At 39.8% G+C, this 1,153,433-nt stretch overlaps 6 protein-coding genes, 1 long non-coding RNA gene, 2 other non-coding genes and 1 pseudogene across 24 annotated transcripts; 5 read left to right on the top strand and 5 right to left on the bottom strand.

The window, feature by feature from the left end:
- Positions 1–62,658: 62,658 nt before the first annotated feature.
- Positions 62,659–69,943, bottom strand: LSM5 (LSM5 homolog, U6 small nuclear RNA and mRNA degradation associated). 3 transcript variants are annotated; one of them, XM_061414174.1, is made up of 5 exons: positions 69,841–69,943; positions 68,652–68,747; positions 68,348–68,375; positions 67,679–67,751; positions 62,659–67,080 (listed from the first exon to the last, which is right to left on the bottom strand). In XM_061414174.1, exons 1-5 carry the CDS (start codon positions 69,884–69,886, stop codon positions 67,048–67,050), a joined length of 276 nt encoding a protein of 91 aa, XP_061270158.1. In that variant the 5' UTR covers positions 69,887–69,943; the 3' UTR covers positions 62,659–67,047. The 3 variants fall into 3 exon arrangements, with proteins under 3 accessions (XP_061270158.1, XP_061270159.1, XP_061270160.1); XM_061414175.1 differs by lacking the exon at positions 69,841–69,943 and adding an exon at positions 69,563–69,834 and having other exon boundaries at positions 66,307–67,080; XM_061414176.1 differs by lacking the exon at positions 67,679–67,751 and having other exon boundaries at positions 66,307–67,080.
- A 4,653-nt stretch (positions 69,944–74,596) lies between these two features.
- Positions 74,597–138,327, top strand: AVL9 (AVL9 cell migration associated). Of its 5 annotated transcripts, none has more exons than XM_061414185.1 (16): positions 74,597–74,950; positions 94,495–94,615; positions 96,286–96,371; positions 99,529–99,600; positions 102,112–102,201; positions 102,878–102,944; positions 104,036–104,076; positions 105,292–105,330; positions 109,604–109,673; positions 109,960–110,486; positions 117,578–117,712; positions 119,761–119,980; positions 122,575–122,692; positions 125,210–125,263; positions 125,780–125,868; positions 133,440–137,076. In XM_061414185.1, exons 1-16 carry the CDS (start codon positions 74,861–74,863, stop codon positions 133,538–133,540), a joined length of 1,920 nt encoding a protein of 639 aa, XP_061270169.1. In that variant the 5' UTR covers positions 74,597–74,860; the 3' UTR covers positions 133,541–137,076. The 5 variants fall into 5 exon arrangements, with proteins under 5 accessions (XP_061270169.1, XP_061270171.1, XP_061270170.1 ...); XM_061414187.1 differs by lacking the exon at positions 133,440–137,076 and adding an exon at positions 128,272–130,311 and having other exon boundaries at positions 74,598–74,950; positions 109,960–110,324; XM_061414186.1 differs by lacking the exon at positions 133,440–137,076 and adding an exon at positions 137,083–138,327 and having other exon boundaries at positions 74,600–74,950.
- Positions 117,756–118,305, bottom strand: LOC133246163 (large ribosomal subunit protein uL15-like; annotated as a pseudogene).
- Positions 138,328–138,374: 47 nt separating the features above from the next.
- On the top strand, positions 138,375–154,009 carry LOC133246164 (uncharacterized). Its single transcript, XR_009735933.1, has 2 exons — positions 138,375–141,537; positions 142,781–154,009. It is a non-coding gene; the product is annotated as an uncharacterized LOC133246164 (long non-coding RNA).
- A 3,909-nt stretch (positions 154,010–157,918) lies between these two features.
- On the bottom strand, positions 157,919–178,257 carry KBTBD2 (kelch repeat and BTB domain containing 2). Of its 5 annotated transcripts, none has more exons than XM_061414194.1 (5): positions 178,216–178,234; positions 171,859–171,936; positions 168,405–168,915; positions 163,291–163,456; positions 157,919–160,614 (listed from the first exon to the last, which is right to left on the bottom strand). In XM_061414194.1, exons 3-5 carry the CDS (start codon positions 168,572–168,574, stop codon positions 159,079–159,081), a joined length of 1,872 nt encoding a protein of 623 aa, XP_061270178.1. In that variant the 5' UTR covers positions 168,575–168,915; positions 171,859–171,936; positions 178,216–178,234; the 3' UTR covers positions 157,919–159,078. The 5 variants fall into 5 exon arrangements, with proteins under 5 accessions (XP_061270178.1, XP_061270173.1, XP_061270177.1 ...); XM_061414189.1 differs by lacking the exon at positions 178,216–178,234 and adding an exon at positions 177,663–177,798; XM_061414193.1 differs by lacking the exon at positions 178,216–178,234 and adding an exon at positions 177,131–177,416.
- A 47,965-nt stretch (positions 178,258–226,222) lies between these two features.
- FKBP9 (FKBP prolyl isomerase 9) lies at positions 226,223–269,745 on the top strand. The gene is made up of 10 exons (XM_061414169.1): positions 226,223–226,615; positions 240,357–240,502; positions 241,051–241,240; positions 241,530–241,675; positions 246,506–246,695; positions 250,807–250,952; positions 258,836–259,022; positions 262,814–262,959; positions 264,482–264,645; positions 268,048–269,745. The coding sequence occupies exons 1-10, from the start codon at positions 226,383–226,385 to the stop codon at positions 268,222–268,224; spliced, it is 1,725 nt and encodes a 574-aa protein (XP_061270153.1). The 5' UTR covers positions 226,223–226,382; the 3' UTR covers positions 268,225–269,745.
- Positions 269,746–273,446: 3,701 nt separating this feature from the next.
- NT5C3A (5'-nucleotidase, cytosolic IIIA) lies at positions 273,447–312,610 on the bottom strand. 4 transcript variants are annotated; one of them, XM_061414172.1, is made up of 10 exons: positions 312,370–312,459; positions 288,588–288,642; positions 282,656–282,754; positions 281,594–281,663; positions 280,565–280,611; positions 279,523–279,608; positions 276,859–276,948; positions 275,582–275,744; positions 274,724–274,924; positions 273,447–274,163 (listed from the first exon to the last, which is right to left on the bottom strand). In XM_061414172.1, the coding sequence occupies exons 2-10, from the start codon at positions 288,621–288,623 to the stop codon at positions 274,062–274,064; spliced, it is 894 nt and encodes a 297-aa protein (XP_061270156.1). In that variant the 5' UTR covers positions 288,624–288,642; positions 312,370–312,459; the 3' UTR covers positions 273,447–274,061. The 4 variants fall into 4 exon arrangements, with proteins under 4 accessions (XP_061270156.1, XP_061270155.1, XP_061270157.1 ...); XM_061414171.1 differs by lacking the exon at positions 312,370–312,459 and adding an exon at positions 292,589–293,419; XM_061414173.1 differs by lacking the exon at positions 312,370–312,459 and adding an exon at positions 289,719–292,574.
- A 37,827-nt stretch (positions 312,611–350,437) lies between these two features.
- On the top strand, positions 350,438–827,320 carry BBS9 (Bardet-Biedl syndrome 9). Of its 3 annotated transcripts, none has more exons than XM_061414167.1 (23): positions 350,438–351,193; positions 372,272–372,394; positions 382,523–382,673; positions 385,630–385,694; positions 394,252–394,365; positions 469,529–469,703; positions 476,504–476,588; positions 484,404–484,524; positions 485,194–485,323; positions 538,131–538,312; positions 544,007–544,083; positions 547,546–547,599; positions 555,786–555,888; positions 557,593–557,697; positions 559,884–559,898; positions 565,099–565,239; positions 574,815–574,910; positions 588,642–588,814; positions 595,601–595,753; positions 723,051–723,233; positions 756,903–757,125; positions 826,579–826,689; positions 826,892–827,320. In XM_061414167.1, the coding sequence occupies exons 2-23, from the start codon at positions 372,283–372,285 to the stop codon at positions 826,921–826,923; spliced, it is 2,601 nt and encodes an 866-aa protein (XP_061270151.1). In that variant the 5' UTR covers positions 350,438–351,193; positions 372,272–372,282; the 3' UTR covers positions 826,924–827,320. The 3 variants fall into 3 exon arrangements, with proteins under 3 accessions (XP_061270151.1, XP_061270150.1, XP_061270149.1); XM_061414165.1 differs by having other exon boundaries at positions 350,439–351,193; positions 484,341–484,524; XM_061414166.1 differs by lacking the exon at positions 547,546–547,599 and having other exon boundaries at positions 484,341–484,524.
- Positions 449,062–449,146, top strand: LOC133246971 (small nucleolar RNA SNORD86). The gene has a single exon (XR_009736217.1). It is a non-coding gene; the product is annotated as a small nucleolar RNA SNORD86 (small nucleolar RNA).
- Positions 768,146–768,252, bottom strand: LOC133246991 (U6 spliceosomal RNA). The gene has a single exon (XR_009736231.1). It is a non-coding gene; the product is annotated as a U6 spliceosomal RNA (small nuclear RNA).
- Positions 827,321–1,153,433: the final 326,113 nt, after the last annotated feature.

Raw genomic sequence — 1,153,433 nt, 5'->3', positions numbered from 1 at the left:
TCTGGTCCCATCACTTCATGGGTAAAAGGTGGAAGCAGTGACAGATTTCCTCTTCTTGGGCTCTAAAATCACTGTGGATGATGACTACAGCTGTGAAATTAGAAGATAATTGCTTCTTGGCAGGAAAGCTATGACACATCTGGTCAGTGTGTTAAAAAGTAAAGACATCACTTTGTTGACAACGGTCTGTATAGTCAAGGCTATGGTCTTTCCAGTAGTCATGTACAGATGTGACAGCTGGACCATAAAAAAGGCAGAATGCCAAAGAATTGATGCTTTCAAATTGTGGTGCTGGAGAAGACTCTTGAGAGTTCCCTGGACAACAAGGAGATCAATCCAGTCAATCCTAAAGGAGATGAATCCTGAATATTGACTGGAAGGACTGATGCTGAAACTGAAGTTCCAATACTTTGGCTGCTGCTGCTGCTACTGCTGCTAAGTCGCTTCAGTCGTGTCCGACTCTGTGCGACCCCATAGATGGCAGCCCACCAGGCTCCCCCATCCCTGGGATTCTCCAGGCAAGAACACTGGAGTGGGTTGCCATTTCCTTCTCCAATGCAGGAAAGTGAAAAGTGAAAGGGAAGTTGCTCAGTCGTGTCTGACTCTGCGACCCCATGGACTGCAGCCCACCAGGCTCGTCCGTCCATGGGATTTTCCAGGCAAGAGTACTGGAGTGGGATGCCATTGCCTTCTCCAAATACTTTGGCTACCTGATACAAATAGCTGACTCATCGGAAAAGACCCTGATGCTGGGAAAGATTGAAGGCAGAAGGAGAAGAGGGTGACAGAAGATGTGATGTTTGGATGGCATCACCAATTCAATGGACATGAACTTGGGCAAAATCTGGGAGATGATGAAGAACAGGGAAGCCTGACGTGCTGCACTCCATGGAGTCGCAAAGAGTTAAACATGACTTGGTAATCGAACAACAATACTTCTGAATGGAATGGTAAAGAGCCACCCTAAGTTCTCAGCCACCCCCCCAACCCCGCCGCCGCCTGCCATACTGGCTGACCCACGCCTTTCCCCAGAACACACACACACCCTCTCCAAGAGGGAGACATAGCTCAACTAAGAGTTTGACTGTTGATGCTGCTGTTGATAATCAGATTCTCCCCAGTTCTCCTCCAAGTGGGAAGTGGTAAGCCTGGAAAATTTAAAACAATCTTGTCTTTTAAAAAAGGACCACATATGGTGAGCTAGAGCTTGGTTAAAGAGGGAGTTGTTAGAGAACATGCCAGCTGTAGGTGATCTCATTCTCAAACCCTTGCCTTTCCTTTTTCAGGCCACTGACCTCTTCAATCAAGGGCAGGAGTGCTCCCAGCCAGCCAGACTTCCACCAGTGGGTGCTCAGCAGAGTGCACATTGAAGGGCCTTGGAAAAATCTGACTCACCCCTCAGCATCCTTCGAGGATGTCACAAATTGATTGACCTTGGATCCTGGGAGTTTTACCACTGACAGTGTTGAATATTACCTGAAAGAGTGATGATGGAGAAATCCCCCATCCTTTCATGTCCTGGAAAACAGCTTACAACCAAAAAATCACCCTTTCCCAGATGACTTAGCTAACACTCAAGAATGTCCCTTTGCTTACTTATGACAAGGGTAAACAGTGACCCTACAAATTCCCATTCTTTGCTTCATAAATGATTAGCTGAACTGTTTCATCTCCACTGATCAATCAAACCAAATGCTTGTTAAACAAACTGTGGTTAAGCTCCTCTCCTTCTTCCAGGGCTCTGCACTGTGGCCCAGTCTCAGCCTGAACCAGCATACAGCCCCTCCTGAGAACTGAATTGGACATTCAAATTTGAATTTCATACAATTTTCACTTGTCACAAAATATTATTCTTGTATAAGAATATCAAAAAATATTCTTGATTTTTCCCCAACCATTAAAAAAAAGTAAAAATCATTCTTAGCTCTAGGAACAAAAACAGTAGCAGAGTAGATCTGATCAGTGAACTATCACTTGCCAACCCCTGCTCTGGAAATCCTGATGAAAAACTTTATTGTAGGGAGGAAGAAAGTCTCCCTGGTAAAATTTTAGGATCTGTGTGATTGGGAAAGCAAAGTAAATTTACCATTGCTGAGATTTGTTTGGGGATAAGATATTAAATTTATTTTGAAATTTCAAATACCATTTTTAAAGGGCTTGAGATTTTTTTTTTCCTTCAAAAGAAGCATGGGTTCCCATAGGTTACAAAACACTCCTCACCACATTCACCAATGTGGCCACTATCAAAAAAAAAAAAAATATATATATATATATATATAGTATCTTATACTATATTCTTGCATTGGCATGGATATGAAAAAAAATTAGAACTCCGTGCACTGTTGATAACAATATAAAATGGCCCAGCTGCTATGGAAAATACTGTAGTAGTTTCTCAAAAAGTTAAACATAGAATTATCATATGATCCAGCAATACCAATTCTGGATATGTACTCAAAAGAATTGAAAACAGAATCTCAGGAAGATTTCCCTATGCCCAGCAGCATTATTCACAATAGCCAAAAGTCCAACCCAAATGTCCATCAATAGATGAATGGATAAAGAAAATGTGCTAAACACATTCAGTGAGATATTATTCGGTCTTGAAAAAGAAGGAAATTCTGTCACATGCTATCATATGGATGAACCTTTAGGACATTTGCTGAATGAAACAAGTCAGTCACAAAAGACAAATACTGTATAATTTCACTTTTATGAAGTACCTAGAGTTGTCAAGCTATCAGAAACAGAAAGTAGAATGGTAATTACCAGGAGCTGGGGGGAAAAAGAGATGGGGAGTTCTTTAATGGGTGTGCTGCTGCTGCTGCTAAGTCGTTTCAGTCGTGTCCGACTCTGTGCCACCCCATAGACAGCAGCCCACCAGGCTTCCCCATCTGTGGGATTCTCCAGGCAAGAACCCTGGAGTGGGTTGCCATTTCCTTCTCCAATGCATGAAAGTGAAAAGTGAAAGTGAATTCGCTCAGTCGTATCCAACTCTTAGCGACCCAATGGACTGCTGCCCACCAGGCTCCTCTATCCATAGGATTTTCCAGGCAAGAGTACTGGAGTGGGGTGCCATTGCCTTTTCCATTAATGTTTTGCAAGAAGAAAAAGTTATGGAGATTTGTTGTACAACAATGCAAATTTATGTAATACCACTGACTTGTACACTTGTAAATTATTATGATGGTAAATTTTATGCTATTTGTATTCAACCACAATTTTTTAATCCAATTATTTAAAAGATTCCCTAAAGCAACACAGAATGAACCTGTGCTGCCTCTAGGTGATAAAATTATATCTGAAGATACCTATTGTGCTCCCACCAATCTTCTCTTTTCCAAGCCAACTGTTGGCTTTATCAGTTCATCCCCATATGACAGGCTGCTCTGGCCCTTTGTTCTCCTTCATTGTGCTTCTTTTAATACTCTCCAGTCGTTGTTTAAAGTTGAATTCCCTTAAAGTTGGATTCCAAGACAGAAGACCATGATCCAGGGGTGGTCTAATCAGGAAAGAATGAGTATCTTGAAAGTGTTCCTCCCTATAATCCAGCAGACCCTGGCTTCCATCCATTTGCTTAGAGAATGTCATCTACAAAAACCCCAGGGCTGTTTTGTGGACGCTACTTTCCCCATATGTTTCTATGTTACTTAATTTCATGTTTTGCCTCAGCTGTGTTAAATTAAACTGAACCACTTCAAAGAAGCAAAGAATGGAGGGAAAAAAATTAGATTTCTTGGTCTAAGTAAAAAAAAAAAAAAAGACCAAATTTGAAAGTCACATAAATCTCCCTTCCCAGTTTTTTCAACTGTTCTTCTCATGATAAATTTCAACAACTAAGCTTTCTTAGATGAAGACCAAGACAAAAATATCACACACGTGACAAATCAGTCTGGTTGAGTGTGCCTGCATTTGACTGGTAGTGGCTGCCTGCGGCACTGTGCTCAGCAGAACCTGAAGCCATGTGAAGGCAAAGCAGGGAAGACGCAGGGATCTGTCCAAGACAGAAGCAGGAAGAGAGAGGCAAGCATGCCACTGATTTCCCAGCAAGGCCCCGTGGGTTTTATTGTGGGTGAATTTCTGCCAAAGGTCCTGTGATTGAAATCTAAAGGCTATTAGCGAGAGTGCTTCAGTTGCTCTTAACTGTCATTACCCTATAGCAGGAAATAAAACTAGGAAAGGAAACCTAATATCTGTAATTCCCTCAGACTTTAAAAGACATCTGCTCGTATTGGGCTGATTATTCTGTTTTGTCCCTTCCCACCCAGTTTTGAGCAAGTGTCTGAAACAAAAACAACAAACATAATTCACGATGTTGTTTTTAATTATAGAGAATATAAAACATATGTATGTAAAAATATTCTTTCAATTGTATATGAAATTTGTATGTGGGTTGTGTGTATGTGTGTATCAACCTATGCTCACTAAGGTAGAAAGACATATACATTATCAGTTCAGTTGCTTAGTCATGTCCCACTCTGCAACCCCAGAGACTACAGTACACCAGGTTTCCCTGTCCATCACCAACTCCTGGAGCTTGCTCAAACTCATGTCCATAGAGTCGGTGATGCTATCCAACCATCTCATCCTCTGTCGTTCCCTTCTCCTCCCACCTTCAATCTTTCCCAGCATCAGGGTCTTTTCAAATGAGACACTTCTTTGCATCAAGTGGCCAAAGTATTGGAGTTTCAGCTTCAACATCAGTCCTTCCAGTGAATATTCAGGACTGATTTCCTTTAGGATGAACTGGTTGGATCTCCTTGCAGTCCAAGGGACTCTCAAAAGAGTCTTCTCCAAGTTCAAAAGCATCAATTCTTCAGTGTTCAGCTTTCTTTATAGTCCACCTCTCACATCTACACATGAACACTGGAAAAACCATAGCCTTGACTAGATAGACCTTTGTTGGCAATGTCTCTGCTTTTTAATATGCTGTCTAGCTTGGTCATAGCTTTACTTCCAAGGAGCAAGCGTCTTTTAATTTCATGACTAGTCACCATCTGCAGTGATTTTGGAGCCCAAAAAAATAAAGTCTCTCACTGTTTCCATTGTTCCCCCATCTATTTGCCATGAAGTGATGGGACCAGATGCCATGATCTTAGTTTTCTGAATGTTGAGTTTTAGGCCAACTTTTTCACTCTACTCTTTTTTTTTCATTTTATTTTATTTTTAAACTTTACAATATTGTATTGGTTTTGCCAAATATCAAAATGAATCCGCCACAGGTATACATGTGTTCCCCATCCTGAACTCTCCTCCCTCCTCCCTCCCCATACCATCCCTCTGGGTTGTCCCAGTGCACCAGCCCCAAGCATGCAGTATCGTGCATCGAACCTGGACTGGCGACTCGTTTCATATATGATATTATACGTATTTCAATGCCATTCTCCCAAATCATTCCACCCTCTCCCTCTCCCACAGAGTCCAAAAGACTGTTCTATACAACAGTGTCTCTTTTGCTGTCTCGTATACAGGGTTATTGTTACCATCTTTCTAAATTCCATATATATGTGTTAGTATACTGTATTGGTGTTTTTCTTTCTGGCTTACTTCACTCTGTATAATAGGCTCCAGTTTCATCCACCTCATTAGAACTGATTCAAATGTATTCTTTCACTTTCATCAAGAGGCTCTTTAGTTCCTCTTCACTTTCTGCCATAAGGGTGGTGTCACCTGTGTATCTGAGATGATTGATATTTCTCCCAGCAATCTTGATTCCAGCTTGTGCTTCATCCAGCCTGGCATTTCACATGATGTACTCTGCATGTAAGTTAAATAAGCAGGGTGGCAATATACAGCCTTGATGTACCCCTTTCCTGATTTGGAACCAGTCTGTTGTTCCATGTCCAGTTCTAACTGTTGCTTCCTGACCTGCACACAGATTTCTCAGGAGGAAGGTCAGGTGGTCTGCTATTCCCATCTCTTGAAGAATTTTCCACACTTTGTTGTGATCCACACAGTCAAAGGCTTTGGTGTAATTAATAAAACAGAAGTAGATGTTTTTCTGGAGAAGGCAATGGCAACCCACTCCAGTACTCTTGCCTGGAAAATCCCATGGACGGAGGAGCCTGGTAGGCTGCAGCCCATGGGGTCACTAAGAGTCAGACACGACTGAGTGGCTTCACTTTCACTTTTCACTTTCATGTATTGGAGAAGGAAATGGCAACCCATTCCAGTGTTCTTGCCTGAAAAATCCCAGAGATGGGGGAGCCTGGTGGGCTGCTGTCTGTGGGGTTGCACAGAGTCGGACACAACTGAAGTTACTTAGCAGCAGATGTTTTTCTGGAACTCTCTTGCTTTTTCGATGATCCATTGGATGTTGGCAACTTGATCTCTGATTCCTCTGCCTTTTCTAAATCCAGCTTGAGTATCTGGAAGTTCACGGTTCATGTACTGTTGAAGCCTGGCTTGGAGAATTTTGAGCGTTACTTTGCTAGCATGTGAGATGAGTGCAATTGGACAGTAGTTTGAACATTCTTTGGCATTCCCTTTCTTTGGGATTGGAATGAAAACTGACCTTTCCCAGTCCTGTGGCCACTGCTGAGTTTTCCAAATTTAGTAGCATATTGAGTGTAGCACTTTCACAGCATCATCTTTTAGGATTTGAAATAGCTTTGCTGGAATTCCATTACCTACACTAGCTTTGTTCATAGTGATGCTTCGTAAGGCCCACTTGACTTCACATTCTAGGATGTCTGGCTCTAGGTGAGTGATCACACCATCATATACATTATACCATATACCATATACAAGGACATATAAAATCACAGCAGAAATACATAGGAAAAGGAACAACTAATCACAATATCTTCTGTATTGCCAGCTGTTATATTTAAACACACTCAGTGTATTTTTATGTTAAGAGGCAAACAATGGTCCCTGAGCCAAATCTGGTCTGTTGCCTGTTTTTATACAGTCTTGAGCTAAGAATATTTTTTACAAAGATCCTTAGTTAGGAAACGGTTTTTACAATTGTCCTCCTGTCAAGACAATATTCTCAAAGCTTACCGATCAAAATGATAAATCCATGAGATTTCTTTACTTTCTCTTTTTGAAAATTTAAGTTCTGCCATTTTTTTTAAGTGAAATCTTTGAGTCACTGTTGCTTCTACTCTCGCAAACCAGAAAATTGGAAGAAAAAAAAAAAAAAACCTCTATAAAAATTAGACTAAGCTAAGATGTACCAGCTTCCCAAAACCAGTCTGTTGACCTTTTTTTTTTAGAAGCACATTCTTGAATATTGAATGGCATCAGCCAATTAGCAATTGTTCTGCCCCTCTGTCCCAACCCTACTTTCCTACCTGGAGCCCTGCTTCTCCCTCCTCATTGTTCTTAGGGCTGCTCCCCTCCTCTGTCCTTCTGGAGCTCACAAATTCCACTGGGCTCACTGAGGTTTATCAATGGCAGTCACCACTTTTACATCATTCTATAGGCCAGAGCAACTCGCACAGCCAAACCCAAGTCAAGAAGGCAGGGAATGGTCTTTTAATACAGTATTCATATAAAGCAACAAATAATGACGTTATGGGGGAAGAGAAGGCAGGGAAGTAGGCCCAACCCAAAGGGAGGACTAAAGAACTGGGACCAAAGACAATCTACTCACAGCATCTGTTTCTGCCTCTGAACACTGGTGTAAAAGCATAAGCAAGCTCATGTCTCCTGTCCTGCAGCTCCAGCCTCGAGGCTCCTCAAACTCATTAATAAAACAGAGCATAGTAGCAAACTGAGTTTGGGAATAGACAGATTTGGGTTTGTTACCTAGTTCTCATCATGTATACCACTGAAACCTTGGGCAAGTTACTTAACCTTTCTCTGACCCTCATTGGTTTCATCTGTAGAAGAGAGATAATAATTGTCTTCTTTATATGTAAAACATGACATGTTTTACCAATTAGGGTATGACAGGAAGGAGGAAGCACCCCCAAACTGGACAATATAAGTGATAAACAAAAGGTCTCCTATGGCTGATTCATGTTGAGGTTTGACAGAAAACAACAAAACTCTGTAAAGAAATTATCTTTCAATAAAATAAATAAATATTTTTTTTTAAAGGGTCTCATCTACAAAGGTGTGGGTAGAGTATAGAAAAACCAAGAAGAGGGAATGGTTAGGCAGACCAGTGGTTAGAACTCTGCACTTCCACCGCAGGAGGCACAGGTTCAATCCCCGGGAGGGGCACTAAGATCCTGCATGCAATGCAGTGAGGCCAAAAAAAGAAAAACCAAAAAGGGAGAGCATAGTATCCCAGGATCAGCAAAGGCAGGAGACAGACCACTCAGAGGCCTGAGAGTCAGGGGAGGGAACAGCTACTCAACCCCAGAGCTGCAGTCAATCTGGACTGAGTCTGAGGAGAATACCCCCACCTCCTCCTCTTCCTTCACCCTCCCTCCTACCAACGTCTCCCACTGATCAAACCTAATGGGAAGCCAGAAGACAAAAGCCTGTTGATGCAGTGAAGACAGGACAGCCTCCTAAACTAGGTTTGGCCACTTTAATAAAAATACAGGAGCCCAGATATGTTTAAATTTCAAATAAACAAGAAATACCTTTCTACTACAAGTATGTCCCAAATATTGCATAAGACATACTTATACTCAAAAACTGTTTACTAAACTTCAGATTCAAATTTAACTAGGCCTCCTGTATTTCATTTACATCCCAGGGTACAGCACAGGATAAAGAAGAGTGATGATGCCAAGTCCAGCTGCTTTGACCGATGAATGGGTCACTGCAGCCTTATCACTCACCTTGCCTGGTCCAAGGATTGGCAACTTCATCATGTCCAGTTCTGGTGACTATGAGATCCTTTACTGAGATGGCTGGAGGCTGTAAGCTGACAAGGGATCACTATGAGAGCTGAGACCAGGAGAGGGCCACCTACACCTACATGCTGGGCTCCCATGGCTTTGGCGCGTGGCCAGATGGCTCAGATAGAACCAACAACTCCCTGAGCAGCTTCCACAACCAGCGTGGAGGCTGTGGACAACTACTTCTGCAAAGTGCACCACTTCCAGTACACTTGTGCATGCACCAAGGCACCGAGCCTCGTGGGTCATAGTCATGGCAGCCACGTGACAAGCGTGCAGTTCACGCACGATGACTTGCACCTGCTCACGCTGGGCACACCTGGGCGGCAAGGGCACCAGCAGCTTCCAGTAGGGGATGCTGAGCGCTAGAGGCCCGGCGTCTGCCACACCCTCTCAAACCCCCTCGATGTCCCCAGTTTCCTCTCTGGAAATCAAACCACTGCAGGGTGGCCCCGCCCTCCCCAAGTCCCTGGAGAGTGCGAACACACACACACACACACACACACACACACACACACACACACGCGCGCGCGCGTGCGCGCGCACACTGTGTGTGTTCGCTGTACATACATAGTACAGACCAATGGTTGGGCCAGGCAGCCCCAGCCTGGACCCTGACTCTAGGTGTCTGCTGAGTGAGGATAAACCAAAATCTCAAAAGAAAAAAGTGGAGGTGGTTGGGTGGGCGGGGTGTGGGCGGAGGCGCTAGGCTAGTGCAAAATAAACAGTGCTCCTGTGCCTTTTGTTGCTAATCCTATTCTACCGGTTCCCTTTTCTCCTTGTTGGTTCTGAGTTTCTCAGGGCAGCCTTTGTTTTTGTCAGTAGTAACTAGTGAAAAACACCAGGCATGGCCATGAAAAAGAAATGCCCTCCCACCTGCTTATGAGAGAAACCTCCCCAGGACAGGCCTCTCTTCCAGCTGCAGAAAGGCAAGCAGGATTCTCACAAAGTGGCCCTTGCTGGTGGCTTTTCTAACAAGAAAAGCTTGTTAGAGGCTTGTTAAAACTTTTACGTCTTAAAATCTGTAATTCTACTTTCACTTCTTGAAATACGATCTTTCTTAATAATGTATTGCCTGTGTAATGATACTGAAGTTGATATCTTTATTTTCTAGAAGGTACAAATATTTAAAAATTTTCCTTAAGCCAGGAAAAGGTTGATGGTACTTTCCTTGTCTCCCACATGCACAAGTTAAAATCAAACTGATGCCTCTGGCTGGATGTTTCTACTTAAAAAGTTTTCACATCTGTATTAAGATTAATGTTAATTATAGTCTCATTGTGAAAATTAAATGGGCTAATCCCTGAGAAGTAGTTAACAATTACACATGATGAACTCACTCCAGACTAGCTATCAAAATTCTGAACTAAAATTTGTGTACCGGTCCATTAGAACAGAAACTCATAAAGTGGAACAAACAAAAGTAGGAGGGACATTACACGCGGCCAGTATGGGGCAGGCCTAGGACCCAGCCCCGGAGGAGAGAAAAGCAAGACTGAGGAGCCTGGTCCCCAGTGCCTGTCTGGGAGTCTCCATCAAGAGAATGAAAACCCAGCAGGAAGGCAAAAATGGTGACCAAGAAGCTATAAGAAGCTGATATACACAAGGGCAAGCCAGCAGACCACACCTGACAATAGGAAGTTGGGGGTCGTCTCTTCTAAAATAATTTATTCGATCATAAGTTATATTATAAACTAAAACTAATTTTTAACATTCTTCAGTGTTTTTGCATCTGTTAGCTTGTATTATTATTTTACCTTCTTTGGAATATTTTAAGGAATTTCAAACAAAGTCATCTAATTAATGATTCTTCAGTCAGTGTGCTTAATAACAATAATAATCATAGAGAGTCCCCCTTAAGCACTTCCTATGAGCTGGGGGATTTGGTAAATGCAGCACTTAGCTGATTGTTCAGGGCAGGGCTTCTGATAATGTCCTAGATTCAAAGCCCAGCTCCACAATTAACAGCTGTGTGATGTTGGGAGATGATCTCACATCTCCATTTTTTCAGGTTCTTCTTCAGTGAAATGGGTGAAGATAGTAAGAAATTTGACATTGAACTCTCTCTATAAAATTCTGGCTATAGTAAATATCAACACCTGTTAGCATGTCACTTTATCATCATGTCATCATTATAACACAGCAAGGGTCAAGCTTGGATTAATCCCATTTTATGGACAAGGAAATGGTTCAGGGGGATTAATCTACCTGTCCAAGTTTATGAAGGTTCAAATCTAGGTCTTTCTGACTCAGACCCACGCATGTTCTTAACCACTGTGCTATGTCAGACTCCCACCATTTATCAAATCTGCAGCATTTTGAAAATGACAGAGGTGGTTTAGATCTGTGTGCGTTTGCTTTGTCTATTTTTTAACATTTGAAGAACTTTTTTGCCAGTTTGGCTAACAGGCTGTTTATTCAGAATAGAAGTAGGGTCTAGCAGACGATGAAGCCATGGCTGGACAACCAAAGAACAAGTCACCAGCTCTGTTGTATGAGGAGAGGGCTGCGTCCCAACCCCCAGGGAGGTACCCAGGGGCAGCCTAACCAAAACAGGAGGTCAAAGCAGGAGAAACAGCAATGCCCACCTGAGACCAGGGCATTTCCACTTCCTCTGGTCCCCGCAGTAACAATTAAATACAGGTGTAATTACCCAGCAACACGGAAACTGTGAGACAGAAATGTTAAATGACTTACCCTTTAGTTAAATGCTGTAGCAGGACTTGTACTAGAGCTTAAGATGGGGGGCATGGAGGAAAAGAAAGAAGGTGCAGATAGCACAACAGAGCACACTGCAGAGGGGACTGAGATGGCTGCAGGTGGAGCACTGCGTCTACACTAGTGAGCTGTGGGGAGCTCCAGGAGACTTGTCTAGGCTGAAGGGACCCCAGCCAAGCAGGACACACCCAGGTCCAACTGAGCTGGAGCTGCCTCTGGGCTCTTCCTCCAAGCAACAGGCTGCTGCTCCAGTCAGCAAATGCCATTCTCCACAGAAGGCAGGAGCGTGGATGGAGGTAAACGAAGGAGAGAGAGCTCTGTGGGGACCAGACCCCAGCGCACTGCCTAGCAACCAGAGCAAAGCCTACATGACCCCAGATCACGACCTCAATTCTGCAGCTGCCTCGGGCTGCAACTTGGAAACCCCAACTCTGCACTCTAGGTGAGGACAGTGAAGCATCTGATTTCATCTAGCCCGAAAACAAAGTGAGGGGAAAAAACTTGGGTTCTGTGTCAGCTGCGAGTATCAGGAAAACCTGACCAACAGCGGCTTGCTTAACCACAACCTTGTGGAACCGGGAGACTGGATGCTTGTCAGCGGGGGAGCTTTGCTTTCCAGACCCGTGCCCAGCTCTCAGGCACGTGGGCATCCGTCCTCCTGCCCTGTGTTTCCACGTGGCCCGAGTGAGTGAGCTTAGTGGGATAGCCCTACACTGTCAGAATCCAGCTAACCCTTCTGGGCCCTGCCTTATCTCCTTGGCCTGCCGCCTCAAGGCTTTATTGACTGCCGGGGAACGGCCAGCATTGTGCTGCTGCCACTAAGTCGCTTCAGTCGTGTCTGTGCAACCCCATAGGTGGCAGCCAACAGGCTCCCCCGTCCCTGGGATCCTCCAGGCAAGAACACTGGAGTGGGTTGCCATTTCTTTCTCCAATGCATGAAAGTGAAAAATGAAAGTGAAGTCATTCAGTCGTGTCTGACTCTTCGAGACCCCATGGACTGCAGCCTACCGGGCTCCTCCGTCCATGGGATTTTCCAGGCAAGAGTACTGGAGTGGCGTGCCAGTGCCTTCTCCGAGCATTGTACTAGGTCCTGGCAACTGTGGACCAAGCAAGTTTTCTCTACTCTTGAGGGAAAAAAAAAAAAAACAACAAATCCTGTTTCACCTGGGGCTTCCTTGTGATTGCAACTCTGTGTTCCTGCTTCATTCTGTAACAAAGTTTCAACCAAGAACAGGCTGTGTCAGTGGCTGCAACTGCCTCATCTCCCATCACATTTTAAGAATTTTTTTTAGTTTACAAAGAGTGTAGAAAAGTAAAACAAAAGAAACCCACAAATGTATTTATTTATCTCACCTAAGAAAATTTCTGGAGATAGGTAGTTCCAAGGTTGTTCTGCTTTTGGCCTTCTTCTCAGCATCACAAGATGGCTGCCAAAGCTCCAAGCATTGCATCCTCACATAATAACGGTCCAAGCAGGAAGAAAGAGGGCTAGTGGGAAAGGCCTTTCTCTTAGTACAGACCTCTCTTTTATTAGAGAAAAAACTTGTCCCTAGAAATCACATAGCAAATGTGCCCTGCTATATCCCATTGGCCAGAACCAGGTCATATGCCCAGTTCCTTAAACCACTAAGGAAGTGAAATGAGATCCCATGATTAGCTTAAGTCAATCCTGATTCCTTACCTGGGGCTGGGAAATCGTGTCCCAGACAACACGGGGCTTTTCTGTATGGCACAGGGAGCTCAGCTTGGTGCTCTGTGATGAGCTAGTGGGGTGGGAGGGAGGTACAACAAGGAGGTGCTATATACACATAGCTGATTCAATTTGTTGTACAGCAGAAACTAACGCAGCATCGTAAAGCAACTATACCTCAGTTAGCAAAAAGAAAAGGAAAACACAGGCTTCTTTTAACAAGATTAGGCAAGCAGCAGTGGCTCTACCTCCTACTCCCAACCTACCTGGTACCCTTCCCAAGAACTCGGTCCTTGATTAATCAAACCCAAGTTCTTCTTAATGAATAGGGAGGCACTTTGTTTGAGAACCTGTGTCTGCTAATTATACCACAGAAGTTCTTCCCACGAACATTACTCATAGCACCCAGGCTCTGCTATCCTCACATCCAAAGACTTGGCAATTTTGATACATCCTAAAACAGACCAGTTCCTCAACAAATGGACTGGTCATAGATATTTCACTGAAGAGTCCTCAGAAGCAGACACAGAGGAGTGGAGAACTTCAGTGCACAGCCCTTCACCCCAACAATTCTCCCTGGAAACACCCCTCCAGACCTACTTCTGGTATCTCACCACATCCCGTCTTCGCCCTTCCTTCACACATCCTCTGTAGAAATTGCCCTGAGCAGTCTCTTACCTCCAGCCTACTTTATCCACTCAAAGGCCCAATAGCCATTCTTGGATTTGTAACCAAATAGTATTCCTCAAGCAAAGCATTTAAAATTGTTCAGTATTAAAGATGTTGATATTGGAGAAGGAAATGGCAACCCACTCCATTGTTCTTTCCTGGAGAATCCCAGGAACGGGGGAGCCTGGTGGGCTACGGTCTATGGGGTCGCACAGAGTTGGACACGACTGGAGCAACTTAGCATAGATGTTGATAAGTAGGATGAAAGGAGAGCAAGGGATAATGGGTGGAGAGTAAGCTGAGTAATTTCTGATAGGTAATATGGTAAGGAGAGTGTTGATTCTCATATCTTCAGGCAAGTGTTTGTTTTTTAGGTCACCTAAGAGTAGCTATCTTCTGTGATTAAATTCCTGTCTTTGTAAGATTATATATATATAATACACCCCAAATAGCAAGTCAAAGTCAGTTCTAGTTGTCATACCTTATTTTCATTAACCCTAATTTCATGTTCAAACTTTTTCTATACAAGCGTGTGTGTGTTAAATATAAAGATTAGTCAAATGGACCCAGTTCCCCAAATCTCTCAAGACCTTGCTATGATGAAACTAACTTTACAGGCGTCTGTCTCACACAGCCAGCCAATTACTGGAATCCCTGAAGAATCTCAATGGCACCTGAGGATTTGCATGTTTCCTTTCCATCTGGTGAGATTCAGGCAGAACAGGCAGGGCATAAAGTAAATGAGGTGCTCAAAGATCCATTGACTCGAGTCAGCCATGAGCTGAGGCTGACAGCTCATGGAGGGGTGCACTTGCTACCTTACTGAAGACAGAAACCAAAGTTGAACAGAATCACTCGGGCCATTGACTGAGAAGTTTTCTTCTTCTTTGTTTTGGCTGCACCACCTGGCATGTGGGATCTTCCCCACAGGGATCCAGCCCCTGCCCCCTAATTTGGGAGCTTAGAGTCTTAAACACTGGACTGTTCTTTTTTTTTTTTATATTAAAAAAAAAAACTTTTATTTTTAAGATGACTTCCCCTTTGTCCAAATGGCAATTCAGAAAAAAGGGCCAGAAGTCAATCTTGCTGAAATTAGAATCACTGATCTTTCTTTGAGACTTCCCTGGTGGCTCAGACGGTAAAGCATCTTCCTACAATGTGGGAGACCCGGGTTCGATCCCTGGGTTGGGAAGATCCCCTGAAGAAGGAAATGGCAACCCACTCCAGTCTTCTTGCCTGGAAAATCCCATGGACGGAGGAGCGTACAGTCCACGGGGCCGCAAAGAGTTGGACACGACTAAACGACTTCACTTTCACTTTCACTTTGTTTGGAGAGTGATTTGGTGAGTATGCGTCTCAGCATGCTCCTTCACCTGAGATGTAGGATAAGGTCTATAAGATGGAGAAAGTTCCAATTTCATATTGAAAAAGTACAATAGGAACTGCAAAGAATTGATTTCATTCACTTCATTATCAATTGTCTAATTCTGTATCTTCAAATGTTTTAAGGCAATAACTTTTTAATGCAGTGGTTTAGAACTTGAGAGTGTTTGTGGAAGTTCCATTTACTGGTAATTTTCCTTCTGCTATTATTTTTTACTGTCAACTTCTAGAATTTATGCTGCCCTTAAAAATTTCAAGGCAGTGCCTTTTGAAAGTGTAGTGTGGGTTGAAAGTATTTCATGAACAGTTCCATTTAAAACATTGTAAGAAAGTCATTTTTTTGTGTGTGTTTTCTATTGGAGTACAGTTGCTTTACAATGCTGTGTCAGCTTCTGCTGTACAGAAAGGGAATCAGCTATAGGTAAACATATATCTCCATTTTGTTTTGCTTTGTTTTGGATTTTCTTCCCATTTAGGTCACCACAGAGCACCAAGTAGTTCCCCGTGCCATATAGTAGGTCCTCACTAGTTATCTATTTTATACATAGTCGTGTATATATGTTAATTCCAACCTCTCGGTTCATCCCATCCCCCACCCCCTGAGAATTTCTCAAACAGTGAATCTGGATGCCCTCTAGGCAAGCTGCTCTCATCCAACAATTGTGTAACTGTGAGTGGTGATGGGGCTTTCCTTGCAATGCAATGGACATTTCCACTGTTGACAATTCTGAGTAGAGGAGCCCTCAAAGGAGATGGAAGAAGAATATTCAGAGAAGGAGTAGGATCAGGAGAGACCTGGACAGGCAACCAGAAGAAGGCAGATGTTGGTCAACAATGCAACCACCGGGGAGAGGTCCAATAAGAACATGATTCAGTACACCCATATGTTCTGGAAACTGCCCTTGGCAGAGTGTGTCCGTGGAAAGATGGAAGCAGAAGTCATATTATCTGGCTATAAAATGAAGCTGGGATACAGAATTTTAAAGATCGGTTGTGGTTTTATCTTTTGAAGGAATAGGGTTCTATTATGAAATTAGAAAGGGGAGAAGCATTAGAAGACAAAGTGTAGTGTAGGCTAAGTCATCTCCCAGAGAAAATCAGCTATACTGTCATGTAGAAAGAGCCCTGGATTTGGAGGGCTCTAAAAACTTAGATTCAAATCTTGGTTACAAGATTGGGGGCTTGTTTTCCAATCTCTTTAGACCTTAGTAAAATGGGGATAGTAATACCTCAAAATAACATTCAATGACATAATCTTTATTAAAAAAAAAAAAAAGTAGAAAGCCTACCATATACTATCTGCCCGATATGTGTGATTGTAAGCCTCAGAGAGAGAGCAGCTACTACCCTAGGTAATCAGGTCAATGATCTTGACAAATTCCCATCGCATTCCTCTAGGTTTTTATTTCATTTTGTTTTTATTAATGTATGCTGGCTGAGTGGGGTTTCAGAAGCAAAAAGTAAGAGCACATTGTCCAAATGCTTCAAACTCTTTGTTAGTAAGAATCTGTTTCAGGATCTGTTTCTAAATAAGGACCTGGGAGATGATGCTGCCTTGCTTTGTTTTGATTTACCTTACTGAACAGCAAGGCCCAAAAAGGAGATCCCAGAGCAGACCCTAGAAACCAGGACCCCTGAAATCGGTCCACTGCCCTTTCCACCTCATAAAATAGACCCTGTGTGAACAGCTTCTTTGTATCGCCAAGGAAACAAAGCAACAAAGAACCAAAGCAGTTTGGAGTAGAACTGATCCAAATCCCACGCCTCCTGAACTAACCTGCCTCCTATCACCCTCCCCCAAAACCCCCACTCCCACCTAGCACCCAAAGGAAGAATTAACTACTTGAAATAGACCATTTTAGGTTTCTTTTCTGTCCTAAAGAGGGGGAAACGACTGCACTTTCTCTCCTCTAGATAGCATCCTAATTTGTCTCCACTTAGCCACAGAGCTCAGGACAAGAACCTTTGAAATTAATGATGCTTTTCTGAGAGTAATTGCTTCTGCTCTAATCACATGCTAGTTCTTGCTGCCCACGGGGCTCAGCATTAAGATTGCCTAAAGGAATCAGCAAATTGCCCGAAATGCACTGCTCTCAAGCTTCCAGATTGCTTAATACATGATGATGAGTCACCCTAAGCCAGGTAGTCACCTCACTCACATCCCTTATAATGTGGGCTTGCAGGTCAATACGCTCCCTGGGGCACGGACATATGTATACCTATGGCTGATTCATGTTGATGTTTGGCAGAAACCAACAAAATTCTGTAAAGCCATTATCCTTCACTCAAAAAATAAATAAATTTTTAAAAAATATGCTCCCTGGGAGGCAAATCAAAATATGGGGCTGAGAAAACTAGGGGCTTGGATTTTTTAAAAAAACTGTCCTGTATTTCTTTTACTGATAGTAACATTCACAAAACTTACAATTAGCCATTTTAAAGTATACAGTTCAGTGGCATTTTATTTACAAAATTGTGCAAACATCAATTCTCTCTAGTTTCAAAACATTTCATCACCCCATAAAAAAAACACCCTGTACCCATAAAGCAGTCCCTCCCCATTCTCCCCTACCTCCATCTCTGGTAGCCTCTAATCTGCTTTCTGTCTCTATAGGTTTTCCCAAATCTATGGATTTGTCTATTCTGGATATATCATATAAAAGAAATCATGCCTTACATGCCTGGCATCGTTTCATGTTTTGAAAACACGTGTTTTCAAGGTTCATCCACACTATAGCAGGTATCAGTACTTCATTCCTTTTCATGGCTGAATAATATTCCATTGTACAGATAATTTTCTGTTCATCTATTGATGGACATGTGGGTTGTTTCCACCTTTTGGTTATCGTGGCTAATGTTGCTCTGAGCATTTTTGTTTAATCTCTGTGGATCCCAACAGTTTTTGATATGCCTCTTAGCTCCTTCAGCTCATTGAGATCACTTGACTAGAACAACTTTACCAGAAACCCCCACCAAGAAGAAATAAGATATTCTTAAGAAGAAAGGGATGTTCTTTTGGTCATTTTATTTTCGCTTGCTACATGATGTTATAGAACAGTCTTTTGGACTCTGTGGGAGAGGGAGAGGGTGGGATGATTTGGGAGAATGGCATTGAAACATGTATAATATCATATATGAAATGAGTCACCAGTCCAGGTTCGATGTACGATACTGGATGCTTGGGGCTGGTGCACTGGGACGACCCGGGGAGATGGTATGGGGAGGGAGGAGGGTGGAGGGTTCAGGATGGGGAACACATGTATACCTGTGGCAGATTCATTTTGATGTATGGCAAAACCAATACAATATTGTAAAGTTAAAAAATAAAATTAAAAAAAAAAAGAAAATGCTTAGCATGGTATTAGAAGAACATCATATTCCAAACAGATTCAATAGTACCACTATTCCTAGATATTGTTGGCATATAATATTATATGAATACCTGTAAATTGGCTGACATAATGTAACTTTGGGTTCAATGATTTTTGCATATTTTCCTAACTGCCTTGTTTAACTAGATAAAGGTAAAGTCTCTGTGCATTCAACGGAGTCAGATGTGACCAGAAAATGTGATTAGTCTCACAGATTCTGGATCAATAAGGAGCAAGAGATGGGGAAACACTGAGACCCGCTGCTCACAGACAATCTTTATCAACAGGGTTGGATTATAACCCTCAAATCTCCCTAAAAATTTGGCCCCTGAATATGGCCAAATCCAGCCTAATTATTCACAAATGTGTATAAAATACCTTAAAATACAAAAGTAACGTTAAGTAATGAAGGAGCAATCAATTTAAGCCAGGAAAAGACAACACAGATTGTTAAGTCATATATTCTGTCTGAGGATCATTTTTTTCCCAAGTTCATAATTTATAGTACAAACTGAGTATCACATGATGAGTTAACATTAGCTTCTCTCAGCACTGGAACTTAGATGAGGTACAATTTAAACCTGTTTATGCTGCTTTCATAGCTGGAGGTTTTTTAAACCTTAACTTGAAGGAAGATAAGACCATCAAAGCAAGGAAATATTTTTTTTAATACCCTTGAAATGGAATTGGGCATCAGTTTTTGGACCTGCCGTGATTTCAACCTTGCAAAAGGTGGAAATTCCACAGGCTGTATCCTTCAACATAGGCAGCTCTCCCTCTCAAGGATCATTTTAAAGCTAGTTCAGTGTATTCTTAAACTCTAAATATCTCAAAACAAAATGTTTACCTCTAAATGAACTTGTTTTAGCCACACCAACATGTCTGTATCTGAATGTCAAGATGTCTTCATAAACAGGTCGAAAACTACATTTCCATTTGTGCAAGGAAAGAAATCCAAATGTAGAACTCACAGATTTCTCAAATAGTTACTACTATTACACAGCTTTAACAAATGGTCCTTTTATCATGCTAAGTTAATTCTTTCTAGATATAAGTTGTGCTGTAAAGCTTATCAGACTAAAATAAAGTTGTCATTTGAAAACTGTTTTAAAGGTACTGTAGAGTATACCAGTTCTGCACATGCACACACACACAAACTTAAAGAAATTTGCTAGCTTCAATTTTAACCTCTTATTATATGAGTCTAAAACTCTTGCCCAATGGCTGGAGCAGTGAAGAATCCGCCTGCAATGCAGGAGACACAGGAGACGCAGGTTCGATCCCTGGGTTGGGAAGATCCCCTGGAGAAGGAAATGGCAACCCACTCTGGTATTCTTGCCTGGAAAATCCCGTGGGCTACAGTCCATGGGGTTGCAAAAGAGTCAGATATGACTTAACGATTCAACCAAAACTCTAAATGTGATTGAAATCTGTTTGATCCATAGTTTTGATTTTCAACTCACAGAATTCAGATCAGGATGTATTTTCTCCCTTTTGAAAGACTGGGCAGAATGAAGGTTCCTAGGGTTTCTCCACTTAAGCAAATCCCCTCCTCTCTTTCTGACCTGAATTATTCAAGTTGAATGTACACTCAGTCTGTATAAAATGTTCAGTCCTCTCTTCAGCTGTGTAGGCAGTGTGGGGTCTCACTTAGGAAAATGTGGTAAACTGCCAGTTTGTGAATAACAAAATCCTCAGTGAGCTTTGGATAATTCTTCAATAATATCCTAATGAAACAATTAAGGTTTATTTACCAGTACTTTTTTCTTGACATTCTCCAATTGTTGAAATTATTTTTCAGATAAAATCTGATAGTTAAAAAATCATTTTCCCAAGAGACTTGCTACTTCAGAATACAAAAAGCAATGCATATTTAATATGAATGAATTAATCAGACAGAAAGAAACAAAGAAAAGGGAGAGTGCTTATGCATTTGGAGATATTCATAACAAAGTCATCTATTTTCTATATGAAAAGGCAAACTAATGTGTCAGACTGGATACATTCTAATGGATTTTGATAGTCTTTATTTTGGGGAAATCCATAAAATAAAATTAAAGAGGGAAAAATGAAGGGTAGAAACTAAAAAATATAATGTAAAGGAATAATATGGAAGAGTATATTAAAATGCATCTCAAAGAACTAGGCAACTCTGTACATCTTCCAACTTCAATCTGCAGCTCACTAAGACAGTCAGACTTTGCTCATCAGTTTGATGGTAAGTTTACAGCAAGTAGCTCTATTGCTGTACATAACTTTGGAATTTTAAGATTTAGAACTTCAAGTAAGTGTGAGTAGTTATCACATGTTTTAAGAAGTGGTGGTTTAAAAGTTATGATGTTTTCCCAGTAGAACTGAAGGCAATTCAGAAAACTGCATTTACTTATAATTACGTCACCACTGATTTTTCTAACTCATATGAGAAGAGAAATGGGTCTTTGGCCATTTTTAGCTAAATAAAGTTCAGTTCAAATTAAGCAAAACAGTTAAACTGGTTTATTTGACCCTGAAAGTCAACATTCAAGGTATCTCATGATTCCCTAATGTTCATTCAAAATAAAGCCCTAATTATTCAAATATTCATAATATTATTATTACATGTAAACTAGTACATGTACATGCCTCTTGAGAAACCTGTATGCAGGTCAGGAAGCAACAGTTAGAACTGGACATGAAACAACAGATTACAAAATGTTGAGGTCATTCTGACTTTGTTTCCTGGGAGGGGATTCCTTTTCCAAATAGGAAAAGGAGGACGTCAAAGCTGTATATTGTCACCCTGCTTATTTAACTTATATACAGAGTACATCATGAGAAACGCTGGGCTGGAGGAAGCACACACTGGAATCAAGATTGCTAGGAGAAATATCAATAGCCTCAGATATGCAGATGACACCACCCTTATGGCAGAAAGTGAAGAAGAACTAAAGAGCCTCTTGATGAAAGTGAAAGAGGAGAGTGAAAAAGTTGGCTTAAAGCTCAACATTCAGAAAACTAAGATCATGGCATCTGGTCCCATCACTTCATGGCAAATAGATGGGGAAACAGTAGCAACAGTGAGAGATTTTATTTTGGGGGGCTCCAAAATCACTGCAGATGGTGATTGCAGCCATGAAATTAAAAGATGCTTGCTCCTTGGAAGAAAAGCTATGACCAAGCTAGACAGCATATTCAAAAGCAAAGACATTATTTTGCCAACAAAGGTCCATCTAGTCAAGGCTATGGTTTTTCCAGTAGTCATGTGTAGATGTGAGAGTTGGACTATAAAGAAAGCTGAGCGCCAAAGAATTGATGCTTTTGAACTGTGATGTTGGAGAAGACTCTTGAGAGTCCTTTGGACTGCAAGGAGATCCAACCAGTCCATCCTAAAGGAAATCAGTCCTGAATATTCATTGGAAGGACTGATGTTGAAGCTGAAACTCCAATTCTTTGGCCACCTGATACGAAGAGCTGACTCATTGGAAAAGACCCTGATGCTGGGAAAGATTGAAGGCAAGAGGAGAAGGGGATGACAGAAGAAGAGCTGGTTGGATGGCATCACCAACTCAATGGACATGAGTTTCAGTAAACTCCAGGAGTTGGTGACGGACAGGGAGGCCTGGCGAGCTGCAGTCCATGGGGTAGCAAAGAGTCAGATATGACTGAGCGACTGGATTGAACTGAATTGAAACTAATACATAATGTGTTTTAATAGGAAGTTATCTTTAACAATCTCAGAAATATGTGTAAAGTCTGAATTATCATGAGAGGATTATGTTACATAAGGAAATTATATAATTATGTACAATTATATTATATGACTGTGGTCTCAAAGTACCATAAGAACAAAGGTAAAGGTTACTTGTCACAACAAGGCAAAATAATACAGACATTTCTCATTCAAGACAATTAAATTAAAAACAAAACAAATATTCCTCTATCCCTATCCTAAAACCATAAAGAAGTGTTCCAAGGTTTAATTTTTTTTTTTTTTTTTTTTTTTTGGCCTTGCCACATGGTTTGTGGGATCTTAGTTTCCCAGCCAGGGATTGAACCTGAGTCACAGCAGTAAAAGCACCAAGTCCTAATCACTGGACTACCAGGGAATTCCCTGTTCCAAGGTTTAAAACAGAGATCTGATGCTTTAATATTCATCCTTTTTTTAAAAACTGAGTTCCAAATCCAAAGAAAATTTTAATTCAAAGTATAACATGGTAACAACAAAAAAAGAACTACAACATAAAAAGAAAATGATATCCAGTATATCGGTATAGACCATAAAACCACTACTATGGGAACTTTTTGAGATGCCTTGAGCCCCTGTAATTTCCCCATATGTGTTACTTTGGCTGCTGATTAGCAGGAAAACTTTTACAACAAAAAAGACCTGTAGGGAGGTTATTTTGTGCCCAGTCAAGACCCTCATCAGAAAACACCTCTTCTTGGGAGTTCCCTGGTGGTGCAATGGCTAAGACTCCAGGCTTCCAGAGGCCGTAGGTTTGATCCTGATCAGGGAACTAGATCCCACATGCCACAGCTAAGAGTTCACGTTTTAGCTAAAGGTCCTGCATGCTGCAACTAAGACCTTGTGCGGCCAAATAATTAATTTTTCTTAAGTATTAAAAAAAAAGTGGCTTAGATTGTTTAAAAAAGAAGGAAAGTGTCTTTTCTTTCCACAGAGAGTACAGCAGTAAAGCAAAGAAAGATTATGGAGGTTGAGCACAGGCACCAGGCAAAGCATCAGATGGAGAGCATGCTTCTCAGAGAAGCAAGAGGAGCCCCTCCCAGGAAACAAAGTCAGAATGACCTCAGCATTTTGTAAAACATATGGGAGAAAACAGCCCTCAGTAGAAGTCAACAGATGAAAATCGTTAAGAAAGGCGAACTTCTTGCAAACGACTGCAAAAGTAGAGTCAGAGGCCTTGATCTAAAGATAACATCTACTGGGATTAACCCCAACAGAATGAGAAAAACATGGGACAGATGGAAGACCGGTGACAGATTCAGGATACAGAAAAGTTGACTTGAGCAAGATTATTCCTGTGGTTTGTTGGACAAGAGTTCTAAATTGATTAGCATCCTGCCAGCAGCAAAACAACAATAAACTAGTCAGGCCTCCCTTCTCTTGCTCTCGAATCCTCCACACTGTCCCTCGGCTTTCAGATTTGACATATATATATATATATATATGTATGTATACGTATGTATATACATATATATATATACACACACACACACACACATACGTATTTGTATATGTGTGTGTGTGTTTTGACTGGGAGTGGTTTCAAGGAATAGTTGATGTCCTTGCTCCCGGGTTACCCCAGCCTTCTTACTGCCATGCACAGCCCCTCCCTCCCATAAACAAACACATCACCTGTCTGCAGCCTCTGTAGCCTCGGAGGACTAGGAAGAGGGGGCAGGTATTGATGACAGGAGGGTGCTCAAGTCTGGCACCTCTGCCCCTCATGAGGACCCAGGGAGATCTGGCTATCTCTTGACCTCAAGCTTCTAGCAGGAACCTGAATCTTTCCTTATTCTGGAAAGGATAAGACTCAACACCTCCTGAGCACCTACCACAGGCCAAGTCCTGTACATTATTGTCTCATGGTGATGCTCCAAACAGCTCTATGTTTTTCACAGTATCTCCCAATGTCATGTATTGAATACATGTACATATACACATATATATGAAAACAGATGTGAGAGTTGGACTGTGAAGAAGGCTGAGTGCCGAAGAATTGATGCTTTTGAACTGTGGTGTTGAGAAGACTCTTGAGAGTCCCTTGGACTGCAAGGAGATCCAACTCAGTCCATTCTGAAGGAGATCAGCCCTGGGATTTCTTTGGAAAGAATGATGCTAAAGCTGAAACTCCAGTACTTTGACCACCTCATGCAAAGAGTTGACTCATTGGGAAAGACTCTGATGCTGGGAGGGATTGGGGTCAAGAGGAGAAGGGGACGACAGAGGATGAGATGGCTGGATAGCATCACTGACTCGATGGACGTGAGTCTGAGTGAACTCTGGGAGTTGGTGATGGACAGGGAGGCCTGGCGTGCTGCGATTCATGGGGTCACAAAGAGTCGGACATGACTGAACGACTGATCTGATCTGATGAAAACAGACCTGGAAAGTAACTTGCTCCATCTCAAATGACTAGGAGTTGACACAGCTAAGACTCAAACCAAGCATTTGTTGCTATTGTTGTTGTTTAGTCGCTAAATGGTGTCCAACTCTCTGTGTGACCCCATGGTCTGTAGCCCACCAGGTTCCTCTGTCCATGGGATTTCCCCAGCCAGAATATGGGAGTGGGTTGCCATTTCCTTCTCTAGGGGATCTTGCCAACCCAGGGACCAAACCCTCATCTCCTGCCTTGGCAGACAAGTTCTGCCACCAAGGAAGCCCCTTCAAACCAAGCATGGTTAATTCCAAAACCTCACACCCTTTCCTCCTAACACATGACAAGAGGCCAGTGCCTCTTCACCTCAGCATATTTCCCTTAGATCAAGACTCAAGTTGACATTCTTGGGAACTTCAGAAAGCCCCAGTCTTCCCAGAGACAAGGGTGAAATAAACCAGACCATTTGCCAGGATATCTTCTACTAATACAAACATAGTACCCAAACCGTGCCTACAGGTAAACCACTCCTTCACACACATCCACTTAACACAAAGCCTTCTGTTTGCTGGGCCAGCTATTTTTCTGCTTTGGGTTTATACGAGGAGGGATTGATGTAGAACAAGCCAGAGCAGAAGCCTACTCCTGTTACTTCCCTCCAGGGGAACACTTTCCAGGGCTTGGAATTAAAGGTATTCAGTACCCATTAAGAGGAGTGACTTTGCCTACAGGAGGAACAAGCTTTAAAGAGTCCAGGTGATGTATGTGGCAGTGTTTTCCAGCCTGGGGAGTGTGTTGCACTAAATAAGTGGATAATTTTAGTAAGCACACCTGCAGATGATTTCCCCAAAGAGTCTCTGGAGAAGACTCCTTCCCTCTCAGGGCAACATGATCTAGACTTCTTCTTTCATCTCCTGGAAAACTGGATCCCATATGAAACCCTTCGCCCCACTCAAGAAGCCCTTAGCAACAATCGCCTTGTTCTTCTGTTTCACCCCTGGGCAACAATCCCACTGATTCTTAGGCATTTAATGATAATTCTTAGGCATTTAATAGTAATGTGTCTCCATTGCTCCCAGCCCTGAGAAATGCATCAAGGAAACTGGCAAGGTCTAGATGCCTTCAAAGAACCTCCAGGGATGGAGTTGCATTTTTCTGACTATTAAATGAGACAACAAACGGTGCTAGCATTGTTTCTGAAACACGGAGGCGCATGGTCAATGTTGATTTTTGTTTTCCCGTCACAGTCTTCAAATATCTTTATGAGAATTGAGCTGTTGATTTCTCAGAGCTTCCTTGAATCCAATTTGGAATGAGACAGAATAAAAACACATAAATAAGTACAGGAATCTTCTGAGCAGAAAGAGGCAGGCAGGGACTTCCCTGGTGGTCCAGTGGTTAAGATTCCATGCTTCTACCACAGGGAGTGAGGATTAGATCCTTGGTCAGGAAACTAAGATCTCACATGCCACACTGTCAAAATGTTTAAAAAAAAAAAAGAAAGAAAGAAAGGGGCAGGCAGTATCAGTCTCATCTTTACTTGAGGAAATCACAACCAGTGAGGCCACGGAGCAGCACAATGGGGAAGGGCACAGTTGAGGAGCCCAGGTTGCAATTCTAACCCTGTCATATCAAAGCCCAGACTTTGGGCATGAACTCTCTGCCTCAGTTTGCTCATGTGTAAAAGTGGGTGTGACGGCTAGTTTCGAGTGTCAACTTGACCAGACTATAGTGCCTGGCTATTTTGTTAATATCTATTTGTATTCATTTATTTGGCTGCACCAGATCTCAGTTGCAGCATGCAGGATCTTTAGTTGCAGCATGCAAACTCTTAACTTGCATATGTGGGAATCCAGCTCCATGGCCAGGGTTCGAACCCAGGCCCCCTACATTGGAAGTAAGGCAGAGGCTCAGCCACTGGACCACCAGGGAAATCACTCAGCTCTTTAATCAAACTCTAATCTAGGTGTTGCTGTGACGATATTGTGTAGATATGTTTAACAGCTGCAATCCATTGACTTTAAATGAGGGCGATTACTCTCAATATTGTGAGTGGTGGTGTTCAGTTGCTCAGTTGTGTCCAACTCTTTGTGACCCATGGACTGCAGCACACCAGGCTTCCCAGTCCTTCACCATATGCAGGAGCATGGTCAAACTCATGTCCATTGAGTCAGTGATGCCATCTAACCATCACATCTTCTGTCTTCCACTTCTCCTCCTGCCCTCCATCTTTCCCAGCATTAGGATCTTTTCTAATGAGTTGGCTCTTCGATCAGGTGGCCAAAGTATTGGAGCTTCAGCTTCAGCATCAGTCCTTCCAAGGAATATTCAGGGTTGATTTCCTTTAGGATTGACTGGTTTGATCTCCTTGCAGTCCAAGGGACTCTCAAGAGTCTTCTCCAACACCACAGTTCAAAAGCATCAATTCTTTGGTGCTCAGTCTTCTTTCGGAGAAGGCAATGGCACCCCACTCCAGTACTCTTGCCTGGAAAATCCCATGGATGGAGGAGCCTGGTGGGCTGCAGTCCATGCAGTCACGAAGAGTCGGACACTTTTAGGGGAAGCACACTGATTGAAACTGCCCACCCTGGCGAAGCACCATAGTAACCATTTGCATGAGTTGTTTTATGACAGGAGATCCTGATAAGGAATACAGAACTAATAAGCCACCACCAACCGGAAGAGTTTGGGAAAGGTCAAAAGGAGACACCACGTGTCCGTCCACTTCCCAGAATCTCTCTCACTAGCATCCATCTTGGCTGAGCCATGCGTGCACCACCAGGAAAGACTCTGAATTAGAATAATTGGCCAAAGACCACCCAGAATCTAATCCCATCACCATAAAACCCGAGACTGCGAGCCACGTGGCAGAGCAGTTCTCCTGGGTTCCCTTACCCTATTGCTCTCCACCTGGGTGCCCTTTCCCAATAAAATCTCTTGCTTTGTCAGCACCTGTGTCTCCTCAGACAATTCATTTCCGAGTGTTAGACAAGAGCCCAGTTTTGGACCCTGGAAGGGGTTCGCCTTCCTGCAACAAATGGCGATTCTGGCGGGGACTCTTCTTTGCTGAGACTGACATCCTGACCACTCGAGGTACTCAGGGGCCAGCTTGCCTGCCAATGGACCAGATCCAGCGGCCGCAACTGGGACCCTTTTGTCCCTGGTCTCCTCCTGACGTGGACAACTGGCCAGAGTGCCCCAACCGGGTAAGGAACAAGAGACTTTATTGACCTCTCTCCCCTTCCCTCTCTCTTTCCTCTCCTTAACCCTTCCTATCCTTCCCCGTTTTTCTAGTCCCCCGGTCCTGGACGCAGGAATCTGGTCGAAAGGCCCTCAGCCTGAGCTGAGGGTTAGAGACTGATCACCTCCTCTTGGCAGAGAACTCGATTTCTGGTTCTGGTCTGGTCTGATTTTTGGTAGGGCCGAGTTCCAGTCCTCCCTTCTCTGGAAGCCCAGGGAAAAGTCCCATAACGCCTGGGTATCTGTAGGTGGCAGGAGATGTCTGTAAGGCCACCCCTTTTGCCCTCCTCTCCTGCCTCCTCCCCCTTCTTCTTTCAACTGGGCTTCCTTTCCACCCTTGAAATCTTTGAAGACCTGAAATATGTTAGTACTTGGATCTGAAGTTCTGTGTTTCTATAGGAGGTTTTCTGAGAGACTGTATTCTTGTATTTAAGGGAGTGTCTGATGAGGACTGCCAGGTTTATATGTGTGTGTTTTAACTCTGTGTTCTGTGTTGTGATTTTTGATGGCCATTTTGTTTTGTCTGGCCACCATTTGGTTTAGACCTGCCGCCATTTTGTTAGAACTTGATTTTCTTTCCCTGTGTCTTGAGACCAGGGCTCTCAGGAACACTTATCTAGACCATCTCTAACTCCTGAGACTGAGGGAAAAGGGGAAAAAGACTTTAAAATTTTTATTTATTTCAACTGTTTTTTTTATAAACTAGTAAATTTTATATTGTAATATCTAATTCATGACTAAACTTAGAAAATGAAGCTAGATCTTGCACTGTGTCTGTCTAAATATGTCTTGGTATGTCTTTGTCTCTGGGTAATATTTTTGAGGTTAATTTGTAAATGAGCTCTATTTAACTGGCTTAAAAAAGGTAAGTGTTTACAAATCAAATAATTCTAAATTAAACAATAAATTCCAGGTTCATGTGAATTGGGAAATATTCAGTATTAAATACCTAATTTTAATGTTTCTTTGTTGACCTATCTAATATAGAAATATAGACATGTCTTAGAGTAATTAACATTAAGTAGAATATTTTCATTGTACCTAGGTTTAATATAAGTTAAATATTATATCTGTTACAAGCTTGTCCACAAGGAAATTACCTTGAGTGAAGAAACTTCTAAAAAAATGTAAATGAGCTTTATATAAACTCTATTAAGAATAATTATTCTTTAGAAATATCTGTCTAAAATAGTCTCTCCAGATTGGCCTAACTTAAATTTCTAAGGGTTGTGCTAAGTGTTGGAAGTCTATTGAATAATTAGGTCATTTCCAAATAAAATAAGATTTTGAAACATTTACTACTAAACACTAATTTCCTTTTACAGAGAAACTAAAGAGATTTGGGACTATAAATGAATTATGTTTGGTGCCTTCCTAAAATGTTCTAAGAAAGCAAGGGTTTTAGAAATTATCACTGGTATTTATGCTCACCAATCTATAAAATGCTAATATAAAAGTTAGTTCTTGGTTGCTAAATGAAAGTAGGAAGTGTGTTTTCAGTATAAAAAAAGAAAGAAAGAAAAAGGTGTGAAAAATACTGAAGAGTTATGCATGATCAGGATTTTCTAAAGTTGGATTACAATTAGTTAGATAAATGGATTTTGTTAGAAATGACACAGCCATAAGAAAACTGGTTAGAACCTTGGAAACAGGTTAGGACATTTTGTGTCTTTGCCTAGAGTTGAGAAGATAACATTGCCCAGTGTTCACCTCCCTTTCTTGGAAAGAGTATCATAACTTTCTTTGGGGAACGAGCTCTCTTCTACTCTGACATGATGTGATTAGATGATCTCTATTCCCAACCCCAGGATTGGAACTTGTGACTCAGGCATTGTTTAATCAATGGAAACTGCTTCTCCCTAACTATAGCTGTGGGTTTACAAACGTGTATTTGCTGCAAATTGGTTTAATAAAAATGAGTTTGGGGATTTCGGTGGGCCCCACCAGGAAGAACTGAGTTTTCCTCTCAACTTGTATCAGCGAATATGTGTGTCTGGAGCCTGAAGCTAACAGAGAAAAGGCAAAACCAAGACTCAAAGATCCCAATGACATCCTTTCAGTCGCTAAATCAGATCACACTTGAAGCCAGATCTACTCCCAGGCTTTTCAGTTACCTGAACCAATAAAAGATGCTTGCTTCTTGGAAGGAAAGTTATGACCAACCTAGACAGCGTATTAAAAAGCAGAGACATTACTTTGCCAACAAAGGTCTGTTTAGTCAAGGCTATGGTTTTCTCAGTGGTCATGTATGGATGTGAGAGTTGGTCTATAAAGAAAGCTGAGCACAGAAGAACTGATGCTTTTGAACTGTGGTGTTGGAGAAGACTCTTGAGAGTCCCTTGGACTGCGAGGAGATCCAACCAGTCCATCCTAAAGGAGATCAGTCCTGGGTGTTCATTGGAAGGACTGATGTTGAAGCTGAAACTCCAATACTTTGGCCACCTCATGCGAAGAGCTGACTCATTTGAAAAGACCCTGATGCTGGGAAAGATTGAGGGCAGGAGGAGAAGGAGATGACAGAGGATGAGATGGTTGAATGGCATCACTGACTCAATGGATGTGGGTTTGGGTAGACTCTGGGAGTTGGTGATGGACAGGGTGGCCTGGCATGCTGCGGTTCATGGGGTCACAAAGAGTCGGACAAGACTGAGCGACTGGACTGAATTGAACCAATAAACCAATACATTTCTCTTAAAAAAAAAAAAAAGAAAAGAAAACTGGTTAGAGTCAACTAGGTCCAAGATGGCATAGCTGACTTTCACTAGACCTTGAGCCTTGGTATTTAGGCCTATTGTGCCATATCAACAAGCTAAATGATACACCCATCAACATTGACTAAATCTGACCAAATGTTCTAAACTCTTTTAATCGATCTTTTTGATAAAACTTCCTAAATAGAATTCTTTTGAAGTTCTTTTGACCTCTAGCTAACTTTGGGGTGCTTCAGAGGGCCCCTGAAACATCCCAAAGAGAAATATTAAACTGTGTTTATTTGGGTGGTTAAATTATATGAAAAAGATTATCAAATGAGTAATAAATCCACTTATGTTATAATGTATGGTAAAATTACTAATACAGATATCCTGGAAATTATATGGAGTTCTTAACATTCGGATATGTCCTGGTATTCTAATAGAAAACCTGATGACTTCACAAAAGTTAACAGAAGGACTGAATGAACCAGCGAATGTGGTTATAACTTTTATGGTTTCTATCTGAAAAATTACGGGTTTTCAGGGAGTAGGGAAAACCTTCCTCTCAAACGAATTATGACAATACTTTGGTAAAATTAAACGTTATAAACAAAACAATTATATTTTCTCTCTATCTGACTCCTCCAAAAATTGGAAATTCTTAGGTTTCCAGTATCAAATGAGTTAGGAAAGTTATCTCAAGGGTACAAAAATCTTGAGAAATTTTTGAGACCTTAAAAGGGAAGAATTCACCTAGATTTGTTAGGCAAAATCTGTGATAAGCCTTTGGTGTGTGTTTCCCAGCCCTGTTTTATTTTAAAAGTTCAGTCTGAGACTCTATAAATGTTTCAGCAAAATAAAATTCTATAATCAATTATGGTTATATAAATCATCAGACCAAAATTAGTGAGAACAGACCTATTTTGCAAACAAACTAGCCTTAATTTGGTTATATTTGATAAAAATGAGGGTAACTCTAGGGAGAAAAAGATATTTCAAAAAATATTCAATCCCAGTTTGTTAATGGAGGTCTGCATCTAGTAAGACTCATCTCTTAGATAGTTATTTGCTGTTATGTGATATTAATGTAAAATTTAATTAAATTCTTAAAGAACACCCTAAGTTTGTTTCTGAAGTTTATCTCAGTAATCTATCTTTGGATGAAGATCAGATGCCTCATGACCTGCAACCAGGACTGGAAAAAGACATAATTTAAGGGACTGTCTCCAACCTGGATGGAAGGACTTTTTTACCAGGTACTGTTAACTAGCTCATGCACAATGAAACTGAAGGGAAATTAACTCTTAGATTAATTCCCACTTCCAAAGGCCCCTACAGTGGATTGGTCTATAGAGAAGACAGCTGACCTGATCTCATCTTAAAATGATGCTCAAGCAGGAGAAACTACACTACACCAGGATGAGAAGACGATGACATCAGAGGTAGACAGCTTGCCCAAGATGCTGGACCTAATTCGTATGATCATTTATGTTTTCTTGACTTCTTAGACCTTTGCATATAAATCAAATGCTTTTCTATCATAGGCCTGATTCTATGCTAGTTTTAGAAATCAATTCAATTGTTGGGTTTGTGGCCAATTACCTGTGTCTAGTTCTGGGTTACCTTGTTAAATTTCTCTACTACAAGACTCTAACTGGTTGGCCCTGAGAAATTTACTTAAAAAAAAAATTATAGTCATATTCAGGTTACTGTGATATTACTAGATGGGATCCCCTCACCAGGCCAATTAATAATGCCTGCTCTGACTCTGGCCATAAATTTGAGCTTTTTTCTATTACTCAAGCTTAATCAGAGCAACAAGAAAAGTTTCAGCAAAGGAGGAAAAATCTCCCACAATTATGGGATGGATTTATATAGATAACACCAGGCTATGGTAATTTAGGTTTAAAGTTTCCTCTGTGTTGGAAACAATTAAATCATACTAAGGACAATCAGTCTAGTAACACTAGAAAACGGGGCTATGTGCCTTACAGATGGTGCCAATATGTAATTTCCCTGGAAGATAACGATTCTACAGAGCAGACTAAGTCAGATGACCTGAGATATACTGGGCTACATCTAATGGAAGCTCTTAAGTCTTATTTGTGACTTTACTAATACTGCTGGCTATGTTATTTGTATTTCACCTGTTCTACAAAATTACTGTTTCTTACATCATCAAATGTGTATCTGAGGCCTCTAATAGAATAATATATAGTCCCATATGAGATCAATGATGGTAACAGTGTAACTCTAGATATGGGAAGAAGCAAAAAGAGGGAATATTTTCCTGGACCAAGAGGCTAGCAAGACAGGTGGTCCAGAGAATTTTGGATACTGTTTTATGGTCTAGTCCAGTAACAGCACATTGAGTGGCCTGTCAACAAAATCTTTGCCAAACCTGAGAATGGACATTTTCAGCACCATGGGATAAAATGGTCATGAAATGCCCCCCTCAAAATCATGGTCAAGTTTATGAGCAAAAAGGGGCTCTGCCAACTGAAGACTGACACTTACCATCTACATCTACAAAGATTAAATCATGGCCGCTGCAACTGCTGACTTTCAATGCCCCTGAAAGGAGTTCAGGGTGAAAATCAGGAATGAGGCACTCTGTGCTCTGGGAAAAACTGGCAGAACAGGCCTTCAGATAGTTAGATCTTTTCAGGAGAAGATTTTATGAGTCCCAATTCTTGCATCTTCTCATACCTAGAGAAAACTGACGTCATTAATGGTGAAATCCGCTTTGGCTATTAGAGTAGCTATGGTTCCAATATCCTAGGAAATAACTAGGTGATGTTATGGGTATACTTTCAGATTAGACCTTGTATTGCTAAACACTTGAGTTTTCTGAATCGTGTCAGGCTTGGATGCCACCATTCTCAAAACAGTGTCTGCTGGAAGCTAGTAACTGCGACCTTACTTTTTATAAAACTAGGCAACTGGCTACCTGTCTCCCCGAAGTGCCAGGTCCAGACTGGGTTTCAGGCCTATTCTTATAAAAAGAAATGAGATTTATTTTGTCTACTAAATTCCAGTTATCACTCCTCCAACTACTTCTAATTGGGTCTGTTACACTAAAATGGCAGACCAAGGGATTGAGATTTTGTAGTCAACAGATCAGATCAGATCAGTCGCTCAGTCGTGTCTGACTCTTTGCGACCCCATAAATCGCAGCACGCCAGGCCTCCCTGTCCAACACCAACTCCCGGAGTTCACTCAGACTCACATCCATCGAGTCAGTGATGCCATCCAGACATCTCATTCTCTGTCGTCCCCTTCTCCTCTTGCACCCAATCCCTCCCAGCATCAGAGTCTTTTCCAATTAGTCAACTCTTCATATGAGGTGGCCAAAGTACTGGAGTTTCAGCTTTAGCATCATTCCTTCCAAAGAAATCCCAGGGCTGATCTCCTTCAGAATGGACTGGTTGGATCTCCTTGCAGTCCAAGGGACTCTCAAGAGTCTTCTCCAACACCACAGTTCAAAAGCATCAATTCTTCGGCACTCAGCCTTCTTCACAGTCCAACTCTCACATCCATACATGACCACTGGAAAAACCATAGCCTTGACTAGACGAACCTTTGTTGGCAAAGTAATGTCTCTGCTTTTCAATATGCAATCTATGTTGGTCATAACTTTCCTTCCAAGGAGTAAGCATCTTTTAATTTCATGGCTGCAGTCACCCTCTGCAATGGTTTTGGAGCCCAGAAAAATAAAGTCTGACACCGTTTCCACTGTTTCCCCATCTATTTCTCATGAAGTGATGGGACCGGATGCCATGATCTTTGTTTTCTGAATGTTGAGCTTTAAGCCAACTTTTTCACTCTCCACTTTCACCTTCATCAAGAGGCTTTTTAGTTCCTCTTCACTTAGACTCAGATCTAGAACTTGGAACTCAGAAATACTTCCAATTCAGTGTCTATACTCCAAGCTGAGGCAGTCCTGTGCTCCATTTTGACAGGAAGTTATCACAGTCATAGTTGCCTAGTTCCCTAAATTAAAACTGAGTAGAACTCTGTGGGGCTATGGAGTAGAGATCTGTTCTGTGTTCTTCATTTCTTGTCTGTAGGATATAGGCTTCATTCAGCCTCCTTGACCTTCCCTGAGTTCCAAATGGTGGATTCAAACCGATGCTAATCAGGGAAGGGGCGGGATACAGAAACAGGAGAAACAAAGGCTGGTACAGCCTCCAGACAGAGCCCTGGTTCCTACTCAAAGAAATATGCATAACAATGTGGAGGATTGAACTCCAGACTGAACACAAGATTCCTGGAGCACAGCTCTGTTGCCTCACCACCAATCAATCAAAAAGGGTCACAAACCCTGCAACCCTCACCCCAAATGTTGTCTTCTATTTCTGGGGACCAGAGATGACCATCCTGTTAGGTCTCCTGTTTGGCCCTTGTCTATTTCGTCTCTGAGAGGGGCCAACAGTTTCAAACTAAATTGCTGTTACTACAAGGGTGGAAGCTGGTTTCAGATGTGGAACACCCCAACTTAGATCAGGTAGAGAGAGACTTCTGCTCTGCTAGGCAGGCCTACGCCCATGCACAGCAGGAAGAAGTTACAGAAGGAAGAGACCTCCGCCCCAATTCCCAAGAAGTATCTTGAGTATGAAGTCTCTCGGGGGGAGTTGTTAGGGGAAGCACACTGATTGAAACTGCCCACCCTGGCCAGGCACCATAGTAACCATTTGCATGAGTTGTTTTATGACAGGAGATCCTGATAAGGAATATGGAACTAGAAGAGTTTGGGAAAGGTGGAAAGGAGACACCGCGTGTCTGTCCACTTCCCAGAATCCCTCTCGTTAGCATCCATCTTGGCTGAGCGATGTGTGCACCACCAGGAAAGACTCTGAGTCAGAATGATTGTCCAAAGACCACCCAGAATCTAATCCCATCACCATAAAACCTGAGACTGTGAGCCACATGGCAGAGCCGTTCTCCTGGGTTCCCTTACCCTATTGCTCTCCACCTGGGTGCCCTTTCCCAATAAAATCTCTTGTTTTGTCAGCACATGTGCCTCCTCAGACAATTCATTTCTGAGTGTTAGACAAGAGCCCAGTTTTGGGCCCTGGAAGGGGTCCGCCTTCCTGCAATAACATGACTGAGGGACTTCACTTTCACTTTTCACTTTCATGCTTTGAAGAAGGAAATGGCAACCCACTCCAGTGTTCTTGCCTGGAGAATCCCACAGATGGGGAAGCCTGGTGGGCTCCCGTCTATGGGGTCACACAGAGTCAGACACAACTGAAGCGACTTAGCAGCAGCAGTCTTCTTTATGGTCCGTCTCATCCAATTAGGTGAACAACTTTATAAACCAAAACTGAGGTTTCTCAGAGGAAGAAAGCCTATTGATCTGCCCTACAGACTTCAGATTGGCCAGTGCTCACAGCTGTGTAAGCCAGTTACTTGAGATCAATAGATGATGGATAGATAATAGATCTTAAAGATAGAGACAGAGAGGCAGAGACCTCATCTGGCTTAGTTTCTCTGGATAACCCTGACTGATTCAGGGGACAATAATACATCCCCTTTCATTGTGCCATTGCAAGGATTAGCATGCTTAGAACAATGCCTGACACAAAGAAAAACACACCAAATTCACCTACTTGAGATCACTTGACTGTGGCTGTGAGCTAGGGGCAGGAGGTGTTTATACCACACCCTCTGTATGCTCTGCCAGTGCCCCAAAGAACCACTCGAATGAGAAGGTGAGTATATATTTTCCGAATTCCTAGCCACCCACTCTCTCAGTCAGTTCACAGAATGGCTGGGTCCCCCTGCTGGAGTGATGGAGAGCCAACTAGAATCTGCATCCCTTTCTTCCCTAAGGGCTTCAGGATTACTAATGGTGACTTAAAAAATAGTCACAACCTAAAAGTTGAAAGGGTTATGTTTTATTCAGTTGGAATTTTTAGGACTTCAAGCCCTGGAGACATCATCCCAAGTAACCCTGAGAGAACTGCTCCAAAGAGGAGAGGGTCATCTCCAAGCACCAGCCACTAGGCCAGCAGGAGGCCAGGCTCCACTGGGTGAGGTCCTCACCTCCCGACAGGTCATCATTTGCTTCCTCAGATAAAGCATGGGTGGAACAGAAGAAACAGGGTGTCTGTGGGGGGCTCATTTATGGTTCCCATCATCATGGAAAATTCCTGAAGCTTCTTCAATCTCCACCTGCAGTGATGTGCACACCCAATCTGGATGTGGGAGGAAACCTGGACCAAATTGTACCCCCTGAGCATTTCACTTCTTCCCCAGCCTCCTCTCACCCTCTGGAAGGCACAGCCAGCCTCTCCCCTGACTCAATGCTCTCCACTAATTAAATGTCACACTTCCAGCTATAATCACTAAGAGATGCTCTCCAGGTACTTGAGCAGAGGGACAAATAAGGTTCCTCCTATTTCTTACTACCCCTGGGAGATGGTGATAGTGAGGCTGGCTAAAACCAATGACAAATAACAGGGTTGCTATGAAGAAGTGTTAATGGGGCCCATGGCCCAAGAAGTTGCAATTAGGAGATAATTGTAAAGGGGTAAATAGATTCCTTCCTAGGGATCAGGGGAAGCGAGTGAGCCCATGACCCATGTATCTATGATTTATCCCACCCCATGGTCATGATCTTCTACTCGAGTATATTTCTCTATTTTATAGAAAATATAATGATCAATTATTTTGTAGGCATTCTGAAAGATGCCACAGTTTTTTCCTGGAAAGTGGTAGGGTATAGACTCAAAAATCAACCAGGATCCTGTTTTAGCTCTTCCCTGAATTATTTGACTCAAATCTCCTGAATTGTTTTGCAGATATGAAAACCCCCCACCAAATGGAATATGTTAACTACTTGATGACCATGAGCATATGAGCCCAGGCCTCCTGTAGCCTAAGGACTAATAAAGTTAACTCCTGTGACACTGCCCTATTCCCTCATCTTCAGCCAATCAGAGAATTTTGTATGATCTGATCACTACCCTGCAACACTCACCCCATCACCAAACTTTTAAAAATGCTTTGCTGAAAGTTCAGGACTTTTTAGGATATGAGCCACCCATCTTCTTGCACAGCCTTGCAATAAAAGTTTCTCTGCTCAAAACAAAAAAAGTCAACCAGTATGTTATCAGCTGGTGTCCAATGACAATGAATAAGGATCCAGAATCGATCCTCATATCAATACAGAAAGTTGGCCAAGTTAAAGCATTTCACATCTGTGAACCCCCTGCATCTTCAGAATATCTGTGTAGGATGGGAAAGGCAAGAGGTCATGCCCCAGTCTTAAAGACGAAGAAACCAAGAGCCAAAGTGGATAAATGGCTTGCCTGAGCTCACTCAGTCAAGTAAATGACAGAGCTCCTACCCCTGACTGCGATTCCTCTCCATGTGGTTTCTACTCTGACAGTTGTCAGGTTCACTGTCATTGAAACAAAAGAAAAAGAAGAGGCAGTGAGGAGAACAGGAAGCACAATAGCTTTAAAAGTGTAACCACAGTATCCAAAATCACTAGATTCCCAAGTCATGGGAGGGTGGAATGGGGTGGGCGAGGGGACGGAGGTTCAAGAGGGAAGGGATATGTGTATACCCGTGGCTGATTCATGTTGATGTACGGCAGAAACCAACACAATATGGTAAAGCAATTATCCTCCAAAAAAATTTTTTTTAAAGAAGTCATGGGAAAATTCGCAGATGTGGGAACATGCCTCCAACTTCCAATGGCTACCAACACACAACAGATTCCAAACACACCACAGTTGGTGGTGATGGGGTGGCATTTGCTAGAGGGGGAAAAGGAGCATGCTTGGGCTTTGCAGATGTTGTTATGGTACACATGCGGGTTGGAAAAGAATTTCCAGACATGAGGCAGAATAAAATTTATTAGAGTGTGAGATGCTGTTAGAACAGCAGACCAGCTCAAGGGAGAGTGGAACCCTTTCGCAGGCTAGTAGACAGTGTGTATAGCCTCAAGAGAGAAAAATCCTACTCAAATGGTGGTGATCTTGGCAAGGCAGCAGTGAGCAGTGGCATGAAATTAGATCTTAATTCCCTGCCCAGGAACTGAACCTGGGTAGCCTGGATGAAAACCAGGAATCCTAACCACCAAACCAGCAAGGGCTAGATGCTAGAAGCTAATTTTCCCTGGATCCTTGTCCCCAGTGAAAAATGCATTTATCACGGAGGCAGAAAACTGTAAATGCAGGTACAGAGTTTATCAGTACAGACATGCCACAACAACAAGTGGGAGAGCGCAGACAAACGGTTTGTTTAGCTGAGATAGAAGCAAGGCAGAGATGCACACCCAGAGAAAGGGTGTGGGCGTCCCCCTAGTGAGGAGGAGCACAGTGAAGAGGCAGTTAAGTCATTTATATAGGTCAGTTCTTCTGGGTCTTTGTCTTCCTTCCAAGCCATTTATCTGGTTTCTTCTTCCACACCTGACTTACCCTGGGACCCTCCCTTGGGGCACACACATACACCGCTCGGCCAAGATGGATCTTGAAGTGATGGCTTCTGGGAGGAGCTAGACTTATTGTGGCCTGGAGTTATCCCCCAACTTTTGACTCCAAGAAGTCTTTCTGAGACCTCTGAAATCCCTCCCTTCAAACTGGCTTTGTATGTAGCACTTCTCTTACAAATCCATCAGATAAGCCTGAATGGGTCTAACCTACAACCTCCAAGAGACCCCTCATCCTCCTTGTAAACTAGAGAACACAAACAGATCCTTCAGAGAACAGAATGCCTTAACACTACCCAGGACTCCATTCGGAGCCAGGTTCGATTTTCAGCAGCACCTGTATTCCAGATTCCCATCCCCACCACAAGCAGAATCCATCCTTCCCTCTCCATGTGCTGCAAAAGCTAACCTATTCACCACACTGGATCATGGCTAGGGAGATCTGGCTCCCAGGCAGGCAGTGAGCTTCCAGAGGGCAGGCACAAAGTAGGTGTTGAATAAATGACTGTATTGTTCATGATAAACAGGAACATTTTGAAATTTCCTTGTCTCTTTATTTTACTTCCTCTGCTAACCTTAAAGGTAATTGCTCTGTAAGTTCAGCCATTTTCCCAGTAGTAAAGCCCATTTTCTCAAACTTGTCTTAAAAGATAGCTTCTTACTCTATTGACATCACTTAATTCAACAAATCACATGAACACTTGTGCCTAGGCACTGAGCTTTGTGGTAGAAGAATATGAAGATGAAAAGGGCTCAATTCTTGGGGGCAATATTGTGGACTAAGTGACAGCTTGAATTGTTGAAATGGAATTTGTGTGTCAGAAAACATAAAAATAAGTTGATCCACAGTCTCTTTAAATAGTAGTAATAACTACTGCCATTTATTGAGCACTTACTATCTGATTGAAAACTATACTGGATGCATTGTATATATTATTTTAGTTTTTACAACTCTGAGAGGTGGCTATTTTTTCCCCAGTGAAGAAATGAGAGGATTGAAATCAGAGACATTAAGTAGACACCTAAACTCACACAACTAATAACTGATTGATTGGAACCAGAGCTCAGGGTGAGTCTGATTCTAGAGCCTACGTTTTTATCCATGTTACATACTTAGAGACAGTTTTTTTTTACACCACCTCATGGAGAAAAGATGAAGGAAAAGATTCCTCCTTTTCAAAAATAAGTGTAAAATACTATTGATTCAACCCTTTACCTGCCCTTGTGGTGTGATCCCAAAGTAAGTATAGCAGAATGGAAGACCAGACTTGATTTGAAATGCAGAATCTGGAAGAAATGAAGTTGCCTTGGCTTCAGCAACTAGTAGCCTGGTCCACAGTGTCCTCTGGTGGCCAGCTCATGTCATTATTTTTCTTCTAAGGTTCAGGAATGAAATGTTCAACAACCTAAGATTCAGACAGGTTCAACCTTGGATAAAGCAGAAGCAGAATTTTCCAGCCATTCTTTGTTCCAGTCTCCTGCCAAATGACCTCACACTCCTATGACTGGAGTAGGCACACCATGGATTTGAGCATCAGGCTGACCGGAGATCAAGTGCCAGCTTCATCACTTAGAGTTAGCAGTGAATGGTACTCATGGGTGCTGGGACCATGCTGGGGCTCCCCAAGCTTCTTCCTGTTACCAGCCAAAGCCTAAATTCATCACTGCTCCAAGGGTCAGTAGACCATCCAGCCAAACTCTTAAGATAGTCAATCACCTAATCACCATTAATCCTTGCTTTCTACATCTCACTGACTATTTAGGTATGGATTTTTTTTTTTCAGAATATGTGTAACTTTTATCTTCACAAAAGGAAAAACTCAATCTTGACAACACAACATCTCTGTAGAAATATTCTGAGAATATTTCTCTGTAGAAATTATTCTGAGTCCCATGCCCTGGACGCTGTCAATGTGATGGGTTTATGCCCATGATCTCTAACAATTAGAGATTGTTAGTCTCTAAGTGGTATCCGACTCTTCTTGTGACCCCATGGACTGTAGCCTGCCAGGTTCCTCTGTTTATGGAATTTCTCAGGAAAGAATATTGGAGTGGGTTGCAATTTCTTCCTCCAGAGGATCTTCTTGACCCAGGGATCAAACCCAGATCTCCCATATTACAAGTATATTCTTTACCATCTGAGCCACCAGGGAGGCCCCATATGCCCATGATTAGGTTATGTTAAATGGCACAGTTGACCTTAAGACTGGGAGGTTATCTCTGTGGCATGACTTAATCAGACAAGCTTTTTAAACTCAGAAAGTTTAAAGTCTGGTTGGTTGCAAATTTGAAACACAAGGATTTGTCATGTTTTCCTGGCTTGAAGATGGAGAAGTCACCTGGAAAGGAAAAGTAGGAAGCCTCCCAGAACTCAAAGCCCCCAGCTGACAGCCAGCAAGGGGTAGGGACCTCATAAATGAATTTTGCCAACAAGCAGGGAGCTTGGAAGACCACCCCAGACTCCATCCAGATGAGGATGGCAGCCATGAAGACACCTTGATCTCAATCCAGTGAGACGCTAAGCAGAAAACCAAATAAATGGGGAAACAATGGAAAGAGTAAAAGACTTTATATTTTGGGGCTCCCAAATCACTACGGATGGTGACAGCAGCCATGAAATTAAAAGACACTTTCTCCTTGGAAGAAAAGCTGTGACCAACCTGCTGCTGCTGCTGCTAAGTCACTTCAGTCGTGTCCGACTCTGTGCGACCCCATGGACTGCAGCCTACCAGGCTTCTCCGTCCATGGGATTCTCCAGGCAAGAACACTGGAATGGGTTGCCATTTCCTTCTCCAATGCATGAAAGTGGAAAGTGAAAGTGAAGTCACTCAGTCGTGTCTGACTCTTAGCGACCCCATGGACTGCAGCCTACCAGGCTCCTCTGTCCATGGGATTTTCCGGGCAACAGTACTGGAGTAGGGTGCCATTGCCTTCTCCCTAGACCGCATATTAAAAAGCAGAGATGTTACTTTGCCAACAAATTTCTGTCTAGTCAAAGCTATGGTTTTTCCAGTAGTGTGGATGTGAGAGTTGGATTATAAGGAAAGCTGAGCACTGAAGAATTGATGCTTTTGAACTGTGGTGTTGGAGAAGACTCTTGTGAGGTCTTGGACTGCAAGGAGATCAAACCAGTCAATCCCAAAGAAAATCAGTCCTGAATATTCATTGGAAGGACTGATGTTGAAGCTGAAGCTGCAATATTGTGGCCACTTGATGCGAAGAACTGACTCATTAGAAAAGACCCTGATGCTGGGAAAGATTGAATGCAGGAGGAGAAGGGGACAATAGAGGATGAGCTGATTGGATGGCATCACTGACTCAATGGACATGAGTTTGAGCAAGCTCCAGGAGTTGGTGATGGACAGGGAAGCCTGGTGTGCTGCAGTCCATGGGGTTGCAAAAGAGTTGGACACAACTGAGTGACTGAACTGAAGCAGAAAACCAGCCACTCTGTGCCCAGACTTCCAACCTGCGGAAACAATTATGTAATATATAACATAGATGAATTAATAAATATATCATGTATATCAGCAATCCCCAACTGTTTTGGCATCAGGGATTGGTTTTGTGGAAGACAATTTTTTCACAACAGAGGTGGTGAGGGTTGGGAGGATGGGATGGTTTCAGGATGATTCAAACACATTACATTTATCATGCACTTTATTTCTGTTATTATTACATTGTGATATATAACAAAATAATTATACAACTCACCACAGTGCAAATCAGCGGGAGCCCTGAGCTTGTTTTCCTTCAACTAGGCAGTCCCATCTTGGTGTGATGGGAGACAGTGACACCCGAAGTGCATTGCTTCTGTCCCGACTACTCCATAATGTCTTTCTGGTTGCTGTTATGCTCCAACTTGGAGGCATGTATTTCCTCATCCACAACTGCTACACCACCAGTCTTCACCACTGGTTTGTATTTGGGTCCCTTTCGTTCATTCGTTTCTACTTTTGTATCAAATAATTAATTCATTGATAATAATAAATACATCATTTGCAGAAACTCAAGAACAATATTCTTGAACACCCCTAATGTAACTGAAAGTGGGGTCTGGCTGCTCCTCACTCAAAAGTCAATAAAGAGGCCAGCTTGATAGAAAAGTTTGCTTTATTTTGTATGCCAGCAACCAAGGGTGGAGTTGGGAGGGCAGACGCCTGTCCAAAGGCCGACTACCCTCTCAACCCAGTGACAATCAGGAGGAAAGAGCTTTTACAGACAGAGAGAGGGAGCTACATGCAGAAACAGCAGAGGCAGCTCTGACAGTCATCTTGAAATTGGTCACAGGTGGTCTGACTAGCATGATCTTGATTAAGTTCAGTTACTCTTCAGTTCCAGGGTTGGTTTGTTTTCATTTCTTGAGGCCAGTTCTTGGAATTGTGGCAGCTTTGACAGCTTGTGTCATGGCTACAGTCTGTTCATCATGCAGTTAACTTCTCCCCCATGAGGGGTTTCGGTATCTCTAAGACAGCTTAAAGGATACAGCTCACAATATTATCTATAGCCCTTGAGAAAAACTGCACAGCATATAGGATCTTAATTCCCTGACCAGGGACCAAACCTGTGCCCCCTGCAATAGAAACATGGTGCCTTAACCACTGAACCACCAGCAAAGTCCCTAGATCTCACTGTTTTTAATTAATTTCTCTAAAAAAATATTTTTGAGCTCTTTACTTAAGACTTGGAATTCTAAGGGGCCCCAGTGCATTTCCAAGGCAGAGACAGAGGGGGGATCTGGTTTTGCTAAATTTGGCTTAAATTGAAAAAAAAAAAAAAGTTGCTATATGGTCTCAACAATCCCTTTGCAGATGATAGACTGAACTATTCAGCTCCCTAGAACAAGGTATTTTTTAGTAGAATTTTACATTAATATAGAATATTTTTTAAAATCCTAATAGTTTAAAACAAATCAAACAACCATTCTACACAGATAAAACCTTCACAAAGGTCAACTGAGGTAATCCAGAGATAAAACTAAATTATGTAGATTTTCAATGAAGTCACTAGTCATGTAACACAAATTATTTACACACTTGCAAGCACTTTAAGAAATGTGCTCCAAGGAGCATTAACCTTTGTTTTTGTATGTGTATGCCATTTTGAAGACTTGCATATTTTATTTTTCAGGAAACTTAACATTTTAAATAGTCTGTTCTCTACCAAATGGTCACGCTTTGGTATTATTCATATAGGATTGCTTATCCTAAAGAGTTGACATTTCCCAGGAGGAACTTTGACTGTGCTTTAGAAGTTTCATATAAATTAAAATCTTCATCAAATGTCAATATGGAGGGATGTAACACAGGATGAAACATAGACAGTCAAGTTATCTCTGTATATTTAGAAACTGCTCCTTCAAGACAGTCACACCAGGTGGGGGGGTTCAGGATGGGGAACACGTGTACACCCGTGGCTGATTCATGGCGATGTACAGCAAAACCACTATAATATTGTAAAGTAATTAGCCTCCAATTAAAATGAATAAATTTAAAATAAATAAGTAAATACATTAAAAGGAAAAAAAAAGATATTCACACCAGAAAGCTTAGTCTGTGTTTAATATTCAGGAGTATGAATTTGGCTCATCAGAAGCCTTGGCAAGACCTTACTATTTCAAAGTTATTAAGAACTACCTCTAGGGCAAGTCCATATTGACTGAGTTATGATAAATTTATTATAATGAAGGAAAACAAGTGTAGCCAGCTATCTTTAAAAATGCCCCAATCACTGTTTCTCAATATACAAAGACTAGAACTACTCATATATACATTTATCATACAACAAATCCCATCTCTGTCCCCTGAAATTCCTGTAATTTTATTCATTAGAAGATTAAAAAAAAAAAAAAAGACTTAAAGAGCACTTTACAGCAGCATTCAGCTTTCCTATGAAATTCTCAGGGTCTTAAATATTATGTACACTTCTGGGTTTTTTTTTTTTCCTTTTCTTTTAGTAAGCTAGACACTAGCTTCAGTTTGTGGATCTGGAGGAAAAATTACCCACTCAAAACTGTTCTAGAAATTGTCTTTTGCAGAATAGCAGGTAGCTGAGTTAAAAATAGGAGGGTAATTTCCCTGTTTTCCAAAATTTAAGTCTTTTTTTTTTTTTGGTTCCCCTTGTACATCAGCCTCAGTCACCACTTCTGAGTGAAGATGGACAGAGGCTCTGGCCTCTGCTCCTCTGGCTTCCCAACAGCTGCTTTATCATTGCTGCAGCCAGGCCTGAATACATGTGTATCGATGAGGACCTCCCCCAAATGGCCTTTAGAGGCAATGCCTCAGCATATTTTCTGTCTTTTCCAGCACATGTGTGCTAAATCACTTCAGTCATGTCTGACTCCGTGCGAACCTATGACTGTAGCCTACCAGGCTCCTCTGTCTATGGGATTCTTCAAGCAAGAATACTGGAGCGGGTTGCCATGCCCTCCTCCAGGGGATCTTGCCGACCCAGGGATCAAACCTGCACCTCTTATGTCTCTTGGATTGGCAGGAAATAGGAAATCCTGAACCTCCTGTGTCTCCCTGAAAACCAGGAAATCAACCTCCCCTGTGAAAGGTGCCCTCCCCACACCTAGAGGTAGAAGGACACCCCTTTATCCCCAGAGTTGGGAATTCAGAGCCAAGATGCCTCTGGAAACACCTTATTCCTTCTTTAAATTTACCACCTTAGGCCTAATTTCTCTTTAGATTCTTCACTAATTAAGCACCTAAAATCTAAGTTTTGTTCTGTGTACACCTCACAGATTTATTGTTTCTGTCTCTAAAAAGTGTAACAGCTGCCTGATTTGGACACCTCTTGGGTCCTATTCTTACAGGACCTCCTTACGCATGAATTAAATTTTGTTTCTACTTCTCCCATTAATCTGGCTGTGTCAATATTATTAGTTCAGCCACAGCCCTCCAGAGGTGGAGAAGGCGGACCTTCCCCTCCACAACAGTGCCTAAGTCAAGTTTGGGGAGTATGGGAAGGGCACAGCACTCCCATGCCCTCACATCCTCTTCCCATCCCATCAGTATACAGACAAGTAACCCATTTTTTTCCCACACCATTTCTCTCACCTATTATGAAAACAGTCAAAAATCTGGAGGGAGAGCTTGAAAGCTCTCCTAATCTCCTTGTTCAAGGTTTTATTTAACTGAATCTCCAGCAAACCCTCTAATCTTGTTTAATCTTTCTGGTGATTGGCCTCCACCCTGTAGTTAGCCCCTTGAGCCCCTTATTAGCACCCACTCCAGTATTCTTGCCTGGAGAATCCCAGGGATGGGGGAGCCTGGTGGGCTGCTGTCTATGGGGTTGCACAGAGTTGGACACAACTGAAGCGACTTAGCAGCAGCAGCAGGGACTCCTCCAAAAGGGCTTGTTAGGAAAACAGAAGATTCTTTTCCATCACTCAGGAAAGCCCAAGTGTTTTAGGTTATCTGTGCCAGGAACAAGAGACAAAATCAAACCTATGTGTTTATCATGCGGCAGTATTTAATAAGCTCTTTTGGAATCCATGGGTTTATGATGTTTCTACCGTAATTAACACACACACACACACACACACACACAAACCAAGGGGTTCTGACATCCTCCACATCCACAACCTAGTAGGTAGATTATCTTTCTTCTAAGTGAGGAATCAAAGCAGAGGTGACATGCCTGAGGACACAGAGGCAGGAAGTGGCACAAGTGAACCTAAACCCAGTTCTCTGATTCTTTTTCGGCTGGACTTGTCCTCTCCTGTTTTGCCTTTCTTCACTTTGAAATGGGAGAGAGAACGGACACTTTCTGGGTTCTCGTGATGCATCTGCCGTCTCAACAGTGACTATTTGACACAGTCTTTCCAAAGACAAAATCGGAAGGATTTAGATAGTTTCCTAAGGACACAGGTGCTAACTAGTGCTTGCAGAATATGAATCATGGTGAGTTCCAAATATTATGGGGGTTGAGGTTAACTGTATAAATGTCATCCAAATAAATGTTCCAGCAAAGAGAATGTAGCCCAACCTAAACCTCAGAATTTCTCAATCTGATCTACCAATGTCAGGGAAAATCATGTTTCCAATCATCTGGACCTATAGTTTCACATAAGGTCATAAAACATAACAAAGTTAATACAGAATGCTTCTTCTCGAAAGTGTCCTCACTTAATTTGTTATGCCTTAAGAGATAATTCATAGTGTGGCTGTTCATTTTAAAGATATGTTTCCTCTAAAAAGGAAAGAAAATGTCTTTATTAAAAGTCTGTGAGTGGTGGTCTATTGTTGGTTGAGAAGAAATGACACTCTTTGTCTGAGGTTAACAATAATGGAAGTAGATAATATAAGTGATCTGTGACCATGCATTCAGAGGTGAAAGCTTGTGACCAAGCTTTCAGAGGTGAAACAAAAAAGACTTCCTTATTTTTATTTTTTAAGACTTTCTTTTTAAAAAGTGTGTACTATAATGATTGCCATAATTATGCCCTAACTTTTAAGGTCATCTTGCTTACCAAAAAATATTTAGGAAACAAGCTACTGTATAGTTCTCAGTTCTCTAGAGAAAGCATAAGTTTTGATATTTCTGATACAGTAAGTCACTGGAATTCATAGAAAAATATTTTGAGATATAATTTCATGTGTTGAAAAACACAGGTTTAGTGGACTGTAGCACTTAAGTATATTTTGAATTATGAAGGTATTTTATATTTTGAAATAATACAAGAACAATCATATTCTTTTTTTATTAGAAATAAAAGCCAATCATACCAGAATGCAGAAATTATGCTGACTTGATTTGGTTGTTAGAAAAGTTGTTTCCTTTTTCACATTGTGGCACTTTAAACAACACACTATCCTATCTATTAATTACCTTTATTAGTCTGCTTTTGTTTAGTTGCTAAGTTGTTTCTGACTCTTTGCCACCCCATGGACTGTAGCCCACCAGGCTCCTCTGTCTAACGGATTCTCCAAGCAAGAATAATAGTGGGTTTACATTTCCTTCTCCAGGGGATCTTCCAGGGATGGAACCTGATTATCCTGTGTTGGCGGGTGGATTCTTTACCACTGAGCCACCAGGGAAGCCCCTATTAGTTTGCTAGGGCTGCCGTATGAATAAAACAGATGGGGTCGGTTAAACAACAGTAATTTATTTCTCATAGTTCTGGTGTCCACAGGATCAAGGAGTCAAGAAGTTTGGTTTCTTCTTATGACCACCTTTCTTTTTGTACTTGCATATATCTGGGTCCTTAATTTCATTTTCTTAGAAGGTTACACTGGATTAGGCCAACCATGTGATCCCATTTTACCTTAATTTCCTCAGTAAAAGCCCTAACTCCAAATTCAGACACAGTCTGAAGTTCTGGAGGTTTGAATTTAACAGGATTTTCTCTTTTAATCCTTTTTTTTCAGCCTGCTGCATGGCATGCAGGATCTTAGCTCCCCAACCACAGACTGAACCCATGGCCTCTGAAGTGGAAACATGGAATCTTAACCATTGGACCACCAGGGAAGTCTCTAACAAAGGATTTTAAAAGGACACAATTCAACCATAACACTCTCTTTGCAGCTTTGTATTTTTTAATTGATCTTTAAAATAGTTTAGTTCTATACCATTGCTACTTAAATGTTTTGTTTAATAATTTACAGGCATATGCTTTTTCTTTTTTGCAAAGTGCTCAAAATGGTTAGAATGAGTCCAAATAGTTCTTTGACCTCTAAAAAAGCAAACATTATAACAACTCTATGTTTCAGTGCATACATATAGTCCACTTTCCTTCATCCATTTCTCTTGCCCATAATAAAAACAGTAGAATATAGAGGGGAAAATGAAAGAGGAAAATTATATAGGAAAAGATGAAGTGTAAGAAATATTAAACTGCATGGGACCACTCACACATTATTTCTAAGGAGACTGGACCCTGACCTCCCACCAAGGGGAACTGGAAAGGCCTTCTATTCAGAGGGTGTTCTTGGGGGTTTCTGAAGGATTGTATGCCCTGCCCTCAGACCTAATAAGTCTTACATATAGTTTTCCAACTATCCGCCAACATAAAGTTGTTATACTCAAACATACTGCCAGAGAGAACAATTTCAAACCTACAAACCTGTTTGGCTGGGTGAAAAACCACACGCTGTCTAAATAGCATACTGTCCACTCACGCGTGTGTAACAGAACTGCCCAACAGGTACACCACTTGTGGAGGTGTGCTGCGATGTTGCCTCCCCCACAAGGATGTATATAAAAATCAGCATTCATGCCTCTCCTAACAACAACAAAAGTCTTCTGCAGAGATATAAATATCTGGTAGAGAGACTGGAGCAGTGTGCTGGTTGCATATTGGAAGTCCTGAAAAAGGGTGAAAACGCAGACAGTGAAGGTGCAATAAGAGAGAGAAGGAGAAAACCTTAAGGCCATAACCTGGAGAACAGGACCATGAAAGAGAGAAATTTGGGAAAAGAGTCAGTAAAAGCCTTTAAGAAGAGACAGCAGAGACAACCAGTTAGGCTGGTACCTGGGAGGTGAAGTTTAGTGATATGAGCTGAAAAGTTTCCACGCCATTTAGCAGCAAGTGGCTCATTAGTGTCCCTGGTGAGGGTGGATGCGTGGGCATAATAGTAACAAAATCTGGATTTGCAGTGAGTGAAGGAATAGGAGGTGGAGAAGGCTGAGTGCTTATAATCCTCTACAGAGGAACTTAGCTGTGAAGGGAAGAAGGGAGTACGATGACTGGGGACAATATTGAGCAAAGGGAAGTGAGAGAATACTGCTTCTTTCATGACCTGAACCCTTACAACAGACAGTTACATGCTCAGTTAAAATCTATCTCCACATTTTGGTTTGTTTGTTTTTACAAAAAAGGTACACTTTCTTTTCATTAATTTGTTCTCACAACAGTGCTGTTGAAGTCAGGGTATGATCCCTACTCCATAGATGAAGAAGCTACTTGCCTTCAGTTCAGTTCAGTCGCTCAGTCGTATCCGACTCTTTGCAACCCCATGAATCACAGCACACCAGGCCTCCCTGTCCATCACCAATTCCTGGAGTTCACTCAGAATCACGTCCATCGAGTCAGTGATGCCATCCAGCCATCTCATCCTCTGTCGTCCCTTCTCCTCCTGCCCCCAATCCCTCCCAGCATCAGAGTCTTTTCCAATGAGTCAACTCTTCGCATGAGGTGGCCAAAGCACTGGAGTTTCAGCTTTAGCATCAGTCCTTCCAAAGAAATCCCAGGGCTGATCTCCTTCAGAATGGACTGGTTGGATCTCCTTGCAGTCCAAGGGACTCTCAAGAGTCTTCTCCAACACCACAGTTCAAAAGCATCAATTCTTCAGTGCTCAGCCTTCTTCACAGTCCAACTCTCACATCCATACATGACCACTGGAAAAACCATAGCCTTGACTAGACAGACCTTTGTTGGCAAAGTAATGTCTCTGCTTTTGAATATGCTATCTAGGTTGATCATAACTTTCCTTCCAAGGAGTAATCGTCTTTTAATTTCATGGCTGCAATCACCATCTGTAGTGATTTTGGAGCCCAGAAAAATAAAGTCTGACACTGTTTCCACTGTTTCCCCATCTATTTCCCATGAAGTGGTGGGACCAGATGCCATGATCTTCGTTTTCTGAATACTGAGCTTTAAGCCAACTTTTTCACTCTCCACTTTCACTTTCATCAAGAGGCTTTTGAGTTCCTCTTCACTTTCTGCCATAAGGGTGGTGTCATCTGCATATCTGAGGTTATTGATATTTCTCCCTGCAATCTTGATTCCAGCTTGTGCTTCTTCCAGCCCAGCGTTTCTCATGATGTAATCTGCATATAAGTTAAATAAGCAGGGTGACAATATACAGCCTTGATGTACTCCTTTTCCTATTTGGAACCAGTCTGTTGTTCCATGTCCAGTTCTAACTGTTGCTTCCTGACCTGCATACAGGTTTCTCAAGAGGCAGGTCAAGTGGTCTGGTATTCCCATCTCTTTCAGAATTTTCCACAGTTTATTGTGATCCACACAGTCAAAGGTTTTGGCATAGTCAATAAAGCAGAAATAGATGTTTTTCTGGAACTCTCTTGCTTTTTCCATGATCCAGCAGATGTTGGCAATTTGATCTCTGGTTCCTCTGCCTTTTCTAAAACCAGCTTGAACATCTGGACGTTCCCGGTTCACATATTGCTGAAGCCTGGCTTGGAGAATTTTGAGCATTACTTTACTAGAGTGTGAGATGAGTGCAATTGTGCGGTAGTTTGAGCAACAAGTGGTAAAAAGCAGAGCAGCGCTTTGCCTCAGGGCTTCTGGCCCAAGGCTATGATCTTCCACAGAACTGTAGCTGCCTGAGGAGTATACGCAGTAATCTTCATGCCAGTGATTTGTGAGAGGCTCCCCATGGACTCCCACCTCTCCGGTTTGACATTGGTGTGTTTGCTTTGGAGTCTGACACCAGTGCTTTCACAGCCATCCTGTCCTTTCAACTAGTAAAGCACAGGGAGGCACTCACATTCAGCCCAAGCTTGTAATAACTCGTACTTACTTCTGGTGGGCCATCACTCTTTCTTAATCACAGCATCCCACTTTATTCCAAGTAGCAATATGTCCAACTCAAAGACAAGCACTCCCAGACATCTTTTCAGCTGAGGGTAACCAAAGAGATATAATCTGAAGTTGGTTGTATATTCTAGTTGTTCCTTGAAAACCACATTAACGCCTGCACAGCAGCTGTGCACGCTTTGGGCTTCCCCTGCTCCCCATCCCTGTACCACTTCTCTCGTTTTCCACATGCCTTCTGTTTGGAACAGGTATTTGGATAACTGGGCAAGTTGATGAAGGAAGCCAGTGCTAAGGATGTTAGGGTAATGAGTGAACTAGATCAGGTCAGTTGTGAAACCAAGAAGCCACCAGACCAGCCCTCTGGCAGGTCACCTCTAGAGTTTTTGTTTTTGTTTTTCACAAAGAATACTGTTTCACCAACTGCAATTTCTGGCCAAACACAATTTCTATGCAGTAACACAGTCATTCCAAACTTTCAGTGCTCCCTAGAAGTACTATTTCTGCCCTCTTCACTACTCTTTGTCTTTCTTTTCTCTCATGTACAAAGAATACTGTAGGTGGCTGCTTCCCCTTCTCACTGCCCACCCATCACCCCAGAGTCGACTGCCCACACCTCCCTGTCCCATCACTTACAGCGATCGCTGCGGTCCTCTTAGCCGGAGCCCCTTCCCCCGAGATGTTGGTCTCAGCAGCATGAAGCACTCTTGCTCACCCCACCTGTGGGAATCTTCCCCCCCTCAGGTCTGTCCTAGGTCCAGGTTGGCCTCCTTCCTTTCCACTTCTTCTCGGTAGGCTCCTCCTCCTTAAGTGTCAGCGGCTTTGGGCCCAAGGAAGGAAGGAGACCAGGAGCTCAAACCAGCAGCCACGATCCAACTAACTCAACACACTCAGAGAGGGCAAAGTCCGGGAGACCGTGGGGGGCAAAAGGGCTCTGTCCTCTAGAAGAGCCAAGGCCCACACGCACAGGGATGTGCAGAAGGGAGGACTGGGATTCACCAGGAAGCAGGATGCAGGGGACCGCTTTCCTCCACCAAGTCTCAGCACCGGCTTCTTCCAGCGTCTTGGGTGGAAGCTGCCCCACGTGAGGCCTTGCGCAGGACGCAGGCGTGGAACAGCCGAGGGCGGGGCCTAGCCGGGCGGGGCAGGGGCGAGACCTGCGTCAGACTTAGCACGTGCGGCCCACATGGTATATAAAGGTGGGAGCCCTCAGAACCCGCAGTATAGGCTGCCTTGAAGGCAAGTTCACAGCAGTTCCTGTCGTGTGTGCCACCACAGAGGCTCATAGAGGCAGACGCTGAGCTAAAGAAGGGAGGCTTATAGAGGCAGTACCTCCAGACCTTTCTTCTACGTGCCGGTCATGGCCCAGAAGCCTCACCTGGGTCCCTGGTACCAGAATCCTGCCTATAATCCACTCTCCATTCCTGGGGCAGGTGAGGAATCTGAATCCCCAAGGAGGTTCAGTGGGATTAGGGACCCTCCCTGTAAATCAAAGCCTGAAGGTTTTCTAACACCTTTGTCCATTACTTCCCTTCACCCTGTGTTCACACGAAAGAGACTGGCAGCCCATGGAGCAGTGTTTGTGGTTCAGGTTAAGAGAAAATATGCGAATTCTAGCTTTGTGCCAGTTATTCTGCTCAATAGTAGAAATGGGTTCTCTCATTTGACATCAACCCATGAGCTCGGTATTGTTGCTGCCCTTGCTCCCCAAATGAGGGAACCTAGGCTCTCAGTCTGGAGAAGGCAATGGCACCCCACTCTAGTACTCTTGCCTGGAAAATCCCATGGATGGAGGAGTCTGGTAGGCTGCAGTCCATGGGGTCGCGAAGAGTCGGACACGACTGAGCGACTTCACTTTCCCTTTCACGCATTGGAGAAGGAAATGGCAACCCATTCCAGTGTTCTTGCCTGGAGAATCCCAGGGACGGGGGAGCCTGGTGAGCTGCCGTCTATGGGGTCACACAGAGTCGGACACGACTGAAGTGACTTAGCAGCAGCAGCAGCAGCAGGCTCTCAGTCAGAGATTGGCTCAGGCTCACAGAGTAATCCAGCCAAAGTCTCCTTGGGTTGTGAGACCAGTCTGGTTGGACGAGGTACCTTACAGGTCCTAGTCTCTATACTTCTTTTGATGAGGCCTAAACATTCTAAGGGGACTCAGAGGTAAAGAATCTGCCAATGCAGGATACTTGGATTCCATCCCTGGGTGGGGAAGATCCCCTGGAGAAGGAAATGGCAACCCACTCCAGTATTCTTGCCTGGGAAATCCCATGGACAGAGGAGCATGGCTGGCTACAGGTCCTGGGGTCGCAAGAGGCAGACATGACTTAGCAACTAAACAACAACAAACATTCTAAAAGCTATTATGTGAGGTCAGAAAAGTATTTTGGAGGAAGAAGGACAAACAAGACTTGAAAATGTCTGGAAGTTAGACATCTAGGATTTCATTCAGTGCATGGGGGAAAGGGGCTATGGGCAGGCAGGAGGATCCATGGGGTGATTCTCCCAAGTATCCTGCTGTAGATAAAGCCTGTTGGGTATATAGTGTAACTTTTCCAAGTAGAAAACCAGGTGTGATGAGGAGAGCTTTTGAATTCGTCAGTCACCATTCCCAGATGAATAGTAGTCAGTCTGAGAAAGAGAACCTTGAGCCAGTTTATGGCCGGTGACCTACAGTTCCTCACTGTGTCTCTACCCAGCAGATGTTGGACTAGCACCTCCACCATGAGCCACTTCCTTCAAGAAACCTTACTGTACATAAACCATTGGGTTTGTTTCTCTGGAGATTCTTTTTTTTTTTTTTTTTCCTCTGGAGATTCTCTAATGACTACAGATGTTGAAATGCTGTTTTAAAATGCTGCAGAGACAAGAATTGTGTGAGGAAAAGTCTCTTGAGTACAGAATACAGAGTGGAGGGAAGTCTGTGAGAGGAAGAATGTATCTTAAACATTCTGAGAATTCACAGACTGAGTTGCTGTATACCTCTGGTTTTCCCATACCCTTAAGATTTACATTATTTTATTTGTCCTTTAGAGTTGTGGTTTGGGAGAATTAAAAGTGTAAGTGCTGGAAATAGAAATAAGATTTATAATGAGTTTTTCTTAATTGTAACATGGCTCAGATTTTAGTGAGGAAAGACTGATAGGATTTATTGTCCTATGAGGGCTTCCCAGGTGGCCCTAGTGGTAAAGAAGCCACCTGCCAGGGCAGGAGGCGTAAGAGACAGTGGGTTACATCCCTGGGTGGGGAAGATTCCCTGGAGAAGGGCGTGGCAACCCACTATAGTATTTTTGCCTGGAGAATCCCATGGGTAGAGGAGCCTGTCCAGCTGCAGTCCACAGGGCTGCAAAGTCGGACACGATGAAGTGACTTAGGATGGATGGATGGTCCTATGAAACCTGGAATTCAGGGATGAAGCCACTTGTGGTTGGCAGATAGAGATGAGATCCCCTACAGGGTTTCCGTTCCTGTATGTTTTGGCTTTCTGATCACATGGCTGTCTAGTATTGGGGATCAGTTTTCCCTGTAACTTCACTGTGAATGATCTGAGAAAAGCTTGCATTGTATTAGTTTTTTTTTTTTTTAACTCTTTTGGGATTAAGTGACTTCCATGCATTTTACATACCCAGAATGTCTTAACACCTTTTGAATATTAAGACATGGAGTACACAGTCCTACAGAATTGAAAGAGATGGCTGATTTATCGGATATGTTGTTGTTTTGTTTTCACCACATCAGGGAACATGGAATCTTAGTTTCCCAACCAGGGATTGAACCAGTGCTCTCAGCAGTGAAAGAGCGGAGTCCTAACCACTGGACTGCCAGGGAATTCCCTGAATTATGTTCTTCTGTATGGGTTGATTTTAGTAAATATTTAACTTCTTTGCCTCAGTTTTGTCTTATGTATAATAAGCTGAATTAGGATTTCTGACATGGGCCATCTCCCCATTTCTCTACACTCCCACCTGTCAACAACCATTCTATTTCTGCAATTCCACTTTTTCTGTATCTTTACAAAAGTGATCATACAACATTTACTTTTTTCTGTCCAACTGATTTTTCTTAGAAAAATGTCTCAAGCTTTCTAGGTCCTTGTGTTGGCGGGATTTCCTTTTAAAGATGATTAGGTTTTGATAGCAGGGAAAGGAGGGAGAGGGAAGTTACCTTATGGGGAATGACCCATCTATGCCTAGGTCCTTATTGGACCACGGACATCTTAATGAGGTGATACAGTGAGAAACTAGATGATGAGGTGCTTTATGCCATCCTAGGGAATGTGGTCACTGTCCCTCATTATCTGATAGCCCATGATGTGCCATTCAACTACTGTACCTGGAGTGAGGATCACAGATTGTTCAGAGGTTGTTCTGGAAGCAAAATGGATTGTAGACCTGTGAGAGGCATGGGAGATGGGTTAAGAAAGTCGTTAGGAGTTACTCATGTAACAACTAGGGGAGGACTTTATGTCCTTTGCTTTGGTAGCTTTGGTAGAAGACTAGGCGGGAGGCCGGTGGTGGGTGTGAGCAGCTGTGGCTGTGCAGTGTGTACTGGCTGAATGTTGTGACTGGTGGCAGGAGACAGGATGGCTAACTATCCCCTTCTCTTTCTAGGTTTCACAAGTGGAAGTCTGTATTTTCCAGTGGTGCTCAATGAGCATCCTACCTTCCTCATCCCTCAGTCCCTGTTACCCACTACTCTTGACCAAAGATCCATGGTCCCAATGTTTTATAACATGGCACAGTTCCAACAATATGGTGGCTGCTGGAAAGAAATGAAAACAAAAGACACGCAAACAGAAGCTGAACCTCAGCAGGCTCAAAATTTGGATAAAAAGCAAGATGTGAACTCAGAAGGCAACAGCCATGACATGCGAGTGGTGACCAGTATCCCTGAGAATGTGGCTGAAGAGGAAGAGGTAGAGAGCAGTGGCCACCCTGAGGGAGGTATTCTCTCACCTACCTGGTTGGCTCAGGTCAACAAAGTAGATGAGGGCACCAGGGTGACGTGGGTCAGTGCCATGATGCACAGCCCGAGTCATCATCAGAAAGCAGTGCAGGACCGTGCTGGGATTATCGGGACCTCATTGAACCTGATGATGATGATGATTTTGATTCTGAGAGTTATGACGAGTTCACTCCCCACCTCTCAATGTCCCCTGTCCCCCTGCCAAATGAAGTAGGTGAGGGCATACAGCTTAGGGAATATCTATCCCCAGCAAACATCCTCCAGAGGTGACACTCACATCCTCCGTGAAGAGTGTCATACCACCCCTCATGCCACCCTGTACAGAGAGGATAAGCGTATCCAGGGGGAAATGAGAGGAGGAGCAGAGCAGGTGGAGAATGGGTACCAGGATGAGGATGAATACGTAGGTGAGCTACCCAGTGACTGTGAGCGGCGCAGTTCCTCCCCTACCTGGTTGACCCTGGTCAACAGAGTAGATGAGGCCATCCAGGGGGACATGGTTCAGTGCTAAGCAGAACGAGCCATCATCAGAAAGCAGTGAAGGACCATGGTGGGAGTATGGGGATCTCACTGAATTTGATGATGATGATGATTCTGGTAGTTACGAGGAGTGTTTTTATTCCCATATACTGTTCCCTGCCTCCCTGCAAAATGAAGGAAGTGAGGACATACAATTGGAGAGACCCCCAGCAAATGCCATCCAGAAGTGATGATCATATCCTCCATAAGGGGTGTCAGTATTCCTCCCCTCCTCCTACTCTGCATAGACTGGATGTGGGCATCCAATGGGAAATGAGAGGCAGCAGAGCCAGTGGAGAGTGGGTACCAGGATGAAGATGAGTATGAATATGAAAGTGCAGTAGAGAATAACTGAGGGGCACGGTTCCTCCCCTGCCTGGTTGACCCAGTCCAACAAAGTGGGTGAAGGCATCCAGTGTGACATGAGATATGCAGCAAAGCAGACCAAGTGTAGGAACCAGGATAAACAGGATTATGAAGGTGAGGAAGAGAACAGTTAACTATGAGGGACAGGGTTCCTCCCCTACCCTGGCCCAGGTCAACAAAGTGGATGAGGGCATCCAGTGCGACATGAGCTGCTACAAAGCCCAGGTAGAGAAATCTCCCCAGCAGATGCCTTCCAGGGGTGAAGAGACGGCATCAGACAGCAAAACCAGGGGATCATGGAAAAAACAGTTACAAACAGGAAACTGAGCGTGGATAAAGATGAAGTGATCTTAAATGATGAGATTGAGGAGGCATATCATGAGAACTTGAAAAGGTGTGCAAAAGTTAAAAAGACTGTGAAAGGCAGGAAGCTGAAAGACATGAACAGCTTCTCAAATGCTAAGACAGCCTATCTGTTGAAGAAAACTACTGTCTTGACCGTTGTGCTTCTTGAGGATTCAGAAGACTCTGAGCTGGAAGAGGAGGGTGACATGGATGAGGTAGGATGCCTCCTTGAAGAAGTTGAGTCCACAGGGCCCTCTGACATCTTCCACAGGAAGGTCTTATCACAAGGCTGGAAGGATAATCAGGATGCCACCTAAGAGCCCTGTCCCTTCCCGACTTGTGGTCTGGCCCACCAGAAATAAGTGCAAGTTTTTACAAGTCTGTGGTCAATGTGAGTGTGTCCCTGTTATTACGACAGGATGACTGTGAAAGCACTGGTGTCAGGCTCCAAAGCAAACCCACCATGGCCAAGTCGGAGGGACTGCAGTCCAGGAGAGCCTCTCACAAATCACTGGAGTGTAAGTGACTAATGGATTCATATACTATTTGGTTGTCTGTGGTGGTTCCCTACCAGGTGAATCAATAGCATTCCACTTTGAAAGTGTGTTGTCACTTAAAGTATAGTGTGCTGTGTGCTAAGTCACTTCAGTCGTGTCTAACTCTTTGCCACCATATGTACTATAGCCCACCAGGCTCCTCTGTCCATAGGATTCTCCAAGGCAAGCATACTGGAGTGGGTTGCTGAAATTCCATTCTGCAGGGGATCTTCCGAACCCAGGGATCGAAGCTGCGTCTCTTACATCTCCTGCATTAACAGGCAGATTCTTTAACACTCGTGCCACCTGGAAAGCCCTATTAACTATACTGCCCATATTCAAAGGATCTGCAAAAAGAGGTCTTAAGTTAGAATTCCTGCCTTCAGGGAAAATGCAGTGTAATCTGAAACATTAGTAGATGATAAAGATCTGGGTGGTGGTGGTAAGGAGAGTTTGGCATAGTTGAGAACATCGATCTAGCAGGACTGCTGAGAAAGGGTGGTCCATATGGAGGCAGAGAATTGGAACAGACAGGATCTGTGGTTTGGAGGTGAAAGGAGAAAGTCTGGAGTGGGGATGAAGACAGCAGCCTGAGCTCAAATGGACAGCCAGAGCAGAACTGTTTTAGATCATCCTCCCAGAGGGGAGAATTGTGAGGAATTGGGCAAGAGGCTAAGAATAGGGTAAAGGAGTGTTTTTTTTTTTTCACTTAGATTTTTATCCTATAGGCAATAAGCGACTAATTCGATTGAGTAGAGAAATGAAGCGAATGTGCTGTAGGAATTTCAACCAGCATATAAAGTATTTTATAGGAGAAATTAGAATGGAGAGTGCTTATATGGCTGAAAAGCAGTTTTATTCAACAGAACCAAGTGGTGAGGGTTCTGATTCACACAGGAGTAAAAAATATGTGCGAGGACTAACAAAACTGAACCTTTAAAAAAAGACAGGAGTTTGAAGTTGGCAAGAGTTGATTTGCTTTGCTGTGTGGATTGTAGGTAGGAGTGTAAAATGGTGAGACTGAGGGACTGGACTGGCAGACCACCCACACCCGGTTGAAGTGTGAGTTTGGAGCACCCTAGGACTGGCAGGGGCACAGCTGACAGGAGTGGGGAGGGAGCACCCTAAGGGGAACTTTGGGAGATGATTACATCTGGGGTGCAAAGAATGACCAAAGCAGGTAAGTGAAGAATGGGATACATAATGGTCCCAGGGAAGTTTTAAGTTCCTGACTTAGTCCTAAAACCTTTAGACTGAAGAAATGTGTAAGCCTACCCCTTCTACCTAAAGGTTGGGATATTGTCACAACTTAACTCCTGATCATTAACATGACTTTCTGATTCATGCTTAGTGATTTGGAAGAGATTTTTAAAAACAGGATGAGTTTATCAGCAAATTTTTTGCTTTTGGTATGTTTAGTCCTTTTTTAGTCCAGATAAGCTTCAAAACAACCATCTTAAAAGAGGCTGAAGGTGGTCCCTTTGAGGTGATGGGGAATGAGGGAAAGAGGCTGGGAACCACTGTATTAATTGTGTGCATGAAGGATCTTTGTACAATGTCTTTAAGGCAGCAGCACCCCTTCTTAACAAACACCATCTTATGCTGCTGCAGTGGACAGTGTGCACACAGCTCCACCTGGTCCAGACCCACCCTGCGTGGCCCTTAACACCACTGATTATGAGGACCAGATGAGGTGAAACCCAAGGGACCACCCCCCAATGCATCCTTTGTCCCCCATGGCATTTCTACATGGGATATCCTTTCTGTTACAGGATTACTGAAGCATAGACTCTGTAAGCAGCTACAGTCCAGAAGACCAATGCCCTTGCAGGCAGAAGCCCTGGAGTCAAGGCACTGCTCTGCCTCTTACCCCAGACACTGACAAACAATTGCAAGGTGGCGTCCTCATCTATTACCTAGAGATCATGGCCTGACTTTAACAGCATGGTGTGAGAATGTATTAAAAGTGAACTCATTTGTAAATGGTGGTCTGTAACTTGTGTGTATTGAGGGTGTTACTTGAAACCCTTCCACACTCACACTGCATGACTTTGACTTCTTTCCCCAGTGGCATCCAGATCTTTGGTTGGTCTGTGGACCAGAAGTTCCCTGGCATGTTCATTGCCTGGGACTTCTGGTATACAGTTTTCTGGCTTAGTCTCATCTTCCTGAGATGAGTGTGTAAACTCTACAGCAAAAAAAAACAAACCAACAAACACTGGAATTCACCTGTTTGAGAACACAGCATTGTCTGGCTTTCTCATGGGCTGGAGATCCTAATGTCATCATAAGTGACCTTCTGAAGAGCTAGACAGACAACAGAAAAAAGTAGAAATCACTATCCTAGAAGAGCTAGCTGAACATGAAAACAAAGTAGCTGTTCTTAGAGCAGTTACTAGTGTACACAGAGATGATCTGTGAGCTCCAAGTTCTGATTCTAGGTCACAAAATCAGATCCTAAGATCACAAAATTTTCTGCTAGAGACAAAGCATAAAATCAAACAAGTTTCCTGATATAATAAATACAACATTCTAAGTTAAAATAGACACTATCATGTTTATGATCTCATACATGCCATTTCAATCTGCAGAAAACTACAACAAACCAAAATTAAAAGGGTCTTTTTAGTTTTTAGGTGGCTCAGGGCTTCCCTTGTGGCTCAACTGGTAGAGTTGGACACAACTACTGAGTGATTTTCACATTCACATGGTGGCTCAGACCCTGGAGGAGGGCACGACAACCCACTCCAGTGTTCCTGGAGAATCCCATGGACTGGCAGGCTACAGGATGGGATCACAAAGAGTTGGATGTGACAGGAGCAACTTTTTTTTTGTAACTAAAGGTTAATAAAATATGCCCAGTAGTCAGATTCTATATAAATATACTGATACTATATTTCTATACCACATCATGCTGGGATGTAGAACTTAAATTCACCAAAATAACAACTAACTTGATTTTTTATTTTTGGGAGAAAGCAAAAGGTTGCAGGGAAAATTGGAGGGAAGAAGTTTTAACCTAATCATGGTTCCAATCTGTCATTACAATTGTGTGTGATTTACCTACCCTAACTTCCATGACACTGAGAGGCTCATGGGGGTAGGGTGTGAATAATCTATTCTAACGAGGAAGGGGGTGTGCAGGGGGGAGGAAGCAAAGCCAGAGGGAAGAGCCTTTTGTAGAGGAAGGAGGTGGGGGTGATCTGTCCCAGAGGCCCCCCACCAGCACGACCCACAGCTCTGGATTCAGTATCCTCCCTAAGGGCCAGTCCTGCCCTCTGAGGGGGCTGTGGGGCTGCCGTCGGCTGCTCAGCTCCCTGATCACCCACTCTGCCCTTTACTGACCTCTCGGGACTTGGGATGTGGGACTCCTGCTAGACAGGCAGCACTCAGTACAGAACTACTGCTAGGACATCCCTGGTGGTCAAGTGGTTAAGAACCCACGTGCCAATGCAGGGGACGTGGGTTGGATCCCTGGCCTGGGAGGACCCCACATGTTGCACGGTGAATATGCCCATGCACTGCAACAGAGAACCTGAGCATTGCAACTCACACCCAGCACATCCAAATAAATATTTTTTTAAAAACTGCTAGAGAAACAGAAGACTGATTGTGAGCAAACTTTTCCCTCTACCAACAGAGCTCTCAGACCCCAGGGTTTTAAGGATACAATACAGATCATGCCTGTACTCCCAATTTCTACTTTTCATTGCTCTGCTGGGACATCCAGAAATGGCTTCTGGATGCCAAACTACAAAAGCAGCACCAACAACTGCTCATTTTCATTTTTTTAAAAAATTTTCTAAATTTAAAAAATTGAGATGTAATTGACATGTAACATTGTATTACTTTTAGATGTGACAATGTTTAGTTTCAAGTACTGACACATTCCAGGCTATGCAACATGTAGCCTGAGACATAAGGATGCAACCCCCTTCTTAAAGTAGTTGGAAAAGGAGGCAGGACCACTGAGTATCTCAGGACTTCAATGTCTCTACAGAGAAATTTTACTGAGAGGGCATGGGCACTGTAACTAATTTAAAATTCTGTCTTGACTTCAACAGCTTGTAAATGAGCAAGTCCTCAAATTGCTGTACACAGTCATTTCAGAGATGATTAATTTTCTGATCTCTTTTTCTCATTCCAGCTTAATTTTCTGAATTTTGTTCAGTGAAAATGTCTTTCCTGGCATTAGGAAGCCATAGTAAACATTAAAATGTTAAATCATTTAGCAGTCAAATATGTTGATTATCCCAAAATGAATACAGGAAGATCTCCAAAATAGTTTAAAAAAAAACGAAAAGCAGTGTACAGGACAGTGTGTTCCATATGCTTGTATTTGTGTGTACAGGAAAAAAGAGATTGTGTGTGTTTACACATTTATATAAACAGACAGGCATATACGGGAACTGCATATCTCTGGAAGAATACCTGAGGGAGGGAGTTTTATTTTCACTTAACATTTATTTATATGCAAATACATTACCTCAAACAATGTTCAGTGTTTTTTAATTACAGGAAAAAAAGAACCAAAACGAAGTTAATGTCACTTTCCTGACATCTGTGTCCCAGGCTAATATAACTCTAAGCCAAAGGTAACCTAGTACTTAGCATATTGCTCCCCCCACACACTTTTTTTTCTATTAGGAGCTCATTTCTACTATAGAGTTATACATACAGGCTGTATTTTTGTTTTGAAATTTCAATGTTACTTCTCTGTTTCAGGAGTTATTAAATTTCTACTCTACCTCTAACCAATTTGCTATTTCCTCTTACCAAAGAACAGGTACATTAAATTTCCAGGTGATATGGAATGTTCAATGTTCAACTTAACATTACTCCCTGCAGAAGTAACCAGTCAACAATTACCACGCCAGGCACAGTGCTAAGTACCAGAAGGGAGAACTGAGAGGATAAGGGTACTCTTAATGAAATCTAGAAAAGCTACAGTTAAAACTGCTCTTAGAAACCCCCATGTAACTCTTGACAAAGGTAACTTCATCTTGGGATCCACAAAATGGAGGCCTCCTCAGTGACCCAGCTCATGTCACAAACCAAAACCTGTCAGCCTGCACTAACCAGAAATGCCTCGCTGTTCAGGAAACCAAGAATAAATACCCATGGCACGATCCTCCAACTTAGCCTTAGTTTATCTTACTCTAGATAAGAGAACCTGCTAGCCTTAAATCCCTGACCTCCTCAGTCAGTTCAGTCACTCAGTCCTGTCCGACTCTTTGAGACCCCACGGACCGCAGCACGCCAGGCCTCCCTGTCCATCACCAACTCCCAGAATTTACCCAAACTCATGTCCATCGAGTCGGTGATGCCACCCAGCCATCTCATCCTGTGGTCCCCTTCTCCTCCTGCCCTCAATCCTTCATAACATCAGGGTCTTTTCCAAATGAGTCAGCTCTCCGCATCAGGACTGTGCATGACAGAGAACTTAGCTGCCTTGAGCAGTTTTTTAAAAAACAGGATCTTTTTCTAAAATATTATTATTTGTCTGGCTGTGCTGGGTCTGCACTGCTCAGGTGGGTTTTCTCTAGTTATCAGCAAGCAGGGGTTACTCTCTCATTGCAGTGACTCCTCTGGTCATGCAGCATGGGCCGTAGGGCACGCAGGCTTCAGTAGCTGTGGCGCATGGGCTTAGTTGCTCCGCTGCATGTGGGATCTTCCTGGACCAAGCACTAATTTCATGTATATCCCCGGCATTGGCAGGAGGATTCTTAACCACTAGACCACCAGGGAAGTCCCTGTCTTTCAGTTTAAATGCAGCAAATACTATTCTCTCCACTAATGTGTAAAAGATCTATATACCCAGTCTTATCTCTATAATTCTCTTCTTCAGTGGCATCTGCCTTAAAAAGCTACACCTAAGGCAGTGAGTCAGGCTTTGGTGAGGAACATAACTACCTGGAGAATTTACGAACTTGGTAAAATGCAAAGGCCAAAGGCCCTGTCCTATTTCAGTAAGCCTGGGCCTGTGTCTTATAGTAGCTCTCCAAGTCATTCTGACTTGTCATACCAGTTTTGAAACCGAAGTCTGAGGCAAACTGACCTAAGTCACCAATGCCAGCATAGCTTCAGCCTTTTCTGCTAAGGCCCCACCTTCACTACAGAGCCCAGCATATACTGCCCGGCCACCACAGAAATGAAAACACCTGTATAAAAACAGCCATTCACCAGCTGAGTGCCAAAGTGAAAATCCTTTCACATCATTTCAGCTTAAAATCACCTCTTTTACTCTGCCAGAATCTTCAGTCACATTTTCTCCCCAATTTTTACCCCTCTAGATCCAATCAATATTCCTTGCCCATGCACTAAATTCTGAGGGATTTTAGAGAGCCAAATAAATAGAGTTCTTATTATATATAACAGTGGTTCTTACCCACTGCGACTGTTTTGCCCTCAGGGGATATTTGGAGCCATTTCCCTGGGAGGAGCAGAGAAGGATACTACTGGCATCTAATGGAGCCTACAATGCACAGGACTGCGCATGCTGCTAAGAATTATCCAGACAAAAATGTCAGTAGCACTGAGGTTAAGAAACCCTTATTTACAATAGTATCCATTCTAAAAGAATTGCAATGTAAGACAAAAGTATAAGCAGATGGGAGTCAGACCATCGGTATTACAGCTAAAGACTAGATTAAGAGACATACTTCATCTGCAGGCAAGTGGACTTCCCGTCACTGAAATCCAGAAGTAAAACCAATCTGCTTGCCACAGACTAGATAACTGGAGGCCTCCCTTTGTGAGGTCACATTTCTCTAGAACTCGTAGCATGTTGGAATTAAGAACATGTGCTCCCTTCGGGCTACTAACTCCCAGGAGCAAATGAGCATGACCAACCACCTAGCTCCTGCCGGATATCAAGTAAAAGGGTAGAAAGAGGATGGCATTACTTCATTTATGTTCCCTCCAAAGGGAAAAATAATAGGATGGAAAGTATTGCCTCCTCTCCTTCCAACAAGGGTCACAAGTAGTGGGATGGAATAACAGACTCCTAAGAACCTACTGTTAAATCTATGCAAAGTTTGCAAGCCAGCTATTAAACCCACGGCAGCTTGAAACTAGCCAAGCAGGAGTGTTTACACCATGAAAGTGACAAAAACACACAAATCAGTGCTTTGTTTTTTGGAAAGTAAAGTTAGGTCCTTTTACCATTTGGAAACACTGAAACTGAAGATGGATTCAAGATTGAAATGAAACAAAATATAATAAAGCACTAAAAAAAATGTATATATATATAATCATATGGTTCTAATCATAGATAAAAACCATTAAGGACAAGGCCAACACAAAAATTATTCAAAAAAAGTACCAACAGGCAAACTACAAACTGGGGAAGTTACTGTAAAATGCATTAGGAGTAACCTATTAAGAACTCTTACAGATTAGTAAGAACAGTATCCCAATGGCAAAAACCTCATATAACTCACAAAATACAAATGAGTTCAACATTAATTTAAAAAAATTAAACATACCAGATTTTGCCTATCACAATGGCAAAGAGGGGAAAAATGGAACACAGCCAGTGTTGATAACTTATGTGATGGGTACTATGAAAAACGGCTTCCCAGGTGGCTCAGTGATAAAGAATCTGCCTGCCAGTGCAGGAGATCCAAGTTCGATCCCTGGGTCGGGAAGATCCCCTGGTGCAGGGAAGCACAACCCACTGAAGTATTCTTGCCTGGAAAATCCCACGGATGGAGGAACCTGGTGGGCTATAGCACATGGGGTCACAGAGAGTCGGACACAACTGAGCACGCACACTAAGAAAAACTACAATGTGAGGCTGGCATAAACTTTTGTTGGCAATTGACAATATCTACCACTGACCTTACCATGTAAGGTAAATATATACCAAATTGACCATACAAATTTCTGAATTTATTCTAAGAAAACTAAAACTGTATAAAGATTTAGTTAGGACTACTGTGACCAGTAATAAAGAATAGGCTAAATAAGTTATGGTAAAACCATTTAATACTTTGCCCACATTAATGTTGCCAAAATATCTGACATAGAAACTTTCTCACCATTTAAATTCAAAAAAGTCTTAAATGGAGGCAACAAAACAGTACATTTAGGAAGTTTTAAAAAAATGTACAGAGTGTACTGAAGTCTAAGAGGATATACCACAAAGTGTGATTAATATTTTCCTTTTCACTTTATATGTCTACAATGTACATATATTATCTGGGTATGCTGCTTGTTTAATAGGAGTTAATGAATTTGAGTTCAGTAAAAAAAAAAAAAAATTCTCATTTCAAAGCATCAGAGTCTGAAATGAGTTTTGTAAACAATCATTTCTAGTTTTTTAAATGTACCTGTTCAAAATCAAGGCTCATCGTTTTGTTTGAGAATTGAATGTCATGTAGATGACAACACAAATAAACATAAAGTGACAGGAAAGTGAGTGAAACTAACTACAAGCTTTGTTTCATTGGCTAGTGCAGTGTAATAAATAAAATGACAGTTAACAAAAACACGTTTATTTTTGTCTTCAAAGAACAAACTGTTCTTTTCCCAATATAACCATGATTAACTTACAAAAATGGGCATTTACAATGCATCTTCAAAGCATTTCCCTTTAACAGGAAACTTTGCTTCACAGAATACAAATATTAAAAGGTTAAAAAAAAATTCTACTCTGTTGTCATTATAAAACAAAACAGAACCTAGCATACGTCAAGGAAATCCATTCATACTTCAGGTCCTTCTCCTCCAGGAACCAGCTGCAAAGGAGGAAAAAGTTTAATACTTAGTTTAGTACTACATGATCTAAAAACCCCTACTGAGAGCTCACTGACTGGTCTTTGATCAGTCTTTGCCTCTCCCTCATATCCCCATTTTCCCCATGTCACCTCTGTTCACAATTCCAACAGTATCAAATTAATACTTAGTGATTTAATGTTTCAACAGTAATTCTTGGTAAAATAAATGATTAAAAAGCACAAGCAGGGACTTCACTGGTGGTGCAGTGACTAAGACTCCATGCTCCCAATGCAGCGGGCCCAGGTTTGATCCTTGGTCAGGGAACTGGATCCCACACGGTGCAACTAAGTAAAGATCTTTCGTGATGCAACTAAGACCCAATGCAGCCAAATAAAAAAATAAATATTTTAAAAATACATAAGATAAAAGGCATAAACAAACTAATCTTAGGCCTAATGTCATCTTCAGCAGTTTGGCCACAGAACCTGATCAACCGAGCATTCCCTTCCCATCATAAGCACCGCTGGGCCAAGAACATTGAGTCAAGCAAGTTAGTTCTGTAATCCCTGCCCCACAAAGATGGCTTAACGTCTAAATAAAAGACCGTCACTGTCTTACCATTGTTATATTATTTCCATTTAGCAAAATTTGATCTAATTTAGTAATTCTTCTTCCTTCTGGTGTGATTTCACTAAACAAAAAGATTTTCAAAAAGTCAGGATAAAGAGTGATAGTCAAAGCCAACATTCTGATCTGCCAAAAGGTTAGTTACTATATGTAAATGAACTGTACAAACACTTTCCAGAGACAAGGTTATCTCCCTCATGATGTCAATTCTCCAAAGGCAACAGAGTGGACTGACTGGCCTAAGACCCACATCCACTAGTGCAGATCTTCATCTAAAAAACTGAAACTTGCCAAGGAGATCAAATATGAAACAAAATGTCTATATATATACATAAGTTGTAATTAATTTAAAACATTAAATGTTTTCATTATCAGTTCCTTTACTTGATCTGAGCCCTAATATCCCTGGCTGCTTTTAGTATCTTTTACCTTAAACCTTTGTCTCCACTAACTTCCTAGCAATTAGTGACAATTACATTACGGTAATAATCCTCCAATCCAATTTTACTAACATCAGTAGGTAAACTTTCTCTCTTTAGAATAATTCAAACAGGCAGTGTGCTCTCCTACATCCTTTTACTGACTCAACAGCACTAAAACTGCCTTAAATCAAACACAGAGATTCCCCCTATGCATTCTTTAATTTTTAACACTACTCACAATTCAGTGACATCTTCCAATACCATATCTGAAATTTGGTGTTAAGAAAATAAATATACCAAATTAAATTTACTCTGGCTTATTTCTTTGTTCAGTTTTAATTGTAACATTGAATACAATGGCTCAAATGCAAGCTGCGTGCAACTGGAAGGAACTTCATCTTTCAGTACCACATCCCTTAAAACACTATCACAATTTCCAAGAAAATAAACTTTTATTATAATAATCGGTAAGTACTGATAGTCTATAGTTCTTTTTAAAAAATCTGAAGAAAACCCCATACAACCACCTTTTAAAAGGATACTGACAAAGTCATCAAATCCCAGAAGTGTGCCAACAATCTCCTTATCACTCTTCATCACAATGTGAATTCTTGATCCTATACACTTGTCCACAAGCTCTACGGATATATTTTTTAAAAGAAAAAAAAAGAGGGGGGGGGAGGGGCGAGAGAGAGAAAAGATTAGTTTGCCCATTCATAACACTAACAAATATTTGAGTGCCTACTGACACTTACTACGTGCATATGGTGAAAAGATAAGCCAGGCAAAGTATTCACTCCAAAACTTTGGACCTTATGTTACGGATCTCTGTTCAGTCATTCCATTAACAGGAAAATTTTCCCTGTTCTTCATTGAACCCTCCTTTGTAGCAATTTATCATGGTTGTGCTTTAATATTATTTTAGTTATCTGATTAACATATGAACGCCCCTCTTGACTCTAAGCTAAAAGAGAGCTGAGAGGTGGTTTTTACTCATCAGTGTATCCCCAATGGACAGTGCCTGAAACGTACTGGTTATTCAGAAGAATTTGTTCCAGGAAGCAAAAACACTTTACAATCACTGCCACATCCACTAACCCGATAACCCTTCAAATATAAAATATTAAGAAAAAAAAAAAGGCAGACTGTCTTCACCAGAGATTCCTCCTTGACATTAAGTCTGCGTCCGCCCTGTATCCTGTTTCCTACACTGGTTTGCATGCTATCTGAAGGTAATGGCCGTGATTTAAATTTGTTGAACAGTGCCCAACCACGGTGCCTAGTGCACAGATGCGCGGTAATTGTTTGCTGAATAAATGAGTAACAAGAGCTAGTTTTCAGAGGCCTCTTTAAATGCTCATTCCAGACCCAAGTGCCTCACTCAAAAACCAGCCAGACAGGATATAATCCGGGTAGTTTAAAAGCCCGGTTGCGGAATGGGCCTGCTACTCACTATTAAAAAGGCGAGCGCACAACAAAGACGGCCGACGACGCATTCACCAAGAGTGAACCTGTCCGGTGAAGGTTTGGGGAGTCAAAAATCCCTGCCTTAAGAAGACCCCCCACGCCGAAGAGACGTGCGCGGCCTGAGGCCGCAGAGACTTGGAGCCTAAAGGAGAGCGGCGGAGAAAGCTACACTTTTCTAACACTCGGTCAGGGACTGCGGTGCTCTTCGGCCCCAACCCTAACTTTCAACTCCTCGCCTCCGCTCCCCAACAGGACAAAGATTACCTAGAGGAAGCAGCTGCGACGGGTTAGTGGTAGCGTTAGCCGCCATGGCTACGCCGGAAGTGGCCTGCCTCTAGCGACGTCGGAACGGCGAGTTTGAAAGAGCGCGCTTCCGCTTTTTTCCTGCCCGGGCAGGCTCGACCAATCTGAGGCCGAGAGTGCGATTGAGGAGATCCAGCCACTTTATCCTGCGGTGAGATTCTAGAAAGTGTTTCTGTTCACTGAGCGTTCTAGGTTCTCCACAGGTAACTCTCCTCTCCAAACTTCCAAGAGACTTTAGAGATCTCCGGTATTGTAAATAAGTTATTTCTCTAATCCGAAAGACTTTGCGAAACGAAAGCCTTTGTGCTGTCTTATTTTCCCCTATCAAGCTGTGTCTCATATTAACCCAGGATCTTTCTTCGACCAGTATCAATAAATTTGATTTTCCCGCCACCGATTGTGTTGCAATTTTCGTTAAAAAAATCTACCGCTTCTTTTAAAAGTTTGATGATTTGAAAACCCACAACTAGCATTTTTTAAAAACTCTTCTGGGCGAGGGGGAAATTTTAAGTATGTTTTCTATTTTCTACTATCGTTTTCTTTTTCTATTTTTCTATTTTACTTTTTATATTTTTTCCATTTCTACTGTTTTCTATCTTCTACTATCAGGAGTTGGTGATGGACAGGGAAGCCTGGTGTGCTGCAGTCCATGGGGTCGCAAAGAGTCCGACAAGACTGAGCGACAGAACTGAACTGTCCTTTTTAATCTTGTAATATCTAGGAGTCTGCTATACACTTTTTGTATACACTATTTCTTCCACAGTCCAACAGGCAACCGCCAGATGTCACTCTATGTTAATAACAGCACATTTAGGAAACCTTGGTGCTTTTACGCATCTGTTTTGAAAAGAAAAAGCGAACAAATTTTTTGCACTCGTCTATTTTATGGGAAATAGATGGGGAAACAGTGGAAACAGTGTCAGACTTTATTTTTCTGGGCTCCAAAATGACCACAGATGGTGACTGCAGCCCTGAAATTAAAAGACGCTTACTCCTTGGAAGGAAAGTTATGACCAACCTAGATAGCATATTCAAAAGCAGAGACATTACTTTGCCAACAAAGGTCTGTCTAGTCAAGGCTATGGTTTTTCCTGTGGTCATGTATGGATGTGAGAGTTGGACTGTGAAGAAGGCTGAGTGCCGAAGAATTGATGCTTTTGAACTGTGGTGTTGGAGAAGACTCTTGAGAGTCCCTTGGACTGCAAGGAGATCCAACCAGTCCATTCTGAAGGAGATCAGCCCTGGGATTTCTTTGGAAGGAATGATGCTAAAGCTGAAACTCCAGTACTTTAGCCACCTCATGTGAAGAGTTGACTCATTGGAAAAGACTCTGACGCTGGGAGGGATTGGGGGCAGGAGGAGAAGGGGACGACAGAGGATGAGATGGCTGGATGGCATCGCTGACTCGATGGATGTTGAGTCTCAGTGAACTCCGGGAGTTGGTGATGGACAGGGAGGCCTGGCGTGCTGCGATTCATGGGGTCGCAAAGAGTCTGACACGACTGAGCAACTGATCTGATCTGATCTGATTTTATGTTTATATCTGAGGAGCTTAAAGCTAAAGAGTTTAAGCAGGAGAGGCCAGGAAGAACATCATTCATTCACACAATGGCTGTAAAGCGCCAATCATTCATTCATCGAACAAATACTTTAGTTGGAACATTGGCATTTTGCTCAGTATAAAATAGTGTAAAGAACAGAGCTACAACATCTTCTGCCTTTATAAGAGCTAAAGGATAAATGGGGGAGAAAGACAGCTAGCAAGCATTATGTACAAGGCACATGAAATTTAATATGAAAAGCAAAAAGTCCTCTTTTAACTTCAGGGATCTTAAAGTAGTCAATTGTCACATCATTCTTTGGCAAGACAAAGTAATGCCCCCAATTTTTTTTTTCCTTTATCTATTCTTGTTTCATTTTCACTATACCATAATGTGAATAGGAACCAAATTCAAGGCATTGTTGCTACCTGATAGAGTTTAAAATTCAAGAAAATAAGCTTTAAGTCAATATCTTGCTTTCCATTACAGAAACCAAATTAACATTAGCAATATTCAGCACTATTGATGAAGAATAAGGGAGGTCTTATTCTCTGAAAAAGGAGATACAATTTGTTTACACAGTAGTTAATGGGGATTGCAGGAAGAGGTGTTTTTATTCTATTGAGTTCTTTCCTGAGGCAAGACACTAAAAGAAACAACAGGCCAATTCCAAATGAATTTGAAAACATATCATAGCTCTGTCTTCAGGGTTTTTCTCCTGGTTCTTACTTACAGAGTAGATATAAATTAGAACTTATAATTTATCATAACACATAATTACAAGAAGCTCTTCAATGTACTGTATGTTCAGAAAGACATTTCTAATTTTTTCCCTGGAGATAAATTTCATCATAAAATACAAGCAAATGTTTCCTTTCAAAATAATATTAAGGAAGTATTTCATTATCTCAAATTGCTATTTCCAATCTTGTTCTTTCCAACACTTTTTAAAATAAAGGAGAAATTCCTATTTTCCCTCAATGTGTCCTTATAGACAATGTCACTAATGAATGTATTTTATATTAATAGAACTCATTAAAAACTAATGTAAAAGTTGTTAAATTGTTAAATGGACCAGTCTGTATAATTAGAGATGGAAAAATTTTTAGAAATTCCCTTGCTTACTTTGTCTCCCAATTTTCCCTGTGACATATCTTGTTTACACCATTATTTTAAATGACATATTTTTTAAACATTTAGGCAAATAATGGTCAGGAATAAATGATTTCATCTTAGTTGGAGACCCTAGCATGCAAAATGTAACAGATTTGGGGGAGTATGGCTGTGCTGGGCCTTATCTGTGGCATTTGAGATCTTTAGATGTGCCATACAAACTCTTAGCTGTGGCATGTGGGATCTAGTTCCCTGACCGGGGATCAAACCCGGGCCCTCTGCATTGAGCCCCTGGACCACCAGGAAAGTTCTGATACAGATTTTATACTGCTATCACTGGGGTCTCCTGCACAATGAAGTAAACAGTTGGCATTCATTATAGATATAGAGTTCTAAGATGCCCTGACCTTTCATCTTTTTTAAAAAAATGTTCAATTTCACTTCAATTTTAGCTAGGCTAATTGTGGAAAATGTCAAAGCAGATGGAAGAAAAGAGTAACATATTCTGTATACAGGGAATGTTATAGTTTCACACACAGTTCTGAGTCAGTGCCAAAAATTTTGTAATACAGAAAGAAATAGTAGCAACAACTTGAAGTTTTTCTACAGTATTATTAGCATTAAAACAATTCTACTGAATCACAGAAACTATGTTCTATTAATAAGAAGAAAATGGAAGTTAAAGTCACTCAGTCCTGTCCAACTCTTTGGAGACCTCACCAACGTTAATAGTCTTCAAGGCTCCTCTATCCATGGAATTCTCCAGACAAGAATATTGGAGGGGGTAGCCATTCCCTTCTACAGTGTATGGTCCCTATCCAGGGACTGAACCCAGGTCTTCTGCATTGCAGGCAGATTCTTTACCATCTGAGCTGCCATTATACAGTTTTTCCCAGCCATACTTAGATTAGAATGCAGGTCCTTAAATTTTAAGGCCAGAGTGGAAAACATCAACTATTAAGATTGTCTAAACTAAGAGATGGGCAACTTGTAATGATAAACTTCACAACTAGTTATTGCAATGATTGTGAATGCTATTTGAAGCAGGCACTTACCCTCAAACTGCCCTGGACAAGATTTGTTAAATCTGCTAGTATTTCCACTATTCACTTTAAATTGACATAAAATGAGATTCGGTTTCTTTTTTAATTCAACTAGTACAATCAGTAAGGAAATAAAAACCTCTGATGATAACTGACTCCATGTATTTTGTGCTGATCAGAGTACTAAACCCAGAAAGATAGAATGAAAAAAAAAAAAATTTTTTTTTAATAGCAGGACTAAATTGGCCTTTCCTGGTGGCTCAGACAGTTAAGAATCTGCCTACAATGCAGGAGACCTGGGTTCAATCCCTGGGTCGAGAAGATCACCGGGAGAAGGGAACGGCTACCCACTCCAGTATTGCCTGGATAATTTCATGGACAGAGGAGCCTGGCCGGCTACAGTCTATGGTGTCGCAAAGAGTCTGACACGACTGAGCAACCAACGCTTTCACAACAAAGTAAAAAATAAAATATCAGGACTAGAATAATCATTTTTACAGGTCTCCCCGTAAATTTACTTTATTTTCAAGGATATTCTGCATGAGGCCTTAAAACGCTTCCAAACTCCTATACATAATATTTAAATAAGGAAAAAACACAGAACGAAGCAAAAGAGAAACTCCGGGTAAGCAAGTAACTTAAAGGCTGAATACACAGATGTAGAGCTGCACCGATATGTCTCCATGTTATCAAAATTTAAGGATAAAGGCTCCAGGCCAGAGAGGCGAAGGGAAGGAGGTGGAAGAATTGGATACACAGAAAATGAAGGGGGAAAAAGGTAGGAAAAAACTGACGGAAGAGATGGGTAGGGCCGGAGATGTTAAGGAGGAAAAAGCAAGGACAGAGGAGGAAGGGGGAGAAGGTAGCACAGAGCGGGGGGTGAACTGGGGACAGGTGTGCCCAGAGGCCCCACCAGGCCCCGCCCTCAGCCCCGCCCACCTAGCGCCCCCGCCCCGCTCCCCAGGCCCCGCCCCGCCATCAGGCCCAGCCCTCTCAGGTCCCTCCCGGTCCTTCCCAGTCCCGCCTCGCCCGCGGCGGCCCCGGCATCAGGTGACAGCCCGGAAACAGCGGAAGCGGATGAGGGAAGCGCGGCCGCGGCCCGGGGGGGCGGTGCAGAGCTGCAGGATCCTCGGCCTCTTCCCGGCCCCCTTCGCGGCTCTCATGCGGCTCCCTCGCTGACACCTGAAATCCACCTCTCGCCGTCCTCCTGGGGATCGCGGGGTCGCCGAGCTTGCCGCCCTCGGCGGCTGAAGTCATCGTTGTGCGGGCCCGCGGCGGTCGTCCATGGAGATCAGGCGGGGCGGCGATGGCCCCCCACGGGGGCCCGTCCTGCACATCGTAGTGGTCGGCTTTCATCACAAGAAGGGCTGCCAGGTGAGGAAGGGGCCTGTGCCCGCCCCTGGCCGTTCTGGCGTTCGCGCGCCGCCGACACCCACGCCGTTCCGCTCGGCTCAGACCACCTTCCAGTGCCCTCGGCCCTCCGCCCCTGAACTTGACTCCTCTCTCCTGATCCTCGCACTCACCTTACCTGAAGCCCCCCCCCCCCCGCACGCTCCCTGTTTTCCCCTCCCCCTGAAAATTGTATTTTGAGCAGCGGAGGAGCTATGTGTCGGTATGTTGGGGTTGGTAGATATTTAGGTTCTTCTGTGGAGTCAGAGGAAGGAATCGATGGTCGGCCCACTCTCTTCCTCATCCATCTCGGTCTCCGTTGACTTTCTGGTTGTCTGCTTTTAGTGGGATTCCCTTAGGAAAAAAAAATCAGCACTTGGGCTGCGTTTTCAAGGTAATGAGCTCTGGGCTTCCGCACGAGTACCTTAGGATGGTCGAAGCACATGCGGCACCGTGGGAAAATCAACTTCCTTTGTTTATCTGTGAAAGCCCTGGAACCCCTGTTGGGCTGATGTACTGACTCCGCCCCCCTTCCCATTCGGCCTTCGAGTTCCTTTTTAGTCTCGTCCAGATCTTCCCTTTTGATGAGAGATAGACTCTCCAGTTCAGTTGCAGTGAGGGGAAGTGTTATTTACTGAGCAAAGAAACGTGCAAATATTAAGTCATTTTTAAGCTTCTTCACTGAAATGGTGAACGGGAACAATAGGACATCTGCAATCTATGTATCGAAGGCAGGGGAACAAAGGTAGAGGATTATTTAATGAGCGCAGAACTGGAAGGCAATGATGTCATAATGTGCTAGTGAACAGTAAATTGAAATGCTTAAAGTAATAAAAATGCTGATTGCTACCGCTAGGTAATGTAGCATTTCAAAGAAAATGTAATATTTTAAAAGACTGATTGGCAAAATTTCAGTTCATGAGAGGATAATGACAGAAAAATGATGGAATGAAAGTAGTTGTGTATGTATGTGTTTTAAAGACAGCTTCACTTAAAAATATATTCCTCATCCTTCAAGTAAAAATGACATAGTTACCAAGGAGGAAGTGACATTGTTCAGGGTAGTATTAGAAAATTCCAAGCAACAGCAGTGGAATATATATGGTTTTTAAATGTGGCCTTATATTTGGAGGTAAGAAAATAAATATTTGAGATAATTGTACTATGGCATGTAAGTAGTGCCTTTATGCTCAGTCGTGTCTGACTCTTTTCAACCCCATGGATTGTAGCCCCACCAGGCTTCTCTGTCCATGGGATTCTCTAGGCAAGAATAACTGGAGTGGGTTGCCATTTCCTACCCAAGGGATCTTCCCGAGCCAGGGGTAGAATCCACGTTTCCTGCATGGCAGGTGAGTTCTTTACCACTGGGCTACCTAGGAAGCCTGTAAACAGTGTTCATCATCCTTAGACTTTTAATATTTTAAAACTTCATCTAGTTGTATGACAACTAACATCAAAGAGATGAAGTTTTATAGTATTAAAAATCTAAGGCTGATGAACACCGCTTACCTCAGATATGGGTGAAGAAACTGAAACTTGGAGGAAGTAACTGATCTTGCCAAGGTTATGCTGGAGTCAGGCTTAGAATTGCCTTGGCACCACGTGTGTTCATTCAGCTGAGCCACATGGCATGTAGGAGTCTCTATGAAAAAGTAAGGAGTGGGTCCCGTTCACAACCAAACGAAATTTTTAATGACAAAAAAGAAGAAAATATTCGTAGGAAATAGAATAAAATCTTTTAATCATTTTTGTCATCTAAAGTCAAGATTATTATGTGTTCTCTCTGTTTTATTGGTAGAAGTAATATAATTTATGTTTCCAGTAAGGAAGAATGATTTATTGTATGAAAAATATATACTAATTAGGGATTGCTGCTGCTGCTAAGTCACTTCAGTCGTGTCCGACTCTGTGGGACCCCATAGAGGGCAGCCCACCAGGCTCCCCTGTCCCTGGGATTCTCCAGGCAAGAACACTGGAGTGGGTTGCCATTTCCTTCTCCAATGCATGAAAGTGAAAAGTGAAAGTGAAGTCGCTCAGTCGTGTCTGACTCTTTGCGACCCCATGGACTGCAGCCTACCAGGCTCCTCTGTCCATGGGATTCTCCAGGCAAGAGTACTGGAGTGGGTTGCCATTGCCTTCTCCAATTAGGGATTAAAGAGCACTAAACAACAGATTTTAAAATGAAGCAGAACTCTGAGGTGAAGCAGCAACCTGGATGCCATGATCTTTCTCAGGATTTATATGGCTTTTGCTTTCAGCCCTGAGACTGATTGTTTTGTGTGTTTTGGGTTTTTTTGGCCATGCTGCTTGGCTTGCAGGATCTTAGTTCTCCAACCGGGGATGGAACCTAGGCCCCAGCAGTGAAAGCACCAAGTCCTAACCACTAGGCCACCAGGGGATTCCCTAAAATGAGAATTTATAGCCAAGGAGCAAAGTGGGGGCCAATGGCTGGAAACTTACTACATCAAGGGTCAGAGGGGTTTCTAGCTAAAGCCACCTAATGGGATACTTGATAAAATTAGGCAAGGCAGAGGTGAACCCGGAAGCCCAAAGTCAGAGCCTCATTGAGAAGAGAGTTCAGAGGAGCCTGACTAGTTTGGTTAAGACGAGCGTCATTGTCAGCACTGACATTGAAGCCCAGATGTCCCTAGTCTTTATAACTGCAACTCTTTTAGTAGCACTTTTAGGTTGTAGGCTTTTAGTAGAAAGGAAAAATACATGCCTTGTATATTACAAAAATATTTTGTAATCTGCATGATGCCTCATGGAGACCAAAGCAATGATTTTTTTAATACATACACTTACTGAGTGTTTTCTCACCTGGGGTGCTGATAGAATTAAAGAGAATGCAGAAGGTTCTACCACAATGCAGTGAAAGATGCATTGTTATTGTCTTATTGCTGACTGAAAACAGTTTTTTTAAAAGTATACTTAAATAGAATGGCAGAAATCGAAGAGCTAAGAACCTGGTTCTGCAAATCAAACACGAATTTGTTATAATTTGTTAAAGTCAAAATGCAGTGAGCAGAAAGGTGATTTTTAGATTGAACTAGTGCATATTCTATAGTTTTTACTTATAATTTTAATAGAACTATTACTATTTCTCACAAAAATTTTAACTCACTAATAATCGATTTTTTTTCTATTGCTCCTCAAATTGAAATTGGGTGGAGAAATGACACTATGATTTCTAGACTCTAAAGAGAGTTAAAATTGTGTGAGTTAATAATCTGAAAAACTTCTAAAATCCTCTGTGGTGGTAGTCAGGTGGTGCCTAGGGACTGCTAAATAGCCACTCCACTCAGACAGCAGAGCAAATGAATGAAAAGGCTCTCACACTGAGTTGGTTGATAAAACTGACAGGTCAATGCAGTCAAAAATAATTAAACTTTTGCTGGAGACATAATTTGTATAAATTAATGGAAGTTCATCCAGCTGGAATAGGATGTTCAGTTGATGTGTAATAGTATAGAAAAAGATGGGAAAATAGTTTGTTCAACTACATTTCTAATTTTTGGTTGCCCTACTTTCCTCCCTTTTTTGCCTTAGTTTTTATAAAATATCAAGAAAGTGTACTAAAAATCCAATATAAGTCATACTGGATTTTCCAGGTGTCTCAGTGGTAAAGAATCTGCCTGCCAATGCAGGAGACATAAGAGATGAGGGTTCAATCCCTGGGTTGGTAGGAAATGACAGCCCACTCCAGTATTCTTGCCTGGGAAATTCCATAAACAAAGGAGCCTGATGGGCTACAGCCATGGGGTCACAAAGAGTCAGACATGACTGAACACATAGGCAAAACATACGTCGTATTAGTTCTTAAATGATGTTCTTCACTTTTGCAAATGATTCTAGAAGACCTACAACTCTGCTTTCTTAAAAAAATTTTTATTGGAGTATAGTTGATTTATAATATGTTAGTTTCTGATGTACAGCAAGTGAATCAGTTACACATAAATCCCACTATTTTTTTAGATTCTTTCCCATATAGATCATTAGAGAGTGTTGAGCAGAGTTCCCTGTGCTATAAATAGGTCCTTATTATCTATTTTTATATAGTAGTATATATATGTCAGTCCCAGTCTCCCAGTTTAACCTTCCTCCCTTTCCCCCTACTAACCATAAGTTTGTTTTCTACATCCGTAACTCTATTTCTATTTTGTAAATAAATTCATTTGTACCATTTTTTTAGATTCCACACACAAGCGATATCATATGATATCTATCTTTCTCAGTCTGAGTTACTTCACTCAGTATGACAATCTCTAGGTCCAGCCATGTTGCTGCAAATGGCATTATTTAGTTCTTTTTTATGGTTGAATAATATTCCGTTATATATGCACCACATCTTTATCTTTTCCTTTGTCAACGGACATTCAGGTTGCTTCCATCTCCTGGCTACTGAAAATAGTGCTACAGTGAACATTGGGGTGCATGTATCCAACTCTGCTTTCTTAATCTGTCAAAAATCCAAATATGTTTGATGTTCTGTTACTCCTTGGAAGAAAAGTTATGACCAACCTAGATAGCATATTCAAAAGCAGAGACATTACTTTGCCAACAAAGGTCCATCTAGTCAAGGCTATGGTTTTTCCAGTGGTCATGTATGGATGTGAGAGTTGGACTGTGAAGAAAGCTGAGCGCTGAAGAATTGATGCTTTTGAACTGTGGTGTTGGAGAAGACTCTTGACAGTCCCTTGGACTGCAAGGAGATCCAACCAGTCCATTCTGAAGGAGATCAGCCCTGGGATTTCTTTGGAAGGAATGATGCTAAAGCTGAAACTCCAGTACTTTAGCCACCTCATGTGAAGAGTTGACTCATTGGAAAAGACTCTGATGCTGGGAGGGATTGGGGGCAGGAGGAGAAGGGGACGACAGAGGATGAGATGGCTGGATGGCATCACTGACTCGATGGACGTGAGTCTGAGTGAACCCCAGGAGTTGGTGATGGACAGGGAGGCCTGGTGTGCTGCGATTCATGGGGTCACAAAGAGTCGGACACGACTGAGCAACTGAACTGAACTGAAAGTTAAATGCATCAGGTGTTTCAGACTTTTTAATTACATAAGGTTTCCCTCAGGATGAATTAATCAGGTACCTTCTTGTGTAAAGGATTAAAAGTACATGGCTCATTGAACTGTGGCTGGCTTCGGATTGTTTTAGGCGGTTTGAGGGTGCTTTGTTAGACTGCTTTTCCAAGTACTGAAAATGCTGCAGGTCATGTTGAGCACCAGTTCATTCAATGCACTGAGATCATTCATAGAAAAAATTTCCGTACTTGGTTGTAATTTATAATATTTAGATTCAAGTGAGCCGAAGTTAAACTTTCATTTAAAAAAGTAACTCCGTGTAACACTGTGCTGGGTTGAACATGGTGACTTTATCTAGAGGAATGTACTAAATCTTTGTAGACTCTTCTGCTATATTCTGCTGTAAAGGTGCTCTATAATGCTGTGATAAAGAAGTCAGGTCCGTTCACATGGGCCAGAGGAAAAGCCATTTGTGTTGAAGGTCCTCAAACTAGGCATGTAGATGTTCATTCCTTCATCTTGTTTCTGACATTTTTCCACCTTTGAGACCTTCAGATGTATTTTAAATGAAAAATGCCTCTTAAATTAGAATGAACATCTATTAACGTTATCATTTGATTATTTTCTCACTTTTATTTGGTTAATTCATGGGGATGGATTCTTCTATAGGCACACATTCGTTTCTAGTGGTCTTTCTCACTTATTGATATACTTAACATTTAGGACATTTTAGGTGAGCTACGGTACTACCATGACATTTCAAATGGTTTTGATATTTATTTATTTATTCATTTATTTATTCAATAATTCAATAAATATTCAAATATTTATTCATTCTGACTCTTCCCCTGAAATTGTTTAAAATTTAGCACTTAGTAAAGAACTCTTCTTCCTTAAAAAGCCACCTGCAGTTAGACTCATTAACATGAGGTAATTTATAGACTTCTCTGTAGTAGTTTGCTTAGATTGTGTGTCCCAGAGTTTTGCTTGTTCTTTATTTGCTTTGTGGAAGTAAATATATAAACTGAATTTGTCAGATTCACCATAATTTTGGCAAAATAACGTAATCAATGTATAGCAAATAAATCTTCTGGTTATTTCTTTGAGTGGAACTTTTTTAAGCACTCAAATTAGTAGGGAATAGTTATTTTCCAAAAATGATGTCATAGAAAGTTGGAATTAGGGACTTCCCTGGCAGTCCAGTGTTCAGACTCTGTGCACCTAGTGCGGAGGGCACAGGTTCAATCCCTGGACCTGGAACTAGGATCCCGCATGGCACAGCCAAAAAAAAAAAAAAATCCAAACCAAAAACAGTTGGAATCATTGCTTTAATTTTGGCCACTATTCTGGTAGAGTTCATGGTTTTATATACATAGCTAGCAGTTTTAGTTCTTGAAGAAACTGGTTTTACCAGCCTGTACTTCTCTAAAAGGTAGAATCGTGAAAGAACTAGAACTCACGTTTGCACTAGTTACAGCAGTGAATAAAGCAACTAGATACAGTGAAGAGAACAGTGTATTTTCCTGTTGGACTGAGTGGCAGGATGTAGCATTGTAAATTCAGGGGTGGGTTGAGGAGATCTGGAGGGACATTTGGTTTACGTTAGGGTTATAATGTCAAGTTCTGACCCACTTCAGGTTTTGGGGACAGAAGGCTGGCTGACAAATACACAGTTTAGGCACCTGCTGTTGATGGGATCCTGTGGTGACAATGATGAAATATTGGGGAGATCTTATTTATAATTCTTGTTGTAATTAAATAGGTCTTTGGGACAGTAAAAACAAATTTTGTGAGAATTAGAGGTTAGGGAAGAATAAAATCTAAAGTTTGGGGGGGGTTTTTTGTTCTTGTTTTAGCTATGCAGAAAAACTCCTGAAATGAGATTGCGTTTTCTGGCCTCCATAGCATTTTTATATGTGGGTGGAGGTTTCCACCTGATTTTAGCCATGCTTTTTCTGTGCTGAAATGATGAAACTTTCTCACTTTGCAGGGCTGCAACATTAACACGTAGTAGCAGTGGAATAGGTTTTTTTTTTAGGCCTTGGCATCACAGCTAAGCAGGATAGCGGGGCAGGGGGTCAACCTTCAAGAAATCAGGAAGATTCTTTTGTCTTAAGATTCTCCGCAGATGGCTAGACAGTGCCTAAGAGCGTAAGAATATATAAATTTCTTTCTTTACCTTAAGTCTTTGATCCCCAGTAACCCATAAGTTACCTAAGTAATATCATGGGTAGTCTTCTCCTTGTTATCGGTATGATTGCAGATCCTTTGCTGAGCACAGATTTTGCTAGATATGGGGAAATTGCAGGGATGGGCACTATAAGAGGAAGATGAAGACCTATCTACTGAATAATTTTTAAAAAGACTGGTCCTATTATATTCTTTGGTTAAGACACCATCAGATTAAAAACTCAAGTTTTCTCCTAGGATATTTTTAGAGGCTGTTATTTAAGTTGATTTTTTGGACAGGTTTTAAAATAGTATTTCAGCTGTTTTAAGAAATGACATTTCTTTTCAGAAGTAATATGTGTTCACTGTGGTAGAAAAGTGAGAACACAGAGACAAAAGAAGACTGGCACTTAAAATCCTTTATCCTAGAGAAGTCTGCCTCGATAAATATTCCTCCATTTCTCCATTTTTAATTAATATACATAGCTTTTTCCAGAAATGTATTAAACTATAAACAAGTTTTTTGACCTGCCTTTTTAATGTAACTTTATACCATTAATATCTTCCATTTTGAGAAGTATTGAATTTTAGCATCTTAAAATAGCTAAGTATTTTATTGAAATCTTTATTTAACTGGTCTCCTTTTTAGACACTTAGGTGGCATTCCAGTGTTTTGCTGTTTTAAATAGTGCAGCAAAGAACATCATTGTGACATTGCACCATTTTTCTTTTCTTTTTTTTTTTAATGGAAAGCTTGTTAAAATAAACTTTGAAGCAGAATATCCTGGACACAATTTAAATTACTCTGGATGATTCTGTCTTCATCACAAATGTCACCCATTGTACTATGGCATTCTGGGTTTATTTTAACATAGGGTGATTCGCACATGCCTCTGACTCAGCGGGGCTTTTGATAACCAGTCAGAGAGAGGGAGATGATGGAGCAGTTAGCAGTTACTTTTCAGTGTCGACCAGAAACAACGCTGTAGTTTTCAGCTTACCCTCCCTTCTTTCTCATGTGTTGCTTCTTTTCTTGTGTGGACTGGAAGGGCATATCTACTAAATGTGTATGAAATACAATGACAGTCATGAATTTTGAAAGAAGACCTAAAGAATTCTCTTTATCTAGGGGTTCATGATAGCTAGTTAAGCTGATAGATGCTTTTCTCACTTGTTCCTGGTCGGCAGTGTTCTAGGTAATTAAATCGTCAGAAGTCCAAGTTCAGGGTAAACTGTTTGGGTGTTCAGTTAGATTTGAAAACAGCCCTCTGCACTTGTATTTTCTTAATCCAACTTGTTGTCACAAGGTTTGCTACCTATGTATTAAGGGAATCACTGCAGAGTTGTTAATGAAACCTGTTCCTGCTCCCATAGCCTTCACAGGTGATATTAGTAATTTGTTAGGTTGTATTTGGTGGGTATGGTGCACACCCAGAAATTGAAATCTTTTTTGTCGTGTAGAAGTTCAGTATTGAAATGTTCAAAATAAATTTATGTGTAACAGATTGCTAAGACAGAGTTTATTAAAATAGATTTAATCATTTATTAAGAAGTTTTCTAATTTTTTTCCTGTAAGAAAATAATTTTTTGTCATCTTAGTATATATTCGCAATAGCCTAGAGATTAATGTTCCATTTATATCATCTTATCCAGAAGATCAGTCTTCGACATTGCACCAGATATTTTTTTAATAATTTCTCTTCCTGTCTTCCCATTGTTATTGTTTAGTCGCTAAATCGTGTCCGACTCTTTGCGACCCCGTAGACTGTAGCCTGCCAGGCTCCTCTGTCCAGGAGATTTCCCAGGCAAGAGTATGGGAGTGGCTTGCCATTTCCTTCTCTAGGGGCTTTGTATATGGAATTCTTTATATCCCTTTGTAATTTCAGCTCTGCCAACTTTGTTAGAGAATAGTGAGGAAGAGTGCCAGTTCTTTTCTAGCACTGAATCTTCCAGAAATTTGCAAAGGAAAGTATAACTTAGAGAAGACCTACTTTCTATGTCCAGCATTTCATTTAAAGTGAAAAATTCTGACAGAGCCTTGGTGCCTATAATGTTTTGACTGTCACAAAAACAAATCCCTAAGATGCTTACAAAGGAAGCAGAGAAGTGGAGCAGCTGGTTCAGAATCTCATGAAGTCCTCTCCTTCCCTCAGTAAGCCTTGTATCCTTATCAGTGGAGTCCACGGATGTGTTTAGTTGATGTGCTGTTTGGCACTGTGGCTTCTATGGGTCTCTGACAGTGGAGTGGATGTTGCATTGTTAGATAGCAAACAAGGGTATTTTTGAAGTACTCAAAGTTCACATTAGGACACTATGTTATTGTTTTGGTTTTGTAGTTTTTCACTGGTGTTTTTCCAACCTTTTACTTCTGAAGACAAAGTAAATGGACTCTGACTGAAGTGAAATTACTCACTTGTGTCCGACTCTTTGCAATCCCATGGACTGTAGTCTGCCAGGCTTCTCTGTCCATGGGATTTTCTAGGCAAGAGTACTGGAGTGGGTTGCCATTTCCTTCTCCAGGGGATCTTCCTGACCCAGGGATCGAACCCAGGTCTCTTGCATTGCAGGCAGACTCTTTACCCTCTGAGCCACCAGGGAAGGGGACCCCAATTTGACTTGAAAACTATGGGAAAGGATGGTAACTTTTATTATTCCTGGAGAGTAAACATATGTCACTATTTTTTACATAGTTCATTTAGCATTTTGAAAAATTGTCTTTTTATTCCTTGTGGTTAGAAAATTATTATTCAGCTTTTGGGCTTCCCTGGTGGCTCAGTAGTAAAAGAATCTGCCTGCCAATGCAGGAGATGTGGGTTTGATCTCTGGGTGGGGAAGATCCCCTGGAGAAGGAAATGGCAACCTACTCCAGTATTCTTGCCTGGGAAATCCCATGGACAAAAGAACCTGGCTACAGTCCATGGGGTTGCAAAAGAGTTGGATATAACTTAGTAACTTGTTCAATCAATCAGTGGTGTCCGACTCTGCAGCTCCATGGGCTGCAGCACGCCAGGCTTCCCTATCCTTCACCATCTCCCAAAGTTTGCTCAAACTCATGTCCATTGAGTCAGTGATGCCATCCAATCATCTCGTCCTCTGTCATCCCCTTCTCCTCTTGCCTTCAGTCTTTCCCAGCATCAGGGTCTTTTCTAATGAGTCAGCTCCTCACATCAGGTGACCAAAGTAAGGAGCTTCAGCATTAGTCCTGCCAACGAATATTCAGGGTTGATTTTCTTTGGGATTGACTGGTTTGATCTCCTTGGAGTCCAAGGGACTCTCAAGAATCTTCTCCAGAATCACAGTTCAAAGACATGAGTTCTTCAGCGCTCAGCCTTTCTTATTGTCCATCTCTCTCATCCGTGCATAACTACTTGAAAACCACAGCTTTGACTATACGGACCTTTGTCAGCAAAGTAATTTCTCTGCTTTTTAATATGCTGTCTAGGTTTTTCATAGCTTTTCTTCCAAGGAGCAAGCGTCTTTTAATTTCATGGCTGCAGTCACTGTCTGCAGTGATTTTGGAGCCCCCCAAAATAAAGTGTGTCACTGTTTCCATTGTTTCCTTGTGTATTTGCCATGAAGTGATGGGACTGGATGCATGATCTTAGTTTTTTGAATGTTGAGTTTTAAGCCAGCTTTTTCACTCTCCTCTTTCACCTTCATCAAGAGGCTCTTTAATTCTTCTTTGCTTTCTGCTGTTAGCGTGGTGTCATCTACATATCTGCTACTGCTGCTGCTAAGGCATGTCAGTCGTGTCCAACTCTGTGCAACCCCATAGACGGCAGCCCACCAGGCCCCCCTATCCCTGGGATTCTCCAGGCAAGAACACTGGAGTGGGTTGCCATTTCTTTCTCCAATGCATGAAAGTGAAAAGTGAAAGTGAAGTCGCTCAGTCGTGTCCGACTCTTAGCGACCCCATGGACTGCAGCCCACCAGGCTCCTCCGTCCATGGGATTTTCCAGGCAAGAGTATTGGAGTGGGGTGCCAGTGCCTTCTCTACTACACATCTGAAGTTATTGTTATTCTTGGCAATCTTGATTCCAGCTTGTGCTTCATCCGGCCTGACATTTCACATTATGTACTCTGCATATAAGTTAAATAAGCAGGGTAATAATATAGCCTTGATGTACTCCTTTCCCAATTTTGAACCAGTGCGTTATTCCATGTCCAGTTCTGACTTTAGCGACTAAACAACAATTCAGTTTTCACTTGTTAACAATCATCCTTTGTCTTCTTTTTCCCTCCTCTTATCTTCTTTTAAGTTATTTAAGTGTGAAAATTTTATTGCTAATTGAGATCAAAATAGATTTTGCCATATGAGTGTTTGTTGACATAAAAAGATATTTGAAATATGTGTGATTTAATATTTAGTGTTATCCTTTCAGTTCAGTTCAGTTCAGTCGCTCAGTCATGTCCGACTCTTTGCAACCCCATGAATCGAAGCATGCCAGGCCTCCCTGTCCATCACCAACTCCCGGAGTTTACCCAAACTCATATCCATCGAGTCAGTGATGCCATCCAGCCATCTCATCCTCTGTCGTCCGCTTCTCCTGCCCCCAATCCCTCCCAGCATCAGAGTCTTTTCCAATGAGTCAACTCTTCACATGAGATGGCCAAAGTATTGGAGTTTCAGCTTTAGCATCAGTCCTTCCAATGTTATCCTTTAGGGGATATATATTAATATCATATTATATATTAATATTTACTAATTTAATATTTTTAGGGGAGCAATTGATACATTTGTTACACACTGTCTGTGCTAATACCTTACCAGATACCATGTTTGATCCCCATATTTAACTTAGATTTTGGGCTGTGAACTTTCACTATATAATAGTTCTCTTACTGGATGATAATCATTCTAAATATTTCTTAGTCTCTGGAGATATACTTTGTTTTTTGTCAGTGATTTTTCACATATACTCAGGGCTGCCATATACAGTGTGCAGACCCTGTACAGCATGGCTGCAGGGGAGAGCCCTTCCAGTAGACTGCCATTGTTGGTGGGTCCCCCTAGACTATACAGTGAGACTGCCTATATACCTGCCTTTACTTTCTGCTTAGTTTTATTGGCTTTATTGTTTAAATTGTGTTTTGATTCAACAGAGTATTATGTAAGAGTCTCAGGTAACCTCCAAGAGAATTCCTCTTAAGCCTTTGTGCCGTGAATTGTATGTCTGTGGATTATTTTGGATATATTGAATGGGAGCATACAGAGTATTCAGTCAGCACTCAAAACATGTAGAATTTACACCTTAAGATTTAGAAATCCCATTAAGTGCAAATAACAGATTCACTGTTGTTTTGTTTTTCCCCACACATCAACTGGGTATCTAACAATTTAGTCCTATTCTACACTAGCTACCCAGAGTTAGCCTCATACTCCACAGGTTTAAGGGCTCAGCCCCACAAGATGCCCTTACTTTAGACACCAGTCCCAGGTCCCCAGGCTACCTGCATTTCTGTCCAACTTGGCTACAAATTCAGGGGTTCCTGTGTTCCCCATTTAGATTCTGAGATTTCCTAGAGCAACTCACAAAACTCAGGAAAACACTGCTTACTTTTACTGATTTATTTAAAGATACCTCTCTGGAATAGCCCAATGGGAGAGATGCATAGGATAAAGTATGTGAGCTGAAGCATGGAACTTGCAAGTCCTCTCTGGGAACAGCATCCTCCCAGCACCTCAATGTCTTCATCAGCTGAGAAGCTTCCTGAACCTGATTGTTTGGGGATTTTATGGAGGTTTCATTACATAGGCATGATGGATTAAATCAGTAGACATTGGTGATTGAACTCAATCTCCACTCCCTCTCCCCTCCCTGAGATTGAGAGGTGGAGCTGACAGTTCCTAGCTTTGAATCAAGGCTTTCTCATTCTGGTGACCAGGCCCGGTTCCAGAGTCATTTAACCCCACCTAGAGTCCACCTCCTTAGCTTGTTGTTGTTCAGTTGCTCAGCCGTATCTGACTCTTTGCAACCCCGTGAACTGCAGTACGCCAGGCCACCCTGTCCCTCATCAGCTCCTGGAACTTGTTCAAACTAACGTGCATTGGGTCGGTGATGCCAGTCCAATCATCTTGTTCTCTTTGCTCCCCTTCTCCTCCAGCCTTCAGACACTGGCGTGGTTGCAAGCATCTTCTTTTGAATAACAAAAGATGTTCCTATCACTTGGAAAATTCCAAAGGGTTGTAGGAGCTTAGGGTTAGGACCAGGGACATAGGTCAAATATATATATATTTTTATTACATTACACTTAACTGTCCTGTATAGCTAATAATAATGTTTAAAAAAAAGCTATAAAAATATTCAACAGTAGAGAGTTGACTAAATAATGAAACAAAACTATATTGAAATTATTGTTTATGTGTAGACACAAAGGAGTTTGTGTGGAAGTGTTATAAACTTGATTAGCAAGTTTAGCCATCTCCAAATGCAAGGATTTGTTGGTGGCAGGTAAACCAGTAGAATTCTAGAAAGTTGCCAACACAATATAGGCAATGTTCAATTTGTAAAAAGTTGTATCACCAAAGTTGGCTGTTTGAAATTCTGAATACATATTCCCAAAGAAGTGTTGTTAAAAATATTCTGGGTGCAAATCAGTCTAAAGCTGCTTTAATTTACTCATGGAATTCTTAGAGCATACATAGTATCTACACTTAAAACAGTTTGATGAGTTGACTATATTTTATATTCCAACTAGAGTCACTCAAAGCAGATTTTCCTTCAGTAGAATCAGGAGAATATATTGAACATAACATAGCCTCAGGTATTAATTAGACTCTGGCCATTGGTAACTTGTTAACTAAATCATCAGAAAAATAGATCTTTTCACCTCCCTTTGCTTCCAAAATGATAGGATGTAAATAAGATTTCCTTCAGAAATTTGGAACTCCTTGTGGTTATCTTTTGCTTTTTTTAAATGCTAAAAGCAGTCATTTAAAAATAAACACCAGTTTACCTAAAAGTAAACGATAATATTTTCAACTTACCGTCAAGTGGTTTAGAAAATGTATCCGTATACACGTGCAACACAAATAAAGCACATGTGGACAAAAATTAGCAGTTTGTGAATACAGATGAAAGTTATAAGATTGTTCGAATTTTCTATAACTTGGAAATTTTAAAAAACGATGAAAAGAAAAAAGCAGGAATATTCCTTTATCTCCAACTCTATTTACCTCTCCAGAGATAAAACATCTTTATATTAAAGATGTTTTTCAAGGATGTTTTTTAATTCATTTACAAAGATGTGCTATGTAACTATTTGCATAAATGGGATTACAGTAGAAGTAGGATTATACTATATTTACTGATACCCTGCTTCCTCATTAAATTTAATAGTTGCATTAATTTTCTATTGCTGTTACCACAAGCCACACACTTAAAACAGTGCAAATTTATTAAGAGTTCTGGAGGTCAGAAATCTGAAATGGGTTTCAGTAAGGCTAAAATCAAGGTGTTGGCAGCTCTGCGTTGCTTCAGGATAATCTGAGGGAGAATTAGTTTTCTTGCATCTTCCAGCTTCTAGAGATCACCTGCACTCCTTCGCTCAAGGGACTTCTGAAGGCTCAAGTGCCTTCTTCCATCTTCAAAGCATCTTGAAGCAAATCATCATCACTGTCTCTGACTCTGTCTCTTCTGCCTCTCATAAGGAGCCTTGTGATTACATTGGGACCGCCTGGATAATCCCCATCTGGAGATAATCCTGTCTGCAACATCCCTTTTGCATAGTAAAGTAAGGACAGATTCTGAGAATTAGGAGATGGACATGTCTGGAGGGCTTTTATTTTACCTACTTTACAGTATATCACACCTGTCTTGCTTTATCTATATATATAAATCTACCATTCTTTTTAACAGCTGCAGAGAACTGATGTAAAATCTACTTGACCAATCCTCTGATGAATATTTAGTTTTCCAATTTTTACGCTACAGTAAGTCATATTACTGTGAACATTTTTGTACTGCCCCATGTGAATATCTGTGTGTATTCATGGAATAAATTCCTAAAATAGAAGTTGCTGCTGCTGCTGCTGCTAAGTCACTTCAGTCGTGTCCGACTCTGCAACCCCATAGACGGAAGCCCACCAGGCTCCCCCGTCCCTGGGATTCTCTAGGCAAGAACACTGGAGTGGGTTGCCATTTCCTTCTCCAGTGCATGAAAGTGAAAAGTGAAAGTGAAGTCGCTCAGTCGCGTCCGACTCTTTGAGAGCCCATGGACTGCAGCCCACCAGGCTCCTCCGTCCATGGGATTTTCCAGGCAAGAGTACTGGAGTGGGGTGCCATTGCCTTCTCCAAAATAGAACTTAAGTCAGAGTAAATGTATTATTGATTTGATAATTCTGCCAAATAGCCACCAAAACTGCTGTACCAATTTATAGTTACACAGCCAAACCCCATTCTCTTGTCAACACAAAGTGTGAATAAATTTTTTCATGTTTTTCAATAATGAGTAAAAATTTTGAAATTACTTTCATATGTTTAAATAAGAGATTGAGCACTGTTGTACTACTTTCTTTTGGAATTTTCACGATTAAACTTGTCGAATGAAAAAAAAAAAAAGGCGCAACATAAGAGTTGTGAGTTAAATTTTATTTGGGGGCAAAATGAGGAGTATAGCCCTGGATTCAGCCTCTAGGAAACGTCTGAGGAACTGCTCTGAAGAGGTAGCTGGGGAGGTCAGTATATATATCAATACTGTGTGATTTTGGAGAAGAGGGGATACATGGAGTTAAGCACACATTTGGCAAAGGGTTACTGCTAGTCACAAGGAGCAGATATCCTTGTCAATGATTTTAGTGCTTTTCTAGATATAATTTAGAATTATATCTAAATTTTAAGATTTTAGATGTAAGAATTTAGGCTCATAAATATTCTGAAAATAATCTGACAGCCTGCTCTGCCAGTTCTTCTGAGAGCACAGAGTTCCGCATTCCTAATCTCTGCCCTAAATTCCGTGCAGAGTATGTTGAAAGTCCGTGACTGCAGGGGTTAGTGACCTAATCCTTGTATAGACAGGTTTCAAGTGATAGTTTTTAGTTGGCAAAAACTTTTTGGATCATAAAGAGCAACATACTTCTTGATATACTTGTGATCATTTGAATCCATGATGCTTATATTTATTTAAAAGCATGTTTATTCCATACTAAATGTTTTTTAAGTAAATACTATACATTAAAATTAGTGGTTTTCAAATGAAATTATTTTGTAATATTACCAAGTCTTCTTATGTTAAGTGTTATATATTGGACTTTAGTGTTTACATAAAATACAATAATTTATTTCCTTGGTGTTTTGTGTGGGGGGGGTTTGTTGTTTTTCCTGTTAAACCAAGGATTCTGAGTTGGTAATTTTTTTTCTTTTTTAACTTTGTAACTACCTGATTCATAGCTTCAGCTTTGAGCTTACATCCTTCTCTTTATGGCACATTTTGCCTCCCCTTACACTTTCAAGACAGAGAAGGCAATGGTACCCCACTCCAGTACTCTTGCCTGGAAAATCCCATGGACGGAGGAGCCTGGAAGGCTGCAGTTCATGAGGTTGCTGAGGGTCGGACACGACTGGGCAACTTCACTTTCACTTTTTACTTTCATGCATTGGAGAAGGAAATGGCAACCCACTCCAGTGTTCTTGCCTGGAGAATCCCAGGGACGGGGGAGCCTGGTGGGCTGCCGTCTATGGGGTTGCATAGAGTCAGACACAACTGAAGCAACTTAGCTGCAGCAGCACACTTTGAAGAATTGCCAGTATAAAACTTGAGATTATTTATGCCTCCAGTTAACTGATATTAAATACCTGATCTTGGAGAGAAAGTTTGACTCCATAAACCAAACCTTTGAAAAATGCTTTCAAACTGAAATGTTGATTGCTTTTGGAGGTGGGGGGCAGGGAAATTTAAACATTTCAGTATGGCACTAGATTACCTGTCAAAAATAATCATTTCTAAAGCCCTTTTATAATCAGTCTCATATGACTAGTGGCACCTTGATTACCTTAAATGTAGGGAAATCAGCCATCATGTCCTTCCACATTAAAGGTGAGATCTAAAAGTGATTCTCATCCCTATGTTGTTCCAACTTTAGTGTATTTATTACTGATGCAATGCAAATCCCTTTTAAGTATACTTTAAAAGAAAATTAAATGTAAGTCAGTGTGATACAATCCAGGTCTTCAGTATTGAATTTTGTCAGCTCTCATTGAGACAACCAAAAGACAAAGAAGGAGAGGGAAAAATGCTGGTAAACCTGGGGAATGCCAGAAACTGCGGGCTTATGCTAAAAACTTTGTTATTTCTATAAGACACAGTATTAGAGAGACTTCATTGATCATTTCTCAATCTGGGGGCAAAAAATAACCTAAAGTGGTAGTTAATGCCCACTCACCCCCGCTAACAGCCCATTGAAACCATAAGCTCCAGTATTGGGACCAAGGGAGTCAACTGATGGGAAGCAAAGCTAGATCTTGACTCAACTTCTCAGGCTCCTTTGTTGGCTCTCTCCTACTCAGTTCAGGAGGATATTGGTTTTTCTCAGGGCTCCCTGTCTTCAGTTACTATCTATTTGGTTCATTTCAGTTCAGCTCAGTCGCTCAGTCATGTCCGACTCTTTGCGACCCCATGAATCGCAGCCCACCAGGCCTCCCTGTCCATCACCAACTCCCGGAGTTCACTCAAACTCATGTCCATCGAGTCAGTGATGCCATCCGGCCATCTTATCCTCTGTCGTTCCCTTCTCCTCCTGCCCCCAATCCCTCCCGGCCTCCGAGTCTTTTCCAATGAGTCAACTCTTCGCATGAGGTGGCCAAAGTACTGGAGTTTCAGCTTTAGCATCAGTCCTTCCAATGAACACCCAGGACTGATTTCCTTTAGAATGGACTGGTTGGATCTCCTTGCAGTCCAAGGGACTCTCAAGAGTCTTCTCCAACACCACTTCATTCAGATGCTTATATCTTTCCTTTTCTCCTTTGCTTTTTGCTTCTCTCCTTTTCACAGCTATTTGTAAGGCCTCCCCAGGCAGCCATTTTGCTTTTTTGCATTTCTTTTCCATGGGGATGGTCTTGATCCCTGTCTCCTGTACAATGTCATGAACCTCCATCCATAGTTCATTAGGCACTCTATCAGATCTAGTCCCTTAAATCTATTTCTCACTTCCACTGTATAATCATAAGGGATTTGATTTAGGTCATACCTGAATGGTCTACTGGTTTTCCGTACTTTCTTCAATTTAAATCTGAATTTGGCAATAAGGAGTTCATGATCTGAGCCACAGTCAGCTCCCAGTCTTGTTTTTGCTGACCGTATAGAGCTTCTCCATCTTTGGCTGCAAAGAATATAATCAGTCCGATTTCAGTGTTGACCATCTGGTGATGTCCACGTGTAGAGTCTTCTCTTGTGTTGTTGGAAGAAGGTGTTTGCTATGACCAGTGCGTTCTCTTGGCAAAACTCTGTTAGCCTTTGCCCTGCTTCATTCCGTATTCCAAGGCCAAATTTGCCTGTTACTCCAGGTGTTTCTTGACTTCCTACTTTTGCATTCCAGTCCCCTATAATGAAAAGGACATCTTTTTTGGGTGTTAGTTCTAAAAGGTCTTGTAGGTCTTCATAGAACCGTTCAACTTCAGCTTCTTCAGCGTTCCTGGTTGGGGCATAGACTTGGATTACTGTGATATTGAATGGTTTGCCTTGGAAACGAACAGAGATCATTCTGTCGTTTTTGAGATTGCCTCCAAGTACTGCATTTCAGACTCTTTTGTTGACCGTGATGGCTACCCCATTTCTTCTAAGGGATTCCTGCCCACAGTAGTAGATATAATGGTCATCTGAGTTAAATTCACCCATTTCAGTCCATTTTAGTTCGCTGATTCCTAGAATATCGACGTTCACTCTTGCCATCTCCTGTTTGACCACTTCCAATTTGCCTTGATTCTTGAACCTAATATTCCAGGTTCCTATGCAATATTGCTCTTTACAGCATCGGACCTTGCTTCCATCACCAGTCATATCCACAACTGGGTATTGATCTATTTGGCAACAACTCCCAAACATCTCCAATTCAGTCACCACCACCACCTACACCCTACCCTTAAACACATCAAAATTAAACTCCTTTAAATCAACAAAGGGGAAAGGCTTACTTTTTTTTTTCTTCTTCTCCTTTTCCTCCTTTTTTCTTTTTCTTCTTCTACACCCATAGGTTTATTGATATTGTCAAATGGCGTCAACAAGCATGGCTTATCCTTACTTCTGTCATTGAGAGTTTGAAAGCATTTTTGCCTGTTGAGGTATAACTTTCCCTTTGATCTTCGCCCTGTTGGCTAACATTCCTTACCATTTTAGGTCGAGTTCTCTTACCCACCCCTGATCCCAGGAGATGGACATGATAGTCACACCTTACCTGAAGAGTGGAAGTATTTGCCCTTCCTTGCCCTACCAGACGGCGCACACAACTACCAAGAAGGTATGTAGACAGACAGTGGAGCAATCAGTAGATGCCTTTTTTGTTTTTTTCACATTTGCTCAGACATCTTAGAGTCTGAGTACTTTGGTAAGGAAAGACATTTGGCCTAGTGATTGTTCATAAAATATTTAAATGCTTGTTTGAAGATGACCAGTTAGTTATTTATACTAGAGGATCTGCAGGGGAGTGCCAGGCTTATATTGGCAATGGTTGGTGAACATTGGCCACTCTTTTGCCAAGAGCTCTGGCCAAGGTAAGTGATTAGCCATATTAGGACATCTGCTATTGGTAGCACTTTCAGTATTTAAACCTCAGACTCCTCTCAGAGGCAAACTCAGGAAGGTTACCTGCACCGGCTGCAGGCTGACTGAAGCTCTAGCTACAGGTTGACTAGCTTCATCTCCCAGTGCCCACCTGAAAACACCTGGGGTTGTTTCTCCTCCTGAAGCATTGCCGTCACAGTCTGCTTAAAAGTTTTCATGCATGAGGAGCGTGTTAACACCCTCAAAGAAAGCAGCGCTGTGAAGTTAGTACGGAATCGCCTATCACCCTATACATGAGTGCTTTGAATGGCTTAATGAAGAAATATGCTTTATCATGGTTTTATAGGCTCTTCCAAGACACCAGATTAAACTTGGTTTGGTTGCTTGTTTTTCTAAAATTTATTACTTTTTGTATGAAATGAGGCAAATCCTACTATGCAGTTTAACATAAAATTTAAATGCTGTATTTTTAACCTCACAAACCTTTTTAACTTTTTATTTTGTATCCGGGAATAGCCAATTCACAAATCTTTTTGTAAAAATATTTTTAGTATGAGAGCTTTTAAACATACAGAAAAGTTGGAAGAATAGTAAATATTTGACGGATTTTCTTTATATATGTCTACGGTTTTGCCTATATTATACTTCCCTGGTGGCTCAGATGGTAAAGAATTGGCCTGCAATGCTGGAGACCCAGGTTCGATCCCTGAGTCAGGAAGATACCCTGGAGAAGGGAATGGCTGCCCACTCCAGTATTCTTGCCTGGAGAATCCCATGGACAGAGCAGCCTGGCAGGCTATAGTCCATGGGGTTTCAAAGAGTCAGACACGACTGAGCAACTAACACTTTCACGGTTTTGCCTATACTATTTGAAAGTCAGTTGTAAACATCATGACGCTTTATCTGTAAATACTTCAGCTGACATTTTCTAAAAATAAGATCATTCCTGGGATGACTTTGGATTTGACCTTTACCACAGCTAAGAGATTTAACAGTAATTCCATAATACCACCTTCTATCCAGCCTACATTGAGATTTCCTCAATTGTCCTAAGAATTTCCTGGATCTGTTCAAAATTTCTGTGTTGCCTTTGGTTTGTATGATTCTTTACTTTCTTTTAATCTGGGATAATCCTGTATAATAAAGTATTTTCTGAGAAGGGCAGCTGTAGTCTCAATTCATCCTGTTACAATTCAGCCTCTAGAGCTTTTTGTGTGATGAGTATACACTGAAAGGCAGTGAGAGGAATTCTAAGAAACTAGTGGTTTGATGCTAGAAATAAATCTGACATGGGTTCCTGTTACTTCATCATTTTTGTTTCAATGACTGCATTATACTAATGTCAGAGTTGATTATTAAATATAAGTAGTCTACTTTGGTATTTACATTTTTCTGTATATCTCTTAGATACTGTGTTTTTTCACTTGCCACCCAGAAATGGAAATGGAGCCACTATATATGGTATCTCTTGCTATCGACAAATTGAAGCCAAGGTAAGACAGTTAAAATGAAAAGCAAAAAAACACTTGAAAACTCCTTGTACTGGCCACTTAAGATGTAGAATCTGGGGAAATACATAAGCCTTTATCTTTTATGTGGTACCTGTAATATAGTTTTAAATTTTTATAAACTGTTTAGCTGTTTTCTCTACTGTACCAGTTAATTCACATGAATGTTTTTCTAAGTTGAGATTAGTGACTATATTTGTATCATAATGTTTGGTACATTGTTTTTAGATAGTGATACCTAAACTATCCATTTATCTTCAGAATACTGTATTTCAATTTCATGGTATCCTTGAGTTTTCTATTTCTAATGTTTGGTATGAAACCTTAAAAAAAGGAACGGTAATGAGTGTCTTTCTTTTTTTTAGAAGCTTTCTAGAAATAGTGGAAAGTACTGACAGTAGGTGCAAACTACTCACAAGTTATCTTAATTATCTATAAGATTTTGATCATTCTTAAACTTACCTGCCCTCTTAATGCCTAACTTAGTATAATAGCTCTGATTAATAAATTCAAATAAACCGAGATGGGTAGCTTCACCTTTCCTGCTGTATTTCTGAGCACCACCATTCTTTTTGCAGTGGGGATACCTTTTCTGAGTAGATCGCTTTCCTTTTATGAAATCATTAATACTCTGAAGTAGTGGTACTGGTATGTGTCAGTCATGTACGACTGTGACCGCACAGACTGTAACCCGCCAGGCTCTTCTGTCCATGGAATTCTCCAGGCAAGAATACTGGAGTAGGCCAATATGATAAAGTAATTAGCCTCCAATTAAAATAAATAAATTAATTTTTTAAAAAAAGAATACTGGAGTAGGTTGCCGTTTCCTTCTCCAAGGCATCTTCCTAACCCAGGGGTCAAACCCAGGTCTCCTGCATTGGCAGGCAGATTCTTTACCACTCGTGCCACTTGGGAAGCCTGAAGTAGTTCTCAGCTGCACATTGGAATCACCTGGAGAGTTTTAGATAAGTAGGGATGACTGGGTCCCCACTCCAGAGATTCTGAGTTAATGTTCTGGCATCAGGATTATTAAAAGCTCCCCAGGTGATTCTCATATGCAGGCCAGATGATGAACCACTGCTCTAAAACACTGGTTTTTAACCAGAACTACCTGGAAGCTTTTTAATTTAAGCATAATTGCTGGGCCTTTCCTTCTACAAACTGAATTAGAATCTCTAATAATTGATCCTAGGCGATCACAAAGTTAAAAGCTTCCTCAGGTGGGTAATTAACTTAGTCATAAAAATTTTTCTTTCAATTTTTATAATGAGCGTTTCAAACACAGATAAATTAAAAGAATGGTACAATAAATACCTGTATACCAACCATCTACATTCAGCCATTGTTAATATTCTACCACATTTGCTTTGTCTGTGTGTGTTTCCCTGAACCATTAGAAAGTAATAAGTAAATTCCAGCGTAAACAAGCTAGTTAACTACATGAAATAACCCTCCACGCACAGGGCCTAGAACCAAGGACATACATTGTAAATGTTTGTGGTTCAGGTGAATTCTGTGCTGTGCTGAATCGCTCAGTCGTGTCTGACTCTTTGCAACCCCATGGACGTAGCCCGCCAGGCTCCTCTGTCCATAGGGATCATCCAGGCAAGAATACTGGAGTGGGTTGCCATGCCCTCCTCCAGGGGATCTTCCCAACCCAGGGATCGAACTCTGGTCTCCCACATTGCTGTCTGAGCTACCAGGAAAGCCCAAAACTCCTGGAGTGGGTAGCCTATCCCTTCTCCAGGGGAATTTCCTGACCCGGGAATTGAACCAGGGTCTCCTGCATTGTAGACAGAATCTTTACCAGCTGAGCTACCTGGGAAGCCCTTCAAATGAATAACTGAATTTAGAGATAAAGAAATCTGAGAATTTGTATTTGATTTCTTCACATACTGTTACCCTTGCACATTGATATTACTAGATGGAATGAATCAAGCTGCTGCCTTTTCTTGGAAATCTGTTCCTTTTACCACCTTTTACCCCTGTAAATTGTATGTGTGTGTGTTAGTTGCTCAGTTGTATCTGACTCTTTGAAACCCCATGGACTGTAGCCTGCCAGGCTCCTCTATCCATGGAATTCTCCCAGCAAGAATACTGGGATGGGTAGCCATTCCTTTCTCCAATAAGTTGTATAATCACTAGTAAAATTATTTCTCCAGTACTGTTGTTATTAACAGCAGTTCTCATGCTCTGCCTAGACATCCTTTAAGTGGCACTCCATACTTCCTGTCTCCCTTACCTCCTGAGTCTGACCCACTTTAGTCTATTAGGGTTGCCCATTTCTCCAAGCTGTTCTCTCCTTTTCTGATAACTAGACAGATAAACCAGACATCAGAGGCCATAGAGCCTAGGAGAAAGCCTTTCATTCCCTTTGAACAAAGGTGAGACCTGATGGATGAATCCAATAAAGGTAAAGAGGTAGAAGCAGATTGAAGAAAGGCTCTACTCTCAATGTAATTTAACAACAGATCATCAGTTCTCAGGCAGTTGAAGACTCAGAGCCAAGGAGATGTCAGGCAGTACATGAGAAGGGGAAGAGTCGCTCTTACTGCCCTCACAGCCTTTCCTGGGGTTGATCAAGTCTTGTTTCCTAGCAGAGAACTGCAGAAATCTTATGTGGTCATCCTCAAAATCACCAGGACCTGAGTTTTGGCTCAGAACTGGACTACAGTACGATACAGGTGTGCCAGGACAGACTCCCAACAGTGGAGAATAACCACCATAACAAAACTGCTGACGATTCTTCCATCTCTGGAGAAACAAGCTCTTAAACTATCCCCTTCTCACCAGAAACAAAAGTCTCTGAAAGGAGTATCCATTTTAAAACTGGAACCAAGGATGACTGGTTTGCATTATGATTGTGGCAATTTACACATAAAGTATTCTCCACCAGACTATAAATTCCTTGAGAGCAGAGACGGTCTCTCACTCTTACATTCCCATTGCCTGCCAGAGTCTTAACACAGAGTACTCTGGTTGACATTTATTCATTCAATAAATGTCTTCTGAGATTCTCAGTAAGTACTTTTAAATTTATTAAGTGCAAGTATTTTTTTTCTGATTGCTATCTTATATTGAAACAATGATTTTTAAATATTTCCATGAAAAATTTCTAATAGTGACTATTTGTTTATAATAGGCATTGAAAGTACGGCAAGCAGATATCACCAGAGAGACTGTTCAAAAAAGTGTCTGTGTTCTAAGCAAGCTGGTAAGTGACTAAATAACCTGTTAATATCAAACACTCATGGCAGCTTTTTATTTGAGAATAAAGCATTATTGGAATGAGGAGAGGGACTTCCCTGGCCGTTCAGTGGTAAAGACGCTGTGCTTCCACTGCAGGGGGTTTGGTCCCTGGTCTGCAAACTAGATCCCATAGGCCACAACTATGACCCGGCACAGCTAAATAGAGAAATATTTTTAAAAATAATTTAATAATATGGACCTTACTAATAGGATCTGAAGGATCAGCGTATTTCTTCCCAGATAGTAATTTTAAACATAGGGCAAGAATAGTCTCCTAGAAAAGAAATGATTATAAAAGATTTTAATATCAGAAAATTGGTAGATTGCTAATCCGATTCCTGTACACAGTTTCTCGAAGGGTAGCCCGAAAAAATATATATCAGTGAATTTTTTTTATATACTGGACCAGATGACCAATGTATAGGAGTGCTGAATGTTGGACGAATACACCATTTTGAAAGGCTTCCTGAACAATCATTCTTCAAAGAACAATAATAATGGTGCCATTTATCAAGTGCCTGTATGTCAGATATTCTATAGCAGGCACTTTTTAGATAGCCTTGTCATTTTAAACCTCATAAGAAGAGAGATCTAAGTATTTACTGTTCTTGTTTCACAAATAAAGTTACATCTCAGACAAAAAATGTCTCTCAGAGACATGTAACTGCTAACGATAAAATTGCAGTGAAAATCCAGTTTTATTGGACAGATAAAACAGGCAGGGAGATGGAGAGAGCTGGCTCACACAGAAATATCTGATGGTTCATACTGCCTTTTAGCCTATGTTTAAAAATATGTTTGGTGCTGCTACTGCTGCTGCTGGTAAGTCACTTCAGTCGTGTCCGACTCTGTGTGACCCCATAGACGGCAGCCCACCAGGCTCCCCTGTCCCTGGGATTCTCCAGGCAAGAACACTGGAGTGGGTTTAGATAGTAATAATGCTATATTAACCAGGATTTTTGTTGTTGCCTGCCAGAGTCTAGCACAGAGTGCTCTGGTTGATGTTTATTCATTCAATAAATATCTTCTGAGATTCTTAATCAGTACTTTAATTTATTAAGTGCAAGATATATTTTTTTTTCTGATTGCTATCTTACATTGAAACATAATGATTTTTATTGACTTTTGTTGTTGTTTTAGCCGCTAAGTTGTACAGCCTCAGGGACTGTAGCCTGCCAAGCTCCTCTGTCCATGGGATTTTCCAGGCAAGAATACTGGAGTGGGTTGCCATGTCCTCCGACAAGGATTAAACCCACATCTCCTGCATTGGCAGGCGGGTTCTTTACCACTGAGCCACCAGGAAAGCTCATTAACTGGGATACTGGGGGATAAAACTATTAACTTGTTTTAACTAGTTAGAGAATATATGCAGCATTAGTTTCTGCATCCTGAAAAGGACATAGAAACCAGAAAACATCTAGAAAAGAACATTTTATTGTTGTTCAGTCGCTAGATCGTGTCCGATTCTTTGCGACCCCATGGACTGCAGCACATCAGGCCTCCCTGTCCTTCACTATCTCCTGGAGTTTGCCCAAATTCATTGAGTCAGAGATGCCATCCAACCATCTCATCCCCTGCCGCCCTCTTCTCCTTTTGCCTTCAATCTTTCCCAGCATAAGAAAAGAACATAAAAGGATGGAAATGGTAGGAAGAGGGTTTTAAATAGGTAAGAATTAAGGAGTAACTTTGTTTTCAGATACACAAAAGAATATTATATAGAATATAATAAAGGACACAGACTAGTAGTTTTTTTTAGATTTTAAGCCCCTACTGAAGGCCAAAAAAGGCAAAATGAACTTAATCATGAGTGTTCAACTAGATATAAGAACTGAGTGCTGCAAGGATGATTAAATGTAACCACAGCCTAGCAGAACAGTGTGCAGAATTACGATGTTTTAAATTGTATGATACTAATGGCTAACATATAAGTGCTTTCTATAGCCACATAGTCTAGTAAGTGCTTTTCAATGTGAAAGTGTTAGTCAGTCACTCGTGTCCAGCTCTGTGTGACCCCTTGGACTGTAGCCTACCAGGCTCCTCTCTCCATGGGATTATCCTTCCATATACCTGTGTTTACATTAGGCAGCAGATGTGGAAAGGTTAAGTGCCCAGAGTTATGTGACTGAGTGACCAGAGCAACACGCCGGAGGTCTGTGCCCACAGTCTCAACCCAGTGCTCTGAGTGGTGGTTACTTTGTACCTGCACCCCAGGAACTAGAACACATGACTTAACAACATTCAACTGTGAATGCTACTCCTACTGCTGCTAAGTTGCATCAGTTGTGTCCGACTCTGTGCAACCCCATAGATGGCAGCCCAACAGGCTCCTCTGTCCCTGGGATTCTCCAGGCAATAATAAGATACTAACTTTGTCAGTAACTTTTTCCTTTCTGGTCTTTTCAAGTTAAAAAATTGTGGGGTGTTTGTTTTGTTTTTACTATTATCAAACTAATGGTAATCTCTCTTTTTCTTTAAGCCTCTCTATGGCTTACTCCAAGCAAAACTTCAACTCATTACACATGCATATTTTGAAGAGAAGGATTTTTCACAAATTTCCATTCTAAAGGTAACTTTTTATCCTCCATGGATGTGTCTGAAGACAGATTCATGAATCAAGTAGATCTTTAATATTGTGAGAGATGATTTATTAACTTAAGAAAGACATTCTTCTTTGAAAATAACATTGAAGGGCCAAAGATCTGCCCAAAATGTACAATTTCTACTTAGTAAATTTAACAAAACTATCTTTTATTAGGAAATGATGACTACAGTTGATTATAACAAATATTTCTGTTAGTGGATAATAGCCCTTTTGCTATGGCATTGCTTCTCTACAATTGTTATCTCATTAATACCCTGCACCGTATGTTTATATATCAGGCTTCTGGATCCTAACTCCCATATCAAAAAGCACAGAAAAACTACATGACTATTTTACTGAAGAATAATGTTTTTCTCAAGGCTGCCATTATTGTATACAGCATGGATCTCCCCTGGATTCTAGTGAGAGAGAGACAGTTATTTAGCAAGGACACAGAGGGAATTTATCCTAGGATCCATACCACCATGGGAATGGATCAAGCTCTAAAATATAGAGGTACAGAAAGAAGGAGTGCTGGAAACTGGCAGAGTTTCAAAGAGACAAAACTGCTTCAAAGAACCAGTTTTCTCCTGGTCATTCTATTTCTGATTCAGTGTCTAAACTGATGGTAAAGTGTTCTAAACTGAATCTTATTTTATAGGAGCTCTATGAACATATGAATAGTTCCCTGGGAGGAACTTCGTTAGAAGGATCCCAGGTATATCTTGGTAAGTCACTTTTTCTACAAGTCAGAAGAAATGCCCTCTTTTCTTTTTGTTTGGCATGTTGGTTGCATGTAAAACTTCATGATCAGAGTTACATTTCTATATGGTATCTAAATTCTCCAACCAAAATTTAGAAGCATTATTGTATAAAGCATATTTCAGCTTTTCAGAATAATAATGGAAGTTTTTTCTTTTCCTTACGTTAATGCTGATCAGGTCAGTTCCTTGTCATAACACAGAGGGAGAGCGAGGGAGAGAGAGATCTGCTTATTAGTGTCTTTCTGTTCCAAGATTTTTCAAGTGGGAGTTTTATGCTATTTTCACAACCAAGAACATCCATTGGTGTGTCAGGCACTCAGTAAAAGTCATTTTCATAATTATTTTTTAAAAAGAATCATGATCACATCTTGATCACATAGTGATTTGTGCTCACTCACTTCGAATTTTAGCATAAAGTAGCCAAACTGTGCTAGGTTCACTTTTGCAGTCTTATGTGTAATGTGAACTGGTTATAAAACTCGTTTTCGGAGGATATATTTTTCTCTGAATAAATTTATCTTGTCTTACGACAGGCGATAAGAGAAGCCTGTGATTCAGAAATAATACCTATGGGGTATAGTGCCCAAAAACCTTGTTTAAATGATTGACTGCTACTGTGAAGTAAAGCCTCATGATTTCTAAACTTGTGTAATTTGTAAGATGGCTTTAGAATGGGGAGAAGGTGTGAGAGTTGCACAGCCACAACATGAGCCTCTAGACACAAATAACTGTTTACATTTAGATTAGAATTAATAGAAGTTAAATAAAATTTAAAAATCAGTTTGTCAGTTGCTGTATTTCAAGTACTCAGTGGCCACTTACGTCTACTCTATTGAACAATGTAGATTTAGAATATTTCCATTATTTCAGGACGTTCTGTCCGACAGTGTTGAAGTTCTGTTTGTATGTGTACATAATCAGATATTACATAAATATTTAAATTTTGCATAGCCCTACTTTTACCTAACTTTTTGGAGGAGATTAAAACTTCCTTTGACAAAAACAGTAGGTTATAGTCACAGATTAGCTTTTCTTTTCTTTTTTTAACATTATAGGTTTATCTCCTCGGGATCTTGTGCTTCATTTTCGACACAAGGTATGATACCTTATTTAAATTTATGATGTACTCAAATTATGTTCATTTAACTAGGCAGATTTCATGAGCTGCATGGTCTAATGCAGATTATGGCATAACCATGTTTTAATTTTTCTGAGACAGCTGTCATAATGATAGAAAGTTAAAAGTGTTGGTAGTGCTTATATAATAGAAATTTCTAAAAGTACACGGTGTCTGTTTATTTCAGTGCAGGATAGGATACTTTTTTATACAGTTGTTGATATTTTGGATATTATGAAATTAGAGTGGAAAGAAACATGTTTTATTTTATTCTATTCTTCTTCACTATGGTTTATTACAGGATGTTGAGAATAGTTCCCTATGCTATATAGTAGGATCTTGTTTATCCATTCTGTACGTAATAGTTTGCATCCACCAATCTCAAACTCCCAATCACTCCTCACAACCCCCGCCACACACACTTGGCAACCACAAATCTGTTCTGTAAGCCTGTGAGTCGATTTCATGGATAAGTTTATTTGCATTGTATTTTAGATTCCACATGTAAGTGATATCCTATGGCATTTGTCTTCTCCCTCTGACTGACTTCATTTAGTATGATAATCTCCAGGTCCATCCGTATTGCTCCAAATGGCATTGTTTCTTATGCCTGAGTAGTAGTCCATTGTGTGTATATGTGTGTGTGTGTGTGTGTGTGTGTGTATACAACATGTGAAAGAAATATGTTTTAACTAATCTTGTAGACTATTTTGTATGCTGCCCTGAGAGTGAAACATTTTCCAGCAAAATATCTATACTTAACATCTTTTGACTGGGGCATACACGCATTGATTGTTCCCTTAACACATATAGTGAGTGTCTGCTCTGTGAGTGCCCTGGACAAACAGAAGTAAATGAAAAGTACCTTCCCTTTAACGGGCTTGCAGATATTTCAAGCAAAAAATGGCACAACTTCCTCCCAAAAGTCCAATTTGATAGTGATTTATGGGGTTGCACAGAGTTGGACACGACTGAAGCGACTTAGCAGCAGCAGCAGCAGCATCACATTTTTTAGAGAACTCAGATACTCAATTTCTCAGTATAAGTTCATGATTTTCAATTATTTTTAAAGCACTAGAATTATTTAATATTATTGACTCTATGTTACATGGTTATGTTTGAGGAAGGACAAAGGCAAATGAATAATAGGCTTGGATTTCTTATTTTAATACAATATTATTTTTCTTTCTTCAGGTTCTAATCCTATTTAAACTAATTCTTCTTGAAAAAAAGGTGAGATTTGAATGGATGGAATATTTAACATTTATTGACATTTCTTAAAATAAAACTAAAGTATAAATTAAGACTTTTTTGGCTATCAAATTGTGGTGAGCTTAAAGTACGTATTCTTTTTTACTACTATAGAAGTGTGAATTCGTGCAGTGTTTTCTGGGGGCAGTTTGATAGTATTCAGTTATCAAGGTGGTTTTGACTATATAGGTAATAGAGAACTCTATGTATGTATGCATATGTGGCCGTGCTGCATTGGCATGCGGAATCTTAGTTACCTGACCAGGAATGGAACCTGCACCCTCTGCAGTAGGAGTCCAGAGTCTTCCCCTGGACCACTAGGGAAGTCCCCAAAACTCAGTCTAAATTGACTTAAAAAATGTATTGGCTTGCTTCAGACTTGAGAGTATGTTGACTGAATGGTTTGATAATATAATTAATTACCTAGATTTTTTTCATCTCCTTGCTCTACAGTCCACAGTGCTAGCTTTATCTTGAGCCTGATTTCCCTTGTAGTATAGGATTACTGCCAACAGTAGTTGAGCTATATGCTGCCTCAGCTATATGCTAGTGGCAGAGATAATATCTTTTCCCTAATTTAATGAGAATTCTTCCCTTCAATTCATTTGGGCCATATGCCTACTCAGAACTAATAATTGTTGCTAAAGAAATGCCTGTATTGATTGGCTTAAGTCTGGGTTCCAGATGCACTCTCTGGTACAAAGGGATGGGATTACCATGATTTTAGATAAAAAATTATAAGGGATTTTAGACCAAGGTCTGCACACTTAAGCCCAAGGGCCAAATCTGGCCCACCAGCTATTGTTGTAAATGAAGTTTTCTTGGAACACAGTTTCAGCCATTCTTCAACTTATTGTTTATGGCTGCCTTTCCACTACAGTGGGAGAGTTAAGTAGTTGGAACAGAGACCAAATGGCCCACAAATGAAAAATGCTTACTCTCTCACCTTCTATAGAAAGTTTGCTGACCTCTGGTTTAGACTAGTCAGGAGCCATCCCTGGATCTGTGGTCACTATTACTGTGCTCAGTAGAGATGGAATGGATGTTGGAAGGTCAGTCATTCACAATGTCCAGTATAATTCATTATCATAAAAATGTTTATCCATTTGGCCCAGTAATTGTCCTCTTAAGAGATTTATTTTCCAGAATTTATCTGAGTTGACACAGAGCTCCAAGAGATTCTTTCACAGAATCATTTTTAATAATAAATTATCAATGGATAACTTAAGTTTTGATTTATCTTGTATATAATTCCAAACAACAAAAAAGATTCTGAGTGGTTTTATTATTGGAAAGATGTTTCATAGCATGTTAAGTGAAAAATGGTGATCCAACTACATATCAAGCCCAGGATTCTGATTTTATAAATAAATGTATTTATTCATTTAAATGAGATTGGAAGGAAAGACAGCAACAGTTTGGTGACCATGCATATTTTTTAACAAGGAAATACTTCTCTTTATTCTGGTTTTCTGAATGAATATGTATTCTTTCTTCAAACAGGAAAGTAAATTTAAAAAAAAGAATGAAGCATGTACTAGTGCAATATTTCAACCTTTAAAAAAAGCTCTTAGTTGTAAAATACATGTAACATATAATTAACCATCTTAACCATTTTCAAGTGTGCAGTTTCATAGCATTAAGTGTGTTCACGTTGTTGTGGTATTACCATCTGTCCTCAGAACTCTCTTCATTGTGCAAAACCGAAACTCTACCCATTAAACAATAACTCCACTTTCACCCCTTCTCCCACCACTGGCAACCACCCTTGTACTTTCTGTCTCTATAAACTGGACTATTCTAGGTTTCTCACGAGTGAAATCATACGTGTTTGGCTTATTTCATTTAGCACAGTGTCCTCAAGGTTCATCCATGTACAACAGATGTCAGAATTTCCTTCCTTTTTAAGGATGAATAATATTCCATTGCATGTACATAGAGCATTTTTTTATCCCTTCATTCATTGATGGACACTTGGGTTGCTTCCGCCTTTTGGCTCTCATGAATAATACTGCTGTGAACATGGGTCTGTGTAAATGTCTTCAAGGCCTTGGTTTCAGTGTTTTGGAGTGTATACCTAGAAGTGGCATCTCTGAATCACATGGTAGTTCTGTTTTTAATGTTTTGAGGAACTGATGTGTTTTCCATAGTGGCCGCACCATTTTACATTCCTACCAACAGTGCACAAGGGTTCCAATTTTTCCACATTCTATCCAGCATTTGTTATTTGCTTGTTTTTTGATCGTAGCCATCCTAATAGGTGTGAGGTAGTATCTCCTGGTTTTGATTCGCATTTTCCTAATAATTAGTTATGTGAGCACCTTTTCATGTTTTTGTTGGCCACTTGTATATCTTCCTTGGAGAAATGTCTTCCCTAATCCTATACCCATTTTTAATCAGATTTGGTTTTTTGTTGTTTAGTTGTAAGTTTCAAATTTTTATTGCAACTTATAATTGTAAAAAAATGTTTTTCAATGCAGCACACATGGTTACATATATCTGAAAAAAAATTTTTGCAAAATAATACTTAGTCTAGCCACATTTATGATCAAGTAGACTTTATTTAACATGGCAAATCATAGGTATACCCTTTTTATATTCACTTGGTAAAGACATCCTTTAATGCAAGTCTTGGTTTCTCTGTATTTGCACACTACTCCTTAAATCATCAATGTGTAAGGAGAGCACAGGTGATTGTGGGCACCATGCTTTATTAGATATGACTTCGTGCTACTAAATGATTTAATTGTTAAAACAAAGAAAAAAACTCACCTCAGCAACTATATGCTTGTTTTTTCATCTCATTTAATTATCACTAGTGTTAGTTGTAGTTGTGTATCTAACTGAACCCTATCCCTCAATTTTTATTCTGAAAACCCTACAAGAAAGTTGATGGAATAATTTTATAATGGACACTTTACATCCTTCATCTGTTGTAGCATTTTGCCACTTCTGCATTACATTGTTTTATATACATTCATTCTTCCCCCTGAATCATAATAATTTTCAACTAATTTGTAGAACCACGGTACTTCATCCCTAAACATTTTCAGATATATTTCTTAAGAATAAAGGTATATTCCTGGGGCTTCCCTGGTGGCTCAGTGGTAAAGAATCGACCTGCCAATGTAGAAAACATGGGTTCAATCCCTGATCCAGGAATATCCCACATGCTGTGGGACAGCTAAGCCTGTGAGCCCTAGAGCCCATGCTCCACAAGAGATGCCGCCACAATGAGAAGCTGTCACACCACACGTGGAGAGTAGCTCCTGCTGCTGCTCAGTCACTTCAGTTGTGTCCGACTCTGTACGACCCCATGGACTGCAGCCCACCAGGCTCCTCCATCCATGGGATTTTCCAGGCAAGAGTACTGGAGTGGGGTGCTATCACCTTCTCTGAGCTCCAGCTCTCTCTGCAACTAAAGAAAAAGCCCACACAACAATGAAGACCCAGCACAGCCAAAAGTAAATAAATAAAACCTTTTAAAAAAGAATAGGGTATATTCCTACATAACAAAAGTATTTTCCTATTCAAGAAATTTAACACTGAGATAATAAATGATATCTAATGTACAGTGCCTTTTCAGATTTCCCTAGGTATCATAATAATGTGCTATAAACTGTTTGCTTTTCTTAATCTGGGGACCATGGATCATGTATTGCATTGTTAGCTCTCTTTAATCTCAAACAGTTCTACCACCTCGCTTCTTGTTTTGTTTCTCTGTTTTTATAAAATAGAATTTTTTTAATAATCCAGATTAGTTGCATTTTTATATTAGATTTGTATGATTATTTTCCTTTTTCTCATTTCAGATTAAACTTTTTTGGCAAGAATATTGTATAGGTAGTGATGTGTCCTCCTGGGGCATCATAACTGGAGGCCCATAACTGCTTGTTCTCTTATTGGTGATATGAAGTTTGATCATTTGACTAAGGTGGTGATCGCCAGGTTTCTTCATATTAGTACTTGTTATTTTCCTTTGCAATTAATAGGTGAACTGTGGGATGATAAATTTGAAGCTAATATGAATAAATATCCTGTTGCCCAAGAGCCTTGCACAAAAGTTTCAGCATCCGTTGGTAATTTTTACTTGAACCATGGTTTTCTGATTCTGTCATAAATTCTGTATTTATTAGCTGTTATACTTCCATAAAGAAGAGTTTTCTTCTCTCCCTTCTTTGCTTTTTTCTTTTTTAAAAAGTGTCATTGTGGACTTGTGGATTTTCTAATTTAATTTTGATTGACTCCATTTCAGGTTCTCTTTTATATTTCTCCAGTGAATAAATTGGTGGGTGCCCTGATGACTGTGTTATCCCTTTTTCCAGGTAAGAGGGTAGCAGTTTCCATTCTCTTACTTATTCTGGACCTTTGAATGATAAAAATTTTCAAGGACAAAGTGGTTAGGGTCACCGTCTATTTTAATAGGATATTTTTACTTTGACAATAGATTTTTCTTTTGTCTGAGATTTTCTTTTTTTCAATTAAAATTTGAGTAAGCATAGCTCTTTAAAAATGTTTATAGGAGTTCCACTATTTAAAGCAGAACACACAGCTCTTATCTTCTGATATCTTTTTCTAAGCCAAACTATTCTCCAATATTGTATGTTTTAGGCATGATTGAACATGGACTCAGTGACAGTTCTCAGTATAGACCCCGAAAAAGTATGTCTGAAGATGCTGGGCTTCAGGAAAGTAATCCCCCTGCAGATGAATTTGTTTCTGTGCCTGCTTCTGACATTTCAAATACCAACTTGGGAACTGTCAAGAAAATCCTGGGAAACCATGGAGGAGATGCAGCCATCAAAACTGAAGAACCTTTGTTCCAGGTAGAAGATGATAGCAGTGAACAAGAAGCCAGTGATAGCAATCAATATCTGAAACCTCCTTCTCGCCCATCTCCAGAGTCTTCAGAAAGTGACTGGGAGACCTTGGATCCTACTGTCTTAGAGGACTCCTCCTTGAAAGAACGAGAACAGGTGGGGTCAGAACAGACAAACTCATTTCCAAAGGACTCTTTGGATAGTCCTCCGATTACTGTTCAACCTCAAGCTAATACCGGCCAGGTGGTCCTAATACCAGGGCTGATTTCTGGCTTGGAGGAGGACCAGTATGGCATGCCCCTGGCCATCTTCACAAAGGTAAGAGTTAACGTCCTTCATTAATGCCCATAAGGATAGCACAAAATCCTTTCAGAATTTAACTTTCAGTGTTGAACACATTTAAGTGTGCAAATTCTCATTGAAAAGTGTAAAATAACATAGCAGATGTGTAGTATTATGACACCTGTGACCATGATGTAAGACTGCAGGGGATTTTGATTAGAGTTTGGAAACTGAGGTCAGCAATCACTGTGTTTGGTGTGTTTTTCATTAGTCAGGTTTACCTTCAGGGGAAAAAAAACAAGACAGCCTTGATTACATTTAATGAATCTATATTAAAATACCATAATTCCAAAAGCTTCAATTTTATAAGAAAGAATAAAAAGCTTAGATGGCTAACTTAAATATTAGTACCCTTCATAGATATAATACACTGTTTTGGTTAACTTGCCTTAAAAATTAATCTTTAATCTTTTTATGGAAAAACATACAAAACGTATTTCTAATTTTTTTAAATAATTTAAACACACCATAGTAAAACAAATTGCATCTTTGATTTAGTATCTTATTTCTAGGATATCATTTCTTTATGTCAGTAATACTATATTAGGATTCTGGAAGCTACATTTGAGGTTTGTTTTTTTTTTTTTTAATCCTAACAGGAGAAGCTACTTTATTCTCATTCATGAATTATTTTTTGTAATGAAGAAGATGAAAAGTCCCATTTCATTTTTCAGTCAAAGAAGTATTTATTACCTTCCTACGTGCCAGGCCCTATACTAGGTTCTAAATTCTTGTATCCATGGCTTTTCAGTTTAACCATGAAAGACAGATACATCTGTCCAGTAACTAGAACAAAATTTATGTTTTTCTCTAAATACCTTCCTTTATGCTGGAAGTAAAACTTTATATGGAAAAGAAAATGGATAGCATTGACTTGACATCAGTTCTTCTCCACTATGTGGTAAATTCTTTCTGGGTTTATCTAGTTTTACAAATAAGTACTTGCCCCAAGTCAGTATTGCTGAATAGTTAGCAGAAAATGCTGTCTTTGTTCATTTTGTGGTCTGTTAGGGGATGTTGAAATTATCTTAATCGGTTTCTTGATTGAACTAATGCATATTTGCTTAAAACTGGAGTTTAGGAGCCTGGGGAGAAAACTCTGGGCCCTCAGACTACTAAGTATACTCAACAGCCACAAATTGTGGGTTTTCTGAACTCACATGTGGGTGTCATGACTGCCTATACTTTTTGGAGCCCTTACTTTTGCAACTTAACCCACCCACTCTAATTTTTATCATTGTGGAGATACCAGGAGGGAGATTAACTGGGGTGGGGGATTTTGGTTTTGTCTGCGAGGTCGCTGAACTAAACAAAGCAATGTTAATGTGTTGTATGTGCTGTTAATAAACTGTTTGACAGAATATTCTCTTTGTACACCAGTACTGAATATATGATGGGCTTACCACCATCATTATGGTAAATTAAACATTTTCCTTTTAGGTTTTCTGTTTTATTATGTAATGACTCAAATCTAACTTGTTTAATCACAGTTTCAAATACAATTGCTGATTCTTTGATGTCAGCAGCTTTGGAATATGAAATATACTTAAAAATGAGTTGCCTTTCGGCTTTTCTTCTTTCCTTCTCTTGAAGATCTTAAAAATACTTGTAGAGAAGACCTGGATTAGCAAAACATCCTGAAAAGTCATTTCAAATATAGCCAGAGAGAAACTTGGATGCCCACACAGTATTGCTGAAGTAAGATAGCAAGCTTTGAAGAGAATAATGAGTTGACTGGTCCCCTGACTGTGTTCACATATGAAAGTTATGCTTGGAGAGATTCCAAAGCTCCGAATTTCCAGTCTTCTCTCTGGGGCTTGAAACTGATGGTGCATTTCTTCTCAGTCTTAGAGATGAGGCTTATTACATAAACACTATAGGTACCAGACCCGAAAATATGCTTGAACTTTTCCTGAGAGCTGAATTAGGGATGTGAGGAAGAAACTAGGTTGCTGAGGGAGAGGAGATGGGACTGGTGGCAACTTTAGGACAGGATTCCGCGGGATGAGGGGAGGGCAATGAGGGAACCAAAGGAGAAAGATGAAAATTTAGGAAATGTACCCAGGTATTCATAGATATCTATGGTGATTTTAGGTATTCACTAAAAAAAAATTTTTTCAAAGTGAAAGTTTTAACTTTTAAAAAAAGGTGAACACCTACTTCTTAGTTTTTTAAATTACATGTATCTGGTACTTTTAAAAATTTAGTAATAATTGCCTCCACCAGAAGATCACTTAATTTAGAATTCTGTTGTTTCAGTCTGTAACTGTTTTAGTAAAGCAATAAACTTATGAAAGAATTAATAGTAAATGTAGTTGGAAAACAAAATTTTTTCTGCTTCATGTTTAAACTTCTTTAAATATTGCTTCTGAGTTTATATTTGGTTTGCTTGCTTACAGTTGTGTCATATTCAAATTTAGGGAACCTATAAATAACTTGACGACTAGCTAAAAAGTAATAGATGCATGTTTTTGAGTTTTATTTATTTAAGTGGCACCACAATTTTTCCCCCTCCTCTCTCAACATGATTTTTAGTTTCATCATAATTTTGCATGAAGTTGTGTTTTATTATTCCTCTGTAGTTTTCTGGTTTTGGCTATTCTGCAATATATAAATTCTGTGGATGGATATCTACATTGTTTCTAGTTTCTGGTTACTACAAATAACGCTTCTGTTAAATTCTTATTCAGTAATCTTGGCTGTATACGTGCAAGCATTTCTTTAGGAGTCAGTGCTTAGAAGTGGGAATACTGGATTATAAGGAATGGGTAGATTAGCTTTACTAGAATAATTCCAAACTGTTTTCTAAAGTGGTTGTGACAGTTTCTATTCCCACAGCAGTGGATAAGAGTTCCCTTTGCTTCACATTCTCACCAACGGTTGTTATTGTCAAACCTCCTAATATTTAGCCAGTCTGATGGTATCTCGTGGCTCTTGTCTTTTTTTCAGTAGTCACTGTTGAGGCTGACCATCTTTTCATATTCTTGGTAACCTTTTGAATTTCCTTTTGTGTAGTAATTGTTTAAACCTTCTGGATTGTCTCCCTCATTGTCATGATTTGTGAGACTTCAGGCTTTGTAGTTTTGACTTCCACATTTTGGGTTTTGTCTACCTGGAATTCATTTTTGTGTATATTGAGGAAGGGCGTCTGTCTCTGTGCTTTGTTGCTGCTTCATCCATGTATCTGTCTATCCTTGGGTCAGTCACGCACTGTATTAATTACCATTATGTCGTGTCAGGCAGAGAAAAGGCTTCCCCTCTTGCTATTGTTCTTCAGGAGTTTCTTAGCCCTTTGCATTTCCACATCAATTTCAGGATCAACTTAAGTTCTTATACTTAAGATTTAGATAGGGGTTACCTTTAAGTGCTAGATAAAGTTTGGAGAGAACTGACACCCCTACAGTATGGAGGCTTGCGGTTCACAAACATGCTTATCATCTCAGACCTGAGAGATAAGAAAGTGGCAGTTGGTCCTGATGACATTGTAGCCCTTCCCAGGTCACAACGGAGAAGGCAGTATGCTTTTGAAGTGCTGTAACAGATCAGCTCACAACAGGTCTGCCAGATTTTCCAAGCTGAGGTGTGTTTTTTGATGCTATCTTTTTCTTCATTTTAGTCGTGGTCAAAAAACAAATATAAGATTTATCCACTCTATCATTTTTAAGTGCATAATTATGTGGTATTAAGTGTATTCTCATGGTTGTACTACAGATCTCTAGAACTTTCTCATCATGCAAAACTGAAAGTCTGTATTCTTTAAACCACAACTCCCCATTCTCCCCTCACCCAACCCTTGGCACCCATCACTGTTTCTATGAACTTAACTATTTTTAAATACTTACATAAGTAGAATCATAGAGCATTTATCTTTTTGTGACTGGCCTATTTCACTTAACACACTATCCTCAAGGTTCATCCATGTTGTAGCAAATGACAGAATTCCTGTCCTTCCTCAGGCTGAATCATATTCCATTGTATGTATATACCACATTTTCCTTATCCATTTATCCATCGATGGGCATTTGGGTTGCTTCTGCATTTTGGCTATTGTAAGTAGTGCTGCTGTGAACATAGGTGTGCAAATATCTCTTCAGTTTCTTTTTTTTTTTTTTTTGGCCATTATGTACCTCAGCCCGAATGTAGAAGTTAAAGCACCCTAGAAAAGTGGAAAGTGGTGGTGTGTTTGGGTGTAGAGGCTGCTGTATTTTAATGTACTCAGACTCTTGCTGCCACTGTACATTTTCCAGGCCATAGTACTGGAGTGGATTGCCGTTTCCTTCTCCAGGGGATCTTCCCGACTCAGGGATCGAACCCGGGTCTCCTGCATTGTAGGCAGACGCTTTACCGTCTAAGCCACCAGGGAAGCCATGCCTCTGTACGTTGGAGACCTTTAAATTTAGGCTTGATTGACCATTGGTAAAAGTGATGATGCTAAAATTTTAAGGTTATTTTGAACTACTATTTAAAATAACTTTATAAATCTGCAGTGCTTTTACATGGTTCAATATTAAGAAGGTTCCAGAGCATCTATAATAATAAAAAATCTCTCTCATTCCATTCCCTGCTACTCAGAGAATAGCAGGAAATTTATTCCCCTCTCTGTTGGTAACCAACCTTACCTAATCTATGTCCTTTTTTTTTTTTTTTTTTAAACAAAATATTCCCTGGAGATGAACTTCATCACTTAATGCAGGGTACTCCATCATATAGAAAAACATTTATTCATTGCCCTGCTGCTGCTGCTGCTAAGTCACTTCAGTCGTGTCCGACTCTGTGCAACCCCATAGACGGCAGCCCACCCGGCTCCCCCGTCCTTGGGATTCTCCAGGCAAGAACACTGGAGTGGGTTGCCATTTCCTTCTCCAGTGCATGAAAGTGAAAAGTGAAAGTGAAGTCGCTCAGTCGTGTCCGACTGTTAGCGACCCCATTGACTGCAGCCTACCAGGCTCCTCCGTCCATGGGATTTTCCAGGCAAGAGTACTGGAGTGGGTTGTCATTGCCTTCTCTGATTCATTGCCCTAGTCATGAATAGTTAGGTTTCCTGTCTTTTGCAATGATAAGTAATGCTGCAATAAGTAACTTTTTACAAATCTCACATATGAACAGGTGTATCTGTAGGATAAATTGTAAGAAGTAAAATCCTGGGTCAAAGAATATGGATATGTGTAATATTTTAAGGACTGTATTTCTTCATTTAAAAAAAAGAACTTTGAACTATTGACTTTTATAAAAAACTACATTCTTAGTTTTCATGCGACTTAGCCAAGAATTCCACTGTTGACAACAGACTTTTCTTCTTTAACAGAATCAGTTGTGAAATGCAATACTATGAGCAACTGAATCAATTTTTGTAAATATTGGTAGTTCTGAAAGTGCCCTTATCAAGGATTCTCAGTCCTGGCTGGGGAGGTAGGAGTATTCGGGGGAGTCCATATAAAGTTTTAAAGAGCATTCAGCATTGTAGTATTTATGTTCAGAAACAGGTAACAAAAAAAAAGAAACAGGTAACAAGTTTTTAATACGTAGCACACAAGGTAAAGTATGACCCATGAGTCTGCCAGCCGTTTGAGTGCTTTGGCATGAGCATGGGTCCTTTCCACCTTTAGTCACAAGAGGGCGTGGGTTGAGAAGCACTATAATATACTGAATATGTGTAAGGCATAGACATGGGTTTATTTTTGCTGCTTCTGCTATTTCGCATTTTATAGAGGGGAGGAAAACATTGTCAAGAAGGAGAATGAAACCAGTTTACCAGACATGTATTCCAACTTCTGGAAGTCTTCTCTCATGTCTTCTCCTAATAGCTGGCGGTATGGTACATCCTAGACATAGCGAAGGACATGAAGTAGCAGAAATAGTGTCTCCTTCCCTCAGAGAAATTCTTATGGTAGAAACAAGACATTATCTGGATAACTGTGGTTCAGTGTTTTGTTTTATTTTTTTAAAGATGATTAGGATAACAAATAAAGCTGTCATCGAACTTGATAGAAAACAAACTCAGGAGTTCAGCGAGTCCTCCCTCCTGGCTTTATACACAAATTATGCCACTTGTTGAGACCTATCTTGATTTAGAATTTTTCAGCAGAAATTCCATTTACTCCTTCAGTGCATCATTCCAGTGTTAGCATTCCTTTTTTCTCAGGATATAGGCTATTTTTTGTACACTTAACTCCCTGCTGTGGTTTGGCAGTTAAAATATAAATTTCAGGGCAATGGCATTTTCAAATGCAATTCAACTGGAAATTTTAAATACACAACTACTGCCATGGTCATTTTTGCTTTGAACATTTAGTAGCAAATATCTTGAAATACTGTATCATTTTAAATTATAGGACAGTAAAATAATTGCCATGCAATGCTTTGCTATTCTCACAAGAGTACTTTGGTGGTTATGTGCAAATGCCTGTGTTTTAAAATTTTACTGGAAGAAGGAACAGCTTTCTAATAAACGGCAGACTTTTAATGGGCTTAATATTAGTACTTCATTCCTAAATGAAAAAAAAAAAAAACCTAGCTTGATAGTTATAGTAGCTTTTAAGTTGAACTGAAAGCCAAGAGGTCACACAAGACAAACCTTCATGTTAGACCACCTTGCCAAGATTTGACCATTACTGGAGCAGGTTAGCAATTAACTGGCCTTAATACAGTCAGGACCTGTGGTTGTTATTATTGGTATATTATTGTGTTGATTCAAAGATCAGCTGTGTTAGGAATAGCATGAGGTTGTAGGAAGACTGGAACTTTCCTTTCCTACTATTAGCTGTCTAGGCTTGACGAGGGGCTTCTCTGGTGGTTCAGTTGGTAAAGAATCCACCTGTGATGCAGGAGACCCAGATTCCATCCCTGAGTGGGGGAAATCCCCTGGAAAAGCAAATGGCAACCCATTCTAGTATTCTAGCCTGGAAAATCCCATAGACAGAGGAGCCTTGTGGGCTACCATGGCCCAGTCCGTGGGGTCGCAAAGAGTTGGACACAACTTGGTGACGGAACCACCAAAACACCAGCTGTTATGAGAGACATGGCTGTTCCATTACTTTTCTAACATTTTCTACTCTTGTAATTCATAGGGATATCTGTGTTTGCCTTATATGGCATTGCAGCAGCATCATCTTCTCTCTGATGTCACCATTCGAGGATTTGTTGCTGGAGCTACTAACATCCTTTTTCGACAACAGAAACACCTCAGTGATGCCATTGTGGAAGTAAGTTGACATCTGAGTGCAGATACTTGACTGCTGGTCCCTGTTTTTCTTTTTTCTTTTTTTATTTTTGAAAAGCACTTAACATTTAATGAATTTCCCAGCATGTGGCTTCAAGCCACCAGGACACAAGCCCCACCTACACCCTTAATCTTCTCCTCAGCTCTTCTGCTGAAGAATTTGGCCTTCACGATGACAGGATGCTTTGGGAGCTTTCCTTTGCCCAGAACTTTGTAGTAACCTGATTGCACCACATCAATGATAGGAGCAGCTCCTGTCTTGTTCTTGGCAGCATTTACTTGTGTCTGCTCACTAACCAAGGTCCACAATTTATCAAGGTTGACAGTCGGGCAGAAACTCTGGTTCCTCTTTAAGTGGTAATGCCTCATACCAACTTTCCCAAAGTATCCTGGGTGGTATTTGTTGAAGTTGATCCTGTGATGATGCATGCCACCAGCATTACCTCAGCCTCCCGGGTGTTTCCGGTGTTTGCCGATGCGGCCGTGGCCGTGGCTCACGTGGCCCCTAAGTTTCCGGGTCTTCCTTAGTCTGGATGGCATGTCGGTGGCCTAGACGAAAGAGCCTGTTTTTCTTTTTTAAATGGAATTTGGGGCATAGTAACAACACTAATAGTGGTCATAATTGCTTCCTTTGCCAGGCATCCTAAGCACCTTAGGTATATGAACTTATCTAATTTTCATAACAACCTGTGAGATAGGCATTGTTACTGTTCGTATCACACCTGTGAAGCTAAGGAACAGAGGGGATCAGACAGCTGCTAAGTGGATGAGCCAGGATTCCTACCAAGGCAATCTAGTCTTACTTTGCTGCTGCTAAGTCACTTTTGTCGTGTCCGACTCTGTGCGACCCCATAGACGGCAGCCCACCAGGCTCCCCTATCCCTGGGATTCTCCAGGCAAGAACACTGGAGTGGGTTGCCATTTCCTTCTCCAATGCATGAAAGGGAAAAGGGAAAGTGAAGTTGCTCAGTCATGTCGGACTCTTCGCAACCCCATGGACTGCAGCCTACCAGGCTCCTCCGTCCATGGGATTCTCCAGGCAAGAGTACTGGAGTGGGGTGCCATTGCCTTCTCCGAGTCTTACTATAGTCTCACAATAAAAGTGTGTTTATCATTTAAATAGTTTAAATACCTCTACCTTGTTTAATATGCCCCAATATCAAGTGGAAGGAGCTAGAGATAAACATTTTATATCTTATTAATATAGAAGAAGTATAAATAATTTGTTAACTTTTACAATTAAAATAATTTTTATAAATGGGTGGAGGGGATTTCAGCCACCCTAAGGTTTCTGTAGTTCCTAACAGAAAGTACCAGAATGTGCTTCCTGGGGAAATGTTTATAATACAATAAATTAAAAATCTGGGATTCAAAGCTATATGGATCCCAATATTGAGGGAGAAAAATACATATATTATACCTTCCAAGACAGGAGGATATAGATGAAAGGACCACAGAGTTATCTTTTTTTTTTTTTTTCTAATTTTATTTTATTTTTAAACTTTACATAATTGTATACACAGAGTTTTCTTAAACATTATTGTTATATTCTAGTTGGTTGGCAAGCTGATGATTGTTTATTATTATACTTTAAAACTAACCTGTAAGTTACATATAGTTCTTTCTGTGTCAAGTATTATATAATAAATATACCCCAAAGTATCTGTGCGTGGTCAAAGCAAAAATTTTTAGTAATTGTATTTAATTAATTGTATTCATTTCTATTTGTATGATAAAGGTGATTTTTACTGTACATTTCTATATTTTCCAAAATATTTGTCAACATGAATCACTTTTATAATTCAAAATTAAGTATTTATGCATGTAAGAACAAGAAAATGAGCATTTTTTTTAAATAGTGAAAAATAAGAAACAGCTTCAGAATAAAAAACCTCTCTTTCTTAGGCTCATCTTTTGAGAATGCTATTATTCATATTTTTTATTTCCAACTCCGACTTCCCAGTAGTTAAAGTGTGGCATGGATGTCTGCATGAATGCCCAGACTCTGACTTGTACCTGGGTACCCTCTAGGTAGAAGAAGCTCTGATCCAGATCCATGATCCAGAACTTAGGAAGCTGCTCAATCCAACCACTGCAGACCTAAGGTTCGCAGATTACCTAGTGAGGCATGTGACTGAGAACCGGGACGACGTCTTCCTGGACGGCACGGGCTGGGAGGGAGGTGACGAGTGGATCCGAGCACAGTTTGCAGTCTATATTCATGCGCTGTTGGCCGCCACACTGCAGCTAGGTAAGGAGCTCACAGTCACTTTCTTATTTTGTAACTCTGGATGCTTTGAATTGCATAAGAAATAAAGTAATCAGAAAAATTACCTGTCACTCCACACATATAGAATTAACTACTCTTCACAGTTTGAAACTCTGGATGCTTTGAATTGCATAAGAAATAAAGTAATCAGAAAAATTACCTGTCACTCCACACATATAGAATTAACTACTCTTCACAGTTTGAGTAATTCATATCCTTCTAGACCTTTTTCTATGCATATGTTTTGGATTTTAGTTTTGTAGTGTTCATGGTAGTCCTCTTGCAAACATGGATCCCATTTTTCATGTTTTTTATAGCTTAGTTTTTCTTTATAATATAAACATGTATCAAGAGAGTAAATGCAGATCTTCATCACTTTTTACATGACTTAGTATTCCACCATATGGAAGGATATATCAGTAGTTGAGTGCTGTTTATAAACACTGCTTACATGTTTTTAAGATATATGAGGGATGGAAAAAAATTTAAAAAGTAGAAATCATTGCAGATCACATTCTGAATGATTAAACCTTCAAATTTATCCATTCTAACAGTACCCCTATTAAATGTTTAAAATGGATCAGGCAAACATAGAATCACTCCTGTGTTAAAATTCTCATTCCCCATAGAAACGAATATATTCAAGGAGAAAATGAAGCTCTGCAGTGAGCTTTCACACCTGGGATACCTGCCACCCTGCATATTAGCAAATCAGTAGATTTGGTAGTCGGAGAAGGCACTGGCACCCCACTCCAGTACTCTTGCCTGGAAAATCCCATGGACGGAGGAGTCTAGTAGGCTGCAGTCCGTGGGGTCGCCAAGAGTCGTATCACTTTCCCTTTTCCCTTTCATGCATTGGAGAAGGAAATGGCAACCCACTCCAGTGTTCTTGCCTGGAGAATCCCAGGGACGGGGGAGCCTGGTGGGCTGCCGTCTATGAGGTCTCACAGAGTCGGACACGACTGAAGTGACTTAGCAGCAGCAGCAGATTTGGTAGTGATGGTGGTAAGGCTGTTAAAAGTATATGGAGCTTCTGTTTTTCCTGCTTCTCAATGATATCTCCAACTGTTTCCAGGTTGCTTTTTTAAAAATTGTGAAATCCATATACAATTTACCGTCTTAACCATTTATAAGTGTATGATTCCACAGTGTTTAAATACCTTCGCGTTGTGGTGTCCGTAGATATTTAAATCAACCCCACTGCTGCCACCTCCTAGATTAGTTCTTCCAATAGTATTTGTAGAGTTTTAAATCCAGGCTTCAGGCATGTTCTTCATTCATTAAGAAATCTATGGAGTGACTCCTTATTTGTTAATGGGATTTTTTTTTTTAAGTGTCTGCCTCTTCTACAATTGTAGCAACTGAGATCCCCAAATTAAATCCTCTAACCCAGAATCACTCAGTTTGTCTATTAAGAAAACCCAAGTCTCCACCAGTCATGTATGTTCCTGAGTAATTAATTTACTTCTTAAAAATATTTTCCTGAGTACACAGTAGCTATGTATTTTCAGAGGGAACATTTAACATGTGTGGAGACCCACCCTTATTTTTTTTAGAGCACTTAACATCTACTAACTCATTTCATCGTCTCAGCAATCTTAGAGGTAGATACCATGTCATCCTCATTTTACAGATTTGAGAAAGTGAGGTACAGAGAGGTTAAATAACTTGCTCTTCCCCCTGGTAGGAGACTGAGCTGGACTTCAACCCAAGTAGTCTGGTTCACACCCAAGCTTTTAAAGGAAATTTAGCCCAGTGAGCTGATTGATGAATATGTTCTTAAAAGCACTTCCTTATGGTACATATAGAACCATGAATGTTCTTTTCTTCCTCTCCCAGCGACGAAAGTCATATGTTTCACCTTCAAAGCAAGCAACTTGGAATTAATATATGAAGCAATAGCCATTTGAATTAGTTCTCCAAACCTTTTCTGTTCTTCCAAGTAGAAGAAGCACTGTGGATTGAAGCTTCCTCTTGATAGTGATGAAGCCAAAAAGTTTTATGCATTAAATATATGAAAATCCCCTTATTAAGTATTTTGACCGTGAAATGCATGGAGGCTCAAGAATGAGTTTCACCAAATAGTAAGATAAAGAAAAAAGAATGGCTAAAAAGAACCAATTATTCTAATTTCCTTTCTTAGAAAATGGTATTTGTGAAAAGATTTTTTAAAATACCCTAATTGCCTACTCCATATATATATGTATGTCAGTATGTTTAACCCACTCTAGTCTGTAGTTTTTAATAAATAGTACTATGCCTCCTTACCTTGGTGAGGAGAACATGGAAATATTTTGGAGTTTTTAGGAACCTTAGAAAATATTTGGCTCAACCACCTTATTTTCTAGTAAGAAAAATGAAATCCCAGGTGATCAAGTGACTTAGCAAAAGCCACATAGCTTCTTACTAGGGTTCTGGAACTTGACCCAAGATTCCTGACATTTGGTAGGCTTTGTCCCCAAGAAAGCAGCAGGGGACAGGGAGGCTAAAGCCATTTCTTTACTGTTATTGGTTATTAATCTTTATAACCCTGACTGGCTACAGTCCAGCCCAACTTTCAAATATTTACTTGACAGATAATGAAAAGATCTTATCGGACTATGGGACGACCTTTGTTACAGCATGGAAGAACACTCACAACTACAGGGTCTGGAACAGCAACAAGCATCCAGCACTTGCAGAAATAAATCCGAAGTAAGCACATCCTCTACAGGGTGATAGAGGTGGTTGACTTATTAAGGGTTTCTGAATAAAGAAAATCATGTCTGAACTCTGATGATACTGTGAATATCTTCAAGAATCCCTTAAATAGATTTTTTAATAAAAAAGGCTCCTAAGTACAGGGAAGCAGCTGAAAACTGCTTCCCTATTCACACTTCTTACTCACAAAGCACAAGGCATTTTGGAAGCACTAACATTTCTCCCAGCTTCCAGTATAATTAGGAGACGAAAGTCCTAGCCTGTGGGGATGCTCGTATGTCATATCGATCTTTCCTCCCTTTCTCTGGATTTTTGCCTCAGCAGAATGGTCAAGTGAGATAGAAGCCTTGAGGGAAATAGCACTGGTTAAAACTGAGAGGTTATTGTAAAATATGAAGTGTGAACAACTAAAGTCAATATTTGAATTCCTAGATAATCAGTAAAATCTGGTGCCATTTCCATATCAGATTCTAAGATCCAACAAAATTTAATACCTGTCATAATATTGACTGTTGACTGGGCAAAGACTTTATTCCATGTAAAAGGCATTTAAATGTGCTAGAGAATTGGGCCATTAAGAAAAAAAATACCATGTGAATGGGAGAGTGGAGTCTAAGGAGATCAGTTGATATAATGTGTACATATTGGGAACTTCTAAATTAAAGGATTTTAATTTCTTTATGATATAAGTATACATTGAACTTTTGTTTTCATTTGTGTTTTTTTGGTGTATGTGTTTTTAAATTAATTTTTATTGGTGTATCATTGTATTTTAAACTTTACTTCTTCATGAAAATATGACAAAAATCAACTTAGTACTGATTACCATATTATTTAGGAACTTGGGTAAACTTGACTTGGGAATGTGCTTTAGTGGGGCTACACACACAAAACCCAGGGATTTATGTCATTGTAACTTGCAGAAGCATCTGCAAGGAAGCAGGGCTTGGGAGAACATGTCTGCTAAACTTATCCATCAAGAACCATGACTAGGTTCAGGACCAGTTTTGGTGAATTTTGTCCTCATACTGGGCTATGGCAGAAACCTAGATTGCCATTTGGATGTGGTAAAAACATAGAGAATTAAAAGGCAAAAACACTAATGGAATTAAATGAAAGGTCTAAGTTCAAAGTCTTCTCCCTCAGTAACCACAAGGTCTGTGTTCTAAAGAGTAATGAAGAGAAACGGATGTGAGCTTGTTTGCCCAGTGGCGCTGGTTGTAGTGGTGCTGGGGGAGTGGCCATTCACAGCTCTGTCTCCTCCCCTGGGGCTCTGTTAGCCTGGACAGATCTTTACTCAGCTGCTACATCTGCCGTAGTGCCTTTAACTTGAAGCAGCGCTACAGATTTTAATGCAGGTCCTTATGAGGATTAGCTGGCATGTGTTTTAAAGGATTGTGAAAACAGTGCTTTTAAAACTATGTAAATAACTGAGGTTATTTAGGTTGAGGAGAAAGAAAGCTGAAGCAAAAGACCAGAAAATTCAATTTGGAAATTATGCAGATATGATAGTCAGCAGATTTTCAGTATTTTCACCAAATTAAAAACAGAAATGATGATAGTCTTCAGCTGTCATCAGGGGATATAATTTAGAAATATTCAAAACTAAATGTAAGGTTTGAGATCTTTGAAACCCTTTCTTCCACTCCTAAAGATTAGAAAATTAAGTCCTCTCAATGCTTTCAACTGGTGATTCAGAAATCCAGATAAAAGAGAGGTTGTTATGTATGCCTAATGTGACCAGTAAATAAATTTGTTATCATTTGAAAAGCCATACTAGCATTTTTAAAATTTTAATTGGAAGCTAATTACTTTACAATATTGTGGTGGTTTTTGCCATACATTCACGTGAATTAGCCACATAATAGCGTTTTAATGTTTTAATAAGTGGCTGCAAATTTCACCAGGGTGACTTTTTTTTTTTTTTTTTGGTCACTTTCTTTGTTAGACATTGACAGAAGGACCCCTGCCCTGTGTATGAGATAAGAATCTGAATGTTTACTGATTCCTTGTTTTATAGTGTAATGTTGATCAGGTTGCTTGATTTTTATACATACTGTTTCCCTAAGATCTGCACTTTGAGTTGCTTTTCTGATAACACAGATTAAATCTTCCTTTGACCAATAGCACCCATTTATAAGATGGCCAGAATCAAGCCATGTCCAAAGTCAACAACTCTAACCCTGACTGTCCCAGGAGCTTTTTTAAAATGTTGGTGCTTGGGCCCCACCTCAGACCAAAGAGGAACATTAGGGCGGCACTAACACAAACCAACCCCACCCAAGGAAAAAAAAAACACCTATTTTACAAGCAAAGTACATAAGCTGAGAGAGACTCCGTGACTGTGAGTGGAGAGCTGTGATCGGAGCCCTATTTCCGGTGTCTCGTTTGGAGCACCGCCGCCCGCCTGAGTCACCCCAGTGCAGTTTCCTGACACTTCCTTGTGATAACTCTGTGTTACAGCTTCACTGGTGAGACACTCATAGTCTAAACTCAAACTTTGTTTTACAGCCATCCTTTCCAAGGACAGTACTCAGTGTCAGACATGAAGTTAAGATTCTCACAGTGAGTATTTAGGGAAAATACTAGGAACGTTCTTCTGTCTGAATTCATGCCATGTGTTTCATCGCTAATTGGGAATTGTTTTTCTCCACTTCATAGACTTGTGCTTCAAATAGTAACCAAATATGTGCATAACGTTCTCTAGCTCAGCAGTGTGTATGTTTCAAAATGAAAACACTGCTGTTCCATGGAGAATGGTGTGAACTAATAGCAGGATTTGCCATTTTTATTCTGGTGAAGTAACTTCAGCAAATTATGACCATACAAATTATGTATAACCATACATCCTTATGTCCTTACACCACTTTCTGGCTCATCTGTATATTCTTTTAAAATTTTCTGAAAATTCCTGTATCTAAAATATTAGTAAATTAATTGATGTATAACAAATAATGAATTATTTATCTTCTTTTCTCAATAATTCTGATTTGGGGGATGATTATAGAGTGGTTAATGTATATGTGAGTGATTTTTTTTTTTTTTAACTGTACTTACTTAACATTTCTCTCCTTTACTCAGTTCTGTTCAAAACAGTGAGCGTGGCAAAAAACTTGGAAACGTCATGGTTACAACAAGTCGGAATGTTGTACAAACAGGAAAAGCTGTTGGTAAGGATGTCTTAGGCAGGAACAGATTGGAATCATAAAACATCTCTTCTCTATCCTCAGTATGTCATTGATAAAAACATAAAGTTGCAGAGATGTGTGTATCACATAATAATGCAAGATGGTTGAATATACAGTGGTTTTTCTTTTTAATTTTGGTCTTATTCATTAAAACAATGCTTGTGACACTAGATAATGCCAAACCAAGTTCAGCAAATGTTGTCATATCTGTTCCCTGTTATCAGGAATCAAACTTCTCTGGATTTCTCTTTCTGTCTCTGAGCTGCCCACAGTTCTTTATAAATAGTAGAGTACTATTTATATAATAATAAAGTAGGCATTAGAAGCAGCTGTCTTTTAAGGTAGTATCACATAGTAAAGAAGATCAGTGAAAACCAACAATTGTTTTTATGAAAAGATCACATTAATGATACTTCTACAGACTAGTAAAGAGAAAAAGAAGATACAAATGACCAGTATTGGGCATGAAAGAGGGGATACCACTATAGATCTTACAGAAATTAAAAGGATAATTAGGTAATACTATGAACAATCTTGTGCCAGTTATTCAACTGCTTAGATGAAATCTACAAAATCCTTGAAAGACTCTAATTGCCAAAACCAGTGCAGTAAAGAAATAGAAAATCTGAATAGCCCTAAATATTTTAAATAATTGAGTTAAAGTTTAAAGGCTTGTTACAAGTTTTTAAATGTAATCTAAGCCCAGGTGGCTTTACTTACGAATTTTATCAAACACTTAAGGAATAATGCTAATTTTATACAAACTCTTTCAGAAAGTAATGGTTGAGGTAATACCTCCCAACTTGTTTTATGAGGGTGTATTACCCTGATACCAAAATCAGACGAATGGTTGTTGGGTATATCCTTCTGTACCTAGCTTTTTTCACTTTGGCTGTTTTGAAGATTATTCCATCTCTTTTTCTTGGAGAAGGAAATGGCAGCCCACTCCAGTGTTCTTGCCTGGAGAATCCCATGGACGGAGAAGCCTGGTAGGCTGCAGTCCATGGGGTCGCATAGAGTCAGACACGACTCAAGCGACTTAGCAGCAGCAGCAGTAGCAGCCATCTCTTTTTCTAAAGAAATTTCTTGTTCCTTCTTTCCTACATTTTTAACTGTTTACTTTTATACTATTTCAGACTTAAAGAAATCATGTAACAGTGTACAGGGAACTCCCAGTTATCTCAAGTGCCCGGTTATTTACACTTGGCTACATTTGTTTTATAATATCAGTATTAAAAATTGGGCCCATCTCATTCCTTAGCTCCTGAGAGCTAAGGGTTAGCTAAAGGTTAGCTGACTAACCCTTACTGAACACAACTCTAAAGCCCCAGAACTAGGTGATCTCTGTGCCAGGGCCCTCCTAGCTCTAATGTCCTGTACATCTGGAGATGGGTAAGAGAACTATTCTACAGACTTAAAGACAAACACGGGGTACACAGTCCTGTCACCCCTGTACAAGGGAATAGAATCAAATATATAAGCATTTATTTCCATACAATATTATACCTTTGACTTATTTTGAATTCTTTGTTTTTGATAGAAAAATTCTACTTCATCAAAGGCATATGATGTCAGTTAATTTTTAGTGATGCTGCTGATATTTAAATTCTATGGCCTGTTCCCTTCTTGCACACTCCCCTCTCCAAGAACAGTGAGTGTGTATGATTCAACTTAAATAATTTCATTATAACATCAGCTTTTGAGATAATGCTGTTAAAAGCAAAACAGACCTCAGGCAGGTAGAGCTCTGTATGTTTTAATTTGGTGCACCATGGTTATTTATTTTATTTATTTGAGCGCTTCGGGCCTGTCTTGCAGCGCTGCAGGCTTTTCTGTGGTTGTGGCGCATAGGCTTAGTTGCTCCGAGGCATGTGGAATGCCAGTTCCCCGATGGGGGATCAAACCCGTTTTCTCCTGCTTTGTAAGGCAGATTTCCAACCACTGGACTACCAGGGAAGTCCTGTGATGCAACATGATTTTAGATGACAATAACAAATTTCCCCAAGCAGCCTAACAACTCTTTCTTGTAGGTGGTTTTCAGTTATAAACTTGGATTTGGGTTACAGAGAGCACATAGAAGTTTGGTTTTGTTTTGTTGTGTTTTTTTTGTTTGTTTTTAGCTCTCCAAGACGTTTAAGAACCACTAGCCTGGGAAAAGTTTCCCAAAGACTTTCAAAATACTTAGGAGAGCAGTATCTTATACCCAGTCAGGTTCCTCTTAGACATTCCCATGGTAAGGGATTATTTTGAAACCAGAAGTGTCAATTTTATTGCACTACCTATTAACATATCAGTGTGTTGCAGTTAAGTAGCATTGGTTTTTCAGTGTCTCCTAACAGAAGTGAAGACCATTTTCCTTCTGTTTTTCCCCTCCTTTCCACTCAGGCCAGTCGGTTGGAGGAGCTTTTTCCAGTGCGAAGACAGCTATGTCTTCATGGCTTTCTACTTTCACCAGTTCCACTCCACAGAGTCTCACTGAGCTGCCTGACGGGAAACCCTGAGCCGAGCAAGCCACCCAGAAGCTGCTGTCGCTTTCTTAAGTTTTAAGCGTCCCCTGTCTGTCTGCTGCTCCCAGACTGTTCCTCTTCATCGGCTGCAGGTCCACAGCAGGGGACCAATAGGTCGAACTGTTTACATGGACGGTTGCCCTCTATCTAAATGAATGTCATGGGACACTGAAAAGATGAAAACCACAACCGCAGCCGGGACGGCTTCCCAGGTTGGGGTTTAAATTGACTACGTTTATTTCAGTCTGAGCCTGATTAAAACACACAGCGAACCTTCTAATGAATTTTGAGTTCTGACATTATACATTTGTTTACTTTAGAAAAGTTTCTCCTTGATGTAAGTTTTGTTCTGTTGTTGCTGTTTGAATATCCAGATGGATATTTATATGTGCTAAGATTAATTTATATTACTATTTTAATTTCTCTAAAGTGAGCCCTAAAATGTTCTGATAGCGTGAAGGGGCCATACAATCCAACCCTTTGCTGTTATTTTGCTGAGTTATATAAGGATTTTTTTGTTTGTGGGTTCTTTACCTACAAAACAAATTTGTCATTCACTTCCTCCTGGAACATAGAAGTCAGAGGTGGTAGTTCTGAGGATGGAGTGTTTTGTGATTTTAATGTATCCTTTTCCCACCCTACACACTTGCTTTGAGGTGTCAAGGAGTGTCACTGTGCTTTTCTCCTCTTCCTAATTGTTCAAGTAGATGTGCAAAGAATGAGCATGGTGATGGTTACAGCAGAGTTGAAACAGTTTAACTGTGTATTTAGGGCAAGACTTTTAAGGACCTAGGTGGGTTCTGTTGACTGTAGTAACGTTGCAATCTTTACATGCGTTTTTTAACCTGAAGTTTGTGCCTTCTATTTCTTCTTTTGGACGGTTTTCCATTGGGTGTTTACAGATTTAACAGGTTTTTTCTCAGTCTTACTCTTCATGAAGCTTTTCGAGGCACTTGGCCTTCCTCCTTCCCTGATAGAAAATCCTTATGTAATCAATGTCTACCCCCTTCCAAAAGCATTTACAAAAGAAAAGATGATCTGTAAATATTAAATAGAATTCTCATCTTGGCTCACATTTAGAAAAGCGAGAGAAGAAAAACTTCAGCCATGACATTAGTCATGTTTTGTGAAGGACATCTGGGTTCATGTTAGACACAGGTGTGCTCACAACTGAAGATTTTTACACAACTAGACCTCATGTAGCTGCCAGGCTCAGCTCTCTTTTGCTTTTCAAGGGGACTCTGATTGGGTGTTCTCAGGGAGTACTTAGAGGCGACAGACTGCTTTTTCAGTAACAAAAGATACTTGGGAAATACATTGTGAATATAATCTACATTTGATGTGACAAGTATTGAGAAAATCAGGGGCCTAATTAGGGAGGGGGACTCTTGATTATATTTGATTTATCCTTTAAGAAATGTTTGTGTAAGAAGCACTACTGGGGTGTGTGAAATGAAGCATAGGGACATAATCCAAATATCCCTGAATTTTCCAATTTGTGTTTTAACACAAGTCCTACAAACCTAAAGCATACTTCCCTTTGAGTATAATAATTTAAGAATTCATTGATGATAAAGGGCTTATTGTGGGAAACATTAATTTTACTTCTAGGAAAGCTTTCTCAGGAAAATACTGTTTGAAGAGAAGAAGGTAGTACCGAACAAAAGTTTTAAAAGGTACTTTAAAGTTGCACTGAGACGAACATCTCGTTGTTTCATGAGGGCGCGTCATTGGCTAGAGTATGATAGTGCATCAGATAGCGTTCATAGTGCTGTGAGGGTCAGCCAGCATGCTGCTGGTTCATCCTTTAGTTTGTTTGATTTGGTATGATTGGGGTGAATTCTCATCTCTCGTCATTCAAAGCAGCCCAGTCCACTTTGGAATCCCATTGAAATAAAAATAGTTACATAAAATTTAACTTTGCTTTGCTATCACTCCCCATTTTAATGCACACCTTAATGGAACTTTCTCTTCACGTTTCCAGTTAAGAGTTCCACCCTTACAGTGGTCATTAAACTGGCTTTCAACATAAAATGAATATTTCAGAAGATAGAACTTCTGTCATAGAGACGGTCAAAAGACCATAACTATATTTATTCTTTGAGGTTCTAGGAGGTATGGGGGTCTTCAGGGAGTGCAGGCTGTCACATTGTTGGCGGGGCCCCAGGGCAGCCAGCACAGGGAGAGGCAGGAGGCCTGGCCCCTGGTCCTGGGGGCCTGCGCTTCAGGTTTGGATTCTGGGCTCCGCCCAGCGGCAGCATGGAAACAGTAGCTTCCTCCAGTCACTGGCTCTGTGAGCCGTAGCAGCCAGCACGGATGTGGCCGTCTGTGGACATCTCACTGGTAAAGATGAGTGCTTTGCTTGGCCACACAGTGCTTTCATCTGAGAACTGAGTGTTTTAAGTAGGCCTGAGGGAGCTAGGGTCAGCCAGGCTTTTTCAGAGTGCGCCAGGCACACAGACTGCATCCACAGCTTGGTGGACACTTCTCTGCTATCCAGGTGACTTAAAGATAGTGCTTGGAAAAAGTCCCTGGCTGGCTTTAATTCCTACTAGGGACTGTAATGACGATGACATAGGTAAGGGAAAGAGGGCTAAAGCTGCCCCAAGTGTCCCAGGCTAATGAATAGAAGAAGTTGCCTGTCGAAGTGTGGCTTGTGGTTATTTTGTATTTGCATTGGCTCTTGTAACCAGGAGGAATAGTCTATCCCCAAATCCGTTAGTGATTTGCCAGCCCTCCGACCCTAAAACAATTCTCTTCCACTTTTTCCTTTAAGAAACACAGCAGTAGTATCCTTGGGCAGCAGACCAGAGCATATAACCTGATCTCCTCAATCTTATCTTGCTTTCTGAGTCCTATATTAAACATTGAATTTTTTTTAAGGATAATTTACTTAGAAAGGCAAGGAGGAAACAAACTTTGAAGGGAGAGATGAGACATTTATTGTTGCAAAGCTGAGAGACAGGTTCTTAAAGTCTGCATGAAAGTATTTTGGGAGCAGTATTTAATATGCTAAAGGATGCACAAGTTCTTTAATGAAGAAGTTAGGTTTTTCATCTGCTAGTTACAAGCTGTAAAATGAAACTTTGTCTCCCTGGCAGGCAAATTTTGGTTTGGTTTAGTGGAAGTTCAAGCCAGTGGCCATTTTCCCTGAGGTGTGGTGATGAGTTTAGGAACACCCAGCTCTTGGAGGGGCCAGTGGACTAATCCTGAACCCTTGAACTATTACCTGCTTCAGCGGTTTTGGAAAGTAGCCTGTTAGGATGGTAGCCGATGAATGTGGCCTGTTATTCTATTGGGGAGTTGGCTGGGACTTTGGAGATGGTATTGACACTGGCGTGCTCTGACTGTGTGGCCAGAGTATTCAGAGCGGCACGGCATTCAGTCTGCCCACCCAGTTCTGTGGTACCCTCTAAACAAGATAGAGAACGCAGCCCTGGTTTCTAGAAGATTGTCTCATTCCACGTAGAGCAATGTGTTGCTAGGAGTTTTTTCATTCCAAGTCTTTGGGCTTCGTAACATTGGAATTGTTTTTTCATAATTCCCAACATTCCATAAATATTTGTCAAGGACAAAGAAAAGGAATGTGTTTCTTTATTCTTCTCACATAAATAACTTTGTACACATGACTTCCTGCTTTCATATGAAGGAGAAGAAACTAGCTCCCTTATGTGGCAGCTCCAAAATTAAAAGATTGTTGCACGTATAAGGGGTTGAATATATTTTATAAAACTAATGCATTTGTATTTCTGTGCTGTTCTAAAGATTACCTTTTTACTTATATTAATTAAAGATATAGAAAGTATATATTTAAATCATGTAAATGTGACTCATTAGGGAGTTTCCTCAATCTTAATATTCATCAGCTTCTCACACTCATATAGTATGCTGCTCAAATTTTTTTGTGTGCAATATGAACATTTGAACATTTCAGTCAGGTACTGAGCCAGAAAAGGTAATTGAAGTTTTTAGAAAACTTAACGTTGCTTAGAAAATATTTTGTTTTCTTGAAATAGTAATAATTTATAGCTGGAAAGATAAGATCAAGACTTATTTCAGGCCACTTGGTCACTGGTTCCTAAATTTAGGAAGCACTTGATTAACAAGTTGTTGAAAACATTTAGTGGGTACAGGAATAGTTTAAATACTTGAGATTAAAGGCTTTCCTCTGATCCCTTTCTAAGAAGTTTTAGCTTAGAAAACTTAGAAAGTTTTCTAAGGGAGTATAGCTGTGGTACATGTTCCGATCAGAAAGGTAGTTTCTCTTTGCTCTGTTAGTTTTATAGTTTGTACTAGTTATTTGTTTCTGTTGTCATTTTTTTTTATGTTAAAATTATAAATCACGTCTAATCATACTGAATTATAAAACTTCTATTGTATCCTTCTTTTAAGGAAAAATGAGAATAAATTATCCTGTTTGTCCTGCATACAGTGTATTTGGTCTGTCTTCTTAGAAGTACCCTTCATGTTTCTGTGTGGTTTCTGGCCTGTTTCACCAATGCACAGAAGGGCCAGCTTCGTTTATTAGGAAACTAGCAGAACTAGAGGACTCGTTGCTCATTTCTCTGTCGTTTTGAAATTACTTATGGTGGTACTTGAGTCTGTGAGGTGGTTACCCTTGCAGCAAGAATGTTCAGAACCTGGGGCTACACAGCATACCGCCAAACAGAGCTTGGTCATGCAAGAACATCTTGTCACATGCGCACTGACAGAAATCCCCAGGGGACAGGGGCATTGTCGCAAGCAACTCATTTTTCCATCTGGACTGGTGAGCTTCAAAATAGCCTTGACATTGCCACTGAGGACTCCTAACACATTTTCATATGTATTTCCATGTACCATGGTTTCTTTCCTTACAGCTGTTTTGCAAAACAGCTTCAAAGAAGGAGACAAGTTTCTTTGCCCTCCCGGGAATGGGCACTTCCTTGAGTGCAGGATTAAGTTTAAGGTACCAGTGTTCTTACAACGTGGACCATTGCTGCCTGGATCTGACAAGGTGACTGAGGCAGTAGAGCTCGACACTACTGGCATCTCCCCTTTCCCTAGGACCTGCCTTCCCAGGGACCTACACTTCAGGCTCTGCCATGGTGAGAGGATGGTCCCCCTTCGTCTCCTGGATCAGCGTTGCCTGGCGTTCATTCTCATAGGATGGGAGATATAATCAACAAATCTGGCAACATCTAGAAGGAGCATGATTATAGAGCCAGTTTCTTCCAAGGACTCACCCATTGTGAAGGGCTTCCCTCCTCCTGCAGTAATCACAGGCTCAGGGAACTGCTCAGTAACAGAACTGATCTGTCCCAAGTTTACAATCGACAAACCGCCAACTGGCCTTCGACTATCATGTCACATGACTGATCCACTCCAGTCAAGATGGCTAAGGTCTAGTCATCAGCATAGGTAACATGCGTTGTATGACTATGGAGTCAGGCTGGGAGCCTCTGGGGTAGGAGAACTGAATGGTCATACTTGTTGCTCTTGATCCCATGTATATACCTATTTTTGGAACCACTGACATCCCCACAGAATACAAAAACTAAGATTCATATATTTCTAAATGTAGGTTTTATCCTTCACTGGACGTAGCTTCACTCCTGGGGCCCAGAGCTGTGGACTGTGGGGAAAATGATGAAAGTCACTTGATAAGATACTAATCATTGTTGAAGCCAGGTGATGAGTACACAGGAGTTTGTTAGACTATTCTGGTGGTGTATATGTTTGAGAATTTTCATAATGAAAAGTTTAAAACTTGCTAGTCAAACAACTCTACTGCTGCTGAAAAGGCTCCGCTGCTGCCACCCCTTCCCTGGCAATACTCTCAAGTAGTTGCAGAGAATGTTGAAGCCTTCAGTCAGGCTCTCAGCATCAAGTCAGTGTCTGCTAGTCCTCTTCTGACCTTATGTGGTTCTGGTCACTCATCCTTGTAAAGCAGAATCTCTCTCGTTAACTTTAGAATGGAAGGGCTGGGAAGGACAGAAAATAAGTTTTTGAAAGTTTGTTCAGTCACTGAGTTCTCACTGTTCCTCAGTAACTCATCTCTGTTACATATCATTCTAACTTCACTTCCATTGTGCATGTGTGCTCAGTCACTTCAGTCGTGTCTAACTGCGACCCCGTGGACTGTATAGCCCGGCAGGCTCCTCTGTCCATGGGATTCTCCAGGCAAGAACACTGGAGTGGGTTACCATGCCCTCCTCCAAGGGGTCTTCCCAATCCAGGCATTGAATTTATGTCCTATGTCTTCTGAATTGTGGCAGGTTTTTTACCGCTGAGCCACTGGAGAAGCCCTCACTTCCATCATTCCTGGTCCATTATGCCTGCACCTTACTGGTTTCCCTACTTCCAGTCCACCCTACCCCTCACACCCAGATTCATCTCCCTAAGACTTTAGGGTATTTTTAATTGTCCCTTGCTACATGATAATCCTTCAAGTCTACTTAACTGTCTACAGAATTAAATCCAGATTCCTAAATCTGGCACTCAGTGTCTGCCACACAGTAATGTCCTGAGCTTCTCCAGTGACCCCCTGGCCTCCACAAGCCCCCGGCTAACTGACACCTTTGCTGTGATGACACTTTCCTTCCCTCTAGCCGTTGGATGAGCATTGAGAAAAGCCCTGTAGACACTAACTGAACGTCAGCTAGACACTAACTGAACGTCAGCTTCAACCCCTCTTGTGTTCCTCAAAGTCTCCCCTGGGGCTAACCTAAGTTCTTTCTAAAATACTTGGACTCAGCTTTTATTGTTGATGTTCAGTTGCTAAGTCACGTCCAGCTCTTTGCAACCTCATGGACTGCAGCACGCCAGGCTCCTTTGTCCTCCACTATCTCCTAGAGTTTGCCCAAATTTGTGCCCATCGAGTCCGTGATGCCTTTATTGAGCACCACACAAATAGATGCTTCCCAGTTTTGGAGATTTTCAGCTAGCAAAACTTTAAGAAAGGGATGGCAAATTAAGTGTGAGATATACATCTGGAAAGAAACGTGTACATTAAGATTAACCAGTCATACAACCCATGCCCAGGGAAGAAATAGGGTATTGCCAGCACCTAAAACGCCCCATCCTTTGTGTCTTTCCCAGAGCATAATTCTTCCTCCAGAGATATTTGGTTCTCTGAGTTTGGAGATAATTATCTCTTTATAGTTCTACCTCCTTCTTCCTATGTATATATATATACACAAAGCATTGTTTTGGTCTTTGAACATGTATAAATGGAATCACCTCATTGGTATTGTCTTTTTCTGCCTAATTTTGGTTTTAGGAGATCATTCTCTTTCACTGCTTCCTAAGCTGTCTCACTGTACAGCTGCACAGTTATCCCCTCTACTGTGGGTAGGCGTTGGCCATTTCCAGTTTGAGGTTTTCGTGAGGATCAGTGCTTCTCTGACCCTTCTAGAATACACCTCCAGTGCACCTAATGCACGTTTTCTGTAGGGGATAAATGTGGGAATGAAACTGGAGGCATGGAAATATGTATCCCTCTAAACTTTTTTGTTAATGTCAACTTGTTTTCAAAGAGATGGTGCTATTTACCCTCCCACCAGCAGGGCATGAGAACACATCGTCCCCAGTGCTTGGGTATCATCAGGAATTTAAATTTCTCCTGATTTGGTGAGTGTAAAATGGTATCTCACTGTGGGTTTTAATTTGCATTTCCTTGTTGTAAAATTGAGTACTTTTTTATTTATTGATTGATTGTTCAGATTTCCACTTTGGGGAAATGCCTATTTGTTTTTTACCCGTTTTTCTATTAGTCTATCTGTTTCTTATTTGCTTGAGTGTGTATGTGTGTATATGTCTGTCTATAGATATATATTGTTAGGGATTGCTGGATACTATTCTTCACTATATTGCAGATTTCTTGTTCTGTGGCTTACCTTCATTCTTTATGGTCTCTTTTGCTGAATCAAGTTCTTAATGTAGTCAAACTTTTATCTTTCCTCTTAAGATTAGAGGAAATCCTATCTTTTTGTGTTTCACTTAAGAAATTTTTTTTCCACCTCAAGGTCATAAGGATATTCTCTGTAATCTTCTAGTGTATCAGTTTTCCTTTTCATACTTAAAGAATTTCTCTACCTGAAATTTCTTTCCCAATCCCCACCCTCTCTTCCTTACCCAGTATGACTAGAAAGTCTTGGCACTTCTTATTTTGCTGAGTAAGACTCTTTATTTATTTTTGGTTTTTTAAAAAATCTTTATTGAAATATATTGATTTACAGTGTGTTTGTTAGTTTCAGGTATACAGCAAAGTGATTCAGTTATATTTTTTATACTCTTTGCCATTATAGGTTATTATAAGATATGAAGTAGAGCTCCTTGCGCTATACAGTAGATCCTTATTGGTTATCTATTTTATATACAGTAGTGTGTATATTTTAATCCCAAACTCCTAATTTATCCTTCCCCCCTCCCCTTCCCCTTTGGTTACCATAGCTTTGTTTTCTATGTCTCTGTGAATACTTCTGTTTTATAAATAAATTATTTGGATCATTTTTTTTAAGTTCCATATATAAGCAATGTCATATAATATTGGTCTTTCTCTTATCACTGTCACTTCTTACCAAGACATTTTGATACCAAAACATGAGAAGAGCATAGGTCAGAGTAAAGGAGAACCCTTTGAATCAAATAATTAACTCTTTGTGTTATACTTGTTTAATTTGTCCATATTTTTCTCATTTTGTTACAGGTCCTTTGCAGAACTTCGCCTAAGTATAAGTTTATGAAGATGGAGGAAGGAATCCTTTTTTTTTTTTTTTTAATTTTGAAAGGCAGATGTTCTCCAATTCTAACAACCACATAAATGTCTAGTGTGTCCATAACTGTCCAGAGAAGCCACTAGCAATAAGGACTTCTAACACTGTAGCAGAGATGCATACTAGCCTCCAGAGATCCAAGATGTACACATATTTGACTACTTGCCCTAGGAAATCACTCTCAAAACTAACGCAAGTCCCTCATACTGCATTTTAAATACCACCTTCTTCCCAGCAAGTATTTGAGTGCCTACTGTGTACACACACAGTACATGCCCCACACATAGCAGGGGGAGATGGACAGTTAACATGGATGGTTACCATGGATGGTAAAGGCCGGGTCAAGGGTCAAAGCCCAGCCCAGCTTGACCACAGCATGGCGGCCAGCTGCTTTTTTACAGATTGAGTAGATGTTGGCTCAGCTGGTAAAGAACTTGGCTACTAGTGCAGGAGACACAAAAGACGCTGGTCCAATCCCTAGGTTGGGAAGATCCCCTGGAGGAGGAGATGGCAACTCCTCCATTATTCTTGCCTAGGAAATCCCATGGACAGAGGAGCCTGGTGGGCTGCAGTCCATGGGGTTGCAAAGAGTCAGATACGACTGAGCACACACGCACTTGTAGATGTTTCTTCCCCTGAAGACTGTGATGGTTTTAGGAGTGAGGTGGGTTTAGAGGAAGAAGCTGTAAGATACAGAGAGCTCCAGGGCCTTAGGAGAACAGCATAGGCAAAGACTGGGAGACAGCAGATGTACTTTGGTGTGGCTAGAACATAAATGGCAAGGAGAGCTGAGCAAGAGATGAGGCTAAGGCCAGACCAGGAAAAAGAGATCCCTGTCAGCCTGGCAAAGGGGGCTCTAAAAGGCCAGTGGAAAACCTTAAAGGGCTTCCTAAGAGCAAGTGGCAGGATGCTGCATTTGAAAAAGTTCATTCTGGCTTGGGCACCCAGCATTTAGACTAGGGGCTTGTGAATGAAAAGCAACTCCAAAGTGATTGTGGGCAGTGCCAGGAGAGCACAGAGGACTCTTCAGCATCAGTTGTTACCTTTTTTGGCCATGGATCTTAGTTCCCTTACCAGAGTTGGAACTCGCACCCTCTGTAGTGGAAGTGCTCAGTCTTAACCACTGAACCACCAGAGAAGTCCCCATTGAAGTTACTCCTTTTTGGCAAAAGAGAGACCCAAGACAACTTGACAGCTGGAAACATAGCTACCCTCTGCACACCACTGCTGTGTGGATATATTTAAACCTGGGTGCAACTCTCTTTTTAGTTTACCAGCAGGAAGGATATACTTCGTGTATTCAAAAAGTCCATCTGTGGTTAACATCTGGACTTTGATTTATATTCAGTCTAATCCATGGAATTTTGATTCTGGTCAACGTTACCAGATGAACCATGTTCTCTGAGGAATGATTAGCCCAAAGTAGGACAGAAGAGAATCTGAGAAGTAGCCTTTCCACCTGCCCTTGGCTCTGCCCTAGGAAACAGTCACCCAGCAGCACTTCCTGGAAACCACCGAGACAGAAGTTACAGGGCACCGGCCTCGGCTGCAGAGATCCTGAATTGGTTCTTTGTACAAGATCGTCTCTTAGACACCAAAGCCTCAGTGCCCTCAAAAGATCATTCACTCCCTCTAAATGCCTTAGAAATGGAAATTCTCAGGTAAGGTTTTAACAGATGAAGATAAATGAGTATTTTTTGTGTGTGTCACCCACTTTATGGTTATTTAAAAGCCCAAGGCCAGCAGGACTGAAATTTTTAAATCTTATATTTTACAACAATCATATTTTAAAGTGCGTTTTAGATAGATTGTGCATTCTGAGACTCGAGGTTTAAAACATTTTTATTTTGTGTGCCATTTAATTCCACTCCTTTGAGCATCTGGACTTAAAGAATCCTTAGGATTTTTCCTCTTGGGTCTCCTTGGAAAAGAAGGATGCTAGTTGCTACTTCTCTAGTTGGAAAACATGTTTTCTGTTTCCTTTTAAGTTATCAGGTTAAATTCAGTGACTATTCTCCCAGAATTCTGTTCTTATAGGCTATTCTGTAAGAGCAGATTGTATTTCCAAAGTTTCTGATACAATTCTCAGGGAATGTGGAATTGGTTTCCTAATGGACAATGTTGTTTATGGGAGCTGGGCCTCAGCTCGTAAAAGCCTATATGTCAGAGAGCCAGAGTATGTACCAAATAAGTACAAGGTGCTAGAGAACTGAAATGCTCCACACAATAGACAGAAAAATGTGATAACCTACAGCTTGACAGCTGAAAACATAGCTACCCTCTGCACAGCTCCAGTGGGAATAAGTCAAGATTCAGTCACAAAACCACTTAACTATGGGTGAAGTGCTGTTCAAGGGTCCAGGAGATAAGAAGAGATCTGCTCAAAATTTTGATATTAAAAAGAGTGATGAATATCTTGAGAGGTCCAATAAAGTGCCATGACTGGAACAATCAGAGAAGGCTTCCTGTGACATTCACAGGAGTGAGAATGAGGTGACATTCACACTGCTCCTTGAGTGAAGATGTTAAGATTTTGAGTAGAGACAGTAAAGATCAGGGCAGATTTTTAGTCTAACCAGGGGTCCTATGATCTGTGATGCAGGAGAAGAAGGGATCAGTGGCTATAGGCCTATGAAGAGATACGGAGTGATGACAGAGGAGAAAGAAGTGAACAGTCTCTGGAGGTGCTAAAGCCAGAAGGAACCTGAGAAGTATAGAAACCATCCAAGATTAGCCTTGGTGAGAAGACAAAGACTAAGGGAAAGAGAATGAGGAGGAGGGAAATCCCTGCCAATACAGGAAGAAAAAGAAGTACCTGTAAGGAAGGGTTCATCTATATGTTGTGAACCTCTGTTGGATGAGGTGGTCACCTTCCCAGAGTCAGGAGTATGAAATACTCCATCAAGTAAGCTGTAAAGTTTGGAAAGTACAGTTAGCTTTATATCAACGTCACAAAACAAGGCATTTTGAAAAGAAACATCAAGTTGTTTTCTATGGGGACCAAAAGATGCTTTTCCCACTTTCAAGCTGTGACAGATTTCAAGTCCAAACATAATGTTGATTAAAATCGACTATTTTCACTTGATCTATGTGGTTATATGAGTGTGCTCAGTCGCTCAATCATTTCCAACTCATTGCCACCCCATGGACTGTAGCCCAACAGGCTGCTCTGTCCATGGAATTCTCCAGGCAAGAATACTGGAGTGGGTAGCCATTCCCTTCTCCAGGTATGGAACCTGGGTCTCCTGCATTGTAGGTGGATTCTTTACTGTCTGAGCCACCAGGGTATACAGGATAACAATAAAATGAGCATTCCATCACTTGATTTAAGATGGTATCTCTCATCACTCTAAGCTGGGGAAAAGATGGGAAGAGGGGAAAGGCCCAGGGAAGCACACAGGCTGCTTTCCTCAGGGCCTCCTGCCTTGTGTTCCAATCGCTACCTGAGTTTCCCTTATTGGGAGGGGATTTCTGTTCTGAGAACCCCAAAAGCTGAAGACAGTACAGTCCTGGATTGTTATGTGACCGTGGGCACAAAAAAACCAGAAAACTCCAGGCCTGTGTTCTGAATAAAATGAAGGAGGAGGATTAGTGGTTTTCAATCTTCTCTTAGGTGGGAAACTGCTCAGACAAAGTCCTCCGGGTGCTGACTGAAGAAGACGCCTCCCCCGGCACTTGACTGTTTATTCGTTCCTCATTTAGGTCTCCATGACTCAGTGCTTCCTGTACTGTATCGAGTTCCCACACTCCAGCAGAGTTTTTTTTAAGCGTGTCAGAATGTTAAGCTAACACTTATTTCATTGCTTTAAGAGAGATGGGCTTTTAAGGAGGACGGTCAAAAACGCAAGTGTGAACCTTTTTATGACCCTGTCCCTTCATCAGGAAAGCATCTAACTCAATGTCAACTTAATCCCTGCTAAGCCTGATTGGCATTCCATTCCTAACAGTTAATATCAAGGAGATAATCCAAAAGGGAAAAAAAAAAAGCCATGTGCATGAGTTCTTTGTCATTGTATTTTTCATTATAATGAAAAAGGCAAAACTAGAAACAGCCAACAGAAGGAAGGACGAGTTACGGTGTTCAGTGTCGTACTAATAAGTTCGCTGCTCACTGTCACATCAGACGGCTATGAGAACAATCACTGTGGAAACGGGATAACGGGGAGAAGAGCAAAGTGCAGAATAGTGATGCATGTAAAGGAGGTGGGAGTCCAGTTTGCTTCCCCTGCATTTCTCCTCCCTCTTCCCTGTGTCTTTTCTCAGTTTCTCCCACGTTGCTATTGAAACATGGAAAAATGAGTTGATTTATGAGGTCAATAACCCTGTGGTGATTTTCTGCTTCTGAACTGTGTCTTGAAGGAGGCCACAGAACCCAAGCACCAAGAGAGGTAAATAACTCATTGTTTAGTAGCTAAGTCACATCAGACCCTTTTGCGACTGCATGGACTATAGCCCACCTGGCTCCTATGTCCGTGGGATTTCTCAGGCAAGAGTACAGGAGTGGGTTGCCGTTTCCTTCTCCAGAGGAACTTCCCAACCCAGGAATAAAACCTGCGTCCCCTACATTGGCATGTGGATTCTTTACCACTGAGCCACGAGGGAAGCCCCAAAGAACTCATTGAATGGTAGTTAGAGCCTCGGGCTTCCAGTGCCTTTCTGCCCTGCTGGGACCTGAATATATTTCCATCACCATCCTTACTGTTCCAGTTTTGTGATGAACCATGAGGACAGGAGCATGGCACATAGTAGGCACTTGTGACATGAACAAAACCCTCCTTTCCTTCCTCTGTGGTTGTGACTTACCAAGAAGCACCATGTAACTGATGCAGTGATACAGCCAGAGAAACTAAGAAAGCAGTGCTTTCAACTATTTTCTGTTACAAAGTACTTGGTGAAACTGTAAGAGGATATTTAGCACCACAAAAAGTAGGCCAAGGGTAAGAAAAACTCTCCATACCCAAGAGACTTCAGCTGACCAAATTAAGTCTGATCCAGAATAAACAGTTCTCATCTGGAAGTCTAGCAGTTCCAGAAAGTACTGTCCAGGGAAAAAGGCCCACGATGCTGATCTGCATAATTATGTAACCCTAGCAAAGTGGGGATAAATACCATTGTAAAGGGGTGCACAGGAAAAACCAAACGTGAGCAAGTAACAGTTCTCGGACCTTAAGAAGAAGACTTTATTCCTGAAGAAAAACCAGGCCCCTTCCCGTGAACTTGACCAATGTCAGTTTTGCCCATGCTCACCCAGCATCCAAAGCCTAAACCAAGATTTCTATTATCAGATCCCTCCAGTGTGACTTGCCTAGTGGTCCAGTGGCTAAGACTCTGCACTCCCAGTGCAGGGGGCCTGGGTTAGATCCCTGGTCAGGGAGCTAGATCCCACATGGTGCAACTAAAGATCCTGCTTGCTGGGAAAGATTGAAGGAAGGAGGAGAAGGGGATGACAGAAGACAGATGGTTGGATGGCATCACTGACTCAATGGACATGAGTTTCAGCAAACTCTGGGAGATGGTGAAGGACAGGGAAGCCTGGCGTGCTGTAGTCCATGGGGTCGCAGAGAGTCGGACGCAACTGAGCGACTGAACAACAACAACCTAATTAATCATAAGGACGTTATCTTTCTGCAGCACCCGAAATGAACCTATTCCAGTACTATCTCATGCCGATAATGATCGTGGTTATGCAGGTCTATTTCCTTACCAACAAACTTCGGGAGACGATACTCCATCTTTTAACCATCAAGTGGAAATTAATCTTTATATTTTACTTATTCATCCAGTAGTCATTACTGACACATATTGAACAACTGGATGTGCTAGACAACGTGCTAACAACTTTAACATGTGTAAAACAACGTTAATAATAATCCTATTTTTAAACTTTTATCTATTTTTGGCTGTACTGGGTCTTCACTGCTGCTCGGGCTTTTCTCTAGTTGCAGAGCATGGACTCTAGGGCACGTGGGCTCAGTAATTGTGGTTCCCGGGCTCTAGACCACAGGCTTAATAGTTGTGGCACATGGGCTTAATTGCCCCTCAGCATGTGGATCTTCCTGGGCCAGGGATTGAACCCATGTCTCCTGCATTGACGGGGATTCTTTACCACGGAGCCACAAGGGAAGCCCAATAGGATTATTAGCTCCAGGAATTTCCACTGGAGAAGGAAATGGCAACCAACCCACTCCAGTATTCTTGCCTGAGAAATCCCATGGACAGAGGAGCCTGGCGGGATACAGTCCATGGAGTCGCATATGACTTAATGACTCAACAGTAGCAAATAATCTTACTAGTAGAAATTATTTTCCCCAATTTTTGGAGGAAAAACTTGAACCAAGGAAACTCAAATTTATATCATATATCATCCACTACACTCAAAAAGACCATTGAACTGTAAGAGACATGGGGGGTCTTCAAGTTCAATCTCCTCACTGTTGTTTACCTTCCTTTATTATGGGAATACTCAAATACATTGAAAAGTATAATAAACCTCTTTTAATAAACCACTCGGCTTCAGTAGTCATCAATTTATAGTCGGTCTTATTTAATCTTTACCCTCGCTTATTTTCCTCCATCTCATAGAATATTTTGGCCCTAATATCTTTTTAGTCCTTATCTGGAAATAATTTCAAACCTACATACAAGTTGCTAAAATGAAAATATTTTTAAAACCCATTACCCTTTACCTCTATTATTAACATTTATTCATTTGCTCCATCAGTACTTTTTTTCTCTCTCTCACCACCCCCAACCCTACCCTTACACTTTTTGGTTGCTGTTCAGTTGCTAAGTCGACTCTTTGTGACCGGATGTACTGCAGCACACCAGGCTTCCCTGTCCTTCACTATCTCCCAGACATTTGTGGGGAAACCATTTGAGGGTAAGTTACATATGTCACAATGCTTTATCCCTGAATGTGTATTTCCTAAGAATAAGGGTATTCTTTAATAGACCATGGTATAATCAACTTCAGTAAAATGAACACTGACTCATTACTTTATCTACTCTATTCTTATTCCAATTTTGTCAGTTGTGTTCCTTAGAGCGTGTCTTTCCCCTTCAGTATAGCATCCAGTTTTGGATGAGGTATTACATTTAGTTGTTAGTCTCTTTTGATCAGAAACATTTCCAGAGCTTTTGTCTTTCATGACATTGACATTTTGGGAAAATGAATCCCTTTCCCTTTCTTTCTTTTTTTTTTCTTTTTGAGCCATGCTGTACACTGTTCAGGATCTTAGATCCCCAGCCAGGAATTGAACCTGTGTTTCCTGCAGTGGAAGCGTAGTCTTAACCACTGGACCTCCAGGGAAGTCCCTCTTTTCCTTTTTTTAACAAGACATTTCTCGTTTGATGTTTGTCTGCTGTTTCCTTACAATTAGACTCAAGAAATGCATTCTTGGCCAGAACATTACCTAGATGAGGCTGTGTGACCTCAGAGCATCACATGGGAGCTATATGATATCCATCTCTCCTTACTGGTGGTGGTAATCTTCACCAGTCAAGGCTGTTGCCTAGCTTCATCACTGTACAATTACTGTTTTTTTCCCCTCTCTTATAAATAATAAACAGCCTGTGGGGAGGCACTGTAAGATCACAGAAATGTTCTGCTTATCAATATTTCCCCTACATTCAGTATTTGTGTTTAGTTACCTGTTGCTGCATAATAGGTTATGCCAAAACTTAGTAGATTAAAACGATAAATATTTATGATCTCACACAGTTTTTGTGGGTCAGCATGTTGGCCCTGCCTTGGCTGGATGGTTCCTGGCTCAGGGTCCCCTTATGAGGTTACATTCCAGCTGTTGGCCAGGAGCTGCTGGCACCTGAAGGCTTGACTGTGGCTGGAGAATCCACTTCCAGAATGGGTCGTTCACATGCCTGGGAAGTCAGTGGGGAACTGAGGAGGCTTCAGGTTCCCTGCCAGATGGACCTCTCCAAAGGGTCACTTAGGTATCCTCTTTGCATGGCACTCGGTTCCTCTAGAGCAAGTGATCCCTAAGAGGGAAAGGAGAGGACAAAGCCTTGTGACCTAGACTTAGAAGCCACACACTCACTTCCACTTACAGTCAGCTCGTTAGAAGTGAGGAGCCAAGTCCGGCTTACATTCCAGAGAAGGGAAATTTAGCTCCAACTTTAAGTTCCAACCCTCTCTCTATATATATTTTGGTGGGTTCATCGATTGGTTTGTGGGATCTTACTTTCCTGACCAGGGATTGAACCCATGCCTTCCACAGTGAAAGCACTAAGTCCTAACCACTCGACCTCCAGGGAATTCCCTAAAATTTCAACTTTTGAACAGAGAATATCAAAGAATTGGTGGACATCGGTTAGGGCCATTACAGCATCCTTTGATGATTCTTGCCTGGCTTAATCCTTACTCAAAATAATGATTTCCCATCTATCCTGTATTATTTAAAAAGCAAATTATAGCATCATATTTCATCTATCAATTTTTGGGAATGTATCTCTTTAAAATGAGTATTTTTAATATTATAAACTTATAATGTTATATATTATAATATCAAATAGCAGATCCCCTGGAGGAGGAAATGGCAACCCACTCCAGTATTTGTGCCTGGATAATCCCATGGACAGAGGAGCCTGGCAGGCTACAGTCCATGGGGTCACAAAGAGTGGATACAACTGAGCGACTGAGCAGTCAGGCAGTCAGTATTTAAATTTCCATGTGTCCCGTGAATGCTGTACTTTTTATTGAGATACAATTCACAAGCCTCAGAGTTCACTCTTTTAAAGTGTTCAATCCAGTGGTTTATAGTATTTTGAGTTGTACAATCATCACCACTACTTTATCACCTCAAGAAGAAACCCTGTATCATTAGCAGTTACTTCCCATTTCCAAATCAGTCCCTGACAACCACTAATATGCTTTCTATGGATATGCTTTTTCTGGATATGTCATATAAAGGGAATAATTACAGTATGTGACATTTTATGCCTGATTTCTTTTGAAACCATGGATGTAATCCATGTCACCTGCCTTTACTTACGAAGGTTTTAAGACTTTCAGGTCCTCCCAAGCAGCACGTAGCCTAAACAACGTGTTTGCCCAAGTTGTTTTTCAGGAACTTGGAGTCAGCTGCATCTGCTTCAAGTTGAGCCAAAGTCAGCTGTGTCTGCTCTGAACTGAGCTGTTTAGGTCGGGATGGGACCACCAGGCCTTCACCTGGGCATGCAGGAGCATCTGCTTGTGCTGTATTGAACGTGCAGAGGCCTGTAGCTTTGCTGTGCCTGTAGAGAACAATTATCACACCTTTTCCCAATCATCTTTCCTTTCTCCCCAGGCCTCCGACCACCCTGCTTCTTTGTTCTTTATCCCATACCTGAGACTCTTGCCTTAAGGGAAGCAGATTGGAGACTTGTTTTCCTGTCTCCTTTTGCTACAAACCTCTGCATCTCACTGTTTTGACTTCCTGCGCATCTGGCAAAACAAACCTGGTGGTAATACCTTCACTTAGTATAAAGTTTTTAAGGTTGATTTATGTGGTAGCATGACTAAGTACTTCAGTTCTTGCTGCGGCTGGATAGTATTCCATTGTATGGAGATACTACACTTTGTTTATCCATTTTTGGCTATTTGCAAATAACATTACCCATGTACAAGTGTTTGTATGGAGCCCTATTTAATTTGTTTCTTTGAATTGGTACCAAAATAAAGTCCACATAATGTCATTAGCTGATAAATCTTTTAAGTCTTTAGAGGTTCCTCTACAATTTTGTATTTTTTTTCCAACTTGTTGAAGAAACTGAGTCATCTGTCCTGTACAGTTTTGCAAAATCAGGATTTTGCTGATTGGATCCTTTAGATATAAATAATTTAACATGTTACTCTAATATCTATAGTTTCATAGATTGGTAGCTGAGTGTAGAGGCTTGATCAGACTCAGACTTGATGGGGGAGGGAAGCTAGGAAGATTACATTATATGTCTGTTCTACAAACATCATATCTGGTTTTCTCTTTTTCTATATTAGCAGCCATTGATGATTATTGCCTAGATCCACTATGGAACGAGAAGTAGCAATACTTTAATTCTGTCATTTCTTTATTAGCTAGAATATGGTATAAAGAAAAAATTTGCCCTTAACTGTTTTGTTACTGTATCATTCAATTTATATATAAAAGGAAGGATAAAATGCTTGAATGTTTCCCTTTATTTCCTAGTTTTCAAAATGAATTGATTCATTATCATACTCTAATAATGACCAACTGTTTGTGAGCTTTAAAAATTAACTCATGAAATCCCCTGGAGGCCCATTGGTTAGGACGTGGAGCTTTTACTGCCCTGCAGGGTTTCATCTCTGGTGGGAGAACTAAGATCCCAGAAGTTTCTTGGGGTGGCAAATAAAAATAGCCATATTAATAAACTTCTCATCTTGAAGTCTTCATCCCTTCATTCTCTTAACCACTGAAGCATAAATTACCTCAGAGAAATTTAAATACTAGTATTTGAACTTTATACATAATATTCTTTGCAGTTGCTTTTTATTTTTAAAGGGTGAATTGGTTTTTAATAAGTCAGTATCTGTTTATACTTTTCTCTTGGTTTAGGACATGATGTTTGATCATGAGAGCGTCCAATGGTATATGGAATAAGAGAAAAAATCTGCTAAATGCATTAGAAAGCATTTGAATAGAAATGCTGGTTCCTATTTAAAACACTCTCTTTTCTGCATATACCTAAATGGGAGCAAAAGATTCCTTAATATTTAATTTTTATATTGTTAGAGACAATGGGTTTAATAAATTCCTTTTTATCTGTTGTGTATTTTTAGTTGTTTGGTAACTGAGTTCTAAGTTCTTTCACATAAACCCCATTTCAAGCCTTGTTTGTTTTCAAGTACTCAAATGTATGTCTCATTTTGAACGTGAGACATATATAATATGTCTGAAGCATCTTTGTAAAAATATATAGAAGTCTTTAAAATGCTGAACTGTAGTACCTGCTTATTTTCTTTAGTCATTAGCAGAGAAAAAAGTTTTATCAAGAAGTTACTGATGTGAATGTGCAATTTACAGTGATTTCATATATGCTCCCCAGCTTCAAAATCACTTAGAACTACAGCTGTGGTTTCTGGAAGGTCAGTCGTTGCTTCCTCAAGTTACACCTATACAGCTTGGATTTGAGTTTTTAAAGAATATTTAACTTTTAAAGAAGTTATCTTAGGGAAAGGGAAGTTTGAGTTGTATTCATGGTTTTGGCTGGGTTAACAATGGCTTCAATTAAATTGTTTGAATTATAAAGTAAGTATAATTATGGTAAAGAAGCTCAACCTCATTTTTAAATGTTGAATCACATTTTTTTATTTTATTTGTTTCTATACTATAGAAACTTCAAAATTTAGGACCACTGAAATATGCCAAGTTCTGTTTTGGGATTGTGTGTTTAGTTTTTGTTGTGTTGATTAGTTTGCTTTTTAAAAAATTTTTTATTGAAGGGTAATTGCTTTACAGAAATTTTGTTTTCTGTCAAATCAATTTTTTTTTTCCCTAAAGAAACTGAAAATGCTACATCTACTAGTGGAAGAAAATGCTTTGGTTTGGTTTGCTCTGAAGATTTTACTGTTGTTCAAGCATATTGTGGTTCAAAGATTACAAAGAATAATGTTAGTTAAATGCCAATGAACTCTTTTTATATGAAATATAGAGATTCTGGGGGGTGATGGTGGCAGCGGTGCCTCTTACTTCCTTACGTAAAATACTTGAACATTCTCATCAATATTGCCATCATCTGTTTGATATTCCCAGTAGGGAATTCCCTGGGTGTCCAGTGGTTGGGACTCAGTGCTTCACTGCTGGGGCCTGGATTCAATCCTGGTCATGGTACTGAGATCCTACAAGTCACATGGCCAAAAAAACAAACAAAATCTCCCAGTATATTTTCTCAAAGTCTATTTACTTAAAATGGTATGGAATGACATAATACGGAATAACATCTGAATTACAGACACACAGAAATAATTCAATATTTAAAAATAACTTTCATATTTTGGCAGGAACACATAAATAGAATTTTTGACATTCATTATATTAGGTGATTAATGCTATTTCTTTTAATATAAAGTCCTCTTATTTGGAGTTTAATATTTCATATGTTTGAATGTGTACAATATTCCCAAATAAAAATAAAATTTTCAGGCTAATGTTTTTGTTTCTGAAGACAATAAAGAGATTATTTAGTAGATCATTTCCAAGAAAAAAAACACTGATATATTTTATAGTGGTATCCCCTAGGAAGTTCCATGGATTAAGGGTAAAAATAAGTTCTTTTGTATATCATTAAACAGCTGGCACTGTCCCACAGAGGAATATTTTCAAAATGGGAAATATATGATACAATATGTGATTAGTATTGGGAAAATATTTTCAAATACATCTACTGTTTGTATTTTAATGTTTTTCCACTAAAAATAATGTTACTGGTACAATGAGAAATAACAGGGAAAATTAACCACAGTAAAAGTGAAAGGTGTTATAATTCAGAAGCTCTAATTTTCAACAAATCATTAGCCTAAATATCTTCTTGATTGGTTGGAGTTTTTATTCTTACTGTTGCTCATACTGCCCTCTCTCTGCTCAGTGGCTTTTTGGTTTGCTTTTAATTTTTTGTGGCCTTGTCTGTCCCTACACAGCCAGACCTGGGAACTGATTCTGGGGAGCCTTGATGCTGAATCACCATGGAACGCACACATGCAGTTAGCTCTTGCCCACTTGCCCTTGGGCCTCAGGCCCCTCTGCCCCACTAGGCCACATTCCTGGGGCCAGGAGTTTGTCCCCACTCTGCAACTGATGAGGGGGTTCAAATGGTGTTTACAGTTCCTGCTGTCCTTGTGGGTCTAGTTAATTATGAATCCCAGGTGTCTCCCATCCCATGGAGCTGTAGTCAGGCCTGGTCAATGGTTCTTGTTGACCAGTGGGTTCCAAAGTCATTTGATGTGACGCTCTAATAGTCTGTGATAGCTTTTTTTAAATCTGTTTTTGGATGTGCTGGGTCTCTTGCTGAACACATGCTTTCTCTAGTTGTGCTCAGGCTTCTCACTGCAGTTGCTTTTCTTGTTGCGGAGCATGGGCTCTAGAACTCATGGCTTTCTGTAGTTGTGGCGCTTGGGTTAGTTACCCTGCAACATGTGGAATCTCACAGCAGGGATTCAACCCATGTCCCCTGCTATGCCAGGCAGATTGTTATCCACTGCACCACCAGGGAAGTCCCTGATAGCTTTCTTTGTATCTGGCAAAATAAGATCTTCTAAGCTCCTTTGTACATTTGTGTGTTTTTTTGCAATTGAGGTGCTTCTTCTTCTAACTTAATTTTTATCTTATATTGGAGTATATTCACAATGTGGTGTTAGTTTCAGGTATACAGCAAAGTGATTCAGTTATACATATACATATTTCTATTCTTTTCCAGATTCTATTTCCATATAGGTTATTATAGAACATTGAGTAGAATTCCCTGTGCTATACAGCAAGTCCTTTTGATTCATCTGTTTATATATAGTAATGTCCATATGTTAATCCCAATCTCCTAATTTATCCCTCCCCGTTTCCTGTCCCCTTTGGTAACTGTAAATTTGTTTTTGAAGTCTGTAGGTCTATTCCTATTTTGTAAATAAATTCATTTGTATAAATTTTTTTTTTAGATTTCACATATAAGTGATATCATACAATATTTGTCTTTCTCTGTCTTAGTTTGATCATCTCTAGGTCCGCTCACATTGCTGCTAATGGCATTATTTCATTCTTTTTTTTATTTTTTTTTCATTCTTTTTATGGCTGAGTAATATTCTATTGTGATATGTAATCTTTATTCATTCCTGTGTTGATGGACATTTAGGTTGCTTCCAGGTCTTGGCTATTGTAAATAGTACTGCAATGAACACTGAAGTGACTATCTTTTTGAATTATGGTTTTCTCTACACATATGCCCAAGAGTGGGATTGCTAGATCATATGGTAGTTCTGTGTTTTTTGTGGCTGTGCCATGTGGCACATAAGGTTTTAGCTTCCTGACAAGTGATTGAACCCACCCCCTCTGCATTGGAGGCATGGAGTCTTAACTACTGGACAACGACGCAAGTCCCCTGTTTTTTAGGAACCACCATATTGTTCCCCACAGTGGTTGTACCAATTTACATTCACACCAAGTGTAGGAGGGTTCCCTTTTCTGCACTCTCTCCAGAATTTATTGTTTGTAGACTTTGAAGAAAGCCATTCTGATCCATGGGAGGTGATAGCTTGCTGTAGTTTTGATGTGTATTTCTCTAATAATTAGTGATGCTGAGCATTTTTTCATGTGCTCTTCAGCCATCTGTATGTCTTCTTTAGAGAAATGTCTATTTAGCTCTTCTACCCATTTTTTGTTTGTGTGTGTGTGTTTTATATTGAGCTGCATGAGCTGTTTCTATATTTGGAGATTAATCCCTTGTCAATCATATTGGTTGCAAAATATTTTTTCCCATTCTGAGGGTTGTCTTTTCGTTTATAGTTTCCTTTGCTATGCAAAAACTTAAGTTCAAATAGGTCCCATTTGTTTATTTTTGTTTTTATTTTCATTAGAAAGGGTGGCGGCTCAGCTGGTAAAGAATCCGCCTGCAACGTGGGAGACCTGGGTTTGATCCCTGGGTTGGGAAAATCCCCTGGAGAAGGGAAAGGCTACTCACTCCAGTATTCTGGCCTGGAGAATTCCATAGACTGTATAGTCCATGGGGTCGCAAAAAATCAGACGCAACTGAGCACCTTTCATTTTCAGTTTTTCAGAAGGTGGATCCAAAAAGATACTGCTACAATTTATGTTGAAGCATGTTCTGCCTATGTTCCCTAAGAGTTTTAAATATTTTTCAGTCTTACATGTAGGTCTTTAATCCATTTTGAGTTTATTTTTGTGTATGGGGTTATAGAATGCTCTAATTTCATTCTTTTACATGGAGCTGTCCAGTTTTCCCAGCACTTGTTGAAGAGACTGTTGTTTCCCCTGCTCTTTTTCATAGATTGATCATAGCTGCGTGAGTTTATTTCTGGGCTTTCTATTCTGTCACATTAAACTATTTTTGTGCCAATACCATACTGTTTTGATTATTGTAGCTATACTATATTGTAGCATAGTCTGAAGTCAGGGAGCTTGATTCCTCCAGCTCAGTTTTTCTTTCCTAAGATTGCTTTGCGTGTTAAGGATCTTTTGTGATTCCATACAAATTAAAATTTTTTTTGTTCTAGCTCTGTGAAAAATACCATTGGTAATTTGACTGGGATTGCATCGAATCTAGATAACCTTGGGTAGTACACTATTTGATTTTTCCAATCCAAGAACATGGTATCTTTCCATCTGTGTCATCTTCTTTTAACAGCGTCTTTATGGTTTTCAAAGGAAAAGTCCTTTGCCTCCTTAGGTAGCTTTAGTCCTAAGAATTTTATTCTTTTTTGATGTGATGGTAAATGGGATTGTTTCCTTAATTTCTCTTTCTGATCTTTCATTGTTAAGTGTCTAGAAATACAACAGATTTCTGTGTATTAATTTTGTACTTGCAACTTTACCAAATTCATTGAAGGGCCCTAACTAGTTTTCTGGTGGCATCTTAGGATTTTCTGTGTACAGTATCATATCATCTGCAAATAGTAAGTTTTACTTCTTCTTTTCCAATTTGGATTCCTTTTTTTTCTTCTCTGATTGCCATGATTGGACTTCCAAAATTATTTTGAATAAAAGTGGTGAGAGTGACAACCTTATCTTGTTCCTGATCTTAAGAGAAAAACCTTTTAGTTTTTCATGTGGGTTTGTGATATATGGCCTTTACCATGTTGAGGTAGTTTCCCTCTATGACCACTTTCTGGAGAGTTTTTGTCATAAATCTGTATTGAATTTAGTCAAAAGCTTTTTCTGCATCTATTGATTGCTTATTGCAATGAGCAACGGCCTATTCAATAGAAAGAAAATATGTTAAGATAAAATGTAGTGTAAATTTATATAGGGTTTTACTCATCCTCTTCTGTTTTTCCTTTCTCCTCTGCAGAGAATTCCAGCTCTAAGAAGATTCTAGTAATAACAGATTAGATTATTACTCATTTGCTTTAGTCACAGTACACACACAATAGTATTAGAAAACTAACACCAACATTACCACTAATAATATGACTAAAACAAGTTAAAAAGATTTTTTTCTTTTTTCTTAAGTGGAAAAAAAATCTTATTCCACTAGAGATGTACAAATTACTGTTTTAAGTTGATTAAAAGTTCCTTTTTGGGGTTCTCCCACCCCAGTATACTAATTTAGATTCTTTAGCTTCATCTTAAAATCTTTGTTTTATAATTATGTAAAATATTTATATATTTTGATCCCTCATCCTGTTCCTTTCCTTTCCTTCTAGTTAACCATTTAAAATGTTTATATTTATCTTTTTTAAACACAAATTTTGTAAATAATGTAATTTTACTGTATACACCCACTTTTTTAGCTTAGTAATATGTTCTGGAGATCTATGGTGGATCTGACATTATTTAACCATTCCTGATTTAACCATTTGCTGATGGATTTGGGGTTGTTTCTGGTCTTTTTCCTGTTATGAATGCTATTGTAAAGGATAAGTCTTGTGCATATATTTTAAAAAATGCTTTTTTCTTTGAATGAGATCCCTAGATTTAGGATTGTGATCAAGATTACTAGTACTGTCAAATCTCCCACAACTACCATAATTTGTATGAGTATCAGGAATATGTGAGCATACCTGGTTCTTGACCAACAGTTATGTCCCACTTTGGATTTTTACCTAATACATGAGAAATGGTATCCCAGTGTTGGTTTTATTGTCTGTGTGTTTCTCGTAGTATGAATAAAATCAGCATATATTAAGTTTATTGTTCATCTCAAAGCTCAATTTCTTACAGGGTACTTGGTCTTTTTATTTTTAAAAACTCTTTAAAGATATTAGAGATACTAGCACTTATAAACCTTTTTCATATTTTGCCATGTCTTACTTTGAATTTTGATGGTTGATAATACATAAAACAAAGCTGAATTATATATATTATTCCTGTATCCTGTAAACTTGCTAAATTGTTCTAGTAGCTTTTTAAAAAATTTATCACAAATGGTCCTTAGATTTTCTCGAATAACTTTTCTATTGAAATGATTATATGATTTTTCTCCTTTATCCTGTTCACATGTTGTATGATTTTCAGATGTTTAACCAACCATTCATTCTTAAGATAAATCCCACTTGGTCAAATCAAAATTGTTGGAAAGTTTGTGGTTTGTTGTTTTTGCAAAGTTTGTGTTTTTAATGTTGGTTCATTTGATGTTAATTTATTGACAAATCCTTTTTCCATAGTGTCAGAGATAGTCCATTACTAATTACTACAATTCTGAAATGGTGGTCTGAATTATCTACTCCCACAGACTCCCCATGTGACCTACGCATGCCTTTATATAGATTTTACTGTGTGCCTACTATGTACCAGGCATTATTATGCACTGAGGATACAGAAATAAATAGGGTAGACAGCCCTTACCCTCTCAACTGTGGTGAAGACAGTAAGACAGTTTAATAAGTGTTAGGCAATAGAGAGGAAAATTTAAGATTTATACAAAGGGAACCATGTTATAATTTTTTTTAAAGCTGCTTGGAGGGGACATGTCCCTGGAGGTCCAGGGGTTAAGACTATGCAATGCAAGGGGCATGGGTTTTATCCCTGGTCCAAGAACTAAGATTCCACATGTCCCATGGCACGGCTGAAGGAAAAAAAAAAAAGTCCCTTGGAGGAAGTTACCTGAATGGTAAATTGAATTCAACCACTGTTACTGTATCATTTACTATCCAAACAGGGACAATTTTCAAAGTGAAAACAAGCATAAACTAGGATGTATAATCACCTTAAATCTAACCAGTCAAATGAGAAGTGTTTGAGGCAGAAAAAACTATGTGAAAGAGGACAAAGCCCATTAAGGTAACTAAAAATCTTAATTTAGTGAGCTGAGATCAGCCCTGGGATTTCTTTGGAAGGAATGATGCTAAAGCTGAAACTCCAGTACTTTGGCCACCTCATGCAAAGAGTTGACTCATTGGAAAAGACTCTGATGCTGGGAGGGATTGGGGGCCGGAGGAGAAGGGGACGACAGAGGATGGATGGCATCACCGACTCCATGGATGTGAGTCTGAGTGAACTCTGGGAGTTGGTGATGGACAGGGAGGCCTGGCGTGCTGCGATTCATGGGGTCACAAAGAGTCGGACACGACTGAGCAACTGAACTCAACTGAAACTGTGAGGAAAGAAATTAGCAGAAAAGTAAGCAAAGACCAAAATATAAAGGTCTTGTAAATTGGAAAGGAACTTGAGCTTTATTCTAAGGACAATGAGCGTTCTAAGCAAAATTAAATGAAAACTATTGCACTGTGCATTTGGAGGGGAGTGGAGAGTGGGTATGGGTTTTGGGGGTCACGAAGCGTTCTACAGTTGTGTGACACAAAGACACTGAGTTGCATGCTATGTGCCTTACAGCTCGATAAAGTTTTCCTCCAGGTGAGAGATGAAAACAGCTCTGGATTAACATGTTGGAAGTAAGGATGAATTCAAGAGATATTTAAGAGAACCCATAAGGCCTTGTGACTGACAGGATATGGATGTGAGGGAGAGGGAAAAGTCAGTTAACTTCCAAGATTTTGGCTTAAGCAACAGGATGGATTATGGTGCCATTTACTGACATCACCAGAACCAGAAATGAGGGTGTGGGTGGAGAAATAAAAATGTTGAATTTGAGATAACTTTGAAAACACTAAAGTTATGGACTGTTTGTGTCCTCCCAAAATTTGTTAAGTTGAAACTCTAATCCCAACTGGGTGTTGGGAGGTAAGGCCACTGAGAATTACGTAAGGAGGGTGGAACCCTCATGAATCTGACTAGTGCCTTTATAAGAAGTGGCCCAAGAGATTACTGAATCTTTCTGCCACAGGAGGATACAAAGTTGGCAGTCTGCAAGTCAGAAGAGGAATTTGTCAGAATCTAACCATGCTGGCACCCTGACCTTCAACTTCCAGCCTCTAGAACTGTAAGGAATTTCTGCTTATAAGCAACCTAATCTATGGTACTTTGTTATAGCAGCTCCAGTTAAAACAGTATCCAAGTGTGGCTCAGGTGAAGATCTGGGCTGAAAAGAATCAGTGGAAGTCACTGAGGTGAAGAGTTTTGTTTAGGGCATATATAAGATATGGTCAGAGGTGAAATCAGCAGGAGTCTGAGAAAAGGCTCTGAGGCAGGGAGAAAACCAGAGGAGCATAACGTGACAAGTGCAGTTTAGAGTCTCATAAAGTGTTCAACAGTGTAAAATACTATCATGTTTCAAAGTAAAATGAGCAAAGTATCCTCTGGACTTAAAAAAAACTCAAGTTTCAGTGGAGTAACAGTGGCAAAAACTAGTCTCATATGAGTTTTGTGGTAAATTGTGAGCTGTGATTCCTCAAGAGACAAATCAGGCAAGGAGTCAGGTTTATAAGTGGGAAAGAGGGAAAAGGTTGAGGAGGATTTTTATTTTAAAAAAGGCTTGGTCATGTTTAAAGAAATACAAGGACCCAATTAGAGAAACTGAAGTACTGGAGGAATGAGAAGCCTACATAAGAATCAGCTGGGGAGGCTTGCAATGTTTAAGGTTTGGTTAGAGTTTAGGAATCTGTATTTAAGTTCCTGATGGGATTCTGATGCTCAAGACAATTTGGGAGCTGCTGCTGCTGCTGCTAAGTCACTTCAGTTGTGTCCGACTCTGAGCTAGTAGAATCATAGAGCAAACTCTGTAAGATCCCTCATGCTTTTATGCTTTCTAAACAGGAGAGGAAGAACCTATAGAGGATGCAGGTACAGACAAATTTGGTGATGGATAGTTCAGAAGTAATCTGCTAACAGACTTGGGGAAGGTGAAGATTTAAGGAGACTACAGGTTTCAGATTGTTTTGAAGAATGAAGGATAGGTTGCTAATGTTGAGGACTTAGTTGAGGATGATAATCACAAATTTATAGTGTCAACAGTCTATACCATTATGCTATTTTCTGTGGCAGTTATCAGCTAACCCAATTGTATTTAGGTAAGGCAGACAGAGCTGAACTCATCTAAGATTCAGAGCTTGCCACAAGTTATAAAAGTGATAGTAAGGCAAAGAAGTTTGGAGAATTGCCAAGAAATCTTTTTTTTTTCCTTCACTTTAGAAGGATAATTTTGCAGGACACAGAATTCTATGTTGCTTTTACTCTAAACACTTTATAAATATTTTATTCCATTTTCTTGCCTGAAGAGAAGCTGGATGTAATAACTATGTATAGGTATTTTTTTTCACCTGGCTTCTCTCAGGATTTTTTCTTTTTCTTTGATTTTCTATAATTTTGAAACAGACCTAATTTGGACTTCACTCAATAAGGGGTGGGCGGCAAAACATAATCAACGATATACTCTAGGTAGACCAGAATCAAATCTAGGTAATCTAGAATCAAACCTTTAAGGCCTAAACCAATGGGGTTCCAAAAGATTACTGCTTTGAAGACTGTCAGACTGTGGTTTCCTTTGTCCCAAGTTTTTTCAAAAGTACCCAGAGATGATTCTAATAGGCAACTGCAGTTGAAAGGCAGTCATTGATCTGTAATTTATGTTGCTACAGTAAGGCTCAAATTGGACAAATATACATACAATCTCAAACAAAATTCTGAAGAAATCACCTGTTAACTAAGCTGACCCCATAAAACTACAATCACACCATTCCCATCACAAAAGAAAAACAGATTTTGAATATATACAATTTATTTAATAAATTAATGTCATTCAAAATACAGTGCCAGAACATTATGCAGTTGAACATGCTAGTAATGTTTGTCATGAAGCACCTGTGCTCATGTTAGATTGGCGGCGGCCCGCTACTGCTAGTGGTTCCTGGGATTAATGCCAGAGCAGCACTAGTTATCTGCTCTTCTGCACCGCTAGTGCAGAGAATTCCTGAACAGTTCACCTTTCTAATCCTACCCCCCACACACAACAGGTTAAAAAAAACACACCCTGACAGCTAACAAATATCTATACACAATCACTCTACAGTAATGCTTATTAAATTAAGATGTAATGACCTGGTTAACCCACTCTAAATCTTTAAGATGGAGAAATACAACAGCAGCAGGTAGTTATATGCATGAGCCAATGTTAATGTAATACAGAAAGTGGAGGCATTTACTGATTAAAGCTCCACACAGACCCGCACAATGAGGGACTAGCAATTCTTATTGCAAGCCCAGCAACTGAAGTCCACACCTGGTAAATGACCAGCTGGTTGGAAGACCTGTATTCTAGATAGACAAGTATAAGTTAGTGAAGAGAGTACATGCACCTAATAGTATATAGTTAGACTGATCCTGCAGTCATACTTTCCCTGTGCAATACCATAAAATGGAAGATCTTCCTCAACTATAGGATTCAGACAACATTTCTATGCCAACATGGACACTAGTGTTAAGTGCAGCTCAGTTAACTACACTGAAAAAAACATTCCAGGACTTCAAAACAGAAGCACGGGAATGAAATACATTTACCAAAATAACCTCAGCACAATTTGCGATATACCACACTAGGAACAGGAAACTACTTTAATAAGTGAACTTTTGGAACTGTACATACACAGGGCTAACAATGTTAGATAATCCAGATTGTTATGCTCTCATGATACACATAAAAGTTTCTCAATTATTGGATAATCTATTTCATATTATGGAAGCATATCTTTAAGACTCACTGATATATATTATACTGATGCAAATATTAAGTAGGGCATAAAAATAAAATTTATCAAAGATAGATTTTTTTATGTACTCATATTCAGTCCTTTCATAGTCTCTCATTAAGCAAAGAAAATGACAAAAGCAAACAGATGAAGCGTGCACTCCCTGAACTCCTGACTATACAGGCGGTAGTGCAACCATCTCTCCATCCATTTCAAACTCCTCTGTTCCATCCGGTGAAAAAAGGTAAGTTGGTGGTTTCCATGGAGATTCTTCAAGGCAGGATGGATACAGTTTCCCCACAGTGCATCGAAAATCTCTCCCTAGGTCCCAGAGTACACGTTCAGATATATGTTGCCGCAGAGACCACCGGTCAAGTTCCAGATCGTATTGGTAAGTGACGTATTTAGCTCTCTCATTTAAGTGGGTTTCTCGCATAAACACACACAGAGAATTTGAGATTACAACAGCTCTCACACAGGGATCTGAGTACCTCTTAGCAGGGATGTTGGCTGCCATTTTCCACTCATTTTTATTCACATCATAGACTTCCACAGTTACTGAAGACCCATCTACAGTGCCAGAGGGGAGTCTTATGCCAGAATTAGTAGCAATGTGCAACCCTCCGATATAGAAAATTTTATCACCAAAAGCTGCAGCTGAAGCAAAAGACCTGCTCGTCTGTCTCATGGCCATTTCTACCCATGAATCAGACCTTGGAAAATAACAATACATGAGGTTCAGGGTCATCACATAAATGCAGTCATGAACTACAACTGCTGCACTCCACTGCCAAGCACAAGGCAAAGGGCTTACCATTGTCCATTCATCCTTCTCAGTGTCGTATCTTTCTACAGTCCTCCGATTAAGTTCTCCACCCACACTATCTCCTCCGATTGCATAGATATAGCCTTCACAGCAAACCAAAGATGGCTTTACGCGGACAAAAAGCATTGGGGTCTTTGGAAACCAGGTATTTTGCTGTGCATCAAACCAATAAAAGCAATTCACAGTTCTAAAGGCAGTCTGAAGTTTGCTTGTTTTACTGTGATTTGTTTTTGTGTTTTTCAGAGGAACTTGACCACCTGCTATATAGATGTCATTATCAGGTGTTACAACGGTCCCAACCTTATGTAAATCAGCTGGTGGGCTGCATAGCTTGTAAACTTTTTCTGCTTGGGGGCTGTAACAGACTGAAGAGTAAAGACTACAAGGATTTTCTGAAGATGCTTCAATGAAAATCATCATCTCCTCTTTAGTCATTCCAAGTCTTGGTTTGAAAAACTTGGGCATGGACTTATACAGACCTTGAACAACTACTGACTTATCATTGGGTGGCAGACCTTGAAACCAAGCTCTCTGTGTTACTTCTGAAAGTGCATCAATTCTGATTTGGCTAAGAACTGAAGACAAATACTGCGATCGTGATTCTGTGTTGTACTCCAGCCATAGCATAGCAGCTTCACGAACTGTCTCCTCCTTTTCTACGTTTAAATTGTCACTACTGAGAATGTCTATCAGTAGATCATGTGACAGCTGCATGAAAGCTTCCTGATGATACACAGCCGTGAACTTGTGCTCCACCATCCTTTTAGCACTTTGTTTTAATTCCTCACAGCTGAACAGATCAGCAAAACTCAACAATCGCACACAATTCTCTGCATTTATTTTTTTAATTAAATATTCTCGACAACGTTGTAACACATCTTCTACCTAAAAATGGGGGAAAAACAAGGCTGATAAAGGCAAGCCAGACATTTGCTATGTAACACACAAGTATATTAATCAAATCCTTATACTGTAGTTTTATTTTTAGGTACACTTGTGGGCTAAGAGATAGTGTCTTCCCGTAATAAAAAACTAGAAGACTGTGCAGGGGCTTTCCTGGTGGCTCAGATGGTCAAGAATTCGTCTGCAATGTGGGAGACCTGGGTTCGATCTCTTGGGTGGAGAAGGGAATGGCTACCCACTCCAGTATTCTGGCCTGGAGAATTCCACGGACAGTGGAGCCTGGCAGGCTACAGTCCATGGGGTCACAAAGAGTCAGATACGACTGAGCAACTTTCACAATGTATTGTTTTGCATTTTTCTTCCTGTCTAGTGGCCTACTTAACTGCCCTATTTAGGAGTCAGTAGTATAACATCAGATAGGCTCTTGGGGACTTCCCAGTGTTTAAGACCCTGAGCTTCCACTGCAGGGGGTGTGGGTTCGATCCCTGGTCAGGGAACTAAAATCCCATATCCCACATGCTGCACAAAAACAAGACCCCCCAATAAATGACTCTTAAAAACCTAAACAGCCTAAAGGTAAGGAAATTCATGCATAAGTTAAATACTTTTAGGCTTTAAAAAATATGTAACTGAGAAAACCAAGTAAGAACAATATAAATCAGTACAGGAAATGATTATTGTTGAGAAGTGAGAATCTGGTTTTGTCAACGTGTATAAGAGAGTCATAAAAAAGCAGATATACACAGTGCCTAACTATAGTTATTTGCCTTTCTTACCTGGAGCACTAGGATAACCAATCAAAAGAAAATAGTGCAGTTATAAATAATCTAAATTTAACAACCCATCTTAGCCACTCAAAGTTTCCTAGATTTTTCTCAAGACAAAACAGATCTCAGTTGAGTTACAAGTGCTACCTCCTATATTTATTCCAGATCACAGTGATTAACTAGAAACAGTTTGTGATAAGAAGTCAGGTTGTTTGGCTTCAAAACTTGGATAGGCCAGTCAACACTTGTATAATATCAGACAAGTAGCTTTCTTCTCTAAGCCTCAGCTTTCTCCTGCATAAAATGAGGAAATCCTTTAAGTGATTATTTTAGGATTAAATGAGAACTGATATATAGCATCAGTACAGTATCTGGCATATAAAAACATTTCATGCAGTTAATAGTGAAAGCCATGTTGGCAGTCATAAAATGCCCCATCCCAGACTTGCCAGGGCAACCTTAGTCCTGGAGGAGGCAGAGTCTGGGTTTGCATTTGGGTAAGTATATGCCTAAGGGTTTCATTAACATGATTAAAAAAAAAAAAAGGAAAGCTGTCATTATTTACAGTAACAGTGTTCTGAAATCCAAGTTTCTTAAAATTCCTCAATTATTTAGCAATTGTAAAAATACCTGCTTTTAGTTCCTGGCTTTTAAAAAAAGTAATGAAATTATTTAAATGATTAAATAAATAATATAATAATAATAAATAAATTAAATCATTACAGTAGGCATTTCTCCCTTTTAGGTTTGGATTCAGGATATCAATGTCTTCCATTGTAAAGCACCAGGAAGCTACCATGGGCTTCAATTTCCCCAGAATTACAGGTACACAAGGACACTGCACAACTGGGGGGCGGGGAGAAGAGTACAAACTAAAAAGGAGGAAAGCTACTTAAACTGGTGCTCAACCAATGTCACTGATGTTTATTCAGCACGCATTTATCCAGTACCCTCTAGGTATCATGAACTATGCTACCGAAATTTAACCTTCAGTTTGATGATTCTCCCTTTGGAGAAACTTATTTCTGAAAATACAAAGAATTATTCCAAATAGGAAAAGAAATGAGAAAAATGTATTTATTTATTTAGCCACACCATACAGCATGTGGGATCTTAGTTTCCCGGCCAGGGATCAAACCTATGTCCCCTGCAGTGGAAGTGTGAATTCTTAACCAATGGACCACCAGAAGTCCTGGAAAATATTTTTATATGCCTCTTAAAATTTAAAAGAAACGTTGAAGGGTGGAAGTCCCTGCTGGTCCAGTGGTTAAGACTCTGCTTCCACTGCAAGGAGCACGGGTTCCAACCCTGGTTCAGGAACTAAGATTCCACAAGCCACATGGCATGGCCAAAAATAAATAAAAATGTTGAAGGGGAAACAAAGAGTGAGAGAGTGAAATAGTTTATCATACGTAAATATATCGTCACTTTTTCTTTTAGTTTAATTCTTGATAGCTCAGTGTGTTCTCATGCTATTACAAATATGTTTGATAACTTCTGTTAAGAATCTTGACATTTTCCATGAAAAGTAATACCATCAAAAATTAGCATATCTAAGCTTTTAGCCAAAACACCAAAGCATTTAAATTTAGTAACACTGTTAAAAGCTTTTTTACTTAAGATCTAAATTCTGTGGTATACTAGGCAGAATATGAAACTAATAGGAAATTTTCACTTATCTTTTCAGTAAGGTTCCCACCATAAAACTAAGTTTACTAGATGATCAAATTCTATTGTTTTTCTTTTACACATTTTAAAAAGAGAAGAAAAACTTTACATTCTAAAATCTGCAATAAAATTACATAGCTATAATACATCACTGATGAAACAATGTTTCTTAAGAAAAATAAACCACAGTTAACACATACAACTGAGAGAAAAAACTGCTTACCTGCAGGAAGCACGCTGTCTCATAAAGCTGTTCTACAGTGCTGTCACTTATTGCCAAGTTACCCGTGTATGTATAGGTTATTATTATCTGTAAGGTGGCTGAGTCCACATTCCTCAGATGTATGTGTGTCTGTTTGCTTTCACTTAGTCCACTCATGAACATGGCCCTACAGGAAGGGTGGGAGGGGGAGACAAAAGTAGAGCTAAAAGAAACACCAAAACTAGACCACACAGAATTTTATTTAGGGTATTTGCTGATGGACAACTTACAGGGAAAAACTTTTGAGGGAGGCAACAGAAAAGTATAATCCAGTGCCAAAGCTATACCAAACTATTCTACTATGCCATTCTGAATGATAATATCAAAATTAATTCATTCCTTATATTCACACAATGCAATTTAGCAATAAAAGAAACTCTTTAATACGTACACAGACAAACCTTAAAATCATTATGGTCAGTGAAAGGCAGATACAAAAGACCACATACTATATGATTCCATTTATATGAAATATCCCCCAAAAGCAAATATACAGAGGCAGAAGGGAGATTAGTAGTTACCTCGGGCCATGGGTAAGAAAGGTGAGTGACTGAGACTATAAGTGGGCATAAAGTGATGGAAATATTTCAAACTAGATTGTAGAGATGGTTGCAGAGCTCTTTAAATGTACTTAAATACTTAATTGTATGTAAATTAGCTTTCAACAAAGCTGTTAAAATTTCAATTTATTCAAATGATTTCCTAAAAATATGCAGGACAGTTTCCTAAAAATATTTTACATGCAGGAAAATATGCTGTAAAGGCAATTATGTTATGAATACAAACTAAATGTCCACATATAGGGGAGAGATAAAAAAAAATGCAAAGAGTATTATTACTGTATGTATAGAAAAGCCTATAGTGATCTCAAGTGTAGTATCACAACAACTAGCCTGGGCACCTCAAGGACAAGATTAGAAACGCTTTAAAGTGGATGAAGTAGTGAGTCAGGGGAGAATATAAGTACTTTTTTGGGGGGGGAGACTGCTGAACCTAAGAGGTTCAGGCATTTAGATCACAGAAGGCTTTTAAAATGAGACCCAAGAGGGAATTCCCTGGCGGTTCAGTGGTTAGGACCCAGTGCTTTCACTGCCTGGGCCTGGGTTCAATCCTGCATCGGGGGTAAGATCTGCAAGCCCAACAGCAGAGCCAAAACTTTTTACTGAACTTCCTTGTACATAATGAAGAATGCTGAAGGGTTCTGAGCATGGATTCACTAGCACAATAAAACATATTCTAGAATGAATACTCCGTACTGACAGACCTCAAGTGCCAAAGGCTGGAGGCCAGAAAACTGCTTTTTTTAGGCTACTGCAATAATCTATGTTAGAAATAAGAACCACCTGACTGAGGATGGCAGAAATGGATACAAAAGCTTTTACAAAAAAACCCAACAAGATCAAGTGATTTTCTGAACACTAGCAATAAGAATAGGAAGTAGATTGTTGTTTTTTAGTTGCTAAGTTGTGTCTGACTCTTTGCAACCCTGTGGACTGCGCATGCCAGGCTCCTCTGTCCTCAACTATCAGAATTTGCTCCAATTCATGTTCATTGAGTGGGTGACGCTAACCATCTTGTTCTTTGCTGCTGCTTTCTTAGATAGGAAAAGAATCAAAGCTAGCTCTTTATTTTCAAGTAAATGCCTGAAAAAAAATACTGTTAACCATTGAGAGGAAAATTGTAAGATGGAGGAAAAAAGGTGAGTTAAATTTTAGATATGTTTAATTGAAGGTGTGGGCAGCTGAGTCAAATAGAAATAATACAATAACCAATCAAGTATTTAATATTACTGAAACTATGAAGAAAGGCATTAATGCAATAGACTGTGAATTATCTACAAAATGTCATGTGTTAAAGCCAAGTAAGTTACATGAGAGAGACTAAAAAACTAAGAGAAAAACCCACCCAGATTCCCAATGACCAACCTGAGGTAGAGTTCTATTAGAAGAAAAAGTAAGAATGACAAAAGGTTGAGAAACATTCATCAGAGAAATAAGAACAAGCCAGTCAGTATAATGCTACTCTGGGCAAGAGAAGCAGGGTGACAAAAACTGGAGCGTCAAGGGTAACAAACATAGCAAACGCAATTAGGAAAGCACTGGTGATTTCTGGTGTAGCTCACAAAGAGCAGTAAGAACAGCAACTAACTTGAAGCAGTTAGGGAATGGAAAAGTGGCAAAAACATCAATCAGGGTGTTTGAAAACTGCCTCCCAAAGAATACAGAATGGCCATAAACCTAATCAAAGTAAAGGAGAACAGGAATTATTCTCGAAAAGTATCCGAGATTTAACAAGAAAACCCTAATAAAAACACCTAAGACAGCTGGTGTCACTTATTTCACAAGTCTCTTCTCTCACATGGGAGATGACCAAAAGCAACCTGAAAAATTACAAGAGATCTGAGTAAAAATGGAAGATTTAGGGGTCATGTGCTTTTTCTCTGTTCCAATAGAAGGTAGTTAACTTTGGAAGAGGAAGTAGGGCAAGAGAACAGCTGACTATACAGATGACACTGAGACAGGTTATTCCAGGCTATAGTTTAAGACACCAGAATAGTGGACTTCTGTGAAGGATTTATGCTTCCCAAAGTCGAAAGACACTAGGGGAAGCTTAGCCAACTTGATCATAAAAATCTGAAACAGGCTTTTCAAGGAAAGAATAAATGCTGAATTGCATATTATAGCAGGCTGAATTACCATGGTGAGAGAGGTGCTGAGTAATTCTCAAGTAATCCCTTTCACTTGGGTTCTACTATCTATGTTACTAAGAAGTAGAAACTATTACTTCAGAGGTTCTTAGGATTTTAGAGGTTTTTTTTGATTCTTGGTGGAATGGTACTGGTAAACTGCAAAAGAATGTACCTAGTTCAAAGGACAAAATTTCTCACAGTAAATTTCTAATGGTTAAATTGATGCCAACATATGTAAGGATACTGAAATCTACAAAGTTGAAAACAGAATCCAGTTGAAGAAACCTGGGAAAAGATCAAGTTATTATTGTGGGAATATATAATAATTATCTATCCAGTCCAGAGAAAAGATATATATAGGAGGAAAAATTAATACACGTGTTTGGTCTTGTGGATTATGAAACTGGCCCAGACACAGTATTGTAAAGACGGATGGATTTAATCCCAAACATGGGCAGAACTATTCTTTCTACTGTTACTTCAAATCCCTATTATCTGATTTGCTTTAGGGAGAATATATTCTTTTAGAACACCAAAGCTAAAGAAGGGAACTAACTAGTGAAAGTAATAGCAGCCTTAAAGAGATTGTGTTGCTTTTAAAATTTTGATACTAATGATATATTTAAACTTTTTATTTCGTCTTCCAGGAAGCCAATTCCAACCCAATTAGTTAAAAGATAAAAGAATAACCTCATGGCTAGAGAATTTAGAGAACAGCGTGTTATCTATACAATAAAAAATAAAGTTAACAAGGGAGGAAAAAAGGTAAGACACCTAACCCGTAATCGCATGTGTTACCTTCCTGATAAAGATGACAAGCAAATAGAATTTCTGCATAGGTTTAAAAGTTAAATAAGACAACTACTAGGGTAATAACCACAAAAGATTCTATGATTACAAATACCAATCTGGAAATCCACAAGTCATAAAGCTTTCCAATAAAGAATAATCAATTCATAATTAACAGCCATTAAAAAGGGAGAACTAATGGACCTAGGTTTGACTGAATCTGTAACTCTGAATTCCTGACACTATCTACTAAGCCAATGGAAATGAAAAAACAAAAACAATCCTGACAATCACAATCATCTGGGAAGCTCTTAAAATATACAAATCCTCAAACTCTAACTTGGACCCACTGAGTTAGATCCAGAAGAATCGTTAACTTCTGGGTTTGAAATCCAAGAATCTCTATCTGTAGAAACACCAGAGGATTCTAAGGATCCTTTCTGGGTCCATTAGGTTTTCTAGAATCACTGTTTGCAAATATGCTAAGTTTTCTAAGATAAAAATAGTTTTAATGTCTGAAACTATGAAATATCCACAGTTAAACCTGAAAAAACGGCAGGAAGAGCAAAGCAACTGACAAGGCAATCTGGGTCTAAGCTTCTTTAATCATCATGAGATGTGTTATACTGGGGAACGTGAAGTTTCTACACCTTCCTCTATGTTAACTTTGAAAAGTTAAGATTATACTGTCCTGTCCATAGCTGCCACTAAAAAGCAGCATAAAGTAAGTTTCATTGATGATAGCCACTTAAGCCAGCTAAGATTTGCTGTACGAATATACCAGTCCACATTTAATTCATCTTTACTCACTCTGTCCTCTTCAAATATTACGTAAAAATTCAACCTAAGGGCAGTGACCAAACAGGAATTTCTATGCCTTAATTCTATTTCTCCCATGAAATACATAACAAAGGAAAACCTACCTTAAAAAGATTAAAAATTGTAAAAGGTCATAAATGTAAAGTTTTATTTATAATTAGCAAACAATTAAATCAACTTCTAAATTCTGAGGCACAGAGAACAACATTATCAGTTATTAACTATTTCAATCTGGGAAGGAGTCTGGTAAGGCTAAAAAGATATCACAAATGATAAAAGTAACCAACAATGAGCAAAAAATTCATTTTTTCAAAGGAAATCAAAGTTCTTAACACATCTAAACACTACCAATTATCGTCTAGAAGTTATTATCAAGTATACGGTAACTCTTAAATTCATAAACAAAGATCATTTTCTAAATTTAACATTTTAAAATCTTATGAGTAAGTGAAAATTACACCATTCATTTTCCTTTCTCTTTCAATGAAAAAAACAGTACTGTATTCTGAACCTTTTTGCTTCCGCATCATTAAACTTAACCTTAATTTCAAATTTCTTGTATTTAATCTTTGTAAAACCTTCCCTTGCCTGTCCCTTATTTACATACACAAGGAGGTGACTGGCAAACACTTTATCACCCAAATAGAAAATTTAGGCAAAACATTAAGACATCTTTTTTAATTCTAAATAGTGTTTAAAATAATTTCTATCAAAAGATTAAAACAAGCTAACATTCTGCACTTGAAATTACAAACTAACCAAGATTAAAAGTACTTACCTAAAATAAGAGCTGCATGTTGCAAGAACCATCTTATGACAAGGGAATTCAGTGCCCTCAACAATTAACACTATGTCAGTAAACAACTGCTGTTCATAAAACAATTTCAACTGCTCCAACAAGGACACAGCATATTCAGTATTGATCTGCTTCTCCTCTTGAGTGGACATGACTGTATTCCATTAATATCTCCAGGAACAGATTAGAATAAAGTCAGTCTTACTGATGGAAGGTCAAGTGAATGCTTCAGAAATAAAGAAAGGAGAAACTCTGCTTGCTGTTATCTGCAGCATTCAGAACCAAGACTGACACACTCACTAATGAAGAGTATCTTGCTATAGGCTTAGAATTACTATTAGGTCATCCTGTGTTAATTAGGTTCTTCAGAGTTTTTCAACACAGTCTGCACACATCTTGCTCAAATTTGCAACTGCTGTTCATCTCAAAAGAGAGTAACACACGAGGTAGATTTTGTGGCAACATCCTATGTTTGGTGGATCCTCTGGAGTAACTAAAAAAAAAAAAAATACATCAGTCAGAGTATCTAGGCCAGTACATTTTTAGAATACAATATTTAAACAGACTTACATATGAATTACATTTTTTTGTAATTCAACTTTAGACATTACCATAAAAATAAAACATGAGGAAAATACTTTAAAAGTTTATTTGTAGTTTTATCTTTTTGACTTCTATAAAAAATTTAAACATTTCAGAAAGAACACATCAATATGCATACACTTACAAAGTTCTTTAAAAACAAAAACATACAGTATGACAAAATACAGAAATGTATTACTACATGAAGACTTCATATTATACAAATATGAATGTTCTCAAAATGTGTAAATTTAAAATTTTCAGAAGATTCAAGTCCAATTTTTAGACAATCTGGAAGAATTCCCCAAAACTGCCAAGATATCTGAGTGAAAGGGAGGCAAGTTCTTCCTCATGACTTATCAAATATTAAAATATATTAACAGTTCTATAATAAAGGCAAGTAAATAAAAATAAGTAAATATAATACACTCAAGTTATAAGAAAAGGTATTAGATATGATAAAGAAGTCTTCAAATTAGAAGACTGGGTTATTCCAACAAATAACACTGGACACCCCCAGGAGGAAAAAACAAAATCTAATACCATTCATCAAAGAAATTCCAGCTGCATTAAAGTTTAATTTTAAAATATTATTTGGAAATAAGTATTTGTAACGTATGGCAGGAGAAGGCAATGGCACCCCACTCCAGTACTCTTGCCTGGAAAATCCCATGGGCGGAGGAGCCTGGTAGGCTGCAGTGCATGGGGTCGTGAAGAGTCGGACACGACTGAGTGACTTCACTTTCACTTTTCACTTCCATGCCTTGCAGAAGTAAATGGCAACCCACTCCAGTGTTCTCGCCTGGAGAATCCCAGGGACAGGGGAGCCTGGTGGGCTGCCGTCTATGGGATCTCACAGAGTCGGATACGACTGAAGCGACTTAGGAGCAGCAGCAGCAACATATGGGAAATGAATTACAAATAAGGGAAAAGAATGTATAATATAGAGTACTAATAACAGTTAAAAAAAAACTATCACCTGTTTCCTAATTAGATGATTCTTAGTTCCATAATCAGAAAGTCAAGTGCTGTTGACATGAAAACTATTTGACCATCATTTGGAACTACTACTACTTTTTCCCACAAAAATATCATCCATCTCTCAAAGAGGTCACACTGTACTTCGGGCCAAGCTATACTATTACATAAACTGCTAACCTGATGTAGACTGTCAAATTTCCAGCCAAGTAAAGTATAAAGGAGTAACTAAAACAGGTGCAAAGCCAGAGACTTTGGGTCATTTAAGGTAATGACTTTGCTCTTCCAGATCTGAAAGTTATCCTATAAATCTAAGTTTATTGCATAACCTCTAAGGCTAATAATACCTAAAATCACTGGCTATTTTCATATATTAATAATGCAGCAAGGCCCAGTGTTAGTGAGGGTGTTAGAAATGAGCATTTTTACACAGGAGTGTAAGTTGATACATACCTCCAAGCCCTTAATCAAAACTCTTAAAAGCCAGCTATGTTCTGGAATTTAGGATTTCTCAAATCTTATAAAACTAATGTGGTACATATATCATGTACTACAAGCAGTCTAGGACAGAACTCCGTAACTGAACATCCTATTTTCACTGAGGGAAATATGAATAGTATGAAAAATAATACTATATAGAATCTCATTACTTCAGATCAAGTTTTACAAAACCAAATTTTTTAAAACTTGACTTTAAGAGCTTTTTGAATTTCAGAATTGCAAAGGAAGTATTACAGAAGACGTAATATTTGGCACTGTAAATGCTTACTATCTCAATCTTTCAATTCCGCCTCTAAAAATTTATCTGACAGAAATGTATATATTGATAGGCTAAAATTCCTAACCCCAGCTGCAGGACCCCAAATTGTCCCCATCCATGTTTAAACCAGGTGACAGGAGCTGCTGGCCAAAGCCAGGATGGATTTAGACGACACTCTACACTCCAGAATTCCTTGCAGGGTAGCTGTACAGGTTCATTCTGGTTATTTCTCTAAGACTTCATACTCTCTGAACCTGATTTTTTTGCAGTTCCTTTTCTGAGCCCCATTTATGTATGTCTCCATTTTATTAGATTTGATTTCTTTTTATCATATTCATGATACTGTATTAAAACAATACTAGTCTGCTTTTAGAAAATTACACAGTGAGCCAACTTTATACAATCTTATTGTCACTGCTTTATATGCCCCCTATTTCCACCCCTCCCTTTGAAATCTAGGGTACATTGTCTTCCTAACAATTTTTATTTAAGATATCTCAACATTAAAATAGGCAGCAGAAGTCATTCAGACATCATATAAATTTAATAATTCACCCAGATCAGTATCTAGTACAATTCAAAATAAAGTTAAGTGTTGCTTTTCTGGGAACGTAAGAGTTCAAAATGTATTAACTAAAAATGTAAAAAATGGCAAAGTTTAAGATGGCCAACCAATAACCTTCAAAAGGCCCCTAAAATCAATATACTACATGCTCTGAAACATTTCACAAAGTCTGAACTATACTACTTAATAACCAAAGATTGGACACATTTACAAATTTGCCCTTAATTCCCAGGTATCAATGAAACTGTTTAATTTTTGATCATAAATTAATGGCTACTTAAATTTAACTCCACAAATGTTTTTTGAGTATTTACTAAGTGCTGGTCATTGTACTGTAAGTACTCAGACTGAGAGTTGCCAACCACGAGAGCTCCAGGACACCAAGTGCATTTACTCTTACTACAGCCAAAACATGTCTATCATTTAAAAAGAGTGTCTTTATTCTAGACAAATTCAAATCTACAGGCAGGCAAAAGAATAAAATCTAGCCGTCATGATCTTTCATTTCTAAACTTTTGATAGAGAAGTAATACAAGAAATTTTTTCTTTACCATAAGAACAACTGTAGCACAAGTGCAATGAGCAAAGGAGGCAGCTGGGATTTGTCCCACTGTTAACAGTGGTTCACACTGCAGAGGAAAGAAACATTTATTGAAGACTTATTTAAACCTTCTACATTTTGTTAATATATGCAATGATAATTTAATTAAAAAACTCAAACTTTCAAAGGTATACTACTCTCTTTTCTCATCATAAAAACAAAATATTTTAGGATTTGTAAGCACAGTCTTTGTCCCAAATGCTAAAGCTGTTGCAGTCTGAAAACAGCGAAAGTCAACATATAAAGGAACGGACATGATTGTTTCAACAAAATGTTCTCTACAAAAAAGGACTACAGGCTAAATGTACCAATCTCTGTTTTAGGCTGCTTCTTGATCAAATATTAAGAATTTTTTTAAAAGGTGGTAACAAAAATACACACTTCAAGATTATTTTTCCCAGAAGAATGTTTCCCCTTCAAGTCATAAAAACAAGAAAAAAGCACAAACCTTAAACACTTGAAAGTTGAGTTAAATATAATTCTTAATCTGTCTATAGTCCACCTTTCAACTGAAATATTTTAACGTCTCTTACCTAGTCACACAACCACTTTCCCTATTTACTACGGGCTCAATCAACTTTTCAAACACTTTTAAAAAATCCAGTGAGTATCCTTTATTTAGGTTAGAAAAAAAGGACTTTTCTAAAGATAATCTGCTGAAAGAAACCCACAATGAGAAAAAGAACTATTTTAGATTCAAAAACACTTGAATTTCTTTCTTTTTTAAAAAAATCAACTACATCATTTCTGGAGAAGGAAATGGCAACCCACTCCAGTATTCCTGCCTGGAGAATCCCATGGACAGAGGAGTCTGGCAGGTTATAGTACCAAAGGTAGCAAAGAGTTGGACATGAGTGAAGGGACTTAGTAGGCACAACTTATTTATATATATTTGAAAAACACAAGATGTGTACAAAACAATTGTGTGTAAAGACATTCAATGAACACGTGGATTCAGCAGATGAACTGATGGCCAAAGACTAGGAAACCACTATTAGTTGCCACATTTCCAGGTATCAGGTACCTTAAGATGAATAGAAAGGTCCTGTAATTTAAAGGTAGTTGTCAGGACATATTTCACAGTGAGAAAAGCCAACTAGAAAAAGCATTAAATGGGAGTCATACAAACACAGTGTAACGACATTCAGAATCTAACAAAGTAAAATGTACTCTGGCATTAAAAGTATGCATATTCTTATTTCTTTTTCTAAGTTCTTGGCTATATTCAGTATTTTTGATTGATCTATTTGATACCAGTGGATAATAGCAATGAATAAGGTTAGAATGCTATATACAGGATGATATCCCTTCTTCTTTTTACCAACTTTCTGCAAGTAAAGTAGAGAACAAAGACCAACTTATGTTTTAATCTAAAAGCTTCCTATAAGAGTAGAATTACAACAGAGAAAAAAAAGCAAAAACTTGGATTCTAACATTTTCTCTAGGCTACCCAAGTCTCCAAGGTTCTACTGAGTGAATTTTGCCACACAAGAGTTTCAGAGCATTGTTATTAAATGGTCATTAGGATTAAATCAGTCAACAATCCACAGCAATACACACAATTCTACTTAAAAATCTGAAATACCTCTTACAGAAAGTTGTTTCAATACTTGTTTTCCTCCCTTTAATCAATGTGACTATAAATTTTGTAGGGGAAGCAAATATATCTAACTTCACTTTGAAATCTAGTTTTCATTCCCACAAGTGTGTCATTTATAGTACCTTTCCACAGAATAGCTACAGAAACATAAACAGATACAAAAGAAGTTCTCCAATGTTATACAGACAAGATCTGGAAGATAAAGGACTGAAAAACTACTGAATGTGAAAATGAGACTGATCAGCAATTAACCGAGCTGTAAAAGATAGGGTCGTTGTTCAGTAGCTAGGTTGTGTCCTCCTCTTTTGAGACCCTATAGATTGTAGCCTGCCAGGCTCTTGTCCATGGGATTTTCCAGGCAAGAATACTGGACTGCGCTGCCACTTCCTTTTCCAGGTGAAAAAAGGGAGGAGGTTGCAAACAACGACTGCACAAAAACTACAAAGTAATGATGAAACAGTGATAAAGAGGAAGAGCGGTGGACTACAGGTCACCACCTGTATGCAGACTTTCAAGTTGTGTATTTTTAACTTAGCTCTAACTTCCAGTGCTACAAATGTCAATATAGCAGATCTAAACTTGTCAGAAAAAATCCAAGGCTATTCTAATGTCAAGTATTGCCAAAAAATTAGAGCATGGACTGTGGAGCCAAATTACTTGGGTTGAAATCCCAACTCTGCAACTTACTAGTTGTGTGACCTTTCGTAAGTTATTTCTTTTTTGTGCTGTAGTATGCTCATCTGTAAAATGCGGGATAAAAATAGAATTCTTCTCAACTGGATTAAGGATTAAATGAGCTCTATGGAGAGTCTGGAGCAGTGCCTGACACACAGAAATACTACTCTGTGCAAAAAAGAATAATTTGTAATTATTTTACTTAACACTCACTTACTGGTCAAGCTTTTTGTAGTACCTTCGCACCTTCTGAACCTTCATACCTACACAGGTCTGAGTCCCAATTACCAGGTTTCAACACTCAAACACAGTTCTCTTTTTGCCTTGGTGAGTAGCATTTTAGATAAGAGAAATTTATTCAAAGATTTTAGGGAGTATTTTTGATGGTACAAATCATGAAACAAACTAGTACAACAAAGACTAATCTTGAGAAGGCTGATGCCTGTGCAAAAAAACTAAGTGATAGCCAGGAAGGCACCAGTCATAGAACAAGCCTTTCTTCATTTCAGTGAAAAGATAGGTTTCTCCTTCAGGGAGGACTATTGGTGCTAGAAGTAGTTTGCTTTCAAGTTATCAACACAACTCTGACAGTTGGGAATGTTTGGAAAACCACTTCATCTTCAGATTGATTGTCAACCATTACACATACAGAATTTTCTGGAATTGTGACAAACATCAATTAAAAAACAAACACCCTGACTTTTAAAGAATGTATGAGTTTGAGAAATTTCAGTACAGCTTCCTCTACTCTGATCAAGTTCAGAACCTAGGTCTACTCCTTCTTGACCCCTTTTCCAACGAGTGTGAAAAGACTACCAGACTCCATCAAGTTGATTATGCTCAATATCCTAAGTAAATTCAGGTCACAAGAATAGGCTTCTGTTCTACATTATGATCAGTAAGTTATTTCACTTTTAAAAAATTAAACAAGAACATAAAGGAAACACCATTTGTGATAGAATAATTATGACTTGTAGTATGCCCTTTTATTTTGGTTATCACTTTTCTTTTTTCCTCTCAGCTCTGCACAGACTTAAGAAAGCTGAAGAAATATAGACTTAAGTAAAACTGACATTAACTTTTTCAATAGATTTCAATTTTCACCAAATCAGTGATTTTTTTCAATCATAATAACAAAACTATTTCCCAGATATTAAATATATTCATGAGGTCATTAAGGGCACACTCACTTACAATTATGGCTACTTAAGTTTCTCAGTTTCTTAAAAAAAATAGAAGGGTAAACTGAGGAATACCTAGAATCCCCTGCCAACCATGGAACCTATTTACATGTTACCACTTGTCAGAAGTACGGGAGGGAGTGGAGCTGAAGAAAAAAAAAAGGGGGGGGAAGAATTGAAAAAGTATCTCTCATTAAATGATTACATTTTCTCGAGTCTCCTACTATAATCCCTCCTTCCCACACAGAAGAATCTAAGTGCTGAAAAATCCTGGCAAGCGAACAGGGAGTAAGCTTCACATATTTAAAAAGTTACTTGAAAACAACCTATCATTTCTAATACCCTGAGTAATTTGAACATAACCTGCTCTATTCAAACTCTACAAAACTGAAAATGATTAAGACTAAGATATAATGAAGGACTTTGGTATTTTCACTCATATTTTTTATGACATCAGGACCAATCCTTTTTCCTGCTCTTAGGAATATGAGCAAGAAGAAAAACAACTCTTTTATAAGTAAATGAGTAAAATCTTTGGGAAAACCAAATAATCTTTTGCCTTTTAAAGACTGCATTCAAATTTCTATAAATTTACCATTCACTTTAAACACATTGAGTGTTCAATGTTTGGATGTTATGAAATAGCTAATTATTTCCATTAACTAGGACAAAGAAAATCTGTGGAGGAGTGTGGACTGAAGTACTGACACCTCTATTCCCAACCACCTCCTTAAGTGCCATGTGGATAACCAAAGCTAGCCGAGTCTACGGTCCTGCTTAGGAGAGCAAACAGGAGAAGAGTTACAGCACTTAAAACTCTTCCTACAAAGAGCTGTCTGTAGAGAAAAAAGAACCATGTAGAAAAGCATGAACTATAAACCAAGCTCAACAGGAATGCCACAGCCCTGGTACTGTTTACTGAGGACAACAACCTCTTGAGAATTTCAGGGCCCAATCTAAAGGGGCTTCAATAAGCACTAGACCAACAAAAGATCAAAGTCAAGAAGTAAACTTAATATTAGCAAAATTCCACATCATCAAGGCTGGAAAACAATTGACTGGTTAGACTTTTCAGTTTACTTTCGGTCCGAAAAAGTCCTTCTTAGGAAAAAAAAAAAAAAAGGAAAAAAATCCTAACCTAAGGTTAACTAAAGCCACTCACAATTGCGAGATTTGAAGTTCACATGACTCAAACTAAAGCAAAACTTCACACAACACAGCGGGAAGCAAAACCAACCAACCCACCCACCTTACTTTAAAAGAGAACCACTGTTAATTCCACTTTGTTGATTAGTGGTCTCAATAGAAAAGATAAAAAATAACTGTAGTCAGAGTACACTGCTGATAGGGGTGTTTCTAAATGCCTGAATGCTAAGTGAGCCAGACGTACAGATTCATGTTATCAACAACACGTGACGTCCTGTACCCTACGTTTTTATAACGCTGATACTTTAGCTAGATATTTCACACAAACATAAGCTTTCACAGGTAATTTTACATTTTCGATTCTTTTTCCATTTTCATCTTAACGGGGTCATCCGTGGCATCGGACAACTCTAGAGATTTGTGAGTTACCTATTACTCTCCCTTTGAGATGGTAGAAAGTGAGCTTTGATTAATAAACCAGGGGGGATAAAAGAGCCGTTAACTCAAAATAACCGCTCCACATCGGGATATTCTACTCCATGGCTTCTTAATTCACAGGGAGAGAAAGATGGTCGAGTTCAAATAACTTAAAGAGATTTCAGTCTAAAGTAAATACGTACACAATTCTCCGTTTCAAAGGGCAGCTTCTGCTTTCTTTTTAAAATCATCAGTAGACCCACAATGGGACCTCTGTTAATCTAGACATCTCTTGGTTACTTAAGAAGTACCGGACAAGGAAAAAACGCAGGGCTTGCCCTCCTTCTGCCTACCGTCTCGCGAACACGTCGCGAGTAGTCAAGGGAAACAGCTTGATTTTGGCAACGCGGGCTCCAGCCGGGGCCAGGGCGCCGCCCGGGAGACCCGCGGCCGGAAACGCCCCCGCGAGCGACTCGCTCAGCCGCCCCTGCCCCAAGCACCGGCCGGACGCCGGGCCGCAGCGGGGCCGCCGCCGGGTGTGGACAGAGGAGCCGGCCGCCCGCGCCCATCCCCCGCCCGCGGCGGAAACGTCTCCGGTTTGAAAGATGCCGCCGCAGCCGCCCCCTGCCCGCCGAGCCACAAAGGGCCGAACCCCCTCCAGCCGCAGCCCTTCTTCCCTAGCTCTCCACAGGTCGCCCCCGGGTCCCCCGCCCGGGGCTGGCGACGCCTGCTCACCCGAGTCCCTCAGTCCTGAGGGTTGCGATCCAGTGCGGCCGGCGGCGCCGAAGACGCTGGGCCCCAGGAGCGCGGCGGCGGGGGCGTGGCCCTCCCGCGGCGGCTAGGGCCGGGGTCTCGCCTCCGCCTCCCTAAGAGGAAGGCTGGCGCCGCCGCCTCCCCTTCCTTCCGGTTTCCCCTCGCGCCCTCCCTCGGCCGCTCAGTCCTGAGCGGAAAACTGCGTCCTCTTTGGGCGCCGCCGCACGCTCCTCTGGGCCCGACCACCGCCAGACTCCTCCCCCGGGAGCCGCACCGCCCGCCCTCGCCGCCTCGTCAGCCCCGGGGCCGCGAGACGCCTGGCTTGCCGCTCCCACCCCGCCCCTGCGGCGCGCTCTCGCCCTCTTGGCGGGCCCCTTTCGAAACCCGGGGACGCGCGGGCAGCGGACCGTAGCCCAGCCTTCTCCAGGTTTCTTTTCCCGCCGCGCGCGCCTAGGCGCGCGCCTAACAGCACAAACGTCAGTTTCGCAGTTTCCCGGGTTCTTGGGACCACCCCCCCAACCCCGCCCGCCCTTACCCTCTCTTTCCCCGCCCTTTTCCTTTGCTAGATCCCACCGGAAAGCCAAAACAATTGGGTCCGCGCAGGCGCGTGGAGGAAGCGGAAAGAGCAGGAAGGGCGGGGAAGGCGCGAGGTGACGGGGAAACGCTTTTGAAGGGGTTTCCCTGGGAAGGTCAGCGGAGAGTCCGTGGAGGGCGCGTGCGCGGCGGAGGGGTCGCCCTCCAAGGAGCGCGGGTGTGGGGCGCCAGGGGGTGCGGAGAAGGGAGGCTTCAGGCCTAGCCTGGTGAAAAGACAGCACGGAGAAACTCAGTCCTGGGAAATGCGGACAGCCAAGCACCAAGTTCTATGCCGTAGACTGATTTTTTTCCACCTCTCGAAATACAGAAATTTGCAGGCTGAGTCCGGGAGTGGGAACAAGGTGGACTACACAACACCAGACCAGGAAAGAAAGAGAGGTGCTGGGAGGCTGAGTGGGCTTTGTCTCCTCGGCCCCTTCTCTCCAAAACACGATCTCCACTTACCAGAGCACGTTCGGTTTTCCAGTACTCATCAAGAGAGACTTCATGTCCTGGTCTCAAGGCCAAGGGAAAACTCAAAGCAGCACCTGAAAGAGCTTGCAGTTCTGCGGAGTGAACCGTTGGCGTGTGGAGGGAAGGCTCTTCAGCTAGTTTGTGCTGCAATGCCTCGGCTTCCAGCTCCCCCCAGTAACTCCAAAGGAGAGCCTTCAGCTTCAGTAAGCGAGGCTTTTATAACAGCCGTAGGCTGTGGCCCACTCCGGTGTGGTTAACTTGGTACGGCTTGCTAGCAAGCAGAAAGTCACAGATCTATTCTCTAGTTTGATAGAAGTTATTCACAGATCACAAAACTGTCAGAAATGCCCACATAGACTTCACCTACCTGCATAACTTCCATTCTTGGCACAAGCCCAATCTGGAGAATGTACGTGACCAATTATAAACTAAATGCACACATGTTACTGAAGAGCTTCTTTAGGCCAGATTAAATCAACTGAATACACACCAAGATATGTATGTCTGGGATTACGGCAGAATCTAGAAACTAATTCAAAGCATCTTTTATTAACTGTTCAGTATGCTCTCACTCTGCTTAGTCTGACTAAATGTCTGTTTTTGATACTTAAGATTCAAATCATTTAACAGGTAGTTGTGTTCCTACTCTGTGCCAGGCTGGATCCTGGAGACGCAAAGCCTAAACAAGAAGGCAGAAACAAAAAAAGGGTTTGTGTTTCCTCCTCTAGAAGACAGAATCATTTAAAATTTTTTTAAGGCGAATATCTATTTATTTTTATTTATTTATTTTGGCCTCACCGCGCTGGCATGTGGGATCCTAGTTCCTGACAAGGGATGGAATCCCCCTACCCCAACCCCGCATTGGTAGCAAGGAGTCTTCACCACTGGACCAGAAGGGAAGTCCCCAGGAAGAGAATATCTTGATAAGATTTTAGAAAAATAATTCTGAAGCATGGTGCATATTGGATTGAATCTGAGGTTACTAGTTAGGAGGCTGTAAAAATAATCCAGACAGGAGGTGGAGAGAGTCTGAACTAATGTGAGGATAGTGAAACAGAGTTGGACTTAAAACTAGCTAGATACAATATATAAGATTCAGGTACTAAGAGGATGAGGGGAAATAAGAAGTGAAGGATGACTGAGTTTTCCGGTTAGGGTGACTAGATAGTAATATCAGTATAGGAAAAGTAGCTAATTGTCAGGGTAAGAGAGTTCTAAAAGGTATCATTTTAATAGCTGTACAGTTAGGAATGCATATGGCTGCGAATAAAAAAATTCTGCAGTGGCTTAAAGAAGGGTCTGTTTAGTCACATAAACCTGAAGGTAGTTGGTTATCCTTGATACAACAGCTCTAGAAAAGTAGAGCCAAATGTCTATGATTCTTTTAACATTTCTCTCACAATTGCAAGATGGCTGCAACAGTTGTAGCCTTTACATAGTTAGTTGTCAGAGGCAGGAATATAGGGAAAGGAATGGCTTCAGCCATCTTTTTCTTTTTTTCCCAAGAAAGTAAAAGCTTTCCCAGGATAATACTCCATACCCCAACTCAGCAGACTTTCACATACATCTCACTTTCTAGAACTGTAATTCAGCCAACTATAGCTGTGAAGACTTAGATTTTCCAAGGTCTAGCAAAAGCCTATTTGGGTCAGACAAGTAGCAATCTGCTACTTAGTTAATACTTACAGCATTACTTTATAACATTTAAAAGACTGTGGGATGGCAGGCTGGATTGAAGTTTCTAGAGTTTCCAAACCAATCTTTTTGGTGTTTTATCTTAACTGGAAAAAGAACACGTTGAACATTTATTCTCAAATACTTGTACTTGTTTGCTGTTCCTTCCCTCCTCAAAGTTGTAGTCTCCTTAAAAATCCTTAAAGAAGACTGCAGCCATTAGGAAGAGGAGGCTGCTGATGTCAGAGGAGGCTGACTCCTTGCAGCTACTGTGGTGCAACAACTGTAAAGTGTTTGTCACTACAAACCTCAACACCACCTTGCCTTCTTTACAATTTCCCGTCTTAGCTCAGAAGCAGAACAATCACAGCTAGTTTGCCCATTTTAGGGAGATCATAAATCAGTATTTTCTAGCTTTTATATTAATTTTTTTTTTTTGCAATGTAAAGTAGCTCCCATGTGATCTGTATCTAAAACTAGGCACATGACATTGTTTCAAGCATTCCTTTTGAGTTAATAAGGCATTTTATTTTAATTAAGTGCCAAATGCCATGAAACAGAATTCTTAAGACTACATTTTAAACATCGTCATGATTCTAGAAAAGAAGGCAGAAATGATTATAAAAATAAATAAAATAAAAATGTAACCGGGAATATAAAGATGTAACTACACATTTTCTAAAGTTGAATTTTTGCTTAACCATTTCTGATGTTATAAATCCTAATCATTTAAGATATTAAGATAATCTAAAATATTCTTAATGTTAATTTTAACCTATTTAAAAACCTTGGATTTGGGGGAGGAAATTACCAGGCCATCTGTGACGGGGACAGTGCACAATCCACAGTTGGTTGAATCTGTGCAGATACAGCACTGCAGATAGGGAGGGCCCACTATAAAGTTATATGGACTTAAAGAAGGGTCAGTGCCCTTAAACTCCATGTTGTTCAAGGGTCAACCGTATACCCTTTTTATCTTGCTTCCCTATAACACGTACATCATGGATACTGGCTGAAGAAGTTGTGTAAACAGGCCTTCAGCAATATAGTGGTATGGTATGGGGCAAGGCAAGTATTTTGTATTCCTACAATTATGTCTGTCTTTTAGTGAGCTTATATTGCTCATTGTGAACTTCACACATTTCGGGTCAGAAAGATCCCCTGGAGTAGGAAATGGCAACACACTCCAGTATTCTTGCCTGGAGAATCCCATGGACAGAGGAGCCTGGCAGGCTACAGACCATGGGGTTGCAAAGAGTTGGACACGACTGAGCGACTAACACTTATACGCACCATGAGAAAACTGCAGAGCTCCAGAAGGTGAAACTCATGGAAATGTGGGGGCTCCATCAATGACTTGGTCTCCCTGGAGTTTTTATTTCTTAGACTTGGCAACACTGAGCTTCCAGAAATTTGTCAATTAAAGTTCAGGTTTCCCCACTCAGGGCTAGTTCCCATAGAGGTTGCTTCTTTTGGGCTTCACCAGTAAATTGTGATTCTCTGTCTGTCCTAGAATCAGCCATTTCTTCAAGTTCTGATTCCTCCAAGTGGAGAATGACATTTAGAAACCAAGATTTTAGGGCTAGGTGTCCTTGTTTCCAAAGATATTATTGCTTTAGGCCCTTTCAGCAAACAGAACCAGAAAACAGATGTAAGCTTATGCATACGCATGTATGCATGTTTGTACATACATGTAGACCAAAAATTAAGGAGCCTGCCAGACTACAAACATGAGATTGCAAAAGTCAAATATGACTTAGTGACTAAACAACAACAACAGAAAATTTAAACAAAAAATGTGAATTAAAAGGATATTTATAAATAAAGAACATCTAATAATTAGTGGATAAAACTTTTTGTTAAATTTACGCAACCATTTACAAAATTTGAATACTTACAAGGCTATATAAAACAAATCCAAACTAATGCCAAATTATTGGCGACTTTGAACAAAATGCACTATAATTAGAAATCAATAATAAAATATTAGCCAAAATAATCTGATGTTTGTAAATTGAAAAACTTTGTTCTTAATAATTCAAAGGATCATGAAAAGAAGCATATTGCAATTAGAAAAAGGAGCAAAGAATGGAAATTAGAAACTATTTGGAAATAAATTACTATGAGAATTCTTCATAACAACTTGTAAAATGCAATCGAAGAGGTATTTAGAAGGAAATGTATAACTTTAAACATGTATATATGAAATAAAAATAATTAGCTAGATGTCCAACTCATAAGCTAGAGAAGTAAACAAGAGGAAATCCAAAGACCTTTAAAAATACAAATAAAAGAACAGTAATTACTACATCGGAAATAAAGGAGAGGACCAGCAACAAAACAGTTTGTACTTTGATAAGACTAATGAAATGGACATAGTTTTGAGCACATTGATCATGAAAAAATACAAAGGACAAAGAACATTAAGACTCAAAATGAGAACATATTTATAGATATCACAACCACTTTTAAAAAATAAAAAATCATGAAAACTTTTATAGCTACAAATTGGGAAACTCAGACAAAAAGGACAAATTCCTAGAAAAATTCCAAGTCGTTAAAACAAAATCAAGAAATTAAAAAAACAGACTTATAAACATTAGATAAAATGCATCAGTAGCCAACTCTACTTACAAAACAAAATACACAGTGTACTCTTACAGCGAAGTTCTAATAGACTTTCAAGGAATAAATAGATAATCCTTGTCTTATGCAAATTGCTCTAGAGAACAGAAAAAGATGGCAAGTTATCTAGTTTATGTTACAGTATGAGGCTAAGATATCTTGAAACCAAGAAAAGACAATATAAGAATTAAAAATTATAAAACAATTCCACTTATAGTCTTAGTTTCCAAAATTCCAAATAAAATACCAGCAAATGGGATCCTACAATGCATATTAAAATATATCAAGACCAAGGTGGGGAAATTCCCTGACAGTCCAGTGGTGAGGACTCCCTGCTTCCATTGCTGGGGGCCTGGGTTCGATCCCTGGACAGGGAACTAAGATTTCACAAGCTGTGCAGCACAGCTAAAAAGAAAAGAAAAATTAAAAAAAGACCAAGTTGGGTACACCCTAGGGATACAAGGGTTGTTTAACAAGAGAAAAATTCTTTAAAGAATCTGCTTTATTAGCAAGATGAAGAGGGAAAAATATGATTATTTCAAAGATGCAGGAAACCACTTGTTAAAGTTCAACATTCATTCAATATTTTAAAACTTAGCCAACTGGAATAAGAGATCCTACTAATTTGCTAAAGGATGTCTCAAAAATAACCTACAATAATACTTTATAGTGTATCATTAGAAATTAAATACAGGAATTCCCTGGTGGCACAGATAATAAGAATCTACCTGCCAATGCAGGGGATAGGGGTTCGATCTCTGGCCTGGGAAGATTCCACCTGCCTCGGAGCACAACTCCTGAGCTTGTGTGCCACAACTTCCAAAGCCTGTGTGCAATGGCACCCCACTCTAGTACTCTTGCCTGGAAAATCCCATGGGCAGAGGTGCCTGGTAGGCTGCCGTCCATGGGGTCTCAAAGAGTCAGACACGACTGAGCGACTTCACTTTCACTTTAAGTCTGTTGGAGCCAGCTGGTTGAAGCCAAAAAGGACATTATCTCAGATGTTTGGCTCCAACAGACTTAAAACTGATGACACCTGGAGGGTCAATTAAGAATTGAGGCTCCTGAACCATCAGGAAGGCTCTAAGTACAGAATAAAATGCCTCAACAACTGCTTTTGCTCTGTCCTAGAAAGAAGTTAAGGGATCACTAGACCATCACTTCGGAGAAGGCAATGGCACCCCACTCCAGTACTCTTGCCTGGAAAATCCCATGGGCAGAGGTGCCTGGTAGGCTGGTAGGCTGCCGTCCATGGGGTCTCGAAGAGTCAGACACGACTGAGCGACTTCACTTTCACTTTCTTTGCTCCAAACTCCAATGTTTCAGTTTGTTTGGCCTCACTGTGCATCAGGCACACAAACTTGGGTTCAAAGGGGGTGACTCACAAAACTCCAGATTCCCAGATCTTTTCCTTTTTCAGAGCCAATGACCTTCATGTCCACCGGACTCCAGCAAACCAATGCTCACCCTGCAGACCTTGTTATAATTTACAGCTACTCCAACTCTGAAATCCTAAACCTCAGATATCCATTCTCACACCACAAACGCCCTCCTCTAGCTCTTTCATTCTCATGTATAAGACTTCCATTACTTTTTCTGAACTTGATCAGCTCCTCTCTGACATTACTTTCTCTCCCTGACTACATGCTAAGTCACTAAGGGAGGTAAGGCACCTAGGGAGCACGGTTTATGGAGGCGCTCACACTCAGGGTCACACAAGTGCAGGGTATGCATATGTGTTATGTATTACTTTAACATCTCACCATTACACTGAACTTTCTTGAGCCCTTGATTTCTCTTCCCATAAGCCCTGCAAAACCACAGTCCTTGATCCACCCAACCATTCTGTCTCTCCCAAGTGACTGAAAATGACGAGGCAAGTGACATACCACTGCAGATGAGGGCCAATACAAATTTCTGAATCCCATCCCCAGGTCAGCCCCTAGTTCTACCAGCAGCTCTTTTCCGTCTATAAATTACTGCTCCTTCCATTCCATGGGGCAATATGGCAGGCATTGTTAGTACTATTCCTACCCTTCTTGACTGAAAATATAGTAATAACAAGGTAATAGAATTAAATTCCTGCTTTCAGGATTTCATTTCTCTCCAACCTCAGAGACTTTCTCCTGTCCAAGGCCAAGCACTGCAACCAGACTGGACTACTCTCCCATTCTCAGAACGTTGTCTTAACATCCCTCTCTCTCCACTGTCAGTAACGTCTCCCTGTCTCTTCTTGCCCGAGATAAATACACCTCAATTCCTCTCTTTCATAAAAGAAAAATCTGAAAGCCCCACAAATCCTCCTTACAACCCCATGACTCCCCTCCATTACTGTCCTATAGCTTATCTTCCATTCACACACACAGAGTACTCTACTCACCAGCTTCCCCTTCTCACTGCCCACCCATCACCCCAGAGACGATGCCCACTAGCATCCTCATCACTAGCATCCCCCGAGATGCTGCTCTCAGCAGCATGAAGCACGCTTGCTTACCCCACCTGTAGAAATCTTCCTCCTCTCAGGTCTGTCCTTCATCTAGGTTGGCCTCCTTCGTCTCTTCTCCTCGGTAGGCTCCTCTTCCTTAAGTGTCAGCGGCTTTGTGCCCAAGTAAGGAAGGAGGCCAGGAGCTCAGAGAAGCGGCTGTGACTCGTCCTAACTCAACACACTCTGAGGAGGGGACAGTAGGGGCGGCGGGGCAGAAGGGCTCGGTCCTCTAGAAGAGCCAAGGTCAGGGCCCCCACGCTCACATGGATATGCAGAAGGGAGAACTGGGGTTCACCCCAGAGTAGGTGGAGAGGACCATTTACCCCAACAAGTCTCAGCACCGGTTTCTTCCAGCGCCTTCTGTCTGGGCAGTCTGGCCCCGGAGCTCCGACAGGGCGCAAGCGCAGGGGGCGGGGCCTGCGGAAGAAGCTGCACGTGCAGGTCCGGACGCCCGAATAAAGGCTGGGGCCTTGAACATGGGCAGTCAGGTCTGAGTAGCCCGGGTTGTGTGCTCCACGACTTCCAATTGCCTAGAGGCTTGCAGTCGCAGACTAGAGCAGGTTGGTGTCACTAATGGGAACATGGCGTCGTACAGGGCACAGGGGCGCAGGGTTTGGAGGTCTTAGGGACAGACTGGCCTACAAGGAGGAGGGCGTTAGGAGACGCAGAGACGAGGCCAGGACTCCGGGATTGGGGAGGGATTCAGACTGTGGCGGAAGCTGAGGGGCTGCTGGAGAGGCTGCGAACAAGGACAGTGCAGCTGGGCCTAAGCCCCCTCTTCCACTGCAGCCGCTGGGCACAGCCCCTGGCTTTGGCACCCGACGCTGAGTGTCCCCACGCCTCCAAGGCCTCATCCTCCCAAGATGGGGCTGCTTGGGGAGCCAGACTCGCTCAGCACGATGTGGGCCCAGGCCTCTGGGCACTGCTTCCCTGGTCGTAACGCCTGCAGGGCAACGCATCCAGGCCAGCGGGAAGACAAGGTAAGGGACCTGCCACCCAGGCTCCCAGTCCTGACAGGGGACGAAGATGATTCCCTTACTTCACAACATTTTACAGGGTGGAGTGCAGCTGTCCTTTTCTGACTACGAACACGCTATTTTTTTCAGCGAAAATAAACTGGCCAGAAAACAACGAAAAATTTGAGAGCAATAACTCCAGATCTTTCTTCTATGTGCCGCCCAAGGCCCAGCAGCCTCGCCTGGGTCCCTGGTACCAGAATCCTGCCTGTAATCCCCTCTCCATTTCTGGGGCAGGTGAGGAGTCTGAATCCCCAAGGAGGTTCAGTGGGATTACCGGCCATCCCTGTAAACGGAAGCCTGAAGGTTTTCTAACACCTTTACTTCCCTTTCCTCACCCTGGATTCACACTAAGAGATTGTGGCAGCCCACGGGTCAGTGTTTGTCGTTCAGGTTAATAGGAAACATTCTAATTCTAGCTATATGCCAGCTACTCTGCTAAATACTAAAAGTAGGTTCTCTGATTTGACCTCAACAACCCATGAGCTTGGTATTGTTACTGCGCTTGTTTCCCAAACTAGGGAGCCAAGGCTCCCAGTCAGTGACTGGCCCAGGCTCACAGCATAATCCAATCGAAGTCTTCACATGTTGTGAGACTAGTCTGGCTGAGAGAGGTACCCTAGAGGTTTCTAGTCCCCTGTAATATTTTTAACAAGGCCTAAAGGTTCTAAAAGCTGTTATGGTGATGTCAGAAAAGTAGTTTGGAAGAAGCAGACAAATAAGACTTGAAAATGTCTGGAAGTTAGACATCTAGGATTTCATTCAGTGCATGGGGGGAAGGGCTGTGGGCAGGCAGGAGGATCCATGAGGTGATTCTCCCAAGTATCCTGCTGTGGATAAAGCCTGTTGTATGTATAGTGTAACTTTTCCAAGTAGAAAACCAAGTGTGATGAGCAGAGCTTTTGAATTCGTCAGTCACCATTCCCAGATGAATAGTAGTCAGTCTGAGAAAGAGAACCTTGAGCCAGTTTATGGCCGGTGACCTACAGTTCCTCACTGTGTCTCTACCCAGCAGATGTTGGACTAGCACCTCCACCATGAGCCACTTCCTTCAAGAAACCTTATTATATATAAACCATTGGGTCTGTTTCTCTGAAGATTCCCTAATTAGTACAGATGTTGAAATGTTGTTTTGAAATGGTACAGAGACAAGAATTTTAAGGGGGAAAAGTGCTGAGTACAGAGGGTAGGGGGTTCTAACAGAAAACAACTCATAGTGTATCTTAAATATTCCTTGAATTAACAGGTTGAGATGCCTCTGTGATTTTTTCCACACCATTCCCCCTCAAGTTTAAATTATTTATCCCTTAGAGTTGTGGTTTAGGAGAATTAAAGTGGTGAGTGCTGGGAGTAGGAATACAATTTCTAATTTTTTTTATTCCAACATAATTCAGACTTTAGTGAAAAAAAAAGAAATGTATAAAATTACACGACTAAGGCCATCTAGTCAACTTCTGGTTAGCTAGATGGGGACTCCAAAGACATAATCCATTTTTTAGTCTATTTCCCTCTTATTCTAGGTTTTGATTTTCTCTGTGTTGGCCTCACTGTTAGCCCCTATTTCAGAGTGGCAAAGATGCTCACATTTCCAGGCCTATAATGATTCTGTGGCTAGTCATCCAGGAGAAGAGCATACTCTTCTAATAGTTTCAACAAGAATTCCAGATTTGACCCTCCACGGACTAGCTTTGAAGTTATCTGTCTCTATGGTTATATGAACTACCTTTTGTAACTTCTAACCTCTTAAGAGGGCTTCCCAGGTGGCTCAGTGGTAAAGAATCCTCCTGCCAAGTAGGAGACATGGGTTCAATCCCTGGGTCAGGAAGATACCCTGGAGGAGCAAATGGCAACCCACTCTAGTATTCTTGCCTGGGAAATCCCATGGACAGAGGAGCCTGGCAGACCCTAGTCCATAGGGTCACAAAAGAGTTGGACACAACTTAGCAGTTAAACAACAACAACAAACCTCTTAAGACAATGTTGAAATCCAAGCTGAGACTTCCTTTTCCTTCAGTAAAGGAAAATACCCATATGCATATACTTATGCAAAATATTAGGTCAGGTACGAGAGGCACACTGATGCATTCCTTGACAGTGAAACTGAGTTCATGAGATAGCTGCACAACACTGATTTGAATGTAACTACCACTTCTTTTATATAGTTAGAAGTTTCATCTTGGCTTCACTTGTCGGTTGTACAAATCTGTCTGGCAATGTCAGATGCCTTTCCCCAAAATGTATTTGTATGAGAGAAATGTGTCTGGTGTTATTGACACCACTGCAGTGGTTATCCCTAAAGAGTGGAAATGGGGGAGTGGGAAACGTGTGTGTGTGTAGGGGGGTGGGGAATGAATAGTGCTGAATACATAGGCTTAGGAAGGATTTTAAATCCAAAGAACTTTTGTTCCCTTTTACTCTGTAAGGTCTGGTATTATTCTTCTTGTAACCTATTCTTCTTGTATTCTTCTTGTACAGGCTTCTTGTAACAAGCCTGAGTATGCGCTTGGTCTCTTTTAAAAGGCTACAAAGTTGGGAGTGCTGTTCTTAATATGCTGCCCAACTGATGGCCTGGGAATCACCAGGTGGAATAGATGCCTGCCCTAGAGCTGTTCTAGTGTGAAGAGGGGTTCTGGAGGCCCCACTGATATAGTCATTCCTCCCTCGTTGGTTGACTTCTGCGAATGTCCAGGGAGGAACTAGGGGCTGTTAACCAACTGGCATAGAGTAAACTCAGTATTTTAACAATTGGTAAAAAAAAAAAAAACACACACACAATTGGTATGGGTGTACAGGTATGCACTGGCTGAATGTTGTGACTGGCTTCAGGAGACAAAATGACTATCCCCTTCTCTTTCTAGGTTTCAGAAATGGAAGTCTGTATTTTCCGTGTTCTATGGTGCTCAGTGAGTATCCTGCCTTCCTTGTTCCTCAGTCCTCATTGCCCACTATCCTTAATTGAAGACCCGTAGTCCCTATATCTTATAATGTGGCACAATTCCAACAATATGGTGGCTATGGGGAAGAAATGAAAATGAAACACACACACACTGAACCTCAACAGGCTGAAAACATGAATAAAAACAAGATGTGCACTCAGAAGGCAAAACCCATGACATAGGAAGGGTGACTAGTATCCCTAATTTTGACATTGAAACTGACAACATTCATCAAGAAACATATGGGGCTTTGATTTTCGTTGTCCAGAAGAGGGAGCTAAATGGCAAGAGCCCTTCTAATTACACTGTATAGAAACGCACCTCAAGGAAGCTATGCATCCAAGAAAGAGCTAAGGAGGCTAGAACAGGGCAAAGGATCCTCTATGATAAAATTCTGGAAATCACTGAAACAAACTGTGGGTTTGTATGATGTGGCTTATGGTAAAACTATGCCAGAGAACGTACTGCAGCACAATGGAATTTCACAGAGTTCCTGTAAAAGTAGAGGTGTGCTTTACAACCTCATGAGGGTGGAGACCACATTGCATATAAAGATGAACACAGAGTTGATCAGTCAGAGCAGTATTTTGATGTTGTAAGACATGATGAGATGTTAAAGTAAAAATTTATCATAGAGATGAACTTCGATGAGGAAAATAAGAGATATGCAACTCTTTCCCAAACCCACCACCTCTAAATGACAGAGATGAGATCCAGAATACCCAGAATTCAAAACTGTACTAGTCTGCTCCAGCATGGAAGCAGTTAAAGACCTGAGCCTACATTCAGAATCATCTCAGAAGCCCTTTACTGCAGGGGAAAGTATGCCAAAGAACAGTAGCGGGAGTCATGGCTCCCTTGAGACTGTGGGTAGAGAGGAAGAGAGCAACAGCTACCCTGAGATGCCTGTCCCGTCCCCTCCCTGCTTGGCTCAGGTCAGCAAAGAAGATGAGGGCATCCAGTGCAATATGAGCTGGTAGATTGAGATATAGTCTGGGAATTCCCCTGAGTCTTCACCAGGAAGTAGTAGGAAGGGAGCAGAGCAGATGTCAGTGGGGAGCAGGAACCAGGATGAAGTCTATGAGGTGGAGAACAATGGCTGTGAGGGGGAAGTTCCCTCCCCTACCTGGTTGGCCCAGGTCAACAAAGTGGATGAGGGCATCCAGTACGACATGAGTTGCTTTGAAGCCCAGGTAGAGAAATCCCCCAGTAAATGCCCCCCAAGGGGTGAAGAGACAGTATCAGACAGCAAAACCAGGGGATCTTGGAAACAACCAATCACCAATAGGAAATTAAGTGCAGATAAAGAGGAAATGATCATGAACGATGAGACTGGGGAGGTGTATAATGAGAACTTGAAAAGGTGTGCGAAGATTAAAAAGACCTTGAAAGGCAGGAAGCTGAAAGAGCTGAGCAGTTTCTCAAATGTTAAGACAGCCTATTTGCTGAAGAAAAGAGTTGCTTTGACCATTGTGCTTCCTGAGGATTCAGAAGACTCTGAGTTGGAAGAGGAGGGTGACATGGATGAGGTAGGATGCCTCCTTGAAGAAGTGAGTCCACGGGGTCCTCTGACATCTTCCAAAGGAAGGTCTTATCATGAAGCTGGAAGGATAATCAGGATGCCACCTGAGAACTCCCTCTCCAACTTATGGTATGGCCCACCAGAAATTAGTGCAAGTTATTACAAGTTCGTGGTGAATATGAGTGTGTCCCTGCAGTTTACTAGTGGAAACGACAGGATGGCTGTGAAAGCAGTGGTGTCAGGCTCTGAAGCAAACCCACCATGGCCAACAAGGAGGGACTGCAGTCCAGGAGAGCCTCTCACAAATCCCTGGAATGTAAGTGACTAATGTGTTCATGTACTAATTGGTTGTCTGTGCTGGTTCCCTACCAGGTGACTCAATAGCATTTCTTCATTTTGAAAGTGTGTTGTCACTTAAACTGTACTGTCCACATTCAAAGGATTTGCAAAGAGACTCTGTTGAAATTTCTGCATTCCGGGAAATTGCAGTGTAATGGGAAGTGAAGTGCTCCAGGAAAAGATGATAGAGAGCTGGGTGGTGGTGGGCTGAGGTAGTCAGGAGGACATCAGTCTAGTTGGATGACTGAGAATGGGAAGTCCACATGCAGGCAGAGACTTCCCACACAAATTTAGGATCTGTTGGGAAATTAATGGACTTCCCTGGTGGCGCAGACGGTAAAGCATCTGCCTACAATGTGGGAGACCTGGGTTCAGTCCCTGGGTCAGGAAGATCTTCTAGAGAAGGAAATGGCAACCCACTCCAGTATTCTTGCCTGGAAAATCCCATGGATGGAGGAGCCTGGTAGGCTACAGTCCATGAGGTCTCAAAGAGTCCGACACAACTGAGCAACTTCACTTTTGGAAATAAAAAGACAAAGTTTGGAGAGGGAATAGAGACAGCAGCATGATCTCAGATGGACAGCCAGGGCAGGATTCTGTTTGAGATCATCCTGCTGGAGGGAAGAATTATGAGGAATTGGGAAGGAGGCTGAGAATTGGGTAAATTAAGAGTGTTTCTCTTCCCTTACAGACTTTTATCCTGTAGGCAATAAGTGGCTAATCCAGACTGAGTAGAAAAATGAAATGAAGGGGCTGTAGGAATTTCAACCAGCATATAAAGTATTTTGTAGGAGAAATTAGAATGGAGCGTGACTATATGGCTGAAAACCAGTTTTATTCAACAAAAAGTGTTGCAATTCAACAGAACAAAGTGATGAGGATCCTGACTAGCATAACATAGACACATGACAGGCCTAATACAATTATATCTTTAAAAGGTGGAGTTTGCACGTGAGTACATAGAAAAAAATGGTAACTTCCATGGAAAAGAGTTAACTTGGGAAGAGAAGTTGCTTTGCTTCGCTGTGTGGGTTGTGGTTGGGAGAAGTGTAAAAAGGTGAGATAGAGGGACTGGACTAGCAGCCCATCCACACCTGGACCATCCTAGGACTGGTGGGGTACAGGTGACAGGAGTGGGGAGGGAGGGAGGACCCCAAGGAGAGCTTTGGGAGATGATTATATCTGGGGGTGCAAAGAATGAAGCAAAGCAGGTAAATGAAGAATGGGACACATAAGGGCCCCAGGGAAGTTTGGTTCTAGTCTTAGTCCCCAAACCTTTGGACTTGACATGTTTAAGCCTACTATGTCCATTCAGAAGTTGGGATATTGTCACCTCTTAACTTGGCTGTAATAATAAATTCAGTTCATGCTCAGTAATTTGGAAGGGATTTTTAAAAACAGGGTCACTTTACATGAGCACTTTTTTTGGCTTTGGTGTGTTTAGTCCCTGCTTATAAAAGATGGCAACAGAGACTGTTCTCAGCCGCTGTGTTTAGAGACCACTTATGCACAAGAAATGGAAGCATGGTGTAAGCTCCATAACGAATGAGACCATTCCAGATGTGTGAGCCCTAGACTGCAATGTCTAAATTGTAAAATGAATAAACTAAAACACCAGCCACTTACCTTTAGTCGTCTTCTACATTCCTCATGTGGTTTCCCATCAGAGTGCAAGTGAATCTCTCTATTTGGGGAAATCACATCAGTTATAAATTTACCCTCCCCCTTCACAAAATTGTAGTTTTCAGCACTTTCTCCTTTGGCCAAGTCTGAAAGAAAGTCTGGAAAATTTCCTGGTGGTCCGGTGGCTAGGACTCATTGCTTTCACAACCAAGTTGCTGGGGTTCAATCCTTATCCTGATCGGGAAACTAAGATCTCACAAGCTACGTGGTGCAGCCGGAAAAAAAAAACACAACAAACACCTGATTGACTTGTTCCGTGAGGAAGATAATGGGAACTCAGTTTACTCCTGGTTACACGGTCAACATTTTAATTTCCAGGCTGAAGGCTCTCTTCTATAAATTGTCTGTTATTTTTGGCCAGTGATATTTTTTGCTGCCGCAAACTATAGAATCGTATGGAATAGTGTCTTGAAGATTGGTCATTTTCTTGAAAGATGTGTTTTTTCCCCCCTTTTGTTTTTTAAGCATCTTGGATTATTTAATGTATAAATCCCTTCTCTCAGGTAACTGTGGGAGATAAAAAACCAAGGTCCCTTACAAATTAACAGAGATCAGAGGCAGATGTTATAAAGTGCAGGAAATACCCAGCAGCTCTAGCGGTTGGTATCTAGCCTGTGTTCAGTTTGTCTTACGATTTGCTCTTTGGACTTTGGGGTTTCCTACTTGGTGCCTGTTCTGCCCTCCAAACTAACACTGCTTATGAGCAACAACAAACAGCAGGGTTCCACCCAGGTAACAGACATACCTTGTAAGGAAGGCCTTACCTTTCAAGATTAGAGGCAAAGCCTTTCAATACTGTGGAATGTTATTTTTATACCGGTTTTCATACTTAACTTCTAATGCTGTTGATGGTATTGTGGGTTACATGTTGATGGTATAGTGAGTTACATGAATGTATATTGTGGGTTACAGGGAATTTTGTAGGTGATCCTGGCAGATCTTACGTTCAGTACTGGAAGCTTAGCAACTCCCTTAAGGGTGGTAGCATGCCAGGGTTTCCTTCACACAGGTAACCCTTCCTCACAGTCAAGCCCTAGTCCTGGAGCGGTGGCTTGATAGCCCCTTAAAGGCCATTTCTTCCCTGCAGTGGTCACAAAGGGAAGAATGATAACTAAGCTCAGGCAAACTGTCAAGATCTTTAGCTTTATCCTAAAAATGAAAACTATAGATATTGGTAAAGATTTTCTGTATAACATCTTGAGTCTGTGATACAACTAGTTTAAGGAAATGTATTCCATTGTTCTTTCATAGGAAACAAATTGCTGAGTTCCAGCTTCAAGGAAGAGCTAAATCATACGTGTTCTTTCTTGATTGAACTATTAAAGCATTATATCAGAAAAGCAAGTTAAGAAAATGTGACATTGTAAAGCCTTTGGAATTATAAGTTGTAAAAGAGCAAATGAATTGCAGGTGTATGATTTTTAAGCATTTTCTTCTCCTCTCAAAATGGCGACATCACCAGTTGTCACGAATAGTGTTGTGATCTCCACAAACCTCTAGATAAGGAAAAAAGGATGATGGAGTGGAGGGCATAAAGGATTAAGCATTCCCTACAAAGAACTATCGTGAAGATAGCATACTGACAATTTATTTATAAATGGAGGCCAGGCACATAGGAGGTCCATGGATGGATATTTCCAGGGGTGGCCTGTGGAATTATGTGCTTTACTTTCAACCAGTGTAAGTGCTTAGGGATAAAGGAAGCTTTAGGCAAACAAAAGAGCTTTATACTCAGAATCTAGGACTTATGTGGTCAATTGGTAGAACCGATCTCCCAACAAATGGTGCAGGTTAGGTTTTGGACTACATGCTGAAAAGATTTTTAAGTGATCGGAGGCTCTCCCAAGGTTATTTAAAAGAACAGAGCAGATGTGAGGGGATGGGGGTGCCTCCAAGAATGGGTTCCTTCAGTGTTACTTCCAAGTTACCCTATGATGAAAATGTCCTAGAGAAAAATGTCCTTTAATTCCCTATGTGTGCGTGCTAAGTTGCTTCAGTTGTGTCTGACTCTTCAGTTATGTGTGACTCTTTGCAGCTCCATGGACTGTAGACCGCTAGGCTCCTGTGTCCATGGATTCTCTAGGTAAGAATACTGGAGTGGGTTGCCATGCTTTTCTCTGGGGAATCTTCCCAACTCAGGGATAGAACCCATGTCTCCTGTGGCTCCTGCACTGCAGGTGGATTCTTTATCCTTGAGCCACTGGGGAGGCCACTTTATTCCCTATATTAATCAATTATCCCTTAAGATGGATTAATCCCTCTAAGTGATTAAGCACTACATTTTTTTCATGTGAGAAGCAAAGGATGATAGTGTGTCCAGGGCTGGTCTTATAAGGCCTATAATTTTGTCTAACTCCTTAAAGATTTTGTTTAGATACACCCCACCCAAGGCTAGATTATGTGATACTCCTGTGTGTTCTGGCATCACCTATATCTTCACTTTCATAGCCCATTTAATGACATGACAGATGAGACCTGTAACATTCTTAACCTCATCAAAGGAGACCATATATTCCTTAGGGTTGTGAATTAATGTAGCCAATGCAGTATCCCTGAGAGTATAGAGCCTGGAACGTCATACATATGCAGGTATTTGTGAATGAATGGCTTAGTGTTAATTTTATGAGATTAAGTCAGACCTTGTGGGTTGGACCCTAGAAAGTGGGGAAGACAGTGATACCAGTATATGGAAAGGGAAGCACAAAGACAGAGGACAGTACTAATGAACATTTTCCTGCTTTGTAATTCTTTCCAAAGTCTTGCCTTTATCGTAGAGGAGAGATGAAAAGTCAAGGATGAATTTGGAAAATGAGAGTCTAAGATGAAGGATAACTCCTGACCACACCCACCTTTCACCCACCCAAGTGGCCATCGTACCTCTGTGGCACGTTGAGTTCCTTAGGACCAGACTCTGGGGTGGAGATTTGGGTGCAGGAAATTTAATGGGATGTGTTATAGGGAATAACATCTCTGAGGGGACAAAGAAGGCATGATTAAGTGGAGAGAAGAGTTTGGATATGTTGTAGGTACAACAAAGGCCTTGGCCAATCCCATTGAGAGCTCATGAGCTGTAATGATCCAGAATTGTCCCAGTTAGGGCAAGAGGCTGCATCTTACACTGCTGCAGAGAGCAGTCATTGTGATGCAGGATGCCCCTGGAAATGAGGTACGGCCTTGGATAGGATAGCTGTCTTCAAGAAAGAACAGTCCCTGGAAAGGGCAAGTCATTTGCAACTGTTAAATAAAGTCAGCTGTTGACTAGCAGTTGGGACAAGGTGAGACTATAACAGGAAACAAGATGGTCTCTGCCTTCAAGAATCTTCCAGACATGTGAGCAAGCATTAATTACGACAAATATGGTGGCTCAAAACAGTATCCATCAACTTCTGGTCTCTGGTCTGGTGTATAAAGAGGTTAGAAGTCTTCACTCTTTCCTAACAAGTAAAACTAATGATCAGATTTTCTTAAATCTGTTAGAGAATCATGGTCTCAGGGCAAACCACTGACCCAAAAATCAGAGAGATGGACTAATAAAGAGTCAAAACTGACTGAAGCAGAAGCCTTTGTGGGAGCCAGGGTAGGATACTTTGCTATATGCCAAAAAAAAAAAAAACACCACCTCTGGTTTTAGAATTCTTGTGAGTTGGTTCTGATCACCCAAACAGTTGCCCTTTGAAAAAACCAAACTGTCCAGAAATGTAAGCTAATCATGGGAGTAAAATCCCTTCAAGTAATGGTTCTACAGGTTTGGGCAGGAAATCTGGGGGCCATTTTACAATTGTGTCAACCACAGCCATGATGACAGGCTAAGATACCTTAGTAAAGAGAGGTCTGGTGGCTTCTTTTGACTTCCTTAATAGGATTAGTGAGTGGGGTGGGGATGGTGGTGGGTTTGAGGGAGAGATTTTAGGATGAAGAAATTTGATTGGTCAGCTTTGTGGGCTCGGCAGTCTGGAAATTCTAATTCCCAGAGGAGGAGGAATTTGGTTTGAGATTCTTTTGGGTAATCTGGGCAGAAAAACCAGAGGTCAAGGGAGATAACAGGCTTAATTGACAGCCACAGAATGTAGGCCAGAAATAGAAGACAGAGCAACCTGGAGTGAGGGACAAGGCACAGGAATTAACTTGCAGGGGCTGCAGTGAGTGGAGAGATTCCAGTTAAAGCAGAAAGTGGAGAAAGGCTTTAAAAAGAGGTTAAACATTTAGATCAGTAGTTCTTCAGACCTGGTCCCCAAACCAACAGCATCAGCATCGTTTGGGAACTTGTTAGAAATGCAGATTCCCCAGTCCATTCTAGAATTAGTAAATTGGAAATTCTAAAAGTAGGAGTGAGGCACGAGAATCTGTTTCAACAAGCATTCCAGGTGATTTTGATGCCCCATAAGCTTGAGAATCATTGATATTCTTCTATATTGTAATAGAATATGTTTATCATGAATGGGACTCCAGCAGGAGAAAGGAAATTTCTGGAAGCAAAATTTTCTGCTGCATGGTGAGCTGGAAATGCCAAAGATAAGTTTAAGACATTGCTTGACTTAACTGGCCTTAGGGTTTTCAGAAAGAAGTTCAGAGCCATTCCAGCCAGTTGTGTTATTGAGACACACTTTTCAAGGCCAAGACTAGGAGCAGTTGGAAGAAAAGTTATGACCAGCCTAGACAGCATATTAAAAAGCAGAGACATTACTATGCCAACAAAGGTCTGTCTAACTCAAAGCTATGGTTTTTCCAGTAGTCATGTAGGATATGAGAATTGGACTATAAAGAAAGCTGAGTGCCGAAGAATTGATGCTTTTGAACTGTGGTGTTGGAGAAGACTCTTCAGAGTCCCATGGACTGCAAGGAGATCCAACCAGTCCATCCTAAAGGAGATCAGTCCTGGGTGTTCATTGGAAGGACTGATGCTGAAGCTGAAACTCCAATACTTTGGCCACTTGATGTGAAGAACTGTCTCATTGGAAAAGATCCTGATGATGGGAAAGATTGAAGGCGGGAGGAGAAGGGGAGGAGAAGAGAATGAGATAGTTGGTGGCATCACCAACTCAATGGACATGAGTTTGAGTGCACTCCGGTAGTTGGTGATGGACAGGGAGGCCTGGCGTGCTACAGTCCATGGGGTCGCAAAGAGTCGGACATGACTGAGCAACTGAACTGAACTGAGGAGCAGTTTACTGAGGGGAGTAGGGAAGGAGTCAGCCTGGCCTGTGTTGGTTATTCTTGAAGGAGGGGGAAATCCAACCCCTAGGGGAAAAAGCAGGAAGTGGGAACAGTGAGTTCCTGGGACCCTGAGTGATGAAAGCAGCAAGAGACTCTGGTGGAGAGGGAAGGACACTTGCTTGTGAGCAAGATCTGGCTCCACTTCAGCTCAGTAAGAACAGATGCCCTCTCCTGGCTGCAGGCAGCGTCTGGCCCTCCTGCCTCAGCTGCAGCAGTCAAAGCCACAAGTTCTAATGTCAGCTGTCCTTAGCCAACAGGAGGAGGATATATTTGGTGATGTGGGTAGCTGACCCAGTACACTGATTCCTATGTCCTTATAATTTTTATGAATCAATTATTCTGGGAATAATAATAATCATGGTACAATGGCAATAAGTGCTAAAGACATGGTTGTTCATTGTTATTATAGGCTATCCCAGCAAGACGGTAGGAGGAGCGAATTCACGTTTAAAATCAAACCCCATTCCCACCAGAGATGCTCAGAGGGGTCAAACGAACTTTGTGCACACCAGGACCCAGGAACCCCACAGAGACTGAGACAGAACTGTGTTTGAGCATCTCCTGTGGAGGTATGGGTCGGCAGTGGTCTACTGCAGGGACAGAGGCTCTGCGTGTAGGTATGGCATAAGCCCTCTTGGAGGAGGTCGCCATTAAACCCACCATAGAGCTGCCAGAACTTACACAGGACTGGAAAATAGACTCTTGGAGGGCACAACAGAACCTTGTGCACCAGGACCCAGGAGAAGGGAACAGTGACCCCACAGGAGTCTGTCCTGGACTTGCCTCTGGGTGTCTGGGAGTCTCTGGTGAAGGCGTGGGTCGGTGATGGCCTGCTGCAGGGTTGGGGGCACGGACTGTAGCAGTACATGCATGGGGTCTTTTGATGGAGATCACCATTATCTTCATTACCTCCACCATAGTTTGGCCCCAGGTAAATAGGAGGGAGGGAACACAGCTCCACCCATCAATAGAAAATTGGATTAAAGATTTACTGAGCAAGACCCTTCCCTGGTGGCTCAGACAGTAAAGTGTCTTGCTTACAATGCAGGAGACCTGGGTTCGATCCCTAGGTTGGGAAGATCCTCTAGAGAAGGAAATGGAAACCCACTCCAGTACTCTTGCCTGGAAAATCCCATGGACAGAGGAGCGTGGTGGGCTACAGTCCACGGGGTTGCAAAGAGTCAGACACGACTCTAATTTTTTTAGAGAGAGACCTGGAGAGATGTGGGAGACCTGGTTTCGATCCCTGGGTTGGGAATATCCCCTGAAGAAGGAAAAGGCTACCCACTCCAGTATTCTGCCCTGGAGAATTTCATGGACCATAGAGTCCATGGGGTTGCAAAGAATCGGACACAACTGAGCGACTTCACTTCACTTCACTTCACCCTGATGCTGGGAAAGATTGAAGGCGAGAGGAAAAGGAGATGACAGAGGATGAGATGGTTGGATGACATCACCGACTCAATGGACATGAGTTTGAGTAAACTCCGGGAGTTGGTGATGGACAGGGAGGCCTTGTGTGCTATAGTTCACGGTGTCGCAGAGTCGGATACAACTAAGTAACTAAACTGAACTCATCCCTTCCCCTAAAAACTCAACCAAACATGAAAGAGGTTTATGGGCTTCCCTTGTGGCTCAGCTGGTAAAGAATCTACCTGCAATGTGGGAGACCTGGTTTCGATCCCTGGGTTGGGAATATCCCCTGAAGAAGGAAAAGGCTACCCACTCCAGTATTCTGCCCTGGAGAATTTCATGGACCACAGAGTCCACGGGGTTGCAAAGAATCGGACACAACTGAGCGACTTTCACTTTGGTTCTTTCTTTCATGAACTCGAGACTTCTGTGTATAGCAAAGACCAACATGTTTTACACTGTTGAGTTAAAAAATAAAAAAACAAGCAGGCAAATGGGTATGGTATGCTAGCATTTGTATTAAAAAAGGGAAAAAAACATTTGTGATACATAAGATATTTCTGGATGACTTGATGAAAAATTAGTTTAAAAAAATCAAGAAAAATTAGTAAAATTGGTAGCCATTGGGAAAGGGAACTGAATAGCTGGGGAAGAAAAGAGGAAACTTTTTCATGATTAAAACCACATATACCTTTTATATATATATTTTTCTGATTACACCTCTCAGCTTGCAGGATCTCAGTCTGCCAGTCAGTGATTTGAACCCGGGCCGTGGTGGTGAAAGCACAGAGTCCTAACCACTGGACTGCTAGGGCATTCCCCTTATATACCTTCTAAATTTGGACAACATAAGTATATTATGATGATTTAAAAATGCTGCTGCTGCTAAGTCGCTTCAGTTGTGTCTGACTCTGTGCATCCCCATAGTCGGCAGCCCACCAGGCTCCTCCGTCCCTGGGATTCTCCAGCCAAGAACACTGGAGTGGGTTGCCATTTCCTTCTCCAAAAAATAAATGAATATTTTAAAAATAAATAGTGAGCTTTTATTATCCTCAGCAGCAGAGGGAAATCAGGCCTGAGCTCTACACAAGTAGCTCCACCCTGGAGGTGGAACCTACAGCAGCAGAGACTCCCTTCATCTGGCCGCCCTGCCCGAGGCATTTCTAAGGAGTTGGGACCCACAGGGATCAGCAGGGAGGAGCACAAGGGGAAAAGCTCTCCAGCCTGAAGTCAGGCGTGTCCAGAGCTAGCACCTGGCGATGCACAACTCGAATCCTCCCTGGAAGGCAGGTGAGACCCTCGCCTGGGACCCCACACCCCCGCCCTCCGGGCGTCTCTCCGGTTCCTCTCCAATCCCGCCTTCCTCCATGATCCTCTCATCTTTGGCCACAGTGTCTGGTTTGTGAGAAGAGAATGTTGAACAAGCCAGGCTCTCGTCATTCTGAGTCCGAACTCTCATTTGACTTGGAAGACTTATGCTTTTGTTTTTTCTTCTTTCTTCTTTTTCCTATTCTTTTCTTTCTTCTTTTTCTTGTGTTTATATTCTGAGGAACTGGAGCTTCTCCCATCGTCATCTGACATTGAATCCTCCAGTAATCGTTTTGATTGTTGTATCCTAAACACATAAGATTGACCAAATAACCATATTCAATTCAACCTAAAAAAAATTTTTTTAGATAAAAAGATAAGAGCAGTAGTGAGGATGAAAACTGTCACAAATAGTCACCTCCTTAAAGATAGTACTGATGTTTATTTTTGCATATTTCCCCATTCTTATTTATATCCATGCCTATTTTACATGACTGTAACCAGTGTACAAGCCATTTTGTATTCTCAAGTGAATACTAGGTAATCTCCTTCCTCAACAATTACAATTCAATATCACCAATTTGAAAAAAAAGAAAACCCTCTTGTTTTTTCACCCTATCTTTATTCATGTCTAATTTTTAACAATAGCTCAGACCCTTAAAGACATTGGAGAAGATAAAACATAAGAAAGAGACTCAATCACATAATAGAACTAGATATCACAATGTCAGCTGCCAACATCAACTATCTGTGACGTGAGTGGGCTTGGCCAACCTTTAAGTTAACCCAAGTGGAACAGGCTGCCTGCTCATTCCCCACATGCTGGTCTTTTCAGGGATTACTCCTGTTCTCCAAACATTTCACAACTAAAATACCATCTTTATTAAACCATTTCTCTAATACTGGAATGGCTGTTTCTAACTTTGTATGATTTCAGACTTCAAGAAGATATTATTATCACTAGAACAGTCTCACCTTATATCCTTTTTGTGTGTTTTATTCTCTCGTATGATGTCATACATGGGATCTTCATGTGCCTTAAGGGTGAAAAAGGGTTGGATGAAAAAAGGGTTAAAGTTGGGTTAGGCTTGCTAGGTTGTTAGTTAATTAAACATTAAACCCCTAGGTTACTAAAAGGCAGTTATTCTGTTTCAATTTGGTTGTTCGAATGTTCTAATCCTTCCTAAGGGACACCAGCACTGCCAACTCACTGAAGCTGTGAAAAGAATTTCCCAAATAGGAAGAAACAGGAGGGTTAACCTGGTGGTCCAGTGGTTAGGACTCGCACTTTGCACTGTGGAGGCCCTAGGGTCAACCCCTGATCAAGGAACAGGATCCCGCAAGGCACACAACGCAGCCAAGAGAAAAAAATACAGGATATAATTTAAGAACCCTTTATAAAGAAATAAACCATAGCAGAATCATGAAATATTATTCATGGAAGAAATATTGAAGCAATTCTCTTTGTTCTATGTGGATACATGACCATGAAATATTAATAGTATTAAGAAAAACAAATGAATTATAAAATCACATATAGGGGGACTTCCCTGGTGGTTCAGTGGCTAAGACTCCGCTCTCCCATTGCAGGGGGCATGGGTTCAATCCCTGGTCAGGGAACTAGATCCCACATGCCGCAACTGGTGCAGCTAAATAATAAATACAAAAAAATAAAAATAAAATCATATATTAGAATGAAACATTTATAGATATACAAAAATATATAAGTCTCCCAAAGTCTGGAAATATACTGGAGGTATGCTGCTGCTGCTGCAGTCATTTCAGTCATGTCTGACTCTGTGCGACCCCATAGACAGCAGCCCACCAGGCTCCCCCATCCCTGGGATTCTCCAGGCAAGAACATGAGTGGGTTGCCATTTCCTTCTCCAATGCATGGAAGTGAAAAGTGAAAGTGAAGTCGCTCAGTCATGTCCGACTCTTAGCGACCCCATGGACTGCAGCCCATCAGGCTCCTCTGTCCATGGGATTTTCCAGGCAAGAGTACTGGAGTGGGGTGCCATTGCCTTCTCCCATACTGGAGGTATAGATAATTTAAAATGATTTGAATTACTTAAAAATAAGAACACATGTATGGGAAATGTTATGGTATGTGAATTATCTTGTTTTAAAAAAGAATAATAGAAATTTTAGATACTGTCAGAAAATTAAGTTTTAAAAACGTTGATTACTTCACTACCCAGAGATAACAGTAACATTAACATGTGGTGTCTTTTTCTTGCTTTTTTCTCTTGTTCTGGGGGGTTTCTTTTTTGCCATCCTATGCAGTCTGTGGGATCTTAGTATCCCAACCAGGGATTTAACTTGTGCCCATATCAGTGAAAGCACCAAGTCCTAACCATGACCACCAGGGAACTCCCTGGTCTCTCTTTTTCAATGATTATTCATAATTTATGAAAAATCATAATCATACCATATAAAACTCTATTACTTTTCATTTACATTTTCATGAACATTTCCCGATGATATAACACATTCTTCTAAGCCACAATTCTAATGGCTAAATAATCTGTTACAGTAATTTATGTCGATATTTAATTTATCTTGATATGTTAGACTATTAAGTTGTTTTACATTTTTCTTTCAGTCAGTTCAGTTGCTCAGTCGTGTGTGACTCTTTGCGACCCCATAATCGTAGCACGCCAGGCCTCCCTGTCCATCACCAACTCCCGGAGTTCACTCAGACTCACGTCCATCGAGTCAATGATGCCATCCAGCCATCTAGTCCTCTGTTGTCCCCTTCTCCTCCTGACCCAACCCCTCCCAGAATCAGGGTCTTTTCCAGTGAGTCAACTCTTCGCATGAGGTGGCCAAAGAATGGGAGTTTCAGCTTCAGCATCAGTCCTTCCAAAGAACACCCAGGACTGAACTCCTTTAGGATGGACTGGTTGGATCTCCTTGCAGTCCATGGGACTCTCAAGAGTCTTCTCCAACACCACGGTTCAAAAGTATCAATTCTTCGGGGCTCAGCTTTCTTCACAGTCCAACTCTCGCATCCATACACGACTACTGGAAAAACCATAGCCTTGACTAGACAGACCTTTGTTGATATGTTAGACTATTAAGTTGTTTTCCATTTTTCTTTAGTTTTCATTTTTCTAAACATATAAATAATAATGAAAACTATCCTATACATAAATAAATAGTTGTGTATATACTAATGTTCTCTTATACTCTTAAGGTAAATTCTTATAAGTAGGATTTCTGAGTCAAAATGAGTATCCTTAAAGTTTCTGGGATTTATCGCCAAACTATGTTCTATGGTATCTGTAAAAATTGTCACTCCACTAGAAGTGGAATGATTGATGTCAAAATAAGTTATATCAGATTATTAAAATGAAAACACAGCATCTTAAATATCATAAAAACCAGAGAATGTCTGCTAACTCCAGTCTGTTTTACATTGACAACCTCAGTACAGCCAGACATCTGCATATTTTACTTGATAGAAGCAGTTACTGAATTTACACCCCTGGGAAGTGACTATTAAAATAATGTGAGGAAATGATAGATTTATTTTACTGTCAAGAGTATATACAATTTATATATACATTTCTAGCTTATAGTTTAAAGATATAATCTTTAGGTAAAGCCTGGAAAACTAAAACCATATTTTAGCTATGAAACATGTTTTTTTAAATACACTAAGTTTAAAAAAGTGATAGAATAAATAACAATGTCTGCTTCAGAAAAAGAATGACTATTCCCAAGGTATAAACAAACAACACTTTAATGAGAAGTTAATTTTTTGTTAAAGAATGAATCTATCTCACAAATATACAGGCATAATACCTCATTCTTTATTGCACTTGGCAGATACTGCGTTTGTGGCAACTCTGTGTCGAGTGAGTCTGTCAGCATTGTGTTTCCAACGGTATTTGCTTACTGCATGTCACAGTGTCACATTTTGGTAATTCTCATAATATTGCAAACTTTTTCATCATCGTTACGTTTGTTAGGGTGATCTGTAATCAGTGATCTTTGAAGTTAGGACTATAGGCTTCTGAAGGCACAGATGATGGTTAGCAGTTTTTAGCAAGAAAGTATTTGAAATTGTTACGTACTTTTTTTTTAGACAGAATGCTGTTGCATACTTAACCAACTACAGTATAGTGTAAACATGACTTTTATATGTATTGAGAAATAAAAAAATTTGTGTCATTCACTATATTGTGATATTCACTTCTAGATATTGCTAGAACTAAACCTGCCTTATCTCCGAGGTATGCCTGTGACTTAACACAAATGTGGTTAACACCAGACACTTTGGCTGAATGGCTCCGGGAATGTATTTTGTGTGAATTTCTAGTTTACTGATTACAGCCTAACTCACTGATATTCACTGTCTCTGATATATGTAAATTGATATGGTGTAAATTGATTACTACTCTGAACTGTTCTAACTTTTAGATTGCCTTTGATAAAAAAAAAAGGGGGGGCATTCTTTGTCCCCTATTCAGTGACTATATCGTTTACAGCACCAACCTGAAAGCAAAAAAACAAAAAAAGGAAATATTTCTGTAAGATAACACAGTTTCCTTTAAAGAAGACAAAGAATTGGTAGATCATATCAAAGTTTTTCTTCATTAAACTCCAGTTCTAAAAACAAATGCAATCAATGAATGAACCATGTAAGATCCTAAAAAATAAAGGAAAACTTGTGATTGGGTTATGTCCCAATAAACCCATTGTACGCTGAAAATATCGTAGGTCGAAAATGCACTTTAATGCACCTAACCTACTGAATATCATAGCTTCAGTTCAGATCAGTCACTCAGTCATGTCCAACTCTTTGCGACCCCATGAATCGCAGCACGCCAGGCCTCCCTGTCCATCACCACCTGCCGGAGTTCACTCAAACTCACGTCCATCAAGTCGGTGATGCCATCCAGCCATCTCATCCTCTGTCGTCCCCTTCTCCTCCTGCCCCCAATCCCTCCCAGCATCAGAGTCCTTTCCAATGAGTCAACTCTTTGAGTGAGGTGGCCAAAGTATTGGAGTTTCAGCTTTAGCATCATTCCTTCCAAAGAAATCCCAGAGCTGATCTCCTTCAGAATGGACTGGTTGGATCTCCTTGCAGTCCAAGGGACTCTCAAGAGTCTTCTCCAACACCACAGTTCAAAAGCATCAATTCTTCGGCACTCAGCTTTCTTCACAGTCCAACTCTCACATCCATACATGACCACTGGAAAAAACATAGCCTTGACTAGCCAGACCTTTGTTGGCAAAGTAATGTCTCTGCTTTTGAATATGCTATCTAGTTTGGTCATAACTTTTCTTCCAAGGAGTAAGCATCTTTTAATTTCATGGCTGCAGTCACCATCTGCAGTGATTTTGGAGCCCAAAAAGATAAAGTCTGACACTGTTTCCACTGTTTCCCCATCTATTTCCCATGAAGTGATGGGACCAGATGCCATGATCTTCATTTCCTGAATGTTGAGCTTTAAGCCAACCTTTTCACTCTCCTCTTTCACTTTCATCAAGAGGCTTTTGAGTTCTTCTTCACTTTCTGCCATAAGGGTGGGGTCATCTGCATATCTGAGGTTATTGATATTTCTCCCGGCAATCTTGATTCCAGCTTGTGCTTCTTCCAGCCCAGCGTTTCTCATGATGTACTCTGCATAAAGTTAAATAATCAGGATAGCTTAGCCTAGCTTAAATGCACTCATAACACCTATTGATACATTAGCCTACAATTGGGCAAAATCATCTAACACAAGGGCTTCCCCAGTGGCTCAGCAGTAAAGAATCTGCCTGCAACGCAGGAGCTACAAGAGACACAAGTTCAGTCCCTGGGTCAGGAAGATCCCCTGGAGAAAGGCATGACAACCCACTCCAGTATTCTTGCCTGGAGAATCCCACAGACAGAGGAGCCTGGTGGGCTACAGTCCATGGGGTCAAAAAGAGTTGGACACGACCAAAGCGACTTAGCAATGGCAATCTAACACAAAGCCTATTTTATTGAATAAAAAGCCTATTTTATAATAAAGTGTTGAATTTCTCATGTAACTTATAAATGGATGTATGAATTCATTTACATATAATCAGTTCAGTTCAGTCGCTCAGTCCACTCTTTGCAACCCCATGAATTGCAGCACGCCAGGCCTCCTTGTCCATCACCATCTCCCGGAGATGCACAAAAAAGCCAAATTGATAAAAACAGTAGATTAATGGCTATCTGGAGCTGAAGTGGGGATTAACTGGAAAGAGTCCTGAGGGATCTTAATGGGAGGATAAAATTTTCTAAAACTTATTTATGGCAATAAATAAATATACTCAGTAGTTAACTAAAAAAAATCACTATTTAAAATGGGTGAACTTCATTATATCTATATTAAACTGCAATAAAGCATTTTCAAAAGGCCACAGACCCAAACATACAGAGAAAAACTGTAAGTCAAATGCAAAAAAATTTTGTATACCATAATGCAAAATGCAATAAACACTAAAATGAACAGACACCAGAAAATTCAATTCTAAGGCACCAGAGGGGAGAACTGAGAATCAACTCAATTTTTCTTTGTAGAACCTCCAAAGAGCTCAGGAATTGAGCTCTGAGCACCAGATACTGTTGCATGTAAGGGTAAAGGAGGAGCTGAAATAATGAGGACTGATTAAAAGTCCAAGGGCAACTCTTCCTAGCCCTGGTAGAAGTTATTGCCTGAAAAAGGTAAATCATAGGATCTCTGGCAAAAGGACAACAGATACACGTGAAGACAAGGTGTGACAGTAAATACAGAAGGTTACGGGAACACATTAAAAAAAGCAGACGGCAAGATTTCCCAGCCTTTTTGCTCCAGTTAGATTCCACAACACTAGCAGCTTGGCCTTCACCCTCCATGGAGGAGCCGCCTTCTCTGGGAAAATACAACCCAGCCCTAGAAGAAAAACCTACAGGTACTGACCTCATAAGTTCTCAGTTGGACAGACTAGAAAGATCACCCTCCAGTGAAACTCAACAAGCCCTACTCACACACTTAGAGCTTCCAATCAACTTTTTATCTCCCAGTGATGAGCAAGAATCGCTGTAATTGCCAGTCTTCAAGATGGACGCCAAAATCCCTAAAAAACATGCCCTCAGGTATTCCCTGCAATGCTGAATAAAGCTAATTGTTGTAACCTAGGTACTGGGAAAGGATGGTGTGTGGATGGAGGCAAAAAAACATGAACTGCTATTTTAATTGTGTGCATGAAGAATCTCTGTACAAACAAATGTCTTTAAAGGCAGCAGTACCCCTTCTTCAAATGCCATCTTATGCTGGTGCAGTGGATAGTGTGCACACAGCTCCACCTGGTCCAGACCCACCCTGTGTGGCCCATAGCTCCTCTCGGGTCACCTGGAGAAAACCTTGATACCATTGATGAGGAGGATTGGCTGAAGTAGGACCCAAGGGACCACCCCCCAATGCATCTCTTGTTCCCCATGGCATTGCTACATGGAATATCCTTTCTGTTACAGGAACATTACTGAAGCATAGACTCTGCAAGCAGCTACAGTCCTGTGGAAGATCACCGCCCTTGCAGCCAGAAGCCCTGGAGTCAAGACACTGCTCTGCCGCTTACCCCAGACACTGACTAACACACCAAGGGGGCTTCCTCATCTATCGCCTAGAGATCATGCCCTGACTTCAACAGCATGGTGTGAGAATGAATTAAAAGGAGTGAACTCGTTTGTAAACAGTGGTCTATAACTTGCGTGAATTGAGGGTGTTACTTGAAACCTTTCCATGCTCACACTGCATGACTTTGACTTCTTTCCCGAGTGGCATCCAAAGTCCTTTGGTTGGTGCGTGGGCCAGAAATTCCCTGGCATGTTCATTGCCTGGGACATCTGGTATACAGTCTTCTGGCTTAGTCTCATCTTCCTGAAAAAGGAAAGAGTGTGTAAGCTCTATGGCAAAAAAAGCACCAGAGCCCTCTCCCACCTGCTTGAGAACACAGCACTGCCTGGCTTGCTCATGGGCTGGAGATCCCTATGTCATCATGTTATCCTCTGAAGAGCTGGAAAGACAAATTATAACTGAGAAAGAAAATACAAGTAACTATTCCAGAAGAGCTAGCCTACCACAAAAACAAAGTAGCTGTTCTTAGAGAAAAGTCACTAGTGTTTACACAGGGATGATCTGTGAGCTCCAAGTTCTAATTCTAGAGCATGAGAATTAGATTCTAAGATCACAAAAAATTTTCTGCTAACTTAGAAGCTTTGTGGAATGAGGCAGAAGATAGAATTAAATAAGGTTTCCTGAAACAATAAAAACAATGTATCAGAGTAAAATAGATTATTAGACCTTGAAGGCCACCATCATGTTTTATAATCTCATACATACTGTATTTGTGAGATGCATTTTCACCACCAAATAACTGCACTGTATAATTAAGGTGCTGTTTTTTACATTATGATTTTTTCAAGTTTCCAGGAATATTAAATTTATAATGGAATAATGTTTTCTAAAAAATTTCTCTTTAAGTTAAAAGCTACCAAACAGGAAAGGTTACTTTGGTCTTAAGTCCTCTAAGTCTCACTCCCAGAGAAACATGCTGACACTGTGGCCAGGGTGCTGGAGGAGGGACTCTGCACCAGGCGGGGCTGGACTGGACGGATTCACATGTCCTCAGACTCCACTGTTCTCTGAACTGATGACATTCAAGAAAGCAGCAATGGAGCGTCAGAGAAGGAACATGGGGCAGCAGAGCTTTGAGAAGATGCAGTCGCAAGGGAGACAGACAGAAGGGGAGCGAGCGCTGAGGACACCCAGGGGGCCTGCAGTGGTGTCTTAGGGACAGACATGAGGCAGATTAAACTTCTGCAAAGGCACGGACTATGACAAAGCCCAAAGTGCACGAACTGACTGCCATCTGCAGAGAAGAGACAGGACTACCATAAAGGAGCTTCAAACCTTAAGCAGCTGTTTTTCATAGCAACTGAGTCTGAGCACTGTGTCAAATCTGTCTCAGAGAAAAACCAAAAATACAACCTTTACACTGACTTTGATAAACCCAGGAGGAGGTTCTTCATAACTAGAAGGAAAAAAAAAAAAAACACTGGTCATCAACCATGTTCATAGGAACATAACACATTTCAATCAGCAAAAAGCAACTATAGGCCAAAATAAAAAGGTGTTGTTTTTTCAGTAAAAACAAAACATTATAACTAAAACAGTTAATAAAATATGCCCAGCAGTCAGAAGTCCCAAATAAATAAACTGATGCTATACCACATCCTACTGGGTTGTAGAACTTAAATTCACTGAAGTAATAACCTGGTGTCTTGGCATGATTTTATTTTTGGAAGAATCAAGAGATTGCAGGGAAAATGTGATGTAAAAAGAGCCTTGAGTTAATTATGGTTCCAATCTGTCGTTACACTTGTGGGTGATTTACCCATCATAATTTTCAACTTCCCTGACACTGAGAGGGTCATGGGGATGGGGACTGTGCAGGGGGGAGGGAGTGAAGCCAGAGGGAAGGACCTGTTGTAGCACAAGGAGGTGGGGTTGACCTGTCCCAGAGGCTCCTCCTCCCACTCCCCACCCACCAGCTTCGGATTCAAGACCCTCCCTGAAAGGCCTGGCTGGCCTTCCAGTGGGCTGAGTGGGCTATGGGGATACTGTCTGCTGCTCAGCACCCTGACTGCCCTCTGACCTCTTGGGACTCAAAGATGCAGGCCTCCTACTCAGTGCCTGGATAATAGGTGACACTCAGTGAAGAACTACTGCTAGAGAAGCAGACGACTGTGTGCAAATGTATTTTCCCTTCCATCAACACCGCTCTCAGACCCCAGGGTCCTGAGAACGAAAATCATGCCTGTGCTCCCAGCTCATTTCCACTTGTCATTGCTCTGCTGAAACTTCCAGAAAAGGCTTCTGGATGCCAAATCTAGAAAAGTAGCACCACATGCTCATGTTCATTTTTAAGTACCTACTCGCTATTAAACACACTGTGTGGGTGTTTGGGTTTAATTGTGAATGCCCAAGGGACCAAAAACAAAAATGAGAATGAAAACAGAGAAACAGGACAACGGAACATGCCAGGTCTGTTCAGCGCTTCTGTAAGACATATCCAGCTGAGGACATCTGGACACTGTAGCTGGTTTAAAATTGTGTCTTGACTCCAGAAACTTGGAAACACACATGGGAGCTTCACCATTGCTGCACCCAGATGGTGAGAGCCAGGATGACTAATTTTCCACATTTTCTATAATGAAGATGTGTTTCTTTATGACCAGGGGGAAAATGTTTAAAATGTGAACTAGATATCCATATGGGACAATCTCCATAAGTTTAAATTTTTAAAAAAGGGGAGTGAAGAGCAAACCATTATATTTGGTGTGTTTTTTTTTTTTTTTTTTTTTGGGCCACACTAGGCAGCTTGTGGGATCTTAGTTCTCCAACCAGTGATCAAACCCAGGGTCCTGGCAATAAGATCCCTGAGTCGTAACTACTGGACTGCCAGGGAATTCCGTTGGTATTTGTGTATATGGGTAAAAGAAGTCATCATATGGCCATAACACACCCACCTTTGTTATTATACATATAGACTGTCTCTGGAAGGATATCTAAAAAACTGGCTTGTCTCTAAGGAGGGGAACTAAGGATCATATAAATGGGAGAGACTTTATTATTCATTCTATTTGCATTTGCATGCACATGTATTAACTTGCAAAATGTTTTCTAATTACAACAGAAAAGCAAATCTGTGGATTTGTAATGAAGTGGAATTTGTAATGAAGTGGAATCTTCATTACAGCTATGTTGGTGTAAGCCCAGGTTAATATACTTCTGAAAGAAAACTGAAGGTAACAGGGACTAAGAAAAATGGAGCCTCAAATAGAGGAAGCTCTGCCCCTGAAGACTACACAGTAAACAAGCAGGCATGAAGAGACTTAGCTTTTTATGTGTGGGACACTGCTTTTCCAAAGTAAATGCTTAAAATATTTTCTAACAGAAAGTGGGGAAATGATATCAGTTCATTGGCATCCATTCATTAGGAACATTAATGCTATGCCTTATGCATAGAGACCAAAAGGAGACTGCTGGTACCATCATAAATCAACTGATCCAAGAATACATCCTTTGAGCCACAAGAGTTATACAAACAACAACATATGGCCAACAAACTGAAATCCAAATTACTGAAAAAATATGTAACTACTGATGCCAAAATGAAAAGGAGTGTGAAGGGACTAGACATTTTGAAATCTATTATTAGCAATGGCTTCCCTAAAAAGTCCATTTTACAACTGTTTTCATAAGTTTAAAGGAAGGTGGTTGATGGTTTTTCCTCGGGCTAAACAATTCATTAATTTAACATATTAAAAAAAGATAGTTCTAAAAAAAAAAAAAAAGATAGTTCTCAATGTCTGAAGTAATATATAACTAGTACACAGAGAATAATTTAGAAATGGTAGTATGTTTATGTTAAGTTTAGCTTCTATGCCATAACAATCAAGGAGTCTACATTTATCTTTGTAGTTAAATTCTTTTTTATTTTCTGCATGGCCCATGGGATCTTAGTTCCCTAACCAGGAATCAAACCCATGCCCCCTGCATTGGAGTCTAAAACCACTGGACTGCCAGGGGAGTCCCTGTAGTTAATTCTTAATATTTAAAAAAGTTCATCAAGGCCCATTATTCTGTCCCATCTAAGAAGCTTACCATTAAATCATTCAGATGATAATAATTTATTCTGTGTAATAAGACTAAGAAGGAATTTCTTCCCAACTAGGTCTGAGGAAAAAAATCTTTATTCAGCCAAGTATTTCAAATTACTCCTTGTGATTCTGAGTACTTGCGTGGGCTTTCTTTCAAAAAGATCCTTCATGTAAGCATATTCCACCCCAAACAATTGTTCCTGCAACAGCTTGTCTTATCTGGGACTGGAAAACAGAGGCAAAATTGGCACATAGACTCAGAATGTCCATTCTGCTATGCCTACTAGCCCAGGAGCTTTTATGTGACAGAGTGGGAACATGGACTTGAGCCTAGGTGGGAGAGTCAGATGTCTTTGAGGGCCTGGCAGGTATGGGCAAAGAGAGAAGCAAGGTAAAGTGTAAGAAAATGGCCAGTGGAGATTGACGTGGGTACATCAGGGACAAAGGATTTCAATTCAATTTCTGAAAAAACAAACAAACTGTGGGGCTTGCCATTTAATATGGCAGACTGAACAACATGCTTTATTTTTTGTTTTTTGTTATAACAACAATAAACAAATTTAAAAGGTAGAAAGCTACAAAGGAATCTTGAGCAGAGACAACATCAGAGGAAGATTTCAACAAATCTGGGCAAGTGGAAGGAAGAAAGAACTGATTTCTGTCTGTGTAGGAAGTTAGTCTTCAGGAGATGGGGTTAGGGAATGTGGACATGGAGTGGCTGAAGCCACCAGTTTTTTCCTCCTTCCTTATATCCAGGAAACTGCCCACCCAACCTGTGAAGGTGACTGCAGATTAGTGCCCTCCGAGCATAGCTGAGGATGGGGGTGATAGTGAGCACGGGCTGAAAATCGATGCTGAATGGAAGTTTGTATGAACTCAAGACACTCAGCCTTCTCGTTTCCAACCCACCCAGAATGCTTGCATCCAAGCATAGATCCCCAGACTGAAGGGTCTTCTCTAGAGAAGCTGAAGAGCCCTAAAAAAAAATCTCTACCCACAGCCTGATCTTCCTGTAGTGAGGCTGTGCAGTCAATGAACAAGCACCTTCTCTCTCTGTCTCATACATGGATGCTTGTCAAAGGGTGTTACAGGGCCTCACTCTTAAATATGAGTAGACACCCAGATATCCAGGCATTAGAGGGGGAAAACTCTAAATGGAAGACAGATCAAAAGAAAAGGCAAATACAAAGGCAATGGAGGGAGCGGGAAAAAAAAGAAAAATTAATGAGTATCCTCGAAGAAGAAACAAGAAAGGATGCTATGGAAAAATAATGCTCAGAATAAGAAAAAGTTCTTGAATTGAGAAATACAAGAACAGAATTTTTAAAATATGTGCAGTAGAAGAAACAGAAGATAAATCTACAAAATAGATTGAAAAGTCGAAGGGATAAACAACTGGAGAGAAAAGATAATTATAGGATCAACAGAAATCCAACAGAAAGAAAAAGAAAAGGAGAAAAAAATCAAAACACAGTACATTTATTTAATGTACCCATGAAATGTCAAAAAATGAAAAGAAACTGTTGAAAAAAGACACACATCATCATAAGCTTCAGAATGGCAAAAATAAATGGAAGTAAGGTTGCCAAAGCTTTAAGAGTAGAGTTAAGGCTGAGCAGGTAACCTATAAAAGAAAGGACTCATAGTACCATTAGACTCCTTAGCAATTCTGGAAATGACATGCCACCTTCAAAACTGAGTGAAAATAATTTTTGACCTAGAATTCTATACCTCACCAAATTATGAAGTTTAAAGACAGAATAAAGACATTTTCAGATATGCAAGGCATTGAAAAATTTACCTCCGATACACTCTTTCACGGGAAGTTACAGAATGTGCTTCAGCAAAATATGGGAGTAAAGACAGAAGGAGGAACAGATGTAATCCAGGAATGGGATATAAGACAGGATATTAGTGAAAGAAATTCCAGGATAATGGTTGCACTCCAGGTCTAGAAACTAACGAAGGATTACTGGAGGATAAAAGATGGAAGATCCAAGTGAAAAATAAAATGATTGATTATCTAGATAGGAATACATGGGGTAAGTATTTTCAGTTTTTGAAGCCTCAGGGGGAAAAAACAGCACTTGATAATAGTATATGAAGTCGCTCAGTCGTGTCCGACTCTTTGTGACCCCATGGATTGTAGTCTACCAGGCTCCTTGTCTGTCCATGGGATTTTCCAGACAAGAGTACTTGGAGTGAGTGGCCATTTCCTTCTCCAGGGGGATCTTCCCAACCCAGAAATCGAACCCTGGTCTTCCGCATTGTAGGCAGACGCTTTTACCATCTGAGCCACAAGGGAAGTCCCTGGTGTGAAAAGAGAAGCAAAAAGCAAAGGAGAAAAGGAAAGATATACCCATTTGAATGCAGAGTTCCAAAGAATAGCAAGAAGAGATAAGAAAGTCTTCCTCAGTGATCAATGCAAAGAAATAGAGGAAAACAGTACAATGGGAAAGACTAGAGATCTCGTCAAGAAAATTAGAGATACCAAGGGAACATTTCATGCAAAGATGGGCTCAATAAAGGACAGAAATGGTATGGACCTAACAGAAGCAGAAGATATTAAGAAGAGGTGGCAAGAATACACAGAAGAATTGTACAAAAAAGATCTTCACAACCAAGATAATCACGATGGTGTGATCACTCACCTAGAGCCAGACATCCTGGAATGTGAAGTCAAGTGGGCCTTAAAGCATCACTACGAACAAAGCTAGTGAAGGTGATGGAATTCCAGTTGAGCTATTCCAAATCCTGAAAGATGATGCTGTGAAAGTGCTGCACTCAATATGCCAGCAAATTTAGAAAACTCAGCAGTGGCCACAGAACTGGAAAAGGTCAGTTTTCATTCCAATCCCAAAGAAAGGCAATGCCAAAGAATGCTCATGCTGCTGCTAAGTCACTTCAGTCGTGTCCGACCCTGTGTGACCCCATAGACGGCAGCCCACCAGGCTCCCCCGTCCCTGGGATTCTCCAGGCAAGAACACTGGAGTGGGTTGCCATTTCCTTATCCAATGTATGAAAGTGAAAAGTGACAGTGAAGTCGATCAGTCGTGTTGGACTCTTCGCAACCCCATGGACTGCAGCCTACCAGGCTCCTCCATCCATGGGATTTTCCAGGCAAGAGTACTGGAGTGGGGTGCCATTGCCACACAATTGCACTCATCTCACACGCTAGTAAAGGAATGCTCAAAATTCTCCAGGCCAGGCTTCAACAATATGTGAACTGTTAACTTCCAGATATTCAAGCTGGTTTTTAAAAAGGCAGAGGAATCAGAGATCAAATTGCCAACATCCGCTGGATCACTGAAAAAGCAAGAGAATTCCAGAAAAACATCTATTTCTGCTTTACTGACTATGCCAAAGCCTTTGACTGTGTGGATCACAATAAACTCTGGAAAATTCTGAAAGAGATGGGAATACCAGACCACCTGACCTGCCTCTTGAGAAATCTGTATGCAGGTCAGGAAGCAATAGTTAGAACTGGACATGGAACAACAGACTGGTTCCAGATAGGAAAAGGAGTATGTCAAGGCTGTATGTTGTCACTGTGCTTATTTAACTTATGTACAGAGTACATCATGAGAAATGCTGGGCACAAGCTGGAGTCAAGATTGCTGGGAGAAATATGGCACCACCCTTATGGCAGAAAGTGAAGAAGAACTAAAGAGCCTCTTGATAAAAGTGAAAGAGGAGAGTGAAAAAGTTGGCTTAAAGCTCAACATTCAGAAAACTAAGATCATGGCATCCGGTCCCATCACTTCATGGCAAATAGATGGAGAAACAGTGGAAATAGTGGCAGACTTTATTTGAGGGGGCTCCAAAATCACTGCAGATGGTGACTGCAGCCATGAAATTAAGAGACGCTTACTCCTTATGACCAATCTAGACAGCATATAAAAAGCAGAGACATTACTTCGCCAACAAAGGTCTGTCTAGTCAAAGCTATGGTTTTTCCAATAGTCATGTATGGATGTGAGAGTTGGACAATATAAAGAAAGCTGAGTGCTGAAAAATTGATGCTTTTGAACTGTGGTGTTGGAGAAGACTCTTGAGAGTCACTTGGACTGCAAGGAGATCCAACCAGTCCATCCTAAAGGAAATCAGTCCTGAATATTCATTGGAATATTCATTGGAAGGACTTCATTGGAAGGACTGATGTTGAAGCTGAAACTCCAATACTTTGGCCACCTGCTGCAAAGAACTGACTCATTTGAAAAGACCCTGATGCTGGGAAAGATTGAAGGCAGGAGGAGAAGGGATGACAATGGTTGGATGGCATCACCGACTCAATGGATATGAGTTTGAGTAAACTCCGGGAGTTGGTGATGGACAGGGAGGCCTAGCGTGTTGCAGTCCATGGGGTTGCAAAGAGTTGGAAACAACTGAGCGACTGAACTGAACTGAACTGAATAGTATATGAAGCAAATGAAAAATTGAGGCTATTACTATTCAAAAGACAACAGTTATACTAGAAAACAAAAAAATCATACCGTTTGACTCAAAAGCAAGCAACACTGCATAATTATAACAATGTTAGTACTCACATTGATTAGGGAAGTTATTATATCATAACGGAGCTCAATTGGAAGGATGGAAACAAAAAGGGCAAATAGGAGAACTAAATCTTTATAAGAAGTTAATAGATAATGTCTAAAAGTGTTGAATCAACAAAAGCAGTATAAGCATACAATTTAGAAATGTGCAGTTAAATCCAAGAAGTGAAACCTAAAAGAGTTGCATATGGAAGTCTTGGCCCTGTTAGGAGAGAACTGGGGGTAGAGGGTTGTGCGGGGAACTATGGGGGCGAATGAGGAGCCTGGCAACTCACCACTATTTTTTTGTATGATTTTTAGTAAATACTATTAATATTTGAGTTTTTAAGCTATATACAAGTATTACTCTGATATAAATTAAACTTTATGACAATCAAACACAACTCTGAACTAGAAAAAGCAAACATGTTCATAGCCTAGCCAGTTTTAAACGTGTGAAACTGGAAAAATCCCATTGGTCTGAGAATTGAGGACACCTCAATTCTGCTGTAGCTTTGTTGGCTAAACAGGTCAATGACTTAATCACTGAGCCTCCATTTTCTCACCTATAAAATGTTATCATCTTTCTCCTGTCTGTGAAAAAGTTCTGTGAGCTTCAAAATAAACATATAGACTATTAACCACCATCTGGCATCCTATAGTTAAAGATACTGAGCGCCGAGTGGGCTCAGTCCTGCCTGAGTCCAGGGTGTCTAGAAGGAGCCAGGACTGTGGCTGCTAGCAGTGCAGCTCCTGTATCTGCAACCATTGTTCACTGAGGCGAAATTCAGCTCAAGAGCCACACTGAAAAGTACAGGTCAGGCTTCAAGGAACCATGCATTTTGTGCCAAAGTTCCCAGAGGTGAAGGAGAAGGATTAACTCTTTGGGGACCTTTCCTGACATGTCTGTCTCAGCAATCATGAGAAAGCAGGCAATGAGAAGTGCCTGAAACAATTCAAATAACTAACTGAAAATCAAACTTAGGAAAGTTCGACTTCTAAAGCTGATTACAGGATGACAGAAACACAGAAAAGAACCGAAAGGATCGTTAATCCAACTTTCCACCTGATGTTTATTTAAATCTCCTTTACAACCCACCCTTCTCTCAGTGGTCATCTGGACTCTCTTCCAATCCACGGGAGCTGGGGGAGCACACTGCCTCTTGTCAGGCTGACACGGGTCCTAATTCTTCTTGAGCTGGAACTGGCCTCCTAGAAGCTTTCATCCTTATCCCTGGTAAAAAATCCTAAGGACCAGAGAGAACAAGTCTAGGCTCTCTTCTACCTGACAGCTCCTCCCGAGTAGTTAGGAGCCAGGCCCTCACCCCACATTACTTCTCTTCGTCACCGCACGAACGTAACGGGACTGGGCTTTCTCTTCCTTTATTAACAGCAGAAGATGAAAAGGATGGGGATTTTAACCCGTTCACAGTGCGCCCCCTGACCTGAGAGCGGGAAGGACCAGGGTGCTCAGCCGCACTTCGGGATTCAGTCCTGACCAAGCACCGCCGCTTTCTACCGGGGAAGAGCCCGCCGCCGCAGCTCGCGTCCCCGGACGAGGCTCGGGGGAGGAGCCTCCCTCCCTCCAGCCAGCCGCTGGGAGTCTAGGGTCCCGCCGCCCGGGATCAAAACCGGCTTCGCGGAGTCGCGAAGACCGTACTTCCTCCTTGCCGCTGCCGGCGGGCCTCGCAGCGCCCCCTCCTCCCGCCGCCCCACGCCCGATTTCATCGCCGAGGCCACCGGTCCCCCGCCTCCTCCGGCAGCCCAGCTGGACAGACTGCCTCCGGGCGGAGCAGCCTTAAGTCCACACTCGGAGCGCCAAAACCCTGCGGTGGGGTCAGCGGGTGCCGCAGGCCGGAGCGCGCCCCCTGCCGACGGCCGGGAGCCTCGGAGCCAGGGTGCTGCGGGGGGGAGCTTGAACTCCCACTTGGTTCTCTGGAAGTATTTCTCCTGAAGCCTTCAGGGATGTAAGCTGTCAGTTACATTGAAGCCACCATGCTAAGAAGCCCAAACTAACAAGCGGGAAAGATTGAAGGCAGAAGGAGAAGGGGACGACAGAGGATCAGATGGTTGGATGGCATCACCGACGCGATGGACATGAGTTTTAGTAGGCTCCAGGAGTTGGTGATGGCCAGGGAAGCCTGGCCTGCTGTAGTCCATGGGGTCGCAAAACGTCGGATACGACTGAGTGACTGAACTGAACTGAACAAGTGGGGAGAGATCACGTAAAGAGGCCCTAAGACTCAATAAAAAATGAGATGTCAGGTCAGACCCCACTGCCTAACCACACCCTACCCCTAGTGAGAGGACTCCTTGGTGCATGCCAGAGATAAATTTTTAGTGGCTCACAGCAACTAAGCTAGAACAGAACTGTTCTCCCCATCTTGGGGAGGCTTTGTGCCTGGCCAGTTATGTGCCTAAAGTAAAAGAAAAGAAAATGGAAGAAGGAAAAAAGAAAAAGAAAAGACAACAAACAGTATTTAAACACAACAGGTGACCTTATAGTATGCAAGCAAATAATCTGAAAACTTTGCAATTGTTTTGGATTTTTCCCACTTGCAATTGATAAAAGTCAATTTAAAGTCAGTTTACCTAACACAGTGATTTGATCTCTCAGCAAGAAGACCCGGGGATTGATAATTACATTTTAGCAAATATCAGTAAAAATTCTTTTGAAGACAACAGTGGGCCAAAATCCAAATCAAATTGTTCTTTTTTTTTCTGCAGTACCTCCCCACATGTGGGATCTTAATTCCCTGACCAGGGATGGAAACTGTGCCCCCTGCACTGGAAACTCTGAGCCTTGACCATTGGACTGCCAGCTGCAGCTGCTGCTGCTAAGTCACTTCAGTCGTGTCCGACTCTGTGCGACCTCATGGACGGCAGCCCACCAGGCTCCACCGTCCCTGGGATTCTCCAGGCAAGAATACTGGAATGGGTTGCCATTTCCTCCTCCCATGCATGAAAAGTGAAAGTGAAATCTCTCAGTCGTGTCTGACTCTTCACGACCCCATGGACTGCAGCCTACCAGGCTCCTCCATCCATGGGATTTTCCAGGCAAGAGTACTGGAGTGGGGTGCCATTGCCTTCTTGGACTGCCAGGGAAGTCCCCAAATGAAACTGTTCTAAGAAAATAAAATTTAGGAATTTATTGACTTACATATGTGAAATGTCATAGGATAAAACTTAAGGAATGGCTAGATTTGGGTGCTAAAATGTTATAGTTGGCAAGTTCTCTCTCCGCTTTACTTTCCTTTGTATTGCTTCATTCTTTGCAGTTTCTCCCAGGTGGGGAAAAAGATGGCCACTGGAAGCCAAAGATGGCCAACAAATTAGCAGTCCTAGATGGAAGAAACTTTCCCTTTCTCAGTTTCAGTAAGAATTCCATGTATTATACTCATTGCCTTAGCAATTCTTTGTTACCCAGGGCCATATCTCACATTTAGCCCCATTTTCTGATTGTGATAAACTCAGTATAATCACGTCTACTAAGCAATGAGACAAACGGGAATTCTTACCCTGGTGGTTATGATTCTGAATCATTGTTACCTATCATCCTTTGTTTATGCTTATAACATCTAGAGGGGCGTGTAGGTACAGTTCGTTTCCAGAAATAGAGAGTAAAGTGATTATTACCCAACCGTGAATATACATGGAGTCACCCTTCAGTTTGTACCAGGGCACCTAGCCCAGTGAGTGAGAGATGCTTTCTTTGTTGTCCCTCCCTATTCTAGCTTCAGCTTCAGTCTTTTCTACCCCTCTGCTTCATCCTAAGATAGCAGATTCACCCTCAAATCTAACAAGAGGGTCTTGGTGTTGGTTTAATTGTAGAGGGGTGTCTGTATCTAGTCCTGACTGTGTTACTGGATAGATTTGAAGCCTTTTTTCCCCCCCTAAATGTTTGTTTATTTCTGACTGTGCTGGGTCTTTGATGGTGCTTGGACTTTTCTCTAGTTGTGGCGAGTGAGGGATCCTCGCTTGTGGTGCACGAGCTTCTCACTGTGGTGGCTCCTCTTGCAGAGTACGGGCTCTAGTTGCAGCACGTGGGTTCAGTAGTTATGGTGCATGGGCTTTAGATGCCCCACTGCATATGGAATCTTCCCGGACCAGGGATCGAACCTGCGTCCCCCTACACTGACAGGCATATTTTTAACCACTGAACCCCCAGGCAACTCCTATTTCTAATCATTTCAACTGGCATTCTATTTAGTCACCAATAGGATTGGAGGAAAAATTGCAGACAATGTGTTTTCTTTGGTGCTTGGAAGGGTAAAGGGAGACAGCTAACATAATTAGCAATCTGTGGCAAAAAAACTAGTTGACAAACCAATTGCCATTCCCCCTTCATTTCCTTGCTCACACCACTCTGGTTTGTACAAGAAGCTTAGGTGGCCATCTACTTCAGTGGAGGCCCTTTCCCTCCTCTCTGGAAATGAATCTTAATTAGTCTTAAACCAATCATAGTAATGCAGTTTCTCTTCCACTGACAGATTAGCAATGGGCATGGGATGCAATTTCAGTCAATGAGGCATGATGGGAGGGCTGTAGGAGGGAGGGTTTCTGGAAATGCTGTCCTTGCTCTTAATAAATGATACTTGGAAAGATAAAAGGTCCCCTTTCTGCCTCAGGATGGTGTTCTCTGTAGGTGGTAGTTGGATCTAGGGCAGGCATCTTGTAATCACAAGGGGCAGCAGCAAACCCCTGAGGAGGAAAGGAAAAGAAGGTGCGGGGAGCAAGCTCCGCCCGTGGCAAAGGTCATGAGGAAGGAGGCTTGGCATACGCAAAGGCACGATCAAGCCTCAGGAGTCTCCCTGGAAATTCTAGAGCATCTACCTCCAAAACCAGAGTCTGCCTACTTTATGCTTTGTGCTTTCACCTACACCTCTGACTTTACGGGGGCCTGTCCCCCACTACCTCTCTCTGAAAAAAGAGAGTTAGCTTATAGCTCCAGTTAATAATTCCTGGGTGTGACAGTGTTTAACCTACAAACTCCTTTGGAAATCCTCGAGCCTGCCTGAATAGGTTTTTCCGGCCACATGTGATTGTTCAGAGCCTCCCAACTGTGAGAGGCAGGAGATGTTCTAAACTGTCTAAACACAGATTCTTTTGAATAGTTAAAAGATTGATTAGAAATTGTATTGGTGAAGCATTTTTCACTTATTGAGCCAATGTTTGCTGCTAAGTCTCCATACCCATTACCTACTGTGTCCTTGGCAGTGTATTGATTGATATAATGGGTGTATAGAAATGTAAGTAGTAGCCTCAATGTTTGTAACCTTGGACCCTTGAGTTAATTCTTTTCTTGATTGAGCCCACCTCACCTTTGCCATATAGGAATGCAGCTTTGTCCAATGCTTTTTTGGAGGCTGGTGCCTGACTTTGGAATAATCACCTTTAGAGAAAGATAAGTTTCTTAAAATGTTAACAGGCCTCCTGGCCAGAAGATGATGTAATTCACCTGAACTTTTGCATATGATTAGTTTGAAAGCCTGGCTTCGATTAGGACCAGGAACTGCTGTCCTTGCTTGACTCTACCCCTTCCCCCATTATCCTCTACGCACAACTTAAGGTATAAAAACTACTTTGGAAAATAAAGTGCTGGCCTTGTTCACTGAAACTTGGTCTCCCCATGTCGCTCGCTCTCCCAAATTCTGGCTGAGTCTCCATCTGGAGCGCGGAACCCGCCATGCTTGCTAATTATGCCTGGGCTTCTAAGATCCGACCGGGGAGGCCTCAGTGTCTCCTCTCCTTTGGGAGAACGGAAAGACGCCTGCGGCCTACGTAAGTGGTGCAAACTTCTTGTCTTGAAGTTTTATTGGTCTCCGGCGTAAACCAAGCTACTCGGCCTCTTTTCTCCACTGAATTTTCCTACTGAGCTATCCTCATCCTATCACTCTTTATATCTTTGATAAAATATTTAAATAAATAGGTCGCCGACGCCGTCCCCGCTTCGAATACCCTGGATCAGCCGGGGCTGGTCCCCGGCAAGAAGGCATCAGAACACCTGAGGTTGTTCTAGAGACACTTCATTAACCACTCCTGCAGTTGCTTCCCATCCAGACCTCCTCTTCTAAGAGATAGTACACATGGGTTAAGTAATTTTTGAGTTGAGTTTTCTATTACTCATAGATAAATGTTATTCCTTACATTTCCATATTACTTTGCAGATTCCCACCCCTCCTAAGCTGCTTCACTTGATCCACAGAAACTCTATGGAGATAGGCAAGACATCTTACAAATAAGGAGTGTGATGCTCAGAGAATAGGGGGATGGCTGGCCCTACAAGCAGGTCAGTCTGATTTCTAGTCCAGGATTTTCCATCAAATCACATGGCAACTCCAGGTGTGTTGTCCAATACTGAAGGTGGGAGAATTTTTTGGAAAATCCTGGGAAGGGAGAGAAGACACTGCTACTTCACATTTGCCTCAGGTCAGTTCAGATGAATACTGGCCTTCTCTTTTATCCCCAGCTCAGTGTGTACCAAGCTAAAGTTAATAGCTTACATAGCTTAGCCTCCAGGGTTTACTGCTTTTGGAAGATCTGATTCATGCATGAATCCTTCTTTATTTCAGGCTCAATGAAAAGTGGAATTCTTTCTTTAGTGCCCCGCTTTACTTGCCAGATTATGTTTGTAATTTTCCCACTAACTTCTTGTATGGAGCTGGATCGAAAGAACCTTTGAAGCGCCAACACTCTGGCCCCCTGATGTGAAGAGCTGATTCATTGGAAAAGACCCTGATGCTGGGAAAGATTGAGGACAGGAGGAGAAAGGGACGACAGAGGATAAGATGGTTGGATAACATCACTGACTCTATGGACATGAGTTTGAGCAAGCTCTGGGAGTTGGTGATGGACAGGGAAGCCTGGCGTGCTGCGGTCAGTCCATGGGGTTGCAAAAACTCAGATATGACTGAGTGACTGAACTGAACTGAGAAAGAACCTAGTTTTCTGATACTCATTCAGACGGATCCTGTTTCAAATCCCCCTTCAGTTCTTCCTCCAGAATGCTCCACACCTCCATCCCGGCCTCAGACCTTTTGTATATTTCTCCTATTGTGTCCTTGCCTCTGATTGTGTCACACATCCTCTTGTTCCTTGGCTCTGTTCTCTCACTGATTCTCATCTTCTATTTTTCCCTTCTTGCTATATTTCTTGCTTCTCCCCCCACCCTTTTAAAAAGTTCCAGTACCTTTCCCTTCTTTCTGGTTCCTGTCTCTCACCAACCTACCTCTTCCCCCTATCTTTACCTTTCTGAGCTTTTAGTCTACTGTTGACTCTTCTTGACTGGATTCAGTTTTTAAACTTGGCCAGTTCTCACAATGTCACCCCCAGAAGTTTAATGGAAATCTTTTTTCTTTTTTTAAATTTCAGCTTGACTTTATCAGTTCTTAGGTTGATGTTATCAGTAATGCCAAGAGGTAAATTTTCTCTTTGGTAGATTGCTACAGAAATCCAATTCAAAGAATGTTGGTTAGGATTTAAAGAGACATTGTAGAGCACACATACTGTTTGATCGATAATTAACATTTAAAAAGGAAAAGCAAGGGAATTCCCTGGTGGTTCAGTGGTTGGGGACACTGCTTTCACTGCTGTGGGCCCAAGGTCAATCCCTGGCTGTGCAACATGGCCAATAAATAAATAAATAAAATAAAAGGAATGACTAGAAATCAAGCCACTGGGAAGCACTACAAGGCAAAGTGGAAGTGGCAATCACTGCCTGACTGTGTCTGTCTTCTTTTCCATGCTGGAGTGTCTCCTCTCTTACAGGATCACAGAATTTTAGGATTGGAAATCTTAGAAATCAACCCCTTCATTTTGCAGATGAAGAAACTGAGGCCCAGCTAGGTGCCATGTGTTGCCCACAGTCACAAGGGAGTGCAAGATTCCTGACTGGAACCAGGCTGACTTTTTGGTTTGTTTCTGTGTAAAACCTGGCAGAGTGATTAAAAACCATAAAGAACTAATGAAAAGTACATAGAAATAAGCAAGTCATCACCACAAATTCAACTTACCGGTGGTTGAATTGTATTAGCAGGTTTTCTATTTCAATAAAATAAGCTCTATTAGGAATAATGGACGTTTCTTTAGTGCTACATGTAGCTTCTCATTAGATCCTGGATCTAATAAAATCTATAATACTCTAATAATTATAATTTTAAAAAATTATCACATTTTATCTTCATCTTACAGAGGACACTGACTTAATTTGCAGGTCACCTAGATAGTCCACATTTTTTTTTTCCCCTTTAATAAGGTGGATTCAATCTACTCACCATTTGTTAGCATTTTTGCATTTCTAGTTAGAGATTAGGTTGGTAACCAGCTTTTCTCCCCCTTGCTATCTTTGCCAGGTTTTGGTATTGGGATTGTTTGCTTCCCAAACAAGTTGACAAACCTTTGGTGATTTGCTTTCATTAGTCCAAGTTTCAATAAATAAGAACAAACAATTCAAAACTAAGAACGCATTTAACTACTCTAGTAAATTTTCCCACAGAATCTGGGTCTGTAATGTGAAGTCTTAACTAGCTTAGTCACAGGGGTGGGACCATGTGGGATGTTTGCTAATAATTATCACTCACAACATCTTAAAACGTTTGTCTGAGCAACTGTCATGGAGTCTCCCCTTTCTCTAAGTATTAAAAGAAAATCCTGGGGAAAGAAATCTCGAAGATGGCTTCAGTCTGTTTCAACGTAGAATCCAGCCTTGAAACTAAGTTTCTTTAAAAAGAAGTTTTCCTCCCTTCCCAAATCAGCAAAGGGTAACTGGATCCGCGGCCACGTAGGAGCCTCTAGGGGCCCTAAATCCGGAGTCTCTAGGGGTAGGCAGAGATCCGCGGGTTTGCCTGGGCCAGAAAAGTCTCTTCTAACTGTAGATCGCAGCCCAATCCCAAAGAGTTCTTGATTTCTCCCTCGGGGACTGGTCCCTTTGAACTTCCAGAAGGCCCGCCTCTTCCCCGGGCTGGCCAGCTCACTGGACCGGACCCGCTCGGGCGGCGCAGGGCGCAGCAGGGCTGGCCTGGCGCGCGGCCGCGGCTCCTCCCCTCCCTCGGATGTGGCCGGGGGGCGGGGGCCGGGGGCCGGGGGGCGGGAGAGAGGGGTGGCTGTTGCCGCCCGGGGAGAGCCGGGAGTCTTTTCCACGTTTGCAAAGGCCGCCGCACATCCAGGCCCGAACCGCGCCGCCCGAGCTCCGTGCGCCCTCGCGGCTCCCCGCCGCGCCCCCTCCTCTCCTCGCCCCCGATGGCTATCAGGGCCCGGAGTTGGCGGCCCCCGCCGCCGCCGCTGCTCCTGCTGCTTCTCTGGGTGACCGGGCAGGCGGCCCCTGTGGCGGGCCTGGGACTGGGTTCGGACTCGGAGCTGCAGATCGAGCGGCGCTTCGTGCCCGAGGAGTGTCCGCGCACCGTGCGCAGCGGCGACTTCGTGCGCTACCACTACGTGGGGACGTTCCCCGACGGCCAAAAGTTCGACTCCAGGTACCGCGCCCCGCGCGCCAGCCGGACCTCTGAGGCTGCAGCGCCCGTTTTCCCGCTTCCCGGTCTCCGGACAGGCCTTTCCCTCCCGACGGACCTCCCCCAGCTCCGCCCCTCGAACCCCCGCTCCTCCCTTTCCCTATTCTCACCCCAAAGCTTCCCCGACCCTTCATCCCTTCAGCCTGGGGGTTGCGGGGGCCCTGGAGCCTGCCGGCCCTTTTGCTCGCCTGGTGGGCTGGAATCCTGGGAACTTGCGCAGCGGGGTTGGCGCAGACCACCCACTCCTCCGCCCTGCGCAGTAACACGCGCGAAATCTTCGTAAAGAGCTAGCCCCCTAGCCGACCCCCGAGAGTAAATGTTAGTGTCCGCCTGTCTGTCTCCCTTGACTGTTCCTTCCGGCAAGGCCCTTGAGTGTCAAGTCATTCATGCCTCTCGATGATGATGATGATGGAGGTGGCGACAGCCGCTAACATTTATGGATTGTTACAGTTGTTACAGGGTAGTTCTCAGTGGTTTCCATATAACGAATTTATTTAATTCTTAACTACAGTTTTCTGTGTAGGTATTATCATTACCCTTATTTTGCCAGTGAGATAACTTGAGTCCATGGAGGCTGAGAAACTTGTTTAAGCGAGATCGTTTTGAAACCCGAATAATCCAAGTCCAGGATTTGTGCCCATTAACTACCGCCCTCCCCTTATGGCCTTAAGAAAAACTCACTAGGCAGGAGGTCGTCCAGAGCAAGTCACTCAGCTTTGCCCCATGGCCGGTGTCCACAGTTCCTGCCCTTGAATCTGCAGCGAGATCACAGCACCTCTCCCAGCTTCCCCAGTTTAGCATTAGGGTTAACAGGCCCCTTCTCCAGCTCCAAGCTGCTCTCCTTCCCCAGACTTTGTTACGGTCCTAGGTCTGTGTCCACACTTCTCTTCGTGAATCACCAGGCTAAGTAAAGAGAACAATTTGTTAGTATCTGCTTTGTGCTTGAGGCGGGGCTAAGCTCATTCGTGAGGTTATCTTTTAAAAGGTACTCTTAGTCTTGCCTTTTAAAAAATTCCAGTGAGTGTATATACAAAAGCTGGTTAGTATTTGATGTAGCACATAGCAAGCACTGAGAAATATTCATTCTCATATTGTTTCAGTTGCTTCTTTTTAATACAGGTTTATTGAGATATAATTTACGTTCCATACAATTCACCCATTTAAAGTGTATGATTCAATTTTTTTTTTTAGTATATTCACAGAGTTGTGAAAATCGTCACAACTCTCTAATTCTAGAATATTTTCCACACTCCAAAAAAAGAAAGCCATCAGCAATCACTCTCTTCCCCTCCAGGTCTAGGTAACCACTAATCTTCTTTCTGTCTTTTTATGGAATCTTGTCATTTGCAGCCTTTGGGTTTGGTTTCTTTCACATAAGGTTGGTTCATTTATGCTGTAGCATGTATCAGCTCTTTATTGCTATTTATGGCTGTATAATATTCCATATCATATTTTATCTATTAATTAGCTGATGGGCTTTTGAGTTATTTACACTTTTTGGTTATTATGAATAATAATGTTATGAACATTCACATACTAGGTTTTGTGTGGATGTATGTTTTCATCTTTTATGGATATATGCCTAGAAGTGGAACTGCTAGGTCCTATGGTAACTATGTTTAACTTTTTTAGGAACTGCCAAACTTGTTTTCAAACGTGGCTGCACCATTTTACAATCCCACAGCAGTATATGAGAGTTCCTGGTTCGCCATGTTCTCACCAACACTTGTATGCCTTTTTGATTATAGCCATCCTAGTGGATATGAAATAGTAGGTCATTATGGTTTTGATTCATGAATCTCAAATGGTCAATGATGCTGCACATCTTTTCATGAGTTTATTGGCCATTTGTATATCTTCTTTTGCTTCACTAGTTAGAAAATAGTTAAGGCTTTCCTTCTTATGCTGATGTTAATTAATAATTCCCACTGGAACAAATCATCTAATACTTTCTACCTGCTAGAATGGCAGCTACTGTGAGGCAATGTAAAAGCGAAAAGAGAAAGAGTTGCTCAGTCATGTCCGACTCTTCGCAACCCCATGGATTGTAGCCTGCCAAACTCCACTGTCCATGGAGTTCCCCAGGCAAGAATGCTAGAATGGGTTGCCATTCCCTTCTCCAGGGGATCTTCCTGACCCACGGACAGTGGAAATACAGATGAGCTGTCATCCATTCTGCAAATGTGTATGCAGTGTCTGCCTCTGAGGATGGTGTTCCCTCCCTGCACTCTGGCTATTGTCCAGACAATTGTACACTGTGTTAAGTACAGAAAGAATAATAGCACACACTTCTGTCTCTCACATAGAATTCACAGATAGTTCTTACCTTGTGCCTTTACATATATGAACTACACTGAATTCTTTTAACCTCACAATACAACACCATCTCATTACACATGAAGAAATCGGGGCTCAGAAAGTTCAAGTAATTTACCCAAGATGATAATTACTAAGTGGTGTAGTAGGGCCTCGAATCTAGGCAGTTTAGTGCCAGAGTCTCATGTTTATAGTCTGTAGTCCACTCGTGTATGATGGAAGAATGGCAAGGAGCTTTGGAACCACCCAGAAAGTTTAACTATATGTTGTGTGTATTGGTGTGTTTGTGTCTGGTTGTGGGACTGGTCAGGATGGAGTTCTAGGATGTGTGTTAAGTCACTTCAGTTGTGTCCGACTCCTTGCGACCCCATGGATTATAGCCCACCAGGCTCCTTTGTCTTTGGGATTTCCCAGGAAAGAATATTGGAGTGGGATGCCATTCCTTTCTCCAGGGGATCTTTCAGAGCCAGGGATCAACCTGTGTCTCCTGCATCTCCTGTATTAGCAGGTGGGTTCCTTACCTCTAGTGCCACCTGGGAAGTTGGTGTGTGTGTCTGTATGTGTGCCTGGTTGGGGGCTGGTCAAGATGAAGTTCTGGGACAGCAGGAATAAAATCTGAGGAGGATTAAAATTTACCAGGAGGAACTGAGGGATGAGGGCTGGGGGTGGGGGTGGGGAAGAAAAGGCGTGAGTGGTGGAGGGAAGAGCATATGCAGAGGCCTGGAAGAGGGGGCATGTGAAAGCTGCTTAGTATGGCCCGAGCTTGGAGTGGGCGTAGAGGGGCGACAGGAAGGGAAAAAGAGAAGGTGAAAGGAGGTCAGAGAGACAGGGTCAACTTTTGAGAGCTCTCCTCTGCCTGGCTGTGGAGTTTGGTCTTTGTCTAGGGACAATGGGAAGCCATTGAAGAGTTAATCACGGGCGTGAGAGACCAGAACTGCATTTTATTATACAAAAGTCCCCGTGGTTGCAGTGCAGACAATGGAATGGTGGAAGCAGGGTACACAGTAGGTGACTGATTATTGTGTTTCCTTCTAGAGCCTCCATTCCTTTGGGAATTTATGAAGTATATTAGAGCATTCCTTTGCTATTCCTTCACAAAGAGCTTCAGTTGAGTTCAGTTGCTCAGTCGTGTCTGACTCTCTGCAGCCCCATGGACTGCAGCACGCCAGGCTTCCCTGTCCGTCACCGAGGGCAGATGTGGTACCTTCCCTGTCCATCACCCTGTGCCTCCCGGTGCGTCACCAGGGAAGATGGACAGGCTTCCCTGTCCATCACAAAGAGCTTAGGGAAGGAGAAGTCTAGGAGCTTTGGGCTTTGGCTGTTAATTTGGAGGTTTGGCCCAGAAGAAAATGATGGCTGTCAGTCTGACCAGAGTCATAAAACACAAAGGGCCTTTCTTTCCACAGAGCATTCTTCCTGCATCTGTGCCTGGCACTTGGGGGCAGTTGGTGTCTTTTCAGCTTATGGGCATTTGCAGTTGCCAGGAGGCCCAGCCCATCAGCCCTTGGTCGCTGGCTTGGGCATGGTTTCATTTTATTTTGGAGCCTCCTCGGGCTTGTTAGCTTGCTCTATGGCTACTGCTCTAGATTGAAGGAGAAGACGGCAGTTTCCCGGCAGCAGGTTTCTGGAGAGGGCTCCTGCTCTCACCCTTCAGTCCTTGGGAGCTCCTTGTCCACCACTCTTGAGTCAGCTTTTGAAGAGTTCCATAGCATTCCAAGTAGTAAGGGACTGAAGTTTAACATGTTCCTGTTATCTTTAGCAGGCAAAACCAGCATCCTGGTCACAGCCTTCAGGCCTGTCTACAGGCCCCTAAAGTCTATACATTCAGTAAAGGTTACTGTAGGAACTTCCCTGGTGGTCCAGTGGTTAAGACTCCATGCTCCCAATGCAGGGGGCCTGGGTTCGATCCCTGTGTGGGGAGCTAGATACCGCAGTCTGCAGCTAAGAGTTCACATGCCACAACTAAAGATTGGGCATGCTGCAATGCAGATTCAAGATCCCGAGTGCTGCAACTAAGACCTGGTGCAGACAAATAAATAAATATTTTTTAAAAAGTAATAATACGTATTACCGTGTGCCCACTACATGCCCTGTTGGGTATTATAGAGTTGTAGATGCTTGGACCCAGTGGTGTTCAAACTGTACATGCATCAGAATCACCTGGAGAGCTTATTATACACAGTTTCTGATTAGGTAGGTCTGGGATGGGGCCTGAGAATCTGTATGTCTAACAAGTCCCTAGATGATGCTGATGGTGTGGTCTAGGACCACATTTTGAGAACCATTGCTCTAAAAGAATCATAAACTCATAATGGAGGTCAGCTTCATTTTATATATTCATTATTCAACAAATATTTATTGAATACCTACTATTCTAGTTGCTAAGATGTAGGAGAGAGAAAACAGACAAAAGTCCCTGCTTCTGATGGTGGATACATGTTATTTTACATTTATCCAAACGCATAGAATATATATCACCAAGAGTGAACCCTGAAGTAAAAGCTATGGACTTCCAGTGATAATGACATGTCAGTGCAGGTCATCGATTATAACATATGTACCACTCTGGTGATACACTCTGCTGATAATGGAGGAGGCTATGTATGTGTATGTGGCACTGGGTGCAGGCAGGGGGTATATGGGAAATCTCTGTATCTTCCACTCAATTTTTCTGTGAACTCAAAACTGCTCTAAAGCAAAACAAAAATGAAAAACTGCCCTAAAAGAACAAAATCTATTAAAAATCCCTACCCTCAAGTCAAGGAGTGGGGAGGGCCCAGAAACCCATTCTAGCTGGCATAAGGAGAAAAGGAGGGAATTTATTGGAAGGATCATCCATTCCTCCTGAGGATCCAGAACTGTGAGCAGAGGTGACTTTCTGTATCTCTCTGATGGACTGCAGAGAGGCTGATTCCAAGCCCCCTCCTCCCTGAGAGAGCTCCAGCAGGCTTTCTGTGCCACATACATGGCCTCTTGGGTCCAGTTATGCTGACTAACTGGAATCTGTCTCAATTCCACATTCCCAGAATTTCTCCCATTTCATTGGTCCCTTTGGGAACCAGTTCTCACCCTCAACTCCCTCACCCTGGCTGTGTGTATAAAGTCAGGTGTTAAGTGAAAGAGTGTTATCTTATTCTTTAGGCAGGATGGGATCTCAGAGAGGAGCCAGAGGGCTGGGCAGTACCTTGGATGGTGTCAGGGTGGATCTAAGGGGCTAAGTGGTGGCAGGGAGACTGGTCAGGTCAGGGCACCCTCTCTTAGGTGGGAAGCATTTAAAGTGTGGATCTGGGGCTTCTCTGGTTGACCTAGTGGTAAAGAATCTGCCTGCGAATGCAGGAGACACGGGTTTGATCCTGAATCTGGGAAGATCTCACATGCCTCGGAACAACTAAGCCCGAGCACCACAACTACTGAGTTTGTGTTCTAGAGCCTGGGAGGCACAACTACTGAGCCCATGTCCCGCAGTTCCTGAAACCCGCAGCCTGTAGAGCCCGTGCTCTGGAACAGAGAAACCACTGCAATGAGAAATCCTCAAACTGCAATGAAGAGTCGCCCCCGCTCTCTGCGACTAGAGAAAAACCTAGGCAGCAATGAAGAGCCAGCACGGTCAAAAATAAATAAACAAATAAAATCATAAAAAAAAATAAAGTGTGGATCTATATGGGAAACCTTCCTATGGAAAAGCCACATAAAGAAAGAGAAGCTGCCCAGTGCAGTTTTAATAACTTGAGGTAAAGCTCTTCTTTTTCATTCTTCTTAACTAGAGTCTTATGCAGTCATTGGTAGCCTGACTTAATGTCCTCTGTGGCATTAGGACTTCCCTGGTGGTCCAGTGGCTAAGACTCTGCTCGACCTGGGTTTGATCCCTGGTCAGAGAACTAGCTCCCACATGCTGCAACTAAATATTCTGTGTACAACTAAGATCGAAGATCCCAAGTGCCACAACTAAGACCTGGTGCAGCCAGATAAATAAATAAATGTGTTTTTTTTAAGACTTAATGGCATTGCTTTTAATTTCATTTGGGCATCATTGCAAGCAGTGATACATTCGTATTGATTACTGAAGTTGGCTATATTTTACTGAAGGGCTTCCCAGGTGGCTCAATGGTAAAGAATCTGCCTGCCAATACAAGAGACATGGGTTCCATCGCTGAGCTGGGAAATTCCCCTGGAGAAGCAAATGGCAACCCACTCCAGTATTCTTGCCGGGGAAATCCTGTGGACTAGACAGAGGAGCCTGGTGGGCCCCAGTCCATGGGGTCATAAGAGTTGGACATGACTTAATGACTAAACCACCAACTACTACCACATTTTACTGGGCTGAGAACTTGTGTGAAATAAGAATTATTTCTAGAGATCTGACATTTTAACTTGTGCAGTTGCTTAAAAACAAAAATCTACAATAGCAGTATAATGATTTTACTTTCCTTTGCGAAGTTTTTCTTTTAATGATATTTTAATACACCAAAGACTGTCAAAGCCAACTGCTCACAGGTCAAGGTCTGACCCTCCATGGAGGTGTGAATAGGTGCACTATTTCTGTTCCTACTCGCTCCTCTTTTCTCTCTCATCTTCTTTCTCTTCCTCTCATTTTTCCATCTGGGTAGATCATTAATAGCTTGCCTTTCTCCTCTGCCAGGGCTCATTAGCTGCTGGTAGAGATGGTTGTTTGAGGGAGATACTCTTGTTGGAGCGTCTAGGAAGCCCAGAGTCACCTTTAGGAGTAAGAAGTGTGGGGAGCAGGGGTGGGAGGCAGAAACATCAGATTTGGCCTCCTCACTTCTGAGGTGGGCCCAAGCTCAGTGGTGGAATTCAGCCTGGGAGGGTGTTGAATCTCGCCTGCGTCATCCCAGGATTAGGCATCCAGCTAGGAGATGAGTTTCTGCTTTTGAGCATTTCATGGGTCTTATTCACCAAGGGCTTGGGCAAGGACCACAGTCCTTGTATCCCAGGTGACCACCCATCTGAGAGATTCTGAAATACCAGCAGGTGGTTCCTGTGCCCATTGGACTGGCTCTTTATTAACTTGTTTCCCTCCTGTTTTGAATTCTCAAAATATGGCAGTCTCTTTAATGTTCAAGACAAATTTATTCAGTCTAATGTGAAGCAATGTGAATATAGTTAATAACACTGTATTGTATACTTGACGTAAGTATACCTTTTACTAAAAAGGTAAAACTAAATGTCCTTACCACAAAAAGAGAAAGAAGGGACTTCCCTGGTGGTACAGTGGATAATACTTTGAGTTCCTGATGCAGGGGGCCTGTGTTCAATCCCTGGTTGGGGAACTAGATCCTGCATGCCAAAACTAAGACCTGGCACAGTCAAAGAAATAAATAAAATTTTAAAAAAGAAAATGGTAACTATGTGAGATGATGGATATATTAATTAGTTTAATTGTGGCAATGATTTCAGTGTACACCACTTAAATATGTACACTTTTTGTCAATTATACCTCAGTAAAGATGTGAGAGGAGTAATGTATCCAGTTGTCATTTGTCTAAACTAAATCTAAAATTGGCATTTAGAGCAAGCTGTCTTTTCCTTTTATCATTAATCAGGGCTTCAGCTCTGCTAACCGTAGGGCCATATTCTCTTCCCTTTTGTAATGGCCATTTTAACTTTGCTTCTGCATCTGAGATCAGAATAATCTCAACCACAGGTAGTGTATGTGTATGTCAATTTTTGGCAAAAAGTTTTAAAATTAATTTTAAAATAAATGCACATATACTGAGTTTTAAAAGCAGTTACATAATTTCCGTAAAACTAAAAATTATGATTGCTAAGCGACAGGAGTTGGGAAGGGGCTTGCAGTGAGGTGTAGCTGTTCTGAATTCTGACTTTCAAACTTCAAGTTTCCTTCTGCCCTCTTGCTCGTCTTTCACTCTGCAACCTCTGGGCAGCACACGGCGTCTACCTTTGGCCATATCCCCTTTTGTATACACCTAGATTCTGTTTCTTCCCTTCTACATCAGTTTCTGCTCTTTCGTTCCCTTTCCATATTCCAAAATGTTGCCACCTTTTGACAACAAGGGTCCCTGCACTGGTTTTCTAAGTTCTTTTTAAAAAAGAGAAGCTGAGGAGGGTGTTCAGTTTGCTGTGTGTTCTTTTTAAAGTTCATCCTCACTACAGATTGAAACCTACATTCAGAAATTGAGCTCCAGTGTGGGAGCTTTAAGAACGCAGCCACAGGGGTAGTTAGTTACCTGTCCTGAGGAATAAGCACAGGACGATATGTGCTTGTGTGCAGCAGCTGAGTGAGTTGAAGATGATGGGTGTTAGGTGATGGCTTCTGTCTTAGTGGTCCTTGGGCTAATCATCTTGAAGAGCATCACTGGAGGGTGCTGCAGCCACCCCAATCCCCACTGGGGGCAGAGGAAGATAGAAGTGTCAGCAATCAAAGGGTCTACAGGAGTGAATGATCAGGGGAGAAAAAATAAGCTGGTGGAGAGGAAAGGGGGGTATTGGATGTGCTGGATAATTTCCATTTTAAAATAACTTTTTTGGGGGCCACATCCTGTAGCATGTGGGGTCTTAGTTCCCCTATCAGGGATCGAGTACATGTCTCCTGCATTGGAAGGTGGAGTCTTAACCATCAGGGAAGTCCCATTCTGGATAATTTCCATTTGCCTTTCTAGGTCCCCGTTCCCCCAGTTCCACTTCTTTTTGCTCTGGGAGGTTGACCTGTATGGACCACGTGTGCATAATATGGGTTATATCAGTGACCCCCTTGTAGTCTGGCTTCTAGTTGGGTTCAGCCAACGGGACATCAGCAGATCAGAGGGAGTAGGGAGGCTGAGGTGGAGGTATTTATTCCTCTGACTTCCTGCCTGTACAGTCATCACATAGGCTGTGTTCCTAAACCAAAGGTCCTAGCTTAGCTTCTGTCAGGTGCTCTGAGCTCCCTGTCTGTCCCTGGATCCTTCAGGCCTGGGTGTGACAACTGCACTCCCTACTTGTCCCCAGAGCTACTGCACTGGCCCTTAATGTTTCTCTGCATCCTGCACACAGCGCCCTGGAGCTGTCTACTTTGGGCATATCATCTGTTTTCTGCAGGACCTTGACTGGAGCATCTGCAAAACAGCCAGATACTGGGACAGGCTGAATAAGTGCTAATTCCAGTGGTTGCAGAAACAATTTTCATGACCAGCTCCTGGCAGGACCCTGCACATGAATTTGTGCTAGTCGGAGTAATCAGCACAGACTTGCTCAGAACGATTTATTTTTCCAGATGGTCAGAGTTTTCAGCAGTAGACAAAACTGGCCTTGCATTGTTTGTTACTTTCTAACGTATGTAAGTTATATATTTTCTTTTGGAAAGGTGTTTTTTGTTTTGGGCACGTTGCTAGGCTGTTATTGTTTAGTCGCTAAGTCGTGTCTGACTTTTTTGGACCCCATGGACTGTAGCCTGGCAGGCTCCTCTGTCCATGGGATTCTCCAAGTAAGAATACTGGAGTGGGTTGCCATTTCCTTCTCCAGGGATCTTCTTGACTGTTATCAAATGAGTAAATTAATGCCATAAGGCCACACTAGTTTTTATACACCATCTAGGGAGGCTCTGTGCCTGGAAGGTGAAACTTGGACAGTCCTGGGTTCTAACTTTTTTTTCTCATTTGGCTAATTTTGTGAGCTTGAGAAATTTTTTTAACTTCAGGGGACCTGAGTATCAGTACTTCCTGATACTTAAAGTGTTGTATGAGGATTAAATGAGGTAGTGTATAGAAAAGCTTGGGCTTCTCAGGTGGCACTAGTGATAAAGAATTGCCCTGCCAATGCAGAAGACATAAGAGATGCCAGTTCAATCCCTGGGTTGGGAAGATCCCCTGGAGAAGGGAATGACAACCCACTCCAGTGTTCTTGCCTGGAGAATCCCATGGACAGAGGAGCCTAGTGGGTTACAGTCCACGGGGTCACAAACAGTTGGACACAGCTGAAGCGACTTAGCACATATAGAAAAGCTTAGTTGCCCTTGGGCCAGACACACAATAAATACTCTCTAAATAGTAGTTATTATTAAAAACTCTCATTACTTTTGGGTTCTGTGAATGAAAAATATAAAGTTTCCAGCTTGTGCATTGTTGCTGTTTGCACATGTTCTGTGCCTGGGAAGCTTTTGAAGCCTAAATTCTGGTCCATTGTTAACCTAAACCCTCCAGTTTGATGACGGTTCAGGGTGTGGCAAGATCCCAGCCAAGTGAAATTGGAGAGCTGGCATTCCGAGGGTGGTTGTTTATTTCTCCTGGAAATAGAGGGTGGAGATGTAGAGCCACTTGGTCACAAAGCTGATCATGCGCTTTTGTCCTCTGGCTTGTTAGCCAGAACTTGGACGTTTGCTTTCTGTTCACCAACCTTGGGGAAAAGAAGGTGGTAAAATGGACTATAAAACTAGGAGGAGAAAGGGAAGGAGGGGACAGATCTGACAAAGCTGCTCTGATGGGTGGTGAGGTGGACCATGCTGCTCTCCCAAGCTGATCATTGGGGAAAATAAGAAAAATGTAGAAGTAATTTACAAAGAAGAGCAGCACGTCCTAATGAGGTGAATTCCAACAGCTCTTAAGATTTATTCTACAAGCACAGTTGTCCCTCGGTATCCGCAGGTGTCAGGTTCCAGGACCCCTTTGGATACCAAAAGCCTCAGGTGCTTAAGTCCCTTATATAAAATGGTGTAGTATTTGCATGTAACCAAGGCACATCCTCCTGTGTACTTTAAATCATTTCTAGATTACTTCTAATACCTGCTGCTGCTGCTGCTAAGTCGCTCACTCGTGTCTGACTCTTAGTGACCCCATGGACTGCAGCCTACCAGGCTGCTCTGTCCATGGGATTTTCCAGGCAAGAGTACTGGAGTGGGGTGCCATTGCCTTCTCCATCTTCTAATACCTAATACAATGTAAATGCTATGTAAATGGTTGCCAGTGTTCAACAAATTTAAGTGTTTGCTTTTTGGAACTTTCAGAAATGAAAAAAATTTTTTTTCAATTTCCAGTTGGTTGAATCCATGAAGTGAAAATTGAGGATACAGAGGGCTGACTGTATTCCATGATCATTTTGAAATTAAGAGAATTAAAGAGAAGACACATTAAGCCACTTGAAATCTCGTACTCATAGATTAATATAGATAATATTTTCATGTTTCACCTTGTGGATTTTTCATATGCATCTATATATGTAAATTCAAAATTGGATTATTTTATATGTGGCTCTGTAACCTGCTCTTTTCACGTGTATGTCTTTCTGTGCCAATGAATAAAATCTTTAAAAATTTTTCATTGATGTATAATTAACATGTAGCATTATGTTAGTTTTAGGTAAACAACGATTTTATATTCGTATGTATTGCAAGAAACCACACTAAGTGTAGTTAACATCCATCACCATGCATAGTTACAAAAATTTTTTTCTTATGATAACTTTTAGGATTTTACTTTCTTAGCAGCTTTGAATAATGCAATACAGTATTATTAGCTATAGTCACCATTAACTATATTCACTATACAGTATTTTATTAACTGTAGTCATGTATTGTAATGCTATACATTACATAATTATAGCAGAAATCTTTTATTTTTAAATGACCATAGAGAATTTATTATATGTCTTTGTCTTTTATCCAACCAGTGCCATACTCTTGGACTTCTAAGTTATTTCCAGCATTTCGTTATTATAAACCAAGCTCTGTAGTTATTTTCTTAAACACAGTGTCTAAAACCCTGTGGGTGTTTCTGCCAGTTTATAAGGTTCAGTTCAGTTCAGTTCAGTCGCTCAGTCATGTCCGACTCTTTTCGACCCTATGAATTGCAGCACGCCAGACCTCCCTATAGGCAAAATTCATGCCTTGGAATTTTTTATATTCCCCAAAGCCCCTAGTAAAGTCTCCTAATTGGCACTCCCTTGTTGCTGCTAAGTTTGGCATTGAAGAGGATGAGAACTTGGATTGTAGCCATGATTCCATTATTTATTTTCCTACTTCAGGTCATCACCGGTTGGCCTTTAAAACACATTTATTAGTGATTTAAAGATTACTTCAGACTTTCAATTACCTGGAATAATTATGTATAGTAATACTGGCATAATCCTGAGGTTTTCAGAGCCCTTTTCACATTCTTATATGGATCTTCTGATGGCTGTTATTGTCACTCACATTTTGCAGTGGAAGAAACTGAGATTGAGAGCGTTCAAGTGCCCTTCATGCTACACTACACTGCATCTTTGTTTAATTTAGTGACTTAAAAGAAAATAAAGGAAAATTAGTAACAGAAACAAAATCAGGGACCTAGAAAATAGACTGGTAGTTGCTAAGGGGAAGGGGGTGGGACAGGATAGGAGTGGGAGTTTGGAATTAGCAGATGTAAACTGGTGTATATATAGGATGGATAAACAACAAGGTCCTACTGTGTAGTACAGGGAACTAGATTCAGTATCCTGTGATAAACCATAATGGAAAAGAAATATGAAAAAGAATATATATCCACATAACAGATATATGGGCTTGCCAGGTAGCTCAGTGGTAAAGAATCTCCCTGCCAGTGTAGGAGACACAGAAGACGTGGATTCTATCCCTCCGTTGGGAAGATCCTCTGGAGTAGGAAATGGCAACCTGCTCCAGTATTCTTGCCTGGAAAATTCCATAGGCAAAATTCCAGGAGCCTGACAGGGTGCAGTCCATGGGGTCGCAAAGAGTCGGACATGACTGAGCGACTGAGCATGCACACATGTGTGGATAACTAAGTCACTTTGCTAATCACTTTGTTAATTAAATTAACACAGCATTGTAATTCAACTCTGCTTCAATAAAAAATAAATTTGAAAAAGTTAGTATTAATTTGCACATTAGTATCTGTGATGTTGCTCTTAGGTACCAATCGCATAGAAATGCAGTAAGTGATTCTTTTTTTAATGGAAGAATTGGTAAGCTATTGTGCCACAAACTTGACACATATATTATTTAAGCCATAACATTTTGAGAACGATCTTTATTTGCTTTACACAGCAGTAAAAATGATATACATTGTGTGTGTGCAAGTTCAATCACTAAGTCATGTCCAACTCTTTTGTGACCCCCCTGGATTGTAGTTCATCAGGCTCCTCCATCCATGTAATTTTTCAGGCAAGAATACTGGAGTGGGTTGCCGTTTCCTACTCTCTTTTTTTCTAGACAGAGTTATGCCGATGCTTAACTGACTAGATTTGCTGGCAATATTCAAGGTAATTTTAAAATCCCAACCCTGCAAGTACTGTCCAGTGAAGACATTGCCTGCATCAGTAATAGATCTGTAGGTTTGTTGCTTGGCAGGGACCTCACTGTGTCCATGGGTACTTTTTTACAGGTTGGCTTCACTAAGGTTGGCTTATTTATACTCTTCTCTCTCCTTTCCGTTTGGGTCTCCAGCTACGACAGAGACTCCACTTTCAACGTGTTCGTGGGAAAAGGACAGCTGATAGCAGGGATGGATCAAGCTCTGGTTGGGATGTGTGTAAATGAGAGACGGTTTGTGAAGATCCCTCCAAAGCTGGCTTATGGAAGTGACGGTGTTTGTAAGTGTTTGTTCTGTACTTGTGAAAACATTTGCTGAAACAACCAGAACATTTGCTGGCACAACCAGAACATTTGCTGGCTCTTCAGTCAGGCAGAATAGAGAGTCTTTGGAAGCTTCAGGTAGCGGAAAATGAGAAGCAGTAAACACTCACACACGGCTGAAATTTCATCTGCAGTTTATTTATTCTAGATATGAAAGAAGTGTTATTAACACAGGTATACTGAATGTTATTCTTGTTGAGAGGAAATTTTTGTTTTTTCTTTAAGTTTCACTGGGAGGGAGTTCTCTGCTGGCTAGTGGTTGGAATAATGGACTTTGACTACTGTGGTCCGGGTTAAATCCCTGGTTGAGGGACTGAGATCCTACAAGCTGCAGGGTGTGGCCAAAAAAAATTGTTTTTTTTTTTTTCATTTGGAGGGAACATCACTCATTTTGGAATTGTATGTGACCTCTTGAGCCCTTCTGACTTCCATTCACCTTGGCAGCATCCTTGGTGTTTCTTTGAAAGGCGGCAGCTTCTCAGTGTGAGCTCTCTTTATTTTCTAGCTGGTGTGATCCCCCCAGATTCAGTGCTTCATTTTGATGTACTTCTGATGGATATTTGGAATTCGGAAGATCAGGTTCAGATTCACACTTACTTCAAGCCTCCCAGTTGCCCTCGGACCATCCAGGTATCTGATTTTGTAAGATACCACTACAACGGGACATTCCTGGACGGGACACTGTTTGATTCGAGGTAAGCCCTGCCATTTGTACTAGTACCATTGAAATGCCCCTTAGTTCCTTCTGTCGCATCCACTTTTTATGGCCTTGGAAAAACCAGGAAAGGGACTCGTTCCCAGCTGCTCTGTGATTGGGAACAAAGGTGTATACCTGCCTTTTCTCCAGGGATGGGTATGAATCCATTGGTCAGCTGAGTTTGAGCTGACCAAAAATCAGCTCAAATTTTAACAAAAATCTTTTGAAGGATGAGTTAGAGGTGCCCTCGTGGTATGGAACTTCTCCCTTTTCTCATTGGTTTTCAGTCACAATCGCATGAAAACATATGACACCTATGTGGGAATTGGCTGGCTGATCCCTGGAATGGATAAAGGGCTGTTGGGGATGTGTGTGGGAGAAAAACGCATCATCACCATTCCTCCTTTTCTGGCCTATGGAGAAGATGGAGACGGTAAGTCCTTCCCATTCTTCAAGCTACTCTCATCTGTCTATTTCTTTTGCAGTGGTTGGTTTAACTTACTGTGTGAAACCCACCAGAACTTGTGGTCTAGACTTGCAGTGTCCAATAGGGTAGTCACCAGCTATATTTAGCTATTTACATTTAAATTAAGTTAAATAAAAATTTAAATTCTGTACCTTGGTCACACTGCCACAGTTCAGGTACTTAAAAGCTACTTGTTGCTGAGAGCTACTGTACTGGACAGGCACTCCAATCACTGCAGGAAGTTCTGGTGGACAGTGCTAGTCTAGGTCATCTGCTGACTGATGGTTAAGATGAAGAAATCTCCATCTATTCACGGTCATTTTTGTTCTTAAGTAAGTCGTCTATCATTGCCTCAGAAGCTGTAACCTTAGGCACCAACCTCTCCAACCTATGTTTTCCCTTCTGTGAAATGAGATTTGAATTAGATAGTCTAAAGGTTGTAGCCATCAAGGTAGAAATTCAGCTTATGTTGCCAAAATTGTCGGGTTTTTTTCACTGATTTGTACCTCCTTAATGGGTTTTACCTGTGGCATTAGTTCCATGTGAATAAATGCAAAGTACTGATATAATTTTAGAGGATACATTAATTTGAATTCGTGTCCAGTTTGTAGTTTCACTATGGAGGCAAGTGGTAAACTATTTACTAGCTGATAGAATTTCTTACTCATGTTTGAATTTCAGGCACATTTAATCACACTGACAAGCTGACACAACAATGAGACCTTCAGGCATTTAAACAAACTGATATATGTAGTTAAGAATAGAAATGAGGCATTCCTGGAGGCATTCCAATGGTTAGGGCTTCAAGCCTCCACTGTAGGAGGCATAGGTTCCATCCCTCATCAGGGAACTAAGATTCCACAAGCCTCCGAGCAGTGTGGCCAAGAAAAAAAAAAAAAGAAACGAAAATGTGATGCTATTTAAGAAGTTTACTGATAGTGGTACCCAACTTCTAATAACCCCCTAATATAATGTTTTCCAAGCTATGTTTCCTGGCCCTAGGTCTGTATACAGAGCAGGAGAGGGGAGCCTTCTCTCCTGTTGACTTCCACTTTTGGTACTTAGGATCTGCAGGAAGTTTCTTTAAAAACCTTCTAAAAGAAGAACAAAGCAGCTTGAAAACAGCTACTGTAAATATATCTTAATTCTCCCCTCCTCAAGATATGTTATTATCTTATTGATACTCAAATTTTGTCATCCTTGGCTAGTAGAAGTTCATTCCCTTTGACTTTCAAATCCTTTTGTCTTCATCCACATGCATACAATGAACCAGATAAAAAGAGATGCCTAGCCTGATGTGAGGACTGTTATTCATTTATTTTAAACAAATAATTGCTAATTTAAATATTTAGAATAGTTTATTTAAAATAGTTATTTTTAAATGCTTTATACTTTGACATTCTGCTCAGCTATCCAGGCATAAATTTAAGTAGGTGAATTGTATGGGAATTAAATCTCAATAAAGTTGTAAAGGTCAGTTTTCATTCCAATCCCAAAGAAAGGCAATGCCAAAGAATGCTCAAACTACCGCACAATTGTACTTATCTCTCATGCTAGCAAAGTAATGCTCAAAACTCTCCAAGTCAGGCTTCAACAGTACATGAACCATTAACTTCCCATGTTCAAGCTGGATTTAGAAAACGCAGAGGCAACAGAGATCAAATTGCCAACATTCACTGGATCATCAAAAAAGCAAGAGAGTTCCAGAAAAACATTTATTTCTGCTTTATTGACTATGCCAAAGCCTTTGACTGTGTGGATCACAACAAACTGGAAAATTCTGAAGGAGATGGGAATACCAGACCACCTGACCTTCCCCTTGAGAAATCTGTATGCAGGTCAGGAAGCAAGAGTTAGAATTGGACATGAAACAACAGACTGGTTCCAAATTGGGAAAGGAGTATGTCAAGACTGTATATTGTCACCCTGCTTACTTAACTTATATGGAGAGTACATCATGAGAAATGTTGGAATGGATGAAGCACAAGTTGGAATCAGGATTGCCAGGAGAAATATCAATAACCTCAGATAAGCAGATGACACCACCCTTATGGCAGAAAGTGAAGAATAATTAAAGAGCCTCTTGATGAAAGTGAAAGAGGAGAGTGAAAAAGTTGGCTTAAAATTCAACATTCAGAAAACGAAGATCATGGCATCTGGTCCCATCACTTCATGGCAAATAGATGGGGAAACAATGGAAACAGTGACCAACTTTATTTTTTGGGCTCTAAAATCACTGCAGATGGTGACTCCAGCCATGAAATTAAAAGACACTTGCTCCTTGGAAGAAAAGTTATGATCAACCTAGCTGCTGCTGCTGTTGCCGCTAAATCACTTCAGTTGTGTCCGACTCTGTGCGACCCCATAGATGGCAGCCCACCAGGCCCCGCCGTCCCTAGGATTCTCCAGGCTAGAACACTGGAGTGGGTTGCCATTTCCTCCTCCAATGCATAAAGTGAAAAGTGAATGTGAAGTCACTCAGTCGTGTCCGACTCTTCTCGACCCCATGGACTGCAGCCTACCAGGTTCCTCCGTCCATGGGATTTTCCAGGCAAGAGTACTGGAGTGGGTTGCCATTGCCTTCTCCTGCTGCTGCTGCTAAGTCGCTTCAATTGTTTCTGACCTAGACAGCATATTAAAAAGCAGAGACCTTACTTTACCAACAAAGGTCCATCTAGTCAAAGTTATGGTTTTTCCAGTAGTCATGTATGGATGTGAGAGTTGGACTATAAAGAAAGCTGAGCACCAACGAATTGATGCTTTTGAACTGTGGTGTTGGAGAAGACTCTTGAGAGTCCCTTGGACAGCAACCAGGGAGTGGAGATCCAACCAGTCCATCCTAAAGGAAATCAGTCCTGAATATTCATTGGAAGGAGTGATACTGAAGCTGAAACTCCAGTACTTTGGCCACCTGATTTGAAGAACTGACTTGTTGGAAAAGACCCTGATGCTGGAAAAGACTGAAGGCTGGAGGAGAAGGGGATGACAGAAGATAAGATGGTTGGATGGCATCATCAACTCAATGGACATGAGTTTGAGTAAACTCCGGGAGCTGATGATGGACAGGGAGACCTGGCCTGCTGCAGTCTATGGGGTTGCAAAGAGTTGGACATGACTGAGCCACTGAACTGAACTGAAAGTTGTTATAAAAAAGCAAACATTCAGGTAGTACCTAATAATGCTAGAAAAATTTAAACACTAGGGCTTCCCTGGTGGCTCAGACAGTAAAGAATCTGCCTGCAATGTGGGTTTGATCCCTGGGTAGGAAAATCCCCTGGAGAAGGAAATGGTAACCCACTCCAGTATTCTTGCCTGGAAAATTCCATGGACAGAGGAGCCTGGTGGGCTACAGTCCATGGGGTCACAAAGAGTCGAACACGACTGAAGACAAACATTTTCATTTCACTTTCAGGGTTAAGTGGAACTTTAAGGTGTTCTATTTTCTATTAAATTAAAAGATAGAGAAAAGTACAAAAGATTAACATTCTACACACACCCTCCCATACCCACACCTGCAATTGAGGCATTGATCACATCTGGCATTCCAGAGGCCAGCTTGGCAGCCCACTTTCAGCAGACTTCACCATTCCTCTGAAGGAAAGGAGACGGGGGAATGGTTCTGCAACAGAGACAGCTGAAGGAGCACAGGCTCGGGATGCCCAGTGGTTCGCTTGCCCAGGCCTTCTCCTTTTACGGCGTAACAAATGGCAAGTAAGAGTGTTGACAGAGGTGTTTGTCAGGTCACTAACTTCCTTTTATCCCAGAGTCCTGGGTTTAGAGTCAGGTATTGGTGGATGTTGACCTCTGCAAGAAGAGTTAGTGCCCAGTAATCTCTTCATGTGCATTATCCCATTGCACATATTCAATAAATCCTCACTGCCAGGAATATCCAAGAGAAGCAGTACCACCCTGAAATGAGATAGACATGATTTGAGGACTATTTCTATTTTGGATTGTGGGTGGCATTTTTTCCCCCCTCTTAGCTAACTTTAGTTTTGTTTATATGTTGTTTTGGATGCATTTAAAGGAGTGAATTTTTGCCTCTTTAAAAAATTAGCTGCGAGTTCCCAGACAGAGAACAGACTTGTGGTTGCCAAGGGGGAGGGCGGTGGGAAAGGAATGGATGGGGAGTTTGGAATTAGCAGATGGAAGCTATTGTGTATGGAATGAAGGGGCAACATGCTTCTACTGTATAGAACAGGGAACTACAATCAGTGTCCTGCAGTAAACCATAATGGAAAAGAATATGAAAAAATATATATATGACTGAATCACTTTTCTATACAGCAAAAATTAACACATTATAAAGCAACTATACTTCAATAAAATAAATTTTTTGAAAATTGACTACGAGTTCCAAAGAACAAGTCTAGGTAGTGTTCTCCAGAACCATGTCCGAGCTTTGGAATGTCTGCGATTTGCATCTGTACACAAATAGAAGCCCACAGAGGTATGTATTTGGGTTTGCATGTGGGTGCATAACCTCCCACACAAGGCCTTGATTTGCAAGCACAAGCATAGAAAATGTGGTCACAGTGGTCTCCATGTCATTAATACTGGTTTGCTCCTGTTTCTGAGGAAGCCAGGCTTCAAATTATACCTGTCAGCCCACGATTGGACACCATAGTGAGACAGAAGGTTCCATGGGGAACCACCCAAGACGTGAAAGAACATTTATTTCCTTGGCTTGAAAACTTCAAGGAATGTGTAACACCAATGCTGTGGGTGTTGAATTGTAGTTACAGTACTTCTAAATCTTGTGTCCTGATTTCATCATCTTACTTCATTCCACTCTAGGGAAAGACATTCCTGGTCAGGCATCTCTGGTGTTTGATGTTGCGTTATTGGACCTCCATAACCCTAAGGATGGCATTTCCATTGAGAATAAAGTAGTGCCTGAAAACTGTGAGCGACGAAGTCAAAGCGGGGACTTTCTCAGGTATCATTACAACGGCACGCTCCTGGACGGCACATTCTTTGATTCCAGGTGAGCAAACAGGGTCCTTCACTGACCAGAACATCTATTAACTGCAGTTTACAGCTGGCGGGACCATGATCTGTATGCTTGTCAGTGCTGATCTGGAGTTAGTATTTTCATCTTCCATATAGGTTTGTATTGTTTGATACTGAATTCCTTCAGAGGCTGTTAGAACAGTCTCCCTGGGCTCTGTAGGAAAGCAGGAGGGCTCATGCTAACTCCCACCACCCCTGTAGACCGTGCTCAATGATCCAAGTACAAACCCAGCTCTTGAGTCTGAGACGGGAAGTGACTGGAAGTGAAGTCCAGGCCGTAGGATGGAAAGAGAACAGACCTAGTATCAGGAGACCTGGATTCCAGGCCCTGTATGTGGTGCACTGAGGCATTTAACCTCTCTGAGCATCAGTTTTTTGCCTGTTGTTAGCTCCTTTCTCAGAGAGATGGTTAGATTAAAGAGAGAAGGTGGGTGGAAGCGCTTTGCAAACTTTGATGACTTATCTGCTGCAGGAACTGTTTGACTGCATTATGCTCCTCCCATCCTGATACTAATTAGGAGGCTAATTACTGAGCCTGTCATTACTCAGTTTTGTATTGTTTATCACGCTTAGCTTGCAGTCTTGATCAGGCAACAGGCATTTGGTTTGTGTTGTTTGGGAGACATTCCTTTAGCTTCCTATAGAGCAAACAAGTAGTGACAGCAGTCTTCTTGTCTCTCTGAGGTAAGAGGCTTCCTGTTTAATTAGTCATCTGGAAACATTACAGAAGAATTTTTATATGGTATACTTTTATTTGCATAAGTCATTTCCTGCTCCTAGGATCCCTTCTTTTAAATTTTTCATTTGATTTTTTGGAAAAAGGCAATAGTTACATTGTTCAAAATTAAAACAAAATATGCATTAAGATATGTTGTATTAATCACCCCTGCCAACCTTACATCCCCCTCTCCACAAGCCACTTAGAGTTAACCACTTTTATTAATAAGTTTCTTTTCTTATTCTTCAAGCGTGTGGATTTTTTTCTAATGCAGATATAATCAAATACAATTGTTATATTATTAATATCTTCTCCCTTTATAGAATATAGCATATAGAATACTATATGCACACATATATAACATTATGTATTATATATCCATACGGAACATAATGCTATGTACTATATGCACTATTCTGCCCCTTGCTTTTTTTCACTTTGGGACTTTTTCCATATTAATGCATTGAGAGAACTCATTTTTTTGTCTGTGTAGTGAATTGGGTGACCATACCATATTTATTTAACCATTCCCCACTGATGACATGGAGTTGTTTTTATTCTTTTTCTATCAAAAAAACTCAGTGTGTCTGTATGTGTGTGTTAGTGCACATGTGTGTGATTGAGTCACATATGAGCTTGGTTCTGTCTTTTATTCCCTGGAATTATATTTCTAGTTGAAAGGCCATTTTCCAAGTAGATACCAGATTTCTTCCCTTATTAATGGAACCACAGTTTTCTTAGGTTTCAAACAGATTTCCATTTTAGTATACTGGGATCTAACTCATCTTAAGAGCTAAGTAATATTCCATTATAAAGATTTGCTTTAATTTAGTAATCAGTCCTCATTATTTTCTACCTTTTGATGTTCTAAGTAGAGCTGCAGTACTTACTTTTGTAGTAAAATCTTAAATAATATAATTATTTCCTTAGGATAAATGTCTAGAAGAATCTCTAGATCTAAAGTTAGGTGTATTTTTACAGCTTTTGATATAACTACTAAGCTATCCTTAAGGAAGGTTTTACATCACTAAGAGTACCCCATTCCCTGCAAACTCAGCAACATTAGGTATCATTTATAAATTATTTTTGCTAATTTATAGGAGAAAAATAGAATTTTATAATTTTAATCGGAGTTTATTTGATTGCTATTAAGGTTGAAATTCTTTAAAATGTTTATTGACTATTTGGATGTTTTCTTTTGTGATTTACCTGGTTGTGTCTTTTGCCTGTTTTTATATTGAGGATATTGGCATTTGTCCTTTTCTTATTAATTTGGATTTTGATACATTAAAGATATTAACTCTTTTATGGTTGCATATTGTTGAAGGCATATTGCTTATTTATTTGCATTTTAATTTTGGTTATTGTGATTTTTGTTCTGTTTTAAATATAACCTTTTATGTTGTTAAATGCATTCCACATCTACTTTATGGCTTCCTTTATTCTTATGTAAATTCTTACACATATATATTCTGTTTTGGATAACTTGCTAAAAGTTCTCCCCTCGCCTAGGGTATATAAATATCTACCTGTATTTTCCTCATGCCTTTCTCATTGTTTTTTTTATCCTTTAAAATATTCTCTATTAGAATTTTTATTTGAGAAACTATTATGTTCTTATTGTATAAGTGAAACAATGCAAAGATATTTAGTAAAATGTAATAATTTCACATCAACCCCTTCCATTTTCACCACTTGAGGCAAATATTAAAAACCTTCCACAGACTCTCTCCATGCTTGTAAACTCTTTCATGTTTAAATCTGTAATCCATCTGGAATTTATTGTGGTGTTCAGTATGACCATAAGGATCTAAATGTTTTTTTCCCAGATGGTTAGCTAGTTTTTCCAGCACTATTGAATAACTTGTCTTTTCCTCACTCATCCAAAATCTGACATTTATTATGTACTAAATTCTTACATACACTTTGAGTCTTGGTCTAGAATTTTTATCCCTTTCCAGTGATCTAGCTATTATTCCTGGGCCACTATCACACCTTTAGCTATGGTAACTTTTTAATTTGTATGATAGAGAATATTCTTTTTCTCTTTATTTTTTTTTTCTTTTTCTCTTTAAACATTTTTTTTTCCTATTAAGTGATACATTGACATGATTTAAAATTCTAGAAGTATAAAAGGATAAACAAGGAAGAATTTTCCCCCTCTCCTTGACCATCAACCTCCTAGTTCCCCTCTTCACAGGGAACTAGTGTGATGATTTAATAGGTCTTCCATTCATATACAATGAAATGCAGATAATTATGTAAATAATCTGCTTCCTGGCTGAGGAGAGTCACTTGATACTGTCATTTCTTCATGCTCTGTGGCTCTGTGGTCCCTGAGGGGTGCTGAGAAGGAAGAGCGCCTCACAGCTCTGCCTTTTCATCTCCCTGCCCCCACTGCTGGCCATTCTCTCTGAGGCCATCATCCTTGGGCTGTGTTTGAAGAGACACTGATAGTGAACTGGCTCTTTCAGGACAAGCTTTTTGCCACATCTGCGCCATGTAAGGGTGGGTAATGGGCGCAGATCATTGCAGTTCAGTTTGGTAGCAGATCTGACGTTTGAAGTTTTATTATTTTATTCTGGAATCACCAGGCTTTGGGAAATTTATCCCAATTCTCTCCAAACTCATAGTGTAATCAGAACCAGAGAGGTTGGATCTCTCCACTGAGCGGAATGCTTGGGTCTCCTGCCAGAGACATTGAGAAAGGCAGGTACTCACCCAGCGGTGGCTTGATGAGCAGCAATTACAGCAGGGAGGGTTCATCCAGGCCCTGGTGGAGACTGGAGAGTTAAACTGCTCTCAGTACATATACTACTTTTCTGGCAGTCCAAATATTCATGTCTCACGTAAACAGGTGTTCTCCTCTTTAGAGAAATTCTTAATTTCTTTTTAAATTTTTTCCCTTTTTTGGCTTTCCTTTGAAACTTTATATTAGAGTAATAGAAGACTTTAAAACTTCTAAATAAAACTGTTTACAGGAGCTCACAGATAAATTCTTAGTTTCTGTTAAGGACCCCTTGATGCTTTTTTCATTGACTAAACATGGTCCCCAAGAGTACAGTCCTGTTTCCATTAGCTACATTCCTGCATGGTTGCTTCTTGTAACCTGCATCCAGTTCATAGCCTGACTAAAGCCAAGTGCTGGAGGGCTTCTTTATGTGAGCATTTCTGCTGGAAGCAGCTCCCACGCCGTGTGTGGACCCTTGTTCGCCATTTCAGGGAAGCATGTTTCCTGGCTCGTCCTCCGGCTCTAGGGTGCACCGCATCTCTGGTCTGGAGGCCTCCGAGCTCTGGCTGCTTCATGGAACCTGTTCCACAGCAACTGCGGCGTCCCTTGTGACCAAGCTCTTTTCCTCTTTCCCAGCTACTCCCGGAACCGCACTTTTGACACGTACATTGGGCAGGGCTACGTGATTCCTGGGATTGATGAAGGTTTACTTGGCGTCTGCATCGGAGAGAAGCGGAGGATCGTGGTCCCCCCTCACCTGGGGTATGGTGAGGAAGGAAGAGGTGAGCTCTGGGTGCTTCTAGGATAAACTGAGAGCACTAATTGCTGCTTCCACAATGCTTGGAATAGGGCCTCTTGAGAGCCAAAGCATAGAAGCGAAAGTCTAGCCTCAGACTTGAATGCTCAAATATAACTCTAGTTTCTAGAGGCGCTCTGCCGTTTCTCCCTGTTACCCCCTGCCCGTCTTCCTTTTGAAAAATTTAAAACTACATCAGAGTTGAAAGAACTGTGCAATGAACTCCACTTAGATTCACCAGTTGTTAACATCTTGCTATGTATTTATTTTTTCCGTATGTGTAAAACTATTTTCTCTTTGTTGAGCTATTTGAAAGTAAATGCCAACTCCCGCTTCTTTTGTTGAAGTATATTTGACATATAACATTGTGTGCATTTAAAGTGTACATGCTATTTTGATATGTTTATATATTGTAATGTGATTGCCATTGTAGTGATAATTAGCACCTCTATCATGGTGTGTGTTCAGTCGCTCAGTTGTGTCCGACTCTTTGCGACCCCATGGACTGTATAGCCTGCCAGGTTCCTCTGGCCATGGGATTTCCCAGGCAAGAATACTGGAATGGGTTCCCATTTCCTACTCCAGGGGATGTTCCTGACCTAGGGATCGAACCTGACACAGGGATCAAACCTGAGTCTCCTGTATTAGCAGGGAGATTCTTTACCACTGAGCCATCTGGGAAGCCCTTCTGTCATGGTACATAATTACCATTTTTTTGAGGGGGTTGGGATAATTGATAATGAGCAAGTTTGATGATTATAATATTGTTGTCTGTATTTGCTATACTGTGCATTGTATTTTGGTTTTTGTTTTTAACAACTTTATTGAAATATGCCATAAAATTCACCTATTTTAGGTATACAACTCAATGACTTTTAGTAAATGTATTGAGATGTACAGTTATCATATTAATCCAGTTTTAGAATATTTGTCACCCAAAGAGCAAACTTTTTTAAAAAATCACATCATATATGTTGACTTTAGAAAAAGAAAACAGAGCTCATCAACAACAAAAATTTCCCATAATCTCACCAGCCAGGAATAAGCATTATTAATATGGTAGATGGAATACTGGCCACAAAGATGTCCATGTTCTAATCTGCAGAACATGTGAATATGCTATTTTACATGGCAAAAGAGACTTTGCAGATATAATTAAGGTGAGGGTCTTGAGATGAGGAGGTTATCCTGGATCATCCAGATGGCCTTAATGTACTTCCTAGGATCTTTATATGGAGAAGGCAATGGCACCCCACTCCAGTACTCTTGCCTGGAAAATCCCATGTACGGAGGAGCCTGGTAGGCTGCAGTCCATGGAGTCGCTAAAAGTCGGACACGACTGAGCAACTTCACTTTCACTTTTCACTTTCCTGCATTGGAGAAGGAAATGGCAACCCACTCCAGTGTTCTTGCCTGGAGAATCCCAGAGACGGGGGAGCCTGGTGGGCTGCCGTCTATGGGGTCGCACAGAGTTAGATATGACTGAAGTGACTTAGCAGCAGCAGCAGCAGCAGCAGGATCTTTATAAGAGACCAGAGAGAGGAGAAAATGCTAGGCTGCTGACTGAGAAACTGGAGGAAGGGGCCACAAGCCGAGGAAGAAGGGTGACCTTGAGAAGCTTGAAAGATGAGAAAACAGATTCTCCTCTGAAACCTCCAAAAGAAACGCATCCCTGCCAATAACTTTAGTTTAGACTTTGACCCCTGAGTTATAAGAATACATTTCTGTTGTTTTAAGCCACCAAGTTTGTGGTAATTTGTTACAGCAGCATTAGGAAACTAATACAACTATAAAGTGGTTGTATACTTCTGTATCTTGAGTATATGTGAATCTGTATTGGTAAAAGGAAATACATATCCATTTACACTAATAAATACTGACAAAAATTGTGATCATCTACACATATTACTTTGTAATTTCTCTTTACCTAATTTGTTGTGAACAGTGTTTTATGCCAACAGGTTGCATAGAATTTTAATGGTTGCATAAACCATATTTGTGCAAATATGCATATCTATTCCAAACCATATTTCCTTTCTTTTTTTCTAATATACCAGGAACTTTGCTAACTTAGGAATAGTTGATGCAGTATTGTTTTGCTTTTGTGTTCTTTTTGCTGGCTGGCCTGGCTGGCTGTACACATTCATTTCGTTAACCCTCTTCTGACTTCTACTACTGCATCTATCATATGGATTTCAGAATTTTCCCAGTAGGATTTGTTTGAAAGGTCTAAGAAGCCCCAGGTTGGTTGTATTTTTTTCTCTGACTTAAATTTCTGTTATAAAGCCATAAGAAGTCACAGCTTACGATCTTAAGATCATTCAGCAGGCCTCACTTCCTGTCCTGTTTGTCTAGTGTCTTGATGGTCTTTTTTTTTTTGTATTATGTAAATATCTGTGCTGTACTAAGTCACTTCAGTCCTGTTCAAATCTGTGCAACCCTGTGGACTGCAGCCATCCAGGCTTCTCTGTTTGTGGGACTCTTCAGGCAAGAATACTTGAGTGGGTTGCCATGCCCTCCTCTGGGATCTTTCCAACCTAGGGATTGAACCCACAGCTCCTACACCTCCTGCACTGCAGGTAGATTCTTTACTGCTGAGCCACCAGGGAAGCCCCATGCAAATATCTACTTCTAGACAAATACATACAGGAATAAACAAATACTTTCAGAGTACCCTGTTTTGTATGCCCTTAGAACTAATTCTTCCTTTCCCTAAGAAGAATATTGCTGATGGAAAACATTTGGTTAAATTATTTTTCTACTTTTGGCTTTCTCTCAAGTATGAGATAGTTTGCAAAGAATTATATAAAGTTCTGGGAAGCATTTGAAGTCTCATAAATTTTCTGGGCACAAGGCTGCTTCACCCTGAATCATGTGTTGCCATGGAGGGAGGGGCACCCTGGCAAGTAACACCCAGGTGCTCTTGCACAGGATCTGTCTCTGACCTGTTGGTTAACAAGTACCTCTAGCCTTCTGCAGGATTTGCACAGGACCTAACTTTAATCATGGAGGGACTGACCTTAGAAGGGTGTCAGGACCCAGAGGAAATCTGTAGCTTCCTTACCGAATACCACAGGATCGGGAATATTTGTGGAAGGAAGAAATGCTGGGCTCTTCTTGGGTTCTCCAATTGATCAGCATTTCATTTTGTTGCAGTTATGTTCTCTTACAGGGTTGATGGAGGGGAGGGGACGGTCCTTCTGTAAAGGCTCTGGGCCTTTTTACTGTCTGCTTTGTTCCATGGGGTTCAGCCCTAACTTTAGAGCACCTGGATATGTTCCCGACCGTGAAGTGGAGAATAAATTCTACTGCAGGGTTGTGGAAGCATCACTTCCTCAATGGTTTTCTGCCCCCCAACTTCCACATTACCTTTTTTTTAAATTGGAGGATAGTTGTTTTATAATGTTAGTTTCTGCTGTACAACAGAATGAATCAGCTATTAGTATACATATATCTCCCCCCTCTCTTGAGCACATTTTCTTTTAAGCACTCTTTTTCAAAAGTTGAAAGAGAAGCTAATGTTTGACCCATACTCTCAAAGACTTCTCATATATAAGCTCGTTCAAACTTCAAAACAGTTCTCAGTTAAGAACATGAGCCCCAAAGAGGTTGAGTCATTTGCCGGAGGCCACAATAGCTAATTAGTATGGAGCTGAATTGGACCCAGGGTTCTTACTGCCTGTGTCACAAGTGGAGGGGAAGAATGCCTTTCCATTAGGCTGTGACTTGTTGATACCCATATATGGAGAACTGAGGACTCCAACCGGAAGTCCCAGAGCTCTCAGAGGAAACCCATGCTTCCAAGGAGTCACCAAGCTTCCTTCTGGTCCAAAGTGCCAGTCGGCTTTATTTTTTCGTCATCTGTGTCTCTTCTTGAGGAAGCTTATCTAGTGGAGAAAATTGACGACTACTTTTCTGCATTGGTTATGGGTTTATTCAAAGAGGAGGCTGGTGCCATGATGAAAAGCTAGATTTCAAGTTTGCTGGTAATGGGGAGGAAAATCATTTCCTCTATGCTTCTAGGTTCTTCTGGCTGGTCTAGGAATTAAATTGATATGAGACAGAATAACAGGAGAAAATCAAAGTTTAAGGACGTATATATGGGAGGAATCTAAGGAAACTGAGTAACTCACCAAAATGTTTGAAGCCCTCGCCTTAACATCACCTTTAGCTAAAGACAGAAGAGGATGTTGGGTGTAGTGTTTTCAGACTTCAAAAGGGAGGAAGGTGATTGACTTGGAGAAGGTAAAGCAAGTGTTAGGTATACAGATATTTGTTAGGCCACACAGACATTGGGACCTGAGAGAAATTTTAACTAACAGACTGCTAGTTTCCTCCCTGTCTACACACCTAATTCATACTGTAGTAATCTATGGTATAGCTCCCCACCTCCCCTACCCCCGAACAGGTCCTCTATCTACATTCTTTAGGCAGTTAAGTAGGAGATAAAAGAGGGTTTTTGTTTGAGTCTTTTGGGTCTTGCTCTCAACTTGAAATAATGCACATGTCAAAGAGATGTTTTGGGGTGGTAAATTTTGCTCCCCTACACTGGGGAGAATGGGCCACCATTTATAGGGGGAACTGTCATCAGGTTGGCTCATCATCAGTTACTAGGAAAACCAGCATCTGGCACCGGCCACACCTGTAGGCAGTTACTGATTAAGCACTGTGATTAAGATAATTGGACAGTGATGTGAGTGAAGCAGGAATTGGTCAAGCAGGGGCAGTACAGAGAGCAAGAGAACAGCCATCTTGAATGTAGTTCAGTCATACAGTTGGCACAGGGAGGTTAAATTTGCATTGGCCCAGTGCCATCAGGTCCTTGTCCCTTTCTGGGCTTCATCCACATACTTTCTTCAGAGAAGTTAATGGAACTGCTCAAGATGCAGCTTTCTTTCTCACCAATCTCCTATACCAACCATGGCCTGCAGCCTGGTCCTCTTCATGGAGATGTTCAGTCGCTCAGTCGTGTCCAACTCTTTGCGACCCCATGAACTGCAGCATGCCAGGCTTCCCTGTCCTTCAGTATCTCTTGGAGTTTGCTCAAATTCATGTCTCTTGAGTCAGTGATGCTATCTAACCATTTCATCCTCTGCTGCCCTCTTCTCCTTTTGCCTTCAATCTTTCCCAGCATCAGGTTCTGTTCCCTGGTTGACTCTTTGCATCAGGTCGTCAAAGTACTGGAGCTTCAGCATCAGCCCTTCCAATGAATATTCAGGGTTGATTTCCTTTAGGATGGACTGGTTTGATCTCCTTGATGTCCAAGGGACTCTCGAGTCTTCTCCAGCACCATGATTCAAGGGCTTCCTAAATAGCATCCACTGCTCACTTACAGACCATTTAGCACAGTGTTCCTTAAACTTGGCTGCCCCTTAGAGGGGCAAAACAAAGCAACACAAAAGCCCTGGGAAACAAAACAGAACATACTATGCCTGGCGGCACTCTAGTTCAGCTGTTCTCAAATGTTGGTGCTGTCACAGAAGAGAATCACCTGAGAGCTAAAAGATTACAGAACCAAAGGGGCTGCCTGGGAAAAGCCCTGGCCCTTTGTATTTTCACCCAGTTCTGCAGGACATCCTGATAGCACCCAAGACCGAGACAGACCACTGCACTAGATAAGCTAAATCTGAATCTTAGAGGGCACCCAGGTGATTTTTTTTTCAGGTCATCATGATTTTTTCTTTTATTCTGTGAATGTGGTGAATTAATTTTTATTGTGGTAAAATGTACATATTTACCATTTAAACACTTTTTAAAGTTTACAGTTCTGTGCCATTGAATTTATTCACAATGTGGTATAACCATCAACATACCCAGAACTTTTCCATCATCCCAAACTCTCCATTACCCTCTCTCCCTCCAGCCCACGTGAACCGTCATTCTACTTTCTGTCTCCACGAGTTTGCCTATTCCAAGTGTCTCACATAATTGAAAACATACAATATTTGTCTTTCTGTGTCAGAGCATAATGTTTTCAAGGTTCATTCCCAGTCGATTGTAAGGGATAACCAAGATTGAGAAACCACTGAGATGGCTCCACAGCCACTCACCCCTGTTAGCATGTCCTGTTTCCTGCAGAGAGCGGCCCTTGACTCTGGTTTCTGAGCACCTTCCTATGGCAGTTTGCAGTACCTGGTTCCTATGGAAAAGATCCTGTATCTTGTTACTGCTCACGTTAGCAACTCCCCATCACTAGTGAATATCAGGCACCTGTGTTCTGCTGTGGACGCACAAGCTTCTCTAATTACACCTTGGTAACTTCGGGCAGGTGTCTAAACCTGTGCCTCGGTTTCCTCATCTGTAGGTTGGGAATATGATTATAATGAGATTAAATAAACTAATACATCTAAAGCACTTACAAGAGTGCCTGGTACTTAATAAGCACCTATCCATTAAGTATGTGTTAGAGAGAAAGCAGACAAAAAACAGAAAAGTACATGGTGGGAGTTGGGAGATCGGGGTGAGGAGGGGCTGTTGATGTTCACGTATCTCTACTGAATTCTGTTGATAGCTGTGTTATTTTCTTGAACTAGTTATATATGAGTTGGTTTCCTTGTCTGCAAAATGCTAATGAAAATATTATACATTCTTGATTCTAAGTATTATTGTTTACAAATCTTTTACATTTAAATTCTGAAATGATTTGGCAAATGTGGTTAACAACTGATGCCTCCCTAGAAGCGGTCATTAAATTCATGCAGGAATTGCTGTTCCTGAATTTATGATAATATTTACCCAACAAGGTTGCTGCAGAGATTTAATAAGAGAATGTATGTGAAAAATGCTTTGTAATGTGTAAAATGGGCTTCCCAGGTGGCTCTAGTGGTAAAGGACCTGCCTGCCATTGCAGGAGATGTAAGAGATGTGGGTTCAATCCCAGGGTCGGAAGATCCCCTGGAGAAGAGCATGGCTACCCACTCCAGTATTCATGCCTGGAGTATCCCATGGACAGAGCAGCCTGGCAGGCTATGGTTCACTGGGTCACAAAGAGTCAGACACAACTGAAGTGACTTAGCGCGCACACACACACGCACACACACAGTGTAAAACATTATCTCATATACGATGTGAGATAATGTTCTCAAAAGTGGAAGTGCAATAACTTTGTATAGAACAGGACGTGTCATAAAGCACTTTGTGAACTGTTAGGTGTATATCTTAAGGAGTGTATATGGGCCAGTTTTAGCTAGGTATTTTCCCCCATGATGCTGATGCTGGGAAAGACCCTGATGCTGGGAAAGATTGAAGGCAGGAGGAGAAGGGGATGACAGAGGATGAGATTGTTGGATAGCATCACTGACTCAATGGACATGAGTGTGAGCAAGTTCCGGGAGTTGGTGATGGACAGGGAAGCCTGGCGTGCTGCAGTCTGTGGGGTCGCAAAGAGTTGGACACAGCTCAGCGACTGAACTGAACTTCCCCCCATGAAGTTACTGTTGTTTTGCTTCTCTTGAGCAGTGGTAGGGCACTAAAGTGATTTTATTTTTCTAACTGATTTTCTTATCTCACCTCTTCTAGCAGGAGCGGGGCAAGTGTTAACTGGCTGAGCTTTAGTTTTCTCATCTCTGATGAACTTAGCTGTAAGTCTTTCAGGCTTAACCATTCCATGGGGCAGTAGTGTACTGTCTTGACTTTTAGTCCAAACTGTGCTCCTGACTGTGGACCCTGGACAAATCTGTGCCTCAGTTTCCCCATCTATAAAACTGAGTTAGTTTACATTTTAACAGCCCTTCTAGCTTTGTTCTTCCAGCATCCCTAGGATTACATGGCTGAGTCCCTGCATTTCTCATTGAGGTCTGTGAGGAGTATCTGGTGACACGGGGGTCAGGTGTGCTGCTAGTATTCTAATTGCCTGTGTCTGTCCTCTAGGGAACATCCCTGGCTCGGCCGTGCTGGTGTTTGACATCCACGTGATTGACTTTCACAACCCGTCAGACTCCATCAGCATCACCTCCCACTACAAACCCCCTGACTGCTCAGTGCTGAGTAAGAAAGGGGATTACCTCAAGTATCACTACAATGCCTCACTTCTGGACGGGACCCTGCTGGATTCCACGTAAGGGCAGCAGGGATCGGTGGGGTGTGAGCCTGGCGGATTACAGTCGGTATTCCCGTGGCCCCCCTTTTCTTGTCCCGATACTCATCGAGGGCTTTTATTTCCATGCCTTTGCACTGTGTATCTTAAGTGTACGTCACTACTCTGGTACCTTGTTCTAAGAGTTCCCTCTGAACGGTCTCATCTTGTCCCCTTGAAACTGTCTGAAAAGATCTCGTAACTACTGTCTTTAAAAATTAACCCACAGATAAAATCCAAGCTCCAGAGTCTCTCTGGAGGCACGTGAGGCTCTCTTGTCGCTCCGTTCTGCCTCAGCAGTCTCATCTTCTGCTGAGGTCCGTCTTCGGCCGCCCAGGGGTGCCGTGTGCCGTGGTGCAGGATATGCACCGCGTTCATCCTTCCTTCTGGCCAACTTCTGCCCTGGCCTAAGTGCCTTCCCTTTTCGCAAGGTCTTTGCCTAGTTCCTAGGAAGAATCAACTGTTCTCACTTCTGTAGTCTCATAATGTTTTATGTATTACCTGCCTTTTAGTTGGGGGCTTCCCAGGTGGCTCAGTGGTAAAGAATTCGCCTGCCAATGCATGAGACACAGGAGACGTGGCTTTGATCCCTGGGTCAGGAAGATCCCCTGGAGGAGGAAATGGCAACGCACTCCAGTATTCTCACCTGGGAAATCCCATGGACAGAGGAGCCTGGCGGGCTACAGTCCATGGCGTCACTAGCGTCGGACACGACTGAGAGATTGAGCTGCGCACACACCTTGTAGCTGTTTTTGTTTCTATCACTGTTGCTGGTCTGAACACCTTAGATACTCAGCATGTTTATTCATCTTTTTACTCCTTACACTTAGCCCAGAACAGAACGCAAAGGAAGTATTTTATAAATGTTAATTGAGATGAATCTAAAACCATATTACTAGGAATCAACAGTGTATACTAGTATCATGCAGGTAAAAGGAGCTTTGCTCCTTATGTATCTGAATCTTTAGATTGTCTTTGGAAGTGAAAGTCGCTCAGTCACGTCCAACTCTGCGACCCCATGGACTGTAGCCTGCCAGACTCCTCTGTCCATGGAATTCTCCAGGCTAGAATACTGGAGGAGGTAGCTGTTCCCTTCTCCAGGGGATCTTCCCAACCCAGGGATTGAACCCAGGTCTCCTGCATTACAGGCGGATTCTTTACCATCTGAGCCAAGGTAATATGTTATTCTCTTTGGGAAGGAAACATTTTCAGCCTTTCTTTGTGTCTCCATATAAGTACATCCATTTTTGTACTGAGCCTGGCTTAGAATCCTAAGTTTAGTCTTAAGGAGAAAGAACAGCTTCATATAAATATGTGCTACTGCATTTATTCTAGATGGAGAGGGTCTTATCTCCTTCTTACCCATCCCTTTGTCTTCTAGCCTCAGGTGACAGAGTGTGGCTAGGTGTGGATAGCTTGAGGGACATACTGCTCAGAGCATTCTCTCTGGTGCTTTGAGACCTAAAGCATTTAATGTATTTCATCAGATCTAAAATGTGTTGGTTGTTAGAAGCATCATTTTATGTATCTCAAGAAACTAAGAACGCTGTCAAAAAATAACAACATGATGTCTGTTGTAAGATGTATCCCAAATCAAGAAGAAATTAAAATGTGAAAAAATGTGCATTACAGAATCAATGAAATATGCTCTAGCTCCTGGGGCCCAGATTTACAGGAGAATCTAGCTTACAACAAACTTCACTGCACTAATGATTAGAAACTTGTGGAGGACAGTGGGGAAGAAGCATGGCTTGCATTTGTTCTGGGTTCAGTGAGCTTGTGCATGGGAAAACAAGGTTAGGACAGCCTGTAAGGCTGATGGCCAGCTGTCATTGCTGGGGCTGACATTCCTATTCTTGTTGGTCCTCCTACAGCTTTGGAAAGGGGAAGTGGGGGTGGGAAATGAACAAAGGAATTTCTTTGGTGGATCAGGATATGCGTCTCTTGTGGGGTGGGGGAATCCGATTTCCTGCTTCTGAGGCCTGTTTGGCGGATGCACAATATTCTTACAGAGCATGCAGGAGCCACGTGACACTCCTTCCTCTTCCCAGAGACTCCATCCTGAACCACGAGAGTCATTTGTGTCACGTGTACATTGACACGAAAGAGCAGTGTCTGGGCGGCCCTGCAGGTTCTCTCCTGGGTGGAAGTTTCAGAGTACCAGAGTCGTGGGAAGTGCGGCAGGAGAAGGCTTACCTGTGTGTGGGAGTAGCTTCTTCTGGAGGATGGGGTCTGGCCCCACCCCAAGCCCACGTGGGCTCTATTAACAGCTTGGCAGGTGCGGCTGTTGTTGCTCATTGATCGCGACTGGGAGAGTCTGTGATGGAAGGGAGAGAGGGGAACGTGGGTGGAGAGCCAGAGAGGGCTGCCTGTAGGCAGGAAGCAGGAAGCTTGCGGCGAATGGGAAGCCGGGAATACACAGAAGGAATGAGGAGAATGTCTGAGACAGAAACTGGCAAATCAAAAATAAAAGGATGACTTGAGGGAAAAGAATGAGCTGGGTTTTCAGAGATGACATGTAAAAACAAGTTTCTTGTTTAGAGGGTTCTCTTCATGTGTGTTGAAACTGGCCTCAGAAAAGAATAAACACTTGTTGTTTGATAACTCAATGAGTTCTTGGATATTCTGTAAGATTTTGAAACCCAACTGTCCCATGGGAAGTTGCCCAGGGTCCCTGGAGAGAGGCAGTGTGAGGGCGCCTCTGTGCTGCTGACAAAGGAGGGTTGTGTTGGGGTAGGGCAGAGGACGAGCCCTCCCTCAGGCCTGGGGCCAAGGCGTCCAGTGTTCTGGAACTGGCTTTGTTTCCCTTTCACCCCAGGTGGGACAGATGCCAATGCTGTTTTGGCCCTTCGCCTGCAGGAGGCTAGGAAGCGTGAGAAGGGGAGGTGACCAAAGGGGCGGTACCTTCCTTGTCACCACCTGGTGATGGATATCAAGGGGGCACCAAGATAGCCAGGAGATGTTTCTTTGGATTTGAAGAATATTCCCATTGTTTGCTTTTAGGAAGTGATAGGAATGCATCAATTTGAAAATAGATTTACTTTCAGTACTGATTGAGGTGACTTTTATTTGGATTCTCTTGGGATTTTGGGCATCAAGGCTCATTAAAAGCATGGCCCAAGTTAACTGTTATTATTCTGGAGTCATAGAGTGTTACAGGCACAAGCATGTCGCACTCTCAAGGCTGTCCATTTATTGAGCTCCTGATGCTTGCTCTCCTCCGTGCCAAGCATATTATTTGCTATTTAGAATATCCTGTGCAATAGCTGTTATTATCTCTATTTTATAGATGAGGAAACTGTAAAACTATATTTCTGTCAAATTAAGCGGCAGAACCAGGATTCAGACTCAGGTCTTGCTGAATGCAAATCTGGGTCTTAACTACATTACATATTTTTAAAATTTTCATGAAAATTTCTGACTAAAATTTCAGAACACTGACTAAAACTGAGTGACTTAGCAGGTATTTACGCATATCCCACTTGTTTTGCCAAATGTTCTGTAAGGTCTTTTATAACAAGAGGATTCATTGCAATATGCCCAAAACTCTCAACCAGTTCCTCAGTCGTCCCTTGATTTTCACCTTGAAACTTGGTGATTACAGGCTGGTTGTTTTGCAGACTGTCCCTCAGTGTGGGTTTGTGTCCTTATGATTCCACAGGAGTTCTGTATCTTTGGCAGAAAGATCACAGAAGTGACATGTTCTCAGGAAGACATGCTCAAGTACCAGTGGGTTGATGGCCTAACCAGAGATTCTTCTGTTTCATTTTCAGGTGGAATTTAGGCAAAACGTATAACATCGTTTTAGGATTTGGACAGGTCGTGTTGGGAATGGATATGGGTCTCAGAGAGATGTGCGTTGGAGAGAAGCGGACTGTGATCATTCCGCCCCACCTGGGCTACGGCGAGGCTGGCGTGGGTGAGTCTGTAGTAGAAAAGGCATCTGGGACATGGTCATTGTTTGTATTTTGTGCTTTTTGATGTTCTAACACAATATGCTTCTTCCATTTAAAACCCCAACCCAGAAAAGCTGTGGTTTTTATTCAAGTCTTTAGCATTTTTATTTCAAAACCCCATGAATTTGGTGTGAGTGCCATGTTAATGGGATTAAGCAGGGGTTTCTGTGGGAGAAAAAAAAACAAAAAACCCTTGACTCTTTAGACTCACGTGTGGGAAATGTCACTGAAAGGGCTTCCCAGATGAGCTCGGCGCTTCCTTGGGAAACTGTTTCCTGGGACAGTGGAATGCTATCTAAGAAGCTATCTAAGAAGATTTCCTTGTGGAAAAGATTGGTGTCAAGTTCTGGAAATACTGGTGGTATTTGCCCTCACAGCTATTATGGTTTGATTCATGATTTTGGCCAAAATGAACCCTCCTCATGGGGTTTGGCGGGAACCCCTTCTTTTTCAGTTCTTGTACTTTTGCTGTTTGGAAATGGAGTAGATGGGAAGTGCTAATTTACAGAAGTGATAGGCACTTTGGATTGATTTTTTCAAATTTTTTAAATAATTGGAGAAGATATACTCTATGCTATTTTCCCCAATCTGAGAAAAAACACTTAAAAAAAAATGTATCCTGTAAGATTATACTCCCATGACATATAATTAATTACAATATATAATTTAAAATAATACACATTACATTTATTATAGTCACATACTTCTAAGTTATTTTGGGCCCATACTGTATATACTGTTCTAGAATTTGTGTTTACAAATCACATCATGGCTCATGATTTTAAGGCATAATGTATTATTCTTAAAGTTCTGTGGTTAAAGTTATTCAAAAGTTGTACCATTGTAGTCTCTGCTGGTTGCTTTTAAACTTCTTTTCACCAAGACACAGTAAGAATTACATTTTATCTCCCAATTAGTGTTATGCATAAGCATACAATTTATACCTCGTATATGTATACATATGGGCTTCCCTGGTGGCTCAGTGGTAAAGAACCTGCCAGCCAATGCAGCAGCTGAGGGTTTCATCCCTGCTCCGGGAAGATCCTCTGGAGAAAGGAAAGGCAAACCACTCCAGTATTCTTACCTAGAGAACCCCACGGATACAAGAGTCTGGTGGGCTACAGTCCATGGGGTCACAAAGAGTTGGACATGACTTAATGACTGAGCAACAACAATAATACGTATAGATTTAGTTTTATATGATTAAAACTAAGTTCCATAAAATAGTATCTATCCTTTTTATGTATAATGTACTCTGATTTTATTCTCTCACTAATTTAAAAAAACGTTGGTCTCATTCTTTAAATTGATTTGAGACTCACTACCTACAGTTTGGAAAAACCACTTGCTGAGGCTGAACTTTTTGCTGTCCCAAGAGATTCCTCCATCCATGAGGCAGCCAGAGCCTGGGTGTTGGGGCGGGGGGCAGAGGGGCATGCTCGCTGCCTTGTTGTTAATGCCACCTCCACCCCTGTCCTGTGGCAGATGGAGAAGTGCCCGGCAGTGCCGTGCTGGTGTTTGACATCGAGCTGCTAGAGCTCGTGGCTGGCCTGCCAGAGGGGTACATGTTCGTATGGAACGGTGAGGTGTCAGCCAACCTCTTTGAAGAGATCGACAAGGATGGTGATGGAGAAGTCCTCCTGGAAGAGGTAACTGACCTTGTTGAATACAAGTGGGGCCCAAGGAGCTCAGGGAAGCTCCCTGGGCTGGGGCACCTATCCTGAATGTGAACCCACTCAGAGTGAGGATACCGCTGCTTGCTCCTTGTGATCTGTAAACTGCATGCTCGTGTGTCAGGCGCTTGCACACACACACACTAAGTCCTCTAAGTCGAAGCTCACAGTTCCTCTTTGAAGAAACTGAGGCCCTGAGAAGTTCAGGGGTTGATTCCACGGCTCACGGATCTGGACTCAGTTCTTCGTTCCTGGGTGCTCACTGCGGCCTGCATGGTTCTAAGTGTTTTTCACATATATTATCTTGCTTAGCCCTCATGACAGCCGGGTAATCACCCCTATTTTTCAGAAGAAAACAGCTGTGCACAAAGAAGGTAAGTGGCTTGCCCAAGTTTGTACAGCCATCCAGTGGTTTGTAGATGTCTTGATCGTCTAGATCCTGTGTTGTTTCTCCTGAATGAGACACCCTTTGTGGAGCTGGGCAAGAGAGTCTTTGTCTTGTCGCAGCTCTGGGGAGTTTCAGGTCTCTGCCTGTTCCCATCTCCTTGTTCAAGGATGTGGCTCCAGCCTTCTCCCCTTCTCTCTTCTATCATCCACATTTTCCCAACTTCTGGACTATTCCCATTAGCTTAAGAGCATGCTGCTGTTTTTCTTTATTAATGCATCTTCCCATTTCTTTTATTTTTTTTGCTTTCTTTACAGCAGAAGCCTCAAGAGTTGTCTGTCCTTCCTGCCTCCAGTTCCTTTCCTCCTAATCTCTTTTACACCCAGTCCTGTTGGGTTTTTATCCTCCACGCCACTGAACTTGGTTTCTTGCTCAGGCACTGAACCCAATGGTCAGTTCGCAAGCTTGCTTTAGCACAGCTGTTTGCTTTTTGAGACACCTTCTTTTCCTGGCTTCCACCTCACAGTTTCCCCAGGTTCCTTCTGCCTCACTGGTAGCTGCTTCTCCCAGGGCTTTTCAGAGTGGAGGGCCCCAGGCTAAGTCCTGAACTTTGCTCTCCTCCCCCTTGACATCATCCCTTGGTGACCCCCTCCCATCCTAAGGCTTTATCGTCTTCATTCTGATGGCTTCTAGATTGGCAGCTCCGGGCCTGTCTTCTGTCCTCTTCACACTAAGGTATCAGCTGCCCACTTGACATCGTCATTCACTGAACCCCCAATATCCCCACAAAAACTTGCTTCACCCAAAGCCTTTCCCATCTCATTCGATGACAGCACTTCCCTTCCAGTTGCTCAGGTGAGAGCACCCAGTCATCTCTCCTCTTCCTCTCACAGGCTAGATTAAATCCATCAGGAAATTATTCTAGCTCTTTCTTGAAAATATACCCAGAACTTGACCACTTCTCACCACCTCCGCTCCATCGCACCTCAATCCAGTGTCCATCACCTCCCATGGACCTCTGCAGAGGTCTTCCTGCTCACACCCTTGCCCCTCACAGCAGCCAGAGTGGTCCTTCTAAAACGTGAGTTGGAACAGGGCCTGCTTCATCTCAGAACTCTGCAGAAGCCTCCCGTCAGGCAGCATCCCGCAGGCCCCAAACCCTTGTAGTTGTCCAGCCTGGAGACTGCAGAAAGAGCCTGGAGATGGTGACAGAGACATCAACAACTTATTGAACAGGGATCTTCCATGTCTGCAGCAAAGGTCCTGGAGTGTCACCCCCACAGTATATGGTAGATAGGACATAGCAGGAACCTTTACTACCCAGGGGAGAAGGCTGCTGCTGCTGCTAAGTCGCTGCAGTCGTGTCCGACTCTGTGCGACCCCAGAGACAGCAGCCCACCAGGCTCCCCGTCCCTGGGATTCTCCAGGCAAGAACGCTGGGGTGGGTTGCCATTTCCTTCTCCAATGCATGAAAGTGAAAAGTGAAAGGGAAGTCACTCAGTCATGTCTGATGCTCAGCGACCCCATGGACTGCAGCCTACCAGGCTCCTCTGTCCATGGGATTTTCCAGGCAAGAGTACTGGAGTGGGGTGTCATTGCCTTCTCCGGGAGGTGAAGGAGGCTACCATTAATAGGGGAATTAATGTCAGGTTGGCTCATCAGTTACCAAGGAAACCAGCAGCTAGGACACAACCCTCACAGGCCCTCAGGTTAAGACCATCATGAGGGCAGATATTTCCCTTTAATAAACTAGCAGGTGGAGCTGTTTTGGCATAAAGAGGAGAGCAATCACTAGCTGGGGCAGGGTTTCTTGTGAGTAGGGTGTAGGTGAAGCAAGGGCTGGCCGAGCAGTAAGAGAACAGCTGTATTTGTTGGCCTAATCATACATGCCTTTATATTCAAAGTCTTTGCAGTGGCCCCCAAGGGCCCCACAAAGCCCTCTACCACCTGCTCGCTGTGCCCTCCTTCCATCGACTCTCCCTTTGCTGTGCTGTAAACACACTGGGCATGTGTCCACCCGGGGCCTTTGCACCGGCTGTTCTCTGCTCAGCAGACATTTCCCCTAGGTAACTGCTAGGCTTGTTCCCTCACTTCCTTTAAGCCTCGATACACACTTCTCTTTAGCACTGTGCATTTACCCTGACCACCGAATTGATACTTAAACCAATTCCCCTGGCTGTACTCTTGATCTTCCTGACTTGGCTGACTCTTTCCTTTCTCTGGAGCATTTTATTTTCTAACTTAATATGTAGTTTACTTACCTTTTAAATGTTCCTTTTTTAGTGTTTGCAAAATATTCTAAATGTTCCTTTTTAATAGTGTATCTTTTCCACTAGTGTATGCTAGAATTACAAGAGCAGGATGTTTTGTTTATTGATGAATCTTTAGGCTCTAGAATGCTGCTCAGCATACAGTAGACAGTAAGGTTTTATTGTATGAATGAATGAATTTTCAGAGGCAAGGATGATTAGGGGATCAGTCGTAGGTGGAAAACTAAGTGTTGATTTAGGGAAACAGGATAGTTCCAGTGACTGCTAGGTACTGGCTGCCTGGAACCTAAGCACTCCTATAGTCATTTTGTCCAAGGTTTTTAACCTGCATCCAGAGGTTAAAGCCATCCCTGGTGGCTCAGAGGTGAAGAATCTGCTTGCAGTGCAGGTGATGCAGAAGATACGGGTTCTACCTCTGGGTCAGGAAGATCCCCTGGAGGAGGGCATGGCAACCCACTCCAGTATTCTTGCCTAGAGAATCCCATGGACAGAGGAGCCTGGTGGGCTACAGTCCATGGGGTCACAGAATTGGACACAACTGAAGAGACTGAGCACGCGTGCTGGAGGAAAAAAATCTAGATCATATAGCTCAGAAGATTTTGTCTGTTGTGCTGGCTCAGACTCAAATTCCAACCCCACTGTCCCAGGACCGCCTTGTTCAGGCTCCAGCTTGGTGTCTTCGGCTACCCTGTCTCATGGTCTGTACTGCCTCTTTCTCTCCAGTTCTCAGAGTACATTCATGCCCAGGTGGCATCTGGAAAAGGGAAACTCGCTCCTGGATTCGATGCTGAGATGATCGTGAAGAATATGTTCACCAACCAGGACCGAAATGGAGATGGGAAGGTCACGGCTGAGGAATTTAAACTCAAAGACCAGGAGACAAAACACGATGAACTCTAAACCTGCCATGAGCCACTCGCGTGATACCAAGCCCCTGTTGTGGCAGAATGTGCACTGAGGGTGCGCGGGTCTCTCAGAAGGGGATGGTCAGCAAGTAGTCGACGGATCACATAGCTCCTGGGACATACATCAGGGTGGGTTGATATTCATGGTGAGAATTTTAGGCTGATGCCAGTGACACTACATAAAATCAGTGCGGGGGCCTTCGCATGGGTGGTGTAGAATAGTCAAAGTGCTGCATTGTCAGCTATTGTTTTGTGAGCCTTCTGGGTGGGTGGTTTTGTTATTAAAGGAAAACAGCATCATACAGAAGTTGCAATCATCTTGGAGGGAACAGAGGAAAATGTGTCTGGGATATCTACATAAAGAGGATTAAAAATGTTAACTTGCTGGTGTTTTCAAAGTGTTCTCCAGGTGGCTAGAAAAGAGAGGGCAGGTCCCAGCAGCATTCCCAGACAGCCCCAGGAAACTTCTTAGCAGCCTATACAAGACCTGGTAATGCCCAGTCTCCACCACGCCTACACACACACACACACACCTGGTAAATCCCAGTCTCCAACACGCCTAAACACACACACACACACACACTTGGTAATTCCCAGTCTCCACCATGCCTAAACACACACACACACACCTGGTAATTCCCAGTCTCCACGATGCCTACACACACACACAGCTGGTAATGCCCTGTCTCCACCATGCCTACCTACACACACACACACACACACACACACACCTGGTAATGCCCAGTCTCCACCATGCCTACACACACACACACACACACCTGGTAATGCCCTGTCTCCACCATGCCTACACACACACACACACACACACACACACACCCCTGGTAATGCCCGGTCTCCACCATGCCTACACACACACACACACACACACACACTTTTCTGGTTAATCACATCCCACCTTGTTGTCCTTCTATTGGCCAGGTAACTTGGAGGTTACAAAGAAAATCAGTGGACCAGACATAAGGCATGTTGTACCATGAGCAGAGAAATTGATTCTGCATTTGTCACGTAAGATTGTCTGCTTTACTCTTTCTTATTCTCATCACTCTATCCCATAGCACCCTCTCTTCCCGCCCTGAATCCTTCGATCAGATAGATACAAGTAGGGCTGATGGCTCAGCCACACTCGAGTTATCTCACTGTAGCCAAGACAGAAATGTCATCCCAACAGGTGAGCATAAACGAAGTGATGTATTTCTGTCACCCCTCTGTCCCGGAGAAGGAAGTGCCCTAAGGCCTGGGGCCTCTCTGTGTAGGACACTGTGCCTGCTGACCTGTCATGTTATGCAGTAACCACCTTGCTGCCTATGTCCCCTCATGGTGGTGGCACTCACCCTGAAGTAACCAATGATTTTCCTTTTGAAGCGACTTTGTTTGACTAATTTAAACTATTTTGTACTGATGTAGCCCTGAGATAGTTCCTGAAAATGCTGTGCACTCATTCAGTGGAACAAATGTTGGAAAATGAATTTTTCATATATAAAATATTGAATTATCAGGTTTTGTGTTTTATTTGAAGGTCCATTTCTCCCATAAGAATACGCCATGCCCCCAGAATCCCCTTGGTTAAAAACCCAGCAGGAGTGAGTTGAAAGAAGTGGAAGATCGCTGTACAGTAGAAAGGGGGTGTATCTGTCAGGGTCTTGGCTGGAAACATACACTCAAGTGGGACGTCTGAAGAGAAGTGAATGAAAAGACTCTTTACACGAGTGTGGTGGGGTTGGGGCGGGGCGGTGCAGTCAGGATGCCAAGGTACCCATGACTGCTGTTGGGTGTCAAGAGTGGGAAGCCGATCTAATGCTGGGACTGAAGGGTCAGGGGGAGCCTGGGCAGGGCTGCCTGGTAGGAGTGGGTGGAGGGACACAGCCACCCCCAGAACTGTGGCTGGCAGTGGGCAGAGTGGTGAGAGAGGAAACACTCATCTTCTCCGTCCTGCTCCCATCAGCTGAAGCCAATCTGAAGCCAGAGGGCAAGGAGCTCAGGGGCTGGTGTTCTGATTTACTCTTAAAAAAAAAATATTTGGCTGCATCAGGTCTTAGTGGCAGCCCACAGCCTCTCTAGTTATGGCACACAATTCAGTTGCTCTGTGGCATGTGGGATCTTAGTTCCCCGACTAGGGATCAAACCTGTGTCCCCTGCATTGCATGGTAGACTTGCAACTACTGGACCACCAGGGAAGTCCCTGGTTTACTCTTTGCAGAGGCAGCTTCAGGGATTCTGTGTGCTTTTGGGAGGGGAAAGAGGTGCCCATGGCCTTCCCGGCCACCGCCGCCATTGTCACTAATGTTCCTTAACCCTCCTCTGTGGAGCACACAGTCATGCAGCTTTTTCATTTAACAGAATTCCTTGAGTGCACTAGATAGGTTAATGATCTGTTGAATTGCCCTTTGGAATGCATTTGATTTGTAACATCTTTATACTCACATGTTCATGGAGATGAATATCTTGTGCTTATTCTCTACCCTAGATCTCTAGCTGGTCCTGTTTGAATTTCTTCACTGGCTATTTTCTACAGTAGCAGGTTGGCTGAATAAAAAATAAGTTTCTCTGGGGAATTTAAGGACTGTGAGCCTTAGAGCTTCAAGAATGGAAGGAAACTTTAGCTGGTATTTGTTTTTGTGTTTAAACTGCCTGCCTGACTGCTGACCTGAAACACTGGTCTTTTCTGGCCTTTAGATTCAGACTGAAATACTGGCTCTTCTTGGGTCTTTGTCTTATTGGCTTTTACTTTTTAGCTTTATTGAGGTGTAATTTAAAAAACTGTTTAAGACATTTCAATGGTTTGTGATGATTTGACATAAATATACATTGTGAAAGGATTCCCATCAACTTAAATTAACATATACATCACATTTTTTTAGAGAACATTTAACTTCTACTGTCAGCAAATTTCAACTATATGATAGTGCTGTCAACTATAGTCACCATGATATACACTGGATTCACAGACCTTATTTATCTTACAGATGAAAGTTTGTATCCTTTTATTTCCCCCACCCCCTAGGCCCTGGTAATCACCTTTTCTCCCCTCTGACTTCAACTTTTTTATTTTTTTGTATCTACATATATAAATGATACCACACAGTATTTAGCTTTCTAAATCTAGCTTATTGAGTGCCGCCTGGCACTTCCATTCTTTCCGTTGCTAACGGAACATACGTCATTTTGTCAGGGAAGTTGGCCTGACTGCAAAATTATATGTAAGCACTTTAATATCAGGTTTCTAGGAACAGAGTGGCTTTCTTTGAAGCCTTCTTCTCTTCTCTTGGATCTCTGAAGTCTTTTTTATAAAATAAGAATGCTACTCCCAATTATTTACTCCTGTTTTTGGATATTATCAAAATAGTGTTTGATACTGTGTGGTCATCCTTCATGTTGGAATTTCAGTAGTTTAGGGGAGTTTCTGGAGAAGGCAGTGGCACCCCACTCCAGTACTCTTGCCTGGAAAATCCCATGGACGGAGGAGCCTGGTAGGCTGCAGTCCATGGGGTCGCTGAGGGTCGGACACGACTGAGCGACTTCACTTTCACTTTTCATTTTCATGCATTGGAGAAGGAAATGGCAACCCACTCCAGTGTTCTTGCCTGGAGAATTCCCAGGGACGGAGGAGCCTAGTGGGCTGCCGTCTCTGGGGTCGCACAGAGTCGGACAGGACTGAAGCGACTTAGCAGCAGCAGGGGAGTTCCTTGCAGCTTACAGTGGCCCTATTTAAATATCATTTAAATGCAGATAAGATTTACAGTACTCAAATTTTCTTCTCTGAGCTCTAGTCCACTTACGGTATCATCTGTACATTTCATAGGCATCCCAAACTCAGTGTGTCCAAAATAGAGTGTATATTCCCACTCCCTTCCCAGCACCGTCCATCCAAGCCAGTGCTCCTCTCTCACCCAACACATTTAATCCCACAGCAAGTCTTGACATTTCTAAATTGGTAGTGGCTAGAAGAAGCTGTAGAGACTGTTCTTGTGGCTTTTATTTTAAAGGGAGGTGACTGACTGAGCAGTGACAAGAAAGCAGGTCAGAACTTTAGTATTCCTTACACTTACACCACAGTGTGCTTGTTTGTGGACGCATATTATAAACTCCTTTGGAAAATAGCCAATATGGCAAGCTCTAATAGCAAACACAGGAGTAAGGAGCTATCATTTGATAAGGGAGTCCCAATTTTTTCTATGTGAAAAAGTCCTCCAGGTAATTGACACCCCACCCTGCCTCCATGCCATGGGCTTCCCAGATGGCACTAGTGGTAAAGAACCTGCCTGCCAATGCAGGAGACAAAGAGACTGGGATTCAATCCCTGGGCGGGGAAGATCCCCTGGAGGAGGGCATGGTAACCCACTGCAGTATTCTTGTGTGGAGAATCTCATGGACAAAGGAACCTGGTGGGCTACGGTCCATGGAGTCATAGAGTAGGACACGACTGAAGCGATTTAGCACGCACACACATGCCATGCTATCTGCTTTAAAGCAAGAAGCTTGGTGTTGAGTTCCATTCTGGAAATACCTAAGTGGGGACCGTCTACTTTCTGCCACTGTGTGCTTTGTTTCATTGTTTATTATAAAAAAGAGAAGCAGTGATGGAGAATACAGATGGGATGCAGGAAAAAGGTTTGCATCACAAGACCTTGCCTCTCTACCACGTATGACTGGACTAGACATTACTGCCCATACTGGATATCAGAACCAGCTGGACATGCTTTGTCTGTATCATGGCTCAGATGCTAAGAACACCAACTAGTTGCTCACAGACTGCAGTTCAAGGGCTAGGGTCAGGATCAAATTTATCACAATGGCAAGACTTAGCCTTGTGTAAACCAATTACAGGGCAGCCAAAATTTGGAATGGAAAGTCAGGCTGCAGAGAAGCATACTGGTTCCTAATGCTGAAGTACGCTATTTTAGTCACCATGAGACCCAGCGACATTTTTTCTGCCTATGGCTGTTTGTGAAACACTGAGATGTACAATAAAGTACCTCTTTTACTAATATTTTCACAGGGGGAAAACAATTTTCCCAGGCCCCACTATTTTCTGAAGGGCAAATTAAATTTTCTCTGTAAAAATCTTTTTTATTCTTATAGTGTATAAATCTGAAATAAGTAGGCACTATGACAAAGATATCAGGATTCATATATCACACATATATGCAAGAAAATCATGGCAGGCTTTGCTAATGAATAATAATAGTCTTGACAGAATTACAAAGGTTTTTCATTTCATGTTTATCGTCAGTGCTTTGATACAGAACATTCTGTAATAATTAGTGACATGTCGATACCAATGGATATTTTTCAAACATCAAGTACCAATATTTTTTGGTAAATACTGATTTTTACCAAACAAAAGAACTAGACATAAGTTTTAGGAGATGATTAATACCATCAGCGTAATTCACCCAAATTATAAAAATGACAACACTTAAAATCATGCACATTATTTCATCATTTCATAAAACTTTTAAAACTTCTACAAACTTTCCCAATATAAAAAGATTCCTTGAAAATGTCATAATAACATTAAGCTACAAAAGTCATTCTGGAAATTTAGGGAGTTATTTTTCCAATTTTAGCTCTAAGAATTTTTTAAAATCTGTTAAAAAATATATAGTGAGGAGTGTGTTGAGAGAGGTGGAGAAATAGGAACTTCCAGTTGATGGATTCAACAAATCTGAAAATACTTCAGTAATACAGAGGAAAAACTTCAGGAGCAAGAATATATTATAAATAAAAAAAGTCTTTTAGCCAGATGAACAGATGAGCAGCTCTTTCATCAATTGCACCCATGGGCGAGAGGTCTTCTTGAAGAATGGTTGTTTATAGAATCTTCTGTAAGATAGAGTTGGCTACATCCAGTGATTCATCTTTTACTAGAACAATATCATAAGAGTCCATGTACTTTTCTAAAAGCTCATCCACCTAATCAACAATCAAAAAAAAAGTCACAAAAATTAACATGCAGGGAGGAGAAGTAAATAATTTCAGTATAAATCTCACTATTTACATCACATCTTTTGGGTAAAATGTAGTAACTTAATTTGTTTTCGTAAAAGCTTTGATATGAATACTTTAAAAAAATTTTTTAATTCATTGACACAGAGAGTTTCTAAACTTTGGTTTTTCTTCCAAAATAATTTCTCTCTAGCCCAATGGTTCTCAACTGGGAAGAGAGTGCCCAAGGAATATTTGGCAATATCTAGAGACATTTTTGATTCTTCTGATTAGGGAATGATACCAGTTTCCAGTGGGGAAAGGCCAGAGATGCCTCACTGAGAAGGTATACTCTCTCTCCCCACCAAAACCTACAGCATGCGTATGTGCATGTCAAGTCCTTTAATCATCATCAAAGTGAAGGGATAAAGAGCAACTGAAATGTCTTTAAAATAACTACTTTCTCAGGTACCTGTGGTAACAACTTTCTACAAGTTTCATCCTAAATTGTTTTTTCTTAAAATTAAATGACAGATCTGTATACTTACTCTATCATTTAGATACCCAATTTTCAGGATGTGTTCCACATTGGCTACTCCATCTGCCATTTTTAAGTCCCCTTGGGAGTCTCCCAGGAGAATTATGTTGCTATTGTTTTTTAGTTGATTGAAATATTCTGTATTCTTCAAGGAACCATCATGTTTGTTAAACACATGAATTAGTTCTCCTTTAAATCCTTTGAGCAGCCCCTGTGAAAAATATAAATCCTTTAAATAGGTTCTGCAAATTCTACTTTTTGTATTTTCACATTCATGATAGGTAAGAAGGGCTCTGAGAAGTTAGTGACTTTCTAGAGACCACTTCACATGTTAAACACAATGTGCTGAAAACCCAGTTTTTACTTTTCATTTGTTTCCGACCTAAACAGTTTCATTTTAAGTTTATCATAATATATTGTCTTTCTTAGAACTCATTCAATAACATCAGTTCTAATTTACTTTTTCTCTATCTATAGATGTTAAATGTTCAGAATTGCTGCATTAAATTTAAAGAAGTTTTACTACTTATTAGATTGCAGCTTCAGGAACAAAGTTTAAGAAGGGTATATTAGGGGTACTCTTTCTGCCCCCTTCTGATGCCTATGTCAGAAGCTTTCTCTATCTCCTTTATACTTTAATAAAACTTTATTACACAAAAGCTCTGAGCAAAAAAAAAAAAAAAAAGAAGGGTATATTACTTTAAAACACGGACACAGACATACCCGTGGAGAGATAAGTCCCATAGAAGGCCCACCAAGTTGGCCTAATTTAACAAATATATAATACACTAAAGAGTAAATTAAAATGTATTACATGATTAAAATATTTTCTGATATTAAAATTATAAGAATGATTTTATATTCTTACATTGTCATCAAAATCCATGAAGTTGGACACCACTTTGACATTTGGGTAATATACACCAGCTTGACGGATAACTTCCTCCAGCACATCACCGATACCAGCCGAAAATATGAACACAGGAATACCGTATTGTTGCAGCTTATCAAAGAAATTCTCATATCCTTCCCTGTAAGATGGAGGTGGGAACTGAGTGTTAAAAAGCAAGATATATCTCCTTTTCACCTAGATGTTAAAAAAGTGAAATAGTTCTACTTGGTTCTATGGCTCATTTATATTCTCATTTCAAAATACTACCCAAGAGAGCTGTTATTGATGTTTATGATGATACTAATACAAGTTTTTCAATCTGGTTAACTTTTTATCCTACTTTCAGTAAATTCTAAGTACAAATTAGATGATTTTAGACTTACTTGGAATATGGACATAAATCTATAGTTCACTATGTATACCATTTAACAGCAAATAGATGAACCACACCTTGAAAAACCCACAAATGGTGAGCTAGAAGAGCTCCTGCTTGCCATCTTGTTCATCTATTCTCTATCATAGGAAAAGCAGAGCGGCAGGAACTCAGCTGTATTCTCTTTACATCTGGCATCTCTCTTACCTAAGATCTGGCAGCTGCAGGTAATGTCTTGATCTTAAAATCAAAACTTATTTCACTCTTAATGGACTATAGATTAAGCTGCCTACAAAGGAATACTTACTAGCTGTCCTCACACTCTTTATGACAATTTAATGCTTTCCTCCTTAGAAGCAGATCACCTTAAAATGTAGTATCATTAAAAAAAAAAAAAAGCATCATCATATTTGCCTATCAAGTTGAAAAATTTAAGAGGTGGTCAAGGGTACTGAAATTAACTTAAAAATGTTTATATAATTCATGATTACAAATGTTTTTATTATCTGCTAAAACATATTCACCCTTCCTGGAAATAGTAGTTTTCAAGGGAGTCTGAGAATTCAGAAAACAGATCATGTAACAGCAACAATTATAAGTTTAAAATCCTTTTCAAGTTGATTTATAAACTTTACTTTCATAATCATGTCTTTCAAAAGTATTTTGATAAAATATTTCAAAAGGATCATGGTTTCATAAATTTTTAGCCTTGAAATGATCTGTTATTCTAAATTCTTTATCTCACAAGTGGCATATTTTGGATATGTTTTTATACATAACATTGTTATAGATTGCCTTAATTAAAAAACACATGTGAATAAATATATGACAGTAGTTCAAGTCTGTAGACAATTAACAACAAAACATCTAAGAAACTTACTTGAGCATAATGTCAGATTCTTCCACAATTTCTTTAAGTTTGGCTTTTGGTAAAGCCTGTTCAACAAGCAAACTATGTGATTTAGTATACCTGGAAAGTATAAAGAGAATGTCAAATTATCAAAGAAAAGGAGAATATCAATTAAGGCAAAGTAAGACTATTATTGGATCATGGAAAAAGCAAGAGAGTTCCAGAAAAACATCTATTTCTGCTTTATTGACTATGCCAAAGCCTTGGACTGTGTGGATCACAATAAACTGTGGAAAATTCTGAAAGAGATGGGAATACCAGACCACCTGACCTGCCTCTTGAGAAACCTATGCAGGTCAGGAAGCAACAGTTAGAACTGGACATGGAACAACAGACTGGTTCCTAATAGGAAAAGGAGTACGTCAAGGCTGTATATTGTCACCCTGCTTATTTAACTTATATGCAGAGTACATCATGAGAAACACTGGGCTAGAAGAAGCACAAGCTGGAATCAAGATTGCCAGGAGAAATATCAGTAACCACAGATATGCAGATGATACCACCCTTATAGCAGAAAGTGAAGAACTAAAAAGCCTCTTGATGAAAGTGAAAGAGGAGAGTGAAAAAGTTGGCTTAAAGCTCAACATTCAGAAAACTAAGATCATGGCATCCGGTCCCATCACTTCATGGCAAATAGATGGGGAAACAGTGACTGACTTTATTTTTGGGGGCTCCAAAATCACTGCGGATGGTGATTGCAGCCAGGAAATTAAAGGACACTTACTCCTTGGAAGGAAAGTTATGACCAACCTAGACAGCATATTAAAAAGCAGAGATATTACTTTGTCAACAAAGGTCCATCTAGTCAAGGCTATGGTTTTCCCAGTGGTCATGTATGGATGTGAGAGTTGGACTATAAGGAAAGCTGAGCACCGAAGAATTGATGCTTTTGAACTTTGGTGTTGGAGAAGACTCCTGAGAGTCCCTTGGACTGCAAGGAGATCCAACCAGTCCATCCTAAAGGAGATCAGTCCTGGGTGTTCATTGGAAGGACTGATGTTGAAGCTGAAACTCCATTACTTTGGCCACCTGATGCGAAGAGCTGATTCATCTGAAAATACCCTGATGCTGGGAAGGGTTGAGGGCAGGAGAAAAAGGGGACGACAGAGGATAAGATGGCTGAATGGCATCACCAACTCAACGGACATGAGTTTGGGTAAACTCCGGGAGTTGGTGATGGACAGGGAGGCCTGGCATGCTACGGTTCATGGGGTTGCAAAGAGTGGGACACGACTGAGCGACTGAACTGAACTGAACACTATTATCTTTATTAAAAATGTTCTTCTGCATGAGAAAATAAGTACTTCATTCATTGTAATTTTGAATTTAAATTTTAGAGATTTAAGTTCATCACTAATGAATGTATACCCCATGTGTCTCAAAATGTGATACGATGTTCTTATCATATTTCCCAGTTCTCAAACTCTGGTTTAGTTTTAATGTTAATTAGATAATGAAAGGATACTAGTTGTAAATCTTTCTTTAGTCTACAGAGAAGAACTGAATTGAAGCTAGGAAGGCATAATCACTTCTCTGACAGCAGTAAGAATGAATAGCAAAGCCATTTTTTCCCACCTGTTTGTAATCTAAATTTTCATGAGTAGCCTAAATTGCCTAGTGAGAAAGAGAAAATTCTTGCTATGGAAAGTTTTATATATGGGTGCTCTGTAATTACATAAAACCACCTATAATTACAGCATCTCAGTATAATAAGCCTTCAGAAGCTCTATAGCTGATATCTAAAAATCCATCTATAATATTCCTAGGTGACCTTCTTCCCTGCATCAGCTCCCATCTTTTTAGTGAGCTCATTCTCCCAAGGAAGCTTATACCATTGCTAGAAAAGTCTAATTGCGGAACAGTCCTTTCTTTTATCATGTTGAAATAAGTTGGTATAAGCCTTCCAAGTCTAGATTCAATTCCTTTTATGGACAGGTAAGTAAAGTAAATCTAATCTCTTTTCAGTGCTTCATACCATAGACACTGATTAAGTGTGCAAGGTATTCAGGTTAGGTAACGGGATTATGAAGACCAGTAACATCATTCCTGTTCTCTTAAGACTCCAAAACCATAAGTTGTTGCCTCTGAAATCAAAGCATCATCTCTATTCCTTGAAATCTTCCTCAAATTCCTGTGATTATCTTAGTGGACTCCTATGACACAGACTAAGTTTGTCAACATTTCTTTAAATAGCATTCTCCCCGGACTCAACACAATGCTTTCGCTGTAATTTGCTTGGAATGCTGCAATTTCAATTAATGTGACCAACATCAGAAGCACATTTCTCAGTAACTATGTCATCTGCTGGCTTCAACTGAGTTCAGAGTTAACTTAAATCCTAATTCTTTTTCTTTGCACATTCAGCCACATATACTTAAAAAAAATTGTTTTTAATTTAAGGCTTGAGGGTATAACTTTAAATTTATTCTCACTGATCTTCATCTTAAAACAAATTCTAGATTGCTGCAGTGATTAGAGAATCAGAGTTCATGCTGTCATATTTAATCACTGCTCTAACTCACTGGCTAATTTATGAATCTATTTATGTACAGTACAGGGGAAAAATAAACCATTAGTTGTAACTGTAATGTTATTTTATATTTTTAACCCTCCCATCACCCAATGCACACTTACCATTCTACTATATAAGGGTACTTCTCTTCTATAGTAAGAAGAGGATCAACTTCAATAGCATAATATTTTTCCTTTAGTTGCAGTAACTAGAAATAAGTAAATAATTTAATCATTAAGATTACAGAGTTGTCATTAAGCTGCTTAGTCTAATAGAAAACAAAGCAATGTAAACAAATGTTTTCCGCACGCTGCTTTATATGGTGAAGATCATGCCTAGCCAATGCATATGTCCGCTGAAGTGATCTCTGTTGATCTTAGTTTACATGTAACTAAATGGCACCCTACTCCAGTACTCTTGCCTGGAAAATCCCATGGACAGAGGAGCGTGGTACGCTGCAGTCCATGGGGTCGCAGAGAGTCAGACACGACTGAGCAACTTCACTTTCGCTTTCAAACATATCTACAAGAAGTTACCTTACTTTCAGGTCAGTAATTCAGTGACCTGAAATAATCAAATTATCACTACAAAAAAATCTTTTGTTCTCTTATGAAGGTATTAAATTTGATTCATATTTGGAGTCTTGTTAAAATAGACATAGGCAGAAACCTACTCAAGGAAAACAGAGAACTGAGGCAGTTTCCTATCAATTTAAGGGAACAAAATACATAAAACCACAGTACTTTTTTCTTTTTTTGCTTGCAAGGCTTGTGGATCTTAGTTCCCTGACCAGGGACTAAACCTCTGCTCCTTCCATTGGAAACACAGAATCCTAACCATTGGATCACCAGGGAGTTTCCATCACAATATTTTTGTTTTAATTCTGCAGTAATGTAAGGACATCAGACTATTTTGGTAATCAGTTTAAAAGTTTCTCATGAAAGTTTTATTATTAAAAAGTTATTATTACTTTTTTTTGTTAAAATAAGTTGGGAGCATATAATCCATACAATAAGCCTAAGATCTATTGAGTGTTTACTCTGTGCCAGATATGGCTATAAGAACTTTTGCATCTATTCTTGTTTGTGTGAATGAACCTGAAAAAATTCTCAGCAAAAAGGTAATGATGTCTTTGAGTAACCCTGGATTACAGTTAGTCTTTACCTTTTCTCGACATTCATCTGTGATTAGCTTACAGTTGTCAATGACATCTAAAGAAAGAAAGCAAACTAGGCATTAAAAAAATACTCTGAACTATATGCAATATCCAGGGATAAACCATAATGGAAAATAATACTAAAAAGAATATATATATGTGTATAACTGAGTACTTTGCTGTGGAGGAGAAATTAACATAACACTGTAAATCAACTGTACTTCAATTAAAAGATAAAAAAAGAAAAGAAATACTCTGACTGATGCTACCAGTAATATAAATAACTTACTATTGTTAAATGCCCAGTCAAGAAGCATGATCATTACAACTTCTGGTCTTAGTGTTATAATCCACATGGCATTCCCAGAAAATCTAATGATTTTAAAATCTAAAGCTTAGATCTAAAGCTTTTTCCTGACATTTGGGATTACTTAGAAATTTCCCAGAGAAAAATTATTGGGCCAAAGGGTGTAATTTTTAGTGGTTTTTAAAATAAATTTATCAATGATTTCTCAAATTACACATGTTCCAACAGTAAGTAAAAGAAGGCTAATATCTCTGGTTGTCAGGTTGAGGAGTATTATTTTAAAAATTCACTTCCAAGTTTGGAAAACAAAAAAGGTATATTATCCCAGCAACACATTTTAAGTTGCTATTTATTTAGTAACTCACTCTTTTACTTATCAATGACACAAAAATGTAATAACATTCCTAGAAAACACAAAGTATTTGATAAATCTGTTTCTTTAGGCTATTTCAAAGTTTAAATTCATTTAAATATTTCCTGAATAAATAGACCACATTTAGAGAGAAAATTTCAGAAGTCTTCATTCCTCTTGCAACCAAAACTGTACAGGAAAATAGCCATTTATGTAACATGGGGAAAACAAATCCTCAAAATATAATAAAAAAAGAAGACCCCTCGCACTTTCAATGTCCATAAAGAAGAAAAAATCACAAGAAATCTCAGATAACACAGGTTAAAAAAGGAACTTAATGATTACTTTTGTGAATCTATTTATGAATGCCACACTTACTATGACATGATGGGCATCTTTTTCCTTTGTAGGAAAATCGACTCAGTGTCATATCAAAGTCTGTTATTATCTATAAGAAAAGGGGAAAAGGCATTATGAAATCACAGCCACCAAGGCCAGACACTTACTGCACATTTTCTAGAAGAATGAGACTCCTCTAGAGTGTCTGGCCCTGCCCTCCACTGGAGGCTATTCTGTCTACACTGAGTTTCCTAAAGGAGTTCATATGTCAAGTCTTGAGAATTTCCTTAACTACAGGGTGAACCTTAAGTACCCCAGCACAGTCCCAAATAAAATCTGACTAATCAGTATAGGAATTTGAAACTGCAGGCAATACGGTTACTATTTCCGATAGCAATAAAACATTGCACAATTTCAACCTCCTTGGTCAGTGTACAGAAGTGCAGTGGAAATAAACTATGCCATGCTTCTAGTTATTGACACTGTGCGTTATTGATTTGTCTGTTTAAATAAACTAAACCAATGAATGAAGGAATGAGACACAGCAATAGTTTACCAGCTCTTGAAACTTAGGAGACTGGGCTAAATAGTTTTTTCAGAAATGTTTAAAAAAGGGAATACGTTTTTAGTGAATATCCAGATTATTTAACTTACATGTAAAACATTCCTTTAAAAAAAGAATTAGAAAAATTAGCTATCTTCTAATAGTTACACATTACTTTGACTACTGTGATTTATTATATTAAAAGAACACCTTGAAACTGTCCACATTTTAAAGATTATTAATCATAGTTAATCAATTTACTTAAGATGGTTTAATACTTAATGCATAGTACTAGTTAGCTGAGCACTTAATATTAAAGAAAAGCTAAAATTATTTCAAGGTTATTAACTTTTGTTGTTTCCAGTGGGGTATTCTGCGTATTTTAGACCAATTCCAGATACATCTCTTAGATTTTACATTCCAAAAGGACAGGGAAAGCTTGTCTATCTAAGCTTTCTTTATTCTTTTATGTCTTGTAGCAAGACATAAAATCAATGAGTCTGCTTGAAAATGAAAGATAGAGGTTTAATGCTAAAGACTTCTTGATAATGATTCACCTGAAGTTTAGCAGCTCCTCCTTTGATAAGACCACAGATGATTTCTTCTACTCTTGTAGGGTTCTTGATGTGAACTGAATTTTTCTGGATTTCTGGCATCTAAGAATCAAATAAATGAATTAACTATTTTTAATTTATTTTCCCCCAGGTTTCTTTGATACCAAGCAAAGTAATATAAAAAAGCTTATATTATTTAAAGATGTAAAACTGTTGAGGCATTATTTTAAAAAAAGCAAACCACCATAACAAATTGCCATTTATCTAGCCAAAACATTTTAAAGCACATCAGTTATTTCTATCTAGAAGATTAAGACAAAACTACATTTGAAATACATTATCAGAAAATGCAATTTTTCTAATTATAAAAGTCATGCATGTTCACAACAGAAAAAAACAGAAGTATAAAAAAGAAAAATTGCTTGTAATTCTACTGCCCAAAGCTAAACAAGTAAGCATTTTAATGTTTTCCATTAATTTCATTTCTATGATTGCAACATGCATGTATATGCACATAGTTTATCTCATTCACATTATATACTTTTGCATCTGGCTTTCTGAAATTAATATCAATGTATTTAATTTGAAAGGCTGCTTCAGGATCTTTACTCCTTTATTGTACTCTACCCCCCCAAACTTCATTGTTATTGACATAAATTTTATAATGGATTTATTCCAAATTAAGATTACTACTAAATATTAGACCACCTGGGCTGAGGCTGCTACTTAGGCTGGTTTATGCAGGCTTTAGTTTTGCTCAACAGTTTAACATTATGTAAACAGCTTATTTTTTCTACCATGTCACAGAGAGAATGAAACTGATCAGAGTAAAATTAGCACAAAGAAGACTTGGGGGAGGAAACTACGAGTCATTTAATAGTCAGCTCCAAGTACAAAAAGACAATAACTGAACCTCAAATTAAGATTCTACAGTGGCTTGTATCCAGTACTCTTTATTTTATATTCTATTATTATATGTGTGCTATCTCCAATATTAACATATTTCATGTGTGTTATTGACACAGTTATGAAAAATTCCCCAGGCCTTGTATCTCGGCTATAAGAGAATCTGACCAGGTAAATCTGTTAGGTTCCAAGCTGTCCCTTGGACAAAATCAGAAAATCAGAAAAAAGTTAACATGTCTTCCTGAGATTGGAGGATGAATACAGAAGTGGACAGGAAACAGAAGTAGGAACATTAAATTTTTCTTCATGAATGAAAGACCTGAATTTATAATATACTTAATTTCAAAAAGCCATACTTAAATAGGGTGGGAGGGTAACCTGCAATACAATTAACCTTCATACAGTGATCCTTTTAACTTAAATGGACTTTAAAGTGTTTCAAAAGAATAGAGGTTATTTAAATCATCTAAATAAATGCAAGGAGATCAAACCAGTCAATCCTAAAGGAAATCTGTCCTGAATATTCATTGGAAGGACTGATGCTGAAGCTGAAACTCCAAAATTTTGGCCACCTGATGTGAAAAACTGACTCCTTGGAAAAGACCCTGATCCTGGGAAAGATTGAAGGCAGGAGGAGAAGGGGATGACAGAGGATGAAATGGTTAGATGGCATCACCGACTAGATGGACATGAGTCTGAGCAAGCCCCGGGAGTTGGTGATGGACAGGGAAGCCTGGTGTGCTGCAGTCCAGGGGGTTGCAAAGAGTTGGACATGACTGAGCGACTGAACTGAACTGAAATCAATCACTATTTACTTTATTGTGATTTTTTTAAACATGAGAAAAATCAATAGGCACTTGCTCCTATATTCCTCTTTTTTCATTCATTAACACCCATTCATTTTATAAATACTTGCCATGTGTCTACATTGTATCAGACATAAGAAACTAGAGATATGATACTCATACTCTTTTCCTGTTGAATTTTAGGAATTAGTGCTATCACTTCTGATGCTCCCTTACAAATACCTTAGCGAGTAAATTGATCCCCTAATCAAATTCTGCTCTTACATCTGCCTTAACTGGAAGATGCATAATAAACAGCATATGCTTTATTTAATAACTAACCCATTACTGAAAGCAACAGAGGGCATATGTTACTTACTCTATTTTCACCAAAAAAATGAGAAATTTTGTTTCAGTGTGTCCATACTAAGGAAGATGTCCTGCCTCAAGCAATCACATCCTACAATACATTTGATTTTAAAAAGCCATATTTAAACAGGACTTCTAATTAGGCTGGTTTCTGCTAGGCTATCAACTATTAGATTGGTTTATTTTACAGTGAAAATAAAGAGAACTAGTGGCTAGAGGAGTTCATATTCCTGCTTCTGCACAACATAAAACCATTCATTTTCAGATAAATGAGTAGTGAATACCCAAACAGTACCACAGTGAAGTAAGAGTGGTGAAGACAGATGAAAGGGCAGCTACTGTTTCCAGAGAACACAAGAGGGCAGAGGACACAGGTATAAGAAATATAAAAATTATATTTGCCTTGGATTATACAGTAAAACACCATATCTCCCCTTTTCACAGTACACATATAATATTACTGAAATATATGATGAATACTTCTCAAAAACTTGAGATGTTAGACATTTAGACATTTTCCTCAAATATTTTAGAATACAGCCTAAGAAATAGAATTTACTGTATGAAATGTATCAATGAATATCAGAATATCAGAACACTATGAAGCAGACTACAGGAGTATGCACTTCATCACATGTCACATACTTCTGCTACCCCTCAAATCCCTCCCTCATAGTCCTCTTGGACACAATACACCCACCTGTTTCGTGGTACATAAAATAATGATACTTGAAATTTGAAGGGCAAGTTATTTTAAATTGTTTGAAAACTTCCCAGTTTGATTATAATACAATGCTATGAAAAATAAATAAGGGACTAAAAATTTCCATCATTTATGAGCAAAAGAAAACAAATTCATTTTATAAGGTCATAATGTAAAATGCTGGGGAAGGAGCAAAGCTTTCCTGACAAGAATCAGGGTATTCTGGCTGATGAGAGCCTAAGCTGAATCAATGCTAAAGATAACTAAGGAAAACCTAAAATACACTTATTCTGGCTAATCTTAAATATACTGTACTTGTACAGATGAAATGAACTCCTAATTATTAGTCTACTTCCATATTCAGAAGGTATGATTTCTAAAGAAATTGATATCAAAGTTATACAGTTTTGTTCATAGTATTTGTGAACAAATAATGTGATTATTTGATACTATCTCGTGGCTACACTGAGATAATATACGGCCCGGTAGTCACAAAACTGTCCTAATGGTGTCAACCTGTGTATTTCTAAACATAGCTCACATAAAAATGAGTTTGAATTACTTAATCTCTGTCTGAAGCTCTCAATGAAAATATTTTTCCTTTGTTTTCCAATGGTCAAATATGGTACAAACAGAAGTCTTTATTACAGTACAAAGGAGTGGGCAATACAATTTTTGTGTGATGACATAAAAAGTATAGATTTTTAAAGCCACCTATGCAGACTGGTACATTTATTCACTCATGCACCTAGATGATTCTTGCTTTATTTTGAAGATTAAGCACTGCAAAATTTGACTGATAGCCGTCTCTCCTGCCTACCACATATCTGGCCTGTTTCCACATTAAAGTAGTGTAGGCCAAATTCTTTCCTTCATTTACCATATAGTCATTAAGTGTAAGGCACTCTGTTAAGCAACCCTGTAAGAGATACAGAAATTTGAGTAAGATATACATCTTATACTCAAATTCATCTTCTCTAACATGGATTGTAATACAAATAATCCAAATAATAAAAACATTGTCAAGATGTCCATATACAATACAAGAGAAAAAGAAGAAACTAAGGTTACTTCTGCTGGGGTCAAAGGAGGGAGACCCATGGAGCTGGGCTTCTGGAGAGAAGCAGGATTTGGGTGTGCTGAGACTGGGGAGGTGTACAGGGTCTCATGTGGGAAAAGGATAAATAGCTCTGTTTTTCTAGAACTTGAGGGTACAGCTGGCAACTTAAAAAGATGTTATCAATTTTTTAGAAGAGCACACCAAAGGTAAAAATTATATAAATCCAGACTATAATGAAAATTATTTAAACATCTATCATCTCAAAAGGCTTGTTTTCCTTCCACAGTGCTTTTGTAAGTTACCTACATTGCTCTGCTGTGCTTAGCCTCTCAGTTGTGTTCCAACTCTGCGACCCCATGGACTGTAGCCCGCCAAGCTCCTCTGTCCATGGGGACTCTCCAGGCAAGAATACTGGAGTGGGTTGCCATGCCCTCCTCCAGGGGATCTTCCTGACCCAGGAATCGAACTGGGGTCTCCTGCATTGCAGGTGGATTCTTTACCAGCTGAGCTACCAAGGAAGCCCCAACTACACTGCAACTTGCTTCTAAAGGAGACACATGGTAGAAGGTCCTAGGATCCTGGTAACAACAAATTATATGGTAGGATTTTTTATATCACTTGTATTCATTTTCATAAAAAAAAAAATCAACTCAAGCAAGAAAATGAGTTTAGACTGACTTAATTCAGAGATACTTATGCTCAGTATCAATAAATCAAATGCCAATCATGCAATAGATGCAAAGATCATGTTCAAGTATTAGACTGAACTATATAAAACTGCCAACATTGGACTGTTATTTCATGTATTAAAGAATCAGCAATTTCATATGCTTCATCCTAAGAGCTCTAAGTACACTGCTGACAAGCTTAATCAGCACTCTGAATAAATTTTAACCTCCCATCACACAGTGGATGAGGAAAGTTAAATGAAACAAGAGATTTACTAATGTTGACACAAAGCTGCTTGCATGCTAAGTTCTGGTTTATAGGTTCAGACCAGAAAAAGAAAATTAGAAAGAAAAAGCATGAAAAAATAGAGAAAAGGAAGAACAAAAAGAACAGAAAGAGAAGATAAGAAAGAGATCATGGGGCAGCTGTCCTCTTTAAAAGAGAGAAAGAAATAGTGATTTTTAAAATTTTGTGACTGAATAAGGATAGACATAATTTCCCCCACATTTACAAATAAATCCTACTTTCATAAAACACTAACATAATATAGGAGATTAACATTCACTGAGTGCTTACCATGTGCTTTTAAAGTACTTTATATATACTTTTTCATTAAATATGTATAAGGACATGTCAATTATAAGATAAATAAGGTCTGAGGATATAATGTATAACATGGTGATTATTATTATATAATTGAAATTTACCCCAAACTATAACTCAAATATTCTTCAAAAAAAAAAAGGTAGGTTTGTGAAGTCATGGATATGGTAATTAAAGGGGGTAAACTTTCACAATGTATACGCATATCAAATATTCACATTGGACACTTTAAATATCTTATAATTTTATTCATTAATTACATCTTAATAAAGCTGGGAAAAGATATGAACAAGGACAACAGGAGGCTGGTGGTTTCATGTGTATTTCTTAAAGGTGAGATGGTTGCCTGCATTCAAGGGTGTCACAGCTAATAAGGACTGAGTTAAGATTTGAAGCCAGTTCTGAAGCCAAAGCCTGTATTTTCCCTACCTCATCCTAATGTCTATAATGCAATGAAAGCTACTGCTGTTCAAAAAGTTTTAAAAAATTAGTTAAATGCTTAGTTAAATTAGTTAAAATTTTAACTCAGAGGCCTAAGATGAAAGATCTCATGTTGTATAACTGTGCTGTTACTGAGCAAGGAAAATTTAGCACAAAAAGAAATGGGGTAATCATTTTATCTGCTGAAAAACATTTTAGTGCACATTATATTTCAAGCAAAAAAAAATTCCAAGGAAATTCAATTCAACAAATATTTGAAATTCTGTTGTGTGTCTAACATTGTGAAGAAAGATCTGTGTAAAGTTACAGTCCCATAATTAATTATCTGGTTAAAGACAGAGGTAAAAGTGGTGCAGATTCACCATTAATAAATGGAACTGGAAATATTCAAATACCCACCATTTTCACATGTACAGCAGAATCTTGATTAAGCATTTCTTGATTATCCAATCTTCTGGATTTTCCCAGGTGATGTCACAGTAAAAGAGAGAGAAAAAAGGTACACGTGACACACATACATTTCAGGCTCTTCCTGTACGTTAATACACTTTTGGTTTGACAGCAATACTAAGTTATTGAAGGCAGCTTTTTTCTTTCCTAAGAAGCTCAGCAAAGATTTTACTCTATCTGACAAACTTTGGGGCTAAAAATTTTGTATGGAGAACTTGCAGCTCTCCTATAAGAACTTATATGGTTTAATAAGATTTGAATAAAGAGTTAAAGTGAAGTATATATTTGGAAAAAAATGTTGTATTGCATGAGTACTTTATCAACATCTTCTCTACATGTAAGGACGAAGTTTGTGGGAAAATTATGCATTATTAATCCTGAATCAGTGAAGAAATATACAAACAGAATGTAAGGAGAAACATAATCCACGGAAGTCAAATTTATTCAACTTTCTCATATTAAAATATTTAATTTTGTAAAATGCTGTGACTAAGATTTGACTTGTGTTTGAATCTAGCATAGTGTCTGGCACAAAACAGGTAAGTGATAGTGTTTAACTGAATGATCATTTAAGGGTTTTGGATAAGACATCTTATTATACTAAGTTTCATTTTTGCAGTATAAATCTTAAGGAAGATTATTTATTTTTGCTCTTCAATGACTCTACTTTCACTTTATTCCAGATAAGCAAAATTTTATAATGAAAGCACTACTTAAAAAGGGTAAGTTAGCTGAGAGGAAAAACTGACTTTTTCTTAGACTCTGGTAACAGAAGTTGAACATTAGATGAATGTTCTTTATAATTAAAACGTGTAGCAGATATAAAAAAAATTCTCAAATTCTAAAACCCACCTCCTATTTCATTTAAAGTACATAAAACTGGGAAATATCTTTCCTGAAAAAGTATTTCCCACACCTCTCAGAAGGGCTGCTAGTAAGTTGATGATCTTATAATTGATGGCATCTTAAATGATCTTATAATTGATGATATTTTAAATATCTTAAATATTGATAAACAATATTTAAATAGTAGGATACCTCCATTTTTTCACATGTGAAAAATATTGTCATTGAAATTACCTGGCAAGTCTGTTTCTTCATTTATGGAATCCAAAATATAAACTATGAAATGCTTATGGCTTTTCTTCAATGTTTAATATCTGAAAAGGGTTTCTAGATTTCTCAGAAGGCACTATTTAAATAAAACCATTTTATTAGCTTGAAAAAGAGGAAGGAGAATGTGAAAAAGTCAAAGTGAAGCTTATATTAAAAAAATCACGTATTCTGACACATTTGAAAAACCTAAAAGAAAACAATTCAAGCAGTGAAGAATACATTTTACTATCTGGGCATCTAAAATCTTTTGTTATGTGTAGCCCAGCAGACCCAGTTCCTCTCCACTCTCCATCCTCAACTATGGCTCTTTTTGGAGCTTTCATTCACGTTCAGTAGAAAAGGAAAGGGGGAAAAAAAAAAGCCAGTGCTAGTAGGTAAAAGAGTTAATCATCTTTCTCATGATCTCTTCATTAATTTTATTTAAACAAAATACAAATGTAAACAAAGAGTGATCAGAAATTTGATCTGATAATAAATAAAGGCCAACTTTAGGACTAAGCAAACCTCAATAGCTTACTAGATACTACAAAAATTTCAAGTGACAATATTTCATTCTTCCTAGTCCTCAATGGCAATCTGACCAGAATTTATCCTTATTCACAGATAATCTCACACAAGTGATACTACAGTCCTAATAGAAAAATCACTATCATTACAGAAGTGTACAGACTAAGGTATAAATGTCAGCATTCTGGCAGTATTCTAAGGACGACACTGAAAATGAGGGCAGAGTATTTTTAAACCAATAGGCTTGTAAACCTATACTTGGTATATAAAGTTCTGGCTTACTTTGCCAGCAGTCATCTGTTGCAGATGCTTCAAGAGAAGAGTTGCTGAAAAAAAACAAATCGAGCGCAGAAGACTTGTTCAAAAATAGAAAATATTACCCTTGAACTATGAACTCCAAAGAAAGTTTTGAAGTTTCAAAGTATTTGGAATCTTTAAATGTGGACTGGAAAATGTGGAAACTGGAAAAATAATTACTTTGTGTTCTTTTGCTATGAGTTTAAAGTCTCTACTGTAACAGTGTTCGTTACAAGGAATATGTAGGACAAGGCTAAAGACTGAAGCAAGAGGTAAGAACTTCACTTGAATAGCATAAACTTGAGAACTGACAAGTTTTAGGTATTGTGGTATTTCATTCTGAGATGATTATCTTTACCCCTTGAAGTTATTTATAAATCAATGAGTGAAAATGTCTATATCAAGTTAAAAATCTGACTTGCCTTTATACAGTTTTAAAGTATCTGAATGTAAATTGAATACTTTTAAAGCCCCTCTTGACTGTCTTATAGGAAAGTGAAAAAATATTAAAATTTATTGATATTATTAGCTTAAAAAGCTGTGATTTCTGCTTTAAGTTTGCTACTTTCAGAAACATTTAAACTATACAATAAAGTAATGAAATTTTGAATGATAAACTGTATACTACTTATATAAGAAAAGGTATGTATTACTACAATATGACAGGGTATCAGTAATAGTCCTAAAAATCTTACTGCATATCTCTGGCAACATACATCAGTTGTCCTAAGCGTGGGTTTTTAATAATGACACTTAGGGTGATCAGCACATGGAAAATCGAACTATAAATTCATTATTTATAAAACCTTATAAAATCAGTTTCTTGGGGGGCATTTAAAGAATTCTCCCTAATTAGATTTTCAAGGCAGCAGTAAAAAAATAGCAACAACAAAAAGTACCAACTGGAAAGTGAAACTGTCTCTTGATACAAACATAAAACAAAAATGAAACTGAATAGCAAAAGGTGGGAGAGTAAAAGAAGGTAGAAGAAAACAGATTTCAAAGCTTAGCTATTTAAAAATTGGAAATTTATACCAATTTTCTTAAATAGCAAAACGTGGCTTCTCAGAATATTATAGATACTTATGAAAATACCCAATTTCAGAGCTTAGAGTTTATTCATCTATCCTCCACACCTCCTCTGCCCTACTACCTAACCGTGTTTTTCAAGATAAGAAAACCAAGGCACAGGGAAAATAGATAATTTATACTGATTACCCTCAGAAAACTCTTGAGTTACTCTGTCCTTGAGTTTGTCCTACAACAAAGGCATAGGCAGTAAACAATATCCGGGGATGTAGGGCTTGGACACAGACTGCCAATAAAAACCAAGTAAACCACCTTTAAGAAGTGGTCTGCTGCATGAGCTAACTATAAAAGATAAGGCAATTCAATTATTTAAATCTCAGTTAACCACAACATTCTAGGCTCTTATAGTAATACATATGTTTGAATCGATGGTAATGTATATGTTTGAATCTTAATTTTCATCATACAGTATGTTTTAATCCTTACAGACAGTAATCCAGCTTTTATCAATTTATAAAACATAACTAATATAAAGCCATTCCATGATATCCTGGATAAAGCTTATAGGCACAAAATAAAAATTCATTATCTTTATTATTAGCAATAATAAAAAATTCCTAATCCTAGGTACACAAATCACGTGGCTATCAGCAAAACTGAGTCACACAACAACTAAATGAACAACAAAATTAGATTTTTTCTTCCCCCTGAAGAGATTTCTGAGGGTACATGGCTTTTTCTTAATATCAATGCGTGAAACAAGATGTTCTTAAAATTAGATCCTACAAATTAGAATTTCTGAGACCCAAGACACTGCAAAGTTCTCCATATTCACATCTTTGCAAACTATAAAGAAGTTTTGTGTTACACAGGATCGTTCTATTTTAATTTAATTTGGATTTTTAAATGCCTAAAATTTCAACAAGATACAGAATCAAGTTAAGAATCAGATGAAGTTCAACAAGAGAAACTCACTGTTTATATGAACTGTAGACACTTACCCTGTAAAGTAACCGGACAAGCTACAGCAGCAAAAGAAAATTCTTCCTGTCTGAGGAGTACTAATATAGCACAAGGTGCAGCCGAGGGCGGTCCCAGAAGCCTTGGCTAATATGCTCTATGCAAAATCAGTCTTGTGACGCATTACTACACAGTGCTTTATTATGCTCTGGGTGACAGGCTTGCTAGCTCTGCACTAGTCACCAGTCTACAGAACAGGATCAAATAAAATAATGCGGCAGTTAAGAAAGAGAAGGTAAATTTGTACTATTAGAGCACCGCCAACTTGCTCTGCAAAGAAAAGAGGAACCTCAATAGTTTTAAGACTTGAAAACACCCTCTTCCTCATCGTGTGATTCAATTGTCAGCGCACTTGTAGTATGTGTACTTCTCTGTACGAATATTATATTTTAATACAAAGTGAAAAAGATCAGGTCCTGTTTGCCAGGGCTGGGGGAGGGGAGAGCAGGGAGCTATTGCTCAACAGGTACAGAGTTTCCATTTGGAAGACGGAAAGTGTTCTGGAGATGGACGGCAGCAGTGGTGGTGGTTTCATAACAATGTCAATACACTTAATGCTGCTGAACTGTACACTTAAAAACAGTTAAAAGGGTAAACTCTGTCATGTGTATTTTACAGTTTTAAAACGATTAGCTCGTGTAAGACATGTGAAAAAGAATATTTGCATTAAAGTGTGCTAAGTTGTTAACAATCTTCATTGCAGGGTAGTGGGATTTAAAGTGATTTTTATGTTTTTCTCCATATTTTCCTACACTGTAAATTTCAACAAGACCATGCACAGATCTACTAAAAAATCTGAACAGAATGAAAATTAATTTTTATGGTTAAGAAATTGAAAAAGCTCCTTTCCTGCTGGAAATGAAAGCAAACCGTTGTGAAGATAAATATTTTTAACCTTTAAAGAGAAATCAGTCTTGTTTTTAACCTGAGTCGTAGGATTAAATATGCTAATACCATGTGGCAGGGCCTGATAGATAAGTTATGTTACTGGCTCTGGGAAGCTTTATCATTAGGAACAGGGCTATGCTACACTCATGTAAATAAGTTTGTATACTAGCCTTTTCTCGTCTATACTCAAAGGAACCTGAACCAACATAACATTTCAGTAATCAAACTTTGTGAAGCAGCACTCTGTACTACAAATGATACAAAAAGTTTTAAAAGTTGTTTTTTAAAAAAGGCCACTAACAAATTACCCAAACTTGATATCTACCAAATGTTAAAAATTTGGCATTACTATCTTATTTTAATAAGATGAGAAGATTGACAACATAATATTCCTCTTAGAGGATAATCTTTTATATTCTAGTAATGGAGGCTCAGGACTTCCCTGGTGGCTCAGTGGTAGAGAACCCACCTGTCAATGCAGGAGACACAGGTTTGATCCCTGGGTTGGGAAGATCCCCTGGAGAAGGAAATGGCAACCCACGCCAGTATTCTTGTCTGGGAAATCCCATGGACAGGGGAGCCTGGTGGGCTACAGTCCAAGTGGTTGCAGGAGTCAGACACTTAAGCGGCTCAACAACAACAATGGAGGCCTAAGGGCAGCTAGGTGATCCATTCTGAAAACACCTCTGTTCTATGTATGAATGTGTTGACTAAACTGTCCTCTAATATATTAAAATGCTTAGCACTGACAAGAATTTTAAAGATACCTTTTTAAAAGATCACTCCAAACGCATCATCTCCAAAGTGAAAGTGAAGTCACTCAGTCGTGTCCGACTCTTTGCGACCCCATGGACTGTAGCCCACCAGGCTCCTCCATCCATGGGATTTTCTAGGCAAGTATACTGGAATGGGTTGCCATTTCCTTCTTCATCTCCAAGGAAAACAACAAAAAATGATGGAGTTGGAGTTCCACAACCTTTTAGGAGGGGAATTTAGAAATACTATTAAAAGCTTTAGAAATACACATTCCCTTTGTACAGACCAACTTTATGTCCTAAGGACTTTACCCTAAGGAAATAGGGCAGTGTATGAAGATTTAGTTGTAAGGATGTATATGGCAGAGTTGCTTTATAATACTGGGAAACTGTAAACACCTTAAATGCCCAGTATCTAAATGTTTATTGATACAAGGGAGGTGAATAAATTGTGGCATACACGTAAAAATTATACAGTTCTCAAAGATGATTACTATAAATAGTTACAACCTACTGTATGTTTACTGAGTGCCAGACACTTTTAAGCACTTGACATACCTCATCTCATCTCATCTTATAACCTGAGAAGGTATGGGCTACTATTATCCTCATAGCTGGCAAATGGCAGAAATGGATTCAAACTCAGGTTTCTGTGACTTCAGAATCCATGCCTGTAAATCAATACACAGTACTGCTCTGTGAGATCAATATTTACAGATAAACTGTGATATACATGATCTATTATTGAGTGAAAGGAGTTGTGAGAGTATCGATAGCCAGAGTCCAATTTTGGGGGGGAAATCTTTAAATAAGCACAGGAAAATCTAAAGTAGAACACAAAAGATAGTATCAGTAATGGAAGTAAAGGGCCATTTTTATTTTCTGAGCTTTATAAAATACATGAGTTCCTTGGGGGAAAAATGGCTTATTAAAATGTTATAGTAGTTGACCCAATCATGTCCATAATCAGAAAAGAAAGTTTAAAAAAAAAATCAGAACCAGTCAACATCACATGGATGGATTATTTTGAAGAATATTTCTAAAGCAGAGAATTCAGCCAGTTGACCCTAAAACAAAACAAAATACAGCATGAGAACCAAGATGGCTAGTTTCTTATCAAGAGGGGTATTCTGGTCTCTAAGGGATAGATGGCTTTGGCTCTTTTGGTGTTCTGTCCTGTTACTCTAAGGAGAGTAGAGAAGAGACAAAACATGAGTATTGTTTCCTGACTGTATGTAGAAGACAATGTCTGCCTTTGAATTCCATCCAGTAGGTGAGTATATGCCATGGGGATGGGATTGTATGTCTGGTGAGGTGTCCCTCTATGTCTAAAAAAACAATTTATATACCTTAATTTAAAAATAATTTACTGCTAAAAAGTGCTAATCACCTGAGCCTCCAGCAAGTCAGAATTTTTTTGCAACAGTAACATCAAAGTTCACTGATTACAGACTACCATAACAGATACAGTAACAGTGAAAAAGTTTGAAACACTGCAAGAATTACCAAAATGTGAGACACAAAGTGAGTAAATGCTGTTGGGAAAATGGTGCCAACAGACTTGCTTGATGTAGAATTGCCACAAACCTTGAATTTGTAAAACGAGGTATGCCTGCGTAATTTAATCATTAAAACCCTAACAGAAAGATAATACTTTCCTTTTCATTATAGACTAGGAATCTAAGATCTGGGAGAAGTCACTTATTACTTACATAGATGACCTGGGAGACTTTTTTTTCTTACTACATCAGCACTGTTTCTAGGAAATAATATCAGCATAACACTTACATGAGAGGACTAAAGATGTGTATCAATAAGAACAATGTTTTGAAACTTGCCAGAAAAAAGGAAGAAGAATAGACGCAAAATACTGAATGAAAGAAAATGAATTTTGTTTCAAATAGCTCTAGGATCTTTTTTTTTTTTTTTGAGAGGAGATTTAACAGATCCAGGAAAAAGTCATAAAGTCATAAAGGCAGACTCTTTTAACAGCACACAGTGGACTTTCATCTCTGGACACAATGACTGGGCCTTGTTGCCTGGGAGTTTCTTTATTCACTGTCGTAGAAACAGTAATCACTCATACCACTCCTAATGAAACTCTAAACCTGAAACTGATATACCAAAGAGCAAAGAATCATGCAGGAGTCAAATATTTGGCAGATTTTTCTCCCCTTATAACACTGCAACTGGCTGTCTTTATCACTATAGAAAGGGGTATTCATTTGTACTTCTGAATAACTGGTTACAATGTTTAGATGTTGTCAATTTTCAATTAACTTGAAAAGCTAAAAATGATCACTGCATACTTTGCCATCAAAAGTTTTGAAATAAGAAAAAAACAAAGTCCAGAGAAAATCTATCCATTTAAATCTTAATAACTTATTAATTGATTTTATTTTTATTCTTTGGTCAGGGACTAAAGAGAATAAAGGTATTGCATTAATTAACAGTTGTATATGAAAAAAAACACTTCATAATCCCACATAAAACCTGTGGTATACAGTTATTTCTCAATAATCCAGCCTATGACTTAACTAAAGTTTATCATAATCCAATTATCATTCCTCTATGTAATGTATTTTTAAACTTCACCCTGAACTTGACTGACACCCTAGGAAGTTATTCCAAACCAAGCAATAAAGTCATATAAGGAAGACAATTCATAGATGAGATGTAATCCTCTCTATAAGGACTCTTGCAAAACTTGTTCCTGATAATTGTTGCATGATGTAAACAGCAAGACCATTTTTTTAAACATGCAAAACACCTGTCTAGGTATCTGACTTCTATCAAAACTTCTCTGAAAAAAACGAGTCAACTAACTTCAACAGGGTAACTGAAATAAATGATATAAATGTTTATATGAATATGGCTTAAAATATTTAATGAGCAAAAACAGAGCTGAAAATAACTGCTACATGCTGGGAAAATGAACAGTAAATAAAGATTTTCCTATAAGTTTTATTCTTGTTTAAAGTAATTTCAAAAACATATCCTATTTGGTGACTGTTAGCACAGCTTATTGCTGCATTTATGAATTCACACACATATACACCAACTGCAGAAAACCCATGGGTCTGGTCTCAATGCATTTCTTAAAAACTCTATGCAACAATCTAGGATTGAGGAACTTAATTTTCAGAAACTCAAATGAAGTTTTTGAACATAGTCTATATCTTTTTATTTTTTCACTTAAAAAGTAATAAATTCTGTAAACTCCTTTAGAGGAAATGACATTATGTTGTAATAAGTAGGTCAAGTTCAAGAAAACTGTGTGTAAGACAATACCATAATGAAGGAAGTCATTCTTCCTTCCTCTCCTCTCAAACGTGCTATTAATAGTAGTAAACATTCAAGATGCTCAGCACTGAAATTGATGTTCCCGTTTTATTATGTCTAAATTTCTGCGCCTGAAATGTAACAGCAAGAAAAACTTTTGTTTTAATTTTGGACTCTTTCCACATCACACAGTTGGTATTCTATATGTTGAAAGGAAACAGTATTGCTTGGGATTACTAGTTTGGTGTGGGTTCTATTAAAAATGGTAAGAAACAGTTATGCTACTAATGGCTTTTATTATTGGTGTATTATATCCAGCACACCTAAAAGGAGAGTACAAAGAATGAACTTACTATCCCTTCTTTCAGCTATGCTAAACAAACTCAAAAAATAATAAGGTAAGAAAACAATGAAGAAAATTACTGAAAGAGATTCAAGTTTATAAACTAATAACTTATAACAAAGAATTATTTAAAATTAAGTGGATGATATCAGTGGTTGATAACTTTAGTTTTTAAAAGTTTATAAGCAGAAGAAAATGGCAACCCACTCCAGTATTCTTGCCTGGAAAATCCCATGGACGGTGGAACCTGGTAGGCTACAGTCCATGGGGTTGCAAAGAGTTGGACATGACTGAGCAACTTCTCTTCAAGTAGAAGAAAACATAAACTAGAACTCCCTGAAAACTTCTTTGAATAGTAATAACCCAGGAAACCAAGTAACTTAGAAAAGTTTTGATAACGTATGTGTGCTCAGTCACTCAGTCATGCCTGACTTTTGCATGCCATGGACTGTAGTGCCACAGGCTCCTCTGTCCATGGAATTTTCCAGGCAAGAATACTGGAGTGCGTTGCTTTTTCCTTCTCCAGGGGATCTTCCCAGCCCAGGGATCAAACCTGCATCTCCTGCGTTGGCAGGCAGATTCTTAACCCCTGCACCACCTGGGAAGCCTCTTGATAGCATATATTACATTCAGTATGAAATGTGTGACACAGAAACCAAGCTTGTGGTTGTCAAAAGGGAAAGGGGTGGGAGAAGGGATAAATCAGAAGTTTGAGATTAGCAGAAAAGCTAATTTTATACTACATATAAAATAAACAAGGTCCTACTGTATAGTACAGGGAACTACATTCAGTATCTTGTAATTAACTATAATAGAAAAGAATCTGAAAAAGAATATCTATAAAAATACATCTGAATCACCTTGCTGTACACCAGAAACTAACACAGCTATACTTTAACTAACCAAATCAAACCAAAACAAAACCAACAGTGGAACAGTTGCTTATTAGAACTTATAAAAATAAGTTTGGTAGAAAGTGGCCTTTAAAAAGCTTTGTGGTCAGTTTTGTATTTGTGAGCTCTTTCAAACTTTAACAGATAGCTCCATGCCAGATAAACTATAACACATGAAATGACAATCCAATTTCTTTTCTGAACTAACTAGTATAAAACTCTAAGACAAAAGTCTCTCAGAAAGAGACAAAAAGAGAAAACATACCTAATTTCACTTTGAATAAACATATAAAAGTTTAAATAATAAACCAGTAACAAACTAAATTTAATATAATAACCATTTAATGTGACTGAATCAAATATATTCCAAAAATCAATTAATAGTTATCAAAGAGAAATGACAGGGTCACAAATGACTATATTTTCTTCTTCATATTCTTGGTATTTTCTAAATTTTCTGTAATGAATAATATACTTAGAAGAAAATAAAGATTATTTTTTAAAACTTATATGTTCCAAAATAAAAGAAAGTTAAAGTGTATATAATGTTACTATATACCTCTTAGAAGCAATGGGCAGTATATGTTAAGTCATATTTATGAAGTGAAATGAAAATTATCTACTGGGACAAAATCATAATATTTTACTATTTTTTCTTCAGTAGCCTTCCTCATTCCATGAGTGGGAGGATAAATTAGTGAGTAAGCTATACAAACTAAACAACGTGCTATATTTTCCTACCCTGGCTATAAAATGAAGTCGTAATGTATAAATGAGGACTTATGTGCAAATTAAGGTCAGCAAAACATTCTATAAAGAATTAGCACAAAGGTATGAAAAGCAGGGTTATATTTAGCAACTCAAAAATGGAAGTAAAATTAAAAGAAAAAAACTTGAAAAATGTATTTCTAACATACTCTCGTGGCCAAAAGCATTTTACAAAAATTCTTGCAAATTAAGACAAAGAACTGATGATTCAGCAAAGAAGAAAATAAATGGTCAAGTATTTTAAAAGTTTAATTGCAAAAGTAATAGAAACATTGTTTTTAAAAAGCTATCATTTGGCAAAGATGAGGAAAAAAAAGATACCTACTTCCAGGAAAACATGGAGCTAGGTACTTGGATATACTGTTGGTGAAAATATAACTTGGTACAACCTTTCCAGAGGGTAACCTGGCAGCATACTCAAAAGGCTTTGCTCCAGCAATTCCATTTAAACAGTCACGGACAGGCATAGATGCTACAAGAATGTTCACTGATCCATTATTTATCATAACAGAAAACGAAAAACAAGCTAAACGCTCAACAATGAAGAACTTGCTAAATAATTGATGATATTCATATATAATACTGAAGTAACATAATATTAAAATAAGGGTGTTTGTTATTAAGAAATAAATTAACAAGTGAATCATCTTTTTAAAAACAATGTTATCAACTATGACCCCATGGGAAAAATGATACTTAACAGTTATATGCATGGAAAGAGAAAGGAGTACATTTACTAAAATATGGGTTTTTTTTGGTTGGTGAAAATTGCAGATTACTTTTTTTCCCCCCTCATCTAGATATACTAATTTTATATCAGCATAAAGTATCTCAGAAATAAAAAGAGGAAGAATCAATGGGAGATTAAGTATAAAATAGGCAAATAATTTAAAAATGGAGAAATTCCTTATAAAAAGCTTAATTGTAATTCAGGCATTCATGAGTCAATCATCAAAACTCCCCTAAAGCTGAATCAAATGACTGGAAATCCACACATGGTATAGACCCCATGAGTTAATTAAATCTATAATGATCAAGACCTGTGCTTGCTGTAAGTATACTAGAGGGGACTCAAAAGTGAGTCAAACGCATGTAGCTTTATCCTTTATAGTAACTCATACTTCTTGTACAATTATAGTGAAATTAACCGAAAATGACGTGATGGTATGTGCCAATCCTCCACGTGTGCTTCCCAGGCCAGCTGAACCATCTACAAAGATGACAGCAGGAATGCAGATTAAAAAACGTTGCTCAAAATTTGGCATAATGCTGTACATCTCTCATTCTTTTTAATATTTTTAACTCTGAGAAAGATGTATGATATAATAAAACCATTCAGTTTTTAATCTCCAAATCTGAGGTCTCAAATAAAATACTGTTATCAAATAAAATTAGAGATAATTTTTAAATGCACTACTTAGTATGAACATACTACATTACATGAAAACATCATGTCTAAAATCAAGATGGGAAAAGAATAGCTTTATTTATAGAAGGAAGAAGATAGAAGAATTAACATTTACTGAATAACTAGCATGTGGCAAAAATAGTTTGGCACTATCTGGACATACAAGATCATAAGACAGTGCCAAACTAAGCCAAATGCAACTCAGTCTCTAATTAATTCCTAGTTCTAATGCTGGTGTAGTCCCTTTTTATCTTAGAGAACTTTGGTGGGTTTCTTCTTTGTAACATTTCACTATGCTATAAAGCTAGGCTAGGTTCTCAAGTTTTTCCTATCTCCCTATATTAAAATTGATCACGTGTCTCATTCCCTCTGAACGCTAAAAGTGTGACTGAAGAAATTGAGATGAACTGACAAACTGTTCATGGGGGAAGACTGTATAATAACACAACTATTATTATTTTTGTTGATGGTGTTACTTTGAACCCAGACTCCAAGTAGGACATCTGAGGTAAGGTAAATGAGAAGGCTGTACCATGACAAGTCTTCAAAGGAAATACAACAGAGGCAGGAAGTATCTTGCAGGAACCCACATCATGTTAAACCTGTGATCATCTACTTCCACCTAATTACAAGCAGGAACTTGCCAAACACATTGAGCAACTCTCCTCAACTGCTAAACAACTCTAACCTATTAGCACCTTGAAAACGAAGAACACATATTGGAAAAAAGGAGACAAATGGTATTTACATCTGTAATAGCAAAATACTGTCTTACTTGGCTTAAATTTCAAAGCTTAATAGTTTTTAGGAGAGGAAAAATAATTTTCTCTCTACCCTTCTAGGTTCCTGCGAGATCCCCCGTACCAGAAAGAAAGATTAACAGAAAAAATTAATTTCGTAGCTACAAGAGCCTCCACAAAGATATGAGCCCCAAAGACAGCCAGGCAATTGATCAAGGCTTATATATTATACAATGCTGAGCTGAGAAAAAGGCAGGGGTCTGGGGCTTCAAAGAGGAGGAAGGCAATTCCCAGGAAGAGGGGAAGATCAAACGTTAGGTAAGCAGACATTTGTCCCTCTATGTAGGGAAATGTCCCAGATGAAAACTGTGATCTTTAGCTCTCTCATGGTGGAGGACCCCTTTCTCAATTTTTACGCAGGTAAGGAGTAGGTAAAAAGCTTTTCTTGAGTCGGCTGCGTCTTGACTGCCTTCAACACCAAATATTTCACACACCAAAACGGCACGTTGTGGGGGTGGTACCTTCTGTTTCACTTCAGGTTAAAGCAACAAAGAGTAAACATAAAAGTGCATTAACAAGAAAGGTAATTTAGAAATGAAGCACTGTGCCATGAGAGGGGAAGTCTGCCACCTGCTGGCAGAAAAGCAGAATTGCATGAGTCCCTGATCGCTGTTATTTTTAAGGGGGGACCATCTAGACAGCATATTAAAAAGCAGAGACATTACTTTGCCAACAAAGGTCTGTCTAGTCAAGGCTATGGTTTTTCCAGTAGTCATGTATGGATGTGAGAGTTGGACTATAAAGAAAGCCGAGCGCCAAAGAATTAATGCTTTTGAACTGTGGTATTGGAGAAGACCCTTGAGAGTCCCTTGGACTGCAAGGAGATCCAACCAGTTCATCCTGAAGGAGATCAGTCCTGAGTGTTCACTGGAAGGACTGATGTTGAAGCTGAAACACCAATACTTTGGCCACCTGATGTGAAGAACTGACTTATTTGAAAAGACCCTGATGCTGGGAAAGATTGAAGGCGGGAGGAGAAGGGGACAACAGAGGATGAGATGGTGGGACAACATCACCGACGCAATGGACATGAGTTTGGGTAAACTCCAGGAGCTGGTGATGGACAGGGAGACCTGGTGTACTGCAGTCCACGTGAGCAACTGCACTATTTTTCAGGTAAGGTTCATGACATTAGATTTCAAATAAGTTATTATGTGAAGACATAAATTACAACCTATAAAAGGAGAATAAAGATTGAAGTAGGATTTCAGATTCTCCGTATGCTTAATTCAATAATTATTTTAAAAACAAGTAAAAGAGGAATACATGGAAATGATTTAAATAAATTATAGGGAACATTTAAACTGCTATGAAAATTTAGGATAATCCAAAGCACTTTGCAAAATTATTAAATCTGTGGGGAAGGGAAAACAATTTTCCCTCTACCCTTCTAGGTTACTGGCTGAGACTCCACTGTAATGAAAGACAGATTAGCAGGAGAAAAACAAGTTTAGTAACATATACAGTATACTTCCTGTATACATCAGAGATACCCAAGAAAACTGAGTTAACTTCCAAAATGACCCAAGCCATCAGTGGCTCAGATGGTAAAGACTCCACCTGCAATGCAGGAGATCTGGGTTTGATCCCTGGCTTGGGAAGATCCCCTGGAGGAGGGCATGGCACCCACTCCAGTATTCTTGCCTGGTGAATCCCCATGGACAGAGGAGCCTGGGGGCTTACAGTCCATGGGGTCACAAACAGTCGGACACGACTGAGTAGCTAAGCACAGCACATCACCTACATACCATCTTTAGCTAAAGACAAAAGATGCGGGGGAAGGAAAAGCCAGGTTTTCAGGCAAAGCTCAATAAACAAGGTATGGTTATGTGGAGTTGAGATTTTTAAGAGTTTTTATGTGTTTATGTGCTCAGTTGTGTCCATCTCTTTTCAACTTCACGGACTGCAGCCTGCCAGGCTCCTTTGTCCACGGAATTTTCAGGCAAGAATACAGGAGTGGGTTGCCATTTCCTCCTCCCGGGATCTTCCAGGGAACGAACCCGCATCTCTTGCCTCTCCTACATCAACAGGTGGATTTTTTTTTAAATTACTGAGCCACCTGGGAAGCCCAAGAGTTTCAACAGACTCAGTCATTGCCCTCTTCCTGGTACAGAAAGGGAGACAACCCTATAAATGGAAATTTTCCTTAGAAGTGTAAATTGCTCTTATCAAAGGGTAACTTCTGCTTATTTCTCAGAGTTTCTCTCGCGTCAGCTGTTTTTTTTCCTTTAAAAAAAAAAAAACAAAAAAAAACAAACAGAGAAACAGCCTAAAATAACCCAGATACCACAGAGGTGTATTTTGGGGTTACAAACTCTGCTCCCTTTCAGATCCTATATATTTCACTTCTGCAACGTGTCAACTTTCAGCCCTCCTCTTTCTGCTGCTCCCATGGCCGTCTAGAGAGCACAGTCATTCTCTTTACTCCAGGCTTATTTTAATTCCTGCTCCTCCTGGGTGGCAGATTTGCCACCCCAAGGTGTACCTTTTTTGCATAAGGATTATTTTGAGCTGATTATTTCAGAGAAACAGCAGACACAGAGAAGCTTAGAAAACAGAGTAGACATTACCCTTGTAGGTCAGTTGGTAAAGAATCTGCCCGCAATGCAGGAGGCCTGGGTTCAATTCCTGAGTCGGGAAGATTCCCTGGAGAAGGAAATGGCAACCCAACCCAGCATTCTTGCCTAGAGATACCAAGGAACAGAGGAGCCTGGCAGGCTACAGTCCAAGGGGTTGCAAGAGTCGGACACAACTTAGCAACTAAACCACCAAGGGAAATTTGTATTTTTTAATAAAAGAAATCTCCGTCTGCATCGCCCTTTGTATGAGGAAGAGAAGATGATTAAAGCACAAGAAATCTATCAATGGAGAATGCACTTCAATCTGAGTATCAACCTGGGTCAGGTTTATCAACTTCGCTTCCTCCACACCTCTTGTACACTCTTCTTTTTGCCTTTAGCTTCAGATGGTATAATTCTAAGCCATCCAGGAGTTACTCACTTTCCCTTGGTATTGTACATGTTAGTGAGCTTGTTAGTTTCTCTCTTGTTAGTTTGTCTTGCTATGGGGTCCCCAGTGGAGAATTTAGAAAGGTGGAGGGAAAATTATTTCTCTCTTCTCCTACACTCTTCTCCTTCTGATCTAGCAATGCTAATTTAGTATATCTCAGCTACACTGAGATATGAATAGATTAATATGAATAGATTATTCATATTAAAACACATTCCAGATGTTATTTATTAAAAAATTAAAAAAAAAAAAAACAAGCTCAAGGGATCTTTAGCAAATTATTTACAAATACCTGATAATGGAGATGTTTCTACAATGTGGTCCAACACACACCTTTTAAAATGTTATTGCTATTCATTAACCAGTTTTAAAAAAATAAATAAAATAAATGCTCATGTTACTTCAAACATTATGAAACATTAAAGGATGATAAAGTTGAAGGTTTCCTCCATAGTCTCACCCTCCCAAGTTCGACTGTCACCAGCAACAACCATCAACAGCTTCTGGTATAGTTTCTCAAGAAGTTCCAATAACAAGCACATACATGTATATCTTTTCTGGAACTACAACTGTCCTACACCTTGCTTTTTTCCCCTAATTACTATCTTTTGAGCTTTTTAAAACGTTAACTCATACAGATTTACTTTTTTCTTTTTCAAAGCTGCACAATATTTTATTATATATGTGTACCATAATTTAACCATGCACTATTACTTACTTAACCAATGTATACCACCTCCTGAGTAAATGAAAGTGCTTGCTCATTTTCCTATGTTCTCATCACTCTGCTTTCTCTTCTTCATACAGTAAATTCTGGCAGCCTCAATTTTCACTCTTTGTGAGCAATTAACCTGGAAGTTTTGTGACTTGTAAAATTTGTAATTATGCTGGTGGCAGGAATTTGAACTGTTTACTTCAATGGTTCTCAAATTTTTGTAAGCCTCAGAATCATGTGAAGAGGGGGGGACTTGTTAAATGAAGACAGTAAAAGGATTTAAGGATATGATACCTTTTAGCCAGAAAACAAAATTATTGGATAAATTAAAAATATTAGTATATAAGACCTTATGGAAAACCTGATCAAAGTTTTTGGTCAACCTAATATCTGGTCCAAGGATGGCTTCATCTGTCATGTAAATGAGTTCACAACAAAAAGAATAAGCAAAAACACCCAGTTTGTAAAGCTAAAACTTTTTTCAGGGACTATTCCAGCTAACATGAAAATAGCTCACTAGATAAGATATCAAACTTGTCACTGCAGTTGAAAATGTGGTTAACTTGCTACATGAGGATAACACTCAGGAAACATGACAAATGTGCTTTGAGAAGACAAAAATCATATGCCTGGCACAAACATTTCCATACTTGCAAATCTGGAGATTCAAGATGACCTTGGATATTTTCTCTGACAAAGTTAAGAGTTTAATGTATTTTCCTTATTTGAAGATATATTTTACTCAAACTGGACACATCATGATTTCTACCCCTCAAATATCACCATGTCTATCAAACATTACCCAATGTCGCCTCCTATTCCTTTGAACGCCACAAAGCTTTCTGTTGATCTCTCTCTCATAACATTTATATTCTTTCATTCTAGAAATACTGTTAGGACTTTAGCTTTTAAGCTAGTAGTGACACCTATTTCGGAGAAGGCAATGGCAACCCACTCCACTACTCTTGCCTGGAAAATCCCATGGACGGAGGAGCCTGGTAGGCTGCAGTCCATGGGGTCACTGAGGGTCAGACACGACTGAGCGACTTCACTTTCACTTTTCACTTTCATGCATTGGAAAAGGAAATGGCAACCCACTCCAGTGTTCTTGCCTGGAGAATCCCAGGGACGGGGAGCCTGGTGGGCTGTCATCTATGGAGTCGGACATGACTTAAGCGACTTAGCAGTGACACCTATTTAGCTGGTTAGCTTCTAAATCTCAGCATGTTATGAAGGCAGTGGCCATATCTCAGGAACTATTAATACTAAGATCTAGCCACTTTAGGTGTGGATGAATAAATCTTTACTCTTTGGGTAGACAGAAGATCAAAGCTATTCAGAATTTATATCCTCTATTGCTATTATTACCAAGTACTTGGAATGCTCTATTTTTCTATCAGCTGACTGACCACCTGTAATATTATATGTACTTTCATTTGATCAAATATTGAATACTTACTGAATGGTCAGTGATATGAAAAAAGAACAGGTACTACAGGGTAGCCTGGTAGACTGCTGATTACCTTCATACATGCCCTCTCCTTTCTTACTAACAGAATCTCCATTTTGTCAGAGGGTGGTTAAGTTGCTCAAACAGACAAAATTCCTCAGCTTTACTTACAGTTATGGTGACCATATGACACTATTCCCTCCAAGCACATGTAAGGAAAAAGTTTTGCTTATGGAGTAAGTATTCTCCTCCTTGCTCCCTCACTTCTGCTGTCTGGAAGATGGAAATGTTGGCCAGGACTACTACAGCTTGTGATCGTGAGAAAAGCCAAGGACATTTCAAAGGCCTCTTCATACCTTATACCCCTTAGTTAACACCAGTAACTGCTATCTTTTGGATTTCTTGTTACACTAGAAAAATAAAATCTGTATTGTTTAATAAAGCCATTGATTTGGGGTCTCTGTTTCTCTTAGTCAAGTGCAACTAATAAAAAAGGATGACAAAAAAACCAGGCACCAATCCAGACATACCAGAACATACATTATAGTAAACAATATAAGAGAGTGCATAAATTGCTAAATTATGAGAAATCATCAGGAAATGCCACAGGAATTCAGGGAACACGCTTCACAGAACAAATCAAGAATTTAAAACATGTGCTAAGAAGTCATAAATTTCTGTACTGATAAAAATTAAAGTTGAGTTATCAAAATATTTTAAAAGCCTATGTGATAGTGTTAACCCCCTGAAGCAGTTGTTTAAATCTTGGTTTTTCCCTGCCCTTTTTCTAAATATATCTAAATTATATATATATTCTATATATATACATTCTAAATATATATACATATTCTAAATATATATATATATTCTAAATATATCTAAATTTAGATTCAATAGTGGGCTTTCCACTTACAGACTAGCACTCAGAAAACATCTGATATTATCTTAAGATAGAAGAAAGGAAGATTTTGTTAGAAGTTTATCTCTAGGAAGGAAACACACTAAGGTTTCAAAAACAGCACCAGCTATTTAAGGAATAATTGCTGATGTTCACGAGGAAGCCATAAATACTTGAGACGTGTTTAAATTAGAAATGACAGTTTAAACTGGTTGGGGAGCTTCAAGTGGCAGTTCCATCTCCCTTATTCCTGCTGTCCAAATAATTTCCACCTTCTCTGTTGCTCTTTAGGGAATAGTGTTAAGACTATACATTTATTCTGGTTTTGTGTTCCCATTTTATTTCATTTGTTAGATACGCCTACTTCGGGAGAATCTCCCCACTCCAGATTTATATAGATATAAGTAACATACATCATTATAAATTTAAGGTATACAGCATAATGGTTTGACATATGTACATTGTGAAATGAATACCGTAATCAGTTTACTCAGCATACATCTTATACAGTAAGAAAGCAAAAGAAAAAAAAGTTTCTCTTTGTGATAAAAACTTTTAGGATTTAATCTCTAACCTTCCTATATATCCTACAGCAGTGTTAGCCACAGTCATAGTGTTAGCTAGGGTTGTACATTACAACTCTAGTGCTTATTTATCTTATAACTGTAAGTTTGTACCTTTGACTGCCCCCTTCCAATTACTTTGGGAGAATTCAATAAAGGATATGAGAAAACCTGAATGACATTAAACCATCTCATTTCCTTTTTTGGAATTAGTTTCCTATTGGAGAAAAATAAGTGTTAATCTGTTGGTAAAAAGTATAACTAGAATATACTCTGCTAATGAAGAAAAAAGGAAAAGAGTTGATATATAAAAATTGGAAAGAGGTGCCATTTAGTAGGAGAAATTAAGTCAACTGGACAGAAACAAAGAATGAAGTAAGTAGACGCAGTTGGTGTAAGGCTGAAAATAAGACATAATGTAAATTAAAATATGCTGGAATAAACACCTCTAAACCAGTGTACCACCAGTGAGTGGTACAGTCAGCCGTCCATACCTGTATGTTCCACATCAGTGATACCATCAACCAAGGACTGAAAATACATGGGAAAAAAAGTCCAGACAGTTTCAAAAAGCAAAACTTGAATTTGCTTCTCCCTGGCAACAATTTACACACCACTTACATTGTATTTACAACTGTTTACATAATATTTACACTGTATTAGATATTAGAAGTATACCTTTTTTATACTATGTTTGAGGCAAGTTAATAAAATTCTTTCAGAGCGCACTTAACTCTGAGCAATGAAACTGAATCTGGCTAAGGGATTATACAGATACATATATAAGTTTTTTTTTTGACTTGGGCTAAGGCAGTGGCACCCCACTCCAGTACTCTTGCCTGGAAAATCCCATGGATGGAGGAGCCTGGTAGGCTACAGTCCATGGGGTCGTGAAGAGTCGGACATGACTGAGCAACTTCCCTTTCACTTTTCACTTTCATGCATTGGAGAAGGAAATGGCAACCCACTCCAGTGTTCTTGCCTGGAGAATCCCAGGGACGGGGGAGCCTGGTGGGCTGCCGTCTATGGGGTCGCATAGAGTCAAACACGACTGAAGCGACTTAGCAGTAGCAGCAGCAGAGACTATTCAAAATATATGGGAGATAGTGCATAGGTTATAATTAAAACTATTTACCATTTTATAAAAGGGCCTTGAGCATCCTTGGAGTTTGGTATTCAAGGGAGTGGGAACCAGCCGCCCAAGGATAGTGAGTGACTACTGCACATTCTTAAAGAGAGAGGACTGTTCCTTATTTCTTTAAAAGGTTACCTGTCCACCTGTGTTCTCTATCCCCAGCCTTCCTATCTTCTCTAGTACTCAGCTTGATTGATTATTCCCTTTCCTCCTCTCATTTCATTAAGCATTCTCACTGTCCTGCCTGCCAAAATGGTCACGTTGCCAACCGCTCAAAACCTAAGCAAAAAACAACATACGCTGAAGGCATGAGTATTTTTGCATTTAATAGTCACTTTCTGGTCTTCTTCACTTTGTTGTTCTTTTAGTGGCTGTCTAACGCACATAGCTTTGAGTTCAACATGTGACCTGTGCAGACTGACACTGCTGACTCTGACCCTTCTTTTTGGTAATGCGTTCTCTTTTCCCACATCTGAGATCTCTGTTTTCTTCACTGAACACCCGTTATTTGTCAGTATTCTCAAGGTTTCTCTTTTCATCCTGCTGCAAAGTTTTGGATGAGAAATCATAACCATTTTCACTATTACTGCCAAGAAGTTAGACATTTCAGAAAGTACTGGTGCTAATCCCAATCTAGCTTCTCAATTCCAGCACTACACTTTCAGTTGCTGTTGCTAATAATAGCAACAGGTAAAGTATATACTGTATATTACTATGGGCCACTATATGGCAATAATTGCTTTTCAAAGCTCTTTACTTAATGTAACAAATTTATGGACATTTCTACTTGGCTAAACAGGACAAAGTGAATTTGCTCCACTTTGTCCCTGTCTGCTCTCTCTCTCCCCCTTTTGATCTTGGCTAATAATGTAGCCGTTATTACCATTTAGTTTGCAATCCCCACAATGTGATTAATCTCTTTAATGATCCTAAATAATGATAAGCTCCCAAATGATAGCAATTATGCCCACTGTGTTATTTCATGTAACTTCATAACTACCCCATGAAGTAGGCAGTATTATGATCTTCCAATTAATAGGTTAGCAGGGTCAGAGAAGTTAAAAAGCCGGCTCAAGATCACATAGCTTGATAAATGAGAAAGCCTAGATTCCGCGCTAGGTTTGTATGAGTCCAGAGTTTGTACTGCCAAGTCCTGTTGATTTTATCTCTGAAATGTTCATCCTCTGAGCTCTCATTTTCTAGTCTAGGCTCTAATCATCTTTCACAAGGAATACTGCCAACATCCTCCTAAATTATTTCCTTTTTTCCAGGCACTCCCCTTTCACCTTCTCCTAAGTGATCTTTATGAAATAAATTTTTGAACATGCAATTATCCTGTCCAACTACCTTTCATGGCTCCCCACTGCCTAAAAAATAAAGGGCAAACTGTTTGGAATGGCTTTACAACATTCCTTTACAATTTTGTCTCCTTGTCCACATTCCCTATCTCTTCCTTCCAAACACACATCTGTATATTATGCTGCAGCCACAATACTACTTGTCCTTATGCCTGAATTAATATTACACATTATGTATATTTAAAGATTATGGCTTCATTGTGGATTTTGTGAAAGCACTGACTTTTTTTTACCTCTACTTGGTTTAGAAGAGAAGTGATAGACCACTGCACAATCCAAGTACATACAAGAAGGTATGGCAATGTGGGGTTTTTTCCCCCACACATATATTATACATTTTTGGTTTGGAACAAAAGGAAGCCACCAATGTTTTCTATGCAGGATAGCAACATAAACAAAATGAAAATTTTGAGATTAACAATATTTGCTCTTATGAGTACAGAAATGGAGAAAAGACTGCAATAATAATCTAAGACTAATTTAATCCTAGCAATAAGCAAAACTATTGGCATAAGAAACATGTGGGGAATTAACATTTTTTAAACTTTTATTTATGAAAGAATATTTTTGTATTCAGCCCAGGGCCAAGAGCAAAGATTGGGACAAATAGTTTCTGTGCTCAATTAGAACATAAAGTTGAAGCTACGTAGTCTCAGACATGAACCTAAAATTACATTATTTAGTACAGTGGTAAACTGTCCTCTGATCTGTCAATACTAGATCCTAGAAGTTCATGTGTGTAGTATATTATTGGGAGTATACACAGGACTATTCACTCCAGTAAGTACCAAAGAATGCAACTCACTGAGAAAAATTGTCTTGATGAGTGGGCTCTAACTAAAACACAAAACATCCCCAACTTTGGAGCAAATATTGCCTATAATGCACCTCAAATGGAATTCTTCAAATACTATCTTACAATAAAATTGGAAATAAATTTCTAAAACGTTATGTAAGAGGTTTGGTGGGGGGAAAAAATGAACACAAAGATACTTCCCAGCAGTTTGAGACAGGAAGGAGTAACATTTCAAATACAAAATAAACTATTCTGAGCTCCAACTGGGTTAACTGTCATTTCTTTAACCACGGACAAGTTACATCTTGTCATAACCGAGCTCATCCTGGCCATGATGCAAAAACCACCGTCAGAATTGGATTGTTGCAACGGTTTGACCCGGGATGCCAGGAGGAGGGCGAAACATCCCCAGGAAGTTCCATTTCTTGAAAAAGCGGGTGTTGCTGCGGGAGGTAGTTTTTTCCCGAATTACCTATTTGCTGCCTTTTTGTTTCAAATAGACATAACTAAGCCCACGGGAAGCCGAGCGCTGCCGTCAAGGGTCCAGACCAGGTCATCGGGCCCGCGGGGTTGTCCCAGGCGGGACGAACGGGTCCCCAGTGGGCCCCCAGCATTCCAGCAGAGGTCGGCGCGGGAAGGCGAGGCCGGACGGACCACCCCGACCCCTCACGCGCCCCGGCACGACAAGCCCCCACACTCACCATTTCGATGATCTTGGTCTTCCGGCCTGTCTTTCTCTTCAAGGTGAATATGTACTGGGCCAGCACCACCCCCGCCACCAGGGCGCACACGCTGGCGCTCGCTACCGCGCCCACCCTCGCCACCGCCGCTCGATCCATGGACCTGGCCTCTTTTGCCTCGCGGTTGGAGAAGAGGTCGCTGGGTGGCCACCGGCCTCAGAAACGCCGGCCGGTGGACGAGCCTGGACGCCCCGCCCCTCCTGCACGAGCCCCGCCCCCAGGGAGGCCCAACCCACGAGGGCCCAGGGGCGGGAAGCTGGAGGGAGCAGGAGGAACTCGCCTGCACCGGAAGCCAAGGTGGGGAAGAGGGTCTTCTCAGAACCCGGGTCCGAGGAACTGCTCAAGGACAGAAAAGGGGAACTGATCGAAATCTCTCCCTCTGCTAATGAGGACCAGGCAGTGGTTCATTCCAGCCCCGCCACAAGAAATCTGATGCCAACCACACTCAAAAATAATTCTCGGCCTTCCACCCTCCTCTCATACTCAGGACTACAACCCCCAGAAGGCATCTGGGGCGTTGCTATCTGACTTGCGCAGTAGCTTGGCTGTAAAGTGCTACAAGCTGCAGGGTGCAGCAAAGGTAACAAGGGAGTAAGTAAAAAGCAATCTGCAGAATATGAGAAAATACTTGCAAACTGTTTAATTGACAAGGGGTTAATATCCAGTTTATGTTAAAAATGTCAACAACAACAAAACCCATTAAAAAATAGGCAAAAGACTTGAATAGACAATTTTTGGTAAAGAAGCTTATGAAGCTTATCAATATCATTAATCATCAGGAAAATGAAAATCAAAACCACAATGAGATATCACTTCACCCAAGTTAGGACAATCACTGTCAAAAAGACCAGAAAATTAAAAATGTTGGTGAGGATGTGAAGAATTGGAACCCTTGTGCACTGTTGGTGGAAATGTAAATTTGTGCAGCCACTGTGGGAAAAGTGTGGAAGTTCCTCAAGAAATTAAAAATAGAATTACCATATGATCCAGCAATCCTATGTCAGGGTATATATCCAAAAGAATCGGAAGTAGACTCTCACAGAAATTTTAGCCCTCCCGTGTTCATTGCAGCACTATTCACAATAGCCAAGATGTGGAAGCAACCGAAATGCCCATCAAAAGATGAACTGATAAGAAAATGTGGGATACATCAAATGTAATACTATTCAGGTCAGTAGGTGCCCAATATGCTACTGGAGATCAGTGGCGAAATAACTCCAGAAAGAATGAAGGGATGGAGCCAAAGCAAAAACAATACCCAGTTGTGGATGTGACTGGTGATAGAAGCAAGGTCCAATGCTCTAAAGAGCAATATTGCATAGGAACCTGGAATGTTAGGTCCATGAATCAAGGCAAATTGGAAGTGGTCAAACAGGAGATGGCAAGAATGAACGTTGACATTCTAGGAATCAGCGGACTAAAATGGTCTGGAATGGGTGAATTTAACTCAGATGACCATTGTATCTACTACTGTGGGCAGGAATCCCTTAGAAGAAATGGAGTAGCCATCACAGTCGACAAAAGAGTCCGAAATGCAGTACTTGGATGCGATCTCAAAAACGACAGAATGATCTCTGTTCATTTCCAAGGCAAACCATTCAATATCACAGTAATCCAAGTCTGTGCCCCAACCAGTAACGCTTCAGTAACGCTGAAGAAGCTGAAGTTAAACAGTTCTATGAAGACCTACAAGACCTTTTAGAACTAACACCCCAAAAACATGTCCTTTTCATTATAGGGGAATGGAATGCAAAAGTAGGAAGTCAAGAAACACCTGGATTAACAGGCAAATTTGGCCTTGGAATACAGAATGAAGCAGGGCAAAGGCTAATAGAGTTTTGCCAAGAGAACGCATTGGTCATAGCAAACAGCCTCTTCCGACAACACAAGAGAAGACTCTATACATGGACATCACCAGATGGTCAACACCGAAATCAGACTGATTCTATTCTTTGCAGCCAAAGATGGAGAAGCTCTATTCAGTCAGCAAAAATAAGACAGGTAGCTGACTGTGGCTCAGATCATGAGATCCTTATTGCCAAATTCAGACTTAGACTGAAGAAAGTAGGGAAAGCCACTAGACCATTCAGGTATGACCTAAATCAAATCCCTTATGATTATACAGTGGAAGTGAGAAATATATTTAAGGAAACAGATCTGATAGATAGACTGCCTGATGAACTATGGACTGAGATTCGTGACATTGTACAGGAGACAGGGATCAAGACCATCCCCATGGAAAAGAAATGCAAAAGAGTAAAATGGCTGTCTGGGGAGGCCTTACAAATAGCTGTGAAAATGAGAGAAGCAAAAAGCAAAGGACAAAAGGAAAGATACAAGCATCTGAATGCAGAGTTCCAAAGAATAGCAAGAAGAGACAAGAAAGACTTCCTCAGGAATCAATGCAAAGAAATAGAGGAAAACAACAGAATGGGGAAGACTAGAGATCTCTTCAAGAAAATTAGAGATACCAAGGGAACATTTTATGCAAAGACGGGGTCGATAAAAGGCAGAAATGGTATGGACCTAACAGAAGCAGAAGATATTAAGAAGAGGTGGCAAGAATACACAGAAGAACTGTACAAAAAAGATCTTCACTACCAAGATAATCACAATGGTGTGATCACTCACTTAGAGCCAGACATCCTGGAATGTGAAGTCAAGTGGGCCTTAGAAAGCATCACTATGAACAAAGCTAGTGGAGGTGATGGAATTCCAGTTGAGCTATTTCATATCCTGAAAGATGATGCTGTGAAAGTGGTGCACTCAACATGCCAGAAAATTTGGAAAACTCAGCAGTGGCCACAAGGACTGGAAAAGGTCAGTTTTCATTCCAGTCCCAAAGAAAGGCAATGCCAAAGAATGCTCAAACTACCACACAATTGCACTCATCTTACATGCTAGTAAAGTAATGCTCAAAATTCTCCAAGCCAGGCTTCAGCAATACATGAGCTGTGAACTTCCAGATGTACAAGCTGGTTTTAGAAAAGGCAGAGGAACCAGAGATCAAATTGCCAACATCCGCTGGATCATGGAAAAACCAAGAGAGTTCCAGAAAAACATCCATTTCTGCTTTATTGACTATGCCAAAGCCTTTGACTGTGTGGATCACAATAAACTGTGGAAAATTCTGAAAGAGATGGGAATACCAGACCACCTGATCTGCCTCTTGAGAAACCTGTATGCAGGTCAGGAAGCAACAGTTAGAACTGGACATGGAACAACAGACTGGTTCCAAATAGAAAAGGAGTACGTCAAGGCTGTCTGCAGCCTTGAAATTAAAATACGCTTACTCCTTGGAAGGAAAGTTATGACCAACCTAGACAGCATATTCAAAAGCAGAGACATTACTTTGCCAACAAAGGTCCGTCTGGTCAAGGCTATGGTTTTTCCTGTGGTCGTGTATGGATGTGAGAGTTGGACTGTGAAGAAGTCTGAGCACTGAAGCACTGATGCTTTTGAACTGTGGTATTGGAGAAGACTCTTGAGAGTCCCTTGGACTGCAAGGAGATCCAACAAGTCCATTCTGAAGGAGATCAGCCCTGGGATTTCTTTGGAAGGAATGATGCTAAAGCTGAAACTCCAGTACTTTGGCCACCTCATGTGAAGAGTTGACTCATTGGAAAAGACTCTGATGCTGGGAGAAATTGGGGGCAGGAGGAGAAGGGGACAACAGAGGATGAGATGGCTGGATGGCATCACTGACTCAATGGACATGGGTCTGAGTGAACTCTGGGAGTTGGTGACGGACAGGGAGGCCTGGCATGCTGCGATTCATGGGGTTGCAAAGAGTTGGACACAACTGAGCGACTGAACTGAACTGAACTGAACTGAAGGCTGTATATTGTCACCCTGCTTATTTAACTTATATGCAGAGTACATCATGAGAAATGCTGGGTTGGAAGAAGCACATGCTGGAATCAAGATTGCCAGGAGAAATATTAATAACCTCAGATATGCAGATGACACCACCCTTATGGCAGAAAGTGAAGAGGAACTAAAAAGCCTCTTGATGAAAGTGAAAGAGGAGAGTGAAGAAGTTGGCTTAAAGCTCAACATTCAGAAAACTAAGATCATGGCATCTGGTCCCATTGCTTCATGGGAAATCGATGGGGAAATATTGGAAACAGTGTCAGACTTTATTTTTGGGGGCTCCAAAATCACCGCAGATGGTTACTGCAGCCATGAAAGTAAAAGACACTTACTCCTCCGAAGAAAAGTTATGACCAACCTAGATAGCATATTCAAAAGCAGAGACATTACTTTGCCAACAAAGGTCCATCTAGTCAAGGCTACGGTTTTTCCAGTGGTCATGTATGGATGTGAGAGTTGGACTGTGAAGAAAGCTGAGTGCCAAAGAATTGATGCTTTTGAACTTTGGTGTTGGAGAAGACTCCTGAGAGTCCCTTGGACTGCAAGGAGATTCAACCAGTCCATCCTAAAGGAGATCAGCCCTGGGTGTTCTTTGGAAAGAATGATGCTAAAGCTGAAACTCCAGTACTTTGGCCACCTCACGTGAAGAGTTGACTCATTGGAAAAGACTCTGATGCTGGGAGGGATTGGGGGCAGGAGGAGAAGGGGACGACAGAGGATGAGATGGCTGGATGGCATCATTGACTCGACGTACGTGAGTTTGAGTGAACTCCAGGAGTTGGTGACGGACAGGGAGGCCTGGCATGCTGCTATTTATGGGGTCGCAAAGAATCGGACACGACTGAGTGACTGAACTGAACTGAACTGAATACTATTCAACCTTTAAACAGAGGCGAATTCTGCAGTATTTGAGAACACGAATGAATCTTGAAGACCTCATATACGTGAAATAAGCCAGTCATAAAAAAGACAAGTGCTGAATTATTCTACTTATATGAATAGTCAGACTCTAAGAAACAGAAAGTATAATAGTGGTTGTGGGGTTTGAGGAAGAGGAAATGATGGGGTTGTTCAACTGAGTATTGAGTTGTTTCAGTTTTGCAAGATGAGAAATTCCAGAGATCTGTTGCAGAACTGTGTGTCTCCAGTTAACACTACTGTACTATGCCTTTAAAAATTACGTTGGTAAATTTTATGTTATATGTTTTATACCACGCACATAAAAAAGTTGCTACGGCAACAGAGCAGAGAGGGCTTGAAGTTAGGCTGGAGCAAGTAGGTGTTTTTTCCTTTTCTGCTGCATTCCAATCAATCATCGCCTCTTCCATCATTTTCCTTTCTGGTAGCATGACTTGTTTTCACCTGCCTGGTCTCTTTCAAGGACTCTTTCTGCAGTTTCCCTGCTTGTCTCTGGGGATGACAGGAAGGGGATGCAGGGGAGCTACTTGGGGGAATCACACCAACTCTGTGGAGCTGGTGGTGCTACTCGGTGAGGCTGTCTTTTTGCCCAGGGCTTGGAAAAAGTTGGAACAGGAGAACAAGAGGGAGCAGTAAGGGTTGCTTTTCTCTGCACCCTCCACTCTTGCTCCAGCCCTGGGACCCTGGCAGTTGTTCTGCTTGAAGGGGAATTTGTGGAAAGAGAGTTCTTAGAAAGGTGGGATAGAGCTTATCCGAGCAGCCATCTGGTGAGAAAACAAATCTGGAATTAACCAGTGGGTTCGTGAATGCCTTTTGTAGAACTGGGAAACACATGTTGGCTACTATCAGTTCATATGTTTGATTTCTCTGTTGTTGTTTTTAACTCTTTAAGTATGCAAATCTGTTTTTCTATAAATTATTGTCCATAATGATGTATGATGTTACTTGGGATGGTAAGAATACATGAAGGAATTTAATGTAAACTTATGAATTTTTGCTATGCACAACGTTTCACTCTGCTCTGATAGGATAACTGGCATAGTCTTGGCTTGAAGTAGTTAAGTAGTATTCTTGTGAGGAAGAACTATTTGGTGGATGTAGGTTTAAAATCTTCCCCCACTAACACTGTTAAAAATTAAAACAATGCAAAGAAAAACTAAAAACACACTGCTGAGACTTGCTCTCTCATTTCTTTGCATATTAAGTCGTGGGATAGCGACAGTAAGCAGGAACCTAAAGAGCAGGACGAAAGTATGCAGAAGAAAGGTTCTGTCATTAGCTGTGACTTAGGGGAGTCATGTGATATCTCTGGGCTTTGCTTTCTTATCCTGCAAAAGGAAAAAACCAAATGATTTTGGACACCATTTAGCTATTAAAGTCTTTGATTAGAGAGTAATGGTCTTTTTCATGCCCTGGAAGATAACTTGGCAGAGGTCTAGGAAAAAGAAGAGGAAGTCCTGCTATAAAGAAACATCCACTGAGGAAATCAAGTGTTAGTTCAACCAGTGCTTCTCAAACGTTCGGGTGAATACGAACCACCTGGGGATGTTGTCTGGGGAGAGGCCAAGATTCCACATTTCTTTTTGAAAGGTATTTATTTATTTTTATCTATTTATTTGGTTGCACCAGGTCTTCGTTGTGGCACTCGGGATCTTTGATCTTTGTTGCAGTTTATGGGATCTAGTTCCCCAAGCCCCTTAACCACTGGACCATCAGGGAAGTCCCAAGAGTTCATATTTCTAACAAACTTGGGTGTTGCTGATGCTCCTGGTCTGGACACTATACTTTGAATAGAAAGGAACTAAATGGTGAATGAGGGGCTTTAAGGGACTTTATTGTGCTTAGTCACTCAGACGTGCCTGACTCTTTGTGACCATGGACTATAGCTCATCAGGCTCCTCTGTCCATGGGATTTTTCAGGCAAGAAATACTGGAGCTGCCATTTCCTTTTCTAGGGGATCTTCCCAACCCAGGGATTGAACCCACATCTCCTGTGTTTCCTGCACTGCAGGCAGATTCTTTACCCAATGAGCCATCTGGGAAGTTCTTTAAGGAGTTAACAACTGGAGGGAGGGATGGATAAATAGAATTGATAGAACAGGAGAAACAAGAAGGAATTAAAGTTTGCCAATGTTATTTTGTCAACAGAAGTAGATCTTCAATTTTATATTTGAAGTCCATGGAAATTATTGTTTGGTATAGAACATTTATAGATAATTTTAGAAAATTAGTTTTGCTTACTGGTGATATTTTTCTCTTCATTTTAGCAATCTGACAGAATTTTTTCACTAACAAAGGTATTTAAGGCCTTTGTCACATTACATCTATTTTTAACCTGATTCAATTACTTCTTGTTTGAAGTTATTTAAATTCAAACAGATGCCATATCTCCTATCTAAGCATTTTGATTTTGTATGTATCATTCAATAGCAGTGATTAAAGAAGAAAAATTCTCTTTCACCATTGCTTGGGTGTCTAATATGTTCTCTAGGCAGGGCCCATGAGGTTTTCTCTTCTGTCTACTTGAGGGGACAATAAGACCTCTTCAGATGTTGGGCAAATCTTCCCTTTCTTTTTCTCTCCTTGAGACTCTTTATGAACTCTTTTTGGTTATGTACACTGTGTGCAAAGCATCACTTACTTGTTGTTAGCCTACTGATTTCTGTCCTTGGCTGTGTCTCCAAATGGAGCTTGTGCCAGTAAGTCTTCATTCTTTATGATGGGTCAGTAGCATTTGATATAGCAGGTTATTCACTCTTTCTAGATACACTTATAGGTCACAATGATATTATATACACACTAGTGGTTCAGTCGCTAAATCGTGTCTGACTCTTGTGACCCTATGGACTGTAGCCCACCAGGCTCTTCAATCCATGGAATTTTCCAGGCAAGAAAACTGGAGTGGGTTACCATTTCCTTCTCCAGGGGATCTTCACAACCCAGGGATAGAACTCGGGTCTCCTGCATTGCAGGTAGATTCTTTACCTACTGAACCACCAAGGAAGCCCTTAAACACACATAAACACACACACACACACTCTGACCATCCCACTTGTGAGATCTTAGTTCCTTGACCAGAGATCGAACCTATCCTTTCGGCAGTGAAAGCGCAGAGTTCTAAGCACCGGACTGCCAGAGAATTCCCTTCTGTGATCACTTTATGGTCACAATATCACCCAAACCTAACCACTGGAAACCACTGATCTAGTCAACATAATGTCCTTGAGATTCATCTAAGTTGTTTTGTGCATCAATACCTCATTTTTTCTCCTGCTGAATTGTTTCCCATGATATGGATATAACAGTTTGTTTAACCATTTTACAATTACACACTGAAGAACATTTGTTTTTTTCCTTGAATGTTGCTTTTTGAAAAACCATGAAAAGGAAACAGCATCAACGACTAACATTTCTTGGAAACTTAATAAACAGTGCCAGGCTCAAGAGTTTTATTGAACTCAATCTCCAGCTCCCACCCCGTCTCCCCAACCCCCCAGGATCAGGTGTGGGACTGAAAATTCCCACCCTTCAAGCACAAATTTGGTTTTTCTGGTGATTAGCTTCCTTCCTTGAATTATCCAGGGAACTCACCTTAGTCACCTTATTAGCACAAATTCTGCAGAGGTAGAAAGAGGCTTGTTATGAATAACAGATGACATCATTTGAGCATGTCCTAACAACAGCACAATTCTGCTGAGATATAAATATCCAGTTGAGAGATTGGACATAGAAATTTGGGTGTGAGCAGTATGCAGGTTATACTGGAAGTCCTGAGAATGTGTGAAAAATGCAGAGAGAAAGAGTGAAATAAGATGAAGAAAATCTAACCTCGAGAATATGAACATTGAAGAGAGAAATTTGGGAGACAGTAAAAGAGTTTAAGAAAGGCCAGTAGAGATGCAACCAGTTAGGCTGGTACCTGGGAGATGAGATTTAGTGATATGAACTGAGAAGTTTCCATGCCATTGAGCAGCAAGTGGTTCATTAGTGTCCTTGGTGAGGGTGGATGAGTGGGCATAATGGTAACAAAATCTGGATTTGCAGTGAGTGAAGGAATAGCAGGTGGAGAAGGCTGAGTGTTTATGATCCTCTATAGGGAAATAGCTGCGAAGGGAGGAAAGGAGAATGATGATTGGGGACAATACAGAGCAATGGGAAGTGGGAGAATAATGTTTCTTTCATGACCCTGAACCCTTATAAGAGAAACTGTTACCTGCCCAATTAATATCTATTCTCCACTCTTAGTCACAGGAACCCAGTTTCTTCCAAGTGGCAATATGTCCAGCTCAAAGACAAGAGTTCACACACATCCTTTCAGTTAGGGGCAACCAAGGAGATAGAACCTGAAGCTGCACGTGTTTTCTATTATAACTTTTTATAACTCTGCAATTTCTGGAAAAACCCAATTTCTACGCAGTACCACAGTCATTCCAAACTGTCGATGCGCCTTAGAAGTACTATTCCTGCCGCCTTCACTACTATCCTATGCCTTTCCTTTCTCTCATGTACAAAGAATACTGTAGGTGCCAGCTTCCCCTTCTCACTGCACCCCCATCACCCCAGAGACGACTGCCCACACCTCCCTGTCCCATCACTTACAGCGATCGCTGCGGTCCTCTTAGCCGGAGCCCCTTCCCCCGAGATGCTGGTCTCAGCAGCATGAAGCACTCTTGCTCATCCTACCTGTGGAAATCTTTCCCCTCTCAGCTCTGTCCTCCGTGCATGTTGGCCTCCTTCGTCTCTGCTTCTTTTTGGTAGGCTCCTCTTCCTTAAGTGTCAGCGGCTTTGCGCCCAAGGAAGGAAGGAGACCAGGAGCTCAGAGAGGCGGCTGTGACCCGTCCTAACTCAACACACTCAGAAAGGGGACAGTCGGGGAGACCGAGCGGGAGAGGAGGGCTCTATCCTCTAAAAAAACCAAGGCTAGGATGCCCACACACACAAGAATGTGAAGAAGGGAGGACTGGGGTTCATGCGGGAGTGGGTGGAGATGGCCACTTTCCTCCATCAAGTCTCAGCACCAGCTTCTTCCAGAGCCTTCTGTCTGGGCAGTCTGGCCCGGGAGCTCCAACAGGGCGCAAGCGCAGGGGGCGTGGCCTGCTGAAGAGCTGCACGTGCTGCCCAGTCAAGCATAAAAAGGAGCCAGTGCAGCCGGCACTGTAGGGGCTCTTGACGGCCGGGTCGGTCCTGTGTGGGTTGTGTGCGCGGCTACAGAAATTCCCAGCCGCAGATGTCGAGCTAGAGCAGGTCAGTGTCCCTAATGGGAACGTGGGTTGTGCAGGGCGTGAGGGCACAGGGTTTGGGGGTCGTGGGCAGACAGACTGGCCTACGGGAAGCGGGGTGTTAGGAGACGGAGCCCAGGGCCTGGAGTCCGGGGCTGGGCAGGTATTCAGTCTGGGGCATAGGCTAGGGAGCATGGTGGAGGGGCTGCAGACTAAGGGTGGTGCATCTAGGCCTAAGCCCCCTTTTCCAGTGCAGCTGCTGGGTGCCCTGGTGCCTCCAAGGCCTCATCTCCCCAAGGTGCTGCTGCCTGCGGAGCCGGACTCACTCAGTATGAGGTGGGCCTGGGCCTCTGGGTGCTGCTCCGCTGGTCCTAATGCATGCAGGGCAGTACCCCATGTCTGCATCCCAGGCAAGTGGGAAGACAAGGTAAGGGACCTGCCACCCAGGATCCCAGTCATGATGGGGGACAAGGATGGTTTTCTACCTTTACAGCACTTTACAGGGTGAGGCACAGCTGTCCTTTCTTAACTACAAACACCTGTTTTTCAGTGGAAAATGAACTCTTCAGGAAACAACGAAAATTTTGAGGGCAGTAACTCCAGATCTTTCTTCTATGTGCACCCTATGGCCCAGCAGCCTTACCTGGGTCCCTGGTACCAGAATCCTGTCTGTAATCCACTCTCCATTCCTGGGGCAGGTGAGGAATCTGAATACCGAAGGAGGTTCAGTGGGATTAGGGACCCTCCCTGTAAATCAAAGCCTGAAGGTTTTCTTAATTCCTTTGTCCATGATTTCCTTCTCCTCACCCTGTGCTCACACTAGACAGATTGGGCAGTGTTTGTGGTTCAGGTTAATAGAAAATATTCAAATTCTAGCTATATATCAGTTGTGTGCTGTGTGCTGTGTTTAGTCATTCAGTCGTGTCCAATTCTTTGTGACTCCATGGACTGTAGCCCACCAGGCTCCTCTGTCCATGGGAATTCTCCAAGCAAGAATATTGAAATGGGTTGCCATGCCCTCCTCCAGGGCATCTTCCCAACCCAGGGTTCGAACTTAGGTCTCCCGCATTGCAGGCGGATTCTTTACCATCTGAGCCACCAGGAAAGCCCAAATACTAGAAATGGATTCTTGATTCATTTGACCAAGTTGTTGCTGTCCTTGTTTCCCAAATGAGGGAACTGAGGCTCCCAGTCAGTGACTGGCCCAGACTCACAACGTAATCCAACCAAAGTCTCATGTTGTGAGACCAGTCTTGTTGGACGAGGTACCTTAGAGCTTCTAGTCCTTGTAATTTTTCTACAGAGTCTAAAGATTCTAAATGCTATAATGGGGACATCAGAAAAGTATGTTGGAGGAAGGTGACAAGCAAGATTTGAAAACATTTGGAAGGTAGACATCTTGGACCTAATAGATAGAGGTCCATTCAGATTGTCAGTTTCTACTTGAGTTTTGGGAAATTGTCTCAAGGAATTTGTCCTTTTTTATCTATGTAATACATATTGTGGAAATAGGATTCATATTAATCATTTATATTTTTATGCCCGTGGGATCTGTAGTAATGTACCCTCTTTCATTTCTGATATTAGGAATTTATCTTTTTGTTTTCTACATTCATTCAGTTATGGTCTAAGCAGACATTTTATAATTAGTATACCTTTTAATTTGTAAGTGTGTTTTATGGCACAACGTGGTCTATCTTTGTGAATGTTCTATATGAGTGTGAGAAAAATATTCTGTTGGTTGAGGGGGTCTGTAGAGGTTAGTTATGTACATTTGGTTGGTGCTGTGGAGTTCATTCGTTCTTATTGATTTTTTAATATTGACTGCATCTATCCATGTCTGCTGTAGACATGTTAAAGTTTCCGACAATGGATTCATCTATTTTTCCTTGCAGTTCTATGACTTTTGCTTCATGTAGCTTCACCCGCTGTTAAGGGCATACACATTAGGGATTGTTATGTCTCAGTGAAGAAGTGACTTTTTCTTGTGATGCCCCACTTTATGTCCCTGATTACTTTCCTTTCTCTGAAATCTGTCTGAAATAGAGCTTCTCCCAGTTTCTTTTGATTATTAGCATTAGCTAATGAGCATGGTATGTCTTTCTCCTTCTGTTTGCATTTAATCCCTGTTTTTGTATTTAAACTGAGTTTTGTTTTTTTTTTTGTAGACAGTAGTTTTTACTTTTTATTACGCCTTGTAATTTTTTTTTTGTCAACCATTTTGTACTGAATAAAAGGAACTGATCTGAATAGGCACTTAGTAATGGAGTGTTACCTTGTAGAGGTAGAGAAGGGATCACAGTTCTGTTTGTGAAAGGAGTATGATTAGTTCTTAGTCTTAGTGTGATTTTGCCTTTGGACAACAAAGTATACATGCTTCCCCCTCCCCCTCCCATTGGGTTGGGAAGGGTGGCTAGAGTGGACTGGAGAAAAGTATTTCCATTCCTGCCCATCAGTTAAGCTCTGTTTAGTGTCTTCTGAGAATGAACCTTGTTAAGAACAGTGCTTCTAGTATGTGTGATTCCTTTTCCTCTTTCCCTGCGGGAAGCTCAGGAGATTTTTCTCTTAAATTTACTGTGAGAAACTGGTTGAGCTACTGCATGGAAAACTTAAAAAAGTGTGTGGGATGGTTCCCTTATGGATGAGTTTTCTCTGAGGATTTGAACTCAGCCGTCTCCATCCTAATCTTGCAGTCTGTAAATAGCAGTTTAGGTTTTCCTACCCCACTGTGAGTTCTCATCGAGTTTTGACCTCCTGGGTCTGTGCTCCTGTAAGTTGTGATTGTATTCACATGGCTTTCCAGTGTTGGTGGTAGCACTTTTCCCAGTAACCAAACATTGCTGTGAATGACCTGAGGATTCTCAATTCTTGTTCACCTTTTTCACTTGGGTAGGATTGAGTGGCTCCCAAGCCTATAGAATATCCATAATCATGTAGTCTATCGTCTTTTAAATATTAATTGGACATGCAGTGCTGTAGAATTAAAATAGCTGATTTATGTTCTTATAAATAGGCTGATTTTGAGTAAATGTTTCCCTTCTCCATTTTGTCTTGTGTATAATAAGCTGAATTAGAGGTTTCTTTTTGCCACTGGCCAGCATCTCTCCATCTCCCCATCATTCAGCAACCACATGGCAACCACTGTATCTAATACCATTTTTTTTTGAAGATTTTACATAAAAGTGATGGAATAGTATTTGCCTTTCTCTGTCCAACTGATTTCTCTTGGCAAAATGCCTCAAGTTCCAGCAGTTGCTGAAAACATTTTAAAATGATTAGGGGAAGAAAGGTGTTTCAGAAAAGGAAGAGAGAAGTTTTCAAAGCTGTCTTGGTGAAGGAATGCACCTATGGCTAGAGCCTCTGTATCTTGAAGGACTCAATGAGATGATATAGTGAGAAACTAGATAATGAAGTGTTTTATGCCATCCTAGGGAAAGTGGTCACTATCCCTCATACCTGATAAGCCATGATGAGCCATTCAAATAGTGTAACTGGAGTGAGGATCACAGATTATTCTGGAAGCAAAACAGATTACAGACTTGTGAGAAGTGTGGGAAATGGGTTAAGAAAGTTGTTAGGAGTTACTCCTGTAAAAACTGGGGGAGGACTTTATGTCCTTTGCTTTGGTAGCAGAAGACTAGGCGGGAGGCCCCTGGTGGGTGTGAGCAGCTGGGGCTGTGCAGTGTGTACTGGCTGAATGTTGTGACTAGTGGCAGGAGACAGGATGGCTAACTATCCCCTTCTCTTTCTAGGTTTCACAAATGGAAGTCTGTATTTTCCAGTGGTGCTCAGTGAGTATCCTGCCTTCCTTGTCCCTCAATCCCCATTGCCCACTACTGTTAACCGAAGATCCATAGTCCCTATGTTTTATAACACGGCACAGTTCCGACAGTATGGTGGCTATTGGGAAAAAATGAAAACAAAGGACACGCAAACAGAAGCTGAACCTCAACAGGCTGAAAACTTGAATGAAAAACAAGACATGCACTCAGAAGGCGACAGCCCTGAGGTAGGAAAGGTGACTAGTATTCCTGCGAGTACATCAAACGAAATGATGCCATCGTACGATGTGGTTTATGGTAAAGATATGCCACAGAAGGAGGTGCCGCAAAATGGGATTTCACAAAGTTTCTGTGAGAGTGAAGGAATGCTTTATAACTCTTATGAGGGTAGAGACTGCATGAACTTGGATGAAAAAAAGAAGAGATATTCAGCTCTTTCCCAAAACCCACCACCTCCGAATGGCAGAGATGATATCCAGAATACCCGGAACTCAAAATTGTACCAGTCTGCTGGAGATATGAACAAGCTTCATCAGGAACGGGCACTCTGCACCAGCATGGAAGCAGTTAAAGACCTGAGCCTATGTTCAGAATCATCTCAGAAGCCCTTTACTGCAGGGGAAAGTATGCCAGAGAACAGTAGCAGGAGCCATGGCTCCCCTGAGACTGTGGGTGAAGAGGTAGAGAGCAACAGCTACCCTGTGATGGCTATCCCGTCCCCTCCCTCCCTGGCTCAGGTCAGCAAAGAAGATGAGGGCATCCAGTGCGACTTGACTTGGTGGACTGAGGTACAGCCTGGGAATTCCCCTGAGTCTTCACCAGGAAGTGGTAGGAAGGGAGCAGAGCAGATGTCAGTGGGGAGCCAAAACCAGGATGAAGTTGATGAAGTGGAGAACAATGGCTGTGAGGGGGAAGTTCCCTCCCCTACCTGGTTGGCCCAGGTCAACAAAGTAGATGAGGGCATCCAGTGCGACATGGGTTACTCTGAAGCTCAGGTAGAGAAATCCCCCCAGCAAATGCCCCCCAGGGGTGAAGAGACAGTATCAGACAGCAAAACCAGGGGATCTTGGAAACAACCAATCACCAATAGGAAATTAAGTGCAGATAAAGAGGAAATGATCATGAACGATGAGACTGGGGAGGTGTATAATGAGAACTTGAAAACATGTGCAAAGATTAAAAAGACCGTGAAAGGCAGGAAGCTGAAAGAGCTGAGCAGTTTCTCAAATGTTAAGACAGCCTATCTGTTGAAGAGAAGTGCCGTCTTGACAATTGTGCTTCCTGAGGATTCAGAAGACTCTGAGTTGGAAGAGGAGGGTGACATGGATGAGGTAGGATGCCTCCTTGAAGAAGTGAGTCCACAGAGTCCTGTGACATCTTCCAAAGGAAGGTCTTATCATGAAGCTGGAAGGATAATCAGGATGCCACCCGAGAGCTCTCTCCCTCCCCAACTTATGGTATGGCCCACCAGAAATAAGTGCAAGTTATTACAAGCTTATGGTGAATGTGAGTGTGTCCCTGCGGTTTATTGGAAACGACAGGATGGCTGTGAAAGCACTGGTGTTAGGCTTCGCAGCAGACCCACCATGGCCAATAAGGAGGGACTGCAGTCCAGGAGAGCCTCTCACAGACCACTGGAATGTAAGTGACTAGTGGACTCATACACTGTTTGGTTGTTTGTGCTGGTTCCCTACTGGGTCCAGGATACAAAGGCAGCCATAAATCAGTATTTCTCTGTTTTGAAAATATGTTTTTGCTTCAGGTATAGGTGCCCATATTCATGTTGAAAGAGAATCCCAAGTTAGAGTTCCTGCACTCTAGGAAATTTCAGTGTAATGTGAAACAAAGTGCTCTGGTAGAAGATGATAGAGAGCTGGGTGGTGGTGGGCTGAGACAGTCAGGACACGGTCTAGATGGATGGCTGAGAACAGGCAGTCCACGTGGACGCAGAGGATTTCACACCAATTGAGGTTCTGTGGTTTGGAGACAAAAGAGGACAAAGTTTGGAGTGGAAATGGAGACAGCAGGGTGGCAGTCAAACAGGCAGTCAGGGCAGGATTCTGCTTGAGACCTTCGTGCCAGAATGGAGAATTGTGAGGAATTGGGAAAGAGGCTAGGAATGTGGTAAAGTACGAGTGTTTCTCTTCACTTACAAATTTTTATCCTGTAGGCAATAAGTGGCTAATTCGGATTGAGTAGAGAAATGAGACAAATCTTTGTCTTCAACCAGTAGTATTTTATAGTAGGAATTAGAGTGGAGAGCACCTATATGGATGAAAGCCTTGTATAAAATCAGTTTTTTTAAAAAAAAAAAAAAATCAGTTTTACTCAATAAAAAGTATTGTAATTCAAAAAATCAAAGTGGTGAGGGTCCTAACTCACACGGGAGTAATTAGAGACGGGTGAGAGGACTAACAGTTGAATTTTAAAAGGTTGGAGTTTGAACATGAGTACGTAGGGGGGAAAATGGTAATCCATGGAAAAGTTATCTTGGGAAGAGAAGTTGTTTTGCTTTGCTGTGTGTGTTGTGGGTGGAAGGAGTGTAAAAAGGTGAGATTGAGGAACTGGACCAGCAGCCCATCCACACCTGGTTGAAGCTTGAGTATGAACCATCCTAGGACTGGCAGGGGCACAGCTGACAGGAGTAGGGACAGGGGGAGCACCCTAAGGACCACTTTGGGAGATGATTACATCTGGCGTGCAAAGAATGACGCAAAGCAGGTGAGTGAAGAATGGGATGCATAAGGGCCCCAGGGAAGTTTAAATAAATCCCAGGCTTAATCCCAAACCTTTAGATTGAAGAAATATTTAAGCCTACCACTTCCACATAAAAATCAGGGTATATTGTTAGGTTTTAAATTCTTGGCTATTGTCTTGACTTGATTCATGCTCAATAATTTGGAGGAAATTTTTTGAAAACAGGGTTCCTTTACAACATGTGCAGGGTTTTCTGGCTTTGATGTTAGTCCTTGCTTATAAAGTGGCAGGAAATGACCTGGGCCAGTGTGCTTAGGGACCCCTCATGTGCATCTGACAGCATCTTGTGAACTCCAGAATGTGAGCTCCTGTTCATGATGTGTAACACTGAAATTATAGTTACATTAAAACACCAACTATGGTACCATTGGTCTTCCCAGTCTTATTTGCCTTTGTATTCCCACGTCATGTCATTGCCCATCAGAGTGTGTATGAATCTTTTTCTGTCTTGGGAAATAGCATTCGTTATAAATTTACTCCTCACTGTGACTCAATACTGGAAAAGGCAATGGCACCCCACTCCAGTACTCTTGCCTGGAAAATCCCATGGACGGAGGAGCCTGGTAGCCTGCAGTCCATGGGGTCGCTAAGAGTCGGACATGACTGAGCGACTTCCCTTTCACTTTTCACTTCATGCATTGGAGAAGGAAATGGCAACCCACTCCAGTGTTCTTGCCTGGAGAATCCCAGGGACAGGGGAGCCTGGTGGGCTGCCGTCTATGGGGTCGCACAGAGTCGGACACAACTGAAGTGACTTAGCAGCAGCAGCAGCAGTGACTCAATACTATAGTTTAGTAGTTTTCAGCACTTTCTCCTTTGGCCATATCTGAAAGAAGGTCTCACTGAGTCCTCCTGTGAAAAAGTTAATGGGAACCTCAGTTTACCCCAGGTTACACAGTCAAGATTTTTATTTTCCTAATGAAGGCTCTCTTCTGGACTGTCTGTTTTTGCCAAGTGATCGTTTCTACCACCACGAACAACAGAACGGCATAGAATTTTATCTTGAAAAATAGGTCACTTTCTTGAACGATGTGTTTTTGAATTGTTTTTTTCTTTTGGTTTTGAAGCCTCTTGGATTATTTAAAGTATGAATCACTTCTTCCCTCAGGTAACTGTGAGAGAGCTAAAACCAAGGTCCCTTACAAAGTACCAGAGATTTGAGGCAGATGCCATAGAATTTAGGAAGTACCCAGCAGCTCTAGAGGTTGGTATTTATCCTGTGTCTAGTTTGTCTTACAATTTGTTTTTTTGGACTTTGAGTTTTCCTACTTGATGCTTGGGTCTATCCTCCAAAGCTAATACTTTGGAGCATAGGCCCAAGCATCAACATAGCAGTGTTCTAACTGGGTAATAGACATACCTTGTAAGACCCTAGCTTACAAGAAGTTTGGAGCCAAAGTTTTTCAATTGTGTGGAATGTTATGATTATTTAATTTGTACTTTATTTTTATACAGTTTTAAAGATTACTTTCCATTTACAGTTATTACAAAATATTGGCATCCTCATGTTGTACAATACATCCTTGAGCCCTGTGGAATGTTGTTTTTATCCTAGTCTTCACGTTTAATTCCTGCTGCTGTTACCAACAGCATATTGTGGATTATATGGAATTCTGTAAGTTTCCTGGTGGCTTCACCATTAGTGTTCTAATTTAGAGCTAGGTAAAAGGAAGCTTAGCATCTCCCTTCAGGGGCCAGCAGCTTGACAGGCTTCTCTTCACAATGAGTCTTGGCACAGGGTAAGCCTTCCTCACCTAAACCCCTAGTCTTGGTCCAGTGGATTGATGACCTTTTAAAGGTCATTTCTGCCCTGCAGAGGTAATAAAGGGAAGAATGGTAACTAAGCTTAGGCAAAATGTTAACACCCTTGGCTTTCCCCTAAAAATGGAAACTAAAGATATTGGTAATGATTCTGTATATCACATCAGTTACCTGACTTAAAGAACTGTATTATTCCATTGTTACTTCTTAGGAAACAAATTGCTGAGTTCCAGCTACAAGAAAAAGTGAAATATTGCATTATCATGATGGATTAGAACATGAGATCTCTTTCTTGAACTACTAAAGTTATACCAGCAAACAAGAAAATATGACATTGTAAAGTTGTGAATTAAAAGTTGTAAAATAGCAAATACGTTGGATTTCAAAAGTGTGATTCTTAAGCATTTTCTTCTCTCAGAATGGCCACATCACTCATGACAACACTAGTAGAACTGGGTCACCCATGAATAGCTTTGTCTTTTCCTCACCAGGGACCTTGGGATAAAGAGAAAAGGATGGTGGAGTTGAGGACAGAATAAAAAAGACTTAAGCATTCCATAAAGAGGCTCTGGGAGAAGGCAATGGCACCCCACTCCAGTACTCTTGCCTGGAAAATCCCATGGACAGAGGAGCCTGGTGGGCTGCGGTCCATGAGGTCGCTAAGGGTCGGACACGACTGAGCAACTTCACTTTCACTTTTCACTTTCATGCATTGGAGAAGGAAATGGCAACCCACTCCAGTGTTCTTGCCTGGAGAATCCCAGGGACGGGGGAGCCTGGTGGGCTGCCGTCTATAGGGTCACAGAGTCGGACACGACTGACGCGACTTAGCAGCAGCAGGAGCAAAGAGGCTCTATCCTGGGAATAGAGAGGATGCTGACTCATTGTCTATATAATGCAGGCCAGGCATATAGGGTCCGATAGGACACTGATATATGTGTGGAGGGTAGGTGGTCATGCATTCTTTACTTGCATCTAGTGTCTCCTGAAATGAAGCTTCAGGCATGTAAGACTGCTTTATACTCAGACCCTAGGGGCTAGATAGTCAAGAAGTGAATGCAATCTCCCAATAAATGGTGTAGGTTAAATACGACTAGGTACTCAAAAGGTTTGTGTGCCTGGGTTGTTTTTGAAGGAAGGTGGCATGGCAGAATTCATGGTGTTCCAGGTATGGCAGGCAGTGGGAGTGCCACCAGGAATGTTTGTGGTCACGGTAGGGATACATGGATGGACTGGCCAATGTTCCCTGTGAGCTAAGCTGTTTGAACATATCTTTGCTGTGTTTATAACTTCAATAACCTCAGATATGCAGATGACACCACCCTTGTGGCAGAAAGTGACAAACTAAAGAGCCTCTTGATGAAAGTGAAAGAGAGTGAAAATGTTGGCTTAAAGCTCAACATTCAGAAAATTAAGATCATGGCATCCGGTCCCATCATTTCATGGCAAATAGATGGGGAAACAGTGGCTGACTTTATTTTTGGGGCTCCAAAATCAATGCAGATGGTGATTGCAGCCATGAAATTAAGACGCTTACTCCTTGGAAGGAAAGTTATGACCAACCTAGACAGCATATTCAAAAGCAGAGACATTACTTTGTCAACAAAGGTCCGTCTAGTCAAGACTATGGTTTTTCCAGTGGTCATGTATGGATGTGAGAGTTGGACTGTAAAGAAAACTGAGCACCGAAGAATTGATGCTTTTGAACTGTGGTGTTGGAGAAGACTCTTGAGAGTCCCTTGGACTGCAAGGAGATCCAACCAGTCCATCCTAGAGATCAGTCCTGGGTGTTCATTGGAAGGGCTGATGCTGAAGCTGAAACTCCAATACTTTGGCCACTTGATGTGAAGAGCTGACTCATTTGAAAAGACCCTGATGCTGGGAGGGATTGGGGGCAGGAGGAAAACGGGACGACGGGATGAGATGGCTGGATGGCATCACTGACTCAGTGGACATGAGTTTGGGTAAACTCCGGAAGTTGGTGATGGACAGGGAGGTCTGGAGTGCTGCGGTTCAAGGGGTTGCAAAGAGTTGACACGACTGAGTGACTGAACTGAACGGAACTCCCTTATACTAACCCAGAACTGCTAGCTGGTGTAATGAGCATGTAAAAAGTGATAGCAGTGAGGGCAATGAGACAAATAAAGGGTCGTGTTTGCAAAGCTGGTTTTTTATTAGAAGGTCTGTGATGGCCTGATTAACTTCTGCTTCACACCTGCTTAAGTAACATCAAGAAAAGTTCTGGCCTGTATCCCCAACCCATGGTTGCATAAGGTGATTCTCGTGTCATCAGTGCACTTTCACAACAAGACAAATACAGTAGCTATCACTCTCCTGGCCATACTCTACCTTTCTGAATGGTATTGACTATTGCTGTACTCAATATTCTTATTAGGTAGTATTCTTGCCTGGAGAATCCCCATGGACAGAGGGGCCTAGCTGGCTACAACCCATGGAGTTGCAAAGAGTCAGACACAGCTGAGTGGCTGAGCACAGCACAGTTGTATGGAGACTGGCATGATCCGTATTTAATGGATAACTTAGTTTTAACTTAAGATAACCCATTTTGCCCTGTGGTCCCTTGTCTCCACTAGCATTCCAAGCCCATCAGAACACAACTGAACTACAGAGGTAGTTGGAGATAGGAATCCAGGAGGTAGGAATGCACTGGTGGGAGTAATGAAGGATTGGGTAGGAAGGGTACAGTAAGCTCAGTTTGCAGATCCTGACTCCAGCAGTGTCTTACAGTTTAACTCATTTCTGACACTGTATGCCTGGAAATGCACGATTTCACATGGCAAGAGCTCAGCTGTGTAGGACTATGCCACACACCTCCTCCACTTCAGGTTCTACTCAAAAGTCAGGTTTTTGCCTGTGCTTCTGCCTTCTACTCGCTGCTTTGGATTCAATTAATTTGCTACATTTCTGATTTATTATAAAAGGCTGTAATTCAGGAGCGGCCTGATGGAAGAGATGCACAGGGCAAAATAGATGGGATGGGAAGCGGCACAGAGCCTCCATACCTTCTGCTTGCGTGGCATTCTCCCAGCACCTCTGTGTTCACCAACCCAGATGTTCTCTGAGTCCCTCCTTGGGCTTCTATGGAGGCTCCATCACATAGGCATGATTGATTAAATCACTGGCCATTGGTGACTGACTCAACCTCCAGTCCCTCTAATCTTTCCCCACGGGAGGGTGTGGGACTGCAAGTTCCAGTTCTGTTCAGTTTGGTTTTCCTGGCAACCAGCCTCTCCCCACATCCTTAGGTGCCTTCCAAAAGTCATCTCATGAACATAAACCCAGATGTTGTGGAAAGGAGTTAGTTATGAATAAACAAGACACTCATTTCACTGTTCTGGCTCTGTCATGAGTGGAGGACAAGAGACCAAACACAACAAAAGATGTTCCCATTGCTCTTATCACACATGATATTCCAAGGGTTTTCGGAGTTGTGTCCAGAAACTGGACAATGACCAAATATATCTGAGAAATATATTCTGGTCATGTGAGTGATCAAATATATATTATAAGTCACGATATTGAAGAATGACAAACAGGAAACAACTGAATTGCAATAGAGGAATGGTTACATGATTGTAGTACCTTCAAGGAATTGTGTGGCCACTTAGAGCTTGTGGTATGTGCCGTATGAAGACACTGTACGTATGCTGCTGCAGTGCAGGATATATTTGCGATTAAAATCAACATTATACTGTTAAAACATAACATGGAGATGAATATGTATAGTATTTATACTTAAAAATAAAGCCCTATGCTTGCTTGTGATGTAGACAGTATTCCTGGAAGATGTCACAAGAAACTGGTAAAACTGGTAGCCACTGGGAAAGGGAACTGGGAAGCTGGGGGAGGAAGGAAATAGAAGTTTCATAATTAAACCTTAGGTACCTTTTAAATTTGGAGCATGTGCATGCATTAAGAAAAAAGTAAATGCATTTGAAAAATAAATAGTGAGCTTTTATTATCCTCAGCAGCAGAGGGAAATCAGGCCTGAGCTCTACACAAGTAGCTCCACCCTGGAGGTGGAACCTACGGCAGAACCTGGAGGAGCTCCTCAGAGACTCCCTTCATCTGGCCGCCCTGCCCGAGGCATTTCTAAGGAGTTGGGACCCACAGGGATCAGCAGGGAGGAGCACAAGGGGAAAAGCTCTCCAGCCTGAAGTCAGGCGTGTCCAGAGCTAGCACCTGGCAACTCGCATCCTCCCTGGAAGGCAGGTGAGAACCCGCACCTGGGACCCCACACCCCCGCCCTCCGGGCGTCTCTCCAGTTCGTCTCCGACCCCGCCTTCCTCCACGGTCCTCTCATCTTTGGCCACAGTGTCTGGTTTGTGAGAAGAGAATGTTGAACAAGCCAGGCTCTCGTCATTCTGAGTCCGAACTCTCATTTGACTTGGAAGACTTATGCTTTCGTTTTTTCTTCTTTTTCTTTTCCTTCTTCTTCTTCTTATGCTTTTCTTTCTTCTTCTTTTTCTTGTGTTTCTCTTTATCTTCTGAAGAACTGGAGCTGCTCCCATCGTCATCTGACGTTGAATCCTCCAGTAACTGTTTTAACTGTTGTATCCTAAACACATAAGATTGATCAAAGAACCATATTCAACTTAACTTGAAAAAATTTTTTTAGATAAAAATATAAGAACAGTAATGAGGGTGAAAAAATCACAAATTAATCACCTCATTAAAGACAGTATTTATTTTTATATCTTTCCCCCATTCTTGTCTACATCCATGCCTGTTTTACATGACTGTAACCAGTGTACAAGCCATTTTGTATTCTTTCCGTTGTCCTAAGTATTCTGGCATGTTTCCATAGTCCTTCCTTTCATAATTTCTAACAGATGCATACTTTCCTAAATCATTCTCCCACTGCTCAAGTCCATGCTAGGTAATCTACCTCCTCAACAATTATAATTCAGCACAAGAAATTATATTCAACATTCTGTAATAACCTGTAAGGGAAGAGAATCTGAAGAATATATGTGTGTGTATATATTTATATGTTGATATATTTCTGAATTGCTGTGCTGTACTAACATGATATTGCAAATCAACTATACTTCACTAAAAAAAAATTCAAACGATTATGATTCAATACCACCAATTTGAAAACAAAACAATATTAACAACAACAACAACAACAAAGTTCCTCTTGTTTTTTCACCCTGTCTAGGAATTTAAAAAAAAGCTCAGATCTTTAAAGACACTAGAGAAGATAAATGGTAGTTGCCAATACCAACTTTCAGTGACACGAGCAAGTCAAGGCTGGGTCAAACACAATGCTTTAAGTTAACCCAAGGAGAACAGGCTGGCCTGATCATTCCCTACACATTGGCTTTTTTCAGTGACTACCCCAGTCTTCCAAATATTTCACAGTTTACTAAACCACTTCTCTAATACTGGGATTTTTAAATTTATAAAGTTTCTAGCTTTAATTTCGAAGTTTAAGAGGATATTGTTATCATCAGGACAATCTCACCTTATATCCTTTTCATGTCTTTTATTCTCACGAATGATGTCATACATGGGATCTTCATGTGCCTTGAAGGTTAGAGAAGGTTAAGGTTAGGTTTGGTATCATAGACTGTTAAAATTAAAACCCTCTTTCTTGGAAACAGTTTTTTCCTCCTGTTTGGTGGTAATTTTATATTCACCACGTTCTGATCCTTCTTAAGGGTTGCCATCATTTAAAACTCCTAGAGGCTATAAAAATTTCCCAGTTATACAAATACAGGATATAATTTACATAGCCTTCATAAGGAGATAAACCATGGCAAAATCATTATTAAGTACTACTCAAGGTTAGAAATGTTGAGGTTAATTCTATTTGTTCTATATGGAAAGATGATCAAGTGATACTATTAAGCAAACAAGTGAGTTGGAAATGATACATGATTCATTTATAGGTTCACAAAAACATACTGTATATGACCAAAGAGAAATCTAGAAGTATACTCATCAAACTACTTACTACAAATTCCCTCTGAGGAGAGAGGCAAGATTGGACTTGAAAAATCAATTGTGAAAAACCTTTCTGTAATGTTTCCATTCTGTTAAAATAAGATGCATTTATTCTTATATTTGTATAATTTAAAACTACTTAAATTACTTAAAATATGAATACACATAAAATTTCATGGCATGTGAACTATCTTTAAAAATATTATAAAATTTTTTACATATCAAAGAAATGCTATGCTATGCTAAGTCACTTCAGTCGTGTCCGACTCTGTGCGACCCCATAGACGGCAGCCCACCAGGCTCCCCCATCCCTGGGATTCTCCAGGCAAGAACACTGGAGTGGGTTGCCATTTCCTTCTCCAATGCATGAAAGTGAAAAGTGAAAGTGAAGTTGCTCAGTCGTGTCCGACTCTTAGCAACCCCATGGATTGCAGCCTAACAGCCTCCTCCATCCATGGGATTTTCCAAACAAGAGTACTGGAGTGGGGTGCCATTGCCTTCTCCGTATCAAAGAAAACATAAAGTTAAAAATATCTGATATCTTACCACCTAGGGATATCCACTGTTAATATTTTAGTGTGCTTCTTCTAGTCATTATTCATATTTCCAAAAAATAGAATCATGTTATGTATATCAATACAACTCTATTCTTTTTCCCTTATGTTTTCATGAATATTGTCCTATGACATTACATATTCTTTTAAAACGTAATTCTTTTTTTAAAAAATAATGTTCATTTATTTGGCTGTGTTGGATCTTAGTTGGGCACTTGGAGTCGTCGTTGCAGCGTGTGGGCTTCTCTCTGCTTATGCACAGGCCCCAGAGTGCGTGGTCTCTGTAGCTGTGGTATGGGCTTGAGTGCTGTGCAGTGGGTGGGATCTTGGTTTCCCAACCAGGGATTGAACCCATATCCCCTGCGTTGTAAGGCGGATTCTTAATCACTGTAGTTAACACCAGATACTGTGGTTTAATCACTGGATTACCAGGGAAGTTCTTCAAACATAATTCTTAAAAGCTGTATGATTTATATGTTGCAGTGAATTATGTTGCATATTAGACACCACAGTTGTTTCCTATTTTTCTTCGATTTCTATTTTTTAATCATATAAATAATTCTGAAAGTTATTCTTATTTGTGTATACTGATGTTGTTTTATCCTTAGATCAATTGAGATTTTGAAATTTTAAAAATATGAATATATTTAAGTTTTTGAGATTTATCATCAAATTATCTGTTAAAGGTACTGTAAAAGCTGACATTCTGGGTAGGAGTGATTTATTCACAATATTTTCTGTAAATTAGTAAAATGAAAACCCAATATTTTAAATATCTTAAAATCCTTGTAGAATATTTATATACCCCAGTTTGACATGCTGATAATCCCAAGTATATCCAGCAACAGCATAGTTAAATTGACCGAAATAGTTACTGAATGGTGAATTAACACCTGGGAGGTGACTTTGTTAAGAAAAGTGACAAGGGACTTCCGTGGTGGCCCAGTGGTTAAGACTCTTGAGTTTTCAATTCGGGGGAGATGGGTTTGATCCCTTGTTGGGAAACTCAGATTCTACACGTCACATGGCTCAGCCAAAAAAAAAAAAAAGTGAAATGACAGACTGACTTTATTGTCATCCAAAGAGAGTATATCATTTATACATACTTCCAGTTTATGATACAAAAATATGTAGTCTTTAGACAAAGGCTGAGAAATTAGAATCCTATTTTATTTATGAAATATGATTATTTACATAAGTACAAAAAGACTCACTGAATTGATAAAAATTCCTCTTTGGAAAAGGCAGTGTTCCCAAGGCATAGCAAATATCATTTTTTTTTTTTTTATTGTTTTTATTTTATTTTAGAGGGGCAAAAAGAGGGTCATCAGTTCAAGCCCCTGCACCCAACTCGGAACCTGGGGAGCTGTCTGGTCATTGCCCCGTTTTGTTTTATTAATTAAAAAACAATTTTTGTTCACCTTTATTGAAGGATGTTGGCTTACAATATTCTATTAGTTTCAGGTACATGACAATGATTCAAAATTTTTATAGATTATACTCCTTTTCAACTTATTATAAAATACTGATTTTATTCTCTATGTTGTTGCTATTGTTGTTCAGTCGCTCAGTCGTGTCTGACTCTTTGTGACACCATGGACTGTAGCCGGACAGGGTCCTCTGTCCATGGCGTTTCCCAGGCAAGAATACTGGAGTGGGTTGCCATTTCCTCCTCCAGGGGCAAATATCATTTTAACAAGCATTTTTTAATTGTTAATAACTAATCTGTCACACAAATTTAATTTAATAGAGATGCGGTTAACACCAGATACTTTGGCTTAAAGGCTTTGGGAACATATTTTGTGTGAAACTCCAGTTCACTGGTGACTGCCTCATTCACTGACATTCATCATATCCAGTAAATATAAATTGACACTCTGGGGTTTTACTTACTACTCTGAACTGTTCTAACTTTTGGTTGCCTTTGATAAAGAAAGGGCATTCTTTGTCGCCCGTTCGGTGACCATACCGTTTACAGCGCCAACCTAAAATAAAGACAAAGGGATATATTTCTTTAAGATAATATATCTTTACTTAATTAAGATAAAGCATCAGATCATATTAAAGATAAAAAGCAAATATAATTAATGAAAAGAGAGAAACTAACTACTTCCTCAAGTATCCTTTAATTGCAGAGTTTTAGAAGTGAACCAAGTACTTACTAAATAATTCCATGCAAAGAACAAAGTGTGATTTTTTTTTCAACTGGGCTATAGGTTGAACTGTGTCATCCCCTTTGCTTTCCCACTGTACTGAAAGTCCTAACCACTAGTACCTCAGAATGACCTTACTGGGAGACAGGATTTTTATAGAGGCCTGGAATATATCCTTTCCACACCAGCCCTCAGAAGAACACCTTGACCTTGGATCATGAACCTCCAGAACTGTGAGAAAAGAAACTTCTTGTTTAAGTCATGCAGTCTGTGGGACTTTGTTACAGCAGAACTAGCAAACTAAACAGGCATTCAGCAACTCCAACTAAGGAGGTCAGGAAGCAGGAACAGGAATTATAGGTAGGATTAGCCAATTTTGCTCCATGCTGGTAGCTAATGAAAATATGTAGCGACAGGGAAATATTTCCTTCTTCACATTTCAATCTGAGAGTTGGTAGTAGGAAATCACTGGGAAACGAATGAAGTTTAGGGATTCTCTGACCTGCCCCTTCTGCATCTCCCCACTATTTTGAGTTAGTTCCACCTGGGGAAGAAGAAATGCATTCAATACAAATGCAGTCCCCTTCAAACAAATGTCTGTCTTTATGACAAAAGGAGAAATTTTATATGCCATAAATTGATGTGCGGTATCAAGAAGGACCCATATGATCTGTGATCAAAACCTCTACTAAAGGAGAGGTGATACTTGTTACTCAAAGTGTGGTCAGTGGACCAGCAAGACTGGCATCACCTGGGAGCTTGTCAGAAATAGAGAGTATCAGGCCCACCCCAAGTTTGAGAAGCTCTGCTTTAGATAACACTAGGATCATGGAAATCACTGCCAATAGGGTTATGTGTACATGTATTTTTCCATCTGGGATGGATAAAAGTTTTGTGAAGTCTTAAGCTAACATAAATTAAGGAGAAGAAGGGCTTTTTTGGGGTCACGGAGAATCTTGACTTGGTAAATTTTACAGAAAGACAGGACCACTATTGGGACTCCAAAGGCCTTTCGAAGGTGCAAGGAAGGGGTCCTAAAGCTTAAGCTTATTAACTTCATGTAAAACTGGTTCTGGTCCAGACTAAACACTTTTAATTTGCATGTCAATGAAAAGAACAATAAAATGGAAAGTGAAGCACAACTAACTACCCCATTAAGGAGAGGAGTGATTTTTAAACTTAATTTTTAAAAAAGGAAATATAATCAGTTTAATACATGATTCAACTCTAAAAATAATAAACACAATGGATTTATTTAGTTAAATTTATGATATAACTATTACTGGGGAAATGAGATAGGTAGGGCATGTGTATGAGATGGGATGGAGGAAGAAAAAAGGAGCTGAGTTCTGGTCTCCTACAGTTAGAAATGAGCAGATAATAAGGAAATCGGAAAAATCAAGGGTCAGGAATGTAATCCTGTTATCAAGATACATGGGGATAAACTTAAAAATAACCTTTTTAAAAGAGGTTGAGGTGAGAGGAATGCAGGAAAGGGAGAAGAACTGCTATTTTAATTGTGTGCATGAAGGATCTTTGTACAAACAAATACCTTCAAAGGCAGCAGTACCCCTTCTTCAAATGCCATCTTATGCTGGTGCAGTGGATAGTGTGCACACAGCTCCACCTGGTCCAGACCCACCCTGTGTGGCCCACAGCTCCTCTCAGGTCACCTGGGGAAACCTTAACACCACTAATGAGGACACGCTGAAGTGAGACCCCAGGAGACCCCAGGGGACCCAAGGTCACCCAAGGTGACCCCCAATGCATCCTTCGTCCCCATGGCATTGCTACATGGAATATCCTTTCTGTTACAGGAACATTACTGAAGCATAGACTCTGCAAACAGCTACAGTCCTGTGGAAGACCACCGCCCTTGCAGCCAGAAGCCCTGGACCCAAGGCGCTGCTCTGCCGCTTACCCCAGACACTGACTAACACACCAAGGGGGCTTCCTCATCTGTTGCCTAGAGATCATGCCCTGACTTCAACAGCATGGTGTGAGAATGAATTAAAAGGAGTGAACTCGTTTGTAAACAGTGGTCTATAACTTGCGTGAATTGAGGGTGTTACTTGAAACCTTTCCATGCTCACACTGCATGACTTTGACTTCTTTCCCGAGTGGCATCCAAAGTCCTTTGGTTGGTGCATGAGCCAGAAACTCCCTGGCATGTTCATTGCCTGGGACATCTGGTATACAGTCTTCTGGCTTAGTCTCATCTTCCTGAAAAAGGAAAGAGTGTGTAAGCTCTATGGCAAAAAAAGCACCAGAGCCCTCTCCCACCTGCTTGAGAACACAGCACTGCCTGGCTTGCTCATGGGCTGGAGATCCCTATGTCATCATGTTATCCTCTGAAGAGCTGGAAAGACAAATTGTAACTGAGAAAGAAAATATAAGTAACTATTCTGGAAGAGCTAGCCTACCACAAAAACAAAGTAGCTGTTCTTAGAGAAAAGTCACTAGTGTTTACACAGGGATGATCTGTGAGCTCCAAGTTCTAATTCTAGAGCATAAAAATTAGATTCTAAGATCACAAAAAATTTTCTGCTAACTTAGAAGCTTTGTGGAATGAGGCAGAAGATAGAATTAAACAAGGTTTCTTGAAACAATAAAAACAATGTGTCAGAGTAAAATAGATTATTAGACCTTGAAGGCCACTGTCACATTCTATAATCTCATACATACTGTATTTGTGAGATGCATTTTCACCACCAAATAACTGCACTGTATAATTAAGGTGCTGGTTTTTTACATTATGATTTTTTCACGTTTCCAGGAATATTACATTTATAATGGAAGAATGTTTCCTAAAAAAATTTTTTTTAAAGTTAAAAGCTACCAAACAGGAAAGGTTACTTTGGTCTTAAGTCCTCTAAATCTCACTCCCAGAGAAACATGCTGACACTGTGGCCAGGGTGCTGGAGGAGGGACTCTGCACCAGGCGGGGCTGGACTGGACGGATTCACATGTCCTCAGACTCCACTGTTCTCTGAACTGATGACATTCAAGAAAGCAGCAATGGAGCATCACAGAAGGAACATGGGGCAGCAGAGCTTTGAGAAGATGCAGTCGCAAGGGAGACAGACAGAAGGGGAGCGAGCGCTGAGGACATCCAGGGGGCCTGCAGTGGTGTCTTAGGGACATGTTCTTAATGTCTCTAAGAACAGACATAAAAAATCTGTTTTAGGCAGATTAAACTTCTGCAAAGGCACGGACTATGACAAAGCCCAAAGTGCACGAACTGACTGCCATCTGCAGAGAAGAGACAGGACTACCATAAAGGAGCTTCAAACCTTAAGCAGCTGTTTTTCATAACAAGTGACTGAGTCTGAGTTCTGGTCAAATCTGTCTCAGAGAAAAACCCAAAATACAAACTTTACACTGACCTTGATAAACCCAGGAGGAGGTTTTTCATAACTAGAAGGAAAAAAAAAAAAAAAACAACTGGTCATCAACCATTGTTCATAGGAACATAACACATTTCAATCACCAAAAAGCAACTACAGGCCAAAATAAAAAAGGTTATTTTTAGTAAAAACTAAAACTACAGTATAACTTTTAAAAACAGTTAATAAAATAGGCCCAGCAGTCAGAGATGTTATGTTAATATGAATAAACTGATGCTGTATCACATCCTGCTGGGATGCAGCACTTAAATTGACCAAATAATAACTAACTTGGTGTCTAAGGACAATGATTTTATATTTAGAGGAAGGGAAATCAAGAGACTGCAAGGAAAATGTGAGGGAAGAAGAGACTTGAGCTAATTATGGTTCCAATCTGTCATTGCACTTGTGGGTGATTTACCTACCATAACTTCCAACTTCCGTAACACTGTGAGGCTCATGGGGGTGGCAGTGTGAGTGCTCTAAGAAGGATGGGGACTGCACAACGGGGAGGGAGCTAAGCCAGAGGGAAGGGTCTGCCAGAGTGGAAGCAGGTGGGGGTGATCCATCCCAGAGGCTCCCCCTTGCCCCAGCTCTGGATTCAAGATCCTCTCCACTGGCCTGTGGTGTTCGCAGAGCACACTGCCACTTGCTCCTCAGCTCTCTGACTGCCCTTTATGCCCCTACTGACCCCTCTGGACTCAAGGATGTAGGGCAATCGGTGGCCCTCAACTACTGCTAGAGAAGCAGATGACTGTGTGCAAAAGTACTTTCCCTTCCACCAATATAGCTCTCAGACCCTCAGGTTCTGAGGACGCAAATCATGCCTATGCTCCCAACTCATTTCCACTTTTCATTATTTTGCTGGAACTTGGGGAAAAGGCTTCTGGTGCCAAATCTACAAAAGCAGCACCCACCGCTCCTGTCCTTTAAAAAAAAAACAACAAACTAATTTTAAAACTTGAAATGGAATTAACATATAACACTGTATTACTTTCAGGTGTAATTATGTTCAGTTTCAAGCACTGACACATTTTAGACTATGCAATGCAGAGCGTGGGTGTCTGGCTTTTAAAGGTGACTGCCTAATGGATATAACCCCCTTCTTAAAAAAGAATGTAGTTGGAAAAAGAGGTAGGATAACTGAACAGCTCAGGTCTTTTCAATGCCTCTCTAGTGGAATTTTACTGAGAGAGGGCATCGAGGTGCTATGACTGGTTTAAAATGCTATCTTGACTCCAACAACTTGGAAATTGGGGAGCCCCAAAGTTGCTGCACACAGAAGGTGAATTTAGAGATGATTAATTTTCTGAATTTTATACACTGAAAATGTCATCAGGAAAACAATAAATTCTAAAATGGCTAATCACCTAATAGTCAAATAGATACGGATTATCCTAAAACTAGACCAAAATAGTTTAAGTTAAAGCAAGAAAGCAGTAGTGTAGAGGACAGAGTGTTTGGTATGGTTCTATTTGTGTGTATGGGAAAAGGGATATTATACATATACATAAGATATCACCTGAGGGAGGGAGCTTTTTTTTTCACTTACATTTATTTACATGCAAATACACTGCCTCAAACAATGTTTTTTTTTAATTACAAAAGAAAAATGAAATTAACATTATCTTCCTCACACCTATGTTGCTATAAGTCCAGGCTAATAAATTTCTGAGAGAGAAACCAAAGGACTTAGGGGCAAAAAAAGGCCACTAATAGGCTGTTAGCTCATTTCTATTATAGAGTTACATAGGAAGCATTTTTGTTTTAAACATTTCAATGTCACTTGTTTGTTTCAGGAATCATATCCTCACTCCTACTCTAACCAACTTGCTATTTCCTCCTACCAAAGAAAAGAACAGGAGGATGAAACTAAACTTTTAGGTGATACTGAAAGTTCAGTTTAGAAACTTACTCCCTGCAGAAGTAACCACTCAACAATCACCACACCCACAATGCTCAGTACCAGACGGAAGAACTGAGCCTCTCAGGGTACTCCTAAAGAAATCTAGAAAGCCATAAAGGTTGAAACTGCTCTTAAAAAACTTCCATGTAACTCTGGACAGAGGTCCTCCATAGCTTGGGACCCCCAAAATGGAGTGGCCAGTTCAAATCTAAACCTAAGTCAGCCTGCCCTAATGGGAAATGCTTCGCGTCAAGGAAACCTAGTATATACCAATCACAATCCTTCAGCCCAGGGTACCTAGCTTAGTTTAGCTTACCCTAGATAAGAGGACGTGCAAGCTTTGTAAAGAAATCCCTGACTCCCTAGCCAATCATGCCCTATTTTCAAGTCGCCTCTTGAAACACCCTGTAAAACTTGCTCCTGTCCAAAATAACTGGGAAGAGTGTTCCACTGCGGATGAAACACTGCACTTCCTCAATCTATGGATTGTTTTTCCCTTGAACAAAGGACATCAAACAGCAAAGTGTGGCAGTTTTGTCTTTTGAGCAGCAGCAGGACTGTCCTGATAAAAGAGATGTTTTAGTTTTTGAAGTAGAAAACCCTAAAGACATAGCATTAATGTTACTAATGAATGGCTGCTGACGGACTGTATCACCTGCCCAATTTATACACATTTCTATTATTCCTCCATTATGGGCTTCCCTGGTGGCTCAGATGGTAAAGAATCCGCCTGTAATGCAGGAGACCTGGGTTTGAACCCTGGGTTGAGAAAATCCCCTGGAGAAGGGAAAAGGTACCCACTCCAGTGTTCTGGCCTGGAGAAGTCCATGAACAGTCCATGGGGTCGCAAACAGTTGGACACGACAGAGCGAATTTCACTCTCTCTCCATTATTCTTATTAAAAGAGGCCATACCTGCGACATGCCACAGCTTTCCACTGGAAAATATTTCAGCAATTTGCTTTGGAGATACCATATCTAAAAAGCTTTGAACCATACCTAAAAGGCTAATTCTGTTTATACCCAGTTGTTCAAATGAAGTGACATTCAGCTTAAGAGCCACAGGAGGCCAGGCTCCAAGAAAGCATGCATTTTGTGTCAAAGCTCCCAGAGGTTAGTAATGAAGGATTAACCCTTTGGGGGCCTTTTCTTACATCATTGTCTCAGCAATCATGAGAAGGTAGGCAGTGAGAAGTGCCTGTAACAAATAGGTCAAATAACTTATTGAACATCAAACTTAGAATCTAAGTTTGACCTCTAAAGCTGATTATAGAAGGAAAAAACAGAAGGGAATCGAAAGGGTCATTAATCCAACTTTCCACCTTATATTTAAATCTCCTTTACAACCCACCCTTCTCTCAGTGGTCATCTGGACTCTCCTCCAACCCTTGGGAGCTTGGGAAGCACACTGCCTTCCAAGTCAGGCCACGCTGACTCAGGTCCTAATTCTTTTTGAGCTGGAACTGGCCTCCTAGTAGCTTTCATCCTTATCCCTGGTGAAAAATCCTAAGGACCAGAGAGAACAACTCTAGGCTCTCTTCTACCTGACAGCTCCTCCCGAGTAGTTAGGAGCCAGGCCCTCACCCCACTTTACTTCTCTTCGTCACCGCACGAACATTACGGGACTGGGCTTTCTCTTTCCTTATTAATAGCAAAAGATGAAAAGGACGGGGATTTTAACCAGTTCACAGTGCGCCCCCTGACCTGAGAGCGGGAAGGACCAGGGCGCTCAGTCGCACTTCCAGGTTTAGTCCCCGAATACTGACCGAGCACCGCTGCCGCCGCACGAGGACTAAAACCGCCGCTTCCTGCGGAGGAAGCGCCCGCCGCCACCGCTCGCGTCCCGGACGAGGCTCGGGGGAGGAGCCTTCCTCCCTCCCGCCAGCCGCTGGGAGTCTAGGGTCCCGCCGCCCGGGATCAGAACCGGCTCTCGGCTCGCCGGGGTCTGAGGGGCTCACCGGCCCACCCCCAGGTGTCCAAGGATCCCGTCTAAAGCGCCGACCCCGAGCGGACCCTGCCGCGCGACCCGGGCCCCGATCCATTCCTAGCATTAGTCGGAGACGGAGACGGGCGTGACGGACTCACAAGGACTCTAGGTGCTTGAGCTGCTGCAGCTGCTGCGCGTCCTGCCGCCGCCGCTTCAGCTCCCGGCGCCGCTGCAGCTCCTGCTCCGGGGGCTCCCGGGGCCGCCGCGCGCCCCCGGCGCCCGCATCGTCGCGCCTGGCCCGGGACGACATCGCAGCCCCGCGCGGCGCGGCTGAGGCTGCCCGGCCGCGCGGCGAAGACGGTACTTCCTCTGCGCCGCGCTCTCCTGGCCCAGCAGCGCCCCCTCCCGCTGCGGCTCCGCGTCCCGCCGGGCCCGGCCGGGTGCCCTCTCCGCGGCCGGCTGCACCCTGCACCGCGGAATGGCCGGCGCGGTCTTGATTCGTTGATCGGAGCCCTGTCTTCAGGTTGGCTGGTGCCGGAGGCCAGAGCTCGCCCCCTGGCGGCGGCGTGTGGAGTTGGGCCAGTTCTGGAGTGGCTGGGCCCCTCATGGAGTCGGGCAACTTCTTCGCCATCTCCAACCCGGGAGGCCAGGAAACCTGTGCAAGTCCATTTTGTATCTCCCCGTGGCTAGGCACACAGGAGCTGCTCGTTACCCATTAGTAGGATGCATTCAGTTTTTGAAGAAAGCGAGGCTTCCATGGAAATTTTTCAGTTTTCCAAAACTTGTGAGCCATGCGATGTATCAGTTCAGTTCAGTTGCTCAGTCGTGTCCGGCTCTGTGTGACTCCATGGACTGCAGCACACGCCAGGCTTCTCTGTCCTTCACCAACTCCCAGAGTTTGCTCAAATTTACGTCCATCCAGTCAGTGATGCCATCCACTCATCTCATTCTCTGTCGTCCCCTTCTCCTCTTGCCCTCAATATTTCCCAGCATCAGGGTCTTTTCCAACGAGTCAGTTCTTCGCATCAGATAGCCAAAGTATTGGAGTTTCAGCTTCAGCATCAGCCCTTCCAATGAATATTCAGGACTGATTTCCATTAGGATAGACCGGTTGGATCTCTTTGCAGTCTAAGGGACTCTCAAGAGTCTTCTCCAACACCACAGTTCAAAAGTATCAATTATTCCGCACTCAGCCTTCTTCATGGTCCAACTCTCACATCCATACATGACTATGGGAAAAACCATAGCTTTGACTAGATGGACCTTTGTTGGCAAAGTAATGTCTCTGCTTTTCAATATGCTGTCTAGATTGGTCATAGCTTTTCTTCCAAGGGGCAAGAGTCTTTTAATTTCATGGCTGCAATCACCATCTGCAATGATTCTGGAGCCCAAAAAAATAGTCAGCCACTGTTTCCGCTGCTTATCCATCTATTTACCATGAAGCGATGGGAACGGATGCCATGATCTTAGTTTTCTGAATATTGAGTTTTAAGCCAACTTTTTCACTCTCCTTTCATCAAGAGGCTCTTTAGTTCTTCTTTGCTTTCTGCCATAAGGGTGGTGTCATCTGCACATCTGAGGTTATTGATATTTCTCCTGGCAATCTTGATTCCAGCTTATGCAGTCTGGCATTTCTCATGATGTACTCTGCATATAAGTTAAATAATCAGGGTGACACTATACAACCTTGATGTACTCCTTTCCCAATTTGGAACCAGTCTGTTGTTCCATGTCCAGTTCTAACTGTTGCTTCTTGAGTGCCATACGGATTTTTCAGGATGCAGGTAAGGTGGTCTGGTAGTCCCATCTCTCTATGAATTTTCCACAGTTTGTTGTGATCCACACAGTCAAAGGCTTTGGTGTAGTCAATTAAGCAGAAGTAGATGTTTTTCTGGAACTCTCTTGCTTTTTCGATGATCCATGCGTCATATAGTCAGTGTAATATATTGAATTCAGGTAAGATTTGGGTTCTGGAAATGAAAAGCCAGTATATACTGTGCACTCTTTATGTCATTGAACCAAGCTCTTAATAGTATAATAGTTCATTTAGTTAAAAAACTATAACAAGTGCTGTTACCACCCATGTGTATTATCTTTATTTAGTGATAAAGAGGCCCAGAGAGCTCAGTGATTTGCACAAGGAAACAACTAGTAGGTCATGGAAAGTGAAAGTGAAGTCGCTCAGTCGTGTCCCATTCTTTTTGACCTAATGGACTGTAACCTACCAGGCTCCTCTGTCCATGGGATTTTCCAGGCAAGAGTACTGGAGTGGGTTGCCATTTCCTTCTCCAGAACCAGGATGCAAAAGTGTTAGGTGCTTAGCTAGGTTGTACTTTGAAACTGTATGTGATATATAATTTTTTCAGCCTTGAAATAATGGAAGAAACTGCAGAGGAAGTAAAAATAACAGCATAAGGGAAATACTTGCGGAAATATTCAAACCGTTAATGCCATAAAATATGAAGAACTTCTTCAAATTTATCCAGGAAAATACAAACACACAGAAGCTATGCATAGACATCTGAAATGATACTGACATATGCCCTGGAACTTGGAAATGATCTTTTCCTCTAACAATGAAGCCAACAGGAATTGTTGAATGAACGTAGATTTAGCCATTCATGTGTAACTGATCATGACCTTATGGGGCCTTCCCAGGATAGATCTCTCCCCATATCCTCTGCCAAAGCTCCTGTTTGAAGTACTCAGAAAATTGTATCTCATGGATATTTCCTGAGTTTTTCAGATGCTAAAAACTGCCACAAAATGGAAGAAATTAACTACTTGATTATCATGAGCCCAAGTCCCCATTGCATAGGAGCTAATCACATACCTTGGGACACCTCCCCCCAACTTTGCCTTTAAAATTGCCTTTTGCTGAAACATTTCGAGGAGTTCAGGGTTTTTTATTTTATCTTTTTTTGAGCACCTTTGACCCATTCTCCTTGAATGGCATTGTAATAAAACTTTCTCTGCTCTGAGCTCTGACATTTGGGTCTGGCCTATCTGCCTGCACTGCAGGAGACCCGGGTTCAATCCTTGGGTCCGAAAGATCCTCTGGAGAAGGAAATGGCAATCCATTCCAATATTCTTGCCTGGGAAATCCCATGGACAGAGGATCCTGGCAGGCTACAGCTCATGGGGTCACAAAGAGCTGGATACGGCTGAAAGACTAACAGTTTCAGTTTCACTGTGCTAAAGGCACACACACTTGCATTCCGCAACAATGGAAGTTATCTGGGCCAATGAGTGACGTATATGATGATGCCTTTTAAGACATTCAAATACACTCAAGAAAAATGACATAGGCTTTGGGAGCTGTGATTTACAAACAAAGGAAATGTAATCGCGTTGCAGGAAGAAGTTGGTCTACAGAATCAAGAAGAGGAGAACCAAGGAAAGAAATCAGGTAGTGTTTTTCCAGGGTTGTTGTTATTGAGCAGAAAATTCTGGGGAGTTCCAGAATACGCACAGTACGTATTCCTTCCTTTTTGAGGTGAACATGTACTGGGCCAGCAGCACCCCAGTCATTAGGGCGCACACACTTGCGCTCACCCTCGCCACGGTTGCTTCTTCCATGGACCTGACCTTCTGCGCCTCTCGGTTCAAGAGAAGAGGTCCCTGGGTGGGATGCTCTGGCCCTGAAACCTACTGGGACCCCTCCCTCCGCCCCGCCCTTCGCCCCCTTCCAGCCCCGCCCCGCCCCGCCCCCGCCCCCGCCCCGCCCCCGCCCCGCCCCCGCCCCCGCCGCGCCCCAAGCCCCGCCCCGCCCTAGCCACGCCTCCGTGGAAAGCCCCACCCACGGGCGGCGGGGACGGAGCCTGGATTGGGGGCGTGGCTTCGTCCGCGCCAGAGGCGGGAGGCGGGTTTCCTTAGAACCCGCGTCCAAGTCTGAGGACAGAAAACGGGAATCAAATTAATTCTGTCTCACCGCTAATGAGGAGTAGGCAATGGTTCGCTCCAGCTCCGCCCAGTAGAAATCTGATTCCAACAATCAGGAAAAGTTCTCCGTCTTCCGCGCTCCGGAGACACTGAGGACTACAATCCCCAGAAGGCATTGGGACTCGGATATCTGACTTGCGCAGTAGCCTTCGTTGTAAAGTGCTATGACAACAGGGCGAAGATGGCTTGGAGTTAGGCTTGAATCGGGAGGTGTCCCTTCCACCGCTGCTGTCCTTTTTCTGCTACATCCCACTCACTGCCTCCTTCATCATTTCCTCCTCTTTGTGAGCAGCATTACTTCCCTCTGTTCTCTCCTGCCTGATCTCTGCCACGGACTGATACCGTTTTTCCTGCTCGTCTCTGAGGGTGACAGAGAGAGGATGCGGGAGAGCTACTTGATGGGATCACTCCAACTCCGTGGAGCTGGTGGTGCTACCTGGTGAGACGCTCTCTTTGCCTGGGTCGTGGAATAAGTTGGATCAGGAGAACGAGAAGGAGTAGTAAGGATTGCTTTTCTCTGCGACGTCCGATCTTGCTCGTCGTTCCAGCCCTGGGACCCTGGCAGACATTCTTAAAGGGAAATCTGTAGAGACTGCGAAGGACGGTGGGGCAGGACCCACCTGATTCAGCATCAGGTAAGGAAGTATGTCTAGAATTAAACATCGGATTCATGAATGCCCTTTCCGTGTTTTATTTTGCTTTATATATATTTTTTGATCAGATTGATTCTCTGATGCCATGTAATGGTTTGGGGAGATAGAGGATAACAGGTTTCTTATGGAATATGCATTCAAAAGAAAACAACCAGAACAGTGTGTGTGTGTGTGATCCTGTGAATGTCGAAAAAGGGTGATACGAATTTTTAAAGATTCCATTCAGGAGTGTCACATGGTGCACAAGCATTCTCCTGTGACACTTCAACAGGTCTTCTGAACAAATGGTCAAAGCAGTTCCCAGCCTGTGACTGAAGTAGGATGCATGTACTAATAGCCCTTAATTCCTTCTTGCAATAGGATTATTCCTTCTCCTTCTCTCTTTACACTGCAGACCACAGCAGTTTAGATGAACTGAAGTGATCTCTCTCTCTTCCCCAGTTCAGTGCCGTGAAATTGACTCCAATTTTGAGGATCTTTCCTGCCTGCCCGCCCTCCCGCATCCATCTCACTTTTACTTTAAAAATGAAACCATATCACAGACATCCACAATTTGAGGATGCTGGAGGGAAAAGGATGAGTCTTAGCTAAAGTCTGAGTATTCAGAGAGGGAGAGATTTTTCTAACCTCTTTACGTATTTGCTGCAAATACGTAAAGAGATTACTTGTTGAATATTTTTTGGTGAATAGATTGAACTGTTATTTAGAATAATATATAAAAGAAACTTTGTAAATTCTGCAAATGATTTACAAGTTATAATTTTAAGGAATTTTTTATTTTTTATAATTATGAGTAATTGTTGTTCTTAAATTACAACCACACATTTATGTTTTTGGTGAGACTTCTGGATGGAAACCTTCTTTGAAGGGACAAAAAAAATCCAGTATCAATAGGGTATAGTAATTTTTAAAGCTTTGCAACTTTTGAAGTTTGTAGCAGATCTTATCCCTCAGGATAAGGAATTTCTGAAAAATTATTGAAACACAAAGCATTCTTGCTGATTAATGAAAAGTTACTATCATTCTTTTCAACTTCAGTTTAAATCTTCGTTCCAGAGGGACCATCATTCACATTCACATTTGTAATTTTTTTTGTCTTGCTCGGAACATACCATAACCACCACCAGCACTACTGCTATTACTACTTCGAGGTTACTACTGACACTTATCTGACGTTTGTTGAATGCTTCCTATGGATTGGACATTGGTGTAAGTAGTTACATGTGTTAAGCTATTTTATTCTCCCATCTTGCCAGAACAACTGGGAATCTAGAGGAAGAGGGACTTGTCTAAAGCCATACAGTTGAGGTCTGTCAAACTCCTTCTCCTGTGATCTTTCATCTTTTGTGGCTTTTATTAAAATTCTTGCATTGAGTCTATAATATTGTCTTCAAAAGCAACATTCTTCTAACTCTGTGCATTTGTTATCTTGCCTGGACTGGAAGACCTGACCAATGTTTTCCAAAATTCGAGGCAGCACTAGCATGACATGGAGAAAATAAAGCTGCTGAAATGGAAAGCAGTAGTGTCGGTGTCTTAGCCTCCTAATTTCAGCATCTGCCATCTCACCCACGTGTTCCTTCCAGAAGATTCTTGGGGTTATTATTGCCACAGCTGTTCATCTAGCCATCCTTCCATATTTTAGGACTAAGCAAATGAGGTATTAAAACACCCATGTCTTAAATGAAAACTAAATCTGAGTAAACTAGGTGTGGGAGATAACATATATATAAGTATTAAAAACAAAAAAAAAAGTATTAAAAACAAAAAAAAAGTGAGAAGTGTGGAAGAGAATTTCTGGAGGTTAAGGGATAAAGAGATGAGTTCTTATTTAATATTCTAATAAGGTCTAAGAAATCAGTCTTTTGTGGCTATTTATAATATGCATCTGTTAAAACCTTCTAATTATTGTTTTCTAATCATCCTTTAAAATTTTAATTAAATATGGGAGATACTTTCCTGAAGTCTGAACTCACAGTGATTAGAATTAATGCTAACAGAGTTATAGCTTTTTAATTGTTGTGAGGTGGCTGCACTTATCTGTAAGTAGATGGTCTGGCTTTGGGTGTTACTTCCAACTTCTTGCTATTGATAGTTGTGATCGCTTGGGCAGGTTTCTTAGCCTCTCTTTTTGTAGTAGCTTTGTTATGAAGATTAGAATACTTGCAAAGCACTTAGAATGGTACCTGGGGCCTTGGTAAAGGCTTAGTAAGTGTTAGCTATTATTTTCTTTTCTAGTGAAGGGAGATGATAGCCATGAAAAACCTGATATTTGGTTTTTATTTTACATTTATTTAAAAACAGAAAAGGGCTTCCCTGATAACTCAATGGATAAAGAATCCGCCTACAATGCAGGATACAAAGGAGATGCAGGTTCTATCTCTGGGTCAGGAATATTCCCTGGAGGAGGAAAATGGCAGCCCATTCAAAAATTCTAGCCTGAAAAATCTCATGGACAGAGGAGCCTGGTGGGCTACAGTCTAAAGGGTGGCAAAGAGTCGAACACAACTAAGTGACTAAGCACAACAGGCAAAAACCAGAAAATCATTAAGGAGCTGGAAATCAACACTGAATGAATAGGGGGTAAAATGCAAATTCTTATTTCTTACTTTTATTGAAGACATAAAATTAAAATCAACTTATGCATATTAAACTTTTGTTATTTGGAATATTTTAAATTTGTTTTTGCAACAAAAAAGCCAGATTTCATGGCTGAAAATGCCTTATTACCATTGTTCCTTTCTTCCTTTCCTGCCGGTAATAGACCTCTGCCATCCAACTGCTTACCTTAATTTGTTAAAGTCAAGACCTGTATGTTTTTGAACTTGGAAAATGAATTAGCATTTTATATGAGTTTTAATTTATGGTTAATTTTTTTCTCTGTCAGTGGGGTAGGATGTCCTTCTAGGAGAAAGGGTAGAATTTATTTTGCTAATCTTCTGAATTTAATTTGCCAACCTATTGTTCTTCTGATAGAGTGGTAAATGTGGCCAAAATACAGGAGTATCCTAATTTAAAAAAGGTGAAACTTTGGGACTTCCTTTTGATCCAGTGACCAGGACTCCATGCTCCCAATGCAGGGGGCCTGGGTGCGATACCTGGTTAGGGAACTGGATCTCACATGCTGCAAGTAAAGATCCCACATGCTGCAATGAAGTTCGAAGATCCTACGTGCCACAAGACCCAGTGCGGCCAAATAAAAAATAAAACACTGAGCGACTGAACTGAATTGAACTGATTTTAGAAAATGAAAAATAAAAATAAAGGCACTCAATTATTAAAAAGAGTAAAATATTATTTTATTATTTTTTATTATGGGAGATTTTAAACATAAACAAAAACACAAATAATAGTAAAGCAATCCCCCATGTGTTCATCACTATATACTCTTTAAAAGATAGCATCTTTATTGAAATATAATTCACATGCCATACAATTAAACCATTTAATGTATACAATTCAATTTTGTAAATCTATTCACAGATATGTGCAACCATCAGTTGCATGACAGTAAATCTTAGAATATTTTTATCACCTCAGAAAGAAACCTTGTACCCTGTGCTTATAACTTTCCTGTCTTCTCCTCTCCTTCAAACCTAAGAAACCACCAATTTACTTTGTCTCTATGGATTTGTGTATTCTGTACATTTTATATAAATGGAATCACATAATATGTGGTCTTTTGTGATTGGCTTCTTTCTCTTGAAGTAATGTTTTCAAGTTTCATCCATGTTGCAGCATATATTAGTTACTCCATTCCTTTCATCACGAATATTCTACTGAATGGCTAATGCTACTTTGCATTTATATATTCATTAATTGGTAGGCAATTGGGTCATTTCCACCTTTTGGGTATTATGAGTAAGGCTCCTATAAGCATGAGTTTATTTCTGAACTCTCAGTTCTTTTTCATTTATCTATGTCTACTCATATGCTATAGACAGAATATGGTCCACTGGAGAAGGGAATGGCAAACCACTTCAGTATTCTTGCCTTGAGACCCCATGAACAGTATGAAAAGGCAAAATGATAGAATACTGAAACAGGAACTCCCCCGGTTGGTAGGTGCCCAAATTGCTGCTGGAGATCAGTGGAGGAATAACTCCAGAAAGAATGAAGGGACGGAGCCAAAGCAAAAACAATACCCAGTTGTGGATGTGACTGGTGATAGAAGCAAGGTCCGATGCTGTAAAGAGCAATATTGCATAGGAACCTGGAATGTCAGGTCCATGAATCAAGGCAAATTGGAAGTGGTCAAACAAAAGATGGCAAGAGTGAATGTCGACATTCTAGGAATCAGCAAACTGAAATGGACTGGAATGGGTGAATTTAACTCAGATGACCATTATATCTACTACTGTGGGCAGGAATCCCTTAGAAGAAATGGAGTAGCCATCATGGTCAACAAAAGAGTCCGAAATACAGTACTTGGATGTGATCTTAAAAATGACAGAATGATCTCTGTTCGTTTCCAAGGCAAACCATTCAATATCACAGTAATCCAAGTCTGTGCCCCAACCAGTAACGCTTCAGTAACGCTGAAGAAGCTAAAGTTGAATGGTTCTATGAAGACCTACAAGACCTTTTAGAACTAACACCCCGAAAAGATGTCCTTTTCATTATAGGGGAATGGAATGCAAAAGTAGGAAGTCAAGAAACACCTGGATTAACAGGCAAATTTGGCCTTGGAATACGGAAGGAAGCAGGGCAAAGGCTAATAGAGTTTTGCCAAGAGAACACACTGGTCATAGCAAACACCCTCTTCCGACAACACAAGAGAAGACTCTACACATGGATGTCACCAGATGGTCAACACCAAAATCAGATTGATTATATTCTTTGTAGCCAAAGATGGAGAAGCTCTATACAGTCAGCAAAAACAAGACTGGGAGCTGACTGTGGCTCAGATCATGAACTCGTTATTGCCAAATTCAGGCTTAAATTGAAGAAAGTAGGGAAAACCACTAGACCATTCAGGTATGACCTAAATCAAATCTCTTATGATTATACAGTGGAAATGAGAAATAGATTTAAGGGACTCGATCTGATAGAGTGCCTGATGAATTATGGACGGAGGTTTGTGACGTTGTACAGGAGACAGGGATCAAGACCATCCCCATGGAAAAGAAATGCAAAAAAGTAAAATGGCTGTCTGGGGGCGTCTTACAAATAGCTGTGAAAAGAAGAGAAGCGAAAAGCAAAGGAGAAAAGGAAAGATACAAGCATCTGAATGCAGAGTTCCAAAGAATCGCAGGGAGAGATAAGAAAGCCTTCCTCAGGAATCAATGCAAAGAAATAGAGGAAAACAACAGAATGGGAAAGACTAGAGATCTCTTCAGGAAAATTAGAGATACCAAGGGAACATTCCATGCAAAGATGGGCTCGCTAAAGGACAGAAATCGTATGGACCTAACAGAAGCAGAAGATATTAAGAAGAGGTGGCAAGAATACACAGAAGAACTGTACAAAAAAGATCTTCACTACCAAGGTAATCATGATGGTGTGATCACTCACCTAGAGCCAGACATCCTGGAATGTGAAGTCAAGTGGGCCTTAGAAAGCATCACTACGAACAAAGCTAGTGGAGGTGATGGAATTCCAGTTGAGCTATTTCAAATCCTAAAAGATGATGCTGTGAAAGTGCTGCACTCAATATGCCCTCAAATTTGGAAAACTCAGCAGTGGCCACAGGACTGGAAAAGGTCAGTTTTCATTCCAATCCCAAAGAAAGACAATGCCAAAGAATGCTCAAACTACCACACAATTGCACTCATCTCACATGCTAGTAAAGTAATGCTCAAAATTCTCCAAGCCAGGCTTCAGCAATACGTGAGCCATGAACTTCCAGATATTCAAGCTGGTTTTAGAAAAGGCAGAGGAACCAGAGATCAAATTGCCAACATCCGCTGGATCATAGAAAAAGCAAGAGAGTTCCAGAAAAACATCTACTTCAGCTTTATTGACTATGCCAAAGCCTTTGACTGTGTGGATCACAATAAACTGTGGAAAATTCTGAAAGAGATGGGAATACCAGACCACCTGATCTGCTTCTTGAGAAACCTATAGGCAGGTCAGGAAGCAACAGTTAGAACTGGACATGGAACAACAGACTGGTTCCAAATAGAAAAGGAGTAAGTCAAGGCTGTATGTTGTCACCCTGCTTATTTAACTTATATGCTGAGTACATCATGAGAAACGCTGGGCTGGAAGAAGCACAAGCTGGAATCAAGATTGCCGGGAGAAATATCAATAACCTCAGATATGCAGATGACCCCACCCTTATGGCAGAAAGTGAAGAGGAACTAAAAAGCCTCTTGATGAAAGTGAAAGAGGAGAGTGAAAAAGTTGGCTTCAAGCTCAACATTCAGAAAACGAAGATCATGGCATCTGGTCCCATCACTTCATGGGAAATAGATGGGGAAACAGTGGAAACAGTGTCAGACTTTATTTTTTGGACTCCAAAATCACTGCAGATGGTGATTGCAGCCATGAAATTAAATGACGCTTACTCGTTGGAAGGAAAGTTATGACCAAGCTAGATAGCGTATTGAAAAGCAGAGACATTACTTTGCCAACAAACGTCTGTCTAGTCAAGGCTATGGTTTTTCCAGTGGTCATGTATGGATGTGAGAGTTGGACTGTGAAGAAAGCTGAGTGCCAAAGAATTGATGCTTTTGAACTGTGGTGTTGGAGAAGACTCTTGAGAGTCCCTTGGACTGCAAGGAGATCCAACCAGTCCATCCTAAAGGAGATTGGTCCTGGGTGTTCATTGGAAGGACTGATGATAAAGCTGAAACTCCAGTACTTTGGCCACCTCATGCAAAGAGTTGACTCACTGGAAAAGACTCTGATGCTGGGAGGGATTGGGGGCAGGAGGAGAAGGGGATGACAGAGGATGAGATGGCTGGATGACATCACCGACTCGATGGACATGAGTTTGAATGAACTCCAGGAGTTGGTGATGGACAGGGAGGCCTGGCATGCTGCAATTCATGGGGTCGCAGAGAGTCAGACACGACTGAGCGACTGAACTGAACTGAACTGAACTCATATGCCAGTACCATACTGTCCTAATTCCTGTTGCTTGGTAGTAATTTTTGAAATGGGGGAAATATGAGTTCTCCAATTTTGTTCTTATTTTAAAAGATTATTTTGACCATCTGAGTCCCTGGTAATTCTATAAGAATTTCATCAGAAGCCTGTCAATTTGTACAAAGAAGACGTGGAGATCTGGTAGGGATTGCATTGAATGTGGAGATCAATTAGGGAAGTATTGCCATCTTAATAATGTTAAGGCTTCAGAACCATGAACATGGTGTGTTTTCCTGTTTAGATCTTTTTTTGTTTTGACTATATTTTGTAGTTTTCAGAGTATATATTTTATGTGTCTTTTGTTACTTTTATTCCCAAGTGTTTTATTCTTTATATTGTAAATGCAGTTGTTTCTTATTTTTGGATTGTTCATTGCCAGTACATAGAAATACAGTTGATTTCTGTATGTTGATCTTGTATCCTTCAACCTTACTGACTTGTTTATCAGCTCTAATAGTTTCTGTTTGTTTGTTTTTACTGAATTCTTGAGGATTTTCTATATACAAGGTCATGTCATCTGTAAGTAAAGATAATTTTACTTTTTTCTTTCCAATCTGTAAGCCTTTAATTTTTTCTACTTAATTGGCTAATTTACAGCCTCCAGTGAAATGAAGTGGTTAAGAAGGACATCCTAGACTTGTGTCTGATATTAGGGAGAAAGCATCCAGTCATTCACCATTAAGTATGGTATAAGCTATGAGTTTTGCATGTAAGTGTTCTCTTTCTGTTTGAGGAAGTTCCTTTCTATCCTAGTATGTTGAAAACATAGGTGCTAATAATCAATAAACGATCTATAATAAGAATCAATTCAGTTCAGTTCAGTTTAGTCGCTCAGTCGTGTCTGACTCTTTGCGACCCCATGAATCGCAGCACGCCAGGCCTCCCTGTCCATCACCAACTCCCGGAGTTCACTCAGACTCACGTCCATCGAGTCAGTGATGCCATCCAGCCGTCTCATCTTCTCATCCCCTCATCCCCTTCTCCTCCTGCCCCCAATCCCTCCCAGCATCAGAGTCTTTTCCAATGAGTCAACTCTTCACATGAGGTGGCCAAAGTACTGGAGTTTCAGCTTTAGCATCATTTCTTAATAATAATAAAAATAGAAGAGCTTTATTTGAGCCAGACTGAGGGCTACAGCCTGGGAAACACAGATTCAAGAAGTTACAACTTTATAACCAAAAAGTTATGTAAGTTGTTTGTGAAGAATTAGGATTGGAGCTTGGAAGGATGCTTGTTAAGGATTTATTGGGGTTTGAAATGGTTGCATAGTATGAGGAAAGACTTTGAGATTATAAGGTTGCAGCTGGTAGCTGTTAGCAGATATTGTTTTGAAAAGTTCTGCATGTGCTGTTGAGTTTGATACAGTTCAGATAATCTAAGTTCTCAGTGATGCAGTAACATGAATAAAATACATCCACCATGGCCATCTGGCTCCATTTTGGATGTTTGAATCACAGTTACTCCATTTTGATTTTTAAATACACTCTTTTCTTTAATGGTTAAAGCAGATGTACCATGCATATTTGACAGGTTATAAGACAGGCTATTCGACAGGGTGCTCTAGTTCATGTGAAGTTTAAATTTAATTATATTTTAAGCCAGAATGACTTCCCCATATCTCATATGTGAAAATTTCTTCCATCAAGAGTTTTTACAATTGAAGAGTTTTGGATTTTGTCAAATGCTTTTTCTGACTCTGTTTATAAGATCAGGTGTTTTTTACTTTATTGGTTTGGTATATTTTCTTAAATAATTTTGGGTGTTAAACTAACATTGTTTTCCTGGGGGTAAATTACACTTGGCCATGGTGTTTAATTCTAATCATATGTTGCTTGATTCACATTGCTGGTGTTGTGTTGAAGATTTTTACATACATATTTGTAAGAGACACTGGTCCATAGTTTTCTTTTCTTGTATTTGTCTAGTTATCAGTGTAACACTAGCTTCATAGAATGAGTTGGGAAGTGACCTCTCCTCTTTTATTTTTTGAAGAGATTAGTGAACAATTGGTGTTAATTTTTTTAAAACAATTTGGTGAAATTTACCATCTGAGCTTAGTCTTTCCTCCCTTTCTTTCTTTGAGCCTTGTCTTTTTTTGTAGGTAGTTTTTTGATTACTACTTCAGTCTTTCTACTTTTTATAAGTCTGTTTAGATTTTCAATTTCTTCTGTAGTCAGCAACAGATAGGTGGCAGCAAGACAAATAATGCTAATGTCCTGGCCCTCCTGGGAAAATGGTTTTCTGATTGGGAGCTGTGGGGAGAGGGTTCTTGGCTGTACCAGTCTGCAGTGCAGTACTGTCTTGCTGAACTAGGAGTATGGAGTAGGGAGTGTTAGTTTAAATATTACAGGCTCTTACTGTTCTTACAGAGTTTTAGATTTTTAGCGTTTCTTTATTTGCTGTATGGTCCTAGGACAACTTCCAGAGACGTTAAATGATTGTTTTAAAAAATTATTTTCAGAGTTTCACTGGGAAGTGGGCCCATGGAACTTCTTACATGTCATGTTGAAAGTGGAATTCTCTGAAACTTTAAGTTGTATAACATATGGTTATGGGAAAAATACCTATATTATCCCAAGATTTCATCAGAGTTCCATTAGATATCAATGTGCTCTGGAGTCTGTAAGACTTATATTTAAAAGCAAGTAGGTGGTGCTAGTGGTAAAGAACCTCCCTGCCAATGGAGGAGATGCAAAGAGACATGGGTTTGATCCCTGAGTCAGAAAGATTGCCTGGAGGAGGTCATGGCAACCCACTCCAGTATTCTTGCCTAGAGAATCCCCATGGACAGAGGAGCCTGGCGGGTTACAGTCCATAAGGTTCCAGAGTCAGACACAACTGAAATGACTGAGTGAGCGAGCAATAAAAATGATTATGTATAAGGTTATTAGAACACAGCTGATATGTGCAAAGAGAATTTTTTTGTAGGTGTGTTTTATTTTTCAAGCCAAGAGATTAAGCTTTTTTGTTGTTGTTGTTGCAGATAAGCAGGATATCTAGCAACCTTAGGTTGTTCAGACTTGCTGTCCGATCTATGAAGCCAAAGTGGAAAGGAACTCCCCTTTGAAATCTTTTATCCTGCAGCCTAAGTAAAACACCAGTTTTTGAGAAAAGGAAATTAACGATGTACAAATTTAGCACAAATGAGGGTTTGTGTATTCTTAATTTTTTGGGAGTGGGTAGTGCACTGTTCTCTGCTTCTGCCTTTGAAATTGAAAAGAGAGGCACTGGGAGACACGCTACTGGCCATCAGTTTAAATTGTTAGTTTTCCTATTGTTCATTAATTTTTAAAGATGTTAGACCTTATTCAGCAGTTGATTGTCCACAATGGTAAATGATAACACCTGGGTCATGGGCAAACCAGTGTGCGAATTGTGATGTAATGTAATTCATGCAGTTCTGCTATATATTAGGGCTTCCCAGGTGGCACAGTGTTAAAGAATACGACTGGAAAGCAGGAGACGTAGGTTTGATCCATGGGTGGGGGAGATCCCCTGGAGAAGGAAATGACAACCCACTCCAGTATTCTTGCCTGGAAAATCCCATGGACAGAGGAGCCTGGTGGGCTACAGTCCATGGGGTCACAGAGAGTCAGACACGACAGACTGCATGCTCGCTTTGTATTAACTTATGTTTTGCCCTGTTATGAAGGTAAGTTGGTCTGAAATGAAGTAGCTGTGGTCTTGTGAAGAAGAGCTATTTGTTGGACCTAGGTTTAAAAATAGCATCCCCCCCCCCTTTTTTAAATTACAACAAAGCAAAACAACAACAACAAAAAACCTTTCTACTGACCCATGCTTTTTCAGTATTTCAGATATTAAATTGAAGGCAGTGACAGCCTAACAAGTCTAGAGACCTGGAGAGGGTATGCAGAAATGCTTCTGCCATTAGGTCTGTAATTTAGACAGGGATCAAGACCATCCCCATGGAAAAGAAATGCAAAAAAGCAAAACGGCTGTCTGAGGAGGCCTTACAAGTAGCTGTGAAAAGAAGAGAAGCGAAAAGCAAAGGAGAAAAGGAAAGATATACCCATTTGAATTCAGAGTTCCAAAGAATAGCAAGGGGAGATAAGAAAGACTTCCTCAGTGATCAGTGCAAAGAAATAGAGGAAAACAACAGAATGGGGAAGACTAGAGATCTCTTCAGGAAAAGTAGAGATACCAAGGGAACATTTCATGCAAAGATGGGCTCAATAAAGGACAGAAAAGGTATGGGCCTAACAGAAGCAGAAGATATTAAGAAGAGGTGGCAAGAATACACAGAAGAACTGTACAAAAAAGATCTTCATGACGCAGATAATCACGATGGTGTGATCACTCACCTAGAGCCAGACATCCTGGAATGTGAAGTCAAGTGGGCCTTAGAAAGCATCACTACAAACAAAGCTAGTGGAGGTGATGGAATTCCAGTTGAGCTATTTCAAATCCTAGAAGATGATGCTGTGAAAGTGCTGCACTCAATATGCCAGCAAATTTGGAAAACTCAGCAGTGGCCAAAGGACTGGAAAAGGTCAGTTTTCATTGCAATCCCAAAGAAAGGCAATGCCAAAGAATGCTCACACTACCACACAAATTGCACTCATCTCACATGCTAGTAAAGTAATGCTCAAAATTCTCCAAGCCAGGTTTCAGCAATACATGAACCGTGAACTTCCAGATATTCAAGCTGGTTTTAGAAAAGGCAGAGGAACCAGAGATCAAACTGCCAACATCCACTGGATCATGGAAAAAGCAAGAGAGTTCCAGAAAAACATATATTTCTGCTTTATTGACTATGCCAAAGCCTTTGACTATGTGGATCACAACAAACCGTGGAAAATTCTGAAAGAGGGGAATACCAGACTACCTGACCTGCCTCTTGAGAAACCTGTATGCAGGTCAGGAAGCAACAGTTAGAACTGGACATGGAACAACAGACTGGTTCCAAATAGAAAAGGAGTATGTCAAGGTTGTATATTGTCACCCTGATTATTTAACTTATATGCAGAGTGCTGCTACTGCTGCTAAGTTGCTTCAGTCGTGTCCGACTCTATGGGATCCCATAGATGGCAGCCCACCAGGCTCCCCTGTCCCTGGGATTCTCCAGGCAAGAATACTGCAGTGGGCCGCCATTTCCTTCTCCAATGCACGAAAGTGAAAAGTGAAAGTGAAGTCACTCAGTTGTGTCCGACTTTTAGCGACCCCATGGACTGCAGCCTACCGGGCTCCTCCGTCCATGGGATTTTCCAGGCAAGAGTACTGGAGCGGGGTGCCATTGCCTTCTCCATATATGCAGAGTGCATCATGTGAAAGACTGGGCTGGATGAAGCACAAGCTGGAATCAAGATTGCCAGGAGAAATATCAATAATCTTAGATATGCAGATGATACCACTTTTATGGCAGAAAGTGAAGAAGAACTAAAGAGCCTCTTGATGAAAGTGAAAAAGGAGAGTGAAGAAGTTAGCTTAAAGCTCAACATTCAGAAAACGAAGATCATGTCATCCAGTCTTATCACTTCATGGCAAATAGATGGGGAAACAATGGAAACAGTGTCAGACTTTATTTTTGAGGACTCCAAAATCACTGCAGATGGTGACTGCAGCCATAAAATTAAAAGACGCTTAATCCTTGGAAGGAAAGTTATGACCAACCTAGACAGAATATTCAAAAGCAGAGACATTACTTTGCCAACAAAGGTCCGTCTAGTCAAGGCTATGGTTTTTCCAGTGGTCATGTATGGATGTGAGAGTTGAACTATAAAGAAAGCTGAGCACTGAAGAATTGATGCTTTTGAACTGTGGTGTTGGAGAAGACTTGAGAGTCCCTTGGACTGCAAGGAGATCCAACCAGTCCATCCTAAAGGAGATCAGTCCTGGGTGTTCATTGGAAGGACTGATGTTGAAGCTGAAACTCCAATATTTTGGCCACCTGATACGAAGAGCTGACTCACTGGAAAAGACTGTGATGCTGGGAAAGAGTGAACGCTGAAGGAGAAGGGGACAACAGAGGATTAGATAGTCTCATGGCATCACTGACTCAGTGGACATGAGTTGGGTAAACTCTGGGAGTTGGTGATGGACAGGGAGACCTGGTGTGCTCTGGTCCATGGGGTCGCAAAGAGTCGGACATGACTGAGCGACTGAACTGAACTGAACTTAGGGGAGTCATATACCTATAGAATGAGAAGACTAGCTGATTGATAAGTACCTTCTAGCTGTGGAGGCTCTTGATTTTAAAAGTGAGTCTTTTTTCCTCAACTTTGGAAAGATGACTAGTGGCAGGGGACACAGGAAAAATGAAGAGAAGTAGAGCATTGCTGTAAGAAAACATCCACATAGGGTATCAGGTATCAGTTCAACTAGTGGTTTTCAAACTTTAAGGTGCATGTGAATCACTTGGGGATGTTGTTTGGGGTGGAGTTGGGATTCTCAGTTTTCACAAGCTCTTGGGTGTTGCTGACCTGCTAGTCCAGGGACTACACTTGGGGTAGCAAAGCTAAATAATCTAGAAAAGGAGGACTTTCAGAAGCTAATGAAGTGGTAGATGTCTAAGGAGAAATTGATAGAGCAGGAGAAACAGGAAGGAACTAAATGTTGCCAGTTGTATTTTGTTAATAAGTATAGATATTCAATTTTATGATAGAAGTCCATGAGAAATTACTGCTTGATTTAGAACAGTTCCGTTTACACACAGTGTTGGAGAGTTAGTTTTTCATATTGGAGATTCCTCCCCCCACTCACCTTTATTCTAGCAAGCTGAAAAAATTTGTTCACTAACAAAGGTTTTTAAGGCCATGTTCACATAATAGGTATTTTCATCTGATGAAGTCATGTGTGTTTATATTAAAACTACAGGTACATATAGTTTTCACCCTTCCTGATTATGCTTTTTGTCCTTTTAAGTAATATATCATAGCCATGATGATGACTATATGCTGAGTGTTGTGAGACCTCCTAGTGAATCATTGAATGGTGTTGAATTGGGGTCATATTCTGCCCTGGGCTGCAAGAGAATGATGTGTCTTTATTGTGGCAGTCCAATGGTATGATGTGTTACAATTTTCCAATGTATCTCAAGTATGTAATGGAAATATATGGCATTTATTAAATATGTTACATCCCTCTCAAATTAAAAAACTCAATAAAAGTATAATAGAAGTGTTTATTATGGTTTTGAATATTTGCTACGAGATTTGAAGTTTAGTCATCTGGAAATCTGTATGGTTTTACGTAGTGCCATTATTAATAACAGGTGATACAGATGGTTTTTCAGAAACTCTCCCACATGTTAAAACTTAAGTTTACTTACCTGCTAGGTATTTTTCCTTAATTTTCATCAACACCTTGCCTTTACCTGACTGCTTTCTTTTTTAACATAAAGAGAGGGCCTTACATGGAATTTTCTTTCTCCCCTACCCCGTTGTTTCTTTAAAGTTGTCACTTTGAAAGGATTTTACGATCACATAGAAGCTGCAAAAATAGTGGTTTCCCAGTGATAAAGTACAATTATCAAAGCCATTAAATTGACATTAGTACAATAAATATTGAGCCATGCCATGTAGAGCCACCCACGACCATCACAGTAATCCTGTTCATTAAGATCTTTTTTGTACAGTTCTTCTGTGTATTCTTTCCATCTCTTCTTGATCTCTCCAGTGTCTACTAGGTCCCCATTGTTTCTGTCCTTTTATTGTGCCCATCTTTGGGCAAAATGTTCCCTTGATAGCTCCAATTTTCCTGAAGAACTCTCTAGTCTTTCCCCTGATTATTGAAGAGATCAAGAAGAGATGGAAAGAATACATAGAAGAACTGTACCAAAAAGATGTTAATGAACTGGATTACTATGATGGTGTGGTCACTCACCCAGAGTCAGACATTCTGGAGAGCAAAGTCAAGTGGACCTTAGGAAGCATTGCTGTTAATAAAGCTAGTGGATGCGATGGAATTCTAGTAGAACTATTCAAAACCCTAAAGGATGATGTCATCAAGGTGTTGCATTCAATATGTCAGCAAATCTGGAAGACCCAGCAGTGGCCACAGGACTGGAAAAGGTCAATCCTCATCCCAATTCCCAAGAAGAGTAGTTCTAAAGAATGTGCTAATAATTGGACAGTTGCACTCATTTCCCATGCTAGTAAGGTCATGCTTAAAATCTTGCATGCTATGCTTCAGCATTATGTGAACCAAAAACTTCCAGATGTCCAACCTGGGTTTAGAAAAGGAAGCGGAACCAGAGATCAAATTGCCAACATTCAGTGGATCATAGAGAAAGCTAGGAAAGTCCAGTAAAACACCTACCTCTGTTTAATTGACTATGCCAAAGCCTTCAACTGTGTGGATCATAATAAACTGAAGAAAGCTCTTAAAGAGATGAGAATACCAGAGCATCTTACCTGTTTCCTGATAAACCTGTATGCGGGTCAAGAGTCAACAATTAGAACCCTGCATGGAACAACTAATTGGTTCAAGATTGAAAAAGGAGTACGACAGGGCCATCTGCTGTCACCCTGTTTGTTTAACCTATATGCTGAGCACATCATGAGAAATACCCGGCTGGATGAGTTACAAGCTAGAATCAAGATAGGTGGGAGAAACAGCAACAACCTCAGATAGGTGAATGATATCACTCTAATGGCAGAAAGTGAAGAGGAAGTAAAGAGCCTCTCGATGAGGGTGAAGGAGGAGAGTGAAAGAGCCAGCTTAAAACTAAATTAAAAAAAAAACTAAGATAATGGCATCTGGCTCCATTACTTCATGGCAAATAGAAGGGGAAAAGGTGGAAGTAGTGACAGATTTCCTCTTCTTGGGCTCTCAAATCACTGTGGATGGTGACTGCAACCATGAAATCAGAAGACGTTTGCTTTTTGGGAGGAAAGCTATGAAAAACCTAGACAGTGTGTTGAAAAGCAGAAACATTACTCTGCCAGCAAACGTCCGTATAGTCAAGGCTATGATTTTCCCAGTGGTCACGTATGGTTGTGAGAGCTGGACCGTAAAGAAGGCAGGGTGCTGAAGAATTGACACCTTTGTCCAAGGAACTCCTGAGTTCCTTGGACAGCAGGGAGATCAAACCAGTCAATCTTAAGGGAGATCAACCCTGAATGCTTATTTGAAGGACTGATATTGAAGCTGAAACTCCAGTATTTTGGTCATCTGATGCAAATGGCTGACTCACTGGAAAGTCCTTGATGCTGGGAAAGATTGAGGACAGAAGGAGAAGAGGGCATCAGAAGATGAGATGGCTGGCTGGCATCACCAATGCAATGGGCAAACTTTGGGAGATGGGGAGGGACAGGGACGCCTGGTGTGCTGCAGTCCATGGGGTCGCAAAGAGTCAGACATGACTGGGCGACTGAACAACAGCAACTATACTCTATTTAGTACTATAGCTAAATTACAGATCTTATTTCAATCTCACCGTGTTTTATATTACATACACTTTTTTTTTTTTTGTAGGAATACTGCTCTAAGAAATAAAATTTATGCCATGGAACCACCACCAAAGTCTGGTTCTAGAACTTTTTCATCACCTCAAAGAAATTCCTTTGCATTAATCCTTTAAAGTCATACCCTCTCTTAACCTTGATAACCACTGATCTGTTCTCCGTCAGCTTAATTTTGTAATTTTGAAAATGTTGCAGAAATGAAATTATTTAAAATGCAACCTTTTTGTAAATCAACTATAATCCAATAAAAAGTTAAAAAGGTAGATAAGCAACAGGGATAAGTTGTACAGCACAGGGAATTATAGTCATTATATTGTAAAAACATTTTTTTTTTGGTTGTGCTCATAGCATGTGGAATCTTAGTTCCATAATAGGGATCAAACTCATGCCTTCTGCACTGGGAAGCATAGAGTCTTAACCATTGGACCACCAGGGAAATCCCTTTGTAATAACTCTTAGTGGAATATAATCTATAAAAATACTGGATCACTGTGCTATACACCTGAAACTTATTTAATATTGGAACTCACATATACTTCAATAAAAAAATAATGAAGTAAAGGAAAAAGCAACCTCTTAGGACTTCTGGGCTTCCCTCAGATGGTTAAGAATCCTCCTGCAATCCTGGGGACCTGGGTTCAATCCCTGGGTCCGGAAGATCCCCTGGAGAAGGGAATGGCAACCCACCCCAATATACTTGCCTGGAGAATTCCATGGAAAGAGGAGCCTTGAGGGGTACAATCTGTGACGTCTCAAAGAAGAGGTCACAAAGAGTAGGACGAGACTGAGCACAGACACACACAAAAGATACGGAAGGAACCTAAATGTCCATCAATAGATGAATGAATACAGAAGATGTAGGGTACACACATACACACACACACACACACACACACACACACACACACTCACTCTATGTCTCTCTCACAGTGGAATACTACTCAGTCATAAAAAGAATGAAATAATGCCATCTGAAGCAACATGTATGAACCTAGAGATTATCATACTAAATGAAATGTCAGAGAAAGGCAAATATGATAGCACTTATATATGGAGTCTAAAATATGACACAATAAACTTACTTATGAAACAGAAACAGACTTCACAGACATAGAAAACAAACTTATGGTTACTAAAGGGAAAGGGGAGGTGGGGGTAAAGATAAACTAGGAAGCTGAGATTAGCAGATACATACTACTATATATAAGATAGATAAACAACAAGGTCCTACTGTATAGCACAGGGAACTATATTCAATATTCTGTACTAAACCATAATGGAAGCTATATATATGTAAGTATGTATATATATATGCACACACACAACTGAATCACTTTGCTATACACCAGAAACTGACACAACATTGTAAATCAACTATACTTCAACAAAATAGAGTACTGCTCCACCAAACAGATTCCATTGTATGTATATACTAAATTTTGATTATCCACTTATTTGCCAATGGACACAGGTGGTTTGTTTCTACCTTTGGCTCTTGTGAATAATGCTGCTATAAACATATGTATGTGTACGTGCTTAGATGCTTCAGTCATATCCAACTCTTGTGACCCTATGGACTGTAGCCCACCAGGCTCCTCTGTCCATGGGATTCTCCAGACAAGAATACTGGAGTGGGTTGCCATGCCCTCCTCCAGGGGATCTTCCCTATCCAGGGATTGAACCTGCATCTCTTAGGTCTCCTGCATTGCAGGTGGATTCTTTACCACTGAGCCATGAACATGGTTGTACAAATATCTCTTCGAGAAACTGCTTTCAGTTCATTTGGCTAATACAGCCAAATGAATTCCCATAAGTGGAACTGCTGGATCAAATGGTAATTTAAATTTTTAATTTTTTGAGAAAACACCGGACTGTTTCCACAGTGGCAGCATCATTTTATATTATTACCAGCAGTGCACAAGGGTTTGATTACATCATTGCTAACACTTATTATTTTTGTTAATAGCCATCCTAATGGATGTGAGGTAGTATCTCATTGTGGTTTTAACTTGCATATCTCTAATGATTAGTGATGTTGAGCATTGTTTCATGTACTTGTTGTCCATTTGTCTATCTTATTTAGATAAATGTCTCCTTAACTCCTTTGCCCATTTAAATTTTGTTGTTGTTGTTGAACTTTACCAGTTCTTTATGTATTGTGTATTGTGGCTCTTTTCAGATACATGATTTGCAGATACTTGCTCCTATTTTGTAGGCTGACTCTACTGTGCTTTTATTCAGTCTTCACATACCGTTCTTACCTTTATTTTGTATTAACAAATGAGGAAGCCAAAGTATAGAGAGATTCAGTAACTTTTAGTAACCTGCATCTGGTTGCCTGGTTAGTATATGGTAGAGCAGGGATTCAAACTCACATCAACTGCCTCCGGAAGCTGTACTTTTTACCACCATATTATGGTCAGCTAATTTCTTAGCCAACTCTATGAATACAAGTAATCTTGATTTCTGTGTTTAACCTGTGTGGAAGGCTTACTGAAAGAAGCAGATTGATCTACCTTTTAAAAAAAGTATGGCGATCCTCATTATTTGCATATTCTGTATTTGTGAGTTTTTCTGCTCACCAAAATTTTTTGTAATCCCAAAGCAATATTCATAGTGCTTTTGGTGTCATTCATGGCTGTGGGCAGAGTGGGAAAAAATCTGAGTCACTTGATATGGATATTCCCAGCTGATGTCCAACACAGCAACTCTCTGCCTTCTTGTGTTGTCTCTGCTCTCCATTTTTTTTTGTAGTCTACTTAGTGCCTACGTAGTCTACTTATTCCAACTCTGTGGTTTGAGTTTTGTGTATGTGTGTGTGTGATATTGCTATTTAAAATTGTCCCCCAGAGTAGTGCTAACGTACTCTCTAATGTTTCTAAGTGCAAGAAGGCTGTGATGGACTCTATGGAGAAAATACATATAGTAGATAAGTTGTCTTCAAATATGAGTTGTAGCGTGGTTGGTCATTGAGATCAATGTTAATGAACCAGCAGTATATAAAAAAACTATCTTTAAACAGAAACACACAAGAAACAAAATTATGTATTGATTGGTTGCTGAAAATGCTGTGAATAGAAGCTTGTATGACTCTAACCCTCTATTTCCTCTGGAAGCAATGGTTCAGTGTTTGCAAATTCAATGGTTGCTGCCACCTTATAGAACAGAGCTTCTTTGAATGAAAAGAGTTGACTGCTTATCCTAACTATCATTTAAATCAGTGTATCTTGAAGGAAGCTAAATAAATTCTCATAGAATCCCAGGGTGGGTATGTGATGTGTGTGCTTAGTTGCTTAGTCATGTCTGACTCTTTGTGACCCCGTAGACTGTAGCCTGCCAGGCTCCTCTGTCCATGGGGATTCTCCAGGCAAGAATACTGGAGTGGGTTGCCATGCCCTCCTCTAGGAGATCTTCCCAACCCAGGAATTGAACCCAGGTCTCCCACACTGCAAGTGGATTTTTTACTGTCTGAGCCACCAGGGAAGCCCTAAAAAGTGTTAGTCACTCAGTCATGTCTGACTCTTTGTGACCCCATGGACTATATAGCCTGTCAGGCTTCTCTGACCATGGAATTCTCTAGGCAAGAATACTGCAGTGGGTTGCCATTCCCTTTTCCAGGGGATCTTCCATACCCAGGGATTGAACCTGAATCTCCTGCATTGCGGGCAGGTTGTTTACCATCTGATCCACCTGGGAAACCCCCTATGTGGTTTGTACTGTAATTTAAAAGGTCCAGTGTGCTTTCACATCCACCACATCCATAGCCCAGTGGTATGGCTGGTGTATCCTCATTTTAGATGAGGAATCAAAGTGCAAAGGGGGTTACGTGAGTTGCCTGAGGACACACAGGTAATTAGTGCTATAAGTAGACCTACAGCCCACATTTCCTAGTTGTTTTTTTGGTGTGAATTTCCTCTTCCATCTTCCTTTCTACAGTTAGGGGAAAGAGAGTGAAAGCTTCCTGGCGTGCTGTGATTCATGGGGTCGCAAAGAGTTGAACACGACTGAGCGACCGATCTGATCTGATCTGAATGTACCCCTTCCGGTATTAGTCATTGATGCATTTGATCTCATTTGCTCTTCTTAGCAGCTCATTGTGACAGGAGATGCTACAGTCTTTCTGATGACCAAACTGAAGGGAAATTAGGTGTTTTAATTAGCACATAATTAGGAATTATGTGCTGACTAGTGCTGAATTATGTGCTGACTAGTACTGGTAGAATTTGGATCTTGATCCTTCAAAGAATATGTTACTTTGTGCAGTTGTCTGCTAAATGTCCCAGAGGAGAGAATTGATGAAACATAAATGTATAATTTCTCAGCTTCACTTTCCAGTGGCATGGCAAAATATTTGACTGTTTCCACTCATTTGGAGTTGTGGTTTCGCATATGTCCACAAAATATCAAAAAATTAGAGTTAAATACAATATTTTTTCTCAAAGTGGTCTAAGTTTAGTTTGTTCTGTATGCTGTAGGGGTTAATCAATTCATAAATCCTGTTGTGACTTGCACTTTTGATTATAAACAAATGCTTTCTTTTTAGAGTGAACGAAAATGTCTTTATTTAAAGCCCGTGATTGGTGGTCTACTGTTCTGGGAGATAAAGAAGAATTTGATCAAGGCTGTTTGTGTTTGGCTGATGTTGACAATACTGGAAATGGACAAGGTAAAAACTTATGACCAAGCATGTTGGAACAAAGCATGTTATAGGGATGAAATAAAAATGACTTTAAAAAAAAATGTATACTTTACAGAACTTAGGTGAACTGTCATGATTATGTCCCAGTTTTTTTTTTTTTTGAAACAAAGTGACCCAGTTTTTAAGATCATTTGCCTTATAAGTAATATTTAGGTAACAGGCTGATAAATGTAGTTATTACTTGTGTTTTGTTGTTTGTATTTTTTTGGTCTGTGTTGATTCTGTCATATTTGCTGGAACTCAGAAAAATATTATAGACTATCATTTACTTTATTTTTATTTGTTGCAAAATCAGGTGTTGTAGGGTAGAACTGGCAAAACATTTTTAGTTTTGAAAATTTTTCTTTTGTAGAAATTATTTGCAAGAAAAATGATTTAAAATTGAATCTAAAAGCTGTTAACCAGAATGGACAAATTATGTTAATCTCTCTCTTTGTAGAAAATAATTCTTAAATCATTGCTTTCATTTTTATATTTTGATACTAGAAACAATATTATATTTTATTCTTATATTATTTGCTCCTCTTTGCATGTTCATCGGAGAAGGCAATGGCACCCCACTCTAGTACTCTTGCCTGGAAAATCCCATGGACAGAGGAGCCTGGTAGGCTGCAGTCCATGGGGTCACTAAGAGTCAGACATGACTGAGCGACTTCACTTTCACTTTTCACTTTCCTGAATTGGAGAAGGAAACGGCAACCCACTCCAGTGTTCTTGCCTGGAGAATCCCAGGGATGGGGGAGCCTGGTGGGCTACCGTCTATGGGGTCGAATAGAGTCGGACACGACTGAATTGACTTGGCAGCAGCAGTAGTAGCAGCAGCAGCATGTTCATATATCAAGTGGTCTTTAAAACATTTAAGGTCTGTATTATTGCTATTTGAAATTTATATTTGGTTTAAATGATTTATAGCCATGAGCTTTTTTTTTTTTTTTGTAATTAAGATAGTTACTGACTATATAGTCACTGACCTCTTAAAAAGAAAACTTATAATACTTTTCTTCTGTTTATTTTATATAAATATTGCCCCTTTACATTTCTCTTTATTTTCTTTCTCTTGCCTACAATGAAAATAGTAGAATTTGGGTTGTACGGTGAAAGGGGAAAACGATATAAGCAATGAAGAGTGGAAGTCACTAAGCTGTTCTGAGTGCCTACTTCATTGTATCTAAGGAAGATCTGGGCCCTGCCTTCCTACTGATAGGAGCTGTGAATGTCTTCTATTTGGAGGATGTCCTGAGTGGTTCTTTAATGATTATCAACCCTGCCTTTTGCTCAAGTGTTTGTTTAAATGTGTAATTCCCCTATAATTTGGCAGCCTAGAAGAGTCATACCACAAAAATACCTACCAGAGAGAAACAGTTTCATACCCACCTCTGCCTAAACTATTTAAAGCTCAACTTGGTTGTAAACTGTACTTACTGGTTATCTGAATAACATGGTGCTCACTTCTTATTTTTATTAGAGCTTCCCGGTGGGGTGCCACTAGTGGGTTACCAGTATGCTGAAATGCTGCGTCCCCCTAATTTGCATCCAGCTATGAGCAGCTTCCTCTGTTTTCCCGAGCATGCTATAGAGAAATCATTCTCTCTCTGTGTGTTCCATACAGGAAAAAAACAAACAAACAAAAAAAACACTGATCATTATTTCTCAAAGCCTGGACCACCTACATCATAATATTCTGAAGGGATTATTGTGTATGAAGATTTTCTGTCCCACGCGTACAGGATCCTCGAAGATCATATTCTCTGGAGGGTAGATGGATTGGATAGTGGCTTAGGTATCTACATTTTGACAAGCTCCAAAGTTGAATGGTGGCACACTAAAGTTTAACAATTATTACTGTTGACCTTACGTGGAAGTTTAGTGAGAGCAGTTTTGAGCATGTTCTGTTTGAAATAGAAGCGTCTGGTTGGCAGAACTGAAGTAGAGATTTGGGAGTGAGCAGAATGTATGTATTTGAAGTGAATGAGCAGAATGATTGTATTTGAAGCCCTGGGAAGGGTAAAAATGCAGAGATAAGATGGAACAAGAGGGACGGAACCTTAGGACCATGACTTGGAGAAAATGAACAATCAGGGAGGAGCTTTGGGAAAGGTAGTCAATAATAGATTCTGCCTGGGCAGTTAGAGAGGCAGGAGAGCCAGCTGGGCTGGCACCTGGAAGGCGAGATTTAGTGACATAAAGACTGATACGTTTCCACATTGTTTTGCAGCTAGTGGTTCATTAGTGTCCTTGGTAAGGGTGGATGAATGGGCATCAGTTCAGTTCAGTTCAGTCGCTCAGTCGTGTCCGACTCTTCGCGACCCCATGAATCACAGCACGCCAAGCTTCCCTGTCCATCACCAACTCCCAGAGTTCACTCAGACTCACGTCCATTGAGTCAGTGATGCCATCCAGCCATCTCATCCTCTGTGGTCCCCTTCTCCTCCTGCCCCCAATCCCTCCCAGCATCAGAGTCTTTTCCAATGAGTCAACTCTTCGCACGAGGTGGCCAAAGTACTGGAGTTTCAGCTTTAGCATCATTCCTTCCAAAGAAATCCCAGGGCTGATCTCCTTCAGAATGGACTGGTTGGATCTCCTTGCAGTCCAAGGGACTCTCAAGAGTCTTCTCCAACACCACAGTTCAAAAGCATCAGTTCTTCAGCACTCAGCCTTCTTCACAGTCCAACTCTCACATCCATACATAACCACAGGAAAAACCATAGCCTTGACTAGACGAACCTTTGTTGGCAAAGTAATGTCTCTGCTTTTGAATATGCTATCTAGGTTGGTCATAACTTTCCTTCCAAGGAGTAAGCGTCTTTTAATTTCATGGCTGCAGTCACCATCTGCAGTGATTTTGGAGCCCCCAAAAATAAAGTCTGACACTGTTTCCACTGTTTCCCCATCTATTTCCAATGAGGTGATGGGACCAGATGCCATGATCTTTGTTTTCTAAATGGGCATAGTGGTAACAAAACCTAGATTTTCAGAGAGTTAAGGAGTGAGAGGTGGGAAAGGCTGAGTGTTTATGGCCCTTTAAAGAAACAGCTGTGAAAGGAAGAGGGAGAATGATCATTGGTGACCATGTAGGGTAAAAGAGAAATGGGAAAAACTGAACGTGTAGCATAGAGGAATGAGATTCGTTCTCCTAGAGAAGGGATCTAGAGTAGACAGTAGGAGATGGGATGAGGTGTGCAGATGGAAGGGCTATCTTTAAGCTTGTGTGAAACTTTTTTCCTCTGTGACAGAAGGCAAGAAGGTAAGAATGGACATAGATGAAGAGAAGTTTGCAGGTTAGGTTGGGAATTGAGACAGTAGTGCCAGTCGATCCCTACTTTCTTAGAGGTGATCAGAGAGTGAATGAATAGTATTAGCTAGCACCTTGAAATTGCTTTGGATGAAGTTGACTTGATTCACAGAAGAAGGATTCTTCAGTCCTGAGAGGAGATTGAGAGAAAATTAAGGATCCCTTCATCCTGAGAGAATCTGAATGGTTCAGCTTAGATTACATGCTAACCTATGGCCTGGAGGGTGTGTTTATTACAAGAATCAGAGTTAAACACAAACATAAGGCAGACTAAAAAATAGTTCTTACATTTATCACTTTTAGCTTCTCAGCATTTATACCTAACGTGGGGCAACTGTCCCTTGTACAACTGCACACACACATATTCTTACCCATCTGCAATGAAAGATAACCGTGCACCTACTGCTTCAGAGGCACTTTCAGAGAGCCCTGGCTCTTCAAGACTAGGCTCTCTGGGTGTTATCCCTTTCATTTGTCATTCCAGTATTTATGTTCTGATATTCTACTGCCTCTAGAATAATTGGTACATACAATTTGTGTTCACAGTTTAATATATACATAATACTAATAGTCGAGGAAAAGAAGAGAAAGAAAAACTTAAAAATTAAGATGAAGGAGCAGGAAAAATTGTATGGCAACTTGAAGAAGTCATGTTGGGAGCTACATCCTTCTGTTTTGCAACTGGTCACCTGTTGCAGGTTAGGTTGGGAATTGAGACAGTAGTGCCAGTTGATCCCTACTTTCTTGGAGGTGATCAGAGAGTGAAAGAATAGTATTAGCGTCTTGAAATTGTTTTGTGGCCTAGGTCTTCATTCCTGAAGGATCTAGAACACTGGTGCTTGCCTGAAGAGGATTATAGTAGCTTCATTTATGACTGATCCAGACAGTACAGGGAAGGGCCCATGGGGTCCCTGGCTTTCACTCATATTTCTTTCAGCCCCATTCAGCCCTTTTGAGTAGAGGCAATGGCAACCCACTCCAGTACTCTTGCCTGGAAAATCCCATGGATGGAGGAGTCTGGTAGGCTGAAGCCCTGGGGTTGCTGCGAGTCAGACACGATTGAGTGGCTTCGCTTTCACTTTTCATTTTCATGCATTGGAGAAGGAAATGGCAACCCATTCCAGTGTTCTTGCCTGGAGAGTCCCAGGGACAGGGGAGCCTGGTGGGCTGCCGTCTATGGGGTTTCACAGAATCGGACACAACCGAAGCGACTTAGCAGCAGCAGCCCTTATGAGAGGATGTGGCAGTCCTGGGTCCTGCGGATTGGATTGTGGTCATACTTGTAAATGTATACTCTTGCTCCTATTAAGTGAAAGCAAGCTGTTCCTGTTGGTCTCCGTGTATTGTAAAGGAGAAAAGGCATTACTAAGATTGGGATGTATTAGTTGGCTCCAAGAAAAAACAGTTTGTGAATAACAGAAGAATCTAGAGTTGCCCTTTAAGTTGTACTGATCAACCTTAATTCTATGCTTCAGTGCTTCAGTGCTAAGTCACTTCAGTTGTATCTGACTCTTTGAGACCCTATGGACTGTAGCCTGCCAGCTCCCCTGTCCATGGGATTCTCCAGGCAAGAATACTGGAGTGGGTTGCCATGCCCTCCTCCGGGGGATCTTCCCAACCCAGGGATCAAACCTGCGTCTTTTATGTCTCCTGCATTGTCATATGGGTTCTTTACCACTAGTGCCATCTGGGAAGTCCCTTAACTCTTTCAAACCCATTAATTAGATTTTTTTATCAGCAAATTTAGTTATTAAACCAAAATTCTTTGATAGGAATTATCACATATATACAGTTAAGTTTTTTGGAATCAAATTTTAGGAGACCATCTCAAATCAGGCTTAGAAATGGTATTGATTTTGATTTTCTCCCTGTTGGAGAGATGGAGTTCCACTGGCTTCTATATAGCCCTTTTACTATAATATCCCTTACTGTACACCTTAGGGAACCAAATGGTTATTCCATAGTTTTCTACAGAAATATATTTCCTTTAGGCTCTCAGTTACTGAGTGAGAAATCATAGATTGGCTTTGCTTCCCCACTGGGGTAAAATAAGTTAGAAAGTTAATTTATCATAATTATGAATCTACATGATTGGCAGCAACAATATCTTCCTGGGCTTCCAGAATTAGTAGTAATTTAGAGCCAATATTCAGTGTTCTCATAAAGGTTGGGTATTTACCTTTGTTAAGTACATTTGAATGAATGACTACTGGTTCGACAGGGAAGAATCTGAGGAAACTTTATATTAGGCATGTGTGGTGTTGTAATTGTGTTAGTCACACAGTTGTATCTGACTCTTTGTGACCTCTTGGACTGTAGCCTGCCAGGCTCCTCTGTCCATGGAGAATCCAGGCAAGAATACTGGAGTGGGTTGCCATTCCCTTCTCCAGGGGATATTTCTGACTCAGGGATTGAACCTGGATCTCCTGCATTGCATACAGACTCTGCTACGGCAGTCTATACATAGCCCTGTCTTTGTTCAGGTGACTCCAAGGCTGTAAATTGACTTAAGTATGGTATTATCAACTCAATGGACATGAGTTTGAGTGAACTCCGGGAGATAGTGAAGGACAGGGAAGTCTGGCATATTGTAGTCCATGGGGTTGCAAAGAGTCAGACCGACTGAGTGAATGAACAGCAACAATGGGGTTTGGTGCAATGCCATGACTGTCTGATATTGTGGCTTGAATTAGTCCTTTTTTTCATAGACCTGGAATATTTTTGGTTATAGACTTCAAAAAAGGCCTTAATTTGATAAACACACTTAATGCATTGTTACAATTAAATAGTACTCAGTAATAAAAAGAGAGAAATCATTGGGGAAATAAAGGCCTTAGTGAGTTGCCTGTTTGTTCCATTCCTGGGGATCTTGTGTTAATTATAGCTTGAAATCTGTGATAGTTAGACTGTTACCTGAGATCTGGTTACTATGATAATCCCACTATTTTAATAATTATACACACACGTTGTAATTCTAGGGGTTAAAGTTGTCACCATCTGGGCTTGGCCATCCTGACTTCCTCTTACCCCTGAGGGTGGGGCAGTTGAAGGTGAACCCCACTCTTTCTGATCACTGTCTTTACTTTTATGTAAGAAACCTGGAGAGACTGTGAACTCATTTGTTACTGTAATTTAAAACCTCTAGTGTTAATCCCCGAACTAGATTCTTAGGGGTTAAGCCCCCTGTGAAATAAGGTAAGAAATTGTTTCCTCAGACTCCCAAAGACCCTTAGTTTTACCCTGAGATGAGAATTTTGGTCAAAACCTATCATTCTCTTACTTTAAATTATCCAGTGCCCTTAGAAAACGCCATCTTACATATGGTTTGGCATTGCTCCTTCCTGTTCATTTGGCAGCATCTGTTCAGTTCACTAGAGTGTTACCTGCAGTGGGCACAGTGTTCCAGATGCTTGGAGGTGTTAACTTGATTAGCTGTTCTGTCACTGTGTACGATGCTGTTTAACTCCATATAAATTATGAACAGGAGTTTTAATGCTTTGTGCCCCAACTCACCTCAAGAATGAATTTCTAAATATCCCTGAAGGAATTGGTGTCTGTAGTTTATTCCTTGGTGCTAATTTTGTATATCAGTTAATATTTTTTTTTTCTACAAGTGACAGTAAACAATTATGATAAATGCAAACAAAAGAGAGATTGGAAGGAGAGTGACATAGCTCTCTTGAATGTAGAGAGTTCATTTGGCCAAGCCTTAGTCAGAATCAGGAACCAGTATGTCTCAAGAGAGTTTGTAAACCTCTGAGGCTGCCATCAGATCATGTAGAACCAGATTCTTTTTTTTTTAATTGAACTATAGTTGATTTACAGTATTGTGTTAATTTGTGCTGTGTGACACTCTGATTCAGTTATATATATATGTGTATATATATTTCTTTATATTCTTTTCCATTGTGGTTATCACAGGATATTGAATATAGTTCTCTATGCTGTAGAGTAGGACCTTGTTGTTTATCCATTTTGTATATAATTATTTGCATCTGCTAGTCCTAAACTCCCAATTCATCCCTTCCCCATCCCTCTTCCCCCTTGGCAACCACAAATCTGTTCTCTATGTATATGGGTCTGTTTGTTTTATAAATAAGTTCATTTCTGTTGTATTTTAGATTCCATATAAATGATAATAGTGATATTTGTCTTTCTTCTTCGACTTACTTCACTTAGGATGGTGATATCTAGGTCCATTCATATTGCTGCAAATGGCATTATTTCATTCTTTTTTATGGCTGAGTAGTATTCCACTGGGCTTCCTAGGTGGCTGGCGCTAGGTGTAAAGAACCTGCCAATGTCTCCTGCACTGGCAGGAGACATAAGAGACATGGATTCGATCCCTCGGTCGGGAAGATCCCCTGGAGAAGGGCATGACAACCCACTTCAGTATTCTTGCCTGGAGAATCACATGGACAGAAGAGCCTGGTGCCCCACAGTCCATTGGGTCGCAAAGAGTCAGACATGACTGAAGCAACTTGGCACAGCACAGCACAGTATTCCACTATGTATATTTACCCCATCTTCTTTATCCATTCATCTGTCGATGGATATTTAGGTTGCTTCCATATCTTAGCTATTGTGAATAGTAGCACCAGGTTCTTAATGACATATGTATCTATATTCACGATTGAAATTACTAGGATAGTACCTCTCTCAGAGGATTATTATGAGGGTAATGAGCTAGTATTAATATATGTAAGCTACTTAGACCATTGCCTGGCACATAATAAGCTCTCAATAATAAAGTGTGTAGAATTCCTTCTTTTCAGTATATAGAAAAAAAGTCAATGTACCCTACTAATCTGGGGATTTAAAACAACCCAAAATATTAGTTTCCTAGGATTGCCATAACAAAGTACCACAAATTGACTGGCATAAAACAACAGAAATTTATTCTGTCACAGTCTGGAGTCTAGAAGTCCAAAATCAAGGTGTCTGCAGGACCATGCTATCTCTGAAGCCTCTAGGATCCTTCTTTGCCTCTTTCAGTTTCCGATAATTCTTTGGCTTGTGAATTATCACTCCAATCCGTGCCTCTGTGGTCACATGATCATCTTCTTGCTTGTCCTTGTATCTTCATGTGACATTCTCCTCCCCATCCTTTCCTTGTTTTCTCTTCTTATAAGGATACTAATTGAGTCTTGCTGCTGCTACTGCTAAGTCGCTTCAGTCGTGTCTGACTCTGTGCAACCCCATAGACGGCAGCCCATCAGGCTGTGCTGTCCCTGGGATTCTCCAGGCAAGAACACTGGAGTGGGTTGCCATTTCCTTCTCCAATTGAGTCCTACCACATACTTACTCAAGTGTGACCTCATTGTAACTTGGGTTCATCTGTAAAGATCTTATTTCCAAATAAAATCAGTTACTAGGGGTTAGGACTTCAACATATCTTTTTGAGGGACATAGTTCAACCCATAATACCTATCTTATCATTCTCCCCTTTTGTACCCGAGACGAGATATTATAAATCAGAGCACTCTGTCTAGTGAGGCCTTGGAATAATTTTTAATGCAGTGTTTTGACAGCCAAAATCAGGTGTAGAGTTGACACTCTATGATGAAATCAGTTTACAACCTGATACTAGTCTTTTATTAAAAGGGCTTACTTTGTGCTGAATTATGGCTACTGAAAACAAATCAAGGCTTAAGAAAAGTGTAGTACATTAGTATATTTGAATATTGGTGATGTAAAGCTATTTAGTTCACTTTAATTATATATTCTGTTGGCAGATTGGTCTTTGTATATGAAACAAAGCTGGATTCTTTTAATTTTTAGACTCTTTTTTTATTGTCTTATTTCTTTTAAAAAAATTTATTTATTTTAATTGGAGGTTAATTACTTTATAATATTGTAGTGGTTTTTGCCATACATTGACATGAATCAGCCATGGATGTACATGTGTCCCCCATCCTGAACCCCCCTCCCACATCTCTCCCCATCCCATCCCTTAGGGTCATCCCAGTGCACCAGCCCTGAGCACCCTGCCTCATGCATCGAACCTGGACTGGCGATCTGTTTCATATATGATAATATACATGTTTCAATGCTATTCTCTCAGATCATCCCACACTCGCCTTCTCCCACAGAGTCCAATGGACTGTTCTATACATCTGTGTCTCTTTTGCTGTCTCGTATATAGGGTTATCGTTACCATCTTTCTAAATTCCATATATATGTGCGTTAGTATACTCTATTGATGTTTTTCTTTCTGACTTACTTCATTCTGTATAATAGGCTCCAGTTTCATCCACCTCATTAGAACTGATTCAAATGTATTCTTCTTAATGGCTGAGTAATATTCCGTGTGTATATGTACCATAGCTTTCTTATCCATTCGTCTGCTGATGGACATGTAGGTTGCTTCCATGTCCTGGCTATTATAAACAGTGCTGCAATGAAAATTGGGGTACACGTGTCTCTTTGAATTCTGGTTTCCTCAGTGTGTATGCCCAGCAGTAGGATTGCTGGATCATGAGGCAGTTCTATTTCCAGTTTTTTAAGGAATCTCCACACTGTTCTCCATAGTGGCTGTACTCGTTTGCATTCCCACCAACAGTGTAAGAGTGTTCCCTTTTCTCCACACCCTCTCCAGCATTTATTGTTTGTTGATTTTTGGATAGCAGCCATTCTGACTGGTGTGAGACGGTACCTCATTATGGTTTTGATTTGCATTTCTCTGATAATGAGTGATGTTGAGCATAATTTTTAGATTCTTCTTTTAGACATTAGAAATTCTATTTTCAAAAATTTTTGTGACTAATGTTTTTTCCTATGTCTTTAAAAACACCTTTTTACAGATAAAATTATTGTGGGCAGCTTTATGGGCTACCTAAGAATCTTTAATCCTCATCCTGTAAAAACAGGAGATGGAGCTCAAGCTGAGGATTTGCTTCTAGAAGTGCATCTACGAGATCCAATATTGCAAGTGGAAGTAGGAAAGTTTGTTTCGTAAGTACAGTCCACTAATTCGAGTGTTTTGTCTTACTACTTGGAGTATGTCAGTCCCTTATGTATCATTTTTGTGCATTCTTAAAAAAAAAGACTATGAATTAAATATATTTCCTGTATATTGTCATGTACTGAACATTGTTTAATATGGAAACCTGTACATTTAGGACAGGAAAATTTAGGAGTCTTTTTTTTAAGTGTAACAGACCTAAGATGCCTGATGTGTCAGAAGCTTAAAGGAAAGGAGATAAGCCTTTGGAAAATAATCAAATAAAGAAACAGAAAGTATGTACTTACTTAAAGCACCAATTTTCTAGGTTATATAAATTTGTTTAAAAAAATTAGACATCATAGTAGCTATGTGATTTGGTGTATAACTTTGAGTCTTTAAAATGTATTACTTATTTGGTGTAGAGAGATCCTTAGTTTTTTAAAAGAAGTCAGCTTAACCCACAAAGGAAGTCTTTGATTCAAAGTACTTTATTTTTAAACCTATTTTAGAAGACTATTAATTATTTTGCATTTTGTGTAATATGTCTGTTTTTTATTTACTGATGATATTGGTGATTTTATCTTATTTTCATACATGAATTTTCTTAAAATTAAATCTGTATTTCTTAATCATTTATAAAAGTATCTACTATGAAATTTTATGTAGACAGAGGTGGTCTTGTTTTCCCTTCTCTTTTTGAGCTGTCTTTGCCTTCTTAAGTCAGGGAGTGCCCTGAGCTCTGGACTTTGGCTCACTCCCAATTGGTCATCATCATTTATTGGCCCCAGGTTGTACTTGTTCAGGGTCCTGATTCCTACTAGAAAAACCTGAACAACTGCTCCTGAGCATTATTAACTTTTTTAGTAATATGTTTCATTCTAATGGGAAGCTGCTTCATGGATGCTCTAGGCTGGGAGATGAGATGGGACCTTTATGCACTGTGACAGACTGAGTCAGGAGTTTATTACTGACATGGCTGGTAAATATCTACTCCATCTAAAAGCAGATAATGATTAGGTGCCCCTTGTGAACCTAGCACATACAAGCATGATGGATTTATAAAGTAAGGAGACAAAGAAGTTCTTGTCTCTAAAAAGCATTTTTACCTTTGCATGTTTTAAAAAAGTGGAATGCTGTCAGAAATCATTCTATATAGTAATATGGTTTACATCTATGTGATCATTTTTTAGAAGGGAGGAGGGTAACATTGATGAGTGGATACTGTCCTACTATTTACTGACTTGTACTGTCTCATTAATCTGATCTATAAGATGTGACCTGCATTTAGAGATAAGGTAGCTAGTTAGAGCTCAGAGCTTTCAGTCACACAGCCAGGATTCCGACCCAAGTCTGTCTGACTCTGTTCTTTACTGTTTTTCCATGACAACATGTTCTTTTCCTGTGCATGAGGAAAAGTTGAGTGTTCAGGGTACATATAAAGATTTTTGAAGACAATCTTGATTATATGATAGCTGTGTATATTTACAGGTATTATCTAATATAATTCTTATTTTATGAATGAGAAACTCACACTCTAAAAGATTAAATGATCACGGAAATACCGAAGTGCAGAGTCAAGACCCCAGTCCAAGTCTTCAGACTTCAATTATAGTCCTTTAAGTTTAGAACAGAGTCTGTTTCAGAGGTCAGACATCAGAGGCCTGCTTGCAGATTAATTTTATGTTTAAAAGAATTGCCAATGTTTAAGAATGAGGAATTTTCACATAAAATCCCTGCCTTTGGCTTTTCCTGAAAAAAATGTGGAGATCTGGCCACAAGCCCAGAACTGAGTAGCTGCTTGCTGTCGCCTTTAGACTGGCCCTAGTCTCCAGTTGATCACAGCCATTTACTCCCTTTATTCACTTACATCCTCTGACTTGACTCTTGAAGACTTGGAATTTAGGATTTCTAGACCGACTGTGCCATGTCTCTGGAAACCACTTGATAGGGGCTGGGAAGTGTAGTGCTGACACTTGAGACCTGTAGGGGAAGAGCAATTGGCCAGGTGACGATGGTCAGGCTCTCTCGCCCACTCCTCACTCAGGACAGCTGAGATCATTTGTGGCGCTAAGCATGCGCATCGTGGTGTGGTCTGTATAAGCACCACCTGAAACGCTCTTAGAGCTGTCAAGTTGAGTCCAGTCCCATGGAGTTGAGTTTTGTAGTTATCATGATTTTGCTGTGTCAGAGATTAAAGCATGTCTGCCTTGCCCCAGTAAATAAAGAATATCTGTAGTTTCTACAGCTCCTTGCATCTTCTTCCAGCTTCTCCGCTGGCGTCTTGCCTATCCTGAGTTCAGTGAACAATGAGATAACAGGAAGATAAGACCAAACCAAAACATTTTCAATACCTTTAGTAAAATTTCAGATATGGATGTGATATATGCCATTTCCCAGTGATGATTAGCTTTCTCTGGTGCTTTATACTTTACTTTCACATGATTTTTATTTCATTTAATTGAAAGCTCTTATTTTCCAAAAGGGGAAACAGGCTTAGAGAGTGTAAGTTTCTTGCCCAAGGTCATAGGTTAATTAGCCTGCAAGCCAGGACCAAAGCTTGGGTCTCTCTCTTTCTCTCTCTTTTTTTTTTTGCAACCAGGGATCCAACCTGGGCCATCCACAGTGCAAGTGTGGCGTCTTAACCACTGGACTGCCAGGGAAGTCCCATGGCTTTATTGTGGGAGAGCACTCATTAAGGGGCCTCTGATATGGCTCTTTCTGGGAGACTCCTTTGGCTTCAACCTGAAGGCAACTCTTTGAGGCAGAGTTCTTGGGCCTCTGGGATTGTCAAACTGGCTGTTTTGTTGTTAAATTTATTTTTCGGTTTTGAGTGTTATCCAGTGAATTATTTAGTTCACTCATGATACGTTATGATTATAATCTCTTTTTAAAATCATTTTGTCATTTTTTGGGGTTACATCTGAAGCTAGTATTTAAACTTTTAAAACTTGCACCATTTTTCAGAGGTACTGAGATGCTTCATTTGGCTGTGTTGCATTCGAGAAAACTGTGTGTCTACTCTGTCTCAGGTAAGAAACATTTTCTTTTTTAAATGTAGACTTTTTACTAAAATATGGACTTCTTAATATTATGTAAGAATAGTTATATCGACTTGGTTAAAAGTTTTCTTATCTTGGTTAGCGTTTTCCTATTGTTCACTTACTCTTTCCGTTGCAAAGACTATTACGTTTTCTTGGTCTGCTATTTCCATGCATACTTAAATTTCTATCACTGTAGAGGGTTCCTTGAAATCTCCTTTATCTGAGGAATTGTGTCCAGGATTGCCTATGATTAAGAGAGGCCAATTCTGGGTACTTAGGGCACTTGAGTCTTAAGAAATGTTCAATAGCAACAACAGAATTCATTAAATGCTGAGTCATGGTGGCTTAAAGTGCGTTTCTTTGGTGAACCTCAAGTATTTTTTCTTTATAGTTCCAATTTCTTGATTTTTGGTTGTCTTCATTTAACCAGACCTCGCAGGTTTCATTCCCTGACATGGTCCTGTGGGTACAAGTATGAAAGTTAATTGTAGTCTGGTTTCAGCATTTTGGCCCTTATTAAAAATGTAACTTATGAATTTTGTTTCAGTTATTAGATAAGTTTTAGTTCAAGTTTAGAGAGTTACTTTTATGATGTCAACATTGAAGGATTTTTTCAATGGATATAGTAAAGCTAACTATCTGTGGACCTATTGCTTATTCAAAAGATACACTCCTTTGGAATTTGCTGTAAATATTAGCTTCTAGGTCTCGATTTCTCACACTCAGTCTCTTGATTTAGGCTTTCTTTGTATTTTGCTTTTAATTGGAGTAATGATTCTTATTTACTATCACCAAGCTGGATATTCTTTTTTGGTTTGAAGATCTGTTAGATTTTGAAGGCAGGCTTGGTGTGTGCTGTGTGGTAGGCATACTTGTTGAATGAATGAATGAACTTATATTTCTAAGTAGTGCTGAGGCAATTGGTAGTAGCTATTACTCTCTCTGTGTTACTTTCTTCTTATTTTCCTTCTCTGTTGCCACTATCATTTTCTTTTCCATTCTTTTTTGTATCAGAGACCCAGTAAAGTAATCTTACTGTCATTGTTAAACACTCTCATTGTTTGGTGGTAAAATATGTTGCTCCTCTTATGCTGTTAAAGTGCTGCACTCAATATACCAGCAAATTTGGAAAACTCAGCAGTGGCCACAGGACTAGAAAAGGTCTGTTTTCATTCCAATCCCAAAGAAAGGCAATGCCAAGGAATGCTCAAACTACTGCACAATTGCACTCATCTCACATGCTAGCAAAGTAATGCTCAACATTCTCCAAGCCAGGCTTCAACAGTACATGAACTGTGAACTTCCAGATGTTCAACCAGAGATCAAATTGCCAACATCCGTTGGATCATGGAAAAAGCAAGAGAGTTCCAGAAAAACATCTACTTCAGCTTTATTGACTACACCAAAGCCTTTGACTGTGTGGATCACAACAAACTGGAAAATTCTTAGAGAGATGGGAATACCAGACCACCTGACCTGCCTCCTGAGAAATCTGTATGCAGGTCAAGAAGCAACAATTAGAAATGGACATGGAACAACAGACTGGTTCTAAATTGGGAAAGGAATACATCAAGGCTGTATATTGTCACCCTTATTTAACTTATATGCAGAGTACATCATGAGAAATGCTGGGCTGGATGAAGCGCAAGCTGGAATCAAGATTGCCGGGAGAAATATCAATAACCTCGCTGATGACACCACCACCCTTATGGCAGAAAGCGAAGAAGAACTAAAGAGCCTCTTGATCAAAGTGAAAGAGGAGAGTGAAAAAGCTGGCTTAAAACTCAACATTCAGAAAACTAAGATCATGGCATCTGGTCCCATCACTTCATGGGAAATAGATTGGGAAGCAGTGGAAACAGTGAGAGACTTTATTTTTTTGGGCTTGAAAATCACTGCAGATAGTGACTGCAGCCATGAAATTAAAAGACGCTTGCTCCTTGGAAGAAGAACTATGACCACCCTAGACAGCATATTAAAAAGCAGAGACATTACTTTGCCCACAAAGGTCCGTCTAGTCAAGGCTATGGTTTTTCCAGTAGTCATGTATGGATGTGAGAGTTGGACTATAAAGAAAGCTGAGCACTGAAAAATTGATGCTTTTGAACTGTGGTGTTGGAGAAGACTCTTGAGAGTCCCTTGGACTGCAAGGAGATCCAACTAGTCCATCCTAAAGGAGATCAGTCCTGAATATTCATTGGAAGGACTGATGGTGAAGCTGAAACTCCAGTACTTTGGCCACCTGATGTGAAGAACTGACTCATTTAAAAAGACCCTGATGCTGGGAAAGATTGAAGGCAGGAAGAGAAGGGGATGACAGAGGATGAGACGTTGGATGGCATCACCAACTCTATGGACATGAGTTTGAGTAGGCTCCGGTAGTTGGTGATGGACAGGGAAGCCTGGCGTGCTGCAGTCCATGGGGTCACAAAGAGTTGGACACGACTGAGGGACTGAACTGAACTAATATTGCTCCTTCTAGTGGTAGGACAAATATTTAGTGTTCCAGAATAAATGGAGAAGGTAAGATATAGGCTGGGCTTTCCATGTGGCAGAGTGGTAAAGAATCTGCAGCCAATGCAGGAGATGCAGGAGACTAGGGTTTGATTGGGAAGATCCTCTGGAGGAGGAAATGCCAGCTGACTTCGGTATTCTTTCCTGGAGAATCCCATGGACAGAGGAGCCTGGCAGGCCACAGTCCAGGGGATGGCAAAGTGTTGGATACAGCTGAGCACACATGATAGAGGCTACTTTATTGTAGGAATCTAGCTGTTCCTGTCCCATCATAAGCCTATTAACTTTGAGTGACATTTTATTAACAGGTATGGAGGAGGATAACTTGCCCACAGTCACTCTTGAATACTGCTTGGGGTACTGGTCCTTTCTAGAGGCTCTGTGGGGGTTCTAAGAGGGCAGTAGAAGGACAGATCCTAAAAATTAGAAACAAGGTTAGATTCTTGACCTTGCCTTGGCCTATTTGAATAATGGCTCAGAAAGCCAGAAGTCTCTAGACTTTACTGGGGTGTATGACATAGACTAAGGATGAAATGTGTGTTTATCAAAAAAGCCTAGTGAAAGAAACTGGCATGTTTGATCACAGCTTTTTAATAGGACATTGGTATCCATAAGGGCTTCCCTGATAGCTCAGTTGATAAAGAATCCACCTGTAATGCAGGAGATCCCAGTTCGATTCCTAGGTCGGGAAGATCCTCTAGAGAAGGGATAGGCAATCCACTACAGTATTCTTGGGCTTCCTTTGGGCTCAGCTGGTAAAGAATCCATCTGCAGTGTGGGAGACCTCAGTTCCATCCCTGGCTTGGGAAGATCCCCTGGAGAAGGAAAAGGCTACCCGCTCTAGTATTCTTGCTTTGAGAATTCCATGGACTGTATACAGTCCCTGGGGTTGAAAAGAGTCGGACATGACTGAACGAGTTTCACCTATTCATAAACATATTCCTTCAAATTTGTGTTGAAAATGAAAGTTACTTGTCATGGGAATGGCAATTTTATTGCTCTTTTTATTCTTTGTACTCATTTACAAGCCTTGTATTCTCTGGGGATGAGGAGTTGTCCAAACTACATTCCCTTACACTCCACCTCATTTCCTTTCTCAGTCTCTCATTTCTTCAGCCTCCTGTGATACTCGTAGGCTGACAATTTGTATATTTTTTCTGGCTTGGCTTAAATTGAGAAGCAGGGAAGTTAATGTTTTTGTTCTCTTGAATATGTTTCTTGAGGTATCAGACCTAACTTTTACCTAGCTTTTACTATAACAGGGAAGCATAAACACTTTCTAGTTTAAGTGAAATCATCGGTGTCAGCAGATGAACGTGTCAGCTGAACTTGACGTCCTTAACCCCAACTGCCCTCTCCCCAAATGTTTTTTGTTTTCCTTTGTGTGCTTGTTGTTGTTCAGTTGCCAAGTTGGTGAAGAATCTGCCTGCAATGCAGGAGACCCGGGTTCGATCCCTGGGTCTGGAAGATCCCCTCGAGAAGGGAATGGCAACCCACTCCAGTATTCCTGCCTGGAGAATTCCATGGACAGAGGAGCCTGGGGGGCTACAGTCCATAGGATCACAAAGATTCAGACACTTTCACTTTTTCACTTTTTGTGTGCTATGTGCTCCTAGAAGATATGTGAGGCAAATTAGAGGAGAAATCCTGGATACAGCAAACGACTCTTAATAATCAGAGGCTACTGTGCTGACTTTCTTTCTTTCTTTGGTCATTAAATGCTGGTTTAATATAGAGAAACAGCAGGGTCTTGCTGACCTGACCTTAGCCCATCTTATCATACTCTGGTAAAGGAAAAACATCACATGGCATCTGATTCTTTCCTGATGGTCCTCAGTTTCTGAGTAAATGGTTACAGATGTGTGAGCTTAAGCTATACTGATTATGTTCTTTTAAATATTCTCTTCTAAAAATTGTGTATTTCCTAAGCATTTGACATATTTCTAGAATTTTAACATTTGCCATGAGAGGGCAAAAATGTCTCTTTACTTTTGATAGGGTTACATAATCTAATTTGATTATTTAATACAATGAACCTTTTACTCTGTAATGGCTTTTATTAATATTTCATTTAACATTGTTAGATTTCTCAGCAGTTATGTATGTAACATTGGGCCAAAACCTGTTTTCAAGGTGACCTTTGATTGTCCAGAGAGTTTTTATTTTTTAATTAGCTCTTGTTTAAATAAGGCCAGCGGCAAAAATGTTCTAATATCCATTTACTTTCTAATCGATGAAACTTTATATGAACTTTAGTTATATGTAGACTATTATTATGGGCTTCCCTGGTGGCTCAGATGGTAAAGCATCTGCCTGCAATGTGGGAGACCCGGGCTGATATACATTTATTGTATTCAATCTGTATATCCAAGGATAAAACTTATGTAAGTAATTTTAATCTTATGTCACTGATGCTTCTCTAGAAAAAATGATCAGAATTTTTAGATTTTCAGGTACTACCTTTATTCCAAGTTAGTATTGAAGGAAGATAAATTGTTCTGTTCTCCCTAGTTGCACTATCATATTTTCAAGTGCAGTTACCTGAAATTTAAAAACTTAGCAATGCATTTGGAGCTTTTCCAGTACATAAATCCTAGTGTGATTTCATGCAAGTTTGTTTAAATATTGACTGCTGCCCCTTGTGTTCACTGATGTTTCGGCTAGCAGGTATGCATGATACATTCCTTTCTTGGAGGGGTCCCTCTCATTTTAGGTGCAGAATGAAATTTGGAATTTCTGTAAGGACGAACCAGAAGTTTCTTGGAATGTTTTTCTGGTTTCTTAGAGGCTAGAACTGTCCTTAGGTCAATGCTATGAGTTATGTTTTTAGAGTTTTTGGTTTTTGCCCTTGTGGCTGGTATGGTAGTGATTACCACCAGTTTCTGTGGACTTTACTGACTTTATTGCCATTTAGGTTCCAGAAAGCTTTCATCTATCAGGTTTAGCTGGCAAATTTGTCTTTTTTTTTTTTTTTTAATTCTACTGATGTGTGTTCTGTTCTTAGCATTTTCAGGGGCATAGATCTGTGTAGAAAATGTTTTCCTCCAAGAAATCCTTGCCTGTTAGTTTTTTCTCTTTCAACCCTTTACCTTCCAAATGAGGAAGAACAGTCCAGGGAGAGAAAGGTGGGGGGTTGAAATTATGTGTGTGTGTGTGTGTATACATGTGTGTATACACATGAAAGTGAAAAAGTAAAATTCAGCATTAGTCACTCAGTCTTGTCTGACACTTTGTGACCCCATGGACTGTGGCCCACCAGGCTCCTCTGTCCATGGAATTCTCCGGGCAAGAATACTGGAGTGGGTTGCCATTTCCTTCTCCAGGAAATCTTCCTGGCCCGGGTATTGAACCCAGGTCTCCTACATTGCAGGTGGATTCTTTACCATCTCAGCCATTAGGGAAGCCCTATGTATGTGTGTGTGTGTGTATGTATGTATGTATAGTTGATTTATAATATTATGTTAATGTCTACTGTACAGCAAAGTGATTCATTTATATATATACACACACATTTTTTTTTTGTCCATTATGGTTTATCAGAGGATATTGAATAGAGTTCCCTGTGCTATACAGTAGGATCTTGTTGTTTATTCATTCTATATTTAATAGTTTGCATTTGCTAACCCTAAACTCCCAGTCTGTTCCTCCTCAGGAAATTTTTTTTTGAAGTTGTCATTGGCTTACCAGGTTCCCTGAAAGTTGTTAAATGGGGGACAACTAGGTGCCAGGATATAGAGTGCTGGCTCAGAAGACCTGATTTGAGTACTGTGTCCTTTATCAGCTATGTGATTTTGGTGGAAATTTATTAATTTTTTTTTAAACTTAAGGTGCCTCAGTTCTAAAATGGAAGTAGAAATACTTCTGTTCTTGCAACCTCAGTGAACATTGGTACATCCTTCTGGACAAAAACAAAACAAAACAAAAAAACCCCCACAAATGCTCACATATAAATCTGTATACACATACATATAGACTGACATATATATTTAGATTGTTTTAATTATCTAATGTTATTCAGTTTGGAACTATTTCATTTTCTTTGTGATATTTAAAATTTTTTCTTTAACTTTTGCATTTTTGACTGAATGACAAAGATGCTTCTTAATGGAAGATGTTGCATTTAGAATAATTTTTCTTTTCAATACAGTTTCTAATCATAATGTTCTTGCCTGATCACTAGGATATAGCTCTAACTGTACATACTCTAGGAAGCCTGACAACTAGAGAGTAAAATGCAGATAAAGTACCTTTTCCCATTTGGAATGAACCAGGAAGTAATTATAGCATATATGATCTATTAAATGCAATGAAAGTTTTTTTTTTTTAATTTTGAAGGATATTTTTCTTGTTTGTTGCTGTTCAGTCAGTAAGTTGCATCCAACTCTTTGCGGCCCCGTGGACTGCAGAATACCAGACTCCTCTGTCCTCCACTGTCTCTAGGAGTTTGCTCAAATTCATGTCCATTGAATCTGTGATGCTGTCTAACCATCTCATCCTCTGCCACCCCTTTCTCCTTTTGCTTTCAAACTTCCCTAGCATTGGTGTCTTTTCCAGTGAGTTGGCTCTTTGCATCAGGTGGCCAAAGTATTGGAGCTTCAGCTTCAATGTCAGTCTTTCCAATCAGTATTCAGGATTGATTTCCTAGAGAATCCCATGGATGGAGGAGCCTGGTGGGCTGCAGTCTGTGGGGTTGCAGGGAGTCGAACACGACTGAGAGACTTCACTTTCACTTTTCACTTTCATGCATTGGAGAAGGAAATGGCAGCCCACTCCAGTGCTCTTGCCTGGAGAATCCCAGGGACGGGGGAGCCTGGTGGGCTGCCGTCTCTGGGGTCGCACAGAGTCGAATATGACTAAAGCGACTTAGCAGCAGCAGCAGCAGCAGCAGGATAGACTGGTTTGATCTCCTTGCAGTCCAAGGGACTCTCAAGAGTCTTCTCCAGCACCACAGTTTGCAGAATCTATTCTTCCACGCTCAGTCTTCTTTATGGTCCAACTCTCACATCCATTCGTGACTACTGGAAAAACCATAGCTTTGACTATAGGGACCTTTGTTGGCACAGTGATATCTGTCTAGGTTTGTCATAGTTTTTCTTCCAAGGAGCAAGCATCTTTTAATTTCATAGTTGCAGTCTCTGTCCACAGTGATTTTGGAGCCCAAGAAAATGAAATGTCACTGCTTCCACTTTTTCTATGTGCCATGAAGTGATGGGACTGGATACCTTGATTTTAGTTTTTTGAGTGTTGTTTTAAGCCAACATTTTCACTCTCCTCTTTCACCCTCATCTAGATGCTTTCAGTTCTTCTTCACTTTCTGCCTTTAGAGTGGTATCATCTGCATATCTGAGGTTGATATTTCTCCCAGCAGTCTTGATTCCAGCTTGTGATTCATCCAGCATGGCATTTCGCATGATGTACTCTGTATATATGTCAAATAAGCAGAATGACAATATACAGCCTTGTCGTACTCCTTTCCCAATTTTGAACTAGTCAGTTGTAGACTTCAAAGAAAACATTATCCTAGTTACTTGCTGAGGGATGTTTTAGATCTCTCTAGTAAATTAGAACATAATGTGTTAGGGGCTTGAATATTTTGAGAGTTGGCACAGAAAATTGAATTGCTTGATAGTGTGGGGAATTTTTTTCTTAGATACTTTGAGTCATGTCTTTTCTGTTTCATTGTTATAAGTGAAGGGAACTTAACCTAATTTATTTCAGAACTGAAACTGGAAGATTTTGTTGTTATTTAAATAGTTATACTATACTTAGACATAATGGAAATAGATAATAAAATGTCACCCAGGGTAGTATTTCATCTAATGGTATAATCTAGCTGAGACTTAAATGGTTCTAACTGTGCTGGCATTCTTTGTTATCAGTATGCTAAGTGTTCATGATACATAATGCTTTAGTGCTTTGTCATTTTAAATTTCACTGAAATTGAATTACTTGGAATTGGTACAGGTGATGAGATATTAATATTTTTTAATATAAACAAATACAAAGCAGTTGTTTTATTTTTTCTTTTTAGGAACCTTGGGTAATGTGGAACATGGGAACCAGTATCAGATCAAATTGATGTATGAACATAATCTTCAGAGAACAGCCTGCAATATGACTTATGGATCATTTGGTGGTGTGAAAGGTAATTTGTATTTAATCATGAGCGTGCTGTTGTAAGGACCAGAATATTTGGCCATATAAAAATGGAGGATTATGTGGTTTGAATCTCAGAGTTAAACATATTTTATTGAAACCTTTGTATTAAAATACTTGGGCAAAGTAATAAAAAAAGAAAACTCTAAGCGTTGGATATATATGATTTTCATATGGCCTGCACTTTTATGTGGTCTACAGAAATATTTCTGAAACTGCCTTTTCTTTAAATTTTGTCTTTTATACATGAGTTGACTGAAGTTGAACTTTTCTGTGGTGAACTGTGTGCCTGCCTCTCTCAGTGGAAGAAGGGGTTGATTTCTTCATTGATGGATGTCCCTGCTCTATTTGGTAGAGGCAGGATGAAGCTGTAGACCCCTGTCCCCACCTCACCCACCCCCAGGGCCACTGTGCAGGTTGTGTAAATTGTTTTTAAACCAGGGCATAAGGGGCTAGTGGAGACTGGAATGCAGACCTGATCCTGCTCATCTGGCCATGTGTGCTGGCCTGGAATAAATATCCCTAGAGAAAGGGAGCCTTTCCTAAATTTCATAGAGACATTACCTTTATGAAGTCTGGGCTCAGTGATGCTGTGTTCCTTCCACCCTGGGAGTATCTTTTTCTAATTAACACAAGGGCTACCACCCTAGTTCCACCCTGGCTTCTTGAGTTACCAGGGCTTGATGCTTGCTTCTCTACACTGTGATTGTTGGCATGGGAGGATTGTTTACAATTAAATTTCTCTCACTTCACCATGACAGGGTGAGAGAGGAGCTGCTGGTGCTGAAGTAAGTATAGGAAGCCAGCTGGTGACACTTGCCTGTGTGATTTTGTGTTTGTGTGTGGAGGGGGCTCCTGCTGAACATGTAACTAGGGATTTTATAATATAGCTCTCTTTAGGCTCAAATTTTTATGAGTTTATTGTTTAACTATTGTGTTAATGGGCTTCCTTGGTGGCTCAGATGGTAAAAAATTTGCCTGCAATTCAGTGGACCTGGCTTCGATCTCTGGGTTGGGAAGATCCCCTGAAGAAGGAAATGGTTACCCACTCCAGTATTCTGGCCTGGAGAATTCCATGGACAGAGTAGCCTGGTGGGCTACAGTCCATAGGGTTGCAAAGTCAGACATACTGAGAGACTTTCACTTTCATTGTGTTAATAAAAAATAGGTTACCTATGTTAGATTTTTCTTTAGTGACATGACAAAATATCTTTATTTTGGAAGTATCCTTCATTCATGTGAACTCACTTTGTTTTATATACAAAGGTAAAGGCAAGAATATTTTGGGTAATGGGCTTCCCTGGTGGCTCAGATGGTAAAAGAATCTGCCTACAATGCAGAGACCCCGGTTCAATCCCTGGGTTGGGAAGATCCCTACAGAAGGGAATGGCAACTCACTGCAGTATTCTTGCCTGGGCAATCCCATGGATAGAGGAGCCTGACATGCTACTGTCTATGGGGTCATAAAGAGTCAGACACCACTAAGCTACTGACACTTTCACTTTTACACTTTCAATGTATAAATAAGCGTTTTGTGTAATTAAAGTGATTTATTTGCTAAACTTTAGTAACAGGAATGTTTGAAGAATATGGGAGATGTCTAGACTTAGGTGAAAAGAGACCAGAAAAAGTGAAAATTTGATGAGAAGCTAACTTCTGTTAGGCATCCCCTTCCCAACTTCAGCTTTCCACTGTTCTTTAAAAAAAGTGTCTGACATAATCAGGGGACCAAGTCTCCCTTGTTTAATGAACTATTTTCAATATTCTTTCTGCTACGAAACCCTGCAAAGAAAAATTACTAAATTCTGTACAGCTGCAGTCAAAAGATATTATATGAGAAAAGAGTGCTTTGAGTAAATGAAAGTAAGTTTTTATTTTTTGGTAGCATGAAGACAATTATTTATTTAATTTTCAAAACTCTTAATTGAAGGATAATTGCTTTACAGTATAGTGTTGATTTCTACCAAACATCAGCATGAATCAACCATAGGTTTACCCATAAGAAAATTACTTATTTTTAAAAAGACAGTTCTTTGGATCAATGTCAATTGTTGTCCTTCATTGATTGGACTGTCCTTTTAGTTTTATTGCCAGACCAAGTTAACCTAATTAAAGTAAAAAAATTTAAATAAATTCCTTGCTTCTGTGTGACATTTTTGCTAGATTCAGTGATGCACTTTCAAAGTAACTAGAGTTATTAGTTTTGAAAAGAATAGTTAAGTTTGTACTTATATATCTTCTCTTAGTTCTGAAATTCTGCCTTATATTTAAAAAGTCCCTTTTGAAAAAATAAGAGACAGTTATGACATTTCTTACTTTCCTATGGTTAAGCAGAATATTTCCCCATTTGAAACAGAGATATCTTAGTAGCAGAAGCAATTATTCTGTTTCATGGGTTTGGAACACATAATATCTTTGAGATATCTTTAAAAAAGTAATGGAGTGGTAAATCAGTAAAAATGAGCCATTTGGGGTGAGTGGCAGGGGGGATGGGGAGTTATGGCTAATGGCTACAAGGTTTCTTCTTTGGGGATGAGGAAAATGATCTCAAATTAAATTACAGTGATGGCTGCACAGCTCTATAAATACACTGAAAACTATTGAGTTGTGTAATTTTAAGAGGTGGTAAGTAAATTGTATCTTAATTGTAAAACTGTTAAAAAAAATTATCCGTGGGATAAAACTTGCTGCAAGAGAGGTGATAGCACAGTCCGTGCATCTACTGATGTACAGAAGTTGTGGCTTCAGAACTGTGAAAATGCTTTTGAATGCTGATAGGTGGTTTATGGGAATGTGTATTAGGAAATGGTCCAAAATGTGAAAAAGTCTGATCAAGCTTCTATATAATTATTTCCTTCTTCTTTCTGTCCTCCCTCCCTTCTTTTTATTTATAAATGTATTTATTTATAATATAGAAAAATTAGAAGTGATCTAAATGAGTAGCGAAAAGCAAAGGAGAAAAGGAAAGATATAAGCATCTGAATGCAGAGTTCCAAACAATAGCAAGAAGAGATAAGAAAGCCTTCCTCAGTGATCAATGTAAAGAAATAGAGGAAAACAAAAGAATGGGAAAGACTAGAGATCTCTTCAAGGAAATTAGAGATACCAAGGGAACATTGGGCTCAATAAAAGACAGAAATGGTATGGACCTAACAGAAGCAGAAGATATTAAGAAGAGGTGGCAAGAATACACAGAAGAACTATACAAAAAAGATCTTCACGACCCAGATAATCACGATGGTGTGATCACTCACCTAGAGCCAGACATCCTGGAATGTGAAGTCAAGTGGGCCTTAGGAAGCATCACTACAAACAAAGCTAGTGGAGGTGATGGAATTCCAGTTGAGCTATTTCAAATCCTAAAAGATGATGCTGTGAAAGTGCTGCACTCACTATGCCAGCAAATTTGGAAAACTCAGCAGTGGCCACAGGACTGGAAAAGGTCAGTTTTCATTCCAATCCCAAAGAAAAGCAATGCCAAAGAATGCTCAAACTACCACACAATTGCACTCATCTCACATGCTAGTAAAGTAATGCTCAAAATTCTCCAAGCCAGGCTTCAGCAATACGTGAACCGTGAACTTCCAGATATTCATGCTGGTTTTAGAAAAGGCAGAGGAACCAGAGATAAAATTGCCAGCATCCACTAGATCATCGAAAAAGTGAGAGAGTTCCAGAAAATCATCTATTTCTGCTTTAACCAGACCACCTGACCTGCCTCTTGATAAACCTATATGCAGGTCAGGGAGCAACAGTTAGAACTGGACATGGAACAACAGACTGGTTCCAAATAGGAAAAGGAGTATGTTAAGGCTGTATATTGTCACCCTGCTTATTTAACTTCTGTGCAATATCATGAGAAACGCTGGACTGGAAGAAGCACAAGCTGGAGTCAAGATTGCCGGGAGAAATATCAATAACCTCAGATATGCAGATGACCTCACCCTTATGGCAGAAAGTGAAGAGGAACTCAAAAGCCTCTTGATGAAAGTGAAAGAGGAGAGTGAAAAAGTTGGCTTAAAGCTCAACATTCAGAAAATGAAGTTCATGGCATCTGGTCCCATCACTTCATGGGAAATAGATGGGGAAACAGTGGAAACAGTGTCAGACTTTATTTTTTGGGGCTCCAAAGTCACTGCAGATGGTGACTGCAGCCATGAAATTAAAAGACACTCCTTGGAAGAAAATTTATGACCAACCTAGATAGCATATTGAAAAGCAGAGACATTACTTTGCCAACAAAGGTCCGTCTAGTCAAGGCTATGGTTTTTCCAGTGGTCATGTATGAATGTGAAAGTTGGATTGTGAAGAAAGCTGAGCACCGAAGAATTGATGCTTTTGAACTGTGGTGTTGGAGAAGACTCTCGAGAGTCCCTTGGACTGCAAGGAGATCCAACCAGTCCATTCTGAAGGAGATCAGCCCTGGGATTTCTTTGGAAGAAATGATGCTAAAGCTGAAACTCCAGTACTTTGGCCACCTCATGCGAAGAGTTGACTCGTTGGAAAAGACTCTGATGCTGGGAGGGATTGGGGGCAGGAGGAGAAGGGGTCGACAGAGGATGAGATGGCTGGATGGCATCACTGACTCGATGGATGTGAGTCTGGGTGAACTCCGGGAGTTGGTGATGGACAGGGAGGCCTGGCGTGCTGCATTCATGGGGTTGCAAAGACACGACTGAGCGACTGAACTGAACTGAACTGAAATGAGTAATAGTTGAGAATGATTAAGTTTTGATTCATAGATTCAGTAGATTATTGTGAAGCTGGTAAAATTAAGTTTGGTTTGCTGTAGTGAACATCTTTGAACATAAATCTTTGTCCATGTTTCTAATTTTTTCCCTAAGACTGAGTGTAGAAGTGGAGTTACTGAGTTAGAAGGTTAAGAAAATACTTTTTTCTCAAAAAAGCACCCCTGCGAACTATATAAATAAATTGTAAAAAGTATAGAACTTAGGAAGAAGAAAGTAAAAGTCACTGTCACTTCAATAGAAAAGAAAGCCTATTTTCTGAACCTGATGTCGCCCGTATGTGTCTAATGTGCACCTTTACAGGACAGAGTGGGTCAGTGTTTTAATCTGAAGACTTTCCTAGACTCGTTCTTTTTCTTTTTTTGATCTAAGTTTAAAAAAGGAAATTAAAAATTATTGTCTTTTATCTTACTCTGTGTTTAAGATGTCTTCTTGTGGAATTATTAAGTTAGGTAATTGTGTTAGTAGTCAAGAAAGGAGTTAAGCAAAAAGAAAACCTAGCAACATTTTTTTTTTAAATTTTATTTTATTTTTAAACTTTACAATATTGTATTAGTTTTGCCAAATATCGAAATGAATCTGCCACAGGTATACCTGCGTTCCCCATCCTGAACCCTCCTCCCTCCTCCCCCCCCAACCCTCCCTCTGGGTCGTCCCAGTGCACCAGCCCCAAGCATCCAGTATCGTGCATCGAACCTGGACTGGCGACTCGTTTCATACATGATATTATACATGTTTCAATGCTATTCTCCCAAATCTCCCCACCCTCTCCCTCTCCCACAGAGTCCATAAGACTGATCTATACATTGGTGTCTCTTTTGCTGTCTCGTACACAGGGTTATTGTTACCATCTTTCTAAATTCCATATATATGTGTTAGTATACTGTATTGGTGTTTTTCTTTCTGGCTTACTTCACTCTGTATAATAGGTTCCAGTTTTATCCATCTCATTAGAACTGATTCAAATGTATTCTTTTTAATGGCTGAGTAATACTCCATTGTATATATGTACCATAGCTTTCTTATCCATTCATCTGCTGATGGGCATCTAGGTTGCTTCCATGTCCTGGCTATTATAAACAGTGCTGCGATGAACATTGGGGTACACGTGTCTCTTTCCCTTCTGGTTTCCTCAGTGTGTATGCCCAGCAATGGGATTGCTGGATCATAAGGCAGTTCTATTTCCAGTTTTTTAAGGAATCTCCACACTGTTCTCCATAGTGGCTGTACTAGTTTGCATTCCCACCAACAGTGTAAGAGAGTTCCCTTTTCTCCACACCCTCTCCAGCATTCATTGCTTGTAGACTTTTGGATCGCAGCCATTCTGACTGGCGTGAAATGGTACCTCATAGTGGTTTTGATTTGCATTTCTCTGATAATGAGTGATGTTGAGCATCTTTTCATGTGTTTGTTAGCCATCTGTATGTCTTCTTTGGAGAAATGTCTATTTAGTTCTTTGGCCCATTTTTTGATTGGGTCATTTATTTTTCTGGAGTTGAGCTGTAGGAGTTGCTTGTATGTTTTTGAGATTAGTTGTTTGTCCGTTGCTTCATTTGCTATTATTTTCTCCCATTCTGAAGGCTGCCTTTTCACCTTGCTAATAGTTTCCTTTGTTGTGCAGAAGCTTTTAAGTTTATTTAGGTCCCATTTGTTTATTTTTGCTTTTATTTCCAATATTCTGGGAGGTGGGTCATAGAGGATCCTGCTGTGATGTATGTCGGAGAGTGTTTTGCCTATGTTCTCCTCTAGGAGTTTTATAGTTTCTGGTCTTACGTTGAGATCTTTAATCCATTTTGAGTTTATTTTTGTGTATGGTGTTAGAAAGTGTTCTAGTTTCATTCATGCCAGTTTTCCCAGCACCACTTGTTAAAGAGATTGTCTTTATTCCATTGTATATTCTTGCCTCCTTTGTCAAAGATAAGGTGTCCATATGTGTGTGGATTTATCTCTGGGCTTTCTGTTTTGTTCCATTGATCAATATTTCTGTCTTTGTGCCAGTACCATACTGTCTTGATAACTGTGGCTTTGTAATAGAGTCTGAAGTCAGGTAGGTTGACTCCTCCAGTTCCATTCTTCTTTCTCAAGATAGCTTTGGCTATTCGAGGTTTTTTGTATTTCCATACAAATTGTGAAATTATTTGTTCTAGCTCTGTGAAGAATACCGTTGGTAGCTTGATAGGGATTGCATTGAATCTATAAATTGCTTTGGGTAGTATACTCATTTTCACTATATTGATTCTTCTAATCCATCAACATGGTATATTTCTCCATCTATTAGTGTCCTCTTTGATTTCTTTCACCAGTGTTTTATAGTTTTCTATATATAGGTTTTTAGTTTCTTTAGGTAGATATATTCCTAAGTATTTTATTCTTTCCGTTGCAATGGTGAATGGAATTGTTTCCTTAATTTCTCTTTCAGTTTTCTCATTATTAGTGTATAGGAATGCAAGGGATTTCTGTGTGTTGATTTTATATCCTGCAACTTTACTATAATCATTGATTAGTTCTAGTAATTTTCTGGTGGAGTCTTTAGGATTTTCTATGTAAAGGATCATGTCATCTGCAAACAGTGAGAGTTTTACTTCTTCTTTTCCAATTTGGATTCCTAGCAGCATTTTAAACAAATGTGTTGAAAATACTGGAAGACAACAGAGGGAAATTTATTTGGTTGTGTAGCAGAATGAACTACCGCTAGATGGCAGTCCTCTACAACCACAGGCTTTAGTTGGCTCTGAATACAATGGTATGGTAAGAAATCATTCAGGGAGGAATTGTTATCCCAGATCATACTTTGCCTTCTTCAGGCTGCAAAAGAGCAATGGAGTGGTTCTTAAAAAATTATTATAGATAATATCTTCAGGATACAATGAAAAAACCCCTTCTAGCTGTGCTCAAATTTTAATATGCTTCTGAATCATAATGGAATCTTGATGAAATTGTAGGTCTTAACTCTGTAAGTCTGAAATTGGAACTCAGAGTTTGAATTTCTGATAGTGTCCCAACCAATCCCAAATTGCAGAGATCTAGAGGTTTTCTGTCACCCTGCATCTACCAAGTGTTTATTCCCTTCCAGGCAGTGTCCTAAGTGCTTTACAGGTTGAGTAACTTAAGATATACTTAGTAAATGGTAAAGCAGGGATTCCAACCTAGGCTTTCTGCTTCTAGAAACTTGTGGTTTTAACCATACTAAACTGGGATATCTAGGCTGTGAGTAATTTACTTTGCCTACTTCCTAATTTGGGAAAAATCTTTGCTATCAGAAAGATGTGTATTTGGTTTGACTAAAGTTGGTGCATAACTTTGATTCTTTATAGATTATGGAAAAACATGTTGGTTAATTTCTGGGTCAGATATTTGCTTTCTCAATTGCCTTTTTTTGGATGATGCTTTGGTTTATAAGAAAAATACCTCTTAAAATTTTTATCAGAGCAGTTATATATGGGGGAGAGGGTAGTATATTATTTGAAATTAGCAAAAGAGTAATTGGGCTTCCCAGGTGGCTCAGACAGTAAAGAATCTGCCTGCAATACAGGAGACCGGAGTTGAGTCCCTCGGTGGGGAAGATCCCCTGGAGAAGGGAATGGCTACCCACTCCAGTATTCTTACCTAGAGAATTCCATGGACAGAGGAGGCTGGCAGACTATAGTCCATGGGATGGCAAAGAGTTGGACATGACTGAACAACTAACACTTTCACTTTTTCAGAGTATTGTTTTTCTCTAATGTTTTTTGTTTGTTTGTTTTGTTTGCTGGCTTGTTAAGAAAATCTTTCAAAAATACCCTTTATCAGTTCAGTTCAGTTCAGTTGCTCAGTCGTGTCTGACTCTTTGCGACCCCATGAACCGCAGCATGCCAGGCCTCCCTGTCCATCACTAACTTCCAGAGTCTACCCAAACCCATGTCCATCGAGTCTGTGATGCCATCCAACCATCTCCTCCTCTGTTATCCCCTTCTCCTCCTGCCTTCAGTCTTTCCCAGCATCAGGGTCTTTTCTAATGAGTCAGCTCTTTGCATCAGGTGGCCAGAATATTGGATCTTCAGCTTCAGCATGAAAAGGTAAAAATGGTAATCTTTTCAGGAAACTCAAACAGGGGCTCTGTATCAGCCTAGAGGGGTGGGCTGGGGAGGGAGATGGGAGGGAGATTCAAAAGGGAGAGGATATATGTATACCTATGGTTGATTCATGTTGAGGTTTGACAGAAAAGAGCAAAATTCTGTAAAGCAATTATCCTTCAATAAAAAATAAATTAATTAAAAATTTTATTTGATTAAAAAATGGTAATCTTTACTTTTTACACACAAATTAATGCTTGCAAAATGTAGTGAGTGGCGTAAGCATGAACAATCAAATTATATAGTTTGGAAATCAAATCAATTTTAAAAAGCTGGATTTGAGTTGATTTAAAAATATGTTACTAAAATTGGTGTTATTTATTTTGTTTGGTAATTTGAACTCTACTGTTTTTGAAAAAAGGAACAAGTGCTATTTCTGCCAGGTTTCCCTTTGCTTTTGTTTCATTGTGTCACTACAACTTCCAGTGGTTGTTGACATGGTACTTTACCTGATTAAGATAAACTTGCCATTTCAGAATAGCATTTGGAAAAGGATAACATTAATGTTTACTGACAAAAAGTCAGTAGTGGAGTGATGAAAGAACATTATTGTTTTAAAGTCAACAACTGTGTGTACTTAGCTTGGTAAAATAGTATACTTTGTATAGTCTGTGTAATGTATCTTGCTACTATCAAGATAAGTTTGAGCAAGAATTTCCTTTACTCATAATGTGACTTAGAGACCCTATAGTTATATCCTCAGTTACCGAAAATTTTTCCTGTAGGGCTGAGACAAGTTGATGAACTTTGTAATGTATAGGGATCTTTCAAATGTGCGACAAGGACAATGGGAAGAAATAGTTGATTTGTTAGAGACGTGTGGGAAATTCAGGCACTAGAGCAAGTGTGGTGTTAACTGCATCATCTGTCTCTCTGGGTGTTTGTCCATCCATTCATGCAAGTTTCTCAGAATAGAAAGATTATGATATCTGAGGATACAAAATGAAATCATGATCTGATGAACAAAATGACTTCTATGATATTTTGTTGAAAGATTTAACTTGAACACATTTTTGTTTGAAAAATTACCCTGGATTTTGATGGGTCAGCTTTGTTCCTTAAAACCTTTCCCCATCATATAAACTTGTGCTTTTTAGTAATTTTGAATTATTGCCATCTCTTCATGATGATTTGTAGTTTATTTAAGAAAAGGCTTTTTAATACTTCAATAGTGATTATAACCACCATCTGGTTGTTTCTTCAATTTTTAATCTTCTCCAACATTTTTACTTCTTTGCTCTCAGTTTTTTGGTATTTATCTTCTATTTATTTACTCTTTGTATCTATCTATAATTTTATTATTGTAAGAACAATGAACATGAAATCTACTTTTTAAATAAATTTTTAAAAATTTGAGATAATTGACATACATTATATTAGCCTCATGTGTACAGCAGAAATGATCTGATATTTGTATCTCTTAGATTTAAAAACATATAATACAGTAGTCTGCTCTACTTTTTAAAATTAATTTTCTTGATCATAAATTTTTGTTTTGCAGGGGCTATGTATATTTGGAGTTTACCTTGTAACAGAAAACTCAAGATTTAAATAAATATTACTATCAAAACCCACAATTTCCCAATTTCTGGATAGGCCACAATTCTGCTTTTCCATTGGGTGTGCTTCTTTTTTCTTTCCAATCTTGCCTTTGGTACAACTGAGAGTTCTTTTGATTGCAGTTGACAGTTGGCTTAAGCAGGAGTAAGAAATTTACTGGCTTTCATCATCTGGGCCTTCAATGTGATCAGATCTGGTTTCACTCTTCTCATCTCTTGCTTTTGTTCCCTTGGACAGCCTATTTCCCCCCGTAACAAGATGGCTATAGCAGCTCTAAATCTTACTTCTCAGATTCTAGTCCCTGTGAAAAAGTGCCTGCTTTCCTCCAGAAAGCTCAGCACAGCTCTCTTTCCAATTCTGTGGCTGGGGTTGGGCATCTTGGAATTGTCCTTGTCACCAAAGGCGTGTGATTACACTAGGGTCAGAGTTACTTGTTACTTATGGTCAGTTTTCCTTTTACAAATGGGCTTTGAGTTCACTGTCAGCCTGCTGTGAGGACATAAACAGTGTAGGGTAGCGTGCCTTCCCTTTTTGTTATTGTTGTTGAGTCGCTCAGCTGTGTCCAGTGGACTGCAGCATGCCAGGCTTTCTTGTCCTTCACCATCTCTCAGAGCTGGCTGAAACTCATGTCCATGGAGTTGGTTATGCCATCCAACCATCTCGTCCTCTGTTGCCCCCTTGTCCTCCTGGCTTCAATCTTTCCCAGCGTCAGGGTCTTTTCCAATGCAGATAAGTTTCCCACATTGATTTAAACCTATGCCCACTTTATATTCTGGGAAAGCCCTCTTGAGGTGTGCAGAGGATCTTTAGTAGCAGAGTCTGCAGGTGGATGAGGACTATCCTGTATCACTACTCTGGGACTGATGGGGAGCATGCGTGACAGCACTTCTGATAGTCACTGGTGCCCTCTGCCCTCTCAGTTCTGTTGTCTTCATCTGTCTTTCATATGTTATCTTCCCCTTTTCCTCTCTCCCTGCCTTTTTTGGTAGTGCATTTGTGGAATTGCCAGGACTGTCTTCTTTTATCTTGCTCAAGTATGGCTGAGTTAACTCTGGGTCAGTTTGCTTTTCTATGGTGCTGGTGAATTTTCCTTGCCTGTACTCCCCCACAACCAGAGATGAATTTGTTTTCCTTTTGGACACACTATTTTGAGGGCTGGATGTGGCTCAGTGGGTATCTGTGGCTGTCGCAGCGACACTGGACCATCTGGCCTCAGGCCTGTCTTTCATGGTTTTGTTAATTATCTTGAATCACTGTTTACTCCACCTGGATGGTCTGTAACTTGTTATCTTCGAAGCTGGGTATCCTCAGGCTTTGCATCTTCCCTGTGCTGACTTCCTCCCTCACTCCCCCTCTTTCTCCCATCCCCCATCTTTCTTCTGGCCCCTTGTGGGTATGTGTGAGGCCTCTCTAGCCCGTCTTCCCCTCCCTGTACTCATCATTGTTGGAGATATTTAGTGTGACTGCTATTTTTATGGTCTATGGCCTTTACTGCTGTTTTTCTTTTGGCAGAAAAACACCAACACGGTAAAATTTGTTTTTCTTGTCTGGTAGAAAGGGGATGTGGTAAAGGTAGAGCTTTTGTTATTCTGGGCATTTCCATTTCTCTGGGCTGTCTACACCCCTTCTGCATCTGTCTTTCCCTAAATTTGGGAACCTTAGTAAGGTTTTCAGAATTTTGTTTGTTTGCAGCCTCACCACCCCTCCTTCTTATGCGGAGTTTGGATTTAGCACCTTCACCAAATGCACGGAAGTCTAGCCCCGAAGATTCGCAGAAACATCTGCATTTCTTGATGGGTACCATTTTACATTTTTTTTTGTGCCACTGCTGCTGGTGTATGTTTACTATTCTTTTTTTTAATCATTTAGTTATTTATATTTTTGTTTAGTCCACAATGCTACATTTTTGAAAGGATTTTTTTGAAAGTAGTCCCCAGACTGCTAGATTTGAAGAATGGATGTTTATCATAAAAATTCTTGTGGATTCAACGGTTGAGTTGTTTGGATGATTCTGGTAGACTCCTGGATAGATGATCTTCTATTTCTATTATTTGAGCTATTTATTTAGTATGGATTAATTTCTTTGTACTTGATATGAACATCTTTCTTCCAGGTTGTTCTTGGCTTTTCAATTGTGTGTGTATGTATGTGTTTCATTGTGGTCAAATCATTTCCTTTCCTGTCAATTTATTCTGTTTGTTTTACACTTAGATCTCTCCCTTGCAGAGTTTTGATGTTTTATTTATCTATAGAGAAGACTGTATGGAGAAAGTTACTATTATTATCTTCTCTATGTTGTGTTATTGCATATAACACAACCTGTAAAATAGGTAACTTAATTACCATTTCCCAGATTGGGAAACAAGCTCACAGACCATAAGTGTCTTGCTGCAAATCATAGGAGGCCTTTGAATCTAGAGCTATCGGATTCTAAAGCCTGGTTATTTCTAATACATTACCTCTTATTTAATTACCTTCGTATTTAGAGAGAGGATTTATGTGAACTGTGAGGGAGATAGAAGAGGGAAGCTCTTCTGTAAGCCTAATGAAGGCAGAGACCATGTCTTTTGTTCATCATTGTGTATCTCATGTCCTGCACAGTCCTTGGCACATCTAAATAAGTATTTTTTGGGTGAATAAACCTAAATAGCCATGTAACTGAGCAGGGCCAATGTCACGCACAGCAGGCTTTCAAGTTTATTTTTCAGAAACAAATGTTAGCCTGGTGTCCTCATTCTAGCCAACTTCTGAGTTTTGTTTTCTTCTTTAACAAACACGTGTTGAATATCTACTGCAATGCATGGGTCATGGTAGTTACTGTTCACCACCACAGTGGTAAAACTGGAGGTGATTACTTAGACTTCCTGGGTTCACCTTTGCTAAATTTATTTCTCAATATGCCAGTGAGGCAACACTTATACAACACAAGCTTCCCAGGAGGAATAACCAGTTTTTTTCATCATCTTGGAGTTGTTTTTCTGTCCTTAAGTCATCCTTTTGTTACTAATGTTTTCCAGCATAAAATGTGATATTCAAAATTATTTGAGTATTTGTGATAGTGTTCACGATCAAAAAGGTTTTATTTTTCAAATTATCTAAATTTCTTAATATTTAGTATAAAAGACATTTCTTGTCTTTCTCCTTTTATCTCTTTTTGTGTCTTGTAAAAGCTCATTTGCCTTTAATTCTTCCAGTTTTAAAATTTTGCTTTGATTTTTTTCAGTCAAATGGAACTTCAAAAAAAATAGAATTTTGATCAATGAAAGGTTAATGTCAGAGTGTAGATATAATATGGGTAGGGTATGGGTTATAAATGTCTGACAACACAGCAGTCCCGCATTTGTGACTGAGATGGAAAGAAAATACTGCATATATAAAAGGCTCAATATGTTTGGGAATATAGTTGTCAGTTAAGGAGGCAAACAGATTTTACTAATAATATATATGAGTATGGTGGAATATTTTTTAAATCGCAAAATGACTTCTGTAAGCTTGTATGGGATTATATTGTCACATAAATAAAAATTCATGAATTCTTTGGAATAAAAAGCCTGCCAAAGAAAATAGTGAATTGAAGAATAAGTCAAGTCACCTTTGCCTCATTTTGAGGCAACCCACAATAATCAGATCCTCAGCCTTCAAATAATAACTTCTAATTGTCTAAACTGGAGCCTTTTTCTTGTCTGCCAAGGAAACGTATTAGTGACCACATGCGGTTGCTGAGAGGCTGTGCTTCCTGAAGCCATCTGAATTCTTTGATTGCCATCCAGAGAGTGAACCGATATGCTCCAGTGGGGTGAATGAGCATCCAGAACACAATCTTGCTTTTTTTTGTGTGTGTGGGGATGTTAGTGCTAATAGAAGATTAATGCCATTTTCCTTATAAGAAAGAAATCAAAGGATAATGTTTTGATAACTCTTGTCTCACTAGCAAACCACATGGCTTCTATTTTCTAGTAGATTTGGTTGAAATGTTGGAGCATCGTGCTGTGGAAGAATCCCTGTGCTCTGCTGACTCCTGCTGCTGCTAAGTCACTTCAGTCATGTCCGACTCTGTGCGACCCCATAGATGGCAGCCCACCAGGCTCCCCCGTCCCTGGGATTCTCCAGGCAAGAACACTGGAGTGGGTTGCCATTTCTTTCTCCAATGCATGAAAGTGAAAAGTGAAAGTGAAATCGCTCAGTCGTATCCGACTCTTAGTGACCCCATGGACTGCAGCCTACGAGGCTCCTCCATCCATGGGATTTTCCAGGCAAGAGTACTGGAGTGGGGTGCCATTGCCTTCTCCGCTGCTGACTTCTACTCCTTGCTTAAGCATTAAAGTATAGGTGTTTTATAATGTTGGAGTATTTCCCTTATTTGTTCTTAAGATCCTTTATGGATCCTAAGTGAAGTCGGAAGATCAAGGGGATGATAGGATTGATTTTCATCCTGTGCTGACTTTTCTCATATATATAGTATTCATTTATAAAATCCCCGGTCCAAGACCCATAAAACAATGTCGCTTTCAAATAGCGTTTTCCTGTGTATTATGTTTTATAAAACCTTTAGTTCCTGGGGGAATTTATAAAGAGAGTTCCCTGTAGTCTGCAATTTCATTTTTTACACGATTATTTATAAAGTTGTTACTTTCCCTGAAAGGTGAATTCTGATTCCCTCCATACATACGCTATAGAAATTTAGTGGTTAAATACGTCCTTGCCTACTATGACTAAGGGGGGAAAGGTTGAAAAGAGTATTTGAAGTTTTTTGGTGTTGTTTGAAAAAAAAGCTTTCTTTCATGGTGGCCGAATGCCAAGGCTGGAAAAGTGTTATGGGAATGTCTGTGGTCAGGACTGCCTTTGACGAGAGAATGATTAAATATGGTAATCTTGATAGGATTTGACAGCCATTTTTGATTCTATATATGGTTCATCATGGTCCCCTTCTTAAGAATGAAGTAACTAAGCTATTAAATTGTTTTACCTGATTGGAAGGAAAATGATTACCAAAAAACTACTTTATTCAGATGTCACAGTGATATAAAGGTTTCCAACAGTTTACAACATTCGTCTACAAAACACATTGCCATGGGAAATGAACAATGTTCCCCACCCCCTAGTCTCTCTTGAATTAAGTTGATTCATTAAGCCTTTTCCATTCTACATGGAAACTCTTGCTTATAGATTTAAATTCTGAAGTACAAGGTAGAGATATATGTTAATGCTTAATATGAAAAACAAATAGTTGACTATGACTATGTTAAAAGTATTTTCAAAGTGCATTAGTAGTACTCTGTGTAGAGGTTATACATATAAAATAAATTTTAAGTAGATTATCTTTTTGATGGACATTTGGGTGGTTTCCAGTTTTTGACTGAAATGAATAAAGCTGCCATGAACATTCTTTTATAATTCTTTATGTGGACAGTACAAAAATAAGTGTCAGACAAATGTACGATGATTTTTACAATTATACTACTACAATTTCCCCCAATCTTTTTGTGATTAAATTTTAAAAAGACATTCAAGATTGAGTTATAATATTAGTAAGCTTGCTTTATGTGCAAGAGTAGCATTCTATGTGTTTACTTCTCAAACATTAAAGAATATGAAATATGTACCTTCAGTATTTCATGTAGTACATAATTTAAGTCCCTTCTGACTAATTTAGAGTATCAGAAATCATTAAGATGATCATATCAGAATAAGTCCTTCAACTTGTATTAATATTTGGACTATGTTGCTGCCTAAGTTAAAAATAATCAGGGTTTTTGCTTTTTAGAATTATGTATTTTAGGCTGCTCTGGGTCTTTGCTGGGCACGGGCTTTCTCTAGTTTCGGCGAGCGGGCACTGTTCTCTAGGTGCAGGGCACCGGCTTCTTGCTGCTGGGGTTCTCATGTTGCAGAGCATGGGCTCTAGGCTCAGGGGCTTCCGTAGTTGCAGGGCACGGGCTTAGTTGCCCCACAGCACGTGGGATCTTCTCAGACCAGGGATCAAAACCACGTACCCTGCGTTGGCAGGCAGACTCTTAACCACTGGCCCACCAGGGAAGTCTCTAATCAGGGTTTTTAAACCAAATTTCTTTACACTGAAATTTGTGAATAAGAACCTTTTAAAGCAGCATTTCTAGATCTTTGCTAAAACTGAGAAATATTCCTAAATATATTTTGGAAAGTAATATTCATGATTGTAGAGGACTGTGAACATAAAAATGTGTGAGTGGAAAAAATTAAGATTTCATATGGCTTTTTGCAGATAGTTGATTAAGTCTTACACAGTTCATTGTCCTAAAGATGAAATCTGTACAAGACTTTGGAAGGCAGGAGTTATATATTAAAAGTGCTTGTTTCCAAGGTAGTACAAACTGGTTTTAACAATCTATCATCTCTCATTTACTAAAGGAAATATGTAAAAAGAAAAGGAAAATGTTCAGCAAAAACAAAATGTTGAGATGATGAAAAGCTACAGGGAAAGAAAAAAGACTTTAGAAAGACTACTAAAAAGAAACTGGCTTTTTTTGCCTCAGCAATCTGTCTGAATTCATTTTGCTTTCATTATATATCTAGCCTGGAGGTAAAGTATGTTGAGTATTACAACAAAGAGGGTGTTATAAGGAGGACTTTTTTTTAAATAATAAAGTGTAGCATATGTGTAAACCATGCAACTTTGTAACAGGAAACTTTATAATAAGGAAGGACTGTGCTTAGCTTTTCCACAATTTTGGAAGAATGAGTTTTATTAGGTGTTAGACAAAGAAATTATCAACTGACTTTTATGCTGTAAGGTTGAAAGATTTCTTATGACCATTTCTAGACTTTAGCAGTGGTTTTATTGTGGGTCCTGATATATTAGGAACAGTGCCTAGCACTATTAATATGTCTACTGTTGCTAGTTCTCTTAAGGAATATGATGTTTAACTTTTGCCTTTCAATGAAAAATTATTCAGAATCCTGTTATTCTGTGGTTTCCTCAGCAGTAGTAGGCTGTTCTTGAATTGATCAACACATAATATAATTTGGGAACACAATCAATGGTTCTTTTCTTTTTGAAAGATGGTGACAAATTCTATTGAAACCTGGGAAATTGGCTCCATCATTCATCCCTTACACTTTGCTTTTCTTGCCCAACTTCCTGAAAACCATATTGTTTTGATGTCAGTATGTAGAATAGATTATCTGTTGGGGAATCAGTGTGTATTAATTATATTGGAATAAATGTAAGTGTAACAAATGGTACAGTTAGTAGGCACTGGGCCTAATAGTTTTTTCAGTTAATGAGGACACTAATATTAGGGACCTCTAATATGCTTGAACCATATTTATTGTAAATTTTCCTCAGTTTTGAGATTAACTGGCAATAGCTGTGTTTTTCTGGCTTTTAAAGGCTAATATATTATGGTGGAATTTTAGGATGTATATAGTGCTTCTTACAGAATAGTTGAGTTTTTGTATTTATCACACAGTTACTGGAGTGAGCTAGAAGAAGTGTAGAAGTCAGTCTTCTACTTTTTTTTTGGCTTTTCAATCTGTTTTAAAAAAATATTATATCCATTCACCTCTCCCACTTAAAAATTGTACACTGTGTACATTTGTGTACTATCTTAAATTGAGGTGGGGAAATTCAATGATACCTTTTAATATGGCATGATCCACTGCAGGGCTGTTAGAAAACTAGAGATGAAGCTCCTAGGCTTAGGAGAGAGGTGTTAGAAGTGTGCTAGCAAAATACTTTATTACATCTTTAAAAATAGATCATTGAACAATTTTAAAAATTGAAGTATAGTTGATTTACAATGTTGTCCTAATTTCTGGTATACAGCAAAGTGATTCAGTTATACATATGTATACATTGTCTTTTCCATTATGATTTATTATAGAATATTGAATATAGTTTCCTGTTACGATACTATAGGACCTGTTGTTTATTTTGTATATAGTAGTGTGTATCTGCTAATCCCAAACTGCTGTTTGTCCCCCCCACCTCCCGACCCTCTTTTCTCTTTGGTAACCATGGGTCTGTTTTCTATGTCTGTGAGCCTGTTTCTGTTTTGTAAATAAGTTCATTTGTATCATGTTTTACTTTTTTAGTTTCCAACCAAAAGCAATTCTTTTTAATGTTTAAAAAAAATTGAAGTATAGTTGATTTACAATGTCTTATTTTCAGGGCTGCAATAAAGAGGTTTAGTGCCTACTGGCCATCTGTATGTCTTTGGTGAAATGTCTGTTCAGGTCTTCTGCCCAGTTTTTGACTGGATTTGTTGTTGTTGTTGTTACTGAGTAGTATGAGTTGTTTGTGTATCTTATAAGTTAAGCCCTTGTTGGTTGCATCGTTTGCACATATTTTCTCCCATTCGTTGTCTTTTTGTTTTGTTTATGGTTTCCTTTGTTGTGCAAAAGCTTTTAAGTTTGATTAGGTCCATTTGTTTACTTTTTCTTTTATTTCTATTGCCTTGGGAGAGAGACCTAAGAAAACATTGGTACCATTTATGTAGACAATGTTTTGCCTATGTTCTCTTTTAGGAGTTTTATGGTGTCCTGTCTTATATTTAAATCTTTAAGCCATTTTGAGCTTATTTTTGTGTATGATGTGAGGGTGTGTTCAAACTTCATTGATTTATATGTGCCTCTTAGTTTTCCCAACACCACTTGCTTAAGAGATTGCTTTTTCTTCATTGTATATTCTTGCTTCCTTTGTCAAAGATTGTGACCATAGATGTGTGGGTTTATTTCTGGGTTCTCTATTCTGTTCCATTGATCCATGTATCTATTTTTGTGCCAACACCACACTTTATAGTATTGTCTAAAGTCTGGAGGGTTATGTCTCCAGCTTTACTTTGGCAGTTCTAGGTCTTTTATGGTTCCGTGTAAATTTTACGGTTATTTGTCCTAATTCTGTGAAAAATGTCGTGGGTAAATTGATAGTGCATGCGTGCTAAGTCGCTTCAGTCATGTTGGACCCTTTGCCACCCCGTGGAGTGTAGCCCATGAGGTTCCTCTGTCCATGGGATTCTCCAAGCAAGAATACTGGTGTGGGTTGACATGCCCTCTTCCAGGGGATCTTCCTGACCCAGGGATTGAACCCTCGCCTCTTAGGTCTCCTGCATTGGCAGACAGGTTCTTTACCACTAGCACCACCTTGATAGGGATTGCATTAAATCTGAAGATTGCTTTGGGTAGTTGGCCATTTTAACGATATGAATTCTTCCAATCCAAGAGTATGGGATATCTTTCCCTGTTTTTGAATCATCTCAGTTTCCTTTATCAGTGTTTTATAGTTCTCATCATACATCTTTCACATCTTTGTAGATCATTTACTTTAAACCTTGCAAGATGACAGAAACATTCAAAATAACTTTTAACTGTGTGCAATTAATTTGATAAAGATAAAATGTTAAATAGTAAAAACTTATGAAGCCATCAGTTCCCCACTTCCCCCTACTCTCCAATATGCTTCATTTCTACCTTTATTTTTTCTTAGGGCTAACTCCTTATCTCTCAATAATGAGATGAGATTCTCCATATCCTTGCCAACATGTTGTTATTTATCTTTTTGATTTTAGCAACTGTAGTGGGTGTATGGTAGTATCTCATTTTGGTTTTGATCTGCATTTTTCTGATGGCTAGTGATTTTGAGCATCTTTCGATGTGCCTGTTGGCTACTCATGTATATTAAACAGTCAAGCAATAAAGACTGACTGCAGACTATGTGTCCTTGGGGTCAGGAGCCAGAGCTTGTCAGCTGGTGGGCTTCATCTTAGGACAGTTAGGGACTACTTCACTATTTCACTGGGGACTCAGTTATCTGTAGATGTACATCTTTTCTTCTGAGGTGGTTTTCTTTCTTTAAAGGTTTCTTTAACCTCTGTATGGGAGAGAATGAGCTAGTCCCATGTATTCTGGACCTCAGTGGGGAGGAGGTTTAGAGGGTTGATTATCCAGAATGTAGACATTTTTTTTCCCCATCTACATATTTTTCCAGTGCTTGCCTATTCCCATGCTATCACTATTTTATACCTGATGTGCCTCTAATCTGGAGTCACTTGCTTAATTCAACTTCTCCAGAGATTATACTTTCTGTATTCTGTGGGGGTCTGGGTACCTAACTATTGCTTACACAGGCTTTAAAATATTACTCTTATCTTTAGATCCCACCTCACCCCACTTTCTGTGGTAGCTGGTGCTTTTCAGGATTTTAGGGGATGAGTGAATGTATTCTCTAGGAGTTTAGATCTGACCTTCCTCTTCTCTGCAGTATTGTTTACCTTTTCTTTGTTCACTTTCTATGTTCACAGATTATGGTTAGGCTTACTGTTCTGATTTCTTTGAAGGAGTTAATGTCTGTTTATTTTAAAAGCCTGTGATTGTTGTTTGGTGTGGTTTGTTGTTCTTGTTGTTTTTAGAGAAGGAGACATAAGAGTCTTTAGCTGACTATCTTGAATGGGAATCATACTTGCTATCATAATGCTTCTATAAAATATTGGGGAGAAACTTGTCTTTAGAGTCACTAGTCAGTTAAAAGAAAATCTGAGTGCTTGTCTCCACAGGCTTTTAATTTCTTCCTTGAGTGAAATAATAATAAAGAGGGTGAGAATGGTTGCCAGGTCGTGATTGCAGAATCTTGGCTGTAAGTCATGGGGAAAAAGCTTTATTGTCTGCCCCCATGGTTGAATGAGTTATTTCACCTCTGGGACCCTGTGAATGTTCAGACAGTTGAGTAATCCTACCTTCACACACATGGTTGGCAGCAGGGCAAATAATATCTGAGTACTTGGCATAATAATGAATGGGGAATATAGAGGGAGTGTAAACCTTTGATGGGTCTGTCTGTTAGTTTCCTACAATTTGATTTCATGGCTACTGATAGGGTTGGTTTTGCTCAGAGATTAAGCGCATTCTTAATTTTGGTAGCTGTTTGGGATTATCCTAGTACAGTTTCTGGAGGGGGGATGAGGTGAACACTGTGTTAATCCATAATCTACTATAAGTACATCTTAACCCAATGTTTTTTAGAGATGCGAACAGTCCCCATTTCCAATTTCCTATTTCAAGACTTCATATATGACTGGAATTCTGTAAGCCCCGTTTTGACTAGTGCATAATGTGGTGTTTGGCATTCTGGGGCACTAACGACCCCTGGAAGGTCTGTATTTCCTTTTCCTTTGTGCAGTGTCAATCCTGTTACGTGGTCATCATAGAAGCTTTTGGGTTTTCCACTTGTACCTTGATTTGAGGGCTTAACATCCCAAGCTTTTACATTTTGTAAGTGCTGAAGCAGAGCAGAGCAGGTAGCTCATTCAGCATTTGTAATTACCACTGTCATTGAATAGCCCAGTTCGATAGCCATTTATTTCTCAAAGCCTTGTCTTCTACTGGTACTCTGTCACACACTGCACCAATGTTAATTTGAATAATTGTGATTCCACTGCATGGCATGTATTTCTGTTTTCTTTCTTTCCACAAAGGGAAGTCATCTGTGCATTCATCAGGTATGTGAACAAGCTAGTCCCCATATGTCTTAAATACTGTATTAGTTAAGGTCCCAGTAGGAGACAGTTTGTGGCAGATGACTCTAATGAAGTCGAATGAAAAAGAGGGATTACTGATAGAGGTAGAAAGGGTTAAGGGAAGACATTGTCCCTATACTTAGCAAAATAAACTAGCTAATTTAAGTCATTATATTTTGGGGTATCTTTGTTGTTGTAGCTTGGCCTTTTCCCTAACTAATACAAGAATTTACTTTATTATGGCTATGTAGACACTATGGACAACTGAGATTTGATAACATTTCTTTTCTTTGTTTTTTTTTGAAGTTAAAAGTAATACAAGAAATAATCTTTATGCCCTTTACCCATGTTTTCCTATTATGAATACTTTTATCTTATTTGCTTTACCATTTACACACTTGCTCATGTATGCACAATTGTTTTTTCTGAGCCATTTGAGAGTATATTATATGCATCATGGCCCTTTATTCCTAAGCACTTTAGTGTATATTTCCTAAGGATAGAAATGTTATTACATAGTACAGTTGCTATTTTCATAAAATTACTTTGATATAATACTTTTATCTATTCTAATATCCAAATTCTATTTTTTTTCAGTTGATCTAATACTATAACAAAGTGCTTTATAAGATTCCTGCCCCCCCATCACATCCCATTGTTAACAGGATCTAGTCTATAGGCAGGCAGTGCATTCAGTTGCATGTATTTTTAGCCTCTTTTAAGCTGGGGAATTTTCACCCCCTTTCTTTATCTTTTATGACATTGACAGTTCTGAAGAATATGGTCTCCCCCACCTTTTAAAGAAAGAAAATATTCCTCATTTCCTCATTTTGTTTGTCAGCCACTTTCCTCTGATTATATTGACAATGTACATTCTTGGTCAGAATACTGCCAGGATTAAAGTAGTTTCCTTATTGCTTCTGACCATATCACTTATCACATAGACAAACCTCTGTTTCTGTCTTCTTTCTAGCTAACTCACTCCCAAAATCAAGTGCTTCTTTAAGGCTGCCACTTCCAGTCCTGCACACTTTCAAGTTTCTTTCCTATAGCCCTATATGATTATGAATTCCTTGGTCTCATCCCATGTTAAGTATTTTTGCATTTATTGTTTCACATATTCCTCTGATTTTGTCTGTGTCAGATTTTAGATTCTCTAAAATCTGTGCTTCCCTCTGTTCCCTTTCATAGAATCTTAGGAAAGCCTTCGCTTCCCCATTCTCCATGCCCTCAGGTTTTTAGTAGTAGTAGTGGGCTGATGGTGGAAGTACTGTTGGGATTTTCTCCCCATCCCCTTATGTATGGTGGAGGTTGCAGTGTTCTCCATTGCATAGTAATGAATAAGGTATGGGTGCAGTGTGGTTTTATGTGTTTTTTTTTTTTTTTAGGAGAGTAAAAGAGGAAGGGTTTTGGAATGAGGTGACCATCATTATTCCCTCATTCCAGAAACTTTAAAAGACACTTTCAGATCCCAGCAATATTAAAAAGAATATAAAGGAATATTATGAACAACTTTATACTAATAATTTAATAACTTAGATGAAATAAATAAATGACTTGAAGACCACAACTTACCAAAAGCTGCCACAAGAAGAAATAGAAAGTCTGAATAGCCTGTCTCTACTAAAATTTTTGAATTAATAATAAAAACCTTTTCATAAAATGTCCATGTATAGTTTCACAGGTGAAATATATTAAACGTTAAAGGAAAAAATAATACCAGTATTATACAAACTTTTTCCAAAAATAGATGAGGAGAGAATGCTTTCCAACCCATTTTTGATAGCTTTGATTCTAAAACTGATAAAGATATTATAAAAAGGAAGAGTTACAGTCAGTATCCCTTATTAACATGGGTGTAGTAATACTAAAATGATTAGCAAATAGAATCTTCTTGTTGTTGTTCAGTCACCAAGTCGTGTTTGGCTCTCTGTGACCTCATGACTTCAGCATGCCAGGCCTCCCTGCCCTGTCCTAAAAAGGCAAATAAAATCTAGCAATATACAAAATAGATAATCTCTCATGACCAATTGGAATTTATTCCAGAAAAATAAGATTGGTTCAACAATTTAAAATAAGTCAATAAAAAAACAAGGAGAAAAGCCATAACATTTAACATGAAATGGATCATAGACTGAAATTTAAAACCTAAAACTATAAAACTAGTAGAAGAAAAAATTAAGAGAAAATCTTTATGACCTTGGAGTAAGCAAAAATTTCTTAGGGCATGTAAAGCACTAATCATAAAAGAAAGAAAATGATAAATTACAACGCACCCAAATTAAAATCTCCTGATCTTCAAAAGACAACTATTAAGCAAATGAAAAGACAATTCTTGGACTGAGAGAAAATATTCACTATGTAGCTGAAAAACTAGTTGTATCCAGAATATATAATGAAATCTTATAAATCAATAAGAAGGTAAACAGCCCAGTTAAAAAAAAAGGACAAATATTTGAAGAGACATGTCACAAACATTTGCAACTGGCCCAATAAGGGTGTGAAAAGTTGCTCAGCATCATTAGGCTTCAGAGAAATTCAAATTAAAATCACCATGAGATGCTTCTACATATCCAGCAGAAAAGTTGAAGTAAAAATGACTGAAAATATCAAGTTCAATTGAGGCTTCCCTGGTGGCTCAGCGATCAAGAATCTCCCTGCCTGCATGCAGGAGACTTGGGTTTGATCCCTGGGTGGGGAAGATCCCCTGGAGAAGGAAATGGCAACCCACTCCAGTATTCTTGCCTGGAAAATTCTATGGACAGAGGAGCCTGTGGATTGCAAAAGAGTCAGACACGACTTAACTAAACAACAGCAACAACACCTTGAACTTGTGACAGCTCGATTTTATGTTCTCATAGGGCAGATCTGTGGAAAGTCTTAAGGTATTTTCTAAACTCTTTTGACTTGGGATAGCTCAACTCCCAAACTCCGTCTTCCCTGTGAAGCTTGTAACGGCTTGGTTTAGACTTTGTTAGGTGGGTGTGTGTGCGTGTGTGCTCGGTAGTCTGCCAGCCTCCTCTGTCCATGGGATTTTCCAGGTGAGAATACTGGAGTGAGTTGCCATGCCCTCCTCCAGGGGATCTTCCCAACCCAAGGTTCAAACCCACATCTTCTGCGTCTCCTGCATTGCAGGCAGATTCTTTACCACTGAGCCACTGGGGAAGGTCGTTAGTTGGGTATAGAGCAGGCCTTACTGTGGGGCCTGGTCTTTACTCTTAACAGCAGCCTTTGTCAGTATTTATAAGGTATTAATGAGGTCTCTCCATGTCAGCTGCACCAGATCTTTAACATCCTCCAGCACTGCTTGACTTCTGGTATCTGTTCCATTCTCAGCCCTGTAGCAGTCATCCTCTGATAAATTCTGCATAGTCTCTCCATGTGCATGCTTAGCTCAGTGCTCATTTAGGAACTCTCAGGGAACTGTCTCACAACCTCTGTTTCTGCAAGACTCCCTTCTTCCTGGTGCCCTGATTCATATTTCAGATTTCACAGCTGCCCCCAACTCTCATATCTGCCTTCTTAGCTCAGTGGGGCTCTTGTGCTCTGCTTGAATTCCAGCTTGCTGTGCTGCAGTTGGAAATTGTCTTCTGACAAAGCTCGGGCGGATGGGGGAGCTCACCTCATGAGTTTTGCTTGTCTTGGTGCCATAGGCTGTGATGTCTGTTGTTAAATGCCCTCAGACAGAAACCTAATATGTTTTGTCCAGTTTATGGTAGCTTACAGCAGGAGGGCTAGTTACTCCGTCTTAGTTGGAAGTTGAAATACTCCAAGAGAGTCTAGACTTCTTAATACTTGGAAAATGAGATTATTCATGATTTCCTAAAGAGAGAATAGAAAAACTGTAAGATTTACCTTAAACTTCATCCAGGAGCAGTGAAGACTGATTCCACAGAACAGCTTTACAGCAACAATGATGGGAAAAAAATTGTTTCCTGGTTGTAGTCTGCTGAGTTCAGGAAGGAAGGAGACTTTAACCCCCTCCCTCCTTTTTTTTGGCCTCAGCTTGAAGCATGTGGAACTTCTCCCACTATAAGAGGTCAAACCATGCCCCCTGCAGTGGAAGTGCAGAGTCTTAACCAGTGAACCACCAGGGAAGTTCTGACTTTCTGTTTCTATTTGCTACTCTTCAATTCTATTCACTTTTAAAAAATAGAATTTATTTTTAAATGAAACAAAGATAAGTATTTTTAATGATAAAAGGTACAATTCACAAAGAAGATAGACATCATAAACCATTAGACATGTAACAACAAAGAAAGATACATAAAGCAAAAATCAGCAATTCTATTAATTTCATAATTTTGAATGGCTCAGTTTAAGAAGACGAGTAAATGCCTTTTTCAGTATAGCTCCCTGTACCTTCAGATGTCATATATTAAGCTTCTGTGACTTCAAAGGTGGTTTTTAGCCAGCCCTTTGATAAGCACAGATATCATGTTTATAAGTTTTACTTAGCTTTGGCAATGACAAGAGATAATAATTTGAAATCTTTTGTTATTCTGAGGCTTGGATTGTCTTCCTCAGATAATTTCCTTTTAAGAAGTAACATACTTGTTTAATAAAATGGAAATTATGATGTACTGACTAAGAGTATGTAATAAGAATATTAGACTTTATAGGCATCATAAACATCTTTCATCATCTAACTTTAATATGATTAAAACTAGCAATCATTTATTGAATACTGTTTCAGATACTGTGCTAGGTGCTTTAAAATACTGCATATATATATGCATATATATATATTTTTTTGTTTTGTTTTGTTTTGTTTTTGTTTCACCACACGGCTTGAGGGATCTTAGTTCCCTGACCAGGAATAGAACCTAGGACCCCTGCAGTGGAAGTGCAGAGTCCTAACCACTGGATCACAAAGCGGTTCCACTAAGAAATAAGTAACTATATGAAATGGGTGATACTTTACCTCAATTTTTCATCTAAGAAAATTCAAAATTACAAAATAAAATTTCTGTTCTTTGATCAATTTGATGAATCACATTCCTTTCCAAGTAATTGTGTATACATTTAGATAGTTTTCTTTGGAAGTTGCATTAATGATAGACAGTTTAACACACATCTTAAAATTATGTATTTGTTGATTCATTTTTTTGCCTTATTTTCCTATTCCTTGACTTCCCTTAGCCTTTCGTTTCTCTTAGATGTATTGTTTCCCTCTAACGTTTCATTTGTTTATGTGTGTGCAAATTCTAAGGGATGACAGAATGGTAGGGGTGCTTTGTGCATGCGTGTGTGTTAAGTTGCCACAATTGGTCTGAATCTTTGCAACCCCATGGACTATAGCCCACCAGGCTCCTTTGTCCATGGGATTCTCCAGGCAAGAATACTGGTGTGGGTTGCCATGCTCTTCTCCACCAGGGGTGCTTTGTAGGGGTGAGTAAAATTACTTTAAGGGTTTGCTGTACCCAATTCAGGAATACTAACAAAACTACACCTGTAGGTTTGAGCCCATCACTGACTGAAATTAACTGTACCTGTTTGACTTCTGCATCCATTTTAGCCTTTGGGATTTAAAATCTATGCTTGGTTCCTAGAAACTTGTTCTTATGATTAGGAAACAGTTCAGAATGCATTTATTACTGACTGAATCCATAGTCTTATATTTATATATGAATGGAGGTACATCTTCTCAAATAAGTGGCCCAAAGTACTCCTATTTGCTTCACCTTCCCAGTCCTCTATTTGGTAAGAGGGATTAACTTTGCATGTTTTTCTTGTATTTGTTGGGCCAGTATGATGAACCAATAGTTCCGATAGAAGCTGGATAAGAAGAGAAGCTCTAGGATTATTTTTATTATAATAATCTATCTATCTATCCATATATATACCTACACATAAGTTTCAGTTTCAGTTCAGTCGCTCAGTCATGTCTGACTCTTTGTGATCCCATGGACTGCAGCATGCCAGACCTCCCTGTCCATCATCAACTTCCGGAGTTTACTCAAACTCATGTCCATAGTGTTGGTGATGCCATCCAACCATCTCATTCTCTGTCGTCCCCTTCTCCTCCTACCTTCAGTCTTTCCCAGCATCAAGGTCTTTTTAAATGAGTCAGTTCTTCACATCAGGTGGCCAAAGTACTAGAGTTTCAGCATCAGTCCTTCCAATGAATATTCAGGACTGATCTCCTTTAGGATGGACTGGTTGGATCTCCTTGCAGTCCAAGGGACTCTCAAGAGTCTTCTCCAACACCCTGGTTTGAAAACATAAATTCTTTGGCACTCAGCTTTCTTTATAGTCCAACTCTCACATCCATACATGAATACTGGAAAAACCATAGTCTTGACCACATGGACCTCTGTTGGGAAAGTAATGTCTCTGCTTTTTAATATGCTGTCAAGGTTGGTCATAACTTTTCTTCCAAGGAGTAAACATCTGTTAATTTCATGGCTGCAGTCAATCATGTGCAGTGATTTTGGAGACTAAAAAAATAAAGTCTCTCACTGTTTCCACTGTTTCCACTGTTTCCCCATTATGTGCCATGAAGTGATGGGACCAGATGCCATGAACTTAGTTTTCTGAATGTTGAGCTTTAAGGCAACTTTTTCACTCTCCTCTTTCACTTTCATCAAGAGGCTCTTTAGTTCTTCTTCGCTTTCTGCCATAAGGGTGGTGTCATCTGCATATCTGAGATTATTGATATTTCTCCCAGCAATCTTGATTCCAGCTTGAGCTTCAGGCAGCCTAGCATTTCTCATGATGTACTCTGCATATAAATTAAATAAGCAGGGTGACAATAGACAGCCTTGACATACTCCTTTCCTGATTTGGAATCAGTCTGTTGTTCCATGTCCAGTTCAAACTGTGGCTTTCTGACCTGCATACAGATTTTTCAGGAGGCAGGTCAGGTGGTCTGGTATTCCCATCTCTTTCAGTATTTTCCACAGTTTGTGGTGATTCACACAGTTAAAGGCTTTGGCATAGTCAATAAAGCAGAAGTAGATGTTTTTCTGGAACTCTCTTGCTTTTTCGATGATCCAGCAGATGTTGGAAATTTGATCCCTGGTTCTTCTGCCTTTTCTAAATCCAGCTTGAACATCTGGAAGTTCATCGATTACGTACTGTTGAAGCCTGGCTTGGAGAATTTTGAGCATTACTTTACTAGCGTGTGAGATGAGTGCAATTGTGCAGTAATTTGAACATTCTTTGGCATTTCCTTTCTTTGGGATTGGAATGAAAATTGACCTTTTCCAGTCCTGTGGCCACTGCTGTGTTTTCCAAAATGCTGGCATATTGAGTGCAGCACTTTCACAGCATCATCTTTTAGGATTTGAAATAGCTCAACTGGAATTCCATCACCTCCACTACCTTTGTTCATAGTGATGCTTTCTAAGGCCCACTTGACTTTGCATTCCTGGATGTCTGGCTCTAGGTGAGTGATTATCTTGGTCATGAAGATCTTTTTTGTATTGTTCTTCTGTGTATTCTTGCCACCTCTTGGTAATATCTTCTGCTTCTGTTAGGTCCATATCTTTTCTGTCCTTTATTGTGCCCATCTTTTTGAAATATTCCCTTGGTATCTCTGATTTTCTTGAAGAGATCTCTAGTCTTTCCCATTCTGTTGTTTTCCTCTATTTCTTTGCATTGATCATGGAGGAAGGCTTTCTTATCTCTCCTTGCTACTCTTTGGAACTCTGCATTCAAATGGATGTATCTTTCCTTTTCTCCTTTGCCTTTTGCTTCTCTTCTTTTTACAGCTATTTGTAAGGCCTCCTCAGACAACCATTTTGCCTTTTTGCTTTATACATAAACACATATATAAATATATATATCCCTATTTTCTTGAATTTTCTTCTTGGAAAAAGCTCATATTTTAGGAAACTAGCATTAAGGAGAAAATCTGAATGTTGATTCTACATTAGACAAGGAAAGGGTTGTTATTACCATCTGTAATTCATTTTTATTAGTTTCTTCATTCTTGCCCATTTGAGTATCAAAGGCTTTGCTTAATGTCATGGAACTCTGATCCCTTACAAGGCAGCACATACTTCTGACACTTAGCATCCAGTCTTTCTGTGTTCTTATTAAATATATAATGTCATAATGTACACACTGTTCTTTTGACTAGTAAATGACATCCACACTTCTGCTTTTAATAAGATCCCTGTCTAAATACTGCCATTAAAAATAGAATAGTTAAATGGCATAGTTCTTCTTACTTTTTTTTTATTGCTCCTGCTTGAACTGAGTCTTTTGTCTTTCACTGAAGATTCAGTTAGGTAGGCCCAAGGGGGAAAAAAGGCACAAACCCTAAAAATGCTATTGGAAAATTAATAGAGCTAATCAGTGAGTATAACAAAGTTACAAGATACAAAATAAATACACAGAAATCACTTGCATTTCTATATATTAACAATGAAAAATCAAAAAGAGAAATTAAGGAATCAATGCCATTCACCACTGCAACAAAAAGAATGAAATATCTAGGAATAAACTTACCTAAAGAAACAAAAGAACTGTACACAGAAAATTATAAGACACTAATGAAAGAAATCAAAGGTGACATAAACAGATGGAGAGATATTCCATGTTCCTGGGTAGGAAGAATGAATATTGTGAAAATGACTATACTACCAAATGCAATCTACAGATACAGTGCTCCTGCTGCTGCTGCTGCTGCTAAGTCGCTTCAGTCGTGTCCGACTCTGTGCGACCCCATAGATGGCAGCCCACCAGGCTCTCCTATCCCTGGGGTTCTCCAGGCAAGAACATTGGAGAGGGTTGCCATTTCCTTCTCCAATGCATGGAAGTGAAAAGTGAAAGTGAAGTCGCTCAGTTGTGTCTGACTCTTCGTGACCCCATGGACTGCAGCCCACCAGGCTCCTCTGTCCATGGGATTTTCCAGGCAAGAGTACTGGAGTGGGGTGCCATTGCCTTCTCTGACAGATACAGTGCAATCCCTATCAAATTACCAATGGCATTTTTCACAGAACTGGAACAAAAGTTTTCACAATTCATATGGAAACACAAAAGACCCTGAATAGCCAAAGCTGTCTTGAGAAAGAAGAATGGAATTGGAGGAATCAACCTTCCTGACTGCAAAGGATTAATTTCCTGACTACAAAGCTACAGTCATCAAGACAGTATGGTACTGACACAAAAACAAATATAGACCAATGGAACAAGATAGAAAGCCCAGAAATAAAGCCATGCACCTGTGGGTACCTTATTTTTGACAAAGGAGGCAAGAATATACCATGGGGCAACGACAGCCTCTTCAATAAATGGTGCTGGGAAAACTGGAGATCTGCATGTAAAAAAATGAAATTAGAACACTTCCTAACACCATACACAAAGATAAACTCAAAATGGATTAAAGATCTAAATGTAAGACCAGAAACTATAAAACTCTTAGAGGAGAACATAGGCAGAACACTCACTGACATAAATCAAAATGAGATCCTCTATGACCCACCTCCTAGAGTAACAGAAACAAAAACAGAAGTAAACAAGCGGGACCTGATTAAACTTAAAAACTTTTGCACAGCAAGGGAAACTATAAGCAAGGTGAAAAGACAACTCTCCGACTGGGAGAAAATAATAGCAAATAAACAACTGACAAAGGATTAATTTCCAAAATATACAAGCAGCTCATACAACTCAATACCAGAAAAACAAAAACAACCCAATCAAAAATTGGGAAAAAGACCAAAACAGACATATCTCCAAAGAAGACATACAGATGGCTAACAAATACATTAAAAGATGCTCAACATCGCTCGTTATTAGAGAAATGCAAATCAAAACTATAATGAGATATCACCTCATACCAGTCAGAATGGCCATCATCAAAAAGTCTACAACAACAAATGCTGGAGAGGTTGTGGAGAAAAGGGAATGCTGTTGCACTGTTGGTGGGAATGTAAATTGATACAGCCACTATGGAAGACAGTATGGAGATTCCTTTAAAAACTAGGGATAAAACCACCATATGACCTGCCAACCCCACTCCTAGGTATATACTCTGAGATCAAAATTGAAAAAGACACATGTACCCCATTGTTCATTGCAGCACTATTTACAATAGCTAGAACATGGAAGCAACCTAGCTGTCCATTGACATATGAATGGATAAAGAAGTTGTGGTATATATACACAATGGAATATTACTCAGCCATAAAAAGGACTGCATTTGAGTCAGTTCTGATGAGTTTCATGACCCTGGAACCTATTATACAGAATGAAGTGAGTCAGAAAGAGAAAGATAAACATCGTATTCTAAGACAAATATACAGAATCTAGAAGAATGGTACTGAAGCACTTATTTACAGGGCAGCAGTGGAGAAACTGACATAGAGAATAGACTTATGAACATGGAGAGAGGGGAGGAGAAGTTGTGCTGTATGGAAAGAGTAACATGGAAACTTACATTACCATATGTGAAATAGATAGCCAATGGGAATTTGCTGTATGGCTCAGGAAACTCAAACAGGGGTTCTGTATCAACCTAGAGGGGTGGAATGGGGAGGGATTTGACAGGGAGGTTCAAAATGGAGGGGATATTTGTATACCTATGGCTGATTCATATTGAAGTTTGACAGAAGACAACAAAATTCTGTAAAGCAATTAACCTTCAATAAAAAAATTTTAAAATGGAATAGTTCTTACTGATGGTTGACATCCTTTTTTTTTTTTTCCAAAGCCTAGGTCTTAGTCCTATTCTTGCAAAAAACCAAGTTGAACTTTGTCTTTTGTTTATCAAACAAAGAGATTAGTATCTCCCTTTACTTTCTCTGAAGAAAAGTAATTATTAGCTATAAGAAAAGTACAGGTCCTGTTTTCTATTAAAGGTTAATAAGCCATTGGGGTGAAAAAGAATTGCCTTTTAATAATGAAAACAGTCCATAATCTTTCACAAAAAAGGTATCAGTGGGGAATATAAAAGCAACCAGGTAATAAACTATTGAAAATCAGTTTTACTATCAGGAAGAGATTTGCTGTGCTTGGCTTCTTCACATGATCTTAGTTTGTGGGAGAATTTTGACCTTATTTGATGCATGTGTTTATCTAGCTTATTGATATCATATGAAGGAAAGGGTCTCTTGGATGAACCAAATTGCTTTTTGTTTTATTGATAATTTTGTAAAATTGGGATTGCCTTTTTTAAAAGTTAAGACCATGACATACAACATGTGGTATTCCAGCTCCCCAATCAGGGATTGAACCCCCTGCATTAGGAGCATAGAACCCCAGTTGCTGGACCACTAGGGAAGTCCTTTCTTTTTAACATAGACTAAAAAATGAAGCCCATGGAAAAACAGGGATTATGTTTGGTGAAATTTGACCTTTCATTTTTAGTAACTCAAAGTTTTTCATACATTGATGTAGTTATGTTAGTTTTTGCTAAAAGGGCTCTGTGCTAATGGTCATTTGTTATGTGACAGAAAAGAGCATACCAAGTATTATTTGCGGGAGAAGGAAATGGCAACCCACTCAAGTATTCGGGCCTGGAGAATCCGGTGGACAGAGGAGCCCGGTGGGCTGCTGTCCATAGGGTCACACAGAGCTGGACATGACTGAGCAACTTAGCATGCATGCATGCGTTGGAGAAGGAAATGGCAACCCACTCCAGTGTTCTTGCCTGGAGAATCCTGTGGATAGAGGAGCCTGGTGGGCTGCTGTCCATGGGGTCGCAGAGAGTCGGACACGACTGAAGCGACTTAGCAGCAGCAGCAGTATTTGCAGTTCCTAAGTTTTTTTTAGCGCTGCTGCTGCTGCTGCTGCTGCTGCTGCTGCGTTGCTTCAGTTGTGTCCAACCCCGTGCGACCCCATAGACGGCAGCCCACCAGGCTCCCGAGTCCCTGGGATTCTCCAGGCAAGAACCCTGGAGTGGATTGCCATTTCCTTCTCCAATGCATGAAAGTGAAAAGGGAAAGTGAAGTCACTCAGTTTTTTAACACTAAAGACAGCTTTTTTGACATTTAGCCTTTCTGCTTACGTGAACCACTATATCTGTGAAGTGTTTTGGTCTTAAAGAAACTTTGAAAACAGAGGCAAGGAGTAAAATTTAAAAAAATTTAGCTTGTCAAACACCACCCACTGGTTATTTAAATTTTGTACTGAATTTATACAATGTTTATAATGCAAATATATTCCAAATTTTCATATTTTGATAAGAATAACATTTACAATTCTCAGAATGCACATATGTTCCAACCATGCCAAGATAACACTTATGTTCAAACAACAGTAGCTGGTCTGATGTTTAAAAGAAATACTTGCTAGCTGAAGGACATTCCTCTTGAGGCATTAACTGGAAACCATGTTGAGTACGCTAAGTGATTCCATCTGACCTGCAGAAAATCACTGTGGTTACATTTTCACTTTGCACATATGTCACTGACAAAGCCAACTGGCTGGAGTAAGATTTTTGAAATGGACATTTCTGGCTGAGCTTTTGGAAGACTGCGTTTTTTAATGTGAAACATAAAAAACCCACTATTCACTGGTTGCACATTAAAAGCAAATGGCCGGAGCAAACAAGATGAACTATAAAAAGCTCATGGGATGAAAACATTCAATTCTGTGTACAATTTTAATTTATTCTACTTGTTGTAGGTTTAAAAATAATTACCGGTAATATAATAAGCCTACTTCACTTAAGCAAAAAGATTTAGAATCAACCTCATCTTGCAGGAAAGAATATACTGAATATGTTAATAAAGAAAAGATTTTGGCACACTTCATAAATGTTTATTTGCAACTGTATTTAGATTTCATACTTATTGAGTGAGATTTGCATAATTGATAATGAATCAGTGTGCTTTTGTGCTTTGAGCAAATGCAGTCTGGGATGGAAAAAAAAAAAACTTCTGAAGCAAAAATTTCTGAGTTCAAGTCCTTGTTTTGCCATTGATTGACTTTGTTGGTATAAAACATACTCTTTTAGCTTTGGGTTTCTTTCAAAATATGGTTATATGTTTACCTGATCCTGTCATTGTCAGTAATAAACTGCTACTTAGAAGTGGCTTAAGCTCCTGGTAAGAAAGCCAGTTTTGTAAATGCAGGGTATTAATTTTTACAGCATATGAGACCTGAACTGGTGTAGCCAGAGCTTATGAGCCACATGTGGCACTGAGAGATTGATGAGTATTCAGAATAGTTGTTCAGATCTATTTATTCACCTGGGATTTACCATAGGCTTCTTTTGTGAAGCTGTTTGCTAGGTACTGTAAGTTATAAGATAAATAAATGGTAGTGTCTTAGCCAAAGAAACCAGTGTAAGAAACCAATGTGAATTACATGCTGAATTGTGCCAGGTACTTTGCTGGTTATTGACAGACCTTTTGTAATCACCTATATCAGTTGAAGGCCTCACAGCAGCTTTTACTGAGTGCTTGCTTATGTGCCAGACATTTTGCTGGAGTTTCATAACTATAGTGTATTTTACAGAGAAGGAAACTCACTTAAAGAATTTCCGTAAGAGCATGTCATGATAAGTGGCAGTTTGCACATCTCACGCCTGTGTTGCTTCACAGTTGGGGGCAACATATCTTCAAATGAAAAGATCTTGAGGGTTAGTTATCATGACATAGGTGAAAAAAAGGTCATATTTCCATGTTGAGGGATGATCAGAGCGGACACCACTGATACTTTTTGACTGACCTTCTTTTGCCAAATGTGAGAAGCTCTCTGGTGATGGGATGTTGGGGCTATTCCTTATTGACCTACACTTGGAGTTTGCTTTGCTGTTCGCTCGGGTCCTGTTATTGTTAGACTGAGTCTTCACCATCACAGTGATTCTTATTAAATATAAAGCTACTTGGTACACAGTTGTGTCCACAACATAAAGATGAGATTTAAGGAGGTTTGAGCACCATCATGTTTTTGAAATGTGAAGATAATTGATTCTCCGACATGCACACTGTGGTTTAATGGTAAAGAGGTGAGTTCTATGTGAAACTTTCTTTTATGTGGTGGTTTAGTCGCTAAGTCATGTCCAATTCTCGCAACCCCATAGACAGTAGCCCGCCAGGCTCCTCTGTCCATGGGATTCTCCAGGCAAGAATACTGGAGTGGGTTGCCATTTCCTTCTCCAGCTTTCTTTAATACATATATTATTTGCAGTCATAAGTTATCCCATTCATGTGTGTACTAATTTACATTTAATCTTATACTGACTAGTACTAAAAAAAATGCCAGTGCCCTTCTTCATTCTGAAATTAGCATGGAATAAAAACAATAAAACAAAATACTCTTAATTTCACCTTTAAACTGCAAATTATAAAATTTCACTTGGCTAAAGATCGGGGGAGAGAAATCATGTTTTATGGTTTTGATTTAGACTAAGAAGTTTGTTTTAAAAGATTAAAGCCATGTACATTTTCTAAAATGTAAGAGAAAAATCTAAAGCCTCTTTTATAAATTTAGCAGCGCTTTTTGCACATGCAGTACTGAAGCTACTTAGCACACCTCAGTCGTGTCTGACTCTTTGCAGCCCCATGGATTGTAGCCTGCCAGGCTCCTCTGTCCATGGGATTCTCCAGGCAAGAATACTGGAGTGGGTTTCCATGTCTTCCTGCAGGGGATCTTCCCAGCCCAGGGATAGAACCTGCATCTCTTATGTCTCTGCATTGTCAGGTGGATTCTTTACCACCAGTGCCACTTGTCCTGATGGCAGTTACAACTGATGGTCTTCAACATCAGCCCAGTCTCCTAGGAGCCCCACCCTGTCCTGTATCACTTTCTTTGTTAAACTTTCCTGGTTTGGCCTGCTGGTTTGATTATTTCTCCTTTTCGATTTCTACAGAATTTGTTTATACCTTGCCTTTCATTGTTGCATGTATTAAGTTAGGGTATATTGATTTGTTTTAGTATTTCTTGACTGTAGTATTTGTTCCTTGAAATTGGGACTCTATTTTATTTATATTTTTAATCTCTAGTACATAGCCCAGTCCTGGCCATACAGCAAGTAATTAATGTCTGGACTGAATGAATATGATTATTCTATTTTGATTTAAAAAATATGTATAAGGTTGAAATCACCAAGTACAGTGAACTCTATGCAGAAGTATTTATTTTAAAATAGTTCAGTTTAGAATTAAAATATGTTCTTTTGTTATTTCATTTTAACAAGAAGAAAAAAAATTAGGGGAAACTGCTTTCTACTATGGGATGTTATGTATTTGATTAAATAATTCCCTTGCTTTTAAATTACCCACTTTATTGTTACAGAAAAATTTTGGAGCACTGTAATTTTGGAATAAATCTAGAGTACTTTAGGCAATTCATATAGCTGAAGATAAAAGTTTTGTACTGTTCATATACTAAAGTAATTTTTAATTGCTTTTAACCTCTTAACATTTTTAAACAACCTTACAAACCTTGCCAGAGTTGCTATACTTCACTGAGGTATGTGGCAAGTTTGAATTTGGAAATGTGTTTGTGTTTAAATTTTAAAAAAGGAAATTATTTTGAAAAGGGAATCATGTTTACATTTGAGGAACTTGAAGAGATGATGAAAATAAAAATAACTATGTCTATATCATCTATGTATTCCAATTTATATATGTGTATTTAAAAGAAGTATTCTTGGTTAAAGATTAAATATGCTATAGGAATTTTAACCCTAAGAGGAAAATATTGCAATATACATAGAAGGAAATTGGGCAGTCTTTGGAAATGAAAGGAAGCCAGTGTGTAATTAGTGATAGCAGACACTATGATGCATTTGAATATAATTTTAGCTTCTTAATATGTGTAGCATGAACTTTATTGAAAATTGAAACTTTTTCTTATTTTGTATTGTGCGTGCATGTGTGTGTGCATTTCCATGTTAGAAGTCGAAGACTTATGCACATGACTGTTGATAGGAATGATAGAAATTATATAGAGTTCTGCCTTAAATTTTTTTTCTTTCGCTTATAACCAAGGCATCAAATTGATTTGTGGTTGAGTTTAAGAAAAAGTTTGGGGGATAACTTCTAGGCTACCATAATGGTGAATTTGGGAGACATCTTTATTATCCCATGAACTGGAGGATCAAGGTCATTGGCCTTGATTTCTATGCTGTTTTGTAGGTCCCCTAACAGGGTATTCTAATGACACTGAAAATGGAGGAATAAGATGCTTCATTATCATCTCTACCATCATTGCCTTAATTGAGCTTTCTCTTTTTCTCCTACTTTGCTGAAAGAGCCTCCCTAGGGGTCTGTATGCCTCTTACTCCCTAGGCTCCCTGTTTCCTTCTTCCTTCCTTTCTTCATTTTGCTGCTTTAGAGTATTCTTTCAAAGCACCAATCTAATCATGTCTTTGATCTGCTTAAAATTTCTCATGGCTCCCTTCACTTACAAGAAGAATAACAAGGCTTATTATATAAGTCTTGAACTGCTAACTGTGATCTGATCTTATTTCAGACCCCAACTTGAAATGATATTTTCTCATGCTTCTGCCCATACAATAAAATATACTTTCCCTCAGTTTTTCATTTAGCCAACTCCTACTCTTTGAAAATTTATTTCAGGCTCATGTTTTTAGTGGGAGGACTTTGAAACCAATTACACCTACCTCCCATCTCATTCCCTAGTCCTTGATATGCTTTTCATGTGAAATGATAAGACCCTTTGTGTTCTTCTATCATGACACTTATCACACCGTCTTAAAAAATTTTATTTGTCTGTTTCTTTCACTAGACTATGAACTCCTTGAGATAAGAACTTCTTTTCTCTTTTCATCTGTGATGCCTGATGTAACTTCTGTTTATTTAGAATCCTAAGAAGGATGTTTAGCATTTATTTATTTCAGCCCATTTTGCAGATAGCTACTGGTCCAAAGGTTTAGTGCCACACTGTAGTAAACCAAATAGTAACAATTGTCTATTTTATTTTCTAACCACTTTTTGTTGGTAAATGTTTGCCTTTATCTGTTAACATAGATTTAAGGTAGACTGAAGCATATTTAAAATTAACTTTTTCCTCCTTTCTTGATGTTTTCTTAAATGGGTCTTCATGTATATAAATGTGATGAGTGTGGTATTTACTTTTTAATAGGAGTTTTGTGATCATTCAGATTTGTATTTAAAAAATTCTAATATGATACACTTATTATTTGCCCTCTGAGCTACCACACAAGCGGGAATTATTTATGATGATGACTGTATTTATTGGGCATATTTTATGAGTAACTGTGCTAAATTCTTTGTATACAATATCTCATTTAATTGTCGAAACAATCTTGTCAAGCCAGTGTGATTAAACTTCATCATACAGATGAGGAAACTAATGCTTATAAAATAAAATTTCTTGCCTTAGTTTACACAGCTGTTAAGTGCTAAGCTATTAAGAGCTGAGGTTTGGACCTGGGTGAATCTGACTTGTACACCAAGTTCTTAACTATTCTATCTCTCTGTTGCATTTATGACTGTGATAGAAATAATACTTTGAAAGCCATAAGCTCATTTCAAGTTTTTAAAACCTTACAGTACACATTTTAGTTAGGCTTAACTTGAGAGTACAGTGACAAAATAATGTTATAGTGCCAAGTTTTACTGGCTTTTTATTCCATTAAAATATGTCAGCAGGTTACAATTAGATTCTCTTCTTTTGCTCCTCTTTTCTCTGGTCACCCCCTCTCCTCTGTAACTTATTTGTTGAATAAATTGAATTGTTTGTCCTATTAATTCCCATAGTCTAGATTTTGCTCCATTCCCATGGTATCTTACTGAAGTGTTCCTCTGTCCTTCAAATTTGTAAATTTATACTTAGATCTAGAAACTTTATTAAATTCAGGTTGGATTTTTTGGCAACCTCACAGCTGCTGTTGTGTACTTCTTCTGTAAGGAGGTACCTGATGCCAGGTTGTTGGTCTTTATGTTATCAGTAGACATTGATGATCGTCTCAATCATTTTTTATTAGAGTTTTAAAATGGTTATATTCTGATTTTGTCATTTCTTTATTGTATATTAATTGAAATACATCCAAAAGAATAGATCTTTAGTAAGTTATAAACTATTTGGTTACCCAGAGATACATTTCATATAGGAAAGGCAGGATGAATGCTTGGTTCTCTCTTTGTTTTCTAATATGGAGCTGGTTCCCTAGAATCCTCCAAAGATGACGAATTAGTCATTGTTTTTGGTATTTGCATATTATTATGAACTCATGGATTTATATATTTGATGCATTTTAATTTATTGAAGTTATTTTTAATTAATACTAAAAATCATACCATACCATTTTTGGTCAAGGGAACACTTTCAAGTTGGTGCCCCTGAGCTCTTTTAACAAAGCTTCAGTAGTGCTTGTCAGCTTTCTTGCTTTCTGTTATCAGATATTTCAGCTACATCTTGTATATTTCCCCTTCCAGAACTTGAATAAGTCATTTTTTAAAAGGAACACATTTCTTTTTTTTTTTTTGTGGGAAATGGCATTTAAAGGTCATAATTTGGGTGCTAGGAGAAGCAAGTGGCACCCCACTCCAGTGTTCTTGCCTGGAGAATCCCAGGGACGGGGGAGCCTGGTGGGCTGCCGTCTATGGGGTCGCACAGAGTGGACACGACTGAAGCGACTTAGCAGCAGCAGCAGTGCTCATTGCTCCTAGTTGATTATTGCTTCCAGTTTGTTTTGGTGGTTAGAGCTGAACTAAAGATTTCAAAACGAACCTATAATATTCTTTAAAAATTATTTATATACTTATTGATATTTATGTAGAAAATATTTATATTTACATAGGAAATATTTATAAATGTATACGTATTTTAAAAGTATATTGTGGATTCATACTGAAATTTTCAATTCATATTCAGAATTACAGGGTTTACTTATCCTCATTCATCTTGTGTGTGTGTTCTGGAACACTTGTGGGAACACTGCCGTACTCATTGGTTCTCAGACTTTTCTTCTTTCCCAAGATAACCAAAGCTACAACACGCAACCACGAGCTACAACACACTCCTCTTTGACTTTGTGGCAGGGGTTTTCATTCTCAAGGGAAAAAAGAGATGGAGAACTTATATGTTCTCTTTGGTGAGTGAGTGTCAGTGCAGTTTGAAAAACCATCCTTACCTTCAGTCCTTTGAGGATTGGTACCCTAGAAGAGGATAATTTGTCCTGGTAACGCTTCTCAGTATTTTGTAATAACCTAAATGGAAAAAGAACTTAAAAAAGAATAGATAAATATATATGTATAACTGAATCCCTTTACAGTACACCTGAAGCTAAAACAACATTGTTCATCAATTATACTCCAATATAAAATAAAAATTTAAAGAATTTAACCAATAATTAATAATCCTACAAGCAGAAAACAAAAAAAGGAAACTTTTTCCCTAGGAGGATTCTGGATATTAGCATGGGAGAGCGTTGTTTTCTTGTGTTAAAATTTTAAAAATTGAAATATGGTTTATTTACAATGTTGTTTTAGTTTCAGATGTGCAGCAGAGTGAATCACTTCTACACATACTTATATTCACTCTTTTTTAGATTCTTTTCCCATATAGGTCATTACAGAGTATTGAGTAGAGTTCCCTGTGCTATATAGTAGATCCTATTAGCTACCTGTTTTATATATAGTTTTGTGTACACATCAGTTCATGGGAGATCACCTTTTTGGGGGGCTGTGCTAGGTTGTCAGTGCTGCTGGGCTTTCTCTAGTTGCAGTGAGTGGGGAAACCTCAGGTTGTGGCACATGCGAACTCTAGGGCATGTGGGCTTCAGTACTTGTGGCACAAGGGCTTAGTTGCTCTGCCGGATGTGAATCTTCCCAGACCAGGGATCAGACCAACCTCTCCTACATTGGCAGGCAGATTCTCAACCACTGGGCCACCAGGGAAGTCCACGGGAAATCATTTTTAATGAATTTTTAACTGTTAGATGATATCAGCTTTAGGGTGTAAACAAATACACAGATCTGCTTTGTTAGACATTCTTGTACATTGTAGGTATATCTTGTAAGTCTTCTGTTGATAAGTACTGCAAGATTAGAGAAATCTCTTCTCTCATTTCCAATACTATGCAGAACAAAGAAGAGGGTGTAAGAGCCATACAAAAGTTATCAAGTGATTGAGTACTCAAAGAGTACATAGACTTAATATATGATCCAGCAAGTCCACTTCTGGGTGTATACCCAAAGAAGTGAAAGCAGGAACTCAAGCAGATATTTGTACACTCATGTTCATAGTTTCAACAGTTCATGAACCGTGAACTTCCAGATGTTCAAGCTGGTTTTAGAAAAGGCAGAGGAACCAGAGATCAAATTGCCATTGAAAAAGCAAGAGAGTTCCAGAAAAACATCTATTTATTGACTATGCCAAAGCCTTTGACTGTGTGGATCACCACAAACTGGAAAATTCTTAAACAGATGGGAATACCAGACCACCTGACCTGCTTCCTGATAAATCTGTATGCAGGTCAGAAAGCAACAGTTAGAACTAGACATGGAACAACAGACTGATTCCAAATCAGGAAAGGAGTATGTCAAGGCTGTCTATTGTCACCCTGCTTATTTAATTTATATGCAGAGTACATCATGAGAAATGCTAGGCTGCATGAAGCTCAAGCTGGAATCAAGATTGCTGGGAGAAATATCAATAACCTCAGATATGCAGAAGACATCACCCTTATGGCAGAAAGTGAAGAAGAACTAAAGAGCCTCTTGATGAAAGTGAAAGAGGAGAGTGGAAAATGCTGGCTTAAAACTCAGTGTTCAGAAAACTAGGATCATGGCATCTGGTCCCATCACTTCATGGCAAATAGATGGGGAAACAGTGGAAACAGTGTCAGACTATTTTTTTGGGCTCCAAAATCACTGCAGATGGTGACTGTAGCCATGAAATTAAAAGACGCTTACTCCTTGGGAGAAAAGTTATGACCACCCTAGACAGCATATTAAAAAGCAGAGACATTGCCAGCAGAGGTCCATCTGGTCAAGACTGTGGTTTTTCCAGTATTCATGTATGGATGTGAGAGTTGGACTATAATGAAAGCTGAGCACCAAAGAATTTATGCTTTTAAACTGTGGTGTTGGAGAAGACTCTTGAGAGTCCCTTGGACTGCAAGGAGATCCAAACAGTGCATTCTGAAGGAAATCAGTCCTGAATATTCATTGGAAGGACTGATGTTAAAGCTGAAACTCCAATACTTTGGCCACCTGAGGCGAAGAACTGACTCATTTGAAAAGACCCTGATGCTGGGAAAGATTGAAGGCAGGAAGAGAAGGGGACTACAGAGGATGAGATGGTTGGATGGCATCACCGACTCAATGGATGTGAGTTTGAGTAAACTCCAGGAGTTGGTGATGGACAGGGAGGCCTGGCATGCTGCAGTCCATGGGTTGCAAAGAGTCAGACACGACTGAGTGAACTGAACTGTTCATAGTAACATTATTTACAGTAGGCTCCAGAAGGTGGAAGCAATCCAAGTGGCCAATGACAGTTGAATGGATAAACAAAATACATTGTATACATATAACAGAGTATTATTCAGTTACAAAAAAGAGTGAAGTACTGATGTATGCTACAACATGGCTGAATTTGGAGACATTATGCTGAGTGAAATAAACTAATCACAAAAGGTCAAATATTCTGTGATTCCTCTTATATGAGGTCCTAGAGTAGTGAGAGTCGTAGGAACAGAAAAGAGAATGGTGATTGCCAGGAGCTGGGAGAGCATGGACTCCAGCATGCCAGGCTTTCCTGTGCTTCACTATCTCCTGGAATTTTCTCAGATTCATGTCCATTGAGTCAGTGATGCTATCTAACCGTCTCTTTCTCTGCCACCCTCTTCTCTTTTTGCCTTCAATCTTTCCCAGCATCAGTCTTTCCCATGAATATTCAGGGTAGATTTCCTTTAGGACTGACTGGTTTGATCTTCTTGCTGTCCAAGGAACTCTCAAGAGTCTTCTCCAGCACTACAGTGCAAAAGCATCAATTCTTCAGTGCTCAGTCTTCATTATGGTGCAACTCTCTCATCTGTACATGACTACTAGAAAAATCATTCTTTGACTACGCAGAACTTTGTCGATGAAGTGATATCTCTGCTTTTTAACATGCTGTCTAGGCTTGTCACAGCTTTCCTTCCAAGGAGCAAGTGTTTTTTAATTTCGTGGCTGCAGTCACCATCTGTGTGATTTTGGAGCTCAAGAAAATGAAGTCTGTCACTGTCACTGCTTCCACTTTTCCCCCTTCTATTTGCCATGCAGTGATGGGACCGGATGCCATGAACTTAGTTTTTTGAATGTTGAGTTTTAAACCAGCTTTCTTACTCTCCTCTTCTGCCCTCATCAGGAGGCTCCTCTTCACTTTCTGCCATTAGAGTGGTATCATCTGCATACCTGAGGTTGTTAATATTTCTCCTTGCAAATTGATTCCAGCCTGTAATTCATCCAACCCTATATTTCACCTGTTGTACTCTGCATATAAATTAAATAAGCAGGGTGACAGTATATGGCCTTGTCTTAACTCCTTTCCTGATTTTGAAGCAGTCATTTGTTCCATATCTGGTTCTAACTGTTGCTTCTTGTCCTGCCTACGGGTTTTTCAGGAACAGGTAAGGTGGTCTGGTATTCCCATTTCTTTAAGAATTTTCCATGGTTTGTTGTGATCCACAGGTCAAAGGCTTTAGTGTAGTTAGTGAAGCAGAAGTAGATATTCTTCTGGAATTCCCTTACTTTCTCATGATCCAGTGAATGTTGGCAATTTTATCTCTGGTTCCTCTGCTTTTTCTAAACCCAGCTTGTACATCTGGAATTTCTCAGTTGGTGTACTGCTGAACTGGAAGGGAATGGGTAGTTAATGTTTAATGCATACAGGGTTTCATTGGGTAAGATGAAAAAGTTCTACAGATAGATTGTGGTGATGACTATATAACACTGTGGATACCACAAAACTGTGCCTTCAGAAACAGTTAAAATGGTACATTTTACATTTATGTATGTATGTGTGCTCAGTTGTGTCCAACTCTTTGTGACCCCATGCACTGTAGCCTGCCAGGCTCCTCGATACATGGAATTTTCCAGGCAACAGTACTGGAGAGGGTTGCCATGTCCTACTCCAGGGGATCTCCCTGACCCAGGGATCGAACCTGTGTGTCTTGTGTCTCCTGTATTGGCCGGTGGATGCCTTGCCACTGTGTAGCATCGGAAGCCCTCATTTATGTCTATTTTACCACAATTAAAAAGTACTTACAGCATAAAAAAAGTGCGATGAAATAAGTTTCAAGAGTAATAATACAGTATGTAGTTTGTTTAGAGTCCTTAAAGCCTTCAATCTTAATTTAGTTGAAGCAATTAAAAGTAAAATATTAGTTTGAAATAAAAATGTTATTAGCTGGATTTGATTATCTGAATTAAAAAAACTTTTCATTTATTCTAGATGAAATACTCACAAAGGAAGAGGGACAACTTTAGTGTATTTTTAAGTCTTATTTTGAGTTTGTACTTGGTTTTGGGTCAGGGGTATTTGAGGGCAGTGAGAACAGAGAATTAAAATTGTGAATGAAAGGTAAGTTAGGCTTTATTTTTTAAACTATTTTAAATATGTAAGTAGTTTAGATGCTTGGAAAATTGGAATTAGTGTGTCCTTCAAAATAAACAGGAATAAACTTTTTTGAATTAAAATTATTTGCCTTTAGGATTTTGACTTGTAATTTAAACATAAAAAGATTATTTTCTCCACATCAGAGTTTCTTACCCTTGGCACTGTTGACATTTTGGTCTGGATAATCCTTCATTGTAGAAACTGCTTGTACTATTGTAGGATGTTTAGCAATAATCCCCTTAGGTGCCAGTAGCACAATCCCCTTCCCCAGTGTGACAGGCAGTTGCAAGACAAAATAACCCCTGCTGCTCTCATTATAGTATTAATATTAACAAAGATTAAGGACTATATTTTAGGTATAACTTATCCAACTCTTTTTTTTCTCCTATTTTAACTATTAGGTCTGAATCAGAATTTAATATGTGTTCCTTTAATATATGTTCCATAAATTCATAAATTAGCCTACGTTATTTTTGGAGGGAATTACCAATGCCAAGCTTTCTGATTTATACTTCATACTCAAATATTTTAATTATTGCTTTAAAATTACTCCTGTTTTAAATTATAAAGGCCATATATAATTCCACAAAACTTGGAAAAATACAGAAAATTATTATGAAGAAAATTTAAATTACCTTTAATCTTAAAATTTATATATAAGCAGAAATACATGAGCTTCTAAATCAAGTATTGATGAAAATGTATCATGATTTTGGTGAACATTTGGAGACACTAGATTAAAATAGAATCCTCTCTTTTTGGGTTAAAAATGTCAAACAAAGACTGTAAGCAATTCTTGGTTTTTTTAAAGAAATAAGGGTGCGAGAGCTCACCAATATGTTCACTTGGCTTAATTTTGACTGTTGTACAAATAACTGTGGTAGCATGTATGATGCTGTCTGTGAGATTACAGAAGGTTTATTTATGAACAAATTATCCATTTGAGAGATTAACAGTAATTTTCTCATATGTGTGTAAAGTACCTTCTTATAGAACACTATAAACCTTTCAACTGTTCGGATATAATATATCGCCTAGGTGTATATGTTTATAAATGTGTGTATATATCTCTATATATTTGTATCTGTTTCTAATTTCATAAACAATAAAATTTAGGTTTGAACAGAAGCCATAGTCTTCGCTATATAATTGAAAAAACGTGTGTTTCCATATAGGCACACCTACAGAAAATAGTAACTCTCAAACAATTCATCTGTTTAGAAAATGCTTTCAGAACTTTACATGTTAAATTCATAATTCTATTACAGTTATTGGATTTTGTAATGAGAAGCATTTGTTCATTGACTTAAACTTTTAACAGAATTTAACAATTAGAATTTTTCCAGAATGATGCATACTGTGTGTATTGGAGAGATAGAGGAGGTGGAGAAATGAGATATTGTTTGGAAAACTGAAATAATCTTATAGGTGAACTCTGAGTCTTGGCATTGATCGTTTAGCTGGCTATTTTGATGCTGAACTGAATTTACTTTTGTTTGCATTATTTTCTTTAAAATAATGCCATAGCAATTTTGGGATTCCCTGGTGGTTCAGATGGTAAAGAATCTGCCTGCAAGGCAGGAGACCTGGGTTCAAAAGATGCCCTGGAGAAGGGCATGGCAACCCACTCCAATATTCTTGCCTGGAGAATCCCTATGGACAGAGGAGCCTGATGGGCTACAGTCGGAGTGCAAAGAGTCAGACACAACTCAGCAACTTTCACACATAGCTATTTTGACTGATTTCAAGTAGTTAATAAAGTGTTACCAAGTTGCAAATACATTTTTATAAATTACAAATAACCTGTTCAGGATCTTAATTTATTTTATCTAGAAGAGGGGAAGTTTTCATTCTTAACTTTTTGCTTTCTCATTTTGAGGTCATTAGAGATTTATTGACTAGTGGTTTATTTTACATGATATTGAACTTCCTATAGCTGATTCATGTTGTTGTACAGCAGAAATGAATACAACATTGTAAGACAGTTATTTCCCAACTGAAAAAATAAATAAATTAAAAAAAAGAATCACCTGGAGATTTGAATACTGATTGCAGGGCCTATTCCAGACCTGTTAAGTCTAAATGGGCAGAAAGGGGCAGGGAGGAAATTTGAAACTGACAAAGTTTATATCCTAGCTTTACTACTTATTATCTGAGTAACTTTAAACAGGTTATTTAACTTCTCTGTGCCTTCTTCTAAGAAGGGTTGGTAATACTATCTCATATAAGGTTGCTATAAACTTAACAACTTAACAAACATTACCTGTGATGATAATGATATAATTATCCAGGGCCAATCTGTTGACCTTAGTTTGGGAACCGCTGATATAATGAACTACTGCTTCCTCTGTTAAAGTTTCACATGTTATGATCCTACACTTCTTGTGCTGGCGATATGACATATTGGTGTCTGTGTGTGGTCAGTTGTGTCCGACTCTTTGTGACCCCATGGGCCCCAAGAATCCTGGAGTGGGTTGCTATTTCCTTCTCCACGGGATCTTTCTGATCCAGGTATCGAACCTGCATCTCTTGCGTCTCCTGCATCAGCAGACAGATTTTTAAGTCTTATTTGTTTTAAATTGTGTACTTCAAGAACGAGGAGCTAAGTAAACAGATTTTTCAATTAAATTTATTTCATCCAAAGAAAGGAACAGCATTGTGTTTCATACATTAATTTATGTTTTTTTTAAACCAAATCTTTTTTTTTTTAATGAAAGCTACTGTACTGCATCCCAAAATACGAAGCCAGTAAAAAGCTATTAAAATATCTTAAATGGAGAATGCGTTTGATTTAAGAGGGAAAAAATAAGACAACTGCAGATGTTGTTTCTTTTTCTTGTGTTAAAGAAATCTTCTAATAAGGGCTATTAACTTTGAAATCTCTATTGTCTTTCCAAAGGCTAAGAAAAACATTTTTTTGACTGGTACTATGCCAGTTTCCTTCACATGTTTCCATTTAATTCTTGAGACAACCTGCAAAATATCAGTAAACATTATTTCCTTTCTAATGAAAGTGTTTCTTTCTAAATAAGGAAATCGACAGAGTCAGAATTCTGTAGTTATGTATATTTGTTTATATATTATATGTAGGTATATATGTGTGTGTGTGTGTTATATATATACACTTATATACATGCGTGCTAAGTCGCTTGCAGTCATGTCCCATGGACTGCAGCCTGCCCTGCTTCTCTGTCCATGGGATTCTGTAGGCAAGAATACTGGAGTGGGTTGCCCTGTCCTTCTCCAGGGGATCTTCCTGACCTAGGGATCGATCCTGCGTCTCTTACATCTCCTGTTTTGGGAGGTGGGTTCTTTACCACTAGCGCCACCTGGGAAGCCCATACTTATATATATACACACATATATATATATGTATATATGTACATATATAAAAAGATTTGAAAATTTCAAGGTTTAAATATCATAATGGTGATTTCAAGGGAATAGAGAAAAGTAGTTTTGGGGAAATAGTTATGTTTTTCAACATTCTTTGTACCAGATGAATTTTTTTTGAATGGACAATAATAGAAGCCATAGTTTTATTATGGAATCTCATTTTTTCCCTCCTTGACTTTGTCACTGTTGCTATGTTTTGGTCTTGAATTTGACACGTAACAAGTGTATTTTAATATCTTGTTAGAGGAGTACCTTCAAGTATGGAGTTTAATCTGCTGTCTCAGAACATGGATCCAAAGAAGAGTATGTTTGACTTTTTTGGGAAAGAGAGTTTTGCATTTGGCAGCAGTGGATAGTTCAAGTGGCCCCACTTAAACTCTTCTGCGTGAGAATATATATTTTTTCCTATTCTCCTTTCTTCTTTCTTTAAGAAGGATTCAGATTTGAGGTCTTTTGAAAATCCACTTGAGGTTGGTCATGAAGGACTTGACTTTTTATTCAGCAGGAGGTGGCAATCTTAGCACATTTACTTCTAATTAAAGCCAGAACCCAGTGTTTCACTAGGGGATTTATTATTACTTTTAAGCAATGAGTATTTTGAACTTGGAAGTGGAGTTTTCTCTTATAAACCTTGGAGTGCATTTGGGCCTGAGGATTTAAAAAAGCTGTTGATTGCCACTGTGCATTAAAAAGGTTAAAAGTCATCATTTTAACAGTTAATTTTGTGGCATTCTTTCATTATAATGCTTATTTTATGGATTTTATAAAGGTGCATTAAAATGCAGCCGCTTCTGTTGGAATGATATTAAATCAAGTTCTTGGTTTCACTGGCAACTTTTTTGTCCTTTACACAATTGATTGGACTTTTAAAGTTATACACATAACTGAAGATGGAAATATTTGTGCATTGGCATATGTATACAAAGTAACTCAGACTGTGTGTGTATATACAGGATGTGAAATAGAAAAGTGGAGGTGGTTACCTGGGTAATTCAGATTCCTAACCAACTTTATTGGAAATACTTGGCTATTTTCTCATTTTATATAAACAGTTTCTTTTACTTTTTGCTGTACTTTGTGTGACTAGAAACTGTATGACGAACAATTGTTTATTCTTGAACTTTGGATATATAGTTCTTTTTTGTGAGTAATGAAACAGCTTAAAGGAATATTTTTCTATATTACTCTACTGCTATTTAATTGTTTATACATTAAAAAATTAAATGAAGAAAATACAATTATACAGTGGGTTATTATTAAATTTGATGACTAATTGTAACTATTGACCTTTGTATATTCTATTATATACACGTGTGTACTTTAAACACCTGGAGAAGGGCATGGCAACCCACTCCAGTATTCTTGCCTGGGGAATCTCATGGACAGAGGACTTGGCAGGCTGCAAACCATAGGGTCAACACAGAGTTGGACACAACCGAAGCAACTTAGCACATATGCACACATGTACTTTAAACAAAATGGGTAACATGGTTCATTCCTGACCATTTTGCCCTATAAATTGTGGCTACATGTCAGTGCATATGATGTCATATTCATTGACATGTCTTTACGTGTCAGTGAATGTAAATCTACTTCATCATTTTTAATGGCATAGAATTTGTGTTCTATGCATACATATAAGTTGACTGTTGAACAACATGAGTTTGAACTATGTGGGTCCACTTATACTTAGATTTTTTTTTTTCAGTGAATACATACTGTAGTATCACATGATTCTTCATTGGTTAAATCTATTCATGTAGAACCATGGGTCCTGAAGATTGATTGTAAAGTTATATTCAGAGTTTAGACTATGTGGAGGGTCAGTGCCCCAACTCCTGTTATGTCCAAGGGTCAACTTTACATCATAATTAATTTCTGTTATCATATACACTCATTAATGCTTTTAATACTTTTATTTTTATAAATTATTGAATGTATTTGTGATTCTTTATATGTTTGTTAAAATCATAAAACAAACACATCTTTATTTTTTAAAAAAGGATAAAAATGGAAAGCCCCTCTTTTAAAAATTTCCTTGCTGCCTATGAAATTTCATTCTTCTCTAGGTAAATAGCTTGATGAACAACCTTGCACTTGCATACATTATTCAATGCTTTTATAAACATCTGTTTTATGTCAATGAATTACTATATATTCATCTATAACTTGTTTCTTATATTTACATGGATATCTTTTCATGTCCAAACATATAGACTTACCTTGTTCTTGTATGGGCTTCCTTGAATTCTGTCTATGGGTATTTCATAATTTATTTAGCTGTGGAGATTGCTTCCAAAATATACTATCATGGACAATCTCTTTTGCATTGGCTCACTCTGCTTTGATATTACCGGCTCAGAGTAAAGCTCACAGGTGACTATTCCATTGGACTGACTATGGCATGTATTTTATTATTTATATTTTATTACACTTAGGAGTATTGTTGATCTTATAATGGAGAATAGGGGCAGTTGGCTAAAAATTCTAGAAAATTTGCAGAGTTTGCTCATTTTATAGTTGGTAAAAACAGAGCTTCTCTAGAAGTTGTATTAATTACTTTATGAGGACATGAATGCATGTTCCCTCTGTTCTCTCCTCACTTTTCTTTCCCTCTCTGTTGTTTTTAAGGGTAGAGAAATATTTCATGTGTAGAGGGCATTCTTTTCTTTCATGAAATAAGAATAGCCTATTTAGGAGTAGATGCTTTTTGTCTGCTTCTAGAAAGAAGAACATAAATCAGCAACTTTAAAATTTAGGTCATTATTTTACTGAAAGTTTTCTAACACATTTGCTTTCTTGCCAAAGTTCAATTTATATATTTGGTAATGTAATTTTTAAAAATCACTTTGCTTGAGGTTTTATCTTTAAACCCCATGGCAGAGCCACTCATTGGTGGGGCCTGAGCTTCAGGAATGGTGGGAAGTTTGATGGATACCTGTCCCTTCCGTTAAAAGAATTTTTTTGTTTTAAGTAACATGTTCATTTTGGAAACTTGGGATGAGGTTTTATGAGATGAGAAATAAAATAATCTCTAGTTGACACTAAGAACTAGCTAATCATTATGACTATTGTAGTGTGTTTTTGGTGTCTTTTTATTTTGCATTTTAATGCTGTAAAGTCAGATTCATATTATATTTACTCTTTTAAGGTCTTTTTTCTTACTTAATGATATCACAAACATTTATCAAATTAACTACTGCATATAATTCTAAATGATTATAGAGAATTCTGTGCTTTACCACTGTTAGTGGAATTATTGCTAATATTTTGCTTTGAAGAATACTATGGTCATTGTAAAACTTGTATGAAACCACAGAAGACTCCAAGTAGTCAAAGCAATCTTGAGAAAAAATGAAAAAAGCTAGAGGAATTATACTTCCTGATTTTAAATTATATTAAAAACCTATAGTAATCAAAACAATATGGTATTCCTAGATCAATGGAACAGAATAGAGAGCTGAGAAATTAATTCATGAATTGATTTATGACAAAAGAATCAAGTATGTGCAAGGGGGAAAGGATAATCTCTTCAGTAATAGTGCTGGAGAAAGTGGATTGACACATACAAAAGAATGAAGCTGAACCCCTTACACTATACACAGATCACCTCCAAATGGATGAAAGACTTAAACGTAAGACCTGAAACCATAAAACCCCTGGAAGAAAATGCAGAGAGTAAGCTTCTTGACATTGATCATAGCAATGATTTTTTTTTTTTTTGGATTTGACCTCAAAAGCAAAGGCAACAAAGGGAAAATAAACACATGGCTATAGCAGTGGATAAGTTTAAGGTTTACAGTGTCAGTATTCTCATTGACTTACATATATTGTGAAATGATTAGCACAGCAAGTTTAGTTAACACCCCATCATATGATACAAAAAAAGAAGGAAAAATTTTTTTTTCTTTGTGATGAGAACTCTGAGAATCTGCTCTCTGGACAAACTTTCTACTATTATGTCAATAAAACTGAAGAGAATGAAAAGAGAACATTTTTTAGCACCACAAAAAGTTAAAGAGAAATAGAAATACTAAAAGTTTTATAGTTACAGAAAAGTGGTGCTGTGCTTGGTCGTTCAGTCGTGTCCGACTCTTTGTGACCCCTATGGACTGTAGCCTGCCAGGCACCTCTGTCCATGGTATTCTCCAGGCAAGAATACTAGAGTGGGTTGCCATACCCTCCTCCAGTAGATCTTCCCAACCCAGGGATCAAACCTAGGTCTCCCGCATTGCAGGCGGATTCTTTACCATCTGAGCCACCAGGAAAGCCCATGAATACTTGAGTGGGTAGTCTGTCCCTTCTTCAGGGAATCTTCCTGACCCAGGAATTGAACCAGGGTCTCCTGCATTGCAAGCGAATTCTTTATCAGCTGAGGTACCTGATGATCAAAATTGAGTAGCAGGAAGTCGCTGCTGCTGCTAAGTTGCTTTAGTTGTGTCCGACTCTGTGCGGCCCCATAGATGGCAGCCCACCAGTCTCCCCCGTCCCTGGGATTCTCCAGGCAAGAACACTGGAGTGGGTTGCCATTTCTTTCTCCAGTGCATGAAAATGAAAAGTGAAAGTGAAGTCGCTCAGTTGTGTCTGACTCTTCGTGACCCCATGGACTGCAGCCTACCAGGCTCCTCCATTCATGGGATTTTCCAGTCAAGAGTACTGGAGTGGGGTGCCATCGCCTTCTCTGTATTTCTATTATATTTTTGGAAAAATTCTTTGGAAAGAAAAGTGAGTGAGGACAAAGGGGGACCTTTTCTTTGACTGTAGCATTATAATTATAACAAAAATGTATTCATGTGATTACTTCCAAATTTTAAAATATATAATCCCTGGTGGAAAAAGCCTCAATCCCCCCCAAAGTGGGATTACATAAAACTAAAAAGCTTCTGTTCAGCAAGGGAAACCATTAACCAAATGAAAAGGCAAACTATGAAATGGGAGGAAGTATTTGTGAATCATATATCTGATAAAGAATTAATATCCAAAATATGTAAAGACTCATGCAACTTAATAGAAAAAAGCAAACAATCTAATTTTAAGATGATTGCCATTTTTAAATGATTGCCATCCCCTGGAGTTGCCATTTCCCACTCCAGGGGATGGAGGGAAATCCTGCCATTTGTGACACCATGGATGGATGTTGAGGGCATTATGCTAAGTGAAATAAGCCAAAGACAAAATGCTGCATTCACTTATGTGGAAGCTAAAAAAAAAAAAGGTTAAGGTTATGGAAACAGTAGAAATTCTGACAATCACAGAGGTTCAAATACTGGCAATTATGATCACTGTGTTTTTAAAATTATCTTATTTTACTTTATTGAGGGGTGTGTGTGTGTGTGTGTGTGAATCACTCAGTCATGTCCGACTCTGCGATCCCATGGACTGTAGCCCACTAGGCTCCTCTGTCCATGGAATTCTCCAGGTAAGAATACTGGAGTGGATTGCCATTCCCTTCTCCAGGGAATCTTTCCGACCCAGGGATCAAACCCGGATCTCCTGTATTGCAAGCAGATTTTTTACCATCTGAGCTACCAGGGAACCCCTTAAAGGTATAATTGACATATAAAATTGTAAGATATTTAAAGTGTACATCATGGAGATTTTATATAGTACACATAGTTTAAGGATTCCCTTCATTTAAAACACATCCATCAACTCACTTTTTTTTGTTTGTTTGTTTTTTTGGTGAGAATATCTAAATTCTAGTCTCTTAACAAATTTTAATTATACAGTATTATGCTATACAGTGCTATCATCTGCATGTTTTACATTAGATCCTCAGGCCTTATTCATTTCATAGTTGAAAATTTGTACCCTTTTATCAACCTTTCTCTGTGTCCTCTAGCCCCAGTCCCTGGCAGCTACTTTTCTACTAAAACCCTAAGACTATGGGTTTAATATTGATGGTTGACCAGGGCTCCCTGAGTTCTACAGGCCTCTGTTATGGGGGTGATGTTATGGCACCCTGGTGCTGAGAGATTACTTGGGCCCAGCAAAGGGACCACATTTCCCAAGCTCTGAAGACAAGGACTAACACCCCAAAATGTGGACTCATTTTGTTTTTACTCTACCTTCATTGGCCCAGCAGCTGACAAGAACAAAGGCGGTTATCTCCCGATACCTGGCAGACAAATGCAGTATTGCCTCATGAATTGTTTCTCTGAGGCAATTTGTATTTGGGAAGAAGCTTCTAGAATAAGTTGAGGGGCAGCTGCCTTTCCATGAGATTGGAGAGATTTCATGAAAGAATTTGGATGTCATGAAGGAGGCAGTGGTTCACAGGAAGCAGTTGCTGGGATTAGTAGGAAGCTGGAGAAACAGGAGAAGAAACGCTTGAAGAAGGAAAAGAAACACCTGGCTGCAATTTCCCTGATATCTTCAGAAAACAGCAGTAGTTTTTCAGAGGGATGTGAGGAAACAAGTGGAAGACCCATGAAGAAGAAGAGGCAAAAGCCCCAGGAAACTTCTCAGGAGAATGAAATAGAAGACCCAGCTGTCTCCTTCTCCAAACCGTAGAAAAAGAAATCTTTTTCCCAAGGAGGAACTGGTGATCTTGAAGAGATCTTGAAGAAGTGATCTTGAAGAGAGAGCTGGCAGTGGAAGTCTTCTCATGATTAGAAAACCTTTGCTCAAAGATGAGCGAACTGGTTAGTGACCCTTAAGAGTAAGGGAACAAGAGTGTCCCCAAGAAAGAGAGGAAATTCTCTTCCAAGTAGAAGCCACTCAGCAGTGGACCTGAAGAGACAGCTGCCAGCAAGAGCAGTGGCTCTAAGAAAAAGAAAGTTCCAAAAGCCAGCCCAGGAAAATCAGAACGGACATTTCCCCAGTGGGACATGAACTGCAGAGGTATTTCCTAATCCATCCCCTATAGCCCAATAAAAATAAAAACAAATGAAAAAAAACCTAAGGCTAGACACTTGAGACCAAAAGCTTTTGATACACATTGTAAATTGTTTTATGTTGAGAGATGGCCCAAATGTACCATTTTCTCCGCTATGTGTCATATCTGTGCCAAGGTCAGATATTGTCATTTTTTAAAAGTTCAAAATCTCCATGTAATGGGCAAAAGTGATGTGTGATATTTTCTTAATTTAAAAATAGTAGCAAAAAAATATTCATTGGGCAGTTGCTACGTGCTCCCACCTTAGACTATGGTAAGGATTTAACCTTAACTTTCTCATTTAATTCTCAAAGCAACCCTGTAAATTAGGTCATTATTTTCATTTCAGGCACAAGAAAATTTAGGCTTGATAAGATTAAGCAGTTTGCCCAAGGTTGTGTCTTGTGAATGATGGATTTTTAACTTTGTTCATTTACTTAATGGTACAAATACTTTAGTTTTTTTCTGATGTTAAATGTTTTGATCTTTTTTGTAATGGCTTCTGATCTTTGTATCTTTCTAATGAAGATCTTTCTTACACTGTGATTCTAAAATATTCTCACATGTTTTCTTAACTTTCTGGAATTTGTTTTTAGATATTATATGTAGTAGGGCTCTAATTACATGTAGCAGGGCTCTAATTTGGAGAAGGCGATGGCACCCCACTTCAGTACTCTTACCTGGAAAATCCCATGGGCAGAGGAGCCTGGTAGGCTGCAGTCCATGAGGTCGCTAGGAGTTGGACACGACTGAGCGACTTCACTTTCACGCATTGGAGAAAGAAATGGCAACCCACTCCAGTGTTCTTGCCTGGAGAATCCCAGGGACAGGGGAGCCTGATGAGCTGCCGTCTTTGGGGTCGCACAGAGTCGGACACGACTGAAGCGACTTAGCAGCAGCAGCAGCAGGGCTCTAATTTAATTTTTTCCCCAAATGTATATCCTGTTGTCCAAGTGCCATTTATGAATATCCTTTGAAATGCTGACTTTCTTATAAAAATGCACATTACCCATTTAGTCATTTATTTGCTCTTAGACTCTATTCCTTTCCCTTGATTTATGTCCATAAATAGCATGTCTATAAAGAATGCCAATGATTTATTTGTCCATAAATAGTGTATCTATAAAATACAAATATTGTCTTAAAAATTAATGTATAGTATGTTTTGATATGTGGGATGAGTAATCATTCTTTATTGGTCTTGTTTTTAAATATTTATGTTATTCTTGTTTTTTTTCACTTTCCTTTCAGGCTTGAAAAAGAGTTTGAGTTGCATGAAAAAAATCATGCTGGAATTTTGTCTGGCATTGCATCACATCTATGGATTATTTTAATACATAACTGACATGTTTATATATTGATTCTTTCCATCCAGGAATATAATTTGTCTTATTATTCATTTAGCTGTCCTTTTATGCTTTTTAGTAAAAATTTTAGTTTTATCTATGTTGATTGTTTACTTGTTGGTTATATCTTCCCTGCCTCTTTTCTTCCCTCCCTCCATCCTTCTTTCACTTCCTTTCCTTTCACTTATGTGCCAAGCACTGCAGCAGCAATATGGTGATAAATATAGAGGTCTGTGTGGGCTTCACTGCTGGCTCAGTGGTAAAGGGAGAAGGCAATGGCAACCCACTGGAAGATCCCATGGACGGAGGAGCCTGGTAGGCTGCAGTCCGTGGGGTCACGAAGAGTCGGACACGACTGAATGACTTCACTTTCACTTTTCCCTTTCATGCATTGGAGAAGGAAGTGGCAACCCACTCCAGTGTTCTTGCCTGGAGAATCCCAGGGACAGAGGAGCCTGGTGGGCTGCCGTCTATGGGGTCGCACAGAGTTGGACACGACTGAAGCGACTTAGCAGCAGCAGCAGTGCTAAAGAATTTTCCTGCCAATGCAGGAGGTGTGGGTTTGATTCCTGGTCTGAGAAGGTCCCCTGGAGAAGGAAATGGCAACCCACCCCAGTATTCTTGCCTGGAAAACCCCATGGACAGAGGAGCCTAGTGGGCTACAGTCCATGGGGGGTCACAAAGAGCTGAACACAACTTAGCAACTGAACAACAACAACAATAGAGGTCTGTGACCTTGTTAAGTTTGGAGAGGGAGACATACATTAAGTTGATAATCATAGAAGTAGGTATAGAAGCACAAGTGCTTTGAAGGAAAAGATGCCATGATGATGAGGGTATATTTCAGGCGTATATTGTTTAGTTCGGCCTTACTTAATTTGGCCTTCCTAAGGAAGTTAAGATCTGAAAGTTGACTTAGTGTGTTAGGAATTTAATTGCCTTGGTTATTGTGAATGGAATCTTTGTAATAACATTATTATTATTATTTTTGGAGGAGATGGGAGGAAGTCTGGGAATTCAATGTTTTGTTGACAGTTATTTTTCCTGCTCCACAAAAGATAATATTCTGCTCTGTTCTGGGAAACATTGATGTTAAAAAGTCATCTCTTAGTCTAGCTGTTATTCTTTTGCTAGTTTATCAGTCTTTTCTCTATTGCTTTTAAAACATTTCTTTTCTCTTTGGTGTTCTGCAGTTTCTCTGTCAGGCATCTAAGGGAAGATTTATTTTCACTTATCCTATTTTCAATTTATTTGGCTTAAACCTAGATCTTAGGATTGATGCTTTTCAACAATTCTGGAAAATCTTCAGCTGTTATTTCTTTGAATATTGCCTCTTTCAAATTCTCTTCATTGTCTCATAATGAAAATCCAGTTAGATACATTAGACCATCTTAGGTTATTGTTCATGTCTCTCTCTCTCTCTTTTTGTTTTTTTGATAATTTTATTATTTTTCGCTGTGCTGGGTGCAGTAATTTTATTCTTTATTGATAATTTCAGTGGATGAAGTCTTTGCAGTTCCGATGCTGCTTTCTAGTATTTTTGCTGTCTCTTGCTCATATTGCCTCCTGTTCCTTGTGCGTTGGGATTTTTGCCTGTGAAGTCATATTCTTGGAACTCTATCCATGGGAATGATTGGTGTGTTCCTTCAAAGATTTGAGTTTTCTTTTGTCAGCGGCTTGGTGGTACTTCTCACCCAGGATCACTTTATACTGACCACAGATTGAGGCTTCTTGGGCAAATCAATAGAGTGAATTTGGTCTGAAAACCCACATTAAGATCAGCTTGGGGTTTGTGAATTCTTAGGAGAGAATGTTCTCCTTCATCTTGTTCCAAGTTTTGAGACATGCATTTTGCTTTCTCTTGGGCATGTATGTATGTGTGTGTGTGTGGGGGGGCGGGGGTCGGTGGGTGGGGTGATGCTATGTCTAAGTTGTCCTTACTGTAAGAGTAAAGCCCTTTGTGGTCTTAGCTTTATACTAGGGGGAGAAAGATAATACACAGGCTCAACTGGATTTCCTACATAGAGTGGGCCCCGCTGTTTTTCTTCTTTACCATCTGACATTTTGAGACTATGAAAACTGATGCTGAGGGTATATGGTTTAGCAGAATGCCCCAGGGGCTCTGTTTACCTTTGTAGTTCTCACTTTCACTTAGTGTTTGGCTCCTGAATTTTATTTACCATTTTTAAGGGGAGGCAGCATATTGATATACTCAAAAATACTGCTTTTAATAAACATTTTACTCTGTAATTTTATTGGGAGAATGAGGGTTTTATCTACTGTTCTCATCTACTTATTTTATAATTTCTTTAGTTTTATTTGCCTCTTCAAGCAATCCTTTTAGAAATAAGACAAGAGTAAATGAATTACAGTGAGGAATTCACCAAGAGGCTATATTAAGTTTTGTCTGCCAAAGTGAAATCTTTAACAAGTGAAATCTGTATTTAAATCTGATGTTATTTATCAGCATGTGCGTGTGTGTGTGCTCAGTTGTGTCTGACTCTTTGTGACCTCGTGGACTGTAGCCTGCCAGGCTCCTCTGTCCATGGAATTTTCCAGGCAAGAATACTCTAGCGGGTTGCCATTTCTTACTCCAGGGGATCTTCCTGACTCAGGGATTGAACCTGAGTCTCCTGCATTGGCAGGCAGATTCTTTACCTCTGTGCCACCTGGGAAGCCCCATTTATAAGCACCCTGAATGTATTTGTGATGTACAGCTGTGTTAAATTTGAAATCAGAAAAGAATTTGGAGATTGTCATTAGAGTATCTATTTTATGCGTAGTTTTCAGTCAGAGAAGCAGACTAAGAATTAGGCTTAAATCTGGCTTGGCTGCTTACTGGTTGTGTGTCCTTAACAAACCATTGAACCTTCCTGAGCCTTAGGTCTCTCTGCAGTCGAATAAGAATGATAGTTCTTGATCTTCCCAAGTTACAGAATAGTTGCTAGAGATGGGTATGTTAATAGTATATGGGCCAGTGCTTGTAACCTGCTATTGTTAATTTTGAATTCTTTGATTTACTTAATCTCATGAAATTTCTATGAGAGAAGGTTGTCACTGCATTCAGAAATTGTTACTTTTGTTCAATGCAATCTCTTGAAACCCACCTCAGTTCTTTAGCTTCTTTAATTTCCTCTTTGTATGACATTCAAGCTCAGATAACCCTTAGAGCATAGAGTAGACAGCAAGAAAATTGAAAGCCAGTGTAGAAAGATCTTTTGAAATACATATGGAGTGTTGCCTAGTTATACATGTCTTTCACATTTGTGTCAGATGGAGATATATTTCAGTGTTTTAGGCTATAAAGTAAAACTAGTCTTTGATAGACTAGTTTTATCTATCATGTGATATCCAGTTAGTGGCAAAATTTTTGAAAAGTTGATTGCTGTTTGATAGGATTAGATTCTTTGTCTATTTGTCAGCAGAGGGAGCCTTTGCCTCACTTTTTGATTCCAGAAACCCGATAGTGGTAAGTTTGTAAAGAACCAACATATTATGAAAAATGCTTGTTTCCTTATCTAACCTAGGTCTCAATAGGTTTTAAACCAGTTTTTCCTTTCTTCTTATAAAGCAAAAACTTTTTTGTGCTTGTTTTCCGAGTTTTTTTTTTTTAATTACTAGTGGTATATAAGTGCTAATATGGGGAGTTCTTTAAAAGTGGTTCCTGCTGGGATAAGGTAATGGCTCTCAAATGCTATGCCCCATTAAAGTTTTAAATGGTCTTAGGGTAATGAAGAAAAATTAAATAATATAGTAAATTTTTCATAAATCTAAAATTTGTTCAATTAAAGGGCTGTGCTTAGTACTGACATTTTCTACTTTGTACTTATTTATTTTACATTGTCTATATAGATAATGCTGGTGATGATAGTCTTTATTTAAAAAAAAAAAAATCTCCTTATCGGGCAGTTTACAACCTATGATCTTCCCCAGTAGTTTCTGTTATACATTAGTGAGGTTCAAGAGCCTGGGATCACTGCTTTAGCAAGGACTTTAACAAATAAAGATTGGAACTTCTGACCTGAACCATTTCCAACATCCTGGTTACTTTTGGTTCTAACTTTTCCCTGAGATGTTTACTTCCCTTTTACACTTAAGGAGAGAGACTTAATGACTAAACTACTGTATCTGATATTCAAGATATAAGTGTAGGTACTAGGGATAGTTGATTTATTTTTTTTTAAGTGTGCTAAATTTGGAATTAAGACTGGCATACATTCCTACCATGTTCCAGGTCCTAAACTGGGTAGTTTGCATAAGTTCCCTTCTTTAGTCTTTACAGCAACCCAGTGGGGTATAGAGATTGTGATAAGGTTTATTTTGCATGTGAAGAAACAGAAATTAAAGTAGCCAAAGTTACATATCTAGAATGTGTCAGAGCAGGGTTTAGAACATGACCATGTGGTCTTTTTGATTCAAAATCATTGCTCTTTCCACTATGTATTTTCCTCTACTTTGTACTCTATTTGTTACTTTTCCCATGTTTACTCAATTTGTTCTTTTATGATATACCATCTTGATCTAAGAACAAGAAATACTTGAGAGTATCCTATTTAATGGGGCTTCCCAGGTGGCTCAGATGGTAAAGAATCTACCTGCAACTCAGGAGACCTGGGTTCGATCTCTGGGTCAGGAAGATCCCCTGGAGGAGGGCATGGCAACCCACTCCAGTATTCTTGCCTGGAGAATCCCCATGGACAGAGGAGCCTGGCAGGTTACAGTCCATGGGTTGCAAAATGTTGGACATGACTGAGTGACTAAGCAGCAGCAGCAGCCCAGGTGGCTCAGTGGTAAAGAATATGCTTGTAATGCAGGAGATGTGAGTTTGATCCTTGGGTTGGAAAGATTCCTTGAAAAAGGAAATGGCAACCTGCTCTAATATTTTTGCCTGGGAAATCCTATGGACAGAGGAGAATGGTGGGTTATAGTCCACAAGGTCACAAAGAGTCAGACATAACTGAATGACTGAGCAAGCATGCATCCTGTTAGGACCCTTTTTTGGGGTACTTTTCCTATGGTGATAATTGTTTGTTTCATATTACCCAGAGAAAGACTTTATTCAGTGCTCTAATAATTACTAAAGCTTTTAGGCTTAATCTGTGTATGGTTTTGAAGTTAGAGTTTTATAAAATACTGATAGATTTAAAGATCATTCTTTTTCTTTTGTATTCTCTTTGGGCTGCCACAGTTTATTCTTTATGGTTAAGTGATTTCCCTTCCCATGCATATATTTTCCTTTTGCTGTCCTCCCCAACCCGACCTGTATCTCCTATGTCTTTCCATTAGGCTTTTATCTTTCTTAAAAGCAGTGTTATCCTTAATCTTTTCCCCCTCTGCTTAGTATTTCCTAGTGTCTTTAATGTGCATATAGTAAGTACTTTGTCTTTTGACATAATATTAAGCCTTGAAATAATTCAGAATTTAGTTTCTTAAGTGTCATGTGTTAAAACTAATAATTTCAGGGCCTTTTTCATACTACATTTACTTTGCTGCTATTCATTCATTCAACAAATGTTTATTGAGTTCTGCTATGTCCTGGTGCGGAGAAGGCAATGGCAACCCACTCCAGTACTCTTGCCTGGAAAATCCCATGGACGGAGGATGGGATTGCAGTCCATGGAGTCGCTAGGAGTCGGACATGACTGAGCGACTTCACTTTATTTTTTCACTTTCATGCATTGGAGAAGGAAATGGCAACCCACTCCAGTATTCTTGCCTGGAGAATCTCAGGGCCGGGGGAGCCTGGTGGGCTGCCGTCTGTGGGGTTGCACAGAGTTGGACACGACTGAAGCGACTTAGCAGCATGTCCTGGGGACTATTTGGGGTAGAAAGGGTGGGGAATAAAGCATAATGCCAGATTTCATGGGGCTTTCATGTGACTATGATAATATTGTCAAATATCTTGGGCTACTTGATGATCATTAGCATCCTGTATCTAGTTCTGCAGTTTGACATGGTTTTCTACTTTCACGAGGATTCACTAGACGTGAACAGGTGTTTTTGGAGTACCAACTTATAAGGGCCTATACCCAATACTGTGAGCTAGACAATGAAAACAAAATTGACTTACCTTCAAGGCTTTTATTATTCACTTATGGAAGTTGAAGAGGGGAGAGAGATATGCCAAATTTAGCTATATCACCAGGAAAAATTTTGTCAGTACTAACAGGCAGTGATGCAGAATGTACTCAGAAAGAAAAGAGGGAGAATGGATTATTTATGCCTGAAGGGCATTGGAGAAAGCTTCAAAGTGGTGGAGTTGGATCCTGGGGATGGAGGACATCTAGAAGGATTTTGTGAGGTGAAGATGGGGGAATGGTGCCTGAGGTGCATTGGACTTACAGTAACAAACACATAAGGACCTTTGGACAAGCTTATGTTACCTGAGAACCCCATGTTACCTGAAGTCTTTGGTGGTCGGGATTGGATTAGAGGGAGTAGTTAGAGTTCATTGAGCAGATACATTGAAGAGTTCTTTGGATATCCTACTTATTAATTTCTACTTATTTCTGAAGATGCTGGTGTACTTTTGAATTTTTTGAGTTGGTTGACAACATGATTGCATCTGTATATTAAGATGATTACTTTGGTGTATTTGTTTTTATGCCTTTAATTCAGGAAATGGTATTTTAACTGCTTCTTTTAGGAGAGTCCAAGGATATTTAATAGACCAAACACATCGAACCTTGTGATAAGAATTGACAGTTCAGGAAATTTAAAGTCCTTGTTGTCAGTATCCCCAATTCATTTTGATTTGCCTTTTAAATTGTATGAGTTTAGATGAAGTTGAACCTCAGCTAAGAATCTCCTGGCATTATTTTTTTCACAACCTAATTTAATTGGCTATAATGAATTCAGGGATGTAGACTTTTAATACACTGATGATTTTAGGATTGAGAGTTAATAATATACAAAAAGCAAATATTTAGCTTTTGGAGTTATTTCTTTATGGGACTGATAATATTTGCAAATAAAGAAGTGTTTATACAAAATACTTAAATTGTTTTCTTTTTAGAATATTTTTGGGGCAAGAGTTTTCTGGATTTCTTATCATGGCTAGTTATTACCTTGAGAAATTTATCTCACTTTCAAACCAGTTATTAAAAAAAATAGATCCCCAACCCTCACTGTTTAAGAATTTTCCTTTTGGATGAGAGAGAAGAAAGGAATGCTAATAAATAATGGGCTCTGCTGTATGATATCATCTATCTTGTCTTTCTTATGTCATCCTGCAAAAAACATCAATAAAAGAGAGGCAGGGTGGGGTTTGGGGAAGAATCTGGGTATGTGTGTGTGTTGGGGGAGGGAACAGAGGCAGGGGCAGCTCATTGACAGAGAGGGCTTTCAGACACACTCATAATGTACTTTAGAGATTTCAGTAGTGACCATATTAGAGAAATTGCCGTTTTGAGGAAAGTAAGCTTAAAATAGAAAACCATGTTGGATAGACAGAAATGCACACAGACCTAGGTTTTGAGAGATTTTCCATAGTTCTTGAAGTCTTAAAAAACCCTTTGTTTTGGCAGAAAGGGTGAAGTTCTGATTTGGTGTATGCTTCTTCCCACATTAAATTTTATCCTTTTTGGTCTGAAGGATTTTTTTCCTTATAATTTTAAATTATTCACATAATTTGGCCTGAAAGAGACTAGTAATCCAGTAACATTAATTACTTACCATTTACTGAAAGCTTACCAGGTACCAGCCAGTATGTTTTTTTTGTATTTTGTCCTGACTATGGCATCATACAATCTTCTCCTATACACCTGCTTTGCAGACGAGGAAACCTGCTAGAGCTTTCAGGGCTGAAATCAGTTTGCAGCAAATCTGGGCTTCAGCTGTGGCTTTGCCATCAGTTCTGATGAGAATGCCTGCCATCTTCATCAGCAGTGTCTCCCACCACTCAACACCCTCCCTCCGTGTTTACTGATCTTACTCCTCTTTAAACATGGCTCTCTTTTAATCCTGTAATCCAAGACTTTGAATGGTGTGCTTTCTGCTTTTGCTTTCCTGAATGTCTGGCAAACTCTTTCTTAGCCTGCAAAACCCAGGTGTTATTTCTGTTCTAAAGCTTTTCTTAATTTTTCCAGATACTGTTAATCATACTTCCGTACATCATCTTTTAAATTATTTTAGTATACCTCTGTTCTCACATTGTTATAACTCCCATGTTCTGAGAGTAGCAACTGTCTCTCCTAGCACATGCTAGGTTCAGTGAATGTTTGTGGAATTTGTTGAATGAATGTGAATTCTGGAGAGTATTATCAAACCTTTCATGATCATTGCATCTGACAATGTAAATCACCCAATATTTTGTGGATGCAAGTGATAATATAATGTTTAGGACCTCCTTTTAAACTCTGACATTGCATTCATATTGAATCTGTCACATGTAATGCTAATTTAATGAATGGTTGTAATTTCTTTATAATATGTTATTAACCTTGTTCACAGTTGGGGGGGTGGAAATTGTGATAAATAACTTGGTGGAACACACACTAGTGGTCTTTGTAAGCGTATTAAAGTTCCTATTAAAAAGAGACACATTAAAATGTCAAAAGGCAAGTTCGTAGAAAGAGTTAGTATGTAGTCCCAATTTTTATTTTTTTGAGTCTTAAAGTAATTACTCTCATGAAGTTATTTATTGGGGTAACACTTGAATAATAGTTGAGAATTTGTATAATTTTTCCCTGGTACATACTTAAAAATGTTAGCCATTTAGCTCAACACATGTATCCTATTTGATTTCCCCTGTTTTCTTAGGGCTTTAAGAAATGATATTTAATGGAAAGTTTACAATCTTGCAGGCTGTAGCAATCCACCTACCATTTGTTTTTAAGTCAGTATCTGTTGAAATCCTACTTTGAACATTTTTCCATCCTTGCTCACAGCAAACATGCTGTATCATTTTTGAGTTAAGTTTGCATAAAGATTAATAAGTTAGCGTTTCGGTTTTTCTGTAACAACAAAACCTTTTTCCATGCATGCATAAGGCAAGCAAGCGGAAGTTCCACAGACTCTTGGACTCTTCTGTTCGTATGCATCAGTCTCTTGATGTTTCCTGTCTGCCTTTTGGACTACCTATACAGCTGTTTTTCATGTGTTTTTCAGACTTGGAGAAGGACCAAGTCTTTTTGACAGCTGCATGCTGAACTGCAATATACGCTTGGCCACAGGTCACGTTTGCATTTCTTCACTTGTATTTTTCCTCAGTGTGTAAAAGAAATATGAGCATAGAGAGATTCAGAAAGCATGTAGCATGCTGAGTAATGGTAGTCTCCCTTCATGTATGCCTCTGCCCTTACTCTGCTACATAGATTCCACAGGAAGAAAAAGACAGCAGAAAAAGGGAGGAAATGGTATTCAGAACTACCCTCTATGGGCCCCTTGTTGCTATAATAATGAATGATGGAAAATGCTCTGGGTCATGCATGGTGGAAGGAACCGAGATAGGTGCACGCACACATAGACACACACACACACACACACACACACACGCACACACACATGCACACACACAGGGCTACAGACCATTTTAGTGAATGGGCTATAATTTAGTAAAATTATAACAGTTAAACTAGCAGGCAATCAACATATAATTGATTACCAGTTTATGCATCATGTTAAAGCTTTGACTGGATGATATTTTATCACCAGGAAATGGGATACACTTTTTAATAAATATTCATTTCATGAAGTTGCCATAATGGAACTTTCTTGCTTTCACTCACCCATCCCCACAGTCACAGAATTTTTTCTTTGTCTTTGGAAATGAAAAATAACTGATTTCCAAAATTCTTTCACAATGATTTTGCTTGGTCTTTTTGTCAGTTTGTCCCTAGATCTTGCAATTAGCATTTCAAATCACAATGCTTATTTTTCTCTCATCATGGTTAAGATTAATGAGATAAACATCAGATTTTAAATTCTGATGAAATCTCCAAACCTTCCTAGTTATTTCAACTTTAAAAGATATTTCCCCCGTATTGTTTAATGATGCTTTTTGAGGAAGCATCACTTAGATATTGTCATCTTTTCAATCTGTTGCTTTTACATTTCGTGCCCTATTGGTAAAACTTGATCCATTTCATTATATCAAATCTAGCTGCCTCTGTATCTTTTCCTAATATGTTCTCTTTTCTCTTACAGAAATTTCCTCTGCTTTTCCCTTTGATTCCTTTTCATTCTGCCTGTCCTTTTCAGTCTAGGCATTCTCAGTCCAGAGGTATGCTACATCCAGCCTCTATCACAAAACCTTTCACAGGAAACTCACCATAATGAAGTGCTTTGGTTTTCTATAGTACTTACTCTGTTTCACATCATTTAGACTGTATTTGTTAGCATACATTTGGAGAAGGAAATGGCAACCTACTCCAGTGTTCTTGCCTGGAGAATCCCAGGGACGGGGGAGCCTGGTGGGCTGCCGTCTATGGGGTCGCACAGAGTCGGACACGACTGAAGCGACTTAGCAGCAGCATACATTATTTTAAAAAATGGATCTAGTGTGCTATAATGGAGTCAGATTCTGGTTTGAATATTGTCATTTTTTAATTCTTTAGCATTAGACGAATTATTTAAGCTCTGTGGTTTTCAGTCTTCTCACGTGTAAAATGAGACTGTTGTTAGTAAAGCATGTAGCTGTGTGCTGGGTAAATGTTTAGCACAAAGGTGGGAACATAACAGGTGCTCAATAAATGGCAGGAGTAATTTGCTGTTCCATGTTTCTTACAGCTCCTAATATAGCACTGAGCATGTGGTAAAGGCCATATGGTTCATGGCTAGGTCATTTAAATAGCTCCTGAAATCCCATCACTTTTATGAAGGCTTCCTGTTGGCTGCTGTATTAGAACTACAGAACTTTCATGGCTTCTATAGGCCGTTCTTTCTTTTCCCATTATCTGTAAGGGGAGCCTTTGGTATGTTTTCTGAACTGACTTCCAAAACAGTGATTTGAAGGAATTATTTATTTATTTTTGAGTAATGTTTTGGATTGATCCCTACATTTTTCTGAACGCCAGTGGCCAGGATTGTAATAAATAAAGCATTTTTCATGTACTTAAAATGCAGTATGTGAAGCACATAGAATAGAGTCTCAGCCAATCTGAGCTGCAGATGAATAAATTATTCTGTCTAGCTTACTTCAGCTCAACAGATGTTTATTAATGTATGTCCTATGTGGCAGGCATTTTCTAATTGTTGGGTTTACAAAGATGAGTAAGGTTTACCTTCCTGCCTTTGAGTTTAACCTAGAGTTAATGAGAGACACAAAAATAGATCATTTCGGTCAGTCACTAGTTGTGAGATGAAGGTAAGGGTGGGGCTCTCCGGGATCACAGTTGGAGGGTAATTGAAGGGAAAGAGAAGGTTTCTGGGAAGACATGAGCTTCAGCCTGTGATGTCTCTCAGAGGACAAATGGTTTGATCCACTTGGCTCAGGGACAGAGACCCAACTCAGCTTCAATATTCATGAGAATTTATTACCTGTAAAGTTCATGAAAAGGTTTGGTTCCAAGTGAGACTTGATGCGCTAGCTCAAACAGTTAAGAGCTGATCTCTTAACCGCACCCTTGTAAAAGTCAAATGGCTTCTGTGATTCCAGACCTTATCCGCCTCACATGTGACTCCCTGGGGGGAAGAGTAGGGTTTTCTTTAGTTTCATCTCAGTTTAGGGATTTAGTTTCTTGCATTGGCTGTAAATTATAACCATCCTTTAACCAATCACTGTAACTAGTGGGATCCTAATTAGTTCACATAAGTCAGAGCCTACCTATCCTCAAGTTTAGAATGAAGTCAGTCTCATTCAAGCTTTGTGGCTAAAGATGGGAGGAGAGGGGAATGGATGACCAGGATGCGTCCAGTATATATTCACTATCCCAGCGGAAGACAATTGTGAGAGTTTTTTTTTTTTTTGGAAAGGTAATAATATAAGCAAAAGCAAGGAAGTGTGCACCAACATGATGTGCGTGGGAGACAGCAAGTATTTAAATATTAATACAGCATGCAGTGTGAAACTTAGAGAAAAATTATAAAAATAATAATGTGATGCAGTATTTAACCCCTCCTGGATCTTCTGATTTTCATACATTGCTTAATTTAATTCTCATAACACCTAACTAGGTAGGTTCATCATCTTGTAGATAAATACTGGGTACTAGGTAGGTGCATCAACTTGTAGATAAGGAATTTGAGCCCAAAGTAACAGCTAATAATTGGCTGAGCTGGACTAAACTCAGATTATCTGACTATAGAGGCAGCCCACGGGGACATGACAGTATAGTACTTTCCTCTGTATTGCTAGAGTTTCTGCAAAAAAGACTTCATATATCATGCTAAAGAGCCAAGTTTTGTCTGGGGCTCAAGTTTTCTTCAAGCTCTAGGTCTGTTGTAACCTGTGAAAACAGTGGTTCTCAAACTTGATCATGCATCAAATAACCTCTTGTTGTCGTTGCTTAGTCACTAAGTTGTGTCCGACACTTTTTGGACCCCATGGACTGTAGCCTGCCAGGCTCTTCTGTCATTGGGATTGTCCAGGCAAGAATACTGGAATGGGTTGCCGTTTCCTTCTCCTGGGCATCTTCCTGACCCAGGGATTGAACCCATGTCTCCTGCATTGACAGGTGGATTCTTTACTACTAAGCTACTAGGGAATACTGAAACAACCTCTAGGGGCTTATTAAAACCTAGACTTCTTGGGCCCTTAGACCAGAGTTTCTGATTCCATAGATTTAGAGTGGGACTCTAGGATTTGCATTTCTAAGAATTTCCATAGACAATACTGATGCTGGTGGTCTGGGGGCCACAATTTGAGGAGCACTTCTTTGAGGTCTTTGGGAGGCTTTGGTTCAGTGACATTCAACATATTGAAATGAACTTAAATTTTACTGGTACTTTTACCTGGAAGTATACATATCTTGACCTCACATTCTTTAATAATACAGAGACTATATTTGGTTACAGTAGTATCCTCCCCCATAGATCAATGAAACAATGTTTTTCATTGATTGGATTTCTTCTGTCTCTGATTCTTGACTTCCTAAGATTAAATGTATTGCCCTCCTCCTAGGTCCTGCTCAACTTGCCAGTGCTCACTATTCTCCTTGATGGTTAAAAAAAGTACATTTGTATACAAAAGCAATATATTTGAACAGTTTACTTTGTTTACATTTTTATTGTGAAAAATTTAAATATCAGAATAACATGAGTCTCCATATTAACACCATTTAGAGTCAACAGTTGTAAATGTTTAACATATACATGTATACACAATTTTTTTGTGAATGATTTGAAGTCAAATTACAGATCTTGTGCCACTTCACTCATAACTGTTGAAACACATATTTAATGAGAACATTCTCTTATGTAATCACACCATGATCACACTTAAGAAAATTAACAGTAATTCCTACTGTTACCTAACATGCATTCACATTCCAATTTCCCCACTTGTCCCAATGTCTTCTATATCTGGTTGTGTTTTGGTACCAGGGTCTAATCAAGTGAAATTAAATTTTAAGAGTCAGCAAAGCTGGGTGGGTCTTTATGCTCAGATAAGTTCTATGTTATTTAAGATACAAATTTGGTTGCTTTAATAAAGACCCAGCTTAATTAAGGAAGATGTTTATTTCTGTCAAATTTGATCACTTGGAGATAAAGTGGTCCAGGACTGATAGGCAGCTCTTTGCTTTCAATATGTGGCTTCTATCTCTGAGGCCGGGATAGCTGTTCCAGCCCTATCATCATGCTGGGAAGAGAGGAAAAGAGTGTATACTCATTCCTTTTAAGGATATGTCTGGATGGTGCACATATCACCTTGCTCCTGTCTCACTGGCAAGAAAGTAATCATATGATATATCTGTTATACAGGCCTGGAGATATAGGCTTTAATTCTGTCTGGATGGCTGTGTGTCTAGAGGTAATTCAAGTACACAGAGCACCCATACAGTCTCATACCTTATGGTTTGAAAGCTTTAATATAATTAGTAGATAAAGAATAGATAAAAAAACTTAAAACAGTGACTAAAAAACCTACTATGCATTATAAAAGAATTTGAGCATTGAGGGAATACTCTTCAAAACAGCATTAACAGGAACAATCTCTTTTTCTTTAGAGATGCCAGAGTGAATCAGATGTGTGTTTAGTGAACATATGCTAAGACAATATTCAACCTGAAACATTTCTCAGATTATTTAAAATGGTTAAATTTATTGAATCAATCAAGAGAGGGTGGAGTATGTTGCAGTAATAAGCACCCAAAATCACAGTGTGTTTTCTTTTAAAAACACTCCTTTGGCAACACGTTTTTCTTTTTAAAAATTGCCGTTGTTTCCATAATCAGATACAGTAATAAGATCGCCATCAATTTCTATACAATTTCATTTGTTTTTGAGTAAAGTATTCTTTAAACTTCAACATTTAGGTATATATATACTATATTGACCCTGTTTAGTCGCTCAGTTGTGTCTGACTCTTTGCAACCCAATGGACTGTAGCCCACCAGGCTCCTCTGTCCATGGAATTCTTCAGGCAAGAATAGTGCAATGGGTTGCCATGCCCTTTTCCAGTATTGACCCTGATATCAAGGTAATATGAAATAGTTACTATAGGACTTACTGTACACAGTAAGTATGAGTTCGAGATGACAAATTAATTATAAAACTGACCTTTTGTTTATTCCTTTAGTGTAACTTGATTTTCCTTTGACAGAATTCTTCCCTTTGTGATATTTAGACAATAGTATATAGTAATCACACTAGCAGGTGAAAAGTTAGAGTCACTGGATCTTTCTCAGATTAGAGATACTATCAATTGAGTCGCTCAGTTGTGTTCGATTCTTTGTGACCCCATGAACTGCAGCATGCCAGGCTTCCCTGTCCATCACCAGCTCCGAGAACTTGCTCAAACTCATGTCCATCGAGTCAGTGATGCCATCCAACCATATTATCGTCTGTTGTTCCCTTTGCCTCCTGCCTTCAATCTTTCCCAGCATCAGGGTCTTTTCCAATGAGTCAGTTCTTCACAACAGGTGGCCAAAGTATTGGAGTTTCAGCTTCAGCATCAGTCCTTCCAATGAATATTCAGGACTGATCTCCTTTAGGATGGAAAGGAGTCCTTGGACTCCTTTCTGTCCAAGGGACTCTCAAGAGTCTTCTCCAACACCACAGTTCCAAAGCATCAATTCTTCGGAACTCAGTTTTCTTTATAGTCCAACTGTCACATCCATACATGACTACTGGAAAAACCATAGCCTTGACCAGACAGACCTTTATTGGCAAAGTAATGTCTCTGCTTTTTAATGTGCTGTCTAGGTTGGTCATAGCTTTTCTTCCAAGGAGCAAGTGTCTTTTAATTTCACGGCTGCAGTCACCATCTGCAGTGATTTTGGAGCCTAAGAAAAGAAAGTCTGTCACTGTTTCCATTGTTTCCCTATCTATTTGCCATGAAGTGATGGGACCAGATGCCATGATCTTAGTTTTCTGAATGTTGAGTTTTAAGCCAACTTTTTCACTCTCCTTTTTCACTTTCATCAAGAGACTGTTTAATTCTTCTTTGCTTTCTCCTGTAAAGGTGGTGTCATCTGCATATCTGAGGTTACTGATATTTCTTCTGGCAATCTTGATTCCAGCTTGTGCTTCATCCAGCTCAGCATTTTGTATGATGTGCTCTGCATATAAGTTAAATAAGCAGGGTGACATTATACAGCCTTGACGTACTCCTTTCCCAATTTGGAACCAATCTGTTGTTCCATGTATGGGTTTAAATGTTGCTTCTTGACCTTCATACAGATTTCTCAGGAGGCAGGTCAGGTGGTCTGATATTCCCATCTCTTTCAGAATTTTCCACAGTTTATTCTGATCCACACTGTCAAAGGCTTTGGCGTAGTCAATAAAGCAGAAGTAGATGTTCTTCTGGAACTCTCTTGCTTTTTCCATGATTCAACAGATGTTGGCAATTTAATCTCTGAATCCTCTGCCTTTTCTAAATCCAGCTTGAACATCTGGAATTTCATGGTTCATGTACTGTTGAAGCCTGGCTTGGAGAATTTTGAGCATTACTTTGCTAGCATGTGAGATGAGTAAAATTGTGAGGTAGTTTGAGCATTTTTTGGCATTGCCTTTCTTTGGGATTGGAATGAAAACTGACCTTTTCCAGTCCTTTGGCCACTGCTGAGTTTTCCAAATTTGCCAGCATATTGAGTGCACCACTTTCACAGCATCATCTTTCAGGATTTGAAATAGCTCAACTGGAATTCCATCACCTCCACTAGCTTTGTTCGTAGTGATGCTTTCTAAGGCCCACTTGACTTCACATTCCAGAATGTTTGGCTGTAGGTCAGTGATCACACCATCATGATTATCTGGGTCGTGAAGATCTTTTGTACAGTTCTTCTGTGTATTCTTGCCACCTCTTCTTAATATCTTCTGCTTCTGTTAGGTCCATACGATTTCTGTCCTTTATCGAGCCAATCTTTGCATGAAATGTCCCCTTGGTATCTCTAATTTTCTTGAAGAGATCTCTAGTCTTTCCCATTCTGTTGTTTCCCTCTATTTCTGCATTGATCACCTAGGAAGGCTTTCTTATCTCTTCTTGCTATTCTTTGGAACTCTGCATTCAGATGCTTATATCTTTCCTTTTCTCCTTTGCTTTTTGCTTCTCTTCTTTTCGCAGCTATTGGTAAGGCCTCCCCAGACAGCCATTTTGCTTTTTTGCATGTCTTTTTCTTGGAAATGGTCTTTATTCCTGCCTCCTGTACAGTGTCACAAACCTCCTTCCATAGTTCTTCAGGCACTCTGTCTATCGGATCTAATCCCTTGAATCCATTTGTCAATTCCATTGTATAATCGTAAGGGATTTGATTTAGGTCTCGCCTGAGTAGTCTAGTGGGTTTCCCTAATTTCTTCAGTTTAAGTCTGAATTTGACAATGAGGAGTTCATGATCTGATCCACAGTCAGCTCCTGGTCTTGTTTTTCCTGACTGGATAGAGACTGTACTATAGAAATCATCATCACTGTCATCTTCTCAGTGTATTTGAAGAATGGTGAACCTTGTAGTTAATATTTTTACAGACTAATGGTAGAAAACACTTCATAATCTGTTTATAGTTTGGGGGCTTCCCTGGTGGATCAGCTGGTAAAGAATCGGCCTGTGATGTGGAAGACCTAAATTCCTTCCCTGGTTGTGAAGATCACCTGGAGAAGGGAACGGCTACCCACTCCAGTATTCTGGCCTGGAGAATTCCAGGGACTACGTTGTTTAGTCCATGGGGTTGCAAAGAGTCGAACATAACTGAGGAACTTACAGACTAATGCTGCTGCTGCTGCTAAGTCACTTCAGTCGTGTCTGACTCTTTGTGACCCCATAGACAGCAGCCCACCAGGCTCCCCTGTTCCTGGGATTCTCCAGGCCAGAATACTGGAGTGGGTTGCCATTTCCTTCTCCAAGGCATGCATACATGCTAAGTCGTGTCAGTTGTGTCTGACTCTGTGCAACCCTATGGACAGCAACCCACCAAGCTCCTCTGCCCATTGGATTCTCCAGGCAAGAGTACTGGAGTGGGTTACCATTTCCTTCTCCACTATAGACTAATACTTACTGATTAATAGTAGAAAACACTTCAAAATCAGTTGATAGTTTATGACAATCGATGATTAGTATTATTAAGTATTAATTGTTTTCTCTCCCAACAGTGCTCAACGCTTATTTATATAAAACTGATGCTTAATACATGTCTGTGGATTTGGTGTGCTGTGTTTGACTGATGTTTAAGTCTTGTGAAAATATGGGCTGACATACTATGAAGATGAAAAATAGACTGGTGCAGAAAAGTTTATAGTTCTGATTTTGGAAAAAATAATATCTTGCAGAGTCATGACTGTTCTCAGGGATTATCTTGAGCTAGAAATTTTAGCTCATGTAAATGAAAACAAATATATTTAAAACTATAGACATGAATAGTGAAGAAACTGGGAAATGTGTATACAGTGAAATACAATAATCTTATAGCTTCATTGGTTTGCTTTCTAAGATTTAAGCTGCTCATTTTGCCCCTGGGGGGAAAAATTAACTTTGTGTTGAACAGTGATAAAATCATTGTATTTATAAAACGAATATGTCATTTAATTTCCTTTAATTTTTCTTTAGGTCGTGATTTAATTTGTATCCAGTCTGTGGATGGGATGCTGATGGTGTTTGAGCAGGAAAGCTATGCTTTTGGGAGGTTTCTCCCTGGTTCTCTTCTACCCGGCCCTCTTGCTTACAGTTCCCGTACAGATTCCTTCATTACTGTTTCTTCCTGCCATCAAGTGGAAAGTTACAAGTGAGTATGGATCCTGAATCTTTGGAATCATGATTTTTTGTGTGTGTGCGTATGCTGCTGACAACAGAGGATGAGATGGTTAGATGGCATCACCGACTCAATGCACATGAGTTTGAGTGAACTCCGGGAGTTGGTGATGGACAGGGAGGCCTGGCGTGCTGCGATTCATGGGGTCACAAAGAGTCGGACACGACTGAGCAACTGAACTGAACTGAACTGATGCTGCTGATAAATTCTTTTCCACAAACTTGAGTATTGCAAGTAAAAAGGACAGTGGTTTTGTTGTTATAATGTAATTGTGGTGAGTTAGTGGATATAATTTACATATAAAATATTTGCAAGGCAGTATAGTGCAGAGATTGAGAGGAAGGATTTGGAGAGAGGCATACGTGGATGGAAGTCCTGATTTTGCGACTCACAGCTGTGTAAGACAGTGGCCTTATCCTGAATGTAAAGGAGATAGCAACATCTATTTCGACGGATTAAGAAGGATTAAGTGTATGTTACGTTACCATGGGGTGTGTGTACACTGTGTGTGTGCACGCGCGTGCATGCGCACTCAGCGGTGTCCAACTCTGTGCAACCCTATGGACTGTAGCCCACCAGGCTTTTCTGTCCATGGAATTTTCCAGGCAAGGTTACTGGAGCGGGTTGCCATTTTCTTCCCTAGGGGTTCTTCCTAACCCAGAGGTGGAACCTGCATCTTTTCCGTCTCCTGCATTGGGAAATGGATTCTTTACCACTAGTGCCACCCCATAGAAAATGCTCAATAATTATTGCGATTATTCCCTGAATTATAAATAATAAACACAGTGTGAATGAAAAAAACCCAGATACAAATACATACATAGAATGATTTTATAACAAAAAAAAGAATGTATGTGACATGAGAAGAATACTGGGAAGAAATACAAGTGTTATTATGAGTGTTTTTAAAAGAACAGTTCACAGAAGTGAAGTATGAAAATGACCCTTTTCTCTAGAAATTTTTATCGATTTTGGTGAATTGTGTTTGAGACGCTTTTTTCTTCTACCAGCTAAATTTCAATAAGAATTATGGTTTTGAGTTTTGGAGGCTATGCTTTTTGTTGGAAGAGAGAATAGGAAAAAAATGTAGATATCCGTTCTGGGAAAAGAAATAGTCTTGGAGAATTATAATATCTTCACTAACTTTATTGTTGTTATCTTACTGATGGCAGCATTTAGAACTTTAAACATCTAGGCAGCACTTCATTATAGCCTTTCAGTATTGTTTTTGGCCACATGATTTTTCCCAAGGCAGGAAGGAAGTATATAAATTCATCAGGCAACAGCTGTAAATTTTTGCTTCAAGTTTTATTATTGTGTATATTGCAAGTTAACGTAGTTTTCCCTTGATAAGTGACCATCTACGCTTTGAGAATTATTGTTAAGGCAACGAGGATTTAAAACGCTGAAAATAAGCAAATATTTGTGACTAAGCAGAAGTTAACTGATGGAGGTAGTGTATCATTATGTCATATTCCTTCTACAATGCCTATGGCTCTTGTCCAAAGGAGATGAATAAGTTGTGGCATTTCTACTGGTAATAAATAAAATATTATAATTGTTTTGAGACACTGAAAAAAAATCTGTATAATTCATTCAATCCTACCAAAACTTAAGCAATATTGAGGAGATCTGGTTTTCAGCTTTCCACCCTAGTTCTTGCCAAATAGTGTGATACTGGGGTGTTACACTGGGATCACGATATAAAGATTTGAATGTCCCATGACTTACTCTTTGAAATATGTGAATAGGAATTAATTTGGTAATAGCTCCAGGAGTGATTAGTTGAGGAAGCAATGTGTAGGTTTCTTTAATGTGAAGGTTTAATCTCACAAAAACTCATTCTGTTTTAACTGTAGTGATTCTCCAGCATACTGATCTATTAAATTGATCTTCATATAGAACTAAAAAGTGCACACTTTATTTATTATGTGAATCTTTTATAATGGTAAAATGCATGGGATTTGTGATTATTATGAAATGACAATCAAGAGGGTTTATAATATTAAGTGGTATATTGTATTTATATACACTTTCAAGTATAATAGGTTAAATGATAATCACAGTTTTAAATGATAATCACAGGTGTAATTTAGGATGGGAGAAAGCATGAAAACTGTAGTTTTGGTCTTTGGAGGCTTCGTTAAATCTATAATCAGTTAAAAATATAATCAGTTAATATAAAAGGCTTTTAAGACATAACTCATCTTCATTTTTGATATTGATACTTAATTAATTTGAATACAGATCAATTATGTTCAGATAGGAACTGGAGAAGGCTATGAGTCTCAAACTTTAGTGTACATAAGAATCATCTGGGCCTCCTTTTATAAAATGTATGTTTGCTGATTCTCAAGCCCCAACCCTGTAGATCTTGATTTAGTAGGTTTGGGAAAAAGATCCAGAAATCATTACAAATACATGCTCCAGGTGCTTCTAATTCAGGGACATACTTTGAATGTTGTTTTTCTTTGAAAGTGAGAGAACTGCTTTTTTTTTTTTTGGTAGAGAAGGGGCCTATGGCCATTCCCTTGGCCATGTTTTTGCCAACTTGGACCGTCTTTTATTTTTCTCTTTCTTTCCTTGTCAGAATTATTTAGGCAATAAATCATGATCTATCTACTTTTTTCCCCTCTTACTCAGCTCTTGCTTCACATTCTGATTGACATTCAGGTCTTTATCTTTCCAGTTGGATTTCTGTTTTTGTTATCTCTAATCTAGACTTTGACGGGCCTTTCTGATGTCTATTCTTTTAAAGTAGATGTTTAACAAGATCTACTTGTTAATGAATGAAGGAATGAAATGTTAATTTTATGTTAACATTATGTTAATGAAATGTTAATGAATGAAGGAATGAAAAGTTTATGAGAAAACCTTCTATTTTGTTACTGGAATCTTTCAGTGAAAATGATTCTCACTAGCACAGTCAAGAATGTTTTAGCTATAGTTGGAATGAACATAGTAATGCTTTGTATCCAGAGCTTCCAATTCTAGTAGAATTCTACAGGTAAAATTATCAAAGTTCCCAAATCTCCTGGCACGCTTTCAGGTGACAGCTATTTTTCATTTGAAAATAAATGATTTTGGAGGGTTTACTTTTGTATTTCTGTGACACCTCAATCCATCTTTTAGTTACTTGCTGCTGTTTTTATGATGTGATACAGAAGAGCACTAAATTATATGGTTGAGTTTGTCATTGGTGCTCTATGGGACCTGTTAAGCATTTGTGACTATTGGTTCAAAAAATACCATGGTTCACCTGGACTTGCTGGATCTGTGATTAGTGCCTTTCTGTTCTGAAAAATATGTATGACAGTCTTTCATGAAATTTTTTTTACATTGGACCTGATTGTTCTTTCAGCACTTTTAATAAGGGAATTTTATTCTTTAGCTTATAGCACTGAACACTTGAGTGATAAGAAAAAATATCCAAGTGTTTTATTTCAGAATTTCCAAGTCTGCTTGGAATTGTTCAGTTTTGGAAATAGATTTCCATGTACATTATTGATCCCAGTTAAGCGAACTTAAGAAAGAATTGTAAAATAAATGCTATTGGAAGTTTGTCATCATCTAAATTTATTGCCAGTTATGTTTAGTAATAAAATCCTCTTCTGAGCTGTCTTACAGGAAGAGAACTGTTCTGGATTTAGAAATCAGAAGTGAATTCTGCTGTGTCTCTGCATGTTGTTTTGATGTTAATGAGACCACTTTAGGGGTTCACTTATGCCTCAGATGAAATAATAACTCTCTACAGTTATATAAGAAGCTTCAAACAGCTCAAAAGCTTTGGATTTTTGCAACACCCTCATTAATATCCATAATATCCTCTGGTAGGTTGGTGTCTGCAGGAAATGAACTGCCTATGTTAATTATTGCCTGAGGTTAGATCCATTAGGACTGGTCCATTAGAGCTGGTCCATTAGGACCAGCTCTGGACTGATGTTTTCCTCACCAGTGCACACTATTTCTGTTATCATGAACCAGGAAGACTAAAGGAATCCTATTTGGTCAGAGCGTGAGGTGTAATTATTTGGCAGTTTTGAAGACCTAGGGATATTGAAGGTCATTCTCAGATGGTATTTGCTGCAACTGCCTATGGAATTTTTTAGCATGGTTTTACAAGGTTGAGATCTTTAGCCTGCTACCGTTTTTTTTTTGGTCTCATTTCCTATGACTTATTCCTCTCTGCCAGGCGTCTCTCCTAAGCTCCTGCCATGGCCTTTGATGTCTCTTTTACTGCTGCATGCCTTTGCATGTGTTGTTTGCTTTGCCATAATGTTTCTTAGTCTTTAACAGCATGGTGAGTTTTCACTCGTTCTTCAAAACCTAGCTTTCTCCTCCTTAACTGATACCAAGAACATACATATTTCCTCCACCTGTTGCAGGAAGGGGCACCCCTTCCAGGCCCCGAAACTGGGCTCTTGTCTAACACTTGGAAATGAATTGTCCGGGGAGACACATGTGCTGACAAAGCAAGAGATTTTATTGGGAAAGGGCACCCAGGTGGAGAGCAGTAGGGTAAGGGAACCCAGGAGAACAGCTCTGCCACGTGTCTCGAAGTCTTGGGTTTTATGGTGATGGGATTAGCTTCCGGGTTGTCTTTAGCCAATCATTCTGACTCAGAGTCCTTCCTAAGTGGTGCACGCCTTGTTCAACCAAAATGCATGCCAGAGAGAAGGATTCTGGGAGGTGGTTGGACATGTGGTGTCTCCTTTTGACCATTCCTGAACTCTTCTGGTTGGTAGTGGCTTATTAGTTCCATGGTCCTTATCAGGACCTCCTGTCATAAAACAACTCATGCAAATGGTTACTATGGTGCCTGGCCAGGGTGGGCGGTTTCAGTCAGTGTGCTTCCCCTAACAGAACCATGTTACCTGTTTCTGTCATCATATTCCTTTGGTACTTATGTACATACCAGTCAGCACAGTGTACTCTGAGTTACACTTATTTGTTTGTATTATATATGAATCTCCTCAACTACTTTGGAAGGTCCTGGTGAATATAGGTCATGTAGTAGTTTTCCCTCTTGTTAAGGCTTATGTGAGATCCCTACTATATGTTTATTGAATGAATGAACTTTATATGCATTAAGCTTTCTTATTAACTGGAAGACCGGTTTTCATGAATGTACTGTAAAATCTATCATAATTCATAGTCATTCTTCATTCACTGAAAATTGGAGGCTTTTTACAAATGAAATATTGCTGACTGAAATAGAATACGAGTTGGTATATAACATTGAAATACTAGTGTACATTTTAGTGCTTATTTAGATATTCTACATTGCCTTTCTTCATTAAGGTCCCTGATGTTTACACTATCAGACATCTTTCTCTTAGACAATAGGAGCTATCAGAATATATCTCTTTACTAATTTTTCTCTTAACTATAGAAAGTGGAAAGGGATCTATGAGCCTAAAATTTCTTCATTTTGAGTAGGATTATTACTCTAAAAGTACACCATAAATTAATGGAAATTAGGGAATTTAAACTTTATTGTCTAAATTAATAATTTCTAAATTGAATGATATTTATCAGTTGATTTGAAGGATGCTCTGAGCTAAATGTTACAATTTTTTAAAATTTATTTTATTTTATTATAATTGATTTACAATGTTGTATTAAATGTTGCTGTTGAAATAAAATACTGATAGAAAGTCCTAATGTCCATAATATCCATTATTGAGAACTTATTACATTCAAGATAAATCACTAGGTGATTTATCTCTGTGTACATAGAAATCTGTATCTGTCTATTTGTCAACCTGTCAGTCAAAAACTGGGTATCTAGTGTATATCAGATATTGTGCCGTGCTTAGTTGCTCAGTCATGTCCAAGTCTTTGTGACCCCATGAACTGTAGCCCACCAGGCTCCTCTGTCCATGGGGATTCTCCAGGCAAGAATACTGGAGTGGGTTGCTATATCCTTCTCTAGGGAATCTTCCCAACCCAGGGGTCGAACCCAGGTCTCCCAAATGCAGTCAGCTTCTTTGCCATCTGAGCTACCAGGGAAGCCCAAGAATCCTGGAGTGGTAGCCTATCCCTTCTCCAGGGAACTTCCTGACCCAGGAATCAAACTGGGGTCTCCTGCATTGCAAGTGGATTCTTTACCAGCTGAGCTACCAGGGAAACCATATCAGATACAGTACCAGACATTTAAATTATTTTTTAAATTCTTATAATAATTCTTAAGATTATTATTATTCCCATTTTATAGATAAGAAAGATTAAGGCATAGAGTGATTAATTTTCAAAAATTTTCTCAACTAGTTAATGGTTCAGCTGGGAATTAAACTCAGACCCTCTGGGGTCTACAGATATTAATAATTTCTACTGCCACTTTTTTGGGTATGGTTGCAATAACTCATCTGGTTGTTTTGCATTATTTGTATTTTTTTCTATTTTGGGTTTTGGTACTGGATCTTTATTGAGTATTGTTATTTATCACATAAAATTCTAATGGGAGATACTTTGACATTTGGCAGAGCTTTTTCCCCAATATTGAATTTTGGGACATATGCTTACAATTTCTTTGTCATTACAGTTTTACATAGTCTTATGCCACAGTACAAATTTGTTGTCATTCAGTAGAATTCATTTCTAAGTTAATTCACTAAATTTTACAATGTTTAAAATCAAGGAGAATGTGATACATAAGATTTGTAGATTATGTATATTTAAAAATTTAATTATATTGAGATCATGTGCTTTTAAAATAATTTACACATTTTAACTATAAAGTCACTTACAGTTATTCCATATCTTTTAAACAGATACCAAGTACTTGCTTTTGCAACGGATGCAGATAAAAGACAAGAGACTGAACAACAAAAACATGGGTCTGGAAAAAGACTAGTTGTAAGGCCTTTTAAAATATATAAAAATTTTAGAAATGTTATATCTGATCACAGATGTTTGTTCAGAATAATAATTCCTGGGAAGAAAAATTTTAAAAATATATTTCAGCCATTTTCTGTGTTAAGGTTATGTCAGTGATCAGAGAATTTAGTTGGCTGTTATTGAGCAATGGAGACACATGCCAAGTCATGGTCACAATGTACCAGATTATAGAATTGTGCCACTAGGATTATAAATGTCCAGATGGGGTCACTTTGAACTGAACTGATTAAAAACTAACAAAATAAAAATTAAAAAATTCCTTTAATAGACAAAAAAGTTGCTACTCGTATAGATGCATGATGAAATATGAGTAAAAGATGAAAATTTTTCACAGCCTGCAAAGATTAAGTTTGTGCACAAGTAAAATTTGGTAACTTTGAAAAGTAGTTTGAAGAAAAAATGTTTGAGTTTTATGGTTTTTGGACTTATATTTAGATATTTAATCCATTCTGAGTTTATTTTTGTGTAAGGTGTGATGAAATGTTGTAATCTCATTCTTTCACATATAGCTGCCCAGTATTCCCAGAACTGCTTATTGAAGAGACTGATGTGCTGCTGCCTGTGCATATGCACCAATAATGACTGTCCCCTCCCTGCTTAGACGTTGCTTTGGGTCTTAGCTGCCTTTGTGTCTCATGGCTGGGTTCTTTCCTTGGTCATGTTGGCTCTCACTCCAGTGTGGAGCTGCAGTATGACGTAAGTGGGGCTGGAACATTCAGTTTGTTCGTGGGCAGTTGAGAAAAGCCAGTCAGCTACTCACAAAGTTCTGATCTGCACTTTCTGCCCTGTTTCAGGAGTGAACAAGCATGTGCACACTCCTTCGGGAACAGAAGGCTTTCCCCAGCCTTCCTGTTAGTCCTACCAGCCCTCCAACCAGCCAAGAGGCTCGTCTTCTTTGTGGAGGACCCCAGGACTGGGGTGCCTAATATGTAGCTCCAACTGCTCACTCCCCAGGGAGGATCTGTGCCTGTGAAATCTCTCTTCTCCTCTGAGTCCTCTCCCTTGGGTACAGGTGATGGTTTCTCTTCCCTTGCTGCCTCATTACATGTGGATCTCTCTCTCAGCCTTGCTTGTACAGGAGTCTCTCTGCCAGTGTCCAGTTATTTTTTGCTGAGAATTGTTCCACATATGGAAGTATGTCTGTTGTGTTTGATGCAGCAAGTGGGTTCTACATCTTCCAACTCTGCCATCTTGACTTCCTCCTCTAGGAGCAGAGATCTCCTCCATCTTCTAGCTTGCATTGTTCCCATAAGAAATCTTTCATCTTATCTTGGTTCCTTGGTACACAATATCTTTTTCCTCCATGTGTTTTTCAGATTTTTTTTCATATCACTTCTTTTGAGCAGTTAGATTATAATGTGTTTTGTATAGTTTTCTTTCATTCCTTTTTTTGGTGCTTATAGATTTGTGAACTTAGTGTACTTGTAAATTTATAGTTTTCATGAAATTTAGAAAAATTGTTAGCTATTCTTCAAAGATATTTTTCTGTTCTCCATCTTTTCTCCTCCTCACTCAGTTACACATACATTTAGGCTACTTGAAGTTACCCTACAGGTCACAGATTTGCTCTTTGTGTTAAAAAATTGTCTTTTCTATTTCATTTTGGATAACCTCTACTACTGTGTTTTCAAGGTCACTAATATTTTTTCTGTAATGTCTAATCTGGTATTAATTCCTGTCTAGTATAGTTTCTATCTCTACAAGTTCAATTTAGGTGTTTTAAAAAATATCTTCCTTGTATACTTTTAAAATTAAATAGATACAATTTATTTAACATAAGTATTATAAACTGTATATTATTATAAACTGTATGTAATACAGTTTATTTATCTCTACATTATGGATCACATTTTCCTGTTTCTTTACATGCTTGATAATTAAAAAGAAAAACTAAAACTACTAAAAACCACATTTTGGGTGGTTCTTTCCCTGGCTTTGAGTAATTTTCTGCATGAATGTGCTGATATGTACTCAGCTTATTTGAGAAGATTCTTAACAGATCTGAGTTCTGTCTCTGTGCTGCTGTCTAAGTTTTTATTAGATGCCAGGATATTGGATGGAGGAGCCTGGTAGGCTGCAGTCCATGGGGTCGCTAACAGTCGGACACGACTGAGTGACTTCACTTTCACTTTTCACTTTCATGCATTGGAGAAGGAAATGGCAACCCACTCCAGTGTTCTTGCCTGGAGTATCCCAGGGACGGGGAGCCTGGTGGGCTGCCGTCTATGGGGTTGCACAGAGTCGGGCACGACTGAAGTGACTTAGCAGCAGCAGCAGGATATAGTCAGTTTTACTTTGTTCCAAGCTACATACTTTTGTATTTCTATAAATCTTTTTGAGCTTCGGCCTGGAAGACAGTTAAGTTACTTGGAAACAGTCTGATCCTTTTTGGTCTTGCTTTTAAGTCTTGTTAGTTGGGACCAGAGCAGTGCTCATTCTGGAGCTACTTGTACCCCCTCCTGAGGTACTGCCCTTCTGAATGTTCTTTCCAACGCCCTGTGAATTATGAGGTGTTCCAGTCTGGCTTGTGAGCACAGGCAGTATTCCAGGCCCTGTGTAAATGCTGGGCGCTGTTACTGCTAATCCTTTTGGGTGGTTCTTTCCCTGGCTTTGAGTAATTTTCTACGTAAATGTGCTGATAAGTACTCAACTGAATATCTGAGAGAATTCTTAAGAGGTCTCAGAGTCCTGTCCTTGTGTTGCTCTCTCTTTTTGAGCATGCTGTCTTGGGAACTCCAGCTGCCTTGGTTTCTCTCAGCTGTTAGCACTCATCTCCTCAACCCAGGGGGCCTTGTGGGCTTTGCCTGGGTTTCTTCTCCCTGTCCCATGGCCTAAAAACTCTCTCATGGCTGGGGCAGTTATTCCACTCACCTCATTTGTTTTCTGTTTTCAAGGGATTGCTGTCCCTTTTTTCTGATATCCGATGCCTCACAAATGGTTGTTTCAAACATTTTGTCCATGTTGTGGTTGTTTCAGGTGGGAAGGTAGAATTTTTTTCCTGTTACTGTATCATGGCTGGAAGTGGAAGGATTTTAAAATAATTGTTCTTAGTAAACTACTGTGCATTTTGAGACTCATTAATTTAGAATGTGGTATATTTCTTAAGGGAAGTTTGCAAAGAGTGGCACTCCGTACCTAGTGAACTGAAAGTATTTAGTGGCTGGATCGCAGCCTGTGGCCTCAGAAACTCTGCTTATCCATTCTGAATGAATTGTCATCTCTCAGAGTCAGGGACACATCAGCCTGAGTTACAAGTGCTGACAAATAATGCTAGAATGCAAGTCTATTAAATTGTAATGAGAAATGTAACTACCTTAGGACTTGATGTCATGTCCTTTTTTCAGAGGAATCTCTGCATAGGTGAACTACACTTGAACTAAGTGATAATTGAATAATTTATGTTTTTAAAAAAATACGTTTTTATTTTTGGCTGTGCTGGGTCTTCCTTGCTGTGCAGGCTTTCCTCTAGTTGCAGCGAGTGGGGGCTACTGTTTAGTTGCGGTGGGAGGGCTTCTCATTGCGGTGGCTTCTCTTGCTGTGGAGCCTGGGCTCTAGGATGCATGGGCTTCAGTGCATCACGTAGGCGCAGTAGTTAGAGTTCTGGGGCTCTAGAACACAGGCTCAATAGTTGTGGCACACAAACTTAGTTGCTCCTTGGTATGTGGGATCTTCCTGGTCCAGGGATCAAACCTGTGTCTCCTTCATTGATAGGTGGATTCTTTTATCACTGAACTACCAGGAAAGCCTGAATGATTTGTCTAAAAAAAATTTTTTTTTTGTTGTCGAATGATTTGGTGTTGAATCCTAATTTAGATGAAGATAATCTGATGCATAAATGTGCATAAATGCTGATATGCCCTGTGCTATCCCTCTATTCCAGATTCTTCTTATATACACGCTGATGATATTTGCCTCTGACTAGTCCCATTTAGATTTCATACCTTCTTCAGATACTTAATCCTAAAGTAGATTGATTAATACCTAAATCATTTTTTGGATGGCATGAAATTTATATGTATCTTTAATGTGACTTTCCACCCTTTCATTTGTTGATTCTTGATTCTTGCTTCAAAGCCTAACTTTGAGGGTAATCTTACCTCCTCTTTGTCCAGATGCTTTTGTACATTCATCTCACTGTCATTGCTGTTTACAATATATGCCTATCATCCAAAGCTTTTCAAAATAGTATGTCTTTGCTCCTGTATGTTTTCTTGATTTAGAAACATTAATAATTGATTGGGGACTGATTTTTTCTTTATATGTCCATTTTACATTCATTCCTTCATTATTTTAAGAAACATTAAACATTGACCATGTTCTGAGAGATGAAGATACCCTGGAGGAGCTCTTATGTATAGAGGATCCTATCTATACTACTAGAGTAGCTTGACAACTGCTCTATATATGCATATTGATATTTTCAAAATTGTTTCTATATAAAAACATATTTATAGCAGTTTGACTATAGGTTTTGCTCGTTTTTAAATTTGATTGGAAAAATAAATGCAACAGCTTTCTTATGGAAAAATTTCAGTGGAGCACATATCTTCTTTATGTGTATTTTTTTTCAATAAGCCATGGACCCTCCGCTTCCTGACAGGACCTTTATACAGGCAGCTCATTTTACATACAATATTCTTTCACCCTCTTCTCTACCTGCCTTTTTTCCCTGTAGCGTTATTGAAGTATAATTGACAAATAAAATTATGTAAACCTACTGTGTACTGTGAGATGTTTTGAAATAGGTATAAATTGCAAAATGATTGCCAGAACTAAGCAAATTAACTTATTTGTCTCCTCATGTGTATATACATATATATATGTGTGTGTGTGTGTGTGTGTGTGTATTTGTGGTAGGATCATTAAGATCTCTCAACAAATTTGGAGTATACAATACAGTATTATAACTATATGTACGTTAGATCTTCAGAACTAATTCATCCTGCATAACTGAAACTTTGTACCCCTTGACCAGTATATCCTCATGTTTCCCATACCCCAGGCCATGGAAGCCCCAAATTCTACTCTCTGCTTCTATTATTTTGACTTTTTTAGATTCCACAGACAAGCGAGGCCATACAGTATTCATTTTTCTGAGCCTGACTTATTTCACTTAGCATAATGTCCTCCAGGTTCATCCATGTTATTGTAAATGGCAGGACTTTTTTCATTTTCAATTCAGTTCAGTCACTCAGTTGTGTCTGACTCTTTGTGATCCCATGGGCTGCAGCATGCCAGGCTTCCCTGTCCATCACCAACTCCTGGAACTTGCTCAAACTCATGTCCATTGAGTCAGTGATGCCATCCAGTCATCTCCGTCACCCCCTCTCCTCCTGCCTTCAATCTTTCCTAGCATCAGTGTCTTTTCAAATGAGTCAGCTCTTCGTGCCAGGTGGCCAAAGTGTTGGAGTTTCAGCCTCAGCATCAGCCCTTCCTGTATCATGTTTTCTTTAACCATTCATCCATCATTGGAAGTTAGGTTGATTTCATGTTTTGGCTATTGCAAATCATGCTACAATGAACATGGGATGGCAGATATCTCCTCAATATTCTGTTTTCACTTCCTTTGGATACATACCCAGAAGTGGGATTGCTGGATCATGGTAGTTCTGTTTTTAATTTTTTGAGGAATCTCCATATTGTTTTCCATAGTAGATGTAATGTTCACATATATGATTTCATATAATCCCATAATAAGCTTTCTCTCTCTTTTTTTTTCCCCTGTAGAAGCTTTTTAGTTTGGTGAAATCCCCTTTGTCTATTTTAATGTTGTCTGTACTTTTGAGGTCATATCTGAAAAGTCATTGAGCTTTTCCCTTTGTTTCTTCTAATGATTTTACAGCTTTAGTTCTTATATTTAAGTCTTTAATCTATTTTAAATTGGTTTTTGTATATAGTGTGAGATACGGGTTCATTTCCACTCCTCTGCATGAGGATATCAAGTTTCCCAACACCATTTTTTGAAGATACTGCCCTATTCTGCATTGTATGTTCTTGGTACCATTGTTGAACGAGTTGACTATAAATGCAGAGTTTTATTTCTCAGCTCCCTGTTCTGTTCCATTGGTCTAGATGTTTTTCTTTTTCTTTTTTTTTTTTTTTATGACAGTTCCATGCTGTTTTGATTAGAATAGTTTTGTAGTGTATTTTGAAGTCAGGTAATATGATGCTTCCAGCTTTGTTCTTTTTGCTCAAGATTGTTTTGGCTATTTTGTGTCTTGTAAGTTCACATGGATTTTGCACATTTTTTCCATTTCTGTGAAAAACACCTTTGTAATTTTGATAGGGATTCGCATTTGTAGATCACTTTGAGTAGTACGGACATTTTAAGGATTCATGGATTCTTCTAATCCATGAATATGGCATATCTTTTTATTTTTACTCTTCAATTTATTTTGTCAATGTTTTATAGTTTTCAACATACAGATCTTCACTTCCTTGATTATACTTATATGAGTGTTTGAATTGCTGAATAGTTAATACCACATGGTTCAGTTCAGCTCAGTTAAGTTGCTCAGTCGTATCGAACTGTTTGTGATCCCATGGACTGCAGCACGCCAGGCTTTCCTGTCCATCATCAACTCCCAGAGCTTACTCAAACTCATGTCCATAGAGTCAGTGATGCCATCCAACCATCTTATCTTCTGTCATCCCCTTCTCCTCCTGCCTTCAATCTTTCCCAGCATCAGTGTTTTTTCCAATGTTTCAGCTTCAGCATCAGTCCTTCCAATGAATATTAAGGACTGATTTCCTTTAGGATGGACTGGTTGTATCTCCTTGCAGTCCAAGGTACTCTCAAGAGTATTCACAGTCATCACAGTCTTGAACTGTGATGCCACCGTTCAAAAGCATCAATTCTTCGGTGCTCAGTTTTCTTTATAGTTCAACTCTCACATCCATACTTGACCACTGGAAAAACTATAGCCTTGACCAGATGGACCTTGGTGGGCAAAGTAATGTCTCTGCTTCTTAATATGCTGTCTAGGGTGGTCATAGCTTTTCTTCCAAGTAGCAAGCATCTTTTAATTTCATGGCTGCAGTCACCATCTGCAGTGATTTTGGAGCCCCCCAAAATAATGTCTGTCACTACTTCCATTGTTTTCCCATCTATTTGCCATGAAGTGATAGGACCGGATGCCATGATCTTAGTTTTCTGAATGTTGAGTTTTAAGCCAACTTTTTCACTCTCCTCTTTCACTTTCATCAACAGGCTCTTTAGTTCTTTGCTTTCTGCCATAAGGATGGTGTCATCTGCATATATTGATATTTCTCGTGGCAATCCTGATTCCATGTTGTGCTTCATCCAGCCTGGCATTTCGTATGATGTACTCTGCATATAAGTTAAATAAGCAGAGTGACAATATACAGCCTTGATGTACTCTTTTCCTGATTTGGAACGAGTCTATTGTTTGGTGTCTGCTTCTAACTGTTGCTTCTTGATCTGCATACAGATTTCTCAGGAGACAGGTCAAGTGGTCTGGTATTCCCATATCTTTAAGAACTTTCCATAGTTTGTTATATCACATGGTGAAAGGGGCAAAATACTAGAGTCTACAAAATATCAGAAATATGGAAATAGGAGAAAAAAATGAATGAGGATTAATCTTTATGCCTGCTTTTTTGTAAAGCATTTCTTAATTGTATTAATATCAAAATGAATGAAATGTTATACTTTTAGCAACCCAGTTGATCATAAGTTTTCCTTTGCAGGTGGATTGGACTCTAAATATTGGAGAGCAAGCCGTTGATATATGTATTGTGTCTTTCATTCAGTCAGCATCTTCTGTTTTTGTTCTTGGTGAGAGAAACTTTTTTTGCCTTAAGGATAATGGACAAATCCAATTTATGAAGAAACTTGATTATAGCCCAAGTTGTTTTCTCCCATATTGTTCAGGTGTGTAGAAAGATTTTCTTTTATCTTTTCCATGTGTCATTACTGTGTTATATACACCAGAAAAAGCCCAAGTCACTAACATATATTTTAAAGAACTAGGAAAATAGTTTTATACTGAACATGTAATGGAAATTTTAGCTTTTAAAGTTTGAATAGAGGTTTGATATAAAGCACACATTTGGTTTTGTCAGTCATTTTACTTTGTACAAAATGACTTGTAGAATTGGCCTCAGGTATATAATAATGCTTTCCAAGATGTGGCTATTCAAATGTTTCCAAGAGAATATCAGACTCTTTTACAAGAAGAAATGAGCATAGTAATGACTCATAGAATAACTTGTCTGTAGTGAATGTCTAGTAAATCAATAGCTTAAATATGTTAAATATTTTAATCAAGTTCATCCTTTTTAGATAAAGTGCAAAAATGTTGGCCACTCTAGTTATAGTTTCTCTAGTTATATATATAGTTTTTATATATTTATAAATGATTAAAAATTTTTTTTGGTACTGGTACCTTGAAATTGAAAAACAGTGTTTTATTATTTAAAATCTTTATGCATTAAGTCAAGATATTATAATTAATTTCTATGATAAATTCTCTAAAAGGAATGTAAAAACTGTTGAAAATGATTTTTTTCTTACTGTTCTTTTTCTATCTTCTATCCATAGTTTCTGAAGGAACAATAAATACTTTAATTGGAAACCATAATAATATGTTGCATATTTATCAAGATGTGACACTGAAATGGGCCACTCAACTTCCCCATGTTCCTGTGGCAGTAAGAGTGGGCTGTTTACAGTAAGTGGTTTAATTTAAAGAGTATCTTAATCAAGGAATTCACTAGAAGTTTTATGAAACAATGGCAAATGATTTTACTAAAAAATGGCAAGTGATGTTGAATATCAACAATGAAGATAATTTAAAATATAAATTTTATTAGAAAGAAAGTGAAAGTGAATTCAATCAGTCACGTCTGACTCTTTGAGACCCCTTAGACTGTAGCCTACCATGCTCCTCCATCCATGGGATTTTCCAGGTAAGAGTACTGGAGTGTGTTGCCATTTCCTTCTCCAGAGGATCTTCCCAACCCAGGGATCAAACCCAGGTCTCCCACATTGTAGGCAGACGCTTTACCGTCTGAGCCCCCTGGAAGTCTTTATTAGAAAAGGAGAATATAAAAAAGCTTTAATTAGCACCTTTAATCATCTCTAGCAAGATATTTTTTATAAATTTAAGATTTCAAGAAAATAGTTTACCTGATAGATAATTTTCTTTAGAATAGAAGAGGATTTCTTTAAGCATTTAATGAATCCCATTTAGAGATCACTTATTATTAGACTGTGAGGATGTTACACTTCAAGGCTTGTTTCAGAACTTACTGTGTCAAATGGTGCAGAATTGCTAATGATTATGTGTTTAAGACAGTATCGACTTTTTTTCATTTTTTTAAATTGGAGTATAATTGCTTTACAGCGTTGTGTTAGTTTCTGTTGTACAACGAAGTGAACCAGCTATACGTCTACATATATATCCCCTCCCTCCAGAATCTCCCTCCCCTCACCCCCACCCCATCCCAGCCCTCTAGGTCATAACAGAGTGCTAAGTTAAGTTCATTTTTTAGTAAAGATCCTTGAAAAGAAAAAGCCATTGAGACATAAAGGGATGAACTTTAGTAATGGGATGGAAATCTGGGTACAGTCCTGCTGCATGTAGGGGGCAGGGTTAGATGTTAGGGCAGCAGTTTTCCTGATGGTGCCAGGAGGAAGCCAGACAGCTTGTTTTAAATGGGGGCCTTAGGCTTCCCTGGTGGCCTAGATGGTAAAGCGTCTGCCTATAATGCGGGAGACCTGGGTTTGATCCCTGGTTTGGGAAGATCCTCTGGAGAAGGAAATGGCAACCCACTACAGTATTCTTGCCTGGGAAATCTCATGGATAGAGGAAACTGGTGGGCTACAGTCCATGGGGTTGCAAAGAGTTGGACACGACTGAACGACTTCACTTTTACTTTCACTTTTTTGCATTTAAAATAAAAGACAAAATTCGTGTCTTAACATGAACTCTACAAAATCTATCAAAAATAGCAATAGTTTGTCAGTATATGAGGCAAGATCTTGACAAACTCTTTAGCATCTCAGATTATGTTTAGAATTAAAAATCTCGATAAATGTATAAAAGCCAACTCTCTATAAAGCTTCATGGATTCCCAGATCTAATCAGTTCTGCTTATTTAGGTAATTTTATTGAATGTTTAAAAACCATATGGAGAATTTGTCAGTGATGCTTATAGTATTTGATCAGTGACCAATCCCCCCAATTTAAGAGGCTGAATGTAGAATATTACTGTGGAGGCTCTATGAAAGGCCTTTATATTTATATTAATGGTTAATCTGAAGCTTACAAATTGGAAAAATGAAAACAATGTTTTGAAAACATTGAATATTTTAAAAAGAAATTGCTTCTCATATTTTATGAGAAAATACTGTGCACTTAACCCAAATTACAGTTCTTTTGTGTCTGAAGAAAAATTTTAAATCTTGAGGTTAGATTTTTCAAAGTCTACCAGATGGTCTTTTAAGTTCAACCAAACACTCAGATTCACCAGACATTTTATATCAGTTTTACTTACAAGGATTTAGAGCAGGAAAAGTATCTTGCCAGCAGGGCAGTATCAAGTATTTCTCTCCTGGGAGATAATTCTTGCAGCAGTTCATGTATCCACTCAAGAGCTGTTCTGTTTGGCCCCCAAGTGACGGCTCAGGTGCAAGAACACAGATTCACACTGGTGGGTGTGTGACCCTTCCTGGCTTAGAGTCTCAACGCCCCTAGGAGCCAGTATCTTTAAATACTACAAACTCCTTGTGGTTTTTGTGTGTATGTGGGCCATGGGAGAGTAATGGGTAGAAAGACCTTATAGAGATAACATCTTTAGCTGAAATACTTACATTACACTTGTAACTTGTGTTTACAAGGGATGTGCCTATTTTAAGAGTTACCATACTCACACAGAAACTCAGAGATATGGTTTCTCCATGGATATTTATGGTTAATTTATAGTTTCTGTTCCTGTTGCAACTTACAAGTCAAGGGTCATATAATAACTGAAAATATCTTGAGGGAGGAATCAAATTTTTATATAGTGTGTGCTGCAAGATGCTTATATTCAAAATTTGTCTGTAGGACCTAAATTTAGGTGTTTGTAAGTGAAACTTCCTGTTTCTCATAGCTTTTTAAAGATCATAATTATAAATAATTAAGTGCAACTATTACCATTCATGATTTCCAGTTAATAGTAATAATTTCTAATTATTCATTGGAAGATTTTTCTTGCTTTTATGGACTTTAATGTAAAAGTATAGGGTTAGACTGTTTGAAAGAATTTCATTGTAATTTTTAGTAGAGTTAAAAAAAATTGTTACTGACTTAACTATAGCATATCTGTATTTAGAAGTTATTATTTGAAGCTAGAACACTTAAATAACTTTGTTTCTGCTTTTTATTACCTTGAGGGTTAAACTTTTTTAGGAGAAGCTTCCTTGGCTGAATGTGTTTATTTGTAAAGGAAATTGCTGCTATTTTAATATGTTTCTTTTCAATGAATAAGAAATATTGGATTTGGATCAAGTTGGTGCAATTATATGTAATAACAGCATTTTCTTCAGAAACTACGATGCTTTATTTCCTCCCACTCCCTCCTACTTGGCAGCCTTAGTCCTCTCTACCTTGTTTATTATAAACCAACTTTAAATCCATCTGGGTTTCCTACTTTCTTTTCAGGATAAATGGCACTCTTGATTAGAAATTTTTAGTCTAATTCTTTTAATTTTTGTGTGCTATACTCTAGGAATGTGAAATAAATATAGTGTACAGAATCAGAAGAGCCCGAATGTGATAACTAAAATTATCTTCTTTAAATTCTTAGCTGTTACTATTTTCCTCTCATTGCATGAAGTAGCTGTGGAAGCCTGGCCAAGTATCTTACCTCTGCTATGGTCAGTTTCCCAAATGGCAAATAAAGATCATTGTTTATCGGTAATGTTATTCTCTCCAGAGATATGAAATGTATCTAAAAGTAGAAGTCTATTTGAATGGACATTCAAAGTGATGGGAGTCTTTCCAGACTTTAGCTGGCAGCCACAGCCATTGTGCTTTAAAATCTTGTTACAACTCATTTTGTAGTATAAACAATTTGGTCTAGTACTGTGTTTTTCTTCCTAGACTGTATTTCATTATAGTAACTTTTTATAACTATCAGTATTTAACGTTTTATTCTTTAGCCTTCATTGATAAAGATTTATTAACCAGAATGTTTTTCCCGCTTCTTTTCTGGATTTTCAGATTTCTTCTTTGATTCCTAACAAGTCACATAAATAAGCCTTTTCTTCCTACCCTGATCTCCTCCTTTGAATTTCTGGAATATTAGTATGTTGGTGACTCCTCTTTGCTTTTCCTTACTCCTTAATTTGATCATACACTGTTTTAATGTAGGGACTTGTTCTGCTTTTGCATATCACATTGAATAATCAGTCAGAAAGCTGAACATATGGTATATGCTTGGTAGATACATAAAAGTCGTTGTGGTTTGTGTATGTCAGGGTAAGGGCTGGCTAGAAAGACCTTATAAGGGTTTTTCGTTTAAAACCCCTTTTAAATATGAAAATAATTGAGACTCATAGATAGGATATTGTTTTCTTTGAAGACATTTATTAGAGATTTTAAATTTCAAAGAGACTTTTTCTTTGAATTTTTAGTCCAACATTTGCAGTTAATTTGTCTTTTTTTCCCCTCTTTGTGGTTTGTAGAAAGAATGTTGGCTTATATATACACTTTTTGCTATGTTATATTTTTAACGATTTCCTTTGTGGCTTAATATTCCACATAATATTTGTAAATATTCATGGAAGTAGGATGGAGCATATATTGTGACTTTCAGAGCCTGTGCAATCTTATTGATATTTTCCTCTATTAATCTGTTTTAGCTCAGGAGTGGAATGTTTGCCTTACATTACTATATTTTTCTGTCAATTTTTGTTGACTATCTAAATATTTTTGACTTATATATTGTAGTTTTATGTATTCAGCTTATGTTTGTGATATTTATTTTATTTTTTGGTTAGTTTAAAACATTTTGCCCATATAAAGTGATCTTTTTTGGTGTATGTGCTTTCATTAAAAGAAAATTTGTTTTGTTTTGTTTGCTTTGAGTTCACTTTGTTATTAATTACTGGCATGCTGTTGTCTATGGTTTTTTAACCTATAACTTTATTTCAGGTATAATTCTTATAAACAGAATTTGATTGGATTTTTCAAGCCATTCTGAAGGCTGTTGTCTTTTAATCCATTTAAAATTCCTACATTTGATGTATTTTGTCATTTTTCATCTGGGATATTCTCTGTTTTCTTTGGTTTCCATTTCTTGTACGTGAGTTGTGGTTTCTTTGCACTTGGATTCTTCCATATATTAGATATTACATACATATACATATCTCTTTATTTTTATCAGCTATAAATTATTATTAAATTATTCTAACAGTTTTTCCAAGAATGTTTTGAAGTTGTTTTCACTTTTTATTTAGACAATATGATGACTTTAATATATTTTTTCTATGTTAAAGATTGTGAATCTTTTTATTTCATGAATTATAGTTTTTTTGACTTATTAATTTTGCTTCATCTCTCAACAGGATGATTTAATGTTCCCCAAAATGGTAGAAGGTGTTATATTGTATGGTAAAAAATTTTCATCACATTTCCCCTCATACTTTATTGATGTTACTCTTTTGATTTTTTAAAAATAACTTTTGTGAAAAACAAAAACAAAAACAAAACAAAACTGTGATTTTTGTAAAAAGTATAGAACTGTGTACACTATTTAAGACTCAAACATTATCCAGAATTCCCTGGCATTCCAGTGGTTAGGACTTAGCACTTTCACTGTTGTGGGCCTGGATTTGATCTGGGAACTGAGATCCTGCAAGGCATGCAATGTGACGCCCCCCCCCCGCCCCCCCCCCCAAAAAAAAACCCCAAACAAGGAAACAAACAACAGAAAGAGAGAGATAAAACTTAAGCATTATTGAAAGATACAAGTAAGAAAACCAAAAATAAAACTAACAGCTGTTCCACCAAAGTTGTTCCAAACTTACCATCGGGAACTAACATTTGTTAGCACCTATTAAACATCATGGAGAAGGCATGGCACCCCACTCCAGTACTCTTGCCTGGAAAATCAAATGGATGGAGGAGCCTGGTGGGCTGCAGTCCATGGGGTCACTGAGGGTCAGACAGGACTGAGTGACTTCACTTTCAGTTTTCACTTTCATGCACTGGAGAAGGAAATGGCAACCCACTCCAGTGTTCTTGCCTGGAGAATCCCAGGGATGTGGGAGCCTGGTGGGCTGCCGTCTATGGGGTCGCACAGAGTTGGACACGACTGAAGCGACTTAGCAGCAGCATATGTATTACTAGATCACTTTGCTATATACCTGGAAATTATGTCAACTATACTTCAATAAAAATTAAATAAGATATTTGTCCTCAACATTTGTTGATTATGATTGTAGTGATTTCCTTGCTCAATTTCCCCTCACCCCCTTTTTTAAATGGGGTCATTTCTTGTTATTGTCATACTTTCTACTGTTTTTGGTAAGTTTTGAGGAGTTTTGCTATCTGTCTTTGGCTGGCAATGGCACCCCACTCCAGTACTCTTGCCTGGAAAATCCCATGGACAGAGGAGCCTGGTAGGCTGCAGTCCATGGGGTCGCTCAGAGTCGGACACGACTGAGCAACTTCACTTTCACTTTTCACATTCATGCATTGGAGAAGGAAATGGCAACCCACTCCAGTGGTCTTGCCTGGAGAATCCCAGGGACAGCAGAGCCTGGTGGGCTGCTGTCTATGGGGTCACACAGAGTCGGACACGACTGAAGTGACTTAGCATTAACAGTAGCAGCATTTTTTAAAAAATCAGTTGATGTTTATAGTTTCTGGGGGGAGAATTATGGAAAACTTGATTTTTGTTCTATTGTAAGTAGCTAATTCTTTGTGTATGCTTGCTTGAAGAATATTTTTCATTTTTTTTTCAGCCAGTGCCACATTTGTCACTATATACTTGTGTTATACCATTTTCTTTGATTTAGTTGGGAATGTGGTGGATTTAATCAGTTTAGACTATTTCTTTTATTGCTGAAGAAAGCTTCCTTCTATTGTGCGTTCCGATTATTCATTCAGTTTTATTTGATATAGTCCATACTTCAGGGAAATGAATGTCTTTTGTTTGACTATTTATTTTCTGTTCCTTATATCAGCTATGTTCTTCCTCATAATTTTTATTTTGTCATTTTTCTTCTTATTTTCTGGGAGATTGTCTGAATTTTGTGCTGTGTATCAATGCTTCCACAGCACTGGTTTTACTCTTTTTAATGTCTACTATTGAAGATTTTTTAAGTCTGCTGAAGTGCTGTCTTCTTCCCTTCTGACATGCCTCCCACCTCCTGCATCATTAATGTTATGAACCAGTGTAGTGCCTGGCAGGCTACAACTCCCATGATGGACTTGTACTGGGAGGGCTTCCCAGGTGGCTCAATACAAAGAATCCCCCTGTCAATGCAGGAGATGCAATCCCCTGGAAAAATAGCAACCCATTCCAGTATTCTTGCCTGGGAAATACCATGGACAGGGCAGCCTGGTGGGCTACAGTCTTTGGGGTCTCAAAGAGTTAGACATGACAGAGTAACAAGTATGCACATACTTGTACCGGGTATGTCTTACTTTGAAACATGTTAGTGTTTATTTTGGGGTTCTCTTGCTGAGCATATAATATGCTACTATCAATTTCTATCCCTTACTTGTTTTATAGAAATTGTTACCTCTGTCTAGATGTAGTGTAGAGAGGCCAAGGGCAGTGGCAGAAGTGGGAAAGGTTCTGATGGGATAAAATACCTTGCTTCCATAATGGGTCAAGTTTGAGTAGTAAAAGATGTCAGCGAAGTTTATGGAACCTGGGTTTCTGAACTAGATTAGGGTAGCTATTGAGCTAAAGGAAGAAGGATAAAACATCCTCCTACCTTTGTTCAGCTGATCTCTATGAAATGAAGCTGGGGTGTGGCATAAGCTAAAGCTGTACTTTTGGCTTTATCTACTTGATAATTAGTTTAAATTTCTTTTAGGTTCTGAATTTACAATTTTCAGGATTGTTTTCTATACTTCTCCATTTCTTCATTTTCCCAATGATTTTGTGTCTGTGTGTTTCTTTCAGCTCTTGTATGGCTCTTTAGTTAGCTATTGGAGCAGTTGCTTGAGGACTGTTGCGATATTGAATTGAACATTTCAGAGGAGCCTTAGAGTCATATTATTAAATTGCAGGAAAAAATCTAGTTGGAAATTAGATTTGAATAGTACTGAATTTAGGTGTTTTTTTTTTTTTTTTTGAGAAATTGGCTTTTTTCCAGTTCTGACTACCATTTACTTTTTAAAAATAATTTCTGTTCAATCTAGAGATTGAACAGTATGGTGAGATTTTTGGGAAAAATTTTTAAAATAAAATGGGATGACCCAGAGGGAGGGTATGGGGAGGGAGGAGGGAGGAGGCTTCAGGATGGGGAACACAGGTATACCTGTGGCAGATTCATTTCGATATTTGGCAAAACTATTACAATATTGTAAAGTTTAAAAATAAAATAAAATTAAAAAAAAATAAAATGGGAACCTTTTAAGAAAGATATAGTCCTTGAAAGGTGGCTGAGCTCTTAATTTTACACAGAATATATCACTGTCTTTAGTAACTAGTTATCTCACTGTCCTTTCTGACTGGTTCATATTTGGTTTTATTTCCTGCAGTGTTCATTATAGCTAAATTCTAGATCAACTAAAGGGAATTTGAATACCCTTTTAAAGTTTAACATAGTGGGTTTTGTCATTAATTTGATTGTTTTCCTAACCTTCCATTTTCCTCACTATAAGTCAGAATGTATATTCTTTTGGTGACTGAAAAATTTTTTTATTTGATTAAAACTGGTGTTTTTGTTACTGTAATTAAATTAAGCTTGACTTAGCTCATTTTACTGTGATGAAGCTTACTGATTTTCAGTGTTTTCATTATTATTTTATCCTGGAAAGTCTAGTTCCTTCCTCTGGTTTTTATTTGCTTGTTTAATTTTTGTTTTGTTTTGTCTTTTCACTTTATTTGAGAAGTAAAAAATATCTTTTCTGTGTTAATAGTGATAAATCAGTGTTAAAGAAACTCGTTGTGACTTGAGTGGCATAAGCTTATCATTTGGTTGCTATCCAGAAATATTAATATTATATAGCATATTATGTTATAAATAGAGCAAGAGAACCCCTATCTGAAAAGAGAAGTTTCAATATGGGCCCTGATGGACCTGCCAGCTGTCTTCCCAGGTAGCTCAGTGGTAAAGAATTCATCATACAATGCAGGAGACGCAGGTTTCATTCCTGGGTGGGGAAGATCCCTGGAGAAGGAAATGGCAACCCACTTCAGTATTCTTGCCTGGGAAGTCCTGTGAACAGAGGAGCCTGGTGGGCTACAGCCCCTGGAGTCGCAAAGAGTAGACATGACTTAGTGACTGAGCATGCATGGACCTGCTGTGCTGTGAGTTGCTCAGTCGTGTCCTACTCTTTGCGACTCCGTGGGCTGTAACCCATGAGCCCACCAGGCTCCTCTGTTCATGAGATTTCCCAGGCAAGAATACTGGAGTGGGTTGCCATTTCCTTCTCTAGGGGATCTTCCTCACCCAGGGATGGAACCTGCGTTTCCTGCATTGTAGGGCGAATTCTTTATCACTGAGCTACCTGGGAAGCCCAAGTGTAACACAATTGACTATAACTTAATATAAGGAGATATGGGGGAAAGAAGAGAAGGGAGATCAGAATTTATCATATTTGGTATTTTTTTTCTACTGCTTATGGTTGATACCTCAGTAACCACGATGTGGACAAATTATGTCAATTCTATTGAAGCATTTTGGGGGTAAAGTGAATTGCATTACTTTCGATGGTCATCATTACTTGTATGCATATACAGTATTTCCATTGTGTATGGTCAAGGTCTTTAATGAGGTGATTTCTAGGTTTTATATTGATTGGATTTTATGTCAATTGAATAAGAATTGTGCTTGTGAAGTCCTTATAGTCATGTAGCTAAACCATGGTTGACCTATGACCTGTCATTTTTTATGTTGCTTTATAACTGTAGTGTTGCTCCTTCGATAAGTATTTTATTCACATTGAAACAACTTGCAGTAATCATATAAGTAAATTAAAAAGTCATATATTTATTGTTATTTATCAGTTGGGGCTATAATCCTAAGAAAAACTTTTCTTATGAAAGTTAGAAATCTTCCATTTGTGGTCTCATGTTTTCATTATCATTTGGTTTTTGTATGTAGTAATGTAAAACACAGCATCTTCCTTTCTCATGAAAAGTTTAATAGGAATTACAGTTGCAGATTATTTGACTTTGGTACATTCCATAGTGTCTGTCTAATTTGCCTTCCAGAAGCTTTAGAAACACTGTACAGCCAAGGTAAGGAGTTGCACTCAGAATGCCAGTTAGGTTTATTCTTTTCTGTTTTATAAATTAAATGTTTTAATGGTAGAATTCCTCTTATTATTATGTATTTCCACTGAAAAGTTTTTTGGACTTACTGTCATAGAGGCTGTGAACTAAGCGCTCAAAGAAAATGATCTATGTGGAAGAGCTTTGTGTTTAGTTTCTGATTTCTATCCTATACTGATATGAGAGTTAGTTTCATAGTGGATGAGGGGGCTGGCAGAGGGGTCAGTTGTGCAGTAGAGTGGTAGCAGCAGGAAAGTGTTATGCTTTTCACTCGTTAGGGTAAGTTTTATCTTTCATTAAACGCATAGCTTCGTGACCCTTTGGTCTTGGAGATCATTTGTATCAGTTGGTGACTTTGCTTTCATCTTTCTGGAAAATACATAATTTTATGTTTTCTCTCCTCACTTCACATACTCTTGTTTCAAAGATAAAATGAGGTTTTAAATTTGTTTCTAAATTATTAAAAATTATTTGTATTTCCTAGAGGAATATAGTCCCAGAGGAAAATAAGTTACTTCCTGGAGAATATTAAAGGGAAAGAAAGTGATTTTGGGGGGTATATTAGATTATATGCTGCTGCTAAGAACTTTGGAACTTTTAGGACTTCGTTCTTTTAACTTGTTAACCAGTACATGGTCTGTATTTCTGAACTAGCATTGGAGTGCATATCTAGGATATTGCCAAGATGAAAAACAGTATTTGTAAATATATAAATCTTAACTGTATAAGCTAAAACCGGATGCCTTAAGATTAGAATCACTTGTTATCTGAAAGGAGAATACATCAATGCATATTTATTGCCTGTTGTGTGCTGGCATCATAGCATCATTAGGATCTTAAATTCTAAAGAGAACTACATTAGTAACTCATTTGAAACTTATAAAATGCTTAATCGTTTACAAGTCTTCACTAACTCCCTACATCTTTAAAATACAGATTGGGAAGAGTGATGTTGCATTATTTCATCTCAAGATACTAGAAATTACAAAAAAAAATGGGGCTGAAAAAATAATATAGTCAAGTAATCATGTTATCATTTAAGTCCTGTATATAATTTTAAGTTGGAACTGGTAAGTGAGTGAAATCTCACCTGCAAAAATAGGACTTTAACTCTCAATTATCTGGCTTTCATGACCCATGGAATCTGTCGCTGAATAGATAGAGTGTTACCACATATTCTACAATTGGTGATCTGTATTCACTGGTTTTCCTGCCTGTAGATAAAGTCTACTACCTTTTGTTCACTGAAATGCAGTTTACTATTTAAAATAGGTGTAAAATAGAAACAGTTACTACCTGCTTTATTGATATACTGCAAAAGAAAGATTCAGGTGTTGATGTAATTTATTTTGAGTGTGTAAGATTTAAAACCATAAAGAAAACTGTACTAATTAAATGTTGAAGTGTTTTGCTTTAATTAAGTAGAAGATGACAGGTGCCGTTATTGAATACTAATTCATTAATGGAGCACCTATGTTCTAATTAGAACTTATGTTTAAATCTTGATAAGCCTTGGCTATGTGGAAACTTTGCTTAGTGCAGAAGGAAAGATTTATTGTACAGTTTCCCCCTTGTAGTTTATCAAAAAGTCATCTTAAATTTTCAAATGTTTTTATTTTTTATTTTTTTATTTTTTTTTTTAAACTTTACATAATTGTATTAGTTTTGCCAAATATCAAAATGAATCCACCACAGGTATACATGTGTTCCCCATCCTGAACCCTCCTCCCTCCTCCCTCCCCATACCATCCCTCTGGGTCGTCCCAGTGCACCAGCCCCAAGCATCCAGTATCGTGCATCGAACCTGGACTGGCAACTCGTTTCTTACATGATATTTTACATGTTTCAATGCCATTCTCCCAAATTTTCCCACCCTCTCCCTCTCCCACAGAGTCCATAAGACTGTTCTATACATCAGTGTCTCTTTTGCTGTCTCGTACACCGGGTTTTTAGAGTGAGAATATTTTAATATTTGTAGAAAGTATATATGATGTATTATAAGATGTTTTAGAGCATACGTTGATTGTCCAATTGTTAATGTGTTCTTTTACCGTAACACTGTTCCAATAGTCCATATGACAATAATAGCTGATATTTATTTCACTTTGGAGGAGGAAATGGCAAACCACTCCAGTATTCTTGCCTGGAGAATTCCATGGACCAAGAAGCCTGGTGGGTTACAGTCCATGGGGTCACAAAGAGTCGGACACGACGGAGTGAGTAACTCGCACTTGCATTTCACTCACCGTGCACCAGGCGGTGTTCTAAATGTCTTATACATAGTAATTTATTTAATTCTTCTAAGAATTGTCATTGTTACTAATATTATTACTATTTCTATTTTATAAGTGATAAAACTGAAGCACGAAAGATCAATCTATGCCGAGTTCATAATCAAACATATAAACCACTAATTATAGCATGTTTGGGTTAATGCAGCTAAGTCACTTCAGTCGTGTCTGACTCTGTGTGACCCCATAGATGGCAGCCCACCAGGCTCCTCTGTTGCTGGGATTCTCCAGGCAAGGATACTGGAGTGGGTTGCCATTTCCTTCTCCAATATGGGTTAATGTTCTAACATTAATAGAAAAGCAGAAAGTGCTAGGGTCCTTTAGAGTATGTAGTCTACCATGCTACTAGAAGTCCCAACTCTTTTTGTTTCTACTACAATCTCTCATGCCTTTCTTTTCTCCAAAACAATTGTTTCCCTTTCAGATTACTGCTATCCAGTATTCAATGTACTGAAAGTATATTGTTTGAAATTAAAATGGTAAACATTTGAAAAACCAGAAGGTAGAAGCCTAAAACAAAAGTGATTACTTTTGAACTGTGGGACTGAGGGGTGGAAGAATCGGGATATGTTTTTTAAACAGCTTTTAGAAAGCCTCAGGTATTCTAAAAATCAACTTCAGTTCTTTGGAAAAATAATGTTGCTCCCCAAGACTCTTTCATTTAAACCAGAATAGTTTGGATATAAACATAATATTTTTGAATGAATAAAAAATGAAAGGTAAATTATTAAGTGTTTTAATTAAGAAGAACAGTATTGTAGAAAATTGGTCTTTTTTTCTTTTTATTTAAAAGTTATGGTTTGTAAATTAGAAATTACTAGCTTTCAATCGTCAAGATACCATGAAAAAAATTCTACCTTCTATTTATCATTTATATTTATTTCCAACAGCAAATTTCTCTCCTCTTTGTATCCCATCTTGTTACTTTCATATTTCAAATAAGTGGATACCATTCATATTAATTGAATATTTAAAAATTTATATTGAAAAGAAAGTTATTCTGATTTGGACCATACAATAGTTCACCTTTAGCAATGAATTTTCTGTTAACTTTTAACTTTTAGGAGTATAAAGGATCTACATTTCCTTCCTTTTTAAAAAACTTTGTTAATGATAGAAAAAAACATATATAACATCTGTCAAGATCTGTAGTTAAAAAAAAATTATCTACTTTGCAAAGTGTCAGCAATGCCCATATTGTGTGAATGCAGCATGGAACTGATGTGTGAGTGATCAAGCAGTAGGAACAGTTTCTGTGGTAACAGTATTCAAAGTTTAGCAGAAATATATGAAAAACTAAAACATAATCACTTTGGGAGTAATGGATGGATGGAGATAAAAAAGTTATCTTGCTGCTTTTTCAATGTTTTCAGGCTTCCAGATGGTAGGAAGAGCTTTGTTCTTCCATCCAGCCCATCCGTTGTTCTTTAGTATAACTGACATCACTGCAGCTACCGCAACCATTAAAGCATCACCGTATAAAAATGGCAAAAATTAGAACTTACTGTGTAGTTTTGTGGAAAGAAGATTACAATAATCAAAGTTACAGTTTGTTGAAAGATATGCTGTTTTATTTTTTTAGTTTTTGGTGTGTGTGGCATAGCTGTATGCTATTAATAGAAGTAATGCCCAGAAATGACGTACTCTAAGATTAGAGCATGTGTGTGTGTGTGCACGTGTGCTCAGGCATTCTGTCGTGTCTGCCTCTTTGTGACCCTGTGGACTGTAGCCTGCCGGGCTCCTCTGTTTGACAGTTTTCCAGGCAAGAATCCTGGAGTGGGGTGCCAGAATAGATTTCCCTTATTTGAGATGCGTGTGTCTGTGCATGCTCAGTCGTGTCCAGCTGTTTGTGACCTTATGGATTGTAGCCCTCCAGTCTTCTCTGTCCATGGGTTTCCCAGGCAAGAATACTGAAATGGGTTTGCCATTTCCTGCTCCAGGGGATCTTCCTGACCCAGGGATTGAACCTGCGTCTCCTGTGTCTCCTTGCATTGGAAGGCGGATTCTTTACCATTTCATGACTTAGAATTAAGTATAGGGATTTCATTATATATCATTGAAATAAATTACTTTGTGAGTAAGGGATATAGTGTACATGATTCACTAAACCTATATATTTATTTCTTTTTCCCCCAGACTATTATGTCTTTGCCAGGAATGAAAATGTATATTACTATTTTCTACACAAAAATTACTTTAAAGAAAATATTAACAATTATAGTAATAGTTATTTGTGCCAGTTTCAGTTCAGCAAATATATAATTTTTGTAGTTTAACAAATTTAAAATAGCTAAGCAAAATAAATTTCTCTTTAAATAACATAAAATATTATAAAATTATTTTTATTTATTGGTGTCTGCCTAGAGGCAGATCTCATAAATTTTATTGTTGTTTTTTTGGCACTTTTATCAAACAATTTGTGTTTGCTAGAATATAATTCTTGTCTTGGTTACTTTTGCCCATTTTTATGTGCTATAATTTAAAAATACTTTAGAAAGTCAAGCAATAGTTATGTGTTGCTTTTTATTTTTTTAACTTTTTCTTATGTATTGCTTTTAGGGAGACTCTGTTCTCTCTCTTGCATTATTCCCCACCAGTATGTATCTTTCTTCCAGCTTGTATATATTTTTAAAAAATTCGTGTTTATTTGAAAAAGTCTTCCAAGATTATATTACATTTGAGCTCAGGGAATCCAGCTTTTGTATTCTTTACCATTAGCAATATGAAAATGAATTAATATAGTACTTTGAGTTTTGGCAAATCTCATCTTTAAGCAGTTTGAATCTCCCAGCTAGTACTCAAATATATAGTGAAATTCACTACTTTCTAGAAGCCCAGTGTCTACAATGTTTGGTTTTTTAAAAACAAGCTAAACTGAACAGCAGTATTAGGTGAAATTCATTCAGAATGCCATGTATCACAGAAACAAGTCATTCGTGTTCAGGTGTGAATTGTACTAGATCTTAGTTCCCCAATCTAGGCTCTTTTTGGGGTCAGGACTGTGGTCCTATTATATGTAGTCTTTGAAGACATTTTAGTTTCAAGTCTGGGGATACTACCTTCTCCAGCTGAGATTTTTCTCCAGGAAGTTAGCTTATAGAATGAGCACCTCAGATTGTGACTGGTTGTTAGGGGTGAGGGGATTAAGAGATTCTGGTCAAATAGTACAAGGCTTCAGTTAAAAGATTAATAAGCTCTAGGGATCTGATATACAGCATGATGACCGTAGTTAATAATACTGTGTTGTATACTTGAAATTTGCTGAGAGAGTAAACCTTAAGCATTCTTAACACACACACACACACACGAACACACACACAAACTGGCAACCATGTAAGGTGATGTATGTGTTAGTCTGATTATGATAATCATGTCACAAAGTGTATGTATTTCAATCAAATCATCACATTGTATACTTTCAGTTCAGTTCAGTCGCTCAGTCGTGTCCTACTATTTGCGATCCCATGAGTCGCAGCACACCAGGCCTCCCTGTCCATCACCAACTCCCGGAGTTCACTCAAACTCATGTCCATCAAGTCGGTGATGCCATCCAGCCATCTCATCCTCTGTCGTTCCCTTCTCCTCCTGCCCCCAATCCCTCCCAGCATCAGGGTCTTTTCCAATGAGTCAGCTCTTCGCATGAGGTGGCCAAAGTACTGGAGTTTCAGCTTTAGCATCATTCCTTCCAAAGAACACCCAGGGCTGATCTCCTTTAGAATGGACTGGTTGGATCTCCTTGCAGTCCAAGGGACTCTCAAGAGTCTTCTCCAACACCACAGTTCAAAAGCATCAATTCTTCCACGCTCAGCTTTCTTCACAGTCCAACTCTCACATCCATACATGACCACTGGAAAAACCATAGCCTTGACTAGATGGACCTTTGTTGGCAAAGTAATGTCTCTGCTTTTGAATATGCTGTCTATGTTGGTCATAACTTTCCTTCCAAGGAGTAAGTGTCTTTTAATTTCATGGCTGGAATCTCCATCTGCAGTGATTTTGGAGCCCCCAAAATAGTCTGACACTGTTTCCACTGTTTTCCCATCTATTTCCCATGAAGTGATGGGACCGGATGCCATGATCTTAGTTTTCTGAATGTTGAGCTTTAAGCCAACTCTCTCACTCTCCTCTATCATTTTCATCAAGAGGCTCTTCAGTTTCTCTTCACTTTCTGCCATAAGGGTGGTGTCATCTGCATATCTGAGGTTATTGACATCTCTCCTGGCAATCTTGATTCCAGCTTGTGCTTCTTCCAGCCCAGCGTCTTTAAACATATACAATTTTATTTGCCAATTGTACCTCAATAAGGGATCACGAAGAGTCGGACACGACTAAGGGAGTTCACTTTCACTTTTCACTTTCATGCATTGGAGAAGGAAATGGCAGCCCACTCCAGTGTTCTTGCCTGGAGAATTCCAGGGACAGGAGCCTGGTGGGTTGCCGTCTATGGGGTTGCACAGAGTCGGACACGACTGAAGCAACATAGCAGCAGCAGCAGCAAAGCTGAAAAAAAAAAGAATGAGCATTTTGTCTTTTCACATAGGGACCACCCTATTCAATTTCTTCAAGCCTGGAAGTGAATTGGTATTCAATGAATTTTGGTTTAATGACTGACTGACTGACTGACTGAGGGGATAAATGAAGAAATTGAAAACAAGTGACTCAGTTAGAAGGGTCAAAGTTACACTGCTTCACAGCCTGAACACTTTGCCTGTGGGAATTTAGTTTGGCTACTTAAAAAATTATTTTTGACCAATTAGTTGTAACCTACTAATGGCCTGAAAAAAGCATTTTCAATTTTGTGGAAATTTAATGTAGTCTCAGTAATCCTGTCTTCTCTTTTATGGACGATGGGAATTTGTTTATGGAATATTTATTTGTTTATTCAGGTCAAACATAGATGAAAACCTCATGAAGAGTCTTAGATCCTTATTTCATGAAGAGCATGATTACAGTTTGACTCCTTTATATGCACAGTTATTTATTATGCTAATGAGTATGCCTGTACTGTTGTTTTAGGTTTTAGAAAAGAAATTTTAAAAGAATTATGTTTCTATTGGCACTGACTTTATGTCAGCAGTCATGAATTCAAGTATGTTATGTACAAGATGTCTCATACCACTTCATAGAAAATATATTTAATTATCTTCTAATGGATTATGTCAGAATTTCTTTGACTTACATAATTTGTATGGAAGTATTTTATATTCTTATCAAACTTATACATATGTATCAGGAATGCCACTTGAAATAATATGAGTGAAAATACAGTGGGTTATAGCAGCAACAATTTTTTGATAATTAGAAATTATTCTGATGCTCTTTGTGAGAAACCTCAGGTTTTTTTTTTCTTTATAAAAATCAACTCTATTGAGGTATAATTTACATGCAATTAAATTCACTCATTATAAATATTTGTGGAGTTTTAAACTTTTTCTTCCAGTTTTATAGAGCTATAATTGACGTAGAGCACTATATAAGTTTAAGGCGTATAGCATAATGATTTGACTTATATCCGTCATGAATTGATTATCACAATAAGTTTAGTGAACATTCATCATCTTATATGCATTCAAAATGAAAGAAGTAGAAAATTTTTTTGCTTGTTATGAGAACTCTTAGGATTTACCATCTTAACAACTTTCATATAAAACATACAGCAGTGTTAATTATATTTGTCATGTTGTACATTGCATCTGTAATATTTATCTAAAAACAGGAAATTTGCACCTTTTGACGTTTTTCATACAGTGATGAAATAGATAAGCAAAGGACTCACAGGAGAAAGAAATCAATGTAGGTCAGAGTATATTTCTACTTAGACAATGAACAATTCGTACCTTATAATGCAGACTTCTATTGTTTCTATTGAAATATTGTTTCTTGAGGTCACATAATATCATCTAGAATCAGTGTTAAGAAAATTTATAATAAAATTAACTGCCTTGTAGAATAGATGAGACTAAGTGCAGCGTATTATCTATGGTTTGTTTTCCATTTTCTCTTTTCTGTGTGTTTAAATAATATTGTATTTTGTTTAACTAGCAGATTAAAAACCTATGTCTGTAGACCACTGGGTCTTTGTGATTCATATACTTTTAATTTCTGTAATTATTGAATGAGTAATATAGTTAATTCACCCAATATCTTCTTTTAGTCTTTGTTGTATACCTGTTTATTTCATCACCGTCTGCTTCTGGCGGACTTAAGCTTTTTCCTATATGAAGAGATTGAACACAATCTTATGTGTTGCTTTAATGTGCCTGTTTAAAATATCAACATTTTAACGCTACTTCATTTCTCAGTGGAGCACGTATTATGTTGCCTTAATGTTTGTTGGGGGAGAGATCTTAAGGCTGTTTTCTCCCTTTCTCTCCAATGACCTGGAATCTCTGAACTAAAAGCACAGAAACATCAGACTGTGAATCTTAGTTTCATGTATATTTCCTAAGAAGCTTCTACAGATGAATGATTTGTTCTGTATTATACGATGCTGTTTAACTTTGATCTGACCAGCTAGTAGCAATAAGACTAATTCTAAATATCTTTCCATTTGGAGATGTTTACTGTTGTCATCAGCAGCAACGCCCTCTCCTCCCACACACAAAACACTTTCTTATGTGTATGTATGTATGCGTGTGTGTATGTATGTACGTATTTATGTATTTATCTTTCCTCCCCTTCACAGTTGGCAGGTTGTGGGTGGCTTTCTGAAGAGGGGAGGGTGAAGGAGGCCTTGGCTGTAGGCTGCTGTTGATTTAAGGCAGTGGCATTATTAATAGGCAGCATCTGCCCTCTCACTTTCAGTAATGCAGCTGACCCTTTTAGCTGCTGGATACCCGAGCTTTAAGTGGCAACTTTAATGTGATACCTTAGAGTTATGTCCTTACTAAATAAATCACATTTAGAAGCTCTTATGTTATCTTAGTCATGCTTGTATTTTAAGAAGTCTGAACATGATAAACATTAAAAATGAATTTATATTCATGAAGCAAAATGTGATTTTCTAGGTAATTACCAATTCATCTAGAAGTTCAAATGGTTGCTTTTAGTGTTCATCCATGTAAATGACACAATAAAAAAGGAAAGCTATTCTGTGATACCCTGTGATTCATTTAAAATGATTTTTCTTGATACATTTATTTCAAATAGATGCTCCTTTCCTAAGTAGAGCTTGGTGGAGTTAGAAATAATTTAATATGTCTATTGTTAGAATGAGGCCAATATAACCTTTTACTTAGTCTTTTATTTAGTAGATTAAAAAATTTTTATAACCTCCTGAGTGAGCATATTGAATTTTTGAAATATGATTGTAGATTAAAGGATATATAGAGATGTTATATAATCTATTTTTAAAGCAAGTAGTGTTGGGATTTGTACTTAGGTGATGTTGGATATAAAATGAAATCAAAGAGGCAGAAATTCAGAGAGGTTTTTCCCTAATTAATAAAACTAGAGAAAAAGAGAGAGAGGTGAATTGCCATTGATTTTTAACAGTTGTCATTCATACGAACTTTTTGTTAATTTTAGGTTTGAAATGGAAAATGATCAAAAAGCATTTCTATAGCAGTAACTTAAAGATTACAGGCTATATAGTTAAATTTTTAATTGATGCAATAATGTGAGCAAAATTAAGATATATATATATTTTATAAGAGTCAACATTGTATGTGATAGCTAAATTTTAAACTTCAGTTCTGCTTTTAATTCTTAAGTCCATTTCTATTTTTTCCTTATCTTTTTGAATGTCTTTATTTTTCTCTACCACCTCCAAATTAAAAAAGGCAGTCTAGACTTTTTATTTCAGAAAACACTGACTTTGAAGAAAATAAAAGAGTATTTAAAACATGTAGTTGGCAGGGAAATCAAGAAAAAAAATTTCTGAAAATACTTTGCAGTGTGATTTAATCACCACACCTATAAGTGTTTAAACCATACTGTTGACCAAATAGCCCAGAAGATATTATAAGTAGTGACTGTTGATGATACCTTTCTGAATGTGGCTTGGAATTGATTGGTACTTTAAGTTATAGAATTATGGAAACCATTACATATCATATAAAATGCTGTATCATCAGATTTTAATTTGTGAATGGATGACATTTGATAAGGTTTTATTAAATATTATAAACAAGCTTGACACCCAGTTAATTTAAAGCAAGTATTATTCATAAATTAAATTATTTAGTGTGCTTTCATTTTGGGTTTGTAATTTGGTAAATCTTTAAGTTGGAATGATCACTTGCTTTGTTGAGATTGTGGTAATCTAAAAAGAGCAAGACGGAACTCCTACTTAAATTAGACCTCTGACCCAAACTTGGCAGTTCTCTCAGCTTGCCAGGGAAAACACTTGCCAGGTTCACTATTTTCTTCCGTCGTCTTGAGAGAGTCTACCCCATTTTTCTCCTCCATTGACTAACCTTTGACTTCCCAAACCTGTATTTCTTTCCAACAGGGGTGAATAAACACTCTTGGTATGTGAAGATTAAAGGTCCATGGACCCTGCAGGTGCCCTGAAGCAAATTTGCTCAGAATTAATTTGGTACCTCCAATTGTGGTTTGTTTAGGATAGGAAACCAGATAGAATTCAATAGTGTATCTTGAATCTTAGAACTTAATACTCCTGTTACAAACAACAGGGAAGAAAAAAAGACCAAGTGCCAGTAACATTTACTCTTCAAAGGAAAGTTTGTGTCTTTCTGTGCCTGGTTATCTTCAAGAGTTGCAGAGTAAAAAGAACATTTCAGTGGAAGTATATTTCAGCCCTGATATAGAAAAGACCTTTAAAAAGAGTCCTTGTTGACATGAAAGGGAAAACATTCTGATTTTCTGGGATGTAAGCCTTAGAAAACAAGCCAGAGTAAAAGAACATGTAGAAATGAAAAACTTATGGCTCCAGAGATGACCTGTTGTGAATTATTTCAGAATTCAGTGGATATCTCAGATGATTGATTTTTCTCCTATGAATCCTTGCTCTTATGAATGTACTGAGTAGGTATCAACTTTGTTTTAGAGTGAAATGATCACTATAAAGAATATCACTGTTCTGAAAACATAAAAACTGCTTTAGAACATAAGGTAAACTCTGTACTTGCAAAGAACAAAATGTATCTATATGAATAAAGAATATAAAGAAGTGTTTCTCTAAGTGATTGTAACTGTTGATTTGTCTTTAGCTGTAGGTGACTTGGCTTAGGAATTTCAGAATCTAAAGCTAGTAGATGCATTTTGCCAATTACACTTAGGTGATTCTGGCATCAGATATAGCAGTCTGTAAATGATAGAGGAACTAAGAAGCAGAGGAGCAAGAAGGAATAGATCCTTTCTTAGGCACATGCTTTCTACCTTTTTAAAAAAATAAAGCGTTTAACAAAAGGTGTTTCACCATACTGTGGTGCAGTGCAGTCAGTGCAGCTGACTCCTGGAGTTCTGTTGATTATGTTGTGTTAAAAGTAGAACCAGTTAAAAACATACATTTGATAATATATTTGGTAAGTTCTGAGTTGAGGTGTTAGAATGGTGCATTCAAAACTGTGAGAGGATGCTATTATTATTTCTGTATTTAAAATGTTTTTAAATAGTTTTATTGGAGTGTAGTTGCTTTACAATGTTTATTAGTTTCTGCTGCACAGCAAAGTGAATCAAATATATGTATTCATATATCCCATCTTTTTGGATTTCCTTCGCATGTAGGTAGTATCCCATGTAGAGAGTATTGAGTAGAGTTCCCTATGACATATAGTAGGTTCTCATTAGTTATGTATTTTATACATAGTAGTGTCTATGTGTCAATCCCAATCTCCAAGTTCATTCCCTTCTCTGCTTGGTATCCATACTCTTGTTCTCTATCTCTAGGATGCTTCTCTTTAAACATCAATCATAGGGAAGAATCAATTTTGTTAGATCCAAGCACCATCATGTTATTGAAAACTTGTTGAATAATTGGATACCTTATAAATAGTTATCAAATTCAGTTTTTCAGTCTTCTACATTTTTACCATAGTGAGTCTTCTGAAATTTGATTGTTTAGAAATCTTAAGATGGCTTCTTCTTTTTTAGGAGAGATATGTTCAGTTCTCTTATTTGTTTGAAAATTTAGCTTTGAATAGTTAATTTGAGAATAAATAGAAGAGAGAGGAGAGAATAGAGATTTGCTGCTTCGTTGCTTCAGTCGTGTCCGACTCTGTGCGACCCCATAGATGGCAGCCCACCAGACTTCCCGTCCCTGGGATTCTCTAGGCAAGAACACTGGAGTGGGTTGCCATTTCCTTCTCCAATGTATGAAAGTGAAAAGTGAAAGTGAAGTCTCTCAGTTGTGTCCGACTGTAGCGACCCCATGGGCTGCAGCCTACCAGGCTCCTCCGTCCATGGGATTTTCTAGGCAAAAGTACTGGAGTGGGGTGCCATTGCCTTCTCCTGAATAGAGATTTAGAAGAACCTTAATCAGTTCAGTAATATCATGGTTCAGGAATATTTTTAAAAGCTGTATTTTTACTGTTAAGATATCACGATGGTTAAAGTGGAGGAAGTTTACTCACTTACTCACTAACCCTGAGACCTTGAGCAAGATATCTAAATTCTTTGTGCCTCAGACCCCCTTTCTGTAGAATGGGGCACAGAGAATTTAAATACCTACCACATGGAGTTGTTACGAGAAATGGATAAGTTAATACAAGTACTAATAGCACTACTATATATGTTTTAGCCAACACTGTTATTAGATTTGGTGCACTTGCCAATTTTCTCACTTGACGATTATTTTCATTAGAGAGCCTATAACTCTGTGTGTGTGCGGGCGCTGTGCTTAGTCGCTCAGTCATGTCTAACTCTTTGTGACCCTTTGGACTGTAGCCAGCCAGGCTCCTCTGTCCATGGGATTTTTCAGGCAAGAATACTGAACTGGGTTGCCCTTTTTCTTCTCCAGGGGATCTTCCTGACCCAGGGAATCAACCCACATCTCCTGTATCTCCAGCATTGCAGGCAGATTCTTTACCTGCTGAGCCATCGGGAAAGCACACATAACTCTCTAGTTATTGAATTAAATTCCTTGCAGAAATATATCCATTGTCTCTGAATTATATCTCTCTTAAAAGATTGGATCCAAGATAGAAAAGTTAGGCAAAACAGTTAGATATTTCCTGGTACATATTATGTAACAGGTCACTTAGTCAGCAACATCATTTAGTGTCCACATGTGTACAGAGCTTTTTTAGCCTCCTCCATTTGCTGGGTTGCATCAAGTTCAAACAGTTCAAATTGGAGGGATTTGGAAATTGTGTTTCTTAGAGCAATTTAATTCAGGAAGGCAATTCACTATGGTTTCCAAGATCAAGAACTTGAACTGGAATGTACATGGAATCCACCTTGAACTTGTACCTTGACACAGTACGAAGGAAGAAGTCATACTTTCCTTTTTCTTTTAACCTATTGAACCTGTACCATAATCAACTTGGAAAAAAAATTTCATTTTGTGGTTTAAATAGCAGTCAGCGGTCTTTTATTGTTGTTGATCCTTAGAGAAAATTTGGAAGATGGTTATCTCTTTAGTGCTGCCAAATATATTGTTATTATGCAGACCCTGCAGGCACCAGCTGCAGTTGTTTTCCAGAAGACATGCAATCAATCTAGCTATCATGCACCCAGCTTTAGTATTACTGGCTGCATTTGGTCTTTTTACTCACAGATGCATGCATACTGACACTTGCCAATCTGTTAAAATTGACGGATGCTATATTGCTATATTTTGATGGTCTCTATCTTCCCTTTGATCTGTTCTTGGTTTTAGTTCCTAATTATTGCTATTATTCTTTGGCATTTCTGATCAGAAGCAAGCATTCAATTTCTATCTAATATATCCCTTGTTATGTAAGTTATGATGTACTTAAATGATTTGCTTTCACTTGACCCAGTTAGAATTTACTTTAAGTTTTGAGCCAGCTAAAGTAAGACTAAGCTGATTTATCCCACTATTTTTTCCCTAGTAATGTTGAACTGGAGCAGAACCACTTATTGTGTTAATGCTCACTTCTAAAATATACAGATGCTTATTTACATAGACAGAAAACATATACATACTAGTTGCATTTTAATCTTGGAGTAGGCAAACTGGAATGTTGTAAAAGGTACAGTTTGCCTCTTTGACATGGCTTTCTGGTATGAAACTTGATGTATTAAAAAGTAACCAAAATAAGCTGGATTGAGATGAATAATTTATTCTAGAATTTGTAGTCATATGGTCAATTTTCTACCATACATGTTAAGCAGTAATAATCAATAATAATAATGCTCTTTTAGCATATATTCTTTTAACATGTATTAAGCCCTTACTTTGTACCAGGCACTTGGGTTAAGCTCTTTACGTTAAATAATTCACACCAAACAACTACTTTTGAAGCAAGTACTAGGATTACTTTTTAATTTCACAGATGAGGTAAGAGAGGATTAGAGATGTTAGCATACTATCCAAAACCACACAGTTTTGGAGCAGGGATCCAATTTTCATTGTTTCTGACTGTAAAGAACCTGAGCTCTTAGTATTTGTTCTATTTTGTCTACTTTCCATGTAATATATTGACCTGCAGTTATATAGATCAGGGTCTTGGAAGCAACTAAAGTGAAGTGAAAGTCACTCAGTCATGTCTGACTCTTTTGTGACCCCATGGACTATAGTCCATGGCATTCTCCAGGCCAGAATACTGGAGTGGGTAGCCTTTCTGTTCTTCAGGGGATCTTCCCAACCCAGAGATAGAACCCAGGTCTCCCACATTGCAGGCAGATTCTTTAGCAGCTGAGCCACCGGGGAAGCCCAAGAATACTGGGGTGGGTAGCTATCTCTTCTCCAGCGGATCTTCCTGATCCAGGAATCGAACCAGGGTCTCCTGTATTGCAGGCGGATTCTTTACCAGCTGAGCTGTGAGGGAAGCCCAGAAGCAAATAAATGCACAATCAAATGGGGCATTTGAGAGAGGAATTACAAACAAGAGTAAGAGATAATAATAAGGGATGATGAAGGGATAGTGAGGCTAGCAACAGTGGGAACTATTATCCTCTCTATATATGAAGTAACAAGAGAACCCAGGGATTGAAGCCAGGTCTCCTGAATTGCAGGCGGATTCTTTACCAGCTGAGCCACAAGGGAAACCCCAAGGAATTGGTTACTGGATCTTGAAGGGTGTGGCTTTAGTTGTAGGAGAAGGTCATCTGACAGCCCCAGTGGTCTTAGGTTGAGGGACACAACCAACTTTGGTGACCTAGCAAGGACAGAGCTGAGGAAATAAATACCTTGATCACATTTTCCTCCTCTCTCCACTTTCTTGCCAGTGATCTTCATTGGCCAAACTCAACTGGAAGCCACAGGAAAAGGGACCCTTTGATGCAGTAGTTAGCTTCTTCTGGCTTACAGGAGATTAGAAACAGACGAAAATCTTCCAGCACAAAGAGAAAATACCTAGTTGTTCACAGATGCACTACCAAGAACATAGTTTCTCAATGTCAAAGCATTAGTGAGGCCAACATTTTCTACTTAGCTCTAATTATTAGACCTACTTATTCTCAATTTTAATGTATTATTTTGTCTTCTTAATTATAGATTTCTGAAACAGCTTGCTTTGTTATGGGGAATCTAGACAAAGATTCTTTCCTTGCCAGTTACCTTTAGGATTTTAAACAAATTAACTTTGGATATGTCTTAGCTATTTTCTTCTTCTTTAAAATATGAATAGCAATATCAATACTGTTCTAGGTGTTACAACTCTTTGTGACCCTATGGGCAAGAGGAACCTGTTGGGGTTGCAAAGAGACATGACTTAGCAACTGAACAACAACTGTTCTAGGTAGATACAATAAGGGTTCATGAAATAGTAATAAATTTTGGACATTTAATTGCATATATTTGTGTGTATATATATATGTGTGTGTGTATGTGTATTAGTTTTGGGGCTTCAAACAGTTGGTGCTAGTGGTAAATGAACCTGCCTGCCAATGCAGGAGCTGCAAGAGATGTGGGTTTGATCCCTGGGTTGGGAAGATCCCTTGGAGGAGGATATGGCAACCCCCTCCAGTCCTCATGCCTGGAGAAACCCATGGACAGAAGGAGCCTGGCTGGCTTATAGTCCATGGGGTCACATATTTTTAAAAATTGTCTGATTCTGAAGAATCCCTTACATCTGAAATAGGCCTAGAATGCTTGGTCTACTGGAGTTGCCAAAACCAGCCAATGCTGTTGAGGGTAGGTGAAGGGGTCACAAAGAGTTGAACACGACTGAAATGACTTACTGTACACACACATATGTATATTTTACCTTTTTTTTTCTTTCTTTTTTTTTTTTAATTTTATTTTATTTTTAAACTTTACATAATTGTATTAGTTTTGCCAAATATCAAAATGAATCTGCCACAGGTATACATGTGTTCCCCATCCTGAACCCTCTTCCCTCCTCCCTCCCCATACCATCCCTCTGGGTTGTCCCAGTGCACTAGCCCCAAGCATCCAGTATCGTGCATTGAACCTGGACTGGCAACTCATTTCTTAGATGATTTTTACCTTTTTTACTGGTCTTCTTTTTTTTTTTCCCCCCCTAAATCTTTAAACGTTTATCTGAGATCATCTTCCTTCTGCCTAAAGAACTTCCTTTACTATTTCTTTTAATATGGGTCTGCTGGGAAGTTTTTTGACTTGTTTTGTCTGAATTGAAATGATTTCTTTATGTTTATTTTGAAGGGTATTTTTGCTGGGTATAGAATTCTAGATTGGGGATGGAGGAGGGAGGAGGGTTCAGGATGGGGAACACATGTATACCTGTGGCGGATTCATTTCAATATTTGGCAAAACCAATACAATATTGTAAAGTTTAAAAATAAAATAAAATTAAAAAAAAATTCTAGATTAACAGTTATTTTCTTTCTAATATTTAAAAATATCAGTCATCTGATTATCTATTATATATTAAAATATTATACATAAAAAATTAAAAATATATTAAAATATATAGTCATCTGACTTATACAGTTGCTATTGAGACACTAGGTATGTTGTTCTATTACTTCTTTGAAGGTAGTCTGTCCCTTTTTAGTTGTTTTTAAGATTTTTTTCACTTTGATTTTCAGAAATTTTACTATGATTGGCTTAAGGTTATTGATTTATTCACAACATGCTTCTTTCCAAAGCACTTATTTCAAGAGGACCCAAAAGGTTGGAGTGTTAATTAATTGTTATTTTTAAATAAATAAGTAAAAACCCAGTAGCTAATGCAGGCTGATGTGGATAAGTTAACAGGTTCTCTTTTAAGTATATTTACATATTTCTTCTTAACATTCCTTCTTTTTTCAGCTTTACTGAGGTATAATTGACAAATAAAATTATATGTATTTAAAGTGTACAATGTAATGGTTTGATGCATGTTTGCATTGTGAAATGTTTACCACAAGCTAATTAACACATCCATTATCTCACCCAGGGTACCATTTGTGAGTGTGTGTGTGTGTGTATGTGTGTTAACCTTGCTTCTTAACAGAAGAATGATGATAGTGCAGGAAGTCAGAAAAGGTCAAAGAGACTCTAACAAGGTTCGCTCTTTCCCTTATCTAATGCCAGGAATGTAGAAGAGAAGGAAAGAATAGACTTATGTCAATTCAGAAGTATTATACAAAGTGAAGGGTTTTGAAAATAGTAGAAAGTTTTTATTGTAAAAGAAAAATTATTTTATCCAATGAATTGTCAGTCTATAGTGAAGGCCATCATGCTACTGAAGCATTTTTCTTTCCATACACTAAATTCATACCTTACTACGCTACGCTAAGTCACTTCAGTCGTGTCCGACTCTGTGTGACCCCATAGATGGCAGCCCACCAGGCTCCCCGTCCCTAGGATTCTCCAGGCAAGAACACTGGAGTGGGTTGCCATTTCCTTCTCCAATGCATGAAAGTGAAAAGTGAAAGTGAAGTCGCTCAGTCGTGTCCGACTCTTAGCGACCCCATGGACTGTAGCCTACCAGGCTTCTCCATCCATGGGATTTTCCAGGCAAGAGTACTGGAGTAGGGCGCCATTGCCTTCTCCATCATATCATACTAGCATCAGCAAAATCTCCCATTGTCAATCTTGTTACTCAGGACAATAAAATGTATAAAAAGGAAAACATGAAACTTTATGATCTAAAATGTAAGAGTCTTTTTATAATCATTAAACTGTATTGAGTGAAAATGATAAAATCCTTTTTTGGGGGATAGTAATCTTAAAAAATTTGTGTACTAAGTCCTGTGAAGCGGATATTTGAGTTATTGGATTGATATTGCAAAATGGGAAGTATCTGAAGCATTCTGATTTCTTGAAAAGTTATGTTGTGAAAAATTTGTTTTGTAAGAGTAGATGTATGAAAAGCATATGTTGTTGTTATTACCTAGAATCCAATAAGAGATAGCTTTTGCAAATTATTAACATGTGTGTAGGAGTTATTTTCACAGTTAGGTTATTTTAGATACCAGAATAATTTGTTTCATATTTTAAGTGTTGAAATACCCCTTTAAGTTCAGTATTCCCATGACCCCAGCATGATATATAATAGAAATAGCACAGAATAAAATATTTTGGCAAGTAATTGAAATAACAAATTCTGTGCATAGTTGAATGAAATAATGATATTTACAGGGACATTGTTAGAGTGTAGTATCTGTAAGAAGACTTCTCCTAAAGCTACTAAATTTAAGAAATGTCCATAAACCATATAATTAAAAAGAGGAAGAATATAAAACAATTGACAAAGCAAAGAATGATAAAGCAATTCAATGGTGACCACAAAATAGTACATTTTTCAACTTTTAACTTGTAACCTATATTTACTTTTAAAGTATCATTTAGCTGTGCAGAGGCAGTAAAAAAATTAGGATTTTTCTTCTTGCAGTCTGTGTTTATTGGATTTTAAAGTGATGGCAAAACTCTGAAGTCATTTGAACCCTAATGGAATTTATAGTGTGTAATCGTAATAGTAGTGGCAGAAGAATTAGTAACCGTAAAGAAGGCTATTCTCATTTCCCACTTAGAGGGCATATAACTTGTGTGATCTGTTACAATTGATGGCTTATTATGGGCCATCTAGAATTTTTAAATTTCTTACTAGTACTAAATGTGCTTAAAATTTGGCTATCAGTTTAGAAGTATAGTCTTTGCCTTACATACTCCAGTTTTGCTATATTTGTTACTAGTGATTCCTTGATTGTAAGGCCTGATTGTCATTGAAGAGTATTTTACTTTGATAAGTTAAAGATGTTACTAGGTTGGACTAAGTTCTAATAGACTTAGATAATTTGTTTATAGTTAAGTATCATTGCAAATAAATTAGTTCTGTAGGCCTATAAAAAGACAGATTTGTGTTGTAATGAAACATTTGATACTATTCAAATTACATTTTGTTGGAATAACATCACTTTATACTCTACCAAAATGAAGTTGTAAAACAAACCAATTGCTAGATATTGTTAACAGATCTGCAGAATGGCCTTAATCACTGAAGGAAAAGAAAAGTCAGAAGCCAGCTGGTAATGAAGTACATGTGTTCATTGGAGTATATAATATGTCTAGCAGGGTGGGAACTGAAGATGTACAAGTGAATGAATGTCTTCTGACTGGTAAAAGATAAAGTGACAGAATGCTGTTGGTTGGGTGTTCTCAGCAGCTTAGGCAACTAGCTAACTGTATGCTTCACAAAGACCACAAGGACCACATGTAGCATCTGTGGGGAAACATGGAATCAAGTTAGGAAGGACTGGAGTTGGAGGATGCAGCTCATCACAGAATGCTCCATTCTCCCTCGAGAAGAAAGTGAGGCCAGAATTAAGGTTAAATTGCCTAAAGGGAATTCTAAAAGGAAATTTAGAAGTTGATTTGTCAAGATTAGTCTAAACTTTCAGGCAGGAGTAAAGTAGGTTAGAAAATACACATCAGTGAGTTTTCAGAATTCTTTGCTTTAGCTGGATGCTTCTGCTAAGGTGTCTAACCATAAGATTTTGTTGTTCACTAAAGGTCTGATTCTGAGAAGGCAGTGGCACCCCACTCCAGTACTCTTGCCTGGAAAATCTCATGGATGGAGGAGCCTGGTGGGCTGCAGTCCATGGGGTCGCTAAGAGTCGGACACAACTGAGCGACTTCACTTTCACTTTTCACTTTCATGCATTGGAGAAGGAAATGGCAACCCACTCCAGTATTCTTGCCTGGAGAATCCCAGGGACGGTGGAGCCTGTTGGGCTGCCAGTCTATGGGGTCGCACAGAGTCGGACACGACTGAAGCGACTTAGCAGCAACAGCAGCAGCAAAGGTCTGATTGTAGTGATATTGAAAGAGATGGAGAGGTTGGAAAGGGACCAGGTTTATGAGAAAGAAAAGTTTAGTTATCAGTGTATTAAATTTAAGGTGTTGATGTTCGTAGGTGGAAATAAATGTGTACAAAAGTTCTTTTTAAACTTAAAAGACTGATACATGTTCAAGTTAATGTAATTGAAGTGAAAATACTCAGAAGTGATTTGGCCACATATATTTGAGATTACAGGCTAGGAGTGAGATTGGCAGTTGTGAGCACAGAGATAATAGCTAATTGAACAAATTCAGAGTTAATGGAGAGTGGGAAGAAGAGAGATGTGAGCAGTGTTAGTTGTTATTCAGTCGCTAAGTTGTGTCTGACACTGCAACCCCATGCACTGTAGCACACCAGGCTTCCTTGTCCTTCATTATCTCCCAGAGTTTGCTCAAACTCATGTTCATTGAGTCTGTGATGCCATCCAACTATCTCATCCTCTGTTGTCACTTTCTCTTCGTGCCCTCAATCTTTGACAGCATCAGGGTCTTTTCCAGTGAGTCATCTCTTCCCATCAGGTGGCCACAGTATTGGAGCCTCAGCTTCAGCATCAGTTCTTCCAATGAATATTCAAGGTTGATTTCCTTTAGGATTAACTGGTTTGATCTCCTTGCTGTCCACAGGACTCTCAAGCACCATAATTTGAAAGCATCAATTCTTTGGTGCTCAACCTTCTTTATAGTTCATCTCTCACATCTTTACATGACTACTGGAAAAACTATAGCTTTGTCTACTTTGTTGGCAACCTGATGTCTCTTGGTTTTTAATACGCTGTCTAGGTTTGTCATAGCTTTTCTTCCAAGGAGCAAGTGTTTTAATTTCATGGCTGCAGTCACCGTCTATACTAATTTTGAAGCCCAAGAAAATGAAATTGTTCACTGTTTCCATTTTTTCTCCCTCTGTTTGCCATGAAGTGACAGGACCATATGCCTGATCTTAGTTTTTTGAATGTTGAGTTTTAGGTCAGCTTTTTCACTCTCCTCTTTCACCTTCCTCTTTAGTTCCTCTTCATTTTCTGCCATTAGAGTGGTATCATCTGCATATCTGAGGTTACTGATATTTCTCCTGGTGATCTTGATTCCAGCTTGTGATTCATCCAGCCTGTCATTTTGTGTGATGTACTCTGCATATAAGTTAAATAAGCAGAGTGACAATATACAGCCTTGACGTACTCCTTTCTCAATTTGAGCCAGTTCATTGTTTCGTGTTCGGTTCTAACTGTTGCTTCTTGATCTGCATACAGGTTTCTCAGGAGGCAGAAAATGTCTGGTATTCTCATCTCTTTGAGAATTTTTCAGAGTTTGTTGTGATCCACACAGACAAAGGCTTTAGCATAGTCAATGAAGCAGAAATAGATGTTTTCCTGGAATCCCCTTGCTTTCTCCATGACCCAATGAATGTTTGCAATTTGATATCTGGTGCCTTTGCCTTTTCTAAATCCAGCTTGTACATCTGGAAGTTCTCAGTTCACATACTGCTAAGGCTTAGCTTGAAGGATTTTGAGCACTACCTTGCTAGTATGTGAAATGAGTACAGTTGTACATAGTTTGAACATTGTTTGGCATTGCCTTTGGGATTGGAATGAAAACTGACCTTTTCTAATCCTGTGGCCACTGCTGAGTTTTCCAAATTTGCTGGCATATTGAGTGCAGCACTTTTACAGCATCATATTTTGGAAGTTGAAATAGCTCAGCTGGAATTCTATCATCTCTGCTACTTTTTTTCATAGTAACGCTTCCTAAGGCCCACTTGACTTCACACTCCAGGATGTCTGGCTGTAGGTGAGTGACCACATCATCATGGTTAGGTGGGTCATTAAGACCTTTTTGTACAGTTCTGTGCATTCTTGTCACCTCTTCTTAATCTCTTCTGCTTTCATCAGTTATTTCCTTGCTGTTTCTTTCCTTTATGGTGCCCATCTTTGCATGAAATGTTCCCTTGGTATCTCCAATTTTCTTGAAGACATCTCCAGTCTTTCCTATTCTATTCTTTTCCTCTATTTGTTTGCATTGTTCACTTAAGAAGGCTTTCTTATCTCTCCTTGCTGTTCTGGAAGTCTGCATTCAATTGGGTATATTTTTTGCTTTCTCCTTTACCTTTTGCTTCTCTTCTTTTCTCAGCTATTTGTAAGGCCTCCTCAGATAACCACTTTGCCTTCTTGCATTTCTTTCAAAGCTATTGAATTTTTATCATCTTTAATTTTTATCATGAACCACTTTTCCACATGAATACTCTTGGGGAGAAATACACTTTCTGACTGATAGAGACAGGTGACAACTTATGCTGTTCCACTGTTCTGGAATGCCCTCCCTGGCCTATACAAATCATGCCTTTCCCTAGGTCCAATTTGAGTCTTACTTTACCTTCTTATTTTTTCTCTGCGGCACCTGTCATCTTTGAACTTATTATATAGTCATTTCTTTTGTTCATTGCTTTTCCTCTCTTTACCAGCATGTGAGCTCCTAGAGAACAGAGATTTCTTTGTCATTTCTTCACTGGTATTTTCACTTTGAGAACCATCACTGCTACATTGAGACTGAAGTAGATATTTGTTGAATATCTGTTTGGTGCTGGCTTTAGTTAAAATGCTTACTGAATGTCCTGTACCCTGTGCAGGGCATGTGTGTGTGTATGTGCCCATGTGTGTGTGTGTGCATATATGCACACATGTGTGCGTGCTCTTTAAGGAGAATTTTATTGGATTGTCCTGTTTCTTTTCTTATCCAATTTCTGCTTGTATTTTCTCTTTTAGAAAGCACTCTCTCTGGTCACGGTCTGATTTTGATGTTCTTTCACTTTGTCCATCACCCATTAGTGCATGCCTCATACATTTCATACATTCTTGTTTGATTTGCATATCTGTAATTGCCACAGTACTTTACATTCTTTGAGGATAATGACCAGTGTAACCTGACCATCTGTCTATAACATCTAGAATGATGTATAGATACAGCAAGTTCTAAATACATACTTATTTTTCAATAATGAAGGAGTTAGAGTTGAGTCATGTCCTTATAAACATATTTTGCTTCCCCAGTGCAAAATAGGCCCTTCTAGAAGTCAAGTCTTTTTTTTTCCTGGTTAGTAATTTACCTTTTTAGTCTTGTGAACATAATTAACCAGATTTAGCAGTCTTGTGTTGACTTTCTAGTAAGTCTAGTAAGAGTTAGGTTTGAAAGAATAGGCTCATGTCTGAGTTTTTGATGCTTATAAATTTCTTTACTGCAAAAAGGTATTTTGTTCATTCTACCCAACTACAACCTTTGTAATTTCTGCAGTTTGATGTGACAACTTCTCTTTGCAGAGTTATTTCTATTATGATGTCTGTGGACTCTGGCCTTGGCTCCCCCATTTTACTTGTCCTTTCTTGGGTATTCTAATTACCATGTCTCTTCTATTAAATAATCTAGCTCTTGATTATTGAGGCTAATTATGGATAGCAATAATAACTGAAAACCATTTACACAAACCTCAAGTTACACCTTAAAATTGTTTTAAATGTTCCATTTGTGGGACGTCAGTATGGAAAGATCGGCAAAAAAAAAAAAAAAAGAAAATCCTGTATGTGAACGAGGAAACTTAGGTTCTAGGGTTGATTCCTTTAGCTCCCAGATTTTGTATTCAGTATGAACTGTGTATGTCAAATGTATTGATATGAAGCTTTGCCTGAGAGATGGTCATACAGAGAGGGACAAACAAGGCCTAATTATTTTTAAAACTTGCAAAAGTAACTCCTCAGCACATAAGAGCTAAAAATACACAGGTGGTTTCCTTAAGGCCTGACTTAATTCCAGTAAAGGCTTAGTACATTAGAAAATTATGGCACCAGATCATGTCTTCTTTCATACATCAGGGAAAGACTCCAACATCTAGTTTTATTTATGGAAAGATTCATCGCCTTGAACTTTTACTTTAGAAAACCTTCTTTTCCTTGGGAAAGAATATATTTGCATACTAGTTTTCTTGGCATTCATATGTTCAAGACTCAGTGCCAGGTTAGAGCTACCACATGCGTACTCTATCTTCACACCCCTTTTGGCATTGCCTTATTTTTTGATGATTAGAAGGAATAATGAAGGGATATTAGATAATTGTGATAAAGTTGGTTTTGTCTTATATTGATCTCAAGGGTTCCATTTAAAGTATTATGGACATTACAGAGGTCTTCTACATTTACTTGTTAATCTATAATTATTGATTGGTACATTGAAATGTTGTAATGTTTTTGTATTTGCTTATAACTGAGTACTATAAGTGAAGGAGAAGGCAATGGCACCCCACTCCAATACTCTTGCCTGGGAAAATCCCATGGATGGAGGAGCCTGGTGCGCTGCAGTCCATGGGGTCGCTAGGAGTCAGACACAACTGAGCGATTTCACTTTTACTTTGCACTTTCATTCATTGGAGAAGGAAATGGCAACCCACTCCAGTGTTCTTGCCTGGAGAATCCCAGGGATGGGGGAGCCTGGTGGGCTGCTGTCTATGGGGTCGCACAGAGTCGGACACCACTGAAGTGACGTAGTAGTAGTAGTATAGGTGAATTTTGAATTCTTTTTGAAAATTTCATATAGATGAAGTCATTGTGTCTGGCATTGAGGGTTACAAATTCAATGTTATATAATGCTTGCCATTAGGGAGTTAACAATGTGGTCAAAGGTGACAGTCAGGAAAAAATTTAAAGTAATGCTATAACATTTTGTAGTGCTTTTATAGAAATATCATTTATCAGGTATAATAAGGTAGTCAGTTTTTATGAAGGTGATAAGATTGGCTTTGGAAGAGATACTTTTAAAAAAAAGAATGAGTATTTCCAAGGTTGATTGTGTCAATTAGCTTTGCTATGTAGCAAGTCCTCTCACAATTTAGTAGCTTAAAGACATGGAAATACCAGACCACTTTAACTGCCTCCTGAGAAACCTGAATGCAGGTCAAGAAGCAACAGTTGGAACTGGACATGAAACAATGGACTGCTTCAAAATTCAGAAAGGAGTACATCAAGACTGTATATTGTCACCCTGCTTATTTACCTTACATGAAGAGTACATCATGAGAAATGCCAGATTGGATGAAGCACAAGCTGGAATCAAGATTGCTGGGAGAAATATCAGTAGCTTCAGATATGCAGATGACACCAACCTAATGGCAGAGAGTGAAGAGGAACTAAAGAGCCTCTTGATGAAAGTGAAAGAGGAGAGTAAAAAAGCTGGCCTGAAATTCAACATTCAAAAAACAAAGATCATGGCATCTGATTCCATCACTTCATGGAAAATAGATGGGGAAACAATGGAAACAGTGACAAACTTTATTTTCTTGGGCTCCAAAATCACTGCAGATGGTGACTGGAGCCACAAAATTAAAAGACGCTTGCTCCTTGGAAGAAAAACTATGATGAACCTAGACAGCATATTAAAAAGTAGAAACATCACTATGCTGACAAAGGCCTGTATAGTCAAAGCCATGGTTTTTCCAGTAGACATGTATGGGATGTGAAAGTTGGATCATAAAGAAGGCTAAGTGCCAAAGAATTGATGCTTTCTGTGTTTCTGGAGAAAGAGAGACTCTTGAGAGTCCCTTGGACTGCAAGGAGATCAAACCAGTCAATCTTAAAGGAAATCAATCCTAAATGTTCATTGGAAGGATTGATACTGAAGCAGAAGCTTCAGTACTTTGGCCACCTGATGTGAAGAACTAACTCCTTGGGAAAGACTCTGGTGCTGGAGAAGATTGAAGGCAGGAGGAAAAGGGGATGACAGAGGATGAGATGGTTGGATGGCATCACTGACTCAATGGGCATGAGTTTGAACAAACTCTGGAAGATAGTGAAGCACACCAGGGGAGCCTGGTGTGCTGCAGTGCATGGGGTCACAGAGTTGAATATGACTGACTGAACAACAACATTTTCAGTTTTGAGCTGGATTTAGCTGGATGATTTTTCTGCTCGGTACTTGTGTATTGCTTAGCTGGGGATACTGTGACAAATTCCAACAAACTTGGTATTTAAATACAATTTTGTTGTTATTCAGTTGCTAAGTTGTGTCTGACTCTGCAACTCAATGAACTGCAGCACACCAGGCTTCCCTGTCCTTTACCACCTCTCAGAATTTGCTCAAACTTATGGCAGAAAGTGAAGAAGAACTAAAGAGCCTCTTGATGAAAGTGAAAAAGTTGGCTTAAAGCTCAACATTCAGAAAACTAAGATCATGGCATCCGATCCCATCACTTTGTCGAAAACAGATGGGGAAACAGTGGCTGACTTTGTTTTTTTGGGCTCCAAAATCACTGCAGATGGTGATTGCAGCCATGAAATTAAAAGATGCGTACTCCTTGTAAGGAAAGTTATGACCAACCTAGACAGCATATTAAAAAGCAGAGACATTACTTTGTCAGCAAAGATCCATCTTGTCAAGGCTGTGGTTTTTCCAGTAGTCATGTATGGATGTGAGAGTTGGACTATAAAGAAAGCTGAGTGCTGAAGAATTGATGCTTTTGAACTGTGGTATATTGGAGAAGACTCTGAGAGTCCCTTGGACTGCAAGGAGATCCAACCAGTCCATTCTAAAGGAGGTCAATCCTGGGTGTTCATTGGAAGGACTGATGTTGAAGCTGAAACTCCAATACTTTGGCTACCTGATGTGAAGAGCTGACTCATTTCAAAAGACCCTGATTCTGAGAAATATGGAGGGCAGGAGGAGAAGCGGACAACAGAGGATGAGATGGTTGGATGGCATCACAGACTCAATGGACATGAGTTTGGGTGAACTCCGGGAGTTGGTGACGGACAGGGAGGCCTGTCGTGCTGTGGTTCATGGGGTTGCAAAGAGTCTGATGTTACTGAGCGACTGAAATGAACTGAACATGTCTATTGAGTCAGTGACGCCACCCGACCATCTCATCCTCTGTCTTCCCCTTCTCCTGCCTTCAATCTTTCCCAGCATCAAGGTCTTTTCAAATGATTCAGCTGTTTGCATCAGGTGGCCAAAGTATTGGAGCTTCAGCTTCAGCACCAGTTCTTCCAATGAATATTCAGGGTTGATTTCCTTTAGGATTGACTGGTTTGATCTCCTGCTCTCTCAGGGACTCTCAAGAGTCTTCTCCAACACCACAGTTTGAAAGCATGAATTCTTTGGCACTCAGCCTTCTTTACAGTCCAACTGTCACATCTATTGGAGAAGGCAATGGCACCCCACTCCAGTACTCTTGGCTGGAAAATCCCATGGATGGAGGAGCCTAGTCGGCTATGTCCATTGGGTCGCTGAGTGTCAGACACGACTGAGCGACTTCACTTTCACTTTTCACTTTCATGCATTGGAGAAGGAAATGGCAACCCACTCCAGTGTTCTTGGCCTGGAGAATCCCAGGGATGGGGGAGCCTGTTGGGCTGCTGGTCTATGGGGTCGCACAGAGTCGGACACGACTGAAGCGACTTAGTAGTAGTAGTAGTAGTTACATCTATACATGACTACTGGAAAAACTGTAGCATTGACTATGCGGACGTTTGTCAGCAAAGTAATGTATCTGCTTTTAAATACACTGTCTAGGTTTGTCATAGCTATTTCTCCAAGGAGCAGGTGTGTCTTTTTTTGTTTTTTGTTTTGTTGTTATTTATTTTATTGTGTTTTAATATTTTTTTTCTTAAAAAAAATCAATTTATTTTAATTGGAGGCTAATTACTGTACAACATTGTAGTGGTTTTTGCCACACATTGACATGAGTCAGCCATGGGTGTACATGTGTTCCCCATCCTGAACCCCCCTCCCACCTCCCTCCCCATCCCCTCCCTCAGGATTATCCCAGTGCACTGGCCCTGAGCACCCTGTCTCATGCAGCAAACCTGGACTAACGATCTATTTCACATATGGTAATATACATGTTTCAGTGCTATTCTCTCAAATCATCCCACCCTTGCCTTTCCCCACAGGAGTCCAAAAGTCTGTTCTTTACATCTGTGTCTCATTTGCTGTCTTGCATCATTACCATCTTTCTAAATTCCATATATATGTGTTAATATACTGTATTGGTGTTTTTTTTTCTGACTTACTTCACTCTATATAATAGGCTCCAGTTTCATTCACCTCATTAGAACTGATTCAAATACATTTTTTAATAGCTGAGTAATATTCCATTGTGTATATGTAGCACAGCTTTCTTATCCATTCATCTGCCGATGGACATCTAGGTTGCTTCCATGTCCTAGCTGTTGTAAACAGTGCTGTGATGAACATCGGGGTACATATGTCTCTTTCAATTCTGGTTTCCTTGGTGTATATGCCCAGCAGTGGGATTGCTGGGTCATATGGCAGTTCTGTTTCCAGTTTTTAAAAGAATCTCTAGACTGTTCTCCATAGTGGCTGCACTAGTTTGCATTCCCACCAACAGTGTAAGAGGGTTCTCTTTTCTCTACACCCACTCCAGCATTTATTTTTTGTAGACTTTTTGATAGCAGCCATTCTGACCATTGTGAAATGGTACCTCATTGTGGTTTTGATTTGCATTTCTCTGATAATGAGTGATGTTGAGCATCTTTTCATGTGTTTGTTAGCCATCTGGATGTCTTTGGAGAAATGTTTGTTTAGTTCTTTGGCCCATTTTTTGATTGGGTCGTCTATTGTTCTGGAATTGAGCTGCAGGAGCTGCTTGTATATTTTTGAGATTAATTCTTTGTCAGTTGCTTCATTTGCTATTATTTTCTCCAATTCTGAAGACTGTCTTTTCACCCGGCTTATAGTTTCTTTTGTTGTGCAAAAGCTTTTACGTTTAATTAGGTCCCATTTGTTTATTTTTGCTTTTATTTCCATTACTCTGGGAGGTGGGTCATAGAGTATCCTGCTATGATTTATGTCAGAGAGTGTTTGCCTGTGCTTTTCTTTTAGGAGTTTTATAGTTTCTGGTCTTACATTTAGATCTTTAATCCATTTTGAATTTATTTTTGTGTATGGTGTTAGAAAGTGTTCTAGTTTCCTTTTTTTACAAGTGGTTGACAAATTTTCCCAGCACCACTTGTTAAAGAGATTGTCTGTTTTGCATTGTATATTCTTGCCTCCTTTGTCAAAGATAAGGTGTCCATAGGTGCGTGGATTTGTCTCTGGGCTTTCTATTTTGTTCCATTAATCTATATTTCTGTCTTTGTGCCAGTACCTTCCTGTCTTGATGACTGTAGCTTTGTAGTATAGTTTGAAGCCAGATAGGTTGATTCCTCCAGTTCCATTCTTCTTTCTCAAGATTGCTTTGGCATTTGAGGTTTTTTTTTTTTGTATTTCCATACAAATTGTGAAATTATTCTAGTTCTCTGAAAAATTACTAGAGCTAATCAATGAATATTGTAAAGTTGCAGGATATAAAATTAACACATAGAAATCCCTTGCATTCCTATACACTAACAATGAGAAAACAGAAAGAGAAATTAAGGAAACAATTCCATTCACCATTGCAACAAAAAGAATAAAATACTTGGGAATAAATCTACCTTAAAAAACAAAAGACCTATATATAGAAAAGTATAAAACACTGGTAAAAGAAATCAAAGATGACACAAATAGATGGAGAAATATACCATGTTCATGGATCGGAAGAATCAATATAATGAAAATGAGTATACTACCCAAAGCAATCTATAGATTCAATGCAGTCCCTATCAAGCTACCAATGGAGTAAGCGTCTTTTAATTTCATGGCTGCAGTCACCATCTGCAGTGATTTTGGAGCCCAAGAAAATGAAATCTGACATTGTTTCTACATTTTCCCCATCTATTTGCCATGAAGTGATAGGATGCCATGATCTTAGTTTTTTGAATGTTGAGCTTTAAGCCAACTTTTTCACTCTCCTCTTTGACCTTCGTCAAAAGGCTCTTTAGATCCTGTTCACTTTCTGCCATTAAAGTGGTATCATCTGCATATCTGAGGTTATTGATATTTCTTCTGCCAATCTTGATTCTAGTTTATGATTCATCCAGCCTAACATTTTGCATGATGTTCTCTGTATGTAAGTTAAATAAGCAGGGTGAAAATATACAATAGAAAAAAGTATAAATGTATTATTTAACAGTTTCCATGGACAGAAGTCCAAATCAAGGTGTGAGTGAATATTTTCTTTTAAAGGCCCTGAGGGAGAATGTATTCCATGCTTCTCTCCCAGCTCTGTCTGGCAATTCTTGCTGTTCCCTGGTTTGTAGATACATTATGCCAATGTCTCTCCACGTCTGTCTTTTCCTGATCTCTTTCTTTGTTTCTCTGTCACTTTTCTTTTTTTTGTCTTTTTTAAGGACACACATAATTGGGTTTCTAGCCCATCAATCCAAGAGGCTCTCATTATTCTCTTAGCCTAAGCAAGAGACAGGTCTAGTCCAGATTGAAGAGGTGAGGGACTAGACTGCAATCCTTGATGAAAGAAGCTATACAGTCACATTGCAAGAGCTGTGGATATATAGCAGAGAAAATTTGGGCCCTATTTGCAATCTACCACACTGATAAAGAGAAATGGGCAGGATGGAAGAGAAAGTTGAATAAGGGTGGGAATGGGTGCTAAAGTATGAGGCAGGTCCCAGGTCATGTCAAGGTAGATTGCATTCATTATCACTACAAGTATTTAGTGTTGCTGGTATCATTTTATACATATTTGTGTATCTATGTATGCATTTTATTTGCTTCTTTTTAAACCCTCCAACTTTTCTGTTATGGAAATGGTTAAATATATACAAAGTAAGTGGACGGTATTGTGAACTGCCTTGTATCCAGTGCCCAGCTTCAGCAGTTATCAGTGTTAATGTGGCATTTGTTGTTGCTCAGTCTCTCAGTCGTGTCCGACTCTTTGCGACCCCATGGACTGCAGCATGCCATGCGTCCCTGTCCTACACTGTCTCCTGGAGTTTGCTCAAACTCATGTCCATTGAATCGATGATGCCACCCAACCGTCTCGTCCTCTGTTGCTCCCTTCTCTTCTTGTCCTCAGTCTTTCTAAGTATCAGGGTGTTTTCCAATGAGTTGGCTCCTGGGAAGTCTTCTAATAGTGATTTTAATTTTCATTTCTCTAATGACTAATAATATTGAGCATTTTTCTTAGTTTGTTGACAAGTTTTATACTTTGTAAAGTGGCTGTGGAGGTTTTTCCCAGTTGAGTTTGTTGTATGTGTGTGTTTTCATTTATTTTAATAGTTATTTATGTGTTTTTAAGGGTTCTTTTGATAAGAAGCTTTGAATATGAAATCTAACTTGTCATTTTTCTTTTATGATTTTTACTATCTACATCCTAAGAAATCTTTTGTCTATTCCAGGTCATGAAGATATTGTTCTATATTTTCTTTAAAAAGCTTATACTTTTTTTTTTTTTTTAAAGCTTATAGGTTTAACTCTTATGTTTGGTTCAGTGATCCATCTCAAATTAATTTCTGTGTATACTGTGAGTTTTATTGTTTCCATATGGATAGTCAGTTCTTCAAACACCATTTATTAAAAAGACTTTCCTTTCCCCATTAAATGCCTTTGGCATCTTTGTTGAAAATCAGTTGACTGCATGAGTGTAGGTTTGTTTCTGGAGTCTCCTTTTTGTTCCATTGATCTATTTATCCTCATGTCAGTACTGCATCGTCTTGATTACTCTAGATTTATAGTGTGTCTTGAAGTCAAATTATGAAAACCCTCCATCTCTGTTCTTTTTTCATTATTGTTTTGCCATTCTAGTCTTTTTGGCATTTTCATAGAAATGTGGAAATCAGCTTGTCAGTTTCTACAAAAAAAAAGAAAGAAAAAACTTTCTGGGATTTTCATTTGGATTACATTACTTTATGGATCATTTTGGTAAGAATTATTTTAAACATCTTTTAGAATACATCTTTTAAAACCATATTTTTGCTGATGTCACTCACTAGCTGAAAAGCCTTCACTGGTTCTGTAATTATATGGATTAAAGTTTAAGATCTTTAGATGGCTTTATTCGCAAGAGTTTCTTTCCTCTTTATTTAATCCACTGAATGTTGTATCCAGGCTGCTTGTTCTTTCTCATACATAGTCTAAATTTTCTCCCTCTTCTCTTATTTTCTTCTTACTAGAATTTCTTCACACCTGTTCTCCAAATCCCAAAGGCTCCAATATTACAATTATGTATGTTATAATGTAATAAATTACAAGTTAACAATAAGGAGGCTATAAAAATAAATTGCCACATTTAGAATGGATAAGCAATCAGGTCTTACTGTATAGCATAGGGAAGTATATCCAATCTCCTGGGATAAGCCATAATGAAAAATAATATTAAAACATAATGTATATATGTGAAAAACTGAATTACTTTGGTGTACCTCAGGGATTGGCACAACATTGTAAATCAACTATATGTCATTAAAAAACAAATAAAAAATAAATTGTCATGGGGCAGATCATTTAAAATTTATACAGCTGTAATTAGAGCACCAGAAAGTAACAAAATCTAATCAAACCTACCAAATAAAAAAAAACCAAACCCAAATAACAATCATATTAAAATAGGACTTTACTTTAAAATAGAAAGATGATGATAATCTGAAGAAAGGGTGGAGGACAAAACAAGAGCAAAATACACACTGATCATGAGAACCATGTAAGAAGCACTTTCAATCCAGGACATATTTGCAAACCGAGCCACGAAGAATAGTGGAATGATGCTGCATTGTGTATAGCCATGTACGTTATTTCTTTGCTACTGCTTGGAAGTTCAAACATTCAGGTGATAGGAAAAACAGTATGAATCAACTTCACAGTTCTGCTGACATCATTTCCTTGCTTACACATCACATGTGAATTAATTCTGGAAATGAGAGGTAAATAGTAAAAAGACTAGAAGAATAGCATGCTCCTTCTTACTTCTTGTTTTCTGTTTTAGTAGTATTTTGGCAAAGGTATGAAAGAATCCAAAATTGGCTTAACCATAAGAGCAATTATAATATGAAGTATTTCTAGCATAAAAATTATTTCTCTTTTGTTTAAGGCATAATGTCTTCATAAGAACTGACCAGAAAGCCACATCCCTGTTAGATTCTGTAGATACCTATGAATCTACTTTATAACTTAGATAGTTTACAGTTGATAATTCTCATCCAAAGATATTTAAAATTTCATCTTATTCTTCAGAGTTGGAACCTGCTGACAATACCAGCTCCTAAATGGCTATCAAATATGCTTTTACTACTAAATTTCAAATGGTTTTGTCAGCTGTTAGGTTGGTGCAAAAGTAATTGCGGTTTTTCATTGTCAAAATTTGCCATTTGATATTGGAATACATTCTTAAATAAATGTGGTTTTGTTATACATCATTTTAATGCACTTTTCTTCCTTTATGTTTCTTGCTAGTGAACTACTGCATGCTGTTTTATTTTATATGTAATTTCGACTATGGAAATGGTGTTAGACAAAAAGCAAATTTGAACGATTTTCTTATTCAAGTTTAAAATGGATCATAAAGTAGCAAAGACAACTTGCAACATCAACAACATATTTGGCCCAGGAATTGCTAATGAACATACAGTGCAGTGGTGGTTCAATAAGTTTTTCAAAAGAGACAAGAGCCTTGAAGATGATGAGTTCATTGGCCGACCATTGGAAGTTGACAATGGTCAACTGAGGATCACCGAAACTCATCCTTTTATAACTATAGGAGAAGTTGCCGAAGAACTCAGTGTTGACCATTCTCTGGTCATTTGGCATTTGAAGCAAATTGGGAAGGTGAAGAGCTCAGTAAATTGGTACCTCTTGTGCTGACTGCAAATCAAAAAAATCATCGTTTTGAAGTGTTGTCTTATTCTATGCAACAGCAAACTATTTCTCAATTAGATTGTGACATGCAATGAAAAGTGGATTTTATATGATAACCAGATATGACCAGCTCAGTGATTGGACAAAGAAGAAGCTCCAAAGCAGTTCCCAAAGCCAAAGTTGTAGGAAAAATAGTTGTGGTCACTGTTTGGGGGTGTCTGATTCACTATAACTTTCTGAATCCTGGCAAAACCATTACAGCTGAGAAGTATGCTCAGCCAATCAAGATTCAGTGAAAACTGCAGTGCTTGCAGCTGTCATTGATCAACAGAGAAGGGCTCAATTGTTCTCCATGACACATCGTGGAGTGCCTAAACATCTGTGTCTATACTGACTGCACATCCCACAACCAGCGCTTCAAAAGTTGAATGAATTAGGCTATGAAGTTTTTCCTCATGTGCCATATTCACCTGATCTCTCACCAACTGAGTACCACTTCTTCAAGCACCTTGACAACTTTTTGCAGGAATAACACTTCCACAACCAGCAAAAACTGCTTTCCAACTGTTTTTTGAATCCTGAAGAACAGATTTTAAAAAAAATTAATTTATTTTTAGTTGAAGGATAATTGCTTTACAGAATTTTGTTGTTTTCTGTCAAACCTCAGCATGAATCAGCCATAGGTATACCTATGTCCACCCCACCTAGAACCTCCCTCCCATCTCCCTCCCCATCCCAGCCCTCTAAGTTGATATAGAGCCTCTGTTTGAGTTCCCTGAGACATACAACAAATTCCCACTGGATATCTATTTTACATATGATAATGTAAGCTGGTTTTAGAAAAGGCAGAGGAACTAGAGATCAAATTGCCAACATCCACTGGATCATCGAAAAAGCAAAAGAGTTCCAGAAAAACATCTGTTTCTGCTTTATTGACTATGCCAAAGCCTTTGACTGTGTGGATCACAATAAACTGTGGAAAATTCTGAAAGAGATGGGAATACCAGACTACCTGACCTGCCTCTTGAGAAACGTATATGCAGGTCAGGAAGCAACAGTTAGAACTGGACATGGAAGAACAGACTGGTTCCAAATAGGAAAAGGAGTACGTCAAGGCTGTATATTGTCACCCTACTTATTTAACTTAGATGCAGAGTACATCATGAAAAATGCTAGGCTGGAGGAAGCGCAAGCTGGAATCAAGACTGCCGGGAGAAATATCAGTAACCTCAGATATGCAGAAGATACCACCCTTATGGCAGAAAGTGAAGAAGAACTAAAGAGCCTCTTGATGAAAGTGAAAGAGGAGAGTGAAAAAGTTGGCTTCAAGCTCAACATTCAGAAAACTAAGATCACGGCATCCGGTCCCATCACTTTATGGCAAATATATGGGGAAACAGTGGAAAAAGTGGCTGACTTTATTTTTCTGAGCTCCAAAATCACTGCAGATGGTGACTGCAGCCATGAAATTAAAAGACGCTTACTCCTTGGAAGGAAAGTTATGGCCAAGCTGCTGCTGATGCTAAGTCGCTTCAGTCATGTCCGACTCTGTGTGACCCCATAGACAGCAGCCCACCAGGCTAGACAGCATATTAAAAAGCAGAGACATTACTTTGCCAACAAAGGTCCATCTAGTCAGTTTAGTTCAGTTCAGTTCAGTCGCTCAGTCGTGTCCGACTCTTTGCGACCCCATGAACCGCAGCAGGCTAGGCCTCCCTGTCCATCACCAATTCCCGGAGTCCACCCAAACCCATGTCCATTGTGTCGGTGATGCCATCCAACCATCTCATCCTCCGTTGTCCCCTTCTCCTCCTGCCCTGAATCTTTCCCAGCATCAGGGTCTTTTCAAATGAGTCAGCTCTCCACATCAGGTGGCCAAAGTATTGGAGTTTCAGCTTCAACATCAGTCCTTCCAAAGAACATCCAGGACTGATCTCGTTTAGGATGGACTGGTTGGATCTCCTTGCAGTCCAAGGGACTCTCAAGAGTCTTCTCCAGCACCACAGTTCAAAAGCATCAGTTCTTCGGTGCTCAGCTTTCTTTATAGTCCAACTCTCACATCCATACATGACTACTGGAAAAACCATAGCCTTGAGTAGATGGACCTTTGTTGGCAAAGTAATGTGGTCATACAAATAAATTCTTTGGTACCATCTTTCTAGATTCCATATATATGTGTTAGGATATTACATTTATCTTTCTCTTTCTGACTTACTTCACTCTGTATAATAGGTTCTAGGTTCATCCGTCTCATTAGAATTGATTCAAAGTCATTCCTTTTTATAGCTGAGTATTATTCCATTGTATATATACCACAGCTTCTTTATTCATCTGTTGATGGAGATCTAGGTTGCTTCTGTGTTCTAGCTATTGTAAATAGTGCTGCAGTGAACGTTGGGGTACATGTGTTTTTCTTCAATTTTGGTTTCCTTAGGGTATTTGCCTAGGAGTGGGATTGTTGGGTCACATGGTGGTTTTATCCCTATTTTTTTTTTTTTGAGGAATCTCCATACTGTCTTCCATAGTGGCTGTATCAATTTACATTCTCACCAACAGTGCAAGAGTGTTCCTTTTTCTCCACACCCTCCCCAGCATTTATTGTTGTAGACTTTTTGATGATGGCTGTTCTGACTGGTTTGAGGATATATCTCATTGTAGTTTTGATTTGCAGTTCTCTAATAACAAGCGATGTTGAGCATCTTTTCATGTGTTTGTTAGCCATGTATGTCTTCTTTGGAGAAATGTCTGTTTAGGTCTTTATCCCACTTTTTGATTGGGTTGGTTGTTTTTCTGGCATTGACTTGTATGAGCTGCTTTGGAAATTAATCCTTTGTCAGTTGTTTCTTTGCTATTATTTTCTCCCATTCTGAGGGTTGTCTTTTTACCTTGCTTATAGTTTCCCTTGCTGTGCAAAAGTTTTAAGTTTAATCAGGTCCCACTTGTTTACTTTTGTGTTTATTTCCATTACTCTAGGAGGTGGGTCATAGAGGATATCAGTTTGATTTATGTCATAGGCTGTTCTGTCTATGCTTTCCTCTAAGAGTTTTATAGTTTCTGGTCTTACATTTAGGTCTTCAATCCATTTTGAGTTTATCTTTGTGTATGGTTATGAATTGTTCTAATTTCATTCTTTTACATGTAGCTGTCCAGTTTTCCCAGCACCACTTGTTAAAGAGGCTGTCTTTGCCCCATTGCGTATTCTTGTCTCCTTTGTCAAAAATAAGGTATCCATAGGTGCATGGGTTTATTTCAGGGCTTTCTATCTTGTTCCATTGGTTTATATTTCTATTTTTACCAAAGCATAGATTTGTATGCTACAGGAATAAACAAACATTTCTCATTGGCAAAAATGTGTGATGATAATGATTCCTATTTTGATTAATAAAGATATATTTGAGCCTAGTTATAATGATTTAAAATTCACGGTCTGAAATAGCAATTACTTTTGCACCAATCTCAATGTGAGGATCTAATTGTAATCATTTTGTATTTAATTTTGTAGATTAAAACAAATATCATTCACATGACCTTGGAGAATTTGTCTCTTTTAGTTTTTTATTTGCCATATTTGACTCTTGAATACTTAGGCATTTTGTTTGAATAAAAGCTCTTCTGTATTTCATTTAAAGTACAGCTCAGTTAAATGTCAAATCATTTTGTTTCTTAGCATTTAATATTTGCTGAATATATAATCCACTCTAAAAAATCATTTTGTATGAAGTGTCATTTGTTGCCTTCTGAGGGCAGCTATATAGAAATGGAAATTTCATATCTGATGCCAGAAATTCTGCAGCTTTTTGCAGCTGTGCTTATTATCTCCTGGTAACCAGTCTCTATTATTTTCTGTTTTTCCAGGGTTTCATTCTTCTTCTTTTTTTTTGTAAAGTGAAGGCATATGAAACCTCTCTTCATAAGGTTACTGGGGTGATTAAGTGAGATAATGTGATTTCTAAATATGTTTTTATCTTTCCCTTTCTTCATTCTCATTGTCCTTGCCTGTCCTTCCTGTATTAACCCCCCACCTCAGCCCCTACCTCTCACCCCCGCGGTCTCTCCACAAGCAATTAGAATAGATCTTTGTCAAAGATAAATCAGATCTTGCTGCTTCTCTCTCTTCTACTTTAAAACCTTTTGTAATTTCTTATTTTTTAAGTATAAAATTCACAATTTTAAACAGAGTTTATAAGAGCCTGTAAGATTTTACTCTATGTAATTCTGTTGTTATTGTTTAGTCACTAAGTCGTGTGTGAGTCTTTGTGACACGATGGACTGTAGCCTGCCAGGCTCCTCTGTCTATGGGATTTCCCAGGCAAGAATACTGGAGTGGATTGCCACTCCCTTCTCTAGGGGATCTTCCCGACCCAGTGATGGGACCTGTGTCTCCTGGTTTGGCAGGCAGATTATCACTGAGCTACCTAGGAAGCCCATGTAATTTCTATATCCCTCTTAATTTTCTTCAATCTAACCACTTTGAGCTTCTTAGTTTCACTGCTTGTGTAATACATTTCCTTTTCTTGGAAAGATGAAAGGCTTAAGGAATAACATTTAAATTGGAGGGAAGCAGCCAAAATCAGGAGCTCAGTTGTAGCCATGTCCAGCTTTAGATGTCTATTCGCCTTCCAAGTGGAGATACCAAGTACGCCACTGGATGTACACAGTTTGACTTCGGGTGAGATGTCTGTTTGGAGATATAAATGGAGCTGGCACAAAAAGGGTATTTAAAGTCATGGGATAGAAAGAGTTCACCAAGGCCAGAGTCCTCTGCCTTTAGTCTGTTCACTTTTTCCTTTTTAAATCTCTGAGAATCTACTTATAACTCAGGATCTAGATTCTGCATCCTTTGCCCAGTGAAGACTTGCTCTGCTGTTACATGTATGGTCATTATACTGCACTCTTCATATAGCATCTGACATGTTCTGTTGCAATTGCTATTTTTTTAAATAGGTTGTTCCTTTGCAATTAGACCAGAATTTTTTTTTTATGGAGTCAGCACCATATCTTATTTGCCTTTGTAACTCTGGTATAGCAGATGCTTAATAAATGTATCTTAAACAAATGATTACAAAGTGACTCAAAATATGATCAAGTGATCAAGTCTAGCCTGTTGGGGCTAAGGAAGGACTGCCTCCACTGAGTCTGCCTGCTATGGGTAAGGGAACTGCCTTTAAATCACGTGCTCTGTATTGAGGCAGAGTAAAAATTGAGTACAATAAGTAGTATTTAAGTTTTAAAGATTTCTGTGATATCTATATCTCATAATAAAAACCACGCTGAAGATTTGAAAGCTTGAAATATTTCTATTTTGCACAAGGTGCAGCTGGACAAGAAACCATTTGATTCAATGCATGTTCTCTTCATTTGTTTTTAAAGCTATTATTCATTTGTTTTTATCATATTAGTAAAAGAAAGTGTTCATTTTTATTTTTTTGAGTATTTCAAGTACTTTCAGATTTTTAATTTTATAGCTTGGCCTTGTCAGAAAAAGAACTAGATGAAGGTTTTAATTCCATAGATTACTCAACTTTTAAGTAGCTGATTCAAGTGAATTGTATATTCCCTTTGATCTTTTTCTTTGGGGATGTACTCATATTTTCATTGATTTGTAAGAGTTCTTTACATGTTAGATGAAATATATAAAAAAAATTTTATAGGTCAAAAACAGTGAATATCCACAACTTCATACAGTTCAACTTAAATCATATATTTTACGTTGGTTGCCAAGGTTTCCCCCAGTTTGTTTGTCTTTTGTTCTTTTTACCATGATGTTATTTTTAAAGCATATAACAAGTTTAAAACTTTTTTGTGGTTTAATTTAGAGATCCTTTGCTTTGTAGTTTCCTCTATTGCTTTTTCACAGCAAAGTTCTTTCCATCTCAAGGGCAGATAAATATTTTTGTAGTTTCATATTTTTAAATTTAACTTTTAAAATCCATCTGGAATTTTGTTTGAATGTATTGTTAGGGCCAGGATCTGTTTACTGAATGATGAAACAATTACTTTCAGATTCCTGAGCTAGCTCTATTGTTTAATTTCATGCTCCATTGCTAAAATCACAAAATTATTATGTCCTAGTAATATAACATCTCTGACCTTGAGTCCTCATAAAATACATTATTCTGGTTCCTTGGTTTAGCTGATGTATTTCAAGGACCAGTAATAATCCTGAGACTTAATTTGGCAGTGTTAACTCTACTTTAAATGTGTAAGTAATGGGGTACACAATACTTGGTTTACTTGATGACATCTTCCAGCATAAAATTCTATCACTCAAAACACTTTACACATTGTCACATGGACAATAAATATTGTGTAAGAAGATATTTTTTAAGTAGAAAGATTTTTTAAAAATCTTGATTTTTTTAATGTAAAAAAATCAAGATATTAAAAAAAATCTTGGTTTTCTATTTAATTTGGGCTTTATACTTAAGTTTGGCTTAACTTTAGAAATGATATATATGTATATTAAAATTTTTCATTTGTGTTTAACATAACGAGTGATGACATTACTTATATATTAAGTAGTACTATAGGCCTGTGTCAAACTGTCTGTCTCATCATAGACAGAAATTTCACTCATTTATTCTAAAGTTTTTAGAGCTTGTATTAGTATTCCTATGGAATAAAACATGCAATGTTAAATGAATTCAGCTTTTCTAAATTTTTGTTATTTGATCCAAATTGTATGTAATGGCTCTAATGCCATTGATAAGAAAAAAGTAAATTGCTTAAGTTTTATAATTTAGTGTGAAGGCATTCTGGAGACCCTTGGTAAGCTCTTCCAGTAAGGAAAGATCCTGGCTCCTCTCTTTTCCTTTTGAACACCTCAAAACATCAGTAAGGAATTTTTTCTTTTTGAGACACTGAAGAAAATATGTGTATATACCAGTATCAAACTGTGTCTGAACTCAGAAACTTAATAGGTTCAGATAAATTTTTAGATAAATCCCTGGGTTTAAATTATTGCTTTTTGCCATCTAAAACAGTGGGATGTAACTGATTCTCTAATAAGCTATCCAGTTCAAAGACCAAGTAAATTTGGATAGTAAGGTATACTTATATTGGCTCATGCTAGGTTTCCTTTATAATGGACCACTCAAAGGGTGAAGATGAAATGGATATAACCCTTCTGGACTCAAAGAGTTGATGATTACCACATTGTCTGAGAACCTCTGCCTTTTAGTTTCCTAGTGTTTCCTTAGGACTTATTGTGTTTCCAAACTTTAGTAGGTCTGAGTAGATTGGGGACAGACGAATTCAATAGGGACAGAGGTTTGCCCTCTTGAAATGAGTTTGTCTGAGCTGGAAGTTGAGATTTCTGTGGCCACTAGGTGGCTTCAGTTGCCTGAAAAGAAAAGGTCAGGTCCAGAGGTTCTGTAGGGGTGAAAACATTTTATTTTAGGAAAATAATTTTATTTGGGAGTATTTATTTTCTGAGCTAGATTGGCAGAACAAGTTTGTTCGACTTAAAGACCTTTGAGGATCACCTACTTTCACCTTCTCATTTCAGAAATAAGAGCATTTAGGAAGACTTGACCAAGTTGGCACAACTACACTGGGCAGAGGTAGAGCTAGAACCTAAGTATCCTTTTAGTTTTTAGCTAGTTTTTTAATCTGTTGAATCAGAGATACCAATCTATTTTTTTATTATTATTGCCAATCTATTTATTATTATTATTATAAATACCAATCTATTTATTATTCTTATTATTATGAGGTCACAGTACAGAATTATGTATAAGTCCTGGAGAAAGATTTTGTAGGAATATTGCGTTTAAAGCAGATGGTAAAGTTGCTGGTGGCCACCTTATGGGATGGATTGAGCAATGACAGTGTTTACTCTTAGTCAAGCTGAACTTTTAGTTTAATGAGCTACATTTTTTCATGACCAAAAGAATTAAAAAATTCTTATTTGTTCTGAATGAGTCCTAGACCCTTATATATATCCTAACTCCTTTTCTTCAGATGAATAACCACATTTTTTTTTCAAGTTATTGTGTCTCTCAAGTTTTCTGTTGTTTTTGATTAATAACTTTTATAACAGGGTTGGAAAACTTTTGTAAAAATCAAAAGCCAGAAAACACAACAAACAAAGTCATTATATATCAGTTCAAAATGGCTCATGACAATATTGAGTTTCTTTCCCTCTGCTCAGGATGGGGAGGAAGCAAATAGTATCATTTCATCTACTTCTATAGTAAGTTCAGGAAAACATACAACTTTTATTATTAAACATTTATGCTTAAGTTATCGATAATTTATATATTATGGCTGTTTCTAGAGAATAACAGAGATAAGGGAGACTTTAAGAGAGAAAGAAAGAGTGAAAGGGTGGGGAGGAAAAGAGATAATCAGGATGATAAGAGTGATGGGGAAAGAGCTAGAAAGTGAGAGAAAGGGAGACTTCTATCTAAAAGTGAAGGGAGAGAGAACAGACCAGAGAGCTCCTTGAGGAGAGCACATGAAGGAAGCCATGGTGAGTGACCTGGGGAGGGAGGGGGAGCATACGTCCCAAGGGTAGAGAGAAACAAAAGGAAAAGAGAAGGGCCCACATTTCTTTTCACGGCCTCCTCCATTTTCTTAATGGTATGTTGAAGCTGAATTGAATGAAAATGTAGTTGGTCACGTCTAAATCCATTAAACATTTTTAATTATGTCTCATTTTCTCTTCCTTTTTTTTTTTTAAAGTGATTTAAAGGGAGTGATAGTCACTCTGAGTGATGATGGTCATTTGCAGTGTTCATACCTGGGGACAGATCCTTCTTTGTTCCAAGCTCCAAAAGTTGAATCTAGAGAACTAAACTATGATGAACTTGATATGGAGTTGAAAGAACTTCAGAAAGTCATCAAAAATGTTAACAAATCACAAGGTATCTCATTTTCAGCTTTCTATTATAGTATTCATTGTAAAATTTATATTATTTTGTATATAGATAGTATTTTGTATCTGTTGATTTTCTCCCCCAGGCTTAATTAAAGTCATTTCTGTAAAAACAGCATTGCTCTTTAACATACTGGTCTTTGTGCTTAATTTGTATATTACAGCTTCTGAAAAATATGTCCTGTTTAAGGTAATACTTTTGTTAGTGTGTTTCACAGACAGTGCTATCTAGTTTTTTTCTTTAAACTCTAAGAAAGGATCATATATTTCTTCAGGTAGTGATCTTAGGCCTTTAGAAGAACATTGAAGTTTAGAGTGATCATTTATTAACTTCTAATATCCCTGAAAAAATTTTAGTTGCTTCTTTTAAAGGAAACCAGAGCAGTACATGAGTTACCACTTTATTACTAAAAATGTAGTCATTTGCAGCCCAGTAAGATAATTTATGTTTGTAGTTAATTAGCCATCCAAATGGAGTGTAGCCTGTGGTATGCTGATTTCTAGTGACTCAGAGGCTGATGATATTTTCAGTTCCTGAGTTTTGTATAACTCAATATTATCTTACTTGGGGCTTCACAAGGGTATAATTTTATTATAAATTAAAAGGAGAAACAAAACACCAATCCTGCAGTTTGAGTTGGACATGTGAAAAGCATTACTTTAAGTTCTCTTCTCAGGGTCAGGTAAAAGTATTTTTTTTAATGAGAAAAAATATGGACTATTTTCACATAAAAGAAATGTTAAAACAAGTAGGAATAATAAAAGAAGCAGAGCATAAAAAGCCAACCAAAACAACAGAGCCAATCTTAATCCTGGTCCAGTCACTTTCCTAGAGTTATGTATTTTTGAGTCTATATTACCAAGAGAGATTCAGAGGAATTTAGATAATATATTTCAAAACGTGAATATTAAAATAAAATTGTTTTGTTTTGGTTTTACACTTTCTCTTAGAAAGTTTTGAAAGTAAACAAATGAAACTTGGGTCTTTTAAGTATCTCCAAGTATTTAAAAACCCATTTGTTGTTGGCACTCTCTGGTCAAATAGAGAATAGTTTATATTGGGTGTGTCATATTGCAATATACACGTTTCCCATTTTTGATACTACTGTTTTGGGATTAATGAAATATAAATCTCATCTTGTCATTTAAAAATATAATTTGGGAAGAGTCGCATATATATATGTGTGTGTGTGTGTCGTGTGTGTATGAAACATGAAATTTGCAGAGTTCATTAAATTTAATGTAACTTTTCACTCCAAGTTTTATGTCTTGAGATTGTGGCATTTCTAAAAACAATGTGCTAATGACATTTTGATTAACACTTGATTATGTAAAACATTTCTGAGAAAAGTCCCTTCTAGCTTAGTTACTTTTTGGTGGCCAAAATGATGCCCTTGAGTACTCCAGTCTTTTCACCCAGGGATAGGCTATTTTACTTCTCATTACCCTCATTCTTCTTTGTATATTGAAATAACTGCTAATTAAGCTAGGGATGAACCCACAGACTTGAGTGCAAAGTTTGTTATTTACATAACCTCAAAGTTAATATTTGAAGTTCTCTGCCCCTTCTTTACCACCATCATTTGATTTTATTCATAAAAATGAAATAGAGACTCTTTAAAAAAAAAAAAAAGGAGAGACTTTTAACATAGTTTATTTCTAGAATATGGAAAGAATTTACTGTTTTTTGCACTTATAAAATTGTGGTATATTTGTTCATTAAAATACCTATAATTATATAAAAGCACCAAATCATTTCACTATAGCAGATTATGAGAAGTTAAAACTCTGAACTTTTTGATGACCTCATTATAGTAGAGTGACTTTAACTTGCAAAAAAAATGTTCTTTTCAGTCTTGTGGGTTATGTTCAGCACTTAAAGTTTTTTTTTTTTTCTTCAAAGCAAGAATTGCAGCAAAATATAAAGCCAATTTAAAGAATACCTTTTGTTGTACACATGGTGTATATTATCTACCATAATAAAAGTGTTTTTGAAGCTGATTTTATGTGTGTAAGTTATATGAGGAGTGTATGTTATAAGCATGAAATAATATCAATAGTAATAATTTCTGTATGGCTCATGGATTTTGAAGCTTTTCATATTCAACTCATTAGTTAGAATCCTACATTGCATTTCTGTTACCAGTAGTCAACAACATCTGTTAGTAGACACTTTCAAAAATAGAGTTTCCTTATGATTTATTTAGATAGTTGATATGTTCTTTCTTTGGGATAAGTATGAAGGAATGAGTACAGTATTGACATAGACTCCCACACAGCATGTCTTCAGGAAGGAAAAGAGAGCAGTAAGATATAGGCATATAACTGAAAGTCTGCACCTATTTGAAGTATGCCTAGGATAACTTAAGTTGCTTCTACCATTGAATGGTAGAAACATTCATGCTTGGTAACCTTGTTGGAAATTGTGCTGTTCAGACTTATGTCTGGCTGTCTATAACAGAATACTCAAATAAAGTGGCTTAAACAAGGCAGAGGTTTACTTCTTTCTCATGGAAAAGAAGTCCAGTAATGAGCAGTCCAGGGTTGGCTTGGCAGTTCCACTGCCGTGAGGGACTTTTGAGTCCTTCTCACCCGGGTCTTCTGTTGGTTCAGGATGGCTTCTGGAACTCTTGCCTCACATCTGCAGCTGAGTCAGCCCACTAAGGATCTTTCCTGGAAGCCACACCCTGAACAACTTCTGCTTATATCTCACTGGCCACTCCAAGCTGGGAAATTTGGCGTTTTGGTTGAACAGTTTGGTTGAGCGGAGGACTAGGCTCCAAGCTTAGGATAAAATTGGACTCTTTTTTTAGTAAAGAAGAACCAAAGATTCATTACTGGGTGGGCAATGAGCAACCTTTTGTGCTCTAAGTTGTGGAAATTCCTATTCCAAATCTTGCCATTTTGGTGAGAATTTCTGGTGGCGGTTGTAGGCAGTTCTTCTCTTTGTGAGACAGCGGATTCATGTGACATCATCCAGATGCTTTCTATATTTTCAGTCAGCCATCCTCAGGGTTTGGGGGATGTTCCCTCTGAGGGTCACAAGGTTATTTCAGCAGTTTCAGGCAACATGTACAAATATGATTTCCAGGGAAGGAGACAGATATTTCTCCCAAGTCTCCCCATTTATTAGGGAGGAATAACTTTCCCAGAACCACATACCAGCACCCCAGCTCCCACCAGTTCTCACGTCACATCTGCCAGGATTAGGTTCCATGCTCAGGCCTGAAATAACAAAAGGTCAGGGGAATGAAACCACCATGCTTGGATTTGACCAATCCAGTGATTAAGATGGAAGTGAATTAGGGGAATTCAATGGAAGTGAATTAGATGGAAGTGAATCAGCAGAACTAGGGGTCTACCACAAAGGAGGAGGAGAAGGGAAGAATGGACGTTAGTGGGGCAGCCAATAATCTGCACACTATTATGTATTATTATGTATTAAGTGAAAGTCACTCAGTTGTGTCTGACGCTGCGACCCCATGGACAACACAGTCCATGGCATTCTTCAAGCCCAGGATACTAAAATACTGGAGTGGGCAGCTGTTCCCTTCTCTGGGAGATCTTCCCAACCCAGGGATCAAACTCAGGTCTCCCACATTCCAGGTGGACTCTTTACCAGCTAAGCCACCAGGGAAGCCCTATGTATGTATATATACACGTATGTTTGTGCATATGTATTATTTATGTTTCTTGTTTACTTAGGGTCTCTATGGCTTGTTAATAATATCTCATTATGTACTATAAATGTTTTTGAAATTATGAAATTTTAAGTTGAAAATAAAATGAACATGGTAAAAACAATTCAAACAGTACTGAAAGCATAAAACCCAGGTCTTACTTCTACTAGAGTGTTTCAATGTAACCTTTATTGATAGTTTTGTGTATTCTGTAAGAAAGTTTTCTGTTTATATAATTGTTTTTACACAAATACGTGTGTATTAGAGACACTGTACTACATCTTGCTTTTTTAGATCAATAGCATATCTTGGAGTTCTTTCCTTGTCGGTATATAAAGATGGATAGCACTCTTACTTAACAGTTTTGGGTTTTGGACCATTGCACAGTATTGATAATACCATAACTTAGTTAACTATTTCCCTATTAATAGAACTATAACTAAGATTTAGGCTGTTTTGTTTTTGATAATTATCAGCAACAGAGAAACCCCTTGGACGTGAGTATTGGGTAAATGTTTGAAAGTAGAATTGTTAGGTCACAGGGTATGTGAGTTTTACATTTTGATTTGTTGTTGTTGTTTAGTTGCTAAACTGTGTCCAACTCTTTGCAACCCCACAGACTGCAGCATGCCAGACTTCCCTGTCCTTCACTATCTTGCAGAGTTTGCTGAAACTCATGTTCATTGAGTTGATGGTGCCATCCAACCATCTCATTCACCCACTTTTCCTCCTGCCTTCAGTCTTTCCCAGCATCAGGGTCTTTTCCAATGAGTCGTCTCTTTGTATCCAGTGGCCAAAGTATTGGAGCTTCAGTTTTGACGTCAGTCCTTCCAATGAATATTCAGGGTTGATTTTCTTTAGGATTGACTGGTTTGATCTCCTTTCTGTCCAAGGGACTCTCAAGAGTCTTCTCCAGCACCATAATTCAAAAACATAAATTCTTCGGCACTCAGCCTTCTTTATGGTCCAACTGTCACATCCATATATGTCTATTGGAAAAACCGTAACTTTGAGTTTATGGACCTTTTGTTGGCAAAGTGATGTCTCTGCTTTTTAATATGCTGTCTAGGTTTGTCATAGCTTTTCTTCCAAGGAACAAGCATCTTTTAATTTCATGGCTGTGGTCACTATCCACAGTGATTTTGGAGCCCAAGAAAATAAAATCTGCCCTTGTTTCCATTGTTTTCTCATCTGTTTGCCATGTATGTGTGTGTGCGTGTTAGTTGCTTAGTTGGGTCCGACTCTTTGCGACCGCATAGACTGTAGCCTGCCAGGCTCCTCTGTCCATGGAATTCTCCAGGCAAGAATACTGGAGTGGTTTGCCATTTCCTCACAAAGTGATGGCAAACGATCTTAAGATGTCACGATCTTAATTTTTTGAATGTTGAGTTTTAAGCCAGTTTTTCCACTCTTCCTCTTTCACCTTCATCAAGAGGCTCTTTAGTTCCTCTTCGCATTCTGCCATTAGGGAGGTATCATCTGCCTATCTGAGGTTGTTGATATTTCTCTCGGCAGTTATAGCCAATTTACCCTCATGGGTTATACTCTTTTGGGCTTCTAACAGTAGCTAAGGAGAGGGAATTGAAATTCCTAACATAGGTCAGTCAGACTCTTTGTGACCCCATGAATCACAGCATGCCAGGCCTCCCTGTCCATCACCAACTCCCGGAGTTTACTCAAACTCATGTCCATCAAGTCAGTGATGCCATCCAGCCATCTCATCCTCTGTCGTCCCCTTCTCCTCCTGCCCCCAATCCCTTCCAGCATCAGGGGATGCTGGGTAACATCTTAGCTCATATCTTTGGGAAAAAAGATAGTTTTTCTTTACAGTAACGTAGAGGGGAAAGCTTTTCATTCTGTATTGCATCATTTTTTTTCAACTTGTGAATACATTTATGGGATTGTCTTTTGATATAAGGTATAGATAAATCTTAAAACAACTTTATATACCAATTTTTACTTTTTGATTAAATATCTTTTTTTTTTCTCTCTTAAAATTACAGATGTTTGGCCCCTGACTGAGAGAGAAGATGACCTGAAAGTCTCTGCAATGGTTTCTCCTAACTTTGATTCAGTATCTGTAGGTATATTTGCAGACTTTAAGAGGGTTTGTGATAGTGGTGGACTCTGATATATTGGAATCAGATTGTATTGGTTTAAAATCTGAGCCTCCAGATAGAAACTTCAGGGAAGATAGCAAGTTTTAGGCCTTGTTACTTTCTAGAAAAAAACATTTCTAGCATCTCAGTGTGATAACAAGTTTCTTGGGCAGATTTCTATCTTAAAAAAGGGGAAAGGAAGGGGGTTTGTCAAAGAGGTTCTCACCATTACTTTTTTTTTCAAACTTTTTCAGTACTGGAGTATTGAGATAATCCTATTCCAGATGAATAATACTGAGCCCACTACATTTTCGTTGAATGTTCAATGAGATAATGTTTATGAGAGGCATGACTCAGAGTTTGATAATTTATCGTCTTTATTATAGTGGCTGTGGTGGGAGAGTAGTTTAAGAATAAAGAGTTGGGCCAGGAATTATTTTTTCTCTCATTTCTATTTGTGTGACCCAGAGCAAGGTATTTAATTTTTTGTCTCAATTTTCTTATCTGTAAAATGGGAATAGTAGTAGAATCCACTTCGTTGAATTATAATAATTAACTAACAAATCATTATAATAATCATGATCATCAGCCCTACCACAGCCATCACTGTTCCAGTTGTCTCATGTGTGCTCAATTGCTGACTCTGACTCTTTGTAACCCTATGGACTGTAGACTGCTAGGCACCTCTGTCCATGGAATTTTCCAGGCAAGAATACTGGAGTGGGTTGCCATTTCCTTCTCCAGGGGATTTTCCTAACCAGGGTTCAAACCAATATCTCTTGTTTCTCCTGCATTGGCAGGCAGATTCTTTACGACTGCACCACCTAGGAAAATTGACTGCCATTTCCTTAATGCCAGTCACATAATGGGTGTTCAATATATATTTGCTCTATAAATGAATCAGTTCAGTCACTCAGTCATGTCCAATCTTTGCCACCCCATGAATCACAGCTTGCCAGGCCTCCCTGTCCATCACCAACTCCTGGAGTTCGCTCAAACTCATGTCCATCGAGTCGGTGATGCCATCCAGCCATCTCATCCTCTGTCGTCCCCTTCTCCTCCTGTCCCCAATCCCTTCCAGCATCAGAGGCTTTTCCAATGAGTCAACTCTTCGTATGAGGTGGCCAAAGTATTGGAGTTTCAGCTTTAGCATCAGTTCTTCCAGTGAACACCTAGGACTGATCTCCTTTAGGATGGACTGGTTGGATCTCCTTGCAGTCCAAGGGACTCTCAAGAGTCTTCTCCAACACCACAGTTCAAAAGCATCAGAGAATAACAAAGCTGAAAAACCAGAAAGGGGGACTGTCCTTGGTTTACATTACTCTAACTCTTTGTTTAGTCTTCTTTAAGTACTTATTAGATTATGGTTGGTTTTCCCTCACTGCCTGAAGTCGGGCCAAAATCTATCTAGTTTATCTATGTCTGTACCAAAGTCGATCAATTTAGGCAAGTGATCAAATTCACTCGTTTTACAGTATATGAGGTCTATGTCATATAACTTTGCTTAGGAAATGACTTTGATGTTTAGGTATCAGAACACAATATAGTAAGTAATTCCATGGCTTTTTGAAGAATAATCTTAGTACAAACAGCCAACCCAAGTTGTGATAAAAATTGCATTAACATTGCCTTAGTATAGTAAGTTGGATATTCTTAAAAAAAAAAAAAAAGTAGGACTATATATGAAAGAAACATTCACCCAGTTGAGTCACATAGTAGAGGTACTGTTCTAAACATTGGATATTCAGCACACCATTTCTCACTCTACCTGAAGGGTGTAGTCTGAGTGGAACATTTCTGCTTAGTTAGCTGACAAATGTACACACATTTTCTTGCCTTGGAAATGATTCTTTTTTTTCCTTTGGGCAACTTATATAATTTTTTTCTAGGTTTTTCTCTTAGACATAGGCTATTTGAAATGAGGAATTCCCTTTCTGTTCTTTAGCAACTTTTGATCTTTGTGAGTAAAGGCTTTATGTAATAGCACTGTATTTTAATATGTATTTCCCTACTGGTAACCTGAAGTGCTTTTTCCTCCTAATTAGGTATCTCTTTCCAGCTCCATTTCCCCCATCTCACAATTTTTTCCTTTTTAAGAAAGGAAAGGATTCTTGAGAGTATCATATTCATTTCATTGGAAAACATCAGTCCAATGATTTATGCGGCTTTGGTGCCATATTGTCTTCATATAGCTATTTCTCTCTGGCTATAATTTCATGTTTCCAAAGGACTTTTGTCCTTGAAATATCAAGGTGTTTAGGCACGGATGGAAAAGAGCAAGAAACGGGAGATATTGGTTTCTTTTCTAGATTTGCCGACAGCTAAATGTAAAACATTTCCTGGATTTTAGGTAATACTAGAGCAAAAACCCTGGCTTAATATTTTATTTTCAGTCATTACTGTGAAAGCATACATCCAAAACATAATGTAATTTGTGCTAGACTCGTGTCTTTTATAGAAGAGACAAATACCGCTATCCTCTCTTCTTGATTGAGAAGTTGAATCAGAGTTCATATACAGTTTCCTATAGAATCATATATAGGATATGAATATCCTTACTCTTAATTATGCTGATGAGCATGACATCATACCGATCCCCACTGCTAAGAAGAGGCTTAATTTTTCTCAGTAAAATAATACCAAGTAGGCTAATTTAAAGTACAATGGATTTATTCATTGGTTGGACAGAGACTTTATGATCATAACTGTTCCCTTAGGAATCCATGTGGGTATTATTAGAAAATATGTTACCCTTTGATCTTATTCTGTCATATAGTGACCGTATTTTCCTCTCAATCTACTGCTCTAAAAAATAGTTATAAATTCTAAGGAAATATTTGCTCTATTATATTCTGAATTCTTTAAGAGAGAGGACCAGGTAACCCAGGCTGATTCTTAAAGAGTGAAAGAATTTATGATATGTACTAGTAAAAAAAAAAAACAAAAAAACTGCTACTTTTGTTTTATTTTCTAGATGTAAGGCCACTCAATCTTTATATCATTAATTACATGCCTTAGATACATATTATTAATTAGAATAAAGCATCCCTTTGGCAAGTTAAAAACTCAAGGACCTAAAAGAATGGCACACTGTTTATATAGAAAATATATAGAGGTCTTGTTTTATATAATATAAAGAATGAATTAATAGGATTAGTTTCCATTTTTAAGGAAATTTGGCAGTAGTTTGATAATAAAGTATGTGAACTTTTCTTCCCTTTTTTGATGGGTGTGTTTTTTAATATTAGTTCATGACTTTCCAAATGAAGCCATCCAAAAAAGCCACAGTGATTCTTTTAGTCTGTCATCAGAGTGATAAATCCTTTTTGCCTTTTTTTTTTTTGGTGGTGGGAAGTATATATCAAACCCACTGTGTTTACTTACTGATGTATAGTACTTAAGCAATCCTTTCCTCCCTTTAATTTTCAATTCTGTGTTTGCAGCAAGCTACTGATGTTGAAGTGGGAGCTGACCTTGTCCCTTCAGTCACAGTGAAGGTTTGTGCCATAATTCTAGGCTCTAATGTGCGAGCAGTGTCATGCATTTCATCACATCCGTCACTGTTGTCACCCTAGAAGTAGCATATGGAAATACAAAAGAAACACTGGTGGGCAGAAGAGCTAATGCACATTTTTCCAAAGAGGACATCAAAATGGCCAACAGAGACACATGAAAAGATGCTTAGCATCACTGATTATCAGGGAAATGCACATCAAAATCACAAGAGATGTCACTTCACAACTTAGAATGGCTATCATCAAGAAGACAAGAGACAACAGGAGGATGAGGATGTGGTGAGAAGGGAGCCCTTAAATTTTGTTGGTGGGAATATAAATCGATCCAACCAGTATGGAGATCATTTGGAGTTTCCTTAAAAAATTAAAAAAAAAATCACATTAAATTTATTAAATTAAAAAAAAAGATTTCTTGGTTAAAAAAGTAAAAAAAAGGAAAACCCAAACACTTGATATTTTTAAGTTTTCCTTAGCTTTGGGAAGTAAATAGATAACCTTTATCATTTCCTACAAATATAAAACTAGTATTTATAGCAGTATGTATATAATAAAAAATTGTTATGACTTATTCCTACCTTAAATGTGTAGTATGATTTGGGGTTATTTTTTAGAAACAATATTTAAATATACTAAAGGAATTGTGTCATCACATTCATAGTAGACTGAGCAGTTCATTTCAGTATTATATATATATAGGGGAATCATATGAATATTAATAATATCTTTCTTCTATGTGTGTGTTTGAAAAGAATTCCCAGCCATCTCTCTGCCATAATATTAGCTTTAAATGGATGTATTTATAGTAGGAAAATACTAAACGAAGAAGCCACAGAGTAGAGTAGTGACAAATTGATAGTGCCCCCGAAATACAATGTGAACGATGTGGTTTTGGTTAAGATTTTTAGTCCTGCCATTGTAGAATTTTAGAACTAGGACTCAAATGTAGAACCCTCTTAAGGCATTTAGATTAAAGTGTGGTAATCAGTCAGCACATTATTAAGCTGAAAATATTTATCACTGCCCAGACGTTGGAGCCAGGGAAAGTTGTGGATCTTGGCGACTCGCTAAGTCAAAACTTGGACGGGACTTTATATTTTCTTAGATTATGGGTTGCTGTCCTTGGAGGAGCTTGACAGGGCACCAGGCTTTACCAATTGTGTTCGCTTACACTGGACCCAGCGGGTGGCCCAAGTGTGGGGATCTTTGGTAGAAGCTGAAGGGAGCCCAATCTTATAACTGTTTCCTAAGCTAATTTTTTTGGATTCTTGCCACTGGAAACAAGGGTGGTCTTTTCCCAATCTCCCTTCCCCCTATCCAATCAAAGGCTCTATCTCATTAATACTTCTGAGTCTGGAAAAGCTTTGGTGGCAAGAAATCAAACATTTAAGATAAAAAACAACAATCCTGCAGTGTTCCAGGAATGATCTGTAGACTTTTGTGTAGGGAAATCCCTTTTATATCTCTCTACTGATATTATTCTGACACATACATATAATAATTCAGGAGCATGTTGTAAATTTCAAAAAGAAATCTTGTACCTAAACCAGATAACATTGCTCATGGTAATTTTCCCCCCACCTACTATAATTGCTATAAATAAATACATCTTTCCCTCCCATGCAGTTCTTAGGCTTTCCTGTATAACAGCTACCTTCAAATGATGGTGTGACACTACTGGAAATTTCTCCTTCATTATGGGAATTTAACTGCATTTGAGAATGACTAAGTTACACTCTCTTCCTTACTGCCATGATAAAAGAATAAGAAAGAATGCGATACTCTAGAGTTACACAAAATCAGCTTGACTTTCACGGCGGACACCGTGACTTCCTGTTTCTGCCTGACAGTTCCTATACAAATTTCTGTTATAAATCTCTCCTTATAGCCTTAAATAACAACAGCAGCCAAAATATATAACCATACAAGTTTCCGTCATAATAAATCCTGTTAATTGAGAAAATTTTTCCATCCGTTCCAAGTGAATGAAGATGTGGCTACCTTGAGTATGTGTGCATGATGCGTGACCATCTGTTCCAGGCAACCAAGGCAGAGTGGTTGTTAATACCTGGCCTTTGGAGTCATGTTTATATATCTAGGATAAAAATTTGGTATTATATTTCCTAAGGATCATATTTTATTTTGTTAGAAATGGAAAATAGCATGGAAAACGTTCATATTCATGTTTCATATTTTCCCCTTAATATTCTATAATTATTTTTCTCTTAAAATGTGAGGTTTATGATCTAGCCAAGTCTTTAACTTTTTTTATTTTGGCTCAAACACAACTCTTCTTTGTTACTGTGGTTATTTTTGTCACACATCATCTTGATTCATATTTGAAAGTGCCTAGTCCATTGTTGGGATTCAATAAATCTGTGTATAAGAGTTATCACCATCCATCTTCCATCTAAACTAAATGCAAACACTTGTAACAATGTAAATTGTATGATTGTTGTCTAAGTATGCATTGTTATGCCTAGCAGAGTCAGAATGTCTGCTGCTTTAAAAGTGGCTTATTACTACTTTAAGGATTTTTCATTTTCATTTTTAAAACTAAGCTCTCGTGAGACCTTCTTGGTCATTCTTGGTCATTCTTTTCTGCTCACTTGTATATACTGGCTCGATGGTCTTAGACGTGTTTTTGAGTTTCTCTGAACCTCTATTTTTAAAATGTAAAATGGGGAACTTTTTCATTTGCAGTTATTTTGATTCTTAACCACAGCTAATTAAGAGCATGGGCTCTGGACTCTGACAGACAGAAGTTAAATGGTGTTCTTCCACTTACAATCAGAGTTGCCGTGGTCAAATTATCTAGCTTCTCTAAGCCACATCTTTCTCTTATGTAAAATGGGATATAGTGATAGATAGTACCTGTTTCCAATGTTTTAATGGGTAAATGAGATAATACACACAAATAATTTATTAGGATGTTTCCATGCATATAGAAAGCTGCTAATGGTTATTATCATTAATTTTATTTAAGATATATGTACAGACAAATATGGCAAAATGGTTGTCTGAGGAGGCCTTACAAACAGCTGTGAAAAGAAGAGAAGCAAAAGGTAAAGGAGAAAAGGAAAGATATACCCCCATATGATTGCACAGTTCCAAAGAATAGCAAGGAGAGATAAGAAAGCCTTCCTCAGTGATCATTGCAAAGAAATAGAGAAAAGCCATAGAATGGGAAAGACTAGAGCTCTCTTCAAGATAATTAGAGATACCAAGGGAACTTTTCATGCAAAGATGGGCTCAATAAAGGACAGAAATGGTATGGACCTAACAGAAGCAGAAGATACTAAGAAGAGGTGGCAAGAATACACAAAAGAAGTATACAAAAAAAGATCTTCATGACCCAGATAATCACGATGGTGTGATCAGTCACCTAGAGCCAGACATCCTGGAATGCAAAGTCAAGTGGGCCTTAGGAAGCATCACTAAGAATGAAGCTAGTGGAGGTAATGGAATTCCAGTGAGCTATTTCAAATCGTAAAAGATGATGCTATGAAAGTGCTGCACTCAATATGCCAGCAAATTTGGAAAACTCAGCAGTGGCCACAGGACTAGAAAAGGTCAGTTTTCATTCCAATCCCAAAGAAGGGGAATGCCAAAGAATGCTGAAACTACTGCACAATTGCAATAATCTCACATTCTAGCAAAGTAATGCTCAAAATTCTCCAAGCCAGGCTTCAACGGTACATGAACCGTGAATTTCTAGATGTTCAAGCTGGATTTAGAAAAGGCAGAGGAACCAGAGATCAAATTGCCAACATCCGTTGGATCATTAGAAAAGCAAGAGAGTTCTAGAAAAACATCTGCTTTATTGACTATGCGAAAGCCTTTGCCTAAGGGGATCACAACAAACAGTGGAAAATTCTTAGAGATAGGAATACCAGACCACCTGACCTGCCTCCTGAGAAATCTGTATGCAGGTCAAGAAGCAACAGTTAGAACTGGATATGGAACAACAGACTGGTTCCAAATAGGAAAAGGAGTACGTTGAGGCTGTATATTGTCACCCTACTTATTTAACTTAGATGCAGAGTACATCATGAGAAACACTGGGCTGGATGAAGCACAATCTGGAATCAAGATTGCCAGGAGAAATATCAATAACTTCAGATATGCAGATGACACCACCCTTATTCACAAAGTGAAGAAGAGCTAAAGAGCCTCTTGATGAAAGTGAAAGAGGAGAGTGAAAAAGTTGGCTTAAAGTTCAACATTCAGAAAACTAAGATCATGGCACCTGGTCCCATCACTTCAGGGCAAATAGATGAGGAAATAGTGGAAACAGTGTCAGACTTTATTTTTGGGGCTCCAAAATCACTGCAGTTGGTGACTGCAGCCATGAAATTAAAAGACACTTGCTTTTTGGAAGAAAAGCTATGACCAACCTAGACAGCTTATTAAAAAGCAGAGACATTACTTTGCCAACAAAGGTCCGTCTAGTCAAAGCTATGGTTTTTCCAGTAGTCATGTATGGATGTGAGAGTTGGACCATAAAGAAAGCTGAGCACCGAAGAACTGATGCTTTTGAACTGTGGTGTTGGAGAAGACTCTTGAGAGTCCCTTGTACTGCAAAGAGATACAACCATCTTAAAGTCCATCTTAAAGGAAATCAGTCCTGAATATTCACTGGAAGGTCTGATGCTGAAGCTGAATGAAACTCCAGTATTTGGCCACCTGATGCGAAGAACTGACTCATTTGAAAAGACCCTGATGCTGGGAAAGATTGAAGGTGGGAGGAGAAGGGGACGACAGAGGATGAGATGGTTGGATGGCATCATTGACTCAATGGACAAGAGTTTGAGTAAACTCTAGGAGTTGGTGATAGACAGGGGGGCCTGGCGTGCTGCAGTCCATGGGGTCGCAGAGTCAAACACGACTGAGTGACGGAACTGAACTGACAGTCCAGTATGTAGGTTTTAGTTGCTCAGTCATGATACCTTAGACTGTAGCCTTTTTGCGACACCATTAACTGTAGCCTTCCAGGCTCCTCTGTCCATGGAGTTCTCTAGGCAAGAATACTGGAGTGGGTAGCCATTCCCTTCTCCAAGGGATCTTCCTGACGCAGGGATGGTACCTGGGTCTCCTGCATTGCAGTCAGATTCTTTACTATCTGAGCCACCAGGGAAGGATTATTATTAATAAAATATTTAAATTATATTCTATTTATTTAAAGGAATAGCCATTAGAAAGAATGTTGTCTGCAGTACTTGCATAGTTCTTCCTGTAATTATCATTAGGGTTTTACTAAAAAGGTATTATGAATTTTATAATAAATTTGTTCTCCTAGTAAACATGTTTTCTGCTGTACTTTACTAACTCTATAGTGTGCTTGTGTGAATGAATGACATGCCCTGTGCGGACCAAGTGTGGAGCCCTGCTCTGCGGTTCCAGGGTGACCTCATATACAGCTTATGACAGAAACCTGTCGGGTGTTTATACCGACCTGGCAATGCCAAGAGGCACCCAACGTCTCCTTCGGGGACTGACCAGAAATGGGCAAAATGTGTGGACCGAACTCTCCTTTCTCAGTCAAATTTTGCGGTCTCTTTGATCATTTCATAACTTCATGGGAATTAGAGGTACTAACCTAATCTGTTGGATCATAGACTTTCAAGGGACTTGTGATCTACGCTGTTACTGTGTACTGTTACGCAGATTTCCCCCCATACCCAGGGCTCATAAAGTGAAAATCTGAGGGTTCATCGTTCATTTGGTATATTTATTGTATTTATTTTCATCAATTATTGTCCTTTAAAATTTTTACTTTGCAAGTCAAAAATTTTATGTTTATTTTTAAATGGTACAGAATATACACATCAGATAAAATTAATACATTTACTTGAATCTAATTGTATATGTATAGTGTTTGTAGGCCAGTTATACTTGTATATTATTTTTGTATCTGCAATTTGTATATATATGTGTGTGTGTATATGTATATAATTAAGGTATAGTTGATACATGCCTTTTACCTAAGAGAAAATTAAAAATGTCTTTTCTTAAAAATTAAGTATGCCCTTGCTTGTGCCCAGTCACTAAATCATGTCTAGCTGTTTTGTGACCCCCTGGACTGTGCCTGCCAGGATCCTCTGTCCATGGGATTTCCCAGGCAAGAATACTGGAGTGGGTTGCCATTTTCTTCTCCAGGGGATCCTTCCAACCTAGTGATCGAACCCAGGTCGCCTGGATTGGTAGGCAAATCTTTATCACTGAGCCACCAGGGAAGCCATGCCCTTGCATTATGCTAATTAGTAGTGAAATGAATCTGTCTTGTATACTATAGAGGCAAGACTGAATTGTTCCAAGGCAAAAAAGCCGTGTAGGAGAGAGCTTCTCAATTCTGGTTGTACATAGGTCTTACCTGGGGAACTGTTAAGAAAAATACCAATGCCCAGGTCTGCCCCCTGAGATTGTGACTTGATTGGTCTAGCAACGCTACCCGGCTAGTGACTGTAATAAATCTGGCTTACCATGTGGATAAACTTATCCAAAGGAGATGATTCAAAGAGGCTGGGATTTTTAGGATACAAATCCAAAGACAGAATGTTCCCAATGGAAGCCAGATCTTTAAGCTTTTTCTTTGATTCCCTTAGCACTGTGGCCCAGCAAAGATCTTTGGTCCTGATGAATTCTGCTAATGTTTCTCTTAAGGAGGAGTGAGAGAAGTTCTGGCCTTCTCAGCCCATACTCACCCTATTTCTGAGGCAGTCTATTACCCCAGAATTCTTATCTATTAATTCTAATTGGAATGGGAGGGTTTTCTTAGCATCATCAACCAAGAGCACCAGTTTGGAAATACAGCCAGCTTAGAAATGTAGTCAATTAGTCAATATTGTCATTCTTTAATGTTTTCTAGAGTAGTTATGTCAGCTATTTTTGCTGCTAAGCCATCGAAGAAAATGTAGTATTTAAACTACATATGTATTTAAACTAGTAAATAGCTACCTAGTAAGGAAATCTTTAGAGAGCAATTAACTTCTGAAAAAGGTGATACACTGATACTAGATAAAATTAATAATTCATCATGCCACATCTGTAAAGAAGAATTAACACATACAATATTTTATGATGTAATTATTCACCAGATATGAGGGAAGATTTTTTGGGTCTGCTATTGATAGAACATTTTTAATAGTTTTATTCAGTTATAATTCACATGCTATGCAATTATAGGTCCATAGGGTCACAACGAGTCATACACGACTGAAGTGACTTAGCATGCATGCATGCACAGAATCATCACCACAATTTAATTTTTGAACATTTTTGTCCCCCCCAGTAAAAACCCCGTATTCCTTAGCTGTTGCTTTCTTTTCTCTCCACACCCCCACCTTCAATCCTACTACCATCCCCAAGGAACTGCTAATCTGTTTTCTGTCTCTCTAGATTTGCCCTCTCTGGATATTTCATATAAATTGCATCAAATAATAATGTGGTCTTTTTGTGACTGGCTTCTTTCATTTAACATATTAATAATGTAATATACCCATGTTGTAGCATGTATCAGTACTGTATTAGTTTTATTACTGAATAATATTTCATTGCATGGATATTCCATATTTTGTCACTTCATCAGTTTATGGACACTTGGGTTGTTTCTAATTTTGGTTGTTGTGAATAATACTGCGAATACATGTGTACAAGATTTTGGGTAGACATTTGTTTTATTTCTCTTAATAAGGAATTATGAGGTTAAGTGATAAACTTATGTTTAATTTTAAAAGAAACTATCAGACTTTTTTCTTGATTAGCTATACCATTTTACATTTCCATCAGCAATTTATGCAGGTTCTTGTTTCTCCACATTCTTGGTAACACCTGTTTTTACCTTTTTGATTATAGCATTTTAGTGGATGTACAGTAGTATTCCAGTGTGGTTTTACTTTGTATTTCATATAGCGATTTTGAGCATTCTTTCATATGCTTGTTGGCTATTTGTATATCTTCTTGAGAAAAAGTCTGTTCGATTCCTTTGCCCAGTTTCTAACTGGGTAGAACTTTTTAATCTACTACTTATGTTACACATTATGTTTTGTGATAGCTCATTTTTTTCTTAGATGGCATTTCTCTAATTATTTGTTATTTTTAAAGTAGTTGTAGTATTCTATCAATTTGGAAAAAATGTAATTTTCTGTTAATAGCAATTTTTGTTTTCTCAGGTCACACTGAAGAATCGAGTGGCATTGCAGAAGATCAAATTATCAATCTATGTGCAACCACCTTTAGTACTAACTGGTGATCAGTTCACCTTTGAATTTATGGGTAAGTGTTTTCTTTTGGCTGAAAGTCTATCATGGTGTGAGGTTTTTTTAATTAATTTTTTTATTAGTAGATGTATTTCATGGCTATATTTCTTATCTGAATATATCAGGTATTTTCCTGAAATCAATGTGTTGTTTTGCTTATATTTCCTCTCTAAACATCAGTCATGGACATTCAATGAATGGCTGTTGAACCATAGTAATTACAGATTTTCAAGCAATTTTCTTAACTAAATGGACCTGCAATTGTACTTAATTACTATATTTTGGAAGAATTTTTTAATGGTGCTTCTCTAGTGAGCTATTTGTTGAGTCACTAGAAAGAATATTTATTGGCTTTGGAGTGTGGCCTGAATTTGAATTTTGGCTCTGACACTCAAGGGCTTCCCTTGTTGCTCAGCTGGTAAAGAATCCTGTCTGCAATGTGGGAGACCTGGGTTTGATCCCTGGATGCAGAAGATCCCCTGGAGAAGGGAAAGGCTACCCACTCCAATATTCTGGTCTAGAGAATTCCATGGACTATATAGTCCATAGGGTCGTGAACAGTCGGACACGACTGAGTGACTTTCACTTTCACTTTCTAACACTCACTCAGTGTAACCGTGGGCAAACTGCTTTGGTAATTAGATGGAACCTCAGTTTTTTTTTTTTTTTTTAATCTTCAGAAAGGGGATAATGGTATCTGTCTTGCAGAACTATTTTAGTTTGAATTTAATCAGAAAATTGATTAGATTTAATTAGAAAATGAATCTATGTATGATATTTGTAATAATGCTTAAAATAGTAGACAGTAATAAATGACAACTCTGTAAGATTTATTTGTATAGAGTCTGTCTTACCACGTACATCTAAGTTGTCATTAGTTCTGATAAAATGACTTCTGAATTGTCTTTCAACTCTTTTTCTGTTTTTCTTTATGCCACTGTTTAGATGGGAACCCTATGCTTTACCCATAAAAATCAAGACCATCTTTTTTTTTTTCTTTATATAACTAACCTTTACCTGAGTGCTTGGCAGATAGTGGAAACTCAATAAGTACTCATTGAATCAGTGAATGAGTGGTTAGTGGTTGAGGTAAACTTGTAGGTGGCATCTTTATCTGCAAAATTTTCACAGTACTTCCAAGTTGTCTTTCTAAAACATTCTGGATAATTAATGTTTTCCAGTTGAAAACTTTTTATAGCTCTCTAATACATGTTGGAGGTCAAGTACATGAATATGGAAGGCTATGTACAATCTGCTAAGTTGCTACAGTTTTAGTTACATGCATATCCAGTTCCCCCTTTCATTTTCTCCTGCAGTCTGTGTTCTAGCCATGATAAAGCACTATTTCCCACTCCCAAATTCTCTTTCCCTTTGTGTACCTTTTTTTTTGTTCATCCTGCCTGTTCGTCTGAGTAAAGAGAGGCAGTGGTGTGGAATGGTGGATGCCCTTGTTCTGGAGTCAATTCCTACCTCTGTCTTAACTATATGACCTTGGGCAAGCTTTTTAGTCTCTGTCACCATTTTCCTCATGCACCAAAAATGGGGATAATAATAGTGACCACCATGTAGGGTTGTTGTGAGGATTAAATGAATTAATCTATGTAAGTGTTATGTAAAATGCTTAAGACAGTAGCTGGCATGCAGTGTATATCTAATTTCAGTTGTTGTTAATAATAATTGCCTAAAATTATGTAACATATTATTTTTACATTACTTATAGCACCAGAGATGACTAGAACTGTAGGCTTTTCCGTTTATCTCAAAGGAAGTTATTCACCACCTGAATTGGAAGGAAATGCTGTTGTTTCTTATTCCAGACCAACAGGTAAACATATAGTTCACATATTTATAAGCCTAATAATCCCTTTTTTTAAATTATTGGAGTTGTGGGTTAAATGTTTAAGTGTTTAAGGTGGGAAAACACATTGTAAATATTATTAAAAGAAAAAATATTATTACATAGTGTTAAATAAAAAATATCTGTCCAAGTTACTTTCATGTGTTATGAATAATTAGTGATAAGTCTATTCAGCTGATTTCTATATGTAATGTTTGATTATATCTTTCAATTAATAGTGAATATTATGTTTTTTATTCTCACTAGAAGAATTTATCTAGTCAGACTTCACATATTTGAACTAAACAGAAAAGCCTAGTCTGAATTAGTAAAAATCGCCATATAGGTTACTCTAATATTAAGGCAGTCTTTAGAGTTTCAGACACTGCTTTAGTGATTAAATAAAACTCTTTAGTATCTTACATGTTAAAATACTTAAGAACAGGATCTGTATTATTTCAAGAAACTAATAGATCAAAAAGTTCTCTTTAGACCAGTAGAGATCCAGTTGTTGTAAATTTCAAGTTGGATTCAATTTTACAGTTTATTTGTGTTTTTGTATAGTGAATTTTTCATAGTAACAGTTTGACAATTAGTTGGTTGATAAATTATAGTCATTGCTTTTTTTAAAAAAGTTTAAATGTATTTTTTCATAGTAACAGTTTGACAATTAGTTGGTTGATAAATTATAGTCATTGCTTTTTTAAAAAAAGTTTAAATGTAGTATAACATTCAGCAATGTTGCATTTGTGCTTTTAAGCATTTCTATACAGTTGTCTTAGTTTAAAAAGCCTTAGAGATGCCATATTCATATTTTTTCTATTGATATCCACTTTGGTTACTTAGCAATATTTTTATGTAATTGTCACCCTACCTACTGTGCTAATGAGGCACCTTGGCAATGTTTTTAAAATTGTAGTTCTTATTTTGTCTCAGTGAATTTTCTGGTTTTTGCATTGACAACTCTATACTTGGAGGTGTTTTTTTTAATAACTTTAGTACATGTTTTCAAAATCTGTTTCATCTTTGTAAATAATTTTATTTTAAATTATAAAAAATCATTTTTAGCCAAAAGTGACCACTTTAACCTTTTACCTATATTTTCAAAATATGAGGTAGTGTAAATATTTTAAGCAGCTTTGAGAAAGCTGGCTTCAGAAAGAAATACAAGACTTCGGTAAGGGATCAAGAAATGATGGACATTTTAGTTGGATATTTCTGAAAAGAACATTGAAATGTTCAGTGAGTTGTGAAATAAAAAATAGGACATGTTGGCTAAAATCTCTAGATAATTTATCATTAATTGGACATCTCCATTATACTTATTATCTTTATAATACTGTAAAGCTTATTATACTTTTTATCTTTGTTACTCCTTGAAAATATAGTTGTAGAAATTGTTGATGCCTTAATTCAACTAATTATTTCATTTATCTTTAAGGAAAAGTAGTTGAAAATAAATTTAAAATAAATAAATGGAATACCTAGCAGGTAGACAAAAGCTTAAAACTACGCTATAAAGTTATTAAATCATTTGGTGAGCTTATGGTTGCACATACCATTTTTAGCTATTATGCTTTTGTATAGATGGAATTTGAAAGATTATAAACTATTACTAAAACAAAGAGCATAGGTAATAATTGGCTGAAAGCTAATTAGAAATTAGAGTAAAAACAAGTCTATAAAAGTAAAAGAATACCAAGACAAGCTGGAAAAAAAGACATTGTTCCATAATAATATCTACTAATTAAAGTCATAATATAAGCAAGGCTAACTGGAAATATTAATTATATGTATTTGCCTTTAGCTCATTTTCTTCCCCCAAAATTCATGTAATGCTCTTGATGTTATTTACATATTGAATATGGTTTGTTTTTGGTTAGATCATATATCTTTACCTCTTTTTGCCACATTTATACTAGAATAACACCCTCTCATGGACTTGTGAGAGTGGAAGAACAAATATATTATTAGATTCCAGCTATTCATATTATATTCTTCAACTGTGAATTGGCTTATATTTATTGGAGGGCCATTTATGTCATTTGTATGAATCTTTAAAGTTTTAATTTATATTTTAAGCAGATGAGCATTAAATTTGTGCTGTAATTTTATGACATAATTTGTTGTATTCTTTCTCCCCTATCCCTTTTTGCATTGCCTCTGATGGATAGAGCGAAATCCTGATGGTAAGTGAAAAGATAATTTAGAACAAAATGAATTTCAGAAGTGAAATTTGATTAGTAATTGAATTGTGGTATTATCCTTTGAATGAATTCTTTTTATGGACTGCTGTTTTGACTCTAGCAACCTCTTTAGGGTGATTCAGTGCCTTAATTTGGCTATGGAGAAGACAATAGATATTTCCGTAATAGATACTTGTCATTCATTATTAGTTGTTTCAGAGTCATGAGAAACAATGAAACTTCATGACTTTTTGAACAAAACCTAAGCTGTCATTGACTACTTATGTCTGTAAGTTACTCGTGATTTGCCTGTATGCTCTGTTATCTTAGTTTACTTAAAAAGAGTAAGGAAAACAATTCTGAATTCTAAATTGTCTGATTCTGTATACCCCCAAAGATTCACCTCTTTCTCTGATCAGAATGCCATGTGTACTCAGTCTGTGGGCCTATTCCTTGTTTTGTTTAGAATTTGTAGGGAAATATTATCAAGAATCTGACCCCTTGAACTTGGCTGGGTCAGTGTTGTCACTTTTTGTCTTCTCCAAATCCTTTGTTTATGACTTTGCTATAATACTTATCATAATATGAATTTCTTTGTTCCTTAGGTCTCCCTAGTAGATTTCTGAGCTCTTTGAGAGCAGGGTTCAAGTCCCTGAATTGTGCAGTATTCTGATTATATGGGAGGCACTCTAAAAGTATCTTCTACTTTGATTATTTTTCTTTCTAGACACAGACTTAATGGGATGGTATGTCTTAGTTTATTAGTCATTTTAAGATTAATATTTGATAATATTAATTGGTAATATTAGATAAATAAAATACTTAATGGCCTTGCTGCTGCTGCTGCTGCTAAGTCGCTTCAGTCGTGTCCGACTCTGTGTGACCCCATAGACAGCAGCCCAGCAGGCTCCTCTGTCCATGGGATTCTCCAGGCAAGAATACTGGAGTGGGGTGCGATTTCCTTCTCCAATGCATGAAAGTGAAAAGTGAAAGTGAAGTCGCACAGTCGTGTCCGACCTTCGTGACCCCATGGACTGCAGCCTACTAGGCTCCTCCGTCCATGGGACTTTCCAGGCAGGAGTACTGGAGTGGGGTGCCATGGCCTTAATTACTCATGTAGTTGTGGTGGTACCAACAACCTGAATTGCATAGTGTCTGGAAGATGAAAATATATTTATATGAGAAATATTTTAACAGAAATAAGCTTTTAGCTTACATAAAGTGTACTTGTCAAATTAGAGTTTGGGTTATTAAAAATATTAATAATGAATATTTACATTTTACTTTGCAAGATTGCATGTAACTGATAAGATTTTGCAATAACTTTTAGAAAATTCTGTATTATTATTTAAATTATTTGTTTTGAGTTAAAAAAAATCTGTAAAGGTTATTATTGAAAGTAATTTATTCCCTTTTGCTATAAATTCAGATCAAACTATGAGAAAAAAATCACAATATATGGAAATTTTAGTATTTCAGTGCAAAGCTAAAGGCAGTTTGAATAATCTCTTATGCTATATTTAAAAATTTTAATTAAGCTTCAGGAGTAGAGTTGAAATATTCAGCTTCACCTAGTATGCAAAAAAATAATATGTTGCCACTTAGATCTTACTTATACACAAAGCTTCACATTTCAAAGACTGTTCCATTTTATTGACCTGATCTGTTCAGACTGTATTGCAGATAAGCAGTCCTGCTTTTACATGTGGAAAAAGAGAAGCAAATGAGGTTTTATGTTGTCCCATAAGAGTTAGTCTCCATTATTTCTGCATTAGAGTTACATGACATGGGCAGTGTAAAACATGACTGCAGATGGAGCACAGTACGTAGCCAGACATAACAGGAAGGGATCAAGGAAGTTCTGGCTACCAGACTTTGCTACTGCTTCGGGCCCCTTGTTTTCAATACGAAATGACTCTAGCAGGCCCCTGGAAAGAGTTCTAAAGGCATTATATAGATGTGTAATATATAGTTATTCTACTCTGGTATATAAGTTCTTTTTCCTTTTTTTTTAAAGCACATTTTGGCTTCCCTCTTGACAGTGATACTGGTCTCTTGGGTGTGCCAGGGGTAATTAGAATTCTCTTTCTGGAAAAACTGTTCTGTCAGGAGTGATTTTGATGTGAATTTTGTCTGTAAGTGTTAAATAATTTTGTGATTAATCGCACCATAGTAATTGTGACTGTCCATTTCCTCTAGTAAGCTAGCAGGGGAAGTGTTTGAAGGAGAGGTGATTATATTTGTTAAAAAACTGTAGAACAAAGTCAGTCTGATGACTGAGTAGGCCAATATTTGCGTATTACAAATGACCAAATTTTCTTCTCTCTCAGCATTATACTCAGAGAGTTGAATAAGCCAAATAGCCTATTTTGCCAACAAAATATTGCTGATGGTAGACAATTAGGGCAAGTTAGGCTCTTTCAGTACTTTGGCCACCTCATGCGAAGAGTTGACTCATTGGAAAAGACTCTGATGCTGGGAGGGATTGGGGGCAGGAGGAGAAGGGGACGACAGAGGATGAGATGGCTGGATGGCATCACTGACTTGATGGACGTGAGTCTGAGTGAACTCCAGGAGTTGGTGATGGACAGGGAAGCCTGGCGTGCTGCGATTCATGGGGTCGCAAAGAGTCAGACACGACTGAGCGACTGAACTGAACTGAGGCTCTTTCAACTAAGCTGAAAGCTACCCTACTAGCAACTTTGGAAAGTCTTCAAATACATATAATTTTTTTCTTTCCTTATTATAGATACACATATGCATACCCTCACACATACCTCTACACATCTCTGGCTTCAGGTTTAGGTACAATTATAGCCTGAAGATTAATTGGTAGGCTATTTTACATTTCAAGTTTCTTAAGAAAATGTAAACCTCAGTAGAAATGTGCCTCTGATAAATCCCATGTTTAAATACTAGACATTATATTTTGAAATGTTTAGGTTTTAATTTGATGGGAAGTATTCTAAAATACTGGCTTTGTAATTTTTATTTTTAAAGATTTGGTTTCCTTAAACTTATTTCTAAAGGATTTCATATTCTTTTTTTCTTCCCTAATGGTAAAACTTCTCAAGCTGCCATCATTTAAAAAATAGCCATAATCATTTTATTAAGTATGTGTCATCATTTTTCAAAATAATGTTTTCCAAATGTCCTATGAAACAGGTTTACAATTCTTGGAGAGAAAAGAAATTCTGGAGAGGTTCTACAAATCTTAGCAACTGCTGACCATTGCCCTAGTGTGTGATATTGTCATTAACTGACTTAACTGAACTGTGAATTGAGTTAAAATGTATTACCCTTTTTGGGTTTATTAGTGCTTGCAATCCATTTGTTTCAATTTCTGAAAACATGTATATACCACTAGTTTTTTTAGCTCTGGGTTCTTGGAGATTTAGGGCAATAATCTTCAAATAGATATAAGTAATGTAAAGCTAGCGTTGATCATGATTAATTTTGTTTTACCACAAATTCAGTCAGTACCTGGTCCAAGTGAAGCTGAGCCACAGTTTTAGCAGTATAATTTTAAAAGAGTGTTTACAGCTAAATTTTATTTGAACAATTAGCTCAGACTTGGTTGAAAGTACATAGATGATAGCTTCTCTTTGTGCATGTACAGAATTGTCAGAGATGAAGTGTTTTTTTCCCCCGTTATTCTATTCATTTAAAATGAAGGAAATGGAAATAGGCTTCAGTTTCCTGGTTCTTTCCAGATTGCACCTATTAATTGAGGCTATAATTTATATATTGTAGAGGAAGCATATTAGTAGGTATATTTTCATAATTTGGGGATGTATGGAATATATGAAGTTGGAAAGAATAATACTTTGTGATATTTTTTTATGGTGATATTGATAGTTGTGGTTTGAGCAGTAGCTTAGATCATGTTACCATAATATTTTGAGTCAAAACATTTCATCACTGTTAAGTACAAATACATATGCCTCTAAAACCTCACAAAATGTCAGGAAATAATACCCTGGGACTTTTCTGAAGAGACACCAGTTATAATTTGCATCTAGGATTCCAGGAGAAGTGAATTTAACATCTGTTCGTTATGAGCAAAAAATGAGCTATGTAAAATTTGATGGATAATAGATTATATTGAAGAGAATGACAAATATGCTCCACATGCTCTGAAAAAGTATTTAATTGACCTCATATATCAGTATGTTTGCCATTTTTGATGATATCTCACTGTCCTTGTGAATAAGTAGTACTGAAAAGCATACTCCCAGCTTGGTTGTAGAATAAACCACACAACTCCAATTGGCATTAACAGAATGTATTGCTAATTCTAGGAATCCTACCTTGGGATCATGTCTCCAAAATTTCCTTCTTCAGCTTTCCTATTTTTAAGCTGAGCCTAGTTTGCTTTGGTTTCAGTTTCATTTTTTATAAAAATATTAAAAGGAATGGCTTTTAAAACTTTAAATTCTTATATAAAAATCTTCATTGTTATTTATTCATGAAATTGCCTATTTCAATATGCCTCTATACTTTCTGAAAAAATTTGAGAATTGAGTGACTGTGTAAACCTTTCAGAATACTGTTTAAAAGTGATATGTAAAGTTAAATGAATTGGGAAAAATTTATTTGTATGAAAGTAATATTCTTAATTTGATATGTAAAATGACATGAAGTTTATTAGAACTTCAGTAGGACAAATTCTGCTTTCATGCTCATAATTTATTGCAAATTGTTAATTGTACTTTGAATATTTAGTAAATTAAAAAGCTAAAGATTAAAAGATTGGGGAGATAGAGAAATGATTAGATATGGTCATACAGAGTATTCCTGATATAAACTTCATATTCTTTGCTCATTTTAGCTGATAGTCTTGGATTAGGACTAGAGCTTTGACAGTCTTAAAGACAGTTTAGTAATTGAATATAACTGCATATAATGTTTTATATAACATTCAGCTGTGAATTTTTAAAAATGATATTATTATTAAAGGCAGAGCTTACACTTATGCTCCTTTTTAAGATTTTATTTTTGCCTTGTACCTTTGGATAATAATGTAAATACATAAATTATGATAATGCTTTCCAGTTATTTCAGTTGTGCTAGATGAAATGGTCAGGTAGCAAACATTTAAACTAAGATATGTTGCTACCATGTAGTACAATTAGGGAAGTAATACAGTTTTTTTCTTATTTGTCAAATTTATGAGTATGTATTTCTCTCTTTTTAATTTCAGGCATTCCTCGAGTTAGCCAATGTAAGTTTAGACTTCCCCTGAAATTAGTCTGCTTACCAGGCCAGCCTTCAAAAACTGCAAGCCACAAACTAACTATTGATACCAACAAATCTCCAGTCAGCCTTCTCAGTCTCTTTCCAGGTAGGACTTTTGAAGTAACATGCCTGTAACATCAGAAATGTTAAGAATTTAGAATGGAATCCTTCATCAACAGGTAATGATAGGGTAATTATCAGATAATTGTTAAGTCAGAATATAAAAATACCTCAAGGGTTTTTTCCTCTTGTTTGCCTGTTCAAAGGCGAATGGGTTATATCAACAAGGTAATAAAGTGTACCTTTTAAGTTTGATTAGAATTATTATAATCATTATTTTGCTTCAGAATACAGAAATGAAAACATCAAATGTTTCTTTTTAGACCGTGGGATTTTTTGGCTTGGAATGTAAATATTTATTATTCATCTTTACTGTAGGTTTTTGAATATATCCTTTTCTAAGCATATAAATATTTATTATTCATCTTCATTGTAGGTTTTTAGAGATGTACCTTTTAAAAGTATATTCTTATGCCTCTGAAAAGTAATCTCTTAAGTAGGTGTTTGTGATTCCGCTGTCTTCAGCAGTTGAAAGGGACAGTGTTCATTCTCTGCCTCTGATGTTTTAGAAGGGGTTTCATGTATAAAGCTTGAATATCACAGTGAACATTTGGGGTAATTTGGGAATCTGTGACTTTCTCCAGGTGTTGGTTTTTCTTTTTTGAGTAAGTTAGAAAAGAGAGAAACACTGATTGGATCAAACATCTGTAGTTGCCAGGGTTTCTAATGTGTCATATCTATTAACTTTCTCGGTGATGAGGTGGAATTAAAAAAATACCTGGGAATTAAATCAACCCTTTTAAATCCATCATTAAAATTCAGCACTGTTGACTGTAAGATGCATATTCACCCTTGCATTAGTGGATAGGATTTAGAATACAAAGTATTTCCCACAAGGTTTAGAAATTTATGGTAAGTCAACTTTTGTGTTATTAACTACTTAAAGTGATTAACATTTACTTTTCATTAATTTGAAGTCTTTTTAAAAAGCTTTATTTATATATAACTCTATGAAAATCTCCAAGATGCTCTTTATTACACTTAATCTATTCTTTAGTTTAAATGAATTTGAGTGAATGAGCATGTGTGTGTGTGCTTGTGTGTCTGTAGTTAACAAGTAGTTTTGTGCCTTTTGGTTTCTTATTCCCTTCCCTTCTCTCTCTCCTAGTCAATTTTCTTGTAACAAATTAGGATTATAAAAAGGGAAGAGTCACTGCTTTTGTAGCATCTTATACAAACATACTAGTTCCTTGGTCTTCTATCCTGACAATATAAATTGTATATGCTGCATGCTAAATTTATTAATATCTTTGAAAAATGTTTAAGACTGGCTTCTGAGTGGTCAATCTTTACTGTAGATGGCTGAAACCAATAGAGATTAAATAAGAATGCATGCTTTTGACCAGAGAAGGAATCTGTGTAAGCTCTGGTTGGGTAGAAGTACTAAGGAAAGCTTAAATAACTCATTCATTTCTGTCCTGATTCTGGACTTAGTTGTTTTGATGTATCGTAGGTTCATCAGCATATATTTGCATTTTATTCATTTTAACAATGGGACTCAATGACAAATTTTTAAAAATTTCCCCTAAGATTCAGTTTATGAATACAGTGTATTCTCTTTTGAATTTCCAGATTTGTATTCATATTAAACATACTGGAATCCTGTAATTATTTAACATAAATACTCTTGCTACTTTTTTACTTTCTATAATATATTCATTCTTGCTATATGTGACTTTTATATGTTAATATTAAAGTTGCTATTGCGAATTTATTTTCTAATGGAAATAAATGAATGCTCTTCATAGAGAAGGAATAAAACAACTTTTAGTCTACATCTCTTCCTATTTGTTTATTTCAGCACTTTTTTGTATATTTAAAATAGCTTTAATTTTTCTGGTTACAAAAGATTTCTGAAATTTAGCAATGGATAACCAAGAAGAAAAAAACAAAAGTTACTGATAATTCTACAACCCAGCAGTTTCTACTTATATTTCATTACATTTCCCAACTCTTTTAAAAAATATTTTCTCTAAGCATTTCATCCCACCAAAGAATATTACTTTGCATATTGTTATGAAATACCTTTCTATGTAATTAGATTTTTATTTTATGATTTTTAATAATTATATGCTAGTGTATCATAAATCTGTAAAATCATTTGCCCAGCATTATAGTTTTCAACATTTATGTTGTTTTCAGTTTATTAATACTATAAATATATTACATCAGTGATTCTCTTAATTTATTATTATTTCTTTGATGAATATCTAAAAGCAGAATTACAGAGTCCAACAAAGGGTGATATTTTTAAAGCTTTTGAAACATAATGTGAAATTGACTTTCTGAAGGGCCATACTAGTTAACTTTATCAACAGTGTTTGAATGGAGGTATCTAGGGCCCCAAATCCTGGCTAGTAGAGAATATTCTAATTATAAAAAAACCTTTAATATGCTTAATGGCTATACAGAAAATATTTACATACATACATATATATAAATAATTGGGTCATTTTGGCTAAATGTGATTTAAGCAAGATAATATAAATTTCTTGATCTCGATTAAAGAGGTCCAGAAGTGGGTATGAAAGCTGGTCTGATGGTTTGTGAATATTATCAAAGACCCAGTTTTGTTTTCTCTTTGAAATGTGCGTTCTCTAGTATGTTGGCTTCTTCCATGGCAATAAGATAGCTGCTTTGGATTTGTTGTTCAGTTGCTAAGTCACGTCCAATTCTTTGCAACCTCATGGATTGCAGCAAGTCAGGCTTCCCTGTCCTTCATTATCTCCTGGAGTTTTTCAAATTCATGTCCATTGAGTCAGTGATGCTATCTAACTGTCTCAACCTCTGCTGCTCTTGTCTTCAATCTTTCCCAGCATCAGGGTCTTTTCCAATGAGTTGGCTCTTCGGATCAGGTGGGCAAAGTGTTGGAGCTTAGCTTCAGCATCAGTCTTTCCAATGAATATTCAAGGTTGATTTCCTTTAGGATTGACTGGTTTGATCTCTTTGCTGTCCAGGGGACTCTCAAGAGTCCTCTCTAGCATCACAATTCAAAAGCATCAATTTTTAGGCGCTCAACCTTTCTTTATGGTCCATCTCTCAAAGTGGCAACTCACTCCAGTACTCTTGCTGGAAAATCCCACGGATGGAGGAGTGTGGTAGGCTACAGTCCATGGGGCTACAAAGAGTCGGACATGACTGAGTGACTTCACTTCCACTTTCACTCACATCCGTACATGCCTGCTGGGAAAACCATAGCTTTGACTATACCAACCTTTGTTGGCAAAGTGATGTCTTTCCTTTTTAATATGCTGTCTAGGTTTGTCATAACTTTCCTTCCAGGGAGCAAGTGTCTTTTAATTTCATGGCTGCAGTAACTTTCCACAGTGATTTTGGAGCCCAAGAAAATAAAATCTGTCACTGCTTCCACTTTTTCCCCTTCTATCTGCCATGAAGCGATGGGACTGGATGCCATGATCTTAGTTTTTTGAATGCTGAGTTTTAAGTCAGCTTTTTCACTCTCTTTTCACTCTCATCAAGAGGCTATTTTCCCTCCTCACTTTCTGCCATTAGAGTGCTTTAGCTTAAGTCATCTAACTACAAGGCAGGAAGTAGAGGAGAGATGACTATGGTAATAACTTTTATCAGAAAGGCATGTTTCCATAAAGTTCATAGGAGATTTCTACTTATGGCTTAGTAGCCATAATATTGTCACATGGTCTCTTCTACAGTAAAGGGAGCTGAGAACTAATGTAGATGGGCTAAGAAAAAGGAGTTGGGAATAGATGTTAAGTTAGCTGACATTCAGTGTATGTCATGATACCAGAAATTTTACAGAAAAATTTTACTTAAATGTTATACCAAATAGCATGCTATTGTAGCAGTCTTTTATGGTACTCAAATATATGGCTATCTTTGTGAATAAATTTGTATTTTAATATCAACGTAATATTCTATTATTTCCCTGGTGGTTCAGATGGTAAAGAATCTGCCTGCAATGCAGGTGACGTGGGTTCAATCCCTGAGTTGAGAAGATCCCCTGGAGAAGGGCAGGGCAAACTACTCCAGGATTCTTGCCTGGAGAATTCCATGGACAGAGGAGCCTGGTGGGCTACAGTCTATAGGGTCACATAGAGTCAGAAACGACTGAGCATCTTTCACTTTCTGTTGTTTGGAGGTACCATGTACATAGCTTTTTTGTACTTCTCTGTTTTTCTTTGGAGGAATTTTTTGAGGATAAATGGCTGAGTTAAAGGATATGCACTTTTGAAAACTGTATTCAAATACCAAAGTTACTTCCAGAATAATTATATGAAGTCACACACTCAACATCGGGGTGTGTACTGAGTAGCAGCTGGATTTAAATCTTAAAATTTTTGACATGGGTATGTGAAAAGTGGCATCTCTTTTTAAAATTTGCATTTCTAAATTATTTGTTAGCATAGAAATTTTGTAATTTTTATTAATTACTTGTACTCTTTTAACATATAAAGTTTTTTAGGTTGTAAAATTTATTTTAAAGTTTCATTTCATTTTTTTTTTTAGTTTCAAATTTTCATGTTGTGCTTAAAATGATCTTTATTTTAAGATTATAAAATATTTGCTTATCTTTCTTCTGGTACATTTTAATACCTTCTTTAATTCACAAACAGTTTCAGTGTATTTTTTTTCTTTTATAAAAAACAACTTTATTAGAGTATAACTTATGTACATGTACACATCGGTAAGTTTTGGTGTTTACGTATACCTTTGAAACCATCCCTACAATCATGATGCTGAAAGTATCCATCACCCCAAAGAGTTTCTTTGTTCTGCTTTGTTAGCCTTTCCCCTCCACCCCCAGGCAACACTTGTTTTCTTTCTGTCACTATAGATAAGTTTGTATTTTCTAAAATTTTGTAAAATGGAAATACTCAGTATGTACTCTTTTTTGGTCTCCCTTATCAGATTATGTGATTTGTAAATATTTCCTCCCAGTCTGTGGTGTATATTTTCATTCTTTTAACAATGTCTTTGGAAGAGCAGAAATTCTTAATTTTGCTAAAGCCCAACCTATCAGTTTTTTTTCTTTTATGGATCATGATTTTAATGTTATATCTAAAAAATTTTTGCCCAACTCAAGGTTACAAATTTTTTCTCATATGTTTTTTCTACAAGTTTTCTAGTTTCATGTTTTGCATTTAGGGATATTATTTATTTTGAGTTGATATGTGTGTTGGTGTGAGATAGGGATAAAATTCCTGTTTTTGCATGTAAATATCTAATGTGCCAGTACTACTTTTGAAAAGCCTATCGTCTTGCACTGAATAGTCTTTGAAAAGTTGTTGAAAATCCTCTGACTATACATCATAAGACTATATAAATAATTGGAATGTATATATATATTTCTGCTCATTTTGTTCCATTTATCTATCTTTGTCCATCATTATTTCTATATACCAAATAGTGTCTCGGGGCTTCGTAGGTGGCGCTATGTAGGAGATGTAAGAGACGAGGCCTAGTTCAATCCCTGGGTCAGGAAGATCCCCTGGAAGAGGGCAGGGCAACCCACTCCAATATTCTTGCCTGGAGAATCTCATGGATGGAGGATCCTGGTAGGCTACAGTCCATAGGGCCACAAAAAGTTGGACACAACTGAAGCAACTTAGCACACATAAAATAGTGTCTTAATTACTATTTATAAGTCTAGAAATCAGGTAATGTAATTTATCCAACTTAATTTTTTTTCCAAAGTTGTCTTTGAAACTTTGATCAGTTACATTTTCACATGAATCTTAGAATCAGCTTATCAATTAAAAAAATGCCTTGGGATTTTGCTTAGAATTGGAATTGCCTTAATTCTTTAGATCAGTTTGGAGAGAAACAATATCTGAACAATATTGAACATGGTAAAATTTGGTCCACTTATCCTAGTTTCTTAAGATGAAAATAGAGACCTTCAGTTATTTAGGGCTTATTTGATATTTCTCACTAAGAGTTTTTGTTTTCAATGTACCTGTCTTACAAATCTTAAGCAGATTTATCCTTAAGTATTTAATATATTTTTATGCATTTGCAAATTGTATTTTATTTCAATTTCAAATTGTTCCTTCCTAGTACATAGAAATACAGTTGGTTTTTGTATATTGATCTTGTATCATGCTACACTGTTAAACCATGTATTGTTTTGTTAAACCTTTTTTTTAAAACAAAGATTCAATCAGATTTTCTCTATAGAGGATCATGTCATCTGCAAGTGAAAACACTTTTATTCTTGCTTTCCAATCTGGAGATTCAGTTTACTGTTTGCTTGCCTTTTTTTTTTTTTTTTTTTAACCTGGGCTAGAACCTCTGGGATGATTTGAATAGAAATTGTGAGAGCAAACATTTGGTCTTTAAGCATTAAATATGTTCTATTAATAGCTGTAAATATTTTGTAGTTCTCCTTTACCAGCTTAAGCCCCCTTGTGGCTCAGACGGTAAAGAGTCTGCCTGCAATGCAGGAGACCCGGGTTCGATCCCTGGGTTGGGAAGATCCCCTGGAGAAGGAAATGGCAATCCACTCCAGTAATCTTGCCTGGAAAATCCCATGGATAGAGGAGCCTGGCAGGTACAGTCCATGGGGTCGCAAAGAGTTGGACATGACTGAGCGACTTCACTTTCACTTTTTACCAGTTTGAGGAAGTTCTCTTTTATACCAGGGTTGCTGTGAGTTTCATCAGGAATAGATATTTAAGTTTTTCAATGCTTTTTTGATATCATTTGAAATATTTTATGTCATTTTTTTCTTTAGTCTGTTAATAGGTGGATTACATTGATTAATTTTTGAATAGTAGCCCAACTGTGCATTCTTGAGATAAGCCACATTTGATCATGATGTAATTTTCTTTCAATAGGCTGTTGGATTAATTTGTTAAACTTTAGTTTATAATTTTTACATTTGTATTTATAAAGGATATTGATATGTAATTTTGCTTCCTTATGAGTTATTAATGTGGAGTTAATGGAATGAATTGGGAAATATTTACCTCTCTTCAATTTTTTTTTGAAAAGTGTGCTGAATTGGTTTTATTTATTGCTTAAATATTTGGAAGAATTCACCAGGGAAGTTTTCCAGACCTAGAGTTTTGTGTATGGGAAAGCTTTTAAATTACAAATTCAGTTTCTTCAAAAGATATAGGACTGTTCATGTTACTTATTTTTTATTGAGTATACTTTGCTGGTTTCTTTCTTTCAGAAAATATGTGCATTTCATCTGAGTTGTTGAATTTATTGGCATAAGGTTGTTGATAACATTTTCTTATCCTTTTAACATTTGTAGAATCTGGAGTGAAGACAACTCACTCATTACTCATACTGGTAATTTGTGTTTTTTCTCTTTTTTTTTCTCCTGATCTGTTGACTAGAGGTGTATCGATTTTATCTCTTTCTGAAAAACCAGCTTTTGGTTTCATTTATTTCATACTTTTATTTTTTGTTTTCTGTTCTTTTTAATTTCTCTGATTTTCTTCTGCTTGCTTTGGGTTTAATTTTCTTTTTTCTAGTTCTTTAAGGTGAAAGCAGAGACCATTCTTTTTAATGTAGTTGGTTAATGCTATAAAATTTCTTCTAACTATTGCTTTAGCTGCATCCTACAATTACCAAATATTATATTTTTAATTTTCATTCTATATAAAATACTTTAAAATTTCTCCTTTTGTTTCTTTTTTTGACCCTGGGGTTATTTAGAAGTATGGTCTATAGTTTTGAAACTTTTGGGGATTTTCCATAGAACTTTTGTTATTCATTTGGAATTCAACTTCACTGTGGTAGGAGAACATACTTTGTATGACTTGAATTCTTTTAAATTCATTGAGACTTATTTAGTGCCTCCAAACTAGGACAGTTTTTGTGAATATTCTACGAGCATTTGAAAATAATGGTTTTCTGCTATTGTAGGGTGGGATCTTATGAAATGTCAGTTAAGACAAGTTTTCTGGTAGTGTTTTTAATCTTCTATATCCTTACTGATTTTCGGTTTACATGTGTCAATTATTTAGAGTAGAGTATTGAAGTCTTCAATTACAATTTGTTTATTTCTCTCTCTCTCTCTCTCTTTTTTTGCATATCTGAAATTTTTGCTTCATATATTTTAAAGTTCTCTTTTAGACACATAAAAGTTTAGGATTATAATGTTGTCTTGATTATTATGAAATAACCTCTGTCTTTGTTAATATTCTTTGCTCTAAAATCTACTTTTATTATGTGAATATAGCTATTCCAACTCTCTTTTGCCTAGGGTTACAATGGTATATATATATTCCCTCTTTCACCTTTAAGTTGTTTACATCTTTATGTTTAAAGTGGACTTCTTATAGGTAGCATATAATTGAGTCTTGGCTTTTTTTAATGCAATCCAATATTATCTGTCTTTTAATTGGGGTGTTTAGACCATTTATTTTTAATGTGATTATTGAGATCATTGGTTTTAAATGGATTAGTATTCTGTTGCATACTCAAAGAGGACTCTGCAGATTTCTGGAGTTTTTTCGCTGTAGTGCTAATCCTCTCTCTGTCTTGAGAACTTCTGCCACTTTGGCCTTTCCAGGTTTTCAACTCTTATCACCTCAACTCAGAAAGAACGCTGTGTTGCTCTTGGGCTCCCCTTCCGCGTGTTGCGGCTTGGAAATTTTCTCTAGGTGGTAAACCGGGGCAAACATAGGACTCGTTTTGTTTCTTGTTTGTCAGAGATGACTGTTGTTCATTTGCTAATTTCTAATGTCTTGAAAAATGGTTTGGTTATTTTATACCCATTTTTCAATTGTTTGTGATGGGAGGGTAAATTTGGCCCCAGTTTTCCAGGACTGATCATTTTGGCCACAGTATTTCATGAATGGTGGTATATACTTTCAGCAGTGGGTAAATAATATGTTTGTCTCTTTTTTGTGTGATTGTAATAGCTACTGATAGTCAATACCCAGATCCATTCATTCACTGGAAGTTGAAAAATGATGGCTTTCAGGCTTTCTTCAATTTTTAGCTGGTGTATTTATGTACAAAGAATGTTTCCCTTATTTACCATTGCTTATGTGGTACAGTTCAATAGGGTCATTAGGGTAAGTACTTGATTCCTTGCCTTTGTTAGTGATTTTTAAAATGCTCAGTTGATTCTCTAGAATTCTTCAGTAGTGAGCATTTGGCTTTTCTCTTTTGTTTTTAGTGTAAATATCAACACGTGCTTTTAAATATATTTGATGTGTTTTACTCCATTGCAATTATTATCTTTTTTTGATACTCAAATATTTTCATCTCTGGCCAGTGGTAGTCTCTTTAAGATGGCTCTTACGTCCTTTTCATATAGCTCTCTAGTCACTGATAGCTTTTTTCTGGTGTGACAGATATTCTAGGTTCATCTTGTGCATTTCCTGCCTCAGACCTAGAATGAACTAGTAGAAGAAAGGAAATGAAATGATTTTAGCATGTTCTTATGAGGCAGAAATTTTAACAATTGGAAGCAACTGTGGAAGTTAATATAGTCCACACACGGACTTCAGACTTCACTAGTGCCGTAAAAAGTACTCATCATCAACTAAGCTTCCTATTTTAAATATTAAGTGTTTGCCTTGTGTCTTTGTAAGGTGATGTTTTTTCTTTTCTTTGTAGGCTTTGCCAAGCAGTCAGAAGACGATCAGGTGAATGTAATGGGTTTTCGCTTCTTAGGAGGGTCCCAAGTTACGCTTCTTGCTTCCAAAACCTCTCGTAAGTAAAGCCATGATATTATTGCTTTTGAAAACTTCTATTAAGAACACTACATTACAGATCATTGCCACATCAAGGATTTCTATAAAGGTGATGTTAGATATTGAAAACTAAGAGCCATTATATTAGTCATGAAGATAGGGTCCTGTTTTATTAGAGATACATAACTTTGGTTTGGGGGATGAGGAGGGTTTGAGAGAGGAATTTAAAGAACTGAAAAATGTTTCTGAGATAGAATTGGAGTTAAATTTTTTGTGTGTACATATTCTTATAGCCTCCTTTTGGACATTGGCAAAGATGAAAGTGAATAACTTTTGTTGAGATTAATCTCAATACAATGAAAAGTGCTAATTGTATAATCAAGTTTGAATTTCAGATAAATATTTGCTTTATTGATTTGTTTGCTTCATATGAGAATAATTGTTGAAACTACTCAATGTACAACTGATTTCTGTGTATGTAGATAAGGAAGCTACTAAGTTCACTGGGTTTTATACCTTTTCTTAGAAATAAATTATTAACAGAGGAAGTTTTAAACAAATTTTAGGTACACTAAGGATATCAGGGGAAATGAATACATATATATATATGTATTCATTCATTCATATATATATAAAGTCTGGCTGAGTACACTCCAGTTTTTAAAATTTCTGCCATTTGTACAATGAATTTTCACTTTCTACTTTATGCATTTGCAGTTTTAATTTTTTTTTTTATAATTAGAAAATATAGTAAAATAGGGATATACTGTTTTTGAAAAATAAAGATGTCAACAGCAGGAACATATACACATTCTTATTTTAGAAACTATAATGATGTCTCTGTCATGGCACCTTCTGGAATGTGTAGGTTGGTGACTAGTGAAATAGACTTGGAAACAACTAAAAATTAAAGAATAAGACACACAAATCAAAGACAATTCTGAGAAGAATGAGAGAATGCTATACTTTTCATGGTCTTTTTTGTGATTGGTTATGATTGTCGTCTTCTTTACATTGGCATCAATTTGTTTTGATTAGTTTTAGTCTTCAGTTAGATAATGGAATCATTTTCTTACATTTCTTTTGATTAAACTGTTCTCTTTGGTTAAACTAAAAAAGCTGTTGCCAACATTTCTTTGGGAAATTGTACACATCTGTTTGATTCCAGTTGATGATGCTGTATGATGAATCTGCAATTGAGACTATTTTAAAAAGGCATATTCTTTGTGCAAATGGGGATATTTATATCCTAATGCATTGTATTTATTCCTTTTCAGATGAAATAACTCTTAGAACATTGTTTTTGCTTATAATTACTTTATCATTACCTAAATTTCACCAAACGTCCATGTCTATAATTGATTTATTCATGTTTTCTTAATATATGACTATGAATGCCTTGACAAAGCCACAGTGTGGGCAGACAGACTACATAATGGAATTGGACTATTTAAATAAAGAACCAAATGAACTGCAAACTGAAACCTGAAGAGTAGCCATTACAATTCTCTGATGGTTTTTTTGGCTTCAGTGATGCCCAGAATTCTACCTAGAGAAAGCCCTTGGGAGATGAAAGGCGAAAGATATGAAGAAAGTACAATTTTCTGGGGTTGAGGCAGATGTTGGTGCTCTGTACCGCTCTGTAAGAGTGTTCATCCCCAAAGAAGGAATGAAGTAATTTGTATCCAATATGTGTTTGACATTTTTCTTTTTTATGAAAGGCATGCAGTCTTTCATCTCAAAATCTGGATGGATAGAAAAACCCAACAAATGGAGAGAACTTAGTATTTTTTCTCTATCAATCAGTCAAATGCTACATGTATCATATATAGTTGTCATTAGATCTTGGATAGTATTTTATGTGCATTTTAAAACCTGCTTGATAATCAGCTGATCTTGAAGTGTATTCTGTGGTAATTTTAGTTTAATTTGGCATAGATCAGCCAGAGCAGACAAGCGCATGCAACTCATTGTCTCAGGTATGCAGCCGCATTCTCTGTGGAGCTGAATAGGTTTTTTACTTCAGAAAGTAGAGTAAAGATTCAATGTAATTAGAGTTTATTGTATGAATTCTGAAAAATAAACTGCAAAGCTTTAAAGATAAAAATATTTAGGAAGAATATAGTAGCGAAACTGAAAATGATTTCCACAGACTTAAATTGAAAATAACACTGGTAATGGATATGTACATTACCTTGAAGATAGTAATAGCTTTACACGTATGCATGAGTCCAAATTCATCAAATTGTAAATATCAAACGTGTATTTTTTATATATCAATGATACTTCTATAAAGTTGTTAAAAATAACAAATGGGTCACATTTTATGAGAAATATTTTTATAATCAGAATTATAAAATATTTCCACGTGGAAGTCAGTTATTTAGACTGATTCAGTACAGTGATATTTCAGAAGAAATATGCTGTTGTCTATAATTATATATTCCTGCCATGCCACTTTCTTAAGATCAAGATGCACACTGTTATTTATTACTTCCCACAGCAAACACTACCACCTTACTCTCTCTCTTCCTTCCTGTTCCTTTTGTCTCGATGCTTTTCTTGATCTTTCTTATGTATCTACTTTTATCTTTTTCTTTACTATATCTATTTGTACGTTGCCTTGTTCCACTTGTTTCTTAAAGTGTTTAAAATATGTTTTAAAATTACTGAAGATTGAAGAATAAGACTAACATACAATTGATATGATACTAGCAGCTTAGAAATAAAAGGAAAGCATTTTAGTTCCAATTTTTAGAATGCTCTAAAGATCAAATCGAATCAGTTGTTTAGGAGAAGCATAGCCTGATACTGAGTCCAGGATGAAATTTCTCTTCTGAATATCACAAAAATAGCTTCTTCAATAATGTCTCTATAGCTTATTTTTGTAGTTATAATTGTTATGTAATTATACTTTGAATAACAAATTTCATAGAGCTTTAAAAATAATGATAAAACTCAGCTTACTAAATGTAATTCTATATTGAGTCCAAAGCAGTGCAGTCTAAGCTGCAGCTTAGTCCAAGGTTAAATTTAGAGTATCTATTAGTAGCACTACACGTTTTTAGTAACTAGCATTTTCAGTAAGAATTGGACAATTAAACTCAGTAATTCCGAAGTAAAACATAGCTGAAAGGAGTTGTGGGGTTTTGTTTTGAAATAAGCAATATTAGAGCATGTTAGTATTCTTGCCTGGATAACTCCATGGAAAGAAGAACCTGGTGGGCTACCGTCCATGGAGTCACAAAGAGTCAGACACGACTGAGTAACTAACACTTTGACTTTTCACTTTCAGAACATGTTTAAATATCAATTGAAATGAGTTAGTGGGAGAGGCTGATGATCAGGAAGTAGAAGGGCATCACAAAGCAATGAAGTCCTTTAGAAGGAGAGAGGGGATGGGATACAGAACTTGGAGGGTGAGGAGAGTTGAAAGTTTACTGTGACAGGATGTAGGTCTAGGGAGACTTTATAGATTTGTTGATGAAAAGATAGGGGAGCTTTGCTGATCTCTAAATTTGAAAAAAAAAAAAGTGTGACATTGGTGTCTTGGAGAATAAGAAAGTAAACTTGTGAAATATAAGCAATGATGAGTTCCCATTAGAGTCTGAGATCCTGAATTTTAAAGTGAATCCAGTCATCCTTAGACAATTTTGCCCAGCAGTGATTTGTTTCTTGTTATCCAAGCAACTAAAGTCAGGGTTTGGATTTTGAAACAGAATTGCAGATAAAATATTTTTATGAGAATGGTTATAATAATGAACTACCAAATCTAAGCTGAGAGAAATAAAGAGCAGAGAAAAGTGATACATGGTACAAAATTAACAAGTTCAATAGACCACATATCTTGATTAGGTTCAAGAAGTAGTGGGAATTATAGAGCAAGTAAACCAGAAGCACAAACGCTGGTGGTTAGAGAACGAGTGAGGTGTTGATGTCAGAGTTCAGAGAGACTGCAGATTCTGATGACAGGCTCATCAAACAAGGTGTGATGTTTGGGGAGTGGGTTGTAAAGATGGAGAGACAACCAATGGAGACAAAGATTTCTAGGAAATGAAATGTCTCAGTTGTGGATATTGGAGGAGCCTGTTTGATGTTAGCACAATGAATGAGAAAAAGAAATACATATAAACATATTATTGTGAAATTTTAGAGCACTAAGGATCAGGGGCATATCTCCAAAGATTAGAAAGGAAAAAATAAAAACTCAAGGTAAATTAATCAAGAAGCCATTTAACTTTTCATCAAAATTATTAGATACTATTTTAGTTCAATTCAGTCACTTAGTCTTGTTTGACTCTTTGCGACCCCGTGGGCTGCAGCACACCAGGCTTCCCTGTCCATCACCAACTCCAAGAGCTTGCTCAAACTCATGTCCATCGAGTTGGTGATGCCATCCAACCATCTCATCCTCTCTCGTCTCCTTCTCCTCCCACCTTCAGTTTTTCTCAGCATCAGGATCTTTTCCAATAAGTCAGTTCTTTGCATCAGGTGGACAAAGTATTGGAGGTTCAGCTTCAGCATCAGTCCTTCTGATGAATATTCAAGACTGATTTCCTTTAAGATTGACTGGTTTGATCTCCTTGCAGTCCAAGGGACTCTCAAGAGTCTTCTCCAACATAGCAGTTCAAAAACATCAATTTTTCGGTGCTCAGCTTTCTTTATGGTCCAATTCTCACATCCATACATGACTACTGGAACAACCATAGCTTTGACTAGATGGACCTTTGTTAGAAAAGCAATGTGTCTGCTTTTTAATATGCTGTCTGTCTAGGTTGGTCATAGCTTTTCTTCCAAGGAACAAGTGTCTTTTAATTTCATGGCTGCTGTCACAATCTGCAGTGATTTTAGAGCCCAAGAAAATAAAGTCTCTCACTTTTTCCATTGTATCCCCATCTATTTGCCATAAAGTGCTGGGATAGGATGCCATGACCTTAGTTTTTTTGAATGTTGAGTTTCAAGCCAACTTTTTTACTCTCCTCTTTCACTTTCATCAAGAGGCTCTTTAGTTTCTCTTCACTTTCTGCCGCAAGGGTGGTGTCATCTGCGTATCTGAGGTTATTGATATTTATCCCGGCAATCTTGACTCCAGCCTTTGGCTCATCTAGCCTGTCTTTTCGCATGATATACTTTGCATGTAAGTTAAATAAGCGTCTGACAGGGTGACAATATACAGCCTTCATGTACTCCTTTCCCAATTTGAAACCTAGAGGATGATGGAAAAATTTTCCTTAAGATCTGAGAGAAATGATTTTCAACTTAGACTTCTATACCCTGTTAAACTGGTAATTAGCAATGAAAGCTGAGTAAATATATCTTCTTAGTGTCATGAGTAGCACTAAGCAATTGCAAATAGCAAATTTATGTTGCCTCAGGTAGGCCTTTGGAATATGGAAAGGATAACTAATAATGCTAAATATTTCAATATCCTGAAAGAGTGTAACATGCTAGAAAGAGTTATTGAATTGAATCAGGTCAAGTTTAAAAGTCCTTTGCTTTTCCATTTTGATTATTTTGCTTTCAGATATAATGAAAGGATTGTAGTCATGTATGTGAATAAGGGTTGAGCCTTGAAAAAGGCTTTCTTTTTGCATCTGTCAAAAGAAAGCATATATAATGTTGAACTGTGTTAAACAAAATATCTTCAGAAGAAAGAAAGTGAGAGTTTTGCTCTACTCCATCTGGCTGGACTGTGCACCTTTGCTCATTTTTCACTCAGCAGATGTCTTTATATCTAATACATCTCATGACTCTTGTGGCGCTCCTGGACTAATTGGAGAAACAAACAGGTAGTGAATTGATTATACAACACCTGATGTGCTTATAGAAGCACACTTTAGCTGCTGCTGGATTCCAAAAGAATGAGGTTCCATACGTGATTTTATTTGTGAAGGATCTTTTGGAATGAATAGGAGATTTTTAGGTGGAGGGCATTCCAGAAAGAAGAGAAATTATCTTCAGATGTTTGATAAAGTGTGGAATTTTTATTGTTGGCATTGTTCGGTTGCTTAGTCGTGTCCGACTCTTTGTGACCCCATGGGTTGCAGCACCCCAGGCTTCCCTATCCTTCACCATCTCCCGGGGCTTGCTCAAACTCATGTCTGTTGAGTCGGTGATGCCAGCTAACCATCCCGTCCTCTGTCATCCCCTTCTCCTGCCATCAATCTTTCCCAGCATCAGAGTCTTTTCCAGTGAGTTGGCTCTTTGCGTCAGGTGGCCAAAGTGTTGGAGCTTCAGCTTCAGCATCAGTGCTTCTAATGAATATTCAGGATTGATTTCCTTTAGGGTTGACTGGTTTGATCTCCTTGCAGTCCAAGGGACTCTCAAGAGTCTTTTCCAGTACTACAGTTCAAAAGCATCTGAAACTTCATGGAGTAGGTACTCTGTGATAGTCCTTTAATGAAGCCTCCAAATTTAAGGACAAGTGTTATGATAAAGCCTCCCCAGATGGCACTAGTGCTAAAGAGCCTTCCTGCCAATGCAGGAGATGCCTGAGACAAGGTTCGATCCCTGGGTCGGGAAGATTCCCTGGAGGTGGGCATGGCAACCCCCTACAGTATTCTTGCCTGGAGAATCCCATGGACAGAGAAGCCTGGAGGGCTAAAGGTCATAAGGTCACAGAGAGTCAGACATGACTGAAGCAACTTAGCACACACGCAGGTCATGAGAAAATCTAAACTCACCTGATATGCACCTCCTGCTGCTGTCATTGCTTTAATGTGTACAGTGATTCATCAGTATAATATTGTATTACTATTTATCTTAGAATTTCTTAGCAGTATTATTGAGGGACAATGGGAATATTATATAAATACACTTAGAAAATTAAATTTAGAGAAACCATGCACAGTTTGTATTAATATTGAAGAGGTTGTATATTTAGAATATTACACTAATATCTACTGATATTATTTATATTATTTCTTCCAACTTTTGATTTAAAAAGCATTCATCTGCTTTTCCATTTCACATTTTAAAATTTCCAGGATAGCATAAACTATATTGATGCTTTGTTTATGATGTGAATGCAAACATTATTTATATTGATGAACTTCAGATGTTCTGACATGAATTGAGACTGACGTTATGCATTTTTGTGCCCTGCTTAGTTAAATATATTATTTTCTCCATTTGTAGTAGGGTGAAATGGCAATTGACTGGATTCCAATCCTTTAAATTTATTTCATTTGGAAGCTGAAATAGTTATTTCCACTGAGCTGCTGTTGCAAGATGCAAAGGAAAAGAGATAAAAAAATTAATTGAATGTTCATTTTGGAAGCTATTTTAATTACCAATATTGTAAGGACGTATTTTAGAATACAACTCTTTTCTTTCATGCTATATTGTACATAGAAATTTTCATTTCTCCTTTCCATGAAATGTATACTCTGGAAAAATCTCCTGGGCAATGTTAAATATCTTGGAGTACTAGTACCAAGAAAATGCTTAATAGTCAAAATAATGCCTTATAAATCTTTGACTCTTTGATTCTTGTTGATTTTTGGTAATCTGAAAAAATTCAACTTGCAGATACCATGTTTATATTTTTAAATCCCCCAGCCTCATGGTAATTTTTAACATTTTGACACATTTTTTCCCCCTGTATATGCTGATGAATAAGAAAATAATTAAAGCCCGAATTTGAAAGTTACAGAAAATATCAGACCTATTTAAATGTTTATTATTATGAATTTTACATTTTTCTTGTTTAATGATATTCATGTATTCACAGCAGAGTACTATCTTAGTCCATTTGGGTACTATCTTAGTCCATAGACTGGGTGGCTTTTACATAACAGAATTTTATTTCTAATAGTTTTGGAGGCTAGGAAGTCCAAGATCAGGGCACTCGTAGGTTTGGTTTCTGGTGAGGACCTGCTTCCTGGTTCACAGATGTCTGGCTTTGCAGTGTGTCGTGTGGCAGAAGGGCTAAGAGTGATGCTGAGGTCTCTTTTTTTTTTTTTTTTTTTTTGAGGGATATACATTTTATTGGAAACCTTAAATATTCTTCAGACAGAACACAATGTCTTCAATCAAGGCCCTCACGTGGCCTACAGAGAAAACTGCGATTTCCGGATTGAGGTCTCTTTTTTATAACAGTGCTAATCCCATTCATGAGGACTCCTTCCCCATGACATAATCTCCTCCCCAAGGCCCCATCTCCAGATATCATCACAGTGGATATCGGGACTAAACATATGCATTTTGGGTGACACAAGTGTTCTGCTGCTGCTGCTGCTAAGTCGCTTCAGTCGTGTCCGACTCTGTGCGACCCCATAGATGGCAGCCCACCAGGCTTCCCCGTCCCTGGGATTCTCCTGGCAAGAACACTGGAGTGGGTTGCCATTGCTAGCAAATGAAATAGAGAATTTTATTTATATTTAAGTTTTCCAGTGAGCTTTAGATTTTTTAACTCGTTTTATTCTATACTTTTTGTATCAAAATTTTAATTTTTTCAACCAGTATATTTTGAATATCTAATTTTTCTTGATCTAAATTTTAAAATATAGGTACTTTTCTGGTGATTCAATGGTTAAGACTCTGCACTTCCAGTGCAAGGGGTGTGGGTTTTATCCCTGGTGGGAAACTAAGATCTTACGTGTATTGCAGCCAAAAAAATAATAATACAAAGATAAATTACACTTGTGTAAATCTTTTCCATATAACGTTATAGTTGATCTTCATACTGGCCTTGTGAGCTATGCTTTATTTTCCCCTTTGTGTGGATGAAGAAATTGATGGTTGGATGATTTATTTGTACTAGAGTCATAGATTTAAAAATTTACTACATTTTAAGTTTTGCTTAGGGATAAGAGCTGAGCAACTGGAGATTACCTTCATAATGTGATACCCTTAATTGCTTATATATGGCACCACTGTGTTGGATCATGGTTATAATGTCCTTAACTATGAGTCTATTTTTATCCCTTTTCAATTCCTTTTCTACTTGGCAGCTTTTATAATAAAAACAAAGAAACAATTACAAATTTTATCATGCCTCTCTCCAGCTTAAAATCTTTTGTGTTGATAATAATATCAAAACTTTTACTAACCCTTATAGGTCTCCCTGTATGTTCTGGCCTGGCCTGAACTTCATCTTTGGGCACTTTTCCTTACTATGACCTTCTCTCAGTTCTTGGTACATCTCTGACTTTTTCTCCCATAAAGTCTTTGAACTTGCCATTCCCTCTACCTGGGCTGTTCTTTCCATCTTAAGCTCCAAGCTTTATGCACAAAATGATTAGGAGTATGAAGTCTAGAATTAGATTAATAATTTAAATCCCTGCTCTGGTTTAGCTTTCATTTGAATGACTTTGAAAAAATTGCTGTGCCTGTTTTTTCCATCTACAGAAATGGAAGTAAAATAGTGCAATTATACTATATAAGAATCAAATGAGATAATTCCTAAAAAGCATGAAGCAATTTCCTGGTACACTGTAAGTGCTAGGTAAATTTTAGCGGCTAGTATTATTTAGCTGCTGTGTTTTATGAAATAATAAAAAGACTGTTTTACCATTAGTCTTTATCATAGCACCCTTTTTATCTGCATCATAGTCCTTTCATAACTTATAATTATTTGTTATTTATTTGCTTATTTTCTACCCTTCTCACTAGGATGAGGGCCAGGACCAGTATGTGTTGTTCCCCATTGTTTCCCCAGCACTCACTGCTTAATACCTTTTGAATTGAATGAGTAGGTGCAGAGTTACTTAGAATCTTTTTAAGACTATCAAGATAAAGATTGTCTTGCTTTATGGCTACTTTGTAAAGGGAATTGTGTTTTATTTCTTTCATTTGTCCCTTGCCTTTTGAATCTACTGTCCAAGACTTTTCTCTGTTACTTTAGAAAGTGGAAGTCTTTGCCCAGTATGGGGGATTGAGCTGTGTCTCCTAGAGAGTTCATCAGCCTCTGTTCAGATAATTCAAATCTTGATGAAAGATAAAGAGAAATGTTTAGACTTGCCTGCATTTCATTTTGTCAGATTAGGGGTTTGTTGTCTTCCAAGAGTGAGGAAGGAGCTCCAGCTGTGGGCAGCAGAAATAAGATACTTTGTCTCTCCTGGGGAAGCTTTTGGGCCCACTGCCTTTCTTGGCTTGCTCACAACATCCCCTGCTCTCCTTAATGAAACACCCATGCCCACTGTAAGCTGTGAATGGGAACTGAATCCAGCAGTTCCTAGGAGGCATCAGGATAGGTGTCAATTGGATCTGTCTTTCCCCATCATCATTTCAGCCCCAGGACAGCTGAACTTGGAGGTACTTGTTGGCATTTAGCTAAGAGTCCTCTCCACATTTCCTCCAGCTGTAAATGCTAATAAAGGTTTTACTTTTAAATATAATTTAACTAATAAAACTAACCTTTGATAGAAATGTTTAGTGCATTTCTTTTAAGATTTTTAAGTTGTGACACATTTGTATCAAAAAATTACAGTCGAATGGACACACCTCTCCTGGTGTTGGCACAGGCCACTCTGGAGGACAACTCACTCACCATCCAGTCTGTGGCTTTGCAGATGCTGCTCACAGGGAGGGTAGCCACAGTCAAGTGTGGCAGTGCCAGCGTATGCGCCCACTCCTGCTATCATATTCATCTCTGTTGCTCCAATAGTCATGACTACATTTCACCGTCTCTTCTCTCGGGCCTGCATCCCTGCAGCATGGAACTTCATCACCTACATCTGCTACGTCCAGCAAAGAGTGTGCCCCAGAATATAAAGTTTGTGTTTGTGGAGATCACAAAGCTGTAAAAGGAGATGTAACTGGCTCAGCTCAGTGTTGTCTTCTAGAAGGCCAAGGGAATTCCCCAGGCCTGGATGGGGGCTCTGGGCTGGAGCAGACACTTGACCCAAGATGGGAAGACATAGAGAAAGACAAGGTCCTGAGCTGGCCCTGAGCCAGAAGCTATCTTTCTACCTAAGAGGGACAAATGGCTGAGACCTGGAGGCAGCACTGAGCTGCCCAATATGTGTCTTAGGATGCAGGGAGGGACAGATTGGTCTGTAACTTCAGAGGCCTATCTTCTTCCTCACTGAGTTCTACAACTCCCAAGGAGACTTTTAAGAAAGCACCAATCACCAAGGAGCTCAGAGCCTTAAACACTTCCCAGGGCAGCCAAGTCTATTAATACCTATAATTATTAAACAGTTCTTATTGTGCCTTCTTCCCTTTGCTGCTGCTCCCTTGTTATTGCCTAATTCTTCTGCTATGTAATAGGCCTTCATATACTTGAAAATAGTTGTATATCCCTTGGGGAAAGCTCTGATATTTCTGTGGCAAAATCAACCTTAATGGGGTATCCCTGAGTCCCCTGAGTCAGTGATGGTGGAAACCTTGTTCATTCTTCCCCCATCACTCCATCTTTCAAGATCTATAGTGAACTTCTTGAAGGCAGAGGCTCTTGCTTTATTCATGATTTTATCTCCAGCATCTTGAACTGACTTCTACAAATGAATAGAAGAATGAATAAATATCAGTCTGGGTTTTCTGTGTTGGATGCCAAGCTTGACTTAGGTAAGACCCCAGATTTAGAGGATTCTAATACTAGCATACTTTGTCATTAGCATTCTCCCTTCTACGTGTCTACTCACACCCCTCCATAATTGTACTCTAGTTTTCTTCTAAAACATTAAACCTTCAGTGAAAATTACCAAGAAAGGTAAAGGTTGTCATATCTGACCTTGGCCCTACTGTCTTTGATGGGGAGAAATGAGAAGACATCTGATCAGCACCATGGGCAGAAGCCAACATCCAGAATAAGACTAGAGTGAAGGGAGTGTGGGGAAGGTTCATGACATGAAGGTTCATGTCATATCATGTCAAATGATATGACAGCAGAGAATAGACTGTTTGCATGTTCTGTGGCAGGAATACTCAGTTTATTTTATTCCTTATGTAATTAAAAAGAGTCGACTTGGGGAATGAGAGCAGATATGTTCTTGGATTCTGGTTGAGGATGACAAAGTTAAAAACCAATTTAAAGTTGTAATATATTTATAGTACCATGGGAAGTATAAATAACTATTTTACATGCGTGTATCATAGTACCTTAGGTTCTTTAAGCAAAAAGACTGAGTTAATTTTTATACTCCCAAGATTTATTTCTTTATGAAACATAATAGATGTTCAATAGAATAGGTGACTTTGATCTCAAAAAGTGTATGGTCTCTTTGAAGAGACCAAATATGATTATATGGAAAGTTAAATAAGAATACATGGTTGTACACAGTTAAGTAAACAGTAAACTGTAGACATTCTCTGTATAAATTCAGAGACAGGCAATATTGTGAAGTGGTTAAGACTGATAGATAATCTTTGGATTAATAGATTAATAGATTTATTCTTCTGTAAAATGGGGATAACAGTATTTTCCCTATTGGGTGATTGAGATTTAAGCAAGAGAGTGAAGGTGAAGTGCTTTAGATAGTGCCTGGTACATATAAGGCTGCTACATGTTAGTCAGTCAGTCATGTCCAACTCATTGCAACTGTAGCCCACAAGGCTCCTCTGTCCATGGAATTCTCTAGGTAAGAATACTAGAATGGGTAGCCATTCCTTTTTCCAGGCAATCTTCCTGTCTCAAAGGTTGAACCCTGGTCTCCTGCATTGCAGGCAGATTCTTTACCATCTGAGTCACCAGGGCAGCCCAAGGCTACTATCGATGGTAGAGAAATAAGTTTTCTTGAGGTAGTTGAGATTGAAGCCAAATCCTAAAGGATAGGTCGAGTTTAGACAATTGGAAAGAATGATATTTATCATAAATTCTAGCTCTGACATTTAATTTACTTTGTGACCTTTGGCAAGTCTCTGAGATTCTCTGTGCCTGGTTTTCTTTTTTTGTAGAAGAATGAGTTGTTACAATTTTAGTGCTCGATGCATAGTTGGTGCTCAACATATAATAGTTGCTCTTATCATAGATGTAGTTATTGTCACTGCTGTCATCATCACTGTCATCTTTGTTGTCATCATCAGCATCATCAGGGTAGGAGGCAAGAATTTGGCTATGAGCTGTGGTTTCAGGGAATGGAGGGAACCAAGATTTATATTTGGGGAAGGGTCTTATTGCAAAATCTTTCTTCAAATGAAAGAACTACTAGAAAAATAGAAAGCTTTGATTATGATAACAGGGGTTTAAACTGGCTGCTGTGGCCAGGATGTGGGGCTTGCTGTAGAATAAATTTTATTTCATATCAATTTTCTGAAACATATAATGATACCAGGTATACTTTTGCAATGGCTGTTTTCTTACCTTTTTTGTTTTCTTTCTTTGTTTTCTTACTTTTTGAGTAAAGTTTTTTTTTTGGAAGGATCCAAATTTTGTGTTTTTACTATACTGAAACCTATCATAAGATAAATAGTTAAAAGGACCATATTCTGCAGCTTGGCACTGTGATCACATACCTTTGGAGTGAAATTTGAAAATGTTAAGTTATTGATGCAGAAAATCACAATAAGGTCATAAAATTATTTTTATTAAGCCAGTAGAAATTATATCTATATTCCCAAAATGAAATCTTTGTCCTTTTCATTTTGGTGTTCATGTCAGATTTAGTGATAATTCATGGCATCACTGACTTGATGGCATGAATTTGAGCAAACTCCGGGAAATAGCGAAGGACTGGGGAGTGTGGTGTGCTGCAGTCCACGGGATCGCACAAAGTCAGACACAACTCAGCGACTGAACAACAGCAATACATTATTTCAGCTAGTAATTGTGTTAATAAGCCTTTTGCTTAATTGCTTTTCTCTTTAGAACGATACCGCATTCAGAGTGAACAATTTGAGGATCTTTGGCTTATAACAAATGAGCTTATCATCCGCCTTCAAGAATATTTTGAAAAACAGGGAATCAAAGATTTCACATGTTCTTTTTCTGGATCGGTGCCCCTTGAAGAATATTTTGAGTTGATTGATCATCATTTTGAGGTGTGTATGATCATAACCCATATCATCTGTAGTTTTTCAGTGTATGAAAGAGAAGGGGATCCTGTAGAGGTAAGAATTCTAGTATACATGCCATTAGGCAGTACGCCAAGTTGTTATTCTTATGTGGGTGGTGGGGTTGTGAATCTTTTCCTGCCCTCTTGCCCAATTTGTGATCAATTGCAGACTTTTACAGAGTGGCTGCCTGGAGCTAAGCATGTGGTCTGGCCTCAGAACAGAGCTGGTTTAAGTCTCCCACATGGGGGTTTAACCTTTGACCCCAATAACCCAGTGCTAAAACTATTTGAGCTTATCGGCAGCCATTTGGCTAACTAATTCTAGCAGGCCATAAATGAGGTGTGATTATAAAGTAAAGTGATTTTTCCTTTTCATTTTTAACAAGCACACCAGAACTTCTGCATCTGAATAAGGGTTAATCACATAAAATATTCTCGAGTATCTGGCAGAATGGGTGCTTGGTAAATGCTGAAGGATTAAATGTCTAGATCAGTGAGATTTGCCAGTGACCTTGTTGCCTGGATATGTTTGCACTTCTTCTTTGGAATTATCTTCAGAGCCTGTGTTAGATTTTCTTGAGTATCTTCAGAGTGTCAAATCTTTATCCTTTGAAAACTGATTTGATATTTGGAAATAGTCAAGATTAATGTTTTTGTGAAAACAGTTAAACAATGACAGTCATTGTTTTAAGTCCCATGTGTTTAAAAAAAGAATTCACCAAGCTTTACTTACTTATTTGCCTGTAAGTAGATCCTGTAGGGAATTACAAAGAGGAATTTCAAAAAGATATTGAAAATTATTTAAGGAAGCATTGGTTCCCTAGAGTGGCTACTTTTTAAGGAATCCATAGGTTTTTGCATCTCTGTAAACGTGTGTGTGTGCAAGCATGTATGTGTGTATTGTAGAGAGAGAGGAAGAGAGAGAGAATATGTAAATTGTCAGTCACATGAACATTCTACTTAATGTTCAGTTCCTTGAACATTCTAAGAGAGTTGACTTTAACCTATAAATAAAGACTTCTTTGAATACAGTGTCAACATAAAGGGAAATTTTCAGTGAATACAGTCCAATTGCAGATAATACAACATTATCAAATAAATTAATTTGGGTTTTCTCTCACCTATGCTGATAATATTGTGTAGGATAGTATACTTTGACCAAATTGTGGCACCAAAAGTCAATAGTTTGGGAAATAATATTTAGATACTCTAAGTATTGAGAACCTTTGCAATTCTCTAGGATATATCTGAAGAAATTCCTGCCTAACTATGTGAAACTGAGGTCCAGTGACTTACAGAAGAGAGTCCATAGAAAGACTATACTGATTAAATATTTGTAACATTTAAAATCAAAAACATTAGTTTCTAATTGACTATATTTGACATATAGTCCACGTCCCTCCTGTCCGTATATTTGCTGGCTAGTTAATCCTTGCAGTTTCTACATCAGGGACATTTCTGGGGAGGGACTTAGGGAATATGTTCAACTATATACACTTTTACTTGTTAAACAAGTTAAAAAGGGCATGCTTATACTTCCTTTACTCTCTGGCCCCACTCTCTACCTTTTTTTTTTTTTTTAAATACAACTTTCAACTTTAAATAAAGGTGGCTTTTGGACTCCAAGTGTCCTTTAGCATAAGCTCCATGAAAACAGAATTTTTGTCTGTTTTATTCATTGTTGTAATTCCTAGTGCCTAGAACATTGCTTGGCACTAAGATCCATACATAATTGTTAAGTGTTGAAATTCTGATATGTGAAAACATTTCAATCACTGCTGTTTTGTTATACATGCAGACACCTAGCTGATGTCTCAATATTGAAGATATATTTTTTATTTCATGAATTGAGGAAATAAAATATTATAGCAGGAAGTCATACAGTTAAAAGTGAAGTATTGATAACTTTGATCTCTGATTCCTCTGCCTTTTCTAAAACCAGCTTGAACATCTGGAAGTTCATGGTTCATGTATTGCTGAAGCCTGGCTTGGAGAATTTTGAGCATTACTTTACTAGCATGTGAGATGAGTGCAATTGTGTGGTAGTTTGAGCATTCTTTGGCATTGCTTTGGCATTGTCTTTCTTTCTGCTGGATCATTGAAAAAGCAAGAGAGTTCCAGGAAAACATCTATTTCTGCTTTATTGACTATGCCAAAGCCTTTGACTGTGTGGATCACAATAAACTGTGGAAAACTCTGAAAGAGACAGGAATACCAGACCACCTGACCTGCCTCTTGAGAGACCTATATGCAGGTCAGGAAGCAACAGTTAGAACTGGACATGGAACAACAGACTGGTTCCAAATAAGAAAAGGAGTACGTCAAGGCTGTATATTGTCACCCTGCTTATTTAACCTCTATGCAGAGTACATCATGAGAAATGCTGGGCTGGAAGAAACACAAGCTGGAATCAAGATTGCCGGGAGAAATATCAATAACCTCAGATACGCAGATGACACCACCCTTATGGCAGAAAGTGAAGAGGAACTCAAAAGCCTTTTGATGAAAGTGAAAGTAGAGAGTGAAAAAGTTGGCTTAAAGCTCAACATTCAGAAAAGTAAGATCATGGCATCTTGTCCCATCACTTCATGGGAAATAGATGGGGAAACAGTGGAAACAGTGGCTGACTTTCTTTTTTTGGGCTGCAAAATCACTGCAGATGGTGACTGTAGCCATGAAATTAAAAGATGCTTACTCCTTGGAAGGAAAGTTATGACCAACCTAGATAGCATATTGAAAAGCAGAGACATTACTTTGCCAACAAAAGTCCATCTAGTCAAGGCTATGGTTTTTCCAGTGGTCATGTATGGATGTGAGAGTTGGACTGTGAAGAAAGCTGAGTGCTGAAGAATTGATGCTTTTGAACTGTGGTGTTGGAGAAGACTCTTGAGAGTCCCTTGGACTGGAAGAAGATCCAACCGGTCCATCCTAAAGGAGATCAGTCCAGGGTGTTCATTGGAAGGACTGATGCTGAAGCTGAAACTCCAATACTTTTGCCTCCTCATGCGAAGAGTTGACTCACTGGAAAAGACTCTGATGCTGGGAGGGATTGGGGGCAGGAGGAGAAGGGGAAGACAGAGGATGAGATGGCTGGATGGCATCACTGACTTGATGGACATGAGTTTGGATAAACTCTGGGAGTTGGTGATGGACAGGGAGGTCTGGCATGCTGCAGTTCATGGGGTCGCAAAGAGTCAGACACAACTGAGCGATTGAACTGAACTGAACTGAACTATTGATAACTTTTGCATATTCTTCTTAAATAATTAGTTGTTATATCACTTTAAATTTTGGTAATGAATTTTTTTTCCCTTCAAGAGAATATTCTTTGATGTTGCTACTTAAGTGCTTCTTAAGTGCTGAAACTCGGGTTAAAGGAGGGTAATAAAATTCCAAGATTTTCTCTCACTGTTTGCAGATGACATGATCCTCTACATAGAAAACCCTATAGACTCCATCAGAAAATTACTAGAGCTAATCAATGAATATAGTAAAGTTGCAGGATATAAAATTAACACACAGAAATCCCTTGCATTTCTATACACTAACAATGAGAAAACAGAAACAGAAATTAAGGAAACAATTCCATTCACCATTGCAATGAAAAGAATAAAATACTTAGGAATATATCTACCTAAAGAAACTAAAGACCTATATATAGAAAACTATAAAACACTGGTGAAAGAAATCAAAGATGACAAAATAGATGGAGAAATATACCATGTTCATGGATCGGAAGAATCAATATAGTAAAAATGAGTATACTACCCAAAGCAATCTATAGATTCAATGCAATCCCTATCAAGCTACCAATGGTATTTTTCACAGAACTAGAACAAATAATTTCACAACTTGTATGGAAATACAAAAAACCTTGAATAGCCAAAACAGTCTTGAGAAAGAAGAATGGAACTGGAGGAATCAACCTGCCTGACTTCAGGCTCTACTACAAAGCTGCTGTCATCAAGACAGTATGGTACTGGCACAAAGACAGAAATATAGATCAATGGAACAAAATATAAGGCCCAGAGATAAATCCACACACCTGTGGACACCTTATGTTTGACAAAGGAAGCAAGAATATGCAGTGGAGAACAGACAATCTTTTTAACAAGTGGTGCTGGGAAAACTGGTCAACCACTCATAAAAGAATGAAACTGGAACACTTTCTAACACCATACACAAAAATAAACTCAAAATGGATTAAAGATCTAAACGTAAGACCAGAAACTATAAAACTCCTAGAGAAGAACATAGGCAAAACACTCTCTGACATAAATCACAGCAGGATCCTCTATGACCCACCTCCCAGAGTAATGGAAATAAAAGCAAAAATAAACAAATGGGACCTAATTAAACCTAAAAGCTTTTGCACAATGAAGGAAACTATAAGCAAGGTGAAAAGATAGCCTTCAGAATGGGAGAAAATAATAGCAAATGAAGCAACTGACAAACAACTAATCTCAAAAATATACAAGTAGCTCCTGAAGCTCAATTCCAGAAAAGTAAATGACCCAATCAAAAAATGGGCCAAAGAACTAAACAGAAATTTCTCCAAAGAAGACATACAGATGGCTAACAAACACATGAAAAGATGCTCAACATCACTCATTATCAGAGAAATGCAAATCAAAACCACAATGAGGTACCATCTCATGCCAATCAGAATGGCTGCTATCAAAAAGTCTAAAAACAATAAATGCTGGAGAGGATGTGGAGAAAAGGGAACCCTCTTACATTGTTGGTTAGAATGCAAACTAGTACAGCCACTATGGAGAACAGTGTGGAGATTCCTTAAAAAACTGGAAATAGAACTGCCTTATGATCCAGCAATCCCACTGCTGGGCATACACACTGAGGAAACCAGAAGGGAAAGAGACACGTGTACCCCAATGTTCATCACAGCACTGTTTATAATAGCCAGGACATGGAAGCAACCTAGATGTCCATCAGCAGACAAATGGATAAGAAAGCTGTGGTACATATACACAATGGAGTATTACTCAACCATTAAAAAGAATTCATTTGAATCAGTTCTAATGAGGTGGATGAAACTGGAACCTATTATACAGAGTGAAGTAAGTCAGAAAGAAAAACACCAATACAGTATACTAATGCATATATATGGAATTTAGAAAGATGTTAATAATGACCTTATATGCGAGACAGCAAAAGAGACACAGATGTGTAGAACAGTTTTCTGGACTCTGTGGGAGAAGGCAAGGGTGGGATGATTTGAGAGAATAGCATTGAAACATGTATATTATCATATGTGAAACAGATCGCCTGTCAAGGCTCAGTGCATGAGACAGGGTGCTCAGGGCTAGTGCACTGGGATGACCCAGAGGGATGGGATGGGGAGGGAGGTGGGAGGGGGGTTCAGGATGGGGAACACATGTACACCCATGGCTGATTTATGTCAATGTATGGCAAAACCCACTACAATATTGTAAAGTAATTAGCCTCCAATTAAAATAAATAAATTTTAAAAAATTCCAAGTTTTTTTCCCCAGTTGTGTGTGTTTTCTCCACACATGCATTGAAAAAGAGGGGAGTTTGGTTTGATATCAGAAATGTAAACTATGTTTGATTTCTGAACATACTAAATATGATACTTCAGAAGTATTATGACTGTTGTAAAGTTAAAGTAGCAGTTCACATGTTCTGGTTTCATGGAGTGTTCCCTATGACTTTGATCAGTTTTCTTTATTTTAATAATATTAAATTCAAAAATTATTAAAGAGTTATATGGAAAAGAGTCATTTCTGATTCTCATCCTCCCATTATTCAGTCTCTTTGGATGCAACTTTTGGTGTCCAGTTTCTTGTGATCTTTCTAGAATTGTTCTATGTAGTCACAACTATGTTACTGTACAAATTTTTAGAAAAAAATACATGCATGACATTCTGTATTTTTTTACTTTGCTTCTTTGAATGCATCTTTGGCTAGCATTGCTTATCTGTACCTACCTACCTTTCTCCTCTATTGATAGCAGTTTGATTATTAACATTGTCTTACTGTAATTGGAACAGAACAAATTCTGTAATGAATATCTTTGCATGTACATTACTTTTTGCAAGCACACCTCTTGGAAAAATTCCTGGAAGTGTGATTGCTAGGTCAAAGGCTGTTACGTTTGAGAACTATTTGTATTAACTTCTCTGTGATCTGGCCTACTTTTCTAATGGATTGGTGCTCTTTTTCTTACTTATTCGTTTGGGTTGTGGTCACTTTTTTTTTAATCGGTTTATAGATGCTTTCTAGATATTATGGCAATCACATAGAACTTTTTTTTTTTTTTTTAGTTAGTAATTTATCAGGTGTGTGTGTGTGTTTGTATATGTGTGACTTTTGGCTTTTGACTTATAAAGATCTGTCTCATGCCAAAATTATTTTAAAAATACAATTTTCTAGTACTTTTGTTTTATTTAAACTTTTGATTCCTCTGCAGTTGATTTTGCTATAAATGCTAGGGGAGAGATTATAAATTATTATTCTTTTTTTCCCTTGTATATTTAATCAGTTTTCACAAAATGTTTATTAAATAATCTGTCTTTATCCCTTGGTAAGTGGGCCATTTTTACTAAATTTCTATCCAGCCTATTTCACTGTATCATTTATGTATTCATGAATCAAATATCATACTGTTTTAATTCTCTAAACTCTTCCTCTTTACCCTTTTCAAATTTTTATTGGAGTCGCCAGTATCCCTACTTTAGAAACATTTTTGTTTTGCACATTTAGCCTGAATTAAAGAAATTCTTCATTGTAGTTGCGGATAAATGGTGAAAAATTAGAAGAACTCTTGTCTGAAAGAGCTGTACAATTTCGGGCCATTCAACGTCGGCTGTTAACAAGGTTCAAAGATAAAACACCTGTGCCCCTCCAACACCTGGACACCTTGCTGGATGGAACTTACAAGCAAGTAAGTATAATATCAGTGGGAGTTTTCTACTACTAGATATAATTTTTTCCCTCACCCTAGAGTCACATACCAGACTACCAAGGTTAGGTGTTTCTTTCCTGTATATTATGAAACAGTGAAGAGCATACAAGCTTTAGAGTCAGAATTTAGTCAAGCTCTGTCACTGTCTACTTATGTGACTTTGAGTAAATTAGAATAGGTCCATCCATATTTTACTTTTCAGAGTTTTTGTGAGGATTTTCTGTCATTTCTTTGAAGCAGCCAGCATAATGCCAGGCATATAGTATATGCTTCATAAATAGTAGCTATTATGGTTAGTATGTTTTTTGGACAATTCTTGGTATATCCCATAATTGTCATAATTCTCAAATTGTCTTACAGAGTAATTGGATCATACATCCAGTTTTTGTCAGCTGATGTTTTAAGATAGAATTCTGTTTTTAAAATTGATGTAGAGTTGATTTACAATGTTGTTCTAGTTTATGCTGTACAATAAAGTGATTCAGATACACACACGCACATTCTTTTTCATATCGTTCTCCATTATGGTTTATCACAGGCCACTTCCCTGTGCTGTATAGTAGGACCTTGTTTATCCATTCTATATACAATAGTTTCGGAGAAGGCAATGGCACTCCACTCCAGTACTCTTGCCTGGGAAATCCCATGGACGGAGGAGCCTGGTAGGCTATAGTCCATGGGGCCGCTAAGAGTCGGACATGACTGAGCGACTTCACTTTCACTTTTCACTTTCATGCATTGGAGAAGTAAATGGCAACCCACTCCAGTGTTCTTGCCTGGAGAATCCCAGGGACAGAGGAGCCTGGTGGGCTGCCGTCTATGGGGTCGCACAGAGTCGGACATGACTGACGCGACTTAGCAGCAGCAGCAGCAGCATGCAGTAGTTTGTGTCTGCTAATCTCAAACTCCCAATCCCTTCCTTCCCCAGTTATCCTCCCCCTTGTCAATCACAAGTCTGTTCTTTATGTCTGTGAGTCTATTTTGTAGATAAATTCACTTGTATCATATTTTAGATTCCACATATAAGTGATATCACATGATATTTATCTTTCTCTTTTGTCTTACTTAGTATGATCATCTCCAGGTCCATCCGTGGTGCTGTATAACATTATTTCATTCTTTTTTATGGCTGAGTAATATTCCATTGTATATGTGTACCATATCTTTATTCATCTGTTTGACCATTTAGATTGTTTTCATGTCTTGGCTATTGTGAATCATACTGTGAACATAAGGGTATGTGTATCTTTTTGAATTATAGTTTTGCCTGGATATATGCCTAGGAATAGGATTTCTGGATCACATGGGAACTCTATTTTTAGCTGTTGAGAAACCTCCTTAACTGTTTTTCATAGTTGCTGCACCAACTTACATTACCACCAACAGTGTAGGAGGGTTCCTTTTTCTTTATACCCTCTATAGCATTTGTCGTTTGTAGACTTCTTTAGTACAGCCATTCTGATGGTGTGAGATGGTGCCTTATTGTAGTTTTGATTTGCATTCTCTATTAATTAGCAATGTTGAGCATCTTTTCACGTGCCAGTTGGCCATGAGATGGAATTCTTTAATGGCCCTTTGTTCTAGCTCAAAAAGTCTTTTTTCTTCCTCTTTGAGTCTTTCTTCTACCAATGGTTTATCATTTGCATAACTAGGGTTATCTGAGTCTTACTCTTAAGGTATTACATCTTTAAAAACTATTCAAAATTATCATCTCAGGCTTGAAATAAAATTTTTTAAAATTGGAATTTCATGGATAAGGTCTCTTCCAGTTCTACTATAAAGAAGTCAGCTTTGATTAACTACATTATGTCTTCTTACATTATATCTTCTATACAATATCAGTGATCCATTTCAAAATCAGTGTTGATGATATACATAGTCTGTTGATTTTTTTGATTGAATTTTTTGTTGAGATAGTTGTATATTCCCATGCAGTTATAACAAAAAGTACAGCTAGGGACTTCGCTAGTGGATAAGAATCTGCCTGCCAGTGCAGGGGACACAGGTTCGATCCCTGGTCTGGGAAGATCCCACATGCCTCAGAGCAGCTAAGCCCATGAGCCCCAACCACTGAGCCTGATTGCTGCGATTACGGAAGCCTGCATGCTCTAGAGTCCATGCTCCACAGTTAAGAGAAGCCACTGCTTGAGAAGCCTCCGCACCACAACAAAGAGTAACTCCTGCTGGCGGCAATTAGAGGTAACCTGCAAGCAGCACTGAAGACCCAGCACAGTCAATAAATAAATAATTTAGAAAGAAACTATAAAAAAATACAGCTAAATTTCATGTATCATTTACCCACTTTCTTCCAGTGGTATCATTTTGTAAAACTATAGTATAATATTAGAACCAGATTATTGACATTGATAAAATCTGTAGATTTTTATTCAAATTTCCACAATTTTACCTGTACTTATTTGTGGATGTGATAAGTTCTATATAGTTTTATGTAGGTCTGTGTATCCACCGTCTTGTGTATTCAAGATACCAAGCAGCTCCATCGCACAAGACTTCTTCATGTTGCATTTTATTGACAAAACACCCTCCCCAACACTGCTTCTGTACCACATTCTGCTGTTTTTGGAAGAATGAATCAGATATTGTTTTCATAGTTAGCTTTTCTAAAGGGAAGAACCGTGGAGAAGGAAATGGCATTGCACTCCAGTATTCTTGCCTGGGAAATGCCATGGACAGAGGAGCCTGGTGGGCTATAGTCCATAGGGTCACAAAGAGTTAAACATGACATAATGACTAAACAGTAACAGCAACAGCAACAACAAAAAGAAGAAACATAGCTTATTATGTGAACATCACTAAATGTATTGATAATATATTTGCTTCTTGAAATTTTCATGGTTAGTTGAAAATCAGTAGCAATTGGAGGGACAGTCTGCAGCAATAGTAGATTTTTGGCAAGAACATGGGGCTTCAAGACCAAAGACCCCAGTTCTGTCACTTATTAGCTGTGTGGCTTTTGGCAATTTCCTTACCTTCCCAGAACTTCAGTTTCTTTCCATAAGAAGGAACACATACTCTCTGTCTTATTACAAAGATTCTATTCCATAGTGGATGTAGAAATGCTTGGTAAATTGTTCTACAAATACAGATTGCAAATTTCTTCTGTGCTGAAGCAATTACGTGACTCAGGTCAGTAAGCACTAATGCTGTTTCTGTTCCAGACTTTTTTTTCTCTCTTAGGTATACTTTTTGTTTTGGTTTGTTCTTCATTTTCCTTCTTTTTTCCCCTCCTTCTTCTTCTTCATATATCTTTGATGATCTATCTCATTCTTAGGCTTCCTGCCACATCTGCACTTGGAGCTGAAGAATCTTGTCTTTAATGGTGCTGTATCATTTTGTGGACACAATGGCAGAGGGATCTTTAAAGGGGTTTGATGAAGATCCTTGATTTAATGCTTTCCATATTTTATATATAGCAAGACTTTCTTTGTCTTTTCTACATTCTAAGTTCTGGGATTTATTTTTTTCTGCTTAGGTCTTAAGAGTGCTAGATGTCCAGGAGCTGCTATGAATTCCAATAAATTTTTTAAGACAAACTGAGGGTGAAGCCCAAATCCCTTCATAAATGAATGATTGTATGTTGCTGAGTTGGCTGTAGTGTGAAATAATTGATATGGTATTAATATATTTTTTCATGTAATAGAGTCAGTGATGGTATAGTTGTACAGGTTCTGAGGTCAAAGTTTGGCTTACTATCTCTTCATTCAGTAATGGTAGCTATTGTTATTTAGGAACCAAATGTCAGTTTGCCAGGTATAGAGTGGGTAAGGCCAGGGTGGGCAGGCAGTATGACTTCTGTGCCCTTGGTGTTTCGCAGAAGCTCTTGGGTGTGTGCATGCTCAGTCGCTTCAGTCATGCCTGACTCTTTGCAACCCTGTGGGCTGTAGCCTGCCAGATTCCTCTGTCCGTGGGATTCTCCAGGCAAGAATACTGAAGTGGGTTGCATTTCTTCCTCCGGGGGATCTTCCTGACCAAGGATTCAAACCCATGTCTCTTAGGTCTCCTGCATTGGCAGGCAGGTTCTTTACCATTAGCGCCACTTGGGAAGAAACTCTTGGTATTACTAGCCTACACAGTGAAGACTGAACTGAAGACAGTCTCTAGTCTTCTAATGACTTGGGGTGTAGGATCATGAGGTCAAGCGACTGTCTTCTCCGCATCCCAGGTTGTTTCATCTGGATGTATTCTTAGAAGGAAAATTTCTCAGTCAAAAAATATTTCTCACTCACAAACAAACACACATCACACACACACACACACACACACACACACACGTGCACATACATATTGCTTAGCAAAAATGTACTGAATTATAATTCTGCTGGCAGTTTATAAAATAATGTCTGTTTTCTAGGTATTATTGTTTTTGATAATTACAATTCTTAACCTGGTAAGATAATTTTACTGTTATCTTAATCTTTCTTTGCTTATCAGTGAGGTTGAACATTAAAAAAATGTTAACCAGCCATTTACCTTTCTTCTATTGTGATTTACATGTGTAAACCCTTTTGGTCAATAGTTTATCAACTAGTGCAGCTTTTTGTTATGCGTAAAAAATACTTTGTGTATGTAAGAAATGTAATCTCTCTTCATATGTAAAATTTTACCAATTTGGCATTTGCCTTTTATTTTTTAGACAAGTAAAATTTACAAAATCTTTGCATAGTAAAATCTATTCCTCTTTTTCCTTCAGACATCACTGTCTAGGAAAGTCTTCCTGTGCCAAGAGTACATAAATATCAACTAAGAATTTATTTTAACATTTTTATGCTATCATTCGTTATATATACTTTTTTAATCCATCTGGAATGTATTATGCAATTTAGTGGGAATCTGATCTTCTCATCAAAAATGGTGAACTAGTTGTCTCGGCCCCTGCTTATTGTATAATCCTTTTTTTTTCTTACTGAGCTGAAATACTATTTGTAACATTTAACAATTTTACTGTATAGCGAACTATTCCAAACCTTAGTGGTTTCAAACAACAACAATTCATTATTGCTCATGAGTCTTCAAATCAGCTGAGCAGTTCTGCTGACCTGGGCCATGGTTAGCTGTTCTTGTTTGAATTCACTCATGTGTCTCTGGTTAGCTAGTTGGTCAGCTGGAGACTAGATGTACTTACATATTTGGCATTTGGCTCACAGTTACATGGAGTGATTGTGCCACATGTATCTCCTGTGCGGCAGGCTGGCCTGTGCTTGTTCACCTGGTGGCTACAGGTCCCAATATACAAATACTCTTCAAGTCTCTGCCTGTGCTATGTCTCTAATTCCCATTGGTTTTGACCAACCCAGATCAAAGGGCTGGGAAAATAAACTCTTCTTCTTTATTGAAGGAGTAAAGGATTGTGGGCATTTTCACAATCTACCCCAAATTAGCATATAGTAATGGTGGCTCAGACGGTAAAGAATCCGCCTGCAATGTGGGAGACCTGGGTTCAGTCCCTGGGTTGGGAAGATCCCCTGGAGGCGGGCATGGCAACCCACTCCAGTATTCTTGCCTAGAGAATCTGCATGGACAGAAGAACCGATGGGCTGCAGTCCAGGGTGTTGCAAAGAGTCGGACATGACTGAATGACTAAGCACAGCACAAATTAGCAAAATGTTTTAAAAGCTAATTTTTGCAACTTTCCTAGCCTTTGAACTTAGGTTTTTCTATATTTTGTACTTTGAAACCTATATTTTTTTTGGTTACTAAAATTTCATTAATTCATAATCAGTGTGGTCTATGGATTCTAAAGATAATTTCTCCTGCAATTAGTTAGATTTAAGAAAACAGAACATCTGTGCTATTTTCAGGCTAGTGCCCAAATACTTGCCTATGTGCTAAGTTATAGTCAGCTGTTTTGGGGATGGAATCTGTTATTTAGTCTCCTGTCAGTCACTGCCATAGTCCTGTCCAAGGTGGGCTTTATCTGTGCAGTCACAGAACCCTGTGTTTGGTTTGAATGCTCTGTGGTAGCCATCTTGAAATTCTTAAGATTTTTTGAACATGATTTTGATTTTGCTCTGGGTCCCTCAAATAATGCAGGTTGTTGTTGCCCTGTTGGGATTTCTAATGAGAATGAGACAATTGGGAGTTCAAATGTAGAGTGTAATTCAAAGACATACTTTTTTTATTACCACTACCCCAAAATCACTTGTAAGTTTCCTTAAAGATGAACAGGAAGGGATGTAGTGGGCTCCTCTGAATAGCTCAAAGGTTTTTTCTGGGACTGGCCTCTTGGTTAGCTGACAGTGAAGTGACAAGGGTTATTGCATTTAAGGTTATCATCTTGCAATTAGTTGTGTCTAAGCATGTTGTGGGTGGCAGCCTGTGGGTCACTGGCTTCAAGATGCACCACGAATAGTTATGAATTTTGATGTACAAAGAGTTTAGCCAACAACTCTTCTCCCATTTTTAACTGCAAGTTATTTCTTATATCTTGTATCTTTGATTGAATAGGAACCCCCAAACCACATCACCACATTATAATTTTAGTAGCATGCCTGTCCTGTATAGTGTCTACCTACCATCACATCAGACTTCACTGGGGCATCTACCGACCTCTTTCCTGAGGTCATCCTACTGCTGAGGCAAGGAGAGAGGACTAGCATGTTCACTCTGGAAAAGCATCTTGTGATTCTTACATGGGAAGGATCTGGTTTCCAATGAATGAGGCTTTTCCAGTTGCTCACCACAATTTCTATACCTTATTCTAGAATTTTGGAAGAAAAGTCTTGACTTTGTCAAAGAACTTTCACCTTTATTTCAACTTTCATAATGTTGAAAGAAAGTAACTATGTCAAGAGTTTCTTTTTTTCAACAGTCAGAAACCTGTATTTCCTCATTTGGATAATTATAATACTGTTTTCTCAATCACCTGAATATATTTTTGGAGGACCTAAGAAAGAAAGTATGGGAAAGATGGGAAATTCGTGTTTAATGAGGATCTATTGAGTCTGAGGTACATTTCGTTTATTATTTCATGTAACATAATCATCTTATGTGGGTGGCATTCTTATTTCCATTTTATGGTTGAAGAATTTGAGACTTAAAGCAGGGTTAAACCACTTGCTCAGTGTTATACAGATATTAAATCATCTATTCCAAAGTCCTTGCTTCTATTATTTCCAGGTGAGACATAGACATCATAGGTTTTCTTTAGCAAATCTATAGTCAGGCTGACGAAAAAGGAGATTTGTGCATATTTGTGCATATTTGTACATATTCATGGTGTGTATATGTATATATTCATGATCATTCAATATTCATTTTATATGTACCGATCAGAAAGTCACAAAATCTTCTGGAGAGCTCCCCAAAGTGTGTATTACATCTGACACTTGTGTATCAGAGGAAGAGGTGAGTTTGTTAATGTAACTAATGCTGAAGTTCAGTTTCTTTGCCATCAAATACCAGTACTTATTGCATTTGGCAGAAGAGCTTTGGAAAATAAGTTCTCTTTGATGTTGTAAAATTTTCATGTGTATTTGTTTGTCAAAGCAGGACTGAATGGTTGAATTGAAATAGGGGAAATTTAGACTTACCCTATAGTTTAACTTGTGTTTTAATGCTTTTATCTGTACTAAGAATTTTTTTTCCTGCACTTGAACACTAATCCTCTGTTGTAACAGAGGAAAAGTGTTTACTAATCTAAAAGTTTAATTGTGTCACATGACATATATGTAATGTAATGACTGATAGCCATTAACGTTCTAGAAAGGTACTTGGCTGATTTTTCTGTTCTGCAAAACTGAGGCTGTATTAGGCACAATTTTAAACAGAGATCCTGTGGTTTCTAATTTGCTATTTGTTACTTTTTCTATGCTTAAAACTTCCTTCCATTCTGTTTATTTGTGTGGTATAGATATATAAAAAATCATTTAAAGTCACGCAGAAATCTAAGAGCACTTTGGTCTGTGATTTTAAATGAGCATGATTTTGGCTGATAACACAAAGGAATATGTGATGAAACCATTCAGAGGCCTATTTGCCTCTTTGCATTGGCAAGTAAAAAACAGTACACTGATAGACTGAGAAGAAAGTATCAGGGATTTGATGATGTGGCTGCATTTTTTCCTTATAACTACTTAGAAGCTAAGAAGTTCTTTCTCTTTCCAAGGAGATAGAATAAACAGATGATAAAGGGAGCAGAGAAACATGTAACCATATATTTGGGATGATTGGGAGAGGTAAGTTTGAAAAAAAATTAAAAGGATGAGATGTTAGTAAAAAGAGAGAGTTTGCATATTTTCACTTCATAGTTCTATCCTTGGATGTTTAAGAAAGTAGTTTGCAAAGAAAAAGACATTCATCAAGTTGCTCATTTATGGTATTAATCATTTTTTGTAAGAAATGGTAAATCAGCTTTCTGTAGTTGGAAAATGATCAGATAATTGTAGTACTCTCATTTGATGTGTCATGGGCTTCCCGGGTGGCTCAGAGGCTAAAGCGTCTGCCTGCAATGTGGGAGACCTGGGTTTGATCCCTGGGTCGGGAAGATCCCCTGGAGAAGGAAATGGCAACCCACTCCAGTATTCTTGCCTGGAGAATCCCATGGACAGAGGAGCCTGGTGGGCTACCTACTGTCCACGGGGTTGCAAAGAGTCGGACACGACTGAGCGACTTCACTTTCACTTTCTTTTTCTTATCATTATTTTGTCTCATTATTTTAAGAACTGCAATAATGTGAAACATTTTAAAAAATTGAAAAAAGCAGACTAGTTTATGCTGCTGCTGCTCAGTTGTGTCTGACTCTTTATGACCCCATGGACTATATATATAGCCCACCAGGCTTCTCTGCCCATGAAATTCTCCAGGCAAGAATATTGGAGTGGGTTGCCATTTCTTTCTCCAGGGGCTCTTCCTGACCCAGGGATTGAATCTGTGTCTCCTGTATCTCTTGAATTGGCAGGTGGATTGTTTTTTTACTGCTGAGCCACCTGGGAAGATTGATATGTAATAACTTACAAATAGATGTAGCTATGATAGATGAGTATTGAAAGATTTGGAAGGAGGATAAAAAATTGAAAATGATATACATTTGTTATATATGACTTTAAATTCTTAAATAACATTTAAGATATTTAAAATATTATTATAATCATAATTTGACAAGCACAATTGTTTTTCACCATATGTGAATGTACTTAATACTACTGAACTGTACACTTAAAATACTTAAGATGGTAAATTTTATGTTCTGTTTTACCACAATTCATAAAATAATAACTTTCTGAAAAATTAGATGTGAGAAACTCCTGGTCTTCATTGGTTTTCTGAGGAAAGTATTTTCTCTCTCCTGTATATACCTTATAAGTTTATTTCTCTAGTCTCCTCATGTGTAGAACTTTTGAGTTATCTTGACATATATGAGTTAGTTTATTCCTATTCACTTAAAAGAAAACAATTAGACACTTGGATGGTATACTTGAGTGAATATATGAGTAAGGATGGGCATTATCTTGCTCTGACTGTAACCTCACCAGTTCCTCAGCTAAACTGGAGAACCTTACAGAGCTCTTTCAAAAATGATGCCAATTTTTCCTCATTCAGGTCAGAGTGCAATCTGGAATGTACTCTCCAAAGTGTGTTTCTTTTAAGTACATCACTGATGTATTCAATATATGTGCGTGGCTATATTCATTGGAAGGACTGATGCTGAAGCTGAAGCTCCAAAACTTTAAGTTACCTGATTGGAAAAGACCTTGATGCTGGGAAAGATTGAGGGCAGGAGAAGAAAGGGGCGACAGAGGATGAGATGGTTGGATGGCATCACTGACTCAATGGACATGAGTTTGAGCAATCTCCGGGAGATAGTGAAGGACAAGGAAGCCTGGTGTGTTGCAGTCTATGGGGTCACAAAGAGTCAGACATGACTGAGTGACTAAACAACAACAGCAGTAGCTACATTAAAAAAGCAAAATGAAACAAGTAAACTTAATTTTGATAATGTGTTTTATTTAACCCTGCATACCTAAAGTATGGATGTGAAAGTTGGACTGTGAAGAAGGCTGAGCGCCGAAGAATTGATGCTTTTGAACTGTGGTGTTGGAGAAGACTCTTGAGAGTCCCTTGGACTGCAAGGAGACCCAACCAGTTCATTTCTGAACACCAGCCCTGGGTGTTCATTGGAAGGACTGATGCTGAAGCTGAAACTCCAATACTTTGGCCTCCTCATGCGAAGAGTTGACCCTGATGCTGGGAGGGATTGGGGGCAGGAGGAGAAGGGGACGGCAGAGGATGAGATGGCTGGATGGCATCACTGACTCGATGGACGTGAGTCTGAGTGAACTCTGGGAGTTGGTGATGGACAGGGAGGCCTGGCGTGCTGCGATTCATGGGGTCGCAAAGATTCGGACACAACTGAGCGACTGAACTGAACTGAACCTAAAGTATGAGTTTGAGCAAGTTCTTGGAGATGGTAAAGGGCAGGGAAGCCTGGTGTGCTGCAGTCCATAGGGTCAGAAAGAGTTGGACATGACTGAGTGACTGAACAGCAAACAGCAACAATCTAAAATATTATAATTTCATCATAAGCAAATACAAATTATTAATGATATTTAATATTTTTTCACAGTAAGTCTTTAAAACATGGTTATTTTACCCTTGCAGCACATTTCAAGTGCTGAATATCCGCATGTGGCTAATGACTACCTTAGTGAAAATTGCAGTTCTAGCTACAGATAATTGTCAACTCAGTTTTATATTGTTTCTTATAATGTCTCTTTTCTTGATTTTTTTCTTCCTTTAGTCCCTCTAAATTCTTGTTCTTGATAAGACTATTGTTGACCATTGATTTTCACTCACACGATGTGAATATTAGGTAGTGGGAAACACTAAGACGACCAGGAACTGCCAGGACACTTTGTTTACATAAACCATGACTTCAGGTATTGTTTTTAAAAAAAAAAGTGTCAAATTTTGTGTCAATAGATTTGGGTCCCAGTTCCAGCTCTCTCTGACTCTTTGACTTTGGGTGTGTCACAACCTCTCTAAGCCTTCGCTTCTTCACTTTCATCTTTGGACTTCCTTAGGACCTTTTTGAGCAGCATCCAGCATGGGGCTTATCTTCTAGTAAAATTCTCAATAAATATTTATTGTGCTGTATAATGATTAGGACAAGGGACTTCGAATCTTTACGTTTCTATCAGTACAGACTTTCAGAAGCAAACGGGACCTTTTTGGGTCATCTAGTGCCAACCCTTAGACTGGGATGTGGTTGTTAGCCAGTCGTTTGGTGGATGCTAATGCTAGTGATTTAAGCTGCAGGGCTTTGTGAGACTGAATTAGTTTTCAAAAAAATACGTAAGTGCAAAGTATTATTATAAATTAGAGCTACGCTTCCCTGGATTTAGGTATATAATGCTAATTGACATTAATGGGGATTGTACATAAACCAAGGGGAGAACAGACCTATTAGCGTATAAAAAACATTCTGCTTCTAGTATCAGTCTGGTATGCTTTACTTCCCTGGGGCATATGCATTTTTTAAAAATAAATTGAATGCATACTTCTTTATCTTCATGTTATTCAATCAGTATTGGAGTTTTCTGCCTGCTAGTGTTGGTTTAAACATCTCCCTAGATTATAAATTCAGTATTAGGGTTTTATTTTGGCAAACTTACCAGATTCAGAAATGTGATATTCATCTGCATTTCAAACTAAAAGTTATCAGGGGTACTCTCTCGTGCTGAAATTTCATTCTATTTGTTGTTTGATCTTTTGAAAAAAAAAATTAGTCCTTTGACATACACTTAGAAACAAGATGTTTCTAATATTACAATAAAACAATTAATGGCTCCATTATAAGGAAATGAAAATCTTATCTTTTTGTGTCAGTGATGAGAGAAAAATATATAAGTGCCCTCCAATTATCTGTAATTGTATGAGGTTTTCTTTCATTTATGTTCTCTCTCTTCCTGTTTAATCCCATTTAGCACAATTATTCCTTTTGTATTAGTTTTCTCTAAATGGAGTTCTGAATGGTTTGAATTGTGAATTGACAATGATCACAATCTTTACAACCCCTCCTCCTCTCCACCTTCTTTTCTTCCTTGCCTTTCTCTTTAAATAAAGGAAAACAAATACAGTTTCCTGGAGAGATTATTTTATGCACTTAGCAAAAGGAAGATCATGTATGGCCTTTGTAAGAATGTCTATGAACAACTGAATAATTAAATCATTCTGAATAATTAAATCATTTTTAATTAAATAAATTTCTGATATATTAATCAGAATGATATATTTCTCTGTATATTAATAATTAGAGGTCTAATAATTCTCTGAAAATCTGAAATGTAACCAAGGATAAATTGAGGTGTTATATTTTTAAAAAGCTAAGAGACTGGGCTTCCCTAATGGTTCAGTGGTAAAGTATCTGCCTGCTAATGCAGGAGACTTAGGTTCCATTCCTGATTTGGGAAGCTCACACATGCCATGGAGCAACTAAGCCTGTGTGCCACAGCTATTGAGCCTGTGCTCTAGAGCCCACGTGCCACAGCTACTGAAACCTGTGTGCCCTAGAGCCTGTGCTCTGCAACAAGAGAAGCCTGCTCACCACAGCTAGAGAGTAGCCCCTGCTTGCGGCAACTAGAGGAAAGCCTGCAGAGCAACCAAGACCCAGCACAGCCAAAATATAAAAGATAGAGACATAACTGTATGTCTAGGAGCAAGGTAATAATAGGTAAAAGCTGCTGCTGCTAAGTCACTTCAGTCATGTCCGACTCTGTGCGACCCCATAGACGGCAGCCCACCAGGAATAGGTAAAAGCAGTTTCATCTAATTAAAAGGGATGAATTTTGAACATTGGACTTTAAATGGATTTAAATTTATTATCACTTTACCTGGGAATCATTAATAAAATATTGTACAGTAAAATCGGCCAGCTTTTATCATCATTATTTTACCTGATGGATCAACTCATATTGTTGTTTTTAAATTTCCTTTTATGTGATTTCCAAATCTCTTATAGCAGGATAATAGATTTCAGGAGAATCAAACCACTTTTCCCACCCAAGTATTAGTTCTCTGCCTCCCTTTATCCCCATCTAAGACTGGCTTCTTGACAGTAGTTAATATTCTTGTTCAATTGGTTTTCCAGTTGGAAAGACAGGCTCAGAAGGCATATTCTTGGAGATGTTTTTCCCATGGAAGTGACAGATTTTCACAGGGCCATCTTCCTCCGTCTTTTATCTTACTGTCATGATTCAAGGTAAAGATGTGTAAGAGAATTGGCTCTTGCTAAGTTGAGGCCATGGACTCAAGGACACTCAAGGAAACCACAAGGTCCTGGTACTTATAGTCTAATATGTTGATTACCTGTCTGACACATTAGACAAGATTGATCTTCTAAATGTAATTATCTATAGTTTTTCTTTTTTTGTTTTTGTCCTATCTCATTCTAAGACCTTTAGGGCATCACTGTTGTCTATCCAATCAAGTTGAGACTTCTTACTCTGACACTCAAAGGTCTCTGAAGAGTGGAACTCAAGGCCTTCCTGTCTTAACTCCTACTTCTGCAAAACCTACATGCCAGTCAAGCTAGCATAACCTTTTAAACAAAAGCTCTATTGATGTATAGTTTGCATAATATAAAATTCACCGGTCATATATATACCATTTGATAATTTTTAGTAAATGTATACAGTTGTGCAGCTCTCCCTTACCACAACCCAATTTTAGAACATTATCCCTATAACTAAAAGCTCCCTTGTGCCCATTAACACTTAATCCCCTTTCCCAACCTTAATGCCAGGAAATTACTGTCTGTTTAAGTTGACCTTTTCTGGATATTTCACATAAACAGAATAACATAGTCTTTTGGATATATATATATATATATATATATATATATATATATATAAAATTTTGTTTTGTTTTGTTTTAACAACATCTGCTTTTGAGGTTCATCCATATAGTAGTATGTTGTTGGAGCTTGTTCCTTTTTATTGCTGAATAGTATTCCATTATTTGGATATAGCACAATTTGTTTTTTATCAGTTGATAGATATTTGGATTGTTTTCAGTTTGACCAACAATGTAAATAATGCTACTGTGAACATTCATGTATATGTCTTTATGTGAACACATGTTTTCTTTTGGTAGATTATTAGGAGTAGAATTGCAGGGTCATATGGTAAATTTATGTTTCTTTCGATGAGATTCACAAACCGTTTTCCTCAGGATTGTGTTGTATCATTTTATATTCCTACCAGCAGTGTATGAGGGTTCAACTTTTTCCACATGGTCACCAACACTTTTTATTCTTTTTTTAAACTATAGGCATCCAGTGGGTATCTCATTATGATTTTAATTTGCATTCTTCCTAATGACTTGTGATTTGGGCATTTTTTCATTTGCTTATTAGGCTATTCTCTTTTGATCAGACTTACCCTATGCATTTCTTCCATTTTGCCTGTGCTTATCCTATTCTCACTACCTGAACCTTCCCTTTTTTTGATCCATTTTCTTTCTTGGAAGCTTCCTACAAAGTATATCTTCTTTTTTAAAGCATTCCTTTATTTCTTCCTGCCACTTCCAGTTATCTGTGGTCTCTCCTTCCTTTAAACTTCAGGAACACTACGATTAATCCTCTGATGTAACATCTACTTACATTTTTCTGCCTGACACCATAATTGCTTGAGTTTTTGCTTCTTTTCTCCTGATGATCTATGAGCTCTTGGATGACTGGTATAGTTTTTTTACTTACCTACCAGTGCACAAAACAGTGACCTACTGGGACGAGTACTGCATGAATGTTTGCCAGATAGACTTGTAGATGTTAAAGAAGAGAGGCTTCTTTAGTTAGTTATAAAGGCAGATAGTCTAAGTGGGCTCTATTTCAGTCTGCATTAGCTACAGCCAGAATGCTTCCTCTCACTTTGCAAGGATTAATCTTCAATTTATTTTCATGTTCCTTGGGCTCTTTAGGGCATGAATTCCAGTACTGATCATCTCAACTGATTTATCTCCTATGCCTACAAGTCCCTGGTTACAGTCATTCCTTTTCTTCGGGAAACCAACATCAGAACATTGTCTCTGTTCATGCTGTCACTTGAGATTCATGGCTCAAAGCTTATTTGCATAAAATCCTGTCTCACCCTGGTCAGTCACCTCTCTCATTTCTCTTAGCAATCTCCTTGAGCTGACTACTCGTGGTCTATATGATTTCTCTTATGGAACTTTCTGATGTTTACTTATGTATAAAACTATATGTTAGAACTGTGAGGAAAGGACTGATAAAAATTAACCGGAGGTAGTTTCTACTTGTTGATGTATTGATTGCACACACCACTTGTTTGTTGTTTGAGCCCTGAGGATAGAGCAGAAAACAGATCTGAGGACCGAGCCTGGTGGTCCTCCAACACTTAAGTTCTATTAAGTACTGTTTGTTCCTCCAGTGAACAGTCTAGACAAAAGTGCTATTTAAAATTCTTTTGTCTACTTTTAAAATACATATAATTTGACTTGCTTTCTATCAGATTTTCAGGTACCATTTTCTGTTTCTTTTTTTTCCTGATTGTAATAGCCCTGTTGACTCCTAATTTACTGACTCTAGAGGTTTCAGTTCAGTTCAGTTAAGTCGCTCAGTCATGTCCGACTCTTTGTGACCCCGTGAATTGCAGCACGCCAGGCCTCCCTGTCCATCACCAACTCCTGGAGTTCACCCAAACTCATGTCCATCGAGTTGGTGATGCCATCCAGCCATCTCATCCTCTGTCGTCCCCTTCTCCTTCTGCCCCAACCCCTCCCAGCATCAGGGTCTTTTCCAATGAGTCAACTCTTAGCATGAGGTGGCCAAAGTATTGGAGTTTCAGCTGTAGCATCATTCCTTCCAAAGAACACCCAGGGCTGATCTCCTTTAGGATGGACTGGTTGGATCTCCTTGCAGTCCAAAGGACTCTCAAGAGTCTTCTCCAACACCACAGTTCAAAAGCATCAATTCTTCGGTACTCAGCTTTCTTCACAGTCCAACTCTCACATCCATACGTGACCACTGGAAAAACCATAGCCTTGACTAGATGGACCTTTGTTGGCAAAGTAATGTCTTTGCTTTTGAATACTCTATCTAGGTTGGTCATAACTCTCCTTCCAAGGAGTAAGCGTCTTTTAATTTCATGGCTGCAATCACCATCTGCAGTGATTTTGGAGCCCCCCAAAATAAAGTCTGCCACTGTTTCCCCATCTCTTTGCCATGAAGTGATGGAACCAGATGCCATGATCTTCGTTTTCTGAATGTTTAGCTTTAAGCCAACTTTTTCACTCTCCACTTTCACTTTCATCAAGAGGCTTTTGAGTTCCTCTTCACTTTCTGCCATAAGGGTGGTGTCATCTGCATATCTCGGGTTATTGATATTTCTCCCGGCAATCTTGATTCCAGCCTGTGCTTCTTCCAGCCCAGCATTTCTCATGATGTACTCTGCATAGAGGTTAAATAAGCAGGGTGACAATATACAGCCTTGATGTACTCCTTTTCCTATTTGGAACCAGTCTGTTGTTCCATGTCCAGTTCTTTTTTTTTTCAAGTCACAAAATTTAATATTTAAAAGTTATCTTCGTTAAAATAAGAATTTAAAACTCAGAAAACGTTAATTGCTTTATCTGACAGTCTTGATCTTTGTTTCATGATTAAGCTTACACTTGTAGAAAAATTTCCTTTGGTTTTGTGCTGATGTTGGTCAAATTGTTAATTATGAGTCTAAAAGCATGTTCAAGTTGAGCATTAGCATTTATGTCGTTTCACAGAAACTCATTTTTCTCATAATGATGAAAATATTTTGTCTGTCTTAATTTTGGATTTGCAAACTGAAATTGAGTTGCTTTTTTAAGTTCAGATTTTTTTTTTCTCAGAACATTTTTTTTTTCTCTTTGCATTTCTTGGGTTAATGCCTTTACGAAAAACTGGTCCATTGTTCGAGAAGGCAATGGCAACCCACTCCAGTACTCTTGCCTGGCAAATCCCATGGATGGAGGAACCTGGTAGGCTGCGGTCCATGGGGTCTCGAAGAGTCAGACACGACTGAGCGACTTCCCTTTCACTTTTCACTTTCGTGCATTGGAGAAGGAAATGGCAACCCACTCAAGCGTTCTTGCCTGGAGTTGCTTCCTGACCTGAATATAGGTTTCTCAAGAGGCAGGTCTGGTATTCCCATCTCTTTCAGAATTTTCCACAGTTTATTGTGATCCACACAGTCAAAGGCTTTGGCATAGTCAATAAAGCAGAAATAGATGTTTTTCTGGAACTCTCTTGCTTTTTTGATGATCCAGTGGATGTTGGCAATTTGATCTCTGGTTCCTCTGCCTTTTCTACAACCAGCTTGAACATCTGGAAATTCATGGTTCACATATTGCAGAAGCCTGGCTTGGAGAATTTTGAGCATTACTTTACTAGCGTGTGAGATGAGTGCAATTGTGCAGTAGTTTGAGCATTCTTTGGCATTTTCTTTTTTGGGATTGGAATTTGGCAAACAGATCACCAAGTTTGTTTGTTTGACACATAGTTAAGACTAGTGAGTACTAATCAGAGAAGGCAATGGCAACCCACTCCAGTACTCTTGTCTGGAAAATCCCATGGATGGAGGAGCCTGGTAGGCTGCAGTCCATGGGGTCGCTAAGAGTTGGACACGACTGAGCAACTGTACTTTCACTTTTCACTTTCCTGCATTGGAGAAGGAAATGGCAACTCACTCCAGTGTTCTTGCCTGGAAAATCCCAGGGATGGGGGAGCCTGGTGGGCTGCCATCTATGGGGTCGCACAGAGTCAGACACGACTGAAGCGACGTAGTAGTAGTAGTAGTAGTAGTAGTAGTAGTAGTAGTAGTAATGAGTACTAAACAGGGCCTAAAGTTCTTGTCCATGGTTTATGTGAATTTGTTTTAGGGCATGAGCTTTATTTATGAATCCATTTTAAGAGTTCAGGTGTGTTCTCCCCATACTTTCTCCACCTGCTTATAATTCTTACTGCTTTGGATGGATGACATTACTGGAGAATTGACATCTAGGTAGCTTATACTGTACTGAATGTACATGCCTTCCCATGTTTCTATATGCATACATACATTCTTTTAGTTTGTTACAAAGATTTTCCCGCTTCAAAAATAAAATGAAAGCAATTTCTAAAGTTAGACACCATGTGATGCACCTCTATTTCCAGAATGATGTTGTGTTTCTGGATAAATACATATCAATTGCTCTAAATAGTCCTAGCCATATAAAAAGATGCCATGTTGAGTAACGTATCATTAATATAAAACTTGACATTTATTTATTTGATACAAGATAGATTAAGTTAAAACATCCTAGAGTGATTGATATATATGCCGTGCTAACCAAGTTTCTCACTTTTGGGAATTTCTTCTTCCACTTATGAAGAGCTTCTACTGATTTGAAATTAATTAAATCTTTTCTTTTTGAAGCCACCCATGCTTAGAATATTTCCCTTGAAGTTAATGGATCCATGTAGATAAATAATCTGGCTTAGAATATCTGAATTGCTTTTAAACTCCAGGCAAGCTAAAGGCAATATTTGGTGATGAAACTGTTTTTTGTTTGGTGATGAAACTGTTTTTTGTTTGTAACTTTTGTGTAGAGTGAAGTGATTTAGAGATTGCCTCTGACAGTATCATTTAGGTAGTTTGAAACATCACATATTTTAAAAAAGACTTGTGTTGGCATGTTTTTAATTTAGGAAAGAAGATAAAATTATAAGAAGTTAAATTTAGATTGTGCACATGTATCAGCAGACCACAGAAGAATTTAAATTTTTCCTTTTTTAAAAAAAATCTGCTTTATATACCTCTAGTATAATGAAGGCCCTATGTATACATAAGGGAATAATTAAATACAGAAATGCAGCCTACTTGTTAGCCAGAAAGGATGCCTGGAACATGTGGATAAGCTTGGATATTTGTCTAATGTTAATTGGAATATTGGTTTTTGGTTGAAGATGCCAAATCTTCAGAGAAGTAATTGGATTTAGCTTCCTATTTAACAAACTGCTTTAAATCCCTGAAGTATCCCACATCCGAAACTAATTTTTCTTGATTGTATCAAGTTTAGTCATCAAGTTTAGTCATGAACAGAACAGGGTTGACATAGTTTTTTAATATTTAAAATATTTCTTGACAAGGTTTCAACACTGCTGCTTGTCCACAAATCTTATTGTTCGGTTCACTAATGACATGAAATCTTGTGTTCCATGGAAACTAGTTTTTCAACTTAGTGAAACTGTCTTCTTGAAATAAAACAATTTATTCTTTTTCACTATACATTTAAAATTAAACTTAGATTTTGATCAGATGTCAAGAAATAACACAAAGTGGTGTGTTTCTTACTGCTTTTCATGTGTGCTCTTCTTAGATGTGTGCTCAAGTTAGCTCCTTTAGATTCAGCCTAGGAAATGTGTTTTCTGGTGATTCTTGATTCTCAGAAGCATTATTCGATATATAAATGTTTACTGTGTTGTGTCAAAGTATTTATAAGTAGTTAAAAATTTCTTAGAAAGTGTAGCCTATTTGACCATTAAAATTCAGAGATTAAGAGATTCAGTTTAAGGGATTATTGTGTCAATAGTTATTGAACAACTACTATTTACAGGTTTGTTTGTGATTGAAAGAGTTGTATAAAGGTGTGTATGATATGGTTTATTATCATGAGGGCTTCCTTGGTGGCTCAACAGGTAAGGAATCTGCCTACAATGCAGGAGACACAGGAGACAGGAGTTTGATCCTTGGGTCGGGAAGATCCCCTGGAGGAGGGCATAGCAACCCACTCTAGTAATCTTGCCTGGAGAATCCCACAGACAGAGGAGCCTGGCAGGCTACAGTCCATAGGATTGCAAAGAGTCAGTCACAACTGACCATGCTTCTGTCTATGTGTGTGTATTTCTGCTCAGTTTTGGGCTTCCCCAGTGACTTAGCTGGTAAAGAATCCACCTGCAATTCAGGTGACCTGGGTTCGATCCCTGAGTTGGGAAGATCCCCTGGAGAAGGAAATGGCAACCCACTTCAGTATTCTTGCCTGAGAAATCCCATGGACAGAGGAGTTTGGCAGGCTAAAGTCCATGGAGTTGCAAGAGTGGGCACGACTGAGTGCCTAATCACATCAACATCATATAGCCATGAGGGGCATGATATATTTATATTGATGATAATTATAGAGATAGACTAATATTGCCTCTTGGTCTAGTCTTTTGCCATTGAAGATGATTAATTCACTTTAATATTTGAAAAGTTAAATGGTGCCTCAAGTAAAATATGAGCAGATGCATTATACATAGCTTTTAATTAAAGTATATTATGAAAATGATGAAATTATCTTAATAGATATTAAGATTAATAGGAGCTATACAGCTCAACAATATTCTATTCTAACATTATTCTAACGTGTTTTTTGTTCTGTGACCCATCTTATTTAGAATAAATTGAAAGCCATGCTTCCCTGTAGTTTTTATTCTAGCAGATGATTACTGTACCTTTCAGCTGAAGGAAATTTTCTGTCTGTTTTTAGTTTGTCTTCAGAGTAGAATGAATGGCCAGGCCGAACATTGTTCAATACTATGCCCCATTACCTAACACAGACCCTAGGATGGCATGTAGTAGGTACTCAGTACATATTTGGTGAATTTAATGGTCCTGACTCCAGGGCAGTTTGCCTTTCTTCACAGAGCTTCTGAAGACATGCCTCTGTCTCTGCCAATAATTTTTCTGGGTCCAGAATATTATTTAGCTAAAAAGATATGCACTTAGGGTTTCCCTGGTGGCTCCATTGGTACAGAATCTGCCTGCAATGTGGGAGACCTGGGATTGATCCTGGGGTTGAGCAGATCCCCTGGAGAAGGGCATGGCAACCCACTCTAGTGTTCTTGCCTGGAGAATCCCCATAGGCAGAGGAGTCTGGTAGGTTACAGTCCATGGACTCACAAAAAGAGTCAGACACGCCTGAGTGACTGAGCACACATATGCACTTTATAACTTGTATATTTTAGACCTACGTTTATCATTCCCACTCCTGGAGTTGAACAGCATTGCAGGTACTACAGGCAATGCTATTAATCCTCCTTTGCTATGATTGTGTTAACTATTGAGTTGTTTCGGGACTCTCTGTTTTGTCACTATGGCATTTTTATGATCCCTTTGTGCTTAAGAAGCAATTATCATCTTGAAATAAGAACAGGTTCCATCATCTTTCTAGTGTTAACTTGCAAGTGTCTGAAAGATTTATGCTGTATATCATTTGAGGTAAATTATATTTATATCCCAGTTAGGTTTACAGTTCTCTTTTAAACATATTTTTTCATGAGCCTGCATCATAGGTTCAGATGAGGTACTTTATCTGTCCAAAATTTGGTTTCTTGTTTGATAATACTCTCCTTGAATTTTGTTTTTCTTTTTTTAAAAAAAATTTTTCTTCCATAAAATTCTGAAAGCTGGTGACTGAAATCTTTGATATTATTTAATGTGGAATGTGTGGATCACAATGAACTGTGGAAAATTCTTCAAGAGATGGGAATACCAGACCACCTGACCTGCCTCTTGAGAACCCTATATGCAGGTCAGGAAGCAACAGTTAGAACTGGACATGGAACAACAGACTGGTTCCAAATAGGAAAAGGAGTATGTCAAGGCTGTATATCGTCACCCTGCTTATTTAACTTCTGTGCAATATCATGAGAAACGCTGGGCTGGAAGAAGCACAAGCTGGACTCAAGATTGCTGGGAGAAATATCAATAACCTCAGACATGCAGATGACACCACCCTTATGGCAGAAAGTGAAGACGAACTCAAAAGCCTCTTGATGAAAGTGAAAGTGGAGAGTGAAAAAGTTGGCTTAAAGCTAAACATTCAGAAAACGAAGATCATGGTATCTGGTCCCATCACTTCATGGGAAATAGATGGGGAAACAGTGGAAACAGTGTCAGACTTTATTTTGGGGGGCTCCAAAATCACTGCAGATGGTGACTGCAGCCATGAAATTAAAAGATGCTTACTCCCTGGAAGGGAAGTTATGACCAACCTAGATAGCATATTGAAAAGCAGAGACATTACTTTGCCAACAAAGGTCCATCTAGTCAAGGCTATGGTTTTTCCAGTGAGCATGTATGGATGTGAGAGTTGGATTGGGAAGAAAGTTGAGCGCCGAAGAATTGATGCTTTTGAACTGTGGTGTTGGAGAAGACTTGAGAGTCCCTTGGACTGTAAGGAGATCCAGTCCATCCTAAAGGAGGTCAGCCCTGGTTGTTCTTTGGAAGGAATGATGCTAAAGCTGAAACTCCAATACTTTGGCCACCTCATGTGAAGAGTTGACTCGTTGGAAAAAACTGTGATTCTGGGAGGGATTGGGGGCAGGAGGAAAAGGGGATGATAGAGGATGAGATGGCTGGATGGCATCACCTACTTGATGGACGTGAGTCTGAGTGAACTCCGGGAGATGGTGATGGACAGGGAGGCCTGGCGTGTGCGATTCATGGGATCTCAAAGAGTCGGACATGACTGTGAGACTGAACTGAACTGAACTACACTGAATGTGGAATGTTAGGTAATTATTGGGACCTAGAAAAAGAATCAATTCATTTTTTGCTGAGTTAGTTTTTCTGACTCCTTACAATCAACATTAGGTTATGAGTTAAATGGTCCAATCAAGTACTGGTCCAGCTAAAATATGTTTCAATAATAAGTGTGTGAAAAACCAGGTATTCTTACAATTCTTGAATCCCCGAGAAACCTTATAGGCTCGCTTCTGTTCTCAGCCATTATAACTTTCAGGTTTGTCAAAGTGGAAACTGTATGGAACCATGAATGATGATTTACTTAACCATGATCTTATTAAGACTTTGGTTGAGTTTAATATTTTGTATTGAACATCACTTTGTTTCTTAATAAAAGTTTCTTTTCTTAAGATAGATGTCCACAATAGTAATTACCAGGTCAAGAATAGGAACTTTTAAGGACTTTTAGTGAAATGACCAGATCATTGTTAATTTTATGAGTTGACAGTGCCACCAGAAGCAGAGAAAGTACAAGCTGCTAAGTCGATTCAGTCGTGTCCGACTCTGTGCGACCCCATAGACGGCAGCCCACCAGGCTCCCCCGTCCCTGGGATTCTCCAGGCAAGAACACTGGCATGGGTTGCCATTTCCTTCTCCAGTGCATGAAAGTGAAAAGTGAAAGTGAAGTCGCTCAGTTGTGTCCGACTCTTCGAGACCCCATGGGCTGCAGCCTACCAGGCTCCTCCGTCCATGGGATTCTCCAGGCAAGAGTACTGGAGTGGGGTGCCATTGCCTGCTCCGAGAAAGTACAGGGGTGATTTTTAAATCATTCCCTGACAACACCTTCACTGGACTGTATATTAACATCATTGTTTGCAGAGTGCCTTACAGGGAATTGCCAAAAGAATGTGTCCACGTTGTCCTGTCTTAGAAGACCACCCAGCCCAGCTGTATATGGAAAGAGTTGTATATGGAAGCAACTGTGGAATATTTTAGCATGAATAGCTAAAGGTAGGGGTCAGCCATTGACCCCTTGCTTATGATGAATTAAAAAACCAAACCAAACAAAAACTCAGCTTCCAAAAAAGAGTAGACTGAGAAGGAGGCAGCATGTGAGTGCCTCTGCAGTCTTATTTTATTTGGAGATTTAGATAAATTAGTAGCAATTTCTTTGACTGCTTCAGACCTACAAATATACAGGAGAAAAAAGGGGAAATGACTATAAAAGGTGGTAAACAATGATTGACTTCTGAGTGGATTATATAGTGAAGTGAGTTCAAATTATATGGAAAAAGGAAATTTTTACAAAAGATTCTTTCAGAACAATCAAATACTTTCATTTTGTGTACTTAAAATTTTTTTTAAAAAATACATTTAATATTATCAATATAGAAAATTCATAAAATTCAAGCAAATGCAACATACAAAAATGAAACGGAAAAATGCTTGTAATTCTCTGTATTCTTCTTTCTCTTTGTATGTATACGTGTGTGTATAATTTAAAAAATTGGGGTCATTATATAAAAGATATGTTTGTAGTCCTATTTTTTTCACCTCAATTTCATCTTTGGATTATTTTTCATGTCATTTGTTGTTGTTGTTCAGTCTCTTAGTCGTGTACGAATCTTTGCAACCCCTTGGACTGCAGCACACCAGGCTTCCCTGTCTGTCCTTCACCATCTACCAAAACTTGCTCAAACCCGTGTCTATTGAGTCAGTGATGCCGTCCAATCATCTCGTCCTCTGTCATCCCCTTCTTCACCTGCTTTCAGTCTTTCCCAGCATCAGGGTCTTTTCTAATGAGTCAGCTTTTGGCATCAGGTGGCCATTTATTTTTCTTGTCATTATAAATATTATTATAACATCTTATTCGATGCTACATAATGTGGATATGTCAGAATTTCATTTAACCAGTTTTCTAGTGTTGGATTATTTGGTTGCTTTGATGACCTTTTTTCTATAAATAATGCTGCAGTGAATATCTTTGAGGGTAAAATTTGATGTATTCATGGTCATTTCCTGAGGATAAATTTCTGCCTGTGGAATTGCTGGGCCAAGGTTCATGTGTATTTGTAAAAGCTTCTAATATACACTTTCCTTCAGAAATGCTGTTATCAGTTTACTCTCTGTTCAGCAGCACATAAGAAAATTTACTTCTCGGCATCTCTGTCAACATTGGGAAATAACATGAAAAAAAAACAAAAAGAATTTTTGCCAATTTTATAGATGAAAATGGTGTCTTTTAATTTTAGTTTGAGTTTGTGGTATTGTGAGGGCTTGGTCCTGATCTCTGTTAACATTTAGAATGTGCTGATTCTTCTTTCATGTCTGATGTTGGATGTGGAGATTAAAGTACAGAACTCCCAGCCAATTCTCAGTTTCTCAGTGGTTTCATCTAGCTTGTGTCTGGGCCTCATGGTGATATCTTCTATTACATGTGCTTTCTGAACTCAGAGAATATGGGAGTAACTATGGTTCTCAGTTTGTATTACGACTAGATTTCCTCCTGCTCTTGGCGCTTACCCATAGCACTTTTTAATGGAACATTTTACAGAACATATTTTTACTTCAAATTCTAACTCTAAGTCTTTCCCGGTCTCAGATTTAGCCTTAAACTTTGTCTCCCTTCCTCTTACCCCAAGAAGCCCACCACCACAGTCACTTGTTTTCCGAAATGGTTTCCGTGGGACCCTAACATCTCAGTGGGCAATCAAGATAAAGGGTGAGAGGTCAGCCTTCATTCCGGATTACCTCAGTTTTATCTTTTATTTTCTAGGTATTGGGCTTCACTTAGGGTTTCAATTTTTTGAAAGGTTGAAAGCATTGCCCTAGTTATTCAGGTTTTTCCAAGTTAGAGGGGGCATTTGGAGCTGCCTGTTTAGCCTCCTGCTCATTGCATCCCTGATTTACAGCCTTTGTAGTTTTGCTTGAAAACTCCCAAGGAAGCAGAGTGCTCGCTCTCACTTTCCTCTCTCTCTGTTGCATTTCGGAAGGAACAACTTAGGAATAAATCATACTTGTCTCCTTGATCAGACATTAAAATTGGCTCACATAGTGTTTTTCATTGACACATTTATTAGTTGCCAAAATTAAAAGCCATGAAACTTTACATATAAAAAATTGACTTTTGATTTCTCTTGAAAAATCAGAAGTCCTAGCCACACTGGCTTGCGCTTGCCCGTGATGCCCGTCTGGCTGTTCTCTTCATGCTTGGTAACCTTCGCCAGTGGTGTTACAGTTTCCTGACACTGAAACAGAGGGTCTGTTACCATTTATCATCAAGTTTGTGCTGACTTTTTTTTTCATGTTATAAACTTGAAAAGGAATTTTTTTTTTGCCTACATTTGTAAAAATTGGAAAAATGGATGGTAGACTGAGAAATTATATATACTTTAGGGTTGAAAACACTATACAGATTAGTACAGATCCCAGGTGCCTGTTAAAAGATATTGCCTGAACATTATAGTCATTCCTTTACTCAGCGAATGTCACTTGAATGCCTGATGTGTACAAAGTCACCTTTCTAGTCATCAAGACCTCAGGAGTTCACAAGATAGTCATGTTTTCCACTGTCATGGAGCTTACAGTCTGGTGGGGTTTTCTGTGTACCCAAACTCATACCTTATTAGCATTTAATAGGTGTAAATGGCCATTTCAAATCAGTCAGAGACAGTGGAGGAGGTGGCCAATTATATCCTTTTAGTGAGAAAAAAAAAAACAAACAAAAAATACTCCCCAAACAAAAAAACCACACCGACACCCCATTATCCCTTTTCCTTTTATCTGAATAGAAAAGAGCAGGGGCGTTTGCTTCCTTGGTGCTTCTAGGTTTCCTTTGAAGCAAATCTGTCATTTGTCTACAGTTGCTTAATATTTATTAGGGACACTGGGCAGGGGAGTTGGGGAGGGACTCAAAAAATGTTAGAAATGGTTGCTGTCGTTGAGTTTCTAGTCTAGTGTGGGAGGTGAGACATGCACCCCAACAGCTGTAACAGACACCACGTTTTGACAGTTTCTGTAGTTGTTAGATCCTGGGTCCAGTCCACAAAACTTTTAAACTTTATTGAGAATAGTATACTAACCTCCCCCTCCCCTCCCTGCCACCCATAGGTCTGTTATTTTGTACTCATTTTTAATTTCAAGTGTATACTGGTTCAGTTCCATTTTGGCACGTGATGGGCTAGAAGAATCTTTTGAGGACTGGTTTGTGAAATAAACACAATTTATAGTATTATCTCACTGGGGAAATTCCTTCTGTGGGTTTAAATTCCCTACTAATAAACACATTTTAGGAATGTTGTAATTAATTTTAGTTGGATACATCCCAGTTTTAGAATTTCATATTCTTAGATTCATGGCATTGCAACAGACCTTAGTCATCTAGTCCACCTTTCTATTGGGTGTTGAAATTCTTTTAATCTAAGATTGCACTAGCAAATAATTTTCATCTCCTATGCCAATTCCATGGTGATAGCTGCCTAAAATGCTGAATTGATAAGGATTCTGAGGTTTTATTTGGGCTCTAAGGCAAAAGTTTCCATAACTGTTTAGCAGAGTTTGTTAGAGACATGAAGTTAAGAATGTTTTAATATATGCCTGAATATATGAATGAGATTTTTTTGGCTTATCAGAGTGATATTTGACTTTCAGCCTTTAGATAATGAAATCTTGGTATCTTGGTACCATTTTCTCTTTCCAGTGGCCGGCCAGTCTTTCATTCAGCCAGGTTTTTAGAAACTTCACCAAAGCATTTCAGCACAAAAAAAGAGAGCATATAATGAGAGATGGAAAAGGTTTTTCTACTGACCTGTCTTGTTAACATTCTGAGTTTGGGCACTTTGCTATTTACCAAAGCTGAAGCCTGATTTGAGACTATCTGTGGCAGTGTGTGCAGCTACTAGGTTTTAGGTCCTGTGGGCATAGGACAGGGACTACAGATATGGACAGGGACCATATCTTGTTCACTATCAAGTATATTGCCTGGCATATGATAGGTGCCTCAGAGTATATAGAGTGAATTAATGAATATAGCCCCTGACATCTTTGGAGGAAATTTATGATTAGCTCTTAGTCTTCTTGAGAGTTACATGCTATTGGCTCTCTGTATGCTTAAGCAGGTTTTGATTACAAATGTGACCAGCAGAAGGACGATGAATATATTTTCAGCCCTAATAATGAGGAGTAAGAACTGATCATGTCATTGACCCTCTCCCTGGAGAGATAGACTGTGTGGTCAGTGTGGCATGATGATTTCTTGCAGTGTAATTCTTAAACTTGGGTGTGTATTCATTTCTCTGTTGTCAAGCTCTGGGGCTAGGTCATGGGGGTCTCTTCACAGTATAAACCATTTTTGGTCAGTTAATTGGATGAAAACAAAAGCTGGCCCTGTGCCCTGTAGTTTTTGCTTTACAAGCAAGAGGCTCAGATTGAACTGCAAGCTCCCTTGGTCCGGACTGGAATGTTGTGGTGGCTCTGCCCCTGTGGAGAGAGCTGGGTTTAGAGCATCTTGTAGCCACCTTCCTGGTTGACTTAATAGGAGAGAAGGTAACCTTGCAAAGAAGCCTGTCCCAGCCTAGGGAAGTGTGGTTAAGAGATTCTGAGAAATTGCTAACAAAATTCCTTAAAGGGTTTTGATCGTTCTCCTGCCTTTAAAAAGAAACGACACACAAAACATGCCAGTCAGATGGCAGAATCCAGTCTTTCATGTCACAATGTGTCCATTTACTACAGCATTTAGTAGGCCAATGATGGCTTATGCTTAAAGTGGTTAACAAGCATACCTTGCAGTGTTACTTTTATTTTCTGCTCCCTGAGCACTTAACAAAATCCCATTATGCAATTGGGTATTATTACATGTTAAAAAGTTAATTTGTTCTGCATTCCATTAAAATTGCACTTTTTTTTTCATGTGCATTGGTCCTTACATCTTGTTTAAAGCCTATAATTTAAGCTCACACCATAGTAAAGTCTTAGGTAACCTTTTGCCCTTGCTACCTTAATTCTTCATCACACACATTTCAGGAGGATTGTGGCAATGGGTTAACTATTTTGTTAGTTAATGAAAATATCTATCATTTAAAAAGCAAAATGTGGACTTGGAGTTTTAATTAAAATTGCACATCAGTAAGGAAATAAAATGTACATTTTATTGAGGAAGATAGACTTTAAAAAGCATTACTTGCGTTCTTTTTGAGATAACTATGCTTGGGTAAGGCCAATTGATTTAACAATTGATGGAAATGGAGAACCTATTTCCATTTAAAATATTAAAGCATTTACTTTTAAAATGTAATAACTTTCCATTTTAATTCATTGTCCCCTTGTATAAATATGCTTAGAGGTTACAATGCAGCAAAAAAGTGAAACCAGATCCTAATGGTGGTATGGCAAAAATAAACTTAATTATTTGACTCAAAGGTGTTAGGTAATTTTCTTTCTAACTTATAGTGAATAAGTGAAAAATAATTTTAAGGATTGAAATTTCCTGAAACCATGCTAAATATTTTAATAGCTCTTGATGCTTTATTTGGCCTACTTTTATTTGATAGCCAGTATACATGGGCTTGGTCTTCCCTGGTGGCTCCGATGGTAAAGAATCCACCTGCAATGCAGGAGACCTGGATTCAATCCCTAGGTCCAGAAGATCCCCTGGAGAAGGGAATGGCAACCCACTCCAGTATTCTTGCATGGAGAATTCCACAGACAGAGGAGCCTCGCCAGTTACAGTCCATGGATTTACAAAGAGTTGGACATGACTGAGCAGCTGAGCACACACATTCACCGTTAAACACAACCAGATTCAGAGAGAACGTTAGTGACAATTGCCAACTATACTCAGCAGTAGAGAGTGTCTGACTTATGAAGCTCTTAAGACTACCTTGGATTTTTTTAGCCGTGAGAATTTATATCTTTATGTCACATCAGAAAACAAAAAGAAAAAAAAAAAAGGTGAGGTGTGGTGGTGGACTAGCAGAGAAAGATATGAGCTAGTCTGAAGAATAATGGATTTTTGGAGTATCATAGAATTTTAGAAATTGGGTTCAGTTACCTCATTTCACAAAAGAATAAAAAGAAGCCCCAAAGATTCATTGACTTGCCCAGAATCCCCCAACTAAGATGGGGAAAGAACTGAGGTCTCTGAGATAGTTCACTGGACTTAAAATAGATTTTGGGGTCAGAGACAGATATAGGTTTCAACCCTGACTTCATTATTAACCTCCTGTGTGACTACAGGCAGATTGTTGAAGCTTGCTCTCTGAGCCTCGGTTTCCTCTTCTGTAAAATGGGGGCATTTCAGGAACACTGAGTGAATTTCCTGAGGTAATGGATTGGAAGGGCTGATTTAGGGCCTGGCTCTTCTAAGTACCTAGTCAATGTGGGCTCCTTTCCCTTGGCCAGGCTGGTGGTGTTTGCTGTGCAATACAGTTGTTACATAGCAGGTCATTTTGCAAAATGAGACTGGCTGTTTTGGCCTTGAGGTCTGAGCCTACTACTGCACACACGGGGACACTAGTACACGTTCGGCTTCTGAGGATACTGTTGGGAGGTTAAGCAGGGGTCCAAGCTGAGGCACTCCACACTTTGTTCTGTGGCCATGGACTCCTGAATTTCCTCACTCTAATTTGGTAGTGCAGTAGAGGAGTCCACAGAGAGGAAGGTGACCCTGTGGAGGCCACTGCTTTTTTTTTTTTCCAGAAGAAATGTTCCATACAAACTTTCTCTGTGAACTCTCTTCAAGAGATTTATACAGATTATGAAGTCAAAAGATGGGGTTATTCCAGACTTTTCTTTCCAGGCAAAGAGGCCAAAACATAATTTTAGCAGGTATTAGTAAAAATTGAGAAGTATTTTGTGTATGCTGGGATTCTTGCCAACATCTGTGTTTGCAACTCCCAAGATAGGGCTAAGGTGAAAGTTTTTCCTCCCTGCCCTTGGAAGATTGTTGAAACAAGCCGGCCACAATTCTTTTCCATTGCATCTGTGTTACCGAGGGCCTCTCTAGACACTCTTTTGTGGAGTCTTGGGCCAACACAAATTGATTTACTCTTCACCGAAAGAGCTTCATGTTGACTGAAAGAGTCTATATGTTGACTGCAGGTGTGCTTTGGGGGAAGGGGTAAAAGAGTGAGGACTGAGGGGTTGGTACTTAAAGCAGGTGTAAGTCATTTGACTATTTTCCAACAATCTGCAAAACTGCTTAATTTGGTCTTTTTTTTTTTTTTTTAATGTAATGATTCTATAAAATGTGAGTCCTGTTAGGTACATCCAGGGAATTTAAAAGATTGAAGGTAGATCTCTGAATTTGCTTAGAAGAGGTAAGAACAGATCTGTCTCTCAGGGGGGTACAAAATAAACATTTAAAAATATTACCTCTAACATCCATAATAACTATGTATAGTCATTTATTAATATGTGAACATGGTGATCCATGGTGTGTATGTTTGTAAACTATATCCCTCCCTTTTATTAGTTAAAGAATATGCTCATTTATCCATAAAAATGTGTAAATCTCCCTGAGAACATTTTAACCAGATGTGGCAAAGACTGAAGCATTCTTTATTGATCACTTTGTGCAGAACATCAGAGAATGTTCCAGCAGAGTGCAGCAAAAGCCAGTTGTTGCAAAATATACTCTTGTCTTTCCTTAGTCAGTCTGGAATGTGGAGACATAGAGGAATTTAAAATTCAAAAAATGATGAAAAGAAATTGTAGAGATCCTAGAATAGTGTTCCTGTCCCCCATCCTTTGGAGTAGGCCTCAAGCAAGTAAAATTTTCTTTAATTTACTCAGCAGTGCTGATCTTTCTTGAGGAAGGGACATGGTGATAGCCCAGGATAACACAAAAGTTAGTGTGGTCTATTTTTTACTTTCTTGTCTTTTAAATATAACTTTTAAAAAAGCCACAAGTACTACATACGAGAGTTCTTTGTCAGAAAATATAGATAACTAAAAAGAAGGAAATAAAAATAAAAATTACCCTAATCCCATTGCCCAGAAAGAAAAAAATATTTTAAATTTAATTTAGTACATATCCTTCCAGATTTGTGAATGCTTTCTATTGTGAATAAACATAAAGAAAAAGATAGAACTATTTTAAGATGGGATCATAAGGTACATACTGTTTGGAAAGTGCTTTTTTCCATGTAAAAATAAATCATTTATATGTTCCATGTCAATGTATGTAATTATAGCTATTACAGCATTTTAACAAGTTACTCTAGCAGCTAGTTTCAATAACAGTTGTATGGTATGTTTTCACCTTTTGAAAAAATGTGGCACACTGTTTCACAGCAACATGTAAGTCATTCATTTCACTTTGTGAATAAATATTATTCTTCTGCAAACCACTGTATATTTGATGTGTGCCACAAGGAATAAATATTTACCATCACAGATTAGCTGATTTTTCTTTCTGTTGGTGATTTACTTTAAGAAACTTCTCTATTTAACTTCTAACCCACTTTTAGACAGAGTGATATTTTTTACCAGAATGTGATTACTTAGTGATAATACTTTAAATTTGATAATTTAAAAAATATTGCTTACGTAGGAAAATAGAAGGTCAACTTTTCTTGCTTTCTGTCTACCAAAAATTCTGTTAATTTTGATTGTCCTACTTAATAACAACAATAATAATACCTTGTGTTCACAACACGATAATAAAAAAAGAAGAATAAAAAATTATACTTGGCTTTCCACAAAGAAAAAGAGGTACCAAGTTTTTTTTTTAATGTAAATGATAAATACTATTTAGTTGGCATATGAACACACCCATTGGAATTGTGTCTGGCATATAAATGTTCCTGAAGGAATGCTGACTCAGAGGACTTGAAGTGATTCAGGTCAAGGACCCTCCCATCTGAAATGAGTACCACTTCCTCAACAGGCTGGGGCAGTGGTCGTCATGAGTGCCTGGGATCTGGACACTTGTTGATTCAGAAGCAAGAAGATCAACAAAGTAGGCAACTATAGCCAGACCACTTGCTGAGAGGCCAAGGACTTAGCGGAGAACGCCTGTCTCTGCTGCTGGGGGCAGGAGCAGTCCCGGGCCTGTAGGGACCCATTGCAGGAGGCATGAAGAGTCAGGGCCCTTGGTTGGGCACACCTTGCCTCCGGAAGTTAATAGGAGCTAAGATTGAGGGGGTCTTTTTTATGGTATGTAAAGGATATACAATCATAGATAATAAAACATAAAAATATCTTGTATTGTTTTAGCATCAAAGTTCAAAGTAAACTTCAAAAATTGTAGATGTCCCAGGAGATAAATTAAAGGGATAGAGATATTTATAAGAATGAGTATATCAGGACATTTAGAAACTAACTTTAGTTTCTATTTTACTTTAATGGTGAAACTTGAAGTTGTCTTTTAAGATGTAAGCCTCGCTAAATGTAAGCCACTATGGAGAACAGTATGAAAAGCCCTTAAAAAACTAAAAATAGAGCTACCATGTGATCCAGCAATTCTACTCCTGGGCATATATCTGCAGATAACCATAATTTGAAGATACATCACCTCTGTATTCATTGCAGCATTACTTACAGTAGCCAGCACATGGAAGCAGTCTAAATGTCCATCAACAGAGGAATGGATAAAGAAGGTGTGGTGTATTTATACAATGAAATATTACTCAGCCCCTAAAAAAGAATGAAATCATGCCATTTGCAGCAACATGGATGGACCTAGAGATTCTCATACTGAGTAAAGTAAGTCAGAGAGAGAAGGACAAATACCGTGATGTCACTTATATGTGGAATCTAAACAAAGGTACAAAATGAACTTATCTACAAAACAGAGGTAGAGTTACAGATTAGAAAACAAACATGTTATCAGGGAGTAAGGGAGGAGGAAGGCATAGAGTGGAAGCTTGGGAATGACATATACACACTCATACACACACTACTATATATAAAATAGATAACTAATAAAGACCTATTGAATAGCACAGGGAACAAAGTTTAATTCTCTGGAATGGCCTATATGGGAAGAGTCTGGAGAAAGAGTTTCTATATGTATATGTATGCCAGATTCACTTTTGCTGTACAGCAGAAGCTAACACGACATTGTAAATGTGCATGCTCGGTCGCTTCAGCTGTGTCCTACTCTTTACAACGCTATGGAGTGTAGCCCAGCAGCCTCCTCTGTCCGTGCGATTCTACAGGCAAGAATACCGGAGTGGGTTACTCTACCATCCTCTAGGGAATCTTCCCAACCCAGGAATCGAACTCATATCTCCTGTGTCTCCTGCATTACAGGTGGATTCTATACTTCAGTAAAAATTAAAAACAATAACAACAAACCTCTGTAAGCCTCTCTAAAAATCTGTGATGGGGGTAAGCGGCCACCAGAGGGCAGTCACAGCTTGGTTTAAACTACATGTCTGAACAATAACGTGTTTTCTCTGTTGGAAAACTTCAAAAGACTGCTTCTCTGGTGGCTCAGACGGTAAAGCGTCTACCTACGATGTGGGAGACCCAGGTTCAAACCCTGGGTCGGGAAGATCTCCTAGAGAAGGAAAAGGCAACCCAGTCCAGTATTCTTGCCTGGAAAATTCCATGGATGGAGGAGCCTGGTAGGCTACAGTCCATGGAGTCTCAAAGAGTCGGACACGACTGAGCAACTTCACTTTCTTTCATTTTCTTTATTCCTTTTTGAATGAGAGCAAATAAAATAGAAAGTTAAGTAAAATTTACAAAACTTAGAATACATTCTTTGACTTTTCAGTTACCAAGTAGCATTTTTTGCTTACAACTGCACAGTCTTTCTCTGACTTGACTTTGTGTTAAGTCGCTTCTTTCGTGTCTGACTCTTTGCAATCCCAGGGACTGTAGACCACCAGGCTCCTCTGTCCATAGGGCTTCTTCAGCCAAGAATACTGGAGTGGGTTGCCATTTCCTCCTCCAGGGCATCTTTCTGACCCAGGGATGGAACTGCATCTCTTTTGTCTCCTGCATTGGCAGGTGGGTTCTTTATCACCAGCACCACCTGGGAAGTGCTTGACTTTACCTGATGATATTGTCTTATCACCTTGTAGTTAAAGAAATACACATATGAACATACACCATGTTTATATATTATTTTTAAAATTCTATCTTTTGACCCCGTGCTTGAAGAACAAGTGGTTATATAGCAAGGTGGTTTACGGAGGAGCAGAAGAAAACTTCTTGGCTTATCATTTCAAAAGAATAGGGAAAAGTCTGCTCTCTATTCTTATAAAAGAGAGAACCCACCCCTTTTCCAAAGCAGTTTTCTGCTGCCAGCCAGATGTTGCTTGAAATGTACAACCTCTATCCTTTAGTAGTTATAAAATTTGCCTTAGGTTGAATCTAAAGGGGAACATTTAATAGTACAGATTCCCCACCCTAGATTCACTGAATTTCACGGGAGAGGGATTTTTTTTTTTTTTTTAAGGTTCCCTGGTGATTCTGATGCAAAGTCCAGGAAAATGCCTGGCAACTTTTCTCCCTTGTAACTTGTGAGAACTACACTAGTAAGAGAATTCTTCAGAATTAACCTTTTTAAAAGTTTGAATTGTTGGAAACAGGTATTTAAAATATCTACAAATAGTACATGTAGTAAGATTTAAGCAGAGATTTTAATACAACTTTGTAAGAAATTTTAATATGTAGACTACCATTTTCATGAAGTTTGTTACTTGGGAGTTTCTTCTTCACACTATCGAAGTACAAGATTTGTTTTTTGAATTTTGGAAATGGAAATGTACTTTCCTGCTTAGCAGCTATTCAAGAAAGATTATGAAGCCAGAGTAATTGGAGTTCCTTTTAATGACTTGACTTGGAGATTTGCTCACTCCGAGAGTAACAGATGTACAAGTGGATATTCATCAGAATGTTAGGATAAAATTTTTAAAAATTGCTTATAATTTATTTGGTATACAATTAATATAGTATGTGTTCATTACTGTCTAAGCTGTGAAAATTATGTGTAGTTTACAGACGAGAGCTTGAGCAACAAGGAGAAAGAGCACCTATGTAAGGACATTCTAACATACTGTGAATGCAGAGGAGAGCCCTGGATTATTTTGATTTGCATGTCATTTTGTTATCTACCATTTTGGTATAATTGGAGAAGTTCTCCTCCCTTCCTTACCCCATGTCTAAACTTAGAGACTGGTTTTAGATCCAGCTGTTAAGTCTTCCTAGACCTTTATCTAGTGGTTTATCATTAATTAATCCAAAGCATGATGACAATTCAAACATGCACATTTTTGAAAGATGGTTTGGTCAGGTGATGGGTGTCTTGGGGAAATGGTCTTCTCTCCTCAAAAGGCTCAGAAAAAAATGGAGATTCTGTCATGAGAGGAACTATTGATAGAAGAAGCAGGGAGTTAAAAAACCTCCTTTGGGACCTAGTCAAGCTAACTTTGACATCGCCTTTGCTTTGAAAAACCAAGCAGGCCTCTCCGTGTTCTATTTTGGTGCTGAGCTTCATAAACTAAAGCAGTGTCTTTTGCCACTTGTTCATAAGATCCAGCTTGCCCTTTTGGTGGAAGCCCTGTTAAGAGAGAAAAAAACTAAAGAAAGTACAAACACAGAAACTTTGAATCAGTTCTCAACAAACGAGGATCTATTTTTTTTTTTTTAACCTTAAAAGAAAGCAAAAAGGAAGACTGGCTTTGAGTAACATTTATCAAATTTAGACTTAAATAAACCTAGAGGATTATAAGGTCCAGTTTGTGGAGTAAAATATTGGCATGAGGAGAATGGAAACATTGCATGTAGGAAAGTGTACGGTAGAATTAGAAGGGAAAAATCGCTAGTCATGACCCGATGTTACTACAGCCACACCAGCTTACTTATAATAGGAATTCAGTGTGTTATAACAAAGAGGGTTCTGTAAATGTACCATGATAGAAATGGCCAATACTTCTAATAGCTGCTATTTTTTGAGCACTTACTGTGTGCCAGCTAGTGTTAAGTACTTTGCCTACATTGTCCCAATTATTTTTAAGGATTCTTTTGCACAGAGGGCCTCTGCAACTTTTTTTGCTTTCAATCATTTAATTCTTTTGAAAGGCATTTCTTTATGTAAACACTTCCCTGTGGATTTGGGATTTTCGGAAATAAAAGGGAAAATATTAGCTAACCTCGTATAAGAGAGAATGATGATATTGGGCACGTGGTATAAACTCTCCCCAGATTTCCCAAACTGTGATCCAAAGAATATTCCTTTGGGAGATATTAATAGGTGTTTTGTGAAAAATGGGTTTTAAAACACTGCATTCTGTATCCTCCTGTTGGGAGTTCACTAAGCCACACTGGGTTATTAAAGGCTCTGAGAAGTTCTGCTCTAAAGAAACTTTAAAAAAAAAGTGTTGAATATTTTCCTAATTTAGGTAAGCACAGAACAGTGTGTGTGGGAGAAGGGGGACGCATTCCACGAGGGCCTGCTTGGTGTCGGAGACAGTTCTGTATGCTGCATTGTACTTGTGCACGTCTTATGGTGCACTGGGGCATTGGCTGTCTTTGCTCTGCACTGCCTTTTTAAGAATATATTTTTAAATCTTTACAGGGAATAGTCTTGGAAGATAGAGATAATATCTCCATCTAGAGTGAAGCACAGGTGTGTGTGCTTGTGTGTGTTTTGTCTAGTGTAGTAAAGATCGTCATCTCTTCCAGGCAAAATTGCTGCCCATTATAAAATATTTGGTTTCCCTAAGCGCTTGGTTCTTTTTCTGTAACCCAACCCACAACTTATGTAGATGTTGCCTTCGTTCTTTTTGCATGATGGGAATTAGGGCTCCGGGAACTAGGACAAATGCTGAATTCTGGCTCTTGTGATTGCTATAAGTAATAAAATTCTTTGCTTTTTGAATCTTCTGCAAGCATCCATAAAACTATGACTGATTAACTTGTTAGCTTGCAAGTAGGGTAAAATCTTAGACCCTTCACAATTCTTGACAGTTAGGAAATGCTGACATATGTCCTTGGAGGCAAATGAGTCTACTTCTGGCTGAGTACACTAGGGTGGGATGGGATGGAATGCTGGGGGAAAGCTATAAAGAATGGAAAAAAAAAGAAAGATTCAGCAACATATGTCTCCGAAGTGCAAGGACCTTCCAAACATTCTGGAATATTGAATCTCCTTGCAATTTTGCTCCTCTGAGACAATCTCAGTTCCTATTGTTTTCATTTTAGGTTGTATTTTCTAGACATAAATTATATTTTGCTACTGTTCTTTTTTGTGCTTTATTTTTCCAGGTGTAGAATCTCTATTTATAAAATAAAATACAAAGTGGTGGTGGATCACTAGTAATGCAGCTTTTAGATTTGAGAAAATCTTTTAGATCTAAGAAATACACATTTGTTGACTAGGTATTGTATACTTGGCACTCTGCTAGGCACTTTCCATGTGTTTATTTTTAATGCAATAGTCCATGTTACTAAGAATTTTGCTATTATTATATTCAAGAAAAAACTTAGGGCTCTGAGGTGGTTGTTGTCATATTCATAGCTAGCATTTATAGAAACCTTCTTAAACTCTAGCTACTATGCTAATAGTATATTATACTATATAATAGCATATAGTATAGGATATTTTCTTACTTAATTCTCAGAATGACCCTGAAATAGTTACTATTATTATCATATTTTATTCTAAGGAATGAAGGACCAGAGAGGAAAATATCCTAGGTCATGTAATTAGCAGAGCAGTGATCTGAATGCAGATATGCATTTATGACTTCAATATCAGGTCATCCCCTCAATCCTTGATTAAAGGTTTTATGAAAACAACTGCACTGTATGACTTGAGCTTAAGGTGAATAGTTAAAATCCAAACTAGACATTTTGGAGAGGAAAGAGGGACAATATTAATAATTGCACCAGGACAATAGGAATAAGCTCATACTGTCATGGAAAAGCAGGTGTGCAGTCACTCAGTCATGTGCAAATAAAACACTCAAGCTAAGTTCCAGGATAGACGGTCATATTTGAGCTACTGATTTTTGACAGTTGTGATTCTATGGCATTAACTCCCATTGAGTCAATATGTTGAATTCAAATAGTTTTAAGTATTTTAGTGTGCTTTTAAAAGAGTTTTATTGCCAAGGTAGACCCACCCTTATTGACAGTTCCAGTATAGATAAAATGGATTACTGCACATCCTTTTCTCACACCTCAGTGTTTTATGGGTCTCCAGAAATTAGTAGGAGGAATATTTATGACATTTTTAAAACAAAACAGGAGAGAAGTATGTTCCTCTTTTTTCCTCCACCCCCACAAACTGAGGAACGTGATTGACTTGGCTTTATAGGGTCCACATTCCTCATCTAAATGAAACCCAGCTGAGCATGGAAAATTGCAACACTATCTTGTCCTCCCAGTGTCAACTCACAAAGGATAAAACACTTCAACTTTGCTTTTCTTGACATCATTTGCAGTGGGAGTTAAAACAAAGGGAGAATAGTATTTATACAGATCTATAATAATTGCGGTAATTTTCCTATGGTGGCTTATACACAATTGTTTAATTACCCTCTACAGGGTATTACAGTGGTTTTCAATTGACTTTTCTCTATGGCACTACTCGTTCGATTTTTTTATATCAGTGTTAGATTAGCTTTGTAAATATTTACATTTTGTGTGTCTATACTGGAGTATTTTTTGAAAGAGTATTGTGTGGAATGATCCCACTATCAAATCTTTTGGAGATTAACCGTATATACTTTAGCATGTTAAAGACTAAGAGAAATACTAGAAATAACTTGTTCGCGTTGTTTAGCCTAGCATTTCCTACATTTAGATGCCAAATGCCTTTTCATTTTTGGTGGAGCATCTATTAACTTTCCTTAGAACATTAGAAGTATATTTTGGAAACCACTGAAAGAGAAAGTGAAAGGGTCAATCAGTTGTGTCTGACTCTATGTGACCCCGTGGACTATAGCCCGCCAGGCTCCATCTGTCCATGGGATTTCCTAGGCAAGAATGCTGGAGTGGGTAGCCATTCCCTTCTCCAGGGGAATCTTCCTGATCCAGGTACTGAACCTGGGTTTCCTGCATTAAGGGTGGATCTTCCATCTGAGCCACCAGGGAATCTTTTGGACTCCATTGGTATGTGTGTATTCCTCCTCTTTTTTCCTAAAATGCTACCCTTATTTGTCATTGTATCTCTATTTTTTTTCTCTCTTAATTTTGTGTTGTCATCACCTCTCCACTTTTTTTTGAGTAGTTTTGCCTTGGGATTTTTAAAAATTCAACCAGAACAGTTTCTATTATTTATTTATTGAACTTATTCTAATTTCATTGTGCTTTGAATCTCTTAATCCCCCTTCTCCTGCCTACTCTGTTCCTTTTCAAACTTCTTTGTTCCTTTTTCAAACTTCTTACTTGAAAGCTTGCATTGTTTATTTTAATTTGTTTAGAAAACTGAAAGCATTTAAGGCTATGAATTTGTCGTTGAGTACAGCTTTGCCAACACACACGTTTAAGTGTAGTGCTGATGCCATGTGGCTTGGTGAAAATATCAAAGACTTAGGAGGCAGCTGGACCTTTATTAGGACCCTGCCACTTATTTAATAATCTTGAGACTCATGTTATGCTACTGTAAAATGAGACTATTAATACTTACTTTCAGGTTTACTAAAAAGAGTAGAGTAGTTAAGTTTTATCTAGAGTTCATAGCATAGTACCTGGATGGTAGACTGTTGACCAATGGGTGCTTGCCATTATTATTTTTATATTTTTACAAATACTCTATAATTTAAATTTTTTTTTTTTTTGACACAGTTGTCCAGTAGCTGTCTCAGAGAGTAATTTTACTTGCCAAATAACAACATTTAACAGCATACAGTTTTCCTAATATTTAGTTGTTATTTATAAGCTGGTCAGACCATGGTGGTCTTTAGAGTTTTGCATAGCTAAACCCACATAGGCAAGAGAGAGATCTGAATTTTGGTGGAAATAGTTTTTGAAGATCCAACTCTCTCTGCCTAACCTGGTTTTCCTGTTCAGAGCCAATCACGTGGTGAGTAGAAATTACTCCTGCTGCTGGTCGATTGTTGACAGATATTTTTGCTTTGCACTGGTATGTAACTGGGCATTTTTGTGTGCTCTCAAGAGAATTAATGTGGAAATAGAGAAAAGAGCAAGCAAGTACTGTGTGCTGGTTAGTGTGTCAATCAGGAAGCTCCTTATATTTGTTCTTGTAAAGATAACCAAAGAAAAATATTTTATAATATTCCCAAGAAACTCATTCCAGTTTGTCCAACAGTTGTGTCAGGACTTTTTTCTTATTCTAAAAATCCTTTATTTTGCTGTGTAATTCCATTATGATTGTGTTTTTATAAATCTTAGTTTCTTTTATGATAAACCTAGAAGCTTCCATGAAAAAATAGCTGATATCCTCAGATTCAAGGCATTCTTTTTGGCCATTATGCTAAAGTATTAAACTAAGTTAGCTTTGTTTTATTTCTGTCTTGTTTTAGCAGAAAAGTGCTCTTGGAAAATAAAATTTGTTTATTATTCAGAATAGAGGATGACTTGAAGTAAAAATGATATAATTCAAAAATTAGGTCTGTAGGAGAGTTAATATCTAAGCAAATTTTTATGATAAACCTAAAAATCATTTTTTTCCAAGAGATTTCCCCCCATTTGTATGACATGTGGAATATTATGCTCCACGAGTTTCCCTATAGGATTTTAGACTTAAGGAGCCATTTAGCTGCTAGTATCCTCTTTCCTTCACTCTCTTAAGGCACTGACCCATACTATAATTCAGCTGAAGAGGAACTGACATGCATGTGAATAAGAGAGGGTTTATGGATTCCTTGAAGCTTGTTTCATCAATCACCTAGCCACTTAAGCAAGGAGACTGAAAACTGGGAATCATTTCTTGCAGTGCTACATGTTAGAAGATCCTTGTCTTAGGAATGTGGATAATGTGTGCTACAGTTAACACTTTTCTGTTTCATTCCTGTTCTTTTAAAAAAAAAACACATAGCATATAATATTACACTAATTACAGAGATAGACAATTAAAATTTTGCATTTCCTAGCATCAAGACAAGTTTTTTATTGATGGGTAGTAATAGTTACATGAAAATACATGTATGTTAATCAATAATTTACCTTCAGTGACAGTCATCTGTGTAATGTCTTTCTTCTGATACATCATTGGTAGAACACAATTTGGCAGTGAGATAGCAACAGTTGTTATCGATTTTGCATTCCTTTGGCAGAGTCGCATCAATTCTCTTATAACCTAATCCAGCAGAGATATTAGATGGATTGTTATACAGTACTTGCATTTGAAATTTCTTCTGTTTTTACTGAGTATTTATTTTCCATCATCTTGTAACACTGTAGCATTGATTGGTACAAGTAATGTATTATTCATGCCATCTGGTTTCATTCCATTAGTGCTATCAGCATTAGTATTCAGTCTAAAGAGATACAATTATGTCAAGAGCTCTCTGGATCAGCTTGTCCAATTTTGCATTTGCTTCATATTCATAGAAGAGACTTCTTTTATATAGTAGACCATTTTATTTTGTTGGTGCCAATTAGAGTGATATAAGAAGCTAAGATGAGGCTGTTGTAAATGTGCCTTCTAAAATAATTTTTTAGCTTACAAGTAATTATTGTACCAAATGTGGAAGATTTGGGAACATTAAGAAGGAAAATAGTCGTCTATAATTTGATCACCCTAGTCACCTTAAGGTGACTAGGCACCTTGATCAAGTGCCTTGCCTTCTACTTTTCTTTTTTTTTTTTAAGTTCATATTGGACTTCTTTGGTGGTCCTGTGGCTAAGACTCTGCACTTCCATTGTAGGGGCATGGGTTCGATTCCTGGTCGGAGAACTAAGATCTCACATGCTACATGGTACAGCCAAAAGGAGACAAACAAAAACTCAAAAGCAGAAAACACACAAATAAAAGTTAGGTTTATGTTGTATATAAAGTTTTGAATACTGACTTTTCCTTTAGTATTATATGTAGTAAATATTCAAGAATACTTAATTTTTGATGCATTTATAATCATATTATTTTCAAATATTATTAATTTTCAAGCATTCATAGTTTTCCACATTTTTTTTAATAAGTAGTACTGCACATCATTGCTCATAAATCTTTGGTCATATCTCTGATTATTTCCTTAGAATAGATTTCTAGATGTGAAATTATGGGGTCAAAGAATATAAACATTTAAAGAGCTCTTGTTACATATTGCCAAACAACTTCCCCAAACACTGAACCATTATCTTCTGATCAAAAAATATAATCTTTCTATTTTAATTTATATTGCTAAAATCATTTTTGGTGTAATATTTTATAGCTTTGTCTTTTCAGTAACATATTCACTTTAGTAGACACCTTAGGACATTATTATTATATCAGTATATTGCTAAAATAATCAAAACAACTCAACGGATAGCTTCCTAATGCTATAAGCTGCCTGGTGGACTGCCTTTCCTTAGCATGTAATTTTTGATGACTTAAGTTGTTAGATTCTGTAGTTAAATGTATGAACAGAATTAAGGCATGGGTCTGAGCATTCAGATAGGTAACAGTAGTTCTGCTGTGGAAAAGTGAGAGCTATTGTCTTGCTTCATGAATAATAACTGAATTTTTATTGTGTTTTACCCATGCTTTTACCTAGTTCCTAGAACCATTTAGTGATCTAGTCTTTTATTTATAAATATGTCTAAATTGGTAGAAAGTCTAGGTAATCTATCAAAACAGGTTACATTTGAAGTAATGTATCTGCTCATTAATTTATTCAGTCTTAAGTAATGGGAATTTAGAATGTACAGTGATGGTCATGACATAATTCAGTATGAATTTAAAATTAAAAGTGGCTTTGACCATATAAAGTATCTAGAAAACGCTAAGTTCAAAGGAAATATTTTAATGAGAATGTTGTAACTCTGTTACTACTTTCAGACTTCTAGCACAGGACATTTTGAAGAATATTAGGAAATCTCACATCCTCTGTAAAGACTATGTGAAATGAATAATGATTTGCATTCCTCTGCCCAAGCTGGTGGGAACACTGTTTCTGATAAAAAGTAATTGCAATGCATGGGCATAATTCAAATACTGCATTTTGGGAAGGTCATTTTTACTTCTCTTTCTGCTTGAATATCTCTCTTTAGGTCCTATATTAGTAGACTTCTTACGGATGGTGAAGGGAAGAAAGCACTGGAATTATCAAGATACTTGGAATAACTTAAATTTTTTTTCTGTAACATTTACTAGCTGTATGATGCTTGTCAAGTTCTAGATACTTTCTAAGCCCCAGTTTTTCTCATCTATTAATGAGGGATGGCATTACCTCGAATATTTAAGGGAATAATGAGTGAAATGCCCCATTTATAGGAGATCTTTAATAGAAGTTTTTGCTTTTCATGTCCTTTTATGTAACATATGTGGACGGTTAAGTCTAGACTAAGGACTCTGTTGAAAGGTATTAAACCATGGATAGACCTAGAGATTGTCATACTGAACAAATAAGTCAGACAGAGAAAGACAAATATTGTACAGTGTCACTTACATGTGGAATCCAAAAAAAGGCTACAAATGAATTTACCTACAAAACAGAAATAGAATTACGTATGTAGAAAACAAACTTATGGTTACCAGGAAGTAAGGGAGGGGGAAGGGTAAAATTGGAAGATTGGCATTAACACATACACACGTACTATATATAAAATAGATAACCAATAAGGACCTACTGTATAGCACAGAAACTTCTATGGGAAAAGAATCTAAAAAAGAGTGGCCATATGTATATGTTTAATAGACTCACTTTGCTCTAACACAACATTGTAAGTCAACTATACCCTGATAAAATTAAAAGGAAAAAAAAAAGACACTAAGCCATTAAGCATTCAGCAAGTAACACTCAGAAGAATAATACTTTCAAAAATCTTTTTTTCCCTTTTTATTCAATAGAGATTCATCAATAGATATTGAATTAAATGCCAAACTTAGTGTGTGGGTTGACAACTCTCTGTGTTTGCCACTCTGTTGGTACTAATATGTCCAGTTTGTGGGAATCGTAATTATGAATATGTTATTCACAAAATAGCAGTGCATATCATCATGGAGATATATTTTCCATGAAAATCATTAAATTGGTTCCAAGAGGATTTAGTGTGTTCTCTTGTGATGCTGAGTGTTTGGTCCCTTGTGTTCTGATATATAGAAACCTAAGTGTTCAATTATTAGTATGATTTGGCCGCTCATCACATGAAAGCGAGGGTTCTGTGCCAAGTTATCAGGGCATTTTTGGGGGCCAGAGGTGGAGGCCAATGCGTTCACTTGACAGGTGGTGTAGCCCTCCCATGACCTCCAGTAGCCTTCTCCAATTCTTTGTTATGGAGAAATAAAACATTTACAGTTTTTTATGGAAAGTGCCATGCAAATTGAGTTTCAAGACTAGTCAGCCCCCTAAGTTCCAAGCAGTTGCTACACAGAGGCTAGAGCAACTACAATTTGGGACTGTTTGATTTAAGCAAGAATCATTGGTTTGCCATCATCTACTGTCTTTTTGCTATTTAACTCTTTCCTGAGTCTTAGAGATGTGGGAACCCTATAATAAAAATGTGTGGCCACTGCTATGACTGGATGTGCACTTAGATCATATTTTTGCATTTATGAAATAAGGATGTTATAGTGTATTTGAAGGAATATGCTCACTGGTTAAATTTTTTTCTTTGTTATTATTACTGATTGTTCAGATGATCATTACTCAGAAAGTTATTTTCTTAAAGCTTGTATAATCGACACTTGTAATCACATAATTTATAATCTCACACTTCCAATACTGGAAATAATGAGTAAAAATACTGTTTTTTTTTAAGCCCAAACCAAAGGGCTTATTTAAGGTCTATTCATTTAATATTCCAATCCACTGTTAACTACTATTGGCCATTATAGCTTTTTAGATCTACCTTGACTATAGCATTTGTGACATTGTATTGCAATCACTTGATAACATATCTGTTTTGTTAACAGTATTGTGATGTTTGAGGGGAGGGGGCCTTTTTCTTCAGTGGTATCCCTAAGTGTCCCCATTAAAATTGTCCCCATTGTAAATAAGTGCTAGATAAATATTTTCCAAATGATAATGTAAAATATCCATTTTCCATGGATAATGGAAATCATCCATTATTGTGTCTGACTCTGTGATCCCATGGACTGCAGCATGCCAGGCTTTCCTGTCCATCACCAACTCCTGGATCTTGCTCAAATTCATGTCCATCAAGTCAGTGATGCCAACCAACCATCTCATCCTCTGTCATCCCTTTCTCCTCCTGCCTTCTATCTTTTACAGCATCAGGGTCTTTTCCAATGAGTCAGTTCTTCACATCGGGTGGCCAGGGTACTGGAGCTTCAGCTTTAGTAGCAGTCCTTCCAATGACTATTCAGGACTGATTTCCTTTAGGATGGACTTGTTGGATTTCCTTGCAGTCCAAGGGACTCTTAAGAGTCTTCTCCCACACCACAGTTGAAAAGCATCGGCTTTCTTTATGGTCCAACTCTCACATCCATACATGACTACTGAAAAAATGTCCTAGAGGTCAAATGATCTTGAAATGACTTAAACATGAAATATTACATAAAACGCTCAAGTTATAAAGCATTAGCAGTCCCAAGATTATTTTTGTGTTACTTGACTTAGAACTGTGATGTGATTTATTAAACATGAATTTCAATGGTGATATTTGTACATGAATGAGGAAATTTTGATAGATGATTCAAAATGCCAGGAATTATTATTTAAAAATTTGAAGTATAATTGGTTCATAATATTAGTTTTAGATATACAACATAGTGCTACAATATTTTTATAGATTACATATCATTCAAAGTTATATAAAACTATTGATTATATTCTCTGTGCTGGGTACATCCCTATGACTTATTTACTTTATGAAACTGATAGTTGTACCTGTTAATCCCCTTCACCTATTTTGCCCCTTCCCTTATCCTCCTCAGTTCTGGCAACCACTAGTTTGTTCTCTGTATCCGTGAATTTATTTATTTTTGCTATATTTGTTCATTTGTTTTGTTTTCTAGAGTCCAAATAAGAGTGAAAGCATACAGTCTTTGTAAACAGCACCAACACCAATAACAACAAAATATCAGAAATTAAATAAATGAAACATCCCATTGCTTTAAAATGCCAGTTGGATCAGACTTCTGCAATCCATCTCTCTTTCTATCACAGTTTTGTCAGCTTCAGGCCCATCTCAGATATTTAATTCTTCTAGAAGGATAATTAGAAACCACCCAATTCACTGTCCTCTCTGTTATAAATTGAGTTAGGGTAAATTGAAACTTGCCTTGGCAATGCGTTCTTTAAAGTCAGAGCAAGGATTGCCCTGTTGGGAAAGGCCATGCGGTTGACCTCTCAGCTCCTATACTACTCTTCTTCCAAACAGAGGTTTTAAAGTATTCATTGAACAAAGCCAAGAACTGGATCAGGGCTCCAGGGCATTTTTAATGGATATTCATGAATGTTTGTCAAACTATAGTTTTCATCACTGAATTTCAGAAAAACATTAGAGTGATATCAGTAAGACTTACTTCAGTTTCTTTAGGAAAATTCTTTTAAATTTCACATTAATTCCTTAGTTAGAAACATTGAATTATATTGAGGACTATCACTAAGCATAAGAAGTAAGAGCTTCTTAGATAATGGTGTTCATGTATTTTTAGTATATCTTTGGAAACAGCTTTTGCACTTTAACAAATAATATATTCTTCATTTTTGTTAGGAATGATATTAAGTTCTAAAATACAGAAATGAGAAAGACATGGGCTCTCTCCTTTAGCAATTTGAATCCACTGGCAAAAAACCAAAATTATGAAAAGTACTTTGTAATACCTTGTGATAAGGGCCACAGTAAAAGTTTTATGTGGTTTGGTCTTTAAAATACCATATATATATATATATATATATATATATTATATAATATATAAAATATATGTTATATATTATATAATTTGTAGATTTATATATTTTAAATTTAATATAATTTATATATTATATATATTATATATTATATATAATTAATATAATTATATATTATTATATTATATATATAAATAATATAATTGGATCCTCACCTCATACTCATACCAATAACAAAAATAAATTCTAAGTGAATTAAATACCTAAATGTGAAAGATATGTCTTTTACAAGACAATAGAGAAGCATATCTTTATAACCTCAGGACAGGTAAGAATTTCCTAAAGAAGCTATAAAAAGCACAACTATCCTTAGAAGATGGATAAATTTGACAATGTTAAAATAGAAAACTTTTGTACAACGAAAGAAACGATAAATGAAACTGAGACAAAATGTTTTAGTTCATTCTACCAACAAAGACTATGTAATCGCTCAGTCATGTCAGACTCTTGTGACCCCATGGACCATAGTTTGCCAGGCTCCTCTGTCCATGGGATTCTCCAGGCAAGAATACTGGAGTGGGTTGCCATTTCTTTCTCCAGAAGACTACATATAAATAAGAAAAAGAAGCCCTCTGGAAAATGGGCAGTGGATATGTGAGGAACATTCCCAAAGAGGAAATGTAAACAGCCAAAAAGTATCTAAAAGGATTGCTTGGCCTTGGTAGTAATCAAAGAAATGTAAACTAAAACCACAGTGCAATTCCATTTCACACATTTCAAACTGAAAACAAAATTAAAATGTCTGTTCGGATGAAGTATTGGCAAGTACATGGAGCCATGAGAACTTACCATATGCTACTGGTAGTAGGAGTACAAATTGGTACAACATTTGGAGAGCCCTTAAAATGAATTAACTGCATATGTCAGCATTTAAAACAATTTCAAAAGTACAATGGTGAGAGAAATTAACATAGAGGAATGCCTGTGGTGTGATGTCAGAGTTTAAAAACATTCAGAATATATTGTTTAGGTATACATATATATAGTAGAAGACATGAGTTTGGGTAAACTCTGAGAGTTGGTGATGGACAAGGAGGCCTGTTGTGCTGCGTTCCATGGGGTCGCAAAGAGTCGGACACAGCTGAGCGACTGAACTGAACTGAACTGATATAGTAGAAGTATACAAACATTGTATTCAGGGTACTGGTTACTTCTAATGGAAGAGAGAGGGTAATATGATGGGAACAAGGCCTAGAAGGATTTTGTGTCTAAAATGTTTAATTTCTTAAAATCAATGGCAGTATAGGGTCATATAAGACTTTTAAATGCTGAGTGTTTACTATATTATTTCCTATACCACTGTGTATATTTTAGCTGTTTCATACTAAAAGGAAAGGGAGAAAGAGAACAGTAGAGAATTAATTTTCTGAGGGAAGATCAAGGAGGGGCTCTTTGGAATAGGTGCCCTTTAAGCTGGACTTCCCTGGTGGCTCAGATGGTAAAGCATCTGCCTACAATGTGGGAGACCTGGGTTCAATCCCTTGGTCGGGAAGATCTCCTGGGGAAGGAAATGGCAACCCACTCCAGTACTCTTGCCTGGAAAATCCCATGGATGGAGGAGCCTGGTAGGCTACAGTCCATGGGTCACAAAGAGTCGGACATGACTGAGTGACTTCACTTTCGCTTTTCAAGCTGGTTTTGGAAAAGTGGTCTAGTATAGGAAAGGTGTGGGGTTATGAAATAGCATTTTTGTAGTTAGAGACCTATATACAATTTGTTATTTCTGCGGGTCTAAGACAGAGGTGTGGATGGAATGAGAAAACAGGAAGGTTATTATAGATGAACCTAGAGAATGAGTTAGGAATCAGATATTATTACAGGATATTCATTCCCAAAGGAAGTAAATTTTCTAATTGACTACTATTCTCTACTTTAGTTGGGTAATTCAGTTCATTGAATTATGATGATTAAAGCTTGTGAATAAGACCCTTTTGACCTTAATTTGTAAATGTGGTGGGTGCTTATAGAGTTTGGAGTGCTCTGCTGGTGCTTTGGTAGATAGGCTACCAAGAATGAATACAGAGCTTTCAAGCTTTGAGCTGATTTACAAATAGCCAAAATCCCTACATTGTTGAGCAAACTTCATGGGTCATCCCTGGTGGCTCAGACAGTAAAGAATATGCCTGCAATGCAGGAGACCCGGGTTTGATCCCTGGATTGCGAAGATCCCTTGAAGAAGAGAATGGCTAGCCACTGCAGTATTCTTGCCTGGAGAATTCCATGGCCAGAGGAACCTGGTTGGCTACAGCCCATGGGACTTAAAAGTCAGAATGACTGAGCAACTAACACTTTCATTTTCACAAAGCCTGGGGCCAGCCAGGTTTGAGAGACATGCTAGGCATGGTCCTAGTTGTCTTCCCTGGGCTAGCTGTAAAGATCAGTTTCACCTTTTCTTACCACCACTATATTGCTCTGCCATACATGTTTTTGTTTCATTAAAAATACATTCATTTCTTGTAAAAACATTGTCTTGGAGTGCTCTGGAGTGGAGTGTTTTGGTTTTTGAGTGACTGTGTGAGCTCTTACTGTTTTGCTTATATCAAACTTATCTGAGTTTCAAAGAATGCCCTTTACAATATTATTGGGGAAAAATACTATTATTTTTCCTGTGCTGACCATGATTTCATTGATTTCTAATTCTCCTTCCCAGCCTTCATTATTCCAGACTGAAACATTTCTGTCTCTGTGAGGCAGTACCCACACCATTTTCCTTCCTTCTTATTGATTCTTAAGGGAACACCTCCCTCTCTAGTCATCTCTGATATCTAAAATAGGACACAGGGAACTGGCTGCAAGGTGGGCAAAACAGATTAGGTCAACCTTAGCAGTCAGAGTTTTGCAGGAGATGCTTGTCTAGTACACTACATGGTTTACCAGGGAAATTTAATATGAAATCAGAAAATGTTTTTGGTAGTATGATGCAAAAGAATTAGAATTTTAAAATGGCAGTTTTCTAGCCACATAAACTTAGAAATGACAGAAAGCAAAGAAGAACTAAAGAGCCTCTTGATGAAAGTGAAAAAGGAGAGTGAAAAAGTTGGCTTAAAGCTCAACATTCAGAAAACTAAGATCGTGGCATCTGGTCCCATCACTTCATGGCAAATAGATGGGGAAACAATGGAAACAGTGAGAGACTTTATTTTGGGGCCTCCAAAATCACTGCAGATGGTGACTGCAACCATGAAATTAAAAGATGCTTGCTCCTTGGAAGAAAGGCTATGACCAACCTAGACAGCATATTAAAAAGCAGAGATTTTGCCTAAAAAGGTCCATCTAGTCAAAGCTATGGTTTTTCCAGTAGTCATGTATGGATGTGAGAGCTGGACTATAAAGAAAGCTGAGCGCTGAAGAATTGATGCTTTTGAACTGTGGTGTGGGAGAAGACTCTTGAGAGTCCTTTGGACTGCAAGGAGATCCAACCAGTCCATCCTAAAGGAAATCAGTCCTGAATAGTCACTGAAAGGACTGATGATGAAGCTGAAACTCCAATACTTTGGCCACCTGATGTGAAGAGCTGACTCATTGGAAAAGACCCTGATGCTGGGAAAGATTGAAGGCGGGAGGAGAAGGGGACAAGAGAGGATGTTCTTCTTAATGATGCTTAACAGTCTTTTGGCCTTTTTTGGGGCTGTGTTAATAATGTCAGTGTGCTCATACCTTAGCATACTAACTTTCATCCCTATTTTTAGTGGCTTTTGTTTCATAAAGAAAGGATAGATTATCCATAGATGGTTTGCAGGTGGGGGCATCCCTTTTAACACATAAAAATCACTCAAATGTAGGATGGTTTTGGTGGAGAGGCTACTGTGTAGCACATACAGGGTTGTGGGCCACACTTCGTAGTTGTGGGGGGCTGTCCTCCAGTCTTTGGATGCCATGCTCAAGGATTTGAGATCAATAAAGAGAAGCTGCCAGAACTTAAGTATTTCCTTCCCAAAGAAGTATTTAAGAACCTAAAAACCTTCTGAATTACAAAGCATTATGTTAAGAGATATAAAAGAGTCATTGGAGAGTTTTTTTTAATTTATTTTTAATTGAAGGATAATTGTTTTACAATATTGTGTTGGTTTATGCCATACATTAACATGAAATTCTTGAATATGGCAAAATTCCACACCCATCAGTTCACCTTTAGATAAGGTAAACCAACCTTATGTGAAGCTAAGATGTTTCAAAGAGAAGTACAATAAAGTAAAAGAAAGTAAAACCATCCAAATCTGAGGGTCTTGTCTACCTACGTGAGAAAGAAGGAAGACAACTTTGGGTACAGCAATATCTTTGGGATTTACTAGTACTCAATACTATGCTGGAGATTGAGAAAAGTGAGCAACATATGAATTTTCAAAGAATAAACAAGGTGATTGAATTTTGAACTTAAGTTGGCCCTTTCTTTGTATATATACTGCCTGAGTTAGTGGGATGAGAATAAGGTTCTAATGGTGGTGCCACCAGTTAATCTGTAGGATGATTTTGAGCAAGTCAATTACTATTGTAATCTTCTCCTTATCTATAAATTGAGAATTCCACTGACCCCTGCCTACTTTGAAAGACTGTTGAAGATTGACTGAGACAGTATTACTTGCCATGGAAATATAGGGATTAAGATTTGAGGACTTAATTTTTATGTAGTTTAGAATGGTTCTCAAAGACCAGGCTCTCTGTGCTACCTAATTAAGAAGTGTGACCTTCTGTGTTAGTTTCTCTTTTATTCAAATAAGCAGTGTGATAGACCAGGAGATCAATAGGCAGTCTTGACTCTAAAGGATGAAAATTTGGGAGCCAGAGACATACATGAAATTTGAACAGTAAAAATATATATGCAGCATCAAAGGAACTATGAAATGCCATATACCAGTATGACAGTGACATAACTTATAATTCAGTAAATGGATGTGATCCATAGGAACAGAAATCAGAATGGTTGGCTTTATGGAGGGAACGGGATTAACTGGAAAAGGGGATGAGGGAACTTTTTAGTTCTAGGGTGATGGAAATGTTCTATATCTTGAGTAGTGTGTTGGTTATACAGATGTAAACGTTTGTTAAAACTCATTGAACTCAACACTTAAAATTTGTGTATTTTTGAATATAATTATGCTGTAACAATAATAAAAACAAAAGTGTTTAAATGGAAAAATTACAAGATATGAAAGCAATAATCAAGTGGATACAGATTAAAATCAGATGTTGTACCTATAATCATAGTATAGGTATATAAAACATCTAATTTTAATAGAAAACAAAATTAAAGAACCATCAAGGAGTGTTGGGGTTGAAGTTAATCCAGGAATGCCCCTAATTGGTGGATTCTTGAGCTTTGTTTTGAGGAAACGATGAGCTGTAGATGGCCAGAAAGAAGGGAAAGGCTTTTCAGTTCCTGGAAACTCATATGCACAAGGACTCAGATGGAGCAGGGTACAAACTGAGGCAGGATAGCAGATTGATTTTCAAGGAATTTAGGATGGAGTAACAATGCTTTAATGTTTCTTTTCATAAAATGACAATCCCAGTAACAGCTTGTGGAAATAATCAGTCAGTCCTTCAGTTGCTGAGTCATGTCCAACTCTTTGTGACCTCATGGACTGCAGCATGCCAGGTCCCTAACATCACCAACTCCCAGAGCTTACTCAGACTCGTGTCCATTGAGTCAGTAATGCCATTCAGCAGTCTCATCCTCGGTCATCCCCTTCTCCTCTGCCTTCAATCTTTCCCAGCATCAGGGTCTCTTCCAGTGAGTCAGTTCTTTGCATCAAGTGGCCAAAGTACTGGAGTTTCAGCTTCAGCATCAGTCCTTCCAATGACTATTCAGGACTGATTTCCTTTAGGATGGACTGGTTGGATCTTCTTGCAGTTCAAGGGACTCTCAAGAGTCTTCTCCAACACCATAGTTCAAAAGCATCAGTTCTTTGGCACTCACCTTTCTTTATAGTCCAGCTCTCACATCCATATGTGACTACTGGAAAAACCATAGCTTTGACTAGATGGACCTTTGTTGGCAAAGTAATGCCTCTGCTTTTTAATACATTGTCTAGGTTGGTCATAGCTTTTCTTCCAAGGAGTAAGCGTCTTTTAATTTCATGGCTGCAGTTGCCATCTGAAGTGATTTTGGTGCCCCCCAAAATAAAGTCTCTCACTGTTTCCATTGTTTCCCCATCTACTTGTCATGAAGTGATGGGACCAGATGCCATGATCTTACTTTTCTGAATGCTGAGTTTTAAGCCATCTTTTAAATTCTCCTCTTTCACTTTCATCAAGAGCCTCTTTAGTTTTTCTTCGCTTTCTGCCATAAGTGTGGCGTCATCTGCATATCTGAGGTTATTGATATTTCTTCTGGAATCTTGATTCCAGCTTGTGTTACATCTAGCCCGGCATTTTACATGATTATACTCTGCATGTAAGTTAAATAAGCAGGGTGACAATACACAGCCTTGATGTACTCCTTTCCCGATTTGGAACCAGTCTGTTGTTCCATGCCCAGTTCAAACTATTGCTTCTTGACCTGCATACAGATTTCTCAGGAGGCAGGTAAAGTGGTCTGCTATTCCCATCTCTTTCAGAATTTTCCAGTTTGTTGTGATCCACACAGTCAAAGTCTTTGGCATAGTGAAGGCAATGGCACCCCACTCCAGTACTCTTGCCTGGAAAATCCTATGAATGGAGGAGCCTGGTAGGCTGCAGTCCATGGGGTCACTAAGAGTCGGATACAACTTCACTTTCACCTTTCACTTTCATGCATTGGAGAAGGAAATGGCAACCCACTCCAGTGTTCTTGCTTGTAGAATCCCTGGGACGGAAGAGCCTGGTGAGCTGCTGTCTATGGAGTCACACAGAGTTGGACACGACTGAAGTGACTCAGCAGCAGCAGCAGCAGCTGTGGAAACAATAATTATTCATTTAATGATATTTTGAATTATTACTACATAAAACATTATATATATTTCTTTCAATTTTTTTGGAATCTTGAGTATTCTTGTTAGTAAAGCCTGATGCTCGAACATCCACATTTTTTTTTTGCATTTGTATATATATCTAAGATCACTATTATCCCAGGAGGTTAGTATTCACATGGTTATTCTCCCTTTGAATTGGAACTAATGTATGACCTAAATCAAATCCCTTATGACTATACAGTGGAAGTGAGAAATAGATTTAAGGGACTAGATCTGATAGACAGAGTGCCTGATGAACTATAGATGGAGGTACATGACATTGTACAGGATTCAGGAATCAAGACCATCCCCAAGAAAAAGAAATGCAAAAAAGCAAAATGGCTGTCTGAGGAGGCCTTATGAATAGCTGTGAAAAGAAGGGAAGAGAAAAGCAACGGAGAAAAGGAAGGGTATACTCATTTGAATACAGAGTTCCAAAGAATAGCAAGGAGAGATAAGAAAGTCTTCCTCAGTGACCAATGCAAAGAAATAGAGGAAAACAATAGAAAGGGAAAGACTAGAGATCTCTTCAAGAAAATTAGATATACCAAGGGAACATTTTATGCAAAGATGGGCTCAATAAAGGACAGAAATGGTAGAGATCTAACAGAAGCAGATGGAGAAGGCAATGGCAACCCACTCCAATACTCTTGACTGGAAAATCCCATGGGCAGAGGAGCCTGGTAGGCTGCAGTCCACGGGGTCGCGAAGAGTCGAACATGACTAAAGTGACTTAGCAGCAGCAGCAGCAACAGAAGCAGAAGATACTAAGAAGAGTCGGCAAGAATATACAGAAAAACTGTACAAAAAAGATCTTCACAACCCAGATAATCACGATGGTGTGATCACTCACCTACAGCCAGACATCCTGGAATGTGAAGTCAAGTGGGCCTTAGAAAGCATCACTACGAACAAAGCTAGTTGAGGTGATGGAATTCCTGTTGACTATTTCAAATCCTAAAAGATGATGCTGTCAAAGTGTTGCACTCAATCATGCCAGCAAATTTGGAAAACTCAGCAGTGGCCACAAGACTGCAAAAGGTCAGTTTTCATTCCAATCCCAAAGAAAGACAATGCCAAAGAATGCTCAAACTACACACAATTGCACTCATCTCACATGCTAGTAAAGTAATGCTCAAAATTCTCCAAGCCAGGCTTCAGCAATACGTGAACCATGAACTTCCAGATGTTCAAGCTGGTTTTAGAAAAGGCAGAGGAACCAGAGATCAAATTGCCAACATCTGCTGGATCATCGAAAAAGCAAGAGAGTTCCAGAAAAACATCTATTTCTGCTTTATTGACTATGCCAAAGCCTTTGACTGTGTGGATCACAATAAACTGTGGAAAATTCTGAAAGAGATGGGAATACCAGACCACCTTACCTGCCTCTTGAGAACCCTATATGCAGGTCAGGAAGCAACAGTTAGAACTGGACATGGAACAACAGACTGGTTCCAAATAGGAAAAGGAGTACGTCAAGGCTGTATATTGTCACCCTGTTTATTTAACTTATATGCAGAGTACATCATGAGAAACGCTGGGCTGGAAGAAGCACAAGCTGGAATCAAGATTGCCGGGAGAAATATCAATAACCTCAGATATGCAGATGACACCACTTATGGCAGAAAGTGAAGAAGAACTAAAAAACCTCTTGATGAAAGTGAAAGAGGAGAGTGAAAATGTTGGCTTAAAGCTCAACATTCAGAAAACGAAGATCATAGCATCTGGTCCCATCACTTCATGGCACATAGATGGGGAAGCAGTGGAACAATGGCAGACTTTAATTTTGTGCTCCCAAATCACTGCAGATGGTGATTTCAGCCATGAAATTAAAAGATGCTTACTCCTTGGAAGGAAAGTTATGACTAACCTAGACAGCATATTAAAAAGCAGAGACATTACTTTGCCAACAAAGGTCCATCTAGTCAAGACTATGGTTTTTCCGTTGGTCCTGTATGGATGTGAGAGTTAGACTCTAAAGAAAGCTGAGCTCCAAAGAATTGATGCTTTTGAACTGTGGTGTTGGGTAAGACTCTTGAGAGTCCCTTGGACTGCAAGAAGATCCAACCAGTCCATCCTAAAGGAGATCAGTCCTGGGTATTCATTTGAAGGACTGATGTTGAAGCTGAAACTCCAATACTTTGGCCACCTGATGCAAAGAGCTGACTTATTTGATAGGACCCTGATGCTGGGAGGGATTGAGGGCAGGAGGAGAAGGGGATGACAGAGGATGAGATGATTGGATGACATCACTGACTCGATGGACATGGGTTTGGGTAGACTCTGGGAGTTGGTGATAGACAGGGAGGCCTGGTGTGCTGCAGTTCATGGGGTCATAAAAAGTTGGACACGACTGAGCGACTGAACTGAACTGAACTGAATTGAATGTGCGCTTTAGTGAATTTTGTTTTATTTCATTACATTTTGTTTTGTTTCCTAAGAATCCATTATGAGGACTTCAACTCATTTTTTGCAGAGCTTAGAAAGTTTAAGATCTGTTAAAGGCATTCCTTTAATTGTTATCTCACTTTAACCCTTTAAAATTGCCCATTAATTATAGGAATGGTTTCAACCATCCCTGGCATATGCCTCTAAGAATATTTCACTTTCAGTCAGTTTGACAATTGAATCCATGAACTGTTGTTCTAAAAGCCCTTGATACTAATTATTGTATTACATTTGTCAAAGAACAAGAAAGAGATCAAGATGACAGCAGTTTGCGTAATTCAAGCTGTAATATAAAACTTGGAAGAAGAACAGTATGGTTTGTGTTGTGTAAGCTGTATGTATATAGAATACAAATACAAATTTTTAAAAACTGAAATGCATATTTAAGAAAGTATCAGTGGCATGTATTTGATGTAATTTGAAAACATTTTGCCAAATTAGTAAATTTGTGGTGGAATTAGAAGGGGTGAAAGTTAATAATTTTAGAAAACTTTTTTAAAATTACAAGCTAAAGTATTACAGTTGATTCAAAGCAAAATGAGTCCACTTTTATCTCAACAATTACTGCTTTCTCTTGGGTGGGAAGGAAAAGGTAATCAGCACTGCACAAATCAGCAGCAATGATGGGAAGCTCCAATGTATATACACCAAATTTGAGGGTTATTGTCCCCCAAAGAAGGTAGGCATTAAAGATGGTGTGATCACTTATATTTGTCTGGTTAGCTTGATGTTTATCAGATTTCTATAGTTAACCTAGGTCTGGTTAGAGTTATAAATTGCTTTCACCTGAATTGGTCCTTGTCCAGTTTTCACACTATGTAAATATAGGCAGAAATAAAAAGAAAATTTTCCTAAGAAATAGCTTTCAAAACTAAGGAAGTCTGTTGGAAACATAAAGTGTTTTTGGCATCTTATGTGTCATGTATGAAAAATTAATGGAATTGGTTTTCATGACTGGCTTATGAAATGGGTCTCGTTATTATATTGTCACACCTTGTATATGGGTAAATGGGTAGATCGTATACTCATTTCTGTGAAACATTATGACCACTTTGTGGAAGAACTGGCAGTATTATCAAGAATTTATGAATTGGAGTATGATTTTGGTAAAACTGGACTTTGTCTTCAGCCAAATGTCTTAATAACCAAACCTTTCAGTCTCTAACTGTTCACCAGAATTATTTGATTTTGGTTTCATAAAAAGATGGAGATGGGAAATGAGAGTTGCTTGCCATTTTATCTGCTGGTTCATAAAAAGAAAAGTGGAAAATTTCATCTCTGCATATTTTGAGTCTCAGCTAGTGGAGGACTAGTTTTGTCACTGATTTCTCTTAAATCCAGACATCCTGTCTTCCATGCCCCTCACGTCCATTCTGGGATCCCATGGATTATCCTGGAGAAGGAAATGGCAACCCATTCCAGTATTATTGCCTGGAAAATTCCATGGGGAGAGGAGCCTGGCTGGCTTCAGTGCATGGGTTGCAGAGAGTTGGACATGACTGAGTACGTGTGCATACATACATATTATCCTTACCTTTGGGCTCCATGCTTTACATAATATCTCTTAAGAATATTAAGTCATTTTTATGTATTTTTATTAATACTACATAGAATGACATATAAACATTTTTTGGTCAGTATGAAAGAATCTTTATTGCTACAAAGAGACAATATTTTACTCAACTTTGGAAGCCCATATTATACATAAATGTGCATGTTATGTCATTTTAAAAATGTTGAAAATAGCTGTTGATTCTTCATTTTGACCTTTAAGGAGTTCACTTTGGAGACATTTTCTTATAGTCCTGTTAGCAAGCACTGACCTCTTAATCAAGCCAAAATGGGGTACAGAAAACATCCGACTTCTTCTATAGGAACATGCATTTTAACTTTTTAAAAGTGATTTCACTAGAGGCTAGGTTAGGGCAACAAAGTAAATGCCTGAGAAAAGAAGTCATCAGCAGAGGTTTATGAGTTACCAAAACAAAGAGTTCAAACTGTGCTCACCAAAAGTAGAAGCAGTTAAAAAATTAGAGAAGGTGTTTAAATTGATGAGCTCTTTGTGTTGGTCTTCTGACCTCTGAAGTGACCTTTTGCATTACCTCCTCCGGTTTGAAAGATAATTAACTCTCCTCTTCTTTCCCCCTAAGGCAACCCTGGCCAGAATTTCAGCTGGTCCTTTTGAAGGGTAATATCATGGTGCAATGCATTGGATCAGGATGTAACCTTGCTTATCTGCATTTCACTGAGACCACTGAAATAGAGATGGCCACTGCTGTTGCTGCCTTTGGATGGGGGCTTGGGGAGGTGCCTCCCCAAATCCAAACCAGTCTGCCCCTCAATAGCTTCTGATCATTCTTTTCTGCCCCTAATTTTTTTTTCATTGTCAGTTTTAGACTAAATGACTCTATTATTCAAGGGGAAAAAAGTGAAATAAATTGTTTGAAAGTGGTTTGATTAATATATGATAGTTATTTTATATGATGAAGATTTTTAAAAGTTTATCACATTTTTCAACATGTTTAGCTGCTGTCTTATCTTCATAGCACTTCTGGAGTTGCAGTAATAAACAGCTTAATCAGGTCTCATAAATTTGTTGTATACTGCTAAGGACTTTAATTGGAAATATAATAAATCCTTTAGGTAAGGACTAGTCATTATAGAAAGCTGATTTGTGACAGCTAAGTGTTCGCATTATACTAAAGTGAAATATAAACACTCCTTTGTAACTTGCATGTCATTATAACACACAGATGTCTTGGCTCCAAGAACACGTGTATTAAATGAGTGCTGGCTTGGATTTACGCCAGGGTCGCGGCTTAGTGATCTTAAGTAAGAGCCCAGAACATCCCATGATGGGAGGTCAAGCTAACTGCCTTTTTGTTAAAAGAATTCTACTCTGTGCGTGGAGTCTGTAACTTGTGAAGAGTAGATGCCCAGATCAATCTATTCTCCTACAACATTCAACTAAAGACTACACATATTTTAAAATCTCCTAACAACTAAAGAGAAAGCCTTTTCCGTACATGAAGACTTTAAGATATAAGTTGAAAATCTTGTAGAAGACTCTTGCTTTAGGGAAGATAGTGGCTGGCTTAGTTGCTTTAAGAACTGCTGCATTTTCCACAGTTTTTAGTTATGTGGGGAAGCTGAGAGTATAGAGTGCATCTTTTTCCGTGTTTAAATAAATTGTGTATGCGTTGGGGGTAAGTGAGTGGAAAGAGGGAAGGGAAGAAGAGGAGCAAGGCTGTATGCTAGGGCAGGTCCCCTAGGTCATTTTGAATTTTGGTGAATCTGCTCTCTATTGGAAATGAATCATGTAAAGATCTACATTCTGTAGGAGGAAGCATGAGCCTGGGTTTTAAGGCTGTAAAGCATTGACTAACCAATTGCTGAATGCAAATACCAGTAGAGATTGAATATGCTATTACTATTAACACTATTATTATTTTAGATAGTATTCTGATTATAGAACTTGTATAATTGTTGAGTGGTCTGCCCATAATTGTCCACCTCCTCCCACCCACCCCCCAATCCCCCACCCACCATCAGTTCAGTTTAGTCACTCAGTCGTGTCTGACTCTTTGCGACCACATGGAGTGCAGCATGCCAGACCTCCCTATCCATCACCAACTCACGAGTTTACTCAAACTCATGTCCATTGAGTTGGTGATGCCATCCAACCATCTCATCCTCTCTTGTCCCCTTAACTCCCACCTTCAGTCTTTCCCAGCATCAGGGTCTTTTCAACTGAGTCAGCTCTTCACATTAGGTGGCCAAATTATTGGAGTTTCAGCTTCAACATCAGTCCTTCCAAAGCTTATTCAGGACTGATATTCTTTAGGATGGACTGGTTGGATCTCCTTGCAGTCCAAGGGACTCTCAAGAGTCTTCTCCAACACCATAGTTCAAAACCATCAATGCTTTGGTGCTCAGCTTTCCTTATATACCAACTCTCACATCCATGCATGACTACTGGAAAAACCATAGCCTTGATGAGATGGACCATAGTTGGCAAAGTAATGTCTCTGCTTTATAATATGCTGTCCAGCTTGGTCATAACTTTTCTTCCAAGGAGTAAGCATCTTTTAATTTCATGGCTGCAGTCACCATCTACGGTGATTTTCAGTTCAGTTCAGTCGCTCAGTCATGTCCAACTCTTTGCGACCCCATGAATCACAGCACGCCAGGCCTCCCTGTCCATCACCAACTCCCAGAGTTCACTCAGACTCACGTCCATCGAGTTAGTGATGCCATCCAGCCATCTCATCCTCTGTCGTCCCCTTCTCCTCCTGCCCCCAATCCCTCCCAGCATCAGAGTCTTTTCCAATGAGTCAACCCTTTGCATGAGGTAGCCAAAGTACTGGAGTTTCAGCTTTAGCATCATTCCTTCCAAAGAAATCCCAGGGCTGATCTCCTTCAGAATGGACTGGTTGGATCTCCTTGTAGTCCAAGGGACTCTCAAGAGTCTTCTCCAACACCACAGTTCAAAAGCATCAATTCTTTGGAGCTCAGCCTTCTTCACAGTCCAGCTCTCACATCCATACATGACCACAGGAAAAACCATAGCCTTGACTAGATGGACCTTTGTTCGCAAAGTAATGTCTCTGCTTTTCAATATGCTATCTAGGTTGGTCATAACTTTTCTTCCAAGGAGTAAGCATCTTTTAATTTCATGGCTGCAGTCACCATCTGCAGTGATTTTGTAGCCCAAAAAAATAAAGTCTGACACTGTTTCCACTCTTTCCCCATCTATTTGCCATGAAGTGATGGGACCAGATGCCATGATCTTCGTTTTCTGAAGCTTTAAGCCAACTTTTTCACTCTCCACTTTCACTTTCATCAAGAGGCTTTTTAGTTCCTCTTCACTTTCTGCCCTAAGGGTGGTGTCATCTGCATATCTGAGGTTATTGATATTTCTCCCGGCAATCTTGATTCCAGGTTATGCTTCTTCCAGCCCAGTGTTTCTCATGATGTACTCTGCATATAAGTCAAATAAGCAGGGTGACAATATACAGCCTTGACGTACTCCTTTTCCTATTTGGAACCAGTCTGTTGTTCCATGTCCAGTTCTAACTGTTGCTTCCTGACCTGCATATAGGGTTCTCAAGAGGCAGGTCAAGTTGTCTGGTATTCCCATCTCTTTCAGAATTTTCCACAGTTTATTGTGATCCACACAGTCAAAGGCTTTGGCATAGTCAATAAAGCAGAAATAGATGTTTTTCTGGAACTCTCTTCCTTTTTCCATGATCCAGCAGATGTTGGCAATTTGATCTCTGGTTCCTCTGCCTTTTCTAAAACCAGCTTGAACATCTGGAAGTTCACGGTTCACGTATTGCTGAAGCCTGGCTTGGAGAATTTTGAGCATTACTTTACTAGCGTGTGAGATGAGTGCAGTTGTGCAGTAGTTTGAGCATTTCCTGACCTGCATACAGATTTCTCAAGAGGCAGATCAGGTGGTCTGGTATACCCATCTTTTTCAGAATTTTCCACAGTTTGTGGTAATTGACACAGTCAAAGGCTTTGGCGTAGTCAATAAAGCAGAAATAGATGTTTTTCTGGCACTCTTTTGAGTGGTGTGCCCATAATCCTCCACTTTCGCCCACCCACCTGCCCCTGCCCACCGCAGTCTTGTTATTTTCAGTAAGCAGTTTTGTGGGATGAGAAGTTTTGCAGAAACACAAGTATTGCATTTGCATCAGAAATGCTTATGGACCAATGTAAGTGTTTAATTAGTAAACTACTTACATGTTGATATATAGTTAAATTTTGTAATAAGGCCTCTGTGACCAGGTTGAGGAGGCCTTACAAATAGCTGTGAAAAGAAGCGAAGCAAAAAACAAAGGAGAAAAGGAAAGATATACTCATTTGAATGCAGAGTTCCAAAGAATAGCAGGGAGAGATAAGAAAGCCTTCCTCAGTGATCAATGTGAAGATATAGAGGAAAACAATAGAATGGAAAGACTAGAGATCTCTTCAAGAAAATTAAAGATACCAAGGGAACATTTCATGTGAAGATGGGCTCAATAAAGGACAGAAATGGTATGGACCTAACAGAAGCAGAAGATATTAAGAAGAGGTGGCAAGAATACACAGAACTATGCAAAAATGATTTTCATGACCTAAAGACTCACGATAGTGTGATCACTCACCTAGAGCCAGACATCCGGGAATGAGAAGTCAAGTGCACCTTCGGAAGCATCACTACGAACAAAGCTAGTGAAGGTGATGGAATTCCAGTTGAGCTATTTCAGATCCCAAGAGATGATGCTGTGAAAGTGCTACACTCAATATGCCAGCAAATTTGGAAAACTCAGCAGTGGCCACAGGACTGAAAATGGTCCATTTTCATTCCAATCTCAAAGAAAGGCAATACCAGAGAATGCTCAAACTACCTCACAATTGCACTCATCTCACACGCTAGTAAAGAAATGCTTAAAATTCTCCAAGCCAGGCTTCAGCAATACATGAACCGTGAACTTCCAGATGTTCAAGCTGGTTTTAGAAAAGGCAGAGGACAAGAGATCAAATTGCCAACATCTGCTGGATCCTCAAAAAAGCAAGAGAGTTCCAAAAAAACATCTATTTCTGCTTTATTGACTATGCCAAAGCCTTTGACTGTGTGGATCACAATAAACTGTGGAAAATTCTGAAAAAGATGGGAATATCAGACCACCTGACGTGCCTCCTGAGAAACCTGTATGCAGGTCAGGAAGCAACAGTTAGAATTGGTAATGGAACAGCAGAGTGGTTCCTAATCGGAAAAGGAGTACGTCAAGGCTGTGTATTGTCACCCTGCTTTATTTAACTTATATGTAGAATGCATCATGAGAAACGCTGGGCTGGATGAAGCACAAGCTGGAATCAAGATTTGCGGGAGAAATGTCAATAACCTCAGATATGCAGATGACACCACCCTTATGGCAGAAAGTGAATAAGAACTAAAGAGCCTCTTAATGAAAGTATAAGAGGAGAGTGAGAAAGTTGGCTTAAAGCTCAATATTCAGAAAACTAAGGTCATGGCATCTGGTCCCATCACTTCATGGCAAATAGATGGGGGAAAGAGTGGAATTAATGTCAGACTTTATTTTCTGGGGCTCCAAAATCACTGCAGATGGTGACTGCAGCCATGAAATTAAAAGATGCTTGCTCCTTGGAAGAAAAGTTATAACCAAGCTAGACAGCATATTACTAGCAGCGACATTACTTTGCGAACAAAGGTCTGTCTAGTCAAGGCTATGGTTTTTCCAGTGGTCATGTATGGATGTGAGAGTTGAACTATAAAGAAAGCTGAGCGCCGAAGAATTGATGCTTTTGAACTGTGGTGTTGGAGAAGACTGCTGAGAGTCCCTTGGACTGCAAGGAAATCCAATAAGTCCATCTTAAAGGAAATCAATCCTGAATATTCATTGGAAGGACTGATGTTGAAGCTGAAGCTCCAATACTTTAGCCACCTAATGTGAAGAGCTGACTCATTTGAAATCACCCTGATGCTGGGAAAGATAGAAGACAGGAGGAGAAGGGGATGACAGAGGATGAGATGGTTGGATGGCATCACCGACCGACTCAATGTACAGGAGTTTGAGTAAACTCTGGGAGTTGGTGATGGACAAGGAGGTGTGGCATGCTGCATCCATGGGGTCACAAAGAGTCAAACACGATTGAGCAACTGAACTGAACTGAACTGACCAGGTTGAAAAGCTAAGGCATCAAAAACTTAAGTTGTTATCCTATAATTAATGCTCCCTGTTTACCAAATTGCTCATCATTTGGTGAATCTATTTTTACCCATATAAGGGGTGTTAATATATTTTGAAGCAGATAATGTTTAATTGTATCATTATTCTTTCAAACAATACCTAGGACCTACCACCTCAAAGTTAAATGTATTCAGTGTGAGAGTGGGTCTTGTAGGATAGTTTGTCATTGCTGTTGTTTAGTTGCTAAGTCAAGTCTAACTATTTTGCAAGCCCATGAGCTGTAGCCTGCCAGGCTCCTCTGTCCATGGGGTTTTCTGGGCAAAAAAACAGAAGTGGTTGCCATTTCCTTCGCCAAGGGATCTTCTTGACCCAGGGATCAAACTTGCACCTCCTGCATTGATTGGCAGGCGGATTCTTTACCACTGAGCCACGTGGAAAGTCCCTGGGATATAGTTGCTTGACAGCAGCAACAACAATAACAGCAATTCATCATATGATAGAGACGAATCACAATACTTTATAAGGGAATACTGGAGGCCCTAAAAATTGAATCCTTGTGAACAAGAAAAAAATTTATGTGAACCAAAAGTTCCTGTCTTCCTATGTCTGCCATTAGGGTACAATTCTGAATCCACAGTATTGCCAGTTGGTTAATATCTTGATATTGAATATTATATTAACATGTGCCACCTGATGCGAAGAACTGACTCATTAGAAAAGACCGTGATGCTGGGGAAGATTGAAGGCAGTAGGAGAAGGGCATGACAGAGAATGAGATGGTTGGATGGCATCACTGACTCGGTGGACATGAATTTGAGCAAGCTCCAGGAGTTGGTGATGGACAGGGAAGCCTGGCATGCTGTAGTCCATGGGGTCACAAGTAGTGAGACATGAGTGAATGACTGAACTAAACTATTAATATTTCATTAACTTGTTTTAATAATCAATAATGAAATTAAGTATTAAAGCTATCTTCTTGAAAGGGCTCAAAATTCTCTTACAGTGTTGGGTGTCGTAACTATGATTATATCAGATCTCATGCTTGTTCTCAGTTGCTTCAGTTGTGTCCAGCTCTTTGCAACTCTATGGACTGTAGCCCACCAGACTCCTCTGTCTGTGGAATGTTCCCCAGCAAGAATACTGGAGTAGGTTGCCATGCCCTCCTCCAGGGGATCTTCACAACCTGAGGGCCAAACTTGTTTCTCCTACGTCTCCTGCATTCCAGGTGGATTGTTTACTGCTGGGGGAAAGATATCAGATCTAAAACCAGGCAAATGTCACGTACCAAGTACCTGTTCAGTAGCACCATCTTTGATAAACACCCTATCTAAAGGAATATTAAGGTCTTCATTTATTTGATGTAGAAATGAGGTGTCTGGCCAAGAAAAGGCAGAAAATGTTTAAATGAGAAAGTGGCTTAATCCCTGCCCTCTCCTTTCTTGTATTTCTCTTATCCCATCAAAGAGATGATCCCACATTTTCCAGGATCAGCCATTTCCTCCCTGCTATTGGAGTGAGTGGTGAGGAATACCAGTGAGACGACTTGGACTGCTTGCCTTTCCATTCCCCTGGTGTGAAGCCCAGCGATCCCCAGATAGGATCTGGTGTTGAGCACAGCAGAAGTCTTCCAGCTGGCATCCAGACAAGGCCCAAACATGTGGAGAACAGATTTAGTCTGAGTAGACTTTGAGACTCATTTCACCCTACATTAGGCCAAAGGTGGCAAACCCTGCTCTCAGGGGAAGATTGCTTACTAGTTTGGGAAAAAGAAAGAAAGAAAGCCAAGCATAAGCAGTGAAGAATCCAATGAATTTATAAGATAAGTAAAGAAGCATGGCAGATTATCAAAGACCAGGATCACACCTTAGAAGCATCCATCCCCAAACCATGCAAGTATTTTTAGGATTGTGTTTCTTACACATTATCATGGAGAAAGAAAAGGCAAAACAAAGATTGCTAAAGATGTGCAAGAAGAGACAAACCAGGACATTCCACTTTATTCCTAGTTGGCGCTTTTCTCCCTTCACTTCTAGGCCAGATGGTCACAGGCTGATATGATGAGAGAGGCCTGAGATCCACAGTTAGTTACTAAAGCTGCAGGGAAGCAGTCATAGTGGACCTTCACAAAGGGAAGGTAGTCAAGTCAGGCATGGTGTTTCAACCTCATTACAATTAGCATATTCAATGCTTAGTAAATAATAATTACAAATAAACTAAATTTCTAGTAGTCATGGCTTGAGTTGTCTTTGAGTATTATCCTGCATTTTCTAAAATTTGCCTCTAGAAAATTTAGATCTGATTTAAATGCTCATTAGGTTAGTCATCTAATTGTTTCCCAAAAGACTTCCCTATAAGTATTTTCCTGAACTTGCTACCAGATATATTTAAGGTTTGGGGCCTTCTTGGTGGCTCTGTAGTAGAGAAACTGACTACCAATGCAGGAGACACAGGTTCGATACCTGGGCTGAAAAGATCCCCTGGAGAAGGAAATGGCAACCCAATCTTGTGTTCTTGCCCGGGAAATCCCATAGACAGAGGATCCTGGTGGGCTATAATCCAGGGGCAGGGAGGAGGGTCACAAAAGAGTTGGACATGACCTAGCAACTAAACAGCAACAAATATTTAGTGCTGTTTTACATAATTGTACCCTTGATCTGACAATATTTTTGTTGATGCTGGTGGAATGTTTAGCAGCCAGTCTGAAATGGTTACTGTGAGTCATGTGTCTATTAGAGAATTTCTATGAGTTTTAAACCACTGCTGACTTTGGATAACTTTTGTCCTCAGTTCAGTTCAGTTTCTGAGTTGTGTCTGACTCTTTGCAACCCCATGGACTGCAGCACACCAGGCTTCCCAGTCCATGACCAACTCCCAGAGCTTGCTCAAACTCATGTCCATTGAGTCGGTGATGCCATCCAACCATCTCATCCCTTCTTATCTCCTTTTCCTCCTGCCTTCAATCTTGCCCAGCATCAAGGTCTTTTCTAATGAGGCAGTTCTTTGCATCAGGTGGCCAAAATATTAGAGTTTTAGCTTCAGCATCAGTCCTTCTAATGAATATTCAGGACTGATTTCCTTTAGGATGGACTGGTTGGATCTCCTTGCAGTTCAAGGAACTCAAGAGTCTTCTCCCACACCACAGTTCAAAGGCATGAATTCTTTGGCATTCAGCTTTCTTTGTAGTCCAACCCTCACATCCATACATGAATACTGGTAAAACTATAGCTTTGACTAGACGGACCTTTGTTGGCAAAGTAATGTCTCTGCTTGTTAATATGCTGTCTAGGTTGGTCATAGCTTTTCTTCCAAGGAGCAAGTGTCTTTTTAATTTTATGGCTGCAGTCAGTATCTGCAGTGATTTTGGAGCCCAGGAAAAAAAAGTCTCTCACTGTTTTCATTGTTTCCCCATCTATTTGCCATGAAGTGATAGGACCAGATGCCATGATCTTTGTTTTTCGGATGTTGAGTTTTAAGCAAGCTTTTTCACTCTCCTCTTTCACTTTAGTCAAAAGGCTCTTTAGTTTCTCTTTGCTTTCGGCCATAAGAATGGTGTCATCTGCATATCTGAGGTTACTGATATTTCTCTAGATACAGTACCTTTTGCCCTAGATACGGTAGATACATTCTTTTTGGAAATTTCAAAAAAATGAGAAAATCATAGCTGATTTTAATGAAGGAAAGATGGGTATATGTTATTCAGGGACCTTAGGTTGTCTGCATGGTGTCTAGCACCCTTTTCTTACTAGTGGAACTCGTAAGTTCTTTATGTGGGGGTTGAGGAAAGAAGTGGGTAGGCAAAGTTTTATTGGTACCTAGTTAAAAAACTCTCCAGTTTCTAGGCTCTCTTTCAGTTCAGAGTGACATGTTCCACAGATCTGACCAGTGAGATGGAAGTGGAAGGCCTCCTGCTTTCTTTGATGTTCCATCATGCGGATTCCTGGCTGCCAGATTTCTGCCCTGTTGGCCATGATAGCTGCAACATTGCCTGCCATATGGGAAAGCAAGGCCTTGCTCTGATTGGTGTGTGTGCCAGTGCCAGACTGTTTCTTTGGCCCCCAAATGTCCTGACTTCAGCTCTGCTCAGACCTGCAGATTCTTCCCCAGCTCAGGCCTCTCTCTCTTCTTTGTTTCCTAGATTTTCTGGTTCTGATACACGTTTTCTTGGACAGGGGTTGACTTTTCATAGTGAGATGCAGTCTGACTGCCTTCTTTTCGTCTTGGCAGTTTTCCACTTTAAGGGCTCTGGTATACAGTCTCTGCTTTGCTCTTATGAGGGCAACAAAGGGTCAGGGCTCAGAACCATGGCTCTAGAGTCAGACTGACCTGGTTTTGAATTTGGGGAGCTATTTAATCTCCTTGTTCCTTGATTTTTGAGCTGCAAAATGAGAATGATAGTTTCTATCTTGTGATATTGTTGTAGGGATTAAATGAGGTAAACTTGTAAGGTAATTGGCCTCATCGTGATCATGATCAGTCGATCAGTCACTCAGTCATGTCCGACTCTTTGCACCCCCATGGACTGTAGCCTGCCCGACACGGGGATCGAACCTGTGCCTCTTGTGTCTCCTGCATTAGCAGGCAGGGTCTTTACCACTAGTGCCGCCTGGCATATGGCAAGCATTCAGTATAGTTGAAATGATTTTATATGATGGTGCTGATTGTTATGCTAAGCCAAAACAGATATTGCACAGAGTTATTTTCTTCCTTCTAAAATGTAGGAATCGAAGTTTGATCATGTAGTATCAGAACTGGTGCCAAATGAACAAGTCCAAAAGCCCTGTGGGGTGGAACACATACCAGTCTCACTCAGTGCTCTCTCTCTAGTATCTGGTAGTATAGGGCCTGCTCCAGAAGAAGAAAAGTAGTGTACATTCAGAACGTTTAGTTTGTATCAGTCTATTTGAAGTGTTTTACATGTATTAACTCCTTTTCTTTCAAAGAATAATGGGTTAGGCTTTATTATTATCCCCATTTATAGATTAACTAGCATCCAAAGAATTTAACTGTCCAACTCAAGGTTACACATTTCAGCTGGCCAAGCAGAATTCTAGTAGTCTGGTACCAGATTTCTTCTGCTTTTCAATAACTATTCATTGGGTGCATGAGAGAAGGAAGGGAAGGAGAAAAGGAAGAAATCCTGTATCTTAACTCTTTGTATTTGAAGTTGGTTGAGTATGCTGTACAACTGGGTTCTGCCACTACTTTAGCAAAGGGTATCAGTCCTGAATGATTGATTGAGGAGAACCATAATATTGCCTGGAGTTTCTGGAAGGTAGCAGTAATGGAGGGGTACGTGAATCCCCACCCACAGCAAATAGATCACTAACAGAATAGTGCTGGTTTTAGACCGTTTAAAGCTTATGGGCAGATTGGTTTTCCAGAATGTATAATTTTACTTTTTGAAACTCAGCACGCTTCATCAGTAAATAGCTAAGCTACACAGTAGACTGGCCGTAACAGTTATAGGGTCTAGAGCCTGGAGAGGCACTGGGGGCTGAGTGGAGAAAGGCCTCAATGACAGGAAGCCAATAGTGAGGAGTTAGAATGGCCGCAAGTTTTACTGTTTTTAAGAAGTTTACTATTTTTGAAAAATCCCTATGGTTTAATTAGAAAGATTTTATATCACTGGAGGGCATAGCAAGTGTCTGTGTTAGAGTGCAGACATTTTTCAGGACGTATTTCTCTCTATATGGTCTGAGATAAAATATATTTAAGATGAATTGAGCAAACCCATTCAACTGTATTTGTTATGCCTGCTCCTTTTTATCATAGGAATTAAGCAAAGAAATTATGTTATATTTGGCCAGCACCTCTTTCTCGTCATTGTTTAGTCACTCAGTCGTGCCCAACCCTTTGTGACCCCGTAGACTGTAGCCCACCAGGTTCCTCAGACCATGGGATTCTCCGTTTAAGAATACTGGCGTGGGTTATTAGAATTGAGTTTATTTCCCAGTTTTCTCCTTCTACAATAACAGTCTGTCTTTCTGAAATTTAGCTTCATTTTCCCTCCCCAAGAAGCATAGTCCTTTGAATAATCAAAATAATGTTCACAAAGTCCCGTCCTTTACTTATAGCAAAGCCCTGTTCATCCTCATTTCAAACTTTGCCCTTCATCAATGTCTAACCTTAGAAAATTTATCCAGCTCACTGGTGCCTCAGTGTTCTGATTTCTCTAGTGGGGGTAGTATCTTCCTTATAAGGTTGATTGTGTATTCAATAAGATAAAGGGCACCAACGCTGAATATAATTCATGGAACATACTAAGCACTCAATAGATGATATTTATGCTAAATATTATTTAAAGCAATACAGGTTTACTGTTTCATGTAGACAGAGTAAATTATGCAGGTGAAAGGGTTATTGTAGGAAGATACTCCAGCAGCTTGGGAAGTAACAACTGATTGTGTGGTTTGAAGAAAGAAGACAGACACTATAAAATTAGATATGAGAGAAACAATTGTGCAGTAGTTATAGTCATGTAGTATAGGATCAAAAGAGCTTTCCACCTCTCCATAATTTGTTCCAGCTGAATAAATGTACAGCTGAATATAGCAGTTGATATTCATAATAGGGATTTCTTTGAGTCATCAGGAAAAGATTAAATTATATGAAGTGCATTCCATTTAAGAAGACAGTGGGGTTGGAACACAATTTAGAAAGGTTTTTCTTCAAAACAGTGTCTTTCTTCTTCTTCTTCTTCTTCTTTTTTTTTTTTTTTTTTACTGATGGCTCTGCAGCCCTTAGTCTATGTAAAAATCCCTAATGTTCCATATGAACATGGAAAGTACTGGAAATCCAGCTAGATATCAGTATTTCTGGAGTAAGAATGGAGGTGCCATTAGCAGGACATGCTTTTCAGATGGTGTAGTATTCTGGAAGATTTATACCCTCTGACACCACTCACAGAACAGCTAAGCCAGAGGGAAGAAGGGGTGAAGTGACCCTGCTAGGCTGACAGTGCCATCCTGGACCTAAAAGCACATTACTCTGGACTTAAGCAGGACTTCAGAGCCTTTTGGCTCTTCACTGACAGTCAGGGTGCTTGTGACCCCTTCGTCCTTGCTCTGCCTTGGAGGCAGTATAGTAGTTAAGAGCATGAGCTTTGAGATCTACCAGTTAGGGGTTTAGGGATGCTTTTGGCTGTAATTGAAACCCAGCGCAGACTGGCTTAGCCAACAGGGCAATGTATGGGCCCATATAACTGAAAGTCCAGAGGATTCAGGGTTGTCTGTCCAGTGGCGTCCATTCTGTTGCTCGGTGTGACTCAGTGGTTTTGCCTTCCTCTGTGTTTCAGTCTCATCTCCAGGCTGGTAATGGTGAGATGTCCACAGCAGTGCTGGACATGTGGCATCTGGAGGCTTGAGTTACTCAGGAAGCATCCAGCAGACTTTTCCTTATGTCTCTCTGGCCCACATGGGAGCATCTACTCATTTGGAAGCAATCTCTGATGCTGGAGGAATGTTAAATATTGAATGGCTTAGTCCAGGTGCCTGAATCCGTCATTGCCAAGAGGGATGGAATTATCATGATTGGTTTAGACAAATCATTTACCTCTAGAACTGGAGTTGGACCACCGAAATCACAACAGTTGCTACACAGTTGAGTAAGAGGTATTGAGGATAACACAGTGTTCTTTCTAGATTCACACAGGACTTGTTCCCAAGTTTCAGCTCTATCAGTTACTAGCTGTAGGCCCCAGGCTAACATTTGTAGGGCCTGAGGGAAGAATACAAATGAAGGCTCACATATCCTATGTCAAAACTTTTTACAAGTTACAAATCAAGCCAGTTTCTTCTACCTTGACAAATTTCCTTTTATAATGACCTGGGAAGTCATGCTTGAATTTGAATTCTTGGATACTTCAGAGTTCTGCCCTAGAACATGGTTACATAAGGAGAATAGGCCCTAGGCGTGCTGTGTCCATAGCCTCCCTGCTTCTCTCCTGCACTGAAGAGTGTTGACATGCCAGCCCACAGTCCATGCTGTGTCTTTCCCATGCCGAGGGCCACCCCTTGTCTTTTTGGGCCTAGGTGTGTGGGCATGTGTCCCCTGCTATAGAGTCAGTCCTGGGGAAGGATTTGGGAAAGAAGCCTTAGAGGTGAGCTTAGGGAAGTGTGCACAGAGAATTCTGAGCTAATCAGAAAATGTCCAGAAGAAGAAACACATGACTCTTGGTTGATACATACCCTTGGTCTTGTTGTACCTTTGGAGAGAAGTATAGGAAGGAAGGGCTTCCCAGGTGGCACTAGTGGTAAAGAACCCACCTGCCAATGCAGGAGACGTAAGAGATGAGGGTTTGATCCCTGGGTCAGGAAGATCCTCTGGAGGAGGGCATGGCAACCCGCTCCAGTATTGTTGCCTAGAGAATCCCATGGACAGAGGAATGGGGAGGGCTCCAGTTCACAGACTCGCAAAGAGTCGGATGTGACTGAAGCAACTTAGCACGCAGGCACACGCATAGAAAAGAAAGCCCCGTCCTGACCTTTCAAAACTCAGGACCCAGGGTAAAGGCTCATCTTCCTGGTCTAAGGATGTGGCGCCTTTGGGTATAACACTGTTGATGGGTATAATGGGAAGGTATAAGGATGTGGCGCCTTTGGGTATAACGCTGTTGATGGGTATAATGGGAAGGTCTAAGGATGTGGTGCCTTTGGGTAGAACGCTGTTGATGGGTATAATGGGAAGGTATAAGGATGTGGTGCCTTTTGGTATAACGCTGTTGATGGGTATAATGGGAAGGTATAAGGATGTGGTGCCTTTGGGTAGAACGCTGTTGATGGGTATAATGGGAAGGTCTAAGGATGTGGTGCCTTTGGGTAGAACGCTGTTGATGGGTATAATGGGAAGGTATAAGGATGTGGCGCCTTTGGGTAGAACGCTGTTGATGGGTATAATGGGAAGGAACATAAAATACACAGCAGCACAGCCTCGACCGCCAGGAAACTTCTGTTCCTGATGAAATAAGGTAGAGGTTCAAGACTGCTACTGCCCTCCGTAATTTTTCAGGTAAAATTTTCCAGGTAAAATCTACTGCTGACCCGATGATTTGTTCAAACTCAAAGAAAGTCAATTTACTGAAGCAGAAAGAAATTTTTGATAAATTAGCCCCCTTCTTTTTTTCTACTTCAAAGTATTTCCTTCTTGTCCCACTTCTACCCAAGGCAGTCTGATAAAGTTACTCTTGATTTTCCGAGACTTTATTTCAGCAGAATCATCCCTGTAATGATAATTAATAGATTCCCATGACGTTCAAATTAAAAAACGATAGAAAACTTTCAGTGGTGAAAAAACACCTCCGTGTGGTGTAGTAACTGGATGTTGACATTTTCAAAAAAAGGCAGTATCTGAATGGGGCTCCGGCTAACATCAGGCGAGATTCACAGGGGACTGTAAGAAAAATCTTTTATTCTGTTTTAGCAGAGCCATTAGTGATAAGCAGTTGCTTAATTTGGTGTATGCCCAGTAATGGGATTGCTAGGTTGTATGGTAGTTTTATTCCTAGTTTTTAAAGGAATTTCCATACTGTTCCTGGTGGCTCAGATGGTGAAGAATCTACCTGCAATGCAGGAGACCTGGATTCAATCCCTGGGTTTGGAAGATCCCCTGGAGAAGGAAATGGCTACCCACTCTAGTATTCTTGCTTGGGAAATTCCCCGGACAGAGGAGCCTGAAAGGCTTCAGTCCATGGGGTTGCAGAGTCAGACACAACTAAGTGACTATCACTTTCACTTTCATACTGTTCTCCTTAGTGATTGTATCAATTTGCATTCCCACCAACAGTGTAACAGGGTATCCTTTTCTCCACACCCTCTCCAGCATTTATTGTTGGCTTTTTGATGATGGCTATTCTGACTGGTGTGAGATAATACCTCATTCTAGTTTTGATTTGCATTTCTCTAATAGTGAGTAATGTTGAGAGTCTTTTCATGTGTTTATTAGCCATCTGTATGTCTTCTTTGGAGAAATGTCTGTTTAGGTCTTCTGCCCACCTTTTGATTGGGTTTGTTTTTATGACATTGAGCTGTACAAACAAGTCACACTGTTAATTATCAGGGAGACATAAGTAGGACTGAGACTTGGTTTCCATGGTGCATGGTGGGAGAATGTGTGTGTGTTAGCTCCTAAGAGGGAGCCCTACGTACACTCCAGAACTATTTTAAAGCTAGTCTTTTGGGAGACAGATTAGGATTTATCCTTTTCTTCTCTTCTCTGGCTTCTGTGGGCCTCTTCAGAAGTTGTTTACACAGAGGGTCATCTTTCTGGAAAACCCATGGAACACACTGATTAATGAGTCACAAAAGCAATTAGCTTTGTAATTCTGAGAGTCATTGGCAAGAGGTCACATATTTTCCTAAGGTACAAGAAGAAAGTCAGAAATGAAATAAATTAGCCATGCTTGCTCAGAGGAGTTTTTATCTCCATAAAACTAGTCTTATTGATGCACTTTGAGAAATGGGTGGAAAGGCAGATTTCAGGGCTTTTTTCTGGCTTGCCCTGAGGATAAGATTTTAAGGCTTTCTCTTGACCAAAGACTAAGAATTCATGAATCTTGGCTAATGTTACTATTTTAATAAGCCCTCCTACTATAGTTAATCAATGAAAGATGCTGTGATACTCATTTCCATATATTATGAGATCGGATGTTTTCTGAAACTTAGTTGTTGATGGAATAAGATGTAATTTTATACTTAAAATGTTTCATGGAATATACAGAAAATATGTGTCTTAGGAAAATCTTTTACATTTTTTTTTTTAGCAAGCTGATAATTTCAAGCTCAAAATCAGTTTGTCTGGAAATGTGGAAGATTTATCTGTGGAAAAACCCAGGTGAAAATACCTCTGAAAAGAGTATTATTTGAAGACCCTAATATCTCGATTTAGAGTTTAAAAATACAGTTTGTTTTGTTTGACAACTTTTAGCCAATGCTCTTAAAGTATCCCTTCCATAAATTACCCAATCATTTTGCCAAATAGTTGCCATTTATAGATCAATAAAAGTCCAAAGAGGTTAAGTAAGTTGTCAAAAATAACATACAAGTCACAGAATCAGAAAATTCAAAGCTTTTAATTTCTTGTCTTTTGCTCTAAGACAGTTAGCTAGTTCTCCCCTGAGCTCAGCGCAAAATAATTTAAATGGGCTTCCAGGTGCACTCTGTAAAAGGGGCAGTTGTCTGGCCTGGATGGATCTGTGCTTTTTATTTTTCTGAATCGTATTTGTTATAGAAAATTTCCGGTTTTGGCTAAACTGTTTATGTCACTCTTTATCTAAGAAGGAATGTAAAACTCAGTTGAAGAATGGGTGAACGGGACACATCTGTAAAGTTGAGAAAAAATGAAAGATAAATTTCTTTTGCCTTTTGAAAACTTAGCTTTCAGAACATTATGTCAGTGCACCTGTTTATTCATTTGATTCATAAGTTTCTTCCTTGGGAACACCTCACATCAGCGTATACTTAGATTTGCCCTTAAGGTTCTAGTTCAGCTTAAGAATTTCTAGAATTAGCTTACCATTTTGGAGAAAGTATTCAAATTAACTATCCTGCATCCATTTATCTTTGTGAAAAATCCTTCTGTTCTTGTAGGCTAGACTAAGTAACAAGAAGCTGAGGCTTGTAGCTAATTGTCTAGAACACAGGATTAGAAATCCAATTCTGACAGAAGCCAAATGAGTTACACTGAATTTGGCACAGGGTGTAAAAGAAACTGGCCTCTGTTAATGACATGTTCTTGTTCATAAACAGGTGTTTGCCCAAGGGGAGTATACTTGCACTTCTTTGCAAATGTTATGGAAGAGTGGTTCACTGGAATAGGTGAACATTTCTCAATTTCACACCCTGAATATATTATGGGAATTCTTTTAGTGCTGTGAGTTCGGTGTACTTTCGCTGGCAGCCGAAGAGATGGGATTCCAGAAACTGTAGCACCCTCCTTATTTGGTGTTTCTGCGTTGCACTGAAAGGCTGTTGTCCCTGTTCTTAATTAAAATGCTCTTCAACCCAGTGTCTTTGAAAGACAGCTTTTGTGAAGTGTGTCAAGCATTTGGGGCTTTTTTTCTTTTTTACCATGAGCTTTTTAGCAGCAGTGGAAATGAAGTTAGGGGATAAGGATAATAGTCGTTAAAAAGGCCTTATTGCTGATTGCTGAGGGGGAAAGAAGAGGAGAAATGTTAAAGAAGAATAAACAAACTCTTTTCCTTGCAAGATCCCTCTTCCTCTTACTATATTGGCTCTTAAAAACTAGCCAGAATCTCACAGCATTATTTGATCAGTTTGTTTAACCATCAAGTGTTATTTAGTTCATCATTTTGAAAGTTTCTCTAGAGCATGGTTCTCAATGAAGGGAGGGAATTTTGATTCTTTTCCCATCCTCACCCCCAAGACATTGGGCACATTTTTTATTGTCACATGGGGAGAAAGGGATGGTGCTGTCGTCATCTGGTGCATAGAGGCCAGGGATGCTGCTAAGCTTCCTTCAGTGTGCAGGACCATCCACCATAGAAGCACGGACCAACGATGTCAATAGAGCTGACGATGAGAAGCGCTGCTCTAGATGAAAGAACTGGCCTATCTCTGTAAATTCATAGCCAGTTTTTGCAAGCAAATGTTAAAAAATATCTCAGTCCAGGTAGTGAAGGCATTGAGCTGTTTGTTTTTTTTTTTTTTTTTCCCCAGCACTGCATTCCTTCCTGACACTGCAAGATGTTCTAAGCTCATCTTATATATTTCCTACCCTAACCTAGAATCAGTTTTCCCTCCAAGGAGCCCATGTTCTTTTGTTGGAGAGTATTAATAGTAGTATTAGAAAATCAAGTCTAAGTGTTAAGTGTGCTCATTGGTTCTGGGGTTTTAAACTCTATAAACTTGTTTTATTCATGGAGTCAATTTTTCAGCCTTGGTCTCGACCATATACATGTGTGTACTTTAAAAAATACTTTTCTAAAAAAAAAACTTTTGATGTTTGAACTTATGTAGAACATTCAAATTACTCAGAAAATATTGAAATTTGAAATGACATTTTTATAAAAACCTCTAATAATGTGATTTGTAAAATGTGTCTCTCCTTTTATAACATAATGATGACATTTGAGACTACTCTTGCTTTAAGTCAATTTTGTTATTGAACGCTTCCCACATATAGTTTTATTTCATAGGCTCTTACAGCTAGAAGGTGTTTGGTCCTGCCCTGTCTACATACAATTTGTTCTGAAGTGTGTGATAATATGCCTAATGGTAAACCTTGGTAGAAGAGTTCTATTATGATTAAGTTAAATTTATTTGATAGTCTTTATTCTTTCATTAGTCAGTGTTCATATCTTTGTAGAAATTTAAGGTTCAAATACTCCTAAGATGATTTCCAAAATTTTCTGGCTTTACTTTTAACTGCTTTGCTTATTTAAAAAAGCTGTTTTCTATACTCGTATTGATCTATATAACTTGCCAGAGAGTTATGACCAACCTAGATATCATATTCAAAAGCAGAGACATTACTTTGCCAACAAAGGTCAGTCTAGTCAAGGCTATGGTTTTTCCAGTAGTCACGTATGGATGTGAGAGTTGGACTGTGAGGAAAGCTGAGCGCCGAAGAATTGATGCTTTTGAACTGTGGTGTTGGAGAAGACTCTTGAGAGTCCCTTGGACTACAAGGAGATCCAACTAGTGCATCCTAAAGGAGATCAGTCCTAGGATTTCTTTGGAAGGAATGATGCTAAAGCTGAAACTCCAGTACTTTGGCCACCTCATGCGAAGAGTTGACTCATTGGAAAAGACTCTGATGCTGGGAGGGATTGGGGGCAGGAGGAGAAGGGGACGACAGAGGATGAGATGGCTGGATGGCATCACCGACTTGATGGACATGAGTTTGAGGGAACTCCGGGAGTTGGTGATGGACAGGGAGGCCTGGTGTGCTGCAATTCATGGGATTGCAAAGAGTTGGACATGACTGACTGAACTGAACTGAACTGAAGATGGTTTCCAAAATTTCCTGGCTTTACCTTTAACTGCTTTGCTTATTTAAAAAAGCTGTTTTCTATACTCATATTGATCTACATAACTTGTCAAAGTTTTCTCTTTACGTGTCATCACTGACTTTGAAAACATTTCACATACAGGTACAACAGAGCAATGGAATTAAAAAAAATTATTATTACTTAAATGTTTATTTCATATGTATTGAGAGAACTCTGAGATTTTTGTTGTTGTTCAGTTGCCAAGCCGTGTCCTACTCTTCACAATCCCGTGGAATGCAGCACACCAGGCTTCCCTGTCCTTCACTATCTCCCAGAGTTTGCTCAAACTCATGTCCATGGAGTCAGTGATGCCACCCAACCATCTCATCCTTTGCTGCCCTCTTCTCCTTTTGCCTTCAATCTTTCTCAGCATCAGGGTCTTTTCCAATGAGTTGGCTCTTCACATTAGGTGGCCAAACTATTGGAATTTCAGTTTCAGCATCAGTCCTTCCAGTGAATTTTCAAGATTGGGCTCCTCTGTCTGTGGGATTCTCCAGGCAAAAATATTGGAGTGGGTAGCCATTCCCTCCTCCAGGGGTTCTTCCCAACCCAGGGATTGAACCTGGATCTCCTGTATTGAGAGAGATTCTTTACCGTCTGAACCACCAGGCAATTCATTTAGAGAGATTTATTTAAACACAAGTTTTATAACTTATCACACTTAAGTATGCATATAAAGAAAAACCACATAAATTGTTCAAGGTATTTGAAAAATTGTTTTACATTCAGAGTTTGTTTGGGATCACTTTTAAACCTTGAGTTGTCAGTATCTGTATTTTTTCAAATAATATTTTCCTCAGTGTTATCAGAAGCTTTGTTGATGTATTATTAAAGAATGATTTGAAATGAAATTCACATAATATAAAATTAACCATTTTAAGGTGAACAATTCATTGGAATTTTAGTATGTTCAGAGTGGTTTAACCATCATTGCTGTCTAATGCCTCCGGATTTCTGTCACTCCATACCTATTAAGGCATTTCTCCTACTTTACCTTCCTCATCGCTCCTGGTAACTGCTAATCTGAGTTCTGTCTCTATGGATTTATCTACTCTGGATATTTCATATAAAAGTGATCATACAATATGTGACATTTTGTGTCTGGCTTCTTTCACTTAGCATAATATTTTGGGTGTTCATCCACATTGTAGCGTGTGCTAGTACTTTGTACCTTTTTATGAGTAATATTCTATTGTATAGATATGTCAGTTTGTTTATGCATTCATTTGTTAATGAGCACTTAGGTTGTTTTAACCTTTTAGCTATTCTGAATAGTGTTCCTGTGAACATATATGTATATGTACTTGTTTCAGTACCTCTTTTCAGTTCTTTGGTGCATTTATCTAGGAGTGGGATTATGGGGTCATATGGTAATTCTATGTTTAACTTTTGAGGAACCATCAGACTGTTTTCCACAGCAGTGGAATGATTTTTTAAAAAATATTTTTAACTTTTTGTCTGTTATCTAAATCAAAATACACTATTTGGAAGCATACTCTCTTCAGTGCTTTGATTTTATTATTAAAAAGTAAATTATTCTTTAACATATCCACTGCTTTTTCCAAAGCTACTTAAAAAAATCTTTGGATAATTCCCATGTTCCTCTCAGGAGAGTTTGTAAGACTCTCAGAAAAAGATTCAAGACTTTTAATTTCTTGTCTTCTGCTCTAAGACAATTAGGTTGTTCTCCCCTGAGCTTAGTGTAAGCCAATTTAATTGTTCAGACACAGAATCTGCATTCCATATGACTTGATAAAAACAAAAACAAGCAAGAATTATACTGGGTGTTCAATGACCTTTTATATATTTAAGAAGACAGTAAATGTTTTGTTTACTCTGAATAGGGAAAAAAAAAAGATTAGCATTTTAAGATATATCCATGAAATAAAATACTAAGGTTTTTCTTTGTTGCAATGTATGCTAGAATTTTAAAGATTTGCTAAAAAGATATTCTTTTGCTTTGGACTCTTATAACCTCATATAGTACATGCTTTTTACCAAGTGGATTCAGAAATAGTGTTTGCATTCCATCGTCTTTATAATTGGCAACTAATAGTTTATATTGTTTTCTAAGCACTTCATTTGTAAGAGCTTTTTATTTTCAAAGACACAGAAAGGGAGCCACAGATCCTATGTTAGCTCTCTCATATCCTTAAATGAGTCAGAACAATACTGGTTTATTACAGATGCTTGATAAATACTTGCTGAATTGAGCTGATGGTAAATTCTCCAGACAAGAGACTTCAGGAATGCAGGAAGTGTGTCTGTCTGGTTCATGGGAATACTGCCAGCACCTAACACTGTCTCTTCCACATAATAAATATTTATTGAATGAATGAGCAAATGGACTCTAATGTATAACATAAATGTTTTCTACATGCTGATGAAGGGAAGTTTTCTGAAGTTAATTCTTCCTATATCAAAGGTCATTTTAATTTTATTTCTCTATTTGGTGTTTTTGTGGTATTCAAACATGAAGTTGTTCCTCGGGGTACATACACTGGGTTAATTGTTAGCTAATAAAAGTCAATCTAAGTTTAAAATGTTAACTCTAGTTTGATTACACAGGAGCATTTTATTGGGATTAATACTTGGTTATTTGTTTGCTTCTCTTATTGAGAAATGCTTTTATTCTATTAAATAAATAAAATATTTCAAATTTATATCCATAATTGTGGCTTTTATATCCAAGAGGTATTTTACATTTACATTTGAAGTCAATCAAATCTTTTCTTGCAGTCATTTCCTTGATTATGGAAATATGTAAAGTTTTTTGACAAGAAAGAGAATGTCATTGTAGGAAATGAAGTAATATATGTAGTTTCTCATAGGGCACTGGGAGATGGCACATAGTAAATTTAATTCCAGGTTGCTGCAATTATTGGGTAACAGAAATATCTCCTATGGCTACCCTTATCTGAAAACACTGTGGGATGACAGTAAAAGTTATTACAGTATATTGACTTGGAAAATTGGAGTAGTTCAATTTGAAATTGTGAAAGCTTAGAATACTGTTTACATTATTTCTGGCAGTGACAGGAAAGTGATGCTGAGTTCTTCTTGTCTTTAACTAAACATCAGAAGAAAATCTGTGCTTAAGCATATACTTATGGAAAAACATTTTAAAATTCTGAGTGAGTTCTTTAAAACCTTTTCCACACAAATGAAGCTATTACTTGGAACAAGTCAGAATGAGGTTACCCAGGGGAAAAGTGAAAGGACATGCCTGAAATGGCAGCTCTTCTTGCACAATGGAATTACTCTCTGGATTGGGTTCACAAAGCACCCGTGAAGCCCATGCTCTGTCCACTTTCTAAAAAATAGTTTTAAAATTAGGAACACTTAAAGTCTGATTGACTAGATCAACTACAAACCCATCTTGCATTTAAACCTTTTGGGGATTTAGAGCTACAAGGACAAGACAAGCACAAATGGGAGATAGAAGGGTGTATGCTTATGTGTGATGAACAAAATAGAAGGCCTGGGCCAACCCCAGGCCTGGAGATCTTGAAGACTTGCATAAGGAGTAATGGATTTGTAGTTTGCTGGATTTGTAGTTTGCCAAGATTTCATAAAGGGACTGGTGTGCCCAGTGCTTCCCTTGTGAGGACTGAGACTATGTTTTTTGACCCAACAGTCTATCAATTAATTAACAAAACCAAACTAAACTGGTTGCTTAGAGTCATATAGACCAAAACACAGATGTGCAAAGGCTTAGATTTTCAATTTTCAACCAGTAGTGCTGACATTGTATATTTAGAAGTGAAATAGCAAAGGGAATTTCTAGATTAACTGTCTATGCTTGTAGTAGATCCAGTTTCAGTTAGGGAACTTGTGAAAGAAAAAAATGGTTGTGTTGTTCAGAGCAGTGGGCAAAATGGGTTCCAAAGTATTTGCTTGTTATAATGATCCTTTCCAGTTCTAAAAATTCTGCAACTCTAGACTGAGTTTACAAAGTGTTTCTGGGATGTGCTCTCACCATTGCTCTTAATCTTTTATTTTTATTTGAAGTAAAGTTAATCAAATTCTTTGATGCTGGAACAAGCTTCAGCTGGTAAAATGGGGCTATTGCAACCAGATATAAACAAAAATAAAATAATGGTTTTCAAGTATTTTTTTTTAAGCTATTCTGTTAGCTAAACCAGAAGAGCCTAAATTATAGAATGAGACCCATCAAATATTATATAAATACAAAGATGTTCAGTTCACTTTTGGAGAGATCAAACTTAAAAATTATACCACCCTATAGACCCAGCCCTCTCTGAAATTCTGAGTTGACATTTTTATTTAATGTGGGTATGTGAAAACCTTTATTTTTAAATTGCTTGTTGTTCAATATGTTGACAAATCTTCTGGTATAATATTCTCAAGTATTTTTACATGTGCTGATGTTTAAATATGCTTCATGAAAAAAAATAAATATGCTTCATGCTTTTAAATGACAGTTCTATGTTTTTTAAATAAAAATTATATTCTATATATGATACATCCAAACTTGTATAATGTCTTATGGGACTCAGTCTATAAATGGGGTTATCTGCTTTGGCTGATAAAATTGCTTATAAACCTAAAATAATTGAAAACATGACTTCAGCATTGTTCACTGAACCACAGACATCATTATCAGAAAAACTAGGTCAAGATAAAAAAATGAGCCTCATGAAAATGAGGGGACTATTCTTTAGATAGCCTCAGTTCAGTTCAGTTCAGTCGCTCAGTCATGTCCGACTCTTTTCAACCCCATGAATCGCAGCACACCAGGCCTCCCTGTCCATCACCATCTCCCAGAGTTCACTCAAACTCATGTCCATCGAGTCGGTGATGCCATCCAGCCATCTCATCCTCTGTCGTCCCCTTTTCCTCCTGCCCCCAATCCCTCCCAGCATCAGAGTCTTTTCCAATGAGTCAACTCTTCGCATGAGGTGGCCAAAGTACTGGACTTTCAGCTTTAGCATCATTCCTTCCAAAGAACACCCAGGGCTGATCTCCTTTAGAATGGACTGGTTGGATCTCCTTAGATAGCCTAGGGTAATGTAAAAAGAAAAGAGGAATAAATTTGGAAGACTGAGCTTTATTTGCTGCTTTTCACTTATTCTTTGACTCAGTTTCCTCTTCTGTAAAATGGGAATATGTTTCTTTAATCACAGATGGAATGGGAATAATAAATATGTAATACATATTTCTTTATTTCAAAAAAACTTCTTTATAATTCTATAGAGGTGGTTTGTTTTTTTTTTTTTTTTTTTTTGGTGGGGGAGGGGGTCAGGATAGGGAGGAATAGTTTCCTTGAAGTTCATTTTTCCCCCAGAAATTTTAAAGGTCTCCATTTAGATGATCTGATTATAAAAGTATAATAACATCTGTTTTATCATTTTTTTCCACATTGAAATAAAGATATATTAATATCTTTCAGATTGTTCTGATAGATTGTGAATGTGGAGTGCTGGTGTTTTCATTCTCACTTTTTATATATTTAATAATAGTTAATATTATAAAGCATATTCACCAGTTCTTATTTAATTTTATTTAATTCTTATAATGAGCCTGTTACATAGCTATTATGAATGTATTTTACAAGTGAGGAAACTGAGGCTAGGAAATTTATTCAGACTATTGCTTTCCTTGCCAATCCCAGCTGCTACTGATGGTATGTGTCAGTTGGTCAGAATTTATAGTTTTTAATTATGTTGTTCCCTTAGAACTGACAAAAGATGGCTCTTCCATAATAGCTAGAGCTTTGGTTTCTTAGTTATTTGGTGGCATCTCTATGGAGAGATGGAGATCTGTGAATATTGCCTGTAATTTTGCTTCAGAGATAATACTTTTGGTACTAGAAAGGCTAAATCTGTGTGGCAAAAACAAGTATGAATAGTTCTGCTCTCTTCAACTTTGCTTTGGCTCTGTCTCTTCATTCTTTCTGGAGTTATTTCTCCACTGATCTCCAGTAGCGTATTGGGCACCTGTCAGCCTAGGGAGTTTATCTTTCAGTGTCCTGTCTTTTTCCTTTTCATACTGTTCATGGGGTTCTCAAGGCAAGAATACTGAAGGGGTTTGCCATTCCCTCTCCAGTGGGCCAACCTTTGTCAGAACTCTTCACCATGACCTACCTGTCTTAGGTGGCCCTCCATGGCATTGCTCATAGTTTCATTGAGTTAGAGAAGGCTGTGGTCCATGTGATCAGATTGGTTAGTTTTCTGTGATTGTGGTTTTCAGTCTGTCTGCCCTCTGATGGAGGAGGATAAGAGGCTTATAGAAGCTTCCTGATGGGAGAGACTGACTGATGGGGAAGCTGGGTTTTGTTCTGATGGGCAGGGCCATGCTCAGTAAATCTTAATAATCCAGTTTTCTGTTGATGGGCAGGGCTGTGTTCCCTTCCTGTTACTTGACCTGAGGCCAAACTACGTTGGAGGTAATGAAGATAATGGGAACCTCCTTCAAAAGGTCCCATGCACACACTGCTGTACTCAGTGCCCCAACCCTACAGCAGGCCACCACTGCCCCATGCCTCTGTCAGAGACTCCTGGACACTCATGGGCAAATCTAGGTCAGTCTCTTGTGGGATCACCTCTCCTTTCTCCTGGGTCCTGGTGTGTACAAGGTTTTGTTTGTGCCCTCCATGAGTCTGTTTCCCCAGTCCTGTGTAAGTTCTGGTGGCTCTATGGTGGGGTTAATGGCAACCTTGTCCAAGAGGGCTTATGCCACACCCAAGTCTACTGCACCCAGAGCCCCTGCCCCTCAGCAGTCCACTGCTGACCTGTACCCTGCAGGAGATACTCAAACACATTTCTGGCTCAGTCTCTGTGGGGTCTCTGGGTCCTAGTGTGCCCAAGGTTTGTTTGAGCCCTCTGAGCATCTCTGGCAGGTATGGGGTTTGATTCTAAATGTGATTACGCCCCTCCTACCATCTGGCTGGGGCTTCTCCTTTGCCCTTGGATGAGGGATATCTCCTAAAAGTTGCTCTAGCGCCACACAGCTGCTGCCCCAGCACCTAGTGTCTTGCTGGGGCAGCTGAGCTGGGATTTGACTTTAGGATATCTGACTCCAATTTCATGGCTCATGGACTAAAGGGTACCACCTCTCCTTGACATCAGAGACTTTAACAGCTTTCTGACTTTGTGTTACAAGGCTTAGTCCCTGGAATTGCTCTTATCTTTGTAATAAAGAGAACAGTCAAAGGGAATTGATGTGCATGGCAAGGTCTGGGGTAAATGTGCAGGACTCCTGTGCTCTCCAAGCTGACCCTTCTCCCCTAGTCTCCAAGTTGGCCTCCAGTATGCTACTGGAGATCAGTGGAGAAGTAACTCCAGAAAGAATGAAGAGACGGAGCCAAAGAAAAAACAACCCCCAGTTGTGGATGTGACTGGTGATAGAAGTAAAGTCTGATGCTGTAAAGAGCAATATTGCATGGGAACCTGAAATGTTAAGTCCATGAATCAAGGCAAATTGGAAGTGGTCAAACAGGAAATGGCAAGAGTGAACTTCTACATTTTAGGAATCAGTGAACTAAAATGGACTGGAATGGGTGAATTTAACTAAGATGACCATTATATCTACTACTGTGGGCAGGAATCCCTTAGAAGAAATGGAGTAGCCCTCATAGTCAACAAAAGAGTCTGAAATGCAGTACTTGGATGCAGTCTTAAAAACGACAGAGAGCTCTGTTTGTTTCCAAGGCAAACCTAGTCTATGTAATCCAAGTAATCCAACTTTATGCACCAACCTGTAATGCTGAAGAAGCTGAAATTGAACGGTTCTATGAAGATCTACAAGACCTTCTAGAACTAACACCCCCAAAAGATGTCCTTTTCATTATAGGGTACTGGAATGCAAAAGTAGGGAGTCAAGACATACATACAGTAACAGGCAAATTTGGCCTTGGAGTACAGAATGAAGCAGGGCAAAGGCTAATAGATTTTTGCCAAGATAATGCACTGGTCATAGCAAACACCCTCTTCCAACAACACAAGAGAAGACTCTACACATGGACATCACCAGATGGTCAATACTGAAATCAGATTGATTATATTCTTTGCAGCCAAAGATGGAGAAGCTCTATAGAGTCAGCAAAAACAAGACAGGGAGCTGACTATGGCTCAGATTATGAACTCCTTATTGCCAAATTTAGACTTAAATTGAAGAAAGTAGGGAAAATCAGTAGACCATTCAGGTATGACCTAAATCAAATCCCTTATGATTATACAGTGGAGGGGACAAATAGATTCAAGGGATTAGATCTGATAAAGAGAGAGCCTGAAGAGCTATGGTCAGATGTTCATGACATTTTACAGGAGGCAGTGATCAAGACCCTAAGAAAAAGAAATGCAAAAAAGGCAAAATGGTTATCTGAGGAGGGCTTACAAATAGCTGTGAAAAGAAGAGACACGAAAGGCAAAGGAGAATAGGAAAGATACACCCATTTGAATGCAGAGTTCCAAATAATAGCAAAGAGAGATAAGAAAGCCTTCCTCAGTGATCAATGCAAAGAAATAGAGGAAAACAATAGAATGGGAAAGACTAGAGATCTCTTCATGAAAATTAAAGATACCAAGGGAACATTCATGGAAAGATGGGCTCAATAAAGGACAGAAGTGGTATGGACCTAACAGAAGCAGAAGATATTAAGAAGAGGTGGCAAGAATACACAGAACTATACAAAAAAGATCTTAATGACCCAGATAACCACAATGGTGTGATCACTCACCTAGAGCCAGACATCCTGGAATGTGAAGTCAAGTGGGCCTTAGGAAGCATCACTACTAACAAAGCTAATGGAGGTGATGAAATTCCAGTTGAGCTATTTCAAATCCTAAGAGATGATGCTGGGAAAATGCTACACTCAATATGCCAGCAAATTTGGAAAACTCAGCAGTGGCCACAGGACTGGAAAAGGTCAGTTTTCATTCCAATCCCAAAGAAAGGCAATGCCGAAGAAAGCTCAAACTATCACACAATTGTACTCATCTCACATGCTAGCAAAGTAATGCTCAAAATTCTCCAAGCTAGGCTTCAATGGTACATGAACTGTGAACTTCCAGATTTTAAGCTGGATTTAGAATTGGCAGAGGAACTAGAGATCAAGATCACTGAAAAAGCAAGAGAATTCCAGAAAAACATCTACTTCTGCTTTATTGACTATTCCAAAGCCTTTGACTGGATCACAACAAACTGTGGAAAATTCTTAAAGAGATGGAAATAGCAGACCACCTGACCAGGCCTCCTGAGAAATCTGTATGCAGGTCAGGAAGCAACAGTTAGAACTGGTCATGGAACAACAGACTGGTTCCAAATCAGGAAAGGAGTACATCAAGGCTGTGTATTGTCACCCTGCTTATTTAACTTACATGCAGAGTACATCATGAGAAATGCTGGGCTGGAAGAAGCACAAGCTGGAATCAAGATTTGCGGGAGAAATATCAATAACCTCAGATATGCAGATGGCACCACCCTTATGGCAGAAAGCAAAGAACTAAAGAGCCTCTTGATGAAAGTGAAAGAGGAGAGTGAAAAAGTTGGCTTAAAGCTCAACATTCAGAAAACTGAGATCATGGCATCTGGTCCCATCACTTCATGGCAAAGAAATGGGGAAACAATGGAAACAGTTAGAGACTTATACCTACTTATACTCGATATAATGTGTTAATCTTCTGTCTTAACTTAAGGTTTATAATGGAATTTTCCTACATAAATAAAAGCATCTTGTTGGAGTAGTGATTTAAATGCCAAATTCTTCATTCAGAATTCATATCTTCTGTCTTCATTTTTGTTAATATATTGATCATTTATTATACTGGCTGAAAACATCTTACTCGTTTCTTTGAACTTATTATAGGCCACATGGGTGAAAGAATCCATTATCAGCCTTTTGCATCTAATTTGCATCAAATTATTCCAATGTTATGTCTGTAGTAATTTAATATAACTTTTAGCCATTTTGAGGTTTCTGACTTATATTGATGCAGAGCAATAGCTGTGACATAATGATGCTATAGCCCTTTCTGCCATTCTGAACCACTGTTATAGTTCTCTAAATTTTTGGATCACATTGAAAATTCTGTCCTAGACTAGACTCACCATGTTTAATCCCCAAAGCTATACTCTTTCCAAATCTACTCATCTCTTATAGATCCTAAATTTAGGCCCAGCTAACAGGAAATCTGCTCTATATTCCATTATTTTAGCAATGGAGGATAATTCAATCAACAGAATGAAGTCCAGGAGATGTTGAGTTTAATCTGCTTAAGCTGAACTGTGATTTTGGGAGTTCTTTTGGAAATATGCAAACAAAGAACAAACACACATTGCATATAACATTGTGTCATCCTTAGGTGATCGAAATTACATTGGAAACCAGAATCAGCAATGAATAAATAGATACTTTTTGTGCTCAAAGATAATAAATGTTATGGATCTTTTAATGTGCAGAAACTGTAATAGATTCTGCATCGTCAGTGTACCTAGGTATAACAGGGTTGAAAAGAGAAAATGTGACAGCTTCTGTTAATGGGAGGGAGGAACCAAATCAGTCCTGAGGCTGAAATCTAAATGTGTAATTACATCATTGAGATGTCCAAATCCCACTAAAGAATACATGGTCACCTTGGAAAAGATTTTGTCCATTACTTTGCTGATAATTGATCAGACTTCAGACATAATAGTCTGTTATCCAAATGTTCAAGTGATTATTCATTTTTAGGGGAAAATGTAGCTATAGAGAGATAAGTGTGTTTTTTCACTCTGATGTTATAGAATATATTGGGAAGAAGAAGACAAAAAGAGGGAGGTCAAGGAATGGACACAAATAGCTAGATAGAGCAGGGGAAAAAAGACTCCCAGCATTAACAGGGACAGTATGGACATAGTGAGTTGACTCAAGTTGTTTCAAGCCTAGATATCTTTCAGTGCTTTTTGAAAACTGTTCACTAAGAAGGCTGCCCCCACCATATAGTGATAAATGCTTGAATTCTTAAATTCTGATCTAAATTTAGAAACCATTCTTTTGGAGGTTGTACTAATAACCAAAGGAGTAAACTAACTGTGCACTGGTAAGTAGTATCAGACTGATCACCAACCCTTCTAGTGATTCATTGGTGGAATCTGAGACAAAACAGAGGGATTGGTAAATGCACTGTTTTCAAAACTATCTGAGTACAGATTTCTCTTCTTGGCTAGGGAAGAAAAAACAATCTGAGTTACAGTTTATGGATTTTTAGACAAAGGCAGTCTATCTTATATTTGGTACAGAGCTGTGGAGTGGTCAATGGAGTCAGTGTGTGCCGACATCCCTGCATGTTTTTGGATAACAAGATCTTGGACTGTATTTTAAAGCTGCATTCCAACCAACATCAACCTTATTTGGCTAAATAACTTTGATATGTAGTGTATCGCAAACCTATCTCTTTATAGACAGGAGGAATATCATTACTAAATTAAATGGGAAATAGTAAAGAAATTAGTAAGAGAGGGAAGATGTTTTCTCAGCTAAGATGCAAAATGAAGTAATGGACAAAATAGGAAAATATCTGGAGGGTTAAATGAACTAAGAAAAAATGAAAAGTCTGTTTGAAACCACTTTTATTTTTATATAACTAAGAAAAGCCAAAAGAATAACTTTTTTGGATCAGATACCTTACCCCACAACTTTCCCAGCTGTTAAACAGGAATAAAGACAGGCTGCTTAGACCTTTGTGGTTCCAAAAAACATGGAACCCTGGTTTATTACCCAAAGCACCGTAGGGTTTGACTGTGCTTCCAGTTTTCCTCATTTTGTGCCCTTGAACTAACCAACTGCCTATGTTGCCTTGATTTTCTTAGAATAATATCTTTGTTTTCTCAAGAGTATATATTTGTGAGCACTTTTAGGGAACCTTTGTTTTAGTTGCTATAACTAGCAAATGTCCCTGTGTTACATTGGATTAGTTTTGAGAGAGACTTTGTTGAGCTTGGAACTAGAATGTAAGCTTCTTGAGGGTAGAGGCCACATCTTACTCATTATTGGAATTGAGGGTCTACCTAGCACAATGCCAGGAGCCATAGCACCCTCAGGAAATGCTTATTTTGCTAAACTGAACTGTGATATTAACTGTGGTATTATGTTGCCCTTTTGTAACAATATAGAATTACAAGATTTCTATCCAAGAATTTCATATTTATTTTAGCATTACCTTATTAAATTTTTGTAAACAGTGAATACCAGCATAATTTTTCTCAGATAAATGATTTGCTACAGGTCACTCAATGAATTATTTTTACAGTGAAAAATTAGAACCTCTTAAAAAAAATAATATCCAAACCTTCTAAAAGATACTCCTTTCCTAGTGATGTTCAGGCTCTCTCCCTGAACTCCTAATATAAATTCCATTTCTTCCCCTTTGTTATTTATTTATTATGCTCCTGTAGATCATTTCTAGTTTTCCATGGAAATAACGAGCTTTCCCCTCTGTGGATATGTATGATGCCAATGATCAGTGATGAAGAACCTCTTTTCAAAGTGGTACTGGATCTCTATCTTAGCATAACAGGCCTTGGAAGATGGAAAGACAAATGAGGAAGAAAATAGCAGTGAGTGCATACTCATACTGGGCTATGATAAGATACTACTGCTGAAGCATTAACCATGCTATTGTGGAAGAGAGATCACATACAAATTAACAAGCAACATTTGAAGAATGCAAGAAAATCCTTGGACCACTGTGTTCCTCTGAATATCTAGGCAGCTAAATGGACATACAGAATGAAACTTTTCTTTGAGGGGGGATACTCTGGGCTCAGGAGATGTTGAATTTTGAGTCAGCTTTTCAAAAGAGGAGATGGACAGGAATAGCTGAGAAATAGATGATGGTGGTTCTTAGAAGATTCTATAGTGTCATCATGCCACATATGGTATCGCTTGTCATCCTTAGCATTAATCATTAACCATCAGTTTTCAATATGACATCCTCACATGTGGAAGAATCTGATACTGTTAGCTGCTATCACTAAAGAAGTATGTCTCCCTTCAGCATCAATACAGGCAACTTTTTGTTGTTCCAGTGGCTAATTATCTAATTGTTGACTTACCTAAGCTTCCTGTTTCTCCTGTTTCATTCTCCTCGTATTTGATTTTTAAATGGACAATGGGACAAGGGAAGAAAGATGAAGTGATAACCTTTCACTTAATCTAAAACTGTCACCTATTTGCTTGTACAGAAGTTGAAGAAGAAGAAATTGCAAAAGAGTTGGCCAAAATGAGATGTTGGAATTGATTTTTGGATTTATCAGCAGTATTCTTTTTTAGCATAAAAGATGTGAAGTTGGCTGTATATAGAATTAAAGAATTGTTCTGTATGAACTCTGAGAGGATGGAGTTTGTGACTTATATCCCTTGTTGCACATCTTGCCTGTAATAGGTGCTTATTGACTACTCTGACTGTAGCTAAAAGGGAGCTTAGTGATGCAGAAATCAATGTCCAAGAAATTTAAGGGCATTCTTATTAGTAACAGAAACCACACTGAACCCAAGTCTTCTTATGTGCATCCACTCTGCTTTCCACTACACCACACTGCCAGAGGCAGTGGGAGTGCTAGCCCTGTAGAGCCCAACAGCCAAGCTGAAGACTGTGCCCAGGGACAGGAAATTGGAGGCAGCTGGGGCAAGAGGGCTTTCTCACCAAATTTATAAGTGTTGGTTTTCAGCAAACCGGAGCTACAGAACTGTTTTAGAAAATTTCCAGTTAAAGTGGAATTTTCAAAACCAGTAGCTGCCCCTGGGTCAGCGAGGTTGGTTTTATGGGAACCCAGGGTTTTGCACAGCTGGTAGAGCAGACTGGTAATGGTGGCTCAGGCGGAGGACTTCGGTCTTGCTGAATTGCCCCGACCACAAGTTCCTAAAATCATCTATGCCCAGGGATTGTTCTTCTCGTCATTTCTTAGGACAAAACCCCGTTTTCTCTCTATGGCCTTTTGGCTCGTGGAGGAACTTCCAGAGAGACACTTACTCATCTCATCTCTGTAGGCACCGGCTGAGAATTAGTGAAGTAAGCAAGAGGTGTAGGAGTGATTTCTCAATGATAAATAATGACTCGTACAGAGTAATGGTATTTTTATTCCTTCAGAGGCAATAGGCATAGCTATTAATAAAACACTGTGAAGATGTCCAGGTGAGCTTATTAAATTTTGAAAGAAAAGAAATAGATGAGGAGCAGATGAGAATCTTGGATGAAGGCCTAGACCTTGATCATGGAGGATTTTATTTATTTTTTGATATTTAGAGTGGATAACAGCAAAGCAAAATTCATAAAGAGGATCACTTTCCAGAAAAAAAATGTAGCACTGATTTCTTATGCAATACTTGAGAAAATAACCCTCAGAGAAGATTCTGGATCTAATTCTAGTAAGTGGGCCAAATGTAATAAGTAAGCTTGAAGCTGGGTGACCTCTCAGATCTAATAAGATGAGAGCATTATGTTAAATAGCATGGAGGCTGGCTAGTATTTATGGGCAGACTGTCCCTAGGAGGTCTGGCATGAGTTAACTGCTTAAGAAGTTCCTTAGCAAAGAGATAATTGCAGGATGCATTGACCAGCAGAGTTTATAGTTGAAGTTAAAGGCATAGTTAATTGTGTGAGCTATTTGGGCCAAATGGCCTCTTTTTATTCTATGACTCCTTGGGTCCTAGCATACAGTAGCATTAGCCCCATCCTCTTCTTTTAAAAAAAATTATTTATTTTAATTGGAGGCTAATTACTTTACAATATTGTGATGGTTTTTGCCATACATTCACATGAATCAGCCATGTAGCCCCATCTTCTTAATCACCATAGTTTTTCTCTTCAGGTTGACATACAAACTTTATTTTTTTGTGGAACTTACGGCAACCTACTCCAGTATTCTTGCCTAAAGAATCCCATGGTCAGAGGAACCTGGCAGGCTACAGGCCATGGGGTCAAAAAGAGTCAGCAGACACGACTAAGTGACTGATACTTTATCACATGATAAACATTGTCAATAGTGTCAGTGATCATAGCCACATAACAAATTGCCTTTTCACTTGGGCAGATTTGTAATGAAATGATTCATCCCAGATCTCTTCTTCATGTGACTTGATTGGGCATTGATCTACTTCCTGGTTCCACAGTGTTTTGGACTCTTCCTAACCCCAGGCTCCAGTAGTTTTTCAGTCTCTATGTCCGACTTTTTGCGACCCCTGGACTACAGCACACCAAGCTTCCCTGTTCTTCACTGTCTCCTGGAGTTTGCGCAAATGCATGCCCACTGAGTCAGTGATGGCATCCAGCCATCTCATCCTCCATCACCCTCTTCTCCTCCTGCCCTCATGTGAACCTGGTTGGTCCTGTTGAGCTCCAGCTCTTGAAAGAGGATGTCCTCCCCTACCAGGTTTATGTTGGCCTTTTAGGAAAAATAAGTGTTTTGAAATAAAAATATTGCTTGCACACTGAAAGTGAAAGCGAACTCTCTCAGTCCTGTCCGACTCTTTGAGACCCCCTGGACTGTAGCCTACCAGGCCTCTCCATCCATAGGATTTTCTAGGCAAGAATACTGGATTGGGTTGCCATTTCCTTTTCCAGGAGATCTTCCCAACCCAGGGATTGAACCCTGGTCTCCTGCATTGTAGGCAGATGCTTTACCATCTGAGCCACCAGTAATGTGTCTTAAATAATTATATTCAAATTAATTTATGATACAAGCTTTATGTTGTTCTGCTTGCAACATTTAAAAATACTGGTTTTCCAAATAGCAGCTTCTAAAATCTTTGTGTTTGTGTGCTAAATTCGAGTTTCCATGATATTTTCTCACTCATGACTTTGATTCTGATTAGAGTAACTCCTCCTCCTCTGTGTTTCCATGAGACTTCAAACTTCTGTTCTATGATTCCTTGTCTTATAATTCTCTGTGTATATTTATCATTTTCCCCACCAATGGAAAGCTACTGGAAGGCAGGGATCACATCTTACTTGCTTTTGTGTCTCTAGAACCTAACACGATGCCAGGTGCATTATTTATCATGTAAATTTGTGCTGGGCTACAGTATATTCTGTGGAAAATGAGATTCCTTACTCTTTGAAGATTATAAATCTCCATTTGGATTTGGTGCATCACAAATTCGAGTTGACTAAAATCCAAGTTTGGTCTCTTTAGTTGCTGTTGATTTTTTAAAGAAAATGATTGCAAGTGGAATGAGTTTGTGCTGTGTGCTGCCTGTGGTAAACCTTAGATTATATTTCTGCAAATGTGGCCTGCTAGTTTAAATTGCTTTGGTTGCAGTGGAAAAAGGAAATACGTTTCCCTATTGTTGGGGTAAAAATTCAATTTGCTTCAAATCAGAGTGTTTTACTTTAGAATTTATAATTATCATGGACCCAAGCATACATATGCTAAAATATAGACTTGAGGTAATTAAAACTCCTGTGGTTATTTGGGTTCAATCTTTTTTTCCCTCCTTACCAGTTTTATTGCCATTACTCATGAACTACATCCTCCTCATGGAAAAAAATTTTCACATACAGAAATTCGGTTCTTCCCTTCTCTTATTTCCCCTATCTTTGGAGTATTGTTCTTGCCCAAGCCTGGCTTTCTTCTTGTTTGCAAGATGGCTATATTGTCTCGATGTCATAGCTGTAGTTCTAGCTATTACATCCAGACAGTATCATATCCAGAGGAAATAAGAGGACATCCCTTTCTGTCTCTCCTCCTCAGAGATAAAGTACGCTTTCCCTAATGTTCCTGCTGTTATTTTAGCAATCTTCTTCTCGCATCCTAATGATCTTATGCCTTCCTGAGCAGCCCATTCCTAGGCCAGTAACTAGGGAGAACAATGACATTACCACAACTGGCTTCAGGGGTTGGGAAACTTTTTTTGTAAAGAGTTTTGCAGCTAGCTCATCTGGTCTCTGTCACAATTATTCTACTCTGTTATTGTAGCAACAATAGGCAAAAAAGTAAATGAGTGGGTGTGGCTATGTTTCAATAAAACTTAATATACGAAAGTGGTGGCAGGTAGATGGCCATTTCCTGGAGCCTGAAACCAGTGGCTCCAAAACATTAATATGTATCAGAATCAACTGGGAACTTGTGAAACTAGAAGGTCCCACACCCAGAGTTTCTGATTTAGCAGATGTGGCTTAGAGCCAGAGACTGTGCATTTCTGACAAGTTCCCAGGTGATACTTGTTCAAGATCAAGTTGAAGCTGTTTCAATAATAGCCCTGGGTTTCTATTTTGTCATGTGTGTGGGAACTGTCTTGTCCATTGTAGTGCACACCACCCCTGGCCTCTACTCACTAGATGCCAATAGCCTCCCTGCTCCTCCTCTAGTACAATGGTCTAAAGTGTCTGAAACACGGCCAGATGTTCCGTAGGGGGCAAAATCTCTGATTCTCCCTTCTTCTTAGACTTAGACTATTCAGATCTCTAGCCTGGCTCTGGGAGTAGATTCCCTTTTTCTTGTAGCATTCTGAAGAGTGTCACTATTCTGTGAGGAAGAAAGGAGAAAAATGATTCTGTTGGATAGGGAGCCAATAGTCTCTACTGTTGATCATATCAGAGCTCCTGAGGAAACAGCCTCACTGACCAAAATAGACCAGAAAATGGAACAAGAATACCCATTTTCTAAGATTTTTTATCTTGAGCATTGTATCTGTTTGCTGAATTAAAGGAATTTTACAGAAAATCTGGCAGTGAATACAGAGGGATGGACAAATAATGAGTAAAACATTCCATGAAGTAAAGCCTTAGTTAAAGGTGACATCTAAATCTGGTTCTTACAGGATTTTCTCATGCAAAGTTCATGAAAGAGCTAATATCATACTTCTAAAATGTTGTTCCCCTTTTTGAAAGGTCATGCGTGCACGCTCAGTCGTGTCTGACTCTGCGACCCCATGGACTATAGACCTCCGGGCTCCTCTGTCCGTGGAATTTTCTAGGTAGGAATATTGGAGTAGGTAGCCATTTCCTCCTCCAGGGGGTCTTCCCAATCTAGGGATTGAACCACATGTCCTGCGGCTCCTGCCTTGGCAGGTGGATTCTTTACCACTTGAGCCACCTGGGAAGTCCCAAAAGGTCATTAACAGATAATTTTCTATTGATATTTTTAATAGTTAGAATGTGAAATATCTGTTTTTGGTGAACTTATGGGACTTTTGCTTAGGAAGTCTTTATTGTTGGGTAGTGTTTGGGCTAGAACTTTGACTATTTGTGTATGTAACAAACACAGTGGAAACCTGTGTGGTTACTGAGCCACCCTTTTCTAGCTCTGCTCTGTATCATAGTCGGTTGTGGATTACATCTGTCAGGATCCACCTCAGCTGGGAGGCATTGCATTGGTAAGAGACTTAAAGAAAGCATGAATTTCAAGGTCAGTGTTTTTCTCCTGCCTCATCTGCTTTGGGAGAAGGCAGTGGCAACCCAGTCCAGTATTCTTGCCTGAAAAATCCCATGGACAGAGGAGCCTGGTAGGCTACAGTCCATGGGGTCTTGAAGAGTCGGACACAACTGAGCGACTTCACTTTCACTTTTCACTTTCATTCATTGGAGAAGGAAATGGCAACCCACTCCAGTATTCTTGCCTGGAGAATCCCAGAACAGAGGAGCCTGGTGGGCTGCCATCTCTGGGGTCGCACAGAGTTGGACACGACGGAAGCCACTTAATAGCAGCAGCATCTGCTTTGAGCAGCATCTCATTCGTGGATTGCATTTCCTCCAAGGCTCCAGCTCTTGCTGAACAAACCTGCCATTGGTGATCCTGAATCCCTGGGCTGTGATATTTCTGTTTCTTTCCATTATCCCTCCAACCTGTGAAGTAGATGGTAGGAAATTCCTATTGCTGCTCTTCTCTAGGTTAACTCACCACCCACGCTTGCCTTGTTCTAAGTTGTTCCATACCTATTAAACCCTATATCAAAATCCTTGAATATGTGATTTCTGTTTTCCTCATTAAACTCATTCTGATACAAAGCCCAGCCCCAACTATCTTATCAAACAAACCTAAGAAGTTTACATCTCTACATGAGATTTTCGTACAAATAAAGTATCTATTAGAATTGTCAATAATAACCCATATGCTAATGTATAATCTTGATAGCTGTTAGTGTCAGATCCTTAAATAAAACAGAAAAGGAAGTTAAGCTCACTTGGGGGCCCATTATAGCCTAGAGACAAAGAACACTACTTCCGAAGGTGAACTACCCGGGTTCAAGTAGCCCACACCCCTATCGTTGTGTCTTTAAGTAGATGATCTAACTTCTTAGGACATCAGTTTTCCTGACCATAAATTGGTGATGATAATGGGACATATTAAGTCTCAAAGGGACTATTGAGAGGATTGAGTAATACACCAAAAACACTTTGAGAAGTACTTGGCATATAATAAACACCCAATAAATATTAGCCATCATCATCACTATTGTTGTTATACTTACTCTAACCATAACTGATTGAGTCAGCCTGTCCCTGTGGAGAAAAACTTCAGATTTAAAAATAAGTTTCTAAAAAAAAATAATAATAAGTTTCTACATGGAATAAGGATGAAAGTGTGTATCAAAGAGAAAAGTCCATTTAAATGTTTGCTCCCTGAAATACTTCCTTTTTCCTCCTAATTTCCTTACCATAAGCCTGACTGTTTTAAAGCATATATAAGTTAATATACATACCCACACCTTAATATCTCATAATAAACATTATTACTTAAAAAAGCTTTTGTTAATGTCAGAAGTTCAATTTTTAAAAATATATTATGTTGGCATAGAATTGAAGTACATTATTGTGTTAGTTTCAGGTATATAGCAAAGTGAATCAGTTGGAAATATACATATATCCACTCTTTTTTGAGATTCTTTTTCCATATAGGTCATTACAAAGTACTGAGTAGAGTTCCCTGTGCTATACAGTAGGTCCTTGATTAATTATCTGTTTTATATAAAGTAGTATGTATATAGCAATCCCAATCTCTCAGTTTATCCCTATACCCCCAATTTCCCCTGATAACCATAAGTGTGTTTTCTGCATTGTGACTCTATTTTTGTTTCATAAATAAGTTCATTTGTACCATTTTTTAAGATTACACATATTAGCAATATCATATGATATTTGTATTTCTCTGTCTTACTTCACTCAGTATGATAATCACTAGGTCCATAAGAGAGATTACTACTTTAAAAAGCTTTTATGAATGTCAGGACTTCAATTTTAAGAAGAATAAGATAAGAAAGATTCTCCTGATTGCATGGGTTTAATTAGCCCATGGCAGTCTATTATTCACACAATGTCCTAAAGCTTTGTGAATAAGCAAATACAACATTAGTTTGTTCGCCATAGATATGTCATTGACCATGAGCATTTTAATCATGGAATGCAAGCAGTGGGCTTCTAGAAGACCCTTAGCTAATTCATTAAAGTTTGTGTGGTCATCACAAGTTGTGCAAACATAAGAGCTAATGTCAGGGATGAAGAGAGAGTATCAATTAAAACTTACAGAATGTGTTGTGTTTTGTTTTATTTGTTTTTCTGGAAGAAGCAAGAAATCTTCTGTGCTTTGCTGTGCTTAGTTGCTCGGTCATGTCCAACTCTTTGTGACCCCATGGACTGCAGCCTGCCAGGCTTCTCTGTCCATGGGTTTCTCCAGGCAAGAATAATGGAGTGGATTGCCGTGCCCTTCTCCAGGGGATCTTCCCAACCCAGGGATCGAACCCAGGTCTTTTCCCCATTTCAGGCAGATTTGAGCCACCAGGGAAGCCCAAGAATACTGGAGTGGGTAGCCTATCCCTTCTTCAGGGGATCTTCCTGACCCAGGAATTGAACTGGGGTCTTCTGCAGGGCAGATGGATTGTTTACCAGTTGAGCTACCAGGGAAGCTCAAGTCTTCTGAGAGATGTGAAAAAGAAAAATCCAGGAAATATAAAGCATGACTTATTAGAACACTTGTTAAAAAGTTCTTCTAATTCACTGGTTTGACTTTTCTGTATGTTGCACTACTATTTATTTGTTCATTAGCCCTGAATTTCTCATAAGAGATACAAGAAGCTAGAAATGTGGTGTTTGTGAAAATTTATTTGTCACTTACATTCTGCTTAGTTCCTTTAAACAGTTGAGTTGCCTGTTAGATTTGTCAAGTTACTTGCCCCAAAGTTAAACTGAAGTGCCTGATAACAGAAGAGCAGGACTTCCATCCTTCATTCACAATTGCACATCTTATTTATGAATTTTAACATTAATTGCTATTGTGAAAATTTAAGGAAATTATTATTGGGACTCATTCTGTAACTAAAGATTATCCCGTAAGAACTGGAAACTAAATGCAGATGTGACATAAAGTATGATGTAGGACCCAGTTTAGTTCAGTTTAGTCGCTCAGTCACGTCTGACTCTTTGCAACCCCATGGACTGAAGCACCCAGGCTTCCCTGTTCATCACCGACTCCCAGAGCTTACTCAAACTCATGTCCATTGAGTCGGTGATGCCATCCAACCATCTCATCCTCTGTCATCCCCTTTTCCTTCCATCTTCAATCTTTCCCAGCATCAGGATCTTTTCAAATGAGTCAGTTCTTCCCATCAGGTGGCCTAAGTATTGGAGTTTTAGCTTCAGCATCAGTCCTTCCAATGAATAATCAGGACTGATTTCTTTTAGGATGGACTGGTTGGATCTCCTTGCAGTCCAAGGGACTCTCAAGAGTCTTCTCCAACACCACAGTTCAAAAGCATCAATTCTTTGGCACTCAGCTTTCTTTATAGTCCAACTCTCACATCCATACATGACCACTGGAAAAACCATAGCTTTGACTAGATGGACCTTTGTTGGCAAAGTAATGTCTCTGCTTTTTTAATATACTGTCTAGGTTGGTCGTAGCTTTTCTTTCAAGGAGCCAGCGTCTTTTAATGTCATGGTTGCAGTCACCATCTGCAGTGATTATGGAGCCCCCCAAAATAAAGTCTGTCTCCGTTTCCATTGTGTCCCCATCTATTTGCCATGAAGTGATGGGACCAGATGCCATGACCTTAGTTTTCTGAATGTTGAGCTTTAAGCCAACTTTTTAACTCTCCTCTTTCACTTTCATCAATAGGCTCTTTAATTCTTTTTCGCTTTCTGCCATAAGGGTGGTGTCATCTGCATATCTGAGGTTATTGATATTTCTCCCGGCAATTTTGATAGCAGATTGTGCTTTATGCAGCTGAGCATTTCTCATGATGTACTCTGCATATAAGTTAAATGGGCAGCAGGGTGACAATATACAGCCTTGACGTACTCCTTTTCCTATTTGGAACCAGTCTGTTGTTCCATGTCCAGTTCTAACTGTTGCTTCTTGACCTGCATACATATTTCTCAGGAGGCAGGTCAGGTGGTCTGGTATTCCCATCTCTTTAAGACCCAATCTGCCTTAAAATACTCTGTTAGTCTAGCTTTAGATGCTTGCAGTTTTTATCATTGAAGTTATTTGTTTTATTTTAACACTTATATGGAAATTCTGTATAACATGTTTGCCTGGAGAGTATAGCATAGAAAAATTCCTCTGAACACATTTGCCCATGTTAGTTCAAGCAGACTGGCTTGTTGTCCTTAACCAGTTAGTTAGCTGAGCCATCTGTCAACAGCTGAAGATTGGTAGCAGATCCATCAGGGTGAATTTTGTCCGTGAGACCTGGTTGAGGAATGGTAGAGGAGAGAATCTCAAAGAGAGCTTTGTGAGTGTTAGCGCACTTTAAGTGAAGGAAATCATATGTCTCTTGCTTTGAGGCAGCAGGTAGGTTTACTTGACTCTGCTAGAAATTCCAGATCTGTGAAATAATAATGGATGTGGGCCATTAAATATGATGGAGGTGATGAAAGTGGAATATTAACATTACGATACTTGTGAACCTTTTTTGAGGTCAGAGACTCCAATGGGACTCTGAAAGCTTTGAACTTTTTCCTCTAGAAAAGTACATAAAAACATCTAAAATGTTACTTTCAGTTTCAGGATATTTACCAACCCATGAAACCCATTCTTGGGACCAAGTTACAAACCTCTAGGCTAAATGAAAAGTTTTTAGGAAAATGTCAGCTTTTACAGTTTTATTATTCATTTGGGAAGCCGTTGGAAGCCACTGCAGTTTTCTGATTGTCAGATTGGCATGGTCATAATAATTCTTATGCTTCTTATAGAAATATCTATATTTACACTTCTTATAGAAATATCTTCTTATAAATATTTCTTATAGAAATATCTAAGAGTTGGACACGACCGAGCAACTTCACTTTCACTTTTCACTTTCATGCATTGGAGAAGGAAATGGCAACCCACTCCAGTGTTCTTGCCTGGAGAATCCCAGGGACACGGGAGCCTGGTGGGCTGCCATCTATGGGGTTGCACAGAGTCGGACACGACTGAAGCAACTTAGCAGTAGCAGCAGCATTACATAAAATATAGAAACTGATGCAAGATGCAGTAGCGTTAGAACTGTGTGTTTAACTGAGAAAGTATGAATTTCAAATGTTTACCAAGGGAAACACAAAAAGCATATGAAGTATAATTTTGCTTTGAATAAAAAGTATTCTTCTTGGGAGCTTTTATTTAGTCAGAACAATCAGAAAGATTTGTTACCAATTTATTTGTAATTTTTTTACTTGGGAGATGATTCCAGGATTATTGTTTATTTTCTTTTTATTCTACATAAATTAGAGCATGATTCATTAGAAGTACATATTTTGCTTTTGTAACTATTTGTAAACTTTCACTTAGACAATCTTGACAAGTCTGTAAAACAGTCAAAAGTAGATTGTTCTTCAAAACAGGCAAGAGAAGCAAAGTTGATGTTGGTGTTTTTTGGGAGCTATTTAAATATGGTTTCCCCAAACATAATTTATTCTTGGTCAATAATAATACTTTACTGTCCATTTACTAATAATTGACATTTCCGAAATCAATATTATCAAGCAAACCAGTCAGACTAGGTTCAGGATATGGTTGTACAATATAGAAACATTTATATCTTAAAAAAATTGTTTTTATTGAAGCATAGTTGATTATCAGTGTCATGTTAGTTTCGGGTATACAGCAATGTGATTCAGTTACACATATCACATATTGGGTGCCAAGTCTGTTGATGTTTAGCCCTACATGGCTCAACTCAGCGGGAGTCAGAGCACTGTTTTGCTCAGTAGAGAGGAAAGTGTCTAAACTATAAATTCTATCATAACTCGGAAATACGAGGAATAGCTGTAAATGATAAAAATTCTTCTAAATTCTTATTGGAAGCAGGCAGTTACTAGTCACAGCCAAGACTTATCTCTCAGTGTTAGCAGCAGTAACATAATAATAAAAACAATAATAATAGCAATACATTATTACTTATTTTGTTCAAGGCTCTGTACTAATTTCTAGGAACACAAAAGAAGGGTAAGCAAGTTCTTTAATTGTAAGGAACTTAACTGTTTACATGGAGAAAGACCTTTGTACCCCAGAGCTAAATTACAGTATAAAAGAGCATAAACTAAGTTTCAAAGCAAAATAGCATAGGGAATAAATAAGTGGCAGAGGAATTCTGATCTGGAAGGAGACATCATGGACTGGGATGTCTTGTCAAAGCTTCACAGAGGAGGGTTTTCTGATGGGTACCACAAAGTTCTCTGTCATGTATGTTGGCCTAATGTTTATCACATTTTGTGTTATTATGTGGTTAGTTGTCTTTCCTGGCTGTTGCTTAGGGACAGGACTGATGTGTGCATGGTTCAACTCTTATCTTTAGTACTGGGACATAATAGATGCAGAGTAAATATATGTTGAATGAATGGATAGTGAATGTATAAATGAAGGTGAGACTTGTGTTTAGTTGTGAGGGAAGTACACATGTTTGAGGGGACATAAGAAGGATGGGTAAAAGTTTATGTATGGTAGTGGACATCCTCAAGGAATCTGGAAGATGATAAATGGGCCAAATTATTTGCGATGGAGAGGCTAATATAGGAGAGTAACAAAGCTGGGGTTAAGTAAGATAAACACTGGCAAGATTGGGAAGAATTTGAATATTGTTAATATTAAATTACTCCATAGCAAGGGCAAGACTTATAATTTCAACATGTATTTCTTTTTCTATAAAATGAGGTAGGAATAGATCAGTTAGCAAATACAAGTACAGAAATTGATATTTAAAAATTAAATTATATAGTATGATATTTGTTATATAATGTTGATTTAATTAAGCAAACATCTAAAATATTAACCCATTCTTGTAAACTTGTGTACATATCTATACATGTGTAGCTAGTCTCAGAAAGAATTGTCTAAAAAGATATTTCTCAAAATATTAGTAATGGGTCTCTCAAGGTAGCATAATCTGAGTGAACCACCCCCGCTTTTCAATCTAGTGGAGGTCTGTTTCAGTAATCTAGAGGTGATTTGAGGAGGATATTGATGATTGGAATAGAAGGAGAAAATAAATATGGGGAGATGTTTTGAAGGGAAAATTTAAAGTACTTGGGGGTCTTAATAAAGTAGATTAAGGAGGAGATGTGAGTTAAATATGATGTTGAGGTTTTGAGCCTGTTGGCATTGTTAATAGCAAAGTTGGGAGGGATATGTACCCTGCAGGTTGGGACACTGTTCATTGGAATTTTGACTTATTAATATCAATACCTTGAATTATTATGTAAATATGTGAAGCAGCATCTGGAGTAGTAGCTAATAGTGAATTGGATCAGGTGAAAAGGTTGGAGTAAGCAGAGGCTGGCAGTAGGCTGTGATTTTTCTATCACAGAATTCAGCATTCTTGAAAAAACAAATGTCTTCTCAATTCTCATATTTTCTTGTAGAGAATGAACATGTATCATTTGTCCTCATTTTAAAGACTGAAAAATTAAGAGTTAGGGAAACGGAGAAACTTCCAATACTTACTGAGTGGCCGGTGGGGTGGGGATGGGGGTTCTTCTTCCTGTCTGTTGACTTCTGTGTTGCCTTGGATGGTAGAAAAAGTCTATTAGTGATGCTTATGTACCCCATTATGACTGGTCTTTGGGTTGTAGCTTTCTTCTTTTTTTAAAAAATCCAGATAAAAAGGGGCTCTGTTTCCCAAAGCCATGGTGGCCTATTTTTAAAGTTTAACTGATGACATAGATGAGATGCCATGAAGGATGACTCAAAATAGCAAATATAATTGTATAATTGAGACAAAAAGGGATATCCTGGAAATAATATTATGTTTAGCTGTAAGTTTTAGAGCTTCTAATTATACTGGTCTTTTCCCTCCTCTAATTACTAATTTTAGAAAATGTTTCTTTCAATTTAAGACTTAGTCAGTCTTAAATTTGTCTACTGAAACTATGCTAGAAACCACACTATTTCCAGTTCAGTTGAAATTACATGGTATTAAACCTGTATCTTTCCAGATTCTATAGACTTTGGCAGAAATGTTGGGATTTAAAGCATTAGTGCTTCTGTGGCTTTCAGAGGTTAAGACCCTCTTGTTGTTTGGGCCATACACACTTTACCATTTAGTTTCTAGATTGTTCTGGAATGGAAATGGCATTTATTCATTTCCTTTGGATAAAAGCATGCTATTTATCCCTATTTAAATGTGGATTGGAACTTCCCTGATGGCTCAATTGGTAAAGAATCCCCCTGTAATGCAGGAAACACAAGAGATGTGGGTTTGATCCCTGGGTCAGGAAGATCCCCTGGAGAAGGAAATAGCAACCCACTCCAGTATCTTGCCCAGGTAATCCCATGGACAGAGGATCCTGGTGTGCTACAGTCCAAAGTCCAAAGGGTCGCAAAGAGTCAGACAGGACTAAGCATGGACACAATTTGGTCATTTGATCAAAGGTGGATTTAGTGAGCCAGATTCTGTATTGAAATCAAGGGAAGGGGAAGTTACACATTTTAATCTTGTAGCTTGAGTTAGTCATGAATTCTAAATGCAGAATAAACACCTATATTTTCATCTGAGGAATAGCTTAAACATAGACTGAAATGTTTGATAACTTGTCTTAAAATAATTTGGTCTTTGACCTTGAGCAGAAAAATCCTTACATTCTATAAAGAGAAGTAGTTGCATTCTCTGTTGATCTGGCCCAAGATAGAAAAACTGGGCACCCATTTTGACCTTTGGAGTCAGCAAACGCAAATCTGATTTGATTCATTATGTCCTTCTATAATTGAATTAATTGAATTTTCTAGAAATTTCTTTCTTTTACCTTTTGCTTTTTTAACATGGCTGTCTTCATTAGTCTATGAAAACATGGTGTCATTGGCCTATGAAAAGAGTCACCTCTATGCCTTCATTGGCACATATATCTTACCTGGAGTAACCTCCAGTTTTCTTTGACAGGGTTAATTTAGGTTCTCCAACCTTTAGTGTGGGCTTCCCTGGTGGCTCAAATGGTAAAGAATTTGCCTGCAATTCAGGGGACCCTGGTTTCATCCCTGGGTTGGGAAGATCCCCTGGAGAAGGGAACGACTATCCACTCCAGTATTCTTGCCTGGGCTTCCCCGGTGGCTCAGATGGTAAAGAATCTACCTGCAGTGTGGGAGACTTGGGTTTGATCCTTGGGTTGGGAAGGTTCCCTGGAGAAGGGAACCTTCTGGAGAAGGTTCCCGGTTCCTGCCTGGAGAATTCCATGGACAGAGGAGCCTGGCAGGCTACAGTCCATGGGGTCACAAAGAGTTGGACATGACTGACTGACTAAGACTTTCACTGCTTTTTTTCACAACCCTTTAGTGAGTCTTTACTAAGAACTCCAGTCTTCATTTATTAAGCCCATCAACATCATTCCTAGGAAACACTTTGAAGTTTACCACTGAATTCAGTACTGTGTGATTATTTCCTTTAATTTAATAGATGCTAATTTGATCTCAGCATAAGCTTTTTGCTGAGTGTCACCTTCAGATTTTCTAAGAGAAGAACCTTCTTTTTGCGGCAAAGTGTCAGACACATAGTAAATGATCAATATTACTGGCATTAATATTAAGATGGAGGAAAAAACTCTGAAATAAGACTTGTTGGACTGAGACTTAAATATTTGCTAAGGTTGATTTAACTGAATTGAGACTATTTTTATTGCCTGGCACAAATCACTTAAATTTAGTGAGAAGTTATTGTTAATCAGTTGTATCAGCCCAGTTAGTACTCAGAAAAATATATAGAGGAGTAAGTTACATCAAATTAGATTTCTCAGCAAGTCTCAAAGAGTTTGCATTGAGATATATAAAAAATATTCTTTCATTGCTATACATGGATCACAGAGTTGATTTATTTCTAAATAATAGAAAGTTGGGATCACAACCATTTAAAAGATTCTTAATGTCTTAAAGAAACATAGGACACCTTTTTCTTGTTTGTTGATTGCTTATTTAGTTTTGTTACTGGTTGATTTTTCAATAGCAGTTTGACTTTCCTAATACTGAGATCTGAGAGGAATTTTTCTCCTTAGTCTTTATAAAGTGGATATGATGCAATATAGGGGAGAGCAACCTTGATACGAGGGGGAAGATTTAGTCAAAGTAGTTGAATACATTCCTATCCAAAATTAAATAGTTGATCAGGTCTGAACCTTAAGAAGGCCATTGACTCATTTTACCCAAACTGTTGAGTTTTGCCAGTTCTTTGCTGCAGTGGAGATAGCCATTGGAAAAAAGATGGATTCATTCATTGACTGAATCCAGTGCCTGATGACTCATGTAATTCTTATGACCACACAACGGTGGGTTGAAGCCTGGTTTCCTAACTTTAGAAATTAATCTTTTTTATGCTCTTTTGGGGAGGGGTATGGGTATGGCAGGGGAACAACCAAAGTGATCTCTGTCTTTTCCAAGATTTAGGGACATAATTTAACCTTGCAGTTCAAGACTCTCTGCCAAAGTTGAGTCTGGGACAGAATATTTTTTTCTCTCAGTCTAAATCATCTAGGCTAAATCATTTTTTAGCTTACAATCAGGAGCAATCTTAAAGGTACTGTCACAGCTCCTCAAATTCATAATATTCAAGTGGGCTATAAATGATCTCCTCTTGGATAGATGTGTCGGGGCAGCCTCAGAGAGGGCCCCTGGGAAAGGAAGTGCTGAATTGAGAGAGCCGCCATCAGAAAATCTCCCAGTCAGCTGCGTCATAAGGTGCTCCTGAGAAAAACCTGTGAAGAAATGAAACTTGTTTAAGTCAGATTCTATTTTTAGTGCACTTAGAGAGTTGCTGAACATAAAAAGGATTCTGTTAAGAATCATTTCTTTAAAGTGAATAAACTCCTCCAATGTTGCGTGATTTCATGTTTTTATATATTTAAGGATCCTTGCCTAACTTTTGAATGAGTGGATTTTAAGGCATAGGTTTGTTCCAGAATTATGAAGTTTGTGGAACAAAGATCCCATTCTTCCCTCACCCAATTTAGAAACCAACTTCTTGTTATTGTTATTGTTGTTTGGATAGATACTGAAAAATATTCTAGTTTTTTCCCCCCAGTAATTTCCTTCATTGTACAGCAAGCTCATTGCCTCTTCAGAGGTAGCTGTGGTAGCCATTTAGGCAAAAAGGAATTCTCAGGAAAAGCCTTTTTTTTCTCTCTACTTTTCTCCAGCTGCTTGAGGTTGGGGCTGATACTCACAGGGACTCTCACCAACCAAGGAAACATGATTCATTATCTTAGCCAGTAATGTCTTTTTTGAATACAAATTGAGTTTGTGATTTGTTGGGTAGTTTCTTAGCCTGTGTCTCCATCATTTGAATGTCCCAAATGAATGACTATATTTTATTTTAGATATTAAAATTTAATACCAGTGTTATAGAAAGAAAATATACCTTTTATACAATTTTTTGGTATTGAAAATCCTTTGATCCTCACCTTGTGACTACTGAATGTCTTCTCTACTCCTGTATAATCTGGCAAATCTTTACTCTTAAATAATATTCTTTAAGGCCAGATGCCAAGGATTCACTGTAATTCATTGGTATCTGCATTTCTTAAACAGTAATCTGTTCCAGATGCTATTTTTTCCGCAGATAAGCTACTGATTTTATATTCATTCCTTGTAAATTAGTTGAATAGTAGGCCTTAGTTTGGAGAATATTAATTAACTACATTTTGAGATGTTAAGTTCCTTATTCTTCTAGTATAATGATGGGTAATATTTATATTTCATCTCATTGTTTACTAAAAACTTGTACATACATTATTTTAATTGGCCCCTATAATAACTCTGTGAGGAAAGTTACTATTACTTTGCTACTTTTACATTAGGAAAATGAGAATTGCCGAGAAAAATAGAATGACTTCCTTGAACTAAACAGCAAAACTGGGATCCAAACTGTTAAGTCAAAGGCCTGTCTTCTTTCTTCCACATCAAGCAATCTTTAGACAGATTTTTGCTGCTAAAAGAAGTGGTCTGGGCCATTTCCTTTTCTTTTTTATCCCATGCCCACAGTTTTATCCCCTTCATCCCAGTAACTCTGGCCAGAATAGCCAGATGTTGTGTCTTGGTGTCTGCCTTTTATGAATTGGTTTGTTCTCAATTCATATTAGGAGACACCTTATGCCCAACCTGAGAAAGGGTTAGGGTTGAGGCTCAGGTTCTCCTATAAGGATAACATCTCCCCTTGATGTCCCAATATCACTGCTGGTGATCACAGGGAAAATAATCATTAATATCAGAGATGTGATAGATTGTAAACTATACATGAAATCAACAGTACAAATTATAAAATTGTGACTATGAGGAAAATGACTAAATTTCTGAGAAAATAGAAAATCCAAACAAAGCCAGACTATAATTCTGTTTTATGGCGAGACCTACCACTACCAACTTCAACATTTCCTCCTTCCTCCACCTGTGGCCTTTGAATCAATTTCTGGTTATGCAGCATCTATATTTCTCCCTTTTGTGCCATCCCATCTTCTTGAGTGCTTGGACCAAATTCACTTCCCCTTCCTAACTTGTTCCTTGCAGGTTAATAGTGGCATGTTTTAAATCCTCTATGCCTTCAGAATAAAAGCTAAGGCTTAGAGTTCTGAGTTTAATACACTTTTAAACCTGCCATGTGACCTTGGCATTTTGCATTTTTGTAGGTGCTTGCTCTGCTTTACTTGGGGGACTGTTGTGAATAGTTAATGAGACAGTGTAGATAAAATCCTTAAAAGCAAGATATGAATGTGCCCTGGTTGTAATCCTGACCTTCTGTGTGGTTTTAGTCAACTCACTGAACCTCTCTGGCCTTAGCACTTTATATATAATGTATAAAATAAGGGGCTTAAACTAGATGATTTTGAAGGCCTTTTCAGATTCGATTCAGTTGAATTCAGATGAATATATTGAATATTTACAGCGTCATGAACTTTAAATAAGAATGTAGTCTTTGTTCTTGAAGAACATATAATCTAGGATATGGAGACATGTAAATAAATCACTGTTGGCTGGCCAAAAAGATGAACTTTGTGGTCTTATGATCTAGGCCACAATTTTGATTCTATAATTGCTAAATTCTTCTACTATAGGTCTTATTAATTTTAGGGTTTATTTCTCGTTAAAGGAAAGGAATTTATCGGACCTCTAGATAAGTAGTTTCATATTTTGGAATGGAGTTTGCTTGGTTTTTCACAGAACATTACTACTGATTGATAATATATGTGAGTGCTAAGTGTATCTGAGATACCTTATAACATTCAGGATAAACGTCTTTAGATCAATACAATCAATACAACCAAAATTCCCATAACAATAAACTATTGAAAAACCTTTGGTCTAGAACATCATGGAAGACCTTGTGGATATTCCTAGATAAGATTTCCCTTCTTGAAAGGAATTAAATTTGACTGAGAGAAGAGTCAGCTAGTGTAAGACCAGTTTAGCGCTTTGGCCCCAACCCACACCCCTCTTTTTTTAAAAAGAATCTGACTCTAACTCTTTGTTGCTGAAATTGACTTTGAGATTTGCTTTTTCAGTAAGTAGAAGGAAAACTTGATTATTTACTACCTGATCAAAGTAGTGTTGATGACCAAGACCTTGCTACTGTTCCTATCTCTGTTCAAGCAAAAACTGTCATAAAACCAGATAAATAATCTAACTATCTGCATATAGGTAAAATAAAATGTGACTGGTCAACTTCTCATTCTCAGATTCCTCCCAGAATGGATTTCTATCATCCTAGAAGTTTGATGGTGAGAAGTTTCCCAATAATGTATATAATCTTTTATAAAATTATTTTTAATCATCAAATCATAATTTTTCTAAAGATTGCTAAACCTAACTTTTCTTCGGTGTCTTTAGTAGACTTAAAATGATGGCTGTTGGATAGAACAATAGAGAACTGAAACAAAGAGCTATTTCCCTAGGGTTCCCAAGCGAAACTGTAATCTCTCCCTCTCCCATCACTCATGCATGCCTCTAAAGTGCCAAGATGGCATTCTATCCCCAGATTAAAAGTTTCTTGGCTGGATGATTTGATGTGATATCTGTTATTTAACCTATAATCATCTCATTATCACATTTTTGGATATTAATTCCAAAAATTTTGACAAAAAGTGTCTGTGTGAATCAGTTACTGGTGTGATGATAATCTTTTTCTTTTGTTATTCTCTGAAAATGGGTTCAAATTACCGGTAAATGGATTCTACTTGAGGGACTCTGACTTAAACTCTGACACTTGTTTGGTTTAGTTAAATAAACTAGAAAGTGAGTTATGTTTTAAAACCAGCTTGTAACCCATACCTGTCTTGGCAGATAATATCTTCCTTGTATAGTCTATTTCAGCTACTTAGAAGAAACAAAAAGTATGTGTTGGACTTAGAGGGACATCTATTTGTTTTGTTTTAATAAAAAAAATAATGTTGGTCAGATGTTTAGTCAGGGAACACCGAATAATACTAATATTGCTATTTCAGCTCTGTTGAGTGCTTACTGTGTGCTAGGTATCAGGACAAACACATTTATGTTATGTCTCATTTGTTCTCTACAGCAAGTGCCCCTTTTTCACAGAGGAGAGAACTGAAGTGTAAAGAGACTAAGGGGCGCTCTTAGGGTCAAACTATGGTGAGGGATGGGCCAGGACCAGAGCCTCCATTCGGTCATTTGTAGTGCAGCTGACTTCTACTTTGCCATTCCTGTTGTAGTGTTTATGTGTTTTTTAAAGTTCATGATTATTGCAGGGATCACAAACTCAAATGAGTACAGGGCTAGGCAGGTAACAGATGTAGATGGAAGACAGTAAGGAGTGATGTTTAGGAATCATGAGTGCTTTTCTGAGCCAAAGACATTCAAACATTCAAATGTGGATTCGTTTAAAAGAAGGACAAAGGACTCTGTGGGCTCTTCACCCTCAGAAAATCATCTCTCTTGGTGAGGGGAGCTCATTTATAGATTTTTCTCTTATTAACCTGATAATCATCCCTGGTGGCAGGCTACAGTCCATGACATCACAGAGTTGAAAACGACTGAGCAACTCATACACATCTAGCATAGAATGGTGTGTGTGTGTGCACGTGTGCATGTCTAAGGATGTGATATGCTGAGAAATACTTGGGCTTTGGAAGTTTTAAACAGTCCTGGTTTGAATATAGGAACTGCTCTGTGACTTTGAACAAATTATTTAACTTCTCTGAACCTTGTTTCCTTCATCAGTCAAAGATAATAATCTCCTAGAGGAGTTATTGAAAGGTTTAATAAAGTAATAATATACATAGAGTTCTTAGGATTGTGCCTGGAACATACTGAACACACAGTAAGCAGCAGCTGTTGTTTTTATTAATATATTTATTTTTATTGCTGGACTGTTAGTTCTTTGCAGGCAGCTCTTAAGTCATATACTATATATCCCCATCACTTAGCACAGACTTGACACTGCACACTACCTTTGCCAATTTGGTCATGCACAACTCTTAAATTCTTTTCAGTAAGTAATTATCGCCATCAAAATACTTGAGATGAACAAGAACGAGCTATTTCCCTACAACCTTTCTTCCTCATTATAGTGAAAGTAAGCTCATATACAATTTTACCACATATGAATATATTTATTAAATAAACTTTTAAATGCATGGAATAACTCATTCATTCTGCAGGCGTGGGGAAGGCTCATCTTTGTATCTTTTAGATAGTAGAATATCACCTTCCTGGAAAGGTTCACTTGAGGCAGATAAGACAGTAATCCAAAGCAGGATCCATTTATCCATTTATCCTCACAATGGGCATCAGACAGCTAGAAATCTTCTGCTTCAAAGGCAAGACACAGGATCATTTAGGCTCAAGACTTTGGACCATATCCCTTCAGGGTCTTCCTGGATTCCTATATTCTGTTCATGCACAGAAGAGTATGCTGTTGCTGCTGCTGCTAAGTTGCTTCAGTCGTGTCCGACTCTGTGCGACCCCATAGACAGCAGCCCACCAGGCTCCCCTGTCCCTGGGATTCTCCAGGCAAGAATACTGGAGTGGGTTGCCATTTCCTTCTCCAATGCATGAAAGTGAAAAGTGAAAGTGAAGTCTCTCAGTCGTGTCCAACTCGTAGCAACCCGATATATTGCAGCCTACCAGTCTCCTCCATCCATGGGATTTTCCAGGCAAGAGGACTGGAGTGGGTTGCCATTGCCTTCTCTGAAAGAAGAGTATGAGTGTAAAAATATTCAGCTAATTTACTAATCTTAAATACTATTCATTTTGTCAATGTATCTAATTTAGCATTCATAATACTGATTATCAAACCTTTGATTGCACTAATCAAAACTCATTTCTGACATTCATTTATGGTAATTAAAAAGTCTGCAGTGTTTCTAGAGACACCAGTAACCCAAATGTTTATGGTAGACCCCTCTGACTTGTGGGCTTTGCTTCTGATTGAGATGATTATTTTGAGCCCAAATCCAGACTATTGAGCCACAGTTCTCAATCAGGGTGATTTTGCTACCAAAGAGACATTTGGCAATGTCTGGAGACATATTTGCTTGTTACAGCTAGAGGAAGCGTGCTATTGACATCTAATGTGTAGAGTCCATGGATGCTACTCTCCCTGTATCAAAGAATCATCTGGCCCAAATATCATTAATGAGGAGGTTGAGAAACTCTGCTCTAGAGTGTAGCTTAAGCTGATTCACATGCTCACATCCCATGACCTTGTCTATGATGCTGTATTTTAAAGTTAAATTACAGACTTTATAACACTTACCACATAAATTGAGCAGTAAAGACTTGAACAAATTTAGTAATTTATTGTAATATAACATTAATACTAATGTGTAGAAGGTATGAAGTCAGAGCCTAGTTATTTATTACCTGTGACAGACCCAGTAAATAACAAAGCCTATAAAAACTTTTTTTAAATGGTAAGTTTTGTTTTTTTTTTTCACCTACATAGGGATAGACTTTCATTGCCAAGGTAGTATTCGTGTAGATTGCCATCTTAATGGACACTCTTGTGTGACTGAGATATTGGGCATTTAAATTGACTCCAGTACAACCAACGTGCATTGAGTGCTTGCTGTGAACCAGAGACACACTTTTGGGAAGGGTACAGCAAACCATAAACTAGTCTCTGATCTGAAGGAGTTTACAGAACAGTAGATGTCAGGGACAATGTATCTTCAGCAAGGCCACTTGCAATTCTAATGTCCCCATAGCCTATGATTGTAGTCATGCCCGCAGTTTACCTTCGTTTCACTTCGTATGAAACCAGGCAGCTCCTTTCATTGCCTTTGGTCTTATTTCCATGTTGTTTGAGCCATCTAGACATCTGTGAGTCTTGTTAAAGTACTACCAGATAGTAGTGGTAAAACTGTGTATTTTATCTCAAAAAAAAGCAAAAATAATTAAAATCCACAAGTATTCAAAAGAAATAGACTCTTTGAAAAAGCAGATGTTTTAAAAGAAGATTCATAGAAAAAACTCAATAGTTTCACTGTATTGTGAACATGTTGTGTTCACTTCTCAAATTCTGGAACCAAGGAAATGATCAGTAGCATCATTGGCACTGTTGGGGTCTCCAGTCTTTCTTTTTGCCTTTGGGTGGATCATCAGCATGTCTTAATCGATCACACTTACTAATGTGTCCTAGCATTTCCTAAGGAATGCTCTTACAACACCTGCCAACTGTTCATCTATCCATCATTTCCCCTCATGGGAGATAGTACTCAAGGCTGTGTGGGTGGCTACATAATTACTGACATGTCCGCATGTAAGAATGTGGCCTGAAACATGCTAAACTTAGGAACTATTCAGATCAGACCTCATGGATGTTGTTTTTGGACAGTGATAGCTGTGGCATTCTTCAGAGTTTGTAAAATGAGCCCTGACATTGCCAGCCATAGATTCCAGCTTTAACAGGGATCTGTTCAATGAGTGGTCTGGAGAGCATTCATTCTTTTTACAACTTGAGTTCATTAATTATTATTTTTCAAATTGAGGTTTCACTTGGCTATAAGTAGATAATTTTATGGAAAGGGGTAAAAATTTGGTCAGCTGGTGTGGAGGGGGGTGGTACAAATGGTAATCAAGTTTGAGATCAGTTCTAGTTTTAGCATTATATTAGCCAAGCATTAGAATTAGTTTCCCTTCAGCTGATTAAGTTACATGTCTATTTGCTGAAAAAACTTTGCAGAAATAGCAAAATTTGTCTCTATGTCACTTATAAATGATTTATTGTCTCTTTTATTTAACATTTTTATGTATCAATGGTATGTATTTTAAAAGTCCCAGCCAAAGTCTATATTCTAGCACGGTCTACCTTTTATATTCTTCTGGGCAGATCATTAAAAAAGAAAAAAAGAGGCGTGGGGGAGGAGTGGTTCTACAGTACGTAGTATAAAGAAATTTCTCAGGAATAATTTGCTTTTCTAAAACCAGTTTTATATGAATTCTCAAGGCATTTGCAAGTGTAGATTGGTGTCAAGGAACGTTATAATCCTAAACCAGAAAAACCATCATGGCTTCAAAGAGTCACAAAGATCATAGCTTGCTGTTCCAAAGCATAGGTGATGTAGGCAATTAACAGGCCTCTTTTTATTAAGATAAATAACTTGTGCAACTGAAGTTTTTGTACTGAATGGATACACTTTCTCCGTTGTTTTAATAGCTATCCAAAATGGTAGCATGGTTATAAATGTATTCTAATCCTGGACGTGGTTTAGAAGTTTCAGCTAAATGCATGTTATAGGGAAAACTTAGGTTTTTATTTCATGTGAGGTACAATAGAATGTAATCCAGTCCCCCATCCTATTTATACAAAATAACATAGTAGCAAAAGTAGCTAAGCATTAGATTCTTGCTATGCCTCTAAAGTAAAAACCCAGAGTTCGCTTTTATCTAGTTCAAGGTTTAGCACATACACTACTGTAGTGCGTTTAGATCGTCTCTTCAGTTTGAACCTTATTTCATTGTTTTTGGTAAAAGGATAATTCTTTTTGGATACAAATTGGATCTTTTCAGCCAAAGTATAAGTTTAGACCTGGTAAACTTTTTCTTCTTCCTTATTGCCTCTGCCATGTTGGAGTCCACAGCAAATGCCACCATGAGTAACAGTTGAGTAGGAAGCATGCCCTATTTCTTGCCTGCTTCCAAGTCTCTCCTAGATTTAGAATGTCTTTCTAACCAAAGGGCAGCCATGTGAGGAATAAATTCATTTCACCAGTCATTAGAGCTGTCTGTAGCTTGGTGTTAGGCAGCTGTGGCTAAGGTGAACTGGAGAGATTTTTTTTTTAAGTAGATGACAGATATATTAAGGTAGGTCTGTTGTTTCCATGTGATGTCACTTGAGTTCTGTTCAAATTGGGAGCCTGACAGTGCCTGATTGAGTGTGTCTAGGATTTAAGAGGTAGTTTAGTATGGCTCCTAGTTGTGCTGGATTTTTAGGTGGACTGATTTTGAGGTTCATAAGTTCAACCAGCATTTACGGGACACCCACTGTGTACTGAGTATTGGAAAATTGAAGGCAAGTTGGAGATTTATCATTTGCTCTTTTTTATACTGGAATTTTCTGGGCCAAATCTAAGTTTTGTTTTCTCTTTGCCTTCTCATAGTGTAACTTCATACACATTTTATTCAAACCACCAAATTTCTAGCATTTTCAGTAAGATACAAAGGAAAATCAAGCAATGTTTAGCTCTCTGATTAACAAGCCTCAGAGGATTTCTAGAGAACAAGTCATATCAGGCAAAGTTGAGTGTCTCTGTGTGTGTATTTTAATAGAATTTCTCTGGAAATAAAAAAGGGAATCTAATACATGTAACTTACATAGCTAGTAGTAATATATTGAAACAGGGTCTTAAGACGTTTTATTTTGAAACTTAATTAAACTTGGCCACAGAATGAACACTGTCCCATTGAGTGACCACACAGAGTGGACCAAGGGAACACTGCAGAGTGACCAACTGTCCCCCATCACTTTAGGTAGCGGTTGTTGGGAGTGGGCCTCAAGTACCAGTAGAAAGTTCTTCCTTTCTCAATGTCATTGTTAATCTAACAGTAAAAGTAGAATTTACCAGGTGTTATTAAACTGAGAGAAGCCCTTAATGGTATGAAATGTTAAGAAATAGTAACCGGGAGTGTTATTTTATAGGTGAGCAAACTAAGACTGAGAGAGTTACAGTAACTAGCCTGAGGTTGTATAGCTACTAAGTAAGCATTACCAAATGCTTACCATTAAGCATTACCAAATGGACATCACTAGATGGTCAACACCGATATCAGATTGATTATATTCTTTGCAGCCAAAGATGGAGAAGCTCTATACAGTTAACAAAAACAAGACCAGGAGCTGACTGTGGCTCAGATCATGAACTCCTTATTGCCAAATTCAGACTGAAATTGAAGAAAGTAGGGAAAACCACTAGACCATTCAGGTATGACCTAAATCAAATCCCTTATGATTATACAGTGGAAGTGAGAAATAGATTTAAGGGACTAGATCTGATAGATAGAGTGCCTGATGAACTATGGACTGAGATTTGTGACACTGAACAGGAGACAAGGATCAAGACCATCCCCATGGAAAAGTAATGAAAAAAAGCAAAATGGCTGTCTGGGGAGGCCTTACAAATAGCTGTGAAAAGAAGAGAAGTGAAAAGCAAAGGAGAAAAGGAAAGATATAAGCATCTGAATGCAGAGTTCCAAAAATAGCAAGAAGAGATAAGAAAGCCTTCCTCAGCGATCAATGCAAAGAAATAGAGGAAAACAACAGAATGGGAAAGACTGGAGATCTCTTCAAGAAAATCAGAGATACCAAAGGAACATTTCATGCAAAGATGGGCTCAATAAAGGACAGAAATGGTATGGATCTAACAGAAGCAGAAGATATTAAGAAGAGGTGGCAAGAATACACAGAAGAACTGTACAAAAAAGATCTTCATGACCCAGATAATCACGATGGTGTGATCACTGATCTAGAGCCAGACATCCTGGAATGTGAAGTCAAGTGGGCCTTAGAAAGCATCACTACAAACAAAGCTAGTGGAGGTGATGGAATTCCAGTTCAGATATTCCAAATCCTGAAAGATGAAGCTGTGAAAGTGCTACACTCAATATGCCAGCAAATTTGGAAAACTCAGCAGTGGCCACAGGACTGGAAAAGGTCTGTTTTCATTCCAATCCCAAAGAAAGGCAATGCCAAATAATGCTCCAACTACCACACAATTGCACTCATCTCACACGCTAGTAAAGTAATGCTCAAAATTCTCCAAGCCAGGCTTCAGCAATATGTGAACCATGAGCTTCCAGTTGTTCAAGCTGGTTTTAGAAAAGGCAGAGGAACCAGAGACCAAATTGCCAACATCCGCTGGATCATGGAAAAAGCAAGAGAGTTCCAGAAAAACATCTATTTCTGCTTTATTGACTATGCCAAAACCTTTGACTGTATGGATCACAATAAACAGTGGAAAATTCTGAAAGAGATGGGAATACCAGACCACCTGACCTGCCTCTTGAGAAATCTGTATGCAGGTCAGGAAGCAACAGTTAGAACTGGACATGGAACAACAGACTGGTTCCAAATAGGAAAAGGAGTACATCAAGGCTGTATATTGTCACCCTGCTTATTTGACTTATATGCAGAGTACATCATGAGAAACGCTGGGCTGGAAGAAGCATAACCTGGAATCAAGATTGCTGGGAGAAATATCAATAACCTCAGATATGCAGATGACAACACCCTTAGGGCAGAAAGGGAAGGGGAACTAAAAAGCCTCTTGATTAAAGTGAAAGTGGAGAGTGAAAAAGTTGGCTTAAAACTCAACTTTTAGAGAACGAAGATCATGGCATCTGGTCCCATCACTTCATGGGAAATAGATGGGGAAACAGTGGAAACAGTGGAAACAGTGTCAGACTTTATTTTTTTTTAGGCTCCAAAATCACTGCAGATGGTGACTGCAGCCATGAAATTAAAAGATGCTTACTCCTTGGAAGAAAAGTTATGACCAAGCTAGACAGCATATTGAAAAGCAGAGACATTACTTTGCCAACAAAGGTCCATCTAGTCAAGGCTATGGTTTTTCCAGTGGTCATGTATGGATGTGAAAGTTGGACTGTGAAGAAAGCTGAGTGCTGAGGAATTGATGCTTTTGAACTGTGGTGTTGGAGAAGACTCTTGAGAGTCCCTTGGACTGCAAGAAGATCCAACCAGTCCATTTTGAAGGAGATCAGCCCTGGGATTTGTTTGGAAGGAATGATGCTAAAGCTGAAACTCCAGTCCTTTGGCCACCTCATGCTAAGAGTTGACTCTTTGGAAAAGACTCTGATGCTGGGAGGGATTGGGGCAGGAGGAGAAGGGGAAGACAGAGGATGAGATGGCTTGATGGCATCACTGACTCTATGGACGTGAGTCTGAGTGAACTCCGGGAGTTCGTGATGGACAGGGAGACCTGGCGTGCTGTGATTCATGGGGTCGCAAAGAGTCAGACATGACTGAGCGACTGAACTGAACTGACTGAAGCATTACCAGCATTCAGGCTTAATTCTAATAGACTCCAAATTCATATGATCATCTGTCATCTAGAATATTGTTAAGCCCTAGTTGCATTAATACATCAAAATTGTTATGTTAATATAACATTAATATATCAAATATATTAATATGTATCCTTTATATATTAAACTATATCCATTAATGTATTAAAATTGTTTCTTCAATAAATGCCTTTATTTTTGTTAATTTATACCTTTTATGAATTATGCTTTTACAGTACTTTTAACTCATTTTTAATAGGTTTATTGAGATATAGTTTACATATATACACTTTGCCCAGTTAAAGTGGGTAACTTAATGATTTTTAGCATATTCAAGGGATTATACAGCTGTCACCACAGTCTATTTAGAACATTTTCATCCTCCCTAAAAGAAACTCCTCACCAATTAGCAGTTACTTGCCATTTCCTCCTGTCCACCTCCCACCCTCCAGCCCTAAGCAATGACCAACCTGCTGACTCTGTTTATAGATTTGCTCATTCTGGACATTTCATATAAGTGGAATAATACAACATAAATAGTGTAAGATCGTCACACACAAAAAAGACTGGCTTTTTAAACTCAGCATAATATTTTTAAGATTTATCCATATAGTGAAGTGAAGTGAAGTCACTCAGTCCTGTCCAACTTTTGCGACCCCATGGACTGTAGCCTACCACGCTCCTCTGTCCATGGGATTTTCCAGGCAAGAGTACTGGAGTGGGTTGCCATTTCCTATCCATATAGTAGCATGTGTAAATACTCCTTTTCTTTTTATGCCTGAATAATAGTCCATTATACTGATATGCCACATTTAATTTATTTACTTATCAGTTGATGGACATTTGGTTTGCTTCTTTCTTTGGGCTCTTATAAATAATGCTTCTACAAATATTTGTGAACAAGTTTTTTTAGTGGACATATATTTTCAGCTCTCTTGGGCATAAACCTAAAAGTGGCATTGCTAGGTCATAGAGTAACTCAGTGTTTAATTTTTGAGGAACTGCCAATTGCTTTCCAGGGTGACTGTATCATATTGCCACTAGTAAGATATGAGGGTTCCTGTTTCTCCACATCCTTGCCAATGCTCAGTATTGCTCATCTTTTTACTTCTCTCATTTAATTCTCATAATCCTATGAATTAGTCGAAGAAAAATATTCTTGCTGATATTTTATAGATGTGTGTGTACTTTGCTCAGTCATGTCCAACTTTTGCAATCCCATGGCCAGGCTCCTCTGTCCATATAGTTTTCCAGTCAAGAATCCTGGAGTGGGTTGCCATTTCCTACTCAATTTTATAGATAAAAGCTGCAAATCAATAACTATTCAATGAGAAGCTCAGAATGTGTACAAATAGAGGGGAAGAAGTGAATCGATAAATGGGGCAGAAGCATGGATAGTTCAAAATAAATTATCCAAAAGTAATTTAAAAGTTTTTGCATCTTACACAGCTATGATGGGTGTGAGAGATCATATTTCCCACCCCTCCATTTTAAAAGTGATGAAACTAGAGCCCCAGAAAGGGAAGTACGTTGAACACTGACCTAAGCTGTTTAGTAGGGAAGCCAGGACTAGAAGCTCTGTCTTCTTGGCCCCCAGGCCATTGCCTATTCCAGCCCAACCTATTGCATTCTGCCCTGGGGGATGTATAAACTCATCCATATCATAGGAACTCCATTTTCCTAACTCGTTCATCCATGCCGACCTCTTATTAAAATAAGCCTATCTTAATTCGTAGAGGTTATTGAAGGGCCAGCGAAGCTGAAACCTCCCATTGGGAAACTTCTGATAGAACTTCTTCCACATATTGCCTATGATGCAACTGACATGCAGGCAGAAAGTGAACATAGGCAGTGTTACTTGGTGACGTTTGTTGGGTCAGATTGCTTGGGTGTGAATTCTGGCTCCCTCACTTAATAACTGCTTGACCTTTTTTGTAATTCTGTCTCCTTAGTTTTTTAAATGAGGATAGGTAGTGCTAGTGGTAAAAAAAAAAAAAAAAAAAAAAAAAACCACCTGCCTGCCAATCCAGCAGACTTAAGAGGGACAAGTTCGATCCCTGAGTCAGGAAGATTCCCTGAAGGAGGGCATGGCAACCCATTCCAGTATTCTTGACTGGAGAATCCCATGGACAGAGGAGACTGGCATGCTACAAGTCCATAGGGTCACACAGAGTCAGACATGACTGCAGAAACTTAGCACACACACATGCAGTAGTAGTATCTACCTTACAGAATTGTTCTGAGAGTGAAATGAGAGAATCCCTGTAAAGAGATTTAGCACAGTGCCTGGCTCCTGAAGACCCTCACTCAATGTTGACAATTATTATTACATACCATCGACTTGCTCAGACTACTGAAAACATTGTACTATATGATTTATAGAAAATCAATCCATCATTCCTTTTTAAAAATAACTTCCCTAAAGGAACAGGCCTAGAAAATAGCTGTTTTCTAAAGTCTTCATAATTTTTGAGTTATATGGAATATGATTAAATTCCCTTTGTTAAGAGAAAAAAACGTACCGTGTTAACTTCCCATCCTTTACACTGTGTGAACTGATTTCCTTTATACTATAACTTTGGGCAGAAGGCAACCTGGAAATTTCAACCTATGTTAAAAGCCCCAATAATGGGAAATCCTAACTAAAGTACATGTGTGTATGCTAAATCACTTCAGTTGTGTCTGATTCTTTGCAACCCTATGAACTATAGCCTGCCAGGCTCCTCTGTCCATGGGATTCTCCAGGCAAGAATACTGGAGTGCATTGCCATGCCCTTCTCCAGGGCATCTTCCTGACCCAGGGATTGAACCTGTGTCTCCTGCATTGGCAAGTGAATTCTTTACCACTAGTGCTACCTGGGAATCCCACATATACTGTTACTGCTGCGATGGATTAGTAGTGTGTTTCCTCATGTCTTTATTTGATTATCGGGATAAGAACCCACTGGATTATTTTGTGGAGCCAACTGTATACATTTGCATACCAGTGCAGAAAAAAGGTCATCCAACGGGGAATCCAAAGATAGGATTAATATCCCTGCCTTTCCTGCCCTGGTTCATGACCACAGGCAGTGTGTTCCTCTCAATATTAAGTTCATCAGAGCTCTAAGCTTCTGTTTCCTCATCTGGGATGGGATCAGTGATTTTGATCTCAGAGGGTAGTTATGAGGACCAAATGATAACCTGAGTATAACAGCACTAGCCTGGTGCCTGACCCACAGTTGAGGTTCAGTAAATGACAGCTAAATAGCAGTGTAACGGGGTTCTATATGCCACACATGAGATTTGGAGGCAGATTTGATGGTAAGTTTAGGTGAAGAAATTGGACAAGTCTGTGTTCACATAGTATGATTCATGTCTACTCTGCTGTTGCTGCTGCTGCTTTCCTGTAACCAATTTTAGAGCCTATCTTGGCAGCTAAAAGTATTTGGGATTAATTTCACACTCACTTTATGAGTTGAGCGTTTTCCTGCAAGCAGCTCCCTGGACCTCTGCCTCATTACTTTGGCATCAACTGATATGGCAGTTGGACAGAGATGTCCTTTGGGGTCTCCATTTTATTTGGAATCCGTCAATTTGAAAAAGCAAAACAAAGGCCATCAACACATTGTGCTTGAAATCATTAGCGTTCATTGTTTCCTAAACCCCTTCCTTTCTGTAGTTCTGTTGAACACCAGGGAGCACACATCTTGTACAGCCAGTGATGGGTCCTGAAAAATCACTCTCCCTCAAATGTAAGCCCCAGCAGCTGGTTGGCCTCATTTCTCAGTTCCAGGTGAGCTGCAAGATCCTCTAGGCCCTGGTCAGACAGATCTAAATCTTGGTGGGTCTAGTTTTTCCATCCCCTTTTACTACGTTAATTCTGCTAAATTCATTTGGCTCTTGTGGAGCACAAAGTAAACTTGGCTGTTACGTGTAAGACTAAATTGAGAACATGGAGATCTGTTTAGTATTTCATGCTGGCCAGCAGGTCAGGAAGATTTTCCTTGGGGGTAATTTACATAAGGAATTGTTTATCCCATCTCTTTCCAATTTCTGTGACCATTTGGGGATAGCAGACTCTTTCCACAATGGCACAGAAATATATCCAGTGAGACTGAAATGTAGAGAAACGATGCTTCTCTGGGATTGATGTATTTTGGGTCTTGCTCAGGAAAGATCCTGTGGCTTGGGCTGCTGTCTCACTGAGAAGTCATTCTTCCACCACAGCTGTGTTTAGCAAGTTGGGTGGGTCCACAAACTGACATGCTGTTACACTTAGTAAGAATTTCCCTTGATAGTAAGGAACGTGCATAAAAGCCTCACTTAAGTCCCAGCAAATGCCCTAAATGTTTGCTGCGATCCAGTGGCTACTTGGTGCACTGTCTCATGAGATAATGCCCACACTCAGAATACTGTGTGGCTTCCCAGTACCTGCACACTCTTCTCCTTGATATTTTGCTTCCTCTGCGACAGTTGCCCAGATGATCTTTTTTATCTCATCAAATGCTCTTCCCAAACTGGAATATTTGTTCCTTGCTAAACAAGCAGCCTCTACATTTGTGTTTTAATGCATTTGCTCAGGTTGTTGCCTTTACTTTTATCCAATATCTGTTCTTGAGGACAAATTTCAGGCACGTCTTCTCAGTGGTATGCCAGTAACTATTTAACAACTGGCTGTCTGCGAGGAGCAGGGTGGGTGGGAAGCCTAACTTTATAACATTTGTTGATTTGCATGTTGTAAATACTTCCACCAAGGCTGATTTCAAGCTTCTAGAATGAGGTCACTGAATATGGAGTGGGAAAGAAATGGGCATTAATCCCCACCCCCTGCCATTGCTGAGTGTATCCAACATACAAATGCAATCGACATAAATAATCTCAAGGGCCTAGATAATAGTAAAATAATTAGAAAGTAATGCATTTTGACTATTACTTTTGTTTTCCTGTAACTTACTAAAGTTTCTATAATTTAATTTTTAGTAATGGCCATGTTTAACACCTGGCTCACAAAATTCCTGAAAATTGAATAATCAGTCCTTTCTCCCGAACCTATAGGGCTGGCTGAGCCCAGTCCAGTTGGTGCCTGATTCTTCTCCTGTCTTTTGCTTCCCAAGGCCCTCCACATTCGCTGGTAGTTAGGCACTTCTCTGAACCTATAAGGTGCTTCAGATCTCATGCAGACTTGAGAGTCTCCAACTTTGAATGCAAGTCTCTCATTACTACATGATGGTCAAACTGACTACTTAAATTGCACTTCTCAGTGCAAAATGAAAATGCAGGGCCCTTGTTAAATGGCAGAAGAAAGTGCTGTTAAAATAGCTACTAAGATATAAAGATCTTTCCTTTCTTCAGTGGTCTCTCACACCTTCTGGTGGTGTTTTGAATTTCTATTTAATGTCATTCCAAGTAAGAAAAAATTAAAATTTTAAATTGTTAGCATGAATTTTACGAGGAATCATTATATTGTGCGATGGCAGTTTAAAATGCAAATATAACAGCATTTAACTCTCTGAGTCAATGAGCATATCTCCTCTGATCATGTGCATGCTCCATTATCCTATGGACTTCACTTACAAAGCACAAATTCAAAAATAAAATGTTTAAGAATTTTAAGACAGAGACAGCAGGGACTTAAACCAAGCATGGAGCCCTTCTAAGCACAGGCGCAGTAGGCACATCCTTTGTACAGTATTGGGCACATTCCTTACATCTGCCGAGCTTCAGGGGCCTCATCCATAAAATGGAGATCTTGCCAACTAAGTCTCAGTGGAGACGTGAGGATTGAAGGCACTGATACCTGTGTGGCACAGAGCAGGTTGCTTGGCATACAGCTCATGTTAAATTAATTGGAGGGATTGTTGTTAATGTAATAATCATAACATTAGTGGCATTCTCCTCCTTAATAGTCTACTGGGCCTTCCCTATGTTGTCAATGTTTGCCTCCTTGACCTGTTTTAATTTCCTTTCTCCATTATAAACTCTTTGAAGATGGAGTTCTATATGTTGCCATTGAATTCCCTGCAGCACTTCCTGCAGATTCTTGCATATGCCTGGCACTCAGGAGGTGTTTATCACCTTGATCTTTGTGTGATTTGGACTTATTGACAGAAAGCATCTGTATCCTAATATTGATATGATGGTGCCCACAATGAAGCTTCATTAGTGCCATTCACAAGAAGAAAAAGAAATTAGACTCTGACAGAAGTTCATTGTAATCCTGGTGAAGGTGGGGGAAGCAGATGACTCCAGGTGTTTTGGTTTAAGGAAAGTGGCCTCTGCATCTCTTTGCAGGGACTTCTTGAAGTAATGGGGAAGGGATGAGTTCCAAGCCTCGTTTGAATTAAAGAGGCCCCAGGGATATTAACTCTAGCCCACAGTAATCTGTCCCTTAGCTAGCTTTTTTCACACTTACTTTCTGTTCTGCACAATTAGGACGTTATTGCTGGAATGCTTTCCACTAATTGGTTGTGTATGTATGTTTTCTGTCCAACAAATTATAAGATCCTCATGGGTTATAGAATATCATGTACTTTCAAAAGGCAATGAAAAGTAGCACAGTAGTAGGCACCCAGTAAGCAGTGTGCTTTATTGTTAGTGCTGACCTTGGTCCAAACTCCCAGGGCTCTCTAGAGAGCTGAATGTGATGTGTGACTGCCTTTCCTAACTCCTGCAAGCCCTCAACCAAGTAGCAAAGAATCCTGGTTTGTCTGGCTTTGTCAAGCAAGGGCCTTCGGGGTGCTTTGTCTTTCTCTAACCTACATCTCTTTTCCAGTGCCTCACAGATGCTCTAAGGACTGTCCCCCTCTAGCCTTTCTCCTACATGGAATTTGGGAGACCACACAGCTGCAGACTGTGTTTGTCTGAATGATGATTTTTTTTTTTTTTAAATGGGCCCTTTGGGCCAGTGTCAGTAAGCCATGAAATATCACCAAATGGGTCATCTACATTAGACTTCGGAAACTCATCTGAGCTCTAGTCCCTTGAGCTGATGGGGACTTGTAGAAAGGAGCTTACAATTACCTTGGCTTTTGCTATTCCTGTTATGGGGGCTGTCAGACAACTTGAGCCTCTGGGCCAGTCGGTTCATTTCTTTTAATGAGCACAAAATTCACCAAGACATTAAAATAAAATAAAACACCAATGGGCAGTCTTCAGTGTTCTATCCAATTGTTACTTTAGTTCTTTTTTCCACAGGATTATTCAAGAGGATGAAGAAAAAAAAGCCAATTCTATCCACTCCTGCCAATTTTATCCTAAGTAGATTTGGCATTGTAAAGCTAACACACCCCGAACACTTTTTTTTTTTCTTTCAGGTCCCTGTGGGCTGGTACCTGACATTTGTGTTAAAAATGACATTGCTTGACTGGTCAAATGTTTGAAAATTGTCTACTTTTTAAATATAATCAAGAAATATTGGCTATTCTAACACCATGTAACATATAAAAAGTAATAGAGGAAGACAGTTACTTTCTGAAAAGGGTAAAATGAAGTTATTATTTTAAATCCCAAGGTAAATGCAGCTACTCTGATAAGAATTTTTTAAATTGATCAGTCTCAGTCACTAGTAATAAACACAGTAATAACTGTATTAGAGGCTTCTTATATTATCATGTACTATTATCATACACTGTAGAAAGTGAATTGATGTTGAGGTAGACACTGAACAATGTCCCCATTAAGATGATTTCATGGATATTTTCATCTCTTGGCCATATGGATTTGGAATTACTTTGGGTACTTTTTTTAAAGAAGGAAGCGAAAGATGAATGATAACTTTTATTACTCAACATACCTTGTGTTTGTGGAAGACAAAGTTCATCAAGTTGTTTTAAAGAAAAATAAGAGTGTGCCAAAGGTAATTTGTTGAGGGCTCAAGAATTGTGAAATTATCCCTAACTGAAGTTTGTAATTTCTGCAGGTAATCGCTCTAGCAGATGCAGTAGAGGAAAACCAAGACAATCTGTTCCAGTCATTCACCAGGCTGAAAAGTGCCACCCATTTGGTGATTCTGCTGATCGGGCTGTGGCAGAAGCTCAGCGCAGACCAGATTGCTATTCTGGAAGCGGCATTTCTGCCACTGCAGCAGGAGGCTCAGGAACTGGTAAGGACCCACAGGCCTGCAGTGGTAACAGCCAGCACTCTTGGAAAGATTGTGGTTTTAGAAAGAGATCACATGCCTATCGTGTTTTTTAAGGTATCAAAGGAAAGCTTGGTTTTGTGTTGTTTTCTTTTTATCCAAATCCTGTTTTCCTTTTCCTCAAACCATAATAAAAATGTCAAATAAAGGCCTTTTTTTTTTCTAGAGCTGTTTAAAAAATAGGTATATGGTCCATTTTTATGTGGTATCCAGTCTATTTTTTTTTTTTTTTAATGTTCTTCAGTCACTTAGGAGCCAGGGAAATAGTCATTTGACCGCCAGAGTGATGGCAGTAAACCTTCAGATTAGCTAATCCTTTCCTTTTCCGCCAGAGAAAACAGCTCAGCCATTTTAATTTGCTCAATGTTCTTAAATGTGAGTGTCACTTTAAGGGTTAGAGAGAACTGAGATAGCCTTGCTGAATGACAGGGATACTTTGTTACATTTATAAAGTTCTTTTCTTAAATACCTAGTTCTTTATATGTAATTTATAAATTCTCTTATTCTTGAGCCTGTGAATAGGGAGTTTAAAACAAAAAGGGGAAAAATTGGTATATGTATTTGGAGTTTTTGGTGAAGGATAATATAAATAGAATATCTTAGTTGCCTTGAACCATTGAGGTACATGACCGCCAGATGCCATTATTTCATGCTTTTATTTACAATGAAATAACATACTTCTTGGAAATTAGAGACCCATGAACTTATTTTTTTGTATTTTGAAATGGAGGAAACCGTTTCAAGAAAAAAGTCATTTCATATCCATTTTTAAACTCATGTGAAAACATGGTACTAAAGATAATAGTACTAACACTAAAATTTTGCTCCCACATTTTCTTTTAAGTATTTTACAAGGATTATCTCATTTAATCTTAAACATGGACCTACAATATAGTTAAGGTATTGTTTTCATTGCCCTTTTACATACAGGAAAATTTAGGCTTTCTAAATTTTTAGAAAATTTAGGCTTTCTGATGCTAGAGGATAGTAGAGTTTGTATCGAAGTCTCTGTGCTTCCAAAGACATGTTTTTAACTTATGTACTGTATTGTAGCAAAGTCATGAACATGATTTTGAAAATCTCAAGCTTTGTCAGTTGAGTCTGATTTTCTCCAGTTGGGTCAAAGGATTGTCAGTGTGAAAAAAAAAAATCAAGTTACATTTTATATTCTAAACAAAGTAGTAAAAATAAATTAGAAAAAAATTAGCATTCCCATTTTTTTAGGTTGATAAAATTACATCTAATATACGCCTTTGAGGAGCTAGAAATAGACACTGTAATAATAGAAAGTTAAAAATAGAATGGTTAGCATTATATTAATAAAATAATAGCTATCACTTTTAAAATATTTATTTATTAATTTTTGGCTGTGCTGGTCTCTGTTGCTGCATGGCCCTTTCTCCAGTTGTGGGGAGCAGGGGCTACTCTCTAGTTGCAGCGTGCAGGCTTCTCATTGTGGTGGCTTCTCTTGTTGTGAAGCACAGGCTCTACAGCCTATAGGAATCAGTAGTTGCACAGTGTGGGCTCATGTTGTGGTTCCTAGAACATAGGCTCAGTAGTTGGAGCGTACAGGCTTAGTTGTTCCTCGGCATATGGGATCTTCTTGGACCAGGGATTAAATCTGTATTTCCTACATTGGCAGGTGGATTCTTTACCACTTAGCCACCAGAAAAGCCCTCACTATCACTTACAAACTCAGATATAGTCGTCAAAAAGACTTGAGTGACTTCAGATCCTGGTTCTACCACTTAACAGCACAGTCCTTCTGGTCAAGTTTCTTAACTGATCTAAATCTCTGCTTCTATAGCTTTAAGATGGAAACAGCTATGTTACCTGACCCAGTAAGTTGTGATAAGAATTAAATGAGATAGTTGGATAGAGTGCTCATTTTCATTGGAAGTGGTTTGTCTACTTTAAGTATATTATTTATAGTCCTCACTAAAGCCAGGCAAGGTAGATATTACTACCCTTTCATGGTAATTTGTCTCCTCAACTACACTTGAGGGAAGGAATTTTATCTTACTTATTTTTTCTGTTCTTAGTGCCTGGCACAATGCTGGACCATAGTGCAGTCGATATTTGTTAGGTGAATGAATGGAGATGAGGGTGGAACTAACAAGAGTGACTTGGCAGAACAGATGCAGTAGATTGAATCTGAAGCAGGGCAGGGCCAGCTGCATAATGTACAGGGCTAAGTGTAAAATGAAAATGCAGATCCATTGTTCAAGAAAGTAGGGGAAAAAGCTAAAGTGCTGTTTAAACGGGTACTAAAAACATGGTTTTTTTTTTTTTAGTTTCTGTATTCTCTCTCTCCTCATGGTATTTTTTGCTTGTTAATTACTTATGTTGTCCTAAACAAAGAAAAATTTAAAGAATCACCATAATTATACAATTTGTATTTTGTGGCTTTTGCATGCATGTGTATTTCACTTTTATAGAACCACAGAATCACTGCACAAAACTTAAGCTTCTTTATTTCCCTTCTTAACCTATGCACATCTTCCAAGGTTCCCTACCTTCAGCTTCCTGTTGAATAAGGCAGGACTGAAGGAAAAGGAGCTCTTTGTCACTCTACTGCCCTTTCCTTCTGTGTTATCAGTTTCAGTGTAAGTGATTCAATAATATAGGGAAGTAACAGGAGTCTAGTGGGTTTCCTTAGTCCTTCCTGTTTCTTTGCATCTATTGCCTCTTTTTTCATTCCATGCAAGTTCTGGTTCAAATGAAAAGCCTCTCAGGGCCGTCAGTTCCTTCATTTAATCAGCCTAGATGGAACAGGCCTTCCTCCTGCTTAGCTCGAGTCTCCGTGAACTCCCACTCATGCTGGGGCCATGGGGATTTTGAGCTACAGGGCTGCATGTGAAGTGAGCAAAGGAGGAAGGAGGCATGCATATTACACACATCCTCCCTTCCACACGCACTTCATTGTCGCATCAGACTTCACTTACAAAACACAAATTCAAAGATAAAACTATTAAGAATTTCAAGATGGTGGCAACAAAACATTAAACTGAATGTGAGGCCCTATGCAATTATACAGCTTGCATGTTCCTGAAGCTGGCTCTTAGGCCAGGAAGAATTCCTGAGAAATAAACATTCTCAAATGTAGGACTTGAGTCTTGAGAGAGACTGTAGTATTTCTGACTCTAGAGATTTTAAAACACAGCATTTATTTGGAGTATGTAAGTATGCTCATAGGCAGGTGAATGGACTTCTCAAAGCCACTTTCTACCCTGTCTCTTATTTTCTACTGTCATACCTCCCAAAACATTACTTCACCTTTCTTCTGAATTTGGTGAGATTAGGTGTGTATACTTGTTATGTCTGTTGAAGTCATTAATGAGACAAGACGTTTGATAAAAACATAACTTGGAGAAGAATAAATGAAAAAAGACACTTTAGTACTGCTTGTTATGTTCTTCATCTTTAATTAGGTTGTGGTATTCACTTTGGACTTATACTGTTGAGACAGCTTACATATCATGAGAAAAAAGGAATCCTTTTTCATTCTTTAAGATGTACGCATGCCGTATGTGGTTTTGACATGCTAGTTCACAATCCCCCATGTTATGCCTTTAGACCTCACAAATAAATGTTATGTGATGGGTATCCCGCTGAGATGTGAAAATGAAATATGCAAACCTGAAATAACTTGGAAGGAGGGTGAGGTGGGGAAGAAAGGAGTCTCTGACCAGAATGTTGAAAATATATCCCATATTGAAGTTATTATGATACCACAAAAATCTGAATGCAATTTAGACGGTTTGGTTGAGGTTGGAGGGCAGGGTACATGTATGAGGGGGAGAACTTTAGACATGTGGGCAGCATTTTCAGAAGAGCCTCTCAGTTCAAGGTCAGATGTCCCCACAGTATGTGACAGGTAGGAGAAAGTGCTCAGAAGATGTTTTATTTACAGTTCAGATAGCACTGCATATTGGTTTGTTGTATTGTCATTTAGATGGCATGTGTCACAAGGCAGGCTATATTCCATAGTCAACTCTGGAATATTTTCATCTTAATAGCCTCAGATTCACAAAGCAAAAATATTTAGAATCATTCCTTCTAATGAAAAATAATGTTCTTTGCACTATATTATCAGTATTAAAAAATGCCATCCCTTTTGGAAAAGAATTAATCTTTGTTTTCTCTGATCTGTCTCTTTTTGAATACTTTTCCATTTTTTCCACTTCTCAATACTTTTGGGGGGGCAAATAAATGCTGGTGTTGCAGACTATTATACATGATTTTTTAAGGTGCTGAAAGTTATATATGCCAAATGTGTTTTTGTAGGGATACTCCCTCTTAAAAAAAAAAAAAAAAAACCAAAACAGTAAATGTTCTATTTGGTATCTCCAAAAAGAGCTCTTAAACTCAGTTCCATCTGTGAATTGGATAACATGGTATTATCCCTTCTGCCATCCTGTGATGGTGGAGAAGTTTTGCCTAAAATAATGTTCTATCAGAGTACCTATTAGGGAAATTCTAACATGATTTATTTTCTTACTTTTCTGAAGATATTTCAGAATATTTGAATTCTCAAATTAAATTTAAATCATCTACTGACCCTCTATCTACTTGAAACTCTATGGAAAATACAATCTCTATTTAGGTCAATGTGTTATTGCTTTGAGTCTAAGAGAGTGTTTAATTGTGATATAATACACATTTCCCTCCCATGATGCTGCTTAAAAGCCAAAAGCTGAAAAACTGCACATACCTCAGGATTAAACCAATCTTATATCCAGTCCACTTATTATCCATTTATTCATTCAATGAATAGTTACTGAGACCTGCTGTGTTTCAGGTGCTGTCCTAGGCCTGAGCTTGCCTCAAGAAACCAAATAGACTTAGTACCCATCCTTTGTGGATTTACTTCAGCATTACAAGGAAGCATATTCTAGCCCTGTGCAGCCATCGGCTATCTAACATGATAGCCACCTATCATATGTAGCTATTTAAATTGAAATTTAATTTCCCCTAAAGTCAGGAACAAGACAAGGGTGCCCACTTTCACCATTACTATTCAACATAGTTTTGGAAGTTTTGGCCACAGCAATCAGAGCAGAAAAAGAAATAAAAGGAATCCAAATTGGAAAAGAAGAAGTAAAACTCTTACTGTTTGCAGATGACATGATCCTCTACATAGAAAACCCTAAAGACTCCACCAGAAAATTACTAGAACTAATCAATGAATATAGAAAAGTTGCAGGATATTAAATCAACACACAGAAATCCTTTGCATTCCTATACACTAATAATGAGAAAATAGAGAAATTAAGGAAACAATTCCATTCACCATTGCAACGAAAAGAATAAAATACTTAGGAATATATCTACCTAAAGAAACTAAAGACCTATATATAGAAAACTATAAAACACTGGTGAAAGAAATCAAAGAGGACACTAATAGATGGAGAAATATACCATGTTCATGGGTTGGAAGAATCAATATAGTGAAAATGAGTATACTACCCAAAGCAATTTATAGATTCAATACAATCCCTATCAAGCTACCAACGGTATTCTTCACAGAGCTAGAACAAATAATTTCACAATTTGTATGGAAATACAAAAAACCTTGAATAACCAAAGCAATCTTGAGAAAGAAGAATGGAACTGGAGGAATCAACCTGCCTGACTTCAGGCTCTACTACAAAGCTACAGTCATCAAGACAGTATGGTACTGGCACAAAGACAGAAATATAGATCAATGGAACAAAATAGAAAGCCCAGAGATAAATCCACACCTTATCTTTGGACACCTTATCTTTGACAAAGGAGGCAAGAACATACAATGGATTAAAGACAATCTCTTTAACAAGTGGTGCTGGGAAAACTGGCCAACCACTTGTAAAAGAATGAAACTAGAACACTTTCTAACACCATACACAAAAATAAACTCAAAATGGATTAAAGATCCAAACGTAAGACCAGAAACTATAAAACTCCTAGAGGAGAACATAGGCAAAACACTCTCAGACATACATCACAGCAGGATCCTTTATGACCCACCTCCCAGAATATTGGAAATAAAAGCAAAAATAAACAAATGGGACCTAATTAAAAGCTTCTGCACAACAAAGGAAACTATAAGCAAGGTGAAAAGACAGCCTTCAGAATGGGAGAAAATAATAGCAAATGAAGCAACCGACAAACAACTAATCTCAAAAATATACAAGCAACTCCTGCAGCTCAATTCCAGAAAAATAAATGACCCAATCAAAAAACGGGCCAAAGAACTAAATAGACATTTCTCCAAAGAAGACATACAGATGGCTAACAAACACATGAAAAGATACTCAACATCACTCATTATCAGAGAAATGCAAATCAAACCACTATGAGGTACCATTTCACGCCAGTCAGAATGGCTGCGATCCAAAAGTCTACAAGCAATAAATGCTGGAGAGGGTGTGAAGAAAAGAGAAACCTCTTACACTGTTGGTGGGAATGCAAACTAGTATAGCCACTATGGAGAACAGTGTGGAGATTCCTTAAAAAACTGGAAATAGAACTGCCATATAACCCAGCAATCCCACTGCTGGGCATACACACTGAGGAAACCAGAATTGAAAGAGACACGTGTACCCCAGTGTTAATCACAGCACTGTTTATAGTAGCCAGGACATGGAAGCAACCTAGATGTCCATCAGCAGACAAATGGATAAGAAAGCTGTGGTACATATATACAATGGAGTATTACTCAGCCATTAAAAAGAATACATTTGAATCAGTCCTAATGAGGTGGATGAAACTGGAGCCTATTATACAGAGTGAAGTAAGCCAGAAGGAAGAACACCAATACAGTATACTAACGCATATATATGGAATTTAGAAAGATGGTGACAATAACCCTGTATACGAGACAGCAAAAGAGACACTGATGTATAGAACAGTCTTTTGGACTCTGTGGGAGAGGGAGAGGATGGGATGATTTGGGAGAATGGCATTGAAACATGTATAATATCATGTATGAAACGAGTCACCAGTCCAGGTTCGATGCACGATACTGGATGCTTGGGGCTGGTGCACTGGGACAACCCAGAGGGATTGTACGGGGAGGGAGGAGGGAGGAGGGTTCAGAATGGGGAACACGTGTATACCTTTGGCAGATTCATGTTGATATATGGCAAAACCAATACAATATGGTAAAGTTAAAAAATTTAAAAAAATAAGTTGAAACTTAAGTAAATTATAATGAAATAAAATTAAAACTTCAGTTTCTCGGTCACACTAGCTGTATTTCAGTTGCTCAATAGCCACATGTGGTGAGTGGCTATCGCACTGGAGAGTGTAGATATAGAACATCTCCATCATGGCAGAGGTTTCTGTTGCTTGGCACTATCAGTCATTAAGAGAGAAATTAAGAGAGAAAGGGTCGGTTGAGTTAAGAACTTCAGCACATTTTAAAAAATTGGTGAAAGCAGGGTAGACCACTGACATATAGTTATGCCATGGTGTTTGCATTAGCAGCCCTTATTTCTGGTGTTATGGGATCAGCCTGATCATATGCACAATAACCAGATATTCTCCTGCTGCTGCTAAGGTGCTTCAGTCGTGTCCGACTCTGTGCGACCCCATAGACCACAGCTCACCAGGCTCCCCCATCCCTGGGATTCTCCAGGCAAGAACACTGGAGTGGGTTGCCATTTCCTTCTCCAGTGCATGAAAGTGAAAAGTGAAAGTGAAGTCGCTCAGTTGTGTTCAACTCCTAGCGACCCCATGGACTGCAGCCTACTAGGCTCCTCCGCCCATGGGATTTTCCAGGCAAGAGTACTGGAGTGGGGTGCCATTACCTTCTCCAGATATTCTCCTAGGAACAAGAAACTCATCTGAGGAGATGTGTGCATTTGCACAATGAAGAGGCAAGCATCTGCTACAAGGGCTGCTACACCCCCTTCATATGGCCTTGGTGGATGTTATAATCATCATGAACCCTTTCCTGTTGAGTTGACACCTGGATTCAGAATTTTTTAAACATAGCATTCTAGGTAATGATCTTTCCCAATGGTGCAGCCAGCAGAAAATCTGCCTGTAATGCAGGAGACACAGGTTCGATCCCTGAGTCTGGAAGATCCTGTGGAGGAGAACACGGCAATTCATTCCAGTATTCTTGCCTGAAAAACCCTATAGACAGAGGAACCTGGCAGGCTACAGTCCTAAGGGTTGCAAAGTGTCAGACACGACTGAGTAACTGAATATACACACAGGTAGTTACTATCACTTGGAGTTGGTATGTGGATGAATCCTTTTTGCCCTTCCTAATCTCTGTATAAATCTGCTTCTCATTTTCCTAGTAAACAGCTTAGATGACTAAGATTTTGTAAGATGAAGCCCAGCAGATGGCAGGAAAACAAGGAGCAGCACATTTCCAGATGGCTGTCTCATACTTCTACTCTAAATGTTCCTGTGTTCCACCTGATTCCAGAAGAAGCTCTAATGAAAAGAGCAACAGAGCACTGGTTTGGGGACCTGATTGTGTACACTCCTAAAAGTGGAGGAAATATTGGCATGTTGCATAGCATCTTTCCTGACTTTTTCTTTTCTTTCCAAGTGCTTTTAATATTTGTAGTAGATGTTATCTACTATTTGAAAAAGAAAAGCTTTATTGTGTTCTTTAGGGCTTAATAGTTACCTTCCCTAGTACTGATGTTTGAAATCCCCTGGGAAAAGTTAAGATGGAAATTTACATCAGTCAAGGAAGGAGATTTGGACCTTCAGCCTTACTTTTTGATTGATTATTCCTGGTACAAACTGATATGGAAAGAGAAACTTATTTTTAACATTTTCAACATGGTTCGTGTGAGAAAACAGATGTTTATAATAGGAAATCCTATTGTGCAGAGGGACTTATCAAGACTTACTTACAAGGCCTGAAGACTTCTACGTCACAGGTCAGATTTGATGTAAGGGCCATTGTGCCTCCTGTCTGGATTGAGTGATGACTGTGATGGCTAATCATTACTATTATTAATGACCCCTTCTTAAAAGGCAAACAAAAGGAGGAAGTCTGGTGTCAGTATCAAGCCGGCCTTTATGACTGCTCAAGTATCATCACAAGTGTAACTGTCTATGGGAACATAGTGCAGAAAGTAAATATTTTGCTAATTCCCATGATCTTAGCCAGCAAGATAAACATGAAAGAATTAGTTTTGTGTTCATAATGGCTGCATACTCTGCCTTGTTACTAGTTAGATGCAACTGATGTTATGTAATGGAATATTTGACATCCCTAGAGTTGAATATAATGTATCTTAGAGCTTTTCTGATGACCTGCTTGCTGTTTTAAAAATTGAAATAGTTGAAATACATCAGATTAGGAGCCAAGGAGAATACATTTACAAATGATGATGTATAATTTTTTAATCTTTCCTTGTGTATATCAAATATGAAACAATGCTTTCATGGACACATTTAACATTATTCACGCATTTAAGAATAAGGAGACCAAGCAAGTGAACAAAAAATTATTTGAAGCTTTACTTTCACTGTATGCCACCTCAAATCCTTTGTGAAATAAGGTGTGAATTAAATATGAAAGTGAAAGTGGCTCAGTTGTGTCTGACTCTTTGCAACCCCATGGACTATATAGTCCATGGAATTCTCCAGGCCAGAATACTGGAGTGGGTAGCCTTTTCCTTCTCCAGGAGATCTTCCCAACCCAGTTCTCCTGCATTGCAGGTGGATTTTTAACCAACTGAGCCACAAGGGAAGCCCCAGAATACTGGAATGGGTAGCCTATTCCTTCTCCAGTGGATTTTCCTGACCCAGGAACTGAACCAGGGTCTTCTGCATTGCAGTCATATTCTTTACTAACTGAACTATGAGGGAAGCCCTCATTTTAAATACAATATTTAAATACTTAAGTAAAAATCCTGCTGCCACAATGAGGACAGTAATGATCATCACCATCCTCACAATGCTTACCAATTTGATTCCTGCTGGAAGTGTAGTCACATTAGTTTAATTTACTTTAAATACGTGTGTGTGTGTGTGTGTGTGTGCTCAGTCATGTCTGACTCTTCGTGACCCATGGACTGTAGCCCACCAGGCTCCTCTGTCCATGAAATTTTCCAGGTGAGAATACTGGAGTGGGTTGCCATTTCCTACTCCAGAGGATCTTCCCAACCTGGGGATCGAACCTGCGTCTCTTGCATCTCCTGCATTGGCAGGCAGATTCTTTACCACTGTGCCACCTGGGAAGCCCTTAAAATACTCAAAACAAACAAACAAACAAAAAAAAAAAACCTTTACTCTACCCAACTTGAGTGTACTAATTACAAAGAGATGATTTTGCCATTTCTGGGACATTGCATTCTTTTAGAAATGTACCCATGAAAACTGGTGACTGTTTCCTCTAAAACGGGTGTTCCCGCTGTGCTGTGACCACACGTAGAGCTGCACCTCTGGGTTTAGTCAGTCACCCTGTTGTGACTGTTGTTGTTCTTTTGGAAATGTTTCTGAGGACCGCCCCTTGGCTTGCATCCTTGTCATTCTACCTGGCTTTCTGCAGTGGCATTTGAAGTAGCCTTTCTTCCCTGTTTCTGCGTTGGTGTGCCCTACACATCTCTGCAAGACTCAGCCCCGTGCTCTTCTGTCACACATCTGCTTACATACTTTCCATGGCTCTCTTTGCCCCTGGTTGTGTTTGGATTCCAGTGCCAGATATTCAGGATTTTCCATCACTTGGCTCCACTTTATCTTCTTTCTAAAACACTTTTTCTGCAACTCCTCAGCTTCCCCACTTCATTCTGGGAACACTGACTTTCCATGGCTACACAACTTCTTTCCATCAAGCCAGGGCTAATAGAGCTTTCTTTCTTCACCTAAAATACTGTCCTTTCTTTACCCTTCTATCCACTCTCTTTAAGAGGCAGATCAATTTTGTTTCCTCCTTATTTATTCTGGCTTTCATTCTCTTGTGAATTTCCCTTGGGGGTATGACATAGTTTAGCTCTCACTATATGCTCTAAAACTGTCTGTATGCTTGTCTTGTATTCTAATGAATATAAGGACAGATTCTTTTGTTTCCTCACAGAATTAAAGCTTAAATTAATCATATAGTTGGATATAAGTATCCGGGGATTGATACCTCATTTACTTTCATAATGTTTTACACAATTACGTGTTGTCCTCCAACAACTGTGTAGCTTTTTAAAAGTTGTTTTTTGTTTTTTTTTTTAAAGGAAGCAATCTATTTCCATTTTGTACTACCCCCTTTCTTTGCAAGCAACCTCAAATTTGGGGGGGTTCTGTAAGAAAAAACATCTTTCCTGTAAAGATGGTAAAAGATATGGGTAGATTGAACGAGACCACCACACATAAATATTTACACATATATTTATTGACATATCCTTTAATTCAAATCAGTTAACATAAAATTTTTCTTTTTTAATTGAAGGAACATAAAATTTTTCAATTTCACCAGTGTTGAATATATCTAGGTATAAACAACTGTTAGATAAATACACTTCACCTGTATTAATTTAGCCAAATTTGGTAATAAATACTACTAACAGACATATAGTGGAATAGACACACCCAGCTATTTCTGATATTTCTTTCCAGAGAGTCCTCTAGGAAAATGTGGGGCATAAAACTAATCCAACATTTGGGCACCAGTAATCTAAGTTAATGCACTGAAAGTAGTAAGGGAAAATCTATTTGCTGACATAATGTTTGCATTTATAATTGTGAAATACCAAAACAACCTAAATGCTAATAGTTAGAAAATGAAAACTGTGGTATATCAATTGAATAGAATATTATGTCATACTGAGGTTCACATCCCTTTTAGAGCAAATACTTAATTAACTGGGTATCCTTAGGTATTAAATAAATTATGGAGCTCTCTAAGCACTGATTTCCTTATTTGTACATTGGTGAATGGACCAGATCTCAAAGACTGATTCTGCTTGGAAGGGAGATGAGAGTGGCTATCTAGATTTGATTTCACCTTACTTTTTACTTTATGTTCCCGCTGAACAGGGCTTCCTTGGTAGCTCAGAAGTAAAGAATCCTCCTTCAAATGCAGGAGATGCAACAGGAGCCATGGGTTCAATCCCTGGGTCAGGAAGATCTCCTGGAGAAGGAAATGGCAACCCACTCCAGTATTCATGCCTGCAAAACCCTACAGACAGAGGAGCCTGGTGGACTACAGTCTATGGGGTCACAAAAGAGTTGGACGTGATTTAGCAACCAAAGAATAACATACTGAACCAGTAAGCAAATGGTACAGAGAACATGACATTAAGAAAGTGAGTGAACTTGGCTCTCCAATGCCTTTCTCATGAAGGTGTGCCCAGAGTTTGATGGAAAACCCAGTTTGTGATGAGTGAGGAATCTGCCAGTTTTGAGGTGCTTGGAACCAGAGACTCACTGCCTTTCACACAGTTAGGTTGGGAGAAGGGCCGTGCCAGTATCTGAAGAGCTGTTAACACGTGAAATTTCTTTTCTGTGTTTTAGGTATGTCCTTTTTTCTACTGTGTATTTTCTTTACTGCATAATCTGGCCTTTATTAGGGTTGGCTATGGCCGTACTATTCATGCATTACTGAAACACAGTAAAAATTCAAAAACACATTGAATAAAAATATGTATATAATAAGAATTTCTTCTTCAATAATACCTCTCAAAATAATGTTTCTTACACAGAGTAAGCAAATTGCATTGCTTGTTTTTCTCAATGAGCTAGACCATATACTGAGCCTCCTTTGGGTGTCTTCACTATGATTTTTAGATTCAGGGTTTTGATGTTTAGTTATCTATGTCAACTGGAAGACCAGAATATTGCTATTAATACTACCACCACCATCAGCAGCACCATTACTGCTACTACTATTACTGCTATGATTAATGCTACCACAGAAGGTGCTAAACCATATTTTAAAAAATATTATGCATATGAACTCATTTGGAAATTACTTGTCAAAGGTGAACAGGTGTTGCTGCTGCTGCTGCTGCTGCTGCGTCACTTCAGTCGTGTCCGACTCTGTGATCCCATAGACAGCAGCCCAGTAGGCTCCCCTGTCCCTGGGATTCTCCAGGCAAGAACACTGGAGTGGGTTGCCATTTCCTTCTCCAATGCTTGAAGGTGAAAAGTGAAAGTGAAGTCGCTCAGTCGTGTCGGACTCTTCGCAACCCCATGGACTGCAGCCCACCAGGCTCCTCCATCCATGGGATTTTCCAGGCAAGAGTACTGGAGTGGGGTGCCGTTAGGACACCCTTTATAAACCTCTTAAGATTCATAGGAGGACTAATTGAGGAAATGTATATAAAGTGCCAAATGTAGTTCTGGGCATGTACAATCGCCAGGAATTAGTAGCTCTTGTTACTACTATTTCAACAATAGGATGCCATCCATTGTTAGTGACAGTATTATTTTATGGGTCACTTAGAAAAAAACAAAGCCAAATAAACTATGACATAGTATTTTTTATCACTTAGTTTTTTAGGTAATTATTGAAAGAGCTTTTAGACTTACTTAGACATATGTTTTGGGCTTCCCAGGTGGCGTTAGTGGTAAAGAACCCACCTGCCAATGCAGGAGACTTAGGAGACATGGGTTCAATTCCTCAGTCAGGAAGATCCCCTGGAGGAGGGCATGGCCACCCACTCATGTCTGGAGAATCCCGTGGACAGAGGAGCCTGGAGGACTCCAGTCCATAGGGTCGTACAGAGTCGGACATGACTGAAGCGAGTTAGCATGCACACATGCAGACATATGTTCTACCACATCTTACTCTTGAGCCTGAATAAGAGGAAAGCAATATAAATTAGTTAAGGTATTCCTGAAACTTCTTCACATTCAAAGATTGATACGCTTAAGTCACCTTTCAACAACAGGTCATGCTCTCTGTGTTTTTGCACATAGCACTGTCCTGTGTGCATGAACAGCATTTTGTGTATCTTTAAGAGTATGCCACTCTTACCTTCCTGATTTTTTTCTGAGCCTTTGATATTCATTCTAAAAATTTTCTTTTTGGACTAAGCTCAAAGCTTCATTTTTTTTTTCCTTCAGTTGAATCACATTTTGGTGCAAATTAAGGCATCTGGTCCCATCACTTCATGGGAAATAGATGGGGAAACAGTGGAAACAGTGTCAGACTTTATTTTTTGGGCTCCAAAATCACTGCAGATGGTGACTGCAGCCATGAAATTAAAAGACGCTTACTCCTTGGAAGGAAAGTTATGACCAACCTAGATAGCATATTCAAAAGCAGAGACATTACTTTGCCAACAAAGCTCCATCTAGTCAAGGCTATGGTTTTTCCAGTAGTCATATATGGATGTGAGAGTTGGACTGTGAAGAAAGCTGAGCGCTGAAGAATTGATGCTTTTGAACTGTGGTGTTGGAGAAGACTCTTGAGAGTCCCTTGGACTGCAAGGAGATCCAACCTGTCCATTCTAAAGGAGACCAGCCCTGGGTGTTCTTTGCAAGGACCGATGCTAAAGCTGAAACTCCAATACTTTGGCCACCTCATGCAAAGAGTTGACTCATTGGAAAAGACTGATGCTGGGAGGGATTGGGGGCAGGAGGAGAAGGGGACGACAGAGGATGAGATGGATGGATGGCATCACTGACTCGATGGACGTGAGTCTGAGTGAACTCTGAGAGTTGGTAATGGACAGGGAGGCCTGGAGTGCTGTGATTCATGGGGTTGCAAAGAGTCGGACACAACTGAGCGACTGAACTGAACTGAAGCAGCTTCTGTCCATAGTTACCAATAAATTTTAGGCAAATTGATGTTTACTGCTCCAGCAAGAGTCTTGTGTGACACATTCATTAAGCAGACCACATCTATCCCAGGGATTTGGCAATTTCTCTTACTTTAGTTGTATTGTTTGGCATAGGATAGTACATAATACATTTCTCCTGTCTGTATCTTCTTGGTTTCTTTTAAATTCATTTTTAATTGGAGGATAATTGCTTTACAATGTGGTGTTGGTTTCTGCCGTACAGCAACGTGAATCAGCTATAAGTATACATATATCCCCTCCCTCTTGAACCTCCTTCCCAGCCCGTCTCCCATCCCACCCCTCTAGGTTGTCACGGAGCACTGAGCTGAGCTCTCTGTGTTATACAGAATCTTCCCACTAACTGTCTATTTTATACACGGTGGTGCACATATTGTCAATGCTACTCTCTCAATTCGTCCCACTCTTTCCTTCTTCTTCTGTGTCCAGAATTCTGTTCTCTATACCTGTGTCTCTGTTACTTCCTTGCAAATAGGTTTATCAGTACCATTTTTCTAGCTATATGTATGTGTTAATAGACAATATTTGTTCTTCTCTTTCTGACTTCACTCTGTATAATAGGCTCTAGCTTCTTTATCTTCTTATTTTATATCCTGAAAGGCGAGTAGCTTTTGCTTTGCAAGAACATCTGGAATTGCTGTCATTCTTCTGTCATGAATATTCACTTCACTAATTTCAAATTTATACTTCCAACTATTCTGTTTCCATGCCTTTATGTGCACACAGCTTTTTTGTTTAATGATGAATCGTGGTATAATCTTGATATTTTAAAAGGTAATCAGTTTGGCAGGGAAGTATGACCATTAAACATCCATCAATTGAAGTGACATGGTAGGAAAAGTTACTAAGACAAAGAATGTGCATGCCCAGGCACCAGCAGCAATACCTGGACTGGTGCCTGGAAGCCAGCAGTTGTCAGATGCCACTGAGTTTGACACAGTCTGTTTCGGAGATATTCAAATATGAAAACAATGCCCTAGAATTGATAGAACATAATTGTAAGCACAGAGTAAAAGATTTAGAGTTATTTTTTGCTAACTGGGAATTTGTGAATGGTTTGAACTGGGGACAGGAAGTTATAGAAAAGGGCAATGCCCTGGTGTTCCGTCTTGGAGCTGATACCCTTGACCAGCAGTGCATTCCATATAAATAGGAAAAATCTTACCAGTTGTTGCTTTCTGAAAAGAAAGCCACAAAGAAACTGAGAAGTAATGAGGGTTGACTAATCAAGGTTGCTCTCCTTCTTATTCTGGCAGAATGATTATGAGGTAAGTTTTGATTTCAGTGATCTGTCATTTATGACGACTGCAGAAACACTGGTCTCTCCCGTCACAGTGAATGAGACTATGTGGATGAAATCACTGATGTTGTTAGCAGGAATATGCTTCACTTTCTGCATTTAAAATGGTGAAACTTTCCACTTTCCTATGTAATCTAATTTCTGTGGTTTAATGACAGTGGTCAGCTGCAGTGGTTAGTTGTTTTCTAACCCATTGGCTCTAAATTCAAAGTCATAAACATCTTTATATAATTTTTAACAACTTTAGAAATAAATCCAATAAACTTCCCTAATTAAGACATCCCTGTTTTGTAGAGGAAAAAAGGAGAGGAATTAAATACATAACACATATACAATCATACACACACAGAAGAGATAGGCCTGCCTCCTCAACTTAAAAAAAAATGTAAGAAAGTGAACTTTTATTGAGCATTATTATGTTCTATGCATTGGCCAAGGACTCTACCTACATTACCACATTTAATCCTCACTCCGTCCCTTTGAAGTAGGGGGCTGTAACAGATGCGGTTCATACTCCATCCATATCTCTTTACCTTCTGCTGTTCCTGAAAGCTTCTACCTGCTGGGCACCTGCAGTTTTTCTGACTGAGGAATCTCCCTGTTTGGCAGAGCCTGTGGAGCCACCGTGCTTGGTCAGTGACTAATAGGGTTGGTAGATTAATACCCCAGCTCCCTCATCCCTCCAGCTGGGAAAGTCCGAGGTATGCTCCACACCACCTCCCAGAGTAGTCCAGGAGGACTGCACTAGCTACCTAAGGCTGTACCTGTTCACAGCCAGCAGTTTATTGCCTTCTCCACCTTCTCCCTCTCACTTCCCACTGACACCTTTTGGATCAGCTGTCCGATATCCTACTGGCACCCACATCCTTGCTTTATGACTATTACTTTCAATTTATAGATGAGGAAATATGCCCAAGGTCATATAGCTGGAAAAAAGCAGAGGTGAGATTTGAACCCAAACTAAGGAGCCTCACAAAAGTGAAACCTGGTTCAGTGGGGGGAGCTTTTGACCAGGTGATCATACTGAAGCTTTATTCTTCAATATGACTACTTTAACAAGGATAATAGTAATTTTTATTTTGTATTATGTGTACCCACTCTGCATTTTATACTAGAAAATGCTGACAAATTTAGTCTACTTGTTTGCTTCACATAGCACTAATATGAACTCAACGATATTGATTTTTGCACAAAACTGACAGGACGGTATCTCATGATGTAGACAGAGATCTTCCTGTCTTAAATTTTATTGCTGACAGATAATTCTTGATATCATTCTAGGAAGGGGGCTAAAATAAAAGCATTCCTAAAGCACATTATCTATACCTCTCTCTAAATACATTTCATTTTCTGCATCATTATATTTTTTTATACATTCTTAATTGTCACTTGAGGGTAGGATCCATATCTGATTTGCCTTTTTTTTAAACTTCATAGTGTTTGGTATAATGTCTTATGTATCAGTGGGCTGTAAATAAATATTTTAAAATAGATAAATGGTTATATGGATTAAACTAGTGCTGTATTAAATGGACGAAACATTTGAAATTAGGTTGGACTGTGAAGAAGGCTGAGCGCCAAAGAATTGATGCTTTTGAACTGTGGTGTTGGAGAAAACTCTTGAGAGTCCCTTGGACTGCAAGGAGATCCAACCAGTCCATTCTGAAGGAGATCAGCCCTGGGCTTTCTTTGGAAGGAATGATGCTAAAGCTGAAACTCCAGTCCTTTGGCCACCTCATGCGAAGAGTTGACTCATTGGAAAAGACTCTGATGCTGGGAGGGATTGGGGGCAGGAGGAGAAGGGGACGACAGAGGATGAGATGGCTGGATGGCATCACTGACTCGATGGACGTGAGTCTGAGTGAACTCCGGAGTTGGTGATGGACAGGGAGGCCTGGCGTGCTGCGATTCATGGGGTCGCAAAGAGTCGGACACGACTGAGCGACTGAACTGAACTGAACTGAATTAGGGATAAGCATACCATCTCATAAATAATTGCTATTTGAGGTCTGTGCTGCTATGTTACTATTTTGTGTGATCAGTCGCTCAAGCTCAGTCATGTCTGACTCTTTGCAACCAGCCCACCAGGCTCCACCGTCCCTGGGATTCTCCAGGCAAGAATACTGGAGTGGGTTACAGTTTCCTCCTCCAGGAGATCTTTCCAACCCAGGGATGGAACCTGCATCCCCTGCATTGGCAGGTGAATACTTTCACCACTGAGCCACCTGGGAAGCCCCCTATGTTACTGTTACCTTAGCTTGATTGCTGTGAAAAATGACACAAACATTGAATGGTATACAGTCAATCACTTCAGATCCCATTCTCCATACTTTTTTCTTCAAATTTGAATTCTATTTGAAAGAAAATAGAAATAGAATCCTAGTAGGTGGACTTTCCTATAGCTATCTCAGATCCACCGGTGGCTTTGACCAAGAAAGAAGTAGGTAAGCAAATCTTAAAATAGTGAAGCTTCTGGGTGGGGTGGCCCTAAAAATCAAACTAATTAAAGGGAAGAAAGAAAAACATAAAGAAAAGAATTCTAGAGAAAAATGCTTTACACTTAAATCAGTGGTTTCATGTATTTTGGGACTTTTTTCGAGTTTGGTTATTTCTTTTTTTTTTTTAATTTTATTTTATTTTTAAACTTTACATAATTGTATTAGTTTTGCTAAATATCAGAATGAATCCACCACAGGCATACATGTGTTCCCCCTCCTGAACCCTCCTCCCTCCTCCCTCCCCACACCATCCCTCTGGGTCGTCCCAGTGCACCAGCCCCAAGCATCCAGTATCGCGCATCAAACCTCAACTGGCAACTCGTTTCTTACATGATATTCTACATGTTTCAATGTCACTCTTCCAAATCTTCCCACCCTCTCCCTCTCCGACAGAGTCCATAAGACTGTTCTATACATCAGTGTCTCTTTTGCTGTCTCGTACACCAGGTTATTGTTACCATCTTTCTAAATTCCATATATATACATTAGTATACTGTATTTATGTTTTTCCTTCTGGCTTACTTCACTCTGTATAATAGGCTCCAGTTTCATCCATCTCATTAGAACTGATTCAAATGTATTCTTTTTAATGGCTGAGTAATACTCCATTGTGTATATGTACCACAGCTTTCTTGTCCATTCATCTGCTGATGGGCATCTAGGTTGCTTCCATGTCCTGGCTATTATAAACAATGCTGCGATGAACATTGGGGTACACGTGTCTCTTTCCCTTCTGGTTTCCTCAGTGTGTATGCCCAGCAGTGGGATTGCTGGATCATAAGGCAGTTCTATTTCCAGTTTTTTAAGGAATCTCCACACTGTTCTCCATAGTGGCTGTACTAGTTTGCATTCCCACCAACAGTGTAAGAGGGTTCCCTTTTCTCCACACCCTCTCCAGCATTTATTATTTGTAGACTTTTGGATCGCAGCCATTCTGACTGGTGTGAAATGGTACCTCATAGTGGTTTTGATTTGCATTTCTCTGATAATGAGTGATGTTGAGCATCTTTTCATGTGTTTGTTAGCCATCTGTATGTCTTTTTTGGAGAAATGTCTATTTAGTTCTTTGGCCCATTTTTTGATTGGGTCATTTATTTTTCTGGAGTTGAGCTGTAGGAGTTGCTTGTATATTTTTGAGATTAGTTGTTTGTCAGTTGCTTCATTTGCTATTATTTTCTCCCATTCTGAAGGCTGTCTTTTCACCTTGCTAATAGTTTCCTTTGATGTGCAGAAGCTTTTAAGTTTAATTAGGTCCCATTTGTTTATTTTTGCTTTTGTTTCCAATATTCTGGGAGGTGGGTCACAGAGGATCCTGCTGTGATGTATGTCAGAGAGTGTTTTGCCTATGTTCTCCTCTAGGAGTTTTATAGTTTCTGGTCTTACGTTTAGATCTTTAATCCATTTTGAATTTATTTTTGTGTATGGTGTTAGAAAGTGGTCTAGTTTCATTCTTTTACAAGTGGTTGACCAGATTTCCCAGCACCACTTGTTAAAGAGATTGTCTTTAATCCATTGTATATTCTTGCCTCCTTTGTCAAAGATAAGGTGTCCATATGTGCGTGGATTTATCTCTGGGCTTTCTATTTTATTCCATTGATCTATATTTCTGTCTTTGTGCCAGTACCATACTGTCTTGATAACTGTGGCTTTGTAGTAGAGCCTGAAGTCAGGTAGGTTGATTCCTCCAGTTCCATTTTTCTTTCTCAAGATCGCTTTGGCTATTCGAGGTTTTTTGTTTTTCCATACAAATTGTGAAATTATTTGTTCTAGCTCTGTGAAGAATACTGTTGGTAGCTTGATAGGGATTGCGTTGAATCTATAAATTGCTTTGGGTAGTATACTCATTTTCACTATATTGATTCTTCCAATCCATGAACATGGTATATTTCTCCATCTATTAGTGTCCTCTTTGATTTCTTTCACCAGTGTTTTATAGTTTTCTATATGTAGGTCTTTAGTTTCTTTAGGTAGATATATTCCTAAGTATTTTATTCTTTTCGTTGCAATGGTGAATGGAATTGTTTCCTTAATTTCTCTCTCTGTTTTCTCATTATTAGTGTATAGGAATGCAAGGGATTTCTGTGTGTTGATTTTATATCCTGCAACTTTACTATAATCATTGATTATTTCTAGTAATTTTCTGGTGGAATCTTTAGGGTTTTCTATGTAGAGGATCATATCATCTGCAAATAGTGAGAGTTTTACTTCTTCTTTTCCAATTTGGATTCCTTTTATTTCTTTTTCTGCTCTGATTGCTGTGGCCAAAACTTCCAAAACTATGTTGAATAGTAATGGTGAAAGTGGGCACCCTTGTCTTGTTCCTGACTTTAGAGGAAATGCTTTCAATTTTTCACCATTGAGGATAATGTTTGCTGTGGGTTTGTCATATATAGCTTTTATTATGTTGAGGTATGTTCCTTCTATTCCTGCTTTCTGGAGAGTTTTTATCATAAATGGATGTTGAATTTTGTCAAAGGCTTTCTCTGCATCTATTGAGATAATCATATGGTTTTTATTTTTCAATTTGTTAATGTGGTGTATTACATTGATTGATTTGTGGATATTGAAGAATCCTTGCATCCCTGGGATAAAGCCCACTTGATCATGGTGTATGATCTTTTTAATGTGTTGTTGGATTCTGATTGCTAGAATTTTGTTAAGGATTTTTGCATCTATGTTCATCAGTGATATTGGCCTGTAGTTTTCTTTTTTTGTGGGATCTTTGTCAGGTTTTGGTATTAGGGTGATGGTGGCCTCATAGAATGAGTTTGGAAGTTTACCTTCCTCTGCAATTTTCTGGAAGAGTTTGAGCAGGATAGGTGTCAGCTCTTCTCTAAATTTTTGGTAGAATTCAGCTGTGAAGCCGTCTGGACCTGGGGTTTTGTTTGCTGGAAGATTTTTGATTACAGTTTCAATTTCCGTGCTTGTGATGGGTCTGTTAAGATTTTCTATTTCTTCCTGGTCCAGTTTTGGAAAGTTGTACTTTTCTAAGAATTTGTCCATTTCTTCCACGTTGTCCATTTTATTGGCATGTAATTGTTGATAGTAGTCTCTTATGATCCTTTGTATTTCTGTGTTGTCTGTCGTGATCTCTCCATTTTCGTTTCTAATTTTGTTGATTTGATTTTTCTCCCTTTGTTTCTTGATGAGTCTGGCTAATGGTTTGTCAATTTTATTTCTCCTTTCAAAGAACCAGCTTTTGGTTTTGTTGATTTTTGCTATGGTCTCTTTTGTTTCTTTTGCATTTATTTCTGCTCTAATTTTTAAGATTTCTTTCCTTCTACTAACCCTGGGGTTCTTCATTTCTTCCTTTTCTAGTTGCTTTAGGTGTAGGGTTAGGTTATTTATTTGACTTTTTTCTTGTTTCTTGAGGTGTGCCTGTATTGCTATGAACTTTCCCCTTAGGACTGCTTTTACCGTGTCCCACAGGTTTTGGGTTGTTGTGTTTTCATTTTCATTCGTTTCTATGCAAATTTTGATTTCTTTTTTGATTTCTTCTGTGATTTGTTGGTTATTCAGCAGCGTGTTGTTCAGCCTCCATATGTTGGAATTTTTAGTAGTTTTTCTCCTGTAATTGAGATCTAATCTTACTGCATTGTGGTCAGAAAAAATGCTTGGAATGATTTCTATTTTTTTGAATTTACCAAGGCTAGCTTTATGGCCCAGGATTTGATCTATCCTGGAGAAGGTTCCATGTGCGCTTGAGAAAAAGGTGAAATTCATTGTTTTGGGATGAAATGTCCTATAGATATCAATTAGGTCTAACTGGTCTATTGTATCGTTTAAAGTTTGTGTTTCCTTGTTAATTTTCTGTTTAGTTGATCTATCCATAGGTGTGAGTGGGGTATTAAAGTCTCCCACTATTATTGTGTTATTGTTAATTTCTCCTTTAATACTTGTTAGCATTTGTCTTACGTACTGTGGTGCTCCCGTGTTGGGTGCATATATATTTATAATTGTTATATCTTCTTCTTGGATTGATCCTTTGATCATTATGTAGTGACCTTCTTTGTCTCTTTTCACATCCTTTGTTTTAAAGTCTATTTTATCTGATATGAGTATTGCTACTCCTGCTTTCTTTTGGTCCCTATTTGCATGGAAAATCTTTTTCCAGCCCTTCACTTTCAGTCTGTATGTGTCCCCTGTTTTGAGGTGGGTCTCTTGTAGACAACATATGTAGGGGTCTTGTTTTTGTATCCATTCAGCCAGTCTTTGTCTTTTGGTTGGGGCATTCAACCCATTTACATTTAAGGTAATTACTGATAAGTATGATCCCGTTGCCATTTACTTTATTGTTTTGGGTTTGAGTTTATACACTGTTTTTGTGTTTCCTGTCTAGAGAATATCCTTTAGTATTTGTTGGAGAGCTGGTTTGGTGGTGCAGAATTCTCTCAGCTTTTGCTTGTCTGAAAAGCTTTTGATTTCTCCTTCATACTTGAATGAGATCCTTGCTGGGTACAATAATCTGGGCTGTAGGTTATTTTCTTTCATCATTTTAAGTATGTCTTGCCATTCCCTCCTGGCTTGAAGAGTTTCTATTGAAAGATCAGCTGTTATCCTTATGGGAATTCCCTTGTGTGTTATTTGTTGTTTTTCCCTTGCTGCTTTTAATATTTGTTCTTTGTGTTTGATCTTTGTTAATTTGATTAATATGTGTCTTGGGGTGTTTCTCCTTGGGTTTATCCTGTTTGGGACTCTCTGGGTTTCTTGGACTTGGGTGAATATTTCCTTCCCCATTTTAGGGAAGTTTTCCACTATTATCTCCTCAAGTATTTTCTCATGGTCTTTCTTTTTGTCTTCTTCTTCTGGAACCCCTGTTATTCGAATGTTGTAGCGTTTAATATTGTCCTGGAGGTCTCTGAGATTGTCCTCATTTCTTTTAATTCGTTTTTCTTTTATCCTCTCTGATTCATTTATTTCTACCATTCTATCTTCTAATTCACTAATCCTATCTTCTGCCTCTGTTATTCTACTTGGTTATTTCTTATTCGTTGAGATTTTTAAGAATATAGTGTATTAGGGAGAAGTTGACCCCTTCAGTTTATTCACATGGTTCTTCTCTTGTCCTAACTTAAATAAGATTCTTCTTGGACTTTGTCAGATATAGGGATATTTGGGGAGTCTATGACCTCATGTGTCTTTTGATTCCAAAATAGAAATGTCTTCTCCAAGTATTCTCGATAATGCGTCCCTGAATTGAGCATCGATAACTCAGACTCATTGAAGTCAAGTTTGACCATTGTTATGTTTTCAGGGGATGTGGTGTCCCAGGGCAGTTCCTTCATGTCAGTTATAGTAGTCCAGGCAGCTAAGAGGTAGACTTTCGTAGACTCTTCTAAAAGTTTAACTCATACAAACTGACACAAATCATAGTGCTTTTTGATTATGCAGTAAAATCTCATTTAATTGTACACAGATTATTTATTTGGATAAAGAAGCTGATATAAATTTTGTGACCATAAATTTTCTAGGTGAAGACCTCATATATTTTCTGCCTAAAGTGACTTGATGACAATAGACTGAGAGACACACATGATGAAATGGGAAAAAAGTTCTTGCCGAGTGGCCAAGAGCATGGGATTTAGAGCCATGCAGTTGGATCCCATTACAGCTCTTACTTTTAGTAACTGTGTTATTTATGATAAACTTTTTTACTTTAAACTACTTTACATCTAGCACCTTAGTTGGAAGTTACAGCACCAACTTCATGGGATAAATATTTATTAGTACAAATAATGTTTATAAATTTCTTAGCGTACTTTCTAGTACATAAGAGATCCTAAACAGTTGTTACTTTTGTTGTTATTATTTCTAGTGTCATTATTATTCACAAGAACCAACCCTCCAAAGATCAACTTTCAGAGAGTATTTCCAGAAGTAAGAATAATAATATGGAATTAAATAATTAAGTAACTACAATTGATAAATGGTGCCAGTGCTTATTCACTCAATCGTGTCTGATTCTCTGTGGCCCCATGAACTATAGCTCCTCTGTCCTTGGAATTTTTCAGGCAAGAATACTGGAGTGGGTTGCTATTTCCTACTTCAGGGGATTTTTCCAACCCAGGAATTGAACCACATCTCTTGTGTCTCCTTCTTTGGCACATGGGTTCTTTACCACTAGCACCACTTGGGAAGCCTCCCCATGATTAATAAACATGTCTCATTAAGTCTAAATGTACCTGGCAAAGGAAATTACTTTTCTGATTTTTTTAACCGATGACAAAACTGAGATGCTGAGGCCTAAAATAACTTTGCCAGAGACATACAGCTTATAAGGAAAGGTGTCAAAATTTAGCCTAGGTCTTCAGACTTCTAACTTTCATGACCCTTGCTGCCTCCTACAAGGAAATACATAAGCAAGCATAAGTCCTCGCCTAAAGCAGTGAATAATTGAAGGACCCAGTGCTACATGTTAGGCCAGGTAACTAATGTCAGAGGGAAAAGCAGCCACAAATTCATGAGTCACTTTCCTGGGCCTCCCTTTTCCCCTTGATCTTGACCTGGTAACTACTATCTTGTTAGCTTTCCTATACCTTCAAAGAGGTGATTTTTGTATATATTTTTTTCTAGTTATTCTCAGTGGGATAATTGGCCAACATGATCTAATTTACCATCATGAGAAGCAGGTTCCCCCTGAATATTCATTATCAATTTTATTTTTCAGTCTTAATATTTTTGTAAGTTATTTCTGAATAGTACCTGTGACTGGAAACTTTTGCCTGAAGCAAACTTGAATCCTTAGTCAAGATGTTTGTCTAGGTGAAGCATCATTAATGTTTTGTTTTAAAATTGAATATGGCTATCCAGGATCAAGTTTCATGATAATTCAGGTAATCTACTTTGTGTTCCTTTTCCTGTCTAAAGCTTCAGGATCAGCATGAGAGTATAGGTCAAATGCAGATTTCTTAGCAAAATGTAACTTAAAAAAAAAAAGGATCAGAGTAGGTTGATTTGAAGCAACCTTGTGCTTTCTGCCTGTATTGCTGCTAAACTGCATGAAGTTTGCTAAGCTTCTGTTTGTCAAAAAGGTTTTAGATTTTCACCTGATAGGAAGCAGTGTGTTTTATTTTTCATAATATTATGTTGATAAGCCTGGCACCTTGTTCTACTTTTGGTTAAAATCTGAAGTAGATTTCTACAGCTTTTGAAGCATCACAAAGAACTGGAGAACTCCATTAAGTCCAATAAGTCATTGCAGTTTAAGATAAGAAAGGATGATGTTGGAGAGTTCGGTTCAGTTCACTTCAGTTCAGTTGCTCAGTCATGTCTGACTCTTTGCGACCCCATGAATCGCAGCACACCAGGCCTCCCTGTCCATCACCATCTCCTGGAGTTCATTCAAACTCACGTCCATCGAGTCGGTGATGCCATCCAGCCATCTCATCCTCTGTCGTCCCCTTCTCCTCCTGCCCCCAATCCCTCCCAGCATCAGAGTCTTTTCCATTGAGTCAACTCTTCGCATGAGGTGGCCAAAGGACTGGAGTTTCAGCTTCAACATCAGTCCTTCCAAAGAACACCCAGGGCTGATCTCCTTTAGAATGGACTGGTTGGATCTCCTTGCAGTCCAAGGGACTCTCAAGAGTCTTCTCCAACACCACAGTTCAGAAGCATCAATTCTTCAGCACTCAGCTTTCTTCACAGTCCAACTCTTGCATCCATACATGACTACTGGAAAAACCATAGCCTTGACTAGTCGGACCTTTGTTGGCAAAGTAATGTCTCTGTTTTTCAATATGCTATCTAGGTTGGTCATAACTTTTCTTCCAAGGAGTAAGTGTCTTTTAATTTCATGGCTGCAGTCGCCATCGGGTTTCATTTTATTAGTGATGGGTTTAAAAAGCTTAAACTGCTACATAGGCCATCCAGCTTGGTTTCATTTTTTTTAATTTTATTTTATTTTGTTTCAATTTCAAAGAGCTGTTTTACTTCTCAGAGGTATATAGCTTAATATTTCAAGCCCTCCTTTGCATGAAGAGAGATTTGCTGAATAAAATCTATTCTTTAGAAATAATCTGAACCGAGATCAATCCTGAAAAATTCTTATATCTTACAAATATATAATTTACAACTAAAGAACTAAATTTGTACCTAGCTTTACAATAACATTTCACATCATTGTTTTTAGCTTACCTTGGCTAAATATAACATGATAGAATACAATACAAAGTAATAGTAACCGTAAAGCTCTGTAGATCAGTCATAAATACCAAAGACTTACTGTGAATTCTTTACATCTATTCAAGATGAAATCTATTTCTCTTTGATACAGTTTTTTTTTCAGATAAATAAATATGATGTAATCATCATTTTACCTTCAAATGTGTAATGTGTAAGACAGGCTGTTTCTAAGAATGTTCTCTTCTCAACTGAACCCTAGCTGTGGCTACACAATCTCCATTTGTTCATTTACACAGATCTCTCTCTCTTTTTTAAATCTTTCCTCTCTCACTTAGAGTTAACTATGTGCACATTTGGTAATAAATGCTACCATGGCATTTTGTGGTTTTTCCCTATACTACTATAGTTGCAGATGTGGTAGTGTTTCTATTATAAACATACTTTTGCAGAAGTTTATAATTTGTTTGAATAAAAGTTTAAAGATGTTACTTTGTACGTTGGGTTCCAATGGTGTGTTTGTATTTTCTGATTTTTTAGAAAAGTAGGATTGCATATATATGCTTATTCCACAGTATCTTCTGCGTAAGATTTTTGAGTGCCTTATCATTCATGTAAGATTGGCGTGGCAAATAGTGTTATTCCTGTTTTATGGAGACTTTGGATATACCCTGGGCTTCCCAGGTGGTGCTAGTGGTAAAGAATCCCCCGGCCAATGCAGGAGACATGGAAGATGTGGGTTCGATCCCTGGGTCAGAAAGATCCCCTAAAATAGGAATGGCAGCTCCAGTATTTTTGCCTGTAAAGTCCCATGGTCAGAGGATCCTGGCGGGCTACAGTCCATGGAGTCACAGAGAGTCAGACCCGATGGAGTGATTGAGCACATGCGCATGCGTACACACACACACACACACACACACAGCCTACAGAGATTAAGTGATTTATCAAAGTGAAGAGGCAGTTGAGGTGAATGAGTTAAGTCAAAACCCAGAAGCTGAGGGGCAGTTATCTTCAACTTAGTTGTTTTAATTTGTAGGTGGCATGAGAAAATCTTTTAGGTTTTTCTCTTTTTTGCTTACTTTTGTTGATACCCTGGGAAATACACTTTACAAACTTGGTCAAACTTTCTGCTTCTTATTCTTTCTGAAAAGCCACTTGCTTACACTGGTATTTAGGCACCATGACCAGTGGAGACTAGCAGGACAGGTAGGGCAGAGACGTCAGAAACTCAGCCATGGCTGTCTGGTCTCTGGATCATAAAAGTCAGAGCTCAGTTGTCTTCAGTCAGGAAGAGGATAGCAGAGATCATAGGCATGAGACATCCCACTGGTACCGAGAGGCATGTTGGGCCAGCATGGCATACAGGAGCCTCCACACAGGCAGGTGGAACACAAAAGCAGAAGGCTGAGTGAGCAGCCTCTCAGTCTGGGGGATGCGTGCAGCAGGCAACTTGGCACTGCAGTCAAGCAGCAGGGCTACAGCCATAGGTTTCGTTCCTTGGGAGGGATTTGGCAGGAGCAAGGCATCCCAATCCATTAAGGAGGGGCCTTTCAAGCAGGCTCCCAACATAGGGGCTCAGGTAGAAGGACTCAGACAAAAGTCAAGTTACCACATGGGATAGAGTCTAGAGCTTGGGAGCAAAGGAAAACGCCAATGATCAGTTGTAGACCAGACACAGCAAACACAAAAAAGCCCAGTAAATAAATTAATTTGTAATGCTGACAAGGGCTGTGGAGAAGATAAAACAGAATAGCATGTACATTTACATTTATTGATTGATTTATTCACACATTTATATCTTTATTTAACTTCCCACCTACTATTGTTTCCCAAAAGCCGCACATAGGTAAACTGGGATTTAAGAGTTAGGCTGTGGATTTGAGAACTAAAATCATATCACTTATTACTGAAGAGCGCTTGCTTAGTAGTTTCATCCCTTCCAGACATTTTTAGTGCTATTTTAAGCACTAAAATTAAGATTTTCCTTCACTCTCACAATTAGGAGAGAGCAATTGGTGAACATCAATTGGTGTTCAGTTATTAGTACAACTGATGCTCAACGTTAGAGGATAAAGATCAGGTGTGTGCATGTGGGTTGTGTGTGTGTATGTTTGTGTGTGTGTTTAGACATTAAAACTGAATATTGGACTTATCAATTTAAAGGATCTAAATAAAGGTGATGGACTCAAACACCAAAAAGGTGGTTAAAACAGCTTACCTTTAAACTTTTTGTCCTTGAGATTCTAGATTTCCACATGGTTTTGTTTCACGTTTTATCAGGTAAGTAGGCTATGTGTTTGATCAGTATATTATCACATTGCATTTTTAAAGCTCTTCTTTTGTCTCATAAACATTCCTTTTTATTATTATATTTGAGTTTATGTAGCAATTTGAGCTCTCCAAATAATAACCCTGTATTTCAGTAGCAATCTTTTTGAAGTTTTGGCATCATGCCTCATTATATTAAAGAAATATCCATGCCAAATACCTAACCATGACATGGTTTTTGACTTGATCTGCAAGTTGGCAGTAGAAAAGGAAATTCTGTAGTACTTCTGTATTAACTAAATGCCATATCTACTTAAATTATCTAATATGCTACTATAACCTACTTATGAAAATAATAGTTAGCTTAGATGAATAGTCTATAAAATAGTAGGAACTGTTTTAATGCTGAAATGACCACAGAGTACATAAATGCCAAATTATATACAAAGGATCTTTCCTTCTTATACTCCGGAGGTCATCATTGATGGTATCAAAAACAACTTGGAAATGTGTCCTCTACAATGACATTTGGGTTACTATTTTGTCTTAATTTTCATCCCCATTATTATTGGAATACAAATTCAATTTTAAATATTGATCTGATTTAGATTTTGATAGTTGTATAGAGATTTCTTTGTAGCAACTGGTGTTTTATTATTCTTTAGTGGTTTGGAGTAGGAAGTTTTTGTTATAGCCTTTGACATCTCATTTAAAAATAATTAATGTGTTTCCTTATTTGCCTGGTGGCATCTATAATGGATCAATAGAGTGAAAAATCCTTATGTTGGCAATCAATGGGAAGTTCTTTAGTGGATATATAGAGATTCTGCACTTTGGTCTAAAGAACGAACTGCTTAAGCCTAAAAGGAAGATATGTGGTGAGTGTGAGAAAGGCCTGGGGCTTAATTGTGTTTGCTTGTGTGAATCAAGAGTGTGGTGTGGCTGCCAAGAAAGCAGAGGCAACCGGAGGCCTGGTTGGCAGGGAGAATTCCCAGTAAACAGTGGGGTGGGGCGTGACTCTACCAACCCTGAATCCCCATCCCCTGCCTGCTGTCTTAGGGTCAGTTTGGGGTTCCCTAGTTAGCTGTATAAATGTTTAAGTGTTTAAAATTGGAGCTCATTCAAAGACAAGTGGTCAGGATGGAGAGAAAACTTGAAACCATGTTTATATAAGGAAGAGCTGGAGGAACTGGGGATGTTTATTCTGGAAGAGAGGGTACTGAATTGCTGTCTTCTTAGATATAAAGGGTTGTCATGTAGAAAAGAGGTTAGATTTATCCTGCATGGCTCTGGAGGGTAGAATAAGGGCCAATGGGGCAGATTTTAGCTCAGCTTTAGCAATAACTTTCTGCTGGTTTCACGTGTCCCTTAAAGGAGTAAACTGTCTCAAAAAGTGATAATTTTGTATCTTGGGGACAGCCATACCTAGGCACATGGTTTCTGTTTTATTCAGCAGGAAGCATCCCATGAGACTGGACTAAAGATCTCCAGAGTCCTCCCAAATCTGCGATCCTAGTTCACCATCTCTCACTATCTCTCTCTGTCTCTGTCCAGCAGACACATTTCTTGACCAAGCATAGTGCTAGGGGTGCGGACATCTCCAGGCACTGGAGAAACCAGAATGCTGACAGTGGCCACGGCATAGGGTGAGGAGTGCTCCCAGGGTGATGAACTGGGTGAGTCTGGTCTCAGAGTCCCAGAGAGGGCCCACACATGTGATGTTTAGATGGCAGTGCCTGAGCTGAGTTGTAAGTAGGAGTTGGCAAGAAAGAATGGTGATTAGGCATTGCAACAGGAGGATCAAGCTTTTGGAGAGGCCAAGGTGAGAGTGTGGGTGCAGGTGGACAGGGAGAGAATAAAATGGAGCAGGAGGTGGAGCAGAAAGTGCTTTGCGTGCTAAACTGAGCATTTGGCTTTAGGAGTTGAAGTTTAGGAATCATGTATTCCAATTTGCATGTTTGAAAGGTGGCTTAGCTGATAAAGTTGAGGATGGAGCAGTTCAGTTCAGTCACTCAGTTGTGTCCAACTCTTTGCGACCCCATGAATTGCAGCACGCCAGACCACCCTGTCCATCACCAACTCCCAGAGTTCACCCAAACTCTTGTCCATCGAGTCGGTGATGCCATCCAGCCATCTCATCCTCTGTCGTCCCCTTCTCCTCCTGCCCCCAATCCCTCCCAGCATCAGAGTCTTTTCCAATGAGTCAACTCTTCGCATCAGGTGGTCAAAGTATTGGAGTTTCAGCTTTTTTTTTTTTTTTTCAGGTGTGCAAAGATATATTTTAATCCTAACAGAGTTTTTACATACACTTTGAAATTTGTAACAACTATCAGACCACTGATGTTTTTTCATCCCATTATAACAGCAGGAGTTCACATCAGAATAGTTCCACCCTAAAAGATCTGCAAGATCATATCCCCTCAAAGTCAGAATTTAAGATTTCACATGAAATTTTAATCTTTTACTCTTTCTCTCCAACAAACATACATTATATACAAATAATGTTGTGACTCTCTTAAGGATGTGATAGTGATAATGTGATTCAGTTAGTTTTTTCCATGCAAGGATTTGCAAAATTGGTTTTGTACCTCAGTGTTATAAGAGGGTTGTGGTCAAAGGAGATTCCTTTGGAGAGTTGCTAAAGTGTTACGTTATGTCTACCTTATTCAGCCACAGGGAGATGAGGGGGTTTCCCTCCCCCTTCAATTTAAACTTAACAGAGCCCAGACTGCGTCTCCTAGAGTCTATGGAGCCCAAAAATCAATACCAAACACATATGAGGAAAAAACAAATGAGACTTGCCAACTATCTGCCTAACAGAGAGGTTGTCTACTTGAAAGTTACAGCTTTAGCATCATTCCTTCCAAAGAACACCCAGGACTGATCTCCTTTAGAATGGACTGGTTGGGTCTTCTTGCAACTCAAGGGGCTCTCAAGAGTCTTCTCCAGCACCACAGTTCAAAAGCATCAATTCTTCGGCGCTCAGCTTTCTTCACAGTCCAACTCTCACATCCATACATGACCACTGGAAAAACCATAGCCTTGACTATACAGACCTTTGTTGGCAAAGTAATGTCTCTGCTTTTGAATATGCTATTTAGGTTGGTCATAACTTTCCTTCCAAGGAGTAAGCGTCTTTTAATTTCATGGCTGCAGTCACCATCTGCAGTGATTTACCAACAGTCAATTCATCCAGGGACTCCTCTCTGAGTCTCAGGTTTCCCATCCCTTAGGTGAGGCCTTGGACTATTCTGCAGAATTCTATGAGGGTAGTCATTCACTGTCATCCTTTGTAATTTCACTTTGTCAAGTCTGTGGTGCCCTAGGTCTCACTGGCCACTGGATACAAATGCAGTCATTGGTAGTAATACCCAGATTTCACTCATTTTTGATGCTTAGGACCTCTGGAATCCCTGAAAATCACACCCAGTTATCTCTGGGCATGTCCAATGGGAGAGCATAAGCTGCCTTTCTCCTTCAAGCCTCCTTACCTGTTGTTATCTGTTCAAGGCTCCTCACCTGTCATTATCTGAACCCACCTGACTGTGGTGCCTCCTCATGCCAGTCCTTTGTGATGGCACCGCGGTCCCTATCTGCCATTGATAGCCCTAGAATTCCAGCCTGTAGGGTACTAAGGTGGCCCTGCCCTCCTCACAGTCTTCACTGTATCACAGCCACACTGTCACCAGCCAAAATGGATAAACGGCTCACTGCCTCATTCTGTGTCACTTTTTGTCACCTTGACAGGGAAGTGGGACTGGATAGGCTTGTACCTCCCAAAGTCCCTCTTGACAAAGCTCCTCTAGTTTCTGCCTGCAGCTTCAAGACTATGGAACCAATCCTGAGAGACACACCAGGGTTTTCTCTCCATTCCAGTTTCCCCCAGTCTCTTCCTGTCTTGGCTGGTTCTCCTTCAGCAGCAAAATGAATTATAATCCTAGGCTTTGCCTCTGGATCATCAAACATAGCAATACCTGAGATAATGATGATTACCATGTGTGGTGCGGGGCTAAAAGCTACTCGTGTACCATCTCATTTAATCACTCCCAAGAATTGATGCTTTTGAACTGTGGTGTTGGAGAAGACTCTTGAGAGTCCCTTGGACTGCAAGGAGATCCAACCAGTCCATTCTAAAGGAGATCAGCCCTGGGTGTTCCTTGGAAGGAATGATGCTAAAGCTGAAACTCCAGTACTTTGGCCACCTCATGCGAAGAGTTGACTCATTGGAAAAGACTCTGATGCTGGGAGGGATTGGGGGCAGGAGGAGAAGGGGACAACAGAGGATGAGATGGCTGGATGGCATCACTGACTCGATGGATGTGAGTCTGACTGAACTCTGGGAGATGGTGATGGACAGGGAGGCCTGGCGTGCTGTGATTCATGGGGTTGCAAAGAGTTGGACATGACTGAGTGAATGAACTGAACTGAACTGAACTGAACCCTTGGAGGTACAGATTATTAGTAGCCTCATTTGAAGATAAGGATGAGGCTAAGAGAAATTAAGTAACATGCTCAAACAGCAGACAGATCTAGAATTTAAAACCAGACTGGTCTAGACTACCAGACACCAAGCTCTTAACAAGTTCCCAGCACTGGGACCTAAACACTCATAATCTTATAACCTGGTTAATGGTAAAGTGCTTACTTTGCTCATTTGTCATCTTTGCATAAATTCCAAATTGGCTTTTGCATCCAGGGCTGGGAAGAAACGGTGGATGCTGCTCTTTCTCACCTCTTAAAGACCTGCCTATCGAAGAGTTCCAAGGAACAGGCTTTGAACCTCAACAGCCAGCTGGGCATACCCAAAGACACAAGCCAACTGAAGAAGCACATCACCTTGCTTTGTGATCGATTAGCCAAAGGTGGACGTCTCTGCCTAAGTACTGATGCAGCAGCTCCGCAGACCATGGTCATGCCAGGTAGGAACTCCATTCATGCTCCCCAAACACAATTGTATTAAGACTTTGGCCAAATTAAAGGGGTGCGCCTTTTATTGTGGCTGTTTTAGGGGGTTACATTTCATAGCAAAGTGATGATAGCCAAGAAAATTGCTTGCACGTTTCCCTTCAGATATCCCAGGGTAATCACTTGGATAAATATTCTTGGGGTATTTGCTTGTTAAACATTTCTAGAATGGTATGTCTTTTTTCTTCCCCCTGCTTTTAAATATATGATCCACTTTGTTTTGCTACTAACCAATAAAAAGTGGATTAGAGAATAAAACCATTTTTAAGGAAAATTTTACTAAATGTGATCTCGCGATACCATATTTCATAAATGTAAATAGCATAATACAAGCGGCTAATATAATCCAGATGAGTCCCATCCCTGCTGCCGTTTGTTTGGATTGTGGTCACCAGAATAGGGGGGAAGAGACAAAGAAAAAACTGGAGATCAGGCAATATGAGCAGGCTTCAGGGCTGAGGCCACTGTGTGCCAGGTTGAGAGATCCAGGTTGCCCCTACCTGGGCAGTCAGTAATGGCCATGGGCATCCAGGTCAGTATTCCCACCGTCAGAGGGGCTGAGCTGTCAAGGACTCTGCATTTTGGTCCTTAGGAGGCAGCAGCTCCCAAGTCCTGCTTCCATCTTCTTAGTGTCTCTCTTTATGGCAGCAGCAAGGAGCACAGAGTAAATGAATTTATTAAATGAAGCAGCTATAGCAACTATTTCCTCCTCAAGCAGGGACCATAGTATGGGAAGCGACGTGGATTTTTTTCATCTTCTTCTTTATATGCCTTTTGTACACCTACCTCCCTACGCTGATGCTCTTCCTCTTGTTTCCTTTCCCCCTCAACCAGCATTCCTAGAAGTAAAAAGGAATGCAAGTGAAAACTTTAAAAAGATAAACATGGAGACAGCATAGCATAATCTAATAAGCACAGGCTCTGGAGGCAGACAGACCAGTGTTTGGGTCCTGTCTTTATGCCTTACTGCTCATATGACTTGAATATGTTACTTAACTTTTCAGAGTCTAGTCTCTCCTTTCAAAGTGGGTATAACAGTGCCTTCCTTGTTTCCAGGGCCTTATATGTTTATAAAGTACCTAGCACAATTCTCGGAACAGAGATACACTCAGAAACTCAAACTATAATTACTGCCATTGTGTAGATGTATGTATAATTCATCTTCTAAATTTGGGTGAAGAGAATGACTGGCATGGGACCATAGCATTCTATAGTCTATGATTTGAAATATTTTTTACCTTAATTATACACAGACAGAACCTTTTATTCCAAAACCATATTTCTAATATGGTGTTTCAGAATAGAATTGCCTTCCTACATAGAAACAGTTCTAATAGTTTATCTGAATTTAGGTCTTCTTCATCTTGCCCTTGTTAACATCCACCTAACTAGTCCTTTGGCCTCTATTCACCCATTGCTGTCCACTGTTAGGATGCCACATTTATTGAATATAGAACTATAGTCATTTGTTTAAATAACTAGATTTGGAGGCGACTTCAGGGCTGTGTCCATAGAAACCCTTGATGTAAAATTTCTAACTGTTGGAAGGAAGACGGTGAGGAAAGGAGGAAGAGAGGGAAGGTAGGAACAGAATGAAGGAAAGTAGAAAATGTGTTTGTTTGCAAACCAGGAGTCTGTAAGCCAGGTGTGTGCCTGTCACCGCAGTCTAACTGAGCTCATCCTGTTGGGGTGACTGAAGCTGTGCATGTTTGTCGTGCTCACAATTGCTTGCTTTCACTTAATAGTGTTTGGCTTTAGTTGAGTGACTCTCCCTCCCACCTGCTGTGATCCAATCATGATAGTGACTTTTAAAAAATTGTTAAATCAGTTCTCTTTGTGATTACCATGCTTCATTATTGACTATAATACTTTTCCTCCTTGGAGCTCAAATTTTTCACACACTAATTTCTGCACTTGGTATGTTTTTGAGGTAGAAGAAACACGTGCAATTATTGCTGTTTTACAAATAGCAATGGAGTTCGGGAAAGCTAAATATCTTGCCCAGAGTCACATGGTTACCGGAAGGGTTAGTCTAGATTCGAAATCTTCTAGCCCATTGTGCTTCTCACTAGACCACACAAACCACAACAGTACAAATAGATTTCTAGCCAGAGCCTCCTTCTGGGTAAACTGTTCTCAGTCTGGCCCTCTTTTCACTTAAATTGGTGTCGCACTGTGGGAAGAAAAGGGCAGAAACTGTTTGACACAATCTCTTTTCTTTGCTATGAGGGATATAATAAAGGTTTACCTTGTATTTGCTATGTTCTTAATTTTTATTATCTTGGTAGGTGACTTGGTACCATTATTACAGACATAATAAGAAGTACTGTGAGTTATTTCTGCTTCAAACCAGTAATTACACAATTTATGATATTCGTTTGGCTGTTGTAGTTGTCTCAGAATACATGAAGGTTAAGTGGCGTACTAGAAAAGAGTGGATGACCGAACACATGGACACATACACATTTTTCACAGACACTATCTTCTTTTGAATGGTTGGGCGGGAACTCAGAAATCATCTGGTTTGCCTCTTTCACCTAACAGCTGGGGTAACGAAGGCCCTAGAAAGATGAAGTGACTTAGTGGTTGGTATTAAAAGGCAGGAGTGTGTGTAATTTTACCATGTTCCCTATTAAATGGCAGATGAATAAACATCTCAGAATAAAAAACCCTTGGTCTTTTCTAGCCTCCTGACTTTATGAGCCTGGCACCTTGTATGTGCCCTTTCTTTGGTGCAGTAAAGGCCATGATGACAACATCCTCCCTGGCGCCCAGAATTTGAAAATCTTCCACACTGGGAATTACCTTAAGGACTTTGTTGCCTCACATTTCTCCTGCTTGCCTTTATCAACCTTCAGATTCTCCATCAGCATATAACCTAACCTTTACTGGATATTCTTTTTATTACAGAACCTTCAAACTTATATTTCTTTTCTTACCTCTACTACTCACATCTTTCTGCTGGGGAATATTGCACTTTAATTACATGTATTTTTCTTAATCTCAGTGATATGAATTCTACCCTTAGAACAAGAGTTCCATGGGGCCACCAGGGTAGTGTTTTTACAAAAATCTGGATGTGAATGCCTTTAGTGGTCTAGCTGACTTTCTCATGCATGTTTGCTTCATCCTTGCAGGTGCTTAGGGCTGAGGTTTACCTTACATTGCTAGATTGATTATGGAAGGTTCGAGACTAATTGGTATCAGGAAAAGACTACCTGAAACTGGAGCCATTTCATTGTTGTCATTGGGAAAACAAAAGATTTGTTTGAAAAATAGTAAAATTAAAATCAACAGTAAGTTTATCATATATTTGCCAAAATTTATGTGATGCCTGTTATGTTATAGCAGTTCTTAGAGACAGCTATTGGAGAAGGCAATGGCACCCCACTCCAGTACTCTTGCCTGGAAAATCCCATGGACGGAGGAGCCTGGTAGGCTGCAGTCCATGGGGTCGCGAATAGTCAGACACGACTGAGCGACTTCACTTTCACTTTTCACTTTCATGCACTGGAGGAGGAAATGGCAACCCACTCCAGTGTTCTTGCCTGGAGAATCCCAGGGATGGGGGAGCCTGGTGGGCTGTCGTCTCTGGGGTCGCACAGAGTTGGACACGACTGAAGCGACTTAGCAGCAGCAGCAGCAGAGACAGCTATGAAGGAATTGCGTGAGGTGTTTGTTTTGTTCTGTTTCTGGTATGATGACGGACACTCAAATTTGGCCTAACTAGCACCTTTACAGGAGAAGGCGATGGCACCCCACTCCAGTACTCTTGCCTGGAAAATCCCATGGACGGAGGCGCCTGGTGGGCTGCAGTCCATGGGGTCGCGAATAGTCAGACACGACTGAGCGACTTCACTTTCATTTTTCACTTTCACACATTGGAGAAGGAAATGGCAACCCACTCCAGTGTTCTTGCCTGGAGAATCCCAGGGACAGGGGAGCCTGGTGGGCTGCTGTCTATGGGGTCGCACAGAGTCGGACACAACTGAAGTGACTTTGCAGCAGCAGCATCTTTACAAAGAAGGCCATTTTTAAGAAAACACATTCCAACGCGTTATCCATTTTCCTAGGGGCCTATCATTTTTATGCAAACGATTTTCTTCAGAAATATTTATCTCGTCATTATTCTAACCAGTTTTCTTCACTTCATTGTTAAGTGGACCAATTGCCAGATTTTCCCTGGGTACTGTCCATGCATGTGGTACAAGTGGTTCTCTAATAACACCTAATTTGCATTGCATTTTGCATTATCTGCAAGATTTGTGATTTCCCTCTGCAACCCATTTATGCTGTATTTGTAACAATTTCCAACAGTCACTGAAAGATGAACCAATATAAGAAGTTGATGGCAGGTGGGGATTCATATAGTGTTGAATGTGGAAAGAAACTTGAGTAGAGACTAGTTTTATAAGTGGCCAGTTAGTTTTTGAGTGACTATCTTTGTATTATGCTTTTGTTTTTTATTACTACAATTAAGATAATTAGAACATAGGAGAATCCCCCTCCCCCCAATTATGTAAGAATTTAGAATGCGCTAGCCTAAATTCTGATCTCATGTGCTGATGTGGCATTTCAAAGCAATGCAGAAAGGACTCGGTGAATTAATTGAAAAATGTTGCTGGGAGCAGACCGACCATTTGGAGGAAAAGTAGATTCCCTAGGCCATAACATGTGCCACAATACATTTCAGATGGGTAGGAGATTTAAATGTAAAAAAAATGAAACTGCCCGAACAGAACAAAATAGAGGTAGACACATAGATATGGAGGCAAGATAGGCCTTTCTAAGTTAAGTCAGCAAAGGCAGATAGCAAAAGACAGAGTTTCAGCTATCTACTTCTTAAGATCTGGTCCAGAAGCATGTGAACTGAGGTGTGTGTTAAGGATAACTACCCTGGATGGTGCAGTCACGGGTGGTGTCTGAGCATCCTCCTACTAGTTCTCTTCCATATAAGGTGTACATTTTCCTACAAATAACATATATAACTTTTATAAAAAGAGACTGTGGTAAAAATGCCAACAGTAAAATGACTGTAGTATCAGAAATGGTAGTAAGGAAAAAATGGTCAGTTTCGTAAATCAGGAAAATTAACGACTTTTACAGTATTCAAGGGCGATGACCTGTGTTTATGGGGCTTGTTTATATTTCAGTTGTGATAAACAGATACAGGTTCTTCAGGACTTTGTGCAGCTTGTTTGTGGATTCTGCTTCCTTCCTACCTCTATATCTCATCTCTGAAAATAAGCCAAATCCTGCAAATTATTGATCTCTGAGCAATTTGCTACCCTTTTCACAAGTGACTTCATAATTACTAAATTAGGTGAACACTTTGCCTATAAGCCTCAGTCTGCTCTGAAGGCTTTTTCAATAAGACCATTCCCTTCTTAGAACATTCTCATTTCTTAACTTCTCTTTTGCTATCAGAAACTGTACCTGACCCGCCTGGGCTTGTCTTTTCCAGTCTGCTTTGTGCATCTGTGCCTGCACGTGGCCTTCTTCTCTGTGTGTACACTCCTGGTGTGTCTTCTTCCTCTTACAAGGACACTAGTACTTTTGGGTCGGGGCCTCACTCTTATGACCTCATTTAACCTTAATTATCTCTTTAAAGACCCTATTTCCAAATACAGCCACATTGGGGGGCTGGCTAGGGCTTCAACCTATGAATTTTGGGGAGGACACAAGTCAGTCCATAATGCCTCCAGATAATAGCTAAGTGCATGAAGGACTTATATTTTATTCTTTTTTTTGTGTGTGAATATAGTATCCTACTTATGCCTAGTATATATATAGTTGATGCCCATCATATATTTTTTAAACTTCTTATTGTGAAATAATTACAGACTCATAGGAAGATGCAATGGCAACCCACTCCAGTGTTCTTGCCTGGAGAATCCCAGGGACGGGGGAGTCTGGTGGGCTGCCGTCTGTGGGGTCACACGGAGTTGGACACGACTGAAGTGACTTAACATAGCATAGCATAGGAAGATGCAAAAATTCTCCATAGAATCCCAGGTACTCTTCATCCAGCTTTCCCCAATGGTGACATTTCACAGACTGTAGTCTAGTATCAAAAATAGGAAACTAACTTTGGTCTACCTTATGTTTTTAGAATGAATCAGTGGAGCTGTTTATAAAGAAGCTAAGTCTTAAAGTAGGTGTGAATTTTAGATATTTAGAAAGGACAGTTGCAGATACTATAGATAGAGTTGTTAATTTAAGCAAGGAGATATGGGTCTTTAAGTAAACTGCTTAAATTTCAGGTTGGAAATTTAGTTTGATAGATCAGTAAGCATCAATTGATATAGAACTTGAAAAGCTAGATAAAAGAGGTTGAGCAAATGGTGAAGGAAACTGTTATAGATTAAGATATAAGTGATTTATAAAGGACGGTATTCTATTCCATTTTGAAAAGTGGTTTAAAAAACAAAGCAAAAATAACTCCCTGTGTTTTAGACATACTAATCTGATAGTTGTATACAGGAGAGAGAGGAATATGAAAAATAGGGAAGAATATAGAAGTTTCATCAAGTTTTTTAATGGCATTGATGGAAATCATTAAGTTTGTGATTTTGTTATGAATAATACGCTTCATTTCAAATACAGTGAGCTTGAGATGACTAAGATGCATCCAAGAAAAGAGATATGTTAATAGCTGGATCTGAGGGATTTGAGTTGAAGGGAAAGCTTAAAGCTTAAAAGTAGATTTTAGTATCCTCAGCTTAGAAGACATCACTGAAACTCTGTCATTGGAGAAACTCTATGGTAGTGAAGGCAGAGGCAGGGAACACTGGATTTGGGATTTATTTGCAGAGCCAGATAAGAAGTGCATTCTACATGGAGGAGGTGAATTTCAAAGAATTTCCAGCAGAAATGGTATCATTACTATTTAGGACAGAAGGTCAAGGAAACATCCGTCTGTAACTGGAAGAAACAGTATAAGAAGGCAAATGCAAGAAGTAGGCTATTATCAAGGTTTTTATTTCTTTTCCTTTTCTTCTCTTTAGAAAATATATTTTAAGATGTTTGAAGGTTGGGGAGTGGTGGTAAGATGAAAGGGCTAAAAATCCAACATTCACGTTCAATGGGGAGGTTTGAGGAAGCAGAGGAACAATCTAAAATACAGCTAAACTGAAAAGAGTATTTGAGAAGGGAAACAAATGAGAAGCCAGATATAAATTGGAAATTATAGGGAGATTTTTAAAAAAGAACATTTCATGAAGTCCAGCCACATGAGCTTTGGAGAAGTAAAGTTTTATAGTAACCTGCAAGAGAGCAAGAAGGGGGTGAATGCTGAGGCAGTAAATTAAGGTTGATTTGCAGTGGCTGCTGTGGGAGGGACAAGCTCAGCCATTTAGCAACTGTGCAGCTACTTCTTCCTCTAGATTTTCTCATTGAAATACTGAGATAGCACCACTTTGTTTCGAAACAGCATTTTGCTTCAAAATTGTTTTGAAAATCAAACTATTGTTAGAAGTAAAGAAAGCATGCAGTTTTTAATAGGGTTGCTCCTATTAATAATTATGAGGCTTCCCTGGTGACCCAGATGGTAAAGGATCTGCCTGCAATGCAGGAAACCTGGGTTCAATTCCTGGGTCATCCATTGTAATAGGGAGTCCATAATGGAATGAAGAAGGGTTAATGGAAGAATATTTGAATCCAGGATTAGAGCTGTATTTGACAGGAGAAGCAATTAGGAGCAACTATAGGGGAAGGTCTACCATCAAAGACCTAATAGAATAACGTTCTCCCTGTGTGTATTTAACAAATACTTGCTGATAGATAAGCCGGCTGGTAACTAATTACAATGTGATGACCAAAGCCCAGTTTCTTGGAAGTAGGGCTGTTAAAACAGGAGTAGAATACCAGGGGAGTTTGAGGAATTTCCTTCCCTGCAGATGTTTAAACTAATACAGATAGTCAACAGTCTGAAGACAATTTGGGAAAAACTCTGCCTAAAAGTAGGGGGTTGAATTAAATAACTCTTAAAGTACATCACTATTTTATTTCTTCAGTCATGTCATATGAACAGATCTTTAATATGTACATTTTTATCCTCATCCAGCTGTAAATGTGAGCTGTCTTTTATTTGGACTAATCTCATATGAGATATTATAATGGAAACCCTAACTGTGTAATTTTCAGTATCATTAAAAATTATGTAGGTTGACCAAAAGAAGGAGTATTTCCGTAACACTGGAGCATCCCTTGGAAGGTACTTATCTCTGAGGCTTTGTATTGATATAAAAAAATAAAACTTTTCTCCCATATTTAATTGACATATGGGACTATTTTATATTCAAATGTGAGGATAAAAAATTTGTATTTGTTCCAGCAGCTGATGATTTGAAGGGATTTCTACTGATTCAACTTGTAAAAAATCTTTTCTAGTTTTCTTCCTCTCAACTTTTACCCCTACCTGAACTTCTGCTACCTCAGTGAGTCTGTCTTCAATAGTAAGGTTTTACTAGTTCACCTCCAAATTGGAGTAAACACATATCCTATTGTCTTTCCTTCAACTGTTACTCCCAGGACCTGTTCTCTCTCTGAGGAATTTGCTCTTGAACAATAACTTCTCTGCTTTCAGTAGAAATTCAGGGTTATTAAAATTGCATGTATTTTTTTTAATTCTCCTTTAGATTTTAGGGTACCTGGATAAAGTATTTCAATGCTTAGAATCAACTCGTCAATCAGTTACTTGTGTGAGGCAGTCACTGAAACTTATTTTATATCACATTTTTTTCATTTAAAATAATGAGAATACCCACAGATAGATGGGGCAGATCCAGCAAGGTGGCCCATTCCCATTTATATTTCTGGCCAAAATACTTGGCCTAAACTGAGAATGACATTCTGCTTCTGACACTACGCAGCCCTTACAAGGAACGATGATGTTCTTGCAGTTAGAACTGTTGAATGAAGTCAGGTTATGTGTTCCCAGCCTTTAAAACACACTTTTCACATTAAACTTTGAAAGAAAAACATTTTTAGTGTGTTTGTTTATTCAAATAAATTATTGGAATAATTAGACCCTTCTGATTTATGTGTAGTGTGATATTTCCTAAACAATTAAAAATGAAAATGAAACACTATTCTCTTATATCTTAGTGGCTCTTAGAGTATATCACCTGATTCTGAAAGTAAAACACCTTTAGTTGTATTTCTCTGTACAATATGTCTCAACTCTATGCTTTTTATTATTATTTTATTTATTTTTTTAAAGCCCCCTTAATACTCATGTTTAGACAGTGTAGTATCTTCTCCTTGAGAGGATCCAGTCTAATATCCTCTCCAATTGCAAAAATAGCAATTGTTTATGTTTCCAAGGAAGAGGGATTTTTTTTTTAATTTAATTTTATTTTTAAACTTTACAATATTGTATTAGTTTTGCCCAACATCGAAATGAATCCACCACAGGTATACCTGTGCTCCCCATCCTGAACCCTCCTCCCTCTCCCTCCCCATACCCTCCCTCTGGGCCGTCCCAGTGCACCAGCCCCAAGCATCCAGCATCGTGCATCAAACCTGGACTGGCGACTTGTCTCATACATGACATTACACATGTTTCAATGCCATTCTCCCAAATCTCCCCACCCTCTCCCTCTCCGACAGAGTCCACAAGACTGATCTATACATCAGTGTCTCTTTTGCTGTCTCATACACAGGGTTATTGTTACCATCTTTCTAAATTCCATATATATGTGTTAGTATACTGTATTGGTGTTTTTCTTTCTGGCTTACTTCACTCTGTATAATAGGTTCCAGTTTCATCCACCTCAATTGGAGACTAATTACTTTACAATATTGTATTGGTTTTGCCATACATCAACATGAATCCACCACGGGTGTACACGTGTTCCCCGTCCTGAACCCCCCTCCCACCTCCCTCCCCATACCATCCCTCTGGGTCATCCCAGTGCACCAGCCCCGAGCATCCTGTATCATGCCTCAAACCTGGACTGGCGATTCGTTTCACATATGATATTATACATGTTTCAATGCCATTCTCCCAAATTATCCCACCCTCTCCCTCTCCCACAGAGTCCAAAAGACTGTTCTATACATCTGTGTCTCTTTTGCTGTCTCTCATACAGGGTTATCATTACCATCTTTCTAAATTCCATATATATGCGTTAGTACACTGTATTGGTGTTTTCCTTTCTGGCTTACTTCACTCTGTATAATAGGCTCCAGTTTCATCCACCTGATTAGAACTGTTTCAAATGTATTCTTTTTAATGGCTGAGTAATACTCCATTGTGTATATGTACCACAGCTTTCTTATCCATTCATCTGCGGATGGACATCTAGGTTGCTTCCATGTCCTGGCTATTATAAACAGTGCTGCGATGAACATTGGGGTACAGGTGTCTCTTTCAATTCTGGTTTCCTCAGTGTGTATGCCCAGCAGTGGGATTGCTGGATCATAAGGCAGTTCTATTTCCAGTTTTTTAAGGAATCTCCAGACTGTTCTCCATAGTGGCTGTACTAGTTTGCATTCCCACCAACAGTGTAAGAGGGTTCCCTTTTCTCCACACCGTCTCCAGCATTTATTGCTTGTAGACTTTTGGATCGCAGCCATTCTGACTGGCGTGAAATGGTACCTCATTGTGGTTTTGATTTGCATTTCTCTGATGATGAGTGATGTTGAACATCTATCTTTTCATGTGTTTGTTAGCCATCTGTATGTCTTCTTTGGAGAAATGTCTATTTAGATCTTTGGCCCATTTTTTGATTGGGTCGTTTATTTTTCTGGAATTGAGCTGCAGGAGTTGCTTGTATATTTTTGAGATTAGTTGTTTGTCAGTTGCTTCATTTGCTATTATTTTCTCCCGTTCTGAAGGCTGTCTTTTCACCTTGCTTATAGTTTCCTTTGTTGTGCAGAAGCTTTTAATTTTAATTAGGTCCCATTTGTTTATTTTTGCTTTTATTTCCAATATTCTGGGAGGTGGGTTATAGAGGACCCTGCTGTGAAAAAAATATGGAATGCTTCACGAATTTGCATGTCATCCTTGTGCAGGGGCCATGCTAATCTTCTCTGTATTGTTCCAATTTTAGTATATGTGCTGCCGAAGCGAGCACAACTCTATGCTTTTTAAAAGGTAGCTTTTTGTTTTTAAAATGTTTGATTTTTATTTTAAAAATTTATTTATTTATTTTATTAAAATTTTTATTTAAAATTTTTTTTATTAAAAAATTTTATTTTTTATTTAAAAATAAATATATTTTGGTTAGAATTTTTGTATTTGTCTCAAATCTGCTTTCTGAGCAATACTCCATGTCATGTGTAAAATGTTCCTGAAAAATATGATATCAATCTCTAGCTTCAGAAGCTGTGAATTATTCTAATACTGATAGGAAGATTTTTATTTAGTATAAGTATTTGCATATTGGTTGTTTTAAGATATTTTTGGCTTTTGTTCTAAGATATTTATGGCTTTAAAGCCCATAAAACAAGAATCAAGTTTAAACCCCATAAAACAAGAAGTAAATACATACATTGTACTAGTGAGTAGTAACAGAGAAGGCAATGGCACCTTACTCCAGTTTTCTTGCCTGGAGAATCCCAGGGACGGCGGAGCCTGGTGGGCTGCTGCCTATAGAGTTGCACAGAGTCAGAGACGACTGAAGTGACTTAGCAGTAGCAGTAGCAGCAGTGAGTAGTATGGCAAGGCATGCAGGGCTCCAGCTTACTAGTTATAAGCCAATGGAATGGCAGATACCAAGGGTTCATGTGTGAAGTTTGGTGGGTTTCACTCAGTATGCGAGCAAATTTGGAAAACTCAGCAGTGACCACAGGACTGGAAAAGGTCAGTTTTCATTCCAATCCCAAAGAAAGACAATGCCAAGAATGCCCAAACTATTGCACAATTGCACTCATCTCACATGCTAGCAAAGTAATGCTCAAAATTCTCCAAGTCAGGCTTCATCATTACATGAACTGTGAACTTCCAGATGTTCAAGCTGGATTTAGAAAAGGCAGAGGAACCAGAGATCAAATTGCCAACATCAGTTGGGTCATCAAAACAGCAAGAACATTCCAGAAAACCACCTACTTCTGTTTTATTGACTACGCTAAAGGCTTTGTCTGTGTGGATCACAATAAACTGTGGAAAATTCTTCAAGAGATGGGAATACCAGACCACCTGAGCTGCCTCTTGAGAAATCTGTATGCAAGTCAGGAAGCTACCGTTAGAACTGGACATGGAACAACAGACTGGTTCCAAATAGGGAAAGGAGTACATCAAGGCTGTATATTGTCACCCTGCTTATTTAACTTATATGCAGAGTACATCATGAGAAACACTGGGCTGGAGGAAGCACAAGCTGGAATCAAGATTGCTGGGAGAAATATCAATAACCTCAGATATGCAGATGACACCACCCTTATGGCAGAAAGTGAAGAAGAACTAAAGAGCCTCTTGATGAAAGTGAAAGAGGAGAGTGAAAAAGTTGGCTTAAAGCTCAACATTCCGAAAACTAAGGTCATGGCATCTGGTCCCATCACTTCATGGCAAATAGATGGGGAAACAGTGGAAACAGTGTCACATTTTATTTTTCTGGGCTCCAAAATCACTGCAGATGGTGATTGCAGCCATGAAATTAAAAGACACTTGCTCCCTGGAAGAAAAGTTATAACCAAGCTAGACAGCATATTGAAAAGCAGAGACATTACTTTACCAACAAAGGTCCATCTAGTCAAAGCTATGGTTTTTCCCGTAGTTATGTATGGATATGAGAGTTGGACTATAAAGAAAGCTGAGCGCCGAAGAATTGATACTTTTGCACTGTGGTGTTGGAGAAAGACTCTTGAGAATCCCTTGGACTGCAAGGAGATCCAACCAGTCCGTCCTAAAAGAAATCAGTCCTGAATATTCATTGGAAGGACTGATGCTGAACTGAAACTCCAATACTTTGGCCATCTAATGGGAAGAACTGACTCATTGGTAAAGACCCTAATACTGGGAAAGATTGAAGGTGGGAGGAGAAGGGGAGGACAGGATGAAATGGTTGGATGGCATCACTGACTCAATGGACATGAGTTTGAGTCAGCTCTGGGAGTTGGTGATGGACAGGGAAGCCTGGTGTGCTGCAGCCATGGGGTTTCAAAGAGTTGGACATGACTGAGTGACCGAACTGAACTGAACTGAACTAATGAAAAAATAAAGTTTGATACAGCATACTTTGTCAATGGGACATTTAGTCATATATAGGAGACAAGTTACCTAATATTGTTACCTGTTTTTATTTTTTTAAGAGATAAAAAAATCTTTCCTTTCAAAATTAGATAAAATATAAGGCTGCTAAATTTTAAAACTTGACATGTTATCTCATGGAAAATCACTGATAATTTTTACACTTTATAAATTTATAAATTATAAACTTCATACACCATTTCCATTTTAAAAACATGTCATGGATAAAGCCAGATTGAGACCCCAAAGTGAAATTTCTGTTGAGTGTGTAGTATGTTTGAGGCATTGTTCTAGTTGCTACAGGCGCCGTGGTAAACAGTCCACCTTTACTTTCTGGTGTTACTTTCTCATTTCTAAACTTTGCCCAGTTTTCCTCTGCTATATTACATCGACTCTATTCTTTTTCTTCCCCTCCAGACTTACAAATTATACCAATTATACTGTGGTCTGCTGCTGCTGCTGCTAAGTCGCTTCAGTCGTGTCCGACTCTGTGCGACCCCGTAGACAGCAGCCCACCAGGCTCCCCCATCCCTGGGATTCTCCAGGCAAGAACACTGGAGTGGGTTGCCATTTCCTTCTCCAGTGCATGAAAGTGAAAAGTGAAAGTGAAGTCGCTCAGTCGTGTCCGACTCCTAGCGACCCCATGGACTGCAGCCTACTAGGCTCCTCCGTTCATGGGATTTGCCAGGCAGGAGTACTGGAGTGGGTTGCCATTGCCTTCTCCGATACTGTGGTCACTTATATATAAATTTGGGATAAAGCTAATAGCAGTATCTGTAAATAATTCATCTTTGGTGTAGGGAACAATATTAGCAGCATAATGAGCATGTGTAAAATTTTTCAAGGGGGGAAAGGAGTTTTCTTCATGAAGATAGGACTGTTTTTTTGTCTTTTAACAAAAATTAAAAAAAAACACTGTCATGTTCCAGGCACTGTACTGGGCATTGGAATATGCTGATCAAGAAGAGAGGTTTCCACCTTCATGGGAGCTTACTTCTAGCATAGGAGTCAGATAATAAACAGTTTGTAAGGCTAAATAGGAGAACTGCAGGTTGAATTATGTACAGTATAACAAATAGGGAGTTGAAAGAGTTGCGCAGGTGGGGGCTACTTTATACAGGGTGATTGGAGGAGGCTTCTATGATGTGGAAGATGAGAAATGAGGATCTAGGGGAGTAGCATTCCAAGCTCAAAGAATAGGATTCAAAAGCCTGGATTTGCTGAGAGTAGTTCATATTCATACACAGACAGGCACATATGTAAGTATCTGAGCTAATGAATGTGTTAATTAAATCATCAAGGGAAATACTCTCCCACCATATCATATATCAAATAATCACATGTAAACTTTAAATCTCTTACATCTTTGTTAATTATACCTAATAAAACTGAAGAAAAAAGAATTTAAAGGGCTGGAGGCTAGAAGGGTCTTGGTGTATTCAAAATATAGTTGATGGCTTGATCTTAATGAGGAAGGGAGAGCCACATCATGTTCTGTCTTCCTTGCTGAACTTCCTTACATTCCATGGTCAGGAATTTATGTGTTACCTTATGAGTAGTGGGCTTCCCAAGTGACACTATTGTTAAAGAACCCACCTGCCAGTGCAGGAGATGCAAGAGACGCAGGTTTGATCCCTGCGTCAGGAAGATCCATTGGAGAAGGAAATGGCAACCCATTCCAGTATTCTTGCTTGGAAAATTCTATGGACAGAGGAACCTGGTGGGCTATAGTCCATAGGGTCCCAAAGACTCAAATGCTACTGAGCATGCACGCATGTGCACACACACACATACACACATGTGAGTAGTGGGAAGCCATCAAATGGTTTTAAGCAGGGAAATTATGTGATCTGATCTATGTTTTCAAGAATTACTATGGCTACTATGTCCAGAATGATTTGGAAAACAGGTGGAATGGAAACAGAGGGAGAGCTAGAGAGACTGTTGTAGACATGTAGGCGAGAGGTGATAATGACGGGGGTTGTCACAATGGCCTATTTCAGAGTCTGGAATATGTAGAACATGGTGATGGATTGCATGTAAGGGGTCAGACAAGGAAGCAGAGATGACTTCTGGAATGTCTGCTTTACTAACAAGTTAGAAAGTAGTATTGTTGGTGAAATGAGGGAATCTGGAGGAAGAACAGTGTGTGTGTGTGAACGTGGATGATAGGAAGGACAGAGTAAAAGACTCAGTTTTGGACCTATTCCATTTGTGAAGCCTAGTGGGCGCCCAGCTGTAAATACTGAGTGGGCTGGTGCTCAAGGGAGACTGTCGGGAGATGGCAGCCTCTGTGTCACAGTCTTTGAAGCTGGACCGGCTCACTCATATGGGGAGAGAAAAGAGAAGGGAGGCCTCATCTAAACCCTGAGGCCTTCCAGCATCTGGAGGTCAGGAAGAAGGGCAGGAACCAACACTGGAAATTGAAGAGAAGTAGCCAAGGAATGAGTAAAAGGAAAACTGTGAGAAAGGAGCCACATGGAAGCCAAGAAGGGAGAATTTCCAAAGTCAGCATTGTCACATGCTGCTAAGATGGAGCAAAATGAGGGCAGAGGTGGGAGCTGACAGATTTCTACCTGAGGTTCTAGTACATTTTGTATATCATGTAGTCTATTTTGTTAATTAATGAAATAATCATACAGATGTGAAAGTGAGTGTTAGTCACTCAGTCATGTCCAACTCTTTGAGACCCCATGGGCTGTAGCCCACCAGGCTCCTCTGTCCCTGGAATTCTCCAGGCAAGAATACTGGAGTGGGTTGCCATTTCCTTCTCTAGGGGATCTACCCAACCCAGGGACTGAATCCAGGTCTCCTGCGTTGCAGGAAGATTCTTTACCATCTAGCCATCAAGGAAACCCAGTCATACAGATATCCAGTTACAAAGTGAGATAAATACTATGAGGCAAGAGATTATAGAGGCTCAGAGTTGGAAAGTAGCAGTGAAATCATGAAGAGAGATAGCCATGAGAACTTCTTCAGAAGAGAAAAAGAACAGATTTGTTCATTGATTGGACATAAGTCTTCGTGACCCAGATAATCACGATGGTGTGATCACTCACCTAGAGGCAGACATCCTGGAATGTGAACTCAAGTGGGCCTTAGAAGGATCGATATGAACAAAGCTAGTGGAGGTGATGGAATTCTAGTTGAGTTATTTCAAATCCTAAAAGATGATGCTGTGAAAGTGGTGCACTCAACATGCCAGCAAATTTGGAAAACTCAGCAGTGGCCACAGGACTGGAAAAGGTCAGTTTTCATTCCAATCCCAAAGAAAGGCAATGCCAAAGAATGCTCACACTACCACACAATCGCACTTAGCTCACACTCTAGTAAAGAAAGTAATGCTCAAAATTCTCCAAGCCAGGCTTCAGCAATACATGAACTGTGAACTTTCAGATGTTCAAGCTAGATTTAGACAAGGCAGAGGAACCAGAAATCAAATTGCCAACATCCGCTGGATCATCAAAAAGGCAAGGGAGTTCCAGAAAAACATCTACTTCTGCTTTATTGACTATGCCAAAGCCTCTGACCGTGTGGATTACGATAAACTGTGGAAAATTCTTCAAGAGATGGGAATACCAGACCACCTGACCTGCTTCTTGAGAAACCTGTATGCAGATCAGGAAGCAACAGTTAGAACTGGACATGGAACAACAGACTAGTTCCAAATAGGAAAAGGAGTATGTCAAGGCTGTATATTGCCACCCTGTTTATTTAACTTATATGCAGAGTACGTCGTGAGCAACGCTGGACTAGATGAAGCACAAGCTGGAATCAAGATTGCTGGGAGAAATACCAGTAACCCTAGATATGCAGATGACACCACTCTTATGGCACAAAGTGAAGAAGAACTAAAGAGCCTCTGGAAAAGGCTGGAAAAGCCCAGTCATACAGATATCCAGTTACAAAGTGAGATAAATACTATGAGGCAAGAGATTATAGAGGCTCAGACTTGAAAGTAGCAGTGAAATCATGAAGAGAGATAGCCATTAGAACTTCTTCAGAAGAGAAAATGAGCAGATTTGTTAACTGATAGGACATAAGTCTTCATGACCCAGATAATCACGATGGTGTGATCACTACCTAGAGCCAGACATCCTGGAATGTGAAGTCAAATTGGCCTTAGGAGGCATCAATATGAACAAAGCTAGTGGAGGTAATGGAATTCCAGTTGAGTGAAAGTGAAAGAGGAGAGTAAAAAAGTTGGCTTAAAGCTCAACATTCAGAAAACTAAGATCACAGCATCTGGTCCCATCACTTCATGGCAAATAGATGGCAAAACAATAGAAACAGTGCCAGACTTTATTTTTGGGGGCTCCACAATCACTGCAGATGGTGACTGCAGCCATGAAATTAAAAGACATTTACTCCTTGGAAGGAAAGTTATGGCCAACCTAGATAGCATATTGAAAAGCAGAGACATTACTTTGCCAACAAAGGTCTGTCTGGTCAAGGTTATGGTTTTTCCAGTGGTCATGTATGGATGTGAGAGTTGGACTATAAAGAAAGCTGAGCACCAAAGAATTGATGCTTTTGAACTGTGGTGTTGGAGAAGACTCTTGAGAATCCCTTGGACTGCTAGGAGATCCAACCAGTCCATCCTAAAGGAGATCAGTCCTGGGTGTTGGAAGGACTGATGTTGAAGCTGAAACTCCAATACTTTAGCCACTTGATGCGAAGAGCTGACTCGTTTGAAAAGACCCTGACACTGGGAAAGATTGAGAGCAGGAGAAGGGATGACAGAGGATAAGATGGTTGGATGGCATCATCAACTCAGTGGACATGAGTTTGGGTAAACTCTGGGAGTTGGTGATGGACAGGGAGGCCTGGCATGCTGCAGTCCATCGGGTCGCAAGGAGTCAGACACGACTGATCTACTGAACTGAACTGAACAGAAGGGTTAATTGGAAAAGAGAAATGTTGGGGAGGGGTCCTGTATTGCTTGTTGCAGTTGGCTGGTGCTCCATTCATTGAGAAGGCATCTTTGGAAGAGGATGAAGCTTGATAGAAACAGGTCATGAGTTCAGTTATATCCAAGTTAATTTGAGTGCTTATCTCATGTCCACTTTTTCTGTAGGAAGCCTTCCCTGAATATTCTATCCTTAGTTAATTATTCTAATTCCTATAGATAAAATAATGTTTGCAATTGCGTATGTTTCAACCCTATACTTACTGTCAGTACTTCACATTGGCACTTTTTGTTATACTCTCTGGTTCTCTATGTGCTGTATATCATTCTTACCTAGAGCATAAACTCAATGTGGACACAAAATACATGGTTACTATTTTTGTTTATACAAGCTGATAACACTCGGCAGGCTATAACGTTATGTAGTATTGTGTATTTTTATTCCCAATGTCACTAGGGGATTTTCTTGAGATATAGACTAATTTCTTATGGGTTATTTAATAATCTCAAAGATTCATTAGATAAAGAATGTCTTCCAGGGCAGCAGGAATGAGTGAGTTTACTGACATTAAGTGAATGATATACTCTGATGTTTAGTGGAATATGTTCCCTATCTGGAACTATTTTTGAATTAAATTTGTGAAACCTCTACTGCTTACTGTGTTGAGTAGTATTACTGAACTGTGACTAAAACACAAAGATAGTGAACCCTTGAGTTTTGCCAGTCTTATATTTTGCTTTTTGTGCATTATTTCTTTAATACATTACAAAACATCATCTAAATTTGCATCTGTTATAGAATTTGATAGCCCCTTCATACTTCAAATTGGCCTCAGTGATTTCAGCATTGGAAAGTTGGGATTTTATTTTCCCAGCTGTTTCAGTGTAATATATTTGAAGACAGAGGCACTGTCCGGTAAGTTTATAGCCTAAATAAATCTATTTTAAAGGTGTGCTGTCTGGGGCTAGGTGGCATAATGGGATGACATATGAGCTACTCATATTGGAAGACCTGGCACTAAGCTTGTCTCAGGATGCCAGGAAAGTGACTTTAGAGGTGTCAGTTTGCTGGAGTTCTTGGTGGGCATCTGGGAACATCCCAGAATCAGTGTAAGGTCCAACATAATGTATCCTCTGTAAATTATATTGCTACATTAGCCACCTAAGGTCCAAAAGAGCAATTTTTGAATGACTTCAGTAGACATTTCAAAATCTTGTTTTAATAAGTAATGAGAAGGGCAAGCCATGAGAAGTACAAGACTGTCTGAAAGAAAATCAGCCTAATCTAAAGGGTTATATGTGCGACTGGGAGTTGAAAGTTAATCTTTAATATTTCTCTATTTATTTGGCTCATCAGTTATTTAGCAAATATTTACTTAATCCCCTTTTCTGAGCCTTTATCATTTTAGGCATGGATTTCATAACAAGACCAGTTACCTTTCTTCTTCCTGGCTTCAGGTCTCCTACAAATGCCAGTAAAAATATTTCAAAAAAGTGTCATGAAAAAACTTATTATTACTAAGGAAAAACCTTGATAACCTTGTCTTCAATGCTTGTAAAGTCATCTCTCAATAATCCCAAGATTCTTAAGTGGACTGCTTATCTGAAGATCTTTTACTTTTTCTACTTGTCTTTGCCAAGAATGTCTAGTATTAATAATTATACACTCAGTTTCCATTTGAATAGGTTTTTGAATTACTTAAAAGGCCATCATCATGAATTCATATTTAATGTCTGAATCTAAGGTTTCCTTATTGTAGTAACACATTGTGTGCTAGCCAGAAACATCACTTAATTTGAGAAAGCATAAAATGCACAAAGGTGCCAGTCAGACTTTGATTTTTATTGTGAAAATATATTTCAGTAACTCACAGACTTACTGTTGATTAACCTGACCTATTTAGTTCCTTTCCTTTTGTATTTAACTCCTGTGCATAAAATGATCTGGTTAATGGTTGTTATTTTTTCCAGAGGAGACTCTTAACAAGGAAAGCGGTGTTATGGTGGACCATGACAGCTGATGAGGGGTGATCCTGGGCAAAGAGTGTCTGTCTTCTTTCTCTATCCATGAGAAGGTTTCAGTCTGAAACTAAGCTACACATGGTTTTGTAGCATTTCTAAGGAGTTGATCCAAGTTGATAGTGCTCCAAGTTGCTTCCAGGCTTTTTTCTTTTTGAAGATCTTCCTGTTGACTCGGATGCTTGGAATTCTCCACGGAATACAGGATGCTGAAATACAGACAGATGGTTTTTCTCTCAACCTCTCTGAACCTCAGTTTCTTTTTCTTGACCTCTAACTGTTAGGATCTCAGTATCCTTCTCTGTGTGTCTGTGATACAATGCTTCACCAGAAACTGTCCCAAGTTCTACTTCCTGTGACTCTGCTGATTGCTTGGGCAGAGCCTTTGATGCCTCATGGTCAGCTCATAGAAGGATGTGAAGAGAATTGGGGATAAATTGTACCTCTTTAATTGAAGAGGTGGTTTCAGGTTAAAATATACTTTAATCATCATCTCTTGGAATTAAAATTGTGTTTATTATATAAACCATTATTGAGTACTTATTATGTGCTTATTATCATACAGAAGTCTAGGTGTACAGAGGTGAGCAAAATAGATGAAGGCTCTGCCCTAATAAACCATCCATCCCAGTGGGGAAGGAAGGCAATACACAAACACATAAAAAGATAATTACAAGCTATAACGAATAATATGAAGGCAAGTAGTGTGGTAAAGAGTAACCATCAGGGGGAGGAGGGATTGGGGAGCCCTTCCTAAAGAGAGGTTATCTGCAGTGAGATGGGAAGGAGCCATCTGTATGAAGATGCCTTTGGTGGGCTTGGGAGTGAGAGTGGGAGAAGCAGTCGATGTCCCAGAGAGAGGGAATAGGAAATGCAAAGCAAGTAGGAAAGAAGGCCAAGGTGACTGGGGAGGATGACAGTGGATGGGGTTGGTAAACTGAGTAGGGGCCAGATCATAGAGGAGGCCTTGTTTCAAAGCTTAGGGTTTACTAGAAATGACAATTCTTGAAATAGGACATTTTTTATGAACCTGTTGTCTCTTAGACCAGATGAAAGGTGGCAGTCCTAAACTTGAATAGTCAATGTGCATTCACGGTCTGGAGTGGTTTTGAGCACAGCCAGCAGCATGTTGAAGCAGTACTTTATTATATTCAAAGGCCTGAGACCACTCAGTTCTCAGGCATTTATCACTTGAAAGTGGAGGAGTAGAAAAGTTTAAAAGGCCATAGCAATAACATTTGAGAAAATGAATAATTTAAAGTGAATTAAACCATGAATAATGAATTATAAAAGGAATCCTCACTTGTGATTAGAGATTCATAATTTTCATTTTACAGCAAAATATGGTTGGCTGCCATGCATTCCTGACTTACTTCATCTAAGTACAATTAGGCCCGACACATTAGTGCCTTGATGTGCAGACTTATGACTGGCTTCTTGTGTCGAAACCATTAAATTTTAATGTATTCAGCTTAAGCATAAGTGGTCACAGATGATTCATAACCCTGCTCCCTGCTTTTGGTGAAAATGATCGTTAGCACAAGAATTGTCCCCAGTGGCCACACTTATCTTTGTAGTTGATTTCCTAAACATGTTTGTGTCCGTAGAAAACCAGGAATAAACATTTCGTAGCTGATGGGTAAAGCGCAATGATAATTGCTCTAAAGCCGCAGGATATTTGATGATGATAAAATAGAACTCCGTAACTCTTGACATTTTCTTTTTGAATTTCTGGTGTCAGGAGAGTACAAGTGATATAAGCTGCTCTTTAAGAATGGAGTTAGCCAACTATGCGTTTTTAGTTTTTGTTTTTTTTTTTTTTAAGAAGTAAATGCCAAGAATTGCCCATAGTGTTACGACATCATCATTTAGCTGTTGGGCATAGAGGAAGGATGAACCAGCAGGCTTGCCTGACTGATACTTTAGGTGGCAGCTTACCCAATAAAAATAATACTGTGTCTTGGACATAGGCGATTAACCAGCCTGGCAGTTGAATGCTCACCTGACCAACCGTTATCTAGGTCCTGAAAAATCTCAGCCCAATATGCTGCTAGTTGAATTTACATATCTTGTTCAACCCATGCAGATGCATATGATGTGATGATGTCCCTCCTGAGTTGAAGTCCTGATTGCCTTCACAGTAAACTGCCGGTTATCTGCCATGACTCCTGAGTCCCACTGTGATCTGGCTTCTGTGTCTCCAGCCCTTTTGCTTGTACTTGCCAATTAGGCAGCTACCATTCTGAGCTATCCACAGACTCCTAGAAGGAAGCATATTTTTCCCTTGTCCTCAGGCACACAAGTCCTCTGCCTAGGATTCCCATCTTGTATATTCCAGCTGGCTGACTCATGTGAACTTTTACGGTTCGGATATTGTCTGAGACCATTCCTGCCTTTCCCCCACTCCGAATACACTCTCTCCCTGAGTCATAGTTCTATCCCCGTTTGACCATTGCACCCTATATGGGATTGCATTGTATTATAGAGATTGGTATACCCTAATGCAACCACGGAGAAGGCAATGGCACCCCACTCCAGTACTCTTCCTTGGAAAATCCCATGAACGGAGGAGCCTGTTAGGCTGCAGTCCATGGGGTCGCTAAGTGTTGGACACAACTGAGCAGTCGCTTTCACTTTTCACTTTCATGCATTGGAGAAGGAAATGGCAGCCCACTCCAGTGCTCTTGCCTGGAGAATCCCAGGGATGGGGGAGCCTGGTAGGCTGCCATCTATGGGGTCGCACAGAGTTGGACACGACTGAAGTGACTTAGCATAGCATAGCATAGCAATGCAACCCTGCTGTGGGCTCCTTGAGTGTAGAGGATGTGTATTGTGCCCTTGGTACCCCTATTTGTTAGCATAGAGTTTGCATATGGTAGGCTCTTGGCACTGGATGAATTTCTGTATAGGTTATATCTCTTTCCTGACCCTGAAATGTAGAACAACTGGCTGTTCTCCAAACTGGTCTAGGTATCATGTGGGATTATTCTTGATAGTAACAAGATAACCAGACTTACTTCAATCTCCTTATCACATTACAAATGATTTGACTGCTTCCTTTTCTAAATGAAGACATTTTTACAGTCCCATTACTTAATGAAGGAGCATGGTCCAAACTTGCTGTAACTCTGGAAATCCTTATGAGACTCATTCATTAACTATTATGAGATTAGCCACACCTGGGTATAGGCTTTGATTCAGGTGCTCTGAGACTGCTTTTATCCAAGCAAAGTCAAAATAAGAGCGCTGCTCCCTGCTTCCCTCCCCTCCTCCCATTCATTGTAGTTTCAGGGCATGTACCACTGAACAGTCTGTCTCATTAAATAAAGCAATAATATTGTAGGGCTGAGAGATAAATCTAAAAGTCTCCGTTCTAATACTCCAGGCCATTGTGTTTCTAAAATCTCCCTAAAAAGATAGATGTTTATTCTTAAGCATCTCCAGGGATAGGCTTCCACAGCCCTCTCAATTATGTGTTCCATTATCTCACCAGTCTTCTCATCAGGAAGGTTTTTTTCCTTAATGTCTAACTTTAATCCCGCCTGTTGTAATTTAAACTCATTTCCTTTTGTCCTGACTTCAGTGGAAATAAAAAATAACTCACCAGCACCCACCCCCCCTATTTGTAATTGAAGATGTCTGACTTCCTCCAGGCAGCTCTTTCTAATGCTAAATGGACCCAGTCTTGCCTTTTTCTTCTCTTGCCTTTCTTGGAGACTCTTCCTTTGAAAACTTTCATTGTTCTTATTGCAGCAAGTATCAGGGACCATACATTTCAGTTCTGTCATTTTAATCCTGCAGCTTATTTTTTCAGTCTACCAATCTGTATAACCTTAGTAAGCCACTTAACACATTGAAAAAGAATCAATGGACACACTTGTAAAGAGCCTCACAGTTATGGGATTCTTCATCTCTGCAAGCGATCTGCTACAGCTGACCAGTACCCTCCCTCCCCAATTGTAGGGAAAGAGCAAATTAGCCACAATGGCATGGTCAGGCTCTCTTGGCCCACGTTTCGTAAATACATGGTTATGTAACAGCTGAGATCACTTAAAGCACTGCGGATGTGTGTCACAAGGTACTCGCTTAGACTGCTTTGTGCGGTGCGCATATATGAGCACCACCTGAAAAGCCCTTGCGGCTGCATTATGGCTGCGTTCACTGGGTCAACCACGCGAGGAGAAAATACAGCATATCTGTTGCTGCTGTAGCTGCTGTACCAGCCTGTAGAGAATAAACACATCTGCAGTTCCTACGGCTCTTCTGAGTTTTCTTCTAGCTTCCCTGCTCTCGGTTTGCCTATCCTGAGTTCAGCAAACAGTGAGCTACAGCGAGACACCAATTTACATATTTAAGAGTGAAATTATTTTCTTGTCTTATTTCTTGCTTCTTCATGTATACATTTCATGTGGCCACAACTACAGTGTTTTAGAGTCCCAGATCTACTCACTGCTGTGCCAGGATAGCTCAGGGATGGAGGGAAGGGGACAGTATTCTCATTTTCTTTTGCCTTTCTCAGATCCTAGAGGCAGTAGCATTGACAGAAGCTACAAATTTCCAGTGTTCATGGAACATTAATCTTTTTTTGGAATCTGAGATAAGAACTTGGAAGTAATATGAAAAGGAAGATTAGCTGAAAAATTAAAAATACAACTGTCTTCCTCCTAAAAATAGGAACTTCTCCATGAAAATTAGAAAGGAGATAATAATAGGTGTGGCTGAAGATGAAGTTAAACAACAATACAAGAGAGAAGAGGAAGCGGAGCAAGAAGAAAACAAGTGATGTGATCAAGTGAAGGCAGATTCATTTTGATATTTGGCAAAACTAATACAATTATGTAAAGTTTAAAAATAAAATTAAATTAAAAAAATAAATAAATAAAAAAAAGAAAAAAAATGCTTTAATTTGTGATCCTTCAACAGGGAAATATCATAGTTAAGATCTCTTAGTAAAAAATAAACAACTATAAAATTCCAGAATAAGAAGTGACTCAAATTTGTAATATAAACATGATAAGAATTTCTGTTGATGTCTATGCTGTTAATTCAGTGATTCCTCATGACATGTTACTATCCACTGCCTATGATTTGAGGAGACATGGGTATTATTAATTTGACAACTTTGCAATTCTACATAGTCTGATCCTTCAGGAATAGTCCTTCACTATAAATAAAAAATGTCATTGAAATTACTGTAACTTCAAAGTAACTTCAAACTCAAAATAGGCATATAAGCAGTATTATGTTTCCTTCTATTAATTGAAGATTATATTAATAATACTCTGTCTTCTATGTAGCAGTGCCATACAGGGTATTTCAATGAGAATCTAATTGGCCCTTAAATTTATCCTAAAAATCAAAGGGAGAAATTGGTATTCATGGCAGGTGGACTGAATATTAAGTCTCTGTAGTACTCAGTAGAGGATTTTAAACGTTATTAGTAATCACTTCTGGAAGCTTCATTAAGGACAGAGTTCTTTTTCAATGTACATGTCTGTTACCTAGGACTATTTAGAATTAACTGCAACTACCCAGAAGGAAATGAAATGTTCCTTTCTCCTGCTTCTCTGAAAAGATACCAGTTGACCAAAGTTTCAGTCTACAGACAGGAGAGAATGCCATCTTCCCCTCAAATTAAGTTAATTGGCTTCCATTAAAGCAAGTGTGTCCCTTTTATAAGTCACAGTCCTGTATTCTAAACTAAACTTGAAACGGCTCACCACACAAACTTAAAAAGCCTTATGTCTTGAAAACTTAGTGATAGGAGCAATGGAAATGAGAAAGGAGAAAATAGATGGGAAATAGATGGGGAAATAGTGGAAACAGTGTCAGACTTTATTTTTGGGGGCTCCAAAATCACTGCAGATGGTGATTGCAGCCATGAAATTAAAAGACGCTTACTCCTTCGAAGGAAAGTTATGACCAACCTAGATAGCATATTCAAAAGCAGAGACATTACTTTACCAACAAAGGTCCGTCTAGTCAAGGCTATGGTTTTTCCAGTGGTCATGTATGGATATGAGAGTTGGACTGTGAAGAAAGCTGAGCACTGAAGAATTGATGCTTTTGAACTGTGGTGTTGGAGAAGACTCTTGAGAATCCCTTGGACTGCAAGGAGATCCAACCAGTCCATTCTAAAGGAGATCAGCCCTGGGTGTTCTTTGGAAGGACTGATGCTAAAGCTGAAACTCCAATACTTTGGCCTCCTCATGTGAAGAGTTGACTCATTGGAAAAGACTCTGATGCTGGGAGGGATTGGGGGCAGGAGGAGAAGGGGACGCCAGAGGATGAGATGGCTGGATGACATTACTGACTTGATGGACGTGAGTCTGAGTGAACTCTGGGAGTTGGTGATAGACAGGGAGGCCTGGCGTGCTGTGATTCATGGGGTCGCAAAGAGTTGGACACGACTGAGCAACTGAACTGAACTGAACTGAGGCAACTGCAATGGGCCTTCGATGTGTAAATCAGAAACACTGTCAAAACAGTACTTCAGGTGTGTTATGTCATCTCTAGGGTCAAAATGACAAGTTCAGGTCAATAATAAAATCATTTGCAAGGATATATATTGATACTTAGATTTAAGCTCCCAGATTTATGGCATCTATATATTTTACTTCAATTTTAAACCCAGGTAAAGACCACTGGAACCTAAAATCTAAAAATAGATTTATTGTTAGGATTAGTAGTAGTTGTTTGCTTTTAATTTATTGTCATCCTATGACTGTCATCCTAAGAGACTGCTTTTAAAAGAATTTACAGTTCCCACAAACACAGGAAGTAAAGTCTACGTGGAAAACAAAAAATCATTCTGTTTGAGCCAGTTCTGACATTATTCTGATTTGAAATCAAGACAGTAATTAGAAAATTGAATTTTGATAACATTTTTAGGGCCTATTTTACAACAACCCTCTGTCTTAGAAAGGTGCTTTTGCTTCAAAGAAATGGTGTGTATTTTTGGCCTCTTACCCGACTCTTTAAAAGAAATTTTTTATTTTAATGTAAAATTGATTCTCATGTGAATAACTCAATCTTCCATGCCTATTGAGTTGCACGTACGGGTCAGTTTAGCCACAGTGCATACTGTAAAGGATGGTGAAGGGAAGGAATGCCTGAGTAGGAGTGCTACATGATATCTGTGCCAACCTGCATCATTGGTAAAGTGAAGTCATGAGTTGCAAAGTAAGTGCTTCGAAGAAGCGCTCTTTATGGTGGGCTCTTTTGCATGATTGAGTGTCTGAGAAAGAAACTAGCCTACAACTTCAGATCTCAGTATGCTGTTACCAGTAAGGCCAAATTCTTCCTGGAACTTATGCTTTATTCATTTTAGCTTTGAAAGATTAAAAGAATCTTGCCTGGAATTCATTAATTTAAGAATGCATTTCATTATATTACTGTTTTACTTTAAAGATCAGGAAAGTATTCTGTTGTCTCCTCTCTGTTTTATTGGGAAATGAGGAGGGGAGGGAAAGAAAGGAGGGAGGGATAGAGTAGAGGAGAGATATTTCTTTTACTTGCATTTTTATTAAAATTACTATGGGGCTTCCCAGGTGACTCAGTGAAAAAGAATTCACCTGCCAGGGTAGGAGACATGGGTTCGATCCCTGGGTCAGGAAGATCCCCTGGAGGAAGGCATGGTAATCCACTCCAGCATTCTTGCCTGGAAAATCCCATTGTCAGAGGAGCCTTGCTGACTTGTCCATGGAGTCACAAAAGAATCCGACGTGACTCAGCGACTAAAACAACATTACTATAATGTAATTTACCAACTATGGTTCTGTTCTTACACTATCTACTTTCTGCTCGTGTATCATCATATTTGTAACTCTCACTTATAATACCTCTTACATTTTAATATTGGAAGGCATTTTAATATAAGGTAGGCAACATATAATTAGTTGGAGGTGATATGTTTTTGGACAATCAAGGTGGAGACAGGCTGACAAGAATTTGTGTTCTAGTCAACCACTTACTTGCCATGTGACTTTGAACAAGTAATTAATCCTTCTGAGACTTTGTCTCCTTAAGTGATACAATGGTAGCATTGTGAGGACTGATTACATAATGCATGGCAGATAGCATGGGACCTGGCCCATGGGAAATGCTCTGCTCATGGTGATTTTTTCTTTTATTATGATGATGATGATGGAAAATGATTTATTCCTTTTTGCGTCAGATGTGCTAAAAACTTCCATGGAAGATTACATAAAGAAATTCTTGGCTGTGACTTTAAAGCCCTGATCAATTTATTCTGGAAAAGAGGTAAAAATGTAATGTGTGCTCATAATATGATGAGAATAACAATCTCACAAATATTTCTATGTTGCCTTACCAGGCATTTGAGATTGAAAGCAGATCCAGCCTGTTTCTCCAAAAACTGAACTCATTGCTGGGAGATAATCTCTCTTTTTGAGGTAAAGAATGATTTGTATTGATTTTTTGGAACTCATGCTTAAGAATCTCTGGCTGCAGACTACAGTGTAGCTATAACATCAGAAGGAAATATTTGCATCGAGTGATGGGTGAGGCTACATGGGAAAGTGAAAACAGCTTAAGGGCTGGTATGAGAAGAACTCTTTCAAATCCAGATTCTACCTGCTGCTGCTGCTGCTGCTAAGTCACTTCAGTTGTGCGACCCCATAGACAGCAGCCCACAAGGCTGCCCCGTCCCTGGGATTCTCCAGGCAAGAACACTGGAGTGGGTTGCCATTTCCTTCTCCAATGCAGGAAAGTGAAAAGTAAAAGGGAAGTCGCTCAGTCGTGTCCGACTCTTCGCGACCCCATGGACTATGGCCTACCAGGCTCCTCCATCCATGGGATTTTCCAGGCAAGAGTACTGGAGTGGGGTGCCATTGCCTTCTCCGCAGATTCTACCTAGTAACTGTATATCATTTGCTCTAGTGTCATTTCTTTCCTTTTTTTTGTAACTTTAAACTTTTTATTTTGTATTGTGGTATAGCCAGTTAACAATGTTGTGGTACTTTCAGGTGAACAGGAAGGGACTCAGCTGGATACATGTACATATACATGTATCCATTCTAGTACCATTTCTAGTATCATTTTGATACTAGACTATAATGACTATAATGCTTAATTTACAAACATATTGAAATATCAACAAAGATAACATGCATAAAGTACCTTAACCTAGTATCTCATTCAGAATAGATGCTCAGTAATTCCTCTTGCCGTCTGCCCTCCCTATAGTATTTGAGATAGTTTGCTGTAGAACTACCTATTTTTACCACTTATCCTGCTTTCTGGGGTCTCTAACTTTGAGTCATTTCTGACCCACTGTGTTTGCCTATGGGCTTGCCCAGTGGCACAGCAGTAAACAATCTGTGTGCAATGCAGGAGATGTGGGTTGGATCCCTGGGTTGGGAAGATCCTCTTGAGGAGGGCATGGCAACCCACTCCAGTCTTCTTGCCTAGAGAATCCCAAGGACAAAGGAGCCCAGTGGGCTACAGTCCGTAGGGTCATAAAGAGTTGGACACAACTGAAGTGACTGAGTACACATGCACACGTTTGCCTACTTGGTAAGAGGAAGCCTGGTCTTGTCATATAAGTTGCTTAGTAGAGTTTCAGGAAAATATGGTTTAAAGAGAAATAAGCTAGTACCTATTTATTGACTAAGACCTTGGTAAGCTGTCTAAAAGTGCATAAGTACCACTTAATGACTTCCTCTGTCCTCAGTCCATCACAGTCAACAAAGTGATGCTATTCAACAGTTTATTTTCTTCTGTTCTTTCTCTTGATCCCCTTTCTTTTTTGTTTGTTTTTTCCATGATACATGAAGAAAGAAGAGACTGTTTTGAATTTCTATATTTAGTCCAGCTGGACTAAATATTGAATATTCTGGATATTCTCTTGCCAGTGAAGGAGAAAGACATGCGTGTAATTATTGAACTTTTAACAGCCCATCCTTGGGGCTGACTTGGAGACTTGCATAGCAACCCGTATCCAGTTAGGGTCGAAAGCAGAGCCCAGATCAATACAAAGCATTAAGGCTATCAGGTCTCCAGATGAAGTATCTGTTGTAAGTATGACTCTAAAATATAGCTATAAATAAATCAGAACACTTCTTAGACAGCAGCTACAAAGTGTTTGTTTATACAGGCACAAGGTGGTAAGTGGAAGGGACTATGTCCCAAGATCTTATTTGTATCACTCTATGTATTATTGGAAATAAGCATAGGGAGTATGGTCTGCTGATAACATCTGGGCCAGTTTTATCTCCAAATGTCTGTTTCCTTTAGATGTGGATTCTGTTGATTTCTGCCTATGGGTCACAGACTTTACTATATCCTTTACCCATTCATGTATGTCTATATAGACACAATATTGATATATACTGATGAGAAAGATTGGTTCTCATTATTGTTTAGATATTGGTATACACTCCATGGAGTTGCAAAAGAGTCCAACATGACTTAGTGACTAAATAGCAATAAATAATATTAGGTTGGTGATGACAAAATGCTAAGCAGTAATGTCAGGAATGTTTCTTGAAAAAGATATCTGTACTTTTGCTAATTTTGAGAGAGCTTATATTGCAATATATATGTATGTGTATCTCTGTGTATGTATTACACATCCTTAATATATACAGGTCTTTCAGGAAATAACTTACAGTCAGAATTGTAAGTTCTTTCCTGCTAGAGAGTAAATTTTGAGAGTAACATGAGCCTTAAAGTTCCCATGTAATAAAGAGGGCCAAGAATTTCTAATAAGGACTTCCTCACCTAAAAATTTAAGAAGAGGTACTCTGTTGTTTTGTTTTGAAATAGTATCTATGATTTGGAAGGTAGAGAGAAAAGAATTAGTGTCTTTCAAATTTAAATACTTGTTTGCTATTTTGATAGCTCTGGTTATTATCAGTCATTTTTTTAAAACAAAGTGAATTAGTGAGTCGTTACTGTGTGTATACAGTATATTTTTTGCCAAAGGTTATAAAATACATATGTTTTTAATATGAAGACAAAACTTTCAAATGAAAGATTCTAAATTGGCTTAAAATTTCACTGAAGAAGAATGTGCACTTGACAAATTAGAGATACATTTTTCCAAAGAAAATTGCAAGAACAAATATTAGATCCTTCATGTTAAGAGTATAAACAGCTACGATTTAAGAACACAAGAAAAATAACTACATGAGGCACTACTACTCTCTGCTGGTTGTCTCATCTCAGTGACTGTTCCTTCTCAGCCTCTTTTGTGGCCCCCTCTTCCTCTATTTAACCTGAAAAGTTGATATTCCTTCAGGTTCTGTGCTTGGCTCTCTTATTACTGCCTGGCTGATTTTAATTTCTGTCATTAGTTACTTTCCATATGCTGATGACTTCCAGATTTGTGTCCTGGCCACATTCTCCCAAGCTCTAGGTCCATACATCCAAACATTCATTGGCCTTCTTCACTTAAGTGTGACATATGCACTGTAAACTCAACATTTTCAGAAAGTAAAGTCATCATATGCCATATCTCACCCTACTCTAGCCTTCTCTTTGTATCAAGTAGGCCCAAAAGGTCGTTCAGATTTTTCCAAAAGACATTACAGAAAAATCTGAATGACCTTTTTGGCCAACCCAATATTTCGTGTCTCAGCATTAATACTGCCACCAATTTAGTTGCCCCAGCGAGACTCCATTTAACTCATAAAATTTCATCTCAAACCAATTCTATTTCCACTGCCACCAGGTCACTACTGTAGCTACCTTTGTATTGTTGCAGCAGCCTGTTCTCATTTCCCCTACTCTGTCTTCTTCAATACATTGTCTGCATTTCACTCTATGTATAAGGAAACCCCTTGGCTTAGATCTTAACTTCTGTGGCTCCCATTGTTTCTAGGATTAAGTCCAGATTCCTCACCATGGTAACAGGCTCTTCCTCACCTCATGCGCTCAGCACTGCCTGCTTTTCTAGCCTTGTCTCCCATTCCATGACCTGAACAAGCTGAGTTTTTTTACTCTAAACATTTGGACAAGCCTTCATGTTTGCAGTTCCTGCCTCTTCCTACCTTAGTACTTTTGCCCAGCCAGTTCCCCATTTACCTTCGCATTTTGGTTTGCATAATATTTCCTCCAGAAGCTCTGACATATCCACTTCCTTCCTCCCATTCACCAAATAAACACTTTGTGTTTTTCCTACATGCCCTTATAACATATCCCTATCATAGCACTTACTCCAGTGTGTTAGAATTGTTGTTTTACTCTCAGCTTTCCCCTCTAGGCTGTAAATTCCTTAAGGTTAAAGATGTTGAAACTTATGGTTCTTGGAATATAGTGTATGCTTGAAAAGTATTTCTTGATTGTGTAAATGAATTATTGTGACTTCTCCTTACTGTTTTCATGGTGGTTTTGCCAGTGTCATCATGTGTCGCATATTTCCCTCAGTTTCAGAATGTCTTCTAATTTCAAATGAGAACTTCAAAACATATAGAACATTATATACTGTTAAGTAAAAAAGTAAAATACAGAATAGTATTATTGTAAATCATTCCTTAAGGTAAGAAGAAAGATATATAAGATAATATACATGTCTGTTCATTTGTATGAAACAAATAGAGGAATGGTGAGCCAGGAGCTAGAGAGATTAGTTACCTGGAGGGAGTAAATGGTGGAAAGAAGTGGGGACCTAGGAACATGATAGCAGAGGTGAGGAGGGAACAATTTTTTTTCTAAGATCACCTTTGTATATTGCCTTGACTGTTTGGAACCACAGTAATGTTTTGCGTACTTCCTCTCTGAAAACAGATAAATAAAACCAGGATGTAGGGGGAACCCGAAATGTAATACAAAATATAGCAGGTGATTCTAACTCTGTAGTGAATTAGTAACATTTCCACACTGAAGAGGGTGTTAAAGAAAAGCGCTAACCTGGGTAATGCTGGAAAACAGTATTTTGACTGGATATTGTGAAGCTAATGGCAAATACAGTTATCAAGTTAGTGTTTCTTATACAGATGGGGGTTGTCAGTTCTGAAGCTGCTTTATGTTTAGAATTATAGGAGGGGAGCCCTGTAGTATTGGACTGAAAGCACAGGTGGTTGTATGAACTCACAGTTTTTACTATATATCTGTCTAGATGTATATACAGAGGCATGGATGCAAAAGTAAAATAGATGTGCGTGTGTTGCACTTGGTGAGTATGCATAGTGTTCCCTTGCTCTGTCTGCTGATAAGGCCTAGAAACAAAGAGATGCTAGCAGCAGTAAGCATTCCTAGTGCCCAAGTTTTGGTTACCATCTTTAGTAAAAGGAACAAGGCTGATTATATAGGTAGTGCATGTGTTTGCATGCTCAAGCGCCCAATTGTGTCCAACTCTTTGTGACCCCATGGGCGGTAGCCCACCAGGCTCCTCTGTCTGAGGAATTTTCCAGGCAAGAATACTGGAGTGGGTTGCCATTTCCTACTCTAGGGGATCTTCCCAATGAAGGGATTGAACCTGCATCTCTTGCCTCTCCTGCACTAGCAGGAGAATTCTTTCCCATTGCACCACCAAATAAATGGCTACCCACTCCAGTATTCTTGCCTGGAGAATCCTATGGACAGAGGAACCTGGTGGGCTATAGTCCATGGAGTCGCAAAGAGTTAGACACGACTGAGTGACTAACACCTTTTTCTTTTTTTTTTCCACTTGTCTTACTTTATCATAAACATTGCACTCAGTGTGGAAAAGCTTTACTCAAGATTCAGAGGACATAAAAATGCAAGGGATTTTTACATTAAAAATAAACAGTAATAGCTCTTTCATCTACTAGACAAAAAAATTGGAAATGTTAAAACTTGATCAACAACCAAAAAAGGAACCAATGCTCCTTGGGGAAGTACTTGATTTCAGACCAGAGGCGAGAAAACACGAGATGAGCCTGAAGCATCTTATTATGCCAGAAAACCCGAAATCAAGTCAAAAGGCAGAGAAGCCAGCCTTAAGCAGATCCCAACAGCCAAAGCTGGAATAATTTTGAGCAACAAAATGATAATTTTGAGCAACAATGATAGTATTGGATTATAACCCACAGAATAAACTAAATGACCATGAACTCATTGATATAAAATAATTGAATCAGTAAGAGGAGAAGGAGTGACGACTCTTCCTTATAGTACACTTCCATTTAATAAATGTAGAAGGAGTGAAGGAAGAACAAAACATCATTCGACAGACACCAATATAACAGTTATCTCAGGTGAGATCCACCAGTGGATGCTAACATCAGTGGGAGAAAGTTTGAGGAGAAACAGGATATTTGCATAGTCTCACCCAATGTGTTTATTAAATAGAGAGAGGAAAATACTACTTACAGCAGCAAAAGCTGGTAGACCCCACCTTAACCAAATGCTCACAGTTCACGTCACTTACAGTAAGACCTGTAACATCATGTACCCCCAATAGGAGGCACTGAAAAAGGCAAAAGGATTGCGTCTCTGTTATTCTGAACAAAAACACATATTCTCAATATAAGCATGAGAAAACATCAGACAGACCCAAATTGAAAACCTTTCCAGAAGATAACTCATCAATATGGCTTAAGTGTCAAGGTTGTGAAAGACTGGGGAACTCTCCCAGATTATGGGAGACTGAGGAGATTTAGTGTAATCTGGAATTCCAGATTGAATTTTGAGACAGAAAAGGGCCATTGGCGGAAAAACTGCTGAAATTTGAATAACATCTGTACGTTAACTAGCTAGTAGTAGTATAACAATGTCAATTTTCTGGTAAGCCTTCCTCAGGGATCAGTGCAAAGGAACAGAGGAAGACAACAGAATGGGAAAGACTAGAGAGCTCTTCGAGACAATTAGAGATACCAAGATTTTATGCAAAGATGGGCTCAATAAAGGACAGAAATGGTATGGACCTAACAGAAGCAGAGGATATTAAGAAGAGGTGGCAAGAATACACAGAAGAACTGTACCCAGATAATCATGATGGTGTGATCACTCACTTAGAGCCAGACATCCTGGAATGTGAAGTCAAGTGGGCCTTAGGAAGCATCACTACAAACAAATCTAGTGGAGGTGATTAAATTTCAGTTGAGCTATTTCAAATCCCAAGAGATGATGCTGTGAAAGTGGTGCACTCAATATGTCAGCAAATTTGGAAAACTCAGCAGTGGCCACAGGACTGGAAAAGGTCAGTTTTCATTCCAACCCCAAAGAAAGGCAATGCTAAAGAATGCTCCATCTACCACACAATTGCACTCATCTCACACGCTAGTAAAGTAATGCTCAAAATTCTCAAAGCCAGGCTTTGGCAATACATGAACAGTGAACTTCCAGATGTTCAAGCTGGATTTAGAAAAGGCAGAGAAACCATAGATCAAATTGCCAACATCTGCTAGATCATTGAAAAAGCAAGAGAGTTCCAGAAAAACATCTATTTCTGCTTTATTAACTATGCCAAAGCCTTTGGCTGTGTGGATCACAACAAATGTGGAAAATTCTGAAAGAGATGTGAATACCAGACCACCTGACCTGCCTCTTGAGAAATCCATATGCAGGTCAGGAAGCAACAGTTAGAACTGGACATGGAACGATAGACTGGTTCCAAGTAGGAAAAGGAGTAGGTCAAGGCTATATATTGTCACCCTGCTTATTTATCTTATATGCAGAGTACATCATGAGAAATACTGGGCTGGAGGAAGCACAAGCTGGAATCAAGATTGCTGGGAGAAATACCAGAAACCCCAGATATGCAGATGATACCACTCTTATGGCAGAGAGTGAAGAAGAACTAAAGAGCCTCTTGATGAAAGTGAAAGAGGAGAGTGAAAAAGTTGGCTTAAAGCTCAACATTCAGAAAACTAAGATCATGGCATCTGGTCCCATCACTTCATGGGAAATATATGGGGAAACAGTGGAAACAGTGGCTGATTTTATTTTGGGGGACTCCAAAATCACTACAGATGGTTACTGCAGCCATGAAATTAAAAGACGCTTACTCCTTGGAAGGAAAGTTATGGCCAACCTAGATAGCATATTAAAAAGCAGAGACATTACTTTGCCAAGAAATATCCATCTAGTCAAAGGTATGGTTTTTCCAGTAGCCATGTATGGATGTGAGAGTTGGACTATAAAGAAAGCTGAGCACCGAAGAATTGATGCTTTTGAACTGTGGTGTTGGAGAAGACTCTTGAGAATCCCTTGGACTGCAAGGAGATCCAACCAGTCCTTTCTAAAGGAGATCAGTCCTGAGTGTTCATTGGACTGATGCTAAAACTGAAACTCCAGTACTTTGGCCATCTAATACGAAGAACCGACTCATTGGAAAAGACCCTGATGCTGGGAAAGATTGAAGGCAGGAGGAGAAGGGGACAACAGAGGATAAGATAGTTGGATGGTATCACCGACTTAATTGAGATGAATTTGAGTAAATTCCGGGAGTTGGTGATGGACAGGGAGGCCTGGCATGCGTGGTCTATGGGGTTGCAAAGAGTCAGACATGACTGAGCAACTGAACTGAACTGAAGTCTGATTCTGTAAGATGTTGTATAGGTAAAGGGTATATGGGAACTTGTACTATTTTTTCAACCTTTTTTGTAAGTGTAAAATTATTAAAATAAAAATTTTCTAAATAAGGGCTAGCATCTCCACTTATAAACAAATACACTTAAAAAAAATCAAATACATTTAATTTTTGACTTTTACAAATTTGACTCTATCACATGAATTTGAGCATACTCTGGGAGATAGTGAAGGACAGGGAAGCCTGGTATGCTGCAGTCCTTGGGGTTACAAAGAGTCAGACATAGCAACTAAACAGCAAAAATAATATACTATAATTTTTAGGAAAACTAAAAGAATAGGAAAAAATATAGAAAGAGAAGAGAAAATATTCTTCTGATCAGATTAAGGAAAGTTCCTTCTATTTCTAGTTTGCTAAAAGTTGTTTTTATGCTTATATGTTTTCTTTCTAAAAATCTAATTGAGGGTAACTAATTTTTAGATTTTTATTTATTTATTTATTTTTGACTGTGCTGGGTCCTCACTGCTGTGTGGGCTTTTCTCTAGTTGTAGAGAGCAGGGTCTACTCTCTACTTGTGGTGCGTGGGCTTCTCATTGAGGTGGCTTCTCTTGTGGAGCTAGGGAGTGTGGACTTCAGTACTTGTGGCATGTGGGCTCAGCAGTTGCGGCTCCAGGGCTCTGGAGCACAGGCTTAGAAGTTATGGTACTTGGGTTTAGTTTCTCAATGGCATGTGGGATCTTCCTGTTTCAGGGATTGAACCCATGTCTCCTGTATTGGCAGGCAGATTCTATACCACTGAGCCACCAGGGAAGCCGTAAAAGTTTTTTTAAATTATGAATAGATGTTTAGTGTTAAATGTACCTTTATATATCTTTGAAATGATCATTTAATTTTTCTTATTTTTTGGCATATTGCTTTTGGAATTTCAGTCATAATTAGGAAAATTTCCTCCAATCTCAGGTTATAGAGGAAGTTATTATATTTTATATTTTCTTCTACAGTTACATAGTTTTATTATTTTAAAACTCAAACAGTGATTATAAGAAGCTAAAGAGCTTACTTTGACTTTAACCTTAAGTTCCAGTTTTTGCTGCAGTCTTTGCCTCTTGCTTCTTATCAGCCCTGTGACTGTGGTATGCAGCACATACCTTTGTAGGGCTTACTGTGTGCCACTTTTGTAAGCACATTACAAATATTAAAGCATTTATTCCTTTAGTCACCAAATGAATTAGGCACAATTTCAGAGAAGAAAACAAGAACCAGAGAACTGAAAGAACTCATTCAAGTTCTCATACCTGTCCAGAAGTCCACTATACTAATTGTATGATAAGATCCTGGCAGCTGAGGCAGGAAAATATTTGCCTGGTATCTTTTATTCTTTTCCTATCATCTTTAGTGACAGAACCAGGGATCCTCTGGGACCACACAGATAATCCTAGTAATTTCTGGTATAGGAAAAATAAGTGTATCTACTGGACTGAGAGTCATAGAAAATACATAGTTTTAGGAGAGGTTATATTTTGGAGGAGGTAGAAAGATTATTAATTTTTGAAATTAATTTTTATAGGAGTATAGTTGCTTTACATTGCTGTGTTAGTTTCTGCTGTACATCAAAGTGAATCAGCGATATGTATACCTATGTGGGCCTGCGTGCTAACTCACTTCAGTCGTGTCCAACTCTTTGAGATCCTATGGACTGTAGCTTACCAGGCTCCTCTGTCCATGGAATTCTCCAAGCAAGAATACTGGGAGTGGGTTACCATTCCCAGGGTTTCTTTCTGACCTAGGGATTGAACCCATGTCTTTTAAGTCTACTGCAATGGCAGGCAGGTTCTTTACAACAGTGTCCCATGGGAAGCCTATGTATACATATACTCCCTCTTTTGGGGATTTTCTCTTCCATTTAGGTCATCACAGAGTTTGAGTAGTATTCCTTGTGCTACACAGTAGGTTCTCATTAGTTATCTGTTTTATTCATAGCAGTGTATGTCTGTCAATCCCAGTCTCCTTATTCATCGCACTCCTCTTACCCCTTTGGGTCATATGCTTGTTTTGTACGGGAAAGACTATTTAAAAAGAAAATTTGAAAGGGCATTTTAAAGCCATTGTTTTTCTTTTCATATGGTAAGTTAATTGATATTTTCAAATTTAAAATGTGCAGGCTTTAAACCCCATTTCTTGAAGCTGCAGCTTAACATTTGTTTCCTACTCTTCGTTAACAAGAAACGATCTCTGTTCAAAAGCAGGGTGCTTATCTGGCTTCTCCTGTTGTGTAACCTTATCTGACTTGAACAGGGCTGGCTTTAGGATGATTAACCACTCTGAACTCCAGGACTTCAGGCTGGTAAATATTTGTCTTTTTTATAAAAATGAAATGATTAAAAAAATAGATATTCCAACCTCTCCCAAGTAGAGGAGGACAGAGAAGAATTGATGCTACATGCTCTCTGTTGGCTCAGAGTTCCTTTCAACTTTTTAGAAGGAAGGAATCATGCCTGGATTCCATCATCTTACAAGAAACAGTTCCTCAGTATGTTGAAAGCCTTAGAGAAATGTCCCCTTTCTAAGAAGGCTAAAAGCTTGATTCTGACCTATCTTTCCCCTATCACTTTTTAATTGGCATTATTTGTAGTAATTTTGTATCATTATGATGCTTTCACATAAGTTACCATGTTTGATTTTCACATCAGCCCTGAAATACGAAGGGAAGCTATTACCACCGTTCCACAGAGAAAACTAAGGCTTGGAGATTTCCAGCAGTCTTCCCAAGATTGCAGAGTTGGGCGGAGATGGCCTCCTGGCTTTGGTGCTCATTCTTCCCTACCAGGCCCTACCCCTCAAATAGCACAGAAATACTAGGTATTGTCGCATTTATATAAAAACACTTGGTATTGATATATTTTACAAGTATATTTCAAATTAGTGGAAAATTTTGGTGAAATTTAGAGTAAAATTTTTTTTAAAACCTAAGTAAGATAGATTGTTGTTCAGATGCCCAGTCGGTGTCCAACCCTTGCAACCCCACGGACTGCAGCACACGAGGCTTCCTCATCCTTCACCATCTCCCAGAGTTTGCTCAAACTCGTGTCCATAAAGTCATCTCAACCTCTCATCAAGTAAATTTCAGAAAGCTTCCAAACAAGATGTCGTCCAGATCCCAGCCATAACAATAGTTGTTCAGTTGTGGCCTGGTGTGGAGCAAGACAATGTCAGGGATTGCTTCCTTCTTTCACAAGAAGTCACTCATCTGCTTGTGCTGGCCCTTTAAGACCAGTTTTACACTTCTCTGAGTGTTTATTTATTTGTGTGTGGCAAACTCTGTTAAAAAATTGTAGCCTGGTTTTGGCAAGTACTAGAAGACAAACCAGAAATCACGTAGGAAGTAGAGTGTATTACTACTTACCATGTACAGTCTCTTGTGCTGCAGCCTGCAACAAAATATTACAGGGGTTTCGGGTAGGAATTTCTGTTTTTATGTTGCATTACCTTTTAGGAAGAACTCATCACAGCCATGTTCTGAGATTCATGAGCTGTTAAAAATCTCTTCCATATCAGAATATAAGCTTTCATATTTCCTACAGCTGGGACAAAGGGAAATGGTATAGTCTACCATCTGGATTCAGAATATACTTAGCAAAGAAGAAGCATATGCAAGATCTAGTATGAAGCATTGGAGTAAAGCCTGAAGGATGAATGCATTAAAAGTACCAGAACATGAAAATCCTCCGTGTTCAAAGGAGCGAGTTCAGCCTGGCTTTAGGCTGTCGCGTTTCGCAGGCTCTTACTTTCCCACCAGTCTGCAGAGCTGATTCTCCGTGTTGAGAAGGCTCAAGCTCACTCTTTGGCCCTAAGTTCTAACAGCTTGAAAACCTTATGGTTGGGTATTCGTATTTAAAATCCCTAAAATAAAAGTGGGAAATTTGCGAGGGACCATCCTTTTCAGTATTTAGCTTGGAACTCATCCTGTCCTTCAGGGGCCTCCAAAGACTAACTACTTCATCCTCTGAAACACTTCATTATGAGCTGAAAAGGAGCCAGCACAAAAGACCCTGTTCTCTCGGAGATGGAACACAGGACAGTGTGTTTGTCTTGCTCCTACCATGGCCAAATCAGCAAGCTATTCACCGTCTCAAACTGGTCTTATTTATTTGTGTCATGCAAGAGAAATTTATTTTCTAAATTGTTAAGAGCTTGAATGTATTTATTACACTCTTTGGAAGGTTTGGCCCCAGCCTTGTCCTGAGGCGTTGAGATTTGTTTTCCATCAATTTGAGCCTCAAACATAAAAGAGTTTCAACGGTGGCTGGGATATTACCTGACATTTTAATGATTGGGTGAAGAGAAGTTAAATTACGAGATGACCTGGACAACAAACAGACTTCAGAATCCTTTCTCAATAGAGTGTTAGTGAGCTGCCCAGTACTCTGGATGGTGGTATAAAAAAATATAATAAAATGTCAGCCAAGCTTTTTTGAGACAGATTAGAGAATTACCCAATTCCCTCAACCTCTTCACTCTAAGTCTAAAGCAAATGTTTGTTTAAAATTTGAAAACCAAGCAGTTTGTGTTCAACTGGATGAATTGTATTCTTTTGGGACAGAACAACCACCAAAAAGGTTAGTCTGTAGTGTTCTGTCTCATAGCTGGTGTATTCTTAATGAAGAACATTCCTTTGTGTGTCAGTACTCAAAATTGGGACACCAAAAATGCAACAATTAAGTAAAATGGTTTTATTTAGTTATCATCTATCTGAAACTAATGATAAATAGGAATCAGTAAAGTTTACTGCCTATAGCTGTATGCCTGGCATATTGTTATGTGGATTGTCTCATTTAATCTTTTCAAAAATCCCAAGGTTTTATAGGCTGTTATTCCCCCACTTTTTAGATGACAAACAGAGGCTTCCATTGATTAGGTTCCTTGTCTAAGATCATACAACTGTGGAGCAGGAATTGAAGCCCCATGATTCTAGGCTGCAGCACTGAGCTCTTATTAGCGCAGCCGATGGTTTTCTTTATGAAGCTCAGTTCATCCAGATAATGTGGTCAGTTAATGACAGGTCTACTGGATGATCACTTGAGAACAGAAAGCCAATTACATGGCATTGCCTAGCAGAGACAGTGGAAAAAATTGTCAATTTTTAAAATTGAAAGATTGTTGATGTACAATATTACATGAGTTACAGATATACAATATAGTGAATCAAGTTTTTAAGGGTTATACTCCATTTACCTTCCCTGGTGGCTCAGTCAGTAAAGAATACGCCTGCAATGCAGATCACTTTGATCTCTGGGTTGGGAAGATCCCCTGGGGAAGGAAATGGAAACCCACTCCAGTATTCTTGCCTGGAGAATCCCATGGACAGAGGAGCCTGGAGGGCTACAGTCCATGGGGTCACAAAGAGTCAGACATGACTAGGCAACTGAACAACAACCATTTACAGTTATTTTAAAATATTGGCTGTATTCACTGTGCTGTACAGTATATCCTTGTAGCTTATTTTGTGCATAAGAGTTTGTACCTCTTAATCCCGTACCCCTAGATGGCCCTTCCTTCTCCCCTCTCCTCACTGGTAACCACTAGTTTGTTCTCTGTATCTGTGAGTCTGCTTCTTATTTATTATATTTACTAGTTTGTTGTATTTTTCAGATCCCACATATAAGGATATCATATGGTATTTGCGAAATTGAAAAATTTTTAATGTGTGTATTTAGCACCCACATAACACAATTGTAAGGCACTTCAGAAGTAAGCTCATAGAAGTAGGTGGAACTGCAGTTGGATAGTAATCTAGACATAAGACTGCTTTTTTTTTTTGTATTTAAAGTGATTGCTATTCATTCTGTTTCCGGATGAGACTTTGTTTTTCTTTTATAAGTGATGGATACCCATATGCTGCTCATAAGAGACCAGAGAAAACATAGACAAATCCCATAAGAACTGAAACAGAGAGTGTCCTGGAACATTGTTAAAGGATAATTTCATTGAGGGGAAATTTTTTACATAAAATTGGCAGATGAGGGTTATTAATTTATCTCTTCTAGAAATAGCTGAAAGGGGGGTACAACAGAAATCATTCCAATTCAAACATATAGGGAAATGGATTAAACCAGGATGCTAAGATAATTTTGGACTTTTTCAGTTTTATAGGCTGAGGTTTTCCATGAATATAACTGAGACCCATGATTCAGTAACTTGGAAGGTTAGAGGTTTCACACACACACACACACACCCTGCACATTATTACCCATATCTTTCAGGATAGAATCTTTGGGAAAAGTAAAGGTTTTTATTGTTTTTTTTTTTTTTTTTTTTAGTATTGACAAATAGCCATTCCAACTGGTTTTATAGCAACAGCTAGTCATGGACCATGGCCTTCAAAGAAAATGTTTATCTACCATTTATTGAAAGCTGTGTCTATGAGAAGGACCATTTCTTTAATTCTAAAATGACCATTTTGGGTCAAGATATTTTATACTTGTATTTGAGGGGAAAGACTGTAAAGCACAATAGTTTCAAAAATAACTAATTTTGCTGGTAGAATTAAATGATTGTAAGAGAATTTCTTCTCATTGTCAGAATGGAAGTTCACTGTATGTCTCAAATATTTATTTTTATAAACATTATGGCCTGGGCACATTAAGGCCATTTTCTTGTACATAAAAAGCCACTTTACCTCAGCTTTGCCTTGTTCCTGTAAAAACAGAAGATTGTTTTATGGTCTGTCTAACTGTATCTTTGCCTGACAAATAGACATCAAATAAAGAACCAATTGTTGTACCTTACTCAGAGACTTTTGCTAGATCTCCTTACCTGAACAGACCTCAGTAGTAACAAAGAGGACCCAGCTGATAAATGACTGGTTTTGTTTTCATGAAAGTTAGGAGAAGTATCACCTGCCAGGAGGGTTTATCTTGGACTCTGGGGGCAAAAACCTTTACTGGCTCCAGAATGATGACAGTCACTAATGTTTAAGTGATATTCTAACCTTTCCAAAATCATTTATATGATCCCATTTTATCCTTACAGTGTTTTTAGAAAATAAAAGCACATAATATACGTAGCATATACTGTTTCAGTTTGGTTTTTGCTCACATGAATTTAAAGACACACACAATATCCAGTAATATTTACTATCAATTTTTTGAGTGAGTGAGTGAGTGAAAGTTGCTCAGTCATGTCTGACTCTTTGCAACCCCCATGGACTATACAGTCCATCAATTTTTTACTACTTTGATATACTCTTATTTTTTTCATTTTATATTTCTCTCTTTTTTGTTATTCTCCGGACATTTTTTCTTCCCACCCTTTGCAGAACATTCTGATTATTTGTTTAGACCCTCCATTAAGGAAATATCCATTTTGGCTATTTAAGTGACATATATGGATGCAAAAACATCCGGCACAGTGTCTGACAAGTAACAGATGCTCAGTGTTGACTTTTTGTTCCTCTGCCTCCTCTCCCTCTTTTTGTTTTTGGTTTGGTCTTCTGGTTGGTAGTGTGGCATCAGCCCACACTTGATAGTTGAATACATAGACATATAGATAGATAATCTCTATCCATCCATTTTTCCATTTATGTATCTTTGGTCCTTGGTTCCCTCTCTATATAGGTTTCTTTCCTTTAATCCTTGATATTCAGTTTCTCTAATTTTCTTATGCATGTGGTTGTTCAGTCACTAAGTTGTGTCTGACTCTGCAGTCCCAGGGACTCCAGCATGCCAGGCTTCCCTATCTTTCAGCCTCTCCCAGAGTTTGCTCATATTCATGTCCATTGAGTCAGTGATGCTATGTAACTGTATTTTGTACTTATTGAATACACATGTACAGAAAGCAAGTGTTCTAGTGATCATGTTTAATCGTGGGAGATACAAACCAGAGTAAGATAAAATCATGAGTCTGGCGTAGGAGATACACAAATAAATATGTCAAACCATGTGTGATATGCTCTCATAGAGAATATAGAGGGGACCTGTAATAGGGTTGAGAGCTAGAGCCTGACTCTGGGATTTTGGGGATCAGAAGTGAATGATAAATATTATTACTCTCTGTTGAGATTTCTTTTTGATAGTATGTTTTGAGGAATTAACATTAATTGAATTCTTTTGCATTCCTGGTGTAAGTTTTTCTTTATTATTGCTTTTTAAATATATAGTACTGATTTGCGAATGTCTTCATTTGAATTTTCGCATATATTTACATGCATGAGTTTTCCTTTGAGGTTTTTGCTGTGTGAATTTGCACTCAGGACTTTGTGAGGTTTTCTGAGCACAGTCTTGCTAACTTTGGAAAAGTGATCTTTGTGTTAATGTTAAATGTTCTACCACTGTCCAGGATCCTTCTACTTTAAACATTTCCTCTATGAACTCATTTGAAATTTCCGAACTTTTAGAAGACTGCTATGTCTTTCCTGAATGTTGTTGGAAAAGGCATTATCTTCTGCTTTACTATGTTACTTCTTTCTAGTTGTAAATCCATCTACTTTATTGAGTCACTTCCTCTCCTTAGTAATGATATTCTATAGAAACACATTAATCAATTTTGAATTGTTTTTAAACAGTCTAAGGATCTTTTTAGACATCTGTCTTTACTGGTGGTTCTTTTAATTACTTCTAGGCTGATTTCTTTTTTACTGAGATAAAACCTCAGTCATTTCCCCAAACCCTTTCATTTTTCTTTTAAGCATGAGATTAGGAAGGATCAGATGTTGAGAGTATGAGGTACACACAATGATCCTGTTTTTTTTTTTTTTTTTACTAAATAGGATGATCTAAAACTCTTATTCTTTAAGCAGTAATTCACAATTCCATTGCTATGTGTCTTTTATTTCTATAGGTGAGAAATAAGCTTCTGGAATGGCTTAAGACTAGATTCTGGAGTCAGCACGAAGAAGATTCTTTCATTCACTGTGTGCGTGACTTGGAGCAAATCACTTGAACTTTTTAGAGTCTAGTTTATCACCTGTGAAATGAGACACTGCTAACTACCATTTTAGGCAGCTGTGTAATAAGCAAACATGTAAAGTACTATGGTTAGCACATAAAAAGTACTTTTAAATGGTACTAATGTAATTATTCAACTATCATAAGTCAGTTCCTTATCCTGTCCCTTCATGTACTATGATCGTCCTTTCCTATTCTTTTATAAAAATTGCGTCCAGTTCTCACCCCTCAGAATCCATAGGCTGGATCTTCCATCGTCTGCATTGCTTGTACTGCACATTTCCACCTTGTACATCTGTATTTCTTAAAAAGCCCCCTCAAGTTTTGCTTTCTGTCTTGTTCTTTACCACCGTGTGTTTTGGCGGAAAATGCTTACAGCATGGAAGACCCAGGTTCTACTCCTAACAGGATATTTGGCTGATTATTTGACCTTAGGTAGTCAATCTTCTTATCATTTATTTTTGTTACTATCAATTATCAAGCATGGCTTTGTCTCTGATGCTTTATATAATATCTCATTTACTCCTCACAATCATTTGTTTGGAAGGTGTTATTTCCATTTTGCCAACAAGGAAATAGAGATTTAAAATTATTAAGTAATAATTTTAAGTAATTATTAGTAATTACTTAAGTATTTACTTTAGTAATTGCTAAAGTATTAAGTAATAATTTTAATATTAAGCCCAGAAGCTGAATGGGCAGTTTTCCTGGACTCTGAGGATGCGGATTTTTACCTACTTACAACTCAGAGTTGTTAGGGCCAACCAAGGTCAAGTGAGATTGTTTCATAGACTGGAACACGTTGCAGACAGAACAGTTCTATCAGGCTAGTGTTTGCTCTTCTCCCCTCGCCACCCCCTTCTATTCCTAAGTCTCCTGACACGTGGATTATGCCATGGGCTGGTTATCCTCATTCCCTCTGCGTCTTCGTTTTTGCACCTTTGCTTTCCTCTGCTCTCTCCCTTTCCTTTTGTCCCCCATGGCATTTCCAGAGAACTTCCTCTCTTCCTCCGTGTCTCCCTTCCTCAGCCAGAGACAGCTTGCCTTACCAGCTCTTTCAGCTTGCCTGTTTTGTGTTTGACATCCATTTTAAAATGATTTTCATAGCTCAGTTATAGACAGCTTCACATCGTCCCTCTGTGCCCCCCCCCCTTTTTTTTTTAAAGATTTGTTTTGGAAAAGGGTAAGGCAGTGCAGGATGTGTAGAGGTAAGAAAGAAGAGAAACTGTTGGGAGGGGCTGCTGTATTCCATCTTCAAAGAAAGCAGAGCTGGGGTTAGTCCAAGTTGTTTTACTATTGGAAGAGAGTCGTTCTACCATAGTTTGGACATAACCTGGCTTTTTATTGCCAAGAAAGTATAAGATGGAAATGGAGGTAAATGTGAATAATTCAAAATAATGTTTAACTTTGAGGATATTTCACTTTCTCTGGAATTAGAGATTTATGCTAGTCAAGAGTTAGGGAGGAATTCGAAATGTTTATGTTACCAGAGTGTAGAAAACATTGTCCAGTTGTTTATCTAATCCTTCATTGGGCTTGCTTTTAAAAACACGTTTTGATTTGAAGTAGCCTGGGAAAAATAAACTGTTCCAGGCCATAACTTGATGCCCCAGTGGAAATAAGATAGATCCTTTTTCATTCATTTTTGAGAAATTTTCCAAGCAGACAGATGTCTTTGTACCTTCCTTTGCAGTTCCTTCATCCACAAATGACTATTATCAAGAACTAGAATTACAAGTGCTCTGTTACTTGTTTTTAACTTTAGCTTCTCCAGAAATTACTATTGGGATCTTATTTCTTTTCTGGGCTGAACATTTTATTGTTGCACCTACTCAGTCTCACAGATTCTCCATGTGTTATCATCCAGGAAGATTCATTTCTTAAAGATGTGTATTACCTAACACAAGGAACTTTTTGAGAACCTTTTTTGATCCACAGAGCAACCAGGTGTGCTGGGGAATAGGCATAAGAGATACTATACTTTGCTGTAATTATTTTCCAGTCTCCCAGTGGAAAAGGTAGAGAGTAATATGTTAAAAAAAAATTGAATGAATTTTGGTTTCCATTGCTTCTTCCTAATCCCTTAGCCCAAATTCATTCACTCAAGGCAACCAGTAATTATTGTGTGCTTCCTGTGTGCCAGGAACTATTCTAGGGCTGGGGATACAGCAGCAAACAAAATAAAGATCCCCACAATTTTGGAGCTCTTATTCTAGCAGGGGAGATGATAAACAATAAATATGATAAAGATGCGAACTATGGAGTATGTTAGAAAATAACAAGCGTTAGTGTTTAAAGGAAACACTATGGAAAAAGAAATGTCAGAAAGGTGGCAGTTACAAGATTATAATTTTAAATTGGGTTGTCAGGGTAGGCTTTGTTAAAAAGGCAACTTTTGAACAGAGATTTAAAGAGGTGAGGGATTTATCCATGCACAGATCAGAGAGAAAGAGCTGTTCCAGGTAAGGGGAGCAAGCCTAGCATGTTCCCAGGACAACAAGAAAGCCAGTAGTGAGACTAGGTGGTAAGAGATGCAGTTAGAGGGGTCAGATCATGCACAACCTTTAAAAAACTTTTTTTTTTTTTATTTTATTTTTTTTAAATTTCAGATATACACATGCTCCCCATCCTGAACCCTCCTCCCTCCCAACCTCCCCATACCATCCCCCTGGGCCTTCCCAGCGTACCAGCCCCAAGCATCCAGCATCGTGCACTGAACCTGGACTGGCATCTCGTTTCATACATGACATTTCACATGTTTCAATGCCATTCTCCCAAATCTTCCCACCCTCTCCCACAAAGTCCATAAGACTGTTCTATACATCAGTGTCTCTTTTGCTGTCTCGTATACAGGGTTATCGTTACCATCTTTCTAAATTCCATATATATGCGTTAGTATACTGTATTTATGTTTTTCCTTCTGGCTTATTTCACTCTGTATAATAGGCTCCAGTTTCATCCACCTCATTAGAACTGATTCAAATGTATTCTTTTTAATGGCTGAGTAATACTCCATTGTGTATATGTACCACAGCTTTCTTATCCATTCATCTGCTGATGGGCATCTAGGTTGCTTCCATGTCCTGGCTATTATAAACAGTGCTGCGATGAACATTGGGGTACACGTGTCTCTTTCCCTTCTGGTTTCCTCGGTGTGTATGCCCAGCAGTGGGATTGCTGGATCATAAGGCAGTTCTATTTCCAGTTTTTTAAGGAATCTCCAGACTGTTCTCCATAGTGGCTGTACTAGTTTGCATTCCCACCAACAGTGTAAGAGGGTTCCCTTTTCTCCACACCCTCTCCAGCATTTATTATTTGTAGACTTTTGGATCGCAGCCATTCTGACTGGTGTGAAATGGTACCTCATAGTGGTTTTGATTTGCATTTCTCTGATAAAGAGTGATGTTGAGCATCTTTTCAAGTGTTTGTTAGCCATCTGTATGTCTTCTTTGGAGAAATGTCTATTTAGATCTTTGGCCCATTTTTTGATTGGGTCATTTATTTTTCTGGAGTTGAGCTGTAGGAGTTGCTTGTATATTTTTGAGATTAGTTGTTTGTCGGTTGCTTCATATGCTATTATTTTCTCCCATTCTGAAGGCTGACTTTTCACCTTGCTAATAGTTTCCTTTGATGTGCAGAAGCTTTTAAGTTTAATTAGGTCCCATTTGTTTATTTTTGCTTTTATTTCCAATATTCTGGGAGGTGGGTCATAGAGGATCCTGCTGTGATGTATGTCAGAGAGTGTTTTGCCTATGTTCTCCTCTAAGAGTTTTATAGTTTCTGGTCTTATGTTGAGATCTTTAATCCATTTTGAGTTTATTTTTGTGTATGGTGTTAGAAAGTGTTCTAGTTTCATTCTTTTACAAGTGGTTGACCAGATTTCCCAGCACCACTTGTTAAAGAGATTGTCTTTAATCCACTGTATATTCTTGCCTCCTTTGTCAAAGATAAGGTGTCCATATGTGCGTGGATTTATCTCTGGGCTTTCTATTTTGTTCCATTGATCTATATTTCTGTCTTTGTGCCAGTACCATACTGTCTTGATAACTGTGGCTTTGTAGTAGAGCCTGAAGTCAGGTAGGTTGATTCCTCCAGTTCCATTTTTCTTTCTCAAGATCGCTTTGGCTATTCGAGGTTTTTTGTATTTCCATACAAATTGTGAAATTATTTGTTCTAGCTCTGTGAAGAATACTGTTGGTAGCTTGATAGGGATTGCATTGAATCTATAAATTGCTTTGGGTAGTATACTCATTTTCACTATATTGATTCTTCCAATCCATGAACATGGTATATTTCTCCATCTATTAGTGTCCTCTTTGATTTCTTTCACCAGTGTTTTATAGTTTTCTATATATAGGTCTTTAGTTTCTTTAGGTAGATATATTCCTAAGTATTTTATTCTTTTCGTTGCAATGGTGAATGGAATTGTTTCCTTAATTTCTCTTTCTGTTTTCTCATTATTAGTGTATAGGAACGCAAGGGATTTCTGTGTGTTGATTTTATATCCTGCAACTTTACTATAATCATTGATTAGTTCTAGTAATTTTCTGGTGGAGTCTTTAGGGTTTTCTATGTAGAGGATCATGTCATCTGCAAATAGTGAGAGTTTTACTTCTTCTTTTCCAATTTGGATTCCTTTTATTTCTTTTTCTGCTCTGATTGCTGTAGCCAAAACTTCCAAAACTATGTTGAATAGTAATGGTGAAAGTGGGCACCCTTGTCTTGTTCCTGACTTTAGAGGAAATGCTTTCAATTTTTCACCATTGAGGATAATGTTTGCTGTGGGTTTGTCATATATAGCTTTTATTATGTTGAGGTATGTTCCTTCTATTCCTGCTTTCTGGAGAGTTTTTATCATAAATGGGTGTTGAATTTTGTCAAAGGCTTTCTCTGCATCTATTGAGATAATCATATGGTTTTTGTTTCTCAATTTGTTAATGTGGTGTATTACATTGATTGATTTGTGGATATTGAAGAATCCTTGCATCCCTGGGATAAAGCCCACTTGGTCATGGTGTATGATCTTTTTAATGTGTTGTTGGATTCTGATTGCTAGAATTTTGTTTAGGATTTTTGCATCTATGTTCATCAGTGATATTGGCCTATAGTTTTCTTTTTTTGTGGCATCTTTGCCAGGTTTTGGTATTAGGGTGATGGTGGCCTCATAGAATGAGTTTGGAAGTTTACCTTCCTCTGCAATTTTCTGGAAGAGTTTGAGCAGGATAGGTGTTAGCTCTTCTCTAAATTTTTGGTAGAATTCAGCCGTGAAGCCGTCTGGACCTGGGCTTTTGTTTGCTGGAAGATTTTTGATTACAGTTTCAATTTCCATGCTTGTGATGGGTCTGTTAAGGTTTTCTATTTCTTCCTGGTCAAGTTTTGGAAAGTTGTACTTTTCTAAGAATTTGTCCATTTCTTCCTCGTTGTCCATTTTATTGGCATATAATTGTTGATAATAGTCTCTTATGATCCTTTGTATTTCTATGTTGTCTGTTGTGATCTCTCCACTGTCATTTCTAATTTTATTGATTTGATTTTTCTCCCTTTGTTTCTTGATGAGTCTGGCTAATGGTTTGTCAATTTTATTTATCCTTTCAAAGAACCAGCTTTTGGCTTTGTTGATTTTTGCTATGGTCTCTTTTGTTTCTTTTGCATTTATTTCTGCTCTAATTTTTAAGATTTCTTTCCTTCTACTAATCCTGGGGTTCTTCATTTCTTCCTTTTCTAGTTGCTTTAGGTGTAGAGTTAGGTTATTTATTTGACTTTTTTCTTGTTTCTTGAGGTGTGCCTGTATTGCTATGAACTTTCCCCTTAGGACTGCTTTTACTGTGTCCCACAGGTTTTGGGTTGTTGTGTTTTCATTTTCATTCGTTTCTATACAAATTTTGATTTCTTTTTTGATTTCTTCTGTGATTTGTTGGTTATTCAGCAGCGTGTTGTTCAGCCTCCATATGTTGGAATTTTTAATAGTTTTTCTCCTGTAATTGATATCTAATCGTACTGCATTGTGGTCAGAAAAGATGCTTGGAATGATTTCTATTTTTTTGAATTTACCAAGGCTAGCTTTATGGCCCAGGATGTGATCTATCCTGGAGAAGGTTCCATGTGCGCTTGAGAAAAAGGTGAAATTCATTGTTTTGGGATGAAATGTCCTATAGATATCAATTAGGTCTAACTGGTCTATTGTATCGTTTAAAGTTTGTGTTTCCTTGTTAATTTTCTGTTTAGTTGATCTATCCATAGGTGTGAGTGGGGTATTAAAGTCTCCCACTATTATTGTGTTATTGTTAATTTCTCCTTTCATACTTGTTAGCATTTGTCTTACATACTGTGGTGCTCCCTTGTTGGGTGCATATATATTTATAATTGTTATATCTTCTTCTTGGATTGATCCTTTGATCATTATGTAGTGACCTTCTTTGTCTCTTTTCACATCCTTTGTTTTAAAGTCTATTTTATCTGAGATGAGTATTGCTATTCCTGCTTTCTTTTGGTCCCTATTTGCATGGAAAATCTTTTTCCAGCCCTTCACTTTCAGTCTGTATGTGTCCCCTGTTTTGAGGTGGGTCTCTTGTAGACAACATATGTAGGGGTCTTGTTTTTGTATCCATTCAGCCAGTCTTTGTCTTTTGGTTGGGGCATTCAACCCATTTACGTTTAAGGTAATTACTGATAAGTATGATCCCGTTGCCATTTACTTTATTGTTTTGGGTTCAAGTTTATACACTGTTTTTGTGTTTCCTGTCTAGAGAATATCCTTTAGTATTTGTTGGAGAGCTGGTTTGGTGGTGCAGAATTCTCTCAGCTTTTGCTTGTCTGAAAAGCTTTTGATTTCTCCTTCATACTTGAATGAAATCCTTGCTGGGTACAATAATCTGGGCTGTATTGAGGAGGACCATTTTGAAGAAAGTGAAGTGAAATTCACTCAGTTGTGTCTGACTCTTTGCGACCATGGGGCTGTAGGCTGCCAGATTTCTCTGTCCGTGGAATTCTCCAGGCCAGAATACTGGAGTGGGCGGCCATTCCCTTCTCCAGGGGATCTTTCCAACCCAGGGATTGAATCCATGTCTGTCACATTGCAGGCAGATTCTTTATTGTTTGAGCCACCAGAGAAGCCCAAGAATACTGGAGTGAGTAGCCTGTCCCTTCTCCAGTGGATCTTCCTGATCCAGAAATCAAACAGGGGTCTCCTGCATTGCAGCTGGATTCTTAACCATTGAGCTACCAGGGAATAATATAATCTTCTGTTTTAAAAGAATGCCTGCCTGCTGTATTGTGAATAGATTGTGGGACAGGGGTGGTCAAAGGTAGAAATGGGCAATCAGCTTGAAGTTTACACAGGTCAGTAATTCAGCAATGGTTCAAGTAAGAGGTGATGGTGGATTGTTCCACAGTGATCGTAGTGGTGAAGGTGGTGAGAAGTGATCTGATTCTTGATATATTTTAAATGTAAAGACAACAGAATTTCTAACAGAGTGGCCATGGTGTGTGAAAGGAAGAAGAGAATCCAGAATGACCCTAAGAGTTTTGGCTTGAACTTTGGGCTTCCCAGGTGGTACAATGGTAAAAAATCTGCCTGCCAGTGCAGGAGACACGGGAGACCTGGGTTTGATCCCTGGGTCAAGAAGATCCCCTGGAGTAGGAAATGACAACCCACTCCAGTATTCTTGCCTGGGAAATCCCATGGATAGAGGAGGCTGATGGACTGCAGTCCGTAGGGTTGCAAAGAGTCAGACATGACTAAGCATGCATGCAGCACCAACTGGAAGGATAAAGTTGAAATGAGAAAGGCTATGGGGTGGAACAGGTTTGTGGGGGAAGATCAGGAATACTGTTTGGTACATGTTGAGTTTGATATGCTATAAGATGTTCAAGTGGAGATATTGACTAAGTAATTGGATATACAAGTCTGAAGTTCAGGAGAGAAATCTGGGCTGGAGTTATAAAATTAGGAGTTGTCAGCCTGCAAATGTTCTTTAAAGCCATGAGACTGGGTAAGGTCACCAAGGGAGTGATTTTAGAAAAGAGAGGAGAGTCAAAGACTGAGTGCTAGAAGTGTTGGGACTTTTAGGAGTTTGGGAGAAGAGGAGGACCCAGCAAAGGATGCTGAGAAGGAGCATAGAGTGAGGACAGAGAAAAATCAGTAGAATGTGGCATCCTGGAAGCCAGATGAAAGGAGTTTTAAAAGATGGTAGAACCATAGGCTGTGTCAAATGCTAATAGGTCAACTAAGCTAAGGGCTGAAAATTGTAGATTTAGCAGTGTGAAGGTCATTCAGTTCAGTTCAGTTCAGTTGCTCAGTTGTGTCCGACTGTTTGTGACCCCATGAATTGCAGCACGTCAGGCCTCCCTGTCCATTACCAACTCCCGGAGTTCACTCAGACTCATGTCCATCGAGTCAGTGATGCCATCCAGCCATCTCATCCTCTGTCGTCCCCTTCTCCTCCTGCCCCCAATCCCTCCCAGCATCAGCATCTTTTCCAAAGAGTCAACTCTTCCCATGAGGTGGCCAAAGTACTGGAGTTTCAGCTTTAGCATCATTCCTTCCAAAGAAATCCCAGGGCTGATCTCCTTCAGAATGGACTGGTTGGATCTCCTTGCAGTCCAAGGGACTCTCAAGAGTCTTCTCCAACACCACAGTTCAAAAGCATCAATTGTTCAGCGCTCAGCCTTCTTCACAGTCCAACTCTCACATCCATACATGACCACATTAGTGATCTTGAAAAAAGCACCTTTTGTGGAGTGATAGAGGCCAGGTCTAGACTGAGATGGATGTATAAGAGAAAGGAAAAGAATTTAAAACGTCAAATACAGGCAATTCTTTGGAGAAGTTTTGCCGTCAAGAGGAGCAAAGAAATGGAAGAAGATGCAGGAAGTGGGGGTCACGATGCAGTACATTATTCCTGATTTGATGTTTATTGTCATCTTTTATAATTTATCTAGACCCCAGTCTTTGTACTTTCTTTAACAAGCTGTTAATTCCTAATGGATACTGATTTTTGCCAGCTAAGACAACAGTTAAGGTTTTCCTTGACTAGTTAACAGGACAGTTTGCATTCCTGGAGTTCAAGCATATGTAACTGCTTCTGAAAATTTACCACCTTCCTTCCCTTCAGCTTACATGAGAACCTCAGGCTTTTAGGTGAGGGAATTTTGACAATATAAGGCAAAGATGATCAGAATAATAGTAATATTTACTATTACAACACTTATGTATCACTTACTATGAACCAGGTGCTATTTGACATGCTTTACATTAAATTAACGGGCTTCCCTTGTGGCTCAGCTGATAAAGAATCTGCCTGCAATGTGGGATACATGGGTTTGATCCCTGGGTTGGGAAGATCCCCTGGAGAAGGGAACAGCTATCCACTCCATAACTCATTTAATCTTTCCAATTACCCTATGAGCTAGGTACAGTTATCATCTGCATTTTGCAAATAAGGAAATTGAGGCATAGAAAGATTAGGTAAACAGTTAAAAGAAAATAAATAATGGTGAAGCTGGGATTAAAATTCTGACAGTCTAGCCCCAAAGTCCATGCTCTTAAGGCAATTGGAGAATTTTAAGAGAAAGATATTAGCTAGAGAGATTCCATTGTACACAATATGACAGTTTTTTAGAGTTGCTGGACTAAGTTTTTCTGAGAAACAAGATAGAATATAGGAGTTGATTGGGCATTTCCCAGATTTACTAGACATTAGTGAACTGTTAGCAGTGCATAATCTTCGAATGATGTAGAGAGCATTCTTCAAAAATAACTTTTTTAAAGACCATATTTCCCATATATTTCTTCAAGCTTCATGAATAACTTTCCAAATCACAAATATATATTAAACATACACTCTTTTCAAAAGAAAAAAAAATCAGCTATTTTCCTCTGTGTTTATTTTCCTGTGGGAAGCTTATTTGTTTATCACACAGACTATAGAACCATCTTGAAATTAAAGTAGAAAGGATCATATATGTGAGCATAATACTATACTAGTTTTTAATGGATTCTTAAAAATTCTTTAGCTCTAGAGATGAAGTATGAAGTAAATGACTCTTTATTAAGTATTATTTCTTAGAACCTGGTGAGCGCTGCCACTGAATCCTCATTAATAATCCCTTCCTTTTCCAGAAGGACTTGCCAACACCCGTAAAGTATTCACGGGAGAATTAAAATCATATAAAAGTAATTGGTGTTTGCTTCCTTCAAGGCATACATTTAAATACATTGCTTTATTCCTCTGTTCCTTGGCTGTCTCCTATGTTTAGTAACACTAGGTCAGCAGACTTCCTCTTTTAAGGTTCATCTGCTGGCCATTTCAATTTCCCATGAGAAAGCAAACCTACCACTGTTTTACCCTTTTATCTTAATGTTTCATCCATTTATGTCATGTTATCTTGTGGGTTTGCATTTCTCAGTAGTAATGGCCCTGCTGGTAAATAGAAAACAATGAATGTGATTGTCCACCCCTGATCATCATCACCATTTGAGCCCTTTTAAAATTCCTATTGTAATCTCAGAAGAGTGGTTATCTAGGATAGTAGATTATTGGTGATTTCATCTTAAAAAGAATGTGTGCACTGTTTTTCAAGTGAGTTATTTTAGTGCCTCTTTGACAATTTCAGCTTTGACCATTGGATCCAGCTACTAATAGAAACATTCCACTGCTGGTCTCCGTTCCCCATTTCTGTTTTCACCTGAGCATGTTTGCGAGCATCAGATATAAATTCATACCATGCTCATGGCTTGTAGTTTCATGTGTAATTGGCTGTAACGTAATGACTAACGTATGTTGGAGGTTAGTACTGAAAATAATAGCCCAGCATTTACTGGGGGCTTATTCTGTGCCAGGCTCTGTGATAACTGTATTACACGCATCGACCAAATTAATCTTCATCTCTCATAAAGTGAATGCTGTTATTTTCTGCATTTTAGAAAAAAAGGAAACTGAGGTCCAGACTCATGTGACTTTTCTTAAGATTTGATGATACTTGCCATGTCCCGTCTCGGATATCCCTTACCATGATCAAAGGGATAGTTTATCATCTTGTGTACGTTTCCCTTCTCTACAAAATATGACCTTGTTTAATGGGCTATTGTAGACATTTATCATTAGATAAAAGAGTTGTTTTGGAATGAACCCTGAGTACTTGTTTGTGCCTGCGTGCTAAGTCGCTTTAGTGGTGTCCAACTCTTTGTGACCCTATGGACTGTAGCCTGCTAGGCTCCTCTGTCCATAGGATTCTCCAGGCATGAATACTTGTTCAGGGTCCTCATTTGTGAGAGAGTATGATGAAACAGGCAGTCTCCAGAGCCACTGTATTCGTCACCCTTTTCCCTAAACCTGTTTATAACTTAAGTGACCCAGCTGAACTCTTGGTTTCAAAATCTCCATCCATCTAGTCTCTGTCATTTTTAAAAACAACACAATTTAGTCAAGATTATGGCTTTTAATTGGGTTGTGGAAAGAAATTCAAGTTGAAGAAACGTTGCCAGGATCACTGGGGAATTAATAGCCACTTGATGCAAGAGGAAAGCTGTGAAGAACACTGGCTCTCTTATTATGTAGTGTCCAGGCAAAGTAGAGTTATACTCTTACTGTTTCATTTTTTTTTAAAGAAATTATTATTGCAGAACTATTGGCTTCCTTTCTTTCTCAACTGTAGCTATAATGTTTTATTTGTGCCTGTGTACTTCTGAGAAAGAGTTGGTCTCTGAAGAGGGAGTTAGGAGAGGAAAGTATTTGAAATGGAAATGTCTTAAAATTATGTCTCTTTCCAGTTGTACATTGGATTGCTTTAGGATTTAGAAACAAAATGGAAATTAAAAACCACAATCACCTTCTTTTAGAACAAAAAAGTGCTATACTTATCAGTACAGAAAAGATCTAGCTGAAAGACAATGGCTCTTGCATTTCCTTGCAGAGTGCTCTAGACATTGATCAACTGGCAAGGGAAAGCAATTATTAACTTTCTCTTCTTCCCCACCTTCTCACAATGGCTGGGTAATACTTTTGTGTTCCTGTTTGGAGGATTTAATGGCCTTGTTAACATGTGGGAAAACATTGTGATTGGAGACTTTAACAAAATAGCGAGTAGTCCTTTTTTTTTTAAGTTCCATGTTTATGTTCTTACTGGGTGTGTGTCTTTCCAAGTACTCCAGGTTAAGAACTAAATGTGTTAGAAAAACAGATGTAATGCAAATAAATCGGAGAGTTCTCATTTCCTTCAGTGAACAAAGCTCTGAGTTCCTGAGCAGTAATTTTAGGGGACCTTCTCTCTATATCAGAAGAAACTGTGCTTATTCCACTTCTTTCTCCTGAATTCTATTGTATCATATCTGACTAATGATCTATAGGGCCAGACAATTCACCTACATATTATAGAGGGTCATAATGCACTAACACACTATAGAGCTTACTTTTACCAACAATTAATTGGGGAATTCACTTTATGAAGCCCTGTTTACAGAGTGACATCTGGAGAAATTCTTAACCTGGATCCGTTCCAATCTGTAGGATTTATGGACTGTGCTTGATTTTTTTGTAAATAGGACTATTCTCTGCTTGGTACATTCTATTTACATAATTATCAGTGGATGAAAATTGCTATGTTCCTGTCTTTCTTAATCCTTTGTACTGAGTGGACCTACATTCTAAGTGGTGGTCCAGCTAAAAACATACCTGGACACCTATTATTATTAAAGTTGTGGAAACATCTTAATGCCAGGAGGACCCTACTCTGTTAAATCTAGATTCTCTGACTGAAGCCCTTATACCCCAAGGGACTTAATATTCAGCCATTATGGCAATTTTAGAACTTGCTGAGACACGTGCTAGACCCCTTAAAATAAACCTGGTCTTGTGAGATGTGAAATGGAACTATTTTAAAACATAGGTGTGTGCATACTCTTGAACACATTTGAAGTTCTTACTGGGTATGGGGAGATCAAAGTTTATTATTAGGCGGTGGAACTGAACTCTCAAGCATTCTATAGAGATCATGTTGGACACATATTACAATGACCTTCACCTGCCTCTCTGTGGTTACCATTATTATCTGTGTTAAGTAGTAGATAAGCTACCATCTATGCAGTCAGCATGTCATCTGGAAACATATAGAGAAAGAAAAGTTACAAAATAGATTTGTGATACAAAAAGAAACACAGAAAAACAAATATCATATATTGGAACTGGAAACCTAAGACTTTATTGAAAGATATTTTTTTTCTTCTGTTTTTCTGAGTTTTGAACTTGTAAAATTGCACCAGATTAAGGGTGGGGTGTCTCCGCGTTACAACCAAAAAAAGGATCTCATGGAAATGAAGATGAGAAAGATATCAACTAATACTCTCCAGTTCCTCCTTCAGGGAAGCAGCAGCATCGTATAATATCAGTCTGACTTGTCACGCTATATTCATTCAACTGTATTAGATTCTTGAGGGCTTTATTTCCAAGATGGACTTGGACAAGGTCTCTGGCTGTTGTGTTTTTAACAATCTCCTGTAAGTGTGTTTTTCTGTAGTATTTGCTTAGTAAGTACCTCTGTAAACCCAATTTCACAGAAATCTTGGCTGTCTAAAATGGCCCTTAACTACCTTCCATTGCAGGGGGCACAGGTTTGATCCCTGGTTGGGGAACTATGGTCCCGCATGCTGTGGGGTGTAGCCAAAAATTAAAAAAAAAATTGAGAGAAAGAGAAAAGACTGAAAATCCTAAAGAAAAGAAAAGATATAAACAGACAAGAGTTTAAAAATAAAGTGGCCCTTAAGCACAGAATAGGCGCATGTGCACACACACACACCCCCCCTACACACACCCATACCATCAGTCAAAAAAATTCCAACAAGCATAGCTTTACCAATTATAGTGTGCTTTTAAGGAAATGTTAAGTCCAAGTACGAGATAGATTGGGCCCTTTGATTTGAAGTCCAGTGTGGAGGAAGGGAGGTCAGTGGAGAATTAATCAGGCGAAGTGCAGCCCCACTTCTACTCCAGAGCTTTTGGCTTTTTATCTGCATGCCAGCCCTTGTATAAGTCTTTATCTGTATTTTATATACAAGTCTTCCTAGCCATATACCTCCTACTCTGCATCACATTTTTCTGCTATTATGTTTTTTATTCTTTAATATTTTATTATCTATACCTTCAGTAAGTCACCCCAAATATCTTCTGTAGAAGTGTACACACAGAAATATGGACTATGTTGCTAATTCATCCTCCCCTCCCCACTTTTCCTTTTCATCCTCTATCTCCTTCCCTCTTTTACCCACTCCTCTTCCTTCCATTGTTCCATTTTGTCAAAAAATTTCTAAATACTCAGTTAAAATTGGTTCACAAACATGCTATAGGATTTTTGACTTCCTATAGCTTATATATATATATATATGCATTTATATTTAATATATAATTTTATCTATTTATTCATTTTTGTTATTTTTGATTGTGCTGCATCTTTGTTGCTGCACAGGCTTTTCTCTAGTTGTGGAGAGTGAGGACTATTCTACAGTTATGCTGTGTGGGCTTCTCGTTGCAGTGGCTTCTCTTGTTGTAGAGCATGGACTCTAGGTGGGCCTCGGTAGTTGCGGCACCTGGGCTCAGCAGCTGTGGCTCCCAGGCTCTAGCGCACAGGATCAGTAGTTGTGGTGCAGGGGCTTGGCCACTCTGCAGCATGTGGTGTCTTCCTGAATCAGGGACTGGATCCCTGTCTCCTGCATTGGCAGGCAGATTCCTTATTACTGAGCCACACGAGAACCCCTCGAAAAAAGTGTATTTTAAGAAAATATAAAAATGAACAAAGTAAAAGAGAATTATCAGGAAAACTCTTATGCTTGTCTATATGCCCTACATGTGGATGTGTGTGCACATTTACACAGAGAGACAGAGATTGAGGAAGGATAAAGAGTAAAACTTTTTCAAATGGATACATTTTCAGAGAGTTTTTTAATACTCATAGTTTCTGATTTGAGAGAATAGCATTGAAACATGTATATTACCACATGTAAAATAGATGACCAGTGCAAGTTCGATGCATGAAGCAGAGCACTCAAAGCCAGTGCTCTGGGACAACCCAGAGGTGGCGGGGGGCTCAGGATGGGGGACACATGTGTACCTGTGGCTGATTCATGTCAATGTGTGGCAAAAACCACCACAATATTGTTAAGTAATTATCCCCAATTAAATTAATTTTTAAAATTTTTTTATTAAAAAATTAATTAAAATAGTTTCTTAGGGAAGCTTTTCATGTTTAAGATAGTGAAATATTCTTTTCAAAGTATCTATTCCCCACACTTCACAGGAATTAAAAACCTTTGAAATGGAATCTGAATGTTAACCTCAAAAACACTTTATCCATCAAGTAAATCTTGATTAAAAGAAAAATGTCATTGGTATATATTTTTGAGGTTTTTGCTGTTTTAAGTTTTAGTGGCATTTCAGGCATATGAACAGAAGATTCTTTGGCTGGCAAATCAGAGCAGGGTGTCTGTGGTCATTTGTGATTCTCAAAGTGTCTGCTTGTTTGATTCCTTTTAAACATGGGAAGATAAAAGAAGAAAAATGTTTTTCCTCCCTGAAGGAATGGAATATTTGCACCCATATACTCAGTTGATTGCAGAGATCTCTGTCGCAAGAATATAAATCTACAAAGTCCTAAAATACACCCAAAGAACAGCTTGCCAACTTTCTGGGGTTTCTGTATCATTAAAAGGAAGTACTGGTCAGGACAGCCAACTTACAGGCAAATCCACTGAGATCTTTCTGGGGGGAAAAAAAAAGTGGTTTTGAGAAAGCAGTAATGGTTTAGCAAGCAGGAGAACCAGGCACAAGCCCTAGAATATAAGGGGCATCCACTACCCTCTCTGAGCCTCTGTTTTTAAATGAAGGTGGTTGCATTAAAAGTTGAAGTTCTTTCATTCCTCAGAAATGGTGTGGAAAGTGCATCTATGCCAAAAAAATTCATAGATGACAGAAATGGTAAAAGGTACGTTGTGCTGAGCACTGTGTTCAGTGTATACAGTGTCACGTAATCCACACAAAAGGCCTCATTAAGACCCTCTCCTTACAGATGGGACAACTGGTAACCTGCCTGGGTCTGACAGCCAGCCCCAGCCTGACCCACTCCTGGGAACTTTACAGTCTAAGTCAAGACTCGCTGTTGGCCGCCCATCCCCTTCACTGTCCCCACCATTCAACTGGCCACCTGGTGTTTTAACAGAGGAAAAGATGAACAACTGGAAACAATCCCCAAATATGGGGAACTCTAAGAATTTAGGAAAAGAAACTGTCTTTTCTTCTCCCCAACCTAATCATGAGAAAAACATTAAAAAGTTTCCAATAGAAGGGCATTCTGCAATATACCTGACCCGATACTTGTCAAAACTTCAAGGCCATCAAAAGTAAGGAAAGTCTGAGAAGCTGTCACCATGAAGAAGAGTCAAAGGAGAGAGGAAACTAATGCCATGGGGTTTTCTAGATGAGATCCCGAGACAGAAAAGATGTTAAATAAAAATGAAGGAAATCTGAATAGACTATAGATTTTAACTAAATGTACCCATATTGGTTCATTGATCATAACAAATGTACCATACTGATGCAGGATGTTAACAACAGGAGAAACTGTGTAGAGAATATACAGGAATTCTTTGTATATCTGCCATTTTTTTTAATACATCTAAAACTGTTCTAAAACAAGAGAGTCCGAAATGCAGTACTTGGATGCAATCTCAAAAACGACAGAATGATCTCTGTTCATTTCCAAGGCAAACCATTCAATATCATGGTAATCCAAGCCTATGCCCCAACCAGTAATGCTGAAGAAGTTGAAGTTGAACAGTTCTATGAAGACCTACAAGATCTTTTAGAACTAACACCCAAAAAAGATGTCCTTTTCATTATAGGGGACTGGAATACCAAAGTAGGAAGTCAAGAAACACCTGGAGTAACAGGCAAATTTGGCCTTGGAATACAGAATGAAGGAGGGCAAAGGATAATAGAGTTTTGCCAAGAGAACAAACTGGTCATAAAAAACACTCTCTTCCAACAACACAAGAGAAGACTCTACACATGGACATTACCAGATGGTCAACACCGAAATCAGATTGATTATATTCTTTGCAGCGAAAGATGGAGAAGCTCTATACAGTCAGCAAAACAAGACCGGGCTCAGACCATGAACTCCTTATTGCCAAATTCAGACTGAAATTGAAGAAAGTAGGGAAAACCACTAGACCATTTAGGTATGACCTAAATCAAATCCCTTATGATTATACAGTGGAAGTGAGAAATAGATTTAAGGGCCTAGATCTGATAGATAGAGTGCCTGATGAACTATGGACAGAGGTTTGTGACATTGTACAGGACAGGGATCAGCACCATCCCCATGGAAAAGAAATGAAAAAAAGCAAAATGGCTGTCTGGGGAAGCCTTACAAATAGCTGTGAAAAGAAGAGAAGCGAAAAGCAAAGGAGAAAAGGAAAGATAAAAACATCTGAATGCAGAGTTCCAAAGAATAGCAAGAAGAGATAAGAAAGCCTTCCTCAGCAATCAATGCAAAAAAATAGAGGAAGACAACAGAATGGGAAAGACTAAAGATCTCTTCAAGAAAATTAGAGATACCAAGGGAACATTTCATGCAAAGATGGGCTCGATAAAGGACAGAAATGGTATGGACCTAACAGAAGCAGAAGATATTAAGAAGAGGTGGCAAGAATCTTTTTTTGTACAGTTCTTCTGTGTATTCTTGCCACAGAAGAACTGTACAAAAAAAGATCTTCATGACCCAGAAAATCAGGATGGTGTGATCACTCACCTAGAGCCAGACATCCTGGAATGTGAAGTCAAGTGGGCCTTAGAAAGCATAACTACAAACAAAGCTAGTGGAGGTGATGGAATTCCAGTTGAGCTATTTCAAATCCTGAAAGATGATGCTGTGAAAGTGTTTCACTCAATATGCCAGCAAATTTGGAAACTCAGCAGTGGCCACAGGACTGGAAAAGGTCAGTTTTCATTCCAATCCCAAAGAAAAGCAATGCCAAAGAATATTCAAACTACCACACAATTGCACTCATCTCACACGCTAGTAAAGTAATGCTCAAAATACTCCAAGCCAGGCTTCAGCAGTATGTGAACCGTGAACTTCCAGATGTTCAAGCTGGTTTTAGAAAAGGCAGAGGAACCAGAGATCAAATTGCCAACATCCGCTGGATCACGGGAAAAGCAAGAGAGTTCCAGAAAAACATCTATTTCTGCTTTATTGACTATGCCAAAGCCTTTGACTGCGTGGATCACAGTAAACTGTGGAAAATTCTGCAAGAGATGGGAATACCAGACCACCTGACCTGCCTCTTGAGAAACCTATATGCAGGTCAGGAAGCAACAGTTAGAACTGGACATGGAACAACAGACTGGTTCCAAATAGGAAAAGGAGTACGTCAAGGCTGTATATTGTCACCCTGCTTATTTAACTTCTATGCAGAGTACATCATGAGAAACGCTGGGCTGGAGGAAGCACAAGCTGGAATCAAGATTGCTTGGGAGAAATATCAATAACCAGATATGCAGATGACACCACCCTTATGGCAGAAAGGGAAGAGGAACTAAAAAGCCTCTTGATGAAAGTGAAAGAGGAGAGTGAAAAAGTTGGCTTAAAGCTCAACATTCAGAAAACTAAGATCATGGCATCTGGTCTCATCACTTCATGGCAAATAGATGGGGAAACAGTGGAAACAGTGTCAGACTTTATTTTTCTGGGCTCCAAAATCACTGCAGATGGTGACTGCAGTCATGAAATTCAAAGACGCTTACTCCATGGAAGGAAAGTTATGACCAACCTAGACAGTATATTGAAATGCAGAGACATTACTTTGCCAACAAAGGTCCGTCTAGTCAAGGCTATGGTTTTTCCTGTGGTCATGTATGGATGTGAGAGTTGGACTGTGAAGAAAGCTGAGCGCCGAAGAATTGATGCTTTTGAACTGTGGTGTTGGAGAAGACTCTTGAGAGTCCCTTGGACTGCAAGGAGATCCAACCAGTCCATCCTAAAGGAGATCAGTCCTGGGTGTTCATTGAAAGGACTGATGCTAAAGCTGAAACTCCAATACTTTGGCCTCCTCATGCGAAGAGTTGACTCATTGGAAAAGACCCTGATGCTGGGAGGGATTGAGGGCAGGAGGAGAAGGGGACAACAGAGGATGAGATGGCTGGATGACATCACTGACCGATGGACTTGAGTCTGAGTGAACTCCGGGAGTTGCTGATGGACAGGGAGGCCTGGTGTGCTGCAATTCATGGGGGTTGCAAAGAGTCAGACACGACTGAGCAACTGAACTGAGCTGAAAACTGTTCTAAAAATAAAGTTCATTAAAGATAAACTTATCCCTGCCCAAACAAAAAGAGCATTTTAACAGTACGGAAAGCAGTATTCTTTTAAAAAACTGCTACTATTACTCCTCCTCCTCCTTGTTACTCTTGTTATAGCAATATTGTCAGATGATCTGACTGTGTTAAATGCCTCTAGGAACATTTAGAATAGGATGCTGTATGAAGAGTAGCTTGAATTAGGCCAGGGATTGGCAAACTACTTACAGCCAGTGGGCCAGATCTGCCCTATTGCCTGCTTTAATCAATGAAGTTTTATTGGAACATCAGATCAGATCAGATCAGTCACTCAGTCGTGTCCGTCTCTTTGCGACCCCATGAATCACAGCATGCCAGGCCTCCCTGTCCATCACCAACTCCCGGAGTTCACTCAGACTCACGTCCATCGAGTCAGTGATGCCATCCAGCCATCTCATCCTCTGTCGTCCCCTTCTCCTCCTGCCCCCAATCCCTCCCAACATAGCTAATGCTCATTCATGTTTTCATTTTGTCCTTGGATGCTTTTGCCCTACAATGGCAAAACTAAGACCAGAGACCAGATGGCCCACAGAGCCTAAAAATATGTGCTATTCAGCAAACCTCCTGTTCAGGCTACTTGAGTTACAGGGTAGTGAGGCAGGTAAGCTGGGCCACCAGGATTCATCTGGGTTAGAATCAAGTATCTGTCAAATAGAACTCAGCAGATCAAGTAGCATGAGTAAATAGAGTAGTCAACTTCAGAGGTGGCCACATGGACCCCTTCCTTACAGAGTTGTTTGAGGATTGAGGGAGCTAATGCGTTGAGAATTCACGGCCAACTGCCCAGCACACAGTAAGTCCACAGCACTATGATTTCCAGATCTGGAAGTCCCTGCATTTCCCTTGCTTCTGCCCGTGGGTCCTCCGTGACACACACCACACAATGTGTGTTTGGATAATTTCATTCGGCTGTGGTTTTTCTTCCCCTTCTCCTCTGATGTGATGGCATCTAAGCCGAGGGTCCTTTATCTAACATCAGTGGAACCCAGTCTCCACTTCCAAGATGGGCTTCAGAAGGTCTCCGTTAGTTTGGAGATTTCATATTTTATTTCTCTCTTTTTACTGGCTACTCTGGAATTTTTAACAAATACTTTTTCCTAACAAAAATCTCATCAGATATACCCATCTGCCCTTCTTAGCAGATTCTAGTTCAGTAGGTGTGGATGGGGCCTGAGGTTGCATTTATAATAAGCTCCCCAGCATATCTGGTGCTGCTGGCCAAGTGATCTGGCTTAAACCAGTAAGGCTAAAGAGGCCTTCTGACTTGCTGGATCTGCCTTCTGCTGCCTGCTAACTGAACTAGCCATTTTCTTTTTGCAAGGTATCTAGTTATCAGAAGCAGCCACCCTACTCTGTAACCCTTTTAAATATTGCCATGCTACAGCTACTTGATCTCCCAATCTTGACCTCTAAAGGTACATCATCCCAGTTAAACATGGATGAAAGCTTAAGTACTTGCATAACACAATTTAGGATGTTGTATGAAGAGTAGCTTTCTGTGATCCTTGGATTAGACCATGGACTGGCAAACTGCTTGTTATTCCCAGTCTGTTTACCCCCAGCCATGGAGCCCCTATTTCATACAGATAGATGGGTGATCTAACTTCAAATTTTCATCTTGAAGGCCTGCTTTTTAATACTACTTCCCATGCCAGTGATTTTTGCAAGAAAACAGACCTGAGACAGAAATTAAAGTAGCATTTTATTTGGCCAATTCAGGGAAGGGAGGATGAGGAGAAAGGGAAGTTGGTCAAGGAACAATGTACACCACTTTGTGGTGCCTCCTGCCTGCCTGACCACTTTTCTCAAAGAGCCAGGAAGAGGCCACTCAGCACACAGCATTTTTCTGGAGGTTGGCAAAAAAGGAATAAGAATTCAGAGTCAACCCTGGGAGAAGTAGTAGGGGAGTTCTCCACCAGGCTCCCTCCCTTCCCCCATTTCCCATTGGTCAGAATGCCAGAGCTCCCATGCTACTGTTCCTTCCAAGCTTGAAGTGGCAGAAACTCAGGCACATAGTTGGTCAGCCTGGCCACACGGAGATATCTGAAGAAAAGAGGGTGGCATTTCTAGGGCATGTGACTAGTCAGCCCTGCAGTGGGATTTGAAAGATTCGTCATCTCTCTGTACTGTGGACAAGGCAAAACTTTTGTGCCAAGGACAAGAGATTACATGTGTTGTAATTCATGTAATGTAGAATCTACAGGATAGTCTAAAGCAACTGACTTTTCCCTTGTGCCTTCTCACTTGCTCCAATATTGAGTCAGCTGGAATAAATGGTAGACACCGATTAATCAGTGGAGATCGCCTCTGCACACATGCAGCACTGCTCTCTGATCACGGCACTCTCCCCCATCTGTTGGCAGGAGACACTTCTCCACTCTCAGAGTTTTCTTGTATGCAAAGGTTAGCTGCATCATTACAACGTTCTTGTCATCATCCTGCTTCTTCCCTCTGCCTTGGGGATGGAGAAATGACTTAATCTGATTTATGAGTCTAGAAAGCCATTCTTTGGCCTATTTTCTTGGGGTTGGTGTTCTGTTTTGCAGGGAGCACTCCCTCCTTTTTTGGAGAAGGAGATGGCAACCCACTCCAGTATTCTTGCCTGGAAAATCCCATGGACAAAGGAGCCTGGCAGGCTATAGTCCATGGGGTCGCAAGAGTTGGATATGCTTAATGACCAAATCCCCACCGCTACTCCCTTTTCTCTGTTCTTCCTGTCATTAATCTTACAGAGGTGCCCCTTCCCCAGCGCCAAATACCCTGTTCCTTTTTTCTCAGTTAGATGAGGGTCCATGAGAAGAAGGGTGCTATCTCTTGGGCTTCTCCATAGTCCCATAGTGGCTCGGAGCCTGTCCCTGTCCTCATGATACTCTAAGCAGTACTCCTCGCAGCAGGCGAGATAAAACCTGCTGCCACCCAAGACCTTCCCACCAGGTATCTCTGACTGATGCTGCAACTGGGAGCCATATAGTAATGCTTAGATAACACAGGCTTTGGGAGTTGTCAGGCTTGGGTGTGAGCTCTGTCTTACTCCTTAGGAGCTGTGTGACCTTGGCAAAGACTTATCAAGAATAGCTTTGGGAAGAAAAATAAGTACAGTGTACAACATGTTAGAACATTTCCAGGAAATGATGTACTCATCTCATGAGACCTCCGTTTTCCTATCTGTAAAAGGAGAATAATATTATCTGTTTCGTGGTGTGGTTTGTAGGAACTAAACAAGATAATACAGGCAGAGTTATCACTGAGAAAGCGTGTAGTAATGATAGTTATTGTCACTATGATCTATAAGTTTTGGAAAGAGATTAAAAATAAACCTGGTCCTCCTCCTGGATAGGGCCCTAGCTATTTTCAGATATAGCTGGGTGAGTTCCATTGCATTGATGGATAATTCTAACATTTCCTGTTTGGGGAGGCTCTGAGGCGACCTCTAATTCTTATTTTATGAGTGTGGAAATCCTTGTCTCTCAAGTTTCCCTCAACATCGATTTCTTTTTTCAGAGCTGATACAGAGGGATGGATGATAAGGTGTATTTTTCTTCAGACCTGGGGTCTGGCCACTTCCCTCTCACTTGAATGATGTGGTTTACACATCAGTGCTGCTGGTAGCCTCGCTTTATAAACCCCCTCATGCATGAAGCAAAACTTGAATATGGAGGCTTTGGACTCAGTATATGAGAAGCCTCAGAAAAAGAAATAAAAATCACACTTCATTTACAAGAAGAATGGCTTTGGGAAAAAACATGTACAGTATATAGCATGTCAGTACCTTTCCAGAAAAATGATGCCAAATTAGTCAAATCAAGTTGCAGATATAGTCAGGAAGTTCTCACATGAGTTTTCCATACAAGATTTTGGTGGATAAAATCAAATAACTTAGACTTAATATTTTAAAAGTGCAGCCATGCCAGTTCATCCTCAAGTCACCTTGGAATTGACTTGGAATTGAAAGCTTCTAAATGCAATTCATGGTTCTGCTGTTGAATAATAAAGTGTTGTGTCTGTGCTAGAAGGTGTTGGGATTCAGGAATAGAATCAAACACCAGAGAAATACCACCATCTCAGAACACTAGCGTCCATTCTCTTTGTTCAAGGAAGGTTTCTTTTCCTCATGGTTGATGTGGTTTGTTTCTTTTATAGTTTCTGATGCTCTGATTCCAAAGGGAATTTCATGCTATTAATATAATTACCATTATAGTATGAGTATCACATATACTATAGATTTTGTCCATTCTGAATTTTAAAAGGATAAATTTGAAGACAACACCATTGCTGTTGTTGCTGAGTGATCAACAGTGTGTCTTTGAGGGCAATAACTCATTTCCAGCATTTTCTCCAAAAGAAATATATTGAAGATTATTATTATTTTTTTGCTCCGCTCCTGAAGATTGTTGTCTCATCATTTACTATCTTCACCACTGGTACGTTCTTCAGCTGTTGTTGATGTCTGGAAAGATTGATTTTTCTGTTCTTTAAAATATTATTTGTATTTTTCAACTAGGTGGCTGTGCTACAATCCCAGAATCAGACCTAGAGGGAAGATCAATAGATCAAGACTCCTCTGAACTGTTTACCAACCACAAACACCTCATGGTGGAGACTCCTGTACCTGGTAAGAGAATGGGTGGCCCTCACAAATATGTCAGAACAGTGATACTCTGGTCAGGTTTTGTTTTGTCATACCGAAAAGCATTTTGCAAAATTCCTTGTTTTCTAACTTTTTATCCTTCCCCTTGACATTGGTGCAGCTGAATTTGAATATTCCTTTCAATATTCAGATCTTTTCTCTCTCTTTCTCTCTTTCATTTCCCCAGAAGTTTCACCCCTCCAAGGAGTCACAGAATAGTTGAAGTAGAGTTGTCTGGTTGAGGGGAAGATGGCCTTGCGAAGGTTGATCCTGTGTGGACCTCATGCCAAGCACAGAGGAAGGCCTGGCCCAGTGCTTCATCCAGCTTACCTGCCAGGAGATAACAATGTGTAGAGATGGGGATCAGGACTTCTCACTTTTCTAGGAGGACTTGTACTGATATGGGCAAGGCAGCTGAAGTTGTCTTACCAGGAAAGGATGTTGCTGCTTTTTGGTCATCTGTATGATTTCAGCCGCAGGATATAGTGAGAGGATATCTTCTGGAGACAGACTTTATAATGCAGAGACCTAGATCCTATTTGATACCGCAGGTTTTTCCACAGAATTCTTATATAGTAAATGTATCGAGTTTAATAAACATCTCATTGTCAAACAATATCTTGGATTTTATTTATAATCAGAGGGTTATATAGTTGATATCTTTATTTAACGGGAAGAAGTTGAATGGACCTAAAAATGTTGCTGGGCTTCCCAGGTGGCTCAGTGGTAAAGAATCCACCTGCCAATGCAGGAGACACAGGAGATGTGGGTTCAATCCCTGGGTGGGGAAGATCCTCTGGAGGAGGAAATGGCAACCCACTCTAGTATTCTTGCCTGGAAAATCCCATGGACAGAGGAGACTGGTGGGCTACAGTCAGTGGGGTCACAAAGAGTCAGACACAACTGAGTGACTGACCATGCACGCAAAAAAAAGTTACTACTCCACAGTAAGACTTGAATATGGTTGTTTTATAAATGAAAGGAACTACAACTAGGCTAAAAGTAGGAAGAGATGTGTTTTATAGTATTGTATGAAAATGTTTAAAATATTTTCAAGGAAAAGTGTTAGTCACTCAGTTGTGTCCAACTCTTCGCAACCCCATGGGCTGTAGCCCACAAGGCTCCTCAAGGAAGCTAGTACATTAACATCGTCTTTTCATTACCCAAATGGGTAATACCTTTTAAAAAATCCAGGTTATAAAAGGATTCACACTCTATTATAATTAAAATGTAAGGTTTTCATATGCAAGAAATAAAAGAGTTTGTCAATCTCAAGTTAAAATTACAGTTGCAAGACTAATTTATTTAAACAAATAAATGTCTGTGCTAGTTTTGGAATACCTCAGTCAGTACAAGGGAAAAATTGGCTCATGGTTTTTCTATATATGAAATGTCAAAAAATTGCAAAGGATATATTATTTATTATTTATAGCATTCTATTTTTTAGGAGATGCAGCAGAAGATTAAATAGTTTTCATTGTGAAGTGTGTCAGTGGGCAACTTCTAGCCTTTGGGCCAGAATCAACCATTCGGTTAATGTAATTCAGCCTGTGGGGACCAATAAAAGGTGTCCTCGGCTCTGTGTAAGCCTAAAGATGGAAAACCACAGCTCTTCCGATCATCTTTAACAGCTTCGTTGAAGAAAGGTTAGACAAGAAGTGTATTACTTCTTTAAAGAGTGTTTCTGAGTTATGTTTTTTTTTTTTTTTTTTTTGATATTCGATTCCCATGGACATTTTTCCCATGAAGTGCGTGTGTCCATTAGCTCATCTCTGTTTTTCTTTCCTTTTTTGTGAGTCATGTCCCGTTTGTAGTGTCCTATCTGCCTTTCTTTAACTCACTTTTTCTCTCGTTTCCTTGTTCATCAGCCTTAATCAGTCTTCCCCTTCCTCTGTGCCCCCCAGTTCTTCCATTCACATTTGAATCTCTCCCTTTATTTCCTGTGATATTTTAAAACTGAAGCATTGTTTGATTTGTAAAGGTTACTTTAAATATACGTGAATGCAATGATTTCTCTTTCATGTTTCTCCTCCATTGTTTTCCTTTTATTTATGGCTGCCGCTGTTGCTCTATGCCATGAGGAAGTGACTACCAATGTAAATTCAAAAGACTCCCTATCTGTGTTTGGGGAATTTAAGGTGACTTTTGTTGCTACAATTACATATTATACTGGGAGTTTTTATGTTCAGAAGTAAATTTGTAAGATATTTTCCTAGAAATTGTTATCAGTATCTTAAGCCTATTAACAAAATAACTTGACCAAATAATTTTATTTTTTTATTTAGATCACTTTAATACAGAACTCTATAAGCAATACGTTATATAAATATTTTAAAAATATCTAATTTATTACTATTTGCATTTTACTAGCTGCAAAAAGGAAAGAAGTTACTAATTAAACTTCAAAACATTAAAGCATAGTTAGCTTACAATACTTGTTAGTTTCAGGTATATAGCATAGTGATTTGGGAGTTTTGCGGATTAATTCCATTTTAGGTTCTTACAAGATATTGGGTATATATTCCCCTGTGCTATAAATCCTTGTTGCTTATCTATTTTATGTTTAATAGTTTATATCTGTTAATTCCATATTCCTCATTTGTTCCCCTTCCCCTTTGGTAACCATAAGTTTGTCTTCTATGCCTGTGAGTATGTTTCTGCTTTATATATAGATACATTTGTATTATTTTTTTAGATTCCACATGTAAATGATATTAGTATTTGTCTTCCTCTGACGTATTTCACTGAACATTATATTCTAAGATGTCCATCCTTAATTAACCTTTTAAACATTATCAAATTTAAAATATAAGTTCTAAAATGATAAAAATAATTTAATTATTGACTTAAAAGTATCTTTTATTAAAGAATTTCCTGAATTTAAGTTATGTGTGTGTGTGTGTGTGTGTGTATATATCTATCTATCTATCTTTTACCCCTGATTTTAGCCTCATGATTTAAAACACACATAAAATGTTTCTGCTCGCAGAAAAATAATGGAGCCACAAATTGTGTTTTCTTTTAGAGTGGCTTTTAGAAAATCAAGACCCAAATAATTCTTAACTATTCCCATTATTTTGATACCAGTACTTCAGTCATTAATAACAATTGTCCATTATGTATTTCTTATGTGTGTGTGTGTGTGTGTATAATCTAGGAATAGCTAAAAAAGCTGGAAGAAGGAAGATGATAATAGGTTTCTTAGCCCAATGCTTTCATTATTACCCAATATATGAGGATAAGTACTAATAAATTGGGCTTCCCAGATGGTGCTAGTGGTAAAGAACCCACTGCCAGTGCAGGAGACGTAAGAGACACAGGTTCGTTCGATCCCTGGGTTGGGAAAATCCCCTGGAGGAGGTCATGGCAACGTACTGCGGTATTCTTGCCTGGTGAATCATATGGACAGAGGAGACTGGCGGGCTGCAGTCCATAGGACTGCAAAGAGTTGGATATGACTGAAGTGAGTTAGCATGCATGCATGCATTAATAAAATAGCAAACATTTATTAAATTCTTACCATGTACTAGGTAATTTATATGTACAATTTCATTCACTCTTCACATTACTGTGATGTAGGGAATGTTGCTATCTCTGTTTTACAAATGAGAGTACTGAGGTTTATAGAAGCTAAATAATTTATCCAGTATCCCACAGTTAGTATGTAGCAGAACTAGGATTTGAATCCAGACTGCTTCCAAAAACCTAAAAACACACCCAGATGTATAGCTTGTTGGTGAGATGTATGTTTTAAAACTGAAAGCTTTTAGTCCAAGACAGATGCATTTCTTTGATTTCTAGCGTTCTTGCACATTTCTAGTGTTCTTACATATTTGCCATTTGTATTCCTCCGTTGGTGAATTCCCTGTTCCTATTCATCTTTTCCTTTTTTGGTGGTGGTGATAATTATTGCCTTATTGATTTATCATAGTCTTTATGTGAAAATGATGTTAATATTTGGTTGATTGAAGTGAAAAGAAAGTGTTAGTTGCTCAGTTGTGTCTGACTCTTTGCAAGCCCATGGACTGTAGCCTGTCAGGCTCCTCTGTCCATGGAATTCTCCAGGTGAGAATACTGGAGTGGGTTGCCATTCCCTTCTCCAGGGGATATTCCTGACCCAGGGATTGAACCTGGGTCTCCTGCATTGCAGGCAGATTCCTTACTATCTGAGCCACCAGGGAAACCTTGGCTGATTATGATATAAGCATTGTTCTCAATTTTTTTACTTGTCTTTTAATTTTGTTTCTACATGGTTTTTTACATAGAAATTTTCTAAATTTTAAGTAACCAAATCTATTAACCCCTTCCTTTGTAGTTTCTGCCTTTGGTGTCCAGCCTGGGTAGTCTGTCTAATGCCCTTTCTTGCTTCTTCTCTGTACCAGTCTGAGGTCATGCTCAGGCTGTTGTGTTCTATGCTATGACAAGCTTCAATCATGTCCTCCACACTGGTGCACTGGGTTGTATGAGCCACAAACCTATGTTCTCTTCTGCTCTCATATCTCAAAGGGTTTTACATGAAGTACCTCCTAAGTTTTACACAGTTCCTTCCTTCACCCTGTGGAGAATGACTCACGTGGTAGATACCCCACAGCTTTCAAAAGCCCACTCCCCTCTGATCCTTCCCCTCCTCCGCCATGGGCTCCCCTTTAAGATGAGTGACATTCTGAAACTTTCTGTAGCACTTTGTAAATAGCCTTGGCCATACCATGCCCTCTAGACATGTTCAAACTGTCTCCATCCCATGTGAACACAGATTGGGCTCAGATTGGGCACACAGGGCCCACTTACATCTCTGTGTACAGAGGCAAGAGATGTGAATCAGTGATAAAGTCTGTACTTCAGTCCTCAAATTCTCTAAGCTTTTTATTTCCCCAGCATCTCATTGGACTGGCTTGGTATTTTCACAGGTCAGGTACACCTGGAATGCAGGAGTTCCCTCCAGTTGAAGGACATCAGAATGTATTATGAATGGTTTTCCTGTAATTCCATTAATTAAAAAAAAATTATTTAGCCTACAAGTGGCTAAGCCAAGAGACCTCTGTGTTTTTTAAAATATCTGTCTCTGACTGGTTGGTAGTCTGTGTCACAAGGTACACAGCTTATCACATAAAAATGTAGGTCAAGATGAGCAAAGAATCAAAACAAAATGCATGTGAAGAGTATTCAGCCCCATAAAAAGCATAATTTTTTATACAGCATAATCCTGTATAAACACAGGATTGCCAGTAGTAATCTGCCACAGCAGCAGTGTCCTCTGTGTGCCAACTGTCCATGGCCTTCTGTTCAGAGATTGAAAGTGTATCCACAGTCGTCGCGGAGCCTATGAAGGCAAGGTTGCTGGGAGAGAGACCCAAACTGGTGGCTTTCAGCCTTGGTTACACGTGAGGATCTTTTATTTTCTTCCTTTCACTGATCTGTATTTTCAGTGTGTTTTTTGATGAATATGTATTGCTCTTGTAGTAGAGCAGATCCCACCTGTTTTATTGATATAAATAAATGAAAGTGAAAGTGAAGTCGCTCAGTCGTGTCCGACTCTTTGCGACCCCATGGACTGTAGCCTACCAGGCTCCTCTGTCCATGGGATTTTCCAGGCAGTAGTACTGGAGTGGATTGCCATTTCCTTCTCCAGGGGATCTTCCCAACCCAGGGACTGAACCCGGGTCTCCTGCACTGTAGACAGACGCTTTACTGTCTGAGCCACGAGGAATAAATAGGTTTATCTATTTAATGGTGTAAATAAAAATTAGCTGTGTACTCTTGCTAATTCAGTTCAGTTCAGTAACTCAGTCATGTCCAACTCTTTGTGACACCATGGACTGCAGCATGCCAGGCCCCCCTGTGCATTACCAACTCCCAGAGTTTACTCAAACTCTTGTCCATTGAGTAGTCGGTGATGCCATCCAGCCATCTCATCCTCTGTCGTCCCCTTCTCCTCCCGCCTTCAATCTTGCCCAATGTCAGGGTCTTTTCAAATGAGTCAATTCTTCCCATCAGGTGGCCAAAGTATTGGAGTTTCAGCTTCAACATAAGTCCTTCCAATGAATATTCAGGACTGATTTCCTTTAGGATGGACTGGTTGGATCTCCTTTCTGTCCAAAGGACTCTCAAGAGTCTTCTCCAACACCACAGTTCAAAGCATCAATTCTTCAGTGCTCAACTTTGTTTATAGTCCAATTTTCACATTCATACATTACTATTGGAAAAACCATAGCCTTGACTAGATGGGCCTTTGTTGCAAAGTAATGTCTCTGCTTTTTAATATGCTGTCTAGCTTGGTCATAACTTTTCTTCCAAGGAGCAAGTGTCTTTTAATTTCATGGCTGCAATCACCATCTGCAGTGATTTTGGAGCCCAGAAAAATAAAGTCAGCCACTGTTTCCCCATCTCTTTGCCATGAAGTGATGGGACCAGATGCCATGATCTTCATTTTCTGAATGTTGAGCTTTAAGCCAACTTTTTCACTCTCCACTCTCACTTTCATCAGGAGGCTTTTTAGTTCCTCTTCACTTTCTGCCATAAAGGTGGTATCATCTGCATATCTGAGGTTATTGATATTTCTCCCAGCAATCTTGATTCCATCTTGTGTTTCTTCCAGTCCAGCATTTCTCATGATGTACTCTGCATATAAGTTAAATAAGCAGGGTGACAATATACAGCCTTGACGTACTCCTTTACGTATTTGGAACCAGTCTGTTGTTCCATGTCCAGATCTAACTGTTGCTTCTGAAAGCAGAAAAGAATGTTTTTCTGGAACTCTCTTGCTTTTTCGATGATCCAGCGGATGTTGGCAATTTGATCTCTAGTTCCTCTGCCTTTTCTAAAACCAGCTTGAACATCTGGAAGTTCCCAGTTCATGAATTGTTGACGCCTGGCTTGGAAAATTTTGAGCATTACTTTACTAGCGTATGAGATGAGTGCAATTGTGCAGTAGTTTGAGCATTCTTTGGCATTGCCTTTCTTTGGTGGAATGAAAACTGACCTTTCCAGTCCAGTGGCCACTGCTGAGTTTTCCAAATTTGCTGGCATATTGAGTGCACCACTTTCACAGCATCATCTTTTAGAATTTGGAATAGCTCAACTGGAATTCCATCACCTCCACTAGCTTTGTTTGTAGTGATGGTTCCTAAGGCCCACCTGACTTCACATTTCAGGATGTCTGGCTCTAGGTGAGTGATCACACCATTGTGATTACCTGGGTCATGAAGATCTTTTTTGTACAGTTCTGTGTATTCTTGCCACCTCTTCTTAATATCTTCTGCTTCTGTTAGGTCCCTACCATTTCTGTCCTTTATCAAGCCCATCTTTGCATGAAATGTTCCCTTGGTATCTCTAGCTTTCTTGAAGAGATCTCTAGTCTTTCCCATTCTGTTGTTTTCCTCTATTTCTTTGCATTGATCGCTGAGGAAGGCTTTCTTATCTCTCCTTGCTATTTTTTGGAACTCTGCATTCAAATGGGTATATCTTTCCTTTTCTCCTTTGCTTTTCACTTCTCTTCTTTTCACAGCTATTTGTAAGGCCTCCTCAGACAGCCATTTTGATTTTTTGCATTTCTTTTTCTTGGGTATGATCTTGCTCCCTGTCTCCTATACAATGTCACGAACCTCCGTCCATCGTTCATCAGGCACTGTCTATCAGATCTGGTCCCTTAAATCTATTTCTCACTTCCACTGTATAATCCTAATGAATTTGATTTAGGTTATACCTGAATGGTCTAGTGGTTTTCCCTTCTCTCTTTAAGTCTGAATCTGGCAAAAAGTGGTTCATGATCTGGGCCACAGTCAGTTCTCGGTTTTGTTTTTGCTGACTGTATAGAGCTTCTTCATCTTTGGCTGCAAAGAATATAATCAATCTGATTTTGATGTTGACCATCTGGTGATGTCCATGTGTAGAGTCTTCTCTTGTGTTGTTGGAAGAGGGTGTTTGCTATGACCAGTGCGTTCTCTTGGCAAAACTCTATTAGCCTTTCCCTTCTTCATTCTGTTAATGCCCTGCTTCATTCACTCTTGCTAATTAGCATTTGGTATATTAATAGCATGAGCTTTACAGAATAATCTACTTGAATAGGGAGCTCTAGTAGTTCTGAAAAGCCCAAAGTGTAATGTATTTTCATCAAAATAGTGTGATTATTACAATTTATAACAGTGGTATGAACATAGAATTGTATTAAAAATTATGGTTTCTCTTTATGTCCTTAACATGTTCTGATACAAAAAAGTGAAATGTGTCAGTTAAATATGAAAGCAATATAAAGAGGGTTCTGAAAGGGCAGCACAAGACTATTTAGATTGTATAAGATGCTGCCCTTTCTATAGCCTTTCCGTGTATGCAGCATTGAATTAGCTGGGGTTATTTTTCTATTTTTGTAGCTAAATTATGGAAGCTATGCGGACATCACATGTGTTTAGAGTTTTGTTGATTTAGACTTCAAAAGGTATAACTTATAGTACAGCACAACTGCCAAGGCCTAATTAGAGTAAGATGCCTGTTAGAATGATCAGGTCCCCCAGGACTTAATCTCCAGGCTAGAGAGAGGATCTCTGTTTGAGCTGATGTGGAAAAAAAGTTGCAACACCCGTAATTCTCAGGTTTGCCATCATTTCATTTTAATTATATTCAACCTAGATCCCAACCCTTCATTCATGGCTTAGTCTAAATAAGTTACCTTCTTACCTGGAAGCCAGGAGCCACATTTGAAGCCCTCTTGGGACTTGTGGGGAGGGCACTGTGAACTGCAGCCTTTCATCCTGTCTCTTGCCTCCTTATTATATTCTCCTTTTTTTTGTCTTTTTATTTCACTCCACTTTTAAATGTTTTCTGTTTTGTTGTACTGATAGGACCTTATAAGTTCTTTAAATTACTTCTGCAATGGGGTGGGAGATGAATAAATAATATTGGCACCTCTCAAGACTTTCCTAATCACCATTGCTGGTGGTCACATTTCCCTCACGAGAAGTCCTAAACTCTGTGCCTCTCTAATGATGACTTGCTGACTGTATTTCACAAGTCGGATTTTCCTTTCCTGCTAGAATTGGTGTGCACACTCCTTGGGCACAAAAGTTCTTGGACTCTTTTGGCTATTTGGTAAATATTTGTTGTATCAATAAATCCAGTGAACTTAAAAGAAGTCAACCAGTCAGAGAGAAATGGAGAAATCAATGATTTAGAATACTGGCTATAATCTTACTTTCCTAATTTATTTTTACAGATTGTGTTAAGAAGAGGCCAATATGACTTTCCCACTGTATTTACTTAAATTTGGCTTTAAACAGAGGTATGATTCTGGAGAATTTAATAGCTCATTTTTTTTTCCCATGAGTAGTTATGTGACATTGATTTGAACAGAGTTCAGGTTGTGTGAGCATTTGAAGCTTCAACACTTTTAGAGCACCTTTAAAGAAAAAGAATAAAAAATTTTAGTACAACATTTGGTGCAAAAGTGTATATTTAGTTAGAGTCAGAAAAGAATAGCAATGTATTACATGTTTGTAAAAAGCCAGTCATTGCCACAAATATCACAAAATCCATAAAAATAACATATTTCTGTATTAATTGCTTGATAGTGCTTTTTAATATTTCTGCATATTTTTTGCCACATATTCTTTACTCACCTCTTCCATTATCAACAATTTTATAATTTCATTTTCTATAGAATTAATTGAAAGATAATTCAGTTTTCCTCTGGCATTATTGATCAAATTTTTAAAATTTAATTGGAGGCTAATTACTTTACAATATTGTAGTGGTTTTTGCCATACATTGACATGAATCAGCCATGGGTGTACATGTGTCCCCCATCCTGAAACCCCTCCCTCCTCCCTCCCCATCCCATCCCTCTGGGTCATGCCAGTGCACTGGCCCTGAGCACCCTGTCTCATGCATCGGACCTGGACTGGCGATCTATTTCACATATGCTAATATATATGTTTCAATGATATTCTCTCAAATCATCCCCCCTCCCTCTCCCACAGAGTCCAAAATTCTGTTCTTTACATCTGTGTCTCTTTTGCTGTCTTTCATATAGGGTCATCATTACCATCTTTCTAAATTCCTTATGTATGCGTTAGTATACTGTATTGGTATTTCTCTTTCTGACTTACTTCACTCTGTGTTTAGGTTCCAGTTTCATCCACCTCATTAGAACTGATTCAAGTGCATTCTTTTTAATGGCTGAGTAATATTCCATTGTGTATATGTACCACAGCTTTCTTATCCATTCGTCTGCTGATGGACATCTAGGTTGCTTCCATGTCCTATCTATCGTAAACGTGCTGTGATGAACATTGGGGTACACATGTCTCTTTCAATTCTGGTTTCCTCAGTGTGTATGCCCAGCAGTGGGATTGCTGGGTCATATGGGAGTTCTATTTCCAGTATTTTAAGGAATCACCACACTGTTCTCCATAGTGGCTATACTAGTTTGCAGTCCCTCTACCAGTGTAAGAGGTTTCCCTTTTCTCCACACCCCCTCCAGCATTTATTGTTTGTAGACATTTGATAGCAGCCATTCTGACTGCTGTGAAATGGTACCTCATTGCAGTTTTAATCTGCATTTCTCTGATAATAAGTGATGTTGAGCATCTTTTCATGTGTTTGTTAGCCATCTGTATGTCTTCTTTGGAGAAATATCTGTTCAGTTCTTTGGCCCATTTTGATAAACCCACAGCAAACATTATCCTCAATGGTAAAAAGTTGAAAGCATTTCCTGAAAGTCAGGAATAAGACAAGGGTGCCCACTCACACCACTACTATTCAACATAGTTTTGGAAGTTTTAGCCACAGCAATCAGAAAAGAAAAAGAAATAAAAGGAATCCAGATTGGAGAAGAAGTAAAACTCACTGTTTGCAGAAGACATGATCCTCTACACAGAAAGCCCTAAAGACTGCACCAGAAAATTACTAGAGCTAATCAATGAATATAGTAAAGTTACAGGATATAAAATTAACACAGAAAAATCCCTTGCATTCCTATACCCTAACAATGAGAAAATAGAAAGAGAAAATAAGGAAACAATTCCATTCACTGTTGAGATGAAAAGAATAAAATACTTAGGAATAAATATACCTAAAGAAACAAAAGACCTTTATATAGAAAACTATAAAACACTGGTGAAAGAAATCAAAGATGACACAAATAGATGGAGAAATATACCATGTTCATGGATTGGAAGAACCAATATAGTGAAAATGAGTATACTACCCAAAGCAATCTATAGATTCGGTGCAATCCCTATCAACCTACCAATGGTATTTTTCAGAGAACTAGAACAAATAATTTCACAGTTTTTATGGAAATAGAAAAAACCTCAAATAGCCAAGACAATCTTGATGAAGAAGGATCGAACTGGAGGAATCAAGCTATTTTACTTCAGACTATACTACAAAGCTACAGTCATTAAGACATATGGTACTGGCACAAAGACAGAAATGTAAATCAATGGACAAAATAGAAAGTCCAGAGATAAATCCACACACCTATGGACACCTTATCTTTGACAAAGGAGTCAAGAATATACAATGGAGAAAAGACAATCTCTTTAACAAGTGGTGCTGGGAAAACTGGTCAACCACTTGTAAAAGAATGAAACTAGAACACTTTCTAACACCATACACAAAAATAAACTCAAAATGGATTAAAGATCTAAATGTAAGACCAGAAACTATAAAACTCCTAGAGGAAAACATAGGCAAAACACTCTCTGACATAAATCACAGCAGGAGCCTCTATGACCCACCTCCCAGAGTAAAGGAAATAAAAGCAAAAATAAACAAATGGGACCTAATTAAACTTAAAAGCTTTTGCACAATGAAGGAAACTGTAAGCAAGGTGGAAGACAGCCTTCAGAATGGGAGAAAATAATAGCAAATGAAGCAACTGACAAAGCGTTAATCTAAAAAATATACAAGCAGCTCCTGCAGCTAAATTCCAAAAAAATAATTGACCCAATCAAAAAATAAAGCTGAGTGCCGAAGAATTGATGCTTTTGAACTGTGGTGTTGGAGAAGACTCTTGAGAGTCCCTTGGACTGCAAGGACATCCAACCAGTCCATCCTAAAGGATATCAGTCCTGGGTGTTCATTGGAATGTTTGATATAGAAGCTGAAACTCCAATACTTTGGCCACCTGATGTGAAGAGCTGACTCATTGGAAAGACCCTGATGCTGGGTAAGATTGAGGGCAGGAGGAGAAGGGGACGACAGAGGATGAGAGAGTTGGATGGCATCACCGACTCAATGGACATGAGTTTGGGTGGGCTCTGGGAGTTGGTGTTGGACAAGGAGGCCTGGAATGCTGCAGCTCATGGGGTCGCAAAGAGTCAGACATGACTGAGTGACTGAACTGAACTGAATCAAAAAATGGGCCAAAGAACTAAACAGACATTTCTCCAAAGAATACATACAGATGGCTAACAAACACATGAAAAGATTAAATGTTTTTAAAAAGTTAGTAATAATTTGCTAGTATTTCTTTCTGCTTTACAACTTATTAGTAGTAATAAGTAGGTGTTTAGGATTATTATCACTTTTAGGGAAACCTTCATCAATCGTCCTTAATATCTGCAGTGTAATATTTCAGAGCATTTCACTTTTTATTGTTCAGTGATAAATTTTAAATAGCCATGAAGTTGACAACTCTCATTAGCTGGTTTGTCATCAGTGTCCTCCCTGAAGTTATCTTCACCACCATCAGTATTTTATGTGATGATAGGAAGATATCTAAATATTTTTCAAATGTCTTCATATAATCCACTCTTCTTGACTAGCTATATTATTAAGCACTCCAAGAGCCTATTTATTACTTCTATTCAAAATTTATCATCTCATCTTAATGAACTAATCTTGGTATGACTTTAGTGTTTCTGTTATGATTTTCCTATTGATAGCAGAAGTTTTTTTGATTTTATATAGGAGTTATATGACAAAGAATATTATTGTATGATGGGTTTGTAATTGTATACTTTGAATTATCAAATATTTGTGACAGGCAAGAACTTCCGTTTCAACTTGGTGTCAAACTGGAATCTTTATCCTTTAGATGTCTGATATTCAGAACATCAGATTTTGTATGTTTCAAACTGTATTTTGTCTCCACCACACTTACACTTTCTGTACAAGGCACCACAGAATATACTTGTCTAGTGCTAAAGCTTTTGTTCTGCACCTTCCTCTCATGACACTGGGTGGGGAGAAACAGTGGGTGGTAGCGAAATTCCTGGAATCTCCTCAGCAGAACACTTAGAGAGATTTTAGCCATACTCAGAGTTAACTGCAAGCCACATAAATACATCCCCAACTCACTATCAAATTTAAGAAGGTGATAGCCCATTCATTGGCCCCAGGATCATCAGATTAGTTAGTGTGAGATCTAAAGTGCTACTAATTTATATTCTGTTTAACTGGCCATAGCAATCAATATTTGTTCTACCTGCTACCTGTTCCAGAGAGACAAGTTCATGGTTTCACCTGTAAACTCTCATTCCTATGTGCCAGACATCTCTAGAACATTAAGATCATTTGAATACAGGGAACAGTTGGTACCAAATCCTTTTATGTAAACAAAAAAATCTAGAAACTTTATCTTCTCACTTAGGACAGAGTACTGATTAAGCCCAGACTCCCGTCACTTGCCATTTAGTAAAGTTTAGGGCTATAGTAGAAGGCAATGGCACCCCACTCCAGTACTCTTGCCTGGAAAATCCCGTGGATGGAGGAGCCTGGTGGGCTGCAGTCCATGGGGTCGCTGAGTCGGACATGACAGCGACTTCACTTTCACTTTTCACTTTCACGCATTGAGAAGGAAATGGCAACCCACTCCAGTGTTCTTGCCTGGAGAATCCCAGGAATGGGGGAGCCTGTTGGGCTGCCGTCTATGGGGTCGCACAGAGTCGGACACGACTGAAGCGACAGCAGCAGCAGCAGCAGCAGGACTATAGTAGTCATTGAATACTTTAATGTTATCTGTCTACATTTAGGTGAACTGTCGTCTTATTATTTGAGGATGAAAATTAGGAAATCTCTGTAGGTCTCTAGTCATAAGTAAGGAAACTAAAGTTTATATTTTACTATTTCTTTGGGGATAAAATTTAGTAGTTACTCACTCCTTGGAGAAAATGAGGGTGTGTAAACCTCATCTTTCACACTCAGCAGTTGATGAGAATGGGGAAAAAATAAAACTATTAACAATTCTGAAAGAAAACATTAAACAACACATGAGAGGGACAAGGATGAGAGTTGAGAAGTCTTTCAATTTTCCTTAAAATGAGCTGGCATGTGTGCATACACAGGCACACATACAGATATACATACACACCACACACATACTTCACATTCTCTACTTCTGAAGCCAATTCCATCTGGATCTGTTCTTCCTTTTCCATCCTCATAAATTGATGTACTTTTCCTCAGACTGTCCTCCAGTTTCATCACCTCTCGTGATTTGGTTGCCTTTGTCCTTGATTTTAGTCCCTCTCTTCATTTGTGTCTATAATTGATTCCTCCAGTGGCTTTGGTTCAGGTCATCTCTCCCTTATCTTTGGTTGAGCAATCTATGGTGCTAGATCCACTGGGCATACATACACAAAAAATAAATCAATCAGTCTAGAAACCAACCTTATACCTCACAAAATTAACTCAGAGAGGCCCATGGATATAAAAGTGAAATACAAAATTATAAAGTTCCTAGAAGATAACATAGGAGAAAATCTAGGTAACCTTATGAATAGCAATGACTTTTTAAATATAAAACCAGAAATATTATTCATGAAAGGAGTAATTAATAAGCAGAACCATATTAGAATTAGAAGCTTCTGCTGTGTAAAAGACACTATCAAGAGAAAGAGAAAGCAAGCCACAGACTTGTCTTCAAGGTTGAAGAACTGTTACCCAAAATGTACCAAGAAATGTTAAAACTCAACAGCAAGAAAAAAAAAAAAACTGGATTTTGAAAAATGGACAAAATAACAAATAACTTGACCAAAGAAAATATTACTATATAAATGGTAAGTAAAGCATGTGAAAATCTGCTCAACATATGTCATTAGGGAATTGAAAATTAAAACAACAAAAAGATACCCCAACGCTCCTCTTAGAATGGCCAAAATCTACAATACTGACAACAACGAACACTGATGAGGGTGTTGGAACAACAGGAATAGTCATTCATTGCCGATGGGAATGAAAAATGGTACAGCCAGCTTGGAAGACAATTTAGAAGTTTTTAAATAAATTTAAACATATTCTTACCATACAACTCAGTGATCATTCTCCTTAGTGTTTACCCAAATGAGTCGAAAACTGTGTCCACATAAAAAACCTGCATATGAATGTTTATAGCAGTTTTATTCATAATTGCCAAAACATAGAAGTAATGTGTCCTTCAGTTAGTTAATGGATGAATATACTGTGATACATCTAGTAAAACAGAATGGTATTCATCACTAAAAAGAAATGAGCTATCGAGCCATGAAAAGACTGCAGGGATCCTGACTGGCAAAAGCTATGGGTGTCTGTGGCCATGACAAGAGCTGCTATGTCCTCAGTGGCAAAGCTGCTGGGATCCTCCTCCTTTCTTTTTATCCCAAGAAGGGGAATCGTGGTCCACAGGATCCCTCAGGGGAATGGTTGATGCAGATAAATTGCTTCTTACAGTTTTCTTTGCAACCGTCCTCAGTGATTGTGCTACACTGAGTTGTTCTTAATCACCTTCTGGAGCTCTCTCAGAGCTATTTTCATTCATGAGTAGTTATTAAAATGTTGTTTCTATGAGGGAATGAAAGTTGGGACCTCCTCGGACCTCACCCTCAAGAGAAACCACTCCCATTTTCTTACAGGAGGTACCAGGCAGCAGTAGAAAAAGATTTAAAAGGTATATGGAGTGTGGAAAGAATGATACAACACTGTTATTATTTGCAACTATGATGATTGTATAGAAAGGGCTCCACCTAAATTACATATAAATAACAAGTATACTATTTTAATTGTTAAGAATTAACTAGTTTGCTTGGCATCAGACCAAATTGCAAACATGAATAAGTGAATTCTGTGTCTCTGCAATGGCAATTGGAAGTTAAGAAATTAAATTTTAACAATAAAGATAGTAATTAAATAACAATAAAAATATAAAATACTGAGGGGGAAAAAATCTCACAAAATATACATAAGCCTCTTTTGTAGAAATTCATAAAACTTGGTGGAGGAAGAGAATATGTTCTTTAGTAATAAAACTCAAATTAATTTTAAAAATCATATATTTTAATGCTATTCCAATAAAATATTCCCAACAGAGCTTTTCATGGACTGTGACAATCTAATTCTGAAATTTTCATGGAAGAGTAAAGACCTCAAAACAGTCAATAGTGAAGAACTTGTTCTACTATGTCAAATCTAATCATAAAGTTTTAAGGCAGTATGTAGTTAATGCAGAGATATACTAATAGGCCAATGTAACAAAATATAGTGTGCCCCAAAATAGAAAGATCCAAATATGACAGAGAAAGTATTGCATAACAGTAAAGAATGGGCTTTTCAATAAACGCTGTTGAAGCAATTATATAACTGTATTAGGGGAAAAAATGAATGTATTGAAGTATAACTTATATATCAACATACAGAAAAATCAATTTCAGTTGGATTGAATACTTAAATGTGAAAGGAAAAAACTATGAACATGTTGGAAAAACATGTAGAAAAATGTCTTTATGATCCCAGATTTCTTAATTTAAAAAGTCATAGTCATAAAGAAAGCTATTGTTAACTTTCACTGCCTTAAAATTAAGGATTTATGGTCATCAAAGGACATCATAAAGAAAGTGAAAAATCATCACAAAATAGGAGAAAATATTTCCAATGCATATAACCAGTGAAATGTTAGTGTCCAAAACATACAAGGCCCCTCTTACAAATCAATAAATAGGAGACATCTTAATACAAATACAAGCAAAAACATGAATGGACATCTCATATACAGTAAACAATATGCTAAAAATGAAATTTTAAAATCACAGTTTCATTAGTAATCGAGGAAATGCAAATTAAAACTGAAATATAGCTTTAATGCTAACCCAACCCTAACCTAAAGCAGAGACATTACTTTGCTGAAAAAGGTCCATATACTCAAAGCTATGGTTTTTCTAGTAGTCATGTACGGATATAACAGTTGGACCACAAAGAAGGCTGAGCACTGAAGAATTCATGCTTTTGAACTGTGGTGTTGGACAAGACTCTTGAGTCCCTTGGACTGCAAGGAGATCCAACCAGTCCATCCTAAAGGAGATCAGTCCTGGGTGTTCATTGGAAGGACTGATGCTGAAGCTGAAACTCCAATACTTTGGCCAGTTGATGCGAAAAGCTGACTCATTTGAAAAGACCCTGATGCTGGGAAAGATTGAGGGCAGGAGGAGATGGGGACAGCAGAGGGCAAGATGGTTGGATGGCATCACCTACTCAATGCATGCAAGTTTGAGCAAGCTCCAGGTGATGGTGAAGGACACGGAAGCCTGGCATGCTATAGTCCATGGTGTCGCAAAGAGTTGGACACAACTGAACAACTGAACACCACCATAACATGATTTTGCATCTACCAGATTGGAAAAAATGAAAAAAATCTATGAAGAATAATTATTGGAAAAGATACAGAACAACAAGCATCCACATCTATTGGAGGGAGGGTATCATTTAGTTGGCTCAGTGATTTTAGTCAAATTTGACATTTCTTAACAAAGTTACATATAACCTGTAACCAGGAATTACATTCTAAGATGTGTATTCTAGAGAAATTCTTACACTCATGCCCAAAATAAATTTATAAGAATGCACACAGAGTATTATTCCTAAGCAAAAATTCCCGATCTATCCAAATATTCACCAACAATTGCTTTGACCAATTTTAATATAATCTTATGATGAATTATGATATAGCAATAAGAAGCTAATTAAAGCTAACAGGATTGACAAGGATGAATCTCAAAAGCAATTATTTTTTGAGCAACAGAAGCAAACCATAGAATGTATGCATTATGATTCTGTTGATGTTCAAACATCAGGCAACACCTAGCAACGTATTATTTGCAGAACTGTTGGGGGCCAGAGTGAGGTACTCCGCCCGTGGCAAAGGTCATGAGGAAGGAGGCTCGACATACGCAAAGGCGGGATCGAGCCTCAGGAGTCCCCCTGGAAATCCTGGGGGCATCTACCCCCATAACCAGAGCCTGCCTGGTTTACTACTTTGTGCTCCCACCTACACCTCTGACTTTATGGGGGGCTGTCCCCCACCACCTCTTTCGGAGAAGGAGTTAACCTAGAGCTCCAGTTAATAAAAACTCCTGGGCGTGACAAGAGTGTTTTAACCTACAAACTCCTCTGAAAGTTCTCTGGCCTGCCTGACAGGCTCGTCCAGCCACAGGTGATTCCTCACAGCCTCCCAACCATGAGAGGCACGAGATGCTTTAAACCTTCTAAAAACAGGTTCCTTAGAAAACTATAAGTATAGTGGGCTGATTAGAAATTGTATTGGTGAAGGGTTTTTCATTTGTTGAGCCAATGTTTGTTGCTAAGTCTCCATATCCCCTGCCCTTACACACATTAATGAATATATAGAAGAAATAAGTATTAACCTTTGATACTAATCAGGTTAGACCTTAGGCTAAGTAAATTCTTTCCTTAACTAAAACCCACTATACCCTCACCCTATAGGAATGTAACTTTATTTGGGTGGCGTCTGTTTTAAGAATAATCACCCCTGGAGAAATAAGTGTCCTGGTTGACTGACCGCTGTCACAAGGAGAGAGTCATAAATTATCAGCAGGCCCCCTGGCCAGAAGATGATATAACACCCCTAAGACCTCTGTATACATTTGTATGAAGCACCTGACTTTGATAAAAGTCAGGACTGCTGACTCCGCGTGACTTTTGCATAACATCTCAGTGTATAAAAGTAGACCATGGAAAATAAAGAATTGGGATCAGTTTCTCGAAATACTGGTCTCCCCATGTCGCTCTCTCTCTCACTCTGGCTGAGTCTCCATCTGGAGCGCGGAACCCGCCATGCTTACTAATTATGCCTGGGCTTCTAAGATCCGACCAGGGAGGCCTCAGTGTCTCCTCTCCTTCGGGAGAACGGAAGGACGCTTGCGGCCTGCATAAGTGGTGCAAACTTCTTGTCTTGAAGTTTTATTGGTCTCCCGCGTAAACCAAGCTACCCAGCCTCTTTTCTCCACTGAATTTTCCTACTGAGCTATCCTCATTCTATTACTCTTTACATCTCTAATTAATATCTAATTGAAACTATTGTATCCTGATCCTTGCCGACGCCGTCCCCGCTTCAAATACCCTGGATCAGCTGGGGCTGGACCCTGGCACGGAACTATAGATTTAGGTTGGCTTCCCTGGTGGCTCAGACGGTAAAGCTTTGCCTGCAGTGCAGGAGACCTGGGTTCAATCCTTGGGTGAGGAAGATGCCCTGGAGAAGGAAACGGCAACCCACTCCAATACTCTTGCCTGGAAAATTTCATGGATGGAGGAGCCTGGTAAGCTACAGTCCATGGGATTGCAAAGAGCTGGACATGACTGAGCAACTTCACTCACTCACTCACATAGATCTAGATGGCAAAAGAGATTCACAAAGTTTTAAAGTTGAAGTTACCTTTTGGAGGTGGAAGAGGGAGAAGATACAACTGGGAAGGGACATCAGAAGGTCTGTTTTCCTAAACTAGATAGTGGGCACATCTTTTATTCATTTTATTATTTAAAAATTTTAATTTATAGTTTTTATAGACTCTTGGTTATTTATTTCACTATAAAAAATTGAAAACAAAAAAAACCATGTATCCCCTCCCTCAAGAATCTGATAAAATTCAGCCCAATTTGCAAATCTCTTTGCCTTGCCAGTAGAGGTTTTAGTTAAACCTTACTTGCTTTGATTTAAGAAGACAGTGGGTATTTTTATTCTTAGAATGTAAAATTATATATAATACTATATTGAATAATTGTTTTCTAATTATATATATCTGTCTATCTCCATTTACATTTTGATTACTTCCCCACCCATAAACTGCCACTCATCCACCTTCAACCCTTTAGAAGTACCTTACAATAGCCACATTAGCAGTTGGGGATTAATAGTGGGCAGAAAGTTTTGGAAATATTAACTTTCCAATCTAAGAAACCCTTCTGTATTTCCTTATCCTATAAACATTCTCTTTGGCAGTACTGCTAAGATCTATTTCTCCTCTTTCATTTTCAAATGGATTTGCAATGTGTTTTATCTAAATTCACAATGAGCTTGGAGTAAAATAATTTGCTTTACCAGGTGGTATTTCTCACATCCCAGTTGTTAATATAGGTATTAACACATGGTCAGCTTTAAGAGTAACAGGAGCACAGTAGTACTTATGGCATCTAACAAATGAGTTGCTGAATATTGTTGTTAAAAGATAATTATAGATAGAGTGACTGTGTAATTAACTATCCAAACACTTTTGGGAATGAAAGGGAGCATTATTAATAATTATTCTGAGTCACAGGTATAAATAGGAACAGTTCTAGGCAAACTGAGATGTCTGGTCACCCTGATTATAGAGAAATCTCGCTCCAAGATTACCCAGCAGAAGACACATCTGGTCTGGTACAGATCCTATGTCAATAATTAAAACATTGGAAATAGAAACCATCTTGGTTTAAGAAATGTGCAGTGTTCTAATTGTAGTCCTTAGCCAGCACTCTTGACGTATGTGTTGAAGTGCCTGCTTTTTGAAAGGGGGTTTTCCCAGCAATCCATGCAAGTGACAAGTGTCCAAATACTCTCTGAGAGATGTTTTGGGTTTTTTGGTCAGTTTTTAAAGTTTGATTATCACCTGAAGCAGCACAAAGTATAGTAACAGGGTCCTATTCTATGAGTTCAAAATGTAGACAAATGGTTTAAATGTAAAACAAGAATAAAATTTTTCTTGTGATGAAAATTATTTGTATGGGTTTATGAATAATAATAAAACAATAAGAATGAGCTTTTATTGAGTTCCTGATATATGCCAGGCACTGAATTTGTTACGTATTATAGCATTTAACCTTAACAACCATATTAAGAAGTGATTATTTCTATTATTCAGATAAGGAAACTGTTAAGGATTACACAAATGGCGGAATTAATGGTATAAGTCTAGGTCTATCTGACTCTAAAGTCTATCTTTTATCTGTTATACCTAGTGACTTTCTGGATTTTTTTTCATTTTATTATTTGCATTGGCACTGTGCCTTTACTGATACAGAGATCAGGCTCCTTTCAAACATACATAAGGTGGCTCCTCAATTTCCACTCCAGTTCAGTCACTCAGTGGTGTCCAACTCTCTGCAACCTCATAGACTACGACATGCCAGGCTTCCCTGCCCATCACCAACTCCCAGAGCTTGCTCAAACTCATGTCCATCAAGTTGGTGATGCCATCCAACCATCTCATCCTCTGTCGTCCCCCTTTCCTTCTGCCTTCAATCTTGCCCAGCATCAGGGTGTTTTTCAATGAGTCAGTTCTTCCCATCAGGTGGCCAAAGTATTGGAGTTTCAGCATCAGTCCTTCCAATGAATATTCAGGACTGATTTCCGTTAGGATTGACTGGTTTGATCTCCTTGCAGTCCAAGGGACTCTCAAGAGTCTTCTCCAGCACCACAATTTGAAAGCATCGATTCTTTGGCACTCAGCTTTCTTTATGGTCCAACTCTCACATCCATACATGGCTATTGGAAAAAAACCATAGCTTTGACTAGATGGACCTCTGTTGGCAAAGTAGTGTCTCTGTTTTTTAATATGCTGTCTAGGTTGGTCATAACTTTTCTTCCAAGGTACAAGCATCTTTTAACTTCATGGCTTCAGTCACCATCTGCAGTGATTTTAGAGCCCAAGAAAATAAAGGCTCTCATTGTTTCCACTGTTTCCCCATCTATTTGCCATGAAGTGATGGAACTGGATGCCATGGCATTAGTGTTTTGAATGTTGGGTTTTAAGCCAGCTTTTTCACTCTCCTCTTTCACTTTCAAGAGGCTCTTTTGTTCCTGTTCACTTTCTGCTATATATGGACAATTTCCGCTACACAGCTACTATTCAAATTACTATGTTGAGTTTAGAAACCATCTTCCCATGATTGGGATTGTGAATATATCTTTTATACCACTAACCCTTAACAAATAAAATGAGAGAAAGAGAAGATATTTTTTAAAAATCAAATGGAACTTCTAGATAAAAACACAATATATAAGATAGAAAATACAATGGGTAGGGTTAACTGTAAATTGACTGTAAATAAACTGTAAATTAAACAACTTGAAAACCTAGCAGTAGATACCATCCAGACCAAATCTCAGAGAGAAAAAAGTCTGAAAATTAAATAAACAGAGCCTCCATGACCTATGTGAGAATATCAGAAACTTTAGAAATATGTAAATTTGAGCCCGTCAAAGAAGTTATGGTTGGAGGATGGGGAGTGAGAAAACAATATTTGAAGAAATAATAGGTGAAAATTTACCAATTTTGATGAAAACTATAAGCCTACAAATCCAAGAAGCTCAAAGAATGCCAAGCAAAAGATTTAGAAGATCCTATCAAGGCATATCTTAATTACTTTGCTGAAAACCAGTGATAAAGAAGAAATCTTAAAAGCAGCCAATGTAAATATCAGGAATGAAAGAGAGGATGTGACTACAACTCCTACAGACACTAAAGGGATAATAAGGATATATGATGAACAACCTATGTCAATTAATGTAAAACAAATGAATTAATAAATTCATTAAAAATTACAAATTGCCAAAAATGATACAAGAAAAATTATAAAATCCAGATGGCCTAATATCTTAAAAAATTGAACTCATAATTAAAAACCTTCCCAAAACCTACTCAGAAAACTGTGAGGTACTGATGGAAAAAATTTAAGATGACACAAATAGTTATAACATGCCCATGGATTGGAAGAATTAATATTATTAAAATGACCATTCTATACACAGTAATCTACATATTCCATGCAATCCCTATTAGAATACCAATGACATTTTTCACAAAATTAGAATAAAGAATTCTAAAATTTGTGTGGAAATGCAAAAGACTCCAAATAGGCAAAGCAGTCTTGAGAAAGAAGAACAAAGGTGAAGAAATCACATGCTCTGGTTTCAAACTATACTACAGAGCTACAGTAATCAAAACAGTATGGTTTTGATTTATGGTTTATGGCACAAAAATAAAAACACAGATAATTGGAACAGAATAGAGAACCCAGACCAGCACTCTTGCCTGGAAAATCCCATGGACGGAGGAGCCTAGTAGGCTGCAGTCCATGGGGTCGCTAAGAGTCGGACACGACTGAGTGACTTCACTTTCACTTTTCACTTTCACGCGTTGGAGAAGGAAATGGCAACCCATGCCAGTGTTCTTGCCTGGAGAATCCCAGGGACAGGGGAGCCTGGTGGGCTGCCGTCTGTGGGGTCACACAGAGTCGGACACGACTGAAGCAACTTAGCAGCAGCAGCAGCAGCAGCAGCAGAGAACCCAGAAATGATCTCACACTTATATGGTCAATTGGCCTATAGCAGAGGAGATGAGTATACAATGGGTTAAGATGGCCTCTTCAATAAATGGTATTGAGAAAACTAGACAGCTATATGCAAAAGAATTAAACTGTACAATTGTCTTGAACCATATTAAAAAATAAAATCAAAATGAATTAAAGACTTAAATGTAAAACCCAAAATGATAAAACTCCTGGAAGAAAACATAGGCAGTACCCTTTGACATTTGTCTTAGCAGTACTTTTTTGGATATGGTTCCTCAGGCAAGAGCAGCAAAAGCAAAAGTAAACAAGTAGAACTATACCACGCTAAAAAGGTTTTTCACAAAACAAAAAGGCTGCCTACTGAAAGAGAAGATGTTTGCAAACTATATATCTGATAAGGAATTAGTATCTGAAATATACAATATACAAAATATACAAATATACAACTCAGCATCCAAAGAAAGAAAAACCAGCGAACAACTTGAATGAAAAATGGACAGCACCTGCATAGACATTTTTCCATAGAAGACACACTGTTGGTCAACAGACACATGAAAAGATGCTCAGTATCACTAATCATCAAAGAAATGCAGATCAAAACAAAAATGAGATATCACTCATGTCAGAATGGCTATTATCAAATGACAACAAATAAGTGCTGGCAAGGATTTGAAGAAATGGGAATGAATCCTCATGCTCACATGGTGGGAATGTAAAATGGTTTACACTTGAAATTCTTCAGAACTATTGACATTCTTCAAAAAATTAAAAATAAAAGTACCATATCCAGCAATTCCACTTACAAGTATTTTTCCAAGGAAAACAAATACATTAATTCAAAAAGATATGTGCATCCCTATGTTCATTGCAGCCTTATTTTCAATAGCCAAGATATACAAGCAACCTAAGTGCCCATGATGAATGGATAAAGCCGGGGTAGGGGGGTATGAAGAAATATTACTAAGCCATAAAAAAGAATGAAATATTTTCACTTGTAAAAACATAGAGGGTGTTACGCTAAGTGAAATAAGTCAGACAGAGAATGACAAATACCATGTGATTTTACTTATATGTGGTACTTAAAAGAAAAAACCAGATGAACAAAAGCAAAGCAAATGAACAAACATAACGAAACAGAAGCAGAGTCACAGATATAGGGAACCAATAAGTGTTTGCCAGAGGGGAGAGGGGTTAAGGGGATGAGTGAAATGACTGAGGGAAATTAAGGGGTGCAAACTTGCAGTTACAAAATAAATGAATCAAGTGGTAAAATGTCTAGTGTGGTGAATATAGTCAACAGCAATCTAATGTCTTTGTGTGGTGATGAAGAAGGTCAAAGTTACAAACTTCCAGTTACAAGAGAAATAAGTACTATATATGTAATGTACAATGTGGTTGATATAATTAACATTGCTGTTATATATGAAAGTTGTTGGAGAGTAAATCCTGAGTTCTCACTACAAGAAAAGGTATTTTTTATTTTGTGTCTATATGAGATAATGGATGTACACCAAACTCCTTGTAGTCATCATTTCATGATGGATGTAAGTCAAACCATTAGTCTACACACATTAAATTTTACAGAGTTGTATTTTAATTATACCTCAACAAAACCTGAGGAAAAAAGAAAAACCTTCTTGGATGGTGAATTCACTGGTGAATTCTATTAAACATTTAATGGAGAGATAATATTAATCTTACACAAACACTTTAAGAAAACACAGGTGGAGAGAGAATCATTTCCAACTTACTGTTTTTGAAGCCAGCATTATCCTTATGCTAAACTGGACAAAAACATTAATTAAAGAGAAAAAAAAGGAACAGGAAAGAAAAAAGTTCAGTATCCCTAGAGAGCAACATCTCTCAAGAATATAGATGCAAAATCTTAACCAAGATATCACCAAATAGAAACCAATAATATATAAAAAATAGAATATACATAAGCAAGTGGGCTTATGCAAAATACAAAATTTTAACATTTTAAAATAAATCAAGGCAATTCACCATATTAGCAGATACATGAGAACAATATGATTATCTCGATAATGCAGCAGTAGCATTTGATAAAATTCAGTACCTATTATTGGTACTGATTACATGGACCACAGCCTTGTCTAACTCAATGAAACTAAGCCATGCCGTGTGGGGCCACCCAAGACAGACAGGTCATGGTGGAGAGGTCTGACAGAATGTGATCCACTGGAGAAGGGAATGGCAAACCACTTAAATATTCTTGCGTTGACAACCCCATGAACAGTATGAAAAGTCAAAAAGATAGGTCACTGAAAGAGGAATTCCCCAGGTCGGTGGGTGCCCAATATGTTACTGGAGATCAGTGGAGAAATAACTCCAGAAATAAGGAAGGAATGGAGCCAAAGAAAAAACAACACCCAGTTGTGGATTGGACTGGTGATGGAAGCAAGGTTCAATGTTGTAAAGAGCAATATTGCATAGGAACCTGGAATGTTAGGTCCATGAATCAAGGCAAATTAGAAGTGGTCAAACAGGAGATGACAAGAGTGAACATCGACATTCTAGGAATCAGTGAACTAAGATGGACTGGAATGGGTGAATTTAACTCAGATGACCATTATATCTACTACTGTGGGCAGGAATCCCTTAGAAGAAATGGAGTATCCATCATAGTCAACAAAAGAGTCTGAAATGCAGTACTTGGATGCAATCTCAAAAATGGCAAATGATCTCTGTTTGTTTCCAAGGCAAGCTATTCAATATCACGGTAATCCAAGTCTAAGCCCCGATCAGTAACGCGAAAGAGGCTGAGGTTGAACAGTTCTGTGAAGATCTACAAAACCTTCTAGAACTAATACCCAAAAAATATGTCCTTTTTGTTATAGCGACCTGGAATGCAAAAGTAGGAAGTCAAGAAACACCTGGAGTAACAGGCAAATTTGGCCTTGGAGTACAGAATGAAGCAGGGCAAAGGCTAATAGAGTTCTGCCAAGAGAACACACTGGTCATAGCAAACACCCTCTTCCAACAACACAAGAGAAGATCCTACAAATGGACATCACCAGATGGTCGGCACTGAAATCAGATTGATTATATTCTTTGCAGCCAAAGATGGAGAAGCTCTATACAGTCAGCAAAAACAAGACTGGGAGCTGACTGAGGCTCACATCATGAACACCTTATTGCCAAATTCAGACTGAATTTGAAGAAAGTGGAGAAAACCACTAGACCATTCTGGTATGACCTAAATCAAATCCCTTATGACTATACAGTGGAAGTGAGAAATGGATTTAAGGGACTAGATCTGATAGACAGAATGCCTGATGAACTATGGACAGAGGATCATGATATTATATAGGAGACAGGAATCAACACCATCCTGAAGAAAAAAAAATGCAAAAAAGCAAAATGGCTGTCAGAGGAGGCCTTACAAATAGCTGTGAAAAGAAGGGAAGCAAAAAGCAAAGGAGAAAAGGAAAGATATAAGCATCTGAATGCAGAGTTCCAAAGAATAGCAAGAAGAGATAAGAAAGCCTTCCTCAGTGATCAATGCAAAGAAATAAAGGAAAACAACAGAATGGGAAAGACTAGAGATCTCTTCAAGAAAATTAGCGATACCAGGGAATATTTCATTCAAAGATGGGCTTGATAAAGGACAGAAATGGTAGGGACCTAACAGAAGCAGAAGATATTAAGAAGAGGTGGCAAGAATACACAGAAGAACTATACAAAAAAGATCTTCACAACCAAGATAATCATGATGGTGTGATCACTCACCTAGAGCCAGACATCCTGGAATGTGAAGTCAAGTGGGCCTTAGAAAGCATCACTACAAACAAAGCTAGTGGAGGTGATGGAATTCCTGTTGAGCTATTTCAAATCCTGAAAGATGATGCTGTGAAAGTGGTGCACTCAATATGCCAGCAAATTTGGAAAACTCAGCAGTGGCCACAGGACTGGAAAAGGTCAGTTTTCATTCCAATCCCAAGGTAGGGCAATGCCAAAAAATGCTCAAACTATTGCACAATTGCACTCATCTCACACGCTAGTAAAGTGATGCTTAAAATTCTCCAAGCCAGGCTTCAGCAATACATGAACCGTGAACTTCCAGATGTTCAAGCTGGATTTAGCAAAGGCAGAGGAACCAAGGATCAAATTGCCAACATCCGCTGGATCATGGAAAAAGCAAGGGAGTTCCAGAAAAACATCTATTTCTGCTTTATTGACTGTGCCAAAGCCGTTGACTGTGTGGATCACAACAATAAACTGGAAAATTCTGAAAGAGACGGGAATACCAGACCACCTGACCGGCCTCTTGAGAAATCTGTATGCAGGTCAGGAAGCAACAATTAGAACTGGACATGGAACAACAGACTAGTTCCAAATAGGAAAAGGAGTACATCAAGGCTGTGTATTGTCACCCTGCTTATTTAACTTATATGCTGAGTACATCATGAGAAATGCTGGGCTGGAAGAAGCACAAGCTGGTATCAAGATTTCCAGGAGAAATATCAATAACCTCAGATATGCAGATGACACCACCCTTATGGCAGAAAGTGAAGAAGAACTAAAGAGCCTCTTGATGAAAGTGAAAGGGGAGAGTGAAAAAGTTGGCTTAAAGCTCAACATTCAGAAAACGAAGATTATGGCATCTGGTCCCATCACTTCATGGCAAATAGATGGGGAAACAGTGGAAACAGTGGCTGACTTTATTTTTCTGGGCTCCAAAATCACTGCACGTGGTGATTGCAGCCATGAAATTAAAAGACGCTTACTCCTTGGAAGGAAAGTTATGATCAACCTAGATAGCATATTCAAAAGCAGAGACATTACTTTGCCCACAAAGGTCCGTCTAGTCAAGGCTATGGTTTTTCCTGTGGTCATGTATGGATGTGAGAGTTGGACTATAAAGAAAGCTGAGTGCCGAGGAATTGATGCTTTTGAACTGTGGTGTTGGAGAAGACTTTTGAGAGTCCCTTGGACTGCAAGGAGATCCAACCAGTCCATCCTAAAGGAGATCAGTCCAGGGTGTTCATTGAAAGGACTGATGTTGAAGCTGAAACTCCAATACTTGGCCACCTGATGCAGAGAGCTGACTCATTGGAAAAGACCCTGGTGCTGGGAAAGATTGAGGGCAGGAGGAGAAGGGGATGACAGAGGACGAGATGGTTGGATGGCATCACCAACTCAATGGACATGGGTTTGGGTGGACTCCGGGAGTTGGTGATGGACAGGGAGGCCTGGTGTGCTGCAGTTCATGAGGTCGCAAAGAGTCAGACACGACTGAGTGACTGAACTGAACTGAACTGAACTGATTATTGGTAAAAAATGTCAGCAAACTAAGAGTAGAAAGGAATTTCCTTAAGATGGTAAAAAGCATTTATGTTAACATCATACTGAATGGTGAAAGACTGAACTAGTTTCTTTTTAAGACTGGAAATTAGGTGAAAATGTGTCTGTTTTCATCGTTTCTATTTGACATCTTACTGAAGGTCCTATCATGCAGTAAGGCAAAAAAAAAAAAAGGTGGTGATGGGCATAGAAATTGGAAAGGAATAAATAAAAGTGTTTTATTCACAGACAATATAATCTTTTTAAAAAGCTGCTTAGAATAAATGAATTCGCAGTTACAAATACAGGAATATAAATATAAAAATCACTACTATCTCTATACGCTAGCGACAAACACTTGGAAAATGAAATTAAAAGAAACTGTTCTTTCTTGCCCTGCAATGATAGGTGCTGGCATTGGTGGGCCCAGAGTGCCAGGAGCAAGCAGGAGAGGCCTCCCAGCTCTGTCAGTGGTGGAGGTGGAGCAGGGGTCCACAAGAGGGGAGGGGGTGGACTCCAGTTGAACTGAGTTATTTCTTTCCTGCAACCTGTTGAATGGAGTCTGTGCACAAGGAGCAAATTCAGTGTTGACCTCAAAGACACAACAAAGAGAATGTGTATGTTGTGTTAATTAGGGATAATCTCTCGTGCCATAGAATGTCATTTACATGATGACTCTTAAATCCTGTGTACGGGTCCTTGTTGGTTTTTGCTAAAATGCTCATGTGTCAGCTCTCATTTAGGAGATGATTTCAGAATTCATCTTTGTTTCCTTTGTTAGTTTTTCCTGGCTCTGCCTCTTACTTGCTGTGTGACCTCAGGCAGTTCGGTGCTCTTCCTGAACTTCAATTCTTAGCAAACAAAAAGAATGAAAAACCCCTTGCTCAGACCATTGCAGTGCTTGCTAAGTAGGCTGGGTGAAAATACATGAAGCTTTTGGTATGATGCTTGCCACACAGTAGGAGCTCAAACAATACTGCTTTGCTTCTTTCCTTTTCACATATTTTAAAACACAGTCATTAAGCTTTATCAGAAACAAGGTATTATACTTAAACCTCACAGGGTAAGCCATCACACTGACATATACTTATTCAATGTTAAAATTGCATTTCTATGAAACCACATATTCAGTTGAGTCTCCCTTACATAAATACAATCTTTCTTACATTAGCAGCAAATTAAACTTCAACAATTAAACTTGCTACTGTGGTTACCTCTGAGTTCCTCTAAAACTCCTCTGTATTTTATTGCTGAGTAAATATTTAGAAGACTTTAAAAAGCTAATTTCAGATTTGGGCTTTCTCTGGTCAACAGTTTATATTTCAAGAGCTTTCACCCAAGTTCGTGTTCTCTTTTGTGAAACCTAGCGCAGTTCTCACATTGATATTATTTACATTTTTTTGGTAATGTGCTGCAGGTTTATAAACCTTTCCATTTAAATTTTTGGTGTGATTAGCTGCTTTTAATTACATCTGAAAACTCCTTGCCAAATAATGATTAAAACACACAGCGATGGTATGGTTGAGACATAAGCAAAGCAAAACAGATCTATGTGAAAACTGCTTCAAGCAGTGTAACAACAGCTAATCCATTTAATTTGTGCATATGTGGAGGATTTCATTCAAATTGAAATAGAACAAAGGATAAATAAGGTGAGAAGGTAGGTAAGAGAACTTTGAAGCATTGAAATACTGTTTTTGTTTTTTTTTTTTAATCAAAGCATAATTGACTCTTCTGGGGAAGTTTGTGGGGTAAAAAATAAAATTTGTATGTAATTATGGTTCACAGCAAATTGCATTTGCTGCCTGTTGAGCAAACTCAATTGGATTACTAAACCACAGTCTTTCCCACCCCTGTGTCAGTTCGAGACCAAACTCTCTCTCCTCTCTAGTTCTCTAAGGCCCCCAAAGCTTAAGCTTTGGATCTTTGTGTGTTGGGTTTTTCAGTCTGCCACTCCCCTCCCCTTTTTCAGGGGATCCTTACAGCTTTCAGTATCAGATTGAAGTTCACATTTTTGGAGGACCCTGCTTTCTTCACAGTGTTCCCTTTGACCTCCCCTTCCCACCACACAACCCCTTTCCTCTGTCCACACAGGACTCGCTTCCTGGCTGTTGGGTTCCACGTCTTCTGTGCTCACTGATTTATTCATCCTTTCCATCATTCAGTCATTCACCCCACAGATGTTAATAGGCATGCTGCTTAGTTGTGGGGGTCCAATAGGAAGCCAGACAGAAACCCTGTCCTTGTCCTTATGGAGTTACAATCAAGTAGAGGAAACAGACCAATCAAAGAATCCTACAGGCAGCAATTAAATGACCACTCTGATGGGAGAGGCAGAGGTGAAGGATGTGGTGCTGCGACCCTTGTAAGATACTGGGACTTCATCTGGTTGGAAAGTCAGGAATGCCTCTCTGAGGAAGTGACTGTGGCTCTGACAGAGAAGAGCGGAAATTTACCTGGGTGAAGGCCGAGCACTGGAGGAGGAGCGAGTATAGCAGGAGCTGTGGGCTGGAAGAAAGAGAAGCTGGATATAGCTGGTGCACAGAGAGGGAGAAAACACAGTGAGACTGGACTCATCAGAGGCAGACAGACACTCTTCTCCCATCACCTGCATCTCTTGGGCTCAGCTCAAGCATCCCCTCCTCTGGGAAGCCTCTGATGGCCCTGCCCTCTCTGAGGAGGGACCTGTCCTCCCTCTGGAACCATGGCCTGCTGACCTTTGCATCCTCAGCTCCTCTCACAGGCTCCGACACAAATTAGGCATCTGTCATGGAGGGGTGGGTAGAGTTGGAGAGTGTGAGCATGACTGGGAGTCTTTGCTTGCTGAGCATGGAGAGAGGCAACTTGGCTGTATGAGTGCAATTTTCAGAGGCTTTCCCAGCGGGTGGCCCCAATTCTTCCAGCACCAGTTCAAGGGCCTCTTCCCTCAATAAGATCCCTTCTTTTTAATTCAAACCAAATCCCAGCTTGATGTAATTTCAGATGGTAAGGAAACACTGGATACAATGTGGAAGCGTGTGGTTTGTACAGAGGAACTCAACCATGACTTACTCCACAACTAGGGGTGCCACCCCAGTTCTCATCAGGTTTCCCAGCCTCGTGTTCCAGTGATGGGTCTTATTAAAGGGATCCCGGAGGGAGAGACTGTTGCCTCTTGGGAGTATTCCAGTGAGCAACAGGGAAACCTGGATGGGGAATCACAGCCGTTAATTGGGGCATAAATGGAACAAATTCCCTCTCATCACTGAAAGGTATTGTGTTTCACGTTGAGGGAAAGGGGAGATTTGCCTACAAATTAGGCTGGAAACTGTAGAGAAGAAATTGTTTGCTGGCCAGATTGGTATGCCAGGATTGTAATGAAACAGGACAGAAAGAGAAGGGGGGTGGGGTACATGTTCAAATAAGAAACTGGATTTTTAATTTTTTTTTTTTTTAGTATTTCTGTTACTGTCCTTTTGAAGGGTTGAGTCTGTCCTGTTGCCGGTGTTCCTCGGCACTCACCAAATTGTCCTCTTCTGGGTGATTTTTAACCCTGTTGTTCAGCAGCTGCTCCGAGAAGCAACTCAGGAATATTCACTATTCATGGTTCTGCCCTGGAGAAGAGAATGAAAGCTGATTTCCATTTGTTTCAGAATCATAATGTGAATGGAAAGCTTCTTTGGACATTCTTTTCTCATTGTAAATGTTGGAGTTAGATATCAACCCCAGAGCCTCTGGTACTGTGCCCACAGATGCAGAATTCCTCCCAGCGAGCCCTCCCTCCCTTGCACCCTCCATCCTTTCCATCCTGTGAGTGAGTGAATCCTTCCTCTGGAGTGACTGCTCCCTACCCTGCTCCCCAGGGCTTACTCATTTATTCTGGCTCTGTGTGTGTCTCAGCCCTGTTCTTCCTCTGGATCTGCTTGTGCCTTTGTTTTCCTGTCTCAGAATGACCCCCTTTGGCCTAGGCATTGGGCTTCAGAATTACTACTGCCCATTCTTAAGGCCATTATATGCAGATATAATATGCAGATGATACCACTTTAATGGCAGAAAGTGAAGAGGAACTAAAAAGCCTCTTGAAGGTGAAAGAGGTGAAAAGGCTGGCTTAAAACTTAAAAACTAAGGCCATGGCATCTCGTCCCATCACTTCATGGCAAATAGGGAAACAATGGAAACAGTGAGAGACTTTATTTTCTTGGCCCCCAAAATCACTGCAGATAGTGACTACAGCCACAAAATTAAAAGACGCTTGCCTCTTGGAAGAAAAGTTATGACAAACCTAGATAGCATATTAAAAAGCATAGACATCACTTTGCCGACAAAGGTCCATATAGTCAAAGCTATGATTTTTGCAGTAGTCATTATGAATGTAAGAGTTGGACTATAAATAAGGCTGAACACTGAAGAATTGATGCTTTTGAATTGTGGTGCTGGAGAAGACTGTTGAGAGTCCCTTGGACAGCAAGGAGATCAAACCAGTCAATCCGAAAGGAAGTCAACCCTGAATATTCATTGGAATGACTGATGCTGAAGCTGAAGCTCCCATACTTTTACCATGATGTGAAAAGCTGACTCATTGGAAAAGACTGATGCTGGGAAAGATTGGGGGCAAGAGGAGAATGGAGCAGAGCAACAGACGATGAGGTGGTTGGATGGCATGACTAACTCAACGGACATGAGTTTGAGCAAACTCAGGAAGATGGTGAAGGACAGGGCTTCCTGGCGTGCTGCAGTTCATGGGGTTGCAAAGAGTTGGACACGACTTGGCGACTAAACAGCAACAACAAATCCTTAAGGCTAGGCCACAGCACTGCCTCTCCCATTCCTCATGGACCAGGACAATAAAAAAAAATAATTACTTAGGCTCTTTTGTGCATTGGCTTTAACATATACACTCAAGTATTCTTGCTCAAAAAAAGACAAAACCACAGTGCAAAGACGATGTCAATAAAAGCATTGAACTGATCTGTGGTCTTTTGGGGTGACTTTGAAAGAGAAGGATGCCTGGAGGCTATTGAGGCAATGTTTTCATTTTAGCATTAAGAAAGAATTCCTTTGGTTTGTTACAGGGATCATTGAAAACTTTCAATTGGGTGAGTGGTCAGTGGGCAGCCTAACCCCTTCTAAAGCATTGTGTGACCCAATCAGGTGGCTCAAAGTTGGATTAAGCAAACCAAACAAGGCCTGTGAATTAAGATGTTTTGCATGGGGGAAGCCACTTGTCCTAATACTTAATCCCTGAAAGAACAACTTGCATGCTGTTTATTGAAGCATTGTCCTAACATGAAATTCCTTTCTCTTCACCTGTTACCTCTGATTTGATTGACCTTTTTTTTTGTCCTCCCATTAAGGCAGAGTGCAAATGTAATCACTGATTTTACTAGAAAACAGTTTTGTGTACTTTAAGTTTGTTTTTAAAAAGACTTAAAAATCTTGTGAAAAGCAAACAACAAAAAAAATCACTCGATTATCTTTTTTTTTCTAGGGAAAGTGACAGATATATTTTGGGGGACACAGTTTGCAAATGTGTGTCAGGAAAAATTCTATTACTCAGTTGACAGATTTTGAAAGCTGGGAACTCATGAGCAATCTGAACAATTGTTTTGCCTTACAAAGCTGGTAAAGTTAAGGTTTTGAAAAAATCAGTTTCAAAAAATACCGTGATAAGGATAAGAGAGGAGCTCTTCACCAGGTAATTGCCAAAATATACTTATTGTGTTATTTTTATGGGTTTTCCCAAGATCTTTGGAATAGCTTCCTCATGGAGTAATAAGGAAGACTTGTATACAATTTACAAGTTTAACTGCAGTGTTGTTCTGAGGAAAAATGATTTCTTTTCCTCTAGTAAAAAGTGTGTTCAAATAATTACCTTGGGAAATGTGGTTTTGAGGTCAGTAAGAAAGAGACTTCTTGCCGGTAGACTACCTTTCCACCATGTGATCTGGAGTTTGTCACTTGGGCATCAGAGCTGTATTCCTATCCACCCCCTCCACCCTCTGCCAACCTCATCTCTCAGAGTCCTTCCTGAACTTGGGAAAACAGCTGCTTCCCCTGGTGCCACTTCTCTTCATGATTCAGAGTTGAGTCCAAAGGTCTGTTTTGGGAATCAACACAGACAGGCACCTCACCCCCTGGTCCCAGGCATCGGCCACCCCACCTTAGAAGTGGCACAAACACCTCCTTCACCAGGCCCCTCCCCTGTGGAGGCTCAGGAGTTAAAGCCTGCAGACTCCCTGCACTCCAGCCCCTGCCTTGCCCAGAAGTGCCTGAGTTTCTGTCAGGAGATGAGTGCATGCAGGGCTTGGTCTGGGCTAAAGTGCTCTGCTGAAAAGGAGGACAAGACCCAACAAACTTTTGTCATATAATGTGTGAGGAAGGGGAGGCAATGGCTGAGTTTAGAGAGGCTTTGCCTGGAGTCCACCAAGGGGCAGCTTGGCATTTGGATCACAGTCAGCAATCGCACTGTTTACCTCTCTGAGCCTCTTTCTTTATCTGTGAAAGGAAGATAACATCTCACTTATTTATCTGTGAAACAGAAATGATAATACCTGCTTACGTGGTTGTCATGAGGATTAAATTGAATCATTGGTATAAAACACTGCATACTTCCTGACATATTAGGAATCATGAAAGATGATTCCAGACTTTCCCCCTGACACCTGTCAGATGCTCCCTCCATGGGCAGTATCTTCTGTTGGTGCCGTTACCCTAGGAGTGTCTATCTAGCCCTGGGTGTGTCAAGCAGAACAGGACGAGTGCGTGTTTGTAAGAAATAGCTCAAGAAACCCTACTAGGCTTGATTTGAGAGACACTGATTAATAATGCATAAGCTCATGGTCTGTGTGCTCAGAGTGTAGGTTGCAAATAAAAGGTGAGGCAGGTCATGGTCAGGATTCAAAATCTGTCAGGTAAAGGCAGGATGATCTGGCTCCATAGTGTGTCTAAGTGACGACCAAGAAAGGGTTCTGCAGTCCTGAGTGTCACGTTGGATGTGGCATGGTGGACTCCTCACACGCTCCCAGGTCACACTAGAACAGAGACACAGGTGTATGCGATGGCCACGCTTCTCCACTGACAGATCTAGGGGGCAGAGCTGACTCTGGGGAAGTGTGTGAGTGGGCAACATTCTCCTTTGGTGTCTTTGGCCTCATCGTTTGTCCCTCCCCACTTTTTTGATTCCTCTAAGGCATCAGATACCCAGCGTCCTTCTCTTTCCCTCCACTGAATCCTGTGCTCAGAATTAGATGCCGCAATACATGTGACGGATATTGTACTGGCTTGTGGTGGCTGTGACTTTTCAATGCTCCTGCTTGCCTTTACTCCCCCTCCATCCCTCTCTGGTCACAGACCCAGTGTCTGGACACACGGGGTGGGCAGAGGACCCACCTGGACTCTCAGAGCACCTTACCCGTGCTTGGCCAGTGTCTCCAGCTGATGGTGGATGTTGGGGTCCTGAAGTCAAGCTAAGCCAATCAGAGTCCCTCCCCAAGATAATTGTGTCTAGGGAAGGGCCTTCTGTCTTCTGTTAGTGAAGTTAGAAGCACCAGGGCCTTGTCCAGCTATGTGGAGAAAGCCTGTCCGCCAAAGAGAAGACCAGGGCTGAGCCAACCCAAAATAAGGGCTGGAGCAAGACAAGACAGAACCAGGCCCTGGCTGTGGCTCCCCAAGCACCCAGAACTAGCTTGGTCCATATAGCTTCAGCTTTTCTTAGGTTCTTGCTATCTATGAGCTATCCCCAGTGCCCTTCTAATAACCTTCCTTGTGTTTTAATCAGTTTGCATTTAATCTGTAGCTTCTCTTTAGAAAAATTCTGTGTGCTTTGACTGACTCCAAGGTGTTCCTCCCTGAGGTGAATTTCTTAAAGTCACAGTTAAGTATCCAAACACAGGAGAGTCTGTGAGGGTTGTTGTTTTTTTTTTTTTTTTGAAGTATCCACTGCACTGAGTGACATTGAGGAATTAAATAGGAAATTAAATTCATTGTAAAGATTATTGGTCTGTGTATACTTCTTTTGGTCTAAAAATTCTCAAAGTAGTGGCAGCTATGATAAAGTCACTTAATTTTTGAAAGAGCAAAGACAATGTAATCTAATTTTAGATCATTCCAGACTGAGTTTGAGTCAACATGCAGACAATTGGAAATTTGTCAGAAATTAAATGCTGATTATTGGGTCTCAACTTTGGGTTATGACCCAAATTAGGGTCACCGTGGGTATCCAAAAGGGCTGCAAGATTATTTTACAGATGCCCAAAATGTTATCTTTACCTCTGTGCTCTGTATTTATTGGGTTGGGGGAGGGGAAAACTTTGCAATGGGGAGGGACCCTGGGGAAGATAGTCAGCTACAGAGAAGCCAGGCCAAGGGTGACATCCGTGCTAGAGCTCTGGTCAAGGGCAGTGTTCATGTAGAGTGTGTATCAGGGACAGGGGTTTGCATATGCTTCCATTGATTTGGAGCAGGGTAGAAAAATAGGTTTCATCTTAAATGAAGATCCTTGACAGATAATGAAGACTACTTGGAGAACTGTGTTCAGAAAGAGTATGAGGTGGAATATAGGCTCAGTGGGTTGGCCATGATTATTATTAGTGATGTCTGTGTCCACCTCTTTATTTTTAATGCTTCTGGATAATTTTGTTTAAAATGCATCTCTTTTAAACATTGACATAGATTTAAAAAAAAATGTCCAGTCTGTGTCTCTCTCAATAGGAGGAAATTTATAATTTTTCTATTATGGAAAATTTTAAGCAAATACAAAAGAGAAGAACTATGAGTATCACTCTGATTCTAAAAACAATCACTTTTCACCAATGCGGATTGTTCTGAAGCAAGATTTTCTTTTAGATTTGGAAGAACTAACAGTAGAGATTTTTATTGCAAATGGGAATGACCCAGGAGAAAGAAAAAAGTGTTTTTAACATTATGCCCCCATTAATATTTAGGCATAATTTCCTGACAAATGCCTGAAGTCTTATTAGTACATTTTTAGGTTTACTTAGGAGTTTTTCTAATTTCTTTATTTATTGCTTTTCCTCGCATCCCATATTTTCCTCTTTTCTTGGATTTGTGTCTTGGATTTGTATTAATGATTTGTATTTTCTAATGATCCTAACAGAAAGGATTCTTGATTGATAAATTCTCAATGTGAATAATATTTCAATAGAATTCCAGTTCAAAATAATTTTTCCTTCTGAACTTTGTAGTTACTGGTTTTATCTTCTTGCATCTGGGGTTACTTACTTCATCCATTATAGGTAAATGGCTATTCTTTTCTATTTTTGAAATATCTAATAATTTATTTATAAGTGAAGTTTTTTGGAATATATTAAAGCAACAGATAGATGTGCTCAGGTAGCTCAGAAATTTATAGCATCCAGCCATGCAATTTTAAATGTTTACTTGAAGATGTGTATCAGCCAACTAATACATAAATTAAGGAGATTCGAGACCCATGGATTTCTCTCCTCACTAAGTTTTAACCCCCCTACCCCCATTAGGCCTCTACATGGGTTTCTGTTGTCAGATCAATTTGCTTCTGCAGGGAGAGCTTGGTCCTGTTGCATCTCAAGCAAACATTTTCCTCCTATCTTTATTCTTCTCCCACTTAAGAGGAATGTGTCCTTCACTCAAAATTTAGAAGAAATTTCTTTTTTAACAATTGCATAAAGCTAGAATGAAACCATCCAGTTCTGGTGGTAGCTAACACTGGCTAAATATTTTGTGGAAAGAGAGATGGAAAGAGACAAAACTCCACGTCACTAGCTCCTTCCATCTGAGTTCCTCTCTACCCATGTACAGCTGCATTTTTCTTCTTTCTGATTCTTGCCAGTTTGAAGTAACTTAATGCCCCTTCTGTCTCACTTTTCTTGAAGAATTTGTTGTCTTTGCAACTGGCTGACACTAAAAAGTATTTGAAAACAATGGAAAGGTGAAAGTCATATTTTCAGTTTCTGGTATCGAGAATGTGAATAATTAAAAAAGAAAACACAATCTGGATTTGTTTTTAATGAGATAGATACCTTTTTGACTTCCTCCCTGGTAGAATACCAGAAGGAGACAGAACTGAGCACCACAAAATAAGGCCACGAGCCGAGAATAACAATGATTTTGTTCTGTTGTCCTCTCCATCTCCAGTGCTGTCCTTTCCTGGATCTATTCTGCTATTTTCATAACACTTGAAATGATTTCACATCTGCAAGTAATTAGTTGCAAAATAATCTATCTTGGGACTGTGGGCTAGAGGGTTGAGTAATAGGAGTTCCAACTGTGGTGTAACAATGTGTAAATCATGTATTCCTTCTGTTTTTGTTGACATATACAGTAAATATATTACATGGGCATACGCTGCTCCTGCAAAACTGTGAATATAGCTCTTTGTTTGAGAATCTCATCATCAACAAGAACAGCACCAAGTCTCACATTTATATTTTATCTCATAATTTACAAAACTTTCTCCTAACGTTATCTTAATTCTTTTCACAACAACCCTGAAAGACAGGTGAGAAGAGTTCCATCAGATACATGAGGCATCTGTGGCTGGTAAGCTACTAGACAGTAGGTGACATGGCTTGTTTTGTTGGGTTTTTGCAAACATTTTATTAACAGTTCATTACTGTAGTAACACATTTACAGAAGAATGCAGAAAATCTTAACAGCATGGCTCAATAAATTATCAAAGAGAATGCACTCATGTAACCAGTTCCCAGATCAAAAAACAAAACAGTATCAACACTTCTATGCTCTGTTCCAAGTCACCCACCCCCAAGGGTAACTGTCATTCTGACTCCTAAATAGGTTGTCCATTTATTTGAATTAGTTTTGTACGGCATGTGAACAAGGACCTTGAAATTTATGGATGCATTATGTACATGTGCTTGATACATTGAGGAATACATCTTTTCATGATGAAATGCAATACATGTGAGGAAATGACAGAGGAGTGAGATGATTCGACCTGTAGAAGGTTCACATGCGTTGGGACTTAATAGCTCCAATATCTGAAGGACAAATGCCTGGAACATTATAAGAAGGTTTCCCCATTTCTATCAAGAACTGTCAAAAACTCACCTTACACAGAAAAAGACTTTTTTTTTCAATCTTAGAACTTTATGGACAAGAAGAAATTTGTTTCCTTCTATGGATATTTTAAATTTTAGGTTGTAAGTGCTAACTCTGAGATGTCTTTGGTTCCATGTTAACCAGCAGCATGGAATGCACAGTCACTTTTCAAGTTTTCTTTCCCTCCTTATGTTTGGTTGATAATTTCTATCAGTTTCCACAGGAAGACAAACACTGTGTTCTTTTAAGGGAAACAATGTTTTACTGAAATAGGGAGGTGGTGCTTAATATTCCTCTGCCTTGCTCTCTTGGAGGTAAGAGTATCCCAGAGATGAAGTCTTAGCTTGTGTGTGTGCTGCACCTCCTTCAGATAGGCAGAGCCAAAGACTGACAGCAATTGTTCCAGCTGGTATCCTTCATCAGGTGAATTTTGGAAGGTTCCACGCTCATGTTCTCACCACTGTTCTCTCACTTTTCTCCACCATTATGAGAATCGGAAGCCAACAGGTAACAGGGACTTGTTTGAAATGGTTTGGGGCTCCTGCACATGAAAGAATTTAGACTAAGACTGCTCCCAGGGTTAGTGCTGTCCTGAAATGGAATCCTTTGAGACTTTGTTTAGCAAGGGCTATGTTGATGTGGCCTCCATTAGAAAAGACCTGCTTTCTCTTTGGAATCTGTGTGTATCCCTCTGCTTCACCCCCAGACCGGCTGAGCTCAGAGAAGAGGAATGTTTACATGAAGAGAGACTGCCAAGGTTTTAAATTGCATCCATTAAGAAACGAATTATCCTCTTAATAGTTTTTTGTTTTGTTTTGTTTTGTTTCATTCTCCAAAGATTAAAATGCTTTTAATTTAATAAGCTTTTGAAAAATAGGTAAGTTTATAATTGTACAAAAATGCATGCAGAGAAGTAAGAATGTACAGGGACCCCTAGAGGACATTAAAAATGACCTATTTAGGTCTTGTTCATCTTTCTTAGATACAAAGACGCTGACCACTTTTGGCTCTCCAATCTGTTTTAGAAGCATTTGGACTATTTTCTTTCCCCTATCAAATTAGTTAAGTCAGAGTGTAGGTCACAACCTTAAAAGAAAAAATAGCTGATATTTCTTCCCTTTAAAAAACTGACACTTCTCTAGACAAGTACCTGCTTAGAAAGAAATACTGCTTTTATTCACTTTTTCACCTTTATCCTACAGATACCTGAAAATGTGGATCACAAAATTTGCAGTGTAGTATTAAAACGTTTGTTCTGAAATGGATGAACATAAGGATAAGAATATATTCGCTATGCTTATTTAGTTACATATAAATATTGTAACTAATTTTACCCAAGTTTAGAACAGAGCATTGTAGGTCTGGATGCCAGTGTTAGCCTAATTGTTCTTTGTAGATTCCAAAAAGTATGGCTCGCCACTAACCTGAAAACATCGGAGAAGGCAATGGCACCCCACTCCAGTACTCTTGCCTGGAAAATCCCATGGACGGAGGAGGAGCCTGGTAGGCTGCAGTCCATGGGGTCGCGAATAGTCAGACACGACTGAGCAACTTCACTTTCACTTTTCACTTTCATGCATTGGAGAAGGAAATGGCAACCCACTCCAGTGTTCTTGCCTGGAGAATCCCAGGGACGGCGGAGCCTGGTGGGCTGCCGTCTATGGGGTCTCACAGAGTCGGACACAACTGAAGCAACTTAGCAGCAGCAGCAGCAATCTGAAAACATAACAGAGAACTTGTAAAAAAGAAAATGTTCACATGTAATAATCACTTCAGTCAGATGTTCTAAATAATCTTTCAAGAAGCCATTGTTTAACCACCTTGAAATAATGGTCATTTATCTCCAAAGGGAAATGTTTAAAATCCAAGCTTCTTCTATTGGTCACAAGGGCTCTAGATTGAATATGTGTGTCCTCCTAAATTCGTATGTTGAAAACCTAACCCCCAATGTTATAGTATTAGGAGATGGGGCATTTGGGAGGGGACAAGGTGGAGCTTCATAAATGTGATTAATGCCCTTATAAAAGAAGGCTGAGAAAGTTCTCTTGCTCCTTCCATTCTGTGAGGTTATAGCTAGATAATGTCCTCTATTCATCACAAATGGGGTTCATCAGTCACTGAATCTACTAGCCCTTTGATCTTGGGCTCCAGAGGAAAAAAAATGTTTATTGTTTATAAACTACCCAATCTTTGGTATTCTGTTATATAGCAACCCTAATGGTCTGAGACACAAGGTATACATATAAATGTGGTAGATTTCCATTTAAAAAGTGTATGGGTCAACCCATTCCTGAATGAGAGTACTTGGATATTATACCTTAGATTATTCACATTTATGTATCCCTAAAAAGGAAGAGGAAGACTTAAACTTAAAAAAATATTTATAATGATGGAAGAAATGTTTTCATATTGAGGTGTGGGGAAGTCATTCTGGCTTATGCATGATTTGGATGGAGCTTTATGCTAAACTAGAACAACCTGTCATATGGCCTGTCAAACATGCATCTGCTCTAACAATTAAAGAAAAGCATTTAAAACTAAAAATGGAGTAACAGTGATTCAAGCATCCAAGATGGAGCTGGTGGCCATTGCGAATGTGGTTTCAGACATGTTCCTGCATCACTAAGAACTTGAATTCTCTTCCTTTTTTTAAAAAAAAAATATTAATTTGGAGTATGGTTGCTTTACAATGTTGTGTTAGTTTCTACTATGCAGCAAAGTGAATCAGCTGTATGTGTACATGTATGTGTGTGGAAGTTGCTTCAGTCATGTCTGACTCTTTGCCACCCTATGGACCATAGCCCGCCAGGCTCCTTTGCCCATAGGACTCTCCAGGCGAGAATACTGGCATGGGTTGCCATGCCCTATTTCAGGGTATCTTCCTGAACCAGGGGTCAAATCAGTGTCTCCAGCATCTCTTGCATTGGCAGGCACTTTACCACAAGCGCCACCTGGGAAGCCCTCTTTTGGGGATTTCTTTCCCATTTATGTCACCACAGAGCATTGGGTAGAGTTACAGTAGGTTCCTATTAGTTATCTATTTTATACACAGTAGTGTATATATCAGGGTTTCCCTGATAGCTCAGTTGGTAAAGAATCTGCCTGCAATGCAGGAGACCCCAATTGGATTCCTGGGTCATGAAAATCACTTGGAGAAGGGAAAGGCTACCCATTCCAGTATTCTGGCCTAGAGAATTCCAAGGACTATATAGTCCATGGGGTGGCAGAGAGTCAGACACGACTGAGCGACTTTCACTGACTGACTGACTGACTGTATGTATCTATAGTCATATATATATATCAATCCCAATCTCCCAATTCTTCCCACCGCCAACCCCCCATTTCCTCACTTGGTGTTCATATGTTTAAAGAACTTGAATTTTCTGAGCTATACCAAACTCAAGAATACCACCAACTTGTTCTCAAAACACTATCTGCTAGCAGCTACCGACTACAAACTTATGGTAACTATGCAACCAGTTTGAACCTCAACAAATCCTTTCTTCTTGCCAGCTCCAAACCTAATTCTTGACAACTAATGTAACTTTGTGGATTTTGCCTATACAAGCCTCTCCCATTTTGTAGTCCAGTTCAGTTCAGTTCAGTTGCTCAGTCATGTCCGACACTTTGTGACCCCATGAATCGCAGCACACCAGGCCTCCCTGTCCATCACCAACTTCGGGAGTTCACCCAGACTCACATCCATCAAGTCAGTGATGCCATCCAGCCATCTCATCCTCTGTCGTCCCCTTCTCCTCTTGCCCCCATCCCTCCCAGCATCAGAGTTGTTTCCAATGAGTCAACTCTTCGCATGAGGTGGCCAAAGTACTGGAGTTTCAGCTTTAGCATCATTCCTTCCAAAGAACACCCAGAACTGATCTCCTTCAGAATGGACTAGTTGGATCTCCTTGCAGTCCAAGGGACTCTCAAGAGTCTTCTCCAACACCACAGTTCAAAAGCATCAATTCTTCGGCGCTCAGCCTTCTTCACTGTCCAACTCTCACATCCATACATGACCACAGGAAAAACCATAGCCTTGACTAGATGAACCTTTGTTGGCAAAGTAATGTCTCTGCTTTTGAATATGCTGTCTAGGTTGGTCATAACTTTCCTTCCAAGGAGTAAGCATCTTTTAATTTTATGGCTGCAGTCAGCATCTACAGTGATTTTGGAGCCCAGAAAAATAAAGTCTGACACTGTTTCCACCGTTTCCCCATCTCTTTGCCATGAAGTGATGGGACCAGATGTCATGATCTTCGTTTTCTGAATGTTGAGCTTTAAGCCAACTTTTTCACTCTCCTCTTTCACTTTCATCAAGAGGTTTTTAGTTCCTCTTCACTTTCTGCCATAAGGGTGGTGTCATCTGCATATCTGAGGTTATTGATATTTCTCCTGGAAATCTTGACTCCAGCTTGTGCTTCTTCCAGCCCAGCGTTTCTCATGATGTACTCTGCGTATAAGTTAAATAAGCAGGGTGACAATATACAGCCTTGACGTACTCCTTTTCCTATTTGGAACCAGTCTGTTGTTCTATGTCCAGTTCTAACTGTTGCTTCCTGACCTGCATATAGGTTTCTCAAGAGGCCAGTCAGGTGGTCTGGTATTCCCATCTCTTTCAGAATTTTCCACAGGTTATTGTGATTCACACAGTCAAAGGCTTTGGCATAGTCAATAAAGCAGAAATAGATGTTTTTCTGGAACTCTCTTGCTTTTTCCATGATCCAGTGGATGTTGGCAATTTGATCTCTTGTTCCTCTGCCTTTTCTAAAAGCAACTTGAACATCAGGAAGTTCACAGTTCACATATTGCTGAAGCCTGGCTTGGAGAATTTTGAGCATTACTTTACTAGCATGTGAGATGAGTGCAATTGTGCGGTAGTTTGAGCATTTTTGGGCATTGCCTTTCTTTGGGATTGGAATGAAAACAGACCTTTTCCAGTCCTGTGGCCACTGCTGAATTTTCCAAATTTGCTGGCATATTGAGCGCAGCACTTTCACAGCATCATCTTTCAGGATTTGGAATAGCTCAACTGGAATTCCATCACCTCCACTAGCTTTGTTCGTAGTGATGCTTTCTAAGGCCCACTTGACTTCACATTCCAGGATGTCTGGCTCTAGGTCAGTGATCACACCATCGCGATTATCTGGGTCGTAAAGATCTTTTTTGTACAGTTCTTCTGTGTATTCTTGCCATCTCTTCTTAATATCTTCTGCTTCTGTTAGGTCCCTACCATTTCTGTCCGTTATCAAGCCCATCTTTGCATGAAATGTTCCCTTGGTATCTCTAATTTCCTTGAAGAGATCTCTAGTCTTTCCCATTCTGTTGTTTTCCTCTATTTCTTTGCATTGATTGCTGAAGAAGGCTTTCTTATCTCTTCTTGCTATTTTTGGAACTCTGCATTCAGATGCTTATATCTTTCCTTTTCTCCTTTGCTTTTCGCTTCTCTTCTTTTCACAGCTATTTGTAAGGCCTCCTCAGACAGCCATTTTGCTTTTTTTCATTTCTTTTCCATGGGGATGGTCTTGATCCCTGTCTCCTGTACAATGTCATGAACCTCAGTCCATAGTTCATCAGCCACTCTATTTATCAGATCTAGGCCCTTAAATCTATTTCTCACTTCCACTGTATAATCGTAAGGGATTTGATTTAGGTCATACCTGAATGGTCTAGTGGTTTTCCCTACTTTCTTCAATTTAAGTCTGAATTTGGCAATAAGGAGTTCATGGTCTAAGCCACAGTCAGCTCCTGGTCTTGTTTTTGCTGACTGTATAGAGCTTCTCCATCTTTGGCTGCAAAGAATAGAATCAGTCTGATTTCGGTGTTGACCATCTGGTGATGTCCATGTATAGAGTCTTCTCTTGTGTTGTTGGAAGAGGGTGTTTGTTATGACCAGTGCATTTTCTTGGCAAAACTCTATTAGTCTTTGCCCTGCTTCATTGCGTATTCCAAGGCCAAATTTGCCTGTTACTCCAGGTGTTTCCTGACTTCCTACTTTTGCATTACAGTCCCCTATAATGAAAAGGACATCTTTTTTGGGTGTTAGTTCTAAAAGATCTTGTAGGTCTTCATAGAACCATTCAACTTCAGCTTATCCAGTGTTACTGGTTGGGGCATAGACTTGGATTACTGTGATATTGAATGGTTTGCTTGGAAACGAACAGAGATCATTCTGTCGTTTTTGAGATTGCATCCAAGTACTGCATTTTGGACTCTTGTTGACCATGATGGCTACTTCATTTCTTCTGAGGATTCCTGCCTGCAGTAGTAGATATAATGGTCATCTGAGTTAAATTCACCCATTCCAGTCCATTTCAGTTCGCTGATTCCTAGAATGTCGACATTCACTCTTGCCATCTCTTGTTTGACCACTTCCAATTTGCCTTGATTCATGGACCTGACATTCCAGGTTCCTATGCAATATTGCTCTTTACAGCATCAGACCTTGCTTCTATCACCAGTCACATCCACAGCTGGGTATTCTTTTTGCTTTGGTTCCATCCCTTCATTCTTTCTGGAGTTATTTCTCCACTGATCTCCGGTAGCATATTGGGCACCTACTGACCTGGGGAGTTCCTCTTTCAGTATCCTATCATTTTGCCTTTTCATACTGTTTTTGGGGTTCTCAAGGCAAGAATACTGAAGTGGTTTGCCATTCCCTTCTCCAGTGGACCACATTCTGTCAGATCTCTCCACCATGACCCGCCCATCTTGGGTTGCCCCATGGGCATGGCTTGGTTTCATTGAGTTAGACAAGGCTGGGGTCCTAGTGTGATTAGATTGACTAGTTTTCTGTGAGTATAGTTTCAGTGTGTCTGCCCTCTGACGCCCTCTTGCAACACCTATCGTCTTACTTGGGTTTCTCTTACCTTGGACGTGGGGTATCTCTTCACGGCTGCTCCAGCAAAGCGCAGCCGCTGCTCCTTACCTTGGACGAGGGGTATCTCCTCACTGCCGCCCTTCCTGACCTTCAACGTGGGATAGCTCCTGTAGGCCCTCCTGCGCCCACGCAGCCACTTTTGTAATCCAGAGGAATACAATTCAAGAGCTTCCCAAATCTATGTCTTATGGGCTATTGCCCTCAGTTTAGCTCAAACAAAACTATTTTTTATTCCTATAATAAACTGTTTACTGAGTATTTCTATCAACTATAACCATTTGAATGATAAAAATTATTTAACTGAAATTTTGAAAAAAATATAGAAAAGAAAGCAACTAAGGTAACTAAATCTCTTTAGCCTAGTGACTTGCTCTAGAGGAAAAAACACTTTTTATTAAAGTGTGACTCACAGAAAAATTAAATTGTATATTTATAGCTCTAAGGGGCTTCCCAGGTGGGGTTAGTGGTAAAAAACCTGCCTGCCAATGCTGGAGACATAAGAGACACAGGGTTAGGAAGATCCCCTGAAGGAGGGCCTGGCAACCCACTCCAGTATTCTTGCCTGGAGAATCCCATGGACAGAGGAGCCTGGCAGGCTACAGTCCTTGGGGGTCACAAAGATTTGGATATGACTGAAGTGACTTAGCCCACACACACAGCTCTGAGAGTTTCAAAAGGTGAACATCCTTGTGTGACCATGGTCCATGTCGAGAAAGAAAACATTGTCATTCTCACAGAAATCTCCCCTGAAAGTGCCCTTTAACATTCACTACTCCATCCCTCCCACTCAAGAAATTGCTAGCCTGGTTTATCTTCTGATCCCACTGAATAATTTTGTCTGTTTTTTTCTTTTATAAATGTCTTTTTATAATTTTTAAAGATTTCAAACCTACAAGAAAGCTGAAAGAGTACTACACTGAACATTTTTATTTCCTTTTCCCAGATTCACTTATTGTTAACACTTTGACACTGTTTTTTTTTAATTTCTCTGGACTATTCCAAAGTTGTTAAGCATCATATTCACCCCTAAATACTTTATCAGATCACTGAAAAATAAAGACATTCTTCATCCTAATGTCCAATACCATTTCCACACTTATAAAATTAAATATTGATAAGTAATATCTAATATATCAGTTCAGTTCAGTTACTCAGTCATGTCCGACTCTTTGCGACCCCACGAATTGCAGCACGCCAGGCCTCCCTGTCCATCACCAACTTCTGGAGTTCACTCAAACAAATGTCCATCGAGTTGGTGATGCCATCCAGCCATCTCATCCTCTGTCATCCCCTTCTCCTCATGCCCCCAATTCCTCCCAGCATCAGAGTCTTTTCCAAAGAGTAAACTCTTTGCATGAGGTGGCCAAAGTATTGGAATTTCAGCTTTAGCATCAGTCCTTCCAAAGAACACGCAGAACTGATCTCCTTTAGAATGGACTGGTTGGATCTGCTTGCAGTCCAAGGGACTCTCAAGAGTCTTCTCCAACACCACAGTTCAAAAGCATCAATTCTTCGGTGCTCAGTCTTCTTCACAGTCCAACTCTCACATCCATGCATGACCACTGGAAAAATCATAGCCTTGACTAGACGGAACTTTGTTGGCAAAGTAATGTCTCTGCTTTTCAATATGCTGTCTAGGTTGGTCATAACTTTCCTTCCAAGGAGTAAGTGTCTTTTAATTTCATGGCTGCAGTCAGCATCTACAGTGATTTTGGAGCCCCCAAAAATAAAGTCTGACACTGTTTCCACTGTTTCCCCATCTCTTTGCCATGAAGTGATGGGACTGGATGCCATGATCTTCATTTTCTGAATGTTGAGCTTTAAGTCAACTTTTTCACTCTCCTCTTTCACTTTCATCAAGAGGTTTTTAGTTCCTCTTCACTTTCTGCCATAAGGGTGGTGTCATCTGCATATCTGAGGTTATTGATATTTCTTCCGGCAATCTTGATTCCAGCTTGTGCTTCCTCTAGCCCAGCATTTCTCATGATGTACTCTGCATAGAAGTTAAAGAAGCAGGGTGACAATATACAGCCTTGACATACTCCTTTTCCTATTTGGAATCAGTCTGTTGTTCCATGTCCAGTTCTAACTGTTGCTTCCTGACCTGCATATAGGTTTCTCAAGAGGCCGGTCGGGTGGGCTGGTATTCCCATCTCTTTCAGAATTTCCCACAGTTTATTGTGATCCACACAGTCAAAGGCTTTGGCATAGTCAATAAAGCAGAAATAGATGTTTTTCTGGAACTCTCTTGCTTTTCCCGTGATCCAGTGGATGTTGGCAATTTGATCTCTTGTTCCTCTGCCTTTTCTAAAAGCAACTTGAACATCAGGAATTTCACAGTTAATGTATTGCTGAAGCCTGGCTTGGAGAATTTTGAACATTACTTTACTAGCGTGTGAGATGAGTGCAATTGTGTGGTAGTTTGAGCATTTTTGGGCATTGCCTTTCTTTGGGATTGGAATGAAAACTGACCAGTCCTGTGGCCACTACTGAGTTTTCCAGATTTGCTGGCATATTGAGCACAGCACTTTCTCAGCATCATCTTTTAGAATTTGAAATAGCTCAACTGGAATTCCATCACCTCCACTAGCTTTGTTCGTAGTGATGCTTTCTAAGGCCCACTTGACTTCACATTCCAGGATGTCTGGCTCTAGGTGAGTGATCACACCATTGTGATTATCTGAGTCGTGAAGACCTTTTTTGTACAGTGGTTCTGTATATTCTTGCCACCTCTTCTTAATATCTTCTGCTTCTGTTAGGTCCATACCATTTCTGTCCTTTATCAAGCCCATCTTTGCATGAAATGTTCCCTTGGTATCTCTAATTTTCTTGAAGAGATCTCTAGTCTTTCCCATTCTGTTGTTTTCCTCTATTTCTTTGCATTGATCGCTGAGGAAGGCTTTCTTATCTCTTCTTGCTATTTTTGGAACTCTGCATTCAGATGCTTATATCTTTCCTTTGCTCCTTTGCTTTTCGCTTCTCTTCTATTCACAGCTATTTGTAAGGCCTCCCCAGACAGCCATTTTGCTTTTTTTTCATTTCTTTTCCATGGGGATGGTCTTGATCCCTGTCTCCTGTACAATGTCATGAACCTCCATCCATAGTTCATCAGGTACTCTATATCCGATCTAGTCCCTTAAATCTATTTCTCACTTCCACTGTATAATTATAAGAGATTTGATTTAGGTCATACCTGAATGGTCTAGTGGTTTTCCCTACTTTCTTCAATTTAAATAATTATATATAATCTAATATATAATTATATCCAAATTTTCCAAATCATTCTAATAACTTTATAGAGGTATTTTAATACATGACAGGATTAAAAACCATGTACTATATTTTGTTTTGCATCATCCAATCTCCTTTAATCTGGAATAGTCTTTCTGCTCCATTTAAAAAAAAAAAAATTCTATTGGCATTGTTTCAATTGTCTAGGTTGGTCATTTTATAAAATGATCCTCAATTTCAATTTGTCTGATTGTTTCTGTCTGATTGTTTCCTAATGATTCAATTCAGATTAAACATTTTAGGCAAAAATATCATCTGAGTGAAGTGACTTCCTCTTCACCGTATCAGCTAGAAGTCAAATGTCAGTTGATCACATTACTGATGATGCTAAATTGGATAACTTGGTGAGGAAGTTGTTTGCCAGATTCCTTCATTATAAAATATTCTTTCCCTTTGTGATTAATAAATATTCTTTGGGGTAATATTTTGATGTCGTGTGGATGTTCTGTTCCCCTCCTAAAGATTTCCTCAATGATTTTATCATCCATGATATTTGCCTGAATTGTTATGATAATGGTTGAAAAATTATGATTTTAAAGGTTCTATTATCCCTTCTCCATTGATTAGCCAAGCATTCCTCTGTAAAGAATTTTTCCATTCCCTTCTCATCGCTGCCCCCTTCTCCCCACCCCCGCCCGCCTCCTTCCTTAATTTCACCATGGATTGTTTGAGTTCTTTTACTGAATATTTTAACATTATCATTGCTAGTTGTTTCAATGCCCTCAAATTTGGCCAGTTATAGTCCCTTTAATGAGCCCATGAGTCCTATCCATGTCCCTGCAGGTTTTAAACACTTCTTTCTGGCATGCGATGTTGTACCATTTTCTCAAGAATAATTTTGAGTGTTTAAAAATTTTTTTCATATAGCTTTTGCATATTTTAAAAAAGTTTATTCCAAGGTATATTATTTTTTGTTGTTAATGTCATGCATGAGGTTTTTCTACTCTATTATGTCTTGTGGGGGGGAGCAATGTATACTATCAATTTTTATATATTAATTTAATGGCATATTATTTTATTGACTCTCTAGTGGTCTTTTATGGACTCTCAAAATTCTCCAAGCCAGGCTTCAGCAATATGTGAAGCGTGAACTTCCTGATGTTCAAGCTGGTTTTAGAAAAGGAAGAGGAAAGGGGACGACAGAGGATGAGATGGCTGGATGGCATCACTGACTTGATGGACGTGAGTCTGTGTGAACTCCGGGAGTTGGTGATGGACAGGGAGGCCTGGCGTGCTGCAATTCATGGGGTCGCAAAGAGTCGGACACGACTGAGCGACTGATCTGATCTGATCTGATCTGAGTGGTTAAGTTAGCCATTGAAGATACATCTCGCTATCATCTGAAAATAGTTTTACATCTTTTCTAATTCTTGAGTGCTGATTTTCTCATCTCATTGTTTTCTCTTGTATAATTGTCTTCTATTTTTCATTGCATTAGTGAATACCTCCAGTATGATGATAGTTGTTCTTCACATTGGTGGGTATGCCTCTAATGTTTCCCATGAGATATTGTCTTCTAAACCCAAGTATGTGTATGTATGTATTATAAATTGGTATGCACAATACACATATATATGTGATTTGAGTGTGTATGTATGTTTGTATGTGTGTGTATATATATATATATATATATATATATATATATATATACATAATTAGGTTAGAAGATCAAATCTTATTAAATAGGATATTTTCATCAGGAATGGGAGCTCTTTGAATTTTTTCAAATACTTTTTCTGCTTCTAAAAAGAGCTTATAAAATTTATGCTTAGCTCTAGTAATATGGTCAATTATATTAACATATATCCTATTTCATATTTAAGGACACATATGCTCAAAGTAAAGGATGGAAAAAGATATCCCATGCAAATGGAAACCAAAATAAACTGTAGTAGCTATACTTAATCTATCACCAACTCCTGAGCTATACTTTTGAGAGTCACTTGGACTGCAAGGAGATCAAACTTGTCAGTCCTAAAGGAAATCAATCCTGAATATTCATTGGAAGGACTGATGCTGAAGCTGAAACTCCAAAACTTTGGCCCCCTGATGCAAAGAACTGACTCATTGGAAAAGACCCTGATGCTGAGAAAGATTGAAGGTGGGAGGAGAAGGGGACGAGAGAGGATGAGATGGTTGGATGGCATCACCGACTTGATGGATATGAGTTTGAGCAAGCTCCGGGAGTTGGTGATGGACAGGGAAGGCTGGCATGCTTCAGTCCATGGGGTCGCAAAAGGTCAGACATGACTGAGTGACTGAACTGAAGTGAGCTATACTTAAATCAGATGAAGTAGAATTTGAGCCAAAAATAGTAGCAAGAGAAAAAAAAAGATCATTGTATAGTGATAAAGGGATCAATTGGTCAAGAATGTGTAAAACTCATAAATAAATACTCAACATTAGTGCACCTAAATATATTATGCAAATACTAATGATATGAAGGGTGAAATAGACAGCAATACAATAATTGTAGGGCACTCCAACACTTTGGCTACCTGATATGAAGAGGCGACTCATTGGAAAGGACCCCAATGCTGGGAAAGATGAGGGCAGGAGGAGAAGGGGGTGACAGGATGAGATGGTTGGATGGCATCACCGACTCCATGGACGTGAGTTAGAGCAGACTGTGGGAGACAGTGAAGGACAGGGAAGTCTGTATGCTGCAGTCCATGGGGTCACAAAGAGTTGGACATGACTGAGAGACTGAACAACAAAGGGGACTGTCAACAATGCATAGTTCATCCAGACAGAAAATCAACAGCAAAAAATCAATATATTGTATACCTTACACTTACAGTGTTGTATGTTAAATAATCTCAATTAAAATAAACGAAAAAATTAAAAACAAACAATAAAAGATTTTAAATTTCCAAATTAAAGGCCATTTTGTTTTAACAAATTTGTTATTAGTTTATATTTTATGGCACTGTAATATATGTTTCTGTTATTTCTCTTTTGTTGAATTTATTGAAGCTTTCTTTGTGAACTGACACTAATCAATTTTTGTAAATGTTCCATGTATAGAGATCAAAAATATACATTACATCTACATATATTACTGTTTTGTTTGTCTTTTACATCCTTATGTTTTATACATTTCACCTTGGTTTGTTTCTTCTTTCCTCAAATCTCATAAAGCTGCTGACCCACTGTTGTCTTATTTTGTACTATTACTATTGAGAAATTTGATGCCAAACTGATTTATTTCCTTTGTGAGTGACTTGGTCATTTTGCTTGGAGGCCCAGATGATTTTCGTTTTCTTTTTCTTTAAAAGTCTTACTAAGAAAAAAAGAATTTTTACTAAGATATGTCTTGAAGTTAACCATTTTGGGTCAGTCTTGTTAGATTTTTGTCCACTTATGGTTTGAGTTTAAAATTTTCTGAATCAGGCTTCAAACACTTGTTTAAGTATATTTAACTCAGGTTAGGTTGTTGTTCTGCTTTGTTATTGTTTTGGGAGGAAGAATATTCATGAGCTGAAAGGTTTTGATTTTTATATTCTGTTTTCTTCTTACAATCACTTTATATGGATATTATGCTGTTTACTCTTCATTTTGAGATGCTTTATTTTCTTGGACCAGAATAACTGCCACCTGTAGATAAAAGTGTGGAGATAGGGAGATGAAGAAGTGAAAGTTTGGTTCATATATGAGATTTCTTACTTCAAGAGCTTCCTCTTTTGTTTGTGGAGTACAGTTTCTTAAAAAAAAAAAAAAAAGCAATAACTGCCCCCTTTTCAGAGGCATTGGTGGTGGTGGTGGTGGTACATCTTTTAATTTTGTGATCCTCTAGTTTTTGAAGTACTTGTAATTTCCAGTTCTTGATTGTTTTTCTTCACCACCATGAATCTTAAAGCTATCCTTTCCAAGTTACCCCTTTTCCAGAACTGGTACTTTCCCAAGATTTCTACCTGTGTTCTTGAAGACTTTCAAGCTCCTTCCTTTTGATTTGTCAATAATCAATGCTCTAATCTACCACTTCTTACACCTACTACATCTCATTCCTATTTAGTGGAAGACACACTCTGTGAGTTATTGTATCCGTTTTTCCACACCTAGGTCTGCTTTCCTTTCCTGTTTTCTAAATGGTCTCTTCTGAATTCGGTCATTTATTTACCTATTCAGACAAAATTTGAAGTTTGTAGTATTCTGTGTCTCATAGATATGCTATAAGCATGGGTTCTGGTTGATTTGACCTACTCATTTTGTTAATGTGTATGATTTTCTGGAATATTTATGGAGAGATTCAGAATATAGAATGTTTATTTCCTTTGGATTTTCCCCTCTCCATCTTTTGTCTGTGCATAATTTTACGTAGTTGTTATCATGGAATGTCATCATTCAATTTTGCTTCTTTTTAACTTAACAATATCATTTTAATTTCTCCAATTTCTGTTATAATCTTATAGATGCTATCTTGTTTGTGAATAAGCCCATAATATTTTGCCAAGTGGATATGTCATGCTGTATTTTATTACTTTTCTATTGTTGGATGTTTACATTGGAAAAGGAAGGTTACAAGTGTGCTTGGCATGAATAAATTTTAGCTCAGGCCATTTTGAGGGATGAGCACTTGGCCCAGAATAAGCATGTAATAAATCTTTGTGGAATCAAAGATTCAGAAGAAAAATAAAACTGGATAAAATCTACCCAAATGGGAAGAAAATTGGTGTCCTTTAAAATGTCCAGTTAAAATATATAAATCTCATATTCTACAGGAATTTCATTAACTGTTTAGGACTTCACTTGAGGGGCACACCAGAAATAAATGCTCTGAGAATGTCAGGTTGAAGAAACTTGATAATTAAGTTAGGGTTTTGGAAGAGTCAAATGCAACAGCTGTGTCTTAGAGTGAAGGTCATGAAAAAGTGCTTTAATATGAGGGTAACTTTTATTCAGGGTGACTCCTGGGGCTAAGTAACCATGTGACCTTGTTATTTTGCTCCCTCTTCTTTGCATGGGTGGTGATGATTAAACCAGAGAAATGAATGAGGCTTGCAGCTCTGGATGTGGTCAGTCTCCATAAATCATTTCTTCCATTGTCTGAATACATTTGGGCATCCACAGTAGTTTATTTCCAAAGTATATAAAGAAGCAGAGGCCAAGGGTGTAATCTTGGAGCTATTAAAGTAGAGTGGTTCCAGTCAAGACAAGCAGCTGTTCCCAATTATTAGTCCATATATTCTAGGTGCCAGGGAAAACCCACAAGGGTGTCACTAAATTGAATTTTAAAGTGACCTCCTATTCAGATGAAAATCTCCTAGCTGTTGTTTTTTTCCCCAAAGACTGATCTCCTATTGAACAAGTTAGCAACAGTCTCATTATGAATGAATCATTGCTACTGCCTATAGAGGAAATCTGAATTATTCCATAGGGCTTCCAAGGAACATGAATTCACCCTCCAGGAGTCCTTTGTGAATGTTGTTAGGCTAAAAGCCTGAAAATGAGGACAAGTCAGAAATCTGCAAAATCTAATGATGGGCGGGTAGTTTTAACATTTTAAACTTGTGTGAATTGTGTCAAAGTATGTTTCCAAGGGGTGCCTGGTTCCTGGCACACATCTTAACAGTCCCTGCAACAACATGAGACTTGTGATCCATTTCTACTTAAGGGAACAGGTCCTTCTCTCTTTGGAGCTCATCACTGGTTACAGGAGCAACTTCTTCCAGAGCAGTGCCTAGAAAACACAAGCCCCTACAGATGACAAAGCACTCTTTCAACACAAAATCTTACCATCGAATGCCTTATTACCCTTTCTGCCTAATTCCATAAACTCTAGTGCTAGAGAGTACAGACTTTGGAATCACATCCTCTTGGATTTAAGTCTTGGTTTCATCACTTATTGTATAGTGTGACCTTAGGCAAGTTACTTAACCTTTTTTTTTTTCATCCCCATTTTTGTATCTGTAAAATGGAGATAATACACTACCTATTAAATTATAGGATTGTTGTGATAATTTAGTGAGGTTATCCATTTAGAGTGCTTGACAACTATGGCCAGTTTCCTCCTCCTCCTCTTCATTATCTTTGACTATTGTCATCCCTCTCAAGGGATATATACATGAAGTTAAAACACTGCTTTCGTTTATCTGACTCCCTGTATTGGAGTTATCCATGTGTGTTATCACGATGACCTAAATTATTGAAGGCCATCTACTTTCCTTTTCCTGTCTCTGCATGTGGAGAGATTACAGAGAGAAGTCTGAGTAGCTGTTCCACAATTCATAAAGCCAAAGATGTCATTCGTTAGGCTAGTGGAAATATGTCCTGAGGTCACTGGCCTAGGCTGAGTATAAGCCATCCAGGTTTAGAGAGTAGCCTCAGGTCAGTCAGAAATTCCTTGCTGTGAACCTTTTCCCTTGGAGATTTTAAGAATTGAAGTTTGAGGAAAACACATTTGATGAATGTCATTGTAAAACACAGAAGCAGTGTATATAATTCTATATGCCTCAGAGAGATACATCAATAGAATATTTATTTCGCAAACATGAAAAAGGCCCATTTAATTAGTTGTCAGGGCTAGTGGCTTTATGTCTTAAAGTGCTTTTGAAAGCTCTTTGAACCAGCAGTGCAGAGAGCTTATTTAGTTGTTCTGCTTTACTGCAGTGAGGTGCCAAGTTGACTCCAGAGAAGTCTTGCAGTGTGGTGCCTAGGAGTCTAAATCTTAAATTGAATGCCTGGGCTGCATTCTGTCCTCCCCATGTCAAGAGCCTCAAGAGCAACAGGCCTTTTATTTCACACAACTGAATTCTTAATAGTCAATGTTTATGATTGTTTTTACATACGGTTTTTATGACTTATGTTACGTCTACAAGGTTCCTAGATTATGTGTCCCTGAGTTCAATATTTCCCCTTTATGCTCTCAGACCTAACTGTGCCTGATATGCTGCATTTGATATGCTATCTTTTATTATGCAGAAGCCCTTTGATCTCTGCAGAGGAAAGGCGCCATATAAAAATGCAGAAATCCATTATACCGATGAGTGGCTTTATGGGTGACGTCCAGCTTAGTGATGCTGCTGGAGGGAAGAGTGAACAAGGCTGTGAAATGCCAAGGCCAAAGTATATATTCAGGTAGAGGGGCTTGTTGGAGAAATTTTATTTTTTAAGTATGCTTTTTAGGGAGGTAAACATACAAAGCAAAAAAAGTCTACAAATCATAAGTGTTTAAGTTGACGAATTCAACATGGTGAATTGCTAAGTCACTTCAGTCGTGTCCGACTCTGTGTGACCCCATAGACGGCAGCCCACCAGGCTCCCCCGTCCCTGGGATTCTCCAGGCAAGAACACTGAAGTGGGTTGCCATTTCCTTCTCCAATGCATGAAAGTGAAAAGTGAAAGTGAAGTCGCTCAGTTGTGTCGATTCTTAGCGACCCCATGGACTGCAGCCATCCAGGCTCCTCCATCCATGGGATTTTCCAGGCAAGAGTACTGGAGTGGGGTGCCATTGCCTTACACCTGTGTAATTGTCATCCAAACTGAGAGCTAGAACATTAACTGTCTCTCATGCCCCTTTCATTCCCTCCAGCCCTGCTGGTCATCTCTCTCTTTTTACTGGTCATCTCTCTCTTTTTACTGGTCATCTCTCTCTCTTTTTAGCCATCATCATAGATTCGTTTTGCTTGATATTGAACTTCACATAGATCACGTCACACAAAATGTACTCTGTAGGTTTGGCTTCTTGTTCTCAGCATAGTATTAGCAGGATTCATCTATGCAATGATTCTTCAGTTCTTTTTTACTGTAAAATTTTATTCTGTGGCTTTTATTATAGAAATATACCACTATTTACCCATTCTACTATTGGACAGCGTTGAATAGCTTCCTTTTATTTGAATGCAATGCCACTTAACATTCTTTCAGATGTCTTTGGATGAATGTACGTGTGTACCTATCTTAGATTTGTACTTAGGAGAATTCTTGGCTTGTAAAGTATGTGACCACATTCTTCGCTTTGGTGTGTGTGTATGTGTGTGTGCTCAGTTACTAAGTTGTGTCCGACTCTTTGCAACCCCATGGACTTAGCCCACCAGGCTCCACTGTCCATGGGATTTTCCAGGCAAGAATACTGGAGTGGGTGCCATTTTCTCCTCCAGGGGATCTTCCCAGCCTAGGTATCAAATCCACATCTCCTGGGTCGGCAGGCGGACTCTTTGTAACTTAAGTCACCTGGGAAGCATTTGATTGGCTTTGGTAGATATTAGCAAAGAATTTTCCAAAGTGATTGTACCAATTTTCACTCCCTTAAGTGGTGTGTAAGGGCACTGATTGCTCCACACCCTTACCAACATTGGCTTGGTCAGTTTTTTAAATATCTGTATTGCAAGTATCTTCATCCATTCTGTAGCTTGGGTTCTACTTTTTTACTAGTATCTTTTGATAACATCAGTTCTTAATTTTAATGTATTTCAGTTTGTGTATTTTTTCTTAAAGGAAAATGAATACTTCTGTTGACTTGTTAGAAAATTTTTTCCTGTGGAGCTGTTCTCCTATATCTTCTTCCAGAAGAATTATTGTTTTACATTTTATATGTGGATCTAAAAACATTTTGATTTGTTATTGAAGGTGGAGATCAAAATACATGTTTTGTTTTGTTTTTTCCTATGCAGAGCTGCAATTTTCCAACATCATTTTTTTTTAAGTTCATACTTTCTCCACCAAAAATTACATTTGAAAAGAGTTCAAGGTTGAAATTCCCAATAAAGGGATCACTCTCTCCTCATGCATAGGTTTTCAGACTGTTGTGCAGAGGAACCACCATGAAATGTGTATAAAACAGATTCCTAGGCCACGTTCCCAGAGATTCTCATTCCCTGTGGATGATTCTCAGGCCTGGGGATCTGACCCACACTCTGAGGACTGCTGTTTCACTCAGACCACTCTGAGCTAATCAGACTCTGCCTCTCTGCCTCATTTTTCTGTGTATAGTGACCTTCATAGGGGGTGGATGGACAGGGACTTCTGATGATAGCCACCTTTCCTGAAGAAGTCATGAGGACCTTAGTGCTATCTGATAGGGAAAGATGTGGCTGCATTTGTTCCTCCTATAGATTTCTGTGGCAGAAAAGACACTGTTAACAAGCCAATTTTTGGAAATTCTATTTATTCTACCGACTGTAATGTTTTATTTGATTAATATTCTCTCCTTTCATTAGTCATTCACTAGTAACTATCAGTTAATGAGCATCAATTTGAATTTCACATGGGCATTCCACCAACTCCCTTGCCACTCACCTCAATCTTAAATGCAACAAAGCTCATTGCGAAGCAAATCCTTTGAAACAACTTCAGTCTTTTGAAACAGAGTTTAAATCAGTGGTCTCAGCCCATTATGAGGATCCATCATGGTTGATTAAGCTTTATTGAACACCTACTAGTTGCCATGCATTGTCTTAGAATCTGCTGTTTATCCTCAAGGTTCATAGAGTCCCTAGAAGTGATGGAGATAATGACCAGTTTCTTAACAGATGACTGCAATGAAGAGTGATTTAAACTGCAATCAGGGCTGGGTACAGTCACCCCTCCCTGGGGGAGTTAAGAGAAGACTTTAGCAGTGATGTTTGAGCTGGGTCTTGAAAAATGTGTAGGAGTTCACCAGGGAATAAGTGGATGAGGATATTTTAGGGGAAAAAGACATGAAACTATGGGGCATGGTTGAGGAGCTGCGTATAATCCTGCATGTCCAAACCCTTCAGTATCTTGAGGCCCATGGAATTGGGTGGTGGAAGCACTGTACCATTGACTTTCAAACAAAAGCCAATCCAAAGGCCAAACAAAATTCCAACTTCAATTAGTGAAATTTGGGATAAGGTAGCATGCGAGTCACAGATGCCTATGGTCCAGGAGGTGAGAATTCACTTCCCCTCTGAGCACAGGCATGTAGGCTATCATGGAAGGGGAGACCTTGACAATGAGTCTATTCCTCAGTCGTTTGGTGCCTGTGGCAGATTTTTCTGGTTCATCAGGTTATACCACCCAAAGCTGAAGTGGGTTGCTGTCCAGCCTCACCCTTCTTTGCTGAAGACTTCCAAGTAGGGTGGAAGGGAACATTCTTATGGACCCTTGTAGGGGGTAGATGGACAGAAGAGACTTTCTGATGATGGCCATGTTTCCTGATGAAGTCATGAGGACCTCTGTGCTGCGTGATGGGGAAGGATGTGGCTGTTTTTGTATCAAAGATAATAAAAAAGGAAAAACTCTGCTAATTCAGTGTAAAAATAATTCAAAGTCATAAATCTCCCAAACTGAAAGCAAACTCCAAAAAGGCTAGTTTTGAAATTGGAGGTAATTAATTCCTCATGCAATGTGCTGAAATTCAACCCAGACATGCCTTTTTTGTTTTTTTGTTTCTTTCAGACAGTTTACAGACTGGTGGAAAGTAAAACCATGCAATCCCTTGGTGTGGTACAATTTTACTGTGTGTCTCTTTTTATTATTTTGCTCATTTTGCTCATTCTTTATGTGAACATGCATATAATGAATTCAGCTCCTCTTGCCTACAAGATTTATTTTACCCTGAGGATGTCTCTTCCCTCCATTGGGAATAAAATTATTAGCGCATTCCTTGATAAAAGAAAAAGATCTTCAGACTAGAGCATTGAAGGTAAATGCTGACATATTTGAAATTTAGATTTTTTTTTTCAGCAAAAAAGCTGCAGCTTAGTGAAATCAGACTTGAAGTCAGCAAAATAAGGTTAAATTCCATATCCAGGGAATTGTAAGACTCCACACTGCCATAACATTTCAGGTTCTTTTAGAACCCTCTTCTGCAGTCAAGTTGAAAATCTTTTTAATCCTAAATGTATTGTTCATATTTCCAACTCTGTACCTTTGTTTCATTTATTCTCTGATCCTGGCCTACTCTCACCACCACTGTATGTCAGTGGGGATGTCCATTACAACTCAGATACACGAAAGAGAATACAACTTCTTTTTCTAGAACTATTTGCACTCTGTAAGACCTTCCACCCTTCTAAGGGACATCCTTGAAAGTGAAAGTGTTAGTCGCTCAGTTGTGTCTGATTCTTTGCAAGCACATGGACTGTAGCCCGCCAGGCTCCACTGTCTATGGAATTCTCCAGGCAAGGGGAGAAGAATCCCCTTCTCCAAGGGATCTTCCTGACCCAGGGATTGAACCCTGGTCTCCTGCATTGCAGGGGAATTCTTTACCATCTGAGCCACCAGGGAAGTCCTTAGACCCAATCAATAATTTAAAGAATGTCTCTAAAATCTGTCTTTGGGGATGATTGCTCTAATTTCCTGTCTAATTTCCATCCCCCGGCTCCTGCTGTCTTTAGAGTGGTTGGGTGTGTCAACTGGAGGCCTCATTTGCTCTCATGGGCTGGTTCCCCCATGGTCTGGTCCCTGGTTTACATCAAAATGGTGCCTGGATCTACTTGAGGGACCCCATCCCTCCCTGGCCCCAGTTGCACTGTGGCTGCTGACATCGGCAGACGGCCATGTCTCTGTGTGTTTTGCTGGCTTCTTTCCCTGATGTCTGCAGCAGATAAAGACGTCACCAAATCTTTCCCAGACTGGTCAGTGATGAGTGGGCCCTCTCTGTTGACAAGGCCTCCCCTTGGTCCTGCACCTGCTTCCTGTCTCAGCTGCTCTGCTTAAGCTGTGCCAGGAGGTGATTTTGTGCCTGTGAGGTCTGGGGGCAGCCCCGCTGGTTCTCAGCAGTGTCTGACTCCCTTGGTCCTGATGGAACCTGTGGAGTAGACACCAGCCCTCTCCACCTGACTCCATGCTCTTCCCTCTTCTCTCTGCTGGTTTGTCCCCAGTTTCTGGGACCCTGCATCACATTTTGCCCCTGATTCTCAAACAGGGAGGAAGGCAAGGGCCCTTTCTGCTTTTGGTGTTTCCCAGAGATTACCTGGCAGTGCCTCCCACAAATTCTTATCTGGACAGTGTTTAAAGTAAAGTGACTTCCTCTAGGAATTTCAGAGCTTGGTCACTATTTATAATTAATCTTTTAAACACATTTGGAAGAAAAGGGCAGTCACTCTTGGTAATGGAGTCTGGTGAATGAAGAACTGAGTATCACAAAAGGTAAACCTCTCTGTCCCATTACAAATATCTGTTTATATCTCTCCTCTGGACAATGTCTCTATCATATCTGACTCCCCGGTGTCTGGCATAGTGTCTGGCACTAAATAGATGCTCAATATTTTGGAACTGAATTCAATTGTGAATTCCTTTTGCTGAGTGGTCCATGCTTGGGTTGGCAAATAGGTATCAATAACCATTACTTTCTCAAAACTGTATAACGTTCATTATTGATGTCCCGGAGACAGAGGGGTCTTCTGATCCCTGAAGCTTGGCTCTGGTATGTTTTAACTCTCTAACATCTCAGATTTTCTAATAAAACTCCCTAATATAAAAGGCTGGAATTCACGCCTTCATGAAGTACCAATACCTACATTTTAAGGAGTGCAAAAAAAAAAAAAAAAAGAAATAAAAAGTATTCCAGTGGGTGCTGGAGGGTTTTGATTTTGTTTGAATGTATTTGGTGGGAGAGAGAAATGAAAGCTTAGGATTTGTGTACTTGCTTATTTCTTCTCCTTGACTGTGGATTTAACCTGGTCACTTACAGAAAAGGTTCCAGAGAGCACTCCTAGGTGGAGAAGTACCCATTTGAAAGCCAAGCCAAGGAAATATCCATCAATAGATGGTTTGAGTAGAAAGATCCAGGGGCTCTGGGGAAATTTACTTTCTTCACTGGGTTATAAGGCTAGGTGGAGGAGACACCCGGAGATATGGGAGTGTTGGCTAATTAATTCACAAATATTTGTCATGTGTCATGTGTATACCTGCTACTGTTTTGGGTTCCGAGGAAGAATTATCTTTAGGGAGCATGAGCTTTTGAAGGATGAGGTGGCACAGGATAACAAAGAGGGCTGTCATAAGAAAGGATGGAAACAGTGCCTAGATATTTGCCAAGAGATTCACACTTGGAGATTAGACCACTGTCAAGGTATCATCTCATGACATATAAAGCGAGAGACAAAGTGAATTGAAAACACCATGCGTTTATTAGTTAAGAGTTTATTTGTATAGAGATTTCCTTCAATTTTCTTTTTGGCATTTTTTTGTCAAGAGTATGTGCTCTTTTTATACATCACTTTCTTTCTGACTTGAGGTCATGGATGATTTGGTTAGCATTTTGAAGTTCAATCCTAGATTAAAAAAACCAACATTGAAATTGGAAATGAATCTAGAAGAATCCTTTTGAGTTGTATGTATTTTGTCACCTTTAAATTTGTGTTAGTTTCTAGTAAGGGAGATGAAGCATGATTTATCATAATAACTGGGATTTCATACCAGGCTTGGACATCCAAAATAATATTCAAGATTAATGAAGTCCTCTCATGATGACACTGTCTTCCTGACTCTGTTTACTTTAGGGGTATTTAATTTTTAAGAATGACATTTTCCCCTGACATTATAGTAGGTTAAGTGGCTTTAAATATGATCACTTTTATTCTTTTTCAGCATAGTATTTCAAAGTTTATAGTAAGCTGAGTTTTTAAACTTCAAATTTTGGTATGCTTAAGCTTTTTATAACCATGGTAAAGAACAAAAATATAAATATTTGTGTTCAGCTTTCTTCCTATGTGTTGGCATTAGTATAAATTCCCATATCTTTTCTGTTCAAAATTATACTTTTGATTAGAAGCTCATATATGTAGTTTTATGCATATATTAGCACTTTTTGAGAAAGAAAATGAGACTAGGTAATATGGAAAGATAGGGGCAAAATGATTAGATCTTTCTCATGAAGCAAGAACATAGGTGGTCTAATTTGCTTCACTCTTGGTGCACTGACAAAAAGGAGCTGCTATCCATGATATAGGAGATCCTTTGTATTCATTTCATCTTTATTATTTCAATTATCTAAATGCACATGGTAATAAATGACACTGATTCATGGGCTCGGTGTGGGCAGGAGTTCAAAGGCCTCATCAGCAGAAGACCCGGGAACTGAAATGGAGCAGCAGGCCACCCACCCCACCCCACAGTTACTCTATAATAAATTAACTTCATCAAGCAACTTCATAACTTTTATGGGAAGAAATGAGAAGACTCAATTAACATCATTATCTTCTTCATTTGGCACTTGCTTTAAAGTGTGATGAGGTTGGGGATTGGCTGGATAAAACAGAACTTGGTGCTAGTGGAGAGCTGCTGTTGAAGGCAAGCAGAGTTTTAGTGAAAAGTGTAAATCACAATTGCTTGACAGTGTAAGAAGTAGAATTAGTTATTTCAAGGTGGGAGGAGATGGGAAGGCTCTCTGGAAGATTCTGTTGCAAGTGTAGAGCCTTATATCCCCCTTCCAGCTCTGCTGCAGATTGACATGGCTGGTCGTTTCCCCTCTCTAGGTCTCAGAAGATAGGTGTGGTCATTTGTTATCTGATGCTTACTCAGGAAGGCTGTATTAGCGTTAGATGTGGTCTGTGATGAGAGAGTGTGATGAACTTAGCCTCAGGTTTTATTTCCTCCCCAATTTTATCTCACTCCAGAGAACATCAAGGGAGTCCTATGTGTTAAGTGTTAGTTCCATTGGCACTTGGGGTCAAAGTCATGCGCTCATTTGTCGTGGGCCAGTCAGGTACTGGTCCCTCTCCTAACTTGTACTTCCAGTCCTTTGGGCCTGTTACATTTCATTGGGGGACTCTGCAATATAAAGTCCAGTTTGCTCAACTCCCTAGAAACAACATGAAGCAGTGTAACTATCAGCAGGCATCATTTCCTCTTGTGAGGGGTAGCATGACAGAGTATTGATGTGGGACTGGGACTGGCATCCTTTGATTGCCTACCTTAATATGACTTTCCTAGCCAGTGAAAGTGAAGTCACTCAGTCGTGTCCCACTCTTTGCAACCCCACCATGGACAGTAGCCTACCAGGCTTCTCCATCCATGGGAATTTCCAGGCAAGAGTACTGGAGTGGGCTGCCATTTCCTTCTCCAGGGGTTATTAGCCAGACTAGCTGTTAAATTTCCTAATTATATTTTAAAAATGTTTGCCTTTAGGGTTTCCTCCATTTTGTTTTATTGGTGGTGTTTTGACTTAAATTATTTTGGCTGTATATAATATTCCTTGATGTTTTTAAGATCCTTGGAAATGATCTAGTCTAAACATCCAATCCCTGTCTGGGTCCTGTTCACACTTCTGACAGTGAGATCCTCCATCCTGCTTGGAAACCTCCAATGAGGGGAACAGGCTCACTCCTCAGAAGGTGCAATATATTTTTTAAAAGATATTTTTTAGAGTACTTTTAGTATCAGAACAAGACTGAATGAAAGGTAGAGAGCTTTCCTGTATACCCTGCCCCCACAAATGCTTAGCCTCCCTCATTATCAGAATCACCCACCAGAGGGGAGTATTTGTTACAAATGATGAACCTACATCCAACACATGATAATCACCTCAAGTCCATAGCTTACCTTAGGCTTAACTCTTGATGTTTACATTCAGTGGGTTTGGACAAATGTATAATGAGTTATATCCACTGTTACAGTATCATACAGAGTGTTTTCATTGCCCTAAAAATCCTTTGTGCTCAATCCATTCATTCCTCCATACTCATTAGCCCTTGGCAACCACTGATCTTTTTTTTTTTTTTTTATTGTCGATGGTTTTGCCATTTCCAGAATATCATATAATTAGAATCTTACTACTGTATGTAGCCTTTCAGATTGGCTTCTTTCATGCAGTAATTTGCAGTTAAGTTTCCTCCAAGTATGTTCATGACTTTGCAGTTCATTTCTTTTTATTGCTGAATAGTATTCCAGTATCTGGATATACCGTAGTTTACTTATCCGTTCATCCACTAAAGGGCATGTTGGCTGCCTCCAAGTTTTGGCAGTTATGAAGAAAGCTGCTGTAAACATCCATATGCAGCTAGATAGAAGAATTTGAGTTTGAATTTTAACAGTTTTATTCCAGATTTATTATTATTATTATTGCTATTATTTTAAATCGCAAAGCAATAAACCACAAGTCTAAGCAAACATGTTTGCTAAAACATGTTTTGGCATCTGAAACTTATTTTTCTCAATAAAGTTATGAGATATCCTTTGCCAAAACAGACACTGGGGTTTGTTGTGAAAGTTGTTAAGATATAACTGAAGCCTACTGCTGTTTTGAATCATTTGAATTTTTTGCATCTTCCTCCGAGTGGTGTGGTTTCCAGTTGAATTAGCTTGGAAAACTAGGTTGCTATCACCTATATGATCTTGAAAATTATTTTTGAAAGAAATAATATTCTATATATCTGTTACAAATAGACCATAAAATGGGGAATTTGACTAATAGAAAAATCATTACACTTTATGTGACAGTTAACTTACTCTGGTTGTCCATTGGTAAATAGACAGGAAGAAATATAAAGGATCAGAGGCGTGAAGTTAGACCATAAAGTCCAGTGAATGCCAAAGAGTGAGATCAAATACCAAGCTTTCAGTCCTATGCATGATTGTTTACAAACAGATGAGGATGAACATCTAAATAAAAATCTATAAAAGGCAAAAGGAAGAGAATATAACAATGTTGTATATTGATTCAGGTTTAATACATACATAACCTGTCATTGGTGAGGAAAGAATTTTGGAATGGTTCTTAGAACTCATTTTAACATGTGTTTCTATAAAGATGATGTAGAAAACTTTTTCCTGTGGAATATGCTATTAGATGTGTACATTTGCAAAAGAGAAAAAAGGAAGTGGTCCCAGTATGTAATAAAAATCAGTGTTGAGATTGAAGCAACTTTTGTAAGTCACATGTTTTAGGATACATACTATACTTTTATGGCTAATAGTCTGAACAGTCAGATATGTAGAAATGCAGGCATGGAATCTGAAAATATTTTATAGTCAATTACATCCTCTGGAGGCTAGAACTTTGGGTTGACTGGTCTTTGATATGAGAGAGATTTGTGCTAAATTTAGTCTTTAAGATAAATAAATAGCCCCCTGTGGGAGATTTCTAGCTTTTATCTGCCTTTGGTTCTGATAAGTTTCATCTTGGACTCTGTTGGTGCTACTAAGATGTGTCTGAATTAATTCCCTAGGATTCATCCCTGTTTCATTTTGAAGAATCCACTCATTTCTGTAGTCTTAAGAATGAGTTTCCTCTGTTAAGCAGGAGCCACTGCACAAAGAAAATGACTTTTTAGATTTATTCATATCCTTCCCTCGCTCACTTCCAGGAAACAGGGAAGAGTTCATAGATTCTCGTTCATTCAACAAATATTTGTTGAGCACCTATATGCTTCAGGCACTGTGTAAAACACTGTCACACAGTCTTCATGGAACTTTCTGGGAAATGTAAAGATCTCCAAATCTCCCACATAGCCTATACGACTAAAAATATTCCTCCTCAGAACACCAAAACACGTATTATCAGTGTAAATGACCCAATGTTACAAATAATGCCCATTGATCTTTATTCTGTGCAATTTGTGGATAGTAAACAAAATGTATTGAATATTTATTTTTCCCTATTCACTATATAATTTACATATCTTTCACATGTGAAATACAGAAGACACTTTAATGGAGTTGATTAGTTCATAGCCACTTGGGTAGATGCTCAGTCTTGCTAGCTGCTGTCTCGGGAGTTCCTCTGCCTACTGCAGGTGGCTGCTCTCTGTCACCCTAGAAACAACATGCAGCAATTTGAATTCATGTTAACTTCAATTTAACTTCAGTCCACTTGGACTCTAGCTAGTGTAATTTGGGCCAGTAATAAAGGACTCCAGTAATAAAAGATGGCAGAGATTTCTTCTGTGATGTGGACTTATGAGAATTTCTAAATTAAGTCCCAAGTCTTTAATATGTTTTAGAGAAAGGTATGTGAGCCAATTGATTAGATTAATTGTAAAAGGGATAATAGCAGGGTCCATTTCATCAGTGGGTGTAGTATGACCTGAAAGGATGTATACCCAGGGCCTGGCTAGTATGCTGGTGGTCAGGCCTGAAGCTTGCGATTTGGGAGCCCTAGAAGAAAAAATACAGAATTATGAGTTAAAAATATAATAAAATTAGAAAACAGGGGGCTCAAACATTGATCAACTTGAAAACTAATTTATTTCATTAATTTATTTATTAAGAAAGAGAAAATGAAACAGGATGCTTTTCAAATTAATTCATCTACTGTAAATGCAGCATGGTAATAAATATTCCCTCATGGAATATAGTCTGACTGTAATATATGTATATTTGATTAAAATATTAAAATATATACATATATATTAGAAGGAGAAAATCTCAAATTAAAAATTAAAAAGTTGGTAATTGTCAAAGTATTACAACATCTAGAATAATAACATAATTTAAAAAATTAATTGACTCTGGATCTCTGACCTTGAAACACTTTTTTCTTTGTCTTTGATCTGTGTATTCTTTGGCCATCTCTTTGTATGACATATTTTGTTATACTTTTCTACAGAGAGAACAGAAAGACAATTTTGTCTTTCCTCTGGCACGATTGATCGAATTAACTCGGTTAGTTTGGCTATTGATAGTTTAAAAGTACTTTAACATCACAACTTACTATTGACACTGTGTCCTCCAAAGATAGAATGTTAGTTTTGCAGATGGGAAAAGCCCCATAAGCATGAGGTGTGAGACATTGCCACTTTTCTGCTTGAATAATGATCGACTGGAGACAGAAGCTAACAGCAGCTTTAATTTTCACCTGATGTCCTGACTGATGTCCCATCGATTTTCATAAAACCTGCTTCTAGTGGACAATGTAGGTTTCTTGGCTGGGGAGATGTTGATGCTTTTTATACATTTCTTCACCAAATGTTTTCCCGTAGGTAATGTTTTTATTGTATCTGAACCCACAGTAGCATGTTGAAAGAATGGTTTTCCTTTTCTGACAATAAAAGCAACCAATGTACACGGGAGAAAATTTAGAAAATACAAAGAAAAATATTCTGGAAACCACCACAATTGTTATGACTGATTAATGTTTGGTGTTCTTCCTTCTAATCATTCCCTGGTGTGTATGTGTTTGTGTGTGTGTGTGTATTTAATTGGTATATTATAAAGTTTTCTATCTTTCTCTTTCTCTGGCTTCATTGGTTTATTTTTATTTATTTTACTTATCATACTTTCCCTATTGCTAAGTATTTTTTCAAAAATTAATGTTTTTTTCCTGACTATATGATATTCTATCCTATGACTATCATGGTTTTCAGAAGCATTTTTTCTTGTTAGATATTATATCCATACAGACACACCCCAGTGTTCCCATTTCTATAAATAATGCTGTAGCAAACATCCTTTCATATAATCTTTGACTATATTTCTATTCTTTCTTTAAAATGTATTCCCAGGCTTAGAATAACTGGTCTAAAAATGGGTATTTAAGGTTCTTGAGTCCAAATTATCAAGTTACTTTCCAGGCCACAGTGTAATTTAAATTTTATTCCTAAGGCCCTCTTGATGGTTAAGAGGAAGGATCTAAGCCCTCAACATTCTAGTTTAATGAGAAAATCAGATCTCAATTGCATTAAACTGTCCTGCCAAGAACATGGAATGTTGGGCCCGAAGGTAACAGTAGACACTGCTTCATTTCATGTGGATCTGACTACAGAGATGAAGTGACTCACCTGAGGATGCACAGTTGATTGGTGGGTGTGGAGAGGTGATCAGAACCAGCAGGGCTGATGTCAACACTTAAAATTTATAATACCATACTTTCTATGTGATTTTCAATGTATCTAGTTAGATCATAGTGACCTATAAGATAGGCAAGGCGATACTTGTGATGAGCATTTTACAGGTGAGAAAACTAAAGCCCCAAGAAATTGAGGACTTTGTGCATAGCCCTGTAGCCAGTATGATCAAGTTTGCATACTCTGTTCTATGCCGAGAGCCAGTGGCCTTAATGTTGGTGATACATTACAGTCACAGAACTCTATCTCAGACCAATTTCTCAGAATTGGGGGTTAGAGACTGATCACATATATATTTTTAAATCTTTCCAGAAGAGTCCATTGTGTTACCAGAGTTGATAACACTGTTCTACATCTAGGATAGCATAAGGTTTCATCTTTCCTGCCGCTTCTGATCTTCCATTTGTCTTATCTGGAGCCTAGTGTTAAGAAGGATTCTGAGGCGTTCTTGTCTTAACAAGAAACTATGCATCATTGTAATGTCTACGTGAGCTGGGACTGGGGATTGACATCACAAGTATCCTGGCTATCCTGGAACTCTACCATAGTACCATTCCACTCATAGTTTCTAGAAAATATATTCTCATTAAAGGTCTATAAAGATAAGGGCACAAGAAGAGGGAGTGCTAGGGTGTGAAAGGCAAGCAGTCATAAGACATCTAAAGAAAATTGCTGTGACAATTTAAGTATTCAGAAATATTTTTCCAGCAGTGCTGTCCCTATGCCTGTGAAAGAACCATGGATTATAAACAGTGTAGCCATGAGTTAACCTTTCATTTTGCTAAGCTTGGGATTGATTTTGAAACCTTCCGAGATGTATTCTAAACAAAATGGGAAAGGAAAGGAAGAAAGCTCAGTGTGGCTCTTTGGTGCTTGTGTTAGTTTGCTAGGACTGCTGTACCAAAGTACCACAGCCTGGGAGGCTTACACCATAGACATTTATTGTCTCACAGTTCTGAACCCCCAGGTCGAGATGTTGGTAGGATTGGTGTCCCTGAGGCCTCTCTTCTTGCCTTGTGGATTGCCGCCTTTTTTCTAGGTCTTCACATGGCCTTTCCTCTGTGCATGGAATCTTGGCGTCTCTTTGTATGTGCAAATGTCCTCTCCTTATGGTGACATCAGTCAGACTGGATTAGGGCTTACCCTAACAGCCTTAATATAACTTAATCACCTCTTTAAAGGCCCTATCTCCAAAGAGAGTTACATTCAGAGGTACCAGGGTCAGGGTTTTAACGTATACATTTTGGGGAGACACAACTCAGCCCCTAACAGGGCTGATCTTCGCAAAGTGTTGAAAATAATACCTATCTTGTTTATCAGGTGCTCAGGCTTTGACATGAAACTGTCTCAACCAGGGGCAATTTTGCCTCTCAGGGGACATTTGGTAACGTCTGGAGACATTTTTGATTGTCATAACTAGAGTGAGAATGGCATCTAATGGGCAGAGACCAGGGATGGGTAAATATCAGACAAGCATGGGATAACCCTCCAATGCCAAATAATTAACCTGCTCCAAAATGTCAATAGTGTGAAGGCTGAGAAATCCTGAGATTCGGAGATGTCAATTTGAATCCCTCTTATGTATCTAATAGATGTGTGACCTTGTAACACACTCCATCTTTATGAATATCCTCATCTGTAAAGTCCTCATCGTGGGTTAAATAAGATAATCTATTACAGCTTTTAGCACATGGCCTGACTCCTGGGAAGCTCTCAGCAACCTTTAAGTGCTTTATAGATTTCTCACCCACAGATGCCTCACTTGAGAGCTCAAGTTGGAATTAGAGTTGGGAGGTATCCAGCATGAGAAAAGAGGAAGGGGCATGCCAGGCACAGGTAGGTAATTGGGCCACAAGAAGGCAAAGGCCAGGGCTTGCAGAAATATATTGAATTCCATATTTTCTTTGGATGTCTTCCAATTTCAAATATGTCTGCTTCACTAGGCGAAATATGGCTTGAATTAGGGACAGCCCTTTCTCTGAATGTAAGAGGTTACATCATGCATTTCCAGTATCTGTGCAGCCTGCTTCTCCTTCCTTGAAATCATTTAGAAAGAGGCTCATCGGGTACATCAGATTTCCTGCTCACAGTGTCAGGTCTAGAAAGCCTTGAAGGAGGTGGGGAGGGGGAGGCAACGAAGTAGGAACATTTCTTCAGAGGGGAAAGCTGTCTGACACACACTAATATCCTCAGAAGTTTCTGCTAATTAAAAAGTTATTAGAATGCATCTCTGTATTAGAACCTACACTGCCTTTTACCTGGGTGATAGTTTTTTGCTCTTTTACTTTAAACTTTTACCGTTTACCTGGGTGATAGTTTTTTGCTCTTTTGTTAGCTCCCTTCAACCCTGCTAACTAAAGTGTGGTCCATGGGATAGCTGCATGGTTCTTGGGGAATTTGTTAAAAATGCAGTATCTTGGGCTCTACTCCTGAGGACCTAGTGAGGCAGAACTCGCATTGTGAGAAAATCCCCAGGCAGGTCCTACAGCATGAAAAGCCCTGCTCTAGTCTTTGTGTTATGGCTCCTTTCTTTTACTAGCATCTTGTTTTCACCTTTAATGGCTCCTTAGATCTCTCATAATTTGGTTTTTAATTGTGAGCCACTTCAGATCCCTTTTGGCCCTCACTGGGGTATAACTATTTGGTAAGTGTAAAGTGTCATCTGTCTTCCAAACCAGCATAGAACTTTTCTGTTGGAGAAGTCCAAGCACTTTCTTATGTATTAGAGAGGATATTTTTTTGTAGCAGCTCTGTGAAGGAGAAAGAGACGTGGTTAGTAGTTTTAATTCAATTCAATTTTAATGTGCAGCTACCATTAGTTGAATATGTATTGTATATCAACTCTGTATATTACTGGGTTCCCAAATTCTACATGGTGGCTGTTTTAACTTCTATTTTATAGATTTAGGAATAGACCCTCAGAAATGTTATTTTTCTTGAATAAAGAAGGTGGTGCCAAGCAGTGGCTTCAAGGGCTTCATTAACTTCTAATCACTGTCAACAAGCCACCACTAAAAATTAACTGAATAATAATATGTTGATAATTTTGGAGAAATTGCATGTAATGAATAAAATTGAGCATGCTAAATAAATCCAATTTAAGATAGCCTCTTCTCACACTGCCACCCTTTCCAGCTAGCTCATTGTCCCTACTGCCCTTCCAAGTGGAACTTTGAAAGTGACACTGAGCCCAAGACCACTTAACTCCACCACATTGTCCCAGAGGGTCTCCTGGAAACTAAGGAAGAAAAAGTTTTAAGTAGCCTTTCTTTTTTTTTTTAATTTTATTTTATTTTTAAACTTTACAATATTGTATTAGTTTTGCCAAATACCGAAATGAATCTGCCACAGGTATACCCACGTTCCCCATCCTGAACCCTCCTCCCTCCTCCCTCCCCCTCCCCTCCCCTCCCTCTGGGTCGTCCCAGTGCACCAGCCCCAAGCATCCAGTACCGTGCATCGAACCTGGACTGGCGACTTGTTTCATACATGATATTATACATATTTCAATGCTATTCTCCCAAATCTCCCCACCCTCTCCCTCTCCCACAGAGTCCATAAGACTGATCTATACATCGGTGTCTCTTTTGCCGTCTCGTACACAGGGTTATTGTTACCATCTTTCTAAATTCCATATATATGCGTTAGTATACTGTATTGGTGTTTTTCTTTCTGGATTACTTCACTCTGTGTAATAGGTTCCAGTTTCATCCATCTCATTAGAACTGATTCAAATGTATTCTTTTTAATGGCTGAGTAATACTCCATTGTGTATATGTACCACAGCTTTCTTATCCATTCATCTGCTGATGGGCATCTAGGTTGCTTCCATGTCCTGGCTATTATAAACAGTGCTGCGATGAACATTGGGGTACACGTGTCTCTTTCCCTTCTGGTTTCCTCAGTGTGTATGCCCAGCAGTGGGATTGCTGGATCATAAGGCAGTTCTATTTCCAGTTTTTTAAGGAATCTCCACACTGTTCTCCATAGTGGCTGTACTAGTTTGCATTCCCACCAACAGTGTAAGAGGGTTCCCTTTTCTCCACACCCTCTCCAGCGTTTATTGCTTGTAGACTTTTGGATCGCAGCCATTCTGACTGGCGTGAAATGGTACCTCATAGTGGTTTTGATTTGCATTTCTCTGATAATGAGTGATGTTGAGCATCTTTTCATGTGTTTGTTAGCCATCTGTATGTCTTCTTTGGAGAAATGTCTATTTAGTTCTTTGGCCCCTTTTTTGATTGGGTCATTTATTTTTCTGGAGTTGAGCTGTAGGAGTTGCTTGTATATTTTTGAGATTAGTTGTTTGTCAGTTGCTTCATTTACTATTATTTTCTCCCATTCTGAAGGCTGTCTTTTCACCTTGCTAATAGTTTCCTTTGTTGTGCAGAAGCTTTTAAGTTTAATTAGGTCCCATTTGTTTATTTTTGCTTTTATTTCCAATATTCTGGGAGGTGGGTCATAGAGGATCCTGCTGTGATGTATGTCGGAGAGTGTTTTGCCTATGTTCTCCTCTAGGAGTTTTATAGTTTCTGGTCTTACGTTGAGATCTTTAATCCATTTTGAGTTTATTTTTGTGTAAGGTGTTAGAAAGTGTTCTAGTTTCATTCTTTTACAAGTGGTTGACCAGTTTTCCCAGCACCACTTGTTAAAGAGATTGTCTTTAATCCATTGTATATTCTTGCCTCCTTTGTCAAAGATAAGGTGTCCATATGTGCGTGGGTTTATCTCTGGGCTTTCTATTTTGTTCCATTGATCAATATTTCTGTCTTTGTGCCAGTACCATACTGTCTTGATAACTGTGGCTTTGTAATAGAGCCTGAAGTCAGCTGGTTGATTCCTCCAGTTCCATTCTTCTTTCTCAAGATCGCTTTGGCTATTCGAGGTTTTTTGTATTTCCATATAAATTGTGAAATTATTTGTTCTAGCTCTGTGAAGAATACAGTTGGTAGCTTGATAGGGATTGCATTGAATCTATAAATTGCTTTGGGTAGTATACTCATTTTCACTATATTGATTCTTCCAATCCATGAACATGGTATATTTCTCCATCTATTAGTGTCCTCTTTGATTTCTTTCACCAGTGTTTTATAGTTTTCTATATATAGGTCTTTAGTTTCTTTAGGTAGATATATTCCTAAGTATTTTATTCTTTCCGTTGCAATGGTGAATGGAATTGTTTCCTTAATTTCTCTTTCAGTTTTCTCATTATTAGTGTATAGGAATGCAAGGGATTTCTGTGTGTTGATTTTATATCCTGCAACTTTACTATAATCATTGATTAGTTCTAGTAATTTTCTGGTGGAATCTTTAGGGTTTTCTATGTAAAGGATCATGTCATCTGCAAACAGTGAGAGTTTTACTTCTTCTTTTCCAATTTGGATTCCTTTTATTTCTTTTTCTGCTCTGATTGCTGTGGCCAAAACTTCCAAAACTATGTTGAATAGTAATGGTGAAAGTGGGCACCCTTGTCTTGATCCTGACTTTAGAGGAAATGCTTTCAATTTTTCACCATTGAGGATAATGTTTGCTGTGGGTTTGTCATATATAGCTTTTATTATGTTGAGGTATGTTCCTTCTATTCCTGCTTTCTGGAGAGTTCTTATCATAAATGGATGTTGAATTTTGTCAAAGGCTTTCTCTGCATCTATTGAGATAATCATATGGTTTTTGTTTTTCAATTTGTTAATGTGGTGTATAATATTGATTGATTTGTGGATATTGAAGAATCCTTGCATCCCTGGGATAAAGCCCACTTGGTCATGGTGTATGATCTTTTTAATGTGTTGTTGGATTCTGATTGCTAGAATTTTGTTAAGGATTTTTGCATCTATGTTCATCAGTGATATTAGCCTGTAGTTTTCTTTTTTTGTGGGATCTTTGTCAGGTTTTGGTATTAGGGTGATGGTGGCCTCATAGAATGAGTTTGGAAGTTTACCTTCGTCTGCAATTTTCTGGAAGAGTTTGAGCAGGATAGGTGTTAGCTCTTCTCTAAATTTTTGGTAGAATTCAGCTGTGAAGGCGTCTGGACCTGGGCTTTTGTTTGCTGGAAGATTTTTTATTACAGTTTCAATTTCCGTGCTTGTGATGGGTCTGTTAAGATTTTCTATTTCTTCCTGGTCCAATTTTGGAAAGTTGTACTTTTCTAAGAATTTGTCCCTTTCTTCCACGTTGTCCATTTTATTGGCATATAATTGTTGATAGTAGTTTCTTATGATCCTTTGTATTTCTGTGTTGTCTGTTGTGATCTCTCCATTTTCATTTCTAATTTTATTGATTTGATTTTTCTCCCTTTGTTTCTTAATGAGTTTGGCTAATGGTTTGTCAATTTTATTTATCCTTTCAAAGAACCAGCTTTTGGCTTTGTTGATTTTTGCTATGGTCTCTTTTGTTTCTTTTGCATTTATTTCTGCTCTAATTTTTAAGATTTCTTTACTTCTACTAACCCTGGGGTTCTTCATTTCTTCCTTTTCTAGTTGATTTAGGTGTAGGGTTAGGTTATTTATTTGACTTTTTTCTTGTTTCTTGAGGTGTGCCTGTATTGCTATGAACTTTCCCCTTAGGACTGCTTTTAAAGTGTCCCACAGGTTTTGAGTTGTTGTGTTTTCATTTTCATTAGTTTCTATGCAAATTTTGATTTCTTTTTTGATTTCTTCTGTGATTTGTTGGTTATTCAGCAGCGTGTTGTTCAGCCTCCATATGTTGGAATTTTTAATAGTTTTTCTCCTGTAATTGAGATCTAATCTTACTGCATTGTGGTCAGAAAAGATGCTTGGAATGATTTCTATTTTTTTGAATTTATCAAGGCTAGATTTATGGCCCAGGATGTGATCTATCCTGGAGAAGGTTCCATGTGCATTTGAGAAAAAGGTGAAATTCATTGTTTTGGGATGAAATGTCCTATAGATATCAATTAGGTCTAACTGGTCTATTGTATCGTTTAACGTTTGTGTTTCCTTGTTAATTTTCTGTTTAGTTGATCTATCCATAGGTGTGAGTGGGGTATTAAAGTCTCCCACTATTATTGTGTTATTGTTAATTTCTCCTTTCATACTTGTTAGCATTTGTCTTACATATTGCGGCACTCCCGTGTTGGGTGCATATATATTTATAATTGTTATATCTTCTTCTTGGATTGATCCTTTGATCATTATGTAGTGACCATCTTTGTCTCTTTTCACAGCCTTTGTTTTAAAGTCTATTTTATCTGATATAAGTATTGCTACTCCTGCTTTCTTTTGGTCCCTATTTGCATGGAAAATCTTTTTCCAGCCCTTCACTTTCAGTCTGTATGTGTCCCCTGTTTTGAGGTGGGTCTCTTGTAGACAACATATGTAGGGGTCTTGTTTTTGTATCCATTCAGCCAGTCTTTGTCTTTTGGTTGGGGCATTCAACCCACTTACATTTAAGGTAATTACTGATAAGTATGATCCCGTTGCCATTTACTTTATTGTTTTGGGTTCGAGTTTATACACTGTTTTTGTGTTTCCTGTCTAGAGAATATCCTTTAGTATTTGTTGGAGAGCTGGTTTGGTGGTGCTGAATTCTCTCAGCTTTTGCTTGTCTGAGAAGCTTTTGATTTCTCCTTCATATTTGAATGAGATCCTTGCTGGGTACAATAATCTGGGCTGTAGGTTATTTTCTTTCATTGCTTTAAGTATGTCTTGCCATTCCCTCCTGGCTTGAAGAGTTTTTATTGAAAGATCAGCTGTTATCCTAATGGGAATTCCCTTGTGTGTTATTTGTTGTTTTTCCCTTGCTGCTTTTAATATTTGTTCTTTGTGTTTGATCTTTGTTAATTTGATTAATATGTGTCTTGGGGTGTTTCTCCTTGGGTTTATCCTGTTTGGGACTCTCTGGGTTTCTTGGACTTGGATGATTATTTCCTTCCCCATTTTAGGGAAGTTTTCAACTATTATCTCCTCAAGTATTTTCTCATGGTCTTTCTTTTTGTCTTCTTCTTCTGGGACCCCTATGATTCGAATGTTGTAGTGTTTAATATTGTCCTGGAGGTCTCTGAGATTGTCCTCATTTATTTTAATTCGTTTTTCTTTTATCCTCTCTGATTCATTTATTTCTACCATTCTATCTTCTAATTCACTAATCCTATCTTCTGCCTCTGTTATTCTACTATTTGTTGCCTCCAGAGTGTTTTTAATTTCATTTATTGCATTATTCATTTTATATTGACTCTCTTTTATGTCTTCTAGGTCCTTGTTAAACCTTTCTTGCATCTTCTCAATCTTTGTCTCCAAGCTATTTATCTGTGATTCCATTTTGATTTCAAGATTTTGGATCAATTTCACTATCATTATTTGGAATTCTTTATCAGGTAGATTCCCTATCTCTTCCTCTTTTGTTTGGTTTGGTGGGCTTTTATCTTGTTCCTTTGTCTGCTGGGTATTCCTCTGTCTCTTCATCTTGTTTAAATTGCTGAGTTTGGGATGTCCTTTCTGTATTCTGGCAGTTTGTGGAGTTCTCTTTATTGTGGCGTTTCCTCGCTCTGTGTGGGTTTGTACAGGTGGCTTGTCAAGGTTTCTTGGTTAGGGAAGCTTGTGTCGGTGTTCTGGTGAGTGGAGCTGTATTTCTTCTCTCTCCTTTTGAAGAGTTGGGTTGCTTTTCTGGGTGCCTGATGTCCTCTGCCGGCATTCAGAAGTTGTTTTGTGGAATTTACTCGGCGTTTAAATGTTCTTTTGTTGAATTTCTGGGGGAGAAAGTGTTCTCTTAAGTAGCCTTTCAAACACTTTAAATCAGGAAGGGTTTTGGAAATTTCCTACAGCATTATAAAAGACTGGCTATTCTACAGTCACTTCCTGTCCAGTTCCTTCCTTTTTTAAATTTTATTTATTTAATCAAACTTTTTAATGTATGATGGTATACACCTTTACTATGACATAAATGTTTATAATATTGGAGATATTTTAAGTTTGAAAATAAAAAATTTCTTTCTTTCTTGGTTTACCTTGAATTTGGAAAAAGAATCTTGGTACCAGTTTTTACTAAGATGTAAAATGCCGGATTTCTCCATTATGATACTCAGTAAAATTTTATCTTTGAATCCTTTGAAGACCAAGTACTTCATTTTATCTTGTTTCATAGTCCCCAAAATTCTTCATAATGGATAAAATACCTACATAATAACTTTTGTATTTTAAAGCCACTATTCCTAGCATTATGTAGAATTCACATATTCTAATTTTGTCATGTTTAGGTTCTGGTACCATACTGAATGGCAGCCATATAACTTCCATTTTTTTCTCACTTTTACTATCAAACAGAAAGACTTTGACCAGCTGTGTTAGATCAAGTAATTCCCCTTCCACACTGTCCCCCAGTGTTTCAGATGTAGAAAGGAGAGAAAAGGTGCAGTAGGCGAAGAAGACTCAGCATTGTGTCGGCAATGAGGGCTAGTATTTGAGGCCCAATGATGGCACATAAACTTTCCCGATGATGGAAACTCCCTTTCCATCATGCTCTGAGGGTCCAGTGCTAGTTACTGTGACTAGAGAAGGGCTGGGAAGAGCTTGGAGAAGCGAAAAACCCCAGCAGTGGGGCTAGAGCAAGGGACTGCAGGGAGAGCAGGTCTATTGGGTTGCGCAATCACATTAGAATCCTGGCTTTGCAGCTTACTGGAAACACATTTTGGGCAAGTGAGTTCACTGAGCATTTCCTTTGTGCGTTCACAGAGTGTAGATAATCTTGCAGCTCAGGCTTTTTGTAATAAAATATATATATGTATGACCTGGCACTTAGTATAGGTTTAGTAAATGGTAGTTCTGATGACACTAGAGATGATGATGATGAGAACTTGAAAATCAACTGAATTAAGAAACATTAAAGGACTATGATTATTCAGCCTTGAAAGAAGTGCCAAAGAAACAGTCTTCAAACAGTTTTCATGCAGGGATTGAACTGGCTTTTTCTGTGTTCTGATAGATTGAGTGTGGAGACCATGGAAACCAATCATCTGATTGTAGTGAATAAGAAAATGTGCCTGGAAGTTAGACAGCCTGAGTCCCATATGGGTCAACTACATCCTAACTTCACAAATAATCAAATTAACCAATCTCTCTGAGGCTCAGTTTCCCCATCTGTAAAATGGAAATAACAGCACTAGGATACTTGAAGGGTTTTGTGAAATTGCACTGTACTTTGTGCAGTGCTGAGCACACAGTTTGATAACTAGCTTTTGTGTTTAAATACAAGGCTGGCTCTTTCAGATGTGATTAGAATGTTAAGGAATGGCCTATAGAAAGACTCTGAAAAATCTGCCTTTGAGAAAGCATTTGGTCTGTTCAGGAGGTTGTGTTAGTGAGGAATGGTTCAGAGGAGTTCCTTCCTACTGTGGAGGCTCAGACACCTACCTGGATGGCCTCCTGCACTGTGGAGAGAGGATGCCTTTCTCACGAGCCTGAACTCCAAGATTCATCAGTAGGACTGTTGCTAAAAAGAACCAGTAGTCTAATTTCTTGGAGAAGGCAATGGCACCCCACTCCAGTACTCTTGCCTGGGAAATCCCATGGACGGAGGAGCCTGGTAGGCTGCAGTCCATGGGGTCACAAAGAGTCGGACGTGACTGAGCGACTTCATTTTCCCTTTTCACTTTCATGCATTGGAGAAGGAAATGGCAACCCACTCCAGTGTTCTTGCCTGGAGAATCCCAGGGACGGGGGAGCCTCATGGGCTGCTGTCTATGGGGTCGCACAGAGTCGGACACGACTGAAGCAACTTAGCAGCAGCAGCAGCAGTCTAATTTCTAAAGTTCCTTCCTGCCATATTGCCAAAGGACTACAGAATTGCCACTTTGGGCTAGTCTGGGTGATTTTCACAATGTTTAAATACTTTCAAGTCTATCTCTGTTTTGATAGCATGCCATCTCTCTGTATTTTATCAGTCTGTGTGATCCGAGCTTCTTAGGCAAGAAGCTTTAGGGTGGGTTCTTGCAAAATAAGCCAGTGAACACAAAGGTATCCTATGAATAGTGGGATTCTTTTCCCTTTCCCCATTGTGTCTGACACAAGATAGAAATAAAACCTGCATGATGATGGTTTACTATTTTTCCTCTTTGTTCTTATGGCTTAGTATCCATCTGACATCATGTTTCTATGAGAGCCAAGGGATATTGTATTGTAATTGTCTTTAGTGCCTAGCAATTAAGGACTAGGCATTCTGATGGGGTGGGGACTTGTGATCAGAAATAAGTGATCTGAAACAAGTAACATCCTATTTTTCTGAAAATGGTTTGGGAATTAAACAATAGGAGAAGGCACAAAATATGATCTGTTATCTCAGATTGTTTCTAAAACAAACTGCTTTCCAAAAGTAAAACTGAAATTTCACTGTAATTGCTCTGGCCTGCATAAATCCACTGGGTATTTTCCACTGGGCTGGAGTGGCAGAAATTTCGCAGTTTGTGCAAGTTACAAGAAATACTGTCTTAATTTCTTTGGAGCATAAAGGCTATCCACTGATTTGTGAACGGATTCAATCATTCATTCAATAATACCTACTTGAGCACCCGTTGTGCTCAAGGTGAATGTGTCATGGACCCTGCATTAAGGAGTTCATGCTTCTAGGACAATGTTTACTCTGACCAGCATGGGAATTGTGAGGTGCAGGCTTGCAAACACTGAGCATGGATCTCCACTCCATTTAGAACTCTGGGGTAAACTTTCTAAAAAGTGAGAACTGAGCTGACTCTTAAGGAATGAAGAATAATTAGCTAAGTTTTGGTAAAGTGAAAGTGGAAGTCACTCAGTCCTGTCTGACTCTTTTCAACCCCATGGACTATACAATCTGTGGAATTCTCCAGGCTAGAGTTCTGGAGTGAAAGCCATTCCTTTCTCCAGGGACTCTCTACCAGCAAGGGATCGAACCCAAGTCTCCCTCATTGCAGGTTTGGTAAAGTAAATGAAAAAAGATTTCAGAGAGGGGAAAGAGCACATGCAAAAACACAGAGGGCGGAAAGTGTGGTAGGGTTATGGATCAAACAGAAGAGCAGAGCTACACCAGGCAGCTGTGGGGTGACACTGATTGTTAATTAGTAACTGAATGCAGTTTTCTGCTATGAAAGAAAGAAAGAGAGAGAGAAAGGAAGGAAGGGAAGAAGGAAGGAAAGAAGGAAGGAAGAAAAAGTCCTGTGATTCCTTACTAGTTCCATGCTTCCACCAAATTTCAAGACATGTTTTCATATGTATTTAATCCCGTATTGAGAAGGGTCTATTGTTCTCTGTTCTCCAGGAAATGCTCCCTAGTCAAAACATCACTTGACATTCCATCCTCTTGCAACAAGCAGGATGACTGAAGCTGTCCTTTGTCTTGTAGTTACGATCCATGACAATTACATTACCAAGAATAACAGTCTTTAGAGCAAGATCCACAAATTTATCACTAGCTTTAAATCAACGCCGTCACTTAAATAAATATTCACTTTGCTAAATGACTTTCTCTGTCAGTGTCAGTGAGAAAAAGGAGTGCCTGGGAGCTTTTGTTTGGTGTTAGAAATGAAGGTGTGAGGAGTAGGGATGGGCAAATCGAAAAATACATTTTTCAGATAGTTAAAATTTCAGCACCGTGAAGTAAGTGGAGTATTTCTGAACATTTACATGAAAGTATTTGGCTTCAGGATATGAATGAGCTTCCTAGTTACCTGGAGGTAGAAATCAGGAAAGAGAACTGTGAAAAAGTACAAAACATTTTAACACCTGTCTGTTTGGAGTAGTTGGTAGGGTTGTGAATGCCCTGCCAGGTGGCTTTTTAAGCTCTCCCTAATCTCTACTGAGTCTGCTTTCTTCTCTCACAACTGGAGCAGCTTGTTGCTCCTCTCAGACTCAGCAGAGCTATTGTTGATAGGTAAAACAGTGAGCCTGAAACGTCTATGAGTGGCCCGTATTTTTCTGTCTGCTTGGATGAATTGCTCTTTAACAGAAGTAATAACAGCAGTATGTGGTGGTGAACCAGGCATTTTACAAATATGATGGGGGTCCATCATGAACCTCCCAAACTGGGAAGCAGCTGGGCTTTGGGAAGGGGTTCTGCAAGGAGAACCCTGGGAACCCGAGTGCCTGCATTCCTGGCTTCTCCTGGGTTCTCATCTCTTTCTTACAGAGTAGTCTTTGCTGTTCAAGTGTGCAGGTGGCAGAAAAGGACTATCTCTTAGATCTGATCCAGATTTTACAGGGACTGACTTCCCCTTGCTTGGGTCCCTCTGGGTCAATAAACTGCAGCCAGATGGTGGGTCAAGGAGTTCCCACTCACCTATGAGGGTAGAGAAGAGCCATAAGTTAATATTAAGCCAGTTGAGTCATTCTAGAAGATGAAAGCACGGTTCCCATTTATCTGAGGCAGTGGCTCAGATGAAGAGTTATAGAGGGACTCAGATGGCAAATGACTGAGTGGATTAAAGCGGAACCCAAATCTCAGGTTTTGGTTCTCTCCCTATTTGAATATATTTCATTCAATCTGACTAATAGCTTATTTGAGTAGACTCTAACTGTTTTGAGAAGTAATTCTAAGTACTAGAAGATAGAATCTAAAAGAATTATACCCCTGCCTCTCCCCCAAAGATTATCTTTTTCTCTTTTCCTTTACACATTTAATTGGCCCAGGGTAAAATTAAATTGAAATTATCCCCCTTCCCAGTAAGCTTTCTTTCAAACTCTAGTTTTATAAGATTGTTAGAAAAGATTTTATCAAGTGATTTTAGAGATGAGCAATAAATACGTCCCACATTTCTTGCAGATCCTAAACCTCACATCTCTCAGTCCTGAGACTAGGCCTGTGAGGTGTCACTGTGGCTTTCTTGAAGGGCCCTGTGTCTCTTGCAGCAGCATGTGATCTTGTCTGAGGGACCCGGGCACTTGGAACTATGGAGGAATTTCCTTTGTGTGAAACTTAGCTCAAACATGCTCTGACACGCTTGGTGGAGTTGTTTATGGGCTACTTCCTTTCAACCCCAACCAGCAGGCTCATGGCTGCATTTCACAAGCTATTAAAAACATGAGCACTCTCCTTTTCTTGTGTGTGTGGCATCTAACCATTTATTTTGAATATTACATATTTGGAAAAGCATTCAAAATAGAAAATGATGGCTTTGGGGGATTCTGACTATGCCCTGAGTAAACTAGATCTATAATCTGAAACATATTCACATTATGCAGGAATGATGACTGTGGTCTGTTGCCATGAGTTTTTTCAATACTTGAAAGCTTCATTTTTCTGTTTTCAGGGAATTATGTTTTGATTTCTATTTTCCATAGACAGTAGCAGACACTCACCTCCCTTAATCATTCATGACCTTCCCTCACTGTTTTTATTTTGGCTCCAAAGAGTTTCTCCTTCTCCAAAAATACCCTCCAGAACATTCAACATTTTTCTCAGTATCACTTAAACCGATACAATCTTTTGTTAAATTACATTCTTAGAGTTTATGAAACACTTTTAGGAACATTTTATCATTTGATCCTCCCTTAAACCCTGTGAAATAGTTATCATGCTCATCTCCATTTTACAGATGAGGAAACTGAACTTCAGAAAATTCTCGAAGGTCATACGTGGTGGGATTTGTGCCCAGGGTCTCTTTCTACAGAGTGTGTGCTATTTAATCTTTTATTCATTCACCCATCCACTCAATCGGTTCATTCATTCACAATGATTTATTGCCAGTAATGGGGCTTCCCAAGTTGTTCAGCAGTAAAAGAATCCACCTGCCAAGCAGGAGATGTGGGTTTGATACCTGGGCCGGGAAGATCCCCTGGAGAAGGAAATGGCAATCCACTCCAGTATTCTTGCCTGGAAAATTACATGGATAGAGGAGCCTGGCAGGCCACAGACCATGGGGTCAGAAAAGAGTCAGACACAACTTAACTGCTAAACAACAACCATGTGGCAAGCAGATGGAAGAGGCAGGTCCCTGCATCTAGCGTTGCAGAGGCTCATGGGGTCCAACAGAATGGGACAGGCCTTCTGGTGTTCTGGTACGGTCAGCACACCGGGCTTGCTTGAGAATGAGCTAACTGTGGTTGTATCCGATAGCGCCACACCCGACTACACCGCAGCTCTTCAAGCTCCCATGAGTGCCTATTCATGTGCAGCACTTCACCTGTTGCTTTGCCAGTGAAGGCTGATGAGAAGCAAGCTATGGCAGCAGCACAGAGGGGGAGGGGACTTGTTAGTTGCGCCTTCCATTTGGCTCAGCTGACAGGCTTAATCATGATATTGTGCTGATGACAAGCCCCCCCCTCCACACACACACACTATTCTTTCATTTTTCTTTGCCTTTCCTTCAAGTTATTCTTAATGGCTGCTGATTGTATTTCTTAATAGAAAGAATCCAGTTTGTCTCCTCTACGTTCTAGCCAGGAGTCAGCAAACTTTCTGTGATGGATTACAGGAGCAGGACCAGATGAATGAGGCACTTGCCTTAGTACAAAATAGAAGGAGGTGTCATAAAACTCAGTCATCAAGGTAAGTGTTTCTTTTGGATAAATGATATTTGGCTGCAGCATTTTTAAAAAATAAAAATGAATACAAAATTCCATGAGGAACAAAATATCAAAAATTTAAATAACCATCAAATAAGTTGGCCTGTGCCATACAGACCCCTGTAGGAGCCTAGGGCAAAAGGAACTTTTGGTGGTGGTGATCCTTTGCTGGAGCACTCAAATCCTGCTCAGGCCAAATGCCTTCATTTGGCCTCATCATTCCCAAGACATCAAGAAAATCTCCTCCCATGCTCTTCCTCAGTGGGTCTCCCTGGGAAATCTCTTTACTGTAGGGATGCCTCACTGCTGTAACTATCCCAAACTTTTGATTTCCAAGGAAACCTCAGAGTCTAGAAAAAAATGTCTCTGAGGTTTTCCAGGAGCAAGTGGTTGTTCCTGAGAGCAAGGGAGACGAGAATATCTGTGGCTTCCTGAGCCTTAGAAGCCTGAGAGATATCTCTTTATACCCCAAGATGTGGCAAAAGAAGCAAGCATTTAGAAATCTCTTCCTTTATGAATCCTTGTTTGATCCAAAGACAAAATTCAAAAGGTGTGCTTCATTCCCCTACCTTCATTTAACCTATTTTGGATTAACTATAATTATGTTTAGTTATTTATTTTCTTGGTATATTTTATAATGTATACAGATATTAACTCTGACAAAAACAGTGTGTGAAGGGAAACAAGGCCAGCCTGTTGGGTATCACTTGACTGATACATTCTCTTTGGTCCTCTTTCTATGGATTGTTAGTTAGAGAAGAGAAGAGTACTATGGTTTGGATATTTTTACTCCCCTTCCTCTCCCAATTCATTTGTTAAAATCTAACCTTCAAGGTGGTGGAAGGGAAGTGATTATGTCATGAGAGTTCCAGAATTGTGTCTTATAAAAGAGGCCCAAGAAAGGCCCCTGGCCCTTTCCACCATGTAAGGTCAAGACTGGAGGGTGTCATCCATAAACCAGGAAGCCCTCACCAAACACTGAATCTGCCAGTGCTGTGATCTTGGACTTCCAACCTCCAGAACTGTGAGACATAAATTTCTGTTGTTTCTAAGTCATCTAGTATGTAGTATTTTGCTGTTTGCTTGTGTTAAGTTGCTTCATTTGTATCCGACTCTTTGCAGCTCTATGGACTATAGCCTGTGAGGCTCCTCTGTCCATGAGATTCTCCGGGCAGGAATTCTGGAGTGGGTTGCCAGGCCCTCCTCTAGGGGACTTCCCTGACCCAGAGATTGAAACCGAATCTCTTACAACTCCTGCTTTGGCAGGTGTGTTCTTTACCCACTGAGCCATCTGAGAAGCCCATGGTATCTTGTTATGGCAGGCCAAATAGACTAAGACAAAGAGTAAGAGGAGATAGTCTTCCAGTGTAATAAAGTTTTCTTCATTACATAAATAATCATTAATAAATATATAAACAGGGTGTCTATTTCTTCGCTGGGAGCCCCAGGTCAGGTGAATGAAAGGCTATGTGATACACACAAGTAAGGGGCTGGCTGTTTTCCTATAGATTCATGGCTTTGCAAGAATCAACATCTTTATGTGAATAAGCTCTTTCCAACTATGACCTTTTTTTGCCTGGCAGTGGCTTCCTGTGAACCCCACTCTGAAGGATTGACAGAGCAAAGCATGGTCTCTTTCATGTATCTGTTGCCTCTGAACTAAGCCTCATGCCTGACCTTCAATATGGAAATCCATGCCAGGCAAGATGGACTCAAGTCAAGGACTGCAGTCCAGTCTTTGGTCTCTGGGGTTGGCCTTCTGGAGAACCTCTTGGTTCACACCAGGGTAATCTTAGCATTTTGCCTTTTTGGCAACTCACGGTCCCATAGCTGCTGAGAGTGAGCTGACTGGCATTTTTATATAATTTTCTGAATCAAAAATTTGAATTATGGCTTGTGCACTATCACCTTACAATACGTAGAGTACTCTCTTAAAGTATAGCACCTTAAACTACTCTCTTAAGACAGTACTTTAAATCAAGAGTCTCTAAGGAATTTAGTAAGAATCTCTTTATCTTTGACAAATGTGTAAATTTTAAAATTATTTATGAATTTGTGTTACAATATCAGGACATATTGATTTTGTAAGTAACAGTGATATATGGTTTTCTGGAAGACAAAAATGATAAAGCAAAAAAGATGCTGCAAACAAACATTTGCATAATCATGTTAATATATAATTCATTTGAGGAAAAAAATAAGCATTCTTCCTTGATCCTGGAATATCATATTCAGTATGTTCTTCTTGTCGAAGTTAACTGTCTTTGAGTAATGTTTCAGAACTAAATCTGATTGATTTCACAAAATGGACCAGCACATAAATGTGCACTTTTAATACACGAGGCTCTTTTCTCTCTAAAATGTAATGGAACTACTGTCTAGCCAAATGACTAAGATATTCCCCAAGGTTAGGAGGGCTTGAAGGACTGATCCAGTTAATACCCTCAAGTTCTAAAAGGGGGCTCTCCCAAGAGTACCAAAGGGCTTCCCTGGTGGCTCAGTGGTAAAAAGAATCCACTTGCCCAGCAGGAGATGTGGGTTTGATCCCGGGGTCAGGAAGACCCCTGGAGAAGGAAATGGCAACCCACTCCAGTACTCTTGGCCGGGAAATCCCAAGGAAAGAGCGGCCAGGTGGGCTACAGTCCATGAGGCCACAAAAGAGTCAGACACAACTTAGCAACTAAACAATAAGAGTATCACACCAGTGAGGATGGGAATTATCAGTGGTAGGGAACATCTTCTATAGGTTCTGGCCAACTGAAAACAGCAGGACAAGAAGTACTCCCTCCATTCAAAAACAGGAGAAAAGGGACAAGCTAGCTCTCTGCTCTCAAGCTCACAATATCCCGGTGACAATTTCTGCCACTTTTCATTATAGGTCTGTGACTTGACAGGTAAGAACAGTGCTATCTCATGAGATGCCATAATCATTCCTGTCCCTTGGCCTTTCTGTCTATCTTTTACTCTTTCTGTGTTGTTAGAATGTGTCCCTTTCAGGTTGCTTTGTGCTCTTTAAGAATGGCTCCCACAAATTGCCTACAGATTAAACAAGAAACTGCTTTTTCTCCAAACCTATTCTTTGACACAGATATCTGAATCAATGTGTGCCCCAAGTCTGCCTGTTTTGAAATGCACAGCAAATGAGGAAAGGGAAACCATCAGGCAATTCCTAAACTCCAGCTATGACCCCTCCCCTCATGGCCCTCCATTTTACTGCTGAGAATTAGGACTGGGAGAGAGAAGCTTCCAGAATCAGGCAAAGTGAAGCTACAAGAAAGTCTACACTCAGAGTATTATCTTCTGTGCAGTGGACAGGAAGGGTGATTTGTGGGACATGACCATGTTTGTTTAACATTTAAGAAGCTGCCCAAAGGGTAATACAGTTTCCAATCAATATTCTTGAGATGGATTTCCAGTTGGGGAGGTCGGCTTGGTTCCTAGGTTTCCTCCTACTTAGTGGGGTCAGCTCAAGGGAAGACTGATGTGTTTGGTGAGATTGCGGCATTCACAGAGAGAAGTGACCTTTACTCTTCATTCATTGCTTTCAACATGAGTTTCCCCTGGAGTTAATAATTTTTCAGAAATCTTAATAAAGTGTTTAAGAATCTCTCCCTCCTTGAAAGTCAGCACCAGGCACACACAGGGTAGAATGGGGGCTTTGGAATAGCAGGCCCAGCCTCAAACTTTGTGCAGACACTTACTATCTGTGTGAGTACAAGCAAATTACTTAATTTCTCTGAGCCTTGTCTACCGCCGTCAGATGGCTAGAATAATACCCTTCCTGTTCATGAGATTGTTGTGAGGATTGAAGGAGATAGTTTATATGATGAGAGTGGCACTCACTCACTCTCTTACACCCTCTTCTACTTTCAAATGTTTCCAAATGATGAATCCAGAAAAAAAAAAAGAAAAAGAAAAAAAAAGTTTTGACTAACCAAATAGTAGTGAATTTTCAAGTAAGCTTTGTTTACTAACATTATAAGCAGACTTATATATTTAATATTTTTAAAAAGTATCTTAAAAGATGTAAAGAAATTAAGCCATGAATCTAACTTGTTTTGTTTATAAACGTTTCAGTTTTTATTTCTCTGTTTATAGCCAGCTTAGCTATTTTAGGCAGAGGCTTCCTCTCTGGCAACGTGTGTCATTACCCTCAATATATACTGTATTTAGTATATGCATCCTTTAGATGGCTAGAAGATTAGGGAAATGTACTGGTTCCCATTAAAATGCATCGCCTGCTTTCAAACATCTTCCTGAGTTGACAAATCAAGAAGAGGGTCTAAGAAACATGGTTGCAGCCTGGGGGTTTTTGGCAAAGAAACCCCTCTTCCCACTGGAAGCTTTGTATGAGCAAAAAGACATTTGCCCCAGATGCCACCTCCTCTCTTTGTGCCTGGTCTTTGCTGTGGAGAAAGGCAGTGTTCAGGATCCACTGTCTTTGGGGGTTTGTATTTCCCAGAATAGTCCTTTCTTGATGAGTATATGAAATATATGTGAAATTCATCTTGAATCTCAGTCTCATTTTAACCACTGATTTCAATTTCCTCTCACATCAAGCTACTTTTAAAACTTAAAGTTTTAAGTGAAATACCTAAACATGAGATTTTTCCCTTTAACTTTCACTTTACAAGTGCTTTGGAATCAGATGTTAAGAGTATTAAGCAGGAAAAAACACAGGACCAGGAAAGAAAGCCCATTCAAGGAACAGCAAGTCAACAGGCTTGGCTTTATATCAGTTCTGCCCTTACTAGCTGTGTGACATTTGATAAGTTACATAGCTTCTCCCATCCTCAGCCTCCTCATCGGTAACCTGACAATAATAAAGGCAACAGAAACAGATTATTCCCTTGCCAACTAATATGTCAAAATAACTATCTGATTGAATATTGATACTTTCTGCCTCTGGTTGTTCAAATATTGGTTATGTGCAACTTTTAATGTACTTTAAAGGCATTGTAAAGAGAACATTTGTTTATAAATCCTTGTCTTGTGACTTCTAGGATGGTTTAACAACTTTTAATGTATTCTAATATTTCCTATGCTTCTGAAATTCCTTATATTTCAAATTTATTTAGTCATTCATGAAAGTGCATGACCCTAGAAATAAGAGATGAAATAAAAATAAATTACTAAAAATGTGAATTAAAAAAATTAACTTGGATGTCATTTCATGGGTAAAATATGGATTATTAAAAAGCTGATTGGAAGTGTCTATGTGTGATGCCTATTTGAGTGCAGTCTAGTGGCTAGCCAACCTCAAATTCAAATGTCAATATCTATAGATCTTTTCAGTGGAATAGTAACTCAGAAGAATCTTTCAATTTCTTTTGTAAATATTTTAAACTTGGCTGCTGGCGTTCAGAGGTGGGTGGGAAAGGGAGCCTGGGGATATCATTATTCAGCATTCAGACTTTCACTTAATCATTCTTTTTAGTTTGATTCCTTGTTTCAGGAGCTCCTCTAATACAATTTCTCTAGAGATCATACCATCTTATTTCTGCTTGGGAAAAGGGTTTCAGCAGATAAGGATGGAACCTGGAAAGACTCTAAAATAAACTTTAAATAACCCCCTGTTTTCAGCAATCCCTCTGCTGTCTTCATGGTGTTTTGACTGTCTAAGCATTTCAAAGGCTTCAATGTGACTTGGCTTGCTTCTCATCAAGAGCACCATTCCAAGGCACTTATTCTGATCCTCTGGCACCCTATTGGGTCCGTCTTCTTTCTCTGTTTATGCATTGCAGTATAAGTTGATAGATGTCTCCTAATACTACTGAAGACAGAATTTCTGTTTCTGTTTCTCATTCTGTTTACTGTTCAGGGATAATTTTTGCGAGGATAAGGAGATAGGGATGTTCTTTTACTGTATCATCTTAAAATGTGATGACTCTGGTGTTAACTTTTACATCAGAATATAGTAGAAATGGAACACTGCTCTCTGTTGCTCCAAGTACAAATTAGTAAGTGGATGATAAAGAAGCCAAACAAATCCTCTTTCTTTCTTTTACAATAATTAAGTTTGGTTTACATGGAATTTCCAACTTTTGATTCTGGCAAACCACTTCAGTATTCTTGCCTCGAGAACTCCATGAACAGTAAGAAAAGGCAAAAAGATAGGACACTGAAAGAGGAACTCCCCAAGTTGGTAGGTGCCCAATATGCTACTGGAGATCTGTGGAGAAATAACTCCAGAAAGAATGGAGCCAAAGCAAAAACAACACCCAGTTGTGAATGTGACTGGTGATGGAAGTCCGATGCTGTAAAGAGCAATATTGCATAGGAACCTGGAATGTTAGGTCCATGAATCAAGGCAAATTGGAAGTGGTCAAATGAGATGGCAAGAGTGAACATTGACATTCTAGGAATCAGTGAACTAAAATGGACTAGAATGGGTGAATTTAAGTCAGATGACCATTATATCTACAACTGTGGGCAAGAATCCTTTGGAAGAAATGGAGTATCCATCGTAGTCAACAAAAGAGTCTGAAATGCAGTGCTTGGATGCAAGCTCAAAAATGACAGAATGATCTCTGCCTGTTTCAGGGCAAACCATTCAATATCACAATAATCCTACCAGGAATGCTGAAGAAGCTGAAGTTGAACAGTTCTATGAGGACTTACAAGACCTTCTAGAACTGACACCCAAAAAAGACATCCTTTTCATCATAGGGGACTGGATTGTAAAAGTAGGAAGTCAAGAGATACCTGGAGTAACAGGCAAATTTGGCCTTAGAGTACAAAATGAAGCAGGTCAAAAGCTAACAGAGTTTTGCCAAGAGAACACACTGGTCATAGCAAACACCCTCTTCCAACAACACAAGAGAAGACTCTACACATGGACATCACCAGATAGTCAATACCAAAATCAGATTGATTATATTTTTTGAAGCCAAAAAAGGAGAAGCTCCATACAGTCAACAAAAACAAGACTGGGAGCTGACTATGCTCAGGTCATGAACTCTTTATTGCTAAATTCAGACATAAATTGAAGAAAGTGGGGAAAACTGCTAGACCATTCAAGTATGACCTAAATCAAACCCTTATGATTATACAGTGGAAGTGACAAATAGATTCAAGGGATTAGATCTCATAGAGTGCCTGAAGAGCTATGGATGGAGGTTCATGACATTGTACAGGAGGCAGTGATCAAGACCATCTCCAAGAAAAAGAAATGCAAAAAGGCAAAATGGTTGTCTGAGGAGGACTTACAAATAGCTGAGAAAAGAAGGTACAGGGAAGGCAAAAGAGAAAAAGGAAAGATATACCCGTTTGAATGCAGAGTTCCAAAGAATAGCAAGGAGAGAACGAAAGTCTTCCTCAGTGATCAGTGCAAAGAAATAGAGGAAAACAACAGAATGGGAATGAATAGAGATCTCTTCAAGAAAATTAGAGATACCAAGGGAACATTTAATGCAAAGATGGGCTTGATAAAGGACAGAAATGGTAGGGACCTGACAGAAGCAGAAGATATTAAGAAGAGGTGGCAAGAATACACAGAAGAACTATACAAGAAAGAGCTTCATGACCCAGATAACCACGATGGTGTGATCACTCACCTAGAACCAGACATCCTGGAATGAGAAGTCAAGTGGGCCTTAGGAAGCATCACTATGAACAAAGCTAGTGGAGGTGATGGAATTCCAGTTGAGCGAAACATTGGGCTGGATGAAGCAGAAGCTGGAATCAAGATTGCCAGGAGAAATACCAATAACCTCAGATATGCAGATGACACCACCCTTAGGGCAGAAAGGGAAGAAGAGCTAAAGAGTCACTAGATGAAAGTGAAAGAGGAGAGTGAAAAAATTGGATTAAAACTCAATATTCAGAAAACTAAGATCATGGCATCTGGTCCCATCACTTCATGGCAAATAGATGGGGAAACAATGCAAATAGTTAAAGACTTTTTGGGGGGGCTCCAAAATCACTGCAGATGGTGACTGCATCTTTGGAAGAAAAGTTATGGCCAACCTAGACAGCATATTAAAAAGCAGAGACATTACTTAGCCAAGAAATTTCCATCTAGTCAAAGCTATAGTTTTTCCAGTAGTCATATATGGATGTGAGAGTTGGACTATATAGAAGGCTGAGTGTCAAAGTATTCATGCTTTTGAACTGTGGTGTGGGAGAAGACTCTTGAGAGTCCCTTGGACTGCAAGGAGATCGAACCAGTCAATCCTAAAGGAAATCAGTCCTGAATAGTCATTGGAAGGACTGATGTTGAAGCTGAAGCTCCAATACTTTGGCCACCTGATGTGAAGAAGTGACTCATTAGAAAAGACCCTGATGTTGGGAAAGATTGAAGGTAGGATGAGAAGGGGACGACAGAGGGTGAGATGGTTGGATGGCATCACTGACTATGGACATAAGTCTGGGTAAGCTCTGGGAGCTGGTGATAGACAGGGAAGCCTGGTGCGCTGCAGTCCTGGGGGTCACAAATAGTTGGACACGACTGAACGACTGAACTGAACTGAACTTAGTTGCATTAGATGATCAACATCTAGTTTGCCAAAGACATCAGGTATTTCTGGAAGGAAAACTGGTGATGTGGTAAACAAGGGCCTCCTTGTCAATGGGCCCTTCCCCGTGTGGGTCTCTCTAAGATTAGTGTCTCATGACATGTATACATGGCCATATTTAAAATGGATAACCAACAAGGACCTACTCTGCAGCACAGGGAACTCTGCTCAATGTCACAAGGCAGCCTGGATGGGAGATTTTGTGGGAGAATGGATGCATGTGTGTGTATGGCTGAGTCCCTTCACTGTTCACCTGAAACTCTCACAGCTTTGATCGTTAATTTGCTATACCCCAATACAAAATAAAAAGCATGAAAAAAAAAAAACAAAAACAAAACAAAACCAACAAGCAAAAAGATTAGTTCCCCTTGATGCTTATGATAAATTTTTTTAAAAGTTTAACACTCTTTATCTTTGTTTCCAATCTCTTAATCTGGTGCAAGGCAAAAATAATTGTCTTTCTCATTATTTCAAAATGTGAATCTTGACTGTTCTTTGTGAACTATGTGAACTTGAACAAGTTAAGCAATTTTACAAATTCAGTGTATTCTCCCATAAGCTGGGGAAACTAATACCAGCATTATTGCTAATATTAATTGAATTTAGAAGTTGGTTCATTCATTTTTTAACAAATATTTCTGAAACTCCTTTTATGTGCCAAGCATTATGCTTGGTGATGCAAAGACACCTAATCCAAAAATCCTTGATAACAGTTTAGCAGGGGAGGTTACACAAGAATGCTTATTAGGGTAGAGAATGGAGGTGCTGGGGTACAGGGATGCATTGTGGAAGGACAGATGATGAGCAACTCACCCTGTCCTGGGCGTTGGGAGCATGTCAGGGGTTTGTCATTCCTGACAGGGTGGTATCTGAGACTTGAGAGGCAGATCTTAAGAGAAGAGTAAGAGTTAACAAGGTGAAGATGAAGTAAAGAAATATTCAGTGTTATGGAGACAGTGTAAGCAAGGATTATAGAGATGAGAATCAATATTGTATGGAAAAGGGAAAATGATTCAGTGTTGAATTGCTTTACAAAGACTCTGACCCTCCAGAAATATTAGTCATCTCCCTCTCTTTAGCTCCTGAATGTGGCCTTATTAAAATTTAAGGGGTTCTCAAATCTTGAAGTCAAGATGTAGAGATATCTATGTCAGGTATAATGACTATAGAATGGATGTGTGTGCGTGTGTGTGTGTGTGTTAGTGAGCTCGTACTTTGTCATCTATGGCTAATTTTATATAGATTTTGTTAGGAAGCCATTTCTCCCTTTTAGGAGTTCAGTTTGACCTTTGCCATTAGTATATTAGATTAGACTATAATCTAATATGCGTGTATATATTATGCACATAAAATATACACTAATGTGGTCTATTAGGTTACACTGTGCTGTACTTCTCTATGAACTCTCTGTATAACTCTCTAACAAAACAGCTGTCATGTTCTATGAAAATTCTTGTGGTCACAATGGTACCTACCACAAAGGAGACTTTTCTTAACAGTGAGCTAGGTTAACCTGTTCCTGAATTCCCTGTAAAGCTATTTCTGCCAAGGGCTGTGATGGAATTGAGACATAACTCCCACATCTAAGGCATATCCAGAATTCTAGTTCAATATTAAAACTCTGTTGTTGAGGTTAACATGGGTTTTTCTAATTAGATCATTCACAAAAGGGGATGGATAGATCACCCATAAGTTCTCAATCTTCTTTCTTAGAATCAGAGATAAGTTGACATGGACAATATATAAGTTGCTTTATTAGTGCTTCTGGATTTGCTTATGTTTTCCATGGGAAGCACAGTGTGGCTTGGTCACTGCTGTTCAGTTCAGTTCAGTCCCTCAGTCGTGTCCGACTCTTTGCAACCCCATGAACTGCAGCACGCCAGGCCTCCCTGTCCATCACCAACTCCTGGAGTTCACTCAGACTCACATCCATCGAGTCAGTGATGCCATCCAGCCATCTCATCCTCTGTCGTCCCCTTCTCCTCCTGCCCCCAATCCCTCCCAGCATCAGAGTCTTTTCCAGTGAGTCAACTCTTTGCATGAGGTGGCCAAAGTACTGGAGTTTCAGCTTTAGCATCATTCCTTCCAAAGAAATCCCAGGGCTGATCTCCTTCAGAATGGACTAGTTGGATCTCCTTGCAGTCCAAGGGACTCTCAAGAGTCTTCTCCAACACCACTGTTCAAAAGCATCAATTCTTCGGTGCTCAGCCTTCTTCACAGTCCAACTCTCACATCCATACATGACCACAGGAAAAACCATAGCCTTGACTAGACGGACCTTTGTTGGCAAAGTAATGTCTCTGCTTTTGAATATGCTATCTAGGTTGGTCATAACTTTCCTTCCAAGGAGTAAGCGTCTTTTAATTTCATGGCTGCAGTCACCATCTACAGTGATTTTGGAGCCCAGAAAAATAAAGTCTAACATTGTTTCCACTGTTTCCCCATCTATTTCCCATGAAGAGATGGGACCGGATGCCGTGATCTTCGTTTTCTGAATGTTGAGCTTTAAGCCAACTTTTTCACTCTCCACTTTCACTTTCATCAAGAGGCTTTTAAGTTCCTCTTCACTTTCTGCCATAAAGGGTGGTGTCATCTGCATATCTGAGGATATTCCAACAACACAAGAGAAGACTCTACACATGGACATCACCAGATGGTCAACACGGAAATCAGATTGATTATATTCTTTGCAGCCAAAGATGGAGAAGCTCTATACAGTCAGCAAAAACAAGACCAGGAGCTGACTGTGGCCCAGATCATGAACTCCTTATTGCCAAATTCAGACTGAAATTGAAGAAAGTAGGGAAAACCGCTAGACCATTCAGGTCACTGCTGAGCTTAGTTTATTTCAGAATAGCAGTAAACATTTTCTCCCATGAAGTGTATCTGTTAAATAATGATAAAAATAATAGAGAAAAATGTGGCCTCCATCATGATCAGTCTCTTGGGAAAGTGGGCTCTGGTGCCAGTGCTATGTTCAGACCCTGAAGACTGATCTGTTGGATATTCTCAATTAATTTCATCCTTTTAAGAATGACTTCCATTGTGTAAACCTCACAACCATGTTGTGTGAATAGAGCGTGAAATATCATTTTAATTTATACGTGAAGTATGGTATCACTATAAAGTAGTAAAAATCGTTTTCTTGGATGCCTTGCAAAAATTGTTCTGAAGGTAGTTTAAAAGAGTTTCAGAAAAAACTTTAGCATTAATTGAATCAATTTTTAGTTTATTCATTTGCTCATTTTTCATTAGATACCTTTCAGGGGCCTCTTATTATTGTTCTGATTGTCTATTAGATTTTGGGAATAAAAACTATGAGTGGGACTTAACCTGTTCTTTGATGAGTGCTCAATCCACTTTGGGTGGTGGGAACGGGTTAATCATGGAAGAAATACACAAAATACACTATGATAAAGCTGTAGTATAGATGTATTCTTGTGTCTTATTTATTTTTTTTATTATTCAATAGTGACTAATAGGACCAACTCCAGGGAAGAGCTGACTACCCTGGAAAATAGAACATTGTTGGGAAGATCTAAGCTCTGCCTTCTTTTAAAAGACAGTATCATCACAGTGTAAAAGTGTAAATAGTGACAGAATTGTATCAGTTATTTGAAGTTCAAGTGTTAAGTCTATAGTAGGAAAGATTTCTGGATGAATTATAAAAGAAAGTCATATACTCTATTTCTTTGAGAAATAGTAGAGTCTATGGTTCTTTTTTCTAAGACAACAATGAACATGAAAATCTTTTCAGACTGTCCAAATAAGAGTTGCAATTGTCTTCATTTCTACCTGTAACCATGAAAATTTTAAATCAGCTCTCAAACACAAGGTTACCAAAATGACTAACAGAGGTCCTTTTTTTTTCTTGTAGCAAAGAATTTACCAGTTGAGAGTAAAGGAAAGAAGCAGCAATGGAAATGGCCCCAAAGAATATTTTACTGCATATTTTAGAGAAATGTTATTTATTACTTTGGAGTAAAACAGAGAAGCAACAGCCCATTTGTGAAGTGAAAAGAGTTAAAAACAATTCTAAATATTTGCACTTATTGATCTTGTTTTCAACATTTCTTTCTACCCAACATTCTGTGCAGAGATAAATGTCTCAACCTAAGATAAATGTAACAAAATTCATAATTTATTCATTGGTCATAACCTTTGGAAGTGAAATAGTGCCTTCCAGCCAACACAAGAATTGGTTGCAGCTAGTACTAAGCCCCAGAGGCATTAACAAAGACACACAAAGCCTAGGTCCTTCCTTAAGAAAAGGGAAATCAAGCTGGAGTTGCAAGAAGTGATATTGCTGCCAGATTCACAGTCAAATCTTGTGGGACCTGTGACTCTCTCATGCATAAACTCTAGATATTGAAACGCCGAGAAACATTTCAAGGTTGACTTAAGTTGGTAGGATGTACTCATTTATTAACTACTAGTGCAGACCTGACATCTGCCAGGCACTGAGTTTAGTGTTGAGTATTTCCACAAAGATATGATTCTTGCCCTCATGGAGTGAATGTACTAGTACCTTGAAGGGATACTTGTGTTAGGCATGGTTTATGCTTCTTGTTGATGAGACAATATACAATAAAATTCAGTTTTAGAAAAGGGTGATTTCTGGGGGCAAGTGGTACAGAGGAAAGTAAGTATAATAGTATAATGATGCTGAACTTCAAAAGCTAGGCCCAGTTCATCATGCTGCTGTTTTGAATCTGAAAATCTCCCAGGATGGGACTGCTAATTTACATGTCAGGAAAGTGTGTGACCACAGCTCTGATGTCCGAGTTGCTATTGAATTTGAGGGCCTGGATTCTGGCCTAAGAAGTGAGTGTTTATAATAACTACATGTTTTCACATGTGTTTTCCTGACTGCTTTATATTTTGGACATTATTTATACATATACTGTATAGAAAAAATGTATACTTGATAAGAAAATCTACTAAAAGATGTTAATGCTAAAAATGACAGAGAGACCTGGGGCTTGAAATCAGTGAGAGAGATTTTAATGGATAGTAAAGGGTTAACCAGGCTGGTCTTCAACATTAAAGAAAAAAATCTCCTCAGATGTGTTTCTAGTTCTGTAAGCTAGTCCTGCCACAAAGCCACCACACACAAAACCTAACATTCTTTGCTCGTCTCAAACAATAGACACTCTAAGAAGATTACATCACAGTGCATGTTTTTGGCCAGGAGAAGGCATACTTGTGAATGTGGTGGCCTGCAGTGGTTTTCGCCAGCGTAGTCCTCTGACAGACACGTACAAATAGCTCCTGTAGCGGCAGCCTAATTAGGTATCATGGCTGCTGTGTGGTGCACGTGGCTGCCAGCCTGCGTGAGGTGTTCTGGAGTCAGGGGATTGGTGAGGCTGATCTTCAAGGTGTTCTTTCTTTTGTTCCTGTTAAATCTCCTCCTTACACAGTCTGTCAGAAAGACAAGCTCTATATTGAGAAAGATTATGCTGAATCTCACTCAGTAAGCAATGAGATAGTAACGTAATACTCCTGCGACATGCTTTGGACTCAGCCTACTGATTCCTCACTGAAAGATGCTTGGTAAATCTCAAGAGGCCAAAAGACATCCAGAATACTCCCAATGTCAGCCTGCAACTGAACTCTTCTTATAGCAAATCTAGACGAAGGACCCTAAATTAAATTGCTTTTCTCTTGCTAAAGTACTCCTCAGAAGTTAAAGGTAGAAAAGTGGAAACAGAGACATCAGCCAAATAGCCCAGGAAAACTGGAGGTTTAATAGCCAGTGCTAGTGCAATTCCAGGACAATGATTAAAAGGATTTTGTTGCAGTTCCCCACTGTTGTTTTAATTTTCTTTAAGCAGCAGATCCAAAATCTGAATCCCTTCATAGCCACCTAAGTCACCTACTTTGCTTGCTCCAGAATCTCCTCTCATGGTCAAAGATTAATCTCAAGGTGAAAGAGGGTGATCACGAGGTTGCTTTACCTTAAAGTTTGTCTTTATTTTCTGCATGTTTGGCCTCTGACATAATTACCCTTTCTAATTTAATCAACATATGGAATTACTTTTTCTAAACATGACTGAGGGGTCAGCGTTTATGTTTCCTTTAATAAGATTACAGAATTTCTTAAAGTTGAGAGAGAGCTTTCCTCATGTGATAAAAAAAATCCCTAAGAGGTTCTTTATTTATTACTATTTTTTGAATGCGAAGACTTAAGCATAATGTTTTAATTCTCGTTAAGTGCCTATGTACAATTTTAACTATTCTTCATTTGATAGTTTATATCCATAGGAGACATTAAACAATGTGTTAGTCCCAGTTCCCCATTTTAAAAGAGGGGAAATTTATTTATAAATATTCTGGTAGTTGTTTTTAGATTTTATTTTACCCCAAACATCCCATCCAAATATAAATTTAAACATAGGCCATGAAAATATCTCCTCAAATTCATTTCATCAGAAGTAGCAGCTGATCTGGAGGTGATTTTTTTTTTTTTGGTAGTAAAGCAGAATTCTGTGCTGTATTTAAAAAAAAAAAAAAAGACTTTCCACGGAGTCAATTTAAGTAGCATTCCTACCCAGTGGGTTTAGTAGAGGATTATGAATATGAGAAATTCCTAAGCACTTTGGTGTACATTTAATTTCTTAGGAACATTTCTACTGAGTAAAGTAAGGCATGTATATATTTGTCTTTCATTCAACAGAGCTTTCTTATGTACTTTCTGTGTTCTGAATGGTGGACTAAATGTAGTAATAAGAATTCTTAAAAGAGAGAGAGAGAAGGTGGGGAACTGAGGTTGGAATGATGTGCTTTGGAGAGGGAGGACAGGGTAATGAACTAAGGGATGTGAACAGCCTCTTACAGTTCTGGAGATCAGAAGTAAAAAATCCATTTCACTGGGCTAGAAAAGGCAGGGAAATAGATTCTCCCCTAGAACCTCCAGAAGGAATGTAGCCAGACTGACACCTTGATTTTAGCCCTTCTATCAGATTTTGTATTTCTGATCTCTAGAGCTGTAAGATAGTACACTGAATTGTTTGAAGCCACTTAGTTTCTAGTAATTTGTTACAGTGGCAGTAGAAAACTTATACCTGGAGTTCTGCCCTGGTTCTTGAAATTAATAGAAAATTGATAAAAATCGAGTCTATCCAGAAACCAAGAATTAAAGGCCTTATTATTTGCAACCACAGATGCATATCTTCATTCAGCCACTTTCTTTTTGTGCACATATGTCTAGTCTCTTCTAGGGATGCAAAGATGGATAAGACCTGTTCCCTGTCCTCTCAAGGGCTAGGATGGCTTTGGATGGTTTTGTCTTGCGTGATAGGTGAAGGCATCAGTACTTATTAATTAATTCATTATAAGAATTGGGTCACTTTTAAACCTCTGGATTTAGAAGGTTCTAAACTGACATCAGCTAATTTTCTGAAGATCGCTTGTCTTTTTGCCCCCTGTGATTTCCAGCCCCCTTTGGAGGCTGGCCCACACCAAGTTCAGAGCTAAGAACGAGGATGGCGGTTCCCCAAAAAGCCTCTCACTTCTGGACTCTGACCAGCTCTCTGATCACTGCCCACAGTCCAGGAGGCCAAGTAGAGCTGATAATGCCGCTTACTGACATTCAACACAGTTTCATTAGACCCAATACATTTTCAGCAGTTTACCTAACTATGAAAGGTCTGGACAGATTAAAAAAAAAAAAAAAGAGCCCACCAAGAAAGTACTTACTTGGGAGAAATTTAAAGCTGGGAATTGGAAGGGGAAAAAGTTAGAGGAGGAAACCTATGAGTACATTCAACACAACCGGCTTCAGATGTAATGTATCAAAGGAATTAAGAGTGATGGTGATAAGGTCTCTGGGTCCAACAGAAAGTGTTAAAAAAGGGAAAAGGAATGTAAGTCGATCTTTCCAGTATGAGAGAAGTTTGAGAGAGAGAACGGGGGGTGGGAATAAAACAGAGTCTGAGGAGGTGGCTCTGACAAGACTGTGACACATAATTCACCAAATGTTCAAAGGAGAGGACAAACTGCAATGATTAACGGCAAACTGAGGGGAAGCGGGAGTTGGGAATTGGAGCAACCGCGTGAAGAAGAGGAAACCCGACAGCATGAAGCTTAGTGGAATGGAGCAGTAGAGGAGCAAAGGATTTGGTTGTGATGGATAGGACTGCAGAATTCTGAAAGATAGGATGAGGTTTAAATATCCAGCAGGTAAGGAAAGTCCCTGAAAGATTTTGCAGTTTCCATCCATTATGTGGTGTTGGCTTCATGCAGTCATAACTTTATCATGTGCGTGTGTGCTCAATCGCTACAGTCGTGTCCAACTCTTTGTGACCCAGTGGACTATAGCTCTCCAGGCTCCTCTGTCCATGAGGTTCTCCAGGCAAGAATAATGGAGTCAGTTGCCATGCCGTCCTCCAGGGGATCTTCCCCACCCAGGAATCAAATCCGTGTCTCCCGTACTGCAGGTGGATTCTTTACCGCTGAGCCACTGGGGAAGCCCATAACTTTATTACATGTTCTAGCTATTCAGTCATGAGAAAGTTCCTCCGACAGTCATCCATCTCCAGATTTCAATGTATAAAGAAACATGAGTCATCTTCCACATGACCTATAGAGGAAGCATGTTTTATGTTATGTTCTCACCACTAAATAGCTCCCTCTCACATATAAACTATTTTCTTTAGAAAGTGGAAATAAAAGAATAGGTCATCTCCTCCATGGACAGACCCTGGTTCAGTAAGATGGTCTGTAGAGTTCATAACAGTGTGAGTAAGACTTAGGATAGGTGATCAGGGTTCAGCAGAAGGATGGGGAGGAGTGGGTGGTATAAAGGGGTTCAGATCCCCAACTTCTGGTTGCACATCTCCTCTTGACACTGTTTTCCATGGAGCAAGAGAAGGGTTTATATGTACTTCAGTGGACTAGTGTGTTGTAAAATATCTTATATATAAAAGATCTCTCTTTTTTTCTTCATGGTGAAGACTAGATCAGATCAGATCAGTCGCTCAGTCGTGTCCGACTCTTTGCAACCCCATGAACTGCAGCACGCCAGGCCTCCCTGTCCATCACCAACTCCCGGAGTTCACTCAGACTCACGTCCATCGAGTCAGTGATGCCATCCAGCCATCTCATCCTCTGTCGTCCCCTTCTCCTCCTGCCCCCAATCCCTCCCAGCATCAGAGTCTTTTCCAATGAGTCAACTCTTCACATGAGGTGGCCAAAGGACTGGAGTTTCAGCTTTAGCATCATTCCTTCCAAAGAAAGCCCGGGGCTGATCTCCTTCAGAATGGACTGGTTGGATCTCCTTGCAGTCCAAGGGACTCTCAAGAGTCTTCTCCAACACCACAGTTCAAAAGCATCAGTTCTTCGGTGCTCAGCCTTCTTCACAGTCCAACTCTCACATCCATACATGACCACAGGAAAAACTATAGCCTTGACTAGACGGACCTTTGTTGGCAAAGTAATGTCTCTGCTTTTGAATATGCTGTCTAGGTTGGTCATAACTTTCCTTCCAAGGAGTAAGCGTCTTTTAATTTCATGGCTGCAGTGACCATCTGCAGTGATTTTGGAACCCAGAAAAATAAAGTCTGACACTGTTTCCACTGTTTCCCCATCTATTTCCCATGAAGTGATGGGACCGGATGCCGTGATCTTCGTTTTCTGAATGTTGAGCTTTAAGCCAACTTTTCACTCTCCACTTTCACTTTCATCAAGAGGCTTTTTAGTTCCTCTACACTTTCTGCCATAACGGTGGTGTCATCTGCATATCTGAGGTTATTGATATTTCTCCCGGCAATCTTGATTCCAGCTTGTGTTTCTTCCAGTCCAGCGTTTCTCATGATGTATTCTGCATATAAGTTAAATAAGCAGGGTTATTTAAGTACAGCCTTGACGTACTCCTTTTCCTATTTGGAACCAGTCTGTTGTTCCATGTCCAGTTCTAACTGTTGCTTCCTGACCCGCATACAAATTTCTCAAGAGGCAGGTCAGGTGGTCTGGTATTCACATCTCTTTCAGAATTTCCCACAGTTTATTGTGATCCACACAGTCAAAGGCTTTGGCATAGTCAATAAAGCAGAAATAGATGTTTTTCTGGAACTCTCTTGCTTTTTCAATGATCCAGCAGATGTTGGCAATTTGATCTCTGGTTCCTCTGCCTTTTCTAAAACCAGCTTGAACATCAGGAAGTTCATGGTTCACATATTGCTGAAGCCTGGCTTGGAGAATTTTGAGCATTACTTTACTAGCATGTGAGATGAGTGCAATTGTGTGGTAGTTTGAGCATTCTAGGATTGCCTTTCTTTGGGATTGGAATGAAAACTGACCTTTTCCAGTCCTGTGGCCACTGCTGAGTTTTCCAAATTTGCTGGCATATTGAGTGAAGCACTTTCACAGCTTCATCTTTCAGGATTTGGAATAGCTCAACTGGAATTCCATCACCTCCACTAGCTTTGTTTGTAGTGATGGTTTCTAAGGCCCACTTGACTTCACATTCCAGGATGTCTGGCTCTAGGTGAGGGAGCACACCATCGTGATTATCTGGGTTGTGAAGATCTTTTTTGTACAGTTCTTCTGTGTATTCTTGCCATCTCTTCTTAATATCTTCTGCTTCTGTTAGGTCCATACCATTTCTGTCTTTTATTGAGCCCATCTTTGCATGAAATGTTCCTTTGGTATCTCTGATTTTCTTGAAGAGATCTCTAGTCTTTCTCATTCTGTTGTTTTCCTCTATTTCTTTGCATTGATCACTGAAGAAGGCTTTCTTATCTCTTCTTGCTATTCTTTGGAACTCTGCATTTAGATGTTTATATCTTTCCTTTTCTCCTTTGCTTTTCACTTCTCTTCTTTTCACAGCTATTTGTAAGGCCTCCCCAGACAGCCATTTTGCTTTTTTGCATTTTCTTTTCCATGGGGATGGTCTTGATCCCTGTCTCCTGTACAATGTCACGAACCTCATTCCATAGCTCATCAGGCACTCTATCTATCAGATCTAGGCCCTTAAATCTATTTCTCACTTCTGCTGTATAATCATAAGGCATTTGATTTAGGTCATACCTGAATGGTCTCGTGGTTTTCCCTACTTTCTTCAATTTCAGTCTGAATTTGGCAATAAGGAGTTCATGGTCTGAGCCACAGTCAGCTCCTGGTCTTGTTTTTGCTGACTGTATACAGCCTCTCCATCTTTGGCTGCAAAGAATATAATCGATCTGATTTCGGTGTTGACCATCTGGTGATGTTCATGCATAGAGTCTTCTCTTGTGTTGTTGAAAGAGGGTGTTTGTTATGACCAGTGTATTTTCTTGGCAAAACTCTATTAGTCTTTGCCCTACTTCATTGCGTATTCCAAGGCCAAATTTGCCTGTTACTCCAGGTGTTTCTTGACTTCCTACTTTGGCATTCCAGTCCCCTATAATGAAAAGGACAAGACTAGATAGCATAGCCAAGAACACTGCACATATAGAACCAGGAAGATGAAAGGTGAAGGGAATCCTTTTTTTCTTAAGTGCTTGGAGTTCTTCTTTTTTTGAACCAACTACTTATAAGTGTGTATTCCTGCAGTTGACAACAAAGGACATGGCTTGTTTTAGATGGAGGCTGGGAAATTGGTGGCATGCATATTTATCAAATGAATTCCATTACTATAGATAAGTTTTATTTATCTCTCCACCAGCAAACACAGGTAATTAAGATCTTAAGCCAGACAGTCCCACTACTCTTTAAAAAAAAATTTATGTTCTATTGGAGTATAACTGATTAACAAAGTTGTGATAGTTTCAGGTGTATAGCAAAGGGATTCAGCCATGCATATATACAAGTTCTTGGCGTTCTAATGAAAATGCCACCGAACAAGAAAGTAAATTTGTTTTCTTTCTCATACTAAAGAATGTTGTCAAACTAATACTAATGTGGACTCAAGCAGAGGACATCATCCTGGGGTCCGGGAAGCCCTCTCTGGACTTCCATCCATTGAGTGCTTGAATTTGAATGCAAAGGTAGCTTGAGAAGACATTTGAAGATGGCATTTTGGAATACAGTTAACTTGGGGCTGCCAGAAGTTTGGTCACATGCTGAGCCAGTTCAGAGATAGTAACCCACATGAAGTTAACTTTCCCCTTTTGGCACCGTTTTTTGTTGATAAGGAGTTAACTCAAGTTTGCTCGTTGCCTCCAGCTTGCGAGAGAATTTTGTTTCACAAAAGCAAATTTAGAGAAATAGAGTTGCATTAAAAAAAAATAACAGTCCCTTTAGACTTGGGTCATCTTGAAGATTCAATTTCAAGAGTGTTTTAGTATAAACACATTTCTAAGGTTTTCAGATGCCAGCAGATACAGTCCTTTGGGGAGAGACCAAATGTGTCCAAATGAAACAGGGGTCAAGTGCCAGAGAAATTCTCATGAAAGTAAACTAGTGCAAAAAAAGATATATATACACACTTATTACTTTGTATATTACATATTTAATACACATTAAATTATTATTTATATTTAATACATGTTAAATATGTAAATACTATGTAAATAAAATTATATGTAATAATATATATTAAATACATATACATAAATTACATATCAGCTTTGGCCAGAGATTCAGCAAAGATAGCTCAAGATAAAGGAAGACAAAGATTAAATCTTAATACATTCAGTTAAAATAAATTCAAAATTATTTAAAATAATCTTTCCATCTTCACAAGGGAGTCAGCTGTGGTTTGTGTCTCTGATGTCACATATGCATGTCCCAGCAAGGGGCTGGTGTGAACAACCAGCACCAGTCCCAGGGTGAGCGGCATTCTCAGGGCAGCTCCAGACCCTTTTTCTGATTGTTCCCTCTGTGCTGTCTTCAGAAACAGTGAGGAAAGGCCATCCTTCTCTAGTCAGTATGGACAGTCAGGTGTTCAGAGATCCTTGATGGTCCATGTTTATCCAATCATAATTCAGCAAACACTTACTGAACTCCTTTCATTTAGCAAATGTTTACCATACTCTGTGTTGTGACCATAGGGATTAATCATGGTCTCTTTCCTCAAGGATTTCACAGTCTCTTGAAGGAGACACATCAGTAATCCAGCAATAACCATGCTGAAGTAACACAGGGTGCTGGGGAGACCAGGGGAAAGAAGATAATTCATCTTGATAGTGAAGCACAGAGGGAGGTTTCCAAGAAAAGTATCCAGAGAAGACCACACTGGAACTGACTCTCATACTCTGAAATGTGAAGGAATTACATAGAATAAGCCCCAAAACCTACTTCCCAGTGAGAAACATTTGTCTGTCTTTCTAAGTAATGGATTGTGACTGAGACTTAATAATGGGTCTGAATATTAATTTACTGGTTTCCCATTCCCAGTCCTAGTTCAAGGTGTTAGATACAAACTAAATCAAGTTAGTTGCCTCCTGAGAAATCTGTATGCAGATCAAGAGGCAACAATTAAAACTGGACATGGAACAACAGATTGGTTCCAAATCGGGAAAGGAGTACATCAAGGCTGTATATTGTCACCCTGCTTATTTAACTTATATGCTGAGTACATCACGCAAAACACTGGGCTGGATGAAGCACAAGCTGGAATCAAGATTGCTGGGAGAAATACCAATAACCTCAGATATTCAGATGACACCACTCTCATGGCAGAAAATGAAGAAGAACTAAAGAGCCTTTTGATGAGAGTGAAAGAGGAGAGTGAAAAATGTTGGCTTAAAATTCAACATTCAGAAAACTAACATCATGGCATCTGGTCCCATCACTTTATGGCAAATAGATGGGGAAACAATGGAAACAGAGACTTTATTTTGGGGGGTTCCAAAATCATTACAGATGGTGACTACAGCCACGAAATTAAAAGACACTTGCTCCTTGGAAGAAAAGCTATGACCAACCTAGACAGCATATTAAAAAACAGAGACTTTACTTTACCAACAAAGATCTGTCTGTTTTTCCAGTAGTCATGTATGGATGTGAGAGTTGGACTATAAAGAAAGCTGAGTGAGAAGAATTGATGCTTTTGAACTGTGGTGTGGGAGAAGACTCTTGAGAGTCCCTTGGACCGCAAGGAGATCAAACCAGTCAATCCTAAAGGGAATCAGTCCTGAATATTCATTGGAAGGACTGATGCTGAAGCTGAAGCTCCAATACTTCGGCCACCTGATGCAAAGTACCGACTCATTGGTAAAAACCCTGATACCGGGAAAGATTGAAGGCAGGAGGAAAAGGGGACAACAGAGGATGAGATGATTGGATGGCAATACTGACTCAATGGACATGAGTTTGAGTAGGCTCTGGGAGTTGGTGATGGACAGGGAAGCCTGGTGTGCTGCAGTCCACAGGGTTGCAGAGTTGGACATGTCTGAGTGACTGAACTGAACTGAAATCAAGTTAGGTATTTCAAGTGTCAGGTGTCATTTTAGAGCTCATGACTACACTGGTTGAGAGTCTATTTGCCCAGGAGAAATAATTTGTAAGGAGATTATGGAGACAGTACCACCTGCATTTGTAGAATGACTCTTTTTTTTTTTTTCCAGGAAATAGGTACAATTTATTTATTTTTTTTATTGCATTTTGACATTCTCACATTTTATTTTATTTGGGCATGATGTTACTTGGCTAATACTCAACTCATCCTTTCAGTGACTAGAGTCAGTTGTTCCCATGCAAAAATTCACAGCAGATATAATTAAGATGAGGTGGTCCTGGAGTAGGGTGTGTTCCTGATCCAATATAACTGCTAGCCTTATGAAAAGGGGAACTTGGACATAAACACTCATGGGGAAAGGTGATATGAAAAGATACAGGGAGGAGATAGCCATCAACAAGCCAAGGAGAGAGGTCTGGAATACACCCTTCCCTCACAGCCATCAGAATAAATCAACCTTGTCACAATCCTGGACTTTTAGACTTCCAAACTGTGAGACAATACACTTCTGTTGGTTAAGCCACCCAGTCTGTGGTACTGCTATGGCAGCCCTAGTCAACCAAGAAACCCACCAAACTCTGGCATCATGGCTTCAAGTAGAGGGAATATGGGTCCATTGACCCTATATGGGTCACGTTGCCTTTGCCTGTCAGCACACTTTCCCATGTGCTGCGAGAAGGGAACTTAAGTCTTTCTCTCAGAGATGCCAAGCGTGGGTTGTGAATTAAATATGGCCCAGCAAGAGGACTTTTGTCTTTTAAAAATGGTATTGGAGGAGGGTAAGAACTCACAGATTATCTTTCTTTTATTTTGTGGAATGTTGGACAGGGAAGAAAAAGAGAAAGTAACAGCCCTCAGGGCACTTTAATAATATTTACTTTTAACCAGCAGTGAAAGAATTCACAAGTTATTGATGGAATATTTTTAAAGAGAGAAGGTATTTTTGTGGATTTTCTTCCTTGTCAAATGACCAAAAAAAAAAAAAAAAAACCCAAATCCAAACTCTTTCTTTACTTTATTTTCTTTAAGATTTGTAGTATTCTGCACACTTCAGTTCAGATTTCTAATTTGTTTTCCTCTAAATTTCAACACTTAATGATCAGTATTCTTTAACTCCATGCCTAGTTATTACTAGTTGCCCAAGAGGTACATAATTTACTTTCCCTGATTTGCAAAAGGCATGGGTGTTTGTCTAAGTGACAGATTATAATATGATCACACTTTTAATTTTACAATGTGGCAAGCTATTAGCATTAATAAAGTCTATGCATGAAATAATCATTTGAATTTTGAAAATGACCTAGTAGGAAGCAAGTAGGGAAGAAATATGGTGTCTAAAAAGAGTACTGGACTTGGAATAAGAAAATCTGAGTTTAAATTCAAGCTCTTACTTCCTACCTCTGAAATTGTGAACTGATTGTATAACCTCACTGCATAATGTTCAAGATTATAAAATAGTGATCTCCACCATATGTTTATTCTGAGAATTAAAATTAGATAATATACATCACTGGAGGAGGCAATGATAAGCCACTCCAGTATTCTTGCCTGGAAAAACCCATGGACAGAGGAGCCTAGCAGGGTACAGTCCATAGGGTCTTAAAAGAGTCAGACATGACTTAGCGACAGATTTTCACTTTTTTTCACTCAATATACATCAAATCATCTGGCATGATGCCCGCATACAAAAAATAGTTATTGGGAATTTGTTAAATTGAATGCTGAACTAGAATAATAAATGGATGTTATTTATATTCCAGCTCTGTTTTTTAAGTAGATATTTCTTCTCAAATTTGAAAGTTTCTTAAAATTAAGCACAAAAGACTTAACCTATAACCTATTTTTCAAGGCACCTAGTTTTAGGATGTCATTTAATATTTACTGAGGGTTTGCTGTGTACCAGAAAGTGTTTATTATGATTGTCTCATCTGGTCTTTATAAAACCCCAAGGAGACAGACAGCATCATTACTCCCATGAGGAAACTGAGGCTTACAGAATAAGTGCAAAGTCTCAGCTAAGAAGGGAGCGAGTTTGGCTGGGAAGAAACATAATGCTGGGACCAAGCTTTTAACCTCTGCACTAGGCTGCCTCCCTGTAGTAGAGAAATTACCCCAAGCACTACCCTCTCGCCATCCAGATGATGGCTTACAGAGAAAACTTTTTTTATTGGGAGAGATAACTAGCAAAAGGGATTAGATTTATTATTATCGCAGCATAAATAATGAAGACCTCTCAGAGATCACGGCTGTCTTTAATCTCTTCTTGAAAGAAAAATCTTGGGAGAAGGATAAATGAAAGTGAACGATGCCCAGCCTTGGGAGAGAAGTGATTTCCCACATCTGAGATGACTCACATCTTACCCTTTTTGCTCTAATTTCTCTCTTTGTACATATCCTGTGATTTACTCTCTGGACGATGGCTCTGCCGCCAGTTCCCAGCCAATGCTCACAGACGCTATCCATTTCAGAAGAGACATGCACTCTGCTTGTAAGTGGTCACTTCCCACCCCCCACCCCCCGCTTCCCCCCCCCACTCCCCACTTCCCAGATTTCTCTTCCCCTGAGAATACTTTGTTGACCGTGAAGTAGGTTAGGAAGCAGAACCGTTTCACACAGTGTAAGAGGCAGGTTGATTTTGTGGCATTTTGCTACTTGCTATCCATCGATCCTGGGTAGCGGAGACTCCTGTAACTTCCTCTTGGGACCAGGGTGGTGTGTATGCGATGCTGGTTTTGCAATGTAGCCTACATAGAGTTGATCTTGCCCAGTAATTAGGGGTTTTACTCCCTTGATTTTGTCTCATCAATCTGGTTCATTTTGCCTCAGACACATTTTTCTCCTGAAGATTACCTCCACAAACCCCAGGACTGAGAAGAATGAATTCCAATAAAACCCAATAAATCTGACAGAAAAATGTGGAGTTAGAGATCCGCACAGACCATGAGGACTGTCACATTAAAGGCTCCTGGGGATTTTTTTTATGACTTTTTTTTCCCTTCCTCTAATGCTTGGTCTTTTGCTTCCATAAATTGTATGGGCTGGCTTTTCATTAACTCAGAAAGCTGAAATAATTCTTTGTAAAGAATTCTTTAGTCACACATGATTCAAAAGTTCACCAAGATCAAAGCCAGTCAGCTCTGTGGCGGGCCCAACACCGTGTATTTCATGTAAATGGTGTGGCTTGCTGCCTTCTCGGCTGGAGTTGTTCCAATTTCACATCCCTCTGGCAGATAATGGGACCCTCTGATACTGTCCCCAGCACACGGGGCTGCTCTGTGTCCCATTCTGTTCTCCTCAGAAGCCCATGTAGATGCTGTCTGTATGGGCCAGTGAAGTCCTTCTGACAACCCCCTCAATATTACCTGAAATTTCATGAGGTGTGGGAGTCCTTCTTGAGTCTAGGGGGTCTGGAGCAGTGTGGTGGGGGAGGTGGGAAACAGAGCAGAGAAATGCTTCATTGTTCAAGCCTCATCTGTTGCTCTTATTCTCCCTTCAGGGGTGTGGGATGTATTAAAGGGGCCCAAAGGTGAGATTAAAGTAAACCAAAAGCAGCATGAGCAGGCAGTCTTCCTTCTTGGGGATACTGCTCTCTTGTTCTTAGCCTGTCTTATTGTTCTTAACATTTTCCATTTAAAATGTATGGGCACAGGAGGAAATGATGTGTGAGAGACATGAGAGAAAAAGCTTGACAGTTGAGCTGTTACAATAACAGTGCTGGAATAACAGTGGGCTTTTCCTGGGGCTGGCCACTTCCATGCATCCTCTCATTGTGGACAGGAGCTCAGAGCAATTCAGAGACTCAGCAGGCGCTTGGTCAGAAGCAAGGAGAGAGTAAATTCTTCATGAGGCTGAAGAGGGGGAACGGTGTGTCCGCAGGTGGACTCCAGAGGCTCCGGGCACCTATAGAGTATATGCCAACTGGCTGTTTTGCTGATGAAATGACAGCTATCTGAGTCCATTTCTGGATGAGTCTATGGGATACTCAAGCATTCAGTCCCTTTCGTGGGTAGTAGTGGCTCTGATATCTGAGAGACATTCCAGGGATTCAGGGGAGGCCCAGAGATGAAGGACAAAGATAGGAGATGATGGATAAGCAAGAGATGTACCTGAGAAGGACATCCTTGAGGGATATTCCCCCAAAGAGAGGGAGACTCAAAGAAGAAAGGTGGAAAGTCTGCGGGTAGTTGCAGGAGCTAAAAGGACGCCCTCATCTGGCACATTGCTGTGTGCTGAGTAGAACTGGCCGTCCTGCATCCATTTGGTAGTCTGGGTAATTTTTCAGGAACTTCAGCAGTCCAGGTAACATGGCCTTTCCATTAGACCACAGAATTCAAACCCTGAACGAAGTCAGGCTCAGGTTCATCTCTTCCCTTGGCTGGCACAACTTGGGGCCAACTGCATCAGCAGTCCAGGTAACATGGCCTTTCCATTAGACCACAGAATTCAAACCCTGAACGAAGTCAGGCTCAGGTTCATCCCTTCCCTTGGCTGGCACAACTTGGGGCCAACTGCATCACTCCCTTCTGCCTTGGTTTCTCACATCTTCATTACAGGATCAGAGTAACTAAGCCTTGGCTTATTTTGCCAGGATGTTAATGAATATAATAATACAGGTATTCATTCAAACTTGTAGAAAATGCTCTTTTTGCCAACATCATGGAAATATGGACAGTGAAGTTAGGAAAGAAAAAAACTGGCTTTCTATTACTCCCAACAATAGCTCATACATCACAGAAGTTGTAAGTCAGCTCCCCTCCTTCCTCCACAAGGAGCAAACTATATTTTCAAAAATGGAAGCATCTGGTTAAATATTAAATAGGAGAGTCATTCTTCTGAGGTCTCGCTCCGCCAGCACTTAGGTAGCAGTTAAGTGAGATGGCTTGTTGGCTTTGACGGCCGTACATTTATGATGCCGTATAAATAATAACCGACAGCAGTTCCATGGCGATCTTTCCAACAATCTCGCCTCTCTGCACTTTCTTTAGTGGCTCGTGCACTTATGCATACACACGTCCACACACACACATACACATGCACACACACACACTTTGCCTATCATAATAGCTATTGTCTTCTCAGCCCCCTGCCTTTCTTTCAACAGATGTGTCCATTTTTAGTTAATGCAAAGGAAATAGCAGCTTTTAAAGGTAGCCTTTTGCAGTGGGAAAGAGCTGCATTAACTATAAAAAACTTTTAGTTGCACAATTTTTTATTCAGAATCCCCTCCCCAGACGTTCGTCCCCCAGCTCAGTATTTCCCTTCAAGCTTACTGGCGATTAGAAGTGATTGCTTGCGGGGCTGTGAAGGAGCAGCTCACAGCAGCAGCAGTAGCAACAGCTGAGAAACTTTAGCTCTCAGTCCCCAGGCCAGAGAGGAGTGGCATTTATAGTCTCTGACAAAGTAATATTTGTGTGTTCAAAAAACATCTTACGGAAAAGTTTGTTGTGCCAACCCGTGCTCAAGATGCTAATGGTATTTGTCTAGGCCATTGGCCAAATGAAAACAAATTCACACATACGAAGTAGAAGGACACTTGAAATAATAACTTTCATTTCCAGATTGTCTCAAAATGTGATTAGCACACGAGCTCAGGAGACTGGGAGATCCTCAGGGCCACTGGAAGGCAAAGCTTCAGCCATAAACTGACCTCAAATGAATCCATACATGAGAGAAACCTTGCATGTTTGTGGTGTGGGAAAATCTCAGGCAGGAAATGCCGAATGCCAGCTCTTTGTACCAACTCAGGTGTAGGAGAGACAGCCAAAGGATGTAATTCTTGTGGGAAACATTCTGTAAGGTGATCACACTGATCCCATCTAGTGTCTCAGCGAATCACACTTTAGGCAGCAAATTCATCCTACAGGCCTTATTCAACAGAGTGTGTTAACAAAAAGATCAACCTCCCTCCCTTTCACCTTGTCCTGATGACCAAGTACTGAGAATGCACAAAATAATTGGAAAAATCTAAAGCCCTCTCTGGAAATTTACAAACTCAGGAAAATCAGCCATCGACCCGAGTTGTAGATGTCAATTCCATCATGGCTTCAGACTTGTTACTCATGGCAAAGAAACTTTCTACAAGGATCACACCCACATTGGTGTCTATTCCTTGGACTTAAAGAAAAGCCTTGTGACAGGCAGTTTTTCCTGCCTCTACCTTCCTCTCTCTTCTGAGAACAACCATGTAACCTTCTATATCCTTCTAAAGGCTGCTTCTGGCAAAAGTGAGCAGAAGGCCTGGTTCCTTAATGAATGCACTTAACAATTACATTAGGAAGCTTTGCAATGTGTCCATTTTCCTCTAGGTGGAACTGAGAAACACTGAAAAGATAGGATCATGGATAAACAATTTGAGCACCAACTATGTATATTGCTAAATTCTGGGGGATATGAAAATTTTCAAGACACCTTCTTCTGCACTTTCCTCTGTTGAGCAGCCCATGTTGACGATGAAGATAAACTCCAACAGGACAGCCTACCAACACCTGAATATGAGTTTATGTTCTTGAGTATTTCCTATGAATTCTACCAGCAGGAGAAATCTTCCCCTAGCTGGTCAGAGTTTCTTCTGCCCTCACATCTAGCCAGTCTACAGATCACAGTGGTTCCTAAACTTGGCTTTCAATGGAATCATCTGGGGCTGCAGGGGGTGGGGGGTGGGGGTGGGGGTGGGCGTGGGTGGGGTTGGGGAAGGTAGGGGGAAGGCAGGGGGTGTGGGTAAAATACACTGACCTTCCCTTTCCTGAGCTTTTAATATAATTGGTCTGAGGTGCACCCTAAGCAATTCTGCTGAGCAGCCAAAATTGAACACCATTGCTAGAGTCACATTATTTCCCCATTGTTGTTGCTGTTCAGTCACTAAGTCTTGTCCTGCCTTTAACAACCCCAGGGGCTATAGCTCACCAGGCTCCTCTGTCCATGGGATTTCCCAGGCAAGACTACTGGAGTGGTTTGCCATTTTCTTCCCCCATTTCCCCATGGCTGTTTCCAAATAACAGACCATAACTGGTCCAGCTGCTGGGGATGTCTTCTCCGTCCTTGTTGGCCCCATGCCCCTCTCTTCTGCCCAGCACATGAGTCTTTGTATGTTTCCCAAATGAACTTGACTGAAACAAGGTCTTCAGATACCAAGAATAATTCTGTTTCTCTAGAAGGCTGCAGTTTTCAGAAAAACAACAAAAAACATTGTGGGTAGTTTTATTAGGCTTCTATTTCTGCCATAATGAATTACCACCAATTTAACCAGCTTAAAATTTATGTACTTTCAATCCAAGGGTATTTCCAGCAAGCCTTTTATTATCTTGCATTTCTGCAGGTAGTAGTTCTGTGGAAGTCTGACAAGGGTCTCATCAAGTTAGAATCAAGGAATGACAGGGCGATGCTCCTTACCTGAGGCTCTGGGGGAGAATCTGCTTCCAGGTTCATTATGATTTATGGCAGATATCACTTCCATTGGTTTGTAGGACTGAGGTCCTGGTTTCATTTCTGGCTATTGGCCATGGTTATTCTCAGCTTCTAGAGGCCACCTGTATTCCTTGGCCCCTGGCTCCCTTCCTCTGTCTTCAAAGCCAGCAGTGGTAGTTGGAGTCCTTCTCAAGTGTCAGAGCTCTCTGGTCTTTCCTTCCGTTTCCTCTGTCTCCCTTTTCCTCCGCATCTATCTGACTCACTCTTCCACCTTTATCTTCTGCTCTTTGGGGCCCCTGTGTTTATATCAGTTTCACTTGGAGAATCCAGGACACTGTCCCTTATTTAAAGTTGGCAGATTAGTAACCTAATTTCTTCTGCAGAATCCTTTCACAAGATTTAATCCAACACTAACCTATCTTAGGTTAAAGTTGGATTAAATGCCCATGGGTGAGAATCTTGGAGGATGTCTTAGAATTCTGCCGATCACAGTAGCGATTATTAAAGAGAACAGGAAACCTCTTTGTGGACAGGAAGTTACTAGAGGTCAGGGCCAGGATCATGAACCTGTAGATGAATGTTTTGAAATGATTATTATTTTAGCCATGACCGTAAATATCTGCAGATGACAGACAGTCCTTGAGGGTGTTAGAGCAAACTGGGGAGAAGAGACTCATGTTTATCCTGGGCTTTATAGTTTACAAAGACTCGTCGAGAATTGGATTGCTGAAGGGTGGGGAGGATTTGAGTACTAGAGGTTCAACAGGCAGGGCTGTGGTCCCCTCCTCTGCCCTCAAACTGGAACAGCTTTGCTTTGATGTGTTTAGGATATTGGACTAGAATACAGATGATTTCTGAAGAAATATTTCTTCCTCAAATGGTCTTCGGGATGCCCTGTGAGGCAGATGGGACAGCTTTTAATTTCCCTGTCCTGCTGGCTAGGAAACAGGTTGCCTGAGGTTCCATGACGTTCCCAGAGTCCGTTTAGCTGGTGATGCTTCACTCTGTGCAGAACAGGTTGGCTGTGGCTGCCCTGAAGTGGCCTGCAGAGCCCACTTATAAGCTATGTGATAAAAATCAACTTTTTTTTGTTCTGGTAGAATCTCAGTTTAACCCTGAAACACTATGGTCCAGCTTGATTCATTTTTTTTTTAATTTCTTTTTTAAAAATTTTTAATGAGAGGATAATTGCTTACAATATTATGCTGGTTTCTGCCATACATCATCATGAATCAGCCATAGGCATACATACAACTCCTCTCTCTTGAACCTCCCTTCCACCTCCCACCCCATCTTACCCCTCTAGGTCTTCTCAGAGCACCTGATTTGCAGCTTGATTATTTTTTAAAGACCTCAGACATGGCACTCAACATCTTGGACTTTTCCCACAAATCATGCTATGCATACTATAAAGGATATTCAAAATGATGTGCTAAGCTCTAAACTCAATTGTGAAAGAATTTCTCACACAGATAGATAACTGATTGTGTGTGTGTGTGTGTGTATGCTGGGGAAGAAGGCGATCACTGAAATAAGTCCAAGTCTCATATAGGAATCTGCTTTGAAGACAGTGAGACTTATTTGGATACATATACTTTTCTTTCGTATTTTTTAGAAAAAGTCACCTAATTTTACCATATTTAGGTTTTGATAGATTTAATAAAGGCTTTTGAAATCACTGGAAAAAGAGCAAAGAGGAAATGGAAAATACTCTGATTCCATGGCATGTTATCAACCAAAATATGAAAATTGTATGTTACTAAGTATTCAGACTTTTCCCTTGCTTTTGGAAAGGGCTGGGTTTTCCTCCTAGCTGCAGCACTTTTACAGTATTATTGAGGCTGTCAGAATGCCTCCATCTATACAAAAAGCATTAGATGTGCGGGGTATTTCCTAGAGAGAAAACCATGCTTATCCATCTTTTCCTCCGTTGAAGTGGGCCTTGCGTGGTCTCGAAGTAGGAGTGGGGGGGGCTTTGAAAAGGAGGGGTACTGGGGGAGGGTGGGAAGTCAGGCCAGGGGAGTGTGTGTGGGAAGAGCAGCCTCAGACACAGGGTCATTAGTGGTCGGCTGAATTGCAATATTCACAGCACATTTGCGGGGGTTCAATTGATCGCTCCAGGCCAGAGATAGCGTCAGCGAGGATGTGGTGAGCAGTGGCCCGGTGCTCCGGGGCTTCCGCTCTCACACATCATCAAGCCTCATTTTTAAATGGTTTGAATTAATGACACTTATTCAGACAGACAAAGGAGGTAAATGGAAATGTTAGACCAGGCTTTTCACCTACTTTGCTTAACATTTCCCGTTACCTTGAGTGCTGGAAACTCTCCATGGTCTCGCTCAGCCTGAACAGGAGCTGCCTGAGTGCCCCGCCTGCCCGACCTTGAAGGAGGACATGTCCGTGCCCATGTAGGGAGGTGACAGCTTACGGGGAGGGTGAAGGAGGATGCTGTCAGCCCATCAGAGAGCATGCTGGGGAGCAGGGGTTCCTGTCCTCGGGGTCAGGACTACCCCCAACGACGATGCCTTTCATCACGTAGATTTTTACAATGATTAAGACAATTTTCTGGCATTTGGCTGCAACGTGTCTTGAGCAAGGACACCTTTGACCAGTTCACACAAAGCGGGCTTTGAGGCTGGTGGCAGGGCTGCCAACTGACACTGAGGGACAAAAAAAAAGGACTCTGGAATTAGGGTCCAGCTCAAATCCTCGCTTTGCCATTTCCTGCCTGTGCAAAGTTGAGTGAAGCCACTTACACAGCCTGAGGTTTAGTTTCATCATCCGTAATCATGGATGTTATGCTAGATTGAAATGACGTGAGCTGGGAAAACGGTGATCACGGTCAGAACTTCATGAGCTCACAAGTCACCAGGACTTTGCCCTGCTGGTCCACTTTCTGCTCCTACCAGATTGCCTGGAAACCATGGGTCATGTGACCCTACAGGGACACCAAAGCACTAAAGCCGATTGACCCAGGAGGACACACACATTTGCAGGACTTGAGTTTGACAGTCTGCAGAGCCATCTGTTAGCAGGGCCCAGGAATTTGTTCCCCAGGAGGAGCCAGCTTCCTTCTCTTGATGGAATGTTCAGGTTATCCCGTCATACCCTCCTTAGCACAGGTGAAGGACAGGGGATCCCAGTCTAGGCAGGTCAGGCAGTGGAAAACAAGGAACAAGGGCCACAGCCCTGTGATGGGTGGGGTGTGGAGTGTCAGGGGGACGTGAAGGCCTGCAGGGGAGTAGCTGAATCCAATCTTTTGTTCCTAGCATCTTGCTCTGGGGACTTGCTCCAGGTTTCTGTCTGGCCCCTCTCCTGACTTTTTTATGTATATGGGAGAGTAGAGGATGATCCAGAGTCAGACTGTCTGGATCCCAGTGCAGGCTTCCTGTGCCTACTGGCTTTGTGACCTTGGAAAAGTTTCTTAACCACTCTGTGCTTCAGTTTCTACATCTGTTAAACAGGGTTAGTCATTTAATACCTACCTGACAGGGTGGTTGTAGCAATTACATGAAAATGATTTAGTAAGTATTCAATACATGTTGATATGTTTGCTATTTAACTATGATTTGTCACCTTCTTAGACTTCTAATCGATGTAATTTTAATATACAGTCAATGGATTTTACATGCAAATTAATGCAAATCAATACCAAGAAAGTATTGATTTCATTCTAGCACCCATTGTTGGGACAGTGAATAAACCAATCCTCCAGGCCTCGGTTCCCCAAGACCCGCTCTGTTTCCCTGTCAACTGAACCTTTGGCTGACTCTCCTGAGGCTAAGCTGTAAAACTCCTTTTACAGATTGAAAGGTTTTTATTCTGAAAATAATATTTTCACTTTCCTTTCCAAAGGGAGTTTACTCTTCTCTGTGGGGACAATCTGAGTTTTCCTTCAGATTAAATATTTTTAATGTAAATGTTCTAAGGGGAAAAGTGTAGGGTTAGATGAACCCTCAATCCGGGTTCTGTGTGCATTAGTGAAGGTTTTCAAATGCAAATATTTGATAACAATATGTGGTTTTGTTTATTTATATGTATCTATATGTTAGCAACGTTAACTTGAACTGAACCGTTTAACGTGCTTAATCCGAGGCAGATGGAACGGTCAGTGAATTATTTTTGTAAACCACTTCTGTTGGCATTTAGAGCTTCCTTTCGTATTGATTCCATTCTGGCCAACCACTCGAGGCTTCACCAGCATAAGCCGGTGCCAGACTCCACTTCAATGACATATGTGTTCGTTCCCCTGAAACACAACACAATTGCAAATTTCTTCAGCCCATAGAACCCCTTTTGTAACTAATTAGACCAGACAGGGTGCTGCGGAGAAACCCCCGGACACAGCGCTGCATCCTGATGGATATTCATACAGGCCAGCCTCTTCACAAAGTGAACAATTGCCCAAATAATTATTTCCTGCTGTGGAATCTTTTTTTTTTTTTTTTAATGCTTTGTTTGTTAAATCCTATTTTCCTTCCTACTTTCCTGTTGACTGCAGCTAAATTGAATTTGGTCCAACTCATCTCACACTGGATCAGCAAAAACGCTTCACTCTGTGGGAGAAAGGAGTTAACCCTTTGAGTGCTGTCTTTCCTGCCAGCTCAGGACCCGACATCTGGTTCTGTCTTATTCCAATAGCAGAGCAAGAGGAGAGGAAGCGCTGCACTGATGCAGGGGCAAACGAAGAATGAGATAGAAATGGAATATATTGTATTAGGATCATGACCATTTGGGGCGAAGAAAGTTTATGTCACTTTTCGTGTGTCCCTCAGAATACAGAGCTATGAAAAGGCAAGGAAGAGGGTGTACACAACTTAGTAAATATAAGGAAGAAGGGCAATTTTGAACCAAGGCCTTCTCTAGAAATGTGACAGACATTTGGAGTGAAGGGCAGGTTGTTAAATGAAATGTTGAATAATTTGGATAGTCATTTCTGCATAAGATTAATTTATTGCTGTTGTTTAGTTGCTAAATCGTGTCTGTCTGACTCTTTTGTGACCCCATGGAATGTAGCCCGCCAAATCTCCTCTGTCCATGGGATTTCTCAAACAAGAATACTGGAATGGGTTGCTTTTCCCTCCTCCAGGGGATCTTCCCCACTCAGGGATCAAACCCGAGTTTCCTGCATTGGCAGACGAGTTCTTGGCCACTGAGCCACCAGGGAAGCCAAGTAAGATTAATAGAAGGGTCTGAATTAGATAAAGGGAAGAGTGACTTTAATTCATATCCCATCTTAGAGCCATCTGTGATGGGAGTACCCCTCTCATTACTGGTTTCTCACTGTTGGAAGACTTGGGGGTGTATTGTGAAATCAGATAGCTGAGTGTGTTGAGAGGCGTGAGATCCCAAGGAAAGAGAAGCTGCTGTGAGGAACATTCTGGCCAATGTCAGCAATTGTGATTTTGTTGGGCGTGTTGTAGCTTCTGTCCTTCGTTGTGTGAAAACTGTCCATCCGGTGAGACTTTGTGGAACTTGCTGTAAGCAGAGATGGTGTCAGAGGCTGCATTTGGCTGTCAGTCCCGGAAATGTAGCTTATGTTTCTGCAGGTGGAGTGTCAGAGCATTTTCCTATTTGATGCAAGAGTCTCAGATTTCTCTTAGATATTGTATAAACTGTTACTTCCACCAGCAATATATGAGACTACTGCTCCCCCCAGGCCACCCTACAAAGAGCATGTAATCAAACTTTTACTTTGCACCAATATATGTTTAAGCCATGATATTTTGGCTTTAAAAAATTTTTATTGAAATATCATTGATTTACAGTGTGGTGTTAGTTTCAGGTGTATAGCAAAGTGAATTGATTTTACATATACATATAGTTGCTCAGTCATGTCTGACTCTTTGTGATCCCACGGACTGTAGCCTGCCAGGCTTCTCTGTCCATGGAATACTGGAGTGTATTGCCATGCCCTTCTCCATGGGATCTTCCCACACAGGAATAGAACCTGGGTCTCCTGCATTGCAAGCAGATTCTTTGCTCTCTGAGCCACCAGGAAAGTAAAGGTGTTCCAGCATTCCCTTTTTTTAGCCATACAGCTTGTGGAATCTTAGTTCCCCTGACCAGGGATTGAACCAGGGCCTATGGCAGAGAAAGAGCTAAGTCTTAACCACTTGACCTCCAGGGAATTCCCCATCCACTTTTTTTTTAGGGTCTTTTCCCATATAGGCCATTACAGAGTATTGAGTAGGGTTCCCTGTGCTATATAGCAGGTTCTTATTAGTTGTCTATTTTATATATAACAGTGTGTATGTCAATCTCAATATCCCAATTTATCCTTCCTCCCAACCCCCTCATAATCACTTATTTGCTTTTTACATCTGTTTTGTAAATAAGTTCATTTGTACCCATTTTTAGATTCCACATATAAGTTGGTTGTCTTTTAATGTGAATGAGAGTGTCTGGTCGTATGTTCAAGAGCCATACCTAATGTTTTTCCTGAACTGTAAGATTGAATCATTTGGTAACTTCATTGGCATGTTGATCTTTTTCCTATGTATTTACAAAAGCTCTTTTCAAATGCCTCATACATTTATGAGGCTATTAACCCTTGCTTTATTATGTAAGGTGCAATATTTTTCCAGTTTGTTACTTTTGACTTTTCTATCAGTACTTTTTGCTATGTAGAGGTTTCTAATTTTGTTACCATTAAACATGGAATATTTTCCCATTATGCTTTCTAACTAATTATTGTTTTTTATGAAAACTATTTTATTCCCGTTTATTAACTTTGTGCCCTGATATTTTACTGAATTTTCTCATTTTCAGCAAACTTTCAAGTGCTGCTCTTGAGTTCTACAGATTTACAATATCTTCTGCAAATAGATACAGTTGTATATCCTCATTTTTAATTTTTAGGAACAAACTTCATAAGGATAATGAAAACTCTATGAAGAAAATTTTAAAATCATTTCTAAAAAGCATTTACCATACATGTGTGCACATGGACACCACACACACACACACATAAACACGCTTGAACAAATTGAGGCATCAATTCTTGGATAGGAAGACAATATTATAAAGATGTCACTTTTCACTAATTATAAATTTAACATGGTCACAACAAAAAGTAACCCATGGGACTTTTAAAAAGTTGAAATAATTCTTAATCAAGAAAGAAAAGCAGAAAAATTCTGGAAAAACCAGAGCATCAGAGAAGATTGTCATATTAGATATTAAATGATACTATAACTGCTCAGTAATAGCAACAATGTGGTATTGTTCATGAGTAAGCAGACAGATCAATGGAACAGACCAAGAAATCCAAACATAAACCTTAGTACATGGAAGTTTAATATGTGGGAAATCAGTGGAGGAAGCCTGTACTATAATAAGTGGTACTGGAACAAATCATAAAATCATAGCCAAGTGGAAAGAGAGAAATTTATATCTGAACTTCATGCCAAATATAAGGATAAATTCCCAATGTATCAAAATTTAAATCTAAAAAGATTAGTATATAACTTAAAAAAAATCCTAATGGTAAGGGTATTACAAACATAAAGCTGTGTCAGTTAATATACTTCTGCCATTTCATTTTTAATAGTTTTGTAGTACTCTACTCAACAAACTATCATATTTTGTTTATGGACATTCTAGGCTCTTTCCAACTTTTTACTGTTATAAGCGAAGCTGAAATGGCCATTTAACAATGTAGAGGGAATTATTTATCAAAAACAGCAAAACAAATTTCTCAAAATTGAACGTCAGTTATTGTGTTCATTTCCTATGGCTGCTGTAACAAATTACCACAAATTCAGTGACTCAAAACAACAGAAATTTATTCTTTCACTGGTCTGGAGGCCAGAGTTCCAAAATCAGTATCACGGGCCTGCTATCAAGGTATCATAGGGGAGCTCTAGCTTTTTCCTTTCCTCTTCTAGTGTCTGCTGGCATTCCTTGGATTGTGGCCACACACCATTCCAGTCTCTACTTCTGTAGTTATGTGGCCTTCTCTTCTATAGTCAGATCTTTCTCTTCTCCCTTCTTATAAAAGTACATGCAATGATATTTAGGAACCATCTGGATAATCCAGGATAGTCTCCCAGTCTGAAGATCCTTAATCACAACTGCAAAGTCCTTCCCCAACTCCTCCCCAGCCCCCGTTTGAGGTAACATTCACTGGTTCCAAGGATTAGAACTTGCAGTTTTGGCAGGATGGGGTTGAGGGACTAGGCTGGGGGGAGTAGGCATGCGCAGCTATCCATGTTCTTGGAAATTTGTAGATTGTCCTAGCTCTGGAGAAATTCTTAGTAGCGTTAATTTCTAGGCAGATTCTAGCTTTTGCCAAATTACCAGGCTCCTTCTTACTTCTTCATTCTTCTTCTCCCTCTTTCCAACATCATTGTCCCAAGCCTCCCCAAGTCCTGCTTATCTGGGATGTTGGTCAGCTAAAGGCCTCCTCAGTCCTATTCCTAGGTCATCCTTTCTTGTCCTGAGGTCAGTTTTTCCAAGGGCTCATCCTAAAGTCTGGTTATCTCTTCCTAAGGGGATTTCTTTTTGGTATTAGCCAACTTTTCCTCTCAGGTTTTTTACTTCATAGCTCAGGTATGCAGCTATTCCTGTTATAATCACCACCTTGCTCCATTCCAGTGGTCCTTCACATGTTTCTCTGGCAGTTTCTGGCTAAGAAACTCTATTATCTGCAATAACAACACCACCATCTCTCGCTCTCCCAAAACTCACATTTCAAGTCTTAGCAGTTTTAACAGAAAGGAAAAATAAAAACTTTTTGCAAATCATGTGTCCCTGAAAAAGTCCGAAGTCCCTGACTTTGTTTCTTTCTGCCAAGTGATTCTCATCTCCATATTATTTGTGCTCTTCTATGGACTCAGCAAAGGGCCAAAACCCAGGGAACCCCCTGTCCTCTAGGCCTGAGCACTTTGCTGGAAATTCTGCTGATCATGTTGTGGGTGCTGGAATCTGCTAGTCAGTATCCTACCCACTTAGTGTCCCATCTTGGCAGCCTTCAGATTTGTCAGCGAAGAACTCTTTTTGAGTTCTTTTTATGTCGGTTTATGACCCAGTGCCCAGCCCTGGGACAGCTTCTGAGAAAAAGCAAGCAGGAAATTTGATGGCAAACCCATTGCCAGATGTGGTAAGGCCCCTCATGATGCCCTGCCTTTCTTTACAAACCCTTCCAGCATCTGTGTAGAAACTTTATTCATTTCTGGATTCCATGTACTCCAAAGTACAGAAGAAGGGATTTGCATCAAACCAGCAGGGATTCATAGCCTGAGTCTTCCACTGGCAGAAATATGGTTTGTCCTAATTGTGTGGTCTGGTTTAGCTTCAGTTTCCCAGTCAGTGAATGGGCCCTGATGCTGGGAAAGATTGAAGGCAGGAGGAGAAGGGGACAACAGAGGATGAGGTGGTTGGATGGCATCACCAACTCAATGGACATGAATTTGAGTAAGCTCCAGGAGTTGGTGATGGACAGGGAAGCCTGGCGTGCTGCAGTCCACAGGGTCACAAAGATTCAGACGTGACTGAGTGACTGATCTGAGCTGAACTGAGCCCAGTGAAATCATGTCAAAGGTTGCTGTGAAGACCAGGTGAGACAATGGATGTTGTACACCCAACACCACTCCTGACCAGCAGCATCTCGACACCTGGTCCCCTTTATACTTGTGCTCAAACTTGAGCCTTGTTTTTCACTCTGTATTTTCTTCCATTAAATCAAATTCTTCTAAGTCCTGCTTATACTTAGCCACAGTATGGTTTAGTAATTAAGGTAGTTGATATTTCTCCTTATTAAGCCAGATACAGCGATACTTGCCTTAGGCGCATTTTTGCATTTAATCTATCTTTTTCTTTTAAAAAATCATAGAAACAATTGAAGCCTCATTTATATTTCTTTCCAGTCTCACCCCTGTCTCTCAAATACAAGTTTAAAGTTGATGAGGATCTTTTCTGGGTTTTTAAAATACTTTTGCTATATTTCAATGGCTAATGTGTAACAGAAAAAATAGTGCTGCTTTCTGTTTTAAAAATTTACCAAATGGTATTATAATGTACATTTCCTTGGAATCAACAGTGTACTTTAGAAATAGATCCATGTAGCTCTAGTCCATTAATTTTAACTAGTATAATAGTATATAGAATAAAAACACTACTATTTATCCAAACATTCTTCAATGGACAATTAGTTTGTTTTCAAATTTACAAGCAGTTCTGCAATGACTATCCTTGTGTATGTCTCCTTGTTTCCAAATTATTATTTTTTAAGACAAATTCCTAATGGACAAACTATTTGGCACATTTTTAGGACCTTCATTATCTCCTAACAAATTTTGTTCCATTTCCACCAGCATCATTTATAGTTTCAGCAGCAGGGTATGAGAATGTCTGTCTCCCCAGATCATCACTAACATTTTATGTTCTGATGCATTTAAATTTTTGCTAATCACAACAAAAAGTCATCATCTCATACTTTTAATTTTCATGTCTTTGATGAGTAGTGAGACAGCATCTTTCCTTATACTTATTAGCCATTTATGGTTTTTGTCCTGTGAGTTACCTGATCTTTATCTTCTGTATATTTTACAAATATGTTGCCCAATTTGCTAATAATCTTTTGATTTGTAGTAATTTTTACTCTGTAAACTTTAAACTTTTTATATAGTCAAGTGGTCAAATCTATCAACATTTTCAACTGAATTCTTTTTTAGTTATTGAACTATATTTAATTAAATACCACAATTCTATCTGCTGTGTGAAAGACACCAATGGTTACAAATAATAGTCAGTTATCATTTCAGGGAGAACTTGTAATTTAGTTGAGACAAGATACTTAAAACTATTGGCAATAATACAAGCTGTCCATGATGAGTGTCAAGTACTTGGCACAAAAATTAGGTGATTTCAATTTGGCTGCCAGGAAGCTGAGAGCAAAGAGCACAAGTAAATGCTGAATCACAGTGAGTAGATTAGCCTCGGTGACTCATGGAAATGCAGAATATTAGGGCTGGAATAGTCCTAAAAGCCATCTAACCCAACCCTTCCATTTAAAATAAAAATATATATCTTTCAGCATTGACTAAATTCCCACCAAAATGTCCTGCCAGCAGACCAGGAAGCTGTGCCAGCCCCCTCCACCAAGTGTTCTCCTAAGTGACTGCAAAGTGCCCAAGACCATGCCCTCTCCAGGCTCTTTGTGCTGTGAGGCCAGTCCTGAGAACAGATGCCACATAAGCCACCACAGCCCCTTATGTGGCACAGATGCCAGCACCAGAGTCCTCACTACTGTGAGTGGGGGCTCTGGCGCTCTGGCTGCCGCCTCAGCTCTGGCTCAGGCACCACAGAGGATCAGTATTGAAGCAGTAGACCGAGGGTGGAGGATGTAACCCAGCCCAGTGCTTCCCCTGCCCTCAGTCCCCTTTCTCTACTGCACAGGGCTGACTAGTCTTGTGTTAATGGAGTCTTCCTTGCAGAATGTTCTCTTTGATCTGAAAACTCAGTATTCATTGTGGGTCCTGATTTCTTTCTTCTCATATGATACTTGCCATTGTCAGATTATTTGTACCTCATACAATTGTTTACCCACCCTCCAAAGCTCAGGGACCCCAGGATACCTCTCTTTAAGGTTAATAGCAGAGCCTCATTAAATGGTGAGACAACTTAGCAATTCCAAGGATGCCGTCTTCATCTTTTTTCCTTTTTACACTTTTTATTTTGAATTAATTATAGACTCAATAAATTGTAATAAAAGAGAGAGTAGACCCATGTACCATCACTCAGGTTTCCCCAATGATGCCTTCTTATATAACAAATATTATGAAGCAAGGAGATTTTTTTTTTCTTTTTTGGACACACTATGCAGCATGTGGCTCTTAGTTCCCCAGCCAGGGATTAAAACCATGTTCCCTGCAGTGGAAACGTGGAGTCCTAACCACTAGACCACTAGGGCATTCCCTGAAGCAAGGAAACTGACTGACTCAAAACCATCAACTAAATTACAGATCTTATCATATTTCACCAGTTTTAACATGCACTCATTCTTGGTATGTTTCTGTACAATTTTGTGACATCGTATCATGCGTACAGATTTATATAGCCATCACCATATCGAGTTCCAGAACTGTTCTGTCCCATAAAGTATCCCCTTTGTAGCCACCCTCTCCTCTTTTTTATCCACAGGATAGGAGCACATGTATACCTGTGATGGATTCATTTTGATATTTGGCAAAACTAATACAATTATGTAAAGTTTAAAAATAAAATAAAATTTAAAAAAAAACAAATATGTTTATTAAAAAAAAAAAGAAATGATTCAAAAATTGCATCAGTGGACTCACAGAATGAGTATAACCTTTTAAGACTGGATTTTTTTCCACTTCACATAGTGCTCTTGAGATCTATTCAAGTTGTTGCCTGGATCAATAACCAGTTCCTCTTTATTGCTGAATAGTATTCCGTGGTATGGATGTACCACAGTTTGTATTATTATTTGTCTGTTGTGGGACATTAGACTGGTTCCAGGTTCTGGATAGTATAAATCAAAGTGTTTAAGTGATGTAACTGCGGAATAAGCTAAATATGTAACAGTCATATGGATATTTTACAAATGAGCTCTCTTCATCTTTTTTAATTAAAAAAACACGTATTTCTAGGGGACTTCTTTCCCATCTGCATTCTTGATGAGTTTCTTAAAGGAGTTGTCTAGGCAAATGACTATTCCCAGGCCATCCTTCTGATATCTACCAGTGATTTTCAGACTTTTGTTTGGGAAACCAAGTTGGTCCTCTGCCATTAGAGGTTACCTTTCCAAAAATTCTAGCTACCAAAAACTGCCATCTGCTATATGGATTCCCATCATGGGGACTTTGTACATTTTCAACTTGTTTCACAGCCTTCTAACCATTTATCTCTCTGACATTATGATCTTTATTGATTTGTTCCCCTGTCTGCTGACTACCCCTTCTTTGAGAGCTGCTGCTGCTGCTGCTGCTGCTAAGTCACTTCAGTCGTGTCCGACTCTGTGCAACCCCATAGACGGCAGCCCACCTGGCTCCCCCATCCCTGGGATTCTCCAGGCAAGAACACTGGAGTGGGTTGCCATTTCCTTCTCCAAAGCATGAAAGTGAAAGGTGAAAGTGAAGGCGCTCAGTCGTGTCCGACTCTTTGCAACCCCATGGACTGCAGCCTACCAGGCTCCTCCGTCCGTGGGATTTTCCAGGCAAGAGCACTGGAGTGGGTTGCCATTGCCTTCTCTGTCTGTGAGAGCTAGACCTTGCTTTGTTTTCTGCTATCCCCCAGTTTACAGCTTGGGGGCCAGGTGTAGAGCAGGTGTACAATAAATGGTTTTGAATAAATGTGTGAATGAATTGTGTCTTTAATACAGAAAAGAGACTTTTGAAAAAATCCTGAGACTGGACTTAAGCAAATTTAAGTAAAGTCCACCAAATACAGAAAATAAAGGAAAACCATTCCAGAGCTTGAATTTAGAAAGCCTGGGTAGGAATTTCATTTCTGCCCCTTTCTGGCTCTGCTGCTGCTAAGTCGCTTCAATCGTGTCCGACTCTGTGTGACCCCATAGACGGCAGCCCACCAGGCTCCCCCGTTCCTGGGATTCTCCAGTCAAGAACACTGGAGTGGGTTGCCATTTCCTTCTCCAATGCATGAAAGTAAAAAGTGAAAGTGAAGTCGCTCAGTCATGTCCGACTCTTTGCAACCCCATGGACTGCAGCCTACCAGGCTCCTCCATCCATGCCATTGCCTTCTCCGTTTCTGGCTCTAAATCTGTAGATAAATAATGTAACTTCTCTGCCAAAGTCTTGTCATTTGCAACACTATATATCTCTTCACAGGATAATTGTGAAGTTCAAGTAAGACAATTTTGTGCACGTTGTAAGACACTAAAGTGCTATGTGAATCTAAGGGGTTCTTCCTCTTCTCATAGTTATTATGACATAGTCCTCCTTCTCTCCCACTCCCCCTCCTCCATCTTCATTTCACCATCACCACCATCAGGACCCTCTGCATCCTTGAGGGGATGAAAACATCCAGGCAACTGCAAATATGAAATCATGGTGTTCTTGTGACATTCCATCCAGTAGAGGGCAACAGTTCCTACCAGCCAAGTCCAATGTCTTTAAATATGAAGTTGAAGTACAATCATGGCAATTTATGATCATTAATACTTATTTAACAGAAACACATGTGTCTCACCTAGTAATCTTTACATTCAAAATTTTTCAGATATTCTTGTTTGGTATATTGCCTTCTAACCTAAACTTCTGAAAATGTCTGATGGCCTTGAAACTTATTTTTTAAAAAAACAGGATTTGCATTCTCTCCCTTCTTTTCTGATTGGCTGACTAAAATGCAAAACAAATAGTGGTTTAGGACTGATGACATAAGCATGCTTCTCTTTTGAGTATTTATATCCTTGGCATTCCTCTTATATGATAGGATAATTGCTACAGGTTATCTGAGAATTCTCCCACTCCTCAGGTGGGAATTCTCCCACCTACACTTTCTGTGTGCTGGGCTGTCACTATATGTATTTCATACTAAGATTGGTAGAGAGGGTTCTCCACCAAAGAACTGATCTCCTGAGTCTACCTGGTAGGGTCTAGGAACTCCTTCCTATGATGTTGATCAGCTATCATGTCAGTGGGTCAGGGACAGAGAGGCTGGGAAGTCACTGGGGGCTTCACTGCACATAATGAGCACGGTGGGGTCTTTGATATTCTGTTTTAGCCTGCAGCCGGGGGAACCACACTAGAACAAGCCACTGCAATCACCTCCAGCTAAGCAGAGAGGGAGAGAGAGAAAGATACACAAGGCAGCCCAGTTGCTTCCAGTTAACGAGAGCAGAGAGGATAATCAAACATTAGCAGATGCTTGCTTGTTCACTCTGGGGAGGAACATGCTTTTCCCATCATTGAGTGGAATTACAGGCAATCCTGGGATGCCTCTTCTTTTTATTGGACATCTATTAACTTTCATATCATACCAGCCCCTTTTATTGAGGAAGGCACCAAGATATTTAAACAAGATGGTTTATAAATTTGAGTATCATTCATCCATTCATTCATCAAATACCAGAGGAAGGCCTACTATTTGCCAGGAACTAGAGATTCAAAGGGCTTCCTTAGTAGCTCAGTTGGTAAAGAATCCACTTGCAATGTAGGAGACCCCAGTTCGATTCCACGGTTGGGAAGATCCTCTGGAGAAGGGTTAAGCTACCCACTCCAGTATTCTTGGGCTTCCCTTGTGGCTCAGCTGGTAAAGAATCTGCCTGCAATGTGGAAGACCTGGGTTTGATCCCTGGATTGGGAAGATCCCCTGGAGAAGTGAAAGGCTACTCACTCTATTATTCTGGCCTGGAGAATAGTCCATGGGGTCGAAAGAGTCAGACAAGAGTGAGCGACTTTGACTTTCAGAGATTCAAAATGAAGTAGGATCAAGAAACTTCCCAGTCTCTGGGGGAATCCGATGCAAACCATTAAAGACCCACAGAGGAGCAAGTGGTGTAACTGAGCTAAGAGTGCATGGTCATGAGCACACCCTAGGAAATGGTGATTGGCTCTGTCTGTGGGAGCCCTCTAGGGAGGTGGTGTTGAAGCTGTGTCTATGTGCTATGGGATACATTTCAGAATTTCTCATCTTGTTTCACTTCTTAAGCAAAGCTTGGTTTGTGTCTACAAGGATGCTGGATGAGAAAGACGCAATCAATTTTAATTGTTGTCACCCTCCCTCTCGGTGTCCCAGCCCTGCCTGGTATAAGCTGTGATTGGATTTGACAGTTGTGAATTGGTGAGCACAGTGGGATGAGCTGGCATACATGTCCTAAGAGTTCAGGATGGGAAGCCAGATCTTGAGTCTTCTTCCCTCTTGCCTGTTATTGGCTGAGGAGAGAAGTGAATGGAGCTTGTTTGATTTCCTTTGGTTGGGGCCACACTAACTTTTCCCTAAGATAAGGCATGCCTCTCAGTATTCTGCTACAACTTTCTTATGGGTCACTGAGGAAAAGTGCCAAATCAGGGAGAGGACAGTGCAGGCTTAAGAGGCGGGGAAGAGGTCGTGTTGTAGGAGAAAAATCCCAACCACTTCCCCATGAAGCCTTATGTGACATGCATGATTTAGTCTTCCTTCTTGGGAACCACACCACTCTGTATACTAATTTGGTCATTTTGCTAAACCTTTCCCTCTCAAAGTTGGATCTCCAAGACACCTTTAAGAGAAGTCAGAGGGCGTAAGCCTGGCCCTGCAGCACTTCTGGAGCTCTGAGCCCCGGTCTTTGGAGTAGTGAGCATTGAGCAGCTGCCCCTGGCAGAGCAAATGAAGAGACCTGACACCCCCACCCCAACCCCCCCAGCTCAGAGCGCCCAGAGCATACATCCTCCAAGCTGTGATTGAGCCTGGGGCAGAGCCCAGCCCTGGGGACAGCACAGCCCACACTCCAAGCCCAGGAACACTTTAGACCCATGTTGGCTTGGCTCTGGAGCTGGCTGTGGCCAGCTGGGACACTGAACCGTTGGCCTGTTCTGTCAGCAGCCCTGAAGAACTGGAGCTCTTCCCCTGTGGGTGAAGTCTAAATTTAGCCCCAAAGAAACTGCCTTCCCATTTTGCTGGAGAAAAGCTCTTTTCACTGGAATGGGCCTCTGCTTTGATTAAGTGGGAGGACCCACATCTGGGAATACATAAACTTTATTGTCCTTGGATGACAAAACTCTTTCCTTGCCTACTGGTTTTCCGCCTTTTTAGCCTGGACTGTGATCGTCTCTGCTTATGACTGTGTTGGCCAGGGCAAGCCATTTCACTGTGGACTGGGCTCCCCGGGTCTGTGCCTAGGCTGGAGTTGACACCTGGGGATGTTGTCTTGTCTCCACTTCACCTCCTGAGGCCCGGCTCTGTGCACACAGGGCAGAACAGAGAGCAGAGGGCTGGGTCTCTGACATGGTCCTGGGGGAGCACAAGGCCCAGATCTGACACTCTCCAATCCTTGGATCAGATCCTAGGATTTCAGGAGGCCTGGGACATTCCGGGGCTTCCCCACAAGGCTCCATGGTCTAAGGTCTTAGTGGTCACCCTGGCCTATGCTGAGTGACCATGATACCCTACTATTGAAAGACACCTAGCCTAAGAGCTTCTCTGGGCAAAGAAAGGCTTTTGGGACTTGTGATGCCTGCCCTAAAACCCCTCTGCCATTTGAGTCTCATGTCAGTAGTTCCAGTCATAACATCTTTTCTGATAAGTGTTTTCTTTGGTGACCAGTGATACGAACTCTGGTTAACTCTTCTGTGTAAGAGCTTTGGAAATATAGGGTACAGACTTGGCTTGTACAGCAGTCACTGGACAAGTCCAAGTACAGCATTGGACTTGGCTTCAGAAAAGTTGGGTTGCTGGGTGGTCTGATTTCACTCCTCATTAGCTGTATGACATTGGGCAAGGTACACTTCTCCAGACTTCTGTTTCCTTGACTGGAAAATGGCAAGAAAAAGACTGTACTCATAGTTCTGTTGTCAGTGACAAATGGGAAGATGTTTTATGTAGCTTTAGAGTGCTCTTTGTAAGAGTATATTGCCTTCTTCATTCAGTGATGTGGGCTGGTGGCAAATGTTTGCTTGGACTTCATTGGCTCCCATATGACCCCCTTTCTCTAGCCCATGGAAATCTCTTTTCTCTCATAGAGCCTCTGGAAGGACACAGGGAGCTTGGGAACTCCTGCTCTATTTAGGCCCTTCTGTGCCCATCATTGTTTGATCTCCTGAAACTCACTTTGTTTTCCAGAAGAATGAAAGTGAAGAGGTCTGAGAGCAAGGCATCATACTTTTGATTGATCTGACAGGTTTTTGCTGAATGTCCTTCAGCAGATTATATCTAGTCTGTCTTTACCTCAATTTCTTGATCTGTAGAATGGATACACAAGTACCCATAAGCAGGTCCTGAGAAATGACTTAGTGAGAGCTCAGAGAGGAAAACTGTAATGATTTCAATGCTGTGGTCATCATCCAATTCTGGCATATTTTCTGATCAGAACCTAAAGTATGGTGATTTTTCCAATCTATTCTGCACAGCCTTCAACATTTAGTACTGAAACAAGCTTTCCCATTTAACAATAATTGATAGAACAGAAAGGAATTAGACTAAATCTAAAAAAAAAAAAAAAAATCGGGATCTGGGTAAAGAACTGGAAAGATACCCTCTTGCTGTAATTTTCCAGGATGCCCTGGACAGCCCCCAGAAGTTGTCAGTATGGAAAGAGCTTGGGAACATTTTACAAGCTGGTGAAACATTGTTGAGGAGGGTGGTGGTGGTGATAGGGTCTTTGGAATTTATCTGCATGGCTGACGTCACCTTCTCAGCACAAGGAGCCAAACCGTCTCAATGTCTGTGGCTCCTTTCTGGAACTGCTTCCCAGTTGTTAATCCCAAGTGACCCTTAAGGCCACTCACCTGTCAGAAATTGCTGGTCTGCAGTGAGAAGTGGCTCTCTCAGGGTCCCTGAGGTTGGCAAGGACACTTTCCCTTCCATCTGAAATGGAAGGGAAATTAACGGCTTCTCTGGGCTGGAGGCCCTCTCCCCCGCAGACCCATGTCTGGGCGGTCCACGCCTCATATTTTAAATCTTTGCCTCCACAAGTTGTAACAACTGTCACCCTCGCCAGCTAGATGCCATCCACAGGCACTCAGCACTCTTTTATACCCCAGCTTGGAGGATTAGAATGTGGCTTCCAACAACAGGCTGAGCGGAACCCTGCTCTCAGGCTGAGTCCCTAACTTTGTTACGGTTGACAGTGTCACTTCATCTTTCCTAAGCTTTAGTGATTACAAAATGGTCTTTTCATCTGGCCATTGGGGAGGATATGACAATGGATCCAGGAAACCAAGGGGGCAAGGAAGGAAGAAACAAATGAACATTTACTGAACCCCTACTCTGCGCCAGGCACTCTGCTTAAATATTTTAATGTACATAATCACATTTAGCTCTCAAAGAACTCCCCAGGCTAGCACATTACAGATGTTACAGATCTGGAAACTAAGGTTTGGAGAGCTAAAATAAAATGAAGGACTCTATGGCTTTTTCTTGATTCTCTCAGAGGCTGGCTTCTCAATAGAGTGATGTCATCTTGTACAGGAATATGAAAACAATGACCCCAGTGTCACAGCACCAGGACTCCCTGGGACTCCATTTGATAGATCCCATCCCTTCAGGTTGATGAAGCACCCCAACAGAAAAACCCAACAGGGATTTTATAGGCAAACCAATCTCTCCTTTTCCAACAGGAAAGCTGGTGCAACCAAACCCGGCCATTCCTTCCCTCTAGGACAAGGTGACCCTTCAGATCAGCTGCTCTCAAGATGGCTCTGCAGAGCCCCGGTGCTGGCTGCCAGCGGTGATCCAAAATCTCTCTGCTGCCCAGACCAGCCTTGGGAAAGAGACGGCACTGTCCAGCTGGCAAGCCGAGGGGGTGACTCATCTGGCCATGGGGGCCTGAGCATCAGCACGCCCTGCTGCTGGCCGCTGTCTTTGCCATGACCACGGTGGAGGCTGTGACCCTGGGCACTGCCAGCCACCCAGCCCTGAGACGGAGCCACCTGGAGGTAGAGAGCTCAGCTGCCATGCCCCCTGCATTCCCCGCCCTCCTTGCTTGCCTGCAGCTTGATCCCCCAGGACTTAGGGTGTGGAAAGCAATTTCTGTCTCCAGATGCCCCGTGACTGAGCTGAGTTGGGAAGGATCTGTGGGCCCCCTTCAGTCAGAGACAGCAAAGATGTTTATCCCCCAGAGTTAGGAGTCCCCTGGGTGTGAAGTGGGGGAGCAGCAGGAGAGGTCTGTCACTTTCTGACCTGGCGCTGACCTTCACTCCAGTGGCCACCACTCCCCTGCCATTTGCTTCTGCAGTCAGAGAGCGGGACAGATGACGCCATGGCACTTTTTAAAGTGCTGAAGTGAAGTTTTGACAAATTCCAAAGAACATCAAAGTGCAGAACAACAGCCAATACATCATAGTCTGTCAGCAGGGCCCCCGCCCCTGATTATCACATTAAATCAGCAATGGGCACATTTCAACCCAAGCTCAACAGACGCCTACTGGAACTGAGTTTCTCCTTCCAGACTTAAACAAATATGGCAATGGTTCTATTTAAAAATCTGTGCTCTCTATTCTACATTCAGCAGCTGAGCCCTTCATCACACATACACACACACACACACACACACACACACTTACTGAGAAGAAGAAGCATGTTGCCAAAGAACCCCCAGATAATTGGGATAAGTAGTCCAGAGGAATAGTAGAATACAGAGCTGGGTTCTAACCCTAGCTCTGACACTTAATAGCTTGAAACTTTTAGCCAGTTAGTTAACATCTCTTGGCCTCGGTTTCCTCGGGGTGAAATAAGTCAATGACACCTCTATTTTCCAAGGTTGTGAGCACAGTCAGTACTGCAGTTCAACAATCATTCTCACCTGGGAATCGCGGACACTGCTTGCTGGTCATGATGTTTTGTATTCACTTTTTGATGTGTTGATTATTTGTAACTTTGGGATGTAAGAAAGAGAAGATGTTCTTTTCCACTAAAGATTGGTTTAGAAGCATTCGTGAGTGAAGGGAGCGTAGGCCACTCAGGGTTGGAGTTGCCGGTTGTGAAGGAAATACTTGCTGGGTTGGTATTTCCCTGGGTAAATTCTCACCGGGGGTGGGAGCGGAAGGTAACTTCAGAAAGAGCTTGTGTTGATCTTTAGAACCATTTCCCCGAAACTCTGGAGCATCCAAAGAAAGCAGAGTTACCTGCCAGAATGTCCCAGAAAGAACAACAGGCATGTGAATTCTATGCCACATGAGCAGGCATAAGAAATGTCACATTTCTTTTATTACTTTAAATTAAATTTGATATGCTATTGTAGCCATCCTGCCAGGATGGGGGAAAGTCAGACTCAGGCCTTCCTGGAACACCCTCTTCCTCCCAGTTTCTGTGAACATCCACCCAGAGCATTCAGGTGGAGCCTCCTGGTCTCCTGTCCATATGGATGACCACTCTTGTGTTCATTTGTCAGGCCCTTATCAACCTTGGAGGCTGGAGGCTTCACCATCTCTTGGGAGAACTTTGCCATGGCTCTGTTTTCTCCCTGAGGCTTCCCACTCCAGTCCCTGGAGGAGGCATCAGGATTCTTTCCAGATTTCCTTCACTAATAGCACTGCCTCCCTTTCCATCTTCTAGAGAAGACAACCAGTAAGCTCCCTGCAGAGAGCCTTTAGGAATTCAATGATGGCCTCTGCTTTCTGGGGCTAAGGGGAAGGTAGCTTATTAGGTTAACTAGAATTAACCAACTGTGTTACTGAGTTGGGGAAGGAGATAGGATTGGAGAATTGAGGGACTTAATGAGGAAAATGCAGGAGAGAGATTTAGAGAATCACATGTGAAACTGGATAAGATTCTGGTTCTTCTGAAATACCTGTTGCTTCCCTTCCTCCCACTTCTACCCGTGCAGAGTAACCAGTGTAGGGAGGAGGCCTGGAAGGGCAGCAACAGAAGAGAGCTGCTTTGTGAAGCTCCAGAAGCAACAGGAGGTACTGTCTGCTGATGATAGGGCATCGATCTCTTTGTACACTGAGAAGGTGCTTGCTGGGGGGTGATCTGATTTGGCTGTTGCAACCACTTTGCAAGGTACACAGGGCAGTCATTAGTCCCACTTTCCAGATAAGAAAACTGAAGTTTAGATGGTTTAAAAGACTTGTCCAAGTTTACAGAGCTGAGTGGCTCAACAGAACAACTTATCTTGGCAGTTTCTTCAAGATCCCCCAGGTTCTTTAGCTCATGGTGTTTGTTAGACTTCAGCTGCACCATCCATCCATGACTTGGGATGTTTGCCTTTTGCCAGTGGTCTGGCATTCTGGAAACCTGCCGACAGATTTTTGTCTAACTCTTGCCCTTACGCTATTCTTTGCTACTTTCAGGAAGTCAGGCTAGGAGTAGAATACATTTCTTATGAGAGAATACACTTTGGACTTTGATTCATATCTGGTGGTTCCCAAAGCCTTAGGTTATGGCAAGTTTAAGAGCATGGTGCTAATTCTATGAGCATTCAATAGGACTCCCTTCGTGAAGGGAGTAATTTTATAAAACTATTAATTCAAATTTCAAAGAAGAATGGCAGGAAATGTATTTCTGACTATTTAGAAGTGACTCACTATGGGACTATTTGAAAACTATATATTATTTTTATCAGTACATAGAATTGCCTATAGTCAATGTTATCTCGTCACATCCAGGGATTCTAAGATCCGCTTACCCACTTCCCTCAAAACAACTGACAGCAAATCTGGTGAAGAGAGGGCCCACCAGTCTCAAGGCTAAACCTCCCCCACACCCACTACAAACTGATAACGCCACACCCTCCTGCAAAACAACAGAGGGCAGATAAGATGGAAAATTTCATTCCAGTTCCCAATGATTTCTGCAGCCAGTGAGATATCAGGATCGAAAGAGGTTCCATAACCAGAAAATCTTGGCTGGAGTTTCAGTGTTTGGAAGCAAAAAAGGAAAATTAAGGAGAGCCTGAGATAGCTTTTCTTGGGGGGCTTTTTTAGGATAGGGGCTTTTGAATATTTAAATTGAAACAAAGAATGGCCAAGAGTTTGTACTCTTTAGTCCTTTCCCAAGTTAACATCAGACTGTACAAAGTATTTTTTATAGAAAGTATCTAACCCGCTTTCATTTGTTTCTTGAAGTATTTGGCCTCACCTATGGGAAGTAGGAAATTTCGATGCTAGCTGTGTCAGCCAGGCTCTTTGAAACACAGGTATTCAGTGTTCAAGGCACTCTGGTCTCTAAATAGTCAAGAATAGATATTGACCACCTTGGAGCAGGCTTTAAGTTGGAGAGTGATGGGCCAGCCCATGCAGCTTTCTGGGTGTGCTCCATCTGGGGGGAGGTGATCCAGATCCTTCTCTCTCCAACAGTCCCTGGGTTTGACACTTCCTGAGAGTGCCAAATTGGCTCCCTTGTGTGCCACAACTTTGGAATGCAGCTCTTCCTGTTAGGAAGACAATGATCTTTATGGGAAGGCTAGGACTTGCAAGGAAGAAAGATTTGAGCAGCAAAGAGGAGGCAGGCACTGCTGGTAAGGGAAAGACAGGCAGATAATCCTGGTAGGGGTGCGGGTGGGAGTGGGTGTCCTTGAGGGCTGAATAATGTCTGCCTGAAGCAGAATAGGGAGGGGAGGGGGTGGACTGAGGAGGTTAGAAAGGTAGTCTGGGGGTGAGGGGCAGCCCAGCTTTAGAAATCCGGGACATAGCCTACTGATCTTTGCCATTCAGAGTGTGGTCCTAGGATCAGCAACACCCATCTGAGACTTGTTAGAAATGCAGAATCCCAGGGCCCACCTCAAACCTATGCATCATAATCTACATTTGAACATGAACCCCAAAAGATTTGTATCTTTTTAAAAAATTTATCTATTTTTGGTTGCACTTGGTCTTCATTGCTACGTGCAGGCTTTCTCTAAATGCAGCGAGCAGAGGCTGCTTTTCCTTGCAGTGCATGGGCTTCTCATTGTGATGGCTTCTTTTATTACAAAGCACAGGCTCCAGGCACACAGGCTCAGCAGTTGCAGTACGTGGGCTCAGTAGTTGTGGCTTGTGGGCTTAGCTGCTCCGTGGCATGTGGAATCCTCCCAGACCAGGGATCGAATCCCTGCACTGGCAGGTGGATTCCTACCCACTGCACCTCCAGGAAAGGCCAAATTTGTATCTTTATTCAAGGCTAGAAGATACTGTTGTAGCCACGCGTTCCAGGAAACTCACTCAGGAGGACAATGCAGATAGTGGAGTGCAGTTTATTACACCGCGGGGCCCAAGGCAGAGTCTCCTCTTAGCCAAGGACCCTGACCAGGTTTTCTGAAAACCTTATATACCCTAAGTGTACATGCCCAAACCCACCTCCCCAAATTCCCTGAAACTAGACTGAACAAAGGAAAAGAAAGATACAAAGTTAACCCGTGATTCATATGCCTTAAGCCTAGGTAGTTAACAGTGGACAATTATCAATAGGCCTGTGGTCATATCCCAATAAGCATAATAGAATTCATGATTCTATTCGGTTACACAGATAATTAGGGTATTCTTTTAGGCAACAGAAAGTCTAGGTACGAGCCCTGGGGCTCTTCCATCCAGGGGCCCTGGTTTTCCAGTTGGTATGTCGTTTCCATAGATACTGAGCATATAGCTCAAAGTCCACAGTCCGGCCCAAGATGGAGTCCTGCTTTCAAGATGGAGCCTGTTCTGTTTCCTCCTTCAATACAAATTTATATCTTTGTTTTAGGCTAAGAAGCAGAAAGGAAGATTTTGCAGCTTAGGATGGAAAATGTGTTTTGGAATAAGCCTGTCAACCACATGTTGATACTTTCCATGAGCACTTGCCGTCTACCTCTACACAGATTAGATCACGTGCTGCTGCAGCTGCTGACCTTCAACACTCCCTGAAGGAGCTCACCTTCATGGTGACAGCTATTCCTCGTGACTAGCAGAGGTCACAAGACTAGAAGAAAACTTTTGGAAAAATATGTGCTTGATTGCATGTATTCCCTGATTTACCGAAATCACATAGACCCAAACCTCCCCCCTGCCTCTTTGCAGCAGTTTCTGAGTTACCTGAGATGCTGTCTCCCAGGTTGCAGTCCTCGTTTCCCCCCAAATAAAGCTTAATTCACAACTCTCACGTTGTGCATCTTTTTTAGTTGTCAGCCTGCCGAAATGGTTAAAGAACACCCACCAAGGAGTCCGTGGCCGTAATTCAGTTGTGGCAGAGAGGACAGAGACAAGGAGAAGAGTCCAAGATGGGTGTTTTGACCAGAAAAACAACACCCCCGAGACAGACCTCCATCGCCTGATCTATCCATCACGTGGTGGGCAGCCCAGACATTGTACAACGTTAGGTAGGAGATGTGTGCTCCAGAAGTGGCCATCCCCCGGATCTGTGCTTTTGAAGTCAGATTTCATCGCCGTGGCTGATCATATGCCCAACCCCAGGGAGCTGGCTGGTGCCCTGCAGCCACACAAACACGAAGCTGGTGGAGCCAGAGCTGCTGTGAAAGCCATTTCGGAAGTTTCCTGTGGCTGCAACAAATTGTTGGGGTCTGCCCCACAACACCGCTGTGACCTGCTTACCTCAATTTCAGGGCAGCCAGCTCCTGAAACTGGAGATTCCCAGAGCCCCTTGGTTTCTGCTTCCCCGGGGGGTGAGGAGGACTGCCTGTAACACCTCCCCTCTCTGTCCAAGCATGCCAGCCCTGCCCAATGGGCTGGACAGACTGGGTTTCCTGTGCCTCCGACCCCAGGGGGGAGGTGATTATTGCTTCCATAGAGATGGCTGAGAATAAGCGAGGCAGTGATGTGGGTCTGGGACCCAGTTAGGCCTGCATCTGCAGGCAGAAAGAGAGGCTGGGTGACATGGAGAGAGCTCAACTGGAAGATTCCAAGCCTCTCAGTTTTGAAAGGAAAGGGCATGGACTTAGTTGTCAGTTTGTTCCTGCCTTTTAAAATTGTTGCTTTGTGACTTTGGCCAGTTAACATGTTGTAGCCACACGTTCTGGGAAACAAACTCACTCAGAAGGACAATGCAGATAGTGGAGTGCAGTTTATTACACCGCGGGGCCCAAGGCAGAGTCTCCTCTTAGCCAAGGACCCTGACCAGGTTTTCTGAAAACCTTATATACCCTAAGTGTACATGCCCAAACCCATCTCCCCAAATTCCCTGAAACTAGACTGAACAAAGGAAAAGAAAGATACAAAGTTAACCCGTGATTCATATGCCTTAAGCCTAGGTAGTTAACAGTGGACAATTATCAATAGGCCTGTGGTCATATCCCAATAAGCATAATAGAATTCATGATTCTATTCGGTTACACAGATAATTAGGGTATTCTTTTAGGCAACAGAGAGTCTAGGTACAAGCCCTGGGGCTCTTACATCTGCGGGGGTGGGGGCGGGGGGGGGGCTGGTTTTCCAGTTGGTATGTCGTTTCCATAGATACTGGGCATATAGCTCAAAGTCCACAGTCCGGCCCAAGATGGAGTCCTGCTTTCAAGATGGAGCCTGTTCTGTCTGTTTCCTCCTTCAAACAGACCTCTCTGAGTCTCAGCCTTCTCTCTTTCTCGTTTGTTTTTTTTTTTTTCCTTCAGCCTGCAGGATCTTAGTTCCCCAACCCGGGATTGAACCTGAGCCCTCGGCAGTGGAAGGGCAGGGTCCCAACCACTGGACCGCCAGGGAATCCCTCAGCCTTCTCTCTAGAAGGAGATGATATCAGTTTTCAAAGGTGGTGAGGCTCTGGGCGTACTGCCTGGCATGTGGACGGCTAACCAATGTTAGTTTTCCCTCTTTCCCCTTCTCCAGAGTCGCTACCTCCTTCTTGCTGTTCTTGCAAATAAACTTCTGAATTAAAATAATTCCCATCTGGCAATTCAGATCAACTAAAGAGAAGACAAGTCGTGAATACATGACATTTTGAATCTGGAGGCTACCGTGTAGAATAAATATGCTCATTTACTGAAATGAAACCATCTTCTAGAATGAAATCCGTAGGGTCCTCCTTCATGAACAGACCAGAGGCTCATTAGCGTGTTAGTTATTTGAGAGCAAGTGGGTTCTCCTAGGACACAAATATAATTAAAAGCAGTTTGCTCTAGTGTCTGTGGTTTAAACATTGCTCACAGTGTTCTTTTTTTCTACTCTTGCCGAGTAAACCCATACTTTATGAATCCAAAAGCTAACCTCTGATGAATCCTACTTATTCTAAATATATTCTCAAACCATGAGTTCCTGAAGGTATTTTCAGTCCTCTGCTCTCTGGAGACTGTGAGGTTATCAATGTTGTGGAAAACCTCTCCTAAGGTTTTTCTCTAATATAGACCTTGGGAACACAGAAGCCTCCTTGAATGGTCAGGCTTACCTTTTTTCCCAGGACCGTAAAGATATATATTTTTGTTTCCACCCCAAACACAGCATAACTCACTTCCCATTTTTCCTGGGAGATTGTGGTAATATGGGGAGGCCTGGGGGGTCTCCAGGATAAAGCAGCTTGTAAAACAACCGTGGGGGCTTCCAGATCTGACTTAATCAACATTTCTCAAGATCCGTAGACCAATAAAACTGTTTGCTTTCTTACCACAGTTCAGTTGATTTATTTCTCTCACCCTGCAGAAGCTGTCGCTGCCCAAAGCAGTTCATTTGTCAGGTGGGGAGAATTACAATTCACAGGACCCTCACTACGGCTATCTCAGTTTATAAATTTCACGAATTACAATTTATTGCCCTGCACCCCGCAGAGTCTCATATTAATAAATTGCATCTCATCTGCAAAAGCACGTGTATACGGCTCCCTTGGACATAGGCTTACGGTCCTAGAGCCGCAGCACGTCTGCATGTGGCCAGCACGCGGCCTGAGCTGTGCGGGTGGAACCGAGCTGCAGTCAAGGTCCCGCGGCCTCTGTCTGCTTTTTGCTTTTCCTTGCCATCCCCGTTTGCAGGCCCTGGTCTCTTGTTTTTAATCTCTACAGGGATGCTGCATAAAGGAGATCAGACACCATCTGTGGGTGTTTGTGTGGTGGTGGTACAGTGGGGCTGAAGGAAGAATTTAATGCTTTCTAAAATGTAAACTTCTACTGTATAACTTTTATCAAGCGGCGAGTACAAGCAGAGTCACATTAATAATGTAAACTCTTTGGGACTTCCCTGGTGGTCCAGTGGTTAAGAACCCACCTTGCAATGCAGGGGACATGGACTCATGTCAGGGAACTGAGAGCCCACGTGTCGAGGAGCAACTTAGCCCATGTTCCAAAACTACTGAGCCTGTGCACTCCAGAGGTAGCAAACTACAACTAGAGAGCCTGCCTGCTGCAACTAAGACCCAACGCAACCAAATAAATAACAAATAAATAAATTTTAAAAAAGACATCAACATCATAGGGAAAAAAAAATGGCAGAAGAAAAAATAGGGTAAACTTTTCCTTTGCCAGCTTTTGCCCTTATTAGCCACAAGATCCTCCATTTGAGCCTTCTGCAAGTCTTTGGTAAATTTCTCACATATTCTCAGAAGCTAGTCTAGTTGTCCATCTGGTCAACTCCCACATAGCGTTTTCTGTTTTCTTCCTTTTTTCCTTGCTTTGGCCTCTTCTGCTGGACAGGTCTCCCACCCATCATCACTGTATGATTTCTACCACTGTACCCCTGAGTCCACCTGCAACTTTGTTTCATCGTGAACCTCTGCTGGTCACATCAGATTCCCTGCGGGCATGCCCTAATTCTCACTACCTTTCAGACTGCCCTGTATTCTTCAGTCCCTTCATGGGTTGACTTGTGCTCCCCACAAATTCATATATTGAACTCTGAATCCTCAGTACCTCAGAATTTAAAGATAAGGTTTTTTGTTTTGTTTTGTTTTTAATTTAATTTTATTTTTAAACTTTACAATATTGTATTAGTTTTGCCAAATATCGAAATGAATCTGCCACAGGTATACCTGTGTTCCCCATCCTGAACCCTCCTCCCTCCTCCCCATACCCTCCCTCTGGGTCGTCCCAGGGCACCAGCCCCAAGCATCCAGTGTGCATCGAACAGATAAGGTTTTTAAAGAAGTAATTAAATTAAAATGAGATCATCAGGGTAGTCGCTAATTCAATATAACTAGTATCCTTATGATAAGAGATAATTCAGACATAGAAAAGCACAGAGGGAAGACCACATGAAGATACAGGGAGTTGACAGCTATCTGCAAGCTAAGGACAGAGGCCTTAGAAGAAACAACCCTGCCAGTACCTTGATCTTGAATATCCAGCCTCCAGAACTGTGAGAAGATAAATATCTGTTGTTTAAGCCACCCAGTCTGTGGTGCTTTGTTATGGCAACCCTAGCTAACCAATATAGTCCCCTGACAAGAAATGTCTGGAGCTTTCTTGGTGACCAAGCCAGGTGCTAGTGGGTGTCAGGTGAGAGATGAGAGCTTCTGACTTCCGTTGAGGTTTTGGTTCCCTGGGGGAGACCAAAAGCCTTCCCTGATGGCTCAGCTGATAAAGAATCCGCCCACAATGTGGGAGACCTGGGTTTGATCCCTGGGCTGGGAAGATCCCCTAGAGAAGGGAACGGCTACGCACTCCAGTATTCGGGCCTGGAGAATTCCATGGACTGTATAGTCCTTGGGGCCACAAAGAGTCGGACATGACTGAGCGACTTTCACTTTTTAAAGCCTCCCAACCTGGCATCAGCCAACTGCTCCAGATTCTTATCCCCCTCCCCCCAAAATGGTCTGTGCTCTCGTTGTACCAGAGTTATTTTTTCTAGAAATTATTGTGACTTTTGGTTCAAATAGGGGCTGGGATCACTCAGAGGAACGTGGAATTACAGTGACTCTATTTGGTGGGCATGGGAGCCATGGAGGATACTGGGGTTGCTGCTGAGGATGCTCTCAAGGCTGAGAAAGGAGGGAAGAAAAGTCCAGGCTGCACCCACCTTTCCTCCCACACTTGGTCTCTGCCATGTTCATCCCATGAGTTGAGCCCCGCAGGAAACCACAGGGGTCTGGGAAACAGCCTGTGGGGGCAGCCCCCAGCTGTAGAGAGCAGGTTAAGGGAGGAGAATGAACCTTGGGGCAAGCAGGCCTTCCTCTCACCCCCGGTGTTTGTTTCCTGGGGCCGCTGCTATGAATTACAGTCCTCCCACTGTATCTGTAGGAGAAGGCAGATACAGCGGTACCCCACTCCAGTACTCTTGCCTGGAAAATCCCATGGGCGGAGGAGCCTGGTAGGCTGCAGTCCATGAGGTCGCTAAGAGTCGGGCACGACTGAGCGACTTCACTTTCATGCATTGGAGAAGGAGATGGCAACCCACTCCAGTGCTCTTGCCTGGAGAATCCCAGGGACAGGGGAGCCTGATGGGCTGCCGTCTATGGGGTCGCACAGAGTCAGACACTACTGAAGCAACTTAGTAGCAGCAGCAGCAGCACTGTATCTGCTATCCAAGGGGTTCCACAGCTATGGATTCAACCGACCCTGGATTGAATATATTCAGAAAAAAAAAATACTCAAGAAGAGAGTAAAAGTTGAATTTGCTGGGCACGGGCAACTATTCACATAGCCTTTACTTTGTATTTATAACCATTTACATAGCATTTACAATGTATTCGGTATTACAAGTAATCTAGGGATGATTTAAAATCTGTGAGAGGATGCGAATGGGCCATATGCAAATACTACACCAGTTTATATAAGGAACTTGAGCATTCATAGATTTTGGTAACCACGAGGGGTCCAAGAACCAATTCTCCACGGATACTGAGGAACTGTACCCCAACTTGGTACAACTTTAGGTGCCCTAAAAAATAGCAGAAATTTATTCTCTGATGGTTCTAGAAGCCAGAAGTTCAAAATCAAAGCATCAGCAAGGCTCTACTGCCCAGAGACTGTCAGGGAGAGTCCTCCCTTGCCTCTTCCAGGTTCTGGGGTTCCTAGGTGTTCTTTGGTTGTGGCTATATGACTCCATCTCTCCTCTGTCTTCAACCAGTCTTCTCCTCTTTCCTCTACGAGTCTCTCCTCTGTGTGGCACTTGTCATGGGATTTAGGACCGACCCAGATTACCACTATCCTTCATAGCTCAGCTGGTAAATAATCTGCCTTCGATGCAGGAGACCCGGGTTTGATTCCTGGGGGGAAAAGATCTCCTGGAGAAAGAAATGGCAACCCATTCCAGTATTCTTTCCTGGAGAATCCTATGGACAGAGAAGCCTAGTGGACTACAGTCTGTAAGTCACAAGAATTGGACACAACTTAGTGACTAAATCGGAGAAGGCAATGACACCCCACTCCAGTACTCCTGCCTGGAAAATCCCATGGATGGAGGAGCCTGGTGGGCTGCAGTCCATGGGGTCTCGAAGAGTCGGACACGACTGAGTGACTTCACTTTCACTTTTCACTTTCATGCATTGGAGAAGGAAATGGCAACCCACTTCAGTGTTCTTGCCTGGAGAATCCCAGGCAAGAGTCAGACACGACTGAAGTGACTTAGCAGCAGCAGCAGCAGTAGTGACTAAATCACCACCAGATTACCCAGGATGATCTCACCTGGAGATCCTTAACTCACTTACGTCTTTTCCAAATCCGGCCACATTCACAGGTGCTAGGCTGTGGGGGTACTTTGGGGAAGGCACCGTTCAACCCGCTATAATCTCTTTTTGCTGAAGCTGTATTTCCCCAACCCTTCTCTATCTAGAAAAATCCTTCAAGTCCCTCTCTGGTATCACCTTCAGTATGAAACCTTGCCTGAACTGCATTATCAGATAGACTCACTTACAACCCCCTTGGGCCTGTATACAGTTCTTTGTTAGTGTGTGCAGCATTTGCTGCCTCAATAGTCTGGTCCATTGGACCATGAACTCCTCAAGGACAGAGCAGGGCCTGTGTCCTCTGCTTCAAGGGCCAGATTCGCCTCTCAGCTTCTCTTTTCCATGAAGACCTTTTGTCTGTTTTATTTTTCAGTTCTCTTTTCCTGTTTTTGGATAAAAATAGCTTTCTTTATTCCTGTGTAGCTCTGCCCACCATCTGACCACCTCACATGTCTGGACCCTAACCCCAGGGGTTTGCCTGAACCCCCCTCACCCTGGACCTAATCACACAGGCTTCCCAGCACAATCCTTGCTCAAGAAGTGCTGCTATTGAAGAAGTCAGATTAGAAACATGTAGGGCTGGGACTAGAGGAGGGGAAGAAACTTTGTATTATCATAGGGTTTCTGGTAGAAGAATTTGATCTGGAATTTGGGACAAAGACTGAGTCTAGTCTCTAAAAACTCATAAAACTAATAGGCAGGTGTTTGATGCTGAGAAACATTAGGGGCAGGAGAAGGGGGAAACAGAGGATGAGATGGTTGGATGGCATGACCAACTCAATGGACATGAGTTTGAGCAAGCTCTGGGAGATGGTGAAGGACAGGAAAGCCTGGTGTGCTGCAGTCCATGGGGCTGTAGAGAGTTGGACACAATTTAGCAACTGAACAACAAGGCGCAGGTGATTTTTTTTTTTTTTTTTGTAGTGAATGAGTTTGCATTTTTGACTGAGAAGTGTTTTAAAAACCTCTTAAAGTTCTGTAGGAAAAAAAAAAGTCTTGATTACCAGGAACATTTGGGAAATTGGAGACCTGGTTCTTATTTGTTATAAGTCAAACCCCTTTCAGTTGTAATTCTTGGTGCTATTTTGCCTGAACCACATCTCTCTTTTGCGTCAGTAGGTGAAAGGTGGCAAATGGGATATGCATTTTGTACTGCTAGGATTGAGGACTAGAGACACCGGTTTGGGAATCGAGCAAGGGATCTGGAGCAGAGCCTTCGTAAATCCCCATTTATCTGCTTGCTTTCAGAGAATTTTGTTTTTCTCCAAAAGCAGAGGGTAAAAATAGTCAATTAAATGAAAGTTTCTTTTTGCTGAATTCTGATTAGTTTTCTCTTTCCTTCTGAAGTGCTAAGAATATTTTCTTAGCAGTAATCGAGAATATTATAAATGTTGCCGTAGAGAGAGGTTTTGACCACATTTGCAGGTTTCTTCCTGCTTGAGTAGGCGTGTGTGTGTGTGTGTGTGTGTGTGTGTAACTGAGTGTGGTTGTAAGTGAGTTAGCCTGAGGGGGGTTAAATCTCCAGTGGAATGAATGAGAAAAGCAGTGGGTTAGACATCAGAAATCTCTGCATTTATCCCTCTCTTTACTGCTTACTGTGCTAGGACCTTTAGCAAGTAAATTTACTATATCTATTTTCTCATCTAAAAATAAGACTAATTCTCATTTCTACCAGCCTTACAGAGTTGTTATGGGGATAGAGTCAGATGTTTAGAAAGTACTTGATAAATAAAATACTGCCTAGACTTTCCATGGCATTTCCATGACACCACACTCTGTGTAGAAGCGAGTGTTTTTGTAAAAGGCTAGTCTTGTTAACTGGCACCGTTGCTATTATATTTTCTAACACTGATTCTGCTTTTACCACATCTGAGTCTGTGTGGAGGCTTGTTGCTGACAGGCCACACCAGGGCCATGTTTCCAGGCTTGATCATCTTCTCTGGCCTTTCCTTTCCACACCGGTCATGCCTCACCAGCCCGCCTGGCCCTGCTACACAGCTATTTGTTGTGTTCCAGGGAGAAGCTAGACTCTGCTCTTTTACCCAACATAAAACCTTGATGTCTCCCTTGTGTCAAAAAAAAAAAAAAAGAAGAAGAAGATTAGACGCCAGAGAGACACTATATATAGTTTTTCTTTGACTGCTGGAAAAGATAAGTGGCTGAAAAGAGACGGGAATTGTTTGCCTATAAATTGAGTGCCAGCAGGTTTATCGCTGAATGCAGTAGATTATGTTGAGTGGAGCAATCAGGAGGAAGAATGGGAGGCTACAATAACACTGAGATAGGCACTATTTGGAGTCCACAATCAGACCCTCCTTGACTTATGTATCCTGGGTGGAAAGCGCTTATGTTACAAAACAGCCTGAGGTCCTGGCCCCGAGATCCTTATGTGTCTGGCAGGTAGCGAGGTGACTGTTGCCAGTTGGATTGGTGCGCTCCACGGCTGGGTCCGGTGTCACTTGAGAGAACTAGATAGGGTGACAGGGTGGCAAAGGCTTCTTCCCCCAGGGCGTGTCAATGCCCCAAAGCTGGAATCCAGGGGGCTGCTGAGAAGGGCAGTAAATGCCTGGTGCAGAATAATACTTGGGCACAGTGTTCTGTGAACCATGGGAGGTGTGGAGTTGTCTGAGTCTCACTCTGGCCCCTGCTACCCTGTAAGCTGCAGGTGATAAATAATGTCTAGTCCCAGTGGCGCCCGGTGTCTATGGAGTGTCCGGGTTGGCCCCTCGATGAGGCCACCATGAGAGCTGGAAATCACATTACTGGAGCTGGGGTGGGGATTGGGGGACTGGATGGGGTGGGAACTCAGGACAACTTCCATGGACCCCAAAGCCTTTCTGACGGTTGGTGCTGTGTTCCTGGTACTGCGGTCTGAAGGGTGAAGTTCTGCTTCCCAGTAGTCCTGCGTGATGGTGGGGAGGCAATAAAGTGGTCAGGGAGTGGGGACAGCTATGGTGTAAGTTGCAGTGATGTTCCTATTCTGCTGGTGAGAGTAAATCAGGAGACTTCTCCCTTATCTTGGCAGTGGGTTTACTATCCTGATAAATCACCCTTGTGACCAAATGCATTTGGCTCAGATGAAGTGTCTCTCAAGCCTGTAATTACTCATAGTAATTCTCATTTGTGACTCCAGTGGGCTCACAGAAGGGACAGACTCAGTCCCAATAAAACGGATACCTTATATTCCCCATGCGAGCCAGCCATGGTACTGTAAGACAAGCCAAGGGGCCAAAAGAGGAGCCCATGGTAGGTGCCTCTTCCAAAAGTTTATAGCTAAAGGGGAAAAAAAAAGTCTATAGCTGAACGTAATGTTTATAGACACCCTAGGTTCTCTTCAAAATCAAGCCTAAACTTCCCAGTGAGGTATCAAGATCTATCTCTCTGTCTTTTATTTTTTTTCCCAGCCTCATCTCTTGCCACTCCCTGCCTCTGTGCCCTCCCCTCTTGCAGCACCAAGATACTTTAAATGCTTCTTGGCATGACTCACACCACCTCTTCTTGGCTCAAATCCCATGTTTCTGGTGAGCTTCTACTTATCCTTCAAAACCTAACTTGAGTGCCCTCATAAATCTGCAATCCATTCACCTTCCTTACTGTAACTCTGAAATAGACTGAAAGTTTCCTTGTGCTCAGGGCAAGTTGTTTATTCCTCTAGTGCAGGGCTTACCCTCTGGACTTGATATTATTTGTTCAAAGTTTGATTTCCCCAGTAAGTACTAGGCTTTTATTAAGGCTTACTCGTCTTTAAATACCCCCAAACCAGCACAAATTGGTAGATCCTCAATTTCTTCTGAATTAAAATACTGTACCTGTAACATATGTGGCAAAACCAAGCGCTGTTTTCTTCTTACTCACTGAACAGTTATAAGGGGAAATGAAATCATTCACGGAAAATTATGGTCTTCTATCAGCTACCTATGGCACGTGATGAATATGAGCAAGGAATAAAAATAAGATGGAATGGAGATTTGTAAATTGGAAGCAGAGGAGAGAAGACTGAAGGTCATTTTTGTGGAAATAATCCTTTGCTTTTATTCTGATTATTCATTTGGTCTTTCACTGATATTTCCCCACCAAAAAGAAGTGACAGTGTAATCGCTCAGTTGTGTGTTGTTGCAGAGTGGAATACCATTGGACTGACAACCCAGATGCCCAGATCCAAACCCTAACTCTGCCATAAACCATAAATCATCTTTGTTTCAGTTTTCCCACCTGTGAGAAGAATGACTCAGACCAATGTGTCTCACTCATCAGTTTTACAGGTAAAATGGGATTATCAACAGAAGAGCATTAAGTACATCCCACTAAGTAGCAGGATATAATTCAGGCCCAGGCCTAAACTCAAGAGTCCATGCATTGTCTACCACTTGTATTTTGGATATAAGAAATTTTCTGTTGTTTTTAAACCTCATGGAAATAGTCAACAATCTGCAAAATTTGAAGTACCAAAAGCCATATGGTTGCCAAATATTGTGCATCTAACTGTCAAACTTAATCTTCTTTAGATGTTCTAGGAAGGCCATGTCTAGTTTGTGTTCCCCATCATTGCCAGGGCCATCTTTTTCAGATATAATCTGATCATGAGTATTTCCCTCCTAAAAACCTTCAATGGCTCCCCATTGCCAATGAGAAAATAAACAAGATTTCTAAGAGAAATTTCAAGACTACTTGTGATCCAGCTCTTGCGTGTACCTCCTACTTTTTTCATGGTCATCTCCCTGACCCCCTCCTCTACCTCCATTGCAGCAATAGATGGAAGCAAGGTGGAAGTGGTTGTATCCCCTCCAGCTCCCATTTCCACATTTAAACAGGAAGGAGTTGGATCAGGGAGCAGTACATGTATCCTCTCTACCTGAAAGGGGTTCTCCTCTGCCTTCCGTCCCTGCCTGGTAAACTATTTATTTCTATACAATTTACAAGGTATTACTTCCTCTGTAAAGATTTACCTGCCCTCCAAATTTGAAACAAAGTTAATTATTCCCTCTTTGTGAGAGGCATAGCTAGTTGCCTAATCCATACTCCATCTCTTCTTACTTATTTTCCATATCAATTACACATTGCAGCATAACAAATTGCCCCAAAACTCATGTAAAACAATAATGATTATTTATGATTTCATGCCATTTACGAGGGTTAGGGATTAGGAATGGCTGAGCTGGGTGATTCTGGCTTCAGTTCTCTTGTGAGGAGGCAGTCAGTTTACAGCTGGGCTGTAGTTATCTGAAGGTTGGACTGGGGCTGGAGGATGGCTCACTCACATGGCAGACACGTAAGCGCTGCTTGTCAGCAGGATGCCTCCGTTCCTCAACACCTGGACCTCCTCATTGAGCTGATGTCCCCCAACAGACTTGGTGACTGGCTTTTCCCAAATCTTCCTTGCTGGTTGATGTCAAATTTTGTTCAGTGCAGCAGTGTGCCCACCTTATAAACGTGAACTCCCAAGCTCACTGGGCCTATGGTGGCCCTGTGATACCATTCTAGCCAATAAGTTGTAAGAGAAAGCTCTTATTTTCCTGGTTAAGGGAGAGTCCCACTTGGCACACGCTTTTACCTTTATCTGTTTTTCCTGCCTGAAACTCACATGTGATGTCAGGATGTGCAAGCACCATGATGAACATCACATATGAGGAATGGCAGGGGGCAATGATGAAAGGCACTTAGACCCTGACAGCTTCATGGAGCTTCTACTCCTGACTAGAGTGCTTAACTCTTCACTTCTTATACTTAAGAAAAATGACCCAGTTTGGTTACATCCCTGTTGTCAGTTTCTTGTTTCATGCACCTGGACACAATCCTAACACATTCCTTTGTCTTCTTCTAAACTTCTAGGACTACTATTACTATAAACATCACACTGAATTTTCCTTACTGACATGGGCTTCTCCTCAACTTTTCACTGAACTTAATAAAGGAAAACATCAGATTATACCTAACTTTGTGTGGTACATTTTTATTAAACCACTGGGCTTATATTTAAAAGAAACCTTTAATGAATTCTTTGAGCTTTTGACCTCAGAGAATAAGTTCAATCATTCTATTGGTGATCAGTAAGTCTGGTCTCATCCTGACTTTCTTTCTCACCAGAGCCAAGATCTGGGTCAGAGAAGACAGACATCAAAGGCAGCTGGGGTGGAGAGGGGAAGACCTGTTTGATGTGAAAAAAGAGGGAGAGGTCTTTGCTAAGTTGACTACAAAGAAGCACTTCTGTGGAAATGGCTGCTGGCTCGCCAGGTCATTATTTTTGCCATTCACCTTGCATGGGTCAGAGGACTCGAAGACAGATTCCTGCAGCCAGAGAGTCTAAGCTCATCGTGAACGTGACTCCAACCTGTCACTGGGTGCCCTCCCCACTCCTTTAAGTGCATCTTCCTCAAAGGATAATGAGGGAAGAGTCAAAGTTGATTCCAGGGTGATGAGGTGACTAGGGGGATGGTGTGTCATTAATAGAAATGGGTGGTCAGGGGCTGGTGTGCAGAGCACACAGCAGATGGGCTTTCAACATCCAAGTGGAGGTGTGCAACGGGCCAGCAGGAATTTAACTTGGAGAGTTGTAAGAATGCTTGAAGTGGTCCCTGAAGATGTGAGGATGGCAATGACTCCCTAAAGGGGAGAATAGAGCAAGAAGAGAAACAGATCAGGATTGGAACTGCAGGGAATCTCCCAACTTGGGTCAAGAAAAGAGAAAAAACAGGGGCATTTAGGACAGCAAAATTATTCTGTTTGATTCTGTAATAGTGGATGCAGTTTTCAAAACCAACAGAATGTAGGAGACAAAGAGTGAACTCAATGTAAACTATGGACTTTAGTTAATAATATTATATCAAAATTAGCTCACAGATGATACCAAAAATACCACGCTAATTCAAAATCTTAATCTTAGGGGAAACTGAGGAGGAAGGGAGGTATAGGGAAATTTTCTGTACTTCCTGCTTAATTTTTCTATAAACCCAGAACTGCTCTGAAAAATAAAATCTCTGTATTTTTTAATCACAAAAAATATAAAAGAAAAATGGGTAGGAGGAGAACAAAAAGAGTTAGTGTCTTGAATACCAAAGAAGAGGAAAAGGGGGTGGGCTACAAAGAAGTTTGGGTTAATGAGATTGACACTAAATCAGAATCAGAACAGCTGATAGGAAGCCATTTACTGTGTGATTTCACTGACTCAGTGGCATGAGTGGCATCACCAACTCCTTGGACATGAGTTGAGCAAACTCCAGGAGACAGTGAAGGACCTGGAAGACTGGTGCTGCAGTCCATGGCGTCACCAAGAGTCGACATGACTTAGCGACTAAACAATACCAACAACTGTGCGACTTTGGAAGATTCACTTGTTATCTCCATTGAGTCTGAGACTCAGTGTCCTCATCCGTGTAATGGGTATGTAAGATGTTAGAGTGTTTTCTCAATTCTTGGTAAACATATTACTGGTGGATTTGGAGATGCTAGAATGTCATCTTCGATGATATTGAATCACATGGTGAGAAAGTTATCTGTGTGAAATCACACAGTAAATGGCTTCATATGAGCTATTCTGATTCTGATTTAGTGTCAGTCTCATTAACCCAAACTTCTTTGCAGCCCACTCCCTTTTCCTCTTTGGTATCCAAGACACTAACTCTTTTTGTTCTCCTCCTACCCATTTTTCTTGTCCAGTTCAATTTCATTCCTAACCTGGTCAAGTGAAAGTCTCAGTTTGGTGCTTGGAGGACTGTGTGTGGGTGTGTATTTGTGTGTGTGTGTGTGTGTGTGCACGCTCAGTCATGTCCAACTCTTTGTGACCCCATGGATTAACTGTAGCCCACCAGGCTCCTCTGTCCATGGGGTTTCCCAGGCAAGAATGGTGGAAAGAAAGAGCGTGAAAATCACTCAGTTGTGTCTGACTCTTTGCGACCTCATGGAATATACAGTCCATGGCATTCTCCAGGCCAGAAAACTGGAGTTGGTAGCCATTCCCTTCTCCAGGGAATCTTCCCAACCTAGGAATTAAACCCAGGTCTCCCACATTGTAGGCGGATTCTTTACCAGCTGGGCCACCAGGATAGCCCAAGAATACTAGAGTGGGTAGCCTATCCCTTCTCCAGGGGATCTTCCTGACCCAGCAATTGAACCAGGGTCTCCTGCATTGCAGGCATATTCTTTGTCAGCTGAGCTACCAGGGAAACCGATGGTGGAGTAGCAACCTATGGTGGAGTGGGTTGCTCTTTCCTACTCTAGGGGATCTTTCTGACCCAGGGATTGAGCCCTTATCTCTTGCATCTCCTGCACTGACAGGAGGATTTTTTTTTTTTTTTTTACCACTGTGCTACCTGGGAAACTCTTTAACACATTTCAAATAAGTAATTGCTGGTTTCATTTTTAGAAATTGTGGTTAAAATATGTATAACATAAAATTCACATTTTAACCATTTTTTAGTGTAAAGTGCAAGTGACATTAAATACATTCACATTTTTATGCAACCAAGGCCATCACCCATCTCCAGAACTTTTCCATCATCTTTGCTGAAACTCTATATTCATTAAATAGTAACTCCCTGCTTGTCCCTCCACCTTGGCCCTGGTCATCACCCTGTACATTCTGTCTTTATGAATTTGTCTACTCTAGGTATCTTAAACAAGTGGAATCATACAATATTTTTCTTTTTGTGACTAGCTTATTTTACTATTCATAACGTTGTAGCATGTGTCTGACTTGCATTCCTTATTAAGGCTAAATAATGCTCCAATCATCTGTTGATGGACTTTTGGTTTGTTGTGGGTAATGCTGCTATGAACATGGCCTACAAATATCTCTTTAAGACCCTACTTTCAATTCTTTTGTATGTATACCCAATAATGACATTCCTGGATCAAATGGAAATTCTGTATTTAATTTTCTGTGGAACCAACATACTGCTTTCCCCAGTGGGTATCCCAGTTCTCAACAGCAGTGCATAAGAGTTTCAGTATCCCCACCTCCACCCCAACACTTGCTCTTTTCTTTTTTCTTCTTCTTTTTTGATAAATAACCATCCTAACGGATGTGATGGTTCCATTTTTAAACGAAGTGTGAATGGACTTTGGCCTCTAACTAAGCTTTAGCAGGCAATAGATTCTAGCTGGAATAACAGAGGGAATGCTGGAAACATGGCCACCTGAGGGAGGGCTCCACACCAGTTCTTTGCCTCTTCTATGTCCTGTGGCAGAAATATGTGGGCAATTGGCTGAATGAGACCCTGGGCTCTGCTGAGATCCTTATGGGAGGACAGCTGTGGCACCTCCGCCCCACGCGCTGGACGCTGGTTAGGGACCACTGTCTGGGCTTAGGTCTTGGGAAAGGTCTGGCATGTGGGGAGTGGAAGAGGTTGATATTGACTGCTTGTGAATAAGCCAGGCCTCTGTGAACCCAGAAAGATGGAGAGGAAGCTCAGTAGGGCTGAACCTTCCCACTGTCTGGGAAGAACAGTGGAAAAACCAGAGAACTGATTTTCTCCAGGGGCTCAGAGTCTCCCCTCAACTATAAAGCCCGCAGGCCAAAAGTCTTTCTCAAAAGTCTTTTTTATTTTTTTTTAACTAAAAAATTCCTTTTATTGGAGTGCAATTGATTTACCTTGTTGTGTTAGTTTCAGCCATATAGGAAAATGAATCAATTATACATATATCCACTCTTCTTTTAAAGATTTTTTCCATATAGGCCATTACAGAGTATTGAGTAGGGTTTCTTGTGCTATAGAGTACATTCTTATCAGTTACCTATTTTATATATAGTAGTGCGTACGTGTTAATCCCAGCCTCCCAATTTATCCTTCCCCGCTCCTTATCCCCTGGTAACCATAAGTTTGTTTTCTACATTTGTGACTCTACTTCTGTTTTGTAAATAAGTTCATTTGTACCTGTTTTTTTAGATTCTATATATCAGTGGTATCATCCTTTCACTTTAAATGTGATAATATTATTTTTTCTTCACTAGATTTCTTTACACCAGTTTCTCTTATGTAAGACAAATGATATAGATTCTCCATATATGAAAATTACATACATTTTCCTTTCAAATGAATGTAAGTTAAACTATGTGAGTTATTTTCAGAAAAAGAGTAAGCACATAAAAACACAGGGAAAAATAGATATGGCAAAAATTGGGAAGGTGATATGTTAATCTAGACTGCGGTTTGGGAATCTCTGAAATATTACATGCTTTTCTCACAGGGTCATGAAATCCAAATGACAAAGTATGTGTGAAAGTATTTTATTAGCTGCAAAGTACCCTTTGGGTGTAATATATCATCATTTTCATGACAAACGCTGCAGAGTTGATTCAGTTGAGTGGTGTAGGCAGAAGTCTGATGGTGGGGGGTTAAAGAGTAAGTGGGATGTGGAGAAGGAGGACACGCTCAGGCAGTGGGTTTAACAGAGCTGGTGGTGAAGCACAGACAGAAGAGCAGGACATGTGCTTAGAGTCTGTGTGGTGGAGGCCTGTCCTGGATTAGGCAGTGGAGGGAGGATTATGGGGAAGAATGCACAAGAAGCCCTGATGGCCTGGCAGAAGTGGGGAGGAGAGGGCTGATGGAGAATAAGAAGTGAGTCTGTGGAGGCAGGTCTTCTTGATGGGAGGGGAGACTGTTGGAAATAGACCCCCCTCCCCCAACACACACCCTGGAGCAACATTCTTCAGACTATGTGCAGAAGCATTTCTCAGGCAAAGTTTTCAGAATGCAGATTCATGGGCTCTTCCCTCTGACTCTAATGAGGGACCTGGCAATTACTCTTTTAAAAACACCCTGAGATCAGGATGCTGGCAAACAATTATCTCATCTAAGAGATACCATGGGGAAACAAAAGACTAACAGGAGAAACCGTCAGCAACTTGGGTAGATAAGTGCATTATTGTGTATATTTCTTCCATTTGACAGTATTTATTGAGCTCCAGTATGTCTGATGCTGTGGGAAACTCAAGTGAAGAAGACATGGCTCCCGCATCTGTATGCAGAACCCTGGGAGCAGCTCCAGCTCAGTTTGCTGGGTTTATGCCTTGGTGCTGATACCAAGAGCTGGTCTGACTCTAATGAGATTAACGCAAGGGCTTAGGCCTCCAGGAGAAGCAAGAGGTAGTTTCAGCCTGGACATTTAACTCTGATGCTGTGTCTGGGCTCTGGGTAGGTATAAAGTCTGGTTGTCAGAGCCAAGAGATCTGAGCTAGGAGGAGAGACAAGGACTTGAGTACTTGGGAAGGAGCAGCCCAGGGTCCTGGGTGCCGGATGACTTCTACCCTGTCAGCTGGTGTTTGTCACTCCATCAGCGTGCCACAGATATGAGGGTCATTGCAGACTTGTGGCCAGGCCTTATTTTTCTTCCTTTCTGAGGTTGACATTGGATCCTTCTGGTCTGGAGCTCTCCTGGTGTTGGTGTTAGTGGTCTCCCAAATAAGACTAAAACCCGGAATGCATATTTAGTGGGGTCCTGAAAGTGTCTCACAAGCAGTCCTGTTTGCTGAAATCTGTGCTCTGTGATTGGAATCTAACGATTCTAGGCAGAGGCAGATGATACAGTTTGGAGTTGGTGTTGAGGCTTGAAGACTATAGCATTACAGCATTCAGTTGGATGGGATTCAAAGCAAGTGCAGACAGTCTCTCCTTCAGAAATCTAGGCAAATCTGAGCTCTATTTGCCAAGAGGCTTGTAGGCAATTGGCTGTCAAGGTGCTCACATGGAATCTGGACAACAATCTATCTTGCCTTCTCTGGGCTATCATTAACACACACTCCAAATGTTTGCCTTGCTGGTTTAGTTTTCTCCATCCCATTGTCCTTTCTCACTCTTTCTCCTCATGCCACACATGGTATGCCCCTCAGCATCCTTCTTTGTAGTTGTACTGGAACAACTATTCAACTGCAGTAGCTGTTGAACAATCACAGACTGTCTTTTCTCTCATCTTCAAAGAAAGAGGCCATCATTCTTCCAAGTAGCAGGAACTCAGAAGCAGGAAGCGCCTGTTAATTTGGGAAGGGGCTGGACGGGGGGAGGTGGCACTGCCAAAAACTCTGGTGGGATTGATGCATTGTAATGAAGTAAACTGAGGAAATCATTCCTCAATATTCATTGGAAGGACTGATGCTGAAGCTGAAACTCCAATACTTTGGCCACCTGATGCAAAGAGCTGACTCATTGGAAAAGACCCTGGTGCTGGGAAAGATTGAGGGCAGGAGGAGAAGGGGACGACAGAGGATGAGATAGTTGGATGGCATCACTGACTCAATGGACATGGGTCTGGGTGGACTCCGTGAGTTGGTGATGGACAGGGAGGCCTGGTGTGGTGCAGTCCATGGGGTTGCAAAGAGTGACGACTCACAAGACTGAGTGACGGAACTGAACTGAATGAGGTAGATGATGGAACGGTTAACCCTGGATTGGCTCCTCTTCTTGAAGAGGAAAAGGTCATTAGAATGTCTGTTTGGGAAGGAACGCTAGACTACAACAGAGTTCCAGTGGAATAGAATTTCTGCATCAAAATGAACTCAGAAGTACAAATCTCACATTTGAAAGAAGCAAGCTCTTGTTTTGTTCCGATTTGATCTTCAATCTCTGAGGATGAGACAAACCTGTTCAACAGAGCCCCCTTGTGGAGAATCATATACACAGCTTTGTATTAAAGGCTCTGAGAAGTTCTGCAACAAGGAGGCCAGCTTTTCATTCTGCACTTCCTAATTTTATTAAGTCATAGGATTCTCTTTTTCCCGTACTTTACTTTTCAAGTACATTACTATATGCTTCCTGTAAAACTATTGTTCTACAAAATACTCTTTGGGAAGCATTGTTCTAAGAATTTTATAATTTCAAAACCTTTCCTTCCTTAAAAAATATATGTAATCCCCCAGTGATTAATAATGTTTTGACAAACTTAGGAAAGGTTATTTTTTTCTTTATAAATAGCAAGAAAAATGGATGCATTAATTAACATATGCTAACTGCTAAAAACGAAACAAAGCAACTCCTTAAATCTCAGTGATCTTAAATTATACAGTCTAAAGCAGTTAATGGGGGCTCTACTCCATGCAGTCATTCGGGGATCCATACTCCTCTCGCTCTGTGGCTTTGCCATCTTCAGAATGGAACTCTGAGGTCCTCTGATGTGATCCAGCTGTAAGTGAGAGAAGAGAGAAAGAAAAGAAGACATGCTCCTGACTTGCTGGGTCAATTCTGCTCATGTTCCATGGCTGAGGTCAGTCCTGTGCCCCACCTAGATACACATGTGCTATGAAAGGCAGCTTAGATGTGGGCCTAGAAAAATGACACATACCTGGTGAACATCTAATTCATCTCTGTCTCTGTGAGAGAAAAAAAAATCTTCAGTTTGGGTGAAAGCGAAAGTGTTAGTTGCCCAGTCATGTCCAGCTCTTTGCGACCCCATGAACTGCAGCCCTCCAGCTTCTCCATCCATGGGATTTTCAGTTTGTGTATCTGAATCCTATTCTGATGCTAATCTTGGTAGGACAGCAGAAGGAAGAGACCCAAGAGATGGAGAAGGTAGTGGATGCTATTGAGAATAAATCAAGGGAGGCAAGATTTTGTGAAGCCTGACACAAAGAGAAAGAAATATTCAAGAGCTACCTATGGGATGAAGAACCAAAGAATCCATGATCTCCATGAATAAAGAATACCACCTTGGGGCTCTGAGAAAGGAACTGAATGCTGTTAAAGAAGCAGTGCGGGGGAGTTGGGGAAGAAGGAAGAAGGGCACAGACAAGCACAAATTCCAGGAAGAATGTCAGAGTAGTAGTTATGCATGCCGCTTCTGTACCGGGAAATTGCTTATTTTATTTGTAGAATATCTTTAAAAAAGACATTTCTTGGAAGGGAAATGAAAGCATTTGTTCTGAAGTAGTTAATAGCCTGAGAAGACTTTTATCTTACTTTTCTTAGCTTTACTTTTGTAAGGTATTTTCCCCCTCTAGCCCAGTGACTCTCAACCTGTGTGCCAATGGACTGCAAGTATCCTGAGACAATGATCTTCTCACACCTTGAGGAATGGGACAGACTGGGGATAGAATCCTCAGTACATCCTTGGCCTCTGAGCATCTCCTCCATTCACTGCAGTGAATCATGGCAAGAGTGTTATTTTCAATGTCCACTTTGATGTGAAAAGTCCTGGGAAGTATAGACTGCTAGCTTAGTATCGGTGACTGCTAAGGCACTGGTTGGCACCAACTGGGGTGAGCCACAATCAACACATAGGTTGCAATATTTTTTATTTATCTATACCCTGCATGGCATCAGTTAAGTTCAGTTCAGTCGCTTACTCGTGTCCGACTCTGAGACCCCATGAATTGCAGCACACCAGGCCCCCCGGTCCATCACCAACTCCCAGAGTTCACTCAGACTCACGTCCATTGAGTCAGTGATGCCATCCAGCCATCTCATCCTCTGTCGTCCCTTCTTCTCCTGCCCCTAATCCCTCCCAGCATCAGAGTCTTTTCCAATGAGTCAACTCTTCACATGAGGTGGCCAAAGTACTGGAGTTTCAGCTTTAGCATCAGTCCTTCCAAAGAAATCCCAGGGTTGATCTCCTTCAGAATGGACTGGTTGGATCTCCTTGCAGTCCAAGGGACTCTCAAGAGTCTTCTCCAACACCACTGTTCAAAAGCATCAATTCTTTGGCCCTCAGCCTTCTTCACAGTCCAACTCTCACATCCATACACGACCACGGGAAAAACCATAGCCTTGACTAGACGGATCTTTGTGGGCAAAATAGTCTCTGCTTTTGAATATGCTATCTAGGTTGGTCATAACTTTCCTTCCAAGGAGTAAGCGTCTTTTAATTTCATGGCTGCAGTCACCATCTGCAGTGATTTTGGAGCCCCAAAAATAAAGTCTGACGCTGTTTCCACTGTTTCCCCATCTATTTCCCACGAAGTGATGGGACCGGATGCCATGATCTTCATTTTCTGAATGTTGAGCTTTAAGCCAACTTTTTCACTCTCCTCTTTCACTTTCATCAAGAGGTTTTGTAGTTCTTCACTCTCTGCCATAAGGGTGGTGTCATCTGCATATCTGAGGTTATTGATATTTCTCCCAGCAATCTTGATTCCAGCTTGTACTTCATCCAGCCCAGTGTTTCTCATGATGTACTCTGCATATAAGTTAAATAAGCAGGGTGACAATATACAGCCTTGATGTACTCCTTTTCCTATTTGGAACCAGTCTGTTGTTCCATGTCCAGTTCTAACTGTTGCTTCCTGACCTGCATACAGATTTCTCAAAAGGTAGGTCAGGTGGTCTGGTATTCCCATCTCTTTTATAATTTTCCACAGTCTATTGTGATCCACACAGTCAAAGTCTTTTGCATAGTCAATAAAGCAGAAATAGATGTTTTTCTGGAACTCTCTTGCTTTTTTGATGATCCAGCAGATGTTGGCAATTTGATCTCTGGTTCCTCTGCCTTTTCTAAAAGCAGCTTGAACATCAGGAAGTTCACCATTCACATATTGCTGAAGCCTGGCTTGCAGAATTTTGAGCATTACTTTACTAGCGTGTGAGATGAGTGCAATTGGGCGGTAGTTTGAGCATTCTTTGGCATTGCCTTTCTTTGGGGTTGGAATGAAAACTGACTTTTTCAGTCCTGTGGCCACTGCTGAGTTTTCTGAATTTGCTGGCATATTGAGTGCAGCACTTTCACAGCATCATCTTTCAGGATTTGAAATAGCTCAACAGGAATTCCATCACCTCCATTAGCTTTGTTCGTAGAGATGCTTTCTAAGGCCCACTTGACTTCACATACCGGGATTTCTGGCTCTAGGTGAGTGATCACACCATCATGATTATCTGGGTCATGAATATCTTTTTTGTACAGTTTTTCTGTGTATTCTTGCCACCTCTTCTTAATATCTTCTACTTCTGTTAGGTCCATACCATTTCTGTCCTTTATCAAGCTCATCTTTGCATGAAGTGTTCCTTTGGTATTTCTAATTTTCTTGAAGAGATCTCTAGTCTTTCCCATTCTGTTGTTTTCCTCTATTTCTTTGCATTGATTGCTGAGGAAGGCTTTCTTATCTCTCCTTGCTATTCTTTGGAACTCTGAATTCAGATGCTTATATCTTTCCTTTTTTCCTTTGCTTTTTGCTTCTCTTCTTTTCACAGCTATTTGTAAGGCCTCCCCAGACAGCCATTTTGCTTTTTTGCATTTTCTTTTCCATGGGGATGGTCTTGATCCCTGTCTCCTGTACAATGTCATGAGCCTCAGTCCATAGTTCATCAGGCACTCTATCAGATCTAGTCCCTTAAATCTATTTCTCACTTCCACTGTATAGTCATAAGGGATTTGATTTAGGTCACACCTGAATGGTCTAGTGGTTTTCCCTAGTTTCTTCAATTTAAGTCTGAATTTGGTAATAAGGAGTTCATGATCTGAGCCACAGTCAGCTCCTGGTCTTGTTTCTGTTGACTGTACTCTGCATATAAGTTAAATAAGCAGGGTGACAATTCAAAGATGCTTCTCCATCTTTGGCTGCAAAGAATATAATCAATCTGATTTCAGTGCTGACCATCTGGTGATGTCCATGTGTAGAGTCTTCTCTTGTGTTGTTGGAAGAGGGTGTTTGCTATGACCAGTGCATTTCTTGGCAAAACTCTATTAGTCTTTGCCCTGCTTCATTCCGTATTCCAAGGCCAACTTTGCCTGTTACTCCAGGTGTTTCTTGACTTCCTACTTTTGCATTCCAGTACTCTATAATGAAAAGGACATCTTTTTTGGGTGTTAGTTCTAAAAGATCTTGTAGGTCTTCATAGAACCATTCAACTTCAGCTTCTTTAGCGTTACTGGTTGGAGCATAGACTTGGATTACTGTGGTATTGAATGGTTTGCTTTGGAAACGAACAGAGATCATTCTGTCGTTTTTGAGATTGCATCCAAGTACTGCATTTTGGACTCTTTTGTTGACCATGATGGCTACTCCATTTCTTCTGAGGGATTCCTGCCCGCAGTAGTAGATATAATGGTCACCTGAGTTAAATTCACCCATTCCAGTCCATTTCAGTTCGCAGATTCCTAGAATGTCAACATTCACTCTTGCCATCTCTTGTTTGACCACTTCCAATTTGCCTTGATTCATGGACCTGACATTCCAGGTTCCTGTGCAATATTGCTCTTTACAGCATCGGACCTTGCTTCTATTACCAGTCACATCCACAGCTGGGTATTGTTTTTGCTTTGGCTCCATCCCTTCATTCTTTCTGGAGTTATTTCTCAACTGATCTCCTGTAGCATGGCATAAATACCTGCTAAGCAAGATACAGTCCATTGTGAAATATTTGAAGAAAATATGACAAAGGGAAAAGGAAAGTTGGAAAGATAAGATGGAACCAAGAGTGAAATTGGTAGACAAATAGGCATTGCATGGAAGGAAATATCTCAGAACGTTCCAGCTTCCAATGCAAAAAAGAAAAAAAAAAAAAGACAACCAAATTGATTGCACATTCTCCAGTATCAGTAAGATAAAAATAAATTGTATATTCAAGAGGAAGCATAGCTATTCCTGGTACTAAAATGGGTCCTAAAAAAGACATTGTTTCATAATGATCCAAACCCTTCACAACATTCTTAGCATGAGTACAAACACATGTGTTATGGAACTTTTTTTTTTTATGGTGTACTTCCATGTATGTTCAGAGCAATACTCCAAGTTTTAGGCTGGGAAAAGCGGCTTGGGAAGGAAAGGATGAAGGGGGGCCAGAAATGCATAGTCTGAGAAGATGTTCTACATCACTGGGAAACCAGAAAATGCACAATGCAAAGCCACTTTCCAGCTATCACATTGGCAAAGGTCATAAAGAACTCAAAAGAACAATAATGCCTCATGCCTGTGAGAGTATGTAGAAACTGGTACTTTTTATATTACTAGTAGCCTCAAGGAAGGCTCTTTCTAAGAAATTCACTGAAGGAAATAATCACGGGTGTGCCCAAAGATGTCACTACAAAGATGTTTGTCGCTGTATTGTTTCGAATTTCTAAATATGATGGACTAGAAGATTAAATAAATTGGAGCTCACTTATAAGATGAAGTGAAAGAAAGGGAAATTGCTCAGTCATGTCTGACCCTTTGCGACCCCATGGACTGTAGCCTACCAGGTTCCATTGAATATTCCAGGCAAGAATACTGGAGTGGATTGCCATTTCCTTCTCCTGACCCAGGGGTTGAGCCCAGGTCTCCCGCATTGTAGGCAGATGCTTTACTGTCTGAGCCACCAGGAAGGGCATTAAAAATCATATTGAAGGACTTCCCTGCTGGTCTAGTGGTTAAGAAATCACTTCCCAATGCAGAGGACACAGGTTCAATTCCTGGTCCTCGGGGCAACTAAGCCCTCGAGCCACAACTATGGCACCCACTCACTGCAACTACTAGAGCCTGTGTGCCTCAAGCATGAGCTCTGCGACGAGAGGAGCCACAGCAATAAGTCCGAGCATTGTAACTGGAGAGTAGTTCACTGCAACTAGAGAAAACCCATGCAGCAACGAAGACCTAACACAGCCAAAAAGAAAAAAAAATCATATAGAAGAAAAATATTTTAAAACAAATCTTGTCAGATGATTTTTCTTAACATGGAAACATATTTGTAATTAAGTAAATGAGATAAGTATATTACCTTATAGTATGTACAGTATAATCTCATTTTCTTAAAAGAAAAGAAAAAAACAACCACTCACACATGTACTCACACATACCCCAAAGTATAAATAGGGATTTTCTTCTTAGGCTTCCCTGGTGGCTCAGAGGTTAAAGTGTCTGCCTGCAATGCAGGAGACCCGGGTTCAATCCCTGGGTTGGGAAGATCCCCTGGAAAAGGAAATGGCACCCCACTCCAGTACTCTTGCCTGGAGAATCCCATGGAGGGAGGAGCCTGGTGGGCTACAGTCCATGGGGTCGCAAAGAGTCGGATACGACTGAGCGATTTCACTTTCTTCTTAGGGTGATATTTAGAGTGATACTCCTTTTGAGTATACACATTTTTTCCCATTTTCTCTGTTTCTTTTTTGTTGTCTTTATTTTCTAAATTTCCTACACCAGGAAATGAAACTCCCTTTTTAAAATGGAGGTGGGAGACAATCTTTTTTACTCATTCAGATCCTTCTTTTGAATGACGGTAGAGAGTAGAAGGGCAAATTATATATATCACACTATGCCTTTTGGGTAAGAGATGTGCACAGTCTCTCCCAAAGTGCCTCTCCCAGTGTTATTCAATGCCACACTCGTTGCAGTAAATTGTGGTAGAATGTTCTACCTAGGTTAATATATATGGTCACCTAACAGATGGCTAACAAGGCGGTAGCCCATCCAGTGTTCTTCCGGTCCTGTGACAGTAGCATCTTTTTCTCTTCAATCCAACTGCAGCTGCTTCCTCCCATGGTCACACCTGGGTTGTGGCCATCTCCAGGAGCTTCTCCACAGAAATCAACCATCTCACTCTCTAGTTTATCCTCTGTTCTGTTCAGTTCTTCATTCAACATTCCCTTCTGATCATTTATCCTTAGAATTGAGACCTCCAGTCTTTTGACCCATACACATAATTTGTCATCATCCATTATCTGCCTCTTACTTTTATGTCCTTGTTGTTCAGTCCAGATTTCATAAAACAACTCTCTTGCACATGCAGTAAGTTCTTATGCATCTGTCTTTTTCCAGAATGGAATTCATGCAGTTCCAACCCTGGATTAACATAACATCCACCTTCTCCTGGCATCTGAAAAATCACCAGAGGAAATTTGCACAACTGGGTAACTTTATAACATCATATATTTTGGGATAACTATGCTTATTGGGATCTGAATGGAGTGCAGCAAACCTCCTTCATTTCCCTGGAGAGCACGTACTCCCTTCCCTCATCATGGTGACTCCATTCTTTCTAAATTCTCTTTAAGCCTTGGTTCCATTCTAACCCTTCCTCAACTTCAGCCTCATAGTGGAGAGTCTGGGGCAGCCTCTTGCCACGTTTCCTTTTCTATCAGCATTTGTCTTCCTGGACATTAAAAACACAAACCGAATAAAATCAAAAAGAAAAAGAGAAAGGTGAAAAAGAGGAGGAGGAAGAGGAAAATAAGAAAGAAAGGGATGAAGTAACTATTTTAAAATAAGAGGAAACTAAAAAGTTACAAGGAGAATAAAACTAAAACATTTCCAGCAAGATGAGAAGGAAAAAAGTGAAGGAAAAGAAATAGAGTATTAGTTAAAATCAATTTAAATATTTGTAAGATAAGGAACATGAGATAAAATGGGTAATATTTAAGGTTAAAAGGCTTGAAGCTAATGAGGTAAAAGGTTAAAAACAGAAGAGAAGAAGATGCTAAGATAAAAGGCTCATGAGATGAAAAGCTTGAAGTATAAAAAGTAGATGGGATTAGGAATTAAGTGCAAGAATTCAGGACTGAAAAGACTAGGCTGGAACTTGCCTGGTGGTCCAGTGGTTAAGACTACACTTCCATTGTAAGGAGCTTGGGTTAAGTTCCTGGTTGGGGAACTAGGATACCACTTGCTCTATGGCATGGCTGAAAATAAGTAAATAAATAAAAAGACTAGGCTAAAAATATGAAAACTCTTAAGACTTCAGCAGTTCTTCAGAGTTGAGTGCTTGGGGGTAATGGGTTTGCTGGTGGCTCCTCTAAGTTTTCCAGTGGCTTCTGTGTGAGCCACCAGAACCTCTCACTGCCCAGCGGAATGACATAGGTGGTTTCTCTGCTTCTGAAGATTCTGTACTCAGTTCTAACATGGTGGGGGCAGGGTTCCCAGACATCCAAGCAAACAAATCTTCAACAACAGCTGGGTGTCCTACAATTCACCTTGATTCTGATAGTATCTATACCTAGAGATAGTATCAAATTCCAGAGACTGGACTTCAATCCACAAAGACCGCCCCCATCATCCTTACCTTCCCATTCAAATGACAATAGCAAGTCCAGGTTATCATCTGTACTTCCGACCAACAGGCTATAGATAAAGCTTCCAATGATCAGCTACCTTCGGTTTAATCAGTTTGCTACAGTGGCTCACAGAACTCAGAGTAACATTTTAGTCACTAGATTACTAGCTTATTATAAAAGGATATGACTTAGGAACAGCCAAATGGAAGAGATGCACAGTGCAAGGCATATGGGAAAGGGTATGGAGCTTGAAGTCAGGTGGGCCTGAGGAAGCATCACTACAAACAAAGCTAGTGAGGTGATGGAATCCCAGTTGAGCTATTTCAAATCCTAAAAGATGATGTTGTGAAAGTGCTGCACTCAATATGCCAGCACATTTGGAAAACTCAGCAGTGGCCACAGGACTGGAAAAAGTCAGTTTTCATTCCAAACCCAAAGAAAGACAATGCCAAAAATGCTCCAACTACCTCACAATTGCACTCATCTCACATGCTAGTAAAGTATTGCTCAAAATTATCCAAGCCAGGCTTCAGCAATATGTGAACTGTGAACTTCCAGATGTTCAAGCTGGATTTAGAAAAGGCAGAGGAACCAGAGATCAAATTGCCAACCCTCCACTGGATCATTGAAAAAGCAAAGAGAGTTCCAGAAAAACATCTATTTCTGCTTTTTTGACTATGCCAAAGCCTTTGACTGTGTAGATCACAATAAACTGTGGGAAATTCTGAAAGAGATGGGAATACCAGACCGCCTGACCTGCCTCTTGAGAAACCTGTATGCAGGTCAAGAAGCAACAATTAGAACTGGACATGGAACAACAGACTAGTTCCAAATAGGAAAAGGAGTACATCAAGGCTGTATATTGTCACCTTGCTTATTTAACTTATATGCAGAGTAGTACATCATGAGAAACGCTGGGCTGGAGGAAGCACAAGCTGGAATCAAGATTTGTGGGAGAAATATCAATAACCTCAGATATGCAAATAACACCACCCTTATGGCAGAAAGAAAAGAAGAACTAAAGAGCCTCTTGATGAAAGTGAAAGAGGAGAGTGAAAAAGTTGGATTAAAGCTCAACATTCAGAAAACTAAGATCATGCCATCCGGTCTCATCACTTCATGGCAAACAGATGGGGAAACAGTGGAAACAGTGGCTGATTTTATTTTTCTGGGCTCCAAAATCACTGCGGATTGTGATTGCAGCCATGAAATTAAAAGATGCTTACTCCTTGGAAGGAAAGTTATGACCAACCTAGATAGCATATTAAAAAGCAAAGACATTACTTTGTCCAGATAGGTCCATCTAGTCAAGGCTATGGTTTTTCCAGTGGTCATGTATGGATATGAGAGTTGGACTAGAAAGAAAGCTGAGCGCTGAAGAATTGATGCTTTTGAACTATGGTATTGGAGAAGACTCTTGAGAGTCCCTTAGACTGCAAGGAGATCCAACCAGTCCATCCTAAAGGAGATCAGTCCTGGGTGTTCATTGGAGGGACTGATGTTGAAGCTGAAACTCCAATACTTTGGCCACCTGATGCAGAGTGCTGACTTATTTGAAAAGACCCTGATACTGGGAAGGATTGAGGGCAGGAGGAGAAGGGGACAACAGAGGATGAGATGGTTGGATGGCATCACTGATACAATGGACATGGGTTTTGGTGGACTCTGGGAGTTGGTGATGGACAGGGAGGCCTGGTGAGCTGAGATTCATGAGGTTGCAAAGAGTCGGACATGACTGAGCAACTGAACTGAGCTGAGCTGAGCTGATGGAACGTCCACTCCCTCTCTGAGAGCACCACTATCCTTACATTTCCACGTGTGCACCGACACTGAACCCTCTCCTCTAGGTCATTACCCCCCCGCCGAAGGCTCCATTACATAGGCATGATTGATTAAATAGTGACCATTGGTGATTGTCCATTCAACTTCCAGCCCCTCTTCCCTCTCTGAAGGTAAGTGGGGGTGGGACTGAAAGTTCCAACCCTGTAATCACTTGATTGGGCTTTTCAGGTGGTGCAGTGGTAAAGAATCCACCTGCCATTGCAGGAGATGCAAGAGATGCAGGTTTGATCACTGGGTCAGGAGGATCCCCTGGAGTAGGAAATGGCAACCCACTCCATTATTCCTGCCTGGGAAATCTCTCTCAGGGACAGAGGAGCTTGTTGGGCCACAGTTCATGGGATTATAAAGAGTCGAACATGACTAAATGTACAATCACTCAGTTGGTTCTCCTGACAACCAGCTCTCATCCTTTGTGTGGTCTAAAAGTCACCTAATTAACATACCAAAAGCCACCTTTAATGCTCTCATCACTTAGGAAATTTCAATGGTTTTAGGAGTTCTGTATCAGAAATGAGGAGGAAGCCACATATATATATTCCTTGTTATAAATCACAATATCGCAGCCTCCATCATTGATATTCAGTTTGAATTTAAGACCCTACAGTGCCCTTGCATGTTCCTTATAGCTCCCAGCCCTCAGGGCACATTTCAGGCTCCTCAGTTTAGCCTTTGAGACCCAGCGGGTGTCCTCACAGTGTAGGTCTTCAGGCCTGGAAGTTGAACCACCCAATCTCGGTGTGTGATGTCCTCACGCCTCTTTGCCTCCATGCTTTCCAATCCCTTTGCTTGGAATGCCATTCTTCCCTTCTGTTGCCTGGGTAGGTTTTTCCTGTTTTATGAAATAGTTCAAGAGTTATTTCCCCTGAGAAGCCTTTTCTGAATCTCACCATTATGCTCCCTCCCATCTCCAGTTTGGTTTGGTCTTCAACACCACTGCAGAATAATTGTAGATTTGCTTGTCTGCCTTCCCGATGGAACCAATGGTGGGGACCACTGACTATTATGAAATAAATACTCTAATAACGCAATATCCAACCATTTTCTCATCAGATAATCCACAGCCTTGCTAGGTAAGTGGCTGATAGCCACATTTTACAGACTAAGAAGCAACATTTAGTTGTTTACTTTTTTTGACAAACCTTTATTGACTTCCTGCTTTGTGCCAGACTTACAGGGGCTAAATAGTTTGCCCAAGGTCACCCATTTTAAAAGCTGCAGGAGCCATTTATTGAACTCAGGCCCCTCATATTCCAAGTCTATGCTTTCACTGCTTTGTTTTTTTCTTCTCAGCACAGAGTAGGTGCTCACTAAATGCTTGCTAATAAACAAAAAAATGGATGGATTCAAACTCCTCATGTAGTATGCAAATGAGAGTAAAGCCCTTGTGAATCCATTTCTGCTTTTAAAAAATGTAATCTTTACTTCATAAGTTATCCATGGTTTTTAAAAAAAATATTTATTTATTGGCTGTGCTTCATCTTAGTGCCTGTAGGATCCTTTGAGCAGGGATTGGACCCTGGGCCCTCTGCACGGGAGCACAGTCTTAACCACTGGACCACCAGGGAAGTCCCCATTTCTGCTTTCTTGATTCACCTCCTCTTACACTGGGCTGTGATAACACTACTTGGTGGTGCTTGTGCTTGCATCTTCAAAATAAGGTGCTGCTGAATACGGGGAGCATTCACGCAAGTTGCAATAAATTCCTGAGAATTTTCCTTTGGAAGGCAAACAGGACGTGGACTCTTGAGTTTTTGAGTCTGAGATTTCTAGGAATCATTTTTATGGTTTGGGAGTGGAATGCATGGTTTAAGCAAACACAATTAAATCCAAATTACCCATGGCCAGGCAGCTACTTGCTGTCTTTCGGTGTCAGAAAAAGTCAGGCTTTAGAGCTAGAATGTATCTAAAGAAGAGGTATGAAATGGCTTTCTCCTTTTCCTTTCTGTAAATATTCATTTAAAACATGCCAAATTCCTGAGGAGGTTGCCATTTTATTTGTTTGCTTTTCTGATTTGTTAGTATTACATAGCATGAAATCTTGTTTACAAGGCACTGTTCTTTTCTTGAGAAAGATACCCAGGGTTTGCATTCTCAGAATCTAAGTCCAAAAACTAAATACAGCTTTTGGCTCTTTGGGGCACATCTGTGTGTTCCTTAAAATATGCTCATGTTTTTCCTGCTGAAGATTCTTCAGAGACAAAGTGCAGGCAACTTACTGTGACTCGTAATGAGTTGATTTACATGGAGACTGTTTTAAATGCAGTGTATCCCTTGTTACGTAGTATACATGCTAATGTGTCATCTCCATATGGTTGGTACAGGCCATTTGAATAAAGTACCAGATGGAAATCATCGTTCATACAATTTTTTTCCCATCACCTAAATGCAAACAGCAAAATGGAAAGCCATTTTCCATAGCTTCCAAAATAATAATAATAATAATGATAATAATCATGATGATAATAATAATAATAGTAGTGTTAAAAATCCTGACAGATGCCTTCAGAGGGTATGGTATTATAATGACCGTAACTGCTATAATGGGACTCACAGATGGCAGCCGAGGCAGATCAAACCCTTCATTAGTCCTTCTAAAAACTGTCATATACTTTCTCTTCTTTATGGTTCAAAACACAAAAGGCCCTTTGTGCCTTTAGAAACTTAGCTGCAATTTCAACGAAAAAGAGAAGCACATTAGCTGCTTTTATGCATGAGCCATATCATCAGCATAAAAATGAATTTGTAATATTTTGCCACATGTGATGTATTATTGCTGGGCTATGTAAACAATACCGGGCCTGAAATTGAGCCTTGGGGACTCCCTTTACAACTGACAAATTGAGAAACAAGGCCATCAACTCTCACACATTGCATCCGGTGAGTAAATAACTCAGCCAAGATCCATTTCCAGCCCAGTCTGAGATAATCTCTGTCCTGTAATAATAAATCATGGTCAAGGGCGTCAGATGGCCCAGGCAGATCTATAAACCTGTAAACACTGCTATGCTACACAATTTTGATCTCTTTCAAGAGTTCAAGCCAAATCATTCATGAGTTTAATCTCAGCATTGGTTGTAATTACATTCACAGCTCCTGTCTGCCTGGTCTGCCTGTCAAAAACAGCAGGGTTGCTCTTTGGAAATAGTTCAAGGTAGTAGCTGTCTCTCTTTGTTGATTCTTTGGTTTTTCCTTCTACACTCATGGATTCAGCAAAAGTTAGTATCTACACTGAGAATCAGGTCACGGAGACCTGGGGACAAGCTCTGTTGCAGAGGAAGGAAACAGAAAAAGATTACATAGTAAAATGAAATTGCTGAGGCAAAGAATTCTCTGTCACAGGACCTGGAACAAAAGTTGGGGCCAGAAATGGCCTGGAGGATGACAAATCTGCTCAGTTCTGCCTCCTGATGGCCTTTCTTCCCTTTGCTTTAGCAGCATATGTCCCTGGGTTCATAGGTTTAACTGTCTGTTTCATGCCTGAGTTGGGTACAGTAGGACAGTTAACACTTGTTGATTGTATAAGGTCAAAGCTGATCTATGAAGCTTAATGTTTGGGCTTTCTGTCTGTATTTAGTTCTTTGTGCATGCATGCATGCTAAGCCACTTCAGTCAGATCTGACTCTTTGTGAATGTGGCCCGCCAGGCTCCTCTGTCCATGGGATTCTCCAGGCGAGAATAATAGAGTGGATCGCAAAGCCCTCCTCCGGGGATCTTCCCAACCCAGGGTTTGAACCCACGTCTCTTACATCTCTTGCATTGGCAGGCAGGTTTGTTACCACTAGCACCACCTGGGAAGTGTTTAACCTACCCCCAAATACACAATGTATGCCTCTTCTCATGAGCTTCACACTCAAGGACTCAAGGACCAAAGCTATGGAGCCCAACAGGGGCTACTAAGGGAGGATTTGGAGTTCTAGGGAATATGCAGAATCCTTCTCTGATTATACTCACAGGAGAAGGAATTTGCATTTGTTAAACAAACATAAAATTTCAAGTGCTGTGCTGCCAAGCTTGGGAATGTTCTCTCATTTAATCCTTATGGTAATCCTGTTGGTGGATGATATAATCCTTGTTTAAGAAAGAACAACCTACCCTTGCTGGGGGGAGACCCGGGTTCAATCCCTGGGTTGGGAAGATCCTCTGGAGAAGAAAATGGCAACCCACTCCAGTACTCTTGCCTAGAAAATTCCATGGATGGAGGAGCCTGGTGGGCTACAGTCCATGGGGTCATGAAGAGTCGGACACGACTGAGTAACTTCACGACGAAGAAAGAACAAAACCAAGACCCAGAGAGGCAAAGTAACTTGCCCAAACACACAGAACCCATTGAGGGACAGAGCTGGGATTTGAAATGCTCTTCCTCCTATGCCTTACCTTGGGAGATTAAGTTATCTCCCAAGAGTGATAGCTTAAATTCATGTGTCCTCTTTGTTCTAAGGATGGATAGGCCAATAGAAATTTATGCCAGATTTGGTCAATTAGTAGTAGTGCCTGGCAGAGAAGGCAATGGCACCCACTCCAGTACTCTTGCCTGGAAAATCCCATGGGTGGAGGAGCCTGGTAGGCTGCAGTCCATGGGATCGCTACAAGTCGGACACAACTGAGTGACTTCGCTTTCACTTTTCACTTTCATGCATTGGAGAAGGAAATGGCAATCCACTCCAGTGTTCTTGCCTGGAGAATCCCAGGGACGGAGGAGTCTGGTGGGCTGCCAGTCTATGGGGTCACACAGAGTTGGACAGGACTGAAGCGACTTAGTAGCAGCAGCAGTAGTGCCTGGAATGCTGAGTTGAGAAAGATGCTTACTGAGAAAGTATCTGTGATTGATTACCTCTGTCTGGCATGTATGCTGCAGAGAGAACAGTCATCCACAGACTGAGCTGAGCATATGCTGGCCTTCTCCTTGCGCTTCAAGAGATGGGAATACCAGACCTCCTTACCTGCCTCCTGAGAAATCTGTATGAGAAATCAGGTCAAGAAGCAACAGTTAGAACTGGACATGGAACAATGGACCGGTTCCAAATCAGGAAAAGAGTACGTCAAGGCTGTGTATTGTCACCCTGCTTAGTTTTAACTTATACGCAGAGTGTATCATGCGAAATGCCATGCTGGATGAAGCACAAGCTGGAATCAAGATTGCCAGGAGAAATACCAATAACCTCAGATATTCAGATGACACCACCCTTATGGCAGAAAGTGAAGAAGAACTAAAGAGCTTTTTGATGAAAGTGAAAGAGGAAAGTGAAAAAGTTGGCTTAAAACTCAACATTCAGAAAACTACAATCATGGCATCTGGCCCCATCAATTCATGGCAAATAGATGGGGAAACAATGGAAATAGTGAGAGACTATTTTGGGGGGCTCCAAAATCACTGCAGATGGTGACTGCAGCCATGAAATTAAAAGACGGTTGCTTCTTGGAAGAAAAGCTATGACCAACCTAGACAGCATATTAAGAAGCAGAGACATTACTTTGCCAACAAAGGTTCATCTAGTCAAAGCTGTGGTTTTTCCAGTAGTCATGTATGGATGTAAGAGTTGGACTATAAAGAAGGCTGAGTGCTGAAGAATTGATGCTTTTGAACTGTGGTGTTGGAGAAGACTCTTGAGAGTCCCTGGGACTGCAGGGAGATCCAAGAAGTCAATCCTAAAGGAAATCAGTCCTGAATATTCATTGGAAGGACTGATGCTAAAGCTGAAGCTCCAATACTTTGACCACCTGATGCGAAGAACTGACTCCTTGGAAAAGACCCTGAGGCTGGGAGAGATTGAAGGCAGGAGAAGGGGATGACAGAGGATGAGATGGTTGGATGGCATCACTGACTCAATGGACTTGAGTCTGAGCAAGCTCCGGGAGTTGGTGAAAGACGGGAAGCCTAGCATGCTGCAGTCCATGGGGTCGCAAAGAGTTGGACACAACTGAGGGACTGAACTGAACTGAACTCCCTGGGCTACTAGGGGATGTAGTGTATCTTTTGGTAAAATTGTGCCTGTGTGAAATCTGTGTTAAGTAGTAATGTATGTCCTGTACATACATCCTGCATCAAGTAGACTGATGCTCATAACTTGGTAGCAAGGTATTGTTCATGTCTTATTGGGAAGAAATTTACATAAAAAGAATGCCTTCCAAATGCTACTATGGAAACTATGAAGTTGTAAGCAATCAGCATTTCAGAGGCTCATATTCTTGGAAGTAGAACACACCTAAAGATGCCCAGGAAATACCTAGTGTATCACACCCTGAAATACTATTTAGAGAAAAATTATTTCCCACCCTGTAGTTGAGTTGCAGAAAAAGTGGTAAGTGAAGGAAGCCTTTGTTGTTGTTCAGTCACCAAGTCAGGTCCGACTCTTTGCAACCCCATAGACTGCAACACACCAGGCCTCCCTGTCCCTTACCATCTCCCCGAGTTTGCCCAAATAATTAATATTACAACAAAAACTCCTCCAAACATCAGCTAGTGCTATAATCTATTACCCTTAATTTATTGTGGATTGCTTGCTGGCTACTCTGTTTCCTTTATACACTCACTTAGTTCTTTGCCTACTTTGCCAGTCCTCCTCAAGACAAACCAACCACTCAGTGGTCCAATGAACAAGCATCTCCACCAAGTACCCTTTTTTTTTTAATCTTTTTTTAAATTCATAGACCCCATATTTTAAACACTTTGGTCTAGCAAACAAACTTCAATTAATAATAGAAATTCATTTTTGGATTTTCATTCATTAAAGACTGCCTATCAGAGCTTCTGCTCAGAATATGCCAAGTGTTACCAGGTGTGTTATGTTTCTCCAGCTAAATTCAAAGAGAGTGAGTGTTTTAGATAGTGTGCTTGTATGGTCTTCCTGTGCGCACGCTCAGTTGTGTCTGACTCTGCAAACCTACGGACCGTAACCCGCAAGGCTCTTCTGTCCATGGGATTCCCCAGGCAAGAATACTGGAGTGGGTTGTCATTTCCTCCTCCAGGAGATTTTCCCAACCCAGGGATTAAACCTGTGTCTCCCGTGGCTTCTGCATTGCATGCAGATTCTTTCCTGCTGAGCCATTGGAGAAGCCCCTTTGTGGTCTTAACCAGCACAAACATACAAATTCTAATGGGCTTTTCAAAGTGATGGACATTGTGCACTAATTCTCATTATTGCCTTTGAAGACTTTTATCATTAATTCCTGGGTGCCAGGTAGAAATTTTGCAAATACACAATGGTGGTGCTGGCTCCCTAAAAGTAATACCTGTTGATTCTCTTTGTTGGCCAAATTTGATCATAAATTCTAGCTCTTGCTCAGGATAAAATTCTCTATTTCAGATGCTTATTGTACACAATTAACATCTTTGATTCTAGGGTCCAGGAAAACAAGGATACCTTTAGTTTAAATTAAATCACCAAAGTTCTTATAGGATTAGTTGCTAGTAGTAAAAGAGACTAGAACTCAGGACAATAGGGATCCCTTACAATTTTAACAATTAGACCACACTTCCTCTCAGATATGATTTTTAAGTCCTTCAAATAAAAATAAATAGGTTTTCTGGCAGTAAGATTTCAGCTTTTGTTTCATTCCCAGTTAGCTTGGAATCCAGCCGTCTAGATGCTTCAGAAAGAGGGGAAGATGGTAAGATCAAATGTTGCTCAAAACCTTGGAGACAAATTTGTTCCAGCATGAAATGGAGTTTTACTAGATTAAGGATTAATATAAACCGCTTCCCTCAATCCCTCTGCATTATTTCCCACTGCCTAGTGAGCACTGGACTTCCCTGATGCCCCAGACGGTATAAAAAAGTCTGCCTATAATGCAGGGACCCAGGTTCAATCCCTGGGTCAGGAAGATCCCCCGGAGAAGGAAATGGCAACCCACTCCAGTACTCTTGCCTGGAAAATCTCATGGACGGAGGAGCCTGGTAGGCCTCAGTCCACAGGGTTGCAAAGAGTCGGACACGACTGAGCGACTTCACTGAGTGAGCACTGGGACTCAAGAGCCAATGTCACACATGCCTTAGGAATCAAACTTCATGAATTTAGTTACAAACCACGCTTATTATTTGGATTCTTCCAATGACAGAAGGAAGGATCTTCCTTTTGGACTAAACCTAAAAGAAGTGAAAGTTCTATGGTAAAAGTGATTCCCAGACTGTTTTTGCTTTATAAGCTGATCGAGCTGATCCTAACAGTCTCCTAAGCACATTACCCTTCTCCCCCAATGGTGTTCTCGACTAAGCATCTTCCTAACATGTTCCAAGTGGTTTCAGATGGACTGACACCAGAGCAGATTGGAGAGGAGATTTTTTTAAAAAATCTTTGTGAAAAAAAAGGAACTGGAAGGGACTTAAGTGTAAACATCATCAAAATAAATTAGAAGAGACCTTTAAAAATTATCATTTGCCATTATTTAATCAGGACAATGAGATTACCAACCTAGTAAGAGTCGTTCAACAAGACTTTACTGAGAGGGTTGCAAGAAGCCTCTGAGGAAGGAGCCCACAGTGGGATTTTTTTTCAGAACTTGGTTTACTGTGTCCTCAGTGTCTAAACTTTAAAGAATTTAGGAGGAGAGCGAAGTACAACTATGTCTGAAGAACCACCTAAGAAGTCCAGAGGCTGTTGATGGCTCAGTCATTGCAGACCCAAAATAAACGGACAGATTTCAGAGGCATCAAATTTGTGATCAACTGGGATTCAGAAAATGAAGAGTGTGTGAACCAGTGAAATTTTGTAACCTCGTAAAGAAAAGGAGGACATCAACTCCTCAGAATGGTACCAGATACGACTGAGATTCAGACAGGTGTTTACCAGCTGTCGTTCAGGCATAACCTAGCTTGGAAGTTCCATCCTGCTGCAGAAATTAAGAACACTGCATTGTACCTCTCTGGCTTTCTTTCCCTGGGGCTGTATCTGGCCTGGATGTAAAGATGTTTGGAGGAGACCATAAATCTAGCCCATGACCCTGGCTTCAGTCCAGTTTCACTCACCTCCCTAAATTAGGTCTCAGAGCAACTTGAGCTTAATGCAGGGGAAGATAATTCTTCTGCCTGTGGAAAGCGTTAGATGATGACAAAGATTAGATGACAAAGCCTGGTTGTAAAATCTCTCTAAGGATTAGGAAGAAAGATTTAGACCAGTTGTGTGTCTACTGATTATAATAGAGATATGATCAGTCCCATAAGCCTCAATTTTACTTTTTTTTGATTTGGTTATATTACTTGGTTTGCAGGATCTTAGTTCCCCAACCAGGGATTGAACCTCAGTCCCTGGCAATGAAAGCTCCAAGTTCTAGCCACTGAACCACCAGCGAATTCCCTCTGCATCTTTAAAATGAGGAGATAGTAATAGTTACCTTAATAGGTGGTTGCGAGGATAAAATGAGTCATGTAGGTAATGCCCCAGCTACACTGCTCTCAGTGGTCCCCAAATGATGAACTATGGAGACAGTTTCCCTATCTTAGAAGTGAGAGATTCCAACTGATGGATATCGAGTTTGCGAAGACTCTCTTTCTCATGTTCTCACTCACTCTGTACACACACACACAAAAACATGCAAGTCTACAGGTATTAAGGAAAGTGTTCCTTTAAACTGTGGTACTTAAACTTTCAGAGCTAGGTGAAAGCTACAACCCTTCTGTATGGACAGCTACTAGATTCAGAATGATTTTTAAAGGACTGAATGATGGAAATTGAAATGCAGAACCAGTTTTTCAAGGTTCTAAAATGTATCATTGTTGTGATCATTGTTTTCAGCTTTATCATGCATGCTTGTCCTGAGCCTAGCCAGTGAAATGACATTGCAAAATTCATGGTTCCTGTGCTTCTGATACAATAATGTTATGATAATTTTCAAGCACTGTACTAAATGTTACACACACAAGAACTCATATACCTTTTGGCTAAGCCCCCAGCTGATGGTTTGGGGACTTTTTGTCTCCTCACTTTAATAATAAGGAAATTGAGGTTCAGTTCAGTTCAGTCACTCATTCGTGTCCAACTCTTTGCGATCCCATAGACTGCAGCACGCCAGGCTTTCCTGTCCATCACCAACTCCTGGAGCTTGCTGACTCGTGTCCATAGAGTTGGTGATGCCATCCAACCATCTCATCCTCTGTCATCCCCTTCTCCTCCTGCCTTCAATCTCTCCCAGTATCAGGATCTTTTCCAAGGAGTCAGTTCTTCGCATGAGGTGGTCAAAGTATTGGAGCTTCAGCTTTAGCATCAGTCCTTCCAATGAGTATTCATGACTGATTTCATTTAATACTGACTGGTTGGATCTCCTTGCAGTCCCAGGGACTCTCAAGAGTCTTCTCCAACACCACAGTTCAAAAGCATCAATTCTTCGGCGCTCAGCCTTCTCTGTAGTTCAACTCTCACATCCATACATGACTCCTGGAAAAATCATAGCTTTGACTAGATGAACCTTTGTTGGCAAAGTAATGTCTGCTTTTTAATATGCTGTCTAGGTTGGTCATGGCTTTTCTTCCAAGAAGCAGGCGTCTTTTAATTTCATGGCTGCAGTCACCATCTGCAGTGATTTTGGAACCTCCCAAAAATAAAGTCTCTCACTGTTTCCATTGTTTCCCCATCTATTTGCCATGAAGTGATGAGACTGGATGCCATGATCTTAGTTTTCTGAATGCTGAGTTTTAATCCAACTTTTTCACTCTCCTCTTTCACTTTCATCAAGAGGTTCTTTAGTTCTTCTTCACTTTCTGCCATAAGGGTGGTGTCACCTGCATATATGAAGTTATTGATATTTCTCCCAGCAATCTTGATTCCAGCTTGTGCTTCATCCAGCCCAGCATTTTGTGTGATGGACTCTGCATATAAGTTAAATAAGCAGGGTAACAATGTAAAACCTTGATGTACTCCTTTCCCAATTTGGAACCAGGCTGTTCTTCCATGTCCAGTTATAACTGTTGCTTCTTGACCTGCATACAGATTTCTCAGGAGGCAGGTAAGGTGGTCTGGTATTTGCATCTCTTTTAGAATTTTTCACAGTGTTGTGATCCACACAGTCAAAGGCTTTGGCACAATCAATGAAGCAGAAGTGGATACTTTTCTGGAATTCTCTTGCTTTTTCAATGATCCAACAGATGTTGGCAATTTGATCTCTGGTGCCTCTGCCTTTTCTAAATCCAGCTTAAACATCGTGGTTCATATAATGTTGAAGCCTGGCTTGGAGAATTTTGAGCATTACTTTGCTAGCGTGTGAGTTGAGTACAATTGTGCAGTAGTTTGAGCATTCTTTGGTGTTGCCTTTCTTTGGGATTGGAATGAAAACTGACCTTTTCCAGTCCTGTGGCCACTGCTGAGTTTTCCAAATGTGCTGACATATTGAGTGCAGCACTTTCACAGCATCATCTTTTAGGGTTTGAAATAGCTCAACTGGAATTCCATCACCTCCCCTAGCTTTGTTTGTCATGATGCTTTCTAAGGCCCACTTGACTTCACATTCCAGGATATCTGGCTCTAGGTCAGTGATCACACCATCGCGATTATCTGGGTCATGAAGATCTTTTTTTATATAGTTCTTCTGTGTATTTTTGCCATCTCTTCTTAATATCTTCTGCTTCTGTTAGGTCCATACCATTTCTGTCCTTTATTGTGCCCATTTTTGCATGAAAATTTCCCTTGGTGTCTAATTTTCTTGGTGAGTTCTCTAGCCTTTCCCATTCTATTGTTTTCCTCTATTTCTTTGCATAGATCACCGAGGAAGGCTTTCTTATCTCTCCTTGCTATTCACTGGAACTCATTCAAATGGTGTATCTTTCCTTTACTCCTTTGTCTTTCTCTTCTTTTCTCAGCTATTTGTAAGGCCTCCTCAGACAACCATTTTGCCTTTCTTCATTTCTTTTTCTTGGGGTCGGTCTTAATCACTGCCTCCTGTACCATGTCACAAACTTCCATTCATAGTTCTTCAAGTACTCTGTCTATCAGATCTAATCCCTTGAATCTATTTGTCACTTCCACTGTATAATCAAAAGGGATTTGATTTAGGTCATACCTAAATGGTCTAGTGGTTTTCCCTACTTTCTTCAATTTAAGTCTGAATTTTGCAAGAAGGAGTTCATGATCTGAGCCACAGTCAGCTCCGTTCTTGTTTTTGCTGCCTGTATAGAGCTTGGCCAAGCTTATAGAACCAGTATGTGCAGACCTAGGATTTGAACTCAGGTCTGTGTGAATCAGACCCCAGGTTCTTATCACTCCTTTTCTTCACTGCCTCTCATTGTGCCATGCTGATGGGAATGGCAAGCATATGATGCTCCAATACTGACTTGGGGCTGAACTTCAGAATGAGAACTTGGGGAAATGGGCTGTCATGTGACCTGTCAAAGACTTGCCTGTTCTTTCTTTTCTGGAAGAGAGGTATCTTGTCATACCAAGCTCAACAGGGTGAAGACTTGGCCCTTCTTTTTGAACTTATCTTGCCTTCATTTTATTTCATGACCCTGGCTGCTCTTCCCTTGTAATTTAGGAAGAGTCATTAAAAGTTCATCTCTGCCCTATAGTAGTCAAGTCAAAAGCACAGGCAGATTCTCCCTGTGAGTTGCAAATTTGTTGAGAATCTTGTATTTGATAACTTTTCAATCTTGTCCACCACCACCCTGCTCCCCGCCCCGTATGAAGTGGATGTTCTAACTGCCATTCTGCAGGTGAGGAAACCAAAGCTCAGACAGATTACTAAACTTACCTGAAGTCAGATAGCTAGTTGGCAGGCAAACTGGCATATAGATCTTAGGTCTAACTGAACACAATACTCTTGCTTTTCACTTATGCTGCATCCCAACACTCTAATGCAATGGTCCTCAACCAGTGGCAATTTGGCCCTGCAGACAACACTTGGAAGTGCCTGGAGACATTTTTTTTGGTCAAAATTGGGGGCAGCTACCAGCAACTAGTAGATGGAGACCAGGGATGCTACTGAAGATTCTACAATGCACAGGAGAGCCCTCCACAACAAAGAACAATCATACTCAAATATTAATGGTACCAAGGTTGAGAAATCCTGTTCTGAAGGCAGCAGGGGAAGCTGTATGGTGTAGTAGAGAAAAGAACAAGCTTACAGCTCCTAGGCCAGCCACAGGGAGTATCTTATCCCTCAGCTCTGCAGGTGAGATCTAATTACCTTCATTTCGCACACAGGGAAACTGGAGTTCAGAAAAGTTAAGCAACTTGCCCAAGATCACACAATGAGCAATCATGGGAGGTGAAATTCAAATGAAAGCCTCCTGATCAAACCCAGAGGTTTTCTCCTTTATCATAATTGCACCCTCCTGGATTCTTGCTTTTCTCTGTGAATTTAGACTTTTAGTCTACCTGTACATTGTTTAGCTGGGTAAGTGGTTATCAAACTATAACCTGCTCCAGGTTTACAGGAGGTTTGGTGAAAACATGAATTGCTGGACCCTACCCCCAGAGGTTCTGATTCAGCGGGACCAGGGCAGGACTTGAGAATTTGCCTTTGTAACAGGCTCTCTGTGCTGCTGCCACCGCCGCTGCTGGCCTGGGGGCCACGCTCTGAGAACCGCTGTGTTAGGTCCTAAGTGTGTTTTCTTTTCTTCTCTTGTCTGGGGGGGAGGGGGAGGGTCATGTCCTATCCCCCCCTTGGCTCTCTCTCTCACAACTGTCCGGGGACACAGCGTGCTGAATGCATAGCCTGGCTCCCGTGGACAAGCTGAGGCTGACAGGCCTGTGAAATATTAGTGGAACATGTGAAACCCACAGCCTTACGAGTGCTCACTGCAGAGCTCAGCCAGATTACACGCACTATTGGTCCAAGCAGTCCCTGCAGTCTCCCGGGAGTGAATTAAAATCATTTGCTGGTGACATAGGCGGATGGGCTGGTTCTGAGTCGGGTCTAATCTGGGTCAGAGAGCACAGACTGATCTGTCATCTGAAACACTGAAATCTCCTCCTGGCGTCTCCTGCAGGACTGCGGCTGCCCTCTGTGCACAGAGGCAAGAGGGTGGAGGTGCAGATGGAGGCCTCTGTCCCCTGTCCCTGTGTCTGGCAGCTGTTCCCCTCACGGGGTGGCTGCTTCAGGCAGCAGTAGGTGGTCTGCTTCAGGAGTTGGGAAGTCAGGCTTCTCACAGCCCTGGGGGTTTCCTCCAGTTTATTACCTCTGAATACTTGGAACATCTGATGTGCTTGAGGTCCAGGAATTTGTGATGAATGTACAATCAAGACATATGCTGCACTCAAACCAGCACGAAGTAGGCAAAAGAGGGAGAGATAGAAATTAGTATTTGTTGTTGTTGTTATTGTTCAGTTGCTAGGTTGTAGCCAACTCTTTGCAACCCCATGGACTGCAGCACTCCAGGCTTCCCAGAAATTAGTATTTATTGAGCTTGATTGTGTGCAAGGCATTGTGCTTGATGCTTTACAATCATCTCATTTTATTAATCCTCATAATAGTTTTGCAAGTTAGGTATTCTTACTGGCGTGAAGAGATCAACTGACTTACTGAAGCCCATGAACCTTGTAAGTGGGGTCACCAGGACTTGAACCCAAGGTAAATTTGACTCCAACAACTGTAATCTTTCCAGTTAATGACAGAGAGAGAGAGAGACAGAGAAAACGCTTGAAAACTTGAGGTTCAAAGGAGATGGGAGTGCCTTATGTCTAGTGATTTACTTTGTAGTTCTTAGGCCAGTCATGACTTTATCAAGCCTTTGTCAGATTACTTCAGAAAATCACTTTCTCTATTGTGTGGTGCTGAGAAATTAGAATGAGGGGAAATGCATTAGTGATGCTGTAAGGGATTTGATTTCCATCCTTAGGTAAGTGACTTGTGAAGTGAATATTCCCCTCAGAGCTTTGTAGAAGACACAGTAAATTCCAGAACTACTAATAGAGTTTTGGAAGAGGGAGAATACAAGATATTAAGGAGCTGAGACTTGTTTAGAGTAAAAATGCAACTTGTTCTCCTTTCAACCAAAATTTGCCGTCTTAGATCTAGACAGAACTCCACTGCTCTTTTTCTTTCTTGAATAGGAGAAAGAAATCAACTTGTTTCCTATAGTTTCCCTGACTTGTGAAAAAAAAGTCAGAATAGGTCTTTGCAATGTTATCCCATCCAAGAAGAAGATGAAAGAAGCATGAACCCAAGTGATCTGTTAACCCACTCTCTCTGTGGTCCCCAATGCATGGGTCTTCATTGCAAGTAGGAAGGGCATTTGGATTGGTAAGACTTTTTTACATTCACTCATCTGGAGCAAATTGTGATAGCCATAGGACAGGCAGAACCAAACATTTAAACCACTGTTGTGAATAATTGGCCTTGAGCCTCCTAATCCCATAATATGCTTAGTGGTGTCTGCAATAGGCCTGACTTCCAGCACTGGCCAATTGAAATTAGACCCAATTCACAACATAATTAATAATACCTTTCATTACTTAATGCCTTTTACAGCCCTGTAAAGCATTTTCAGTCACATTATCTCATATAATCCTCAGAACCACTCCCTGAAGAAGATATTTTAATTTTCAGTTTATAGACAAAGACACCAAGCTTTGAAAAGTTCGCACAGTTGGTAAGGGGCAAAGTCCCAACTCAAATTTAAACCTGAGTCCTATCTGACTTAGGCTTGTTCACTACATTTCTATCTGCCTCTTTGTTTTGTAAGGTTGACTGCTGATTAGATTTGTTTAAAATAGCTTTTCCCTGATACAAAATAAACACATATTCTTATTGAAAATATAGAAAAATCAGTGAAGGAACTCTTCACCTTAATTATACAACCGGTGTCAACATTTTGCTGTATTTTTTTCTGTACATATTGAGTCAGCACCTCTTCATTTTGACTGAGGTCAGATTGCATGTACGTGCTTCCATTTTCTCTCCCCAGGTGGCCCTAGCAAGATTTGTTTTTCTTTTTTAAAAAATTATTTTTAATTGAAGGATAATTGTTTTACAATATTGCGTTGGTTTCTCCCATACCTCAATATGAACCAGTCATAGGTACACATATGTCCTCTCCCTCTTGAACCTCCCTCCCACCTCTCACCCCTCCCCATGTCCCTAGGTTGTTACAGAGCCCTGGTTTGATTTCCCTGAGTCATACAGCAAATTCCCATTGGCTGTCTACTACATATGGTAGTGTATACGTTACCACGCAACGCTCTCCGTTTGTCCCGTCCTCTCCTTCCTGCCCACTCCCCGTCCCATGTCCATAAGTCTGTTCTCTATGTCTATATCTCCATTGCTGCCCTGAAAATAGGTTCATTGGTTCCATCTTTCTAGACTCCGTGTATATATACGTTCATATACAATGTTCGTTTTTCTCTTTCTGACTCATTTCCGTCTGTATAAGAGGCTCTAGGTTCATCCACCTCACTAGAAATGACTCAGATGCATTCCTTTTTATGGCTTAGCACTATTTCTAAAGCCTAAAAATTGCTCTGAGGGATCTGCTGTGTGGATGGAGGGATAGAATTATGAATGCATGCACACACAGGTGTACGAAAGACTTAGAAGGTATTGTCTCTGTCTTTGAAATGGCTGCCATCTAAAGATTACAAGACTAACTTTTATTCATGCAGCAAATTTTTGGAACAAAAACACAATGAAGCAACTAAATCAGGAGTTACTAATATGATAACGTGTGTCGTGTGTAAGTGTTGAGAATGGGATTGGACAGCACAAATTGGGACTAGTAAAGACAAGAGTTTCTGGGCAACACAATCTTTAATTAAATTTTAAGAGAAATGAGGCCTGCGGTTGGCAGAGAGTTGTATGGTTCTTTAGTCTTTTCCAACTGTGTCACTATTACCTGAAAATTTGGAAGTTACTTATATTCTAACAATTTTCCTTTGGCATTTGGGTCCCTTGAGTGGGAGCATAGTACATCTAGTGGTCCTAGGAAACCTATTCTTTTAATCCATTTATTGAAAATATAAATGTGACCTATGTTTCTGAAGAGTGCTATTTTCTAAGCATTTATGGAAATATACAAAGAAACAAAAATAGGTTTTTTTTATTATTATTTAAGCTTTGGTAAAAAGAAATTGTGCAACCTAAATAATTTACAGATTAAAAAACTGAGTGTTAAGGAAGAGGTCAGCTTTGTTGATTTTAGAAGAATGATTTATGGGTCTACTTAGCTTTAAAAGTCCTGCTGTGACATTTCGGGAACATGCTTTTCCATTGATAAGTAATGCTGTAGTGTGATAGATGAGGAACAATAGCATAAGTTTGGCCAAATAGCTATTCTTATATTTGGTTAACAGATAAAGTAGTCAGGTGATACTTTCCACCAGTGTGTTGTGCAATACTGTAAAACAACAGCTCTGAGATTTAGCATAGAAAGTGAGAAATCCCCAGGGAAACTCTAGGCTGGTCATTAGAAAAGGGCATCCAGCATCAGCCAGATTCCTTAAATACCTTTGCCTATGGTTTTCATGATTTAGTAGAATGTGCACAGACTTTGAAGTCAGATCTGTGTTCAAATCCCAGCTCCGTTACTCTGTAGATGTGAGCCTTTGGAGACGTTACTTGGCCTTTATAAGCCTGTTCCTTTACTCTCTAGAAAGGGTTAGCAATAGCTGTGTCACAGGGCTGTTGAGAGGATGAACATAGTTGCTTGTGTAGAGAGGCTTACATAAAACCTGATGCCTAGTGGGCCCTCGATATATCCATTCATTCAACAAACATTTTGCACACTGTTAGAGGCTGCACAACACAAGAATGGCAGACGGTCTCTGCCCTGACAGAGCTAACATTTTAGTGGGAAAGACAGACTCAAAATAAAAGTAGACAGATAAGTATATATAATCACCATAAATTTAGTCAAATGTTAAAAAGATTCCAAATGCAGAGACTGATATTTGGAGTAAAAGTGAAACTGTGTCCCAGGTAGGACAGAGAATGCTTTTTGAACAGGCAACTTGAACAGAGAGCTAAAGCATGTGAAAGAACCAGCCATGGAAGAGTAAGGGGTCAGCCTTTGAAGCAGAAAGAGTGGCCTGTGCAGCAACATCACCTGAGGCAGGCATTACTGTTCTGGGAACTGAACAAGACCAACGGGACATGGCCTGGAGAACAAAGAGGTGAACTGCTTTGGAGGAACAAGGTAGGAGTCAGCAAGGATGGGTCAGCCATGGCCTTGGTAGAGAGTCTAGGTTTCATTCTAAGTACGATTTGGGCTTCCCTGGTGGCTCAGACAGCAAAGAATCCATCCTCAATGCAGGAGAACCAGGTTCAATCCCTAGGTCAGGAAGATCCCTTGAAAAGGGAATGGCAAGCCACTCCCATATTCTTGCCTGGAAAACCCCATGGACAGAGGAATCTGGTGGGACACAGTCCATGGGATTGCAAAGAGAGGACACAACTGAGCGACTAACACACTTTAAGTACGATTTCATCATTTGTGTTATTCCCTTCCCATTGTAATTTCAACCATTATATAGCATCAAGAACCTGCCAACTGTCATCCAATTTTGCAGGAATTCCAAGGAGCATGTGCTCCAAAGATTAGAGGAGAAATACTAGGGTGGTGAGAAAGTGTATCCTGTTGTGAACTTAAGCCTCTGGAACCTGCAGTGAGAGGCTACTAGCCCAGCATTTATTTCACTACCGCACAATGCGTCAGAGCTGCCAAGGCCTTGGAGCTCCTCCCATCCTGTTGCTTCATTTTATAGATGCAAAAGGTCTGCCTGAGGCATGCGCTTAAGGTAACTGGGAGAGATTTAAGTGCTAATTTATTGACAGTCTTTTGTTTTCTAGGAAGGGTGTTCAGTACTTTCTTCTTTAGCAACCTCGGAGAAGGCAGTGGCACCCCACTCCAGTACTCTTGCCTGGAAAATCCCATGGATGGAGAAGCCTGGTGGGCTGCAGTCCATGGGGTCGCTAAGAGTCAGACATGACTGAGCGACTTCACTTTCACTTTCCACTTTCATGCATTAGAGAAGGAAATGGCAACCCACTCCAGTGTTCTTGCCTGGAGAATCCCAGGGACGGGGGAGCCTGGCGGGCTGCCGTCTATGGGGTCGCACAGAGTCAGACATGACTGAAGCGACTTAGCAGCAGCAGCAGCATAGGTCCCTGAAAGACAGTCATTTTAGTCAGATTTCCCATATAAGAAAGATGAGTCAATTGGTTAAGAAAGTGACCCATTGGTGCAACTATTTTGGCAAATAATTTAGTTTTATTCTGTTAAATTGAACTTTCACTGGCAAGCCCAGATTTTTACTTTTTGTTATATTCCTAAAGGAAATTTGTATATGAGAGCCCCAAGAGACACGTATAAGAGTGTTCAAAGAAGTGTTGTTCTTAGTAGCAAAGAACTATGAATAATCCAAATCCCTATCCCTAAGGAAATAGATAGAGAAAGTATGATATAATCACACAATGGAATATTACCCATCAGTGAAGCGGAGTGACTTACAACCACCCCTGCAATATGGATTTCATTCAATATAGTGTTAAATGAAAACTAGTCCCAAATGACTTTTTATAATATTATACTCTTATAAAGTTCAAAAGCAAGTAATCTAAATATATTATTTAAGTATATATGTATATGTGATCAAACGAAATTATTTTTGTTGTAAAGATTTGTGGTCTTCAAACATTTTGATCATGCACCTAATCAGTAAACATCTTTTGAACATTCATTCCTAATATCTGAGAATTTATTGATAAACTGTCTACAGCTACTATTATTAATATGTCTATTTTTTCTTCTTTTAAAGTAAAATTAAATATAAATGAAAGTTTGAATGATTGATTTCTCCTCACACTCCAAAGGATTGTCCTGTTTATCCCACTTTGGGGAGATACATAGATCACTAAATCATATTAGAAAACACTTATATTTCAAAGTCTTACCTATTTGATGTTAGTCAAATAGTCTCAACTATTTGATGTTCATGACATCCCTAAGTGGCAGAATGGGCAGGCAGTGTTTTTCCAAATCACCAGTGGGGAAAGTGAAGCCCAGAGAATTCTTGGTTCTCTCATAACATTACCAAGAATGTGGCAGAGTTTGGAGTAGAAGCAAGAAGGTCCAATCCTTCCAATGGGTTTCTCACTCTGTGTTTGGGAACTTTTAGGCTAATACCAGGGCTTCCCAGGTATTTTTGCCTATATTCTTGCCTGGAGAATCCCCATGGACAAAGGAGCCTGGCAGGCTACAGACCATGGGGTTGCGAAGAGTCAGACATGACTGAGCAACCAAACACAGCACAGCCTAATACCAACAGCCTCATGTGATTCTTAAAGTCAGGTCAGCCTGACTTCAAATTCTAGCTCTAGTGCTTAGTTGCTCTGTGTGCTCAAATGGGTCACCCAATCTCTCCAAATCTCAGTTTTCTCATCTGTAAAATGGAGATAATCTTATCTGCTCCACGTGGTAGTTGTAAGGAAAAAACAAGACCAAATAGTTTAAAACTTATAGGGAGGACAAGATAGTCAATAAAGGTTAGTTTTCTTTTCCTTCTTATTCCCACTTCTTTCTCTCATTATACTGACATAGGTGATTTAGCAATTTTTGGAAACAGAAGAGGAAGCAGTAATTATAAACAGCATATAAAATACAGTTTTCTAAAATATAAATAAAATAAGTTTATTTAATATAAATATATTAGATAACATCAGATCAGATCAGTCGCTCAGTCGTGTCCAACTCTTTGCGACCCCATGAATCGCAGCACTCCAGGCCTCCCTGTCCATCACCAACTCCCGGAGTTCACTCAGACTCACGTCCATCGAGTCAGTGATGCCATCCAGCCATCTCATCCTCTGTCATCCCCTTCTCCTCCTGCCCCCAATCCCTCCCAGCATCAGAGTCTTTTCCAATGAGTCAACTCTTCTCATGAGGTGGCCAAAGGACTGGAGTTTCAGCTTTAGCATCAGTCCTTCCAAAGAAATCCCAGGGCTGATCTCCTTCAGAATGGACAGGTTGGATCTCCTTGCAGTCCAAGGGACTCTCAAGAGTCTTCTCTAACACCACAGTTCAAAATCATCAATTCTTCGGCGCTCAGCCTTCTTCACAGTCCAACTCTCATATCCGTACATGACCACAGGAAAAACCATAGCCTTGACTAGATGAACCTTTGTTGGCAAAATAATGTCTCTGCTTTTGAATATGCTATCTAGGTTGGTCATAACTTTCCTTCCAAGGAGTAAGCGTCTTTTAATTTCATGGCTGCAGTCACCATCTGTAGTGATTTTGGAGCCCAGAAAAATAAATTAGATAATAATTTATCTAATTAAAATTAATTAATTTTATTTATTAATTAAAAATTTAATTTAATTAATTTTATTAATTAATTAAAATTAATTAAAAATAAATTAGATCATACTTTATCTAATTAAAATAAATTAGATAATATATTTAAATGTAAACAATTTATTTAAATATGAATATATTTATTTAAACATTAATTTATTTAAATATGAATAAAATTTATTTAATATAAATAAAAATAGAGTTGATCTTTAATATTTTTTGTTTACTTATTTTTGGATCTTCACTGCTGTGCTCAGGTTTTCTGTAGCTGTGGCGAGTGGGGGCTCTTCTTTGCAGTGCAAGGGGTTCTCATTGCAGTGGTTTCTCTTGTCGCAGAGCATGGGCTCTTGGGCATGCAGGCTTGAGTGGTTGTGACACATGGGCTTAGTTGCTCAGTGGCCTGTGAGATCTTCCTGGACCAGGGATTGAACGCATGTCTCCTGCATTGGCAGGAGGATTCTTAACCACTGGACCATCAGGGAAAACTCTAAAATACAGTTCATATGTTTAACTTTAAATGCAGAAAATCATATTAGCTGTGTGAACCTTGTCTCTAAACCTCTCATTCTTAGATAAAGCAAAACAGGTCAAGGTACTGAAAAGCAGTGTGGTCCACACAGACTTTGTATCTCTTCCACTTTTTTGATAACAAATATGTTGCCACATTGAGATATTTCATAAGTGTACCCACTTAAAGAGCTCTAGCTCTTTGAGCTATAATATAATTTTCTTCCATATCCCTCTCTGAAGGACCACCAAAATGTTTTACTTTGTTTTGTTTTTTGTATCTAAACAATATCAGTATGGGAAGTGAAGTGTTAGTCACTCAGTCATGTCGGATTCTTGACCAACCCACTCTAGAGAGCCTGCCCTGCTCTTCTGTCTGTGGAATTCTCCAGGCGAGAATACTGGAGCGGGTAGCCATTCCCATCTCCAGAGGATCTTCCCAAACCAGGGATTGAATCCAGGTCTCCTGCATGGCAGGCAGATTCTTGAACCTGTTAACCTAGGCACCAGAGAATCATACAATGCATATGTGGCCTTATCTGTGAATAAAATTCCTATAAACGTGAGATACAATAACACATCTTTACTGAGCTGACCTACTGAATGCCTGCACATGTTTCAAATTTACATGGAATTATTCTCTCAGGAGATTCCATTCTCCCTTAAAAAACACACATGTACAAAAACAAAACGATTTAAATGAAACAGACACCTTAAGAATCTTAACAAGTAGAGCTGACCTTTGAAAGTAATTCGACAAGACTTATTGGACTTGGAGATATTGGACAGATCAATGCATGACAACTCCCCTCCTGAACTTACATAACATCCAGAGGAGGACAGATTCTATGAGACTCATGGGCAAGGGTGACTTGGCCAAAATCAGGTGGTGCTATTTTTCCTACCAAGCCTGGCTATAATCAAGAGCCCTTCTTTCTCCCTGGAAGCTAGCATCATGTGTTTCCCTTCATTTGATAGTAGCAAAGCCTTTTAGTACAGAGACCATGGGAGGTTGCCTTTCTGTCTAAACAGAATATACATGTGCAGTAACATACATGTACATACACAGGGACATACTTAGAAAACACATGTAGTTGTCCATGCATACATCTGATCTATTGATCAGGAGCCCAGGTTCACTGCAGTGTCCCAGAGTTTAGGGAATCAAATATTAATAACAGCATATATTAAATCTATTCTGAGAGCAATTTACCATTTTGCTGAAGACACTCAGATATCTTTAAAAGGCTTGGGTCATATTTTAATCTTCATTTCTCATGGTTTTGGCCAATGGCAGAGTGCTACTTATGGGGGGAACTGTGGTGTTGGAGAAGACTCTTGAGGGTCCTTTGGACTACAAGGAGATCCAACCAGTCCATTCCAAAGGAGATCAGTCCTGGGTGTTCTTTGCAAGGACTGATGCTGAAGCTGAAGCTCCAATACTTTGGCCACCTGATGCAAAGAACTGACTTATTGGAAAAGACCCTGATGCTGGGAAAGATTGGAGGCAGGAGGAGAAGGGGATGACAGAGAATGAGATGGTTGATGGCATCACCAACTCGATGGACATGAATTTGAGCAAGCCCCGGGAGTTGGTGATGGACAGGGAAGCCTGGCGTGCTGCAGTCCATGGGATCGCAAAAAGTTGGACATGACTGAGTGATTGAACTGAACTGAACTTATCTGGATCCACAGGGACAGCACAGGTTAGTGGTTGCCAGAGGCTGGGGCAGGAGAGAATGTGGAATGACTGCTTCATGGGTTCAGGATTTCTTTGGGGGTTAATAAACATGTTCTGGAATTAATCAGTAGTGATGATTGTACAACACTGCAAATTTACTAAAAGCCTCTGGATTGTACCTGTGGCGGATTCATTTTGATATTTGGCAAAACTAATACAATTATGTAAAGTTTAAAAATAAAATAAAATTTAAAAAAAATGGTAGGTTTTATGTTAAATGAATTTTACCTCAATTGAAAAAAAAATAAAATAGGGACCAGGAACTAAGAGTGTTAAGCTGTGGAACAAAAAGTTAGATCTCCCCAGTGCTGGGGAACAGAGGGCTGATTGCGCCCTGGAGAGTGCCAAGGGGAGTTCCAGGAACAGGGCCTGGGAAGAAGACGGGTGGATTCCAGGACCGGCAGGTGAGGGATCTCGGGGTCCGGACTGGGGAGTCCAGGAGGCATCCAGAAAGTACCGACTCACCTTTCCCTGGCCACTGCCCCTATTTGGCTGTTTATTCTGATCCTGGATTATGTTCTGGTGACTAAAAGCAGGACGTGTGTGAGTGCTTAGTCACTCTTCTGTGACTCTGTGAAGTGTAGCCCTCCAGGCTCCTCTGTCCACGGGATTTCCCAGGCACGAATACTGGAGCAGGTTTCAATTTTCTTCTCGAGGGGATCTTTCCCACCCAGGGATCCAACTCGGGACTCTTGTGTCTCCTGCATTGGCAGGCAGAGTCTTGACCACTGTGCCACCTGGGAAGCCCTAAAAGCAGGAAATTCTTCCTAACACACATAGGTCTGGTGTCCCAGAGCCCAGCCTCCACTATTCTTTGCCTGGGACAGAATCCAGCCTAGAGGGGTCCTAGAGCTGATGCCATGTGTATCACGAGGACCTCTGGACAACATCCCTGGGATTGCCCAGGGAGCCTGTGACAGCAGGAAGGTGCAGGAGGCCAGCTTGCCTGGATTCCTGTGGCCAGAGCTTCACCCACACATGTTTACATGACGTACATTTTCCCCTAACAAGTGAGCCGAGTGTCATTATGAGTTCAGTTCAAGAGGGAACCAGTTTATTTCTAAAGTAAATCAAGTTGTATTTTTTATTTGGGAAATGAGAAAGTTGGGCCTTAGTAACTCACGTAGACTTTTTTTAAAAAATAGCTTTCTTACAAAACATTCATGTTAGGCTTGAATTTGGAAGTAACACATTAAAGGTTTTTAAATTTCTCTCGTACAGCAGGACTGAAATGGTTTCCTCTGGCATATACTCTTTTGTCTTGAAAAATACCAGTAATGAATGCTATGAATTTCTGCATCGGAAAATCTGAATCACCCTGGGATCCACATGAGTTCCTTGATGAAATGTGAAATTAATTTTATACTAAATAAAACTTGAAAATGGTTTCAATTATGGGGGTGGGGAAAACATGAAATGAAGACAGTAATTCTACTGTATCATATTCTTGTTTCATTATTTTGAATTTTTAAAATATCATCATTTTTAGACACTGTTCTAATTCATAAAGATGCTGAGATTGTGAATGTTGGAAGTTGTGGTGATACCTAATACAACCTGTCACCTTCTAAAGAGAGTCTAGGACTGCTTTGGAGTAGGAGGAAATGGAGGGAAGAAACAAATATTTATGAAGCATTCACTGTTTGCCAAGATCTGGGCATACAGGAAGAACCACACTTGTCTCATGTAATACTCTCATCCAGTACTCATGACTGTCTGAGATAAATACTGACACCTCTGTTTCAGATGGAACATGAAAACTCAAAGAGATTATTCAAGAAATGGCAAAATGATATAGCTTGCAACTGGCAGAATGTGTGTTTCTCTCCTACTCTGAAACTGACTTTTCATTGCAACCCCATAATCTATTATTGAGGAAATCCAGACAATGCCCATAGAAAAGACTTCTCCCCCTCTTCAGCCTGGGTTCTTTCACCAACATCTCACACTTGGCCTGAGTTTCTCTTCTTAGTCATCATCCTTGCCTCCATAGTGAGCTCAACCTTTCTGAGAGAGTCCCCATGACATGTCAGAAACTGAGGTCTGAATAGAAAAATAAGCAAAACACAGTTGTACTCTTTGGGAGCTTAATCCGAATGTTGAATTTTGCAGTATTTGACCTGTGTCTTCACCTTAAAATGGACATAATGGTACTTGACCTGAAGGGCTATTTCCTGAATTAAAGTAGTGTCAAGTGTCTAGAATCAAAATACATGAATTCTATTCCCACTGCTACCTCTAGTTTTGGGCAACAGGCACATGAGAAACTTTGTCAGAAACATTGAAAGATGAGATAAGAGTTGGAAGGCAGACAGCAGCTGGCGCTTTCTTCCACCAAATGCCATCAAAATCTTGGTGAATTCACATAAGTACATACACACATGCGTGCCTTCATGGGCTTCCCAGGTGGTGCTAGTGGTAAAGAGCCCACCTGCTAGTGCAGGAGTTGTAAGAGATGCGGGGTCCATCCTGGGACGGGAAGATCCTGTCAAGGAGGGCATGGCAACCTGCTCCAGTATTCTTGCCTGGAGAATCCCTTGAACAGGCTATAGTCAATGGGGTCTCAGAGAGCTGGACATCAGAGAGTGACTTAGCATGCACGCATACACTCATACCCACACCCACACGTCTTTTAAAACTGAAATCTGAATGCAATATAGTTTCTAACCATCAGGGTAATTTAAAGACAGCTCTGTGGTGAAATTTCATGATGGCAGGATGAGTTCCCGAGTAGAAATGACTTCTTCACCATACTCTGAATGTGATGTCACTTGGAGTCATGGTCTCCACTGCTCTGTCAAAAATGGGTCCAAATCAGAGCAGGAAATGGGAGATGTTTTCCTCATTCTAACATTTAACTCTGTTGTTGGTCAAAGGACACCCTTATAAAGAAACCATATTTTCCAGAATGAAATGGAAGACTTTATTGTTAGAGCAGAACCCAGATTTGTCACTGCAGGTGTTGAAGTTCCCCTCTCACAGGCCCAAGGGGTGAGTCAAAGACACACAAACCAAAGAAAGAGCAAGCAAGTGCTGGTGAGGGTGAAGATGGAAGGAGCTTCAGCTTTCTGGGCTCAGAGGCTCCACAGTGATTCAACACAGAGCTTTAGCAGCAGTTTTGAGCCTGTGAGTGCTAATCACTCACTGACTCTGAGTTTTCTAAATTATTCAGAACATTTTCACCCATACCCTCTCATGTTGCCATGGAAGGCAATTAGAAGGAAGGACAAAAGAAAAATGACATCTTAAATTGAATTTCTAGGATGTGTTGGGCACTGTGATAAATGCTTGCCTGTGGCCTTACTTCATCTGGTAGGTAATACGGAGATTTAATCTTCCCATTTTGCTGGTAAGGAAACTGAGTTCCTATTGGAAATGGGCTTTTGCCCTTTTTAGGTGTATCTGCTTGTGAATGTTTATAGTATATTGAGGAAAGTTAAACACACCAGATGGGCTTCCCAGGTGGCAAGAACCTGTCTGCAATGGAGGAGATTCAAGTTCAAGTCCTGGGTTGAGAAGATCCCCTGAAGAAGCAACCCACTCCAGTATTCATACCTGGAAAATCCCATGGCCAGAGGAGTCTGGTGGTCTACTGTCCATGGAGTCCCGAGTCAGACATGACTTAGTGACTAAACAACCACAAAACTTTAAAGAGATGGGGGGAAAGTTTCCATTTTGAGATTGAAGGCAGATATTGGAGAAAAGCAAAGCAAAACCCCAGAACAATAAAAGAAATATAATCTGGCATTGCAGAAGAGGGAATACCTACTTTTTATGCCTCAGCACCACACCCCAAAGAATGTGTGCCCTAATTCAGCCCCTAATTCTGAATCATTCCTTGTTGGTCATATAATATGGTCATTTTCCTACCTAGTAGGCTTATTTCTTTACTACTTGGAAAATGCTGGGGAGCTGTAGTAATGATCCAAGGCTGTTCAGGTTTGGCACATCAACAACCTTTACAAGCCTGTTGAAAACAAACCCAAACAAAACGCAAGAGCCTTGAAAATGATCAATAGAATTTGAAGATTGAGGGCAGGTTTTAAATACTCTTTTCATCACAAATCCCCAATATCCTGGATTCCAGTTGTCTTTAGCTTAAAGACAACGATGGAACATCTTCCTGACACTTTAGATTCATTTGCAAAATGGTTTTCAAACTGTGTTCTTTGCGATTCTAGGGTTCTTTGGAGGATCCCCCATGGGGTTCCCATAGGGGAAAGGTTATGGTTAATATGGAGGGGCTCTCAGCTGCCTCCCCCTCATATGCCTCTTCCTTCCCCTCACCCCACCTTCCCTTCCATCAGAGCAACTTTGCTTTTATCGGTTTTATGTACTGGTCCTCCCCATTTGGTTTAGTTTAGAAAAGTTACATCGCAACTAGCAATTTGAAAATCAAGGCTTTAGGAATGGTAGCTCTTGGAATTGAATACAAAAGGCCTTCCTCTGAGATTTACCTTAAGGTTACTGACTTGGAGAGATTCACCTGAGGGAGCATGGGCCAGAATTCAGGGAGACACGTTTCACTTTCCAAACTCTTGTCAGCTTTCAGGACTAAAAAAGAACAAAACCATTGTGAATACAAAACATATCATAAAAAGAACAAAGTGTGGCAACACCACCAGTGAGATCAGACTCCTTTTAGCCCACAGACTTACTGATTGGAGTTTTCTGATGAGGCAGACAGACTCGTGGAAGGCTGCCAGGAAATTCTGGACATCAAATTGCTTTTGCTAAGCCAGCCCAGCGGTGCAGTAAAGAGCTAAGGAGTCCCAGGAGAGGGGTGGGAAAGGATCGGTCTCTGTTTCTCTACCCCTGATGTGGGCCTTTTTCGATTAGGAAGTGGAGTGTGAAGGAAGTTATCGGGGGTGAAATCAACTCAGCAAGAAACCTTTTTAGACCAAAGACCAAGGAAAACTAATAAAACCAGTTGGGCTGCTTCATGCTTATTGTATGTTGTGCATGTAGGTCAGCTTGCTTTACAGCCAAGACAGACACCCCCAAAACAAAATGCTCAGTTCTATGAAAGGATTTCCCAGCCCCTGAAGGATGGCCTGGTTCTTTTAAGAGGCATTTGCTACATGAAACTCTAGTACAAGCAAGTTTCTGACACACCTTCTCGATTACTGATTGAAATGAAATGTTGCCTATTGTACAGATTAGGGATTGTATTTGACTGAGAGGAACAAAGGCCCCCATGTTTCTTAGATAGCAGTAAGTCTGCAGGCAGCTCAGGGATGCCAGGATCCAGGTCTTCAGTGATCTCTTGGCTCTCTGCCCCACAGACCCGCAGTGGCTCCCATCTTCCCTGGCACGTTTTCCAAGTTCCAGGCAGAATGAAGAGGGCAGACAAAGAGTGAGTGGGAAGGAGGCTGCTGGGTCTGAGCTCTTCCTTCTTCTATTCCCATGCCCACATTTTAAGGAGATTTTCTGGAAACTCTATTCGACAACTTTAGCTTATATAATTTAACTGGAAACTATGTCACATGCCATTTCATCTGCAAAGGAGTCTTGCAAATACAATTCTTTTAGCTAGGAGTGTTGTGGTCCCCAAGAAAGCTGGGGCTCATTTCCAAAGAAGGGAGAAGGTATACCATTCTAACAATTAGCAGAAGATTCCTTCCTCTTAACTCCTCAGGATACATCCACAGTACCCCAGGGCCTGCTCTATCTGGATATTCACATGGGATTGATTCCAGGATTCCAGTGGGTACCAGAATCTGCAATTGCTCAAGTTCCCCATATGAAATGGCAGAGTATTTGTATATAACAAACAGACCTGTCTATACTTTAAATCATTCCTAGATTACTTATAATATCATACAATGTAAATGCTATGTACATAGCTGCAGGCATGCAGAAAATTCAAGCTTTGCTTTTAAGGGACTTTCTGGAATTTTTTCACCCCAAATTTTTGATCTGTGATTGGTTGAAACTGCGGATGTGGAACCTGTGGATTCGACTCTACTTCATTCTCACAATAGCTTTTCTTTGTGTTTTGGGTTCTGCTTTTCTTCATGACCTCAGATTGCTTATTGGAATATCACAGCATGCTTAGGTGGCAGGCACGTCACATTCCTGGCTAATGATGGTTGCTAGTGCGGCTTGAGCTGAGTCACGGCGCTGTGTGTGGGGAATGTCGAGTCCAATCCTTTGCAGATGAAGCAGCTGGTGACAGGCTTGGGAGAACTCACTAGTGACTGTGGGGCTTCCTTTCAGGTTTGCTGTCATGAGGTCGAAGGTGCACCAATGCCAAGTTTACACAATTTGCTCAAGTACGGCCATTGTTCCACAGATGCAGCTGAGAAATGACACATCCCTGGCCTAAATTGTGCTAGAAACTGCTCTTATTTAATGTCTTATGAATTCTCTGGCTTAATCCCTACAGCAGATGTTTCAAGCTTAGTGTATCTAACCCCAAATTCTAACTACTTTTCTGTCCCCTCCTCCATAGAAGGAGACCTCAATCCTAGTTTGCTACAAACAAAACAAAACAAAAACATGAGGTCATTTGATACAAGTTGTGTCCTTCATGCCTCCAAGAGCACTGCATTTTTCATTCCCCCTCTTTGTTTCATTTTGATTATGAGGAATCTAGTTGTTTCTTGGCTCCAGCACTGGAATCGTCCTATGGCCCTTGGCCCATTTCTCACACCCCTCCAGAGCTTGCGTGTCTGTCAAGCCGTCTCTCCCCTACATTTTCAGTTCCTTCATCTCACTCAGCAAGTGCCTCTTACCTGTGTAGTAACAGTCATGGCTACTCTGGTCCAGATCAAGCTCGCTCTGTTCTGCCGCTCGTGTAGGCGTCTCCTTTTCTCCTCCGCCCTTTTCTAGCAGGTTGGCTGCATCCTCTGCTGGAGGTCCCACCTCCTGGTCTCTTGTTGGGGCTCTTCACATGCACTCTCTCCCTCTCTGGATTCAGTACTCACTCTCCTCCCTTAGAAGGAGTAAGTGCTCAGGGGAAAAGAATGGAAATCTGAAGATTAACAAATATTTGCTCTGATTAGGAAATTAATGGTGCTTTTTAAAAAGGAATCTGTTTATTCTTCTATGTACTTTACAATTTTTTTTTTACATTAAGCATAGTTTTAATTAGGAAAGCAGCTTAAATTTGGATGAATGTCTATCTACTTAGGAAACGTTCTACTTATCTACCTAGTGGCTCAGATGGTAAAGAATCTGCCTGCAATGCAGGAAAACTGGGTTGGATTGCCTGGATTGGAAAGATCCCCTGAAGATGGAAATGGCTACCCACTCCAGCATTCTTGACTGGAGAATCCCATGGGCAGAGAACTGGCAGGCTACAGTTCATGGGGTTGCAAAGAGTCGGACATGACTGAGTGACTAACACTTTCACTTAGAAAAGCAAGTAGGTAAAAGTAAAAGAGAAGAGAAGTCAAACGAAGTGGACTCAAATGTTACTCTTTCATAATTTACTATGTGTAACTAAGTGGATTTTCTCATCCATAAAAATCCACAAAGTGGCAACTGTACTTTCTACTCTCTGACATTTCCACGGCTTTTGTGAGGTTTAAACAGACTATATATGGTAAAAACAATTCTTCTAAGTGATCAGCTGTAAGGACCAATTTGTTCTTTTTTCTTTAAAAAAAAAAACATGCTAACTAAAGTCCATAGTTATTTAGGTTTTCTTGTATTTTACTGAATCTCCTTTATCTGTTCCCACATACCTTTTAGGACACCAGATAGTGTCTCCTTAGCTCTACTTTGTTATGGCAGTTTTCAGACTTGCCTTGCTTTTGATTACCTTGACAGTTTTGGGAAATATTGGTCAAATACTTCATAAAATGTCCCAGTATTGGAATTTATCTGATATTTCTCTCATGATAAGACTGGGGTTGTGGGCTACTGAGAGGAAGCCCACAGAGGTAAAGTACCACTCTCATCACATCATATCCAGGATGCAAACCATCAATATGATTTATGAAGGGTGATGCTGGTCTTGATCACCATTGGAGCATTCGTTTCTTTCTTCTTTCCATTCCATTTTACACCTGGTTCTATTGCACACAGCTTAGGACACAGTTCACGACTCATCCAGCTGTAGGCAAGCACAACCAAATAAGGCTACTGGTCACATGTTTGGATGGTGTGGCCATGGCAAGTGCCAGAAAATTTCTAATACCTATTCTCAACTCGCCTGCTTATCTCACCCCAGATCAGTAAATGTCTGCAGATTGGCCTGGGTCCACAACCACACTTTGAGTAGCATCATGCTAGCATATACAACACAGGAGGTTGCAGTAAGTAATTTGAAATCAAACTGAGTATGATTGAGAAATAAAAGGTGAATTTGAGTTGGAACCGTGAAACCATTGCAGTGAAAATGGGAAGGGATCTTGGTGAGAATCCTTTCAGTTTCCTTACCCTACAGATTAGGAACGTGAGTGTCAGGTGTTCAGCTCCACAAGGGAATGTGGTGGTGAACTGATGGGGAGCCTGGGTTTCTGGGAAGAACCAGGGTTCTTCCCACTATCTGACTCTGACTGGAATCATTTCAGTTTCCTCCATAAGGAAGACCAGGGAAGAAAACAGAGGTAGAGGTCAGAAGGAATTTGGATTGACAGCAAAGTTAAATTTCTCCCTGACTTTCTCACCTCCTGTTACCCCATTAAAACTTAAATGAGTACCCAAGAAAACCAAAATGTTTAAGGAGAAGCAAAGGTGCTTGCTCGGGTGTAAGTAGCGTTCAGATGACTGGGGGCAATTTGTGCTTTTAAGATAAGTAAGTTAGTCTCCCTTTGTCATCATTCCACCTGTCCTGTCTCAGTGCAAGTCAGAGAAAAAGAAATTTAGGGCTGAGGATGGAAAACAAATTAGTAAGTGGCAGAGTCCCCCCTCCTCAAATGCCCTGTTCACTTCTACTTCCCTTGCAAAAAAAAAGATGGAACGGAGATGTGGGTGAAGGGCTAGAGAAACAAGAAATCAGGAATGTTAGGAGAGGTTTCCTCATTTGACTCTTTTTTCTGTGGAAATGTATTTAAGATTAAATTAGACATGACATTTAGTAGACTCCCAGTGGAAAAATATTTTCTTATACCTGAAGGGGCTTTGGGAAAATGGAACAGCCTGGCAACCAGGCTTGCCTGGCCAGGGTATGGTGGGAAGATTAAGTTCCATGGGGTACATTGTAATACACTGCACAGGATCTTCAGGGAAATGGGTGATGGGATTCTGGGGCCACCTGCTTCTCAGTCATTCCTCAATTGTTTTTGTTTCATTTTAGAAGGTTTTAAGTTTAGAAGGGAAAGGTGGCATAAGAAATGGATTGTTATTTGACAAGGCATTGCCCCTAGTTCACAACTTTGCATCACTGTCTATGTGATGAAGCCCCTCAGCTTCACCAAGGCACTAAGAGCACCCCCAAATCTGTGCCCACCTGACCCTGTGGCCTCACCTGCCTCTTCCACATCCATAGTTTCCCCCATCCCCTGTTTGTATCTCCACCCTTTTGCAAGAGCTCTTTCTTCATCCTGGAAAACACCCCCTTCCTCCTTAGCTGTTGAAATCATTCATTCTTGAAACTCCAGCCCAAACATTACTTCCTATGAGAAGCCTAACCCAATGCCTCAGCCTCAGTAAATTTCCCTGGCCCCACCCTCTGCTGCCTATTGAATGTGTCCACAGTCCACACTTGTAACACTGCTTTCATCATTCGTTTATACACAAAGCATGAATGAAGTTCTACAAGGCTCTCTGTTAAGGGCTCTGTATAATTGTCTTATTTCATCCCACCAGGATCGGTCAAGTAGGAACCATGATTACCCTCCTTCTATAGATGAGTAGAGCTTCTGAGTCACCTCGTGACTTTCTCAGAGTGGTACGGTCTGTAGAAGAGGGATTTAAACCCAGGACTTTCTATTCTTGAGTTCTCTGTGTTTCTTGGTTAAACCCCTTGATTCACCACATTCAACTCTGTGCTGGTTATCCCCGGACCTAACTCCATCTCCAGCCCACATCCTCAGCAGCAACCCTCTTGGGAGCAGAATTCCTGTTAGATGGCTCTCTGGCATCCCTGGTGCCCTGGCTCACTGAAGCGGCCAGGACTGTTTGTTGGCTAAAAGTTACTTCTTGCATGAGCTCTCTCCCCAAGTCTTGGTAAAGCATCTGACTCAAAAGGCTGTAGCTGATGTTTCTTGTGTAAGAAATAGCCCAGCAGTCAGGAAAACCCACAGTTGAATCCTGGTGGCTGGCAAGTGATTTCCTTGATACTCAAAGCTTTTGTGGTTAAAACCAGAAGGCCTTGAGTGCCAGTGAAGCCTGTTTCTTCAAGACCAAAGTAACCAACCTTTGTGCTGTCCTTCTCAGATCCTCTACAAGACTGGAGACTTTTCACATCACTCTCACAGCCTTGTCCTGGGCAGCAGTGTGTTTTGAGTCTAAATCACGACCAAGCAGCTGACAGCTTCTGTGCTGCCAGGGGCTGGGGGTGTCTTCAAAAGCCTCAGGTTGCCTCCTTTTTGCTCTCTCTTTCCCAGAGACAACTCCCAACTTCCAGACATTTGAAGTGGCTCAAAGAATGGAAAGATACCCTTAAAAAATAAATTAAAACAAATTCACTCACATACAAACACACAAAGACTTTTATGTGTATGTGGGTAGGTACATGTTTATCTCATCAGCTTCTGTTGATTCTCTATATTGAGTTCCTCGGCCTGTTCTTGCAGCAGAAGTGCAGATCTTCCAGGTAAAGATTTGTGGCATCAGTGCCTGAAGAACTATGGACAAGAGTTTTGTGACATGTTACAGGAGTCAGTGATCAACACCATCCACAGAGAAGAAATGCAAAAAGACAAAATGGTTGTCTGAGGAGGACTTACAAATAGCTGAGAAAAGAAGACAAGCTAAAGGCAAAGGAGAAAAGGAAAGATATACACATCTGAATGCAGAGTTCCAAAGAATAGCAAAGAGAGATAAGAAAGCCTTCCTTAGTGATCAATACAAACAAATAAGAGGAAAGCAATAGAATGGGAAAAATTAGAAAATTAGAGCTTCAAGAAAATTAGAGCTACCAAGGGAACATTTCTGCAAAGATGGGCACAATAAAGGACAGAAACAGTATGGACCTAAGAGAAGCAGAAGATATTAAGAAGAGGCAGCAAGAATACACAGAAGAACTGTACAAAAAAGATCTCATGACCCAGATAATCAGTATGCTATGACCACTCACCTACAGCCAGACATCCTGGAACATGAAGTCATGTGGGCTTTAGGAAACATCACTACAAACAAAACTAGTGGAGGTGATGGAATTCCAGTTGAACTATTTCAAATCCTAAAAGATGATGCTGTGAAAGTGCTGCACTCAATATGCCAGCACATTTGGAAAGTTCAGCAGTGACCACAGGACTGGAAAAGGTCAGTTTTCATTCCAATTCCAAAGAAAGACAATGCCAAAGAATGCTCAAACTATCTCACAATTGTACTCATCTCACACGCTAGCAAAGTAGTGCTCAAAATTCTCCAAGCCAGGCTTCAACAGTACGTGAAGCGTGAACTTCCAGATGTTCAAGCTGGATTTAGAAAAGGCAGAGGAACCAGAGATCAGATTGCCAAAACCCACTGGATCATCAAAAAAGAAAGAGAGTTCCAGAAAAACATCTACTTCTGCTTTATTGACTGTGCCAAAGCCTTTGACTGTGTGGATCACAACAAATTGTGGAAAATTCTTCAAGAGATGGGAATACAAAACCACCTGACCTGCCTCCTGAGAAATCTGTATGCGGGTGAAGAAGCAACAGTTAGAACTGGACATGGAACAACAGCCTGGTTCCAAACTGGGAAAGGAGCACGTCAAGGCTGTGTATTGTCACCTTATTTATTTAACTTATATGCAGAGCACATCGTGCAAAATGCTGGGCTGGATGAAGCACAAGCTGGAATCAAGATTGCTGGGAGAAATATCAATAACCTCAGATATGCAGATGACACCACCCTTATGGCAGAAAGTGAAGAAGAACTAAAGAGCCTCCTGATGAAAGTGAAAGAGGAGAGTGAAAAAGTTGGCTTAAAACTCAACATTCAGAAAACTAAGATCATGGCATCTGGTCCCATCACTTCATGGCAAATAGATTTGAAAACAGCGGAAACAGTGACAGACTTTATTTTTGGGGGCTCCAAAATCACTGAAGATTATCACTGCAGCCATGAAATTAAAAGACACTTGCTCCATGGAGGAAAAGCCATGACCAGCCTAGACAGCATATTAAAAAGCAGAGATATTACTTTGCCAACAAAAGTCCATCTAGTCAAAACTATCGTTTTTCCAGTAGTCATGTATGGATGTGAGAGTTGAACTAAAGAAAGCTGAGCACCAGAGAATTGATTCTTTTGAACTGTGGTGTTGGAGAAGACTCTTGAGAATCCCTTGGACTGCAAGGAGATCCAACCAGTCCATCCTAAAGGAAATCAGTCCTGAATATTCATTGGAAGGACTGATGCTGAAGCTGAAACTCCAGCACATCAGGTTCACATCCACCTGATGTGAAGAACTGACTCATTGGAAAAGATCCTAATGCTGGGAAAGACTGAAGGCAGGAGAAGAAGGGGACGACAGAGGATGAGAAGGTTGGAGGGCGTCACCAGTTTGATGGACCTGAGTTTGAGCAAGCTTCTGGAGTTGGTGATGGATAGGGAAGCTTGGTGTGCTTCCGTGGGATCACAAAGAGTCAGACACGACTGAGCAACTGAACTGAACTGCAACAGGAACGCCTTCACCTCCAGGCTCTAAGTGTGCTTCAGTTACCTCAGAAAACTATTTCTCATCTATTCCCATGCATCTCTTTCCCTTTATGATGTTACCAAGCTTCCCTCATCCAAAAACCCCACTGGGATTTTAAATGCAATTGCGTGACATTCATAATTAAATGTGGTGCACTGACCTCTTGACAATACTTATTCTTCCCATGTAGGAACATCATGTCTCTCTGTGTTTATTCACGTCCCTTGATCTGATTTTAGGTTTGTCTCCACACAGGATGTGTGCGTTTCTTTAACTGTATTCCTCAAAGTTTTGTTCTGTTGTGGCCATTGTTGGGACTTAATGTTGAATTTCTGCACACACACTCCAGCTGTTCTGAAAAGGGAAGTGTCTTGAAATTGAGTGAGTGGATTAGACACCTATTGGAGTGGTTCAGACTCTATCACCTCATGTGTGATACACCTCATGCTTGTGGGCTGCAGGGGACGGGTACATTGCAGGAGTTCAGGATCATGAGAGTGATGGGTAGGAGAAGAGGTCCTTAACCATTCAAGTGAAGGTAGGTCTGTATCAATTACTTCCCCTTTGGGGAAGTAGGGGCCTTTGGGGAAGCAGGGGCCTCAACAGCCATTTGCTGTTGCTCACACATCTGCAGTTTGGCTTTGGTTCAGCTCATCTCACTGGCTGGGTGGGGCCTTTGCTTTGGGCTGTGACTACTAGGGAAACACTGAGCTCACTCTGCTGTCTCTTCAGTTCAGCCCAAGATGGTACAAGCAGTCAGATTCCATTTAAGGTCTCTTAAATTCTGGACATTGAACTGGTTTGCTGTCCCTTTGAGGCATGTGCGCTGGCCAAGACAAGTTATATAGCTGAAGTCAGAGACAGTGGGCATGTGGTGGCTTCGTTAAGTTGGGGTTGTGCTTCTGAGAATGCCCTTCCCTGGAAGGTCCTAGAGGAGGCTTGGCCACAAGAAAAATATTCAGAAGATTTAGAAGGTAGAATTGAAGCCATGGTGGTGTCTATGACAGTGGCAGATCACTGCTGTGGACCTGCTGGCTCACCTTGTAAAGAAATATGCCAGCCCATGCGCCTTTAACTCCCTCCAGATCACCTTCAGCCTCTCTGACTCATGGGTTGGGTTTGTAGGCAGCTCCATGGAGCAAGAAATGTTCCAGCCTTCTGCAGGTCTGCATGAACACTGGGGTCTTGGAGGCAATGAGACACCCATGTGAACACTAGCTCATCCTTGTAGGCTCCAACTGGCCACTGGTCTTTCCCACTTTGCACACAGCTCAAGAACAGGGCCTGCTGACTTCAGGCCTAGCACCTGATGCAAGCACATCATCCTTCCATGGACTGCTTCACCCACTCCCAAGATCCCTACGGATCCCTTATTCTAATTCTAAAATAAGTCCAGTATTTGCCTCATGATTTTGCTTTTCTGACTAAACCTTTCCTGATGCAGGTGCGGAACTGCACTTTGTCCATGACATGGCCAGGCAAGAGATGGCGAAGAATCGAGGCCATTCATTCTATGTTGGTCACAATATAGTACTTGCAAAGACGAATGTGCCTGCAAACTTCTTCTGAATATTTTTTTTGTAAGGTTTAAGGCAAATGGGGCTCCAGTTAACTTCCAGATCATGGCAACTTTAATAATCAGTATCTCCCAGATGGCTTAACTACAGATTTAACTCTATCTCATATCCATTTTAAATGATCTAGGAGACATCCCAACAATGACCCTTCAAGAGCAGTTATCAATACTTCATTATAAGGGGATGTTTTAAAAGAAGTCTCTCTTTTCAATCAAAGAAAGCTGAAGGTCAAATCGTATTGTAACAAAGGCTCCTCCAACAAAATTATAAATTATAATTAAATTTCTAAGGTCTAAATCCTCATCTACTTACTTGGAGGAATATTTGATTGGGTAATATAGTAGAATAATTAAACAATCTCTGTCTCTTTAGAGTTTAAACAGGATTTGATCTTTAGTGTAAATAATTTCTTCTTTAATTTGCCTACCACCATCCTGGATTCCTTGTTTCTTACTGGTCCAAACCGTGTGTTTAAGTAACATTTTAAATGTGAATTTCTTAAGAAGTCTTTTGTGCTTTTATTTTTTCTTAAAACAATTTTTGCTTGCCTGGCCTGGGACACTGGCTTTGGGGCTTTGGGGGAGATAAGACACTTCAGTGTTTTCTTGACAGCTGAACTAAAGAAAACCTCTTACACACACGTCATCTGATTTACTTCATGCCATTTTGATTGCTCCTACTGACAGTTCTGATTTAATTTTTCCTTCAAAAAAGAGTATCAATTTCAAGGTTTAGAGTTCTTCGGATTTAGAATCTTTGATTAAAAAAGTGAAATTTAATCTTGAATCAAGGGGAGGGAAATGTGAGCAAGATTAGCAGGCTTCTTTTTGATAGAAGACTCTTGTAGCCAGTATTTATTATGGTAATGCTTTGTTATTATAAACCTCCTACGAATAATATTTTGGGGAGCTACCACACAACAAGGCATACATTATAACACCCGGGTTAGGAGGGGGGTGACAGCAACGAACTGAGAAGCACAATTATCTCACGGATATGCATGCCTATGAAGTGTGTTATTACTTTTGTTTTTTACAACTTGTAGAATATTTTCATTGTAGGTGAAGCATCAGACACATTTTTATTCAAAGGAAGAGAAACAAAAAGAAGGTTGTGTCTGCTGTGTGTTCTGAATGGTACCCTGGTGGCCCTGGTCCTCTAGTTGGGGGGCTAATTTATAACTGAGTGTCTCCCAGGCGCCAGAACATTCAGCTTTATTGTCTGTGTCATGGTCTTCTGATATCCATGGCACAAAAGGAGTCATTATTTGGAAATAGTGATTAGTCAGTTCGAACAGGAGGGTCTGCTGGTGTGCCTACAGGAGGTGTTGTTTTAGGTTGACTTAGTGAAAAAAAAAATCAGTAAAGCTTGGTGTGTGTTAGTTTGATGTTTCAGAAATCAAGTAACCATGCAACTGGCATTTTATTTGTTGCTAAAGATTTTAAGACCATATTGACAGAGTCCTAGGATAAAAATTAGTCAGTTCTGGGGAAGAAAGTGAGTTAGTGACTGTTAAGTACTTTGCCAGGTGGTTTACTTCAGGTAGATTTTAATTCTCACAACAACCTATAAGGTTGATAGTACGTCCATCTTTGCAGAGGTGAGGAAACTCAGGCTCTGAGAATTCAAATGAGTTTCCCACATTGCTAGGAGATAGTTGTTGTTCTGACACTCAGTCATGTCTTACTCTTTGTGACCACATGAAGCATGTGGTCAGCATGTCAGGCTTCCCTGCCCTTCATATCTCTGGAAGATTGCTCAAACACATGTCCATTGAGTAGGTGATGCCATTCAACAATCTCATCCTCTGTTGCCCCCTTCTCCTCTTGCTCTCAATCTTTTCCAGCATCAAGGTCTTTTCCAATTAGAACCTGATGGAGCACATATTCAACCTGAATTTGCTTGATTCTATAGCTTGTACACACTTCCATTAAACTAACATTTCCTAAAGGTATATTTCTATGTACAAGAATACACAGAAGAACTACACAAAAAAGATCTTCATGACCCAGATAATCATGATGGTGTGATCACTCACCTAGAGCCAGACATTCTGGAATGAGAAATCAAGCAGGCCTTAGGAAGCATCACTACAAAAAAAATTAGTGGAGGTGATGGAATTCCAGTTGAGCTATTTCAAATCCTGAAAGATGATGCTGTGAAAATGCTGCATTCAGTATGTCAGCAAATTTGGAAAACTCGGCAGTGGCCACAGGATTGGAAAAGGTCGGTTTTCATTCCAATCCCAAGAAAGGCAATGCCAAAGAATATTCAAACTATCACACAGTTTCACTCATCTCATATACTAGTAAAATAATGCTCAAAATTCTCCAAGCCAGGCTTCAATAGTACATGAATTGTGAACTTCCAGATGTTCAAGCTAGATTTAGAAAACGCAGAGGAACCAGAGATCAGATTACCAACATCCACTGGATCATCAGAAAAGAGAGTTCCAGAAAAACACCTACTTCTGCTTTATTGATTATGCCAAAGCCTTTGACTGTGTGGATCACAACAAACTGTGGAAAATTCTGAAAGAGATGAGAATACCAGACCACCTGACCTGCCTCCTGAGAAATCTGTATGCAGGTTAGAACTGTGTGACATGGAACAACAGACTGGTTCCAAATTGGGAAAGGAGTACGTCAAGGCTGTATATTGTTACCCTATTTATTTAACTTTTTATGCAGAGTATATAATGAGAAATGTTGGACTGGATGAAGCACAAGCTGGAATCAAGATTGCTGGGGGAAATATCAATAACCTCAGATGTGCAGATGACACCACCCTTAAGGCAGAAAGCAAAGAGGAACTAAAGAGTCTCTTGATGAAAGTGAAAGAGAAGAGTGAAAAAGTTGGCTTAAAACTCAACATTCAGAAAACTAAGATCATGGCATCCGGTCCCATCACTTCATGGCAAATCCATTTGGAAACAGTGGAAACAGTGACAGACTTTATTTGGAGGGGCTCCAAAATCACGGCAGATGGTGACTGCAGCCATGAAATTAAAAGACGCTTGCTCCTTGAAAGAAAAGTTATGACCAACCTAGACAGCATAATAAAAAGCAGAGACATTACTTTGCCAAGAAATGTCCATCTAGTCAAAGCTATGGTTTTTCCAGCAGTCATGTATGAATGTGAGAGTTGGACTATAAAGAAAGCTGAGCGCTGAAGAATTGATGCTTTTGAACTGTGGTGCTGGAGAAGACTCTTCAGAGTCCCTTGGACTGCAAGGAGATCCAACCAGTCCAACCTAAAGGGAATCAGTCCTGAATATTCATTGGAAGGACTGATGCTGAAGCTGAAACTCCAATACTTTGGCCACCTTGTGTGAAGAACCGACTCATTTTAAAAGACCCTAATTCTGGCAAAGATTGAAAACAGGAGGAGTAGGGGATGACAGTGGATGAGATGGTTGGATGGCATCACCGGCGCAATGGACATTAGTTTGAGTAGGCTCTGGGAGTTTGTGATGGACAGGGAAGCCTGGCATGCTGCAGTCCATGGGGTTGCAATGAGTTGGAGATGACTGAATGACTGGACTGAACTGAAGGTGTACTTCAAATGGGAATACCATGGGTAATGTGTTGAAACAGATATGTGCAGGGGTGGGCCATGACCAAATGCATTTGGAGAGTGTTAGATCAAAGACATTTATGTTTTTAAAACTGCAGGACTTTTCAGAGCTTTATAATATACCACTAAGCAGTGGCCACAGGACTGGAAAAGGTCAGTTTTCATTCCAACCCCAAAGAAAGACAATGCCAAAGAATGCTCAAACTATCGCACAATCGCACTCATCTCACACACTAGTAAAGTAATGCTCAAAATTCTCCAAGCCAGGCTTCAGCAATATGTGAACCATGAACTTCCAGATGTTCAAGCTGGTTTTAGAAAAGGCAGAGGAACCAGAGATCAAATTGCCAACATCTGCTGGATCATAGAAAAAGCAAGAGAGTTCCAGAAAAACATCTATTTCTGCTTTATTGACTATGCCAAAGCCTTTGACTGTGTGGATCACAATAAACTGTGGGAAATTCTGAAAGAGATATGAATACCAGACCACCTGATCTGCCTCTTGAGAAATTTGTATGCAGGTCAGGAAGCAACAGTTAGAACTGGACATGGAACAACAGGCTGGTTCCAAATAGGAAAAGGAGTACGTCAAGGCTGTATATTGTCACCCTGTTTATTTAACTTCTATGCAGAGTACATCATGAGAAATGCTGGACTGGAAGAAACACAAGCTGGAATCAAGATTGCCGGGAGAAATATCAATAACCTCAGATATGCGGATGACACCACCCTTATGGCAGAAAGTGAAGAGGAACTAAAAAGCCTCTTGATGAAAGTGAAAGTGGAGAGTGAGAAAGTTGGTTTAAAGCTCAACATTCAGAAAACGAAGATCATGGCATCGGGTCCCATCACTTCATGGGAAATAGATGGGGAAACATTGGAAAAAGTGCCAGACTTTATTTTCCTGGGCTCCAAAATCACTACAGATGGTGACTGCAGCTATGAAATTAAAAGACGCTTACTCCTTGGAAGGAAAGTTATGACCAACCTAGATAGCATATTCAAAAGCAGAGACATTACTTTGCCAACAAAGGTTCGTCTAGTCAAGGCTATGGTTTTTCCTGTGGTCATGTATGGATGTGAGAGTTGGGCTGTGAAGAAGGCTGAGCGCCGAAGAATTGATGCTTTTAAACTGTGGTGTTGGAGAAGACTCTTGAGAGTCCCTTGGACTGCAAGGAGATCCAACCAGTCCATTCTGAAGGAGATCAGCCCTGGGATTTCTTTGGAAGGACTGATGCTAAAGCTGAAACTCCAGTACTTTGGCCACCTCATGTGAAGAGTTGACTCATTGGAAAAGACTCTGATGCTGGGAGGGATTGGGGGCAGGAGGAGAAGGGGATGACAGAGGATGAGATGGCTGGATGGCATTATTGACTTGATGGATGTGAGTTTGAGTGAACTCTGGGAGCTGGTGATGGACAGGGAGGCCTGGCGTGCTGTGATTCATGGGGTCGCAAAGAGTCAGACACGACTGAGCGACTGATCTGATCTGATCTGATGCAGGATTTGTGACCTGCCTTTTTTTCCCAGAAAGGGATCATAATATTAAGAACCACATGACATCATCTGCCCCTCAAATGCTTTTTGAGGGAGCACTTGGTGGCATTAATGTTCTGGGGAACACCCATATCCCTGCCTCTGCTAGCCTGATATTCTCCCACATCTGCCTGAAACTCCCTCAGCACATGTGCTTCATTTGAATCCAGAAAGAGGATTTCTTTTATTTGGCCACCGAGGTATGGTTGTATGACCTTTTTGCTCTGAAAAGAGAGTTAACAAGCAAGCCTGAATCTGTATCCACAGCAGGCGACCATGTGAATCTTTGACAAGCTCTTTGCTTGTCATTTTTCCATTTGTCTTGCTTTTCACCTTCGGTGTGGGCGCTCTCTCTGGCCTCAGTGCATAGATAAGAGGCTCGCTCTCAGGCTTCTGTACTCTTGTGTACTTCACTCTCATCTCATCCCAAGTTGGCATAGGAGGCAGGCACACGCATACATAATGATGCTGTAATATGACATCAAGTGATGGCAGGGAGCTGCCAAATGTAACGGGAACACAGAGGAATGAGGGACTGTATTGGAGAAGGGAAGGAGGGGCAAGGAGGGAGAGAGCATGACGGAGAGCCTGGGTCTTAAAGATGGAGTGGGATTTAGTCTAATGTCTACAACGTAAAGGGCAGTTCATGTGGAGGGAACAGCACCAGCAGTCTAGAGCATGAGGACCATGATCTGTGTAAGGACCAGTTGCTCCTTTCAGCAGTAGCTGGAACAAACTGGGAGACAGATGGTGAATGGGTAAGAGCTGGGGCTGCTGAGATGTGTGGTGGTCAGGCCATCTGCAGAAGATCTCATCTGCTATTTAAGAAATGAGAGCCACTCTGGAATCTAAGGGAAGACATTGTGAGGTTCAAAGGGAGCAAGTGATGGGATCAGATTTGGATTTCCACAACATGTAAACAATCCTGTCTAATGATGGTGGATGTTTCCCTTTCGGGCTTGCTAAACTGGAAAAGGAATATGAAAGAGCCTTTAAGATGGCTCCTGATCTTGGGGTGAGCACAATTGCACTCTTGTTTACCTTAATGTAATAGGATCATTATCTGGGTGCCCCATTTGGATGAAGCCTTGAAAGCATATTAACCTGTCAACTTTGTTCGCAATAATTAGGGAAAATCTCTCAGGCTCCAAGCCCAGGTTTTTAAAGCCAATGGTGAAGTGGTCTTTCCTTGTTTTCTATGTTGACTTTCATTAAAGATTTGCATAAACATAACTGAATGGTGACTCTTGCTTTTTGGTGCCAGCCAATTATATGAATTGATTTTTGCAGGCCGAAGGTGTTTTTGATCTGCAGTTTGTAAAAGGTGAAGGCGGGGGTGTTGGCTGACCTTGACCTGAACAAGGAGAGGACTTACCTTTATATCTCAGGGTCTAATAACAGAGACCTCAGTGGTAAATCCATGGGAGCCAGTGGCTTTCTAACCCCACTGTGACAGAGGGTCTCCTGGGGAGTGGGGCCACAACTGCTCAAAGGAGGCTTGTGCTTCTCTTCTCCCTGACCCACTGCCTGCCTCCATTTACCCAATTAAAGTAGTGCAGGGCATGACCTGCCTGCTGCTTTCCTGGTTTCACTTAGCCGACCCACCCTCTGACTTTGGAGTGCATGATGGATTGGTTTGAAACAAAACCATCTCGTTCCCAAACTGAAAGGTTCCTTTTTACAACTGGGAACAACTTGAAACCACTGGAGAAAATCATGTGCCAATTATGTATAAACTCCTTTACCACAAGGTATAAAGGAAGCCATAATTCGGGGGGCTTACATTTGATTGAATTCATCTGTTTTCATTTTGTAAATAGAGAGGAGGGAGAATCCATAGTGGGGGACAGTTGACATAGTGCAGCTTCTATTCCCAGGCAAAAGAAAGGGTGGCCCTGTCGCCTCACTCGCTCAGAGCCACGATTCCTAGGTGTAAAGAATCACAAGAAACCCTTACTCTGGAAGGGAGGCCAGCCTTGCTCCAGGCAGCGCCAGACTTCCCCCAGAACCAGAGGCACCGAAGAGAAGGGACTATGTTTTATCAATCACCCAGCCAAGAACAACAACCTTCAACTGGGGAAATACCCGGGCCCCCATCTGGGATGAGATTTACACTGATGGGTCTGTATTTGCCAGCAGCTGACAAGTCAGACTTTACCCTTAACATCCCTAAGTGTGTTGGTACTAATTAGGTGAAAAATGAGATGCATTGTTAAAACTGGCTTTCCTTTCCTGCTTGGCAGCCTGACATTATGGGACACTGAAACCTTAAATTGCCTTGCAGAAACATGCCTGAGGATAACTGCGTTGTGGGGGTAGAGGGAGGACCTGGTGACGGAATAAAGATCACTTCACCATCGCTGCCATCTGTCACTAATGAAAGACTGGCTTGTTAATAGGCCTAGAGGATTAATTGATATCGTTCTCCAAATGTGTGCAGCTAGTGACCCCTGATCTTTGGGTGCACTAGACAAACTTGGGTGTAGTTCCAGCTTTTCCACTTGGCTGGTGGCATGACTTTGGGCACCTCTCTCTGCTTCAATCTCCTTAACTGTAAAATGGGGTATTTCTTTGTGCTGTTATGATCAAACAATATTTGAGTGTCATGTCACATGTAAAAGTGAATCACTGGCTTTTTCCTTTCCATTCTGAGCCTCTTATTTCCTAAGAAGGTGGGCTCCTGTGTTCTTTATTTTAAAGCCCTCACGATGGACCTCGAGGGCTCCTTGCTACATAGCAGAGAATGACCACATTCAGTGGCTGTGCATACACCTTTCCTAGACTTTTCTGTATTCTCACCAGGCCACTTTGGGTCATCTGTCTCTATCTTGGCGGCTGTGATAACTGGCCCTCTGGATCACTGGTGCTGTGTGTTGTGCTGTGCTATGGCGCTCAGTCGTGTCTAACTCTTTGCGGTCCCCTGAACTGTAGCCCACCAGGCTCCTCTGTTCATGGGATTCTCCAGGAAAGAATACTGGAGTGTGTTGCCAGCCCTCTTCCAGGGGCTCTTTCTGACCCAAAGATCGAACCCAAGTCTCTTACATCTCCTGCATTGGCAGCCAGGTTCTTTGGAAGCCCCCCTGGATCACTGGGTGTAACCTTAAACTGTTTTCTCTTGTTACTTTTTAAAATATTAAAATATTCTTCCCCAAATGAAAATGGATTACTATAGGACAGTTGCTGTTGTTTTTATTCGGTCAGCTCTTGATTGTGCATAGACTAGGGGTTTAAGGCTTACTCTCCTTGCCTGATACAGACCCTTGCTCTTCCCTTGCTGTCTCATCTCTAGTCCATGCTTCATTCAATTCTGCAAATATTTCATGATAGCTAAGTGACTTACTTGGATGACCCAATTTAATCTTCACCCTGTCTGAGATTATCCAACAAATAAATGATGGGGATGGGATTTGAACCCAGGCAGTCTGACCTTAGAACCTGAGCTTTAGGGATTATGCCTTTATCCACCAGGTGTTCCTTCAGTGCATTAGAATAGATTGCACAAATGAGGGCCCAGATCATGAAACATAGATCAGATAAATCCAAAGGCTCATGTATGAATGGTGAAGGTGGAACAGGAAATGGGATGCGAGGTTCACACACACCTGGGGGACTCGCACTAACTTTTAGTCCTCAAAGCCAGTGCTCTTCTTACTCTCATAGTCAGCTGAGGTCTGGAGTGAGTTCTACTCCCAGAAAAAAATCAACTTCCAATTTCTTTAAGAGAAGTTTTACTTGCTATTTTTATGTGGGGGTTTGGGGGGTGGGGCAAGGAACACATCATAGCTTCCCAGGGCAAGTCACTCTTGACATCCTAAAATAAACTTGGTTACACTGCCTGCCTCTGGGCAGCAAAAATCGTATTCATAGTTATCAAAGTTTGTACTCAAGCGATTGCTCCTCCTGCCCCTCTGGAGCCTTTAGATTATGTTTTTGTTCATGATTTATGCTGCGACCACACATCTGACATATTTTTCCTGTTATTTGTTTCAGGCATCAGAATATCTCAGGCTGCCCCTAGGCTTGAGACATAAAGGCTCTATTTTGCTTTTCATATCCCCCTTTCACCCCCTTGGACATTCAGACCTTCCTGGGTTTGCTTGGTGATTTGACTGCAACTTTTCTCAACTTGGACTTTGGGGGCATCCCGTTTACCTCCATGTGTTTTATAAGCAGAGGTAGCCCCTGCTTATGTGACAAACCTAGACTTTTGGGAGGATCAATCCTATCAACGTGTCCAGATTTATTTGTCTTTGTGGGATGCATAATGAAGGGGTTTCAGAGACTGAATAACAGAGTAATTTGTTCCATTCCAGACAAGGATGGTCTTATTAGGGGGTGACTATCGGTGCTGCTGAGGCATCCGTGGAGCTCTAACAATATTTGCTTTTGAAAGGCTGGAAGTCCAAACCCCAGCAGCACTCAGGCTCCCGTCAAGACAACTGACCTAATCTTACCCTGATGTAAGCAATTTTAATTCATTGAGATTCTGCCTAATGATGCTGGCGATTTACATTGCTGTCATTCTTGAGCGTGATTATGTTTTCAAAGAAAGGGATCATTCCTGTGGAGACATTTTCCTCTAAATGCTTCCTTTGAAGGACTCTGCTCACTGTGGAAGGGAAAGAAATGAAACAAGAGAGAGTCTTCTGTAAGACAGCCAGGGTCTCTCCTAAGAACTCTGGGAAGAATAGCATCTATTGTACTCACGTGGCGTTTAGATATCTGTCATCCCAGATCACTTGGAATGAATCCTCCAAGCAACGTCTGGGCCGATAGGAATTTTAGGGTTCCCTGTGCTCAAGTTTTGCTTCGTTGTTGTTTTGTCCCTAAGTTGCGTCTGACTCTTCTGCGACCCTGTGGACTGTAGCTCTCCAGGCTCTTCTGTCTATGGGATTCTCCAGGCAAGAATACAGGAGTGGGTTGCCATTTCTTTCTCCAGAGGATTTTCCTGACCCAGGGACCAAATCTGCATCTCCTACATTGAAGGCAGATTCTTTATTGCTGAGCCATAGGAGCAGGTTTGGCTTGAGCCAGTATTATTGTCAAAAGCAGGATCCCCTTGATTCCATGAGAAGGGGATTTCTACTACCCTAAAGATAGAGCAGGCACTCTGCAAAGCACTTAGATCCAGAGAGGATACTATGAAGGGAAACCTAATGAGCATAGTGGTTAAAGAGTCGGACACGACTGAGCCACTAAACAACAAAAACAACAGGAGGAAAATTAGAGGAAGGAATAAGAGGTAGAGATGGTAACTATCATTGGAAAGCAGTCTTCAGAACCCTGGCTGCTGCTGAAGAAGAGAGAAGGTTTGGTTTGGCCAGGTGGCTAAAAAATACCACGAGTGGATGTTATAATGACTGTTTGTATCCTTCCTTCATGCATAAGACATGTACCACATACACCAGGCACTGCTAGGATCTTGGGTTAACAGCTGTCATTTGAATGTTGTAAGAGCCCCCCAGACTGGTCTCCTTGCTTTCATCCATTCCTCACCCCTAACAATCTTATCAACAGAACAGCCAGAGCGATTCCAGGAAAATGCATGTTCAGGTCCTGTCACCCTCCAGAGGCTTTCAGCATCTCTCGGAATAAGTCTGTACAATAGTCACATGTGAATGGCCAAGATCTCCCCCCAACACCCTATTTCCCACTCCAGCACCCCTGAATTCTCACTGAGCCGCTGAGACCCAGCTTACACGCCACCACCTCCTGAAGAACCCTTGGGCCCCTGTGCCACCCTTTGCTTGTGTCTCAGTTGTTATACTGACACCCAATTTCTCTCTTATCTTCTCCATGCCCGCTTTGATCTCCGAGGTTCTGCAAGAGGAACTGGCTTTCACTTACCTCAGAATCATCCCAAGACTAAGTTCTCAGGAGTATTGTTGAATGAATGAACAAATGAATGTGTGCGTGACAAATGCCCCTTCTCCATGGGGCGCCTATGGCTCTGGTACCCCAGGGCAGCCAGCAGACTGGTTCTACCACTGGACTCTGTTAATGTTCACGCCACGCCTGTGTGCCGATGTGCCCCATGGCCAAAGCTAGGAGCCAAAGCACTTCATTTTTCTGCCCCAAGAGACATCTAGAGACTCCCCACAACTCCATTCCCGGCTCCTGGAGAAATGAAGCATGACTATAAGATCCTTCCTCGCTTCCTCAGTCCTGGGGTGGCCCCAGGAGAGGGTGGGCAGGATGGGGAAACACCTTTGCAGCCGGACCTGTGCCCTGTTCACCTCCACCCCCTGTCTGGTGGAACTGGGCTCTGTAAACTGGCCCCCCATGCTCTGCAGCTCCATCGATGTAAATATTGTTGAGACTCTCCACTGTGGGGGGATGGGGAAGGAAAAGCCATCATGGGGTACACATATGTCTGCAGTACCTCTTCCAGGGGATAACAGTCTGGGCAGAACCAGCTGTGTGGTCAGACTGCTGGACCCTGAGGCAGGGAAGAAAACCCTGCACAAATCTGAAGGACCCCCCACTGCCCCCCCATGAACTAGTGGCACCTACTGTGGCCAGGCCTTTCTCCAAGGCAGGCGCACAGTGGGCTCCTGGCACTGAAAAGGCTTGGAAAAATCATAGAGGGGAAAGCTATTTGCTTGTGGCACACTGCCCAGGCAGGTTAATCCAATCCCTCCGAGGAGAGAGTTCTTCCTGAACACTTGTAATTAATCCGGAGAGCTCATGGCCTCAGGAGGTTATGAGGCCAAATTACTCAGTAGGTTTCCAAAAAGAAGTTGTTGTCCAGGTGGAAAAAGTAGCATCTTCCTTAGACAAGGGCAGTAAGTCTGCAAGGATTGTCAGTGGGACTGCTGGGACAGAGGAAATGCAAAGGTCTGGAGGAAGGATAAAATTAACAGTAGTTAACTTCTAGAGAGCAACTGGCTGACTCTGTGAGCTCAGCACTTTATTTGCATCTGCTGGTGTGATTCTTATAAGCAGTGACTCTTGTCATTCCCATTTGACAGATGAGGGGAAAGGAGCCCAGAGACATTAAGTAACGTGTCCATGGTCACACAGCGAACACATGCTGAGTTAAAATCTAAACTAAGGCACAGGGTTTCTAGATCAGCTCTTAATAAGTGGGCCTTAGTTCTTTGCTGCCATGGGTTGGAATGGGCTTGGTGAGGCCATGCATGTCTTTTCCTTGTGACTTAGTGCCATGTGTAGAGAGAGTTTCAAATTTGGAAAATACGTTTGGTCATTAGCAGCATGACCCTAGAGCAAGGCATTTCATCTTTGAGTAGTGTCCTTGTCTGATAGAGTAGACATAACAACACCTTTCTTACCCATGTTGTGCGGTTAAATGTCATGGTGTATTGAAATACACAATAGACACACAAAAGTGCTATTGAACTGTCAGACTGTTTTGTGAAATTATCTACAGTTTTGGTATAATGAAAGCATTAAAGCCAGGCTGTCCAATGGTCTTTCTGAATAATGGAAATACTTTTTATGGATGCTGTTCAATATGGTAGCCACTGGCCCCATATGGCTATAAAAACCCTTGAAATGTGACTAGTGATATTGAGGAACTACATTTTAAATTTCATTTCATTAATTTGAACAGAACGTGTGTGGCTGTTTGCTACCACGGTGAAAGCACAGGAGATGGTTTCATCTGGGAAAGGCTTTGGAGATCCTTGAGTCCAACCTCTGTTTCACAGATGACAAGACTGAGGTTCTTAGTGGGGTAGGAGCCTGCCCAAGGTCATTTGGTAAGTTAGTAGAGAGCAGGTTAGAATCAGGTCTTCAAGCACCCTGATATTCTCTACTTTAAGCATTCGGAATATCCCTATAAGTAGATTAGAAAAGAAGATTGATCATCATCAGCCTAAAATCCATATGAAATACCAGGAAAGGTCTGGTTTTGAAGAGGGGCTGAGGCTAGAGGGGGCAATAAGGAATGTCCACACCCATTTGTGCGATGCATTGTCTGACTCTTTCCACTAGGAGCCTAACTGGGTGTTGCCCTGACCAAGCAGGCATCTTCTTGCTTAGAGTCAACAGACAGGAAACCCTTTTTCACTGAAACCCATCACAGCAATGATGGAGACACCTCTGGCGAGGTCCATTTCTCCGAGGAATAGTCCTGCCAGTGATGGAGGGCTGGGGGCTCAGTGGACTGTAATGGTATATCTGTGGAAAGAAAGAAAAGGCCTGTGGTGAGGCTGCAACCTTGGTGCCAAATCACAATCTATAATCGGGCCTGATTTTTTCCATATGTATCAACAAAAACAGCTTTGCTTTCATGGAGATGAAAGCAACCCCTTTATTTGGTCCTATTTCCGTTTTGTATGTATTTCCCAGGTCTTCACTGGGTTCATCATTCTCCAATTAAAACAAACCTACAAGAGAACAAATCAGAAATTAGGGATATGGAAGGACTTAATGGAGAAAATATCTTTTTTATAATTTCCGTGGCAGAGAGATATGCTGTATTTCTCTCTCTTTTCTTAACCAAAATAAAATTAAATTACTCTGCCATAGTTTTGATGAAATCATATTCTTGGGGTGCTTGAGTGCTCTTTATGGCCCCACGGACTACAGCCTGCCAATCTCCTCTGTCCATGGGATTTTCCAGGCAAGAATACTAGATTAGGTTGCCCTTTCCTCCTCCAGGAGATCTTCCTGGCCCAGGGATTGAACTCCTTCACCTCCCTCTGCTGGTAGGCAGATTGTTTACTACTGAGCTACTGGGAAGTCCATATTCTTGGGGTAGTGAAAGCAGATAAGTGCTTAACAGCAGTAGATTCACGGATCTGTGTGAACCATCTTTATTAAAGGACATATACATTGTCAACCCACATTTTGTATTGCTGCCATAACAAAAAATTGTAGACTGGAAGCTTTGAGCAAGAAAAATGTATTTACTTGCAGTTCTGGAGGCTGGAAGTTCAAGATGAAGGTACCAGCTACTTTGATTTCTCCTGAAGTCTCTCCCTTTGGCTTGCAGATGGCCACCTTCTTTCTGGGTCCTTGGGCTTTTTCTCTGTGCATATGTCCCTGATGTCTCTTCCTCTTCCTGTAAGACCATCAGTTCAATTGGATTATGACCCCACCCTTACCACCTCATTTAACCTTAATTAACTCTGCAAAGACTTTATCTCCAAATATAGTCACATGGGAACCTAAGGCTTCAGCACATGAACTTTGGTGGTTTAGTCACTAAGTTGTGTCCAACTCTTGCAACACCATGGCCTATAGCCTGCCAGGCTCCTCTGTTCATGGGATTCTCCAGGCAAGAATACTGGAGTGGTTGCCATTTCCTTCTCCAGGGGATCTTCCCCACCAAAGAATCGAACCTGGGTCTCCTGCATTGCAGGCAGATTCTGTACCGACTGAGTTACAAGGGAAGATTCATATGAACTTTGAGGGAACACAATTCAGTCCTTAACAACTTTATTGAGGACTTGCTATGTTTTGGGACTGGAAATACAGGGAAACAAAAAACAAAACAAAAACAAAACAGTATAATAACCTGACCTCTGAGAAGCTGGGGGTCTGACAAATGTTAAAAAAATGCAGTATGATATGCAATTTATCTACACCAAAGGCATTGAGGGAAAGAATCCACTTTATTTTGGGAAATGAAAGGGAAAAAATTTAGAGAAGTCTTCAAAGACACAGAGCTGAGTGAATTGAGATTTGAAGGAAGTCTGGCATAGGCAGGATGGCAGGAAAAGAAATAAAGAGTACAGACAAAATAAGCCAAGTCTCTTTCTTGACTTCTGAAAGGTTCTAAAATACTCTTCCCATTTTAAAGGCCAAGCTTCTATGATCAGAGATGACTTCTTTCATTAAGCCATTGTTTCCTAAGAAAAAACAAAAAACAATATTGGCTTGGAATGCTTTTGGCTACACACATCATAAAACTCTTCTACAAGCTGGCCTGCACAGTAGGGGCAAGAGTATTTTCCGTGAGCAGATCAGTGGTAGAGTGGGTTCTGGGCACGGTTTGAGCACTGAGTGATCACATTGACGACTCAGGTTTTTTTTGTCTCTCCATTTTGTCTGTTTTACAGTGGCCTCAGACAAAGGCTGGATCTTCTTCTCCTGGCTACAATAGTCATCAGCGGAAACCCTACCGACATGCTTACTTACTCACACACTTCAGGAGAGAAAGTGAAAACCTCTTCTCCAATCTTTGGTGTGCTAGAATTGGCTTCTCCTGGCTCCTGAGATCTGATTGTCAAATTTTCAGAAATTTTGCAACTGGTTGTTAAACATAACTGTTGTTAAAAATTAAATTATACAAACCTAAAACAAAATAGACTTGATTAAAAACAAAGATAGTAAATATTCAAAATTCATCACTCCCTCTTATTTTACTAATTTTACTCTCATCCGTGCCCCTGGCATGATTTACATCCATCACATGTGGATGATGGTATACTCTACAGTGAGAGCTACTGCACTGCCCTCCCCAGCTCTGTGCTGGTGACCTGAAATCGGCCATGATGACAGTATTCACAGCCTAGAAATGGGCAAGTGCAATAAACAGGTTATGATATACTATTTTTTGTTTGTCTAGGGCTTCCCTGGTGGCTCAGTGGTAAAGAATCTGCCTGCCAATGCAGGAGACACAGGTGTGATCCCTGGCTCGGGAAGAGCCCCTGGAGGAGGAAATGGTAACCCACTCCAGTATTCCTGCCCGGAGCATTCCATGGACAGAGGAGCCTGGCAAGCTACAATCCATAGGGTTGCAAAGAGTCAGACAAGACTAGGTGACTAAGCACAAACACACACACACACACACACAGACTACAGAAAGTGATGGAGAAATGCGAATAATGCAGATTAAATTTTTTAAAGTGTTATTCTAAACCACTTGGGTTGTGAATAGTGCAGAAATTTGAGGAGATATTTTTCCAGTTATATCTGATTCAGCAAAGAAGTCACATCATTGAAAGATGACTGAAATTCTGATCATGTGCTTTCATTGTTTTACTTGTAACGGAAGCAAAAGCAGCCAGCATTCATGCCAGCATTAAAACTTATCTGTCAATTACAACCATTGATTGGTTAGAGATGTAAGAATGGCAAAAGCGAGTAAGAAAATTCTGTGAAAATCAATTTATAGTGTGGAATTTACAATGAAGAACATTTTTTTGTGTTATTGTATTTGTATTTTGGGTTCTAAACATCCATTAGATTAGTAAAGATTTATAATAAATGTATGCCTACATAGGCATCAGAGGGCAGACACACAAACCATAATCACAGAAAACTAGTCAATCTAATCACATGGACCAAAGCCTTGTGTAACTCAATGAAACTAAGCCATGCCGTGTCGGGCCACCCAAGACGGGTGGGTCATGGTGGAGAGGTCTGACAGAATGTGGTCCACAGGAGAAGGGAATGGCAAACCACTTCAGTATTATTGCCTTGAGAACCCCATGAACAGTATGAAAAGGCAAAATGATAGGATACTGAAAGAGGAACTCCCCAGGTCGGTAGGTGCCCAATATGCTGCTGGAGATCAGTGGAGAAATAACTCCAGAAAGAATGAAGGGATGGAGCCAAAGCAAAAACAATACCCAGTTGTGGATGTGACTGATGATAGAAGCAAGGTCTGATGCTGTAAAGAGCAATATTGCACAGGAACCTGGATTGTCAGGTCCATGAATCAAGGCAAATTGGAAGTAGAGAAACAGGAGATGGCAAGAGTGAATGTCGACATTCTAGGAATCCGCAAACTAAAATGGACTGGAATGGGTGAATTTAACTCAGATGACCATTACATCTACTACTGCGGGCAGGAATCCCTTAGAAGAAATGGAGTAGCCATCATGGTCAACAAAAGAGTCCGAAATGCAGTACTTGGATGCAATCTCAAAAATGACAGAATCATCTCTGTTAGTTTCCAAGGCAAACCATTCAATACCATAGTAATCCAAGACTATGCCCCAACCAGTAACGCTGAAGAAGCTGAAGTTGAACGGTTTTATGAAAACCTACAAGACCTTTTAGAACTAACACCCAAAAAAGATGTCCTTTTCATGATAGGGGACTGTAATGCAAAAGTAGGAAGTCAGGAAACACCTGGAGTAACAGGCAAATTTGGCCTTGGAATACAGAATGAAGCAGGGCAAAGGCTAATAGAGTTTTGCCAAGACAACACACTGGTCATAGCAAACACCCTCTTCCAACAACACAAGAGAAGACTCTATACTGGACATCACCAGAGGGTCAACACTGAAATCAGATTGATTATATTCTTTGCAGCCAAAGATGGAGAAGCTCTATACAGTCAGCAAAAATAAGACCGGGAGCTGACTGTGGCTCAGATCATGAACTCCTTATTGCCAAATTCAGACTTAAATTGAAGAAAATAGGGAAAACCACTAGACCATTCAGGTATGACCTAAATCAAATTCTTTATGATTATACAGTGGAAGTGAGAAATAAATTTAAGGGACTAGATCTGATAGGTAGAGTGCCTGATGAACTGTGGACGGAGGTTCGTGACATTGTACAGGAGACAGGGATCAAGACCATCCCCATGGAAAAGAAATGCAAAAAAGCAAAATGGCTGTCTGGGGAGGCCTTACAAATAGCTGTGAAAAGAAGAGAAGCGAAAAGCAAAGGAGAAAAGGAAAGATATGAGCATCTGAATTCAGAGTTCCAAAGAATAGCAAGGAGAGATAAGAAAGTCTTCCTCAATGACCAATGCAAAGAAATAGAGGAAAACAATAGAATGGGAAAGACTAGAGATCTCTTCAAGAAAATTAGAGATACCAAGGGAACATTTCATGCAAAGATGGGCTCAATAAAGGACAGAAATGGTAGGGACCTAACAGAAGCAGAAGAACTGTACAAAAAAGATCTTCATGACCCAGATAATTATGATGGTGTGATCACTCACCTAGAGCCTGACATCCTGGAATGTGAAGTCAAGTGGGCCTTAGAAAGCATCACTATGAACAAAGCTAGTAGAGGTGATGGAATTCCAGTTGAGCTATTTCAAATCCTGAAAGATGATGCTGTGAAAGTGCTGCACTCAATATGCCAGCAAATTTGGAAAACTCAGCAGTGGCCACGGGACTGGAAAAGGTCAGTTTTCATTCCAATCCCAAAGAAAGACAATGCCAAAGAATGCTCAAACTACCGCCCAATTGCACTCATCTCACACTCTAGTAAAGTAATCCTCAAAATTCTCCAAGCCAGGTTTTAGCAATACATGAACTGTGAACTTCCAGATGTTCAAGCTGGTTTTAGAAAAGGCAGAGGAACCAGAGGTCAAATTGGCAACATCTGCTGGATCATCGAAAAAGCAAGAGAGTTCCAGAAAAACATCTATTTCTGCTTTCTTGTCAATGCAAAAGCCTTTGACTGTGTGGATCACAATAAACTGTGGAAAATTCTTCAAGAGATGGGAATACCAGACCACCTGACCTGCCTCTGGAGAAACCTGTATGAAGGTCAGGAAACAACAGTTAGAACTGGACATGGAAAAACAGACTGGTTCCAAATAGGAAAAGGAGTACTTCAAGGCTGTGTATTGTCACCCTGCTTATTCAACTTATATGCAGAGTACATCATGAGAAACACTGGGCTGGAAGAAGCACAAGCTAGAATCAAGATTGCCGGGAGAAATATCAATAACCTCAGATATACAGATGACACCACCCTTATGGCAGAAAGTGAAGAGGAACTAAAAAGCCTCTTGATGAAAGTGAGAGTGGAGAGTGAAAAAGTTGGCTTAAAGCTCAACATTCAGAAAACTATGATCATGGCATCTGGTCCCATCACTTCATGGGAAATAGATCAGGAAACAGTGACCTATTTCAAATAGGTGTGAAATAAAGTCTGACTTTTTTTTGGGGCGGGGGGCTCCCAAATCACTGCAGATAGTGATTGCAGCCATGAAATTAAAAGACACTTACTCCTTGGACAGAAAGTTATGAACAACCTAGATAGCATATTTAAAACCAGAGACAATTCTTTGCCAACAAAGGTCCATCTGGTCAAGGCTATGGTTTTTTCAGTGGTCATGTATGGATGTGAGACTTGAACTGTGAAGAAAGCTGAGTGCCAAAGAATTGATGCTTTTGAACTGTGGTGTTGGAAAAGACTCTTGAGAGTCCCTTGGACTGCAAGGAGATCCAACCAGTCCATCCTAAAGGAGATGAGTCCTGGGTGTTCATTGGAAAGACTGATGCTGAAGCTGAAACTCCAATACTTTGGCCACCTCATGCGAAGAGTTGACTCATTGGAAAAGACCCTGATACTGGGAGGGACTGTGAGCAGGAGGAGAAGGGGATGACAGAGGATGAGATGGATGGGTGGCATCACTGACTTGATGGACATGAGTGTGGGTAAACTCTGGGAGTTGGTGATGGACAGGGAGGCCTGGCATGCTGTGATTTATGGGGTCGCAAAGAATCGGACACGACTGAGTGACTGAACTGAACTGAACTGAACTGAGATGAGTGGGATTGTGGGGTAGTTTGAGCATTCTTTGGCATTGCCTTTCTTTGGGATTGGAATGAAAACTGACCTTTTCCAGTCCCGTGGCCACTGCTGAGTTTTCCAAATTTGCTGGCATATTGAGTGCAGCACTTTCACAGCATCATCTTCCAGGATTTGAAATAGCTCAACTGGAATTCCATCACCTCTACTAGCTTTGTTCATAGTGATGCTTCCTAAGGCCCACTTGACTTCACATTCAGGATGTCTGGCTCTAGGTCAGTGATCACACCATCGTGATTATCTGGGTCACGAAGCTCTTTTTTGTACAGTTCTTCTGTGTATTCTTGCCACCTCTTCTTAATATCTTCTGCTTCTGTTAGGTCCCTACAATTTCTGTCCTTTATTGAGCCCATCTTTGCATGAAATGTTCCCTTGTATATCTAATTATCTTGACGAGATCTCTAGTCTTTCCCATTCTATTGTTTTCCTCTATTTCTTTGCATTGATCACTGAGGAAGACTTTCTTATCTCTCCTTGCTATTCTTTGGAACTCTGCATTCAAATGGGTATATCTTTCCTTTTCTCCTTTGCTTTTTGCTTCCCTTCTTTTCACAGCTATTTGTAAGGCCTCCTCAGACAGCTGTATGTAGACTGTATTTTTTCCTAGACAGTCATTTTTATGCATTAATTAGCACCAATCCCTCATTCCTTTAGTTTGATTGAGCCAATCTAGTTTACATGCCCACTCTTAAAACCTGGAATGCCTTATATTGATTACTGTTTGTTGCTGGGAATGGGTAGTTTGTTGGGAAAAAGGAAACGGGGTGAATTTTGGCTAAACAGACAAAACTACCTACACCTGTAAAGGTCACCTACCCCCACCAGCATAAACGACACGTTAATACAATATCAGTCTTTTTATTTTGTGAATGCGTGCGTGCTATCGCTCTAGTCATGTCTGACTCTTTGTGACCTTATGGACTGCGGCCCGCCAGACTCCTCTGTCTATGGAATTCTCCAGGCAAGAATACTGGGGTGGGTTGCTGTGCCCTCTTCCAAGGGATCTTCCCGACCCAGGGATCAAACACAAGTCTCTTCTGTCTCCTCCATTGGCAACCATTTTCTTTACCGTTAGTGTCTCTGGGAAGTTGCCTTTTTGTTTTAGTATGAATTAATATATGACAATTTTTGAAATAGAACAGCTGACTCAGGGCACACTGGATAGAACTTTTAACAGTTTGGGCAGGATAATTCCTTGTTGCGGGAGGAGTGCCCTGTACGTCATAGGAAGTCTAGCAGCATCCCTGACCTCTACCCACTAGATGCTAGTAGCACCCCATTTCCAATTATGACTACAAAAACTTCTCCAGACATTGCCAGATATCTTCTGGGGTCTGTTTTGCTCATCAACTACTGGTTTCAATAGGGTTCCAAAGCTGGAAGATTTTAGCTTCTGTTCTCCTCCCTCTAAGTTACTGCTTATCTGTAATCAAATGTTAAATTGATGGCTCAAAGCAATGCCAGAGAAGAGGTACATTCCTGAGGGCTGGAACCCTGGGCCCCAGAAAAATGAGTCTGGAGGCAAATCTTCTGGGCTCAGGAGAAAGGAATGTTCCAACTGGGGAGGCCAAAGTTTCTAGATACCATCTCTCAACTTAGCAGATTCTACTGTGGCTTTTTCCATCTTTGAAATTCAAATGATATGAAGTTCTTGACCTGAAGATCTATATATGAAGATCTTAAAAACATTTTGGTTCATTTTAGACAACTTAAGTAGATTTTAGCCTGAGTTAGAAGGAAGATTTCATTTAGCTTATGTTTGGGTTCCAGAAGCATCAACTCTTCAGACCATAGCAATGATGTAAGTTCCAAAGGAAGCAAACAAATGCATCTCAGCAAGATGTAAACTGTCCAAAGTCTGGGAAATGTCCTCATGCCAGAATCTATTGACATTTGTGTAAAATAAGCTTACCCAAAACTCTCCTCTCCTCAAGAAAACCCTCCTTAGACCTGTTTCTCCTTCCAGCATCCAGCCGGTCTTCATCTTTCCTCAATAGCTAAGGCTCTCAAAGGATTAGTCTTCTTTTGCTGTCACAATTTGTTCTCCTTCTGTTCATTCCTTGGATTCTGTCCCTAAATACCAACAATACTGTTCTGATGTGTTCAGTCACCTCCTCTATAACATTCTTGTTCTGTCTCATCCTTAGGACAACTTTGGACAACTTTGCTGACCAGCCTCTCTCCTATATGTTTTTGCCTCTCGTTAGTTCTGTAATGCTGGGGTATTTTTCCTACCCTTCTGTTGAATTCTTTACTGGTTCCTCTTTCTCTGTCTGCTGCTTAAATAGAAGTATTTCCCCAGGGATTTCGTCTTGCTCCTGTTTCTTTCCTTTCCTTTCTCTCTGGGCTGTCTTCTTATCACCTCTTGACTTTAGGTGCGTAGCTTCCAACTCTGCATCTTCAGCCATGCATGGCCTCTTTCCTTGGCTCCAAAGATGGGTACATTCACCTTCCCAGTGGTGGGGGTAGCCACAGGGGCTTCAAATACAACACACCTAACTTGGAACTCCTTTTCTCTTTTCCTAACCCAACTTTTTCTCATCTCTGTCTCAGTTAATGAAATTGCTTTCTTTCATGTCTCCCAGGGTAGAGACCCTAAAGACACCTTGAGTCAAGGTTTCCTTGTAAATCAATCCCAGTATGTCATGTGTCTCTGCATCCTGTGAATGTCACTGCCATCATTTCCTTGATGAGAATGCCACCCTCTCCACCCACGTTTAGATCACAGACTGGCAAGCTTTGTCTTGAAAGGAGCAGATAGTAAATATTTTAGGCTTTCTGAGTCACTGTCTTTGTTGTAACTATTCAACTCTGCTCTTATAGCATGAACACAGCCATGGATAATAGGTGAATGAGAAGGTAGGCATGACTGTGTTTCAGTAAAACTTTATTTGTAAAAACAGATTTCTGATCTGATTTAGCCCAAGGGACATAGCTTGCCACCTCCTTGTTTAGAGGGTGGTTGTCTTTTACTTGGATTATCTCATCTTCCCATGTGGCACTAGTGGTAAATAACCTGCCTACCAATGCAGGAGACATAAGAGACGTGGGTTCAGTCCCTGGGTCTGGAAGATCCTCTGGAAGAGAGCATGGCAACCCACTCCAGTATTCTTGCCTGGAAAACCCATGAACAGAGGAATCTGGCAGGCTACAGTCCATGGGGTCACAAAGAGTTGGACATGACTGAAGCAACTTAACACACACACCAGAAGCTTATCTCCCTCTCCAGTATTATTTTCCTCTAACCATTTTTATCTTGCTGTCCAAAGTAAATATTTATTGATGAATGCATCTTCTTAAAATACAGACTGATTAGATACATCAGACTTTGACACTCTATGTAAGTTAGCTTTCTTCAAACATGCCATACCCTCAAGCTCTATAATTCTCCCTTTACTGTTTTCCAGCCTGGAATGTTCTTCCCTGTCCCCAAATCCTTTTAAGTGTCAATTTATGACATAGCCTACAAGGTATCTTTGCTATGAAGCCCTCCATACCTCCCTTCCCAACTCTGAACTCTTTCTTCTCTAATACTCTCTTAAATAATATTGCTCCTGCCTCACAGTGTCATCTCATTATGAGTGTGCCTCATGGCGAAGTGACATCTACCTATGTTGATCTACCTCAGTCCAAAGCTCCCTGGGAAGCAAAAAGTGTCTTTTGAAAAAAATATTATTTTATTCCCCAACATATTACTCCATTTAAATAGTAATCTCTACTAACATAGTCTGCAATTTCAAATACAAAATACACACTTTTCTCAAGAATAGATGCAAAAAAAAAAAGAAAAAGGTACAGTCCAGAACTAAGCAAGTTCACTCCACCCACCACCACCAAATGACGTTTGGGATTGCTTATTCAGCCTCAATCACATCTTGTTCATCAGTCCATAGCATGCCTACGGAGTCTGTGTTTAGTTTTTAGGTTTGCGTTTTCTCTTTTAAGCTTTTGGAAATGGATAGGATGTTGAAGGTTGTGGGAAAATGAAGCTATGACAAAAATAAAAGAGAAATTCATTTTTTAAATGGAAACTGGCAGGAAAATGTTGTGTGTGGATCGAATCTTTTGTCTACAAATATGACTTTAAAGGACCAAGAATGAGCCAGACAGTGTAACATAAAGAGTACGTTATCAGTGTGATGCAAGGCGATGAACCATAAGCAATGAGGTGCAGAGTGTGCATGTGCCCGCGGTCGTGTCAGACTCTTTGTGACCCCATGGACTGTAGCCCACCAGGCTCCTCTGTCTGTTGAATTTTTTAGGCAAAAATACTGGAGTGAGTTTCCATTTCCTACTCCAGGGGATCTTTTCAACCCAGGACAGTAGCCCGCCAGGCTTCTCTGCCTGTAGAATTTTCCAAGCTAGAATACTGGAGTGGGTTGCCATTTCCCACTCCAGGGGATCTTTCCAACCCAGGGATCAAAACTGTGACACCTGTGTCTCCTGTACCAGCAGATTCTTTACCACTAGCCCCCTGGGAAGCATGCAGTAAGAGGGGAAACTGTATAATGAAGAAATGGAAACATATTTTGAGAGTTTAGCTAGAGTGAGCACTATTTAATATGGTTGTTACTATCAATATACTTGGTTATTTACATTTAAATAATTGAAATTAAAATTTAAAATTCAGTTCCTCAGTTGCATTAGTCACGTCTTGAGTGCTTGCTAGCCATCTGTTGCAAGTAGCCACCAATTTGGGCAGGACAGGTATAAAACTTTTCCATAGACATAAAAAGTTCAGGTGAGTAGCACTGGTCTAGAATCAGTGAAGTCAAGTATCTGTTAGCTGAAAGTTAAGTCAGAAAAGGATGGGACTTTGTTTGAGAATGTGCTGTGTGTTAAGTCGCTTCAGTCTTGTCCAACTCTTTGAAACCCCACAGACTGTATCCTGCCAGGCTCCTCTGTCCGTGGGATTCTCCAGGCAAGAATACTGGAGTGAGTTGCCATTTCCTCTTCCAGGAGATCTTCCTGATCCAAGTATCAAATCCGGGTCTCTTATGTCTCCTGCATTGGCAGGCAGATAGTTTACCACTAGCGCCACCTGGTAAAGACCAAACTTGGTTAACATGCTGGTGATGAAAGTTGAGTCAAACTTTGCGGACAGTTCCACAGAGTTGAGGCCCAGTAGAATCTGATCAACTTCCATGTGAGACTGGAGACAGTCAGCTCTGAACAGATTCCTCACAAACTCAGTATTTCTATGTGCCTGCTGAGAGCATCATTCATTACTGAAGCTATTTGCTTTTTTTCAATGTACATTTAAATGTATCTTTTGGGGAGGGATGTTCCACAACAGTATTTCCCAAAATGTGGGTCAAATTCACTTAGTGGGTCATGAATGATTTAGAATGGAAACAGAACAGACTTGGAAAAAAATCAGCCTGGGTCACACATTTAAGGACAAATGTTGTTTTGTGAATCTTTGCTTTCAGTGATATTTGCCCGCATTTCTTAATGTGAAGTGAAAGTGAAAGTCATGTTGACTCTGTGATTCCATGGACTATACGGTCCATGGAATTCTCCAGGCCAGAATACTGGAGTGGGTAGCCTTTCCCTTCTTCAGGGGATCTTCCCAGCCCAGGGGTTGAACCCAGGTCTCCTGTATTGCAGACTGATTCTTTACCAGCTGAGCCACAAGGGAAGCCCTTCTTAATGTGAGTCAGGCACAAACATTTAAAATCCACTGTTTCAGAACATAGATTAGCACAGAAGGAGAAAATATGTTTAGTTTTTGAAATGCAAAAAGACAGACCCGACTGTGTAGGGCTGCATGTGAAAAAGACAAGCACAAGTGTCACGTGGCCTTAGAAAAAAATCAAAGTTAAAACAAGCCTCGAGAATCTAACCTGTTTGTTCTTTAAAAAAAAAAAAAATTTTTTTTAAATTTATGACTGTGCTGGGTCTTTGTTGCTGCGTGGGCTTTTCTCTAGTTGCGGTGAGTAGAGTACACTCTCATTGCAGAGCACTGGCCCTAGGTCCAATGGGCTTCAGATATTGCAGCTCCCTGGCTCTAGAGCCCAGAGACCCTACAGAGACTGAGCCAGAACTGTGTTTGAGTCTCTCCTGTGGAGGTATGGGTCAGCACTTGACTGCTGACAAGAGACAGTGAAGCCTGGCGTGCTGCAGTCCATGGGGTCACAAAGCGTCGGACACGATTGACTGACTGAACTGAACTGGTTCTAGAGCACAGACTCAATAGTTGTGACACAGAAGCCTAGTTGCTCTGTGGCTTGTGGGATCTTCCAGGACCAGGCATTGAACCTGTGACTCCTGCATTGGCAGGCAGATTTTTACCACTGAGCCACCAGGGAAGCCCTAAGCTGTATGTTCTTCACTTTCACTTCCTAGAAATGTGTGGATTTTTACCAATTCTTGAGTGGTCTTCATCCCAGAAGAAATGTTCTTTTCTTTGTTATAGCTTGTTACCAGAAACCACCTGAGCTTGCCTGTCAAAAGTGGATTGATCCCAGGAGCCAAAATTAGCTACTTAGAAAATGGTGTGACCCCTGCGTGCATGTGACAGGCAAGACCAGAAAGTCTTCCATGTGTCCCCAGGCACACAGCCCAACAGTCACCTTCCTACTTGGCAAAAACAAATGCTCTAGTAAATTTTGAGGGAAGAGAATAATGCTTGTTTTATCCACATATTAATATGATTTATTTAAAAACCCTGATCATGTTGCCTCAAAACGACTTATAATGCTCTGTTTATCTCTTGGAACGTTGACAGTGAGAGTTCAGATTTCTCCCTCCAGTCTTCTAAGTGATCTTTTTTTGGAGCTGGTGGGAGCCCAGTGTACTCTGCTACCCTATACATTACATAGTAATATGGAAACCTTGATTGCTGATTTTGGCCAATTTAATTAAAAATTAAAGGAAAAACCCCAGCATAATAGAAAGTTCTATGGATGGCCATGCAAATTTGCAGAAACCCTGAAAACTTGATTAGTCACTTTGAAAAACAGCATTGATTACTTATAATTGTCATTAATAGTTCAGTTTCAAAATTCTTTCCTCAGGTTAAACATCCAATCAGTTCTGACTGAAATATATACATGTTTGTTCTAAATTATCAACATTTCCATAGGCAACAACTTTGTGCTTCAATGAGGGCAGATATTAACTGAAATTTTGGAAGTAGTTTTCTCTGAGCATTTGGGTGGATGAGATATTTCCAAATTCTTTTCCCATGAGTTTTCATTATACGGATATATAAAGATATATATATATATATTATATATCTGCATATCTGTATTATATATATGTGAAAGTGTTAGGCTCTCAGTCATGTCCATGGACTATATAGCTCACCAGGCTCCTCTGTCCGTGGGATTCCCCAGCAAGAATACTAGAGTGGGTTGCCATTCCCTTCTCCAAGGGTGACCCAGGGATTGAACCCCAGTTTTAATGTGGTGGCTAACAAAGTTTACTTCAGAATGTTCCTGTATATTTGCATTTATTCCTTCAGTTTTCTCTGTGAGGCACTGCAAGTATTAACATGACTCAGCTGCCAGCTCCATGCACTAATCATAAATTACATTTATCCCAAGTTCTAAAAAAATTCAGACTCTTGGGCGCTGTATTCCCAGGGACATCCCCACCTGCATCTCCACGGGCATCTCAAATCCAACATGTTCAAATCTTGCTGCCTCGACTGCTTCGTCCTCCAGCTGCAATGCTGCAGCTTGGTGAACAGTGTAGTGTTTCCCCATATCCTAAACTGACAGCCCTGAAGTGGTCTTGAAGGATTCCCTTGTCATCAGCCCCCTGTTAACTAAGACCATTAATGTTTATTAATGATAACAACAATAGGATTTATCAGCTCTTCCTCAGAAATGCCTCACATTTCAGACTCCACTGGCAGTGCCTGTGGCTTGGCTCACTATCTCACCTGGAAGACAGTGCCAACTCCCTAATCAGCTTTCCTCTGCATTTCAGGTCTTCATCCATGCTTCCTCTGTGTTATCTTCCTAAAAACAAGCAAACATTTCCCACAATCCACTGTCTAACTCTCCTCTGTAGGATGTGTGTGCTAAGTCACTTCAGTTTTGTCTGACTCCTTCTGAACCCATGGACTATAACCCGCCAGGCTCCTCCATCCATGGCAATTCCCCAGGCAAGAATACTGGAGTGGGTTGCCATGCCCTCCTCCAGGGGATCTTCCTGACCCAGGGCTCAAACCCATGTCTCTCATGTCTACTGCATTGGGAGGAGGGTTCTTTACCACTAGCACCATCTAGGAAGCCCAACAATCCCTGTTATCTCCTATTGTTGGCAGGATGAAGCCAAACACTCAAGAAAGGCAAATGTGTCCCACAGTTGGCCCCTCTTCTTTCTACCCGTCCTGAATTTGGTGCTTCAGACACACTGAATTTCCTTCCACTTCCTTCAAAAGGAAGGTATTTTCTCATCCCTGCCTTTGCAGTGCTCTTTCTCCTAGAATGGTCATACCTTTGCCCCCACAAAGAAGCCTTTTTATCCTCTAAGACTAAACTCAAATACCCCCTCCTATGGGTATCTTTTGTAATTACACCATGAAGTATGTTAGCAATTAATCCCTCTTTTTTGTTTCATTTCTCTATTATAGCACTTTTCACATTGTATCACGATTACTTACCAAAATGTGCGTGGGATTTCTTAGGGCTATCTATCATGTGTTGCTGGATCTTTCCCAATCTAGTTGTAAGAGGGAATGGCCCTTTCTGATTTTTTTTTTTTAACAATTTCAAATTTTATTTTATTTTTAAACTTTACAATATTGTATTAGTTTTGCCAAATATCAAAATGAATCCACCACAGGTATACCCGCGTTCCCCATCCTGAACCCTCCACCCTCCTCCCTCCCCTCCCCTCCCTCTGGGTCGTCCCAGTGCACCAGCCCCAAGCATCCAGTACCGTGCATCGAACCTGGACTGGCGACTCGTTTCATACATGATATTATACATGTTTCAATGCTATTTTCCCAAATCTCCCCACCCTCTCCCTCTCCCACAGAGTCCATAAGACTGATCTATACATCGGTGTCTCTTTTGCTGTCTCATACACAGGGTTATTGTTTCCATCTTTCTAAATTCCATATATATGCGTTAGTATACTGTATTGGTGTTTTTCTTTCTGGCTTACTTCACTCTGTATAATAGGTTCCAGTTTCATCCATCTCATTAGAACTGATTCAAATGTATTCTTTTTAATGGCTGAGTAATACTCCATTGTGTATATGTACCACGGCTTTCTTATCCATTCATCTGCTGATGGGCATCTAGGTTGCTTCCATGTCCTGACCATTATAAACAGTGCTGCGATGAACATTGGGGTACATGTGTCTCTTTCCCTTCTGGTTTCCTCAGTGTGTATGTCCAGCAGTGGGATTGCTGGATCATAAGGCAGTTCTATTTCCAGTTTTTTAAGGAATCTCCACACTGTTCTCCATAGTGGCTGTACTAGTTTGCATTCCCACCATCAGTGCAAGAGAGTTCCCTTCTCTCCACACCCTCTCCAGCATTTATTATTTGTAGACTTAAGGATTGCAGCCATTCTGACTGGCGTGAAATGGTACCTCATAGTGGTTTTGATTTGCATTTCTCTGATAATGAGTGATGTTGAGCATCTTTTCATGTGTTTGTTAGCCCTCTGTATGTCTTCTTTGGAGAAATGTCTATTTAGTTCTTTGGCCCATTTTTTGATTGGGTCATTTATTTTTCTGGAGTTGAGCTGTAGGAGTTGCTTGTATATTTTTGAGATTAGTTATTTGTCAGTTGCTTCATTTGCTATTATTTTCTCTCATTCTGAAGGCTGCCTTTTCACCTTGCTAATAGTTTCCTTTGTTGTGCAGAAGCTTTTAAGTTTAATTAAGTCCCATTTGTTTATTTTTGCTTTTATTTCCAATATTCTGGGAGGTGGGTCATAGAAGATCCTGCTGTGATGTATGTCGGAGAGTGTTTTGCCTATGTTCTCCTCTAGGAGTTTTATAGTTTCTGGTCTTACATTGAGATCTTTAATCCATTTTGAGTTTATTTTTGTGTATGGTGTTAGAAAGTGTTCTAGTTTCATTCTTTTACAAGTGGTTGACCAGTTTTCCCAGCACCACTTGTTAAAGAGGTTGTCTTTAATCCATTGTATATTCTTGCCTCCTTTGTCAAAGATAAGGTGTCCATATGTGCGTGGATTTATCTCTGGGCTTTCTATTTTGTTCCATTGATCAATATTTCTGTCTTTGTGCCAGTACCGTACTGTCTTGATAACTGTGGCTTTGTAATAGAGCCTGAAGTCAGGCAGGTTGATTCCTCCAGTTCCATTCTTCTTTCTCAAGATAGCTTTGGCTATTCGAGGTTTTTTGTATTTCCATACAAATTGTGAAATTATTTGTTCTAGCTCTGTGAAGAATACCATTGGTAGCTTGATAGGGATTGCACTGAATCTATAAATTGCTTTGGGTAATATACTCATTTCCCCTATATTGATTCTTTCAATCCATGAACATGGTATATTTCTCCATCTATTAGTGTCCTCTTAAACTTCCAAACTCATTCTATGAGGCCACCATCACCCTAATACCAAAACCTGACAAAGATCCCACAAAAAAAGAAAACTACAGGCCAATATCACTGATGAACATAGATGCAAAAATCCTTAACAAAATTCTAGCAATCAGAATCCAACAACACATTAAAAAGATCATACACCATGACCAAGTGGGCTTTATCCCAGGGATGCAAGGATTCTTCAATATCCACAAATCAATCAATGTTATACACCACATTAACAAATTGAAAAACAAAAACCATATGATTATCTCAATAGATGCAGAGAAAGCCTTAGACAAAATTCAACATCCATTTATGATAAGAACTCTCCAGAAAGCAGGAATAGAAGGAACATACCTCAACATAATAAAAGCTATATATGACAAACCCACAGCAAACATTATCCTCAATGGTGAAAAATTGAAAGCATTTCCTCTAAAGTCAGGAACAAGACAAGGGTGCCCACATTCACCATTACTATTCAACATAGTTTTGGAAGTTTTGGCCACAGCAATCAGAGCAGAAAAAGAAATAAAAGGAATCCAAATTGGAAAAGAAGAAGTAAAACTCTCACTGTTTGCAGATGACATGATCCTTTACATAGAAAACCCTAAAGACTCCACCAGAAAATTACTAGAACTAATCAATGATTATAGTAAAGTTGCAGGATATAAAATCAACACACAGAAATCCCTTGCATTCCTATACACTAATAATGAGAAAACTGAAAGAGAAATTAAGGAAACAATTCCATTCACCATTGCAATGGAAAGAATAAAATACTTAGGAATATGTCTACCTAAAGAAACCAAAGACCTATATATAGAAAACCTTTCTGATTTTTTTGTGATTGGGTAAGATAAACGACTAGTTCTGGATAATGAATTGGGAGTGGAAGGGATGAGTGTTATTTCTAGACTGAAACATTTAATTACCAGTGCAAGAATCTTCAGACATCTCTTTTCTTCTAGTGTGGTGACTGGCAATGTTAGAGATAGTAACTACTCCATCAACCCAGACTCCTGACCCACAATACACATATAACATGAGGAAGAACCTTTGCTAATTTGGGGCAGCAAGATGTTGGAGATGTACGTTCCTGCAGCGTCACCTAGCTAATTCTTCATGATACAATATGTGTCATCCCCATGGGGCAGTGAACTCCTCAACAGTCTTCAGCCAGTTCAGTCTGGCATCCCTATTATCTTGCAAATGCATGGTAGCTGGGTGTTCAATGTAACATTTGTTGAATGAATGCAAACAGAAGTAAAGCATTTAAATCCCAGGGATATCAATAGAAAACCATTAATAAAAATACAGTGTTTTTATGCCCCTTGGAAAAAAAAAAAAGGCCACTTGAGAAATGTACTTAAAACCAATTCACAGCTGTTTTCGTTAAGTTTTCAGTGCAGTTTTGTATTCTGGCTCTGGACCTTGTATTGCAATGAGGGGAATGTTTGTTAAAGAAATGGTGCAGGCATACGTGTTTAATTTGTACATCTCTGTGTAGTTGGATGATTGGTCCTAACAGACCGTCAGAGCTTTTTAGAAAACAGCACTCAGCAATGTGCACATTGCCTTGATTAGGTGAGCTCCTGTTGTTGTTCAGTCGCCAAATCATGTCCGACTCTCCTTGACCCCATGGACGCAGAATTCCAGGCTTCCGGGTCCCTCACCATCTCCCAGAGTTTGCCCGAGTTCATGTACATTGAATGTAGGGGATTGCATAACTCAATGAAGCTATAAGTCATGCCATGCAAGGCCACCCAAGACTGACAGGTCAGAGTGGAGAGTTCTGACAAAACGTGATCCACTTGAGGAGAGAATGGCAAACCACTCCAGTATACTTGCTGTAAGAACCCCATAAACTGCATTAAAAAAAGGCAAAAAAGCTCCTAGGTGCAGAGACCTAGCAAGGGTCTGCCTAGTTATCCCCACAGATGTTAAGGGACCAGCTGTTTGAAAGCAATTAGTTACTGAGACTTAACTTTTTTCAGTGATGGAAAATGATGAGAAGCTGCCCTTGAACCAGCTGTGTGTTTGCCTTTGTAAGTGACCAGAACACTGTGTCAAAGCTCCATACATGAACTAATAACTTGCATTTGGAACTGCTTCCCCCGTCTTCCTGGAAGAGGCTCAACATTAGGAAATATTGACTAATGGTGAAGAGAAAGAACCCTGGGAGGCCTGTCTAGTCAGGGAGGGCTTCAGGGAATCTTTACAGGAGCCAGAGATAAGTAAGATATGGCTTGATTAACCACAAAAAGATAACAATGAGCAAAGTGGACAGTGTTTGGAGGGGGACAAGCTCAGACATTAGGGATTCTGAGAAGGAGTCATTCTTATTATTTTATCACATTGGAGCATGATCAACTTGTGCTTCTCCAAACCTGTAATCTGGGTGAGGGATTCCCAAGCTTTTGCCAGCCCTGAAACTTCTCTCAATGTGACCTCTTTCCATAAACTAAGAAGGGATAGAGAAAGGTAGTGCACTGATTAAAAGAGGGCTCTGCCTGAGAACCAGACCTGTCTGACTGGAGGTCAGATCCCAAAGCCGCCACCTACTACTGTATGCTTTTCACCTCATTGAACCTCAATTTTGTCATCTATAAAATGGTGTGCTTATCACACTGGAGTGTTCTGAAGATTCAACAACATCATGCATGTAAAACTCTCACTATTCTCATGAAGCACATACTAAGCCCTCCAATAAGTTTAGTGGTTATCCAGCTTGGAAATACACACTGGGAAGTCCATCACTTACAAACGATGTTCTGTTCCTGAAAATGAATCAGAATGGAGAGGTTTAGGTGGTAGGAACTAGGAGCAGAGAGTTGGGGTGTTGGAGGTGAAAGAACATTTTAGCATTTAGATTTCCTACAGGAAACTGTTTTATAAGATATACTTATGGGTTCCGTTGTCTCTGCAGCAGGCGGCAACCATTCAGAACTGTAAGCCTCCTGCTGATGCTAATAGCCCGAGAATCGAACAAAGCCCACAGTCTTTGCTTCCCGAAGCAGAGGCCCAGTAGTTACTGTTTTTCCAAAGGCTGCATTTGAGCTTTGTCAGCTGTCTGGGCTGAAGTTTATCCTGTGTCCACTTCCCTTATCAGCCGCCCATGGCAGGCACACGTTTCTCTGCTCAGTGAATGGCAGGACTTTAGGACTCCCTGTTGACAGAGCCAATCCATCTTTCTGCTACTGCCATCTTGAAATAACTTCGGAGCAGCTTGTTGGAGGATATGGAAGCTGCCATGACGATTGGGAAGTTTTCTTGGTGTATGAAAAGCACTATTTCTAACGGCCTATCTAATGGAAACTTTGATGAGGATATATTAGGGAGGAGGCCCAGAACATCTGTTCATTTACTGGGGGAAGAGGGAGGCCCTCTCATCAGATAGTCCAATTTAGCCCACTCATAAACTCTTTTAACACAATATCTTTATAGGAGGTTTAACGAACAGGAGAGCCCCTGACAAAGTCAGGACATCCTGTACCCCTCTCTACCTATCAGAGCTACTATTGCCCACATCAACCACTGTCACTAGAGCAGATGTGGCACTGCTTCCTGTCCCTAAGATGGGCCTCTGGCACTGACCCACCTTAGAGTAGCTCCCATGGTTCCACACCTGCCAGGCATTCTGCAAGCATGCTGCTATTGGGTCATTTTCATGTGATTGGTCCTAGGTTTTGAGAACTGTTTTCCTTTGGCAACAGAAAGCAAGAGGATAGAGACATGCCTTCTTATGTTTAGTTCTCCTTTTCTTAGGGATGGATTATCCTCTATATGAAAGCGCCCAGGATCATAAGAAACCAAGTCTTCCTAAAGGCTGATCAGACTGCAAACCAGGATTCCTGCTTTTCTCTCCTTCACCACAAAGTCAAAAGTCAGGCTAAGGGACTTTCTTGTAGAAAACAATCCACCTAGTTTGGCTAGAGGGAAGGTCATGGGGTGGAAGTTTAACCTGGTCAAAGTGGGTTTCTAGGAACTTCCATCCTGGTTCCAAAGTCCAATCTGAGCAGTCTCATCTCATTACACAACTCTGGGGTGGGGCTGTGGGGAGGAGGGTGGGCATCTTTCATATCACCTGCTATGTGACTGGTGCCCGCTGGAGTCATATGGTGTAGAACCTGTGCAAGGCAGGAGGCAGCAACTTGAACTTGAGCTTCAGTTCCCACATGACATGGGCTCTCAGCCTTATGTTGTGTTCAAGGTACTGCTGCGTCAATACCTTAGCAGGTGGTTGAAAATCACTTGTATCTCATAGTAAAGTACAAACATTTGCAAACTTGTTCATTCTTTATCATGAGTTAAAGAAAGCCAAGATCATCATTGCTTGATCACTTACTGTGACTTAAATATGCTGGCTTTGCTTTCCTTATAATATTTCAGTGTTAGATATGAGAAGGAAAGTCATGAAGATCCATCTCCAGAATTTGAGTAGGTTATAACTGAGCATTGTGATCCTTTATCTTAATGTGCCAGTGATAGGAATGTCATCAGTCATGTGTGTTTTGGTGGACACAGAGGCAAAGATCTTCAGGCAAGAAGAGAAAAGAATGGGAACTCTTTGGGCGAGGACTGTATCTTAGCCATCATTCTTCTTCAAATTGAGTGTGTTGCCTGGTGCCTCAACACTGAATTTAGATTTTTACCATGAATACTCCTGGCACCACCCTGCCTGGGGGTGGGGTATGCAAGACGGTGGGGAGCTGGTGAGACTTTAGCTCTCACACTTCAAAGGAGGGAAAAAGACAGATTGTGAGTTACCCAACCCATTCCTTATCCTCACAGTGGATTGCATTTCTCTGAGTACATGGTGATCAGCATTTTTAAAAGAGTATTTTCAAAGAAGAGTGATAACCTTGTTAAATTTGGCAAAGGAGTTTTATTCCCTGCTTTTTCTCACAGCACTGTCATCAACCTTCATTTTTTGCTTAGCTATAAATGTGTCTCTCAGGAACGTGCAGTGTATTTGGAGAGCAAGTTGTGAGCTTGGTACAGATCCATTTTTCAAAATGGGAAAGTCAAGGCAGTTAAATTAGAGTTATATCCGAGGTGGCGCTTATAAAGGCAGTTTTCTCCTCTAAGCTGTTTTGCGAAACCAGCCTCATCTTGGCTTAAAAATATCACAAGAAAGCCTCTGGCAGTGCTAGAGCTCACAGGGTCCTTGGAGATCACCTAAGACAGCCTCCCCTTTACGGCAAAGTCCTCTGAGGACAAGTGAATTTGATCCTTGAGGAAAAGTCATTTTGGCGAACATGACTCGCCTTGGGCAATGTGGGGCAGGAAGAATGCACCGGGACCCGGGGGTTGGACAGCTTGGCCTTCATTTTGGCTCTTCTGCTTGTGTTTGACCTCTGGCAAGTTTCTGAACTCCATTCTCCTTGTGTTCTAAGTAGGGGTCCAGCCTCTCCCTGCCTGGGGATTGGAAAGAGAATTAGAGGAGAGTATGTCTTTCCCTGCTGACAGCCATCCAGGAGAGTTCCGTTATCATTAAAATTCACTCTCTCCTCAGCACCTCCATAGCTATTCTTTGCCCCTGAATAAGTCAGTAACTCTAAATTCTCTGCAAAACCCATGTTTCCTACGCAGTCAATAGTTGGCGGAGCTTTTTGCCAATAGCTATTTGCCAATCCATGAATGCATATGGATTTGCAGACAAACTTTCTGGGCTCATTTAGGGACTGAGTGCATAGCCTTCTATAGGGTGCCTCAGTGATTCTTTAGAACATGCCCTAGGGAATTTTTAGGCTATTCCTAAATGGGGGGATGACCCCTTTCTGTGTGACAACCAGGTTCAGTATGACCCCCTATACTGCTGTTTGGGGATGCTGTAATCTTGTAGCATGGAGTGGCATGTTCTTATTCTTTGTGCTTAGTCGCTTGCTCAGTCATGTCCGAATCTCTGCAATCCCATGCGCTGTAACCTACCAGACTCCTCTGACCATAGGGATTCTCCAGGCAAGAATACTGGAGTGGGTTGCCATGCCCTCCTCCAGGGGATCTTCCCAATCTAGGGATCAAACCCAGGTCTCCCACATGCAGGCAGATTCTTTACCATCTGAGCAACCAGGGAAGCCCTTTTTCTTTATATTCCTTTAAAACTGCAGATATTTATAGATTCACATTTTAGTGACATTCCACAGCCACTCATCAAGTTTGCAGCAGAGCCAGAAGCCTAGCACACAAAACACTACACTATGTTGCCTCCCTTCCTACCACAAACTAAGAAAAGCTCCCGGAAGAGATGGCTAATGACGAATGACTCTCCTGCAATTTGAGGCCATACCAAGCAAACAAGATGCTCGTGTGTGGAAGGCTGTCTTTGCTTGGCCTCTCTGGGACTTTCTCTGTACTCTTTCTCCTTCTGTAACTGGAGACTAGACTTGAGGTTGGATTTCAGTTTTAAGGTTTGTGATACAGCATTGGTTTGATCAATAATATAGAAAACTAAGATTTACATTTCAAATTCTACCTCTTAGCCACTGCTCGTGTTCTGTCTTGTACTGTAGCTCCTAGGGAGGTATGCATGACTGCAGTGTTGGAGCTATGAGACCAGGAATGATGTTTTATTCTTCTTGGCATTGTGGCATCCCTGCTTAGTTCTGAGGATAACTGGTATCCTTCCCTTAACTGAGTCCATCCTCCCGGAACTCTGATTTCCTCCCTCAAATTGCTTCTTCTGCCATCTTTCCTGTCTCAAGAAATGGCATCACTACCCAAGTGCCAAAGCAAGCACCTATGATTCATATCCCTCTCTTTTCTTCCCACCACCCTCTCCATGTCCAATCCATCAAAAAGCTCTCCTAGGCCCTCTCAGAGTTGACATTGACTGTCGTGGTTATACAGATTGATATATTGAAATCTTTCCAGACTAATTGATAAATTATCTCTTTTAAGAGTCCCCCACTGAGGGCCCCCATCCCACAATCTCAGCACCCCAGCCCCTTCCATGGAACCTCACCTTTTATCCTCTCGTGGAATCTAACAATCAAATGATTAATGCCTAGCACAGGGAGAATCTTCTGAGTCTCACCTTCTTTCTCTGCTGTACAGGACAGGAATGCCATTTTTAATTTTGTGAGGATTAAATTAAAGAATGTATTTAAAGTTGTGAATGCATAAGGCTTGGCATTCCCCATGTGGGCGCTCCATAAATGAGTTCACTTTCCCTTCTGCTTTGATGGGTATGGGTACACAGTAAGAAAGGCTTTAGAGAAAGCTAGACGTAGATACAAATTCTGGCCTTGCCTCTTTTCCTGTGACCTGGGAAATTAACCAGCATCTCTGAACTTCTGTTTTCTTGTCTGTGAAATAGGAATAAGGAATGTCTAGTGCTGTTCCTCAGCCTAGAGGGTATCCACTTTCACTAAAGATCAGTTTTCCTTGGTTAATTCAGTTCGCATCAGTGGATGCCTTTGAAGTGAAAAAATGTATTGTATACTGAAAAACAGTCTGAAACAGTGAGATACCACCATACACCGATCAGAATGGACAAAACCCAAAACACTGACAACACCCCGTGGTGGTGAGAACGGGGAGCAACAGGAACTCTCATTCACTGCTGACGGGAATACAAATGGTACAGGCACTTTGGAAGACAGTTTGACATTTTTTACAAAACAAAACACACTCTTAACCATACAATCTAGCAATTGCCTGCCTGGGCATTTACCCAAATGAACTGAAATTTTATGCCCTCACAAAAACTTGCATATGGATGTTTATAACAGGTTTATTCATAATCACCCAAACTTGAAAACAACCAAGATGTTTTTTAGTAGGTGAATTTATAATAAAAAGAGGTACATCCATATAATAGAATATTATTCATTGCTAAAAAGAAATGAGCTAGCAAGCTATGAAAAGACATAGAAGAATCTTAAATACATATTATTAAGTGAAAAAAGCCAGTTATAAAAAGGCTATATGCATACTGTATGGTCCCAAATATATGACATTCTCGAAAAGGCAAAATTGTGAAGACAGTGAAAAGATCAGTGGTTGCCAGGGGTCAGTGGGGAGGGAGGAATGAATAGTTGGAACACAGAGAATTCTTCAGGCAGTGAAATTATTCTGCCTAATACTTACTGTAATGGTGGATATGTGTCATTATACATTTGTCAAAACCCATACAATGTATACCAAGAGTAAAGTAAGCTTACCCCAAGGTAAGCTATGGACTTTGGGTGATTATAGTGTGTCAATGGGTGTTCATCAACTGAACAAATGTACCACTCTGGTGGCGACATTGGTAATAGAATAGGTTTGTTTGTGTGGAGGTAGGGAGTATATGGGAAATGTCTGTATCTCTGCTCAGTTTCGCTGTGAACCGCAAACTGCTCTAAATAATAAAGTTTATTTTTTAAAAAAGTCTAAAATTTAGATTTCTAATCTAAATTGACCTCTCTCTTAAGAATTGCCTTAGAAATTATTTTTTTTTTCAAAAGAAAATAGGTGGATGCCCTATGTCCCTTGATAATAATTCCATTCTCTTATGCTTTTAGTACCATAGCTCGGGTAAACTTTGAATGAATTTGCCTTGTGGGTAGTTTGCTACCAGGGGTTAAAGAAGACATTAGGGTGAATGAAAAGGAGTATCAGTCTGATACAGTTTGTACCAGGCCAAAAATCCCGAAACAGAATACTGTTAACCATCAGAGTGTTTTCTACCCAGAGAGTGGGCAGCTAGGTGGGGCCTGTTGACATGTTGGTGGTGATTGCTTTCTCAATTTTGTCCTGTGTTTTTTGAATCCTCTTTTTGAGTCATGATAATAGCCACTATAAAGAGTTTTATCTGGGCCTTTGAGAATGAAGTCATTCTACCTCAAATTCTTTGTGGAGCAAGGCAGGTTATAAATAGATCCCTGTGTGAACAAGTAAGTAAGCAGCACACGTTTCTGATGATAGCTCTTCTTGCTTATTTTATGAGGTTAATCTCATTGCTGGATAGAAACCTTGAGTTACCACAAGTTCACTCATGCCTGGGAGAGCTGTAGGGGTGGAGTACAAGGAATTTTCATGTGAATCTATAAGATTTGCTTATTTCTTCCTTATATCTGCCTCTTTCCACACTCAAGAGATTTCCCTGATCACCAGGATGTCTGGGAAAGGGCAGAATTAGGTAGGAGAGGAATGCCTCTGTCCCCTGTCATCTTTTATAAGCAGACCACTCAGTTCCTGGAACATTCTTTACCAAGTGATCAGGAGGGAAGAAGAATGGTATCAAACCACCATAGTTCTCATGACTACTCCAAGTGTTCTAGTGGGAGGATGTTCCATAGGTTTGTTGAGTAAATCCAGGAAAACCATTCTTATACCAGTATCATTCACCACTGGGCATCCTTATGTTCTCAGGACCTCCCTCCTAAGATCTGGGTTCCCAGATGGAGAAGTATCAGCAAGTCAGGTGTGAGATCCATTTTTCTATCTTCTTCACATTTACTGAGTATTCCAATCATTATGGGAACTTTGAATCCAAATACCTCCCTAACACTTGGAGCTTTGGAAACATTACAAATACTCTCTCCCCCAAATGCCTGATGCCAATTGGCTTGGTATCTCTGGGTTGTAAGGGGACTAGGTTTTTCAGAGATGTATCCAGGCTTCATTTTGAGTGCACTAAGAAAATGGGACCTGTATGAAAATGAGAGAAGCCCTTTTTTCCCCACAGGAAATTGGGTCTTCTGAAATCTGAATGTCTTCGTTTGTGTTGGTGTTGAGTTTTGAGTGAAGGTTCAGCCAGATTCTTATTTTCTGTAAAACACTGCTATCCATAGATATACTGGCTAATGAAGCTGAGCCATGTGATCCAACGTGGTAAATGTTTTGCTTAAGTCACTAAAATTTTGGCATGAATAAAGATCGAACAAGGATTTAGGATTAACTTTCTTGGTCCCAAAAGGTGAACTAAGTTTTTGAGACCCTTCTTTAAGGGATTTGCATCCAAATTGTCATCTACCATCTGGGTATTTGACAAAGAAGAATTTGGATTTTTTAAAAGGTCTCCCTTTAGTCCACTTCTAAACCCACATAAGAGCAGTTTGGGACTGTTCAGAGCCCTGCAGAAAGAAATAGAAGACTGAGATTTTTGGATAAAAGTATTTCGTTTTTATGGAGATAATTTTCAATAATACTGACTTTCAGCATAGAGTCCATAGCCTTTATTGAGATCAGAAAACATTTTGGATGGGGTGATGGAGTGGGGGTGAGCTCATTGCCTGCAGTGACCCCTGCACAGGGACCCTGAATAGACGTTCACTGGCAGAAAGGCAGTGGTTACTGAAAATGGCCAGGGAAAGAGTAGAGGGGAGGGGCAATTGAATGGGGCTTGAGTTCCTTCCTCCTCAAGGGAGCTATTTTTTGCTTTACATGCAAAGAATTGCTTTGGACAGCCAAGTTGGTTTCGATCTTGTTTACATAAGAGAAATCGAACATTTATTTTGTGCCGGGTTATTTTTTTTCTTCCTTTGCCAGTCAGAGGGTCCTAGGCAGATCAATAAACAAAGACCCTGCTCTGTTTTCATTTTGTGGCTGGGGATTTGGACTGGGTAACCCTTCAATGACTGGATTAGCTACCTCTGTGGGGACTGAGACTTTTTGCCTCAGTTAGATGGGGTTTCAGACACATTCTGGTCAGGCTGGAACCCTGCAGCTCCAGAAGACAGTGGGAGGGCCTCTGGATCCTTGGGTCTGCAGCAGATGGCAAAGTAAAAGAGAAGAAAACTACCTTTTGGCCTCTGTAGAAATCAGTCGGAGTCCTGAAGTATGTGATTTCGTTACTCTCATCTTCGCCTAGTCAACAGCCAGTATTGTTTTGGAGCATTAAATCAACACAAACGTCTTTAAACACCACAACTCTGAAATTTGACTCAGCAGATATGGAATTCCATAGAGAGGCTCCATGCTGGAGGCGGGGGGGGGGCGGTGTGGGGGGGTGGGCAGAACATATTTTTCCTTTCTTTTTTTCTCTAACTGTACCTGCCATGAACTTGGACTGACCCTTTGTTCTCTTGTTGTGGGACAACATGAAAAATAAGGGGGAAAAGTCTTCATTGTAAAAGCATTTCCTTAACCAATGTTCAACTGGCTGATTTCCCTCTTTAAAAGTTCACAACAGTGGCTTTTACAGTGGTTCATCATCTATAAATCTCAACCACTTAATTTCTCCTTTAATTCCTATTATCATCAGCTGGAGCAGCATGATTGAAGTAGGGGAGAATAAGAGCTTTAGTGTTAGACCAAGACTTGAAATCTTATTTTATGCCATACTAGTAAGTTGGTCTTCGCTAAGTTATGCGGCCTCCCTAAGCCCCAGTTTTCTGCTCTGGAAAGCAGGAATGAGAAGATTTATTCTAGACATGATATCTATAAGGAGGTTGGCATGGTACAACACACCATAGGCTCCCAATGAATGGTTCTCATTAGGGGTTTCATTCTTCAGACTTGGAAGTTGTGGTGATAGGATTCCTTAGAGTAAGAAGACCTGTGTCACTGACTGGTTGCAGAGGATCTTCACTCTTCTGAGGGACTCTAGAAAAATCTTTAGTGGTGTGAAAATCTTTTATGTTGACATGTTATGATCGTAACATGTCAACATATCAGTCATATGCAAGATAAGTTGTATATAAATATAACTAACAAGCCCCACAGAATGAAAGTAAAATAAATTGAATTGGCAGTCGTTGTTCTTTGCCAAATAATATTATTATCCAAACTGGACACAGCTTGTTCCTTTGAGTATACCTGTTTGAGCAAGTGTAAAATAGTAGAAGAAAAATATTGAATTAATCAAAAGAACTCTGAGTCTTACTAACAGCATATGTTTATTAATTATCTAACCATTTAACAAGCTGGAAAAGTCTGTGGCATACTAATTAAAGTTCACAGCTAGTATGTATTTAATAAGGACCTATAAGAGAGCAGGCAATGTTCTCAACTTTTCACATACATCAAACTCAATGACAATTACCTAAATATAGTCTCATGGGATATATTGTTCTTCACCTCTTTTTACTGATGGGACCATTAAGGCTCACAGAGATCAAGTATTTTGCCCAAGGTCACCCAGATGGAAAGTGATGTAGCTAAAACATGAGCACAGAGAGTTTGACTCCAGAGTTTATTATTTTAGCCACTATATTATTCTCCCTCTGCTGCTGCTGCTGCTAAGTCACTTCAGTCGTGTCCGACTCTGTGCGACCCCATAGATGGCAGCCCACCAGGCTCCCCCGTCCCTGGGATTCTCCAGGCAAGAACACTGGAGTGGGTTGCCGTTTTCTTCTCCAATGCATGAAAGTGAAAAGTGAACGTGAAGTCGCTCAGTTGTGTCCAACTCTTAGCGACCCCATGGGATTTTCCAGGCAAGGGTACTGGAGTGGGGTGCCACTGCCTTCTCCGATTCTCCCTCTAGTAGTGATGAAAAAGGTCTGTGAGCAACAGACCTGAGTGTGAGTCTCAGCAGCACTGAACACTGTTTCTATCAAAGTGATCTGTGTGAGGTTTCCACCTGATATCTCGCAGGGTTTAGCTCAGATAATAGGCTCATAGCAACGTGAGTATAATAATGTAACATGATAAAAATATGTGAAAGGACCAAGTTAAAGTCGCACGTCATGCGAAGATTAAAATCTGAAAGTCATTGCCAACCATGAAAATCACATGGAGTCAAAACTATCCTTGAAAATCTTTTAAATTGCTCACTATGTTCTGTGTATATAACTGTATGCATACAACCTGCTACAACAATCTTAAACCATGAGGCAATGGATTCTTTACAAACGCCAGTAAGCTCTTCACATATCCAATGACTAGCCTTTTCCTCCATGTGACAACACTACTTAAATTAATCTTTTTTTCTTGCTGACTGTATAGGATTGAATCTGTAAATACAAGTGATATGTCCCAATTGGACTAGGCAAATTTTATTTGAATTAGAACCACTCCTTGCTGGTGTGAACATTCTGACATTTCCTCACATCAGGATCGTTATAAGGATCAAATAAGAAGGTGATTTTAAAATGTGTTAAGGGTCTCTAAAGATTCCCGTGCATTATCTTGGGGGTGTGCCTTTGTGTTCACTTTGAATTGTCATTTATAGATCTGTGATACTCAGCAATGTTTACTCAAAATCCCAGCCATTCTGCCCACTGATTGGTTGATAGGTTGGTTGTTTTTAACTGCTGACTTTTCTGACTCTAGTTTTCTCTCTGTCCTGTATGTGTAGTATTCAACAAAGTTTAGGGACACTTTTGAATCTTTACTCTTTCATAACATGATTTTCAGCTCTCAGTCTGTTGCCCTTATCCCTTAGTGGGAGTCACATGTTTACGAGGGTCCACTGTGTACCAGGCTGGGTGTTTTCTGCAATCCTTTTTCAGAAAGCTCCAGATCTATAGCCCCCTTCAGAACATTTCCAGCTAGAAGTCAAGCCATCTCTTCATCTCAGCCTGTTTAAATTGGAACCGAGCATCTCCTTTACCTTTTGGGAGCTACTCCTGACCTCCTGGTTTCTGCTGCTGGCAGCAGCTTCTTTCTTTCAGAGGAGACTGATACCTCAGCAGCATCATAAGAAGCTCTTCTCTTGTGCACTTTGGAAGCAGTATCAGGTTCTGATTCTGTAATCTTTCTATTCCTTTCACCTTCAAACCATTTCAGGAGCCCCCATTCAGCCTCTGGCATCCTGTGTCTCTCCAGTTTCTTTAAGGGATACCTGTTTGTGAGATTTACTTTTCCTTAAAAGTGCTTTGTGCTGCTTCTAAGAAAAATCTAAATACAGTCTGACCACACCAGCGTTTCTGTCTTTCTGCTTCTACAGAAAGATTCTACATGAATACTTTTCTTCAAGAACACAGTTATATTTCTTACTGTTTCCCCATATGTCCTGCCTTTCTTTCCTGAATATTGTCTATTAAGGAAAAGATGGCAGTTCTTACCCAAATTGGTCTACACATTTAATAGAGTTGCAGTTGAAATGCAAGTATGTTTATTTGTGTTAAGTTTATCTGAAGGAAGAGAGACACATAAATAGCAAAAATAAATTTAAAAGAAGAAATTGGAGGGGAACCTTACACTGATAATAAATTGTAATATAAAATTACATTTAAATAAACATGCAGAGCCTGTAACAAATAGAGAAAACAATGGACTAGAATAGACAGCCCCAAATGCAATGATACATCTATTTTTAGTACATGAAGACAAATCTCCAGCACTTGAAAATAATGTGAAGTGATGGATTATCCAAGGAGTGATGTGAGAATAATTTTTATTTAAAAAATTAAGTTAATCCTTTCCTTCTCACCATAGGCTGAAATAAATTTTGGGAAGATAAAAAAGTCAAAAAGTAAAACATACCATAAAATCAACAGAAGAAATCTTAGTTAACTAGTTCTATAATCTGGATATGTGGGAGGTCTTTTCAGGCATAACCCTAGGGCAGAAGCCATAAAAAATTTAGATATGTAACTATATAAATGTGAAATTATGCATAAAAGTTATAAACAAAATGAAAAGCAAATGGTAAGACTGAGAAAAATATTTGTAACGTATAAGACAAACAGGAGATTAATATCTTCAATATGTAAGGCATCATTACAAGTCTCTCAGAAAAAAATAAACATGAATAGAAGCAAAGGGGCAAAGGCTATACAGAGGCAATTCACAGTGAAGAAACAAAAATGCTCAGTACATGTGAAAACATCTTTAATCTTGCTTGTAATCAAAGAAATGAAGATTTAAATGTTACCTCTGAGGACTAGGACATTTCCTGTTTTACTTTATTAACTTTTGTATTCCTAAGCAATTTTCTAAAAAAAAATTCAAATTTAATTGAAAGATAAAATATGCTACTGTGGAACTTTTGTAAACCTGTAAAGCCCTTACCAAATTCTTAATCCTTGAGAATGATCTTCTAGCGGTATATTTATTGGCAAGTTATCCATCAATAAATACCTAAGAGATAAAAATAACCAAAGGATTAGAATATCTGATAAGGTCCTGTTTCAGTGAAAATGTATGTAGAAATATAAAAATATGTAGAAGAAAATTTAGATGCCTATAAAAGAGAATGTTGATAGGTTGTTTTCAGGTATTGGAAATATGGATAGCATTTTTATTTTCTTATTTTTGCCTATTTATTTTCTAATTTTTCAGCAGTAAGCTTACATTGCTATAAACAAACTTTTAAGTACAACAGACATACATAAAAGCATATAATTTTAAGTATCAGTTTGATGTATTGTCAGTAAGTGAGCACACTTGTATTAGTTTTTTAATTTTAGCATCCTTTGCAATCTGGGTGGGCCAAGAACCTCTCAAATTACTAAGCACTGGCTCCTTTTATCCTAGCAGTTCCTTCAGCAGTTTATCTTTCTTCTCACATTTTATAAGAGCATCAAGAAGAGACCAGGCTGCATCTTCCACATCTCCCTTGAAAAGTCCCTCAGCTAAATATCCAACCTCATGGCTTACAAGTTCTGCCTTCTATCCAATGGAAGAGCTCAGTTCAGCCAAGTTTTTTCCACACTTTACAACATGGATTGCTTTTTCTCCAGGTTTTAAAAGCATGTTTCTCACCAGAAGTACCTTGAACTTCACATTTCTTACAAGATTCTATTTAAGATGATATATGTTTTCTCTAAGATGATAGAAGCTTTCTCTTCCATGCCCTTCACCTTTTTTTTGAGCTCTCAACAGAATCACCTTTAAAGTCCATGGTTCTACCATCTCTTCAAGGCAACATAGTCATTCTCCACACTTTTAGGTACTTGTTACAGCCACCATCTCCTTTCCCGGCAGCAAAATCTGTATTAGTTTCCTAGAGCTGCCAAAACACATTATTCCAAATGTGGTAGCCTGAAACAGCAGAGATTTATTCTCTCACAGATCTGGAAGCCAGAAGTCCAAACTCTAGGTTTCAGCACATTGTCCTCCCTCTATAGGCTCCCAGAGAGGAGCCTTCCTTGTCTCTTTCAACTTCTGGTGGTTCCAGGTGATCCTTGACTTGCAGATGCATCACTTCAATCCCTGCCATCTTCACAGGAGTCTTCGCTCAGCCTTCTCTACTCTACTCTTCTGTGTTTCTCTGTATCTTTTCCTTTTCTCTCTCTTACTTTTATGGGAGCAGTTTGTTGGCGTTTGGGGCAATGGGTGCGGCTTCTTTCACTAGTCTGGTCTGCATATGAAGAACACACTCCAGGCAGCCTATAGTCCTTTAGTCTGAATAGCATCTGAGTGGTGATGGGGGTGCAGTAGGGGAGAGCGGCAGCTCCCATGGTTGTCATCCAAGGCTCTCCATGAGTAAGCAGTCAGAGGTCTGGGAAGGGGTTGAGGCAGGAATCTGAGGAGAATGTGTGTGTATTGGGTCTAACATACACACACACTCCTTCAGCTGCTCCCACTGCTTTGAGAATAAAGACAAAATCCTTTGCATGGCCTACTGGCTCCTGCCCACTTGCCTTGTGTTGGAGTCATGTTGGCTTTCTTTTGGTTTCTTGAGTATACCATGATCCTTCCTGCCACAAAGGATCTTTGTGGAATGTCCCTACCCCCATTCAAGAGTTAACTCCTATTCATCCATGAGGTCTCAGCTTTCCATGATTTCTGAGGAGGATTTCCAGCTACCCTCTCCCTGCCCCCTTGTCTGTACCCCTTCTCCTCGTACCATGTCATAGAACTATACTTTCTCTTTCCTCTGAGTGCTTTGACCACACTCATCAGTTATGTGTGATTCACGCATGTCTCCACAATCAGACTATAAGCTCCTCGATGACAGGGACACGTCTCTAGCTACTCAGTGTTCCACTGCATCCCTTTGCCCAATGCCTGACATCACAGCTGGTGCTCATTAATACATAAAAAGTTTCAAGATGAAAGAGAAATTGGGTAACAAAGAAGACCAGCTTATATACTATAATTGTTCTTGGGGTGGGGGAGTGGGGTATGGGCTGCCTCGGGTGGGTTCATGTTTGTTGATGAATAGAGATTCATACATCTACAGGGGATTCCTACATCAGACAGAGGTTGACCCAGATGACCTCTAAGAGTCAGCTCTGAGAATTTGTGCTTTGAATACTCCACATATTCAAGTCACACCTGGAGTAGAACTTATCAGGAGGTGCTCTGTCTTTCTGTTCACTGTCACTGTCCCTGCCCTCTGGGAACCTTCAGTCCATGGAGCATTTCAAAAGCATCTCTGGTGGAGATTTGGGAGTCTCGACCCCGTTGGTCTCTCTGTTTCTGGTGGTTGAACTTTGTGACCCAAAGACTGGGGTCAAATTTGTAATCAGTTATGTTTATTTGGACCATTGTAGCCCTTGAATTTGGAGACAGTGAGGAGGGGGAAGCTCACAGAATATCTAATTTAGTCAGGCTGAGATACTGAGTGGAGACAGGGAGGAATTGAGCAGAGGTGAGGCAATGTGTCCTTGGCTAACAAAAACTGGAGAGGGATCTGCGACTTCTCAAAGGTTAGCCCTCAGGGATCCCAGGGGTGGGCACTCCAGGGTTTCTCAGCACACTTGCTTTCCTGTATTGGCTCCAGCCAGCTCAGTATGTGCAAGAAGCAAGCAAGACGCCCTAAATTTTGGCCTGTGTAGTAGTGCGTCTCTTTAAAAATTTACTATTTTTGCAGAGTTCTAATGTTCCTCGCCTATGGTTTGCCCTGGTGAATGCTTGTTAATTCAGCTTCATTGTTGCCTGGGGAGAAAGAACCCCAGTGACCCACTATAACCACTGCTTTAATGTGGGGCCTCTGCTTTGGGCCTGTGGAGTATCCTTTAACAAATGAGCAGAAGTGGCCAAAGTTATATTAGGCAACGCTGCCAGAGGTTTATGATAAAATCTCCAGTCACTGCCAGGGACAGTGTGATCTCTGTCAGTCTGAGGCTTAACTTTTCTGTAGTAACAGCTCAGACCTTTATTGGGAGGTTGTGGGGGAGGCTCTCACTACATACCAGTCACTGTGCTGCTGGTGGGAGTGGGGATGGGGGGTGATGCTTTTATATGCATGATTTCAGTTAGTCTTATGTGGTTGTTGTTCAGCTGCTAAGTTGAGTCCAGCTCTCTGCGACAACATGGATTGGAGCACTCCAGGCTTCTCTGTTCTCCACTCACTCCTGGAGCTTACTTAAATTCATGTCCATCGAGTCGGTGATGCTATCTAACCATCTCATCCTCTGCCACTCCTTTCTCCTTTCTCCTTTTGCTTTCAATCTTTCCCAGCATTAGGGTCTTTTCCAATCAGTCAGCTCTTTGCATCAGATGGCCCAAGTATTGGAGTCTTCATAATATTTTTCTAATGTGGATATTAATATTAGTCTTCATAATATCTTTCTTATGTGGATATTATTATTCCTACTTTATCATGGTAAAGTGGGGATGCAAATTGTTTAGATGACAAACTCGAGATCACACTGGGGCTGAGATTCCACTCCAAACCTATTAGTTGCTATGCACCAGGTTGCCCCTAAGATGACTTAAGAACATAGAGCCAGATGGCCTAGGGCTTCCCTAGTGGTGCAGAGGTTAAAGCATCTGCCTGCAATGTGGGAGACCTGGGTTTGATCCCTGGGTTTTGGGAAGGTCCCCTGGAGAAGGAAATGGCAACTCACTCCAGTATTCTTGCCTGGAGAATCCCATGGACAGAGGAGCCTGGTGGGCTACAGTCCACAGGGTCACAAAGAGATGGACATGACTGAGCAACTTCACTTTCTTTCTTTCAGGTGGCCTAAGGCTGGTTATTTGTCACCCATGGGTTAGGAGGAACCAAGCTCTTTCCCACTCCACCTGAGATCATGCAAAGAAAGTGAATTAGGGACAAGAACAATGAAATTTTCAGCTAGGCATTCTCTGTCTTCCTAGGTAGCATTTAGAAGGTGTTGACAAATGTTGGAATAAATTAGAAATTTTTCAACCAATCCTTGCTGTGTTTGTTCAGCTGTCTCTTGTCTTAAATTCTCATTCCAATGCTGAACCAAAGTTTTCCTTTGTCTGAAAGATTCCAACATGAACTTTAAATCCCCCCAATAATATTCACTTTGCTGGGTTATTGTAAAAAGAAACTGTGAATGATCACATTCTCATTTATCACTTCATTGCTTTATATAAAAAATTAAGTGCTGGAAAATACAGGAAGTTAAAATATGAATATACAGACAAGAGTCCTACACAATTTTTAATACTGAGCAGAAAAATTTGGCTCTGAATTTCCTGCTGGTCAAAGGAAAAAGAGAAATAAGATCGAATATTTAATATTAATTCTCATAAAGAAAAACTATGGAAAATATAGTTTCTCGGGGCAGAGAGATTTCCCTGGCACTTAGAGAGGTAATAAATTTCTCTAGAAGACTGAGGATGACACTGGATGATAAAGTGACTATAGTCCTCAACACTCCCCTCCCTCCATTACATTCAATTGCTGTCGTTCAGTTGCTCAGTTGTGTCTGACTCTTTGTGACCCCATGGACTGCAGCACACCAGGCTTCCCTGTCCATCACTATCTCCCAGAGTTTGCTCAACTCACGTCCATTGAGTTAGTGATGCCATTCAACCATCTTATCCTCTGTTGCCCCCTTCTCCTCCTGCCCTCAATCTTTCCCAGCACCAGGGTCTTTTCAAATGAGTTGGCTCTTCATATCAGGTGGCCAAAGTAATGGAGCTTCAGCTTCAGCATCAGTCCTTTCAATTAATATTCAGGACTGATTTCCTTTAGGACTCACTGGTTTGATCTCCTTGCTGTCCAAGGGGTTCTCAAGAGTCTTCTCCAGCACCACAGTTCAAAAGCATCAATTCTTCAGCTCTCAGCCTTCTTTAGGGTCCAACTCTCATATCTGTGCCTGACTACTGGAAAAATAGCTTTGACTAGATGGACCTTTGTTGGCAAAGTAATGTCTGCCTTTTAATACACTGTCTAGGTTTGTCATAGCTTTTCTTCCAAGGAGCGAGCATTTTTTAATTTCATGGCTGCACTCATCATCCACAGTGATTTTGGACCCAGGAAAAGAATTCTTAAATTCAATATTACAATAGAGGCAAAATGCCAAAGCACAGTCCTCTGAAAGGAATTCTGCAAAGAGGTTAAAAGAATGTAGTTCATGAGACTTCTCTGTCAGTCCAGTAGTTAAGACTCTGTGCTTCCAATGCAGGAGGCATGGGTTTGATCCCTGGTCAGGGACCTAAAATCCCACTTGCCACATGGCATGGCCAAGGGAGAAAAAAAAAAAAGAGTGAATGTGATTCATTGGTATGTATTTCTGGAGTGCCAACAAATCCAGGATTTTAAAATCTAAAATAAAAATGGAAAAGATGCATATATTTTCATGTATCTTCTATAAGGCACATTTTTCTCAAGGGAGTTTCGATCAAAAATTGGGCAGTGGGCAGAAGACAGTTTGAGGTTATATAAAGACAACAGTGGCCTCAGAATTTCTTCATGGGGTGAAGGGTTAAGGGAGAAAGACTGGTTGGAACTGGGGGTGCTGGGTTGAGTGACCAACTTGTCCAGCTTGGCAAGAATGTCCTCATTTTGGGGACTAAAAATCCCACACCCCTAGATGCTCCTCAGGCCTCAGCCATTGGAGCAGTGGATCACCCCAGTGCCAGGCTAGGAGTTCCAAAGCCGCACTGACATAACAAGCACACTATTTTTACTTAGACTGCATGTTTATTTAGGGGTGGCTCTGGGGGATGCTGATGGATTTCTCCCCAAAGCCAACACACATGTTCTGCATTGCCAAATCGGAATGATTTAGCAGTCCAGTGCTTGGGTGGTGGAATCAGATCCGTCTGTGAAAACTGATGAGCCCAGAGATACTCTGGGGACTAAACACCCATTGTGCCTTGCCTTAGGGTGACTTTAAAAATGCTAGGTGAGAGCACACATGGGGAAGTTTTCTTTCCTGAAATTCTGTAGAAACTAGAGAAAAGAGCCAAATGGAGTGACCTTAGTTAGTGTCCTGCTTTGCCACTGATCAGTTGTGAGGTTTTGAGCTGTTCACTCAACCCTTGGAAATGTAGTTTCCTCATTTGTAAAGTGGCCATAGGGATGCTATGAAAATTGACTGAGATACTTGAAAGCCCCTGGCAGAGTGCCTAGTTCAATGCATATCTCTTTCTTCCCCCTCTTCTCAGTCTAAGTGTTCAGTCTGCAGGTGGGAGATTTGAACTAAAACAATAATTGTTCTTCAGATAAACCTCAGCAGTTAGAATATCCCCACCACACCACAGCGATGAATGGAGAGCTGAACATCTCAGGGGTCATTCCTAAATGTTGTCTGTCTGATTGCAAAAGATGTGATTTGTGAAGTGCTTTAAGGATATTCAGTATTAATTTAGTGCCATCTAAAACATCCTTGGATTCTAGACTCACTTTTTCAGCCAGTAAAACATGTGATTTCCCTCCTTCCTTCCTCTCTCCCTCCCCCCTGCCATCTCCCTCCTCCCCTTGCTCTTTCAAGCTTTCTATGTCTCCCTTTTGCTTTTTGGCCCGATCCACTTTTTCTCTACACTAGATTAATTTGCTTTACCATGCTGATCACTGCTCCAGCCTCCTATGTTGTTCTGTTTACTAGCTATGGGATCCCAGGCTAGTTATTTGTAGACTCAATCTCCTTATCTATAAAAGAAAAGAAGGAAACCAGATAATTTATGAGGTCCCCTACAGCTCTGTATCCTGTAGTATGAGGAATACTGTTCTTTTATTTATTCAGCAGATATTTATTGAGCACTTACTAAGTACCAAGTGCAATGTAGTAATTAGGGCTACAGCGATAAACAAAACCGCAAAGCCTCTGTTCTCATAGAACTTATACATCAGAGAGAGAGACAGGCAATAAATGAAACACAAATGAATGTGTAGCATATCAGGGGCAGTAAGTGCTGGGAAGGGAAATTAAATGGGATGAAATGTAAGGAATGACGGTGATGGTGGGATGTGGGAGTGCCCCGTGGTGCTACTTGAGAGGCAGTGGTCAGGAAAGCCTCTCTCCAGTAAGCCGACATGTGAGCAGAGACCTGCATGAGTGAGGAACAAGCCAGGTGGTTTTCTGCGGAAGAGTGTTCTGAACAGAGAAAACAGTCAGTACAAACGTCCTGAGGTTGGACCACGTGCTCATTTGGAAGAAATATCAAAGGAGACCAGTGTGGCTCTGGATTGTGTGGAGCCAGAAAAGAGTAGTAAGAGATGAAGCACAGAATTATGAAAGGTAATAAGAATAACACACCATCGGTTCAGCATCTGTGTCCGGCACAGGTTTTCACGGGAACCCTAGAGGGGAGCATAGACCATCTAAGACTTATCTAATTTCTGGGTGCTGGCCTCTCACAGTCTCTCTTTACATGATGCTGTGTCTTTAACCTCATCCAGGGCTAAGGCACACAGTTTTCAGAGACCATCAGGCAGGGACACAGAGGCACTGAAGTCTGAGTGTCTGGCTTGTTATTCCTGGTACTCTCAGGCATGAGGGCTTGCCCCAGGCTCTACCTTTTACCATCTCCCTGCCTGGAATGGTCCTCAGAGGTGTGGAACACATGCACTGCGTTTAGTAAGAAGCTGGTGTTTTCCATCCCATTGAAAATGGGGCAGAGTGATAGAAAGCAAATCTTGAGGAAATGGAAGCCTCAATCTTGTTCATGTGTTCACGAAATCTCCCCAGTCTATCTGTCCCTTTCCACAGCTGAATTTGCCCTCAGCCTATCCCTCCCAGCACCCGTTTTTCCATTATGTAAGGGAAAAATAAAGAGCCTAGAAAATCTGACTGGGCACTTGCTGCGATAAGCTGAGAACCCCCAATTCAACCTTATCTATCAAGGCACAAAGAACTATGGCTATGGCTTCCCGGGTCCTTGCAATCTCAAGCCACTATTGGTCAGAGCCGGCTGTGAAGATATTGATAGAATATTTCTTCTCGTGTTATTGACCACCTCCTTCTTATACTCCAAGGTCTAGTGTAGTCTGAGACTAGCCACTCTGGCCCCATTGAATTAGAAACTGTCCCTAACCGTTCCATGTTTTGGAACTTTTTGTGTTCAGAAAGAAGATACTAATGACACATTTTTGAGTGGCTGTAAAATTCTAGAAACAGCGCCAGGTGCATTTTACACAAATCGTGTCCTTCAGCCCCAGCGCTAGACTGGGGTGGTGGACGTGATGAGCCCACTTTCCAGGTGAGGCCAGGGAGGTGCAGGTGAAGCAGCTACAGTCATAGAGCAGATAAGTGAGGGGAATTTTCCCTTTTGTTGCCTCCTTGCTTTTCTTCTAAACATGATCAACCTTTGCTCTAATGAAGGGTGGCTCCTTGACCTAATCCACTTTCTCTTCAAATGCCAGCTGGATTGGAATTGAGGTTTGGGGAAAGGTGTAGTGGAGCAGAACTTTGTTTTAGACGATGGTCTTTAAATAAGATGAACTAAGCTTGGCCACTGGAGGAAGAAATGGCAACCCACTCCAGTATTCTTGCCTGGAGAATCCCATGGACAGAGGAACCTGGCAGGCTACGGTCCATAGGGTCTCAAAGAGTTGGACACGACTGAAGTGACTTAACACTGCAGCATGAGCTTGGCCACACACCTAAGCTGGACATCCCCCAGCCAACGCAGAAAAAGAGTTGTGTGATTCTTCAAACAGTTCAGGGCCACCATATGTGCTTCTGCTTCCTCACCTTGCAAGACATCTCTGGGAGCTGCAGGACTCACACAGGGCACTCAGTTCTTTTTCTTCTCTTAGTTTCACCATATCCCTGAGCAGTTGGTCTTCCTACTGCTTTTCTTGCAGAGCTGAGGGAGTCTACACAAGGGATGTGATTGCTCTGTTCACATAGCCATGGAGGTGGTCTTTGATTTTTGGTTCTCAAGCACCCAGGTAATTTAAAAGCCAACACTTTCTCCTATGGAATTTTAGCTGAACTGGCACTTTTCTGGTGAAGTGTGAGTTAAGTGAGCCCCGCTGTTTCAGAGATCGGCTCACTGAATTGCTCTCCCTGGCCTCTTCTGCCTGTTACTTTGTGTTGGAACAGAAATTCCATGGCATCTGCTTGCTGAGAGCTCAGCTGGTGTCATCACCGTCCTCCTGGATCCATCAGCACTCACTGACAAACAAGGAAACTGGATCCATGTTGGACATGAGCTTTGCTCAGTTATGTAGTTTGTCTCTCTGTAATCCCTCTGGTATTGACAAATAGAACGCAGGGACGCAGGCGGCAGTGACAGCTCCTGCAGACAGCACGTATTAGCGTCAGCATTATCGTCCTTGGCCCTGACAGCCTGGGCACTAGAGAGAGGATTAAGCGATTAGTACTGTGTATGTTACAACCATCTTTTTATTCCTTGTGACTTTTCGGTTTTGCTCACTTCATAAAGATGTAAAAGTGGGCTCTGAGTAAAAACAGATGCATTTATATATTTTTCAGGTCTGATGGGTAGCATATGTCTTGGATATTTGGGCAATGTTGAGACATTATCAAGTTTCTCCGTGTACTGAGCAAATTCTCTGCCTTTGTGGCAAATATAGGCTTAAAGGGAACTGTGAGGTACATTACATGTATTTAGAAAATAAAGATCTGTTTGAATCTCTGACATTGCATTTGATGGGTTGGTGTATATAGATAATCATTTAAAGGAATTTGTTCCCTGAAACTTTAGTAAAAGTTAGGGATAAACAATCTCATGGGATTTTGCCCCTGAGATGGGATTGATATAAGTGAAGTGAAGTGAAGTTTCTCAGTCTTGTCCGACTCTTTGTGACCCCACGGACTGTAGCCCACCAGGCTCCTCAGCCCGTGGGATTTTCCAGGCATGAATACTGGAGTGGGTTGCCCTTTCCTTCTCCAGGGGATCTTCCTGACCCAGGGATCGAACCCAGGTTTCCTGCATTGTAGGCAGACGCTTTACTGTCTGAGCTACCAGGGAAGCCCAGGATTAATATAACTGTTATATATAATTTCTTTTGCATTTATTTTTGATTTGGCCAATTCTCTGGAATAGTCATTCATAAAAGTGGCCCAAAGGAATGTCCACCGTATCTCTCAACATCAATTTTACAAGTGATAGCATGTTACACATTTCTAGGGTAGGAAAGTCTATTAAAGTCATTATAAACTAGGGCCTTTGGTCTTTATCATACTGTGCGATTTTTAGATTGTAAAATGCTGACCTCTTATATTCTATATTTTCTTTTCTTTTAATTTATTTATTCATTCATTGTTTGTTTGTTTGTTTTACTGAGCATGTCCTATGTGGAAGAGGCAGAAATCTATAACAATCTAAAATATGTATTCTTTGCTCCCCGAAAGTCTGCTGAGCTGTCAAGGACAGTTTATGACTATGTGCCAATGAGCTCTGGCAACAAGGAGTGGAGCGGACTTACCGTCAGGGTGAGTCAGTGAGGATGCAGAAGGCAGACAAGACTTTACAGAGCAGGGGATAAGATGGCCCTCAGAAAAGGAAAGGCGTGCAGGAGAGAAGGGTGTGGCCCCTGCGGGGGTAGGAACGTAATTAGTGGTTCATATTTGGAGTTCGGATAAGACTGGAAAAGGAGATTGGAGCAGACTGTGTTGGACCCAAATTGTCACATTTTGGGAGTTTGGAGCTTATCCCCCTAGAAATAGGGAGCTTCTGATGTGAATGAGCATGATGTTTGATAGGTGTTCTTAGGACAGATTGTTGGCAGGTAGGATGAAAGAAGTGCTAAGGAAACCAGACAGGTGACCAGAATGCAGGAATCAAGGGGTACAGCCAGGAGGCCCAGATCCCCAGTTACCACGGAAGCGAGTGGGAGGCGATTCTCAGAGGAGGAAGTACCTATGCTGAATTATTGGAAGTTGGAGTAAGAGCCAACCTTTTTTTGGGGGGCCCCATGTGGAATCTTAGTTCCCTGACCAGGGATTGAGCCTGTGCCCTCTGCTTCCTGGACTGCCAGGAAATTACCCGAGCCAATGCCTGTGTGCTGGCCAAACTGCTAAGTAATTTGCATGTATTTAATCTTTACAGAACTTCTGTTATGTAGGAATTCTCATTAGTCCCATTTTTGGATGAGGAAATCGAGGCTTAGAGGGGTCAAGTAACTTGATTAATGTCATATTGTAGGAAGAGGAGAGCCAAAATTTGAACCTGCCCTCCAAACTCCTAATCATAATGCCTGACTGTGGAAGGGATGGAGAGCAGAGGGAGAAGGGGAAAAAAACGTTTAAAAAATATTGGAAATGTAACATTTCAAAAGAATTTTATTAGTATAATCATATTATTATTAGCCTGGAAAAATAGCTAGCTTGAAATAGAAATGAATAAATCAAATTTTCATATTAAAAAAAAGATACTCTATAAAGTGAAAGAGAAGTTCATCCAAAATATCCTGTCTTAAAATAGATGCAAAATTCAGAAACGCAATGCATGCTGTTTATCTTAATCCTCTTTATTTACATGTTCTCATACACAGAGCCCTGTACACTATGAGGCTGCCCATGAGTACACATGTGTGTAAATGTCACCCGGGGACCCAAACGAATTTAACCTTGGTTCAAGCTTGAAGGAGAAAATGGCTGTAGTTTCAACTTTTAAAAAATTATCTGTTTATTTCCCTTTCTCTGTCGATAACTCCTGGTTGTAATGCTGAAATCTTATAAATACAGCACAGTTAACTCACAAAATGAGCTTAGTGTTCTCCGGGCAGCGCAAGTTGAACAACACATAATTTGGCACAATTTGGTGGGCCTGAGTTTAAGACAAATACGAGACTGAGAGAGCACAGAGGCTTTATTATTTCTAAGTGAGTTCATGCAGTGTACATGGGTGGAACCGATCAGAAACCCCCACACGGCCCTCTGCCACATCCAAGCATTCAGTTCTCGTGCTTTCATAAGTGTCGTATTCATGGCACAGGGTTCCTTCTTCCCAAATAGGAATGCTGTTGTTTTAAATGACCATCTGTGCTTTTGGCAGAATAGTGAATGCCATCTCCTTTTGCCCTCTTCGGGCCCTGTTGGTGTCACAGGGAGGTTGGAAGGGCAGTGGAACACACAAGGCAGAGTGTTTTTTCTACACTCAGAGTGGTTTTCTACAGTCTTATGAAAGGGGTGGCAGAGGGGAAGTGCTCTATAGAGCTGCTAAATGGGGGCTTCCTTACCCATTCAGAGTGTTTTACATCACATTTACAAATGGAAGTTCAGTTCAGTTCAGTTCAGTTCAGTCGCTCAGTCGTGTCTGACTCTTTATGACCCCATGAACCGCAGCACGCCAGGGCTCCCTGTCCATCACCAACTCCTGGAGTCCACCCAAACCAATGTCCATTGAGTTGGTGATGCCTTCCAATCATCTCATCCTCTGTCATCCCCTTCTCCTCCTGCCCTCAATCTTTCCCAGCATCAGAGTCTTTTCAAATGAGTCAACTCTTCACATCAGGCGGCCAAAGTATTGGAGTTTCAGCTTCAACATCAGTCCTTCCAATGAACACCCAGAACTGATCTCCTTTAGGATGGACTGGTTGGATCGCCTTGCAGTCCAAGGGAACTCTCAAGAGTCTTCTCCGACACCACAGTTCAAAAGGATTGATTCTTCTGCACTCAGCTTTCTTTATAGTCCAACTCTCACATCCATACATGACCACTGGAAGAGAAGGATATTAATGCAGATTTGCTTGAATCCTTAAGAAAAAGGAAGAAAAAGAAAACGAAGATTTGTCAGGCACCTATGGAGGAGACCTGGGTTTGATCCCTGGGTTGGGAAGATCCCCTGGAGGAGGGCATGACTACCCACTCCAGTATTCTTGGCTGGAGAATCCCATGGACAGAGGAGCCTGGTGGGTTATAGTCCTCGGGGTCGCAAAGAGTGGGACCTGACTGAGGGACTAACACTCTCACTTTTCACTATATTGTATAGCTCAGGTGGCCATATACCAAATCTGAGATTTTACCTACTGGTTTAGGGTGAAAGTGAAAAGTGAAAGTGAAGTCGCTCAGTCGTGCCCGACCCTTTGCGACAGGGTCAGTAGCCTGCACCAAGCTCTTCCGTCCATGGGATTTTCTAGGCAAGAGTACTGGAGTGGGTTGCTGTTTTGAACTGGAAAACGTCTCACTTTCAGAGGCATCCTGGTTCAGACAATAAATCTCATCATTGTCCTATGCATAATCTGAACAAGAGCCCTTTTTAGGGAAAAATCTCATTCTTCCTGCTGTCCACCTCTGGAAACTGAGTCACTGAGAGGTTAAGTAGTTCAACACATGCAACTTAACATGGAAATTTGACAAGCAATTCTTTCTGCTTCATCATGGTACCTCCCAAACAGCATTTTATCAATGCCAAACAATGGTACTCATCCACCAATGGGGCAAATTAATTTATTTTCAAAGCTATTTGAAAGGGCAGCATGTTCTTTCTATTGTTTTCCAGTGACGGGGAGTTGGATTTATCCCATCCTCTCTTACATTGTCCTCTTGAGACCAGGGATAAAATTTGAAGGATTAAATGAGGAACTGATGATCACAGTTAAATGGACTGTGGGTTCATGGACTACAAGAAAGGTAACAGATCTGTACAGGAATTAGACCCAGAACAGCTTTTTCTCCAACTGTGAAGACAGTTCAGTTCAGTTCAGTTGCTCAATCCAGTTCAGTTGCTCAGTCGTGTCTGACTCTTTGCAACCCCATGGACTGCAGCATGCCAGGCTTCCCTGTCCATCACCAACTCTCTAAGTTTATTCAAACTCATGTCCATCGAGTCGGTGATGCCATCCAGCCATCTCATCTTCTGTCATCCCCTTCTCCTCCCGCCTTCAATCTTTCCCAGCATCAGGATCTTTTCCAATGAGTCAGTTCTTTGCATCAGGTGGCCAAATTGTTGGAGTTTCAGCTTCAACATCAGTCCTTTTAATGAACACTCAGCACTGATCTCCTTTAGGATGGACTGGTTGGATCTCCTTGCAGTCCAAGGGACTCTCAAGAGTCTTCTCCAACACCAGAGTTCAAAGGCATAAATTCTTTGGCACTCAGCTTTCTTTATAATTCAACTCTCACATCCATACATGACTACTGGAAAAACCATAGCTTTGACGAGATGGACCTTTGTTGGCAAAGCAATATCTCTGCTTGTTAATATGCTGTCTATGTTGGTCATAGCTTTTCTTTCAAGGAGCAAGCATCTTTTAATTTCATGGCTTCAGTCACCATCTGCAGTCATTTTGGAGCCTAAAAAAATAATGTGTCACTATTTCCATTGTTTCCCCATCTATTTGCCATGAAATGATGGGACTGGATGCCATGATCTTAGTTTTTCAAATGTGAAGTCAGAGGCTGAACAAACCCAAATTCCAGAGGCCCGAATCCAGGAAGTGAGTATTTATAGCATTATATTTTCACACTTTTGTGTTGATAAGTAATAAAGTGCCTTTTAGCCACTGCATGTTTGATTGATCTTAACCAGTCACAGCTAAGAGATAGTTTTGGACCTTTTGAATAAGCTCTCACTACAGGAAGTAGAGCAGAGAACAAAGAGTTCTGAAAAGGGGATCCAGAAACCTTGAGTCTTCCTCCACCTTGTAGTTAACTATCCATATGAGCTTGTACTGGCTTTCCTGGTGGTTTAGTTGGCAAAGAATCCACCTGCAATGTGGGAGACCTGGGTTCAATCCCTGAGTTGGGAAGATCCCCTGTACAAAGGCATGGCAACCCACTCCAGTATTCTTGCCTGGAGAATCCCCATGGACAGAGGAGCCTGGCAGGCTCAAGTCCATGGGGTCGCAAAGAGTTGGACATGACCGAGTGACTAAGCACACGTGAGCTTGTGCAAATCAGTAGATCTTGCTGGGATTCTGTTTTTTAGGAGTAAGAAAAAAGAAAAAAAAAGAAAATGAAGACATTAATTGATAAGGAGTCCAAGTCTCCAGGGGGTCCTGATTACTGCTAGTTTTTGTAAATACAGCTTTCTTAGAACACAGCCACACCCATTGTTTACACGTTCTGGTTTTTCAGCTACAATACCAGAACTGAATAGTTACAAAAAAGACTATAAGACTGCAAAGCATAAAATACTCACTGTTTTGACCCTTTATAGAAAAATCTTGTCTAATCTTGAATTAAATGATTTCTGAGGACACTTTCACTTTTTGTCTCTAACCACAAGAAAAAAGATAAAGAGAGTCAGGGAAGATGAAGTCAGAGTTATAAATCTGAGTCCAAAAACCAGAAAGCAACTTACCAACAATCCACAAGGCAGTTGTCCTAACAGGGACAAATTGCATCGCCCCCTGCTGGCCAGGAGGTCCTTTTGCTGTAACGGTAGGCCCAAGAACTATAAGAAAGTAACAAATCTGTCCTGGAATCAGACCCTCAGACCCATTTTCAACACGGAAATCTCTGCCAGTCAGTAAGGAAGTTTCCGCTTGCTCCTGATGCCTTTGAATTCATAAAGCACATGCTTCATGTAGGGAAACTAGGGGAATTTGGATCCTCAAGCTAGAGTGTAAAGCTCCTTTGGAGAGAAGTAAAACCAAGAGAGGACAGGAAAAGCTTGCTTGAAAGAACTTAATCATGGTGAATGAAGCCAAAGCTAATAAACAGTGCTGGATGGGCTCTCATGGCCTCAGACAGTAGGTGAGGATGGTTATTGTTGTGATTGCATTAAATCATACTAATCCCAATGCCAAAAGCCACTTTGAATGATGAAGTGAAGTGGCCTGCAATGGCGACCAGAAGGCTCTCTGTTCTATCCCGGTTGGGCAGGGCTGCTGTCAGCCCTCTCAGGCAAGCTCTGCATCCTGTCTTAGGGGCCCAACTCTGCCTTCAGAGGAGACTTGCAGACTGGCAGATTTCAGTTTGGTTTGGAGTTTTGTTGTGTGTTTCTTGGCAGGAGGGGACCATCCTCCATCCATGGAGAGCCCCGGATTAATGGCTAAAGTAACACCTACTGGCAGGACCAGCCTCTCTGCTATTGACTCAGGACTCTGCTTGACTCACAGCCTCACTTAGTTTTGCTGGCTGTTTGAGGTTCCTGCTCTAAAGTCTGCCTGTTTCATGATGTGAAAAACATGCTGAAGAGTACATGTTCCTTCTTTCCCAGAGTGGAACATGGGCTCCCTCACGGGCAAACCTTGGGGGACTCAAGAGGAAGTTGTTTTGTGCTATAGTGAATCCCAAGCCAAAAATAAATTAGCTTTAGCATACATAGTCTTAACTTGGTTGCTTTCTTTCTTAAATTTCCTTAAACTTCTACTCATAATCTTGGGGAACGGTTGAGATAAAGTCCCAATAACCCAAACCCATATGAAGGCTTAGGTTTTTCCTTTTGCCTCCAGTGAATTGAGGTGAAAATTGCCACAGTTTTGGTGTGTTTTCTTCTCCTCTGTGATAAATCCTTCTAGCAACAAGGGGGGATATGAAAATATATGGCGACATGTTTGTTTACTTACATTTTTTCACCCTTTCTCTGAACCCAAATTGTGCCCAAAAGTGCTTTTTTTTCTACTTGGTAGAAGGGTGGAGATTTTTATTTCCTTAATCTCTCTCTCAGGAATATAAGAAAATCAAAATATCTTCTGTAAAGTTTTTAAATGGGCTAATTTAACTTGGAGCTTGCCTTTGCTACATATAAAACATTTATTTATATCATGGGTGGACATTGAGTAATGTGAATTTTCTTCATTTTTGAAGGGTACAATACACAAACCAAAGGGATGGTGAGGCATCTGTTGAATTGCCTTAGTTGCCCCATTAAAATGATGCTAAAAAACTAGAAGAAATAAGAATGAAAAATGAACCAAATTTCAGGAAAACTAAACAAGAAGTTCCTATGCAAAAGGCATGGAAAAAGGAACTGCTGAGCAGTTCTGCGTGTCTGTATATATGCACATGTCTTTATGTGTCTGTGTGCACACTCTGTCTCTCACACACACACATGAACTCTCATGCAGTGGGGTGAGATGTGTGGGAAATCTGACTGTTCCGGGAGTGCAAGTGTAAGGAGAGAGGATTCTGGGATTTCGGATACTGGGGCAGGAATAGATTTCATATCTGCCAGTGTATCGGATGGCCTGTGTAAGAGGAAAAACCCTTGCCTCTGAGCTTCTAGGCAGGAAATCTGACCCGATCTCCATCTTTTCTTCTTAAGGGAGAATCCAAAGTTTGGAGCATATAAGAAAAATGAAATGATGGGTCTCTGAGAAGAAGGCAATGAGATTCAGCCTAAAGGCCAACCCCTCCCAATCATCTCTTACCTCTTGGTCAGGAACAATTAGCACAGAATGTTCTCTGGGTTTCCAAAGGAAACCTTGCCAGAGAGTCACTTAACTGCCCCAGTTGGGGGTGGGAGTAAGGGGATTTCTTATTTCTGAAACAATTTAATTCAAGTGAATTTTTCCTTTTGTGGGTCACCTTAAAGCCAGGATCTTGAAGATGTCAAAACCACCTGTTAAAGTTCATTTTTTTCCAAGTTACTAGACCTCAAAGACGGAGATTTATTTTCATCTCAATTTCTCACACTCCATGAGTGGCAGTTGTATACAGACTATGGGAATTTCTGTGGAATTACCATCCTGGGAGAAGAATATAGCTGGAGTGGTGACCTTGGAATTGGAATTCATTTCAAAATTGACACTCCAGAGGAACTTTCCATATGTCCCTCCTCCTGGGGACAGTGCACACTTCTAGAACTCTCAGAAACACTAATTGATAGCAGTGTCTGACAAACAGTAGCTTTGCACCAAAACATGTAGCTGTGACTTTTCTTTTTGCTGTTTGCGGTTATAATGTTGAACCTCCCAGGCACATGGCAAAGTCTTACTTCTTATGTATGTGAGTCAAGAAACTTCATTAAGCTGATATTGACTGAAAGAACTGAAAATTAAAGACTTTGTTTACACAAGGAGATGGTCAATACATATTTATTTGATAGAATATTTTTGCTTTTGAATAGAAGTTGAAGATTTTACAGGGAGGTATTGCTTTAAGAGAAACAGTGTGACTTGCAGCTGTGTCCACTCTGTTTAGTTGGCTGTTTAACCTTGAGCAGTATATTATCGAGTAGACATTTTTTAAAAAGATAGAACCCAGTGTTGGTGAGAGGTTGAGAAATGGACATACTCCTACATTGCCAGCAAGAATATAAATGGTAACGGATTTTTAAATAAAATTATTTGTATACTGTGGTTCAGTAATGCTTCTTTTAATAATTTATCCTAAAAAAGGACATAAACAGTAACATATATAACAGTATATATACAAGGGTTTTCATCACATCATTCTAAGAATGAAAGCTTTGAAGATAACAAAATTTCCAAAAGAAGAAAATGGTTAAATAAATTATGACATATATGGTCTGCAGACATAAAAATCATTTTTGAAAACTTTTTAGAGACATAGAGAATAATATTTTTCAAGTATAATATTAAGTTTAAAAGGCAGGAAATGAAGTGAATTAATGAAATAATTTTGGTAAATAATAGATGTATAGGAAAAATATTAGATGTACATAATCACTGATACATTTTGGTTTATATCTGGTTTATATTATAAAAACTTTTTATCTTGTATTGGGCTACAGCCAATGAACAATGTTGTAATAGTTTCAGGTGAACAGTGAAGGGACTCAGCCACACACACACATGCATCCATTCTCCCCCAAAATCTCCCACCAGGCTGCCATGTAACAGTGAGCAGAGTTCACTGTGCTACCTAGTAGGTCCTTGTTGGTTATCCATTCTAAATAAAGCAGTGTGTACAAGTCAATCCCAAACTCCCTAACTATACCTTCCCACTATCCTTGACACTCTCTGCCTGCCTGTGTCCGTGCAACCATAAGTTTATTCTCTTAGTCTGTGAGTATGTTTCTGTTTTGTAAGTAAGCTCTAAGTGATATTTTTTAAATGATGCAAGTTTCAGCCTCCTGACATCTCTAATGACCAAGCAATATCTCCAGTATATTCCAGGGCACCCTGCCTCCTTTCCTGCTCTCCTCAGCCCCTATACAGCCTACCCTCCAACATATGAACTTCTCTTTTTTCTTTGAATACACTAAGTCCCAACCCCCCTCCTATGTCTTTATCCGTGTTCTTCCCTCTGCCAGGAATATCCTTGTCCCCTTTTCTGGATGGAAGACTGTTAAGCCTTCAGAATAAAACTGATCATAATAAAGGTCACATTTGTTAGATACTTACCTAGCCCAAGCACTTTATATACATCATCTTGCATAATTCCCAGAACAACTGTATGAAGTTAGTGTATGTATGAGTATTAGTTACTCAGTTGTGCCCAACTCTGTGATCCCATGGACTGTAGCCTCCCAGGCTCCTCTGTCCTTGAAATTCTCCAGGCAAGAATACTGCAGTAGGTAGCCATTCCCTTCTCCAGGGGATCTCCCCAGCCCAGGGATCAAACCTGGATCTCCTGCATTGTAGAATATTCTTTACCATCTGAGCCACCAGGCAAGCCCTTGATGAAATTAGAACTACTCTTAATTCTCACATTATAGACTGAGGCTTAGAGAGGTTAAGTCACTATAGTGGGTTGATTCCCAAATGGCCCACAATGGTCTCCACTTCCTGATATTCATACCACTTGAATATGGCCTGGTCTAGTGACATACTTCTAACCAATAGAATATGGCACAAATAATGAGATGTCAATTCTGCTATTATAAAGATGTTTAACTTCTGTCTTGTTAGCAGATTCTCTTCCTCACAGGTTTTGATAAATTAAGTTGCCATGTTGGGAATGTTCAGTTGGCCAGGGACTGGCAGAACCTCCAACCAAAAAATCCAACTAGAAATTGACACTCAGTCCAGTAATTCAAAAGGAACTGAATCCTCAGCAACTATGTAACTGAGCTTGGAAGCAAATTCTTTCCCAGATGATCTTTCAGATGAGACCACTGCCCTGCCTAATAACTGAACTGCAGCTTTGTGAGAGACCCTGAAACAAAAGACCCTTTTAAGTTATGTTCAGATTCTTGATCCACAGAAACAGTGAGATAATAAATATTTGTTGTTTTAAGGCACTAAGGTTGTGATAATTTGTTATGCAACAAAGGTAACTAAATACAGTCATATTCTTAAGATCCTGGGTCTTAGAAATCCATGCCTGGCTGAGTCCAGAACATACGCTATTGTTCACTTCTCTGCTAGCTCTGAATATACCTTCATTAGGAAATTTTTCTACTATAATTAGCTCTGTTTGTGATTTTTATTATTATTAATACTTATATTTAAGCTCTTTCCATATTAAATTGTAATTTTCTGTTTATTTATCTGTTAGACAGTAGACAGTTCAGGGTCATGAATACAGATTTATTTCTATAACTCTGGTACCTCACTCAGTCCTGATACATAGATTCTTTGAAAATGTATATATTGAACTGATAAATTATTACTTTGTAAGACAATGTAAATCAACCAACAATTCACTTCTGATGATATTTATTGATGTCTGTCATATGTCAGCCACTGGACAACATGTCAGGGCTCAAGCATGAACAAATCACTGTTACCTATATACAGCTGCTAGCATCTAAAGGTGACTGGCATATGAAAAAGAAAGACAACACAGAGCAGTAAGCAGTATCAGAGAGGTGTTAAGTTGAACCACATAAAATGACCATCTTTGTATGTCAGAAAAAATTGAATATGGACAATGTCATATGATTCGACCTATCAGAGATTATGCTATCAGAACATAAGGTGGAATAATTAGTGGATCTGACATTGTCTTGACCTTTAATTCTAAGGCTTGGAAAAATGACAAAGATAACTGAATTCTTAGCAAACAGTAGGTTATCCTTTGAGCAGATAAACCCAAGAAGACATTACATTGTAAGCAAACAGAATGATTGGTATACTAACAGAGGTGGGAGTAAATGAGGATAAGGTTTTAGACTGCTAAATTCAGAGGAACAGATTTTCTTTTTCAACACCACACTTCTGTAAGTTAGTTGCTATGAAAATAAATTGTGAAAGAAATTATCCTGTGAAATTTCAATTCAAGTAATCAGTTCAGTTCAGTCGCTCAGTCGTGTCCGACTCTTTGTGATCCCATGAATCACAGCACGCCAGGCCTCACTGTCCATCACCAATTCCCAGAGTCTATTCAAACTCATATCCATCTAGTTGGTGATACAATCCAGCCATCTCATCCTCTGTCATCCCCTTCTCCTCCTGCCCCCAATCCCTCCCAGCATCAGGGTCTTTTCCAATGAGTCAACTCTTCGCATCAGGTGGCCAAAATATTGGAGTTTCAGCTTTAGCATCAGTCCTTCCAATGAACACCCAGGACTGATCTCCTTTAGGATGGACTGGTTGGATCTCCTTGAAGTCCAGGGGACTCTCAAGAATCTTCTCCAACACCACAGTTCAAAAGCATCAATTCTTTGGCGCTCAGCTTTCTTCACAGTCCAACTCTCACATCCATACATAGCCTTGACTAGACAGACCTTTTTTGGCAAAGTAATGTCTCTGCTTTTTAATATGCTGTCTAGGTTGGTCATAACTTTCCTTCCAAGGAGTAAGCGTCTTTTAATTTCATGGCTACAGTCACCATCTGCAGTGATTTTGGAGCCCCCAAAAATAAAGTCTGATGCTGTTTCCACTGTCTCCCCATCTATTTCCCATGAAGTGACGGGACCAGATGCTATGATCTTCATTTTCTGAATGTTGAGCTTTAAGCCAACTTTTTCATTCTCCTCTTTCACTTTCATCAAGAGACTTTTTAGTTCCTCTTCACTTTCTGCCAATCTACCTAATAGCAAAATACATGTGCCAGGTATATTAATTATCTCATTTTATATTTACCCATAATGACATTATTATCTTACAATTTCTGTAAGTCAGGAATCCAGGCACCTCTTAGCTGGATCCTCTTAGCTCAGGATCTCTCACAAAGTTGCAATCAAGGTGGCAGCCATGGCTGCCCTGCTTCTAAGGTTTGACTGGAGCATGACCCACTTCCAGGCTCACTGGTGTGGCTGATGAACTGAGGGCCTCAACTCCTCAATGGCTTTTGAACAAGGGCCACTCCTAATCCTGGCCAGGCAGGTGTCTCCAAAGGGCCATGCACGTCATGGCCACTGAATTTTACCAGAGCAACAAGTGAGAAAGCAAAAGAGGGCGCACAAGATGCAAGTCACTGTCTTTCACGACCCCACATTGGAAATAACCTCCAGTACCTTAGAACGCAGCCATCCTTCTAGAGGTAATGAACTGAAGGGGAGGTTATTAGAATGGATTCTAACCCAGTGTAACTGATCTTTATAAGGGAAAATTTGGACACAGGGAGACACACAGAGGGAAGATGACATAAAGAAGCAGGGAGAACCTCATGTGAACATAAAAATGGTCACTGATCAGACCAGGCAAGAGGCCTAGGACAGATGTTCCCCTCTCAGCCCTCTGAAGGAACCAAACTTGCCAACACCTTGATTTGGGATTTCTAGCCTCAGAACTCGGAGAAGGCAATGGCACCCCACTCCAGTACTCTTGCCTGGAAAATCCCATGGATGGAGGAGCCTGGTAGGCTGCAGTCCATGGGGTCGCTAGAAGTCGGACACGACTGAACGACTTCACTTTCACTTTTCACTTTCATGCATTGGAGAAGGAAATGGCAACCCACTCCAGTGTTCTTGCCTGGAGAATCCCAGGGATGGGAGAGCCTGGTGGGCTGCCATCTATGGGGTCGCACAGAGTCAGACACTAGTGAAGCGACTTAACAGCAGCAGCAGCCTCAGAACTCTGAGACAATAAATTCTTGTTGCTTAAGCCACCCAGTCTGTGGCACTTTGTTACAGGAGTGCTAGGGAACTTATGTAAGTGGTGAACAAAATGGATAGGTTTCCTGCAGTCAGAGAGCTTTCAGTCCAAGGGCAGAGATATATGTTAAACAAATGATGAAATATGTAATTGAAAACTGAAAGACATGTTCTTAAAAAAGGAAAAAAGGCCCTATGAACACATAAGAACCCAACTTAGCTCACTGAGTGTGATATCTACACACTCAGATATCAAGAACAAGCAGATAATAAGGAGGTAAAAATTTGCATTAATCTAGCATAGATTCCTAGATGAATGTGGATAAAACTTGCTCAGGAAAATTCCAGCAGTGAAGAATTTAAACATTGGATCCATTGGGCGGCTAAGCATTTCAAAGGAAGGATGGAAATCCCACTTCCTGAGCAATTGCAGATAGCACAGCGGAAAACACTCCAAAATCAATCCTAGGGAGCCTTGGGACTTCCCTGGTGGTCCAGTGGTTAAGACTCCATGCTTCCACTGCAGGGGGCACAGGTTCTATCCCTGGTCAAGAACTAAGATTCTACAGCCAAGTGGTACGGCCAAAAAAAGAAGAAACAAATAACAAAACAAAACACAAATAGGGAGCCTTTCTCTGGCCAGTACTTTTCATCTGTGTCTCTTTCATTTCTTTTGCTTGCAGTTTTCTAATTGCATCTCAAGTTATGGCCTGATAGTCAAAGGGGCTCTAATGCCTCCTTTGTGTAGTCACAGCACTTTGCCCTTTATAAAAGGAATTATGCAAGGCTAATAAATTAGGATAACCCTCAAATAAAATAAAGTGACATTTAAAACAAAATCATTTAGGACTGTTCACCTTCTGAAGGAGGAAAAACTGTTAAGAAATTGAGTCTTGAGATGAACTTGGTGTTTGGCAACCTAAGAGGCTCTTTTCCAATGTAACATTACTCGGCAGCCCAAAGGTTTTAAAACAGAAGCCATTCCTTTACAAGTTTTCAGAAACCATTTGGATTATCTAGTCGAAAAATCACAGGGTTGATAGTTGATTCGGCTGGCATATGAGTCATCTTGTATATATCCAGGCTGTTTTAACTCAACACCTCAAATCTTAGATACTCAGATTTCAGCTGAATTGACCTTCAAAATCTGGGAAATGTGTCAGATGGTTTTAGCACGCCAAAAGACTCGCTTTTGTTTTCCTACACAACCTCCCAATGGATAAAGTTTAGAAGCGCGGATGGTCTCTTTGCCAAGCAGGTCTGTGTCACTGAGATCCAATTTGTCAGTGACATTAGGTTGTCCAGACATAAGCGTCAGGCGAGACTACTGCCAAGGTCATGCTAGACAAGGGCAGCCAAGTAGGAACAAGCATCACCCTCCCTCATTTTGAAACACAGAGGTCTCAGCCTGAGCCGCAAGGCAAGGAGAAAAGTTCTGATTCCAAATCTTTTACTTTTCTGCACCCAGTGCTTCTCTGCTATGCTGTATTCACCTGAATTTACTCCCTCTTCTCTATCCACTGTCCCAGGGCTTCCAGGTGACTCAGTGGTAAAGAATCTGCTTGCCAGTGCAGGAGATGTAGAAGATGTGTGTTCTATTCCCTGGGTCAGGAAGATGCCTTGGGGGAGGAAATGACAACCCAGTCCAGTATTCCTGCCTGGGAGATCCCATAGACAGAGGAGCCTGGCGGCTACGATCCATGGGGTCTCAAAGAGTAGGACCTAAGTTAGCAATTGTTCACTGTCATAGCAGCCATTCTTTCGCCTCTATAACTCTCCATTTGGGGTCCATCATTGACCTTGAAGGCCTGGAACCTTGTTCATGTTTGAACTTGTTTTACACATTCTCATTCAGATTACCTGAGTGATTCTCTCATGCCTGCTGCTGCAAGGATGCCATCTATGTCCAGGAAAGGACATATCAACACTGGTTGGGAAACATTGCTGCTGTGATGGGCCCAGTGAGGTGCCCAGTCACTGATTCCAGCCAGCCTTGTCCCAATATCTGATTATTAAGGATCGTAACAGAGGGGCCCATCTGGGAAAAGGGCTCAGGTTCTCTCTTGGATCTGGTTAGTACAGGTTTGAGAAGAGCTCAGTGGTGGCCAAGAGGGCCATGGTCTCATTACTCTATTGGTGTGCTTAGAGATGATGTCCCACTGCTGGTGTTTAAATGAAGTCTGAGCCCTATCTCTCTGTCTTGAACAATGACAAAAAACAGTGTGAAATCTGAGAGGTAAAGCTTGCTTGGGGCAGAATGACAGCACATGATAATGGTCTGCTTATATATTTGCTGTAAAATTCCACTTGAATGGATGTGTTTGTTCTTATTCTTTCTCCTTTACACTCACACACACAAGGCACTATGCACACTGTCAGTGTTAAGGTGAGATGAGGGAGACATTGGGCTGATTGCTCTGGTTGGGGAGGCTACAGGCTTTTACCTAGTGTCAGAGGCAGGGGCAGCCCCACTGTGTCCAAAGTCTGGAAGTAGCATGTCTCAGCTATGTTCCCTCGCGTCCTGCCATTGCCCAAATCTTGTCCTTCAGCACCCCTTTGGCCTTAAGAATTCTCCTTATTTCCTTCCAAAAATCTCTAATTTCTGCTTTAGTTAGTGAGAGTTGGACTTCTGGCATTACTATTTAGGTATTACATTGTTGATAGTGGAATTAGATGAAGTGGTTAATCTTTTTTTCTTTCAGCTCTCTCTTAAAACAACAATTCATAAACCCTCCTGGACTGTATCAACTCAGTGATTTGGTTGAAGGAGGTGAAGAGGTTGATCTCGTTTCAGGATGTGAGTCAGTGGGAATGTTAGTTAGAAAGACCCCTGGAATCCAGAGGCTCCTATATTTTCTCTCTTTTCTAAAATTCTCCACCTTGAAAGAGACAAAAGTTTTCGGCAATTAGTGTGAAACTGCACTGACCCTATTGACCTTTTAATGATTTCATTTTCATTTTGCTGATTAAGCTCTAAATAGAGCCTAGTTAAGACTGAAAAATTAGTATAAAGTGCCAAGATATTTAAGTTTACAAAATGACCACTACTTGTATGGTACAAGTCCGTCCACAGATGGAGGTTACCATGAGGATGTATTCGTGTCACATGATTCGGTCCATTGCAGAAGAGAGTAGGAGGGAAAGTTCTCAGCAAAGGGGGAAACAGTGGTCATAGCATTTGGGCTTTTAACTGTGCTTGACTGCCTCTTATTCCATCTGTCACCTTTGGATTATATTGTTTCTGAAAATAAAATATGGCAATGTATAATGGTGATGAGATGGGTCTCAATCACAATTCATTTCAAGTCTCCTTGGCTGAACTAGGTCCAGGAATTCAGCAAGAAAAGACAGTAATAATCAAGGAGGAGAATGAATAATCATGCAATATATAGAAATTCAACAGGAAAGTATTGAGGTCCTACACTGGGCCAGACAGTGCTAAGCCAGAGGATATAAAGATAAAAGATGACTAGTTCTTGTCCTCAAAGAGCTTAGTGTCTCTGGTCACTTGGAAATGTTAGTGAATCAATGTATTCTATGTATGTCATTTCAGACCAGAGGCTTGCAGGGCTGGAGGTCGGATTACAAAGAAGCAGGAATAGCTGTCTCACACCAGACTTGACAGCCCTTCAACTCCAGTCTGTCTGGAGTTAACCATCTATTGATTCCATGGGGTTAGCCAACAAAATTTTGGGGCAAAAGAGACAAAAAGGCAAAATGAGAAGATAACTGCAGAGCAGAATAGAGCCAGCTTGTGTGGCTGGAATTCATTCATTCCAGTGGTTAAGACTCCATGCTTCCAATACAGGTTCAATCTCTGATCAGGGAACTAAGATCCCACATGCCATGGGGCCAAAATAAACAAAAAAGAGTACAACCAGCTCTGCAATGTGAAAATAGGAAGAGCAGAGTAAAAGGCCTAAGATTTCAAGAAGCCTAGTCTATGGACTGGCGCCATCTTGGTAATATTTTATAACCTATAGCAAAATGATAGAGAGACCAGTGTGGTACTTTACTGTATGCCAATTTAAGGCTGCCAAAGGTTTTTCATGAGAAAGACTCTCATTTATCTTAGCACTGTCTTCTCCATAATTTAAAATGCCCTCTCTTTTATGACAGTGTGTACTCAGTTGGCAGCTCTCTGAGAAGTCCCCAGAATGTATTACACTTGTGTGCAAAAACTGGAAGTCGGGAACCACTGGGAAATCACAGCGCAGTTCCCACCAATGGAGGCGCTTCTGCGCTTCAAAAGATAGGTATTTCTCATGAATTAAACAAACCTGGGTTCTTTGTGCAGAAAATGAAGAGGAAATGGTGATGGGATTCTGGAAGCAAAGCTTCCCTCACAGTCCGTAGGTACGATTACATTTGGTCAACCATCGGTTTGAATTTCTGGAGACTGAGGGCAAGGGGTCAAACCAGTGTTTACATGGCTGTAGGGAAGAGTGGGAGGAAGGAATGGATGAGTCAAGATGTATCATTCTGGAGTTAGAATGAATTCCTGTCCTTCTCAGCAGCATCGCTGACCAGCCAGCTACAGAAAAAATGAGGAAATTACTTCAAAACAGGGAGTGGAGGTGGAGAGAAAAGTTTCCTTAACTTTCTAAAAAGAAGTCAATAGGCTTTTTATCTCTTCTTCATCTAAAGGAAGAATCCTGAAACTAGGAGCCTCTCCTTATAATGTTGTTATTGTTATTTAGTCACTATGTCATATCCGAATACTTTTGTACAATCCCATGGACTGTAGCCCTCCAGGCTCCTCTGTCCATGGGATTTCCCAGGCAAAAATACTGCAGTGAGTTGCCATTTCCTTCTCCAGGGGATATTCCCAATCCAGAGATTAAACCTGAGTCTCCCTCCTTGGCAGGTGGATTCATTACCACTGAGTCACCGGGAAAGCCCCTCTGCTTATACTACAAGGCTCCAAAACACTGAGCTTATACCGAAGACTTCCTCTTGGAGCCTATAGAAAGCAACTATGCTTTCCTTAGGCATTGACAAATGCCTGAAGAAAATGCTGGTCTTCCCGAGGGAGTAGATTCACTGAGCTTCTCTCATCACAGTGAAAAGGTCTCATCTTGCCCTGTTTTCTTTTTTTTCTTATTTGTTCAACTTAACTGCAGGCCAAAAGCATCCTATGGCTTTTCTCAACCAAAGTGAACTATCGTTTTGTTATTATTATTAATCAGTGTTATAAACCTCACTCTACCTCCCCTACCCACTAAATTCAAATGTTGAAGGTCTAAACCCCAAAATAAATGTATTTGGAAATAAGCCCTATAAATAAGTGTGTGTATTAGTTACTCAGTCCCATCAGACTCTTTATAACCCCATAGACTGTAGTCCACCAGACTCCTCTGTCCATGGAAGTTTCCAGGCAAGAATACTGGGTAGCCATTCCTATCTCCAGGGGATCTTCCCAACTTAGGGATCGAACCTTAGGTCTCCTGCATTGCAGGCAGATTCTCTACCATTTGAGCCACCAGTGGAAGTGGCAGTGAAAGTCACTCAGTTCATTTCAGTTCCGTTCAGTTGCTCAGTCATATCCAACACTTTGTGACCCCATGAACTAAAGCACTCCAGGCGTCCCTGTACATCATCAATTCCCTGAGTTTACTCAAACTCATGTCCATTGAGTTGGTGATGCCATCTAACCATCTCATCCTCTGTTGGCCCCTTCTCCTCCCACCTTCAATCTTTCCCAGCATCAGGGTCTTTTCCAGTGAGTCAGTTCTTCGCATTAGGGAGCCAAAGTATTGAAGTTTCAGCTTCAGTATCAGATCTTCCAATGAATATTCAGGACTGATTTCCTTTAGGATGGAGTGTTTGGTTCTCCTTGCAGTCCAAGGGACTCTCAAGAGTCGTCTCCAACACCACAGTTCAAAAGCTTCAGTTCTTCGGTGCTCAGCTTTCTTTATAGTCCAACTCTCACTTCTGTACATGATACTGAAAAAAACCATAGCTTTCACTAGATGGACCTTTGTCAGCAAAGTAATGTCTCTGATTTTTAAAATGCTGTCTAGGTTGGTCATAACTTTTCTTCCAAAGAGCAAGCGTCTTTTAATTTCATGGCTTCAGTCACCACCTGCCATGATTTTGGAGCCCCCCAAAATAAAGTTTCTCACTGTTTCCACTGTTTCTCCATCTATTTGCTATGAAGTGATGGAACCAGATGCCGTGATCTTAGTTTTCTGAATGGTGAGTTTTAAGCCATCTTTTTCACTCTCCTCTTTCACTCTCATCAAGAGGCTCTTTAGTTCTTTTTCACTTTCTGCCGTAAGTGTGATGCCATCTGCATATCTGAAGTTATTGATATTTCTCCCAGCAATCTTGATTCCAGCTTGTGCTTCATTCAGTCCAGCATTTCTCATGATGTACTCTGCATATGAGTTAAATAAGCAGGGTGACAATATACAGCCTTGACATACTCCTTTCCTTATTTGGAACCAGTCTGTTGTTCCATGTCCAGTTCTAACTGTTGCTTCCTGACCTGCATACAGATTTCTCAGGAGGCAGATCAGGTGGTCTGGTATTCCCATCTCTTGAAGAATTTTCCAGTTTGTTGTGATCCACACAGTCAAGGCTTTGACATAGTCAGTAAAGCAGAAATAGATGTTTTTCTGGAACTCTCTTGCTTTTTTAATGATCCAGCGGATGTTGGCAATTTGATCTCTGGTTCCTCTGCCTTTTCTAAATCCAGCTTGAACATCTGGAAGTTCATGGTTCACGTACTGTTGAAGCCTGGCTTGGAGAATTTTGAGTATTACTTTGCTAGAATGTGAGATGAGTGCAATTGTGCAGTAGTTTGAGCATTCTTTGGTATTGCCTTTCTTTGGGATTGGGATGAAAACTGACCTTTTCCCATCCTGTAGCCACTGCTGAGTTTTCCAAATTTGCTGGCATATTGAGTGTAGCACTTTCACAGCATCATCTTTTAGGATCTGAAATAGCTCAACTGGAATTTCATCACCTCCACTAGCTTTGTTCGTAGTGATGCTTCCTAAGGCCCACTTGACTTCACATTTCAGGATGTCTGGCTTTAGGTGAGTGATCACATCATTGTGATTATCTGGGGTGTGAAGACCTTTTTTGTACAGTTCTTCTGTGTATTCTTGCCACCCCTCTTCTTAATATCTTCTGCTTCTGGTAGGTCCACACCATTTCTGTCCTTTATCAAGCCCATCTTTGCATGAAAAGTTCCCTTGGTATCTCTAAAATTCTTAAAGATATCTCTAGTCTTTCCCATTCTATTGTTTTCCTCTATTTCTTTGCACCCATGACTGAGGAAGGCTTTCTTATCTCTCTTTGCTATTCTTTGGAACTCTGCATTCAAATGGGTGTATCTTTCCTTTTCTTCTTTGCCTTTTGCTTCTCTTCTTTTCTCAGCTACTTTTAAGGCCTCCTCAGACAACCATTTTGCCTTTTTGCATTTCTTTTTTGGGGGATGGTCTTGATCACTGCCTCCTGTACAATGTCAAGAACCTCTGTCCGTAGTTCTTCAGACACTTTGTCTATCAGATCTAACCATTTGAATCTATTTGTCACTTCTACTGTACAATCATAAGGGATTTGATTTAGGTTATACCTGAATGGTCTAGTGGTCTTCCCTACTTTCTTCAATTTAAGTCTGAATTTGGCAATAAGGAGTTCATGATCTGAGCCACAGTCAGCTCAGCTGTGTCCAACTCTTTACGACCCCCTGGATCATACAGTCCATGGAATTCTCCAGGGCAGAACACTGGAGTGGGTAGCCTTTCTCTTCTCCAGGGGATCTTCCCAACCTAGGGATCTAACCAGGTCTCCCACATTGCAGGCAGATTCTTTACCAGCTGAGCCACAAGGGAAGCCCAAGAATACTGGAGAGGGTAGCCTTTCTCTTCTCCAGTGGATCTTCCTGTTCCAGAAATCAAACCGGGGTCTCCTGTATTGCAGGGAAAGCCCAATAAGTAAGTAACTTTGGTTAAATGAGGCCATAAAGGTGGGGCCCAGATGTGATAGGACCAGTGTCATTACAAGAAGAGACATCAGAGAGTTCACTCTTTCTCTCTCTCCCTGCCATGTGAAGATACAGAGAGAATGTGGCCAGGATGAGAGCCCTCACCAAAAACCAAACCAACTGGCCACTTGATCTTGGGCTCCCAGCCTCTAGAAGTGAAAGAAATTAATTTCTGTTGTTTAAGCCACCGGTATGTGGTATTTTGTGATGACAACCTGAGTAGACTATCATTAGTTATTATCCTATGAACTGACCTTAATTTCTTAAGAATAAAATGTTTACCCAGAGGAAGGGATAGAAGTCTCTTTGGGAACCACATTGTCACTTAGAAAGAGGAGGGTACTAACATTATTTGTGCTTTTACATATTTGTTAGACAGGAACTAATCATTGCAAATACACTAGGTAGGAAGCTGTGGGTTAGAGGGCTTGTGCAACTTGGTATGTCACAGGGCTAGTAAGCTGAGGGCCCCCGTGGGATATGCCAGGTTTGCTGGGCTCAGAAGCCAGGATGTACCTGTTTTCTCTGCCATCTGCACTGTCCTAGCCCACATTAGACTGAGTTTTCACCTTCCTTGTCTAACATATCACTTTTGCTGCAGCAATTAAAACCACTTCATAAACTGGGGAAGGTTTTTTAGAGCATTTACTGTGATCTAGTGGTTATATGATCCCAATTTTGCAGGGGTAAAGATAGAACAAAAGAAAACACATACCGTATATCTTGCAATTTTTAAAAGCCTGGGGAAGAGAAGACTGGAAAAGTGACATCAGATAGTAAGAGTATCTTTGTTGTTGTTGTTTTTCTGAATAGTAGGATAATGAGTGACTTTATTTTGCTTTTATATTTTTTTTGGACACTTTTATTTTACATTCTCAATTCTTGTAGTCAGAAAAACAATTTTGAATGACAAAAAGCAGGCTACACCGTCTTCTTCCTGTGGCATCCGATTGCTCTGTACCAGCACAGGGTGTCCACGGCTCCTTGACTAAAAGCTTGGGCATCACAGTTAGGGCTTGGGAGGACCATAGAGAAAAGTCAGTGGCAGGAGCTGACCCTGGGCAATCCCATTACAGAGCAGTGGGGGCGGGGAAGAGATGCTGACACGGGTTCAGTTCCAAACCTAACTGGGAAAAGGTGAAATGGTTACCATCTGGAGTTGCCTGTGACGGGAGGTGAGGGGGGGAGGTGGCCTGCCGCAGGGCTCCAGCACAGGCATCCCCTCTCTGTGCCCCTGCCCTTCCTCCGAACTGTGACGCAGGAGAAAGAGCTACACCTCTCTGTGACCCTCGGATGACCCAGCCACTCTGACAGGGTGGCCACCATCCAAGTGACATTTCCAAATAATGAACTGATCCACAGACACTGGATCATATCTTTGTAGATCTATCTTTATCAAATAGAGAGAAATGAAAAGCAAATTTTCTGCCTGCGTTCTAGAGAGTGTGTGGCCTAGATGGGTGGTATTCTCTGTGGTTATCTTGGCAATAATCAGCTCTTGTTCCCTCTTATATCTTCTGAAGTGCCATTTTTGGCAAAAGAGCCCCGGAGAAATAGTAGATATTGAGGAAAAGGAAACAGTAGGGTTCCCACCAACCCCCCGCCCCCGCAACTCTTTCTTTCTCTGTTTCATAATGAAAAGTTATAAACAGTAGAGAGCTAGGATTTCTTGAGAGAAAATGTTGGTGAATGAGAGATTCTTACAAATGCTATAATATTCTGGAGGTGATCTGGCTGATTAGAAAGTGAAAGGGCTATTGTATTTTCCCCAGGGGGCAGTGACCTGAACAGGGTAGAACTTCTAGAAGGATTTACATTTGTCCTAAAAGCCTTTATGTAACTCTTTGCCTTTTTGTAACTCTATCTTTGCCTCTAGTTTCAGTAACTCTTAGAAAGCAGAGATCCTGTTCTGTTTATCTGTTTGCTTCTTCAGCAACTATTATTGAGCATCTGTTATGTGAACAGCTCTGTGCTACACATGGAGGGGATATACATGTATATATGTGTGTGTGTGTGTGTGTGTATAATGAATACATTATACATGCATTCATTATATATTTTACGTCTGTATATGGTAGTAGAGTGAGTGGTGCTCACCAAAAAGATAAGTCCACATCTTAACACATGTTGTGTGTGTGTGTTAGCCGCTCAGTCATGTCTGACTCTTTGCGACCCCATGGGTACAGACCCCTGGCTGTAGCCTGCCAGACTCCTCATCCATGGGCTTCTCCAGGCAAGAATACTAGAGTGGGTTGCCATTTCCTTCTCCAGGGGATCTTCCCAATCCAGGGATTGAACCCAGGTCTCCTGCATTGCAGGCAGATTCTTTTACCACTGAGCCACTAGGGAAGCCCCTAAAATGAAGTAAAAGTCACTCAGTTGTGTCTGACTCTTTGTGATCCCATGGACATACAATCCATGGAATTCTCCAGGCCAGAATACTGGAGTGGTTAGCCTTTCCCTTCTCCAGGGGATCTTCCCAACCTAGGGATGGAACCAAGGTGTCCCGCATTGCAGGTGGATTCTTTACCAGCTGAGCCACAAGGGAAGCCCTAACACTTATTAGGTATGCAATTTTGAGTAATTTATATCTCCAGTGGAGGTAATAGCTTATATGTTCTCACATATTCTCTGTTCTTCACCGATCATAATCCTCACTACTCCTTATTTCAAATATGTGTTTAATGCCTGTCTTCTTTGATTAACAATTATGTTCTATTGTTCCATGAGATCAGGCATTGTTTTGTCTGCCTGTGCACTAACGCACACTTGTACATATAATATATATTATAAGTGTGTGTTAGTTTCCCAGGCACTCTGACTCAGGAGCCTCGACTTTTCGCCATTATACCTCATTGCTGTTTAGTATACGGAAAGACTGGCAGTATGACTGAGCCTGGCTTTGTAGGCAGAGGCAGCAGGCAAGGGCTTAAGGCACTGTGATATGTACAGTAGCTACACCTTACATGAAGGATTCCGTGCAAGTTCACAGCTTAGTCTGAAAAAGGAGAACTAGAGCAAAGGGATTGCTGTCTTCAACAAATGCTATTAGTCTGGGATTCTGCAGAAGCAGATGCTAAGACCAAGACTCTAACAGAGATGATCCCAGAAAAAACACAGGTAAGAGAGTTGGGAAAGTGAGACAGGGAAAAGAAGGCAGCCCAGGGAAGAGTTGATTATCAAGCAAGCTCACACTGTGGGTAGCTGAAGATTAGTCCTGCTATGGGTCCCTGGGAGCCAGCACGGGGGCACATCCTGGGGTGGAAATTATCTCCACTGAGAGATAAGAGAGCTGGGCTATTTACACACCAATAGCCATTAGTGTTTTGTTTAGGTCTCTTCACAGGGGACAGGATTTCCTTGCACTTTTGGCCAACCAAGCACCAGCATAGGCCTTCCAACAGAGAAACACAGGTGTGTTTCCCTGGGAGGCAGTTATTTGGGCCATGGGGAGAGCACTGAGAACATCTGCCTCAGGGGATTGAAAGCATCCATTTTCTAAGGTTACTGGTCCTGAGGGTGCATGTGGAGAAAGAGGTGGGGCATTATTTCCCAGAAATGCCAAATCCCCAAACTAGATACATTGTTCTCCCAACTTAAACCCCAGTTCAGTCCAAAACCCCACAGCAATGAGTGAAACAATGAGTAATTATTCCTCTCTTTGATTTCTCCTTTCCACATGATCAAATACGATTGTTTATCATGATTTGAACAGTGCTTCTATTTCAGGTAGAGTATTCTAGAGAAATAGGAAACCATATTGGGTGTATTGGAGAAGGATATGGCAACCCACTCTAGTACTCTTGCCTGGAGAATTCCAGGGACAAAGGAGCCTGTCAGGGTACAGTCCATGGGGTCACAAAGAGTTGGACATGACTGAGTGACTATCACTCACTCATTGTGAGTATGGTTGGGAAAATAGAAAAAGGAGAATCTAAATGTGGAAGTCATCTCAGACACAACTGGCACTAGAAAATTAGAAAACAATTTTTCCTTCTTTTTTGTGGGGGGCAGGTGCAGGCAGCTGCGGGAGGGTGTGGTTTGAAGCCCAGCATCTCTCTGCATATCTCAAGTCCAGTGGGAGAAGAATTTTGGGCCCTGTGGATCTTTTGAAAACATTTACCTTGGCCTTCCTTGGGGGCTCAGATGGTAAAGAAGCCACATGTAATGCAGGAGACCTGGGTTCGATCCCTGGGTTGGGAAGATCTCCTGAGGGAGGAAATGGCAACCCACTCCAGTATTCTTGCCTGGAGAATTCCATGGACAGGGGAGCCTGGCAGGCTACAGTTCGTGGGCTCACAAAGAGTTTGACACAACTGAGCGACTAACACTCTCACTTCATAACTGAGCATGAAAAACTGTGGAAAATCATTACCAAAACCTCCTGAGGGAGGACATGCATGTGGCAGGTCCAGGGAGGGAATAGATCTCTCTGTTCTCCCACTAGGGGTAGGGGGGAGGCAGTGGGGGCAGAGGTCTCTTGCTCCAGGAAATAAATCCCCACTGAAATGAGTTGTTTGGGGCAGCAGGGATGGAAATTTTTTCTTTACCAAGCCAAGAACCCTCAATATCTGTAGAAAGGATATCATTTCAGAGGCCACAGAGGAATTTCTGGAAGAGACATAAAAACATCTTTGTGATACCCTCTAAGGATAAAATGAAAGAACTCCACATTTTTGGAAGTAGTAACAGAAGTGAGCAGTCTCAGAGGTTGGTCCTCAAACCAGGGAAGGGGAGCCCTGGGAAGAGTTGAAGGTGAAGTTGTTGGAACTTCCAAGTGCTGCCTAGTGATGGCAGCAGCTCTGAGACCATCTGTCATTGCAGGGGAGTAAGGGTGGCAGATAGGGCATCAGTGCAGTTGTGGAGGAGCCTGGAAGATTAGAGGAGCCATCTGGAAGAATCAGGGAGCAAAGAAACTGGAGCTATGCAGTTCTCACCTGGTGGCAGAGATGATGCCCGAGACTGTCAAGGCTATGTAAACGAGTGTTTCAAAATTGGTATAAAGTATATTCATAGGAAATTTGAAGTATAGCAAGGTCAACAGAGGTGGCAAGAATACACAAAAGAACTACACACAAAAAAGATCTTCACGACCCACATAATCAAGATGGTGTGATCCCTCACCTAGAGCCAGACATCCTGGACTGTGAAGTCAAGTGGGCCTTAGAAAGCATCACTACGAACAAAGCTAGTGGAGGTGATGAAATTCCAGTTGAGCTATTTCAGATCCTAAAAGATAATGCTGTGAAAGTGCTACACTTAATATGCCAGCAAATCTGGAAAACCCAGCAGTGGCCACAGGACTAAAAAAGGTCAGTTTTCATTCCAATCCCAAAGAAAGGCAATGCCAAAGAATGCTCAAACCACCGCACAATTGCACTCATCTCACACACTAGTACAGTGATGCTTGAAATTCTCCAAGCCAGGCTTCAGCAATACGTGAACCGTGAACTTACAGATGTTCAAGCTGATTTTAGAAAAGGCAGAGGAACCAGAGATCAAATTGCCAACATCCGTTGGATCATCGTAAAAGCAAGAAAGTTCCAGAAAAACATCTGCTTCTGCTTTATTGACTGTGCCAAAGCCTTTGACTGTGTGAATCACAAACTGTGGAAAATTCTTCAAGAGATGGGAATACCAGACCACTTGACCTGCCTCTTGAGAAATCTGTATGCGGGTCAAGAAGCAACAGTTAGAACTGGACATGGAATAACAGACTGGTTCCAAATAGGGAAAGGAGTACGTCAAGGCTGTATATTGTCACCCTGCTTATTTAACTCATATGCAGAGTACATCATGAGAAATGCTGGACTGGATGAAGCACAAGCTGGAATCAAGATTGCCGGGAGAAATATCAATACCCTCAGATATGCAGATGACACCACCCTTATGGCAAAAAGTGAAGAAGAACTAAAGAGCCTCTTGAGAGTGCAAGAGGAGAGTGAAATGTTGGCTTAAAACTCAAAATTCAGAAAACGAAGATCATGGCATCTGGTCCCATCACTTCATGGCAAATAGATGGGGAAACAATGGAAATAGTGACAGACTTCATTTTTGGGGAGCTCCAAAATCACGGCAGATGGTGACTGCAGCCATTAAATTAAAAGACGCTTGCTCTTTGGAAGAAAAGTTATGACCACCTAGACAGCATATTAAAAAGCAGAGACATTATCTTGCTGACAAAGGTCAGTCTAGTGAAAGCTATTGTTTCTTCAGTAGTCATGTACAGAAGTGAGAGTTGGACTAAAAAGAAAGCTGAGCATCGAAGAACTGATGCTTTTGAACTGTGCTTTTGAATTGATGCTTTTGAACTCTTGAGAGTCCCTTGGACTGCAAGGAGATCCAACCATCCCATCCTAAAGGAAATCAGTCCTGAATATTCACTGGAAGAACTGATGCTGAAGCTGAAACTCCAATACTTTGGCCACCTGATGCAAAGAACTGACTCACTAGAAAAGATTCTGATGCTGGGAAAGATTGAAGGTGGGAGGAGAAGGGGATGACAGAGGATGAGATGATTGGATGGCATCACCAACTCAATGGACATGAGTTTGAGTACGCTCTGGGAGTTAGTGATGGACAGGGAAGGCTGGCATGCTGCAGTCCATGGGGTCACAAAGAGTCGGACATGACTGAGCAACTGAACTGAACTAAGGTCAACAGGTCCAGAGATGATTGTCATTAAAAGATGGTTTATGGTCTTCCCTGGCAGTCTAGTGGTTGAGACTTTGTGCTTGCAATGCAGGGGCCTTGGGTTCAATCCCTGGTTGGGGAAGTAAGATCCCATATCCTGGGTGGTGCTGAAAAAGAAAACATGGCTTGTTACTTACAAGTTCCCAAGAGGAGGGTATGCACATCAAGGGCAGGTGTGTGGGGGGTAGCACGTGAAAAGGCACCAGGTTTGGTTAGAAGACAGAAGGAGAGAGAGAAAACTGGTTTCCGCAGGGAGGTACAGGCAAGGCAGAGTAAGCGGGCTTGAGATTGGCCAGTTTGAATGGTTTCAGTGGACTCAAGGGCACAGGACTGTCCCTTACTGTCTGGACCCTGTCCTGGGGTGATTGGTACAGGTGGTCAATGGCCTGGAGTGTGAGAGTCTGATAAAGGAGGTGGCTGGGATATGAGCTCTAGAGTTGTTGGTGTGTATCTTGAGAAGTGTGTTCCCGAGTGAGTCGTTCATCTTTAGGAATTAGCTGACTCTGGGAAGGGCAGTCTTTCCACAGTCAGCAAGGCCCCAGAGCTCAGAGCATCCAAATAAAGAAAATAAAAGACATGGTTAATACCACAAGCCAGCTGGAAGGTGGTGAGCACCATTTTTTCTTTTTCTTTTAAAACCTTTCATAAGGGTTAAAACACTTTACATTTTAAGTTATGGCCCCTATTTCACCACATAGACCAGCCCTCGTGTATCTACTCCTAAAGGGAAGTGGTTATATTTGTCCCAGGCCTCACTTGGAAAGGATTTTGAAATCTTCTTCTGTAGAAGGCCTCATATTCATAAGTACAAAACCTTATTCATTGATAATAAACTTCAATGGAAACTTTTAATCATGTTTTTAAAAGCTGCTGTTTCAAAGCAATCTAGTAGAACCAAAGCGTTCATTCTTTGAGAGATGTTTTTATGCAGAGTCTGTTGATATCACACTTTGAAAGCGAATTAATGATGAGCCTGGGTAAGCTGGGTATTCAAAAAGATGTCAGGAGAGCTCCCCACTGGAAACAGCTTACACTGTGGTATAAAGGGTCTTCCTGTCGCAACCCCACATGAACTCTGATTCCCCTTCTTTCTCTCTCTTTTGGGTTGCCCTGCCAAGAAGAAGCCAGTCAAAAACATACACCTCATACTGTATTTCACTATATAGCACTATTGTTACTACCATTTGAATATTAATTTTCTAGAATCAGATGGCAGTGCAACTGCATACATGACACCAGGGAGGGTATGAAGGCGTGAGTGTTTTTCTACCACACATGGAGTCCTGGGTTTGACCAAAAATAAAAAGCAGTAAATATAACATATTTTTAAAAAGAGAGAGCTTTAAGTCTCAACAGACTTTGGTTCTTGGGCTTGTGAGAACAGCTTGGTCTTTGAATCACTGAGTGAGCTCTCAGGGAGAGCTGAGCTCTTGGAAGAACCAGCACATGAGTTTCAAAGCCAGGGCTGGCTCCAGGAGCTCAGGGTATCCTGGAGCAGCGCAGTGTCCAGAAAATGTAGCCAAGAGTTCAGTTGTGTCCAAAGGGTTGATTCTAGAGCTGGAAAAGTTCTCTCGGGTCATCTAGTGCAAAGCAACCCTCTTCAAATCTGGGCCTTGGATTCTGTGCTAATCCTACCCAATTTTAGCCTGTCTGAGGATTGCTGGTATGTAGAGTGGACTGTGCTTCATGGGGACAGTTGGCATTTACTGGTCCATGATGGCTTCCTGCCACCACCCCTGGACTTGCCACGGGCTCCTACTCCTGTTGACAGTATTTCTATAAATGCAGTCAACTCTAGTGTGATGTGGTAAAAGGTACAACTCATGCCATTCACAGAAGAGAATGTTCTCATCCTCACTTGTTCAAAGGCAGACCTTGAAAGGCGATTCTACTCTGCTTGGGCCTTTTCAGCCAGCTGGAGTGACCTGAGTGCCCAGAGGCCCGGAAATACAGACCACAATCCCCTCCAAGTGTTTATGGTATCATTCTTTATGGAAGTAAACAAAGAATAGACAGAAAACAGGGGTTGCTTTCATTTTGTCATATGAAAAAAAATTATATCTACTTTCCCTATCATGTTACAATAAAAGTAACACCTAAACATGTGAATGTTCTTCCAAGTTTTCTAATTTACTCACTGTCTGGAGAAAATGTTGGCAGATTGCTCGGCTAGGTAAAAAATATTGACCTGTTTTTGTTGAGTGTTTTCCAGGTATCCTAGGCATTCTTTTAAGCCCTGACATGTGCTATCTCATTCCCCCCTCCCCCTTTTAAAATTCTTTGATGGCTTCAAATGGTCTTTTGTAGTGGTGGCAATTTCTCATTTCTGTCACATCAGATCCATCGACAGGGCCTTGCCCAGGGCATTGTGTAGATAGGGATCCTGACATGAACCAGGGCTCAGCTGGAAGGGTGCCTGATTGATTAATTATGCCTGTCCCCAGAGCAGGTCTGTGGCAAGGAAGTGGGATGGGATGGGTGGATATTTGCCACCCCACAGCTCTCCAAAAAAGTTTCAAAGTTCCCAGTGGGAACTTAAGGCACTTGACAGTTCTTAGGATGCCTTCCTAGACTCATCTCTTTTCTTTCGATTCAGTGCCAGTGCTTCTCCAACTAAAAAAGATACACGAATCTCCAGGGTTCTTATTAAAATGCAGATTCTTATTCAGCAGTTTTGAGATTCCCCATGTCTATCAAGCTCCCAGATGTTGCCGGTCCATGGACCACATTTTGATCAGCCAGGCCACTTACCATTAAGTTCTCAGAAACTGCAGTGTGCTTTTACTCGTTAGTTAATAATGATTGCCATTTATTATTTACTAAGTGTGACCCCCTGTGCTAAGCATTTTACATAAATCATCTTATTTAATTCTAACCAAAAACCTCTTAGATAGATAACTGTGTTGTCATGCCATTTTACAAGTGAATAAAATCAGACTCAAAGGTTAAGTAACTTGATCATGTTTAGAGGACAGCAAGAGGCTTGAACCCAGTTCCCTGCCACAAACCACTCCTTGGTGGCTCAGTGGTAAAGAATCCACCTGCAATGCAGAAGACCTGGGTTGGATTTTCCTGGGTCAGGAAGATCCCCTGAAGAAGGAAATGGCAACCCACTCCAGTATTCCTGCCTGGAAAATTCCAGTCCATGGAGTCACAAAAGAGTCGGACACAACTGGGCGACTAAACAACAACAAACTCAGCCCACGGTTAGTAGTATCAGCATCACTCTGGAAGCTTGTTAGACAAGTCAAGCCTCAGGTTGTGCCCTAGACTCTATTGAATCAGAATCTTCATTTTCTCAAGGTCCCAGGTAATTTGAATACACATGAAAGAAGTAAGTAGTGCTATTCCAAACAACCAGGACTTCTCAGATTTTTCTCATGCTGTTTCTTTCAAAATAGAAAGTCTTGAATCACGTGATCCATTTCAGTCAAGGATTATTTTTTAATACTCTGCAGTTTTGATCACACAAATTTCACCCAAAGGGCATTTTTACTAGGTTGCTGAGCAAATTTTTGGCTTGGCTGAAATAATCTACACAAAATAAAACTGACAATGGCTAAAGATGCGAGTGGTAAAACTTCTTAAAAATGAAAACCCGCCTAATGGGTCATCCCCTATCAGTCACGTTGGATACTGCAAGAATTGGCTCAAGACAAAAACTAGACTTGGTTGAAATAATCAACATGAAATAAAACTGTCAACAGCTAAAATTACACATGGCAAGATACAGATTTAAAAAAAAAAAAAAAAGAAAGAAAGAAGAACCAAGTCTTCTTAAAAATGAAACCTGCAAAGTTGGTCCCAGAAAGTTGAACTTGGTAGAAAGAGTGGCCTCAAAAAGAAAGCTCACAAATGCAGAGGTTACTCCTCCAAACTCCTCTTCCTTGTTGTCTATTTCTAGACAACAAGAAATCCTGATTAATGATTCAATATTAAGTTCCCTGTGCAGGAATTAGGATCTGTCTTATTTACTATATATTCCAGCGTATGCAGCATAGCCCAGTATATAATGGTATCTCAGTTAAAAATGTGTTGCACAAAAATCTTAAAATGTACAGGAATACAATCTGATTCAAAAAAATTCAGTAGAACAAAAATGAAAATGGAAAAAATATTTTTAAAAGTCTGAATGTGTAGTATAGAATTTGACCAAAGAAGTAAAGTGATTTAATGACATGTGAGCCAAAGAATGATTTTCAACTGAGAAAGATTTCATGAGAAGATGATTCATCAGTGTTGGCAGAATTTGGATAAGAAACTCATAAACATGAGTTAAAATAAGCTGGAAGGGTGAGCTCATACTGTCCACCTGGTTAAATGGTGGAGTCAGAAAGACAGAGCAAAGCAGCTGCGTGGGAAAAATCTGCATTTTTTTCCTTCTGGCAGTAAATCTTAATTATCCTTCAATGCCTAACTGAAATTTAACATTTTGCATTAGGATTTTTTTTTTGATCCAAAGAAGGACATGTTGTCCTCAGTGCTTTCACCCCTACCATTTTGACCCAAGGATGTGCTGACCACACCACAGAGCCTATTGAAATTCATCAAAGTTGAAAAGAAGATTTTGAGCACAATGAGAGTATTTTCATAATAGAGCAAGCTTCCAATACCTGAGAATTGCTTACAATTTTATTATAGTTTAGCTAAGAAATAAATTCAAACTGTCAAACTGTTACTCAGTTCATTATATATGTTACTAAAGATAATATATAAAATATAAAGTGTTAAACAATTAACTGCCTAAAAAGTCACCCTTGTTCATAACATCGAAAGCTACAAAAATTCACCAAAAGTAATTAATACAGTATAAATATTCAAATAAAATAGTCTGAAGTTGAACTATTGATGGAAGAATGAAAACATCTTTCGAAATTTAAATCTGAATAATTGAGCTCAGGAAATGGAACTAGATGAAAATGATCAAGAATAAAATTTACGGAGTGATTCAGTACTTACACTTTTAAGTATGTTCCATAAAGACATAAACAAAATATAAAAGAGTTATATCCTAAAATGTTCATTCAGAAGTTATTTATAAGAAAAAATTAGCAAATCCTGCTAAAGATGGAGTATATGGGGAATATTAAGTAAACAACGTCACTTTCTCTTGATGGTTGACGGCTATTTCCCAGAGCAGCATCTCTCTGTTTATGTCTGATCATTTTCATTTGTATAGTGATGAAAATAATATTTTCCCCATTCTCCTTAACAGTTTCGCAAGATGGCATTTTTGCGGGCAGTTGTGTGATGTCTCTGAGTGACAGAGCCCTGAAAACACAAAGGCTACTGCTACTGCTGTTTCATCTCCAGGATACCAAACACCAAAGCTGTGTCGAGGGCTTGAGTCGGGAAGTCCTGAGGGATCAAAATATAATTTTGGAGCCTGCCTAGCATGCTGGGACCTAAGGGTTGGAGGGTGGAGGAGTGAGAAATATGAAACACTCCACAATGTTCGAGTAAAAAGTGAATATCCTATCTTTCTCGATTCATTTAATCATTCATTCAAGAAACATTTCTTGAGTGCCTACTACGCACCAAGCATTGTTATAGACAATGTTCTAGCTTTAGGACATCAAATTCAGAGACTGAATGGTGAACAAAACAGACAAAAATTCCTGCCTTTGTGGAGGTTACATTCTGGTAGACAGAGACAGTCAAAAAATACAGAAGAATATTTGAGGATGGTAAGAACTTCTCTCCAGTGTAGACCAACCCAGAGACATAATTTTATTACACACTAAAGCTCTTGGTGTCCTCAATAATTTTTAAGAATGTAGAGAGGTCCTGCAACCAAATAATTTGAGAATTGCTGGCCTAGACAATCCTTTTTTAAGCTCCCAAGAAGTCAAATTACTGGTTTGAGACCTGCAGGTTACTGAAAGCAACTCCCCTCTCGACTCTGAATCTATCTCTAAATTTGGAGAACAGTGATTTTGATTTTTGCCAGTAAAAGTATTTTTAGTAAGTCTCATTTATCAATTTCATGGACTTATCCCTCTTCCCATGGGGTCTCTGCTTCTATTGTCAGATATTGAATTTTAAATTCTCATGTCATTGTCCAATCCCAATTGAACATTGTTTTCTCTCTTTTCAAAGTCTCATGCATCCCTGTGATGCTGTTCTTACCGTGAAGCTGTACAAATATTTATGGAGTGTCTCCTATGTGCAAGGGTTTCCCTGATAGCTCAGTTGGTAGAGAAATCGCCTGCAATACAGGAGACCCTGGTTCAGTTTCTGGGTTGAGAAGATCCACTAGAGAAGGGAAACGCTATCCTCTCCAGTATTCTTGGGCCTTCCTTGTGGCTCAGTTGGTAAAGAATCTGCCTGCAATGTTGGAGACTTGGGTTCAATCCCTGGGTTGGGAAGATTCCCTGGAGGAGGGGAAAGGCTAACCACTCCAGTGTTTTGGCCTGGAGAATTCCATGGACTCTACAGTCCATGGGGTCGAAAAGAGTCAGACACGACTGAATATCTTCCACTTTCATTATATGCAAGGTGCTTGTCTAGGGAGATAGGGAGACAGAATAATGAAGGAGATGCTATCCTGTTCTTGGAGTTGGTAGTTCAGTCAGAAAATATAATGTGTCGTATAGTCATCCTTTGGTATCCAGGGAATCAGTTCCAGGAAACCCCATGGATACCAAAATTTGTGAATGCTCAAATCCTTTATATAAAAGGTTTAATATTTCCTTATAGTTCACGCACATCCTCCCATAGACTTTTACTCACTAGATTATTTATAATACCTAATACAATGCAAATGCTATGTAAATAGTTGTCAGCATGGGGCAAATTCCAGTTTTGCTTTTTGGGACTTTCTGGAGTTCTTTTTTCCTGGATAGTTTCCATGTGTGATTGGTTGAATCCATGGATATAGAACCCGCAGATATGGAAGACTGACTGTATTTAATTGAACATTTACTCTGTATCAGGTTCTGTGCATTTTACATGTGATATTTCTGTTTTATTATCACAATTCTCTGAGGCTAGTACTAGTCTCTCCACTTTACATAGAAGGAAACAGGTTAAGAAATTAAGAAATGTGCTCACAATTACCATACCCTTACTTGATCTTGGCATCCTCACTAAGATCCTTTCTGGTCTTCACCAGCGCTGTGCATCCATCCCTAAGTTTGGTGTGTTGGAGTGTTAATAACTTGTAGCTACAGAGTTCTTCAGAGGATCATCTATGGGCCACCATAGCTGCAAGCCCTCCCCAAGTGCTCAGGAGTTTACTCCCGAACCTCCACCCATGAGCTGATGACTAACTGAGGTTCAGGTACAAAAGCCTAGCTTCTTTTAACTCTGGATAAACTCTGGGGTACAATTCATACTTCAGAGATTTCCAGGGATCAGGCAGAGGCTGGTCTTCAACTGAAATTAGACCCTTGCTTAGCTTCTTCTTCCCTACTCTGATTCTCAAAATTTACCATTTTTTGGAGATGTCCCTGGTAGTCCAGTGGTTAAGACTCTGAGCTCCCAATGCAGGGGGCGTGGTTCTGATTCCTAGTTGGGGAACTAAGATCCCACATACAGAGTGACCTTGAAAAAAAGAACCTGAGAGTTCTTTGTTGATAAGTCACTTGAACTTGAATTTTTGGCTCACTGCTTCTGGGAGATGCTGACTAAAGCCAGTTATCTGCCTAAGTGGCAGAAGTCAGGATCTGAACCCAAGGCCAACTGACTCAAGCACATGCAATTTTAACTAGCACGTGTTCCCAGTTTACTGGTGTGGGCTTGTTGGCAAGTTAGCCTACCCAGATGTTAAGGCTATATAATCGCATTTCTTATTCTACCACACACAAGGCTGTTTCTTTTCATCCTGAGGATATGTGTTCTTGACTCCCTTGATAGAAATTCTGCACAGAGAAGAAAGTCACAGTAAGACAGGGTGTCAAGCTTATTTAAAACCAGACAACTGAAAACAAGGATATATAGACATTTCCTTGCTTCCTCTCCTCCCCAACCTAAATAAAAATAAAGGAAATAGCGACAAACTCTTCTTTCCAACTACCATGATGGAAACAGGTAAGTAAATGGAGAAATAACGTTCCATGGGCTCCGTCCAGAGGATCAGCAACAGTTAAGAGTGTCGTAAGCTGTAATGACCCCTCTCGAGAAGCATCAGCAGCCTGGTGTGTGTGAATGTGTGGGGGTGTGTGTGTATGTGTGTGTGAGTCACACCATCGTCATTGTGCTGAGTTCTGCCTTCTGGTGTTGAATGCACGAGCTGTTACTCCTCAAGGCCCTCGCCACCCCTTAGTCCAGTCCCTGAAACTCGAGTCAGGGTGACTACAACTACCCATGCATTGCCTTTACAAAAATCCTCTGGGCTTGACTGTTGGTTGCCCTTCTCTATTGTGGGGTCCTTGAGTTTGTCTGGTGTTAAAATTCACAGGAGGCATAGGGACATGTACCCTCAAAGCAGCCTTAATATCAAAGACATTTCTGTGAAAGGGGCCCTTCACCATTACTACAAAACTGTTTATTTTTCTAATTAATGAGGGATAAGGTGGTCCACTAGGGAATTTTGGCTTGGAGTTCCAGCATTTAAATACATATGCTAAGCGAGAGGCTTGAAAGACCTTAGATTAATCCAGTTCTTGTGACATCTGGGGCTGGCGTGGGGGTGGGAGCGGCTAGTTTAAGTGCTGACTTTGGAAAGCCCTTCTGTTGAAGTTTGGAGCCTGGAGCTCAGGTCACAGTTGCAGGCTTGAAGTATTTCACCAAGCTACACTCAATTGAAAAGTTGACAGTCCATCTATTGACATTACTTGATACATACTCTCATCCCTCTATTATACCTTTCCTTCTCTCCTCCTCAACAAACAGCATCTTGTATTTTACTTGAAACTTCGCATACAGACTTTAAGGCACACTCTATTTTTCATTACAAGGAAGAATAAGCCCCAGTGAGGTCTTCCTCAGTGACTCAGTGGTAATGAATTCACCTGCAATGCAGGAGATGTGAATTCAGTCCCTGGGTTGGGAAGATCCCCTGAAGAAGGAAATGGCAACCCACTGCTGTACTCTTACCTGGGAAATTCCATGGACAGAGGAGCCTGGTGGGCTACAGTGCTGCTGCTGTTGCTGCTGCTAAGTTGCTTCAGTTGTGTCCAACTCTGCGACCACATAGACTGCAGCCTACCAGGCTTCTCCATCCATGGGATTCTCCAGGCGAGAACACTGGAGTGGGTTTCCATTTCCTTCTCCAATGCATGAAAGTGGAAAGTCAAAGTGAAGTTGCTCAGTTGTGTTCAACTCTTAGCGACCCCATGGACTGCAGCCTACCAGGCTCCTCCATCCATGGGATTCTCCAGGCAAGCACACTGGAGTGGGGTGCCATTGCCTTCTCCCGGGCTACAGTGCATGGGGCCACAAAGAGTAAGATATGACTTAACAACTAAAATAACAACAACAAACAACAAAGGCCCGGTGAGAACCTTATTGGGGGCTAGGTTAGGTACAGAAAACACCTCACTGATCCATGCTCCTTTTAGGTTAGACTGAATGTAGTTCTTTTCCTCCTCATGGATAGCAGAGCAGTCTATTGCATTTCAAAGCAAGCGTATTTGTAGAAATGCTACAAATCTGGTACCTCTGCTCTGCAAAGTTTTCTATAGCAGATATTGGCACAAAAGTGGGGAGGAACTCACCAGGAACTACTAAGAACACTAATGACTCTAGAGTTAGGGGCCACACTGACAACTTCCCTTTTTGTTCCCTTCCTCACTTCATGTCCTCCCTTCTCCAGTCTGAAGATACAGATTCATCAAACTCCCCTGAGGTGGGGATGATTAATGACCAGTCTGATCTTGGGAGAAACTAGACTTTGCTATATATTTCAGCAGAGAACCCCAGTAAGATTTCTAAAAGTTACCCTCTAATTTATGGAACTGAGAAATATTTACACCATCTCTTGAATGATTGATTGGAGTAGTGAAGTCTCTCAGAAGAGAAGCTTCCTTTCATTGTGGCATCACTGTGCTCTGTAATAGATGGTATTCAGGTCTGATTTTGTCTCCTCTTCCCCCTTGCATTTTATTTCCATCTACTGGAGAGAAGAATCTCTTAAACAGAACGTGTGTTATGATCTTATCACCTCTGAACACACTGCAGTCTTTTTAGGGCCCAGGACACCTCTCTCCTGGGCATGGTAGATGCAAAAAAAAAAAATTGGAGAATGGGAAAGTCTTCTGGCTTAAAATTCACTTGGAGGGGAGGAGCCAAGATGGCGGAGGAGTAGGACGGGGAGAACACTTTCTCCCCCACAAATTCATCAAAAGAGCATTTAAACGTCAAGTAAATTCCACAAAACAACTTCTGAATGCCGGCAGAGGACATCAGGCACCCAGAAAAGCAACCCAACTCTTCGAAAGGAGAGAGAAGAAATACAGCTCCACCCACAAGAACACCGACACAAGCTTCCCTAACCAGGAAACCTTGACAAGCCACCTGTACAAACCCACACACAGTGAGGAAATGCCACAATAAAGAGAACTCCACAAACTGCCAGAATACAGAAAGGACACCCCAAACTCAGCAATTTAAACAAGATGAAGAGAGAGAGGAATACTCAGCAGATAAAGGAACAGGATAAATGCCCACCAAACCAAACAAAAGAGGAAGAGATAGGGAATCTACCTGATAAAGAATTCCGAATAATGATAGTGAAATTGATCCAAAATCTTGAAACTAAAATGGAATCACAGATAAATAGCCTGGAGACAAGGATTGAGAAGATGCAAGAAAGGTTTAACAAGGACCTAGAAGAAATAAAAAAGAGTCAATATATAATGAATAATGCAATAAATGAAATTAAAAACACTCTGGAGGCAACAAATAGTAGAATAACAGAGGCAGAAGATAGGATTAGTGAATTAGAAGATAGAATGGTAGAAATAAATGAATCAGAGAGGATAAAAGAAAAACGAATTAAAAGAAATGAGGACAATCTCAGAGACCTCCAGGACAATATTAAACACTACAACATTCGAATCATAGGGGTTCCAGAAGAAGAAGACAAAAAGAAAGACCATGAGAAAATACTTGAGGAGATAATAGTTGAAAACTTCCCTAAAATGGGGAAGGAAATAATCACCCAAGTCCAAGAAACCCAGAGAGTCCCAAACAGGATAAACCCAAGGAGAAACACCCCAAGACACATATTAATCAAATTAACAAAGATCAAACACAAAGAACAAATATTAAAAGCAGCAAGGGAAAAACAACAAATAACACACAAGGGAATTCCCATAAGGATAACAGCTGATCTTTCAATAGAAACTCTTCAAGCCAGGAGGGAATGGCAAGACATACTTAAAATGATGAAAGAAAATAACCTACAGCCCAGATTATTGTACCCAGCAAGAATCTCATTCAAGTATGAAGGAGAAATCAAAAGCTTTTCAGACAAGCAAAAGCTGAGAGAATTCTGCACCACGAAACCAGCTCTCCAACAAATACTAAAGGATATTCTCTAGACAGGAAACACAAAAACAGTGTATAAACTTGAACCCAAAACAATAAAGTAAATGGCAACGGGATCATACTTATCAGTAATTACCTTAAACGTAAATGAGTTGAATGCCCCAACCAAAAGACAAAGACTGGCTGAATGGATACAAAAACAAGACCCCTACATATGTTGTCTACAAGAGACCCACCTCAAAACAGGGGACACATACAGACTGAAAGTGAAGGGCTGGAAAAAGATTTTCCATGCAAATAGGGACCAAAAGAAAGCAGGAGTAGCAATACTCATATCAGATAAAATAGACTTTAAAACAAAGGCTGTGAAAAGAGACAAAGAAGGTCACTACATAATGATCAAAGGATCAATCCAAGAAGAAGATATAACAATTATAAATATATATGCACCCAACACGGGAGCACCACAGTACGTAAGACAAATGCTAACAAGTATGAAAGGAGACATTAACAATAACACAATAATAGTGGGAGATTTTAATACCCCACTTACACCTATGGATAGATCAACTAAACAGAAAATTAACAAGGAAACACAAACTTTAAATGATACAATAGACCAGTTAGACCTAATTGATATCTATAGGACATTTCATCCCAAAACAATGAATTTCACCTTTTTCTCAAGCGCACATGGAACCTTCTCCAGGATAGATCACATCCTGGGCCATAAAGCTAGCCTTGGTAAATTCAAAAAAATAGAAATCATTCCAAGCATTTTTTCTGACCACAATGCAGTAAGATTAGATCTCAATTACAGGAGAAAAACTATTAAAAATTCCAACATATGGAGACTGAACAACACGCTGCTGAATAACCAACAAATCACAGAAGAAATCAAAAAAGAAATCAAAATTTGCATAGAAACGAACAAAAATGAAAACACAACAACCCAAAACCTGTGGGACACGAAAAAGCAGTCCTAAGGGGAAAGTTCATAGCAATACAGGCACACCTCAAGAAACAAGAAAAAAGTCAAATAAATAACCTAACTCTACACCTAAAGCAACTAGAAAAGGAAGAAATGAAGAACCCCAGGGTTAGTAGAAGGAAAGAAATCTTAAAAATTAGAGCAGAAATAAATGCAAAAGAAACAAAAGAGACCATAGCAAAAATCAACAAAACCAAAAGCTGGTTCTTTGAAAGGATAAATAAAATTGACAAACCATTAGCCAGACTCATCAAGAAACAAAGGGAGAAAAATCAAATCAACAAAATTAGAAATGAAAATGGCGAGATCACAACAGACAACACAGAAATATAAAGGATCATAAGAGACTACTATCAACAATTATATGCCAATAAAATGGACAACGTGGAAGAAATGGACAAATTCTTAGAAAAGTACAACTTTCCAAAACTCGACCAGGAAGAAATAGAAAATCTTAACAGACCCATCACAAGCACGGAAATTGAAACTGTAATCAAAAATCTTCCAGCAAACAAAAGCCCCGGTCCAGACGGCTTCACAGCTGAATTCTACCAAAAATTTAGAGAAGAGCTAACACCTATGCTGCTCAAACTCTTCCAAAAAATTGCAGAGGAAGGTAAACTTCCAAACTCATTCTATGAGGCCACCATCACCCTAATACCAAAACCTGACAAAGATACCACAAAAAAAGAAAACTACAGGCCAATATCACTGATGAACATAGATGCAAAAATCCTTAACAAAATTCTAGCAATCAGAATCCAACAACACATTAAAAAGATCATACACCATGATCAAGTGGGCTTTATCCCAGGGATGCAAGGATTCTTCAATATCCGCAAATCAATCAATGTTATACACCACATTAACAAATTGAAAAATAAAAACCATATGATTATCTCAATAGATGCAGAGAAAGCCTTAGACAAAATTCAACATCCATTTATGATAAAAACTCTCCAGAAAGCAGGAATAGAAGGAACATACCTCAACATAATAAAAGCTATATATGACAAACCCACAGCAAACATTATCCTCAATGGTGAAAAATTGAAAGCATTTCCTCTAAAGTCAGGATCAAGACAAGGGTGCCCACTTTCACCATTACTATTCAACATAGTTTTGGAAGTTTTGGCCACAGCAATCAGAGCAGAAAAAGAAATAAAAGGAATCCAAATTGGAAAAGAAGAAGTAAAACTCTCACTATTTGCAGATGACATGATCCTCTACATAGAAAACCCTAAAGATTCCACCAGAAAATTACTAGAACTAACCAATGATTATAGTAAAGTTGCAGGATATAAAATCAACACACAGAAATCCCTTGCATTCCTATACACTAATAATGAGAAAACAGAAAGAGAAATTAAGGAAACAATTCCATTCACCATTGCAATGGAAAGAATAAAATACTTAGGAATATATCTACCTAAAGAAACTAAAGACCTATATATAGAAAACTATAAAACACTGGTGAAAGAAATCAAAGAGGACACTAATAGATGGAGAAATATACCATGTTCATGGATTGGAAGAATCAATATAGTGAAAATGAGTATACTACCCAAAGCAATTTATAGATTCAACGCAATCCCTATCAAGCTACCAACAGTATTCTTCACAGAGCTAGAACAAATAATTTCACAATTTGTATGGAAATACAAAAAACCTCGAATAGCCAAAGCGATCTTGAGAAAGAAGAATGGAACTGGAGGAATCAACCTACCTGACTTCAGGCTCTACTACAAAGCCAAAGTTATCAAGACAGTATGGTACTGGCACAAAGACAGAAATATAGATCAATGGAATAAAACAGAAAGCCCAGAGATAAATCCATGCACATATGGACACCTTATCTTTGACAAAGGAGGCAAGAATATACAATGGATTAAAGACAATCTCTTTAACAAGTGGTGCTGGGAAATCTGGTCAACCACTTGTAAAAGAATGAAACTAGAACACTTTCTAACACCATACACAAAAATAAACTCAAAATGGATTAAAGATCTAAACGTAAGACCAGAAACTATAAAACTCCTAGAGGAGAACATAGGCAAAACACTCTCTGACATACATCACAGCAGGATCCTCTATGACCCACCTCCCAGAATATTGGAAATAAAAGCAAAAATAAACAAATGGGATCTAATTAACCTTAAAAGCTTCTGCATATCAAAGGAAACTATTAGCAAGGTGAAAAGACAGCCTTCAGAATGGGAGAAAATAATAGCAAATGAAGCAACTGACAAACAACTAATCTCAAAAATATACAAGCAACTCCTCCAGCTCAACTCCAGAAAAATAAACTACCCAATCAAAAAATGGGCCAAAGAACTAAATAGACATTTCTCCAAAGAAGACATACGGATGGCTAACAAACACATGAAAAGATGCTCAACATCACTCATTATCAGAGAAATGCAAATCAAAACCACTATGAGGTACCATCTCACACCAGTCAGAATGGCTGTGATCCAAAAGTCTACAAATAATAAATGCTGGAGAGGGTGTGGAGAAAAGGGAACCCTCTTACACTGTTGGTGGGAATGCAAACTAGTACAGCCACTATGGAGAACAATGTGGAGATTCCTTAAAAAACTGGAAATAGAACTGTCTTATGATCCAGCAATCCCACTGCTGGGCATACACACTGAGGAAACCAGAAGGGAAAGAGACACATGTACCCCAATGTTCATCGCAGCACTGTTTATAATAGCCAGGACATGGAAGCAACCTAGATGTCCATCAGCAGATGAATGGATAAGAAAGCTGTGGTACATATACACAATGGAGTATTACTCAGCCATTAAAAAGAATACATTTGAATCAGTTCTAATGAGGTGGATGAAACTGGAGCCTATTATACAGAGTGAAGTAAGCCAGAAGGAAAAACACCAATACAGTATACTAACGCATATATATGGAATTTAGAAAGATGGTAACAATAACCTGGTGTACGAGACAGCAAAAGAGACACTGATGTATAGAACAGTCTTATGGACTCTGTGGGAGAGGGAGAGGGTGGGAAGATTTGGGAGAATGACAATGAAACATGTAAAATATCATGTAAGAAACGAGTTGCCAGTCCAGGTTCGATGCACGATACTGGATGCTTGGGGCTAGTGCACTGGGAGGACCCAGAGGGGTGGTATGGGGAGGGAGGAGGGAGGAGGATTCAGGATGGGGAACACATGTATACCTGTGGCGGATTCATTTTGATATTTGGCAAAACTAATACAATTATGTAAAGTTTAAAAATAAAATAAAATTAAAAAAAATAAAAATAAAACAAAACAAACAAAAAAAAAATTCACTTGGAGGTTTGCATTACCCATATAATACCAACTGCCTCCAGAAGGTGGATTTCCACCTCAGCTCAGAGACTATACACACATATTGAGACTGAGCAAAATCCAGAAGTGGAAAAACTTAGTTTGCCTCCCACAGCCCCTCCACTTCCCAGCAAGTGTCCTGCTCTTCATTTCCCTTCATTTCTTCCTGCTGCCTGCAAAACCATTGATTCTGGTATTAGGTATGGTTGGATTTGCAGCTCAGTGTCAATGGATTTAGTTCAACATGTTAATTTTTCCTGTATTTGTCTTATTTTTAATTAGGGAAGGAAAGGTTCTGCCCTCTTAAAGACATTGTGGGGAACCTGGGAGACACTGAGGACTTAGAAAGGAAACTTCTCCAGGAACCAAGAGAAACACCATCTGAAAATGCCTCAGCTAACAAAACTGAGTTTAGGACATCTGCTTTTGGCCCATTCTCATTAACCACCATGTCCCTAGAGACTAGTTTTCCTCCTAATATGGTGAAATATGCCAAAAGCAAGTAAATTCTCCTGTGGGATTTAAAGGATTTAACTGAATCACATGGAAAGTTACCAGATCTTCTCAATGATTTATGTAGTAGAGGCATGGTTCTATTTGGATGAACTTCTTGCTGTATCACAGGAAAAAGAAAGCATTCAATATATATTCACCAAGAGGTTCCAAGGGCCTTGCTTTGAAAAAAGACATATTTTGTTCTAAAAGTTAGCTTAGAAATGTATAAAAAGAAGTCACATTTTTATATTGCATTATCACATTGACTTTTTTCCCCATTGGTACTATAAAGTCACTTTTCTTGTTAGTGCATCATTTAATTGCTCATGAATTTTAAAAAGGTGTATAAGTGTGATCTTAATCTGAGTGTTAACACCTTGGGTGGAGATGTGGAGTCCCTCAAATTTATCCTAAACACTTAAAACACATGAGAAAAATTTTAGAAGCTGAAAACCACATGGGGATGCTGGGTCCCAGATACATGCCCTTGTGCCCTCAAAAATCTACAACATCTCTTAAAAGGGATTATTTCTATTCCCTGCCCTGCTTTAAAATGGAACAGCAGTAATGAATTCTGTTGGGGTCTGCTCACATCTCAGTGACCCTAGAAAAGTCTGCAGGAAGTATACTCCTCAATCATACATTTAGTTGCCTTGTACCTCAAAGACTCCAGATAGTGTGTGGTATTTTTCAACAACTACAGCAAAAATTGCTAGAGAATCAGGAAAAAAAAAATACAAGTTTTTTTTTTTTTCAAAGGTGTCTTCAACTGGAGAGGCAAGAATTATTAAAGAATCTTACATTATAATAATAATAAGAAGAATGACCTGTTTTTGCAAAGAACAGATTTGGCAGAGGAGGGATCCAGATGGAATTCAAGTAATCATGGTGTGCTCTGCAGTCAGCACATGCCTCATGTTTCCTAAGTGTTGGGGAAAGTTACAGGGTCACCCGGATGTGTCCATCTAACAAGTTCCTGTTCAGCAGTATCCTTCACCCCATCTGAAAACCAGCAGTGGTCTTGGGAGGAAATTTGGGTGCTTATTTGACAAACTTTCTCATTTTAGAAATGAAGCTTGTAAAATACATTTGACCTTTGGAACAAAGTAGGGGCTAAGGGAACTGACTCTATGCCTAATCGAAAATGTTAGTATAATTTATAGCCAGCAGTCAACATATACATGATTCCTCTATCCAGATATGTGGTTTCACATCCATGGATTCAACCAACTGTAGATTGTGTAGTGCTGAAGAAATTACTCATGGAAAAAAATCCTTGTATAAGTGGACCTATGTAGGTCCACTATGATTTTCAAAGGTCATCTGTATTAGGTTTAGAGATCATTTTGAAAAATTGATTCAAGACAAGTAAAAAGGTACACACCTATCATATACACATCACTTTCTGCTCCAGGGTTCTCAAAACTCCAGGTCTAGAACATCATTATGGGAGAGTTTTTGTTTTAAAAATATCAGATAGACAGGAGGAAAGAAATAGGATTCTAACTTTGGGCAGAGATATAATTCCTTTAACTAGTGACCAATTAATCCAACTCATCAGAATAACATTTGCCCTCACTTTTAAGTGGTTTATAAACAAGAACCACAGGAAATGGCATTGCTAGGAACTTTTCAGAACTGGACACAGAATAAAATTGGCTCCAGAAACAAACAAATATAACATACACCAAATTCAAGCTTTAAATGCTATTCAAGCCAGAGAGACAAAGAAGGAAATGCTGATTACTTGGGAGAGAAATGGTGGGAGGGGTGGGGGGGTGGAATGGAAAGGGAAGACCAGATGTTCAATTTTCAACATCAGTGTTCCTGAAGCCAAGAATATATTGCTGACCCAGGCGTGATAAAATGTGCAGGGATTTCCAGCAATCCACAGTCAGCTGACCTGTTTAAGGAGAAAAACAACAATTGAAAAATAATAAAGTTAGGCTGTAAATATAAATTTCTTATCTGGGATTCTGGTTATTTATACCTCAGAATGAATAGCTGCATAAGGATCTTATTGTTTCTCACTGGAACAAGCTTCAAGGCCAGGGAATGCCTTGACTTCATAAGGTTATCAGAAGAAAATGTCTTTTTGTGAGATAGACTGACATGGATTTTATTCAATAGTCAATCTGACATTGATCAAGATGCTATCAATTATATCAAAAACAAATAGAAATCTTCATCTTATGGCTGGATATGTGGCAGTAATGTTCTCCTTCCAAAAACTGATGGAATTGAATGTTGTTTGTTTGTTTTTTGCTTTTCATTGGAACCATTTTACAAGTTTGTTGTTGCTGTTGAAATAAAATGATTTTACCAATAACACTGAGTGAGCTGTACATTGCCTTCATCAGCTGACATTTTGTAGGTTTGGTTGCCTGAAGATACTGTTTAAAACTTTATAATCTGTCCAATTTCTTTTTGACCTTGCAATTACCAAACAGAAGAAAAATGGCTTTTATAGGGACATGAATCCAATCGAAACTCTGCAAGATTAAAATCACTTAATTTTTGGAGGTTGTGTTCTATCCAAAAGCCTTCTGTGGTTTGTGTACCCCAAGAATGATTTTCTATCCAAAGCATATTTGAATAGAGCAATGGATAAAAGCATATCCTATGTTTCCAAGAAACCTAATCTGGTCCAGCAGTGGAGAGTCTATAATCTTTTCTTCCACCATTCTTTACAAAACAGGCTGGTAGAAAGTTTGTTTGAAAGCTTGTCTACATGAAAAAAATGTCATTGCATTAACTAAGTCTCACAGCACGAGTTGTCTATTTCATGTCAGGCTTAAAAAATTACATCACAAATACGTATATTTTCTTTTTTATCAAAATATACAGTTTATGTTTTTCAATACCAAAGAGAGGGAGAAAGTAGATTATTTTCATCAGAAGTAATTCTGCAGTTTTTCCTTTTCCCTCGACTCAAGATAGACAAAAATATTTTTGCTATTTTCTTAGAAAGAATGACCTCAATATCAACTGTCTTGTTCCAGATACAACTTTAGCAACCTCAATAGATACAAGGTATCTTTGTGTTGAATCTAGTTGTTGGTTTAAACATTTTATAATCCCAAAACATCCCAACTTTCTAAAGCTTGAAAGTGAAAGTGTTAGTCGCTTAGTTGCTCTTTGCAACCCCACGGACTGTAGCCCTCCGGGCTTCTCTGTCTGTGGGATTCTCCAGGCGAGAATACTGCAGTGAGTAGCCATTGCCTTCTGCAGAGGATCTTCCTGACCCAGGAACTGAACCCGGGTCTCCTGAATTGCTGGCAGATTCTTTATCTCTGAGCCACCAGGGAAACCTTCTAAAGTTTAGATCTATTTATTTCTACCTTAATCTGTTCTGCCTTCCCTCCAAACAAATTTAAGTCCTATCTGATAAGTTAAACAAAAATGTTGTGATCATATGGGACTTAAAGATTTCAACATGGGCTTCAAGGTGATAAATATTTGTATTAATTTTGTTCTATACCCTAAATAGGGCTAGTTCCTGATTGAAGAGAGTGCTCGATAACCATTTGAAAGACTCTAGGGAATTCCCCGGTGGTCCAGTGATTAGGACTCTGAGCTTCCACTGCAGAAGGCATGGTGTGCCCCCTTCTCTTGGGAAACGTGAAGTAACGAAAATCTTTCAATGGTGTTATCCTCTTTGTGTCATCACTCAGTCACCACCCTAAATTAAAAGCCTGTGGGTACGCATTTGACACCCACATTGTCTCCAGTTCAAGAGAAGTGTCCTGAGCAGTGTAAACCAATGAGACCATGGCTCCTCCTTGGCATCTGCATTTGTTTAAGAGAGGGCACAAGAATGAGTTGACCTAGTCATATAGGCAGGAATGATTTGCATCCCATGTTGGGGGAAAAAATGGCATTTTTTCTTTCTCCTGCTGATTGTGAATTAGGAATTGTATGAACACTCACTGCTATAGGCAGCCATCTTGTACATAAGTGTTAGTCACTGAGTCATGTCCAAGACTCTTTACAACTCCATGGGTTATAATTCTCCAGGCTGCTGTGTCCATGAAATTCTCCAGGCAAGAATATTGGAAGTGGGTTGCCATTTCCTTCTTGCCATCTTATAACCAAAAGGCAAAACAGCTGTGGGACAGAACCTCTGCTGAAAGTCAGAATAGCTGAGGGCCAGAGCTTAGAGCCTGACTGATCATCAGTGCTTAGTGTGTGTTAACTGAGCAACAGCCTGGGTTCTGCTGAGTTGGAGAGGAACCCTCATTTGAATCCACACCAAAAGGACTCTGGGGCATTGGCCAGTGAGGATTGGAAGGGCTACTCTATTTCCCGTATATTGAGTAAGGAAAGTGCAGTTTTATCATGTGATCAGCCTTAAGTGATTGTTCTCCTTAAAACCAAAACTCAAGTACAACTGGGACACTGGCCTCTGTAATCACTGCCTGTAGTCATAATTCATTTCTATCAAAAATACTGCCTTTTCTGCCAAATTGTGGAAATTACAATCTTGAAGAGTCTGGCCTAAAGAAGTATTTTCTCAAACAGAAATAGTATTTGTACTGTGAATTTTGCCCATGATATTGTACAATAACAACAGTCAAAATTGTGCTTCTGGTCATAGAGTATCATTTAAGTATCTGCTAGCACCACTGCAAGGTGACTCTTCCAATTCAAGCCCTCTTTGGGGGCTGTGATAACAGAGATGGAAATTTTTGCTGCTGGCTAATGCTTAGCATATTAGATTTAAGCTTCCAAGCATTCCTGTGAATACAGTTTTGCCAAAATGCAGGCATGCACCCATGAATACACATACACAGACACTTTTTTTTTTTTTTTAGAGAACAAGCCTCAAAAAACCACATAAAGGAGGAAGAAGCACACTCTGACAAAGCATGAAGTCTTGCTTTCTTCTTGCCTCTTAAAAGCAACAATCTTGTTTGAAGATGTGGGATAAGAACAGGGAGTCCATCCAAAGTGATGCCCCCCTCTTTTTTTTGTTGGAGTTTTGAAATTCAGAGACTAATATTTAAAGTTTGGATAAACGGCTAAAATTGCGTGCTTTTGAGTCACAGGACTGATTCTTGAGTGATTTTGTTGATGATCTGGTTCATCTCTTAACAAGACTTTTTTCAGCCCTTCCCTCTGGGCAGGTTTTGGTACTCCCTAGCAGGATCCAGGAAAGTCTCCACAGTCAGATGCCAGCCTGGTTTCTGTAATAGACTCTACCCCCTCTGTCATCATTCAGGGCCTGAGAAGAAGTCCAAGTCCCAATTAGGGCTAAATGTAAAATCCTGTCTGTTGGTACAATTCATTAAAAGACAATTCACCTATAATAGCTACTTAATGTGTCTGCAGTATATTTTCACCATAGACAAAATCAATAGAGACAATCAATAAAAAGAATTATCACAATTTCCTGACAACTCCATGGTGGCAGCAGCTGGGAAGCCACAGGGAAGGGGCAGGTGACTTTGCAGGGCTGCCCTTGGGGAGTGGCTGTCTCCCAGGCACTGGCAGGCAGTCTAGACTGGTTATCTCCGAGTGCCAGCCTCAGGGCTCCCAAGAGAGCTGCCCACGGTCCCCTCCCTACTTATCCAGTAGACCATTACCTTGATCTCCTACTGAACACCCTGGCTCCCAGCCCTTCCCTGGGTGGAGACGGGATGGGGTGAGGCCCCGAATGCCTGTTTTGATTTTCATTCTTGTTAACTCCAACCAGGAAACTCTTTAGAACGAGGGTAGCCAATCACTGACTCAGGTTGAGGGAGGTTGCTCTGTGCAGTTACAGCAGAACAGACATATTCTTTCACTCCTGAGTTCTCCTGATTGTGTGTTTGTCTTCACCTCTTTTATCCAAGCACAAAAGTATTAGGCAGTCTAACAATCTAATATAAACGGGAGAGGAAGTCAAGGTCCTGGGCCAGGACATGTAGGACCATTTAGTGGCTATAACTGAGTGGCACAAAAGGATATGTAGGGGAAAAAACAAAAACAAAAACACACCAAAACTCTAAAAGGATTCCCTACAGGTTCTTGGTGAAGAGGAAACACACACCTGTTCTCAGCTATGTATGCCTTTTTTGTTCCTGCTCACACAGCCAAGTTTATGCAGGCAGTAAAGATGTCCAGGTGTCAGGGAAAGTCACCCTTTTCCAGGTAACCCTTCAGAAAGCCTGTCATGGATTTCAGTTTCCATTTGCTTGGGGATGCTAACCTCAGCCCCCTTTGCAGAGGAGGTGGTCTGTTCAGACCAATGACTTGTAAGGGGAAGTCTCCCAAGATGACGGGACAGAATCTCCTCTGGGGAGAGCCATTTGAGTTGTCTTTCCTTCTTCTTGTGACCTTAGCGTGGAAGCTCCATTGGTGGCGTTTTTGCCACCATCTTGCCATATTGGAACTTGGAGGCAAAGGTAGAGAAACAGACCCTCTGGGACTCCTCTCCAGATTTCTGTTTATGTGAGAGAATCAAATACTTTCATTATTCAAGACACTACTGGGAATTCTGTTCATTGCAGCTGACCATACCCTACTGATACAGATAGGTCCTGTTATTGTTTCTGTCATGTAGGTAGGGACAGTTGAGGCTTCCCAGGGTGACACATTAGTGAGTAGCACTGCTTGGGCTGGAATCATTTTCTTTTTGACTCCAGACTCAGAACACTTACTCCCCCTCATAGTAATTCTCTAATTTCAGCTGAGATCCTTGTCAAAAATGCAGATTGCTCTGCTTCAAACCAAAAGAGTCCTTTCAGTAACTCTGAGGTCAGGTAGTAGGAAACTCCATAAAGCCAGCCGTACAGGTGGTTCTGTTAGGGGAAGCACACTGATTGAAACTCCCCACCCTGGCCAGGCACCATAGTAACTATTTGCATGAATTGTTTTAGGACAGGAGATCCTGATAAGGAATACGGAACTAATAAGCCACCACCAACCGGAAGAGTTCGGGAAAGGTCGAAAGGAGACACCGCGTGTCCATCCACTTCCCAGAATCTCTCTCACTAGCATCCATCTTGGCTGAGCGATGCATGCACCACCAGGAAAGACTCTGAATTAGAATGATTGGCCAAAGACCACCCGGAAACTAATCCCATCATCATAAAACTGGAGACTGTGAGCCATGTGGCAGAGCTGTTCTCCTGGGTTCTCTTACCCTACTGCTCTCCACCCGGGTGCCCTTTCCCAATAAAATCTCTTGCTTTGTCAGCAGATGTGTCTCCTTGGACAATTCATTTCCGAGTGTTAGACAAGAGCCCAGTTTCGGGCCTTGGAAGGGGTCCCCCTTCCTGCAACAGTGCTGGGGTAAGGGCTTCTTGGATCCCCTTTTAAGACTCATTGCCTATGTTTTCCAACTCCTCAACCAAGTTCATTTCTTTCCAAAGCCCACTCTTCGTCCCACCACTTTGGGCTGACCTCACTATAGCATCCACACCTCCCCTCCTATCCATCACCTGCAACATGAGAATAATTTCAGCCATGAGTCTAGCTTCGCAAAAAACATCAGGTCCCAATTCTTTGGGATTGGAGGCTGAAAAGTGAGAAGAATTAGGAAGGAGGAGTGAGACAGTTTCCTCTCTTCCTAAGCAGTATTTTTTTCACTTGTCAACTGGACATTCTGGTGGTCACAAATTGAAACAACCAGCTCTAAGCCTTACTTAGTCAGCCAGCTAGCCAGCTTATTACTTGGATGTCAACTCCTTGAACCATAAAGAAACAAAATGATCACAAGTCTTTTGCGGGAACATGTAGAGAAGGAGTGGGGAGAATAATGCACACATTCATTTTTGTCTCCAAAGAAACCCATGTGGTTCACTGTTATTCAGCATAGATCAGTCTTTGGCTTTGCCTGAGAAACACAGTCCAAACTCAATATTGTAGGAAGCTGTGAAACCAAACTTCTGAATTTTTTTCAAGAATTTCATTTTTAATAATAAAAAAATCACCAAGCCCATGTGTCCCATAAAAATAAATGAGTGTTTTCACTCTTGAACCAATAAAGCAGATGAAAGTTGGAAGCCACATGACGCTCGTTGTAGCTCATCCAGGCTACGCAAGGGCTTAGAGACTCAGTCATTTTGTGTTTTGCAAATGGGGGAAACTGAGACAGTAACAGGTCTGATTCCCGGAGCGTGACCTTCAGAAAGTTGCCTGCCAGCTGTTCTATTCTGGAAGAGCAGCTCTCCAGAGAGCTGGAGAAAAGCCCAGATTCTGTAGCATGGCAAGTCCCAGCCTAGCCAGCAAGCTCGCTACATTTCCGTCTGAGTCCTTCTTGCACCCAATGACCTGTTGCAGGGAGTCCTGTTGCGTCATGCCTTTATGCATGCTGCCCCTTCTCGAGTCCTCTTCTGCTTCTTCCCGCACAGCCAGCGTCCACTCACCCATCACTCACTCATCACCCGAAGCTGCTAGTCCACCTGTGTGGCCACACTGTTGGGCCCTACTGCAACACCTGGCTACTCGATGACATTTACGTGCTCTCATGTGTCTGGCCATCCCACCACCTCCCACCATAACATATATGAAGCATCTCAAAGACTCGATCCTGTTTATCTTTATGTTTCCAGGACAGGCCACATAGAACAGATGCCCATTAAATGCTAGTTGAAGGCATAAGTCAATGAAACAATGTAGACACGGGGTAATGTGAGCAAAAAGATGACACCCTCAACCCCTCAAAGAAGTCAGAGGATGAAACAGGAAGGATGCAGCTCATTCAGCTTTCTGGCTAGCCTTTTCCCAGGGGCTGCGTCTCCTCTCTTGGTCTATGGAATGTAAACACTCAGATTCCTTTCACTGATAAATAACTTCTTCCATTAAAAAAAAGGAAGGAAAACTGACAGTTACTTGGGGGAATGGTTTCTGCTAGGTTGCCAGGGAACATGTTTGTGGCTGTGATGGGTATTTGGGCAATGATACTACAGGCAAGGCTGGGATCACTTAAGGCCTGCCCCATTTGTGGGAAGACTTTTTTTTTTTAAGCTTTTTCTTCTCTTGGGAGGAAGTCACACCCGGCAGCCACTGTCACGCTACGCTCAGTTTAGTCCTGAATGAGAAAACCCAGGGTTTTAGCAAATCACCCCTCTAGCTCCTTCAGTACAAAGGCTGGGAACTGAGTAACAGACCTACTACGGTGAGAGGGGTTTTCCCTCCAGCCGGCAGGTGTCAGCCTCCCCACCAGGGGGCTGGAGTCAGGCCTGGCTCAAGCATTTACCCAGGCCCCGAGGCAAGGCAGCCCACTGTGATCTAGGACTGCCCTCAGCCTAACCTGGGCAATCCCACAGCCTTTCCTGTCAAGGCTCCATAGATTATGCTATCTCTAAGCCACATCTTCTCACAACAGGTTCAGGTATTTGAATTTTCAGGGTGGGAGACTGGGAAATTGGCAGTGGGTATTGATGGGAAAAGCCCAGAGATGGAGTTGGAGAGAAAGTTCTGCAGAGTGAACTCTGTCCCCTTAATTGAGGAACCCTGGTACCAAAGAAGAAAAGAGGGGGATAAGAGGGAATTAGCCTTCATTAGGGGCCTGGTCTTAAGCACCATTAAGGTGGTGCTGTTTAATATGTGTTATTTGATTTAAAACGCCCAAGTACCCTTGAGAACCATATTATCTAACTATCCGTCTATCTGTTATCCACTGTACACATACGGCAAAACTGAGGGTAATAGATCTATGGTTCGGATGGGAATATGGTTCATCTGGGGCCCAGCCATGAACTAAGCATAAGCAGTAGGAAATTTATTTTTAAAAAATAAAAAAGAGTTACCCCTGAACAGTTTAAAATCAGGACCTGATTTTTGCATTTCTTGAATGGCTTTTCTCTAAAACAGGTGTCAATATTTTTAATCCTTATAAAGCTTCCATTTTGTAGATGAGGAAACAGACTCAGAGTGGTCACGCCACCTGACCAAAGTAAGATGACAAAGGACTTGTGGAGTCAGAACTCAGGCCATCTGGAATCCTACATATTGAATTATTAGTTCACTAGATTAATTTAATTTAATCAATAAGGAAGGAGGAACACATATCTGCATAAAGGAGCAAGTGACAATGAGAATGAACTTCTAGACTCTGATGAACCATTAGGAAAATGTCTTCCCCAAGATGCTGAGTGAGATAGGGTAGAATCCACTTGATTGAGGATGAGTAGAAAAAGGAGAAGACTCTTGAGAGTCTGTTGGAAAGCAAGGATATCAAACCAGTCTAACCCTAAAGGAAATCAATCCTGAATATTCATTGGAAAGACTGATGTTGAAGCTGAAGCTCCAGTACTTTGACCACCTGAAGCAAAGAGCTGACTCACTAGAAAAGACCATGATGCTGGGAAAGATTGAGGGAAAGAGAAGAACGGGGCGACAGAGGATAAGATGGTTGGATAGTATCACCAAATCAATGGACATGAGTTTGAGTAAACTCTGGGAGATAGTAAAGGACAGAGCAGGCTGGCATGCTGCAGTCCATGAGGTTGCAAAGACTTCCCTGGTGGCTCAGACAGTAAAGCGTCTGTCTACGATGCGGGAGACCCGGGTTCGATCCCTGGGTTGGGAAGATCCCTTGGAGAAGGAAATGGCAATCCACTCTAGTACTATTGCCTGGAAAATCCCATGGACAGAGGAGCCTGGCAGGCTACAGTCCATGGGGTCGCAAAGAGTCGGACACAACTGAGCGACTTCACGTTCACGTTCACGTAGTGGCTGAACAACAGCAACAAGAGGAAAAGGAGCAGAGAACAGATGAAGGCACTTCCTGTTGGAGGTTGGCGCCGCCTAGAGGTCATAGTGACCTCTCATTCCCCCCACCCCCCCCAGATCTTGAGATAAGTGCAGGCTCCCCCCAAACTGGGATATTTTAAGCTCCTTTGAGGTGGTTTTAAACAAGCACACAAATTCTTTGATACTCATCCCATCAGGAGGGGAATGTCTACGTACCCATCCTTTGAGCCTACATGGGCTTCTGATTTGCTAATAGCTAATAAAATGCAGTAAAAGTGACTGCAAGAGTTTTGAGGCCAGCTCAGAAAGGCGACACAGCTGCCACCTTTTTTTGTTGTTGTTGGGACGCTCATCTTTGGAACCCTGAGAAATGTGAGAAATTTGGTTCCCACAGGCTGAGGGACCCTAGATCGTGTGTTCTGGTCAAAAGCCCCAAGTGAGGCCCCAACAACAGCCATAAAGTCACCTCCAGCCCCCATGCCCACCCCATCTTTTTATCTTCCCAGTCCAGGCTCCAGTTATCATGGGGCAAAGATAAACTATAACTGCACCCCATCACAATACAGGTGGACTCCAAGAGCACAATCAAGTCGTTTATGACCCAAAGTCATGGAGTGAATTGTTGCCCAGCAATAGTAACCAGAACATCAAGTCACTTCATTTATTTTTAGGGGAAGCCCATGTTCCTTTCCTTGCCTCCCATGCCAACCTCTTACTTTTCATTGAATTCTGTGGATACTAGTAGTGGCTGTCCTTTGAAGATTGCACAGGCTGATCTCATCCTTTGATGAGGGTGATTAGAAGGGCGAACATGAGCCAGCTGCTTTGCAACTGCCTCTCCTAGCCAGGCTCTCAGGCCTTGCTCTCAGCCCCTCTCCATCTTTCACTTCTAGCTGACAGCTCTTTACTCCCTCCTCTGTGCATCTCCATTTGGATAGCAGATACTTTTCAGTCCACTGAGCCCCCAGGGCAAAAGCTTCCCATCAACTCAGCCATTTCTGCCATTACTCCATTCACCACACCCTGGGAGCAGCTATGGACTTTTGTGAAAGTGGTTGGTATGGAGTTGCCTTAGCAGGTATCTATGTAGCTGAGGTTCTACCCCACTGGCATAATTCCGTGGTTGTTAAAATTCTTCAAAGAACAAGATGAGCTCATTTCTCTTAAATTAATGCTTGGTAGGAGAGCTCTCATTTTCCCAGAATAAAGTTCATTATGGTACCCCCACTGCAACTCACAATTAGCTACCCTTTCAACCAGGAAACAGAGAATAAAGTTCAGAGTCCAAATAAGATTTTTCATGCTCTCTTTTATTTATTTATTTATTTTCTTAGTTGACTGTGGAATCTAGCATACATCCAGCATGGCATAATGGGAAATTTTTAGAGCTAAATAGATGATGTCTTCTCTACTTACTGGCTAGTGACCTTATCAAGTTATCTAAATCCTCTGAGTTCCAGTTTCCTTATCTGGAGGATAGAGATACTAATTCTCACCCAAGGTTGCCGTGAAGCTGGATTGAGATAATATTGATTGTCAAGTTGCCTAGTTAGGCTACTTGAAAAATTCTAAGGTCTAAGATATTGTTATTTTTCTTGTAGTTATTGTTTGTGGTTCCTCTTCAGCAAATCCTACCAACTCTGTTTTCCTACTAAAGCCAAAATCTAGCCACTTCTCATCACCTCCACTGCTTATCACTTGGTCCAAGCTATGATCTCCTCCATTTGCATGATTGCAACACACTCCTATCTGGTCTCCTGGTTTCATCCCAGATTGATGCCTTTCCCCCCTCCACACAGCAGCCAGAACAATCCTGTTCAATCTTGTGTTAATCCCAGGCTCCAAAAGCTTCAATAGCTTCCTTTCTTACTCAGAGTAAAGTCTTTTACAGTGACCTGCGAGTCCGTGCAAGACTGGACTCCTATTACCTCTTTGCCTTCATCTTTTCCTCTTCTTTCTCCCCCTCTCTCCTTTTTCTTTTCTTTTTTGCTATTCCTCAAACAGCACACATCTACCCTAGAACCTCTGCATTTTGTTTCTGGGCCAGAGAATGCGTGACTTGTGCCTTTATCTCCTTCCAACCTCGATTCAAATGTCCTCTTCTCATTGAGGTCTTCCCTAACCATCCTATTCAAAACATCCCCAGTGCCTCCTTTCTGACTTGTTTTTTATTACAGTTGATGACCTTCTAACATACAATTGATTTTTTTTTTTTTTTTAAATTTGCAGGATCTAGTTAGTTCCCTGAGCAGGGATGGAACCTGGGCCCCCTGCACTGGGAGCAGAGTCTTAATCATTGAATCACCAGGGGAGTTCCGATAATTGGCTTATTTATTTATACTTATGGTCTATTTCTCCTAACTAGGATCTCCGCCAGCTGAAAGGAGAGATTGTGCTTTGGTTGACTGCTATCTCCAGTGCCCCAAACAGCAGCTGTTACATAGTAGACCCTCAAGTATGAGGCTGAATTGACCATGGACCACAGAAACAACTTACTTGGTGCTGGTTAATATTTTATTTTAATGAGGATGACTATGTGCATCTACTACAGCATTAATAATTTTGTTTGAGAACATTGTCACTGTGCACTGTGTTTGGGTTTGATGAAAGACTGAAGTTAGAATCCAGCTGAAGTTAGAGAATGCCAGAATAATAGGGCCTAGACATTGTTCTGATTGTTGATTCAGAAGGCCCCCAAGAATCAAGTGTGGACTCTCATTTTCAGCAACAGATATATAATTTTCAGAGCCTGGTGCAAAATGAACATGCAGAGTGGCCCCTTATTCAAAATGATTAAGACTTTCAAGACTGAGATAGCAAAGCACTGAACTGAGAGTGGGCCCTTCTGAGCTCAGGGATCTGTGTCACTGCATGGATTGCACCCATGTGATGCTGGTCCTACTCATTTTTTTACATCTGTATATGTTTTTTTGCATCCATTGAAAACAGATCCTTAGAAAGTTTGTTTACTTAGTGAATTTTAGTCACCTAATATCTCTTTAAATAGCCATGAAGCTGGAATAGTTAAGAGTATCCATTCTGCCTGAAGTCCACTGATATTCAGGCTTCAGAATAATCCACTTTTGTTTTGTATTGGATTATGTGACAGCCTTCATGACCCAGATAACCACGATGGTGTGATCACTCACCTAAAGCCAGACATCCTGGAATGTGAAGTCAAATGGCCTTAGGAAGCATCACTATGAACAAAGCTAATGGAGGTGATGGAATTCCAGTGGAGTTATTTCAAATCCTAGAAGAAGATGCTGTGAAAGTGCTGCACTCAATATGCCAGCAAATTTGGAAAACTCAGTAGTGGCCACGGGACTGGAAAAGGTCAGTTTTCATCCCAATCCCAAAGAAAGGCAATGCCAAAGAATGCTCAAACTACCGCATAATTGCACTCATCTCGCACACTAGCAAAGTAATTAATGCTCAAAATTCTCCAAGCCAGGCTTCAAGTACATGAACTGAACTTCCAGATGTTTAAGTTGGACTTAGAAAAGGCAGAGGAACCAGAGATCAAATTGCCAACATCTGCTGGATGATCGAAAAAGCAAGACAGTTCCAGAAAAACATCTACTTCTACTTTATTGACTGTGCCAAAGCCTTTGACTGTGTAGATCACAACAAACTGGAAAATTCTTCAAGAGATGGGAATACCAGACCACGTGACCTGCCTCCTGAGAAATCTGTATGCAGTTCAAGAAGCAACAGTTAGAATTGGACATGGAACAACAGACTGGTTCCAAATCAGGAAAGGAGTACATAAAGGTTATATATTGTCACCCTGCTTATTTAACTTATATGCAAAGTATATCATGCAAAATGCCAGGCTGGATGAAGCACAAGCTGGAATCAAGATTTCTGGGAGAAATAGCAATAACTTCATTATATGCAGATGACACCACCCTTAAAGCAGAAAGTGAAGAACTAAAAAGCCTCTTGATGAAAGTGAAAGAGGAGGGTGACAAAGTTGGCTTAAAACTCAACATTCAGAAAACTAAGATCATGGCATCTGGTCCCATCACTTCATGGGAAATAGGTGGGGAAACAATGGAAACAGTGACAGACTTATATTTTCCTGGGCTCCAAAATCACAGCATATGGTGACTGCAGCAATGAAATTAAAAGCCGCTTGCTCCTTGAAAGAAAAGCTATGTCCAACCCAGACAGCGTATTGAAAAACAGAGACATTACTTTGCCCACAAAAGTCCGTTTAGTCAAAGCTATGGTTTTTCCAGTGGCCATGTATGGATGTGAGAGTTGGACTATAAAGAAAGCTGAGCACTGAAGAACTGACGCTTTTGAACTGTGGTGTTGGAGAAGGCTCTTGAGAGTCCCTTGGACTGCAAAGAGATCCATCCAGTCAATCCTAAAGGAAATCAGTCCTGAATATTAATTGGAAGGACTGATGCGGAAGCTCCAATACTTTGGCCACCTGTTATGAAGAACTGACTCATTGGAAGAGATCCTGATGCTGGGAAAGATTGAAGGCAGGAGGAGAAGGGGGCGACAGAGGATAAGATGGTTGGATGGCATCACTGACTCGATGGACATGAGTTTGAGCATGCTTCGGGGATGGGTGATGGACAGGGAAGCCTGGCATGCAGCAGTGCATGGGGTTGTGAAGAATCAGTCACGACTGAGCGACTAAACTAACTATATGACAGCCTCAGTTTTAGAGCAGTAAGATTAAAAGATACCCAAAATACTCTCCTTATCCTTTGAATAGGTTACAATAGATTATAAAATCTGAAGACAGCGCTGGATGGTGAGACTGGGAACATCCTGCAGCCAGGTAAAGAGGGATTGCTGCTTCTGAAAGAGATAAGGTCATTTCTGGTCCATCATCACTCTTATCCACTGCCTGACCAGCAGCACCAATCTCTGGCTTAATGGTTTGCAGATGTGGTCCAGCCTGAGAGGCACCTGAGAGAGAGTGAAAATGGAATTAAGACACAGTCGGGGGTGGAGGCCAGGCCCCAGGACTCCAGATGCCATCAGGTAATTTTAGCTAATGACAGTGATCCCTGCTAGAATCCACTGAGGCATTGCTGGCCGGTCAGCTCCTGTCCTTGGTTTTATTTTCTCCATCTTTCAAAGGAGGACTGTGTTATTCAAAGGAGGATTGTGTTATTCAAACGATATTTTTGAATATTAACCAGACTTTAAATATTGCATTTTCAGGGTTTTTTTGTTTGTTCGTTTTGTTTTTTGGAATCAGGAATTGTAAGAAATGCAAGCCACTCAGCTGTTTTATTTAAACATTTTCTGGGGGGGAAAAATGAAATCTTTTGCATATTTTCATTACAGGTCCATCTTGACATCTTAAATTTTAAAATGGACCTAAGGCTATCTCTAGATTTTTAGATAGTTCTAAAGATGAGATGATTTGGCCACAAAGGATTAAAAAATATTAAATGAAATGAGCAGAAACATTAGTTCAGCATTTCAAGGACAATTTATCACTAAACAAATGCATTTGAATTTATGGAGATCTTTTTTACAAGACTTCAAAGTCTTTTCTTAAAGATAACTAAAATAAATATCATACACTATTTAAAAATTTCTGTGTACATTTAAATCTTAAAGTGAACTGTTTTTTTGTGGGTCAGAAGTAACCCATTTGTATAGGAGGACACGTGACCACTCATATTTATAAGGGTAAATTTTCTTCACTTCCATTTTTGTGTTTGATAGGGCTGTTAACATTTCAAAGTAGTTTGGCTTGTGGTGTGATTGTTTAAATGTGTCCATTCAACTGTGGACTTCAGTTTCACAGGAAGTGAAATGTCCCGAGGTACTTGACTCTACTGCTACTGCTACTGCTAAGTCGCTTCAGTCGTGTCCGACTCTGTGCAACCCCATAGATGGCAGCCCACCAGGCTCCGCAGTCCCTGGGATTCTCTAGGCAAGAACACTGGAGTGGGTTGCCATTTCCTTCTCCAATGCATGAAAGTGAAAAGTGAAAGTGAAGTCGCTCAGTTGTGTTGGACTCCTAGCGACCCCATGGACTGCAGCCTACCAGGCTCCTCCATCCATGGGATTTTCCAGGCAAGAGTACTGGAGTGGGGTGCCATTGCCTTCTCCGTACTTGACTCTGGAACAGACTAAAGAATTCAGCCAAACACATTTGGAATTATAGGTTTCTCCCCCTTTAAGGGAATATTCTCATAATTTAACTTTCTGGTTCTACACCAGGTTCTTACGCAAGTACAACCGACTTTGACTTTGAGGATTCTGATTCAGATATTGTCTAGAGAAGGATGCAGCTTGCTCCAGAAATGGGAGCCTGGAGCGTGAATCACCTTATTTCTGTGTAAACCTAATGAAACTGTTGCATTTCCAGGGATGGCTAGCAGAGTACAAGGCATTCCTTCTGCAGAAAAATCAACAAGGAAAGTTGCAAGGAAGCTGAGTTGTGCTATCTTCATGGCAGTTAGCCTGGTTTCTTTATCTCAACCAGGGGAGATATCTCTGCAAGGCAGTCAGCCCCAACAAAGCTGTGTCCCCACATTTCTGGCTCGTGGTGAGATTCTCCTTTTCTAAGCCCCACTCCTTCTCTTTAGGTCTTCACATTCTTTCCTTAGATATGTTAATGTCCTCTCCAGGGAGCTACCTGGGGGCAGCCTCTTAGGAGGGGATTTTATATCTCTACTCAGATCATTTACAGCCTCCATGGAGTTGGCTTGAGTGTGTGGCCTGGCTTCCCTGTTTACAAGTTCGATGAGGGTTTCAGGCAGAGGGTATCATTTCTGGGTCCCAGGTGTCTGATGGGCATGTGAAAGCATTCATCCTTGGATTGTGCTAAATTCAAGGCTGGGCCCCTAAATAGCCATTGTTTCTAACTGATGAAAATTGATAAAATAATTGATAGCAAGATTGATAAAATAATCAATAATTATAAAATTTATTCAGCTGAATATAAGAAATTGCCAATATTCAACCATTTTTTGCTTATCGATGTAGCAATTCCTTATGGTTTGATCTAACACTGCAAAATGGTTTCAGACATCAATGAAGAGATATTGAAAGGTTTTCATTTTGTCTTTTCACTATATTCTACACCTAACTTCTTTTCCTGTACCCTGTTTCCTCCTAAGACTACACACACACACACACACACACACACACACACACACGCTCGCACTCACAATATGACTTAATCTTTCTTTTCTGGGACCTTAGAGAGGTAAGAAAACCAGAAGACAATGAGATAACAGGTTTATAGGAATGAAAGGCAGGTCTACTCACAATACTCTTGCCCTTTGTTCAGGGACATTCATCCCTCTCATCTCCCTCCCCCAGTTCTGCCTGAAATCATTCAATTCAGCTTGAAAGCAATGAAGGCTTGAGGGCAGGCAGTTTATGTATGGAACAAGCTCCAACACTGAGTCACAAGCTCTGGATTCTGCATGTGGTTTGATTAATTCCTGATACGTGATCTTGGACGAGTTACCTAAGCAGAGTGTATTTCAGTTTTCTCATCTGTAACATAGGGACAATCATATCTACTCATTAAAGTTGAAGGGCGTCAAGTAAGATAATGTTTGTAATGTACCCCAAACTGGGAGCCAAACTCTTGTAAGACCAATAAGATAATATTTCCAGTTCCCTGGAGCTTCCAGCCTCCGTGCCTCGCTGTCTACCACACGTGGCTCAGAAACCAAAGAGCCGCTTGAAGTGACATGTGGCCAGGGACACTGGATGTCTCAGTGGGAACCAGGCGGCCCGGTGAGTCATGGCTAGCAGGGTCTCTGCTGCTTTGGGAGAGATAACTTGCAGCTGGGGAGGCTCAGAAGTGGCTTTGTGGCGTCAGTGACATTTGGGCTAGTCCCTAAGGATGGTTAGGATTTAGAGACGCCCTCTAGGCCGGCGGGCCTCATTAAACCCACTGCAATGATGGAAATGTACTCTAATCTGTGCTGTCTGAGATGGGCTCCTGAGCACTTGGAGTGTGACTGGTGAGATTGAGGAGAGAATTTTAAATTTAACTTTAATGAATATTAAGTAGGCACATATGGCCAGTGGCTACAGTACTAGACAGCTCAGGACTAGCCAGAGGAAACAGCAAGTGTGAGAAGCAGAAAATGATGGGAGTGGGCATGGGGTGCAGCCCGCATTTGAGCACAGCTGAAGCCCTGGGTGTAAGGAGGACACCAGCGGTACTAGCCAGAGGTCTGGGGAAAGTTCCAATGCTCTTTGCTGAGCCGTGGAAGCTGGTGAGGGTTGGTGAGAAGAGGAATGACATCCTGTTGCTCAGTTCAGGGCAATGAATCTAGCAGGAGTTGAGGGAGTGTATCTCTCTGACTAGACCAGATAGAAGATGGAAATGGAAGCAATTTGGGAGTGTTACTGCAAAAACTCAGGTGAAGCCCTTCCTGAGTGCCAGGTACTTAATAAGTGCAAACAGCTCTGCCTGGAATGTTTTGTGTCACTCTGAGGCAGGTGCTATCAAGAGATCCATCTTACAGACAAGGAAGTGACGTTTATCATTGGCTAAGTTAAAGTCCTAAAGTAAGTATAGAAAGAAAAATTTTAACTCAGGTCTGTTGGATTCCAAAGACACAAAAGAAAGTATTTAACTCCACTGTCTCTGGGTCTTCCCTGGTGGCATAGTGGTAAAGTTATGCCTGCCAATAGAGGAGACACAGGAGATGCCGGTGCAATCCCTGGGTCAGGAAGATCCCCTGGAAGAGGAAATGGCAACCCACTCCAGTATTCTTGCCTGGAGAATCCTACTGTTAGGTAGTTAGAATAGGGAAAAGGAGTCCAGAATGTCGGTGGCTAAAAGATAAGGAAGAGAAAAGCCCATGAAAATAGAACAAAAGAAGGTCCGAGCGCCGCGTGAGGACCTCAGGTAGAACAAACAGCACTCCTGGCTAGCCCAATTTACGTAGGGCGGGCACAGCGGGGGGGAAAAAGACAACATATAAAAAGAGGAGCCAAAGGGCTGGGGGTCTTTCGCTCTCCCCCCAACCCCCACTCGCAGGGGCGCTCTTCTCTTCGCGTCTTTCAGTGGACGTGCCCTCACGCCTCGAGGATGGATTTTCCTGTTATTATATAAATAAAATAGAGCTGTAATACGGAGTTGTAACACTGATTTGTCTAAGAGCTATAACATGGTCCGTTCGAGACCTGAGCGCTATAACACGATCTGTCCAAGACCCGAGAGCTGTGATTCGCCGAGGGCTTTAATGTCCATCACTCCAGACCTTTGTTGTGAAGAGACAGAACCGAGGAGCATACACTCGCCTGACACTCCCATGGGCAGAGGGAAGCCTGGTGGGTTACAATCCATGGGGTCGCAAAGATCAGACACGACTGAGCACATACCACCTCTGCTTTAGCTCTCCCTTGGGAAAACAGAATAATGAGAGGTGACATAAAGCCAACCCTAAAGGTGAGGACCTGACATTAAATGAACTGGGTGTGGCTTTTCTCAAGACCGGAGAGAGGAAACTCTTCTTTCCACGTGAATTTCTAAATGGGACTCCCTGTTTTGCTGCCAGGTCTGACCCCTCTCATCTTCCTACTGCCTTGGTGAAAGCCTAAATTAGGCCATTACTGAGCCCATTAACTTGCCTATTTGTGGGCCAGAAGAGTTATTATCTGTATTTGGGGAGCTCTCCAAGAGTACAGACATTTCTTTCCTGAGATCTTTTCAATTTGCAGGCAATTATCTAATGGCTTTGAAAATTTCTTTTAGGGTCTTCTCTTAAGAGGCAGCTCAGTGTGGTGTTACAAGCACCCATTTGAGAACCAGGCTGCCTGGGTCTGAATGCTGGTTTACAGCCTGACTTGGGGTGTGTGTCAGGCACCGACTAGTTTTAAGGACTCAGTGAGGAAAGGTACTTAACAGGCTGTGCAAAGCATTTCCTATATGTGTTTTACAAGCATTATTATTTGCAAAACCTAGGCGGAGATGGGACAGGAGTGGCCAGGAAGAGGAAGAAGCAAGTCTCAAAAAGCCATTGGAAAACATTTAGGTGTGAATCAAAAGGAATTGGTCAGACAGCAAGGTCCTGAAAGGCCAGTTTTCTGAGTTTAAGTTCAGACTCCCCCGTAAAAGAGAAACCTTACAAATGTAAATGCATGCAGAGAAGTTAGGCTGGAAGGGAAAAGGAAACTCTGACAGGTACTGGGAGGAACAGTTTCTACA

The sequence above is a fragment of the Bos javanicus genome, chromosome 4 (assembly GCF_032452875.1).
Source record: "Bos javanicus breed banteng chromosome 4, ARS-OSU_banteng_1.0, whole genome shotgun sequence".
Classification (NCBI taxonomy): domain Eukaryota; kingdom Metazoa; phylum Chordata; class Mammalia; order Artiodactyla; family Bovidae; genus Bos; species Bos javanicus.
Note: the sequence above shows the minus strand (reverse complement) of the source record. Positions and strands in the feature narration are given on the sequence as shown.

Coding starts and splice junctions, on each gene's coding strand:
- LSM5 (XM_061414174.1), bottom strand. CDS start 69,886: ATGGCGGCTAACGCTACCACTAACCCGTCGCAGCTGCTTCCTCTAG. Junction 68,376..68,651: donor GGGATTTGATGACTTTGTCA/GTATCCTTTTAA, acceptor ACCAAATTTCAG/ATATGGTATTGGAAGATGTC. Junction 67,081..67,678: donor ATGGAAATAATATAACAATG/GTAAGACAGTGA, acceptor CCTCCTTTGCAG/CTGGTTCCTGGAGGAGAAGG.
- AVL9 (XM_061414184.1), top strand. CDS start 74,861: ATGGAGATCAGGCGGGGCGGCGATGGCCCCCCACGGGGGCCCGTCCTG. Junction 99,601..102,111: donor TCTGTGTTCTAAGCAAGCTG/GTAAGTGACTAA, acceptor TTTTTCTTTAAG/CCTCTCTATGGCTTACTCCA. Junction 117,713..119,760: donor TCAGTGATGCCATTGTGGAA/GTAAGTTGACAT, acceptor GGTACCCTCTAG/GTAGAAGAAGCTCTGATCCA.
- KBTBD2 (XM_061414190.1), bottom strand. CDS start 168,574: ATGTCCACTCAAGAGGAGAAGCAGATCAATACTGAATATGCTGTGTCC. Junction 163,457..168,404: donor ACATGCAGCTCTTATTTTAG/GTAAGTACTTTT, acceptor CCCTTCCTGTAG/GGCCATGTTCATGAGTGGAC. Junction 160,615..163,290: donor AGACAGCGTGCTTCCTGCAG/GTAAGCAGTTTT, acceptor CCCCATTTTTAG/GTAGAAGATGTGTTACAACG.
- FKBP9 (XM_061414169.1), top strand. CDS start 226,383: ATGGCTATCAGGGCCCGGAGTTGGCGGCCCCCGCCGCCGCCGCTGCTC. Junction 241,241..241,529: donor GGGACACTGTTTGATTCGAG/GTAAGCCCTGCC, acceptor ATTGGTTTTCAG/TCACAATCGCATGAAAACAT. Junction 262,960..264,481: donor CTACGGCGAGGCTGGCGTGG/GTGAGTCTGTAG, acceptor GTCCTGTGGCAG/ATGGAGAAGTGCCCGGCAGT.
- NT5C3A (XM_061414170.1), bottom strand. CDS start 312,507: ATGGATCGAGCGGCGGTGGCGAGGGTGGGCGCGGTAGCGAGCGCCAGC. Junction 276,949..279,522: donor TACCCTTATATAGTAGAATG/GTAAGTGTGCAT, acceptor TATACTTTCCAG/GTATACTAAATCACATAGTT. Junction 274,164..274,723: donor TTGGGTATCTAAATGATAGA/GTAAGTATACAG, acceptor ATTGTTGATTAG/GTGGATGAGCTTTTAGAAAA.
- BBS9 (XM_061414165.1), top strand. CDS start 372,283: ATGTCTTTATTTAAAGCCCGTGATTGGTGGTCTACTGTTCTGGGAGAT. Junction 555,889..557,592: donor GTTCACCTTTGAATTTATGG/GTAAGTGTTTTC, acceptor CATTACTTATAG/CACCAGAGATGACTAGAACT. Junction 757,126..826,578: donor GCAGACCATGGTCATGCCAG/GTAGGAACTCCA, acceptor TTTTTCAACTAG/GTGGCTGTGCTACAATCCCA.